Source organism: Typopeltis vanoorti, chromosome 6, assembly GCF_054136105.1.
Source record: "Typopeltis vanoorti isolate ZY-2024b chromosome 6, IOZ_Tvanoo_1.0, whole genome shotgun sequence".
NCBI lineage: Eukaryota > Metazoa > Arthropoda > Arachnida > Uropygi > Thelyphonidae > Typopeltis > Typopeltis vanoorti.
In genome coordinates this window covers 66767623-67921055 of record NC_143554.1, presented here as the reverse complement: position 1 = coordinate 67921055, position 1153433 = coordinate 66767623, and the positions used below count along the sequence as shown (strand labels likewise).

The 1153433-nt window shown below is 35.6% G+C and overlaps 4 protein-coding genes and 1 pseudogene across 9 annotated transcripts; 3 read left to right on the top strand and 2 right to left on the bottom strand.

Annotated features, from left to right (window-relative positions):
* Positions 1-17806: 17806 nt before the first annotated feature.
* Positions 17807-307197, bottom strand: LOC150105510 (zinc finger MYND domain-containing protein 11). The gene is made up of 11 exons (XM_090394229.1): positions 306925-307197; positions 228568-228711; positions 200347-200433; positions 184298-184481; positions 141782-141918; positions 122121-122239; positions 99432-99759; positions 66609-66704; positions 51001-51153; positions 26060-26245; positions 17807-17929 (listed from the first exon to the last, which is right to left on the bottom strand). Exons 1-11 carry the CDS (start codon positions 307195-307197, stop codon positions 17807-17809), a joined length of 1830 nt encoding a protein of 609 aa, XP_090250355.1.
* A 109467-nt stretch (positions 307198-416664) lies between these two features.
* On the top strand, positions 416665-542278 carry LOC150105509 (transformer-2 protein homolog beta-like). 5 transcript variants are annotated; one of them, XM_090394223.1, is made up of 10 exons: positions 416665-416803; positions 435774-435928; positions 447135-447209; positions 453070-453223; positions 454141-454269; positions 458945-459004; positions 474705-474820; positions 480172-480257; positions 532471-532566; positions 542046-542278. In XM_090394223.1, the coding sequence occupies exons 1-9, from the start codon at positions 416789-416791 to the stop codon at positions 532503-532505; spliced, it is 825 nt and encodes a 274-aa protein (XP_090250349.1). In that variant the 5' UTR covers positions 416665-416788; the 3' UTR covers positions 532506-532566; positions 542046-542278. The 5 variants fall into 5 exon arrangements, with proteins under 5 accessions (XP_090250349.1, XP_090250352.1, XP_090250354.1 ...); XM_090394226.1 differs by lacking the exon at positions 532471-532566 and adding an exon at positions 480787-481034; XM_090394228.1 differs by lacking the exons at positions 532471-532566; positions 542046-542278 and adding exons at positions 480787-481034; positions 500795-500881.
* A 39835-nt stretch (positions 542279-582113) lies between these two features.
* Positions 582114-882299, top strand: LOC150105508 (PAT complex subunit CCDC47). 2 transcript variants are annotated; one of them, XM_090394850.1, is made up of 12 exons: positions 582114-582296; positions 613681-613925; positions 680447-680563; positions 695498-695672; positions 709730-709911; positions 725716-725817; positions 749565-749672; positions 796771-796853; positions 819486-819544; positions 850836-850945; positions 870657-870824; positions 881955-882299. In XM_090394850.1, exons 2-12 carry the CDS (start codon positions 613707-613709, stop codon positions 882024-882026), a joined length of 1395 nt encoding a protein of 464 aa, XP_090250976.1. In that variant the 5' UTR covers positions 582114-582296; positions 613681-613706; the 3' UTR covers positions 882027-882299. The 2 variants fall into 2 exon arrangements, with proteins under 2 accessions (XP_090250976.1, XP_090250977.1); XM_090394851.1 differs by lacking the exon at positions 582114-582296 and adding an exon at positions 647723-647796 and having other exon boundaries at positions 613819-613925.
* A 22196-nt stretch (positions 882300-904495) lies between these two features.
* On the bottom strand, positions 904496-1131202 carry LOC150105506 (uncharacterized). Its single transcript, XM_090394222.1, has 10 exons — positions 1130560-1131202; positions 1118121-1118236; positions 1095845-1095990; positions 1056802-1056963; positions 1033077-1033207; positions 979281-979383; positions 966914-967045; positions 946072-946157; positions 926056-926142; positions 904496-905297 (listed from the first exon to the last, which is right to left on the bottom strand). Coding segments are annotated over exons 1-10 (1065 nt in total). The 5' UTR covers positions 1130562-1131202; the 3' UTR covers positions 904496-905197.
* Positions 1072096-1072162, top strand: LOC150105507 (U6 spliceosomal RNA; annotated as a pseudogene).
* Positions 1131203-1153433: the final 22231 nt, after the last annotated feature.

Below are 1153433 nucleotides of genomic sequence, written 5' to 3'. Positions count from 1 at the left end.
GTTTGAAAGGTGGGAAGTGTGATTTCACCAATCTATCTAAAGAAAGAATGATGTGGAAGAATGCCACTTTGTACAGTACACAGTAAGACAGAGGTGGTAAACAACAGGTTTTGTCACTGCAGAGAAATTCTTCTTATTATTATTACATGACACCTCCAGGGAGTCCTAAGACATCGAGGACTCCCTGGAGGCTTATCGAGACTTATGTCACCTCATAAGTAGAGATTGTTAATTTTCATGAGACAATGGTCTCACCATTCTACACACTGAGAGAGAGAGAATTTAGAACATATTAGCTAAACTGCTCAAGAAATGTGACTTGCAGACTATCTCTAAGCACATTAGAAAAAACAACCTCCCCCCCCCCCCCCCCTTCTGGACTGTTCACCCCACATCGTTTGTTTATTTTAAATCTTGATATGTCCAGAGTACTTCATTCCTGCAACACTTTATCTAGAATAGACTGAGAGAACTACAGAAACATAACTTAATGCCATCTTCAAATTCTAAGATAAAGTATCCCTCAATATCCCAAATAACACCACATTCTTAAGTAATTACTACATTCTAATTGCCATATCATTACTACCTGCTTTGTGTATAACTAATGCTCTAATGATACCAATGTTTCATGAAAGAAATATTAGCCAAATTTGTTTTTTGTCTATAGACTGGAGATTTGAATTAGAAATAAAATAGCTGATAAAAGACTGTGGAGACCACAGATATGAAGGGAAAATCAGAGGAGTGAAACAATGGTATCAATGGTTTAATCATATTAAAAGCAAAGATATATCACATTATTAATATTAATGGATATGTAAACAGAGCTAATCTAAGATGGCAGGCACTTAAACATAAAAGGAGATGAAAGATTGGCAAAAATGGTAAGAAAAAGGCCCAAGGAAGATCAAGACCAATAGACCAAGTGATAACAGATCAGTTCTACCGAACTGATCTGTTATCTGTTCCTGTTACTGACTAGAATTTCATGAGTAGTCATAAAATTGTAATAGACTGTTGCACATCAACCTACTAGTTAAAGAATGGATGGATGGATCATGGGTTCTTCAATTATTAAGTCACAGGTTTAAATCCCACTGCAGTGAATGTCTTTAGGTGGGAAATAAATTATCAAGGTCACCTTGCTTACTGGAGGCTTGAAAATGTTCCATATTTAGTCCCTAGAGTAGGGTTTCTAGAATGTATAACTCTTAGCCTATCCAAATTAAAATGTATATGTTTACAACCTTTCAAGGTTTGTGATAAATATTATTAAAAAAAAATGTATAGTTTTTCCACTTATCTAGTCATACCTGATATAGTTTTTTTTCAAATCCAGATTTTTTTTGTCCATCCATTAAAGAGTGATAAGAAAACTGCTGGGATATTTAAAAAGAATATAATTAGCTTAATGAAAATATTTAAACAAATGAAAGAAATTTCTAGGTATTTATAAAGCAAGACTGAGTGTTAGAGAAAGAGAGAATCCCCCCCCCCCCAAAAAAAAAGACTGGATTTTTATCCTGTAAAACCAGACAGAGAACAAATGCATTTACAGATAATATTGCACATGTGCATAAGTCATAATATAATGACTGATATAAAATAAATTATAAGAAAAAGTGCTTTTCTGCACAATTCTGGTTGTTTCCTTTTCACGTGTTCATGCAATTTCATCAAGACTTCAAGGTGCTGCTGATTTACTGTCTGGCCTCTGAGAACCCACTCTGCCATTACAATACCTTTGATATTGAAGAAAACAATTAAAATGGCCTTGAACTTTGAATGATTCCTGCATTTTTTTTTTTGGTCTTGGAGATGTTGCTGCCTTCCACTGCATTGATTGTTGCTTGGTTTCCGGATCATACATAAATATCCAAGTTTCATCACAAGTAATTACTGAATTCAACAAATCTGGTTCATCCTTAATGCATTGCAAAAGGTCCAAACACAGTTCCTTGTGACATTCTTTTTGTTCATCTGACAACAGTTTTGGAACCATTTTTGTACAAACCTTTTTTTTTCATGTTCAATTCTTCTGTTAAAATGTGTCGAACACTTTCCCTGTCCAAATGAAATTTCTCAACTACAGCTCAAACACCCAACCTTCTGTCTTTTCGAATCACATCTTGCACTTTTTTATGGGTGATCATCTTCCACACTTTCTCTGCCTTCCAAAAATTGTTTGTGCCTTCAAAATCATGTGCATGAAACATGCACTCTTCACTGTAAGCCTCAGTCAATAATTGAAAAGTTTCTGTCACGGATTTCTTCAGTTTCACAAGAAACTTGATGGTAACTCACTGTTCATTCTTGTACTCCAACATTTTTCAACCGAGGGTAAGAAAACATCTATATTTGATTTGAACATGTGCCCACTCGTACTGAGTAAAGCAATGGAGTTTGGGCTTTGTCTCACGGTGACAGGTTAGAACATGCTCTATAACCATCTCTTTGTCTCCCTGACCCCCCCCCACACCACTCTCTGTTTTCAAGTTATAGGGTTAGTCTTTTTTTTGTGTGTGTGTGTGTCAGACCTCGTACAAAGCCCACCGACAGTAAACACAACACAAACTAAATTTAATTAACCAAGCTTAAATGGGTATGTGAAGCATGCAGTGCACAAACAAACATTTAGATTTTTTATCTTTTCTAATAGTTGTTTTTTTAAAAAAATACATTTGAAAAACACCTGAACATATTAGTAATGACAGGATACTAAAGGGGTTTTTAGCATATCATGCATTACAAACAATATGGCAAAAGTAAATTCTTTTATATTAACATAAGCATACCGATATTTAGCAACAGATTTCCTTATTACTTTTGAAAATCTATTTCAATGTTATGGTTAGCTAACAACTATAAAGCATCTAAAAGAATTTACAATAGTCCAAGAACCCCCCCCACCACCACCACCCAATGGTGACAGTATTTTATTATATGAGGAATATGAATCTTAGAGTTTCACTGATTCTATTTTATACTTCATCAGGGAAACTAAGTTTTGTATATATTATCCTTTTTTTTTTTTTTAAAGAGAAAACACAATTATTATCAGCAGTAAAGCGAACATTTAAAAAAAAATTCCTGGAACAATATTCAAAAGATTTTGTGTGCATAACCCATATCTGTACTGCTGCAGTTTCTAATGATGGTAGATCCAGGACTGTTATGGTATAATGTTATCCCCAAGCAAGCACTATTTTGTCACCCCCTAAATTCAAGAAAATATCTAAAACTAAAATTAAAAAAAAACAAAACAGTGTTTTTATGGTTTAGATACAATTTTGCTAGTTTTTCCTGCTCTCCAAACTTCCTGTTCTTAGGCACTGCCTTAACTGCTTAGTATTGATTTACCTGACAGCCTCGGCAGATCAAATACTACTGTTTAAAACCAGACATCATTTTTGTTGCAGTGAGTCTCAGCCATATCTTAGAATTTTTTCTAAAATATACTTTAAATGTAGAATCTTGGTGATTTTCCAGATAACAGTGTTTTCTGCATGTGATGCATTCTGAAGTTCTCTTTTCTCTTGTACTCAATGATTGTATTTCTTCAGACACATTTCACATGATCAATCAAGGTTGGCTTATGCAGCTTTCCTATATGCACAAAATTATTTTGTAAATTCCTTGTTTCATTTCAAGAGCTTACAGGAAATTTTTTTTTTAATGACTAGCTTGTCTTTCATCTTAAATGATACAACATAAAAGCAGCCTTGTAGTAAGCAGACTAGTAATTTTCTTAAAATCAATTCAAAACCACACCCTCTGGCAAAGAAACGAGGAGTTCCCAGTAGACTTGAGCAGCTGAGAAGGGAGAGAACTGTACAAAATTTTTTTGTAAACTCCATGGACCATTTCAAGAGCTTACAGCAGCATTACATATATATTATAAAATATGAATGTTTATAAAATATGCCATGTGAGATGTTATCTGGGAAATCACAAAAATTCAAAGATTTAGTTGATCTATATCTTAGCTCAATGGAACAAAAACATAATTCTGGGCAATATTTAGTTTGTCACTAGAAATTACAATCATACAAATACAGGCTATTCCACTGGTACAAGAAACATTAATGGTGTGTTACTTTCAAAAGGCAAATATGTTACATATTTACGTTTTGTTATCAAACTATGTTATATTATTGCACAGATTTGTATTACACTTATAGTAATGTGTTGTCGTCTACAGTGTAAAGAAAAAATACTTCATTCATGAACCAAGTCCAAAGAAGCCTATTACAAAATGAAATTCAAAAGTAAAATACAATCTTATTTTAAACTATTAAAATGTTTTATGTGCATAATACTACAAAGCTGTGATTCATATAAATATTTTCAGGTTCAATAAATAATCTGCTAGCCAAATCTGAAATTATATAAGAATGAATAAAAAAAATGTTATCACATAATTATAAAAAAATTGTTAATATTCATTTTCGGTTTTAAAGGATTCCTATATTGCCAACTTACAAAGATGAATACAAGATAAATGATTTCATTATACATTATCAATTACAGGAACTTTCAAAGACCAAGGGATTGCTAAAATATGTATTAAATAAAAATACTGATTGCAATTGATAACTATAATGTATGCAGCAAATTTAACCTATATAATATTACACTACTTTGCAGAAAGGTTCAACAAATCAACAATAGTTAGTGAAACATCACAAACAATAGTTTCACAAACTGTTTGTCAGGTGAATATAGCAACCTTTATATTTATTCCATAAACAATAGTTTGTAAAAGAAATGAAAACGTTTTTCAGGAGACAGATAACTTATGTTTTTATTCTGAAAAACAACTTCTGTTCTAATAATGTTATAACAGATATGTGGCAAGATTAATATAATCATTGCTTGTTCCAGATATTACTGATCATAATAGAGCATAAAATCTAAATGTACTCATATATATATAAATATATGTATTCAATTGATTGTTGATGTTGTTCATACTTGTTTCAGTTTTATTTTCAACAAGTACAATTTTTACTACTGCTCTTAACAAAAAAAAAAAAAAAACATACTTCGACACAAGTAATAATACAGCACATGATCTTTGTATCTGAAATGAAGTACAAATAAATAAAAAGCAGATCTTTTCATCAACAGTACTCAGAAGTTATGGTAACTGCTATTTCTTACTCTTATAAAATTTCTTAAAATATAGCTTTAATAGAAATAAATCCTTTTATATTTTAATTTGAAGTCCTGTAAATGAGGGACATTAATTTTTTATTGTACCATATTCTAGTTGATATTAATATAAATGGGCTACAGAAGAAAAAAAAAAAAATCCCAGAGCACATAGTATATCCTGTGGTAATTTCAATGACACATCTGTTATCTATCAAAAGAAAAAAATATTTTATAAACAGTCATAATTCAAACACTGGTTCCAGTATTGATTTTTAATTATTCAGAGAATAATCTTTGATATTTAATAATTTTAGATTTTGATATTTTTAAAATTTAGTTTATCTGTTAACTTCCCATATATATGAAAATGATATCAGATTAAATAAGAAATATCAGAATAAATTTGGATTCGGTTTATTTTATATATATATATATATATTAAATCATTGATATCTAATAAGTTCTGAATGATTACCACTTATTGACAAGATTATGTCAGAGAGATACTGGAATAAACAATCTGATGTTACAGGACTTCAAACATTTGATTCATTAAGAAATCTGATCGAATTAAATGATTAAGGGATGAATCAAGGAATATTTTTTTGGCGGGGATATAAATTAATATATCCTAATATTTAAAATATAACAATTTATGTGCATCATTTAGACAGACAGTTTTTTATAATAATGAGCAAGGAACTAGGAAAATTAAATGGTAAATCAACACAGTTATCAAAAAATTATTTTAAACAGCCTGTAATTTCATTTAAAAGTTTTAAAGCTTAAAATGAGTACAACCTGCATAATGAAAAACTTTTTAATGCACTTACTATATTTGTTTTGAAATTTAACAATTTAGATTCTACATTAATGATATAAAAAGAGAAATAATCTCTTCAAATAACACACCTTTATAATCATAAAATGTACTTTTCAAACCAAATCTGCTATAAAAGCAGCATATTTAAAACAAATGCTTTAAATTTAAACCATATTTAAAAAAAAACTAATACATCATTTAACAAATTTATACAAAATCAATGCACCATTAAATATTCAATTATTGTATTTGTTTTAGTAAGGTTTCTTAATTAAATAAAAGTGGCATATAAAGATTTGTAACAATTTATATATTCAAAACCTGTAATGAATAAAATATGTGAACTAGCAACTGACAGGGAAAAGTGCTGGAACCACTGTGCTAAGAAAGTAATTATTACACATTATAAAACACAATAACAATACTTTCTTATCCTAAAAAGTGTTGGAGGGAAGAATTAACAGTGCAACACATAAAGAGCTAGGATGGATAGTGAGAATAAATTAATGCTGTCCTGATTCTCAGACATATAACTCACATACAAATCTATCAAAATCTAATAAAATGCCCTTAAACAAAGTAGCGCAACCATAGCACCACATTATTAACAATGACATATGGCAACAGCTTTAAAGACAAACATGGTACTGTACGTATGATTTTAATGCATATGATCAACACAAACACACATGCACACACATATACACAAAAAGCAAAAAAAAAAGGTGTGTAGCAAAAATCAATAAAACCCGCTTATAACTAAACTGGTTGCTTCCTTTCAGCTTAAAAATTTCACAATAAGGTGGGAAGGATAACCATATATAACAAACAACATACTAACTAAATCAGACAGATCTTTTAACTCAAAAAATATTTATGTGAGTAATCAGTAAAAGAAAAAGGAATTGATTCTGATTACAATGGATTATAAAATAAATTATTAACAATTAATGATTTATACAGATACTTAAAGAGAGGATTAAAATAATACTGCATTAGAATAATCACCTGAAAGAGAAATTTGTATTATGCCATTTCAAAATAACAATATTAAATATTTTCTGCAGGAGGTATGTAAAGGGTTATTTTAATAAATATATATTTCACTTACAATCTTAGATTTCTGCACAAAGTCAGTACGACTGGAAATATGTATGCCAATATGAAAACTGTTATACAGTTCAGTCAGCTGAAATGCAAAGTGCCAGCAATTAGGATTCCTTTTGCTTTTACTTTCATGACTGGAAAATATCAGTTTGCATTATTTACACAATGATAATCATGGGCAGTTTAGTATCATGCCATTACTAGATTAAAAAAAAATGCAATGGTCTCACTTCAATAGATACAGTCAGCCCTACAGACAACAAACAAACAAAAAAGTTAACCCCTTCAGTGTCAAAAATGTGAATTTTTTTAGAAATGACTTATTTAAAACATTTGGCAAATATAAAATATGAAAAAAATTGCTCTTACCGATGAACTCTGCATTAATCATGGGCATACATTTTTTTGTCAAGGGACCAAAACTTTAAACTTAATTCATATATAATAACGTAATGTCAATTCTTTTGTTTTAGACATATCAAACATTTCAAAACAGATATTTCTTGTGTTTTATTTAATTAATGGAAGAAACAGATTCCTAAGGATAACCTGTTAATTATTATGCCAATTTTTTGCCTTTGGTTATTCAGGTATCTTCTTAAGTACAAAGATAAGAAAACCCATGTATACCCAACAAAAGGAAGGCAAGCACAAATGCTGTAATCCTACAAACCTAAATTGGCACAGTAAGAAGATCTTCAGCGCTAGACTGATCTCATAATAATGGTTAATAGAAGGAAAATGTTGTAGAGCTGAGGCAGATTATAAAAATACATATGCATAATATGTATTTTTTATGTATATTATTATATACTTAATTTATATATATATATTATATACTTTATTATAAGCATGAAAAAACCTATAAACAGACTGAAGATAAACACAACTATGAGCTACTTCTCCCTGCCAACCTTTCATGCCCCCTCCCCCAAACACAGCTATGCTAAACTGACAATATTTTCTCCTTAGATATTACAAATATTTTTGGTACAACTTAACAGCCAACAACCTAAGATGTTTCATCATTGAAAAAGAAAACAGCAATTACCTCCTTTCCTTGATACTCCAGTTGCTCATCTACTCAATGGATCCTTTATCCTTCATTGTCTACAGAAAGCCTATTCACAGTGGTAGATATAGATATCTTTCACAGCACAAACAGTAAGGTATACTAGATAGAGTTCTAAAGCCAGAACTCTTTGGACTATATTAGGCTTACCACTGAAGCAGATTCCAAAAACAGTCTCTCAGATTTAAATTTGTATTACTGAAACCACTGATCTGAATCAGTAGCATGGTTCTGTAGTTGCCTGCTGTAGAGCAGATATTGAACATATTTTCTGTATTCATCTAGATAGAAGCAATTGGTTAAAAACAATTAAAGCATCTACATTTGTGACATTTTTTTTAGCCAATAGCTTCTCATCAATAAAATTTCACCCCTTCCCCAACAACGTAACTCTTTCCAAACCTCATATCACAAAAACTTCTTCACCATCCCTAATATTTGGGGCATCTCAGCAAAAATTTCATGTGTTCTTAGAAAACATAACATTCAGACTTCTTTTAAGCTTTGCTACAAATAAGCCACTCTTATTTGTTCAACAAAAGATATTGGAAAATTTTGGTCAAACTAGAAGTACTGCCAATCCATCTGGATGAATACAAAAAATATGTTCAATATCTGCTCTACAGCAGACCCATGCTGCTGATTCAGATCAATGGATTCAGTAATACAGATTTAAATCTGAGACTGTTTTTGGAATCTGCATCAACTCTAAAACATTCTTCCCACCTAAATAAACAAGGCAGCCACACTGGAAAACTATTATTATGAAACCATCAGCCAACCCAACACTAAAGATCTCTTTACTGCTAGGATGTAGGAGTACAACATTTTTTACTCAATTTGTTTGTGTTTGCCTTCCTTCTATACTTGCATATTCTTATCCTTGTGTCTATGAAGATGCCTTGGTGACCAAGGGAAAAGCTTAATAATAAAATAAAAGTTAGTTAATTATTAAACCAAGATTTTCCCTTGGTCACCCAAGGCATCTATTAAACAAACCCGAGTGGCATTTTTAAATTTCCTTAACTATAAATTAGGAGAGATGCTAGCAATATATACAAGTACAAACTTAAGTGTATTTTAATTATTTAATCCACTGAGCATTATTTTTCCCCTATGTGCAACATCCTGCACTGAATTTTTTCTTGATGATTAATTTTATTTTTATATCTTAATCTGATTTGGATACATGGGACAGAGTGGAGATTCATGTTCAGCAAAAAACATAAGATTTTATACTTGGCCAGAGGAGATGGAATGCAGTAAACTATAACGGTAGAAATGCTCCATGGGATGGAGGATGCAAGAGTTCTGGAGATGCCGGTGGTCAGCGAGCCAAAGAATACATTGCAAAAGTTGTAAGTCTTTCAAAGAAATGCCATCATAATGAAATGGAGATTAAAAAGTCAGGTTAAGGAAGCAACGATATCATTCTATGAGACACTGATCAGACTACATTTTTAATACTGCACAAAGATCTTTTATGTAAATCCCACTCCCATGAAAGTTTGTCATGTGCAGTATATTTAGTACTATGAGTAAGCTTCATGAAATGTCTGAGATCAAAATCAAAGTGTCTCCTTAAGGTAAATCTGATGTGCATGTGGGAGTGAGTGACAAAAACAAATGGAAAGAGACATTACTAGCAAACATAATGAAGACAGATTTTTGGTAGTGGAGGAGTGAGGTAGCTTGCTGGAGGTTTTCCAAGTGAAAGCAGTTAATGGAAGTGGAAGAGCCAAAGCACCTTCTATGAGAAAATATTGTTCATGCAGATTACATAGTAAATAATCATTTTATATCTCAAGGCTGTCATGATTGTTTAGTATTATATTAATATTATAACAAGAATAAGGGTATGGTGCAAGTGCAAGATTATTTTGGTTTATTTGCACATATTTCTTTCTGGCTAGTTTGTTTTTCAGAAAGTGTCCTTTTAAGTGTTCATCATATACTAGAATGGATTCAAATCCTTTTTTTTTTTGCAAAAGGCCATTCTTTATCATATGCATCATTCTTTTTTTTCTGATTGTGCTACTGAGGTGCTTATTATATATATATATGTTATTATCTTGAAGGAAGTGGTGAAGGGAAAAAAATGACATATCTTTCATCTCCAGTATAATGTGTTATAACGTGAGGAATTTTATCTATACATGTAAATTGCTTTACATTACTATGCTGGGGTGTTCACATAGCTGACTATGTGGACAGCAGTGATACTTCCAGTTTGTGGACTTTAGGTAAGCTATAGATATGTGAATATGGAGGGAGGGAATGATAAAATTTCAACATTTTGATCATATTTTCTGGACCTCTGGATTAGCCTCTATAACTCCACTATTTTTAAAGGGAAAAACAAGTTTTAGTTTTTTTTTTTTAACTTTCACACACACACACACACACACACAGTGTAGTAATTTAAGTAATTCTGACAAATATTTTGTGATATATAGTATCTTTTAAGAGGAAAATGCACTTTCAGTTGTAATTTGTACAATAAGAACAACAGTACAGGTTTTATCATTTCTATCTGTGTGTTATTTTCTGCACTAGAAAAAATCTGACACCAACTTTAGGCAATGCAAAAATTGAAAACTGTTATTATTTGGATTCCATGGAGTCCCAGGACTTGATGCAGGAAGCTCATACAATGACAGGCAATATATGTCTATCATAGCCCTCCCCACACAAAAAACTCAGTCATTATCACCATGGGAAAAAACCTGATTTCCTTTCCCTATACTACGAGTTAAAATATTTAGTATATTTATCCTATAAGATTTCTTCACCAATTAATGTCTCTATCCACCCTATTCACCCACACCTATTTAAGAAATTATGTCACCAATAGTCTATAAATTTATTCCCAAAGTTAATATTTCATAGTAGCCCTGAAGTCATCTTATACTTAGTTACTTGCTTCAGCATTTTCTTCAACATTTTGCCTAACACATATGTGACTCTATTACATACAGCAATTCAAATGCAACTGGACATGATAAAAGCAAAACAAAATAAAAAATCCAGTTGAACTTATACTGAAAATAAATTTAATTGAGTAACTCTTATTCTCCTTTTTAAAAAAGGAAACAAGAAAAACTGAAAACTACAGAGGTGTAAGTTTATTAAACACAAGTTACAAAATATGCAAAAATATTGAAAAACAGAATCAAACTGATCCTTGCAACAGTTATAAAGGAAGAATAAAATGCAATAAAAAGAGGCTGGGATGGCCTAGGATGGGGATTTGGGTGTGTGGAGGGTTGTAGAATCAATGGTGATGAGAAGAATGGCCAGAGGAGGTGTAGAGGGATCCCAACCAAGAAGTGGTGTCAGTGGGACTTGTTATGGAAGTAAAAATGAGATATTATGATATGCCCCAAAATTGTCAGAATAAGTGTGATGTGGTTGGATGAGGACATCTTGAGGGGAATAGAGATGGAGGGGGATATGATGTTTTTCACCAAGGCAAACAGGCAGAAAGGAAGGAGTTCTGTTAATGGTAGTAGAGAGGCGATGACCATCCATTGTAAAGATGTGGTGATGGTTATGAGGTAATATCATGTGGGGCAGAGGTGGAAAGAAGGAAATATTTCTTTGGATGCTGCTAAGAATAATAATATGAAGGGTGGTTAGAAGGAAATGTATGGGCAAATTAGCCTAGCAAATAAAAAAAAAAAAGGGGGGGGTTCATCATTATGGTTATTTTAATTATGGTAGCACAAACTGGTGTAGAGATATCTTCTGGAGGAAGGAGAATGAATTTATTGAGTTCCTGAGAGACAGCTACCTTAGGCAGTACATAAAAGAGGTCATGAGGCAATATGGTGTGAGGCAGAGGTGGAAAGAATGAAATATTTTGTTGGCTGTTGCTACAGATCTGAAAATGTGGAGGGTGGTCAGAAGGAAATGTATAAGCAAATTAGCCTAGCAAATCAAAAAGGGGGGAGGTTGGTCATTATGGGTTATTTTAATTATGGTAGTACACACTGGAATAGAGATGGCATTTTGGAGAAAGACAATGAATTTCTTGGGATTCTGAGGATTAAGGATCTTGGATTTGATCATCTCATCAGAGGATGCTATTATAAATGGAGTGCTAAATCTTCCTTCAGATGGTGAGAGTGACCATGAAGCGATCACTGTGGTGGCCAGCCAAATGAAGAGAACTTCCATGAGAAAGGGATATGTGAACTATAAGGTTAGTGATTGTGAATATTTCAGAAGACAGCTTGTGGCTATATATCTATTGATAACTATTGAAAGAAAATCAATGCTATCAAGAAGAACCAATGTATGAATATATTTCAAGGGTCAGAAGGTTAAATCAGGTAGGTGTGAAATGGACAAATGAAGAGGAGATGTATACAATCTGGAAGAAGGCATTATTGAATCAGAACAAGATGGAAGTGATAATCAGTAGCATGAGGAGCAAAGAGAACAGGCAAGAAAGGTGAGTTACTTGGTAAGGATAGCAAAAGTGCAGTACAAGCAGCAATTATCTAATAAATAAGTCCCCTCCCCCCAAAAAAAAAAATCTCAGTGAGTTCTTTTGATATAGCCAGTAGAAGAAAGAATGATATGATAACTAATGGAGGATATAGCCGAGATATTAAATGAACAATTCATAAAAGTATTTCATCCTTGTGAATGTGATATCAAGCATAATTTGAGTGCAGTAGGAAGGATGGAGGAGTGACTAATCGGGAGCCAGCAAGAAATACGTAGGAAACTGAGCAGGCTTGATGTTAATAAAGATATAGTGCTTGATAACATACCACATTTTTAAGGAATGGATCTAAGACTCATTAATAACAGCTTTGATGTACCTTTTTAACACAAGTCTTGAATTGGGACAAGTTCCAATCCATAAGGGAGATGATGAAGAGGTGAATGACAATCAAAATTTAGAAGTGGATTGAAAGCAACAGAATTCTTGTTGATGGACAACATGGATATGCTAAAGAAAGATCATGTTGTAGCAATCTACTGACATTATACCAAGGTGAAAAATGCACTAGACAAGGGAGATGTATACACAGTGGGATATTTAGATATTTCAAAGGCCTATAAATAGTCTGCCACATGACAAGCTGGAATGGATAGGGTTGGATAAAAGATTAGTGCAACACGATTGGAGATTGGCTATCTGATAGGTATCAGTAAGTTCTATATGAGTTGGATCAATATCCCAGAAAACAAGTGAATAGGGGTATGCCTCAAGGATCCATTTTGGGGGATGTTACTGTTTAACTTGCATGCTAATGAAATTGGGAAAGGTTTAAATGGTGATATGCATTTATTTGTGGATGAAGCAAAAGCTGGGAAGAACAATGTGTAAAGCACATGTGGCTTTGCAAGAGGACTTGAACAGACTGGGTGGGGAAAGCCAAATGGGGATTACTTAATGAATGTTGCAAAATATAAGGTTTTAAAATTTGGGAAGCAAAAATGGGATGGAGAGTATAGTTGGTGGAGATATCTTAGAAGTGAAGGAGCTCTGGAGGGTGGGGGTGATGGTGCATAAGGACTTAAAATTTTGGGAACACACTGCTAAAAGAGGAGTACAGCAAATTATAGAAATGATGCAGAGGACACTGATGTGTTAAAGTAAAGATGTTATTGTTCCACTGTATAAGGCTTTGATGGCTGCATATGGATTACTGTGCATAAATTTCATCACTGGGTTTTCAGAGGATGAAAGGATATCAAAAAGGGGATAAAGATTTTGGTCTCTGGAATGTTGAATATGAAGAAAGGCCAAGGAAATACAATTTGGAGAGTCTAGTGGATGGGAAGGAACTGGTTGATATATATGTTAGTAAATGGTAATTACCAGATCAATTACCTCATCCAGAACAATGTGGATGAGATTTTTTGTTGAACTGAGAGAGACAGGAATAAAAATAGAGACCATCTCTAAAAGCTGTATATGGAGGTCATGATAGGGAAAGTAGGTCCTTTTGCATGGAGAGTGGCAGGTGATTGGAATGTATTTAAGAAATGATATAAGATGTGTGTGTATAATGGGCTCTGACACCGCATCCCGGAGATATGAGAGGCTAAGAGGAGAGACATTGGAGAACATGCTCAATAAAGAGGTGGTCTAATTCATTCACGTGAGAGCAACCTCTGATGAGTCTTGACTCCATGGAGGTCTGATGATGGAGGAAAATAATAATTTATAAAAATTAACTCTCATGACATCAGATTATAATATTGGATATTGTAGTTTAAAAACTGATACATATATATATAAAAAAAGCTTTCATTTAAGAATATTTTCATAGAAAAAGGATGGATGTGGAGATTATTTTGTAATCAGAACAAAGTGGAACCATAAAATTCCGATCTATAGGCTGCTGTTTACAAGTCTGAAAATAGTTGGGTTAAAAGTTACAATTATAATGAAATGGACAAAAGTGTAGCTAGCATATTTTTGGAATAGTACAGTCTAGAAGTTCTTGGAATAAAATAAAAAAAAAATAAGTACAAGTAAATCAATAAACAATAAATAATAAACATAACATCACTCAGAAAAAATGAATAATTTGCACCTATCCAGTGTTACTTTGTATTTATATTAAAAAAAAAGTATAATAATCCTGTAAACAATGATGTTTCTTTTAGTGCACTAGTCATGATTACTGATCTATAAAATTTCCAAGATTGCTGGTATTTAATACAACACTTCAATTTACAATTAACGAGATCTTATAAAATTATTAATAGCAATTAGTGAATTACTAAATACAGCTGCCTTTCACTATAGCAAATTTATAGTGAATAATTTGCTGTAGCGAATTTCTTTTAGCACAGCATTGTACATATTTAGCTCAAACTTTCAGCAGTTCGTTGTAGTGATGTTTGTGTACATTTGATAGTGAAAACTATATATTTCAGTTTCACTTAAAAGTAAACAATCCATAAAAAAGATGGAAGCATATCTATCATTTTCCCATAAGATTTCGAAGTGAATGTTTTTTAAAGAGTGAAAGAAATGTATTTTATCTGTCAGAATTTAAGATAAATTCTTCATTACTGTGAATGACAACAACATTACATACACATGCTATTATAATGATTCAAAAATCAATCCATAGAGTATGAAACAAAAAAAAACTGGCAGCATGCATATCAATTCATTCCTTCCTAACCGAGTTGTTTTTTAAAAAATTTCTGCACAAATTTTCTAAACTAATAAGAAAGTACACTGCAACATGATAGAAATGATTAATGAAACAAACCAAATCTAACAGCAAAAAATGATACAGAGAACTATGATATCAAATTGACATTGTGATTAATAATCAATTTGGTCAAATAAAACAGGAACAATAGTGAAATGTGGGGAGAAGGGGGAAATAAATAATGGTAATTGGATAATGCTTCAACATATAAAGCAGTGTAGGTGTACTAATCATTAGATAATCTGAAAACCCTTCAAATAGAATAAAAAGATAATTCACATTATAACAGAAGCTCCATAAAAGCAGAGCAAACAATACATTATCCTCATCACTTTCAAAATTCCTGTAATATATGTTCAAGGTAATGAAATTATGAACAATGAGCCTTAAGTGGTCAATCTGATGACCACAGTCTACTATGTCTTTTGAATTATTGTGTTTACAGGCTGATCTTTCTGTTTTTAGGGAAGAAAGAAAGAAACAAACAAACACCTTCTTCACCCAAGAATAGGTTATTTAATCCTATCTCAAAAAAAAGGTTAAATGAAGTTTCTCCAGTTATAAACAAAATTTTAACTGGCTAGCTTCGAATGTTCGATATCAGAAATCTAATAGACAACATTGTGTAATGTGGGATGAAAATCACTTAAAAATGTTAAAAGTCTTCTGAATATATTAGTCAGTCCATCAGCCTTGGACTGGCTGACTGTAAAGAACTTAATTCATAAAGGAAGATGTAAAGGAATAGGGAGAGGAAGAAACATATGGGGGAGGGAGAGGGGGAAGAGAAAAAATGTGAAGAGCATATGTTAAGGTCAGGGTAGGTGGAAAGATGGACTTGGTAAGAAGCAAAAGAATGTAGTTCAACTGATGTGCTTCCCAACTCTGGCCAAACTTCTTAATGTATATTCCGATCTCACTCCAGTCCCTTTCTATTACTTTTCTGATCTCCTCAAATATTCTTTTCAAACAATATGCAATATTATTTGTAGCACAAAATGAAATTTGAGTTTCTCTCTCCCTTTTCACATAACCCAAAATATTTTTGCACTTTATTTTATTGTCTATTTTTTAACCATGTTGGTACCTAGTGCTAATTTAGTTGATGTTGCACTGTCAAAAATACACATATTCAAACTATGCAGCAGATGGGGGAAAAAAAATCCTTATAAATTTATTAACTTATAGAGGTGAATCATTCAGATTTTTATCTTGAATTTTACTTGACAATTTAATGACTAAAAATATTGCTAAGAATATCAAAAGAAAAAAGTACATTAACTACCAGATGATATTTTATTTAAATATTTACTTAATTCATAAATTAAAAAAGTTGTCTAATTTACTGATCAAATATAAAATTAGTCAGTGATAAAAAAGCTAACTCTAGAGATATTCAGAATAATAATTAAAAGTCAAATTTTACAATGCACTACACAAAAGTTTGAAATTAATGTTTCTTCAATTATTACAAGGATATTTTAAACAAATAATTACAAGGAAGTGATGGCACTTGAAAGTGATAATCAAGACACAAAGAGTAAATAATCAGTAAAATAATGGCATGATTATTATCATTGCATTATGTACATATTCAGTATGCAATACAGATTTCTAGAGTTCCACAAATAAGCTTATCTTTTGGTGCATTTCGATTTCCTTTGGTATATATGCTTTATTATTCATTACTTTCTTGCAATTCTTCTCCCCTTCCATGATCACTAGTCCGCACATGCACACACCAAAAGTCAAGAAATCATTCTATTGCACAAAACATGCTGGAGAGGATGATACTTGCATGTGAATTCATATTCTAGTGTGACCAACATACGATTATACATCAAGTTATCTTTAACTGCCAACTATATAATTGACAAGTCTAATGTAAAAGCAATGCTTTAAAATAACAGTTTTTAACTGATGAAATCTACTTATATGTAAATATGAGATAATAAAGAAATAAAATTTCATTTTAATGTTAAATTGAAATTTTACTAATGCATTACAGTGCACTAAGTGCTTTGCTAAAGTAAAATTTTCATTCATATATAACAACTTGGTATGGTAAAGTAAATAAAATCAGATTGTGGCATGCTATGATCTCTTGGAATTACATTCATTTGTAATAGTTTCCAAAAGTCCAACAGTTAAAAATTGAGGATACCTCAATTCAAACTTTAGGATCTTGTTAAAAAAATAATATTTTAATCAGAATTAGAGAAAATAATGGAGTTATATTAATGACACTGAAGAGGTTAATTACAAGATGAAATTAAAAATGGACCACCAGTACTAGTTTACAAAGTTGCACAAACCCTCAGAGAAAAAGGGGACTGCTGATGGGATTTTACGTGACTTCCATCACCCTCTGTGTGGTCAAGAGGGACCACGGGTTCTACAACTACTAAAGTTTTTAAAGCAATACATTAGTATTTCCATAAGCTTTTCTGATTATCGTTTACGCCGACAGGTGCGTTTATGCTCCTTGTGCCAATGGACTTGCTGACATTCAACACTGCAGTATGAAGTATTCCAGCAACAATGATATATAGCTTCAGCTTCACAGTTGTAGCACTAAAAATGAAATACACAATACTATACACAAAGTTTTGCACAAAGAATTAAAATTTGTTAATAACAAAATATAAGTATTTGTTAATTTCTGTTTTACTTTATGGTGCATTTAAATTACTTTTTAACCACCAACTGGTCTGTCTTGTCTATTGTTGAAAATAAATCTCAGCAACCGTTTCTCTCTCTCTCTCTCTCTATCCCACCATGTTTACCAGCTTTTAATCCATTAATGGATTAATTAGAGTATATGTATGAAGTGAAATATGAATTCTTGAACACTGACTTGACTGTTATTTGGCATTTTCTAAATCAGAAAAACAAGTTTCACATTTCAATTATTTATTCCATTTCAAAACAGAAATACAGAGTGAAAAATCATGTTGTTGCTGTTTTGAAGTAAGTTTCATGTTTTTTTTTCTTTGAAGTGATTTCTTCATAATACAATTATAACACCTCATAACTTTTTTGCTTCTCAAACACACACACTGAGGCAAAAAGTGTTGGGGGGGGGGGGGGGCAAGAAGGGTAACTTTTTTTTCTGATAAGAAAGCAAATGGCACATGAGTTGCTTTATACGTTCCGATTCCCAATGCACAATAATTTTATGCCGAGGTTTTTTTTTTTTTTTTTTTTGCTATAAAAATTAGAAACATCTAGAAATTATGCATGGAAATTTCATTTTGTATATTTATGTTATAAAATTACATACTATTTTTTTTCATAAAATACTGCAATTGATATATAACTAAGAGTTTATAAGGCAGAAAACCGGAATAAGATGATAACATTTATTTTAATTAACCTAATTTATCCTAATTGTACAGCATTTCTTCATACAGAGGGGGAAAATAGTTCCACTGCATAAAGGAGGATCCAAGACTACTGTTGCAAATTACCAACCAATCAGCATATCAGAAGTCGTTGTCAAGGTCTTGGAGAAAGTAGTCACAGGTAAAATACAGCAATGGAATGATGAAAATGAGATACTGTATGGGGGGGGGAGCATGGTTTTGTGAAGGGTAGATCATGCCTCAGTAACTTGCTCAGGTTTTATAACACAGTGACGGCTGAACTGGATAAGGCCTTTGACAGGATACCACATGGAAGTTTAATCCGTAAACTGCAACATATGGGAATGGATATAGGGTTGGTGAGATAGATAGGAGGGGCGGTTGATGGAGAGATACCAGAGAGTAGTTTACTCAGGAGTAGAGTCCAAAAGACGGCCTGTGACCAGTGGTGTGCCACAGGGTTCTGTTCTTGGACCACTGCTCTTTAATTTGTTAATTAACGATATAGGGAAGGATCTGAGAGGAACGGTTCATTTGTTCACTGATGATGATAAGTTGGGCAATAGTGAATGCAGAAGATGTCAAAATTTTGCAGGATGATTTAGATAGATTGGAGGTATGGGCTAAGGAGAATGGATGTCAATTTAATGTGGCAAAATGTAAGGTTATGCATTTTGGGGTGAAAAGATTAGCAGCAGTATATCACATTGGTGGAACTGTACTCCAGGAAAGTGACGAGGCCAGGGACTTGGGGTGTTGGCGGATAGGGAATTGAAGTTTAGGGGGCACAACGCAAAAGTAGCTAAATCAGCTCATCAAATCACTTGGATGCTGAAGAATACATTGACAAGAAGAAATAAGCAAGTTATTGTTCCTCTGTATCGAGCCTTGATAAGACTCCATCTTGATTACTGTGCCCAGATCTGGTCACCTAGGTTTCTTCTTGATGGGGAGGAGGTTGAGAGGATCCAGAGGCGAGTGACCAAGATGATAGCAGGTCTATGGAATGAACCTTATGAAAACAGGTTGAAGATTTGTGGGTTGCAGAAATGGGTTAATAGGCGGAAAAGGGGAGATATGATTGAGACATTCAAATTGCTGAAGGGTTTCTATAGGATTAATTCAGAGGATATTTTTGAGAACAGAACTGGTGGTGGGAGGACTAGGGGACATCCATGGAAGCTGGGCAAGAGTGTGGTTAGTAAGGGTGTTAGAGCTGGGTTTTTTACTTTTAGAGTGGTGAATGAGTGGAATAAGCTGCCAGTCTGTTGTGGGTACTATGACAGTGAATGAGTTCAAGGCAAAGCATGATAAACACTGTGTGAATGTCGAATAGTTGCGATGGATATGATGTTTAGGGCTTCCCTCGATGAGTCTAAGGCTCCTTAGAGTCGCCCGTAATAATAATATGTGTGTGTGTGTGTGCATGTAAAATACCCCCCCCCCATATAAATGCGTAGTTCTCAAAAAATGTGTCAACACAGTAAAACAAAAAAACCTCTGCGTATCACAAATAGTTCAAGACTAAAACTTCAGCTGCTCAATCTGCCTATATTGCAGCACACAACAACTGTAAACATCACATGGAAACATCTAAGACTCTTCAAAGGACAAGACAACAACAACTGTAAAAGAATCATTACCAAATACAAATCAGACTTTGAAAGGACCAAATGCTGCAAACTCACTTAATGCCCAAATGGCAGTTGCTCCTTCTGGAGTTGCACCCAGTTGCCTTGCCAAGGCTGTTGGATGTAAGTTTTGCTCACATCAGGATGGTACCGTAGTACTATCCAGACTAATTGGCATCACACCGACTTATTGGCAACACTCTTCTCTTCCAATTCCTACATAGATGATTGGGCAAAGTTCCCTTCACTCCACCAAGAACTGCTCTCTTCATGTTACCCATAGTTTTCTGCCAAAAAGAAATTCGAAGAATCCTTAATAACCTGAACATGATCAAGATATCTGGTCCTAATAGTATCCTACCTATTGTATTAAATGTCCAGCTGCTCTCATTTCTGTTATCTCTAAAATTATGGAGAAGATCATCGACAACGAACTCTTAAACCACCTAGAGATCTACCAACTAATCAGTGACTAGCAGTACGGATTCCACCACTCACCCTGCGGCAAATCCAATCAAAGGCATTTGTTCAGATTTGGCACAGGGACTGACTTAGCAAACTGCCATCCAAACTCACCAACTTTCTCACTGTTCATCACTCACCACATGTCATGGTGGACAGTTTCTTCTCCTCAGATTTTCCCCATAAATGCAGGAGTACCCGAAGGTTCAGTTTTTTTCACCAACTCTCTTCCTCTTGAATATAAATGACCTTTTCTCGCAGACTTCCAATCCTATCCTTAGCTTTGCTGATGGCAGTACACTCCATTCCTCCTTTTCATTTGACAAACTTGTAGTCCTCAAGATCCACCATGAGCAATGGCCTGAACTTCAATCTCCTAGCTATATCTCAATGGAGCAAGGACAATCTTGCAGATTTCCATTCCACCAAAACTTGGTCCTGTTTGGTCTCTCGCAAGAAAGACCTTGTATTCCCCCCCCCCCCTTTACCTTCAATAATACTGAGATATCTAAACATGATCAGATTTCTCTTCTTGAATTGACCTACACTCCTATCTTTCCTGGCACAAACGCATTTCAACTACAGCTTCTGCAGCCACCAAAAAACTTGGTATACTTTTCACACAAGATACTTCACATCTTCACAGCTGCTAACTCTATATACAAATTCCAAATCCGTCCAACCATGGAATATTATTCCCATATTTGAGGTGGTACATCAAAATCCTCTCTAAGATTGCTCATTTCTACCCAGAAGAAGAAGCCATCTGGTTAATTAATGATCCCTTTCATATCCACTTCAATCCCTCTCTCAAGACATTCAGTTTCTGCATTGTGCTTTTTTCTACAGATACTTTTATAGACAGCTCTCTGTTGAATTGACCACTATTATATCTCCACTTTCCTCCAAAATTATTAGAACAAGAGCCACTGCTAACCAACACACTTTTACAGTCCATTTTGAAACTCACCAAACCAACTTCACTGCCTTCTCTTTCATTCTATTTACTCTGTTCTTTGGAACAGCTTCCTCCATTCTGTCTTCCTCAAAGAATACAACATTCAGCTGTTCAACCAAAATGTTAACAGATTCCTGGTTTCTTCTTATCCTCTTGCTCACACAGCACTAATCTGCTATAGGTCTTGTGACTTTTTGTGTGTGAATAAAAAAAAAAAGCCAGCCTGGTTGAAGAAGTGAGCAGCATTTCTATTCTCCTAAACGCTGTGGGTTTGAATCCCAATGGGAAAAGAATGCATAAAAATGGCTTGAGGTGGTAGTAATATTCACTCCTTGGTGTTGTGAGACTACCACAGTGGAGATCTACTGAATGCCATATAAGTGTACTAATTTAGATTTTTGAAGTGGGATTAGCAGATTATTCAGTTGTTAGCTAATGATAATCTTTCATGAATAGAAATGTCATTAAAAAGCAATTATATATATATATATATAAATCATGGTTTTAATGAAGTGGGGGGTCATCTTTCCTCTCATAATGATAAATTGGTTTGGAAAAGGATTAGGTAGCCCATCTAACCAGAACTGTGGAATGCCATCATTGATATTGTTGAATGCTACTGTTAAACCATGAATATGCAACATTCAAAATTGAGCCTACAGTATCTGGCATCATCGGGCCTTACAATTCCAGGAGAATCTAATTCAGTAGAAATGGACCTATCGGACCAGAAAAGCTACTCTAAAACAAAATGGAAGAACAAAATAAAAGAGAAAATATGATGTTAAACTGTATGATGAAAGCAAAGTGAAAGAAAACTAATACCATGATTGCTACACACAATGTTAGAACAACAATAGAGGATAAAAAAAGTAAAAGAACTGGAATATGAAATGCACCTATGTGCATTTATACCAACCAGCAGTTATGAGGATGAAGAAGTTGAGGAATTGTATGATACAATGTATAGCCTTCTATGTATATTCTATGTATAGCCTATAGCCTACACAACAGTGTTAGGAGACTTTAATGCATGACTAGAAAAAAATAAAAATGAACATGAAAAGTGTAAAGAAAAATGAAATAGGAGAATGAAATGAAAATATGATGTTAAACTGTATAATGAGGACCCAGTTGAAAATTATGAACGCATTTTATAATTTTGTCCATTTGGACATGGATAAGTCCAGATGGACAAAGAAAAAGTCAAATAGATATTTTATCATCTCATGTAAGAATATTTTAAGATGTTTCAATTATCAATGAAAGAGCCAATGGAAAGTGATCACAAAATGGTTCGAGAAGAGGGGGGAATAACAATAGAGTTAAAAATTTACAAGATGAAATGGAATAAAGCAAACAAGTAAAGATAACTGATGATACAACAGAAACTTATATCAGAGAGAAACTGCAAAAAAAAGATCTAATCAAAGAAATAACAAGAATGCAAACAGAAATCTAAATGGATAATATAGAGAAAAATGTTAATTTAATCATTTTAGGAAATACACACATGACAAAATTAGCCAAACATTTAGTCAAAGTGCTCACACAATACACTGGCAACATCTTCACACACACAAAAAAAAAATCAGCCCACTTTAAAGTTAGTATAGAAAACCTCACTATCCAACACACTGACATAATGGTCAGTTTTGATGTCTCCTCTTCATTTATCAATGTCACACTCAAAGATATCTTAGACCTCATCCAAGCCACATTTCCTCCCGATATCTCAGCCCTGTTTCAGTTCATCATGAACTCGGGCTTTGGCAAGGAAAATTCTACAAACAAATAGAGGGAACAGTCATGAGTTCTCCACCCCCTGGTCAACTTCTTCATGGAGACCTCTGAAGAAAAAGTCTTAAACTCTGCCTCACATAAATCCACTGTTTGGCCACATGGCCTGGATATGCTCCACAATTCCTTAACACATCTAAAAATTAACACCACAGGATCCAGTTTATCTTGGAAAAGGAAACAACAACAGTCTCCTATTTCTAGGCACTCTGATCACATGCTAGACCTGATGGATCCCTGGCATTCTTCGTTTACAGAAAACCTACCCATACAGGTAGATACATTCACCAGCCCCCCCCCCCCCCCCCCCAACAATATGGGATTATTAAAAACCCTATTTAATAGGGAAAAATTAATCAGTTCTAATAACAGTGCCCTAACTACTGAACCATATCCTTAACACTTTCTTAGCCAACGGATACAATCCTTAAAAAAAAAAAAAAAAAAAAAAAAAAAAAAAAAAAAAAAAAAAAAACCTCCCTTTCAGAGAAGAGATTACTCAAAATCTGTCACCATTCCATATATCCGAGGCACATCTGAAAAACTGACAAAAATCCTAAGGAAATATGACTTTACAACCATATTGTAAAGGCCATGGTAGGACAGCTGTACCTACCATGGCCTTTACAATATGGTTCTATCATGGCCAAACAGGCAGGACAGCCAATATCAGAATATCTGAATACAGTCATTCAGGACTTGCTGACCATGCTTTAGACACCCCCACAGGATGTGCTGGAAGAAGGCCACTCTATTACACTGCAGCAAATACAAATATGAAAGGTTATTTCTTGAATCAGCCTCAGCACTGAAACACTTTCCAAACCTCAACAAATTTGGATGCATGAGTCTGCCCCAAATTTGGGAAGCATACATTCTACGATCGGCAGCACAATGACAAGACTACCTAATTTAGCCCACTAGGGGGCACCATTTAGGACTCTAAGGCCAACTTCTGTTTGCCTTTCTTTAGCCTTATTTTCCTACTGTTAGTGTCTGTGTACGCATATCATTGTTATTCCTGATGATGGCAATATAATGTTGCTGAGATATAGGAAAGTATTAAAGTCTTTTATAATTAATATTTAAGTATATGTTGTTATTTCCTGAAAAATTAATAGTCAACTCTCCACAAATCCCAAATATCTCCATCATGAATGCTACCCAAATGTTTAGGGCAGTGCACCTAATAGCCCCAAAATATTTTTGATGCTGTTCATAGGAGTGCAATTCAGCTCATAGATGATCTCTCTCTTATTGACCAATTCAATATCTATCTTACAGATACAATGTTCCAGCAATGTGTCTGTTCTATGGGATGCCTCCATGGTCAGTATTCCACTTGAACTGACAGCCATTATTCCTCCACTTTCTGTTGGGGATTGGGACTGTTAAAACAAGAGCAGCAGTTGCCCAGCATACATTTTTAGAGCAACTAAAAGCACACTGAACCTACTTTTCCTCTTCCTCTTTTATTTCATCTACCTCTGTTCTCTGGAAACCTTCCTCATAATGTATTCCCAAACACAACTACAACCTGCACCCCCACAAAGCACTTATGTGCTGTTCTTCAACCCCTTATGTATAGGATCAATATAAACAAATAAATACATAAAAAAGTTGAAAAATAAGCAATCCTAATAACAATGAAGTAACAAATAGCTAATAAACAAAATGTATTAAAAAAAAAGCAACCACTAGTATCTTTATATATATATATGAATAAAGCAGCTCATTCAAAATAAATTAAGGAGTATGCCAAGGATATACTATTTCAATTGAGTTATTCAATGCAGTATTAAAATATGCTCTAAGTGAACTACATTGAGTGACAAAAGAATTAATATCAATTCAGTGGTAAAAAAAACTAAATCGTTTACAAAATGCTGATGATATAGTAACAGCAAACAACAAAAGAGAGCTTTAAGAAATGATGAATGAATTAAATACAGTATCAAATAAAGTGGAATTAAAACAAAATATGAAAAAACTTTTTTTAATAGTTTATCTAGTTTTCACACTGATGAAAACCAGATAATGGAAGAACAAATACCAATAGAACAATAATAATATAGAGCAAGTACAGTAAAAAAAAAAAGAAGCATTTATGAAAAAATAAAAAAGAATTCAGCTAGGTTGGGTAGCTTTTGGAAAACCAAGAAGGTTCCTGTATATAGTAAAATAAAACCTGAAAACAAAGTCAAAAAATTTGAGAGAATCAGGAAAAGTAAGCATAACATGGATGCTAAACACGGTGTACCAATGAAATGAAGAAGGTGCATTAAAAATAAATCCCTGAAAATTAGAATGTATACTGAAGATACTTATCATCAGTATGATAAGTAAAATATCATCTGACAAGAGCACAGACTTGCACATAGGTTACAAAAATGAAAAACCATAGATGGAAGATAGAATACAGTATGAGAATGCCTAAACAGAGATCTGAAACAATGAATATATGATATAATACAGAGAAATCACTCACCCACTGTTTTTTTTTGGTCTCAGAAACTTCCTGCTGATGTTGTTCTAAAAGCTTACGGATCTGCTGCTGATGAGTCATTTGAAGATGTTCTTCAGCTTTACGTCGTACTTCTTCAAGTTCTCGGTTAATCTTTTCAAGGGCAGCAGTAATAGACTTCTGTTTATCCTCTTCATAATCTTTCTGTAGCTGTTGTTATATGAAAAATCATTAATGTTAATCATTTTGATTAACAGAAAAAAAAAAAAAAAAAAAAAAAAAACCAAAACTGTTTTTTTTTTTAATTTTAGGTCTGATACAATAATTCATATACTAGGCTGCCAACTTAGCTGGCCTGGTTGGCTGGGTGGTTAGCATGCATCTGTTCTAACTGGGTTCAAATCCTGGCATGGGCATGGATGTTTATGAGTGTCCTTAGGTGAGAGATGAATTTCATCACCTGGTGTGAGAATAATGCTCTGCTTATTGAAGGCTAGAAGCTTAAAAAAGTGCCATGTTTGGTCTCTAGAGCAAGGTTTCTAAATTATGTAAAAACAAATAAAACAAAAAATAGAGAAAAAAAATCCCTAGCACATTCACAGCATTAAGGTACTCCAGGTTTATAAAAATATTTCATAGATGTTCTGGAACTGCATAAAAACACCACTCTTTACTATCACACCATTTAATGAACGATTAGTATATCTACTCTCCAATCAACAGGTGAAAGTTTGAATCCTGCCTAGTTCAGGTAGTCACCAAAGACATGTGACAAAAATCCTTTTTTTTGTGTGTTAATACTCATTTTTATTCTGTTAAACAATAAAGAAAGGTTTCTGACTGATTATACTGGTATTACATAAGGTATCTAAAAAAACTTCAGTGAATCTGACTTAACAAACTAAGTAATTTTAAATGATTTTCAATTTGTTAATTTTTAATGCAAATACAAGGGTGGTCTGAAAAGCTCTCGGCCTAACAATGAAAAAACAAATTTATCATTTCAAAATTATTTTTATTTTTCAACATAATCTCTCTCTTAAGACTAATACATTTGTTCCAGCGATGCTCCAGTGCCATTATCCCGTCCCAGTAGTGGTTCTCAGTAAGATCTGCAAAATACCCCTCTACAGCTGCAATCACCTCTTGATTCGAAGAAAAACGCTGACCAGTGAGGAAGAGTTTTAGTTTTTGGGAAGAGATAGAAGTCAGAGGGAGCCAAATCTGGGGAATAGGGTGGATGTTCTAACAATTCATAGTGCAAATTCCTTAATTTTCCCATTGCCAAAACACCTCTGTGGGCAGGTGCATTGTCCTGATGAAAGATAATTTTTTTCTTCTGCAAACTGGGTCTTTTCTCACGAATTTTTTCATCTAGTCTGGTTAAAAGATTGGAATAATATTCCCCAGTTATTGTTTTACCATTTTCAAGATAATTAATAAACAAAAGCATTTAGCATCCCAAAACTTCGATGCCATGACCTTTCCTGCTAATGGAACTGACACTGTCTTCTTTGGTGCTGAACAACTGGCTTCTGTCCACTGTTTTGACTGCTGTTTGGATTCTAGTGTGTAATAGTGAATCCAAGTCTCATCCATAGTAATAAATCGATACACAAAATCAGTTTTATTCTTGTTAAAATGCTCCAAGCAATGTTCAGAGATTTTCATGAGAGTGCACTTTCGATCTGCTGGGAGCAAGCACGGTACCCATCTTGTGCAAAGCTTTTTCATTTGCAATTCTTCATGCAAAATATATCCTACATGTTCTTTTGAAATGCATATAGTCTCAGCAATTTCACACTTTGACTCGCTGGTCATCCAATACCATATTGTGCACTTGATCAATGATTTCTGGTGTTGTTACACTTTTTGTACGTCCTTCATGTGGATCATCTTCAAGGCTGGTATGACCTCGTTTAAACTCAGCAGCCCATTTCTTAATTGTCAAAAACAAAGGAGAAAAGTGCTCATAAACTTTTATGAACTTCAAATGAATTTCTTTTGGCATTAAATCTTCTTTTACAAAGAATTTTATAACTGCATGATACTCAATTTTATCCATTTCAAGGGATACAGACAACACTTTTGCTTCAGACAGCTGTATAAAACAAACTACTTGATAGAATGACTTGCAATTTCACATAGATGCTTATGACAGATGTACCAACTTAGAAAAAAAAAAATTGTGCGCATAGTGTAGCCATCTGTGGTCGAGGCTGAGAACTTTTCAGACCACCCTCGTATAGTCCTATGAGACATTTATGAGCAAGGATTCTGGACTATGTAAGAAATAAGTTAAAAAATAATAATAATAAATAAATAAAATTGATAAACATAGGGGAGAAAATCATTAGCCTGCTCATATTACAAAATGTACTATGTAATCCTTTCATAGGTGAAAAATAGTATCAATTAAACATTATTTTCTTAAATTCTTTTAAAAATTAAACATAATTATTTATTCTAATTTCAAAGGTAATGAAGAATCAATATACAATACATTAAATGAACAATAAAACAAGACTTCAAAGAGTGAATAAAATAAAAGCTGCCTATTTATGCTGCCCAATATTATTTCCACATTTAGGGTAATGACACACAAAAATTCTCATTAAAAATTATAATGCTCTCCAGAAGAGGGAAATCCAGTTTGGGGTAATATTTTGAGAGATGAGTAATCATATCTCACAATATGTATTTTCATATCTATTGTTATGCTGAAATGTCTACCACCATTTCTTCACTTTATCTTAAGCCAATGAAAATTTACATGAGAAACTGGTGATTAACATCCATTTGTTATAATAAATTTAGTTTAATCCTTTACCCAAGTGTAGGCAAACAAAGTTTGCACCTGAAGTATCTTCAGGACTGAGGCAACTCGCAGTAAAGGTGGACCAAGCTCTCACCACTCCTTGTCTTAGTATCTCCCATAATGCAACGGACATGTATAATGCTATGCATTGAGGGAAGGGCCACTATCTAGACTGGTTTCGACCTTTATTGAGGTCTCATCAGTGGGAGGTCATATTTACTTATACGAGTTGCCAAAAGATGTACCACCTTATTATTAATTTACTCTATGGATTTAGAGAAAGATGTTGGGAGTTTATTTTCCACTTGGTTAGACTATAATAAATTTAGTTTAATCCTCTACCCAAGCATTATACATGTCCACAAGGAGTTGTGCTTTGCATTATGGGAGATACTGAGACAAGGAGTGATGAGAGCTTGGTCCACCTTTACTAAGAGTTGCCTCAGTCCTGAAGATACTTCAGGCACAAACTTTGTTTGCCTACACTTGGGTAAAGGATTAAACTAAATTTATTATAGTCTAACCAAGTGGAAAATAAACTTCCAACATCCATTTGTTGCTTCAAATGTACTAAATCAGCTTCTTACTGTTCTCTTTTATTCCATCAATTTTCTCTGGAACAGTGTTTCTCCACTGTATCCCTGGAGGGATACAGTGGAGAAAACTTGCTAGTTCTTTTAAAAAATATATTAGTATATCAAAATGAAGAAATACAACTTAACATTTACAAAGGGGGAGGGGGCATGGGAATATAACAAGGATCTTTTTAGCTGGGTGTTTAGGAGTTTGGTGAAGAAGGATGGGAAAAGTTTTCTCAGCTGCTGATTTGCAAACAGAGGATACTTGCTCTCCTTGGACAAAGAAATGGCTCTCATCTGAGAATATGACCTTCCACTTCTCAAAAGTCCAATCTTTGTATACTTTTGCCCACTGGAGCCTCTTTTTCTGCATAGCCTTCATCAACAGTTACTTCTTTTTTGGTATGCTGGCAGTCCTTCCTGCTTCCAACAATCTTCGACAGACTGTCATGTCAGAAACGTTAATTCCACTAGCTGCCAAGTTTCTATTTAAGTCTACAGCAGACAATATCTTGGATTCATTTTGCTTTTCCTAACTAGTAAATGATCTTGAGTAAGTGTACTTTTCCTTTTTTGCCCACATTTTCCTTTTATCAGGAGAAAAGGTACCTGTCTCCCTAAAGCTCTTTAAAGTCACATAAAAAGTACCCAAACCAACACCACACTAATTGGCAATTTGTCTTTGAGTCATGGATATATGCTGAAAAAGAGTACATATTTTTGAACACTTTCTTGGATATGTATCCATTTTACAGCTCCAATCAAAATATCCTTTCAAATCTTACATATAGTCTTCTAAGGCACTACTAACTTGTACCAATTCACACTAGATGAATAATGAATAAAAACACTACGAATGTCAACTTGTTTACACTATTAAAAACACACACTATTAATAAACATCTTAGAGTCGGTTAAAACACACAGCACTCACCCAAAATAGTGAACTAAAACCAAAACTGAAAATAGTAAACTGAAACCAAAAACTTGACAAAAATTCGGCTTGTTTGCTACTATACCACAAAAAAAAATACTCCATTTTATCTTTGAGGGCAAGCATGTAATATTGAAGTTCTTCTTCTTAATTGAATACTCTATTCTTCTCCTTAATTGTTATTTTCTTTGTATTTGGCACATTTTGGATATCAAATAAAATTTAAAAGAAATTAATAAACGAATTAAACAAACACTTCTACTCGTTCAGCTTGTTATAAAACAACAATACACATGAAAGCACTGCAATATAGCAACGTAACACAAGTGCAAAACTAAACCTTCTTCCCCTCCCTCTCAAATCAAGCTGACATTGTTCAAAGCATACATAGTGGCCTCTAGTGACAAATTAATATAATATGATAGTGAGCTAATCACTGAACAATGGACAGATCAATAATGGCCAGTGCTTTTTTTCTGGAAAAAAAAAGGTACCGGTACTCACCATGAAGATGTTATTACAGTAACTTACACACTTCTAACATATCCTCCGATATACCCTAGTCACCTCTAGACCGCTTCTTGCTTTTGGTATCAACTGCAGAATGACGACCTGAGAGCAGTCACATATTTGCTAGGGTTGAACTGAGTGAGAGGAGGTCCTACTATCCTGATGAACATCAGTGCAAAAGTTGTCCGTACAAGCAGAGATGACCTAGATGAAGTTACTATAAGATTCATCTGAGAGGAAACCCCCTTTCACATTCATTGGAAGATATTGTAATTGTGCCCAAAGTGTGTGCTTTAGAGGAAGTAATATGTCCAGGACTTTATTTTCTTGAAGATATTCATGGAAACCATGAATGCTTCTCTTTCATTTAAGCAAAATTTGCATGCTAAGTTTTTAATTTCAGCTTCACCAAATGTCAGATGCTTCCCAGGATTTTCTGGCCAATACTTGGAATCTAAAATCTTAACACATTCAGGCAAATCAGCATCATCCTCTTCAAGCAGACGCTTTCTTTCAGGCTTTTATAGAAAGCAGATGAACCTATTGCAGGACTGCGCGTTTCATTTTTGTTGAGCTCAATCCCTTTGAACTTCACGTTCTTCTGACTTTGAAGAGAAATACTGTGGTATGGACCAGGATTTTCAATTCTTTCTTCAAAAAGTTGAATTGTATTCTTTATCTTCCTGTCTGCTTTGTACAGGTCAATATTTTCTCTTGTAAATCTAGACTAAGTTCACTAAGTTCTTGGAGAGCATCACACATAAGGCACAAATCAAGAATAAACTCATTCTTGATTTTATTTTATTTTAGACGTTATTTTTCTTAAAAGGCCCTCATAAAGAAAGCAATCTGTTATTTTGCTTCTTCTGCTGTCTTCTTTTGCCTCCAGAAAGTGATGGACGAGGGCTTCATGCCCTGACAGAAACATTGAAAAAGGCTAGATGCAACCCAGTGAATACTTAAAATTCTGCCAATTTTAAGAAGTTGAAGTTCTAGAGTCGCTGCACATTCCTGTAGTTCCTTAGCATTCTTAGGTGAAGCATGATAAGTTACATAAAGTTTGTCCATGAAACTCTTAAAGCGATTCACTCCTGCCACATTGTTCACTGTGTCACTAACAGACAATTCAAGGCGATGGCTAGCACAATGCCAGAAAATAACACTAGGAAACTTCTCTTGCATTAGCCTCCTTACACTATTACACACACCAAACAACACGACTGCACATCACAAGTTACAGACAATAAATACTCCTTTAAGTAATCTTCAGATAATCCTAAACACTCAAGATGACTAATTAAAGAGTTTAGAATTCCTCTAGCAGTTACATCTGATAATTTGATCAAATGTTGGAAAAGACTCACAGGAGCCAAAAGCTCTTTGATAGGTGGAAGCTAATAAAAGGTAGACAGGGAAAATAGGTCTTACTGTATGGCTTCTTAAGTCACCAGTGTGACATATGTCTAGATTTATTTTTATGGAGTAAACCAAGGATACCATGTTTTGTGTGTTAGTGAGAGCCTATGATTCTACTGTCATTTATAGTTCATGAAACATATCATTTTGCTATTGGTAGCATAGGTATTACTGTATATGAGTATATGAATACAGTATGCAATATATATTTCATGCAGGCTATGAAAATTAAATAAATGATGCCTTATAGGTTATTACAATATTTTCTTTTAAAAAATGGACAACAATAACAGCAATGTTGATAATTCAATGTTGCCGTTATTGCTATTGTTGTACAATGTCGTACATTAAGTTTTAGTGATGACAAGATATGATGTTATATTATGGGCATTATTTGTTTTAATGTGTCAGATTTTGCTATAATGGAAGTGAAAAAATGGCCAACATAAATGCCAGGATCATCTTTACAAGAAGTATTTTCAGATTCATCAAATGGTGGATCATCAAAGGATTTTTCCCAGATCTCAAGTGTTTTCAGCTTAACTCAATAATCTTTATATAAAGACTAATTTCACATTTCTTGCAGTCTTTATTTTGGACTTAGGACATTTAAATTCGCAACAGTGATGAAATGCAAGTCTTCAATGTGTGTGTGTGTGTTTTTAATGTTGTTCCCACCCACAAAAGGTTATTTGTAAACTATAATATATTTTGTACAATGGATGTACTGAGGATTTTTTTCTATTTTTATATACATTTTTGTATTTTTTAAAATTTATTTTTACATAGTCCTGGAAAACCTGCTCTAGAATCCAAACATGATTCTAGATTTCAAGCCTAGAAATCTAGAATCATTTTTTCAAGCCACTTTAGGCCTCAAAATAAGTGGAGTGGAGTGGTGGTCTCACACCAGGTGACAATCACAAGCATCCATTCCCACAGCAGAATTTAATCCTGCAGCCTAATGGTAGGAGAACAGTATGCTAACCATATCTATATGCTATAACAGTAAACAGTTCTGAGAAATAATAAAAGTACTAAACTGTGTTTAATGTGAATCAGAGATTTATGAAAAAGAAATGTTTCAATTTCAGCTAACTAATAAACTTCACAAGTTACATAAATATAAACATAAATCTGAATTTATATATTGGAACAATTCTTCAAGAAATTAAGTGGATTTTATTTATTTATATATATATATATATATATATATATATATATATATATGATAAAAGTATTAAATGACTAAAGACCGAGATTAACATAAAAGGTTTTAATTGCACAACTAGTTTCGTCTAAACACAGACTTCTTCAGGTGCTAAAAAACATAATGCCAGTAAGGAACTGGATCTGAACAGTATTAAAAAACTCAGCAAAAAACATTGTAGATGCTAAAGCCTAGATGAGTTTAAAAAAGAACAATCTCCAACCGTATTATTAGGCACGTGCTTACATTCACGATCTCGCGCATGCATGTGCCTAATAATACAGTTGGAGATTGTTCTTCATTTTTAAACTCATCTTCTTATATGTTTTTTAGCACCTGAAGAAGCCTATTTAGACGAAACTAGTTGTGCGATTAAAACCTTTTATGTTAATCTTAGTCTTTAGTCATTTAATACTTTTAACATTTCCCCAAACCGAGTAAATCTTCCTATAAACATATATATATTCATTCATCATCATCATGTACAGGGTATGCAATTAAATTAATTATGCCAAGAAATTATATTCTTGGCATAATTCATCCATTTATCCAAGTGTAAGCAAACAAAGTTTGCATGTGAAGTAACTTCATGACTGGGCTACTTGTATATAGAGGCTAACAACTTCACATCAATTGCCATAATGCAATGCACATATCCTTATGGACAAGTATAATGCTATATATTATGGGAAGGGCCACTAGCCAGACTGGTTTTGACCTTTATTGAGGTCTCATCAGTGGGAGCCAGACCAAGGCTTGCAGCAATTGACAAGCAAACATTATTGCACATAGTGTAGTGGAATTCTGACAGACTCGTAGCGATATTTTGTCTTTTTCTGGTTGGCAACACTGTCCGCAACAGTCAGTAACCAACAATAGAACAGCAGATTAGCAGTTGTTTATCGAAGCTCGTGATTGTGAGAAGCATAAAGAAAATTATGTAATATTTTTGTATTTATGTAGGCCTACTATTTCAACTATGGATAAGTACATTGGTACCTTCTTTAAAGGGAAAAATAGCTCGGATGACAGTGATAATACAAAATGAGTGTGTAATGACAGTTTGTGTGTAGTTTTTGAAGAGAAAGAAGTCTGTAAGGAATCCACAGAAACACAGGATTCCCATCAGTTACAATGCAATAATATTAATACGTTGAACGAAAAGAAAGATTTGCCAACTTAATTTACTGATATAAGTAAATGCATATGTTTATCTAACTTCATCTTTAAAAGGTACAGTATTATTTTCCATTTTACATGTTCATTACATAATATATTCATTCAAATATCAACAAGACCAGGATTTCCCAAATTGTGTTCTGCAGAAAGTGAATAAGTATTCCATGATATCAGTGACCAAGACGTGTATTTTTAAATATGGAAGTAATTCGAGAAAGGGAATACTGCTGTTTATGACTGGTCATAAAAATTGCCTGCAAGCTGATTACAATAATTGGCGGCATATCCCCTGTTCTCAAAACTGAACGAAATAACATCTGTGTTGAAAATGTTAGTGACCAATCAGCAAGGAGGTATAAAGAAAATTTTTCGGTTCTCAAATCTAATAACACCGAATACTTTCTTCGCAAGTTTGTATTGTAGGGTGAAAGTGCTTGTTTCGAAACCGTAGTGCCTTGATTTTTTAAAAGTAATAGGCCTACAGATTTACATTTTAATATGAATAAGAGACAAGGGACTTTGTTTAATTTTGGTGTTAAGAAATCTCTTATTGAAGGTGTTTGTGACGCAACAGATAGTGATTCATCCACCTCCAGCCTACAAAGTGATCTCCAGGATGTACAAAAGGAGGGGGGGGAACTACCAGCACACAGGAGAAAAAGTCTGCATTCACTTATAATAAGTGAATATATTGTAAATATATTATAAATACTTATAATAATATTATAAATTTTTGGTGATCAGAATGGGATATGTCAATGAAAATCAGCACAAATTAATTTAATAATGTTGACCTGAGGAAACTACAATATGCTACAAGATTTCATTAGTCCAGTGATAACTGATTTAAATGTAATTTTATATTTGTCAACATGCTGCAATATATACATAAGTGTACTAATATTCTTTATGATTATGCCATAATTAATTATTAATACATTACAAAATAACCAAGGTGTTCTGTGAAAAATTAAGGATTTGTGAAGTGTTCCATCGCAGGAAAAATCTGGAAATGCTGAATAAGACAATAATTGTTCAATGTTTCTACAGTCTAAATAAGTTAAATTTGAAATTTACTAAGGAATTTGAGTTATTTCATCATTATTGTATTTCCATTTTTTTTTCTTTTCTGCATTTACATAACAAGCTGAATAGCCCTACTGTTTTTTCATTGTTCATATAACCTAATGTTATCTTAAATTGAATTATCTTTTAATGTGTTAGAAGTATTATATTAATTTGTAATTTTGTATTTAATGTTTGTGATGGTGTGGAAGAGAAGGCCTGATGGCTTTAACTCCACAAGAATAAATAAATAAATAAAATTTTAAAAAAAATGTTGCAACAATCTAGAAATAGCCTCACATTTATGATCCTCACTTTAAGGGCCCCAGAACTTATTCGTTTAGAATTTAACCACTGAGCCAGAAGTGATACCAAGATTGAAGTAATGAAGAAGTCATATTTCCATATACAAGCAGTCAAAAGGTGTCACGCCTAAATTACTCTGGATTAGGAAAAGATGTTGAGCATTTTTCCCCCCGTTCCCACTTGGTTATTGCACATGAAATCAAAATTTCCTTTCAAATTAATCAGAATATAATGTTATATCTTACATACGGTCTTCTAAGGCACTACTAACTTGTACCAATTCACCCTAGATTGATCTCCTGTTTTGCTAACCTTTCTCATTCTGTTTAAGTGACCTGTTCACACAATTCTGAATGCCAGTAAAGTCAATTTTCTTTCTAATATCTTATGTTTTGCAAAATAATAAGCATCTATCAGATTACTTTTTTCTGTCCATCTGTAAACAAGTGAATGCTGGCTAGATGAACTTTACTCACATTTTGTGTTTCTGTAATCATTAAAAAATATGTCAGATCAATCAATTTTTTTGTTCTGTTTTAATTGGTCCACTTACAACAACTGCACTGCTCTACTTGGATGGAATCTAATAAAATTTGAGATTTAGGATACATAAAATTAAAGCATATAATACACTACTAAAAGATAATGCACTATATATACACTAAGATTAACAATAATCCAGATATTTTTGTTAGATAAAGACAACAGTCAATAATATCATTTTTGCCACATCATATTATTATTTTTAATATAAATTCCATACACAAGAAGGTGCAAATCATAATTAGTTTTGTCTAAATTCTGATGACTCCTTCAAAATTGCCAACATGCTGTGATGCTGGTGGCTACGCATATTATAAGTTGTTTTGTTCTTTTATTTTTTAATTCCTAACTTTTTAAATCCACTATTTGATTCATTATTTTCTTCTTTATTGGTGCACACATATCTGTTCTTCATCATCAACATTTCTCTAAATCACATTTTCTTTTTAACCAAGTCAGGCATTAAATACTGGGTCCATCCTACACTCAAAAAATATATATGCCAAGGTATGTCATTTTAATATATAAAATTTTTAAATTAAAACTTAATTTTACCCTTGGGCTGGAATACAAGGGCAGCTCCATAACCATAGAAGTTTTGGTACTTTCTGTTCAGTAAACTTCATATATTTGATCTACCACTCCTCTGTCTTTTTATTATGCCCTCTGGAAGGGCCTGGTTCAGCCAAATGCAGTAAACTTCTATAATCTAGTTATACAGACCCAGAATTAACGTATACACTTCAATTAAATCTCCTTTTCATCTCCTGTTAGAAAAGTTCATCAGATTACAACTAACCAACCAATTCTCAATGCTGTTGTGTTTAGGACTCAAGAAATTATGCAAAACAGTACTCACCAGACAAAAAAGTGACTTACTACTCCACCCCTTCCCCCCAAAAAAGAGTATTAACAATAGGTTTTGATTATAACATTCACTGTGCTAAATTTTGATGATATGCAGAACACTTATAACTTCTGCTACTTGCAGAACAAACACATGAAAGTTTGTCAAATTTGTTTAAACTGATCACTATCATAGTTATATATCTATCTATATATATATATATACACACACACACACAGGAATACCTCAATTATCAAAATTCTCGATTTATAATTTGATACCAAAATTCCAATTATTGCGGCCGCGAGATGTAGCCCGCTACATCTGTAACCAGTTCGAGTCACCACTCTCCAGGTATCGCTCTCTTGTAGTGCTTCGTTTTTATCCAACGGCACCAGCTCACCACTCACCAGTAACTGTCCGCCTTTGCCTGAAGTACATGTGGATATTTATTTCTCTTCTTATTTACCCCTACAATGAATGCTAAAAGAAACGAGGATGATATCAAGTCTACAGCTATCAAGAAGAAACGTAGAGTGATCAGCTTAGAAGATAAGTTGCATATGATAAATAAGTATGAAGCAGGCATAACCAAAGCAAAATTGCAAGAGAGTACGGTCTAAATGAATCAACTGTTCGCCATATTTTAGACCATGCTGCAAACTATAAGCAACTAGGACAAAGTGCATTGACCTCATCTGGGTCCCAAACTATGAGAAACAGAAGCCATCTTATGATCGAAATGGAAACACTATTGTCAGTGTGGATAGAAGATTGTAACCAAAAGAGAAATCCTCTTAGTCAAATGACTATAAAAACAAAAGCATTGAATTTGCTTGAAACTTTAAAAAGAAAACAATTCAGCATCAGTAGTGGAAGAAACTTTCTCTGCAAGTTCAGGGTGGTTTGATCGGTTCAAAAAGCGATCAAGCATTCATAGTGTTCGTGTACAAGGTGAAATTGCAAGTGCCGATGAAAAAGCAGTAGCCAGTTTTCCTGGTGAGTTGCAACAGATCATTGAAGAAGGAAATTATACAAATGATCAGAGATTTAATGCTGACGAAAGAGACTTATTATGGAAAAAAAATGCCCACTAAAACATTTTTAGCAAAAAATGAAAAATCACAGCCTGGCTACAAGGTTTCGAAGGAGCGTGTAACACTTTCACTATTTGGCAATGCTCCTGGAGATTACAAGATGAAGCCTCTCTTTATTTATTATTCACGAAATCCTTGCCTGCTTAGAAGTTTAGATAAAAATTTTCTACCTGTTCATTGGAGATTCAATAGAAAAGCTTGGATGACAAAAACTATTTTTGAGGATTGGTTTAAAAACTGTTTTTGTCCTGAAGCTGAAAGGTACTGCAGGTCATTAAATCTTGATTTTAAAATCTTGTTGATATTAGATAATGCACCTAGTCATCCAACAGCACTGAACGATTTGTGCAAAAATGCAAAAGTTATTTATTTACCACCTAATACCACTTCCATCATCCAGCCAATGGATTAAGGTGTTGTAATCACATCCTTTAAGGCATATTACCTAGGAAGAACTTTTTCACAAGCAATAGAAAAGACTACAGGAGATGAAGCTATGACTTTGACAGAATTCTGAAAGGCATTCAATATCAAAAATTGTATTGAGAATGTCAAGGAAGCATGGAGTGAAGTAACGTCTAGCAACCTGAGAGCAGTGTCGCAAAAGATTTTAAAGGATTTGAAAATGAAGTAACCCGTGTTATCAATGACATAACTAAGCTTGGCTTCGATCTAGGACTAAAAGAAATTGAAAAAGGTGATGTTCAGGACCTGCTTCAGTCACATGATAAGGAGCTGGATGATGAAGACCTAATTAACCTCGAGAGAGAATGTGCTTATGATGCTCATATTGATTATAATGACGAACAAATTGTCGTGGCACCGAAGGAATTTACCCTCAAAGAAATGGATGAAATGTTTAGAATTGCTGAAATTTTAAAGAAAAAAAAAAAATCTTGAATGACGATCCTAATCTTGAGCGATCAATGAAAGTTCGTCAGGAAATTGAAAATTCCATCCGTTGCTACCAAGTTTTATACGAAGAAAAAATTCCACCAGACAACTCTACACCAATTTTTATCCAAGAAAGAATAATTGTATGTACTGTATGTACTCCTTATATATAAATAAAGATTAAAGAATAATCTTGTTTTTCTAAATGAACCTTCATTTTTTACTTAACACGTTTAACACATTTCTTTTTTACTTCATATATAAAATTTAATTAATAGATTTGAAAAATCCTTGGCAATGATCACCCATTTTACATGCATTATTTATCCCGATTATCACAAATTCGATCATTGTGGTATTTTTCGTGGCAACAATAACCGCGACAATCGAGGTATTCCTGTATATATATATATTATTTTATTATTTCATTATGTGACTCCTGCCCATGAAAGATTGTAGACCTATAATACATAAATACAAGTGGGCTAAACATTTTATTCTCCTATGTATATAAATTTTATATTTTTTGGTATTTTTATTTATCTTTTACATAATCTGGAAAGCCTACACTAGAGAACAAACAAGACTTTTAAACCTACTTTAGGCCTCCAATAAGCAAGGCAGAGGGTCTCATACTGGGTGATGAAATTCATCTCCCACTAAAAGACAAACATCCATGCCTAGAGTGGGATTCAAAGACATAACCTGTTGGAGAGCAGATATTTTAACCATTTGGTCAACAGAACAGGCAAATTTTAAGAATTAACTTTACTTCCATCAGACAAGAATCATTAGAAAAAGAGTATAAATTCCTTGTGTAATGATTAGCGGTGTCTTTTCCTAGTTTTTACCTCTGAAAAAATGGATGGAGTGATGTTTATCTGGATTCCTTCTTGTTGCTTCTAATGCTTAAAATTAAGAATAAAATATTTTGGTTTAAGATTGCTGACTAATTTAAGTGAACATAAGCACACAGGTATAAATACAAGAAAAAAAATCAATTAAACATGAAAAACAGAGACCAACTATTAGACAAAACACTGTATGACACTGTACATGGTGAAAATGCAACTGAGCATATGTAATGTAGTTAACGTGACCTCGAATCACAAGCATGTATTATGGTCATGGTAAATTTTATGTTTTGATGCTGTCTCAAAAACTAAACTAAACTAAAACAAAACATCCATTAGTCCAAGAATTTATGGCTCCAAAATGCACAAAAAGGATATTCCATTACAGCCAATTGAAGAGCTGGAAGGGATTCTCTGACCTCAAACTTAACAAAATATCTATCAAATCTGATATCAGCACACATAGGAAATCATTGGTAAAAAATAATTTACATTTTATTGAAAAAGTAAAGGATATAATATAGAACCTTCAGACATCTTAGCTAGTTTAGATGTAGTCAGTCTCTTCATCAATGTACCCAGAAATGACACAGTGGATCTACTTGTAAATCTTTTCCCACTGGATACTGTAAGACTATTCAAACATTGTATGGAAAACACTTTTTTCGTATTTCAAAACAAATATGGGAACAAAAGAAGGACTCTCAATAGTCCCCCCCCCCCCATCTTCAACCTTAGCCAAACCTGTTTATGAAAAATTTCAAAACTAATGCATTAAAAAACTATCAGAATAAACCAAAAATTTGGTTATGTTACATTGACGATATTTTCATCATTAGGTCGGGAATGGTGGATGAGCTGATTGCTTTCAAAGATTATCTGAACAACTTGCATTCCAATGTAAAATTCACTCTTGAACTAGAACAACACAAAAAATCACCATTTCTTGATATCTTTGTCAAAGTGAATGATGACAAAAAAAGGTTATCCTTTTCTGAATTCAGTAAACCTACCAACAACAGGAAGATTTTTAAATGCTGCTTCACATTATCATCCATTACAAAATATAGGCATAATTAAAACTTTACAAGATAGGGCATACAATATATCAAGCATGTCAACAAGTAAAAGGAATGAAGAACTGCACTACCTCAGACAGAACCTCATACCTGATGGTTTTGAACCCAAGACGATCAGAAAAATTCTTAATACATCTCATGCAACTCCCTTACTTAAACAACATTTCAAGAATGCAATCATGTTGCCTTAGATCAAGAATGTCACAGACAAAGTGGCTGCATTGCTCTGCAAGCACAATGTAAAAGTGGCTTTTTTACCTTTACAAAAAATATCAAGATTCCTACATCCACCAAAACCTCCACATCACCCCGTGAAAAAAATCAGGCATCTATGACATTCGTTGCTCTCGTGGTATTTGTTATGTAAGCCAGACAGAAAAGTCGAGAGAGATCTGAATGTCTGAACACATAAAAGACACAGAAAAAAGAAGAGAGCATAAATCAGGCCTGGCATTCCACACAACCATTACTGGCCATTAAGTACTTGGGCAATAAACAAAAATGCCATATATTGATTGTAACTGTTTCACAAGAAAATTTAAAGAAGCCTTGCAAATGCTTAGGATTCCTATACAATGCAATAAAAATAAAGGCTTAATTTTACATGAAGTATGGTCTACTTTCATCAAAAATTAAACTGCCACAGACCTAGGATATAACATGCGTGATACCACAGAATGTGATAGCAACAACTAGCAACGTTCTGACATGAATACATGTAATGAAGTTATCAAAAACATCTAATATGTGTAATTAATTGTTAATAAGCTTTTGTTATGTAAAACTTTTAGGAACCAGTACCCCTGATGATGTAAGTCATACAACTTACAAAACTTGTTGGATTTTAATTGCTTATTTTTATTAAACACTTGAAAACTACCCACAGACCCACTAAACTAGTTACTGCCAGTGGTGAGTAGTTGCAGACTTAGACAAAGTTAAAATATTTATTATTATTATTATTGAACATTTTGTCTAGTCTGCAGTTACTCACTATTAACAACATCTACTCATCATGGAAGAATGTGGGAGTGAAAGATTATTTGTTAAGTCCTGATCACGATACAATCCCATTAGATGATTAGTCAATCTTTTCTGAATTCCCTCAATAGTAAAAATCTTGGGGAGTAAAGCTCTGGAAACCAGAATTCAGTACTGGCATGAATTACAACTTCTATAATAATATCATTATTTTCATTCTCCTATAAATGAAGAAGCTTTTTTTTTTTTAATCCTTCAATCTCTGCTGAGACTTAACTTAGTTGCCTTACCAATTATTCCTGAACTTAAATTCCCTATCAACCAAAGAATACAACCTTTGTATGCATTAACTTTTTCTAAAGTATGTCCATTCAACTTTTGTCCAACTAATATTATCTTCTTACCAAATTGGATATACTTGTATTTGCTTACATTAAATCACTTCTTTATCCAAACAAACTACCCTGCCCAACTTGACATCATCAGCAAAGCGAGAAATTTTAATATTAATATTTGAACTGTGCTATGGCATTCAGTGGAGGCATTTTACGAGTTATTAGAGAAAGCAGCTGACATAAAAAAAAGCTGTCATTGTTGTAGATTTAAACAGCAGAATAGGAAATGAATCCTAGACATACAGAAATGTTTTGGAAAAATTTAGAGAAAATGGCAAAGTTAATGATAATAGTAAGTAGTGGCTAGATTTCTGTTCAGAAGATGGATTAGTCATCACTAACACCGAGGTCCATATAGTTTGTGCATATAGATATGCACAAATTCACAAAGAGAGAGAAGACAATAGAAATAAGAAAAGTCTTATCGGATATGTTACTGCAGTCAACAGTATCTTCACGCTTTATGATACAAGATTATATACAGGAGATTTGAAATATCTGCAACAATACTGAATGCATGTTTAAATGAAATAATAATAAAATAAAATATAAAAAAAACATTAATGTATTAAACTATCATCTAATGCGCATAATATTTACATGTTAATTCACAGTCATCCAGCCCAGAAGTGAGGTATCACAAAAATAAATCAAGAACAAGAGCATGCACAATATCATGACAACAACAAACAGCAACTAGAAATGGCTTACGTAGGGGAAGTACTCCTTAGGAATGGCTTATACATTAAAACCATTAACAGCATTTTGCTAAGCCGTTACATGAGCCAGCACATACAAGAGAATGTGGACCACAGAAGCACAATTTCTTTACCTTATCACCGACGAGGCAGCTGATGTTCTCATAGACATACAACATAAAAGTTGCCTTCGCTCCAATGACAAATGTATCCATGATGCTCTAAGACCACCAAAACAACTTGTTCACCATTTAAGAGACCAGGAGTATGCAAAATTTTCTGTGCATGTGACATCCACTATGTCAGAGAAATGAGATGATCAAGAGAGAGATTCGAATGAAAGAACATATTAAGGATGTAGAAAAATAACAGATGCATAAATCTGACCTAGCCTTATTATACTACCAGTGAAATCATCAGGTATATTGGAAGCTAACAAGAATGCCATATATCGAATTTAATGGCTGTGTGTAAAAAAAAAAGTGAAATGACACATTGTTCAGCTGACTGCAATAGAAATCAAGGTCTTATTTAAAAAAAAAAACTCTGTTCAGCATACTTAAAGACAAACTATGAACTAGGTTATGACATTACTCAACACAGCTGAACAAATGGGCCATATGCTTGATATCTCAACATGTTCACCTTCAATTTTAAGTATGGCAATTAAGTTAGAAATTTGTTAATACAAGTTTGTTTTTCCAATTTATCATTTATTCCTGATGATGTATGCCACAGAACATTGGAAAATGGTTGAATAAACAGTTTTTTTTATTGTCTTTTCTTTTTGTGGTTCATACCATATATAATGAATACTTCTATGACTAGGCGATAACTACTGATTCTGAAGATAATCTTCAAAAAACTATTCTAAACCCTTTAAAGATTTTGGAATGATAATTTCAAGTGAAAAACATGAAAATGGTATGAAAAAATCCATGCTATTAAAATGTCACAATCCAACTTCTAGTTGGATAATACAAAATTTTGGAAGTTACCATTATTTTATATACTTAGGATTCCAGATTCCATACAAAGATGAAATCAAATCAAACGAACTGAAAGTTTATAATGCAGTAGCTTCATGAACATTCCAGTATGGAAGTGGAAATTGGATAATAAAACAAAAAGATAAAGATTAATGGCAGTTGAAATAATATTTATGAGAAAAACAGCAAAATATAACTTTCCTTCATGGTTACACAGTGATCAGAATTCATCATAAAAATTATGGAAGCAACTACTGTGTTAGAGAAAAACTTCAGTTTAATAAAAAAACAAACTAATCACTTGACATTTCAACCTTCACATTAAGGTCATCATCTGGAGTATACATATATATACAAAGAAACAAGCTGCAATCTACATGGTACTAAAGTTACATTGATTTTGTCAGCCGTTAAAGCTATTAGACTGATCTCTGGTGAAAAAAAAAAAAAAAAACCCTTACTGCATCAATGCTAGAGTCCTGTTGTTATTGTTATCTATTTGGTTACAAAAATAAATTAAGCTAGAGAGCAACATGTTCACACAAAGTTACTCATACAAGTATACATATAAATTAAAATGAAACAGTATAAATGGTGGCCAATAAAAGCCAAAATAATTGTTGAGTCCTAAAGTCAGGATTTGCTGGAAAACTAAGTGGACTGAACGTGAGACATCCAAATTCTTGGGATTTTTATGCCACCATTATTGTCAAGATTAGGATAGGTTAATCAAAATTCAATGAGATCTGATGAAAAGGAGGAAGCTGGAGAAACAAAGACAAAGGGACTGCAGAATATAAGAAATTACATATAAAAGTCAGAAAAAGCATCAGGCAGGATAAGGACAAACATTATGCTAAGAAATGTAGAGACAGAGTTCCAGATGAGGAGCCACAATTACAAAAAGATGTTTGGGCTAGCTTGTAATCTTCTACACAAGCCCAAAATGAATATTATCAAGAATAAGAATAGAGCACTACTATCAAATGAAGAGGAGATCAAAAACAGATGGAGCGAGTACTATGGAGGTACAGCCAGAGTGAATGAGGAAAAATTTTGAAGCAACCCCTTCTCAGAGGAATTTCGAGATGGAACCACCTCCATCTTAGGCATGAGGCTGAAAGAGAAGTTGGCTTAATAAGGCCCCAGATGATGGAGAAATAAGAGTTTCATTGATTATAAGGATATGGGAGACAAGAGAATGGCCTACAGAATGGAAGAAGTGAGTATTCATATTACTGCATAATAAGTGGAATATGAAGGACTGCAAGAATTATAAAACTATTAGTTTAATCTCTCAGGCAAGCAAGAAAGTCTAGAAATGGGACTGAGGAATAGGTGTTAGTTATTTTTGAATTTTATGGCACAAAGACCATACTGTGCCATGACACAGGTCACAGCAGTATATATGATAAATCGTTAGTAGGACAATCACAAACAACCATGCCCCTGGCGGGATTTGAATCAACAGCCTCTTGACTGGAGAGCGGATATGTTAACCACTCAGCCAACCAAGTTGAGTGGTTAGCATATCCTTTTTTTAGTAATGTGCTTCATGAACTACTCAAAAGCATCTGAGTGTGGGAGGTATGAAAACAACGGGTTTTCCCCAAGACCAGTTATCAGGTTGACAGCTAATATGCTCATGCTCACTGAACAAGAAGCCACAGTAAGAACAGGTGTTGGATTAACTGGCTTCAGGTAGGCTAGGGAGTTAGGCAAAAATTCCTACTTTCTCCTAACTTGTTCAGTATCTGTACCATGAACATAATGCATGTAGCACTGAATGAGCTGAAAACAGGAATGAGGATAGGTGGCACACAGATCAGCAATCTGAGATATGTTGATGCTACAGTTCTCTGTAATGACAAACAATAACTAGTACAAATCCTTGATAGAGTCATGAGAACAGCAAAGAACAAAGGACTTAAACTCTTCTCCAGAAAGAGAGATTATGGTTCTTGAAGAAAATACAAATGGGGTAAGACTCTGAAAAACAAATATACATTAATGAAGAAATAATTGAAGCAGCCAGCAAATTTTGTACTTGGGATTCATTAATTATAATAATGTGAAGCACTGTTCAAAAGACATTAGAAGACGATTAGGAATGACTAAGACAATAGTCATAGACTTATTTAAACACATTTTGAAAAATTATGGAGACAACTATCATGTTAGAGAAAAACTTTAGTTTAATATAAACCAAAATCAACATCGACGTTTCGACCTTCATATCAAGGTCATCATCTGGACCATACACAATATATACAGAGAAACAAGCTGCACTACAATCTACATGGTTTGCTAAAGTTACTGACCAACCGTTACTACAATTATTGGACTGACCTCTGGCGAAAAAAAAAAAAAAAAAAAAAAAGGCTGGAGAGCAACATGCTTATACATATACTAGCCCCCCCCCCCCCCCCCTCTCGAAGCTTCTGAAAAAATTGTTGATACATGTAAGGCATTAAGGCTTGTGAAATCTACAGTTCAAACAATTCGCACTAACAAAGAAAAATTAATGCACATTCGCAGTCAGTTGCACTTTTAAGTGTTTCAAAATTAACATGCCAAAGAAGTAGCAATATGGAAAGAATGGAAAAATTATTAAACACATAGATTGAAGACAACAATCAACGGAGGATGCCAATGAGCCAAATGAATATCCAGGAAAAGGCGAAAAGTATTTTTGAAAATTTGAAGAGTGAAGATACTAGTGAAGGTTCGGCAGATAAAACTTTTCTAGGAAGTCGGGGTTGGTTTGAAAAATTTAAAAATCGCCATAATTTGCATAATATTAAAATGAAAGGTGAAGCAGCTAGTGCCAATGCCGATGAAGCTCTTGCGTATCCAAACATTTTGAAATCAATTATTGAAAGAGGTGGATATGTTCCTCAACAAGTTTTTAATGTGGACGAAACAGCACTTTATTGGAAACAAATGCCTGAAAGAACTTATATTTCAAAGAACAAAAGGGCCACATCTGGATATAAGGTGTACAAAGAGCGATTAACTTTGTTCCTTGGTGCGAATGCCGCAGGGGATTTTAAGCTGAAACTGCTTTTGGTATATGCTTCTGAAAATCCAAAAGCTTTAAAAGGATTGAACAAGAAACAATTGCCTGTCATTTGGAGGTCCAACAAAAAAGCTTGGATGACCAAAATACTCTTTGAAGATTGGTTCCAAAATAATTTTTGCCCTGATGTCAAAAAATACTTGCAGGAGAAAAATTTAAGTAACAAATTCTTGCTCCTATTGGATAATGTTCCAGGGCATCCAGTTAACTTATCTGAATTATCCGAAGATGTGGAGATTGAATATCTACCTAAAAAAACAACAGCCCTAATCCAGCCAATGGATCAGGGTGCAATACTACTTTTAAGGCATATTATTTACGAAGAACCTTTCGAAAACTTATAAATGAAACCGATGGTGAATCGTCAATTAAAGAGTTCTGGAAAAAATTCAACATCAAAGATGCTGTGGACAACATTAGCAAATCATGGAATGAGTTGAAATCAACCACAATGAACCATGTGTGGAAAAAAATTTGGCCAGAATGCATTACAAGTAATGATTCTGAATTTGAACCCCTTTCTGAAATTAGACAAAATATATTGAACCTAGCAAAATGAACTTGGTTTTGAGGATGTGGAAGAAAGTAGAGAACCACTTTCTAACGAAGAATTAATACAGTTAGAAACAAACCGTACATTTGATGAGGAACAACAAGAGCCAGTTGTTTGCTGACAATTAACCTCAAAGGATTTATCGAATGCGCTTACTAATTTCGAACAAGGAATAAACATCCTACTTCAGAATGATCCTAATGAAGAATGCAGCACCCAAGTTTTTCGCAGCATTAACACAGTTATTAACTGCTACAAAGAATTGCAAAAAGAAAAGGGACTCAATACAACAAAGGTTGGACAAATTTTTTAAACCAGGTCCTCAGACAACAACAGATGGTGACACTAACAAAGTGATGTCATGCAATTCTTCATCAGACTGATTCGAAAATTAAAAAAAAAACTGTTCATTTGTTATTTGTGTTTTTTTTTCATTTTATTTTATTAGTATTATAGAATTATATTTTTGTTTTTATTAATAACTAATGTAAACGATATTTTAAATGAAATAAAAAATGCATTTTCAACCAGAAACCCAATGATTTTCTATTTTTTTATAAAATTGGAATGGATCTTACCGAATTTATACAGCTTTATATGGAAATAAATGACTTGTTATACAGCATTTTGCTTTGCGGCCGACTTTCCATGAACGTATCTCAGCCGTATAGCGAGGTATGAGTGTATATAGAATATATATATATATATATATTAAAAAAAAAAATGTGATTATACATAGAAATTTCAACCAATTGATATGAAATAGTTTCCAATAAAAGCTGAAAATTGCTTCAAGTCCTAAAGTATGCTAGATACTAAGTAGGCTGAATATGTGCCATCCAAATTCTTGGAATTTTTATGCCACCATTATTGTTCAGATTAGGATGGTTAATCTCAACAATAATGGTGGCATAAAAATTCCAAGAATTTGGATGGCACATATTCAGCCTACTTAGTATCTAGCATACTTTAGGACTCAAAGCAATTTTCAGCTTTTACTGGAAACTATTCCATATCAATTGGTTGAAATTTTTATGTATAATCGCACTTTTTTTTTAATATATATATATAAACATGTTGCTCTCCAGCCCAATTTAGTCGTGTAATCTAATAGATAATAATAATAATAGGACTCTAGCTTTGATGTAGTAAAGTTTTTTTTTTTTTCCACCAGAGGTCAGGCCAATAATTGTAGTAATGGTTGTTCAGTAACTTTAGCAAACCATGTAGAATGTAGTGCAGCTTGTATCTCTGTATATATTGTGTATGCTCCAGATGATGATCTTGATATGAAGGTCGAAATTTCAAGTGTTGATTTTGGTTTATATTAAACTAAAGTTTCACTCTAATACGGTAGTTGTCTCCATAATTTTTCAAAATGTATTCTGATCACCGTGTAAGCATGAAAGAAAGGAGACTTATTTAAGGCCCAAAGAGACAGATCTTTCACATTTCAGGAACAAATCTGAGGATTCTAGAGAAATTGTTTTTTTTTTTTTCAGTTACTTATGGGTGTGAAACTTAGAACCTAAAGAACAGCTGATTTTGAGTTGTGGTGTTATACAGACATATAGAAAGAGCTGAAGGAGGAGGACTTCTTAAAACTGTAATAGAGTGTAAACTTCGTCGAAAAAGGGAAACTGGTAAACACACAATGGGATGGATGAATAGTATGTTTGGAGGGAATAGTATTCAGAAAGTTGAAGTCTCAAGAAAAGTCTAAAACAGGACCACATGGTGAGAATTTGTGTTGTAAACCACTGGGGTGTTGCCTATACACCATTTGCCAATGTACTTTGAAATTATGAATTATGATTCAAGCCACTCCCCCTATTCATTTCCTTAAGACTTCTCATAACTCTCATATCTGTGGTCTGAAGTCTTTGATGAACTGTTTTATTTCTAACACAGATCTCAGATACATGAGTTACAATTGCTTTGAAAGTTTAACGTATTTTAAGTTTAAAGTATTTTAACAGCACATTAGAACTAATTTCATTATATAGATTCTAATAAAATTTTGCTATCTCATGCAAATTTTCTAAAAAAAAAAAAAAATAAATAAAAAAAAAAGCAGACAGTAAAGGAAAAACCTACAATCACTTACTTTGAAATGGAAAATCAATTTTGATGCAATACATTTATCATATAGACACTTTACCAATTCTAAAAAAAAAAAAATTAATAATGCAGAAAATCTGCAAATACTAAGAAGTGAACTGGGAAAGGTGAACAATGTTATTCAAATTATCAAAATCATGTGAAAAAGTTTGAATATGCAACACAACATAATGTAAACATATGATTCTCAACTAGCTATTATTAAAGAGCAAATGATTATCATGCTGTCTTAAGTGAGTGATGAATCAGTATTTTCATAGCATCAAAGTGATGATGATGTAATATTACAAGTTCTACAAGAGCCCTGAACACAAATTGAGTCAAACTGCTGAAGGAAACAATGCAGGTTAGTTTGATGAAACAATGTAACAAAGCAATACTATTTTCATGGATGAACTGTTATTGAAAGAGTAGAAGTAACAACAATGGAGGACAGCAAATTAACAAATCGCAATACAGTTCTCTTTTCAGTTCTTTAAGAACTGAAAAGTTTCAGTTCTTAAATAACCAAAAGTATAATTATCATGGAATCACATTACAAATTTGGTCACTTGAAGTTGTAGTAAGCAAAAATACTGACAGAATACAAACTTTCAAATTGAGCAGCACCATCTTTCTTTTAAGTTTGATGGCTACTTTGAAATAAAGTCTGATGTTCCTTCTTATAGTAGTTTCTGCTAATATTCAGCTAATGACAAAGTAAACTGGAAAGAAATTGAAGCTAAATTACTAATTTAATTAACAGACAGGAAAATACTGTTTGACAAACATTAAATTTTACAGCTCTCCAAATCAAATCTTACGCTGAAATTCTGATACCTTTTCAGCAAGTTCCCTGAGAGCTTGGGCCTTATCTTCTTTATGCTCTGTTTCCAATCGCTCTCGAAATTCACGGAATAACTTGCCATATTTAACATTGCAGTCACAGGTAGGTGTAGATTCACCATTTACTTCCTTTCCTGAAGTGGATAGCTATAAAAACACGAAAATTATATTCAGAAATTTATATGCAGCATTCAAACAGTTAGATGCAAACATAGAAATAGCATAAATATTCATAAACCATAAATTAAATTTTATTTCCATACAAACATCACTTTAAAAAAAATCAATGAAAACAGATGTCACATATTTATCAATTTTTGCCCAAAACTGTTTCATGTTCATGCCTGATTCCATAATGCTCACCATTAAAAACACAGAATTTTTATGGTCGAGATTTAATTTATTTTACCATTTTAAAATATAAGTTTTACAGTAAGAATATCAACAAAATGTTTTTTATAAATAATTAACCAAATACAAGCAGAACAATAAAAGAACACATAATAAATAATAAAAAACAGTAAAACAAAAGGCCACAGAAAAGTAAATTAAATATTTACTTTTCTGTGGCTTTTTTAATACAAAATCAGCAATACATTCTTATAAATCTAAATTTTGTGCAATTTCATTCTCAACTGAAATATTTTTTTTTTTTTTGTTTGGCCAATATTGACCTTAAAATCTGTTCAAGTAGTAGGGGAAGATGTTGAGATGTGCGTGTAATGGAGTGAAATAGAGTGCCCTCCTGCAAAATGTCATGTAATAATAATAATAAAATGAATTTTCATTAAGTTAAGTTTTGAAAACTGCATAATAATTCATAAGTTCTATTTACTAAATGAATAAATATCTTGATACAAACTATTTCATTTGTATTGTTGATTTTATTGAATTATATTATTCTTTTGTTATTGATACTTTCACTTGCAATATAGCAGAGATGATAGTATCACATATAAATAAACACCGCATTATGTAACTTTATGTCGGCTGTGCCCTTGTAAAATTTTCTTTTTCTATTATCAATATTTTAATTTGCTATTATCAAGTGTGCCTTTTATTCCTTTTATACATGAACTTTAGGCTTAACTTATTTCTTCTGCTTTACTCAAATGAAACTATAATCTGCTTAATATAGACCTCACTATTAATCCTTTATAAATCTTCTTTATGTCCGCACTGCTAGTGAATGACCTTTGTTATTAGTCTATCCACGATAAACAGGTTACCAACTCTCAAACTATGCAATTTAGAAAAATTTATTTGTTTAATGACTGAGGCATTCTAAACTGTATATACAGCTTGAGAATTTGAGTATGGAACATATGCAAGATCAAATTTAACATACATAATCCTTTATAGCTAGTTGTGACAATTCTTAATTAAACAGACTCGCTAATTTTTTTGGAGACAGTGCACTGGCAAATAGATCAGGCAAGATAGTCACACAAACAAAACATTTTATTTTAACCTAGTAAAATAGTACAATGCACAAATAGGAGACATTAACTCTCTAAGGCATAATACAACACAGTAGGCAAAATATGTGACTGAACGTCATGCACACAACACTTAGTTAACCCTGTCACAATGCTTAGATATCTAAAGACATGTAGGCGCTTCTTATGTTATACTTAGCTAAACTTTGTTCACCTACACATAAAGGTTAACATTTGTTTTTCCTTCTCATTGCCACAACTTATTAACTAACTAAATACTAACAACTACCTGTAAGCACGCAAACAATTCTCAAGTGCAAGCTTTTAAGACATTAACTAAGTAGTGCGTACTTACATTTACTTTTACAAACACAGCCCAATCAATTTGAACAAACTTCGGCTAATTTAGCTTAATGTTTGGTCTTCTTCCTGGGTACCGGCTGCTGCCTGGACGATCCTGCGGTTTTGCTGTAGAAGTTTTCCGGGAAAGCTCAGATTGATTTTCTGTCGGGAAATTTTGAGTTCTAGAATGGAACTTGAAGTCACCGCAATTTCTAATGGGTAACCACACTCTTGTAGCATGTCCACAGGAAACTCATAGAAAATTATGCCCCCCCCCCCCCCCCAGCACCTAGGGCCATGTAACTGGAATTAAAACCAGGAGAGCCTCAAGTCCTTTTATATTCTTCCTTTGTTCTTCTGGCGTAGTTTCCAGGATTACCCGCGAGCACGATGACATCACTTCAGCTCCCTCAGTTTTTGTGTGCATACTTCTATATTTGCATGACGTTGCGAATGTTTGTTCTTACTTTGTCACCGGTACAATAAGGATTAATCCCTTACTTTCCATTTTACATATACTTCAATATACATTAAATTATGCATTTTAACATTAGAGGTATAACATTCATTTTAATATGTTATAATTTCTATATGTTCAGAAACCTCTGTAAAATCGATCTCGGAAATTTAATAAAAAAATTCATCGCAAGAGATTTTACAATTACTCATTGATTACATGCACAATAAGTTTTTATTGACTGCAAACAAATAAATAAATATCCAAATGTTCATGAGTGCCTATACTATAATAATTGTTTTATTAAACCAATCTGAAAGTTCATCATCAAATTCCTGACATGTACCCTCAAGGGAGGGTGTACAGGATATGATAGTACTACATGAAAAATTTACATCATTACTAACTTCCTATCTACAATTTTATTCCAAATCAGTCTGTTACTTGTCAAGACTCCAACATTATCAAATCTTATATTTCTATTGTCTAAGGCACTTTGTACCGTATCAATCCACCTATATCTTAGTCTTCCTCTGGGTTATTTTCCTGCCAACCTGGCAGAGAACACTTGTTTTGCTAATCTTTCCTGGCCCATTCTGTTTAAGTGACTACCACCTGAGATTAGCTCTGCTAACGCATTCCTGGATGCTGACAATGTCAAGTTCTTTCCTAATATCCTCTTTTTTAATATGATATTGCCATCGATGCCATCTGTTCGCGCCTCTAATCTTTCTCAGGACTCTCATATCTGCGGTCTTCTCTAGTCTTTGGTCAAGTGTTTTACTTCTGACCGAGCTCTCAGATCCACAAGTTAAAACTGGTTTGAACACTGTCTTGTATACAGCTAATTTAGTTCCGACTAATTTCTCTCTTATTCCATGATAACTAATAATTAAGGAATTGACAGTGTACACTAGAAATATAAATTAAATAAACTTTAATATATACTTTCCGATATTTCAGCAAACATCACGTTGCCATCTTCTTGGGAACTTAATACAAAGACAAGTGCACACAAGTACTACATAACAGCAAATGAGAACCGAAGCTAGGAAGCTAACGTTTCCCTCAAGTCCTGATTGTGCCCCCTGGCGGGCTATATTGGTAGTTCTTGGCTTTTGGGCTGAAGTTCTTCTGATAAATGTTTCCCAAATTTGGGGTAGTCTCATGCCAAATTTGTTGAGGTTTGGCATGTTCCTAAGGACTGAGGCTGATTCCATGAATAGTCTTTCATATTTGAACTTGCTGCGGTGTATTACTGTGGCTTTCTTCCATCTTATTCTGTGGCAAGTATCCAGAGCGTGGTCTGCAAGCCCAGAGTGGCTGTACTGATGAAATCGGATGCAATCCTTGTGTTCTGAGATTCTGATATTTGCTGTCCTGCCTGTTTGGCCAAATTCCATCTCTTATTCCATATGAATTTATTCAATTGCCTTCCTACCATACCAGCTTTGTTGATTCTGTTGTCTATTTCCATATTTAATTTACCATCTTCGCTAAAAATCATGCCTAAGTAGCTGAAATGTTTTACTTGTTCCACGGGTTCTCCGCTCACAATGCAGTTGGCATTTTGAACGATTCTGCCTATTTTCATTGTCTTTTTATTGCTGACCTTCACACTATATCTATTACAACAGTTATTCAATTTAGTCAGGGAATCTTGCAGACTTGTAGTGGATTTATTTAGAAGTATAACATCATCCGCATAAAGCAAAGAGCTGACATTAACATCTCCAATTCTGATATCATGTTTAATATCACTTTCCTTCATAATGTGATTCATATAGATAATGAATAACAGAGGAGATAATGTTAAATCTTGTCTCACACCAGATTTAACATTAAACCATCTTCCTGTACTTCCTTCAATTCTAACTGCTGACTTACAACTCAAACAAAGACTAAGTATTGCTTGATATAATGCCCCATTAACACTATATAACTGTAGTGTATTGAATAGCTTCTCTCTTGACACCTTGTCATATGCCTTTTCCACACTGACAAAACTTAAATACAGATCTTTGTTATATTCCCATGCTTTCTAAACTATTTGTCATAAAGTGAAGATTTGTTCCTGACAGCCACTATTTGGTCTGAATCCAGTTTGTTCTTCACCAAGCTTTTCTTCCACAATTCTTCTCAACTGTTTCTCAAATATGCTTGCATAAATCTTGCCAGGAACACTCAGTAGGGAAATACCTCTGTAATTCTCACATTCAGTTTTATTTCCCTTTTTATATATGGGTACTATATGAGCTCTACTCCAATCATCGAGAATTCGTCCCTCTGTCCAGGCTTTCTGAACTATGCAGTGCAGCGACTGTAAGACTCTTATACTACCATACTTCAGCATTTCTGGTCGAATACCATCTACTCCTGCTGCCTTTCCACATTTCAAGCCTTTCATGGCTTTTTTCTACTTCAAGTATGGATATGTATTCCTGACTATGCCTGTTGAGTGTGTTTTTACCACTGTCCTATCACTGCTTGTTTCATTTAGCAATTTTTCGAAGTAATTACTCCATACTTCAAGGATATCTTTTTCTCCTGTTTTCATGTCACCTTTATCATCTCTAACTCCATTTACAGCACTCTTTCCTCCATTTCTAAGTTTCTTCAACAACTTCCAGAATATTTTATCACCTTCTTGATATTTATTTTCTATGTTCTTGCCGAAGTCCTCCCATGACTTTTGTTTGGCTAGTTTTACAAAGTGTTTAGCTTTCTTACATTTGTCTCTTTATTCTCTAAGAGCACTAGCTGACTTATCTGCCAGGAACTTTTGATATGCTTTCTTCTTTTCCTTCACTGCCTCTTTAACTTCCTGTGTCCACCATGGAGTCCTGATTTTTCTATCCTTGCAGACAACCTCACCACATGCCTCTCTGGCTGAATCAACCAGGGTTTTCTTCAGGGCTTGCCACTGAATCTCCAAGGTTTGGTTTCTGTTCTCAAACTCTTTCATTTTTTCTTCAATAATCTTTGTGTATTTTAGTCTACAGTTCACATTTGAGAGCTGCTGAACTTTTATTCACTTTAAAACTTTCTTACATGTTATTATTTTCAATATGAAATTTAATTTTATCCTGCTCAAGACTAAATAGTGATCACTTCCAATTTCAAATCCTCTGTACACTGGTGTCCTGCACCAGGGAGAAATCATCACTATCTACAATAAAATAGTCAATGAGACTTTTCTTATTCCTTGCTTCTTTTCTCCATGTGAATTTGTGCACACTTTGTTTTTGGAACATGGTGTTAGTAATAACCAGTCCATGTCCTGAGTAGAAATCCAACAGGTATTTGTCATTATTATTAGCTTTGCTCTTTTCTTCAAAATTTCCCAAAATATTTTTGTATGTCTGATAATCATTTCCTACTCTGCTATTTAGATCCCCAACAAGGACCAACTTTTCTTTTTCATTGTGTCAGATGCTTTCTCTAAAGCATCAAAAAATTCCTCCACTTCTACCTTAAGTAGAACCTTGTGTGGGACCACCTGTAACCCCCCATCAAGTGCGTTCCCTGGTGGCAGATTGGGGAATGCTCGTCATCCTTTACTATGAAGGGTAGGAGGGAAATAAAATACCTCCTGCAGACCAACAGGATAGCACTTCCCTCATAGGCCGGTCTGGGGGCTTCGAAGGTGGCAGCCCCACCACCAGACTTGGGTGCTGAAGGCTATTTCCCTGCACACCTTAAAATTTCACCATTAAATTTAGGTTAATTTGTCATTAACCTAAATGGTTAATGACAAAGCGAGGAAAAAAAGGTACATGAGATACGGAACATGGAACATTAAAAGTCTACATGGAAAAGAAAATGAATTAATAGATGAATTTAAAAAATCAAGATTGGATCTGCTAGCAGTCACAGAAACAAAAAAGAAAGGTTGAGGTTGCCAGAAAATGAAAGATAGGTATATACTTTTCTATTCAGGGGTAAACAAGGGGTAGCTTGCATAATTAAACCGGATCTCAAAGAATATATTAGTAAATGGCAACTAATAAATGAAAGGTTGTTGACAATCAACTACAGATTTTAAATCAGACAAGTATTCACTGTAATTGTTGAATATGGCCCAAACGATAATGATACTAATAAAGAAATTAAAGATGAATTCTTCAAACTCTTACAAAAAACAATTGAAGTTCAAGGGCATATCATACTACTAGGAGACCTTAATGGCCGGATAGGGAATCAAGTAGATGAGGAAACGAAACAAGTGTTGGGATTACAAGGAGAAATAATCCAGAATAATAAATCTTTGCCTTACAAATAATTTAGTAATAGCAAATACTATGTTCAAGCATAAAGAAATCCATAAGTTTACCAGGGAAGAGCCCAGTAGAAATGAAAAATCTATAATTGACTACACCATCATAAGCAGGTCATACTGGAAGCATACAAAAAATGGAAGATTCTATAGAAATCCTGAAATAGGCAGTGACCACTACTTATTAGTATTGGAAACAATCCATAAAATAAAAGTTGAAAAGTAGAAAAAGTAGGAAGGGAATAAATGTTAAGATAAAGAACTACAAACTAAAGAAAGAAAAAACAGCCATTGAGTGTAAAAGTAATAGAAGAGAAGATGAAAGAAATAGAAAAAGAGATATATGAAGACCAAGATGTAGAAAACCTATGGTACAGGCTCAAAACACTTCTTCTAGAAACAAGTAAAGAAATTTGTGGTGTATCATTAAATAATAAACAGAAGAAACATAAAACACCCTGGTGGACTGAAGAACTAAAAGAAGAAATTAAAAAGAAAAAGCAATTATGGAAGAGATATATAACATCAAAGCTGCAGGTTGATAGAAAACTATACAACAACCAAAGAAATAAAGTTAAAACCTTAGTGAAAGAAGAGAAAAGAAAATGCTGAGAAGACTTCGGACATACTTTAAAACAAAATTTTAACGGAAACCAAAAACTCTTCTATAATGTTTTAAGAAGAATGAGGTCAGAGAAAGAATGCCCCATAAAGTTTATCAAAAACAAGGATGGAAAGTTACTCACAAATTCCGAAGACATCATGGAAAGATGGAAACAGTACTTTCAAGAATTACTGGAAGATGCAGGACATGGAAAAAATAGAACCCTAAGAGCAAGACACACAAGCAAAATAAAAGATCAGAGTGAAGAAATTCATGCAGTAAACTGTTAGCAGCAATAAATAAAATAAAACTGGGCAAATCAGCAGGCCATGACCAAATAACACCAAAAATGGTAAAAAATTTAGGAACGAAAGTCATAAAATTTCTTTTACACCTATTCAATGTTGTATGGAAAAAGAAAATTATTCCCAAAGACTGGGAAGTAGCTATAATAATCCCTATATTTAAAAAAGGAGACAACCGCAAATGTAAAAACCACAGAGGAATTTCGCTTTTAAGCATTCCAGGAAAATTATATGCCCGTATTTTAGAAGCGAGGCTTAGGAATCAAATAGAGGATACATTGGATGAAATGCAATATGGCTTTTGAAAAAATAGAAACACGGAGGATCTTATCTTCAGTCTTAGACAAATATCAGAGAAAACATTAGAAAATGGAAAAGAACTTCATGCATGTTTTATAGATTTCGAAAAGGCCTTTGACCGAGTTCCCAGACACTTAATATGGCAAACATTAAAGAAAAACAAGTTACAAGATAACTTAATAGCAGCCATACAAAGCCTCTACAAAAGTAACAGAAATTATGTAAGAATCTGTAATAATAGATCAAAAGAATTTGAAACAAATGTAGGAGTGAAGCAAGGCTGTATCCTCAGCCCTGTTCTCTTCATCATAGTAATGGATGAAATTTTAAAGACATGCCAAACAAAAAAAAAAAAAAAAAGTTCCACCTAGGATACAGGAAATTGAAAGAAACCAGGATTTCACACATGGCTTTTACAGATGATGTAGTGATCCTAGCAAATACAGCTGAAGACTTGCAGTACAATAACAACATTTGGTATGAAGAAACAAAGAAAAAGAATATGACCATAAATATAAGTAAAACTAAAACAATGATCATATCTAGAAACCAACAAAAACACATAATAAAAATAGAGAATCATCAACTAGAACAAGTCCACTCCTTTAAATACTTGGGATCATATATACAAGAATATGGTAGACTAGACACAGAAATTAACAACAGGATAAGAGGGGGAACAAAGCCATTCTATGCAATGAAAGGCCCACTCCTAGATAAGAAAGAAGTCACCCAGAATACCAAAATGGCGGTGTACTGTTCAGTGTTTCTACCAACATTAACATACAGTTGTGAGTCTTGGTGTTTAACAACAGGAAACACAAATAAACTACAAACAATTGAAATGAAATATCTCAGGAAAGTGGCACAAAAAACAAGACTAGACCGAATAAGAAATCAAACCATAAGAGACAGCCTTCAAGTTGCACTTCTGAATCAATTCATAACACAAGCCCAAATGAGATGGTTTGGACATCTTAATCGAATGGAAGAAGGAAGAATAGCAAAAACTGTATACAAAAGCCAGAAAATAGGAAAAAGAAACATAGGCAGACCCAGGAAAGGTTGGCAAAAAGAAATTAAAGAAAAACTGGAAGGGAATTAACTGGAAATAAGCAAAACATCAAACCTTGGATAGGACGGCATGGAAATCTCTTTGGCAAAATTTCGACGTTTAAAAGCATAAGAGATCACAGACAAAGAAGAAGATATTTGCCCACATCACTCTACTTGAGACTGCCTGCCATTCAAGAAGATTAGCCTCGTATTTTGTGTTGAATGCTATGGCTACTCCTGCTTTTCCTTGATTGTCATTGCCTGAATATAACATTTTGTATTTATTGCTCAGAAAGATCTCACAAGTTTTTGTCTTTCTTGTTTCAGTCACCCCTATTATGTCGATCTGGTACTTATCTAATTCCTCAGCTAGCTCCAATTCTTTGCCATTCAGGCTTCTTATGTTGATAGTACCGATCTTTAACTGTGGTGATGTTGAGATGGGGTGTGTGTTTTCAGATTTGTTCCAGTATTTGACTTTTCGCTGTTCACCCTGGTTCCCTGGCCAAAACAACTGGGGCCTTGTTTAACTGGGCGACGCTCTAACTGGCATGAAATTTTGTCATGTTCTACCATCATTTTGTATACTGGTTTAAGCCAATAAGAATACAATTTGGTCGGCTAAATCCCAAATTGCCAGCCCATCCTTGTTAGTTCAGTATCCAGGTAGGTACCCAACAGAGTGCACCACGAGAAGGTGAAGATTGGACATTAGATCAGAAGCCCTGGTCGGTTCTCTGCATTCCTTTAAAGGCTATGTTGAGGTCTCCTCTTAGTTATAGAGCTTTGACCCTTAAGTACCCATCTGAATCTTTAAAATAAGAAATTAAAAAAAATCATAAAGTATATCCAATTATTAATTTTTTAAGGTTTCAGTTTTTGTTGCCCTTGAAACTGGCCATCAACTGGCAGAAGCAATGTCTGAATGGTCACGAGGTCAAATAACATAGGTGTGAAACAGACGAATGAAGAGGAGAATCATGCAATTTGGAAGAAGGAAGCATTATTGAAGCAGCACAAGATGAGCGGTAGCAGTCATTTGCATGTACAAAGTACAAAGAGAGACGAGAAAGCCGACTTACTGGGTAAGGGTAGCAAATGCACAGTATAAGCAGAAGTTGAGCTAATGAGGTCAAAAGAAATCCTAGGGAATTTTTTCGATATGTGGCAGATAGAAGAAAGAATGATTATGGAAGGATGGTACTGACTAGTGAAAATGACTGGATGATAACAAGTTAGGAGGAAATAGTACAGATAAAATAACCTGGGTTTATAAGAGAGAATAAATGACTACTATTTTGGTTTTTTTTTGCTCAAATTTATTTTAAAACAAAGTTATACCAACTAGTTTCACCAACTGTGGCTGCTGGCTTCATCAGGGTAAAAGATGTATAAAAATAGTAAGAACACTTAAATGCTAAAAACTGTTAACACTAAAACCATAAAATAAACTGAATACAATAGTATTTTTTATCAAAGCAGAAGAATGCGTACACACATAGCACGTGTATGATCTGTTAATTGTTGTGTAGGAACGATTTGTAGTTGGCGGCAAAATTCAGTTCTGGTATGTTGAAAGATCTAATAAGGGTCTTCCAGATCTCAGGCAGAATCAGTTCTTGGTTTCTATTAAGGTTTTGTTCTGAGCAGAGAACCGTTGTGGCTTCTTTTATAATTTGGGAGCGGTAGTCCTCCTCTAAGTAGGGCATTGAGCTTTTATTCCATTCTATAATGTGATTAGTCCTAGCAAAATGAAAGGCTAACCCCGATTTGTCTTCTCTATTGACGTCTCCTATGTGCTCCTTCTTCCTGATTCAAAACTTCTTGAAGTCTGGTCAATATAATTCAAGCTGCACGAGCAGGGTATGTTGTAAACTCCAGCATATTTAAAAAATGGATGACTGTCTTTTGGAGATCGTAAAAATTGGCTAATGGTCTGTGCAGGTTTAAAAGCCACTCGTATACCATGTGGCTTGAGGAGTCTGGCAATCTTATTAGAAATTGTCCATACAAACAGAATCCCAATGGTAAAATTATATAACCATTCTTTGTAAGGTCATTTGATATCTGGGAAAGTTCAGCTTAGAAGTCTTTATCATCTGTCGTAATGAGAGAGGCTCTATTTTTTAGCATATGTACAATGCTGAGTTTCTGAGAAATATGGTGTGAAGAAGTGAAGTGTAAGTATTTACCTGTATTGGTGGGTTTTCGATAAACTGTAAGATTGATACGTCCATCTATTGATTTCTTTATTAAAATGTTCAGAAATAGTAATTGGTTATCTTTCTCAAGCTCTAGAGTGAATTTAATTTTTTGATGCAAAGAGTTAATCTTGCCTAGAAAATCGAGCAAATCCTTTTCTGCATTTTTCCAAACAATAAAAATATCATCAACGTATCTCCGCAAAACTGTGGGTTTAGGATCTAGTTGAGATAAATTATACTTTCAAATTTCTCCATAAAGAGATCTGCACAGGGTGGTGAAAGAAGGCTTCCCATTGCAAGACCTGTTAATTGTTGATAAATAGTTTTGTTCCATAGGAAAAAGTTAGATGTTAAACAATGATGGAACAAAGAAGTGATGTCTTGAGGGAATAAGCTTCCTAAAATGTCGATCACTTTTTCTACTGGAATGTTGGTGAATAAAGATGTAACATCCAGGCTTGCCAGAAGATCTGTATTGGAGATAGATGTTTTTTAATTTCTCCACGAAATGTTGTGAATTTCTTATATAAGTACCAGAATTGCAGATGTGTGCTTTGAGGAGACCTGCAAGGTATTTTGATAATAAATAGGTAGGCAAATTAATATCATCGACAATTGGGCGCAATGGTATACCATTTTTGTGGACCTTTGGAGAGCCATATAGTCTCGGTGTCAGTGGATGCATAGACGTCAATCGTTGTTTTAATTCTGTTTACCAGCTATCCATATTGCTTAATAAATCGTTGGTATCATTATGATTCTTTAAAGTGGGGTCCGAATCAAGAACATGATAAGTAAATGTATCAGAAAGTAAGTTGGCAATCTTATCTTTGTAATCACTGGTGTTTAAGATAACCGTACAGTTACCTTTATCAGCTTTTAATATGATGATATCTTTATCTTTCTTTAACCTGAACATGGCTTTTTTCTCTGGAAGAGTGATGTTTTGATGGGGAGCTCTTGAAGAAGAGAGAATGATACTGCTTTTAAGTCTGAGATCATTAATTATAGGCTCCGGTAGCGACGAAATGGACACTTTTCTACACTGCATAATATGTCCACTTTAGGAATTAGATCGCGGGTAATAGAAAATAAGCTTCGGTTTATTTTGGTCTTAAATATATAAAGATAATGAAATTGACCAGTTGCCACTAATACTTGTGGCTTCTTCTTGGCTAAAACTACATAAAAATAAATACAATAACAGCAAACAAAAAAGACGCCAAGTAGGGAACCATTACAATATCAGCTGAAAATGAAACCACATAGAATGTAACACAAGTTAGCTATTGTTCAGTATTGTGTGCAAATAGTTAGCTGAAAAGTTGAAGTCAGACATACAGAAAGAACTGATAAGCGATTTCCAAATATCACATTAATCCTTGGTTCATATTAAGTGCAACAGGATGGCCTCTTGTTCTTCTACCATCTTCTCCACATTCTATGAAAAATTTCTTCAACATTAATTTCAAAACAATCCCTTACCATCTTATATGTTTCAATCATATTCTCTTCCCATCCACTAAGACAATGCAAATTGCATTTCCTCAATCTTTCTTCCTAATTAACAAGCATTCCAGAGAAGGGAAACCATCTTAATCAATTTGTCAAAAGTATTTTAACTTGATTATATTATAAATTACAGATGCCAAGAAATAATATTCTTGGTTTAATCCTTTATCCAAGTGTAAACAAACAATGTTTGCACATGAAGTATTTTCATGACTGGACGACTTGTTTATAGAGGCTAATGACTTCAATACAAAGGTACACATCCTTCCCATAATGCATGTATAATGCCATGCATTATGGGAAGGGCCACTACCTAACCTGTTTTGAACTTCACTGTAGTCCCATCAGTGGGAGTCAGATTCAGAAGAGATACTAAGGTTGAAGTAATGCAGAATTCAGAGTATTTTAATAATAAGGTGTGACACCTTTTGACTACTCGTGTATGGGCAATATATGACTTTTTGCATTACTTCAACCTTGATATCTCTTCTGGATCTGCCTCCAACTGATGAGACCTCAATAAAGGTTGAAACTGGTCTAGATAATGGCCCTTTCCATAATGCAATGTATTATGGGATACTAAGGCAATTGATATGAAGTTATTAGTCTCCATATAAAAGTAGCTCAGTTGTGAAGATACTTCATGTGCAAACTGTAGGCGCCAACCCCCCCCCCCCCCTTCAAGCCTTCAAAATTCGAGTCATCAGAATTCAAAGAGAACCAGTCCACCAGTCTGGAACTTGGGGGGGGGGCGTCAGAGCCCCCTAGTTAATATATAAATTAATAATTAGAGAGATATACAAATTAATATCTATGTTCAAGTACAGTATAGAGTAACTAACCTGAAATGGATGGATAACAGATCAGCATAAAAAGAGATCTGCATTTTTTTAATACATGGAAAATTAAGGAAGTTTCTAATATTTTGTTTTCATTACAATCAGGAGTGCACTGTAAATTCTCGAAAATGATTCTCACAAGTTTGTCCTCCTTGATGTGAAAAGGAAAGGCTTCTTATCAAGTCCTTCTCTTTAAAAGTAATATCTATATCTAAAATCTTGTAATATCTATCTGTCTATATGTAATGTCTATATCTTGGTGGGGGTGGGGGTGGGTGAAGAACCCTTTTGTCACTGAAGAATACATTTAGTTTTCTTCCTTTTACTTGGAAAAATCTCCCTTTTAAAATAAGCATTACCGAAGTTTCAGGCTCTTAAGAGATTTTTTTCTCATAGTTTAAATTAAACTGAATTATATTTTATTCTACACACCTACAGATCAGATATGACTATTTTTAGTGCAAGGGATATAGCAGAAGTCTTTTGCATTCCAAATAAGATGCAAACATTTTAAGGTAAGTGAGCAATATTCGGTTACATAATAGCCAGCCGACAACATGGCTCAGTGTTTAAACTATATTTCAGAATGAGTAGAAAACTGCTATACATTTTACAAAGAGGCAAATCTGTCAACCCTAGTCAATACTGAGTGTCAGTTGTTGCTTAATGGCTTGTTAAGAAACTAGATTCTGAACCTTATCTCAGTGGTTTTCATATGCAATTAAACCTAATGGAGCTAAACTTATGATTTCTTTTATTATTAAGTATTAGTTATTCCTAGCCTGGGCTTTCAAAACCTTCCTTCTTAATTTTAATATATACAGGTCAATACAGTGACATTTATTCTAGGTACCATGGTCAGATGCATATGTGCCATACATATGTTACTGTTGCTGGAGCCAAAACTTTAATATTAGATATTTAAATATTGCCAAAGTACAGTTAACTATCACTATAACAAATTATTCTCATAGGGAACAGTTTGTTATAGTTTGTATAATAAATTTCTTTTGGCACAGCATTGTACCTAGGTGGCTCTGGTTAGGACTTTCAACAGTTTGCTATAATGAGAGTCAATTGTATTACTACACCCAAAAAAGAAAATACAAATACCGCATCACATGATTTCAATGATGTGTGCACATAGCAACAAGCACCATCAGGGATACTACTTCCCACACTAATGGGTGAATATATTTTAATGTAATGACCACTTGGAATTTTTATATGCTAGAAATCTGGTATTTGAAGTATATACAGGGTGTTCGGGATAAATTTGACAGTTTCGTAAGGAAAAAGAAAATCTTCTTTGTATCTATTAAATTTAATGAATTGACAAAAAAACATTACAGGCAGAGTTAATTACAATACTATCAACAAGATTTACTCAAAATAACCACCATTAGCATCGATCACAGCTTCAATTCTGCTTCGGAACCTCGAACAAGCTGATGCTACAGTCTCCCTGGGAAGGGCCGCAAAAACTGTTTTAATTTTATCCATTAACTGGGCTTTTGTATTACTGGAAGTGCGATTGGTGTCTTTTTCAACTGCGCCCCATACAAAATAATCCATGGGGTTAAGGTCTGGGGAGTTTGGAGGCCAAACATTTGGACTGGTGAAGTCGTAGAAATTTTCAGACAACCATTTTTGACTTTTCCCAGAGGTGTGGCAAGGGGCCGAATCCTGCTGCCATACATACGGCCTACCATTGGCTACCCTTGTTATCCAGGGCTTGACTACAGTTAGCAACTCCACGAACAAAGCCCGAATTCCAATGCCAGGGTTCTTCAACACCTGTTCCTGCAGATTTGCGAGGAATTCTGCTGTACGAACGCAATCAGATCGTCTGCTAGGGATCTTTCTTCTTGCTACATCCTTGTAGTCACCATTGCAAGTCTCTAGTTCATGCCTGATTGTTTTTACTGTATTCAGGGAGCATTGGGCAGCAGTCGTAATATCCTTATTTTGATGGCGGGCACGAATCATCATGATACAAGTTATTCTCTTCCATGATTCAGGTGGGTTCCAGCTATCCATCCTTTCTGACATCTTGTATAGGAATGAAGAAGGGTCCAAACTTTTAAATGAAGAGAAGTGTGTGTTAATACATGTAACTTACGGAAAAATATAATTAATTATAAATATGTCAAATTTATCCCGAACACCCTGTATGTGATGCAATAAAATATCTTAACTGTAAATCTCTTACAGGGTTCTAGTAGTTAAACCAAGCATTTGCTATAATTTTACAAGCTTACGTATTACCTTTTTAGGTGTCTGTGTTCCAACAGATATTCGGGCACAAGGAGTTTCCTGACTGGAGGATGATACAACATTGTGATCTTCAGGAGTAGGAGCATCCTAGTTAAATCAAAATTTACACAATTATAGAATGATGAAGATTGCATAAAAATTTTCCTATTATTCTTCTCTTTTACACACTTCAAAAGTAAATTTTCTGAAAGCTTTTAAATATATATATAAAATTATAAACCCAAACCTTACCTGTCAACAATAAATGATGTCACATCACTTCATTTATCATATAACTTATTTAGGAAGAATTATATCCAGAATACAGTCTGCACGGTTAGCCTGGTGGCTTTGCGCTTCGCCATATGACTGGGGAAGGAGTGTCCCAGGTTCGATTCCCGTCAAAGACGTGAGGAATTTGAGGATCTTCCACAGCCATAGCCAAGTTAGCCGGTCTTGGACATGGGCAGTAGGGTTTTTTCAGCCAGTTTATCTGGTGTTTTTCATCCCGCAAGCAGGCAAACTAGACCCGTGAACATACGCTACTACAGCCAAAAATATACCCCCCCCCCCCCCGCCAGCGGCAGGTTGGTTGGGAGTACTACTAACAAGAAGTCACATCTAAGTAACATGCAGACCCTGCATAGAAAGCAGGAATAATGCGTAGAAAGAAGAATATCCAGAATATAGTAATAGCAAAATAGATAAACTAATTTTTATGTTTTGACACTTCAAAGGAAGGTTATAAAAGTAATTTATTATATAGGGTATGCACATAACTTTAGTAAGAGTTGCCGTGATATTATGTAACCTTGTTATATATATATTAATTCTAAACAAGAGAGGATACAAAGAACAAATCAGCAATGTTTGAGAAATGCCATTAGGAAGAAGGAACCTATTAATTTTTTTGAACAACTGGAAGTTGCTGTTGTAGTAGTCTTTGTGGTAAAAAAAAATGTGACGAAAGCTGTTCCACAGGAGGGGGGGGGGGGGAGAGAATGATCGCACAGCTCTGATTATATATGAAAATACTCATAGAAAGGCACAACAAGATGGAAACAAATAATTTATGAGATAGAAGTTTGTTTAAGTGTAGAGCAGTAGTTCTCAAAGTGGGCGATAATACCACCTCCTTGGGGGGGTGTTAAGACGATGGGGGGGTAGTGGCCTCATGAGCAAAAGGGAACATTGAATTGAAGTAAGGGAGTAGCGAAAGCATAAAAGACAAAAATTAGGTGCTGAAAATAAGTTATATCATCAAAAATTTTGATGATATAACTGTTGTATAACATAAGTAAAGGTCATAATGGTTGCTTTATTTTCCAAGGAAACATACAAATGCAAGTTACAGCCGATCAGCGTTGAAGTCCGACGACAGGTATTAACAAACAAAGTGTTGGCAGGTGCGCACTTTCAAGTGATCGGGATCGTACAAGTCCAATACGCATTGGCAGAAACATGTGCATGTTATAACTTGTTCACTGTATAATACTATAAATACGTGAGATGTTTGAAATCAGTTTTAGATTGTTTCTGAATTGTGTGATAAGCAGTTAGCAATTTGATGTAGTGCATAAATTTTAATGCATATTCGATACCTAGTCGGTACCTTACTTACACGGATTACACACAAAGAAAATTATTGTTGTTCCAATAAAACAGCGGGTTTCACATGAGTATTTTTTATACCTTTTCTTGTAAAAATAATTTGGTTCAGGTATGTGAGAAATTGCATTCTAGCAATTTTGTAAATTTAACTTTTTTTCTTTTTCACAAATAATTTCAAGGCTGAAGCCAAGAAGAAATGTAGACAACATAATATCGAGTATTTGAAATACGGCTTTATTCAGTTGCCTACAAACAAAACATTACCAATGTGCCTGATTTGCCAAAAAGTGTTTTCAAATGAATCTATGAGGCCTGCAAGACTAGAAGAACATTTGACAAAAGTTCATGCTGATAAAAAAGATAAGGATTTATCGTATTTTCAAGCACTTAAACAAAAATTTTTGAAACAACCAACAATGGCAGGTATATTTTCAGCAGCATCCAAGCTAGATGATGATGATGGGTTATGCACCTCTTTTTCCTATTGATTGCTAAATTGAGAAAAAAGCATAATGTTGGTGAAGAACTAATCTTACCCAGCTGTTAGTGAGGTCATACGCACTGTACTGCACAAGCCAGCCTCTGATATTATCAAGAAAATTCCTTTGAGCAACAATACGATGTAACGAAGAATTGATGAAATAGTCCAGAATGTTGAGGACTCGTTATGTGAGTATTTAAAAACAACCCAACTCTCTATACATCTTGATGAGTCTACTTTACCAGAAAATGAAGCCTTACTTTTAACATGTGTACGATACATAAAAGAAAAAATTTGCCAAGAATTATTATTTACTAACTGACACTAAAGGAGAATTGATATTTCATGCACTGGACGAGTTTTTTTAAAGAAAAAGAATCCCTCTAAATAATATCTTGTCAGTTGCTAACGGTGATGTTCCAACAATGGTAAGGCGCTACATGGTTTTATTGCATATTTCAAAGAAGCAGTACCAAATGTATTCACTGTACACTATGTGATTTATCGTCAACATTTAGTTGACAAATACCTGAGTGATTACTTACACAAGGTCATTACATTATGTAATTACAGCAGTCAACAAAATCAAAAGTCATTCATTAAAATAAAAGATTGTTTGGACAACTTTGTATTCAAGACGATAAAGAATTCAATCACTTGCTGCTCCATACAGAAGTTCATTGGCATCAAAGGTACCTGTTTGAATCGATTTTATAAACTCTTTGACCCAGTGCTACAGTTTTCAGAAAACAGAGATGATTCTTTATGAGCCAACTTGATTAATTTCAAAAGTGACCTTATTTGACTGACTTGTTTAACAAATTTAATGAAACAAATCCATAGCTCCAAGGAGATGAAATGAATTTAATAAAAACAAAAGCTTGATATTCCTGCATTTGTGTCAAAACTTGTCCTGTACAAACAAAACTTAGAATGAGGAGAATTCAGCCAGTTTCCAAATCTATCAACAGTGAAAAAATGTGATGAAGACATGCACATCTATTGTCAGCACTTGGAGGCTCTGCATTGTGATTTCAACCAATGATTTAAATATATTATTGAAATGAAAATACCTGATTGGGTTTTGGACTCATTTTTAAGTACAAACACAGAAGAATCTTTTCGATTACAAGAACTGATAGTAGTAACAACAAATGAGGAATTGAAATTAAAATTCAAAAACAGGTACCAACAGTTCTGGTTGCAGAAGCAGATGCCTATGCTTTATCCTGGATTGTGGGCCCTGTAAAAAAAGTTTTCGGTCACATTTCCATCATCATATTTAGTGGAACATGGGTTCAGTGCGGTCACAATCTTTTAACTAAAAAAAAGAAACGGACTGCAAATAGCTAATCATGGTGATTTAAGAATGCTGCTGCTGCTGACAAACATAGAGCCAAATATCAATAAATTGGTAGCAGTACACCAGGCTCATCCTTCTCATTAGGACTGTTTTTAATATTACTGATTCGTTATTTACTATTGTATGCGCAATTTGTTTGTTTCAAAAGTTTCAAAATTTCAGTTCCAAGGTGTCTTATTTCCGAACTTCAAAAATATCTACTAGATGCAAAATAAAACACAAATTTCTTTCTGTATCTATCTGTTTGTTCACTTAAAACTTGAAAACTGCTGATCCGATTTTCATACGATTTTCTTTTATATGTATCAGGTAGAGCTGGTCAGGTCTTAGAAAGTAGTTTCCAGGGGGAGGGAGGGGGGTTGAATAATTTTTTTTTGAAAAAAGGGGACAGTAAGCCAAATAAGTTTGGCAACCACTGGTGTAGAGGAAAGTGAAGAAATGATAGCTGGATCTCAAATATGAGAACAATAGTCTAAGTCTCTCACAAAGGTAAGTTTTTCTAATTAACTGACAGCACTGTTTCTAATTCAAAGGCAAACTGAGAGAGGCAATGAATTACAAAGTCAAAATATGTTAAAATAATCATAAATTACTATCACATCTCTGAGGAGTAACTGAGTTTCAAATTCATTCTGAAAAATCAGAACATGAACTTCTTCAATTTTGACATATGTAGTGCAATATTAAGGCAAACCATGTGAAGGAAATTAATTATAGACAACTTCTACATACTGTCAATTACTTTTTTTTTTTTTTTTTTTTTAACACCTGGAGGATGTGCTACTTTAGGAACACTAGATAAGGAAGAAAGACTAGCTTGGTGGAATGATGAACTTCAATAAATAGTTGCACCAAGTATAGCTTGTGTATATAAAGTTAATGTCAGGCTTTTTGGAGAATATTTCTTAATTGGTGCAAAATGTGCATCGCCATCATGATGGAACTCTACCACATGTTTCTGATTGAACTATCGCTATCTCAACTGATGGATTGGTTGGCTGAGATCCTTACTTAGCTGGATCTCACAAAATGTTAACAATAGGGATGCACACTAGCAGAAAATTCTGGTTGCTTTATTAACTACATTAAAGTGACCAATCAAAGAGAAAGAGAGAGTGCAAGCGTCATTAAACAATTGAAAAAAATATGTATTAAAGCTGAGGAGAGACATTTTGAGCAACTATTATAAACATAGAATTAGAAATTAGACATATGATCATAAATTTTTTTTGCTTAAAATCATTTGAAGTTTGGTAGATTACTACTGAAGCACCTGATATATGTTTCCATTTTATGCTTATTAATGGTTCTTCTCAATATATTACATATCCAGTTTTAATTCTTCATTTATTCATTCATTTTGGTGTAGCTGTTGTAAGTGTCCACTTCACAGTTGGTATAGATGATGAGCACTTTGGCTGGAAAGACCCAAGTTAGAATCCTGTCTATGAGGTGAGGAACCCTTATCGTGAAAGTGAGTTAGCCAGTCTGATACAGCAGTAGAGGGTTTTTTCCCTCCCAAAACTCAGGTTTTTCATCTCCCTCAAAACATGCAAACTAAATGCATGAACACACCGATCTACAGTCAAAAAATACAGATTTCCCCATCAATGCTGGAGTGCCTCAGGGTTCTGTACTCTCCCCTACACTCTTTCTCCTTTACATCAATGACCTCCTTTCTCTGAATTCAAATTCTATTCACAGCTTTGCCAATGACAGTACTCTTCCTCATTTGATAAAACCATGCAATACCCTAATGTTAGATGCCTCAAGATCTTCCATGACCAGTAACTTGGGGTGACATGGGGGTGAAGACAACTTAGTAAATTTCAATGCTAAAAAAACCTCAAGCCTTATTATCTGCAAGAAAAATCCTACCTCATCCCCTCTCATTTTTGATAATGTTCCAGTTTCCATCCAAGATCAACTTTCTCTTCTTGGGTTGACTGTCACATCCAGTCTATCCTGGCACAAACGTATTATTTACACAGCCTCTGAAAAGCTTGGTGTTCTTTTCTGTTCTAAACATTACTTCTCTTCCTCTCAGTGCCTCAGATCCATCCAACTTTGGAGTGGAGCACCCAAGATCCAAGAATTCTAGATGATATTCAGAAGGGGATAATCTGCTCAATAGACAACCCTTTCCTCAAGACTTCCATCAGTCACTTTATCATAGGTGCTCTGTTTCAGCACTGTGCCTGTTCTATAGGTACTTTCATGGGCACTACTCTTCTGAATTCGCTGCTACCATTCCTCCATTTTCTTCCAACTACAGAAGAACTAGAGTAGCCACTAGCCAACACCCATATACTATCCAGCTTTGAACATACCAAACTAACTTTTCATTGGCTTCCTTCACTCCATCCACCTCCAATTCTTTGGAACAATCTTCTCCATACTGTTTTTCCCACTGAGTACAACCTCCTATTCTTTATAAAACATATCAACAGGCTAGTTTTCTCCTTAATCACTTGCCCTTATGAGATGTAGCAGAGGAGTGCCATGCCAGTTGCACCAATCAGGGGACTCTACCCATCCTAAGGGTAGAGTCGAAGAAGAATACGTATGAAATTATTAGTTGGCAGTATTTCTAGAGAACACTTAAGATAGCAGCAGATTTCAAAACAAAACTAACATTAGCAGTAAACTTATTTTTAGATGAAAATAAACATCTGATGTTGTTAGTGTAATGAAATCTATTAATATCTTTGATTTTCATAAATGATCTTTCATAGATATATTAGGAAATCGAACTAAAATTTGTTAAATCTCTATTAAAGTAATAAAAAAATTTATAAAAATAACTTTTCATATGAAAAACGGATTTATAAATTGGTACTTAAGGAGAAAGTATCAGTACCTACCATCTAATGAATTGCCTAATTTTTAACAGAATAGGAGATGTGTGAAAGTACTGATTTCATTTTAAAGAATTCTAACCAAATTTCTGATTAAATTTAGAACCTGCATGGCAAATATATATATCATTGAAGAAACTTAAATGACTTAAACCTGAGGGATAACAAAATAGAAAATAAACTATTCGTCATTTTGAATGATGAATAGTTTATTACTAATTTCATCTTGCCAGAAAAATTCATTGCGTACATAATATGAAAATGGAAAAAAGAGAAATATGAAATATACATTATTAGAGAAAATTGCTATAATATTAAGTTACAAATGGATTGCTGACATTTGGAGATGTTCTGGATCTCACAGTATTGTTGAGCAAGTTCATTTGGATATGATCTTGTGTATGCAAAAGTTGGATGGCTGAGGAGAAAAAATCAGAAATATTGTACTAGACCAAGGTTGAGAATAATTTCTGTCAATTCAGTAATTATTTTTCAAGTGTATTACAACATCTAAAAATGTTTTCTGATTTATTCAAGATCATTGGGTGAATAGTGGATTCTTCAATGTCAAGGTTAGCAGAATTAAGAACATGATTAGATAAAGTGGCTGTCTTAGTTTATGTCTTAGTGATGAATAGTTTATTACTAATTTCATCTTGCCAGAAAAATTCATTGCGTACATAATATGAAAATGGAAAAAAGAGAAATATGAAATATACATTATTAGAGAAAATTGCTATAATATTAAGTTACAAATGGATTGCTGACATTTGGAGATGTTCTGGATCTCACAGTATTGTTGAGCAAGTTCATTTGGATATGATCTTGTGTATGCAAAAGTTGGATGGCTGAGGAGAAAAAATCAGAAATATTGTACTAGACCAAGGTTGAGAATAATTTCTGTCAATTCAGTAATTATTTTTCAAGTGTATTACAACATCTAAAAATGTTTTCTGATTTATTCAAGATCATTGGGTGAATAGTGGATTCTTCAATGTCAAGGTTAGCAGAATTAAGAACATGATTAGATAAAGTGGCTGTCTTAGTTCTACCACAGGCAATGTCTCTCAAAGGCTTCTCTATATGTAATTCGATTGATTATTTTCCATATGACCAAAATACTAGACATGGTAAACCCTGGGTACTGAAAATGTCATGTTTTGGTTAGAGAAGTGAAAGAAGTGCAGATTGTATAATTTTTGGCTAACTTTGGTGAAACTGAACTGATACATAGAAGAGAAATAAATCCTTTTACATTATTATTATCTTCAATATGGTGAGCAGGTAAATAGATGCCTAATAATAGACTGTTTACGATAACCATTCTTCTGAAAGGTTGTTAGAAGAAACTCTAGTTCTTTGGTGATCTCTTCTTCACTGGTGAGGGAGCAAGCATGGTTACCTAATGTAGAAATGATGCCAAGCTCTTGAAATGGATAATGATGAAATTGCACATGAAAGTATTTGTTGGTATGTGTGGGTTTTATGTAAATAGAGATCGTCAATTTTTCTGACACACACACACAAGCTTGACATCCAAGAAGGAGAGAACTGTTAACTTTCAACCCGGCAGTAAACTGTATTCTTGAGTACTAGCTATTGAGATAGTTCAAGAACTCTTGGAGGGAATCTGAACAATGGCTCCAAATTAAGATATTAAGATAATACCATCTATATATTTCTTCCATAATCTTGTTTTCAATGGAAAAGAACCGATGTTTTTTTTTTTCCTTTAAAGGCGTCTAAATATATATTTACCAACATTCAAGATAAAGAACTGCCCATGGCCAAGTCAAAGTTACCAGAATTTATGCAATGGATAAGAAGTACTACATCCTCAGCGGGTACATTAGTAAAGAGGGAAATCACATCAAAACTGACCATAATTTTATCCCTTTGAAGAAGTGTCTTTAATAATTGAAACGAAATGTTCAGAAAACTGTTGATGAAGGACAGTCAAGCTTGTTAAACCTTTTTAAACTTAAGCCAAATGTTTTGAAAGCTTAAATGTGGGGAAGGCGTCAATGCCCTCTGTGAAATTCGATGCAGTAGAAATTTTCCTTTTTCTTGCATTGACTTTTACAGAGGTTGCAACACGTAAACAAGCCTAACAAAATTTGTATTAACGATGTAAATATCTTATAAGCCCATGTGTTTTAAATCCAAGGAATTAACATACAAGTTTGTACAATACAGAAAATGTTAATTGTTAGTTTCAAGGGCAACCTTAGAAATCGGCATAGTATTGATGTAGGAATTGTATATAATGTAAGTGAATTTTAATGTGCTCCGAGTCAGCCTGATGCCACCTTCAAGGTCAGTGGTAAAAGGGCGGTATACTTCTGAAGTAGTTCCACCTGTTTGAAAATAGGATTAAGTGTGTATATTGGGTGAGTACTAAAAGTGAGCTTTAATGCGAAGGTCAAGACGATTTGCGCGGTAATGTTCAGGGGACTCGACCCTTCATCCAGAAACCCGAGAAAATTGTATAAAGGTCATCTAAGAATGAAAGAAAGGGGAGGAAAAAGGAAAAGAGGAGAGAACTTCAGATCGAGTCGATTCGCCGTGTTCGTTGGTCCGGTTGAAGTCACAAGGGACAGCCACGGGAGACGTGAAACTACCGAGGGAGAAGAGAAGCAGGACCAGCATGCATTGTTGATAGGACAGTCTGCTAAGTGTCTCGACGTTGAAACCCTTCAGCTGATTCATAGACACCGGGAAAATGTGCTCCAAGTCCCACGAGTCATCCAGATAAGATGGTGACAATGGAATCTTTGCATGGAAGTCAAAATCTGAAATGGATGGGAAGCCAAAGGAACCTAAGAAGGAACTAGGAACAGGTGTATAATAGAATTAAAGAAGATATGCGAGTAAATTTTGTTGTGTTTGATTATGATATGTGAAACTGACTGAGAATCCATGAAACATTTATTGTGTTTAACATAGGTTATAGTTCAGGACTGGAAGGTCAGTCTAAGAATAATTTGTTCATCAATATAGTTGGAGATAATTAGTGTAAATTATAGAGCATAATGATCCTTGAATTGAGAAGGGCTGATAAATTTCTTTAAGTGTTGATATAACTAGTCTAAGAATAGTTTGTTTACAAATATAATTAGAATTACTAGTTATAAATTATAGAGCATGATATTCCTTGAATTGAAATGGGCTGATAGTTTCCTTAGAGTGTTGATAATATGTTGCATGACTCTGTGCATTACTAAATGTTGAACTGCTGAAGTTTTAAGCTTAAAGTGGAGTTAAGAGAGAACCCTTCCCCTATTGTATGATTTTGTATAATTGCAGTTTAGTGTAAATAAATGTTTGTTTTGTTTACAAAGTGTGCCGCATGATCTTTACGCAATGCACTGTTTCCAAATAAACACGAACCTGTGAGCGAAGGAATTTAATGTTAGCCATGACTGTTAAAAAAGGGCTTTAGGATAATTTCAAAGTGAACTCTACTGGAAGTATAATTATATCTTATACCACAAGGAGAGCACTGGTGGTGCAATCGATAAAATCAAAATAAATTTCCAGAGTTCTCCCAGTATTGAAAAAAAAAAATACTAATCCATAGAGTAAAGATAATAAAGGATAGGAAGTTAAAGTATTAAAGGAAAAAAGTTAATAAAGTAAGAGAAACGTAGAAAGATAAAGTAGTAAAGGATAAAGAGTAATAAGACAGTAGAGATAAACTAATAAAAGTAAGAATAGAGTTTAATGATAATAATAATTAAAAATAAGTAGAGACATATAGAGAAATATTATAATGACGCAGCCAATTACAAAATAAGTGCACACACATAAGATGACATTAGCTTCCACAATAGGTGGTAGTGGAGTGTTTTCCTTATGTGTTTTAGGGACACCATATATTCAAGGAATAAGAGAATGGTAGTCTTGAGAAGATTATTAGTGCAGTTATGAAGTTTACAAGTTGGATCTCTTTCAAGAATCGAATAGGTATCTGCATGCAAAACTGACATTTTGTTAATGTATTCTTCAGTATCTAAGATAACAGTTGCATTTTCTTTAATCTACTGGGAGAATTATATTATTATTTGTCTTTAGATTTTTTTTAAGGTCTGATGTTCTGCCACACCAACATTATCTATTGGAGGGTTTCCATGATTAATGGCAAAGACGGAATCCATTCATAGTAAATTAGCTTGCTGAAGCGCTTTTTCTATTTTTGAAAGTAAGTGTTCTTTAGGAATCAATCGAGTTTGAGTTTTAGACTTGGGTGATTCATGCACACACATAAACAAATAACTTACCATAATAAACACAATATATAAAAACTGTCAATTTCCTCAGAAAATTACTCCAACTTACAATTTGAAGGGGGGAGTGAAGAGTAAACTGTAGACAGCACTTTAATTCCATTTAAAAAACAACATACTGCCTTTGTTAAACAATATGGAATTTTCTACACTTGTCATCACATACATCACCAACAAACAACTACAGTTTGTATTCTTTTCCAATTATACTGCACTGCTACTTTATAATTTCCATTATGACCTTAAAAATGGTGTCAAAACAGTCATAAACTGTGAATATGATAAGAGGATATCTTGCCTCCTTACTTTTTTGGCATTCTTCACTTAACTGAAGTAGAGAGAAAACATCAAATCCAGATCTTCAATAAAACTTATCAGTATGAATGGTAAGAAACTAAACAATCTGTTCATTCAGAAGATCCTTTTTTAATATGTAACATTATCCTTTTCAGCTTGATCCATTTTAATGGTTTCTTTGAAGGTGATGAATTTAGGATAAAGATCATTGAAACTGCATTGCTTGAGAAATACTAACCTGTTGATGTTAAGTGCAATCTCATGTAATGTCTTTTTATTGTCTCTGATACTTCTGTAAGTTGCCTCATCATAAAGGCTAGAAATCTGATACCACAGATATACTTGGCTATCTGATATAATTGAAGAAACTTAAATGACTAAAAGCAGAGGAACAACAAAATAGAAAAACAAATCAAAACTATTATTTTAAATGCACAATTAGTTTCATCATGCTAGAAGACATCAGGTACATAACACTGAACTGTAAAAAAAAAAAAAAAAAAATATATATATATATATATATATACATGATTAGAGGACAGTTGCTATAATATTAAGTTACAATTGTGACATTTGAAGGCATTCTGGATCTCATATTATTGTTGAGCATGTTGATGTGGTATGATCTTGCATATGCCAAAGATGGATATTACAGAGGAGTAACAATCAGAGAGGTTACAACTTGGACTGGAATAATATATCTATCTATCTATATATATATATATCTATATATATATATATATCTATCTATTCTCTCTCTTTCTCTCTCTGGTCTAATGGAGTTGCCAACTTTAATGTTCAGTACTATGGATATCAAAGCTGGCAGAAGATCTCAATCAAGATTTGGAAGAAAGACTAGTTAAACAGCTTCATAATACTTTTTTTTTTTTGCATAGTCAAGTGCTAGCAAATTCGGTTTTACATTATAAATTTTTTAAAAATATTTTTTGATTTTTTTTTAAACTTTTAAATCTTATTTTCTTTAACAAGCTGCTTAAAGTGAATTAACATTTCATAAGAGTAATTATACCTTCTCATCATTCCTTTCCTGTTAGGCTCAATGGCATGTTATGAGCAAGTAACTTGGCTTCTTAGAAACATGCTTATTATTTAGTGAAGCTAAAACTACTGCATTGCTTACATCTGTAAATTGTGTGATCTTCTACCAAAAGGCCTGTTTTGCAGCATGAAAACCTGGGTTTCCTGGAGAAAAACTCTGCCAATACCACATGAAGTGGCAGAATATTTGATAAGATTTGAATCAGATCCTTCCAAATGAAAGGCATCATCAATACACAATGAGCTACGGAGGTTCTTAAGAGTGACTTATTATACATGAATAAAAAATTAAAAGTTATTATAATGTATTGAAATGGATATATATATATATATATATATATATATATATATATACATATTTAATTTCATGATAACAAAGCTACCCACAAAAAGATATTAGCTGCTCTGGAAACCTTGTTCTAGAGACCAAACATGATACTTTTTTCCAGCTACTTGGTCTCTAAAAATGTAGTGTTGGTGTTCCATCAGGAGATGAAATTCATCTACCATTAGATGCCTGAATACCATCAATATTTATTCTTAAAAAATAAAAACAAAATAAATAAATTAAAATACATAGCTTTCTCCTTAATTTAAATGCATTTACTTGTTTATATCCTCTTTATTTTTACATGTATCTATTTGATCACATAATGTAGCACTATATATTTTAACATATCATTGCCATGTCTGATATGTATCTTCAAGGTGTATACTGGATAATACTATATAAAAAGTTTACATATTATATTAGTCTGTTATTGTCAGGACGGGGTGCTTAAGGGTCAAAGCTGTATAACTGAGAGGAGACCTCCACATAGCCTTTAAAGGAATGCGGAGAACCGACCAGGGCTTCTGACCTAATGTCCAATCCTCACCTTCTCGTGGTGCACCCTGTTGGGTATCTACTTTGATACTGAACGAACGAGGATGGGCTGGCAATTTGGGATTTAGCCGAGCAAATTGTATTATTATTTGTTAAACCAAAATAAAAAATAAAAAAAATGATGGTACAACATGACAAAATTTCATGCCGGCTGGGGCGTCGCCCGGTTAAACAAGGCCCCCGTTGTTTTCGCCAGGGAACCAGGGCGAACAGCGAAACGTCAGCTACTGGAACAAATCTGAAAACAAACCCCAACTCAACATCACCAGAGTTAAAGATCGGTAATATCAACGTAAGAAGCCTGAATGACAAAGAAATGGAGCTAGCTGAGGAATTAGATAAGTACCAGATCGAAATAATAGGGGTGACTGAAACAAAAAAAGACCAAAACTGGTGAGATCTTTCTGAGCAATAAATACAAAATGTTATATTCAGGCAATGACAATCAAGGAAAAGAAGGAGTAGCCATAGTATTCAACACAAAATATGAGGCTAATCTTCTTGAATGGCAGTCAGTCTCAAGTAGAGTAATGTGGGCAAATATGAGAATGGGGAACTGGACAATGAGACTTATTTGTGCCTATGGTCCCACAGAAGGTTCTACTAAGGTAGAAGTGGAGGAATTTTTTGACGCTTTAGAAAAAGCAACTGACACAATGAGAAAGGAAAAGTTGGTCCTTGTTGGGGATCTATATAGCAGGGTAGGAAATGTTTCTGAGACATACAAAAATATTTTGGGAAAATTTGGAGAAAAGAGCAAAGCTAATAATAATGGCAAAATATCTGTTGGATTTCTGCTCAGGACATGGACTGGTTATTACTAACACCATGTTCCAACATAAAAATGTGCACAAATTCACATGGAGAGAAGAGGCTAGGAATAAGAAAAGTCTCATTGACTATGTTATTGTTGATAGTGATGTTTTCTCCCTGGTGCAGGACACCACAGTGTACAGAGGATTTGAAATTGGAAATGATCACTATTTAGTCTTGAGCAGGATAAAATTGAATTTCATATTGAAAAGAAGAACATGTAAGAAAGTTTTAAAGCGAATAAAAGTTGAGCAGCTCTCGGATGTGAACTGTAGACTAAAATACAGAAAGATTATTGAAAAGAAAATGAAAGAGTTTGAGAACAGGAATCAAACCTTGGAGATTCAGTGGCAAACTCTGAAGAAAACATTGATTGATTCTGCCAGAGAGGCATGTGGTGAGGTTGTGTGCAAGGATAAAAAAATCAGAACTCCCTGGTGGACACAGGAAGTTAAAGAGGCAGTGAAGGAAAAGAAGAAAGCATATCAAAATTTCCTGGCAAATAAGTCAGCTTTTACTCTTACAGAATACAGAGACAAATGTAAGAAAGCTAAACAGTGTGTAAAACTAGCTAAACAAAAGTCATGGGAGGACTTTGGCAAGAATATAGAAAATAAATACCAAGAAGGTGGCAAAATAATCTGGAGGTTGTTGAAGAAGCTTAGGAATGGAGGAAAGAGTGCTGTAAAAGGAATTAGAGATGATAAAGGTGACATGAAAACAGGAGAAAAAGAAATCCTTGAAGTATGGAGTAATTACTTTGAAAAACTGCTAAATGAAACAAGCAGTGATGACAGCACAGTGATAAAAAACACTGACCAGGCATGCAGTCAGGAATACATATCCATAGTTGAAGTAGAAAAAGCCATCAAAGGCTTGAAATGCAGAAAGGCAGCAGGAGTAGATGATATTCGACCAGAAATGCTGAAGTATGGTGGTATAAAAGTCTTACAGTGGCTGCACTGCATAGTTCAGAAAGCCTGGACAGAGGGACGAATTCCCGATGATTGGAGTAGAGCTCTCATAGTACCCATATATAAAAAGGGAAATAAAACTGAATGTGAGAATTACAGAGGTATTTCCCTTCTGAGCATTCCTGGCAGGATCTAGGCAAGTATACTTGAGAAACGGTTGAGAAGAATTGTGGAAGAAAAGCTTGGTGAAGAACAAGCTGGATTCAATCCAAATAGAGGCTGTCAGGATCAGATCTTCACTTTACGACAAATAGTCGAGAAAGCATGGGAATATAATAAAGATCAGTATTTAAGTTTTGTCGATTTGGAAAAGGCATATGACAAGGTGCCAAGAGAGAAGCTATTCAAAACGCTGCAGTTATATGATGTCAATGGGGCATTATATCAAGCAATACTTAGTCTTTATTTGAGTTGTAAGTCAGCAGTTAGAATTGAAGGAAGTACAGGAAGATGGTTTAATGTTAAATCTGGTGTGAGACAAGGATGTACATTATCCCCTCTGTTATTCATTATCTATATGGATCATATTATGAATGAAAGTGGTATTAAACCTGATATCAGAATTGGAGATGTTAATGTCAGCTCTTTGCTTTATGCGGATGATGTTATACTTCTAAATAAATCCGCTACAAGTCTTCGAGATTCTCTGACTAAATTGAATAACTGTTGTAATAGATATGGTATGAAGGCAGCAATAAAAAGACAAAGACAATGAATATAGGCAGAATCATTGAAAATGTCAACTGTGTTGTGTATGGAGAAACTGTGGAACAAGTAAAACATTTCAGCTACTTAGGTACGATTTTTATTGACGATGGTAAATTAAATATAGAAATAGACAACAGAATCAGGAAAGCTGGTATGGTGGGAAGTCAACTGAATAAATACATATGGAATAAGAGAGAAATTAGTCGGAACACTAAATTAGCTGTATACAAGACAGTGTTCAAACCAGTTTTAACTTATGGATCTGAGTCAGAAGTAAAACACTTGACCGAAGACTAGAGACCGCAGATATGAGAGTCCTGAGAAAGATTAGAGGTGTGAACAGATGGCATCAATGGCAATATCATATTAAAAATGAGGATATTATGAAAGAACTTGACATTCTCAGCATCCAGGAATGCGCTAGCAGAGCTAATCTCAGGTGGTATGGTCACTTAAATAGAATGGGAGAGGAAAGATTAGCAAAACAAGTGTTCTCTGCCAGGTTGGCAGGAAAACGACCCAGAGGAAGACCAAGATATAGTGGATTGATACGGTACAAAGTGCCTTAAACGATAGAAATATAAGATCTGATAATGTTGGAGTCTTGACAAGCAACAGACTGATTTGGAGGAAAATTGTAGATAGGAAGTTAGTAATGATGTAAATTTTTCATGTAGTACTGTCATATCCTGTACACCCCTTGAGGGTACATGGCAGGAATTTGATGATTTGAATAAATTTTCTATAGAAGTTTACCATTCCTAAGTACCTTCGTACTTGTCTCACGGAGGTGGGTATTTTAGCTCTTAGAATGGCAGAGATGTTTTCTTGAGTAGGGATTATTCCAGCCTCACTGACAACATGTCCTAGGTATTCAACCTTTCTCATGAAGAATTTACATTTTGAGCACTTCAATGATAGACGTGACAAATTTAATCTATTTAACACATTATCTAAAATTTCTTCATGTGATGTTAAATCTGGGGTGTAAATTAATAGGTCATCTTGGAAACATATGACTCCCCTTCCTAACATGTCTGAGAGTACAGTGTTCATCAGACATTGGAAACTCATAGCTGAATTTCTGGCCCCCTGAGGAAGTCAACAGAGTTGGTATTTTTGCCATCGAGTGGTAAAGGCAAAAAACTGTCTGTCCTGTTTTCTAAGAGGTATCTGGAAATAGCCAGAGTTTAAGTCTAGTTTTGAGAAATATTTTGCTCCTTCTAGACTAGCCAGGAGCTCTTCTATGTTACATAGAGGAAAGTCAATGGGCTTAATGACCTTATTAATCTCACGCAGATCTAATATAAATCTGAGACTTCCATCAGGCTTTTCTACTAATAAAAAGGGACTATTCCATCTGGAATTAGATTTTTCTATGATCCCAGCCTTCTCATAATCATTCAGAAGGATCTGAAGTCTATCTAGATATTTAAGAGGGGTTTTGTACTGCTTAGTATAGATAGGCGTGTCTGAAGTGATCTCAATGGAATGCTCTACCTTGTTTGTACAAGTCAATGAGCTAATATCTTCAGTGAACGTTTGAGGGTATTTTTGAAAGATTAATAGAATGAAATTCTTTATTTCTGCTCTATCAGTTTTTGATTCTGTTAAATTAAGAGCTTCGTGCAATAATTTTCTTTTCTTATCACTCAATCCGTCTTCAAGGTTTAAGGTCTCAATCTCCATCTTGTCACATAGTGTCCTTTCATTGTCTTCATTGTATATTGACTTATGACTCACGCCACACAAGGAGATGGTCTCAGAGGCAAAGTCACACATGAATTTATTTTTCTCTAGGAAATCTAGTCCTAGTATGATTTGGTCATTTGTGTCAGCAACTTCAAGAAGGATAATGAGATCATGTGAAAACTTTACTGGAAAACAAGGTATGGAAATTTCAGCATTTAATTTTCTTGTAGCAATCAGTTCAATTTTAGCAACTCCTGTGATTTTTACTGGTCTCTGAATCAGGGTGATGTTATCAGAAAAGTCATCAACAAGTTTATTCACCATAGAGTTAGAAATAACTGATATATGGGCTCCAGTATCTAACAGAATATTGCACGGAATTTTTCCAATCAGACCTTGTACAAGGGTTAAAGGCAATTTGCCATTCTCCTTGGCCATCGTTACACTTTGCATTCTATGGAAATCGTAGTCTAGTGAATCTGGTTTGTTAGTTAAGGTGATAGAGTTATCTTCATTGACTTCTTCATTCTTAATTTCTTTCCCTTTTTTACAGTTTGAAAGACATTCAAGAATTGGTGAAGGTGTAACTTGATCATTACAATCTTGAGTGAGTGATTGTCTTATGGAGCATATTTGTTGCATTTCTTCCAATATTTTCTCTCTTTGCTTGGCCAGACTGTAACATGCTTCTAAATTGACAGCCCTTTTTTTGTAAATAACCTCTCTTAAATTTTTATGCAGTCCCAGTCGAAATTGTTGAAAGACAATCCAATTTAAGTGAGGCCTTTCTGTAGGGGACACCCTCGTAGATCTAGCAATGTTCATCAATCTGTTATAATAATTAGTCACATCTTCCTTGTCATCTTGCATGCACTTGTGGAGTTCTGTAAGGGTTTTAACGTAGCACCTAGTATGGGAAAACTTAGTAATTAGTTCATCCTTAAACTTCTTGTATTCTAAGGTTTCTCGAAGTATTGGAGATGAATGCAAAAATGTCTTTGCTTTACCTACCAATTTACTTCTAATCAGAACTAGCAGTTGAAAATCAGTCCAACCTGCAATTTCTCTAAGCTTTTCAACATAGGTAAAGAAAAATAGTACATCATCTGATTCTTCACCTGAATATTGGGGAAAAACCTGTTGCGGGTTTACCGTACGAAAGAATTCACTGTCATTCATTTCAGAGCTTGATGTGACAGCCATAGTGATTAATAAATTACTATCTCAATTAATTCAATCTTTTTACTTTAAAATTAATTTTTATCTTTGCCTGAGTCCAAATTATAACCAGTTCACTGTGATTTAATTATTTCACTTTCTAAAATTTCAGGGAGTAATTCTACGATTATTATCACTAAACTTAAATTCAAATTCTTATCTTATAGTTGTTAAATTTAATTCCTACCTATTAAATCACATCCTGCCGACTGCGCCATTTGTCGTGACGACTTTTTTCTGTCGTGTTCTAATTTACCATCTAGTCTTAAGTCACTTTTATAAATAAAATAACTAATTACGAAATGATCACCGATCTAAAAATAGGGAAATTTATATTTATACTGCGCCACCCTATTCTTAGATTAGTCCATATAAATAGTAGGATCAATTCTTAATTAGGTTAGCAGTCATCTCATTAGGCCGAATTATTTATTATCATTTTTACTTGGGGTTCCCGCTAGATTCGAATATTTATGAACGGTGCAATAATAAGGAATTCAGGCAAACACAATATTTAGATCAACAAAATAAAACATTTAATATATGATATGGTTAACAAATACAAGAACTCTATTTTAAAATGGAACTATACAATTAACTTAACACATCTTCTTAGGTCACTGATGCTAATTCAATGTTCTAACTTTCATATACTATTCACAGTCTCAAAAACACAAATCTTCTTATCTCAAGTTAATATAACAATTTCACATTTAATCAGTCTTCACAAATCTATCAGCTCAATGTTCATATTCACAGCAGGCAATAAACTACGTAAGCTATATTCCAAGCAAATATATTCCCGGACCTTGAGCATCGGAGATATATTACAGTTAATGCTAGAATAGAGAAACTTATACAACTACTCTTACCAGACAAATTCTTCAATACATCAAATTATTGAGAGAGCACTTACGAATTAACTTAATTATCATTAGCGGAACACACATAATAAAAATTCTCCAAGTTTAAACTGTATTACTGTAAGTCGCACTTCACTATTCCAAACAACAGTAATTAGGTACTAATATCTTTTCCTGTTCACTTTTCTCCAAGTAATCAATATAACCTTTTCCTAGGGCAACATAGAATTTAATCGTAATCCAGATTAACTAGAACTAATCAGAATTTTCGCATTGACTGTCCAGTTTCCTTTTATCTGATTACGGCATCAACCTTTCTTCATAACAACAGCAGTTTTCGCTTATAACATTAAACTTCATGTTTCACTACTTATAGGTTCACTTCCGAACACTATACTCATAAATTTCTGCCCTGAGGATTTTATAATCTTGGTTCCGCAAAACTCTCTCCTCACTCCTTAATAATAATTCTTCTCTTCCTCTCAATCTTATCTATGACCTTCCTTCTTCTTTACCCTTTTTCTCTATATGCTATATGACCTTCACTCCCACCTTACGTTCGAACGCCACGCTCTCTTCACTCGTGGTTGTTTACGCGTGCGTCTCCATGACAACAGACTAAACGTAAACATTTCGCTAATGTAATGTATGCTCTGTTACTACTCTTACATGAATGATTACATAACATTAAATATTTGACAAATAAGAACAACAGAATATTTAAGCTACTTCTTTAACTTTTTGATTACGTATACAGTTAAATATAAATTAACACTTTACGTTACACCACATATATTTAGTTATACAAAATTCTATACATATTATTATTTTATAAATTAATAGCAGGTCAGGTTTTCAGTAAATATTTAATTAGTAATTCTTAATTAAGGAATAATAAACAATTTTATATAAACCATGATTAATATTTAAATAGGCAATGTTAAATGTGAATGAAAATAATAAATTACATAACATAGCTTCATTCACAATTTAACAACAGATCATGGCAAGACAATATCACTGAAGAGAAAAAGACAGAAAGATTGTTGAACATTAAAAAGGACTGCTTTGAAAAATCATACCATTACTATTGCAGTAGAGGTAACAGCAGAACTGAATATGTATCTTGCAGACTCTGTTTCCACAAAAACTGTCTGACATGAGCTTCATAAATCTAATATTCACAGTACAACTGCAATTGCTAAACCTGTGATTACTGAAAAGAATGTTCATATATGTAAAAAATGGTGTCACTGCCATCAAACCTGGACTTTAGAAAACTGGAAATATGTGATACGCTCAGATGAGTTGACCTTCACACTGTATATCAGGATGAATTTACATATGGAGAATACTCATGGAAGCGTACAATCTGGAATGCCTTGTTCCAACAGCAAAGCACAGGAGTGGTTTTGGGATGGTATGGGCAATGTTGTGATATTCTGTCGGTTCCATTATTACTCTTCATGGCAGAATTACTGCAAGTGATTATTTAGACATTTTGGGTAATCAAGTGCATCTCATGATCTAAACATTATTTCCAAATAACAATACAGTATTTTAAGACCACATTCACACAGCTTGGACTGTACAGTTGTGGTCTGAAGAGCATGAAAGAGAACATCATCCCTGGCCAGCACAATCACCAGATTTCAACATTATTGAACCACTCTGGTCAGTTTTGGAGACTAGAATAAGAAACAGATTTCCACCTCCAGTGTCTTTAAAACAACTTGATAATGCTCTTGAAGAAGAAGAATGATACAAATTCCACCAGAAACTATTCAAATATTTGAGTCCATTCTAAGAAGCCTATAGGCTACACTGAAGGCAAAATATTAATAAGGCAATGGTATGTATAATAATGTAAGTGTTTCCATTATTCTTCCTCTTGGTCTTTTCCCTGACATCAAATACATGCTTTGCTAATTGTTCTCTCCCATTCTGTTCAAGTGACCATACCACCTGAAATTAGCTATATTCAGACATTCCTGAATGTTAGCAATGTCAAGTTCCTTCCTAACATTTTCATTTTTAATATGATACTGCCATTGATGCCATCTGTTCACTTCCCTAATTTTTCTAAGCACTTTAATATCTGTGATCAAGCCTTTAATCAACTATTTCTAACCCAGCTTGCATTCTTGTACTGGATTTATTTAAGAGTTTAACATAATTTGCATAAAGTAAAAAGATGAGATTAACATATCCAATTTTGATATTAGGCCTAATACAGCTTTCCTTTATGAAATCTATACAGATGATGAATGAATAAATGACAGTAGAGATAGAGTGCACTTAATTTTACATCAAACTTTCTTTCTGTACCTCCTTGAATTCTAAATGCCAACTTACAACTCAAATATACACTATATACTGCTCAATATAATGTGCAGTTTACACCACATAATTGTAGCATTTTTAATAGCTTTACTCTTGGCATCCTGTCCTATGCCTTTTCCAAATTTACAAAACTCAAATACAGATCCTTGTTATATCTCCATGTTATTTTATTTCTTTTTAAACATCTGTTTTCCTTGAAGTGTAAATATGTTTTTGATAGCCCTTATTTATCCTGAATCCAAAGTGGTCTTCTCCAAGTTTTTCTTAGCCTCTTAATTAAAACAGAATATTTATGCAAGCTTACTTGCATAAATATTACATGGAACAGTCAGTAGGGAAATTCCTCCAATTTTCGCATTCCATTTTTATAGATGATTACTATGAGAACTGTACTCCAGTTATCAATAATTTGACCTTCTGAAGCATTCATTGTTATAACACTGTGAAATTTTTACATCTCCATATTTCAGCATTTTTGCTCAAATAATATCTACCATAGCTGATTTTCGACATTTCAGGTTTTTATTGAATTGCTTGAATATTTTCTACCATTCTTCTGTCAGATTTGTATTATATTATTTAGCAAGCTTTCAAAGAAATTACTCCAGACATCCAGGATATCTTTATTTTCAGTTTTCATGCTGCATTCATCATCTCTGATTCCTTGTACCATACTCTTTTCTCCATTTCTAAGCTTTCTCAATAGCTTCCAAAACATTTTGCTACCTACCTAGCATTTTATCTTCTACATAATCTTACCAAAGTTTTCCCATAGCTTGTGTTTGGCTACTTTTACACATTGCTTCAATTTCTTACATTTTGTCTTTATATTCTCTCAGAGCACATGCTGACTTACTACCAAGGAACCTTCGATTTATTTTCTTCTTTCTATGAGTGCCTTTTGAACTTACTGTCTACCCTGGAGTTTTGAATTTCTATCCTTGCAGGTAATGTCAGATTTAGCCAGATAGGTAACTTACCTATCTGGCTAAATCAATTAATATTCTCTTCAGTCTGTCAATGATTTTCCATGACTGTGTTCCTGTTTTCAAACTCCTTCATTTTTTGTTGAATAATATTCATATATTTGAGTCTACAGTTAACTTCTGAATGCTACTACTTTGATTCTTTTTAAAAATTGTGTGTATATTTTCAATTCAATATGAAATTAATTTTTCTCCTGAATAAAACTAAATGACGAAGTCCTATTTGAAGGGTCCTTATATACTCTTGTGTCGTGAACCAAAGTGAATTATTGTTTGCTCTGTTGTCAATGAGACTTTTCTTATTTCTCATATCTGCTGTACATACGAATCTGTGCACACTAGACATGGTATTAGTCAATGAATGCTTCACGTCCTGAACAGAAATCCAACAGATATTTAATGATTATTTACCTCTGTTGTTTCCTCCAAATTTTCACAAATCATTTCTATATGTCTGGTTTTAATTCTTCACTTTGCTGTTCAGATCTCCAACAAGGAACAACTTTTCCTTTTTTTTTTTGTCAACTGCCTTCTCTAATGACTCAGAGAATTCCATCACGTCTTTCTTAGTAGGATCTTCTGTTGGTTTAAGCACAAATAAATCTCACCATATGATTCCTCAATTTGATGTCTTCCCATATCATTCTACTTTATATTGCCTGTCATTCAACAAAATTATCTTCATGTTAAATACTACAGCTACTCCTTCCTTTCTCTAATCATTATTGCCTGAATATAACATCTTATAGGTGTTATTTAGAAAAATTTTGTGTTTTGGTTCTGTCATTTTCCAAATCTTTTCCACTGCAGTAAACTTCTTATGTTGATGATGCTTATCATGAATTCTGTTGATATTGAGTTTGTTACAGTACCTGGCTTTTCACTGTTTGCCTTTGTTCCCTGATGAAAACAGCTAGGGACTTATTTAATTTAACAGGACAATGTCCCAGTCAGCATGAGTCTAACCATTACTGTCTTTACTTTAAGCCAACAGCAAAAATTAAAATAATTAGGTTGGTTAAGACACCTACTAGTGGAGTGCACCATAAGAAGGTGAGGAGTGGACATTTAAGTCAGTAGCCCTGGTTGGTTCTCTACATTTCTTAAAAGGCCTTGTGGAGGTTTCCTCCCAGTCAAATAGCTTTAACCCTTAAGCACCCCCCCCCTTTTTTAAATATTATTTTGAGATTAAACAATCCACTGCTGTCTCTTAGATTTTTCAGCATCATTCCTTCAGCTGAAAGAACAAATGGTCAATTGAGACATGTTTTATTTGCATTGAAAAAAAAAAAAAAAACCACGATATATTTGAATTGAAATAAATCTAAAACTGTACCTGATAAAGGAATGCGATATGCTTTGAATTAACTACACATAAATTAAGGGATTTACTGTGTCCACATAATAACCACTTAACATAATTCTATCTTCTGTGGACCAAATATTGTAGCTAGTTTATTAAGTACATCCCTCTCATCCATGAAATCCACTTTATCAGAGGCAGTATCACCTGATGAAGGTGTCAGGATACTGTAATCATGGTGGCAAAGACGAAATGTGTGTTTGTGTGCACAAAAGCCCAATTCAACAAAATGATGGGTCAACAGCACAACCTAAATACCGTTGAGCATTCCATAACAGTTAGCGAGATGCACTGCTCTAAGTAAGTGGGAAGTGTATGCTTAGACAATCCTCTGTGATTCTTCTGTTACAATTTGGCTTTATCTGAAAATCTGAACTACATTCAGTGCATTCTGCTGTCCTTTGGGAATAATAAAACACAGTAATAATCCATGAAAATTAGAAATTTCTGAACAATTTTTGTATATATTAAATTGATCTCTTAGTTGTTAATTTATGGGTGAAGGAACACAGAGGTATAGAATATTTCAAGCAGACCTGCTTTTATTACATAAAATTCAGATTAATAAAATAATCCCAGTTGGGTGGAATCTGGACGTCATATGCTCTATCCATAAGAAAGATGTAATAATCTGTTCTTAATTATAGGGGAATCAATTTATTATGTACTACCTATAAAATCTTCTCCAACATTTTATACTAGATATTTCTAATGTAATAATAAAAAATAACTAATACTGGGTTTATGGGTCATAACGATTTAATAAACCTACTAGTTTCACCACTTAAGCTAGTGGCTTCATCCGGGTTGGGATGAACATACAAATATACAACAAGCATTAAATATGAATCATTACATCATTAAAAAACACCAAACATGTAGGAACTGTTACACATTGTAATCATTTTATTAAATCATTATGACCCATAAACCCAGTGCTAGTTATTTTTTTGGTTGAAAAAAACAACATACTTATTATTGTTACATGATACCTCAAGGGAGTCCAAAGTCGCATCGAGTGAGGGCACCTACTCTACAACTCTATCTGCCACTCAATCTACCAGCTAACGAGCCACAACTACACCAATGCCATCTACTGCCTGCCACCACCATGAAATATTGTGAAGTTATGAAGCATTTTCATAACTTCACAATTTAGTTATTTTTTATTACATTAGTTTTTTGGTCGAAAAAAAACCCCAATATACTTATTATTATTATTATTGTTACATGATACCCTAAGGGAGTCCAAAGTCTCATTGAGGGAGGGCACCTACTCTACAACTCTATCTGCCACTCAATCTACCAACTAACGAACCACAACCACACCAATGCCATCTACTGCCTGCCACCACCATGAAGTATTTTCACAGACAATCACAAACATCCATGCCAAGGCAGGATTTGAACCTGCAGCCCTTTGGCTGGAGAGTGGATATGTTAATCACTTGGCCAACCAGGCTGGCTTACCTAGAGACTATCTATCTACTTATCTCGAGATTTCTCCTCAGTAGAGAATGTCATTGGGTATTATCAGTATGGATTGAAATCAAGGAAGATCCACAAATAAGATTTTCAATATACACCAAATACTTTAAAAATGCGATGAATCTGGAAATGAAACACATCATCTCTGTATAGGCTTTAGAGCCACATTTGACAGCATAGACAAACCTAATTGATTTATTGCAATGGAAAAATATGGATTCAAGGAAACTTACTGCCTTAGTCAAAGGTACAATGAGAAACACTTGATGTCAGATTAACATTCAGAAAAAGTCCAGTCCAATACACAAAAAATGGTGTTCAACAAGGGAATGCCATAGCTTTCTAGTTGTTTAATAGTTCTGAAAAGCTTATCAGATATTGGTATTAATACAAGGGAGCTATCTTCTATAAGTCAACACAAATTCTGGCATATGCTGATGATACTGATATTACAAGGAAAAAAGTAATGTAAACCTTTATCAGGTTAGAAAAAAGTGCCAAATAAGATGCTACAAGCAAAAATATAAATCTGAAATTGCACGTAGTTTTACAGACTTGGGATTAGAAGTTGTAAAAGTCTGCCTGGTATGAAACTGAGACCAACAGGACAAAATATAAAATTGGTTGCTGCTATAGGTCAGGGGGGTGCCAGGCATGATGTGGAAGACATGCATCAACAGATTAGTACATCAGGGCTCTGAACTTGGATCACTGCTGTTTAATTACCATAATCAGTTTCCTCATATGCATACCCAAGACTTTAGGTTACTATGACAGCGCCTCATGATTAAGTTTATATTATTATTAATCTCCTATGAACAATTTTCTTCCAAATTAGTCTATTAGTTGTTAGCACTCCAGTATTGTCATATCTAACATTTTGTGCTCCTAAGGCACTTCTGACTGAATTAATTCACCTAGACCTTGGTCTTCCTTTGGGTCTCTTTTTCTTGGCATCAAACAAGATATCTGAATTGAAAACTGTTCCTCACCCATTCTATTTAATTGGCATACCGTTTTAGATTATGAACAGAAGATTATGATCAATGAATTATTGATGGTGATAAGTTCATACAGGTTCAGGACACAAAAGTATGAAGGGATATGAAACCAGAGGTGACCACCATTTAGTTTTGGGTAGGATGAAATTGAATATCATATTGAGAAAAAAAAATGCAAGAAAGTTTAAAAAAAATAACTTAACAGCTTTTAAGAGGCAAACTGTAGACTCAAATATACAAATATTATTCAAGAAAAAAATGAAAGTTTAAAAACAAAAAGCAAAGTGAAGACAGCACTGAATGATTTAGCTAGAGAGGCATGGTGGGGTAGTCTTTTTGCAGACTACTGAAAGGAAAAATCACAGCTCTATGGTACTCAGGCAGTCATGGAAAAGAAGAGGGTGCATTGAAAATTCCTAGCAAGTCAGCATAAACTCTGAGAGAATACAAAGTAAAATGAAAGAAAGTGAAGCGACATGTAAAAAATAGCTAAACAAAAGTTATGAAAAATGTTAATATAGAATATAAATAACAGAAATGAAAACAAAAACATTCTGGAGGTTAACAAAAACAATTGTTAGAAATGGAAGAAGAGTACCGTTAAAGGGATTGGAGATGTAAGAGAAAAACTGAGATAAAGATGTACTTACAGGAAATTACTTTGAAAGATTTGAATGAAACAAGAAGTGATAGAACAGTGTTAGAAAATATTCAAGAAGAATGCAATCAGGAGTATATATTAATATTTGTAGGAAAAAAGTCATCAAAAATCTGAAATGAGAAAGGCAGCTGGATAAATCATATTTGACCAGATATGCTCAAATATGGAAGAATAAAAGTTTAACAGTGCTATACTGCATTACAGTGGCTATATTCCAATCATGCAAAAGAATTCTGGATTACAGCTCTCCTAGTACCCATCTATGAAAAAGGGAAATAAAACTGAATGCGAAAAATTTCCTTACTGAGTGTTCCAGGTAAGATTTAATCAAGCATGCTTAAGAAAAGAGTAAGAAAAATTGTGGAAGAGAAGCTTGAAAAACAGGTTAGGTTCACATCAAACACAAGTTCTCAGGATTGAAGGAAATCATGAGAATATAATGAGAATCACTTTCTAGATCTGGAAAAGGCATATAACAAGATAAGAGAAAGCTGTTCAATTACAGTTATGTTAGGTAAGTGGGATGTTATATTTAGAAAAAAGCAGTTTGCATAAAAGTTGTGCCAGCCTGGCTGGCCAAGTGGTTAGCACATCAACTCAACAGCTATAAGACTGAGGATTTGAATCCTGCCTTGGGCATGGGTGTTTGTAATATCCTTCATTCATTCATATATACAATATATGCACTCTCCAAAGACAGAATGGGTTACTATGGGAGAAGTAGATCCAACCCTTCTCCCCAATGGGTGAGGAAAGCCCTTCCTTAGCAATGAAAGAAATTGAAGGCAACTCATGTTCATAAAAGTCAAGTCAAGTTGAATTGAAAGAGGTACAAGAATGTGGTTTGATGTCATATCAGGTGTAAGATAAGGGTGCCCACTATTATTCATCTTCATAGATTACAATGTAAAGGAATTGTCTTTAGTCCTGACATCACAATCGAAGATGGTTAACTTCAAGCGCTTTATGCAGATGATGTTATACTCTTCAATACATCTAACAAACGTCTGCAGATTCCTTAATTAGAGTAATAACTAAACAAATTTCATATGAAAATCACCAATAATGAGATAAAGACTAAGAAAATAGTTAAGGATTTTGAAAACTCAACTGCATGATGAATAAAAACCTAGAAATCAAGTAAAACAGTTCAGCTATAGGAAACCAATTTTAGTGAAGATGGCAAATAAAATACGGACAAACAATAAGCAGTTGGTTTAGTGAAGCCCTTACATCAATAAATATACATTTAACGATTCTCTCTCTTTCTCTCTTTCATGGAATAAGAGAGAGAAATTAGTTAAAACATTAAATCAGCTACATACAAGATAGTGTTCAAACCAATTTTGGCTTATGGATCAGACTACTGGATTTTTAACTTGTAGTTAGTACTTATGATACTGACTACTGGTTCGAAATAAAAGTTGATCAAAGACTGGAGACCAGAGATATGATAGTTTTGAGAGAAACATTAGGAATGTGAACAGATGGAATCATATTAAAAATGAAGACACTAGGAAGAACTCTTAACATTATTAACATTCAGGAAACAGAATGGGAGATAGAGAGGAAATGTTATAGAACAGGTGTCTGATGATGGGAAAAAAAGTCGAGAGGAAGATCACCAAGATCTAGGTAGATCAATGAAGTCAGAAGTGACTAGGAAGACTGAAACATAACATGTGACGATATTGGGGTTCTGCCAGATAACAGACTAATTTGGAGAAAAATTGTCAATAGAAAGTTACTAATAACAAAAACTTTTCTTGTAGTACATGTCAGGAATTCAATGATTTTATGAGGTATGAGGAGAGCTCTAGTCTAACGAACTGGTTCATCCTTCTGACCAGGTCTTTTCCCTCCATTTCTAGGCTTTCTAAAATATTTTGCCATTTTAGTGATATTTACCTCCCAAATTCTTTTCAAACCTTGCTATAGTTTAGATTTGTTACATTTATCTCTATGTTCTCTAAGGGAAAATGTTGGTTTGATGCTAAATCAAAACAACATTCTTTTCTTGCACTGCTTGGACAACTTCTTTTGTCTATCATGCAGTTCTTATTTTAATCTTGCAAACAACTTCACCACATGCTTCTCTGACTGAGTTAATCAACGTTTCCTTCATATTTTGCAACTCTTCTCTCTATAATGTTTGATTCTTCTTTATAAATTTTAAAATTTTTTCCATAAAATATTTATATAATCGAGACTACGGGAAACATCGGCAAGTTTAAAACTGATCCCCCCCCCCTCCCTCCCTCCAGAACGTTAGTATGTTTTTCTTTTCAACAGACTGCTAACTCTTGCAAAAATTTGATGTAGCTTAATAATGTCAGAAAGCTTTACATCAATTTTTACAGAAGTCAAGCCCAGTAAGATTGTAATCTGTATGTCTATGTGTAGTTAAAAGTTTGTTAATGTAAATAATCCCTATGGGAATTGTCCTTACTTGCTACCCTAAGACAAATTCCAGAATGTGTTGAACTAAGGCAATACCTTGCAACCAGAAAACTGTATATGTTAGCTTCTTATAAGGACATAAAATTTGTTTGTGAAGTGCACCTGTAAATACTCAAGGTCAGTGTTAAACGGACGACAAACTTCAGGCGAATGTCCGCTGCCCGAATCAAATAGGATTAGAAGTGTACACGAGAAGAACAAAGAAAGGGTCAGCATCAGTGGAAGAACAAGGGACCGCACCAAAATGTTCGGGGGTCCCATATCTTCATGCAGGGATACGAAAGAAGGCGAATAAAAGGTGTTGGCCCAAAGATCGAGTATCAGTTCCTCATCGGTTGTCGCAAGGTCGTTATCGAGAAGTTGTCAGCAGCTGTCCGTCAGATGTAAGCCATCAAGGTCGCGACTTCAGGAGAAATCATGCCAGTGATCTAAAAGAAAGATGATGGGAGCCGATCCGCCAGGCAAAGCAGATATTTGATGACGAATTGATGAATCTTCGCCGGGAGCTGTTGTCTGAGGGAAGAAATTGCTCCGTTAGTCCAACGCGCATGCAAGCATTCCACAAGCCGATAATCTTCTTCCGAAGTGCGGCAGGACAGAGCATCCCAGAAGCATCAGTAAATCTATTGCCAGTGTAAAGGGGGAGAGAAAAACCTGATTTGGGAAAAAACGCTCAGGACTCCAGTTCGAGGCCAAGTACACAGTAGGTAGCAGCCATAAAGTGAGTTGATCCATTTATTCAATTTTCATGAATTATAGGAGAACTTTATTAGCAGACTGTTAAGTTGAGGCTGATGAAATTGAGCAGAGTTAATGGTTGAAAATTAGATGTTTAATAATTAATAGAAATTTATATATGTAACAGTCAGAGGGTAACTGTTTGTCAATGGTGCATTTTGCCTATAGAATTATCTTAATATTGGAAGGAAAGAGCTTTTGTATGTAATGATATTTTTTATGTGCATAACAGTTAAGAAGTAACAGTTTATTAATAGGTACCATTGCTTAGGGTAGTAATTTGTATATTTTAGAAGTGAGTGGTTAATTTTGTGACATAATTTTCATGAACTGAAAGGGCATTTTAAACTAATTGCTGAACTAAGCAAATTTTTCTTTAATTGCAATAATAGTATAAATTGTTTTGTGGTAAATAAATGTGATGTTTAAATGTTAATAGAGTGTTGCCTGATATTTAATTCTTTGATGCACTGTTCCAAAAAAATATTAGTGCCTATTAGCGAGAACCCAGGAGAAAGGATAGAGAGTATACCACGACTGAAGATATTAATTAATCAGGGATAATTTGAATATAATAGAAAAACTACTGGACGCATTTTACACTTCCTGTTACTAGAAAATGGACATCAGTGATGCAGCTTTTAATCAAATAAATTTTCTGGTGTTCAAAGAATAAGAAGGCAAGTGAGGAAGGCAGTATAGCGTAAAGAGATATTAAAGAGATACCAAGAGTGATAAGAAAGAATAGTTAGAAGTACATAATAATTATTGCATTAACGTATAAGCTATGAAGCGTTTGCTCTCATTTCAAATCAATAAAGACTAGATGAAGGAATATTAAAAGAGAAATTAAATAGTATTACAGAGAACAAACTACTTTTCAGAATGGATTCTGAAATGGTCAGTTTTGCATAGACTCAATTTTTACTCCAAAATTATTAATCAAAAAGAGGAGAGAATTTCAAAAAGAAACACACATGGCCATCATCATCATCAAATTCCTGACATGTACCCTCAAGGGATACCCATATCTCTCCAAACTATGCACAGGAAATTGAAGAGGATTGGTATTGGCAGTCACATACCTATACAGAAACCACTAATTTCTGCGAAGAAATGGAAAGTTAGTTTACAGTGGTGTCGAAACACAGTGACTTGACATTGAATGATGGGAAAAAAAGGTTCTGTTCTGATGAGTCAGGGTGCACCTTGTTCTGTATCAACATAGGCAGAGATTTTAGAGGGAGCCTTATGAAGCAATGAACCTAGCTTGTCTTATAAACATAATTCAAAGTGGAGGTGGTGTCAGGGTGTGGGGCATGGTTTGAACAGGTCCACTGGTATTGCTGGAAGGTCAGGTGTCCTCCAAGAATATCTGAACATTGTTGCTGATCAAGTCCATCCTACAATGTTGACTTCTTACCCAGCAGTGACAACTGTTTCAGAGACAACAATGCTACTGTCCATTTCACAAAAATTATTCAGCAATGGTTCAAGCGAGCATGACAGCGACTCCTGGCATCTTCTCTGGCCACCAAAAAGCCTGGATCTAAACCCCCATTATGAATGTATGGGACATATTAGAAAAGCAGATCTGGGAGCAAAGTCCTGTTCCGTCAAATCTGAGCTAGTTAAAGAACTGTCTCATGAATGCCTGGTATATTGTAGACATATACAATCCAACACCTTGTAAAATCTATGCCAAACTGCATATGTAATGTAATTTGGGCTAAAGGAGGTCCAACATGGTATTAAATAAAAGTTTCCAATTCAGTGGCCAGTATGTGTAGATAATAAATTAATTACTATATAAGTAAATATAACAAAAATAGATAGAACATCTAAATCAAATTGATAACAGCAGACTGCCAAAAATACTATATGGATATAAAATAAATTAATTAAATTAAAAAGAAGAATTGGAAGACCAAGAAAGTGATGGCATGAGACCAGAATGCACCAAATGGCCTAAAATCCATGATAGGAAGAAGCAGATACAGACTATTGTATTCTGGACAAATCTGAGGAAACCACTATCGACGATAATAATACAATATAATATGACTATTCTTTCCATATGAATTCATGCACATTTTTGTTGGAATGTGGTGTTTATAATGACTAGTCTATGTGCTGAATAAAATCAAGCAGGCACCATTTGCTGTTATTAGTCTGATTTATTTATGTTTTGTCAAAATCTCTCCTCCCGCCTTTCTATATATCTGGGATTTATGTTTATGTTCTCAGTTTCGGTCTCCAATAAGACTAGCTTTTCCTTTATGTGGGTTGCCTTTGTAATGCTTGAAAAATTCTATTGATGCATATGCACAGATAAGACTGTCTAGTTTTTCATTCTGAATTGCTCATATAAATAATATCCAGTTGAAAATGTTATTCTGCTGTCCAGGATACTAAATACCATCACAGTTTAATAGTGGATAAGAAAAGCTTCTACTCAAACTCTAATTAAAGAGGTAACTATATACTCTTATGCTTATACATATTTTTACCCACTGATAATTAGCCCAAATTAAAAACCCAGTTTCATAGCATAAAAATAAAAACTAAAGAAGGTTTCATGCAGTTAATCAATGTACAGCTTTTATCTGTATTCCTCATTATGAGTGTTCATGCCAATGTAACAGAAGGAATACTATCATAATGAAATACTGGTACAGAACATTACCTGAAAACGAGAAACTTTAGGAGATGAAGATGATGGTGACTCATCTTGCTCCAGTTCTTCTTCATTATCTGACAGAGATTCTTCTTCTTTGACTGATGCACTGGATTTTGTTCTTTTACGTGACCTTGATCTTGATCTAGAGGAACTGGAAGGACTTGGCTGTGACTGCTGTTTAGGTGCTGGCGCTGTTTTTAATTTTCTTTTTTCTATCAGCTGTTGATGGCGACGCAATTCATCTAATGCTCTGTTTAAAGATGTTGTCCTTTTAAGGTTCAGCTGCTGAAGGCTGGTAGTTATTGGCTTCACAAATTCTCCTTCAATGTTAGCCCTGTAATTTTGTTGTGCACATATTTTTTAGAATGTATGGCTAAACATATTACTTCTATATACAAATGTCCTTAAAAATGATCTTTAAAATAAGATTAAAAACTTGGAAAATGAAAAATAATTAACAATAAAACAACAAACTGCTGATTTGTCTTTTGAAACTTTCACTTAGTTTTGCATTTGGTCACCAGATATGTGATCACCCCATTATCTGTCTATTCACTTTTTAACATTATTTCACTTTTTTTTTTTTTTTTTTTTTTGCTTGAAAAATTGTCCTAAATTTTGAACGTGTACAACATTTTAATTGTGAAATTTAAATCATAAGGACGGTTGTTTTTAATTTTTGTTTATTTATTCTTTTTTTGAAGATATTGTGGCCTGGATGGGATGGTCAAAAGCTCTAAAACACTGTGGTTAAAGGGGGGGGGGGGTTAAAAATACTGAAAAACAAGCGACATTTAAAAATGACAACATCCATTAGACAAAGTTTATTTTTCACTTGGTTAGAGTATAATAAATTTAGTTTAATCCTTTATCCAAGTGTGAGCAAACAAAGTTTGCACCTGAAAGTATCTTCAGGACTGGGGTAAGGTGGTACAACACCAGGGAACTCCTTGCAAAGGTGGAGCAAGCTACCACCTTACCCCAGTCCTGAAGATACTTTCAGGTGCAAACTTTGTTTGCTCACACTTGGATAAAGGATTAAACTAAATTTATTATACTCTAACCAAGTGAAAAATAACTTTCAACATCTTTCTCTAAATCCAGAGTAATTTATTAAAAAAGGGTGGCACACCATTTGGCAACTCCTATAGGTAGAGATAACCTGCTAATGCTTCTGCCTGGTATCTCCACTTGGGCATGGCTCCCACTGAAGAGACCTCAATAAAGGTTGAAACTAGTCTGGGTTGTGGCCCTTCCCTTAATGCATAACATTAGACATATCTGCAAGGAGATGTGTTTTGCATTATGGGAGATACTGAGATAGGATGTTGGTAGCTTGCTCCACCTTTGCAAGGAGTGTCCTGGTGTTGTACCACCTTACCCAGTCCTGAAGATACTTTCAGGCGCAAACTTTGTTTGCTCACACTTGGATAAAGGATTAAACTTTAAATAATCAACTTTAAAGACATGCCCAGAGGTCTTAAATCAAAGACAACAGTGAGAAACTCAAAGGAAAAAAATGCTAAAGAAACATTGCCAAAAAGGTGGGGTGTGATAGAGAAAGAGAGAGAGAGAGAAACTGAAATCTGACACTACTGGAAAGCAAACTGATGAGTGGATAATGTGAAGACGAAGCTTTCTTCCTAGGTCAATCTCATTTGACAATTCCAACACTGGAGAGCCTAAAGAAGACAACAGAGAAGAAAAGAGAAATGGCATAAATCTTAGAGAACCACATTTGTGCAAAGGAGTGTTAATGCTCAAGGAATGATAACTTTTCACAATTTTTATTTGTGTGATGTTTCTAATTTTGTGTCTATTTATGTGTCAAGTGAGTCTGACACCTGATGGTTTAAAATATCTGTGGATAAATTTGTAGAATGTTTTAAAGCTGCTGCTGATTCAAAAAACAATCTCTCTGACTTATAATGACTTCTGTGTAGCACTTTTGTTTACTTCCGTCTGATCTTGTGCGAAGGAGTATCCAAGGCATGTTCTGCTAGTTCCAACTCGCCTTAACGATAGTTGGGAATAATTTTTATGTTCTCCAAGGCAGATATCAACAGTTCTTCCTGTCTGTCCATTGTAAGCTAGGTCACAAGTACTTCATATACTCCTAGATGTGATAAAGGAGAGTTTGTCCTTAGGTGAATGGATGACAATTTACAATTTGACATATGGTTTAAAATGTGGTGTGGAGCTGATATTTATTAAGCACTCTAGATATCTTTTGGTAATGGAGGGATTTCCAGGGAGTAGTTAGCATTTTTCTATTCTTTGGGGAATACACAAATTAGCTAACAAAAGTAACAAAAGTAAGTGAGTTCAATAGTAAGAGCATTGTCATTGGAACACACAGCTCTAGCTCTGTAAGTTAGTGTTTTGAGGATGCCATTTCAACATCTTTGAAATGTTCTGATTAGTGTACCTCTCCCGATCTGTCTGTCTGCCTGTCTATCCTATGTAATGTAAACCACAACTACAACTGATCCTATAGACACCTGGTTTTTTAAATGCTCCACATAGATTACTGTTTTTTTTCTCAAGGGCATCCAAAGTATCAGCTGAAATGATGAAACATCCTTTACAGTGAAAAAAAAAAAAAAAAAAAAAAAAAAAACAAGGGATGATTTTACATCAAGTTTGGTCTTCATTAATTCATCACGACACACTCGTATCCACCAATAGTATATAGCAATCCATGAACCAGCAGCCAGCATAATAGCAAATACAAGCTTTCCATTGTTATTTGTGTTCAAATATTTTCACTAGAGTTGTTAACTTTTTCTGTTTTTTTTTTTTTTTTTTGTTTATTCGTGTAATTAACCTGATGAAGGGAAACAAAAGAATTTTCATGAAACTAGTTGAAAAAATAATAACAACAACAAAAAAAAACAAACAAACAAACAGATTCTTATTTCAAGTGAAAAGAGAAATCTAATCATGTCTTTTAATTTTGTATTTTTTATATTTATCCCATACATAAGATGTACAAAAACCTATAGCACATCAGTGCCATGCAAGGTGCAGATGAGGGTTGACAAAGAAAGAAATTCTTAATGACCAAATAAACAATCGAATTTAGTTGTCATGTCTGGAGATCTGAGTATTAACAAAAGTAAGAGAAAGTAATGTGATATCTTTCTTGAAAGAAATAGACAGACTGTGTTTCGGTAGCAATGTAGTTCACAAGGTTATTCTCACATCAACAAAGAACAGCAAGGAAATCAGAGTTTGGGACATTGGTTATGGAAGATCTTGAACTTCTAATGACCGGACACTACAAAGTTTGTCAAATGAAGAAGGGAACAGAGTGTAGTGTAAGCAGCAAAGCTAACAAAAGGATTTCAGGACAGTAAGAGAAAGTCATTTGTGTACAGGGGGAAGATCGTGGGTGAAAGTATACAGAGCCCTGGGATGCACTGGCAGAGAAATCCGAGCAGAGTATGCTAACTATGATGACATGAATGACAGAGAGGAAGCTGTAACCCAACTGCAAAGGACAGAAGGCAGACTAATAGAATGGTAGTTTGGTGAGCAGGCTCTATGCCAGACCTGATAAGATGAATGCCTAGATATGTTAAGAGCGACCATACGAGTTTTCTAAAATCTTTCCATGCCTTATGTCCAAAAGTGAGTGAGACAAGAATATCAACTGTGGATTGAAAGTGATGGAATCCATATTGCTGATCACTAATTAGTCACTGGGCTTGCAGTGGTAAATATCACTGCTGATGACCTTCATGGCATATGAGAGAAATATAGTAAGAGCAACTCAGTTGGTTGGCTGGCTTCGGTCACTTTTTTTTTTTTTTGAATGAGCTGAATATAGGCTTGTTTCTAAGTAGCAGAGTAGTAGACGTCAATTGAGTAGGAAAAATTGAAGAGGTAATACAGGATAGCTGTTGATTCTGGAGCACACTGGGGAGGAGAGAACCACTGAGATTAGGTGAATTGTTGGTATTCAAGTTATTCTGCATTCTCCTGACTTTACCAAGAACTGCTCATCCCAGGTGCTCCATATTCTGCCAGAAAGAAATCAGAATGCTGAATAATGTGGATGATAACAATTTACCTAATCTTGGATACTTTTCCCCGGTCATCAATGTGCAAAAGTTCGAGGAGAAAATGACACCAAGTAAGTAAACCATAAAGTTTTTTTACCCCTTTAAAAATGGAATTTTGAAAAATATGAAGAATTTTTTTTTTTCTTGGACTATCCTTGGCACCTGTGTGGAGAGAGAGAGAGAACCACGATCTGGATGGTGGTTGGGGATTTTGGGTGAAATGGGAGATGAAGCTTTCACTGAAGTAAGAATTATTGGTATTATTAAGTGTGGACAGGTGTTTGGACCATGATACAAACATCTGATGTATTTATTCTATGTTCTGTTTTTTATTCTATTTTGTTTCAGTTTTCCCAGGAACAAAAATATTAGTTAGACTACTTAGAGAAAAAAAAAGTTTAAGTTATCTGATATAGTACCCTTGTAATGATTGAAAACTGAAGATAATTCATAATGAAAGAAATTTTGATGAGTTACCAAAATGAGAAAGACATCAACAGTGTATTTGGAAGCAGAACTTGTTAAAAAGAGGTTAAGGGTTAGCAGTTGTCTGGAATTCTGGTGGGTAGTTGAACTATTTGTGTGTGACTATCTGTTAATACTCAATATCTTGGTATCCCTTTGCCTGAGTGGTGGAATTGTAGAAAGCCAGCTTGAGTTGTGTGTGTTGAAGTTGTCAAGAAGATAACCTTACTGTATTGGTATTATGATTACAGAAAATAAAGCTGTAGCAAATGTTGTCAAAGAGTTCAGAATTATCGGTCTGGAGAGCAACAGAGACAAATGAAGGCAATGTTTGATAAGGAAATTCTGAGCTCAAGTAGATCAAGGGGGGGGGGGGATTTGAGGTTTTGCATACTCTGGCATGCATTTTCAGAGTATGCAAAACCTCAAATACCCCTCCTTAATGAACGAGCATGAGCTAGCAATATGGAACTCAGCCAGGCATACTGTATTTTGTATTAACTAAATATTATGGTAGAACATGAAGAAATTTCAAACAGGGAGGAGCTGCCAGTTAAACAAGGTTCCTGCTCATTTTACCAAAAGGGACAGTAAAAAAAAAAACATCACCTAGTGCAACAAACTCAAACTTCGCAGAATTGAAGTAAGCATCATAAAGATAAAAAGTTACTTTTGACCAAAAGAAATATGGGAGAGAGATCGACTTCAATTTGGGTTTATAGAGGTCAAATTTATTTGAAACTAAGTAAGAAAATACCGACAAGTTTTGCCAATTTAGCTGTTTGGCTTCCTCAGGGTAAAAAACAGATGTAAAACAACTTAAATGCTAAAACTGTTCACTAAAACTATTAATGAAGAAAGAACCGAATACAATTGTATTTTTTACAAAAAAAAACAGAAGAACGCGTACATCACACGCATGGAGCGTGTATGATCTCACTTGTTTATGTAGGAACGTTCTGTAATTAGCAGCAAGATATAATTCTGGCATGCTTAAAGATCTTATAGGGGTCTTCCAAATATATCAGACAGAATTAATCCTTGGTTTCTATTTAAGTTATGTTTAGAACAGATCACTGTTATGGCTTCTTTTATGATTCAGGAGCGAAAATCCTCTTCTAAGTAGGGCATGGAGTTTTTATCCCATTCTATGGTATGGTTTGTCCTGGAGAAATGAAATGCTAACCCCAAGTTGTCTTCTCTGTTATTGTTTACGTCTCCTACGTGTTCCTTTTTTCTGATTTCAAAATTCTAGAGGTCTGACCAATATAGTTTAATCTGCACGAACGGGATATTGTAGACTCTGGCATATTTGAAGAAAGGATGACTGTCTTTGGAAATATTAAGAATTGGCGTATGGTCTTTGAAGGTTTAAAAGCCACTTGTATTCCACGTGGCTTGAGGAGCGTAGCAATCTTATTGGAAACTGTCTCCATATACAGAATCGTGATAGTGGAATTATAATGTATTTCTTCAGGCTGTTGTTGTGGGAAGTCGCAGAAAAGTATCTTGTGGATCAATTTTCTTGGGTAACCATTGTTTATAAAGTTTTTTGATATCAGGGATAGTTCATCTTTGAGGTCTTTATCTTCTGTAGTGATGAGAGAGGCTATATTTTTTAGCATGTGTATGATGCTTAGTTTCTGAGAAATGTGGTGTGAAGAAGTGAAGTGCAAGTATTGACCTATGTTGGTTGGTTTGTGATAGACTGTAAGGCTGATGCATCCATTGAATGGTTACCCAAGAAAATTGATCCATAAGATACTTTTCTGTGACCCTCCACAACGACAGCCTGAAGAAATACATTATAATTCCACTATCGCGATTCCATATAAGGGGATAGTTTCCAATAAGATTGCCACACTCCCTTAAGCCACATGGAATACCAGTGGCTTTTAAATCTTCAAAGACCATACACCAATTCTTAATATCTCCGAAAGACATTCACCCTTTCTTCAAATATGCCAGAGTCTACAATATCTCCTGTTTGTGCAGATTAAACTATATTGGTCAGACCTCTAGAATTTTGAAATCAGAAAAAAGGAACACGTAGGAGACATAAACAATAACAGAGAAGACAACTTGGGGTTAGCATTTCATTTCTCCAGGACAAACCATACCATAGAATGGGACAAAAGTTCCATGCCCTACTTAGATTTCCGCTCCCGAATCATAAAAGAAGCCATAACAGTGATTCATTCTAAACATAACTTAAATAGAAACCAAGGATTGATTAATTCTGTCTGATATTTGGAAGACCCTCATAAGATCTTTAAGCATGCCAGAATTAAATCTTGCTGCTAATTACAGAACGTTCCTACATAACAACAAGTGAGATCATACACGCTCCATGTGTGTGATGTACACGTTCTTTTGTTTTTTTGTAAAAAAATACAATTGTATTCGGTTCTTCCTTCATTAATAGTTTTAGTGAACAGTTTTAGCGTTTAAGTTGTTTTACATATATTTTTACCCTGAAGAAGCCAAACAAGTTGGTGAAACTTGTCGGTATTTTCTTACTTAATTTCAAATAAATTTGACCTAAATAAACCCAAATTTAAGTAAGCATCATTAAAGTAATAAGTATAAGAAGTTTTTTAAAATAGTAGAAGAATTGTAGTTACATTGATATAACTAGTGTTGGTGAAATAAAGTACATAATGCAAAATAATAACTATATATCTGTAATAATGCTAAAAAATAATAACAGTGAGATGTTATGTTCAGACAACAGTCATCACAGGAAGGAGTAGCTGTAGTATTCAAAACTAATCATGAAGTTAAACTTCTTGAATGGCAGATTTCAAGAAAAGTGATAGGAGCAATTTTAAAAATATAGCAAGTGGACAATGAAAACTTCTTTGTTGTCACAGAAGGTTCTAGTAAAGAAGAATTTTACAGGAATTTTTCAAGTTATAAAAAAAGCAGCTGACAAAGAGAAAAGAAAAATAGGTTCTTGTAGGAGATCTAAAGAGTAGAAAATAAATACCAGGTAGAGAAATGTTCTAAAAAAAATTTAGAGAAACACGCTTAGTTAATAAATAACACAGTAAGTAACTATTGGAATTTTGTTAATGGTACATACTTGTTACTAACACTAAAGAGAAACATAAAGATAAGTCTGGCTGCGGGAAAGGTGCCCATGGAATGGAATGGAAGGAAGGTAAGATAGTGCCATTGCATAAGGGTGGTAGCAGACTGGAAGTGTCTAATTATAGGCCAGTTTAATTGTCATCAGTAGTTGTTAAGATCTTGGAGAAAGTACTGAGGGACCATATACAGCATTGGGCAGATGAGGATGGTGTTATCCGTGAGAGTCAACATGGATTTGTGAAGGGGCGCTCTTGTTTTAGTAATATGCTAGCCTTTTATAATAAAGTTACAAGAGCATTAGATGAGGGAAAGGCATATACTGCCATTTTCCTAGACTTAGCAAAGGCATTTGACATGGTGCCACATGATAAGGTGATATTCAAGTTGCAGCACATGGGTCTGGATGTCAGATTGGTCAACTGGATTCAAGATTGGCTGTCCGATAGTTATCAGAGAGTTGTGTATGGTGGAGCAATATCAAAGAGGCAGAAGGTTACAAGTGAGGTTCCATAGGGCTCAGTACTGAGACCTATATTGTTTAACCTTTATATCAGTGGATTGCAAGGGGATATTCAGTTGTTTGCGAATGATGCGAAGCGTGGAAGGATTATTAGTAATAATGCAGATGTGGTAGCCCTGCAAGAGGATTTGAATAAGCTAGTTAGATGGGCAAATGAATGGGGGTGGTGGTTTAATGCAGCAAAATGTAAGGTCTTGAGGTTTGGGAAACATCGATGGGATGCTGCATACTCTATGGGAGGAGTTATACTGGAGGAAGTAGGGGGAAGACGAGATCTGGGGTTGATGATTGATAGAAACCTGAAATTTAGGGGACATATTGCAAAGGTGGTGAAGGTAACACAGAGGATTGCTGCAATAATGAGAAGGACACTGACCTGCAGAGATAAATGGGTTATCATTCCGTTGTATAAGTCTTTGATCAGACCACACTTAGACTATTGTTCTCAGATTTGGTCCCCAGGATTTGAAGGGGATAAATTAACTGTGGAAAGGGTACAAATGCGGATATCAAAGATGGTTTCAGGATTGTACCATGTTAGTTATGAGGATCGGCTGAGGGAATGTGGACAGCAGAGTATGGTGGATAGAAGGAGAGGTGACATGATTGAGACTTTTAAACTGTTGAGAGGTGGTTACAGGGTTGACACTGGGGAGTTCTTTCGCTTAGTCGAACAGGAGGAAGGAGTAATGACAAGAGGCCATCCCTGAAAGTTACGAAAGGAAACCGTTTGCAAGAGGGGTGAGGAGTGGTTTCTTTGCATGGAGGGTGGTTGAACCATGGAATGCATTGCCTGATGGAGTGGTGAGAGCAAGAACGGTCAATGAGTTTAAGGAGTGGTATGATAGACTTTGTGTTTCTCAGGGGGACCTCCCCTCGATGAGTCTTGATAGACTGTGTTTCTTAGGAAGGACCTCCCACAATAAGTCTTTTGACCCCATGGAGGCCTGAATAATAATAATAATAAAGACTTGCATACTTTCATTGGAAGAACACATGAAAAATGAGAAATAAGGAAAGTATTATTTAATATGTCATTACTGATATATCATACTGATTCAGGATACAAGAAAGAATACATATGAGATCTGAAACAGCAAATGATTAGCATTTAGTTTTTTGAACAGAGTAAAAAGAAATATAATACTGAAAACAAAAATTTGCATGCAAAGTTAAAAAGAAATGAGTATATCAAACTTCATGATGGATTCAAGAAGTTAATGAGGAAATCAGTGAAAAATAATTCATATTGAAATTTTGTACAGGATGTAAGAAAGATCAGCTGTATGTAAAATTAAACAAATAAAAGTCACAGAAAGACTTGATAAAAACAGATGAAAAGACACCATAAAACAAATCAGATATGATAAATATGACATAAAAACTAAATATACACCCTCTGTCCAAAAAGAAACGAAACTTTTTGAAAATATAAGAAACTAGTGGCGCCACCTGTTGTCGAAAGTGGCAACCTTCATTAGTGTTGTGTCAACTGTTAATGACATTTGTTTCATTAGAAGTCAAGTTATAGTGCCAAGAGTGACAGTGTGTTTTAACAAACGGTCGGAAAATGAGTTTCAAACAGAGAGCTGCGATTGACTTTTGTGTTAAACTTGGTAGACATTTTGCCGAAATGCATCAAATGCTGCTTCAAAAAGCATACAGTGATGAATGCTTATCCCGTACTAAAGTTTACGAGTGGCTTAAGTGATTTCAAAGTGGTCGTGAGACGCTTGAGGATGACAAAAAGCCGAGCCATTTGAAAACTGGACTGAGCGAAGTTAACATCGAAAAAGTGCGTGATTTCATCAAAGAAAACCTGAAATCGTCTGTGAGATTGATTGAAGATGAATTGGGGATTCCAAAATCAACTGTGCACAACATTTTGACCAAGAGTTTGGGCCTTCAAAAATTGAATTTGCGATTTGTTCCCTACAAGTTGACCGACGACCAAAAAATGTATTGAATTGAACACTGCAAGGACCTCATTAAAACTGCTCGTAAGGACTCAAACTTCCTTGGAACGATTGTTACTGGTGATGAAATATGGTGTTTTGAGTATGAGCCCAAAACAGAGTGACCACCAGAAGAGGGGCATCCGAAAAAAAGTCAATTGTAGAAGTCAAAAGTAAAGACAATGCTGATTTGTTTCTGCGATTCCAAGGGCATTATCCACAAAGAATTCGTTCCGTCTGGCCAAACGGTGAATGGTGAGTTTGATAGCGAGAATTCGTTCCGTACGGCATGAATATCGTAACGCAACAGCTGGTCACTTTTGCATGATAATGCGCCATCTCATCATTCGAACATTGTGGGACAGTTTTTGAGCAAAAACTAAGTTTGTGTGTTGGATCACTCGCCGTATTCACCTGATTTAGCACCCTTTGACCTCTTTCTCTTCCCCCCAACTTCATTTGCTGATGAAAGAAAAGCGATACGAGACACCATTGAAAACGTTCAAGTGGCAGTCCACGACCCTCAACAGTATCCTAAAAACCAATATAAAAAACTCATTTAACGAATTAATTGACCATGCCAAATGCTGTATCAAAGCTGAGAGAGAGTATATTGATTGAAATAAATGATTTGAATAAATATAATTGGCCTGTGTTTTATTTTCTATGAAAATAAATAAAATGGTGTACATATCTTGGATGTTGTGGAGTAATTACCTTGAAAGAATTAAATGAAAGTGACAAAAAATTGGTACAAAAATATTCAAGTGGATGTGAGAATTACAGATAATACTTTCTGCTGAGTTTTCCAAGCAAGATGGATGCATAGATATGCGATAAGAGGAAAAGAAAACATCTGGAAGAGAAACTGACAGAGGAAGAGGGGATTGGCTTGGTGAAAATACTGGGGCAAATAGGATTGTTAGAATAATTTGCCACTTAAAGGGAAATAATCCAGAAAGCATGGGAAAATAACAGTGATCTGTAAGCTTTTGTAGATATGGAAAAGACATGTGATCATTGCAGGAGAAAGCTTTTCAAAATGTATGCATATGGTGTAAAATTTGACATTATGCAGAGAATCATCATCATCAGAGAATATCAAGGATTCATTGAGGAAGGCCATACACCATCCTTTACACAAACTTTCTCTTAAACTCATTCACATTGAATCACTACTTTACCACACAAACTGCTCTATGAGATAAAAATTTAGCTTTCACTCCTTTCTTAACTGCACACAAACGTAACTTCTATGGATGCCCCCCCCCCCGTCCTCATCTCACCTTCTAAACAATAAAAAATTCCATCAATTGGTATCCTATAACATCCTTTAAGTTCATAGGCCTTTAACATATCACCTCCACTTTCTCCTGTTTTACCCATGTCTGCAGCTTACTTCCATACTCCCTCTCTCTCCTTATAATCTACACTGCATAATACCAATATCATCTTTGTATTTTATCTTTGCACCCTCTCTCTCTAGAGCTACAGCTTCTTCATTTCCCCCAAAACCCAGGAGACCAAATCTGTACAGAAGTCCAGGTGTGGTGATATCAAGGCTTGGTAAATCCAGACATAGTGATGTTACTTTTAACATTGCAATAATCCTCTGAGTTGTATTGGCAATTTTTGCTATGTGACTTTTGAAAACTTCAACAATTATGGTTTGTGCTCTGGCCAGAACTTGCTGGTAGTTCCTAAGGAAAACAAATCTTTTATAAATCTTTGGAATACTTAACAAGTAGCTACAATAAACTGCCCAATGAAATAGTGTATAACCTCATAATGTGCATTTAGAAAATGAAACTACCTCATGGTACTAAATAATGTTGACCTTTATTCCGAACATATATTATAAGATATATTAGAAGTATTAACATGTCTGAAGTATGTGCTGTATGTTATGTAAAATGATTCTAGAGACCGTCATTTGATGTTTCTTTCAACATTGCAATTGTAGTGACTATACTGCTATATTTATTTTCTAGTGACTAGTATGGCTAAGGCCCTTGGTTACACACACATCATACAGTTCTTCTAGTCTATTTTATTTTTATTTTTTTGTTCGTAAATATTTTTTTAACTTATCAGTTTTTATATCATCATTTGAACAGTAATGGTGTTATATTATATATATTATTATTTTATGGGTATCCCCAAGGAGTCCTTTCTTAACTGCACACAAACGTAACTTCTATGGATGTCCCCCCCCCTGTCCTCATCCCACCTTCTAAACAATAAAAAATTCCATCAATTGGTATCCTAATAACATCTTTTAAGTTCATAGGCCTTTAACATATCACCTCCTCTTTCTCCTGTTTTACCCATGTCTGCAGCCCACATACAATTCTGGCAATCTGTATTATCTTTAATAATAATAATATCTCCCATGATAAGTCTGCAGACTCCATGGAGAGTGCAATAATAATAATAATAATAATAATAATAAATTATTGCACCCTCCATGGAGTCGGAAGACTCATCATGGGAGGTCCAAATAATGCTCAACTTAATCACCTAGTACTGTCATAGTAGTCTTTATACTTGTTGAGGGTACATATCAAGAAATTTTATTGATTACTGTAGAAACAGCACTTATTAAATTGGCGAAAAACATTAGATTAAGCCAACAAGATAAAGACACTGCAGCAGAAGGAAAAACCAGTTGGAAGGAAGTTTGTTTCTTAAACTGGAAGTGACAGGGAGCTTTTATGAATCTGGAACATTTGAAAATAATAACTAACTACTTGATATGACAGAAAAAAAAAACAAGTGAATGAGACACTGTTATGAAGGTTTTGATATCAACAGAAAGTAAAATTTTTATTTCATTTTAAGCTTAAAATAGTCTATTGACAAAAAACTAAACTATCATTTATATGGATACTCCAAATCAATGACTAACTTATAATTTTTTCTTTTTAATTTTTAGAAGCTAGCAGATGAGTTTACTGAAATTTTCATAGCAAATGATGAGTGTCAATATCTATTTGCATACATATGCCACTGGCATGCTATAGGTCTTGTGACCTTTCACGTGTAGGTTATATATATATATAAAATGATGATGATTTCATTCTGGGACAGAGGGGAAAAAAAAATTAACCTCTCCCCCAACTAAAGTGGTGATGGTGGGGAGGGGGGGTTAGAAGTCTCCTTTGAATGAAATGAGGTAAGTAAAAACATTTCAGAAACAAAATGGCTTTCTCCATTTTTTGCTTACTTATGAGGAAGTTATTTCATATATGTTATTATTTATTTATTTTTAATAAAGAAAGCAAGTGAAAGTTTCAGAGATTATAAATACAAAGTTCTTCATTAACTATGTGGTCTTATACAGTACATTTTACAAAATACTTCTGTTTTACAGATATACCACATTTTGCTCCTGTGACTTTTTTCAGCCTATATTGCAATAATGGGAATGCTAAGGGGCTTTTGTAGGAATTATTAGTTGATAGTTGATAATTTTAATGCTTTTGCTGTAATTATTAGTTGAAAGATAATTGCATTTTAGTTCATTTGATATACTACTCTTTGTAGGTTTTATGTTGCTATAGTAACTGATAATTTGCAAAAAGTAATGTGCTTATAATTTCTTCTCATTTTAGTTCTTTCTCTATGTTTCACTGTTCTATTAGTTCATTTAATTATATTTAAATTCAAGTGTACAAAGTGGAGATTATTGTTAATCTAACTCCTCTGATAGAGATTTTCTACAATGAATTTCCATTATATAAATGATTTGCATTTCATTATCTTCATAAAACTGGGTTATGTTTTTAAGTAAATTGGTCTCCCCCCACCGATGATTGAACAGAATATTTCTTTTAATTCTATCAAATGCTTTCTCATAAGCCCATGAATACCAAATAGGTTTCCAGATTATATACAGTTTTCCTGTTAATAATGCCAAACTAAAAAACTGGTCTATACAAGATCTTTCTTTCCAGAAGCCATTCAGAAATTCTTGTAGAAAGTCTTTAGCAAATAATTCACAATTTTTTATTAAGTATTTTACTATAATTAATTAACAACCTAGCTGGTCTTGAATGGATAGTATTTCTGATCTTCATTTAGTAGGCTGTCTGTAGGTTTGAATCCCACTATGACAAAGGTTTGCCAAATTCTTCTAATCATAAATAATTTTAAACTTCTAGCATGAAATCAGCTGATGAAAATCCTTGTTTAATGGAGGAGTGGAATGTATTGAAAACAAGTATCACATTTAGTCATTAGAGGTAGAGATCCTAATTATTTAATCATTAACCCACCCTATTGATACTAAATGCATAACAGGTTTTATTGACAGGATTCACATAAAATATTTTTGCCATTAAGAGAACCACAATGATATAATTTCTCACTGAGTATAAGTGAAACTGATTTTAAAGTTTGGCATTATAATGTCTACGTAAAATTAAACAGTAATAACTTATCAATTGATTATTTTTTTAAATTTCATTCTGATTCTTTCCTCTCATTCAAGATATATGACCAAACCCTAGTCTTTATTCATTTCGAATACACCACAAATTTAAAATGCATTCTGCTTCACTGTCATTGTGAAAGAGTCCCAGGTCTGTTCTTGAAAATAATGTAGGAAGCTTTGAATTATCCAAGCATAATGCACATCCAACAGGATTTATAATTCCAGGCACTACAACCGAAGGACCAAGTCCATACATCAGAAGAATCGGCTACAGACTATGACAACATTCCACAAACTTCACAGCTGATAGAAAATGTGGTCACAGCTAATCTTTCACACTAATTATTGCCATAATTGCTGTATAGAATATAGCAGGATTTATCGTTCCACATCACAATCGTGCAACTAGTGCCCTTCTATTTATGCAGACTCAGATGTAATTACTTCCAATCATATTCACTTTCAGGATGCTCAATGACATGTTTAATATTTCAATTCTTATTAAGTATTAAGCCTATTTCAATTTACATATAGTCAGTCAGTCAGTCCTTGACTTATGACAGGGTACCATACCAACAATCCTGTTGCGAGTTGGAAATAACTATATAAATGATGAGAATATGTTAACAATTAACATACCAGAAAGTTAAAATATGTAGGTCTATTTTGTTATATTTTTAACTAATTTTACACTTCGTTCATAGTGAAATCATCAATTTCCTGACATGCATCCTCAGAGAGTGTACAGGATATTACAATACTACTACATGAAAAGTTACATAATTACTAACTTCTGATAGACAATTTTCCTCCAAATTAATTTGTTATCTGTCAAGGCACCAATATTATCAGATCTTATATCTGTCTTCTAAGTCACTTTTACTATATCATTCCACCTAGATCTTGGTCTTCCTCTGTGTGTCTTTTTCCTGACAGTCCAGCAAAGAACACTTCCTTCACAAATTTTTCCTCTCCCATTCATTATTAAAAAATTTATGGAAACAAATACAGTGTTATAATAAACTTCAATTTAATATAAATCAAAATAATCACTTGACATTTTTATGTTCTTGATGCTATCTAGCCACATCCTGAATAACAGTGAACTTTCACTACTTAATAAAGGCATACACTTTGTAGTAGCACAGAGAACTATTAATAAACTAAATGTTATGTACCACATAGAAAGAGGCATTAAATATCTTCCAAATAATACAGCCGATAAAATTTGTTTAGAAACCAATAACGTTTTGAATAAAATGAAAGCTATATGGAGAAATCTCACCAATACAGAACTAGCAGTCAGCAAGTCATTATAAGCTAATAAGGATATACTTGTAACAAAGTCTGACAACGGTAATGCCACAGTTGTCCTATGAATAAACAGATCTGTTTACATTCACCAAATGAATCAATTAATCTCTGATAGCAGCATTTATTAACTTGTAAACTATAATCCAACTAACAGGATTAAGAAGAAAACTGTGAAATTACTTAAGTTTGTCACTTCTTGACCATCTGACACTGTTAAAAAACTGTTACCCCATTACACCCACTCTCCCAGAATATATGGGCAGTTATGTCAAAACTGACAGCTTTGACATAACTGCCCCTTTTCACCAATGTCCCGATCAACAATTATATTATTGATCGGGACATATTATTAATATGTCCCGATTATTATGCTTGCTCCTGCAGATATTATGCTTCGACACGACATCACAGCCACCTTTGCCCACGTACTCTGCTCCGGATATTTTGTGTGGCAAAACAATTTTTACCTTCAACAAGAAGGTACAGTCATGGGCTCATCACTCTCCCTCCTCCCCCCATTAGCTAACTTTTATATGGAAGACTTTGAGCAATGAGCTCTAGAGTCAGTATGCCTAAAGCCCAAAATTTGGCTCAGATTTATGATATTTTCGCCATTTGGCCCCATGGCCGCGAAGCACTAAATATTCCTTAGCCACCTAAACAAACAACACAAACATATCCAATTCACCATTAAAATAGAAAAAAAAAAAACAACTCTCTTCCTTTCCTAGACACACTTGTCACACGTCTTCCCTCAGGCTACCTCTCCCTCTCAGTCTACTGCAAATCCCCCCCCCCCCACACACACACACAGGCCAGTACATACACAACAATTCTTACCACCACCCAACACAAAAATTAGGCATCATAAGCACCCTTAAACACAGAGCTCAAACTAATTGTTCAGATGAGCAAGCTCTAAACCAGGAATATGAGATCATCAACCATACATTTATAAAAAATGGATACAGTAAAAAAAACTATTCACAAGATCCTCCTCAGAGACACCACTAAAAACAAAAAAAGATTTCAAGAATGCCATTGCCATTCCTTATGTTTGAGGTATTTCAGAAAAAAGAGACAGAACACTACACAAGCACAACATCAAAACCAATTTTAAACCCCTGACAAAATTAAGACACCTACTCAGTTCTTACAAAGGTCCTCTTCCACACCTAGCCCACCCAGGGGTTTACAAAATAGATTGCACATGTAACTTACTATACATAGGGGAAACAGGGCAAACCATCCAAATTAGGAAGGACGAACACAAACGACACATCAAATACCTCCATTTTGGAAAAACTGCCCTTTCAGACCACACACTCCAGACATACCACAGAACTGATTGGAAAGGTACAAAGTCCCTGCAATGCTCCAAAACCTGGTTCGAGAGGAAATTTAAAGAAGCATGCGAAATGCTCAAACACAATCCTAATCTGAACAAAAATGACAGTCTAACCTTTCCAAGATTGTGGAGGACCCATTTACAACCATTATAGCAACCAGAACAAGCCAAAGAAAAATCTCAATACAAGAAGACTCTTTTTTTTTTTTTTTGTTTTAACATTCAATAGCAACCTGAATGGTACAAGTCCAGAAGAAAATCTTAGTACAGGAGGACTTTAGCAGGGTTTATTGTGTTTTTTTTATTTTTTTTTTACTACTAGAGGTCAGTCTAAGTAAAAGATCAATTAACAGTAGATTCAATTTACCTTTGTAGTTTAGCATATAACTTATCATCATATATACATGTATTTTTCTGATGATGACCTCAATACAGGGGTCGAAACGTCAAGTGTTATTTTATTAATAATAAGTAAAATAATCATTTCAACACGTGTGCTTTGTGTCCCTAAATTGGTAAATATGAATGCTGATCACCGTGAAACCTTAAAAGAAAGAGAATTTCTTTGCTCATGTACTACGTTCTAGTTACTCTATCTGGCAAAATAATTTTTATCTACAAGGTACAGCCATGGGCTCATCATTTCTTCCCCCCCCCCCCAATTGTTAACTTTTATACGGAAGCTTATGAGCAACGTAATCTAGATTCCTTTACTTTAAAATCTACAGATTGGCTTACATATGTTGACGATGTTTTTGTTATCTGACCACAAGATCAAGCAACTTTAAACACCTTCTTCAACCACCTGAACAAACAACATGAGCACATGCAATTTGCTATTGAAATTGAAAACCAAAGCTCACTTCCTTTCCTGGATACAGGAAAGGAATTAAGTTATATATATATATATATATATACATTCAGTTAACTTCCTGCATACTAGTTTTAATAATTCTGCGATCAGGAATACATATCCATATTTCAAGTAGAAAAAGCCATCAAAATACAGAAAGGCAGCTGGAGTAGATGATATTTGACCAGAAATGCTCAAGTATGGAGGTATAAAAGGTCTTAAAGTGGCTGCATTGCAGAGTTCAGAAGACTGGAGAGAGGGATGAATTCCAGATAATTGGAGTAGAGATCTCATAGTACCCATATATAAAAAGGGAAACAAAACTGAATGTGAGAATTACACAGGTATTTCTCTACTGAGTGTTTCTGGTAAGATTTACTTGAGAAACGGTTTAGGATTGTAAAAAAGCTTGTTCTTCACCAAGCGCTTTTACAATCCTAAACCGTTTCTAATATCTTCGTTTTTAATATGATATTGCCATTGATGCCATCTGTTCACACCTCTAATCTTTCTCAGGACTCTCATATCTGCGGTCTCTAGTCTTTGGTCAAGTGTTTTACTTATGACCCAGCTCTCAGATCCATAAGTTAAAACTGGTTTGAACACTTTCTTGTATACAGCTAATTTAGTGTTCCAACTAATTTCTCTCTTATTCCATATGAATTTATTCAATGACTTTCTACCATACCAGCTTTGTTGATTCTGTTGTCTATTTCCATATTTGATTTACCATCTTCACTAAAAATGTGCCTAAGTAGCAGAAATGTTTTACTTGTTCCAAGGGTTCTCCATTCACAACACAGTTGACATTTTCAACGATTCTACCTATTTTCATTGTCTTTTTAATGCTGACCTTCATACCATATCTATTACAACAGTTATTCAATTTAGTCAGGGAATCTAGCAAACTTGTAGTGGATTTATTTAGAAGTATAACATCATTTGCATAAAGCAAAGAGCTGACATTAACATCTCCAATTCTGATATCATGTTTAATACCACTTTCCTTCATAATGTGATCCATATAGATAATGAATAACAGAGGGGATAATGTACATCCTTGGCTCACACCAGATTTAACATTAAACCATCTTCCAGTACTTCCTTCAATTCTAACTGCTGACTTACAACTCAAATAAAGATTAAGTATTGCTTGATATAATGCCCCATTGAAACCATATAACTGTAGCGTATTGAATAGCTTCTCTCTTGGCATCCTGTCATATGCCTTTTCCAGATCGACAAAACTTAAATACAGTTTGTTCTTCACCAAGCTTTTCTTCCACAATTCTTCTCAACCGTTTCTCAAGTATACTTGCATAGATCTTGGCAGGAACACCCAGGAGGGAAATACCTCTGTAATTCTCACATTCAGCTTTATTTCCCTTTTATATATAGGTACTATTAGAGCTCTACTCCAATCATCGTGAATTCGTCCCTCTGTCCAGGCTTTCTGAACTATGCAGTGTAGCCACTGTAAGACTTTTATACCACTATACTTTAGCATTTCTGGTCAAATATCATCTACACCTGCTGCCCTTCCACATTTCAAGCCTTTGATGGCTTTTTCTACTTCAACTATGGATATGTATTCCTGACTGTATGCCTGTTGAGTGTTTTTTTACCACTGTGCTATCACTGCTTGTTTCATTTAGCAATTTTTCAACATAATTACTCCATACTTCAAGGATATCTTTTTCTCCTGTTTTTCATGTCACCTTTATCATCTCTAACTCCTTTTACAGCACTCTTTCCTCCATTTCTATCCTTCTTCAACAACCTCCAGAATATCTTACCACCTTCTTGATATTTATTTTCTACGTTCGTGCCAAAATCCTCCCATGACTTTTGTTTAGCTAGTTTTACACAGTGTTTTGCTTTCTTACGTTTGTCTCTGTATTCTAAGAGCACACTTATTTGCCAGGAACTTTTGATATGGTTTCTTCTTTTCCTTCACCGCCTCTTTAACTTCCTGTGTCCACTATGGAGTTCTGATTTTTATCCTTGCAGACAACCTCACCACATGCCTTTCTGGCTGAATCAATCAGGGTTTTCTTGAAGGTTTGCCAATGAATCTCCAAAGTTGTAATAATTTTGGTATGAAAATCAGTAAAAAAAATGACAATGACAATTAAAATAGGTAGAAACATTAAAAACATCAACTGTATCTTGAATGGTGAATCTATAGAACAAGTAAAACATTTCAGCTATTTAGGTACAAGTTTTAATGAAGACAGTAAATTAAATATGGAAATAGAGAACAGAATTAACAAAACTGGTATGGACGGAAGTCAGCAAAATAAATTTATATGGAATAAGAAAGAAATTAGTCAAAATACTAAATTAGCTGTATACAAGATGGTGTTTGAACCAATTTTAATTTATGGATCTGAGAGCTAGGTTAAAAATAAAAACTTGATCAAAGACTGGAGACCTCTGGTATGATAGTTCTGAGAAAGATTAATGGCAGTATCATATTTAAAATGAGGATATTAGGAAAGAACTTGCCATTGTTAGCATTCAGGAATGTATTAATAGTTAATCTCAGGTGGTATGGTCACTTAAACAGAATTGGAGAGCAAAGATTAACAAACAAGTGTTTTTTTCCAGATTGGCAAGGAAAAGACCTAGAGGAAGACCAAGATGTAGATGGAATGATACAGTAAAAAGCCTTAAAAGAAATGTAAGATCTGATAATACTAGAATCTTGACAGATTAACCTGTTAAACCCATTTTTTTCGGGGTCCCATGTCTTCGTGCAGGGATCCAAAAGAAGGTGAATAAAAGGCATTGGCCGGAAGATCGAGTATTGGTTATTAATAGATCATCATCGGTTACCCGTAGGTCGACACCAGTACACCAGTGGTTGTCCGTCGGATGTAAGCCACTGAGGACGTGACTTCAGAAGAAGTCATGCCAGTGGTCTGAAAAAAAGATGACAGAAGCCGGTCCACCACGCAAAGCATTTGATCTGATGACAAACCTTCTCCGGGAGCTATCGTCCGAACAGAGGATTCTTCGAGCAGGAAAGAATTACTCTGTTAGTTTAACGTGCACGCAAGTACTCCTCAAGCTGAAAATCTTCACCTGAGTGCCGGGAGGGCAGCGTCCCAACAGAAGCCGTCAGTAAAATCTATCGCCGGCGTAAAAAGGGAGAGAAAACCTGATACAGGAAGAAAAGGTCAGGACTCCAATCCGAAGCCATGGAATGAGAATACGCAGTGGGTAGCAGCCTTAAAGTAAGTTCGATTTTTTTCTTCAATTTTGTGAATTATAGAACTTTATTAGAGGACTGTTAAGATTAAACTGCTGAATTTGAGCGAAGTTAATGGTTGGATGTAAAATGTTTAATAAGTAATAGAAGATTATGTGTGTAACAGTCAGAGAGTAACAGTTTGTTAATGGTGCACTTTGCCTAGAGTATTATTTTAGTATCAGAGGGATCGAACTTTTATGTGTAATGATATTCTTGTGTGTATGACAGATAAGGAGCAACAGTTTGTTAATAGTATAATTGCTTAGAATAGAAACTTGATATTGGATAGGAGTGGATATTTATGTGAAATGATTATCATAAATTGAAAGGGAATTTTAACATAATTGTACTATTTAGAGTTAAACTAAGCATTTTTTTTCTTTGATGAAATAATAGTGTAAATTGTTTTTTGGTAACAGTTTAACAGTTAACAGGTCAGAAGAACCAACTGGTGCTTCTGACCTAATGTCCAATCCTCACCTTCATGTGGTGTGCCCTATTACTGGGTATCTACTGAGTACTGAACAAACGAGGATAGGCTGACAATTTGGGACTTAGCCAACCAAACTGTACTCTCTATCGGCTTAAACCACAAAAGCATAGAAATTATGTGTTTTGTAGGCAAGTTTTAGTTAAGAATTGGAGTTCTTTGGTTAACTTATCCTCGTGATTAGTGATCTTCTGTTCCATGAGTTGAAATAATGTACAATTTTTGAGGTTTATGGTGGGGTGGGGGGGGTGAAGAAACATGCAGGTTTTGGTGGGATTTGTTTCCTGTAAATATATTTTGTATCTACAGGATATTTTCAAGTGATCTTGTCAGTTTTCAATCTAAGAAAGAGAACAACCCATTTGAACTATACTTCAGCATTTAATATGTATGTCTTATATGTATATGAGAAAAAAGTTGCATATGTTCACAGTAAATGACCATTCAAAATTTATAAATAGGCAATTCATCACAAAAAAAACCCTCAGAAATTCAAGGTCACCATACAAAAATGATCAGCAACACATGAATAATGAATAGCAGAATAGTAATCATTTGCAGTAAAATATATAAAGCAGAAAAAAATTTTTTTTCCCCTGAGTTTAGCAAAATAAAATAAAGCAATAAATAAAATTAAGAAAATTTCTTCTTCTGTACTGCAACTTTGTTGTAGGATACCTATAAATACTACTAAAGCAGTGGTAGGCTTTTCATTAGTGCAATTATTATTCAGCAAATCACAAGCATACAACTTGAGAATAATAATAATAAAAAGCACTGTTCCCTTAAAATTAGATATATGTGATGAATCTAATACTAACTTAAAGTGAATCAACTTGAAGATAATTTCTATAAATTTCTACGTAGTTGGAGCAAATTAACAAAGCAATGTTACTAACCTTTGATGAAAACCACCAAAAAATCGAACATCATAAACACAATTTTCTATTTTGATCACCTTAGCAGGCCAATAAGGAAATCCTTTTTGCTTAGCAAATACTAATTCATGGGGTGGATCCTGTTTATATATAAAATAAATAAATAAAATGGATGAGGATGTATGCATCACACACACACACACACACACACACACACACACACACACACACACACACACACACACACACAGAATGTACCAGCACAAAATAATGTATAATAAAATTAACTACTTCACTGAAATTTTTAATATAACATCAGAAATAAACAGCATCCATCCAAAATATTTATTAATGATTAACTTACATCATACCATGGTTATTAATGTATGTTTGTATACAGATAAGTTCAGTGGTCTAATCAGTGCTTCCCAAACTTATGGATGCCAAGGCCCCCTTTGGAAAAATTAAAATATTTTACGGCCCCCCCTTAAAAAATAAATCATAATATAGACATTAGTCTTAAAATATTTTAAATCTGTTTTCATTATTTCATGGCCCCCTCAACAAAACTGATGATCATCAACTGATGGTCATCAAAACTGATGACCATCAACTGTGGGCCGTGGCCCACAGTTTGGGAAGCACTGGTCTAAGTTACCAAAGATTCACTGTCAACATGTATGTTGCTAATAATTACCTGTCATCTCATTGAATCTATTTGCCAATGCAAACTATCTGCATCATCTTTTCCATCCTCTGGTCTACAGCAGCATCCAAGTGTATATTCTGTTCTGCCGGCCTGAATCTCACACCTGGTAGACCCCAGCCATTGCCTGGGGTTCACCAGGCAGCATCTGTGAATGAGCTACTCTAAACTTGTACTCCCAAATCCACCTGCAGTATTCAATGGGTGGATTGAGTAGCTCATCGATACTGTTGCCAGTCCCAAGCCTGGATAAAGGGGGGGGGGTTGGCAATGGGCTAAAAACCAATTCCTAGAAAAAATATTTTGTTGAGAAGGCTAAACAATATGAAACCAGACTGACTCTATGGAAACAACATATGCAAAGGAAAAGGTTAATGAGAAATATTATGAAATTCAGAAAATGGAATGTTATGACGTTATCACAGGCTGGTGAAATGCAAAATGTAGCAGAAGAATTATTGAAATACAGTATGGATATCACAGCCTTACAGAAATAAGATGGAAAGGACAGGGAGTTATTAATAAAAAAAGATTATAAGTTATACTTTAGTGGTCCTATAAAACAAGAGCATGGAGTTGGCTTTATTATAACAAAAAGGTCTATAAATCAATATTAGGATTTACACCAATAAATGAGAGAATATGTAAAATACATATTAAAGATAATTTTCATAAAATGACCTTTATAAATATTAATGCTCCGACTGAGATGAAACCATCATTGAACAATTTTATGATGATTTACAAAAAGCATGTGAAGGCATACCAAAAAATGATAGTATGACTGTATTAGGACATTTTAATACTAAATTAGGGAAGGAAGATATATATAAAGAGGTGTTTGGAAGATATAGTCTACATGAAGAAACTAGTGATAATGGTAATTATCATTGCTCAGTTTGCAACTAATAAATTAAGAATAATGAGCACAAATTTTTCTACATAAAAGACACAAGAACATGGATTATTCCAGCTAATAATGATTGTAATCAGATAGATGTTTTGATTTCTAAAAGGTGGGCAACATCAATCATTGATGTAAGAGCATTTAGAGGTACAAACTGTGACATGTTGGTTGGTGCACAACAGAGACAAAGAATATCAATAATAAAGAGAGGAAAAGCAGAAAGAATTGAGAAATGGAATACTGAAGTTTTTACAAATAAAGAGACTATTAAATTATACCAAGAAAAAATAGAAGAAGATATTAAAGAATTTGAAAATCAAAATAATATAGAAGATAAATGGAAGATAATTAGAAAAAAAAAACAGCAGTAGAAATAATAGGGAAATATAAAAGAATCAAAAATGAATGGTTTGATGATGAATGCAGGAAAGAAATAGAAATTAAAAATAAAGCAAGAAAGAAATATATATAAAAGAAACAAGAGCTAATAGAGAAAAATATCAAGGAAAAGAGAAAGGAAGCAAATAAAATATGTAATCAAAAGAAAAAAGAGATCATGAAGAAGAAATAGAGTTAATAAGTGAATATAATAAAAACAAAGAAATAAGAAAATATTATAAAGAAGTTAATCCACTAGTACAAAATTTTAATCCTCAAATAATAGAATGCAAGAATAAAGGAGAAATAATAACTGAAAAAGAAGAAGCTATGAAGAGATGGAAAGAGTATTTTGAAGAATTGTTATTACAAAAAGAAATTGATGATAATGAAGATAAAGTTAGGAATTTGAGTGAATTTAGAATAAATGAAGAAAAAATAAAAGAACCAATTCATGAAGTAGTAGTTAAAATTATAAAACAGATAAAAATTTTTAAGGTTTCAGGGCAGTTCGTCCAAATATTTTCGTCCAGTAGAACATTTCGTCCAATGCTTTTTGTACAATTGAAAATAATTGGACGAAATGCGCTGAAAGCACCTGGGTTTGAGGTTATTTATCCAATCCTATTACTTTTCTTGTCCAGTAGGACATTTTGTCCAATCTTATTCGCCCAGTCCTATTTGTCCAAGGAGTTATAAGTAACTTGTGATCATTAATAATAGTCAGTTGACACAAAAGAGAAGGGCGCGAGACAATATGCATGGTCCACCCTCACACGTTAGGTTAGGTTAGTCATTTGACACAGCTGGCAATAATAGTCAGTGGACACAAAAGAGAAGGGTGCAAGACAATATGCATGGCCCATCGTCACACGTTAGGGTAGGTTAGATTAGTCAGTTGACACGTTGGTTGGTCAGATTAGTCAGGTTAATTAGGTTAAGTTAGTTAGTTGATACATTGGTTGGTCAGGTTAGGTTAGGTTAGTTAGTTGACACATTGGTTGGTCAGTTAACATAGTAGGTTAGTCAGTTGACATTGATGGGACAAACTGAGATTGGATGAAATGTCTGACCGAGCGAGTTGAGATTGTACGAAATGTCCGACTGGACAAGTTTTCCGTTGGACAAATTTATAAAAGGACAAAAAAATCTTGGACCATCTGCCCTCAAATCAATTTTAAAGTACCAGGTATAGATGGAATAACAGGGGAGCTTATCAAGAATGCTGGAAAACAACTATGGGTAAAAATCTGACAATTAATAATTCAAATATGGAATGAAGAAAATTACCAGAGGAATGGAAAATAGGAGTGATTCAACCAATATATAAAAAGGGAGATAAACTGAAATGTATTAATTATAGAGGAATCACATTGCTAAATGTAACATATAAAATTTTATCAAGTTTAATAAATAGTAGATTAGAACCACATACTGAAGAAATTTTAGAAGATTACCAATCTGGTTTTAGACCAAAGCGATCTATGTCTGATAATATATTTATGTTAAGGAATATACATGAAAAATGTATGAAATATAATATAGAATTATATAATTTATATATTGATTTTAAACAGCCTTTTGAAAGATTGGGAATCCCACGAAAATTGGTTAGAATGATTGAGATAATACTAGAAGGATCTAAAGCAAGGGTTAAAATACAGAGTGAGTTAACAGAAGATTTTGAAATAAGTTCCGGAGCGAGACAAGAAGATGCATTGTCTGTAAGTATGTTAATCTGACACTTGAATATATAATAAGAAGACTATATACAAGAGGCTATATTAATAATAAATCTGAACAGATTTGTGCATATGCAGATGATATTGCAATAATTAGTCATACCAAAAAAGTGTTAGAAGTAAGGTCAAAGAATTAGATTTAAATGCAAAAGAAGTTGGTTTACAAATTAATGAACAAAACACTAAATATATGCATAACTATAATGCATATGCATAAATAAACTAGAAATCAAATGTAAACAAGTTCCTCCTTTCCCAACCCACTACCCATATATGGTACTAATGTACTATAGGTTGATCAACCAACCTCTCATGTATGGACTCAAAAAAGATAGTCGCAAATGTGCTATTTTCACTAACCTGCAGATCAACTTCTACTCTCTTTGGTTGCCGTTCATCGGCTATCATCAATAACACTTCTCCCTCCATTCTTTTCTCTCTATCCTCCCTGAACACACTATATCCTTCATATTCTATTCCATCTGTTAGCCATGTCTCACTAATGCCAATAACCTTTGACTAGGATGAGCCAACCAATGCCAAAGATTCCTCCTGCTTGTTCCAAATGCTCCTGGCATTAGTGTACAGGTAGTTCCCACCTTTACAAATTAACTGGTTCCTGGTGACCATTCATAAATCGGAAATTTGTAAAGCGGGAATTTATCTGCCTTAGAAATAATGCTATAAACGAGAGTTACATTCGTAAAAAGGAATATATAAAATGAATATTAAATGATAAGAAAAGACTTCACTGGCCAAAGATTTACATATTTAAAAAAAAACATAAGAAAAATTTTAAATTAAAAAAACGATTCTTTGGAAAAAAAAATTAGCTCATTTCTATATCACCAGGTGAATCGGCAGCACTCAAGGTAGTAGGAGATATATTAGGAAGCTTCAGTGCATCTTTTTTTTTCAAAGAAGGCCTTGATTGTCATTTGCTTTATTGACTTTCGCTTCCTTTCGTTTAAAATAGCTCGATAGCAAGCAGAAGCATTATTCATTTCGCGAGAAAATTTACTAATCGTTCAAAGTCTGAATCTTGGGATTCAAAGATTGCTCGAGCTTTTTCAAGAAATTTAAATGCTTCTTCTAGGCCTTTTAAAGTGAAAATTTGAGTTCAAGCTTCATATTCGTTATCTTCTTTGTCTTCTTCTTCTTCTTTGTTTATTTCTTATTCCTCTAACTCAAGGAGATCATTGAGTGAGAATTCAATAGTGTGAGATTGAAGCAGCTCATTAACATCACGTTCCGAAACTTCCATTTGCAACTGGTTAGCCATACCTAAGATAGCTTCAATTTCAGAATTCACAATCTCTGTTGGGTCTTCATTAAACTGAGCAAAATTTTATGCCATGCTCCTTTCATAGTTTTTTCAATAACTTTATGTCAAGTGCTCTGCATCTGGCATAAAGAGCTTTAACAGTGCTACCCGCTTGATGGCTGGTAATAATTTAGTATTTTTTCTCTAATGTAATTGCTTTTCTTGTTTCATTTTCTGGTTTGCACTTTTGCTTCTTTTTTTTTGACATTGTTGGAAAAGTGAAAGGGTTATAGTTAAAAAGAAAACAAAATAAAATCAGGTGTAATTCAAGAAAACTACGAATAACACACTCGCATCGCCAAGGCTCGTGAGTGACTGATGCACGTTCTAACTGATCATTACGTCATTACATACTGCGTAATTCCCCATACACACCCCTTTGCCGCGCACAACTTAAAATAAAAATTCTGATCCAAAAAATTCATAAAGCAGGAATTCGCAAAGTTAGAACTACCTGTACATTAAGTGCAAAAGCCCCTTAGGCCCACCGCTATCCTGAAGCTTTATACAACTATCCCATTCTGGTTTCTTACCAGTGGTACTAACTTAGGCATATTATACACATTCTTACACTTAACTGCCTTACTGATGTCTGCATATCCATTCAATACTCTTCCCCTCCCACACACACCCGAAAGCTCTGGTTTCCCTGATTCTGCACATCCACTTTCGCTTCATTCATTCAACACTCTTTCCAGTCTCTGAACACCAAATCCATGTATACCAATAAATTAAATCCATTTATACTAATAAAAATTAGTTTTAAATAAATAGTGTTATCAGTTAAAAAAGTGCATCAGAATTAGACTATATTGTGGAGTTGATTAGTTTAAGTTAAAAAGTTTTGTTTTTTAGAATATTGTTAATTTTATCTTTTGCATGGTAAGTTATGTAGTGTAGCACATGGAACTGATACGAAACAGAACAGTGGCATCCAAGTTGTTCAAAGAATTTAATCAAAGGGACTCCATGCAGTGCAATGGCTGTGAAATGTGTGCGTTACTGAAGGCGGCTGGAATTTGATTTGAAAACGATAGCGGTGGGAAACTGCCAAAAATGCTATGAGAGAGAGGACCAAAAGTGTGTCTCAGGTTGTGAGATTGTTGAAGCAGTGGATGGAGCTCAGAATATGATTGAAAACGTGTGAGGTAACACCAGATAGGATTGAGAGCGAGATTAAATGTCACACGATTGAGAGAGAAAATAAGTGTTGAATGGTATGACCGATGTAAAGAATGAAGAATTGGATAAAATGAGGGAGATAGCTGTTGCGTGAGTGATACACAGGGAGAAGTGGGAGCTGGAGCAAATGCAGAAATGTTTGGCAAGTGGGTCAACTGATAACTGAAAGAAGGAAGCACAAGATAAGAGAAATGAGATTGACCAAGAGAGAAAGAAAAATCAAGGAGCAAGTGTTGAAAGTGATTCAATCAAAAGTGTGATCGACAAGAGTTTGACAAAATCATGATTTCGAGTGTGAAAATTAATGATGTTAGTGAGGCTATTAGAACACAAAAGGGTAGGGTAAAAGAAATGATTGTAGTGACTAGAACAAATGATTTAAAAGGAGAAAAGTATGACATGACAGAGAGAGAGAGAGGAACTGAAAGAATTACTGGAAGTAGCAAAAGAAAGGAGTGAGAGAGTTAAGATAGTGAGTCCGTTGCCGCAGTATGACAGAGTAGAGCCATGAAGGAGGGCCATAATAGTGAATGGCTCGATGCATAGGTTATGCAGGAAGAGATGTGTATACAAGATTGGTATAATTTCGTACAAGTGGTACAATTTAGCTTTCAGAGCTCTCCAAACACCAGTTTCAATATATATATATATATATATATATATATTTGAAAAAAAAAAAAAAAATATATATATATATATATATATTTTTTTTATGTAATCCAGAAAGTCTGCTCTTCTACATCTTATCCCACCTAAGTAGGGTCGCTGTTTCTAATGAGCCTCCTCCACATCCTCCTGTCTTGGGCTGTAACCACATACAAGTGCTTCATCCTCAGGTCCTCCTCCTCCACCAGCTCCCTCCATCTCTTCCTTGGCTGCCCATGCTTCCTCCTATCCTGCAATTCATCTACATGACCTTTCTCCCCACATACCCAAACCATCTTAACCCTGCCTCCTATATCTTCGCTCCTAAGTTCATAACTTTCACTGTTCTCCTTACATAGTCATTTCTTGGACGATCCTTTCTGGTCACACCACACATCTACCTAAGCATTCTCATCTCTGCTACCTCCATCCTGATGTTATTTTTCCTCAGGACCACAGTTTCCATAGCAAACATCATAGCTGGCCTCACCACTGGCCTGTAGATTTTTCCCTTTAGATTGACTGACACCCTCTTATCACATAGTGTTGGATTCTGATTATGTAGAGATTTAAGTAATTATTATTTGCTTCAGAATCCAACATGATCTTCCATCACAAAGGCTAGACTTGTAAATATTATTTAATGTAAACTACTTATTTTACAATTTAATATTCATATAACTACTTTAATTTTGTCTAATATCTAATTATTTAATCCAAGATATATGTATTAATAGTGATAAGACTGTATTAAATATTATTAAGCTATTTTAATTATTACTATGTTAATATTATAAGAACTTGTATTTGATAATTTAACTGCGCATTATTTGAAATGTAAATATTCTCTATTTATTTCTGTTTGTAGAAATTTAACGTTATGTAATAGCTCAATTTTATTATGTTTTGTTTTGTTGTCATGGAAACGTATGTTAAATAGCTTGCACGTTTTGGAACACCACGTGAGGAGAAGGTTTATTGAAAAGAGTTTTAGATCACGAGAACACTTTAGGCGGGAAGAACAGATATATAAGCGATGAACGCTGAAATTAGAATTAATTAAAGGGATGATTAGAGATTTATCAGAGAGAGAGAGAGTGGCATTAGGTTGGAATCGGAGCATTCGGCATTCGGAAATCACAGTACGTTAATAGCGAGTCGGCAAGTCACTCAAGCAGCTAAATAAGCTCTACTAGTCGAGAGGCGGTTAGCTAATAAGTTGTAGAATAACAATTATAGCTACGGAAGACAGCTGAGTGACTACTAAATAGACTAGCGATATTTGAGTTGAGATTTAATTTCAGGGCCGACCTGTCAAGGACACACCAAATCTTGAAATAAAGCATGGAGTTACTAGAATAGAAGAGGCTGTAAAAATTGAAGTTTACCGTTAGCTGTGCTTAGAATTATAGTGCCTAAAGAATTGATCGAATGCCGGAGGAATGAACAACTGTGCATATAAAACCTAAAGTTAAGGAATTATTGTGTTTTGCCTTATTTCATAAGTGATCAGTAGTACTTTATGCAACAACATTTGTTTATGTGTATTGTGACGGATGATTAATTCAGTTATTGCTTAGAAGAATTTATTTAATGAGTGTCGTTTACTGTTTAAAGTGCTTACAGTTGTAAAAAGTGTAAATGTATAAGTTGATGAAGGAAAAAGATTATCAGTAAGAACATTCCAACCATTAATATTCCTATGCTGAGATGTGAGTGTGTTTCATCCTAGAATTTCCTTATGTTAACAGTAACTATTGTGAAGATTAACTGAAGTGTAAATTTAAAAGTGTTTGCTTGTAAGGAGGTGTTACTGTGATTTTATTGTATTTGGAACTTAAGGAACTGTGAGAAGACTGTATTAGAGATAACAAATTTACCATTGTCTGAGTTTGTATGACAGTATTATCAGAAAGGCTGAAGTGTTTATAATAACTTAATTAGTGATTTGATCCTAAGTGTAAAATTTGTGATTTTAAAATTAAATGTTTGTTTTTGTTTATCTAAAGTTGTATCTTGCCTGAATCTCTTTTACTGCACCATTCATAAAATATTCGAACCAAAGCGGGTAAAATAAGTAAGTTAAATATACTCGGCCAGTATATACAATGTTAATACCTAAAAGGAGAGATAGTTGTGAGCTGGTTTTTCTTCAGTTCTTGAACTAATTCAGATATAGAGTGGCGCAGCCTTAAAATATAAATTTTCTCTATATTTGAATTAGAAATCAACTTACAACTTATCAGTTGTTTAAGAACATCATAGTGATTAACATGTCGGATCTAAGTAAAGATTTAGAAGAAGTAGGATCCAACAATAGCACTCCAGCAATCTCTCTCTCCAGTTCCTCCATCCAGCTTGTATCCTGCATCCCACTTCCTTCTCAGCATCTCCATCCTCTTTCAATGTTGAACCTAAGTATCTAAAGTCACTAACTTTCCTGATGCCATTTCCTTCCAACTCCAGATCTGTCTCTTGAAAGCCATCCACTTTGCAACACATGTACTCTGTCTTACTTCTGCTCAGCCTCATACCTCTCTCTTCCAGTACTCTCTCCTCCATCTTTCCAGTTTACCTGCCACTTCTACTCTTGATTCTGCATACAGCATGATGTCATCCACATGCAACATTGTCCAAAGCGCACCGTCTCTCACTTCTTCCGTCACCACCTCCATCACAATATTAAATAGGAGTGGTCTTAATGCTGACCCTTGATGCAAACCAACTGTCAGTTGAAAGCTTTCTGTCTCTCCCAGGCAGGTCCAAACTCTTGTCATCACATTTTTGTACACCTCCTGCACCAACCTGACATATTTCTCTGGTACCTTCGCCTGCTTCAGACACATCCATACTTCTTGCCTTGGCACTCTATCGTATGCTTTCCCCAGATCAATAAACACCAGATGTAGCTCCCATTGTTTATCTTGAAACTTTTCCATCATCTCCATAACTCAAAGATAGCATCCGTCATTGATCGACAAGGCATGAAGCCAAACTGTTCCTTTGCAATCTCCACCTCCTCCCTCAGTCTTCCATCAAGAACCCTTTCTAGGATTTTCTCCTAGAAAGGGTTCCTTTCTAGACATGGAAGGCACTTCCTTCAGTGCCTTCCATGCCTCCACTAGGATCCTTTCAGAGCCCATCGATTTTCCATTCTTCATCCTCTTTACAGCCTCCTCAACTTCCACTCTACTGATGTCCTGCACCATCCCTCATAAGGCTGTCCATCTTCTCTGTGAATCCTCACATTTTCCTCATTAAAAAGCTCTTCAAAGTATAGTCTCCATCTGTTTCTTACATCCACATTCTTCCTTTGGAGTCTTTGATCTGCCTCACGCATAAGATGTCCTTTGATGCTTCATTTCTACATTTTGCCAGTCGATAAATTTTTCTCTGTCCTTCCTTTATTTCTAATTGATCATAGAGATCTTGATATGCCATTGCCTTCATTTCAATATATATTGAAATAGCATATATATATTCAATATATATGTGCTACAATTCTCTTGGCTTCTCGCTTTCTCTCTGTACTGCTCTCTGTCCTCTTCCACTCTTGACTCCTCCCACTTCTTCTTTGCCTCCTTCCTTAACCTTCACTGTTTCTTGCACATTATTATTCCACCATCAACCCTCCTCTTCACTAATCTTTCTAGATGTTTCACCAAGCATCTCGAAGCATCTTGATTGCACAGCTCAAAATTGCTTTTGAAAGAAAGTCTGCTCTGGTGACTAAATATGGAAATTTTTTCAAGTGCTTCAGGCCTCCAAACAAACAGGGCAGTGGCCCCACACTGAGAGATAAAATTCATCTCCCTAAAGAAAATGAGAAACATTCATGCCCATTGTAAGATTTGAACCAACAGCAAGTCCTATAGTCTGTCAGTTGAAAAGTGTGAATATTTTGAGAAAATATGGAGAAAATAGCAGAGCTAATAATAAAAGTGCTTGCTGGATTTTCTGTTCAGGAAATGGATTAGTGATTGCTATTATCATGTTCTAACATAAAGCTGTGCACATAAAGCTGAGAGAAGATACAAGATATATAAAAGTCTCAATGATTATCTGGTCATCTAGAAAAGTTGCTGATGGAAGGAAGTGCAACGAATCATGCAAACAAGATATCAATGGTGATATAAAAGATGATAGTATTGTGAGAGATGAGAATGTCAGACCAGGAATACAAGTTGGATAGGAATACAGATGGAAGGGAGAAAGGAAGGGCAGAGAGAGAGAGTAGATTTTGAAAGCGGTAGAGAATGAGTGCATTGGAAGTAAAGTTTAGAAAAATGTGCAGGAGAGAAGCAAGTGAAAATGGGATGTGGCATGAGTAAGAATGGCTATAGACCAAGAAATGAAATGCTATGCTTACTTACAAATGCCAAGAGTGTCAGAAATAAGGGATATGAAATTCTTGAGGCGAATTCATTTGCCTACAAATAGTTGGAATAAGTGAAACATAGATGGATGAGAATGATATCCTGACAGGAATAGAAATAGAAAGGTGATGTTTTCTGTGAGTACAGGAGGGTAAGGGGGGGGGGTGCAGCTGATGATAGCAGGGGAATTATGCCTACAAGGTTGAGATACAAGAGGAAAAAAGTAGCAGTGATTTTGAAGCGGTATGGTGTGAAGTTGATAGGATGAGATATTCAGTTGGATGTTGCTATAGGCAAGGGAACGTGGAGGGTGGAGACGTATAACAACTTGGCTTGGCAAACAAGAAAATGGTGATTATTATGGTGATACTAATGTAACAAATTAATTTTGTTTTCTGGTGCTTCAGGAAATGAGGAAAACGAACTTCTAGAGTTGTTAAGGGATGACTATCTGATGCAATATGTAATCAAGGACACATGAGGGTTGAAATTCCCAGATCTGGTCATATTATCAGAGGATGTGCTTGTTGAACAGAGTGTCTAATTCTCATCCCTCCCAGCTGGTGAGAATGACCATGAAGTGATCACCTGGGTTCCAACCAATCATATCTGAACTTCTGTGAAGAAGGGATATATGTGGAACTACAGGTTGATGATTATGAAAAACTTAGGAGCTAACTGGGAGCTATAGCATGAAAAGAGGTGATGAGTGGAAAGGAGGCAGATGTTGCTTGGGTACAGATCAAGAGCTATGTAACAGCAGCAGCAACATCTGAGTGTATTTCGAAAGTGAAAAGGTTAAATATGAGATGGAAATAAAATGAATGAATGAATGGATTAAGCATGAAATCTACAAAAGAAAAAGGCACTTTGGAGGCAACACAAAATGAATGTTGGTCACAGTCGCATGAAGAGTACACAGAGCAGGCCAAGAAGTCAGTCAAAATAGCAAAAATGAAGTACAGGCAGAAATTAGCCAATCAAGCCAAGAAAAATGCTAGTGAGTACTTCTGATATGTTGCAAGTAGAAAAAAGAATGACTATGGAAGGATGATGTTAATGACAGTGGTAGATTGGTAACTGATTCTGAGGACATAGCTCCAGTATTCACTGAGCAGCTTATCAGGATATTTCATCCTTGTAAAGGCAATCATCATGAGCTGCTGGAGAAGGATTGATGTGAGTGAGCAGGAGATGTATAAGGAAATAAGTAAACGTGACATTAATAAGGCAGCAGGATTTGACATCTCACTGCATGTTTGGAAGGAATGCTCTAGGGAATTAATTGCTCCATTAGCACAAACCTGTTTAACATGAGTCTTGCAACAGTCAAGTCCTAAAGGAGTGGAAAGCGGAAAAAACTGTTCCCCCCCCTTCACAAGAGAAGGGGGGGTAGGAAGAATGAGGCTACAAATTATAGGCTGTGTGTCGGGAAGTGTTGTTAAGGTGTTACAGAAATTGGTGAGGACTAGGTTTCAGAATTGGGTTGATAACAGCAGCATGGATTTGTTAGGCAAGATCATGTTTTTTTAGCAATCTACTTATTACTACAAGAAGTTGACAAATTCACTGCATAAGGTAGATTGTGTTAGATCCTAAAAGAAGGAATCTTGGAAAGAAATCATTCATTTGGAATCTAACATATAAAACTTGCTGACAAAGAGAAATACCTGCACATCAGCTGTAATTAAAAGTGAAACTTCTTCACTTTATGTAAAATTTGTATTGTTTATTTCAAGTGCCTTATATTAAGCTGATGTGATTATATTAAGATTTCATTTTTAAGTATGTCTAAAAAGAGAGATAATCTGATTTAAATTTAAGCCTCACTTAAGCTGTGTAAAATTTACTGTGAGTCATCAAAAGTTGCTAAGTAATAATTCCTGGAAGGCATGAAACTACACGTGTACAGCGTAACGCTGGCGGCTATAGCTTACTCGGAAAATTACATTGCCATGTAGTCTGTGAATCCAAGTATAACAGTGTCAATAAAGGTGAAGGATGAACCCAAAGGGGTGAAAAGATAAGGGTCATGTGAAAAAAGGGGACTGAGAAAATAGGGAGCTCTATAGAAGAATATAAGGGGTTGAGCCCATATCGGGAACTCTCTCTCTTGTCATAATGTTTTCCTGTTTTAGTGGTTCGGAGATTAGCGGGCAGTTTCGCGTAAGGGGGTGGGTGAAGTCTGTGATAAGATGTCGGACTGCGAGCGTTCTTAAAATGAAGTAGGATTCTATGCAAAGCTGAAGGTAAAAATTCCAGTCCTAGCAGAATCAAGCCGTTGCTGAAAAGTCCCATCGAGTTGTTCCTGAAACGCAAAGATTTGAGTCCATTTTCGGCAGAAGGAATGAAGATAGCGCAACCCCTACGTTGCTGTATGGACAGCCAATAGATGAGAAGTATCCAGACATACACGTGGTGCAGAACGACACGGAAAAAGCTCGGTAAGGTGCAATTACTCTAATTTTGTCTGAAAGTTCATTAGAAGAGAGAAGATTGTTTACGAATATGAAATTAAGAACTGTATTCTAAAGAACTCTGTGGTAAGTCTCTTTTAGAAAGTTAACCTCCTTTGAGAGTAAGAAGAATTGTTTGGAAGAGATCTTTTGTAATTTTGTATGTGATAGGATTAACTTGATGCGATAAGAATAGTAAAATTTAGTATCTCAGTAACATTACAATGTTTGTTAGTTTTCTCTTGCGAGTAATACTACTGAAAGGTATTTAGCTTAACTTCATATCATTTGCTATCTATCCCAATATGCAGTTACTGTGTTTAGCAGGCTTTATAAGATTTAATTAATTTAGAAAGTGTTAACCTCTTAATTTGAGTTTTATTTAGTATTGAGCATAATTGAGTGTATGAATTTTGTATTGTGTTTTAGATATTCCAATAAACGTCATATTTACCTGAACCTGAGTCATGCCTGATCACGATTCCAACTTACCACTTATAAAAATAGAACCTATTTTGGCGGGAAGGATTTAGAGAGTGAATATAATAATAGATTTAGGTCACGACTGCAATAATCTGAATCTACACGGCAGTTTAAATAAGATATTGTGTAAGAAAGCTAAGAATCTATATCTATATATATATAGTATTGTCTCCCTGAGTAAGGATCTTTTCTACTATAGGATACTGGCTGGCACAGCAAAATATAAATTCGCCAGTATCCAAAGAGGAAACAATCCTAGATATAAGAATAAGATTAAAGTAAGAGAAGAAAGAATAAATAACGGAAGGTAAAAATATAACAATAGAGCAGCCGGTAGGATTTTGATTGTATAAGGTTTTAGGTAAGAAAGGATAGATTTAAGTAAACAATAAAATAAGCATAAATCATATAGAAACATCAATATAACAATTGCATATACAGGAGTATACCTGGATTTTTCTAAGGCCTTTGACAGACTGACATACAACAAGCTGGTAACTAAATTTAAACAGATGAGATTATATAACATACGATAAGTTGGATAGCTGATTGGCTGTCAGGAGATATCAGAAGGTTGTACTGTGGGGGGGGGGGGGGTATCCCAAAAGAGGAAAGTGACTAGTTGAGTAAAGGAGGGGTCCATCTTGGGGCCATTATTGTTTAATTTGCATTTTAATGATAGTGAGGACAGGTTTAACTGGAGATATGCAGCTGTTTGCCAATAATGCAAAGTTAAGAAGAATTATATCATTCAAAGTTAAGAAGAACTATGAGGAGTGGAGCAGAGCAGATGTGACTTTCAAGGAGGATCTCAACAGACTATGTGGGTGATCAAATGAGTGGGACCAGTATAATGTTGCAAAGTGCAAGATCTTGAAATATGGTGGGCAAGGTCGGAATACAGTGTATAATTAATGGAGAAATTTTGAAGGAGGTGGAAGAGATAAGAGATTTGGGAGTGAGGTGGACCATCAAAACCATAAAAAACATCACAGCAAGTGATGGCAATGATGGGAGGGGGGGGGGGACTTTGGTATGCAGAAGCAAAGAGGTTATGGTTTCCTTGTATATAAGACCTTGATTGGGCCACATATGGACTACTGTGCACAGATTTCGTTGCCTGGTTTCAAGAGGGATGAGGATATATTAGAGAATATCCAGAAAATGTTCACTAAGTCAGTTTAAGTCTTCTATGGAATGTGGAATACGAAGACAGATTAAGGAAATGCAACTTGCAGAGGCTTGCGAATAGAGGGGAGGGGATATGAGTGAGACACAAGTTGGTAAGAAGTTGTTTCCAGATAGATGTGGAGCAAATGTTTCACAGAGTTGAGGAGACAACAACAGAACAAGAGACCAGTCCTGGAAACTGTATAAGGAGGGTGTTTGAGCAAGGGAGTGAGTGAGAGCAGGTTCTTTGCATGATGAGTGGAATGTGTTGCCTGAACATGTGGACCTCTATTGATGAGTCTTTTGACTCTGTGGAGATCTGACATTAATAATCATGTTACAGTTGATAGTGAATCTTCACCAATTTCAAGACAAAACAGTATACAGGGGGATATTAAATACAAATAATAACTATTTAATTTTAATTAAGATAGAAATGAATATCACACCAAAAAAGAAAAATATGTAAGAAAGTGGTAATAAATCAAAACTGAGAAGCTTTTAGGGGTAAACTGCAGACTTAAATATACTGATACTGTTTAACAAAAAATGAAAGAATTCCAAAACAAACCTTGGAGATATGGTGGCAAAATGTGAAGAAAACACTGAATGACTGGCCAGAGAGTCATGTGGAAGTTGTTTGCAAGGACAGAAAAATTCCAACTTCATAACAGACAAGAGAAGCAGCAGCCATGGAAAGCATACTAAACGTTCCTACAAAATCAGCATGCACCCTAAGAGAATAGAGAAAAATGTAAGGAAGGTCTGTGTAAAAGTAACAAAACTAAAGTCATAGGACAGTAAGACCTTAGTAAGAGCGCAGAAATTAAATATCAACAAAGTGGCAAAATATTCTAGAAGATACTTGAAAAACGTTAGATATGGAAGAAGAGTCTTGTAAAGGATTCCACAGTAATAATGGTGATATGAAAGATGAAAATAAAGTTATTCTGGATGTTCAGAATACTTATTTTCGAGACTGTTAAATGACAGGCAGTGACACATATTCAAGAATGCAATTGGGAATACATATCAATACTTAAGATAGAAAAACAGAAAAGTGATATACAGAAAGGCAACTGGAGTAGATGATATTCAACTAGAAATGTTCAAGATAATTCAGAAGGTGAAATTTCAGATTATTGGAAAAGAGATCTCACAGTATCGATCTATAAAAAAGAGAAATAAAACAATATGAGAATTAAGGAATTTTCTTACTCAGAGCTCAGGTAAGGATAAAAGTTACTGAAAAAACAGAGCATACATTATGAGTATAGACAGAATTATTTTTTTTTTTTTGTCTTTTAAAACTATTGCAACAATAAAATGATTGTTTATAAATGATCAACAGAAGCAAGCAATTGACCATTTTCAGACTGCAATATTATGACCATTTTAGTTTCTACTGAAATCAGACAATTCTTTCCCCCCCCCCATTTTCACAATGTTTGTTTTTCATATGTTAAGAGTAATAAAAACTAGTACAGTAATATATACTAATAAAAAAAAAGCACGTGTACAGTACAGGGTGGCCCATTAGTCACAGAAGGGTTTAAACATTTAGTAACTTTTTTTATTTATTAATCATTTTTATCCTTTCTTCTGTTATAATGAAATACAGAATCCACAGAATTTTTCAAAATTAGTTGCGATTTATTTACATTTCAAAACTCTTTTATTAACTTGAGGAATATGTTCAATAGCTGAAGAATATTCAATATGTGTTATAGGAATTGACAAACTCAACTTAGTTGTGCACCATAAAATACTGGAACAAACAGTCCCAAAGAAAGACAGAAAAGTCAAAGAAGAGGTGAATCTAGCAGTCAATAAAAATAATTCAAGGAAAAAATTGCATTAATGATTAGGAGAGCAATCTTTGTGAAAATGGAAGAAAAATAAAGAGTGAAATGCAATGAAGTGAACAAAGTGGTTAGAAGAGACAAATCAAAATGGCTAGAGGAACAGTACAAGGATATCAATAAATACTATGGTGAATACAGAACAAGAAGAGGAGTCCAAAGCAGAAAACCATAAAAGAAGACAATGGTGAAATCATGATGAACACAGAAGAAACAGGAGAGATGAATAAGATGAACAAGGTAGCAGCCTGGTTTTGCCCTTCCTAGGAAGATTTAGTCATCCATCAGGACAGGAGGATCAGAACTAACTAGGGCAGATGTAGCTACATACTACATAAATGGAGACTGTCAGACCACCCTTACTGTGACTGTTCCCCTGTGGCCCAGAAGATCACTCATATTCTGAATGACTACCCAAGGCACCAATTTCATGGTGGTGGTGGCCTCCAGGACATCCATGAGATGACAGATGAGGCTCTGGATTGGCTTTCTGGTCTGGACATTGACCTATAGTGCTTTTGCCATAAGAATAAATAAATAAATAAATAGCTAAGTGCCTTTTTAATGTAATCTCTTCTTAACAGCATACAGGACCCCCCCCCCCCACACACACACACGCATAGGCAAGATAGCAGTCATAACCTTTCCCATCATTCATCATTTAAACCATAATGATGTAACTTTTAGACATAGTACCATCATAATATCCTGTACACCTCCTGAAGGTACATACCAGCAATTTGCCCCTCTCTTTCACCAATAAGATATCATAAAAGCTCTCTAACAAACACGGCTACAATCTTTGTTTCCATTAATTGCTATAATTCCTAAAGAATAAAAATAATAATCGATCCTTCTACAACTTTCCTTTAGAAGGATTATAGTAAGGCTATCACCATCCTCAAAATCCCAGACACCCTAGAATAAAAAGCAAGACCTCTGAAGAGCTTTCAAGCTCCACTTGAAACTAGCTACCCTTAACTGTTTCAATAAGAACCAGCTCCCTCCCCTCTCAGTTTCTGGTGTATATAGTCACTGTTCCTGCAAGTTATTGTTGATAGTGATATCTCCACACTGGTTCAAGACATATAGATGACTTAAAACTGGAAGTGATTCCTGTTTAGTTCTGAGTAGGATAAATGACAAATGAATTAATTTATATAGAATAAGAGAGAGAAATTAGTCAAATCACTAAACTAGCTTCATATAACACAGTGTTCCAACCAATTTTAACTACACATGGATCTGAGAGCTGGGTTAGAAAGAAAACACTTGATCAAAGACTAGAGATATGAGAGTTCTGAACAAGATGGCTTCAATGGCAATATCATTTAAAAATGAGGACATCAGAAAAAAGTGTGATGTTAGCATTCAAGAATGAGTTAATAGAGCTAATCTCAGGTGTTGTGGTCATTTAAACAGAGTGGAAGAGGAAAGGTTCGGAAAACAATTTTTTTTTTTTTTTTTTGTCAGAATGGCAAGAAATAGATCCACAGGAAGACCAAAATTTAAGATCTCACAATATCAGAGTCTTGACAGAAAATAGATTAATTTGGAGGAAAATGCTGATATGAAATTAGTAATGATGTAACTGTTTGTGTAGACTATTGTAATATTATGTACACCTTCTGAGGATACGCATCAGGAATTTGATGATGTTCCTGCAAGTTAATCTTCTACAGACTGACAGAAAGATCAGCCATCATCCACATAGAAAGACATTAAAAATACATCTGCAATCAAGACTATGACCAATTGGGTCTTGCAGACCATGCTTTAGATACTGCTCATAGAACTAATTGGAAAGAAACCACTAATCTCCATTGCAGCAATTTAGAAAGGCTGTTTTTAGAATGCACAGCTGTCTTCAGAAATCAGCTGACCGAATAATTACAGATGCATAAAACTTCCCACTGGAAAACACAATAATCCCACGTTATAACTGAAGTTTCTAACAGGACTCTGGTCTCTTTCATTCATGTGTTTCACTTAGTTTTATGTTGCCCTTGCATGGGTGTATGTGGGTTACAAGTTTTATATTGTACTCCCTGAAGGATCACCTCTGAATGAGACAAAATATTGGAACAAGTTTTTTTAATCATTTCCTAGTGCTGTTTTACTCAACTATAACAAAATATTCCTGTGGTCCATATGATTTTGCTACAGACAGACAGACAGACAGACAGACAGACAGACAGAGAGAGAGAGAGAGAGAGAGAGAGAGAGAGAGAGAGAGAGAGAGAGAGAGAGAGAGAGAGAGTCATTTGAAAATGGTTGCTTAAACACTAGAGACAAGTATGAGTTTTGAAAAAAACTAAGATAATGAACAGGCTGCATCAATGAAAGAATGATGTTAAAAATACTTGAAAGGAACTTGACATTTTGATCAACATAAATTGATAAATAAATAAAAAATAATACAAATGAAAAAATAAGTAAAATAATACATACACATGGCTGACAGAACCAGAATTTATCTGTTTTTTCATTAGACATACGATAGCAATCCTTGCACTGACGAATTTCTCCTAGATCATATATACAGTCACGCAACATCTGTCGAGCCATATCAGCTATGGGACTATGAACTGTAAAATTATATTTCACAATCAAGAGCACATATTTATTAACAGAAGAAACTTAATGAATACATTAATTCATTAAGTTTCTTCTGTATTCATTAAATGAATATGAAACAATTAACCAAATCAAATTTTTATATCATCAACAACAACAACCATTGGTGCAATGCCTGTAGGTGACTGCTGCCATCTTGATATGATTCTTCCACTGCATTCTGTTTTGTGCAAGATGACTCAATTTGTGTATATTTGACGATGTCATAGCCCCCATTCTCTGTTTGGTCTTCCTCTTTTGTTCTTTCCTTCAATCATTCCAAACAGCAACGTTTTTAATTTTCTCTCATCATTCATTCTACATATATGGCCAAAGAGACGTAGTTTCCTTTTAATTATTTTCTGGATTAGGTTTTCTTTTGATTGCATCCGTCTGTAGATTTCCTCATTGTCCACTTTCTGTATCCAGCTTATTCTCAAGATCTTTCTATAGCACTTCTTCTCAAATGCCAATATCCTCCTTTCAGATTCTCTCAGGAGTACCCAGGCCTCATATCCATAGAGCATGCTGCTGAAGATATAGGTTTCTACAATGTGCAGTTTAGTTTGCATCTTTATAGCTCGGCTCTTCCATATTTTGTCCATGGCTTTTAAAATAGTTGTTGCTCTGGCTATTCTAATTTTTATCTCTTTTTTGGGGTCAATCATGCGTCATGTGGCATCCAAGATATGTGAAGTGTTCCACATTTTCCAGCTGAAATCTGTCTATTGTAACTCTAATCAATAACTCCTGTAGCCCAAATATCGTTTTAGTTTTTTCAAAGTTGACATTTAGTCCATATCTTTTTCCTTCTGTGTATAGTGTTTGCAATGTCTGTTCCAGCCTTGCTAAGTCTTCTTCAATCACGACGACGTCATCTGCAAAGCAGAAGTAGTTTATTCTCATGCCATTTATTGAAATGCCTCCACCTTCTTCTTTAATCTTATCTAGTGTTCTTCCCAGATGTGTGATGAAGATGATTGGTGATATTGGGTCCCCTTGTCTTGTGCCTTGACTAGTGGCAAACCAATCTCCAGTCTCACCTGCTATTCTGATTTTTGCTTGTGCTTGGCTGTTTATATCTTTCAGCAGGCAGATCAATTTATTGTCCACACCACAGGATTCCAAGACAGCCCATGTTATATTTTGGTCAATATTATCCAATGCTTTTTGGAAGTCCACGAGACAGCAATATATCCTTTTGTTTTTTCTTCGAGCTTTCTCTGCTATTAGTTTTAGTGCGAGTATTTGTTGCACTGTACTTCGATCTTGTCGAAATCCGGCTTGCTCATCTGGAAAATGTGCCTCCATATGCCCCTTCAGGCGCTCTGTTAGTATTTTCATCAGCGCTTTGCCAAGATGACTCATTAATGCAATAGTTCTGTAATTGGTGCATTCTAAAGCACTGCCTTTCTTATGAAGAACAACCAAGACCGATTTTTTCCACTCTTTGGGGGCATACCCTGATCTCCATATTTCATTACATAGTTTATGTATTTCTTTTGCAACTGATTCTCCCTCATATTTTAGCATCTCGCCTATTATGTTGTCATTTCCAGGACTCTTGTTGTTCTTGAGATGTATTATAGCCTTATTCACCTCCTCTTCCAAGATGTCATTTTCAAAGATCTCTGCTGGTGGATAGATTGCTTTTAGTTCTTTGATTACTTCTGTTGCAATATCATTTAGTTGATTTTTTATATAGTTAGCTGCAATATCTTGTCTATTTGTGTATGATTTCTGTCTTGTCCATCAATAATTTACCATTTTCATCTTTGACTGCTACTGATCTTGTTTGCCACTTCTTAATGACATTTCTTATAAGTTTGTAGACCTCTCTAGTTTTGTGTTCTCCATGGTACTGTTCAATGTCTTTGCACTAGTCCTCCAACCATTTGGCTTTATCAGATCTTGCTGCTTTCCATACTTCATTGCATTTTTGATGGTATAACTCATCTGCTGCCTCTGAATTATCTCTTTTAAGTTTCAGTTCTCTTTTCTCTTGTACCAATTTTAGGGTTACCTGAGTTATCCATTTCTTGTTGATCTTTTCTCTTTCAGGAATTACTTCCTCTACTGCTTTTTTTTAGCACTGTAGTCAGTCGTTCTGCTCTTGTATTTATATTTTGTTTTTCACTTGGGGTCTTCTCATTGTTGTCTCTGAGGAGTAATTTTCAATCAAGAATTCTAGCATTCAATACATATATTTTTTCAATTACTCTGCAATACTTGATCATTTTCATTATCCAGAAATGCAAAATGAACTGTACAGCATTACTAACAGAGATGTATGTGCAAAAAACTTTTCTCTTTGTTTAATATATTAATAATTTATCAAGGTCAGGAACACTCTGCAGAAAAATATGAAAATGATATGATATCCCACACCATATATGGAAAACTTAAGAGAATAATTAATGAAATCTCTTAACCATACCTAAAATAGAATTTACATGCAACTACAGTGGGAATGGAATTAGTTTAATAATGTTTAATAATCTTAATGTGAAAATGCAAAATATTTCACAACATGCCTCAGTTAAAAATAAAACAGTCAAAAAGTAATGCAAAGGATTAAAACTTACACACTACGACTGTTTGTTTTTATTTTTTCATATAATGCATTTGCTTTGTACTTATATACATATTTTATTTAATTTTTCTGTGAATTCAACAATAAACATGTATACCTATCATATATTAGTACTGTCAGAGGGTTAAATAATACAGGAATCCTGCTCTAGATACAAAACACGGCACTTTTTTTAATCTTTGAAAATGCACAGCATGACCCTGTGCCTTGCACCATTTTAACCATAAACTACCAGTCCATTCCATATATATTAGAGACACTTCTGGATGTGTTGCTTATATCTTTAGGAAAAATGTTATTCCTTTCTGGTAGATGTCCAGAAAACACTTCAGTTTTGTATAGCATCATCAACATGGAATAGTAAGGAAGTATACATTATAAAAGTAACTGGATATCATAGTTGATAGCCTAGCACCTGGATGATAGTTCACAGTCAACATCACAATGAATTTAATATTTTGCCACAAGTGTTTTAGCTGCCAAGGATTAAAACAATGTACTGTTAGAGGAAATATAACATATGTGTTGACATGGTTGGCCAAGTGAGTTATGTCTCCACTCCCCACCTTGTTGGTGTTCAAATCTCACATTGAGCCTGATGTTTGTGAATTCCCCTTAGGCACTAGAGAATTTCATCACCCAGTTTGAGACTGATCCATGCTAATTGGTAGCTAGAAGAGCCACCAATAAGCATGGGTCAGTATCCAGTTACTTATGTAACGTATACTTCCTTACTATTCCATGTTGATGATGGTATACAAAACTGAAGTGTTTTATGGACATCTACTGGAAAGGAATAACATTTTCCCTAAAGATATAAGCAACACGTTCAGATATACGAATGGACTGGTAGTTTATGGTTAAAATGGTGCAAGACACAGGATCATCATGCTGTGTGTGTTTTCAAAGATTACAGTAGCAGTACATGAAGTAATAAAAAAAAAAACACTAATAAATTGGTAAATTAGTAAATTACATGTTATGTAAAAACAAAAATAAATAAATGCCATAACTCATTCATGATCAAATGTGTTTGAATGAATTAATTCTCCATAAAAAGTTAAAAACTTCTTGCAATTGTTTGTGTCTAACAAGATATAACTGAGTGTGTGCATCTCAGCCAGATCAGTAAAAACATTATTCATTTCTCAAGTGAAGATGGTTGGTTGATTTATTTATGGTTTATTGGTGCAAGAACAGCAAAGGTCATACTGTGCCACACATTAAAGTTTACAGCAGTACACAAGGTATTAATAAATAATCATAGAAATAAATTATTAAATAATATGTAAGCCCAAAAAATTAAGATAAGCAATGAAGTTTCTACATATAAATAGAATTTATAACCAAACGTGTTTGTATAAATTAATTATTGATAAAAAGTTAAAAACGTCATGCAATTTGTCTGAGTCGCCTGAGTGTATATGGCTCAGCCAGAGAAATAAAAATTTCATTCCTTTCTTGCATGAAGTGCCGAAGAAAGAATATGACAAATGGTGAGATGTGTGTTGCATTTTTCTCACATAGGTGAGTCTTCAGCACAGTAAATAAAAATATGTACAATGACTGTAACCTATGCACAGCCTAGCAAGAAGAACTATCTCTATGCATGAGATTAAACCTGAATTTCAGGCTTAATCTCATGCAATTTGTTTGTCAGTGCTTCCTGACATGATGACTGCCATTAGTCAATTAGCTTTGATCTTATATACTGCCTGTAGCCTGCATATAGTACTGTCAAACAGTATGTTGAAAAAGAATGAACTGATTAGCAGATGCATCTGCAGTCTCATTTCCCTTAATTTCAATGTGGTTGGAAATGAAGCACAACTGAACATCAAAATTCAGGGTCTTCATTTTGTACAAGTTGTAAAAACCTCACAAAGCATTGGATATAGATTATACACAGAAGAGGAGATAGCCTGTAAAGAACTTAATGAGTCTGTATAAATTACTTTTCATAGAGGTTTTTATTTTATATGCACAAGTGTAAGCTGAATGGCATACAATTCAGTTTTATAATTACTGCAATCAAGTGGGATCTGTTTGGAGATAGTAATGTAAGGAAACATAGCAGCACAAGCAAGCTGGCACTCCACCAGAATATGGGATACGGTAAGAATAAGAGTAGCAATATTCAGACATAGGTAGGTCATCAGCCCTCAATAGATAAGAATGTGTAAAATGATTGACCTATGTGGAGCTTCACAACTTCTTTTCTGTTTCCACACTGAATAGACTGCCAATGCTTAATTTCATATAATTTGTCAGTGTTCCTGGCCATGATGATTTCCACTGATTAATTAACTTTGCTATTATTAATAAATTGTCAGTTCTATGGGGGGGGGGGACTAAAAATCAAGACACGGGACAAGTATGAGAAGACCTGACAGTTGCACCTGCAGTCAAATTAATTCCAATGTAGCTGGAAATCCAAAGCTCCTGAATGTCAAAGCTGAGGATCTTCATTTTATACAACAGTGTAAAACATGATAAAGCAATGGATATAGATAGTACACCAGAGAGAAGATGGCCTGTCAAGAACTCAATGAGCCTGTATAAATGATATAAATGATAAATGGCATTCAGCTCAGTTGGATAATTACTGAATTTAAGTGGGATCTGAATGGATATAATGAATCAGGAAACACAGCAGCACAACCAACAGAGGTTCAGGATCTCAAACCATCAGTATAAACAAGTAAGAAATCGCAGCGCTCTGCTCTCTGCACATTAAACAACTGCAGGTGGAATGATGGAGTATCATGAGATTTCCTTAGCTGGCACATAGAGAAAGAGAGAGACTATGCGGAGTACAAACCTGCCATAGAGGAATGCTATTATGTTCATTGCACACACCCAGGATACTTAGAAATAAAGTATTTTTAGAAATCATAGTTAAGAGACAACTGTCCATCAAAGAGCAGTTTCATTTGCTTTGACATCAAGACTATTGGAGGGTGGTCTCCCTTGCAGAAGAGTAAACTTGGACTCTCCCATATCAAGCTCTGATTAAACAACAGTACAATAAAAGCAAAGCAAGGAAATCAATCTGCATTCCATTCTGCAGAAGACAGAATGCAAAGGATATTCAATGTTCTTCACTTTTCTCTTAGTTGATGCCTGTGTGCAAGGAATACGTTTTCTGTAAAAAAAAAAAAATTATAAGAACTGCATGTATTTTTTGCAGAAGTATGCACAGAATTTTTTTTTCTGCTGAAAACTTTAACTCATTGCTAAGAGTCCATGAACAGATCCTATTAATTGTGTGTTGAAGCCGTCTTTCAATGATACTCATATTACAAAAATGGAAGTAAACTGTGAACTCATCAATATACAATATAATATAAGGGAAAAATTGTACAGTTACTGAGTTTACTTTGCAAGCACACTTATGCCAGAGCCGTGGAGAACACCTTCTTGATGAAATGACTAAGATAATGTGTTTCCTACTCAGACATAGGAGATTCAGCTAGACAGAAAGTTTTTAATAAAAACAGGAAGATGTCTCCTCTCCCCCAAGACTTAGATTACAGAGATCTTTTAGCATGCCAAATCTCATAGCTGTGTCATAAGTTTTTTCCATGCATGTAAAAGAAAACTGATACCAATGATGAACAGAATCTCTGAAAGCTACATTGTGTAGCTTTCACCTCTGCAACGAGTTTCCCGGTGTTGTACTACCTTACCCCAGTCCTGAAGATACTTTCAGGTGCAAACTTTGTTTGCTCACACATGGATAAAGGATTAAACTAAATTTATTATAGTCTAACCAAGTGAAAAATAAACTTTCTACATTGTGTGTTGGATAGAAGATTATTGTTGCTTTCTAAATATAAGAGCATTCGGGCATTTACTATTTTCTCCAATATTTTACAAAGACAGCTGGTAAGATTGAAGGTTAATAAATGTTGCTTGTGTTCAGATCTTTTCCTGGTTTTAGGATGGCGGTAACAACTGACTAATACCATGAATCTGGAAACTACTCCTCAGTGAGTATTCGGTTGTATAATAAGAGAAGAAAATACAGTGACGATAGCAAAGATGTTTTATCATCTCATATGGATATCATCAGGACCCACTACACTGGCATGAGGGAAAGAGTAAAAGTGCTTTTTTCTTTTCTCCGTGATGAATAACTGATTGAATGAATCAAGTCCATTTGTAAAAAAGTTGAGCTACCATTTTTCTCGTAGTTCTTTCCATATTAAAAATTAAAATCAAAATTTATGCAATTGCTTTAGGGCCAGCAGATTACACATGTTCTAGGAAAGAGGATTGGTGTGTTCTATATCTACTCTTCATTTTCTGGATCTTATCCAATACAACTTTTACACTGGGTGCATGACTGCTCTTGACTTTGACATCTAATATAACATGCTTTGGCATGAGAATGGTTAAAAACTATGAGATTTGATGTGGTAGAGTTATATTTAATGTGTTATATTTAATTGAGTGGTTATATTTAATGTGTCTTATGTGTTCTTTCTTATGTATAGGGATTGTACGTCCTATTTCACCAATGTACGGTAAGTTACAGGTGCAGTGGATGCAATAAACTCCAGGATGTGCTAATAGAAGGAGAGGATCCTTAGAGGAGTTGAATATGTTCTTAAGTTTAGCAGGTGGTTTAAAGGTGGCATTGAGGTTATAATGGTGTAGGATTCTGTTGATTTTTTCCGATAACCCTTTAATGTATGGAATGGCTATGGTTTTACTGTAGTCTAGATTCCTTTTTGTTGATGTTTTATGAAGTATTTTATTGATAGTATTTTTGTCACAACCTTAAGAAAACATCTTAAGGTTGTGACAAATTGTAAACTAATTCCAACAGATCAAGTGGCACAGCAACACCGACTGCTGTGCGCACACTTTAAAATCAGATCGAAGATAAGAACCTCTGGAAGCCATGGAATGAAGACAATTAAGTGGTTTCGCTTAAAAGAAGAGAGTGTGAGGAATCGTTTTAGGGAGGTGGGGTGTTAGAGAGGATTTCGGATGGACTGGAAAGTGTACAAGATTGGTGGAAACATAATTCAAAAGTAATCCTGAGCTGTGCAATCAAGGTGCTTGGTGAGACATCTGGAAAGATTAGAGAGCAGAAGGAGGGTTGGTGGTGGAATAATAATGTACAAGTGGCAGTGACAGCTAAGAGGAAGGCAAAGCAGAAGTGGGATGAGTCAAGAGTGGAAGAGGACAGAGAGGTGTACAGAGAGAGAGAGAGAGAAAGCAAGAAGCCAAGAGAGTTGTGGCACAGGTGAAGGCCATGACATATCAAGATCTGTATGATCAATTAGAAACAAAGGAAGGACAGAGAAAAATTTACCAACTAGAGAAATGTAGAAATAAAGCAGTAAAGGACATCTTACATGTGAGGCAGATCAAAGACGCTGAAGAAAGAGTATTATGGAGGGATGTGGACATAAGAAACAGATGGAGAATATACTTTGAGGGACTTTTGAATGAGGAAAATGCAAGGACTCACAGAGAAGATGGGCAGCCTTCTGAGGGGATGACGCAGAACATCAGTAGAGGAAGTGACATAGGCCATGAAGAGGATGAAGAATGGAAAATCGATGAGCCCCGACAGGATTCCAGTGGAGGCATGGAAGGCACTGGGGGAAGACGGAATTGACCTGCTGTGGGACTTGTTCATGAAAGTTTGCCAACAGGAAAATATTCCCAAGGAATGGAGGGAGAGTACTCTTCCGCATCTACAAGGGTAAAGGGGATGCACAAGACTGTAAAAATTACAGAGGAATAAAGTTGATGTCCCACACAATGAAAATCCTAGAAAGGGTTCTTGATGAAAGATTGAGGAAGGAGGTGGAGATTGCAAAGGAACAATTTGGCTTCATGCCTGGTAAATCAACAACAGATGCTATCTTTGGGTTACAGCAGATGATGGAAAAGTTTTGAGAGAAACAATGGGAGCTACATCTGGCATTTATTGATCTGGAGAAAGCATACAATAGAGTGCCAAGGCAAGAAGTCTGGAGGTGTCTGAGGGAGAAGAAGGTTCCGGAGAAATATGTCAGGTTGGTGTGGGAGATGTACAGAAATGTGAAGACAAGTGTTCGGACCTGTCTGGGACAGACAGAAAGTTTTCAAGTAACAGTTGGCTTGCATCGAGGGTCAGCATTAAGTCCGTTTCTGTTTAATATTGTGATGGAGGTGGTGACGGAGGAGGTGAGAGAAGATGCGCCTAGGACAATGATGTATGCAGATGACATCTTGCTGTGTGCAGATTCAAGAGAAGAAGCGGGAACTAAACTGGAAAGATGGAGAAAGTACTGGAAGAGAGGTATGAGACTCAGCAGAAGTAAGACAGAGCATATGTGATGCAAAGTGGACGGCAGCCAGGAGACAGATCTGGAGCTGGAAGGAAATGTCATCAGGAAGGTGAGGGACTTTAGATACTTAGGTTCAACAGTGGAAGAAGATGGAAGAGCTGAGAAGGAAGTGGGATGCAGGATACAAACGGGTTGGGGGAACTGGAGGGAGATGGCTGGAGTGTTATGCGATAAGAGGGTGCTGATCAATCTGAAAGGCAAAATCTATAGGACAGTAGTGAGGCCAGCTATGACGTATGCTATAGAAACTGTGGCCCTCAGGAAAAATAACATCAGCAGGATGGAAGTAGATGGAAGAGATGAGAATGCTTAGGTGGATGTGCGGTGTGACCAGAAAGGATCGTCTGAGAAATGACTATGTCAGGGGAACAGTGAAAGTTACACACTTAGGAGCGAAGATGTAAGGGCAAGGTTGAGATGGTTTGGTCATATGATGAGGAGGGAGGACGAATATGTGGGAAGAAGGGTCATGTTAGATGGATGTGCAAGGAAGGAGGAAGCGTGGGCTGCCAAAGAAGAGATGGAAGGTGCTGATAGAAGAGGACTTGAGGATGAAGAACTTGGATGTGGTGACAGCCCAAGACAGGAGGATGTGGAGGAGACTCATCATCAACAGTGACCCCACTTAAGTGGGAGAAGCTGCAGAAGAAGAAGATTTTTGTTATATCCATTATTTATGAATGTGTCGCTGATGATTTTTAGTTTCTGTTTCAGAGTTTGCTGGTTGGAGCAAATTGTTATAGCTCTGTTTTTAAGGGTGTTAATGACTACTTGTTATCCTTCTTGCTTGTGCTTTATATTGCTCATGAGCATGCTGATCACCTTTTGTCTACATTCCTTCCACAATGCTTTCTTTTTTGCAGCTACTGCTTAATACTGTTACTTATCCACTTAATTTATCCCCACTTGGTTTATCCTCCTGACCCTGCATGCATTCTGATACTGCCTCACTCAAACAGTCCCTGACCACTTCCCAAGCACTAATGACATTCATTCCAGGTAGCTTCTAACACCATGGCATTGTTCCAAGTTGCCTCTCAAGTTTGTCATAATCACCAGTTTTGCAGTTTCACATAAACCCTTTCTTGACTAGAAATTCCATATGTTGAGCAACCTTCAAGGACAAGACTGCATGGTCACTTTTCCCAACTGGAGGTAGAGTTGCTACTGTGAATATAGACAGATCTTTTGATGCCTTTTCCAGATCTACAAAACTTAAATAGAGATCTTTGTTATATTCCCATGATTTCTCAACTATTTGTCGTAAAGTGAAGATCTGATCCTGGCAGCCTCTATTTGGCCTGAATCCAGCTTGTTCTTCACCAAGCATTTCTTCCACAATTCTTCTCAACCGCTTCTCAAGTATACTTGCATATATCTTACCAGGAACACTCAGTAAGGAAATACCTCTAATTCTCACATTCAGTTTTATTTCCCTTTTCATATATGGGTACTATGAGAGCTCTACTCCAATCATCGGGAATTTGTCCCTCTCTCCAGGCCTTCAGAACTATGCAGTCACTGCAAGACTTTTATACCACCATACTTCATTCAGCATTTCTGGTCGAATATCATCTACTCCTGCTCCTTTTCCACATTTAAACCCTTTGATGGCTATTTCTACTTCAAGTATGGATATGTATTTCTGACTGTATGCTTGTTGAGTGTTTTTTTACCACTGTGCTATCACTGCTTGTTTCATTTAGCAATTTCTCGAAGTAATTACTCCATACTTCAAGGATATCTTTTTCTCCAGTTTTAATGTCACCTTTTTTTCATCTCAACAATTCTAAGCTTCTTCAACAACCTCCAGAATATTTTGCCACCTTGATATTTATTTTCTATGTTCTTGCCAAAGTCCTCCCATGACTTTTGTTTAGCTAGTTTTACAAAGTGTTTAGCTTTCTTACATTTGTCTCTGTATTCTCTAAGAGCACTAGTTGACTTATTTGACAGGAACTTTTGAGTTCCTGGCAAATAAGTCAACTAGTGCACTTCTTCTTTTTCTTTCTTCTTTTCCTTCACTGCCTCTTTAACTTCCTGTGTCCACCATGGAGTTCTGATTTTTCTATTCTTGCAGACAACCTCACCACATGCCTCTTTGGCTGAGGCACTCAGGGTTTTCTTCAAGGCTTGCCATGGAATCTCCAAGGTTTGGTTCCTGTTCTCAAACTTTCATTTTTTCTTCAATAATCTTTGTGTATTTTAGTCTACAGTTCATATCTGAGAGCTGCTCAACTTTTATTCTCTTTAAAACTTTCTTACATGTTCTTTTCAATATGAAATTCAATTTTATCAGACTCAAGATTTAATCAAGACTAAATAGTGATCACTTCCAATTTCAAATCCTCTGTACACTCTGGTGTCCTGCACCAGGAAGAAAACATCACTATCAACAATAATATAGTCAATGAGACTTTTCTTATACCTTGCTTCTTTTATCCATGTGAATTTGTGCACATTTTTATGTTGGAACATGGCATTAGTAATAACCAGTCCATGTCCTGAGCAGAAATCCAACAGGTATTTGCCATTATTATTAGCTTTGCTCTTTTCTTCAAATTTTCCCAAAATATTTTTCTATGTCTAACAATCATTTCCTACTCTGCTATTTAGATCCCCAACAAGGACCAACTTTTCCTTTTTCATTGTGTCAGATGCTTTCTCTAAAGCATCAAAAAATTCCTCCACATTTACCTTAGTAGAACCTTCTGTGGGACCATAGGCACAAATAAGTCTCACTGTCCAGTTCCCCATTCTGATATTTGCCCACATCACTCTATTTGAAACTGCCTGCCATTCAAGAAGATTAACCTCGTATTTAGTGTTAAATACAATGGCTACTCCTTCTTTTCCTTGGTTGTCATTGCCTGGATCTATAGTCATAAAATACATATTTAATCCCTCACGAGGGCTCAACCTGTCTTAAGTGATGGTGGAGGAACAGGGTGGAACCCCATACGAATAAAAAAAAATAAAATAAACTAGGATTCCTTTCCTGAATGTCTCTGAGTTGTGCTAAACATTAAACAAGGTGGTAGGTTGGATCCCAGTGATAGTGGGCTGGAAAATAGGATAGTAAAAGACTGGAGTACAGCAAAGAATACAGAAAGAAAAATAGAGAAAAGAGGAAGAATTAAAATGGCCAGCAACATCATTGGGAGGGCTCATCCAGCATGAACAGGTACCCCACATGGAGGAATAAGAGATGGATATTTTATGGGATTGATCTCTTTTTTGTTGAATTAGAAGAAAAATATCCCATGTTTTGTTCCAGTAATTTTTGATCTATAACCATTGAGAGAGGAGGTTTATTTGATTCAGAAATTTTTTGTTAAGAGGTTTGGATGAAGAACAGATAATATGAGCTCTTAATAGTCGGAATTTAACAATACCAAATTTCTGTGTGGGACAATATGCTCTCATTTGATGAATATAATGACCAGGGAAACACAGTTTGTAGCAGTCCACTTCAGTCATCCATTTCTCTTTTTAAGAGGATGTCAAGAAAGGATAGAGTTCTGTTCTATGGTAAATTTGATTCTGGGATGCAGGTCATTTATATTTTGTAAGAAGACATTAATGCTTGACATGACTTATTCCAGATTGCAAAAACATTGTTAACATGATGAAGCTAAAGGGAAGCTTTTGGATCAATGGTAGATATTTTTTCTTCCATATGTTCTAAGTAAAAGTTGGCCAGAATTAGGGAAACTGGAGAACCATCACAGTTCCTTCAATCAGTCCATAATACTTTCCATTCCACCTGAAGTGTCCTGAGTTCATGACAAACTTGAAGAAATCCCACTGTGATTGAAATTTAGAAGAAAGTTCAAGGAATTATTACATAGGCAGAGTGGATATTAAATCCAACATTATTTCAAGCTGAATGTTTGCAGAAACTATGAAAGTTTTGTAAGTTAACCTGAGAGTTTTACGGGAATACAATCCTTGGCATCCCTGAATTGCCTTAGCATGGACTACTTAAAAGACATGAGTGCTGCCCAAGCATCCATATGTTTACCTTTTATTAGCCTTAGCCCATTTGATAAAAGTTTCACTGACCTAACAGCTGTTTCAAACTGGTTAATTCTCTTCAGAGACTAGGCAGAAACCTTAAGACAGCAAACCTTTATCCACTTGATAAAGGTTTTACTGGTCTGACATCTGTTTTGAACTAGTTGGTTCTCTTCAAAGACCAGGCAGAAACTTTAAGAGAGCAAAAACTCTCATTCGGTACTAAGGAAATTTAAATGTATTTTCTGTATTTGAGGAATGTATTCTTGTAAGCTCTAAGGTCAACTTACGAAACTTTCATTGTTTCTACAAAAACTTTTGGCTTTGAAATAATATTGGATTTAATATCCACTCTGCCTATGTAATTTTACATAGCCAAAATGAAGCCTTTTGGCTCTTTATTTATGAGAGTTCACTTATGAGAAATACATTTCTCTGACATTTCGATTTCCTTAGAACTGAACAAGAGTTTTTGCTCTCATAAGGTTTCTACATGGTCTCTGAAGAGAACCAACCAGTTCAAATCAGCTGACAAGTTGGTGAAACCTTTATCAAATGAACTAATAAAAGGAAAAATATATGGATGCTCGGGCAGCACTCATGTCTTTTAAGTAGTCCAAGCTAAGGCAACCTGAGGATGCAGAGGACTGTATTCTCTTAAGCTCTCGGGTCAACTTATGAAACTTTCAATGTTTCTACAGACATTTGGCTTGGAAATAATGCTGTATTTAATATCCACTTTGACTATGTAATTTTACAAAGCCAAAAGGTGGATCTTGCTTTTGGCTCTTTCTTCAGTAATCGTTTCAAGGTATCATTCAAAAGAAATGCTGTTGAAGAGTGAGGTAATATGAGAAGTAACCATTAATTCAGAAAAGTTTCAATTTTCCAATTTTTGAAATAAAATCAGAAGTATTCATAACAGATGAGTAAGAATGGCTGGCAAAAGGGGGTGAGGATTTCAGAGAAACTCTGAAATTTTGTTAACTAGGCTTTCCTATTCAGTCAACAACTGGTTGCAGAGGATATCTAGGCTGGCGAGGCTTTGAAATCCTAGGTAGCCTGAAGCCTTTGAAAAGTATCTGGATCAACGGAAATTACATTACCTAATAAAGAGTTAAGTTTGTTTCATTGGCTATTGGTAGGATCCCTGCTGATAACAACATAGGTGTTATGATCTCATAGAAGAATATCTATCTTACATCTACATTCAGAGGAATCTAACATAACAGTAACATTGCCTTTATCAGCTCTTGTGATAATTAGATTTTTGTTATTATGTAGACTATGATGAGCTGTTAATTCCAAGATATTTAAAGATGGTGGTTTTAAACCAAAAATAATTTTGGCAACCATGAAAAATTTATTTTTACGAGGGAATGTGTATGTGTGGAAAGATTTGATAAACACCTAGAACAAAAATGATATTAAAGCAACTAATGCAACCACAAGAAAGAACATATCTTAAAATCCTTTAACCCCCATGTTTCATCAAATAGTAATAATTTGTTCTTTTTCTTTTAGGATATATAAGAAGACATAAAATTAACTAATTTTTGTTCTAAGTGTTTATCAGAACTTTTCAGCCCCTCTCCCCCCATATATTCATGGGAAATAGGAGACACCATGTAGAAAATATCTAAATAATGGAAACATTTCAGAACCTGAAAATGGGTGGGTGGGGGTAATGTGGAAGGCAGTGAGAAGGAAATGTATAAGCAAATTGGGCTGGCTAATAAGAAAAGTGTGATCATTATGGGCGATTTCAATTATGGTAATATAGACCGGAATGAAAAGACAGTATATGGAACCAAGGAGAATGAATTTCTTGCATTTTCGAGGGACAACTATCTTACGCAGTATGTAATCAAGAGGATGGATCTTGCATTTGATTATCTCATCAGAGGATATTATTGGAAATGAGGTGTCAAATTTTCCTTTATTTGGTGAAAGCGACTATGAAGTGATCACTTAGGTGTGACCAGCCATATCAGGACTCTTGTAAGAAAGAGTTATATATGGAACCATGAGGCAGGTGATTATGATAAACTCAAGAGCAGCTTGCAAATATATCATGGAACGTGGAATTGGATGGGAAAGAAATCAATGCTGCTTACTCAATACTAAGAAACAATCTGGCAGAGACAATGACTAAGTGTATTCCAAGGGTTAGGAGATTAAATAAGGTTGGAGTAAAGTAAGAATAAAATGGATGACTAAAGATGCAATCTGGAAGAATAAGGAACTGCAGTCAGCACAAAATGAGTAAAATAATCAGTTACATGAACAATACAAAGAGCAAGCAAAGAAAGTGGCTTGCTTGGTAAGGATAGCAAGAGTCCAGTGTGAGCAGCAGTTAGCAAGTGAGGGTAAAAAAAATTTCAGGGAGATTTTTTCTATATGTGGCAGTGGAACAAATTATTATGGGAGGGTGATAATGGTAAAATGATAAATGAGGTGGTGCCTGTGAATAAGTTATGTTAAACTTGTGCTCCCACATTTTATTGTAATTGCAAGTTTTTTGTGCAAAACAAGCAGTAAACGGAAAACTAACAGAGGGTACCAAAGAACCAATTACTTCTGCACAACTCGTAAGTACCCATAGTCCATTAAATCAGTTATTTTTTACAATTAAAGAACAGGCACGTGAAAGCAACCACTATGCCTACTGTGCAAAGTAAACATGGTAGCAACAAAGGCCAACAACAACAAATGATTACCTTGAGTCCCGTGAACATAGTGCCGCTAATTGGCAACAAGTTGAATGCCAATACTAAGTGCCGCAGCTGTGAGACCAAAGTTACCGAAAGAAAAAAGGTATATTGTCCGATTTCTGTTGCCACTGGCTACATATTATACTACATATTATACGTGAAAATAGATGAATTGGTGCACAAGCTTTTTACAGATCTCAACCAGCCTTACTTCTGGATGATGTGCCTCCCTTCCATAAAACAACAACTAAACGTAGGCAAACGAGTTGAAAAATCTCAAACAACACCTTAATACTATGATCGATACCTTCTCCTCCAAAATCCGAAAGTTGGAAACTAAGCTTGAGACACTTGACAACCAGTGCACCCGTGCCCGCTAACGAACTTCGCAAACTAATCGCATCAATGGTACACGAGTCACTTGAGGACGAAAATAAGAGATTCAATGCTGTTATGCTGAATTTTCTGAAGGAAAACGGTAAATCATTAAAAGAAGATGTCAGCAAACTAGCAGGAGAATGCAACTTTGATCCCAGAAATATTGTCAAATGTCATCGTTTCGGAAGCATAAACAAAAGAAAGGACAGAACAAACTTTCCAGGTCTGCATGAAAGTGATCTGCAACACAACGACAAACACATCCAAATTTATAATGGCGATAAACAAGCTAAAGAACACTTGCCCCCAGTCGCACATACGTGCTCGACCTGATTTAACTGTTGCCTAGAGAGAACAAAGATGCCAACTCCAAAGACAACTAGAAGAAAAACACAAAATGGAGACAAGTTGGATGATAGATTACAAACAAACCAAACTAGTGCAAAAACCAAGTAATGCCACTAGTAGTCACCAAGGAGACCATAAACGTGCAAGACCCTTGCGGCCAAATCCATGCCTCCCAGAACCTTGCATATCCACTTCACCTACATCTGTGGCCTCAACTCCAACCTTAATAGTGTCCACTACCATCTACAGTCCACCAAACCTCACCTACTCTTTTTAACAGAAACTCAAATCTCACCTTCCCCCAGCACTATCCATCTCAACCTAACTATACACTTAACTTTAACTTTTTTTTATTTAACTCCTTTCGACCCAATAGTGGCGTCTGAGCATATTTCTGCTCTGACATACCCTGCCAGAGAGCACCTAACCTAGAATTGCCCGATTTCGGCCTTCTTTGGCTGAAAATATCCCTCTCCCACTCAGTCAAATTCATCTGCTGTCTCTATCGCTCTCCTAATACCACCAACCACTCTGAGCTCTTTTATTTCCTCTCCTTAAAAGTTGATTTTCTCCAGTCCCACTCTCCTAACAGTGAAATCATCCTCTTGAGTGATGTCACTGTTAGGAGAGTGGGACTGGAGTAATATATATAATATTATAATGTCCATAACACCAATTGGCTTTCCTTTTCTAGTTGTACAGATCCTGCAGGCAGAGATGCTGAAACATTTGCCATCACTAATGACCTTACACAAATTGTTCAAAAGCCAAGCAGAATACCAGATAACCCGAACCACTCCCCAAATATCTAAAGCGTTAATCGAACAATTCCAATTATTAACTATTCAATCACTGTCGAAACATAAGCTGTAACCTTTAACATGTTGTATTGCATTTATATAACATAAGCATTGTTATTATTTATAAACACAAACAAAATTTACTTTTTTTCATTTTTTCCTTGGGATTGGAGGAACATGCAATGCCCCCTGTATCCTTTTGACAAAAAGAGATCATAAACTTGTTGTCTAAATTACACACAAAAAGTCTCCTGGCCCTGATGTTCCTCCAATTGTCCTGAAGGTCTGTGCACCAGAACTGGCTCCTATCCAATGCCGTCTGTACATACTCTCTTACTCCACTGGTGTATATATATATATATATATATATATATATATCCCAAAGTTTGGAAACTGGCCTATATTCAACCCAATTCCTAAAAAGGGTGACAAATCATCACTGCCATTTAACTACTGCCCTATCTCACTCACTCACTTCAGTACTATCCAAAGTGATGGAGAAAAACCATCAACTCACAGCTCCTATTCTACCTTGAAAGTACCTTAGCTATTAAGGGACCACCAGTACGGATTCCATCGATGCCGATCAACAGGAGATCTACTCTCATACATCACTGGACAAATGTCATGGAGAAATTTGGCGAATCCCAAGTAGTTGCACTTGATATCTCTAAAGCCTTTGACCAGGTCTGGCACAAAGGCTTACTAAGCAAACTCCCATCATTTGGACTGTCTCAGGACTTCTGCAGATGGATTGTCAGCTTTCTGTTAGTGTGATTGCCGCCTGCCATCGGCAGACGGCAATGACAGACGGCTCCCTATCCTCTCACCACCCAACTAATGCTGGGGTCCCACAAGCTTCAGTTCTCTCACCAACCCCCTCTTCCTTCTGTATATCAATGACCTACTTCAGTTGACCTCCAACCCAATACATAGTTTTGCAGACAACAGCACTCCTCCCTTTCATTCGACAAACCCTACTCTACACAAATTACTTCAACCCATAGAGCATCAACCACCACTGCCCTTAATTCTAACCTCTAAGCCATCCTCCAATGATCAGATGATCTCGTCAACTTCAACGCTAGTAAAACCCAGTTCTGTCTTATTTCTCACAAAAAAGAACCATTTTCCCCCAGCATTATTTTTGATAACACTCAAATTCCCAGACAAGATGAGATTTCTCTTCTTGGAATTACCCTGACATCAAACCTCTCCTGGCATAAACACATCACAACCATTCCATCCTCGGCTTCCAAAAAACTACGTTTCTCTTTCGCTCAAGACGTTACTTCACCTCTAAACAGCTGTTAACCTTATACAAATCGCAAATCCACCCAGCTATGGGATACTGCTCTCACATTTGGAGCGGGGCTCCTAAAAACTCCCTCAAAATGCTAAACTCAATACAGAGGAGAGTAATTAGACTGATAAATGACTCATCTCTTACCAACTGGCTCCCCTCACTCTCAATACAGATGTTTGGTCTCTGCAATTTGTATATTCTAAAATATTTCCATCGAATTGTTCTTCTGAAACAGCATCAATAATTCCCCAATCTGTAATAAGCCCATTGGAACACATACAGCTGCTGCCCAACATCCTTTCACAGTACACCTTGAAACCCACAGAACAAGTTTCTTTTCCTCCTCCTTCATCCCTGCTACTGCTGTACTGTGGAACAGTCTCCCCCTGACGTATTTCCCAAGGAATACAACATACAGGCTTTTAAATTAAATGTAACCAAGTTTTTCCTTACTCAACCCACTACCCATAGACAGTACTAATGTACTATAGATTGACCAGCTGACCTCTTGTATATAGTCCCAACATAAAAAAAAAAAAAAAACCTAAGGAGGATATAGTAGAGGTGTTAAATAAGAAATTCACTAAAGTATTCCATCCTTGTTAATGTAACATAATACAAAACTTAGAGCAGTGGGAAAGGAGAGGGAGGGAGGGAGGGAGGGAGGGGGAGAGAGAGAGAGAGAGAGAGAGAGGAACCACTGATGGCAAGTGAGAAAGAGGTATAGGAACTGAATAAATTTGATGTCAATAAGGCCATAGGACTTGATGATACGAGCGACGTCCAGAAAGTAAGTTCCGATAGGCTGTCAGAGAAACAAAAATCTACTTACAAAAAACACTTTATTGGAAATTAAAGTGGACATCTTTCACTACTTTTCTACATAATTTCTGCCATTGTTCAGGCACTTATCATAACAGGGCACCAAGAGTTGTATACCTTCATCGTAGAAGGTATACAACTGTATACAAATGTCGCTTGTGATGCAAACCACGTATTGACTGCTTCTTTGATCTCATCATCATCTTGAAACTGCTGGCCACCAAGGAAAGATTTCAGATGTTTGAACAGGTGAAAGTCGCTTGGCACGAGGTCAGGACTATATGGGGACGATGGAATTGTTCCCAGCCGAAGATGGCGAGAAGTTGTTGTGTTACGCATGTTCATTGCTGTGTTCTCTATAAACCTCAATAATTTGACAATGAATTTCAGCTGCTTTAATGTTCCTCGCATTCAAGAAACAGATAACTGACCTAATTTCACATGTGGCGGGCGAATCGATTTTCTTAGACATTACACACACACACACACACACACACACACACACACACACCAAGAAGCGTACGCACTGCAAGAATGTCTGAAAATGACACCAACGCCTTGCTAACGAATCAACAAACTCAGCACGATGCGCACTATTGCGATCGCAGGGCTGCAGTGAAAATATTTTAAAACGGAACACTTTCTGAACATCCCTCATATATCACTATGTGTCTTGAAGAAATGTTCCAGGCCTTAACAAAGGCTTTAACTTTCTTTTTTAATATTAGTCTTAGACTGGCTTAAAGTTCCAATGGAATGGAAAGAGGGGCACAATTGTTCTATTTCATAAAAGGGGTAATAAGACTAAAGTTTCGAATTACAGGCCAATCTGTTTGTCTAGAGTTGTGATCAATGTGTTAAAGAGAAGCTTGGTGAGAACCAGAATTCAGAATTGGATTGACAACAGCAGAATTCTCTTTTATGGACAGCATGAGTTTGCAAAGGAAGATAGTGTTTTAGCAATTTACTTACTTATTATAAGGAGGTGACAAATACATTGGACGAGGGGGATGCATACACAGTATTATATTTAGATTTTGCAAAGGTCTTTGATAGACTGACAAATGACAAGCTGGAAATTAAATTGAAACAGATGGGATTGAATGGTAGATTAGTGGTTGGATTGGAGATCAGCTGTCTAATAAATGGTATCAGCAGGTTGTGTATGGAGGAGTGACATCCCAAATGAGGAACGTCATCAGCAGTGTGCCCTAAGCATCTGTTTTAAGGACAGTGTTGTTTACTTTGTATGTAAATTACATTAGGCAGGACTTGACTAGTGACGTACAGTTGTTTGCAGATGACAATGCAAAGTTGGTGAAAGCTATTAGGAGTAGAACGGATGTCACAGCCTTGCAAGAGGACTTGAATAGACTGAAGGTATCAGTGAGTGTGTGTGGGAATGTCAGTTCAATGTAGCAAAGTGTAAGATTTTGCAAATGTAGCAAAATGTAAGATAGGGAACTGAAATTATGGGGACATTTTGTTAAAATTGCCAGATTATGGTCACTTGGATTTCAAAAGGATGATGAGTTGTTGGAGAGGGTCATAAATGATTGATGGTTTTGGGTCTCTGAAATATGGAGAATGAAGTCATATTGAGAGAATGCGAATTGCAGAGGGCTAATGAATAAAAGATGGAGGGGGGGGGCATGATTGAGAGATGTAAGTTAGTAAGGGGTAATTACCAGATTAATGTGTATGAGATTTTTCATAGAATGGCTGGAGACAGGGGAGAACAAGAGGCCATCCCTGAAAGCTGTATAAGGAGGGTGTGAGCAAGAGGAGGGATGAGTAGGTTTTTGTAGCTTTTTGCATGGAGTGGTGAGTGCAAAGACAGTGAATGCATTTAAGTCAAAGTGTGAGATGAGCATGTAGAAGTTAGCAATGGTGAGAGTGGTGAGTAAATGGCTATACATACTTTTTGTAAGTAGAAACTACTCTGTCACATGAAATAACTAGAGTGACGTATGTGGGCCATGATATCAGGCTGAGATTTATTCTGTAGGAGAATTGCCATTAATCAGGGCATCTCAACCTCTGCAAAAGAAAGGCCTGACCTACTATCACACCAAGGTCAGTCAACAAATTAGATTTCATCTACTACCCAAAAGAGGTCTAACCCCCCCCCCCCCACCAATATAGCAGATAAAGCAGAAATATTAGTCCTAAAATCTCTAAAAACTAACAAGATATTATGTATTTTTTTTTTTTGTTTGTTTGTTTGTGTATGAGAGTATCCCGGCTATTCAGTCATTCCATGGCTGGAGGAAAGTTAAAAAGCTGTCACCACATTATGCCTGTTCTCCTAGACTTTACTGTCAGCCAAAACCACACAAAACAACTGCACCACTGTGACCAATAGTCAAAAGAATTGACAGCCCTAATTATCACCTAGTCAAGAAACTAGTGGCTGCATTCAAGGAGTTGGGATTTCCTCTCTTAAATAAAAAAAAAAAAATAAACAACACTTCATAAACATCATATTCAATAATGAAGATCTATTAGTCAGCTTTAACATAACTGCCTTTTCATGAAATATACTGATCAATGATACAATTTTTCTCCTGCAGAATTGATGCGATATAGTTCCACTTTTATTTTTTTATCATTTTAAATTTTATTATAATTTTTAATTTAATTTAATTATTTTAAAATTTACTCTTCTCTTTCTTTTCCTCAGCAGAGGTCAGGCTAGTTTAAATGATCAACAAAACAGTTATACTATAGCATATTTATGTGCATTGTGATGTAGCTTTTAGTTCATATATATGTATTCAAGATGATGACCTCAAGCTCTATGTCAAAACTCTATGTTTCCTAGGTCAAAACTGCATGATTACACTCCCCAAATGGGGGACAGTGTCGCTACCCTGGTTACCGCCAAATCGTATGATGCTATCACCAGATCCAGAAATCTTGCACCACTCATGCCTTCCATTACATTGTGTCTCTTGGCATGCAATGGAGCTTAGCAGCTGTGTACATCTCTCTTCCCCCATGACTGTTCCTCTTTCTAATCAATGTCCCCATAATTGGAACCCCCACAATAACTTACCTTATGCTCATTATACTAATCATCTGCATGCTATCCACATTCTTCCTTGCACTCCCTGATATATAGCAACATCAAACTGCATATAATATTGCACACTGCTGGCCTTTAATATCATCAGACAGTCTCAAATGCACTGTCCTCTATATTCTCCATCTTCCTGCTGAACCCCTACTCTTTTTGGGCTTCAGTGCTGCTATCAATAGCAAAACTCCTCTTCCAATGTTCCCTCTCTCCTCTCTGAAAATACTAAACTCCTTCCATTCTAAACCTATGGCCATATTCTGCCATCTCATTAATGCCTATAATCTTTGGCAAAAGTTGAACTAACCAAAGCCCAAAACATTTCTATCTTATTCTGGATGTATATTAATGTCAGATACTACAGTATCTCTTTTGGTCAGCAACCTCCATGACACTTGTGTTGCCTATCCTATTGATTTCCTGAACTTGAGAAGCTACATTCAGCATCATCTGATTATTCTCTCATTCTTCTGCCTCAAGAATGCCTGCTTGCTTGCCCACACACATATACACTTGGGACTTCGGCCACTTCTGTAGAGAGTCACCGTAGAAGTAATTGTAGAAAAAACGGAAGTGAAAAGTGAATCTGGAAGATAGAAGTCGATTAAGTACATGATTGAGGGAGCATCTATGAGCTGAACTGATCTCTGCCTGCATTGAGAATTCCTAGGCAAATTTTAAGTGCCCACCCTTACCATGTAAACAGTATACTAAAGATGAGTGGATTTGGGATTCGTGTACTGTTAGTAGCTAGGTGGGTGAAAAATAACATCTTGAGCAAAAAATTTCAAATGCCTTGTTTTAAGACTGGAGATAAATATCATTCCAAGGAGAGAAAGTGATCTGATATTATCTGGTAATTTGTGGATGACTAAGGATAAGGATATGCGAGCTGAGATTCCTTTTGCCAGAGAAAGGCAAGACTGTTTCGGTGGGATTGTAAGTGACTAGGTTATCCTTGCCCTGAAGAATGATACAGAGATCAGTGTTTAACGTTGGTTGCAGATGATCTCGCAATGCTCCTGTGTAAGCTCTGATTGATTTGTCGAAGGAGTAAAATGAATGAAGTATACTATCATCAGCAAAGCTGTGGAAAGGATTAGAGATGATTCAGAGTAGATCATTTATGTATAGGAGAAAGAGGATAAGTGATAGAACACAGGGTCAATCTGTCATGAATACACAGTAAAAGATTATTCAGAAAGATGGCTACTACAGAATTACAGATGGGGGGCAGGTGGACTAAAAGGATTTTTTTTTGCAAGCACTGATGCCAAACATAATCAAAAGCCTAGGAAATATCAACAGCAGCAGCAGCGTGTGTTCTTCGAAACTTATCCATGGCACGTGCCTAGTGGTAGGTGACAAAGGTTAAGAGGTCAGCTATGGATGTAGATTGGCAGAATCCATACTCATCATCACTGCTTCCAAGTAGCGGAAAAGTTGCTTGTTGATAATCTTCTCCATTATTTTGGAAAAGATTAAAATTATGGAGAACATCCGATAGTCTGGTGGCAGACTTTTACTTTCCTTTATTCTTTGGGGTGGGGGTGGGGGTGGGGAAATAAATGTTTGCTTCTATGTGTTAGAATAGGTATGTGCCAGCTGAGTACAAAAGATTATAGAGACAATAAAAGAGAGGTGTTAGCTCTGGAGCACATTTGAATATGACTAGAGAGATGCCACCAACACCAGAAGACTTTTCATATCTTAGTGTTCAGCATTCTTTTGATGTCTTTTTCGCCAAAAAATCACATCTTCCTCAAGCCATATATGACTGAGTATGTGGGCTGAAATCTAACACTCTTTAACCTCAGATCAAAGAGTGTTAGATCAAATTATAGTGTCAGATTTCAATTAAAGATGTGGCTGTTCTTCCTCTGGGTGGTGATGCTGATCATGATGTGCTGACCTGGGAAATGGCTATGATCAATTCAGAAAAGGTTGCATACTGAACCACAAAGCAGGATATGACTAACTGAGGAGAATACCGGCTTCAGTTCCATAGGAAGCATTAAAAAGATATTTAAATGATGCAATATCAGAACATGTCCCAACAGTCCATGAAGAAAAAATAGGCTAGGAGTGAAATGGATGTACTATCTTATTATTAAGCAAGAAATTCTTAAAAAAAAGATGATGTGGAAAGAATACCTTATGCTCAAGGATGATCAATTACTGATCATTGTAAAGCATAGGCCAAAACAGTTATAAGTATTGTATGGAAAGCAAAATTTGAGTATGAAAAGAAACTTGTTCTTCAAGCTAAAGATAATCTTAAAGAATTCTATCATTATGCAGAAAGTAAAAGAAAGAATGAATGTGGAAGGATAACTTTTGTGCAGATAGTATGTGGGCTACTGATACAGAAGAGACAGTTCAACTAATGACTGCTTTTTTGCTAAGAGACCTGGTGTAAATAACGGAGCGCAATGCTACCTCCGAATGAAGAAACTTGGATGTATGAAGAATCTATACTTTGCAATGAATTGCAAGGTTTTATACTTTACACATTTTACAATAATATTATGGCTGAATTATGAAAGACTGTTACATAAGTTAGAGGATTGGATGATAAGCTATTATTTTGGATAAGAAGATGGTTGACTGACAAATATTAAAAAGTGATCTATGGAAGAAGGGAAGAAATAGTCTGCAAGAGTTAAGAAGACGAGTGGAGTACTCCCCACCACACACCCCAAGGGTTCAGTAATTGGTCCACTACTATTTGACACTGGGAAAGACTTCTTGAGAGAAGATACAGTTAATTTCTTATTATGCAAAGACAGACAGGGTAATCAGGAATATGACTGATGTGCAGCACTTGCAGAATGATTTGAACAGGCTGGCATTTGTGGGCAAGTGAAAATGTCTGTCAGTTCAATATTAATAAATGCAAAGTTATGTACTCTGGTGTGAAGAAATATCCAATGACAAATATTGGTGTAATTATGCTAGAAACTTCAACTTCCTGAGTACTGGAGTTTCAGTACACAGGAAGTTGAAGTTCAAGAGCCACATCGCAACACCTGCAAATGCATCTCAGAGGTTAACTGCAGCATTGAAACAAACACTGACATGAAAGGATAAGGAATTCAGGAATTCAAGGCACAGATATAACCTCGCCTGGATTACTGTGTGCATATCTTGTCTCCTGGTTTCCGAGATGATGCAGATACAGTTGAGAGGGTTAAAAGATTGTGATATCAGGACTGCAGAATCATATTATGAAGACAGATTGAGAATTTGTGCAGTATAGACACTAGCAAACTGGAGAAAGAGGAATAACCTGACATGTGGAAGACAGACCGACAGACCAAACTCCTGAAAGGTTCATATAAGATAGCAACAGATAGAATTTTCCATTTCATGGAAGGAGAGGAACATCCATGGAAGTTGATAATAAATGCAGTCAAAGAGGTAAGACCTAGATTTTTTTGTCATAGAGTAGTGTGTAATTGGAATGGCTTGCCTTTGGAGGTAGTGCAAATTATTTCAAGAAAAGGTATGGGTGATATGTGGCCTCCCACAATGAGTCCAAGCCTCCATGAAGATCTCTCTCTGGTAATAGTAATAAATCCAGTAAAACTAAGACACTGTCTTATCTTGAAAATTAGTAAGAAAATATAGTGTGATCATAAAATAGTCATTTATATGAGATGATAATACCAGTATGATATCATCATATATTGAAAGAAAGAATTCAAATGAAATATGATAGATTTTGTATATGGAATGAAAGAACACCTTGTGATGTTAGTTATGCCACAAAGCCCAGTAATAATAATATGAGATTTAAGAACAAGTCAAGTTTGTGTTGGTTGAAATTTGAGTATATAGTTAGCTTCTATAAAAGCATGTCATCAATGATGATTTCTGTTCTCAATAATCAGAATGGTGCATATGGGTTCTATGCTACCAATCAATTAAAAATGAGTGCTTCTCTAAGAAGACAGCACAAGACCACACAACAACAACAACAGTCTGGACCTAAGTTCAGTAAAGGAGCTGGAGCTTTTCTCCTGCTCAACATACAGTTCGGCTCTAGCTATATTTACTTATCTCCTCTTATTCTGATTGATGATCCACTTCACAAATGGCACTTTGCCAATTTTTGAGGAAGTTAGGACTAGGTGTTAAAAAAGTTTCTGCTTCCAAACACCATGCACTAGTACCAAACAGACTTATAGACACATAGACAAAGATCACAGAATATATAGTTGATTTTCAGATAATGAACACAGAGACTAGAGGAATAGTTTATTATATTGGATGACTACAGAAAATTTCATTTGGCATGACGATGGTACTATAGGTCTTGGGGGGGGGGGGGGGCTTTGTGCATGTATACAGAATAAGTGAATTCACAACAGTATTTGCCACAGTGAGAGAAGACAACCATAACAGACAGTATGGTGAATAGTATAGTGTAATATAGTATAGTGAATAATGTTATTTTAACTGTACTATGAAAAACATTATTCCCTGCATTTCAAACAGTATGATAATGAACTTCATCTTATCTTACTCTTGTAAATTCATTACTTATACATCCTGTATATTCATTAAAATTATTTCATCTGCTGCATATTTAAAAATATTGAGACAGCATAATATTTTACACACACAAACATTTTTTTTTTTTGAAATAGATTAAATGACTAGAAATTGAGAGATAAAAATAGAAACACTATAGTTCATTTTAAATAAACCGCACAACTAGTTTTGTCTTCTTAGAAGACTTCATCAAATGCATTACATGAGAAAAATACAAACAAACATTGCGAGAGAATATCAAAACATTAAAATGCCAACATGCTGACATTTGAAGGCATTCTGTGTATCATTTCATTGTTGGATACATGCAGGCGTTCATGTTTGGTGAATGCCAAAGTTGGATAGTAACGCAGAGACAATCCAAAAGATTTTAACTGAGATTAGTGTTGAGATTAATTGGATTTGAGGACGATTTCTTTAGATTCCACAATTTTTCTTTCCGGTTCGTCATAGCATCGAAAGATGTTTTCCTGATTCATTCCATATGACCAGGTGAGAGAGAGTTTTCATCATTGGTGTCAGCAGAATTGAGGGCGTGATTAGAAAGAGCACTGGCTCTATTTCTTTTCAGTCTGGCCAAAATATCTTAGAAATTTATCTTATTGATTTTTTATGAGCAAAATTATATACACTGACAGTTCTGTTAACCAACTGATGGCACTATTTGGAAGTCAAAGCAAGATCCTGACACCTCCAAGAAAGAAGTATGTGGGACAGTCATCAGTGATATGATGCATAGTCTGCATAGCACCACATATGCAAAAGGATGACTGCGAAATTCCCCATAGATGTAATGAGTGGACACAGCAGACTTTTCCAGTCCTAAATCTGTTCAAACCTCCAGAGGCGTCAGGGTCGATTGAATCCCAGAGGTTTGATAATTGGATCTGTAATTTAGGTACTTGTTTGTAGTTGGTTCCAGCACCAGTCCTGAGGACCATCATTTCCACAACCATGTGGGAGATCTGGAGGTAAGGCAGCAGCAAGCTTCTCTTCTCTTCTGAAGCATGGAAGAATGATGTGGAAAAGAACAGGTAACCATGGAAGAGAGGAGTAGATCTTAAGGTAACAGAGATGGTTCTCATTGTAATGTTAAGCCGTGTGTCTACGTGAGTCGTGATGACTTCAGCTCCAAACTGGAGAACAATACTTCACAACAAGGAAGACCAGAGCCATGGGCTGCCAAGAGTTAAGACATTACAACCCAAAGTTGTGCCTGTCAGATATCTTTAACTTAGTTTTTTTTTCCAAATGTTTTTGGTAAGTTAGACTACGGTCAAATGTGACATTAAGGTAACAAGAGTTACTTTCATGGATCAGATTCCTGTTGCAGAATATTTAATTTTAGTTCTCTATGAGCCTTGTGGGTTATTTAGGTGGAAAGCAGAATCTGTTTTGCTGAGATCATGAGACAGTCCCCAGATTTCAAAGTAATTTTGTAGAAAGCTCAGATCTTTGCTCAGTTTTTCCTCAAGGGCTTCGAATGTATTGTCTTGGGGGGGATAGCTATGGCATCCTCACAGATAATCTTTCTGGTTACAGAGATGACTATAACCAGATGGATTCACAGGTGGCAGATAGTGGATCATCTCCCAAATATGGACCGCGCTGCAAGATAAGTAGGGTAACCTGACGAATAAGACATCCCAGACCAACATCAGTATTGCCATCAGGGGTAGTGGAGCAGCCAGTGGCAAGCCTCTCAAACCAAAACATCACAGAACCCTAACCACAATGTGATATACATGCCGCCATTAATAAGCATGCCCACAAAGATCAGCACCTGTCCACCACATAAGGTGTGGCTCCACAGGCATCTTTTCCATTTCGAGAGAGGCCTCTGTTTCAGGGATTTATGGTAGCTTGTACTGGCTCCTGGCTAGGAATTAGTAACTTCTGATAATATCTTATTTTAGTGTCTAAATGCCAACTATGGTATTTTGGAAATGAACACATAGTATATGTAGATTATAGTTGGTGGAATCACCAATGCTGATAGCCCATTCTAATAAATACTATTACAGCAGCAATGGCAGTAGTTAAATTTTTAGTTCATCAAATTCCTGTACACCCTCATCAAAGGGTGTACAGGATAATATGATAATATTAATAATGGTATTTTTAACATTATTACTATTATATGCTTTGACAGGCATAGCGGACTATGCTGACAGAATGAATCATAATAATAATTAGGTTTATAGGGAGCCAAGTTACTAGGCTATGACAAGAAATCGAGCCTAACATGTTAATGAGGAAAGTGAAGGTCTTTTTAAATAGAGAGTAAATAACATAGTTTATAAAAATGTAAGAAAACTGACTAACATTTTACACTGTATGAATAAATTTGCGATGTAAAAATGAACTATTTCATATCGATATCACCAATGCTGATATCAAGTTGATATTTGATTTTTTTTTTATTCTTTCTGCATATTTTCTGGTTTATCACTGATTACTTCATTTAATCAAGTGTACCTAACTGAAACATTGATTTATCAATATTAAACAGAATGAATTTCTATTAAAAATGAATACATCCAAGTACCTGCAAATATCATCATCATCATCAAATTCCTGACATGTACCTTCAAGGGGTGTACAGGATATTATGATAGTATTACATGAACAACTTACATCATTACTAACTTTCTATGAACAATTTTCACCAAATCAATCTGTTATCTGTCAAGACGCCAACATTATCAGATCTTACATTTCTGGCTTCTAAGGCAATTTTTACTATATCAATCCATGTATATCTTGGTCTTCCTCTTGTAAAAATGGATTTACATGATATACATGGATATACAAGATATACATGGTTCAGTCTTTTTCCTGGCAACCAGGCAAAGAACACTTGTTTTGCTAATCTTTCCTCTTCCATTCTGTTTAAGTCGCCATACCAGTCTGGTTGGTTGAGTGGCTAGCATATCTGCTATCCCAAAAGGCTGCGGGTTCAAATCCTGTTGTGGGCATGGATGTTTGTGATTGTCTGTGAAAATAATAGTGTTGGTGATCGGCAGTAGATGGCGTTGGTGTGGATCAGTGTTTCTCAACGTTTTTTGGATCATGCCCCACCTCAACGTCTCAAAGATTTTTATGCCCCCCCCCAGCATAATAGTCAGCCAAGTTATGAAAAAGTATAATATAAATATGTACATTTTCAAATTTCCCCCCTTGTGGGGCGTACGCCCCATGAGAGAAACACTGGTGTAGATGATGGTAGTTGGGGTTAGTTTAGACAGAGAGTTCTAGAGTAGGTGCCCTCCCTCGATCAGTCTTTGGACTCCATGGAGGTGTTATGTAATAATATCACCTGAGATTAGCTCTGCTAACAACATTTAGTTCTTTCATAATATCATCATTTTTAATATGATATTGCCATTGATGCCATCTGTTCATGCCCCTAATCTTTCTCAGGACTCTCATATCTGCTGTCTCTAGTGTTTGGTTGAGTGTTTTATTTCTAAACCAGCTCTCAGACTCAAAAGTTAAACTTGGTTTGAACACTGTCTAATACAAGCTAATTTAATGTTTTGAAAAATTTCTCTCTTATTCCATATAAATTTATTCAGTTGACTTCCTACCATACCAGCTTTGTTGATCCTGATTCTGCCTATTTCAATGATTCTGCCTATTTTCATTGTCTTTGTCTTGTTACTGCTGACCTTCATACCATATCTATTACAACAGCTATTCAATTTAGTCAAGGAATCTTGCAGACTTGTAGTGGATTTATTTAGAAGTATAAAACATCATCTGCATAAAGCAAAGAGCTGACATTAACATTTCCAATTTTGATATCAGGTTTAATACCACTTTTCTTCATAATGTGATGCATACAGATAATGAATAACAGAGGGGAATAATGTACCTCCTTGTCTGACACCAGATTTAACATCAAACCATCTTCTTGTGCTTCCTTCAATTCTAACTGCTGACTTACAACTCAAATTAGGACTAAGTATTGCTTAATATAATGCCCCATTGACATCATTGCATTTTGAATGTCTTTTCTCTTGGCATGTTGTCATATGCTTAATGTATGGAAGCGAAATCTGGACAATAAAACAAAAAGACAAAGATTAACAACAGCAGAAATGAAGTTTATGAGAAAAACTGCAAAGTATACCCTATTTTATCACAAACGAAATGAAGATATTATGAAAGAACTAAACCAAGAACCAGTAATTGAAAAAATTAAAAAATATAAACATAGATGGATGGAACACGTTCAAAGAATGAAAACAGAAAGATTACCAAAACAAGCCTTAAAGTACAAGCCATTAGGAAAAAGAAAACCAGAACGTCCTCTTAAACGATTCAACGATGACTTCTAAGGCCGGAACAGGCCATACTAGGCCTAAATCCTTGATACGTATGATGATGATGATGTTGTCATATGCCTTTTGGAGGTCAACAAAACTTAAATACAGATGTTTGTTATATTACCATGATTTCTCAACTCTTTGTTGTAAAGTAAAAATCTGATCCTGACAGCCTCTATTTAGCATGAATTCAGCTTGTTCTTCACCAAGCTTACCTTCAATAATCCTTCTCAATTGTTCTTAAGTATACTTGCATAAATCTTCCCAGGAACACTCAGTAAGGGAAATACTTCTGTAATTCTTACATTCAGTTTTATTTCCCTTTTTTTTTTTGCATATGGGTACTATGAAGCTCTACTCTAATCATCTGGAATTCGTCCCTCTGTCCAGTGCTTCTGAACTATACAGTGCAGTCACTGTAAGACTTTTATACCTCCATTCTTGAGTTTTTGGTTCTTTTTCCGGTTGGATATGCTACTCCTGTTACCTTTCCACATTCCAGGCCTTTGATGGCTTTTTCTACTTCAAGTATGGATATGTATTCCTGACTGCATGCCTGTTGAGTGTTTTTTACCACTGTGCTATCACTGCTTGTTTCATTTAGCAATTTTTCGAAGTAATTACTCCATACATCAAGGATATCTTTTTCTCCAGTTCTCATGTCACCTTTATCATCTCTAATTCCTTTTACAGCACTCTTTTATTCCATTTCTGAGCTTCTTCAACCTCTGGAATATCTTACCATCTTCTGATATTTATTTTCTATGTCCTTACCAAAGTGTTCCCATGACTTTTGTTTAGCTAGTTTTACACAGGCTTTAGCTTTCTTGCATTTGTCTCTGTACTCTCTAAGAGCACAAGCTGACTTATTTGAAAACTTTCGATATGCTTTTTTCTTTTCCTTCACTGTCTCTTTTACTTCCTGTGTCTACCAAGGAGTTCTGATATTTCTATCCTTGCAGACAACTTTGCCGCATGCCTCTCTGGCTTTATCAATCTGTTTTCTTCAGGGCTTGTCACTGAATCTCCAAGGTTTGGTTTCTGTTCTCAAACTTTTTCATTTTTTCTTGAATAATATTTGTGTATTTTAGTATACAGTTCACACCTGAGAGCTGCTCAACTTTTATTCGCTTTAATTTTTATATTCCAGAATGGATGGCCGAAATTATAGAGCTGTAGATAATTTTCTCTAATGGAACAATAATCATTAACTCCATTCACGTTGAGATTTCAATTACTTACTTTTGTGTAAGAAATTTCTGAAAATACATCACATGATCTTTAAGAAAGATTTTAAGACATGAATAGATCTAAGCACTTTGAAAAGCGATTTATTAGGAAAATATTCAAAAAATCGGAAACTACTTTTTCATTAATTCACATGTAGCAACCTGAGCCTACTATCTAGTAAATATTATTAGATAGTCAGCTCTGCTTAAACAAAAATTACAGCACAATTTCTCAACTTATAATAAAAATAGCACCCACAGAGGGCAGGCACCCCTCATAGGACTTTAGTCTTTATATATTCTAATTTGATTTCTTTCACTTAATGTTTCATGTGTTTTTGTGTTATTAATATTTTACCTGTATTCCTGAAGATGTCTCTGTGATAGAGATGAAATACTGAAATGATTAAACTTGCTGTTTGATTATTTCTCTTTATGCTTTAATTAATACATTAAATTTTATGAGTGTAAACCAGCCCTAAGCCTAAATATGAATTTCTCAACTTGTTTAATGACATGTCATGAAAAATTATATATATATTTTTTTAAAAAAATAAATATTTAATGACTTTAAATCAAGATAAAATATTAAGTTTTAATGAAAATGATACAACCAGTTTCAGCCTTTATCAGGTATCCACTAAAGGTAGAATACAATAATAAAAATTGAAGTCACAAAAAAACTGAGAATTACAGGCAAAAAATGCAATACATAATTGACACAGAAAACGTTGTATTTTTCAAGTTGTTCTATCTAACACACTATTGTTTGTTGCATGCGTGCTTGCAAGTTCTCGTGAACGCCAGTATTGAACAACTGCAGCATGGCTGTCAGGGATGTTGTAACTCAAATTGCTGTGCAAATGTTCAGAATTAAGGAGGATTTTCCTTTCAAACTCATCACTGCAGCAAAAAATGTTTTCGGATTTATCCCAGCAAACTGATTGACTCTGTAGATCATCATGAGAATTGTTTGAGAAAAGAACATGACTGGATAGCGCAGATGCATGTGATCTTTTATAGGAGATGTCTCTCTTATGCTCCTCTATACGTAGTTCAATAGATTTGTTAGTCTGTCCAAAATAAGGAATATTACAATCGCACCATAACTTGTATACACCTGGATATTTCAGGTTGTGATGAATAAGCTTCGGGTGGCTTATAAGAGAACGGATTTTAGGGAGTGTAGTGAAAAATGTCCTGATGTTGTATTTTTTAAGGACTTTAGCCAATTTATTGGAGACTGAACTAATGTAAGGGATTGAGATGCTACCTTTAAAATCAGTAGTTTCCGTAGTACACTGCCTAGGAGGATCCAGAAGAAATTTTTTAATCATTTTTTCAGAATATCCATTTTGTTTAAAGATAAGAGAAAGGTGATTAATTTCTTTTTGGAGCTCATCTGGTTCATTTAAAAGAGAGCGTGCTCTGTGTCCTAAGGTAGAAATAGTTCCGAGCTTTTGTGGTGGAAAGTGATGAGATTGACAGTGCAGATATCTGTTAGCATGAGTGGGTTTTCTGTATATAGAGATTTTAAATCTATCAGAGCATCGTGTAAGAATTACATCCAGGAATGGAAGGCAGTTATTTCGTTCCAGTTCGGCAGTGAATTTTATATTAGAATGTTGGTTGTTAAGATGATGAAGAAAATCCATGAGAGATGTGTGTCTGTGACTCCATATAATGAAAATGTCGTCAACATAACGTCTCCAAAGTTTTGGCTTAAGTGAGAAGGACGATATGGCTTTCGTTTCAAAATCTTAGAGGAAAATGTTTGCTAGAACAGGGGATAAAGGGTTGCCCATTGCTAGGCCTTGGTTCTGTTTGTAAATGGAGTCCCTATATCTGAAGTAGCCAGATTAAATACAATGATTTAATAAAGCAAATATCTTTTTAGACAATTTGTCCTTTAGTAATGTTAATACCTCCTCAGTAGGGACATTAGTAAATAATGAGATATCGAAACTTGCTATGATATCATTTTCCCTGATTGAAATATTTTTGATTTGAGAAACAAAGTCTGTGGTGTTTTTGATGAATGATGGAGATTTATTGGAGAAACACTTGAGGTATTCTGCAAGATGTTTCGAAAGCTTATAAGTAGGACAATCATTTCCTTCCAAAATTGGGCGAAGAGGGGGTTTTCCTTGTGGATCTTCGAACTCCATAAATGCGTGGTATAAGAGGGTGTAAAGAAAGGCAAATATTGTGAAGTTCAATTGTAGTCTTTTCACTACACTCCCTAAAGTCTGTTCTCTTATAAGCCATCCGAAGCCTATTCATCACAACCTGAAATATTCAGGTGTATACAAGTTATGGCGCGATTGTAATATTCCTTATTTTGGACAGACTAACAAATCTATTGAACTACGTATAGAGGAGCATGAGAGAGAGCTCCTATAAAAGATCACATGCATCTGCACTATCCAGTCATGTTCTTTTCTCAAACAATCCTCATGATGATCTACAGAGTCACTCAGTTTGCTGGGATAAATCCGAAAACATTTTTCGCTGCAGTGATGAGTTTGAAAGGAAAATCGTGGAGTACAGGGAAATCCTCCTTAATCCTGAACATTTGAACAGCAATTTGAGTTACAACATCCCTGATAGCCATGCTGCAGTTGTTCAATACTGGCATTCACAAGAACTTGCAAGCACGCATGCAACAAACAATAGCGCGTTACATAGAACAACTTGAAAAATACAACGTTTTCTGTGTCAATTATGTATTGCATTTTTTCTGCCCGTAATTCTCAGTTTTTTGCAACTTCAATTTTTATTATTGTGTTCTACCTTTAGTGGATACTGATGAAGGCAGTAAAAGGCTGAAACTAGTTGTATCAATTTCATTAAAACTTAATATTTTATCTCAGTTTAAAGTCATTAAATATTTATTTTTTAAAATGTATCATAACAACCGAGTAGAAGCTCAGGAATACATACATACATATATATATATATTGGAGGGGACACCGCCCCACCCCTATTTTTATATATATGCTTTTTTATATATATATATATATATATATATATATATATATATATATTTTATATGCTTTTGGCATTCCAAACCACAGATGCCATGACCTTTCCTGCAATGGAACCAACTTTGTCTTCTTTGGTACTGAACAACTGGCTTCTGTCCACTGTTGTGACTGCTGTTTGGATTCTGTGTAATGGTGAATCCAAGTCTCAACCATAGTAATAAATTGATGCACAACATCAGTTTCATTCTTGTTAAAACGCTCCAAGCACTGTTCAGAGATTTTCATGCGAGTGAATTTTTGATCTGCTGTGAGCAAGAGCACACCCATCTTGCACAAAGCTTTTTCCGTTTGCAATTCTTCATGCAAAATATATCCTACATGTTCTTTTGAAATGCTTATAGTCTCAACAATTTCACGCACTTTGACTCGCCAGTCATACAATACCAAATTGTGCACTTGATCAATGATTTCTGGTGTTGCTACACTTTTTGGGCGTCCTTCACAAGGATCATCTTCAAGGCTGGTACGGCCACGTTTAAACTCGACAGCCCATTCCTTAATTGTCAAAAATGAAGGAGAAGAGTGCCCATAAACTTTTATGAACTTTGAATGAATTTTTTTTGTAGTTAAACCTTCTTTTACAAAGAATTTTATAACTGCATGATACTCAATTTTATCCAGTTCGAGGGATACAGACAACACTTTTGCTTCAGACAGCTGTATAAACCAACTTAGGAAAAAAAAATCGTGCCGATAGTGTTGCCATCTATGGTCGAGGCTGAGAACTTTTCAGGCCACCCTCGTATATGTGGTTTAAGGTTGCCTGTGCTATAGCTGATTCTTCAAATTTTTCCATGTATAAGCTGGTAAACAGAGCAGACAGTGAGATGAGCCCATTGCAAGACCACATATTTTGTAGTAAAATTTTCCTTTCCAAGTGTGGAATGAAGATTTTGGGTGATGATGGAATAGATAGCTGCTGTCCAGAGGAAATAGGTTTTCAAGTATATCTATTGATCCTTCAGCTGAGATGTCAGTAAACAATGAAACTACATCTAAACTAGAACTGTGAATGTGAATGTTTGAAAGTTTATCTACAAAAATGCATCAAGTTTTTCCAAGTTGGAGTTTGCATACATGAGGCCTGAGGAGGTTCAATAAGCTTTTAGATAGAAGATAGAGAGCTTCTGCCATCAATTATTGAGAAGGCAGCTAACCAGGTAATTGTGGAACGGGGTGCTTAAGGGTCAAAGCTGTATAACTGAGAGACCTCCACATAGCCTTTAAAGGAATGCGGAGAACTGACCAGGGCTTCTGACCTAATGTCCAATCCTCACCTTCTCGTGGTGCACCCTGATGGGTATCTACTTAGATACTGAACAAATGAGGATGGGCTGGCAATTTGGTATTTAGCCTACCAAATTGTATTCTTATTGGTTAAACCAAAATAAAAAATGATGGTACAACATGACAAAATTTCATGCCGTCTGGGGCGTCGCCCAGTTAAACAAGGGCCCCCATTGTTTTCGCCAGAGAACCAGGGTGAACAGCGAAAAGCCAGCTACTGGAACAAATCTGAAAACACACCCCAACTCAACATCACCACAGTTAAAGATCGGTACAATCAAGATAAGAAGCCTGAATGGCAAAGAAATGGAGCTAGCTGAGAAATTAGATAAGTACCAGATCGACATAATAGGGGTGACTGAAACAAAAAAGATAAAAACTGGTGAGATCTTTCTGAGCAATAAATACAAAATGTTATATTCAGGAAATGACAATCAAGGAAAAGGAGTAGCCATAGTATTCAACACAAAATACGAGGCTAATCTTCTTGAATGGCAGTCAGTCTCCAGTAGAGTAATGTGGGCAAATATGAGAATGGGGAACTGGACAATGAGACTTATTTGTGCCTATGGTCCCACAGAAGGTTCTACTAAGGTAGAAGTAGAGGAATTTTTTGAGGGTTTAGAAAAAGCAACTGACACAATGAAAAAGGAAATGTTGGTCCTTGCTGGGGATCTAAATAGCAGAACAGGAAATGATTGTCTGACATACAAAAATATTTTGGGAAAATTTGGAGAAAAGAGCAAAGCTAATAATAATGGCAATTATTTGTTGGATTTCTGCTCAGCATATGGACTGGTTATTACTAACACCATGTTCCAACATAAAAATGTGCACAAATTCACATGGAGAGAAGAGGCAAGGAATAAGAAAAGTCTCATTGACTATGTTATTGTTGATAGTCATGTTTTCTCCCTGGTGCAGGACATCACAATCTACAGAGGATTTGAAATTGGAAGTGATCACTATTTACTCCTGAGCAGGATAAAATTGAATTTCATATTGAAAAGAATAACATGTAAGAAAGTTTTAAAGCGAATAAAAGTTGAGCAGCTATCAGATGTGAACTGTAGACTAAATTACACAAAGATTATTGAAGAAAAAATGAAAGAGTTTGAGAACAGGAATCAAACCTTGGAGATTCAGTGGCAAGCCTTGAAGAAAGCCCTGATTGATTCAGCTAGAGAGGCATGTGGTGAAGTTGTTTGCAAGGATAGAAAAATCAGAACTCCATGGTGGACACAGGAAGTTTAAGAGGCAGTGAAGGAAAAGAAGAAAGCATATCAAAAGTTCCTGGAAAATAAGTCAGCTTGTGCTCTTAGAGAATATAGAGACAAATGCAAGAATGCTAAACACTGTGTAAAACTAGCTAAACAAAAGTCATGGGAGGACTTTGGCAAGAATATAGAAAATAAATATCAAGAAGGTGGCAAAATATTCTGGAGGTTGTTGAAGAAGCTTAGGAATGGAGAAAAGAGTGCTGTAAAAGGAGTTAGAGATGATAAAGGTGATAGGAAAACTGGAGAAAAAGATATCCTTGAAGTATGGAGTAATTACTTCGAAAAACTGCTAAATGAAACAAGCAGTGATGACAGCACAGTGGTAAAAAAACACTGACCAGGCATGCAGTCAGGAATACATATCCATACTTGAAGTAGAAAAAGCCATCAGAGGCTTCAAATGTGGAAAGGCAGTAGGTGTAGATGATATTCGACCAGAAATGCTGAAGTATGGTGGTATAAAAGTCTTACAGTGGCTGCACTGCATAGTTCAGAATGCCTGGACAGAGGGACGAATTCCTGATGATTGGAGTAGAGCTCTCATAGTACCCATATATAAAAAGGGAAATAAAACTGAATGTGAGAATTACAGAGGTATTTCCCCTACTGAGTGTTCTTGGCAAGATCTATGCAAGTATACTTGAGAAACAGTTGAGAAGAATTGTGGAAGAAAAGCTTGGTGAAGAACAAGCTGGATTCAGGCCAAATAGAGGCTGTCAGGATCAGATCTTCACTTTACGACAAATAGTTGAGAAATCATGGGAATATAACAAAGATCTGTATTTAAGTTTTGTCGATCTGGAAAAGGTATATGACAAGGTGCCAAGAGAAATGCTATTCAGTACACTACAGTTATATGGTGTCAATGGGGCATTATATCAAGCAATCTTTATTTGAGTTGTAAGTCAGCAGTTAGAATTGAAGGAGGTACAGGAGATGGTTTAATGTTAAATCTGGTGTGAGACAAGGATGTACATTATCCCCTCTGTTATTCATTATCTATATGGATCCATTATGAAGGAAAGTGGTATTAAACATGATATCAGAATTGGAGATGTTAATGTCAGCTCTTTGCTTTATGCGGAAGATGTTATACTTCTAAATAAATCCGCTACAAGTCTGCAAGATTCCCTTACTAAATTGAATAGCTGTTGTAATAGATATGGTATGAAGGTCAGCAATAAAAAGACAAAGACAATGAAAATAGGCAGAATCATTGAAAATGTCAACTGTGTTGTGAATGGAGAACCTGTGGAACAAGTAAAACATTTCAGCTACTTAGGCACGATTTTTAGTGAAGATGGTAAATTAAATATAGAAATAGACAACAGAATCAGCAAAGCTGGTATGGTGGGAAGTCAATTGAATAAATTCATATGGAATAAGAGAGAAATTAGTTGGAACACTAAATTAGCTGTATACAAGACAGTGTTCAAACCTGTTTTAACTTATGGATCTGAGAGCTGGGTCATAAGTAAAACACTTGACCAAAGACTAGACACCACAGATATGTGAGTCATGAGAAAGATTATAGGCCTGAACAGATGGCATCAATGGCAATATCATATTAAAAACATGGATATTAGGAAAGAACTTGACATTGTCAGTATCCAGGAATGCGTTAGCAGAGCTAATCTCAGGTGGTATGGTCACTTGAACAGAATGGGCGAAGAAAGATTAGCAAAACAAGTGTTCTCTGCCAGGTTGGCAGCAAAACGACCCAGAGGAAGACCAAGATATAGGTGGATTGATACGGTATAAAGTGCCTTAGACGATAGAAATATAAGATCTGATAATGTTGGAGTCTTGACAAGTAACACACTGATTTGGAGGAAAATTGTAGATAGGAAGTTAGTAATGATGTAAATTTTTCATGTAGCACTATCATATCCTGTACATCCCCTGAGGGTACATGGCAGGAATTTGATGATGTAGGAAACAATTTGGCAGGAAATATTAAGTTGTTCAAGGTTGATGCACTTTGGTAAGGTGATGGTTTGGAAAGAAGAGACCACAAGCTGTGTACTATACTGATGGAAATGAACTGAAGGAAATTGATGAGTCTAGGAACTTGAGGGTGACTGTGGACAGGGAGTTGAAGTTTAGAGGACATATTGCAAAGATAGTGAACAGTACATCAGATTATGTGGTTGTTGAAGAAAGCACAATAAGTAGATATAGAGAAGTTATTATTCCCCTATATAAGGCTCTAATAAGACCATATCTAGGCTTATGTGTGCAAATCCAGATTCTGTGGGAATGAAGAGATGGAATGCTCTCTATGAGAATAGATGAAGGTATGTAAGCTTCAAAAACTAACTGATAGGGAAATGATGAGGAGACATGATAGAAACATATAAATTATTAAAGGGAATTTATAAGATTGACTCTGAAGACTTTTTTTTGAAATTTTGTCATGTTGTACCATCATTTTGTATATTGGTTTAAGCCAATAAGAATACAATTTGGTCGGCTAAATCCCAAATTGCCAGCCCATCCTCGTTCATTCAGTATCCAGGTAGATACCCAACAGGGTGCACCATGAGAAGGCGAGGATTGGAAATGTCAGGAATTTGATGATGATGACTTATTTTTCAGTACACACAGCATGAAGGTGGAGAAAACAAGGGATCACCCATGGAAATTGTGTAAGAGTGTAATTAGCAAGGGTAGTACAATTAGATTTTTTGTTTGGAGGGTGATGAATGGGTTAAACGTGTGTCAGAGGTAGTTATGAGTACTTCATCAGTGGAAGAGTTTAAGGAGAGGTAGGATAGGTACTGCAAGAAAAAAAAAGCAAGTGTGTGAATAATGAATCTTCCACAATGGCTTCTAACTCCATGAAGAGAACTGTATAACAATATCATGAACCAAGAATGACTGGTAATGATTGCAGATAACAGCTGAGGATGATAAAAATATTTCCAATATATTTTTGAAACATTAACAAAAACATTTTTCAATCATCTGTAAAAAGTTAGAGGGTAAAAAAATGACAAAAATCTCTAATGATAAGTGAAAATTATTCTTTTTCTCTTCCACTCATGGTGGGTTGAGTTCCTCAAAGACAAATTTTTGCCATTTCTTTCTGTCTGCTGGATGGTCAAGAATGCTGGATATTAAGAAAAAAAGAAATGGATAAACTCAGTGCTTTTGAAATGAAATGCCTAAGAAAAATCAACAGAACAAACTGGAAAGAAAGAAAAACAAATGAAAAAGTCAGAGAAGAACTTAACTTTAAAGAAACTAAAAGAGCCAACTAAGCTGGTTTGAACATGTTTCAAGAATGAACCCAGAAAGAAATGGATTGACAACATCAAAGAAGCACCCACTTAAACTCCATAATAGAAGTGAAAATTACAAGAGAAAAATTCCATACTCTTTCTATGTCATGCAGATAAAAATAAACTTCATTTAAGAAGATAACATGGTCACAGAAAACATTAACAATAATAAATTATTAAAAAGTTTGTGATTTTTTTCCCCCTACAACATCATTACTTTTCTGATAACTGTGAATTTCATACAGTAAATAAAATAAAAAAAAATAAAAATAAAAAAATAAAAAAATCAATTTAGAAGCCAGGCATTGAAGGTATACTTATGAGTGTCATCTTAAAAGTCTATAATTCCTGTTCATCTCCATTAACATTCATGCTCTCTCAAGGCTTCCCAACATTTGGTTAAGTCCAATACTTTTCTACAAACCTAATTTTGTTCTTGGTGTATATGATAAATCATCAGGTGACTTCAACAGAAACCACATCAACAGTAGAGCATTTCCCACGAGTAATTTGTTCAGCTTAGGAAAGAGATCAAAGTCTGAAGAGCTTGTATCAGGTTGGTGTAGAGTTGAGGAAGTACTCATCATCAATACTTTTCTATAAGATCCAATACTTCAGATGAAACATAGGACTTAGCATTTTCATGCTAAATGAAGGGTCTAGCAGTGATACCCAACTTGAGTCAGTTCCTCTTCCATTTTGAAGTCTTATTTTATAAAATAAAGAGAAAACGAGCAGTTTATATTCAGAGAATGGCTTACATATGGCTTGAAGGTACTATTATCCCACTGGCCAACATTTGTGTGGTGTGCATAACTTTTGAAATAACCCTCATATTATGAAACTACAAGAAACCATGAAAGATTTAGTTGCAATGGAATTTTTCACCCCTTGATATAAAAAAGAATTACAAATTGTTTGTTTACCTCCATAATAAATAACAACATTATGCACAACATTCTGAGTATCAATCTGAAATTCCTCTACACGTGAATATTCATTATTGCGTGTCTTATCCTCCATTGTGACCAGATCCATTGGTTGAAAAATTAAGTAATCATGGCGCCATCGTTCTTCATCTGGGTGAGGCATACGGTGCAACTCTCGAGTCTACATTAAAAACAAATATATCACTCACATAAGCATATAAAATTTATAATTCAATGTCTAACTTATATTATATAGCTGTTACATAATTCTGAAATGATAACTGCTACCATTATCAATAACCATAAAGTATTGCTATTATTAAGAAAATATACTGTCTGAATAAAGAAATCCATCAACCATTATCATGAATGCACTTTATGACAATGGCTAGGGATAATACAATATTATCATGTCTAGAACATGAGTATCAATCTGAAATTCCTCTACACGTGAATATGGATCCTCCAGGCGGTGCATCCCGGAGTGAGTGAATGAATGTAAGCTTACAGATAACTCATTGTTTTGAGTGACTAAATGAATTAAATGATATCTTTGATAATTACTAGTTGTAGTATCCTTGTATATGACTGGGCTTTATTATTATTGTTTGATATTTATACTGCATATGATGTAGTGTTGTTGTGGCACCAATGACAAGAGAACAATGGTGGCCAAGACATCACTGTACAGAGGGTTCAACATGAGGGTTTTGGTATGAGAGTGACAGCAGGGAGAGAAAGTGTGTGTGATGTCATAGATGTTTCCTGAGCCAGAAATGCAACATTTGTTAGAAGTGAGAAAATGAAGTAGCAGAAGTTAATGTTGAAAGCTGTGAAACTGAAAGTACTGTAGTGAATGGAGTTCTGAGTTTAAATGATAGTGAAAGAAATGTGAAACAGAGTATAAATGAGGCAACTAAAAATAGTGGTAAGATAGCATATATGAAAATTAAACCAATAGAATGTAAGATAATGAACATGATAGAAATGTGAAAGAGAGTATAAATGAGACAACTAAAAGTAATGGTAAGATAGCATATATGAAAATTAAACCAATAGAATGTAAGATAATGAACATGATAGGTTGCGAGGATGAAAGTTCGCCTGACCAACAAAGGACAACAAGCAAGCAATTCAAGATATGACAGTAGAGTTAGTAAAGATGAGAAAGGGAGAGGAAGACTAGAATTAAAAAAATGGCAGTGTGAAAGAGGTGTCCAATGATTCAAGAGCGACGACAGTATATGAGTATTTGATTATTAGAGGTGTGGAAAATGAGAAGGTGCATAGGGTTTGCTTTCCAGGAAGTAGATTGAGCAAAGAGATTGAAGTACTATTTATGAAGAAGATGCAAGCAAAAGAGTTGACAGTGGAAGTAGGCACGAATGATCTGGATGACAATAAGGAGAAGGTAAGGATGGATATCAGGAGTTTGCTAAGGAGAGTAAAAGATAACAGTGTGGCAGGAAAGGCAATCAGTGTGTTGCCAAGCATGACAGTGATGAAATGAGATGGTGAGCAAAGATTATGAATGGGATGCTAGCGGAGATGCGTGAAGAGAAAGGAATTCATTTTGTGAATGCGTGGGATGAATTTCAGGGACAGGTGGATCGGTATAAAAAAAGACTGTCTACATTTAAATGGATCTGGTGTGAGTCAGCTGGAAAAACTGTTGCTGCAAGAGAGAGAGACGACTGATGTGAATGGAAGACCTGAGGAAGCAAAAGGGGGGTAGAAGATGTGGAACAGCAGATAAGTAGAGTAGGAGAGTTTATGAATGCAGAGGTGAATGGCACAAGTGAGGGAATGAAAGAAAAGAAATACAAGACAAACATAAACGGGAGAGGTGGGTGTACGGGAAGACACTGCAAGTTGATGATGGATACAGGAACAGATGTAAGATCAGTGATGAAAGAGATTGGTAGCCTGGGGAGGTATGAAGGAGTCACATCTGAAGAGTGGGGCATTTCTGGTCTTACTAAGAACCAGAAATGAACGGGTATGTATCAAATTACAGAACTATTCAAAATAAAGAAAAATTAAATAAATAGAGTATATTCATGTGAAAATTGCTGGAATAAGTGAAACATGGATAGATGAAGATGATTTTCTGATGAATAGAGATGGATGGATGGATATGTTTTTTTTTTGTAAGGATAGATAAGACAAAAGGAGGGTGGGAGTGCTGTTGATGGTAGCACAGGAGTTATTTCTGTCTAAGGTGGAGATGAAAGGAGCAAACAGTGGCAGTGGTTTTGAAGCAGTATGTGAGGAGGTAAACAAAATGAAATATCTAGTTGGGTGTGCTATAGACCTAGAAATATGGAGAGCAGTGAGAAAGAAATGTATAGGCAAATCTGTCTATCTAATAAGAAAGGGTGATTTTAATTATGGTAATATTGACTAGAATGAAGAAACAGCATCTGGGGGGCAAAGGGAATGAATTACTCGAGTTTTTGAGGGATAACAGCCTTAGGTAGTATATAACAGAGGATTCACAGGAATCAGGGGTTGTTGGAAGCATAATTCCATTGCATGGTGGCTGTTTAAATGCATCACAGGATTGTTATGCACTGGTAGGACTTGCGGAGGTCACAAGAGTGCTGCAGGTTTATACATGTTAGTAATGGTAATGCTTCCTATCTTAGTTGTTATCAGATGCATGCCATCAGCAATGTTGGTTTGTAATAAGGTGGAAATCTTGGGAATTATGTACATAGTTGGCAAGGCCATGTGCATGATGGTAAGTGGCTCTAATGATACTGTATCTAGGAATTCATCCCCTGTGAAACATTTTACACTGTTATTGTGTAAAATCTTTGAGAGGTATTCACATTTTGCTCTACATATTCCCTCAACATTAATTTGGCAAATACAGACAATTGGTCCAATATTTCTATTCATCCTGTTCTTAAAAGACTTAATTCATGTATTTAAGTTCACGTGTGTGGGCAGTAACTAGGAGATCGAGAAGACAGACTGGTTGCCAGATTGCTCTAGTTCTTTAGCATTATCCAGGGTGCACCATGAGGAGGCAAGCTAGATCCCATAACCAATGCTACCAAAGAAGAATTCTTACTACAATATTTTGTTCACCAGATGTCACAGAAATATTTAAACATTGCTTTTACTCCAATTTCTTAAAGTGGAATAGCCAGTTCTATAATCAACTACTTGGCTTAGCCAAATACTTGATTACAGAGCTGGTTATTTGCTATGGGAAGCAAATCTATTCATGGAAAATGTTTCCAATGCTGCTATGCAATGAAGATACACTGATGAAAACTTCACCTTGTTATTAGAAAACAAAAAGCATTATGTACTTGCAAAAACATTTTGCAAGTACATATTGCAAAATGTTTTTGTGAATTTTGAATTGTGAATATGTAAACATCATGTTTACATATTCACAAATTGTGTGATTTGTGGGGAAAAAAAAAATCTCTCAAAATGTGACCAAAAGAAAGGCAAAATCTGGCCTTATTACAAATCAAGAGGCACAAGAACCGACTCTGAACAATGCATGAAAGTCCCTAACATGATCTCTTAATGCATGATTTCAATTTTTCCAAAAAAATCATCTAAAGTCTGAGAGAACAGATGATACACACACTCTACATCTTGTTTTTTTTTTCATACTGGTATGTTAATAATTTGTCTGACATTTGATTTATTTTGTACTCTCTTTGTACATATACTGTATATTCTTAACCTGAAGAAGCTGTAAAATTAGCAGGATTTATTAATAAGTGTAATATTAAACATCAACAAAATCCAGTTTTATCTATAAAAAATAATTAAAAAAAACTTGTAATGGCCAAGACAAACAAAGGAAATCTGGGTTGATAAATATATATATATATATATATATAAAAAAAACATGACAATTTTCTAAGCTTTCGGGCACTGCTGTCAAACCTTAATGAATTATATAAAAAATTGCTCCTGATGCCAAGAGATAAATGTCAATTTATCTGTTCAAAATTTCAAAGATAAAATGGCATGAGGAAATTTGCTATACTCCCATTTTTGGCACTCAGAAGATCATTATGTATTCTACATGCTAGGCTTCAGAAATACAACTTAACTCTAAAAGCCATAAAAAAATTTACTCGCTCATAGTATCAATCTAATTTATATAAATATTTTATAGGTGATGTTTTAAAGCAGAAATATTTTGATGACAACTCAAAAGTAATGCATTCTTCAATTCTTAATACACCTTACACATAACTATACAGAAATATCCTTTCCTTTCCTTTACATATTATTAAAATGCATGCCACTGATGATACAGTTCATCATTTACATAAATGTTTATGTCCTCCATTATTCTTTTATTTCTTTTCCTGGTTGCAAAATACTACTTATCCATAGATTTAACTGGAATAAACAGGGAAGGGCCATTCATATGTAATTCCATAAATTATTCATAGTGGAGGAATTCACTAATGACTTGAGTTTGTCATCAATGAATTCTGACTATAACTTCATTTACATAATAAATTACTTGATGAAATAATGGCTAACAATTTCAAGATTTTAGCAATTTTAATTCACTTTCACCAAAACTTTACAAATACATTACTTTATCTGTTAGCTATTTTCATTCAAGATTTGAAAAAATTCTGTATGTATACTGAACTGCTATGAAACAACTGTCTCAAGCACCATGTGTAAAAAAAGGCTCAAGTCCAAGAATGCTAGATTTAATCATGGCATCAGAGGGGGCCTCAGTTAAGAATATGAATGTTGCGTCATAAGGTCTTGGGAAGCAGCTAACTATATGGATCTTCTAATTAAAGGACAGGATACATGCTGAACCACAGAGCTGGAAATAATGACAAACTCAGGAGAATACCATCTTTTGTCCAATGATACCACTAACTGAATGGGAAGGACACCAGCAATGCATAGGAAGAAGCGTTGAAAAAGTGTTTAAATGAGGACAGTATTTGACTGTATATAACTAGAGTAAAGAACAAATAGGATGGGAATGAAATGGATATGCAACCTTATTAAGCAAGAGATCCATAAAAAGATGCTGTGAAAACAATAACAAAAGAACAAGAGAGGTGTTAGGAAATATATAAAGTGCAAGTCAGAAAAGTTGCAAGTAATGGAAAGAAAGTTAAATTTGGAGTATGAAAATAAAGTGGTAGTGCAAACTATAAGCAACCAAAAAAGAATTTCAGTGCCATGCTGCAAGTAAAAGAAAAAAAATATGAATATGGAAGAACAACTTTAGTGAATGCAGACAGTACCCTTGAGTTTTTTTTTCACTTAGTTATAAATTAAATTAAAGATGCCAAAAAATTATATTCTTGTTTAATCTTTTATCCAAATGTAAGCAAACAAACTTTGCACCTGCAACATATCTTCATGACCAGGCTACTTGTATAAAGAGGCTAATGACTTCACATTAATTTTCTTAGTATCCTGTAAAAGTATCCTTTAGTACTCCTCAATAAAGGTCGAAACTGGTCTGGGTAGTGGCCCTTCCCATAATGCAATTAATATTGATTTCATCCAAAAGAGTCATTAGCCTCTACACAAGTAGGCTAGTCATGAAGATACCTCACATGCAAACTATGCTCACAAGAATATAATTTCTTGGCATCTTTAAATTAATACCACCCTTATGTCAGAATCAAATGAGATTATTCAAATAATGAGTGCCCAGTTTGCCAAGATCTATCAACCCACTGTATGTAACATACAATGCCACCACTACACTACATGAAGAGACAGAGATGCATAAGAATGAGGTTTAAGAGTTGCTGCATAACCTACATATCAATGCAGCAATAAAGCCAAATGGGATATTAGCATGTGTGCTAAACAATTATTCGGCTAGAAATGGTTTAGCTCTTCACATATTTGTATAACTTGAGTCACAACTAAGGAAAGAATGCATGATAGTTCCATTGTACAGTACAAGAGTGGTGCAAAACTTGATGCACCTAACTACCAACCTATCTGTATCTCTGGAGTGGTAGTGAATTTTGGAGTAGTAAAAATTTGCATACAGAAATGGGTTGACAGACAAGCTATACTTGGCAATGAACAGCATGATTTTACTAAAGGGAGGTCATGTTTTAGCAATCTTCTCATATTTTATAGGGAATGGATAGGCTATAATACTGTTAGACTTTGCTAAAGCATTTAATTGTGTCCATGTGAAAGACTGTTGCATAAACTGAAGAACATGGAATTGGAATATAAACTACAGACTTGGATAAGTAGGTGTCTGATAGACATGTATCAGAGAATGGTTTATGATGGGATGAATCTACTAGATTTAAGGTGACCAGTGGTATACCCCAAGGATCTGTCCTTGAACCACTGTTATTCAATCTATACATTAATGATATTGGAAAGAACTTGACAGGAGATGTTCAATTGTTTGCTGACAATGCAAAAATGGGCCAGGCAATCAGGGATGTTACTGATATGCAGTGCTTACAGGATGATTTGAATAAGCTGGAACATGGGCAAATAATAATGGCTCTCAATTCAGTGTAAGTAAATGTAAAGTTCTGCACTTAAGTGTGATGAGATTTCCAAAAGCATATTATACTGGTGGGATTATGCTACATGAAACTGATAAGGCTAAGGATCTTGGAGTTATGGTGGATAGAAAAGTGAAATTCAAAAGTCACATTGCAAAAACAACTTGGATAATTCCAGTGTGTTGAAATAAATACTCTCGTTAAGGATAAGTAAGTCATTTTTGCTTCTTTCAAAGGTCATAATACAACTCCACCAAGATTTCTCCATGCAGATTTGTCTCCTAGGTTCAAAAGAAATGAAGAAGCTATGGAAAGGGAGCAAAGAAGAGTAATACAGATGATATTAGAATTAAGGCATGTAGATTGTTAGGACAGGTTGAGAGTACGTGGACTAGTAAATATGAGAAAGAAGGATGACATGATAGAGGTCTTTAAACTTCTTAAAGGGTGTTAAGTTATTATTATTATTATTAATCCGGGCAACTCCAAGGAGTCTACAGACTCATTGAGGGAGGCCCTAACATCATGTCAAGAACAACTATTCGACATTCACACAGTATCTATCATACCTTGCCTTGAACTAATTCACGGTCGTAGCACCCACAACAGACTCTGGCAGCTTATTCCACTCATTCACCACTCTCCAAGTAAAAAAACCTAGCTCTAACACCCCTGCTAACCACATTCTTGCCCATCTTCCATGTATGGCCCCCTAGTCCTCCCACCACTGCCAGTCCTATTCTCAAAAATATCTTCTGGATTAATCTTATAGAAACCCTTCAGTAATTTGAATATCTCAATCATATCACCCCTTTTCCGCCTATCGACCAATTTTTGCAACCCACAAATCTTCAACCTGTTCTCATAAGGTTCATTCCACAGACCTGCTATCATCTTGGTCACTCATCTCTGGATCCTCTCCACCTCCTCCCCATCAAGAAGAAACCCTGGCGCCCATATCTGGGCACAGTAGTCTAGATGGGGTCTTATCAAGGCTCGATACAGAGGAACAATAACTTGTTTGTCTCTGCTTGTTAATGTATTTTTCAGAAGCCAAGTGATTTGATGAGCTGATTTAGCCACTTTTGCAATGCGCCCCCTAAACATCAATTCCCTATCCACCAACACTCCCAAATCCCTGGCCTCATCAATCTCCTGGAGTACGGTTCCACCAATGTGATATACTGCTGCTATTCTTTTCACCCCAAAATGCATAACCTTACACTTTGCCACATTAAATTGACATCCATTTTCCCTAGCCCAGTCCTCCAAACTATCCAAATCATCCTGTAAAATTTTGACATCCTGTGCACTCACAATTGCTCTACCCAACTTTGCATCATCAACAAATAAGTGAGCACTTCCTCTCAGATTCTTTCCTATATCATTGATGAACAAATTGAAAAGTAGTGGTCCAAGAACAGAGCCCTGTGGCACACCACTAGTCACAAGCCGTCTTTTGGACTCAACTCCTGAATAAACCACTCTCTGGTATCTCTCCATCAATCACCCTCCTATCCATCTCACCAACCCTATATCCATCCCCATCTGCTCCAGTTTACTGATTAGAGTTCCATGTGGTATTGTTGGATTCTGATTATATAGAGATTGGAGTAATTATTATTTGGTTCAGAATCCAACATGATCTTCCATCACATAGGCTAGACTTGTAAATATTATTTAATGTAATTCACTTGTTTATAATTTAATATTCATATAACTACCTTTAACCTTATTTAATATTTAATTATTTAATCAAGGATATATGTATTAATAATGAAAAGACTGTATCAAATATTATTAAGCTATTTTATTTATTACTATGTTAATATTATAAGAAATTGTATTTGATAATTTAACTGTGCATTAATTGAAATGTAAATATTCTTTATTTATTCCTATTTGTAGAAGTTTAGCGTTATGCAATACCTCAATTTTATTATATTTTGTTTGGTTGTCATGGAGACGTACGTAAGCGAGCACGTTTTTGGAACAGAACGTGAGGAGAAGGTTTATTCAAAAGAGTTTTAGAAAGAAATCACGTGAACAATTTAGGCGGGAAGAACGGATATAAAAAGCGAGGAATGCTGGAAAAGGGGGAGCATTAGAGATTTATAAGAGAGAGAGATTGGCATTAGGTTGAAATTGGAGCTTTCGGCATTCGGGAATCACAGTGCGATAATAGCGAGTCGGCAAGTCACTCAAGCAGCTAATAAAGTCTACTAGTAGAGAAGCAGTTAGCTAATAAGTTGTAGAATAACAATTATAGCTACGGAAATAGCTGAAAGTCTATTAATTAGACTAGCGATACTTGAATTGAGATATAATTTCAGGGCCGACCTGTCAAGGACACACAGAATCTTGAAATAAAGCATCGACTAACTAGAGAATAATAGAGGCTGTAAAATTGAAGTTTACAGTTAGCTGTGTTTAGAATTGCAGTGTCTAAAGAATTACTTGAATGCTGGAAGAGTGAACAACTGTGCATATAAAACCTCAAGTTAAGGAATTATTGTGTGTTGCCTTATTTCATGAGTGATCAGTAGTACTTTATGCAACAATGTTTGTTTATGTGTATTGTGACCGATGATTAATTCAGTTATTGTTTAGAAGAATTATTTTAATGAGTGCCGTATAGACCTTCTCACGTTGTGTTCCAAAAACGGGCTCGCTCACTTACGTTTCCATGACAACCAAACAAAATATAATAAAATTGAGGTATTGCATAACGCTAAACTTCTACAAACAGGAACAAAATAAGAATATTTACATTTCAATTAATGCGCAGTTAAATTATCAAATACAAATTCTTATAATATTAACATAGTAATAAATAAAATAGCTTAATAATATTTAATACAGTCTTTTCATTATTAATACATATATCCTTGATTAAATAATTAAATATTAAATAAGGTTAAAGGTAGTTATATGAATATTAAATTATAAACAAGTGAATTACATTAAATAAAATTTACAAGTCTAGCCTATGTGATGGAAGATCATGTTGGATTCTGAAACAAATAATAATTACTCCAATCTTTATATAATCAGAATCCAACATTACGAAGTGTATAAGTTTCTTTGTTAGGGCCTTTTCTTCAGTCAGTTTCTTTGTTAGGGCCTTTTCCGAAAATATAAACATTTTCTTCTTCTTTTCCATATGATCCTTTCTTATCACCCTTATGTAGTATACAATATTATTCCTCACTGAAGTAGAAATACTTATTACCTCTTGCAGTTCTATTTGACACACAGTTTACTGTACCAGAGGAAAAAAGTTTCTTCAACCATTTCATAAACAACATATCTAAGTTGAGCTAATTCTGTCACCTTTTCCAGTAGAAATAGCAAATAGATCTGGCTTCCTTAACAGATGAAACTTTCCAATCAGCATTTCCTCGAACATTCCTTTAGAACATTGACTGTAATGTCTTCTTTTATTTACTAAATACTTGCTGACAGTCTCAACTCCCCAGTTTAAAGAGGTCACAGTTCTATGATTCCTTTTTCGAATCTTATATTAATATTCTTCCGACTGTCACATAAAACTTATACACTTCGTAAGAACAAATTTTCTCTAGACTGCATTCTTAAGCTTCCATTAGCTCTTTTTCTCGTTACCTCGATACCAAATGCTCTCTCTGTCAGCTGTCAATCACCCATCAAACTCCTCGGTGAGCATATGCACTCCATGTAAAATGGCAAGCAAGAAGTTACATATAATGGTTGACATATCTCCGTTAGCATAATGAGAATGTCTTTACAAAATACAACCCTTAATAATTTTAAACTACAATAAAAAGGAATGAAAGTAACATAATTATCAGAATCTAGTTAAGTATATCAATTTTGCATGATTTACATTTCATTCTGACAATAATATCATCAATAACGGGCACATCGCACAAGTGCCAATATACGTGTCACGAAACAAAAACTAATAATATATTAAAATAAAAAAATTCATAATTTAGTAATATTTTAGGGGAACTTGCTCTATATATTCTAAGTGAGGTTCAGTTTGTATTTTCTGGAAAATAAATAAGAGAGCACAGAATTCTCTAAATCCAAGTTTACCATCCTAATGCTTATTCTAACTTTGTAGGTGGTCAAACTAACTTTTTCAAGTCTGATTTGCATTACTTCATTAAATACTGAAATGGATTTCCCTAGTGCTTTAAAAACAATATATATATATTATGTGTGTTAAATTATCCCTCAAGAAAACTGCTTTGCTTCTTGCCTTTATTTTGATTCACTTGTTAGAAACATGTAATATGACTCGTTATGTTAAGTAGACAACCGCTGGACAAAAATTTTTACAAAAAGGCAAGTACAAGAAGGTTCAAGAATCAAGAACACCTGGCAGACAATCAACAAGGTGGAGAGATGAACTACATCATTCAATGGGAAACGACTGCAGCTGCTGGGCTAGAGACAGAGAAATGTGGAAAAATATGGAAGAGATCATCATCTACATTTACTACTTAATTGTGTAGTTAAAATATTCCGAATCCTTTATTAAATATAATATCCATTATCTATCTATTATACATTATTTTATCCAAAGAATATCCATTATCAAAAAATAATGAATTGTCTATTTCCGGTTCATTATTACATTACCAATTCATTTTACTCTTAGAGAAAACAAAACACCAAGTAGAATGGCAACTAACTGAAATTTATTAATAATTATCATTTTTATTCAAGAGTGTTCAAAAAATCAGTTGAAACCTCCATAATGTAAACAAAAAAGGGCAGAGGGATGATTTTACATCAAGTCTGAGCTTCCTTAATCCATCACTACATGCTCGTATCTACCAGAAGTATGTTATTGCAACCCATAAACCAGCAACCATCATAACAGCGAAGGTACGTTTTCCATTGTTTAGTAGTTCCCCCCCCCCCTAGCATGGTGGGGAAAAAAAAAAAAAACTACTCACATCTTTCTCTAAATCCAGAGTAATTTAATAATAAGGTGACACACCTTTTGGCAACTCGTATAGGTAACTCACCACCTCTGAGTCTGGCTCCTACTGATGAGATCTCATTAAAGGTCGAAACCGGTCTGGGTAGTGGCCCTTCGATTAATGCTTAGCATTAAACATGTCTGCAAGGAGGGCTTTGCATTATGGGAGATACAGAAATTAGACTTGGTAGAATTAACTCGCAAGCAGATTAATGTCTTATCTCTATAGTGTTGACAGAAGTTAATGCGCAGTAAAACTTGGGGTAGTACAAAGTCGACGATGACGACAAAAAAACAATATCACTAAAAAATACACGTACTAACCACAGTGATAAGTTTTAATACGTAAATATTTCAACAATATAAATCAAATATATATATATATACAGGGTGTTTCAAAAAGAATGTCACGATTTGAAAATTGTATATCTCTGCAACTACGAACCACAAATCAATGCGACTTGTACCATGTGAACAGCCTTGGCCCAGAGTTTGATATGATGAGAGGCAGGTGGAGGGCTGAAACAAAGATAAAGGGTGTTGTTTTCCTATACTTCTATTGTAATATCTTTATTCTCTTATATCTCTATTATTTAACTTTATCTTTATTCTAATTAGCTTTTCTTTATAATTAGCAGTGCGTGCTTTTCCTCTCGTGACCTTTCTCACTTATTCTACTGAGTATTATGTTTATTCACCTTCCGTATTTATTAGTCGTATGCCTATGAACACTGAAAAATTTATTTGTCAGACTGCGCCATCAATATATCAAATATTCGGCATAAGACTCAATAAAACTTCCGGTAGATCTCTCTCTCAAACGCAACTTCCTTCAACAAAGTTTACATAAACAGTCATGGTTCTTAAGTAATAAAACTGTACTTTTAATGCCTTAGTTGTTTCCCCTCACAAGTCTGATTTATTTAGGAACAGTGTAGTTGTAAAATAAAGATCAAGTAGCACTCTATTGGCATCTAAATAAAACACATTTATTTATAATAAATATAAAGTACATAAATTAAGTGAGAGGGAGGTTACTCTCTCTCTACCTGTCCTTTAATGTAAATAATCTCTTTAATTCTAAAACTTATTTACTCTCTGCTTACAAATTCAACTTATTAAACTTCTAGTTTACTCGCAAACAGGTTAGTTTTTACAAATCAGATGTCAACTTCTAACATGCCAATTGACTCTCTTATGGACACTTATTACTATTAAACTAATTCTTAACAGTCCATATACAACATATCTCCCAGATTATAGGAGAAAATATACAAAGGGAAGTAACTTGCAGGCGCTCTATCACACATTCAGTCAAGTCTTTTACTAAAGCCTTTATGGCTTTTCTTTCATCTTGAGTTTTAGACATCCTTCAGGAGTATTTTTGACTGCAATCTGCAGTACTCGAATAGCACATATACAAGAGGTTTCAGCATGCGGGCAAATTCTACTCTGGAATCTTACTTCAGGAACTTCTGCTTCTAATTGCCACCACTTCTGCTACAAATTGACGCCGACTGGCTCTTTTCGGTGACAGCGCTTCGCCTTTGCTCTCTTGACACCTGGATCTTGGCTCTCGTATTTAGTAACTGGGGTCTTGCCCTAACTCTTTTCTCTGCCGCCACTGCTCTGGTTCGGACTCTGCTAATGGTCTGCAGCTTGCCTCCACTCTGGTTCTGACTTCTGATGACTCTCTGTTGACGACTGGAAGCCCATTATGCTCGGCTCAGTCCCCCTTTATTTTGCGATCTTGGGTCTTTGCACTAAGGGTAGTAAATCCCAAAGAATTCGGCATGATTCTTTCATCTTCTTCCAAGTTAGACCCACTCTTTGTTCTCATCTGTGCACTCATTTGATCGTAAGTTGCCAGCCAGCGCAAAGCTGTATGAACCTTTCAGACTGACTTTGGAGGTGTTTATGCACAGAGCTTGTAAGCACTTTCTCTTACACACAACCTTCGTAAACAACCTTTCTTATGCCCTCATATAGAGCTATTACACAACGTTCTGGTGGCAAAACTTTGTTTTTAACTCTAAAATATTTCTTGTTAGAGGAGTATATACAGTTAATTTCCAAAGGGTTATTTACAATAATATCTAGCATAAAATATACAGAGACAAAACAAGGTTATTTTTATACTATTCTCATGGGACTTGACCTCTGTAAAAAATCGATGTAAAGCGCTTTGGTAGTTTTAAGCTACATCGAGTTTTTACAGGGCACATCAAGCATTTGTAACTGTACCACATTTTCATTATTAAATATAATTATTTGAAAGCGGGTCATTCTTTTTGAAACACCCTGTATATATATATATATATATATATAAATAAATATATATAAATTGTATAATATATATATATTATACAATGGCACAACAGCAGACAGTCGATATAATTTTACAACGCAACTAGTCGAAATAGAAACATAGTTTCTATTTGATATCTGTGTTTGTGGTTTTATAGTAAAAAAAAAAAAAAAAAACAGTTCTAAAAAGTGTATTTCTTTGTTTACTACAATTTTTAAACATAGCTTCAAGATGAAATGTGTTGATAAATCACAAAGTTATTTTTATGCATCAGCATTTCATCAAGATGTTTTAGAAAATACAAATTCTCTTTCAAAATGGAATAAATGTTTTGCTTAGCAGTTATCTATCTGTGTATTATGAAAACAAGCATGTTTACATGTGGCAATAAGTAGTTTGCAATGTTAGATGTACACTAACATTATTATTAAGCGAGACCTCCAGAGACTCATCGAGGGAGGCCACTTACTACACACACCAGCTATCATCCTTATTCTTGAATTCATTCACGCTGCTTGCACTCACAACATCCAAAGGCAATCCATTCCCATCATGCACTACCCTCTGAGAGAAAAATCTAGCCCTCACTCCATTCTGGGTGGCTTTCATTCTCAGCTTCCAAGGATGCACTCTAATTCTTTCCCCACTAGCCATAAATTGAAAAATTCCATCAATTGAAATATGACCCTTTCAGATGTTTGTAAGTCTCAATCATATCACCCCCTCTTTTTCCTGTTTGCTGTGTCTGCAGTCTACAAATTCTCGATCTGTCTTCATAATCAGTATTCCACAATCGTGATATAATTTTTAACACTCTCTTTTGTACTCTCTCCAATATATCAGGATCACAACGGAAACCAGGAGACCAGACATGTGCACAATAGTCCAAGTGAGGTCTTATCAGGCCTTATAAAGAGGCGAAAATAACATCCTTATCTTTAGATGTGAACGTTCGTTTCGGCATTGCAATCATCTTTTGAGTTGTATTTACAATCTTTGCCACATGGCCCATTAACTTCAACTTCCTATTAACACTCCAAGATCCCTAGCCTCATCAGTTTCTTCTAGCCTAATCCCACCAATATAATATGACATTGGATATCTAATCATGCCGAAGTAAATGATTTTACACTTACTGACATTGAACTGACACCCATTTTCCCATGCCCACAATTCCAACCTATTCAAATCATTCTGCAAATACTGCATATCAGCAGCATTCATGATTACCCTACCTATCTTTGCATTATCAGCAAATAACTGTATGTCACTTGTCAAATCCTTCCCAATATCATTAATGTACAGATTGAATAACAGTAGACTAAGCACTGATCCTTGTGATACACCACTTGTTATCTTAAACCTTGCAGACTGAGATCCCCCCCCCCCCCCGTATACCACTTTTTGATATCTGTCAGTCAGCCATTCTCTTATCCATGCTAATATTGTATAACCCAAACCCATTTTCTCTAATTTATGCAACAGTCTACCATGCTGTATTCTATCAAAAGCCTTAGCAAGATCCAAAGGTATCATTGTGTATCCATTCCCCTTGTCTAGTTCAACGGTATCGTTATAGAAGCAAGTTGCAAAGTAGATTCACTGTCAACCCATTTCTGAATGCAAGCCCTAACCAATTTTTCCATGAATGCGAAAACATGAATACAAAAAACTTCACATTTACTTAAAATTGTTCTATGACTATATTATCCAATACTGATCCACACACAAAAAAAGGTTAACTGTGTGGATAGGCTTATGTTTTTGTCACACAGCAAAATATTAGCTTTTAAGTTAATAAATAGTATTTTCTTATCAATCTGTGTATGCATCAATACTGTTTAAATCCAATTCAACATATAGGTTAACTGTTATTACTTGTTTTCTAGGTTTTTTTTTTCTTTTTCGTTTCTTCATGTAATTATCCTGATAAAGTGAAACAATAATTTCATGGAACTAGTCGCAAATATAAAAAATAGTTTCTTGATATCTTTTTGTGGTTATTAATACATATGACTAGAATATCCTATCTCCACAGAAGCCTACACAACGTTTCTTAATAGTATTTTGTTAATATTCATTTAGTTATCAAATGTGAAGTTTTTTTAACTATGTAATTACAAGTTTTGTCAAAGAATATTAATTAAATTTTTAAAAGAAATATGCTGCATAAATCACAGATTACAAATGTACTGGAGACAATAGTTTGAGTACATTAAAATTACATTCCCAAATATGCTACAAACATTACCTTTTCCTTTAGTCTAATACAGGTATATCCAAGGAGGGTATTAAGATCATTCTTCTTCACCTTAAATTGGGTTTTGCCTTTTATTACCTATTTAAAATAAATTATGTAGATAATCAAATATAACAAATACCAAATGTTTGTATAAATGTAAGAAATTCATTATACAATATTTATTTTAATGATAATCACAGGCAAGCTGAACCTGCAGTAGCAGAGAAGGTCAAGCCATAACTGGAAAGAAGGGAAGAAAAAGGAGGAACTTTTTAACCCTCACGCCATGGCCATGATGACATGTTTATATACCAATCAAAACCTGGATGTGAGGTATTCTTTAAAACTGGAATAACATGGATATAAAGCATAAAATGGCTGATATTATTATGAATGTATTTCCAGAGTTCAAGGACACTCATGAAAGGAGGGTCTATTTAGATGCTTAGATCTTTCTTTCCTTTGAATTCAATGATAGCCCATTCCACACACATACACACACAAGAAGAAACTCAACCTCACATACTTCCTAATACTAGCTGCTTCTGGGAATGACCTTGAAATTCAGCCTCTGCTATCCGGAAGCTGAAAAACACACTTGTGTCTCTACTGGATTCCCCTTACGAACTTTTATGTTTCTATATCTCTTCCCTTTAGTCTATTCTTCAAACTTTGAAGACAACACATTCCCTCAAGCTATCCTCATATGCACAATTCCATAACCCAGTTATTATCCTGGTTACCCACCACTGAATCTTTTCCACTATCTCTCCACCTCCTTGGAACCCAAATGACCATAGCAGTCTGGAAATGGTCTTATCAAAACCCCTTAAAATGGAAAAATAACAACCTCCAATGTGGAATTCTGTTAAGCATCTTGGCAAAATCCACCCATTTTATACAACTCTGATGTTATTATTATAAAGCATGAGCAGATTGCTAAAGCAAGACTCTTTAAAGAAGATCCTAGTATTGCCTTCCCACCTTTAGATATTCTTATCCAAAGATATGGAAGAAGAGCATATCCACCTTTGGATATGCTCTTCTTCCATTAGGAATCTTGCATGTAGTGAAAGTCAACCTGAACGACTAGGTCATAGGCAATGCTTCTGTTTTGTACATTCCATCAGTGCCCATGCCATTATCACCTTCAGTCCAAATGCTATATTTGGGTCATCTTGTAACAGTTTTAATGCTTCTCATACATTTTATCCACATGACCAGCTGGGTGGTTAACAGGTTTCAAGTTAATTCAAACACTAGAGATGATTTTTAGTCAATACAGCCTGAAAGACAACAGTTTCAATAACTATAACACAACAGTGCCAAAACTGATATACTTTAATTACTCCAACATGTATGCAAATTTCTTAAACACATTAAGATAACTGTGGAACAACTGTAACAGCTCGTTAGAATCACTCAAAGCTACATTTCATTTCAAATAAATTTTATTTGTAGCATTTATGTCCTAGATAAACTCATGTCTCCTGGAATGAAAAACCAAAACAATAATAAATAATTAAATAAACACCAGAAATTAAATATATCTCAGTGTTTTCAAATAAAAAAGCAGCCAATTAAATATATTTCCATACAATTTTTTTTTTTTTTTTAAATTTCAGAAACTAGTGCCATGTCAAGGCAACTCTGATGGCAAATGTTGTAATGCATTGTAATAAAAGTTAATTTTGAAACTTTTCCAAGTTTAGTTGTTTGGCTGTGAAGTAATGATGGATATTTGAAACATCCTCTTTCTATAATGAGTTTAATAGGAAATATTTGTAAACATGTTCTATATGAACTCAAAGGAACCAAGTAAAAAAAAAAAAAAAAATCATTCCACTACCTTCTAAAGTCCAAATGCATAAAAGAAAGCACAGAAACTTCTTAATACATATTCTTAACATGTAATAACATATAAAGAAGAATGCTTAGCATAAAAATATACTAAAATATAAAAGTAAATAAAGTAATCATTTATTAGAGTAGGATGTAGAATAAGCAAGTGAAAGAGATGATTATATTTGCAGGTACAAATAATCTGGCAGGTGACAAATGTGCTATATCCTAGATCAGGCGTTCCCAACCCTATGCCCACGGGCACCATGCCGCCCATCGACCAATTTGTGTGTGCCCGCCGCTGTTCAACCGTGTGCCGTATAGTTTGAAATAATCATGTGCACATCACGCAACAATTCATGGCATGCTATATGACGCATGCGTTAATGACACATGACGAGAATTAAACGCATACAATGTAAAGTAGATGTGCATTCAAAGTTGTTCATTATCTGTTGCTAGTTATATGCGCATAATTTTAACGGTGTCTTGTAATTAAATTTTTGAAATATTTTGATTTTTAATCCTAAAATGAGCGAATCATGTAAAAGACAACGAACCTATAATTTTAACACTGACTGGGAGGAAACATATTGTTTCGTTATTTTTAAAGATAATTGTGTTTGTTTGTTGTGCAATAGTAGAGTTGCAATTCCGAAAAAACATAATGTTGAACGTCACTTCCAGACAACGCATGCCACTTTTAATACGAATTATCCACTTAAATCTGAAATAAGAACGAAAAAAAATAAATCAACTAAAATCGAACCTGTCTGTCCAACAGTCGGTTTTCACTAGACATGTGGTAACATCTAAAAATTCTACCACTGCTTCTTTAAAAATTTCTCACATGCTCGCAAAGAAGAAAAAACCGTTCCAAGATGGCACAAGCTGTCTGCAATAACTAGTGATGGAGCACCAGCAATGGTTGGCAATATCAATGGATTTATTGCACTCTGCAAGAAAGATCATTCATTTCCAAACTTTATGTCCTACCACTGTATTATCAACCAGGCAACTTTGAGCAGTAAAATATTGTCCTTTGGACATGTTATGAAAGTTGTTACAAAAATAATCAACTTCATTCGAGCAGCTCCTTTGCAGCACCGAATTTTCAAGGCTCTATTGCAAGACATTGAAGATAAAGAACCTGATCTCATCCTGCATACTGAAGTACGTTGGCTCAGTAAAGGTAAAGTCCTTACAAGATTTTTAAGCTTAATTGAAGAAATAAAAAAAATATCTTCACGTCAAAAATGAAAATTTTGATGAACTAAATGACTTTTGCTGGCTCTTGGATTTATGTTTTCTCACAGACATGTTGCTAAAATGATAGGCTCTGTAAACTCATTGAAAGCAAAACTGGATTTGAACTCCAAATTTAAAGAATTGAATTCTTTAAATTTGGAGTTGAAAGGAAAAGATAGACATGTCGCTAAAATGATAGGCTCTGTAAACTCATTGAAAGCAAAACTGGATTTGTGGATATCACATCTGCAGATGGGATCTCCCATTCATTTCCCAAATATGAAAAAAATGGTAGGTGATAGTGAATTTAACTTGTCACCATTTGTTAAACATCTTCAAGTGCTTAAATAACAGTTTGAAAAGAGATTTCAGGAATTTACTATCATCGAGCAAATGATCTCCTTTTTTATCAATCCTTTTATTTGCCAAGTAAATATGATGGAAATAGCTGCATGCATTGCAAAGCTTGTTCAACTAAATGCTTAAGAACTGGAGCTAGAAATTTTGGATCTTCAGAATGACATTACGCTAAATTTCCATATAACAGATGAAAACTTCTGGAATCTAGTGGATAGAAAAAAGTTTCCATTCTTAAAAAGAGCAGTGTACAAGATAAAATCGTTTTTCGGTTCCACATACCTTTGCGAATCATTGTTTTCGACCATGAATATCAAAAAATCAAAATATAGATCATGACTCACTGATGAGCATCTTGATTGTTTAAGAACTGGAATATCATCATATTCTCCTAATTATGAAGCACTGGCCAATGAAATGCAATGCCAAAGATCACACTAACTTACATATATATATTTAAATTTTTATATAATGTAAACTTTTAAGTAATAAAACATTTGATTATAATGTAAACTTTGTATGTAATCATTTAACAAAAGAATTCAAAAAATTTGCTTGAAAAATTGGATGGTGCCAGTCGCTATACTGGTATTTTAGAATGTGCTCTAGGAAACAAAAAGGTTGGGAACCCCTGTCCTAGATGATATCAAGAGTTACCAGTACAAATGAATGAGAAGAGTGAAAGAGTCTGTTGCACTGATATGATATGGTAGAAGCAAGTTGAGAAGGGTCATGATTGCAAACGAGTCAAAGCACATGTTGTGCAGGAAGAATGGAGTGGATGTATCGAATAGGTATGACAGACAAAAGGAGCTACATAAGGTTGATAGTTTGCAATTTGAATGTAATTAGAGTTAAGTGTCTTGAGAAAGTGTTGTTCGGTGAGAGTTCAGTGATACATAGACAGAGAAACTAGCTTTTTTGTGGTTGTGTGTGTGTGGGGGGACTAGGCAGCATGGCAAGTGAGCGAAAAAAAAAACGATCAAATGATGAGAATGTAGCACCTCAGGTTTTGAAACTGAGTGTGCAAAAAACATAACTTAGAGGCCAAAAGAGATTGGGGATACTGCAGTTTATGTATACTAATGTCAGAAGCATATGGAACAAAAGTGAAGGAATAATCTGCACTGATTACTTCAACTTAGCCAAAGTTCAGAGGCATTAGTCTAACAAATAAGATCAGGTGTTGAAGATTATTCATAACTTATGTTTAACGGCATTAACAACACTAAATGAACTATTTTATAAAAAAATTCAGAGGCATTAATTAGACTTAGCTGGCAGAGGATGAAATGGGCAGAGTTAAAATGCAATGGGTATAGTATTTTCAGAGAGGAGAGAGAACAAAGTAGAGAAGAGGGATTTTGCTAATGGTAGCATAATTATGAATTGAAGCCCCAAAAAAAAATTAGTTTGAATGACTATAATACCGAGAATAAAAAGAATAAAGTTTAATGCTGAGATACTACTACTAGTTTCGTTGAACAAAATTTAACTTCATCAGGTATCAAAGACAAAGAATTATGTAAAATAACAGAGACATAATAAAATTACATCAACAGAACTAATATAAAAAGACAGAAGTACAGTTTAAACAGGAATGCGTGCTGAAATTTCGATTAAAGTTGATTACATGCGAGAGTTGCCACGAGAGCGCCAGTATTGGACAGTGGCAATGTGTGCGTCAGAAAGATTGTAGCTAAGGCTGTTGTTTATATGAGATGAATCAAGGGATATTTTCTTTAGATTCGACTATCTTCCTTTCAAGCTCATCATAACACCTATGAATATTAGAAGTTTGCGGCCAGTCTATTCTCTTCTCTATTAACTCGGATGAAGGCCTTTCGTAGACTGGCCGCAAACTTCTAATATTCATATGACTATTACTACAACTATTAATAAAGGTCAATTACTCAAAATAACATGTAATGGAGGGGAACTCAGGGCTCGAGAGTGCTGAATCTGCTGATAGCATTAGAGAACCTTGGCAGTAACTAAAGTGGTAACATTGGAAAGGGAGGATTTGAGTAATCATGCAGTCTGCCAGGGAAATTGTCAGACATGCAGAATTTTCAGTTAAGTGGCATATTTGAATTTACACATAGGTGATATGACAAATTGAAGAGCCAGCTTGGTGCAGTGCAATAGCCTAAGAATCTGAAGGGAAAAAATATTAGTTATTAGTAGTGCATTGGAGATAGTCAAGCGATGTTTGAACAAAGTAGTATCAGAATACCCAGGGTCAGAAGGATAAACTAGGAATGAGTAAAATGGAAAATAGCATCCGACTCCTACTCAGGTGATCATGAGCAGTATAAAGCACAGACAAAGAGGGTAACCAATATGGTAGGGAAGACAAAAGCAGATTAAGAGAGAGGAAGCTGGCTGAGCATGCACCAAAGAGAATTCCAAAGAGTGCTTTTCCTATAGGATGACTAAAATGAAGAATGATTATAACAAGTCTAATGGCAGAGAGGTAACAGAAACAAACAATTTTTACTGAGTAATTTTAACAATTTTGCAAGAGTGTACCATCCAGGTGAAATTAACTGCACAGTTCAATGTGCCAGTGATTGATGCGAGAATAGATGAGGATAAACTGAACGTGTTTGGGATATTACAGAACATTAATATGAATAATATGCAAATGAATGTTAATATGTAAATATGACCAATGGATAAACTGGGACATCAACCTGTGAATTATGTTGTTTCAGCAATACTTGTGCAAGGAGGTTTCACAAATTAACATGATAAATCAAGGAAAAGGATGAATAATATATTCAGTAGCCATATGTCGTATTATGTTGGTGGGATTATGCTTGAAGAAACTAATAAGGCTAGGGATCTTGGAGTTTTAGTAGACAAGAAGTTGAAGTTCAAGGGTCATACAGCAAAAATGTTAAATACAGCTCAGAGAATAATGGTAATGCTGAAATGAACCTTGACAAGTAAAGAGAAGGAAGTCATTTTGCCTCTTTACAAGGCCTTGATAAGACCTTACTTGGCCTACTGCATGCAGGTCTGGTCTCATGGTTTCCATGGCAATTCTGATACAGTGGAGAGAGTGCAAAGGAGAGTGTCAAAAATGATATCAGGATTGTGGAATACAGATTATGAAGACAGATTGAGAATTTGTAGGCTGCAGACACTGTCAAACAGGAGAAAGAGGGGTGATCTGGTTGAGACTCGCAAACTTCTGAAAGGGTTATACAGAATTTCAGTAGATGGAATTTTTCATTTTATGGAGGGTGGGGAAAGGATGGAAGGGCATCCATGGAAGTTTAAAATGCTGTCGAGAAGGGGGGGGAGGGTTAGAATTTTCTCTCATAGAGTAGTGTGATTGCAATGGATTGCCGTTGAATGTTGTGTGTGCAACTACAAATAGAATGGCCTCCCTCAATGAGTTCCTGACTCCGTGGAGGTCTTTCTTAATAATAATATATTTCAACATGAAAATTATAGATCATCATCAGTGGCATCAGGCAATTGAATAATCCATTGTTTGTGTTCAACTGCATGATGACCTGAATTTGCAGGTCTCTTTTCCTTGTATTATCATGCTGTGAAATTGTGTATTATGAGAATGTGGAAGAGAATGGCAGCTCTTCTGACCAAGATGTGCCAGAGAGTTGAAAGAGAGAAAAACAGTTCCATTATATAAAAGTCTTCAAGACAGAGGTAGCAAATACCAATAGTATCTTGGGAGTGGTAGTTAAGGTTGGTGGAGAAGTTGGTAAAAGGCAAAACTGAAGAATGGGGGAACAGTTCTGCATGGTTTTGTGAAAGATGTGCCTAAGTAATTTGCTCACTTTTTATTATAAAGTAACAGCTGATTTGAGTTGGATAAAGAAAATGACTGTAAACTGATAATGCTAGATTTTGCTAAGGCATTCAACAGAATACCACATCTGCGACATAAATTAGAGCAAATGGGATTGGATATGAAGCTGATGATTTTAAGATAGTGGCTAACTGATTGATATATCGAAGAGTAATATAATGGAGGAAGTGAGTCCATGAGAAGATGTGACTATTGGTGTTTTCTGCAGAGCTCTGTACTTAGGCGATTGCTATTAAATCTCCCAGTTGTTTGCTGACAATGCACAAATGGGAAGAATGACAGTGAATGAAGATGATATGAAGAGATACTGCAGGGTGGCTTCAACAAGCTAACAATATAAGCAAAGGATAATGGCTGCCAGTTTTATATGGTCAAGTTTAATGCACTTTGGCAAGAAGAGATCACAAGACACTTACAGTGATAGAAACGGATTACAGGAAACTGATGAAGCCAGGGATTTTGGGAGTGTTTATGGAAGGAAGTTGAAGTTCAGAAGGAATATTGCAAAGCTAGCCAAAGAGCTCATTGGGTTATTTGCTGAAGAACATAAACTGAAAAGCAGGGTCAGGGAGGTTATTATTTCTCTTTATAAGGTTTTAATAAGGCCACATCCAGATTACTACTATATTCAGATCTTGCCACCCACATTCTTTTTGGATGAAGAAAGATGATGGAGAAGTTGAAGATGCAGAGTTAAGTGACTGATTGTGATAAGTTTATGATGTTCCCTATAAGGACAAATTGAAGGCTAGTGTTACAAAGGATAGATGATAGGTGGAAAAGAGGGAATATGATAGACACATGTAAGTTATTAAAGGGATTTTATAGGATTCACACAAATTACTTTTTTTTTTTTTTTTTTAAATACACAACAGGAAGTGAGAGAACAAGGAACCAATGGAAATTATGTAAGAATGTAGTAGCAAGGTTGTGTGAGAACCAGATTTTTTGCTTGAAGGGTGATGAATGGATAGCCAGAGGCAGCTGTGAGTATTTCATTGGTTTAATGAGTTGGTACAGACCACCCATGATGAATCTTTGACCCCTATGGAGATGACTGATAAAATAATGATGATAATAAAAAACTGTGATCACTAACAAATTCTAAATATCAGAGTTTGTATGACTATCCACATCACTAAATTTACATTCAATTTCTGCTTACTTATCACATCAGATTTTGTAGAATTTTCAATTTCTCCTCACAGTCTTGATTTTGCAGAATTTTTGTGATCTAGAAACTTCTTGGAAACTGACACTTTTTAAGGACACTGCATAAATAACCAACTGCACAAACAGCAAAAGTACTTGTCCATGTTTGAAACAATACTAAAAAACTGACAAGTGTTGCCATCTTACAAAGGCACTAATATATATGTGCAGGTAGATGTTACAAATAACTGGTTACATTACTTTTCAGTTTTGCTTGGGTCTGCACTTAAGAATCACAGGCTTAATAAATAGGATTATAAGATAACTTTAAAAATATAAAAGTAAGATCGGAGTCATACAACAGTTACAAAGTGTCCAAATCAGAGTGGTTATGTTATAATGTTTATGTTGTGTGTATATACAGCAAGATGTTTATAATTTATCTTTTTCTACTTACAACAGTATAATCAAATATCCTAAGACAATAGGATATACAGGTAAAACTTAAATATGTCTTGGAAGAGAGGCTAAAAACTTTCAAATTTATTCCACAGTTAAATTGAACAGTAATAGGGACTAATCTTACAAACTAGAAACATCTTAAGCACACTGTGTGCATTAGTTAACTAAATCTATAATGGACCAAATATTAACAGTCAAATGATATGGTTCAACTCCAAACTCATTGAATCAACTTGTCATCCTCTGCCTTCATTTCTTACACCTTTGCACTTTGGAAAAGTCTTCTCCATACTGTTTTTCCCACTGATTATTATTATTATTATTATTTTACATCATCTCCATGGAGCCCAGAGACTCATTGCAGGAGACCTAAATCAACCATCATACACACAAATCCTATCATACTTCTCCTTGAATCCATTCATTGTCAGGGAACTCACAACCAATTCTAGCAATCCATTTCACTCACTCACCACCCTCCATGCAAAAAATCTGGTCCGCACATCCCTACTAACAACATTCTTACACAACTACCACAGATTCCCATAGTTCTCTAACTATTTGTCATATAATGAAAAATTTCACTTGCACCAATTTTATAAAATCCCTTTAATATCTTAAAAGTTTGCAATCCACAAATCTGCAACACTTATCCTTGTAGGGAGTATTCCACAAACCTGTCACACCATCTTGGTCACTCATCTCTGAATCCTCTCCTCCTGGTCTCCAAGAAACCCAGGTGACCAAATATGTGCCAGCAGTAGTAAAGATGTTGCCAAATCATAGCCTCATAAAGAGGGGTAATAGCTTCCTTATCTTTACTTGTTAGCATGTTTTTCAACATCCAAGTAATTCCTTGGGCTATTAAGGTCCCTAGCCTCATCAATTTCCTGCAATCCAATACAATCAATATGATACACCATATGCAACCTTTTTCAACCTGAAGTGCATAACCTGACATTTTGCAACATTAAATTGACAATCATTATCCTTTGCCCACAATGCCAATTTATTTAAATCATCCTTCAGGATATCTACATCACCTTTATCAACTATTGCTCTTCACAGTTTTGCATCATAAGCAAACAACTGAAAATCCCCTCCTAAATCTTTTCCTATTTACAACCTTTAGGTCTTCAAAAAACACAACAGAGTGTGTTTCTTTCTACCTACTTGTCCACACACAGCTATGTCATTTCCTAGGTCTTGGGACCTCTCTCTCTCTCTCTCTCTGTGTGCATGTGTGTGTGTGTGTGTGTGTGTGTGTGTGTGTGTGTGTGTGTGTTGGGGAGATAATATAAAAAAAATTATATTCCAGACTTCTGGCAAAGGTTAATTAGCTGACTCAAATAAATTCTGCTTAAGATTACATTAGTAGAGTAGATCCATCCCTTCATCCATTTATTCATTCTTCTATAATGATCCATGAAATACATTTGCAAAGAATTAAAAAATAAATAAATAATAAAATAAAATACATTCATAATCAGCACTGAAATCTGCTTGGCCAAGGAATAATCCAAGATGGCTAATGTCTCTAGAGAAAAGATTTTAATAAAGATATGAGCAATTTGCCAATCGATCAGGAATATGACATTACATTCTGGATCAGTTGTTATGTAATTTCTGGAAGTATAGGTTCTCCTTTTCTATTAAAGAAGGATGAATGACAATATGTACAGTGTGTTATACATACTGTATATTTTGTCAGGCATCCTTAAAAAAAATAATAAAATAAATAAATAAATAAAAATGAAGAGGCTAGACACACACACTAGAAATGGATTAAATCTTCAAGTTCTGTACAGTCATGAACTTCCATGCAAACAATGAAATGCTGTATTATATAAATGAACTACCATAGATTCCAACAATTAACATAACTAAATAAACAAATAAAGTACATTTCTTCATATGAAGAAATTAAATACAGTTCTTTTTTTCACATTTTTTTGCCAATGCTAAAAGTTTCAATTGATAGCCAACACCTGTTGCCAATCCTGACACCGACAGACTATGAAGGTTGGTTTAATCTATGATTAGAGTAATTTTATAAATGTCAGAAAACCAAACAGCAATATCTTTAGATCCTTTCTAAAAACGAAAAAATGTTTCATATGTCAGTCATAAAAAGACAACCATCTACTCCATCAAACAGAACCAATGCTTGTATGTGTGAATCAGTCAATAAAAATGAGCAGAATGTAAAAAAAAAAAATAAATAATAATTAAAAAAAAACTAACAATACCTGTCTTGAACATATACTAGAAATGAAAATAACAAGTCCAGAATGTTTAAGCCTCCCTTTTTAATACAGTATAATTTTGCAGTGGTTCTGAAATGTATTAACCATTGATGTTCTGTTTAACACCACCTTAATGTTAAAGCAGAACATTACATTAAGGTTAATAATGAAAATATTCTATTTTATCTACACTGTAAGGTTAACTGTATCCTTAAATCAATTACAAAGCAGTATGGAATAATTACTTTGAAAAACTGCTAAAAAACTAGCAGTGATGACAGCACAGTGATAAAAAAACATTGCCCAGGCATGCAATCAGGAATACATATCCATACTTGAAGTAGAAAAAGCCATCAAAAGTCTGAAATGTGGAAAGGCAGCTGGAAAATAGATGATGTTCAACCAGAAATGCTAAAGTATAGAATATAAGAGTCTTATAGTGGCTGCACTGCAGAGTTCAGAGGGCCTGGACAGAGGGACAAATTCCAAATGATTGGAGCAGAACTCTCATAGTATCCATATATAAAAAGGGAAATAAAACTGAATGTGAGAATTACAGAGGTATTTCTCTACTGAGTGTTCCTGGTAAGATTAATGCAAGTATACTTGAAAAAAGTAAAACATTTCAGCTAAATCACATAAAACACAACAGAATCAACAAAGCTACTATGGTAGGAAGTCAAGTGAATAAATATATATGGAATAAGAGAGAAATTAGTCAAAAGACTAAATTGGCTGTTATAGAAGACAGTGTTCAAACCAGTTTTAACTTATGGATCTGACAGCTGGGTTAGAAGTAAAACATTTGACCAAAGACTAGAGACTACAGATATGAGAGTCCTGAGAAAGATTAGGACGTGAACAGATGGCATCAATGGCAATATCATATTAAAAATATTAGGAAAGAACTTGACATTGTTAGCATCCAGGAATATGTTAGTAGAGCTAATCTCAGGTGGTATGGTCACTTAAACAGAATGGGAGAGGAAAGATTAGCAAAACAAGTGTTCGTGAAAAATTTGACAACAGTAAAAGGTTTCTGAACGCGCAACAACCAAAAATTAATTAAAAATCAAACGCATAATGAATCTGGCAGCACTCACCCATGTTGCATCTTGCAACTTCACTGGAACCTTGGTTCTGAACATACAATATGTGCACTTTGCACTGCGCATGCTGTCATCATGCAACACAACACCAACGAATGCTGCCAGAAACACCTTGGCTCAGATTTAAGACTACTGTATATTATGAATTGCAGTGTTTTTTACTGTACATAAAAAGTTTTCTGCTCTTAGAGAAACATAATAGTTTAATTACGGAAAAATAAAGATTTTTAATATTTTCCTACCGTCATAACCAAAAAAAAATTTTTTCAGTTATGGATAACTGGCTAAATTTAGACAGAAGAGATAAAAATACTGATGACAATGTGGCAGAGTCTTCGCTACCAGATTGTATTACACATAAATTGACAAGAAAATATGTCATACCATTTTTGCAATATGGATTTACTTCTAGTAATCATGATGGTGTGGAAAAACCTCTTTGATTAATTTGTAATGAAGTTTTTGGCTTCATGCTCTCTGCAGAGAGCATGAAACAAGCCAGAATAAAACGACATCTTAATACCAAGCATGCAGGCGTACTGCAATAAACCAAAGGAATATTTTGAACTACTTTTAAAATTTTCAAATATCTTCAAATAAAGAAAAACAATGTTTTCAGAAATTTGTTACTGTCAATGAAAAGTACTTACTTGAATCTTTATGAATGTTATAAAAAAATTCGAAAACTTTTTATTGAATGATACTGTTTCCAAAGAATTTCTGAAATTAGTAATAACCAATTCCAGTAGCTTATTACCAGGCTTAAGGGCAGCCCAAAGTTTGCAATTCAGTTAGATGAAACAACTGATATTTCTAACATGGCACAGTTGTTACTTTATGTAAGATATGATTATGAAGGAAGCATACATGAAGAATTATTGTTTCGTCGCCCTTTGGAAGGGCACACAAGAGGGGGAAGATATATATATATATATATATATCTTAAAGTTGATGAGTTTATTACAAATGAAGGTTTACAGTGGAAAAATTGCATTGCTGTCTGTACAGACGGTGCTGGAGCAATGATGAGCGAGAATGTTGGATTGATAGCAAAAGTTTGGTGGCAACAAACACAAAGCTTTTACTCACTGCATGATCCATCGGGAGGAACTCGTAGCCAAATAAATATCACCAGAGTTAGATGCTGTGCTTCACGATACTATCAAAATCATTAACTTCATTAAAAGCTGTGCCCTTAACAGTCATTTGCTAAGACATGGACTCCAATTACAAAAGGTTATTAGTACATGCTATCAAGAGGGCGAAGTTTAAACAGATTATTGAAATTGAAAGATGAAGTTGTTATATTTTTGACTGAGCAGAAATACGATTTTGTTAATTTTTTTCATAATGATTTATGGCTTTCAAAACTGTGTTATTTGTCGGAGATTTTTGAAAAATGATTTAAACATGTCACTTCAAGGAAAAAATTGTAACATATTTATGTTAAAATATAAAATTGAAAGTTTCACTAAAAAAGTTAACAAATGGAAGAATAGGATGGAAAATGTTTCTTTAGAAATGTTTATAGCTAGAGATGATTTTATAATTGAAAATAATCTTCCCAAATATTTAATTGTAAGAGTAATAATAATTGATCATCTGAAGTGCCTTTGCGGAAATACTTCCCTTAAAATTTTGATTCCAAAAAACTAAGTTGGGTTCATAAATACTCAATTGAAATCAAAAACATCCGTCATCTGCCATTAAAAGTTCAAGAAGAATTTGCCGAATTATCAAGAGACATAGGTTTAAAACTTGAGTTTCCTAAAAAATTGTAAAATGAATTTTGCTTGGGATTAGAACAGAATATCCAACAATTTCTGAAATGGCTCTAAGCATACTTCTGCCATTTTGTACTACGTATTAATGCAAAGCGGTGTTCTCAGCATTGACGATATAAAATCAAAATATCAATCAACTCTGAAAAACGTTGAAGATGCTCTGTGTCCTGCAGTATCAAATATTCAGCCAAGATTTAATTCTTTATGTAAAAATAATGAAACAAGCACATCCATCTCATTAGTATGCAAATTTGCTTTCATCTTTAATAAATGGTAAAATTATATGTATACCAGAGAATTGTTTTAAAATAAATTTCTTTATGATATTATGATAGTTAATATTTGGTCCTTTTTTTACTGAATATGATACATTATATTGGATTTTTTTATTGGACCATGATTTTGATAAACATATATACATAATTGTCAACATGTTTTGCCAGCTAAGGTCTACTGGTTTCTTCAAGATGAGAAAGGTTATACTAACATTAAATGCTAAAACAAAAGAATGCATTAACGACCTAAAAATAAGTTAAACAAATTGAAGAGCAAGTGTGACATTAAGAGCATAATGCATGGAGACTTAGTCATTGTTATTAAAACGCATTTTATAATTTTTCGCGTAATTGAGTTCTGCTAAACATAATGAATTTATTAAGTTTTTCCAGATGCCTTTTGTAAAGATTTTTGTCACGAAGACTTGCGAATTCTCTTTAAACTGTGTACTGGTGGCCAGGAGGCACGGCAGTTGTAACAACGGAAGCAGACGACGCTCAGGACTTCTATTAGCAAAGTTTCCGCTGAGTGGTATCCATTTTTAAGATGTGCCCGAAATGAGAGAACAAGTACAACATTAGTGTTTGAAAGCAAATATAATTTTCTAGTTAGATCATATACTACAGTATAATAGGTCATTGGCATTGCAAAAAAGAGCTATGAGTTAATTTCAGCGAGCATTCATTCTGCGTAATGATCAAGACTTTCACCAGCTTTACCATTCATCACGAGTCCGAGTTTTACTGGTGCAGTCGACAGGATCTACAAGGTGAGAGCAATTCATTATGTAAATGCATGCTCCCATGTTTTAGAGTTCTATTTTGATTATTTGGGTGAAAGTCTGTTTTAATACAAAACAAAAAAAAAATGGCGTTCGGAGTTTGTTCCATCCTGGAACAGTAGCAGTTTTGATTTCTCGCCAGAGAAAGAATACATCAGTATTCAAATTTTGTTCCATCCTGGAACAGCAGTACAATAGTTTGGATAAAAGAAAAACACGCCAGTGTTCAAGCTATATTTTCGTCCCAGATAAATCAGAATATTTTTTTTTTTTTTTTCATTTTAAATTTATTTTGTTCTGTTCTGCATTTACCGATTTGTCCTGTTTTGCATGTTTGTTCCATCTTGGAACAGTCAGTACTTGTGATTTCTTGCCAGAGAAAGAACACGACAGTGTTATCATAGTTCATTTTTGCATACTGTTTTGATAGTTCTGTTTCGAGATTTAAGTTATTATATAGTAGCGGTGTAAAATCGAAACTATTTCTTTTTTGTCTGGTTTTGTTTTTATATATCCATATCCATATATATATATATATATATTTGTGTATTTGAAAGTGTAGTAAATTGTGTAGTTGAAATTTTTTTTTTTTTATCTGATAATATTGTAAGATTTATCTATGTTTACAAATGATATGTTGAATTTAGTTATGAGTCCCATAATCGCCAAATATATACATCTCTTTCTGGGCATTTAAAAAAAAAAAAATGCAATTGATTCCTTTTTAAGGGTGATTTTTTTTTTATCAGTAAAGAGAGTTATTGTTAAGCACCATGGCTGATGTAACCAAAGATAGAAAGAAAGATTTACGTAAATTGGCTGAAGAATTGGGAGAGAAGCCAACTGTTGAAATGAAAGTGATAGATCTTAAAATGATTATTACGGGAAGTAAATTTTATGAAGAATTTGTTAAAGGGATGTTGGAGACGATTATTAGTACCAGACTCGAGGAAGAACTGATGAAGAAAGAAGAATTAGAAGCTCAATGGCGGAATGAAGAACTAGAAGCCCAATGCCAGAAAGATGAATTGGGAGCCCAACAGAAAAGAGAACAAATGGAGTTCGAGTTGAAGAAACTGGAAATTGAAGCACGTGTTCAACCAATCAACTCCAGTATCCAGTGACAATAAACCATATTGTCTTGAACTAATTAAGCTAATGCCTAGGTTTAGATTACAAGAGGATGACATTGTGATATACCTATCCCTGTTTGAAAGACAAGCTAAGAGAACCAAAATAGATGTTAAAGACTGGATATCATGTCTCTTGACTTTGTTACCATTTGAGATTGTCCAATTAATTGGTAGAGAGTCAGAAGAAATTTGCGAAGATTATGAATATATTAAAACAATTCTACTAAAGAGATTTAGACTGAATCCTGAAAGTTTCAGAAAAAAGTTTGTGATGCACCAAAAGGTTGCTGAAAAATCTTGGAGGGATTTCTGTTATGAAATAACTAATTATTTCGAAGAGTGGATTGGTGGCCTTGATATCAAGGATTTTGAAGGGTTAAAAGATCTAATTATTACGGATCAACTGAAGAAGAAAGTACCACATGAAGTGAGAGAACTTCTCTTAGACGACTGGGCAAAATTCGTTTCTCCAACCAAGTTAGCTGACAGATTGGACGAATACGACAGTGTTCGTAGTACATCAAGGAAGCCCATTGGAGCTATTCCGAAGGACAAGGTTACTGAAAAGTTTAGACCTTATACTCCACCTGCTGAGCGAACATTCAAGAATAAGTTATTATCTCCCTCTCAAAGTCCACCGAGATGGTACCAGCCACGGCGAATTGATGATTCATACAAGCCTCACTACAAACCAACTTGTTTTACTTGTAGAAAGGAAGGTCATATCACCTAGTTTCGTATGAAAAATAGTCAGCCAAAAGGTACTCCTGCTACAGCACACAGTAACCTAGTTCAAACGTCTACCACTGGGGATGACAATAAATCAGGTGTGTTGACTGCCAAAATTTCCATTCCAGCATCCAAATCAGTGGACATTGGTCGAAACGTAGATGATTTGAAGGTCGTCAAAATCAAATGCGGAAGTAGGGTTTTAAATGGAATAATAGATACGGGAGCGCAAATATCAGTAGTGCGCGAAGATTTAGTGGCAGATATGCCCCATGATGGAGAAAGTAAGATAGAAATATCTTCTGCTTTCGGAGAAAATGAAATAACGCCCTTGAGAATTTTTGAAATGAAAATTGATGATAATTTATCATCAATTTTCTCGATGACGGCACAGGTGACTGGAACATGGTAATGTTCCAGTCACCTGTGCAGTCTCAAGAAGACTGGTTACCGATCTGCTACTGAGCTCCTCTGCCTATGAAATGCTGGTCGAAAGCGTCGAGCTACATGAGAGTAGTCATCATTGGGAGACACCAGTTCTGAAATCAAAAGATTTAAGTGATAAACGGTCAGAAGATGATGAAGACGAAGACATGCCTTCGAAAATAACCAGTACAGCATTGGCAGTCAGTACGATAGAGTCCCAACCAGGTGCAGAAAATGAGTGTATACCAGAAAAAACAAAATTCGAATTCGGCAAACTTCAAGAGGATGATGAGACGCTCCGAAGGTGTTTTGAATGGGCAAAAAGGCAGAAAAATGCCTATGCGTTTGACAATGGGGTTCTGCTTCATAACGAATATATTTGTGGTGAGAATATTAGACAAGTAGTGCTACCGTGTGTGAAACGAGAAAATGTCTTAAAGATGGCACATGAAATCCCCCTTGCTGGCCATCTCGGCGAAAAGAAAACCCGTCAGCGAATCAAGTACTCATTCTTTTGGCCTACCATTAAACAAGATGTGAAAAAATATTGCGAAAGCTGCAAGGAATGTCAAATGAGAAGGACTGCTACATATAGAGATAGAATCCCCATACGACCTATCGTCAGACCAGAAACTCCGTTTGAGGTATGGAGTGTGGATTGTGTCGGACCGTTAGAACCTCCATCGGGAAGAGGACATCGATTCATAATATGTGCTGTTGATTTATGCACTAGATGGGCCAAAGCCATACCTGTCAAGGAAATAAGTGCTAAAACTACATGTAATGTTCTGATGAGGATTTTTACTCAGACGGGATTTCTTAAAATGGTCTGTACCGACCAAGGTACGAATTTCACATCTAAACTCACTCAAGCTTTTCAAGATCTGCTAGGCATAGCTCCACGTTTTTCCACTCCAGGACATCCTGAGAGTATGGGTGCTGTCGAACGTTGGAACAGAACTTTAAAAGAGATGATGAATAAGAATATACAGGAGCATGGAAGAAACTAGGATTTACATCTTCCCCTATCTTCTATTCGCATACCGAGAAGTACCACATAGCACTACTGGGTTATCACCTTTCCAGATGGTATATGGAAGATTACCTCCAGGCCCCTTATCTTTGTTAAAGGAAATTTGGATTGGTGGACGAGGCATCCCAACCACTGCCTCTCGCTCGATTGAAAATTATTTACAAGAGCTTCTTGAAAATCTAAGAAAAGCTCATTAAATTGCATCCGAGAACGCCAAAGGGTCTCAAGAACAATACTCCTCCAGATATAATCTTCGTTCCAAAGAAAAATCCTTCATTGTTGGTGAAAAGGTTTTAGTATTGTTACCTTCATCCTCTCATAAGCTTCTAAATACTTGGACAGGACCTGCTACAGTCGTCCAACTTACTAGACCACATTCTGCGAAGGTTGAGATGAAGGATGGAAGTATCAGGGAGCTCCACATAAATAAGCTTCGACCATATGTTCAAAGAATTAATCATGTCGGTCTAGTTTTCGAGCTAGACGAAGATTTCGGAACACTCCACTATGCACCCGCTGACAAGATGAATAAATCAGTCGAAGATATTATGGAACACCTTGAGGATATGAAAGCTCTCTTGACGGGAGAACAAAAACAAGAACTTTTTGACATCCTCCGGAAATATGCAGATGTTTTTAGTTCCAAACCTGGTCGTGCCAAAGTTGATGGACACTCCATCAAAGTTACAGAGAACTGTTCCCCTAAGAGACTCACCCTATAGGGTGCCAATCACTCTACAAAAGGAAGTAGACCGACAAGTCAAAGAACTGTTACATTATGGGTCTCATTGAGCCAAGTGTCAGTGAATGGGCTCATCCCGTGGTTTGTGTGGCTAAGAAAAATGGAAGTGTCAGACTATGCATTGACTTTAGATTGCTAAATAGTTTTACTATTCCAGATGCTTATCCAATGAAAATAGCTAGAGATTTATTATTTGAGGTAGGACAAGCAAGATTTATCACTGTAGTTGACCTCACCAAGGGATATTGACAAATCCCTATGGAAAAGGAAGTAAAGCCCTTCACTGCATTCGTGACACATTCTGATCACTATCAATGGAACGTCTTACTGTTTGGAATGAAGAACACTGGAAGCACATTCCAGAAATCATTGGATAAAGCACTAGCTTCTCATAAGGCATACTGCCGATCTTATATCGACGATTTGGCTATATTTTCTAAAACATGGTCTGAACATCTCACCCATATAGATGAAATCTTCAAAACATTAAGAGAGGTGGGTTTAACAGTAAACCTAGAAAAATGCGAATTCGGGAAAAATCAAGTGAAGTTCCTAGGTCATTTGAATGGATCCGGTCAACATTCCCCGAACCCAGAGAAGGTCGAGGTTATAAAAGGTTTAGCGACACCAGCGACAAAGGAAGTAAGAAGTCTACTTGGGCTGGCTAGCTACTACCGTGACTACATACCACGATTCTCCCATATTGTATTACCACTGACAAATCTGACTAAGAAAAGTGTCCCAAACAATATTCCTTGGACTACTGATGCTGATGAAGCTTTTACGAAACTCAAAGAAGAGCTTATAAAAATGCCTTCTTTGCATACTCCAGATCTCGACAAGCCGTTCCAGTTGTATACGGTTGCATCAGCAACAGCAATTGGTGCATGCTTAGCTCAAAACAATGAACAAGGAAAAGAATTGCCCATTGCTTTCTTCAGTAAGAAACTAAATTCCTGTCAAATGAAATGGTCAACCATTGAAAGGGAAGTTTTTTGCATCTTGGAGGCGTTGAAAAAGTTTGACACATGGGTATTTGGTGCTGAAATACAGGTAATTTCAGATCATAACCCTCTGACCTATCTAACTAAAAGTGCCCCTCATGGTGCCAAGTTGTCCCGATGGGCTTTAGCCCTACAACGTTATAATATGACCGTTACATATAGAAAGGGTAGTCGCCATGGTAACGCTAATGCCCTTTCCAGATTAAAAACTGATATAATTAATTAATGTTATTGGCTTGTTTCTTAATAATGATTATATATTTTCTTGATGTTTAGTTAATGATGATTATATAGTTTTTTTTTGTTTGTGGGAGCTGCATCGCACCATAAAGCTCTCACCTCATTTCTTGTATTTTAGAGTCAATTACTCGCCTGAGTTTTCTTTTAGATGCAACATCGACATTCCTGTGACGGATGTGCTTCCCCCAAAGGGAGTTGTAAAGATTTTTGTCACGGAGACTTGCGAATTCTCTTTAAACTGTGTACTGGTGGCCAGGAGGCGTGGCAGTCATAACAACGGAAGCAGACGACGCTTAGGACTTCTATTAGCAAAGTTTCCGCTGAGTGGTATCCATTTTTAAAATGTGCCCGAAATGAGAGAACAAGTACAACATTAGTGTTTGAAAGCAAATATAATTTTCTAGTTAGAGCATATACTACAGTATAATAGGTCATCGGCATTGCAAAAAAGAGCTATGAGTTAATTTCAGCGAGCATTCATTCTGCGTAATGATCAAGACTTTCACCAGCTTTATCATTCATCACGAGTCCGAGTTTTACTCCTTTTAATATTATGCCTTGGTTTCTATTGAGGTTGTCTCCTGTCCGGAGTACCACTGCAGCTTCTTTAAAGATTCTACATCTGAAATCTTCTTCAATGTATGGCATGGAGCTGTTGTCCCAATCTATGGAATGGTTTGAAATTGAGAAATGATGTGCTAATCATGAGGTGTCTGTTCTGTTATTATTGACATCTCCGACATGTTCTTTCTTTTGGATTTCTAGGCTTTGTGAAGTTTGGCCTATGTAAGACAGTCCACATGAACATGATATGCTGTAAACTCCTGTGTATTTGTAGAAAGCGATGCTGTCCTTAGGAGATCTTAACATGTGCCGTATAGTTAAAATAAGTTTAAAAGCAACCCTATTTTGATGGAGACTGAGCCTGCATAAGGTATGATGATGCATACTGCGTCACTAGAGGTTGTTGCTGGGGGGTTATTTCTATAGAGAATCTTTTGAATTATATTTTATGGATAACCATTTTTGGATAGAGTTTTTGATATAAGTGAGTTCATCAAGTACATCTTTTTCTTCTGTGATGATATTCTTTTGCTCTGTTTTTTTAGCATATGTATGATGCTAAGTTTCTGTGCATAATGATGATTAGATGTAAAATGAAGATAACGTCCAGTGTCTGTAGGTTTGCGATAGATTGTGAGCTTGATTTATCCATTATCTTGTTTTTTTAACTAGTACATCCAAAAAAGATAACTGATGGTTGTTTTCTAATTCTAATGTGAACTTAATTGTATGATGGAAAGAATTTATTTTTAGGAGGAACTCATGTAAGGTATCTTCCATGTCTTTCCAAATGATGAACGCATCGTCAACATATCTCCACCAGACTGATAGTTTCGGAGTTATTTTTGCTAGGATGTCATTTTCTAGTTTTTCCATGAACAGATCCTCACACGGTGGTGACAGGGGACTGCCCCATGGTAAGCCTTCCAGTTGTTGATATACTGCATTGTTCGCTTTAAAATAGTTAGACTTGAGGCAATGGCAGAAAAGCTGTGCAATGTCATTTGGAAAGAGATCCTCTATGATCTTAATTACTTCTTCAACCGGTACGTTCGTGAATAGAGAGACCACGTCTAGACTTACAAATATATCCGTGTTTGATATACTGATGTTTTTAAGTTTTACAACGAAATGTTGAGAGTTCTTTATGAATGAGGCTGATTTCTTTATCTTCTCGTTCAACAGACTAGCTAGACGTTTGGCTAGTAGTTATGTAGGAGAATTTCTGCCGTCCAGATCTTTATGGACTTTTGGTACACCATATAGGCGTGGGGTAAATGGATGTAAAGATTTTAAATTTCTTTGTAATTCTTGAGGCCATCTAGTCATATTGTGTATTAAAACATTGGTCTCATTGTGGTTTTTCATGGTTGGATCTTTATCTAATATATGATATGTAGACGAGTCAGAAATTAAAGTACCGATCTTCTTTATGTAATCTTTGGTATTCATAATAACTATCGAGTTTCCTTTGTCTTCTTTATGATATATTATCAGTAAATGTTTGATTTATATACCTATATACTTGGGGATAGGGCAAAAATTTCTCAGGAGGAAAGGGATCGCAAGTGGAAAAAGTTTAAGAAGGCCTGGTGTATACTACTACTACATCCAGATACATAATTATTTTAACTGTCTGTTTAAAACTTCTAAATTGATTAAATCTTCCATGAAACTGATAATTTATTGAAATTTATTGTTTTTGTTGGTGAATGCTGGCATGTCACCCAAAAATCACTTTGGCGTGTCACTGTTAACATGCATGTCATAAGTTTGCCATCACTGGGCTAGGCTACCATAAAGCAATCATACTGCTACTGCTTCATTATCAATGCATGAATTGTTATACCTGTAAATAAATATGAATTTCTTTTTTACATTATCTTTTCATTTTTGATATCTAGTGTTAGTAATATGTATAACATCTGCAGTGTTTTGTATCATGTAAGACAATATTGATGTGGTACTGACATAGACAATTTATCTTGTAAACAAATAAGTATGGCACTATACATATATTTTTCTCTTATGATTTTCTTAATAACATTTTCTTTTCTCTAGCTTAATTTATTGCAAGAATTATACAGTATATAATACATATAACATAAACAATATGTGTTAATCAACCATTTATGTTACTGGAAAGGCTTACGGTCAAATAGGCTATTAGTAGTTAAGTTTTTGAGGAGTCACAAGTTACACATGGATTTCGACTGGATTGGGGGGGGGGGCCCTAAACCCCCCATGCTGTTCAAGGGTGAAGTGTAGTTAAAACCTTACCAAAACAATTAGCAAAATCACTTTTCATCCTCACTGTAACTTTCACTCCTTTATTAAAAATTCTATTCAATTCTATTTGCTATAAAACCTTAATAAGATATTATATCCTGAAATAAAGAGCCTGTGTAGCTCAGTGGATGTGGCGTTTACACCCCATGGCCCTTGATCACATGAAGGAAGCCTTCTTGGTTTCGAATCTAGTCAGCGACTAGAAGAAATTTTTCTAAGCCTTTTTTCGACCAGTTCCCGAGTTAGTTGATCTCTGGCATGGGCAAGGGGAGATTTTCGTCCTGTAAACTCAAGAAAATCGACCATAGAACCCACATTATTTCAGACATTAAATATGAGTGTTAGGGTTAGGGACCATGAGATGGTGGCACTTGTTGAAGCCATCTCTCCTCACTGCGTGCCACTTAATTAGTGATAGCCTTGAGCCAGCTATCTCTGGATGGGTACCAGTGGAAATTGAACTGCCCACTCAGTCTCCAAAAGTTAGATAGGGCTAAATGGCCTCGCCTACTCCCTACATACGGGAATAAAAAGCCGTTAGCTGATTTTTTTTTTTTTAATATCCTGAAATATTCAGACATCATGATCAGCTTTGAGACAACTAACTTCATTATTTACTCATGATTACTTAATAAGAACAAGGGTCTTCAAGAGACTCTGAGACCCTTAGACATGAACCAACAGTTTGGCTATGCTATGCATGAGGGTTGTCTGAAAAGTTCTCAGCCTCAACCATAGATGGCAACACTATCGGCACAATTCTTTTTTCTAAGTTGGTACAAATGTCATAAGCATCCATGTGAAAGTGCAAGTTATTCTATCAAGTAGTTTGTTTTCTGAAGCAAAAGTGCGAAGCTATCTGAAGCAAAAGTTGTCTGTATTCTCTTGAAATGGATAAAATTGAGTATCGTGCGGTTATAAAATTCTTTGTAAAAGAAGGTTTAATGCCAAAAGAAATTCATTCGAAGTTTATAAAAGTTTATGGGGACTCTTCTCCTTCCTTTTCGACAATTAAGAAATGAGCTGCCGAGTTTAAACGTGGCCATACCAGCCATGAAGATGATCCACGTGTAAATTGCCGAGACTAGAGGCATTTCAAAAGAACGTGTAGGATATATTTTGCATGAAGAGCTTTGCGCAAGATGGGTGCCGCACTTGCTTAAAGCAGATCAAAAACACACTCGCATGAAAATCTCTGAACAGTGCTTGGAGCATTTTAACAAGAATAAAACTGATTTTGTGCATCAATTTATTACTGTGGATGTGACTTGGATTCAGCATTACACAACAGAATCCAAGTCAGCAGTCAAAACAGTAGACAGAAGCCAGTTGTTCAGTGCCAAAGAAGACAATGTCAGTTCCATTAGCAGGAAAGGTCATGGCATCGGAGTTTTGGAATGCTCAAGGCATTTTGTTTATTAATTATCTTGAAAAGGGTAAAACAATAACTGGGAAATATTATTCCGATCTTTTAACCAGACTAGATGAAAAAATTCATGAGAAAAAACCTGATTTGCAGAAGAAAAAAACCATCTTTCATCAGGACAATGCACCTGCTCACAAAGGTGTTTTGGCAATGGGAAAATTAAGGGATCTGCACTATGAATTGTTGGAACATCCACCCTATTCCCCAGATTTGGCTCCCTCTGACTTCTATCTCTTCCCAAAACTAAAACTCTTTCTTGCTGGTCAGCATTTTTCTTCGAATCAATCTTACTGAGAACCACTACAGGGACAGAATAATGGTGCTGGAGCATCACTGGAATAAGTGTATTAGTCTTAAGAAAGATTTCGGAAGTTTTTCCCCACTTGGTTAGACTATAAATTATATATTTAGTTTAATCCTTTATCCAAGTGTAAGCAAACAAAGTTTGCGCCTGAAGTATCTTCAGGACTGGGGCAACTCATGGCAAAGGTGGGCAAACTTCACATCCCTTCCCTTAGTATTCCATAATGCAAAGCAGATCTCCTTGCGAACATGTATACTGCTATGCACCATAGGAAGGGTCACTACCCAGACCGGTTTTGAGTTTTATTGAGGTCTCTTCAGTGGGATCCAGACCTAGAGGTGATACCAAGGTTGAAGCAATGCAGAAGTCATATTTACCTATACGAGTTACCAAAAGGTGTCACACCTTACTCTGGATTAGAGAAAGATGTTGGATTTTTTTTTTTTTTTTTTTTGGAAGTTTTAAGAAAGATTATGTTGAAAAATAAAAATAATGAATTCATAATTTTGAAATTATGAATTCATTTTTAGGTCGAGAACTTTTCAGACCACCCTCGTACAGTAGATGATGATGTATTTGGCATTTGATCCTATATACATTACATACATTTAAACAGAAAACATCCAAAAATACACTACACCATAAAAAGAAAGAAAAAAGCTACTTTCTCCTCTTCCTAGACAAGTTAGTGACACAACAATGAAATTGTTCATTATCCTTTTCTTTTTATACAAAACTCACACATACAGGAAGTTACTTACATAAGCAATCACACCACTGTCTATCAAAACACTATGGAATCCTCAACACTAATAGAACCAGCGCTATTTGATAGCACAGCCTTTAAAACTAAACTAAGTACCTCTGCAACTTTTTTGTTTAGTCAATGGCTACAACACCCCTATAAAACAGACAAAGCACTATTCCCATCCCTTATATTTAACAGTACATCTGAGAAGAGCTAAGTTCTCAAATATAATCTTCATGTGACTTTCAAACTACACATATGGCTTATCTACCTTCACCCATTTTTCTAAGAATCAGCTTCATCCTCTCGTGCATCCTGGAGTGTGTTAAATTGATTGTGCTTGCAGCTTAGCCTATTTTGGACAGACTGGTAGATCTGCTAACATATGCCTTCAAGAACACAAGTATGACAAATCAGGACTGGCAGACCATGCTCTGGATATTCCTTGCAGAGTTAAGTGGAAGAAGACATACTACATAATATTTGATACAAGCCTGAGAGACTGGCATCAGCTATGAAACACTCCCCCAACCTCAACCAGTATGGCTGCATTAATCTGCAAATATTTTGGAGACAGTCAATTTAAGACCCCAAAACACAAACTTCTGTGAATTAATTTTATTCATTTTAAGATTTAAAGGAATAAATATTTGACTCTGAATTAATTTTGCTGTTATCTGGCCTGTAGAGAGTACCAGAAAGTCAGTTCCTTTCAGTTAAAATCATTATTTCTATAACAGTCTCAGTGCTGTATATTACCACAGTTAATTTGTGCACTGGTGATGCTGGTTAGAAAATCAGCAAAATATTGTCAAGTTTAATAAATTACTGCTTCTTCTTCTGGCATTGTTTATACCATGAAGCACTGTTATGAATAACCAACAACATCTCAGTCTTTCTTATGCATGCACATACCCTCTTCCTAACAGCTCTAGTTTCCTTGGCTTTGCATTTCCACACTCTCAGTGAATGAACTAGGTTTTCTTGAAATCCATTCTTTCTCAAACTCCAAATCCACCAATCTTATATAAGTCCTTCTATCCATTAAAATTCAGTCCAAATGTTTAAAAACTGCAAGGTATTCCTCCTGTACAACGTGCATAAATTATTTATAATCATAGCCCTCCTCTTCAACTCACCCCTACCATTAATGTCATCTCTCATATAATATTTCTTGCCTTTCAAGTCATTAGTGCCTACCAAAACAATCAATCCCTTCACCTTACTTCTCAGTACACTGATATTATTAATTTCACACCAAGGAGAATAATTTAGTCCTGCTCTTGTGAAGTATCCCTTTCATTGCGGAATTACCACCAAAAAGTTTCCTTTTCTCTCACTGTGTCCTATGTTCCTGTTTCTTATTCCATAGTTTTTATGTCTTTCTCTTTTCAGTTCTACCAACCACCTGATGTTTCTACAACTGTTCAATGTTATGCTTTTCCTATGAAGAATTCTGTGTAAACACACTATTTCTTTCACAGGGTCCTCTTTGTTCTCCAGAACTTTTACAACTGCACTTTCATCAACAATCTAAACGACACATTTTCCTGCCTTCGGTCAACCTTCTCTACTCTGATATCGCACTCAAACCACACAAATGGTACTCCCTCTAAAAATACTCCCTACTATATGCTTGTCAATCTCACTTTCATTTCACAAATCTTTTGCTTTTCATAATTGATATATTGTGTTTGCTTTCCTAACAAAGACATCTTTGCCACCATTGTTCCTATTATGTACTGGTGCTGTGATGGCAATATGTAGCATAACTAATGTCCAACTTTTCCTTGAAGGCTAAATGATGCACTATCACACAAGCATTACAAAAAACACTAAAAACTAACTTAATATTGTTAACTAAATTTTTAAAAAAAGTATAGCATACCCTCTTAAGTATTTCCCAAAGCATACACTACAGGTTTTCAAATATAACAAGTTCTTTCTTTCTTCTCACCTTTCTGCCCATCTAATGTACTCTAGTTTTAAAAACCTCTGGTGAAACATTAAAGACTACTAACACTTTTGTCTATGTTTGAAGGTTTTATCATCTCTGCTCTGAATGTCTTAAATTGTTCTTTTAAATTAGATCAGCACTACTAAATACAGCAATAACTGTATTTTTAAAGCAAGCAAACTGAAATTAAAATAAAATATTTAAGATTTTCATTTAAGACTGAAGCTTTTTTTTTTTTTGAGACTATTTGTCTAAGATTCCTGTTTTATGAAGGGAAAAAAAAAAAAACTTTTTGTCAATGCCTTACCAACTAATTTTAGGATTGATTGAAGTAGGAAATCTTTTAATCCAAAATTAAATTAGATAATAATGACAATGGAAAACTCAAATGCCAGAACATTAACTTGTTAAGAGAGGCAAAATTAATTATCTGATATCAATGAAAAGATTTGCTTTTTCAGTGAAACTTTCATAGGCTATATTATATGTTATTTTAAATAAATGTAAAGTACCTGAAACAATAAACTCACTTACTTTGCAAACAGCACAAACAAACTTAGGGCCCAACACATCCTCTTTTATACATACTGGATGATATACACGATGACAAGTACTACAAAGCAACATTTCTCCTCCTCGATGACATTCAAAGCAGTACCAATCATGGCCATCTTTTTTCTGAAAATTCGAAATTTAAAACATTATTGTTGAAAAACGTGAACTAACATACACCTCAGGTTAATCAACCTCACTAATAGCATAATGTAAGCAGGAATCATACATTTTTAATAATCATTTCATATTCTGACCAAATGAACTCTGCTTTAAAATGTTCTTATCTCATCAACTGAAGCTAATAACTTTATAAAATTTATAATGTAAATTCTGGCATTAGCTTCGCTTGAGGAAATGTATATTTTAAATGCATGAAAAAAATCAACCATAAATTTAAGTAAGCATTACTTATTTTGTTGCACTACATACTTTACAATTATATATTGAGAACTAGACATCTTCCCTGGGTATCCTGTTCATCATTTCAATGAGCATATGAGAATCTTCCAATTACTATTCCTATGAAAGGAAACAAGAAATGCAGGATCCAGATTTCAGATAATTAATATTCATAGGCTGGTCTTACAATCACCTCAGGATGTGTACAGGATAATATGATAATATTACATTAAAAGGTTACATCAATACTAACTTCCTGACATTATTATTATTATGATTCAGGCCTCCATGGAGTCAAAAGACTCTTCGTGGGAGGCCCATCCCAGAAAACACAGTCTGTCATACCACTCCTTGAATTCATTGACTGTTCATGCTCTCACCACTCTATCAGGCAATGCATTCCACAGTTCAATCACCCTCCATACAAAGAAACCACACCTCACCCTGTTGCTCCCAGCTTCTTTTTGTAACCTCCATGGATAACCCCTTGTTCTCACACCTTCACCTTCCAACAAGTGAAAGAACTCCTTAGTGTCAATCCTGTAATTGCCTCTCAACAGTTTGGTAGATAAAAATCTCAATCGTATCACCTCTCCTTCTATCTACCAAACTCTGCAGTCCACATTCTCTCAGCCTGTCTTCATAATAAACATTGTAAGGTCCTGATACCATCTTTGTTATCTGCCTCTGCACCCTTTCCACAGTTAATTTATCCCCTTCAAATCCTGGAGGCCAAATATGAGAATAATAGTCCAAGTGTGGTCTCGCTTTATACAATGGAATGACAACTCTTTTATCTCTACAGGTAAGAGTCCTTCCCAGTATTGCAGCAATCCTCTTAACCACCACCTTGCAATATATTCCCTGAATTTCAAATTTCTAATCATTTATCACACCCAGATCCCTTGCCTCCCATACTTCCTCCAGTACAGTTCCCCCAACAGAGTATACAGCCTCCCATTGATATATATCCCAAACTTCAAGACTATACATTTTGCTGCATTAAACTGACCCCCCCCCAATTCATTTGTCCATCTGTACAGTTTATTCAAATTCTCTTGCTAGGGTACCACATCTGCACTATTACTAATAATCCTTCCCAACTTTACATCATCTGCAAATAACTGAATATCCTCCTGCAATCCATTTAAATTTTATAGATTATAAAGGTTAAACAATACAGATCCTATCCTGAATCCAGTTCAATAACCTGTTATCTAAATCCATGTGCTGCAACTTAAATATCAGCTTATAATGTGGTACTTTGTCAAATGCTTTTGTAAAATCAAAAAAAAAAAACAGAATATGCCTTTCCCTCATCAACCACTCTTGTCACTTTATTATAAAATGCAATCATATTACTAAAGCAAGAGCATCCCTTATGTTGACTCTCAGCGATAACATTACCCTCATCTGCCCAATGCTGTATATGGTCCCTCACTAATTTCTCCAAGATCTTAACAATTATTGAAGAAGCACAAACTGGTCTATAATTTGATACTTCCAGTCTGCTACCACCCTTATGCAATGGCACTATCTTATTCCCCCCCCCCTTCCACTCCATGGGGTACCTTTCCCTTGGCCAGACTTTCATTGAAAAGCTAGGTCAACAGAGCTGTCGGTTCTTTAGCACATTCTCTCAAAACCCATTGTGAAATTCCATCCAGTCTCACTGTTTTATTAACATCTAGAGTACTCAGTATTTGAAGCACACTCTTCTCTTGCACTTCTAAACCTCAAAACTATGCTATCCCTCTAGTATTAAAACCTACTAATCCAGAATGAAATACCAAATACAGTGTTCAGTGAACAGCTCCAGTATGTCCTCCGCATCAGTATTAGTCACTCTATTCTCATTTTTATCTAACAATGCCATTCTTCCACAATTATTTCTCCTCCTACTGGCCACATAGCTAAAAAATTCCTTAGGATTTTCTTTGGATCTCAGGGCCAATCTCTACTCATATTCCAGTTTTGCCTTCTTTACTGTACTAGTCACTCTCCTGGCCTGAGTGACATTCATGCATCTGCTCTCCACCCCTCTCCTTATATCTCTTCCATAATTTCTTTTTAACCTGCAGTTCCTGTTTGATATTGTTTGATTTGGCTGAGTGGTTAGCATATCTGCTCTCCAGTCAAAAGGCTGCAGGTTCGAATCCTGCCATGGGCATGGATGGTTGTGATTGTCTGTGAAAATACTAGTAGTGGTGGTGGGCAGTAGGTGGCATCAGTGTAGATGATGATGATGGTAGTTGCAGATTAATTCGTTGGTTGCTGGAATTGGGTGGACCAGCATTGTAGAGTGGGTACCCTCCCTCAATGAATCTTTGGACTCCTTGGAAGTATCAGGTAATAATAATAATAATTCCACATACTTTCCTCTCTCTTGGATACTTCTGCATATCTATTCATCTTCCAAGTCAAAACCATATGGTCACTTTCTCCAACTGGGGCAGAGATGCCATTTCAGTTATAATCAGTAACATCATCTTCTGAGACTATGACCAAATCCAAAACTCTTGAACCTCATTCCTTCTACTACATATTGCCTAAGACATTTGTCCCTCAAGAATTATAGAAATTCCATTCCTTTATTGCTACATGCAGTTTCCCCTTCCAAATTTATACTGCTATGGTTAAAATTTCCCATAACAATCATTCTTCCTACACTTGCCAAGCTCAACTGATTTATTTAGGAATATAACATGTGCATAAAGTAGAGCTCTGTTTTTTACTTTTATGTGGATTTCAAGTAAAACCAACATTTACTATCTAATTTAAATTTAACATCTCAAATTTTGATAATGTTTAATGCCACTTTACTTTAAATATGATCCATAGAGCTGAAGAACAGTGTAGATGATGTGTACCAACACTGAACACCTGATTTTGCATCAAGTCATTTTCTCATATTTCCTTCAATTATAACTGCTGATTTACAACTTAAATCTAGACCATGTGCTGCTTGATATAATGTCCTACTCACACCATATAACTGTAGTGTTTCTCTTGTCATCTGCCTTATATAGATATATTCCCATGATTTCTCAACTATTTGTCTTACAGTGAAAATCTGACTTTATAATAATCTATTTGGCACAAATGCAGTTTCTCCTTCCACAATTTTTCTTAGTTTTATTCTCAAGTATACTTGCATAAATTTCACCAGGAATACTCACTAGTGAAATTCCTCTGTACTTACACTGTTTTATTTCCCTTTTTACAGATGGACTAAGCCTTTTGAATTATGTAGTGTAGCCACTGTGAAACTTGTATACCTCCATATTTGAGCATTTCTGATTGAATATCATCTACTCTAGCCACTTTTCCACAGGAGTATTGATATGGCATTTCTCTTGAATGTTTTCTACCACTGTGCTGCTACTGCTCAATTAATTTAGCAATTTTTCAAAGTAATTACTCCAGACATCTACAGTATGTTTATCTTCATTTTTCAAGCCACTTTTGTCATCTGATTCCTTTTGACAAATTTCTCTTATTCCATATAAATTAATTTGGTTGACTACTTATCATCTCTTCACTAAAAATCGTGCCAAAATAGCTAAAGTGTTTCCTGTTAGAGAACAAGAAAAATTGGCAAAGAATGCTTAACATGCTTAGAAATTACATAAATGTAATTTCTAAGCATTTTCAATAGTCTCCAGACTTTTGCCATCTTGCTGATATTTCTTTTCTATGTTGTTACCAAAGTCTTCCCATGGCTTCTGTTTAGCTAGTTTTATACTGCATTTCATTTTCTTACATCTTTCTCTGCATTCTCTCCAGGTACAAGCTGACTTACTTTACAGGAACTTTTGACATGCTATCTTCTTTTCCTTGACCGACTCTTTAAATTCCTGGGTTTGCCCAGGAATTTAAAGAGTTGTATCCTTGCAGACAACCTCACCACATGCCTCTCTGGCTATCAATGTTTTTTTCAGTGTCTGCTACTGGATCTCTAAGATTTGATTCCTGTTTGAAACTCTTTCATTTTTTCTTGAATAATATTTATATATTTGAGTTTACAGTTCATCTTTGAAAGCTGCTGAACTTTGATTCATTTTAACACTTTCCTTTTGAATATGATATTCAATTTTATCCTGCTTATAACTAAATGGGTGATAACTTCCGATTTCAAATCTTCTGTAGACTTTTGCATCCTGAATCAGCATGAAGATTATTATTGGTCGCTTGGTGTCGCACGGATTAGATCGTCGGCTTGTCGAGAGCTCCTGGAAAGATCAGTATTATTTTGTGTTAACATTAGATATTTTACCAGAATTTTAAGTAGTATTGTTTGCTTTTTGATTCTTGGTGTGTCTGTGCAATTTTTGCGTGTTTTCTGTTATTTTAATTATTATTTTTAAGAAAAGATAGCGTACACATGGCACCGATAAAGAAAAAAATGGCGGCCAGGTCGCCATGCTTGCTTAAGAGTTTTGATGTAAAAGAATTTATGCAATGTGCTGTCTGTGAGATGTATGCCTTGCGAAGAGCGGTAGGAGTCTGGTTAGAAAGTGATAGTGGAGTTAATATGTGTAGAAAGTGTAAAGAGAATGAAGACTTCAAGCGTGTTTCGTGTATCGAGACTGATATCGTTAACGGTAGTCAGAATGTAGAAAATGGCGGTGTACTAGAGAATTGCGTGGTAGTGCCAGATATGTGTGAGAGCGTCGCTGAAAGTGTAAATGAAGGTAGAAACACCGAAGGAATGGATGATTTGATCGATAATGAAAATGGTGAGATAAATGCGAGTAGCGAAATTGCCCGTTTACATGGCGCGATACACAGAGCCAAACGACAACTGGAGCGTATGCAAAAATGTGTGTTGAACGTACCGACAAATAACCGGCGGAAGTCTGTGACGGCAAAAAATAGAATGTACGTAAACGTCAATAAAATGAAGGAGCGAGTGCTGTATGGGGATTCGCTATTAAGAGGCGTAATAATTGAGAGTTTAACGAAGTCGTACCAGCCGGGTGCGAACATAAAGGACGTCAGCGAATCTATTCGACTGCAAAAACAGAGGGTGAAAGAGATGATAATAGTGGCAGGAACGAATGATTTGAAAGAGGACAAAATGGAAATGATAGAGGATGTGAGGGAGTTGTTTGAGGTAGCAAAAGAGAAGAGTGAGAGAGTTAGGATGGTGAGTATCTTACCGCGGTATGACAGCGAAGTGTTTAGAAGGAGGGCCATAATTGCCAATGACTTTATGCGTGGGTTATGCATGGAGAGTGGTGTGGAATTTGTGGATGTGCGAAAGGACTTATATAAGATGGATGGGTTACATTTGAATGGAGTTGGTGTACGGAGACTTGAAAGAGTGTTGATGAATGATGTGGAAGTGGATGTACAGACTCAGGGAAACTAGATTTATTAAGAGGGGGGGGAGTAGATATGCAGACTTTAGGGGGGGCAGTTAAGTGTATGAATGAGTATATTACGCCCGGGCGAGTACGACGGACAACAAATCAGAATGGGATAATTAGTATAAGGAATCAAAGTAGGGATGGGACAAATGGGCTTCTGCGATTCATGTACACTAATGCCAGGAGTATTAGGAACAAGAAGGAAGAGTTTTTGGCCATGGTTGGCACTTCCAGGCCACAGGTTGTCGGTATTAGTGAAACATGGCTGACAGAAGATGATAAAGCTAGTGGGATTGAATGCGATGGGTATAGCGTGTTCAGGAGTGACAGGGTGAATAAAAAGGGGGGAGGAGTGTTATTGATGATAGCTGATGAGCTTCAGCCAAGGAGTATAGAAGTTGAACTGCAGGATGGGGAAAAAAGCACATTTGAGGCTGTTTGGTGTGAGATACAATCTAGCAGAACAAAATATACAATTGGGTGCTGCTATAGACCGGGTGATGGAGTGGATGGTGGGAATAGTATGCATAAGCAAATAGAAGAAATGAATGGAAGGAGGGTAATTATTATGGGTGATTTCAATTATGGTAACATTGACTGGAAAGAGGAGAGGGCACATGGGAGGAAGGAATTGGATTTTATGCAGTTATTAAGGGACAACTATCTACGGCAACATGTATTGGAAAATACCAGGGGGCAGAGAGTGCTTGACCTAGTAATTGCAACTGAGAATGTAGCTGTAACGAACATGACCATGTTGCCACCAATTGGTGAGAGTGACCATAAGGTCATGACTTGGGAGGTGGCTAAAGGAGTCGAATTTACAATTAAGACAGGGTATATGTGGAATTACCGGGCTGGTAAGTATGACAAGCTTAGGTGTGTGCTTGGCTCAATGCCATGGCATGTAAAACTGCAAGGGCTGGATGTTGATGGTGCATGGGAGGTGGTTAAGAACTGTTTGCAGGAGGCAATGGTTGACTGTATACCAAGAGTCCGAATAATAAATCAGGTAGGGGTTAAATGGATGAATAACACCATTAAGCTTGAGCTGCAAAAAAAGAAACAATTGTGGAGGGAATTTAAGGAGAAGGGTGACCATCAGGTGCATGAACAGTATAAAGCTCAGGCCAGGATGGTAACAAGGGTGGTAAGAAAAGCAAAAGCAGATTACGAAAGGAAATTGGCCATGCAGGCTAAAGAGAATCCCAAACAGTTTTTTCAATATGTTGCAAGTAAAAGGAAAAATGCTCATGGTAGAATGATCTTAAAAAATGCTGAGGATAGGGAGGTAACTGAATCAGTCGATGTTGTGGAATTACTGAGCGAGCACTTTGCAAGAGTATATCATCCAGGTGGTGGCTTTGCGGAAATGGAGGAACCAACAGCTTATACTGGAATTGTGATGAATGAGGTAGAGGTAACTAGTCTATTACAGAACCTCAATGTCAATACATCTGTGGGATTGGATGGTATACCAGCTCGTGTCGTACGTGAAGCGGCTGAAGAATTGTCAGTGCCCTTGACCATTATGTTTAATTTGAGCCTCAGGACTGGGTCAGTCCCAAGGGGGTGGAAAGAGGGGAAAATAGTTCCACTGCACAAAGGTGGTTCCAAGGCTGCTGTTGAAAATTACCGGCCAATCAGCATAACAGGAATCATTATCAAGGTCTTAGAGAAAATAGTCAAGAGGAAAATACAACATTGGATAGAAGAAAATGGGATACTGTATCGGGGACAGCATGGTTTTGTGAAGGGTAGGTCATGCCTCAGTAACTTGCTCACGTATTATAACACAGTGACGGCTGAACTGGATAAGGGTAATGGGTTTACAGTGATTCTGCTGGACCTTGCTAAGGCCTTTGACAGGATACCACATGGAATTCTTATCAGTAAATTGCAGCATATGGGAATGGACATAGGGTTGGTGAGATGGATAGGAGGGTGGTTGACGGAGAGATATCAGAGAGTGGTTTACTCAGGAGTAGAGTCCACTAGACGGCCTGTGACTAGTGGTGTACCACAAGGATCTGTTCTTGGACCACTGCTGTTTAATTTGTTCATAAATGATATAGGAAAGGATCTGAGAGGAACAGTTCATTTGTTTGCGGATGATGCGAAGTTGGGTAGGGCAATAGTGAATGCAGATGACGTCAAAATTTTGCAGGATGATTTGGATAGATTGGAGGTCTGGGCTAGGGAGAATGGATGTCAATTTAATGTGGCAAAATGTAAGGTTATGCATTTTGGGGTGAAAAGATGGGAGGCAGTTTACTGCATTGGTGGAACCGTGCTCCAGGAAATTGATGAGGCACGAGATTTAGGAGTGTTGGTGGATAAGGAATTGAAATTTAGGGGACACATTGCAAAAGTGGCCAAATCAGCTCATCAAATCACTTGGTTGCTGAAGAATACGTTGACAAGCAGAGACAAGCAGGTTATTGTTCCTCTGTATCGAGCCTTGATAAGACCTCATCTCGACTACTGTGCTCAGATTTGGTCACCTAGGTTTCTTCTTGATGGGGAGGAGGTGGAGAGGATCCAGAGGCGAGTGACCAAGATGATAGCAGGTCTGTGGAATGAACCGTATGAGAACAGGTTGAGGATTTGTGGGTTGCAAAAATTGGTTGATAGGCGGAGGAGGGGAGATATGATTGAGACATTCAAATTACTGAAGGGTTTCTATAAAATTAATTCAGAAGATATTTTTGAGAACAGGGCTGGTTGTGGGAGGACTAGGGGACATCCATGGAAACTGGGCAAAAGTGTGGTTAGTAAAGGTGTTAGAGCTGGGTTCTTTACTTTTAGAGTAGTGAATGAGTGGAATGCGCTCCCTGAGTCTGTGGTGGATGCTGTGACAGTGAATGAGTTTAAGGCGAGGTATGATAGATACTGTATGAATGTCGAATAGTTGTGATGAAAATGATTTGGGGCCTCCCTCGATGAGTCTAATGACTCCCTGGAGTTGCCCGTAATAATAATAATAATAATAAATAATAATTACGTGACACCGCCAGAGAATCCTTACACTCATCATGGAAGGACACTCTACTCCATTAAACACAACTTACCATCTCTCCAACTTAATCCATCAAAAACTACTACCAGAACAACACTAATACCATCAATACACAATAGCATATACCACCTGCTGCTGCCACCACATCCACCACCAACAGTATTTTTTGTCTGCAAACTGCATGTGGCCTCATGGCCAAATAGCATACGATAATGCTGTCAATAATATCAACAACACCAATAATTCTCTTATTTCTTGCATCTTCTCTCCATGGGAATTTGTGTACATCTTGATGTTGGAACATAAAGAACATATTAATAATCAGTGCACCTGAACAGACCATTATTATTAGCTTTGTTCTTTTTTCCAAATTTTCCTAAAACATTTCTGTATGTATGGTAATCATTTTCTATCTTGCTGTTTAGATCTCCAACAGGAACACCAGGGTCATACTTACACTTTTCCTGAGGCAGGTGGATCCCTCCATCATTGTCTGGGGCTTTTAATTAACCCTAATTTTTTGGGGCCCCCACCTAGAGCCTTGTGTATCTGTGCATAAGTATGGCCCTGAAAATGACCAACTTTTTGTGTCATCTGCCTTCTCTAATGCCTCAAAAAATTCCTCGACTTCTTCTTTAGAATCTTCTGTGTCAAAACATGTCTTATTGTCAAGATTCCCATTCTGATATTAGTCCGCATCACTCCACTTGATACTACTTGCCATACAATATTATCCTCGTATTTAATGTTGAATATTATAGTTGCTACTCCTCTCCCCTTGATTGTTACTGCTTGCATATAACAACTTACATTTGTTGTTTAGAAAAATCAACTATTTTGACTTCTTCATTTCAGTAACATCAATTATGTTGATTTGATACTTATCCAATTCTTCTGATAGTTTTATTTCTTTTTCTGTCGATTTATTTTATATGTAACACTATTTCCACAGTTGCAAAATTTTAAGTGAAGATGACAAACTAAATTTGGAAATATACAAAGGGTGATTTGAAAAGTTCTCGGCCTCGAAGATAAATGGCAACACTATCCACTATCAGTACAATTTTTTTTTTCTAAGTGGGTACATCTGTCATAAGCATCCATGTGAAATTGCAAGTCATTCTATCAAGCAGTTTGTTTTGTACAGCTGTCTGAAGCAAAAGTGTTGTCTGTATCCCTTGAAATAGATAAAACTGAGTATCGTGCAGTTATAAAATTCTTTGTAAAAGAAAGTTTAATGCCAAAAGAAATGCATTCAAAGTTCATAAAAGTTTATGGGCATTCTTCTCCATTTTTGACAATTAAGAAATGGGCTGCCGAGTTTAAACGTGGCCGTACCAGCCTTCAAGATGATCCACGTGAAGGACATCCAAAAAGTGTAACAACACCAGAAATCATTGATCAAATGCACGATATGGTATTGGATGACCAGTGAGTCAAAGTGCACGAAATTGTTCAAACTACAGGAATTTCAAAAGAACGTGTAGGATATATTTCATGAAGAATTGCAAATGAAAAAAGCTTTGCACAAGATGGCTGCCGCACTTGCTCATAGCAGATGGATTCATCATTACACACCAGAATCCAAGGAGCAGTCAAAACAGCAGACAGAAGCTAGGTGTTCAGCACCAAAGAAGACAAAGTCGGTTCAATCAGCAGGAAAGGTCATGGCATCAGTGTTTTGGGATGCCATGACCTACAAGGTCAGATTGACTATGGTCAATCTGGCCTTGCAGACCATGTTCTGGATACATCCCACAGGATCTCCTGGGGAAAAAACTACCATGCTCCGCCATAGTAAATTCAAAAAAGAAAGACTATTCTTTGAATCTGTATCTGCACTCAGGAATCAACCTAATTTAAACAAATACAGTTGCATTAAACTTCCCAAAATTTGGGAAACTTTAATTATCAGAGATCCCTCTTTAAATACCAGGCCACCTGCAAATGCCCATAGAGGGCGCGCCACCTAGATAGGACTTTAGTTTCACTCTGTATTGTATTTGTGTGTGTGTTGTTACAAAAAGTTTTTGTAATCTCCGAAGATGTCTCTGTGACGGAGACGAAATATTGGAAGTATTAAAATTAGTTTCAATCCTTTCTCAGTGCTGTTAATATTCCATTAAACCTCTAACATGAAAATTTCATAACCTCGGAATTTATCCAACCTTTATCATTAGCAGTAACGATAATATCTTTGGAATCACAACCTTTTGGAACGATGAAAATCACCATCGGTGGCAGTTTGGAACCATCTGCAGTTATGCAGAGAACCACAGTAAAGTTAGACCTTTCATGCCCTGTTATAGCAACTGAAACCTCTTTTGCTCCCTTCAGATTCACAGTCCTAGAACTAGGCACGTGAAATCTTATCCATATTCCCAAAAGTGACAAGCATCAATCCCACACAAGTTTTCTCTCAGAAACAAACGAAATTGAGCTACTTTCGCTTCCCAGTCGCACAGCAAATTTTGTCCAAACATTAGTGGAGGAGCGCACACTTAAACTGTTTCTCTTCATAAATTCAAAAACCCAAGATGGGTAGGCCTTGAAATCCTTTATATTATTATTTTGCGCAATTCTTTTTGATTCCTGCAACACACGACACTAGATATTCTCATACCTTTAGCTCTTTCACTAACAACCCAATCAAACAGTTTTTTCCCTATGGTTGGCCACAAGCACCTTCTAAACCTCCTAGCTCGTTTCCTCGTATGTAAACATTTCAGGACTGTTTCAGCCTTTCGCCATTCATGACCACTACTTTCTCCAACACTGAACAATCTACCAGCTTCACGAATCCATTTTTCCTTTGCTACTTCTACCACTTCAAGCTTGAACTGTGCTGTGTAGGATTTTCTCCGAGAAGTACTTCTATCTTCCATGGATAATTCAGATCTAATAACAAAATATAAACAAATAATGATTTACTTTATGAATGAAATATTTTAAAACAGGATGTACAGAATAATCAACCACTGCTACTAGAAATGCACGTGCTTTTAAAGAATTCCCCCTTCCTCTGTCTGTACTTCCTAACTCTACCGCTAGTTGGCGCATGCGCGTTATCTATACATCAAAAGGAGTAATAAAAATGTTGGGGGGGGGGGGGGGGCACGTTATACATTAGGTGTGCGTTATGTATCGAAAAATATGGTAATAATTTTATTTGGGTTGTTCTAGACAACTGTTTTCTGAAGTGTCTGTTCAAAGTTCCAATAACTGCTAGGAATTTTTGCTTTTTAAATGTCAATTTCTCCATTGGGGTTTATGTAATTTCCTAGGTATTTAATTATGGAATAAATGTATTAGTCTTAAGGGAGATTATATTGAAAAATAAAAATAATTTTGAAATTATAAATTTGTTTTTTCATTGTTAGGCCGAGAACTTTTCAGACCAACATCTATAAACCGTGTTATAAACACGGTTATAGAGTCCATAATTTCTAAAATGAATGCTGATCACCATGCAACACTAAAAGAAAGGTTCCTAGGTATTTAGATTTGTTCACTTGTTCTATTACTTTGTTATGGATGACCAGTTTGTTCAAATTTTAATAATGTATGTATTTCAATCATAGCATCCTGTGCAACTGCTTTTGAGGGAATATGTCACGAATTTGATAATGATGATGGTAAGTACTTAAAAATAACTGTTTTAAAAATGAATCTCATCTTCCCTTTTATTTTAGGCTCAATGACTCATCATAGTCAAGGTAAGCTGGCATCTTAGAAACCTTATACTGCATATGGCAGGGCACTTACCCCTAGATGCATCGTCTGCTATAGGTGCAATTTGCACGTGTTCTTTTGGGCAGTTTGCCTGCTCTGCAGGATGAAAAACCTGGATTTCCAGGAGAAAAAATGCCTACTTCTTATGAGACTGGCTATCCACCTTCAGCTAAAAAAGACATGATATTCTGTTTTGCAGGATGAAAAAACTGAGTTTCCAGGTAGGGAAAATGCCAGCTCCTTATGAGATTGAGTAACTCACATTCAGTTCAAAAGGATTGATAAAGTTTTTTGCATTCTAGATGAGATTCAAAATTCAGGACTTCCCTACCAAAGGGCATTGTCTATAACAGCGCTTTTTAAAACTTTTTCCACTCGTGATCCCTTTTCACCCGAGAAATTTTTACGCGATCCTAGGTATATTATATAAAGTATACAAATAAAACATTTACGTATAATAAATCATAAAGAAATTTATTATAATACAATTCTTTGGTATACTCTCATACAAGAGTAGTTTGACATTATAACCTCCGCAACTTCTACGCCTCATTACCATTGTTAGACTATTGCTTCTGACCTTCCAACCAACATGACTCACAAAACACTACAAATCCACTTCACCAACATCCGTGGCCTAAACTCCAACCTTAATAGTGTCCACTACTACCTGCAGTCTATCTACTCTTTCTGACTCAAGCGCTTCGTCTACCAGTGGCGGCTGGTGGCTTGAAATCATGGGGGTGCTGCAACTTTCGAAATATACATACAGTGTATGTGTTTGGATAAAATATCAAAATTAAGGTAAAAATTAAAAAAAAAAAAAAATTAAACATGAAAAATATTATTTATTATCAATAAAATTATGCAGTTTGGTATAATTAAAAATTACTTAAAAATAAAATATATTCTTCTTGTTTTGTTTCATGAAAAAATATTGTTTATTTATACAGTTTAGTATAATTTAAAATTAATTAATTTTGAATTATACTAAAATTAATAATTTTAGTATAATTAAATTAATAATTCAAAATTACTTAAAAATAAAATCCATTATCATAACCCAAATAATGTTCTAAAATAAAAACTATAACAAATGTTATGTCTTTAATTGTAATGTCCAAATATTTAAAGAGACGGAGTAAACACGATAAGCACTACGAACACTCTACTACTGGCTGAAATTGCATATAAACAACAGTGGAACTGTGCAATGGACAGTGCTGCATTACGCTAATTGATCGCATCTCACTATGATGTGCTTGCATGCGTATTAATATGGCACTGTGGTAAACAGTGCTGCTAGTGTCCTTCACCCTCCTAAGTGCTACAAGATGGATTTTTATTATTTTTTATACAAAATAAGAGAATTGTATAGGATTGTTGATGATAAAATTAAATATTACAAGAAAATATAAACAAATTAATAAATATATTTATGTATCAAGAAAAATTGGGGGTGATGCAGTTCCGCAGTGCCTATGCACGAGCCACACCTGGTCTACACCAACTGAGCTACAGAGACTCAATTAGAAATATAATATCAGAAAATATTATTACGGGCAACTCCAGGGAGTCATTAGACTCATCAAGGGAGGCCCCAAATCATATTCATCACAACTATTCGATATTCATACAGTATCTATCATACCTCGCCTTAAACTCATTCACTGTCACAGCATCCACCACAGACTCTGGGAGCGCATTCCACTCATTCACCACCACTCTAAAAGTAAAGAACCCAGCTCTAACACCTTTACTAACCACACTTTTGCCCAGTTTCCATGGATGTCCCCTAGTCCTCCCACAACCAGCCCTGTTCTCAAAAATATCTTCTGAATTAATTTTATAGAAACCCTTCAGTAATTTGAATGTCTCAATCATATCTCCCCTCCTCCGCCTATCAACCAATTTTTGCAACCCACAAATCCTCAACCTGTTCTCATACGGTTCATTCCACAGACCTGCTATCATCTTGGTCACCCGCCTCTGGATCCTCTCCACCTCCTCCCCCATCAAGAAGAAACCTAGGTGACCAAATCTGGGCACAGTAGTCGAGATGGGGTCTTATCAAGGTTCAATACAGAGGAACAATAACCTGCTTGTCAACGTATTCTTCAGCAACCAAGTGATTTGATGAGCTGATTTGGCCACTTTTGCAATGTGCCCCCTAAACTTCAACTCCTTATCCACCAACACTCCTAAATCTTGTGCCTCATCAATTTCCTGGAATACAGTTCCACCAATGTAGTAAACTGCTGCTAATCTTTTCACCCCCAAAATGCATAACCTTACATTTTGCCACATTAAATTGACATCCATTCTCCTTAGCCCAGACCTCCAATCTATCCAAATCATCTTGCAAAATTTTAACGTCATCTGCATTCACTATTGCCCTACCCAACTTTGCATCATCCGCAAACAAATGAACTGTTCCTCTCAGATCCTTTCCTATATCATTAATGAACAAATTAAACAGCAGTGGTCCAAGAACAGATCCTTGTAGCACACCACTAGTCCAGGCTGTCTTGTGGACTCTACTCCTGAATAAACCACTCTCTGATATCTCTCCGTCAACCACCCTCCTATCCATCTCACCAACCCTATATCCATCCCCATATGCTGCAATTTACTGATTAGAATTCCATGTGGTATCCTGTCAAAGGCCTTAGCAAGGTCCAGTAGAATCACTGTAAACCCATTACCCTTATCCAGTTCAGCCGTCACTGTGTTATAATATGTGAGCAAGTTACTGAGGCATGACTCACCCTTCACAAAACCATGTTGTCCCCCATACAATATCCCATTTTCATCTATCCAATCCTGTATTCTTGTCTTGACTAATTTCTCTAAGACCTTGACAATGATTCCTGTTATGCTGATTGGCCAGTAATTTTCAACAGCAGCCTTGGAACCACCTTTATGCAGCAGAACTATTTTCCCCTCTTTCCACCCTCTTGGGACTGACCCAGACCCGAGGCTCAAATTAAACAAAATGGTCAAGGGCACTGACAATTCTTCAGCCGCTTCACGTACGACACGAGCTGGTATACCATCCAATCCCACAGGTGTATTGACATTCAGGTTCTGTAATAGCCTAGTTACCTCTATTTAATTCATCACAATTCCAGTATAAGCTGTTGGTTCTTCCATTCCTGCAATGTCACCACCTGGATGATATACTCTTGCAAAGTGCTCGCTCAGTAATTCCACTATATCAACTGATTCGGTTACCTCCCTACCCTCAGCATTTTTTAAGATCATTCTACCATGAACATTTTTCCTTTTACTTGCAACATATTGAAAAAACTGTTTGGGATTCTCTTTAGCCTGCAAGGCCAATTTTCTTTCGTAATCCGCTTTTGCTTTTCTTACCACCCTTGTTACCATCCTGGCCTGATCTTTATACTGTTCCTGCACCTGCTGGTCACCTTTCTCCTTAAATTCCCTCCACAATTGTTTCTTTTTTTGCAGCTCAAGCTTAGTAGTGTTATTCATCCATTTAACCCCTACTTGATTTATTATTCGGACTCTTGGTATACAGTCAACCATTGCCTCCTGCAAACACTTCTTAACCACCTCCCATGCACTGTCAACATCCAGCCCTTGTAGTTTTACATGCCATGGCACTGAGCCAAGCACACACCTAAGCTTGTCATCTTACCAGCCCGGTAATTCCACATGTACCCTGTCTTAATTGTAAATTCCACTCCTTTAGCCACCTCCCAAGTCATGACCTTATGGTCACTCTCACCAATTGGTGGCAACATGGTCATGTTCGTTACAGCCACATTCTCAGTTGCAATTACTAGGTCAAGCACTCTCTGCCCCCTGGTATTTTCCACTACATGCTGCCGCAGATAGTCGTCCTTTAATAACCGCATAAAATCCAATTCCTTCCTCCCATGTGCCCTCCCCTCTTTCCAGTCAATGTTACCATAATTGAAATCACCCATAATAATTACCCTCCTTCCACTCATTTCTTCTATTTGCCTATGCATACTATCCCCACTATCTATTCCATCACCTGGTCTATAGTAGCACCCAATTGTATATTTTGTTCTGCTAGATTCTATCTCACACCAAACAGCCTCAAATGTGCTCTTTTCTCTATCCTGCAGTTCAACTTCTATACACCTTGGCTGCAACTCATCAGCTATCATCCATAACACTCCTCCCCCCTTTTTATTCACCCTGTCACTCCTGAACACGCTATACCCGTCGCATTCAATCCCACTAGCTTTATTCTCTTCTGTCAGCCATGTTTCACTAATACCAACAACCTGTGGCCTGGAAGTGCCAACCAAGGCCAAAAACTCTTCCTTCCTAATACTCCTGGCATTAGTGTACATGAATGCAGAAGCCCATTTGTTCCATCCCTACTTTGATGCCTTATACTAACTATCCCATTCTGATTTGTTGTCCTTCGTACTCGCTCGGGCATAATATACTCATTCATACACTCAACTGCCTCCCTAAAGTCTGCATATCTACTCCCCACCCCTTAATAAATCTAGTTTCCCTAAGTCTGTACATCCACTTCCACATCATTCATCAACACTTTTTCAAGCCTCCGTACACCAACTCCATTCAAATGTAACCCATCCATCTTATATAAGTCCTTTCACCCATTGAACTCATTCCACACATCCACAAATTCCACACCAATCTCCATGCATAACCCACGCATAAAGTCATTGGCAATTATGGCCCTCCTTCTAAACACTTCGCTGTCATACCGCGGTAAAATACTCACCATCCTAACTCTCTCACTCTTCTCTTTTGCTACCTCAAGTAATTCCCTCACATCCTCTATCATTTCCATTTTGTCCTCTTTCAAATCATTTGTTCCTGCCACGATTATCATCTCTTTCACCCTCTGTTTTTGCACTAGAATAGATTCGCTAATGTCCTTTGTGTTCGCACCCGGCTGGTACGACTTTGTTAAACTCTCAACTATCACACCTCTTAATAGCGAATCCCCATACAGCACTTGCTCCTTCATTTTATTGACGTTTACGAACATTCTATTATTTGTCGTCACAGACTTTCGCCGATTATTAGTCGGTACATTCAGCACACATCTTTCTATATGCTCCAGTTGCCTTTTTGCTCTGTGTATCGCTCCATTCAAACGCGCAATTTCACTACTCGCATTTATCTCACCAATTTCATTATCAATCAAATCATCCATTCGTTCTGTATTTCTACTTTCATTTACACTTTCAATGACGCTCTCACACCTATCTATATAATATAAAAGCAATGCAAACAATAACAAGAAACAAAAATCACCAAAAAGAATCAAACAAGGATCAAAAATGGATTCCAAAACTGAAAAATAAGCATAGAGTAGTACAATACATGAAAAAATAAATAAATAAAAATAATAATAATAAATAACAATAGAAATATGTCGATATTTTTATAAGAATCTATACCAAGGCAGGAAACAGACAAATCCTCTACTAAATTTCAGAAGAGATAGATAGTGAAGCACTATATATCTCACCTAAATTGTAACACAGTAATCCCTCACTTATAAACCACAGTGGGGAAAGCAATTTGTTGTTCAGATAAACTGAAGGGTTAAACAACTAAAAGTACAATTATATGGTTTTGTACAGAAGTTAGGTGAGGTGATGCATTTACCCATTCAAGTTAACTGAAGGTCAAATAATTCAGAAATCACTGTAGAAGAATTATACAACAACCTCAAATCAAAAAAGAATAATAAGAGTTCCAGAAAATATGTATTATCAGAACACATCAAATCAGAAAGCTCACAATTTCATAAAGTCATATTGGATATGTTAAACAAAATTCCACAGTAATGGTATAAATCAATGATTATCTTATTACATAAAAAAAGGGTAAACAAGGTGATATCAATAACTATGCCAATCAGTTTATTATTGCAATAATATAAACTTTTTATAGATTTAAAAATGGAATCAGATGACATAATAATAAAATTAAAATAATGGATAACACTTATGTTAGGAAAAAAATATTTAATATTTGCAGAATTTTTGGCTAGGTTTCATAGCCATTATCAATACAGTTGAAAAAGAGATAAAAAACAATAAGAACAACACCTAAATTGCAAGCACATGACAATGTGCTATCAACTGTAGCACGATAATTCCATCTACAGCTATCAGAATTCAATGAAATAAAGTTAAATAATTACAATTTTATGAAACACATAAATGAGGAGTGTTATTTAGGATGATTTCCTCCCCTTTCTTAGTGCTGTTCATATTCCATTAAACCTTCAACATGTCATCTCAGCACTTAAGCCTTAACACACACTTGACTTCCCAAAATCGAGAGAGTTTAAAGCAATAGCTTTTGCTGAAGTTAGTAAGGACTATGAATGTGGACTTCACAACTTTCTTAATATAATCTTTCCATAAGAAAATAACTTTTCTTTAGGACTTTAGCTTCATTCCAATGAATATTATGCTTAGTTGACAAGGCGGCTAAACCAGACTTATCAGATTATTGAAGTAAAATATACTCTTGATATTCCTCCAGACAAAACTGAGCTGAATGACCTGACTGTACATAATAATAACCCCAAAGGAATTTAGCTTATAAACTGGAAGGAAAGAAACTTGGAGGTCAATGCAATGAAACAGTCTTGCAATTTTTTCTGACAGTCCTTTAACATATAGAACTGAATTCTAGAAACTTCTTCTCTAGGAGGATTAGGATGAAGGCATAATTACTAATTATGTTATCAATTATTTTTGTATTATAACCATTAGAGATGAAAGTAGTTCTGATTAATAACAATTCATTATTTGAAAGTGAATCACAGAACAAATCTTATGAGCTCTGTGAACTAAAATTTAATGGCATCATATTTCTAACAGTGGAGATTATGCGAAGCTGCATTAATGTATTTATCAGCTATTTCTTTAACAATCAGCTATTTCTACTAACCAATATGCATCACATATTGTCAACATGTCAAGATATACCACCAAGGACAAACAACACACTCTTCAAATAAAAAGAGAACTAACATATTTGAAAAATAACAGATCATCATATCATCTATATTCACGACCCTACACTCTTGAAGATATTAACACTGTGCTAATGGATATGAAACCAGGCCAGGCTCCAGGTTTTGATGGAATTCATCCTGATTTCCTGTTGAAGACAGGCCAAAAAGCTCAACAGTGATTGACTTGCTTGTTCTCTGACATCCTCCAGACTGGTAGACTTCCAAAAGAGTTTAAGAGGACAAAAATTATCCCCATCTTAAAGCCAGAAAACTACTGACCAATCGCCTTGCTTAGCACCTGTTATAAGCTCCTAGAAAGGCTCATCCTTAATAGAATTGCCCCCTAAGATAACAGAACAAGTCCCAGTGGAACAGGCTGGATTCAGACATAAACAAAGCTGCTGTGATCAGGTTCTGTCACTCACCACACATATAGAGACAGGCTACCAACAATGCCGGAAAACAGCTGTAGCTTTTGTAGATCTTACTGCAGCTTATGATACAGTCTGGAGGCATGGCACGGTCTTGCAAGTTGCTCCATGCAGTCACATGCAGAACAATAACAAAACTAATCGATAACATGCTAAGCAACCGCCTGTACCAAGTGTGTATGGATGAGAACAAAAGTAAACAAAGAACACTGGATAATGGACTACCACAAGGGTCAGTTCTGGCTCCCCTCCTTTTTAACTTATACATTGCAGATATGCCTAATACAGCCTCCAAGAAGTTTTGCTATGCTGATGACATTGCTCTAGCCACCAGACACACCAATTTTACTACAATAGAAGATACACTAACAAAAGACCTTGCAGTCCTAGATGAATACTTCAGCAAATGAAGATTATGCCCAAATCCTAGCAAAACAGAAGTTTCATGCTGCCACCTGAACAATAACCAGGCTAACAAAGAACTCATGGTCTACTTCAACCACAAACTGCTACGCTACACAGATTCCCGAAATATCTGGCATCACTCTGGATGGAACACTATCTTTTAAACCACATCTCATTAACACAGCATCCAAGTAAAAACAAGAAACAATATACTGCAAAAACTATGTGGAACAACTTGGTGCCTCAGCAACAATGCTTCGCTGCACTGCTCTTGGCCTCGTTTACTCTACAGCTGAATACTACTCACCATATCACTGAACAGCGCCCATGTGTATTTGGTTGATGCCCAGCTTAACACCACTATGCGCCTTATTTCTGGGACTGTAAAATCAACCCAACCTACTGGCTCCCAGTGCTAAGCAACATTCTGCCTCCACACATCCAACTTTCTTCTACATGAATACAGCAAAATCATGGAAATCCAATATCTTCCAATCCATGAAGACATCCCACTCCTAGAAATAAGCAGGCTAAAGTCAAGGCTCTCTCCAATTTTAACAGCAAAAAATCTTGCAGACACTTCAACATGAAGGAGAAGTGGAAAGAGTTCTGGTGTAACACTTCAACAGGGATCTTCCATGAATTAGTGGACCCAACACAGATACCTTCGGGTTTTGACCTACCTCAGAAAACTTGGTTTGCCCTTAACCAAATCCGCACCAACCATGGCAGATGTGCAGACCACCTTTACAAATGCGGCATGATTGCCTCACCCAGCCAGACAATTAATCATATTACAGCAGAATGTGTCCAACGTGCATACAGTGGGAACCTGTCAGACTTCATCCATGCTACACCAGGTGCAGTTGACTGGATAATCAACCTAGACATTCAGTTGTAGCCTATTCTTGATTCTTGAGTGTCTCTTTTATGACTGTATTATGTCTTTTTATTGTACATATGTCTATTACTATGTCCATATATATTAAGGATTAATGTAATGTAACTTTTCATGTGTGAGCCATATGCTAAATAATAAATAAATGTGTTTATCAACATGAATTGGTTTTCTGTATAATGACAACTGTAAATTGATGTAAAATGAGAACATCCAGAAAAGGAAGACAGTTATCTTCAAATTTAAGTGCAAATCTAATTCTTGGGGTTTCTATTAATTATCTCAAGAAATTCATGAGGATCAGACAAGGAAGAGTTCCACACAGCAAAAGAAGCTGTACCAATGTATCTGAACCAAATACATGGTTTAGGTGAACAAATGTTGAGAATATGTTATTCAAATTGTTCCATACAATAATATGCTAGAGCAGGGAAAATAGACGACCCCATTGAAGTTCCTTCTATCAGATTGTATAATTTGTTTTGATAACTAAAGTAAACTTTAATTTTTTTAGGATTTGTGACATTTTTGATTGTTTTACTTAGAAATTCTGCTCTGATATTATATCGTTTTAGAAGTGATTTCACTTAACCTTATGCCTGCCTCCCAAGATAAGTGCAGCAACAGTTCTCAAAAGAATGGAAAATGCTAAACCAACCGTAAGTATCCTAAGCAAAAAAAAAGTTTTCCTGTATTATAATATCAGACATAGCAAGCATTGGCAGACCACATGCAGTCATGCCTAGAGCATGAAGCAAAGATGGTGGCAATAAAGCTGAGTGAATAGAGCACTTCAAGTCTAACTACTGCAGATAGACCTCTTGAAGCATTAAAATGCTAAAGCTGCAAACTACACATTTCAGAAAAGAAAAAGTTTTCGATGCGATTTTTACTGCCAATAGACTCGTGCCAATTTTGACAAAATCAATGAATTGGCTTAAACTCCTAATTAACCTCAACCAGCTATTTTTATGTTCCCTGTGCCTTCCTGGTGGGAAGGAAAGAGAAAATTGTCTGCTGTTGACAATACCAGCAATCTTCGCAACCTCACTGCCTTGCCAGACTAAGACATAACTGATGCAGAAAAAAAAAAGTATAATGTAATCCACTCTGAAACTGACAATGCTAAATTATGCCATCTGCAGGCTTGCTGAACAATACAATTTTGACCTCAAGAAAATTTTCAGATGTAACCACTTCAGGCCTGCAATTACTGGAAGAAAAGGAATGAACTTCCCATACTTAATAAAGAGTGACCTGTGATACCCCTGATGAGCAGATCTGCATTCATATCAGCCATGAACAAGTTGGAAAGCACCAGTCCCCTATCATGACATGTATGAGCCCAGCCAGATCTGACCTATGCACAATGCAAACAAAGGCAGCAGTTAAGACAAGAACTAGAAGAGAAATATCAAAAGGGAGATGAAGTATAGACAATTAACCCTTTTCTTGCAATCTTACCCTTGACAATACCCAAATCTCTCTTGGCACAGACATATCACAAATATTGCCTCCTCTACATCTAAAAAATTAGGTTCTCCCTTTTGCTTAAGGTATCTCCAAACATTTCTAACCCTATACAAATCACATATCCATCTGTTCATTGACTACTGCTCTCAAATCTGGGGGGGATGGTGCCCCTAAGAACTCCCTAAAAATACTACAGAAAAGGGCAGTCATATTGATTAATGACCCATCTCTCTCTCACTAAATACACTCCCCTCACTTTCACATAGGCATTCAGCTACTGCAGGCCACATCTTCTATAAATGCTCCCATGGTCTCTGTTCATCAGAATTGGCATCAATCATTCCTCCACCCTCTGTTAAATCCATCCAATGCATGTAGCAGCCAATCAACACCCTCTCATGGTTCAACTCCAAACCCATGGAACAAATTTCTCCTCTTCTTCTTCTTCATCTCTTCCACTGTGGTCATCTGGAACAGTCTCCCACCATGTGTTTCCCAAGGAATACAATCCATACCTTTTCAAGTCAAATGTGAATTTATGACAAACTCGAACAATTTTACATTACATCAAAACTGATTAAAAGATCTGTAGGCTGCAAAGATAACCCTGATATTTTAATCTTAAAATCATCTGAATTTTTAATAAAAGAAGCAGAATTTCTTGTAAATGTGGAGAGAAGATTTAACAGATGTTTTGAGAGTTTATTGTTTGGACAATCTATACAATTCACAATAGGCCGTAATGGAGCATTTTCTTTGTGGATCTTGGGAAGTCCATAAAGTCAGGGAGGTCTAGCATGATGAACTGTAACTTTTTGATTGTTTTTTCATCCCAAGAATGAACTTCATCCATGAAATTATTAAGTTTGTTGATTTGTGATCGAGTAGGGCCTCTAAGAAATGCATCTGTAAGTGGTATGATCACAAAGTATAAGACTAAGTTTTCTAAAGTAGATATTTTTTATCATAAATGACAACTGCATGACCTTTCTCTCAGCTTTTGTAATCTTCGTGTTCTTATTATGTTTAAGAAATGACAGAGCCAGAATATCACTTCTCAATAAATTGCTACGAGGAAGTACAGATTTAAATAAAATATATGGTGCTTGAAAACAAATTTTACTAGCCTAGGAATACAGAAGGTTATGAATGCCTTTATCAATAAAGGCATTCCTAAATGGTTTTTGGAGCTACATCATAACCTAACCCTTTTGAAAGCAATGAAATTTCTTCATTATATAAAGGATGGCCTGAAATATAACAGTTCTTGAGGTACCAATCTGGGTGCTAAGCAGAATGTTCTTCTTATTTAAACAAGATTGAAATTTATGAATATGACGTAGTTTAACTGTCATGAATCCCTTTGCTGCTGAGTCTGAAGAAATTCTATAAATAGTGTCGTATTCTTCAGATAAAAGATTTCATAATTCAGCAGTAACAAAAGCAACATGGTGATTAATGAAAACAATTGCTTTTTTGCTTTATGAATCTGATTATTAATTAAAGAAAAACTTGCACACCAATAAATGTGATGTATTCAAGTAAAATGAAAAATATCCTCTTTGATTTTACACCAAGTTAGTTAGAATCAACTATGCTCTCTTGCAACATTTTAAAAAGGTTATTCTGTTAATAAATTTAGTTCTTTTCACTAATTCTTCAGCCAAAACAGATCTATTCTTGAAAATACTCTCTCCATAAAGCATATAAACAGATTTAAAAATTGAGATGTAAGTGGACGACATAATAATAAAATTAAAATAACAGATCACATTAGGAAAAAAAAATTTAATATTTGCAGAATTTTCAGCTGGGTTTCCTGGCCATTATCAATATAGTTAAAAAGATATAAATTGCAGGCATGTGACAATATAAAGTCCTACACAAAAGTTATTTTCTTCTGGAAAGATTACATAAAGAAAGTTGTGAAGTCCACATTCACAGTCCTAACCTCAACAAAAATGATTGCTTTAAAGTTATTCAATTTTGGGAAGTCATCCTAAATAATACTCCTCATTCACGTTTCATAAAATTAAAATTATATGAATTTATTTCTTTGAATTCTAACAGTTGTAGATGGAGTTATCGACTTGCAGTTGATAGCACATATATTGTAAAATAAGGTAAAAATGAACATATATTGTAAAATAAGGTAAAAATGAACATATATTGTAAAATAAGGTAAAAATACTAAATAACCTTCACAGAGAAAGCAGGGGGAAATTAAGATTAAAAATTAACTTACCTAAAAAAATTTTTTTTACAAATTCAGATCAAAGTGAACTAAAATTAAGAAAATAATCAAACTGAAATTGTGGATGACTATATTTACCTTGGACAATCAGTCAGCTTTAAGGAAAAACAAAGAATAGGAGAATCACACAATGAAACAAAGTATTCTGACTATATTAAGATTATCTCTTAGGAGATTTACCTGTATGTTTAAAAAAACAAAACTATTTAATATGTGCATCATTCGTTGTTTACCTATAGAAGTTGAACATGGGCAATGACTAAAATATAGGAAGACTAGTTGTAAATGGCTCAAAGAGCCTTGGAAAGAAGAATGCTCCACACAACAAAAAGGGACAAATGAGAAATAGAAGAATTAAAGATAACTGGAGTAGAAGCTACTGTGAAGTACTGTTAACAAAAATGGCAATGTTAGCAGATTAACAGCCAAATTAAGCACTGAGTAGATACCAAAAGAAAGAAATGTCACAAATGAACGAGATGGAAAGATGATCTACAAAGGTTTTAACAAAGGATAGTGGACTGAGAGAGAGAGAGAGAGAGAGAGAGAGAGAGAATGGGAAATTTATGGAGGAAGTCTATATTCAGCGTAGATAGAAAGATGCTGATAAAGATATCCATGGTTTAAATTAGTCTCACATTAAGCAAACACTTGTTATTTAATAATTAATGTATTTGGACTTTTTATTTGTTTATCCAAGGAATAAATTATTACAAAAGTTTTATAAAGAAGATAATATAAAAATAAAATCCTTGAACACCTTTTCATTGGATGAAATTAATAGAGCCTAGAGATTAATGATAGCATTCACTTTTCATCAACACTGTAGTTCAGAATGCTAGGAATTAAAACTAAAGCTGTAAGTGCTAACTGACAGCAGGACCGGCACATAGTCTTTTTCTTGTGTGCGTGATTAATGTTCGCCGCCTTTCCAAAAAAGTTTTTTTGAATAAAGTGTGAATAAAACGAACAGGAAATGAAAAACAAATGAAAACCACTTTACAGTATAATGTTACCTACGGATTAGTCCTGCTTATACAAATTTTTTCAAGTTATATAAATTCAGAAAATGTAAGAGCATACATATAAATGATTAAACGCATATATTTAAAGAAATAGACATTAAAAGACCAAAATGCCACTTGCATGAAATATTAAGCAAAAACATAAAATGTCAAATTTCACTCATCCAGTAACTAATATACTTTAAAGCTGTTTCATTACGCTGCATTAAATCTCGGGTACATATATTATTAATGTCGATTAAGCAGCATTTCAGACGATAATCCATGGTTTGTGTTTCACCACATGAGCAGCTGTCATTGTCTGTGTAGCCCCATCTGGCCATATTCTGCTTTGATCTGCCCATTCCGGAACGAAGACTATTCAATGTCTTCCATCTTTGCCAGTCAAGATGTAAGCCGGAAGGAAGAGATTTGTTTAAGTTCAGAGCCTCTGGAGATTGTTCTTGCCACATTGTTGACCTTGTAGCTTTTATGGAATCAACCAACGGTTCCACTGAGTGAATAAAACTTTTCCTTGATCTTAGCCTCTTATGTACTGCAACACGTCCACACAAAGGATGTCGTTCATCATTTAGTTGTTGTTTCCACTCATATCTACTCTGTATAGTCTTTCTGATGTGAGGAGGTGCAATACCAGACAGTGAGTATATATGGTCAATTTTTGTAGGCTTAAGGCAGCCAGTAATGTGCCGACATGTTTCATTAAGCACCTTATCAATAATTTTGACATGTGATGATCTTTCCCAAACAGGGCTAGCATACTCAGCTGCCAAAAAGCAGAGTACCAGTGCAGTATTTGCACTCCACTGAGATGATGTTAATCGGCACAGAATATTATTACATGTTTGAGTTTTAGCTGCTGTCTTCTCTATGTGTCGCTTATAATTTAGGGTCCTATCTAGTGTAACACCTAGGTAAGTTGGATTTGGATAATTGACCAGTTTGACACCATTCCATTCTATATTCAACTCTCTCCCCGCCTCCCCATTATTGAGATGGAAAAGACACATTTGGGTTTTACTGGGATTTGGTTTCAGGTGGTTTTCCTTATAATAAACTGTAAGGGTTTCCAGCTCTTGTGTGAGCTGCTTCTCAATATCATCAAAGGATTTTGCTTGATAAGCTATTGCCCGGTCATCTGCATATAAGAAGGTACTTGACCGTGGGTTTATAGGTTGGTCATTAGTATATATATTGAAGAGGAGGGGAGATAGCACACTTCCCTGAGGTAGACCATTTTTCTGGATATGCCATCTGCTCTTTTTTTCCTTGAAAATCAACAAAGAATCTCATGCTGAACAGCAGTGACCTAAATATCTCCACTAACCAATAGCAGTTTGTGATGATGTAAATTTTGACTATAAGCTTTCTAAGATTTAGTGTGTCATATCTATAAATACAGCTCCTGTTGCTAACCCCCTTTCAAAGCCATCCTCAATAAACTGTGTTAAGTTTAATACTTATCCAGTGCATGATCTTCCTGGTCTAAATCCTGCCTGTTCTTTTATCAGCATTTTCTCTATTTCTGGACTTAGTCTGTTCAAGATGAAACTGAGCAATGAAACTCATCTAGTAGTGCCACAATATCACAGAAATCTGGTGATTCCTTTGAGGGATGCACCTCGATCCTTGCCTACATTGGTTGACATGTCAACAGTTACCTCCAGGTCTATAGTGTGATGCTGCAGATTATATTCAAGACTACTAACAGGCGTATCAACATCAAGGTAGGAAGAGAAAGGTAGGTGTTACAGACTTATCACACTTATAGAAGCTCAGCATATTTACAAACAGCCACAACATCAGCATTCTGACTATCCAAGTTCAGAAATCCAAATATTTCCAAGAGAAACTTATAGAGAGAGAGAGCAAATTACACCCATCATCATCAGTGATATAATATGCAACAATTCAAAATGCAGAAACTACAAGAAATGGCTTTAACTCTGGGCAGTTATGCAATCTTTTATAGTTAAGAATTAAAATCACAGACTTTCTGCACAGAAAGGCAATGTACAAACAATGACCTCTGCATGGACTTAGTAAACACCTACTATAGAGACAGTGGCAGCAAACGTATACCAAGAGTCAGGTGAATGGAGTCAAATAGATGAACAGTGAAACAAGTAGCACTGGAAAGAAAAAAGTTAAGGAAGATGACAAAATACATGGGGAGTATAAAATGCAGGTTAGAAAAAAGTGACATGCTGAAGGAAAGAGAAATCATACTGGCCAATCAGGCCAAAGGAAATCAAAAGGAGTTCTGCTATGTAGTGAGACAGAGAATGAATAATTACAAAATTCATCATAACATGTTAATGATGGAATCACGTTAATTTAAATGTCTTTATTTCTAAAATTTTCTGCTTTCATAGCCATTGTCAATAGCTATGTAACTTAGCCAAAAATTTTAGAAATAAAAACATTTAAATTAATGTAAGTGATTTCGTTATTAATATGTTATGATGAATTCTTCCTCTTATGTATTGATTTTTAGAAAAATAATTACAAAAAAAAAAAAAAAAAAGGTGATAGTGGTGAATCAGATCACAGATGAATGTATTTAATAAAAAACTTTATCAGTGTAGAATGAGTAAACAAGAATATGATACTCTATGGGGAGAAGCACATTTCTGTGAAAAACAGATCTTATCTTAGTAATTAATCACTTTTTTTATTTAAAACAAAATGACATTAGTTGCAATGATAATGCTGGATTTTGTGAAAGCATTCAAACAGGATACCATATGGAACTCTGTTACATAAACTGGAGCAAATGGAAATGGTTATGAAGATGGTGATATCGATAAGAGAATGGTTGATGGACAAACATAAAACCGTAGTGTATATGGGGGGAGGGGGGGCAATGAATCTGGGAGAAGATAGGCTACAGTGCTCTGTTACAGTTACAAGACTCTGTACTTGCATTGTGCTATTTCATTTGTACATCAATGATACAGGAAATGGTTTAGGAGAAATATGTAGTTGTTAGCTGATGACACAAAACTGGGTGGGGTATGAGGATGAGAGAGATTGAAAAGCCAAACGGCTATTTTTTTCTGGCGAGGTTGATAAGTAAAGGGGATAAAAATCCCTTATTGTTTTTCAGCCAGTATGCGAAACTCTAGTGGCACACCTTTCTGGCACTCGTATAGCGAAGGTATGCAAGTTCTTTTCACTTAAACTTTGATATCATCTAAGTCTAGCTACTCACTGATGAGACCTCAAAAAAGGTTGAAACCAGTCTGGGTAGTGACCTCTCCTCATAATGTAAAGCAGTACTACATCTCCTAGGAGCTGTGTGTTTTTACATTTTGAGAAAATATCAAGAATAGTGAGGGAGCTTGCTCCACCTTTGCATTGAGTTGCCTTGGTGTGGCACTACCAAGTGGTCACTTACACTTGGATCCGCCGACAGTTCTTCGGCATGAAACGTTTAGATCGTAGTTTTCGATCTTAGAGTTTCGCATACTAGCTGAAAAACAATAAGGGATTTTTATCCCCTTTACTGATGAGAGAGATTGTTCAGGATGACTAGTAGTATGGACAAGGATAACAGCAGCTAATATAATGTGGAAAACTGGTGGTAATGCACTGATGGAAATGGACCGTATGAAACTGATGAGATGGCGATTTGATGACTGTGAACAAGTAGTTGAAGTTTGGAGTGTAAGTAGAAAATGTGGTCAAAATAGCACATTACCTGGATGTTGAAGAACACGCACGCATGCACACACACACACACACACACACACTGACAAGCAGGGATAGGAAGGTTATTATCCCTCTTTATAAGGATTTAATAGATTTAATTAAATTAAATCTATCAAATAAGAATTTGATAGATTTAATTTAATAAATCTATGCAACCAGATCTCTTTATAAAGAGATCTGGTTGCATAGATTCCTTGGGAATAAGGAATTGGCAGAGAGGATCCTGGGGGTGAGTGACCAAGATTGCGACAGGTCAACAGAATGCTCCATATGAGGGAAAACTGGAGAACTGGTGGTTATAAAGGCCAGTTGATGGATGGAAAAGAGGGGATATAATATAAACATATAAGGTAAAGAACCTGGGAGAAATTGTAAGAGTGGGGTTAGCAAGAGCATGAAGAATAAGATTTTTTTGCTTGGAGGGTGATGAATGAGCTGCCAGTAAATGAATTAAAGGAGAAGCATGACAGGAATTATGTGAACAATGGTTAGTGCAGGCCTTCCATAATGAGTGAGTTTCTGCCTTTAAGGTGATGCTCGAGAAAATAATAGTTACTGGTGTGATACTGTGAAATACTCAGAAGGGAGACAAATATTACAGGGACAAGAAGTAAATAAATCAGGTGTGTAAGAGTTACTGAGCAGATGTGAACAAGGTACTAGATGGTAATAAAGTTATGGGATTGGATGACATATTGCTAGTATTTTTAGAGCATGTCAAAAAGAGATAACTGTGCCTCCAACTTGGTTGCTTAATGAATCTTATAAAAGGAAGGTTTTTTCAAAGAAGTGGAAAGAAAGCAAAATAGTGCCACTGCACAAAAATACTAAGACAAATGTTTCAAACTATGGACTACTCTATATAAATATGCAGCAGTGATTAATCTATTAGAGAGAGAGTGACTGGTTTGGACTGGGCTGATAGACATAGGATTCTCTATGATAGTCAGCATAGACTTGTAAAAGGTAGATCTTGCTTTAGTAATTGATTTGCATTTTATGCAATGATATTTTTGGACTTTGTGAAAGCATTTGACAGATTTCCATACATAGCAAGTTGGTATACAAACTGGGTGAGAGATAGCAAGAATTAATATTCTTGCTTGTTTCTTGCATTGTCCAATGCTTGGAAGCAAGAATATATCCAACCTACTGCTAAAAAAAAAAAAAGGGAGGCTGTCCAACTAATGACTGACTGCTATCATCTCAATCTTCTCCAAAATAATGGGAAAACTTATGAATAGTCAACTTCTTCACTACTGAGGACCTATCAGTTAATAAGCAACTACCAGTGTGGATTCGGCTAATCTAGATTGAAGCTAACCTCTTAGCCTATATTGTGCACCACTGGACATGTGCCATGGAAAGGTTTGAAATATGTGCTACTGTTCTTGACATTTTTCCAGAGCATTTCATCTTGTCTGTCATCAAGGCCTGCTCAGTAAAATGCTATCCTTTGGTCTAACTGCCATCTCGTGTAACTGGGTGGCAAGCTTTTGCTCTGGTCTTCTTCACCAAAGCAGGAATGCCTCAGGGCTCTTCTATCACCTGCTCTCTTTCTCTTATACATAAATAACCAGTTCTTGATCACTACTAATCCTATACACACCTTTGCTGATGAACGTACTCATTCATCCTAAAAAAATCATGCAATGCCCAAATGTCCTAAACTTCAGGATCACCTGCAGAACCAGGATTACCATCCATTAATGGGATGAAAAAACCTGATCGTCTTCACTGCTACCAAAAGGAAGTCTCGTCTTTTTTTTTTTTTTTCTTGCAGAAAAGATCTCAGCTTGCCTACTCTTACCCTCGGTAATATACAAATTACAAGATAAGAAGAGCTGTCACTCCTCACAGTGATATTTACTGGAAAGAACACATCACATCGACAGAAGTTGATGTGATGTGCTCTCAAACACGGCCATTCTTTTATGCGCAAGACAGTAGTGTTCACTCATCCAGCTACTAATTCTCTACAAATCCCAAATCTAATCCACCCATCCTTAAAATACTATTCATATATTTAGGTAGTGAATACAAAATCTGCCTAAAAATGTTTGATGCTGTCCAAAGGAAAGCAATCTAGTAGATAGATGAACCTTCCCCCTGCTGACTCACTTCAGTCACATCTCACAGACACATGGTTTCAGCTCTGTCATTTTCTACTGCTTCCATGGTCACAACTTCAATGAACTGGCAACTGTTACTCCTCTGCTTTCTGCTGGAACCTGTTAAAATAGAGCAGCAGCTGCTGCTCAATGTCGCTCTTTTGAGTATAATTGCAAATACACTAAACTTTCTTTTCATCTACCTTTCCATTTCTGGGCTCTTAAAGAACCTTTCTCATGAAGTGTTCATCAAACAACCTTCAACTCTTCAAGAAAAATGTCAATAGATTTCATTTTACCTGCCCTTATCTTACCCTTACCTGCATTTGGTACTGATGTGCTATGGGTTCATCTACAACTTATATGTGGGAAAGATATTAAAAAAAAAAATAGTAAGGGGAAGAATTAGAAATTATCTGTGTAAATTATATAAGGGTGTGGCAAAAATCGATGTGATGAGTAGTTATACACAAACAGCGAGAAGAATGTGTTACCAGTGTCAATGCAATATGACAGATACAGTGCAAAGTGAATGAAACATACAATCAACCTACTATTCATGAAGGTTCATTAATAATATATATTTATGTGACTCCCACAAAAGAAAGGTTCACACCTATAGTACGTTAGTACAATGGGTAGGCTAAGGAATTTTTTCCTCTTCTTCTTGGCTTCCCATATTAGGCATTTGTTTGCATGTAATGTTTTCAAGGGTTTAAAAAGTCTTCTGCCCATCTCCTCTTAGGTCTTCCTCTTGATCAGTGTCCCTTTGGTTTATATTTCCAAGCAATATTTGGCCATTTACCCTTATTCATTCTTTCTATGTGGTTTTTCCAGTTCTTTCTATAGTTTGTGATATCTTCTGTTATGTTAATTATGGATAACTGTTTTCTTATTTCTTCGTTTCTTATCTTGTCTATTCTTTTATAGCCTACAAGAAGTCTTAGGAATTTCATTTCTGCAGCTTTCACTTGTCCTTTATCTCAATCTCCCCAAGTCCATGTTTCACTGCCATATTTCAGAATTGGTTTGGCTATTATTTTATATAGTTTTATTTGGGTTGTTCTAGACATCTGTTTACTTAAGTGTCTATTCAAAGTTCCAATGACTGCTAGGAATTTTTGCTTTTTATATACAATGTCGATTTCTCTAATGGGGTTTATGTAATTTCCTATATATTTAAATTTGTTCACTTGTTCTATTACTTTGTTGTGGATGACTAGTTTGCATCTTTTAATTTCTTTACCTTGAAATGCTATTGATTTTGTTTTATTTATTGAGATTTTCGTGTCATATTGTTCTATTTGATACATGTCGATTTTTCTGTAATTGGTCTTCATTTTCAGCAAAAATGAATTGATCGTCAGAATACAAAAGGCTGGTTAATTCTTTATTTCCTATTTTAATTCCTACTTTAATTCCTGATTTTGTTTTTCCTCCATTCTATTGAAATTTTTTCCAGAATTTTTTTCCCTATTTTTATTAATTTCTGCAATTTTTTGTATTTTTTATTCATTTTTATCTGGTTGGGAAATCCTGCTTTGATACCAAAAATGGGACTTATTCAAGCCACTTCAAGTATCCAATAAGTGGGGCAGTGGTGACACAAGTGCCTCGCTTTTGTCATGTGGTCTCGTATCACATGACAAAATCCCTTCTCACCTAAGGACAATTACAGATATCCACGATTATGCCAGAATTCAAACCTGCAGCCTGTTAATGGCAGAGCAGATATGTTAACCAATAATAATAAATATTTATATTAAAATTATGTGAAAAAAAAGGGTCGCTTAAGGGTAAAAACTAAATAACTGAGAGTAGACCTCCACAACACCTTTAAGGAATGCAGAAAACCGACTGGGCTTCTAACCTATTGTCCAATCATCACTTTCACATAGTGCACCTCATTAGTAGGTATAGAATGAGGATGGGCTGGCAATTTGGGACTTAGTTGACCAAATTGTACTCTCTATATTGGCTTAAACCAAAATAATATGATGGTGCAACATGATGAGATTTCATGTCAGCTGGGGCAGTGCCCAGTTAAACAACACCCTGCTGTTTTTGTCAGGGAACCAGGGTGAACAGTGAAAATTCAAAACTTGATATTTTGAAGAACAACAACAAACCCAATATGAGAAGAACTGAAGATAGGAACCATCAATATAAGAAGTATTAATGGAAAGGAAATTGAGCTTGCAGAAGAACAAGAAAAGTACCATATGGACATAATTGGCATCAGTGAAATAAAAAAGACAAAAACAGGTGAGATCTTACTAAATAAGTATAGGATGTTATATTCAGGCAATAATTATCAAGGAAATGGAGGAGTAGCGATAGCATTCAATACCAAAAGTGATGATCAACTTCTTAATTGGAAAGTGGTTTCAAGTAGAGTTGTGTGCTCAAACTTCAAAATGGGGAAACGGACAATGAAACTTATTTGTGCTTATGGTCCCACAGCCTAAAGAAGAGGTGGAGGAATTTTTTGAGTCAGAACAGGTAGCTGACATAAAGAAAATGGAAAAAGTGGTCCTGAGATCTGGACAGCAGAGTAGGAAATGAATCTCACTAGGAACGTACTGGGAAAATTTGGAGAAAAGGGAAAAGCTAATAATAATGGCATCTGCTGGATATCTGCTCAGGACACAGACTAGTCACTACTAACACCATGTTCCAACATAAAGATGTGCACAAGTTCACAAGGAAAGAAGATACAAAAAACAAGAAAAGCCTCACTGACTATGTTATTGTTGAGAGTGATATGGTCAGAGTTTACAGAAGATTTGAAACTGGAAGGGACCATCCCTTAGTTTTAAGTAAGACAAAACTGAATATCATACTGAAAAAAAAAAAAAACGGTATGTAAAAAAATTTAAAAAGAATTAAAGTTAAGAAGCTTTTACAGGTCAACTGTAGACTCAGCTATACAAAAATTAGTGAAGAAAGAATGAAAGTTTGAAAACAAGAACCAAACTTCGGAAGCTTGGTGGCAAACATTGACTGATTCAACTAGGGAGGCATGTGGTGACGTTGTCTGCAAGGAAGGAAGGTGGCAAAATGTTCTGGAGACTATTGAAAAAGCTTAGAAATGGAGCAAAGAGTACTGTAAAAGGAATCAGAGATGATAAAGGTAATTTGAAAACTGAAGATAAATATATCCTGGATGTCTAGAGTAATTATTTTGAAAGAATATTAAATGAAACAAGCAGTGACAGAACCATAGTAGAAAATTTTCAAGAGGAATGCAAACAGGAGTATACATGTCAATAATTGAAGTAGAAAAAACCATCAAAAATTTGAAATGTGGAAAGGCAGCTGGAGTAGATGATATTCAACCAGATTGCTCAAATATGAAGATATAGAAGTATTACAGTGGCTACACTGCATAATTCAGAGTCAAATTCCAGATGATTGGAGTACAACTCTCATAGTTTCCATCTATAGGAAAGGAAATAAAACTGAAAGTGAGATTTAGAGGAATTTCTCTACTTAGTGTTTCAGGTAAGATTTGCAAGGTTACTTGAAAAGAGGCTGAGAAACATTGTGGAAGAGAAAGCTGGAAGAAGAAGCTGGATTCAGGCCAAATAGGGGTAGTAAGGATCAGAATTTCACTTTATAAACAATTGGGAAATCATGGGAGTATGACAAGGATCTGTACTAGTTTTATCTGGAAAAGGCATATGGTGTGCCCAGAGAAAAGCTTTTTGAAACACTACAGTTATTTGGGGTAACTGGAACAATATACAGGCAATACATAATCTATATTTCATGGTCAGCAGTTAGAAGTGAAGGGAATACAGGAAGATGGTCTGATGTAAAATCAGGTGTAAGACAAGGATGTACATTATCTCCACTCTTATTCATCATCATATGGATCACATTATGAAAGAAAGTGGCATCAAACCTAACATTAAAAATAGAGATATCAAACTTGGCTGTTTGCTTTATATATTGTACTCCTAAACACATCCAGTGCAAGTCACTGATATTCTGTAACTAAATTGTATAACAGTTGTAAGAAATTAGACATGAAAATCAACAAATACACCAAAACTATGAAAATAGGTAGAAACGGAGAAAATGTAAGCTGAATTCTCAATGGAAAAACTGAAGAACAAGTAAAGTATTTCAGCTATTTAGGCACAGTTTTTAGTGAAGATAGCAAATTAAATTTGGAAATACACAACAGAATAACTAAAGCTGGCATGGTTGCGGAGCCAGTTAAATATATTTATATGGAATAAGAGAGATTAGCCAAAATACCAAACCAGCAACATACAAGGCAGTGTTCAAACCAGTTTTAAGTTATGAATCTGAGAGTTCGGGGGCTCAAACAGAAGGCTTTCAGTGGTAGAAGCATATTAAAAATGAAGACATCGGGAAGGAACTTGACATTGTTAACAATAAAGAATATGTGAGTAGGGCTGATCTAATGTGGTATGGTCACTTAAACAGAATGGGAGAAGAATGGTTAGCAAATCTTGTTTGATGTAAAGAGGGCAAGAAAAAGACCCATAGGAAGACCAAGTTCTAGGTCGAACTTGGTCTATACTTGGTTTATCTATCAAAAGTGTCTTAGAAGACTAAATGTTAGCTGCAACAATATCGGTTTGCTGACAGGTAATAGAATAATTTGGAGGAAAATTGTTAATAGGAGATTAATAATAATGTAAATTTAACCACAGTGCTGCCATAATAGCTTGTACACCCCTGGAGGGTACATATCAGGAAAATGATCATGATGTAGCACATTTCATCACTATCACACTGTGAAAATGTTCTGATACTATCTCTAGTTTACATTCTATTTATTGAGTTTGGTAAAATGTTTATAGTATTTTAATAATGAAATTTTAAGAATATATGCAATACAATGGATGCCATCCCACAAAGAAAAATAACTGCACATTTTCTGCACCACTACTCAATTCTAAGTAGCAATCATACTAACAGTTCCATCATTTTTAAACTAATTTTTTGACTAGAAGAAAGCCAATGTAACAGTAAGTATTAACAGTTAATTTTTAATTGGTTACAAATAGACCTCAGCTACTGCTGAGGTCTACTTGCAAATTTGTGAGGTTTCTTGAGCAAAATAACAAATAGATGTACATCCTTCCCCCTGATGGTTTATGTAACTTTCATGAAAGTATTAATTCTTATACACTTTATCTGTTGTTTTACCTATTGTCCCATATAGTAATACTCTTACATAAGTCTGATTTTATCTCTTCAAGTAGTTCTTTTTTAGTATATGTAAATATTTAAAACAAATTCCTTGAATATTTTATAATTATTGTATTCATTCCAACATCAGCATCCAATCTACTGGTACTAATGGTAACAATCTTTCAATATATGTAACTGATCTATTATTTTTAAGCAGTTGTAAGAGGTCAATTTTAACTTATATCTTTGTTATATGTATTAGTGCTATACTTTTAATGGCCTATCACAACATGCCAGGTAAAGCATACGACATTTTAATCAGCTATTTTGCCTGAAGTAACTGATACATTTTTAAAAATATATATAACAAAGATAAACAAGCAAATGAAAAACAAACACAATTCCAAGCCTGTATTCAAATATATTTGACAACTTTATTCTCCTGGTGCAGTCAAAGGCAGCTAGTTTCTTTGGAACTTTAACCACAGTTCCCAAAGTTTGCTGAAGGGTCAGAGATAGAAAACCTGAGATCCTTGCCTTCTTATGTTGCACTCTATTAGTAGGTATCAACCTAGATACTGAACAAATGAGGATCAGCTGATTTTGGAGGCCCACCAAACATATTATTATTGGCTTAAACCAAAACAAAAGGAATCATTTCATGCCAGAAATGATTATTAAACATATGTCTGGTAACCATTTTGTATTCTGCTTTTTCCCAAAACATTTCTATATAGAAACTGTTGGGAAAAGCAGAATAGGAAATTTGGGAGAAAAGAACAAAGCTAATAATAATAACTGCCCTGCTGTATTTCTGTTCGGAACATCCAGTGGCAAAACTTGAAGAAAACATTGATTGACTCAGCCAGAGAGTATGTGGTGAGGTTGTCTGCAAGGAGAGAAAAATCAGTACTCCATGATGGTCTCAGGAAGTTAAAGAGACAGTCAAGGAAAAGTTTCTCATAAGTAAGCCAGCTTGTCCTCTGAGAAAATACAAAAAGATGTAAGAAAGAAAAGCACTGTGTAAAACTAGCTACCTCCTACTATACCAGAATGTGAGCATCATATGCTTCCTGTTGTTTACCAACAAAAAAAAAGACATCAAAAAATTACTAAGTGACTTAAACACTAAATAGCAATCTGGTCCTGATAGCATCTATCCTACACTGTGCTCCAGAGCTAATAATGGTCTTGTATTGCCTCTACAACCTATTATACATAGTTGGTACTTATCCTAATATGTGAAAGTAATCACATATCCAGTTTATTTCAAAAAAGAGAGAGAGAGAGAGAGGTGTACTATAAAACTGCCAACTAATTGCCATCATTTCAGTCCTCTCCAAAATAATGGAGAAAGTCATCAATAGCCAACTTCTCCACTACTTAGAGGAAAAGTAGTGGAGAACCATGCTGTTGCTCTTGATATTTTCAGAGTTTCTTACTGTGTTTAGCACCGAGACCTGCTAAACAAACTGCCAACTTCTGGTCTACCTTCCATCCTTTATAATTGGGTAACTAGCTTTCTTTCTCTCTCTCTCTAGTCGTTCACTATGTGTAATGGTAGATGGCTCCATCTCTTCGAGCTTCACTACCAATGCAAGAATGCCTCAGGGCTCTGCCCTATTATCTACTCTTTTTCTCCTGTACATAAATGACATTCTCAATTACCAGTAATCATATCCACAGCTTTGCAGATGACAGCACTCTCCACTCCTATTCATTTGACAACAATAGTGCTCAAACATCCCAAGCTTCAAGATCTTCAACTAGCATCTTAAATATTGACCCGTGCCATCCTTAAATGTGGCAAGGACAATCTGATCACCTTCAATGCCAACAAAATGCAGCATTGCCTTTTCTCTCACAAAAGAGATTTCAGCTCACCTACTCCTACTCTAAGCAATACACAAATCACCAGACAAGATCAGATCTCTCTGCACATTCGCCTCTACTCTCCGTCTCTCCTGTCATGAACACATCACATCAGTAGCCTCCTCAGTATCTAAAATATTAAGCATTCACTTTCATTCAAGATGCTATTTTATACCAAAATAACTGTTAACTATACAAACCTCAAATTTAGTAATTCTTATATCACTCACATGTTTGGGATGGTGCACCTAAAAATTCTTGACACTGTCTAGAGGAGAGAAATTTGACTCATAGATGATCCCTCTCATACAGAATCACTTCAACCTCTATCTCACAAATGCAATTCATTTCAGACAAATTATGGAGACTACATCCATGTTAGAAATAATTACTTTAATTTCCTGTCTTGACCTTCATATTAAGATGATCATCTGGAGCATGCGCGCGCACGCACACAAGCTATATTACATTTCAAACAGTATGCCAAAGAGACAATGATTTGATTAAACTGTTATTCTACTGGCATGACCTCTAGTGGGAGAAAGAAAACTACAACAAAGCAGTATTCAATTTATAACATCAACAGAGAACCAATTCATATAGTTAGTTTTATTACAGCAACAGTGGTATCGTAATTTAACATGAGAGTTGTTATATTAGAGTTAGGATCCTGGATTACTTACGGTCCTATTTATAATTAACTCTTGGATGAAAATGTTATTTGGGTAGAATATGTGCCTTCCATATCCCTGGGATTTTTAAGACCATCATTATTGTTAAGATTAGAGTAGTTGATAAAAATTTCACAGGTCTCCTTAAATTTATGTTCATACCACATTTTGGCGTGATGTAAACAACAGGTGCCTTTCCAGTCAATTCTATGTAGAGTATTCAGGGCATGATCAGAAAGGCCGGATTTGCCACAGTTATTAAATATAATGCGCTGTTTATGTTCCTTTTTTTGGATAGGAATTGTGCATCCTGTTTCACCTATACAGGACAAATTACAGGTGTAATGAATACAGTATATTTCATGGTGGGCTAGCAGAGGAAGTAAATCGCTGGATGATTTGGATAAGCTCTTTAATTCTGCAGGAAGTTTAAAGGTGGTATTAAGGTTGTATTTCTATAGTATTCTGTTTATTTTATCTGATATCCGTTTCATGTATGGAATGGTTACAGTTTTATTGTAATCTAGTTTATTTATTTTTGTTTTTAAGTGAGATCTTGTAAAGAATTTTGTAGATAGTATTATTCTAACGTGTAGCCATTTTTCAGGAAGGTATTGCTGATAACTTTTAATTCATCTTTAAGTGCTTGTTCAATGGAGAAGATCTTCAAAGCCCTGTTTTTTTGTGTTAATGACACTTAGTTTTTGTGTTGGGTGGTGGTGGTAGGAGTTTATGCGTGCATATATATTGGCCAGTGTGTGTAGGCTTCCAGTAAACAGTGAAGGAAAGGGCATGCCAGAAGGAAGATGTGTGACAAGTGTATCTATAAAAGGAAGTGTGTTCTGCCTTTCAATCTCAATTGTGAATTGTATGATTTGTGTTGTTTGTTTAGGTGGCTGAGGAAACTGTCTAATGTCTGGTAGCCATTAGACCAGGTAGCAAAAACATTATCAGTGTATCTAAGCCAGACTCTGGGTTTTAAAGTAAAGGAATCTAGAGCAAATTATCCAAATGCTTCCATATAAAAGTTAGCAACTGAGCAGTGTGGAAAACGGTGAGCCCTATGGCCGTACCTTCTTTTTGTAAGCAGAAAGTGTTTTGCCACACAAATTATCCAGAAAGTAGTACATGTGCAAAGAGTGCTGTGATATCGGTCGGGAATTTGTCCTGTAAAAGAAGAATTGTGTCGACATCAAAATTGACATCTTTTTCGGTGTGATGTCTTTAATTTTGTTTACAAAGCATTGTGTGCTTTTAATATAGGAATGGGAATGACCTACCAACTCAAGGAGTTGGTAGGTCATTTCCCCCCTCCTGTACCACACAAATTATCCAGAAAGTAGTACATGTGCAAAGAGTGCTGTGATATCGGTCGGGAATTTGTCCTGTAAAAGAAGAATTGTGTCGACATCAAAATTGACATCTTTTTCGGTGTGATGTCTTTAATTTTGTTTACAAAGCATTGTGTGCTTTTAATATAGGAATGGGAATGACCTACCAACTCAAGGAGTTGGTAGGTCATTTCCCCCCTCCTATATTAAAAACACACAACACTTTGGGGATGATAATCTAGTCAAGAAATTAACATCAACACTCAGGGAGTTGGTAGGTCATTTCCCCCTCCTATATTAAAAACTGTTTACTGGAAGCCTACACAAACTCCTATTACCAACCAACACAAAAACTGGTGTCATTAATATGCTAAAAAACAGGGCTCTGAAGATCTGCTCCAGTGAACAAACACTTAAACATGAATTAAAAGTTATCAGCAATACCTTCTTAAAAAATGGCTACACATCAGAATACTATCAACAAAATTCTTCACAAGACCTCACTTAAAAACAAAAATAAACTAGAGTACAATAAAACTGTAACCATTCTTTACATTAAACAGATATCAGATAAAATAAATAGAATGCTACAGAAATACAACCTTAATCCCATATTTAAACCTCCTGCAAAATTAAAGGGCTTATTCAACTCATCCAAGGATCCACTTCCTCAGCTGGCCCACCCTGGAGTATACCACATTCATTGCACCTGTAATTTGCCCTGTACACGTGAAATAGGACACAATTCCTATCTGAAAAAAGGAACATTTTATTTATTTATTCGTGTGGGGTTCCCCCATTCCTCGACCGCCCCTTAGGTCTGGACGAGCTCTCCTGATGAGGGATTAAGTACTATATTCTTCTATAGTGAGATTCCGAACCAGATTTTTTGTCTGTTCTATTAATGCTATATGGTTGTTTTGGTTTTTATGTCTATAGTGCTTTTAATATCATTGTAAATCGTTGTGTTCACAGGACTAGTTTGCCTGTTTGTGGGATGAAAAACCCTGCTGTCCATGCCCAAGACTGGCTAACTTGGCTATGGCTGAGGAAGATCCTTAAGCTCCTCATGTCATCGTCGATGGGAATCGAACCTAGGACATTCCTTCCCCAGGCATATGGTTGTGAAGCGCATAGCAACGAGGCTAACCAAGCAGACAAAAGGGACATAAACAGCACATTAAATTTTAATAACTGTAGCAAATCCAGCCTTTCTGATCATGCCCTGAATACTCTACATAGAATTGACTGGAAAGGCACCTGTTGTTTACATTACACCAAAATGCAGTAGGAACATAAATTCAAGGAGGCCTGTGAAATTCTTATCAATCGCCCTAATCTTAACAATAATGATGGTCCAAAAATCCCAAGAATATGGAAGGCAAATATTCTACCAAAATAACCTTGTCATCCAAGAGTTAATTATAAATAAGACTGTAGGTAATCTGGGATCCTAACTGTAATATAACAAATCTCATGTTAAATTAGGACACCACTGTTGCTGTAATAAAACTATTTATATGAATTTGTTCTCTGATAATGTTATAAATAGAATATAGCTTTTATGTAGGTTTCCCCCACCCACTAGAGGTCAGGCCAGTAGAATAACAGTTGATCAAATCACTGTCTCTTTGGCACAATGTTTTAAATGTTACACAACTCATGTGTGGGTTTTTTTTTTTTTTTTTTTTGCATTTTCCTCCCAATAGTAACCCTACCAGGAGGTAATTTATTCCTACATGCTCCATTGCATACAATGCTTATATTACATGTAGCTTACAAGTACTGATTAACATTTATATTTTTATATCAATATTCATATTTATTTTTTATATTTTTATATATATCCATATATTAACACCATATAATTCACACAATATCAGTAATTTATGTCAGATTACAAGCACTGGAAGTTGATCTTATTTGCAAATTTAATTAATTCTAAGTAATACTTTTCGATAAGTCTCTGTTTTGATACTGGCCACTTGTCTCCGGAAGTGATGACATCTGGATGGAGTCCATTAGCTGACAGTTGTAGAGTATGTGGTCACCAGTCTGTTGAAGGTGTGGACTACAAGTGCATGATGGCGATTCCAGGATATGGAATCTGTGTAGGTAGTGTCTTAGTTTTCCATGTCCTGTTAGTAGCATGGTTAAACCTGGAGAAATGGCATGTCTTTTCAGCTGGAGTCTGCTTCTGATGCTTGGCAAGAATTCTTTTGTTGTTGATCCGTTTTTTGATGTCTTCCATTCTTCTTCCCACAAGTATAGACTTTCCTTTTCTGCAAGTGTTTTTATAGCAGATTGTGAGTAATTTTGGTAACTTGTTTCTAGCCATTCATTTCTAGCTGCTTCTTTATCCCGCTGATCCGCTCTTTTGTTTCCTGCTACCCCAGTATGTGCATTCACCCAGCAGAACTTGATTTCCCATTTCTCTAGAGCGAGATTCCGAACCAGATTTCTTGTCTGTTCTATTAATGATATATGGTTGTTTTGGTTTTTTATGCCATCTATAGTGCTTTTATTATCACTGTAAATCGTTGCTGTCTTTTGATGAGAGGTGTTGAGTTCTAATTCCTGGAGATATGTAAGTGACTGAACTACAACAAGTTATTCTGCTTGGTTTTTGGAACAGAGAGGATGCAACCTAGAGCAGCGTTCTTGTATAATGGACTGTCTGTTGTAAGCAATGAAAGAACAACCGATGTTCCCTTCGGTTGTGCTTTCGTCAGTGTATATCTGAAAATCGTCGCTTTCAGAGCTTTCCTTCTCCTTAATATATGTTCTCTTTGCTGGGTGAGGTCACGTACTGTAGTGAAGCGGGCATTCATAGTAATTTGGATCGATGTTATAACTTTCATTATATCTTCCAGAAGTGACGTCATATATAATAGAGATAATTCTTGTATTTTCAGGCAGATCGGTGTTAGAGCTGCAATAATGCAAGCTGCCTTGAAAGATATTGTCCTGTATCATTTAATTATACATATGGCTATAACGCATTGAACTCTGTTTAGTTTTTGTCGGTTTATCTTTGATTTTAGTGAATGTTTCCAGGCAGGTTCAGCATAAGATATCAGTGGTAGTATAGCACCAGCACTCGTTGCCTAATCCCCATTTAATCCTTGCCGACTTAGCTAGGAGGTTTACTACTTGTAAGCTTTTTTCGGCACATATGAGATATGCTTATTGAAGGTAAATTTTTCATCTATTATCACTCTTAGGTATTTTAACTCACTGGCTACGTCGAGAACTTCTCCGTTTAGGAAGACTGTTATGGGTTGTTTTGATTTTTTGTGTGAGATGTGGAGCACATTAGACTTTGTGCTATTGAAGGTAACTTTTTTTCTCGTGTGCCCACTCTGCAATTTTAAAGAGTTCTTTGTTGGCTGTTACTTCTAACTGTAAGCTGTCACATCCCCGAATATCATCACACCATCGACGAATGCTATGACTTTTGTTTCAGTAGTGAAAGGAAGTCGTAATAGCAAGTCGCACTGGATGTTCCAGAAACCTGGCCTACAGCAGGAACCTTGTGGACAGCCTCATTTGACTTTTTTCGTTACAGTTGTGGTTTTTAATATCATAGTTGCTCTTCTGTCTGAAAAATAATTTTTTGCGAGGTAGAGTAAGTTTTTAGGGCATTTTAAATCTATTAATTGATTGATTATGGCTGGCCACTATCGAAAGCTCCTTGTACATCGAGTGAGATCAGTGGTACGTTTTTTTTTTTTTTTTTTTTTTTTTTTTTTTTTTTTTTTTTTTGCTGTAGACCAGTGGTCGATAGAAAAACATATGACATCATTGTACGGGTAATATTTAATTAGGTTAACTTGGATTACCTCCATCCTGAATGACAACGCAATTAAGAGTGAATCGTGGGAACAGTGACATGAATAGGACCTGTAATATGGAGCAAGGTCATGAAAAGAGTTATGGAGGCCAATCAAGTCGGCCAAAATGAGGTATTTACCAATAAACGGATGTCGGTGGTTCCTGCCTGGTCAGCGCGGCAGGAGCAAGATTGCAACACGTGCGTGGTTGCTTATTTACTTATACTTACACGTATTCGATCCCAGTCTCATTTTTGCACATCGACATACAAGTGAGCGTTAATGTTCTAAAATTCATCAACATACATATTATAATTCAATCGTTATTCATTCATGAACTAAACTTCTCTATGTTGAAGAGTTGAGCAGGGCTGGTAGTTTTGTACATCCTATAGAAATAGGTATGTTATTTAGACTTATTACTTTTGCTTACTGACTTCAATTTTAATTATTTTGTTACGACCCCAGTAACCACAATGGCAGCTTCAGATTCTAAAAAGAAATGCAGCCAATAATCATCAGAATATTTGAAACTTGGGTTTATTGCTTCATTAAGAAATGAAACGAAAACATGAACATTCCAAATTGGGTTATCATGCCATTTTCTGCAGATATTGAAAATATCGAATGTAACTTACAAGATGAACTTATTGAATTGCCAGTTGATCTTGAAGCTAAGACGCTTTTTAAAAATAGGACTTTAAGTTACTTTTGGACGAATATGAATGTAGAAAAATATCCAAAACTTTCTGAAGTGGTACTCCCCTTTTTGCTTGCATTTCCAAGCTCGTACATGGTTAAAGCTGGTTTCAGGCATGTTAATTCCATTTTAACAAAACAGAAATAAGCTAGATATAGAATTCCGTGGCAATTTAAGGCTGAAACTTACTAATTTTAAACCCAACATTACTAATCTTGTCAAGAGTCACAAAGCACACCCTTCACATTGACAATGTTAGTAAATTGTATACTAAGTTAATAAAAGTCTTATTTTCATATATATACGATGTGGTATCAAAAAGTTTCGAGACTAGGTTGGTAACACGCCAACAGATGGTAGCACAAGGCTGCACGCAGAGTCACAGGGAGCACCGACCTTCATAAGTCAGTGTGCCAAAAGACATTGTCCTGTGTACATCGGGAGCTGTGCAACTGACGCTATTCTGACCACCTGCGTTACCACATCTGCGATTTCATCATGGTCAGCAAGTTAGAACAAAGAGCAAACGTGAAATTCTGCATGAAACTGGGCAAATCTACCACAGAGACGTCTGACATGATTCGGCAAGTTTACAGCAATGCTGCAATAAGTCGTTCTAGGTGTTTTGAGTGGCATGCGTGCTTCAAGAGCAGAAGAACATCACTGGAAGACGATGAGAGATCAGGAAGACCTTCAACGAGCTCAACCCCCAAAAATATCAAAACCATTTGGCAACTTGTGCATGAGGATCATCGAAGAACACTCCACAACATTGCTGCCATTGTCGGTGTGTCATACGGAACAGTCCAGACAATCCTCATGTGTGATTTCAACATGTGCCATGTTGCTGCCAAGTTTGTTCCCAGGCTGCTAACCCAGGAGCAGAAGGATCACCGCATCGAAGTCTGCTAAGAACTCCGTCAGCGTGCTATGGATGACCCATCCTTCATGTCGAGGATCATTACCGGTGACGAAACTTGGGTGTACGGGTACGACCCTGAGACGAAGCAACAGTCTTCACAGTGGAAGAGCCCATCATCTCCACGACCGAAAAAGGCAAGGCAGGTCCACAGCTCGACCAATTGCATGCTCATCGTCTTTTTCGACATTCGCAACATTGTGCATAGAGAATTCGTCCTCAGTGGCCAGACGGTCAATAGCGAGTTCTACTGCCAGGTTTTAAGGCGTGTGAGTGAGGACATTTGGGGAAAGCGACCAGATCTGTGGCGGGAGAAAAACTGGATGCTCCACAACGACAATGCACCCTATCACTGAGTTCTCTCCTCACATGTGAGTTTCTTGCCAGAAACAACATGATCTCACTTCTGCACCCACCCTACTAGCCAGATTTGGCTCCTGCAGACTTCGCCCTCTTCCCGAAGATGAAGATCACCGTTTCGATACCATTGCAGAGATCCAGCACGAATCGCAAAAGGTGCTTGACATGCTTCGAAAAGAAGACTTCCAGGATACATTCCAGAAGTGGCAAGAACTCTGGGAGCCCTGTATTGATATGCAAGGGGACTATTTTGAAGGCGATAGTGTGTAAACGTAGATAAATAAAGTAATTTCTCGTAAACAGAGCTAGTCTCGAAACTTTTTGATACCACCTCGTATAAAGAAGATTGTATTATTGTTTTGTTATCTAAATTAAATTTTATATTTTATTTATGCCTCCTATCAAATATGTAATGTTAAGGACGTCAAAAACAAAAATGTATCCCTTTGATGTTAAACCAATACAATAATATATACTATATTACACATACAATAAACACTGTATCTATAAAATAAACAATCTAAAAACTCACATAAGCGTCTTTTTTGCTTGTCCTATTATAATTACGTAATAGTAAAATAGAGGAGGTCAATAAAAGTCAAGAAACTCTTGAAGGGGTCGACGGTCAAAGAAGTTTGGCCACCCTTGCTGTAGACTGTCTTCTGCAAACTCTTTAACTTCCATAATTGCATCTACTGTGCTGGAATGAGGTCTGAATGCGTATTGTTTCTTGAGTAGACGTAGTGCATTATTCGGTTTGTTAGAAGTTTTTCTAGTACCTTACCAGCAACGTTTATGAAACCGATTGGTCTGTATTTGTTAATTTCATCAGATGTTTCTTTTCCTGGTTTGATTATAGGTATAATTTCTGAGTGTTTCCATATTGAAGGAAATCGTCCAATTTTTAGGCATTTGTTGTAAACTGTTGTTATGAATTCGGGAAATTCGAGAAATGCTGTTTATTCCATCTTCTCCAGGAGTTTTTCTTGGATCCATTGATCTTGATACTGATTCGATTTCATTAGTTGCAAATGAGTCATCGTCAGGAAAGTCTATATCTGTTTCCATTCTTTGTCTGTAAGTTTTGTGGATTTCTTCATCTGTTGATTCATTGTCATCAGGAATAAACTTCTCTATCATAATATCTGCAGTTTCTGCAAGTTTTTAGTGTAGGTGCTGTCTGTTTTCTTGATAGTATAGGTGTTGTCTTGTTCTTGTCTGCTGCTAATTTATATATGCAATTCCAAGGATTCAATACGGTTGAAACTGCACAAATTTTTTTTCCATGATTCTGTTTTCGCGTTTGTAATTTTGGACTGATAGCTGTATTTAGTTTTAAAGCAGTTCTGTCTTCTGCTCTTTCTTAAATCTTGGTAATTGTATGTTCTTTGGTATAGTCTGAGTGCGTTGACACGTTTTCTTAGGACTGTTAGTTCGTCATTCCACCAAGATACTGATTTTCTTCCATCGATGTTTAGCTTCTTGGTTGTTCTGATTGTTTGGTTGCTGGATTTTATCAGACCTGATGAAAGTACAGAAGCAAGGAAGTCTATATCAGTTTGTGCTGCTGCCCAGATGGCTAGGTTTTTGTCTAAACTGAGCTGTTGTTCGCATTAAAGTGATGTTCCGAGATTAAGCATGAAAATTCTTTTTACTGCTTTTATAAATTTCTCTAGGTTGGTTTTATTTGTGAAGTATTCAATGTTAATGTGATTGTTTGTGTTGTCTACTCCGTTTAGATGTTTGTTACTGATAATGAAACTTATTATGCGATGGTCAAAACAGCTTTCCTCTTCTTCGTATTTCCATTCAGAAACCAGAGGTAAAATAGCATTGTTTGCCATTGTTAGATCGATGAAGCTGCTTCCTCTGGTATTTTCGAATGATGGAGTGTTACAGTCGTCATTTAGTATGTGTAGGGAATTTGATGCTATGAACTCTTCCAAATTTTCCCCTCTACTGTTTTCGTTAAACCATAATACCGAATGGGCGTCGGTATCTATTCCAAGTGTTAGGCCGTGGTTGGCTCTTTCTTTCTGATCCTTTGGAAAATATTTTATAATTACTTGGAAAGTCCCGTATTTTGTTGTTGGTGTTGTAGAGTAATGCGAGTCCTATATGTTTTCTATTTATGAGTTCTGTTAAGTTATTTTCAACCTTTATGGAGTGTTGAAGATTTATTTGAAGGCATGCCAGGGAAGTAGTGCTGTTTCTGCTAGCTCTATTATTGCTTTCCATAATCTATGTTTTGAATTTGAGCTGTCTACAGTATGTCGGGCAGTCTTTGCTTAGTGCCATGTGTTTGCAGTCGTATTTTGTTTTGGCAATTTATGCAATTCATCTCTGACTTATTTCGTGGACACTTGCTGAACTTATGTTCTTTTGAGCAGAATGGGCAGGTGGTTTCCCCCTGCAGTCTTGTGTGTGATGGTGGAATTTATTGCAGTTAAAGCACCTCAGAACGCTTACGTGGTCTGCACAATGGCAAATTCTCCACAACATTTTGACAGTGGTTTTAAGCAATTTGGTCCCCACCGTTGGATCGACTTCAATAATTAACTTTCTCTTGTTCATTTTTTTATTTGTCATGATGAATTTTTATGTCAGTTTTGTATCGGTACTGAAGAGTTCTTCATTCTGCATGCGGATTGAGTCAATTGCATTGTTTGTATCAGTTTCACCAGGAATGTCACATATAATTAGTCTTGGAAGATATTTCCTCTGGGATTTGCTACTAACGTGTCTTTGCCTTCCTTTGTGATTTCATTATGTAAAAATCTATGTCAGTCTTTTCTTTGGATTCAATTAAGACTCCTCCATTATTAATACTTTTAATTTTTATGATTCCGATTTTGATTTTCCTTGGGTCGATTTTTTCTTCGATGATATTTTTAGTTTCCTTGCCGTTTAATTGAGCTATCGGTTTCACTATTAGTTTATAGCATGGGTTGTTTTCAGATTTGTCTTTGTTTTTAGCACTGTTTTTAATGACGTGTGAGTATAGTTGAGTAGGCTGAGCTAAGTTAGCCCGTTCCTGGTTGCTTGTAGCAGTCTGTAGTTCTATTGCTACTTTAGTTTCGTTTTTCATTTTACAGAAAACCTTCGTTAGTTCACTCACCGTTGTTAGTATGTCCTTCTTTAAATCATTCCTTAAATTGCCGCTTACTTTGGCTACGTTATGCAGCAAATCTAGAGCTTTTTTGAACTCTAATTCGTCCCATACTGTCATCTTAATTACTTAAAGTTGTGGTGCTATAGCTTTCCTATTGAACTGCTACGTTTTCTAAGGTACAAAGTTTAAGATAATGTACTTACAGTTTCCTGCTTGTTTCTAGAAGTGACAATTTCATTGAGTTAGGCTTCAGAGGGTTGTTTCTTGTGACCTTTGTACCTCTCAGTGGCAGCAGTTGGGAGAGAGGGAAGGTGTTTGCCCTTGCTGTAGCAGCTAATCTTATTATGACCGGCATGTTGTCTTTGAGGTTGCTGAACAATAGATAGTCTGAACAGCAGTATTCAGTCCGTAAAGATAGAATAAAATTTCGCTCATACGTGCTTAGAAATATGTAACTATAGAGTAAATTATTCACTGTTAGATAGATCACTGTACAAGTTATCAGTTGATACTAAATACATCCAGTTTTTCTATTTGATACTGCACAAAATTAAGGTAAAACCAGGAGCGATTTCAGGCATGTCTGAGTCTACTTGGTGTCCCATGATCACCTTAACATGAAGGTCAAGATATTGGGAAATTAAAGTAATTATTTCTAACACAGTTGTAGTCTCCATAATTTGTCTGAAATGAATGTTGATCACCATGTAACACTAAAAGAAAGGATTGCAAATACAATGTTTTGGCACAGTGTCTATTCTAGCAATAATAATTTCTCTACTTTCTGTTAACCTGTTAATTCAAGAGCAGAAGCTGCCCAGCTTCCCTTCACTGTGCAATTGCAAACATAGTGAACCAGCTTCTCTTCCACTTTTATTCTGCTTACCTTTGCCCTGTGGAAGCCTTCCTGATGAAGTATTCCCAAACAGCTATAACCTGCAACTCAAACTTCTATCCTAGTTCGCATATGCATCTCACACATGGCACTGATATGCTTATAGGTCTTGACCTCTTGTGTCTAGCATCAGCCTTCCCCTCAATACATATATATACATATATATATACATATATATATATATATATATATAAATTGAGAGGGTCTCAAGATCAAATTTTTAATTTGACAAACCGTTAAGAAATCATAGGACTATAACAAGTATTCTGCAGTTAAGTCTGGTAGATCTAGACAATGTATATGAGAAGGTGTCAAGAGAAGAGCTGTTTAAAATGCTACAAATTATATGGTGTAAAAAGGACATTATATCGAGTAATATATATAGTCTATCTGAGTTGTAACTCAGCAAATGCTGAAGATTATTTGATGACATATCAGGTGTCAGACAAGGTGCACATTATTTCCACTGTTATTCTTTGTCTATATGAATCACATTATGAAGGATAGTGGACTAAGCCTGATATCAAATTGGAGATATTCAACTCATTTCTTTACTCTATGCAGGTGATGTTATACTGTTTAATAAATCCAATAAAAGTCTGCAAGATTCCCTAACTAAATTGAATAACTGCAGTAATAAATTTGGTATGAAAATCAACAATAAAAAAACGAAGACTATGACAATAGGCAAGAACACTGAAAGCATCTACTGCAACTTGATTGGAAAACCCAAAGAACAAGTAAAATATTTCAGCTGCTCAGATACAATTTTTTAGCAAATATGAAAAATTAAATACGAAACAGACAACAGAATGAGCAAAACTGGTATGATGGTGAAAAAAGTTGAATAAATTTATATGAAATAACAGAAAAATAGTCAAAACACTACACTAGATGCAACAAAACAATTATTCAAATCAATTTTAACTTATGAATCAGTGAGCTGGGATAGAAATAAAACACTTGATCAAAGACTGGAGACTACACATATGAAAGTTCTTAGAAAAATTAGGAGAGTGAATAGATGGCATCAATGGTAGTATCTCATTAAAAATGAGGATATTAGGAAAGAACTTGATGTTGCTAGCATTCAGGAATATGTTAGAAGAGCTAATCTCAGGTGGTATAATCACTTAAACAGAATGGAAGAGAAAAGGTTAGCAAAACAAGCATTCCCCCCCCCCCAGGATGGCAGGGAAAAAGACCCAGAGGAAGAACAAGATCTAAATGAATTGATACAGTAATAAGTTCCTTAGAAGACAGACATATAAGATCTAATGGTATTAAGTTCTGACAGATAACAGATTAATTTGGAGAAAAATTGTTGATGGAAAGTTAGTAATGATGTAAACTTTTAATGCAGTACTAATATAATATCCTGTACACCCCTCTGAGGGTATATATCAGGAATGTAATAATGCATGAAGCATAGCATCCATCATCTGCTCTCTCTAAAAGATGAAGTCCAATTATCAGGATATACTGCTAATATAAATTCCCTTATTATGGATAGTCTGGCAGATCTGCATCAAAATGGAACAAACACCACAAAAATCACATAATTATTTATTGGTACAAACAAAGTGGACTGAAAGATGTGTGCTCAACATCTTTCAGTCCACTGTGTGCTCAACAGCTGACAAGTAGCAAGATGGAGGAAAAACTTTAATTGTTTTTAAGAAATTAAGATTAAGATACAATTAAGAAAACTCCACTTTAAAAGCTAATGATTACTTGGGAATCTCCTTATGCTCTAGAGAAAATGGCTAATTTAAAAAAAAAAAAAGCGAATGTAAAACTTCCCCAACAATCTAGAAAAAGTGTAGATTTATGTTTAAATCAACAAAAATAAAAAAAAATCCACCTACCTTTGAATGCAGCAGAGAGCACTTATTTGCTATAAATTTCATGTTCTGAAATTTTGCTTTGTTTATCTTTGTTATCATTTTGATAATGCCTTAATTACTGAATGCAAAAATATATTAAAATATTTAATTCTTTACCTGCTACACTGTGATAAGCCATTAAAATTATAGCATAAGTGGTAAGTACATTATATACAGTGTTTATATAACCAAATCAATTTCTTCATGCAGATCAGGCACAGGAGTTGAATTTATATTCATCAATATGCTGTTTCTTGCATTACATTTCTGATGCTGATGTAATTTTTCACGCTAAGGTTTCTAATATATCAAAGGAATAGTAAAAAATAACGAATCTAAAGAGTTAACTATTTTGGAACTGTAGTTTAATATACCAGATCTGTTATATATGACATGATGAGGTGCACTAATGATGGAATCATATAACCAGTTATATGATGGAATCATTTAACCAGTATTCTTTAAAACATATGCTCTTTTGTATTCTGGATTTGGCATGATGAATTTTCACACAATTATTTCTTCCATTGGATCTGGGTGTGATGTGAGTGGTCAGTGTATTTAGTGCTCATGTAAAATTGGTGATTTTTTATCTGTTTAATTATATTTTTTTCCTTAGAAAATTAGTATATCAGAGAAGTATATTACAGTATCCAACAAAAGTCAGTGATGTTGTGAATGAAGAATACAGAAAGTATACAATTAATCTCAGAGGCAAATTTTACATAGGCATGGAATGTTTGGGGTCTACAGATGGGTACTCTTCAGACTCTTGAGATTGACATCCTGGGAATTACAGAAACCAGATGGAATAGAGAAGGTCATTTCAAAAGACAGGATGGTAAGCTAGTTGTTTATTCAGGGGGTGACTCAAAGCATCATGGGGTAGCTGTGATACTAAACACAGTTAAGGCAAGAATCTCTTCTTGGTTACAACCTTGTTAATGACAGGATACTTTGTATAAGACTTAAGGCTCATCTTACCAATGTGTCAACCATGGTAGTTTATGTGCTCCACACAGATAGGACTGATGACTAAAGTAAGGAATTCTATGAAAACTTACAGATTGTTTTTGGACTGCCTACCAAGGAGAGACATACGTAATATCTTAAGGTACTTTAATGCAAAAGTGGGAAAGAATATGAATGCTAACAGATTAGTTATTACCAATACCTGCTTCCAGAAACATCCACAATGGACCTATACTTAAACATCTAACATTGATAGGTCAAGGCACCAGACTGATTACATCCTAGCTTTCAGCAGTGGAAGACAAGCATCTCTGATGTGCATACTTGTCCTGGAGCAGACTGTGGTAGAGACCATCAGTTACTAAGAGCCAAAGTAAGACTAAGACTCTGAAAACTTCCAAGTCAGGTACATCCCACTAGATTGGATGTTAGATTAATTCCTAGTAGGTTCACAGAAGAAACATCAACTCTGTTGGATGATTTTTGGAGACTAGTGAGGAGAACTCACCAGGAATGCTTTTACAAAGGAGTCAAGGTGATAATACAGGATAGAGCCAAAAATCTCAGCCCAATAAGAAGACCAAGAGACTCGTGGATATCAGATGTACCATAGGAACTAATCGAAAGAAGTGATTGGAAAAGCAAAGAGATACAGGGACTGAAGAATATTAGAGATTACACAGTGAAGTCAGAAGAGCTATCAAGCAGGATAAGGAAAAGTTTTATACTAATAAATGTGAAGAGACAGAGTTCCAGATGAGAGGCACAATTATAAAAGAATGTTTCATTTAGTTCATGACCTAAATCACAAGTTTAAGCCCAAATTGAATGTCAAAAATACAGGAATGGAGCACTACTACCAGAATAATTTGAAATCAAACACAAATGGAAAGAATACTGTGAGGAACTGTACAACAGAGTCGATAAAGAAAATTTGGAGGAGTCCTCTCAACAGGAAAATTTTGATTTGGAACTTCCTCCACTTAGACATGAAGTTGAAAGAGCAGTTAAGCAGCTTAACAGCAATAATGCCCTAGGAACAGATGGAATCCCAGAAGAGTTAATTAAGGTCACAAGGGATTGAGTGATAAGAATGTTTCATAGATTGATTATAAGGATGGGGGGACAGGATCATGACCTAAAGACTGGAAGAAGTCAGTTTTCATACCACTACATAAGAAGAGAGATATGAAGGATTGCAAGGACTATAGAACTACTAATTTAATATTTTGTGTAAGCAACATTTGATTGAAGATCGTTTTAAATATGATTGAGCCAGAGGCACCTGAGGAACAAGCAGGTTTTGGGAAAGATAAAGGTACTAAAGATCAGATCCTTTGCCTTAGACGGATCATAGAAAGTATAAGGAAGTTAGATTCCCTATGGTAACGAGTTTCTTAGACTACTCTAAAGCTTTTGACTGTGTTCAGCATGTGAAACAAACTTTGAAATAATGAAAAGAATGGGTTTCCTCAACACGCTATCAGGTTGACAGCTAACTTGTAGGGAGCAAGAAGCTATAGTAAGAACAGGTAGTGGATTACTGATTGGCTTCAGGCTGGAAAGGAAGTTAGGCAAGGATGTTTACTTTCTCCTCACTTGTTTAATATCTATGCTGAGAACACCATGCATGAAGCACTGGATGAGCTCAAGACAGGAATAAGGATAAGTGGTAGACTGATCAGTAATCTGAGGTATGCTGATGATACCATACTCCTCTGTAATGACAAGGAAGAACTAGGACATATTCCTGGCAAAATTAACAAGATCAGTAATAACAAAGGACCTCAGCAGCTCAATCTTAGCAAGACAATGATTACGGTTCTCAAAGGAAATACAGACAGGGAAGCTCCTGAGAAACAAGTATACCTTAATGGAGAAAAAATTTAGGAAGTCAGCAAGTTCGAGTAACTGGGATCCATTATTAATGTGAACAATTGCTGTTCAGAAGACATCAGAATAAGATTAGGAATGGCTAAAACAACAGTCGGAGACTTGTCTAAAGTCTCGAAGGATGGATCTATCTCCACTCGAACAAAGTTGAGAATTTTGGATGCAGTTGATTTTCCAACGACGACTTATTGATGTGAAACGTGGAACCTAAACACGTCAGATAAGAAAAAGGATAGCTGCTTTTGAGATGTGTGTGTTACAGAAGGCTGTTGAGGATATCATATACTGAAAGGCATACAAATAATGGGTGTTAGAAAAGATCAGTAGAACTTTAGGGCATCTTAAGGATATTGAGAGAAAAAGTTAAAATACTTTGTTTGGAACATCGAAAGGACTTTTCAGAACAGTAAAAGAAGGTAAAGTTCCTAGAAAAAGAGGAAATGGTATACCATCAATGAGATGGATGGTATGTGTGTGCATAATGACTGATCTTCAGAGAGTTGAAGCCTCCAGGAAAGCATACAACAGAACCACATGGTGAGGACTGGTGTGGCACATCACCAAGCATCAGTATCTGTGGGTGTTCAATGAACAGATGATGATGATGATGAGTAAATTTTCATGTGTTTAGAGTATTTAGTGTTTTTATAACATATTTTTATTTCAATATCGTAATAGTAAATACAGTAAAATACAGTTACATTACATACAGTAAGCTAGAGAAACAATGATTTGATCACAGGTTATTCCACTGGCATAACCTCTAGTGGAAAAAAAAAGTATAAATTAATTATTTATAAACTACATCAAGCTAAATTCTTTTTATGATAACATGAGCAAACATTCTTTCTTACATAGTTTTCTTTCAGTTTGTTACTGAAAGAAAACTATATAAATATAGTTTATAACTTTCAGTAACAAACTAAAAGAAAACTACATATAAGAAAGAATGTTTGCTCATGTTATCATATAAAGAATTTAGCTTGATGTAGTTTCTAAATAATTAATTAATTTATAATTTTTTCCCTCACTAGAGGTCATGCCAGTAGAATAACCCGAGATCAAATCATTGTTTCTCTAGCTTACTGTATGTAATGTAACTCACCTTGTCCTGTATATTTGTATATGCTCCAGATGATGATCTTAACATGAAGATCGAAACGTTGGGAAATTAAAAGTTATTTATAACATGATTGTCAAGTCCATAATTTCTAAAATGAATTTAAGGTAACCAGTGATGTGCCACAAAGATCAGTCTTTGGTAAATTGCTATTCAGCCTGTACATTAATGACATTGAGAAGGATTTGACATGCAACATACAGCTATTTGCTGATGATTCAAAGATACATATGGTAATCAGGAGTGATTTGAATAAGCTGGAATTGTGGACACATGAAAATGGTTATCAGTACAATGTCAGTAAATGTAAAGTCATGCACTCTGGTGTGATTAGATATCAGAGATTGTATTATATTGGTGGGAAATTATGCTAGGAAAAAAACTGATCAATCTAGTGATCTTAGAGGTTTTAGTAGACAGGAAGTTGAAGTTCAAGGGTATATAGCAGAGATTGCAAATACAACTCAGAGAATAACTGCAATGTTGAAATAAACCTTCACATGTAAAAATAAGTCATTTTGCTTCACAAGGCCTTGATAAGACTTCACTTGGACTATTGTGTGCAGATCTGATCTCTTGGTTTCCATGGTGATTCTGATACAGTGGAGAGAGAGAGTCAAAGGAGAATGTTAAAAATTATATCAAGATTGTGGAATACTGATTATGAAGATAGACTGAGAATTAGTAGACTGCAGACATGAGCACAAGAAAGAGGAGTAATATGATTGAGACAAACTTTTGAAAGGGTTTTCAGTAGATGGATTCTATTCAGGATTTTATGGAAGGTGGGAGGGGAAGGACGTGAGGGCATCCTTGGAAGTTGAGAATGAATACTGTCAAGAAGGGAGTAAGGGCTAGATCAGTGATGGCGAACCTATGACACGCATGTCAGCACTGACACACTTGAGGGTTTCAGGTGACACACCTAGGATGTTGAAAAATATTGGTATTCTGATGAAAAAACTGCGATAAATCAATGTAAGATCACTCTCAGTTAAGGCAAAGGTAGATTTGTTCACCGAAAGAACTTTCTACCAGTAGTCAACAACAGAAAAGTCATTAAATGTAATGTAAGTTTGTAATTTCAGTTTATTAAATTAATTGTATAATATGAATTCATAGATTTTATATCAATGTCCTATTAAATAAATAGCATAATATGATATGTATAAGTCACCATCTATGATTATGTAGTTACATTTATAATGCATGTATGCAAGTGGCACATCAACAACGTCAATATTTAAAATAAAAAAAAAGTTTGACACACCTGGGTAAAAAGGTTCGCCATCACTAGGCTAGATTAAGGGTAAAGGCACATTAAGGGCAAGATTTTTCTCTCATAGAGTGGTACATAATTGGTATGGATTGCCATTGGATGTGTGTGTGTGTGTGTGTGTGTGTGTGTGTGTGCAAGTAGTGTGAATGAATTCAATAACAGGTAGACAGCTGGTGCATATAGTATGGCCTCTCTCAATGAGTCTTTGAGGCCCTGGAAGTCTCTCTCTCTCTTAAAAATAATAACTTTAAAATACTCTTCTCACATTTAGGTGTGGTGGCACTAAAATCTCTCTAAAAATTCTTGATGCTGTTCAGAAATCTGCTGTTCATTTGATTAAAAACTCTTCGCTCACAGATTCTCTTTAGCCTCAGTGACAGTTTCCATATAATCTTTTCTAGAGATGTTTCCATGGGTTGTTCAGCAGAACCATCCAATATGCCTCTCATATTTTGGATATGCAATATAGCAATACAAGAAACAGATAGCCAACATCCTTTTAAAGCTAAACTACTGATTCACCAAACCAACTACTTCCAGTCATCTTTCATTCCATCTACCTCAGTGGAACTTGATCGAATGATTGAAAATGGATCTACGATTGGAAATGACTGATCATAGATCAGTCATTTGGGGTAAAACTGATTTTTACCCAAATTCAGGCTGTACCAGCTGGTTCTCCTGTTCCAGTTTGCAAAACCTTGCTTGCTTGTTCTGACAGAATCCCAAATTTCTGCTCTTCAATGCACAACACCCTCACTTCAAAGGTGGTAGTTGTGCATATGCTCGCTCCGATACCAAATCAAAGAGTATCTAACCTAGAATCTTCTGATTTTGACCTCCTTTAGCTAAAAATCTCCACATGTCAAATTCATTTGCTACTTTTACAGCTCTCATAGTGCCACCAACCATTCTGAACTTTTTGATTTCTTTTCCTCAAATGTCGACATTCTTTAATCCAACTTTTCTAACAGCAAGGGTTATCTTCCATAGAGACTTCAATGTTCACAACACCAGCTGGCTCTCCTATTCCAACTATACAGATTAAGCAGATAGAGAGGCTAAGACATTTGCAATACTCAACAATTTTATGCAAACAGTACACATGCCTACCAGAATACTAGACAACCCAAAATTCCAAAGCCTGGAATAACTACAAGAAAACTACCAACAAACTATCAAAATCTGACTTTGAGAGAGCTAAAATCAGGAAACTTGAATTCTGGTGTTTCTAGCCAAATTCTGCTAAACACTGCTCCCGCCATTATCATGTCTTGATTTTTCTGTTGCATCATCACCCACAGAAAAAGCCAACCTCCTGGCATCCTTCTTTTCCTCCAACTCTTGTACTGCTGATTTTAGAAAATATCCTCTAAACGTTCCAAACCCTCAATGCCCAGTCTGACCTTTTGGCAGTAAGGAGATCAGAAAAATTTTGCTCAAATTGGATACTAAAAATTATCCTGGATCTGGTGGCATTGTGCTCTGGAGTTCATTCCCATTCTGTGATGCCTTTTTACACTTCCTGATTGCACTGGTTCTACCCCACAGTCTAAAAATTAGTCCAAATTCAACCCATTCATGAGAAGGGTCACAAATCTTTATTTTCAAACTACTGTCCAATTTCTCTCACCTCGGGTCTTTCCACAGTAATGGAAAGAACCATCAACACTCAACTGCTATGCTACCTTGAAAACTCTCAACTAATAAATGACTACCAGTATGGATTCCATCACTGTCGATCAGTAGGTAATCCACTGACTTATGCTACCCATATCTGGACAAATACCATGGAAAATTTTCGCAAGTCTCAAGTGGTTACCCTTGATGACAGCATGTTGAATCTCCTTTTCGTTTGACAAACATGGCAATGCACAGATCACTACTATTACTACCTCAAAAATCTGAACCACACCTTAAATTCATATCCCCAAAACATTCATCATTGAAATTTACATAACTTTGTCTATTTCAATGCCAGCAAAATGCAGCGCTGTCATACTGCATACAAAAAAAAGAACCCTTATCTTCCAGCTTTATTTTTTTAATCTCTGATAAGATTTTTTTATCTCATCAGAGATGTGGGATGTCAAATCCATCCCACAATTCAACATTCCTCTCACATCTGGAGTGGTCCCCTTAACATACTGTACAGAAAAAGGTAGTCAGATTGATTAATGATCCCTCTCTCTCAACTAATACATTTCACTCACTTTCCCACAGCTGCTCAGTTGCCACTGTTTGCATCTTCTAGACATACTTCTATGGTCACTAATTATCAGAATTGGCATAATAATACCCCCAATCTTTGTTAAATGTGTTCAAATGCATACAGCAGCTAATCAATGTTCCCTCACAGTGTATTTCCAAACTCGCAGAACAAATTTCTCCTCTTCTTCATCCATCCTTTCCACAGCTGGGCTCTGGAACAGTTTGCCATCATAATTATGTGTTCTCCAAGGAATATAATCTTTCGTCAATCAGTTCCCCATATTAGAACCTCTCAGTTCTTTTGAAAAGCCTTCCCTATGAAGTATTTCTTCAAGACTATAACTTTCAGCTCTTTAAGAGGAATATTAACCAGTTAATTTGCTCTGACTCCAGCTTACACACAAAATATATATTTGCCCTAGGTCTTGCAGTCTCTTTGTGTGAAAGTGATAAAGTATGCTTCTATAAATCTTACATGGAACAATCAATAAGGAAACCAACTCTTTAATTCTTGCATTCAGTGTTATTTCCCATTTCTATATGTGACGAGAGCTATATCAATTACTTGGAATTCAATGTTTTGATGTGCCTTCTGAATTATGCAGTGTAACTACCATAATGCAACTTTTATACCAACCATACTGGAGCATTTCTGGTCGAATAACATTTATTCCAGCTATCTTTCCACATTTCTATGGTTCTTCCTTCAAATATTGATATTGTATTCATGACTGTATTCCTGTTTAAAGTTTTCAACCATTGTTCTATCAGTGCTTATTCAACAATCTTTCAAGATAATTACTGTAGACATTCAAATATCTTTTAATTTCAGATTTTATATCGCAAGTGTCATCTGTGATTCCATTTGCAGGACTCTTTCCTCCATTTCTAAGCAGCACATTTTGCCAACGTCATGATATTTATACTCTTACCCATCTTTGTACAACTTGTTTGGTTATTACATATTTTCTGATGATTTTTTCCCCTCTTTAATATCTTAATGTACTTCTTTACAAGAGACCATAGACATAACCAAGTCTCATCCAATTTCCCATTTTCAAAATTTTCCAAATTGCTCTGCTCAAACTATCTACCATTCAAGAAGTTTATCTCCATGATTAATACATGCAAGAATCTAAAATCTCATTTTTTTTAGCAGTCTTATTTTTATTCTTCTCTCAGTATTTCAAATTGTAATGACAGTACTGCAGTAACTCTTGAAGTAGTTTGACTTCTTTTCCTTTGATACTTCTTATGAAAAACTGAGTAAACAGTGAGAAGTCAGCAACTTCTCAGTTTTCACCCAAGTTCTTCAAATAAAATATTGCAGTAGCTGCAGGAGAAATTCAAAAGGTCTGGCAAGGTCAAATTCCAGATGACTGCAGTAGAGCTCTAATTGTATCCATCTGTAAAAACAGAAGAAGAAAGGTTAGGAAAGTTGGTGTAATTAGAAGAAAATTTTCATACAGGGTATTCTAGGTAAGATTTATGAATGTGCTAAGAAAAACTGTGGAAGGGGAAAACTTTGAGAAGTACAAGCCTAGCTTGTTCTTCTCTGCTCTTTACTTGATGCAGATGATGTTATACTGTTAAACAAATCCAGTATAAGTCTGCAGGGTTCTCTAAATTAAATAACTGCTGTAATAAATTTAGTATGAAAATCAGCAATAAAAAGACAAAAGCTATGAAAATAGGCAAGAACACTGAAAGCATCAACTAGATTCTGAGTGAAGGACCTACAGAACAAGTAAAACATATCAGCAGTTTAGGCACAATTATTATTATTATTACGGGTATCTTCATGGAGTCAGTAGACTCATCGCGGGAGACCCAAACTAGCAGAACAATATCTGTCATATCTCTTCTTGAATTCATTTACAGACGAAGAGCTCACAACTAATTCAGGCAATGAATTCCACTCATTTACCACCCTCCAGGCAAAAAACCTTGTTCTCACACCCTTGTTAACCACACTCTTCTTAAATTTCCAGGGATGACCTCTTGTTCTTCCATCACTATCAACACAGCTGAAACATTTCCTCTGCATCAATCCTATAAAAACCTTTCAGTAATTTAAATGTTTCTATCATATCCCCTTTTCTCCGCCTATCAACCAACCTCTGCAATCCACAAGCTCTCAATCTATCAATGTAGGGAGCATTTTTTACATCATTCACCAACTTAGTCACTCTTCTCTGAACCCTCTCCACAGCCTCCTCATCTCCAAGGAATCCAGGTGACCAGACCTGAGCACAGTAATCCAAATGTGGAAGTATCAATGCTTTATAAAGGGGAATAATAACCTCTTTATCTCTGGATGTCAGTGTGTTCTTCAACAACCAAGTAATTCTATGTGCAATCTTGGACCTTCATCTCCCTATCTACCAACACCCCCTAAGTCTCTAGCCTCATCAATCTCTTGGAGTACTGTTCCATCAATGTAGTACACAGCTGGTAATCTTTAAATCTCAAAATGCATAACATTACACTTTTCCACATTGAACTGACATCCATTTCCTTTTGCCCATTCTATCAGCTTATTTAAATCATCCTGCAAACTTTCAACATCAGCTTGATTTTTTATTGCGCTACCCAACTTTGCATCATCAGCAAACAACTGAATATTTCCCTTTAAGCCATTTCCTATATCATTTATATACAAATTAAACAACAATGGCCCAAGCACAGAGCCTTGAGGCACACCACTGGTCACCTGCCTCATCCTGGACTTGGCTTCTCCATAAACCACCTTCTGGTATCTCGCCCTGAGCCATTCTCCTATCCATATCACCAATTTAGTATCCATTCCCATCTGCTCCAATTTGCGTAACAGTGTTCCATGAGGTATTCTGTCAAAAGCTTTAGCAAAATCCAGAAGTACCACTGTGTAGCCATTTCTTTTGTCCAACTCAGATGTCATTCTATTATGAAAAGTTAATAGATTGCTAAGGCAGGATCTACCTTTAACAAAACCATGTTGGCCTCAATGGAGTATCATATCCTGATCCACCCATTCTTGAATTTTGTCTTTAACCAACTTTTCCAATACTTTTACCACTACTCCTAAGACTGTGATTGGCCTGTAATTAACTACCACAGTTTTAGAGCCACCCTTATGCAAAGGAACCACTTTGCCTAACTGCCACTCCCTAGGGACCATACCAGAGTTCAAACTTAAGTTAAATATCCAAATAAGAGGGGGTTGACAATTCCTTTGCACATTCATGCAACACCCGAACTGATATTCCATCTAAACCTACAGCAGTGTTTACGTTTAAATTTTGCAATATATTAAATACCTCTGTTTTTTAGCTTCAATTCTCACATTAGTTATTGCTACAGGTACAGAGATATCCTCACTTGGGTGATAGACTTTTGAAAAGTAATCACTCAGTAACTCGACTATTACATTGAATTTTGTCGCCTCAATACCATCAGCACCCACTAAAGTTATTCTTCCTTTTACTTGCCACATAGCAGAAGAACTCTTTGGGATTACCCCTGATCTCATTGGCTAAGATCTTCTCATAATCTGATTTAGCTTTTCTTACTATGCTGGTAACCTTCCTAGCTTGAGCCTTGTACTGCTCATGGGTATACTGATCGCATTTCTCCTTGTACATTCTCCATAACATTTTCTTTTTTAGCAGATCAAGCTTGATACTACTGCTCATCCATCTAACACCTACCCTGTTTGTCTTCCTGACCATGGGACACAATCTGATATTGCTTTCCTCAGATACCAGCTGATTTTATCCCATGCACTGCTAACATCTTTCCCCTGCAATATGTTCTGCCATGGGATGGCTGCAAGCTTACTCCGAAGCTTGTTATAATCGCCTACATTGTAGTTCCATATATACCCCTTCTTAACAGAAAAATCCACAGATTTTGCAACTTCCTAAGTCAATACCACATGATCGCTTTCACCAATTGGAGGTAACGAGGACACCTTACATATGCATATATCCTCTGAACCAATAAGCAGGTCCAACACTCTCACACCACGTGTCCCTTCAGTTATGTGCTGTTTCAAGTAATCATCTCGAAGATGTATGAACTCCATTTCCTTTTTGCTACGTGATATTTCCTCCTTCCAATTGATATCACCATAATTAAAATCCCCATAATAATCACTAAACCTGCACTCATTGCACTAATTTGCTGATGCATGAATTCAATATCTCCCCCTGTATCCTGGCCTATAGCAGCATCCAACTGTATATTTGGTTGCATTGGTCACTATTTCACACCGGACTGCCTCAAATGAACTCTCATTAACATGTCTATCATCTTGATATACTACTTTCTTTGGCTGCAACACATCAGCTATCATCAACAGTACTCCTCCCCCTGTTCTATCATCTCTATCCTCCCTGAAAATGCTGTACCCATCACATTCAATTCCAGTGACCACATCTTCTGCTGACAGCCAAGTTTCACTAATACCTACAACTTCTGGTGAGACTGCACTAACTAATGCCAAAAATTCTTCTCTCTTATTTCGAATGCTTCTTGCATTGGTATACAAAAATTGCAGATTCCCTCTAGTTCTTGTACCGGCTTTAGAACTGATATATAAGTTACTAATTTCAGTAGTCCCATGCCGATTTTTATCCCTTCTCTTCTGCAATTTATTCTGCGAATAAGGATCAATAAATATACAATCACTGCTAAAGTTTCTCTCTCTTACACTCAACCTTTTCAATATTAGTTTCCCTGCCCAATTACTTCAACTTGTTCAGAAAACGGTAACTTCATCAATCGCTTATGTCCTTCTATGTTCAGATGCAGCATACAACTGTCTTTTTCCTTCAAACACACTCCAGACATCAACAAATTCCAGACTTCTTTTTTTTTGCATATTCTTGCAATCATATCATTCATTATCATCGCTCGTCTATTTAACTCGCAATTGTCAAAACGAGGCAGCACACACTCCATCCTTCCATTGACATTTTTCCTCTTCACGGTATCTAACAATGTTCTTAAATCTTTTGCTACCTGATTTATACCACCACTCAGGTCATTTATACCCACCATAACTATCATGTTGTCTGCATCATGCCCTCTCTTTATTGCTAAAGCCACTATTTCTATTGTCCTACCAGTCAAGCACTCCTCAGGCATACTGCTCTCCATACCCTTAATCATAGAATCACCACATATCTTACCACTCTTAACTTCATTCAAGTCCACACAAGCGTAACGAAGATGGAAAATTAAATATGGAAATAGACAATAGAATAACAAAGGTGGCATGGCAAGGAGCCAGTTACGAATAAATTTATGTAATGACTACCTTATCATCCCAAAAGTTTGAGAAATTGTTATACTCAGTTGTGTTAAATAGCTTGTATGATAATAATTATTATCATACAATATCACAACGCCGGATTAAGCCCAAGAGCTTAATTCGGCATTAGTAAGGTGGCAGTGTCACAGTTATTTCTTTCTATATCTTTGGGGGTCTGTGACACCCCCACCTTACTAATGCCGGATTAAACTTAACAAACGTGCAATTACTTGTACAGATGGATTTAAATTTGGTGTACGTGCTGTACTGTTCTATTGTTGAAATTCCTTATCGTTGTTCTTCACTCTCACTGATGATATTTTATGATATGTAAGAGGAAATATTTGTAAAATAAATATCCTTTTCTACTGTGGCCAGAGGTCTCAATATACAAGCCTTTCAAATAATTAATCTCGACTATCAGAATATCTTATTTATCATCTGATTCCTTTAACAGTACTTTCTCTTCTATTCCTATGTTTTTTTCAGTACCCTCTGAAACATTTTACCACCCCATGTTATTTGTCTTCATATTCTCACCCAAGTCTTCTCATGACTCTTCTTTAGCTTTTACACACTGCTCTTTACATGTTTATATTTTTTTCTGTATTCTCTCAGACCACATGCTCTGAGATTTACTTGTAGGAACCTTCAATGTGTTTTCTTCTTCTCCATGCCTGCCTCTTTAACTTCCTTAAACCACCACAGAGTTCTAATTTTTCCACCCTTGCACACAACTTCAACATAAGCCTCTCCTGGCTAAATTAATCAATATTTTCTTTGGAGTTTGTCACTGATTCACCAAAGACTGTTTCTTGTTTTCAAACTCTGATTTTTTTCTTGAATAATATTTGTATATTTTAACCTACAGTTCACCTCTGAAAGCTACTTGACTTTGATTCTTAAAGCTTTCTTACATGCTTTTCAATTTCAATATTTCAATTTTATACTGGTGAAAACTAAATGGTAATCACTTCCTATTTCAAATCCCCTGTATACATTAGCATGAATATATCACTAGCAACAATAACACAGTCAATAAGATTTTTCTTATTTCTTGTGTCTTCTCTCCAACTGAATTTTTGCACATCTTTTATGTTGGAAATGGTGATAATAATTAAGATTGTCCATGTTCTGAACAGAAATCCAGTAGGTACTTATTATTAGCTTTTCTCTTTTTTCCAAATATTCCACAAACATTTTTAATCTTCTATTTAGGGTCTTCAACAATGACCAACTTTTCTTTTTTCTTCATGTCAGCTGCCTTCTCTAATAACTTGAAAAATCCTCCATTTCTTCTTTAGTAGAATCTTTTGTGGTACTAGAGGCACATATAAGTCTAATTATCCAATTCCCCATTTTGATGGTTGCCAGAAGATCATCCTTGTGCTTAGTGTTGAATTACTATAGTTACTCTTTACTTCCTCTGATCATTATTTCCTGAATATAACATCTTTTTCTTATTTAGAAGAATTTCACAGTTTTTTTTTCCTTCTTTGTTTTGGTAATATCAATTATGTTGACATGGTGCTTCTCTAATTCTATTAGTTCCACTTCTTTTCCATCGATACTTCCTATGATGAAAACACTTATCTTGACTTCTGCTGATGTTAAGATCAAGTGTGTTCCATGAACTGACTTTTCATTGCCTGCCCTATTTTCTGAAAAATACACTAGAGGCTTTGTTTAACCAAGTGATGTCTCATCCAGCATGACATTGCATCTTGTATCATTATTATCTTTTACTTTAAACTGAAGAATACAATATTGCCAGCTAAATCCCAACTTCTAGCCAATCCTCATTTTCAATATCTGGGTATATACATACTAACAGGGTACAACATATGAAGTGAAGATTGGACACTAGTCAGAAGTCACAGTTGATTCTCTTCATTCTTTAAAAGTGATGTAGATATTTCCTCCCAGTTATCTAGCTTTGACTTTTTACACAACTCATTGATAACTATTTATATGGCAAACTCTTCTGATGCTAAATTTTTTTGATATATTCTCAACAAATTTATGTCTTCTTTGGAAGAAGAAGAGATAAATTTTAAAGAATTAAAATATTAAAAAATCCACATTCCAACTTGATATTAAGCTACTTTCTGTAACTTGTTGAAAATGCAGACTTGATATGTAAAATCAATCCAACATCAGCTGGGTGATATATAGTGGTGGGCTATGGAAATTTTAACAAAGGGCTTGCATCGTCGAGCAAAAAAAAGTCTCTACCTTAGCCCATATAATACTTATAATGCGACTTTCTGGAGCTTCTGACAGATATAATAATTCCTGTAGGATATCAAACATTAATGCTAGATCTTTTAAAAATTCCAAATTGAGAAGTCGGTTTAAAAAGCCCTTATATTTATCGTTCAATGCAAAATGCTTGTATAAAGCTGGGTAATTTCTCCACAAAGAAGAGCTGTTCGTAAAATGCAAGCTGTCCATCGTGGTCCAAACACATGGCCGATCTTTAAAATTTCGATACCAAGGTCTTTTGCAATCGTATTTAATTCTCATTGATTTTTTGGTGATTGATGATAAAAAACACATAATTTATCCATAAATTCAAAATGATTTATTTCTGTAATGTTTTTTTTATCGAATCATCTAATGCAAATTGTAAATGATGAGCGACGCAATGCCAAATCACAATGTTGGGAAATCTTTGTAGACGTTTGATTGCAACACCTGATGTTTCCTAACATTACACTAGCTTCATTAGAACAAAATGCAATGAGATGATTTTTTAAATAGTTATCAAAAAATCCATATGAATTTAAAGTAGCAATTATAGTACCATGTATACATTCTGCAGTAGTATTTTCTAGTTCTACAAGATTATTAAACAAGAAGAACAAGGGGCTCGCAAATTTGAGAAAAATTTAATAAAAGGCCCCTGCGAGCCCTTTATAGTTCACCACTGGTGATACATGATGCTAAAATGAAATATCACACTGAAGCAATGTGATTGGCAAAGGACCTGAAAAATCTGAACTTTCTGACAACTTTGATAATCTGGCAGAACATTCACAAACTAACATTTTCAGCAAAAAAATGGAAAAAAAATGCAGATGGATTTCTAATAATAATAATCAACATTATTATTATTATTAGAAAAGATTAAAGTTTTTATTAGTTTATAAAATTGATCTAAAAACTCAAAAGAAAAGGACTTGCAAATTAAACTGAAATAAGTTCACAAGAAATTATTTTCACTTTGAAGTATTCCAGTTCACCAAAAAAGAATAAACAATTTGCGCATGAGCTGAAGATGAACCTAATACAGGTATCCGTCAATTAACACGGTTAATTAATCCCATGATGTTACCGCATATATCAAAATCACGTTGATCAAATCTAATAATCAATGGTAAAAATTACAATTCGTCCATGATTGATTACTGTATTGATAATTCATTTTATATGGTACTCTTTCAGGAAAGATAAAAAATGAGTGCAAAGTAAATGTTTAATAAATACTTGTACCTACATTATTTACTGCATTTTTTTTTTTTTTAAATCAAAAGAAGTTATCAAGAGTCGGGTCAGGTGTTGCACTATCCAGGTATATGCTTACGCTTGGAATCGCCGAACTTTATATAGTTTCTATATTTAGCATGAAACAATATGGGATGTAATATCCCTTAACTTAAATAAGTTCATGTAGTCGAATTGAAGCCTTTGGCTCTTCATATAATTAGTAGTTTTAGTTTTTTTCTTATCGGCATAAATTCTACGATAACAAGCAAAATGATTCTCCAGACCTCGGCAAACAAACAATAAAACATAAAGAAAAAACACTGCAAATATAATACATGACGGTACAAATTAAGTGGATACTGAATTCAACATTATTTCATAGCCAAATATAGAAACTACAACAGTTTCATGTCAAATGTATAGAAACTAAAACTTTCGGTGGATGCAATCATAAGCAACCTTATGGGCAACTCGTAGTAAAGTTGGAATAAGCTCCTGATCACTTTCCTTAGTATTTTCCATAATGCAAAGCACATCTAGAGACAATATATGATAAATAAGCTTTTGGCTCTCTATTTTAGTAATACGTTTGATGGTGTATTTATTTTCAGTTACAATCTAAAAATTATTGAACAAAGAATAATAAAAAAAAAAAAACTAAACCATACTACTGACATCGGAGGTCGCGGTATCTCTCAGATACAATTTACTCTCAAATTTCACCAACATTTACATAACATGTGTTAAATCAAACTGGCAGCAAAAAACAGTGTGGAATATTACTCATAACACATGAATGCACAGCTACTCATGACCTCCAAGCTACACACTGAATTGTGCAAGAATATTTATATTAAACATTTTGCATGTATCTGTCAGATCAGCTGCGAGCTCCGCAGAGTTCAAGGCGCGTTAATCAAAACTCTTGCCGCGAATATCAAGGGAATGTTGCAATTAATTTCGCCACGTTAATCAAATCCGCATTAAGCAAGAGATACCTGTGTATTTACAGAAGATAAATTTCATACTGAGTTTTTTTTTTTTAAATACTTCCTGGATCAAACAAATTTTATTAATTTGTTGATACAAATGAATAAGGTCATAGCAATTAACATTCTAAAGACTCAATTATTACTTTTAAATGGATGATGATGATGAAAGCAACAGTAGTGTAAAATCTCTTGCAAAAAATTTAATTAATTTTTTCTTCGAGTTCGATTTTATAGAGGTTTCCACATATATAAAATAAGAATTTATGTAGCAATTGTATGAATGTTACATTTTACTGTAAAAGTGCACAAAAATAAGCTTTATTAAGTTATATGTAAAATGAAGGAAATAGGATTAGTGGAGATCATAATGATGACAGTGCATAAACAAACGTTTGCAAGATCTTGCGAATAAAAATATGCACCCACAATATAGTGTCTCACACGGAGCCTGCCGATGTGATGTCACTATGCTGGTGGGTGATCCTGGCAACAATTACGTGGTTACATAGAATGAGACAAGATATTTAAGAGGGCTCTCAGAAATACAGAGTATAGAGGATCTAGAAGACTCTCACTGGTCACTCCTTCCTGAGCTTTGCAGCCTTCTGGCACAGGTCCCTTTCGGTGGACGGAGTTCTGGTGGTGAAGACGAGGCCGTATTTCGATGGAACTCCAGCCGGATGGCAACAACGTGCTTGGAGCATAAGACATTGGCAGTTCATTTCCTGTTACTGACAAAAAAATCTATCTAAATTTCCTGGCAACTGCAAGAGTGAAGAACCACCATAATGTCCAGTCAACAGTCATATTCCAGGAAAAGGTCGCAGGGTTAAGCAAACCTAGCTGAAGAATTGTTCATGTTAACTGGACTATATCTATAAATACTTCTGTAAGTAAGCATAATTTTTGTTAATGGTTTAAAAGCTAACTGTTGGAATTTATGTATGTAATGAAAGTGCTTACAGGAAATCGTGGGGGTGCTGCAACTTTCGAAATATACATACACATGGTAAGTACAGTGTATACGTGATTGGATAAAATATCAAAATTATGGTAAAAATTTTAAAAAAAAACTAAACATGAAAAAATATTGTTTATTATCGATAAAATTATACAGTTTAGTATAATTAAAAATTACTTAAAAATAAAATCCGTTATCATAACCCCAGTAATGTTCTAAAATAAAAATTATAACAAGTGTTATGTCTATAATTGTAATGTCCAAATATTTAAAGAGACAGAGTAAACACGATAAGCACTATGAACACTCTACTACTGGCGCAAACTGCATATAGACAACAGTGGAACTGCGCGATGGACAGTGCCGCATTATGCTAATAGCTCGTATCTCACTATGATGTGCACATGCTTACGCGCCTAGCAATATGACACTGTGGTAAACACAGTGTCATATTGTGTCAAGATGGATTTTTATTATTTTTTATATAAAATAAGAGAATTGTATAGGATTGTTGAAGATAAAATTAAATATTACAAGCAAATATAAATAAATTAATAAATATATTTATATATCGAGAAAAATTGGTGGTGTTGCAGTGCCTATGCACGAGCCGCCCCTGATAACTAGTTAAGTAAACAGTTATGGTCATGAAAGGAAACAAATGAAAATTTTGTATATAGAATGAAAGGAGATTAGCTAAGTTAGCACATAAGGTATAGCTGCTGTAAGACAAATTTAGATGAGTTAACATTATAAAGGGTTAAGCAAGTGTTATGCAAGAGAAAGTTAATCGTATGTTGCACTTAATGTGTATATGACTAAGTTGAGAAACAGATTTTCTCCCTCTTACATTGTGATTTGTAGTTTCATACTAAGATCAAAATAAAATGTTCTGTTTGTATAACTGTCTTGCCTGATCTATTGCCAATGAACTGTCTCCCAAAAAATTTGCGAGCCTGCGAGCTTGTTTGATTAAAAATCATCACAACTAGTTATAAGAGATTGTGTATGTTAAATTTGATCTTGTCTTTAATTCTCAAGCTATATTGGCAAATTAGAATGGTGCAGTCGTTAAACAAATAAATTTTTCTAATTGCATAATTTGAGGGATGGTAACCTGTTTATCATGGATAGACTAATAACAAAGGTATTGGCATTCACTAGCAGTGGGAACATAAAGAAGATTATAAGGGATTAATAGAGAGGTTTATTTTAAGCAGATTATAGTTATGACTGAGTAAAGTAGAAGTAAGTAAGTTAGGCCTAAGGTGCACGTGTAAAAGAATAACAAAGGAGAGGTTGATAGAAATACAAAGTTGAGAATGGCGCAGTCGATGTCAATTAACAATTAAAATATATAAAATATTATAATTTAACAGTAGTGTATATCTTCACACAGACTCAAAATATGTATTTGAGTCTGTGTGAATATCTGGAATGAGAGAGTAGTGAAACTGCATTATTATTATTAATATTATTACTATGTGACACCTCGAGGGAGTCCAAAGACTCATCTAGGGAGGGCACCTACTCTACAATTCTGTCTCCACCACTCAATCCACCAACTACAACAAACCGCAACTACCATCATCATCAACGCCATCTACTGCCCACCAACCACTACTAGTATTTTCACAGACAATCACAAACATCCATGCTCATGGCAGGATTCAAATCCGCAGACTTTTAGCTGGAGAGTAGATACGCTAACCACTCGGCCAACCAGGCCAGATAAATTAGATTAGATACTTATAGAGATACTATATAGATACTTATTATAATATCCTACCAAACATATCAATTGTCCTCAAAAATTTACTCATTGTGCAGTTGAATCTTGGTAATGCAAACTCAGTGGAAACATAGGAATAGTTTGCTATAGTGAATTTCTTTCAACATGGCATTGTATCTATGGTGTTTTGGTTGGCATTTCTAAGTAGTTTGTTTGTGAGTGGGCTTGTTGTAGTGAGTTAACTTTACCTATAACAGCAGCAAGTGGTGAACTGTCTTTCAAAATTAAACAAACACTGTTTAAGATAAATGATGACACAAGCAAATTTTTTTTTTTTTTTTTTTTTTTATGTTGGGCCCATACACGAGAGGCTGGTTGATCAACCTTTAATACATTAGTACTGTATATGGACAGGGCCATACTTATGCACAGGTGCACGAGGCTCTAGTTGGAGGCCCCCAAAAATTAGGGTCAATTTAAGGGTCTCTTCTCTGGAGCACTCTAGTGCCTTGGGCCCTGCCCATCTGGGGAAAAGTGTAAGTGCAGCCCCTGTGTATGGGAAGAGAATTGGGAAACGAGAAACTTGTTCACATTGGATTTGAAGGCATCTGCATTGTATATTAGTTGATCCTTCAATAATTTCGACTGAGAATGATATTGCTACCTCAATAAATCACTCTAGCCTCCAAAACTCAATTTTGACAATTCCCTTTGGTTTGAAAGCCTGCATCCAAATCCCATCTCAGATGCAAAGAACCTTTGTCAGTACTTTTTAAACGAGGTGAGTAATCTGATCTTATTAGAGATGGCAGGGTTTTTCATCCTGGAAAACAGGCAAACTAGCCAGAGAACAGAACACACAACTGACAACCATAATACACTGTGCAGACAGGATTAACTGTCCTATAAAGAACTAATTAGGTTTCCAAGAAGTCAAGTTACTTTGCCACAACAGGCCATGGAGCCTACCATACAAGGGAAAATAGGATAAATTAACCTGAGCTAAATGATATGTCTACAAATTGCAAAGCAATTATAAATATCTGATGTGATCAAGTTATTTTGATAAATGTTCTTCAGAGTGTTCTTCATAAAAACATCTCACAAAAATGTAACTAATGAATAAATGAATTCTTGTTTTTGTCATTTTAAATTGAGATTTAAATGGCTAAATCTAAACCATCCAAGTTCAATTCATCCTATACTATTTTTTTAGATATGTTGTGTGAAATGTTAACGAATTCATTCTGCACATCTATTTGTATTCCAGTTATTCCAGGATTCTGGCAAAGCAGATTTTATTAAAATGAAGTATGTGGAATCTTTACAAACATCTGCCAAGACAGTTCAATTTTTGTTTCAATACCATTTGCAGGGATGCAATGGGACAAAATAAGTTGAAATTTATTTTGCAATAATTCCACTCTGTTTAGACAAAATTTAATAAACTTTGATATTTGGAATGTGAATGTACACAAGAATACATCTATATGATTTTCAGTTTGAATCAGATAATTTTTGATGAAAAATATTGTAAAAAGATTCAAACTGATACTAAAAATTCGGCAGTAGCTTGAATGGAATTTAATGAAAATTTTTATTTTGTACCTTCAATAAAATTTGTTGAGTGGTTTCAATCTGACCAACTATATCGCGAAAATGAAATTACATTTACAGTACATAAATCAAAAACAGGTCGATGTTTCATAAGTATACTGTAACTCTTGATATTATCAGATTTTTACAAAATGTAGCATCATTCTAAAGAGCTCTCTCATTAAAGTAACCTGGTCACAGCATTATGATAACTCCTGCAGGAACAATAGTAATACTGACAATCAAAAATTCAACTTTGATCAATTTTAAACACATTTCATATAAGCAAATATAACAACTTATAAAATCATGTATATGTGGTTATATATTTATGTCGTAGTGCAGTAACTTTCATTCTTGAACAAATCTCAGCTTCGAAATTCATTTGATGAAAGATTTTTCTTCACTATAATATTTCAAGTTTTATATTAACAAAATAATTTGAAGTTCTGAAAGTTCTTTTATTTTTATGCTTTATATCAGGGATCGGCAACTTTTCAGACTCGTGGGACACATTCAACTTTTATTTTTAATAATCGGGCTGCAAGTGTTTAATTAAGAGAAAATAGTGAGTGCCAAAATACTTAAGTTATCAATTTTTATTATATCAAATTAAAAAAAAAACACAGAAATATTTAAAGTTCCAGATATGAAACAAGCATGAAAATGAAACTCGAAAAATTATTATCACATAAAAATAAAGTAATATAGTTTATGCATCACGATAGGTGTGTCTCCCTACTTAATGCGACTTTTGTAATCGTTTTCCCTTAGCTAAATTATCTATATCCACTTTACAACCTGAGGTGCAAATTCGAATCGAAGCATGCAAAATTAATAAGTCAGGTCGAGAAGAAAATTTATTTTTTCTAAAACTCATGGCAGAAAATGCTTATTCAAAAATGTATGTGCTTCCAAATGAAATTGTCATCTTCTTTGTGAAACTGATTAATCCTTCCAATTTTTTTTGGTAAGCATCAATAAAATTTTTGGATATTTTCTAACGAAAATGCGTTTCCAAAACTTCGATCTGTAGTTGGTTGGTACGTCATCAATGTCGACATTAAAAGTGTTCAAAAATAATCGCATTTCGATGCTATTTTTATGCAAATCAACAAATTTTGTTGAAACTTCTGTTTGTAAATCTTCAATAATACCAACAAAAGTTTCCTTTTGTTTGTATTTCCAAGTTGCACAGGTGATATCACGAAGTATAGGTATAAAATTATTTTTAATTTATTATTTATATTATAAAATGTATTATTTAAATAATTCAACATATCGGTCACAAGTCAATTAAGTATGGTCAACTTTTTATGGGCTGCCAAAAATGCATGTTTGGGCTGCATGAGACCTGCGGGCCACCGACCCCTGCTTTATATAATTGCACTGTTTTTTATTGGCAACTAGATTTGAAATGGCAACAATAATACTGCTTCTCTTGCTGGATAGAATTTGTTAAAATTTAGCATTTAAAACTACCATAAATATTAGTCAGATCCTTTCGACTTGGCCATTTTAACATCAAAATTGTTAAATATGCACTTTTAACATAATGCATATGCTGAAAAGAACTCAAGGTTCAACTTTTATAAAAATGAAGTCTCACTATACAAGAGTGCTACTGTGAAATTTTTCTTTCATTTTCTCATTTCCTTACTTGTTAACATTAAAACCACATAGTTAGCTGTAAGAGACAGCAAAATAAATGTTTCCTATGTTACCAAATGAGTTAAATCAGCCCTGTTCGTATATACGTGTATGAATGTATGTGTGTGCACCAACTAAAAACTGTTTCAGTAGAGCAGTCTACCAGCAAAGTGTAAATATAGATTAATTCCTGGGACATTCAGCTGAAGCATGTAGAAAATATGTGGTTACCGAAGAACATAACAGTTATAAACACTATTGTTTTTCAATTAAAATAAAATCAAGAGCCTCAGTAATTTGAATCCTTTTAAATGAAAAGGACTGAGTTTGAATCCCAGATCTGAAGGCGAGTTAACTAGCCTCATATGAAGGAGCAGGGAATCCCCTTCAGAAACTACAGTTTTTTCATTCACAAAATAGACAAAACGCCCACATTTTGACAATTAGGCATAACATGTGCAGGTGAAAGTAAGTACAATTATATGTCACATAAATTTACAAAAAAATGCTGAGAAAATTTCAAGGGCTGCTACCCCCCCCCTCCCCCCAGAGACTTCATCATGCCAATCAATCAGTATATAAGAATATTAAATGATGATAATTAAAAAAAATGTTTAAAAAAATTATTTCAAACTTCTTTTCATTTCTTTTTTTTTTTTTTTTTTAATGTTGAGGCCATACACGAGCAGTTGGTTAATCAACCTATAGTACATTAGTACTGTATGGGTAGTGAAAGGAGAAACTTGTTTACATTTGATTTGAAAGCCTAAGCCTGTATATTGTATTCCTTGGGAAACACATACGGGGGGGGGGGGGGAGAGACTGTTTCACAATACAGCAGTAGCAGGGATGAAAGAGAAGAAAAAGATACTTGTCCTATGAGTTTCAAGTGAGGAGATGTTGGGTGGCAGCTGCACATTCTCCAATGAACTAAGTACTGAATGGGGAAATTATTGATACTATTTCATATGAGCATTTGCCATGACAATATTTATAGCATTTTCAATATTGTCTGTTTAGGTTGTTCTGAAATATTGCTTTTATATTTCAGATAATGCATGAGTTTTGTAAATTTTTGGACAGTAAACAAACAGACTTTTTTTTTTTTTTTCCCCACTTGAAGATATAATCTAGATAGAAAACTGAGTCATAATTTAATTTTCACCACTCATTAAAAATGTTAAAAGGATAAAAAATCTGATTTGTTCATAAAGATGCTTAATATGTGATTAACAGCTAGAACAATAATTGAGAGTAAGACTTTAAGACTCATCTGAATTTTGAACATTAATAAAAGGTTTTTGTATTGCAAAAGCATCAAAAATTTCTACAAAGATGAAACAAGATATATCAACCAATTCAATTACCCATCTTATTTGCCAAACTTGCTACTATTGACTTTTTTGTTTTTCAATGATAAACAAGTTGTGAAAGGATGAAAATGTCATGAAGAGAATACTTTGAAAATTATAAAGGAGTTTAACAAATATTTTGAACAATGAAAGTAAAAGTGTCCATCGAAACTTCATCATCAATATATTGTAAAGGAAATCCACTAGAATATACTGTCCACTTCCTTTTATTCCTTCAAGTTAGTAGATATTCTGAATGAGAATAAAGCTGATAAGAACACATCAATGTCTCTTGGCTCATTACTTTACTGCAACACTTCATATTTTAATGAAGTGTTGCAAAGAAAACGGAAGTTCTTAAATACACAAAAGAACATTACAGAAATTTTGATATCAGTTGATGGGAATGGTAGACATTAAACCACAAAGAATGGCTGAAGCTTACTGAACATAACATTAAAGTATATCAGGATGGATTCTAGTGTAAATCAATACAACTAGGGTAAAGAAAAAATAATGGATGAGTGGCTAGAAGTGAAAGAGCAAGTGCTAAGTAAACTTAATAAAGGGCAGAGGTGATGACACATCACTATGTGTGGGTGTGGGTGTGTTTTAAAATGTTCATGGAAGTTAATGCTTTCCTTGATATATCTGTGTAATGAATAACCAAGGATCTTGCAAAAATGAACTTTTTTTTAATTCCATTCACATCAAACAGGAATTGGGATTCATCACTTTTGTTGTTTCAACAGAGGATATGGAAAACCACATCCTCTGCTGAAAGACTTTTATTTCAGAAAAATGTTCCTCACATCAATAAGAAGAAATTAACCCAGGTCTTTTCCAATTAAAGGATGCATGTAACATGATCTTTTTAGTCATAACTTGATGTTGAGCAGGAATGGTATCCACAATAGTGGTCCCCTGTTATATCTTATGTGTAATAGACCACAGTCCGTATATCAAGTTAGGACACATATTTGAATGCATGCTATATTCAGATATGCTTCCTCTTATTCTTCCCCTCCCCCTTGGAGAATGAAATTTGTTTCAGAACAATGTGCTCTGATGAACACTATGAGTTTGATGGTAATAACTACCATGAATGGATTCAGAAAGGGCTGATGATAATGATAACAATAATGTTCCTAAACTAGCCAAAACGCAGACAATGAGGAAAAAAAAGCTTACCACTTCATCTTCTGGTATCCGATAACCATCTTGTTCAATACCGACTTTTGAACCTTTACAACCAATACTCTTCTTAATAACAATTAGCTCATCACTGATAGCAAAATTAAGCTGCCTTTCCATATCAGTAGGACTAAGATTATGAACACGCTTCATGTAATTTGACAGTCTATCAAAATTTGGAATCTGTTTCTGTTGTCGAATGAAAGCAACAGCATCCCACAAATGCAAAACAGTTTGTGAACAAGCCAACCTTCGTCTAACTTTAGACATGATTCTTCTGCAATACAAATAAAATCATTCTATACAATGTCAATAATGGTACTAAAGTAGATATAAAATGTTTCTTTAAATAAGAGTATAAGGTATAATTACACACCATTAATAAGTATATATAAACAATTTTACAGTCAAAATTAAAAAGTTAATATACATATATCCCTTCTCTATACGAGAATTTTCAATAGAATAAAACATGTAAAGTCAGTCCTTGACTTATGATGACCCATTCTGATGATCCTGTCAAAGATTGTAAGTTTAAAACCATAAATGAGCCATAAGAATATGTTAACAATGTGTATTTTTTAAATTTTAAACAATTTAGCAGTGAAAAAATATAACAAAACAAATTGATTTTATTATAATTTTACTCTTCATTTATAATGAAATAATACAATTTACATTATAACAAAACTTTCTGTATACAGTTGATTCTCGTAGACAGGCTTATACGTTGGTTATGCATTTCTAAATCAATTAGGGAATTGAACGACGTAGATCCGAATATAAATTAAATTATACTTTAATAAATATCTCCGATATTTTGGCAATGTCACGTTGCCATTTTCAAAAGGAACTTACAAAAAAAGGCACGTGCACGCAGGCACTACACAGTAACTGAGAATGAAGATATGAAGCTACTGTTCTCCTACAAGTCCTGATGGTGCCCTCTAGCGGGCTAAGTAGGTGTTCTTGGTCGTTGGGCTGAAGGTCTGCTGATGTATGCCTCCCAAATTTGGGGCAGTCACATACAACCAAATTTGTTGAGGTTTGGGGAGTTTCTTAGGGCTGAGGCTGATTCCATAAATAGTCTTTCTTATTTGAATTTGCTACGGTGTATTACTGTAGCTTTCTTCCACTGAATTCTGTGGCGTGTATCCAGAGCATGGTCTGCAAGACCAGAATGGCTGTACTTGTGAAACCGGATGTAGTCCTTGTGTTCAGAAATTCTGATATTCGCTGTCCTGCCTGTTTGGCCAAAGTACGACAGTTTACAACTGCAAGGGACCTGGTATACACCAGGTAGGTCTAGGGGAAGTGGTTGGTCTTTGGTGGAGCGGATAAGGGATGCCAATTTTCTGTAAGGCCTGTAACAGGAGGTGAGGTCATGTTTTTTTAAAATTTTGGTAATTTTTCCCGAGGTGCCTCGGATGTAGGGAACGGTGATGGATTTAGAGTAATCTTTGTTGTGGAGGGGGGTTGTGGTTTGTAGGTTTTAATATTTTTTTTTTTTTTTTGGATTTTTTTTTTTTTTTGGGGGGGGGGGGGTAGCCATTGGCTGAGAAAGTGTTGAGGATGTGATTTAGTTCAGTGTTTAGGGCCATGTCGTTAGAACAGATTGGTTTAGCCCTGTTGTATAGTGTTTTCACCACTCCATATTGTTGTGAGGGGGGGGGGGTTGTTGGTGAATGTATCTGCCTGTATGGGTGGGTTTTCTATAAACTGAGAAAACCAAGGTTCCATCAGGCTGGCGGGTGACTAGTGTGTCTAGGAAAGGGAGGCTGTTGTTTCCTCTTTTTCCAGGGTGAACTTGATTCTGGAGATATTTATTAAAGTATAATTTAATTTATATTCGGATCTACGTTGTTTCAATTCCCTAAGTGATTTAGAAATTTCTGTATACAGTATAATGTACTATAATAACTAATGAAACATGAGTATACACTTACTTCTATGCACTTACTATCAAGAGTAATTCTTCAAAGTTGCTGCTGCATTACTGGATGATTCAGTGGAGAAGGCATGGGAAACTAGTTCATCAACAACAAATTCTTTCAATTCAGGAATTACCACAAGGCATTCATCAAGAGGATGGGTTGGTTCGCCTGATGCACAACTTGTGAAAGGTCGAAGATCATTTTCAGGGATTAGGCAAGGTGACAAGAGTGGACTTCTTTAAAAATTCATATATTGCATCAAACTCGGTCTGCACAGTTTGCCTTTTCTTTTCTGCATAAATTTCTCTGTAGCATAACTGCAGCTTGCATTGTTCTGTCTACTTTGATAAATCTCTCCATGGTGGGATGCATTTCCTCAAACAACCAAACTGTCTTATTAATAGAGGCAAATGTATCTGCCAATTTTTTCACTGTAATCTTTTTAGGATCAGCTTCTTTATGTTGTTTTTTTTTTCTTTCTTCTTCTTCTTCCAGAACTTGCTGTGCTTCCAGATCTATAGGATCTTCATCTGTGAGCTCCCACAGCTTCCACCAACTCCAACTCTTTCACTATCTTGTCACCAACTTCGTGTAAGTATTTGTTTTCTCTGTCAAATCCTGTGATTGTATGGACATATTTTAAGCAGCATCTTCCAAACACCATTCATGCACTCTGTTGTCACCTCACTCTATGGTGCATATTCATTCATTTTTACAAGGCAAGATATTATATTCCTTCCAAATGTCTCTAAGAGTTATAACATCCTGATGCATAAGTTGCAAGAGTTAGATGGTATTTAGTGAACATATTAATGAGATGGTTAAGTCACAAGCGTCATAAGTTGAGAACACTGTACTTTAATTCTTATCTTTCAGCATATTAAGTAAATTTTTGCTAGTGCACACAAATCCTCTTATAGGTAAATAAGTTATAAAAAATAAATAAAAAAAAAGGCTTATAGTATCTGCCAGAGGTGCAAAACACAAAGGAATGCATGTTATTCACAAGCAGAATTAGTGAGAATCATCTGATATCACTGATTTGATACTGCTTTTTTTTTTTAAGCTTTTATCTCAAAATTTAATTTATATAATATCCGATGTACAAGTTTTGAACAAGTTCTGTTGTTTTCTGAATAAAAGATGGCAATCCCACAACTGTGCTTAAGGGGCAAGCTCCAGAACTAAGACTTGTCCTATATGATCTTTACCTTCCTTTATACTCAACAGGAAAACTTTCACATAGAATGAAAGTAAACCTATATTCACTTCACTCAAAAAGAGATAAAAGCCTGCAACTGAACTATCAACATACTCCCCTCACCTCAGTTCATTCTAAAATAACGGCAAGATTATTTATTAACCATCAATACCGATTCTGCTACTTCAGATTCCTAGGAGATCTCCGTAGGAATTTAAAAAAAGCATTCACTGCACTGTCAAGCAATACATTCTGCTCACCAACCACTCTCTATCCAAAGAGCTCGCTCATAGCATCTTTATACAGCTTCCAAAGATAGCTTGTCCTATCATTGTGTCCCTCTACTTGAGGAAAAATCTCTTCCACATTAAACTGGTAACAACAACCCCCTCACCAACTTATACATCTCGATAATATTCCCTCTCCTTCTATTCACAAAGCTCTGCAAAGTGCATTCGAAAATATGTTTTCACATTCCACATTCCATAGACCTAACAATGACTTATTGAATTTCACTGGACTATCTCTAAAATATCATCATCCCCCTTGAAAACCAGGAGAACAGATCTGTGCACATTAATCCACATCAGGTCTGATTAAGGACTTACAAAAGGATCAAAGTCCTCCTCCTTATTGATGCTATAATCTGTTTTGATATTCTCACAAAACTAGCAACATGACTGCTAAAATCAAGTCTCTGTCCACCATCATTCCTAGATCAATCACTCAACTCTTCCACCTCCTTCAAAATTTCCATATTACTTGTACTCAGCATCTCATCCTTGCCTCTCAAATTTCAAGACCATACTTTTTGCAACATTAAACTGAAAACTCCATTCACTTGCATACTCACAAAGTCAACTGAGATTCTCCTGCAAGGCCACAATATCTGCTCTTTCTTCATAGTTTTTCCCAACTCTGCATCATCAGCAAACAGTTGCAGATTTTCAGTTGAGCCTATACCAATATCATAATATAAAAGTTATACAATAATAGTCCCAAAACCAGACAGACTCCTGTGGCACTCCACTAGCAGCATTCCTCTTTTGGAATACAACTCTTTATAAAACTACCTGCTGATACCTATATGAGAGTCAATCAGGTATCCAACTCACCAGACTTTTATCCAATCCCATCTGTTTCAATTTGGTTAGTAGCTTATCATGTGACTATCTATTAAAGGCCTTTGAAAAATTCAAGCATACTACTGTATATGCATATCCATTATTCAGTAAATTCGTCACTTTGTTAAAGTATACAAATAGAGTGCTAAACATGACCACCCTTTAACAAACCTATGCTGACCATGATAGAGAATACTGCTATTACTAACCCAATTCTGAATGCTGGTCCTCAACAACCTCTCTAATACCTTAAACAACCCAGGACATGCACGCACACACACAATAGCCTATAATTTGTAGGTTTCATCTTATTTGCCCACCCCTATTTTGTGAAAATAACAAATTTATCCTCTTTCAATTCCTTTGGTAGCCCTGTTGTGAGACTCATATCATATAGATATGCCAGCAGTGTCATTAATTTCCTAGTGCAGTGTTTCTCAACCTATGGTCCGCAATGATGGGACAGGTGGTCTGCAGGAAGACTTAAATGAAATAAAAAAACACATATATATATATATACATTTTAATTATCCAAACAAAACAAATTAAAACTGAATAATAAATTTAGTTTAATCCTTTATCCAAGTGTGAGCAAACAAAGTTTGCGCCTGAAAGTATCTTCAGGACTGGGGTAAGGTGGTACAACACCAGGGCACTCCTTGCAAAGGTGGAGCAAGCTACCAACACTCCTATCTCAGTATCTCCCATAATGCAAAACACATCTCCTTGCGGATATGTCTAATGTTATGCATTAAGGGAATGGCCACAACCCAGACTAGTTTCGACCTTTATTGAGGTCTCTTCAGTGGGAGCCAGGCCCAAGTGGAGATACCAGGCAGAAGCATTAGTAGGTCATCTCTACCTATCTGCCTGGGCCTGGCTCCCACTGAAGAGACCTCGATAAAGGTCGAAACTAGTCTGGGTTGTGGCCCTTCCCTTAATGCATAAATTAGACATATCTGCAAGGAGATGTGTTTTGCATTATGGGAGATACTGAGATAGGAGTGTTGGTAGCATGCTCCACCTTTGCAAGGAGTGCCCTGGTGTTGTACCACCTTACCCCAGTCCTGAAGATACTTTCAGGCACAAACTTTGTTTGCTCACACTTGGATAAAGGATTAAACTAAATTTATTATACTCTAACCAAGTGAAAAATAAACTTTCAATAAAATTGAATAAGTAAGTAAAAATTATTGAAATAAAATGAATACTTAAAAAAAACCAACAAATAGCAGAAGAATGACGAGTAATAAAAGAGGGGTGATGTGAACAACGATATGGTTTTATTGCTTCTGCCTTCCCTTGCTGTTTTGTCAGATTTGAAGTAAACGTGTTATCCACATTTCAACCAAGTGCTTGTTGTTTATTGATTTTTATTACTGAAGGCTTTCCTCAATCAACCAAGGCTAAATATATCTTCAGAAGTGCTAAGTGTTGTGAGTTAACACCAGTATTTATATATTTTTTGGAAACGTTTTTTAATAATGGAAAAGTGGCTTAAAACTAGGATTTGAAAAGAAAAGCAAATGAAACAGGTGATGATACCCCAAATGTGATACACGTATTGTAACAGCGAGTAAATCTGATACTATTAAAGTAGATGAAACAAGCAGTTCAAAGAAAAAATACAGTAGGAAATATAACATCTCATATTTGGAATTCGGGTTTATTTGATGTGAAGATGAAAGTGAACAGAAACCTCAATGTTTTGTGTTATGAAGTGTTGTAGAACGAGTGCATCATAAAACCTGTGAAACTCCGACGACATTTAGAAACTAAACATTGTGATGTGAAAAATAAGCCAATTGAAAATTTTCAGCGATGCTTAGGGACCCATGGGGGAAGATATAGTTTTGGCCATGGGTTCAATTAATAGCAAGGCACTAGAAGCATCCTATCTCTTAAATTTGTGCATAGTGAAAACAGGCAAACTCATTCTATCGGGGAAAATGTACTACTTCCAGCTATAAAAGATGTGGTAAAAACTATGTTTGCCAACAAGTTACTAAAAGATGTTGATTTGATTCCTCTTTCAAATGACTATCAGTTGCAGAATTAATGATATGGCAGGTGACGTAGAATCTCAGTTAATCGAAAGAGTTAAGAAGAGCCCTTATGCATTACAAATATACGAGACTACTGATGTTACAATGATGCGCAGTTAACATGCGCATGATAACAACATTCATGACGATATTCTGTTTTGTAGAACTCTGTCATCCTGAACAACTGGAGAAGACATATTTCACACTCTCAATAATTACATAATATACAAAGGGATCCAGTGGGAAAGATGTATGGGCTTCTGTTCAGATAGAGCTCGTGCCCTTACAGGCAAGCATAGTGGGGTTGTTTCTAAGGTCAAGGAAGCAGCTCTGGATATGAATTGGGTGGCTTCTCCAAGGAATGCCACCAGAATTTAAAACTGTGCTATACAACGCTGTAAAGCTAGTTAATTTTATTAAGGCTCGACCATTAAATAACATGTTATTTTCAGTATTCTGCGATGAAATGGGCAGTGAATATATTGGAATTCGTGGAATGTGCTGGCTTTCCAGGAATAAAGTACTAACAAGGTTATTTCAATTAAGGCACAAAGTTTTATTGTTTGTAAATGAATGTAATTCTGATTTTGCATCACTCCTTGTTGATGAAGCATGGTCATCAACACCATCCTATCTTTCAGACATTTTTTCGAAATTAAATGACCTAAATCTCTCCTTCAGGGAAATTCTTCAACTGTTCTTGATGCCTAAAACAAAATAAAGACATTCGAGAAAAAAACTGGTGTTATGGATTAGTTATGTAAAAGACAATTTGCACCTTTTCCAACATTGGAATCCTTTTTAGTGAAAAATTATATTTTTGTTGATTCTGAGTTTCTGGAAAGGGTCTGTAATCACCTCAAAACTCAGAAACAGAATTTTTAAACATATTTTCCGAATAACTTTTATAAGAAATTTCTGTGGGTTCACAATCCATTTCAGGCTTACACTCACAAGAACAACCTTTCATTATCATAGAAAGAACAGTTAATTGAGCTTTCAAGTGACAGTGGGCTTAAAATAAAATTCCAGGATTTTGGTTTCGCTCGATGCTGGATTCAGCAAATTCACTTCAGTGAGAAGTGAATTTGCTGAATTATCTGAAGAAGCAATGAAAATCGTCATGCAGTTTTCTGCAACCTATCTTTGTGAGAAAGGATTTTCATTGCTCCTTCAATTAAAAACAAAATAGAGAAATCGTCTTTGTGTGTGTGTGTGTGTGCCAATCTTCGACTGAAGTTGACCAATATTGAGCCAGATATCCAGCAACTCTGTAATGGCCGAGAAGCCCAACCATCTCATTAAAAGTAAGTAGTAATATAATTACATCATATTATTTATTTGTTTAATAAAAATTAAAATTTTGTTCAATGATGATACACCTTTAATCATTTACTTCCAGATTAATTAATTATGTTTCCATATGTATTCAAAACGCTTTTAGATTTATTATGCTATAAATGGCACAGTTTTTCTCAAATATTGGCAATCCTCACATAGGTTTTTTTAAAAATTACATAACCTAGTGGTCCCTAGAATTGTTTTAGGCATTTTACTAGTCGTTGGACTTAGAAAGGTTGAGAAACGATGCCCAGGTGCAGTAGTCGAACCTTTTTATGCATACATGCCAAAAATTTACAAATCAAGTTGCTAACGTGCCGGGCAGTTTTTAAAAGGGGAAAATTACTGTAATAGAAAATTAATTATATAATTAATTTATAAATTTATAATATACATACATTCATATATATATATATATATATATATATATATATATATATGGGAATAAATTTTTAACTTGGGTATATTGTATATTAGGATATTAGGATAACCAAGCAATTTTATATGCTTGGTTATTTTAGCACCTAATCCCAAGTATGCAAACAATTAAGTTTGCGCCTGAAACAAAGTTCAAGTCTAAAGATGGTACAACACCAGGGCAACTCATTGTAAAGGTGGGTAAAGCTTTGATCACTATTCTTAGTATTTTCCCATAATGTAAAGCACATCTCACTAGAAGATGTATACTGCAATGCATTATGGGTGGGGTCACTACCCAGACCGGTTTCAACCTTTTTTGAGGTCTCCTCAGTGAGTAGCTAGACCCTAAATACCAAGGTTTTAGTAATACAAAGCCTTATCAACTTTACCTATATAAGTTGCAACAAGGTGTATTAAGTTTTAATAAAAATCTCTGGAGGAGATATTGATGGGAATAAATTTTTAACTTGGGTATATTGTATATTATATTTTAATAAAAATCTCCTCCAGAGATTTTTATTAAAACTTAATACACCTTGTTGCAACTTATATAGGTAAAGTTGATAAGGCTTTGTATTACTAAAACCTTGGTATTTAGGGTCTAGCTACTCACTGAGGAGACCTCAAAAAAGGTTGAAACCGGTCTGGGTAGTGACCCCACCCATAATGCATTGCAGTATACATCTTCTAGTGAGATGTGCTTTACATTATGGGAAAATACTAAGAATAGTGATCAAAGCTTTACCCACCTTTACAATGAGTTGCCCTGGTGTTGTACCATCTTTAGACTTGAACTTTGTTTCAGGCGCAAACTTAATTGTTTGCATACTTGGGATTAGGTGCTAAAATAACCAAGCATATAAAATTGCTTGGTTATCCTAATATCCTAATATATATATATATATATATATACACATTTGAGTGGTCTTAAAAGTTTTCGGCCTCACTATCAGCAAGATTTTTTTTTCTAAGTTGGTACATCTGTCATAAGCATCCATATGAAACTGCAAGTCATTCTATCAAGTATTATACAGCTGTCGGAAGCCAAAGTGTTGTCTGTATCGCTTGAAATGGATAAAATTGAGTATTGTGCAGTTATAAAATTCTTTGTAAAAGGTTTAACGGCAAAAGAAATTCATTCGAAGTTCATAAAAGTTTATGAGCACTCTTCTCCTTCGTTTTCGACAATTAAGAAATGGACTGCCGAGTTTAAACTTGGCTGTACCAGCCTTGAAGATGATCCACATGAAGGACCTCCAAAAAGTGTAACACCACCACAAGATATCACTGATCGAGTGCACGATATGTTATTGGATGACCGGCAAGTCAAAATGCATGAAACTGCTGAGACTATAGGCATTTCAAAAGAACGTGTAGAATATATTTTGCATGAAGAATTGCAAATGAAAGAGATTTGCACAAGATGGGTGCTGCGCAGATCAAAAACACACTTGCATGAAAATCTCTGAACAGTGCTTGGAGTGTTTTAACAAGAATAAAACTGATTTTGTGCGTCGATTTATTACTATGGGTGAGACTTGGATTCACCATTACACACTAGAATCCAAACAGTTGTCAAAACAGTGGACAGAAGCCAGTTGTTCAGTGCCAGAGAAGACAAACTCGGTTCCATCAGAAGGAAGGTAATGGCATCGGTGTTTTGGGATGCTAAAGGCATTTTGTTTATTAATTATCTTGAAAAGGGTAAAACAATAACCAGGAAATATCATTCCGATCTTTTAACCAGACTAGACAAAAAAATTCAAGACAAAAGACCCAGTTTGCAGAAGAAAAAAATCATCTTTCATCAGGACAATGCACCTGCCCACAAAGGTGTTTTGGCAATGAGAAAATTAAGGAATCTGCACTATGAATTGTTGGAACATCCACCTTATTCTCCAGATTTGGCTCCCTCTAACTTCTATCTCTTCCCAAAACTAAAACTCTTCCTCGCTAGTCAGCATTTTACTTCGAATCAAGTGGTGATTGCAGCTGCAGAGGGGTATTTTGCAGATCTTACTGAGCACCACCACTACAGGGACGGGATAATGGCACTGGAGCATCGCTGGAATAAATGTATTAGTCTTGAGGGAGATTATGTTGAAAAATAAAAATAATTTTGAAATTAAAAATACATTTTTTTCATTGTTAGGCTGAGAACATTTCAGATCGTGTGTGTGTGTGTGTGTGTGTGTGTGTGTGTGTGTGTGTGTGTGTGTGTGTGTGTGTGTGTGTGTGTGTGTGTATAAATCAGCTAACGTCTTTCTATTCCCTATATATAGGGAGTAGGCAAGGCCATTTTAGCCCTATCTAACTTTTGGAGACTGAGTGGGCAGTTTAATCTCCACTGGTACCCAATCAGAGATAGCTGGCCCAAGGCTATCACTAATTAAGTGGCATGCAGTGAAGAGAGATAGCTCAACAACTGCCGCCACCTTGTGGTCCCTAATGTCTCAAATTATGTGGGTTCCATGGTCGATTAACTTGGGAACTTGTAAAAAAAAAAAGGCTTAGAAAAATTTCTTCTAGTCGCCGACTAGATTCGAAACAAAGAAGTCTTCCTTTACGCAGTCAAGCGTCGTGGTCTGCAAACGCCACATCCGGTGAGCTACACAGACATGTATACATATATATTTATTTATAATCTTTTGTAAATAATTATTTATAATTTTATAAAAAAAATTTTTTTCATTTATACTTTTTATTTGTATATAAATTTATAATATTATTGAGTGTAAAATTGATTATTGTGTTATTAAATTGATTTTAATATGTTGGTTTGAAAAAAAAAAAAAAAAAACGGTAGGGAGAAAAATATTTATGCATTTTAACTTACCATAGAAGTCAGCTGAGCAAGGGAAGCAGCAGAAGGATTTCAACCTGTCGGCGAAATGCTTACCGTATTTACACGAAAATAACTTGCCCTTGGTATAACTCGCACTCCTGATTTTACTTTACGAAAAAAGACATTAAAAAGTTTTGAATATACCTCGCACACAAAAAATGTTTAAACATGTTCATGTCGAGGCGATAGTAACTCGCTCCCCTGCAGAGCAAGTAGTTTTATTGCATCCCTGAATAAGGTACAGAGGTTTTTGCAGTCTGTGTAATATATTTCTCAACAAATAGTGCAATTAGAGACAGCTGGAATAAAAACAGCGCTAAGTAATGAATCACATGTCCCTTCTCACAGAAACTATGCTGTATAGACTCGAGCAAAACCATTTGCACTGGAAACAAAATATCTAACTAAAAACTATTGTCCAATTTTTCAATTACAGTAGTATCTCGCTAATCCGAACTAATAAAAACCATGCTCGTTCAGATTAGCGAATTTCCCCCAAGAGGCAATAACTAGTGTTTAAGACAAAAATAATCAGATTCTAATGGTACATCAATTTAATTCTGTAAATAAATGAAGTAACTGATAGGAAAAAAACCTACTGTACTGTAATGTAAAACTTAAAAATTAATACAAGTCTATTTTAGTAAAAAATTTAGTTTATATGTACTGTATTGTTGAGGATTCTGATTTAATAAAATTGCATAGTTTAGTACATAATATGACTTAATAAAAAAAGTATCACTTTCTTGTACACAACACAAAAAAGTTTCACAAAATAACAAAAAAAAATTTTTTTTTAAAAATTTTTTTGTGAAAAAAGTCACTGATTTTCTTTTGCTTCTTGGAAACTAATCTTGTTTCGAACGCTCCTTCTCGGAGCTGCATTAGCAATAAAATTTTGTGGAATGGCGTATTATTCTGCTTAGCCCATTCTATACACATGTTAAAACTGTAAACTGCCTCTTCATGTTTTATTTTTTTTTCTTCGAGTTCTTTATCGTTATCATCGCCTTCTAATTCATTCTGTAGCATCATATTTATAATTTCAGCATCTGATTCGATTTCGAATTCACTTTCGGTTCTATCTGTAATCCATTCTGTAACATCTGTTTGTGAAATTTCAACATCTGGATTTATATTTTTAACATAATTATGCACGTTTTGAATTTCCTCTTTTTGTGTATCACAGTAGTTATCTTGGTAAATTCTAGAAGGCCAGTTTTTTCCATGATGCTCGAATTGCTTCAGGTTCTACGGCTTCCAAGCAAACGTGAATACAAAATAAATCAAAATAGGCCTACACTATAACCGTACAATTGACAGTATGAAAAAAAAAATACTGTACTGTAATAATAATAAAATAAATAATAATAGTTAAAGTAATAATTATTAAATAAAAATAACAGTGCATAAAATAATACGTAATAAATAAAACTTTTTTTTTCTTTCAAACCCCAGTCCAGATTACTGGAGGGTTTGGACTAAGGAGGTTCGGATTAGCGAGATACCACTGTACATGAAATAAGTGTTTGTTTTATTGCATTTGAAATTCTCCATGTTATTATGACAGATCACAAAGGCTATCTTCAAATAAAATACTACCATGAATTGAAACATGCCACACATATAATGTGTGTGAGTTCGCCTGCCAGCTCAAATGCAAACAAGTAGCAATAAAATTCAACCAATATTTCTCAACAAATAGTGCAATTAGAGACAGCTGGAATAAAAACAGTGCTAAGTAATGAATCACATGTCACCACTCACAGAAACTATGCTGTATAGACTCAAGCAAAACCATTTGCACTGGAAACACAATATCTAACTAAAAACTATTGTCCAATTTTTCAATCACACGAAGTAAGCGTTTGTTTTACTGCATTTGAAATTCTCGATGTTATTATGACAGATCACAAAGGCTAACTTCAAATAAAATTCTACCACGAATTGAAACATGCCATATATATAATGCGTGTGTGAGTTCGCCTGCCAGTCAAATGCAAACAAGCAGCAATAAAATTCAACCAAGGGTTGAAACTTTCTGTGAACTGAGCCTGCCGGTAATGAGAAGTTCCGTCGGAACGATAAATGACATCCCATCGTGAATGTGTCAAAACTAAGAAATATATAGTGAACATCGTTATAACAGTTTCATACGGTATGGAATTCGGTTGAAGAGAATTAGCATTTCGACTCAACAATTGTCGGATGCCTTGGTCTTTGGGCGTGTGATCTTTTATTAATACTGCACATCTTTATAGCTGATTTCTCATGTAAAATAAAATTTAACTTGTACATATTGTAATAATTGAAAAAAGAAAAGGATGAATAATTTATAAGTGTATAAAAGGAAATCACCTGTAAATCATTGTAATATAATAAGACACTGTAATATATTTATATACTAGTATGGAAAGGCTAAATCAGATTATGAGTGAGAATTAGCTAAGCAAGCCAAAGCTAAACCAACAGAGTTTTTTTTTTTTTTTTTTTTTTAATGTAACAAGTAAGAGAGAAAATAACTATGGAAGGATGCTATGTGTTAAAGATAACAAGTAATTTTATAACCTTGGTTTTAATCCTTTTTCCCAAGTAAGCAAACATACAAGTAAGTCAAGTTTGCGCAGTGATGGAAGGATGACTTTAATCAATGCTGATGGGAGAAAGGTGACAGAGGCAAAAGGAATAATTGAAATAATCCAGTAGAGATTTTGCAGTTGCTAATATGACAGACACAGAGAGAGATGCATATCAAAATTGAGGTAAATGAACATGAGGTGTTCAGCATATTGAAACATATCAATGTTAATACAGTAGCAGGACTAGATAGCATGTCAGCCTATGTAATATGTGAATGTGCAAAGAGAATTAGCATTTCCTCTGATGAATTTGTTCAATCTAAGTCTCAGCTCCAACAAGATTCCAGAGGAGTGGAAAGAGGGTAAGATATTCCCATTACATAAAAGTGGCACCAAGACAGAAGTAGCAAAATACAGACTAATACTCAGGAGTGGTTGTTATAGCATTGGAAATATTGGTTAAAGATAAAATCCAACATTGGGTAGATATTGATACAATACTCTATAGTGCATGGCTTTATAAAGGGTAGGTCTTATCTCAGTAATTTATTCACTTTATAATATAATGACACAGACCTGGATAAAGGAAATGGCTACATTATTATTATTATTATTACTTGACACCTCCAGGGAGTCCAAAGACTCATAGAGGGAGGGCATCTACTCTATAACTCTCTATCTCCACCACCCACAATCTACAACGAGCCACTACCACTAGTATTTTCACAGACAATCACAAACATCCAAACCCACAGCAGAATTTGAACCAGCAGTCTTTTGGCTGGAGAGCAGATACACTAACCACTAGACCAGCTAATGATACTTATGATACTGCTTGACTTGGCAAAGGCTTTTTAACAATCTCACTTGGAAAAATATTAATAAGTTGAAACAAATAGAATGGGAATATGAAGCTAGTAGCACAGATTGGAGTAGCTAACAGACAGATAGCAGAAAAGAGTATATGATGACTAGAGGAGTACCTCATTGTTATGTATTTTTACTAAATAGCTTAAGGAAATTACAACGTATACTAGGATATACATTAAAATAAATTTTAATACACTTCCAATCCCACCAACTCACAAATCAGAAAACTCCACAGGCTCCTTAAGAAGCTCACTTCTTGGCCTGTAGACGTCACTAACAAATTAAAACCATTCAACTCCATACCCCCCCCCCCGTATTTACGGACTCCTAAAAATACATAAGGAAAATGTGCCATTACGTCCCATAGTGGATGGCATTGACCCCCCCCCACACACACACACACATAAACTAGCTAAACATTTGGCCAAAGCTCTCACACACTATCCTGGCAACACACCTTCACACATAAAAAACTCAGCCCACTTCAAAGTCAGCATAGAAAAACCTTACACTCAAACACACTGACATAATGGTCAGTTTGACGTCTCCTCCTTATTCACAAATGTCCCACTCAAAGAATCCTTAGAGCTAATCCAAGCTAAATTTCCTCCCAATATCACAGCCCTATTTCAGTTCACAACGAACTCAAGACTATTTTGTTTGGCAAGGAAAATTCTACAAACAAATAGGGGGGACAGCCATGGGTTCTCCACTCTCCCCACCCTTGGCCAACTTTTATATGGAGACTTTTGAAGAGAAAGCCTTAAACTCTGCCCTACAAAAACCAACCATATGACTTTGCTATGTTGATGTGTTCACTATTTGGCCACATGGCTCCGATACGCTCCTCTCCTTCTTAACACACTTAAACAACCAACACCCCAGAATCAAATTCACCCTAGAAGAAGAAAAAAACAACTGCCTTCCTTTCTTAGACACACTAGTCACCCGCCAGCCTGATGCAACCTTGGTTTTCTCAGTCTATAGAAAACCCACCCATACAGGCAGATACATTCACCAACAATCCCACCACCCCCTCGCAACAATATGGAGTCATTAAGACACTGTACAACAGGGCTAAACTTATCTGTTCTAATGACAATGCCTTAATCACAGAACTAAACCACATTCTCAACACTTTCTCAGCCAATGGCTACCTCTCCCCCAACAAAAAAATCCAAAAAATATTGAAACTAATACTCCCCCCCCCCCCCCCCAAACAAGGATTGCTCTAAATCCATCACCATACCCTATATCCGAGGCACCTCAGAAAAAATTACAAAAATCCTAAAAAAACATGACTTAACTTCTTGTTACAGACCATAAAAAAATTGGCATCGCATATCCACTCTACTAAAGACCAACCCCCCCCCCCCCCAGACCTACCTGGTGTATACCAGGTCCCTTGCAGCTGTAAGCTGTCAAAGGCCAAACAGGCAGGACAACTAATATCAGAATTTCAGAACACAAGGACTACATCCGGTTTCACCAATACAGCCACTCTGGTCTTGCAGACCATGCACTGGATACCCGCCATAGAATACGGTGGAAGAAAGCCACGATAATACACCATAGTAAATTCAAATAAGAAAGGATTTTCATGGAATCAGCCTCAGTCCTAAGAAACAATCCAAACCTCAACAAATTTGGTTGCATGAGACTGCCCCAAATTTGGGAAACCTACATCAGGAGACCTTCAGCCCAATCGCCCAAGAATACCAACATTGCCCGCTAGGGGACACCATCAGGACTTTTAGGAAAAAAGAATAGCTTCCTGCTTCATCCTCATTTACTGTCTGTTGTGCTTGCGTGCACGTGTCTTGCTTTTAAGTTCCTGTGAAAATGGCAACGTGACGTTGCCGAAATATTGGAAGTGTATTAAAATTTATTTTAATGTATATCCTAGTATACGTTGCCATTTCCTTAAGTTATTTAGACTTTCCACGAGAACATTGTTATGTATTAGGACCACCACTCTTTAATTTGTATATCAATAACATAGAAGGTTTAAGAAGGATGGGTATATTCAGTTGTTTGATAATGATGCAAAACTAGGGAAGGCAATAGTTATTATTAGTATTATTACAAGACACCTCCAGGGAGTCCAAGGACTCATCACAGGAGGACACTACTCTACTTCACTAAATACATCTCACCTTCTCCACTACTACTACTAAATTCTCCTACTATGACACCACCATCAACACCTACCACCAATCTACTGCCCATCATCACCAACAACTGTATTTTTTGTTTGTAAAAGGTTAATTTGTCTGTACACAGGATGAAAAACCATCCAGTGATTTGATCAGAAAAAACCCTGCTACCTCCATATCAGTTCAGCTAAGACAGTTGATAAAAGTGATATAGATATCCTGCAGAACGATTTAAATAAATTGGCACTGTGGGCAAAGGATGATAATTGTCAATTTAATGTTGCAAAATGTAAGGTTATGGCCTGGGTTGAAAAGGCTATATACTGTGTATCACACTGATGGTACCAGTACCAGCAGGAAATTAATGAGGCTAGGGAATTGGGGATAATGGTGAACAGAGAGCTGAAGTTTGGAGAGCATATTGCCTCAAAGGATTATGTAGATGTTTATGCTATGATTCAGCCACATCTGGACTACTGTGCAGAGATTTGGTGGTGTATTGGAAATCAGGAAGTGGTTGAGAGGATTTGGAGACGAGTGATCAAGATGGTGACAGCTCTATGGAAAGTGGTGAATGAGTGGAATGTATTGCCAGAATCAGTTGTGAGTGCCCTGACAGTGAACAAGTTTAAGAAAAGGAATGATAGTTTTTGTACGTATAAAAGTTTGTGAGACCCACGATGAGTCTCACAATTGTTATACGGTATCTCCATTGAGATACCATATAAAAACAATAATAATAGTCAAGTCCTACTGCCTTACTGACATCAAGTTTACATAACTCCTCCTACTCACTATCAGCTGATCCTCCATTAAACCTTCTACACTTGACTCCCACTCTATGCCACTTATTTATACTTTCTTATTTCACTAGTATCAATCCTAAAGTCTGAAAATGAGTGCATACAAAAACGATCTAACTACTGTCCAATTTCTCTCACCTCAGTTCTTTCTTAAGTAATGGAAAGAACCATCAACACCCAACTTCTACGCTACCTTGAAGACTCCTCTAATAAATGACACTGTATGGATTCTGTCACTGCTGATGAACAGGGGATCTAACAGCCTATGTCCCCCATCTCTGGACAAACAGCATTAAAAGGGCAACAAATCTCAAGTGGTTGCCCTTGATACCTGCAAGGCTTTTGACTGAGTTTGGCACAAAGGTCTAGTAAGAAAGCTCCCATCATTCAATCTTCCCCCTGACTCTGCAATCAGGTAGCTAGCTTTCTGGTATCAATCCAAGTGATGATGGATCACTTCTTATTTTCTATCTATACAACTAATGCTGGGATCGCACAACGCTATGTTCTCTCACCCACCCTTTTCCTTCTATATATATATATATATATAAATGATCCACTCCAGTTGACTGCCAATCCAGCACACAGTTTTGTTGATGACAGCATACTGCACTCCTTTTTCATTTGACAAACTTGGCGAAGCACAAATCACCACAACCTGCGGAACCTAACCCCTACTATCTATATTCTGATCTTCAAATATTCATCAATGATGTTTGGAAAACCTTGTAACTTCAACACTAGCAAATCACAGCACTGCATTATTTTCTACAAAAAAAACCCTTTTCTTTGTGTCTTACCCTTAACAATATCCAAATCTCCATTCAGGAAAAGACTTACCTTCTTGGGATAGCTCTGATCTCAGATCTTTCTCTTGGTCCAAATATATCACAAATATTGCATCCTAAAAATTCGGTTCTCTCTCACCCGAGGCATTACTTTAACTCAAAAAAAGCTCCTAACCTTATAAAAACCACACATATGCCTGACCAGTGGATACTGTTCTCACATCTTGGGTGGTGCCCCTAAAAATACTGAATTCTACACAGAAAACGGCAGTCAGATTGATAACCTCTCACTCACTTTCATATAGGTGTTCACAGTTCTGCAGCCTGAATCTTCTATAACCCCAGTCATAGAAGTATTATATACTTCTATGGCTGGGGTTCATCAGAATTGGCATCGATAATTCCTCCATAATTTGTCAAATCCATCAAACATTTGCAGAAGCCAATCAATACCTTCTGATAATTCAACTCCAAATCCACAGAACAAATTTCTCCTCCTCCCCTCCACTGCTGCCCTCTGGAAGTCTGCCATCTCATGTTTACCAACCTTCAGTAGATGGGCTCTCCATAAAAAACACTCAAGCTTGACGTTGCATTCATGAGGATGAAATACTGATAAACTTCTCAATGAATACCTCAGCTATATCCTCTGTAGCAATTACTACAGAGGAAGCCCCAACTGCAATGGGAAGACATCAAATACTGGACGGGCAAGAGTCTTACAGAAGCAAGAGATAGAGAGGCATGGAAGCAGACTGTTCATCAGCTGCAACCCTCTTAATAGAAGAAGCCACAGGATTAGATTTTTTAGATCCTCTATAGCAATTACCAATTTATCACTGTCATCCATGAACACCATCCTCTCATAGTCATTCTTTCTTCTAATTCCAAACAATCCAAAGAACTCGCCAGGATTTTTTTTTTTACTTGAGTTACCTTTAGAACTTCTCTTTATACTCTTCATGCAAATGAAGAGTATAAAGAGAAGTTCTAAAGGTATTTCTTTATACTCTTCATGCTAATATTCATCTTGGGCTGATTCCAGAGTGCCTTCCTTCTTCCAGATTTCATGCTTAATCCCTTCATTCACTCCTACTTTATTTAGCCTTTTCACCTTTGAAATACACTCAGACACTGGCTGCTGTTCTTGATCAGTGCCCAAGCAGCATACCTCCTTTCCATCTAACTCCTCTTTCTATGCTATGGCTTCTAGTTGTCTCCTTTTTCATAATCACTGTCTTTGTAATTTCACACATATCTCTAAACTCACAGATAAAATCTTTAATAATCTCAAACAGTAGTCAACTCCATAAATCAAATACAACGAGTGCTATTCACCATTTAATTTCACATGAAAGCACATTTCCTCACAGAAGTTCTTATATGAATGTCTACAATTCAGGTGATCACCTAATGTCACTTTGCCAGCTAGAGGAAGATTAGTTACTCTATTCAATATCATATACACTGATGATATAATTGGATCTAAGACTCTCAATTCATCTTGTGTGTCCCTGTGTTACATACTGCTTAAGTTAGTTGTCCCTTAAGAGCTCAAAAAATTCATTCTCCTTATTCCTTGATGTTTCTTTATTGTAATCAATATTATCATAATTAAAGTCAGCCAAAATAGTTATGCTTCTCTTGCTCACTAAGTAAATGTGCATATTATTATTACACCCTCCATGGAGTCTGTAGATTCACTGTGGGAGGTTCATTTAAACCTGACAATTCTCCATATAAAAAATCTACTCCTCACATCCCTCTTCACCACACTTTTACATTACTTCCAAGGATAGCCTCTGGTTCTTCACTTTGTCTTCCATCACCAACTTATATGTCTATCATATCACCTCTTTTTCTCCTATCCATCAAACTGCAATTCACATTTCTTCAACCTCTTTCTATAGCAAGCATTCCAAAGTCCAGATATTGTCTTAGCCACTCATCCCTGGACCCTCTCCAATGTTTCCACATCACACTGAAAACAAGTTGACCAAATCTGAGCACAATAGTCCAAGTGTGGTCTGACCAGTGCTTTATACAGTAGCACAATTGCTTCCTTATCCCTACACATGTTATTCATCATAAAGGCACTACAATGTGCAGTCGGCACAACAATGTGCACTCAGCACATGCAATATGCCCTCTAAACATCAGTCTGCTGTCAACCATCACTCCCAAATCTTGAATCTCATCCACTTTCTGCAGTCCAGCAACATCAATATAGTACACAGCCTTATATTTATACACTCCAAAATGCAACACCTTGCACTTATTAATATTAAAACTACTACTGCACTCCTTTGTCCAAGTCAAAAGTCTATTCAAATCTTCCTGAAAGGAATTAACATCAGCAGTGCTCCTTATAATTGTCCACAATTTTGCATAATCAGTAAACAACTGAAGATCCCCAGACAGTCCACATGATATATATATATATCATTCTATTCTTGAGAGATACTTGTGACATTAAATTAAGAAATATAAACACGTTAACACAAGAATTTTTAATATTTGCCAAATATTTCAGTCTGAAATTAACAGGCTATCCTCAGTGACTTGATAGGAACAAGTGGAATACAAACAATTGATCATTCAAAAGTAGAACAAGCCACGTGATGTTACGTTGCTAAGCACAAGAGAGGTAAATTTCATCAGAGTGATGAACAAATTATAGGTATTAATTCACAATTTCATATAATAATCTTAATTTATAAATTCAATTAAAGATAACATTAAACTAATGTAGGAATTAGGTTATTCGATTAAAAAAAAAACCTAGCGTGTTATCTGGATTAAACTTTCCCATATTTTTGACAAGGATAGACAATCATTTCAATTCAAGTTAGGAGTTGGAGTAAGGCCTCAATACTCTCTTTGAATATGCATTAGAATTTATAGTGACATCTGTATAGAAGGCGAGTCCTGGACCAGAGAATGCTGTGGCTTGTCTCTATCCCGTGCTGCACCAATCCAGACTTATCGGATTTGTTGTGAAGAATATACAATTGATGTTCTTGTATTCTTTTTTTCTATACAGCGTCCAGTTTGTCCAAAGTACGACAGATTGCAGTTACAAGGAACTTGATATACACCAGGAAGCTACATAGTTGAGCTTTATCTTTAGACGATGGGAAATATGTGGATATTTTGTTAATAGGGATATAAGTGGCTGTTAAATCATATTTCTTCTCTTCAGAATTCTTGAAATTGGTTCTGAGATTCTGGAAATATATGGAATTGGAACTTGACGTATTGATTCTTTGTTGTTCTGGATAGGATTGTAGGAATCGAACAGATGTTGCGTAGTCTTTTCGGAGAAGCCATTTAATTTCATGTGATGTTTGATAGTTGAAAGTTCTTTCTGTAATTCATGGGGGAGTTGAGCAATTAGTTCTAACTCGTCGAATTAAACATTTTATAATTCCTGTTTTTTTGATAAAGATGATGGGCAGATTGTTTGAGAATGTAACATCCAGTAAAAGTGGGTTTTCTGTAAACTGTTGTTGTCAGAATACCTGAAAGTGAGATGTACCTCTGTACAATGTACCTCTCAAAGAGACCTTACATTTACTGGCTGACATCTTCCCACAAGACATCGTAAAATTATTCGATTTTCGTGATGCACTCTGGATATTTCTTGTGTCAAAACAAATTCTACAACCAAGTGGAAGAAATGGCCATGGGAAGTCCTTTCACCTGCTCTAGCCAACTTTTATTTGGAACATCTAGAAGACATCCTTTTTACATCTATATACCCTTAACCATCCTTTTGGGTTAGATATATAGATGACATTCTTTTAGTGTGGCCTCACAGCAGAGATTCCTTACCTTCCTTTTTAGCCAAAATCAACTCTCTACACCCTCTTATTAAGTTTACCATGGAGATTGAAAAGGACAAAAAAAGTTATCCTTTTTAGACATCCTTCTCATCCACTCACCTTCTGCCTATCATCCTTATCAAACAATCTGCCCATCATCATCCTTATCAAAAAAACAGGAATTATAAAATGTTTAATTAGAGAAGCTAGAACTAATTGCTCAACTCCCCCACGAATTACAGAAAGAACTTTCAACCATCAAACATCATATGAAATTAAATAATAAATAATAAAATAAATGAAATTAAAAAATAAATGGCTTCTCCAAAAAGACTACACAACATCTGTTCATTTCCTACAATCTTATCCAGAACAACAAATAATCAATATGTCGAGTTCCAATTCCTTATATTTCCGGAATCTCAGAACCAATTTCAAAAATTCTGAAGAAATATGATTTAAAAGCCACTTATATCCCTATTAACAAAATATCCACATATTTCCCATCATCTAAAGATAAACGCTTAACTAGGTTGCTGCCTGGTGTGTGTGTATCAAGTTTCTTGTAACTGCAATCTGTCGCACTTTGGACAAACCGGATGCTCTATAGAAAAAAGAATACAAGAACATCAATCATATATTCTTCACAACAAATCCGATAAGTCAGAATGACATAGAGCCATGCTTCTGGGAAGATTATTAGGGAAGATTAGGGAAGATTATTTTCAATTATAAAATCATCTGTAGCTGTAAACATTTCTAAAGAAACATTTTCCACCTATTCTTCCATATGTTAACTTTTTTTATTAAAACTTTCAATTTTATTTTCACTATTATTATTATTACTGACACCTGCAGGGAGTCCAAAGACTCATTGAGGGAGGGTACTTATTCTACAACTGTCTCCACTCACTCAATCCACAAACTGATTGCAACTACACCAATGCCATCTACCGCTGACCACCACTTTCCACAGACAATCACAAATATCCATGCCCAAGGTGATTCGAACCAGCAGCCCTTTGGCTGGAGAGCAGATACGCTAACCACTCGGCCAACCAGGCTGGCATCTTTTAACATAATTTTATTTTTATTATCATTTTATTATAGATAATTTTATTATCTTTTAACATAAATATGTTACAATTTTTTCCTTGAAGTGACGTTTAAATCATTGAGTTTTTTGAAAATATCTGACAAATAACACAGTTTTGAAAGCCATAAGTCATAATAAAAAAAATTAAATCAGATTTCTGCTCAGTCAAAAATATAACTTCATCTTTCAATTTCAATAATCTCTTTAAACTTCGCCCTCTTGACAGCCACCTTACCTCTGCATGTAGTAAAAAGCTTTTGTAATCGGAATCCATGTCTTAGCAAAGGTTTGAAAACAAACGACTGTTAAGGGCACAGCCTTTAATGAAGTTAATGATTTTGATACACTACTCTGGTGATATTTTTTTGGCTACGAGTGCCTCCCGATGGATCATGCAGTGAGTAAAAGTGTTATTTTCGTTGCCACCAGCTTTAACATTTGCTACAAATCCAACATTCTTGCCATCATTGCTCCAGCACCATCTGTACAGACGCCAATGCAATTTTTCCACTGTAAACCTTCATTTGTGAAAAATTCATCAACTTTAAGATATATATCTTCTCCTCTTGTGTGCCCTTCCAAAGGGTGAAAAAATAATTCCTTATGTCTGCTTCCTTCATAAACATATCTTACATAAAATAACAACTGTGCCATGTTAGAAATATCAGTTGTTTCATCTAACTGAATTGAAAACTTTGGGCTACCCTTAAAGCCTGGTAATAAGCTGCTGGAATTGATCATTACTAATTTCAGAAATTCTTCTGGGAATAGTATCGATAAAGGAATTTTAAGAATTTCATCCCTATACTTTTTCCCATGAACTATTTCACATTTTAATAGCAGCAGGTAACACGAGATATTCTCCAATCGCATAGGGCTTTTAAGTTTTTGCAATTAAATAATAAGTTTCATAAGATGCAAGTAAATACTTTTTTGTTGACAGTAACAAATTTCTCAAAACATTGTTTTTCTTTATTTGAAGATTTTAAAAGTAGTTCGAATATTCCTTTGGTTTATTGCAGTATGCTGCATGCCTGGTATTAAGATGTCATTTTAGTTTGGCTGGTTTCATGCTCTCTGCAGGCAAAACTGTATTACAAATTAAGCAAAGAGTTTTTTCCACACCATCATGATTATCGAAAGTAAATCCATATTGCAAAAATGATACATATTTTCTTTTTCTCATCAATTTAGGTGTAATACAACTTGGTAGCGAAGACTCTGCCACATTGTCATCGGTATTTTTACCTCTTCTGTCTAAATTTAGCCACTTATCCATAACTGAAAAAAACATTTTTTTTCAGTTATGACGGTAGGAAAACATTAAAAGTCTGTATTTTCCATAATTAAACTATTATGTTTCTGTAAGAGCAGAAAACTTTGTATGTACAGTAAAAGCACAGTAAATTCATAATATACAGTAGTCTAGAACCTGAGCCAAGGTGTTTCTGGCAGCATTCATTGGCATTGTGTGGCATGATTACGGCATGTGCAGTGCAAAGTGCGCGTATTGTATGTTCAGAACCAAGGCTGCAGTGAAGTTGCGAGATGCAGCATGGGTGAGCGCTGCCAGAAAACCTCTGATTCATTATGCGTTTGATTTTTAATTAATTTCTGGTCGTTGCGCGTTCAGAAACCTTTTACTGTTGCCAAATTTTTTGCAATACCCACATTCAGCTATGCAACCCCATATGGGGTTGCAACCCACAGTGTAAGAAGCTTTGCTCTATAGCATGGCTTCATTACAAGTCTTGCTTTAGAAAGTGTGAATATTCTAAAAGATAGCTATTCAACATTAGCAGGCATTGAAAACACTGTTTTCTTGCTCAATCACTTTTCGTTCATTTTACTTTAATTTACATACCTATAAGGCTTTATTATATTCATCCCCTGATATGAAAAAGAGAAAGACTGGTAAAGAAAGTGGCCATAATAAAAAGAGAAGAAAATTGATATATAAATATAAATAATATATAAATAAGAGTAAAGAATACAAAAAAACATGCAAAAGTTGCACCTGCTACAAATACAAGGAATATTCAGACAAAAGCTCTCAATATTTTTACATCACTGAAAGTGACCAAATTTCAAGAGGAATATGAAACCTTCATGTTTCCTATTCCTCTTGAAATAGGAAACTATTTCACTGCAAGTTTAGGATGGTTTGACCATTTTAAAAATTGAGGTGGACTGCACCTTGATTTTTAAAATAAGTTAACATAAGAATAACTAGGGAATCTGCTAGTGCAGAATTCAGGAGGGGGGGGGTGATTATGATGATCAGCAAATATTCAACGGCGACGAAACTGGTCTCTTTTGGAAGGGTATGCCAACAAAAACTTTCCTAGCTAAAACTAAAGCATCTCAACCAGGATACAAAGTATCTAACGATCGTCTTACGCTTTTATTAGGACGCAATGCGGAAGGCAACTTTAACCCCAAGCCTATGTTAGTTTATTGTGTGCAAAATCTAAGATCTAACATTTTTGAAGAAATCAGCACAACTGGAAAAGAACTTGGATTTAATGAACTGGATATGAAAAACTTGCTCGATTCCCATTTAGGACAGTTAAGCGAGAATGATCTTTAACAATCTTTAACTAGAAAAACAGCGTGCATATGAAGAAGATATGGAGTGCAAACAAGAAGAGAATGTTACAACTAAGAAGCTAACTGCAAAAGAACTTGAGCTAGTTTTCAATCACATTGAGCATGCTAAGGAAATTTTGTTTGATGCTGATCTTGATATGGAACAAAGCTTTGAATTCTGCCGAAATCTTGATAAAGCGATTGCTAACTATTGCAAATTGCATGACAAGAGGCTATCAAGCACTATTCAAATGGCTTCACTTAATTTTATTGTAAAAAAGTAGATCAATCAAATGTTTAGACATTACATAAAAATTTAAAAGCAATTGATTTTTATTATTAATTAACTATTAATGATTTTATCCTCTAATATAGCTTATACTGTAATTTTTTTTTCAGATTTATGCTAATTGATGGATGATTTATTCTTATTGTTTCTTGCATTCGCTTAATGCAATTTTGCCTAGAGTGCATTAATTGATGGATTATTTAATTGTGTTGTGAGATTTTCCTGTATATGCAAATAAACGACATATATGAAGCATTTTTTACCATTAGATAAGCAAATGAAAAATTTAGAATAATTTTTTGAAATCAAATAGTTATTTTTAATAGTTTGGATTAAAGGAACATGCCAATCAGTTTGGACATCAATATACACCATTAGAATCCTTTCTATTTCAGCAATAAGATTGTCACATTTACAGATAAATGTAGTATTAACTAGTGTAGCACTTTTCTAAGAACTTAATCTTTGTTTTAAACAGTGTAATAACAGCAAGTAGTGCAAGGTTTGATATATCATTTTCACAAAATTTAATAATTTTAATCTTAGTAAGTAATGCAACAGGTTTAAACATCTACTTTTCACCAGAAGCAAACAGCACTCTTACTTTGAATTTTATCTGCCATTATTAGCCAGCAACAATGTTGTAATTTAGGGTGAGTCTATGAAAATTGTGCATCAAGTGATTCACAGAAATGTCACGTCACTAACACTACTGTAAGAGTGAATGCAGCATCGTATAATGGGCATTGGTCATACTTAAAAACTGTCATATGAACATACTGTCATAAAGCAAAGCGTTGTAAGGCCGCATATTTCTGTACGTATGATATGAAAAACCAGAACCTCGATGCCTTCAAACTACACCTCTACTCATTTTCCAGGGATAACACTGATTTTGCATTCCACCTGCAATAAGCTACAAAATGTCACTTGTATCTATACTGTAATGCCATATGCAAAATTCCATAGGTCAGATATTCATCTTGGTCATCCTCTGCTGGATCTTTTCAACTGTCTCTCCATCTCTACAGACCCTTGAGTAACCATATCTGAAGACAACAATATTAGTATTATTTCTATATCTCCACAATCAGAAGATTCAATGTAGGTGGCCAAACTCTCACAGACATTAATACATACCATACCAAGCCCTGAAAACATTCAGCACTGGAGAATTCATTACTCACTCCAGTAATGAATTCTCCACTTCTTCACAACTTATAATACAAAAAATCTCCTTTTTGTCTTCCTTATTCATATTACCCTTATACAGTTTCCATGAATAGCCTTTCATTCTTCCACCACCTATTAGGCTATGTAATATTTCTCCTATATATATCATTCCTTCTCCACTACGTGGAACAAAGTACTTCCATTTCCTGTAGCAAAGTTTCAATACATTTTGTCCCATCTTCTCTGACCAAAGTGCATGCATGACTTAGTAACAGAATTGGTATCCACATTCATCTGTCCAAAATACCAACTTATTCAAATCCTCTTGTAACAACATCACATCAGAACTTCATGAAAGTGTTCTTCCAAATTTAACATCACCAAACAACTAAATATCATTTCTTAAATTTTAAATTGCATCACTGGTATATATTTAGAAAAATTCTACCAACTAACCACACACTACCATCCTGCCCGATTTCAACAGTAGTTTGTCTTGTGATTCTACTGACAAACTTCGCAAAATTTAGAAAAAATTACCATCTAAGCATCTCCTCTGTCCAACATATTTGTAACCAAGTTACTGAAGCAAGAGATCTCCAATTAACAAATTCACGTTGCAATACAGAAAGAAACATATCTTCTTGAATCCAAAGGTTGTATCCTATCTCTAACCTTTAAACATTGAACACTATATCACAGTTTAACATATTAATCAGTGCTCTGAAGACATTCCATAGGATTAAAAAGGCACACAGTTCTTACATCAAACAGAACATGGTCCAAAAGAAAATTTAAAAAGGCATGATAAAACCATCATAAAGCAACTAACTTTTAACAATAATGATGGTCTCAAAATTTTAAATTTTTTTTCAACATCTATGCTACCCTGACAATAAAGCTCACTCTTAGATTGGTTTAGATACCAAACTACACTAAAACACTATTCTCTACAAGCAGACATAATAAAGAACACACCAAGAACTGGCTACTTGAGTATACAAGGTAACTTTAATATAATAAAGAAATGTCAACAGAAAACCTAGTCCTTCAAAAATACAATAATTTTGGGTCAGATAAAAAAACTAATAGTACTAAGCTGTGAATAATTACATTAATATAAAGTGACAAGAACTATGGGGAAAATGTACTAATGTAATTAATTACTATATAATTAAACTTATAATAATTATAATTAGTTATAATTTTTATTTATTACGTTATCTTATTTTTTAATTAAATAATTAATTTCAGCACAAGAGGTAAGATAATTACTTTTAGAAAATATGTAACTTACAACAGTAAGGTACCAGCTGCTTTAATTTAGTGTGTGCGTGCACTTTTTAACGATCACTTTCATGCAAAGGTTGAAATGCAGAAATTTTATTTTATTAAAATTTATCTGAAATAGTAGTTGAGTTGTTAAATCTAATATAATGAGTACTGTTGATCGTTCAATTGAATGGTCAACAGTACTTCCTTTTAGTGTAATTACACTAAAAGAAGGCATACAGCAAGTGACTTGAGACAAAAACTTCAGCTTCAATCTCAGCTTAAACTGAAGCAAGTAACAACTGCAAATCAACCATCAAAAAATCTGAGTTTGAAAAGGCTAAACAGAAAAACTTGCCATTTATACAAATGGCAGTCATAGCTTTTGGTTCCTTGCAAAGGCCAATAGGCACAATTTCTATCCATCTGTGCTCTTGTTCTCTCTCTCTAACAGAGATGGCACTACTGCAACAATACCTAAAAATAAAGCTGACATTCTACTCTTCCAACTCCTTCATAGATGACTAGGACAAATGACTTCCAATTATACTATGAGCAGCACATCACACTTCTATCAGAAAGACATAAGAGGAATCTTGAACAAAGATACTTAAAAAAAAGTGGTTTCTTGCCATTATACTTAAGGTACTGACAGTTGCCTTTTATCATATCTACACCCAATTACACTCTGCTGGCAACTACCTCAATGACATGGAAACAAATGCATATTTGGCCAATTCCAAGATAAATGTCTACCAATTCACATGAAGAGAAGAGGCAAGGAATAAGAAAAGTCGCATTGATTATGTTATTGTTGACAGTGATGTTTTCTCACTGGTGCAGGACACTAGAGTGTACAGAGAATTTGAAATTGGAAGTGATCACCATTTAGTCATGAGCAGGATAAAATTGAATTTCATATGTGAACTCAGATGTGAACTGTAGACTAAAATACAAGCATTATTCAAGAAAAAAATGAAAGATGAACAGGAACCAAACCTTGGAGATTCAGTGGCAAATTCTGAAGAAAACATTTGATTCAGCCAGAGAGGCATGTGGTGAGGTTGTCTGCAAGCAGGGCTGGATTAACCATTAATCAAAATAAGCACGTGCTTAGGGCATCATGGAAAGGGGGAGCACCACAAAATTTCTCCTTTAGTTAGATGACGAATGAAATTCGTCATCTAACTAAAGTTTTTCATTGTTTTTATCTTTTCTTACTGTTACCTACTTTGTTTCAATAAATAATGACGTGTAGAAGCCCTAATAAAACTCTAACCATGTGCATGACGGTTTGTTTACATCATATTATCGCTCACTATGCTTTCTGGCACTACCATTGTGTCAAATGAGGTAATTTTTTATAATTAACGTAACCATTTTATTTTTTATTTTCCTGTCTGTTTTAGGTCTTGTTTTAATAAATTATGTCTTATAAAAGGCTCCAGAAGCAAATATAAAATAAATCAGCTGGTTGTCTCAGAAACGTGCCTCCGGTAAAAGGCCTAGCTGACGCAGAAGTGCAACTCCTTAAAGCATGAAAGCACAAGATTCAGCTGTAAGCCGAAAATTAAATTCTTCGTATGATTTTGCCTATGATATGTGTAACTGTGTTGATTGCCACCTACAATTCAATAAAACAATCTTTTTATTTCTGTATTTAAAAGATCCCAAGAACCAATATGAAACGTGTTCGGTGAAGTGGTGCACAAAAGCGAAAACTATCAAAAAAGAAACAAGAGGAGACTTTGGAATTAGATTCCAAGACTGCAAAGCCAACTGATTTCTTCACACAAGTTCCACAACATTATATACCAATTCCTGATCAGAGCCAATCTCCGTCATCAGAAGTGGACACAAATACAACTTTGATCACTTCGAAATCAAAATATGATGTTGGAATCAAGGTGTCACAAGCAGGTTCATCTAGCACGTCTCACTACTGACCTTACTTTGTCTGTAAATTCTCTTGATATCTCTACTGCAAATGTTGATGCAAGTTGCTTTACAAAACATTCTGAGATTGAAATAATTGCTGAAAATGAAAGTTTAGTGGGCCATGATGGTGGTGAAATGATTCAGTCTGCAAAAGATCCAGGGTTGTGGCTTAATTTCTCTGCTTATGACGTGGCTTATTGGACTGCTTGTGGACCCAGTGAATGTCAACACCACAATGGGCCATTTGACAAGTCTTACCGACATTTCAATAGTGGCAAACCAGTAAGATACTGTTCGCAGAAACTTTTTGTTGGGACAAAAGCCAATGGTGAGGAATACAAGAGAGAGTGGTTATTGTATTCACCATCAACAGGATCAGTTTATTGTTTTGTTTGTAAACTGTTTGCTCCTAAAAATTTCTCACATTTCGTTACAAGAGAAGGGTTCAGTGACTGGCGAAATACTATTGTAATTGATCAACATGAAAAAAAAGCACTACTCACCGAGACTCTATGCTAACATACTTAACTCGCAGACAAGGTGTAGGGTTGGGACAACAGTTGGAAAAACAAATTTAGGATGAGTGTGATTACTGGGAACATGTCCTGAGGCGTGTCATAGCTGTTATTCGTACGTTAGCTGAACGTGGCTTGGCTTTTCGAGGAACAGAAGAAAGATTTGGATCATTGCAAAATGGGAACTTTTTAGGGCTGCTTGAGCTCATAAGTCAGTTTGATCCATTTTTAGCAGGTCACATTGCGAAATATGGAAATTGTGGCAAAAGAAATCCTTCTTATCTGTCCAAAGCCACCTGTTAAGAACTAATTCAACTGATGGCTCAAAAGGTCCACATGCTTATTGTTGATGAAGTAAAATCTTCTGGTTATTTTAGTTTGTCAGGTGATTCAACACCAGATCTGTCACATATCGACCAGTTAAGTGTTGTACTTAGGTACTTAAACGATGGACAGCCTACTGAACGCTTTTTAACCTTTCTGGAAATGAAAAGCCATATCGGTGAGGAAATGGCAAATCAGGTGTTGCAGTACTTACGTAAAGTTTGTCAGCTAAACTTTTCAAAATGTAGGGGGGGGGGTCAGTCTTATGACAACACTACTAACATGGCTGGGTGTTATAAGGGGATGCAGCAAAAAATTTTAGAAACAAACAAGTTTGCTATATATATGCCATGTGCAGCTCATTCACTAAATTTGGTAGGCTGAAGTGCTGTTGACTGCTGTCAAGAGGCGGTTAATTTCTTCTCTACAGTGCAGTTGCTCTATACCTTTTTTTCAGCCTCAACCAGCCGGTGGACAACTCTTAAAGGTTGTATTGGAAATGAAAATGTCTTAAAATCCCTCTCTGATACCAGATGGGAGGCACATGCTATGGCAACAACAGCAATTTTGAAATCTTTCCTTCAAATTTTAGAAGCGTTAGACTGTATAGCCAAAGACCAGTCACAAAAGGGAAACACTAGAAGAGAAGCAGATAATATTGCAAATAAGATGCAAAAGCTAGAATTCGTTTTTATGTTGAATTTTTGGGATGAGATTTTGCAAAATTTTCATAGAGTAAGCCTTAGAGCTTAGGGCCTCTATGGGTCTTAACCCAGCCCCGTCTGCAAGGATAAAAAAATCAGAACTCCATGGCGGATAGAGGAAGTTAAAGAGGCAGAGTGAAGGAAAAGAAGAAAGCATATTGAAAGTTCCTGGTAAAGAAGTCAGCTTGTGTTCTTAGAGAATATTGAGATAAAAGTAAGAAAGCTAAACACTGTGTAAAACTGGCTAAACAAAACTCATGGGAAGACTTTCGTAAGAACATGGCAAATAAATATCAGGAAGGTGGCAAAATATTCTGGAGGTTGTTGAAGCAGCTCAGAAATGAAAGAAAGAGTGCAGTAAAAAAGAATTAGAGATGATAAAGGTGACATGAAAACAGGAGAAAAAGATATCTTTGATGTATGGAGTAGTTATTTCGAAAAATTGCTAAGTGAAACAAGCAGTGATAGCACAGTGGTAAAAAACACTCAACAGGCATGCAGTCAGGAATACATATCCATACTTCAAGTGGAAAAAGCCATCAAAGGCCTGAAATGTGGAAAGGCAGCAGGAGTAGATGATATCTGACCAGAAATGTTCAAGTGTGGAGGTATAAAAGTCTTACAGTGGATGCATTGCATAGTTTAGGCCTGGACAGAGGGACAAATTTCAGATGACTGGAGTACAGCTCTCACAGTACTCATATGCAAAAAGGGAAATAAAACTGAATGGGAGAATTACAGCGATATTTCCCTACTGAGTGTTCCTGGTAAGATTTATGCAAATATACTTGAGAAAACGAATTGAGAAGGATTTTGATCAAGAATTTGATGTCTACCATCAAACTATCAACCTTGTCCCAATACTTTGACAATCTTGCGATATCCAGCCTCTAGTTCTCCCTGTGTTCAACCAAATCATTTGTTCCTACAACCACTGCCAAACTCCTCTCATGCTTGCTTCTCATATCCAAAGCTTCAGCTGCCCTGTTCATCCTTCCTCCTGAAAAACAGACCTTGCACACCCTCTCATCCACCACACCTTTTATAACAGAATCTCCATACACCACTACATAAATGGATTGCCAGCTTCTCTCATATCATTCTCTGCATGTAATGGTGGAACATTTTCTTTTTCAGATTTTCCTATTTTGCAGGTGATGCTCTGATCCAACTCCCTATCCATAATTTTGTTTATAATAGCATTCTATTCTTCATACTAATAAGGCAAATTATGCAGTGTTCAAACATCTCGTGTTTCAATTTCATAGCCTGTTTCAAACATAATCTTTCAGTGTATGTGGGGAGGGGATGGGGTTGACAACCTAATCAAGTTCAATGCCTCCAAAATGCAACTGTCTTTAGCATCTTTGGCTTCCAAAAAACTTGGCACCCTTTTTTTTTACTTAAGATGTTACTGTTCATCTAGCCAGCTTCTATTCAGTACAAATCCCAAATCTGCCCAGCTATATCAGATGGGGTACCAAAATAGTCTCTAAAAATTTTTTATCTTGCCCAGAAGTTGGCAGTTCTTCTAATGACTTCTGTCTCACATTCTCTCCAGCATCTATCTCACAGATGTCAGTTTCTGCATTGTATCCTTTCCACAAATATTTCCATGGGCACTGATCATCACAATTGGCATCTATCATCCTCTCTCCCATTTCTATTAAACCTGAATACAAGCAACAGCTGCTCAACATCCATTTATGGTTCAACTAATTCAGTAAACCTGTTACTTCCACTCATCTTTCATCTCATCTACCTCCATTCTCAGGACAAGCCTTCCTCTTCGGATTTCTTGTTTTAATTCCCACCTACACATGGCATCAATTTGCTACAGGCATTCTATGCATGTCTATAAGAAATATACTGTGGTCATAGGTTGCTTACCAATTTCAAACCTTTCTCAGAACTATGGTCAAATTCATTATTATTATTATTCAGGCCTCCATGGAGTCAAAAGACTCATCGTGGGAGGTCCTTCCTAAGAACATAAAGTCTGTCAAGACTCATCAAGGGGAGGTCCCCCCCCCCCTAAGAAACACAAAGTCTATCATACCACTCCTTAAATTCATTGACCGTTCTCGCTCCCACCACTCCATCAGGCAATGCATTCCATGGTTCAACCACCCTCCATGCAAAGAAACCACTCCTCACCCTCTTGTTAACAGTTTCCTTTCGTAACTTCCAGGAATGGCCTCTTGTCATCACTCCTTCCCGCTGTTCAACTAAGCAAAAGAACTCCCCAGTGTCAAACCTGTAACCACCTCTCAACAGTTTAAATGTCTCAATCATATCACCTCTCCTCCTTCTATCCACCAAACTCTGCAGTCCACATTCCCTCAGCCGATCAAGTGTGAGATGAGAAGCAATGCAATAGATAGGACCAGGTAGTGAAGACCATAAAGTGGAGCTTTCTGGCTGCATTTAGTCAGGACCAACAGGTCTTTCAAAGTTTATTATGTTGAAAGATTCTATTTACTCCCATAGTTAGAGCCGCAGTCATTCATCTTTGAGCCAAATGGTGATGGAGTAAAGAACATGCAAACAACTTTCCCACTGGAGCAAGCATTTTACATACAGATAGTTTCGGACTTTACGTACTTTTTTTTTATGAGTACTCAAAAAGCAGGAATTTATCTCCCAACTGAACCTCTTATGTTAAATAGAGGTCAATAATAACAAGTTTCAGCTTAAACAATGATTTATTGATCCAAAGAATGAAAAGTCTTTAAAATCAAGCAAATTATAAATTTTGCAATAGCATGTATAAGCATTTTTAAAATCTATTATTATCCTAAAACTCGATGGAGTCAAAGACTCATCTAGGCGGTCCCTTTGTCAAACACATAGCTCACCATACCATGCTTTAAATTCTCTGCAGAGACTACACTCTCAGGAGGCACTAATCATTCACAATTCTGTATGCATAAAACCTGCTTCTCATTCCCTTGATGGTTGTAAGATTAGATTAAATATGCCATCTAATGTAATCTGACAGCCATAATCACATCAAAATGTATTTCAGATTTTTATATATGAAACAGAAGTATAATAGTTGTAGGGAGTGGGTTTTTTTTTTTTTTTTTTTTTTTTGCAACCTGTGAAAGAAGATTACTTCTAAGTATATTTTACTTGAAATTATATTCTTCATTCATGTTTTACCCTAAAAGGCAAATGCATGTGAACATACTGCAGATAAAAACTTCATTTGCTAATTCTAATATTTACAGTTTACAATAATCAAGTAGCTAAGTCAAGTATTCTCTTTTTAACAGGCAGCTTAATTAACAGCAAGAAAAAGTCTGCTTGCGACTTAGAGATACAGGTATATTCAAAATGATATGACACACACCAATGCATATAATATAGTGCATTACTGTATGGGATTGAAAGTTTTTTTTCATTTGATTATACTATAAATTAAAGATGCCAAGAAACTATATTCCCAGTCTCATCCCTCATCCAAATGTAAACAAACAAAGTCCACATGCAAAGCAACTGCATGACTGGGCCACCCGCAAATCTGTAGCAACTTTTTTTTAGTAAGCACAAAATTTGGATCTTGTGACTCAAAAATCTCAATTGCTCTTTCTAGGCTTTCTAGGCAGTGGTTTAAAAAAATCTGTTTGATCTCTAGAGATCAAACAGATTTTTTTAAACCACTTCAGGCCTTCACTGGTATCATGCCAGGTGAAGAAATTCATCTACCACGTAAAGACATTATCAATGTAATGGGTAGCATAAAGTGGATAGCATCTCTCTCTACTAGAAAGCAGAGAGAGATGCTATCCACTTTATCAGCCAGGGTGACAATTATGTCAACATTTTAACCTATATTAAAATATTACTGCAGCATTTTTTTAAAACTTATTTCCATGCATTATTCATCCCATGAATTCAACCATGAATCAAGTTTACTGAAGCAAACTTCAAATAAGAAATTTTCTTATTTGAAGTGTGTCAAACTTCAGCAACATTTCGATTGCAGTTAATGTATATATTTATTGTTTTGCTGTATGTTATTATTATTATTACACTGGCATCTTCATGGAGTTTAAGACTAATCAAGAAAGCCCACTTGACACATAACATCAGTTAACTTACAACATATTTGCACTTAAAACCTAAAATAATACAAAGGAATAAGCAATCACACTCATGCAGTCTGGTCATAAAATTCCTTAAACTCATTCACTAATGTTGCATTCATAACTTCTGGCAACATATTCCACTTGCTTACCACAAGAAAAATCTGTTCCTCACTCTCTTGTTCAATTTCAATGAATGACCTATACATTTCACGTAATCTTAAGGAAAACAAGAATTCATTCTTTCAAGATCTCAGAATGTGTGTGTGTATATTAGAAAGCATATCCATTGGTATTATTATTATTATTAGTGTAAATGGATAAGTCCAAAGGCTCGCACAGAAAGTACCACCCACAATGCATCCAGAATTTCACCATGGGAGGCACAAACTAACCATTATTCTCACACACCTATTATACTAGGCAGGTATGTCAGTGAATCATGAAATGATTCATCAACAAAGAACTAACAGCCATCTCAGGCAAGCTGTTCCACTTATTCAACACTCCTGTAGCAAAAAAAACAAACCAAAACAAAAAAACTAGACTTGACATCCTTGCTTAATGAACTTTCGATGATGATCTCTTGTTGTATTTATTCACACCTGCCATACCGTCATTTCGCCCACCGTCATTTTATAAAACCCTTTTTTATTTTATTTTATTATTTTGAGCCCTTACACAAGAGGTTAGTTAATCAATCTATAGGGGATTAGTACGGATTTGGGGAGTAGAAACTTGTTTACATGCGATTTAAAAACCTGTATATTGTATTCCTTGAGAAACACATAAGGGGAAAGGCTGTTCCACAATACAGCTGTAGCAGGAATGAAAGAGAAAGAAAAGAAATTTGTTCTGTGGGTTTCAAGGGATGTCGGACAGCAGCTGTACATGTTCCAATGGACTTAGCACTGAGTGGGGAAATTATAATGCTATTCCATATGACCATTTGCCATAGAAATAGTTATAGAATACACATATTGCAGAAACCTAACACCTGTGCAAAAGTACATGGAGTGAGTTGGTAGCAGGATTATGAATCTAACTGACCTCTCTGTACTGAGTCAAGCATTTCAAGTGAGCTCTTAGGGGTCCCCAACCCCAAATTTTAGTAACTGGAATCCAATTTTTTTACAACTATTTCAAGAGTAAACTCCAACGGTTTATATATATATAATTATGTATGATATGTGATAAAAGTTACTTTATTTTGTCACAGAATCTGAACAAAAAAGCGTCTAATAGGATGAAGTTTATGATTATTCATTTTATTTCATAAAAATTACTTGTTTATAAACACCACAGAGAACAAGTTGCTATTTGTAATGGCTTATATTACCATTGACAAAACACAAATACATAAGTAAAACAAAATAATAATATAAACGAATGCATAAAACTAAAAATAATAAAACTGAATTTCTATACAATATAGATAATAAGTATTTTACGCAATATATAACCCAAACATGTTATTTATTTTAGATCTGTTTAGCAGTGTAACACTGAAAAAGTGTTATTATTATCATGCGTTTGCACATGAGAGTCATGACATGACACGAACTACTTTGAATGAACACTCTCATTAAAACTCAACAAACTGAGAACGCTAATGCTATGCATAAAATATATGTGTACGTATTAAGAATTTTTTAATTAATTGCCAAGATAAAGCGCAATGTTTCCTGAACTAGGGTACATCTGAACTATTATCCGCAACTAGATTTATATGTCTTAATTTCAAGTTCGAAGGACAAATGCTTATATATATAATTTCACTTTTAAAATTCTCCTTTAAATCTTGAAAACGTATAGCAACGAAAAGTGGTGAATCTAAACTTAATCATTTCAAAGAAAATGAATCTTAAATAAAAACTGAATTTTGGTATCTTGGATATCAGCTTCTAATATATTTATTCCAAATATATGTGCATGTACCATATATTAAAAGTATGCGTGATGAAATTTTATATGAATGATGACATGAATGTCAGTTTTTAAAACTGACAGCAATCAAAGTTATGCTTCTATAGTAACAAGTGCGTATTTAAAATCTGAAGAGACTGGAAACAGCTTACTTTTAAAAGGATAAATTCCGTAGAGCATATAAATGTTGACGGAGTAACGAAACCAATCCCAAATGATAAATACACGAGTTCACAATTATATATATATATGTATATATATAAATATTATATATACATATATAATAACCACGTTTGCTATTAAAACATAAATCCTGTTTATGGTTCGCTAAACACCTCCACTCTTCCCATAATTGTTGTTGACTGTTATTCCAATAGCTCGTAGGTGGCGCTGAATGTTTTACTAAAGTTTAGAATGCGAAGTTGATAATACCAAGACACGAAATAATTGTCACAATTAACTTAAAAAAAAAAAATGTTGTTAAAAGTTCATACCAATGACGTATCATCCGAGGTTCATAAAATATATTTGTACGTATATTTTATCAGCTAGTTTCGACTAGCTGATAAAAGACCAACAAAAAGTTCTCCTAATAGGCGACTACAATCCAATTGTCTTTCTACTGGCGATCTAGCATAATGCAACCAAAACGTTAAAGGCTACACAGGCATTTTTTTTAATATGCGATATCCACCATCAACTATGAGTTTTCGGACTCCTTGGAAGTATCAGGAATAATAATGCAAAGGGAATTACCCCCACCAAAATACATTTTTTTTGGGTGGGAGTTTTCAGATTATAGGTTATATTATTATTATTGTTATTATTTGACACCTCCAGGGAGTCCAAAGACTCATCGAGGGAGAGTGTGCCAACAGCATCGAACGATTGTTCCCTTCCAACTACTAACCGCGCTCAAACTTACTTAACTGAGCTATTAGTAGCAGAGGCTCTACCAATCGACCAACCTTTGCCGGCGAGTATATTCATAACCTATAATCTAAAAAAAAAAAAAAAACGTTCTAGCATTACATAAGTCAGATTATTTTTTTGAGGATTAGACTCGTGAACCATCTGACATTTACTAGTTAGTACAGTGCACAGCAAATTGACATGCTGTTATTTAATAGATTTTATCCCCATGAGTTGTTGCTATATGCATATTTTTGTATATGTTTTCACATACATATACAGAAATATGTATATGAAAACTTGATCATACTTGAAAAAACTAAAATGATGATGGTGGTGGTGTTGATGGCATCTATCGACAACCAATCGTTTCAGCGATATTTTTCACTTTAAAACAAAACAAAAATGATATAGCACTTCGAATAAAACAGTACTGTATGTTCCAAAATTAGCAGCTTCCCTCCTAGCATATGTTTAGGTACATTATATATACATATGTTTAGGTACATCAGATAGTGAGGCGGCACAGTAGTGTAGGCTCATTTCTAGCGTGCACATCTTTAAATTGAAAAAAATTATATATTATGGCTGTGTATGTCTCAGTTAGGTGCTTCTTTGAAGTCAAACGTGTTTATTTTGTGTCGAGTATTTTTGCATTTGACATAATTGGTTTGTATTTGGTATCAGATTGTATGATTATGCATCGTTGTAGCTAAACCTAATCTCGCTATTGTGACAGCTTGTAGCTATTAAATCATCTTTGGAGCTACGTATGTAAATCTTTGTGTTAGATATTTTTGGGTTATTCATGTAATGATGTGTTTGATGAAACATTTTGAGAATAATATGCTATAGTGATCGCGTTCACTATAGCATATATCGCAATTTTGTTATTAAGCCTAACACTGCCATTCTCTGAGCATATATACTGGATGTTAAATGAAAAGTATTGATTATAAGTGTGTAATACTAAGATAATTATTTCAAGCAACGTATGTAAATTTTGTTAGGTATTTTTATTGTTTAATGTTGTCTGTGTAATGATTTGTTTGATGAAGCATTTTCGCAAATCCTGCAGTTTTTTTTAAGTAGTTAGAGGCATGGTACTTTAAAGAATCCTAATAAGAGTATTTTATTTTAATCCTAGTATAGAACTCAATATGATAACAAGATCACAGACAATTTGTTTGAAAAGGCACAATCACACACCTAATATATTATCTGCTTTTAATAAATTACTTGCTACGAAAGTTTGGTGGATGTAACATTATCTTGTGAAGGAATGACCCTTAAGGCTCACAAAATAGTACTACCTGCAAGCAGCACTCTTCTATACAGCTTATGTTTAGAGAACCCAAGTAGTCATCCTGTTGTGACATTAAATGATATGAAGTTCAACGACTTAAGGTTGATGATCCAATATATGTACCATGGTGAAATTAATATTTCATTGGATATGCTTCCAACATTGTTAAAATCTGCAGAGTTCCTAAAAATGAAAGATTTTTTGGAAGTTGCTAATAAGTACCATGATTCTGTGGGAGGCATACAGCATGGAGCTTTAAGTTATGATCATCACGAAGCAGGGAAACCGATCATTGTTCACCTGGTTGCTGAAGGCCAACTGTCAGGCGAATGTGTACATACAAGTGTATTATCTCATTCAGTATCCGATGCTACTGTTAATTCTCCCCTGCCAGTCACAATCTTGAGTAGTGATGACAGTCCTTTCATCAATTCAGGTGAATGTGTGCATAACAGTGTAATGTCAGTTTCTGATGCTACAGTTAATTCTCACCTGCCAGTCACAATCTTGGGTAGTGATGACATCAATCCTTTACTTTCTAGTTTTGTTATGTCATCTAAGTCAACCATTTCTTCTGTAGTTGCTATGATGTCAATCCAGATTACTTAACATCTTTATCATCTTGTGTTTCTATGGTATCACCTCTTGAATCTGATGTCAAGGTAGAAACGAAAGATTGTGCATCCATTTCACATCTTCTAATATATCAACTGCTTTGCCTGTATTAATTAACTCATAATCACAGAAGTTTTAGTGTGATATATGATGATACATCTGGTTTGTCTAATATCCTAAGTTTAAGTGATCATCAAGACTTCGCAGTCAGGTGCCATCAGTCTCATAGGGAACATACATGTTTTATACAGCCACATCCCAATGTATCTGATAGAAGCGTGTGGAGTAGACTGTGTTGTGCAAGTTCTCCTGACAAAGGAACGGACATTTTTAAATGACTGTAATATAGTTTATAATTGTGATCGGACCAAATTGTATAGTCTATCTTTCAGAATTCCAATATGTCCTAATGTATTTTATGGAATGGAAAGTATGGAGGGATTAAGAATGACAAGGTATGAGAATGACAGAAGTGAATATGTGCATGGAATAAATAGTGCAGAAATAGATACACAGAGATTGCTGAGTGATATACTAAAGAATGTGAGAGATGATCAGGGACAAAAACAAGTATCAGTGGAAGTAAACGATGTCAAATTAAGAACAAGCAAAAAAAGATGTTGTTCTGTATGGGAATTCTATAATTAAGGGTGTGAAGGATGGTAGAGTAATTAAAGCGTGTTATCCAGGGTCAAAGATTAAGGATATAACTGGGGCTGTGAAATTGCAGAAAGATAGAGTGGGTGAGATTATTGCAGTTATAGGGACGAATGATCTAAGTAGCGAAAGATTTTCTGTAAGACGGGATTTGAAGGATTTAATGATAACACTGAATGCAAAGAGTGAGAGTGGAAAAATCATGAGTGTGTGCTACAACGATTTGATAGTGATGAATTGAACAGAAGAGCAATTATAGTAAATGGAATGGTGTCAAAGATTGTGTAAAAGGTTTTGCAAAGAAATGAAACTTGAATATTCATTTTATGAATGTCTGGGATGAGTTTGATAAAAGGAAGGAGTATTTTAAGAGAGATGGTTTGCACTTAAATGGACTAGGAGCTTGGCATTTAGAACATTTATTGATATAGGATAGAGTAAAGGGTCAAAAACAGGGAAATGGGATTTGCTAGGGAGTCAGGTGATAGAGTCAGTTGTAAATAGTACTAAGGTCATTAATCGCTGTGAATTTGGGATTAATTGTTCGCAGAATATTAACAGTATACAGAGTGGGCTAATTCGCACACAGGGAGATTATGGGAGGAAGGGGGTATTGCAGTTTATGTATACTCATGCTCGAAGTATTAGGAATAAGTGTGAAGAATTTTTATCATTACTTAGTACAATATGGCCAAAAATTATAGGAATTAGCGAAACTTGGTTAACTAAGAATGATATAGTTATTGGGATTGGATATAAGGAGTACAGTATTTTCAGCAGAACAGAGATGACAGAATGGGGAAGGGGTTTTATTAATGATAGATGAAGTATTAAAGCCACAAAAAAGATAGAAGTATCTCACTGTGACAGGTATGTAGAGGGCAGTTCATTCGAGCTGTTTGGTGTGAGATAGAGATTAACAGGGTGAAATATGTAATTGGTTGTTGATATAATCTAAGGGGAATAAGGGAGAATGTAGATAGCATGTATTGGCAAATTAGCAAGATGAGTGAAGGTCAAGTAGGTCACAAGGAACAAAGGAAATTGAGTTTATTCAGTTGTTAAGAGATAATTACCTGAGACAGCATGTGCCGGAAGGGACAAGAGATTCTAGAGTGTTAGATCTGGTCATAACATCGGAGAACATATCAATAAGTAATTTAGTTACAATATCTCCACTTGGGGAAAGCGATCATGTGGTCTTGACCTGGGAGATTATAAGATGTGCTGAATATTCTATTAAGAATGGGTATATGTGAAATTACAAGGCTGGTGATTATGACAAGCTGAGAAGTCAGCTTTCAGCTGTACTATGGCATGAGAATTTCAAGGGGAGAGATGTTGATGGTGCGTGGGAGATTCTCAAGGAGTGTTTAAAGAAAGCTGTATCAGACTGTATTCCCAGAGTCAGAAGGAGAAATCAAGTAGGAGTAAAATGGATGAATAATAATATTAAACAGGAGTTGCAGATAAAGAAAAGGTTGTAGAGGATGTATAAAGAAAAAGGTGATGAGCGTTCCAATGAGCAATACAAGATACAGGCAAAGAGAGTTACCTATATGGTAAGGAAAGCCAAAGCTAATTATGAGAGAAAGCTAGCTGATGAATCCAAAAGAAACCCTAAAGAGTTCTTTCTCTATGTGGCTAGTAAAAGAAAGAATATCCATGGAAAGATTACTTTAAGAAGTATTGATGGTAGGGAAATTACAGAAGCTAATCAAATAGTTGAGTTGCTTAGTGATCATTTCGCAAAAGTGTACCATCTTGGTAGTGATAGTGCAGTGTCAAATGTGCCATTGACTGATGAGAGCCTAGAGATAGACGAAATTGAGGTGCTTAATATATTAAAGAACCTTAATTACCACTTTAATAAATTAAGGTTCTTAATTTATTAAAGAACCTAACAGTGCCATTGGGTAATATGGCATATCGGCCCACGTGTTACGAGAATGTTTAAGAGAATTAGCAACTTCTCTTAAATTCAATATAAGAGAAGTTGTTTAATTTAAGCCTTAGTTCTGGTAAAGTGCCAATAGAGTGGAAATAGGGGAAAATAGTTCCATTGCACAAGGGAGGCTCTAAGACTGAGGTTGCAAATTATAGACCAATCAATATATCTGGAGTGGTGGTTAAGATTTGGGAGAAATTGGTAAAAATTAAAATTCATGACTGGGTGGACAGCAATATGATACTTTATAAGGGGCAACATGGTTTTGTAAAGGGTAGGTCCTGCCTAAGTAATTTGCTTACTTTCTATAATAAAGTAACAGTGGAGTTGGATAAAGGAAATCCTTACTCAGTGATACTGCTTGACTTTGCAAATGCTTTTGAAAGGATTCCACATGGAACTTTGTTACATAAATTAGAGCAAATGGGTATGGATCCGAAGATGGTGATTTGGATTAAAGGATGGCTGGTGGACAGATATCAAAGAGTGGTTTATGGAGGAACTGAGTCCAGGAAAAAGCAAGTGACTAGCGGTGTACCTCAGGGCTCAGTGCTTGGTCCTCTATTGTTTAATTTGTACATCAATGATATTGGAAATACCTTGAATGGAAATATCCACTTGTTTGCTGATGATGCAAAATTGGGAAGAACGATAATCAATTCAAATGATGAAAATATCTTACAGGATGACTTAAATAGGCTGACGGTATGGACTAAGGTAAATGGCTGTCAGTTCAACGCGGCTAAGTGTAAGGTGATGCACTTCGGGAGGATGACGTCGCATGCTGTTTACTATATTAACGGAACTGAACTGCAAGAAGTTGATGAAACAAGAGACTTGGAAGTTATTGTGGACAGAGAACTTAAGTTTAAAGGGCATATCGCAAAGATTGCCAGAACATGACATCAAATTATATGGTTGTTGTGGAACACACTAACAAGCAGGGATACGGAGGTTATTGTTCCACTCTATAAGGCATTAATAAGGCCGCATTTGGACTATTGTGCACAGTTCTGGTCGCCAGGATTTCTTGGTGATGCGGAAGTGGTGAAGAGGATTCAGAGGCGGGTTACAACGATTGTTAAAGGTCTGCGGGATGTTCCTTATGAGGATAGATTGATGATCTGTGGGCTCCAAAAACTAGCTGATAGACGTAGGAAAGGAGATATGATAGAGGTATTTAAATTGTTAAAGGGATTTTACAGGATTGATACTGATGATATTTTTAAGACCAGTGCAGGAAGTGAGAGAACGAGGGGGCCATCCCTGGAGATTGTGTAAGAGTGTGGTTAACAAGGGTGTTAGGACTAGATTTTTTACTTGAAGGGTTGTGAATGGGTGGAATGTTTTGCCAGAGGTGGTTGTGAATGAATTTAAGGAGAGGTATGACAGGTATTGTGTAAATAATGGTTAGTGTGTCAATGTCGGGTCCCCGCGATCAGTCTTTTGACTCCATGGAGTCACCGTTAAAATAATAATAATAATAATAATTTAGTTTTAATCAGTGGCGGCTCGTGGCTTGAAATCGTGGGGATGCTGCAACTTTCGAAAAAATATACATACACACAGTAATTACAGTATATACGTGTTTGGATAAAATATGAAAATTATGATAAAAATTAAAAAAATTAATCATGAAAAATTATTGTTTATCATCGATAAAATTATGCAGTTTGGCATAATTAAAAATTACTTAAAAATAAAAAATATATATTAAATAATGTTCTAAAATAATAACTATAACAAATGTTATGTCTTTAATTGTAATGTCCAAATATTTAAAGAGATGGAGTAAAGACGATAAGCACCACGAACACTCTGTTACTGGCGCAAACTGCATATAAACAATAGTGGAACTGCGCGACGGACAGTGCCACATTACGCTAATAGCTCGCATCTCACTATGACGTGAATATGCTTGCGCACGTAGCAATATGACACTGTGGTAAACAGTGCTGCTAGCGTCCTTCGCTATCCTAAGTGCTAGAAGATTGATTTTTATTATTTTTTATGCAAAATAAGAGATTTGTATAGGATTGTTGATGACAAGCAATACTATAAGCAAATATAAATAAATTAACAAATATATTTATATATGAGAAAAATTAGGGATACTGCAGTTCCACAGTGCCTATGCTCGAGTCGCCCCTGGATATAATAGTGGCTTCGTCGCCTCAGTTAATTCAACTATAATTCCAAATAGTTATAATACTGAACAACTGTCACCTATATGTATAGGAGATTATCAAAATAATGGAAACACCTACAAATTTTTTGGAGAATTTTCTATTAATAAGATGTAGCAATAACCTTGGGCTGTTAAAATACCATTAATTCGACATGGAATAGACTGATACATGTACATTAAATAATGGAATTTGGGACCATTCTTCATGCAAAACATGTCCGAACTGTGCCAGTGATGTTGCAGGCAGAAAATGTGATCGAGCCTTGGAGAATCCAATGGATTATCCAAGGTTTGATCGATTTCAATGCCTCATCATAAACTGCTGTGCTTTGCTTCGTGATCAGTGGCATATTTAGGTATAGGCCCTGTCCTAGGCCGGCAAATTTTGAGGGGTGGCAGAAATTTCCGGGCTCTCATTATTTATAATATATTTATATTACGAATTTACGATATAAATAGGTTATTCATGTAAAACAACATGTTCATTAAATATGGGGGGGCGTCACTTTCTGCAGGCCTAGGGGAGGGAAATACCTAAATACGCCACTGCTCGTGATTCACTACGATTTCTTCCGTTTTGGTTATGGAAGAAATCGAGTGCATCTTGCAGCTGCTGCAAGATGCACTCCAATTATCACCTTTTTGAAGGTCACTGAAGTCTGACATTTTGCACACTGACTGCACAATAGGTAATTCAACATCTATGTCACAGCTGATATCATACTTAGGCTGGCCATACGTACCGTTTTGAACGGGACAGTAACGTTTTTTTTTCATATTTCCCGTCGTTTTAATAAAAATGTCAATTTTGTCTCGTTTTTAATCTTCTTCTTCTTCTGCAGCTTCTCCCACTTAAGTGGGGTCACTGTTGATAATGAGTCTCCTCCACACCTTCCTGTCTTGGGCTGTCACCACATCCAAGTTCTTCATCCTCAAGTCCTCTTCTACCAGCTCCCTCCATCTCTTCTTTGGCCGCCCACGCTTCCGCCTTCCTTGCACATCCATCTGCATGACCCTTCTTCCCACATATTCGTCCTCCTTCCTCATCACATGACCAAACCATCTCAACCTTGCCTCCTGTATTTTCGCTCCTAAGTTCTTAACTTTCACTGTTCCCCTGACATAGTCATTTCTCAGACGATCCTTTCTGGTCACACCGCACATTCACCTAAGCATTGTCATATCTATGAAAATGCTTAGGTGGATGTGCGGTTTATATTTATATTTGTCTCGTTTTTAATAAAATAAAAATTATAAATATACTTTAATATTAGTCAGTCATAAATTACTTATTCATAACCTGTAATCTGATATCAATATAATTAATAATCTATAAGCGCATATCAATATCATGGATACCATTAATTTGTTTAACCATGGAATCACATCTTTTGATACTAAATATCGATATCTGGAGTGATTTATTCAGAGAAAATAAAAAAAATACATGTTGGCAACTCTTTCGTGTTTCAGACGCGGCGTCTGAAACGCGAAAGTGTTTCAGACGCTAATATGTTAACCGATGATATGCTAATATGCTAGCCACAGGTTAGCATAACGCCTATATGCTAACCGGTGGTTTTGTTATTCAATTCCGGTGGGTTAAATTTCATTTTTTTAAAACTATTCTGTTTTATTAAACTAAACAAGCTATTAGTGATGGAATAAACATGATATGCATTGTAATGTCCATTTTTCCGTTGCTCATGGAGGCAGAAACGAAATCAACTAACATCTACATAGCCAGAAACATAAGGACGCTGAAGAGACTCTGGCTTCAGTTAAAAATATCAGCTCATTTATGGTGAGATGTGATGGTGATAGTGAAAGCGATAAAATTGCAGCAAGTAAATCTCTTGTTGCTTATCATACTGTTCGTCACGGCCAAAGTTTTCGTGCAAATGATTGCTTCTCGACATTAAAAAAAAATCAATTAACGCCTTTTATTCCCTAATAGGGAATAGGCGAGGCCTTCATACCCTATCTAGCTTTTGGAGACTGAGTGGGCAGTTCAATCTCCACCGGTAGCCAATCAGCGATAGCTTGCCCATGTCTATCACTAATTATAACAGCCGCCGATGAAGAGGCTGGGCCTGTGTAGCTCAGTGGAAGTGGCGCTTGCGTCCTCTGCCCTTGGGCGCTTGAAGTTAGACCTAGGTTCTAGTCTAGTCGCTGACTGGAGGAACGTTTTCTAAGCCTATCTTCGACCGGTTCCCGAGTTAGTCGATCTCTGGCACAGACAAGCGGGTTTTTCCTCCCGGAAACTCGGGTTTTTCGTCCAGTAAACTCAAGAAAATCGACCATAGTACCCATATTATTTCAGACAGTGACATATCTTGTTAGGGTTAGGTACTAAGAGATGGCAGCACTTGTTTGCTTCTCGACATTGATAAATTAAATTTATGAACTAAAATTTTCTTCAGCACATACCAAATCAGAAGCAATAATTATCAATTAACGTTTTATCACCATGCATACTGCACGAAGTAATAAATGATTAAAATAAAACAAAAAGCATTACATTCAGTTTAGATGCTTCAAACAAAAAAAAGACATCAAACTTTTTCCGATCGTTGTGGGTACTTTTTGCCAAATTGTGGTGTTCAAGACAAAATTATAGATTTTATTTCCTTACCTGGTGAAACATAAGACAAATTTTCCTTACAAAACAAAATTGTTGCTTTGTGTGCAGATAACACGAACACCAGTTTTGTTTGTTGCAAAAGACTTGGTAAAAGTAATGTGTGGCAAAAACTTGAAACTGAACAAGAGGCAGGTTATACGTATTGGTTGTGGGGCACACATTATACACAATTGTCTCCAGTGTGCTGTCGACTGTTTACCAATTGATATTGAATGTTTTGCAGTGAAAGTATTATAATACTTCAATATATACACAATCAGAGTTTAAGAACTGAAAAACTTTTGCGAATTTGCAGGAAATAATTATGCTAAATTGTTAGGCATAGCAATGAAAGATTTTTGTTCATCAATTGACAGAATGTTTAGCATGTTTGATGGGATTCGTTGTTATTTTTCTTTCTCAAGAAAAATGACCTGTTATATTGCAAAAATTGGTTGAAGATTCCTGTTTGAAATTGTGGTTATCATTTGCAAGAGATCAAGTGTCCACGTTCCCAACATATATTAGCTTAATTGAAAAAGATAATTTTTCAGCTAAAGAAATAGCCATGAACATTGAAAATCTTGGAAACAATTTAGAGTCCAGAAAAAGTGAAGTGTTTGTAATTACTGATGTCAAAAAAGAATCGAAAATGTTAGTGGATTCAGTAGAAATTAATGAGACTAAGTTTTTTTGAGGTGGTTGAGGATTTTTATGAAAACCCAACAAGAATATGTCAACAAGTGGAAGTGCGGTTTAGGAAACACTGAGAAATTCAAGTGGGTGCTATTAAGAATGACACTAAAATGAAAAGAAATACAGGACAGCCTGAACGAGGAACTCATCACACGCATAGAAACAGAAGAAACTCGTGTTTTAGATCAGTATATCCTCATAAAATCTATAATTGTGAGGCAGTTGGATACATGGAATTAAAAAAACATTCCTGTATCTTATAGATGGATACAGATTTTTTTTCTGAAATGAGCGAAAAACGCATAGACTTTCAGACTTTTGTAATATTGTGGTGTTTATTCTTGTAGGCTGTAGAACCTGTTGAGAGAACATTTTCTGTTATGAACAGAATGTAGCCAAAGGAGAAATCTAGATTAAGTGTTGAGACAATGAGGACTATGTTAGTTGTATGACAAAATTGGGTCATGGTGTGAGAAGTTTTATGATAAGGTGTTGTCTACCTAAATTTTTGTATATGTTCTGTCACTGAAAAATAACGTTAAGCTCAATATGTTTATCTAATAAAACTTATTTTATCGTCTTACTTTTTCATGAATACAGAATATTACATAACCCCCATCCGGTTTTTGTCTCAAGGAAATATGGTCAGCCTAATCATATTGCACTGTCACATCGTGGATGACGTCTCTGAGATTGTTGTTGTGCATTTTCTATCCACCCAAACTGCATGTCAAGGTTACAAAGTGTATGAGGAATGATGAATTTTAACCATATGGACGTCGATGTGACCAGAGCAATTATCAGCCTTTTCTGGAGTTAATCCATTTCTGGCGCAGGCGGATAACACTTTTTTTTTCTCTCCCTAAAATCCAGTTTTATAACGTAGCATCATAGAGAGAGAGAGAGAGAGAGAGAGAGAGAGAGAGAGAGAGAGAGAGAGAGAGAGAGAGAGAGAGAGAGATCGTAGAAACAGGACTGTTTGTTAGCAGGGGAATATATTCAGGATGTATGCTAGGTATGCGGTGCACACCCAATACCATCAATATTATATTTTTGCATTTATTCCTGTTAAAGAATCCCCTAATTGTTTCCTGGCTTCGGGTGATTCCTAAAATTTAACACGATATACTAATGCTTCATGAACAGGAGACTTTTCGACACGTAAACATTGCATGGCATTTCCGTTAATAGTCAGGATTTGCGGTCACAAATACGGACACATTTCAGTCCTTTGACATACAGATGGCGCATCGGGTAAAATTCTTGTTCCAGTGGTTTTAAAACCACCCAGTAGGCAAAGCTGGGTGTGCACAGAGACGATAGTACCCAGACATCAGTAGTTATGATTCGCTATTGTGTCAACCAATCCAATTGAACACTGTCATTATTATTATTATTATTATTATTATTATTATTATTATTATTATTATTATTATTATTATTATTATTATTATTCGTGACGCCTCCAAGGAGTCTGAAGACTCACTGCGGGATGAGTTGCTGTTTGTGTTTTCTCAGTTTCATCAGTTTTGCGTGCGTGAACTCATGTGTTTAGGACTCCGATATAGACAAGTTTTTAATATATAATTTTCTATAAATATAAATATTTATAACTTTTTTGCCCACATTTACAATGGGAAACAGTGTTGACGATCTACAGAATGTCCCATTTTCTGCCAGAACTTTTGTGGATTGTATGATTGAAGTCGAAGGAGGTAAGGCCTCGCTTCCTCTTCTTCCAATTTAGTATTAGATATACAACTTTGAGTAATTCAAATATACCAACCATATATAGCATTCTCCTTCATTATTGTTTTCTAATATATTTTAAAACAAACACATTTCTGCTCCCCCCAACTCTAAGCAGATTTTGTTACAATTAATTGATAATTTAAATTATTTATGAGCCTGTGTAGCTCATTTGAGGTGGTGTTTGCTCTCTTCACAGCTAAACCGCCCGAAGATAGGCTTCGAGAAAGATGTTGGAAGTTTTTTCCCCACTTGGTTAGACTATAATAAATTTAGTTTAATCCTTTATCCAACATCTTTCTCTAAATCCAGAGTAATTTAATAATAAGGTGGTACACCTTTTGGCAACTCGTATAGGTAAATATGACTTCTTCATCGCTTTTGCCTTAGTATCACCACGTCTAGGTCTAGCTCCCACTGACAAGACCCCAATAAAGATCGAAACCGGTCTGGGTAGTGGCCCTTCCCTTAATGCATAGCATTATACATGGCCGCAAGATGTGCTGTGCGTTATGGGAGATATTAAGACTACGAGTGATGAGAACTTGGTCCGCCTTTACCACGATTGCCTCAGTCCTGAAGATACTTCAGACGCAAACTTTGTTTGCTTGTACTTGGATAAAGGATTAAACTAAATTTATTATAGATTTCGCGTTTACGTCTTGTCACCGACTAGACTCAAGCCTTTTTTCGACCGGTTCGACAGTGTCAAAGATCGAGTAAGTCGATCGCTGGCACGGGCACGTGGGTTTTTCGTCCCGTAAACTCAAGGAAATCGACCGTAGAACCAACACTATTTGAGACATTAAAATATTGTGTTAGGGTTAGACCACGAGATGGCGGCACTTGTTCTTGTGCCAAATCTTTACTGCCCACTGTATAATTAATGATAACCTTGGGTAAGCTATCCCTGATTGGCTACCAGTGGAGACTGAACTGCCCACTCAGTCTCCAAAAGTTAGATAGTGCTAAAACGACCTCGCCCACTCCCTATACGGAAATAAAAAGGCGTTAGCTGATTTTTTTTAATTTAAATTATTCAAAGTTATCCTACAGTTAATTGCATTGGACCCATTAAGGCGCTGATGCACTTTGCACTCTTAAAACTTCATACATCGATAAAATTGCAATCATACTGTCAAATTGACATGTTGATGGTCAAATTGAATTTTGTAGCATCGGTTGCATAAGTCACATGACAGCACATCCAACTCAAATGGACACGCAACGCCACTTTAACCATAAAAACGTTTATTTATTTATTTTTATGTTTAAGGTACTATTTTGCTGCCCACCAAACTTACCACTCCTAGGCATTGCCTTAGTTTGTTAATGACGTTCAACGTCCCTGCGTAGAAATAATGCTTCATATTAGATCCAGCATTATTTCAAAGCCAAATGTAGAAATTATGAAAGTTTCTTAAAAAATAAGTTGACTAGAGAGCTTACAGGAATACCCCCGCCGGCATTTAACAGTCTTTTAGTCCTAATATACACTTGATTTTTATCATTTTTGCATCGCCCAACATAAGCCATTTGGCTCTTTATTTTAGTAATACACACCTACCGAGAGTTCGCTTACGATAAGTACACCTCCGACGTTTCAACTTCCTTAGTATTGAAAGAGAGTTTTTGCTCTCTTAGGTTTTTGCCTGGTCTCTGAAGAGAACAACCCGAAACAGCTGTCATGCCAGTGAAACCTTATCAAGAAATGGACCAATTTATAAAGCGAGTATAAGGACGCCTGGGCAGCGTTCATATTTTCTAAAGTTGTCCGCCCTAGGGCGACTCATAAATGCCGACGGGTGTATTCCCGTAAGCTCTCTAGTCAATTTATTATTACGAAACTTTAATTGTTTCTATATTCTGCTTCGAAATAATGCTGGATCTAATGTCCACTTGATTTTTATTATCTAATATTACTTTTATAGGATAGCAGTATAGTGTGATATATAATACGTAGTAGAATTATTTAATAATTTGCTCTTAAATATTATAAAGAATAATACCTTGTGTTAAACCAATAACTGCGATTTATGACACAGTCTATTGTATACATTTTTCTAGACTGGCGCTGTGATTTGCTATATTTGGATAAAGGCAGTCTCTTTGATAGCATAATAATCCAAGAGTTTGGAATGAAAATTGAGCACTTCTATTCTATAAAAAAAAATAATACGAATGAATGGCTAGAATGAATTGGCTGAAGGAAGTTTGAAAGAAATTTTTTTCACATTAATTGAAATTTTGAGGATTTTAATCTTCTCTGAAAAAAGCAAGAATTTAGATAGCCAATTGGTTGGCTTTAGAAGTCTACTGAAGATGATTTACTGTGCTCATATGAAAAGGAGCATACCACGGAACTTATGATATTGAAAAACCTAATCCCACCTCTATCTTGCATGTTATAAACTTATAGGTTTTTGAAAAAAAAATGAATCAGGTAAAAAAAATTTGAAAAGTGATGATCCAGTTTTGAATAAAATAGATATTAAAGGATTTACCCATGGTTAAGTTGCCTTTAAATTCTAAAGTAAAATTTTTCAAGAAAGAATAAACAGCAAAACTCCTTAATTCAAAAGAAACCACATGTAGGTTTATATTTAAAAAACAACAGCAACAACAACTAAACAGCAAATCCGATGACATTTTCACTTTTTCTATGATTAAATTTATGGACTGCAGACATTAGCAAACAAGAGAAAGAGGGATGAAATGATTGAGACTTACAAATCTCTAAAAGGGTCATACAGGAATTCATTTCATGGAATTTTTCATTATATGGAGGATGGGGAAAGGAGGAGAATTTCAACTTCCCTTGGAAATTGAGAATGAATGCCGTCAAGAAAGGGGTGATTTCGATTTTTCACTCATAGTGATACATGAGTGAAAACAAGAGAGGTAGTGTAAATGAATTAAAATGGTGATTTCGATTTTTCACTCAGTGATACATGAATGAAAACAAGAGAGGTAGTATAAATGAATTCAAGGTAAGGTGTGACAACTGGTGTGGGTAATATGTGGCCTTCCTTGATAGGTTACTGAGTTCCGGGAGGTGTCTCTTAATAATAAATTATTTGACTGTAATAAAATGGAAAGTGCTATGTTGATGGAAGAAGATAAATATGATGTTAACTTTTTGTTGTGGAATTTTTTTGAGACAGAAACAAATGATGTTACAAGGTGAATCACAAGATAGCTTGAGTGAATATACTGATGAGAGACGAATTAGTTACTTATTTATATGTGACGTCAAGGTGACCGTATGGGCACTCCCAACCTCATCAGGTTTTGGAAGTAAAGTCTTCGGCTAGAAGGAGTGGTAGAGTAGTAGATTCCCTTTAGAGTTAATAGGACAATCACAAACATCTATAACCATGGTGGAATTCGAACCTGAAACCTCTTGCCTGAGAGTAAATACGCTAACTACTCGGTCAACCAAGCCATCATGAGAGATGAGAGGAATCTTTATATAGGCTCTTTTAGTTGAAGGTGAGTGCATAGGCATAGGATCCGGGATGGTGGGATTGGATGGGGATATGTTGAACTGGGATTGTCAACTACCATGTTAAAGTAGTAAACTCTGATCCACAGAACTCTCCAAAAATATGCAGCAGCAGAATATATATATAAGATATGCAGTATAGTGTTGATGCATGACGTTATAGCTGATGTTTAGTTATACGTTAGACGGTATGTACGATGCAGTTATGATTTGCATTCATTCACAATGTTTATTTATCGGTGACATGGTGAATGAATTGCATTCATTCACAATGTCACCGCTTATCATTGAGTATTCGGTTTGGTATGTTAGTCAACTTTTTAGTTCATGCAGGAATTCTCATGTGTTTAAGTTTAGTGGCGTATAAACAGCATTTAACGATAGGTGGTGATTGTTGATAGGCATCAATTATTGTACAAATGTTTTCTGCATGCCGAAACTTACAGATAGTTACTTTTAGTATTAAGTTCTGTTCGGTAAATATTAGTATACCACCACTTGTTTTTGTTCGTAGGCAGTAGCTGTGTTATTGAAAGCCTGGAACCTGCTAGGCTTTCAATTTCATTAACAACGGATGCTTCCTTCAGAATCAATGTATCAGTAAAGTTTAGCATAATTCTTCAGATAAGTCTGCAACATTAGCTAATATTTTCGAATGTTGTGAAGTTCATATGAAGGATGAAGAGTTTCCTCTTTCAATTCGTATGTTGCTTCCATACGTCGAGCGAGTCAAAGGTAATATTCGGGTATTATTAAATCTGTCTGAGGCTTTACATTCATTTTTGCACACTGTTGTCTTTTTTTCGATGCATTTAAAAGTCTGCTGCTTTCACTGTGGTATTCTATCTATGTCACCTGAGATTTTGATTTGCATAGAATTTGAAATAGTTCTGTGTAGCTCAGTGAAAGTGGCGTTTGCATCCTCTGCTTGGCCGTTCAAAGATAGACCTAGGTTCAAATCTAGTCGCCTCCTGGAAGAACTTTTTCTAAGCCTATCTTCGACCGGTTCCTGAGTTAGTCGATCTCTGGCCCGCGCGAGCGGGTTTTTCATCACGGAAACTCGTGGTTTTGGTCCCGTAAACTCAAGAAAATCGACCGTAGTACCGACATTATTTCAGACAATAACATATTCTGTTAGGGTTAAGCAACAAGAGATGACAGCACTTGTTTGTCAGCCTCTTCATTAGTAGCCGCCTATAATTAGTGACAGACATGGGCCAGCCATCTCTGATTGGCTACCGATGGAGATTGAAATGCCTACTCAGTCTCCAAAAGCTAGATAGCGTATAAAGGCATCGCCTACTCCCGATTAGGGAAATAAAAAGCGTTAGCTGATTGATTTATTTTTTATTTTTAAAATTTGAAATTCGTGACTTCTCAAGAATATCTTTGCATCCCTGATCCATATGAATTGGTAATATTTTCTGTGTTTGCTTTTTCTTGTCTGATACATCAGATTCTGGTAGAAGTGTTAAACCCACAATTTAAAAAAATGGTGTATTATCACTCAATGCGTTCAAATCCTTGGCATCCTTTCCTCCCCTTTTCTCTTTTTTTCAGTTTGTCGGGTTTATGAGATTGTCACTTGTGGACCAGCTCATAAGACAAACTAAGACTGGTGCGGGTCGAAAAAGGCCTGTCTTTGGCTTTTCTGGAATATCCGAATTATGGTATGAATGTCGTTGGGCTGTATAGGAGCACAAATAGCCTGACCTGACTTTAAAACTCTTCCTCCTTACATTTTCTGTAGTTGTATATCAGGGAGGCCCTTTACGACAAGATCTACTTTTTATCGTTGATTATTTAAAAGTTCATACTGTTGTTTAAGAGAATGAAGTTCTTCCCGGAGTTTGGATGTCTGTTTCATTAGAATGTGTGTGAGTCAGTTAGGACAAGAACAGTGTTTTTATTCTCTTACGGTTTGCAGAGATTTTTCCACTGCAAAATTATTATATTTGACAAATCCCTCGTACGTCAATTTTTTTTTCCTTTTTTTTTTTTTTTTGTGATTTGTTCGTTGTGCTTGTTAAAAAGTTCTTGGTTCTTGGACAAGAGTTACTAGGCTGGCTTTTATAGTTTCTAATCAATTTTCAAGTAATATTAAGAAATTCAAAATGGAAGTCTAAGCTTTAATGGGCGTGCATTTTCTTGATCACAGAACTAATGTAAATAACTATTTGGGAACATTGATCAAGTGTAAACGGATCAAGTGTAAACGGATAAGTATTTTAATATGTCTTTGTGAAACTGCATTTTCTGTCATGACTGTGCTTAAAACGAAACAGAGGAACCGCCTGCAACTTTCTGACTGTCTCCGTTTGGCTATCACTTCAATTCATCCCAGAATTAATAAGCTAACGGACAGAAGACATCAACAAAAGTCTCACTAATCTAATTAAAACCTTCAAAAACTCAGTTGTAATGACAGAAACTAAATTAAACTTTTCGAATAACTTATAATCGCTTATTTAAAGTGCGGCGTTTAAATTCAAAATATTAATTAGTGTTGGAACTAGTGTTTAGAATTGAGAGCTTCATACATTTTTATTTATTAAATTACATACTTTGTGCGAATGTAAATATTTGGAATGTGTATGTGATAATAAGTGTTTCGCCGACAAATTGACATCCTTTTGCTGCTTCTCTTGCTCAGCTGACTTCTATGATGAGTTCAAATGCATAAATATTTTTCTCACTACCGTTTATTTTCAAGTCAACGTCATTAAAATCGATTTAATAATACGATAATCAATTTTACACTGAATAATATTATAAAATTTTGGTTATCAGAATGGGATATATCAATGTAAATCAACACAAATTAATTTAGTGATGCTGGCCTGAGGAGGCTAGTGATTGATAACTAATTTAAATGCAATTTTATATTTGTCAACATGCCATACTGTATACATGAGTGCATTAATACCCTTTATGATTATGCCATAATTATGTTAGTTTAATATATATTAAACTAATATACTTATGTTAGTTTAATGTATGAACTTTAAAAAAAATAATTGGAAAGGTACGGTATTTACGAGTAAATTTGTTGGGACCGGGCCCTCGTCTTATAAAAAAAGAATTCACACGGAAGCGGTCTCACAAAGGTTGAGAACTACTGTTTTACTCTGTTGTACCCTGGTATTGCCACATCATTAAACCGCACATTTTTTTATTTCGATTATTTATAGCAATAGTATCTGTTACTGACATTCCTTGTTTTCATGACCAAAGGAACCATTTGTATTTTTGGGAGTAAGATATCAAAACCAGAAGAAGCGTCTAAATACCTTTATATTAGATAGATAGATAGATAGAGAGAGAGAGAGAGAGAGAGAGAGAGAGAGAGAGAGAGAGAGAGAGAGAGAGAGAGAGAGAGAGAGAGAGAGAGAGAGAGATGTTTATATTAGATAGTTATCTGAAAGCAATGGCACTTTTACATTTCAGGTTATCGATGGGAATTGGACATTTCCATCGATAACCTGATATTACTCTAATATCTTGCGCATTTTTTCTAATTACGCAGGTATCAACTTCATATTATTGTTCTACTTAACTTAAAATTATTGCTCTACTTGTGCTGTCCTTTACAACTTCTTTAATATACATATACATGTATATATTCTAAAGCTCCATTAAATAGGATAGGTGAAAAGGAATCTCCTTGTTTCAATTCTGTCTCAACAGCAAAAGTTTCAGATCTGATTTCATTAAGAAGAACCATGCATTGGCTGTCATTTAAAAATTTTTCATTAAATTTATTATTTTATTATGTGTTCCAAGTTCATTTAATACACCTCAAAGTATTTTTCTATGAATGATATCGCATGTTTTTCTAAAATCTATAAATAAAAAAGGGACATGCTGGTTATATTCTCCTCTCTCTCTCTCTCTAATATTTGACTTAATGTAAAAATCAAACAGTTGTAGATCTATTTGTTTGGAATCCTGCTTGACATTCATTTATATTTTCTTTGGCATATGGTAATTTTTAATTTCTTATGATATTAGATAAAATTTTGCAGTCTATGGATTGAAGCAACATCCCTCTGGAATTTTAGCACTCGTTTATGTTTCATTTTTTATATACTATTTGATCAAAAATATCTGGACGCCTGTCATTCCAACTCTCACTATGATATGAAAGGCATTAATATAGTTTTGTTTCGATTTGATGCTATAACAACCTTCAATATTCTGTGAATTTCCAATAGATTTGATGCGTTGTTGAAGTAATTCCCAGAAGTGCATTAGTGTAGTCGGTTTGGGCCTGGTTTGCAATCGGCGTTTCATGTGTTCAGTGGGGGGGGGGGTTGAGATCACAGCTCTGTGTAGGCTAGTCAAGCTCTTTAAAAAAAATCACCTCATCAAACCACTTCTCAGATCTCGCTTTCTGGGCAAGGTTACTCTCGTGTTAATACAGAAAAGAGCCTCCATAGACTTGCTGATATAAACTCGGAAGCGCGAATTGTCTACAATATCATTATATACTTCAGCGTTAACTTTCCCCATCACCAGAACTAAGGTGCTCAGTCAAATCATAAAAACCGTCCCAGATTATTATGCAGCCTCCACCAAATTTCTTATTGGCTCAATACATTTGAACAGGTAGGGTTCACCAGGCATTCCCCAAATGTGGACTCGTCCGTCAGACTACCAGATGATGAAGCGCGATTTGTTACTCCAGAGAACGCGTTTTCACTGCTCCAGAGTTCAATGGCGGCGACTTTAAACCACTCCACTCAACGCTTGGAGTTGTGTGTTTCCTTTTATACCTATATGAGTCATGATTATGAAATATATCGCCCTATGCACTACTACTAATCAGTTGCTGGATTTTTTTGATTAGATAGTGTATTTTCTATTTCTTTTAAGTGACCTTATGAAAAGGCTTTGAAGGTTTGCTCAGTGCTATTGTTAATGTAATTTTTTGTTTGTCTCACTTGCATCAGATCCCGTCAGCTTCTTCTTCTTCTTGGTAGATACAGACGTTCAATATCATCACTTCGCTGATATAATGGATGGCGCAAATGATAGACAAAAGGCATAGATGACTAAAGAGTAAACGTGACAAGGAATCTCCTTGGAAAATTTTTACATTACTATCAGGGGGCGACTCGTGCATAGGCTGCAGAACTGCAGTACCCCCAATTTTTCTCGATATATAAATATATTTATTAATTTATTTATATTTGCTTCTAATATTTAATTTTATCATCAACAATCCTATACAATTCTCTTATTTTGTATAAAAAATAATAAAAATCCATGTTGTAGCTTAGGAGGGCGAAGGACGCTAGCAGCACTGTGTTTACCACAGTGTCATATTACTACGCGCCAAGCATATACACTTCATAGTGAGATGCGAGCTATTAGCGTAATGCGGCACTGTCCGTCGCGCATTCCACTGTTTATATGCAGTTGTTCGTAATGCTTATCGTATTTACTCCATCTCTTTAATTATTTGGACATTACAATTAAAGGATTTAATTGTACATACATACATACATCTTTAAGGCCCACTCTTCCTAATTGGGTTGTGGGGAAAAAAGCTGCAAGAGGAACTTCCAATGGTCACGATCCTCTGCCACCAAGTTCAGGTGTTCTGGTGGGATTCCCAAACGTGTCCACCCAAGGTTTTGGATATAATCTATCCAGCGAGTCCTTGGCCTTCCATGTGGCCTCCCACCCTCTGGCTTGGCAAAGAGGGCCTGCTGAGGGAGCCTTTCTTGTGGCATTCTGACCAGGTGCCCGTACCAGCGTAACTGTGATCTCTCAACACGGAGGAGCAGCGGTTGAGTATTGATGGTGTCCCGAATTGCAGAGCTTCTGACTCTGTCGAGTTTTGTCAGCCCCGCAACCCCTCGAAGGAACCTCATTTCAGCCGCTTGGATTCGTGTCCACATTCTTTCGGTCATTACCCAACTCTCATGACCATAGGTAAGGATGGGGACATAGACTGTATTGAAGACAGCCAGCTTTGCCTTCTGGCTTAACTCCCGCTTCAATACTACTGAACGGCCAAGCTCCCGCAATATTGAGCTTGCTAAGCCAATTCGAGTATCTAGCTCTACGTCCCATTTTCGATCATTCGTGAATATGGACCCAAGGTATTTAAACTTCTCCACCTGTCTCATTGGGACTCCACTTACATTTAGAGTGCACTGGGATGGTTGTTTTGAGACCACAAATGTTTCAGTTTTGGCCACACTGATCTTCATTCCGGTGTCTGCACAAACAGCTACAAACCTATCCAGGGTCCGCTGGAGGTCATCTGTGGAAGAGCTAAGCAGAACTAGGTCATCTGCAAAAAGCAGATGTACAATGCTACATTTTCCAATTCTGACACACTCACTGCCTCGGCTGTGCCTATCAATCCAGTCCATAAATATTATGAAAAGGAGGGGTGACAGAACACACCCTTGGCGGAGGCCAACGGAGACTGTGAAAGGTTCAAACTTTGTGCTTTGCCCTGACACAAAACTCTGGGAATTCATACAGGGACTTGATGGCAGCTAATAGTTGACCATCCACTCCATATTCCTGTGCTTGCCAAAGCTTATCCCGAGGAACCCGGTCATATGCCTTCTCCAAGTCCACAAAACATGTGTAGACATTCTTGGCATATTCCCAAGATTTCTCAAATACTTGCCTTAAAGTGAAGATTTGGTCAGTTATGCTTCTACCAGGACGAAAGCCACATTGTTCTTCCTGGAACTTTGACTCAACTATGCTCCTGCACCGTCTTTCCAAGCACTTAGCATACACTTTCCCAGGCAGGCTGAGCAGAGAGAGATGCCACGATAGTTACTGCAATCCTTCTGGTCTCCCTTCTTAAAGACTGGTATTATTATGCCTGTCTGCCATTGCTTTGGTGCTCGCCCAGATATCCAAGCAGCCTGACACACTCGAGTCAGCCAGAGAACACCGTCTCGATTTAAGGCTTTTAGCATTTCGGGCCGAATTTTATTATCGCCAGCTGCCTTGCCCGATTTTAGCGATTTTATTGCTAAATGGACCTCTTCTGCTGTGAGACTAGTCATTGCCCCGATCTGCACCTCTTGGATGTCCACAACTGCTGGGCCACCCGGGTTAAGAAGGCTCTCAAAGTATTCCCTCCATCTGTGGAGGATATCCTTCTCGGTTGTTAAAAGTGCACCATCAGAGGCCTTAATTGCCCTTGCTGTGCACGATTTCCTCCCTCGAAGGCGGCGGATGGTTCTGCCAGAATACTTTGTTTGCATTTGCATAGGATGAATCTAATCTTTCTCCAAAGGATTCCCAAGCCTTCTGCTTTGCTGTCTTTACTGCCTTAGCAGCAGCTTTTCGTACCTCAGCATACTGCAAACGCATCTCAGGTGACTTGACTCTAAGCCATGTTAGGTAGGACTCCTTTTTTGCCCGGACAGTTTTTTGGACTTCTTGGTTCCACCAAGGTGTCCTTTTCTCACTTCCCATTGCCACGCCGAGCCGCTTTCTGCCACACACCATGAGAGTGCAGAGGCAGTGACAGCTGTTCTGAACAGCTTCCATTCCTCCTCAACATCTGCAGTATGCTTGGGAATCTCTTTGAACCTGCAGGAAATGTCATCTGCAAAATTCTTCCTCACGACCTCATTTTTCAATGTCTCCCATTTCACGCGATATAGCTGCTTAGGCCTACCAGCGTTGATGGTAGCATCTAGTTTCTGAAGCCGTAGAGTGCACACAACAAGGTGGTGGTCAGTTGACAATTCTGCCCCTCTTCTCACACGAACGTCCAACACTGAGGAAAATAGGTCTGCTGAGACTATAAAGAAGTCAATCAGAGACCTTTGTTCTAGTGTATCCCTGTACCAGGTATACTTATGGACTTCTCGGTGCTGGAAGAAGGTATTCATTATGGACAAGCTATTAGTACAGCAGAAGTCCAACAATTTCAACCCATTCGCGTTAAGGTCAGGGGCACCGTTCCTCCCAACCACACCCCTCCATGTCTGGTCATCTGTTCCAACATGTGCATTGAAGTCGCCCATTAGCAGGACTGATTCCATGTCTGCCACCCTGTCAAAAGCAGCATCCACTTCCTCTAGGAAGTGGATGCTGCTTTTGACTTCTGACTCCAGATTAGGTGTAGGCTTGCACCAAAGCCAAATCATGGTTTTTCATCTGAAGCCTTAATACACATACCCGTCCCCCCCAATGGGATCCACTCAGCAACACAGTCTGACAGCTGGGGGCTTGTGAGTATCCCCCACACCCGCCTGAGCAGACATTGTCGGGCTCACACCAGAGTAGTAGAGCTCCCACCCCTTATTCAGGTCGACAGTTCCAGAGCCTCTCCTCTTGGTTGAAGAAAGCCCGACTAAGTCTAGCCGGTAGCGCTTGGCTTCCTCAACCAGTTCCAACTCCTTCCCTGTCAGAGAGAAGATGTTCCAGTTGCCTAAAGCCATAGTCTGGTGCCGTTGTCGTTTCCATTTCCGTCCTTTTGCAGAACCATTTTTTTGCTGCCCCTAAACATCTCTCCAAACGGGTAGCGGGCCCATTGATGAAGTTTCCTCTAGCAGAGTGCTGAGGAGTGGTGTGTAAGGGAGACTGTAACATATTTTTCGAACTGGTCCCTCTGCCTAAAACCCGAACGCGTCCCTTGGTAACCCGCGCGACGGACGATGCGGTATGAACATTTTTTGATGGCCTGATCATGTTACAGTGTTTGACAATGTCCTGTTAGCACAAGACGGAATGACATAGAAAAATAGGAAAGATTCCCCTCGAATACTCTAATAGCATTCGGGGGAGGAGCAAGAAGAGAAGAAAGAACGAATCAAGGGAGGAAGAGGAGGGACCAGTCTACAGATAATATAACAGATGTATATTACATGAAGTAAGGCATGGTCCAGCATCAGGTACCTCGGGTTTGCCACACCCGTACTCACTAAACTGAGCCCCTGAGGATGGATTTAATTGTAATGTCCAAAAATTGTAAATCCATTCCTTTAATTACAATTAAAGGAATAGATTTTATTTTTAAGTAATTTTGAATCTGGAGCGGTTTTTATGAATCAGCGAAGTGATGATGTCGAACGTCTGTATCTACCAAAAAGAAGAATAAACTGATGGGATTTGATGCAAGTGAGACAAACAAAAAATTACATTAACAATAGCACTGAGCAAACCTTCAAAGCCTTTTCTCAACCCCATTGAACACATGAAACACCGATTGCAAACCAGGCCAAACCGACTACACTAATGCACTTCTGGGAATTACTTCAACAACGCATCAAATCTAGTGGAAATTATACTAAACTAAACGTGTGTATGTATATATATATATATATATATATATATTATACACACGTGTGTGTGTGTCATCTGGCTCTCTACCTTTTCCGTGGTCTTCCTCTCAATTTTCATTTCATAGATTATCTTTAGTATTCTTTCTAAACTCATTCTCATTGCATATCTAAACTACTTCAATTTAGAGTTCACAAGAATTTATTGAGCGCCTTCTAACCCCAAAGCATTCCTAATGTCCCCATTTCTTATTCTATCTTTCTTTTTTTTTTTTTTTTTTTTTACCAGCAATGTCCTTATTTTGATTTCTATTGCTTATGTTTCTTATTTGATTTCTATTGCTGAGTTATCTTGAAAAGTACAATGCCTGGTTTCTACACCAAGCTTTCTTGCATTATCTACACCCCCCCCCCCTAGCTCATTCATGGCACTGAATATGTTAGAGGTTTTTTTCACAAACTTTCAGATCTTAAAAAAAGTAAAGATCGTTAAAAAGTATATATGTCATCAACAGTAACCATAAAACAGTCAAGGTAGTTAAGTAATAATTTATTCACATAACATGTAAATCTTTGCATTGGTATACATTCTTTACATGAAATAGTTTAAACAAGAAGGTTAATAATAATGCTAATACTATATTGTAAATTTTGATGCATTAGTAAATATGATATGAATGCAAAAGTTTAAACAAAATATAAAATGCTTTAAACAAAAAAGTTATAATAATAATAATAAACAGTAACCATAAAATTGTCAACGTAGCTAAGGAATAATTTAAATAGATATCCTAACACAAACGTATTGTAAATTTTCTGCATTGGTAAATATGATATAAATGCTAAAGTTTAAACCAAAAAGTAAATATCATCAAAGAGTAATCATAATATTATCAACGTAACTAAGTCATAGTTTCAATAGACATCATAACACTAACATATTTGTAAATTCTTTCCATTAGTACACAATCTTTACTTGCAGCAGCTCAAAGAAATAGCAGTGCAATTTGTAGTTCCAAAACTATTTTTGTAATAAGCAATGTTTTTAGCAGAAGGAGTAATATTTCTTAATCCTTGGATCCATGATGTTGGTGATATTCTCCCGGACAAGACTGGAAAAGTAGCATCTGTTGAAGGTTTTTTCCGGAATGTCGATAAGATGCAAGACATAATGCGGTTTTTCCCCTGATTTGGGGTTCTTTGAAGCAACATAATCTGCAGAGAAATCTTTTACATTCCAAGCGCATAGATTACTTGAATCATTTTGGGATTCACGAAGAAGTTGTAAAAAATAATTTTTCACTCTAGGATCTTTTAAGTATCTCGAATCCTTTCTTATAAGATCAGTAAAAAAGTCTGTTTGAGGAGTTTTTCCTGAAACATCAATCTGGCATACCCTATAGAGATCATCCGGTTTGAAGGGGGGATCCTTTGTTAAAATCCCTGAACTTTTTTGAGCTTTTATGGTTTGAACATTTTTTCCTGAAGACGAGGAATCGCTATAAGATTTGGAGCACATAAACTGGGGAGTGCTGTTTAAAAAAACAGAATTCATAAGATTTAGGTCAAATTCATCAGATTAGCTAATGTTTTGTTATTTTATTTGCATAATCAGCGTTGAGGATTTTGATGATCGTTATTCTATAAATGTACATCAGATTTAAATAACGCAGTAGCATCATTTTTCAATATATGAAAATGCATGAAACAAAATGAAATAATTGCATTAAAAAAAATGAAAGAAAAAAAATTTCGACACGTGGACGATTGAACTGATTTACTTTACGTTTACTGGTAACAGGCATACCTCGTCATACGACACGTTTTATTTCAAATCATCGTCGTATAGCGAATCCCAACTTTTTTTTTTTTTACTTATAGATGCATGTAATGTTCTAATAACGTTTTTAAGCAGTTGTGCGTAAATTACGTAAATAAAGCATTTATGTAAATCAGATACATAAAAGAAAATTTTCGAATAATTTTCGCAAACGAAAAAACTATTCTGAATAGCCTGGTTTAAGGGAACACGACAACTAGTTAGCTCATTAAGCTACACACCATTAATTTTTTTTTTTTTTTTTTTTTTTTCTGGTAAGTTTAGTCTGCGGCCTATTTCAGTGTTCGTTACACCATTGCCACAAAATTTAATAATTTTAATCTTAGTATGTAATGTAATAGGTTTACGCATTTACTTGTTTTCATTGGAAGCAACAGTACCCTTACTTTGATTTTTATCTGCCATTATTAACAACAATAAAATAAAATATTACTTAATGAATAGTTTATAATTCACAGCGAAACATGCAGCGGCAATGATGTGATAAACGAACAGTTTACGATAACTGAAGTGTTGTTATACGCAAATATAACGTGTAAAGGGAGGATATTACTGTATAAGTTTGAAATCAGCTAATGCTTGCATTCAGTAAGTTTTGTATAATATTTTATTAGTCTGAATTTTTACCTGTTTGTTTCTGCCTTCTCAGTCATATCCACTCCGTAGCTCTGAGGAAGCTGGAAATCCTCCTTATCACGGTTATTGATAGTATCAGCTCTCTGTTTCTTTTTATCAACCTTTTTAAGAGAAATAAAGTAATGGAAGTAGAAAAAAAAAACATTAAAGAATAACTCTCAATTTACACACTTTTATCCTTTAATATAAGTTGTCAGGCTGTTGCCACAGAGCTGAGACGAAGAGCTATAGTCGCGAATAAGTCAGTGCGCAGATTATGAAGGAAGAATGGTGTGGAGTTTGTGGAGTGGATCTGGTGGAAGGAAGGATTTGTATAAGGCATATGGCTTGAATCTAAATGGATTTGGTGTAAGAAGTCTCGAGAAAATGTTGGGCGGTTAAATTTTGGAAGTATAAAGTCAGAGAAACTAGAATGTTTTTTTTTGGGGGGGGATGCTGGTGAACGGGGGTCAAGGCAACCTAGAAGTTCGTAAGTGGGAGAGTAATCAGATGATGTAAAATGTAACACCCTAGGTTAACTTTACTAGGCTAAGTAACACAATGCGTAAGAGAGGTTGTGGAATGAAGGGGTTTTGCAGTTTGTGTATATTAATGCCAGAAGTATTCGAAATAAGGTTGAGGAGTTTATGGTATTGCTTAGTACAACTTGGTCATACGTTTAGGTATTAGTAAGACGTGGTTGACTGAGGATGATATGGTCAAAGGAATAGAATGCAAGGGATATAATATCTTCAGAGAGGACAGAAGGAACAGGACTGGGGGCGGTAGTTAATGATAGTAGAGGAATTAAAGCCGAAAAGAGTAGATCCATATCACGGGGAGAGAGATTCAGAGGGCAATTCATTTAAAGCTATCTGGGGTGAAATAGAGGACAACCAGAATAAACATGTAATTGATTGCTGCAATAATTCAAGGGGGGGTATAAAAGAGAATGTAAATAACATGCCCTCGCCAATTAGCATGATGAGTATAGGTCAAGTAATTATTATTAGGGATTTCAACTGCGGAGACATGGATTGGGAGGAGGAATGGTCACAGGCATGGAAAGAAATGGAATTTATACAGCTGTTAAAAGATAATTACCTGAAGTAGATGGAGGGAATACGAGGTTCAAGGGTGCTGGACATGATCATTGCATCAGAGAACTTAACACTAACCAATCTAGCTACACTGCCTCCGCTTGGAGAAAGTGATCATGTAGTCCTGACCCAGGGGATTGCCACCATGCAGAATTTTCTATTAAGAAGGGATATATGTGGAATTACAAAGCAAGTGATTACGACAAGCTGAGGAGTTAGCTTTCACCAGAGCCATGGAATAAGAAGGAGAGAAATGTTGGTGATACATGGGGTGTGAAGAAAGCTGTATCTGAATGTATCTAGAGTCAGAAGGATAAATCAGGTAAGAGTTAGATGGATGAATGAACAGCTTCGTTGAGCGGTATAAGGAGCAGGCAAGAAGCGTGACTGGCATGATAAGGAAGGCCAGGATTAATTATGAGAGAAAGCTAGCTGATGAGGCCAAAAGAAACCCTAAAGCGTCCTTTCGCTATGTATTAAGTAAAAGGAAAAATGAATATGGAAGGATGACTTTAAAAAGTGCTAATGGAGGGGGAGATAACGGAGCTAAACCAAATAGGTGAATTACTACAATGCGAGATATGACATTGACTGATAGGCGAATAGAAGTCGAAGAAATAAAGGTGCTTTAAATATTGCAGAACATCAATACGAACAAAACCATCGGATTAGTGGCATATCGGCCAGTATATTAAGAGAATGTGTAAGGGAATTATCAGCTTCTCTGACCAAGCTGTTTAATTTAAGCCTCTGTACTGGGAAAGTGCCAATGGAATGGAAATAGGACAAAATAAGTCCCATTGTATAAAATAGGCTCTATGGCAGAAGTAGCAAATTATAGGCGAATCAGCATCTTAGGAGTTGAGGTTAAGTTATTGGAGAAATTGGTGAAAGACAGAATTCAGGACTGGGTGGATACCCAGTCCTGAATAGGAACATGGTTTTGTGATGTGTAAGTCTTGTCTAGTTGTCTTAGTAATCTGTTAACATTTTATAATCAAGTGAGAGTGGAGTTAGGTAAGGGAAATGGCTACTCACGGTTATTGCTCAATTTTGCAAAAGCATTTGACAAGATTCCACATAGAACTCTATTGCATTAATCGAAGCAAATTGGAATGAATATGAATCTGGTGATTTGGATTAGAGGGTGGCTGATGGACAGATAACAAACAGTGGTTTATGGAGGAACTGAGTTCACGAGATGGCAAGTGACCAGTGGACCAAGTGACCAGAGGACCAAGTACCACAGGGCTCGGTACTTGGTCCACTAATGTTTAATTTGTATATTAACGATATAGAAAATGATTTGACAGGAAATATTCAGTTGTTTGCTGACAGTGCTAAACTGGGAAAAAACAATAGTAAATGAAGGTGATACAGAGATCCTGCAGGAAAAATCAAACAGGCTAGAAATGAGCAAAGGTATATGGCTACCAGTTAATATGGCCAAGTTTAAGATGGTGTATTTGGGAAGAGACATAATAGAAATATTTAAGTTTTTAAATGGCTTTTATATGATTGGCGCGGAAATTTTTTTTTTTCCGTACATAGCAAGAAGAAGAAAGGAGAGAACAAGAAATCATCAGTAGAAATTGTGTAAGAGTGTGGTCAGCAAGTGTGTTAAAACTAGATTTTTTGGTTGGAAGGTGGTGAATGGGTAGCCAGAGGTGGTTGCGGATGCTTCATAAGTTGATGAATTTAAGGAGAGGTATGATGTGTGAATGATGGCTAGTGTGTGTGCATAATGGATTTCCCACGGTGATTGTTCTATCATTATATAATAATAATAATAATTGTTATCCGATATATTAAAGCAAATGTCTGCTTGTTTGTTCGGTGCACAGATTTTCGCAGTTAACCCCTATAGGATATCAAATAAAATTTAAAAGAAATTAATAAACGAATTAAACAAAACCTTCTACTCGTTCAACTTGTTATAAAACGACAACATACGACAGCACTGCAATATAGCAACACAAGTGCCAAACTAAACCGGTTTTTTTTTTTTTTTTTTTTTTGAAGTTGCGGGGGGGGGGTCATGCTAATATTGCGCCGGGTATTTGTAGTGGTCTCTAGTAATAAATTAACACAATATGATAGCGCTAACCATTGAACAATGAATAGGTCGATGGCAGCGGTTGATTTTTTAACATTTGTGCTTTAAACACAAAGACTTTTTAAAATATAATTAATTAAAATACACCCCCATTTCAGAATGTATGATTTATTAATGATGACGATACATAATTGACAAAATATGAAAAAAGGTTGCAAAATTATGAATCTAACATTTCAATATATGTAATACATTTTCTTCTATATGATACAAAAGGTTGCCCGTGGAGGACAGAAATCCAGGTGATTGGTTCATCGGATCGGATAAGTAACGAGCAGCTATCGAGAAGTGAAATTTGAACAATAGAAACATAAGCAATGGTTAATAGCGACTGAAATCAAATTTACGAGGGAAACCACAAGATATACCCCATTTGATCATAAAAGAAATAATAAGAGAATTAAATAGAAATTAAAAATACCAAGAAACTATATACTTGCTTAACCCTTCATCCAAGTGTAAACAAACAAAGTTTGCGCGTGAAGAATCTTCACGACGAGGCTACCAAGTAGCTTGTATATAGGGGTTAATAATCTCACATTAATGTCCTTAGTATCCCATAATGCGTAGCATTATGGGAAGGGCCACTATTCGTACCGATTCCAACCTTTATTGAGGTACTGTTAAAATGTGAGGCTACCTTTCCGATAACATTGAGTGATCTAAATTTTGTTATCCTAAAGGATCACTACTAAACTCATTGCTCCTGTCCACAACCACTCCGAGGTAGGAAACTCAGTGGTGGCTCCACTCCTCAGCAGGGAAAAACTAGTCACCGAGAAGGATCACTCTACTCCCACAGACAATTGACATTAATGGCTTTAGAGGGTAAAGTAAGATGCTTTTCATATTCCCCGCTATCTGTTACGGCTACAATGAGGAAAATATTTTGTGAGCAGTTTGTTCTCCCTGAATGGACATGGAGATTATGAATCGTTACAGGAAATGTTACATAAAAGACCAAATGGCTTTTGGTCTTTTATGTTTAAATATATTCGTTGCATCGTAGGCTACAGCTTGTTGAATTAGATCGTTGGGGTGTATGGACGTTTTTAGGAAAATCTTTGTTGCTAAATATTGTAGGAAAGAGAAAATATATAGAATATTTGTATCTCGATGAAGTTGATCTTGATTTGCATGCGCCTTCCAAAAAGGTATGATTTAATTAGGTGAACCATTTCCAATGGTATTCCAGTTGAGATCAGTTTATGCAGTAATCCGAAATGCCAAATTTTATTAAATGCACTGGTTATGTCAAGGAAAACAGCCCCATTGCATTGATGCCAATTGAGATGTATTCGACTAGTCTATGTATCTGTTGTGTGGTGCTATGGAATTGACGGAACCCAAACTGCTCTTTAGGAAGAATGTTTAACTTGTGTACAGAGGCTTGGAATTGGTAGGAATAACTTTCTCTGCAATTTCACCCAAATTTGACATGAAGCAGATTGGCGGATAATTTTGAGGCAGGTGCTGGTGTTTTCCGGTCCCATGGAGGATTACCAAGTCCTTATAAGGACTGGCTTAAAGGGGCGAAGCAAGAATGCTTTTCATCTTCCCCGTTATCTGTAGAGGACTGTGTAGGGATAAGGTGTTATTGAGCTATTAAATAAAGCTCTGATCATGGCAGGAGTGTAACAGCAATAGCCGAGCCTCAGTTAGAACTTTTGGCTACAGCATTGACATCCATTGCCCTCCAAGGGTGTTAATCACCGCATCTCACGGTCGATTCCCAACCAGGAGGATTACCGAGGGTAACGTAAGCGAAATCATATATTTCCCATATAGAAGTAATGAAAAGGTGTATTAGCTTATTATTAAAATACTCTGTATCAGAGCAGATATTGAAAGTTTTTTTCAGGAAGTTCTAAATTCAATGATAGATTAAACAAGAATATAATAAATTATATTCTTGTTTAATCCTTTCTCTAAGTCCAGGCAAACTAAGGTAATTAAGGAAATCGATATGAGGCCTTAGCCTCTATGTATAAGTAGCATATGCATTTAGAAATATATATATATATATATATAATTGCCTACCTGAGATGATTCAGGCATTCCGGATTCGTCGTAACACCGTTTAACTGAAATTAAAATAAAATAATAATAAAATGTTTTATAGTGCTCTGGTAAGTTTCAATGATCTTTAAAAAAAATTAGATTTCTTTAACTGGATTTGTTTCAACCTTTAGATATTTTTTAAACCTCTTAAATTCTAACAGAGACTATTTTTCACGTACAAGTATAATATCATGCAAAATACGAATTCTTACTTTATTCCAGAGCCCAGTAGCTCAGTCAGTATAGACGAAGCCCTTTAGTCGGAAAGACCTGAGTTCGATTCCCGTCATTGACGTGAGGAACCTTTATTCTTGTCTCTTTCGACTAAAGGTGAGTTAGCCGGTTTCATACAAAGCTGTGTGTGGGGGTGGGGATTTTACCCGGAAACTCGGGTTTTTCGTCCCGCAGAACAGGTAAACCTACCCCGTGAACACACCCTTCTACAGACATAAGACACCTCCAGGAATAAGGCGTAACCAACCTATTCCGTAGGATTTCGGTTCCGAATACCTACAAGGTAAAATGTGTTGGTCAACGCGTGAGCGTAAATTAGGATAGGATAGGACTTTATTCCAACCTGTTGGAACAAACAAAGAGCTTTTTTTTTTCTTATTTAATTAAAACTTTTTTATTTTATTTTAAAAGAAATAAAAATCAGCTAACGCCTTTTTATTCCCGTATACGGGAGTAGGCGAGGCCATTTAGCCCTATCTAACTTTTGGAGACTGAGTGGGCAGTTCAATCTCCACTGGTACCCAATCAGAGACAGATGGCCCAAGGCTATCACTAATTAAGCGGTACGCAGTGAAGAGAGACGGCTCAAATGTGCCGCCATCTCGTGGTCCCTAACCCAAACACAATATATTTAATGTCTGAAATAATGTGGGTTCTACGGTCGATTTTCTTGAGTTTACAGGACGAAAAACCCGAGTTTCCGGGAGGAAAAACCTGCTTGCCCGTGCCAGAGATCTACTAACTCGGGAACCGGTCGAAAAAAGGCTTAGAAAAATTTCCTCTAGTCGCCGACTAGACTCGAAACCAAGTCTTCCTTCGTGCGGCCAAGTGCGGTGGTGTGCAAACGCCACATCCACTGAGCTACACAGGCTCTATTTTAAAAGATAACTTTATATTTTAGAATACAAGAGAAAAACAGAAAGTAAAACTATTTGTATGTAAGAATGATAGATACATCGTGTCAGAAAACGCTGCCAACGTCAGCATTACTTATTATGCAGCTAAAAAGCTCTAAATGGGTCTTCTCAGGATTACTGTGCTTTCTGATCATCGTGTTGCAGCAAGAGTTTGGTCAGAAGAGAGTATTTCCCTCTGAGAAGAATTAGCACAACATGGTGAAAATTGTATCCAGACTGGAGCGTTCTCCAGTCTGGATAGTAGAGTTCGCTAGCCCAGAGAAGCAGAAAATTATTTTTGTTTCTTCAAGCAATAAGAGCTTTTCGATCATGATGATGATGATGAGAATTAAACATAAACGAAGTGACCCCATATGGTCTACAAAAAAACGGTTACTTGGAACAGTCCATATTTTACGACGCTATCTGACAAACTATTCTTATATTCTTGTGCGGAATATGTATTATCAGTTAAATTATTGTTTGAATGATATTGTTTTGACTGTGTATCAATTATGTGAATAATAGTAATAATAACAAAAGTTCCTGATATATATCACCCAGGGATATATATCAGGAACACACACACACACATATTGGATTGCATGTAAGTTTTGCGTAGCCCACATCCTGCATTTGTGGGTATTCACAGCTCCGTGTGAGCTTCATCCCATACAAAATCATCCGCAGCCACGCAGCGTCCAACTCCACTTGAGCGCGGAATTTTAAACCGAGTGTTAGTGGACTTTCAAAGTCCAGTGGGTGCAACTCTTGTCTCAGGGTTATCTCGAATGGGTAGAAATGCAAAATCTTCCGTAGAATTAGCATTAGACTTGGACAGTTTTTCTGGACAGTTGTATAAGGTACATCCATATGTCTTGATACAGCACTTACACTGCAGGAAGCAACGCTATTATTGATGGCCTGCTCCATAACGGCAGTAACAACTTCATTCACTTATTGTGAATTGTTTGGTTTGCAACCTCTGCAGGTCTAACTCCCAACGATCCCGTTTCTTCAAAACGACTAATCATTCATTGCGGAGCACATGGCGACGGAATTCGCACAGTGTAGCTTTACAGTTGTTTAGGTAGTACTAAGGCTCTAAATAGAAGGTATGCTTACTTGCCGCCATTTTGGATTGGATCTAGGGTCGCCCACAGTCGCATTCGTTCGAGCTCTTGATTTTTTCGACTTTATAGCGAAATGGGAGGTTGTTCTGCTCCAAATTGTATGTATGTATATATATATATATATATATATATATATATATGTGTGTGTGTGTGTGTGTGTGTGTGTGTATCTATCTCTATATATAAACATAAATAAGTTATAAATTATCATTGATAATTTATAACTTATTTAAAAGTTCTTATTAAAAGTTCATATTGAAATATAAGAAAAATCTTATGAACTTGCATAAAGTACATATATTGGAATTACTGTTATTCTATTACACAGATCCCTCCCGTATGTATGTATGTATGTAAACATAAATTACTTATAAATTATCAATGTTTCAAAGATAATTACAAGTCATATGTCTAGTTTTGTTTTATTTTATTATTAATATTATTACATGACACCTCCATGGAATCCCAGGACTTTCAGTTACGTATTTTAAAGTACGGATTTAGACAATGCAGAATTACTAAAATTAATAACAGTATTTTATCAAAATCGCTAATTCATATAAAGCAGTACAGCCAATAATAGAGGACATGGGAAGTCTTTTCTTTACTAATTCACGAAAAATGAATGCTTATGAACGTTATACAGCCACTTCTATTTACTGATAAATGATTGCCGCCCTAGTTGGCCGAGTGGTTAACGTATCCGCTTTCGAGCTAAAAGGCTACGGGTTCGAATTCCGCCGTGGGCATGGATGTTTGTGATTGTCTGTGAAACTACTAGTGGTGGTAGTCGGCGGTAGATGGCATTGGTGTTAGATGATGAAGGTTGGTGGAGTAGTGAGATCTGTGTAGAGGGGGGGGGGGATCTGTGTAATAGAATAACAGCAGTATTTCCAATATATGTACTGTATGCAAGTTCATAAGATTTTTCTTATATTTTAATATGAACTTTTAAAAAAGCAAGCCGATCAATGATAATTTATAATTTATTTATGTTTACATATCTATATATATATATATAGATACATATATATACATACATACAATTTGGATAAGAACAACCTCCCATTTCGCTATAAAGTCGAAAAAATCAAGAGCTCGAACGAATGCGACTGTGGGCGACCCTAGATCCAAAATGGCAGCAAGTAAGCGTACCTTCTATTTAGAGCCTTAGGTAGTACAGCATCAGGAACTAAGCACGTTAGCCCCTGGCGGTGGATTTTGGAACTACTTTATCCCTCGGAAATCGTTTCTGCATAACGCAGAATGTATTCCTGTCAAGTTTGGCAGCATACGGATCACTGGATAACGCTCCACAAGGCTTTATAAAGCAGGGCCTTACTTGAATTTTGATAAAGTGTGCATAACTGATATTTTAATAATAATAATAATAATAATAATAATAATAATAATAATAATAATAATAATAATAATTATTATTATTATTATTATTATTATTATTATTATTATTATTATTATTATTATTATTATTATTATTATATTAATTCTACTTAATTATAACAAAATTGAAACAGTACTCAGCACTGAAACTTTTCATGATGGTGTTATTTTTGTTTATCTACTTTTGTGTACATGTAATTTCTTTGCAAAAGAATAAATATTTAACAATATTATTATTATTATATATTTATTCTAATATAAAAATGAATATACTCAGCATTTTGGACTCAATTGTTGTAGTTGATATAAAACATAATATCCCATTTGTGCATATATAAATACTCTGAACAAGGTGATTTTATTATGTATTATTATTTATATAACCTATGTACGCATTGTAAATTGAGTGCATAAATAATAAAGTTATTATTATTATTATTATTAAAAGCCTTTGGGAATGTCATATAACAAATACACTATGGAAGTGAACGATGTCGCACTTCTGGTTGATGTGGTCAGGTCATGCGGAAGTAGTCTGCATAACCTGACGTATAATAGAACAGGATTCACTACTTTTTTTGAGTCTACTTTTGAGTTTCCGAATGAAGTAAAAAGTTTAAAAGAGACATAAAAACGTGTTTCGCAGTATATGCAGAGGATTCTGTTCGTCCAATTATGGAAACAGTTCCAAAACTGAAATTGAAATTCTTTTTCATCTACCCTAAAAATTTCGATCTTTCTTCCTCACCCCCCCCCCAATCTCTCTCTTCCTAAAGTAATCTCTTGATCCATCAAAAATATTTTTTATGTGGTGACAAAAGCTAAAAATGCGAGCAATTTTAGCTCCTCGAACAATCGCAAACATTCTTCTCAGACAACATCACGATGTGTGTTTCATTAAGGACCTACTGAACAAGTTAAAAAAAAAAAATAACGATTACTCTTATAAATAATTACCTGCTTTGCAACGTAACTCAAAAAGAGGTTCAATATCTGGATCAAAGTTAGTATCTTCAGCAGGCATACCTCGTGGATGATAATTAATAATTTTTGGAGGTATAATTTTACTTAATATGCGTCGCGCCTCCTCATCGCTGTATAACTTGCGTGGATAAGATGCTTTTTCATTTTGGCTAGTTGAAAAAACAAGAAAGCACTGTTAGATTATTGTACACGACGTAGTTGAAAATTAACTTCTGTTTCTTACTGCATTTATAACTCGTGAATAAATTGTAAACGTCATTTCTTTCAAACAAATTATTGAAAAAATGGCTAAAACTAACTAGTTTATATACAGTAGGCCGTGTACAGAAATGTTATTTGACAGAATTTTAAAGAACGTTAATAAAAGCAAATTTTCCAAAGATCGCTAAAAACTTGAATAAGTGTCAATGCTCTTGTCAATTTATGCAGTACATAGAGAACTCGCAAAGAAACAGAGGAAAACCTTTCACTTCGGTAAACGATTCGCGTGATATCAACCTTTATAATACACTCGAAACTTAATATGTATTTGGCCTATTGAATATATATTTGAATTCCATTCCTTTGAAATACTATTTCAAAGGAATGGAATTGGAGGTGGAAAAATCGTAGATGGAATGTCCGCCAATCTTGGGAGGGGGTGGGCAGTTCCAATGGTAAATAATGATGATAAAGGTAATTGCTGTAAAAACAAATGCCTTGACGTATTTCCGCTTAAAAAAAAAAAGAAAAAGAAACTTATGAGTCTATTATCGCACTATTTGTGAGTCAAGTAATACAGCTTTCAAATTCTCGAGTCGGTTTATGGATGATGGTCGTAGATTTTAAGAATATCCTAAAAACTGATGAAGTTCTTATTCTGATAAGAAGTATTGAAATTTTTTCACTCTACTTACAGCAGATAAAGAATTGTCTAATGCCGACTGCATTAGTTATTCTCATGTCTTTCACATTCAATTAAATATATAAAAATAAAAAATAAATAAATAAACAGCTCTGAACACTGTCGCGTCAAATTTACAGATACGATGATAGATTTATAGAAGTTTTGCAACTCTAATGAAAAAATAAATGAATATGAATATTCTTTATCTAAAAATAAGAGAATATCTGCATCCCACTTATACTATGAAAATATTTCACTGAGAAGAATTTCTCGGTTATTTCCTTCTAACATGAAACAACGAATTCGCCACATCATCAGTTCAAGTGATCACTTTATCACAGTCGAGATTAGCTCTTAAATGGTCAGACAATTGGTCATTTATCTTAACATATTCACATGCGAAGATATGCTCTATGACAGAAACTTGATTCAGTTTGTGGTGGGAACTCTGTTTCAACAGCCCATAACTTAGAAAATAAGCACGTATATGTAAATAGATAACATTTCAAATTGCATACTACTTTCACATACAATAAAATGGTGGTCCTACCTTGATGTCTTATTTGGCCTTTTTTTCAGTACACTACTTTTTTTCAATTTCCCAACAGTTTTCTTTATTCCTTTATTACCACCGCCACTACGATCATTGTCTAGTACTTGCGTTTTCTAAATATGCAATAAAGACATCAGAAATAATTTTGGATGAAACTCACAGAAGCAAATGAAAAGTTTTAATTTCAATGAGCTTTGTCGAATTAAAATGCAAAATTTATATGTCATATTGAAATATATTAATATTGCAAGACTGTAAAAAATACTTGTTAATCATCCCCTCCTAAACTGTCTTTATGTTTTTACTTTTGATTTTCCAATAAGAATATGAGTCTTATGAACCTAGAAGATTTCTAGGTTTTTAATTATGTGTTATTTATTTATCCTATTTTAGGCCTAACTACTTTATTAACGACATCTCATTTGGTCAATATAATGATAGTAAATAGAAATAACGATGACCATTCTAATTTCATATGATCCGTGCTTTAGAAAAAAAAAAATAGGTGGCGGTACTTTCTTCGCTTGCAGAAAAGAAAACTAAAAATTATTTCCTAATATTTTTACCTTATATGATAGTGTTTTTTTGAAATAAGAATGCCGAATTAAGTATATAAAACACCGTTTTTTGAGTGCTGAGCATAAATTTGTTGTTCAAGTATATAAAAAAAATACGTAAAATATATAAGATAATTTTAAATAAAAATATTTATAGAGTTGATATAAAAAATAGTAAATATCTTAATGTAAATTTATCAAATAAGTAAGCTTATTTGCATAATGGATAAACGTAAAAAAAAGCATCCAATATTGCAAGTTTCTAAATGTACCAATGTGTTCCGACTCAGAAAAAAAATAAAAATAAAAAACACTGCATTAGTTAAGGCTGTAAATACTCCCTATAGGTACAATGTATATGAAGGTATTTTTGTGTACTGTCCGCAATTTTTTTTTTTTTTAAAGACTTTCCAAAATGAAGTATATCATATATGAGAATTTTCCATTCCATAACCATCACTTACCAGTACATACATCAGGGAAGAGTTCGTTTTAAGATTTTTGCAGATAATGAGTTTCACTTATTACTCTTTTGTATCTTTCAGATAAAATATAGCACAATTGTATAGGAAATATCAGTCGAGTTTTGTACAATAAATGTAACTTTGAATAACTTCGATTATGAAATTGTCGTATCATTTTGTTTTGCATGTTCTTCTAATAAGTTGTTGCTGTTTTGAAGTTAAGCAGGGCTGTGTGGCCCATTTGTCTTATGCTGGTTCTTCTAGACGGGTTGGTCAGCTTTTAGAGATAAAAGAACACAAGTTTGCGGTGGAAAATCCCTGCCACCGTCTAAGAAGATTATATTTCATTACTGTTCATAAGACACTGCTGTTTATGATTATTTCTTTAGTCTTAATCCTATTATCCCTGTGTTAATAAGTAGGCAGCGAATATTTCATGTCTTATTTGGGCTCTCTTTCTCTCTCTCTCTCTCTCTCTCTCTCTCTCTCTCTCTCTCTCTCTCTCTCTCTCTCTCTCTCTCTCTCTTCCTCTCTCGGACAGAGGCAACGGAAACTAAAATTTACCACATTCTTAAAATTTATTAAATGCAATCATAATGATCTGCGTATTTCAGTATGGTTAACTACTTTAATTAAAAAATTTCCAAATTCTAAGTGCCACCAAGCTAGCTGATACTCAGTTTTTCATCTTTTCTCAATACATAATTAAATTTAAAAAAGTATTATTTGGCACAAAGAAAGAGTATTTTTACAAGTATTCGTCATTATGAATATTTGTAAAAACACTTAAATTTAAAAAAAAAAATGTTTGAATGATATTTAAAAAAAAATGGAATCTCTTAACTGTAATTGATGCCACTGAACATCATTGCCTGGCCTGCGCTCTATGTAAGCAGCCTTTTGAGACGAATCAATACGTATTGTAGCATATGAGCTCACAGAAGGAAACCTCATAATTTTATTCCTACTCCAAATCCAAGAAAGCCCTCCGAAGTCGCAAATAGAAAGCAGAGAGTATAATGAGAGATAAAATATTAATTGACCATTCTTCAAGAAGCATTTTATGTGTCCAAAACATTCATTTTAATGTATCGGAAATAACTGTGATATGTTGTAATGCAAATAAAAAATATAAATGCTTAACTGTTAGCGACATAAATACGTAACTATTTACTCGTTTTAAATTAATTTCTAAATTGTTGTAAAAACACACCAGTTTTGTGTCTGGGTGTATTTTAAAGGTGTTAACTGTTTAGAGGAATTATAACTGCATCGCCATTCTTTAAAATATGGGATGTAATAAAAAATCATAACTGAATATATAAATTTAATTAATTTACATATCCAATTATTAATTATTCTTCTATGAGTTATTTATTATTCTTCTATGTTATTTATTAATTATTCTTCTATAATAAATAATCTTAACCCACAATTATAAATCTCAACTTATAAGTAAATAGAAGAAAAACAAATACAAACAGTAATGAGATAATTATGGATTATTTAAAGTAATTAATTATTATTGATTTACATATTTGCATATTCACATGCTAGCAACATACCTTCTTGACTTCATCTGCTTTAAGACTGCTTGGTTCTATAAAAGATTTGAACAAGTACATTATTACGTAATAAATGCAGATGTCATGGAAAGAAGGTTTTCTGAAGATTAAAATTGAACTGAATAGCTACTTTCCTTTTGGTTTTTTTTCCCTTTCAGTCGTTTCCTACCCTAGGTGATTTTGTTGGCATTACCCAAAGCATTTTTGGTGAGATTTTTACAAGGCAGTTCACCATTGCTTTCCCCAACCCCTAATTTTACCCGGGTTCGGGACCGGCGTATGGCTGGGACGTATTCATGATTGTAATTCATGTGTGTTCACGGGCCGGTTGTCTGTTCTGGCGGACGAAAAATTCGAGTTTCCGGGTGAAAAAAACTCACCTCCGTATGAGACCGACTAACTCACCTTTCGTCGAAAGAGACCAGCTAAAGGTTCCTCACGTCATGGACGGGAATCGAATCCAGGTCTTTTCGACTAAACGAGCTTCATCTATACTGACTGAACTAAGGAGGCTCCTACTTTCCTTTTACAAAAATATTTTGTACTTAACAATATTTTGATCAAACAAATAAAATTTTCTGAAATCTTATAATTGTTTTAACCCTTTCTAAAAGAAACGTTGCCTATTTCTACTAATTTAATTTGTATTTTTAAATAAAATTAATTTAGATATTGAGACAAATGTTGGGAATAGTATTTTTAGCAATACATTTAAGTTGTATAATTTTTACATCAAAGTTTTCAAAAATATGTTAAAATATGAAAGAAAATTATGTGTTCTATTACACTAAAACAAACAGAAAATTATTATTGTTATTATTACAAGAAACCCGCAGGATGTGAGGACTCATCGAGGGAAGTCACGTATCACTCGCACCACATGCCTTACCCCTCTGTTGAATTCATTTCACACTGTCTGCACTCACCACCTCCAAAGGCAAGCCAATTCAGTCAAGACCGCTTATGAGAGAAAAGTCTATCTCTCAATCCTTTCTCGACTGCATTCATTCTCATCTTCTCGTCACCCTACATAATATTAAAAACTGCATCCATTAATATTATATAAGCTGTTTAGAAGTTTATAGGTCTATATCATATCACCCCACTTTTGCTCCTGTTTTCTAGTATCTGCAACCCACAAATTCTCAGTCTACTTCATAATCTACATTCCACAGTCCAATATCATCTTTAAAATCATTTACTGTCGCTCCACTCTATCTACATCACCTAGGACTAGATCTGCCCACAATATTCCAGATGAGATCGTATTAAAGCCTTGTAAAAAGGTAAAATGACTTATCCTTACATACTAATATGCATTTCAGTCTCGCAGCTACTACCCTTCTGAGTTATATTTGCAACCAGTCGTTGCTATATGGCCCCTGAACTTCAAGTTTCTCTACTAAAACTCCGAGATTCCGGTTTTCCAGCATTATCCCACCCTTCTATGGATATCTGGATATCACCTTAAACCAAAATGCAAAACTTTATATTTACTAACATCGAAATGATAAACATTTTCACATGCTCACAATTCCAGCCTATTCACACTATTCTGCAAGTGCTACATATTAGTCGCATTCTTAAATTACTTTGCCTATCTTTGCATCATCAGCAAACAAAGACAATCTATCACTCACCAATAGTATTTTTTGTCTATAAATAACTTCTGTTCTCTTAATCGATTTTACTCCAATCTCCAGAATTAAGTTCGTCTAAAAGATTCCCCCCCCTACTTCCTATGGAGAATAAAAGACATAAAGGATTTGTTTTTAATTTATTTACTCTTTGGATATTATACATAATATTTTTACTTCAGTAATTCCTTAAGACTGGAAATTCAGGATTGACACAGTCGAATGTTGTACAGGTTATTTGGAGCGAAGTAACTTAATTTTGCCGTGATTATTTCGCAAGCAGTTGTTTGTAGAATTTTGTTTTATTTTTGGATAGGTATCTGATAATTGTTTTATAGGTTGTAAATATTTGCAAAAAGATGATGAATTATTCATTGCAACTGGGATATTTCGAATTAAATTGTCCGATTTCTTCCTGCGGTTCTATACATACACAAATTTCAGTACACACTGGTGAAACAATTGATCAAAAAAAAAAAAAATCAAAAAGAGTGCATTTAGCTGATAGTGGTTTTTTTTTTTTGTGAAGATGGAAGCGTGGGTTATTTTGTTGGTAGAAGATAGGAACAGATTCGACACATTATTTTATTAAGTAGACTGATTGCAAGCCTTCCACTAGATAGGATGATAATGTTTTCAATATTGCCAAAGTAAATAAGACTATGAGGTCAGAACACACACACACACACACACACACACACACACACACACACACACACACACACACACACACACACACACACACACACACACACACACACACACACACACACACACACACACACACACACACACACACACACACATTAAAAAAAATGAGCCCCCGTAGCTCAGTCACTACAGACGAATCCCTTTGGTCGTCGAAAAAAATCTGGGTTCGATTCCCGTCAATGACATGAGAAACCTTTACTCATTCGACGAAAGGTGAGTTAGCTGGTCTCATACGAGGGGGGGGGGGGGAAATGGGGTTTTTTCACCGAAACTCGGGTAAACCGCTCCTTGAACACACACTGCTACAGACATAAGACAAACCACCTTATCCACGAGATACGGTCGTGGTTCAATGAATAGAAATGCTCGACACCTCAAGGTAAAAGAGGAGGGAAGGAATAATAATAACAATACATTAAAAGGTATCTGAATCGAAATTTAGTTCAACCTTGCATTGTAAAAATACCATAAAATTCAGTTATAATATTATTTTGACTTACTTCTAGGTAAAACGCTTTGCATGTTTGCCTCAATCTCTTTCATAGTGTTATCAGGAGTATATAAATCAGGTGAGAATTCAGTCATAGCATAAACAATAGGTCAATCAGAAAAGTAACTTGAATGCTTTAATAGCAATAATACTAATAATACAATTGTTTGCTTTTTTTAATATTCATAACAATTATTTTTTGTCTGTTATTCGCATCAACACTATGCAGTTTGTTCATATTGTTGATTATGAGCAAATTCAACAATATGAACTCGTTATTGTCACCTCCAATATATTAATTTTAAAATTTAAAATTAATGTAATTTTATATTTATTATCTATATTCTGACACATTTAACCTTAGCTCTTTTTTTTTTCTAGCTTTTCTGTACTAAGAAAGCCTTTTCTGTACTTAGAAAGAAACAGTATCGAGTTAAGAACGACGTCTCAGTTTTAAAAACTTCTGATATACGTTGCACAAGATGAGCATGTTCAACGTTGTCTACACGAAACGAATTAGAACTCTAATTCCGTGAATACAATTAAAACATAAGAAATTATCTTTTCTCATCATTCAGGTCTTCGAAAATAGGTCATTGTAATTTTTTGAATATTGTATTACTTTTAGTCCCTTCTCATTATATTATCGTCAAGATATGTACAAATCTATTTAAATTTCAGGAACTTTGGGCTATCTGTCGGTATACGAGTATATACTTTTTCAAGTTTAAGAAATAAACTTGAAAAAGTATATACTCGTTTGGAAAGTTAAAGGTACGCTTCTCTTAAAAATTAGAATGTTTCATTAAAGACGGAAGTTTCGCTTACGCTGTATATTTCTTTGGTGCGAGACACACTCACCACTCTAACTTTTCCTTTTATTTGTTTTTCTATATGTTATTACCAGAATCCCAGGTTAATAACACATGATGATAGATATATGCAAAATACATGTATATATTTAGCAGGCCACAGTGCGGCCAGTGAAAATTTTAAGTGGGGGTGCTGCACATACAAAATTAGAATACAAAATAAAAAATCGTCATCATTCAGCCTTGTATCTATAATAAATACATAATTATATGTTATTTTAACACCATAAAATAAGATTTACCAAAAATATTTCACCCTCACCACGAACACACACACACACACACCAATAATAAAAGTTTCGTATCTCACGGAAATAACGCGCGCAAGCATACAATTTATCTTTAGTGTCACTGCTCAACGACCAGTGTCGGATTCACTTGTAACGTGCAGTGACAAGTGTAAACGAATATCGGCGAGTCTAGCCTTAACTGACCGAACGTGATAATTCCGACACTGCGCTAGATCGCAGTGCATTTGTTTTAATCTAAAGCGTTAATCGAACAATTCCAATTATTAACTATTCGATCAATGTCAAAACATAAGCTGTAACCTTCAAACATGTTGTATTGCATTTATATAATGTTGTAAGCATTGGTATTATTTATAAACACAAGCAAAATTTAATTTTTTTCGGTTTTTTCCTTGAGGGTGCTTATGTACAAGCCGCCACTGGTAGGCTATCTTGTACGTTATGCCTCACTTCTAAAAAATAAATAAACTATATCGAATCAAGTTTTAATCGCTTTCTTTTACTTCATGCCACCTTCTTATAATAATTTTCCTTTCTCGGAACTCGTGTTCTCTTTCTTCGTCTTCTACCTGGTTAATATGTTATTCATGACCTAACTAATATGGCAAACGTCTATTTTTTTTTTTTTTTGTAGTCTTTAACAAGTATGTTCTTGAGGGATGTAGGAAAGCTCATTTAAATCGATAATTATATAATGTTAGCATTAATATATCTCATGAATCTGGTAAGATTCAGTCAAAAACTTATTCAAAGTTTGGAAATCTTGCATGAAGACAACGTAATTCTTTCTAATTTCAGAAGCTTTCAGAGATGATTCTTCCTTCCACTAAAGAGAATCTTCCACAATCTTTGCGTATCCCGGAGGCCGCCATATTCCATATTCATGCAGTTTCTCCCATTTTGGCAGAATTGAGTGTAGCGAAAATATCTGTGCTGAAGATGAAGATTTTTGTGGTTCAGAATTTATTGAGTTTGTAAGGTTGTTCTTAAGACTCTTAACTCCGATCTTGTAGAATATGCAGTATGCAGGACTTTTGTTATTTTTTTAAGTCATGGAACCCTGTGGGATGATACAAAAATTCTTCACATCACCTCTTTTAGTTTGAGAATTTTTTCTAAAGATGTTATGAAGTTCTCTGTAAATATTATACAGCTGATTTCCATTCTTTTTGATAATTCATAATCTTGTATGGTTGTTATTATTCTGTAATACATAATATCTGTTCTGTTTTAAACTTAAGAATAGATTCTCGCTTTATCATGCAGATATGCGTAAGTCTGTCCTATGTCTGTATATTGTGTGTATTTTCTTCTGGTCGGTTTTCCTGCTTCGCTAGATGAAAAATCGAGTTTCCTGTAGAAAAAAAAAACTGTAACCACTGTATAAGACCGGCTAACTTCCCTTCTGTTGAAAAGTCCTGATTAAGGTTCTTTGCATTCTAAATTCGAATCCAGGCCTCTCCAACCAAAGGTCATCGTTGATTTGATGCACAGTAAATAGATACAGGTCATGATCGTCTCAGATTTAAATATTTTTGTATTGATTGCATTATTTTTAAGTAATTTAGGTGTTTGGTCAGCTAATTAGGAACGCTCATTAATTAATCTGGCGATTAATGTAAGAGCAATTTTATAGCGGTCGGTTAAATGCTGAAGTTTGCTTGCACAGTACATTCGCTGGTTTCGCATGTCTGCATGGTACGGCGATGATGATTTCATTGGGCTATAAAACAGTTTAAAAAGAAAAAGAAAAAAGTATACATCCGCCAAACAAACAAGCAGCAAAATCATTACAAAGTAAGAGGCAGAATTCATCTATTTTCGACTGACATTTCATTGGTGAGAAATGCTTAAGTTTAAGAGAGAGAGAGAGCAACTTCTTATTTTTGCATTACTCGTAAGAAAAAATAAATAAATGAGGCACTCGAACTTCATAAGGATCCAGTGACGCATAAACGCTTACGTGATCTCTAAATTTAATCATCTCCACTTTTCCAATGATTAAATTATTCCACTCAATGTAGAAAGTGATCATCAACGCTAGAGTGGACCGCATTGAGTTTTTAAGCAAATTTTTAAACAACTCCATCAGGTTTCTCTTTGCATGACAGACAGCAGTTCATCGTACTAAATAGATTGGGGATCCAACTCATTCCATGAATTCATAGAAATGAACAAATTCCCTCTTCCTGGAAGTTCTAACTATAGCATTTCTTTCCATCCACCATAATAAATAATAAATTAATAAATCTAAGTAGTATGGGATGCACTAGTTACAAGATCAAGATCAAGATATGATAAGGAATCGTGACGTGATTAGTTGTTCATTTGATGACGTCATTGCGGGCGTGACGTCATGAGATTGGAATGTTAGGAATTTCTTTGTGGGCATATGTGTCAGTGACGTGAGTTTGGTTCGCGTATGGAATTATGGGTGATGTTAGAGATAAGGATTCGTGTTGTGATTGGTGGGGCACTAATGACAAGATCAAGATCAAGATAAGATAAGGAATCGTGACGTAAATGTTTGTTGTTATCAGATGAAGATAAGTGATGTCATTTGTTAGTTGTAAAATAAGTGACGTTGTTGTTTTGAATGGAAAAGGAAGATATATTAGTGGATAAGGAATCGTGTCGTGATTGGTGGGACACTTCTGACCAGATCAAGATCAAGATAAGATAAGGAATCGTGACGTAAATGTTTGTTGTTATCAGATGAAGAAAAGTGACGTCATTTGTTAGTTGTAAATAAGTTACGTTATTGTTTTGAATGGAAAGGAAGATATATTAGTGGATAAGGAATCGTGTCGTGATTGGTGGGACACTTCTGACCAGATCAAGATCAAGATAAGATAAGGAATCGTGACGTGAATGTTTGTTGTTGTCAGATGAAGATAAGTGACGTCATTTGTTATTTGTAAATAAGTGAGTGGGTGATATTTAGAGATAAGAATCGTGATGTTATGTGTTTGGAAATTTCTGGGGAACACATGTCTCTCTGTGATATCACATGATGTTTTGGTTTGGCTATGGAATTGTGGGCGATGTTTTTGAGATAAGATATCTTTTAATTTTCCCAAGGTGACACAAACACACATCCATCATTGTCGTCATGTTTTGTCTTTTGTTGTCTATAGATGGGTGTGCTAATTTTCCAATACATTTTGAGGTATTTCTTTTCTGTTAAAGGGTGGGAATTCTTAGAGAAATTCGTGATGGCGGCAGTGTTTCGAGCTTTTCTGAATAATTTAATTATATACTGGTGTCCCTTAAACACGCACTGTTTTTTTCTTTTTTTTTCCCGTAGCTCATCCGTATTTTCTTCTATATTCATATTCTAATTCAAGTTCATATTTTATTCATAATTCATCCGAATATTTTGATTTGTCTAAATTAAGACAAATCTTAAAGTTCAATAAATAAATAAAAGAACACATCTTGTGTGAATTCACGGTGATTTCAAAAGTGATCTTACTTAAACATACATAACACATAAACGACACTGTTTGTTGTTTTAAGTTTACACGGCGACAGTATTTCGAGCTTTTCTGAATAATTTAATTATATGCTGGTGTCTCTACAACATTTTAAAATAAATAAATTAAAATAAACGGACAATTAAATGGATTACAAAACCTTTTGTATGTATTCTAGAAATTTTAATAATAATTTAAAATTACTTACATCTTTCCAGAATGGGTCTTCTAAATACGAATATTCCAAAATAGTTGAATTTTATATCCACACCACAACACAAACACAAAAACCACAAAGAACGAAATTTCTGTAAATACTGTAACCTGAAATAGTTGAGTACTTCTTCCTTTAGATTTTAGCCCGTAGGATCATGCTATGTTATCGTCATGAGCAATATCCCCCCCCCCCCCCAGCGAGCGGTTACTACAAATCGCGGTTTTCTTCAAAGGGTTCTTCATGAAGATGACATGAGTCATATCTGTAAATTGTGGTATTGTTCAAAAGGTATCATTTTCCTAAGTTTGGATGTTTCTCAAATACTTACACATGACTAAGTGATTAGCATTTGACCATAGATGCTACGTTATTGTCATGTGTAATATCCCCCAGCGAGTGGTTTTCTTCAAAGATTCTTTCATGAAGATGACATGAGTCACATCCGTATTGTTCAAAAGGTAGCATTTTCTCAACTTTGGATATTTCTCAAATACTTACATATGACTAAGTGTTTAGCCTTGACATGTTTGCAATGACACATATCCTAAAATTATTCATTCTTCGTTACCATCGGTATTTATTGCTGTAGTAAATTAATGCTTACATTTATTTTTTTTAAAACCAATAGTGACTATTAATTTTACCTGCGATTCCTTGTGCTCTTAACCTACTTCTGTAACTGAAATTTATTTATTTTATTTTATTTTTCTTTAGCATTAGTAATTTTAAGTAACGGATATGCAACAAACAAGGTTTTGAACTCGCCGTTGCGTTTTCTTTTAGAAATTTCTTTTTGCAAGCACACCAAATAAATAGTTATTTTTATTATTTCAAATGAATATTAGCTCTGTAATATATACTTTGTTAATTTCTATGTAACCTTTTATTTGACTGTAATATTATTAACAAATGGCTCTGTAAAATAGCAGCCAAATTCTTACAGTATTGTAACTTTTCAGGTGAAATGTTCTCCACTAAAATTCTGGCTATTAATTTAATACCTGATTATTCCTTTTGCTTCCAAGAGTTGACAGTTTCTTGAAATATTTGAGGGCTTGCATGAACAAATAAGTTTTAATTCAGTGAGTCAAAAAAAGTCTGTGGTTAGTTTGTGGTATGAAATTTCACAAGGAAAAAAAAATGTTATAGTCTTACTTAAATTTGTATAATACATCGACCACACCCAATTTGTTCATTTAAATTTACACATTTTATTTGAATGAAATATTATTTACAAATTGTATTTACTGAATCTAACATACAGAAATAAATAAAGTGAAAAATACAATCTATTTTTTTTTTGTTCCTTAATCTTCTTATTGTTAAATTTGCACTGTTGTTCAAAGCTTATTCCCATGCTTGTGGAATTGCCATCATTTGGTTTTTCTCACCTGAAAGTTAACTTTTCATTTGGTGATCGTTGGGAATTTATTACTGTAGTAAAATTAAGGGTTGCATATTTATTTTTTGAAACCAATACATATACTTCTGAGAATTATTAAAAGCACAGAATCTTTCGTTATGTTTCCAAAAGCATTTAAAAGTACACGTTATGAATTATTAATTATATGAAGAGCCAAAGGCTTCAATTCGGCGACATATAAACTTATTTAAGTTAAGGAATATTACACATCCCATATTGTTTCATAGCCAAATAAGAAACTCAAAGAGTTTCATGCCGAATATAGGAAATATATAAAGTTCAGTGAGTCCAAGCGTAAGCAAATACCTGGATAGTGTTACAACTGACCCTTTAGGGAGTGCAACACTGAAGCAACTCATGGTAAGGGTGGAGCAAGCTCCGATCACTATTCTTGATATTTCCCCATAATGTGAAACCCAGCTCCTAGGAGCTGTATTACTGTTCTACATTATGAGTGAGAGAAGCTCACTACCCAGACCGCTTTCAACCTTTATTGAGGTCTCCTCTCCTTTTAGGAAAAGAAGAGGGGAGTGAGGGAGAGTAATAAAATAAAAAAACGCGTTTTTTTATTTTTTTTCCTAAAAAGTTATCAGTATCAGTTGGAAGTGATATCACTAAAAGATATCCGAAAATGATGAGCTCGCTCATCTCCACTAGCCTGAGCAGACATATTCTGGAGGAGAGGGGGAGTGAGGGGGAGTATTGCAGGGAAGACCTCTGTCACTCTTGATTACCCTTTCATTTCCACCACCTAATGGTATTTTATTCCCATCAAAGTTATCAGTATCAGTTGGAGGTGACATCACTAAAAGATATCCACAAAAGAGCTCGTCTCCACTAGGCTGAGCAGACATCTTCTGGAGGAGAGGGGGGTGAGGGGAGTATTGCAGGGAAGACGTCTGTCACCCTCTTGACTACCCTTTCACTTCCACCACCTAATGGTATTTTATTTATTTTTTCCTTCAAAGTTATCAGTATCAGTTGGAGGTGACATCACTAAAAGATATCCGCAAAAGATGAGCTCGCTCATCTCCACTAGGCTGAGCAGACATCTTCTGGAGGAGAGGGAGGGGTGATGGGGTTAGGGGTGGGGTGGGAGAGCATTGCAGGGAAGACCTCTGTCCTCTTGACGACCTTTTCACTTCCACCACCTAATGCTATTTTTTTTTCCCATCCCAACAATTTCGGACATGAGTGAGAGAAATAGTCACATGGTCTAACATCAAAAACACTTTTTGAGGATAAAATTCTTAACATAATAAGGACAAATAATATAGAATACCCTTCGAGCCACAGAGATAAGATTTGCCCTATGATATCTCAAAGTAAGATAATCTCACATCAACATCATATCCAACAACATGTAGAAACATGTCTGTGAATCATCTGTGCAAAAGTTTCATTTTGGAAGGAACGGTCAGGGTTAAGGGTCAGGTAAACAGTACTATAAGGAAAAACAAACGAGTCAAGTGTCTTTGCAGTTACACAGTATACTATCGTATTGTGTTGTGGTGATTGGTATCCAGGAAAGTAAAGTAAAATAATGGGTGAGCCACAAAAGTCATTGAAATTTTCTTTCTTCAGGAAAATAGCACGAGATAAAACTCTTCACTTAGCTCTAAAAGGATGAAAACCAGTTATTATTTTAGAAGACACATACATTGTGATGTATTTATCCAGGATCACTTGGAAAAAGTTATGCAGGAAGTAGCTGATATCCTCGGCTACTTGAAAAGAAGAGTTGACTACGAAATGGACCTCAGTGAGTGTTATATTCTGAAATGCCAAGGTGGGGAACTAATACTTGATGATACAGGAGCTGATGGAAGTAAAGTTTTTTCTATTAGTTGTGAAGAAGCTGAGAGATTTTAACAAAAATATACGACATTGATAATCATTTACTATTTTTGGAAACTGAATTACCATCTATTCATATCATGGGAGAAATTATCGCTAATCATTTAGGTGGAGATTGAACTGCCCCACTCAGTCTCCAATAGTTAGATAGGGATAAAACGGCCTCGTCTACTGTCTATACTGGAATAAAAGGTGTTAGATGATTTTTTGAAGTATTTCTTGTTATCATGAGATCTTTATTCTCCATGCCACTCGAATTTTCCCACCCTTATCCAAGATGGTTTTCCAACAAATGTGTCAAAGCACTCCAAGCTAAAAATGCAGTATAGATTCAATAGTCTATGTTAAATAATTTTCTTCTCACTCAGCTTACACTACAGTCTGTAAAAACTGCACAAAATCATCACTAAAACTGAAGCAGACTTTGTAAGTGCTAAATACACCACATTGCCTTCAGCTGAAATTGTAATCTTCTGGCGTCATTTTAAGCCAAAGTTGTTGGAGAAAACCTCTGTTAAGATTTGTTTCCATTTCTATTTCACCAGAGGGAACAGTAGTAACAGCTCCTAAAGATAAGGCAGATCTTTTGATGTCAGTTTTTTCCTGAACTCCTATTTAGATGACCAAAGCAAAATTTCTAAGAGAGCTTTCGTGAGAAGGACATCAGAAAATTAATAGTCTTGATAATAATAAATTACTCTATCCAAATGGAATCCCTCAGGAAGTATCCAGTTGTAATAAAAGCTTGTGCTCCAGAACCAACTGCTTACCTCTGTTACAGAGAACAGAGGTAAGCAGTTCAACTGTAAATGGATGTTGAGCAACCATTGCTCGTGTTATTATTGTAAGTAAAGGAAGAACGGGGGAGATTTGATGGATGTCAGTTCTCCTGAATTGCATCTATCTGTAGAAGAAACAATATTCCCAATAGAATAAAGTAAACAATAGGCATAATATAATACTATCATGGCCTTAGGTGGCTTGTCCTAATTCTTACCTAATCCAATCCAGTAGTTCTCTTTTCATTACTTGGCCATCCCCTTTTCTTTTCTGACTGTTTGGGAAACAGTGATTGGGGAATTTTCTCAGAGGCTCACATTGGTGAGTATGGGCATGGCAAAAACCCGAGATACACGAGCTACACCTGATCTTACTTCGTACAATATACACTTGGTATGTCATATCTAGAGACTGGTCCTCTACTCTTCTTTCCCTCTACTCTCGCATACTTGTTACTCCTTCCACCCTTCCCCAGTGCTATTAGAGTAATTCGTGGGTGAGGGGGGGTGACTCTTTCCTCTCAAACTGTAGTTTTCACTATCTACTAAAAAAAGCAGGCCTAGTTGCCTTAAGGTGGCAGCCCCACCACTAGGATACCTATCGTCATGCTAGTCACCTGACATGGGGAAGCATGTTACTTTCCAGTCTCAACGAAATCCAAACCGGACAGAAAACATGGGAAACGACCGCAAACTGGGAAAGGTTAAGAAACTTTGGAAAAAAAAAAAAAGTGGTGAAATATGCTACATGGAACATTAGAAGCATAGCACATGAAGCAGAATTAGATCTTAAAATTTTAAATGATGAAATTATAGAAATTACAGTTCTTACAGAAACAAAAAAGAAACTTAAAGGAACAAAAGAAACAGCTAACTACAACAATATCATATATAGTGGAGTGGAAAAACAAATACATGCAAAAGCTGGTGTAATGATTTGGATCCATAAATCAAATAAAGCAAAAATAACTCATTATGCATACTGGAATGAAAGAATATTAGAACTGTGATTAAAATTAAATAAAGAAAATTTAACAGCTGTTGTGTGTATGCCCCCCTGAAGAAGGAAAAAAAGAAGAAAATGATTACTTTTACAAAGAGTTACAAGGAATATATGAAATTAAATAAAACAGACCATATAATTATAGCCGAAGATCTTAATGCCAGAATAGGAATGAAAAAAATAAAATAAACAAAATTTAGAGAACCAACAGTAAACAAAAATGGAAAGCGACTCATTGATTATATAATATATAATAATTTAAAAATAATGAATACATTTTACAAACATAAAAATATACATAAATATACGTGGTGTGCAAGAGGACAAAAATCAATAATAGACTACTTTATAGCAAATGAAAAAGCAGCGAACCTCTTCCTAGTCGTTAAAGTTAGAAAATTTATTTTACAAATAAATTCTACTTACAGAAATAGGTTAAGAGCACACGGAATCGAAGGTAAAATTAATAGTTATATTGATAATTTCCCAACGGAAACCAAAAGTTCAAAACAAAACACACGATTTCTCACCTACGTACAACAAAAGGCGACCAGATAAGATAGATACCTTAAAGGTAAGACTTAATCAGAAATATACAGTGTTGGAAATAAATTCTCATATACTTTATATATTTATTAATTCTGCTCAGTTATTCTGTTAGAATATGACCTGTAAAAGTAAAATACAGAAAATAACGAATCAATTGAAAAAAAAATAATAAAAATTTCACTTGTCTGAATTCCTTACTCTAACAGCAATCGGAATTCGAAACCGGAAATAACACTTACCCTAAACAAAACGGCGCATAGACTTTCCCAATTGGGAAAGAATTAATACAGACAACCAATCGGATACTACTCTAAATTAAAATTAAATGTAAGCATTAATTAACAATACCAATGAATCCCGACGGTAACGAAGAATGAATAATTTTAGGATATGTGTTATTCAAACATCTTGATACTAAGTCCTTAGTCATATGTAATTATTTGAGAAATATCCAAACTTGAGGAAATGCTACCCAATTTACGGATGTGACTCATGTCATCCCCTTTGAAGAAAACCGCTCGCTGGAGGATATTGCAAATGACGAAACCACAGCATCTACGGTCTGTAATCCAAAAGGACGAAGTAACTAGTTCAGGTTACAGTATTTACAGAAATTTCATTCTTTGTGGTTTTTGTGTTTGTGTTGTGGATATAAAATTGAACTATTTTGGAATATTCGTATTTAGAAGAGTCATCTGGAAAGCTGTAAGTACTTTTTTAACTTAAACAAAACTGATCGCATGTTGTTTGGTAAGCGTAATTTTAATACTGAATAGTATTTTTTTTCCCATAAGAATAATCATAGGGTATATATTAGAGTATCAACATGGACACATTAGCGATTTTTATGTCTAATGTGTATGTGTGTGTGTGTGTGTGTGTTTAAGGACAGGTACTTTAAGTATATAATTAATTATTCAGAAAAGCTCGAAACACGAGAGCCATCACAACTTACTCTAAGAATTCCCACCCTTTAACAGGAAACAAATACCCCAAATGTATTGGAAAATTAGTACAACCATCTATATAAAATAAAAAAAAAATAAAAAAAACCGTATGTTTGAGTAACACCAGTATATAATTAATTATTCAGAAAAATCTAATCACACCCGCCATCACGACATACTCTAAGAATTCCCAATATGAATATAGAAGAAAATACAGATGAGGTATGGAAAAAAAAAAAAAAGTATGTGTGTTTGAGTGACATCAGTATTTAATTAATTATTCAGAAAACCTCGAAACTGTGAATATCCAAACACATAACGTCACGATTCTTATCTTATCTTGATCTTGATCTGGTTAAAAGTGTCCCACCAATCACGAGACGATTACTTAACCACTAAAATCATCCTTCCCATTCAAAACAATAACGTCACTTATTTACAACTAACAACAAATATTCACGTCACATTTCCTTATCTTATCTTGATCTTGATCTGGTTTAAAGTGTCCCACCAATCACGACACGATTTCTTATCCACTAATATCATCCTTTCCATTCAAAACAACAACGTCACTTATTTACAAATAACAAATGGCGACATTTATTTATTTACAAATAACAAATGACGTCACTTATCTACATCTGAAAACAACACACACCCACAACACGAATCCTTATCTCTACCATCACCCATAATTCCATACGCGAACCAAAACACAAGAACTGAAGCCAGTGACCACATATGCTCCCAGGGAAATTTCTGACTCAGGAAGCCACGCACACCGGAAGCATTTGGTTTAAAGTGTCCCACCAATCACAACACGAATCCTTATCTCTATCATCACCCATAATTCCATAGGCGAACCAAAAAAATCCCCCATAAACCCATACGCGAACCAAAACACAAGAACTGAAGCCATTCACACACTTGCCCACATGGAAATTCCAAACATTCCAAACTCATGACGTCACTCACATCTGAAGCCATTGACACATATACCCTCAGGGAAAAGCTACGCCCACCGGAAGCATTTGGTCACTACCGTCTCCCCTACTACTAAAACTAAAAAAATGGCATTTTGTGGACAAACTCCAGTTAGAAGTAAAATAGTTATTAATAATAAAATAATAGTACAGATAAATACCTTCAGTTATATTGGATGTGAAATATCATATGAAGGAGAAAAAGATAAAATTAAAAACTTCAAAATTTGTACAGATTATAGGCCTGATAAATAGAACACTCAACCCAAATATTGTACAAAAAGGAATACGTTTGAAAATATGCAACACTTTAGCAGTGCCCACATTATTACAGGGTGTTCGGGATAAATTTGACAGTTTCGTAAGGAAAAAGAAAATCTTCTTTGTATCTATTAAATTTAATGAATTGACAAAAAAACATTACAGGCAGAGTTAATTACAATACTATCAACAAGATTTACTCAAAATAACCACCATTAGCATCGATCACAGCTTCAATTCTGCTTCGGAACCTCGAACAAGCTGATGCTACAGTCTCCCTGGGAAGGGCCGCAAAAACTGTTTTAATTTTATCCATTAACTGGGCTTTTGTATTACTGGAAGTGCGATTGGTGTCTTTTTCAACTGCGCCCCATACAAAATAATCCATGGGGTTAAGGTCTGGGGAGTTTGGAGGCCAAACATTTGGACTGGTGAAGTCGTAGAAATTTTCAGACAACCATTTTTGACTTTTCCCAGAGGTGTGGCAAGGGGCCGAATCCTGCTGCCATACATACGGCCTACCATTGGCTACCCTTGTTATCCAGGGCTTGACTACAGTTAGCAACTCCACGAACAAAGCCCGAATTCCAATGCCAGGGTTCTTCACCACCTGTTCCTGCAGATTTGCGAGGAATTCTGCTGTACGAACGCAATCAGATCGTCTGCTAGGGATCTTTCTTCTTGCTACATCCTCGTAGTCACCATTGCAAGTCTCTAGTTCATGCCTGATTGTTTTTACTGTATTCAGGGAGCATTGGGCAGCAGTCGTAATATCCTTATTTTGATGGCGGGCACGAATCATCATGATACAAGTTATTCTCTTCCATGATTCAGGTGGGTTCCAGCTATCCATCCTTTCTGACATCTTGTATATGAATGAAGAAGGGTCCAAACTTTTAAATGAAGAGAAGTGTGTGTTAATACATGTAACTTACGGAAAAATATAATTAATTATAAATATGTCAAATTTATCCCGAACACCCTGTATATGGCAGTGAAATTATATGGCTTTGCAATAAACAAAGAATAAAAACAAGTGAAATGAGATTTATGAAAATATACATTACTAGATCAAAAAAGGAACGAAGACATTTTAAAAGAACTAAAAACAAATTCAGTAGAAGAAAAACTAAACAATTATAAACTAAAATGGATTGAACATGTAAACCGAATGGCCAACACCGACATCCTAAACAAGTACTAAAATATAAGCCAATTGGAAAGAGAAGGCAGGGTAGACTTCAAAAAAAGATATTGGATGGATAATGAGACTGGAACAGACCAATATGGTCTATACCTGTAATTAGTGTTATGATGATGATTGGGGAATGTGCGAGATCATCAAATAGCAAACCTAACTAACCTCTTCTGCACAGTATAAAGAAGTTTTAGAGAAGTTAGGTACGTCACCGGTAGTTATATGAGAAATATCCAAAGTTCGGCAGATTGTGGAGTGGACTGCAAATGGATTGCAGGTTGTGGGCTGTGAAGTTGATAAGAAAAATATTTATAATTTAAAAGTAAAATAAAGTGCCTCTGTAGGTCATTTGAGAACAACCTCGAACAAAAATTTAAAGGAAACAAATCAGCTGTTATACAGTACGAACTTATATAGTTACAATGAAGCTGGGTTGCAAACTGCAAAAGTAAAAGCCGAAGTTGAAGTAATTTGCACCATGGAAAATCCGGTTGGAACGAAAAGTCAACAAACTTGGAGATGATCTGAGTAACTTAAAGAGTCTTAAAGAAGGATAGCTGAAAAATAATATCCTAAAAAAAACAAAAAAACTCATAAATGTACTGTATAATTTGGCCAACAAAATATTTGTTGCAATTAAAGAACTAGAGCAAAGTATTATTGCGACTGCAAATAAAATTAAAAGATATGAAGCAAGAACCAACAACATATACAAAATTTTCAATTTTAACTGAACTAGCATCGCTACTTTCAGTCTCTACAGAGAAATACAAATGCGAAAAACATTCACCAGAAAAAAGTAGACACACTCGAATTTTCGAAGTCAATCTGAGACAGTACTATTAAAGATAATAAAGATGCGTCATGGATTAAGAAAATTTAATCAGAAATGAAAGAAAAACAGATACAAAATGTTACTTTTATTAAAGGAATGATCAGAACACAAGCTAGGAAATAAAAAAAAAATAAAAATAAAAAAAACTGGAGCGCACCTGGCAAAGACGAACTACATGGATTTTGGTTAAAGCATCTAACCAGTCTCCATGGCTGCATAAAAGAATAATTTATTATTTCTTACATTCAGGCTCCGTGGAAGACTGGATGATATCTGGGCATACTTTTATGTTCATGAAAGATAAGGATAAAGGTAGGGGGGTCCAAGTAACTATCTTCCAGTAACACGCCTATCAACTACACTTATGCTGTTTGCTGCCCATCATAGCAAATTCCATATATCACTGCTTATCAGACAACCAAAGACAATTTTTTAGAAAATCTAGCAGTACAAAAGACCAGATCCTTATTGATAAAATGATCCTAAGACTTTCAAAAAGGACGAAAAACGAAAGTAAACATGTCATGTATAGACCACAAGAAAGCATCCGATTCCCTTCCACACAGCTGGATCCTAAAATCAGTAGAAATATTTGGAATTAACAAAAACATATATTCGTTTATGACTGCTTCCATGAAATCATGGAAAGCAACTTTAATAGTCAATAATAAGGCTAAAACGACTTCGCCTACACCCTATACAGAAATAAAAGGCGTTAGCTGATTTTCTTTTTTAATGAACGATTCGGAGATATTAGCATTAAACGTGGAATTATCCAAGGTGATTCCTGGTCACCATTACTCTTCAACATTTGTTTGATATATTTATCTATGATTTTGAAGAAAACAAAACTTGGATAAGAAATTCCTTAATATAATATTAAAATTTCCCATCTGCTGTATATGGATGACATGAAGTTATGTGGAAAATTGACACAGTATATAGATTCATTACTGAACACGGTTCAGTCAGGACATCAAAATGGAATTTGGTTGGAATAAATGTGCAATTTTATCTATTAAACGAGAAAAAAGTAATAATGCTAACTATTTTAATTTTAATCTGAAGAAATATATAAAACGAATTTCAGCTAATGAAGCAGAAATACTTACGAATTTTAGAAGCTAGTGATATTCTCAACTCGAAAGTTAAACAACGAGCAGCAGCAGAATACATAAAAGAGTCAGGAATGTTCTGAGAACAAAACTTAATGGATTGAACACAGTTCGACCAATGAACTCTCGGAATATGCCAGTGATCGAAGTCTATCTTCGGGCAGTTTAGCGCTGTGGAGCTAAACCGCCCGAAGATAGACTTCGAGTTCAAGTCTGACATACAAAATTAGTATACAATATAGATATACTAAAAAAAATAAAATAAATAAAAAACAGAAGAATTTATTCTAGCCTCTCAAAAACATGCGTTACAAACTAATGCAATCAAAGCAAAAATTGAAAACATTGATTACAACAAATGTAGAATATGCGATCAGAAAGATGGGGCTGAGTGGCTAAAATAATTCATTAGCATGTGTGCAAAACATTTCAGTTTCCTACTTCCAATAACTGGTGGCACCATAAAATAGATACAGTAATGGAAAACGAAATTGAAAAATTCTCTGGGACTTTAGAATACAGACTGATCGGCCTTTGTAACAGACCTGACATCGCAATTATCGAACATTGGATTATTGATATCGCAGTATCCATTGATAACGAGATTAACAACAAAGAGCTGGAAAAATCACTAAATATATTGATTTAGCAATCACAATTGACCGGCTGTGGCTTAAACACACACAAGTTATCCCAATTATTATGGGTACACTTGATTTAATTTCGAAGAAGCTATCAAACTATTTTACAAGAATTAAACATCTACGAAGTGATTACGTATGATCCACAGTAAACGGCATTACTTGTCACAGTCCATATTTTACGAAACCCTACGACAGAATATTCTTAGATGCTTAGTTACAATTGCTGTTTGAATAATTGTTTAATTGTATAATTGTTGTTTGAATGATAACTTTTTTGACTATTTCAATTGCTTGAATAATGTCATAATTTTATTAATAACAGTTTATTACCGGTCAAATAAATCACATGCATATTATATAAATTTTAAGCAATAATACTATAAGTTCTTACATGACATTCATTCAGATTCTAGTTTATATCTTTATTATATCGAATCCCTCCTTGGGCATAAATGTTTGTGATTGTCTCTGAAAATACTAGTGGTAGTGGTGGTGGACACTTGATGGCGTTGGTGTAGATGATGATGGTAGTTGTGGTTAGCTATGGTTGGTTGATTGAGTGGTGGAAACGGAGAATTGTGGAGTGGGTGCCCCTTCCACGATGAGTCTTTGGACTTCTTGGAGGTGTCGCATAATAATAATAATAATAATATTTTTTTGACAGTGACAAAACTTTACACAATGTATAATTCATATAACAGAATAATAATAATCATAGTATCAGCTGAGCTGCTGACGTCTTTTTATTCCCATATATAGGGAGTAGGCGAAGCCATTTTAGCCCTAACTATTGGAGACTTAGTGGGCAGTTCAATCTCCACTGGTACCCAATCAGAGATAGCTGGCCCAAGACGTTATATTGTCAATTTTTGTGCAGAGATACACCAAAAAGTACATTCTTACATATATATATACACATATTACATAAATTAGGAATTTTTTTTAATAGTAATATTTTTATTACCATACAGAGTATTTACACATATACAGTTAAAACATATTAATTCATTTTCTCTTCAGTACAAAAGTTCAGTACACAGTGCAGAGTCCATTAATTTTTTTTAAAATATAATTATACTTAATTTTCTTCCATATCAATATCATAATTTTTATGCACAGTATTTACATATATAAAATTGAGGACACTGTTATTCCATTTATGTTCATAAAAAACCCTCAGTATACAAATTACTGGGTACATTCATTTTTGATAAATAATATCATGAGTCTTTTGAATCTATGGAGGTTTGAAAATATTAATAATAATAATTTTTATCAATCAAAAATTTTATTGTTCATACATACATGTTATTTACAATTTATACATGTGCACATGTGTATACAAGTAATTATATGGACGTAGATTACATACATAATAAGGTAATGTGACGTAGGAACTGAAATGATATATTTAGGAAAATAAGTTAGGTGCTAATATTCGCGGTAAAAGAATATACATAAAATACATCAACTATGGCCTTTTATTCCCATATGGGAATTAGGCGAGGCATTTTTTCTTTAACCCTATGTAGCTTTTTTGTGATTAAGTGGGCAGTACAGTCTCCACCGGTAGCCAATCAGAGATAGCGGGCCAAACACTATCACTAATTATAAGCAGTAACAGATGAAGAAAGTGTCAAACAAGTGCTCTCGTTTCTTAGTACAGAACCCTAAGAGGATATGTTGTTGTCTGAAATAGTGTGGGTTCTACAGTCGATTTTCTTGAGTTTACGGAACGAAGAATCCGAGTTTCCTGAGTAAAAATCCGTTCATTCCTGCCAGAAATCGAATAACTCGGGAATCGGTAAAAAAAATAAATAAATAAATAGAAAAAAAAAATTCCACTGGTCGGAGGAACTTAAGTCTATCTTTCGACCAGCGTAGAGGAAGCCGGAGCCACACAAGCCTTGCCATAAAAGGATGTACAATAATAATATAATAATAATATTATTTAAATTAAGGGAATATTTAATCCCACATTATTTCAAAGCCGAATAAGAAACTTTAAGATAAGAAATCAAAGAGTTTGATCCCGAATATAGCAAGCTATATAAAAGTTCGGCGAGTTCAAGCATAAGCAAAATATCCCCTTAATTTAAATAATTTTTACATCGCCAAAGTGAAGCCTTTTGGCTCTTTATTTCATTAATAATAATATATAATAATAACATTCCCTCTAAGTGGCTCTGAGGATGCTAATGACTAAGTCGCAGTAACATAGCTACCAGCAGGGTATGCCAAGACAGAAAGGCCTTAACAGAGGAACCAGACTGATTGTACCTTCCCCTCCCCCAATTTTAAATGGTGAAAAGAAGAAAGAAGTTATCCATTCCGGATCGGTCGTCGCCTGGGTCAACAGGGACTGCGTTTGGTGCCTGTAGCTCCTACGCATCAGGCTATAAATGGGCTACCGGTCTCATGCTCTTTTTGCTGGACTATCAGGGCTCAGAAATGGTTGCAAAGCAAAGAACTGTGCAGTGTGCCTGTTAAGCAATGAGCTGGATTTCTCACAGCAATTTGAATAAAAGTAACAGACGTGTTTATAGTTTTGATCGCAGGTGCAGCAGTTATCGTATTACAACCGTTAAAGTAAGAGTTTGTCAGTGGTGCATGTCAAAAGTTGCGTCATGGAGCAAACCGCTGCGATAAAATTTTGCTATAAATTAGGAAAAACTGCTACAAAAGTGTACCAAAACCTAAAAACAAAACTTTATGGTGATGACTGTCTGATCCATGCACACGTGTTCCACTTGTTTTAAACGTTTAAAAAGTGCAGGGAGTCACTGGAGGATGAATCATAGTGTGAACGGCAGTTTCTGCACAGGAAAATGAAAATGTGATGAAAGGTAGTGAAATTGCTGCCCATTATAAGCGAAATAACCACGCCCCATGCCATGCGTCAGGAAAGAACTGTTCCACAACAATTGGTTTCTATTGCACGACAACGCGTCTACGAATGTGCGCTGTGTGTAAAGCAGTTTCTGGTTTCGAAGTCGATCTGTGTGAATGAATACCCCTACCCCATTCGTCAGATTTGGTTCCTGCAGACTTTTTCTTCTTCCCAAAGATGAAGAATACCTTGAAACGGGAGGGTTTTGGCGACATTGACGACATCCAACGTGGTGTGACCCAGACTGAAGGAGGTTCCCTTTCAGATGTAGACGTTGTGTGGAGATTATTTTAAGTCTGTGTAATTGACAATTCCACATATAGTTCTCTGTTTTGGTATAATAATTGGTGTCTCATTACTTAACGGGACACACTATGTAATGCTGTAAAAATTTTTTACAAGTCGGTTATGTCGACTGCTCCATGAGTTAAAATTATATTTCACTATCCTCCTTTGCCTTTATCTTTAACCTTCGTTATTATGGTCGGTCGCCTTACTTTCCGACTGCCACCATGTATATGCTCATGCTATGTCTTACCTCTCACTCTCTACTGTTTAGCAAATTTATTTGTTTATCGACTGCAATTTTTACAATGCGTCTGAAAGAAAAACAATTAAGACGAAAGAAATGAACTCTATTTGAAAACAAGATAATTATGCAAATTTATTATGTATCAAATCCAACATCGACAAGTAACCAAAAAGGAATATAATATATGAATTTTGGAAACGATTTCGTGAAGCTAGAGTCACTGACCAGCAAGTAAAGAACCAACAAAGATTTATTGTAATTAACAAAGTTTTCATTGATGTTAAATTGGAAAAATCGCAAAGACAGATTGGCATGGAATTCCATCAAGAACTTGAGGCGTCTGAAAGACATAAGGAAGAAAACTTTAGGTAAATTTCTTGAATACAGATAATCCAAATAATAACCAGCGGGATCACTTAAATGCTATACAAGAAATGAGCTGTGATTGAAGAGCAAATGCAGAACAGTAGAGAAAAACAGCGACTGCTGAAACAAAGTCGAAAACACGATCTAGCTGCAATAATTAACAACACCAACTTGGTAATAGAAACAATTTCTACATAAACAATTGAGAAACAAATCAGTTGATGTACCGTGCTGCAGTTGTAGTTACGATTGAATTTTTTTATGCAGTAAAACAGATTACTAAGCAGAAAGAGAAATCCCAAAATGGAATTACGGTTTAGAATCAAAAGTAAACAAATTTCGAGCAGATGTTAGCAATTTAAAGAATTTAAAACAAGGAAAACTTCAGCAAGAAGTGATCGAAAGCAATCAAGTAAAGAGATACAACCTCTAAAAAACGATAAATGAAGTATGAGAGGAATTAAAACGAAGAATTGTAGCTACAGCAAGAAAAAAAAAGATTTTGCTCTGAAAGCAGAATACGTCAAAACACGCAAACATTCTGCTTAGAACTAACCAGCATTAGTTTTACCAAAATATTTATGGGAAATTCAAACACCTAAACGCGTGTTCCTAGTAATCATAAAAATGTTTACAGTTCGAATCTTCAGTGAAGACATTTGTATGAAGTTTGGACCTGAGAAATGTGCAATACTTTTTATACTTCGAGGGAAAATGATAGGCAACAAAGGAATCCCATTTGCAGATAGAAGGAAATTAAAACCTTGCCACAGTACCAATCCTAAATATCTCGAAATTCTTGAACAGACGACATTAATATTATTATTATTATTATTATTATCATCATCATCAGTAGACCTTTTGGAGCCAATAGACGTATCGTGGGAGATCCTACTCTCATATATATTCAGCACACTCCACCTCAAATTAAATGCATTCACTGTCCCTGTACTCTCCACATTTAGGCAATGCATTTCAATCACTCCTCAGCCTTTTTCCACACTCACTTTATACAGCTTCCAAGGAAGTCTTCTAGTTCTCTCCCTGTCTCCAGATATTCTATGAAAAAACTCATCCACTCTAATCTGGTAATTACCCCCTTACCAACTTATTCGTATCCGTTGTGTCTCCCTTGTCCTTTTATCCAAGAGGCTCTATAATGTTCATTCTCAATCTGACCTCATATTCCACTTTCCAGAAACCAAATTAGTCGATCGTCTCTTACATTCTATAACATTTCACCATCCTTTTGAAAACCTGGTGACCAATTTTGTGCATAGTAATCCATATGTGACCTGAAGAAAGCCTTATACAGTGGAATCAAAACATTCTTACCTCTACATCCAGTATTCTATGCATCATTTCCATAATCCGCTATGTTGTCCTAATAATATTAGCAAAATGTCCACGAAATTTCCAGTCCCTATACATTATAACCACCAAATCTTTCATGTTCTCCATATCCCCTAAAATCCACCAATCCTATACTCTGCATCTTATCTTTGCTTCCCAAATTTTATAACCTTACAATTTGCAACATTAAACTGACATGGCCACACACGTTCATTGAGACAATTCATTTAGGTCCTCTTACAAAGCTACAAATTCTGCTGTACTTCGCATAACTCTACCAACGTTTCATCACCTACATGCAACTTATATCACCATTTAAACCCTTTCCACTTTCATTTACATGCAAATTAAAAAACAATGGTCCCAAAAAGTCTCCTGGAGCATACTACTACTACCACTAGCCATATTCCTCTTCTGTGATATCACTCCACCATACACAAGCTACTGATACCATCAGTTAGTCAATCTCCAATCCAACACACTAATCTACTGTCCAACCCTATCTGTTCCATTTAACTAATGGCAATATATCGATAGATTTGGAGTTAAGAAGACTGTGTCTGAATATCTGAAAACAGTGAGAAAAGTTCTAAAGTCCAAAGTGAACAGAATAGAAGCAACGCTGTAACAGCAATTAATACTTGGGCCATCCATGTAATCAGATACACAACAGAGACAATTGACTGGGCATAAGCGGATTTTGATGTATTTGTTCGTAAAACACGAAAATTAATGACTGTGAATCGTACCTGGCACAGACACATTGATGTGGATCCATTATACATAGTCAGGAAAAGTGGAGGATTTGGTCTTTTGAAAGTAAGGCGAAAAGTAAAAAAAAGAAAAGCGAAGGTTGAAACAGAGATAATTGACTGGGCATAAGCGGTTTTGATGTATTTGTTCGTAAAACACGAAAATTAATGACAGTGAATCGTATCTGACACAGACACAGTGATGTGGATCCATTATACATAGTCAGGAAAAGTGGAGGATTTGGTCTTTTGAAAGTAAGGCGAAAAGTAAAAAAAAAAGAAAAGCGAAGGTTGAATGATTACATAAAAGAAAGCACAGAAAGTTGTTAATTGAAACTTACAAAGAAAAATTAATGAATGTGGTCGATTAAAAAAACTAACATAAGGAGTTAAAAATGGGAAAAGAATCAGAAGGGTGGTAAAATAAAGGACTTCATCATCAATTTTTGAAAAGAAAGTCGACATCCACTTAACTTGCAATGACTTCAGCAGGGAAGCATCAAGAATGAAACAAAAGGTCTGATACTACTGTTCAAGAACAACTACTACGAACGAAACAATAAAGTCAAAGATTGAAATGATCTGTAACGATAGCAAATGCCGACTGTGCAGAGATAAAGAAGAGACACTGGATCATGCAATTAGTTCTCACAGCAAGATTGTCCGTAGATATTATAAATGAGGGCATGATCGGGTAGCAAAAAACTGTACACTGGAGCTCACGCAAAAAATAAGTTTTCCGATTTGCAATATCTCTTTGGAATACACAATTGAAAAAGTTATTAAAATGAAAATGCGAAGATATGCATAAAAAACTAACCAAATATAGGGATCTTGAGATTCAAATTCAACGACTTTGGAGCAAGAAAGCAACAACAGTTTCAATGTTTTAGATACGCAAGGAGCAATACCAAGAACATTTATGGCATGCCTGGAAAAGTTCAGCCTCCTAGATATAACATTATCTCAACTCTGGAGAATGGCACTTTTAGGGTGATCTCATATTTTACGACGATATCTAGTCAATTCCTAGTCCTTCGGATAATGCCCGAATTGGACTCATTTGGCAGTCATAGATATCTTTATACTGTTTCCAATTTCTTTTACTCTTTGACTTAACTCAGTTCATTGAATGTAATAATAAAATGAAATTAAAATAATAATGTTTAAGTCTAGGCTAGTAGATCATTATTATCATTATTAAAGCTCCATAGAGTCAAAAGCGTCATCACGAGAAGTCCCACTGTAACACAGATAGTTTATTACATGCGCCTTAAATATGTTCACGGTCTTCGCACTCACCACAGGCTCGTGGAATGCATTTCTATTAGTCACTACTCTGCATGTAAAAAACCTGCTCCTCTCCCGTTGCTCAAACTTTCCTTTACAGTTACCAGCATTACCTCTTTTTCTTTCCCTATTTTCACCCTTTCTATGCAAATTCTCCACAATATTAATCTGTTAATAACCTCTTAATAGATTATATGTCTCGATCATATCCGTCTCTCTCTCTCCTCCACTTCTTCCTCTTATCCATACATTTCTGAAAATTACAGTTTCTGAATCTCTCTTTATACTCAACATTCCAGAGAACAGAAGCCACCTTAGTCAGTCATCTTTGGATATTTTCCAATACATCTTTTTGAAAAGCATGTGACCAAATCTTTGCAAAATAATCCTTATGTGTGTGTCTGATGAAAGCCTTACAAAAGTGATACTAAGAACCTTCTACAACTTAGCATCATCCCATTATCCTCTGAGCTGTCCTCACAATTTTAGCAATAAGGCTCCTGAATTTTATGTCCTTGTCCCCACTCACCCCCAGATCTCTCCTCTTCCTACCTCTTCCAAGATATTTCCACCAATTGTTTACTGTATATCCCACTTTGCTTCCCAAATTTCTAAACCCTATAATTTGCAACATTGAATTGACATCCCCACTTATTTATCCATTCAGTAGAGTATTCAAGCCCTCTAGCAAAGCCACAACATCTGCTCTGCTCCTACTGCTCTCCCCCAACTTTGCACTATCTGCAAGCAACTGCATATTACCATTGATACGTCTCACAATATCATTTACATACAAATTAAACAGCAATGAACCTAAAAGAGACCCTTGGAATACACCCATAGTAAGTTTCCTCCTCTGGAATATCGCTCCTCCAGTAGACAACTCTCTGAGACCTATCAGACAGGCAGTCTCCAATCCAGCACACTCATCTAGTGTTTATCAGTTTGCCATGTGGCATTTTATCAAAGGCTTTTGCAAAATCTAAATATATGACCGTGTATGCATCACCCTTATTTAATGCATTTGTCACCGAATGATAATACTTAAGTAGATTGCTAATCCCCGATCTTCCTTAACAAATTTATGCCAGCCACCAAAGAATATTTTTCTGTTTTAAACCGAATTCTGAGTCTTGGTTCTAACTTACCTCTCCAACGCTTTAACTAAAACTCCAGGCACAGATTGCCTTTTAATTCAGAGTCTTAGTCTTGTCATCTCCCTTATAAATCGAAACAATTTTATCCTCTTTCCGTCATTTGGAATTTGGTCAAGTGCAAGACATGTGAAAAAGATATGTGAAAACTGTTGTTAACTCCCAGGAACATTCCCTCAAACCACATGGTAAAATATCTTCAAGTCGTAGAGCTTTATTTACATCAAGTTTATTCAATTCCTCATATACCTCATGCTTACTCACTAATAGTTCCTATTCTTCCTCCTTCCCCACTGCATCCAAGTTCTGCATAATGTCGCGTTCACATGATGGAAATACTTTTATAAATTGCTCGTTAAATAGCTCAACTATATTCTCTGCAGCGTTTATCATTCCTCCATTTTCATCAATCAATGCCATCTTTTCAATAATCATTCTTTTTTCTGCTCGTCTCATATCGAAAAAATTCGCTAGGATTGTTTTAGACGCATTAGCTAACTGCTGCTTATGCTGCACTTTTGCTAACATTAACAAACGAGTCGCTTTCCTTGCCTGCTCTTTGTACTTTTCATGTAACTGGTTGTTGGATCCACCCATTTTGTGCTTCTTCCATATTGCATACTTTACTTCTTGATTAATTTATTACACACCTTCTCAGTTTACCATCTTGAACTTTGGAATGCATTCTGATATTGCCTGCACAAAATAGTTTTCTAGTATGGCCCAAGCAACATTGATGTTCTTTCCATTCAGTTCATCTTTCCAAGTTATTATTGCTGCAAGGTGTTTCGTGAGCTTTCATAATTGCCAATCCCTTTCTAACAAATGACTGCCCACCCTGCATGTGAACACCTTATGGTCACTTTCACCAACTGGAAAAAGATTTGACACCTCATTTGTAGTTATATGATCTGATGAGGTTATCAAATCCTGTGCCCTCTGTTACATGCTACCTAAGGTTTGTCTCTCGAAAACTTCAGAAATCATTTTATTTGTCCCTCAAATGCAGTCTCTTGATTCCCGTTTATATTACTATAATTAAAGTCACCCATAAAGATCACTCGTTTCTTGCTGACGGCGAATTTGCTTATATATTTTCTTTTCACTACCCCATATTACCAAGTCTATAGCAACACCCAATTAAATATTTCATTCTGCTCAGCTCTATCTCACACTACACTGTCTCAAAACCGCGGCTACTATTTGCACCTTTCAAATTCACATTAGATGGGCACAATTCATCTTGCACAATGAGCACAATTGATGCGACCAACAACAGTCTCCTCCTCCTCCTCACTTCTTTCCTGTTTGTCTTTACGAAAAATATTATATCCGTTCTTGGCAGAATGTCAACCTCATCTAACCATATCTCGTTTATACCAACAATTTTGGAACATAAACTCAATCAGTGCAACAATTCTGTTCCTCTTGTTTCGAATACGTCTCGTAATGGTAGTATTAGACAATAGCACTTATCTGCTTTCTCTTGAAAATAGGGGGTCTAGTCGGGCCAGGGCGAGGCAGGGAGACGCCCTGGTACTTTCTAAAACTATCAAAATTTTTAAATTCATTATAATAAATTATATGAATTATAATAATGAGACTTATAATGCATTTCCAGCTTTCAGTCAAAAAATACAGCTTGCTGCTCTTGTCATTTTCGTTTCAGAAAACAAGGCAGTCTCTCTGCCATATAGCCGTCACAATAATAATAATAATAATAATAATAATAATAATAAGAATAATAATAATAATAATAATAATAATAATAATAATAATAATGCCACACTTCGTTCTCTGGATTTTTATTTCCAAGGTAGAGAGAGCCCTGGCACTATTTCTTTTAGGACACCCCTGCTTGAAAAGCATCGGTTCTTCAATAGCTGAGGCTTGCTATCAGTGAAGGCTTGAAGGATGGAGACTGTGTAACAGCCTTCTTTCAAAAATTCGTTTAGGAGATCTGCATATACTCCTTTTCGCTAATTAAAGTCGTTCATGCAGTTATTTATTTACTTTTTTAATTTCGTGAATATTAAATGAGTTCAAAAATGAATACCTTTTTAGATTAATACATTATGTAGGTTTTAAATTTATTTAAAAATAAATTTTAAATTTATTTTTAAATAAATACATTTAATTAAATGCAAATTATTTAATTAATAAACACAAGTAAATAAAGACATTTAATTAAATGTATTTATTTACTTTTCAAATGAAAAAATAAAAATATATAAAACATATGTTTGTAATTGAGTAGAAAAATATTGTACCAATAGTAACTATGAACACCATCAAGCTGTTGTAGATATTTTATTAAAAACTGATATTATAAACCAAAATGGTTTTTAAATATGTAATTATAGATGGCGCTTTAAGCAAACAATTACAGAATGTGAGCGCAGTTTTCTCTTCATACGATTGGTTGTTTTTGGAGGCCTGCTTTCTAGAATAATCCATTGTACAACGGCGATTTATTGGCATTAGAAGAGAAGTTTTTCTAATATTTTGTTTATACAGGGATTGTTAAAGTGTCGATTCTGAAAAGAAGGCGAAATGAGCGATAAAGAAGTAAGTACATATATTATTATAGCATTCGTATTAATTGGAAATTATATAAAAGAATTCACCCCCCGCGGCTCTCCACACACACAACTACTTTGAAGTGTTAAACAAAGAGTTGTAGTTATTTCTGTGGATTGTATCTTTCATATAGTTTTTAGGAAAATTAAACTTAATTTTATGGGATTACTTATTATTAAATTGCTTTTTTAAAATGTAATCTGTGAGTCATTGTATTTTGTCTGTTTCGAGTGAAATAATTTCTAAGATTTTGAAGCAAACCATCCTCTGTAGAGTTGTTCTCTACATAAATATGGCGCCTGGAATTGTACGTGAATAGGTCAGTTGTATTTTTGGTTGGAAAATTACACTTTGTGACTAAAGTGCGTATGCTTGTCATAAAACACCAAGATTTTGTATATGTTTTGTATTTTTAAAATTTTTGCCTTATATATTTGGATTAGTATTGTGTTTTCAGCACTACAAAATCATGGAAAGTTGTTTCGAATGCTGTGAAAAAGAACTAGTTCGATTAAATTCCATTCATTGATATTGGAATAAACTAACGTTGCATCTTTTTGTAACTTCCAATGTTGGCATTCCTTTTGGAATAGGATTTGAATTCGGTGATCATTGTCTATCTTACCATAATAATACTTGGAGAAGCTATATTTAATTGAAATTTTCTTTATTTTCTTCCAGATTTCGTGTTTCATTTTAATCTTATCATTTGTCTTCATAGTGAGAATTTTGAAGGTTTTTTCCCTGTAAACTTAACATGTTCCTATGGGCATAAAATCGAAGGTATTGCTTCATCTATTTTGATATAGTGATTGCCTTCAGTTCCTGAATTCAAGTCACATGGAAAGTGACTTATTTTTTTTCTTTTAATTTGCATATCAAAGCTTTGTACATATTAAGTGAAATTTTGCAGTGCACTAATTTCATTGCAGTATCAATGCTAGTGCAAACGGTACTTTATCTCCAGATGCAAGCAGAACTTGTTGTTGGTATGGAAACATTTCAGTCATGTATTTCTTGAGTAGCTGAAGGTTTTTAGAGGGTAGATTTGAAGCTGGGCAGTAAATGCATGACTAGCAGATGCTCCTGATTTGAATTCAGAATGTGGAAGAATGATGGTAGCTTATTCAGAACATCATTTATGAAAATGCTTATGCAAAAGAAAAGGACAAAAGTAGTGTACGAGTGATTATTATTACGTGACCAAAGACTCATCGAGGGAGGGCACCTACTCTACACTGTCTTCATCACTCAATCTACCAACTAATGCCATCTGCTGCCCATCACCACCACTGGTATTTTCACAGACAATCGCAAACATCCATGCCTATGGTGGGATTTGAACCCGCAGCCTTTTGACTGGAAAGTGGATACGCTCATTTCTTGACCAACCAGGAAAATGAATGCTAACTTAATTTTTAGATTTATTTACTATCAGTTTTTACTTATAATTGCTACAAACACAATTACTTCACGTTATTATTACATGACACCTCCAAGGAGTCCAAAGACTCATCGAGGGAAGACACCTACTCTACAATTCTCCGTCTCCACCACTCAATCCACCAACTACAGTGAACCACATCATCTACGCCATGCCATCCATTGCTCACCACCACGAGTATTTTCACAGACACTCATGCTTATGGTGGGATTTGAACCAACCTGCAGACTTTTGACTGGAGAGCAGATATGCTAACTACTTGGACAACCAGGCCAGATTTTATCTGTGAGGAAGAGTGATCATCTCATCAGTTGCTCATTTCTGAATAACAGTTATCATTCTTAACAAGGTGACTTCCAATATATGTAAACAGTATTCCAGATTTGGAATTTATACAGTATTAGCTGTTATACAGTGAGAAGTGTGTGAGTGGTGAATTAAGTTTAGTGTTTTGATGAAGAAGCCATGGCTGAGATGTGTGTTTATACAACTAAGCCAAACGTGTTAGCAGAAGGGCGGACATTAGATCAAGTTTAGTTATGTACTGTTTTGGTACAATTTGCCTCCGTAATCTATCCTTGACTAATTTTTCACAGCCTTTCACTTTCATAGTAGTCAAGTCTTGGATTACGTTGTCATTCCATCTCAATCTCGGTCTTCCTTTTTTCCTTGTTGCATATATCTTCTCTCTTAACATTCTTCTTGGCATATGGAAGTCTTCCATTCTCTCTAACATGACCTAACCATTGCAATCTTTGTGCTTTTGTCAACCTAACAATATCTTCATTTAGTATCTGATTAATTTCTTTGTACTGTATTCTCCATACACTGTTTTCTTCAACAGGTTCATAAATTCTTAGAATCTTCCTTTCAAATTTCCTCAAACTGTCTTGGTTTTTTTCACTGAGTTTTGCTTCCGTATGTAACCATGGGTCTAATGAGCGTTTTATATACAAGTATTTTAGTATTTCTGCTTATGCTTTTAATCATCTTCCATTCTCTCTACACCTAACCATTGCAATCTTTGTGCTTTTGTCAACCTAACAATATCTTCTTCATTTAGTATCTGATTAATTTTTTTGTACTGTATTCTCCATACACTGTTTTCTTCAATAGGTCCATAAATTCTTAGAATCTTCCTTTCAAATTTCCACAAACTGTCTTGGTGTTTTTCACTGAGTTTCGCTTCCATATGTAACCATTGGTCTAATGAGCATTTTATATATAAATATTTTAGTATTTCTGCTTATGCTTTTAATCATGCTCATATTTGCATATTATGCTTTATTTCCAGCCTGAATATGTTCTTTAATTGCTATGGTTGATCATGCCTCATTCTCAATCACATCTCCTAGATTACTTAAATCTGATCACCCCCTTCAAAAATTTTTGTGACTAGTGGTGTTCCGCAGGGTTCTGTTCTTGGACCACTGCTGTTTAATTTGTTCATTAACGATATAGGGAAGGATCTAAGAGGAACAGTTCATTTGTTCGCTGATGATGCAAAGTTGGGTAGGGCAATAGTGAATGCAGAAGATGTCAAAATCTTGCAGGACGACTTGGATAGATTGGAGATCTGGGCTAATGAGAATGGATGTCAATTTAATGTGACAAAATGTAAGTTTATGCATTTTGGGGTGAAAATATTACCAGCAGTATACCACATTGGTGGATCTGTACTCCAGGAGATTGATGAGGCCAGGGACTTGGGAGTGTTGGTGGATAGGGAGATGAAGTTTAGGTGGCACATTGCAAAAGTGGCTAAATCAGCTCAACTCACTTGGTTGTTGAAAAATACTTTGAGAGCAGAGACGAGCAAGTTATTGTATCTCTGTACCGAGCCTTGATAAGACCTCATCCTGACTACTGTGCCCAGATTTGGTCACCTAGGTTTCTTCTTGATGGGGAGGAGGTGGAGAGGATCAGGAGGCGAGTGACCAAGATGTTAGCAGGTCTATGGAATGAACCTTATGAGAACAGGTTGAAGATTTGTGGGTTGCAGAAATTAGTTGATAGGCAGAAAAGTGGAGATATGATTGAGACATTCAAATTGCTAAAGGTTTTCTATAGGTTTAATTCAGGCGATATTTTTGAGATCAGGACTGGTGGTGGGAGAACTAGGGGACACCTATGGAAGCTGTGCAAGGGTGTTAGGGTTGGGTTCTTTACTTTTAGAGTGGTAAATGAGTGGAATAAGCTGCCAGAGTATGTTGTGGGTGCTATGACGGTGAGTGAGTTCAAGGCAAGGTATGATAGATACTGTGAGAATGTCATATAGTTGTGTGGACATGATATTTAGGGCCTCCCTTGATGAGTCTGGGGACTCCTTGGAGTCGCCCATAATAATAATAAAATAGGACAGATTATTTCACCATCTGGTGTTTCTTCCTTGGACCAGGTCAAAAATATATCCATTTTAATAATTCTGCAACTATATTGTATTCTCCCAGTGCTTTATTATTTCTAATTTTTTGTATTTTAGTTTCAATTTCATTAGTTAGTGGTTTATAGGAGTATTCTCTTTGTCCTTTCTTCTTTCTAATTGAATATTTTCCTATTTTCTTCTGTTTAATAAATCCTTAAAATATTCTGCCCATCTCTATGAATATTTTCTTTTTCTCTCTGACAAATTTTCTTTATCTTTACATCCACTAGTTTTTAGTTCTTTGGATGGCAGCATAAAATTTTCTACTTTCGTTTTGAGTAAGTTCTATTTTTTTATTTCATAATTTTCTTTTTTTAGTATATTATTTGCTTTTCTTCTAAGTTCATTATATAGTATACCCATGCTTTAGAGATCTCCACTTGGGAAACTTGCCAAGAATAGTCGCTTCATGCTGAAGGGAAGAAAGAAATGAAGGACATACGAATTGTCGCCAACACGCGAAATCACGTGCTTTATAGGTAAAATTTTCCAACTGTTATACAAGCAACATAGTTAACTACGATGATCATAAAACATAAGTTAATTTTCCAACGTGTAATAATAAACAACTCGTCCCACAATACGGATTGATTACCCTTATCAGAATGGATTCTCCTTTTTGTGACATGTGCAGAAGGGTCTCTAATCTGTGGGCGAACTATATCTCTCCCCATTCTAGTATTTAGCTGTATCATTTGTGCTCTGGCTCTATTCTTCTCTTTTATAGCTGTATCACATTCTTCGTTACGAGTTCTTTTCTTTTTGCCTATCATTTTGGCAGCTGCTTCTTTAATTATATTTTCTACTGTATTCAATTTTTCATCAATACTATTAAAATCTTCATCTTTTAGCTATGTCATTTTCAGTTTTAATTAATTTGGTTTTCAAGTTATGTTGGTATTTTTAGCTTCCTTTACATCATTACTAAGTTTATTGCAAATTTCATCAGTAAATCAACATTTTCATTGTTTTTATCATGTAATGTAGATATTCCTGCAACTTGCTTTTGATTTTCATCTTTCCTGATCTTAGCGTTAAAGTTTCTCATGACTAATAGAATGGCATTTTTGTGTCTTACAGCAAACTTTGTTAAATTGTTCATAAAATCTATCTTTTTCAATTTCTTCTTTCTCAGTTGGTGCATGAGCTGAAAATGACAGTAATGTTTCTAAATTTTCCTTTTAGTTTTATTTTACATATTTGGTCACAAATAGCTTCATATTCTAACATACTTTTCTGTATTTTCCTGCTTAATATGAAGCCAGTACACAGCTGACCAATTCGTTCATTGGGACCACTAAATAATACTATAATGTTGCTTATCAATTCTCCCCTATCCTTGCCATCTCATTTCTTGTAGTGCAATGAGATCTATTTTATATTTCAGCATTTCATTAGCAACTTCATTCATCTTTCCTATTTGTTTCATTGTCCTTACATTTCATGTTGCGATTTTAATATCTGTTGTTATTTTATTCTTATTTTTCTGCTTATTTTGTAATCAGTCATATCCTTTTTTCCATTCCAGGTCATTTGCCATTGAGCACTATTTGGAGGGTTTGTTTGTATCGGTTTCGTAGGATAAAATTTTTTTTTTTTTATGTGATTGGGTTGCTAGCCCACTGCACTACCTTCCTCAAAGCCAGTTTCAAACAACCAGGTTTGAAACTGGCTGAACAGATCACTACTTAGAGCAGTGTTTCTCAACGTTGGGCGTTGAGAAACACTGCTCTAATCAAATTTCAATTTGATTAGTGCAGTGTTTCAATTTGATTAGTACACTGCTCTAATCAAATTACAATTTCAAATCCACCCCACAGTGGGGTGGATTTGAAAATGTACATATTTATATTATACTTTTTCAGAACTTGGCTGACTATTATGCTAGAGGCAGGGCATCAAAATCTTTGAGACGTTGAGGTGGGGCATGATCCAAAAAACGTTGAGAAACACTGACTTAGAGTAACCAACTTCAGGCAGAGTTATCACAGATCCCTATCCTCCTTGAATTGTTGCTTTTTCATTTAACCTTTGGGGGGGGGGGGCACAGGATATCATGATAGTACTACATGAAAAAAGTACATCATTACTAACCTATCAACAGTTTTCTTCCAAATTAATTTCTTATGTCACGACTCCAATATTATCATATCTTATTTCTGTCCTCTAAGCACTTTGGGAACATGGCATTTGAGATCAGTTTATTTTATTATTTTTTTGGTGCTCCCATTGATGAAATGTGGTAAACCTCTGAAAACTTCTTCCTGTGTGTGGAATTTAGTATTTTTCCATATTTTTATTTTGGTTATTCACAAGATATATAAAAAATTTCTCTAAGTAAATATACAATAATTAAATTTTCGTTCTATAATTTTTTGTACAAGTTTCACACATCTTGCATTGAACAGGATTGTATGTTAATTTTTTTTTTCTAAAAAAATTATTAGAGAATAACTGGGTTTTAAATGTTTCACTGAACCAGAGATGTAGATGTAAAATTAATGTAATATCAATGGTATTACAACTTTAATAAGCACTTCGCATCCATGAAAACCTTGACGTCTATAGACGTCCTGGCCAGTAGCGTGGTTAGAGAACGTTAAAATTGGTGGATCTTTTAATGCCACTTGCTGCCAATAAAATAAGAGGGGAGATTTTCTGTGAATATATCTGCAGTTCTTTTAAGTGTAGAGGAGAGCAGGGAAATTTCAAATGGTAGCTAATGGGGAGTGGAAATATTTGTAAAAAATGTAGTCAGCAGAAACAATTATCGAAGGGTATTTTATATTCTGGTGCTGAATATTGCTGTACATAAATATTGTTTTTATTCCTATTTCTCTCTAGTAGTCACAAAAATAATTAAGCATTGTATAGAAACTACAGTCATTCCTTTCATGAAATCATCATACGTTTTTGTATAATTTCAGAGAGAAAAAATTCAAAATCCTCTAATCAAGTCTCTGCTACTTAACCATGTTTGGAAATGCAGTTTTCTTGAAGCTTTAGAATTCTTTATTCAGGTGATTTCCAGAAACAGGCCCTGTTAATATTTTTGGTGCCAGGTTTTTCTGGGATATTCTCTGAAAACTTCTTTCCTGGGGTTAAAAGACTAGAAGGGATACATGTGAAAATATTGAAAATTCTTAGGAAAAATTTCCATTACATATTTTGAAATAGCTCTAGGGTATTTTACTCTGTTTCCTGCTTACTAATAATTTTGTTTTGTTTGTACCTGTGGAGTGTGGATGGGGAAGATGCTGTGTGTGTGTGTGTGCACACACACAGCGTCTACTGTATATATATATATATATATATAGTAGACGCTGCTTTTTGTAATCACTTTGGGACAGTCTCTTTTCGATATCAATAACTGTATAATAACATCGAGCAAAGGATATCAAAAATTGCATCACTGATTTCAATTTATTGATATAAACTTTTTCATAAGCAACGACTTTTTGCAATAATTTTAAAAACTTATCTAGTGCTGTCTGTTTGAATATAGTAGTTCATGAATAAATTGCTCATATTCATGATGTCTTTCGAAGTTTGTTGCGCATCACGACGAAGTATTCATATTGCTCCTTGCATCTAGATATTAGTCAGGTTCACTGCTTCTGTTGGATTGTACATTCTGCTTTGAATCTGCCATTTTGTTGGAACGTTATTCTTATTTAAATTATCCGGTTTTTTTTTTCTTATTTAATTGTTGGTTGATTACTGATCCAAATATAGAGAAATTTTATTATACTGCACCACCCTATATTCAGATTAGTCAGTCTAAGTGAAATAGAGGAATCAACCTTCAACTACATTTATATAATCTTCTTTTACAGGCCGAGGTTACTAATATCATATAAGGCTTCTGCAAGGTTCGAATAAATTTTATGAGTGGTGTATTGAAGAAAAATCAGGCAAACAACAAACTGAATTCAATAAAATAAACATTTAATACAGGGTTATGAAACATGTACATTTAAGCATAATTTTCTAAGCAAGATAATCTAATTGAACAATATTCAAAATATCTCTGAGACACTAGTAGCCACTCGGTTTGGTTTAAAGATTAAAGTTAAAATTTACAGATCTTATTCTTCAACGCTTAAATACTATTATCACAACTTGTCTCTAATCAATGAGATAATTCAATTCTTTTATACGTCAACTTAGTTCAAATACTCATAACAAAACATAATACATTAGGCATCAACCATTCAGCTGTCAATTCTATATTCTTCCGAATAATTGAAAATGGTTCACACAGTTCAATGTTACAGAATTTTACAGTAATTATTCTTAAAGTAGAATTCTCTAATTCACTTTTAGTCAACAAACACTTAATGAGGCAGTTATCATTTCAAGGGGGGAAACACTTGAAAGCTCCATACTTCAGCTATTTTTAGTAGAACGACACAGTAAATGTTAAGATATATCAGGCAGAGCTAACTTTTATTTCTTCACGCTGAAATATAAAAAGGACTGCTCTTACTGGGTTACACCTTTTACACATTGGATTCACTATAGGCACACTTAAAACTGTAGTTAACTATTACTTTGAAGTAACACTATTCAAAAGAAATTTTCGCTATAATAACTGAATTTATAGATGCAGAGTTATACAGGTCTTGACGCACTCGTTTTAAGTAATCTACTAATTCCTTATTTTCTTCTATGCATTAAATTCAGCTTTGCACTATTCTTTCTCAAAACATTTGGAATTCGTCGTAATATTAGAATTCTTGAAGATAACTTACAGAAAGCTATTTTAAATCTAAATGAGATATCCAAAGATTATGGTATGATAATATCAACGGAAAAATCAAAAACTATGGCCTTTAAAGGACAAGATCCAGCAAGAACTAAAATAGTATTAGATAACAAGATCTTAGAACAGGTGAATTCATTTAAGTACCTAGGATGTATGATCACTTATGAAAATGAAAAAGATATAAACCTAAAAATTGCAAAATATTTAAAAATAACAGGAGTAATTAACTCTATATTTAAACCAAACCTAGTTCAAAAACAAACCAGGCTAAAAGTATACAATACATTAGCCCTACCGGTCTTAATGATCTGGACAATAAAACAAAAAGACAAACAAAGATTAACAACAGCAGAAATGAAGTTTATGAGAAAAACTGCAAAGTATACCCTATTTGATCACAAAAGAAACGAAGATATTATGAAAGAATTAAACCAAGAACCAGTAATTGAAAAAATTAAAAAATATAAACATAGATGGATGGAACAAGTTCAAAGAATGAAAACAGAAAGATTACCAAAACAAGCCTTAAAGTACAAGCCATTAGAAAAAAGAAAACCAGGACGTCCTCTTAAACGATTCAACGATGACTTCTAAGGCCGGAACAGGCCATACTAGGCCTAAATCCTTGATACGTATGATGATGATTAGAATTCCGTAGAAATATTCTGAATTGCCTATTAATTCCCGGCCCTTTCTTAATCGATTTACGGCATTTCCAAATCCCCTTACTGTGCCACCAGTTACTTAACTCCTTGCTGTCTCCTCAACGCTTCTTCCCTTTACTTTCGTTTTCCAATCAAATATACTTATTCTTTCCTGCCCCAAATCCGGTTCTAACCAGTTCAGCTTACATCCTACTGCCTCTCTCCATATACATAGCCATTCACGTTCTAAGCATGTGCTAACTAAAACAACTTGGTTCTCCGACTGTAACCAATCAAATCACATCAGCAGAATTCCACACATTTACATTCTCTTTCAGAAATAACAAATAAAAAAAATAATCCGTAGTTCACATAAAATACATTTAAATATGATAAATACAAATTCTTATAATAAATATATATGCACAGCCTTTTATAATATTAACAGGAATAAATAAAATAAATTGAATGACATTTTAACACAGAGTCCTTTCATTACTAATACATATCCCAAAATTATATAATTAAACAATAATAAACAAACTCAAAGTAATTATATGAATAATAATTTATAAGCAAGAGACTAACAAATGATATTTACAAGTCTTGCTTAAGTTATGGCAGAGTATGTTAAATGTGAATGAAGTATTATAATTCCCAAATATCTTCATTCACAATTTAACACTTCCATTAAAGTTCTCATTGGAAGCAGATTGGCATATTTCGGACACTCATTGTAGCCACCACTTCAACATTGTTATAAATATCCAACCAATTTTCAAATTCTTCTTTTGACATACCATCTGGGGTTTTTTAAACTCTGAAACTCTTTCTTCTGATTATCAAAAATCTTCAGGTGTTTCAGAGTTTGTCTTAAAAAAATCCACCTTTCTGGAAGCAGTTTTCAATAATCTTCTCTGAGACTTGCTTCCATGATATTGCTACCAAATGCAGTGCATGAAGAAAGGAAATCTTTTTTGTAATTGCACTTACATCAGATTGGTCTTTTACATAATCAAGTTCAGCTATAATTTTCGCATGAACTTTCCTGCAATAATCTTGGTCACATGATTGAATTAATGATAGTGTTTGAAGGCAAGATTACTATGTTCTTTAATGATAAATGTGTGCAGTGCAGTTGTCTGCCAACAAGACAGTTTTTTGCTTTAAGATCCATTGAACGAATCAGTTGTTGAAAATAGCATTAGTCATCCAAGAATTTGTATAGAACAGTAGTCAACAGGCAAACTTTTGGCACTTAAAATGCTGAGGATTTTTACTTTTTCCAATCACTAGTAGCTGTTGTTTCTCACCTTTCATATTAGCACATCAAAGAACTGTTAGTTGCTCTTTTGAAGATTTAAATCCTTTGGTACATTCATTTTTAAACAAATAAGTATGCTTGGGCATTGCACGAAAACAGTCCTGCATCGTCTGCATTGTAAATATCCTTGGGAGAAGATTCAGCAATAATTTTTGGCCCCTTGGTCTTATACCTAGACTGACTGTATACCTAGAGTCCGAATAATAAATCAAGTAGGGGTTAAATGGATGAATAACACCATTAAGCTTGAGTTGCAAAAAAAGAAACAACTATGGAGGGAATTTAAGGAGAAGGGTGACCGGCAGGCACATGAACGGTATAAAGCGCAGGCCAGAAGGGTGACGAGTGTGGTAAGAAAAGCAAAAAAGGATTATGAAAGAACATTGGCCATGCAGGCTAAAGAGAATCCTAAACAGTTTTTTAGATATGTAGCAAGTAAAAGGAAAAATGTACATGGCAGATTGATTTTAAAGAATGCCGATGGTAGGGAGGTAACTGAATCAGTTGAGATAGTTGAGTTACTGAGTGAGCACTTTGCAAAAGTATATCATCCAGGTGGTGACATTGCAGAAACGAATAAACCAGTAGATTATACGGGAATTGTGGTTAATGAAGTGGAGGTGAGTAGTCTATTGCATAACTTCAATGTCAATACATCTGTGGGATTGGATGCTCTACCAGCTCGTGTTGTACGAGAAGCAGCTAAAGAATTGTCAGTACCCTTGACCATTTTGTTTAATTTGAGTCTCGGGTCTGGGTTAGTCCCGAGCGGGTGGAAAGAGGGGAAAATAGTTCCACTGCATAAAGGTGGTTGTACGAGAAGTCTCGTGTTGTACGAGAAGCAACTAAAGAATTGTCAGTACCCTTGACCATTTTGTTTAATTTGAGTCTCGGGTCTGGGTTAGTCCCGAGCGGGTGGAAAGAGGGGAAAATAGTTCCACTGCATAAAGGTGGTTCCAAGACTGCTGTTGTAAATTACCGACCGATTAGCATATCAGGAATCATTGTCAAGGTCTTAGAGAAATTAGTCAAGAAAAGAATACAGGATTGGATAGATGAAAATGGGATATTGTATGGGGGACAACATGGTTTTGTGAAGGGTAGATCATGCCTCAGTAACTTGCTCACGTTTTATAACACAGTGACGGCTGAACTGGATAGGGGTAATGGGTTTACAGTGATACTACTGGACCTTGCCAAGGCCTTTGATAGGATACCACATGGAACCCTAATCAGTAAACTGAGCAGATGGGTATAGATATAGGGTTGGTGAGATGGATAAGAGGGTGGTTGAAGGAGAGATATCAAAGAGTGGTTTACTCAGGAGTGGAGTCTAAAAGACGTCTTGTGACTAGTGGAGTGCCACAGGGCTCTGTTCTTGGACCACTGCTTTTCACTTTGTTCATCAATGATATTGGAAAGGATCTGAGAGGAAGTGTTCACTTGTTTGCTGATGATGCAAAGTTGGGTAAAGCAATTGTGAGTGCACAAGATGTCAAAATTTTACAGGATGATTTGGATAGTTTGGAGGACTGGGCTAGGAAAAATGGATGTCAATTTAATGTGGCAAAGTGTAAGGTTATGCACTTTGGGGTGAAAAGAATAGCAGCAGTATATCGCATTGGTGGAATCATACTCCAGGAGATTGATGAGGCCAAGGATTTGGGAGTGTTGGTGGATAGGGAGTTGAAGTTTAGGGGGCACATTGCAAAAGTAACTAAAACAGCTCACCAAATCACTTGGCTTCTGAAAAATACTTTAACATGCAGAGACGAACAAGTTGTTGTTCCTCTGTATCGAGCCTTGATAAGACCCCGTCTGGACTTCTGTGCCCAGCTATGGGCACCAGGGTTTCTTCGTGATGGGGAGGAAGTGGAGAAGGTCCAGAGACGAGTGACCAAGATGATAGCAGGTCTGTGGAATGAACCTTATGAGAATAGGTTGAAGATTTGTGGGTTGCAGAAATTGGACGATAGGCGAAGGAGGGGTGATATGATTGAGACATTCAAATTACTGAAGGGTTTTTATAAGATTGATCCAGAAGACACTTTTGAAAATATGACTGGTGGTGGGAGGACTAGGGGCCATGCATGGAAGCTGGGCAAGAGCGTGGTTGACAAGGGTGTTAGAGCTAGGTTCTTTACTTGGAGAGAGGTAAATGAGTGGAATAAGCTTCCAGAGTCTGTTGTGGGTGCTACTGCCGTGAATGAGTTCAAGGCAAGGTATGATAGATACTGTGTGAATGTTGAATAGTTGTTCTTGACATGATGTTAGGGCCTCCCTCGATGAGTCTGTCGACTCCTTGGAGTTTCCTATTAACGCTGATTTTCAACTTGGCATCATCAGAGCACAACACACTTGTATACGTGACAGTGAGTGAGTGAGTGAAACGATATAATTGTAAAAGACAAAAGATCTAAAGTCCTATTTTTGGTGCCCTCTAACGGGGGAAAAAAACGAACAAACCAGCAGCTATTCAGGAGTTTTTCTTAGGATAACCGTCTCCCAAATTTTTGGCAAATTAATGCAACCATATTTGTTAAGGTTAGGAGAATTCTTCAAAGCCATTGCTGACTCAAAAAATAATCTTTCAGATCTATAACGACTCCTAAATAGCGCATTTGTTTTCCTCCATCTAATCCTGTGTGAAGGAGTGTCCAAAGCGTGGGCTGCCAGTCCCGACTTGCCATAGTAATAGTAGCGAATGTATCTTTCATGTTCTTCCAGGCGGATGTTCACTGATTTTCCTGTTTGCCCATAATAGGCCAAGTCACAGTCACAAAGAACTTCATACATTCCTGGGTGTGCTAAAGGGTGAAGTTTATCGTTAGGCAAGCGGATCAGAGTTGCCAGCTTGACATGAGGTTTGAAAGTGGTGCAAAGGCCATGTTTCAACAATACTTTGGCTATCTTTTCCGATGTACCTCTGATATAGGGAATAGAAATGGTCATGTTGTATTCTTGTGTATTAGGGGAGGGAAGAGTAAGGCCTATGTAGTATTTTATCTATTTTGTAGGGATTGTAGCCGTTGGCTAAGAACGTATGGTGCAGGTATTGGAGTTCAGTGGTCAGAGCTGTATCGTTAGAACAAATGGCTCTGTGTGTGTTTTTAAAATGCCATACTGTTGGACTGGATGATGATGTGATTGTTTATGTAGGTATCTTCCTGTGTGTGTAGGCTTTCTGTAAATAGAAAAAGATAGTGATCCATCTGAAAGGCGGGCGACTAATGTGTCAAGAAATGGTAAACAGTTATTTGATTCTTTTTCTACTGTGAAGTGAATTTTGGGGTGTTGGCTGTTTAGGTAGGTGACAAAAGCATCCAAAGTGTCTTGTCAATGGGGCCAGATGGCAAACACATTATCTACATAGCATAACCACACTTGTGGCTTGTATGTAGCTGTGGTAAGTACTTTGTTTTCAAAGTGTTCTATGTAAAAATTTGCTAACGGGGTAGAGAGAGGGGGGGGAAACCCATAGCAGTACCATTAATCTGTTTGTTGAATTTTCCTCCCCATGTAAAGTAACCTGCATTCATGGTAAATTGAAAGAATTCAAAAATATCTGGGGGAAATTTAGACTTGATTAAATCAAGAGTGTCTATAAGTGGTACATTGGTAAATAAGGAGGTGACATCGAAACTAACCATTATGTCTGAATCTTTTAGGATTAGATTTTTAACAATCCATTTTGAAATGGATTGCATTTTTTACAAAAGTAGAGGAGTTGCCAGTAAGGGGGGGAGAAGCGAATTGGCTAAATGCCGAGGCAATTTATACGTGGGAGTATCTATGCTATCAACTATAGGGCGTAGGGGGATATTAGTTTTGTGGATTTTTGGTAAACCATAAATACGGGGTGGTTTAACATGAATTGGTTTTATTTTCCTGATGATTTCTTTGGGCCATGATGTCACTTTTTTCAGTAATTTTCGGACTTTTATCTTTTGAGACATTGTAGGGTCTCGATGTATAATTTGATATGTGGAACTGTCACATATGGGATCTTGCATTTTTCTGTTATACTCTTCTTTATTCATGATAACTGTTGCATTTCCTTTATCGGCTTTTGTAATAATAATATTTTTATTATTATATAACTTTTTTTAGGGCAGTTATTTGCTTACGTTTGGAGGCTTAGCCTTGTTTATAATACTTGCTATATCTAGTCGCGCGTTATTGGCCATTGCTGGCGGAAGATCGTGGATACCCCGTTCTACTTTCATCATAATTTCTAGTTTAGGAATTTGTTTGGGCGTGACGGGAAAGTTGTGTCCTAGACTGAGAGCGTTGTTAGCTTCTTCAGTGAGTGTTTCCGACGATAGGTTTACGACCACGTGGTCTCGTCGAAGTTGCGGTCGCGACTTCGTATGTTGGCGCTGTTGTAGGAGTTCATATTTCTTTAGGTGTTTGCTTTTTACTTTTGTGAATTATTTTTTTGCTGCAACTTCGGAGATGTGCTGTAGGACAGTCCATATTTCAGGATTTAACACGTTGATTAGTTCTTGTTGTGGAGCTATTTAGCTTACTTAGCACAATGCGAGTAGCGGCGATTTGTTCTCGAAGAAGCGCTAAACTCGCCCGTCGATAAATACGATGTGCCTTTGCTGATTGTAACTTTTTTTTTTAATTTCAGAAAAGATGGAATGATATCGTTGTCTCGGCATCGTTTAAGGAAGGCTAACCTGTTCAATTTTCTGGACAATTTCAGTTTCAACTTACCGACCGTCGCGCTTTGTATACAGTATCTTCTCCGTGCAGAATCATCAATCTAACAGATAAGCTTAGGTGTTGATGGTTATTCATGACTTATTTTTCACGGTATTAACAACACCACACACACACACACACACACACACACTTTTATCACAAAGATGTTTTATTAACGCTTATATTTTGCTGATTTTACTCGGCATCATCAGAGCGAATGAGCTATTTAGGAGTGGTTATAGATCTGAAAGATTATTTTTTGAGTCAGCAATGGCTTTGAAGAATTCTCCCAACCTTAACAAATATGGTTGCATTAATTTGTCAAAAATTTGGGAGACGGTTAACCTAAGAAAAACTGCTAGATAGCTGCCTTTTTTTTTTTTTTTTTTCGTTAGAGGGCGCCAAAAAATAGGACTTTAGAGCTTTTTGCCTTTTGCAATTATATTGTTTCACTCACTGTCACGTATACAAGTGCTCTAATGATGCTGAGTTGAAAATCATCGAAATATAAGCGTTGATAAAACATTTTTGTGATAAAAGTTGTGGTGTTGTTAATGCCGTGAAAAATTAGTCATGAACCACATGGAAGATGTTCGGTTATTGGAATACCAGAATTATTTTCAGGATATAGTGCAAGCCATTGTTGAAGTCTTGTCTCTGGGAGGTTTTTAGTTGGTTCAACAGTTGCTAGGAAGCTATGTCGGGATCTTAGTCTTTGGGGCACTGCAGTCTGGCTGAATGGTGGGTGGCGTTCATCATTCATTTGTCTGCTTCTATCATCAGCTGAGAATGCTGATTTTCGAATTGAAGGGGGTGCAATACCAGCCAAAGTATACAGGTCTTTTAGTGGTGTTGGTTTCAGGCATCCTGTAATTAAGTGGGAGCTTTCATTCTATGCTGGATCAAGTTTTTTCAGAATGGCAGGATCTGGACCATACTGGGCAGGCATATTCAGCATAAGAACAGCAGAGTGCCAAGGCAGAAGATCTCAGTGTGTTAAGGTCTGCACTCCATTTGGAGGAGGTAAGCTTTCTTAGTATATTGTTTCTTGCATTCACTTTTGCTTTTGTTTTTTCTATGTGGGTTTTATATGAGAGGGTGCAATCGAGTCACACAGAAGTAGATTGGGTTCCAGGAATGTTCTATTTTAGACCCTTCCCCAAGAAATCTTGTCTTTGCCTGTTGGCTTCCTTATTGTTAAGGTGGAAAAGGCCAGTCTGGGATTTCAAGGGGTTTGGTTTTAGTTGATTGCTGGTATAGTATGTGGTTAGACTATTTAAGGCAAGTGATAGAGTAGTTTCAATGGACTTGAAATTTCTTGATTGAGTAGCTATGGCAAGGTCATCAGCATAGATATAATTTCTAGTTCCTTGAAAGATGGGAAGATCATCGATGTAGATGTTGAAAAGTAATGGTGATAACACACTTCCCTGGCGGAGGCCCTTTTTTTTTTTTGAGGTGCCAGCGGCTCTTCCTACTCCCTTTCAGGTCCACATAAAAACGTCTGTTTTCCAAGAGTGATTGGATGAGGTGGACAAGGCGATAGTCTCTAGTTATTCTGTATATTTTATTTCTGAGTGGGAGATGGTTTATGGTATCATATGCTGCAGTTAGGTCTACAAAGACTGTTCCTGTGGCTAGTTTTTGCTTATAATTATTCTCTATATATTGAGTGAGGTTGAGAATTTATGATGTGCAGGGTTCTAAGTATCTTCTTTTTTGTATGCTTTTTAGGGGATTTTCCATTCAGCAGCAGCTGGTGAACAATTTGATTAGCTGTTACCTGTGGATGTTCATGTGGCTTAGTGAAATCCTTCCTAATTCTCTTGATAAAGTTCCATGCCTTTCTGCCTATGGGTCATATCAAAGGCTTCTAGGTCTCTTTTCTATGAGGAATGCCTTTTCTCTGCCATCTTGGAGCATAATTTTTCTCCTGCTTGGATAGTCTCTTCTGAGAAGGGATTGGTGTTGTAAAGTTGTAAGTAATCAGCATACTGGGCTTGTATGTCAATGGAAAGACCTGGAATGTGGTTTGTGCGACATCCTCGGGGGGGGGGGGGGGTGTTTGGTGGAGATTTTCCTCAGTATTTTCATGAATTCAGGATACTCTTGAGGGTTTGGAGGGACTTGTTCTATGGAGCGGTCGAGATTTTCCATGAAACCCTTCCAATTAGCTTTTTGGAAATTAAATTGTCATCTGTAAGGAACTGTGTTAGGCATAATTGCTGAGTTGGATTGAAGCATTATAGGTCTATGTTGAGTATGTGGAATCAGATTTAAGACCTTTTTAACACAAATGTTGGATATTTTTGAGCTAACAAATATGAGGTCAGGGTTATAGCCTCACTTCCATCTGTCACTGAAAGAAGGAGGGAGTTTTGGATTATGTATAAAGTTTAGAGAAATGTTTTCAGCCCATTTTTCAACAGGTTCTCCATCTTTGTTGGACTTTGTGTAACCCCAGTTAACACTATGGCTGTTAAAGTCACTTAACACAACATTAGTCGTGTATGCATTATTATTGAGGTGGATGTCAGGGAAGGAAAAAGCTTCTTCTGGTGGTTTATAGACTGAGGTGATTGAGATATTTTTAAATGCGATTATAACGATCTCAATGTTTCTGTTGTTCGTTGAGTCAGTGGACGATGGGATCAAGTTCTCTTTTGTAAATGTTGCACTACCATATTTATCGTGGGGTATTTCTTTGAGTTTCATATCATGGATGTAAGGTCTTGCAGCACCTTCTCCTCTATGAGTTTCTTGCAGGCAGAGCACATTGCAGTCATTATCTCTGCAAATATTTGCAATGAGATCTTGCTTGACACTGGAAAAACCTTCAATATTAAATTATATTATTTTTAGGCCTGGCCCAGGATCCTTTAGGGCAGAAATTTGGGAGCATTTTAGTTCGATCACTTGCGTTTGGTTGATAGCAGCTTTAGCTTCTCCTAATGGGTACTAACAGGGTGCAGGAATGAGAACCTAGCTTCCCCCCCATGGTATTGACATTGAAATATTATCAGTAGAAGAATTATCTCTGTAAAGGGTCAAGGATAAAAGGTAAGGGAACATGCAATGCTTTCTACTTGGTGGTTTTGTGTATTTCTGATATGCCATTTTTTGAAAGCAGCCGAAGAACGCATGCGGATGTCAATGTTTGAACCTAGAACTAGCAACCTGGAAAAAAAAAAAGAAATGCATCTGGAAAATGCAGAATGAATGTCATACTGAATGTAATCCCTATAAGTGAAAAGTAAATTTTAAAAAAAAATAAAATTCTAAAAAAATGTTTTAGAAAATATGTTAGGAAGTATTTGCTAAAACGTGTTATATGCAAGTAAGTTAATTATTTAAGATATTTGTAATAGAAACAGTTTGCAAGTTTTTCTTTTTATGTGACTGAAAATTATATGGTTGAATCTTGTCTATATATATATATATTTTTTTTTTTTTCTCTCTTTGTTTCAAACAACCCTTATGGAACAAATGTTTTGTGAAGAATGAATGAGAGGGTATTAAAAATCACTAATGGAAATGAACAGGGGAATAGGTTTCTTTAATGTAAAGTCAAATGTGAGAACCTTTAGTACTCAGATTTTAGTTATTTATCATTTGAATTGTTAATTTTATCATTCCCTTTTAGGGAAGTATTGAGCTTCAGGAAGATGGGTCTCGACGATCTGAAAAGAGTCCCTCTCGTCATTCACGTTCTCCAAGTGGGGAAGCAGCACATCATTCGCGTAGTCCTCATTCTCGTTCAAGATCTCGATCTTATACAAGAAAGCAATCCAGATCAAGGTAAAATAGGCAGATGTAGACCATCAGTATATCCATACAAATATTCTACGGTATTTTGTATGTAAATTAGTATGTTTTGCATTGTAATATAATGCAAATTTAATGAAATGTAATGATTTGATGAAAACTGGATAAATTGATTGTGCTTACGTTTTGTGTTAATTTTTAACGAAGTGAATTTACCTGGTTGTAATTTAGTCTTGCCAAAATTAGTATTGTAGTTTAATGTTTAGATATGTTCATATTACTTAAGTTAAAAATTCTTAATTAATTGAAACTGAGATTTTGCCACTTTCAAGCAAAGTTTGAATAAAAGATATTGCTTTACTACTTTTAAAGTTTTTATTGAATACACTTAATTAATATATAAATTTATGAACCTGTAATAGCATTCAACTCTACTAAGTATGTTTTGACCTGTTTGTCTACTCGCCTACATTTTTGAGCTATGCATAATAAAGTGTAATTGCTGTTGAGAGTTGATTGATAAGCAGTTCAAAATTGATTTGATATAAATATGTGAGCTGAGAGAAACTAGACAGAAATAGTAATTCTCATGTGAGCTTTAACTGAATTGACTTTCATTTGTTCATCCAATGATTCTTGGTGAGTAACTCTTCTAATGAACACGTAAATTGCTCTCATTTTAGTATTTAATGTGACCCACCCAGAATCAGCTCACGACCCACACTTTGGGAATCTCTGTACTTCATATCCAGTGCTAGGATAATGAAGTACAGATTTTTTTGAAAATCTGTACTTCATTATTTAAAAATGCATATTTGCATATTCACTCATTTCCTTTCTTTTCTATCATTGAACAAATTACCTTGCAAAAATATAGCTGCATATTTGACCTATTGTAGAATTTTTGGAGTAGTTAAAACTTCCTTAGCTATATCAACAGTACTTTAAAATCAGGGGGAAATTTTATTTATTCTTTATCTATGGATCACCTTATGAAGGAAATCAGCATTAGGCCTGTTAATGAGGAGTAACATGTTATATTCTGTTACTGGGACTAAGAAATTCAAAAATGTTAATCCTTTTGAATAAGTGGTTTATAGAAATCAGGGAAAGGGAGAGTATCTGTAGTGTTTTCCACTAATCTCATGTGGTGTACTTTGGAAATCATGACATATAATACGGATCTGCATTTAAATTGGAAAAGCTGTTCAAAACACTAAGTTATAAAATGGGACATGTTTTAGCTCGACTGTCAGAAGAATCCTTAACTAAATTGAGAAACTGTTGTAACAAATTTGGCGTATAAATCATCGGTGAAGATTATGGAAAATAGGCAGGAATATAGGAAACATTGTAGCTACTTAGGCACAATTTTTAGTGAAGATGGCAAATTACATATGGAAATAGACAACACAAGAAGAGCTGTTGTAGGAAGTCAGCTGAATAAATTCATATGGAACAAGAGAGAAATTAGTCAAAATAGTAAACTAGCTACTGGTGGGCTGGGTTTTAGATGTAAAATTAGTTGATAAAGAACTGGACAGGTGAGATCTGAGAAAAAATCTGGTGTGGTAGAGTTAACAGATGGCATTAATGGCAGAATCATGAAAAATGAAGATATTATGAAGGAATATTTAAGCGGAACAAAATTTAAGTTAAGCAGGTATTGAATCCCAAGATTGTGTGAAAGACCCAGAGGAAAGTAGATCTAGGTAGTTTCTAGGTAAGTCCAAATCCATTTATTTGCACTTTTCAGCATATACAAGTCCTTTCATCCATCAAAGACAAAAAAAATATGTCCCATTTCTTCTGCACAACCTTTGCAGTCATGACTCTTCTCAATTCATTTTCTCATAAATTGACACATAAGTGACAACTTTGTCACTCGTTTTTTTGCTTCTGCCAGTAACTTCTAATAGATTTTATACTTTCAGCTTTTACATCATTCATTCCAGCCAGACTCATCTTTTACCTTTTTTAATCTGAATGGCATTACTTATCCATATAATGTATCTTTAGTCTGCCCTTTCTATTTGTTAATACTTAATGCTTTATTTTCTTTTACTTTCTTTGCTATACTGCTTACTAGATGATTCTCCAAACATTAGAGTTCTTGCTTTGACCTTAAAAAAAAACAGCTGTCTTCTGTCATTTGGTAAACTGCTTGCTTTTTTCTTCTGACCCATACTTTTTTTGTCATTTAGACTTCATTCATCTTTGTATATTTCTATACTTCTGTTCTTTTGTAGCACTAACATTTCTGTGTTATTCACATCCATTCACTACACTGCCATTTCCCTTTTGATGCATACACTTCTGATGTTTAACACTCCATGTTTGCTTATAACCCACGGATCACTCACTTTCAGCAGCAGGTAATGCATTGCATGCCTACCACATCTCATGAAGTTTCAGTCATATACCAGAAAATACCATCTGAATTTCAAATCACTGGATGAAAAAATTGTTTGAATTCAGATATGTTTTACACACATGTCCAGTTCATGCCTATAGTTTTCGCCATTATTCATCTAAAAAAATTGATTTACTCAACTTATGTTTGTGGAAAGCAGATGAATCAAAAATGAAAACATCAATCGAATTCTCATTCTGAGTAGTTAACCTATGAAAAAATGACTGTCAGAAAACCATCTTGATATTAAGAATTTTAAATGTCTAAAATTACACTGCTTAACTGTATAACTGAGAGGAGACCTCCACGTAGCCTTTAAAGGAATGCGGAGAACCGACCAGGTCTTCTGACCTAATGTCCAATCCTCACCTTCTCGTGGTGCACCCTGTTGGGTATCTACTTGGATACTGAACGGACGAGGATGGGCTGGCAATTTGGGATTTAGCAGACCAAATTGTATTCTTATTGGTTAAACCAAAATATAGAATGATGGTATAACATGACAAAATTTCATGCCGGCTGGGGCGTCGCCCAGTTAAACAAGGCCCCCGTTGTTTTCGCCAGGGAACCAGGGCAAACAGCGAAAAGTCACCTACTGGAACAAATCTGAAAATAAACCCCAACTCAACATCACCAGAGTTGAAGATCGGTACTATCAACGTAAGAAGCCTGAATGGCAAAGAAATGGAGCTAGCTGAGGAATTAGATAAGTACCAGATCGACATAATAGGGGTGACTGAAACAAAAAAGACCAAAACTGGTGAGATCTTTCTGAGCAATAAATACAAAATGTTATATTCAGGCAATGACAATCAAGGAAAAGAAGGAGTAGCCATAGTATTCAACACAAAATACGAGGCTAATCTTCTTGAATGGCAGTCAGTCTCAAGTAGAGTAATGTGGGCAAATATGAGAATGGGGAACTGGACAATGAGACTTATTTGTGCCTATGGTCCCACAGAAGGTTCTACTAAGGTAGAAGTGGAGGAATTTTTTGAGGCTTTAGAAAAAGCAACTGACACAATGAAAAATGAAAAGTTGTTCCTTGTTGGGGATCTAAATAGCAGAGTAGGAAATGATTGTGAAACATACAAAAATATTTTGGGAAAATTTGGAGAAAAGAGCAAAGCTAATAATAATGGCAAATATCTGTTGGATTTCTGCTCAGGACATGGACTGGTTATTACTAACACCATGTTCCAACATAAAAATGTGCACAAATTCACATGGAGAGAAGAGGCTAGGAATAAGAAAAGTCTCATTGACTATGTTATTGTTGATAGTGATGTTTTCTCCCTGGTGCAGGACACCAGAGTGTACAGAGGATTTGAAATTGGAAGTGATCACTATTTAGTCTTGAGCAGGATGAAATTGAATTTCATATTGAAAAGAATAACATGTAAGAAAGTTTTAAAGCGAATAAAAGTTGAGCAGCTCTCAGATGTAAACTGTAGACTAAAATACAGAAATATTATTGAAAAGAAAATGAAAGAGTTTGAGAACAGGAATCAAACCTTGGAGATTCAGTGGCAAGCTCTGAAGGACACATTGATTGATTCTGCCAGAGAGGCATGTGGTGAGGTTGTGTGCAAAGATAAAAAAAATCAGAACTCCCTGGTGGACACAGGAAGTTAAAGAGGCAGTGAAGGAAAAGAAGAAAGCATATCAGAAGATCCTGGCAAATAAGTCAGCTTTTACTCTTACAGAATACAGAGACAAATGTAAGAAAGCTAAACAGTGTGTAAAACTAGCTAAACAAAAGTCATGGGAGGACTTTGGCAAGAATATAGAAAATAAATATCAAGAAGGTGGCAAAATATTCTGGAGGTTGTTGAAGAAGCTTAGGAATGGAGGAAAAAGTGCTGTAAAAGGAGTTAGAGATAATAAAGGTGAAATGAAAACAGGAGAAAAAGATATCCTTGAAGTATGGAGTAATTACTTTGAAAAACTGCTAAATGAAACAAGCAGTGATGACAGCACAGTGATAAAAAACACTGACCAGGCATGCAGTCAGGAATACATATCCATACTTGAAGTAGAAAAAGCCATCAAAGGCTTGAAATGTGCAAAGGCAGCAGGAGTAGATGATATTCGACCAGAAATGCCGAAGTATGGTGGTATAAGAGTCTTACAGTGGCTGCACTGCATAGTTCAGAAAGCCTGGACAGAGGGACGAATTCCCGATGATTGGAGTAGAGCTCTCATAGTACCCATATATAAAAAGGGAAATAAAACTGAATGTGAGAATTACAGAGGTATTTCCCTACTGAGTGTTCCTGGCAAGATCTATGCAAGTATACTTGAGAAACGGTTGAGAAGAATTGTGGAAGAAAAGCTTGGTGAAGAACAAGCTGAATTCAGGCCAAATAGAGGTTGTCAGGATCAGATCTTCACTTTACGACAAATAGTCGAGAAAGCATGGGAATATAACAAAGATCTGTATTTAAGTTTTGTCGATTTGGAAAAGGCATATGACAAAGTGCCAAGAGAGAAGCTATTCAATACACTGCAGTTATATGGTGTCAATGGGGCATTATATCAAGCAATACTTAGTCTTTATCTGAGTTGCGAGTCAGCAGTTAGAATTGAAGGAAGTACAGGAAGATGGTTTAATGTTAAATCTGGTGTGAGACAAGGATGTACATTATCCCCTCTGTTATTCATTATCTGTATGGATCACATTATGAAGGAATGTGGTATTAAACCTGATATCAAAATTGGAAATGTTAATGTCAGCTCTTTGCTTTATGCGGATGATGTTATACTTCTAAATAAATCCGCTACAAGTCTGCAAGATTCTCTGACTAAATTGAACAGCTGTTGTAATAGATATGGTATGAAGGTCAGCAATAAAAAGACAAAGACAATGAAAATAGGCAGAATCATTGAAAATGTCAACTGTGTTGTGAATGGAGAACCTGTGGAACAAGTAAAACATTTCAGCTACTTAGGCACAATTTTTACTGAAGATGGTAAACTAAATATAGAAATAGACAACAGAATCAGCAAAACTGGTATCGTGGGAAGTCAATTGAATAAATTCATATGGAATAAGAAAGAAATTAGTCGGAACACTAAATTAGCTGTATACAAGACTGTGTTCAAACCAATTTTAACTTATGGATCTGAGAGCTGGGTCAGAAGTAAAACACTTGACCAAAGACTAGAGACTGCAGATATGAGAGTCCTGAGAAAGATTAGAGGCATGAACAGATGGCATCAATGGCAATATCATATTAAAAATGAGGATATTAGGAAAGAACTTGACATTGTCAGCATCCAGGAATGCGTTAGCAGAGCTAATCTCAGATGGTATGGTCACTTAAATAGAATGGGAGAGGAAAGATTAGCAAAACAAGTGTTCTCTGCCAGGTTGGCAGGAAAACGACCCAGAGGAAGACCAAGATATAGGTGGATTGATACGGTACAAAGTGCCTTAGACGATAGAAATATAAGATCTGATAATGTTGGAGTCTTGACAAGTAACAGACTGATTTGGAGGAAAATTGTAGATAGGAAGTTAGTAATGATGTAATTTTTTCATGTAGTACTGTCATATCCTGTACACCCCTTGAGGGTACATGGCAGGAATTTGATGATGATGAATATCTGTTGGATTTCTGCTCAGGACATGGACTGGTTATTACTAACACCATGTTCCAACATAAAAATGTGCACAAATTCACATGGAGAGAAGAGGCTAGGAATAAGAAAAGTCTCATTGACTATGTTATTGTTGATAGTGATGTTTTCTCCCTGGTGCAGGACACCAGAGTACAAAGGATTTGAAATTGGAAGTGATCACTATTTAGTCTTGAGCAGGATAAAATTAAATTTCATATTGAAAATAATAACATGTAAGAAAGTTTTAAAGTGAATAAAAGTTCAGCAGCTCTCAAATGTGAACTGTAGACTAAAATACACAAAGATTATTGAAGAAAAAATGAAAGAGTTTGAGAACAGAAACCAAACCTTGGAGATTCAGTGGCAAGCCCTGAAGGACACATTGATTAATTCTGCCAGAGAGGCATGTGGTGAGGTTGTGTGCAAAGATAAAAAAAATCAGAACTCCCTGGTGGACACAGGAAGTTAAAGAGGCAGTGAAGGAAAAGAAGAAAGCATACCAAAAGTTCCTGTCAAATAAGTCAGCTTGTGCTCTTAGAGAATATAGAGACAAATGCAAGAATGCTAAACACTGTGTAAAACTAGCTAAACAAAAGTCATGGGAGGACTTTGGCAAGAATATAGAAAATAAATATCAAGAAGGTGGCAAAATATTCTGGAGGTTGTTGAAGAAGCTTAAGAATGGAGAAAAAAGTGCTATAAAAGCAATTAGAGATGATAAAGGTGACATGTAAACGGGAGAAAAAGATATCCTTGAAGTATGGAGTAATTACTTTGAAAAACTGCTAAATGAAACAAGCAGTGATGTCAGCACAGTGGTAAAAGACATTGACCAGGCATGCAGTCAGGAATACATATCCATACTTGAAGTAGAAAAAGCCATCAAAGACTTGAAATGTGGAAAGGCAGCAGGAGTAGATGATATTCGACCAGAAATGCTGAAGTACGGTGGTATAAAGAGTCTTACAGTGGCTGCACTGCATAGTTCAGAAAGCCTGGACAGAGGGACGAATTCCCGATGATTGGAGTAGAGCTCTCATAGTACCCATATATAAAATGGGAAATAAAACTGAATGTGAGAATTACAGAGGTATTTCCCTACTGAGTGTTCCTGGCAAGATCTATGCAAGTATACTTGAGAAACGGGTGAGAAGAATTGTGGAAGAAAAGCTTGGTGAAGAACAAGCTGGATTCAGGCCAAATAGAGGCTGTCAGGATCAGATCTTCACTTTACGACAAATAGTCGAGAAAGCATGGGAATATAACAAAGATCTGTATTTAAGTTTTGTCGATCTGGAAAAGGCATATGACAAGGTGCCAAGAGAGAAGCTATTCAATACGCTGCAGTTATATGGTGTCAATGGGGCATTATATCAAGCAATACTTAGTCTTTATTTGAGTTGTAAGTCAGCAGTTAGAATTGAAGGAAGTACAGGAAGATGGTTTAATGTTAAATCTGGTGTGAGACAAGGATGTACATTATCCCCTCTGTTATTCATTATCTATATGGATCACATTATGAAGGAAAGTGGTATTAAACATGATATCAAAATTGGAGATGTTAATGTTAGCTCTTTGCTTTATGCAGATGATGTTATACTTCTAAATAAATCCGCTACAAGTCTGCAAGATTCTCTGACTAAATTGAACAGCTGTTGTAATAGATATGGTATGAAGGTCAGCAATAAAAAGACAAAGACAATGAAAATAGGCAGAATCATTGAAAATGTCAACTGTGTTGTGAATGGAGAACCTGTGGAACAAGTAAAACATTTCAGCTATTTAGGCACGATTTTTAGTGAAGATGGTAAATTAAATATAGAAATAGACAACAGAATCAGCAAAGCTGGTATGGTGGGAAGTCAATTGAATAAATTCGTATGGAATAAGAGAGAAATTAGTCGGAACACTAAATTAGCTGTATACAAGACAGTGTTCAAACCAGTTTTAACTTATGGATCCGAGAGCTGGGTCAGAAGTAAAACACTTGACCAAAGACTAGAGACCACAGATATGAGAGTCCTGAGAAAGATTATAGGCGTGAACAGATGGCATCAATGGCAGTATCATATTAAAAACGAGGATATTAGGAAAGAACTTGGCAATGTCAGCATCCAGGAATGCGTCAGCAGAGCTAATCTCAGGTGGTATGGTCACTTAAACAGAATGGGCGAGGAAAGATTAGCAAAACAAGTGTTCTTTGCCAGGTTGGCAGCAAAATGACCCAGAGGAAGACCAAGATATAGGTGGATTGATGCGGTACAAAGTGCCTTAGACGATAGAAATATAAGATCTGATAATGTTGGAGTGATGACAAGTAACAGGCAGATTTGGAGGAAAATTGTTGATAGGAAATTATTAATGATGTAATTTTTTTTTTTTCATGTAGTACTGTCATATCCTGTACACCCCTTGAGGGTACATGGCAGGAATTTGATGATGAAAATTACACTGCTTAATCATTATATCCATTCCACACACAGTGTTTCAAAACCTGTGGACTACATTATTCCTGAAGGAGGATTTACATGATATTATGTTAGTATACTAACATAATATCAAGTGTTCACATTATTTATTGGGATGAAATAGTTTGGGAAAAAGCAAAATAAAAACACAGATACCAAAGATAGGTATGTAAAGTTTGGATACTTCTATGTTAAGACAGAATCGGCTATTATTTGGACTGAATAGCCAATTTCTTACCAAGGCAAATAGTAATGCAATGCACCTTTCTCCTGTGAAGTAAACAAGATTTTTTTTTTTTTTTTTTTTTTTTTTTTTTTTTTTTTTTTTTTTTTTTGCAAGCTTTCACCATCTTAGTTGATTTAAAATTAGAAAAGTAGTGAATGTCCTTTTTCAGATCCCTTTACTTTCCACAAGAAATACATGTAGGCAGATATCCACAATCACTAGGTACACTACAAATCCTCACAGCAGTATAGCATTTTAAAAACACTAGGAAATGGCAGAAATCACTTAATATAATACTTCCTTAATCGTTAGCTGCAACATTTACTAGATCCTCTCCGTCATACCAGTATTTGAAGAATCTCTAGAAGATGAAACAGTACTGAGATTTTATTACCACATAAGAAAACTCCCCCAATGTTAGATCTCAGAGAAGCTTATCCTCACTGCTCATAAAGGTCATGTTTGTATGACAGCCACCATCATAATTTCTAGACATCCAGTTCTTCCACAATGGCAGCTATGGACACCTGACACTTTACTTGGAAAAAATAAATTCTGCAATGTGGTTCTTGATACTGCTTAAGCCTTCAAGAATCTCTCTCTTTACCTTCCTCATTTCAACTAAAGTGTTCAGTGATGTGCGCAAGTCCCTTTAGGCCTTTCTCTATCAGTTTTTTATTTTTTATTTTTTTATTATTGTCATTGTTTCTTGATATTGAGAAACAAGTGTACTGCAAAATAGATTTTTTAGTTGTGCTATGTTATCTTATTTCTGAAATGTTTCAGTGATATGCAACATAATATTCTGAAATTGCAACAGTAGGCTTATCTGTAAAATGCTAAAGATAATGCTGTTCCTATTTCTTAGAAATAGGAATAACATTAATTTGTAGTACTTTCATTCATCTAATGATATCTGAACTTTCCAGTGATATGCTGGTGTCCAGAACCTAAGGATGAACACCATTTCTGAAGATTGCAACTGCAAATTCAGATGACTCAGAATTTGTGACAATTTGTATAACTGACGATTTTGATCTGAAAACTGGTACACATTCATATTTTTGAATCATATGCAAAGAGGTTACGTGGTAGCACTCAACAGAATAAAAAGCTGTGCTAAGCAAATTGTATTTGAAGGAAGCTCTTTTTGTGAAGATGATTTCACATGGGGAAAATTTATTGGAAGGTTTGAAGAATTCCACATAAGTACTGGTGTTACCAGTAAGTTTGGAATCTCACGTAGTGTTTATATGCAGGCTCTCTGGGCAACGTTTTATTCCAATGGAATGTGTTCCAGAGGTTGTCCTGACTGTACCATAGAGCATGATGACAGATCTTTGGTTATAACATCAAAATACAATCGATGCACCACAACAGATCAGCTTGCAATTACCTACATTCAAGTACTTGGCTATCTGGACAAACTGACAAAATGTCTTTTTGCATAGTTTTCTGTAACTACTGCACATTAATTCCTTAACTACATCCTTAGGAAATTTATAACTTTTGTCAAAAAACATTGCAATTTAATTTGTACAATATTTCCAACTAATTTTTTGTGTAATATTAGTATGCTGCCAATAAATTTATGTCCATGTCTGGCTGTTGTCATGAAAATTTTTTCATATACAGGTAAAAATGTAGTTTGTCATAACTTTTGGACACCTGTGTATGTATAAAACAGTATAGTGCCAATCCCTATAATGTTTTTTAATGACTTAAAGAATATATAATAGGTCATACTTCCTCAAAATGATAAGCAAGAAATATATAAGAACACACAAAAAAAAGAACATTAAACATTTTACCATCTTCTAATATGTTTTATATATTGTACAGATGAATGCTACTCTGAATATAGATTATATAGGATTACATCTAGTTGAGCACTGCTGAAGTGATAGTTGAAAAATGAATTATCTCAGAAATATTTTAAACATACGCTAATTGAAAGAGGTTTTTTTACACTACCAGTGGGTCAATTTTTCTTGTTCTGAATGCCAGAGATGGAAATGAACAGTACTGTCATTTTGAAATCCACAGCTGTATAGTTATTATTATTACATCACACTTCCAGGGAGTCTCATTGAGGGAGGGCATCTACTCTACAACTCTTTGTCTTATTACTCTATCAACCTTCATCATCTACCACCACTAGTACTTTCAGAGACAATCACAAACATCTGTGCCCACAGTGGGATTCGAACCCGCAGCATTTTTGCTGGAGATCAGATATGTTAACCACTCGGCCAACCAGGCCGGCAGTTTAAACAGTTTGTATGTTTAAATTTCCACTTTTAGTTGTTGAATATTTAACCATTTAATTCTATCTTTTTTCTAAAAAAGATAAAATATATGCAGAATTTATATTTGCGTGTGTGTGTATATATATATTTTTTTATATACTCACTTTATATTGAAGCACATATTGTAGGAATCCAGATGTTGAATAATTTTCTGAAATTTTAACTTAATTAAAAATTGATTTCATTTCATAAATTTCAGGAGCCGTTCTCATTCCAAAAGACATCGTCATCGCCGTTACAGTAGAAGCCACTCAAGATCTCCCAGGCACAGGAGGTAATATATATGCATATAGTTTTACTATTACTTTATGAATTATATGCTGCTCTGTTTGAAAATGTATAATTCTCAGATCCTGGCTTCTCTAACTTGGTGTATCAGCTATGACTTTACCTTTGAAATACTTCATTTCAAATTCCTTCCTTTTGACTGCCTTTTAGTATATATCCTCAGCAGCTATATAACACCATTTCAGCAACTATCCTTTTCCTATCAGACTTTAGGTCCCAAGTCTCACATCCATAAGTTGTTATATCCAGAGTTTCCACAACTTTGTTTTTGTGGAGATAGCGCTGCTATTCGCAGTTTTCTTCTAATGTCTTCTGAACAGCAATTGTTCACGTTAATAATGGATCCCAAGTATTCATACTTGTTGAATTCCTCTGTTCTTTCTCTGTTGAAGTACACATTTCTCAGTAGCTTTCCTGTTTATATTATATTTCCTTTGAGTTTTTTTTTTTTTTTTTTTTTTTAAATACCTGATTGTTTTATGCATGTTTTACTGTTTTATAGTTTTCTTATACATGTTATCTGTCTTTTACTTATTACTTTGTGTACCATTCTAACCATATTGGCATAGCATGAACTTTGCTGTTCTTGGCCAGTAAACCTCAAGCCACAACCATATCAGTCCAATGTTGTCGGATTTTAGATTTTGGTTATAAGGTTTAATTGAATAAAAACAGCACAATATAATAATCATGTTTTGTCTGTCACTGAGACATTGTTAGAGAAACAGTATTAAAAATTTTAGTGCCATGTTCAGTTCTCAATATTATAATTAAAATATTGAGTTCTGTATTTTTATATCAGTATTAAAATATTGATAAAAAAAATTCCTAACTCCTACACTACCTTGAAAGCACCCACCTGATAAATGACTGCCAATATGGATTTCATTGCTGCCGATCAACAGATCTGCTCACATGTTGCCCATCACTGGATAAATGCCATGGAGAAGCTTGATATCTCCAAAGTATTTTCCGAGGTCTGACACAAAGGCTTTAAGCAAACTACCATCGTTTGGTCTGTCTCAGGACTTCTATAAACATGTAGAAACTTGTGTGTGTTCATTATACATGTTGATTAATTTTGACTGTATATATTAGAACACAGACTAATAAGTAATTAATTTATTGATTTATTGCTGATATTATAACCAGCATCTTCAGAGCACAAAAAAACAATTTGTCAGTATGCGACACTACAACAATATGGTGTAACAATGGGACTAGTTTCAACAATTGTAGCAACAACACAAAAACTAAAGTCCTAATTGGGCATCCTCTGTTATTTAAAAAAAAAAAAAGAGAGAGAAAGCAGGTACCAGTTATGTCTATCCTATAGGATAGGATAGACATAACCATCCTATAGTTATGTCTTAATTATAGACATAATTAAGGGAAGGGCCGCTACCCAGACTAGTTTCGACCTTTATTGAGGTCGAAACTAGGTAGAGACGACCTTGCTAATGCTTCTGCCTGGTATTTCCACTTACATGGGGTTGTGTATGATGCAATTGAGGTCCTTCTTCATAGACATAAGACCCATTCCATAAAAACCATTCTTATTAGACATGGGGTGGGTGCAATACAGGAAGTGGGCTCACCTCAATAAAGGTCGAAACTAGTCTGGGTAGTGGCCCTTCCCTTGATGCATAACATTATACATATCTGCAAGAAGATGTGTTTTGCATTATGGGAGATGCTGAGATAGGAGTGATGCTAGCTTGCTCCACCTTTGCAACGAGTTGCCCGGTGTTGTACCACCTTACCCAAGTCCGAAAGATACTTTCAGGTGCAAACTTTGTTTGCTCACACTTGGATAAAGGATTAAACTAAATTTATTATAGTCTAACCAAGTGAAAAATAAACTTTCTACATCTTTCTCTAAATCAAGATAGTTTACAGGAGCATGGAACCTCGTATACACCAGGTAGTAGCATAGGTGAAAGTTTGTCTTGAGAGTAACAAGTTTTGGATCTGGTTGATGGGTTTGTAGGTGGCAGCAAAATTGTATTCACAATTTTCAAGAGCTGTTCAGATATGTCTTTTGATATAAGGTATGGGAATGTTATGGGGTTGTTCTTGTCTAGGTTGAAGTGCGGAGAAATTGCTGATGATTTTTTGAATTGTTTTGAGATTGTAACCATTTAGAGTGGCTGTGTTTTTGATTATTTCCAATTCTTGTTTTAGAGAATCCTCGAAAGAACATAATCTGTGTGCTCTTGTTACCAAAGATTTAATGATGCCAAATTTTTGAGAGGGATGATGAGCTGAAGTATTGTGAATGTAACGGCCTGAAAATGTCGGTTTGCGATAGACAGAGGTGGAACCGTCTTCTTTTCTTTGGATGTGTAAATCCAGAAAGGGGATGCCTTCTGGGGATTCTCTTGCTAATGTAAATCTGATCCGAAGATTAAGAAGGTCAGATTTTTTCTAAAAACTGAAGTAGCTCTTGTTTGAAATGACTCCAGACTCCGAAGATATCATCGACATATCGAAACCAGAGTTTTGGCTTGGGTTTGAATGCGAGGATTTTTTCTTCTAGATGTTCTATAAACAGATCTGCCAAGTTCGGTGACAAGGGAGACCCCATTGCTGTTCCCTCCTCTTGCTTGTAGATTTTTCCTTTCCATGTGAAGTAACCAGAAGTGATAACAAATTTGAAAAGTTCAACAATGTCCAACGGAAATTTTTGATTTAATAGGTCTACAGTTTCTTTATGGGGGGTGAAGAGAGAGACTATGTTGAAGCTAATTAGCATGTCTGTTGTCAGCAGTTGAATGTCTTTTATTTTGGTGTGAAAATCTGTGGAGTTTTTAATTGAAGAAGTTGAATGGCCTATGTGGGGACGGAGAAGGTTTGATAACTTGTAAGTCGGGCTGCTAATTGAATCAATGAGAGGTCTGAGTGGGACATTGTTTTTGTGAAGCGTGGGTAAACCATATATTCTCGGAGGTCTAGAATGGTATGTTTTGATTTTTTTTGAAGTTTCTTCATCTAACGACGTTGTTTCATCGATTAGCTTGTTCAGTTTCTTCAGCTGTCTTTTTGTGGGATCATAGTCCAATTTTGCATACGTTTTTCGGTCTCGGAGTAGTAGATTCAATTTCCGGTCATAGGAAACAATATCAAGAACCACTGTAGCATTTCCTTTGTCGGCTCTAGTGATGATTATGTTTTAAGGAGGTAAGAGCTTTCAATTCTGATGTGGAATGTTTAAAAATGAAGGTTTAGCATCAAAAATTATTTTTGCTATTTCAAAACGAAGTTTTTTGGCTTCAATACTGGGGAGGTGCTTGATATTTCTTTCAATGTTGTGTATGAAATCTAGATATGGGAAATGTTTAGGGGGAATGGCAAACTTATGGCCTCTTGCTAGAACATTTAATTCATCTTCTGTTAGTGGGCAGTTAGATAAGTTGACCACCCATTTTTCGGTCGGTAATTTATCGATATTTTTCTTAGATTGATTTGACAGGTTCAGGTATTTTTTCTGTAGGTTAATATTGCTTTTATCAAAAGCTTTGATCCCTGAGTTTTTTGAGACGTTAATAATTACTTGTAGCAATTCTTGATTTAGCGTGTTTGACAAATCTGCTTCTAGTTCTATATTAAATTATTTGTGGCCAATTTATGTTTGGAATCTTGTAACTGATTGTCGTTGATTCAATTAGCATTCCGACTTACAAGTTATCAAAATTTTTATCAAACCTTCTCCGTCCCCACATAGGCCATTCATCCTCTTCAATAAAAAAACTCCACAGATTTTCACACCAAAATAAAAAACATTCAATTGCTGACAACAGACATGCTAATTAGCTTCGATATCTTCTCTCTCTTCACCAATATCCCCCATAAAGGAACTGTAGACCTATTAAATTAAAAATTTCCGTCGGACATTGTTGAACTTTTCAAATTTGTTATCGCTTCTGGTTACTTCACATGGAAAGGAAAAATCTACAAGCAAGAGGAGGGAACAGCAATAGGGTCTCCCTTGTCACCGAACTTGGCAGATCTGTTTATAGAACATATAGAAGAAAACATCCTCATTCAAACCCAAACCAAAACTATGGCTTCGATATGTCGAAGATATCTTCAGAGTCTGGAGTCATTCCGAACAAGAGTTTTTAGAAAAAATCAACCTTCTTCATCCACGCATCATATTTTCATTAGAAAGAGAATCTCCACAAGGCATCCCCTTTCTGGATTTACACATCCAAAGAAAAGAAGACGGCTCCATCTCCGCCTCTGTGTATCGCAAATCGACATTTTCAGGCCGTTACATTCACAATACTTAAGCTCATCATCCCTCAAAAATTTGGCATCTTTAAATCATTGGTAACCAGAGCACACAGATTATGCTCCTTCGAGGATTCTCTAAAACAAGAATTGGAAATAATCAAAAAAAAAAAAAAAAACACAGCCACTCTAAATGGTGATATAAGGTATCTAAATGATATAAGGTATGGGAATCCCATAGGATTCCCATACCTTATATCAAAGGCATCTCCAAACTGCTCTCGAAAATTATGAAGAAATACAATCTTGCTGCCACCAACAAACCCATGAACCTGATCCAAAACTTGTTTCCCTTGCCTAAAGACAAACTTTCACCTATTCTACTACTTAGTGTATACAAGGTTCCATGCTCCTGTAAACTCTCTTATTTTGGACAGACAGGCAGATCAGTTTTTAAACGTATTTCGGAACATCAAGACCATATCCGCTCATCAAACTGCATAAATCAGGCCTCGCTCAACATGGAATTGAAAACCTAAACCACAAGATCCATTGGAAAAAGACAAAACTTCTACACAGATCTTCATATAAATATGAACGTTTATATAAAGAAAGTGCTGAAGCTCTACTTCACAGACCAAATCTAAACCGCAGTGATGTTCTTGCCATCCCTGAAGTATGGGGAATTGTCATACAAAATTGTGTAAAATAATTACTTAACTGCAATTAATTTTAATTCAATTTAAGTTCAGGCCGCAACGCACCACTGCACGCAATTTGGATTCCTTTGTACGTACACGCCCTTTCTTTTGTCATTCCTAGTATTGCCGCAGTGTACTGATGATTTCCTAAAGATACCTAGGACGGAATATTTACGTAATAAAAAACCTACTACTGTGGTTCACGTGTGTTAGTTTTTTATTTTTATCTTGCTTGAGACTTTCAATTTCAAATGTCTTGTATTTTCTTACCTGAACTAGTGTGAAGATATCACTATCTTTAGACTTATTAATCTAAGGATTTTCTGTTTGTGCACAATAGAATTTAGTGCACATCTTTATGATTTAACCTGGTGTTATTGGTTACATGTCCATCATCCTAAACAGGAATCCAACAGACAGCTAATATTATTATTGGCTTACCTCATGTTTTTCTTAAATATTATGATATGCCTTGGGTTAATTTCTTATTACATTTACATCGAGAAGACCAGTTTTTCTTTTTCAGCTGCTTTTACTAATGACTCATTTCTTCCATAGTAGTCTTCTAGAATCAAAGGTACAAACAAGTTTCATTTGCCATGCTAATGTTGAAATTGACATGTAATTTATCTCTTGGTATTGAATGCTGTTGCTTCTTCTTGCTTTCCTTGCTTCCTTCTGCCTTAATATTGTTAGAATTGGACTGCTTAGTTTGCACTGTGGAAGCGGCCTTTGAGTTACATAATATTGATCTTTTAAACGATACATTCTACATCTTTTCTAGAATTAGAAAGATTCATGTTGATTTACTTAACTTATTCTATAAAATATTCAAAAATCTTGTTCATACCTATTTTACATTATTGGATACATATTGATGTAAACAATATTAACTTCGTGAATGAATTTCAGCCGTTCATATACTCCCAGAAGATCATATTCTCCAAGATACAGTCCACGGCATTCACCCTATAGTAGTCGTCATTATGGTTACGAACGTCGTCGCTATCACAGAAGCCATAGTCGTTCACCGATGTCAAACCGCCGTCGCCATGTTGGAAACAGAGTAAGTATATTTTACCTTTTTTGAATATTTCGCATGCATTCTTCTTTATTAGAAATAAGTGGTATCTCATTTAATGAAATTCAACCATTGCAACGTTCAGAATCTTCTAGAATTTGGTTTCTTTCAACTTTCATTACATATGGGATACTTGTATTAGGATATTCATCTTAAATTCAATCTTTTTGCATATCCCTTGAAGAAATGCTGGTGCTTTCCAATTTTCTAATATCCATATTTCTTAAGCCATCTTAATTTGTTTTCTTACATTTTTATTTCCAGTTCCTGTATTTTATTTATTATTATTTTTTTTCCAGTTTTAATTACCTAATTTAAATTATTTACTTAAACAAAATGTAATTTCTATAATCAAATGTGTTCATTATTCAAGAGTAGATATTGAATAAAACAAAATTCTTGAGCCACTGAAATCCTTCCTCTCAGTCAAAGGGACTTAAGATTTCACCATAAGTTAACTTAATTAGTACATTTTCTGATATGAAACCAGATTTGCATTGCTACTGTAACTAGTATTTTGTGTCAGTATTTTATTTATTTGATTTGTTCTGTAACTTCTTAAGTTACATTTCTGCAAATTAAGCTAAAAAGCAAGTAATATCAATTCTTCTCACAAACACACACACTAGATGTGGAGTTATTTAGATTCCTGGATAATCATTTGGATTGAACATCATTCTCTATTAAAAGACAAACTATTTTTTTTTATATTGAAATTGATGTTTTAGTTCTATTTTCTTTTATCCATTTCCAATTTTAACCAATTCATGCACACTTATAATCATCCTGCCAGTAACCTAACTCATTTCATGCAGCTTATAATAGCTTGTGTTCTAATGAGAAAATGTTTGTCAAATACTTTTATTCTTATTGTTTGTCAAATATTAATATTCTAATTACAGGACAATCCTTCCCCTAGTAAATGCCTTGGAATTTTTGGGTTAAGTTTGTATACTCAGGAAAGAGACTTGAAAGAAGTGTTTTCAGAATATGGTCCAATAAAGAACGTCCAAGTAGTTTATGATGCTCAGGTAAGGGATTTTTGTATAAGACACTGTTTGTGCATGTCATACAGTTGAAATTGTACATGAACAGTTGTTTAGCATAACTTAAATTGGCATGTCACCTAAATATGTATATTTGAGTACTACATAGGACAAATGTGATAGCTAAACATTTGAACTAACTTTTGGATAAAATTACTTTAAAGTATTTCTTTCTAGAAATATTTGATTCAGCTGTTAAATTGTGAATGAAGAATTTTATGATTTATTAATACTTCATTCATGATTTAATATGTATTGTATTTCCTGAGCTAAGTTAGCTCCTATGTAAATTATAAATTAAACACTTACTGTTAAATTTTTATTGATATCATGATTGTTAATTTTTTTAGTTATTTATTCTGTATAAATTCTTTATATAACTTGTAATATATCCTAAATGAATTGTAATGTATCTTTTTTATTTCTGTATGTAAGAGGGATTTTAAGAAATTCTGCTAATGAGATTTGATTGGTCATTGTCAAGGAAACGGAGTTAATTTTAGATTGCGTGGAGCGTGAGCTACAGTATTCGAAAGGAGAAGGAGTCGATATGAGCTGGACTGGCTAGAACCGGATTTTGCCGGGAAGAATGAATGATTTTAATTGGAATACTACCAGTCGGTACTGTAGTTCTTCCTACATACTACCATTGCTTAATACCAAAGCACTATTATTCCTGTCTCATATGTTCAGGATACATCTGGAAAGACAGCCAAACCACATTTCTCAACTATTTGTCATTAAGGGGATTTGGAAATGCCGTAAATAGATTAAGAAGGAACTGGGAAATTAATAGGCAATTAGGAATATTTATACTGAATTCTAAAATTACGATGAATTCCAATTGTTTTGAGGAAGAATAGTGCAAAGCTGAATTTAATACATAGAAGAAAACAAGGAATAAGTAGATTACCTAAAATGAGTGCATCAAGACTTGTGAAGCTCTGTTTAATATTTCAGTTATTATAGTGAAGATTTCTTTTGAATAGTGTTACTTCAAAGTGATAGTTAACTTCAGTTTTAAGTGTGCCTATAGTGAATCCGATGTGCAAAGGATGTAACCTGGTAAGAGCAGTCTTCATTTTTTTATATTTCAGCATGAAGAAATAAGAGTTAGCGCCGCCTGATATATCTTAACATTAACTGTGGTGTTCTACTAAAATTAGCCGAAGTATGGAGCTTTAAAGTGTTTCCCCGTTGAAGTGATAACCGCCTCATAATTGAATTAAGTGTTTGCTGACTAGGAGAGAATTCTACTTTAAGAATAATTACTGTAAAATTCTGTAACATTGAACTGTGTGAACCATTTTCAATTATTCGGAAGAATATAGAATTGACAGCTGAATGTTTGATGGCTAATGTATTATGTTTGTTATGAGTATTTGAACTAAGTTGATGTATAAAAGAATTGAATTATCTCATTGAATAGAGACAAGTTGTGATAATAGTATATAATAGTATTTAAGCGTTGAAGAATAAGATCTGTAAATTTTAACTTTAATCTTTAAACCAAACGGAGTGGCTACTAGTGTATATAAAGTAATCCTCAAACCTGTGCTTTTGTATGGCTGCGAAACATGGACAATGATTCAGAGAGATCAAAACCGATTACAAATTTGGGAATTAAAGGTATTAAGAAAGATCTTTGGCCCAATTAATGAGAACGGACTTTGGAGAATGAGGAATAACAAAGAAATAATGGAGAAATTCAACGAAGTGGATATTATTACTGAAATAAAGGTGAGAAGACTTGAGATGGCTAGGACATGTTCAGTGAATGGGGGATGATCTAGGCCCAGAGGACGACCAAAAAAAAGGAGATGGCTTGACTATGTGGAGCATGATTTAAACAAAATGAGAGTAAAGAACTGGAGGAGCAAGGCACAGAATCGTGAAGAATGGAAGGCTATCCTGAGACAGGCCCAGGTCCTAAATGAACTGTAATGCCAAGGAGTAGTAGTAGTACTTTAAGAATATTTACTGTAAGATTCTGTAACATTGAACTGTGTGAACCATTTTTAATTATTTGGAAGAATGTAAAATTGACAGCTGGATGTCTGATTCCTAATGTTTTATATTTGTTATGAGTATTTGGACTAAGTTGATTTGCATTATCTTGTTTTCAAAGTTATACTTAATGCACATGTTACGTAACCCTTCATTAAATGTTTTGTTTTATTGATTCCAATTTGGTGTTTGCTTGATTCTCTTTCATTGCACCGCTCATAAAGTTTATCGGACCTTGCGGAAGCCTTAAATGATAATATTAACCTCGGCCTGTAGAAAAGTGAAATTGCAAAAGTTAGTTGATGATTGATTACACTATATTATATAGGCTAATCTGAATATAGGGTGGCGCAGGATAATATAAATTTCTCTATATTTGGATCAGTAATCAACCAATAATTAATAAAATAAAAAATAAAAAAAACGGATAATTTAATTAAAAATAACGTTCCAACAAGATGGCATATTCGAAGCCAGGATGTATGACACAACACAGCATTTGTTTCTTGAAAACACTTTGCTGTGTCAAATAGAATTAATGATTTATAGATTTGCAAGAATAATAAATCACCAGAATTTAACTCGTTTTTTTAGTTGACAATATTTTAAGGAGGTTAACATAAGTAAAAACTGACAAACTAAACATTTCCCAACAGCTGTTATTTTTATAAATTGAAAAGACGAATGAATGTGTATGATTAGGCATGTTATGTCTAGTCTCTGTTGTTTAGTAAACTGATAGCTGGCATTAAAGAGGTCTTGAAATGTTACTTATTTCTAAATGTCATGGAAGATCATTCCTTTTTGTGCCTTTTGGACGAGTGACCTCGGAATACTCCTTAAACAATCTGTCAATTATTGACAGATTGTTTGAGTATTCCTGCATGCTTTACTTAGATTACTCTTCTAAGTAAAGCATGCAGGATGCTTCCTAATTTACTGTGTTGTGTTCTTTGAGGATGTGGTCAGTTCACTTTTCTCTTCCCTTGCGTTCTCAACATCGCTTATGTTCTTTGTTACGGATTTCAAAACTTCTCCCACTTTGACCTACATACATCTTTCCATGAGAACATGGAATCTTGTACAGGATGTTTTTAAAATATAACTGTTCTTAGGGGAATGTCAATAAGGTACTTGAACTGGTTTGAAGGCTCTTTTGATGTTGGCTGATTTTTTTAGTACCATACAAAAAAAAAATACTGTGCCTTTTGCAATTTGAGTTACCATGATTTTCCATCAGAACACTTCCTTTAGTGCCTACACTTCATTTTTTCAGTAGCCATTTCTGAAGAATTGATCAAATCCTATTTAAAGTTTTTTTTTTTTTAATTTCATTTTTTTAATATATTAAAGTTTTTTTTTTTTTTTTGCCTAATTTTTGCATGTATAAGTTGGAAATTGGAGGTGATAAAGGTGAGCCCATTGTGGGCCCTATATATATATATTTGGTAAAATTTTTCTTTTCAAGTAAAGAATTGAAGATTTCAGGCAAAGAGATGTGATGTCCAGAAGAAATAGGTTTACGAATCTTCATTGAATATTCCACAGAGACGTTTGGTAAATAACAGGAGTGTAAATTAGCTAATATGTCTATGAATATTCAGTGGAGATTCTTAAACCTATTTCTTCTGGACATCACATGTCACTTTTCCTGGAATCTTCAATCCTTCTTGAAAAGAAATTTTACTAAAATAAGTTTGCAAAATGGGTCTACTTTTTCTAGTAGGAGTTTGTATTTCTGATGGTTTGAGGAGTTAGGTAGGTGTTTAGAGAGAAGATATGTATTGGGCAGGGGGGAATGTATATCTTATGCACTTTAGGTACGCCACATGATCTAGAGTGAACTGGTGTCTGGATTTGTTCTAAAATCTTCTGTAAATTCAAAAATGCTGGAGGTGATATCGTTAGTTTTTTATACATGATGATCAAGTGTGATTATAGTCCATTTCTGAATATGTAAAAGTCTGATAACACTGAGGTAATCTTGGTGACATAGACTGCACTATTTAAAATTACTCTTGAATTCCCTTTATCTGCTTTAAATATAATGATTTCATCATTGTGCGGTAAACTTAAAGCATCTTTCTCTACAACTGGATGTTTTCTTGTGGGCAACCACTTATCAAAAGCGAAGTGCTAAGTAATCTCGTGGATAATGCCTCTCTTCATTTGATGAAAGAAATTTAGTAGTTTTGACATTGGCCATGATAAGGTTTTTGTGGTTAGTAAGTCTAGCATATGCAGAAATGTACTGCACCACGTTTGGGTTTTGGAGTGGCAATATACTAGTGGATTTGCATGTTAAAAAATTGGCAGCCAAGTATTAAAGACAAAACCTGTTCATGTCTGCATTAATATAGACAATGGTTCAGTTTTGAAGTGTTGAACTAACAAAAGATTAAGAAAAGTACTCCGTTGAAAGGTTGGTTTTCCAGTCAGGAGATGGAAACAGTTATATGCTGTCCCTTGAAAGACTGCCTACAAAAGTTGGCTTGCTTACTGGTCCAGATTTATTCAAAATTAACAGACTGTATAGAAATGTTGCTAGCTAACATTAATAAGTACTGTGTACTTTTATACCTAAAAATATGCTCTTGTCTTTTATTGTTGTAAATCGGAACTTGCTGGGTGCATTGTAATTTTTCTCTTTTAGACAGGAAGATCTAGAGGATTTGCTTTTATTTACTTTGAGAATACTGATGATGCAGCAGTGGTAAGGATTTTATAAATTTTCATACTGCATATTTTTACTAAACTTATTTTTCTACTCTCTTAAGATTTTTATAATAACAAACTTCAGAATTTCTTATTGATCATTTTCTTATTCAGCAACTAAAGAGAAGTATATCTGCAAAATCTGTGGAAATTACATATGTTTTTGTTCATCTTAAGTATTAAGTTATACCTGGAAGATGAGGTTATGTTGGTAAATATCACATATCAGCCAGAGAGTATCATGGTTTCACAATACTAGCTGTGCATTATAGGTATATGATCAATAAAAAAGATCCTGTTATGATTTCAGTAATAAATGACTAATGACATTAATATTCAGCTTTAAATTTAATTTATACTTGCCTTAGAGATCAGATGAGTTACTTTAAAAACAAGTTAAAAGATTTTATATCCCTCTGATAAATGTAGTTACCATGTTACTAGCTTTAGAAGCAAATCAACCTGTTACCTGATATTTATAATACTAAAGAAGTGTTTTGCTGGGAGAGATGTCTGATCTTGCCTTTTGATTATAATGAATCCAATTAATTAGTTTAAACCTATTATAATCAACATCCAAAATGTGTACTCTTCTCACCCAAGTTCCATTGCCATTAAAAAGAAATTTAAAATTATCAAAGTCGTTTTAACCATGAACAAAATTTTTTTTTTCGATCCTTGTGGCTTAATTTTAGTGGAATTTGCTCTATTTTACTTTGTCACTGTAATGTGGTTATGAAATTACTCTTAGCTGATTCTGTAATTGTCAACAAAAATGATATGTTTTGTGATAAATATCCATCATCAAACTCCTGATGTGTACCCTCGTGGTGTGCAGGTTCTCGCTATAGAAAACCCAATGCACTCATTACAACAAACTTCCAGAAAAATGACATGGGTAATGTCTTTCCAAAGGAAAATAAAGATATTCCTGCCGTCTGTGTAAGTTTGCTATAGTGAGTCAGCTGTACCCCCTGACTTTCTGACTGCTTTCCTAAGTGTGGCATCTTAAGAAAGATGCCACACTTAGGTATCTGAAGATTGAACTAAGCATATTACTATTCCAATATATAAATGAATAGTTGCTATAGATTTAGCACATTTTTTATCATAACTATTTCTTTTACAAATTTTTCCCACAAAACCTGAAGGCTTTCCTAAATTATCATTGTCTCACCATTAGACCTCTCTGGCGGATGCAGTAAGTTAAGGCAGTAATGGAAAAAAAGAAGGCATATCAAGTTCCTCACAACTAAGTCAACTTGTGCTCTTAGACAATGCATGGACAAGTGTAAGAAAGTGAAGTAGTGTGTAAAACTAGCTAATCAAAAGTCATGAGAAGACTTAGTGAGGACAGAAAATAAATATCAGGCAAAATATTCTGGGGGGGGGGGCATTGAAAAATCTTAGAAATTGACAAAAAAGTACCGTGAAAGGAATCAGGTGAAAAATGTGACATGAAAATTGGAGATAAAGATATCCTTGATACATGGAGTAATTATTTCAGAAGATTGCTAGATGGATAAGCAGTGACAGCACAGTGTAGAAAGCCATTAATAACCTGAAATATGGTGTAGATCATACACGACCAGAAGCGCTTGGGTATGGAGGTATAAAAGTGGCTGCACCGCATAATTCAGAAGGTCTGTTTAAAGGGTCGAATTCTAGATTATTCGAATAGAGCTTTCATAGTATCCATCAGTAAAAAGGGAAATAAAACAATGTGAGAATTAAAGGTATTTCCCTAATGAGTGTTCCTGGTAAGATTTATGCAAGTATACTTGAGAAATGGGCTAAGAAGAGCAGAAGGAAAGCGTGGTGAAGAACAAGTTGGATTCAGGCCAAATGGTTTGTCAGGATCAGATTTTTTTCTTTAAGGCAACTAATTCAGAAATCTTCACAATATGACAAGGATTTATATTTAAGTTTTGTAGATCTGGAAAACATTACCGGCGTTCAAGATTGGTACTATCAACATAAGAAGCCTGAATGGCAAATAAATGGAGCTGGCTGAGGAATTGGATAAGTACCAGATCAACATAATAGGAGTGACTGAAACAAAAAAGTCAAAAACTGGTGAGATCTTTCTGAGCAATAAATACAAAATGTTATATTCAAGCAATGACAATCAAGAAAAAGGAGTAGCCACATTATTTAACACTAAATGTTGAATACTGTGGCTACTCCTTGAATGGCAGGCAATCTCAAGTAGAGGGATGTGGGCAAATATCAGAATGGGGAACTGGACAATGAGACTTATTTGTGCCTATGGTCCCACAGAAGGCTTTACTAAGGTAGAAGTGGAGGAATTTTTTGAGGCTTTAGAGAAAGCAACTGACACAATGAAAAGGGAAAAGATGGTCCTTGTTGGGGATCTAAATAGCAGAGTAGGAAATGATTGTCAGACATACAAAAATATTTTGGGAAAATTTGGAGAAAAGAGCAAAGCTAATAATAATGGCAAATACCTGTTGGATTTCTGCTGAGGACATGGACTGGTTATTGCTAACACCATGTTCCAACATAAAAATGTGCACAAACTCACATGGAGAGAAGAAGCAAGGAATAAGAAAAGTCTCATTGACTGTTATTGTTGATAGTGATGTTTTCTCCCTGGTGCTGGACACCAATGTACAGAGGATTTGAAATTGGAAGTGATCACTATTTAGTCTTGAGCAGGGTAAAATTGAATTTCATATTGAAAAGAACATGTAAGAAAGTTTTAAAGAGAATAAAAGTTAAGCAGTTCTCAGATGTGAACTGTAGACTAAAATACACAAATATTATTTAAGAAAAAATGAAAAGTGAGAACAGGAACCAAATCTTGGAAATTCAGTGACAAACCTTGAAGAAAACACTGATTGATTCAGCCAGAGAGGCATGTGGTCAGGTTGTCTGCAAGGATAGAAAAATCAGAACTCCACGGTGGACACAGGAAGCTAAATAGGCAGTGAAGAAAAAGAAGAAAGCATATCAAAAGTTCCTAGGAAATAAGTCAGCTTGTGCTCTTAGAGAATACAAAGACAAATGTAAGAAAGCTAAACACTTTAAAACTAGCTAAACAAAAGTCATGGGAAGACTTTGGAAAGAACATAGAAAATAAATATCAAGAAGGTGGCAAGATATTCTGGAAGTTGTTGAAGAAGCTCAGAAATGGAGGAAAGAGTTCTGTAAAAGGAATTAGAGGTGATAAAGGTGACATCAAAACAGGAGAAAAAGATATACTTGAAGTATGGAGTAATTACTTTGAAAAACTGCTAAGTGAAACAAGCAGTGATGACAGTACAGTGGTAAAAAAACACTGACCACGTATGCAGTCAGGAATACATATTCATACTTGAAGTAGAAAAAGCCATCAAAAGCCTGAAGTGTGGAAAGGCAGCAGGTGTAGGTGATATTCAACCAGAAATGCTCAAATATGCAGGTATAAGTCATACAGTGGCTGCACTGCATAGTTCAGAAGGCCTGGACAGAGGGACGAATTCCAGATGATCGGAGAAGAGTTCGCATATATAAAAAGAGAAATAAAACTGAACGTGAGAATTACAGAGGCATTTTATTACTGAGTGTTACTGGTAAGATATATGCAAGTATATTTGAGAAACGGTTGAGGACGATTGTGGAAGAGAAGCTTGGTGAAGAACAAGCTGGATTCAGGCAAAATAGAGGCTGTCAGGATCAGATCTTCACTTTACGACAAATAGTTGAGAAATTGTGGGGATATAACAAAGATCTCTATTAAATAAATTAAAGACTTAATTGTGTATGTTAGTCAAGTAAATAATAGTTTAATATCTGACATGTTTCACTTACTAATATCTGTCAGCATTTTCAAGGATACTGGTAAGCAATGGAAAGTAACAAAAACTAGGAAACTAACTGACAATTCTAAAACTTATATAAAGTTATCACTGAGTAACCTTCAAACCTATTGGGACCATTCAAAAGTTTATAAGATCCTCCGAAAGATAGCCATCATTTCTACAAATACTCTGGAGTTTACAGCATACCCTGTTCATGCAGTATCAATTACATCAGACAGACATCTAGAAGTTTTCAAACAAGAAAGAAAGAACACATAGGCTATGTAATAAATAACAGACAAGATATATCAGGCCTTTCTTCCCACTTCGCCTCTACCGACCATAATATTGAATGGGATATGAGTCATATGCTCTACATAGAAGAGAACTACCATTCCAGAACATTCAAAGAAGGTGCTACAGTTGCCCGTTCAACAGGTAACTTAATAAGAATCAAGGCCTAATCCTACCAGATATATGGAAAACTCTAATCAGATCATTTAACCAAAAAGAACTGAACTTTCGTGAAAATTACAATAAATATCTCAACAAATAAAACGTTGTACTTGCAACACGCATATTGTATCATGCACAGTGATAACTTTATATAAGATTTAGAATTGTCGGTTAGTTTTCTAGTTTTTGTTACTTTCCATTGCTTACCAGTGTATCCTTGAAAATGCTGGCAGATATTAGTCAGTGAAACATGTTGGATATTAAACTATTATTTACTTGACTAACACACAGAATTAACTCTTCAATTTATTAATACTAGTGGTCAAGAAAAAGGTCATAAAGATCTATTTAAGCTTTATAGATCTGGAAAAGGCATATGTCAAGGTGCCAAGAGAGAAGCTATTCAATACGTTACAGTTATATGGTGTCAATGGGGGCATTATATCAAGCAATACTTAATCTTTATTTGAGTTGTAAGTCAGCAGTTAGAATTGAAGGAAGTACAGGAAGATGGTTTAATGTTAAATCTGGTGTCAGACAAGGATGTACATTATCCCCTCTGTTATTCATTATCTATATGGATCACATTATGAAGGAGGTTTTAATTTCAGCTCTTTGCTTTATGCAGATGATGTTATACTAAATAAATCTGCGAGAAGTCTGCAAGATTCCCTCACTAAATTGAATAACTGTTGTAATAGAAATGGTATGAAGGTCAGCATTAAAAAGACAAAGACAATGAAAATAGGCAGAAACATTGAAAATATTAACTGCGCTGTGAATGGAGAACTTATAGAACAAGTAAAAAAATTTCAGCTTCTTAGGCTCAATTTTTAGTGAAGATCATCATCATATTCCTGCCATGTACCCTCAAGGGGGTGTACAGGATATGATAGTACTACATGAAAAATTTACATCATTACTAACTTCCTATCTACAATTTTATTCCAAATCAGTCTGTTACTTGTCAAGACTCCAACATTATCAAATCTTATATTTCTATCGTCTAAGGCACTTTGTACCGTATCAATCCACCTATATCTTGGTCTTCCTCTGGGTCGTTTTCCTGCGAATTTGGCAGAGAACATTTGTTTTGCTAATATTTCATTGCCCATTCTGTTTTATTTACTAATGTTCTAATGTTACTGCACTCTGCTAACACATTCCTCGATGCTGACAATATCAAGTTCTTTCCTAATATTCTCATTTTTAATATGATATTGCCATTGATGCCATCTGTTCACGCCTCTAATCTTTTTCAGGACTCTCATATCTGCAGTCTCTAGTCTTTGGTCAAGTGTTTTACTTCTGACCCAGCTCTCAGATCCATAAGTTAAAACTGGCTTGTATACAGCTAATTTCGAGTTCTGACTAATTTCTCTCTTATTCCATATGAATTTATTCAATTGACTTCCTACCATACCAGCTTTCTTGATTCTGTTGTCTATTTCCTTATTTAATTTACCATCTTCAGTAAAAATCGTGCCTAAGTAGCTGAAAAGTTTTACTTGTTCCACAGGTTCTCCATTCACAACACAGTTGACATTTTCAACGAGTCCTCCTATTTTCATTGCTTAGTCTTTTTATTGCTGTCCTTCATACCATATCTATTACAACAGTTATCCATCTTAGTCAGAGAATCTTGCAGACTAGTAGCAGATTTATTTAGAAGTATAACATTGTCTGCATAAAGCAAAGAGCTAACATTAACATCTCCAATTTTGATATCAGGTTTAATATCACTTTCCTTCATAATGTGATCCATATAGATAATTAATAACAGAGGGGATAATGTACATCCTTGTCTCACACCAGATTTAACTTTAAACCATCTTCCTGTACTTCAATTCTAATTGCTGACTTACAAATCAAATGCAGACTAAGTATTGCTTGATGTAATGCTCCATTTACACCATATAATTGTAACACATTGAATAGCTTCTCTCTAGGCACCTTGTCAAATGCCTTTTCCAAATCGACAAAACTTAAATACAGATCTTTGTTATATTCCCATGATTTCTCCACTATTTGTTGTAAAGTGAAGATCTGATCCTGACAGCCTCTATTTGGCCTGAATCCAGCTTGTTCTTCACCAAGCTTTTCTTCCACAATTCTTCTCAAACGTTTCTCAAGTATACTTGCCTAGATCCTGCCAGGAATGCTCAGAAGGGAAATACCTCTGTAATTCTCACATTCAGTTTTATTTCCCTTTTTATATATGGGTACTATGAGAGCTCTACTCCAAGCATCGGGAATTCGTCCCTCTGTCCAGGCTTTCTGAACTATGCAGTGCAGCCACTGTAAGACTCTTATACCACCATACTTCAGCATTTCTGGTCGAATATCATCTACTCCTGCTGCCTTTGCACATTTCAAGCCTTTGATGGCTTTTTCTACTTCAAGTATGGATATGTATTCCTGACTGCATGCCTGGTCAGTGTTTTTTACCATGCTTTCTCGACTATTTGTCGTAAAGTGAAGATCTGATCCTGACAACCTCTATTTGGCCTGAATTCAGCTTGTTCTTCACCAAGCTTTTCTTCCACAATTCTTCTCAACCGTTTCTCAAGTATACTTGCATAGATCTTGCCAGGAACACTCAATAGGGATATACCTCTGTAATTCTCACATTCAGTTTTATTTCCCATTTTATATATGGGTACTATGAGAGCTCTACTCCAATCATTGGTAATTCTTCCCTCTGTCCAGGCATTCTGAACTATGCAGTGCAGCCACTGTAAGACTTTTATATCACCATACTTCAGCATTTCTGTCGAATATCATCTACTCCTACTGCCTTTCCATATTTGAAGCCTTTGATGGCTTTTTCTACTTCAAGTATGGATATGTATTTCTGACTGCATGCCTGGTCAGTGTTTTTTATCACTGTGCTGTCATCACTGCTTGTTTCATTTAGCAAATTTTCAAAGTAATTACTGTATACTTCAAGTATATCTTTTTCTCCTGTTTTGATGTCACCTTTATCATTTCTAAATCCTTTTACAGCACTCTTTCCTCCATTCCTAAGCTTCTTCAACAACCTCCAGAATATTTTGCCACCTTCCTGATATTTATTTTCTATGTTCTTGCCAAAGTCTTCCCATGACTTTTGTTTAGCTTGTTTTACATACTGTTTAGCTTTCTTACATTTGTCTCTGTATTCTCTAAGAGCACAAGCTGACTTATTTGCCTGGAACTTTTATATGCTTTCTTCTTTTCCTTCACTGCCTCTTTAACTTCCTGTGTCCACCATGGAGTTCTAAATTTTCTATGCCTCTCTAGCTGAATCAATCGGGGGTTTTCTTCAAGGCTTGCCACTGAATCTCCAAGGTTTGGTTCCTGTTCTCAAACTCTTTCATTTTTCCTTCAATAATCTTTGTGTATTTTAGTCTGCAGTTTACATCTGAGAGCTGCTCAACTTTTATTCGCTTTAAAACTTCCTTACATTTCATTGTTTTCGATATGAAATTCAATTTTATCCTGCTCAAGACTAAATAATGATCACTTCCAATTTCAAATCCTCTGTATACTCTGGTGTCCTGCACCAGGGAGAAAACATCACTATCAACAGTGAGACTTGTTATTCCTTGCCTCTTCTCTCCATGTGAATTTGTGCACATTTTTATGTTGGAACATGGTGTTAGTAATAACCAGTCCATGTCCTGAGCAGAAATCCAACAGCTATTTGCCATTATTATTAGCTTTGCTGTTTTCTCCAAATTTTCCCAAAACATGTTTGTATGTCTGACAATCACTTCCTATTCTGCTATTTAAATCCCCAACAATGACAAACCTTTCCTTTTTCATTGTGACAGTAGCTTGCCTCTAGAGCCTCAAAAAATTCCTCCAATTCTACCTTAGTAGAACCTTCTGTGGGACCATAGGCACAAATAAGTCTCATTGTGCCTATGTTCCCACAGAAGGTCTCACCTTCTCTGGGACCTGATATTTGCCCAAATCACTCTACTTGACACTGCCTGCCATTTAAGAAGATTAGCCTTGTATTTTGTGTTGAATACTATGGCTACTCCTTCTTTTCCTTGATTGTCATTGCCTGAATATAACATTTTGTATTTATTACACAGAAAGATCTTCCCGGTTTGTCTTTTTTGTTTCAGTCACCCCTATTATGTCGATCTGGTACACATCCAATTCCTCCGCTAGCTCCATTTCTTTGCCATTCAGGCTTCTTATGTTGATAGTACCGATCTTTAACTCTGGTGATGTTGAGTTCGGGTTTGTTTTCAGATTTATTCCAGTAGCTGACTTTTCGCTGTTCGCCCTGGTTCCCTGGTGAAAACAATGGAGGCCTTGTTTAACCCGGCGATGCCCGAGCCAGCATGAAATTTTGTCATGTTGTACCATCACTTTGTATACAGATTCCTAAAACATATATATCTTGTAACCTAATATGGAAATAGACAACAGAATCTACAAATGGTAGGAAGTCAACTGAATAAATTTATATGGAATAAGAGAGAAATTAGCTGTATACAAGACAGTGTTTAAACCAATTTTAACTTATGGATCTGAGAGCTCGGTTAGAAGTAAAACACTTGACCAAAGACTGGAGACTGCAGATATGAGAGTGGCATCAATGGCAATATATTAAAAATGAGGATATTAGAAAAGTACTTGATATTGTCATCATCCAGGAATGTGTTAGCAGAGCTAATCTCAGGTGGTATGGTTACTTAAGCAGAATGGGAGAGGAAAGATTAGCAAAACAAGTGTTCTTTGCCTGGTTGGCAGCAAAAAGACCCAATGGAAGATTAAGGTATAGGTGGATTGATACAGTAAAAAGTGCCTTAGAAGACAGAAATATAAGAACTGATAATATTGGAGTCTTGACATTTAACAGACTGATTTGGAGGAAAATTGTAGATAGGAAATTAGTAATGATGTAAATTTTTCATGCAGTATTATCATATCCTGTACACCCCTTGAGGGTACATATCAGGAATAATATGATGATGACGTTGATGAGATCTGGAAAACTAAGGTGAACAGAAAAAAGTCATCTACTGGAACAAGTCGCAGAACACGTCCCAACTCAACAGACTTCAAGATTACTACTGTCAGTGTAAGAAGTATCAGTTGAAAAGAAATGGAACTAACAGAAAAATCTGACAAAGTAAAGCACTGTATAAAAATAGCTAAACGAAAGTTCTGGGAAAACTGGTGAGATCATAGAAAATAAATATCAGGAAGGTGGCAAAATATTCTGGTGGCTAAAGAGTTATTTTGGATTATAATATTTGTATAAAACAGTCGAGTTGAATATCCTCAATTTTTATATTTAATGGATCTTTCTTTTATAAGGTGAACTGCTTGGGTAGCTAAATTACTGGCTGGAAAGGAGTCAATGAACACCATATTGTGACAATTAACAGCCATGGCACCCACTTTAATAAGATGTGTAACCACCTTTTGTTGTAATAACTGTAGCAATCCTACAGGGCATACTTTCCATAACTGTTAGGTAGCAATCAGTGGGAATTTCGGATGATTCTTCTTATAACCATGTAATGAGGTTCTGGATTGCTGTGGGGTGGGCGTCCCTTGACCTCACCGGAGATGTTCATTGGGGTAGAGATCAGGGCTCTGTGGAAGCCAGCAAGTGTGATGACATTTATGTTCAGAAACCACAGTAGCAGCCTTAGGACATGATGGATTGTCCTGCTTGAAAGAGACAATGGTCAGTTCCATAGAAATACCACAAAGTAGGAATCATTGCATTGCCCACAATCAATGTTCACGGCACCACATAGATCCACGGATAAACTGGAAAAGATAGCACTATCACACTGCCACCTCCGAATTTCATAGTTTGAGTTATGTATCGTCACTCCATAATGCAGCTTTCCAAGCTTCCACGTCCCACTGTTCACTCTGTTTGCATCACTGAAGATGCTGCTGCTGCTGCATGTTGGTTTAAATGGTAAGACCACAATACCCAATCAAACACATTGAAACCAATGTTGCGAGCCTTGGTTCTGGCTGTTTTTGTGGAGATTTGTGTTCCACTCGATGCACGTTTGCATCGTTTCACAAATGGTATTTTTTTCATATTATACAGTCACATTGAGTGACTGTAGTGGGTCATCCACTGCAGGTAGCACTTGTTAACTTTCTCTGCACTTCCATTTCACTATGGTTCCACTGATTGTTGACAAGGAATGTCTTAATTTGCTGAATAGATGGACCTGCAATATGGCATCCTGTCACAACAGCTATTTCACATTCTGTCAGTTCCCTTCTCACAGCTATACTGTATTATGAATGTGACTGTAATCATATTCCTCTGCATGTTTATCCCACTTTCAATGCAGGGTCCACGTTACATTTGATGCGACGTTTAATACCCAACAGGCCTGCTGCTGGGGGGGGGGGTAATTTTGACTATAGTAGGCGTGTTCACAGGGCTGGTTTTGCCTGTTCTGAAGGACAAAAAACCCTCTACCTCTGTGCCATAAAAAAATTTTTGTAACAATTCATTCATTAGCGTATAAGCTAGGCTATCATGAATCAATCATATTGCTGCTGCTTTATTATCAATATATGAATTGTTATACCTATAAATAAATATTAATTTATTTTTCACATTATTTTCACTTTTGATGCTTAGTGTTACTAATATGTACAACATCTACAGTGTTTTGTATCATATAAGACATTGATGTAGGTACTGACACATGTGATTGATCTTTTTAAACAATGATGTAAATTTCACCAGGACACAGTTGCATTGATTTGGGTTGCATCATATTCCTCAAATTTATACTGTACAAATTTGTGACTTATTACGTGACACTGTGCACTTTATCCATGGGGATATGTGTTGACTTCTTTCCAAACAGTGTGTCTTAAAATGCTATTCATCACTCTCTCCTTATACACGTTTAAATTTAAACAGCTGACTTAAACTTCCATTTCATACGGAATCTATTGTGACGCGAACATAAGTCTGTAGCCAATCTATCTCACATGAGGGAGGTAAGGCAACCAGCTTCCAGCAGGACTGCCATTTAGTGATCACCTCACCTTTGTCAATTCCTGTTTTTGACCTGCAGCAGATGATCTTGCCAACAATAACCTAGTTGTTGATATTTTGGGATATTTGACCAGGTGTGGCATAGATTTTTTTTTTTTAAAATACCAAACTACCACATATTTCAATCCTTGTAATTGCATAGCCAGTTTTTACTGTTTGTTCACTCCATATCTTTGCTGTAGTATGCCTTCTTTTCATCTTCATTTTGTTCATGCTATTCTATGCAATCCTGCTATAGCAAACTTTAATTTCATAGGGACTAGATATGGGTAGTTCACTGAAGTAAAATTTCATTTTATTTTATTTTTTCAGAATAGTCTTCTGTGGTACTGTCATTGGGACTCCAGTGTATCTTGTTATAGCAAGCGAATTTGCTGTGTTGAGATTTGACTGTTCATAAATGACCTCTTACTAGCATCACATGCCATTCGTAGTTTTGTTGATGACTAAACACTTTTTTTCATTCTTTTCATTTGACAAACCTTATAGTACTCATTATTCTAAAGATCTCCATAACCAATGCTTAACTTCAGTACTATCAAAAAGGAACTCAAAGATCACTTTTCAACTCACACCTTAGCTAATACATCTCCATGCAAGATTAGATCTCCTCCCTTGACTTGGATACCAAGTTTTGTCATAAGCCTTCACTTTCGCATTCTTCTAAGCCTAAACTAATGGGTCCTCTTGAACCCTGCTGTAATATTATGAGGTTTTTCTATCTTACTGTCTGTGCCATTGTAATATGAGTTTTCTTTATTTAAACCTCTCTATTTGTGGTTGTATAATATTGGTTCCTTTACTCTTGGCTTCTATATTTTTATTCATTAAACTTTAACCTTATCTTTTTCCTTTCATGTACTCAGTTAATCTAATTTCCCCTTCTCTACTTTCAGTATTCTTTCCTTATTCCGGAGATCTCTAGAAATTTATTTAATTATTACTAGCTGTGCCACTAAAGTTCTCCGAATGGCATAAGAAATTATTTATACTTCCAGTAAAGTTCCTCCTCTATATTATATACAGTCGTGGCTAACTCCTAACTCAAAATTCATACCAAATTCCAATCTACCCTGCTCACAGGATCAGGTGTTTTTTTTTTTGAAAACAGTGCAGTTGCAAAAAAGATCAGACGGCACTCCTTTTAAATATAACAAACATGTTTATTTATACTAAAACAGTAATACAAGGCATGCACTAAAAGGATGCTACTTTCCTTTTCTCTCTAAGCTAAGCACAAAAAAAAAAAAAAAAACATCATATAGGACAAATTCTTAGGCATGCAAAAAAAGCCAAAGACGTAAATTTTTAAACAATTAAATTAGATAACTATTAACTATCAGCCCATTTACAGTTTAGGAATTTCCATGCTTTGATTAATTATAATCTTGAATTCCAACCTTCACATAAAATATAACATTCTTCAAGCAAATTACTTCTCATAACATTATATTTCTTAATTCTATAATCTTGTCAGTTCTTCTGAACCATTTCTTTACAATACAACATAAGTTAAAATTTTCATTAATGTCTTACAATTACTTTAAAACAGATTTTCTCTGTGTGAGCAAGTATTCAATCTAATGTATATAGCAGTTCTATAAATTCAGTCCTTCACATCATAAATAAAAAAAACAAAATTCAACTCACATGACTCCTCCATAGTTAAAATGCACTTAGTTGTATTTTCTTTACAGACTTATTCTGGATCCCCCTCTATGCTAGGGCTTGATTTATCACTTTAGACGTTTCATGGACACCCTGTTCTCCTCTGGAATTTCTCATGGCGCTGAAATGCAATCTTCCGGCGTTGTAGGCACTCGGACGCAAGGTCTGACAGTCAAGGCTTTGTCGTCCTGGGCCTGCTATTTGTTCTGTAAGGTTTGCCTCCGGTTACCCTCCACGACTTCATCCGGAATCTGACGTAGTCCATGGATTGACTCCCTCCTTTTCTCCTGGTGTCAAATCTGTTGATGCTCGATAGTCCTTTTTTCTTCTTCTCGCGGGACCCTGCGCGAAGGTTTTAGACCCCAGATATTCCTGCACAAACTTTGAATTAAGGTCTGAGACCCCCGTACCTTTCACGTGCAAACTCTTATCCTTCTAGATCTCCCTGAAGTGTACGTTTAATCCCTTTTACAGCATAGCGTAACAGCTGATGTATACCGCCCTCTTTTGCTATTGACCTTGAAGGTGGTATCAGACTGCTTTGGTTACAATAGGTTTCTTTTTCACCCAATACTAAGTAATAACATCAAATACATTTCCGAATTCTAAAATATTGCCCCTGAACTTCTATTTTAAGATATCTGTTTACTCTATTCTAGCATGTTTAATTCCTCTGGGTCTCTATAGATGGGCTTTGATATTTACTTACATTGATAAATTCTAACATATTTCTGATTTCTAGGGCATTTTCCCTTGAACTACATATTCATATATCTTCTATTTACACAGTATCTTGCTAATTTATATGGGCTGTTAGTATTATTTACATATAAAATTTACAAGTTTACTTTTTGTGAATTTTGGATGTGACTCCTGTAAAAGTCGATGCAAAAAAATTTTGGAAAAATTACGACGCTGCATCGAATTTTACAAATGCCCCCACCCCTTCACGAAAAAATTTTTTAGATGCGCATGTAGATGAAATTTACATTAGCTCTGTGCTGTGTGTTATTCTCTCTCTCTGGAGTGGACAATACTCAGTTTTATTGGCTTTTTGTGAGTTAAGAAAACACTCAGTCAGATGCATCAGCTCTTTCTGGTGCCATAGATGTTGGGAATTACATTTGTCTGCGTTGGTGCTCAACTTACTCCTTGGGCATTTATTATTCACTTTATACCATGTGCTCTCTCTCTGTTTCCTTCAAAATTATTGCTCTCATTTCAATCACTTCCTTTTGCCCTTTGAATTCTCTGCAGTTTAGTTAAGGTACGTAACTGCACGTGATTTGGACATGTAGGACGTCTGTCGCTGCTCCCTTTCTCTTTCTCTTTCTCTATAAAGTTTATTTCTATTGTGCTTTTATCTTTACTTTCTGTAAGCTCCATGTCTTCCTCTTGGCTTACTGCCACCTTCACACTTGATATGTGAAAAGGTTTTCCCACATCATCTTATAGGCTGTTTCTAATTACTGAGGGATCATTTCCTTCCCTTGCGTATACATTTTCGCTCACCTTAGCTTGTTCATTACATCTATATTTGTGGTTGTGCATCCTTCTATCCTTACTAGCTCTGTCAGTTCGAAATGTCCGAGCATCTCCTTTAGCCTGCCTTATTCCCATCAAAGAAACTTCCTGGGTGCTGAAGTTACATGAGAACCCATGACTTATTAAGAAGTCGGTTCCCAGTATTATTCGAGCCCCACGTCGAGGGTCTCTGGGAGAATCAGTAGCTCAGGTAAGACATTCAAACCAAAATCAGGCAACCACATGTTTACCTTTAATTTTCTTGGAGCATAAATAGTGGGATTTGCGATTCCACTTAGCTTAACAGGTCTCTTTAGTTTTGTGACACAGTTAGATACTCTTGACCTTAATCTTTTGAATAGCGATCCAGTTATTACCAAAACTTGGGATCTAGTATTTAACAAAACATCACTGTATTCCCTTAATTCTTCCTTGAATGACAGTCATGAGCTTAGTGTGTTGTTCCTGAAATTCTCTTATTTTCCTAAATCTGCTTGTGGGATCATGGTGAGTACCTAGCATACTTGATTTGAAATGCTTATTTGCAAAAAATTTCCTTTTATTCCGAAAACAATACCTGGCAATGTGCCCAAACATCTTGCAGTTATAACATTGGGGTGCTGCCTCTCTGTTTTTTCCTTCGTTACTTACTCGTTCATGACTCGAGGTATCTATGGATGGTTTTGCTCTGGTTTCTTGCAGTTGCTTAAAAACAGAGTTAGTATTATTTACATATAAAATTTACAAGTTTACCTTTTGTGAATTTTGGATGTGACTCCTGTAAAAGTCGATGCAATAAAATTTTGGAAAAATTATGACACATCGAATTTTACACTGCCTTATATTCTTGTAATTGCATTTAGTGCAGGGCATCTACAATCTAAAAGTACTTGGTTGTCACTTATTGAAACTTGCCCTAATTATTTTCCCATGAGCGTTCTATTTATACCTCTTGTAGTTATTTTTGTGAGCTAACTTGACGCATTGTAAGAATTAGAGCAAGTTTCAGTCACAACCTTTCACTGTCCAGCTTCAAGCCAACTAAATCAACTTTGTTGAAAATTACTGTTTCTACACATATTCTAATTGAATTTGGAGGTTTTTTTATTGTCATGATATTTTAAGTTCATAAATTTTCATTTTGAATTATTTCAGTGATAGCTAAAATTTATATTATTGTATAACTTATGTAGGCTAAAGAGAGGTGTAGTGGATTAGAAATTGATGGCCGCAAAATTAGAGTTGATTACTCTATTACCCAGCGTGCACATACTCCTACACCTGGTATCTATATGGGAAAACCAACGTAGTAAGTATTTTATTTACCATTCTGTTAGGTAATATAGTTTAATAAAGTTAAATGGTCCTCCCGTAAATGCATTTACCAATGCGTTATTGATTTTTTGCTGAATTTTCATTGCCCCTCACCCATAGAGCACTGATGATACTGTGACTTTAGCACTGATGAATTAGCTACTTGTGGAGAAATTGCAAGTATAATCAAGAAGCTAAGTTTCTGGTAAAACTTAAATTAATTGCAAACTCATTCAGGTTCTGTTGTCTATTCAGGTCTATATTCGTGTTCTGAAATATACTAAGGTTCATTGCCAGATACAGTACAGAATTTCAGAGTAGTACTGCAAACAAATAAGTTATGTCTTGATTAGGATTCAGTCAGTTTTAATGAAGCATGAGCTGTGGATTTACTGAAGCAACTTTGTATTTCCAGGAAGGAAAATACATCTACTGGCAACAATCTTCCACTGAAAGATAGATTTGTCACGGTGTGATTTGAATCTTTAAACCTACACAGCCATAAATACTGTTACAACTTGAACAGCGCAGAAACCTTTAATCTATTAGTAAATCATTTACATCTTTGAGCACATAACATGTATATATAGCAGCATTGATGTTCGAAACGTGCCTTTTGCTTTCTTGCATGCCCAAAGTCTAGACCAAATAATGATAGTGGCACTCACATTATCCAACGAAAATGCTGCCACTGCTTACTCCAAATCCACCTTCAGGCTGGCTATTCTTGGATATCATTTTTTGCTAGCTACTCTCCCAATCTCCAACCAAACCATTACTGACATGGAGATGACCTATTTGAATCCTGGGTGCTGTGCAATTATTCCGAGGCACATACTTGATGGTTTTGACAGATGACTCCACAATGGTGAAAATCTTCTCACTTGTTTGTGGTATGCTTACTGCTGTCTTTGCAAAGAACAATGACATTGTTCTTTGCAAAACGCTCGTCTTGCAACATCTTTTCTTTCTGCAATCTCACAGGATTGCAGTCCTCATAAACTGCATCCTAATGGGCAACCTGTTCTTTGGTCAGATACATCTCCTGTGTTGCTATAACCGTTAATACAGGAGATGTCTCTGACCAATGTTTGTGTATCAGACATCCTACTGGCCCCAAGTGTTTTTAGCATGTTGAAAATAACAGATAACTGCATTCCAACCTTGTGAGCTGCTGCTGTCACAGCTATGCAGTTATTATAATCTCCCGACTGCAATTTAACCCATACAGCTAGCAAACTCTTCCTTCTGATAAATATGCAAATATTGGCTGTGCGGAGTGACATTAATGGAACTGGGCTGGCACAATTCTGTGTGCAGCGTAGAAGTGAGTGGAAGTTGTAATAGTGTAATTATGGCAACACTAGATAGAATCCTTAGCATTGCTATAAATATTGCAAAGTTAATCTGACTTCATGGTTTCAGCAGAAAGGTCATTCTTTAACTTTGGGATGACTTATTTAATTAGAACATTTTGTAGAGAAAATTTCAGTATACAATATTGAAATGTTTCAATATTGTACACTTGAGATTTAGAATGTCCTTCATGAGATCAGTTTCTTGTTCTGCAGATATTTCTTTACACTACTTTACATATTGCAGTACTTTTCTGTACAAAAAAAGCTCTAGGTAGGTTTCCTTTTTTAATATAGGACTTGCAAAATGAGTAACTCAAAAAAATTATACATCTTTGAGCCTCAAAGGGAATGGTCTGCATCCAGAATTTTATTTTCTTAATCAACTAGCAATCATTTTGATACTGTCACTCAAAAGTGCAACAGCATATCTAAAATTATAAATATCTTATTTCAGATATTGGATATAAGTCCACTAAATGCATCAATTTTGCAGGAATTTTCCTGGCATGGAATACTAACCTCGCTAAGCTTTCATGTCTTTGTCCTCAGCCACGTTAGATCATCATACATTTCTAAATGTTAAGTAGAGATCTTGTTCCTTTCTGAAATCTTTATTTTTAATATGATTCTCCCATTAATGCCATCAGTTCACACTAATAATTTTTCTTGTAACTTTGATTTAGTTAATCATGTGTTTTATTGCTAAACCCACTGATCTGTAAGTTCATATAGGCTTGATTTATTGAATATTTTACATTTAAACTATATTTTATATCGTTTTTTAATCTTTTAAATTTATTCAGCTGGCACTCCAGTTTTTTATATTCTGTTTTATTCCAATATTTTAGCAAAAAAATTTTTAAAATTGCTGAAATATTTTTACTATTCTATTGGTTCTCTATTCAGGATAGTTATTTTCCATCATATTGCCAGTTTTCATGAATATATTACTGCAGTTTAATCCTGCAGTTTGTGCTGACATACATAGCAGATATATGTAATATCTGCATAAAGTGAGGTGCTGAGTTTATCACCAGTTGTGATTATTAGGATTGATTCCACTTTGTTAAACATGATTTTACATCAAACCATCTTTTGCTGTGTTGCTTTGAATTCTAGCAGTGAAGTTTGAGCTTGAGTGTGTATTATAGCTATCTCTGTAGTGTCCCTTTATAAAATAAATAACCTTTGACACGAACTTCGATTCTTTTAAGAAATTTTTGTACATATTTTATATTTCAAGAACTACCTTTTATCTTGATCAAAACCAAATGGTTTATTTCATATCCTCTGTATGCTCTTCTCATGTGAATTTATGCACATTCTTCATGTTGGAGTAATGAGTGGTCAATATCTGATTAGAGTTTTGTAACTACTTAACTTTTACCATTGTCATGTATGGAGTATGCTGAAAAAAAAATTGTGATAATTACCATGAAGGAATTGAGGTGGAATCATGTAACTTACACATTATTCTACATATTCCTCACAAAGTGTTATACACTTGCTACAACACCACATCGTCATCACTTGCAATCCTCGGGGGGGGGGGGGGGGGTTGGAGTTCCCACAAATCAGTCCTCAGCTGTAGATATAACTTCATAATCTGTAGTAAATTTTGTTCCTTCCAAGTGTTTCTTTAAATTTGGGAATAGGAAGTAGCCAGGTCTGGCAAATAGGATGAGTGAGACAGACAGTGGAAGTCCAAGTTGTGTATTGTCTGTTCAGTTTTGTGAGCAGGTGCATTGTCTTGCAACAACAATACACCTCTGCTCAGTTTTCTGTGGCATTTTTCCTTTTAATGTAACAGAGCCATTTAATGTAACAGTTTCACTTTTTTTTTTTTTTTTTTTTTTGAGGTACTTGGTATTATACCATCCATATCCCAAAAGACAATGGCAAGAACCTTTTTGTCTCCACTTCTTTGGCTGTTATTTGGTTTCTGGGTCATTGTAATGAAGTGGTATTTCAAGTCTCAATAAGAGCCAAAAATTTTGCACCTGATTTTTCAAAATGACCCAAAAGCATTTTGAGATTACAGGACATGTTATATCTTTTGGTCAGCATTCAAACATTTGGGGAACCCACTTCGTTGAAAGAATCTGCATGTCCAGATGTTGGCGGATAATGACCCAAACTTGTTCCTGGATATGCCCAGAGTCTTTGCAATGTTATTGGCTGGTATTTGTCCAGCGTCAATTATCATGGCATGTGCTGCATCGATGTTTTTAGGTGTGATTGCTGTGGAAGGTCATCTGGAAGGTCTGTTGTCTCAGGATGCCCAGTTTCAAACTTAGCCACCCATCTGGCAAGTGTTGGATATGCTGGGGCACAGTCCCACAAAGTTTGAATCTCAGCCTGCACCTCTGTCTTCGAATTTCATGTTTTTTCTTTTGGTTATCTTTTGCTTTAATATCATTTTTGTTCTAGGTGTTCCCATATACATAGCTACTCGATTCTCCATATTATCCCATTCATTGCTGTATGGCTGTGGTATTCATTTCCTGCTTTTCACCAGAGAATTGAAAAGTGAAATGTTTGGGATCAGATTAGATTTCTCTGCATGTATGTATAAAAAAAAATAATAATGAAACTGAATGAGAATTTATTTTATGCTTTAAAGTAGCCATACCTCATCCTTATCTTGAATATCTTTACTGAATATTCAAGATAAGGATGAGGTATAGTTACTTTAGAACATACCTAAGAATTGTGGTGCTGGATTCAGGCCAGCTCATATGGAAGTTGTTCAAACCTATGGTCTGTATTATTGTCATGCATTTATATGGATTATGTTATAAACAAAGGATGGCATTAAACCCATGAAAATCAGTTGCTTGACTTTGTTCATTTATATATTCCTAAATAAATGATATTTATATGTCTGCTGCTATTAGAAATTTATCATGAACACCTGGAATAAAAATGTAAAAAAATGGTCAGGAATGTGGAAAATATGGAATTATTTTTCAAATTTGCTGTTTCTGATATTTTTTTTTAAATGAATTATAAATTTCACTTATCTGATTCATAACTTGTGGAAGTTTTTCCATACACTAAATACTAAATTAAAATTGAGAAAAACTTGAACTATCATTGATTAACTTAGATGATCTTGTTATAGTGTAACTTAATTTCTCCTATATATAAATCATAAATTCAATAATCTTTATATTTAAATTTCCAATCGAATTTTCCAAAAAGCCTGCTAATTCATCTCCAATGGATTCCATTGCCTCCAATTCATCTCCATCGCCTTCTGATTTGAATTGCATTATACTTGAAACCCTGTTGCATTGTCAACCACTCAGGTTTACATCAGAAAGGCATAATTTTACTAATAATTGAATCTAAATCATGTATGAATATAATAAAGAATGGCCTTAACATTGAACTTTTGGGGAACTTGGTCTTAACCTCCTTAGCTCTTCAACCCCTCCCAAATCAGGGAGGAGATTTCCATATCACTATATATCCGTATATTTGCTGCAGGTTTAAATCCCGCTCTGGGCATGGATGCTTGTGATTATCTGTGGAAATAATAGTGATGGGTGGTAGATGGCGTTGGTGTGGATTTGAGTGGTGAAGACCAAGAATTGTGGAGTAGGTGCCCTAGAGGTGTCGCATAATAATAATGGACTCCCTAGAGGTGTCACATAATAATAACTGCAGTCTGATACTAATCCTGGTGTACAGCTGCTGATCATCTCATTACATCAAAGATTTGTACTAACAAAGTAGTATTCACAGAACATTTAATATGCTTACTTAAGAGCTTAGTTTTCCAAATTAAAGATTGTAAGATTGAACCTCAGTGCAGTACTGGCTAGTTGGTATTCATTCTGTCATTAAAACACATGCCATGTATGACTACTTTAAGAACTTAATTTTCTGATTACTTTTCTTATTTTTGTGCAAAAAAAATTCTCTATTAGTCTTTTGTCTTAATTATGCTGCTCACACTTTTCTATTACTTTTGTTTTTCTAGTCCCAAAAGTAGTGGTTACAGAAATCGTTCGCCATCTCCTTATTATAGAAGATATTCCAGATCACGTTCCCGTTCCTACTCACCCCGTAAGTATGGGTACTACTGATCTTCAAATGACAGATGCAGTTATTCAGCTGTGACTAAGTATTCATAAATGCAGCTGCATGTATTTTTTTTTCTCATTCTCTCTCTCTCCTCCCCCCCTCTGCTTTCCCCAACTGTGTATGCAGTTCTGTGTTTAAATTTTGAGTAGAGAAAATGCTGTATATATAAATACATATAAGCTGTATGGTTATATCTAGCTGGAACTTTTTGTTGGGCTTATATTTATATAAATTTAATGGCACATGCAGGTAGATATAATTTCCTTTAATCCAGTATATGTTACAGTGATAATAGTAATAATAATACATGTAATAAGTATGTCTTTGCACACTGTAAATAATGTTTTTATGTTACTTTAAATAAAAGAAAAGCCAACCCAATTTGTGTCTACATATTTACTTTTTAACACCTGACATTCTCCACTTATCAAACTCTTAACTTACATTTGTTTAAACTTTATAGTTATTTAAAGTTTCATAAACTAATAGTAATTTTATTTGGCTTCCAAAGGGTAGAAGAAAGAAATAAAAGGTGAAGAGGTATGAAGAGTAAAATACCTTTTGAAGATAAGCAAGTCCCAGCAAGTGAACTGGGCACAAAATTGAAGAAAATGAAGTGCTAGTGTTGAAGTGAAGAAGTTTTTCAGTTTAGGGGGAAGTGGGTGAAGATCACTCTATTCATGTGTGGAATAAGAGAAGGGGCATTTCACCATCCTGAAGAAAGGAAGTTCAGGAAACAATAAATGATGTTTGTTTTAGGTAAGCAAACATCATGTAATCATTAACGATGCTTTACACATAATTTGCAGGGAAAGGTTATTTGGCTTAGGAATAGTTTCATGATGAGATAAATCTAAGAAATCAAAATATTATATTTCTATACTTTAATGTTTAAAATGCGTTTTTTTTTTTTAAGGTTGTTTCAGAATAAGTATAACTTTGGATAGGCATTAGATATACTTGAGTTTTTTAACGCACCGTGCTCAGACTGATTTTATTGATGTGGTGGGAAAAAATTTTTTTTTCTTCACAACCAAAATCATTTCTTGCTCAGATGTTTTAATATGTTATACTTGAATTCAAGGTGAAAGGCTGCATGACAGCTGAGGTCATCACTTCACCCGTTGCAAGAAATCATTTTTTCTTTCATGATTAAATTAATTCCTTGATTTGCAGAAAGGCAACTACAACATTTATCTTATTCGGAAATTGTTGCAATTTTGCATTATTATTGCTGTTTATCTTCTGAAAGATTCTAACACTTGTCACAATTGTAGTTCTGTTTCTTACCTAATACATTGTCACATTTATTAATGCAATACCACATTATTTAACATAATTGAAATAACAATATATCAGATGCCATGGCCTGATACTTGCCAAATTAAAATTTTTGGGTCTCTTGAGTCCCTTCCTCGATAAAAACCCATAATTAACCTGCATGAGATCTAACTTTAAAGATATGAGGTTGAAAGAGATGCAAAATGGTTTTTTTTTTTTTTTTTTTGGTTTAATAATTTAATCATTAAAAATGATAGCTGAATTTTTGTATATAGTGCTTGCTGATAATGAATTTTCGCAGGGATGATACATAATTACCATTATTTTATAAAATGTTTGTCAAATATCAAATTGTATATTAAAAAAGTTGTTAATTAAATGTTAAACACATTCAACATTTGCTTTTGCAAACGAATGCTCCTGTTTTAATTGTATTTATTGAAATACATGGAAGAATTCATGACTTATTTTTCTGGAAGAATGTTTTTTCTTAATGGTAAATAAGTGGTACTGAATTAAATGGTGTAGCATTTATAATATATTACATTAAAAGGGGTTTGTATAGTTCACAAGTTTCAAATGACTGAACACTGCATAAAATGCATTGTTTAAAAGTACAGAATTCCAAAATGCATTAGCTATGTTTATCAATATGTCATTAGAAAAATCTGCCACCTCTTTTTGAAAACATTGCACTTTGAATTATTAACATAAAAAATGGTTAAAAAGTAAAATTTCTACAGAATTCATATGCAGCCATCTTGCATTCACATCACTAAAGAACATTGACTTCATGTTCCTAGGTGAAGTCAGCAATCATCAGTAAGGCCTTGGAAGGAGATGTTTTGTAAAGCACATTTGCTTACAAGATTCACTTTCATTTTTGGTGAAAAATAAGTAGAAGGGCATCAATTGCATTTCTGTTGAACTGAAGAGATGTGAGCATTACTGAAAACTTGTTTGGTCCCTGCAGAATTCAAATATTGATGATGCCAGTGCACATTATTTTCCTTATCTTGGTTTGCCAAAATTTTCCAATTCTGAATTGAGGTGATGTATGCCACTTGTGTATGTGTGATTTAAAGCTGGAGCGTCATTTCAGAAACTTGTTTTTTATTTTTTTAATGTTTATATATTTTCGCATTACCTTTTCATGCAGGGCCAGTATATTCATAGAAATGGGGGGAAATAACTGGTAAAACAAATGGTTAGCATGCATTGGTATCCACTTTTATACAGTAAAACAGTTACATGAAAGTGGGAGGGAAAATTTGTGGGGCTTGGTCATTGCAGTTAAAAGCAGTCTAAGCACGAAAAATTTTTGCAAAAATCTATAAATGTCTCACATTTAGTAGGAAATAAGAAAGAAACCATATTCAATGAATGTAATTAAATATTATATAGAAATAATACTCTTTTGTTTTATTCTGATAACTAAAAATTTGAATATTTTAGTAACTTAGTTGAGTGACCATAGTACATAATATTTTTCTCTCTGAGTAGTTGATCCAGTTAGCATTTCACATTGAACAGTTTTTCTAAGTTTAAATAAAATAGGAATGAAAGAAATGCTAGCATGAAATCATCTGCTCATAAAGTTTATGCATCAAGAACAGATAACAGAATTTAATGAACTTATGTAAAACGAATCTTTTGCTGCTGGTTTCACCTGTAGTGTAAGTCAATAGAAAAAGTGTGCAAGAATAGTATTTATGCTTGGTTTAATTATGCTGGTGTTTAGACCATTTCTGGCTGAAATGATCCATCATATTTTACAATATTGACTTTGATTTCTACTCAGTAGTCATTGTCCTTTGTGAGGGGGAAGGGAATCAAATTTAAAATACATTAAGCTTGCCAGAATAGTTAATTTCACAAACATGATAGGGTGAGATTGAGAAGTTCACTTAGCAAACATTTGTCTTCTTGGGTGAGGATGGCATTCTATCATTTTAGAACATAAAGTGACTGATGGTTCACCGAAGAAAAGTTGTTTTGCCAATATGTTAATCATTTTGTTAAACTGTTTTGTCCTGTGGAAATTTAATATTTTATATTAAGTTAAAGGGCTTGATGTAGCAGTAACTACTGGAGGATTTGTTACTGGTTATTTGTGAATGTGATCTGATAACAAGATAATAATCCATTATTACATTATGTGAATAACATGATTATTTCAGAGCATGTGAAACTGATAATTAAAACAATTAGCTGTTAATGATCAAAATATTACTGCAAAATCTTGGTTTAATAATGTCTTCATCCATTGTTGGAATTTAGTTCCTGCATTGTTTTCAAAATAAAATTTAATGGGTGCTTTCTGTTCCTAAATGCACGCACACGAATTAGAAAACCTGTTTTCCATTGCCACATGTTTGTGGTACTTATCAATATGGATATTGGCATTCATACTATTTGTTGGTATCACTCTGGATATTAGAATTCAGCTGTCCATAATTAAACCAAATTATGAAAGAAAAGAAGTTTAATCCTTCACATTAATTACCAGTTTGAATTAATTTTTTATTTTCTTTTTTGTGGTATATATTGTTGGTATATTTCTTTACCTGGATAGCTCCCAAGAAAATAAATATCAAACTCTTGATGAGTCCATCATGAAGTCTAAATTTTTTTTTTTTTTATCTTTGTAGATTTGTTGTTTAATTATTGCTTGCATTTGCCATTAATGGCATGAGATAGAAATAGGTCATCTGTGATATTGTGTGTGTAATAAACTAGCCAGAATTATCCAGAACCAGAGCAAAAGTTTGTAGATATTAGCGTCATTGCAAATTCATGCTATTCAAGAAAAGAAATATTTGTGAAATTGGTGATATTTAATGGTGCCTTTTTTGACACAGGTTGCAGGCGATGTTATATGCATTTCTGCATTAGGTGCTTCAAATGGGTAGTTAAAATTGACTGATGCTGATCACTGTTTTATCAAAAAAGTGTGGTAATAGTAATATGCTTGAATAGTTGGCACTTCACTCCAAAGGAATGGTTACAATAAGGCATCAGAAAATGCACAAATATTGGCAAAACAATTAAGCCCTTGAATTGGACATGTTTTTCGTTTTTAAAAATCAGCCTAATATCCAGTTTAGGGATGAACAAAAGAATGGAACTTTTGATTCTCTGAGTCATTGTATATGTTCACCACATTGCCTTTTCTTATTTTTTTCTGTTTAAGCTGGAGGTATTTACATACTTATTTTGAACTATTTTGTGTGTGCATGAAACTGGCATTAATTTAGTTTTAATGATGTTGACAAAGCAAAATATAGCATATTAATATATTAAGGTGTTTTAAATAAGTTATCTGTTCTTTAACTTTCTTGTATATCCTTTCATTTAGCTTTGTTCTAAAAATGTTTGTAATTGAAATGAAGGTTCATTTAAATAAAATAATATCCACGTAAGTATTTATGTTCATACTTCATACATCTCATCTTGATAAATGTTAACCATGCTTGCCAACCAGTTATATTATTAAAATTGCAAAGATTATCAAAAAAAAGTTTCCGAAATAAAACAACTGGGTAGTGATTTAAGTTGTTTAAAGAGATTGGTTGAACTAGAGCATCACAACCAAGAGTAGACATCCTCAGTTTTCAAAAGTAATCTTGCTAATACCCATCATCAGTGCAGTTTTTTTTTTTATTTATGCAACTGGATGCATAAATGTTTCAGACTAGTGATATATAGACTAACCTGTTCTCATGTTTATTATTACTTTTGGTTTATTCTGTTCTTTCTTATTTCAGTTGCACTAGAATTGGTCAAGAAACTTGTTCAGAATGCATTTTATATTATCTTTGTATATAAACAGTTTGAGTTCTGTTTAACTTGCATCCAAATCTCTTACAGCAAAGGTGTCTATAAATGAATGCTGAATGTTGTACATAGTTTTATGACTACCTACTACTAGATCTTTTATCTAAAAAGGAATGCAGGAAAAAACTCCCTTGAATTTGGTATGTTCACTTCAAAGGATAAACAAATGAAAACAAATTGGATAGTATATTCAAATAGTTCAACCATTTCTCTAGCAATCTGACAAAATGAAAATTTGAAATGTAAGTGGAAAAGTGTGTTTATGCCACTGTAGGCTTTTTCATAAGCTTAGTGGTAGTATAACATGGTGAGAAATGTATTATCCAGTGATATCTAGTATACCACTACCTGAATCCACACTGGCTGCATCATTATACAGAAGAAATTAGTCAAATCTCCAATCACATAAGGAAAGCATTGCAGTACTGATTTGATTGAATCAGATGATTAACTGTAATTCTTGAAGTAAGCCTTATGCACCTAAAGTACTTTGACAACTGGACATTTCTGAAAGGCATATTTCCAGCATAACATTATGCTGGAAATGTTGTGCGTGAAGGTTACAACATGTGACAGGTCAGATTTTCTGATCACTACAAGTATGCTTATTAGTGGACAGCATGCAAACATCTGATCAAGGCTTTCAAATTGCTTACCAAAAAAAAAAAAAAAAAAAGTTTCAACATTGCCATATGCTATACTAGCAGTGCTCTTCTTTGAGTTTCGATGAAAGGATTTGAGTTCAGCTTGCAATTATAAGTAATTTAATCATTTAATTTAAAAAATTCCAATTAAGAACAAACTGTCTTGCAGTGATAAACAATACTCTTTTTCCCTAATGCATTACTTCGAAATATTGAAATTTGATTTAAAGGGAATCATCAAATCATGTAAAATGAAGTTCATATTTGCCTAACTGTTTCTCGTTTATCCAAATCAGCAACAATTTTTCCACTTCTTCAATCGTCTGTGATCTTTGTTTAGTAAAAAAGCTTTCACTCCTCTTGCAACATCAGCTCTGTTGATCGCCTCTTTATTTTTGACTGTTGTACATATCGTTGATTTTGCCATACTGAACTGCATAGTAAGATTCGAGACACAAGCACCATTTTCGTGTTTGGATGCGATTTCTTTTTTTCATCTCTACCGTGGTTCTAACAACTTTTCTTTTTGCTTTGCTGCTATCGCTATCCTTCTCCAGCCCTGTGTTGGCTTCATTAATAATAATTTATGGAAAAAAAAACACAAAGAAAATCGAGAAAAACGCACTGCAAATTCAAGCAAGTGTCTGCACCGAATGAAGGCTGCCGCATAACTGACATTTTCCCTCCTTACAGCGGAGCACGTTTGCCTGTTCGGGAAAAGAGGCGTTTAACATCAGAGGTTCTACTGTATTTCAATTTAAAACTGCAGAGAGAGAGAGAGATCTGCAGTGTAACTGACAGTACAAAAGAAGTAGAATGACAATATTGAACCGGTTGATAGTTGTTCATAGTACATTTGATATGTAAGCCTGGAAAGAAAAAAATATATATATGTGACTCCCAAATTTTTAGGAAAGCAGTCATGAGAATTCAAATTAGGGCAATGTAGAAGCACTTCAGCATTCCTTAAATAAACTCAAATTTGTAACATCTCTTTAAAAGTGGTTTCTCAGTGAGATTGATGGGATTTTTATAGAAGATGCAAGGCTGATAATCATGCAACTTTGCAATACAGTATCCCATTTGCCCAAAATATGAGAAGAAAGTTCCTGCGGATCTGGGAGTGAGAAAGGAGATTGTTTCCTGAAGTCAAACTTCAGGATCCTAGTAATTGGTTTGGAGGTTCCAGTGATGTAAGAAAGAAATTTTTACTACAGGGTCAGTCTGAGAAATAGGCTTATGTCTCTGTTCTGGATCTTTTGGTTGGACCCATTCTTTTGCATAATGAGGGAGTAAGAACAAATTGTGTGCTGAAACGTTTTATAATTTTCTGAGAATTTATATTCTCAGTCATGTATATATATTGTTGGCCAGTAAAGCTCAGTTTGATAGACTTGTATACCCATTTATTCATTTTCCATCTTTTTATTGAATGAACTTAAGAATGAAGATTAGCTTCAGGAGGTGACTTTATTTTAAAAAAAAAGTCATCACATAGAATATCCAGAATTTGTTTTGGTCAAACAGTATTCAGTGTACCAGGTAGAAATTTGCTAAGGAAGTGGAGCGTGAATTCACCAAGATGATAGTTTTTGAATTCACCTGAAGTCAAACTTCAGGATCCTAGTAATTGGTTTGGAGGTTCCAGTGATGAAAGAGAGATTTTTACTACAGGGTCAGTCTCAGAAATAGGCTTGTGTCTGTTTTGGTTCAACCCATTCTTTTGCATAATGAAGGAGTAAGAACAAATTGTGTGCTGTGGTTTAAAAAGACCATCTGCCAGAATGAGTTTTTAGTTCGTTTTCTTTTTATAGTTATGTATCAATTTCATGTTTACTGTGACTGTTATAGCATGTGACTTTTGTAAGTTTTTGTATATTTGAAATATCTTGTTATTTTCATTGGTAATAAATTTTCTTGGGTCTAGGTATTCATAGTCCATGTCACAAGTAGCATGTTTTGGTATTTTTTTTTTAAATAGAATTAAATATACTAACATTCTGAACTGTTTTTAACTATCAATTACAATTATCAGAGACTTTGAACATTGTATAATTCAACTGTTTAAATCTGCTGTCGAGTATTTTGATAATAGTAGCTATCACTACCTAATTGTCTTCCTATAACATACCTGTTAGGAAGACAGTTTTACAGATTTTAATTTCCCTCAATCTGTAACCATAAGCACAACACTTACAGATCATGTTCTAAGTGTAGGGTGTGAACATTATGCTGTGGAGTATCAAATTCCTGCCTTAATTTGTTGAACTTCAGAAATAATTAAATGCTACAATATGATATTGTTTTGTTGCAGTAAAATGAAACAAAATAGTTGATAGTTGCTCTGCGTTCATCCATAGAGAAAGGATGATGTAGAGCATAGTAAATATGACTTTGGGGGTTGTAAAATATCTTAGTCACTTTATAAGTTTAACTGGAAACTTAAAGCCTGTTTATTGTATACTTTATTAAATGATTGCTGATTTTGTTATAAATTGCTTGTTTGTGTATACAGGTTGGCAAGTATGATTAGCATTAATTATCATTAGTTTTGACATGTTGCATGAAGTTTTGTTAATAATATGAAACATTTCACTTGAAAGTTTGGAAGTAATTTCAGGAAGTTGACTTTAACTATATTTTTTGCTTAATTTAATAGTCATAAATCATTGCATTACATGATTGATAGATATAGAGGATGTTATCCATGAATCCATCATCTTGGAACAAAATATAGAGCTGAAACTCGGTTTCAAAATTTACCACAGTGAGAATATAATCTTTGGAATCAACGATATCAATTCAGTAAACAGATAAAATCGATTACAAAATAAAGACTTATTGTTACATAGACCATATATTTATAACGTACTTAAGCTCTTACAAATTGCCTTTCTCAAGTACTTTTGTACTTGAGAAAGGCAATTTGCCTTTCTCATAGTACTTTTGTACTATGCAAGCCTTTCTCAAGGCTTGCATAGTACAAAAAAAGGTAAATGCAAAAAAGGTTTAAGAAATACAAAGAACCATTAGTACCTGTTAGGTAGCTAGGTTGACACGTTCGCGTGACATAACTACTCAGCATCATGAACACGCATTACATGCAAACTCGTAATATGATTATTTGCGTACTGTAGCTCTGTTGAACTGAGGGTGTATCGTTCAGAATGGCCCCTTGATTTCTGTTTAGGTTACTTCCCGTATGTAGTACAACTGCCGCTTCTTCAAATACTCTGTCTGTAATCCTCGTCTACATAGGGCATGGAGCTGTTATTCCCGTCTATAGTGTGGTTCGAAGTTGAAAAGTGATGTGCCAATCCTGAGGTGATTGTTCTGTTGTGATTAACGATGTTAATCACAACAGAACAATCTTATTTCCTGGAAATAAGACAGAACAATGTCTTATTTCCAGGCTTCTTGAAGTCTGTCCAATGTAGGAAAGACTGCACGTGCATGGAATATTATACACACCTGGATATTTATAAAATGGCACACTGTCTTTACGAGATCTTAGGACTTGTCTTATACTATTTGTTGGTTTAAATACAACCCTCATGTTATGTGTCTTTAACAATCTTGCAATTTTGTGGAAGTTGAACCTATAAAGGGGATGACTGCTGTTGAGATTTCCTGGGCAACTGTTCTTTCTTGTTGGTTATCTTTGTATAGAAATTTGTTGATGATGTGTCTAGGATAACCATTTTGTGATAGAGTTGTAGCTATTTGAGACAGTTCTGTTTGAACTTCTTTCTCGTCAGAGATAAATTTTCTAGCTCGATTTCTTAGCATGTGGATGATGCTGTGTTTTTGTGATGTATGATGGTTAGAAGAATAATGTAGATATTTTCCAGTGTCTGTTGGTTTTTTGTAAAAGATTGTTAAAGACACATAACATCAGGGTTGTATTTAAACCAACAAATAGCATAAGACAGGTCCTAAGATCTCCTAAAGACAGTGTGCCATTTTATAAATATCTAAGTGTGTATAATATTCCATGCACGTGCGGTCTTTCCTACATTGGACAGACTTCGAGAAGCCTGGAAATAAGACAGAAAGAACATGTAGGCGATGTTAATCACAAGAGAACGATCACATCGGGATTGGCACATCACCTTTCAACTTCGAACCACACTATAGACTGGAATAACAGCTCCATGCCCTGCGTAGATGAGGATTACAGACATAGAGTATTTAAAGAAGCGGCAGTTGTACTACGTACAGAAAGTAACCTAAACAGAAATCAAGGGGCCATTCTGAACGATACATGGAAATATCTAATTAACTCCCTCAGTTCAGCAGAGCTACAGTACGCAAATAATCATATTACGCGTTTGCATGTAACGCGTGTTCATGATGCTGAGTAGTTATGTCACGCGAACGTGTCACCCTAGCTACCTAACAGGTACTAACGGTTCTTTGTATTTTTTAAACCTTTTTTTTACTATGCAAGCCTTGAGAAAGCTAGTCAGTTACTAGCAAAACCGGTAGGCAATTTGTAAGAGCTTAAGTACGTTATAAATATATGGTCTATGTAACGATAAGTCTTTATTTTGTAATACTTTATGACCAAAAACATGTACAATTTCGATAAAATAGATATTTTTCTTGGTTTGAATTGAAAAAAACAACTGGAATTTGAATTGAAAAATAGATAAAAGAGAAAAAAAAACAATACAGTTTAAACTGAAATAGAAAAATAAACCCATAATTATAATGCAGGAATCCCCACCCACACACACAAGCAATATTAGTAGCTAAACCATGAATTCCATTCCCCCCCCTTTATTTTTAATATTCACTATCCCTAATCCATATAAGACATGTTAATATTAAAACATTGCTCTGCAGAAATATTTGCATCCATAATACTAGGCTATTCAAAGAAAGATTGCTGTGGTTCGATTCTCTTCACTGACTGCGATCCTTTTTTTCCCCCAACTGGTTCTTATCAATGTCTTGCATGGGTAAGGGTTTTTTTATTCCTCCCAGAATTCAGGTTTTTCATCCCTAATACTTAAAATTGACCATAGAGAACTCAATGTTTCAGACCACAACAACAAGGGGTTGGGATCCATGAAATGGCAGGAGTTGTCTGCCATAATCTCCTCACTTAGATGCCTGTTAAAATCAATAATACTCATCGGCCAGCTATTTGTGATTAGCTAAGCTGGAGAGCAGCTGCTCACTAGGCTTCAAAAGTTAATCCCTTTGAGAAATAAATCATTAGCAATTTATTTTACATTCAAAAACACTTTGAATGAAAGTGAGAATTACATGCCATTAATATGTTGGCCGAGTGGTTAGCGTGTCCACTCTTCAGCTAAAAAGGCTGTGGGTTCGAATAGCACCATGGGCATAATGTTTGTGATTGTGTGTGAAAATACTAGTGTGGTGGGCAGTAGATGGCAATAGTGTAGTTGGTGGATTTGAATGGTAGAGACGGAGAATTGTGGAGTGGGTGCCTTCCCTTGATGAATCTTTGGACTCCTTGGAGGTGTTGTAATAATAATGTATAATTTCCATGAAATTATACATTATTTCATGGGAGGAAATAATAAATGACATAGTGAGGAATGTATCCCCTGGGTACGTTCAAAAGTAACAACTAGGCCTTTAGGTATATTGAATAATGCTCATGTGCCATTTCTGAATGAGATTGTCATTGTTCTTCGAGGTTGACTGCTAAAGAAAATTTGCTGGCATTGAGCTGTTGGCAAAGGTAAAGCTCATTATCCAAATTAGTCCAATGCACTTTTTATGATCGATCTTGCTTTGCCATCGTCTGTAGCTAATCACCCAGTAAACAGAATTTCAGTACTGCCACTATGATTTCTTGTTTGGATTTTGAACCTGGTCTTTTCTGAAGTCTAACCAGCACACTAAAGTAGCAAGATGAATTTTGAGTTGTTGGTGAAATATTAGAGTTCACCAAAAAAGAAATTGAAACATAAAGGTAGAACATCTTTAGCCAAGTTGCATATGGTTGGATTTTAGTAAACATATGTAATTATACTTTTAGGTACATAACTACTATAATAGTAGAATGTAATTTTTACATAAATTTTATATAGATAACAATTAAATCTAATATATATATATATATATATATATATATATATATAATTTATAATATCCATTATGGGTATAAAGGCCATATTATAAATCTGTTATTGTCTGGTCTCTGAGATACTACTGTCAGGCCAGTGAAACCTTAAAGTGCCAATAGAAGAGACATTTATGGGCTACTGGGCAGTCTCTTTTCATAAGTAGTGCATGTCTTGACCACTTAAATGATGGTTATGTTCTTACAGTGTGGCCAAAATATACCTACCAAGTTTAAATCCAATTTTCTCTGCAATTAGCTGGTATAATTAGAAAAAAACTTGACTAACACATTATAGCTGTCAAGCCATTTGTGTTTTCTTTTCATTGTTTGAAGGGGTAAACATTGAACATGTAATATAAATGCCATATGATGTAGAACTTAATACACTTCACTGGGATTCGTATGCCTCCTCATTCAGGAATAATACAGCATTAAATTTGCTAAATACATTTTGGACCACCCTGTATGAACTTGTAAATTTTGAAATGTGTTTCAGTTCAATTTGGCTACAAATTATTGAAGGGTTTATATCCTCTATATCCATAACTTAAATGCCAAATTGAAACCTTTAACTGAGACTATACCATTATCAGATTCCAGATGTGTACCCTCAGTGTGTACAGGATATTCTGATTACTGCCACATGAGAAGTTTATTACAAACTTGCTGTTGAAAAGTTTTTTCCGAATTAATTTTATCTGTCAGCACACAACCGTTTTCAGGCCTAATGTTTGTCTTCTAAGGAACTTCTGTGTCAATCTGTCTAAATTTTGGTCCTTTGAGTCTTTTTCCTTCCATTCTGGGGGAAAAAATCTTTCCCCTACCATTCTGATTAAGTAACCATACCACATGAGATTAGCTCTGCTTACACATTCTTGAATGCAACTCTTGAGTGCTCAGATTCGGAAATTAAAATTGGTTTGAATGCTTCTTGCATACAGCTAATTTTATTCTGACTTATTTTATATAAATTATACTAAACTTATTTTATATGAATTATTCGCTTGACACTAATGTACTAGTTTTGCTAATGTTGTTGCTGATTCCATTAATTTTGCATTGTCAGTTAAAATTTTTCTATCTTCATATTTGAGCATTTCAGGTCAACTTTGGTTATCTTATGAGTTTTTCTACCTGTAATAATGATATGGATTCTTGATTGCATTCCTCTTGAATGTTTCCTACCACTTTTCGAGCAAACAATGTCCCACCTTGATGTGAAGTTTCAACAGGTTGTACCATATTTTGTTTTGGTTTAAGTCAGTACAATTATACAATGCAGTTCAGTCAGCAAAATCAGCAGTTGGCTCATAATTGTTCATTCACTATCCTGTAATAATATCTACTACCAGGTGCATGAGAAGGTGAGGATTCATCATCCTTATGCATCTGCTGTAGTATTGCATCAATGTGAGTAGTTCTATGTTATAAAAATTAAGAATGTTATAATCAAATACTAGTTAATATCTGAATAAGTGAATCTTAATTAACTGTATTAACTTAGTTATTCTTCTCCCATGTCTCATTCTGTTTTTTAATTAATGAGAATTTTAATCAATTTTGAATTCATTAATATTCAGCATGAAACAAAAATCTGATTTGATTTGGATCAGATACATATGTGAATTTTATTGAACATATATTCACAAATACCACATTTTTGATAACAACCATCAGAAACTGTTAAGCACATGAATGTCCTTGTAAATTAAGATTACCTCCCTGCCCCACAAACAATACAACTATACTGTGTACGGGCTAAGAATTTAAATTAATGTCATATTTTTATATAGCCCTGAAACCTTGTTTTAGAGACAAGCATGGAATTTTTGTAGGCCACCAGTAATAAGCAAGGAAGTAGTCTCATACCAGGTGATGAAAATTTCATTTACCTGCTGAAGACAAACACTTATATCCATGGTGAGATTTGAACTTGTAGCCTGTTGGTTGGAGAGAAAATATGCTAACCACTCAGCTAAGACGCATGAATTGGGAAATGTGTTTTTACAAAATAAATTTTTCAAAATCAAATCCTGGTTATTTTTAAAGATTTGCATATGTTCATGATTTGAATTAATATAGACATTACTCCCTAAAAACTTTGTTTCTGAGATTATTAGAAACACTTGGTGCAAGAATTAATTTTTCATGCAAATGTTTTAGCTTAAATCCATCAGTGCACAAGCACAATTGTAAGGTCAAGTGTGTGTGTATGTGTATATATGTATATAACTATTATTTTTCCAGAAGTAATAACCTATACTAAAATGGTATACTGGGCTGAAGATCTTCGGATGTATACTTCACACATGTGTTTTGCACAGTCTCATGCCAAAGCAGGGTATAAAAACCTGTATAATAAGGCAAAATTAATTTGGATGTTTGTCCAATTTAAGTTTGGGCTGCATAGAAGCACTTTTGTACTCTTTGAACAAAATTTAAACTATGCCAATATGGCTGGTGTGTATTGGATCCAAGTGTACTGTCTAGTGTTCGCTGTATGCTATGTCAGGTCAGATTTTTCAGGCTTATTATGGATGATGTAGGATTGGTTCCTGCAGCCTTTGGTGTTAAGTTTCTACAACTGAACTTCCTGGTTGTCTAGTGTAAGAGTAGAGGCTATCACAGGGTAAACATGGTGTACAGAGGGAGCTGTTTATTTTTTGTGGAAGGTAACCAGGATGACATTTGAACAGTAAAAAGAAAAGGGAGGAACTAAAATGCATATTTTATGGATCTTTGAATTAGATTGTTGCAATGTATGGAATTATGACTAGCTATACAGAGTCGGGGTTTCTAGGGTCTAGCTTGTCATAGATGCATTTTTTTTTTTTTTTTTTGTGGAAAAGCCATTCTGTAGCATGATGCTTTTGTTGGTGTCAGGTTTTAGTTAGAGATCCTTAGGGTAAGAACTGACAGGATTTGATTATGCCCATTCTTTGAGACTCATGATGGCTGAATTTGTTTATGTAACAACCTGTGCTCTCAGTAGAATGAAGAGAATAAGTAAACAAGAAGTGGCCTGTGATGAAAGTGGTTATGATGAACTGGAGTTGTTACCACACAAGATGGGATATGAGACAGGGCATTGGATGCAGCTTTTCTGTCCTTTGGTTAAGTTGTGGGTGCAAGTTGTTAATCTTGGTTTGGTCAATGTAGAGATGTTGCATATACAGGCCAAAATCATGGGCATAGCACACACAGAGGTTGCAGTTGCATTGAGAAAAATTAGTCTTCAAGATATTCTAAGCAGAAATTGGCTTGAGCATGAGAAAGGGAACTCTGCCGTACTTTCAGTTGGTAGACTTTGTTTCTACACACATGAAGTAACTTGAGTGAATGACATATAAACAGTAACTCTGGATTGAACTCCTATGATAACACATGGAGATTGTCAGCAAAAAAAGGTGTACTTGTATATAAGGTTTGAATGTCAAAACTGATCGTGATTTTAGTAAGCTGTAAGGATAAATATATATTCAATTTTAAGTCGGTGACTTTTGTCGAATTTTTCAAAGTAGATCGTAGGTGGTATGATTGAGCACTTAATCGACCGATAGGATTTTTTGGGGGAAGGAGTAAGAGCCTCCATACAGTCAACTAGGGATTTGAGAGGAATCCCTTATTTGTGGATTTTGGTATGTTAGAGACGCAAGGAGTTCTTCCAAAATGGGTCTTCAATTTTTTGATAGTGTCCTTGTCTCAGCTGACCATTTTGTATAAATAATTCAGTATTAAACTGAATTATTAGTTATTCTGATATGTGGCAGTATCAGAACGTTTATTTGTGATCTATTGATTTGTGACAAAAAAAAATTTCCTCTTATTTACATGACAACAAGCCAAGAGATCACATTAAATAAAGGTTCTGATACCATCACATATCAGAATAGCCAAAAATTCAGTTTAATGCTGAATTATTTACTCAAAATGGTCAGCTGAGAAGATATTTTTTATTTATTTCTTTTAATGCAGAAAGGAATCTCGATTAGATGGTATACTACCTGAAATGTTCATGAATAGGGGTACACTATCGAGAAATTAAAGCCCCATTTTGGAAGAACTCCTTGTGTCTCTAACTTCACAAAAATTCACAAATAAGGGATTCCTCCCTTATTCACAAATACCCTCCCAATAATAAAAAAAATTCATATCTTGTCTATTAAGTGCTTGTACAAACCACTCATGATCTACTATTAAATATTTTTCTGGTTATTACATCACATGGATTTTTAGGGCCTTGATTTCAGCATGAGTCATGTTTGGGCTGGCTTGAAGAAGTACTCAGGAAGTTTACAGATGGATTAAATTAGCATCACCACTTGAGAGTGAACATGTTCCTCTTAGTGTTATGAAGGAAGTTACTATTGGTCATTTGAAATAAGTATCCCTTTCTTGTATTTACCAAGTTCATTGCGAATGCTTTTGGTTGCAGGACCAGAACACCAGTCTCCGATCTATAATAAGCATGAAAAATCTGGCCTAGCACATCATGGAGTGGGCACTCACCACAATATCCTTTAGTTCATTAGATGCCTGTTAAATTGATATTTGAAGTTTGAGCAGCAGTTTAAGGACAAGTGCTTTTCCAGTACCAAAACTTCAGAATAATTATACCCATAGAAAAAAATTGGGCGAGTCATCCTGATAAGTAGCACGAAGTAACCTTTCCATTTTGCAGTCTTTTTTTTTATTATTATTATTTATTTTTGTTTACCATCTGTTGTATGGTGTCACTAGCATGTAGCTCATCTATGACAGGAAATAACAATCCATTGTTCATTCCAGATCTTGTGAATATGCTTGTGCACGGATGGACTGTTGGTTTCTGGCTAAAATATCTGCATTAATAAATTCTTGTTCCTATTTGTTTCTAATCTTATAGGATACTATGCAATAAATAGTCAGTTTTGTATATGAGCCATTCCTAGCTGTGAGATGATTGGAATATTTTGATGATGAGTCATTCAGAAAGAATTGCAAAATATACAATGTTTTTAAGCTGAAATTGGCATATACCCTCATGCATCTAACAGTGTAATCTTGAGTCTTTCAAGTAATTTCATATTTGCTCAGCTTCAAGCAGTGTCAAAGCATTAAAACATCATTTCTTAGATACTGTTAAAATGTTGGTTATAATGAATTCTAATGCATGTTGTCTTCAAAATTTATCTACAGATCAATACTAATTTGTCAGTTAGTAAGCTTTAGTTACATAACGTAACCTTAGTAGCTGCTGGTATTTTGCTGGTTTATACCCAGCATCAGTATCTTCAGAGTACAGTTTGTCATGTACACAAGCAGGCACAATGAGATTAGTTTAAGATAGTAATGAACAATACAAAGAACTAAACTCATAATTTAGTGCCTTCTGTTATTGGATTAAAAGAGGACTACAAGTATTAATTTGATAAGTATCCTAATGGACATCAATTTGGGAAATTGATAGCTTTGGAAACAATTGATGCATTCAGAGGGGACATCCTTTGAAAAGAAAAATATTTGACAGTTGTATATTTTTTCTTACATCATGACCAGAAGTATACTTCTGGTATTACCATTCAAGAAAGAAAGCACAATACTTGGATCAGAGTGCAAGACATCTTATCAGCCATTAAAAGATCCATATGGTAATGGGCAGGTTATAGTGCAAGGAGTAATACTCCGAAATAGATATAGATGAAAAGAGTTACAGAAAGACTAAACAGATGGTGAGAAGATAATATTAAGGAATGGCTGGGACTTTGGGGGAGGCCTCCATCCAGCAATGGAGAGAAAATGGCTGATGATAATACTTGTTGAGATTTGACAATTTTTCATAGCTGCTCCTGACTTCAAAAACAGTCTGATGTTATGACTTTATGTAGCGGACTGGTTTTTTTCTATTTAATTCTGTGTGATGCCAGATTTTTGTGTGCCAGACCTTATTAACCATAATGATCATTGTGAATGTATTTGTTCTCTTAGGTGGTTGTCAGCAAATTGTGCTATCTGTCCATAATAAGCCAGGTCATAAGTACAGGGCACTGCATTTACTCTTGGATGTGATAAAGAGTAGTTTGACCTACAGGTGAGGGTTTGTAGCTTGCTTTTTGGTTTGAATGTGGTAGGTAGTATTTTGATGACTCACTGGATATGCTTACAGATGTGCCATAAATATATAGTATATAAGGTTTGCTGTGGTCTTGTGGGAGGATGCTTTTTTTTTTTTTTTGCCATTGGCAAAAGTAGACAAATGCAGTGGTAAGAGCAGTATATCACTGGAACAGATACTATACTGATGAACTGGATAACTGTTGGAAAGCTAACGCATCTTTTGTGTGTTTTTGCTTTGAACAAAAAAAAAAAATATTAAACCATTGTAAAGGCATCTGACTAGTAAGTAAAGAATTTTTTCAACAGTGAAGTGGATTTTTGGAAGTTAGTTGTTTGTGTTTGGACTCATCTACATAGGAGTGCAACCAAGCCACTGATGTAAAGGTGTCTGTGTTTGAGTGCTTGATTCTCTGTTCTGTGTAGAAAAGGATAAACACATTGTTGTGGCATCATTGTTTGCATATTTATATAGAAATTATTATTCTCCTAATAATTGTGTGGAATATACAGACACACGCACAAACTCTGAATTATGACTGCCTACCTACAAGTTGTTTTAAGCCACCTTTTGAATTGTGATCCAGCAAATTTGGTAATCATTCAAGATGTTTTTTGTGTGGTTCTTGAACCATTCTTCAGTGTGAGCCTGTAGACATGACAGAAAAACATGAAGGGATCTTTCAATTCATGTTTGCTATACAGTAGTGAAACAAATTAATCCCAAACACATCTTAAGGAAAAATTGTAATTTTGCAAGAAACTGAGTACAAAAATTAAACTCCCACTTTATCTAATTCATTTTTATGTGTTTCTCTGTTCCTAATAAGTTCATTAATTTGCTTAGGCATGAATTCGACCAATGTAGAACACATTTTCTTATTTCTGCATCTCAAAATAATAATGAATTATATTAAGTTATCCTTTGTATCACAATTTAATTTTCCAAGTCTCTTATTCATTATGGCTCACAAATTTTCTACTGGATTAAAGTCAGGAGAGTTACCTGGTCACTGCAATTGGATGTTGTGATTTTTGAAGTGTGGAATGGAGTGAGATCCTGTTGGAAGATGAGTTATTTGTCTTTCTGAATCTGTGGGGCCACTCTTTTCTCCAGTGTTTTTATATTGGTCCTTTTTTCATCATACCATCAACAGGCACAATATCAGAACTATCAGGTGTAAAACATCTTTTTGGCTGGGTGTTCAGGAGCTTGTTGAAGTTGTGTGGGAGAAGTCTTATCAGCTGATGATTTGCAAACATATGGTACTCGCTCTCCTTGGACAAAGAAATTGCTCTCCAAGAATATGACCTTCCACTTCTCAACAGTATGATCTTTGTACACTTTTCCTCACCGGTGCCTATTTTTGTGTATAGCTTTCGTCGACAGTTTCTTTTTTGGTCTGTGGGCAGTCTTCCCTGCTTCCAACAATCTCCGATGGACTGTTCTATCAGATACATTAATCCCACTAGTTGCCAAGTCTCAAAGTCTACATCAGACAATCTTGAGTTTATTTTGCTTGTCTTAACTAGTAAGTGATCTTCAGTAAGTGTAGTTTACCTTTTTCACCCACATTTTCTTTCTCTGTCAGAGAAAAGGTACCTGTCTCTCTAAACCTCTTTAAAATTGCATTAACTGTAACCAAACCAACATCACACTCATTGGCAATTTGTCTTTGATCATGGATGTGTGCTCAGAAAGAATACATATTTCTGAATGCTTTCTTGGAGATGTATTCATTTTATAACTATACAAAATGAATAAAACACAATGAATACGGACTTGTTTATACTATTAAAAATGCACAACACCAGTACTAAACATCGTAGCATTTAAGCAGTTAAAACATGCTGCACTCAACCAAAATTATTGTGAACTGAAACCAAAAACTTGACAGATACAGCTTGTTTGGATTAATTTATTCACTGCTGTGTGGATATAACCAACTATGTGATGGCAAAATGAACTATAGCTTGTCACACCACCTTGCTTCTGGCACCAGAGTAGAATCTCACAAGAATGAACTTCATGGAGAACAGGTTATAGGTCATCTTTGTAAACCTCCTACTCTATTACTGATTATTGGATGTTTCTTTCACTTTCTACCTCACCATATGCTTTGGTATCACCCATGCTTCCTTGACAGTTTTCTCATTGGATTGTAGTTTTGCTTGTTATTCTGTGTACATCTTAACCAGTAAAGGTCATGAATAACAATAAACCATTCCATATCTAAGATGAAGGTGCCTAATGATTGTACTTTTTCCCATCACTAATGGCATTCATCTAGCACTGCACCAGTGTAATACAGTACTTTCTATAGCTCACACTAGGCATATTCCAGTTGGGATGAGTGGTCATATCTTACATCAGTGTGAAATATTTGTTAACTAACAAATGTGTTCCAAGCAAATATTTCCTGTAGATTCATAATATTTTAACCAAGCATACATAACTAAAATGATAACATATGGTTAAAAATATGTTAGTTAAGATAGTTTAAAATTTTTTTTTTTTTCCTGAGGATTTGAAAGTAAATATGTTGTCCCTTTTTAAGGATAAAAATGCTACAAAAGAGCATATTTCACTCTTTTGTCACAAAGTTTCATCTGGCAGTGACTGGAACTCTACAAATAATGATTAAAGTGAGTTACTCATTGAAAGGTTGAAGTAAAATTTTAATTGTATCTTTACAGATTGTATGAAATAGTCAGTAAAATGGCATTTAAAGTAATTCTCAAGTATCGTAATGCTTTGCCATGACACCAGTTTAACCCAATTTTAAAAAATCATTACCTTTGTCTCTCCAGCATACCTGGCATAAGTTGCACTTTTCTTAGCATTTGCATTTGAATTACACTTGGATAAGTTATCTTAGTTTTCATTGATATTTGTCCAATCATTACTTTGAATTTTCCTAATCAGTCTCCAAGTTACTGTCAAACAGCCATTCTTCCTTTAAGAATTCTAAGCATAGTTTATTATTCAGAAAGATCATACTTATTGAGAATCTTATCACATGATTGTGGTTATCCTAGCAGTCTATTTTTACTGCATTATTTGATACTCTGCACTTAGATCAAAGGGGATACTTTTTAAGAATATGCAAGGAATTAGGTAGGACTTTACACTTTGTCACATCTTATCCACGTGTTTGATCTTAAGTATTCACTAAACAGTTGTTGTTAGCAAGATTTGTTGACAGGTCAAATCTCATTTATTTATTAAATATGAGCCCTTTCACCTAGTCTTTTGTTAAACTTTTTTTTTTTAATTAATCCTAAAAAGCAATTAATAAACATTAATCCTTCAGTTTGTAGGAAGTTGAAAAGGACAATTTCTAACTGCCTGCTCAGTTGGTGCCATTCTAATCCGTGAATTGTTTTATACCCACTTGCATCCCTACATTTAAAAGTAATTATTCTCCATGTTTACTTCATACTATTGAAATAATGAAAAAATATGGATTATATAGTTAATATGCTTCCCTTAGGAATTACGGTTTGGGGTGGGGGATCAAAGAATAACATGCATTTTCTTGATATTAGTATAATTAGCAAATGATTTGGAATTAAAGTAGCAATATTTTGGTGACTATTGAAGCCTTCTGCTAGGCAATGTAACTATATAACTATACATCCAGTGAAGGCAATAAATTTGAAGGTAAGCTGCTTGAAGAAAGATTTGTACAATCAAAGAAATTTTACAACACAATCATAGCTATGTCCCATTTGATGAGGAAAAATTGCTGTCTGCTATTTTTCTGATTCAGATAGCTGTGAAATGCTGGCAGTCACTCAATCATGTCTGCCGATCCTTTCATTAGGAATCTTTCATATATTGGCTCAAATATTTATTTTATTAACCCTTATCATGTACAGTCTCAAATTCATTTTCTGTATTACTAAGTTGAACAAGACCTCACCAAAATCTGCATTTTCATTCAGTAAGGCTACTCTTCCATTCCCATTCTTCCTTTTATTTTCTATAATATATCAACTTACATTAAAAATAAAGTTGATGTATTGTAGAATTGCTAATATTAAAATTGTAAGCACAATCAAATCCTCTGGAAAAATGTGCTGAGTACCAGTTATTTTTATTGCCCAGATAAGTAAAATTGATTAAAATAATTTTATAAGCACTTCGGAGTGCATGTATACCTATTCTTTGCAAACCTTAGTTAAATGAAATTACATTGCCTAAATGGCTAAGTTATAATAAATAAAAAAATGTTTTTAAATAATTTATTCTACTTGTACAATTAATGCTGGTGATATGTAATTTCCTTGCTTCATACCGCTTTTAGGTCCTAAAAATCAAACTCCTCCAGAACGGTGTGTCCTATTTATAAACCTTTTCCTTTAAGTTTTGTATAAGAATGCAGAACCCTTTCAAATTTCCACCTTAAGGTTTTCCAGGCATCTACCATATTCCTTGCTCTTGCAGATTATCTTATTTTCGAAAGTTTTCCACTTTCTCCTTAAATGTCTTTACCTCCATATCTAAACCTTTTGGTGCATATTCATGAATAAGTGAGATTTGTTTCTCATTATATTCAAACGCAAGCCTTATTATACTATTACTTTAGATGCTGATTATGAAATGTTTTTAGAATCAGCATTGACCATAAAGCTGACCTTTAACCTCTGTATAGGTGCATTAATCATCAAAATGTTTATTTTTATATTTGTTTTAATGCCACCTTTAACATCTGCGAATATCATTTAATCTGGCAATAGAAGTGCTATGGGGTTAGTTTTTTAATTTACAGTTTTAATTGTTTCTCAACTTAATCTAATCAAGCTATTCAAGTTGCATTTGGGTTACAAAAATGCTGGATTTTGAAACGTGACAAAATATTAGAATGATAATTTCCTTTTACGCATAAAATGAATGATCAGAAAAATCTTTTATCAATTTTTCATTCTGTGCAAGAAGAGGAATATAAAATGATCTTTATTAAATTATGAGACTAATTTGCATTTTATTAATTTTTTTGACAATTCCAGCTAGTGTGATTTTGTAAAGTTTGCTGTAGTAGGATTGAAGACTCATGTTAAAGTTTAATGGAGTGAGACAGCACTAGGAAAGGATTAAAAATAGTGTTTAGTTCTTCGAATATTGCATCTCGGTTATTGTACGGGAGTACAATGTCAGACTTCTAGCACACCCACAAAGGCAGCACAAAACGAAGTGAAATACGTGGATGAAAGACTAGTCCTTATTAGTTGAGCAGCTTTTGATGTAAACTGGGATCTTGAACTATTAGTGTTTCTCATATTTTTGGAAAGTTTAATACAGTACTATTTATTTAAAATAAGACTGATTTTTACCAGCAGCAGTTTCTAAAAATAGTCTTTCTAAATTTGCTGTAGACCATGATCTTTTTCCACTTGATTCTATGAGCTATATCCAAAGCATGGTCTGCAAGGCCAGATTGATAAGTCACCATTGCTACAGGTTTTTTTTTTTTTTTATAATGTTCTTCTATGGATGGGTGCTGATCTTGTCTGTCCAAAGCAGGCCAACCTGCAAGAACAAGGAACTTTATATACACTTGGAAATGAGAGAGGAGGAAGTTTGTCTTTAGAGGAGCAGTTAAGGGTAGCTGGTTTTAAGTGGGGCTTGCAATTGATGCAAAGTTTGTATTTCCTTAAGATTCTGCCTATTTTTTTATGTTCTTCAGACATAGGGGATAGTGGTAGCATTAATAAAGTCTTTCTGAGAGAAGGTCGTTGGACTTGGGAAAGGATAGATTTTTTTTTTGATACTGTGGGAATTGTAACCATTAGATGAAAGGAAAAAGTGTGGTGCATATGGCTGAGTTCTGTTGCAATAGAGGTCTTGTTGGAACAAAGGTTACAGGTTCTATAGGTTAGTGATTTTGTGACAGCATAATGTTTGGGTTTGGGGGGGGAGTGATAAAGTTTGTGAGTGTATCCACCTGTATGAGTGGGTTTCCTATATGCTGAAAAGGACAGGTTACTATTAGGTAGGTCGGTAACCAAAGTGCCTAGAAAGACTACAACCTAAAATTGCAGTAAATACATTAATTGATGTGTGTGTATATATATATATTAGCTAATGGTTGCTCTGTATAAGCTGCAAATCAGTGGTTAGAAGGGAAGGATATTATTAAGAGACCTTAAGGGAGGCCACATACTACACACAACTAATCATACTTATTCTTGAATTCATTACTTGCACATCCAATGGCAACCAATTCTAATGACACATCACTCTATGACAGAAAAATCTAGATCTCACTCCCTTCTTGGCAGCATTCATTCTGAGCTTCCAAGGATGCCCTATTTATCCTTTCCCCATCCTCCATAAAATTAAAAAATTCCATCAACTGAAATCCTGTATAACACTTTCAGAAGTTTGTAAGTTTCATTCATATCACCTTCTTTCTCCTGTTTGATAGTGTCTGCAGTCCACAAATTTTGAATCTGTCTTCATAATCAATAGTCCACAATCCTTATATCATTTTTAACATTCTCCTTTGCTCTCTCCAATGTATCAAAATTGCAACAGAAACCAGGAGACCAGACCTGTGCACAATAGTCCTAGTGAAGTCTTATCAAGGCTTTGTACAGAGGCAAAATAACATCCTTATTTTTACATGTGAAAGTTTGTTTCAGCATTGTAATTATTTTTTGAATGGCCACTAAACATGGCCCTAAACTTTAACTTCCTGTCTACTAACACTCCAAGATCTCTAGCCTGATCAGTTTCTTCTAGCATAATCCCACCAATATAATGCAACGTTGGATATCTAATCATGCCAAGTGCATAACGTTGCATTTACATAATGACTTTCATTTTCCATTGCCCATAGTTCCAGTCTATTTGAATCATTCTGCAAGTACTGCATATCAGCAAATAACTGTATGTCACCTGTCAAATCCTTCCCAGTATCATCATACAGATTGAATGACAGTGCACCAAGGACTGATCCTTGTGGTACACCAGTACACCACTATTTATCTTAAATCTTACAGATTCACATTCCCTGTATACCACTTTGATATCTGTCAGTCAACTATCCTCGTATTCATGCTAATATTTTATAATCCAAACGCATATTCTCCTATTTATGCAACTCTTCCTTGCTGCATTCACTCAAAAGCCTTAGCAAAATCCAAAAGTATCATGGTGTATCCATTTCCCCTAGTCTAGTTCAATGGTGACATTGTTATACAATGTGAACAAGTTGCTAAATGATCTTCCCTTAGTAACTCATGCTGTTCATTGCAAAGTAGATTCTCTGTCAATTTCTAATTGGTCTTTGCACCACCCTTGTGCAATGGGATTACCATACATTCTTTCTATTCCTGTGGAATCTTCCCTGTTCTGAGATTCAAATTTTATAGCCTAGTTAAATGAATAGCCAGTTCAGCTTAGTACTGTTATCACCTGTGCTGATATCCCATTAGTCCCTGTTGCTGAATTCTTATTCAGTTTGTGAAACATCTCTAATATAGTCCGACCACATAAGTGAGAGTTTTCAGTGGGCAGACTGCCAAGAAGTCAATTCATGTTGAAGGGAAGAAAGAAATAAGGCGATGTACGAATTGCTCACCAACACTGAAATTATGTGCTTTATACGTAAAAATTTCCAACTGTTATACAAGCAAAATAGTTACCACTTTAAAAACTAATGATCATAAAAGAGAAGTTAATTTTCCAGTGTGTAATAATAAACTCATCCCACAATATGGATCAATTACCCTATTATCGGAATGGATTCTCCTTCTTTTGACATGCACAGAAGTTTTGAAGGGTCTCGCATCTGTGGGCGTACTATACCTCTTCTTCATACACCTGAATTCATTCAGTGAAGAGGTAGCAGTGAACTCAATGTTGCATACACCAGCTTGTTGATAGCTTTTAGCAAAATATTTACTCATTAGTTGAACAACTTCTTCTGCATCTGTCACCCTCACACATCTGCATTCAGAATAGTTATTCCTTCATATTCGTTCTTTCTTTTACTTGCAGCATATTGATAGAATTCTTGTGTGTTGTCTTTAACTTGCAAAGCCAGTTTCTTTTCATACTTGGATTTCTGTACAACACTTGACTTTTCTGGCCTACTGCTTATAATTATCATAACTGACATCATCCTTGTGTACACGATATTCCTTTCACATCATCCTTGGTTAATTAGATTACACATCCATTTTACTCCTACTCTGTTTATTCTTTGAACTTCTGATATCATATCATTTAAGTATTTTTTTGAACAATTTAATAACTAATATCATAGTACAGAACACAGCATATCCCGCAGTTCGTTCATAATTTCCTGCTTTATAGTTCAGGATGTAACCTTTTCTGGGTGGGAACATTCATAAACTGAGTCACTTCCTAGGTGAGTACCACATGATCACTGTCACCAACCGGAGGTAGAATAGTTACATCTTTAACAAAACGCCCTCTGACAATATAATGAAATCTAACACTCTTTGACCTAGAGTTCCTTCTGTCACATGCTGCTTGAGGAAGTTGTCTCACAAGAGCTCAATAAATTCAGTTTCATTCTTCTCATGAGATTTTACTAAATTGATTCAATTTAGAATGAAAATCAGCAATAAAAAAAAAAATACAAATATACACTGGTGTTCAAAAGCTAAGGACAAAGTATTTTACCTGTATATGAAAAAATTTCATGACTGCAGCTAAATGTGGATAGAAGTTTATTGCCAGCATACAATGAAATTGCAATACATTTTTGGCAAAAGTTATATTTCCTAAGGGTGTAGTTAAAGATTAATGTGCAGTGCTCACAGAAGACTATGTGGTGAAACATTTCAGTATGGAATATGTTCACTCTGAACTGCCATGCAGCTCTCACAATGTTGTACTAAACTTAGAACATATGATTCAGGTGTTCTTGAAGCAAACTGGCCCACTTCTATTTCCGAGCAACAATAGGACCTTGTTTGTTTTCTAGAGAGAAATTTCAATTTTTATTTAAAAATTATTTAATATCCTCTGTCTCCAGAAGTATCTCCACTGTGTGGCATTGTCATCCCAAAAAAATGAATTATTCGCCTACAGCATCATGGAACAATCAAACACAATGTTGAAGAACTTCGTCGCAATATCATTCACCAGTCATATCCTCCCTTTTTCCGGCACTTGTAGCTCAATGTCCATTAAGCATAATGCATCCCCAAATTATTATCCCAGCACTGCTAATCTATCCCTTTTGAGAACATTCTCATGGTGGTAAGTAGTACCACATTCATGCCATGTTAAGTGTTTTCTAGAATTGGAGGAAAGACTAAAATGACTCATGAGTACAATAGCCCATTGGTATCTTGTCGAATTTTTATGGATACAACACCACTGAAAATGTGCTCTACAATGAGCTGTGGATAAAGGGATGCAGACTACAGGCCTTCGGGTATGTAGACCTACTTGTTGTGTATATTTTGCCACAGTTTATAGAGATATCCATGTACCTGTGCTTGAATGGAGCTAACTTGCAAGCTGATAAGCCATGTCGTCGATTATGTCTTGCTGTTATAATCAATGTTCTGTGGAAGAGTGAGGGCAACCTCTTAGGAAATGTCTGAACTCATTCTGTTGGTTTGGAACATTGCTCAGAGCTTGGATACAGTGCAATGTGAGATTCCAAACTCGAGTAATATCATTAATCATGAGCCTTCTTTAAGCTTTCCAAGAATTCTTCACATGAAATCATCTAGATCAGGGGTCGGCAACCTTTTAAGACTCGTGGGCCGCATTCAACGATTATTTTTAATAATCGGGCCACAAACATTTAATTAAGAGAAAATAGTGAGTGAAAAAATACTTTTTTCACTCACTATTTTTATTATATCAATTTTAAAAAACAAATATTTAAAGTACGAGATAAGAAACAAGCATGAAAATGAAACTCAATTTAATAATTATCACATAAAAACAAAATAATATAGTTTATGCGTCAAAATCTGCATGTCACTCTGGTTAATGTGACTTTTGTGCTTGTTTCTTCCTTCATCTACAATTTTATGTTTTCTTGAACCTATTTTTGAAATTATTTTTAACAAATATATATATTGATAATAATAGTTGATGTTATTGAATTATATTAAAAGACTGACTAGGGAACGTGACTGCAAAAGTGTTCCGAAATCTCGGTTATCATCGGATGAAGTCGCCTATGTTATCTCCACTCATGATGACTCACAATGTTGACTCTCAATAAGTTGCATGTCGATATCCCGAAGTATAGGTGAAAAATTATTTTTAATTTATTATTCACATTATAAAATGTTATTTAAATAATTCAACATATGGGCCACATTCCATGTAAGTATGGTCAACCTTTTATGTACCACCAAAAATGTGCGTTTGAGCCATCAGTTGCCGACCCCTGATCTAGCTAGATTGATGTCTTTAAGACATTACAAGACATCCAATTTTTCATCTGCTTACTTAATGCAGTCTTTTATCATGTTGAGTGCTACCATGTTACCCTTTTGCACACAATTCAAAAACTTGAATGTGTATCCACTTTCTACTCAGAATCACCATTTATACAAATTGCCGTAAGCTGGTTCATCTGAATTTGCAGTTGTGACTTTCAGAAATATTATTTGTCCTTAGGTATGTTTTTTGAATTTTCAAGAGCTTTTTTGATATCAGAAATTTATTTTATAGGCATTAATTTTTTTTTTCTTTGAAAATGAGAAATAATGCCATGGTGAGTAATTCCCAGATGTTAGATTTGTATAAGAGGTCTTTGATATGTTGCTGAGTTTCTCTTTCTAGAAAATTGGGTTTTTAGATTGTAACTCAGAAAAGTGCTATATATAACTTTCACACAGTAATACAAGAGTTAGGAACATGAGATGGTGGAGTTATTGCCCTACTTTTGTGCCATCCAGCTTCCTACTGATATTTAAGAGTTAATGCAAAAAAATAGTTCTGCCTAAACCTATAAAGGAAAGAGAAAAACAATAGATTTTATGATAGCTTGAACAATTTAAAATTGTATTCAGTGTAAAGTTAAATGCTTTCCTGTGCAATATATATTTTGGTCACATGGTTAGGTTTTATGTTTAGCATTTTTAAATTCACGTTTTTTTATACAGTAGTCTCTTTTTTTCCAACGTTAAAAAAATTTCCAATTAACTGACCATTGCATGGCAACTAACTTCTGGTTCGGTACTATGTACTTAGTGAATTATCTGAAGTAAAAATACAGCCTCAGTTGGTGTAGAGCTTAAATAAATGAACGTAGGTAATGTTTATTGGATTTGGAAATTTCGTGATTGGTGTTTTTTAAATAGGCTGAACTGAAGTAATCTGGCAAAGAGTTGATGCTGTTTATCCTTTATGTAAAATTGTTTCATCATGGTTGTTAAAAAATGGCTTAACTTAAACTTTTTTTTTTTTCATTCCTACATCTGAACAACGACAAAAAAATAATAATTTCGATGTTATAACATTTTTGGATGTCTCAAAGTATTAGGTACTATGATTTTTTTTTTTTTTTTTTTTTTCTTTAAATATATATGTGGTTATGAATTTTTTTTTTTTCATTGCTAAACTTCACTAGGTCATTCTGACAGTTCACAAAAGTTGTTTTATAGTATAGACAAGACCTGAAGACAATGTTTGATTTAATATTTCATTGCATTTCAAACTAGCATCATCATCATCAAATTCCTGCCATGTACCCACAAGGGATGTACAGGATATGACAGTACTACATGAAAAAATTATATCATTACTAACTTCCTATCTACAATTTTCCTCCAAATCAGTCTGCTACTTGTCAAGACTCCAACATTATCAGATCTTATATTTCTATCGTCTAAGGCACTTTGTACCGTATCAATCCACCTATATCTTGGTCTTCCACTGGATCGTTTTGCTGCCAACCTGGCAGAGAACACTTGTTTTGCTAATCTTTCCTCACCCATTCTGTTTAGGTGACCATACCACCTGAGATTAGCTCTGCTTACGCATTCCTGGATGCTGACAATGTCAAGTTCTTTCCTAATATCCTCGTTTTTAATATGATATTGCAATTGATGCCATCTGTTCACGGCTATAATCTTTCTCAGGACTCTCATATCTGCGGCGTCTAGTCTTTGGTCAAGTGTTTTACTTCTGACCCAGCTCTCAGATCCATAAGTTAAAACTGGTTTGATCACTGTCTTGTATATTATAGCTAAATTAGTGTTCTGACTAATTTCTCTCTTATTCCATATGAATTTATTCAATTGACTTCCTACTATACCAGCTTTATTAATTCTCTTGTCTATTTCCATATTTAATTTACCATCTTCACTAAAAATTGTACCTAAGTAGCTGAAATCTTTTACTTGTTCCGCAGGTTCTCCGTTCACAATGCAGTTGACATTTTCCACGATTCTGCCTATTTTAATTGTCTTTGTCTTTTTATTGCTGACCTTCATACCATATCTATTACAACAGCTATTCAATTTAGTCAAAGAATCTTGCAGACTTGTAGCGGATTTATTTAGAAGTATAACATCATCCGCATAAAGCAAAGAGCTTACATTAACATCTCCAATTTTGATATCATGTTTAATACCATTTTCCTTCATAATGTGATCCATATAGATAATGAATAACAGAGGGGATAATGTTCAGTTGACATTTTCAATGATTCTGCCTATTTTCATTGTCTTTGTCTTTTTATTGCTGACCTTCATACCATATCTATTACAACAGCTATTCAATTTAGTCAAAGAATCTTGCAGACTTGTTGCGGATTTATTTAGAAGTATAACATCATCCGCATAAAGCAAAGAGCTGACATTAACATCTCCAATTTTGATATCATGTTTTATACCACTTTTCTTCATAATGTGATCCATATAGATAATGAATAACAGGGGGGATAATGTACATCCTTGTCTCACACCAAATTTAACATTAAGCAATCTTCCTGTACTTCAATTCTAACTGCTGACTTACAACTCAAATAAAAACTAAGTATTGCTTGATATAATGCCCCATCGACACCATATAACTGTAGCGTATATTGAATAGCTTCTCTCTTGGCACCTTGTCATATGCCTTTTCCAAATCGACAAAACTTAAATACAGATCTTTGTTATATTCCCATGCTTTCTCGACTATTTGTCGTAAAGTGAAGATCTGATCTGACATCCTCTGTTTGGCCTGAATCCAGCTTGTTCTTCCACAATTCTTCTCAACCGTTTCTCAAGTATACTTGCATAGCTCTTGCCAGGAACACTCAGTAGGGAAATACCTCCGTAATTTTCACATTCAGTTTTATCTCCCTTTTTATATATTGGTACTATGAGAGCTCTACTCCAATCATCAGGAATTCGTCCCTCTGTCCAGGCTTTCTGAACTATGCAGTGCAGCCACTGTAAGACTCTTATACTTCAACCATACTTTAGCATTTCTGGTCGAATATCATCTACTCCAGCTGCCTTTGATGGCTTTTTCTACTTCAAGTATGGATATGTATTCCTGACTGCATGCCTGGTCAGTGTTTTTTTACCAGTGCTGTCATCACTGCTTGTTTCATTTAACAGTTTTTCAAAGTAATTACTCCATACTTCTAGGATATCTTTTTCTCCAGTTTTCATGTCACCTTTATCATCTCTAACTCCTTTTACAGCACTCTTTCCTCCATTCCTAAGCTTCTTCAACAACCTCCAGAATATTTTGCCACCTTCTTGGTATTTATTTTCTATATTCTTGCCAAAGTCCTCCCATGACTTTTGTTTAGCTAGTTTTACAGTGTTTAGCATTCTTGCATTTGTCTCTATATTCTCTAAGAGCACAAGCTGACTTATTTGACAGGAACTTTTTGATATGCTTTCTTCTTTTCCTTCACTGCCTCTTTAACTTCCTGTGTCCACCAGGGAGTTCTGATTTTTTTTTATCCTTGCAGACAACTTCACCACATGCCTCTCTGGCAGAATCAATCAATGTTTTCTTCAGAGTTTGCCACTGAATCTCCAAGGTTTGATTCCTGTTCTCAAACTCTTTCATTTTTTCTTCAATAATCTTTGTGTATTTTAGTCTATAGTTCACATCTGAGAGCTGCTCAACTTTTATTCGCTTTAAAACTTTCTTACATGTTATTCTTTTCAATATGAAATTCAATTTTATCCTGTTCAAGACTAATAGTGATCACTTCCAATTTCAAATCCTCTGTACACTCTAGTGTCCTGCACCAGGGAGAAAACATCACTATCAACAATAACATAGTCAATGAGACTTTTCTTATTCCTAGCCTCTTCTCTCCATGTGAATTTGTGCACATTTTTATGTTGGAACATGGTGTTAGTAATAACCAGTCCATGTCCTGAGCAGAAATCCAACAGGTATTTGACATTGTTATTAGCTTTGATCTTTTCTCCAAATTTTCCCAAAATATTTTTGTATGTCTGACAATCATTTCCTACTCTGCTATTTAGATCTCCAACAAGGACCAGCTTTTGCTTTTTCTAAAGCCTCAAAAAAATTCCTCCACTTCTACCTTAGTAGAACCTTCTGTGGGACCATAGGCACAAATAAGTCTCATTGTCCAGTTCCCCATTCTCATATTTGCCCACATTACTCTACTTGAGACTGACTGCCATTCAAGAAGATTAGCCTCGTATTTTGTGTTGAATACTATGGCTACTCCTTCTTTTCCTTGATTGTCATTGCCTGAATATAACATTTTGTATTTATTGCTCAGAAAGATCTCACCAGTTTTTGTCTTTTTTGTTTCAGTCACCCCTATTATGTCGATCTGGTACTTACCTAATTCCTCAGCTAGCTCCATTTCTTTGCCATTCAGGCTTCTTACATTGATAGTACCGATCTTTAACTCTGGTGATGTTGAGTTGGGGTTTGTTTTCAGATTTGTTCCATTAACTGACAGAATACAATTTGGTCGGCTAAATCCCAAATTGCCAGCCCATCCTCGTTTGTTCAGTATCCAAGTAGATACCCAACAGGGTGCACCACGAGAAGGTGAGGATTGGACATTAGGTCAGAAGCCCTTGTCGGTTCTCTGCATTCCTTTTAAAGGCTATGTGGAGGTCTCCTCTCAGTTATACAGCTTTGACACTTCAGCACCCCTGCTAGCATCATTCATATCTCATATGACATCACTTGAATTGTCCAAAAATGTTTTATCAAGGGCACTAGATATACACACAATACAGCCTTGTGTCAATGTTTCTGGTCTCATAATGTTAGCCTGCTAGAATCACTATTGTATGTTCATTTATAGTCACTGACCAGATCATGTTAACCCAGCAACCATAAAAATCCATATTTTTTCAGATAACAAAACCAGTTATTTAAAGTTTAGGAACACGAACTAACAACAATTATATTCCATGCTCTTGCCTTGATGTCTTCAAAATCATTGTTTGCCATGAACTTAATTATTGGTAGTGATGGGTTATAAAACAGCTGGTCACTAATTTCCAAAATATCTTGGTTTTAGAATTCTGCTTACAGTCTTTAGGAAATAAAAGGTGAGGATTAATTTTCTAGAAAATACATGACACACAAGAAGAAATTCTTTTTTAGTATAAAGGTTGGGAGTGTGATCAAGACTTTACAGAAAAAAAATTAAGAATAGGATGTTTACTTAAGCTGCCAGGATAATTGGCACTTTTTAAGCTGATTTTTTGTTAGGGCAGTTAGCCACAGCTCTAGCTCTACATCTGTTGAGGTCTGTTGTCTTGAATTTAGAATCTTTCCGTCCAAAAGATCATTGTTATCAGCCTTGCATTGGAAACTGGTATTATGTAATGCATGTGTGCGTGTAAATCTCAGGAAAGTAATTCTTGTTAAAGCCTATTTGCTGAATGAATATTTGATAATATATTCATCATGGTGTGGGGAATTTGATATGTGGGTATTTTCAATTTGAAGCTGAGTTAGCTGGTCTTATATGGAGGTAGCAGTGTGTTTTGCTGGTTTATTTGAGACTTTTCCACCTGCCAGAGATAGATAAGCTTGCGAGAGAACATGTGATTGAAACAAAAAATACTGTGTGCAGTGTAGCATAGAGGATGATTGAGTTCTGTTGGTGGATCATATAGAGTGGCTTCCTGTAATGAGCCGTTACAGATATCTTGTAATAGTATTAATAATAATAGAAATGGTGTCTTGCAGGTCTCTAAAACAACACTGTGTTTTGGAGAGCTAAACTAATTGCTTCTATTTTAATATTGTTTGATATTTTCCATATTGAAAGTATAGAAAATATTAGTGATGTTATTGTGAAAAATTTTAAAGACCTAATTATACATATTCTGTATTGTTATCTCCTGATTAAGATAACATTAATGATTCAAGTGTTGTTTATTATATAGAAATCATTAGTGTAGTATAAGTACAGGAAACAGCAAAAGTAGAAATGATTAGACTTAGTGTAAAGTTAAAGGTAGTTTTCACTGTGCATGTGCAAGTGTTGCAGCCCTCGTTGATTAAGGAATAACCTTAAAATAGGTAACCCTATCCCCATGATATGGTTTTTCCATATCTTGGAGTTCTATACTAGGGGAAATTTTTCAGAGCACCTATCACTGCCATAAAGAATAGTCCTTCTACTATTTGTTGTTCAACTGGTAGTTTCCAGAGCAAAATTTTGCAATCCTCCAAATGAAGAATAAACCAAATTTAATTTCTGATTTTTTTTTTTTTTTTTTTTTTTTTTTTTAGGAGAACGTTCTGCGGTTCTTAAGTCACATCAACCAAGGATGCATGATCTTAGGCCTACAATTTTTTTTTTTTTTTTTAATAACCGCAATTAATAGTTACTTCATTGCTAAATAACTGTGCTTACTTTTATCTGTGATCTTTGTTACTGACTGCCTGATTTCAACTTTTCATATATGGATTGGGGGAAATATTGGAGTTGCTGGTTTGCTGAAAGAGATGGAATCATATCAAACGCTACCTTTTGTTGTATGCCAACAGATATTATGTGGGTCTTTGCCGAAAACTGTCTAATTCGATGCACAAAATAATGGTCTTGAGTGCTGGAAAATGTTTAGTGAGATTCGTCAGACTGTCTCAATTGGAAGAAAGAAAATGTGATGAAAGTCTCAGTGATAAAGCTTTCCTTAGCTCATTAGCCTTTCCCAACTGACTCATCGAGGGAGGCTATACCACACACACACACACACACCAGCTATCATACTTATTCTTGAATTCATTCAGACTGCTTGCACTCACAATATCCAAAAGCAATCTATTCCAACCATGCACCATCTTCCGAGAGAAAAATCTAGCCCTCACACCATTCTTGGCGGCCATCGTTCTCGGCTTCCAAGGATGCTCTCTCGTCCTTTCTCCACCTTCCATCAGTTGAAATCCTGTATGACCCTTTCAGGAGTTTGTAAGTCTCAATCATATCACCCCTCTTTCTCCTGTTTACTAGTGTCTGCAGTCTACAAATTCTCAATCTGTCTTCATAATCAGTATTCCACAATCGATATAATTTTTAACACACTTCTTTGTACTCTCTCCAATATATCAGAAACCAGGAGACCAGACCTGTGCATAATAGTCCACGTTAGTTCTTATCAAGGCCTTGTAAAGGGGCAAAATAACATCCTTATCTTTGCATGCGAGCGTTCGTTTCTGAATTGCAATTATATTTTGAGTTGTATTTGCAATCTTTGCCACATGGCCTCTGATTCCTTCTGTTATAGAATGTGAGCAACTTGCTAAAACATGACCTTCCCTTAGTAAACCCATGTTGTTCATGGCAATGTAGATTCACTGTCAACCCATTTCTGAATGCGAGCCCTAACCAATTTTTCAATATCTACACCACCACTCCTGTGATACTAATTGGTCGATAGTTGGATACATTGGTCTTTGCACCACCCTTGTGCAATGGAATTACCATATATTCCTTCCATTCCTGCAGAATCTTCCCTGTTCTGAGACTCATATTAAACATCCTGGTCAAAGGAATGGTCAGTTCAGCTTGAACACTCTGAGTACCGCATGATCAGTGTCACCAACTGGAGGCAGAATGGTTATGTCTAACTGAAACGCCCTCTGACACTATAATCAAATCTAACACACTTCGACCTTGAGTTCCTTCTGTTACATGCTGCTTGAGGAAATTGTCCCCCAACAGCTCAGTAAATGCATTTTCTTTCTTCTCGTGAGATTATACTGCTACCCAATCAATATTTGGATAATTAAAGTCTCCCATTACGATTACTCTTTTCATGCTCATCTTTTCTATTTGGTGATGCATTTCTTCATCACTAGCAATTGATCCACCAGGTCTGTAACAACATCCCACTATGTTATTTGTCTTGTTAGATTCCACCTCACACGAGATGGCTTCAAACTCACCACCAGGTGAAATATTGTTAGTAGTATTACTATAATCATATGTCTCAAATCTAACTGGATTTAAGGTCATCCGATATCATTAGCAGCTCATTTCCCCCCCCCCCTTTCTTATCCTCTCTATCCTTCCTAAAAATATTGTACCCATGACACTTGATACCAGTTAGTAGGTCTGATTCTGATAGGCAGGTCCTACAATCTGAGATCACAACATATTGACTAAGGCAACAAACTCTACCCCTTTGTTTCTGATACTCCTTCATTCATGTACAGACATAATAATAATCTACCTGATGTTCTTTTGTATACTCTTCTTTGCAGTCTGTGTGACGCAGTTGGACAACTTGCAGATCTCTAATGCCTTACACATGTAGACATCTTTGCACACATATGATGGGTCCAAACCGAATGAACACAAACCCGAAATCATTCTTGCCTCGTCAACATTTCCATGACAAATCCCATTCCTGTCATTAATACAGTAATATAACATTGTCGATCTTACACTTACATTCACACCATTCCTCCCTTTATAATTTAGTTTCCCTGACTGTGTGTTAGGTCTCATACCAGTTATCAGTTTTTCTAGACTCATGATACCAAACGCATTCAGGTGTGGGTCATCCCTCTTATACAAATCCAATCTTCCCTCAAACTCACTCCATACATCCATTCCTTCCACATAGCCAATGCATTGAATCATTTGCCATCATAGCCCTTCCTTTTAATTCATTTTTATCATAGCAAGGTAAAATACTAACGATTTTCACTCTCGCCTCTTCCAAAAACCCTTTCATATCCTCTCTCATATTGAACTTATTGCCAGTTAAATCGTTCGCACCTACTTCAAATACAAATAATTCATAAACAGAAAAGAAAAGTAAACAAATCTGTTTTTGAATTACTTGCGTTATATTTTTAATTTTCGCTCCAGGAAAACTGTTATAACACGCTCATCTATAGCATGTTTTATTATAGAGTCTCCATACCAAATAACTTTTTACTAACAACGTCACTTACCTGTTTCTTTGCTTTGTCGTTTCTTATTTTCCTGTTCATTTTTCTTTTTCTCCCTATGCTCATTTAAACATCTCAACTCTTTGCAATTCCCACCTCTCTCTGATGATATGCTTCAACTTCACTATTTTGGCAGTTAATTCATTTTCGTTAACCTCCAAGTGCACAATAACCTTGTTGGCAGGGCTAACCTTGTTCTCACCTGTGGTGCTTTTTTTTTTTGGCTCCATTTTAAATGTATACTAAATATTGAATATCTTAATAAAAATATATGATAAAATACTAAAGACACTATAAAATACTGAAATCTACACTAGTAGACATCTTTGCCGACCAACCACAGATATTACACAGCATTTGAATGCATTAAATATTTGTTATTTTTAGACATATAGCTAGTTTTCTTAACAAGCAGTCATTGTTAAAATCATATCTAGAAAGTAACAGTTTTACTCATTTCAATTCTTGTGTGGAGCTTTTTGATGAAATAACAATACTTAACTACAGATATTAAAGTATTTGTTCCTTGGCTCAGCACAAATTTTGATGCAGTCATCTTACTGCTGACATTTAAAGCACAAGCCCCATTTATCAAATGGAATTATATGAAATTCAAGCAGATAAATTTATTAGAGCATGATAGAGTATTACTTGGTGGGAGAAAAAAAAAAGTCTAAACATGAGATTAAAAATTATTTTAATCTTTGGGAGTAGTTACATATGCCAGATCGTTCTGACATGAAATACATCATCAAAACATGGGAACAATATGAATGCTTCTACTCTTGATCAAGCATCGAAGTGGACATGCCACAACTCTTAGTGGAGTTTGTTTGTAGTTTTCTCATTAACAGTACTTTTTTTTTCCAATTTTTAAATTTCATTTCTAATATATATAAAATAAAATAGGGCGTCTTTACATTAATATCACCTTATTTCAAAAAAAAAAATTGCAGTCTGTCAATGTAACTCTCAAAAAAACCCTTTGCTCATGGTTCTGTAGAATTTTGGACTGCATTGGTTTTGGCCCAACAGTTTGGTAGCAGATGTGTTTTCTTTTTTATGTTCTTACAGATGTTGGCTGATCTTTTAAGTTTCTATAACAGGCCATTTGCAGGTGCAAGGAACTTTGTAGATGTCTGGAACTGCAAAGAAGAAGTTTGGGATAGCAGATAAGAATAGCTAGTTGGATATGAGGTTTGAAACCTTAACAGAAATTACATTTCTTAAATTACTATAACCTGTATGTTGCATGGGGTGTCATTATTTTCATAGGATTATAACCATTGCTAAAGATGTGACAAATATGGCGGTTTACCTGTGAAGGAAGAGCATTAAATTCCTGCCATTCATCTTTAAGAAGTGTATTGGATATCACTACATGAAAAGATTACATTAACTTCCTATCAGCAGTTCACCTCCAGATTAGTCTGTCAAGACTCCAGTATTATCAGATGTTATATTTCACTTCTAAGGCACCTCTTTACTGTATCAATCCACCTAGAATATTGGTCTTCCTCTAGATATTTTACCTGTTACTCTTGCATCAAACACCTGTTTAGCCAACCTGTACTCTCCTATATCTATAAGTGAGTAAGTGAGTGACCATACCAGCTGAGATCAGTTCTGCTCACAAGCTCTTGAATACTAAGAATATCAAGTTCTTTTCTAATATCTTCATTTTTAACATGATTTTGTCATTCATGCCATCCAACTAGACTACTAATTTTTCTCGGAACTTTTGTCTCTAGCCTTTGATCAAGTGTTTCATTTCTGAGCCAGCTCTTACATCCACAACTTAAAATGGGATTGAATATCTTGTATACTCAAAGTCATGTCATGGCTGAATTTTCTCATATTTCATATTCCATTTCATTCTCTACCATATACCAGCTTTGCTAATTCAGTTTTCTCTTTCCATATTTAATTTTCCATGTTCATTAAAAAAAAAAAAAGTTTGCACAATCAGCTTAACTGTTGTTCTTGTTTAGGATGTAAGTTATTTGCAATCTTCCTGCCTATTTTTATGGATTGTGTTTTTTCAATGATTTTTTTAAAGCCAGATATGTTACAGAAGTTATTCAGTTTCATTAAGGAATCCTGCAGTATTCCTTAAAGTGAAATAACATCATCTGCATACATAAAGCACTGAGTTAAATATCTCCAATTTTGATATCTAGTGTAATGTCAATTTCCTTCATAAAGTGATCCATGTTGATCAATAACAATGGAGATAATGTGCATTCTTGTGTCCACCTAATTTTTCAGCTAATCTTCCTGTACCACATTCAATTCTGATGACTTCACTCAATTATGTGCTATGAAATGCCTGATGCATATAATTGTAGAGTTTTGAATAGAGATTTTCTTCATACATTGTCATATGCATTTTCCAAAACTACAAAACTTAAATGCAGATCATTTATTATAGTTGCATGTTTCTCAGCTATTTGTTTTTAAGGTGAAAATCTGCTTGTAACAGTCTCAATTTGATGTGAAACAAATTTGTTCTTATCTAAGTTTGCCTTCCACAATGTTTCTTAAGTGTTCTAGTTATAACTTACCTGAAACACTCATGTCCTATAATCTACTCCTGCCATCTGGAATTTAACACTTTGAACAGGCTATCTGAATTCTGCAGCATAGTCACTCCCAATATTTTCATCATAAATTTCTGATATATACTCTCAAGGAGTGTTAAAGCTAGACTTTGAAATGGTTTTGAACCATAATAAACTGTTCCTCTTGGAACAGTTCAAAAGGAACTTGTTTATTATCCAATAATCCTAAATAGAAATTTTTATCTTGAATATTTTATCTATCCAGGTAGCTATTCAACTTCCAACAATTTATTTGTTCCCCGGAAGATACTCCATCTGAAAATTATAATGCCAAGAGTGACAGTGTGTTTTGACGAACAGGCAGAAAATGAGTTTCAGACAGAGAGCTGCAATTGACTTCTGTGTTAAACTTGATAAAAGTTTTTCCGAAACATGTCAAATGCTTCAAAAAGCATATGGTGATGAATGCTTATCCCGTACTCAAGTTTACGAGTGGTTGAAGTGATTTCGAAGTGGTCATGAGACTTTCTTGAGGACGATGAAAAGCTGGGCTGTCCAAAACTGGCCTGATCAAAGTTAACATCCAAAAAGTGTGGCATTTCATCAAAGAAAACCCAAAATCGTCCGTGAGATTGATTGAAGATGAATTGGAAATTCCAAAATCACCTGTGCACAACATTTTGACCGAGAGTTTGGGCCTTCGTAAATTGAATTCGCGATTTGTTCCCCACAAGTTGACAGATGACCAAAAAAGTATCAAATAGAACACTGCAAGGACCTCATTAAAAAACACTCGTAAGGACTCAAATTTCCTTGAAATGATCATTACTGGTGACAAAACTTGTTTTGAGTATGAGCCTGAAACAAAGCACCAGAGTGATGAGTGGAGACCACCAGAAGAGGGGCATCCAAAAAAAAAGTCGCTTGGAGAAGTCAAAAGTAAAGACAATGCTGATTTGTTTCTACAATTCCAAGGGCATTATTCACAAAAAATTCATTCCGTCTCGCCAAACGGTCAATGGTGTGCTTTATCTCGAAGTTTTGAAGTGATTGATAGCATGAATAGCGTGATACAGGCAGCTGGTCACTTTTGCATGATAATGCACCATCTCATCGTTCGAACATTATGAGACAGTTTTTGGACAAAAACCAAGTTTGTAGGTTGGATCATTCTCCGTATTCACCTGATTTAGCATCCTGTGACTTCTTTCCTCCCTGACCGACATTTGCCGATGAAAGGAAAGCGATACAACACCATTGAATATGTTCAAGCGGCAGTAACCACAACCCTCAACAATATCCCAAAAAAAACTGATTATTGACCTTGCCAAATGCTGTATCGAAGCTGAGGGAGAGTATATTGATTGAAATAAATGATTTGAATAATTATAATTGGCCTGTATTTTATTTTCTATCAAAAGTTCGGTTTCTTTTTGGACAGAGGGTGTATTAACAACCAAAAACTATTGATTATTTATATTTATTGAAATACAAAATGGAAATCAAAGTTTTATTTATAGAGAAGATATAAGCTGTGTGTGTTTTGTTCTGGCCTACTGGTTGCAACACGTTTCTATTGATCTAGCTGTTCTCTTGATTAATAAATTTGAACTACATAGGCTTACAGTTCACTTTTTTCAGATTTGCTAAATGGCTTGAAAGCCTGGAGGTGCATTAATGCTTAAAAATATAAGATGAACCTTAATGGAATTGGTGACATAGTGGATATAGTCACATTGATACAGTAAATAAACAGTTTGATTTATTGATAATATAAATCAAAAGATCTTTCAGGATGAAAATAATACCTTTATTTGTGCCTATGGTCCCACAGAAGGTTCTACTAAGGTAGAAGTGGAGGAATTTTTTGATGCTTTCGACAAAAAGCAACTGACACAGTGAAAAAGAAAAAGTTGGTCCTTGTTAGGGATCTAAATAGCAGAGTAGGAAATGATTGTCAGACATACAAAAATATTTTGGGAAAATTTGGAGAAATAATGGCAAATACCTGTTGGATTTCTGCTCAGGACATGAACTGGTTATTACTAACACCATGTTCCAACATAAAAATGTGCACAAATTCACATGGAGAGAAGAGGCAAGTAATAAGAAAAGTCTCATTGTCTATGTTATTGTTGACGGTGATGATTCTCCCTGGTGCAAGACACTAGAGTGTACAGAGGATTTGAAATTGGAAGTGATCACCATTTTAGTCTTGAGCAGGATAAAATTGAATTTGATATTGAAAAGAACATGTAAGAAAGTTTTTAAGAGAATAAAAGTTGAGCAGCTCTCAGACGTGAACTGTAGGCTAAAATACATAAATATTATTCAAGAAAAAATGAAAAAGTTTGAGAGCAGGAACTGAATCTGGGAGATTCAGTGGCAAGCCATGACGAAAACACAGTGATTCAGCCAGAGAGGCATGTGGTGAAGTAGTCTGCAAGGAAGAAAAATTAGAACTCCATGGTGGACGCAGGAAGTTAAGAGGCAGTGAAGGAAAAGAAGAAAGCATATCAAAAGTTCCTTGCAAATAAGTCAGCTTGTGCTCTTAGAGAATACAGAGACAAATGTAAGGAAGCTAAACACTGTGTAAAACTAGCTAAACAAAAGTCATGGGAGGACTTTGCCAAGAACATAGAAAATAAATATCAAGAAGGTGGTAAGATATTCTGGAGGTTGTTGAAACTTAGAAATGGAGGAAAGAGTGTTGTAAAAGGAATTAGAGATGATAAAGGTGACATCAAAACAGGAGAAAAAGATATCCTTGAAGTATGGAGTAATTACTTCGAAAAATTGCTAAATGAAACAAGTAGTGATAGCACAGTGGTAAAAAAAAACACTCAGCAGGTATAGAGTCAGGAATACATATCCATAGTTGAAGTAGAAAAAAGCCATCAAAGGCTTTGAAATGTTGGAAGGCAACAGTAGTAGATGATATTCTAACAGAAATGCTGAAGTATGGAGGTATAAAAGTCCTAGTGGCTGCACTGCATAGTTCAGAAAGCCTGGATAGAGGAATGAATTCTTGATGATGGGAGTAGAGCTCTCATTGTACCCATATATAAAAAGGGAAATAAAACTGAATGTGAGAATTACAGGGGTATTTCTCTACTGGGTGTTCCAAATAAGTTTTATGCAAGTATACTTGAGAAACGGTTGAGAAGAATTGTGGAAGGAAAGCTTGGTGAAGAACAAGCTGGATTCAGGCCAAATAGAGGCTGTCAGGATCAGATCTTCACTTTACAACAAATAGTTACGAAATCATGAGAATATAACAAAGATATGTATCTCGGTTTTGTCGATTTGGAAAAGGTATATGACAAGGTGCCAAGAGAGAAGCTATTCAGCACTACAGTTATATGGTGTCAATGGGGGCATTATATGAAGCAATCTTTATTTGAGTTGTAAGTCAGCAGTTAGAATTGAAGGAAGTACAGGAAGGTGGTTTAATGTTAAATCTGATGTGAAACAAGGATGGACATTATCGCCTCTGTTATTCATTATCTATATGGATCACATTATGAAGGAAAGTAGTATTAAACCTGATATCAAAATTGGAGATGTTAATGCCAGCTCTTTGCTTTATGTGGACGATGTTATACTTCTCAATAAATCCGCTACAAGTCTGCAAGATTTCCTGGGTAAATTGAATAACTGTTGTATTAGATATGGTATGAAGGTCAATAATAACAAGACGAAGACAATGAAAATGGGCAGTATCATTGTAAATGTGAACGGAGAACCTGTGGAACTAGTAAAACATTTCAGCTGCTTAGGCACGATTTTTAGTGAAGATGGTAAATTAAATATGGAAATAGACAACAGAATCAACGAAGCTGGTACGGTAGGAAGGCAATTGAATAAATTTCATATGGAATAAGAGAGAAATTAGTCTGAACACTAAATTAGCTGTATACAAGACAGTGTTCAAACCAGTTTTAACTTATGGATCTGAAAGCTGGGTCAGAAATAAAACACTTGACCAAAGACTAGAGACTGCAGATATGAGAATCCTGAGAAAGATTATAGGCGTGAACAGATGGCATCAATGGCAATATCATATTAAAAACGAGGATATTAGGAATGAACTTGATATTGTCAGCATCCAGGAATGCGTTAGCAGAGCTGATCTCAGGTGGTATGGTCACTTAAACAGAATGGGCAAAGAAAGATTAACAAAACAAGTGTTCTCTGCCATGTTGGCAGGATAACGACCCAGAGGAAGATCAAAATATAGGTGGATTGATATGGTACAAAGTGCCTTAGACAATAGAAATATAAGATTTGATAATGTTGGAGTCTTGACAAGTAACAGACTGATTTGGAGGAAAATCATAGATAGGAAGTTAGTAATGATGTAAATTTTTCATGTAGTACTATCATATCCTGTACACCACTTGAAGATACATGACTGGAATTTGATGAAGAATACCCTATCCCAAATCGAAGTAAAACGAGCATTCTACAAGGGAGAGCATCTAACAGTTGGTTGACTAGATCACTGACATCAAAAAAATTAAAACTAAATCACTATATTATACATACATCTGAAAAACCTGTTTGCTTACAATCACACTTTCAAATTTGAGGCATGGATAAGCCTGCATTTTTGTTTAAATTAGGATAGTGTAACAGAGCCCCCAGAGCAATTTGAACACTGATGTTTATGACAGCTTTAATTTAATGGTATTGACGAGACAGGCTAATAACAAAATAATTTACTATTTATTAACTTATTTGTTGATCTTTCACTGTTATTATATCCAGCATCTTCACAGCACTAAAAAAAAAAAAAAAGTGTCACAGTACGCGAAACAACAATCTGGTATAACAACATGATTATTTTAAACAATTTCAACAGACAACACAAAGACTAAAGTCTTAATTAGTTGCCATCTATGTTGAAACAAACAAAAAAAAAAAAAGAGAGAGAGAGAGAGAAAGAAGGTATTAATTAGGTCTTAAGATAACTGTGTCCAAATTCTCAGTAAATTTATACAGCCATGCTTGTTGAGGTTTGGGGTATGTTTCAAGGCTTCTATTGATTCCAAAAACAGCCTGTGACTATAACGACTTCTCTGTGCAGAGGATATCAAAGGGCTGGTCTGCTAGGCCTGACTACAATGTCAGATGTATTTTTTATGTTCACTGAGGTAGATGTCCACAGTTCTTCCAATTTACCATAGTAAGCTCCTGGATGAGAGCCAATTTGACATTTTTTTTTTTTTTTTTAATTTGGTTTAAATATGGTGCGTAGCTGATGTTTATTAAGTACTCTATACAATAAAGTGCTTAATAAACATTAGCTACGCATTAGTTGCTTTGGCCATAACTCCAAATTACCTCAGCATACCTTTTTGTATATTTCTTATGAAATTTTTTTTCCAACAGTTTTCTATGAGTTTTTATTTCTGTAACTATTTGATCTTTATTGTTTCATACATTAAAACTGGTCTTATGCATTTTCATATACTAGTCTTAGTTAAAATATTTTGAATTTTATTGTATTTAAAATTCATCACTTGGTTTGTTTTAGATTTTTCTGTTATTTCCATAATAGGTGTGAAGGATATTTATTCATTGCTATAGCTGGATGAAACTGAAACTTAGTTTCAAAATTTACTGGAGGTCAAATTTATTAAACAATGGATATATACATTGGTGTATGTATCCATTGTTTATATCCAAATGCTGAGAACAAACTACGTTTTCACATGTATATGAAAACATTTTCATGATTGCAGCCAAATGTGGACATACATTTATTGCCAGCATACAAATTAAATTGCAATGTGTATTTTGCAAATGTTGCAAATTTTCTTAAAACAGTTAAGGAATTAATGTAAGGTGCTTACAGAAAACATGCAGAGAGAGAGACATTTCAGTATGGAATATGTCCACCCTGAAATACGATGCAGCTCTCATAACATCATACCATGCTTAGTGCAAAGTGATTGAGTTCTTGATGTAAACTGGCCCACTCCTTCAGAAAAGGATAAGGCTTTGTTAGTTTTTCTGGAGGGGAATGCTCCCAGATGAGTCCTTGACTCCATGAGGTCTTGGGGTAATAATAATAATAATGTCGAGCAGCAGTGAGTCTCCCTATTGCGTCCCAAATGTTTTCTATTGGATTGAGATCTGGGAAGTGTGTCCTATGGGGATATTACTAAAATGAAGTGCTGGCCACTTGATTTTATTAATATCCTCACTCTCCAGAAGTATCTCTACTGCTCGTGTATGATGTGGTGTGGCATTATCATCCATAAAAATGATTTCTTCGCCTACAGCCAGAGTTGTCGAGTCAGTACATAAAACTTTCAACTCTGATTCCAACTCGGACTCCCCAGTTTGTTACATTTGACTCTGACTCATTTATTTATATATGCCGATGGTGGTCTGAAAAGTTATTGGCTCCAACCATAGATGGCAACACTATCAGCCAGATTTTTTTTTTTTTTTTTTTTTTTTCCTCTAAGTTTTACATCTGTCATAAGCATCCATGTGAAATTTCAAGTCATTCTATCAAGTATTTGTTTTATACAGCTGTCTGAAGCAAAAGTGTTGTATTTATCCCTTGAAATGGATAAAATTGAGTATCGTGTGGTTATAAAATTCTTTGTAAGAGAAGGTTTAATGCCAAAAGAAACTTATTTGAAGTTCATAAAAGTTTATGGGCACTCATCTCCTTGCTCTTTGACAATTAAGAAATGGGCTGCTGAGTTAAAAGTGGCCGCACCAGCCTTGAAGATGATCCACGTGATGGATGTCCAAAAAAGTGTAACACCACCAGAAGTCATTGATCAAGTGCACATTATGGTATTGGACGACCGGCGAGTCAGAGTGCATGAAATTGCTGAGACTGTAGGCATTTCAAAAGAACATGTAGAATATATTTTGCATGAAGAATTGCAAATGAAAAAGCTTTGCGCATGATGGGTGCCACGCTTGCTCACAGCAGATCAAAAACTCACATGGAAATCTCTGAACAGTGCTTGGGGTGTTTTAACATGAATAAAACTAATTTTGTGAGTAGATTTATTACTATGGATGAGACTTGGATTCACCATTACACACCAGAATCCAAACAGCAGTCAAAACAGTGGACAGAAGCCAGTTGTTCCGTGCCAAAGTGAGGTCCATCAGTAGGCAAGGTCATGGCATCTGTGTTTTAGGATACTAAAGTCATTTTGTTTATTAATTATCTTGAAAAGTGTAAAACAATAACTGGGGAATATTATTCCGATATTTTAACCAGACTAGACGAAAAAATTCATGAGAAAATTGCAGAAGGAAAAAAAAATCATCAGGACAATGCACCTGCCCACAAAGGTGTTTTGGCAATGGGAAAATTAAGGGATCTGCACTGTGAATTGTTGGAACATCTACCCTATTCCCCAGATTTGGCTCCCTCTGACTTGTATCTCTTCCCAAAACTAAAACTCTTCCTCGCTGGTCACCTTTTTTCTTCGAATCAAGAGGTGACTGCAGCTGTAGAGGGTTATTTTGTAGATCTTACTGAGAACTACTACAGGAATGGGATAATGGCGTTGGAGCATCGCTGTAATAAATGTATTACTCTTAAGGGAGATTATGTTGAAAAATAAAAAAGTTTGAAATTATTAATTTTCTTTTTTTTTCATTGCTAGGTGGAAGAACTTTTCAGACCACCCTCTTATATCAGTATAAGAAATAAATAATATCCTCATCATTTCCTATATCGAATCAAAGCACTCAACATGCAGAGCATTTCATCACTGCTAACATGAATTATCAGTACTTTTCAGAATTCTAACCTGTTAAAGTTTGGGTCTAAAGGCTATAACTGTCCCATTGTGGCTTTTTTATTCTTAATTAAAGAAATTACAAATATTCAATAATCTTAAATTTTAAACAAAAGACAATTCCGATTGCAAAACGAAAAGGTTTACGAAATGTGCTCACAATGTTAGTAATGCTAACGAATTATGGAAACACCCACCGTTTTAGTAAGGCTAAAGAAATTACACCAATGAATGCGTTCATTGGTTTATAACAGTCAAAGGATTAAGCATAATGCCTCCACACCATGACCCCCAGCACCACAATATCTATTCCTTTCAAGAACATTCTCGTGATTTTAAGCACCACCACTTTCCCACCGGATCAAGTGTCATATAGAATCAGAGAAAGATTAAATCAGTTTTCATGAGTAAAGAGTATATTAGTTCATTGGTGTCTTGTCCAATTTTTATAGATACAACAACATGCCCTTATCTGTGGATAAAGGGATGTAGATAGGCCTTTGGTCATATTGACCTTGCCACAGTTTGTCGAGATATCTGCGTACCTGTGCTTGAATGAAGCTGACGTGCAAGCTTGTTGTGTGTAGATTACGTTTTCCTGTTATAACCAAAAATCTGTCTTCGTGCTCTTTGGTAGAGTGAGGGCAACTTGTTAACAAACATCTGGAACACATTCCTTTTGGTTTGAAACGTTTCCCAGAGCCTGGATACAACAATGTGAGATTTGAAACTCTGGCAATATCATAATGCTGTGGACTTCTTGAAGCTTTCCAGCAATTCTTTCCTGCATGAAATCATCTAGATCAGGGGGTTCTCAACCTTTTCCAGTGGTGTACCACTATATTTAATTCAAGATATTAGATGTACCAGTAAGCAAATCTGTTTTTGTACTACCAGTGGTGCACGTATCACAGGTTGAGAATCCATCCCTGATCTAGATCATGTTTAAGACATCCAAGTTTGTGACTTTATTCCTTCACAAAAAAAGCTTACAATTTACTTACTGCAGCCTTTTATTCTAGTGAGTGTTATCACATGATCCCTTTATGCATGATTTGAATGTGTACCTGCTTTCCACTTGAAATTATCATTTACACAAATTGCCACAAGCTGATTCATCTGAATTTGTGATTGTATACGTTCAGTAATAGTGTCCACCTTGATTTTGAATGAAAGTGTAATATCCTTTACATCCTTAAATGAAATTGCACATTGGAATATTTTATGCTCTATGTTCTAATATAATTATGCACTTAGAGTTACAATTATCGTTACTTATGGAAACGATAACTGCTTTCCAATGTGGAATTGCCATGGTACTGAATCGAGGGTTTTGACCACTTAAGGAGACCTCTGTCACCTGGTCTCTGGTGAGACCCTACAGTTCGAAACAGCTGTCCCAATGAAGCCTTCAAAGCAATAATACAAGGCAAATACTCTGCCTCCTGGTCAGAGTCTGTCTTGCAAAGTAGTGAAAGCCAAGGCAAAAGCAACTCCAGCATCAAAGCTTTTTGCATGAACAATTAATAAATTTCAAAACGTCTAAATAACAGTGGAAAATTAATATCCTTAACATCTATAAATAAAATTGCTAGATTGTAGCCTTTTAGGCTCTATACCAATATATTTTTGGCAGATCTGTTGGAAATTAAATACAGTACTTATCCTACTAAATTGTCTTCTGTAACTGCCACCATTATACATGATGTGCATTGCAGATTTCAATTTTCTGTATTATCAATTTTTCCTCCTCATTTAATTAATTTTATAGTTTGGTTACTGTTTCCTTATCTATTTCTATCTTCAGTTTCTTTTGTTAAACTATTACATTACGTTATTGCAAGTTATCTGTATAATATCTATTTAATTATTGTTAGCTGAGTGCTATGCGCTTCGCAACCGTATGTCCGGGAAAGGAGTGTCCTGGGTTCAATTCCCATCGCTGGCGTGAGGAGCTTAAGGATCTTTCTCAGACATAGCCAAGTTAGACAGTCTTGGGCGTGGACTGCAGGGTTTTTCTCCCCGGTTATCTGGGTTTTTTTTTTTTTTTTTTTTTCCCTCCCATGAGCACATGCATCTAAAGACATAGGACACACCGGGAGCCATAGGGCTAGCCACTTTATCCTCGGGATGGTACGGCTTAGAAGAGCTAAGGATAGCTCTGTAACAGCCCAGTAGGCCTAATACGTGAAGGGAAGAAGAAAAAGGTTGTGTCCTTTTAAGGTTATACTTATTAATGCTTTATGCAAATCTTTAAAACAAAAACTGCAGTATTATAGTATGTAGATTTTCCTATTAGTCATTTTATTGAATATATTGCATCTGTGCTAGATCTTCCAGACCTTGAAACCTTGTTCATGTATATGAGAGGGTGACTTGTAATTTCTTGAATGAGTTGGTACATATTTTCAAAGTGGTTGGTAATAAATAATAATTTCTCTAATTATTATTTGGATGTGTTTAATCTCCTGTTTTAAAAATTAGGTGCCGTAATATTTTTTGCTCCATTCTTTTAGTGTGCTTTTTTTTTAATGAAACTTTTTGAGGAAGAAAAATAACTGAATTATTTCTCTATATTAGTATTGTTATACCTATTCTTTGACCCTTTCTTCCTTAGTCAGTATATGTTATTACATAGTTTTGTGCTTTATGCATTGCTTTCTTCTTAGTTTCAGATAACTGTTATATTAATATCTTTCATTAATTTGGTTAATGAAACTACTTTTGGTTGTCCTCCCTTCAGTTTGCATAGTGAATGGGGGGCTTTCAGGTCTCCGGTGGCTCTTCTGGTAGTATGCACTACTGATACACTTCAGTCACACAATCCATTCACTATCTTATCAGACTGAGATGCAGTTAGGATTAAAGAGATTAAGGGGTTATATGACTTAATGGAATATCTCTCTCTCAGAAAGAATTTCAAAGAATAAATTGCTGCAATTTAATCGGACCCTTAGTTCATCCATGATGCTGATGTATAACATTTAACACAAATTTACAATGTGAACACATTTGTTCCCATTGTTCATTCAGTTGACTTAATTATAATTATAGAGACTTGTGTTCATTCCATTTCTACAAAGTTTTTTTAATGTATTCAAAATATATTATTCTTTGCATTTTGTCAAGATATTGGAATTTATTAAAGGAGTTTTATTTCCAGTGAGGAGATAGCATCTTTATTTAATTAATTATGAGGGTTGTAAATATAATAGTGCCAACATGTGCAAAAAATATAAAATAGTTTATTTATGAAGTCTGTACAATTACATCCCTTTGTTTGCACTTGTTTCCAAATAAGCCACTGGATACTATCAGCAGTGTTGATACTAAGATTCCATGTTGATATCAGTGATAGTGCAACCTATTGTTCAAAGAACCTCTTGTGCATCACAAACTCATATCTGGCGGGGGGGGGGGGGGGTCTTTCATTCTGGGAAACTAGTTGAAGTCTCAAGTACTTGTATCTGGAGAATGTTCTGATATTTCTCATTGCTACATGTCCAACATTTCTATCAGCAATTGTGACACATGTCGTGCCACACACACACACACACACACAGTTGAGAACCTGTGAAAAAAATGTGGTTGCTTTTTCCTTAAGGTTGGATGCAAATGTGATGCTCCAGAAATTGTTTACTTTACTGGGTTCATGGCAAAGTTTTTGGGGTGAATCCTGAACAGCACCATTCATTGGATTGTCTCTTCATTTCAGTCTCATAAGCTCTTGCCCCAAGTTTTGTCAATGGCTACAATACAATTCAAGAATTAATCCCCTTCATTTTCATACAATTCCCTAAAACTTTGAATTTGTACCACTCTTTGACCAAATTTGTTAAATTTGGTCAAACTTTTAAAACTGTTTCTTCATTATCAAAATATTTCCTGAAACGTTTATCCAAAATATTTCAGATCTTGAGGCTGAGTGAATGTATCAAATACATTATTGCTTCATCTAATAGTTTTTTTTTTTTTTTTTTTTTTTTTTGTTCAACATTACAATCGTTCTCTGCATTCATTATCTGAATATTATTATATACACTTACAGTATTTATGTTATCTGAAAGTTTTCTTTTGGTGAGGGTTAGGGAGGATTTTGGTGTGCCACCAGATTGTGCAAACAATATGACGGCAAATTTGGGATTTATGAAGCGTTAAGTTAAGCAAAACAAAGCTTTTACCGAAATTTTAATTAATAGATTAAAAAAGGAAATCGGAAATTTACTAAGAGAAGAACAGGCAGGTTTTTGAACTGGTTGCAGAACCATCCAACAAATATTCTTAGAAATATAAACAAATAATGATATATATAATTTCAAGTCCCCACTTTACCTAAACTTCATTGATTTCAGTAAAGCATTCAACTCAGTAAATAGAGAGAAACTTTGGAAAATATTACAAGAATACGGAATACCTTATAAATTTCTTAACATTATTAACCCTTTCTGACCTGAATTTTTTTTTTTTTTTTTCCAAGTGAAAAAAATTTTTCTTTCTATTTATTTTGTCTTTAGGTCTAAAAAAGCAAGAGTATCAAGTATTTTTCTGAAAAATGCATTTCAGGATAGGAATTCTGACTGACTGATTCCATATGGAATCATTATATTCTGGTAACAAATATTCAACTTCTGAGCTTATACTCTATAATCCAATATATGCATATTATTCTACTAAGTCATAAAAACCGATATTGGTAAGATTTATACATATAATACATACCTGTTATTATATTAAAAGAATGGAACTACGACGTACGATACCAATTGGAATCATTCGCCGTGTAATGTGGGCTACGAAAGCCAAGACAGTTAGTGATTCCAATTGGAATCATTAGGGCAGAAAGGGTTAAGAATATGTATAATGGCAGCAAGTCTTGCATGGAAGTAGATGGAAAACTTAGACTTCTTTATCATTGAAACTGGAGTTAGGCAAGGTTGTGTGCTGTCTGGTCTATTATTTATAATTTTAATTGATTGGATTATGAAAAACTCGATCATCAAAAGAGAAGAATGCGTTGGGACTTTACATCCACACTCGAAGACCTTGATTTTGCTGATGACATAGTGCTCCTGTCCTCCAAGTTAAATGACTGCTCGCTGCACAGAAACTGTGGGTCTTCATATAAACAAGAAGAAAACCAAGGTCATGCGAATAAATGAAAATCCAAATAAAGAAATTAAGTTAAAAAATGAAACAATTGAAGATGTTGATACTTTTACATACCTTGGATCAGTAATAAATAAGTCTGCACTGATGAAGACATTTTATAAGAATTGATAAAGCACAAAATTGTTTTAGGTCATTAAACAAATTATGAAAGTATCAAATATTGTAAAATGTCTTCGTGCCAAAGTTCTCGAGTTCGTAAGGAAAGAAAAAAAAATCATATGCTGATGTTGCTAAGATTCCATTCACATATCTTATTACATTATATTGTTAATTATTCTATTTTGTTATTAGTTGTTAATCTCTTACTAATTTATAAATTAAACTTCATCATATATATGTGTATAGGAAAAATATAGTGTGTGTATATATAGAGTTCAGTACCATCCGTGGTTTCAAGTAGCCACAGGAAAGAGTCTTGGAATGCATACCCTATGGATGGCGGGGGGACTGTACTATGTTTTGCAAATGGTGAAGAGGGATAGAATATGTTGTCATTGGCAAAGCTATGAATAAGATTGGGCACGCTGGTGTAGGTGAAAGCACAGAGCCTTGGGATGCTCCAGCAATTGTTAAAAAAAAATTAGTTGTAAAAGGAGGGGGGAGGATATTCACCATGACATGCAATGAATGAACAGAGAGGAATCCAGCAATCTTCTCACGGAGGATAGGAGGGAGACCATAAGATGAGCTTGGAAAGAAGACTGAGACCACCTGTGATTTTCCAAATCTTTCCATAGCCTCTGTCAAAAGGCAGATAAGGTTAGCAGGATCTGCTGTAAAATTAAAATGGCAGAATTAATGTTGTATCAACCTGGTGATCTCTAAGATGCTGTTGTTAGACCTTCTGTCACTTTTGAGAGCACTGAGATGAGGACAGTGGGATTGAGAGTTTCATGTCTGATTTATCTCCCTTTGTTCTACTTACATGGCATCTGTTGGGCTTATGCCAAATAGTAGGATAGCTTGTAAAGTCAAGGCAGGATGGGTGTAAATTATGTAGTCTTAGTACAACTGAAGGGATATACTTGGTCAGAGGATGCATTAGTATCAAGGCTGCCATGTTTTCTGCTGTTATTCTGTCAGAAGCTAAATGAAGATGGTTTGTGGAATAGTAAGGGAAGATTTTCCTTGGCTATCTGAACAAAGGTTGGAGGAGAAGGTGAGTGTAAATAGGTCTCATCTGGAGATGTTGCCATTGGTTCCATCAGATTGAATAAGAGAAGTTAAAAACATAGTACAGCAGTTCTGCCTAGGAGACTAGAAGACTTGACTGCCATTTGAATGGAGGAACAAAGGCACTTGTTCAATCAAGATTTGCAGATTTTAGATCAGAGCAAGTGCTCGGATCAGGATAAATAAAGCAATTATCATATCATGGAAAAGAGTAACAAAAATCCAAGATCATCCTAGTTGGCACCATTGCAATGCTAATGAAAAAAAAAAAAAAATGGATTTTGGTCCAAGTTGTCAGGGGGGGGGGTCTAATGTTGGTAAGTATTTGGATGAAGCGGAAATGTCTGATGAAAATGATGGGGATTATCTGTAATTCTGGTAAGTAGGTCATTACATTCAATTATTCATCATCATCACAAACCATGGGCACACTGCCCATTGGTGTCCGATGCCTCCTTCACTCTCTTCCACCTTTCTTTGTCCAATGCACAGTGTTGCAGTTTCTGTACATTCATTCCACACCAGTCCTATATGTTGTCTATCCATTCTGTGTGGTCTACCTCTTCTCTTTACATCATCCATAATACCAAACATGAATGTCTTTATCTTCCGATCTTTGCTCATTCTGCAGATATGTCCAAATAATTGGAGCTTCCGTTGTATAATTTTTGCATTAAATTCTCCTTTGGTTGTATCTTCCAATAGAGCTCTGCATTTGTGATTTTCTGTACCCATCCTATTCTTAGAACCGTCCTATAACAAGTTCTTCCAATTGCCAAAATTATTTTTCTTGATTCTTTATTGCTAATGTTTCAGATCCATACAGTACACTGCTAAAGATGCGTGTTTCCATCGCTCTTAGTTTTGTTTGTGGGCTGATCACTTTACTTTTCCAGATGCTATCCATGGCCTTCAGATTTGTTCTCCTATTTACAATCCTGATCTTTATTTCTTTTTTATAGTCCAATTATATGCCATTTTAATTCCCAAATATGTGAATTGTTCTACAATTTCTATATCAATTCCATCCATTTGTATCTTTTGTTTCATGTTCTTCTCACCAAATACCATTGTCTTTGTTTTTTTCCAAGGTCATAGTAAGTCTAAATCTATTCCTCATTTAACAGTTTCAATGTGTTTTGTAGTTCTCTTTCGTCTTCTTCAATAATAACAGTGTCATCCGCAAAAACTCGAATGGTTCATTCTCATCCCATATACTGAAATTCCTTTTGCATCTTTCTTCAGTTTGTCTATTGCTCATTCTAAATGTGCGATGAAGATGCTTGGAGAGATTGGATCCCCCCCCCCCCCCCTCTCTGTCTATTACCTCTGCTTGTTCTAAACTGTTTTCCCAAATCCTCACCTATTCTAACTGCTGCCATCACATTCTTATAAACATCTTTTAATATGGCTAGTTTTATGTCAATTCCATAGGATTCTAGCACTGCTAATGTCACTTTCTGGTCGATGCTGTCACATGCCTTCTGAAAATCAACAAAGCAAGTATATATGTTTTTGTTTTTTCTCCTAGCTTTCTCTGCTATATTAACCACTTTGTCAAAAATCTGTTAAATTGTACTTCTATCTTTCCTAAATCCTGCTTGTCTTCCCTTAATGTTATGCATTAAGGGAAGGGCCACTACCCAGACTAGTTTCGACCTTTATTGAGGTCTCTTCAGTGGGAGCCAGGCCCAAGTGGAGATACTAGGCAGAAGCATTAGCAGGTCATCTCTACCTATAGGACCTCAATAAAGGTCGAAACTAGTCTGGGTAGTGGCCCTTCCCTTAATGCATAACATTAGCCATATCCGCAAGGAGATGTGTTTTGCATTATAGGAGATACTGAGATAGGAGTCTTGGTAGCTTCCTCCACCTTATATCTTTTATTACTTCTGTTGTCTCTCTCAGATCTTTGTAAAATAAATCTATCCATCCCCATCTGTGCTGTCGGATGTGGGTGCATATATATCTGGACTATTGATATGTTAAATGGTTTTGCTTGAAATCATGCTACCATTATTCTTTCATTAACTGGTTTGTAGCTTAACAGTGACTCTAGCTCTTTTGTTAAGAAGGAAGCCAACTCCTGCTTCGTGCTTGGTATCATACCCTGCCCATCCAGTGATGTCCATCGCATCTCTGCCAGTCCTTGTGTATCACATTGGTATCACTTCATTTCCTTGCGAAGTAATTCTAGTTTTTCTGACATCCAAAATGTCCGTACATTCCATGTCCCTACTGATAATAGTTCTCTCGGTTTCTGTTTCCTTTTGGTGTCCCACTTTTCAATCCAATCCAGATTGCTCGATTGGTATCGCGAACCTTGTTCATCCAGGCAACATCCGAGCTAGCAAGTTTTAACTGTTGATGGTGTAGGCATATGCATCAGATAACAATCGTGTTTTTTTCTTGAAGGCCAGAGCATCAACACTCATTTGACTGACTCTTCTCCTTTATCCAGGCTTGGGACTGCCATGAGACCCCCCCCTCCTCCTCCAAGGATCCCATGGCAGACTTTGATCATTACTTGACAGCAAACAATTCATTTTCTTATGAGCTTGGTCTTGTCTGAGAGCCAGCTGAAATTGTGAATGTTGAAATCTCTAAGGAAGGTTATCTCACTATTTGGGTGTGTGTAATCATCTTTGAGAAAAAAAAAGATAAAAAGGTTAGTATACTTGTATAGCAAATGAGGCAAGGAAATCTTTAACCAAAGCGATTCCAGATCTGATAACATTTGGCATGGAATATCAGGTTTGACAAAACTGCAAGATGCATGATATTCTGTGACTGCTTATGTTGAGGTTCTCAGAGGATGCTAATTGGGGTTCAGTTATGAATAGCAGATGAGATTTTGAAGTGTGGTGCACATTGCTGATATTGGTGAAGTTTTTTTACATGTAGCTTTGCTTTGTTGGGTTTTTAGTAGTATATTTTTGTTATTTTGCAATTTTTTGAAGTGTGTGTATGTATATATATATATTTGTGGGAGATTTTTAACTGCAGTAACCAATTTTATGTTTTTCTTGTTAATATGGGGGGGGGGGGGGGCTGAAAAGTTCTGATAAATGCCTAGAACAAAAATGATATCAAAGCAACTGATATAACCACAAGAAAGAACTTATCTTAAAACTCTTTAATCCCCATGTTTCATCAATTACAATAATTTCTTTTTCTTTTAGGATATATAAGAAGATATGCCAAAGGTTTCGAAGAAATTCGAAGACACAGAGGTGCAGGTTGTCATCAAGTTTTTCATGCTGCAAGAAACGTTCGCAACTGAGATTCACTAATCTTTGTATGAGACTTTCGGGGAGTGTGTCCAACAGATGCCCCTATATCAGGAAGACCTTCTGCAATGATCACTCCTGAAAACATCGATGCAGTGCATGCCATGATCCTTGATGATATACAAATACCAGCCAAAAACATTGCAATGACTCTAGCACAGGGGTGGCCAACCTTTTATAGTACATGCATCAATTTTTTAATTTTTTAGTTAAGATGCGCCATACAAACTTATACCACTTTTCAGCCCTTTTAAAATATGGTAATATGGATATATTTAAAGTTATGCATAAAATGATTTATTATATATATGGTAATATAGACACTTTTAGCAGTTTTAAATAAAAGGATTTCATATAAGGACAAGATAAGCATTAATTATTTTATTGAGACTTTTGAAATTGCTTTTCTTTTGCTAAGCTTGTAATGTTTGGAGTTAAATCAGTTACAGAAAGTCAAACAGTTTTTCAAATATGAATCAGTCAGTTGTGACCGTAGTTTGTTCTTAATCATTTTCATTGATGAAAATGCTTGTTCGCATCTGTATGTAGTTCCAAAACGACAGATATAACTGAGCAAATTTTCACAGGGCAACGATCGCCAGAAATTAATTATATCAGAAGCATCTGGGAGTGATGGCAGTTCGTTAAATTTCATTTTCAATAAAGAATTGGTTTTGAGATCAGTAAGTTCCATTTGTATGTTACTAGGCATCGTCAAGATTTTTTGTTCAGTGAGTGAAAAGGGATTTATAAATGCAGTCTTCTTCTTTTTTCGGCAAAATCGCTAAAACGACTGTTAAAGGACTCTTGCAATAATCTGAGTTTCTCAGTATGTTCTATAAAGTTGCCATTATCTTCAACAGATTCACTATGTTCTTTTAAATGTGGAAATTGACTTAAATCCCCGTTTTCTAACAGAGAGAGAGATGAACAGTTTTAATTTCATTTCGAATGCACTGATATCATTTACTAAGCTAGGAAACAATTTGTCTTGCCCTGCAGTTTCAAATTTATATCATTGGGGTGGCTGGTAATATCAACTAAAAATGCTAAATCAAATAGCCATTTCTCATCACACAACAGGGCTTTTTTCTCATGCAGCTCATCCTTCTCTTCCAGAAAATTACGAACACTTTCTTTCAGCTTCCAAAATCTACTAAGAACTTGTCCTTTAGAAAGCCAGCACACCTCACAACGAAGGATGAGATCACCATATTCCATATCTAGCAGTTCACAATATTCTCTTCTATTTAACCTTCTTGCTCTAATTTTAGAGAATGACCTAAAAACCTTTCAAGTAAAGTTACAGTCCCAGAAACTCTACCTACCATCGACGGTGCTCCATCAGTGCAAACACTGATGAGCTTACTAGAATTTAGTTGTTGATTATCTAGACATGACTTTACTTTGTCAAATATGTCTGGCTCTCTGGTTTTTCCATGAAGTGACTCAAGACCGATAAGTTCTTCAAAGATGTTAAAATTACCATCAATTCTTCTTATGAGAATGCTTAATTGGGCTATATCACATATGTCAGTGGATTCGGCTAAGGCTAAAGAAAAGAAAGAACAAGCATGAACATGGTCTTTCAATTGCTCAGTAACATCATGGGAAAGTTCTTCGATGCGTCTTGTAATTGTTTCCTTGGACAGAGCAATTTGGTTTACTTTTCTTTCAACATTCTTATCACCAAGACATTTTGCAAATTTTTCGAGACAGGGCTTAACAACTTCCTCTCCATCAGAGAAAAGCTTGTGTTTTTTATCCAACACAAAGGCAATTTCATAAGATGCCTCCAGCATTGCCACACTTTCACAACTTCGTTTCACAAATATATTTTCTCTTTTTTATTTCTTCCTTTTTTCTTAATCCCATATTCTTTCCGCAACTCAGACCCAGGAACTAACTTCAGTTTTTCTTCTAATTCAGCTTGATGTTTTCTATAGTGTCTGTTATGATCATGTCTTCTATTATCTGAGAGAGTGCTTTCACAAACAATGCACAACGGATTTCCTGAAGGACCTGCAATAAATAAGAACTCATTTTCCCACAGTTCGTTAAACTGGCACTTGCTATCACCTTCTGCTTTTCTTGTGCTCATTTTCTTTTGCAAAGTAATGGGTAACTGACTGAAAAAAAGTTATTTCAAAAAGTAAAGCTTATTATTAAATAGTTTATTTAAATTATTTTATTGTTGTAAACATTATGAACATTCAAAAACAGTTCTACAAGTTTAAGATAAGATTCCTGTTTTCATGAAGGCCTAATATAGTATAGCTCTATAAGTTTAAAAATCATATTTTTTTTGTTCATAGAGAGTTTTCGTCTCTCTCTCTCACACATAATATATGTCCAATGAAATAAGAGATCGCTTCCTGCCATAAAACAGTCGATCAGCTGGCAATCACACACACACACAACCCAAACATCCTCATTACCAAAGCTTTGCTGATGATCAGTTAAATTTTAGGAATAAACCTACTATAATTAAATAAAAAGGAAAGATATTGTATAAAAAACACACACATACAAATACACCGAATAATTGCAGGTTTCAGTAATCGGCAAATTAGGGGAGCGGGCAAGAACTTGACACACGTTCAAAATGAAAACATTTATTTTTAAATTTACAGAACTATATTAAGTCTTTATGAAAACAGAAATCTTATCTTAAACTTAAAGAACTGTTAATAAAAACAGAATTGTTCACCCACATTGAATCAGAAGTTCATCGAACGTTATGACACGAGAGTCAGCTGTAAACTGATTGAGTAACTGGTCACGCATGTCAGCATTTACCTGTGCCTATTGCTTTAAGATCAAACAAGTATAATAAGTGCGCACTCTAGAATTCAGTGGTAGGTTAATTGTGTGTTTGTTTATATATATATAAATAAATCGTATACAAATTAAAATTTTTCTCTTTGGTTCAGTGCACCACTTCTAATCATGCACTGCGCCACTTTTGGCGTATGTGCCATAGGTTGGCCACCCCCTGTTCTAGCAGTATCCAGGGAATGAGTTGGTCATTATCCACCAACATTGGCATGCAGAAGCTTTCAGTGAAGTGCTCCCCCCCTCCAAAAAAAAAAATATATATATATATATATATTTGAATGCTGACCAAAGGAGAGAATGTGTACTGTCATCTCAAGGGATTTTGGGTCATTTTGAGAAATCGGGTGTAAATTTTTTGGCTCGTGTTGTGACTTGATGAAACATGGCTTCATCAGAAAACAGTCAGTGGGATGGAGATACAGAGGTGTTCCAAACCCAAAGTAAGCAGGAAGGGTTCTTGCCATTATCTTTTGGGATATAGATGGTGTAATCTTTACCAAGTACCTTAAAAAAAGGTAACTGTTACAGCAGCAGTTTATTCAACAGCTCTAAAAGGAGATACTGAAGGGAAAACGTTGCAGGAAACAGCAGAGGTGCATTGCTTTTGCTGGACAACACACCTGCTCACACGCCAACAGACAACTTAGGCTTTCGGTGTCTGCCTCACCTACCTTATTCTGAAGACCTGGTCTCATCTGACTATCTCCTATTCTCAAATTTAAAGAAACCCTTGAAAGGAACAAAATTTATTTCAAATGAAGTCATATCTGCCCCTGAATGGTTTGTGCAACAAGGGAAATAATTTTTTTTTTCAGAATATTGCAAATAATGCAGCAGCAGAGTAACAGGTGTATAACACTTCATGGGGAATATGTAGAATAATGTGTATTATTCTACATGATTGACACTACTTTTTAGCGCACCCATGTATAGTGGGAAATTTTAAAGAATAGAGAGGGTGAAGGACTTGTGGACTTAGGTAAGTGAAGCACAAATGCATACATACTTAGTTTCTTATATCAAAAGTTGTCCACATGATCATACATATAATTAAGAAAAATATAACTTTGTTTAGGTATGAAAGGGAGGATATCTTCATTGTGAAACCAAAACTGTGTAAACCTTATGCATATGCAATTAGTAACCCTTCTACCTCAGAAGTTGATCATCTTAATGTTGGGGTTATCTTAAAATTTCGAATGGCATTGTTTTCTAATATCAGTGATGAATGGCAGCTACAATGAAATAGTCTAATTCTCTGTAATTATTGCATGACAATAACTACATCATATAACATATTACAATAATTACATAACATCTTTTGCTGAAGCAGCATTTTATAACATTGCTGCATGCTGTAAGAAAAAGAAATTGTGCATATTACTTATTCTTCTGAGACCATTAGGAGTTCTTGCTATGTTTTTTTTTTTTAATTTATTGGAGATTTGTTAGCTGAATAAATCAAAACATTGTTACCCTCTAAGATAGAACATTGATATAACAATTTATAATCTAATTTATTTACAATGTACTTTCCAAAAGCCTCTTCTCAATTTGAAACATTTCAAAATTAAGTTTAGAAACAAAATAATGATTTCAGTTTCATTCTTTTCAACTAGGTTTATGAAAAATAGGATTTGTCTATAATGAAAACGAAAATGGTTTTACTGATTTTCAAGGGTGCATAATATTTTCTGGTATAAGAGAAGACTTTCCAAGAGATGAAGAAGAGATGTGTGTATATTTCTGTTGACAAGATTACTTGCTGAGAAAATTAACTTTTTTTTTTTTTCTTTTTTGTGACTGATAGAACAACTACTAATGAAGTTTTAAGTGGAAATGAATGTTTGTACATGGCTATTGATCAATGTTTCTCACATTGATAATGAATATAATTTTTTTTTAATTAAAATTTTTTTTACAAATTCCCTCTATTTTTTTTTAAATAAGTTATACAGTAATATTGTGAGCAGAGTTTGTCTTAATGAATTGCATTTCAGTCTCTGTGAACCATATATATAAATTCATATATATATAAACAAACTATATTTTGTGCAGTTGGCTAATTTAAAAAGGTCAAACACCTTTCATATGGCATAAAACTGAACCAAGGTGTAAATCATACCAAGAAGACATATCTGCTTGCCTGCAAGCAGATCTGAGTATCATCTAAGATAAATGGAAATGAAATAGGATCTTAATTCCAGGAAATAAGATAGGACTAAGTTTTATTAGCATTAAAGTTCACAAGGTTATCCTTTGTTGAAGAATGCCAAGGTGAGATGGGTAAGAAAGGTGATTAGAGGTCGCACAGTTCTCAGATTTTGTATTAGGGTTCTTGTTAAAGCATTAATGAAATAATTTATGAACATACTTGATAAATTATGCAAGATTTACTGAGTATGAGTTATAACTGATAGTTGAGAGCATAAATTAATAACTGCTAATAATTTTGGTTTGCTACTAATGTAAGCAAGCATGGTAATAAAATATATATCAAAATACACATGAAGATAGCAGAGAATATGTATTTTGGTTTAATGCAAGAATTTGAATAAATTCCCGTTCAGTATTGCAAAGCGTAAGATTTTAAAATTTGGAAAGCAAGGATGCGATACAAAATATCCACTTGGTGGAATCTTTCAGCAGGTGATGGCAATGAGGGATTGGGATTTGAAGGCAGGGGAGGATCTAAAATTTAGGACTGCTAAAATTTTGAGGCATCACAGTGGATTATGGAAGTAATGCAGATGATGTTTATAATTAAGGTTGATGTTATATGCAAATTAGTCACCTGGTTTTTAGGGGATAGGGATAAATTGGAAAGCGTCCAGAAACAACCTGGTATGAAGAAACATTGAAATGTATTTTGTAGATATTAGGAAATAATGTGATTGTTACCATTAGAGAGAAATGGGATTGTACAAGAAGCCACTCCTGGAAGAAGCATAAAGTATGAGCAAGAATGAGGCAAACATTTTATGCTTGTGATAACCCAAACTCTTAAAGCCAGTTCTGGTTTCAAGCAGTGTGATGAGGTTTGTTAATTAATTGGTCTTAACTGCATGGAGGTATGATGATATATATGTGCAGTTCACACTAGTGTGTTTATGTGTGTATTTAAAAAAGGGGGTGGACGACAAATGAGCCCTGCTTTATGTAAAGATGTGGGTGGTCTGCCCATCAGTGTTGTAAAAATTGGATGCTGATCTTTACCACATGACAACTAGTTTACTACTCAAATGTGGAACGATTTTATATTCATATCAAGTGTGTCAAGTATTTATAATTGGTATCTGATTTATATAAGTCCATTGTTTTAAAATAAAAAGTACGCATAAAATTACACTATCATAAAATAATGGGTTTACATTCTTGGATGGGATTGAAAATATATGGCATCTACATTCATTTGTAAAAAAAAAAAAGGTCATGCAACACACCAAATATGACAAATTAGATATGTTCTGTATTGTGAGCAGTATGTAATCTGATCATTTTGAACACTTGAAAATATCTAGATGAGCATTATCATCACCCACTGAAACACCGGCAAGCAATGGGGTGTTGCAATATCTTATGTGTCTGATTCCCACCCATGATATGTAAAAGTACCACCAAGTTTCTTAAGCTATCTGCTTACATAAATATGCAGGAATGAACCTGATTTTAGAAAGCTTATGGGCAAGCAGTAAATCATGTTTAAATTCACTCCTAGATTTGTAGTGTGTGTGTATATACAGCTAATTGGTATCACTTGAAGCATTGCATTAGACAGGAGATTGTTTTCTGTGTAAGAAACATTTGAGGAAATAGAAACATACAGTTTTAACTCAAACACAAGTTGCACTACATGCTATTAATTTTAGTTGATGTACATCATTTAAAGTATATAAATGCAGTTCCTGTAGATTTAAAAAAAAAAAAAGCTGTTTGTAGCCTGCATATCCTGAAAACATATCTCACTGAAAAGTCATGTTTTGAGAGAGGTCAATGGATGCAATGGTGTGAGGAACAACAGTGTTTGGGAAAGAAGTTGACAGATACAAAAAGTGCAAAGTACCATGTAGTTAGTCATGATTGTAGCCTGTGTAAATTGAAGTTTCTCCAAGTCAGTGCTCCTGTCCAGGTGAAATAGATGTGAGAAGGGAACTGATGGAGTTTGAAAGAGGCATGATAGGACGCCATGTTGCAGGCCTGTCTATCCAACAAATTGCACCATCCCAGATCAACAATACTGTACTGAGATGGAAGTGCTACCCGTCATGCTCACCAAATGTGACCACAAGGTGCTATGAAGGATGAAATGTAAAAACCAGCAGGCATTGAATACATGAATCGGCATAAAACATGAGGAATCAGGTCTCAAAACGTTTCCACAGAACCAACATACAACATCAGTAGTGCAAGGGACGCATAAGCTTGGAAAGCTTACGGGGCAACAAATCATGTTTCATGCTGTAACAGGCAAGTGGGTGTGGTAGTATGTTCTCTGACTGCTGTTTGTGGTGCCAAGAACATTCAAGATATCTAGCATTCTGGACTGCAATGTTTCCTGCTTTGGGGCATTTCTCTCAAACTGACCATTCTCAGCAACACATTGCACTGTGACTGGTTTGTGAACAGACCACAGAGAGCTGCCATCAACTCAGCTGAAGGTTGTGTGATGAACTGGACTGTCGGGTGATTTCAAGGTCTGTTCTCTCCATGATGTGATCACATGCCTACACGAAGAATGGTCCAAAATTCCTATTCGTTGGTATCGTACACTGGTGGATTGCAGGAAGTCCTACATCTATGGTGGGCGCCATAGCTGTTTGTTCCTCAGGTTATCGTGTCTGGAATTTTTTTTAAGCATTATATGCAGCTAAAATAAATAAGGATGGTGTCATCTAAGGCATTCTGGTCCAGTAATTTAAAATGAGGGACTTCATTGAGATGGAATGTGTATGTACATTCTTATATTCCTCATGTATTTTTATTAAGTATTACTGAACCCCGCTTTGTCTTTGTTCTTTAAAACAGATGTGAATGGTGGACTGGCTCCATTTATAATCTAGTCTTAATACATTGTCTAACTGCACCAGTTAGACAATGTATTGAATGTGAGATTATAAGGCTTTAAACTAAAGAAAGCTGATATTGTTAATATCTGCTTATTTTAATCTCCTTTAATTAGTTGTGGCTTAATTATTGCTCACTTAAACTTTATCTTATGCTGGTTCGAAATTGACAGAATCAGTCATGTTCACAAACCACTTAAATTAAATCAAAAAGGAATATTTACACAGTTTGATTCACATTAATATGTATACAATTGTATTATAAAATTTATGCCTGTGTAGCTCATTGGAAGTGGTGCTTCCATCTTCTGTGCAAGGCCGTCCGAAGATAGACCAGTTTCAAGTCTAGCCGCGGACTGGAGGAACTTTTTCTAAGCCATCTGCCTATTCCCGAGTTAGTCAATTTCTGTACGGGCAAGCGGGTTTTTTAATCCCGCAAACTCCAGAAAATCAACTGTAGAACATTAATTCAGACAGTAGCATGGCCTGTTAGGGTTAGGTACGAGGAGATGGCAACTCTAGCTTGCCGTTTCTTCATCGGTGGCTGCTTATAACGTGACACTCACAGGCCAGCTATCTCTAATTGGCTACTGGAGATTGAACTACCCACTGAGTCTCCAAAAGCTAGATAGATAGGGTTAAAATGCCTTGCCTTTCTCCTATAAGAATAAAAAGGCGTTAGTTTTTTTTTTTTTTTTATCTTCCCCATTCTAACTTCTTAGTTTTGATTTTCCTCCTTTAAATATAAATCACAATCTAGAATATCCTCCCGGTCATATATGTAAACTGACAACAAAGCATACCTTCAGTAAGGTTAATTTAATATCAACTTACATTATCTTATTGTACCCATAGGCACTTGATGTACATTCTTGTTCAGAATTATTACATAAGTTCTGAACGAACTGCCTTTTAGAATCTTGTTCCATTTTGTCCTTCATGCTGGCTTGTTCTTGATTCGCGCCAAATTTCTTTGTCCCGAGTCACTGATTATTCTATGCCCTTAACATGGTGCTCATTCCTGGCGAGGCGTCCCGAAGTTCGAAAATACCTCTCAATGGCCGCGGACTCAGGTAAGAGATTGAGAAACTTAAGACCTGTGACCCTTCTCTTTCATTTACTGACAACAGATGTCACCTGGTGGCGGACCTAGACAAGAGAAGATTTAGGAAACTAAATTACGACTGATTATCGAAAATGGACCTTATATGGCAATGTTTCCAGGTAGAAGAATGAGAGCCCAAGACCAAATCCTCCACTTATTTCCTTATAAACGACTGAACTTCGTTGTACGCATTGCGCATGTCTCGCTAAACTTCCATATGGTTGTGGGTTAACAGCATTACATAATGACGTCTTGCGCCACACTATTTTAACAAAGGCGCATAGTTCAGTTATTACAAGTACAAAGATTATTACAGACAAAATTTGACATTTAAGTGCAATCTCCTTAAAATAACGTAAATGCGAACATTATAGTTACATATCATGAGAGATTTTAGTTCTATCGTAAGTAGGTGATTTGTGTGTAATAAGTGAAAATGACAAATAAATGGAAATGTGTAAATTGTAGTTGTGAAACATTCTAGAAAATGTGTCTTAGAATGATGTGAGGAATACACATGCAAGTTAACACGTTCGCTGCCAACTACGAATATACTCGCATGACGCTTACCGCCAGCAACGAGATTACTCGTACTGACCAAGAAGTGAATTTGCTTGGCGTACGGTAACAAACTATGCAAGTGGAGCCTGGCAGCGAACGTGTTTGGAGAAGCATCTTGCCCACGTGTGGGTGTGGCAGATGCTTCTCCAATGCAACTATGAAGCAGCAGTATTCCAAAGAAGAGTAAGAAATGTGACGTTTGACCAGAAGAATATTAACCATTAAAAGAGAAGAGACTAATTCATGCTTTCCTGGTGTACTAATATTACTTACACCATCAGCTTTCAAAAAACAAGTGATTAATAATTTTGACCAGAACGAATAATTAACAATGAGTAAATATTTTGACTGCATAATTGTAGTATATATTAGAGCCTGTGATTGGAAATGGATGAATGAATGGAGTGTTTTACATTTGGAGTGGATGTGATGGATGCAAGGACTTATATACAGCCGGCCCACTTGATTGGGAACAGCATTTATTAAGTGGGGGGGCTACCATTTTTCTTATGGATGCCATGTATTCTCTGTAGTAATGATTCAACTGTCTAGCAGGTTCTAAGATGTTTGTTCACGCTGTCACAAGGGCATGGTTCAGTGCTGCTGTGAACTGCTCATCATATATACATGCCCATCTATTGGATTGAGTTCTGGAGACAGCTGTCTGCTGAAGTAAAGAGAACTTATGTTCCTTAACTATTTCAAGATGCTACGTGCTTTTGGCATGGAACATTGGTTTTAGGCTGGCACAAAGAAACATTCCCCAAAGCATTCTTCCTCTTCAGCAGACAGCTGTCTCCAGAACTCAATCCAACATCTCAGGCAGCCTGAGATGTTGCCGTCATCAGGATGATACAGTACAAACGGACGACGGCATTTTTTCAGTTAGTTTGGGAATGTTGGTGAACTCGTTTATATTCGATAAGTCGCATCTTTTTCCGTAATTATAATTATTACAATCCTTTATTTTCTAGGAGCGATGCCTGAAGTTTATTAATATCTTTTCTTCTGTAACTTTATTAATAAGGTATTCTATGAATACTTATTAATAAAGCAGCGCCCTTCAGCACTCCTATCTTCACATTGAATGATTAATATACTCTCCCATTGCTTTAGGGAAAAGATATTACAGAGTTAGTACACAAAAAAAAAAATAATAAATTAATAAATCAGGCAGCTGCGCGTACGAAGACTATGGGATACGATAGTTATCGTATGACAACTATCTCTCACATTCACTCAGTCGCTTTCAAGCATCTGTTGCGTGTGGTGTATTAATTAAAATTCTACTGAAATACTACCCATACAATGTATAGTAAAAGGAAAATACCTTCATCTACAGATATTCCAGCTAAGAAGTCAAGGGAAACTTTTGATTTAGAGTGTAAAATAAAAATTATCCAGAAGTATGAAGGCGGAAAGAAAGGGAATACGATAGCACGTGACTTGAAGTTACCACATTCCACGGTATCGACGATACTTAAGGACAAAGAAAGAATTCGGGAAGCTGTGAAAGGTTCTGCACCTATGAAGTCTACACTTTTAACGAAACAACGACAGAGACCCATCCATGAAATGGAGAAATTGTTCTTTATGTGGATGGAAGATTTAATACAGAAAAATTCACCCATGAGCCTTTGCACAGCGCAAGTGAAGGCTAGAAGTCTGTTTCAGAGTTTAAAATTCCGCACCGGAGATGATTACGCAGAAGATTTGCAGGCTAGTACTGGATGGTTTAAGCGTTTTAAAAAAGGATTTGCTTGCACAACATAATATAATATACGTGTCACAAAAGAAACAGGAAGTGTAGATGAAGCCCAAAAATTCGTTGATAGTGTCGACTCTTTAATCAAAGAAGCAAATTATCTACCGGAACAAATATTTACTGTAGATGAAACCGGCTTGCAAGGGAAACGCATGCTTAATGTTATGTACATACACCAAGAAGCTAAAAGGATGCCAGAATTCAAAGCTTTTAAGGATCGGTTGACATCGTTTCTTGGTGGGAATGCCGCGGGTTTTAAGCTGAAGCCTTTTCTCGATTATCGTTCAGAAAACCCTTGCGCATTTAAGCACATTAACAAGATCACACTGCCCGTTTACTACTGTTCAAACCCTAAAGCTTGGATGACTCAAGCACTGTTCGAAGACTAATTCATGAACTGCTTTATTCCCCAGGCTCGTGAATATTGTGCAGAGAGAGGAATCCCTTTCAAGATTTTATTGATTATGGACAATGCCCCTAGCCACCCTCCTCATCTGGACGCCCTTCAACATGATGTTAGAGTGGTTTTTATGCCACCTAACGCAACCGCTCTCATTCAACCCATGGATCAGGATGCTATTTCAGCATTCAAGGCTCACTACCTCAGAATAACATTTGCACAAGCCATCGAAGCGATAGATTCTGATGCTGATTTATCTTTGCGAGACTTTTGGAAGCAGTACAACATTCTTCAGTGTATCAAGAATATTTCGACTGCATGGGAATGTGTAACAAAGAAGTGTGTGTCAGGAATTTGGAAAAAGTGTCTAAAATGTTATGCGAATACATTTGAATGATTTGAAAAAGGAGAGGAACTGGAAGTGATTACAGAAAAAAATAGTTAAACTTGCAAAAAATCTTAAATTAGAATGTGAAATAGAAGACATAGACGAGTTGCTAGATTGTGAAATAAAAGAACTTTCAGATGAAGAGTTCATTGAATTGGAAGCACAGAGAGTGTCATAAGAAAAAGCAAGAGAGGAAGAACAGAAAGAAGAAGAGGAGTCAGAAAAGAAATTCACTGCAAAGAGCTTATCAGATTCTTTCTCGCAACTGAATAAAGCTCGCCAGTTTTAAAGCAACCGACCCTAATGTCGAACGATTCACAAAAGCTGAACGTATCATTCAAGATGCTGTGCGTTGTTATAGTGAGATATATGAAGAAAAAAAAGAAACAAACTGTTCAAACAAAGCTCAGCATGTTCCTCATCAAGAGAACATCTCCTACCTCAACCCAAGAACATGACCCTGACGACCCACAACCCAGCGCAAGCAAAGATAAAAAATTGATTTTGTAAATTTCATTTGTATTAATTTTAGATTGTATTTTTCTGTTTACAGTACAGATGTACAGTATTATTTTTCACATTATATGTACAATATACATAATTATAAATTTAAAAGATTATAAAAATAAATTATAAAGATGATAAAAAGATTAGAAAGGTTAAAGAATACTGTTAATAAATATAATAAATATATGGCCGACTTACGACCTGTCAACCAGAACGGAAGTCGGTCGTAAGTCGACAACGAAGTGTATTATAAGTACAGGCAGGCCCTCACTACCATAAATTCGGATTTACCCAAGTTACCTTGAAAGGGCTATGAGAAAATAAAAATTCTTTTTTTTTAAATATAAGGAAATTACAGCGCGTACACTACTCCCACCACCCAACAGATGCAGGCGCATCTGTTGGGTGGCGTGCACTATTCTAGTCGCCGATTAGCGGAACGTTTACTAAGCGGGAAATTGGTTTTCCCCATAAAGTCAAGAAAATCAAACGTGCAATGGCTGTCTTTGCGCCAGCTATACCTGATGTCTTACCGGTGGAGATTGCATTGCACGCTCGGTCTCCAAAAGCTAGATTGGGTTAAAAGGCCTCGTCTGCTCGCTTTAAGAGAGTAAATGGCCTTAGCTAATTAATTCAAAAACTCGGGCGATCTCAGATCACCGAACAATGAGTGACCTAAAGGATAATTTAACTCAGCGGTGGTTTCACTCAGTCACAGGTCCACCTCGCCACAGAAAATAATCTTCAGAAGTTACGAGTTCAAGAAAACTATTTTCTTGAACTCGAAACAATACCATTGTGGCGATAACAAAGGAAAAATAATAAACTTTGAAAATCTTTACCTAAATTCGCCTATTTAAAAGGAAAAAAAACTAATATTACAGCCCGATAGATCAGGTGTTTATGCTTATGCAGATATGAAACTTGCTATTATCTGAAAAAAATAAATCACACAAAAACTAACTTAACCACCTTACCGGCCGTTGTGGATCAAATACGCAACCGCATACGCTTCGTATCCATCATATATTTCATTGTTATAACAATGGTATTACAATTTTAATAAGCACTTCGCATCCATGATAAAGTGAACGTCTATAGACGTCTTGGCCGGTAGCGTGGTTAAAGCAGAAGCGACCTTGGACATGTCCGTGCCCCTCCACAACTAGAATCCTGGTTAGGATTATGAAACGTTGCCTTAGATTTTGCTAGTGGCAAAAACAAAGTAAATTCTAGAGATTTTTCTTTGTTTTTAGCCAGTGAATGAGTGACTACCGCATTCCAGGAAATGAAGACCATAGAAAACTTAACTGCTTCCATTTGGGAATGAGAGGCAATTGAGGATTTATTTCTTTATTATTAAAGCCCCCACTGAGGAGTGAAATCCAGAGCAGAATTGTGATTGGGGGTTCAGGGATTAAGCATTTAAGTTTCTGCTTAACATTTATATCGATGGTTCAGGGCGTATGAATACTAGCTACAATCAAATATTTAAAAAAAAAAAAAAAACTAATAGCATATACTGTCCGACCACAGATCCGGGGCCCTCAGCTGGCAATATGCCATGAAGAGTCAATTCATGTTCTAGGTGAGAAAAGAATAAACCTTTGTACACCAATGCAATTTTCATCCAAACACTCCGGTTATTTTTTTTCTTGGTCAGGTCATCTCCATCTTCTCAAGCAGTGGTAGACAGTCAACAAACGGGTACGAATTAATTAAGTATTTCTGCTGTCGAATAAAACCTTCGTAGTCGGAGAAATTGTTAATTAGATGTGCTAGGATGATTTTCGTTACTCAATAAAACCTTGTCTTGTTGTTAAGGCTAGAAGTAAGCGATGCTATATTTGGTCCATAGAGCAGGGATTTTCAAGTTTATTTTCCCATTTTTCAAGCATGCTCTGGATCTCCACACATTTTTGGCATGCCCTTAGAGAGTATTTGGTATAGCCCTCATGAGAATGCCAAGTATATATTGTGAAGAGAGAGTGCATCGTCTGTCTCCGTGGATAAAGCAGTTCTGCAGGGTCATCGACAGGTAGCGTATCTGATCGAGTTTTATGGCAAGGAATTTAGTAGGATACTTGACCAACTGAGGGACTGACTGGTTTGGAGACTCCTACTCACTGTATGGGCGATATGTCTGACTGTTTTCTCGACTGTGAGTTGTATATTCTACCTGCGTTATTTCATCTCTGAAACACACCTATTTGAGTTCATGTTAGAGTACATTTTAACAGATACCGTCTCTGAGGTTAATTCCACCAGCGTTATTTCATCTCTGAAATAAGACTATTTGAGTTCACGTGAGAATTTATTTTAACAGATAACGTCTCTGAGGTTTTAAAAAAAATAAACGTATGTAAAAATATTCCCAGAAGTGTTAAATAACTGAAAACCCTAAAAAATATCTTCTGTATCCACTTCACTAAAATTCTGGGTACAAACACCAACTTGAATTATGTACACTCTGACATACAAACATTCACACATGACATCCTGTTATTGGTGGAACTGCAGATTACTAGAGATGTAGCGTTTGCATACCACAGCACTTGGCCGCATGAAAGAAGACTTGCTTTCGAATTTAGTTTGGCGACTAGAGAAAATTTTTTCAACCTTTTTTTCAACCGGTTCACGAGTTAGTCGATCTCTGGCAATTAATGGGCAAGCGGGTTTTTTCTCCAGAATATCCGGGTGTTTCATCCCGTAAACTCAAGAAAATCGACATTAGAAACCGCATTATTTCAGACATTAAATATATTGTGTTAGGGCCCACGAGAAGGCGGCACTTGTTTAGCTGTCTCTCTTCACTGTGTGCTGCTTAATTAATGATAGCCTTGGGCCAGCTATCTCTGATTGGGTACCAGTGGAGATTGAACTGCTCACTCAGTCTCCAAAAGTTAGATAGGGTTAAAAACCCTCGCCTACTCCTTATACGGGAATAAAAAGGCATTAGGCTGATTTTTTTATTTAAATATCCAAATACACTTTGTATGCTTTCTTCAGCTACAGACATTGTTCCTATTCTCTCGTGAGGCCTGATGTTAATCGCCAAAGCATGATGAATATTGCATTTCCTCTTTTCACTCTATGTGACTTAACATTTCCTTGCTGATTATGTATCACATATCTGCTGTCTCTACCGTTCAATATCTCATTTCGATATTCACTCGCCTCTTGTCAATAACACTTTTTTTAGAGTGGTGGACACATTTTGTGTCCACCACTCTAGCTAATACCCTTCTTCAGTTCCATTCATAAGTCTGGAAGAGAGAATAAACTGTTTGCTAATAGCAACTACCATAATTAAAATTATTCTTAGAGAGACTAGAAGGCCGAACAATTATTTTCTTATCCAATTGTTAATCTTTCTTAACCAGTTCACCTTCCAAATATTCCATAGAAGTAATCTCTCCTGTTGATAATACAAATCATAGTTTCATCCGCTTCGTCTCTAGGGGAACGCCGCCTTTGCTTCATATTCCTCTTCGCTACAACAGTGCTAAGTAGGAAGATCTATGTTTTACACTACTCCCTTCGATGGTCAGAACGCTTTTTCGATGCATTTGAATACAGTAGTTGTATCTGTGGAAATTAACAGAATTCTCCCCATTCCAATAACACCTTTTCTCCCCCTCACCAGGAAATGTGCCAAGGGAGTCCAAGAAAACATGACTTCAGATATAAACTCCAGGTTCATTTTCAGTCTACGGTGAAACCTATAACAACATTTAAAACAACCACTACGAAGCTATGTTTGGTTCTGAAAGGATTAAGTATAATAAATTCGCCTCTTGCATGAATTTTAATCATGCCTTCTGTCAATCGTTGCTTTCCTTTCTCTCTCTCTCCGTTATAAATGACCAAGAGAAACCACCTCTAACAAGACAAAACACTGCACCACATTTTTCTGTAGCTTTCTGCCAGAAAGAAATCAGATAAAAAATCTTGATTATTCAGAATACCAAAAATGCGCCTGATCTCGAGATATTTCAGATATTGATGATGTACTCCTCAAACAATACCAGTTGTTTTTAATCTCCATGCTCTGTTTTACTCAGCTGACATCTTACCATAGCATGGAAAAAGTCCATGTTTTCCAATTCTTAAAAAACACAAGCAAATATCTGCTATCAACTAATGACATACTGCTCTTCTTCATTGATTTCTGACATCCTTAAATACCTGAAAAAGATCATCTAGTCAGCCCTCTGCTGGTGCACTCGATATATCCATGCCATTTGATATGATCTGTCATCGAGTGCTTTTCGGAAAAGTGCAATTTTATGGTCTGTCTTTTACTTCTTGAGAATGGAATGCAAGTTTCCTCTCTGATCGCATAACAGCAGATCGTCTTTGTATATCTATACTAATGCATATTTCCTCAGAGCTGTGTTATTTCATCTACCTCTTTCTTATACACATGAAACATCTTTTCCTGTAACGTTATTGTACCCATAGGTTTATGGCTTCTACTTAAAGACAAGTTTTATACTTGTCAAACCTCTCAAGCTTCAAGATTTTCAATACCCAGTGAAATATCTCTGATATCTAATTATCATTTTTTCAATGGGCTGATGCAAACTAATCACCGTCATTGCTTCTAAAACACAATTTTGTTCCTTTCTCTAAAAAAAAGTCGGTAATTCTTCTCCTTTTATCTCTGAAAAACGATTACCTAAACAGTTAAGGCTATTTCTTGTATAGCGAAACTTGTGGAGATTCCACAAATAAACATTTCACTAGTGCTACAGTAAAAAAAAAACATAACATACATATTAAAAATATTTCTTCTTACGTCTCGTAAGCGTCATTAGTGAGATCGTAGAACAATGGTGGTAAGGAATTTGAACAATAAAACAGTACAACCCATGTGCCAAATTTGAATCTCTCTACAAGTAGTTGCGCGTTTGTGAAGTTGAAACTATAGGGGTGAAATGAAAAAGTAAACTAATCATTATGATACAAATCTGTTTTACGCAATTGTGTATAACCATTTCGCATCCTTTTGGAACAGTAAGGCAATCGTTACAATTAAGGTTCGGTCTATGAAGTAGAGCTTCAGTACTTTCTTTGAATATCCTTTCAAATCTGATTGGGTACCAGTGGAGATTGAACTGCTCACTCAGTCTCCAAAAGTTAGATAGGGATAAAAAGCCTCGCCTACTCCCTATACGGGAATAAAAAGTAAAAAAGCTTTGTGTTTTCCCATTTGATTGGGTATGCATTTTTAATTTCGTGTAGAGCCAAGCCGGTTTTGTGTGGTTTGATAAGCTGGATGTGGTCCTGATATTCAGAATTACATTTGTTGACTGATCTTCCTGTTTATCCATATATCACAGATTGCATGAATATGGGTTCTGGTATATTCCAGGCAGCATCATTGTTGAGATTTTCTTTGGAGATTGCAACAGATTATGAATTTGGTTAATGGATTTGAAGGTAGCAATAAGTTGGCATTTTTTAATATTCTATAGCAAACTTGACTTATTTGTCTGTTTGCCTACTTGGGAAAAAGGCTTAAAAAACCTAGCTTATAAAATTGCTTGGTATCTTTAACATAATATATACCCAAGGTAAAAAACTTTGTATAATTATTGTTGTAATTAGGATTGACTCGGGATGTATACATTTATAAAATTAAAATTTAACTGACCAGAACCCGAGAAAGTATAACAAAAAAACTTTAATATATATATATACAGTATATGTTAAAGATACCAAGCAATTTTAAACCTGAATATATATATATATATATATATATATATATATATATATATATATATATATATATATATTCATACCTTGATATACTGACTGAGATCCGAGAATTAGAACAAACAATTAAATTTATTAAATACACAACATGTTTCATCGGAGTGGCCGACTTCTTCAGGCGTGAGAGAACATAGAAAAGCCAACAAAAACACTATAATGAAACATTGAGTCACTATAAAACTATAAATTATAAAACTATAAGTTTGACTATAAACCACAGTGAACTTTGAACTGGAGCTACAGTCCGTGTTAAAGTTCTATTGTTAGACACTTGTGCGCGCGTGTGGCTTCACGAGTGCGCCAACTGACAGCAGAGCTGAATGAGTCCGGTAAATTGTAGCTGAGGTTACTTTTTATATGGAGAGGGTCCATGACAATTTCTTTATACTCGACTATGGGGCGTTCTACCTGTGGCATATGTGAAGGTGTGAAGTTGTTGTCTAGTTTATCTCATGTTAGCGGCCTTCATTATTTGCATTTACTAAAAACAGGACATGACTTGAGACGGCACTAGCTCTGGTTCTTTTGTTTGTAATGTCTCTTCGGTGTTCTTTGAGATGTAGAAGGATAGATTTTTCCGTTTGGCCATCTGGGAATTGTAGATGGTTGTGAACTTGTTTGTATTTGCTTAAACTTGATCTTAGTTTGGGAAGAGTAGAGAAGCACGTTTTTATGTTAAATTTTCCCAAAATTCTTCTTAGTTTCTTGGAGAGCGTGCTGATGTATGGCAAGGAGATATAACCCTTGGGGTAGTCTTGTGTTTCTACGTTGTTTCGTTGACGGTAAAGTTGTTTATTGATAGTTTTTGAAGAGTAGCCATTGTTTTTGAAGGTCCTTTTATGATGTTGTAGTTCATTTTTTAGTTCTTCTTCATCTGACAGTACAGATCTGGCACGATGCGCTAGAGTTGAGATGATTCCCATCTTCTGTGTCGGATAGTGATGTGAGGACGCATGCAGGTATCTGTCTGTGTGTGTAGGTTTTCAAAAGATGGAGATTTTTATGAGTTCAGATGTCTTAGTAAGTTTTACGTCCAGAATAGGTAGAGATCTATTTTCTTCAATCTCCATGATTAATTTGATGTCTTGGTGGAAGTTGTTTAAGTGATTTAAAAAAAGTGTGAACATTGTCAATACCGTGTTCCCAGATAAGGAATATGTCAGCAACATATCTAAGCCAAATATTTGGCTTAAATGTAGAAGAGGAGATTGCCTTTTATTCGAAGTCCTTGAAAAAGATGTTGGCTAGTACTGGAGAGAGAGAGGGGGGGGCTGCCCATTGCTAATCCTTTATTCTGTTTGTAAATTTTTCCTTCAAATTCAAAGTACCCAGATTTAACACAATGAGATAGCAGAGCAAACATCTTTGAAATCTTGTTGCTTAAAATACGGAGAACTTCTTGCGTCGGAATGTTTGTGAAGAGAGCTACTACGTCAAAGCTCACCATGATGTCAGAAAACTTGTTTTATATTCTTAATTTTAGAGACAAAGTCTGTTGAGTTTTTTATATAAGAAGGAGATTTTCCTGCAAAACCTTTTAAGGATGATGCCAGATATTTTGATAACCTGTAAGTGGGTGAGTCAATACTATCTACTATAGGTTTGAGTGGGCAGTTTTCTTTGTTGTTTTGTTCGGGAGACCGTATAACTAAGAAATGAGTAGATGTAAAGAACGAAAGGAAAGGGGTATGTTTCGTGGAAGTTCTGTGGCCTTTTGTAGAAGGTTATTAGTTTTGTTATGTATCTCCCTCGTTGGGTCCCTCTCAATTTCCGAATATGTATCCGACTCGAACAACGTTAAGATTTTTTCCCGGTAGTCTGTTTTATTTAGAACTATAGTTTCATTTCCCTTGTCATGTTGTAGGATAACGATATCTTTATTTTTCTTTAGATTTTTGATTGCAAGCCTCTCACCAGGGAAGATATTATTAGATCGAGGTTTGCATTATTGATCGCAAATATTGCTTCCATGCGAAGTAAACTCGCTTCCGTGGTAGGAATTAGTGAAGCGGCTTTCTCCATCTTAGTTATGGTTTTATAGTAACTCAATGTTTATTTATAGTGTTTTGTATTAGATTTCTATGTTCTCCGACGCCTGAAGAAGTTAGCCACTCCGATGAAACATTTGCGTATTTAATAAATTGAATTGTTTGTTCTAATTCTCGGATCCCAGTCAGTATGTAAAAGTATGAACATATTCCAATTCCGAGTTAATACAACAAATCATCATATATATATATATATATATATATATATGATGTATATATGTATATATATATGATCAAAAAAATCAGCTAACGCCTTTTTATTCCCGTATACGGGAGTAGGCGAGGCCATTTAGCCCTATCTAACTTTTGGAGACTGAGTAGGCAGTTCAATCTCCACTGGTACCCAATCAGAGACAGATGGCCCAAGGCTATCACTAATTAAGCGGTACGCAGTGAAGAGAGACGGCTCAAATGTGCCGCCATCTCGTGGTCCCTAACCCTAACACAAATATATTTTAATGTCTGAAATAATGTGGGTTCTACGGTCGATTTTCTTGAGTTTACAGGACGAAAAACCCGAGTTTCCGGGAGGAAAAACCTGCTTGCCCGTGCCAGAGATCGACTAACTCGGGAACCGGTCGAAAAAAGGCTCAGAAAAATTTCCTCTAGTCGCCGACTAGACTCGAAACCAAGACTTCCTTCGTGCGGCCAAGCGCGGTGGTGTGTGTAAACGCCACATCCACTGAGCTACACAGGCTCTTATATATATGATATATATATACGTAGAACCAATATATACGTAGAACGTAGAACCCAACTTATTTCCGACAGTAACATATTCTGTTAGGGTTCAGTACCAAGAGATTACCAGAGTCTTCATTGTTGGCTGCCAATAATTAGAGATAGACATTGGCCAGCTATCTCTGATTGGCTACTCATGGAGACTGAACTGCCCACTCAATCTCCGAAAGTTAGTTAGGGTTTAAAGGACTCGCTTATTCCCTATAAGGGAATAAAAGGCGTTAGCTTATTATATACAGTAGAATCCGCTTATTCTAATCCCGGATAATACTATCAATCGGCTATTGTTATCAAAATCGTCGATCCCAAAACACACCATTTAAAATGAATTAAAAACAATCCGTCTATTGTAATCAAAGTTCCGGTTATTGTTATCAAAATCCTCGAATATTTAGCCTTTTACGTCTCAGAATTCTAAGAAATAAGGGTTAATCAGGAGAAAATTTGTAGAAATTTCCCTTTAATCTTATTCTTTCGTAAATCTTATATCTTCCAGTCAAATGCAGGTGGGTAATCTTTAATCTTTTTTGTAATCTTAATCTTCCGTAAATCTTAAATCTTCCAGGGAAATGCAAGGGGGTGGTATAAATACCGTCTAATTGTGATTTTTCGAGTTTCTTTTCGTGCTCTCGTTCAGTAAGTGAGTTTGACTTTAAAGTTCTCGTTAAAATATCCCTTAGCATTATGGCAAAAGGAAGCAAAAAAAGGTAAAGATTTATCTTTTGAAGAAAAGCAAAGAATATTGGAGTGCTATGATAAGTTGCCCAAAATGAATCAGTGTAGAGTGGCTGTACATTTAAAAATTTAACAACCACTCGTGGAAGATCTTAAAAAATAGATCAAACATTGAATCTTCAGCTCTTACTAATGAAAACATGGATCGGAAGAGAGTCCAATATGGTAAGGATAATTAAAAAGTTTAGTAATGTTCGTGAAAAGAATGCTTCGATTAATGGTTCTTTGATGCGTCAAAAACGTTGGGCAAGAAAATTTCACAGCAACTGATGGATGATTTAATAGGTGGAAAAAGCGAGGGATTATTGTGTACAAGCGTGTTCATGGCGAAGAAAAAAGCTGATTTTTTAGCCGTTGATGCGGAAATTTAGACCGAGTGGCCAAAAATTATTGCAGAATATGCTCCCTAGGATTTACAATGCAGACGAAAGAGGAGTCTATTTTCGTGCAATGCCTGAGCATACTTATTTCTTTCAAAATGAAATTACTAAATAATTTAAATCTTCAAAAGAGCGAGTGACAGTTTTTTTTTTTGTGCTAATATGAAAGGTGAGAAACGAGAGTTCCTAGTGATTGGAAAAAGTTAAAATCCTCGATGTTTTAAAGGTGTCAAAAGTTTGCCTGTTGACTACTGTTCAAGTGCAAATGCTTGGATGACTAATGACATTTTCAACAATTGGTTAGTTAAGTGGGCTCTTAAATTAAAGCGAAAAATTGTCTTGTTATTAGATAACTGCATTGCACACACAAACAATTTATCGTTAAAGAACACCAAAGTAATTTTCTTGCCTTCGAACACTAGATCGTTAATTCAACCATGTGACCAGGCATCATACGAGCTTTTAAAGCTTCTTATCACAGGGAAGTTGGTACGAGAATTATAGCTGAACTTGATTATATAAAAAACCAATCTGATGCAAGTACAATTGCAAAAAAAAAAAAAAAAAAAGATTTACCTTCTGGATGCATTGCATTTGGTAGCACTGTCAGGTGGATTTTGTAAGATGAACGCTGAAACTCCTTCTTTCGAAGAATTTGAATATCTTAAAAATGAAAGTTTTGATAAAACCCCAGACGGTATGTCAAAAGAAGAATTTGAATATTAGTTGGATATTGATAACAACGTTGAAGTGATGGCTATAATGATAGTGTCGGAAATAAGTCGAGCTGCTTCCGATGAGAGAAGAACAAATTTTAGATTTTAGAGAAGCTCCTTCAACCAATGTTCAAATGCAAGAAGATCTACGAATACTTCGTCGCGGTGTGCAACATAGAGCGACTAACTTCGAAAGGCATTATGAGTATGAGCAATTTATTCATGAACTACTATATTCAAAGACAACACAAGACAAGTTTTTAAAATAAATTTTATGTTGTTGCTTATTAAAAAAGTTATTTATAATAATAAATTAAATTATGTTCATAACAATAAATTGAAATAAATGATGCAATTTTTTATATCCTTTGCTTAATGTTATCAACTGGTTATTGTTATCGAAAAGCGACTATCCCAAAGTGATCACAATAATATGCCTCCGTAGCGCAACTTGAAGAACGACGTACATTGCGCTCTTCGATTGGATAAGGCCTGAGTTCGATTCCCGTCGTGACGGGAGGAATCTTTATATGGACTTTTTCAACTGAAAGTGAGTTAACCGATCTCATACGGGGGTAGCAGGGTTTTTTCTCCCGAAAACTCGGGTTTTTCATCCCGCGTACAGACAAATCGGCCCTTCAGAACACACGCAATTTACAGACAAAAGATACTTGTTGCGGTGGTGGTGGGCGGTAGATGGCGCTGATGTAGTTGATTGGTAGTGGAGGTTCGGTAGGGTGGAGACGGAGAGTTATACACTAGGTGTCCTCCCGCGAAGAGTCTTCGGACTCCTTGGAGGTGCCACGAATAATAATAATAATAATAATAAGCGGCGTCTACTGTATATGAAATGCTGGGCTGAGTCCGAAATGGTTAACTTATTACTCTTTAAGAGCAGATATATATATATATATATATATATATATATATATATATATATATATATATATATATATATATATATATATATATATATATATATATATATATATATATATATTGGTGTTCTGCCATATATCATTTGTTCTAAATGTACTTTGCATTTTCCATTGTTTGGTTCAGTTCTTTTAGCATCACCTCATTTCTCTTTTTATCTAGTCTTGTATAACCTGCTGTTATTTTCATATATTTTGTTTATGTGAAAGAAATAAAATATATCTTATGTTTCCTCATTTAAATATATTTTCTTATCCCATATGCTTAATATACTGTTCATGGTTTCACTACCAGATAATAATGTTGATAATATATTATACATTTTTATTCTTGATTATTGCTGGCTTTAATGTTCTTTTTCCCATTCCATTTATTTTTGGCAAATTGCTAATCTTGATAAAATGCTTAAATCTTCAATGTAGCTTAATTCGTAGTACAAGTGATTAAAATTATTAATTGTTCAACTGTCTATTAACATTTTATTTCGGATGAGCATTTTCCTCTGAATGCCATCCCGAGAAATTATAAAAATTCAACTTAGATACATCACTTGAAGACTATTATTGAAACTTGGCCATCTACAAAGAGTAAAATATCTAAGATAAAATTATTTTCTAGTTGGAATCATTTTATGTAGATTTCATTCATTCATTCATCAGTTGCATCAGTCTTGGAACTGGTAGCTCACAGCAATTTCCTCCATTCCGCTCTGTCATTGGCTTTCTTCTTAACCTCCTTCTTAAAAAATACTAAAATGCCTGATTCATCATTAGTTTTTTTTTTTTTTTTTAAATCTGTTACACATTTATATTATTTGGGTTGTTATCGAAACCTTTGAAAACATATTTATTGTATTCTTTATCTATGTTAGTCTAGAGCAGGTTTGGCATGCTTGCCAAACGTGGCACGCCAACGATTTTTTTTTTCCGGGAAGCAACCCAGGGCTCACCTTAAAAAATAAATAAATACATTTCAAACATCTTCGCTGACTTGTATATTTTAACTTAATATAATACAATTTTATTAAGTACAGCGATACCAAATAAAAATGCAATAAAGAAGCAAACCCCTACCAACTGTTTTAGTAATAATAAGTAATAAGAAAATAAGAAACAAAGATCCTATTTCCAAGCCATCTGTCTCCGCGATATACTGATGTACAAGTTTCGTGCAGTTCAGTTGTTGCATCATTCGTCAGGCAGCCAGACGTGGCGTGACTTCTTTACCATCATTTGATATATCTTTTCGTTTCGTAAGGAACGTATCCGTTTTCTAAAGTGTGTATATATGTGGATTTGGATTTTATTAAATCGTAAGTCATTGAAATATGGATTGGAAGTATTTATTGTCAATTAATATGTTTAACTTATTAGATATAAAAACAAATTTCCTTTACACTGCTATAAACATACGTATTTACTAGAATATAACTCGCACTTTATCTTTTCCCACCAAAATTAAAGCTAAAAATCGTGGTGCGAGATATATGTGGGGATTTTCGGAAACTACAGTTTTCAGTTTTTTTTGTAAAATCCTTGCATATATCTCGCACCACGATTGCTATTGCTATTTCTTGCCTAGAGAGCAGTTTCCTTGTGTGCATCCTACCCAAAAAGCGCCATCTTCTTTCTTATTATTTCAAGCAAAAATTACCAGTAATTTACAAGACTTGAAATACTTAATGAACAATCCTTCACAATGACTAATGAACAGACAGCTATGGTACTACGCCAGTAAAGATAGAGCAGCTATGAAGACGAGCATATGATTGGTGCGGTATTAACAAAGGCTCACGCGAGTTAAACATAAAAGCAAGCTGACAATTTTTGAATAGAAATGCTAATTTTCTTTAACCAAATTCAATATCCGAAACAGCCATAAAAATGTTCACTATATATTACTTAATTTTAACACGTTTACGAATTTTAACACTTTCTGTTTATATTTATTTCTGCCTTGCATTTGAGCTGGGGGGGGGGGACAGACTCCCACACATCTAGTTTTTAGTTAGATACCGTGCTTACCGGTGCAACATATGGTTTTGCTTGAGTCTAAATAGTACAGTTTCTGTGGGAAGGGGACGTGTGATTCTTTAGTTAATGTCATTTTTATCCCAGTTGTCTTTAATTGCACCTATTTGTTGAGAAATATATTACACAGATTGCAAATGTCTCTGTACCTTATTCATTGATACAATAAAACGAGCTGTTTTTACTTATATCTGTAGACACCATTGGCTACTAGGGAGGACGTGTGGTTTACCATGGGAAGCGAGTTACTATCGCCATGAAACGTGTTTAAACTTTTTTTTTTCCCTGAGCGAGGGATACGCGAAACTTTTCAATTTCTTTTTTCGCAAAGTAAAATCAAAGGTGCAAGTTATATTTGAGTAAATACGGTAAGTTATTTTTAAAGCTGTGTGAAATGTATTATCAATATTCAGGATTATGAAGTGTTATGTGCACGTGATTAGATTGCATGCGTACCCTTCTCTTTCATTTGCATATGTGTGTGTGTGTAGGTCAGCTTATAATTGTACTAATATTTGGTTTGCTTAAACTTGGTTGGTATATGCAGAGAGTGATTATGATGAGATTTTCCGAGTCCAAATTATAATTTTTGTCAGTGTCTATAAGTCTCTGTCCACATTTTTACACCCCATAGTCCTATTTTCATTATCATTAAAGTTAAAAGCTGTATGAAGTAAGCAATTATTTAATTGCTTTCCTATATATATATATATATATATATATATATAAAAAATTACAGAGACTTAAAATTGTACTAACAGAACAAGTATAAAAAACAGTAGCGTGTTTGAAAAAAATGCAAGTATGAGTTCCAAACAAACGAATACTACGCGCTGTCGCGAGTGCGCCAGTACTGAACAGAAGCAACGTGTGCGTCAGAGAGATTGTAACTCAGGCTGTTGTTGATATGAGAGGAATCTAGAGAAATTTCCCTAGATTCAACAATCTTTCTGTCGAGTTCATCGTAGACAGAAAAATCTTGTACACTCCTGGAAACTGAGTAGGAAGATGTTTCTGTTTATATTTGCTAAGTAATGAACGAAGTTTTGGAAGCGTAGTGAATTTTGGAAGTGTGTGATTGCGGAAAGCCATACTATGGACAGATTGCGAAATCCATCCTTCTACGTTTGGATGAACACCGTAGAGATATCTGCTATAACAGGACTAGAGCTAGCGCTCTCTCTAGCCACGTTCTCTTTTCAGCTAACTCAGACGAAAGCCGCCAGCACATTGTAAACTGGACTCAAACTGCTAACATCCGTGTGTGCTACGATGAACTCGAAAGAAAGATTGTTGAATCTAGGGAAATTTCTCTAGATTCCTTTCATATCAACAACAGCCTGAGTTACAATCTCTCTGACGCACACGTTGCTTCTGTTCAGTACTGGCGCACTCGCGACAGCGCGTAGTATTCGTTTGTTTGGAACTCATACTTGCATTTTTTTCAAACACGCTACTGTTTTTTATACTTGTTCTGTTAGTACAATTTTAAGTCTCTGTAATTTTTTATATACTTCTTTGATTGTGATACCTGAGGATGTTCATGTAACGAAACTAGTAAACTAGTAGTATCTTTTTTAAATATATCTTGTCATCTTTTCTCTCGGTAATAGTCATTAAACCTTTTTTTATAATATTCCAACCAAGTAAAAATGAATTTTGAAAAAAAAAAAAAAAAAATATATATATATATATTTATTTATTTATTTATTTATTTGCTTTCTGCTCTTTACAGATTGACAGAATTTCACAACCACCAGCAAAAAAACATAGACATTCAAATGAAAAGGATATTAGACAATTTAAAGAATAATTGGACTGAAAAATTTGGCATGATTAAGAAAGATAATAAAGCATTTTGCATTTTATGTTCCGAATCAGTTGTTTGTAAGACTTCTGTAAAGAGACATTTTGAAACTGTTCATAAGAAATTAAGTAATAAAAGTGAGCAAGAACAAAGAGCATTAATTTCTCGTGAACTGAGTAGGACAAAAAAACAGTCCGATTCTTTGATGAAATTTATTTCATGTAGGCCTAGCTCCAACTTAGTTGCTGCTAGTTTTGAGGTTTCAAAAGTTATTACCCAACATTGAAAACCACCCAGTGATGGGGAGTATATTAAAGAAGCATGGCTGGAATGTGCTCCTTCCCTTTTTGACAATCTTTCAGAAAAGCTAAAAATTATTTAGCGCATAAAGAATTGTCTGTGAGTAGAAAAACAATTAAGGATGGAATACTTAAGTTGGAAAGGATTACAGCAGAACAATTAATATTTGGCTTCGTGTAAGTTCTTTTCTATTTGTGTTGATGGGAGCACAGACATTACATCATCGGTTAGGCTGGCAATCTTTGCTCAATTTTGTAGGGATGAATCACGAAGTATGCGAAGAGAGGATTAAGCATGTAACACTACCTGAGCATATCAGTGGGGTTGAAATATGTAAAGCAGTTATGAACGAATTATCTATTCGACAAACTGGTATTTCAAAAGTGGTATCCGTCACAACAGATGGTGCGCCCAGAATGATTGGGAAGGAAGCAGGATTTGTAAATCTGTTTTCAAAATATGTTGGTCATTCACTGAGAGGTTTTCATTGCATTATACATGAGGAAAATTTATGTGCAAACAGTAACCAAGTTTGTTAATTACATTTCTGCACGTGCTTTGAATAAAAGACAATTTCAGAATCTATTGAATGAGGTGGATTCGGTGTACAAACGACTAATAATACAACAACGTTCGTTGGCTTAGTCGAGATGTTGATCTGAAACGATTTGTTGAATGCCTCGATGAGATAAATCTTTTTTTGACTCATCAACAAATGTGTTATAAAAAATGTATGACATCGTGTAGGTTTGTAAACCGATGTTTTCCGTAGATTTTTACGAACATTTAAATGAATTGAAACTTTAACTATAGGACACGAAAACATCTTCAAATAAACTTGCAGATGTTTTCGTGGATAAATATGGATAATTTTGAAATGCAATTGATTGATTTTCAAAGTAGTTCAATTTGGAAGCAGAAATTTGTTGAACCCCAGAGTTGACTTGGAAAATATCTAAAATGAGCGATTACAGATGGGATTAACAGAGAGAAGTGAGGAAAAATAGGTACTAAGAACTTGGAATGATATCCCGAAATTTTTGTATATTTAAAAACCCTTGTAACAGTATTATTATCCATTTTTGTATCTACATATTCTTGTGAATCATTGTTCTCAGTGATGAACTTTGTGAAGTCTCGTAGCAGGAGTAGACTTACGGATGAAACTAGTAGCGCATGCATATCTCTACAGGTTACAAAATATAAACCTGATATAAATTATCTGTCATTAGTGATGCAGCAGCACAAGTCTCAATGATGCTAAAAAAATAACATGTCCACTAATTTTCTTTCTCTAGTTTTGATTTGATGTTTTCTGTTAAAAATAGTAAAGATTAATTTATGTTTAATATATTATGTAGATAAAATAACAATTTATTTTGTCTGTAATTTTTATGTATTACTCGTAAGGGATTAAGAAGTAATAAATTATATCTTTAATTTTATTTTCTTTTATTGTGCTTTAGTCAAGTAAAACGATTATGAGATTGTGCACTGTTGGAAAAACTTTAAAAAACGTATGTCTGATTGATCTTTATAAATTATTGATCAGAATTATTGTTTACTCTTGCTGATGTCAAAAATTGCGTCTTTAAATTGTGTGGCTTTATATGGCAGCTAGAATTACACTTAAATGCAAATAAAAAATATTCACGCTATCAGCAGGGTAGAAGGACTTTTAAGTACAACTTCCGTCACTAATTTTTACATTCATTCAATCTTACATGACTTACAATATTCTTTGCTTTTACCATTCTAGTGTATTTTTGAATATTTTAAAAGGTCTTCCCAATACTTAAAAGACATCCCCAAAATTTCGGTTGGTACATGAGAAAATTTCGCATCAAAGATTTGCCGATTTTGGCACGCACAGATTTAAACAAATATCATACTACTGTGCGTTTAGGGAGCTGCGACGAAACGCCCGCCAGTCTGACCAGTGGTGACGGTGAGTAAGCCTCAGATTGTCAGAAATGATATACGTCTTTTTGATTTTTTTTGCAGTATTTTTGGTATGTATTGAGAAGGGCGGCAAACTCAGGGACCGCCCCTGCCATCAAAAGCTCAGCTACGCCACTGGATGCGGAGGTATCAAGGCGTTATAAAGAGGATAACTTCCTTATCAATACATGTTAATGTGTTCTTCAATAGCCAAGTAATCTTATGTGCTACCTTAGCAATATGTCCTTTAAACTATCTCTCTGTCTACCACCACCCACAAATCTCTAGCTTCATCTATTTCCTGGAGTACAAGCTATCAATGTGATACACAGCTTGTAATCTATTTATCACAAAATGCGTAACTTTACATTTCTCCAATTTAAACTGACACCCATTAACTTTTGCCAATACTGACAGACTATTTAAATCGACCTGCAAGCTCTCCACATCTTCTTGATTAACTATTATTTCACCTAATTTCGCATCATCAGCAAACAACTGAATATTTCCTTTCAGGTTATTTGCTATTTCAGTGGTCCCAGCATTGAACGTTGTGTCACACCATTAGTCATCTGTTTTCACCTAGATTCTGCCTTTCCATATACCACTTGTAGATATCTGCCCAGCAGCCACCCTCTTATCCACTTAACCAGTGTCATATCCATCCCATTTGTTGTAATTTGCATTAGTTCCATGTGGTATTTGTTATGCCTTTTGCAAAATCATTCAACGGCCGATTTTCTTGAGTTTACGGGATGAAAAACCTGAGTTACCGGGAGGGAAAACCCGCTAGCCCGTGCCAGAGATCGACTAACTCTGGAACCGGTCGAGAAAAGACTTAGAAAAAGTTCCTCTAATCGGCGACTAGATTCGAACGCTTTCGTCGTGCGGTCAAGCGCTGTAGAGTGCAAAAACTACTTCTATTCAGCTACACAGGCTTCCGATCAATGGGACACCATGGGAAAACTGTATGTTGGAACATGGTATTAGTAATGACTAGTCCATGTCCTAAGAGAAATCCACAGGAAATTATCATTAGCTTTTTCTCGAAAATTTCCCTACACATTTGACTGGTATTTATCTTAGGACATGGACTAGTTCACAAGGGTCAACTCCCATATATGTATATACTGTCCACAACAATTTCTTTCCTTGCAGCTTATGCTTAATGATACCACTTGTCCATCTAACTCCTATTTACCCTTCCCATCTTAGGTATACAATTTAATATTGCTTCCTCTAGATGACCCTTAACTATATCCCATGCACTACTAACATCTTTACTGTGGTATTTTATGCCATGGCACAGATTCAAGTTTCTCCCTAAGCTTGTCATAATCACCTTCCATGTAGTTCTACACATACCCCCCTACTTGACAGAATATGCAGGTTTTACAATTTCCCTAGTCCAGATGTGTGTTTTTAATAATTTGTTATTAATTCATATTTACATTCTAATTTTAAATTACAATAAGTACAGTGTAGTATAAGTATAGTATAGTGTATATATGTTTGGATAAAATATCAAAATTATGGTAAAAGTTAAAAGTTTGTGTGTGAGCAAGAGCCATCTCAGCTCAGGCTTTAACGATTCTTTTGGTTGAATAGATTTACATTCGAATCATGTCTAGGTCTTTCGACTGATAGTTGTAAAGGCATTTAAACTTTTAGTTTGTCTTGCAGGAAAAAAGCCCAGAAGCTGATGGGAATAGACAAATAGCAGCAATTAGTTTTTAAGCCAAGTTACTTGGCAGACAATATAACCTAACACAAGTTTACATACAGTCTGAAACCTGTATGTCTGAAGAGTTTGCACACACTGGGACAATGTGTGTTTTTGTGTAAACTCTCCAGAATATCCTTGTTCCGAACTTAAAAAAAAAAAAAAAAAAAAAATTCTGTAATATATATGAAAAGAAACACACTTACTGCTAGTTATGATATAATAGTAACACATTAAAGATTATATATATATATATATATTCAAAAATTCAATTCTGATCAGTATAATTGTATATGAACATCAGAGAGAATTAATGTCAACAAGGTCACATGCAGTGGCGGCTTGAAATAGTGGGGGGTACTGCAACTTTCGAAATATACATAAAGACTATAAGTATAGTGTATATATGTTTGGAGAAAATATCAAAATTATGGTAAAAGTTAAAAAAAAAAATTAAACATGAAAAAATATTGTTTATTATCGATAAAATTAAACAGTTTGGTATAATTCAAAATTACTTAAAAATAAAATCCATAATCATAACCCCAATAATGTTCAAAAATAAAAACTATAACAAATGTTATGTCTTTAATTGTAATGTCCAAATATTTAAAGAGACGGAGTAAACACGCTAAACACTACGAACACTCTACTACTGAAGTAGAGCGTTCGTAAACTGAATATAAACAACAGTGGAACTAAGGCTCTAAATAGAATCTTACGCGTAGCAATATGACACTGTGATAAACACAGTGCTGCTAGCATCCTTCGCTCTCCTAAGTGCAACAAGATAGATTTTTATTATTTTCCAATAATTACTCCAAACCTCACAAAATTTCTGATTCGTAATAATCACTATTGTTATTATCGAAAAATTATAAATGATATGAAGAGGTTGCTTTGTATTTTTGAAGAGATGAATCACCTTTTGGGAAATAAAACAAAAGTTATCTACATTGCACGATGGTTCCGCTTTTTTTTGGGGAGGGGATATATATATATATATATATATATATATATATATATATATATATATATATATATATATATATATATATATATATATACATACAGTATATATTTATGGCTACTCCCGACGATTGGGAATATTTTTTAGCATTTTGGTTACTTTTCATTGTAATTTTTATTCATTTTAACCTATTCCGGAAATGATGCTCTAGAGACATGGAAGCCACTTCAGGCCTTGAAATAAGCAGTGCTGTGGTCTCACCTGAAAACAATTACAGACATCCATGCTCACAGCTCGTTGGTGGGAGAGGGTATGCTATCTAGTTAGTTGTTAACGTCATGATATTTCTAATTATAGTTTTTTTTTTTTATGGGTCACAAGAGAAATCATTAATTACGTATTTCACTTTGGGAGCATGTTTCTATATATATATATATATATATATTTTTTTTTTTTATTTTTATTTTATTTTTATTTTTTATTTTTTTCAGTGAAGAAGGCTAAATCTACCCTATATATATATATAATGAAAAGCCTTTTTATGTCACGTTTTTTGAAACGTTTTGAAACTCAGGGGCAGAGCCGAGCCTAGAGGTATTTTCACCTGAGGCAGGGTGATAAATTTTTGCCCATATGTATATAGTTTTTTTTTTATTTATTTCTAATAAGTATTAAATAAAAATAAATAAATAAATCATTTTGGGAACAAAATAAATTTATTAATTATTAAATAAAAAAGTCACAGAACGCAGTAATATTACAATAGTAGTAGGAACATAAAATTACACATATTAAAAATAAAATCACACCAACCTTAACAAAAGAAAAACAAAATAAGTATTACACATGAGATTAATTAGAATATTACAAATTTTTCAGTAATTTAATTTAATAATAGAGACAAAATAATATTAATAATACTTATATAAATAAATGCCCAATATAAAATCTTTTTTTTTTTAAGTTTTATTTTTCTTGCTTTTAGTGAAGCCAATTCATCAATTATTTTATCAAAATTAATTTGTTTTGTAAATTCCTGTTCGATTGATGAAATTGCCATATTTGACAATTTTTCCTGAGCAAGTGACGATCTTAAATATGTTTTGATAATTTTTAGTTTACTGAGGCCTCTTTCACCAGAAGCTACAGTAACAGGCAGTGTTAGGACCATTCTCAATGCAACTTCTAAAAACTATTCATGAATCGTTTTTAAAAGATCTAAACTTGTAGCTGCTTTGAGGTCTGGAATTAACGTCATTGCCTGATTTTTGAAACTGATTATTTCTGATAATAATTCTACAGAATTTATATCGTTTGGATATTTAAGGGATAAATCACAAGCTGCTTTTTTTAAATTTTCTGTATCCATCGACATCAATTTTTCACCTGTTAAAAATTCGAAGTCAGACGAAATCCCATATAGCTTTTCATATCTCCATCCAAGTTGTGTTATTAAAATATCTATTACTCCTTTCATTTCTACTGTAAATAAATATTTATCATTATAAGGAACTGATTGCTGAGATTGATCTTCTAATTTAATAATTTGGCTTCGTTTGTTTTCAAAATCTGTAGACGATTCCATTTCTGAAGCCAAATTTTCACTCTTAGAAAAAATATTTTCGCATATTGTGTCTCTCATTTGCTGCAAGGAATTAGATAATCATTCTATTAAACGTGAAGCTTTAATTATAGTTATCGTTTTTGATTGCAAAGCTTTGTTTATTTTATCAACTTCGTGTAATATTAAATTCCATGTAGATAACGTACAAAAGAAGTTAAGATTTATTTGTTTCAATATGCTTTTAATTTCAGCGCATTGCAATGATTGCTCATTTTTAAAATCAATTAATATTTTATACCCTTGGGGTATTTGTTGGTGCAATTCCTTGATGGCATTTGCTCTTGAGGCCCATCGTGTGTCTGCATGACCTTTTAAAGTTGTTTTTAATACAGACATTAGTTTATTCCATCTAGTCGTCGAATTCACAAAACACGTATAAAGTCTCTGAACGATTCCGAAAAATGTAATCATGTTAGCATTTTTACAAACCAAATTAAGGCTGTGAGCCGCACAACGAATGTACATAGCTTGTTCATTTTTTTGAGACATTATGGCTTGTACTCCATTATAAACACCCGCCACGATCGCCCCATTGTCATATCCTTGACCTCTAACGTTTAGAATATCGAGTCCATCTTTTCTAATTTATTGACAATTTCATAGGCTAAACCGCTACCAGTTTTTTTCTTTTATCGCTATAAAATTTATAAAGCTTTCTTCAATCGTAATAGAATCGTTCCTAATAACTACATATCGAATAAATTGGCACATTTGTTCGTGGTGCGATACATCAGGTGTACAGTCAGATATCAAGGAAAAGTATTTCGATTCTTTAATTCTAGAAAGAATTTCAGTTCGAACATAGTTCTCTAAGAGTAAAAGAAATTCGTCTTGAATCTTATTAGATAAGTATGAAAAAACAAACCCCTTCTTATGATTAGCAACATGTTCTGCGATGGTCATATTGTATCGGCTTATTAATTCAATCAAGTTTAGAAAAATTCCAGCATTCGGATTACCAATAATTTCTTGCGTACCTCTAAGAGGTAAATTATTCTTTGCACAAAATAAAATTACATCCAACACAACACGTAAAGTATTTCGCCATATTTCCTTTTCTGTCCGTATTGCTTTTTGCAATAAATCGTCTATAAAACCATCAGTTTTAAGTTTATTTTCAAAGCATTTCCAATGGAGATACGCGTCACAATGAGATACAGAATTTTCATGATCGGAAATTCGATTTAGATTTTTCCAATCTTTAAATCCTCGGCTTTGATTGCAAATGGCAGAATCCGTTTTACCTCCTTTACCAAAAAGGATACATGGAAAACAAAATATCGACATAGATATTTTTGAAAAAATAAGGTAGATACGATTTCCCTAAAATCTGCGTCTTCTCCTTGTTCTGGTCCATGTTCAATTAGAACACATCTAATTTTATCGGTAATAGGCGGCATGAAGGAGGATCGTTGAAATTAATAGAATTAAATACCTCTTTTTCTTGTTCTGTCGAATTTTCTCGTATTTCAATTTCTTCTTCTTCAACTACCTTCCTTTTTCTTGATCTTCAATGGTAGTGTTTTCTTCAAATTCAATCGTCTTTTCTTGAGCCTCGACCAGTACTGTCTCGAGTATACTGCTTGTATTTGAATCACTCGGTTTTTCTAGCCAATTTTGCAACTCTATTACACTATGTTGATTTGTTTCATTTCTCAATTTTCTTCTTTTCCTATATTCAGCACCACTGGGTTTTCTTGACGCATTAGTTCATCTGAAAAAGAAAACTTATATATTTGTAATGTAATCACTTTTGATTACATTACAAATAAAAATGGAAAATAATATTGCAGTCGTAATATAATGTAACATACAGTGAAACATTTTTACAAATTTATATAATAGAAAACTTACCTTAAGTTTAACGTATTTAAAATAATACCTTGTGCTCGCTGTCATACTAGCACACTGCACAAATAATGCACATTAATGTACAACGAACATGCCCAAACTCGCGTACCATACCGCTTACTAGGGTGATATCATACGAGGAAACGAGTGTATCGAGCGAGAGCATCCGACGTAAATCGTTAGTTTGCTTAAAGTATTTGACAAACATTGCAAGATACATTTGGCTTTTTATTTTTATTTTTATTTTGCAAGTTATTAATTTTCATTTTTCACCAATTTGCCGCCCTTTCCCATTGCTCACGTGAGGTAAGTGCCTCGCTTGCCTCACCCTTGTCCCGGCTCTGCTCAAGGGGGTTACCCTGAGTTTCAAATCTTCAAAATTCGAGTCATCAGAATTCAAGGAGAACTGGCCTACCAGTCCAGAACACGGGGATGGGGGGGAGCCGTAGATGCCATGGGAAGCGTATTCCCCCCTAGTATAAAATATAAAATTTCTTAGTGTCATAAAATACTAGTATTGAAGGAAAACGTAAAGACAAGCATTGCAGCCGCAGATGGCAATTTAGCTTATGATGATAGGATTTATGTAATTTTATTATCTATTTTTTAAATATAATTACTCAAAAGTGCACCTATAGTCTTCAGCTAGCCTCTGCAAACGATAGCAGCGTACAAGATGTCTTTACTATGCAAGAAAAGTGCAGCGATTTTCGAAATTCAATAACTGAAACACTTCACTTTTTAAATTACTTTAGATAAAAATATATCATGCCTGGATGGGTATCCAAATGTGCAGGACAGAAAAATAGTGAACGGTTAGAAGAATAAATATTCTTAAATATTGTGCCCTATCTCCCTAACTATTATTATATATTTTATTCTCCAGAGCCTGTGTAGCTCAGTGGATGTGGCGTTTGCACACAACGGCGCTTGGCCGCACGAAGGAAGACTTGGTTTCGAGTCTAGTCGGCGACTAGAGGAAATTTTTCCAAGCCTTTTTCCGAACACCTCCCGGAAACTCGGGTTTTTCGTCCTGTAAACTCAAGAAAATCGACCGTAGAACCCACATTATTTCAGACATTAAATATATTGTGTTAGGGCTAGAGACCACGAGATGGCGGCACATTTGAGCCGTCTCTCTTCACTGCGTACCACTTAATTAGTGATAGCCTTGGGCCATCTATCTCTGATTGGGTACCAGTGGAGATTGAACTGCCCACTCAGTCTCCAAAGTTAGATAGGGCTAAATGGCCTTGCCATTTAGCCCTATCTAACTTTATATACGGGAATAAAAAGGCGTTAGCTGATTTTTTTTAATTATAAATTCTATGAACAGTTAGAATAGTTAATTGGAATATGTAAATAGCTATATATAAATATTAGTTGGAAATCACTATTATTCCTAAATATTCTTAAATACGATGCCCTTTCTTCTTAACCACCCTGTCCGAATTTTGTAAAAATTAATATTCTATCTACAGAGTCTACAGTATCTAACTAAGAAAGACTATTAATAACTTTATATGGTATAAAAAATTACGAACGTTAAATACAATAGAAATAATAAAGAATACATAAAATAATTCTTTTTTTTTTAAATATATGGGAAAGAGATGACAATAAGATTTAAAATTTTCTTGCAAAGAATGTTCCTGCGATTAATTTTCCACACGATGAATTGTCGGCGATGAATTATGCGGACACGAGTGGGAAATTCATTCTTCACCAATAGCCAATCAGAGATAGCTAGCATAAGACTATTACTAATTATAAGCGCCATCCATGAAGAGACGAGAGACACGTCCTGTCACCTCTTCATTCATAAGCTTAACATACTATGTCAAGGCTATCCAAAGCACTGCCCATAGGCCGTATGAGGCCCGCCGTGCGATTTTGTGCAGCCACCTGTGAGTTTTATTTTCACGAGCGAAAAATTAAAATAACAATTTGAATCGAATGCGTAGTAGATATTTTAATATTATCACTAATCGATAATCTCGATGTTGGTAAATTTATTTGGTGTTTTTACATCACTATGTACCCACGTATTTTTCAAATCTTAGATGAGTCAAAGAAGCTTTCTTACACTGTTTTCTTCCATCGCGCATGCTCCCGGCGCTGACGGGAAAAGTGAGCGGGCAATTTTTGTTGTTCTTTTGTTCAACTTTCGAGGGTTGTGTCTCCGCTGATCACCAAATTACTAGATGCGCATTGTGATGTGGTTCCCGGATAATTTTGTTTTCTAATGCAGCCCTCGGATTATCTAAGGTTGAATATCCCCGAACTATGTTATTGTGTGAAAAATTTTGGATTCTACGGTCGATTTTCTTCAGTTTCTGGGACAAAAATTCGGAGTTTGCGGGAGAAAACGCCCATTTTCTTATGCCAAAGATTGACTAACTGTAACTAGTCGAAGAAAGCTTCAGTAAAGTAGGTCTATTCAGTGACTAGACTGGAAGTGCTTCTTTCTTTGGGCTACCTGCCACAGAAAATGCAAGCGCTGCTTGTACTGAGAATATTTTATTCAACAAATACCACATATATACGCCATAGAAAGTAATATCAAAAAAATTAAAAATAAAATCAGGTAACGCCTTTTTATTCCAGTATATAGGGAGTAGGCGAGACCGTTTAGCCTTATCTAACTTTTGGAGACTGAGTGGGCATTTCAATCTCCACTAGTACCCAATCAAAGATAGCTGGCCCAAGGCTATCACTAATTAAGTAGAACGCAGTGAAGAGAGATGGCTCAACAAGTCTTGCCATCTCGTGGTCCCTAACCCGAACACTCGTATTTAATGTCTGAAATAATGTGGGTTCTAGGGTCGATTTTCTTGAGTTTATAGGACGAAAAAGCCGAGTTTATGAGAGAAAAAAACCGCTTGCCAGTGCCAGATAATAATATTTACATCATCATCATCATCATCATTATTATTATTATTATTACGTGACACCTCCAGAGAGTCCAAGGACTCATCTTGGGATGACACACTGCTCTATTCTGCTAAATACATCTAACACTCTCCACTACTGTGACTATCTGTAGTCTTACAAGTCATTGTGATTTATATAGGAGCGAACAAATTAATCTGCACAAGCCCAATGTTTGTGAAGTTTTTGGTTTGGGTTTAGTTTTTGTCTGAGTTGTATTTTTAATAATGTTAAAAGTTAACGGGAGCCTTTGTAGCTCAGTGGATGCGACTTTGTACCCCACGGTGCTTGACCACACGAAGGAAGACTTCTTGGTTTCGAATCTAGTCGGCGACTAGAAGAAATTTTTCTAAGCCTTTTTTCGGCCGGTTCCCGAGTTGGTCGATCTCTGGCAAGCGGGTTTTTCGTCCCGTAAACTCAAGAAAATCGACCGTAGAACTTACCTTATTTCAGACATTAAATACGAGTGTCAGGGTTAGGGAGCACGAGATGGCGGCATTTGTTGAGCCGTCTCTTTTCACTGCGTGCCGCTTAATTAGTGATAGCCTTGGGCCAGCTATCTCTGATTGGGTACCAGTGGAGTTTGAACTGCCCACTCAGTCTCCAAAAGTTAGATAGGGCTAAAAACGGCCTCTCCTACTCCCTATTACGGGAATAAAAGGGCGTTAGGTGATTTTTTTTTGATGAAAGTTAACGTTAGTAGTGTTTTATTCCTTTTATATGGCAATTAAATGGATGCATCTCCATGAAAGAGTCCAAAAATATGTGCACTTTTTCAGCACATCCATGACTTAAAGACAAATTGGCAACGAGTACGATGTTGGTTTGGGTACTGTTGATGCGATTTTAAATAGGTTTAGGGAGACAGGCATCTCTTCTGCTGACAGAAAAGAAAAATGTGGGGAGAGAAAGAAAACCTACACTCACCCAAGATCGTTTACTATAGGAGAAGCAAAATAAACCTAAGATTGTCTGGTGCGGACCTAAATCGAGACCTGGCAGCGAGTAGGATGAATGTTTCTGTCATGACAGTCCATCGAAGAATTTTGGAAGCAGGGAATTCTACCTACAGACCAAATAAGAAACAACTCTTCATGAAGGATGTACAAAAAAGAGGCTGTAATGGACTAAAGTGTACAAAGTTTGGGCTACTGAGTAGAAGAAGGGCATATTCTTAAATGAGAGCCATTTCTCTAGTGAAGGAGAGCGAGTCTTCTACGTTCGCAAATCAGAGGCTGAGAAGATTTCTTCCTTCCACCTTCAAGAAGTTTCTAACAAGCATCTAAAAGATGTTCTGGTGATGTTTTACACATGATGGTCCAGGATCATCTGTGCATGTTGACAGAAGTAGTGCACTCAGGATTTAATCTTGGAGGGGGGAGCACTTAAGATATTTAATCTTGGGGGGGCAGAGTGGGGTAAACAATTTGAGAATGCACACTACATTGCACAAGACCCATGACCTATGACTGAGCATCTGCAGTGATCGCCAATACATGATAGCTGTGATCTCCTCTGGCCCGGCTAGGACAAATGAAGTAGCGCTCGGTCCTCAAGAGCACTACTTCGTTCGCATTGCGTTCACAGCGGCCGTGATTCCCGAGAGCTATACGATATTCCCCACCTTATGTTGCCGCTAATTCATAAGTAGCATAAAAATAGAAGAAACAACATAAATAAAAAGAAGAATTTTAATTAGGAAAAGATTTTTGGAAAATTATCTAGTGTTTTTTCCTTTTTCTTTTTTTTTGGAGGGGGAAGGGCCCCTTGGCCCACTCCCTGGCTGCGCTACTGGTTGACAGTATGATGAAAGGTGACCAACACATAAAAATATTAGAGAAAAGAGTGGTCCCAGAGATCTAGAAAGAAAAATACTTTATCTTCCAATAGGATCTCAGTTCGTGCCACACTTAAAAAAAGTGAGAGTTCCTAAAAAATCACAACATCCAATTGCATCAGTGGCCAGGTAACTCTCCTAGAATTAACCCAACAGAAAATTTGCCGGCCATAGTGTAGAAAGAGACTTGGAAAATTAAATAGTGATATTCTATGTTGGTAGAACCCTTGCCTATGCGAATTAATAAACTTATTAGGTAAAGTGGGAGTTAATTTTTGTACTTTTTTTTGCGAAATTAATTAATTATTTTTTTTAAAAATGTGAGTGTTCGGATTAATTTGTTCGCTATGTGTAGATCAGTAGAAGTGGTGTTTGCACTCGACAGCGCTTGACCGCACGAAGAAAGGATTTGGTAGTTGAAATCTAGTCGCCGACTAGAGGAAATTTTTCTAAGCCATTTTTTGACCGGTTCCCGAGTTAGTCGATCTCTGGAAGAAAATAGCGGGCTTTTTTACCGGAAACTCGGGTATTTCGTCCCGTAAACTCAAGAAAATCGACCGTCGAACCCACACTATTTTCAGACATTAAAAATATTGTGTTAGGGACCACGAGATGGCGGTACTAGCTTGCCGCCTTCTGCACTGCGTACCAATGAATCAGTGATTGCCTTGGGCCAGCAATCTCTGATTGGTTACCAGTGGAGATTGAACTGCCCACTCAGTCTCCAAAAGTTAGATAGGGTAAATGGCCCTGCCTACTCCCTATACGAGAACAACATAAGCATTAGCTGATTTTTTTTGTTTTTTTTGTAAGATCATTCCTGCTTTTGTTTGACCTTTTTTTTTTAATTACTTTATGTTCAAGACTTATTTCTTATTAAATTTGTGACACCTTTCAGATTTCCGATGGTTTTTTTTTCTAATTACATAAGAATAACTACATTCTTAATGATTTTAGCACACTGTTATTTAATGACACGTTATGAGTTCTTAAAGTGTAGGTTCTGTTTTTTGTGATATAACTTTGTATATTTTATTTCTACTCTTTAAGCCTGAGCTGCAAAAAAAAAAAAAAAAAGAAACAATTGTTGATGAAATTTAAGGAGAAAGGTGATCTGCAGGCACACGAACAGTATAAAGTACAGGCCCGAAGGGTAACTAGTGTAGTAAGAAAAGCAAAAGCAGATTATGAAAGGAAATTAGCAATGCAAGCTATAATGAATCCCAAACAGTTCTTTCGATATGCTACAAGTAAAAGAAAAAAATATATACGGCAAAATAATTTTAAAGAATGCCGATAGCTGGGAGGTAACTGAATCAGATGAAATAGTAGAACTACTATGTGAACATTTTGCAAGAGTATATCATCCAGGCTGTGATATTGCAGGAATGAGAGAACGAATGGCTGATGCAGAAATTGAAGTGAATGAAATGGAGGTGAATAATATATTACAGAATCTTAATGTAAATACATCTGTGGGATTGGATGGTATACCAGCTCGAGTGTTACGTGAAGGGGCAAAAGGAATTGTCAGTTCCCTTGACCATTTTCAGCTCTGGGTTAGTCCTGAGGGGATGGAAAAATGGGAAAATAGTTCCATTGCATAAAGGAGGTTCCAAGACTGCTGTTGCAAAATTACTGACCGATCAGGAATAGTTGTCAAGGTTTTGGAGATATTAGTCAAGAGCAAAATACAAGAATGGATAGATGAAAATGGGAAACTGTATGGAGGATAGCATGGTTTTGTGAAGGGTAGATCATGCCTCAGTAACTTGTTCACGATTTATTATATCCTGTCAAAGGTCTTAGCAAAGTCAAAGGACTTTGCTAAGACCTTTGACAGGATACCACATGGAATTCTTATCAGTAAATTGCAGCATATGAAAATGGATATAGAGTTGGTGAGATGGATAGGAGTGAGGTTGAAGAGAGATATCAGAGAGTAGTTTATTCTAGAGTGGAGTCCAAAAGAATGCCTTACTAGTGGTGTGCTGCAGGGTTCTGTTCTTGGACCACTGCTATTTAATTTGTTCGTTAATGATATGGGAAAGGATCTGAGAGGAACTGTTCATTTATTTGCCAAAGATACAAAGTTGGGTAGAGCACATGAGTGAATGCACATGATGCCAAAATTTTGCAGGATGATTTAGATAGATTGGCAGTGTGGGCTAATGAGAATGGATGTCAGTTTAATGTAGCAAATTGTAAGGTTACGCATTTTGGAGTGAAAAAATTAGCAGCAGTATATCACATTGGTGGAACTGTACTCCAGGAGGTTGACGAAGCCAAAGATTTGGGTGTGTTGGTAGATAGGGAGTTGAAGTTTAGGAGACTCATAGCAAAAGTGGCTAAATCAGATCACTTGGTTACTGAAGCATATTGTGACGAGCAGAGACAGCAGGTTATTGTTCCTCTTTATCGAGCCTTGATAAGACCCCATCTTGACTACTGTGTGCAAATCTGAGCTCCAGGGTTTCTTGGTGATGGGGAGGAGGTATTGAGAATCCAGAGGCGAGTGACCAAGATGATAGCTGGTCTATGCAGTTCCGGATTTACGTATAAGCTAAAAAAGCTACAGCTTAGGGCCTCGCAATCTGCCGGGGCCTCAAATAATAAAAAAAAGACCAGCTGATGTAATTTAAAACAGTAGGGGGCCTAGGGGTTTTGTATAGCTTATGGCCTCTGCAAGTCTAAATCCGGCCCTGGGTCTATGGAATGAACCTTACGCGAACAGGTTAAAGATCTGTGGGTTACGGAAATTGGTTGATAGGCAGAAAAGTGGTAATATGATTGATGGGTTTTTACAAGATCAATTCAGAGAAAATTTTTCGGAACAGATCTGGTGATGGGAGAACTAGGAGCCATCCATGGAAACTGAGCAAAGTGTAGTTATCAAGGGCTTAGAACTAGGTTTTTTTTTACTTGAAGAGTGGTGAATGAGTGGAATAAGCTGCCAGAGTTTGTTGTGGGTTCCATGACTGTGAATGAGTTCAAGGCGGGGTATGATAGATACTGAAAGATATGAAAGGTATGAAAGAGTGGTGAATCAGTGGAATAAGCTGCCAGAGTTTGTTGTGGGTGCCATGACTGTGAATGAGTTCAAGGCGGGGTATGATAGATACTGTGCGAATTCCGAATAGTTGTTCTTGATATGATGTTTAGGGCCTCCCTCGATGAGTCTAAGGACTCCTTGGAGTTGACCGTAATAATAATAATAATAATAATAATAATAATAATAATAATAATAATAATAATAATAATAATAATAATAATAATAATAATAATAATAATAATAATATCCTGCCCATGCTCTGTGTTCTTTTATCACCCTGATTAATAAATTGAAGAATTATAATACATTCAAATACATCAACTGCATATTTCAAGCTATTTAAAAAATACACAGACCTTTTTTTTTTTTTTTTTTTTCAAGATTGCAATGCGAAATGTTGGGTTAAGTTCTCTCAAATATATGAGAAAGAGAAGCCAGAGGAAGTTTATTATTCTTTTTTTCTTCTTCTCTCGATAACTATAAAATTTGTGTGAACGTTGGCATTTACCACAGGGATGGTGTGCATTTTGGACGTCGGCGAGAATTTGTTAAACTGTGATATATATAAAAAGTATTTTAATATTTATTTAGTAATATGCAAAGTTATTATGTAAAAGAGATTATTGAAACATTACATAGGAATATTTAAAAAGACTAACTTGAATTCTTATAGAATATGTAAGTATGTAGGACATGTGTTTATAACTGATTTTCAACCTTCAAGCATGTGAGATTTCGTAAATTTGTTATCAAAAAATTATATTAAGAAATTTGCATATTATGTTCGCTGTACGTTCATTTCCGATTTTATTGTTTCGAATATTAAAAATAATTTTTTTCGGCTTTACTTTTTAGGAAAATTATATAAATAATTAACAGATAGTTTGCGAATTAATTTATTGGACCTCCTAGATGAGTCTTTGATAATAATAATTTTACTTATCTTGGCGTGTGTGTATACGAGGAGGGCTGTGCCAAGTTCGGATAAATACCTAGAACAAAAATGATATTTTCAAAAATATCATTTTTGTTCTAGGTGTTTATCAGAACTTTACAAACCGAAATGATATTTTTGAAAATATATAAATACCTAGAAAATATTCTAGGTGTTTATCAGAACCCCTCCCCCCACGTATATACTTTTTATATTGAATCCATACAGGAGAGGTCAGCAGACCTATAACTACATAAGTGCCATGTGTGGGGTGCAGATGAGGACTGAGATAGAAGTTTTTATCCCCCCCCCCCCCCTCTATCTTTCAAAGAGCTGCAAATTGTAATTGCTTAGGAATACTTAATGAGGAAGATTGTTCCAAAGAACAGAGGTGGACAGAATGAAAGAGAAACAAGAGAAGCAATTTGCTGTTTGCAGTTGCACAGTGAAGGGATGCTGGGCATCTGCTACTCGAGTATTAACAGGTGCAACTGAAAGTTAAGGAATAATGGTTGCCAATTCATTGGAGCAGTTGTCTATGAAAGTACCTGTAGAATATACACACAATGCTGAAACACTGTATCTGTGAGATAGAGGTTGAAGTGAATCTGTAAGAGAGGGATCAACAATGAGCCTAATTGCTTGCCTCTGGGCAGCATCCAGGATTTTAAAGGAAATTTTAGGTCAACCACCTGAAACTTATGAGCAATATTCTAGATGTGGGTGGTTTTGAGATTTATATATAGTAAGGAGTTATAGTTTGGAGATGTTAATGTCAACTCTTTGCTTTATGCAGATGATGTTATACTTCTAAATAAATCCTCTACGAGTCTGCAAGATTCCCTGACTAAATTAAATAACTGTTGTAATAGATATGGTATGAAGGTCAGCAATAACAAGACAAAGATAATGAAAATAGCCAGAAGCATTGAAAATGTCAACTGCATTGTGAATGGACAACCTGTGGAACAAGTAAAACATTTCAGTTACTTAGGTATGATATTTAGTGAAGATGGTAAATTAAATATGGAAATAGACAACAGAATCAACAAAGCTGGTATGGTAAGAAGTCAATTGAATAAATTCATTTACCACAGGGAATACGAGAGAAATTAGTCGGAACACCAAATTAGCTGTATACAAGACGGTGTTCAAACCAGTTTTAACTTATGGATCTGATCTGAGAGCTGGGTTAGAAGTAAAACACTTGACCAAAGACTAGAGACTGCAGATATGAGAGTCCTGAGAAAGATTAGGGGCACGAATAGATGGCATCAATGACAATATCATATTAAAAACGAGGATATTAGGAAAGGACTAGACATTGTCAGCATCCAGGAATGCGTTAGCAGAGCTAATCTCAGGTGGCATGGTCACTTAAACAGAATGGGCGAGGAAAGATTAGCAAAACAAGTGTTCTCTGCCAGGTTGGCAGCAAAATGACCCAGAGGAAGACCAAGATATAGGGGGGAGGGGATTGATACAGTAAAAAGTGCCTTAGAGGATAGAAATATAAGATCTGATAATGTTGGAGTTTTGACAAGTAACAGACTGATTAGGAGGAAAATTGTAGATAGAAAGTTAGTAATGATGTAAATTTTTCATGTAGTACTATCATATCCTGTGTGCCCCTTGAGGGTACATGGCAGGAATTTCATGATGATGATATAATTAGGAGTTGGTTGGGTGTTAAATAGTCTTTTGAATGAAAGACTGCCTAGTTTTTTGGATGCTGAGGAGGCTACTGATGCAATGTGCTTATTGTGTTTTACTGAGGAACGGGTAGGTGAACTGAGATCTCTTTTATGATAGAAAACGCAAGACTGTGTCTTGGTGACATTGAACATGACAAGATTGTCCTTGCACCATTGAAGGATAGTCTGAAAATCAGTGTTTAAGGCACTGGTTGTAGATTCTGTAGCCTAGTGGTTTTCAGAGTATATTGAATAGTTTGTCGAATGAGTGGCAAGTACTATCATCAGGAAAGCTGTGGTTAGGATTGATGGTGATTGTGAGTAGGTCATTTATGAACAAGAGAAATGGAGTAATTAATAGGACAGAGCCTTAAGGCACTCCAGCATTGATGGTGAAGCTTGAAGAGAGGGGAGCCAACCCATGACTCAGAACGAGAGCAACTACCCAGTTACAGATGGTGGTTGGGAAACCAAAGAATGGCAATTTGTTAAGCAGGTCACAAAGCCACACAGTTGAAGGTTTTGGAAATGTCAAGGGGCAACGGCACATTTCCAGTGGTGGGCAATGTAATGTGATGTAATGTAATGTACAAGGTCAACTGTGGATCTTGAATGGCAGGACTGGTAGTTGCTGATTAATTGGTGGGCCTCTAAGTAGTAGAGGAATTAGCTATTGATGAGTTTCTCCATTGTTTTGGAGAGGACTGAGAAGATGTCAGTTGGTTGGTAGTTTGATGGTTGCCTTTTATCACCCTTTTTTTTTTTTTTTAAATAGGGTGGATATAAGATTGTTTTCATGCATTGGGTTAAGTACCAGATATGTATAATAGATTATAAGGATGATGCAGCAGGGAGTTAATTCTGGAGCACAATGAATTTTTAGTATCTAAGTTTTTTGGCAGTTTCCTGATTTCTTTTTGTCATAAAACTAAAGCAGTTATACAGTGGATTCTGATATGGTAGGAGGTAATTTCCTTCAGTTATCAATGCAGGAGTTTGAGAAAAAGAGTGATGCCAGGAGGTCAGCTTTATCTTTGGGTGAAGTAATATGGTACCATCAGGATGAAAGAGAGGTGGAAGTGCAGGAGCGCATTTAGGAAACTAGGAAATATTACAGAACTAGGGAAACTACAGACCAATTAATATACCAGGAGTGGTTCTTTAAAGTATTGGAAAAGTTGGTTAAAGGTAAAAATTCAACTGTGACTCTATACTGGGCAGCATGACTTTGTAATGGATAGATCCTGTTTTAGTAATTTGTTCACATTTTATATAAAGTGACATTGGAATTGGATAAAGGAAATGGCTACACCATGATATGGCTGGACCTTGCAAATGCATTGACAGAATATCACATGGTAAACTTACAAAAGTTGGAGCAAAGGATATGAAACTTGTAGCATATGTAACAGACAGACACCAGAAAGTAGTAGATGGTGGAGTGGAATCTCAGAGAATGAGGGTGACATGCGGTACCTGTACTTGGTTCATTATTCCTTAATTTGTATATAAATGATATAAAGAAAGATTTTAAGTTGACTGAGCTATTCAGTTGTTGCTGATGATGCAAAAATGTGGAGGGTGATAGTTTGATAAAGGTGATGTAGATATCTTGCAGGATGATTTAAATAAATTGGTTTTGTGGGTAAAGTATAATAATTGTCAAATTAATGTTGAAAAATGTAAGGTTATATACACTTTGGGTTAAAAAGGTTGCATGTTGTGTATCACATCAATGTTACTAGATTGCAGGAAATTGATGAGGCTAGAGACTTGGAGATAATAGTGGACAGAGTTGAAGTTCAGAGGATATATTGCAAAAGTTGGTAAAATCACTCAAAGGATTACTTTGATGTTGAAGAATTAAGAAGTAACTATACATTTTTTAGGAAATAACAACATATACTAAAATATTAATTATAAAAGACTTCAATTAATACTTTCCTGTATTTCAGCAACATTACATTGCCATCATCAGGGATCACAAAAAACTGATATATGCATACAGGCACTGACCCTAAGCAAATGAGGCTGAAGAAAGGCAACAGAAGTCAGGCCTAGAGTCCCTAAACGATGCCCCCCCCCCATTGGGTCAAATTGGGTAGTCTTGACCATTGGGCTGACAATCTTAGAAGGTGTGCTTCCCAAATTTGAGACAGCCTCATGCACCCTTCTATTGGTTTTCTGTAAACAGAGAATGCCATTGATCCCTCAGGCTGGCATGTAATCAGATTGTCATTTGTGGAAAAGGAAAACAACAATCTCCCATTCCTAGACAGTCTGATTGCTCCCTGACAGTCACTGTTTACAGACACCCTACACATACACTAGATACATTCACTAGCACTCTATTATATAGTGAAACATGTGGAGTATTCATAATTAAAAATTCACATGTATACCACAGTAATTAAATTTTAATAATATGTAGATATTTTGTCTTAAGTATCTTAAGACATCATCTGTACAGTTATTACAAACATTACTAGGGATTACATTTAAAGGAACAGTTAGTGTGCATGCTTATATTAGAATCCTTCTGTGCGCACAGAAGGATTTTTCTGGAACATCCTTCATTTTTCTGGAACACTTAGAAGATAGAATTTTTGCTCTTGAACCAAAACCAAAAATATGGCTACAATAATATGTTGATGGCGTCTTTGCAGTCTGGAGTCTATGTGGTCTGTAAATGGTTGTAAGGTTGAATTCCCTTTCCTTAGGATTCTTGTCAATTTTTAGATTTGTCCCGAACATATGGAATGGTGATAGATTTTGAGTAATCTCTGCTCTGAAGAGGGACTGGAGGGAGGGGGGGATTGCGATTATAGGGTTTTAATATTTTGGGAATTTTTTTGGGGGGGTTGTAGCCGGCTAAGGAAGTGTTAAGGATATGGTTAAGTTCAGAAGTTAGGGCACCGTTATCAGAACTGATTAATTTTGCCATGTTATATAGGATTTTTATAATCCCATATTGTTGGGATGGGGGAGGGGGGAAGGGACCTGCTGGTGAATATATCTACCTGTATCTGTAAGTTTTCTGCAAACAGAGAATGCCAGGGATCCATAGGCTGGTGTGTAATCAGTATCTAGGAATGGGAGAAGACTATTGTTGTTTTCCTATATAGGGTTTTTATAATCCTATATTGTTGGGGGAGGGAGAGAGGGATGACCACTGGTGAATGCATCTACCTGTATATGTAGGTTTTCTGTAAATAGAGAATGCAAGGGATCCATCAGGCTGGCATGTAATCAGTGTCTAGAAATGGGAGACTGTTGTTTTCCTTATATACAGTTTTTATAATAACATTGTTGGGAGGGGTGGGGAGACAGCTAGTGAATGTCAAACTAAAAATTCACAAGTATACCACGGTAATTAAATTTTAATATGTAGATATTTTGTCTTAAGTATCTTAAGACATCATCAGTACAGCTATTACAAACATTACTAGGAATTATATTCAAAGGAACAGTTAGTGCACATGCTTACAAAAAAAATGGCTGTAATTTAAAATTAAATTAAAATATTATTATTATTTGACACTTCCAGGGAGTCCAAAGACTCATCGAGGGAGGGCACCTACTCTACAACTATGTCTCCATTACTCAATCCACCAACTGACCCCAACTACACCAACGGCATCTATCGCCGACCACCACCACTGGTATTTCCACAGACAATCACAAACATCCATGCCCACGGCAGGATTCGAACCCACAGCCTTTTGGCTCGAGAGCGGATACGCTAACCGATTGTTAGCAGATAAATTTATCTGATAAATTTATTTTATACAATTAAGGATAATAACTTCCCAGACTTTTGGGAAAGCGAGGCAGTCATTAAGGTTCAGATTGAGTCTGTGATGCAAGGCTTCAGCACTTTACATAAACACTCATGTTTATATAAGGATCTATGTAGTAGCTTGGTGTTTTTCCATTGGATCTTATGGTTTGGATTTTCAACTCCATGTTGTGTGAGGCCAGATTTGTGTGGTTTGATAAGACAGATGTGGTCTCGATGTTCAGAGATGCGTTTACTTATAGATCTTCCTGTTTGTCAGTAGTAAGACATTTCAGAAGAACCTGGAATTTCGTATACACCAGGTAGCATCATAGGTGAGAGTTTGTCTTTTGGAGAAGGTAGCAAATTGTGGATCTGGTTGATTGGTTTATAGGTAGCGGCGAATTTATATTTCTTCATAATATTTGACAGATGTTCCGAGATGCCTTTTGATATACAGCAGGGCTGTCCAAAGCACTGCCCACAGACTGCATGCGGCCCGCGGTGCGATTTTGTGCAGCCCACCTGTGGGTTTTGATTTTCGCGAGCGACAAAATAAAATAATTTGAATCGAATGCTTATTAGATATTTTAATTCTATCATTAATCGATAATCTCAATGTTGATAATTTTATTTGGTGTTTTTACATCACTATGTACCCACGTATTTTTCAAATATTAGATGTGTCAAAGAAGTGTTCTTACACTGTTTTGTTCTAACATGCATGTTCCGGGTGCTCATGGGCAACGTGAGTGTGCGATTATTGGGCAATTAGTGTTGTTTGCTTGTTCAGCTTTCGAGGTTGTGTCGCTGCTGTTCACCAAATTACTAGATAAGCACTGTGATGTGGCCCTCGGATAATTTTTTTTTTCTAATGTGGTCCTCAAATTACCTAAGGTTGGATAGCCCTGTTATACGGTATAGGAGTCCTATGGGCTTCTTATTGTCTGGGTTGTTGTGTAGGGAAGTGGTTGATGATTTTTTTTTTAGTTGCTTTTGGGTTGCATCCATTTAATAAGGCTGTATCTTTAATCATTTTCAATTCTTGTTTTAATGATTCTTCAGAGGAACAAAATTTGTGTGCTCTGGATATCAAAGATTTTATGATTCCATATTTTTGAGATGGATGGTGAGTCGATGAATTTTGGATGTAACGACCTGAAAAAGTTGGTTTATGATAGACAGAAGTGGAAATGCCATCTTGTTTTCGTTGGATGTGTATATCAAGAAAGGAGATACCTGGTGATGATTCCTTTTCTAGTGTGAATTTGATGCTAGGATGAAGGTTGTTGATCTTATCTAGAAATGAGTCAAGTTCTTATTCAGAGTACATAAGAAATTGGCATCTCTTATCCACTCCACCAAATACCAGTCGCATCCCTCTAGACCTCCCAGGAGTATACTCAGGTCCCTTACAGTTGCAAACTGCCCTACTACAGCCAAACATGCAGGATAGCCAAATCAGAATATCCGAACATGAGGATTATGTCCAATTCCACCAATACAGCTACTCAGGACTTATAGTTATGAGTAATCAATGTATAAGTCTATATACAAGAAAAACATTAACAAGTAGAAAGTTTTAAAAGAGGTATACCGTGAGTAGACATATCGATACAAAATTAATAACGGAAAAAACTCACATACAAAGATTATTTAATAGTATAATTTTCACCTGTGTGTCACAGGCATCTTCAGTGCATGTGAAACTCTACTTCATTCTCCTAACTTAAACTGATCTGACAGCTTACGTCTATCCCCTTTATGGGAGATAGTACTTTACAAATCAGCTAATCTTTACTAACTTTTTATTGTATAGATTTTTTTTTTTTTTTTTTTTTTTTTTTTTTTTTTTTTTTTTTTTTTAAGGAAATTTATTGACCTATTTAGTTATCTTACACCAGCTACTTAGGTGGCGCCTTTTGGAATTATCAGTTATTGTTTAATTTGAGCTTAATGTACTGAAGATGCCTGTGACACACAGGCGAAAATTATACTATTAAATAATCTTTGTACGTGAATTTTTTCCGTTATTAATTTTGTATCGATTAACAAGTAAAGACAGAAAAGTTATTATCTCTCTTTATAAGGCTATGATTCAGCTGCATCTTGACTACTGTGCACAGATTTGGTCACTTAAGTAAGTTTCTTGGATATCAGGTGGTGGTAGAGAGGATTCAGAGATGAGTGACCAAGCTGTGGAATGCTCCTTGTGACATGGTAACTTAAAAGATATCAGAGGGATTTTATAAAATTGACACAAAGGAAATTTTTCGGTGGAAGTTGTGTAAGAGTGTGCGGACTAGATTTTTTTGCATGTACGGTGGTGAGTGAGTGGAATGGATTGGTAGAATTAGTTGTGAGTTAATGAGAGGTATGATAGGTTAGTGTGTATAAATGTTAGTGTAGGTCTTCCATGATGAGTCTCCATACTCCATGGAGATACCATACCATACCATTTAATAATAATATCTGCCCTCAAACCATTTCTGATAATTAACAAGCTCATCTCATCAATTAAAAGCCACAGTCCTAGACAGCACATAACTTATTGGATCTCAACTACTATTGCTCTACTATGGATTCCTTGCTGTCAAATCTTGGCATTATATAAATAACATTAATCTTTTTTTTTTAACTGCAGATTTTGCAGTTAACCCAAGTGCCGAAAAAAAACCCTCAAGTGATCTTATGAATAACCCCAGTTTTAATTATTTTTCCCACAACATAAAATCTCATCTATTCTTTATTTAAATCACTTCATCTAATACTCTAATATGCAAAAATAATATTCTCAAGTAATATACTTGAGTAATACACTAGATAATACCAGTGTAAATTTAAGTGTCACATAAGACTTTGGTGAATCTGATACAAACTGAGGATTTTATATTAAGACTGCTAAAACTGGGATGCTTAAGGGTCAAAGCTGTTTAACTGAAAGGAGATCTCCACATAGCCTTTGAAGGAATGCAGAGAACCGACCAGGGCTTCTGATTTAATGTCCAATCCTCACTTTCTCGTAGTGCACCTGATTAAGTATCTACCTGGATACTGAACGAACGAGGATGGGATTGCAATTTGGGATTTAGCCGACCAAATTGTATTCTTATTGGCTTTAACCACAAATAAAATGATGGTACAACTTGACAGAATTTCATGCCAGCTGGGGCATTGCCCGGTTAAACAAGATCCCTGTTGTTTTCGCTAGGGAACCAGAGCGAACAGCATTCAGCTACTGGAAGCAAACCCTCCCCCCCTCCCCCCATCTCTACATCACCAGTGTTCAAGATTGTACTATCAACATAAGAAGCCTGAATGCCAAAGAAATGGAGCTGGCTGAGGAATTGGATAAGTACCAGATCGACATAATAGGGTTGACTGAAACAAAAAAAGACAAAAACTGGTGAGATCTTTTTAAGCAATAAATAAAAAATGCTATATTCAGGCAATAACAATCAGGGCAAAGGAGGAGGAGCTATAATATTCAACACTAAATACGAGACTAATCCTCTTGAAGAGCAGGCAATATCAAGTAGAGTGATGTGGGTGAATATCAGAATTGGGGAGACAATGAGACTTATTTGTGCCTATGGTCTCACAGAAGGTTCTACTAGGGTAGAAGTAGAGGAATTTTTTGATGCTTTAGAGAAAGCAACTGACACAGTGAAAAAGGAAAAGTTGGTCCTTGTTGGGGATCTAAATAGCAGAGTAGGAAATGATTGTCAGACATACAAAAATAATTTGGGAAAATTTGGAGAAAAGAGCAAAGCTAATAATAATGGCAAATACCGTTTGGAATTCTGCTCAGGATATGGACTTCTTATTACTAACACAATGTTTCAGCATAAAAATGTTAATAAATTCACATGGAGAGAAGAGGCAAGGAATAAGAAAAGTCTCATTGACTATGTTATTGTTGATAGTGATGTTTTCTCACAGGTGCAGGACACTAGAGTATACAGAGGATTTGAAATTGGAAGTGACCACCATTTAATCTTAGCTGGATAAAATTGTGTAACTTATCGGATATCTGGATATCCAGCTGCCTTTTATTGAGGGGATAGGGACTGAAAAACCTTCCTCTCCAGAGTTTATACCTAGTAAACTGCACTAGCCCAGATTACTCATTACTTTTTACTAGTTGTTGTTACTTATTACTACCTGTACTATTTACCTTAATTAGGCTTTTTATAAGCAGTACTTATAGATAAATCTAATATTCCCCTTAATTACTTTCTGTATGACACGTAGGCAGCATCTCACGTGACATTTATCACACGTAATCATACCTTCCTACCTAAGTTCTATTTATCTATTTATTTATTATTATTTTTGTTTTTGAGTTACCTTGCCTCCATTTCTCCTCAGCTACTAGGTTTCCTAAGGAAAATAAAAATTGCAAGGAAAAGACACTCCTGAAGAAACATAAATCTCTCTGTTACTCTTCTGCAGGAACGTGTCTGCACAATTCATCACGCGAAAGCAAGAAAATTTCAAATCTTATTGTCATGTCATTCCCATACACAAAAAAAAAAAAAAGAAATTTTTATGTGTTATTTATTATTTTGATTATATTTATTGTTCTGAAAATTTTTATTCCATATAAAGTTATTAATATTCTTTCTTACTACAGGCTCTGTAAATGGAATATTAATTTTTACAAAACTGGGATAGGATGGTTAGGGACAAAGGGCACCATATTTAAGAATATTTAGGGATAATAGTTATTTCCAACTAATATTTATAGTTAACAAGAGCCTGTGTAGCTCAGTGGATGTGTTTGCATACCACGGCGCTTGGCCGCACGAAGGAAAACTTGGTTTCGGGTCTAGTCGGTGACTAAAGGAAATTTTTCTAAGCCTTTTTTCGACCGGTTCCCGTGTTAGTCGATCTCTGGCACGGGCAAGCAGGTTTTTCGTTCTGTAAACTCAAGAAAATCGACCGTAGAACCCACATTATTTCAGACATTAAATTTATTGTGTTAGGGTTAGGGACCACGAGATGGCGGCACATTTGAGCTGTCTCTCTTCACTGTGTACCGCTTAATTAGTGATAGCCTTGGGCCATCTATCTCTGATTGGTACCAGTGGAGATTGAACTGCCCACTCAGTCTCCAAAAGTTAGATAGGGCTAAATGGCCTCGCCTTCTCCCCGTATACAGGAATAAAAATGCGTTAGTGATTGTCTGATTTTTGAGAACTAGTTACATATCCCTATTAACAATTCAAACTATTTATAGTTAGAATAGTTATTAGGGAGAATAAAATATTTAAGAATAGTTTGGGAGAAAGGGCACAATATTTAAGAATATTTATTCTTCTAACCATTCACTATTTTTCTGTTCTGCACATTTAGACACTCATCCAGGTGTGATGTATTTTTTTTATCTAAAGTAATTCAAAAGGTGAAGCGTTTCAGTTATTGAAACGCTTATATTTTGGAAATTACTGCGCTTTTCCTTCATAGTAAAGACTTATTGTATGCTGATATCGTTTGCAGAGCTAGTTTAAGATCATAGGTGGCATTTTTGTGTAATTATATTGAAGAAAATGATAATAAAATTACATAAATTCTATCATCATTTTGTAAATCAGCAAAAGCTAAATTGCCATCTGTGCTGCACTACAAGTCTGTCTTTTCCTCTAATATTAGTATTTTATGACACTAAGAAATTTTATATTTAGTCGTCTTTACTGAAAAAGAAAAATATATGTAGATGCATGCTTCCAAAATGATATACGTAATTAATTACTTCTCTTGTGAACTGTTCAGAAATAAACTGTAATCAGAAATATCATGACGTTAACAACCGACTAGATAGCCTCTCCCACCAGTGTGCTGTGAATTCGAAACTCATAGTGGGCATGGATGTTTTGTGAAATTTATCTTGCATTGCATTTACTTTTCATATATTGGTATGAATGCAGTATCATATCAATTTTCTAGCTAATAACATTTTCAGTGAATTTTTCGCACGATCAATTGTCCGTGAACCCTGCAGGAGAAATACTTAAAAACCAAACAGGGATTGTGCCATATTGTTATTCATAAGGTTAGAATGGAAGATGGGCCATTTCATGAGTTGTCATCCTTGTGGGCAGTTGAATCCCATTTTAGCAGCGCTAACAATTTAATGGCACTCTTGAGGCAGTAGCCATTCATCTCTCTCTCTCCTCTCTGTAATATTTTTTATTGTAATATGTTTTGTGTACTTACCATCAGGTTTTGAATTAATGACTTTCATAATCCCATATTTCATCTGCTTTTTTATGGGTGACTTCAGTGGACACAATATGTAAATTAGTTAACAATAATTGGAGAGTCTGGATTGATGAATTCTTTCTGAAAGTTAGAGCTCACCTAGTATTAGCAGATACTCTTGCTAGGTTAGCTCTGACTTTCTAGCAACTGCATCTTCAGATGCTGAGTTACTCAACAATTCGGACTCTCCCATTAGTGTTAACTAACCCACATATTATGTTCCCTTTTCAGATTAGACAGTTGATAAAACCAAAATTACTCTGAGTGTGCTATCATGGTAGGGAGCAACTACAAATAAAATTGCATGAGATCAAGCCTTAAGTTCCAAGCATTAGGGTCCTACCTGTTTAGAAACAGAAGAGAAAGTTATTTTTGCTAGTTACTATGTACTGTATTTGCCGGCATATAGGATGCGCCCCCTTTTTTTTGTACACATTTTTTAGGAAAAAAACTTGATCAATGAATATTATAATGAATTTACAGTATTTCAAATATATAGTAATAAGTAGGTCTACTTTCAACAAATACCTAATCTAACTAGGAAAGAGTACCCACCTTTTAATCGTCAAAACCCAGAAATTCATCTCCAGAGCTAAATGAAGAGACACTTGAAACTCTTCTTAATCAGAATCTGAGTCCTCATACAACAAATTGTTCTCTGTACCATCCAGTGCATTACTAATTCCACACTTCTTAAGTGATTTAACCACTGTCTCAGTTTTCACAGCATCCAATGAAGCTTTGACCCACTTACAAACTAGCGAAATGCTAGGCTTTTTCCTGATGACGTAACCTCAAAATCTGAAGACTGCATTCAGCTGTTCCACTTCTCCTTCATAAATCCCTTAAATAGTTTATTAATACAGACATCTAAAGGTTGAAGCTGACTAGTTAGACCTCCTGGAATTACAGCTAACTGAGTTTTCAATTCCTTGAGTTTATTTGTAACATCGTCTGTTCTGTGAGAACGAAACTGATCCCATACTAGCATGGCAGCCTTCTTCAACAGTCCACCAGGGCACCTAGACCAAATTTTATCTATCCATAATTTCCTTCCTCCTCCATCCATCCAGCCTTTTGTCTGAACATGTACAAACATGTTCAGGCAAAAGGCCTGAACATGTTATCTTTGGGTAGCGTCTTCCTTTTAAAAATCAATAGTGGCGGCAATTTTGTCTCATCAGCACAGCAGAATAAAACAACCGTGTAGTGAGTTTTTTTGTGCCCTGAAGTTTTAATAGTAACACTTTTAGTGCACTTAGAATCTACAGTTTTGTTTGAGGGCACATCAAAAGTCAGTGTAACCTCGTCCATGTTTCCTATTTGCGCAAGTTCAAAATTTTCTCGTTTCCTTGCGTTAATGACAAATTGATGAAATTCAATCATTTTTTTTTCATATTCAGCTGGCATCTTTTGTGATATTTTTGTTTTAGTCCGCATACATAGCTGGTTTCTCTTCATGAATCTTGAATACCATGATGTTGATCCAGTAAAGTTGGCGATCCCTTTGTTAGCGGCTATCGCTTTTGCTTGATGAATAATAATTTTTGTAGACACTGAAAGTCCTGCTTTTCTGTGGTCTAAAATCCAAGTTTTCAGTTCTCCCTGAAGTTCTGGCCATTTTGCAGTTTCGTTTTGTAGGTTATGTTTACTGTGAGTTCTTTTTTTAAATCCTCTTCCTGATTCCTCCAAGTTCTTATCATTTTCTCAGTTGGGGGGTGGTCCGAAATGCCTCTCTCTGCAGCCCTGTTTCCATGTTCTTTAGCATATGCAATCACATGTAGCTTGTATGCAATATTGTAACAATGCCAACGTTTTTCAGCCATAATTTGCCAAGAAATTTAGAGAAAATTTATCAGAAATTTATCACCGTTCACAATTGCGACAATAATTGGAAAGTTTAAACGAACAGGACACAGCTGTGATCGTCAATGACAGCGCATGCGCATCCACTGAACTCTACATCAGTGTTTCTCAAAGTGTGGTATGCGCACCCCCCCCCCGGGGGTACGGGAAAGGTCTTCGGGTGGGGGGGGGGTCCGTGGCAATTTTCGGCTATGCATCATTAACGCATAGAATAAAATTCAATGTATCTGTGAAGTTCGAGATAGTAAAACGTTCCTATTTTATCACTCAATAAAATACAGAGACATCTGCAGGCTGTGCAATATGTTTCTCAACAAACAGTGCAATTAGAGACAACTGGGATAAAAATAGCACTAACTAATGAATCGCATGTCCCCCCTCCCACAGAAAATGCTGTATGACTCAAGCAAAACCATATGTTGCCGGTGCAACATATGGTTTTGTTTGAGTGAACGTGTTAAAACGAAGAAATATATAGTGAATGTGTTTCAGATATTATATAAGCAATTCGGTTGAAGAGAATTAGCATTTCAACTGAACTGTCGGCTTATCTTTGTCATTTAGTAGCACGATCTTTTGTTAATACCGTACCAATCATATGAATGCGGGTGTCTGAAGTTTGAGAAACACTGCTCTACGTAACTGGAAATGCTCTCACACACACCGCAAGGAAGCAATAAAGAAATCGTGTAACTCGGAACAGAGAAAATGTCCAGAAATTAAAATAATAAAAAACTGAGTATCGGCGTATAAGACGCACCCTGTTTTTCAGACCTATTTTCAAAGAAAAAAAGTGCATCTTATACGTCGGCAAATATGGTATACATAGTCATATTTGTTAGCTTGATTTATAACTTAAATATTTAGACATACAGTATGTAGGTCTCCATTTGTACTCTTGTCCTTTACCTTGCAAAGGGGCATACCTAGCCAGAATGACATATGGTATGACAAGGTTCCAGTGTTATGTATATTACAGATGGAGATAGATATACTGTATGTCTAAATGTTTCAGTTATAAATCAAGCTAACAAAAATTTTTAAATAAAACGTGCCTTGTATTCCCGTTCTTTGATTTGCTTGTTTCCACACACACTGATGATGTATTATTATTTTCAACACGAAATATATGTACTTTCATTAAAGTTTATTACATGGTGTAATTTTGTTGTTTTAATTGACATTATAAAATGGAAGATAAAATTAGTGGAAAAAATAAAAACTTTTAAATCTCAACAGAGACAACAAAAAAATTCAGCTTGCAACAATTCTGTCAGAGGAATGAAACCTGAAAGGCCACATTCCATTGGAGATATAGTAATCCTACAGTGTTTGGGTGGAGGTAGGGAAGGAGTTATCCACCAAAAGCACTTGGAGGATGGGGTTCTACAAATTGTGAAAAATTATTCGATTTTTGGGCTGTCCAAGAGCCTGCAGAAAGCTTGGTTATGGTAAGAAAGACAAAATTTTTATGAAAACCTGTAATACTGGTTTTCAGAAAATTTTATACATTATGCCATAAACTTGTAATTACCACCTAGTGAGAAAGAGGAATGTAAGGAAGATGACTATACTATTACACCAATCCCTTGATTAATGTGCTCTTTAAAACAGGTGCATTAATTGAAAACGCACTAATCAAATATAATAACCTATCGGAAAAAGTATAATTCGTTTGTCAGATTTCTTTTTTGTCCCTTAATTTTGTTTTATGAAATAATTAGGGTATATCTCAGGACCTAGATAAAGGAAAACCATGAAGCTGAAAGCAATAAAACATATTCAGAATATAAATTTATTATCCTATTTCTTAACAAAGAATTGAGCTAATTTAGTTTGGTGGGCATTTCTTTTTTTTTCATACAACTGATGGTATGGCCTTATTGCCTCTTCTACTACTTCTGCAAATTTTACTGTTTCTCTCTTCATCAGGGTCAGCCTCTAAGCATTGCTGCTTAAAAACTTTCATTGTACGAAAAATATTTTCAAATTGTTTCTGTGAAATCTCTTTGGGCTTTCAGTGATTAAATTTTCTTCATATTTTTCAGGATCTCCCTGCTGTGCATCTAAATTTAGCAGGTCGGAATTACTCAACTTCTTAGAATGAGAATTAACTTAGATTCATTTGAAAAGCCTCAAAAATCATTTGCACAGTGTGGAAGAATGTTCTTCCAAACGGCTCGCATATTGCTAGCCGTAATTTCATTCGACTTTATAATCAGACAGAGATTTCTCTGATTTGGCCAGAAAAGTCTTGGAAGGCATTTGCTTCCAAAAAAGGCCAGTTTCATTCACATTAAATATTTGTTGGTCACAATAACCCCCTTTTTCTACAATTTTCTTCAAAATCTCTGGATAATTTGCGGCCGCCTCCTTATCTCTGCACTTGCAGCTTCGCCTGTGATTAGAACATTATGTAGGCTTTTTCTCTTTGTGAAACACTCAAACCACTCATCACTAGAATTCTTCTTTTTCATCATTGACAGCCCTTTCTTTCAAGGTTGCAAAGAGACTTAATGCTTTTGATTTAATAAGCTCAGGGCTTAGCAGGATCTGTTTTTGGTTACAATCTTCGATCCATGTAAAAAAGAAGTCTCTCTAATTCATTATAATATGACTAACGCGGTTAATTAATCCCTCAATGTTACTGCGTATATCAAAATCGCGTTAATCAAATATAATATTAGTTGTAAAAAGTACAATTCGTCCATGATCGATTACTGTATTAATAGTTCGTTTTATATGGTACTCTTTTAGGAAAGATAAAAAAATGAATGCAAAATAAATGTTTAATAAATGCTTGTACCTACATTAGTTACTGCAATTTTTTTATCAAAAGAAGTTATCAAGAATCGTTTGAACAGTTTTAGTTTTTTTCTTATCGACATAAATTCTATGATAACAAGCAAAATGACTCTCTTTAGACCTCTGCAAACAAGCATTCTTTGATTAACATCTGGATCCATATCCATTACTTGCTGCTTAAGCTATTCTAAACTGTGAAATATTCCATCCAGTTCGTTGACTGTTATCTCCTTTGGAACCTCATCTTCACATTCCATTTGTTTGTTGTCTTCATATGTGCATTGTTGTTCAATTTCAAGAAGATCATTATCACTGAAATCTTTTGAATTTGAATCTAATAATTCTTTAACATCTTCTGCATCAGCACCATCAAAACCAAGGTCTTCACCAATTGCAACGATTTCTTCAATCAAATGTTTTTGAAAACAACCTAAGTCATTAGCACATTCTGGCAAAATATTTTTCCAAATAGCTTTCATGCAGCTAGAAGACACTTGCTCCCATAAGTCATGAATGTTTTCAGTTGTGTGTTTAATATTAAATTTTTTCCAAAATTTTTGGAGCATAATCGCATTTTCTCCTGTTGTTGTTTTTACTGCCTTTGAGAATGTCTTTTTAAGAAAATAGGCTTTGAAAGTTGCATTGAGGCCCATGTCCATAGGTTGTAGCAATGATGTCGTATTTGGTGAGAAAAATAAAAAGCTTCACATTCTCACACAGATCATTATGAGAATTTGGATGACCAGGTGCATTATCTAAAAGCAAAAGAGCTTTGAAAGCTAAGCTTATTTCTCTTGCAATAAGCTTCAACTGCCAGGCAAAAATAAGACTTAAACCAATCTTCGAATAGACTTTGGGTAACCCATGTCTTCTGATTCGCCTGCCAAATTACAGGTAAAGAGTTCTTGTTACATCCTTTTAAAGCCATTGGGTTCTGAGTTTGATAGAAGCTTCAATTTAAAATCTCTATTAGCATTCCCTCCAAGCATAACAGTTAAGCAGTCTTTTGATAATTTATAGCTGGGCTGCTTCTTTTTTTGATATAAAAGTTCTAGATGGCATTTTTTTTCCAATAGAGGCCAATTTCATCTGCATTGAAAATTTGGTGGTAATCGTAATAATTTTCTTCAATAATTTTCTGCAGCTCAGCAGGAAATGTTGATGCAGTATCTTCATCAGCACTTGCAGTTTCACCTGTTATTTTCACATTCTTTAGTCCAGCCCTAAATTAGATTTAAAATTTTCAAGCCAGCCTTTGCTAGTTGCAAATTTTGAATCGTCTTCTTTATATTTAGTCTAGTCTAGTCTTGAAAACAGGCTTAGAGCTTTGGCCATGATATTATAGGCACTAATTGGAATTCTTTTTTGATTGCAGTCTTCCAGCCAAATAATCAACAGATCTTCCATTTCAATCATTATAGCACTTCAGTTACATTGCATACTTGCAGATGTAGATGCAACTTTACCTTGCTCGCAATACTCATCAGCTTTGGATAAAATAGTCCGTATTGTAAACTCATTAAATTTGCTTTCGATCTTATTTTTACTTTCACCACGTTTAAATCTTTTAATTATATCAAGTCTTGTATCTATTGTAATTACTTTCCTCTCCTTTTTTCTCACTTAATGACCCAGTTGTGGGATTGCTCTTATTCTTTGACATGAATAATGGGTTGTAAAATTTACAAAGAACGTAATGTGTAAATACATACAGCAGAACAACTGGAGCTTGTAATACACCCACTCTTAATACTGGCAGCGAAGTAATTGGCTGGCACTCAGGCTCTGGGTGCACGGCTTCGTGGGAGGATGACGTCATTATGCTCACGCCACGAGGCTTGCATGTTTTTTGCGTGGTAAATATAAAGGTTCTTTAATCAAAACTCTTGCTGCGTATATCAAGGTATTGTCGCAGTTAATTTTGCCGCGTTAATTAAAACCGTGTTAAGCAAGGGATACCTGTACTTTGATTTCGAGTGTATGCATGATGAACTTGAAGCAGCTTTACCTTTCAGCAGCTTTGCTTAAAATTGCTTTTATAATTGATTCACCCATTTTTGTGTTCTTATCCTATCTTTACTCTGGACTCACCTTGTTCATTTTTCTTTATTATTTCAAGTTTTTCTTCCAGTAAGATTACTTTTCTAATCATTTGCACACTTTCACTTTTTTGCTCACTAATTCTTTTACTCATGATGAAAGGTTGGGAAAATACTTTAAAATAAAAAAAAAAAGAAGTAGGGAAAACAATTTCAAAGGAGTCAAGAGATATGATCAGCGAAATGCTATGTAGTTAGTAGACGACATAAATTTTGGCAGTAAATTTGGAATATAGTGTACATGGAAATAGTGTAGTATGCCATTAAAAAATAAATTTGTAAAATGTTTTAAATTGGTACTAAATTATTTCATCCTGGTGAGTGATTTTTTAAAATAATTAGCCATAAAAATGTGTAGAATTTTAGAGGTGCACTAATCGAATTTGGGTGTAGAAAAAAAACGACGCACAAATCGAAAACACACTAATCGGAGGCACATTAATTGAGGGATTACTCTATTATTCTTATTTTTTCTTGACCACTTCTTCCTTCTTTTCTTCCATAGGCAGGTAAATAAGACTTAACCATTTTTGCTGATGTGGCATTCTTCAAACATTTTGGTGCTGACAAAGATTTTTTTAAGCAGTTTCATATATATCATATAAGTGAATGTTATAAATGCCCAGAAATTATATTCTTGGTTTCATCCTTTTATCCAAGTGTAAGCAATCAAAGTTTGTGCATGAAGTAACTTCACAACTGGGCTACTACCCATAATGTATAGCAGGCATGGCCAACTTCATTTAATACGAAGGCGTATTAAATGATGAGTGGTAGAATCATGGGCCACACACTTTTAGACAGAACTTAAATAAAAATAAACTCTGTGTTTTTTCAAGGCAATAATTATATGTATTGAATTACTATATTTGTGAAATCATTTTACTACTGGAAGAACATTATTTTATATTGTTCTCCCAGTAGTATAAAATAATACTACTGGCATACTTAAGCACATCGCAAATTTCTTTCTTTCTAACAGAAATGGAGGCAGAATAGATTCACACACACTTCATTACAGTTTTCATAACATCCTCTATCTCCAGAATTTTACCACACAGAGCCTCCTGATGTATAATACAGGGCAATTTATTCCAGCCTTCCTTAGTAAGCCAACTAAGCCTGTTTGAGTACCATGCATTGATTTGGCACTATCTGTCATAATAGCTGTGAGATTATTGATGTCACCAGTACCATTTACAACCTTCATAACTACATCATAAATGTCTTCACCTTTGGCTGTGTTATGCAATGACTCTAATGCTATTAGCTCTTCATTAATAACAGTCTTTGGAAACTTTTTGAATGAAAATTAGAAGTTGAGCTATATCTGTTATGTCAGTTGATTCATCCAGAGCCAATGAGAAGTAAGCTGAATCTGTAATAATACTTTTTAATTTATTTAATATGTGAGACCCTATTTCCACGACTCTTTTTGTTACAGTTTGTTTGGATAGTGGGATGCTTTCAAACTCACTGGCAATTTCATCTTTCCCAAATGCATGTGCCATTTTCACAGAACGGTGTTTTACAAACTCGCTATCAGATAATGATTTTTTTTGCTTTTACTATCTCTGCACTTATAGCAAACGATGCCAAGAGTGAGCTTTTTTGTATTGATGTTGGGTTTAGTAAAAATAGATTTCTGAGCACTAACCTTTCTCTTCAAATTACATACAATTCTGGTATGTACTTGTCCAACGTATTCTTGGTGTTTCCTTGTGCACAGACAATACTTGCAAACATACAAGGCACTGTGGTTTGTTGTCGTTATTGTTTATAAACAGAAATTCATTTTCCCATTTCTCCTGAAATGACCTGTTTTCTTCACAGATCTTACATTTCTTACTCATAGCACAGGCTGAAGTAACTGACCAGGGGACACAAACTGCAACAATAACACTATTAACTGTGAAACTGAGTCTCTGAAACTGATCGCTGTAACCAGAGCAGAGCAAGTGACTTTCATTGATGCATTACTCTGGAGTGCATAAAAATCTACTACTACAACTCGCACAGAGCAGCGAGTTGATATAAATTATTTCCATCATCAGAAATAATGAATATAACTAGTATATCAACCAGAAAATCTGCGGTCGAAACTAATAGCTAAATTGATAATACATATAATTTAATATAGTTTTTATCCTGCCGCTGGCTGTACAAAATCATGTTACTGGCCACATGCGGCCCGTGGGCCTGCTGTTGGCCATCTATGATGTATAGCATTATACTTGCTATAAGGATATGTGCCTTGCATTATGGGATACTAAGGCAATTGATGTGAAGTTATTAGCCTCTATATGCAAGTAGCCCAGTGGTATATTTGGATAAAGGATGAAACTAAGAATATAATTTCTTGGCATATTTAATTTAGATTATAATGAAGTGAAAAAAAATTAATATTGTAGATTCTAGTTTATTGGAAATACTTCCAGAGGGAGCTTGTTCTACGAGATTGGTACCAAGGATGAATGAAGAGTGTCATAGCTATTATGCTGAGTTTAAGGATTAATCAAAATTGATATTGATTGATTGCTGAATACGTTTTAATAGATTTCAAGAACAGAAGTGAAATTATAGATGCAAATTTGTGTGATTAGCACCTATCAGAGTATCTCTAAAAGAAGTTCTTAGAGCAGATTCTAAACATCTCTGCTCCAGAGGATGGAGAGTTAAGTGATGGGTAGTTAGTCTGTTTGCTCTTTGTTGTACAGATTTCAGAAATTTAAGTTTATGACTATTATTATTGCAGTAACCTTCATGGAGTTAGTAGATTCATGGATGTTAATGTAATAATCTATCATAGTGAACTATGAAATAATGTAAAGCCACTCTCCATATATAAAAAAAAAAAAAAAAAAAAAAATCTACTTCTCACATTCTGTTCTTCACCATATCTTTGTGCAAATTCCAGGGATGGCTTCTCATTCTTCTATCTCACCTGCTAATCATTTTATAATCCCTTCTGTATTAATCTGTTAAAATCCCTTCACTAACTTGAACGTGTCTATCATATCACCTCTTTTTCTCGTATCCACCAAACTCTACATTGTACATTTCCTCAACTGCTCTGCATAGCCTGATATTCCAGAATCCTGATATCATTTTGGGCATTCATCTCTGAATCCTTTCTAGTGTTAATATATTACAAATTTAATCACAGTAGTCCAGGTGTGCTCTGACCTTATACAGAGGCCACCACCTCTTTATCTGTATATATATGTCTTATCATGGCAGCATTACAGTATGAAGTCTTTGCAACACTTGCAATGTGCCCTCCATACTTTATTTTGAACTATCACCCCATTATTTCGAATCTGCTCCACTTCCTGAAGCACAGCTCCACTAATACAAATATGCCAAAGAGATATGCAGCCTTACATCTCTGCACTCCAAAGTACAGCCTTGCATTTATTACTATTAAAACTACAATCTCGCTCATTTGTTCAAGCTAGGAGTCTATTTAAATCTTCCTGTATAGAATTAACATCATGATAATTAGCATGGATAGTGAGGTGGCTAACAGACAGACACCAGAGAGTAGTATATGGTGGAGTGGACGGAGAATGAGGTGACTAGTGTAGTACCTCAGTGTTCTGTACAAGTATCAATGGTATACGGAAATATTTAAGAGGAGATATTCTGGGGGGAGCAACAGTTGATAAAGCTCATGTAGTTATCCTACGAGATGATTTAAATAAATTGGCATTGTGGGCAAAGGGATAATGATTGTCAATTTAATGCTGTAAAATGTAAGGTTATGCTTCAGGTTGAAAAGGTTGCATTTGGTGTATCATATTGATGGTACTGGATTGCAGAAAATTGATGAGGCTAGGGACTTTGGGATAATAGTGGACAGAGTTGAAGTTCAGAGGATATGTTGCAAAAGTTGGTAAAATAACTCAAAGGATTACTTGAATGTTGAAAAACATGCTAACAAGTAAATATCAGGAAGTTATTATCCCTCTTTATAAGGCTATGATTTGGCTGCATCTTGACTACTGTGTACAAATTTGGTCACCTTGGTTTCTTGAGGACCAGGAGGTGGTAGAGAAGATTCAGAGATGAGTGACTAACTGTTTTCAGGTCTATGGAATACTCCCTATGAGAGTAGGTTGAAGGTTTATGGGTTACAAAGTTAGTTGATAGGCAGAAAAGAGGAGACATGATAGAAACTTATAAAATATTAAAGAGGATTTACAAAATTCATGCGAAGGAAATTTTTTAATATATGACAAATAGTCAGAGAACCAGGGGGCCATCTGTGGAAATTGTATAAGAGTATGATTTGTAGGGTTGGGCAGACCAGATTTTTTTGCATGGAGAGTGGTGAATAAGTGGAATGAATTGCCAGAATTATTATTATGTGCTACTCCATGGAGTCCTTAGACTCTTCGAGGAAAGCCCTAAGCATCATGCCAAGCACTATCCAACATCTGCACTATCCAACAAAATCCAGTCCCTACACCCCTGCTAACTACACTCTTACTCTGTATCCAAGGATGGCCCCTAGTTCTCCCACCACCAGGCCTGTTCTGAAAAATTTCCTCTGTATTAATCTTGCAAAAACTCTTCAGTAATTTGTATGTCTCAATCATATCACTCCTTTTCTGCCTGTCAATCAATTTCTGTAACCCACAAATCTCTGACCTGTTCTCGTAAGATTCATTCCATAGATTTGTTACCATCTTGGTCATCACTCTCCTCTGGATCTGCTCTTCTTCATTGCCAAGAAACCCAGTTGACCAGATCTGCATGCAGTAGTCAAGATGGGGTCTTATCAAGGCATGATAAAGAGGAATGATATCCTGCTTGTTTCTGCTTGTTAAAGTATTCTTCAGTAACCAAGTAATCAGATGAGCAGGTTTAGCCCCTTTTGCTATGTCCTCTTAACTTTAAATCCCTATACACTAACACTCCCTTATCTCTGGCTCCAGTTTCCTGGAGTACAGTTTCATCAAAGTGGTACAGCTGGTAATCTTTTCACTCCAAAATGCATAACTTACACTTTGCCACATTAAACTGACATCCATTCACCTTTCCCAACTGCCAGTCTATCCAAATCATCCTGTAAAATTTTATCCAGGCTCCAGTTCCCTGGAGTACAGTTCCATCAAAGTGGTACAGCTGGTAATCTTTTCACTCCAAAATGCATAACTTATACTTTGCCACATTAAACTGACATCCATTCACCTTTCCCAACTGCCAGTCTATCCAAATCATTCTGTAAAATTTTATCATCATCTGTATTAAATATTGCTCTACCCATTTTGCATCATCAGCAAATAACTGAACAGTTCCTCTCAGATCCATTCCTACATCATTAATGTACAAATTAAATAGTAGGTTAAATTAAACAGCCCCAGAATAGAACTCTGTTGCACACCACCAGTCACAGGCCTTATTCTGGACTCTACTTCCAAGTAAACTACTCTCTGATATCTCTCCATCACCAACCCTCTTATCCACCTCACCAACCCTCTTTTCCACCTCACCAACCATATATCCGTTCTCATGTGCTGCAGTTTATTAATTAGAATTCCATATGGTATCCTGTCAAAGGCTTTTGAAAAGTCCAGCAGTATCACTGTAAACCCATTACCTTTATCCAACTCGGCTGTTACTGTATTATAAAACATGAGGAAGTTACTGAGGCATGACGTACCTTTCACAAAATCATGTGAAACTGGATCTGGTTATACCATCTTATCCATAGCTGTATTCGCATCAAGGTTCTGTAATACAGTAATATCCTATGCACCTCCATTACATTTACCGCAGTTTCCATATAAGTCTTTGCCTCTCTCTTTATTGCAGTATCTCCACCTGGATGATATACACTTGTAAAGTGTTCACTTAGTCATTGTACTATTTTGACTGATTCAGTTACCTCCGTACCATTGGTCTTCATTAAGATCATTCTGCTATAACAGTCTTCCTTTTACTTGTAACATATTGAAAGAACTGTTTGGGATTATCTTTGGCCTTCACTGCTAATTTCCTTTTATACTCTGCTTTCATCTTCCTTATCACACTGGTTACCCTTCTACCCTGTGCTTTGTACTGCTCATGTGCCTGTTGGTTACCTTTCTCCTTGAATTCTCTCCACCTTTTTTTTTTTTTTTTTGTAGCTCCAGCTTAATGATGATATTTGTCACCTACTTGATTTACTCTCCTGACTCTAGGTATGCAGTCTGCCATTACTTCCCTCAAACACTTCTTTACCGCTTCCCATGCACTATCGACATACAGCCCTTGAAGTTTCACATGTCATGGCAATGATCCAAGCAATCTCCTAAAGTTGTCTTGCTTACCAGCCCTGTAATTCTACATATATCTCATCTTAACTAAAAAATTCCACATATTTAACCACCTCCCAGGTCAAGCCATATAATCACCCTCACCAATTGGCAGCAACATGGTCATATTGGTTATAGACAAATTCTCAGTTACTAGATCTAGCATTCTTAAACCCCTAGTTTATTCATTCACATTTTGTCTCAGATAATTATTCCTTAGTACTGCATAAATCCCATTTCCTTCTTATCACGTATCTTCTCCTCCTTCCAATATATGTTACTATAGTTGAAGTTCCTCGTCATAATTACCCCCCCCTCCACTCATTGAACGTATTTGCTCATGCGTTCTGCTGGCCTCTATCTCACACCAGATACCTCAGATGTGCTATTTTCACTGGCCTGCAGTTGAACTTCTCTCTTTGGTTGCAGTTCATCAGCGATCATCAGTAACATTCCTTCCTTCATTCTTTGCTCTCTATTCTCCTTGAACACACTATATCCTTAACATTCTATCCCACTAACTATATCTTCTTTCAGCCATTCTCACTAATGCCAATAATCTTTGGATAGGATTAACTAACCAATGCCAAAAACTCCTCCCCTTTGTTCTGAATGCTCCTCGTATTAGTGTACATAAAGTGCAAAAGCTCCTTAGGCCCACTGCTTTCCTGATGCTTTATGCTAACTATCCCATTCTAGTTTGTTACCAGTGGTACTAACTTAGGCATTTTATACCCATTCTTGCACTCAGCTGTCTCACTGATAACACAACTTTGAGGCATGCCACTGGTCAACTTTCTATTTTGAGAGATTGCTTCATCTTCAATCCCTCTAATCAATATGTTATCCAGTCCCATCTTCTGCAGCTTATACATTAACTTGTCATTTGTTAATCTGTCAAATGCCTTTTCAATCTCCAGGAATATTGGTGTATATGAATCTCCTGTAGAAAAGCTTTTTTTACTTGGTTACAAAGTAAATTATGCTTGCCAAGAAAATTTCTTTTAATCTTTTACCGAAGCATAAGCAAGCAAAGTTAATGCATGAGTAAATTATTAAAACAAAAATATGTCTAATATACGTATATTGTGCATCTATATGCACCAAAACTATTTGAGCTCCTATTTTAAATTACGCATGTTGCATTTTCCTGTTGCTAATTGCGTCTTTGTAAAAAAAAAAAAAAAAATTGCTTGCATTGTTTTTGATTTGCCTTAAAGAGCAGTCACTTAATTTCTCTTACTTTTTACATGGTAGAAGGCAGAAAGAGGAATAGAAGGACTGTTAATAGATTTTTCATTAATTTTAAAAGAAGTCAGAGCTATAGGACAGTAAATTGATGGTAATGACCTGTCTTCGTCTTATGAATAGTTTGGATACGAGTTAATTTGGATACGAGTTAATAATCAGAGAGTTGACACCTGCCTTGACATATTTTTTTAATACGAGTCTTGCACTTGGTCAAGTCCCTAAAGAGTGGAAGGAGGGCAAGATTGTGCCACTTCATAAAGGAGGTGATCGAACTCAAGCATCAAACTATAGGCCTATCTGTGTGTCGGGTGTTGTGGTTAAGTTGTTGGAGAAGCTTGTGAGAACTAGAATCCAGAGTTGGGTTGACAACAATGGTATAATCTTTGATGGACAGCATGGATTTGCTAAAGGGAGGTCGTGTTTTAGTAATCTACTTACTTATTACAATAAAGTGACTGCTTCCTTGGACAGAGGAGAAGGATACACAGTAATATACTTGGATTTCGCAAAAGCTTTTGATAGAGTGCCTCATGATAAGTTGACAGTCAAACTAGAGCAGATGGGGTTGGATATTAGATTAGTGCATTGGATTGGAGACTGGCTATCTGATAGGTATCAACAAGTTGTGTATGGGGGTGCAATATCCAGGAAAAGGAAAGTCACTAGTGGAGTGCCTCAGGGATCTGTTTTAGGGCCATTACTATTTAACTTGTATATTAATGATATTGGCGAAGATTTGGATGGAGATATTCAGTTGTTTGCAGATGATGCAAAGTTGGGACGAACCATAAAGAGTAGTGAAGATGTTGTGGCCTTGCAAGAAGACTTGAATAAATTGATTGATTGGGCAAGCAAATGGGGATGTGAGTTCAATGTTGCAAAATGTAAGGTTTTAAAATTTGGAAAACAAAGATGGGATGCAGAATTTATGCTTGGTAAGAATATATTGTTGGAAGTAGAGGAAATAAGAGATTTGGGAGTGATAGTGGATAAGGATCTAAAATTTAGGGGTCACATCGCCAAAATTGTGAAGACAACACAAAGACTTCTGGGAATGATGAGGAGGACACTGACGTGTAGAAGTAGGGAGATTCTTGTTCCATTGTATAAGGCTTTGATTAGGCCACACATGGACTATTGTGCCCAGATTTGGTCACCTGGTTTTCAGAAGGATGAAGAGATGTTGGAAAGGGTCCAAAGGCGACTGACTAAGGTAGTTTCTGACCTCTGGAATGTCGAGTATGAGGAAAGATTGAAAAGATGTAATTTGCAGAGACTAGTGGAGAGAAGGAAGAGGGGAGATATGATAGAGACCTACAAGTTGGTAAGGGGTTGCTATAGGATCAATGGTGGAGAAGTTCTACAGAGAATAGTGGGAGATCAGGGGAGAACCAGAGGTCATCCCTGGAAACTGTATAAAGAGGGTGTGAGTAGGGGAGTGAGAGGCAGGTTTTTTTCGTGCAGAGTTGTGAATGATTGGAATGCCTTGCCTGAGAGTGTGGTGTCTGCAAGGAGTTTGAATGTGTTTAAGACCCGATATGATGAGATGTGTGTGAGATAAAAGGACCTCCTAGATGAGTCTTTGACTCCATGAGGTCTTGTTTAATAATAATAATAATAATAATAATAATAATAATTTTCAGGCTGCAGGATAAATAGCAGCGAAATACAAAAGTATCGGTGGTAGTGGAACTTTCCATGATGAGTATTTAGACCCTATGGAAAAGATAATAATCATGAGACCTCATAAGATAATTATGTTTTCATAAAAAGAAGACATAAAGCAATTTCATGTTTGGACTGTAAAATCCTGAGCACAGTCAGTGAAATGCCATTGAATACAGACTTTTATCTATATCCAATTGTTTTGGCAGGAAAAGGTATCAAAAGGTGTGATGCTTTCATTGCAAAACAATGAAAGCAGAATATTTACCATGATCATCACTTTAAGAATTGGAAGAAATGTAAGCAGTCAGGGGATTGTTTTTTTATTTATTTTTTTTATTGACAATCATACATAGAAACATCCAAATTCGAAAAAGTTGGACAAAAATTACTTTTGGTAGCTTAGGCATGGTATAGTTCGCCCACAGATTAGAGACCCTTCGACACTCCTGCATATGTCTCAAAAAGGAAAATACATTCAGATAATAGGGTAATCAATCCATCTTCTGGGATGAGTTTGTTTATTATTACAGCTCGAAAAATTTAGCTTTTCTTTTACGAACATTGTAGTTTTTAAAGTGTAACTATTTTGCTTGTATAACAGTTGGAAAAATGTACGTAAAGTATTAACAAAATTAAAAAAAGTATAGCATAAAACAAAAATTTAATGAAATTTATTTTTAAGAAAGTTTTCTATAAAATAAAAATAATTATACAGAAAAACAGAAATATTTTTCAAATGAACTTAGATATTCTAAACTTGTTGAGAGAACTGAGACATTTTAATGTCCTAAACCGATTAATTATTTATGACTTGTTTTGACAAATCATAAATTTTAACATTCTTTTAACAAACCCATGCAAAAAAAAGCTTGGAAAAAAATACCATTATCAAATCCTTTTAATCTTCATAGTCATCTGAATCGGTGTCCGAATCGCCATCATTTTCACTTAAACTGATCACCAAAGGTTCGCATAATTCTTCGATAATTCCATCTCTGTCCCATTACATATTTTCCAATGAGGTGACATGAGAGCAATATTTTCCCCACTTTTGAACTGTAATACTTTCAATCGCCTGTTCTGAAAGCTTAAAAAGTTTCGATATGTCAATATCCCAGTTAGGTTGCGATGGTGAATGAAACTTTTCACTTCTGCCCAAACATACTCAATAGCATTAACATAGCAATAGCATTAAAACAAAATCCAATTTCATGAAGTCTTTTCCAAGGAAAATTAATTTTTTTTACGCACAGGAATCAATTTCGGAACAGTTGGCACTCTTTTCTCGACCACGTAAAATTCGTGAATTGTTCTTCTTATAACGTCTATATCAAAATCATTCAAAGCTGCGGTTTCGATGGTTTTCTTTCTCTGACGCTTTTTTTAAGAGATTTAAATTTTGGTTTACCTTCACCTTTTGATTCCCTACGAATTCTTTTAACAGTCGACCCCGATACTCCCGCAATTGCACTTGCATTTTATGACTTGAGAAAGGGGAACAAGAAGACTGCCTTTTAACTATTCTTTTTCACAGAATGTCAGCACATTATTCCATATTCTTTTGCAAGAGCTACTGAAACGTTTAACAACAGAACTTGTTGACTGTACTGGATCCATCATACAAATTAATAATAAAAAAAAATGCAAAAAAGCAACAACAAAATTCAAGCTACTACTAGTACAGTGACAGACAAGAAAGCACGTGATTTCGCATGTTGGCGACCAATTCGTACATCCTTCATTTCTTTCTTCCCTTCAGCATGAATTGACTATTCTTGGCAAAACGCCAAGCAGAGATCTACAAACGGTGGGCGTGCTATATTAGAAAGCATGACTGCCATCTGAATGTAATACAGGTTTCTTGCTTTTAGTCAATTTTTTTATATATTATGTTAATTTCCATGCCTCATTGGAGATGTGCATTTAAGCAACACAAAGAAAATGGAAATGATGCACTGAGAACAAAGTTTTAGGAAGGATGTCCTCAGCCTTTATGTCACTGATATTGTCAATAGATTTGAAGGGATATGTTCAGTTGTTCATGGATGATGCTAACCTGGGGAAAGTTATTAGGAATTGTGCTTTTCAGGAGAATGAATAAGCTAGAAGGGTGGGAATATCAATGGGGAGGGATTCCATTTTAATGTAGCCAAGTGTAAGGTTTTCAACTTTGGAGATCTAGAGATAGAATATTATACTATATTCTGTTGGAGGGGGGGGCTATATTTGAGAAAATGAAGTAGACAAAGAATCTTGAGATAATGGCAGATACAAAGTTGAAGTTCAGTGAACATTGAGTAGTAAGGTAAATTGAGCTTTCTCCCATTTCATTTAGCACTAAAGTACTTAATGATGCTAACAAGCCCAATACATTTTGTACATAAGTTGATTCAAGACTTATGTTTGCTATGAAATATTCTACTTGGTACTCTAATTGTCATTCAGTTATTACTTATGGACAACTACAAAATAAAATTTATGTGATTCTTATCCATGAAAGGCTGTTAGTAAACCTATAGTACATTTGTAGTGTGGACTGAGGATTTTTTTTTTTTTTGCATTTTTTTTTATCAATTTTTATATATATATATTTTTTGTAATTTTTTTAAAATTAATTTTTACGTAGTATGGTGGAAACCTTGCTCTAGAGACCAAATATTGAACTTTTTCAAGTCACTTCAGGCCTCTAATAAGGGAAACGGTGTTCTCATACTAGGCAATGAAATTAATCTTCCACCCAAAGACAATCACAAACATCCATGCCCACATGTGGGATTTGAGCTTGCACCCTGATGGTTGGAGAGTTAGTACGATAACCATTTAGCTAACCAGGCCAATCAATTATGTTTTCCATAAGGTGATATGTTATATCACTGTTCTGTTGTTTTTCATCTGATATCTGATATAAATATTTTGTAAACAAGTTATTTTTATTAAATTGTTCCTGTAAGTTCATGTTTTGATGAAATTATTTTTTATTTAATATTTTTTTCAAATTTTTTTCTTCACTGATTTGTTTCTATGAAGTTAGGTGTTGTGGATTTTTGTTTAATTGCTTACTGATGAGCATTGCTTTGTCATTTAATTCCCTTTTGATGAAATGCTTTTTTATTTTTTTCAAGAGGATATAATCGAATGACAGTTCATCAGATTTATAGTTTTATTGAATAGGCATTCAGTTAATTGCCTTAAGATGAACTGCTTTTGGTGAATTTTCTGCATACCATAGTTTAAGGGATATGGTTTTGAAATTGAGGCATCCAAATTTTGACAATAAATGTTTTGCTGGAATCACCTAGTGAGATAGTACCCTAATTTTGGAAATGTAATCTACCATGTAAAACATAGGACAAAGTCCTCTAATTATTATGATTATTATATTCTCCTTTTTTTTTTTCCAGATTTTATTGTCTAATAATATTTTACGATGCAAGTTTTCTTGCTTGTTCTCATTCTCTGTGTCCAAGCTTTTGCTGTTAATCATCATAAAGCTGAAACTGAAGATAATGAATTTGCGGAGTTTGAAGAGTTTGATGATGAAGAAGAAATTATTGTCAAAGATGCAGATGCAAAAGTAAAGCCAGAAATTAAGCCTTCAGAAACTCCTCCACAGTTTGAAGATGATGATGATGAAGCACAAGTGGAGGTAAGTAGAAATCAAAGTATTAGTACTCAGTATTTACATAGGTGTAATTTGAAAGAAACATTTTCCAAAATATATATATTTTTAATTTTCTGTTTCAGATTGCTTCATATACTTCATATTTCATAGAAGTAATTTTTCATAGTATACGCTTATTATTTCATAGTATACTCTTCTTCTTTCCTTAATTGGTGGTTATGGAAAACAATGGTGAACTACCCTGTAAAAATCTCACCAGGAATACTTTGTGGGCAGTGCCTACAAAATCACCTACAGTCAGAAATGACTGAAAGGGAAATTCAGTCAGTCAGTCATATTCTTCTCATGAACTCTCTTTCTTAGCTTATTTTAATAGTTATTTACAATTTAATTATCATAGGAACTGTTATCATCAAGAGATATCAGTTTCCCATTGAGTACAGAAATTGAGATGTGGTCTGATCAAAGCATTATACAATGGGGACCACCACGCTTTTATATCTCATGGTCAATGTCCTCCTCAGTGCTGCAGCAGTTTTCTGATGTGTTGTCTTCACAACCTTTATACTATGTCCTCTAACTTCAAATTTCTATCTACAATCACTCCAAGATCTATCGCTTCCTACTTCTCAAATTCTTGCATAGTTGATCATAGTAAATGTTTCCCAACATTTCAACCACTCAATGATGTGTTTGACTTTTCACCAGAAAGAGATCAGAAAAATTTTGCTCAATTTGGATACCAAAAAGTCTCCTGCCTCTGATTTCATTCCACCACTTGTTCTCCAAAGGTTGTGCTCCAAAGTTGATTCCTGCATATTTACGCTTAATTGCAGTTTTGAAACTAGCCCATACAGGGTGTTCGGGATAAATTTGACATATTTATAATTAATTATATTTTTCCGTAAGTTACATGTATTAACACACACTTCTCTTCATTTAAAAGTTTGGACCCTTCTTCATTCATATACAAGATGTCAGAAAGGATGGATAGCTGGAACCCACCTGAATCATGGAAGAGAATAACTTGTATCATGATGATTCGTGCCCGCCATCAAAATAAGGATATTACGACTGCTGCCCAATGCTCCCTGAATACAGTAAAAACAATCAGGCATGAACTAGAGACTTGCAATGGTGACTACGAGGATGTAGCAAGAAGAAAGATCCCTAGCAGACGATCTGATTGCGTTCGTACAGCAGAATTCCTCGCAAATCTGCAGGAACAGGTGTTGAAGAACCCTGGCATTGGAATTCGGGCTTTGTTCGTGGAGTTGCTAACTGTAGTCAAGCCCTGGATAACAAGGGTAGCCAATGGTAGGCCCGAATCATGTATGGCAGCAGGATTCGGCCCCTTGCCACACCTCTGGGAAAAGTCAAAAATGGTTGTCTGAAAATTTCTACGACTTCACCAGTCCAAATGTTTGGCCTCCAAACTCCCCAGACCTTAACCCCATGGATTATTTTGTATGGGGCGCAGTTGAAAAAGACACCAATCGCACTTCCAGTAATACAAAAGCCCAGTTAATGGATAAAATTAAAACAGTTTTTGCGGCCCTTCCCAGGGAGACTGTAGCATCAGCTTGTTCGAGGTTCCGAAGCAGAATTGAAGCTGTGATCGATGCTAATGGTGGTTATTTTGAGTAAATCTTGTTGATAGTATTGTAATTAACTCTGCCTGTAATGTTTTTTTGTCAATTCATTAAATTTAATAGATACAAAGAAGATTTTCTTTTTCCTTACGAAACTGTCAAATTTATCCCGAACACCCTGTATATAACTTATTCCTAACACAAATCTTTACCTTCAAACTATCATCCACTTTCTGAAGTAATGGAAAGAACCATCAACACCTAACTCCTAATGCTACCTTGAAGACTCATCATCAAATTCCTGCCATGTACCCTCAAAGGGTGTACAGGATATGATAGTACTACATGAAGAATTTATATCATTACTAACTTCCTACCTACAATTTTCCTCCAAATCAGTCTGTTACTCGTCAAGACTCCAACATTATCAGATCTCATATTTCTATCGTCTAAGGCACTTTGTACCGTATCAATCCACCTATATCTTGGTCTTCCTCTGGGTCGTTTTGCTGCCAACCTGGAAGAGAACACTTGTTTTGCTAATCTTTCCTCGCCCATTCTGTTTAAGTGACCATACCACCTGAGATTAGCTCTGCTAACGCATTCCTGGATGCTGACAACATCAAGTTCTTTCCTAATATCCTCGTTTTTAATATGATATTGCCATTGATGCCATCTGTTCATGCCTCTAATCTTTCTCAGGACTCTCATATCTTCAGTCTCTAGTCTTTGGTCAAGTGTTTTACTTCTGACCCAGCTCTCAGATCCATAAGTTAAAACTGGTTTGAATACTGTCTTGTATAGCTAATTTAGTGTTCTGACTAATTTCTCTCTTATTCCATATGAATTTATTCATTTGACTTACTACCATGCCAGCTTTGTTGATTCTATTTCTATATTTAATTTACCATCTTCACTAAAAATCGTGCCTAAGTAGCTGAAATGTTTTACTTGTTCAGAGGGTCTCCATTCACAACATAGTTGACATTTTTAGTGATTCTGCCTATTTTCATTGTCTTTGTATTTTTATTGCTGACCTTCATACCATATCTATTACAACAGTTATTCAATTTAGTCAGTGAATCTTGCACACTTGTAGCTGATTTATTTAGAAGTATAACATCGTCCACATCCCGTTTTGTGTCACCGTTTTCATCTGTAACTCCTTTTACAGCACTCTTTCCTCCATTCCTAAGCTTCAACAACCTCCAGAATATTTTGCCACCTTCTTGATATTTATTTTCTATGTTCTTGCCAAAGTCCTCCTATGACTTTTGTTTAGCTAGTTTTACACAGTGTTTTAGCTTTATTACATTTGTCTCTGTATTCTCTAAGAGCACAAGCTGACTTATTTGCCAGGAACTTTCGATATGCTTTCTTCTTTTCCTTCACTGTCTCTTTAACTTCCTGTGTCCACCAGGGAGTTCTGATTTTTCTATCCTTGCAGACAACTTAACAACATGCCTCTCTAGCTGAATCAATCAGGGTTTTCTTCAAGGCTTGCCACTGAATCTCCAAGGTTTGGTAACTATTCTCAAACTCTTTCATTTTTTCTTCAATAATCTTTGTGTATTTTACTCTACAGTTCACATCTGAGAGCTGCTCAACTTTTATTCGCTTTAAAACTTTCTTACATGTTATTCTTTTCAAAATGAAATTCAATTTTATCCTGCTCAAGACTAAATAGTGATCACTTCCAATTTCAAATCCTCTGTACACTCTGGTGTCCTGCACCAGGGAGAAAACATCACTATCAACAATAACATAGTCAATGAGACTTTTCTTATTCCTTGCCTCTTCTCTCCATGTGAATTTGTGCACATTTTTATGTTGGAACATGGTGTTAGTAATAACCAGTCCATGTCCTGAGCAGAAATCCAACAGATATTTGCCATTATTATTAGCTTTGCTCTTTTCTCCAAATTTTCCTAAAATATTTTTGTATGTCTGACAATCATTTCCTACTCTGCTATTTAGATCCCCAACAACGACCAACTTTTCCTTTTTCATTGTGTCAGTTGCTTTTTCTAAAGCCTCAAAAAATTCCACCACTTCTACCTTAGTAGAACCTTCTGTGGGACCATGCACAAATAAGTCTCATTGTCCAGTTCCCCATTCTCATGTTTGCCCACATTACTCTACTTGAGACTGACTGCCATTCAAGAAGATTAGCCTTGTATTTTGTGTTGAATATTATAGCTACTCCTTCTTTTCCTTGATTGTCATTGCCTGAATATAACATTTTGTATTTATTGCTCAGAAAGATCTCACCAGTTTGTCTTTTTTGTTTCAGTCCCCGCTATTATGTCGATCTGGCACTTATCTAATTCCTTAGCTAGCCCCATTTTTTTGCCATTCAGGCTTCTTATGTTGATAATACCGATCTTTAACTCTGGTGATGTTGAGTTGGGGTGTGTGTTCAGATTTGTTCCAGTAGCTGACTTTTCGCTGTTCGCCCGTTCCCTGCCGAAAACAACAGGGGCCTTGTTTAACCGGGCGATGCCCCAGCCGGCATGAAATTTTGTCATGTTGTACCATCATTTTGTATTTTGGTTTAACCAATAAGAATACAATTTGGTCAGCTAAATCCCAAATTGCCAGCCCATCCTCGTTCGTTCAGATTTGTTCCAGTAGCTGACTTTTCGCTGTTCGCCCGTTCCCTGCCGAAAACAACAGGGGCCTTGTTTAACCGGGCGATGCCCCAGCCGGCATGAAATTTTGTCATGTTGTACCATCATTTTGTATTTTGGTTTAACCAATAAGAATACAATTTGGTCAGCTAAATCCCAAATTGCCAGCCCATCCTCGTTCGTTCAGTATCCAGGTAGATACCCAACAGGGTGCACCACGAGAAGGTGAGGATTGGACAGGTCAGAAGCCCTGGTCTGTTCTCTGCATTCTTTTAAAGGCTAGTTATACAGCTATACAGCTGTATAACTAGTTATACAGCTTTGACCCTTAAGCACCCCACCTTGAAGACTCTAATCTAATAAATGAATGACAGTATGAATTCTGTCACTGCTGATCAGTAGGGGTTCTACTAATCTATGTCACGCATCTCTGGATAAACACCAGTGAAAGATGTAGTGAATATCAAGTGGTTGGCTATGATATCTCCAAGGCTGTTGACCTAATTTGGCAGACAGGTCTATTAAGTAAGCTCCCATCATTCAGTCTCCCCCCCCCTAACTTCTGCAATTGGATAGTCAGCTTTCTGACTGGATGCTCACTTTTAATGAAAGTGGATTGCTCCTTATCTTTTAACTATACAACTGATGCTAGGGTTCCACAGGGGTCTGTTCTCCTCTTCCTTTTCATTTGACAAATCTTGCAAAGCCCAACTGACTATAACTTGCAGAACTTTAACCTTTGCTACCTTAAATTTTGATTTTCAAAACATTCGTGAATGCTAGCAGAATACAGCTCTGCATTATTTCTGATAAAAAAGAACCCCGTTCTTCCAATCTTACCGTTGACAGTACCCAAATCTGAAATCAAGATTGGATTTACCTTCTTGTAATAACTGTAACCTTAGATCTCTTTTGACACAAACATATCACAAATATTGCCTCCTCTGTATCCAAAAAATTAGGCCTTCTCTTTTGCTTGAGGCCTTACTTTAACTTCAAACATCTTCTAACCATATACAAATGACATTGAATACTGCTTTCACATCTGTGGGAGTTCCCCGTAAAAGCTCCCAAAAAAAATCACTGGATTCTATACAGAAAAGATTAGTTAGATTTATTAACTATCCCTCTCTCACTAATCCACTCTACTCACTTTTGCAAAGGATTTAGTCTCTGCAGCCTGCATCTTCTGTAAATGGTGACTGTTCATCAGAATCAATAAGTTTCATAAATTTTTGAAAATCCATCCAAATGCATGCAGCAGCCAACCAAACCTACAGAACAAATTTCTCCTCCTCTTCATTCATCCCTTCCACTGGTGCCCTTTGGAACGGTCTCCCACTATATGTTTCCCAAGGAATACACTGCGCAGCTTTTCAAGTCTAATGTCAAGTTCCTTATTGCCCTTTGCAGTACTAATGAACTATAGGTTGACCAACTTTTCATGGATGGATTCACCATAAAAAATAAATGAGTAAATAATGATAATAGTAAATAGTCGCATGTCCATCTTTTGTAAAACTGATGATTTTCGTCTTCAACTTTGTGTTTTGTGTTTTTTTTTAAAGAAAAAATTATATTACCATTATAAATTTATAATTTGTTTAGATTTTGAAAGAACTTGTATCAATAAGTTTATTCAAGAATAATGCAGCTACTTTCATTTATTGTTGAAGTATGACTGTTCATGTGCAACTGAAAATGCAAAGGCGAATAGCACAATTGTGGGAACTCGTCGTGAGCAAATATTTTTCACACGTCTTAATGCATGCTTCATATTGATAACATATTGTGCCTTTTGCTAAAATTTTTACACTTCAGCTAAATGAAATGCAACATTTTGGCAGGCTGCAGGTTAATAGTTGGAGGGCAGCATGCTGTCTGTGGGTTGCACATCACTGATCTAGGTCATGTTTTCGAGACATTACAAGACATCCAAGTTTGCAACTTTATTCCTTCAGGTAAAAGAAGCTTCCTTCAAATACAATTTGCTTAGTGAAACCTTTTATCCTTGAGTGCTATAACTGACTCCTTTGCGCATGATTTGAAAATTTGAATGTGTACCCACTTTCGACTTGAAATTATCACTTATACAAATTGCCACAAGCTGATTTGTCTGAATTTGCAATTGTAATCTTCAGAAATAGCATTCATCCTTTTGTTTTGGACATCAGTGTATATAAAGCTTGAACAAGAAAAGTTGAGTGTATTGAATGCTAAATCAGAATATGAAAAGAAATTGGCTGTGCAGGGTAAAGGCAACCCAAAAGAATTTTATCTTATGTTGCAAGTTAACAAACAACAAATGTGGAATAATAACTTTACTTTACTGAATAACTTTTCTGACATCACTTATGTCAGAAAAGTAGATACGATTGTTTGTATAATGAGTACTTACTTCACTAAGATTTATCAACATGGTATGTAACATGGTGCATAGTGCTGTTAATACGTTGAATGAAGAGATAGAGGTGCATGAAAAGGAGGAGGATGTTCGAGAGCTGTTGTGTAATGTGGATAAGAATTTGGGAAGAGGAAGATGAGATTAAATTAAACTTGCCAAGAAATTAATATTTTTGTGTAATTCTTTATTCAAGTCTAAGCAAACAAAATTGGATCTCGTGAAGTATCTTCATGACTAGGCTACAAAGATGACTGATACCCAGTTGGTTAGTGTTATCCGAGTTACTCACTTTGAGTTGGGCTTCTCTGCTTGGGATTGCTTTTGTCATCCCTGCAGCTGACCATAAGACCATAGTGAATTAAGAGGATGGAACTATTTCAAAAAACCTCTCATAGTAAAAATAGACAGAATTTTATCTCTTCCTTGTGAATATTGCATCATGTGAGTGGTCTACACCAGCGCTTCTCAAACTGTGGGCCACGGCCTCCTTGGGGACCATAGGTTTTGTTGGGGGGGGCATGAAATAATGAAAACAAATTTAAAATGTTTTAAGGCTAAGTAGATTTTTTTATATTAAAAGAAATGTATTTAATTTTTATTATTTCTTTTTTGTTATTTTTTATATTTTAATGGAAAAAAATCACACATTGGTGCGGATTCACAAATTTTGCTTCCTGTGTATTTAGGCACTTAATGAATATTAGTAAATATATGCTTATTCATATAAGTTTCATTTCAAAGCAGAGATCTAAGAATTGCAGTTTCAAATATTTCACCTGATATTGACCTTTTATGTAGCAGTATTGAAACACATCCATCAGATTAAATTGTTATTAAACTTCTTTGAAGTTTTTAATTTTTTCTTTATTACTAATTGTTTTGCATTTCATGCGCTGGTACTGCAATGTACAATAACAATATATCTATCTATATAAAAATATGAGATAATGTGCCATGTCAAATGTGTATGTAAGATGCTAAAAATGTAATATTTGCATTTGATTTTTTATCTATCTATATAAAAATGAGATAATGTGCCATGTCAAATGTGTATGTAAGATGCTAAAAATGTAATATTTGCATTTGATTTTTGCAATATTCACTGTCAACGTTTTTGTATTGAATATAAATACAATAAATATTCTAATAATATATGTCTATATTATGATTTTTTTTCGGGGAGGGGGTCAGTGAAATATTTTAATTTTTCCAAAGGGGGCTCTGACATCCAGAAGTTTGGGAAGCACTAGTCTACACCACCGAGCCAAAAATTTAGTATCTCCAAGAATGGTATTTTTCTAAATACAAAAATTGTCTGACTGAACAATAAAATTTCCACAATACAATATTGTAAAGCATTTGTATGTCACGTTGCTAGTTTTCAAATCCATGTTTTTTCCTAACTTTCCATAAAAGTACTTTAATTCATTAATTATAAAAATCAAAATTCTCTTCTCATTGCTGACAGGTGGGACATGTTGCAGCAAAAGAACCTGTTCTGTTGTTGTAAGTAATGGAATGCCCAACACATTACATAAGCTTTCCCAAATATTTAGGGTAAGAGGGAAGCTGTAGAATGCATGCTGTACAGTTTCCATCAGTAAATGTTATCGCAGATTGGATCACTGATATTAAAGTACCTCCATTTGATGACATTTACTGGAAGATGACCATATGTAATTCTCCAAACAAGATCCCTCCTGTTAGGGCATCCTTGGAACTTGAGTAAGTTATGAAACAAAGTGTTATTGTCATTACCCAACTGTGGAAATTCGTGGCAAAAGAGGTTAAAGATTTTTTATACCAAATTTTGCTTTTATTAATGGAAAGAATGTCAATGCTAGAAGATTTAGCAATCTTAAAGTTAAGCACAGAATGTTGTTGTATTCAGGAACAATCCCAGCTTTTGAACCTCTATAATCATTTATCCCAAATAGGGGGAGATGAAAACCCAGGTAGTACCAGAGAAGGACAGCACATGTGTGATTGATCTGCAACATTTTCTGGATTTTTGAAGCTGTATTGCTTAAATAGCAAAATATTAACAATGGAAGCCCAAAGCCTCAATATTTATTTGATAGTTGAAGCAATTCCTTTTCAGCTTCTTGGTGAGCTGGACCAAAGAAATTGTACATGTTTATTATATAATTGTTTTTCTTTGCTTAGTTTAATCCACTGATTTTGCTGAATTTTTTCAAAATAACAAAAAAAAAAAAAAAAAAAAAATGTACACTGAATCATTATCCCTCAAAGCACATATGGTAATACACAAATTACATATGCTAATACCTTATTTTCCTTCATAGTTGAAGAAATTGTTATTCCTTGCACAGCATGAGTATTGTCAGCTGCAAGAAAAGTTCAAGAACCAATGCAAAGAGTAATGGACAAAAGGACAGGTGGTAATGTTCAGAACTTTCACATTTGTGACAAAGTTTGAGACACTTATTAGTGATATGTCTGATCTCCAGATAGTCAAAATATTTAGCCTCGAGGCAGTTGTCACCCATTAGATCTTATGAACTACAATGTGGGCACAGCCTCTGTACTCCAGGATAGTTCACAGGAACTCGAGCTGCACCAATGTTGACAAAATTTTGTACAGGCATCTTCATGTCTGTTGTGAAGGTGACCTCACTAGAAAACCAGTTTGGATCTTTGCTGGATATATCCTTTTGTATGTTACTGATTTTACCCCTTTTTGAGACTGGATAAGAATTTCATTACTGTTTTCTATATATTCCATTAGAAATCTCTTGATTTTTACTGTTTTAACATGGCTTCTCACCATTACAGGAATTACTGTGCTATCTGGGAACATAAAACTCTGCAGTAGTTTATCCCTGATTTCCACATCTTTAACTACAATTAAATATTTCCCTCTGCTGTATTGTGTGAAGGAATAAATCTTGCTATCCCTGAACTATCTCTTAAAACCTTAGTAAGCTGTCTCACTTTACGTCCTGGAATTTCAGTTCCTAAAATTTGCACCCTTGGAGGAATTGGTACCATTATCTCAGTGGAGGGGGGGGATGAAACTAAAACTGCTGTGTTTAATTATAAGAGAAACCTTTCAGTTGTAAGACTGAAAATGAAATAATCCTGTGATATAGAAACCATTCTACACCACCAGCAAATGCTTAGCTGAGCTACTATAAAATGCCAGCTGTGATATGTCCAAAAGTAATCCTGTAATTCAGCTATTAACTGCACTACCAGCAAACTTAATATTTAATTAAATAATTCAGTTCTAGTGTGTGTGTGTGTGTGTGTGTGTGTGTGTGGGGTGGAACCACCACCTAGTACCAGTAAAATAAAATTAAACTATCAAAGTGAAACACAAAGGAAAGAAAACAAAAGTAATTTATCTTGCCATAATTTGAGGTGTCATCATTGGGAGCCAGATCCAGAAGAGATACCAAGGTCTGATTAATGCAGAATCATATTTACCATATACAACTAGTAAACAGGTGTATCACCTTATTATTAAAATACTCTGCACCAGAGATGGTTGTAGAAGTTTACCATTTGGTTAGAAAATAAATTAAAGTTGCTAAGAATTTATATTCTTGTTAATCCTTTATCGAAGTATAAGCAAACTACCAAGTGGAAAAATTTTCTACAACTATCTGTGATCCAGAGTATTTGAATAATAAGGTGGTCCATTTTACTATTTGTGTGTGTGTGTATATGTATATGTGTGTGTGTATATATATATATATATATATGACTTCATTGACTTGATGAATTCAATGACTTCATTGAATTAATGCATTAGTCATATATGACTATATTTTACTACTTGGAAATATATGACTAATGCATTAATTCAACCTTGGTATCTCTTCTGGATGTGGTTCTCACTGATCAGACCTCAATAAAGTTTGAAACCAGTCTGGGTAATGACACTTCTGAAATAATATCTACTTCTGAAAGGAAGTGTGCTTTTCAGGATACTAAGGCAACTAATGCAAAGTCATGAACTTTTATATATGAGTAGCCTGGTCATGAAGTTACTTTACATGCAAACTTTGTTAGCTTACATTTGGAAAAGTTATCAATACATGCCCAGCCTCAGATTCTGGTATCGATTCCTTTGGTAGGTCTGCAACGAGGAATTACACCGACGGAATCCACTGCTGTCAGGCCAACACTATTGGGCCTTCCCATGGTACCTTGCAAGAGAAACTTGCACGTGAACGAGTGTGGTTCTAACACGAAGGGAAGGAAGGTAATAAAAAAGGAAAACTTTGATGGAAAACAGAAGAGGACCTCCAAATCAAGGGATGCTATTTTAGATGGTGGTAGCGTCAAAGAAACTGAGTGCACTGTTTTGAATATGCACAACTCAAATGTGTTAGCAACATCAAACAAGAGAAAATATAAGACTGATCGTGCATATGGGATTACTGAGACAACGTCGAGCAATGCAGATGACTTCAGTGGACGTACGCAAATTTGACAAATGGAGTAACTGACAGTGCATCTCTTTTTTTTTCCCATCCACCAGTACTTAAGGATATGGTGTTCAAAAATAATGGTAGATGCTATGTTTGTTTAATGTATGCCTCAAGCTTTAAGAAAAACATGTGATATGAAGTTAAGGAGGATTTGTATATATGTGGGAAATGTAAACTAATTGAAGAGATGATACATGAAAACATAAGGTAGAATGTGCATGAAAGCGAGAATGATTCTGGAATGAGTGAAGAACAGAAGTGCAGAATGAGATTTTAGAAAGAGAGATTTAGGGTTGTTCTGGAGCTCACTACAGACAGCACAGAGTGAGATTAGGGGGTTGGATAAAAGAATGGAAAGGGTGAATTTGGTGGAGATGGATGGACAGGGGAGAGAAAAGTTAAGAAACTAATACAAAGGGATTCGATGATTCGTAGAGTAAAAACCGGAGTTGTCTTTAAAAAATGTTGGCCGGGACGTATGTTAGAGTGTGTGTGTGTGTGTGTGACTAGAGCTGTAAAGAGAGAGGTGAGAGTGTAGATGAAATGATTTTAATGGTTGGGAAGAGATTTGTGGCAAGAGATTTGAGGGAGATGGTGGAGATGGTTAGAATTAAGAGTAAGAGTGCTAGAATAGTCAGTGTGCTTCCCAGATATGATAGTTGAGAAATGAGAAGGGCATTGATGATGAATGAAATGGTAGCTAGGGTGTGTAAGAAAAGAGGGATGGGGTATGTGGATATATGGGAGGAGTTTGATGGGAGAAAGGAATTATATGCCAATGATGGGCTGTATTTGAATGAGTATGGGAGAAATCTTTACAGAAGTTACTGTTTAACGAACATGTGGGTATTAGATCAGGGATACGAGAGTTATTAGAATGGGAAGGAACGAGGATGGTTGTCAGAAATAACATTGACAAGGAGGCAGGAAAAATTAAGAATCAAGACTAAAGCTTAAAAATACCCTCCTCTGTTTATATACCAATGGAAGCAGTATAAATAATAACTCAGAAGAGTTCATAGCTTTGGTTATTGCAGTCCAGCCTCAGATAATAGGAATATCAGAAACGTGGTTGACTGGCATTGAAGTTGATGGATATAGTATTTTTAGAGAAGACAGAAATTATAAAAAAGGAGGTGTGGGGGGGGGGGGTATTACCGATGATAGCAAATGAGTTGTGTCCATGTAGGTCTGTGGAAGTAGGGGTAAAAATGAGACTGATTTTGAAAGTGTGGTGTGAAATAAGTGTTACTAGAGAGAGGTGTTTAGATGGGGGAGTTGGGGTGCGTTACAGACCTGGGAATAATGAATGAGATGAGCAAGAAATGTATAGACAAATTAGTTTAGCTAGTAAAAAAAGTGTTATATTAATGGGAGTTTAAATTTTCGAAATATAAATTGGGAAGAAGAAATAACTTATGGGAGAAAGGAAAAAGATTTTCTCGAATTCTTAAGGGATCACTTTCTTATACAGTTGACGATGGAAGGAACCTTTTACATTATCCGACTAAATCCAATTCATTTTGCCTGTGGACAAAATGAATTGGATTTAGTCGGATAATGTATTTGCTAACAACATATCAACATTGCCAGCAGTTGGTGACAGCAATCATGTAGTCCTGACCTGGGAGGTGCGAAAGCATGCAGAGGCATCTATAGTAAAAGGGCACATGTGGAACTGTGGGGCAGGAGATTATGGAAAACTCAGAAAACAACTTGAAGGAGTTCTATGGGAAAAAGAACTTGAAGGAAAAGATATTAATGTGGCATGGGTCATACTTCTTAACTATGATAACAGACTGTGCCTAAATCAAAAAGGATTAACAAAATAGGTGTTAAATCGATGAATAGGGAAATTAAGCAGGAATTACAGAAGAAGAGAAGATTATGGAGAAAATATAAACTTCGATGTGTGAACAGTTGCATGAAATATGTAAAGCGCAGGCAAGAAGAGCAACAAGTATAACAAGGAAGGAGAAATTAGAGTATGAGAGGAGACCAGCGAAGCAGGCTAAGAAAAATCCCAGAGAATTTTTCTGTTATGCGGCTAGCAAAAGAAAGAATGATTATGGGAAGATAACTCTGCTGGATAGAGATGGTGCAAAAGTGACCAAGGAAGAAGTTATTATGGAGTTGTTCAGTGATCATTTTGCTAAGGTTTTTCATACTGATGGTAATGATACTATTCTAAGGAAACAGGAAGTTGAGGAATCAGTACTTCATCCCAGTTCCTTGAAGGTCAATGAGGTAGGAGTTTGTGATTGCTTAAGTCATATTGATATGAATAAAGATATTGGAATAGATGGAATTTCACCACGTGTTATGAAATAATGCGCTAAGGAACTGAAACTTCCGCTAACTCGGTTGTTTAATGAGAGTCTAGTGTCCTCAACAACCCCTAATGAGTGGAGAGAGGGCAAGATTGTTCCATTGCATAAAGGTGGAAGCAAAATGGATGTTTCAAATTACAGATCGGTTTGCATTTCTGGAGTGGTTTTTAAGATCTTGGAGAGATTGGTTAGGAATGGAATACAAGATTTGGTGGACAAGAAAAAATTCTGTATAGAGGTCAGCATGGGTTTGTTAAAGGGAGGTCTTGATTAACAAATTTGCTTACATTTTATAATAAGGTGACTACTTTTCTGGATAGGGGTGATTCATATAAAGCATGGGTGTTCAACCCGTCGATCGCAGAGCAATTTTTGGTATTCCTTTTTGGTATTCGATCTCTTGTGTATTCCTCCTTACTTTCAAATTTAATTAAAACTGAAAACATAATATTTTATTTATCATTATTTTATATTATTTTTAATTCGCTTTAAGTGTATTGCTATTGTTTATTTATATTTCATTAAAATTGTCAAATCAGTAATTTTCTTATAAGGCTGAGTAAATGAATTAATTTGGATCGGTGGAAGTCAAACAGCGAGCCGAGTGAATACGATTATAAGCAAAGTGTAAAAACTCGATTGTAGCTTAAATATTAAATATTCCAAAGTACATTACATTGATTTTTTACTTAGGTTAAGTCCCATGTGAATATTGTAAAAAAAATAAACTTTGTTTGTCTCGGTATAGTTTGTATTAGATGTTTTTGTAAATAACTCTTTTGAAGCTAATTGTATATACTGCTTTAATAAGAATATGTTAGAGTGTTAAAAACAAAGGCAATGTTTTTGTCACCGAAGCTGTACATAGCGGCATTAGAAAGATTGTTATTGAAACTTGTATGTATGAGAAAGACTTTGCAGGCTCTAAGTGTAAACTTCTCCGAAGTCAGTCAGAAAGAGTTCAAACAACTTTCTGATGGCCGGCAACTTGCAATCAAAAGAAAGTGGAGGAGAACAAAAGGCGTGCCGAACTTGAAACTTAAGATGAAAGACTCATACCGATTCTTTGGGGGTTGCCAAACTTCATGTGAGGTCTCAGAGGAGGCCTAATAAAAAGGGACTGAAGCAAGCAGAAGGGGTCCCGGTTCCAGAATTGCTGTCAGAGAAGAGGCCGCCGATCCAGAGTCGCCATCAGAAAGACTGCCCTGATTCACATTGCTTGAGAGAGGAGTTTCCTGCTTCGGGAAAGGAGCTTCTCGGTTCGAGACGTCGCTAGAGAGAGAGAGAGAGACTACTTCTAGGTCACAGACAAGGTTTCAAATTGCTGAAAGGAAGAGTTCCAATTGCCTGAGAAAAGTTTCCAGGCCAAGTTAATGTCAGACATTCACCAGTGTGTTGCGTTTTCATTACAATTTGATGAATCAAATGACTTCACTGATATTGCTCAGTTAATGGTATTTATTCTCATGGTATTTCAAGATTATTCAAGTAAAGAACAACTTTTGAAAATTATACCATTATTGGAAAGGACTAGGGGAGAAGACATTTTTTCAGCATTTGATGAATTTGTGAAACAACACAAACTTCTACATGATAGGTAATAAAAAACAACTAAAATGATAGGTAATAAATCAGGCTTCATTTCATTATGTAAAAACGATGACAAATATCCAGATTTTTTAATGTACCACTGTATTATTCACCAACAAGTACTGTGTAGTAAAAGATTAAACACAAAAGATGTTTTGGATATTACATTTAAAATTGTAAATTCTGTTCGAGGAAAAGCCCCGCAACAGCGGTTATTTAAATCACAGGCAGATGATGATAGTTAACTTCTATTGTACAATAATGTTCGCTGGCTCAGCAGAAGTCAATTTTTAGAAAGATTTCTTGTATTAATTAACGATATAAAAAATTTTCTTGATGAAAAATGAGATATTTATCCACAATTGAGTGATAAAAGATGGTTGTTACGTTTATCGTTTTTAGTAGATTTCTGTATGAAATTAAGCAATTTAAATTTAGAGTTACGAGGTAGAGATAAAAAATTTAATGACATGTTAAGTTCAATAAAAACTTTCCAACAATATTTACTTTTATTAAAGAAAAATATAAATGACCGCAAATTTAGACATCTCCCATATTTATTAAAATTTTTTGAACAAAATCGAGAAATGCTTTGCTATGATTTAAAAGAATTTATTTGTGAAATAGAATTAGTTGAGGAACAAATAAATTCAAGACTTAAAGATTTTAATAAAACTGAAATTATTGTATCTTTTATCAATAATCCATTTCAAGAAAACTTGAACATCACAGAAATTTCAAATAAAATTAGTGGGCTGTTTGATATAAATCAAGCTGAAGTAGAACTTGAGATAATAAACATTCAGAATAGTTTACATTTAATTTTTTGTAATTAATAGTTTACATTTATTGAACACTACTGATATAAAGTAATACTTCTGGATTTTACAAAGGCATTTGACAGGCTACCACATAATAAACTGGTATTAAGTTAAGGCAAATGGGATTGGAAAATTAGTTTGTTGATTGGATAGCAGACTGACTTTTTAATCGCTATCAAACGGTTGTATATAGAGGTACCATATCTCTCAGGAGGAGAGTTACCAGTGGAGTCCTACAGGGTTCTGTTCTAGAGTCGCTGCTGTTCAATTTGTTTGTTAATGATATTGCAAGTGGGCTGCATGCTGATATTCAGCTGTTTGTGGATGATGTTAAGCTAGGAAAAGTTATTAGGAATGATGAAGATGTACTGATGCTTCAGAGCAATTTGAATAAAGTGGCTATGTGGGCAGCCAAGTGGTAATGCCAGTTAAACATCAGCAAATGTAAGGTTTTGCACCATATTGGAGATGTTGTATTACAGGAGGTGGAGGAAGTGTGTGATATTGGTGGATAAAGAATTGAAGTTCAAGCGACATATTGCAAAAATAATAAAAACAGCATAAAGAATTGCCAGTATACTAAGAAGAACACTGACAAGTAGAGATAAGGATGTGGTCATTCCGCTGTACAAGGCTTTGATTAGACCACATTTGGACTACTGTGCATCGATTTGCTCACCAGTGTTCCTAGGCGAGAAGCAAGCTTTGGAAAAAGTTCAGAGGCGAATAACAAAAGCAATGTTGGGATTTTGGAATACTGACAATGAAGACAGGCTGAGAGAATGTGTATTACAGACGCTAGTCAATAGGTGGAAGAGGGGCGAAAGGTTTTAGATATATAAATTGCTAAGGGGTGCTTATCAAATAGATACAGAGGATATTTTTCAAAGGGTTGAAGTAGGGAAGGGGATAGAGACAAGAGTCATTCTTGAAGTTGTATAAAGGTGTGGTGCATAAGAGAGTGTGGCATTTTTTTTTTTTGCATTGAGAGTGGTTGGCAAGTGGAATTTATTGCCAAATGAGATGGTGAGTGGAAACATTGAATCAATTTAAGACGAGGTATGATAAACATTATCTCTGTTAGAATGCATCTTACTATAGCCTCCCTTGATGAGTTTTGACTAAAGGAGGTGTTTGTATAATAATAATAAAGGATTACACAAAAATATTCCTTTGGCAAGTTTAATTTAATTTCCAACCAAGTGGAAAAACTTTCTACAGACAGATGGGATGTTAGTACTTATGCCAAAAGAATATTCAACTGAACTGGCTAGTCTCCCTTGTCATATTTGTATAATTGAGTCTAAACTCAGGAAAATCCCACAGAATGGAAATAAATCTATGATAGTCCTGTTGTGAAGATTAATGCCAAAACTTGTCTAACTCCAGAGATACTATCAGTATCTCTGGAGTGATTGTGAAGATTTTAGTGATGTTAAGAACTTGCATGCAGAAATTTTTTGACAGACAAGCTGTACTTTCCAAGGAACAGCATGGGTTTACTGATTGAAGGGAGGTCATGTCTGGCTCATATTATTGTCAAGTTTGATAAAGGAATGAATACACTATGATACTGTTGAACTTAGCTTAAGACATTTAATAGGACACCACATAAAAGACTGCTTAAACTGGAGGATATACAATCGGAATATAAATCATTGATTTCGTTAAGTGGGTGGCTGATGGACAGATGACAGAAAGCAATATATGGAGGATGGTGAAGAACCTGCTAGAATTAGTATGACCAGTGGTAATATAATTAACGGCTATTTTAGCCTGTTTTTGTTTAGGAGTGTCCCTTATATTTAATACATTGGCTAACATAACTCAAAAGGGGTATATATATATATATAATTTAGGACATTACGGGCGAGTGTAGAAGGCAATTATGGCAGAATAAAAAATGTTGAAAAATTATGTACATACCTTGATTTTGGTTTAAAGATGCCTTCTAAATCCAAGCTCTTGTGGAAGGGGGGGGAAGAGAGGGAAAGAACATGGGGATGTACTTGGGACACGGGGAAAAAGTTTGGGAACCCGGGTTACTATTAATAATATATATATAAATATATATATATATATTATTTTGTTTTGGGGAGAGAGGGGGGAAGGAAGGGGAAGGGTATCATTATGTGGAAACTGGGGCAAGGGTTTACGGGGTGTGGGCCGTTTCGGTCATCGTCGGAACTTTGTGGGACTGACTGTAGGGCTATGTCAAGGCTGCCTAGTGATGACCAGTGGTGTTCCCCAGGGATCAGACATTGGATTGTATAATCTCAGATAATCATAATTTATTTATTATGTTCATTTTTTACAGTATTATAAATATTAGTGTAAATGTCATCAGTAGGGTTTAAATTTTGTTACATGATATATATATGTATTTAAACATTTGTACTTATTGACGCAATCGTATGACGCAATCAGACATTGGATTATAATCTCAGATAATCATAATTTATTTATTATGTTCATTTTTTACAGTATTATAAATATTAGTGTAAATGTCATCAGTAGGGTTTAAATTTTGTTACATGATATATATATGTATTTAAACATTTGTACTTATTGACGCAATCGTATGCCTTAGTTTTATTGGAGCCATGTCTTTAACCAGTGGCATAACAAAGGAAACTAAGGCATACAATTATGTTAATAATTCTCAGGGAATTACATAGAAATAATATTGTATGCATATTATTTATAGTAGTGTTCCTGTGTCATATGCTTGTAACTTGCTGTTGTTGTATTAACAGTCAACCATTTTTTTACTTGAGTTTTTTTGCTTTGAATCTCAGTAATATGCATGCACATTAGTTGCATCTTTTCAGCTATCACTGGGAAATGGAAATGCTATCTAGCAAGCAAGAGAGGAGAGTTGGAAAGGAGAAGGAACTGCTGTGTTAAATTTTGGTATCTCAGAAAAGTTTTTATATGCATCTTTATTTACTCTCCAGTGAGGTTAGTATTTATAGACAGTACAATCGATAAAGGATTGTACTGTCCATAAATCGATAAATTCTCACTGATGTATTTATCGTACTGTCCATAAATACATCAGTGAGAATATTATGTGCCAGTTGGGAAGCAAGTGTCATATGCTCCATGAGCAATAGAGAATCTGCAGCCGAACTCTTTTTCTTAGAAGTGCCTTTATAACTGCTCAGTTAAATGTACTGCTATTAACATCTTCATTCCTACTTCAGCAAATGACGGAAAGGTGTTTTTATGAAACATAATTGCTAGAAGATATATGTAAGTATAAGTCAAGTGAGATCCACCTCTTTTATGGTGATGTAAGGAATTTGAGAGGCAAGATAGACTGAATGAATGGATGAGTAGAAATAAAATAGATAAATAAAATGACGGAATATAAAGAGGACAGTGATGGAGTAAATGTTGCAAAGGAAGTTCCCACATAGTCAAGTGAAACTATACAACTTTTAGCTGAATGCTATACTCTATGATATTTGATGTTATCCTTAAGAATTGAATTCAACTGTTTGTTAAATTCAATTTTGTGTAATTCTTAGAATGGCTATATAGTTGTCTTCTATGCTTAAGAAGAATTTAAAAGTTAGATATACATTTAGTAGAAGTTTTTACTAATTGAAATTCTGCAGAGAATATAACTTATGTCAGTTTTCTTTAGAAGGACAAAGAGAATGATGTTATATACTGAATTGTGTATGTTGTGTGGTATGTATATATGTGTGTTTAAAGTAAATATTTAATTTTTTTTTATATACTAAAGTTTAATTCTTTGAAATTCACATGTTGATTTTTGAAGTTAGTGCGCCATCACAGATTCATATCTGTGATGGCGCACAGATTCATATCTGTGAATCTGTCCGGTTTAACAGGACCATTTGGTGTTCAATCTATACATTAATAATATTGTAAAGGATCTTACAGGAGTTGTTCATTTGTTTGTTGTTGATCCAAAGATAGGCAGGTTAAAGGGATGCTACTGATATACAGCACTTACAGAATGATTTCAGTAGGCAGGAACTATGAGCAAATAATAATAGCTGTCATTTTAATGTTGGTAAGCATAAAATTATGCACTTTTGGCATAATGAGATTTCCAGTGGCATATTACTTTGATCATATTAAGCTTGGAGAATCTGATGAGAATAGGGATTTGAGTTATGGTAGTTAAGAATTTAAGTAGCAAAAATAGCAAATACAGCTCAGGCAATAACTGCACTAAAATGAATGTTGACCTATAAGGATAACAAAGTCATTTTTGCTTGTTTGCGAGATATGTTTTTATATGACTACACCTGGATTACTACGCATGGATTTGGTGTCCTGAGTTCAGAGAGAATAAAGAATCTGTGCAAAGAAGAGTTACAAAGATGATAACAAGATTAGGGAATCTAGATTATGAGATCAGATTGAGTAAATGTTGACTGTAGACTAGTAAACAGGAGAAAGCATGATATGTCAATGAACTTCTGAAATGATGTTATAGAAAATTGGTTGAGTTGAGTTGATGAAATTTTGTTATATGGAAGGTGGTGAGCATGGAAGTTAAGTTTGCAGTTAATTTCGTTTGAAGTTAAGTTTGCAGATTTCCTCTCGCATAACAATGAGTGAGTGGAATAGTTTGCCTGATGGAGTGAATGCATCAAGTATGAATGAATTTAATAGAGGGTACAACAACAGTTGCAGTTGAGAGATGTATGACCTCCCTTGATGAGTTCTTGACTCCCTTGAGGTCTATGATGATATAATAATAATAATTCAGCACAAAAAAGTAAATTCACAATAATTTGGATGATGTGTGCATGTGTGATACAATAAAACACTACAGGGTTTTGTGATGTAAAATAACAGACATTGGGTTTTATTAGGCTGTAATAGCACGGATGATTATATCAACTAATTTTGCCACATATGCTAGTGGCTTCTGGTTAGGAAGAAAAAAAATAATATAATAAAGGGGTAAATGTGAACCATTACATAACTAAAAAAAAGAACATGTAGGAACTGTTACACAAAATTAAAAAACAGAAAACACAAACATGCATGGGTTTGTAAGTGTGCATTTAGTAAGATCTAATAAGCGACTTCGAAATATCACATAGAGTATTCCTTGGTTTCTGTTGAGTGTGACTTGTGAATGGATAACCATCGTATATTCTTTGATGCTGACGGCATTGAAGTTATCCTCTATGTATGGCATGGAGAGCTCTTGTCCCATTCCGTTTCATGGTGAGTGTAGGAGAAGTAGAAAGCTAGGCCTGAGCTGTCTTCTCTGTTGTTTTTTACATCTCTAATATGTTCTTTTTGTCTTATTTCCAAACTTCTAAATGTTTGCCTATGTAAGAACGTTCACAAGAACATGGAATATTATAAACTCCAGGATGTTTGTTTGATAGTCACATAAGGTTTGAAAGCCACTCTTATGTCATGAGATTCTAGGAGATTGGCAATTTTGAGAGAAAGCCTATGAATATAAGGGATGAAAACTGATATTCTGTAGAGAATGCCAGGAATTTGTTGTGGAGCAGGAGTAGAGATGGTATTTTTTCTGCCATTTTCTTAAAACATCCATTGCTTACAAGTAGTTGGAGTAGAGACTAATTCTTCTTTCAATTTTTCTTCATCTTTTGTGATAGAGATTCCCCTCTTAATACAGAACCTCAGAAACACTAACCACAAAAATTTTACTTGCCAAAGGCCTACTTTATTTAAATATTGCTACAGGTGATGTTTTTAAAAAACTAAATGTTATGAAGACAAAATAAGATCATATATTCTTTAATTCTCACTACACATTACATGTAATTATACAGAAATACACTTTCCTTTAATGTGGGTTTAAAATATATGTTACAGTTGTGATAATACATATTGTCACATTTGTTGTGATAATATGTTAACTGAGTTGTGATAACAAATCATAACTCAGTTTGTGTTTTCTATCATTTATTGTTCATAAGGGTGAATTTATATAAATTATCCATAAAACAATTATTGATAATATTCATGATCATAATTGTGATAATATATAATTTTTATAGATCAAAAAATATGCTTAAAAATAATTTGATAGCAAAAACAAATATTATTATTATTATTATTATTATTATTACGCGACACCTCCAGGGAGTCCAAAGACTCATTGAGGGAGGGCACCTACTCTACAACTTTCCGTCTCCACCACTTAACCTCATCCACCTGTCATCTACTTCAACGCATCTGCTGTCCACCACCACTAATATTTTCACAGATAATCGCAAACATCCATGCCCACGGCAGGATTTGCACCCCGTTGCCTTTTGGCTGGAGAGCGGATACGCTAACCAATCGGCCAACCAGGCTGGCTATAATAAAATTTAAGAAAACAAGCTCAAGTTCTGCGAGTGTTCATCCTCCTGCAATGAGTCTTCAGACTCCTTTATTAGTATTACTAGGAAGTAATACTAATAAAGAGAACTGAAAGAGTATGAATTATAAAAATGAAAATGCAGAATTAATGTTTAAATTTTGAAATGTTACATAAGCTTATATTCATGCAAAGTTTGCACATGAAGTATCTTCATGACTAGCTACTTGTGTTTAGAGGCTGTTGACTTCACATCAATTTCTTTAGTATCCCATAATACAAAGCACAATACCTTTTGAATGTGTATTGCTATGCATTATGGGAAGGGCTACTACCCAGATCTTTATTGAGATCTTATCAGTAGAAGCAAGACCCAGAAAGATACCAAGGTTAACTGTTGACTCTTTTGGCATGATAGATTGGTTTGGACCTGTGTCATTAATCCCTTTGTCAGATTTGCAAAGAAAATACTGACTTGGTTGACTGAAAAGAATGATTATTAAGCACTTGAATTGCCTATTGTGGGCTGCTGACTGCTGGTAAGTTTTTTTTTTTTAAAAAACTTTACCTGTTTATTATGATTCTGTTCTGAGATATTTGTTTGTTTTGGTCTACCTCTAGGCTAATGTACTTCAGATATTATCGAGTCTTTGGCTCACCCATTTTAAGCTTCCAGCAGTTGGTTTAAAAAGTTTACCTGTTCAGTATGTTTTGGGATGCTTGTATTTGCAGGGTCATGCTCACTGTAGTCTGCTGCTGGGCAGATTAATGGGTTAGGGTGGATGGCAGCATTTGCAAAGAATTTTTCAGTCCTTTCTCATACGAGTTTTGATCTCAAAGATATTGGCTTTTTGGTGAAGCTGTACTTTTCAAGGCACATTAAGTGCTATTCGTAAACATGCGCTTTGAATTATCTGTAGTTTGCTTATGTTTGAATCCACTAGCCCCCACATGGATAAGCCATACACCAGGACTGGCCCAATCAGCATATTGTATAGAAGCAATTTAAGTTCCATGCTTAGCTGGCCTATGATGGTTCAGTAGCGGGTATAGTGGTCCTATTTGCTTTTGAGCAGATATGACTGATATGAGTTGTGAAATGAAATCCTTTATGTAGTATCCCTAAGTATTTGTATCATCTGCATATAGGGCCATTACGGTGACAACTATGCATGGGATGTTAGCTGCATAGTTGGTAAAGAACAGAGGTGAAAACAGGGAGCTCTGGGGGACACCTGCTGTAATTTTGATTCAGAAGATCCAATTCTCTGTTGTTTCTCTCATAGTTTGTGATTTATGGGATACGATTTGGTAAGTTTGACCAGTCCTGTACATTTGGTATGCAGATTGTTTGAAAAGAAGTTCATTGTGTCATATTTTGTCAGTTGTCTAGGAAGATTGTGTGTGTGTGTGTGTGTGTGTGTGTGTGTGTGTGTGTGTGTGTGTGTGTGTGTGTGTGAATTTTAATTATAATAAAATAATATCATATTCACAGTTTATAATTCACAGTGAAATGCCAAAATACAGATTATTATTATTATTATTATTATTATTATTATTATTATGGGTGACTCCAGGGAGTCCTTAGACTCATCGAGGGAGGCCCTAAACATCATGTCCACACAACTATACGACATTCTCACAGTATCTATCATACCTTGCCTTGAACTCGCTCACCATCATAGCACCCACAACAGACTCTGGTAGCTTATTCCACTCATTTACCACTCTAAAAGTAAAGAACCCAGCTCTAACACCCTTGTTAACTCTTTCCCACCCTTTCCCAGCTTCCATAAGTGTCCCCTAGTTCTCCCACCACCAGTCCTGATCTCAAAAATATCCTCTGAATTAATCCTATAGAAACCCTTTAGCAATTTGTATGTCTCAATCATATCTCCCCTTTTCTGCCTGTCAACTAATTTCTGCAACCCACAAATCTTCCACCTGTTCTCATAAGGTTCATTCTATAGACCTGCTATCATCTTGGTCACTCGCCTCTGGATCCTCTCCACCTCCTCCCCATCAAGAAGAAACCTAGGTGACCAAATCTGGGCACAGTAGTCGAGATGAGGTCTTATCAAGGCTCGGTGCAGAGGTACAATAACTTGCTTGTCTCTGTTCGTCAAAGTATTTTTCAACAACCAAGTGAGTCGATGAGCTGATTTAGCCACTTTTGCAATGTGCCCCCTAAACTTCATCTTCCTACCCCCCCCCAAGCCCTTGGCCTCATCAATCTCCTGAAGTACAGTTCCACCAATGTGGTATACTGCTGCTAATCTTTTCACCCCAAAATGCATAACCTTACATTTTGTCACATCAAATTGACATCCATTCTCCTTAGCCCAGAACTCCAATCTATCCAAGTCGTCCTGCAAGATTTTGACATCTTCTGCATTCACTATCGCCCTACCCAACTTTGCATCATCAGCAAACAAATGAACTGTTCCTCTTAGATCCTTCCCTATATCGTTAATGAACAAATTAAACAGCAGTGGTCCAAGAACAGAACCCTGCGGCACACCACTAGTCATGGGCTACTCTTTGATATCTCTCCATCAACCACCCACCTGTCCATCTCACCGACCCTATATCCATTCCCATATGTTGTAGTTTACGGATTAGAATTCCATGTGGTATCCTGTCAAATGCCTTAGCCAGTCCAGCAGTCACTGTGTTATAAAACTTGAGCAAGTTACTGAGGCATGATCTACCCTTCACAAAGCCATGCTGTCGCCCGTACAATATCTCATTTTCATCAATCCATTCCTGTATTTTTCCCTTGACTACTTTCTCCAAGACCTTGACAACGACTCCTGATATGCTGATTGGTCAGTAATTTGCAACAGTAGTCTTGGTCCTCCTTTATGCAGTGGAACTATTTTCCCCTCTTTCCACACCTTCGGGACTAAACCAGACCCGAGACTCAGTCAAGGGCACTGATAATTCTTTAGCCGCTTCACATAAGACTCGTGCTGGTATACCATCCAATTCCACAGATATATTCACATTAAGGTTCTGTAATAGGCTATTCACCTCCACTTCATTCATTACAATTCCCGTATAAACTAATGGTTCCTTCATTTTTTCAATATCACCACCTGGATGATATACTCTTGCAAAGTGCTCCAGTAATTCCATTATATCGACTCATTCAGTGACCTCCTTACCATCGTCATTCCTTAAAATCATTTTGCTGTGTACAGTTTTTTTTTTGCTTGCAGCATATTGAAAGAACTGTTTGGGATTCTCTTTAGCTTGCATAGCTAGTTTCCTTTCATAATCTGCTTTTGCTTTTTTTACCACACTCATTACCCTTCTGGCCTGCACTTTATACCATTCGTGTGCCTGCAGGTCACCTCTTTCTTTAAATTCCCTCTACAGTTTCTTTTTTTGCAGCTCAAGCGTATGGTGTTATTCATCCATTTAATCCTTACTTGTTTTACTATTCTGATCCTAGTATACAATCAGCCATAACCTCCTGTAAATGCTCCTTGACCACTTCCCATGCTCTATCCACATCCAGCCCTTGCAGTTGTACATGCTATGGCACTGATCCAAGCAATCTCCTAAACTTGTCATACTTGCCGGCATGGTAATTTCACATATACCCTGTCTTAATCGAAAATTCCACACCTTTAGCCACCTCCCAGGTCAAGGCCTTATGATCACTCTCACCAATAGGTGGCAACATGGTCATATTCATTACAGTCAAATTCTCAGATGCTATTATTACCAGGTCAAGCACCCTCACACCCCCTAGTATTTTCCATTACATGCTGTCTCAGATAGTTATCCCTTAATAATTGAATAAAATCCATTTCCTTCCTCACATGTGTCCTCTCCTCCTTCTAATCAATGTTACCATAGTTGAAATCCCCTATAATAATTACCCTCCTTCCACTCATTTCATCAATTTGTTTATGCATACTATCTCCACCATCTATTCCATCACCTGGTCTATAGCAACACCCAACTGTATATTTTGTTCTGCCAGTCTCAATCTCACACCAAATACCCTCAAATGAGCTCTTTTCACTATCCTGTGATAAAACTTCAATTCTCCTTGGCTGCAGTTCATCAGCTATCATCAATAACACTCCTCCCCCATTTTATTCTCTCTGTCCCTCCTAAATACACTATAACCTACACATTCTATCCCACTAATTATATCATCTTCTGTCAGCCATGTTTCACTAATGCCAGTAACCTGTGGCCAGGAAGAGCCAATCAAGGGCAAAAATTCTTCCTTCTTGTTCCTAATACTCCTGGCATTAGTATACATGAAATGCAGAGATAGATGTAGCAAGCAACAATGTCATTATTATTAACATCATGTCGTAAGCAAACAGTTGATGAATATTGGGCATTGACTGATTTTTGGGAGCATGATGTTACTAAACTCAAATGAGATGTCATGTTGTATAAATAGCCATGGATCATAATTGAAAAGCATCATAAGAGCAGATCATTATAAGGCTGGAGTATTACTGTATTACTCTCTCAGCTGTTTTTCCTAGGATGGAAAGCAGGCTAATTGGGCAATGGTTTTGGGGAGATATGCTACTTTTCCTGTTTTTTGTAGCTTCCACCCATGAAAGGTTTAATTATGACCTATAGTACATTTGGACTATGGGTGGAATAAGGATTTTTTTTTTTCTGTTTTTATTGATTTATGTATATTTTTTGCTATTTTTATTTATTTTTTTTTACCAGATCTGGAAACCCTCTCCAGAGTCCAAACATGGAACTTTTCAAGCTACTTCAGGCCTCCAGTAAGTGGAGCAGTGGTCTCACACGGACTATGAAGTTCATCTTCCACCTAAAGGCATTCACAAACATTCATGCCCACATGTCGATTTGAACCTGTGACCTGTTGGTTGGAGGGGATATGCCAACCATGCCAGCTTTGGGATTAAGATTACATCAGCTACTTTGCTGTGAAATAGCAATATCTTAATATTGCATTAGTACTAGCAGCAATGCATTACTGCTTTATATGGTGGTCATTTGATGATTTTGTCAGAAATTCCATCTGGGACTGGTGCTTTCCTATTAAGTTTGGTGATTCCATGTACCTCAGCTGAGTATGTCACTTGGATGGAGTTTTGTACTTTTGCATTTTAGTATACAGTGTACCCAGATGTGTACTTCACTGATGAAGGCTGAATACATGTGGATGTAGTTTGGATAACACTACTTCTCTAGACTGTCGACAAAAGCGTCAAATTTTTCTACATCATGGCAAACCAGGTCACATTTATTATAGATTGACAGGTGGGGGTTCATGATCTGTGTGTAGAGCTTTGGTTATTTTCTATTTTTTTCATGGATCAGTTTTTAATTTCATCTGGAAGTCTGTCGGAGTTTGTGCATGGTACATCCATAGTAGCCGCTGTTAATGTAGTCGTTGTATGCTTTTCCAAGCTGAAAAGTGAGTCATGGTTTTTTTGTTTTTTTTTCCCCTACTGAGTAAATGGTTGGAACTGGGTCAACAGATTAATGGAGAGCAGTTGTTAGTTTTGTCCAGTTGACGGTTGGTACCTGATCCGGAATATTTTCTTGTTGTGAGTCCAGTTGGAGTAAAACTGGGTTGTGGTCAGAGTTGAAGTTATCTACACTTATTTGTATTGAAGCACGATATTTTGCAGGTATCGCTATATCAAGAACATCAGGAAGTCCTGCCACATTGCACTATTATGGAGAAAGGTCTGGAGGTCTTATAATCACAGTGTTGAGGTGTTTCTGGTGGCAGCAAAGTTATTGAGAGTTCTACTGTTCCAGGTTGTGCACTTAGCATTCAGGTCTCTTGCTACTAGCTACATGATTTGGCTAGAATTTTAGTGGTCTGCTTCCAGTAACTGTTTGTTTGTATATATGTATGTGTGTGTGTATATATATATATATATATATATATATATATATATTGTGTGTGTGTGTGTGTGTGTGTGTGTGTGTGTGTGTGGAATATATTTTCAAGGGGCCCATACTTGTGTTTTGGACATTTACCCATGTGATTTCTATGTTGGTAGTGGTGGGATTTACAATTTCATTGTTATATATTGAGCTTGGCAAATATGGATAATTACTGACTTCACATCAATTGCCTTCTGTCCCATAATACAAAGCACACTTCCTTTGGGAAGTAAATAATGCTGGAAAGTAAATTATAGGACTATCCAGGTTTTAACCTTTGTTGGGGGGGGGCTCATCAGTGGGAGCCAGACCCAGGAGAGATACCATAGTTCAATTAATGCAGAAGTCACATATTTACCATATACATATATTAAAAAGGTGTATCACTTTATTATTAAAATGCTCTGGGTCATAGACACTTACAGAAAGCTTTCACTTGGTTATAAATATAATTAAACAAAGTTTCACATCATTTGCTTTGATATCCTATAATGCAAAGTGTGCTTCCTTTGTGGCATGATTAATGCTATTCATTACAGGAAGGATGACTATTCAAACCAGTTTCAACCTTTATTGAGGTCTTATATGCAAGTAGCCTAGTTGTGAAGATACTTCATGTGCAAACTTTGTTTTGCTTACACTTGGATAAAAAAATTAAACAGGAATATAATTTAATTTTTAACTAAGTGGAAAAACTTTATATCTGATCCAAAGTATTTTATAATTATATTACTTAAGAATGTTACAATGTACACTGTATATTAATTAAAATAACTTTTAATTAATATTTCGAATATTTTGGCAGAGTCAAACTGCCATCATCAGGGCACAAAGAACAAATTGATGTTTTCATGCAGGCACTACACATAAGTTAAGTATGTCTGAAGCAGAACAACAAAGACTAGTCTAAAGTTCCTAAACAGTGCTCTCTGGTATTCATGGCTGTTGGGCTGAAGTTGTAAACAAATTTGAGATGTTCTGAGATTTGAGGTAGTTTCATTAAACCAAATATGTTTAGGGTTGGGTAGTTCTTTAAGGCTGAGGCAGATTCTAAGAAAAGTCTTTCATATTTAAATTTGGTCCTGTAAGAAGTAAAGTGGCCTTTTTCCATTGTATTTTATGGTCACTGTCCAAAGCATAGTCAGTAAGTCCCTAGTGGCTGTAGTGGTGGAAATAGATGTAGTCTTTGTGTTTTGCAATTCGTGTGTTGACTGTCCTGCCTGCTTGGCGTAGTAAGACAGCTTACAGCTGTATGATACCTGGTAAACACCTGTTTAGATCTAGGGACTGTGGGTGGTCTTTTGGAGAGTGAATAAGGGATGCTATTTTTCAATTTTTAATTTATTATTATTATTATTATTTTATTTCGTTTGTAAGCGGTTACAAAGTTGTATCATTTAAGGATTTTTGTTAGTTTTTCTGAAGCCATGGATATTTGGTATATTCTGTGTTCTGGAGGGGACGAGAAAGGGTGTGGTTTGGGGGTTTTAATATTTTCTTGATTTGGTGGGGATTGTAGCCATTAGCTAAGTGTTGTGAATATACTGAAGTTCAGGTGAGGACATTATTATTGAAGGTGATAATTTTTGGCCTGTTGAACTGAGTTTTAATAATCCCATACTGTTGGGGAATGTATCTGCCTGTGAGTGTGTAGGTTGTTTGCTGTAACCTGAGAAGGTTTCTATGAAGGGGAAACTTCCCCCCATTCCAAGGTGACTGTATCCAAGGGGACTGGTTATTAAGATGTGTTAGGAAGATGTTAAGAGCCTCAGAGCCGTGTGGCCAAATGGAGAACACATCATCTACATAACCACATGGCTATGAGGCTCTTAACACTTTCCTAACATCTTAAATAACCAGTACTGTTGGATATCCAGTTCACCTTTTTTGGGGGGGGAGGGGGATCCCTCCTTCCTGGACACCTCGATTACATGCTAACTTGATGGATCCTTAAACATTCTCAGTTTACAGAAACCCTATAAATACACAGACAGATACATTCACCAATAGTATGGGATTATCAAAATTCTGTATGACAAAATTCCGTAAAATCAATCAGCTTCAATAATAATGCCTTCATCACCGAATAAAACCTCACCTAATGCCCTCACTTTTTTTTCCAGGTTGAAGTACCCCAATAAAGTGATCATTAAACAACTCCGCTATGTCTTCTGTGTCTTCTGCTTTAGTGACTCTACTTCCATTTTCATCTCACAGTATCATTCTTCAATCATTTCTCCTCCTACTGACCACATAAAAGGATTCCTTTGTATTTCCCTTGGATCTCAGGGCTAATCTTTTCTCATATGCAAATTTTGCCTGCCTTACCATGCTAATCACTTTCCTACATCAGTGTTATATTCCTCATGCAGCTTCTCCCACTTCACACTGAATCGTGTTCTCTTTTACATTCCAGGTATGCAAATTGTCATTGTTACATAAAGATTTCTTTATTTCCATGCATTAATGATATCTCGCCATTTCCATTTCTTCTAATTGTGAAACTGCCCAAGCTGATTCTAAGATTATTATAATCACCTGCCTTATGATTTTATAAATTCCTTTCTTCTTGATCCTTCTTCATATTTATTTATCCCCAAAGGCAGTACTGTTTGATCGCTCTCCAACTGGGAACAGAGATGACATTTCAGTTACAGTCAGATCCTCTGATGCATCAACCAAATCCAAAACTCAGGAGCTCCTTGTGTTCCTTCTACTACATGTTGCCAGAGGCATTTGTCCCTCAAGAATCCCAGAGAAATTCCATTCCCTTACTACTACTACATGCTGTTTCCATGTCTTAATTTTATACTGCTGTAGTAAAAATCTCCCATAATGATCACATGTTCTTCACTTGACAAACTCAACTTCTCACACTCCTAAACATTTCCTGCTCTTCAAACTAAGCATTTCTTCACCTATAGCAATGTTCCACTAAATATCTTCACACCCCTACTCTCAAAACTGTTAATGCCATTTCCCTTCAAATTCTCTACTCTGATAGGACACAACTCATCACTTATCATGAGTAGTATGTGACCACTGCTTTTGCCCCTCCTATCCTGCTGGAATATGCTTTATATATACCCTTATACTTCTATTTCTGTCAGTATATCATTTTGATCCCAATTATCTTTGGATAGACTGAGGCTATCACTGTCACTGATTCATAAAGCAACATCAGTTGCGCTCTCAGCATTTCTATACCTATTATTATTCCTTCAGAACTCCATTTGACTGCAAAATACCATACGTTCCCCCCATCTCCTCAGTGTCTATTCTCACAAGAGGCCAACTCTACTTCCATCTGCCCTGACAATTCTAGTTTCCTGCACTAACATTCTTTTCAGATGCCTCTGTTCTTCCTCATTCGAATGCAGTCAATCTCTTCTATTCTCAAATGCACTTTGAGCATTCACATAATCCAAGCCTCTCTTTTGACACATTCTCGCTATTGTGTCATTCAATATTGATGCTCTTTTCTTCAGCTTTATTTTTAATTATTTGTCTTGCTTCTTGCCTTATTTCACACAAGAAAGACTTTGATCACCTCCTCACACTTTTGATAATAGTTGTATTTCCATGCAAGATGAGGCATCTCTTTTCGGAAGACATCTCTACCCTTTTCTGACATTAGTACATAACATCCACAGCCGTAGCCAAAAGTTTTTAGTTATTCATTTTCACTCAAGACATTTCTTCACAACTCATAACATTGTGTAAATCTGAAATCCTCCCTACATTGGAATATTATTCTCATATAGGGATGGTGCACAAAAAAAAAGAAGCTTGATACTGTCCAGAGGAGAAAGATTTGGTTAATTGGCAACCTCTCACAGACTACTCTTTACCTCTTCTGCAGGTATTTTTATGGGGCATTGTTTTGCTGAACAGTTCAGTACCATTTCTCCACTTTCTCTCAAGCACATAACAGCTGATTGTCAAAATCCATTCGTTGTTCAACTTCAAACATACAGAACCAACTTCTCATTTATCTTTCTCCTTAATACCGTCTGCCTCTTTGCTCTGGTACAGTTTCCCCTCCAGTTGTTCACAAAACACATCAACAGGTTTCTTCATTATTCTTGACCACTGTCCAGAGAATAATGGCATTGTGCTATAGGTTTATATCACTTGGCATTATGCTCTAGGTTTTGCAACTTTTTGTGTGTGGGATTGATATAAAAAATATTTATGTATCTGTATATATAGCATTAAGATCTTGCATTGAGGCAAAATGAATGTGAAATGGCTGAATATCGTAATATAGCATTAAGTATTTGCTTTATTATAATTGCTGGTGTGTTTGAACATTTTGCATGTTTTGCTGTAAAGCTGGCCAATAATAAGTTAAAAAAAAACACTTCAGCTTTTTTTTGAATATTGAAAAAAAAAAAGGATTTTGCTGATATATAAACAGCAAAAAATGCAAACATCATCTCTATATATATATAGTAATAGACGTATTTGAGTTGAATAGAATAAGGTGAAATATCTTTGTGTGTAAATTTAATCTCATTATGAAGCAAGGTAACTTCATTGAGTTTCTGAAAATCAGGCTGATATATGAGGAGGTTTGGACACAGTAATTCTTCCCCCCCCCCCTTCCAAGAAAGGGCAGGCCAGCTAATGATGCTACTGAGAAAAAAATATATGCAACATACTGTATGCCCACAGATGCGAGACCCTTCAATACTTCTGCGCATGTCAGAAGAAGGAAAATCCATTCCATAATAGGGTAATCAATCTGTATTGTGGGATGAGTTGTTTATTATTACAACTCATCCCACAATACAGATTAATTTAGAGAAGTTAATTTTCACATTGGAAAATTAACTTTTCTATTATGAATATTGTAGTTTATAAGGTGGTAACTATTTTGCTTGTATAACAATTGGAATGCTTTACACATAAAGCTTGTGATTTTGCGTGTTGGTTGCCAATTTGTACATCACCTTATTTATTTCTCCCCTTCGACATGAATTGACTCTTGGCATTGAGCCAACTGAGGTTCTCATATCTGTGGTCAGAAGCAGTTGGGTCTCAGTAACTTGTATTATTGTTCCTTCTCCTCCTCATTGGCCTTTCTGGAAATTCATGTTGAAAATGTAACATTTAATCACTGTTTAATAATGGCTTCATTTTCATCAGACTTATGACATTCTGAAAGCACAAAAATAAACAGTGTACACTTAAGAAAGACTTCACCTAAGATGATCACCTCATTGGAAAGTGGAAATCTATTTTATTCATTGTCACTGTGGTTATTTTTCAATGTTTTGAATAATGTTAAAGCATATATATATATGAAGCATTCTCTTATGATATTATCCTCAAGCAGCCATTCTATTCTATCAAAGGAACAAAGAAAGAAAAGTATAAAAAAAAAATAAGCTATTTAGCATAAATTTCATGATTGTTGTAGTTATGTTACTTCTATAGCAATCATAAATAAGTATTCGTAAGTAATTATAAAGATCATAAATAATCTGATATTTTACATAAGAAGTAACAAAAGATAAAAATCAGAGCAGATAAAACATATTTGGTATGTATATATATTAAAAACAACAACAAAAAACAAACAAACTATGTATCATGCACATATAGTTAGGTTAGCTTTAGCTAGTAATTTTGCATGTACTTCTACCTGAAATGCATGGTAAAAATCATATTTAATCGTCCAGATACTGAAAATCCCAGCGAAATTGATTTAGATGATTCTGTATTCATCTTGCTTTCAGATATATCACACCCAGAAGATTTGGTAATCAGTGACAATATGCAGAACATCACCCCCTTATCAACTGTGGAGAAGGTATTTACCAGAAAAAAAAAAGTTCCTTAATTTTATTACAACTTTAAAACAGAGAAATTTTAGTTTCAAATAAATTATTACTCAGCCTTTCTCTGCACCATTCCTATCTTATATATGTGCCGGAATATATCTGTTTTTTGTCATTCAAAATGTTAATGTCTTTGACAATTTCTCTCAATGCTGGCAACGTGTATAGTTTTTGTATTGGTTGTAAAGGTATAGTAAGGGTATCCTTTGTTTTTTGTTCTTTTTTTATTTGTGGGTCTTGATAAAATATTGGTCCATTCTAATTGATCATAGTTTGTTTTGAATTGCCACATGCATATACACAAACTGCCTCCTCTCTGCTCCCTTTGCTTGCCATCTCCTCTATCTTAATAGGTTTGTGAGCAGAACATGTTCGTGATGTAGGCAGTGTGGTCAGCAAGCCTGAGTATGTTTTAACTCTTATTTGGTGTTGATTTTGATACATGTAGTTCTCTCTTTTCTGTTTCATTTGATTGAGGTGCTTAGGAGCATACTACTGTTTTAATTTACCAATAATGAACAAGATTAAATATGTCTGGTCATATATGACTAAATGTTTTGAACATCAAAGAGAATAGAAATCAACCTGCTTTATGAACCCCCACTATTATGACTTGTATAAATTTTCTATTAAAATTAATAGATGACAGAGGACTTAAAATGAATTCTTTATTAATAGAAGTTTTGGCATATATCTTAAGCATTGTAGTGCAAAAAACAAACATAACCTACAGCTTAAAAGCATAAAATTCAACAAAGCACCTCAATAGCTTTAATAAGGTAATGAAAGATCATTAAATTCCTAGAGTTTACTTAAAAAAAAAAAAGCAACACTAGAAAGATTAGCAGATTGAAGAAGTATATTGTTTCACAGTTTACTTTATAAAGCTTTCCATGTGGAAATCTACTTTTTTGCAGAATTTTTTGATTCTTCTAGAGGATCTTATTTTAATAGAAATGGCATATTCTGCAAGACCAGATTGTATAGGTTAATTACATAATATATGTTTTATGTTCCTCACAACAAAAAAGGTAGGTCCTCCAGATTATCCAAAATATGACAAGGTCACAAGAGCAAGGAATTTGGTAGACACTAGAAAACTTAATGGAGAAAACTTATCTTTAGGCAAAGAAATTAAAGTGGCGATTTTTTTGAAGGTCAACAACAGGAATGTTAAGCTGAGAATTTTAGGAATCGTTCTTATATTCCTTTGACATAAGGAAGTGGAATGTAAGTAATTTCTTCTTAAACTAAAGAAGCAGAAATCGTGTGACTGCCAAATGCTTTGTTGACATATGTATCACTGAAGCCATTAGCTAGAAAAATTGATTTAAATATTGACTCTTGATATAATACATCATCATCATCTATAGAATGCAAAGTATAGGCATGATATATGAAATATATTTCCATAGTTGCAATTTTTTGACAAAGGTCATGGTGCAGCTAAGCATGGATTTAACATCATCCTGTATGAGTTTCTTCAGAAATAGAGAAGTGAGAATTCCATCTTGTTGATGAAGAATTAACAGATCTAAAAACAGGTAACTAATTTTTTTCTCTTTCTTTTTCTAATGCAGGCTGTAGTATGCATGCATTAATTTTAGACACAAAATTTTCTAAATCAGAGGAAGAACTGTTCCAAACCAAACAGCAAATATCTCATCAACATACTTGTACCATAATAGATTTGGGAGAAATATTGTTCAGGAGATGCTGTTCGTATCATAAAATATCTGGCAAGAGTGGGTGAAAGAGGACTCCCTATTACAGTGCCTTCAGTTTGTTGGTACAGTTTACTCTGAACCTTAAAATGTCCATAATGAACAAGAGATTATAAAAGCTTAACAATGATCATCATGAAGGTCATTTGAAAAGGTCAAAACCAATCTGGGTAGTGATTCTTCCTGTAATGCGTAGCAGTATTCATATATAAAAGGAAAAGTATTGTATATTATGGGTTATTAAGACAGTTGATATGAAGTTGACTAGTGGTGAAGATGCTTCACTTGCAAATGGATTTGCTTACTCTCAGATTAAGGATTAAAACAAGAATATAATTCCTTATCCTTCATAATTTACTTTGTAAATTATGAAGTGAATTATTAAGTGAAAAAACTTTCTACAACAATCTTCGATCCAGAGTATTTTAATAATATAATGTTACATCAGGGATGCTTAAAGGTCCAAGCTGTATAACTGGGAGGAGAAGATCTACACATAGCTTTTTAAGGAATGCAGAGAACTGATTGGGGCATTCTGATGTAATGCCCAATCCTCACCTTGTGGCGCACCGTGTTATATGTCTACCTGGATACTGAATGAAAAAGAATGGTCTAGCAATTTGTGAGATATCTGACCAAATTGTTCTTATTGGCTTAATAAACCACAATGCAAAATTATTATACAACATAACAGAATTTTATGCTAGCTGGGGGTGTCGCCCAGTTTAACAAGACCCTGCTTTTTTATCAGGGAATGAGGTCGAAAAGCACAAAGTAAACTACTGGAACAAATCTCAAAACACATCCCAACTCAACATCAGCATAGTTCAAGATTGGTACTATCAATAACAGAAATGGAACTAACAGAAGAATTAGATTTAGTACCAGATTGACATAACAGGTGTGACTAAAACAAAGATGACAAAAACAGTTGATATATTTCTAAACAACAAATACAAAATGTTATATTCAGGCAATAACAGTCGGGGAAAAGAAGGAGTAGCTATAGAATTCAACACTAAATATGAGGATAATATGATTGTCTGTGAAAATACTGGTGGTGGTGGTGGGTAGTAGATGGCATTGGTGTAGATGATGATGGTAGTTGCGGTTCGCTGTAGTTTCTGGATTTGAGTGGTGGAGATGAAGAGTTGTAGAGTAGATGCCCTCCCTCGATGAGTATTTGGAGATGTCATATAATAATAATAATACTATTCTTGAATGGCAGGCAATATCAAGTAGAATGATGTGTGTAAATATCAGAAAGGGGAATTTGACAATGAGACTTATTTGTGCCTATGGTCTCATAGACTGTTCTTCTAAGAAAGAAATGAGGAATATTCAAGACAGTACAGAAGACTGCTGACACAATGAGAAAGGAGAAGTTGATCCTTATTGGAGATCTAAACAACAGAGTTGGAAATGATTACCGTATATATTGAAATGTTTTGGGAAAATTTTGAGAAAAGAGCAAAGCTAATAATAATGGTAAGTATTTGCTGGATTTCTGTTCAGGATATGGACTATTTATTACTAACACCATGTTCTAACATAAAAATGTGCAAAATTTCACATGGAGAGAAGATGCAAGAAACGAGAGAAGTTTCATTGACTATGTTATTGTTGATAGCGATGTTTTCCCACTGGTTCAGAACATGAGTATACAGAGCATTGGAAATAAGAAGTGATCACTTCTTATTTCCAATTATTTCATCACTCACACTAGTACTCTCTTATAGTATTTAGTTTTGGCCAGGATAAAGTTGAATTTCATATTCTAAAGAAGAGTGTGTATGAAATTTTTTAAAAATTAATCAAAGTTGAGCAGCTTTCAGAGGTGAATACACCAGCATTATTCAAGAAAAGAATGAAAGAGGTTGAACATAAAATCAAACTCTTGGAGATTCATTAACAAATTGTGAAGAAAACCTTGATCGATTCGACCAGAGAGGCATTTGTAAGAATAGAGAGATCCTAAATCTTTGGTGAACTTAGGACTGAGTTAAAGAGGCAGTCAAAGAAAAGAAAAAAGCATATCAAAATTTCCTGGCAAATAAGTCTGCTTGTGCTCTTGTGGAATAGAGAGAAAAATGTAAGAAAGTGAACCCTATGGTAAGAACATAGAAAATGAATATCAAGAAGGTGGCAAAATATTCTGGAGACTATTGAAAAAACTTAGAAATGGAGGGGAAAAGTACTGAAAAAGCAATCAGAGTTGATAAAGGTGACATAAAGATATTCTAGATGTCTGGAGTTATTGCTTTGAAAGATTGCTACATGAAACAACCAGTGTTACCATGGTGATAGAAAATAGTCAACAGGAATGTAGTCAAGAATACATATGTACAGGGCCGCCAAGAGAAATTTTCGGGCCCGTGACAAGTCTGTGATCCGGGCCCCACATAAAAAAGTGCATCACTTTTGTTTAATAAAAAAAAAGTCATAATAAAAAACATTAAACATTTATTTAAAACAAGTGTACAATAAATTCAAAATTCAATATATTACATACCATACAAAATACAAACATTAAATAAAAGATTATTTTTAAATTTTTATTTCCTCATCCACTTCCTCACTTTATGGTTAGCGAAATCTTTAATCACCTCGTCATAATCAATTTTTATTGCCAGGTCATGTTCTATTGATAGCAAAGCTAGGCTGTTTACTCTTTCCTGGAGCATTGATGATCTACTGAAGCTCTTTATTGCTGAAAATTTACTAAACGCTCTTTCATCATCGGATGAGGATTGAGTCTCAGTAGATCGCAGTATGGTGGCTGCTCTTCTAAGCACGACATCCAGACCAGTACCTAGGTTGTCTGCAGACGATTTGGTGCATGCACATCACACCTGAATGGTGCACCGTAGGAAGCAGCTGCCGCATAGTCTCAACGGCTGCCTTGATACTTCCATTCTAGTGGCATCATTGCCAGAGCGATCACACCATGACGGTACAAAAGCAATTCTGGCTAGCGCTGCCTTTTAATGCGCGAGGCACGAATAGTATCGTTGCAGTGGCTAGACAGGATTCTGACTTAGAGGCGTTCAGCCATAAATCCCACAGATGGTAGCTTCGCACCACTGGTCACTCGACCAAGCACATGTACCAAGTGTCCGAACCTGCAGTTCCTCTCGTACTGAGCAGGATTACTATCGCAATGACTAGTCATCAGTAGCATAAAACTAACCTGTAATCTTTATCATCAGTTAGACTCTCTTACAGTAGACAATTGCATCAACATTGAGTTTCATCACTCACACTAGTACTCTCTTATAGTATACAATTGCATTTGTATACTATAAGAGGTTCATCACCCCAACTTCACCTATTATAAAATCAGTTCAGACTCTCTTGGCAATGTGTCCCTGTCTCACATTAAGGACCTAAAGGCGTTCAGTCCTTAATTACATATGGTACATGAACCTAAAGTCGTTCAGTTCTTGTAATTACCACAGTATGACTCATAGCCATACTTGCTACTATTATTATTTCTACAGACCTGTGTTATTCATGCTATCACTCATGTCAGGACAAGCGCCAGCCTAGGCCAGGCCACTAGAATTTTCTCTGAATAATTCTGATTTAAATCCTTCTTTCCCTAATTGATTGCAAGTTCCTTTCCTTAACCTAGCTTAAAAATAACTTACTGACATACCAACTTAAAACTAGTAACTAAATTCCCCTTATCCCTATCTAGGAACTGATATATTTCCTTATTCAATCAAAATATCACCATCTTCATTTTATATATTCATTCAGAGTCTTTCATAATTAAATGTGTCTACTCAGCGAGTTCCACAATCCAATGAGAAGCCCACTGCCAATGAGGTTGGGATAAAAGACAGATTCCCTACGTTATATGCTCATAGGGGAACAGCGAGAGTCTTTAGGGCACTCTCACCTCTTCTCAACTTAAGACAATGGAAGTCAGATAGCCAAATTCTCTGTGAAAAAGCTTGTGTGTGTAGATGCAGATGCACGGGTGGGATGGCAATTCCCCATGTTAAGAGCAGCACTTAGGGCCTCTCTGTGAGGCCAGCCAGACCCGATATGGCGTGAGTGTCATCAGGAATTATCAAGTGTGCTTTTTGCACTCACCAGGCTTCCCCTGGTGATTTTCAGCAGCTATCAATGGACTCATCCCAATGACTTGTGCTACTGAAAAAAAGAATAATCAAGTTGATGTCTTTTCAGGACATCTGGAGGTCACTTCTCCACATCATGTGCTGTTCAAAGAGCAAACACCTTCGGGACCTCTCTGTGAGGCCAGCCGGACCCGGTGTGGCGTGAGCTGTCTCCAGGAATTTTCATTCGTGCGTTATGTACTCTCCAGTCTCCCTCTCACAATAATCAATTGAAATTTGTCTAGATAAACTTCATTTGCATATATAAAATTATCTTATTAGATCTTTGTAGAATCGCTCACCAACAATAACTTACTGTCCACAATAAATTTGTGGCAATGAATGGCAATAAATTTTTATTGCCTCATTCACTTCCTCACTTTATGGTTAGCAAAATCTTTAATCATCTCATCATAATCAATTTTCATTGCCAGGTCATGTTCTATTGATAGCAAAGCTAAGCCGTTTAATCTTTCCTGGAGCATTGATGATCTACAGAAGCTCTTTATTGCTGAAAGTTTACTAAACGCTCTTTCACCTTCAGCAACTGTTACTGGTAATGTGCAAAAAATTCTGATTGAAGTACATATTTCGGGAAAAACACCATGAAGTTGAAATTTATAAATGGTATTTAATAAATCTAGTCCTGGTTTAACATCTTTAAACGTGCCATTTTAAATCTTTTTTATGTGATAGATTTTGTCTTTCAGAGATGATGTTGTCTTTTGAATATTTATTTATTAAATTATTGCACGAGTCAGAAATTTCTTGATGATTGATTGTTTGAAAATTTAATATTGGTGAAAATAAATTCTGAATGTTTTTTAAAGATGTGAAACGCATGTGAAGTTGGGAAATAATTGTATCCAGTATAACAAAATATACAGTTCTTTTAAAATGTCTTTGTGTATCATCCCCATCTGCACTTTCTTCATCTACTAGCTTTATTCTCTTTGCTTTTCACCGTTTTTCGACATTTCGAGTTATACCCAATTCAATTGCAACAAGTGTAGCTTCAGAGAGAACATCTTGCCACTTATTTCTAAACTGTTCAAGTTCTTTCAGAAGAGACTTAATATTTGCTGTTGCAATATCAATCGATATGATACTAGATTGCAATATTTTATTTCGTTTGTCAATGGAAGCTAAAATTTTAAACCAAATTGTCACAAAAAGTATTGCTTTGAAACTTGAAAAATATCATTTTAGAGCAACAGCTTCAGAATGACCTTCATTTGATAATTTCCCAGTCAAAATTACATCCTCTAAAGCTTTTACAATACTTGGAAGCTTCTGAGCAACCGGTTGAACTGCATCGATTCTACAACTCCAACGAGTTTGAGATAGACCATGAAGAGAACAGCCAGTTTTTTCTAATAAAATTTGCCATCTCATTGGGCTTGAGATGGCAAATCATATACATACTGGAAGTGTGCATATGATATGCATACTGGAAGTAGAAAAAGCCATCAAAAACCTAAATGTGGAAAGACAGCTAGAGTAGAAAAAATTCAATCATATGCTCAAATATGGAGGTATAAAAATTTTACAGCGGCTGCACTGCACTGCATAATTCAGAAGGCCACGTTGGAAGGTCAAATTCCAGATGATTGGAGTAGAGTTCTCATAGTACCCATCTCTACAAAGGGAAATAAAATTGAATGCAAGAATTACATATATATTTCTCTACTGACTCTTCCTGGAGATTTATGCAAGTATACTTGAGTAAATGATAAGAAAAATTGTGGAAGCAAAGCTTGGAAAAGAACAAACTGGGTTCTCGACAAATAGAGATTGTCAGGATCAGATTTTCACTTTAAGACAAACAGCTGAGAAATCATAGAAATATAATAAGGATTTGTATTAAAGTTTCATAGATCTGGAAAAGGCACATGACAAGGTGCCAGGAGGAATAATCTTCAAAATGCTGCAGTTATATGTTGTAAATGTTGCAACACATAGTCTCAATTTGAGCTGTAAGTCAGCTGTTAGAATAGAAGGAGGTACAAGAAGATGGTTTTATGTTAAATCAGATATGCAACAAGAGTACATATTATCTAAATTGTTATTTACTATCATTATGGGTGACATTATTAAGGAATTGCTGATGTTAATCTCAGCTGTTTACTTTATGCAGATGATGTTATACTTCTAAATAAATCTATTACAAACGCTGCAATGTTCCATGATTAAATTGAATAACTGTTGTAATAAATTTGGTAAGAAAATCAAAATAGAGACATTGAAAACATCAACTATATCTTGAATAGTGAACCTATAGAACAAGTGAAAACATTTCAGCTGTTTAGGCACAATTCTTAGTGAAGATAGCAAATTAAATATGGAAATATACAACAGAATTAGTATAGCTGGTATGGCCGGAAGTCAGCTGAATAAATTTATATGGAATAAGAAAGAAATTAGTCAAAACATTAAATTAGCTGTACAGAAGACTGTTTAAACCAGCTTTATCTTATGCATCTGAGAGCTGAGTTAGAAATAAAACATTTGATTAAATGCCATAGATAATATGAGAGTTCTGAGAAAGATAGGGGAGTGAACAGATGTCAGTATTTTATTAAAAGTGAGGAAAGAAAGGAAAGAATTTGCCTTTCTTAGCATTCAGGAATGTGTTATCAGAGTTATCTCAGATGGTATGGTCACTTAAACAGAATGGGAGAGAAAAGATTATTAAAACAAGTGTTCCCTGCCAGGTTGGCAGGAAAAGACCCAGCGGAAGACCAAGAGTAGGTGGATTGAAGATAGAAATAATTTCCATCTGTCTTTGAAGATGGAAATATAAGATCTGATAATGTTGGAGTCTTGACAGATCACAGATTAATTTGGAGGAAAATTGTTGATCGGAAGTTAGTAATGGTGTAACTTTTTAATGTAGTACACTATCTTAATATCCTGTAATCCCTGTGATGAACGCCCCTGTTCTTTTTTTTTTAATTTTTATTTTATTTCAATAAGGCCTAAATCGGTCTGTATATAGAGGCTAGTCATGAAGATACTTCACATGCAAACTTTGTTGCTTACATTTGTGTAAAGCATTTTAAAAAAATATACATATATTATTTCTTGTCTCTTTACTCTTGATGATCTGTTGTGCTGAGAGTATGAAAACTCAGGAAATATACAAGAGCTCTTCCAGTGATTGGAAATGGAATGATAGTGTTTGAATGATTGCATCAAACTGTAAAGAATGGTTCCCATCACTTTGTTCCTAAGGGCAAAAGATATTCTTCAATCTTCCATTCTTCAGTTTTTCAACATGCTCATTCTGAAGTAATTTCTTTCTTGTATCCAGATATCTCTAATTTTTCAACCAATGGCCAAAGATGTTATTACTTCCTTCAAGGCATGTTATCTTTGCTGAACATCTAAAAAATTGATAAAGGTTATCTGCTAGTGGAGAAGATAGTCCAATGATTTTGAAAGTTTTTGAGTTTTTGGAGAAAATTCAGTATTCTGGATTATATAAAAATCATTAGATGCGTAGAATGAAGTTGCCAAACCCAACTTGATGGGATATTGGAAGAAATTCTGCCCACAATTAATTGAAGACTTTGATGGTTTTGAATTCTCTATAGAAAAGACACAATGACTATGGTTGTGATACAAATCAGATAGCTATAGAAATATGTACTGAAGATGTAAATGAATGGATGAACTTTGTATGAAAAGGAGCCTATTAAGAAACTTAGCAAAATTGTAGAGCTGGAGGAATATTGAAGGAAGAAGTTGAAGCTAATCCTATCCTCTCACCTTTGGCAGAGACTTATAAAAAGGCTTTTGAAAAAATTCACTCTGCTCTAAAAATTTGGTCCAAATTTTGAATGGAGCCCAGAGGATTAACCAGTCAGAACATTCCTATGCTAAGGGAAATTTTTCATAACTTTAAGCTCTGAACAGGAAATCCTATAAACATTTTTGCTTACATTTTTTATTTTATTTGTAACTATGGTGACAGTTTTGGTATGGTATTATATAGTTAAATTGTATATCCAGCAGTGTGACTTCAGTTCATGAAGCAGACCCTGTGGAAAATTAGAGTTCAGCTTATGATGGTTTTCTAGGAACCAGTTTGGTCATAAAAGTTGAGGGATCTGCTGTAATAAAAATAAATGAGATGCATTGTTTTAACTTGAGAGAGGAGCTTTTGCACATTTATAGTAAGCTGTACTAATGTTTGGATTAATCACTGAAATCATATTGTCGAAGAAAGCTACCTTTCATTATCTATGGTGATAATGGCAGTGATATCAATAGCCATGTACAAATTGTAATGTTGTTAGATGGCAACACAGCCAATTTTAATTTGACATCCCTGTTATTATTATCATCGTCACACCCTTCATGGAGTTGGCAAACTCATCATGGGAGGTTCATTCAAATGTTTTTCTTATCATAGCAGCAACATGATGAGCCATCTTTGCAACACCAACACTTGTAATATGCCCTCTAAACTTCAGTCTACTGAAGGTTAAAGGGCTCAATGAGTTGTGATGATTTTAATGATACCTTCTTTGACTGTCTCGTAAAATTTTGATGCGTTTCTAATGAAATGAAGACACACACAAGAAGAAAGATTAATTTGTGTTTAATCATTTTAATATTTCATCTCTGCTGCAGAGACCATCATTAAGATATGTAATGTGGTGAAACTATCTTGTACATAGACATATACCAAGGAAGTGAAAACAAACCAAGAACTTTGAATTCCTTTGAGATATTTTAATGTTACTGTTTTCCCATATTTGGAAGTTTAATACATCATTCCTCAACCTATGACTGGGTTCCATTTTTACAATCCTGTTGTAAGTCAAAAAAGGTCATGTCATAAGTTGGAAATCGCTGAGTTGGGATGACCAGGGATCAAGAGGAAACAGATGGAATTGCAAAGGGTTTTAAAATGAAGAAGCAGAAAGGGAAATGGCCCCAGTCCAGCATGGAGAGATCACATCGAGTGAGTGGTATCAGTGGAACTAGCTGTAGATCCAGAAATGAGTTGTTGTGTTTGTATACCAATGCTAGAAGTATAAGAAACAAGGCGGATGAAATGGTTGCACTAATTGCGTCTGTGCACCCAGAGATTGTCGGAATAAGTGAGACATGGTTAGATGAGGACGACATCCTGACAGGAATAGAGATGGAAAGGTATGATGTGTTTTGTGAGAATAGAAGGGGTAAAAAGGGAGGGGGGGGAGTGCTGTTGATGATAGAGAAAGAGGTTATGTCCATACAAGGTAGAGATGCAAGAGGGAAATAGGGCCAGTGGTTTTGAGGCAGTATGGTGTGAGATAGAGGTGAATAGAATCAAATACTTGGTGGGATGTTGTTATAGACCTGGTAATGTGGATGGTGGTGATAGTGAGATGTATAGTCAAATAAGCCAAGTATAGTGAAATGTATAGTCAAATAAGAAAAGGGTGATCATTATGGGTGATTTTAATTATGGCAATATAGACTGGAATGAAGAGATAGCAACTGGAAATAAAGAAAATGAGTTTCTTGAGTTTTTGAGGGATAACTACTTCAGACAGTATGTAAACAGAGGGCACACGAGGATTAAGGGTCTTGGATTTGGTCATCTCATCGGAGGATGTAATTATCAATGAGGTGTCAAATCATCCACCAATTGGTGAAAGTGACCATGAGGTGATTACCTGGGTTGTTGCCAGCAGTGCAAGGACCCCTGTGAAAAAAAGGGTATATGTGGAACTACAAGGGGGGGTGATTATGAAGAGCTCAGGAGACAGCTTGCAGGTGTAGCATGGAATGAGGAGTTAGCTGGAAAAGAGATCAATGCAGCTTGGGGGATTTTCAAAAACTATTTAGTACATGCAATGTCTAAATGTATACCATGGGTGAGAAGGTTAAATAAGGTAGGTGTGAGATGGATGAATAAAGAGATTAAGCATGCAATACAGAGAAAAAGATCATTGTGGAGGCAGCATAAGAGAAGTGGAAGTAACCAATTTCATGAGGTCTACAAAGACCAGGCAAGGAGGGTGACTTGGTTGGTGAGGTATGAACAGCAGTTAGCTAATGAAGCCAAAAAGAATCCTAGGGAGTTCTTTCAATATGTAGCCAGCAAAAGAAAGAATGATTATGGAAGGATGACATTGATTGGAGGAAATGGTATAAAGACAGCTGTTGCAGAATGTGTGGTGGAGATGCTTAATGAGCAGTTCATAAAGATCTTTCAATCTTGTGAATGTGACTTCATGGAGAGATTAAGAGCAGTTGATGATGGGGAGGAGAGACTGACTATAAGTGAGCAAGAGGTGTTTGGGGAGTTGAGTAAACTAGATATAAATAAGGCTGTGGGACTTGATAATATATCACCGCGTATTCTGAAGGAATGTGCCAGAGAGTTGACACCTGCCTTGACATATTTTTTTAATACGAGTCTTGCACTTGGTCAAGTTCCTAAAGAGTGGAAGGAGGGCAAGATTGTGCCACTTTATAAAGGAGGTGATTGAACTCAAGCATCAAACTATAGGCCTATCTGTGTGTCAGGTGTTGTGGTTAAGTTGTTGGAGAAGCTTGTGAGAACTAGGATCCAGAGTTGGGTTGACAACAATGGTATAATCTTTGATGGACAGCATAGATTTGCTAAAGGGAGGTCATGTTTTAGTAATCTACTTACTTATTACAATAAAGTGACTGCTTACTTGGACAGAGGAGAAGAATACACAGTAATATACTTAGATTTCGTAAAAGCTTTTGATAGAGTACCTCATGATAAGTTGACAGTCAAACTAGAGCAGATGGGGTTGGATATTAGATTAGTGCATTGGATTGGAGACTGGCTATCTGATAGGTATCAACAAGTTGTGTATGGGGGTGCAATATCCAGGAAAAGGAAAGTCACTAGTGGAGTACCTCAGGGGTCTGTTTTAGGGCCATTACTATTTAACTTGTATATTAATGATATTAGCGAAGATTTGGATGGAGATATTCAGTTGTTTGCAGATGATGCAAAGTTGGGATGAACCGTAAAGAGTAGTGAAGATGTTGTGGCCTTGCAAGAAGACTTGAATAAATTGAGTGATTGGGCAAGCAAATGGGGATGTGAGTTCAATGTTGCAAAATGTAAGGTTTTAAAATTTGGAAAACAAAGATGGGATGCAGAATTTATGCTTGGTGAGAATATATTGTTGGAAGTAGAGGAAATAAGAGATCTGGGGGTGATAGTGGATAAGGATCTAAAATTTAGGGGGGACATCGCCAAAATTGTGAAGACAACACAAAGACTTCTGGAAATGATGTGGAGGACACTGACGTGTAAAAGTAGGGAGATTCTTGTTTCCACTGCATAAGGCTTTGATTAGACCACACATGGACTATTGTGCCTAGATTTGGTCACCTGGTTTTCAGAAGAGATGTTGGAAAGGGTCCAAAGGTGACTGTCTAAGGTAGTTTCTGGCCTCTGGAATGCCGAGTATGAGGAAAGATTGAAAAGATGTAATTTGCAGAGTCTAGTGGAGAGAAGGAAGAGGGGAGATATGATAGAGACCTACAAGTTGGTAAGGGGTTGTTATAGGATCAATGGTGGAGAAGTTCTACAGAGAATAGTGGGAGATCAGGGAAGAACCAGAGGTCATCCCTGGAAACTGTATAAAGAGGGTGTGAGTAGGGGAGTGAGAGGCAGGTTTTTTTCGTGCAGAGTTGTGAGTGATTGGAATGCCTTGCTTGAGAGTGTGGTGTCTGCAAGGAGTTTGAATGTGTTTAAGACACAGTATGATGAGATGTGTGTGAGATAAAAGGACCTCCTAGATGAGTCTTTGACTCCATGAGGTCTTGTTTAATAATAATAATAATAATGCTGAAACATTAAGGATCTTCCTATGGAAATGCTATTACTGATTTCAGATCAAGTGATAACGTTTAGTTATTCCAAATGAAGTCAGAAATTACTTCAAGTATCTCAAAACAGTTTAATTCAAGTGTTATTTACAGTAATTATATACAAATTACTAGTAAACAAGTATGCAATTTATTGTAATTGTAAATTAGTAATAATTTCACTTTCACACTCATCCTTTCAGATTAAAAATCTGTAAAAATAAAGATGAATGTTGAGCTCAACTGATTTTAATAATTAAATTCATATAATGAGAAAAACATAGACCAAGAATAACATTATACTAATCCATCACAAACTACATTCCAAGAAAAATTCAAAGAATTATTGACACCATTAGTTCTCTTGTGAGCAGATGAAACAGAGTTAGTAAAGTATTATATCACTTCATAATAATGCTTCATGGTATAAACAATGCCAAGAGAGGAAAAACAGATTTATTACACTCACTAATATTTTTCTGGCTTATTATGTGATAGGCACATAGCACTGAACTAGGTAATTGTGGAAAACAGTTTAAATTGTAACTGAAAACAGAACTAATGTCTTTACTTGGTGCCCTCTATGGGTCGATAACCACAAAAGTTAATTTAGAGAAGTCACGTTATCAGGTCTTAAAATGATAGTCTTCCATATCTTTGGTAAATTAATGCAACCATACTTGTTGAGGTTGGGAGAGTTCTTTATAGTTGATGCTGATTCTAAAAATAGTCTCTCAGACCAATAATGGCTTCTATGTAATATAGATGCTTTCCTTCATCCTATGTGAAAGGAGCATCCAGGGCATGGTTTGCTAATCCTGACTTGCCATACAGATGATCGTGAATGTAAGTTTCGTCTTCTTCATGGTGAATGTTAACTGATTTATTAGTCTGTCTAAAGTAGACTAAACTGCAGGCATAAGGAACTTTATACACTTCAGAATGTTCAAGTCAATGAAGTTGATCTTTAGGAGAACAGATAAAGGTAGCTAGCTGAATGAAAGGTCTGAAAGTGGCACTTGCCTTACTTCAGCCCTTGAAACTGAGTCATTTAAACAAATAGCCCTGACTTGATGAGTAAGTGTTTTGAGGATGCCATACTATTGAGAAAGGTGTGGTGGTTTGATTGTTTATGTAAATACCTTCTTGTGTGAGTGGATTTTCTGTAAATGGAGAAGAATAATGAGCCATTAGGAAGCCATTACACTAGTGTATTTTTCCAAAAAAGGGGAGACAATTGTTACTTTCCTTTTCTATGGTGAAGTTTATTTTAGGTTGTTGGCTATTAAGATGCACCAAAAAAGTATCTAATGTGTCTGGACCATGAGGTCAAACAGCAGACACATCCATTAACATAGTGCAGTCAAACTGTTGGTTGAAGTGTAACTGTGTTGAGGGATTAGTTTTCAAGTTTCCATATAGAACTTAGCTAGAGAGGGGGGGGGGAAGAGAGGAACCTGTAGCAGTCTTATCCAGCTGTTTACATATTTTTCCTTTCTATAAGAAATAACCTACATATATGGTGAACAGGACATTAGTTTTCAGTTACAATTTAAATTGTTTTCCACAATTACTTACTTTAGTTCTTTCTGCCTGTCAAAGTTAAAATTATGCTCTTGATGATGCTGGGTAGAAAAATTATTAGTTAGTTTAAATAAAGGCATTTTTTCTCTCTTGGTGTTGTTTATATCAGGAAGCATTATTATGAATGGTCAATGACACCTAAGCTTTTCTGTATCTTTCATATCTGTTTCTAAAATTATCAGTTCAGAGTTTGTTCATAGTCATCTCTTTTCTTAATAATAGAGAGAGAGAGATTAACTGAGGAAACAAAATGGTCTCAACTTCCAATGTTACAGAGAAAAAAGAATCCTGTAAGAAGTACTGTGGAAACATCAGGATAACATTTGCTTTTATCACACTGTATGTCCATATTCATCTGCTTAATAAAACTTCAGTTTTATTCCTTAATTAATACTAAAAATTTCATTTAATGTTATTTCATACTGTTTGAATTTTTTACCTTCTCTCTCTCTCTCTCTCTCTCCTAGCTGTTATTTCCTATAATTTACTATTGCCAGTCAATGCATACTACATCATGCAAATTTTTCTGGTCACTTGAATTCTTCAGTTCCATGTTTGTTGTCAATGTGTGGCCTTGCTAGAGGTAAATAACTTTTAAAGATTTGAATAAGCTGAACAGATGGGAAAATAAATTGGGGGTGCCAGTTTAATGTAACTAAATATAAGGTCTTGAAGTTTAGGATCCAGTGATGGGAGACTACATTGTTTGGTGGAACTATACTAGAGAAAGTGGAGGAGTCATGGGACCTTGGTGATGAAGTTTTGCAGACATATTGCAAAGGTGTGAAATTAACCTGGAGTATTGCTGCAAAACTAAGAAGGATGCTGACAAATAGAGATAGAAGAGATGTGATTCTGTTTTGTAAAGTCCTGATCAGACCACCTCTGGATTATTGTGCTCGGATTTGGTCACAAATTTGGAGGGATGAATTAACCTTGGAGATGGTGCAGAAGCAGATTAAAAAAATATTGGACTGTACAGTATTAGTTATGAGGATAGACTGAGGCTTATGGACTGCAGAGTTTAGTGGATAGAAGGAGGAGTAGAGGCAATGTGATTGAGACATTTAGATTGTTCAGAGGTAATGTTGACACTGTGAATATCTTTCATATGGTAGAACAAGGGGACCATCCCTGCAAGTTCCAAATGGAAGTGGTAAGAAGAAGGGAATGTGGAGTAGTTTTTTTGCATGGAGGGTGGTTGGACTGTGGAAAATGCATTGCTTGATATGATGGTGGGAGCATGAACTGTAGATGAGTTAAAGGAGCGGTATGATAGACTTTGTGTTATCTAAGATGAGCCTTCCATGATGACTTTTGACTCCATGGAGGTCCTAAATAATAATATAACAACACAAATATTATATATATTTTTTAAAATTTTTATTCTACTTTTTCTTGTGCCTTGCATGATTGTGAATTCATTTATTTGCATGATTTTATGCAATAAATGAATTCACTTCCAGTTTTGGAATTGCTCTGCCAGTATGTAATTAAATTTGATCCCATGGAACTTTTATAATTATTTTACAGGTATCGCCATGGAGCCAGATGAATCAGCATAAGAAATCCATTATTCGCATAATACCTATCATATCTCTCCTTAAGCTCATTTACTGGTGAGGCATTCACGACCATCTTTGGCAACCCGTTCCACCCATTTTATCTTCCAAGCAAAAAATCTAGTCCTTAACACACTTACTAACCACTCTTACACAACTTCCACCGCTTAAACCCTTTTTCCTCTTCCTTCCTGTCATGTACCGAAAAAATCGTCACTGTCATTCCTATAAAACTCCCTTTTAATAACTTAAATGCTTCTGTCATGTCTCCACATTTGTGTGCATAAGCTAATTTTTGAAGCCCACAGACTGTCAGTCTGTTCTCATAGGTAGCATTCCATAGTTTTTGTCACTTGCCTCTGTATCCTCTCCACCGCTTTTTCATTCCAGTCGAATCTGGAAGTCCAGATCTGTGTGCAGTAGTGTTCTTATATAGGAGAAGAACAATAATATCTCTATCCCTGCTTGTTAGTGTGTTTTTAAACAACCACATAATCTGATGTGCTGTTTTGGTTACCTTTGCAATATGCTGTCTGAACTATAGCTCCTTGTTCAGTCCCCCCAAGTACCTGGCTATTATATTATCAGCTATTTAATAATGCAATATATTTACAACAAAAGAAGTTTTTTTTTTATAAATAAATAAGGGAATGTGTATTTGTAAGCCTTTTTTTGAGTGAATAGTCTCTTCTCGCTAACTAGTAGGTTGTGGATTCAAATCCTATTATATATGCATAATTGTTTGTGAATGTTCTTCATGTGAAAGATGAATTTCATCATTTATGACATAAGACAAAGACTGGCAAGAAGCATAAAAGAACACAAAACAACATATGAAAAGTACAAATGAAAATAATGGGAGACATAAGAAAGAAGTAGACTATAAAAATGAAAATACAGAATTAATTTTTAAATTTTGAAATGCTATTAACTTAAATTAATGTCACTTACATGAATCTCCATAATGAACTAAATACGGGAAAACTGTATCATTAAAATTAAGAAATTCTAAATTCTTAATTTAGAATTTCTCAAACAGAAAATGGGCTGTTACTTATACATATCTTTTAAACTTTGAATTAAAGAAAATACATGTAGCGAAGTGGTTTGCAAGGATGGAGCTCCATGGTGGATACAAAAAGTTAGGGAGGGAGGAGGACCCAATTTCTCTGCATAACACCAACATTTCAGAATCCTGATATTACCTTGGTCATTTGTCTTTGGACCTTTTCCTGTTTCCACATCACACCGAAAACTAGGTAACTCGATTTGAGCCCAAGTAGTCTGTGTATGGTATATATCAGGGGTGTTCAACCCGTTGATCTCTTGTGTATTCCTCCTTACTTACAAATTTAATTAAAACTGAAAACATAATATTTTATTTATCATTATTTTGTATTATTTTTAATTCGCTTTAAGTGTATTGCTAGTGTTTGTTTATTTTTCGTTAAAATTGTCAAATCAGTAATTTTCTTATAAGTCTGGGTAAATAAATTAATTTGGATCAGTGTAAGTCAAACAGCGAGCCGAGTGAATAAGATTATAAGCAAAGTGTAAAAACTCGATTGTAGCTTAAATATTAAATGTTCCAAAGCACATTACATCAATTTTTTACTTAGGTTAAGTCCCATGTGAATATTTTAAAAAAATAAACTTTGTTTGTCTCGGTAGAGTTTGTATTAGATGTTTTTGTAAATAACTCTTTTGAAGATAACTGTATATACTGCTTTAATAAGAATATATTAGAGTATTAAAAACAAAGGCAATGCATTTGTCGCCGAAGCTGTACATGGCGGCATTAGAAAGATTGTTATTGAAACTTGTATGTATGAGAAAGGCTTTGCAGGCTCTAAGTGTAAACATCGCCGAAGTCAGTCAGAAAGAGTTCAAACAAACTTTCCGATGGCCAGCAACTTACAATCAAAAGAAAGCGGAGGAGAACAAAAGGCGTGCCAAACTTGAAACTTAAGATGAAAGACTCCTACCGATTCTTTGGAGGTTGCCAAACTTCATGCGAGGTCTCAGAAGAGGCCTAATAAAAAGGGACTGAAGCAAGCAGAAGGGGTCCCGCTTCGAGATTTGCTGTCAGAGAGGCCGCCGATCCAACGTCGCCATCAGAAAGACTGCCCTGATCCACGTTGCTTGAGAGAGGAGTTTCCCGCTTCCAGAAAGGAGCTTCTCGGTTCGAGACGTCACTAGAGAGAGACTACTTCTAGGTCACAGACAAGGTTTCAAATTGCTGAAAAGAAGAGTTCCAATTGCCTGAGAAAAGTTTCCAGGCCAGGTTAATGTCAGACATTCACCAGTGTGTTGCGTTTTCATTACAATTTGATGAATCAAACGACTTCACTGATATTGCTCAGTTAATGGTATTTATTCGCATGGTATTTCAAGATTATTCAAGTAACGAACTTTTGAAAATTATACCATTATTGGGAAGGACTAGGGGAGAAGACATTTTTTCTGCATTTGATGAATTTGTGAAACAACACAAACTTCCGCTTTTTAAACTTGTATCTATTACTACTGATGGTGCTCCTGCAATGATAGGTAATAAATCAGGCTTCATTTCATTATGTAAAAACGATGACAAATATCCAGATTTTTTAACGTACCACTGTATTAATTCACCAACAAGTACTGTGTAGTAAAAGATTAAACACAAAAGATGTTTTGGATATTACATTTAAAATTGTAAATTCCTTTCGAGGAAAAGCCCTGCAACGGCAGTTATTTAAATCACAGGCAGATGATAATAGGGAACTTCTATTGTACAATAATGTTCGCTGGCTCAGCAGAAGTCAATTTTTAGAAAGATTTCTTGTATTAATTAACGATATAAAAAATTTTCTTGATGAAAAATGAGATATTTATCCACAATTGAGTGATAAAAGATGGTTGTTACACTTATCGTTTTTAGTAGATTTCTGTACGAAATTAAGCAATTTAAATTTAGAGTTACGAGGTAGAGATAAAAATTTAATGACATGTTAAGTTCAATAAAAACTTTCCAACAATATTTACTTTTATTAAAGAAAAATATAAATGACCACAAATTTAGACATCTCCCATATTTATTAAAATTTTTTGAACAAAATCGAGAAATGCTTTGCTATGATTTAAAAGAATTTATTTGTGAAATAGAATTAGTTGAGGAACAAATAAATTCAAGACTTAAAGATTTTAATAAAACTGAAATTATTGTATCTTTTATCAATAATCCATTTCAAGAAAACTTGAACATCACAGAAATTTCAAATAAAATTAGTGGGCTGTTTGATATAAATCAAGCTGAAGTAGAACTTGAGATAATAAACATTCAGAATAGTTTACATTTAAAATCAATAAACAATGAAGTCATTTGGAAGTATGCACATGAAAAATTCCCACTATTAACTGATATTGCGCAAAAAATTCTGTCGTGTTTAGGATTGACATACTTGTCAGAATCCACTTTTTCAAATATGACCGTCATAAAAAATCAATTAAGAAACCAAATTACAAATGATCATTTGGATGATTGTCTGCGATTGGCCACTTCTTCATATCAACTTGAGTATGAAAATATTGCGAGGTCCAAACAATGCACATATTTCATATTTCACATAACTTTTTTTTTTAATTAACCAGCATTTCCTGTAACTTATGAGTTTGTAATCAATCTGTTGTTTTTTCTATCTTTGGTTTTCCAAAATAGAGAAATAAATATTTTATTCCAATATATTTGTTTTTTTTTTTTGTTGTATTAAAATAATTAAAAGTGATAAATAAATTTTTAAATACACAAATAAAGTTCTTAGTTGTGTATTTTTTTTTAGTTGTTTATTTGTGCATAATCAGATATCAGGTTGGGGGAACGTGATCTATATAAGAGAGTAGATCGTCGAATAACTTATAGAAAAGTAGCTCGCGTAGTAAAAAAAAAAAGGTTGAACACCATTGGTATATATGATAAGGAGGCAGTGGCACTGCCACTCTCTCCTTATCCCAACTTGTCAATGTATTTCTTATCATAGCAGCAGTATGATGTCATTACAGTCATTGCAAGACTTGTGATGTACCATGCAAACTTTAGTTCATTGCCTATTATTGTCAACTTGCTTTTGACCTCATCTGATTAGTAAGTTATTTCTCAGCTCTGGTTGGATTAATTTTATTGAAATTTGGAAAACTCAATTTTTTATTATTCGGACCATTTATCACATTATGTTAGAATTAATTTAAGTAATTGCTAGCCTGGTTGACTGGGTGGGATAGCATACCCACTCTCCATCCAACAGGCTGTGGATTTGAATCTTACTTTGTAGATATGATATTTCTTTAAGTTTAGGGTTTATGATTGTAAAAAAAAAAAAAAAACTGCTCTGGCCAAATGAATTTAAATGATATTTGATTCTCAGGATATACTTCAAAAAAGTATCTACTCTACTCAGTTTTCATTACCATCTGATTTTATTGACAAAAAGATTTGAAATGATAGTAATAATTTCATTCTGGCTGGATAAAATAATGAAATTTTGGTATTTAGGATGTCAAATATATTTGATATTGTGTTGAATTTTTTCTTGACAATTATTCATAAGACTATTACACTTTTTTTATAATCTTTGTCAAGTAGCTTTATTTTATCCTCCTACATGTTTCGCCAATGCTTTTCTATTGGCATCCTCAGGGAATACGAACTAGTAAGCTAAAATGAAGGTTACAGACTAGGTTATAACTGATAATTCTAATTCATACAAAAAATTGGTATTGTGCGTGACAATGTGCGTGTCTCGTTAACGTGATTTATTCGTAACATAAATTTATTTCATAACAATTACGTAATGAACCATAACGAATAAATCACGTTAACGAGACACGCACATTGTCACGCACAATACCAATTCCTAGAAGTCTTTGTGTTGTCTTCACAATTTTGGTGATGTGTCCCCTAAATTTTAGATCCTTATCCACTATCACCCCCAGATCTCTTATTTCCTCCACTTCCAACAATATACTCTCACCAAGCATAAATTCTGCATCCAATCTTTGTTTTCCAAATTTTAAAACCTTACATTTTGCAACATTGAACTCACATCCCCCATCTGCTTGCCCAATCACTCATTATATTCAAGTCTTCTTGCAAGGCCACAACATCTTCACTACTCTTTATGGTTCGTCCCATAACAGTGGTCTTTGGACTACTGATTATCAATATGTGTTTGGTGAAGTTAATTGGATTCTGGATTTAGGGAAGAGACAAGTTTATGACTTGCGGCTTTATTTTGGAATGTTCTAGAGAAAACTAAATGATCATGCACAGTGGCACACTCAGGATTTAATTTTGGGGGGGGGGGGGAGTTGAGTAGACGATTTATGAATACACACTACGCATTGCATACGACCTATGACTGAGCATCTACAGTGATTGCCAATACATGACAAGTAGTATTGAAATAGAGACACAACATAAACATAAAAAAAAAAAAAATTGTAATTAGGAAAAGATTTTTGGAAAATTTTCTACTGTTTATTTCCTTTATCTTTTTTTTTTTTGGGGGGGGGGGGGCAGAGCCCCTTAGCCCCCCTCCCTGGGTGTGCCACTGATCATGCAACAAATTGTTACTTTACTTTATGTAATCTATTTGGATTTTTTTATTTTTTATTTTTTTCTGATATCTCACAAATTAAAAATATAAAAGTGAATTAATTTAAAGTTGAGAAGTTAGTAATAAGACATTTATGTAAGTAGTTTGTTTCTTTTTGTATTTTGCAAGCAAGACATTTTGCAGTATTATTATTTTTTGACTACTAAAGTCTTGCTTTGATGTAAAAGAAATTTATTTAAATGAGACATTAGAGCTGTCAAGTGTTGATTACTTGCTGTTTGTATCTAAACAAACATTATTTACAAAATATCTTGTCAGTTACAAGAGAAGCAAAAGTCACATCTATGTTATTGGTAAGTGATTAAATGAGCTTATCTCAGTACATAAAAGATTGAAAGAAATGTTATCAACTCTACTTGTTTCATTTTGAAATTATAATTATTTTCATAGATCAGGAAATAAACTTTCCTGCACTATGAAAAGAACTCATCGTCATTTCAAGTCCAGTGTTGAAAGTACTTATGGTAGTGCACAATAGTGGACTGGAGTAGAAGTTGATCAGTTGTATTTCCAAGCATTTGCAGCCATGAAAAGACCATTGCTAGGCATTCAACTGTTCTGAAGTAGGAAAGGAATGCAGCAAGAGAAAAACTGTGGAGTTTTTGTCTTCAGTATATGAAGATTGAACAGAAATTAGAAGCAGAGTTATAAATGGAAGACTAAGAGAGTATATCCTTGAAAAGACAGAAATAAAGTATATTGTAGAAATTAATCCATTTAGGATTTATTTCAATTTCTTTCAGTTAAAGCTGAAAGGAACTGTATTGATTTCCAGTTCATATAGAAATGAGGGCAGTAAAGTTTGTTGGTTTATTTAGGATGAATTCTCAGTCCTAAGGACAGTTTGATGCTGTTGACATGTTGTAGTTATTTCTTCAGAAGCTTTTATATATAAAAACAAAGTTGTTCTGAAGTGACAAAAGTGATAAGGTTTTTAGTAGTTTATTCAGTGGAGCTTGTGTAACTATCATATAGAAAGTGAATCAAGTTAATGCAGTGTCTTGGATGAAAACAAGATATGCTTTCTTCAGTGTTCCATGATTATGAGATGCAAGAAGAGGTTTTGACTATGTTGCTGTCATGTAGAGAGCAGTTTTTAATGTCAGTCTTTCTCCTGTGTGAATTCAAGCATGGAATAAAAGTTTCTGTAGGAAGCAAGAGATTGAATTTCAGAAGTTTTGTTGATATATAATCCATATATAGATATCCACAATAATCCATATGAGGCCTTAATCAGTCCTCATATGGATTACTGTGCACAGATTTGTTCGCTTGGTTTTCATGGTGATGAGGATATGTTAGAAAGGGTCCAGAGAAGAAGATTCACAAAGGTGGGCAGGGATCTTTGGAACTGGCAGACTGAGAGAATATAAATTGCAAAGCCTCATGAATATGAGAAGGGGGGGAGGGAGATATGATTGAAACATATGATTTAGTCAGGAGTTGTTATCAGGTTGGCATAGAGAAGATTTTTTCATATATTGGGAGAGGAGTATAGAACAAGAGGCATCTCTGGAAATTGTATAAGGAGGGTGTGAGGAGAAGGTTCTTTGTATAGAGTGGTTTGTGAGTGGAATGCATTGGCTGTATGTATGTGTTGTGAATATGGACACATTGAATCTGTTAAAAGGCATGGTTGGATGAGCATTGCTTTCGATAGTGTGTGTATCCTCCCATGATACGTCTTTGACTCCAAGGAGGTTAGATGTTAATAATAATACTTTTTATTTATTTGTAATGTTGCTTCCCATCCATATAAGCTTATTTGCAGATCTATAGTACATGTTGTACTGTTAGTGGGTTAAGCATTTTTTTTTTCTATTTTAAAAATTTTACATATTGTAAAAAAATACATTGTATTTTTACCTAGTCTGGATATCCTGCTCTAGAGAGCAAACATGGAACTTTTTCAATAGCCACTTTAGGCTTCCGATAAGCAGATTTGATGAAATTCATCTCCCACCTAAAGACAATCAAAAACATCCATGCCCACAGGAAGATTCAAACCCACAGCCTGTTGGTTGGACAGTGGGTATGCTTAACCACTCAGCCAACCGGGGGCCACCATATAGGATAATAGTTGCTGGTTTATGTGATTGTAAGGAAGTTGTGCATATTAAAGTGATTTTCTTGTTGTGATCTGAAGAATACATTGGTGCTTGAATAGTTAAGTAGTTTTATTAACGTTATTAAATTTTATGTTGTGTATATATATATATATATATATATATATTTTTTTTTTTTTTTTTTGTTCTAAGATGTGTGAAGACTCAGTCTCTTAATGGATAAATGATGATTGTGTTTAAGTTACATACAAAATATCCTGAGATACAAAACTCTGTGAAAGCTGGGGCTGTAGTTTAGTGTTTTCTTTTCATTTTGAATTTAAGTGTTAAACCACTCAGAGAATGAGAGGGTAAGTTGGAATGTACCCTATCCCCCCCTCACATGTGCACGCACACACACACACACACACACATATACTCATTTCATATTTTACCCAAACTTGGAATCTAGTACCTTACTCGTTAACCTCCCCTACCAACCAAGACATGTTGTCATTGTCTATCAAAATCTTATGAAATCTTATTTTAGAGTAACTCATCATCTTAGTTCAGAAGTAAAGCATTTTAGCATTTAACTTCTATATTCATAAGAATTGCAAGCCATGAATTCTTTCGTGCTCAGGAGAATGCTTAACCCGAGTAATATGAATTTGTAGCTGCTTCTCAGAGCCACTTGGACTGAAAGCAAGAAACATGGTTCCCTATAATATGCAAGGTTACTCTTATTGCTCTAATTTTAAATAGATATATTAGTACACAATATATTTTTATATTTCTAGTACTTTTATCATATAATTGTAGTTTGTTGTTAATTGCAAGACAGAATAAGGAAAAACATCCATGTATTTTTATTTTTTTCCAATTAGGTAAAAAATTATCATCAGTGGGTTGGGGAGAATTGTAACATTTACTGTACATAAATATTTTATATATATAGTGGAAAAGCAATATCAGAATAACTTTTTTGTTAATTTTGCTTAATTATGCTTAGCTTATCACTACTAGGATATTAAGATTACATTCTTAATATCCTAGTAGTGATCACAAAAATCACAGTCTAGTGTTATGTATTTATCCTCTCTGTCTTGTCTTTGCGTGTCGTCACTTTCTTGTTAATTTTCTGTCTTAAATTCTTGTCGTACCAACTAAGCCTGAAATCTCTAACTTATCTCTCTCTCTAGGGCTGCTTCTCCATTCTTAACTCTGACAAAATTTATTTATTTTAGCCTGCGCCAACCAGAGTCCTAGTACAGAAGAGTTCTTGTACAAAGAAACATTCCCAGAGTTTAAGTATTACCTAATCTTATTAAAGTATTAAGTGCCTATAGAAACTTCAACATTGCAGTCATGGCGTAAACTTTCTTTAATTTCTCCTTATTCACAGGTTTGACCTTTAGCGAGTGGTAATTTCAATCTCATGCTCAGACAAACTCAGACTTACATAGAAAAAACATGTTTATTAATTATCAAAATTTCATACAATAAACTTTTACATATCAAGGTATGTCATTTCAGAATTCTAATTCATTAGCTGAGCTATAAGGAACACATTAATTATTAAAACACTCTAATTTTACATCTCTAGATTAAGTAAGCACATATTTATCATGAAACAGTAATTCAGAATTCTAAGTAAAACTTGCTAACAAAGGTCAATTCACACTCAACTAAGTGTTGCATACTCTCAAGGCTTTCAGACTACTAGTCCAATATGATTAGATTAACGCGTTACTGAGCACAAAAGTCACTTAAAAGTTTTCTTTCTTCTCAATCAGAAATCTGTTCCTCTCTCTTTGCCCCAATACTAATCGTTACAAGAAAGAATAAGGAATTTGCTGCTTTACCAGTGTCCTGACAGGATATTGCGCTTCTTTTCGTCCGTCCTTTGTAGTTAGATGTCTTTCTGCTTTGTCGCGTCCACGTGGAGATTACGCTGATCGACGCAAATCTCCATTCCTTGCACTTTGCCGTATAAACGCTTGTCTACTGGATCGATATCGTCATCTCGGCCGTCCTTATTGGGGAAACTTATTCTGCTGTTTCGCATTCGTAAACTTTTACCGAAGGCCCTAGTTGGTGTCTGCCATCAGCTCGCGTATAGCATGCCCGACTCATTCAGCTAGCAACCGGGAAGGAGATTACTTCCGGCACCGTCGATCGGTCAGCACTCTGTTTGTCCACACGAGAAAACAGGAACAGAAAAAAACGGGGGGTTCAAACCCGAGTGAACTCACTTTTTATTCTTCTTTTTAGCGCCCTCTTTTCGTAATGGAGGATCTCTCACTGTGCTCTCCTATTCGCCCCTACGCGATTGCATCACACTTCTGCTCCTTGAAGAGCGCTCATTTCGCCGAACGCGAGTTCAGCTCGCCTTCCGCGAACGCTTCCGTTGCACCGTTACGTCATCGTAGGCAGCTAGCTAGCAACCTTTGAACCTTTGTTTGCACTTAGATTTACATTCTTACACAGTATAATTTAGACATCAATAATTTTAACAATATAATTCTATTTAGACACACAATTTTCTCCTCAACTTTACTTCTTTCTAAGGTAATTGTAACAGGTTTTCTTTTATATTTTTCTTACTTAACCAATAGTGGTGCAAGCATTTCTTGCTCAGAATTTTGTTTCTTGTTAAATCTTGAATGAATGACTTTTTGTTGAAAGAGTCCTCATTCAAGATCTAACAGTAGTGTGATTTCACTGCATCATTTATTATCGGTCTGCACTTTTTCAAAGAATTTCGCCCAACAGGACCAGTGATTTGTACCGTCTCTGATGCTAGGTATCGAGAGATGCTGTGCAACTTTTTGTTGTTCTGCAACTGCAGCAGTGAAGATGCCTTGACTCTACCATATTCATGCAGGATGAAGCACCACCTCATATTGGCTTGCTGGTACAGCGATGTTACAAAAACACTTCACAGAACACAGATTGATTAGTCGTGCATTTTTCACAGCATAGGCTACTATGTATGCCTTTTCTCAATCCCCCTGACTTTTGGTTGTGGGGCCCATCTGATATGTGTGGTGCATGAATACATCATGAAAATTATGGAAACAACTACCATGTTAGAGTAAAACTTTAGTTTAATATAAACCAAAATAAACACTCGTGAAGCTGCACAAAATCTACATAGCATGCTAAAGTTACTGACCACCTGTTACAACTATTGGCCTGACCTCTGGTGGGGAAAAAACCTTACTACATCAAAGCTAGAGTCCTGTTATTATTATTATCTATTAGGTTACAAAATTAAATTAAGCTGGAGAGCAACATGCTTACAAAAAAGGGAAAAAAAAAATAAATAAAAATAAAAATTACTTATATAACTATATTTATAAATTACAACCAACTGGTATGGACAGTGGCCAATAAAAGCTGAAAAATTGCTTTGAGTCCTGAAGGCAGGGTTGAATGTGTTGTGTATGAAAGACATGTTCCTGATTTAGGAACCTTGAAAGACAGAATAATGCAGTATGTGAGGCAAATCATTGCAAGTATGTTGTGTTTCTGCTGTAGAAAATGTCATTCACAGAATGCAGTTCTTAGAACATCTGAAAGGAGGACATATTGAACCACGTTTGTAAGTTATACAAACACGAAAATTGATTTGTTGTGTCTGTTCTAGTCATTACTGTTTAATTAATCCCAAACCATGCACTTATAGTGCCAAATGTCACCTGGTGGCAAAATTTTGTACAATTTTTATCTTTAAATCAAAATCCCATGTTCCAGATGTACTTACACCAAGTTTGGTTGAATTTCGTTCAATACGTATTTCACAACAGGGCTGTGAACACCTGCTTTTTAATTATGGCCGCCCTGTGTATATAAAAAAAAAGTAAAATTCTTTTTGAAGATGAGTCTCTTTGAAACGTCTTAAATTTACCAGTTAGCATTTATTTAATTGACTTTATCTCTAGGAGGTTATTATTATATGCATATTTCTGTATATATTTCCTATTCATACCTAAAATAAACAATTATAATGCTTAGCTGACATCACCTTTCTTGTTCTCTAAGGATTGCATGTCTCGGAGTTCTAAAATGTTGAATATTTGTGTAAAGGAAGTATTCTTTGTTATTTATATTCTTTGTTATTTATTTATAATCTTTGAAATCAAAATAATGTTGGTAAGCATCTCCTGAAAAGATAAGTGTATTTTTATTCATTTTGCCTCTTTACAAGTCCTTGATCGGACTTACTCACTGCGACATGGACAGTAGTTAATAATATTGCAATCATAGCTTTCTGTCCTAATTGGGCTCAAATCATCTGATATCATTAGCAGCATGTCCCCCCCCCCAACCTCTGTCTTTTCTCTCCCCATAAATATATTATACCTTTTATATGTAATGATTAGTATATCTGCCTCTGAGAGCCAGATCCAATAATCTGTGCCTATAACATATTGACTATGGGAACAAAATGAACCACAGATACTTCTTGCATGTGTGCTCGGACATAAGTTATTCTTTTTTTTTTTTTTGTATACTCCCTGTATAGTCTGCATGACCTAGTTGGACAAGTTGCAGATTTTTATTCATATCTAATGCCTTGCTTATGTAGGCATCCTTGTACATGTTAAATAAGTCTGAATTTGGAGGAGCACAGTTTCACTATAATCACCTCCATATTTTTAAGCATGTTCGTATCATTAACTCTGTTGCATATCTTCGTTCCTCTCATTGTATAGATTCTCATCACAGTTTCTCCCATGCTGATGATCTAGCTTTCACAGTTCATTTTTACAAAAATATTGTATTGGCCTACAAAAAGAAATATTAGCATATTTGTTTAGAATCCATCAGAATTAAAATAAAATGAGAAGTTTCTAATGTATACCGATTGATTGTTTGGAGCTCTTTTATGCCTTCTGGGAGGTTTTTTTTTTCCTCAGCAGTGGTGCCGAGTAGTCTCAGTTAAGCTTTCAGCCTGATAGTTTCTAGAGACTAAAGGATTATTTTGGATGTGGGTGTGTGTATATACACACACAAATATACAGAAATGGCAACTATTAGCATTTGCAATGCAATAAAATTCAGGACTTCTTATTCCACTGGCCTTTGCAAGGGACCAGAAGGCTTGACTGCCATTTGCACTGAGGTGAGTTTGATCTTGAACCTTTCATGGTATGCAGAGGCTCTGAATAATAGTGGCTCTGAATTTGGGGTGGAATAAAGGGATAAAGGCATTCAATCCTGTGAGGATGATTTCTGTTATTCAGCCTGATCAGATATTAGGATCTGAAGATCAGAAGCTGTAGTCAGACTATGGGAAGGAGGAATAGAAGCCATTTTGAATAGAAGACACTCTTGTGGTTCCAAAGGACATGCAGACTGGGAACTGGTGAGTAAAGGTTGTTCTGTGACTTGTATAAGGTTGTGATCTGAGTTATCAAGAGAACTGAGATCCACAGCGAGATTGTTGGGAAGAAATTAAGTGTGGTGGCAAATTGGAGGGGGTTGTCAGGTATTCTGGTAGGGAGATTGATGATTTGTGTTGGGTCATTGCTAATGGCAAACACCTTGGCACCCCTTTCTTCTTGATTGGTGAAACTGGAGAATGGAAACTAATTTGAGTTTTGGACATTGAAGATCCCAAGAAGGATAACCTCACTGTTAGGGTATTTTGCCTGTAGAAAGTCAAGCTTTAGAGAGAGAGAGAGAGAGAGAGAGAGAGATGGTCAGAGTGGTTGAAATAGTTTGGGGAGAGAGCGATAGAGAAAATTTTCAGCCAAAGCAGATAAATTGGCTGAGCAGGGGGAGGATTTGTAGCTTTGCAATCTCAGGCATGGTACATCAATTCTGATGAATGCACAAGTGCTGTCCGTATGGTGGAAATAACTGTGTAATATTTAGTTAAGACAGTTAAGGTGGATAGTGGTTGTTGGAGTTCTGATAAGAATAGTTGTGGCATAGATGGCTGCTGTAGTAAGTGGTGGTGCACATCTTTTATATTGCTCTTTAGGCCATGGATGTTAGTGAAGTGAATGCAGAAACGTTTTTTTGTTGTTGTTGTTTTATGATTTTTTTTTTTTTTTTTTTTAATAATTTTTTTAAACCTTTTGTGGGAGAATTGTGATCCACATGTATTTCTTTGGGTTGTGATCTATTATATGTGTGTAGGAAGAGATAAAAAGGAAATGAGACATGCAATGAGAGATGAAAGACTTACAAACATCCCACCCCACATAGAGGGAACCCGATCTCCTGTCTATGCATGGCCTTGGCAGTTCTCTTCCCCCCCCTTTTTTTTAGTCACTGTATTTGTTCTCCCTCCAGTCACGAACTGGCAAAATAAGTGGCTGCAGGAGTTGATGCTAATTGGGCAGGAAGCTTCTGGATTCATTACTGGTTTGGTCCCATGCATGAAATCACTGGCCGGCCTGTAGAGCCATTTTACTTCTGTTCCCTCGAATGGTGTGTGTGTGGGGGGGGGGGGGGGGAGACAAACCTTTCTCTAGTGACCATACATGGCTTCATTCACTTCGAACTTTTAATAAGCAAGGTGGTGGTATTTCACTTTGATTGAAAGACATACCACCTAGAGGTTCTGGTCGGCATTTCCTCTGACTAGGGAAGGTATACATTTGCAACTGCATTATTCGGCTAGTTTGTCAGAGCCCCTGTTTGTGGAAACAGGCTATATAGTGGGGGATGATGTGACTGCAAACATGTAGTAGTTAATGCTTTATGTTTTAGTATACTTGTGACAAAGAACCTAATATCCTCTGGGGAAGGGTGGCATAATCGTTTTTAAATGCTTAAGCCATGAAGCATTAAATATGAAAAAATTGGAAATATATTGAATCGATTCAATAGATTGAATCTGTATTTTGATCCTATTACAAAATCCTTATTGATTGGTGTAATTTAATGTACTAAATTGTATTAACTTTATAAAGTGCATTTTTTTTGTTTAAAAAAAATATTAAATGTCTTAATAAATTTTGGTGGAAATTACAGTGTCTTGTTGACAAAAATATCTTTATTAATTGATTTGACAGTGTTTTGGTCCCTCTACACTTACAGTAATCTGCCATTTATCTGACCTTCAAAACAATAACCCTTCACTTAACAGATTCCTTCAATGTCAATCCTTATCTGCACCTCACACATGCCACCGATGTGCTGCTGCTGTAGGGTTTTTGTACCTTGTGTAGGATTTTATATATATATATATATATATATATATATATATATGTATAATATAACTTTTGATAGAGCATCAGGTAATTGTACTTTAATTATCAGAATTTGCTATTCTGATAATTGAAGGGTCAATTAAGTGGTAAATTACTGTACTTTAAATGTGATTGTGTGAGAGTCAATAATACTGTCTTGTTTATTTTAGATTTCACTTCTTAAGTGTTTGAAATGTTGAAAGTTTTCCACTTGGTTATATTATAAATTAAAGATGCCAAGAAATTATATTCTCGGTTTCATTATTTATCCAAATGTAAGCAAGCTTAAGTTTGTGCATGAAGTGACTTATGACCGAGCAACTTGTATGTAGAGGCTAATGACTTCACATTAATTGCATTAGTATCCCATAATGCAATGCACATATCCTTACAAAGATGTATAATGCTATGCATTATGGGAAGGGCCACTACCCAGACCATTTTCGACCTTTATTGAATCTCATCAGTGAGAGCCAGACTCAGATGATACCAAGGTGGATAAAGGATGAAACCAAGAATATAATTTCTTGTTATCTTTAATTTATAACACTTCTTAAGTTGTAAGTAATATGTGTAAATAATAAAGTATAAATAATAATGAATTACATATGTTTGTATTTTTGATTCCCCAGCTATATAATTATGAATATCTGATTATATTAATTGCCTGATTTTTCATTAATCGGAGTAAATGATCCAATCACCAGATAAGCAAAATTTGAAATCTTGATTTCAGGAATAAACCTGATTGAGATTGAAAGTTCCTTCTTAGTATTGCATATAGTCGTTGCATGTGTGTGTGTGTGTGTGTATTGATAATAAGCAGTTCTTTCTGTTAATATTTTTTATTACACTTTTTAGGAAGAAGGCGAAGAAGAATTTGATCATTTTCAAGATGAAGAGGAATTTGAAGGGTTAGACCAGGAAACGCCATTGTCCAAAGGAAAGACTGAAAAACCAGATTTAAAAATTACTAAGGTTATTTGAAAATTATTCTTAATAGACATGTAACACACCATTTAATTCACTGAAGTATACCAACTTAAAATTTGTAAATTAGTATTTATTGAGAGTTTGTGAAGATGATATATGATATATGTCGGATAGAGTGTAGGAATGATGTGTGGATCGAATGGAGGAAAGTGTATTGCTGATAGCAGTATACTTGTAGTAAAATTTCAACAAACAAAGAAGTTCAGCAGAAAAGTAAGGACATGGAAGATAGTACATTTGAAGCTGTTTAAGCTTCAAGCTGTGATATTAGTCGAAAAGAGCAAAATACAATATAGGCCAGGAGATGCAAAGGAAGAGATAGTTAGCTTATTAGCTCACTGAGTGCAGGAATGGTAATTATTTTAGGTAGACTACAACTATGGGAACATAGTGTTGATTGAGGAAAGGATACATTGGGTAAAGACACAGTATTTATGTATCTAAAAAAAATTTTGGACCTGAAACAACATGTTGATAGAAGTGACTAGAGTCTTGAGAGTTCTGGATTTGGTGGTGAGTATTAAGAGTTATGCTAATCCACGATAGTCACTCTCCTTCTTGGAGTTGGGGGAGTGATTGTAGTCTTGAATTGAGAGAGAGAGAGAGCTATGCTTGTGGAATTTTTATTTAAGAATTTTCAGCATGTTATGAAAAACTCAGGAAACAGCTTTGACAAGTACATAAGAAGCAGCAAGGGAAAGATGTTAGCACCTGTATTAGAAATGTAAAGGTATTTATTTAAATCAGGCAAAAGCTAAATGGATGACTAATATCATTCAGCATGAACGGGGCGGGGGGGGGGGAGAATGTGGAAGGAATATAAAGAGAAAGTGATCAGTATGTTCATGAGCAGAACATAATATAGAGACATAAAGAGTGACCAGTGTTCTAAGGAAGGCAAAATCAAATTTTGAGTGTACATTAGCTGAGCAGGCTAAAGGAAAGCCCAAAGAATTATTTCACTGTGTAGTGAGTAAGAGGAAGAATGAATTTGGCAGAATAAAATTCAAGAATGCTGTGATGGTAAAAGGGGAATGGGGCAGATGATCACTTTACAAGTGTATATCATCCAAGGAGACATTGCAGTGACATACGAGACATGGACAGATGAGAAATAGAGGTAGGTTAATTGGAGGTGTTTACAATATTACAAAATTTTGTTCTGAGTATTGCCATGGGATTGGTGATATGGATATCTTGCAAGATGATAGCATGGACAAAAGATCATAGTTGCAAGTTTAATGCTATAAAGTGCAAGGTTGTGTACTTATTGATGAAAAGATCAAGAAATCAATGAGGTTTGAGATTGGGAGTATTGAGTGGATTTCAGGTTCATTTAGTATATTGCAAAAGTGGGCAAAATAACTCAAAGGATCTCTTGGATGCTGAAGAACACATTTACAAGTTGAGATAAGAAATTTATTAGTTCTCTTTATTATATATTATGACTAGAATTGAACCAAAGTTTTGTCACTTGATGGGTGCGACATGTCCTGTCATTTTTTCAACTGCCCTATGGAACCAATTAGAATTCTTATTTGGACTACAAAATTTGATCTTTTCTGATGTGTTTATGTATATGAAGATAAGGGTGTGGCTACAAATTATAGACCAGTCTATATATTTGGAATTGTGGTGAAGGTGCTAGAGAGAGAGAGAGAGAGAGAGAGAGAGATTGGTGACAAATAGGATATAGAAATGGGTTGAAAACAGCAGTATTCTTTGTGATTATTAGTATGGGTTTGTTAAAGGAAGATCACATTTTATTAACTTACTTATATACTATAACAAGTTGACTGATGTCTTGGACAAGGGAGATGCAAAATATACAGTTGTATACTTTGATTTTGCAAAAGCTTTTGATAGACTGCCACATGGATCAGAAAGTTGTTTATAGGGATGCAGTATCCCCAAAAGAGGAAAGTCACAAGTAGCGTGCTGCAGGAGTCAATTTTGGCACCATTGTTGTTCGATTCATATATTAATGATATTGGGATGGGTTTAACTAGTGATATGCAGCTGTTTGCAGATGATACAAAATTGAGAAGAGTAATGCAGAGTCTAAGCAGATGTTAGCCTTACAGGAGAATTTGAATAGATTGCATGAATAGGTAGGTAAATTGAACTTTCAGTTCAATGTTGCAAAGTGTAAGTTTTGAAATTTGGTAAGCTTGGTGGGGAATCTTTAAAGGAAATAGAGGAGATGATGTCCACCACCACTCCCTAGATCTAATATTCATTAGATCTAGGGCGTAGTGGTGGACAAGAACCAGAAATTAAGGAGACACATTGCACAAGTTGTGAAGACGTCATATCGGATAATGGCAATGATTGCAGAGGACCTGACATGCAGAAATAAAGAGGTTATGATGCCATTGTATAAGGCATTGATCAGACTTCATATGAATTATTGTACACAGATTTGGTCACTGGATTTCCATGATGACGAGGATATGTTAGGGTTCAGAGAAGATTTACAAAGGTGGTCTGTGGAATGTGGAGTATACAAAGATAGATTGAGGGAATGTAAATTGGAGGGGAGGGAATATGATTGAGACATATAAGTTAGTTAGGGATTGTTATTAGGTTGACATGGAAGAGATTTTTTATAGAAGGGAAGTGGGGAGCTAGAACAAGAAGTCATCGGTGGAAACAGTATAAAGATGGTGTGAGTAGAGGAGTGAGGAACAGGTTTTTTGTGTGGAGAGTGGTTGGTGAGTGGAATGCATTGCCTGAGTGTGTTGTGAATGTAGTTCAAGTGAATCAGTTTAAGGCATGGTTTGATGAGCAGCATCGTGTGTGAGATAGTGTATGTGTGTACCTCTTACAATGAGTCTCTGACTCAGTGCAGGTCAGATGTTAATAATAATGAAGATTACTGTCCACACATGGAATTTGGGTTTATGTTGTATTCATGGTTATGTCCACAGACAGATGTTTAACCGATCTTCAAAATAAATTAAAAGCCTTTTGGTATTTTATTATATCTATTAAGCAGACTTCACGATGATGAGTTTTACTCTTTTCTTCATTAAATTCCTCAGTGTGTGTACAGGATATTATGATAATACTACATGAAAAAGTTACATTGTTACTAACTTCTTATCGACAATTTTCCTCCAAATTAATCTGTTATCATTCAAGACTCCAGTATTATCAGATGTTATATTTGTTTTCTAAGGTACTTTACTGCATCCTGCATATATATCTTGGTCTTTTGCTAAGTCTTTTTCCTGCCATCCTGGCAAAGAGCATTTTGTTTTGCTAATCTTTCTTATCCTATTGTGTTTTAAGTCTCTAAAATTAACTCTGCTAACACATTCCTGAATGCATTACTTCCTTATTTTTAATATGATACTATCATCTGTTCACTCCCCTAAGCTTTCTCAGAACCTCTCATATCTGTGGTCTTTAACATTTTGGTCAATCATTTTATTTCTACCCTAGCTCTCATGTCTGTAAGTTAAAATTAGTTTGAACACTGCCTTATATACAGCTAATTCAGTGTCTTTAATATTTCTCAGTTAATCCATATGCATTTATTAATTTGACTTCCTACCATACCAACTTTGTTGATTCTGCTGTCTATTTCCATATTTAATTTGCATCTCCACTAAAAATTGCGCTTAGATAGCTGATTTCTTTTACGTGTTCTGTAGTTTCTCCATTTCAAATGCATTTAATGTGTTCAATGTTTCTACCTATTTTGAGTGTCTCAGTGTCTTCCCTGCGAAAGCAAGTGTTCTCTGCCAGGTTGGCAGGAAAACGACCCAGAGGAAGACCAAGATATAGGTGGATTGATACTGTACAAAGTGCCTTAGACGATAGAAATATAAGATCTGATAATGTTGGAGTCTTGACAAGTAACAGAATGATTTGGAGGAAAATTGTAGATAGGAAGTTAGTAATGATGTAAGTTTTTCATGTAGTACTATCATATCCTGTACACCCCTTGAGGGTACATGTCAGGAATTTGATGATGATGAAATATACAAAATCAAAAATAACTAATTACATAAAATACGGTCGTCGTGCATCTGGCAACCATCAAATCGAGACCAGCCATTAAAACAAAAAGAAATCTGGAGCATTTCTCGCGGGAAAAGTTCAGACTTTCTCTGATTGGTAGCTTCCCAATTACCGTCATGGCATTTTCCTGTGTGTCAAAACATATTGACTTTTGACTTTGTTTTTCTCATGCAGTACTGAGAATGTCTTGTAATTAACCAGTTGACAACTTTATTCAATTTATTTTTTTAAATGACAGGTTGTAGTGAAAAGTGTAAAAGAAGTGGTGAATGTGCTCTGTTTTGTGAAAAATGGACAGAACTATACTTTTTTATTGAAATTAATGACAAGTGATTTCTCTTATTTGTAACGAACATGTTACAGTTTACAAAAAATATAATCTTGAACGACATTATTTGAGTAAGCATAAGAAATATGAAAATTTAAAAGGATCAGAACGTTAGACAAGATAGCAACTTTGAAAGAAAATATAATCAAAAGCCAATCTTTTTTTAAAAAGCTTATTCAGGAAAGACCATCAGTAACTCAAGCTAGTTATGCATTGTGTGTACAGATTGCTAAAAAACTTAAAACCCATAATGAAGGTGAGTTTGTGAAAGATTGCATCCTTACTGCCGTTGAGATTTTATGTCCAGAAAAACTGAGTTTGTTTAAAAAATATTAGCCCATCAAGAAGAACTGTTTCTGACCATATTAAAGATATTGCTGATGACATCCAAACTTCTTTGAAAGTAGATTCAGCAGAATTTGTGTTTTATTCATTAGCCATTGATGAGACTACTGATCTGTCAAATACTGCACAAATGGCTATATTTATACGGGGAATAACTACAGATTTCAATATACGAAAAGAATTTCTTGCTTTAAAATCAATGAAGGGAACAACTAAAGGTGAAGATTTATTTGAAATGGTCAATTCAGCATTAAAGGATTTTGATTTACTGTATGAAAAACTGAGTGGTCTCACTATAGATGGTGCTCCATCCATTGTAGGTTGTGAAAAAGGGCTCATGGCTCTGATTAAGAATGAATTTAAGAAATGTCAATTGAACCCAAATACTTTAATTGTGTGCCACTGCTTCATTCATATGGAAAATCTATGTGCAAAGTTACTCAAGATGAACAGTGTCATGAACGTAGTAACAAAGGCCATTAATTTGATAAAAAGTAAAGGGTTGAACAACAGGGAATTAAAAGAATTTTTGCAAGATCTTGAAGCCGAATATGGGGACTTATTGTACCATTGTGAAGTTAGGTGGCTAAGTAGAGCTCAAATGCTCAAGCGATTTTATGAACTTAAAGACGAAGTGAAAATTTTCTTGGATATTAAAGATATCCCTATTATAGAATTGGAGGATGAAAAGTTTCAAACTGATTTAGCATTTTTAGTAGACATAACTAGTCATTTGAATAATCTAAATTTGAAATTACAAGGCCCCAATCAGCTATTGACCTCTTTGCTCATTCATATCAAGAGCTTTGAATCGATGCTTCAATTATTTCTTACCCAACTGAAAAAAAAAAACGTTTGACACATTTTTCAAAATTAAGAGAACACAATCCAAAATCAACAAGTGAGTATGTTGATGAGTGATAAAGTGTTTTGAATCAATTTCAAAGGAGATTTGAAGATGTAAAAAATCAAAGAATTGAGTTACAAATATTTGAAACATCTTTTGATATACTCCCTGAGGAAGCTTCCGATTCTTTGCAATTAGAGTTGATTGATTTGCAGTGTGATAACACTTTGAGATCAAAATTTAGTAATCTGCCTATATTGGACTTTTACAAATCTATTGATTCTGAGAAATTCCCTTTAAAAAATAACGCCTTGAAAATAGCTTCTCAGTTTTCTACTACTTATCAATGCGAGCAATTTTTTTTCAAAATTAAGTCTGGCAAAAAATCGCCTTCGTACAAGACCCACTGACGAAAATCTCACCAATGAACTACGAGTAGCCATCTCATCAAGGGTGGCTAATATTCACAAAAAAAGCAGTTTCAGCCTTCTCACTAAAAAATTTAAGATTAAAGGTAAGCTTCATTAACTTTGATGAAATGTTTATTATGCTATTATTGCTTTAATAAACTTCTCAGTTAAAATAAATATCATTTTTTAAATAAAATAAATATAGCCTTTGCTTGATTGTTATAATTATATATCTACACAATTGTAATTAAAAGATACCATATCAGATGAGAATGTTGCACATTTACTTGTTGAGATATATATATTGCACACTACATACACTATATATATAAGAGTTAAAATTTGCCAGTTGCCTGCGGAAGTTTTTAAATTAGCAAATTTTCGCCCTCGATACTAAAAAGATTCCCCACCCCTGATCCAAAACATCCAAATAGTTTTCACTTTTATCTAAACAATGGTGAAATTCAGAAGTACAACAGATAAAAAAGCCCAAAATAAAGCATAAGGTATGTTCTACAAATACTTCATTACATGATACTTAATTGCAAATGTCTGCCATCGAGCAAAAGGACTTGTTGATCCAATTCACATCTTTTGCTGCCATATCAACAAACACAAGAAGGTCTGTAACAAAATATGGAAAACAGATAGATATTCCCTTCACCCATCTTTGATCCTGGAACAAAATGGATGTGCAGTTGCTCATTCAACCACGTAAAAGATATGCTTGGGGAGAGTTTTGCCAAAATATTCAGCAATATTCTTTTACACCACAGAATTCTCTGCTGTAAAAAGCAAAGCAAAAAATCTAATATTCTGTTCACTTTGAACAATCTGTGGAGGACTATAGTTCATGAAAGAAGAACTGTAAGCTGCTTTGCTTCACTGACCACCTGTTAGTGAAGGCCAGATGATATCTGTTATGAGATGGCTCAAATCTGTGGATCAGATTTGAGATGGCTCAATTTGTTCTATTTATTCAACATAAATTTCTGGAATCTTGGCAAATGGCAATTATTATTGTCATTGCAAAGCTAGGTAAAGATTCACGAATTGCCATCCAATTGTTCTGCTTGCTTCATAATCTTTGAAAAAAATGGTTAACTCTAATCTTTTTTGGTTTCTCGAGCGCAACAATTTTTTTTTTTTTTTCAACAAACATTCTTGCTTCTGAAAACATTCTACACTAGATTCTTTAATCTGGCCAGTAGCATCCATCAAAGTTGCTTTTTTAAAACATGAGCACTTTGTGTTGGTTTTCTTTGACTTGGCAAAAGCATATGTTACAGTATGGAAGTTTGGCATATTTGAAAGTCCTGCACAACTGGTCTTAGAGGACATCCTCTTAGGATGCAGTCCTCTTGACCCTTTCTCTAAGAAGTGGGGGTCCCATATGGTTCTGTATTTAGTGTCACACTATTTGCTGTCAAAATTAACTTGATAACAGAAAACATCTTTGTCCAACTATAAGTAATGCTCTCTCTCTCTATGGAAAACTATTATCTTTTTGTCATTTTGGCAATATGAGTGTAATAGAAAGACTTGCAGCAAGAAATCAACCATCTTTCAAATGGGTTCAGATTTTTCACCATGGAAAACTGTTTATTTGCATTTTTGTCACAAACATGATCTTTATCCTGATACATCTAAGACTAGGACAAAAGATAATCCCAATTGCAATGGATACAAGTTTCTTGGAATTCATGTTCAACAAAAAAAAACTGACATTTCTGCCTCATATATGTCAGCTGTGAGATAATGGTCAAAGAAAGATGAACATCTTTTGCACCGTAGCCTGCACCTCCTTTGGTGCAGATGTTTGTTGCTTTGCTTATTTCAATCACTTATCACATCAAGACTCGATTATAAGTCTCGAGTCTATGCATCTGCAAGATATGTTATGCTTCATTAGCTCCAGTTCGCTATCAGAGTTGAAACTGGAGCATTTTGAACATCACCTATACATAAATACTAAAATTATTTGTGTAGGAAAAGTATCCTGCATTAATTTTGCAAACAAAGTGAAGGTAAGGTGTTGCAATGGATTCTGTTATCTCTCCACCTCAACCAAGTATTAAGGTCATTTAGAAAAGCATATACTTAAATACCTTCTCTCCCAAGCTTTCAATATGCTTTGATATGTAGATGGCATTACAAAGCCTTTCATATATGTTCATTTTATTTCAGAAAATTAATTCAGTCTGTTAAATTAGAATACATCAGTCACCATCCATTTCTGAATGCTCATCCAAAGCCTACCTACTGATAGTCTTAAATTTTCAGCATACAGGAAGAAAACAAGTACAGGGCAATAGATACATTGATGCTATTTCTTATCATCATCCGTCTCAGGAGTTGGGCATCATCAAACCTTACTGCATTGTGCATACTTTGTATGGTCCACTGACCCTCTTCTGAAAGCAGACTTATCTTTCATTATAGCCACTTTCATCTCCAGCAGCTATCAAAGTCATTGATTGTCACCAAAGTAATTGATAATTTTAGCTGTTATTCCATTCCTTTTTCAGAGGAATGTCCATTCTTACATATAATTTCTTTATATGAAAGGCTTGCCAGACTTCTTGCTTGCCAAATTATCCTCAAACTCTTTTTCTGTTCTGTCATATCCACAAACTGAATTTATTTTTACACTTTCCTAAAGATAAATATTCTCTTACAGGTCAGTCTGATCAGATACATCTAGAACATCAGGATTACACCCAACTTTGTGATTGTGATAAATCAGGTCTTGATATATTTACTAGACACACGATTCACTGGAATAAAGCTATGGTTTTTATATAGGAGCCGATTTTTATTAGAAAAATTGTGTGAAGAAAGCTGTGAAGCCCACATTCATCATCATATACTTTACAAAAATGACACTCTTACAAACTTTTCCAGTTTTGGGAAGTTATCTTATTCAATACTCATGATTGTGTTCAGTAATTTATTAATTACTGAACACAAATTAATTGTTATTAATTTCAGTGTCGTTCTTGAATTTTAGTAGTTATAGATCTTGCAGTTGATACCATTATATTGTGCCCTATTAACTGTCTACATTGAGAATGATTGTGTTTAGTAATTTATTAATTATAGAAATTTCAGTGTCTTTTCCTTGAATTCCAATACAGGATGGCCCATAAGTTAAGGGATTTAAACATTTAATAACTTTTATTAATTATTTTTATTCTTTTTGTTTTAGTCATTTTATAACTTTTATAACATTAATATAAAATTGATATGAATGTTTATTATATTATTAATAGTCCGTGCAGTTAGCCTAGTGGCTGTGCACTTTGCAATTTTATATAAAATATAAAATTTTATAACATTAATAACTTTTATTTATTAATTATTTTTGTTCTTTTTGTTGTAATGAAATATAGAACCTGGAAATTTTTTTTTTTTATTAGTTATGAAAAACTACATCACCTTGTGCTAATTCTGTGTGCTAAACTGAGACAAATTGCTTGCTGAGCACTCTGTCATCAAACCATGTAATTCATGCCTGCACAAAGAAATCATTGGATCATACATTAGTATAGTTCAGTGGATATGTAACCATTTACTAAGCTACAAGTAAATACAGGCATTATTAGTTGGTTGTTTATATTTTTCAATAAATCTTACCTTTTCAAGTTTTTTGAATTATTAAACATTCTCTTTAGAGCAAATTTGTATTTATTGATGGGCATAATTTATTGGATACATATAATGCTGCAAATGTAAATTATTAGCATTTCATTTGTCTCCGATGACATGTTTCTATTCATAATTATTTTTCGTGTGTAAATGTATGAATAACGCAGTCCAACACAATTTTTGCTGACTTTTATATGAGACTTGTTTTTTACTAATTTGGGTGCGCTGATTTCAAATATCAAACCCATTTTTCTCTATCACATCAGGTTTTTCCTCTATGGCATTTTCTTTTTTGCTAATTTGTAAGTTTTTGATAGTTTTAAGGAGGCAGTACTATTTAGAGGATCAAAAAAAATCGATTTTTTAATATTATTTTCTGAAAGTATGTACTTTTAAAAATCTGTTCCTAACTTTTTAACAAGAAATTCGAAAAATTCCCGAAGATATAGCCTATCATTCAAAGCGGTGCGCAGATCAGAATCGGAGCGCTCACCGCTCTCACTTGTTAGTAAACGAATAAATGCGTAAGACCCTGCAACGGCACGTACTGGCGCTTTAAATGCGAGAGAGAGGCTGATAATTAGATACATAACTACTTAACAATATTCATTAAAAATTACAAGAATATTTATAAAAAAATAACAATTTTACTTACACATGAGTTTCAGGGAATAAATTTTTGTTTGTAGCAATTTCTGCTGTTTGTTCTATTTTGGCAATCCCTTTGAATACTCCAACAGTAGTTGGCCATCATGTGAAAATCCCATCTTCCTTGGTACCGATCTTCCATAGTTTTTAAGTCTTGATGAAATCTTTCGCCTTGTTCATTGCTTACAGCACCTAAATTCTCGGGAACTCTATCAAGATGACTGTATAGGAAATGAGGCTTTATGCTCATGTTGCAACCTAGGCGCTGGAAATTTTCAAGCATTGTTTCCACTAGATCTTTGTAATTGCATGCTTTTTTGTTTCCAAGAAAATTATTCGCAAACATCGTAAACGAAGTCCAGGCCTCTTTCTCAATTTCGTTCATAGAGTTGATGAAATTTGGGTCTCTCATTAAAGTTCTAATTTGCAGTCCATCAAATACACCGGCTTTAATTTTTTCATAACTAAGTCATGGAAATTTTTCACATATGTATTGGAAACAGTCACCTTGTAAATCTAAAGCTTTAACATACTGCTTCATAAGACCTAGTTTGATGTGTAGAAGTGGAAAAATGATTTTTTCTCTGTCGATTAAAGGTTGATTTATAACAATCTGTTCTCCAACATTTAAGGATATTCTAAGAGGCCAATGTTTCTGACTCCAGTGTTGGTTTCTAGCTCGACTATCCCAGAAGCATAGAAAACAGGAAACTTTGTATATCCTCTTTGAAAGCCAAGTAAAAAGTTCACCATTTTAAGATCCACACAGATGATCCAGTTATGGTCTGTATATTTTAATAACTTCAGAACCTTTTTAATGTCCTCATATGTTTCCTTTAAGTGGACTGAATAGCCAGTAGGAATTGAGCCATATACAATTTTTACGTCAAAGTATGCAAAGTACACTTTCTTAACGAAATCAGTGATATTTGTCCTTTGACTGGGAACAGTAAAGCTGCCACAAATGTAGCAGAAGGAATCTACACTATTGACACAATTTCGAGTAGTAGACATGATGTATTTTCTTCACTGCTGACTAACATGCAATTAACAAGACAAAAAAAAAACCAGACTTTATTGAAACGTTATAAGCGCTCATCATACTTTCACGATCCATTAATGATTGACTGATTTCGATCGTTCTTTGCCTGCTATGACGCATATAGCATTCATTTGTTTTAGGCAGTTGTCATCGCCTACTTTTCATCACCTAAATGTATTAGGTCGGTTATCGGCCTCTCTCGCATTCAAAGCGCCAGTACGTGCCGTTGCAGGTTCTTACGCATTTATTCGTTTACTAATAAGCGAGAGCAGTGAGCGCTCAGATTCTGATCTGCGCACCGCTTTGAATAATAGGCTATATCTTCGGGAATTTTTTGAATTTCTTGATAAAAAGTTAGGAACAGATTTTTAAAAGTACATACTTTCAGAAAATATTAAAAAATCGATTTTTTTGATCCTCTAAATAGTACTGCCTCCTTAAAACTTACAAATTAGCAAAAAGAAAATGCCATAGAGGAAAAACCTGATGTGGTAGAGAAAAATGGGTTTGATATTTGAAATCAGTGCACCTAAATTAGTAAAAAACAAGTGTTAGATCATAATCAGCAGAAAAAAATTTTTTTTTTTGTTGGCCAGTGTAATCATTCATACTTGGTTCAAGTTTCATAAAAGCTCATATAGTAGAATTCCTTATAGAATTTATTAATTTAAATATGTGAACCAAAAACGTAAAATATCCCTTAATAATTGTTTTCTAACAGATCGTGAAAAACGATTCCCCCCCCCCCCATCTGTACAATTTTGGTTTCAGTGTCAGACATGACACATGCACACCTGAGACAAATTCTTGTATCCCAACTTACGAGCAGCTATAGCCCAAGATGATTTATTCCTGCCCATCATGAACATGTTAACTTATCAGTCTAATTGAAAGTTCTGAGAAAAATGAGAAAAATTAAGGAAGCAAATTGACTGCACGTATCATATCAAAATCATATGATGCATGCAGGTATCATGAAACAAATTGCCATTGTTAGCATTTAGGAATGTGTAAGCAGATCTAATCTCATTTAAAAAAATGGGAGAAGTGTTTGATACCCTGCTAGTAGGAAAAAGACCCATAGTTGATTGATGAAGTTAGCATGCCTTAGAAGATAGAACATTTTTGACACCAGGTTCATCATCATCATAGTTTATTCACAGTATGAACAATGTGAAAAGGGAAAAGAGACTTGCATCAAAAATTAAAGATTGCAAATTATGATCTTCCGAATCTCTCTATCTTGAGCTAACTTGTAGATGTCAGATGGAGTTTTGCAATTCAGTCTATTGATAGTTTCACAGATCTATTGCCAAAATTGTTTTCATGGTCTTCCTCTATGGCAGTTGCCATCTTCTGGTTTGTACGGGATGAGGAATTCTAAAAAAGGAGAGCCCTGAGGGGTGTCTGAGTTGTAATTTTTTGAGTATATCGACAAGTGGTTCTTGTTTAGTCAAATTTAGCCCTGTAGAGTTAGTGACGTGGTCCATCCAAATGTATCCAAGGATCAGTCTGAGACCTGGTTAATAATGTAGTTAGTAGGTTAATCGTGTAATATTAACATCCTGTGAATTTAAGATTGTATTATTAAGAAAAACACACAGGAATATCATCTCTTACAATTGCAAACTCTGTTATATTGAACCTGCTCAATATATTAAAAAAAAAAAAAAAAAAAAAAAAAAAACTCCCTTTCAAGTCTTTTTAGCATCCATTCTATTTTAAAATATTCCTTCTAACAAATACTCTTATTCCACCCTAACAAATCGTTTCATTGGTTGTTGACTTTATGAGGATTGACAGTAATAGAATTGCCTATTATTTCTTCTGTGCATTGTTATTTAACTAAAGGTGGGTCATTGTAGCTTTCATGCAGAAATTCTTTATCAAGAATGAGAGATTTTTGTTGGTGTTTAAAAACTCTTAAGGTTTAATTATTCAGTATACATTTTAATTCACTTTTTTGTAATATTTAATGTGGAATGGTTGATTGTACTTTTGAAATCCATTTTTATTATCACAACTTCAATTATCTGGAAATCTCTGTTTTATATATCTATTTATTTATTTTAAAAATGAATTATCTTTGTTAACTTAATTAATGAAATGATTTAGTCAATTTATTCATCCTTCAGCATTAAATCAGTAAACTAGATTATCAAGGCAGTTCTGTTAGCTAAAACCAGTATGATTTCTGTATAATGTTGGTGAGATATTGAGATGTCTTAATATGAGTTCTGTAGATAATGAAAAGATAAATTTGCAAACGATTTCTTTGCTTTTGTTTCTTACAAAACACTGTTAACATAAACACTTAATTTCAAATAAATCATTGATGTATATTATTTAGGTGATGCAAACTTGTAAAGAATCATAACCATGGAACCAGATTAAGAAATTGCCAGTATATCTATACCATAATAATGTTTTTAGTGGCATAGTTTTGGAATCTCTATTTATGATTACTTAAATAAAAGAGCCAATAGGCTTCACTTCGGCGATGTAACATTATTTAAATTAAGGGGATATTAAATTCCACATTATTTCAAAGCAAATAAGAAACTCAAAGATCGGAATCAAAGAGTTTCATGCCAAATATAGTAAACTATAAAAATTTCGGCAGATTGTAGCGTAAGCTAAAGCACATAGTTCAACACTAGGGCAACTCGTTGCAAAGGTGGACAAAGTTCTGATCACTATTCTTAGGTCGAAACCAGTCTGGGTAATGACCTTCCACCATAATGTATAACATCATACATCTCCTAGGAGATGTGTTTTACATTATGGGTAATACTAAGAATAGTGATCAGAACTTTACCCACCTTTGCAAAGAGTTGCCCTAGTGTTGAACTATGTGCTTTAGCTTGCGCTACAATCTGCTGAAATTTTTATAGTTTACTATATTCGGCATGAAACTCTTTGATTCCGATTTTTGAGTTTCTTATTCGGCTTTGAAATAATGTGGGATTTAATATCCCCCTTAATTTAAAATCTATTTATGATGTTCCATAAAAAAGAATGGTAATGGTGATGGGAGAGAAGTAACAGCTGATATCATCATTCTGCCCGTAAAAGTATCATACTTAGACTGTAACAGCTGAAAAAAAAATAAAAATGTGTTTGAATCTAAATGCATAGATTCCATTTGCATCCATAAAAGTTGGTTACTATTAAAAATAAAGAGCCATAGTATAAGAAATAATGCTGGATCAAATATCCACTTGATTTTTTATAGTAAGTTGGTTACTACTTTTATTTATCTATTAAGTAAAAAGTACTGACCTGTTACTGATTGACCATTTCAACATTTATATTGAGTCACCCTATTTTGTGCGCACACATAAATTTTGTACTGCATGTTCTTTTGCTTATGTTTAGCTAGTGAAATAATGTGAAATTGAGGTATTTCATATTTTTATTACATGTGTGTTATAATCCAAAAATGTGTATCATCTTGAATATGAGATTGCAACATTAAGGTTGGCTATTATACTAATTAAAAATAAATAGTAGTTTCTAGTTATTTGTGCAGTTTCCAGATTGTATACAATTAACTACTTTTGTTATTTATTCATGCAATTTTAAGTAAAACTAAGCATAGCAATTTTATTTGTACTGCTAGGTTCCACTTCATTTAAGAAGAAATTGGGAAAGTTTTTATTTGGAGTTTTTGATGATTGCAGGATTACTTGTATATTTTATTAATTTTGTTGCTGGCCGAAACAAAAATCAAAAGTTAGCAATAGCCTGGTTCAATTCTCATAAACAGCTTTTAGAAACAAATTTTGCCTTGGTTGGTAAGTAGAATGGCTTCATATTTTATGAACTTGTATTTCAATTTTTTCAACTTTCGAAAGAATAAATGAGTTACAAAATTTGTACCCACTTATTGTATTTTCTTGAAAGCTTTATAATAATGGGCTGTAGTCTTTGAGCAGTTTTATAGGGACCTCTTTCAGTTATTACTAGTTAATACAATTCTTTTTTTTAGCAGTAGTAACCAGTTTTATTTTCCATACATTCCCTTCTCTTCCTGTTTACCATATATAAGTGATAACTTTTGACAATATGGCTGGCATCTTGATGATACCTTAATGACTCATATTCAAGTACAATATTTAAATGAGTAATCAACTGAATGGAATATGAGTAACACTTTACAATCAGTGAAATTATTGGTTGTGAAATTGTTATAATTGACTTTGTTGTCAAGTTTACTCATATGGCGCATTATAAGTTCTATAATCTCTTCTGTGTGTGTGGGATTAATATTAATCTTGCATACTTCCTCCAAGAACAATGTTGTCAAATTGTACTTTGAGAGAGTTGGAGTAGTTATATATGGATTGGAGAAGGGATGGCATAGTTAATCGAGGAGTCTGGGAACCAGAGAACCACCAATAGCCAAAATGACAAAATAGGAAGGATAATAGCAATCTGTAAGAAAAAATAAAGCTTCCTCTTCTACATTCATTTTGTAAGTAGCTATGACTCAGTACCAACAATGTTTACTTTCTTTTATTGTTATGTAAATCTGACTTAAATTGTTCTAATGGAAACCTAATTATCATCTCTTTGTGATATATGTCGATCGCAGTTATGTTAACTGTGAGCTGTTGATGTTCCATATTCGGACATTTAATAAGAGTTACTTATTTGTCTTCTGTTGAAATTTTCGTGTATTAAATGCCATTATTTGTCATATTCATTAACTATAGTTTGTCTGTTTGTTTTGGATTTACAGCCAAAGCAGTTATGAGCCGGTGTACTTTGACTGTAAACTGGGTGTGCTCTTCTGCGTGATGAAAAACCAGAGTTTCTGGCAGAAAAAAACCCTGCCACCTCCATATGGGGACCAACTTTGCCTTCAATTGAGAAAGTTTTAAATCGTTTCTGGATGAAGGGTGCTATCGATACCAACTGAGTTATGGAGACTCTTAATTGTCATTTTTATAAACACATCATTCTTAGTCTGATATTAAATGCAGCAAGATTGCATTGTTTTTAAAGGTTGTTGTTAATATTTTATGTATTTCTATCTTAAATTTCTTATTTAGTTTTCGATGAATCAAAACAAGCACTATTTCATTGATTTATTCATTTTTTAATGAAACACATTCATTTTGTTTATCTGGCCATCCATTCTGTTCTTAACCAGGGAACACACTACAATATGATATGTGCATACAGTCACTACACAGAGTAATAAGTCTAAAGCATGGTAACCAAAAGTAAGCCTAAATAGTGCCTCTAGTGGACTAAAATGGGTATCCTTAGCTTTTTTTGCTAAAGTACAGAGGATGAGAGCTTCTCAAATTTGGAGCAGTTTCATTCAACCAAATTTATTGAGGTTTCAGTAGTTTCTTAAGTCACAAGAACAGATTCAAAGAATAGTCTCTCGTATTTATATTTGCCATGGTGGAGTTGAGTAGCCTTCTTCCAGCATATCTTGTCCAAAGCATGGTCAGCATATCCTGAGTTACTGTAATTGTGAAAGCAGATATAATCTTTATGTTTAGCGATTCTGATGTTGGCTATCCTACCTGTTTGGCCATAGTAGGTTAGTTTATAACTGCAAGGACCCGGTAAACACCTGGCCAGTCTCGAGACTGTGGCTGTCTTTGGCGGGGTGAATAAGGGAAGCCATTTTATATGGTCTGTAAGTGGGTTTAAGATTTTTTTTAGCTAGATTTTTAGATGTGCCATGGATATGCAGAATGGTGATAGTTTGGTGTAGTCTCTGTTCTGGAGAGAGAGAGAGAGAGTAAGGGGGCATAGTTTTGGGGATTTTAATATTTTTCAGATATGGTGGAGAATGTAATATTGGCTAAGCAGGTTTGGCATATGTGGCTCAGTGGAGAGGATGCTGTTATCAGAACTAATTAATTTATCCCTTGAGATTATTAAAAACCCTGTTATATAGCATTTTAATAATCTCATACTGGTAGGAAGGGTGTGTTAGCTGTTTGTGAATGTATCTACCTGTGTGTGTGTGTGTGATAGAGAGTTTTCTGTGAACAGAATGCCAGGGATCCATTAGGCTGGTATGTGATTAAAATGTCTAGGGAAGGGGAGACTATTGCTATTTTCCTTTGCTAAGGTGAACTGGATGTGTTATAAAAAATGTTCAGAGCATCTGGGCCATGGGACCAATATGGAAGACACATTGTCAAAAAAGTGTAGTCGAACAGTGGATCTATGTTGGGCAGAGTTTAAAGTTTTCTCTTCAACGGTCTCCACGAAGTAGTCAGCTGGGGGAAGAAAGCAGAGACTCCATGGCTGTCCCTTCTATTTTTATATAGAATTTTTCTTGCTAAACAAAATAGCCTGAGCTCATGGTGAACTTACAGTGTGTTGGAATAATATCAAACACACACACACACACACACACACACACACACACACACACACACACACACACACACACACACACACACACACTGATATTTTCAGAAATGCATCCTGAGTGGTATTCAAGTTGTATGCATATAACTACAATTTTCCTGCCTCTATTTCCATAATCCTCAACTGACTGAAAGATTTTCCTGCTAGAAACTTGGGTTTTCATCCCACAAACCAGACATAAGAACCATGTAATTAACAGACATAATACACTGGCCTCATAGCTTGAGTTGCTTCACCCGTAAATCAAAAATAATTATATAACCTAACTTGACTGAAAGAATTACAAAATAATTGTCTAACTTAAACTATTTTGTGACTTCAAGTCACTTCACCATCTCTTTGTTTATTATTCTACCATATTTGCTAATTTCTTTTGCTATACCGGATGCTTTGCTATAGTCAATTTCCTTTGGAATTGTTCAAAGAGAAGATGATCTTCTCTTTGAACATTAAACGAACATCATCTCAGAAGAAAAAGAACTCTGTGATGAAATTACTCATATATCAGAGACATTAATAAGAAATGCCTATCCAAAGAATTTAATCAATAAGATTCTTCATAGAAACCCCCCCCCCCCAACAACAACAACCTACCATCACTCAATGCAGTTCATCCATAGTTATCCCTTATGCAGATACAGTGTCTAAGAAGATCGCAAAACTTTTTTAAACCTTTCAACATCAGAGTTGCATTCAAACCGATCAAGACTATCCGTCACGTTTTAAGATTGCCAAAAGACATTAATCCTTTTTTCAAACATGCTCGAGTGTACAATATTCCATGTGCTTGTGGTCTAAACTATATAGGACAGATATCGAGAAGCCTCGAAATCCGAAAAAAATAACATATAGGCGATGTTGATAACAACAGAACAGACAACTCAGGTCTTGCCCATCATTTTGCGATTACTAACTGTACCATTGATTGGGATAGCAGCTCCATGCCTTACCTAGAAGAAGATTTCCATTGTGGAGAAAATCTTAACAGAAATCAGGGAATGATAATAGCTGACATATGGAAAACCTTAATAAGATCACTCAGTCTGCCAGAATTTAATTTCGCTCAAAACCACAGAACATGCTCTCATAACAGTAGGAGATGTTGATAACAACAGAACAGACAACTTAGGTCTAGCCCATCATTTTGCGATTACTAACCATACCATTGATTGGGATAGCAGCTCCATGCCTTACCTAGAAGATTTCCATTGTAGAAATTTCAAAGAAGCCGTTGTAGTCCTCTGTTCTGGAGAAAATCTTAACAGTAACCAGGGAATGATAATAACTGACATATGGAAAACCTTAATGAGATCACTCAGTCTGCCAGAATTTAATTTTGCTCAAAACTACAGAACATGCTCTCATAACAGTGACTAACACAACGCACTCCATGCGTGTAATGTTACGCGTTCTGTTTTAATGTTTAATTTATACGATAGTGTTACTCCATTTTCTCTGTACTAGCCACTTTGAGTTTTTTTTTTTGTTCTCTTACCGTTATAAGCCCTGAAGAAGCCGGACAGCCCCGTTGGCGAAACTTGTTGGTATTAGATGTTTATAAATCATGGTCAATTAAAGATCAATATATGTTTCAGTTTAATGTCATCTAAACAATGTGTTCAGTTCATATAATCTAAACAATGAACAATCTGAAGACTCATTGAATGTTCACAGACCACAATAACTATTATCCTGTACCTTGAATACATTCAGTGTTAGAGCACTCACCACCCACCCACCCACTTTTGCAATGAATTCCACTCATTCACCACTTTCTAAACAAAACAAAACCCAAAAAAATTCCATTTCACTTCTTACTCAAATCGTGACCTTAGTATTGTTTTCAGGGATGACCTCTTGTTCTCATATCACCCATTATCTTATGGAATAATTCTCCTGTTTCCCCAGGTTATGAAAAACCTGAGAAAACAGTCAGATTTTCTCAAATGGTCTCCATCTGAACAAGCATTCCTACTTATTGGCCTTGGTTTTTCAGCCAGCATGGTAGTAATAGGGTGAAGTAGTAGTGTTTTCCAGAGTTTTGACATCTTGGCACTATACTGATTCAGAATAAGATGAATTTGTCAATGCTGTAGCTGATTCACAGAATAACTGCTGGCTCGTGATTCTTCTATTCACGTGAACAGGTAGTTTTCAGCTACTTAATCTGTTGAAGAAAATAAATTTCACTTAGTTGTAATGGTTTCCAAACTTTTTTTTTTTTTTTTTTTTCCAGTAGCATACTGCAAGCATTGTGGAGAAGCAAAAGTTAAGTATTCCTCGTTGTTACTGAGGAAGTTGGGAATCTTGAGAGTTATCTCTTGCAGTAGCTGGAATTGAACAATTCGTTCCTGATTATATCAACAGTACTGGCAGTTAATATCTGGAATTCTGAGTGCAGTTTGTTTCTTCTTATACCAGCATTCTGCTTTGTATATTTGAGAACTTAACTGCAGACAATTCAGCTTGAAAATTTAAGAATAAAATGAAAGTTTTGTTTATGAGCTCATCACAGGTTATTCAAGTTGAGAGTTTTGTCTCATTTTTAAAATCTCTGCTTTCCAGGTAATAAAGTTTGATTTTATATAGAATAATCCTTCACATTATCTGCACATGTGTGTGGTTGTGGACAGATTTATTATTAAACAGATCTCTCAATGGAGTCAAAAGGCTCATTGCAGGAGACCCACTCTAATCCTTATTCACACAATACCTATTGTGCCGCTCTGTCAGAGCGCTCACAACTACATTTGGCAAAATGTAGTTGTGAGTGCTTTGATCCATTCTGTTCATTCAACACTCTTAAAGAAAAAAAAAGCTAGTCCACATGCCCTTACTAATTACCCTCTTACACAACTTCCAGTGCAACTCCTTGTTCTCTTCCTACTCATCATCTGTTGAAAAATTTTGTGTCAGTCTTATGAATCCCTTTAGTTATAAGTTTTTATCATGTGTTCCTTCCCTTCTACCTGCTAACTAAACTCTGCAACCCACCTGCCTACAATCTGTCCTCATAAGGAGCATTCCAGAGACCTGTCATCAGCTCGATCTCTCTGCTCTGAATCCTTTATACCACCTCCTGATCCCCAAGAAACCCAGGTAACCAAATGTGCATAGTAGTCAAGATGTGGCCAAATCACAGCCTTATAAAAATAGACAATAACCTCCCTATCTTTACTTGTCAATGTGTTCTTCAACATCCGAATAATCCTTCTAGCTATTTGTGCCCTCTAAACTTCAAATCTGTCCACCATCATTCCCAAATCCACAGCCTTATCAGTTTCCCTCAATCCAGTAGCATCAATATTATACATCTAATCTTTTTAACCTGAAGTGGATTACCTTGCATTTTGCAATATTAAATCGACACAAGTTGTACTTTCCCCCATACTGTCAATCTATTTTAATCATCCTTCCTGCTTTCTTTCTTTCCTTTTTTCCACGTCACCTCATGAACATATTAACACGACATAACCTTTAGCAACTATTATCCTCCCCAGTTTTTCATCATCAGCAAACAACTAAATATCTTTCCCCATTTTAAATCATTACCTATGTTATTAATGTACAATTTAAGGAGTAATGATCCTAATGCAGAGACCTGAAGCACCCTACTAGTCACCCTTGTATTCCTTGATTCCAGTTCACCATATACTATTCTCTAGTGCCTGTCAGCAACCCTCCTGATACTCATTGCTTCAATTTATGTAATAGTTTTCTATGCAGTATTCTGTCAAATGGTTTTGCAAAGTCCATCAGTATCATGGTGTGACCATTTCATTTATCCATTTCCTCTGTCACTTTATTATAAAACATGAATAAATTATTATGGCAGGACCTACCTTTTACAGAGCCTTGTTGTCCATTGTAGAATTTTTAAACTTTACCTTTTAATCAACTTTTAATGACCACTCCTGAAATATTAATTGGCTGATTTTGGAGCCACCTTTATGTAACGGAACTGTTGTGCCCTCTTTCCATTCTCTTGGAACATTGCGAGATTTAGATTAAACAACTCTGTCAAAGGCACTGCTATTTCTCTTATACATTCTCGTAGCATACATGCCATCCTGTCCCACCAGTATTTTTCAGTATGCTAAGCATGTCTAGCTTGTCTACCTTAATCTCACATCAGTCTGTGTCACATCATTAACTCAAAAGTCTCCTGGTGGAGACTTTTGAGTTAATGATGCACCATTACAAGGTGATCACTAAGTAGCTCAATTGTTTCTTCTGCTTCTGTCATTTTCCTACCATTGGCACTGAGTAAAGTAAGCTTACCATAATCGTTGTTTCTCACTTGCTACATAAAAACGTGGATTTACTTTGGTCTACTTAGCTAATTTTCTCTTGTAGTCATTAGTTAAACAGGCCAAAACAAATGCAAAAAGGGTATACTAGTTGTCAGCATGGTCGCATTTCCTAATTGGAAGTAGAGTTGCTGCTGTAGTTACGGATAGATCTTCATGTGCTGCTGCCAGATCCAACTCTCAACCCCTCCCTCTCGTTTCATGCTGTTTCAGGCAATTATCCATTAATAACTATATAAATTCCATTTCCCTCTTGCAGTGTACCCTTTCCTCCTTCCAGCTTATATCTCCATAACAACAGTCAGCAATATATTTTATCCTATCAATGAAAATACTGCATTGAAACAGGATGGCATGTTGGCCTATATACTAGGAGAATGTATAAGAGAAATGACAGTGACCTTGACAAAGTTGTTTCAAATGAACCATCTCCCTCAGATCTTAAAATCCTTCTTAACTTCTATTTTTGTTGGGTGAAGTTCTTTAGTTATCATCAGCAACACCCCACTTCCTGTCCTGTTCTTTCCATCTTCTCTGACAATACAATACCTCTTACATTCTATCCCTGTAACCATATAATTTTTGGCCAAGTTGAGCTGACCAATTCCAAACAAAAATTAAAGTAATGATGCTAATGACACCTGAAAGATATAAGATTTGTATTAGAAGAAGTGTTTTTATACTCACAAACCTGATTTTCTGATATTTTGTTCAGACTTATATAGTTATTTCTCTTTCTTGGTTTTGTTTTTGGCAAGCAAGTTTTTATAATAAGCAGATTAGTCCTCAAAAACAAAGTAAAATCTGCTTTATGTAACATTAATCCATCTTCATATTTTAAAATCATATGAGTTTTATAAAATAGTAACAGGCTAGCAAAACTAACCAACCTATGCCCAAAGCAGTTCTCTTAACTGACAAAAACTAGTCAGAATCTAGGAAGTTTTTTTTCCCCTCCAGATAGAGTGAAGGTTCAAGATAAATTTATTTCTGTTTGTGATAGTAATATGGATGTAATAATATCCATATTATTATTTTAAAATTATGAAATAAATAACTAACTAGATGTATTTATATCAAGAAGTTTTTTAATTTTGCCAGGTAGTTGTCTGAGTGGATAGCATACCTGCTGTCTAGTCAACAGGCTTAGGTTCAAATCTCACTGTGGGCATAGATGTCTGTGAAGGTCTTTAGGTGACAAATTAATACAAGAGGTGGCCTAAGAGATACATAATCTGGCAACCCTGTACTAAAAAAAAAGTACATATGAAACTTCTTTCAAGTGGCTTGAAAGAAGTTTCATATGTGTTTTTTTTAGTACAGGGTTGCTAGATTATGTATCTCTTAGGCCACCTCTTGTATTAATCCAAATGCATTATAAAATTTAAAAGTTTATATTTATAATTTCACTGGTGAGGTTTCAAAAAAAAAAGGGTTCTGTGTTTTTCTGAATGTTTCAGATCAGATGGATGTTATTTGATGCATCAATCCAAAGATTGGTTAATTATAGCAGCACATCATAACATCCTGTCTTGTGACCTCCGTTTTATCTCTTCATAACTCTTAGTGTCTGGTAGCATCATTATGTTATTTATATATGAAATTCTTGGTCTGCCTTCTGACCTCTTTTCTTCTATAGTCCCTCCATTATTTCTGTAATCAGTTCCCCCATGTCTCAGATGGTGTCCAACTAGACTTTTTCTTCTCTTATTGATGTGGTTCATTAGTGACCGCATGAAATTCATGAATTATATTTAGAACTTCTTTATTACTTTTTCTTTCTGTCCAACTAATTTTCATCATCTTTCTCCAGCACCAAAGTTCAAATGCCTCCAACTTTTTCTTGTCTTGTTTTATTAGCTTCCAGGCCTCACAACAATATAATGCAATGCTCCATATATATATATATATATATATATATATATATATATGTTTTCACTAGCTTTTTTTGAGCTGGGTGCTAAGTCCTTTATCGGTAAAAATGTTTCTTCTGTTGTAGAATGCTTTTTTTGGTCAAGATTATTCATGCTTTAATATCTGATTGATTTCTTCCATCTTCTGTGATAAGACTTCCAAGATATTTAAAAGAGGATACCTGTTGTATTAGGTTGTTATTTATTTCATTATTTCAGGGGTTTGCTTTCATTGTATTTTTCTGTTCTTTACTTGTAATTAATAGTTTTGTTTTCTTATACTTAATTTTTAGGCTGTACTGTGTGAAAATTTCTTCCATCTTTGACAGAGTGGATTTCAGTTTGTCTTCGTTATCAGCTATAACTGCTATATCATCTGCAAACCACAGCCAGTTAATATTCATTCCATTTATCTTAATTCCTGTTTCTATTAGTTCTTTCAATTTATTTATTGCATCTTCAATGTAGAGATTAAACAGTATAGGTGAAAGAGAGACCCTTGTCTTACACCTCTACGTATTCTTGCTATTGTGTTTTTTGTTTTATTGCTGGCTGTTTCTATTAGGGCTTCTTGGTAGTAAAGATTAAATATGAGCCTTCTCTCTCTCTCTCTTCAATCTACCTTTATTGTTTTTAGGAGGTGAAAAATTTGGTTCCAGTCAATACTATCGAAGGCTTTCTCCAAGTCAAGAAAGACTATCAGAGTATTTTGATTCTCCTCAGATCTTCTTTTAATAACTGTTCTTAGAGCTAGGATTGCTTCTCTTGTCCCCCCCCCCCTGCTGTTTCCTGAATCCAAACTGGTCATTACCAATATACTCCGCCTTCTTTGTTAGTCTTTTTTGTATAATTTTTAGTAGTATTTTTGAGGCATGTGATATTAAGCTTATTGTTCGATGATTTTCACATCTGTGTTACAGCAATCCCTCGATTAATGTGTTCTTTAAAACAGGTGCATTAATCAAAAACGCACTAATCAAATATAATAACCTATGGGAAAATGTATAATTCGTTCCTCAGATTTCTTTTTTGACCCTTAATTTTTTTTTATAAAAGAATTAGGGTATGTCCCAGGTCTAGTTAAAGGAAAACCATGAAGCTGAAAGACAATAAATAATTCAATATAAATTTATTATTCCGTTTCTTTTTTTCATACAACTGATGGTATGGCCCTATTGTCTCTTCTGTAAATTTTACTGGTTCTCTCTTCACCAGGGTCAGTCTCTAAGCATTGCTGATTTTTAAGCATCGCTGCTTAAAAATTTCAATTGTACGAAAACTAGTTTCAAATTGTTTCTGTCAAACACCTCTTTGGGCTTGTCAGTGATTAAAATTTCTTCATATTTTTCAGGATCTTCCCGCTGTGCATCTAAATTTAGCAGGTCGGAATCACTCAACTTCTCAGAATGAGATTTAATTAACTTAGATTCATTTGAAAAGCCTCTAAAATCATTTGCACAATATGGAAGAATGTGCTTCCAAACGGCTCGCAGATTGCTAGCAGTAATTTCATTCGACTTTGTGACTTTATAACCAGGCTGAGATTTCTCTGATTTGACTAGAAAAGTCTTGGAAGGCATTCGTTTCTAAAAAAAAAGGCCTGTTTCATCAACATTAAATATTTGTTGATCATAATAGTCCCTTTACTCAATTTTCTTCAAAATCTCTGGATATCTCCTTATCTGCACTTGCAGCTTCGCCTGTGATTAGAACATTATGTAGGCTATTTCTCTTTTTGAAACGGTCAAATCACCCAGCACTAACGTGGGCTTCTGCTTCTTTTCCATCATTGATGCCCTTTCTTTCCAAGTTACAAAGCGACAATGCTTTTGATTTAATTAGGCCAGTGTATAGTAGGATCCGTTTTTGGTTACAATCTTCGATCCATGTAAAAAGAAGTCTATCTAATTCAATCATTATAATACTTTGATTTTCAGTGCATGCATGATGAACTTCAAGCAGCCTTACCTTTCTCTTTGTATTCAGCAGTGGATTCACCATTTTTGTGTTCTTGTCCTCTCTTTGCTCTGGACTCGCCTTGTTAATTTTTCTTTATTATTTCAAGTTTTTCTTCCAATCAGATTACTTTTTGAATCATTTTCACACTTCTGTTTTTTGCTCATTAATTCTTTTACTAATGATTAAAGGTTAGGAAAATAATTTAAAATAAAAAAGTATGGAAAAGCATGAGATATGATCAGCAAAATGCTATGCAAAGTGTAAAGCAGACGACATAAATTTCTGTGGTAAATTTGGAACATAGCGTACATGGAAATAGTGTAGTATGCCATTAAAAATTAACCCTGTAAAATGTTTCAAATCAGTAACTAAATTATTTCATCCTGGTGAGTGATTTTTTAAAATAGTTAACCATAAAAAATGTATAGATCAAAAATTTTTAAAATCTGCAATGTTTATTTTTAAGATGTATATAGGCACACTAATCGAATTTTAGAGGCGCACTAATCGAATTTGGGTATCGAAAAAAAATGACGCACTAATCGGGGGCACATTAATTGAGGGATTGTTGTATTTACTTTAGGAATGGGTATAATAGAGTATTGTGTAAAATCTTTGAGGATGATCCCCATTTCATATATATCCTTTATGATCTTGAAAAGGTATGACTTAGTTATGCTTCCTGAATATTTTATTAATTCTGAGGGTATGTTATCAGTGCCTGGTGCCTTGTTGGCCGACAATTCATTTAGTGCCCATTCAAATTCATCTTTCAATATAGTTGGACCAACTTCTTCCACGTCAAGTCTTGTTTCATTTTCCATAGCCTTGATGTCTAGATCTTTTCCACTATATAGATCTTCTAAGTACTCCTTCCATCTTTCTGAAATTTCTTCATTATCTATTAGTATGTTCCCCTGTTTATTTTTGATAATTGCAGTTCTTTCCTTTTATAATGTTATAATCTTTATCAATTCTCCCTGTCTTTGTTAGATCTTCTATTTCTTTACATTTCTCTGTATGCAATTGTTCTTTTGCTTCTTTACACTTTCTATTTATCATATTTTTTATATGTTTATATTTGTCTTTGCTTTCTTCATTTAGAGAGGTTTTGTATTTTCTTCTTTCATCTGTTAGATCTAGAATGCATGGGTGATCCATGCATTCTAGATCTAATAGCTTTATTTGCTTGTTCCTTAATCCTATGCCGTCATTGGCAGCCTTGATGATTGTATCCTTCAAGTTAGTCCATTTTTCCTCTTTTTTTTTTTTTCCCCCTCTCTCCAGTTTTAATGCCTCATCAGTTTGCTGTTTATAATTTCTATGGTTTTCTTCTGTTTTCAGGTTATTTATGTTTCATTTGGGCCTTTTCCTTGGTTGTGACAGCTTTTTAAACTTCAGATTGCATTTCAATAAAACCAAATTGTGATCACTATCAACAACAGCTCCTGGGTAACTTTTGCATGATTTCACTTGATTTTTAAATCTATTGTCATAATATAATCTATTTGGTACCTTCCTATATCCCCTAGCATTTTCCAAGTATACCTGCTTCTTTTTGGTACCTCATACCAGGTATTAGTAATGATCAGATTGAATTGGTGGCAGAACTCTAAAAGTCTCTCTCCTCTTTCAGTTATCCAAGCCCATACTTTCCCACCTCTGCACCATATTTGTCTTCACCATTGATTGCATTCCAATCAACCATGACAATAAGATTATCTTTTTTTTTGGTGAGTTTGATTAGATTCTCAGTATCTACATATACTCTCTCAACTTCATCATCACTGTGGTCACTAGTAGGTATGTAAGCTTGTATTATTATAATATTTGTTGGTTTTGCTTCTAGTTTTACCATTATCAATCTGCTACTACATTTTACTGAGTTGATTACTCTTCTTCCCCATTCCTTATTGAGAACCACCACGACTCCATTTTTTGCCGTCTCATCACCTGAATAAATGATTCTGTAATCACCATTCCAAAGTCTCCAGTTCCATTCCATCTCATTTCACTAATTCCCAATATGGCTATTTTTAATCTATCCATTTCTATCTTCAAATTTTCCCATTTGTAGGAGGGTTATCACATTCCACATCCCAATGAGTGTACAAGGATTTCGCTGGTTTACAACCTGTGAAGCCTTGCTTCTTCCCCTGCCATACACAAGTATTGAACCATTGTGTGCTTTACTAACTCTTAGAGTGTCGATCCATACTATCTTACTAGTAAAAAATAGAACAAGGTGTTATCCCGTTGCCTTCCTTGTTCAGCAATAGCCTTCTAAAGAGGCCCAGTGTGCTAGCCATTTCTCATTCATGATTGCCTGCCTACCAATGTATCCTTTACACCATTGTCACTTATGGTGATCTTCCGCTGATCAGGATGAAAGTTGTTGCTTCCCCAACTTCCAGTGGGCTATAACTTATTGAATGGCGGTTACATCTCGCCATGTTGCATCCCCATGTGGAAATGTGTGGCTTTTTATAGAGATAGCCATGCCACTGTCTATCTCGCCACTTCCTGTTGGTAGATGCCGTCCCATTGTCCATGACTGCTTATTCACAGGTTTCCCTGTTTTATATGCAGCTAATCTCTGTATCTAGAGGCCATTCCCCTATCTGCAACCTGGGGATATGCTTGGCAGCATGGGACCCATGCCCCAAGACATTCAGAATATGTAAGAAAATACATAGCCTTCTTGAAAAATGCTATATGCTTAGACATAATTTGTGCCTTTACACTGTTAAATTGTTACCTCTCCTCCCACCTCCTCTCCCACACATGCACCTAAATGTGACTTGTAAATGTGACCAAAAGAAGAGCAAGCATTTGAATTGTAGCTCTGATGTGTAATAACTAGCTGATACTTCTGAATTTTGGTAATTGATAAAATTAATAGCTGCCTGTTTAAAATACAGACAGAAACCTCTTATTTAAACATCTGGAGTCACTGTTTTAATAAGACGAAACTATGAAATGACTTCTATCTTCTTATTCTGTGTACCTGCATTTCACACTGTTTACGGCTATCCTCAGTTCTAATTCTGTTATATGATATCATTGTGTCTGGGGTAAAAAAATAAAGAAGACTGTATAAACAAGGTTTTCATGTGTGATCTTTAGTTAGAAGTATGAACTGTAGTACAGTATGGATTATTTAATGTGTATAAGATTTTATAACAATTCAAAATAAATTATTAAAACAAACAGAAATTTCTTGGTGATTTAATATAAAATTTCATTTATATTACTTTTTAACTATAGGTGATGATGGTAAAAAAGAAATAGAAAACCCTGGGCTTCAGAAGGAATCCGAAAATGTTTATACTTTATGGTGTAGTGGGCGAGTTTGTGTGGAAGGCATGCTTGTAGAACTAAAATTTTTGAAGCGGCAAGACTTAGTCAGTGTGATATCTAATATGCTTAGACCAGCATCAGACCAAATTGTAAGTTTTTCACATACATAATTTCTTAATTATCTGAGTAAAGTGTTATGAGATGATAAAACTGATCAAAATGGAAATATTTTTTTCAAAGACAGTATAACTTTCAGAATTAGGAAATATTAATTTTATCAATATTAATAATTTCATTCGGGCTGCTCAACATACAGGGATTCTATTTTTGTACTCATCATTAACATTACATCATTAACAACAGTTATTTAATAGCATAAATTCAAAATGTATTCCAAATGCTTTTTGGTTGACTAAATTTGATGTAGACTCTAATTATTATTAAAGTTAGGCATGCATCGAAATCTAACATTTTGATCTTCTAAGGAACTTCTGCTTGAATCAATCCAGTTGTTATTGAATAATTAAGCAGTTAGACTAACTTAAAGTAGTCATATAGCTACTCAAAGTGGTTTGTGGACAGTAGCGAACAAACAAATTAATCTGAACACCTACATTTTAAAGAAAAATTTTAATTTCGCAAGAAAATAAGTACAAAAATTAATCCACTTTACCTAATAATTTATATTTGCTTCTCTGTTCCCAATAAGTTCATTAATTTGCTTAGGCATGGACTCTATCAACACAGAATATCATAATTTAATTGTCCAAATCCCTTTTTTCACTATGACCGACAAATTTTCTATTGGGCTAATGTCAAGAGAGTTACCTGGCCACAGAAGAAATTGGATGTTGTGATTTTTATGTAAAACGTGTGTAAAAGAACTCCAGCACATTTTTTTTAGAGAGGTGTTTAGGAGTTTGTTTAAAGTTGGCAGGAGTCTTCTCAGCTGCTGATTTGCAAAGATATCAAAACATATTTCTTGGACAAAGAAATGACTCTCATTTTGAGAATATGACCTTCCACTTCTCAACAATCCAATCTTTGTATACTTTTGCCCACTGGAGCTTCTTTCTTCATAGCCCCTTCATCAGTAGTTGTTTATTTTATTGTCTGTGGGCAGTCCTCCCTGCTTCCAACAATCTCTGACAGACTGTTTGTCAGAAACATTAATCCCACTAGCTGCTAAGTCTCTATTTATGTGTACAGCAGACAATCTTGGATTCATTTTGTTTTTCCTAACTAGCAAACAATCTTGACTAAATGTAGTTTTCCTTTTCTGTCAGCAGAAAAGGTACCTGTCTCCCTGAGCCTTTTTAATATCGCATTTCAGTACCCAAAACAACACCACACTCATTGGCAATCTGTCTTTGAGTCATGGATGTGCTGAGAAAGAGTACAAATTTTTAAATGCTTTCTTATAGATGTATCCATTTTATAGCTACACAAAATGAATTGAACACTATGAATGTTGTTTACATTATTAAAAATGCACAACATGCAGCACTCGAACAAAATAGTGAACTAAAACCAAAAATAGTAAACCAAAACCAAAATTATTGTGAACTGAGAAAATCAAACCTAAACCAAAAACTTGGCTAAAATTTTTATAGGAGATCTTCTTGGAAGATGAGTTGTGTCTTTCTAGTTCTGTGGGAACCACTGTTTTCTCTAATATTTTTATGTATTGGTCACTTTTCATCATACCATCAACAGGCTATCTCATATATTAAAGGGTTATCAGAAAAAATTAATATACTTCTACATCATTATAACCTTAATGCCACTTTTAAACCACCTATTAAATTAAAAAAACATATTCAACTCATCTAAGGATCCTCTTCCCCATTGGCTCACCCTGCAGTTTATCGTATCTCTTGCACTTGTAACTTACCTTATATTGGGGAAACTGGATGTACAATCCCTATCTGTAAAATAGAACACAAATGACACACCAAAATTTAATAATTTTGGTGAAGCAGGTCATGCTCTACACCAAATTGATTGGAAAAGTACTTGTTCTTTACATCATACAAAAACCTGATATGAACAAATAATTAAAGAAGCTTGTGAAATTTTGATTAACTGCCCTAATCTTAACAATATGTGAAAGTACACCCCAACTCAACATCACTAGAGTTAAAGATCGGTACTATGAACATAAGAAGCCTGGATGGCTAAGAAATTGAGATGGCTGAGGAATTACATAAGTACCAGATCGACATAATAAGGGTGACTGAAACAAAAACAAAACAAAACTGGTGAGCTCTTTCTGAGCAATAAATACAAAATGTTATATTCAGGCAATGAGAATCAAGGAAAAGAATTAGCCATAGTATTCAACACAGAATACGAGGCTAATCTTCTTGAATGGCAGGCAGTCTCAAGTAGAGTGATGTGGGCAAATATCAGAATGGGGAATTGGACAGTGAGACTTATTTGTGCCTGTGGTCCCACAGAAGGTTCTACTAAGGTAGAAGTGGAGGAATTTTTTGATGCTTTAGAGAAAGCAACTGGCACAATGAAAAAGGAAAAGTTGGTCCTTGTTGGGGATTTAAATTGCAGAGTAGGAAATGATTGTCAGACATACAAAAATATTTTGGGAAAATTTGGAAAAAAGAGCAAAGCTAACAATAATGGCAAATTATTGTTAGCTTTGCTCTGTTGGATTTCTCCTCAGGACATGGACTAGTTATTACTAACATCATGTTCTAACATAAAAATGTGCACAAATTCACATGGAGAGAAGAGGCAAGGAATAAGAAAAGTCTCATTGACAATGTTATTGTTGATGGTGATGTTTTCTCCCTGGTGCAGGACACCAGAGTGTACAGAGGATTTGAAATTGGAAGTGATCACTATTTAGTCTCAAGTAGGATGAAATTGAATTTCATATTGAAAAGAATAACATGTAAGAAAGTTTTAAAGCGAATAAAAGTTTAGCAGCTCTCAGATGTGAGCTGTAGAGTAAAATACACAAAGATTATTGAAGAAAAAACGAAAGAGTTTGAGGATAGGAACCAAACCTTGGAGATTCAGTGGCAAGCCTTGAAGAAAACTGATTGATTCAGCCAGAGAGGCATGTGGCTAAGTTGTCTGTAAGGACAGAAAAAATCTTCCTGTGTCCACCATGGAGTTCTCCATGGTGGGCACAGGAAGTTAAAGAGCCAATGAAGGAAAAGAAGAAAGCATATCAAAAGTTCCTGGCAAATAAGTCATCTTGTGCTCTTAGAGAATACAGAGACAAATGTAAGAAAGCTAAACACTATGTAAAACTAGCTAAACAAAAGTCATGGGAGGACTTTGGCAAGAACATAGAAAATAAATATCAAGAACGTGGTAAGATATTCTGGAGGTTGTTGAAGAAGCTTGGAAATGGAGGAAAGAGTGCTGTAAAAGGAGTTAAAGATGATAAAGGTGACATGAAAATAGGAGAAAAAGATACCCTTGAAGTATACAGTAATTACTTTGAAAAACTGCTAAATGAAACAAGCAGTGATAAAAAAAAAAAAAAAAAAAAAAAAAAAAAAAAAAAAAACACTCAACAGGCATACAGTCAGGAATATATATCCATACTTGAAGTAGAAAAAGCCATCAAAGGCTTGAAATGTGGAAAGGCAGCAGTAGTAGATGATATTCGACCAGAAATGCTGAAGTATGGTGGTATAAATGTCTTACAGTGGCTGCACTGCATAGTTCAGAATGCCTGGACAGAGGGACGAATTCCTGATGATTGGAATAGAGCTTTAATAGTACCCATATGCAAAAAGGGAAATAAAACTGAATGTGAGAATTACAGAGGTATTTCCCTACTGAGTGTTCCTGGTAAGATCTATGCAAGTATACTTGAGAAACAGTTGAGAAGAATTGTGAAAGAAATACTTGGTGATGAAACAAATTGGATTCAGGCCAAATAGAGGCTGTCAGGATCAGATCTTCACTTTATGACAAATAGTTGAGAAAGCATGGGAATATAACAAAGATCTGTATTTAAGTTTTGTCGATCTGGAAAAGGCATTTGACAAGGTACCAAGAGAGAAGCTGTTCAATACTCTACAGTTATATATGTCAATGGAGCATTATATCAAGCAATACTTAGTCTTTATTTGAGTTGTAAGTCAGCAGTTAGAATTGAAGGAAGTACAGGAAGATGGTTTAATGTTAAATCTGGCTAAATTCCCTGACTAAATTGAATAACGGTTGTAATAGATATGGTATGAAGGTCAGCAATAAAAAGACAAAGACAATGAAAAAAGGAGAATCGTTGAAAATGTCAACTGCGTTGTGAACGGAGAACCTGTGGAACAAGTAAAACATTTCAGCTACTTAGAAACGATTTTTAGTGAAGATGGTAAATTAAATATGAAAATAGACAACAGAGTCAACAAAGCTAGTATGGTAGGAAGTCAATTGAATAAATTCATATGGAATAAGAGAGAAATTAGTCGGAACACTAAATTAGCTGTATACAAGACAGTGTTCAAACCAGTTTTAACTTATGGATCTGTAAGCTGGGTCAGAAATACAACACTTGACCAAAGACTAGAGACTTCAGATATGAGAATCCTGAGAGGCGTGAACAGATGGCATCAATGGCAATATCATATTAAAAACGTGGATATTAGGAAAGAACTTGACATTGTCAGCATCCAGGAATGCGTTAGCAGAGCTAATCTCAGGTGGTATGGTCACTTAAACAGAATGGGCGAGGAAAGATTAGCAAAACAAGTGTTCTCTGCTAGGTTGACAGGAAATCGGCCCAGGGGAAAACCAAGATATAGGTGGATTGATGTGGTACAAAGTGCCTTAGACAATAGAAATATATGATCTGATGATGTTGGAGTCTTAATAAGTAACAGACTGATTTGGAGGAAAATTGTAGATAGGAAGTTAGTAATGATGTAAATTTTTCATGTAGTACTATCATATCCTGTACACCCCTTGAGGGTACATGTCAGGAATTTGATGATGATGATCTTAACAATAATGGTGGCATAAAAATCCCAAGAATTTAGATGGCACGCATTCAACTCATTTAGTTCAAGTTTTCCAGGAAACCCTGACTTTAGTACTCTAAGCAATTTTTCAGCATTTATTGGCCACTATCCATACTGGTTTGTTTTAATTTATGTGTGTACTTATATGAGTCACTTTTTTTGTGTGAACATGTTGCTCTCTAGCTTAATTTTGTAACTATTAGATAATAATAATAATATCATAATAGGACTCTAGCTTTGATGTAGTAAATTTTTTTTTTCCCACCATTTAGGCCATAAGTTTTAACAGTTGACCAAATCAATGTAACTTTAGCATACCATGTAGATTGTAGTGCAGCTTGTTTCTTTTTATATGTATGTGTATATTCCAGATAAATGTATATTTGACCTTAATGTGAAGATCAAAACAACAGTAGTTGTTTCCATAATTTTTAAGACTTATTCTGATCACAATGTAAGCATGAAGGAAAGGTTCTTAATGTCTTTGTTTTTAACATGATACTGCCATTATTGCCATCTGCTCGCTCCTCTAATCTTTCTCCTGACCCTCGTATCTGTGTTCTCAAGTTGTTCATCATGTGTTATTCTAACCCAGCTCTCAGATCTGTGTGTTAAAATTGATTTGAACATTGTCTTGTATACAGGTTATGTAGTGTTTTGAATAATTTTTCTCCTCTTCCATATAAATTTATTCAGTTAACTTCCTACTATTGTCAGGTTTGCAAATTCTGTTGGCTATTTTCATATTCCTCTCTTGGGGGAACCCTGTAACCCCTAGAGAGCACGTCCCCTGGGTGGCGGATAGGGGAGCCCACCATGTGTGTGTGTGTGTGTGTGTCAATACATCTATATGTATATATGGTGAGGTGGTTCGAATATGCTGAATAAGGACTCATGGACCAACAGGGCCATTAGGGGCAATCATCTTGATTGTAAGAGAAGTGGCACTCCCATGGACCATTAACTGGATCTATCCTCTTCTTCTACTTTGAGGAAGATCCACTCATCTTAATCTTTCCTATAAGGCCTTATCAGCCATCCCTTCTTATTTTATGACCCTTATGCTATTAGAGTACTCGAGGGCCGTGGGGTCTTTCCATTTCTGGCCTTACATCTATGTCCTCTCTATAAACCTTTACTATAATTCTACTCTATTCTACTTTAATCTACTCTTTCCCCTTCGATATACCCTATTCCTCTTATGGGTTTAAATTTTTAAGAAGGCTAGTTCAGAAGCCTTAAGGTAGCAGCCCTACCACTGAACTATTCCATCGTCAGGCTAGTCACCTGACACGGAGAACATAATTCTACTTTTAAGCTGACAGAAAAAGGTAATCAGGTTGAATCTATGGAAAACGACCCTGGAATGGAAAAGGTAAAACGAAAATGGAAACGACAAAATATAATACATATAGCAAACTGGAATGTAAGAGGAATAGCATATAAGAAATAGAATTAGACCAAATATTAAATGAAAGAAATTTTAAAATAGCAGTAATCACAAACAAAAAAAGAAATTAAAAGGAACCATGAGAACCGAAACTTTTAATGTGATGTACAATCGAGTTGACAGAGAAGGGAGTCATTATTTGGATTCATAACTCCCTTTCAAAACAGTTAAAACATTATAAATTATGGAATTAAAGAATAATAGAAGCTAGAATAAAAATAGATAAAGGGTATTTAACAATAATTGGTTTTGTATGTCCCAGAAGAAGGAAGAAAACAGGATAATATTGAATTTTATAATCAGCTACAAAATATATATAATAAAATAAATAAAAATAATTATATAATTTTAGTAGGAGACTTAAATGCAAGAATTGGAAACACGAAAATTAATAATAATATAGGAATATATGGAGAACATACTCTAAACAGGAATGGTAAAAAAATTGATTGACTTTGTAGTTTATAATAACCTAAAAATAATAAATTCTTTCTATAAACATAAAGACATACATAAATATACTTGGGCAGCAAGAGGATGGAAATCAATATTAGATTATTTGACCTTAAATGAAAAGACATCAAAGTTTTCGTTAGATGTTAGAGTTCACAAAGGATATGAAATAAGCAGTGACCACTTCCTCGTTAAAATAAAATTAAGATTACCACCTAAATGGCTACAAGTAACAAGAACAGAAGAAAATTTAAAACATTTGTTTATAAAACTAGACTATTAAATGACACAAATATACAATGGCTATATGAACAAAGAATTAACCAATATCTAGATAAAATAAAACAAAATGAAGAAATAGAATGGCTTAACATAAAAACGATACTGAATGCAGCAGCAAATGAAAACTTAGGAAAGATCAAAAAATTCAATAAAAGGAAAAAACTGAAGATATGGGATGATATAATCAAAATAAAAAAAGAAGATTATCATAACTGGTTAAGCAGTAAAAGATTAGAAGATGAAATAGAATATAAAAGAATAAGAGCCATAACTAAAAGAGAAGTCAGAAAAAGACAAAGAGAACCATGGAACAAATTTGTTTCTAATTTAGAATATGATTTATATGAAATAAGACCCAATGTATATAAGATTTTGATACACTTAAATGCAGATAGTAAAGAAAACATAAAATTAAACACCGAATTGAAATTAGAAGAATTTCTCAATTTCTACACAGAATTGTGGACTGATAAATATTTTAAAAAAGACAACTGGCAAACATTAAATGAAAAGGAAATAACTAAAGAAGAATTAGAAATCAGCCTGAAAGAAACAAGAAACGGAAAATCACCTGGAGAAGATAAGCTAGGTTCAGAACTATATAAATACACTAATCCCTCGATTAGTGTGTCATTTTTTTTCAAAACCCAAATTCGATTAGTGCGCCTATATACATCTTAAAAATAAATCTTACAGATTTTAAAAATTTTCTATCTATACATTTTTATGGCTAACTATTTTAAAAAAATCACTCACCAGAATGAAATAATTTAGTTACTGATTTAAAACATTTTATAAAGTTATTTTTAATGGCATACTACATTACTTCCATGTACACCATGTATACTATGTTCCAAATTTTTAAAGCAAAAATTTATGTCGTCTGCTATAGTACACCCACAGATTTGAGACCATTCAACACTTCTGCGCATGTCACAAAAGGAGAATCCATTCCAATAATAGGGTAATCAATCTGTCTTCTGGGATGAGTTGTTTATTATTACACTTCGGAAAATTAACTTCTCTTTTATGATCATTGTAGTTTTTAAAGTGGTAACTATTTTGCATGTATAACAGTTGGGAAATTTTATCTATAAAGCACGTGATTTCGCGTGTTGGCGACCAATTCGTATGTCCTTCATTTCTTTCTCCCCTTCAATGATAACGTCCAAGAGTTAATTAAATCTCATTTTGAAGGATTGAGTGATTCTGACCTGCTAAATTTAGATGCACAACAGGAAGATCTCTAAGAATATGAAGAAAATTTAACCACTGATAGTAAACCAAAAGAGATTTCACAGAAACAATTTGAAAATATTTTTCGTACAATCGAAGTTTTTAAGCAGCAATGCTTAGAGGCTAACCCTGATGAAAAGAGAAGCAGTAAAATTTGCAGAATAGTAGAAGAGGCAATAGGGCTATACCATCGGTTGTATAAAAAAAAAGAAACAGAATGCCCGCCAAACTACGTTAGCCCAATTCTTTGTTAAGAAGTAGCATAATAAAATTTATATTCTGAATATGTTTTATTGTCTTTCAGCTTCATGGTTTTCCTTTAACTAGGCCCTGAGACATACCTTAATTCTTTTATAAAAAAAAATTAAGGTTCAAGAAAGAAATTTGAAGAATGAATTATACTTTTTCCCATAAGTTATTGTATTCGATTAGTGCATTTTCGAACTAATCGAGGGATTGCTGTATGCAAGAACAAGATTCAAAGGAAAACTCCTATTATTTTAAAATAAAATTTATTCAACTGGTAACCCCCCCCCCCCAATAGAATGGAAAAAAGCAATTGTGATTCCTATCTTTAAAAAAGGTAGTAGAGATGACCCTAAAAACTATAGAGGTATAAGCATACTAAATTCCTGTTATAAAATATATAGCAAAATTTTAAATTGCTAACTAATTGAAATATTCTGAAAACTTTATTTTAGAAGTACAGAATGGATTTAGAAAAGGACGATCATGTATAGACCTGGCCTTTTGCCTAAAATTAATAATAGAGAAAAGAAGAGAATACAATTTAGAAACACATATTGCATTTATTGACTTTAAAAAAGCATTTGACAAAGTTAAAAGAAGCATTTGACAAAGTTAAAAGAAGCATTTTATTTAACATATTAAAAGAAAGACGAGTACCAAATAATATCCTAAAAGCTATCATAAGCATATATATGAAAATAATCAAATACAAACAGGACCGGTTTTATCATTAGGCATACCTAGGGAATCGACTAGGGGTGCTAAGACTATCCATGCTAAGGCTATAAATATCCACATGTGTAAATGTACGTGTGCATGACAAAATATATATAGAGAGACAATGTATGGGCGCCTAAATTTTCTTTGCCTAGGGGCATCAGATACTCTCGGACCGGCCCTGAATACAAATAAGATTAAATCATGAGCTATCATATACGAGAGAGATAAACCAAGGGGGTCCGACAGGGATGTCCCTCTCTCAGCAACTCTTTTTAATATTTACCTAAATGAAATAATAATAAAATGGAATAAAAATTTCCATCAGGGTATTAAACTTTATCCTACTCTGAACTTAAACACTTTACTTTTTGCCGACGACCAAATAATAATTACTAATTCTGAAGATAATTTACAGAAAGCTATTTTAGATCTAAATGAGATAGCTAAAGATTATGATATGATAATATCAACAGAAAAATCAAAAACTCTGGCCTTTAAAGGACAAGATCCAGCAAGAACTGAGATAGTAATAGATAACAAGATCTTATAACAGGTGAATTCATTTAACTACCTAGGATGTATGATCACATATGAAAACGAAAAAGATATAAATGTAAAAATTGCAAAATATTTAAAAATAACAGGTGTAATTAATTCTATATTTAAACCAAACCTAGTTCAAAAACAAACCAGACTAAAAGTATACAATACATAGCCCTACCAGTCTTATTGTATGGAAGTGAAATCTGGACAATAAAACAAAATGACAAACAAAGATTAATAACAGCAGAAATGAAGTTTATGAGAAAAACTGCAACGTATACTCTATTTGATCACAAAAGAAACGAAGAAATTATAAAGAATTAAACCAAGAATCAGTAATAGAAAAAATTAAAAAATATAAACCTAAATGGATGGAACACGTTCAAAGAATGAAAATAGAAAGATTACCAAAACGAGCCTTAAAGTACAAGCCATTAGAAAAAAGAAAACCAGGATGTCCTCTTAAATGATTCAACGATGACTTCTAAGGCCGGAACAGGCCACTCTAGGCTAAATCCTTGATATTCATGATGATTATAATTTCCATATTCAGAGCCTCTGTGGCTCATTCAGTTTTGACAGAGCCCTTTGGTTGGAAAGACCTGAGTTTGAATCCCATTTATGTGAAGAACTTTGATCAGATCCATCCTCTTATACTTCCTTCAGTTCTGATTGCTTTCTTCAACTCAAATAGAAACTGTTGCATGTATTGCATGATATATTATATATTGTGTGATATAATGTTCCATTTCAGTTATCTAACTGTTTTGTTTTTGGCACCTTGTATGTCTTTGCCAGCTCTACAAAACTTAAACACAGATCCTGTTATATTTCCATGATTTCTCAACTATTTGTCTTAAAGTGAAAATCTGATCCTGATGAACTCTCTTTTCATTGAATTCAACTTGTTTTTTCTCCAAATTTTCCTTCTGCAATATTTCTTTGCATTTTCTCAGGTATACTTGTATAAATCTTACCAGGAGTACGTATTCAGTAGGGAAATTCCTCTGTAATTTTTACATTGTTTTATTTCCCTTTTTTATAGATAGGTACTATGAGAGCTCTTACTCCAGCTGACTTTTCACTGTTTGCCCTGGTGAAAACAATGGGGGCCTTGTTTAACTGGGTGACGCTCCAGCCAGCATGAAATTCTGTCATGTTGATCATTTGATATTTTGGTTTAAGCCAGTAAGAATACAATTTGGTCGGCTAAATCCCAAATTGCCAGCCCATCCTCATTCGTTCAGTATCCGGGTAGATACCTAACAGAGTGCACCACGAGAAGGTGAGGATTGGACATTAGGGCAGAAGCTCTGGTAGGTTCTCCGCATTCCTTTAAAGACTATGTGAGGTCTCCTCTTAGTTATATAGCTTTGACCCTTAAGCACCCCCTGTAGAATATACATATTGCAGAAACCAAACGTCTGTGCAAAAGTGGGGGAAGTGAGTTGGTAAGAGATGGGTCATTAATAAGTCTAATTGCTCTCCTTTGTATTGAGTCAAACATTTTCAGGGAGTTTTTAAGGGGGCCCCACCCCATATGTAAGAGTAGTATTCAATAGCTGGGCAGATTTATGATTTGTATAATGTTAATAGCTGTTTAGGGGTGAAGTAACATCTTGAGCAAAAGAGAAATCCTAGTTTTTTTGAAGCTGAGTACACGATGGTTGTGATGTGTTTATGCTAGGAGAGGTTTGCTGTCAAGGTAATTCCAAGAAGAGGAATCTCAAATTGTCTGGAAATTTGGGTATCATCAAAAAGAATACCTGGGGGAAAAAACTGTTCTTTTTTTATGGGAAATAAAACAGAACTTGGTTTTATTAGCATTGAAATTGACGAGGTTATCTGAACTGCATTGGAGGATGGCTTTGAGATCAGAATTGAAGGTGGTGGTAGTAGTGGTTGATGTTCTGTAGGTTGATGTGAGTTGTGTAGAGTAAGTTTATCAAATGAAATGAGGGACTGAAGTGTGCTGTCATCTGCAAAACTCTGTATTGGGTTGTAGGTCAACTGAAGTTGGTCATTGATATATAGCAGGAAGAGGGTTGGTGAGAGGACAGAACCTTGTGTAATCCTGGCATTAGTTGAAAGGATAAGGAGCATCCACCATCACACCTGGTGTGCATCCAGAGAGAAAGCTAGCAATCCAACTACAGAAGTCTTGAGACAGACCAAATGATGGTAGTTTGCTTAGTAACCTTTTCCAGACCTGGTCAAAAGCTTTTGGAGATATCAATGCAACCACTTTAGATTCACCAAAGTTCTCCATGGCATTTATCCAGAGATGGGCGATATATGTGAGCAGATCTCCTGTTGATCAGCAGTGGCAGAATCCATACTGGTGGTCGTTTATTAAGTGGTTGTCTTCAAGGTATTGTAGGAGTTGGGAATTGATGATTTTTTGCCATTACTTTAGACAGAACTGAGGTAAGCGAGATAGTGTGGTAGTTGGATGGCAGTAACTTGTTGCCCTTCTTGGGAATGGGTTGAATAGAGTCCAGTTTCCAGGTTGTGGGATAGATACCAATGGAGTGAGCATATACAGGTGATATAGGATAGGAGTCAGTTCTGCACACAAACTTTCAAGACAATTGGAGGAATGTCATCAGGGCCAGGGGGGGGACTTTTATGTGTCTAATTTGGACGGTATTTTTCTGATCTCTTTCTGGCAAAAGGATACAGGGGACAGTGTATGTTGGACATCTGGAAAAGGTTGGAGGGCATTTACTGAACTATACAAACAAAACATAGATGTTTTGTTTGTATAGTTCAGTCATTTCCTTTGACATCCTCAGAGTATGTATTTCTCATTGTGTATGTGATATTGTATGCTGCAGAATAAGTTGTATCACTACACTGTAGCAAAATACACAGGTAATATGAGGACATAGAAATATATATCACAGTATATATCTTTATGTACACGTACTGCACAGTGCAGAATGAAGACAATACTAACTAGTAATAACATAAACAAGTACAACAAGTGCAGGCTTTAGTAAAACTGGGCTACTATTCCCTTCAGCATCAGTATGTAATAGAGTTTACTAAATTATACTGAATCATTGTGTTTTTATTTCAGAATGAATCAGTGCAAATTGCAGAATTCCTTCGCAAGGGTCTTGAGCTTAAATTTTAACCCGTGGATACATATGTAAATACAAATACACATAACATAGGTTTGATATCCTTATTTGACATGTTTTCATTGCAGATAATTGTATACATCTACAGTGAAAACCTGAATAAAATTATATTATTTTCTTTTTACAAATTCTGCATTCAAGTGGTACTTATATAATATTGTACTCTGCTTTTATAATAAATGGATTTTTTTTAATTTTAATAATATTGATTCTGGATCAGGTAATAGGTGAAACTACTGCCCACTCAGTTATTAATACTTGTGCACAATTTTAGCTGATGGCCCTTGTCCATGCCCTTTGTTTTACAATTTTGGAAAATTTCTCCCAGTTCCATTTAGTAAATACTTCTCGTCAATTTCCCTACTCTTTATTTTACTTCATCATACTTTGCAGATTACATGCACTCAGTATATCCTTATTGCCAGTGGTAATTTTTGTAGCATTTGTACCTTTGTTAAAGTTTCTTTATTCCTTCAGGGCCATTTTCAGTAGGACCACTACCACTTTATCTTTACTGTCTAGATCTTAAAATAATTTGTTTTGAAAGTCCAGAATTCCCATATTATAGAAATATGACAGATATAGTCTCTAATATCTGTCGTTGCCTTTTTTTTTTTTTTTTTTTTAAATTTGAAGAAAATAATCTTTAACACTATCCTGTGAATTGTTTTTGTACTTTAATCCCATGTCTCATAATTAAGTTCACCTGTGATGAAAAATATGATTGTGTATTCTTTTATAGTTATTACTAGAAATTCTCAAGTCACCTAATATTTTCTGTTTATTGACATACCCACACTTACAGATGTTGCATTTTAGTTATCATTATCCTGTAGATACGTATAGCCTGAATCTTAAATAGTAACAATAAAACTGTACAGATATATTCTTCACAAATATGTTATGCAAGGTATTTTGAGAACCTAAATTGATTGCTAATGGATTTAATAGAAATATTATTGGAAAATTATTTATAGTTCACCTAACAATCCTTATCTGGAATTCTGTTAATCACTTTGGTTTAACTGGTTTATTATATAACAAACCAGTTAAAAAAAGTTCCTCTGAAAATTTAAAAATATTTTTCAGGTGAGCTTTTTATATGGTTTTTGGAAACTATGATGGTTATTTCAAGCCTGAACCTACTAAATGCAGTAAAGATTAATAGTATGTAGTCAACTCTTTTAAATCACTAAAATTAGGAAGCTTAGCTATCTCATGCCTGACTGTTGTGTCATTATGTAGTATTATATCTTCATTTTGCATTGCATAGCACTATTTTTTGTGCATAGAAATTTGTATACCTTGAGAAGCTCACTGAAACATTGGTTGATGTTATTATTATGTGACACCTCCAAGCAGGACCGGTGCATAGTATTTTTCTTGTGTATGCGATTAATTTTCGGCGCCTTTCCAAAAAAGTTTTTTTTGAATAAAGTGTGAATAAAACGAACAGGAAATGAAAAACAAATGAAAACCGCTTTACAGTGTAATGTTACCTACAGATTAGTCCTGCTTATACAAATTTTTTCAAGTTATATAAATTTTCAAAATAATATAAAATAGTAATATAAAGTTAAGAGATTTATTCAAATAATCTTTACATTAATTTTGCTAAAAGGGACTCAGCTGGCTTTCATTTTAGCGAAATCCTGTTGCAGTACATCAATGTTGATAGACTGAGCAATATTATTTTCTATTGAAATTAGTGCCAAACCATTTAGTTTTTCTTGACTCATGCTTGATCGCAGGTAGTTCTTTATTAATTGTAATTTAGAAAATGTTCTCTCTCCCTTAGCAACTGAAACAGGCAAAGTCAATAGTATTCTCAATGCAATCAGTGAATTTGCAAAGAGTTCTTCAAGGTTGCCGATTATATTGTGTCGCTGACGCTGCCCTAACAGCCTGCTAATATAACAGGCTCGAATGTCGAGAAGAATGAGTTATCAGTAGTAAGCCAACTTTTAGGGCTGGACCACATGCATCTGATCTGATTAAAATTAGGATACGGCCCTTACGCGGAACTCAACAATTAATCATAAGTTGATTTATGATAATACATCAAAAAATAAAGAACTATTTTAGGTTTATTTTCGTAAATTTTAATCAAAAATTACAGTGATATAATCTGGTCCAGGATACAATTTCAGAATTTATTTGTTTGTTTCCGGGAAGATCTGAAGGGGCACAAACGGAAGACGGCATACGTTCATAATTATATGTACCATTCGTTATTCGTTTAACTGTTATCTCATATTTTTTTGACATCTTTTAGGTGCCTTTTCTTCTGCGGTGCCTGTATCATCGTGGAAGGGCACTCCACTGCACACAAACTACTGACTGAATTATTAATCCTTTATCTACACACACAATAGCACTTTCCACCATCAACACATAATGCCATAAGTTATATAATATCTGAAAATTTTAAAATTAAAAAGTCTTATAGCCTTTTTCCTTTCTCTTTTGCTCTTTCTTTATTACCTAAATGGCAATATGGATTATTTTATAATCCATCATTATAAATTATCAGATACTTCATATCCATGTTATTTCAATAATATCTAAATGTTATTTCATTTTCAATGGACATTTCTCATCCATGTATTTATTGACTTATAAGCACATCAAGGTTGGCTTGGTGGTTAATAAGTGTGACATCATAAGCTGGTTAATATAAAACTTTTTTATATTAACCAACTTATGATTAGGAATAATCTGTTAAATTTTGAATTTGCACAAATTTTTTGTTATTGAAACCTTGTTACTGTTATTATAAATTTAACAAATTTACAATAACAGTATTGTAAATTTTGTAGTTTACATTTAACCTTAAAATAATGGAATTTAATACATAATAAAAATTATAATTTATAGATTGTTAAAGTGACAATGAGTGCAGATGCAATGGACACATTTGTATTTTGTTTAGCAAGCAAAAAAACTGCTGTACGACTGGCAAAGGAAATGAATGATCTGGTAAGTTACAGCTTTGGAATTTTAGATATTGCATGAAAGGATTTCAGATGAATAATATTTTTTTCTTATTTTTTAATTATTTTGTAATTTTGTATAGTGATTGTCTCAGGTCAAAATACGTGAGAATCAGTTAAGAAAAATTGTTGAAAATGCACTTAGTTATATCAGACCTAACAGAGGTTCACTCCTAATTAGGGATGTAGCAAAGTGCTGAATACCAAATATTCAGTTTGAAATTTGGCTAAAGCATGCTGAAATAAATTTTATAAACAGTTTTTTTTTTTTTTTAAATATACTCATTAAAAATTGATATAAAAATTTAATATGCATATTTTTTGTTCAAAACCTTCGTTTATAAAATGTAATTTGCATTGTTTAAAATTTAATTAATTATGAACCATGCTTCGACCGAATGTTCAGCATTTCAGCTAAATTGCAGAACGAAGAAACATTAAAAGAATGTGTAATAATATATTTATAGCTGTTGTTCTGTTGTAATTAGGGATGCAGCAAAACAGATTTGGCCAAATAGCCGAATATTACTGAATTAAATTTTTAAAATTCTGATTTGAATTTTTACAAACAAAGTAAAAATACAGTTGTAGAAATTACTGGGTTGCAGCAACATGAGCTGCATCCTAAGATGATAATGAGTGACTAGTTTGTGTGTGGTTTGCTTTATTCACATTTCACATGAAAAGTCTTAATATTTGTGTTCTCTTCATTGTAATTTAAATGTGTTATTAAATTTTGAATTTGCACAAATTTTTTGTTATTGAAACCTTGTTACATCAAAGAAGTGATTGATTTCTATAATTATAAGCCACTGGCATGTTACATTTCATTGATCATTATGGATAATTATGGAGACACATCACCATGTTAGAGAACTTACTTTAATTATATTAAAATAAAATCTAATGTTTCAACCTTTATATCAAAGGGCATCTTCAGGAACACACATATACATATATGTACGAGGAGGGCGGGTTCTGAAAAGCACTGATAAATGAGACCAAAATGATATTTTTAAAAATATAATTTTTTGTTCAAGAAAGAAAAATAACAAATTATTACAATTTGATAAAACATGGGAGTTAAAGGGTTTTAAGATATGTTCTTTCTTGTTGTTGTCCGTTGTTTTAATATCACTTTTTTTTCTAGGTGTTCATCAGAACTTTCCATACCCTCCCATTCCTTCCCCCCTTGTATATATAGTGGATCAGAAGCTACATTGGTACATGCTTCCATGGCCTAAAATAACTGCTTTGGTGAACTATTGACCCATAGCCTGATCTCTGATGGGGAAAAAAATTTAACTAAATTATAAGTTAAAGATGCCAAGAAATTATACTCTTGGTTTAATCCTTTTTCCAAGTGTAAACAAACAAAGGTTGCAAGTTTCTTCATGACTGGCTACTTGTATATAGAGGTCAGTGACTTCACATAAGTTACTTTAGTATCCCATAATGCAAATCTGTACATCTGCAATCACGACTAGGTTCAATCTGGCCTTGCAGACCATGTGCTGGATACAACCCACAGGATCTCCTGAAAGAAAACCACGATGTTCCACCATAGGAAATTTACATTTTTTTAAATTTAAAGTTTTCAATCCTTTCCTAGTGTTGCCAATACTCCATTAAACCTCCAACATGATGTGAATGTATTCCAATGGTCAAAAGACTGAATGAGGTAGGTGTAAAATGGATGAATGAGAGGCTTAAGCATGAAATATGGAAGAAGAAGAAGAACAACAACAACGCACTTTGGAAGCAGTACAAGATGAATAATGGTAATAACCAGTTACATGAAGAGTATAAAGAATAAGCCAGGAGAGTGACTCAGTAAGGACACCAAAAATGCAGTATGAGCAGAAATTAGCAAACAGGCAAAGAAAAACTCTAGAAAGTTTTTTAGATATGTGGCAAGTAGAAGGAAGAATGATTATGGTAAGATGATGTTAATGGATGAAAATGGTAGAACCTACCCTCACCAAATATGACTGTAGGGTGCTACGAAGGATAATATGTAAAAACCGCCATTCATCGGCTGACACATTGAATGTAGAGTTCTGGGACAACTGGAACACAAATCTGCACAAATACATTAAGAACCGAGGCTCACGACATGGTTTTTTCCATGGTAAGACTGCAATATGCAAGTCCCCCTACATTACCCAAAACAACATGCAGTATTGTCTTCAGTGGGACATGTAAGCTTGGAAAGCTATGTGTTATGGAGTGATGAATCACTCTACACCCTCTACCTAGCAAATAGATGGGGTATGGGTGTGGCAGATATCTGGTGAATGTCTCGTCCCAGTATGTGTGAACCCAACTATGAAATTTGGAGGTGGTAGTGTGATGGTATGGTGCTGTTTTTCCTCTTTGTCCTCAGACTTCTGTTTGTGGTGCCATGAACATTGAACTCCAAGAGATATCTGAACATTCTGGGCAATGCAGTGCTTGTTATTTTGTGGCATTTCTATGGAACTGACTGTTGTCTCTTTCAGCAAGGCATTGCACTGTGTCATAAAGCTGCTGCTGTAACTGTGCAGTTTGTGGACATGAACATCATCACCACACTTAACTGGCCTCCACAGAGCATGATCTCAACCCTATTGAATATCTGTGTGATGAATGGGAGCATCTAGTGAAGGCAAATGTCCCTTGACATGACAACAGTCCAGGACTTCATTACATCCCTCCAGGAAGAATGGCATAAAATTCTCATTGATCACTAATGTATACTTGTGGAAAGCATGTACTGTAGGGTTGCTGCAGTCATTGCAGCGAAGGGAGGGCCTACATCTTATGAAGCTGGGTGCCATGGCTCTTTGTTCCTCACGCTGTGGTGTCCGTTGATGTTTTTCCAATCAGTGTATATGGGTCTGGTAACCTTGCATTTTTAAGATAGCACCTTTTATAGCTGCAGTACAAATGTCTGATAACATGCAAAACAGACAGACACAACTTAATAAATCATATAATTGTTAGTGAAAATCACAGGTAAGATAAGCTTAAGCTTGCATTTAGTATAATGGTTTGGAGCCAGTACCATAAATGGTGTGTTTCTAAGTTAGACATAAGTGTTTTGCAATGATGGGTAAGTGCTCATTTACTGAATACGTGCATTTATTACTTAAGTATAAAGAGCTAATAAGCTTCATTTCGGCAATGAAAACATTACTTAAATTAAGGGGATATTAAATCCCACATAGTTTTAAAACCGAATAAGAAACTCAAAGATTGGAATCAGAGAGTTTCTTGCTGAATATAGTAAAACTATAAAGTATCAGCGACACTAGCATTAGCCAATGCAAGTGACCCTAGTACGTAGTACAATACCGGACGACTTGTTGCAAAGGTGGGGGAAGTTCAGATCGCTATTCTTAGATATTTTCCATAATGTAAAAACACATTTCCTAGGAAATGTATTCTGTTATTACATTATGGAGGGAGGTCACTACCCAGACCGGTTTCAGCCTTTTTTGAGGCTTCATCAGTGAGTAGCTAGACCTAATACCAAAGTGTATAGCGAAAAGAACTTATATACTCTGCAAACGAGTTTTCCAAATAGGTGCAACCATTAAGTTACTTAAGTATAAAGAGCTAATAAGCTTCATTTCGGCAATGAAAACATTACTTAAATTAAGGGGATATTAAATCCCACATAGTTTTAAAACAGAATAAGAAACTCAAAGATTGGAATCAGAGAGTTTCTTGCCGAATATAGTAAAACTATAAAGTATCGGCGACACTAGCGTTAGCCAATGCAAGTGACCCTAGTACGTAGTACAATACCGGACGACTCGTTGCATTTATGTTATGGATCTGCCATTGGAAATGCAGTGCATGCTTTATTAAGAGGCTTTCTCTGGTTATCAAATTCCATGCCTTTGAATGTTCATTTGTCTTTGTATACCTTTATTAATCATGTTAGAGTTTCTGCACTCAAAAAGGGAGAATGGGGGAGTGAAGAACCATGAGTGTTCCAGAAACTGAGGAAAACAGAAAGTAGAAGAGCATGTCTCACAAGCAGTTGTAATGGAGATTCCTCGCTGAAAACTCATTTACGCATACAATTATCAGCAGGATCAGGAATCGATGTCAAGGTCTTAGAGAAATTAGTCAAGAAAAGATTACAGGATTGGATAGATGAAAATGGGATATTGTATAGGGGACAACATGGTTTTGTGAAGGGTAGATCATGCCTCAGTAACTTGCTCACGTTTTATAACACAGTGACGGCTGAACTTGATAAGGGTAATGGGTTTACAGTGATTCTACTGGACCTTGCCAAGGCCTTTGATAGGATACCACATGGAACCCTAATCAGTAAACTGGAGCAGATGGGGATGGATATAGGGTTGGTGAGATGGATAGGAGGGTGGTTGATGGAGAGATACCAGAGAGTGATTTATTCAGGAGTTGTCTAAAAGAACGGCTTGTGACTAGTGGTGTGCCGCAGGGCTCTGTTCTTGGACCACTACTTTTCAATTTGTTCATCAATGATGTGGGAAAGGATCTGAGAGGAAGTGTTCACTTGTTTGCTGATAATGCAAAGTTGGGTAGAGCAATTGTGAGTGCACAGGATGCCAAAATTTTACAGGATGATTTGGATAGTTTGGAGGACTGAGCTAGGAAAAATGGATGTCAATTTAATGTGGCAAAGTGTAAGGTTATGCATTTTGGGGTGAAAAGAATAGCAGCAGTATATCACATTGGTGGAACTGTACTCCAGGAGATAGATGAGACCAGGGATTTGGGAGTGTTGGTGGATAGGGAATTGAAGTTTAGGGGGCACATTGCAAAAGTGGCTAAATCAGCTCATCAAATCACTTAGCTTCTGAAAAATACTTTAACATGCAGAGACAAACAAGTTATTGTTCCTCTATATCGAGCCTTGATAAGACCCCATCTGGACTACTGTGCCCAGTTATGGGTGCCAGGGTTTCTTCGTGATGGGGAGGAAGTGGAGAGGACCCAGAGACGAATAACCAAGATGATAGAAGGTCTGTGGAATGAACCTTATGAGAATAGGTTCAAGATTTGTGGGTTGCAAAAATTGGTCGATAGGCAGAAAAGGGGTGATATGATTGAGACATACAAATTACTGAAGGGTTTCTATAAGATTAATCCAGAAGATATTTTTGAAAATAGGACTGGTGGTGGGAGGACTAGGTGGCCATGCATGGAAGCTGGGTAAGAATGTGGTTAACAAGGGTGTTAGAGCTAGGTTTTTTACTTGGAGAGTGGTGAATGAGTGGAATAAGCTGCCAGAGTGTGTTGTGGGCAAGGTATGATAGATACTGTGTGAATGTCGAATAGTTGTTCTTGACATGATGTTAGGGCCTCCCTCGACGAGTCTGCCGACTCCTTGGAGTTGCCTAGGATGATGATGATAATATTGATATTTTGTCAGTGGTTTCTACAGCAGTGAATGTGAGACCTATACATTGCATTGTTGCTCAGATTTGATCACCTAGTTATCATTGCAGAATTAGGACTCTGGAATGTTGGTTTTTATGGATGGAGGTTAAAGGCTTTAAATTGCAGAGTTTTGTCGATAGGTGAGAAAGAAGTGATATGATAGGCAGATTTAAGTTAGTGGGGGTTTTATTGTCAGATTAATACAGAGGGGATTATAAAAAGTAGGTGAGAGAGGAATAACAACAGACTATCCCTGATTGTGTAAAAGTGTTGTGAAGATGGATGTGTGGAGTCTATTTTTTTTTTTTTTTTACATGGAGAATTGTGGGTGAGTGGGACACTTTACCAGAATATGCTGTAAATGCTGGGAGTGAACCTTCCAGCATGCATCTCTTGTCTTCGTGGAAGTTGATATGATAATAATAATGCTGAAAACTTACTTAGGTGTTTTGTCAATGATGTGATTTGTCAATAAAGTTGCCCATAACAATTTTGACAAATTGAGACACTTCTGAATTAAAGTTAGCAGTTTGTAAGCTGTTGAATGTAACAAAATTTGTACAATTTCTTATAGGTCTCAGCATAGAGACCTTTGTGTGAGAGAATGAACAAGTCATTTATGCAAGTACTCTCAACACTGATGTACGAGAGTCAAAGAATAGGACATATTTTCTTCAAGTCTTGTTTGCACCATCATAGAGAAGCCACTTTTTGCAGTGCTTGGATTTGACTCTCTTTCTCAGTGACTTAATTTCTAGTTATGTTGATACTGAATATCATCACAACATGATTCTTTGTTAGATGTAGAAACAAATTTTGTATCTTTGTCTGCTATTAAGGTTATTAGTGAATTAACTTTGGGTGCTTAAGGGTCAAAGCTGTATAATTGAGAGGAGACCTCCACAGAGCCTTTAAAGGAATGCGGAGAACCGACAGGGCTTCTGACCTAATGTCCAATCCTCACCATCTCGTGGTACACCCTGTTGGATATCTACCTGGATACTGACGAACGAGGATGGGCTGGCAATTTGGGATGTAGCCGAACCAAATTGTATTCTTATTGGCTTAAACCATTATACAAAACGATGGTACAACATGACAAAATTTCATGCCGACTGGGGCGTTGCCCGGTTAAACAAGGTCCCAGTTGTTTTCACCAGGGCAACACAGTGAAAAGTCAGCTACTGGAACAAATCTGAAAGCACCCCCCCCCCCAACTCAACATCACCAGAGTTAAAGATCGGTACTATCAACATAAGAAGCCTGAATGGCAAAGAAATGGAGCTAGCTGAGGAATTAGATAAGTACCAGATTGACATAATAGGGGTGACTGAAACAAAAGAGACGAAAACTGGTGAGATCTTTCTCAGCAAAATGTTATATTCAGGCAATGACAATCAAGGAAAAGAAGGAGTAGCCATAGTATTCAACACAAAATACTAGGCTAATCTTCTTGAATGGCAGGCAGTCTCAAGTAGAGTGATGTATGTAAATATCAGAATGGGGAATTGGACAGTGAGACTTATTTGTGCCTATGGGCCCACAGAAGGTTCTACTAAGGTAGAAGTGGAGGAATTATTTGATGCTTTAGAAAAAGCAACTGACATAATGAAAAAGGAAAAGTTGGTCCTTGTTGGGGATCTAAATAGCAGAGTAGGAAATGATTGTCAGACATACAAAAATATTTTGGGAAAATTTGGAAAAAAGAGCAAAGCTAATAATAATGGGAAATACCTGTTGGATTTCTGCTCAGGACATGGACTGGTTATTACTAACACCATGTTCCAACATAAAAATGTGCACAAATTCACAGAGAGAAGAGGCAAGGAATAAGAAAAGTCTCATTGACTATGTTATTGTTGATAGTGATGTTTTCTCCCTGGTGCAGGACACCAGAGTGTACAGAGGATTTGAAATTGGAAGTGATCACTATTTAGTCTTGAGCAGGATAAAATTGAATTTCATATTGAAAAGTATAACATGTAAGAAAGTTTTAAAGTGAATAAAAGTTCAGCAGCTCTCAAATGTGAACTGTAGACTAAAATACACAAAAATTATTGAAGAAAAAATGAAGAGTTTGAGAACAGGAACCAAACCTTGGAGATTCAGTGGCAAGCCTTGAAGAAAACCTGATTGATTCAGCCAGAGAGGCATGTGGTGAGGTAGTCTGCAATGATAGAAAAATCAGAACTCCAAGAACTGCCTCTTTAACGAACACAGGAAGTTAAAGAGGCACTGAAGTAAAAGAAGAAAGCATATCAAAAGTTCCTGGCAAATAAGTCAGCTTTTGCTTTTAGAGAATACAGAGACAGATGTAAGAAAGCAAAACACTGTGTAAAACTAGCTAAACAAAAGTCATGGGAGGACTTTGGCAAGAACATAGAAAATAAATATCAAGAAAGTGGTAAGATATTCTGGAGGTTGTTGAAGAAGCTTAGAAATTGAGGAAAGAGTACTGTAAAAGGAGTTAGAGATGATAAAGGTGACATGAAAACGGGAGAAATAGATATCCTTGAAGTATGGAGTAATAACTTTGAAAAATTGCCAAATGAAACAAGCAGTGATAGCACAGTGGTAAAAAACACTCAACAGCATACAGTCAGGAATACATATCCATACTTGAAGTAGAAAAAGCCATCAAAGTCTTCAAATGTGGAACGGCAGCAGGAGTAGATCATATTCGACTAGAAATGGCGAAGTATGGTGGTATAAAAGTCTTACAGTGGCTGCACTGCATAGTTCAGAAAGCCTGGACAGAGGGATGAATTCCCGATGATTTGAGTAGAGCTCTAATAGTACCCATATATAAAAAGGGAAATAAAACCGAATGTGAGAATTACAGAGGTATTTCCCTACCGAGTGTTCCTGGCAAGATCTATGCAAGTATACTTGAGAAATTGTTGAGAAGAATTGTGGAAGAAAAGCTTGGTGAAGAACACGCTGGATTCAGGCCAAATAGAGGCTGTCAGGATCAGATCTTCACTTTACGACAAATAGTTGAGAAAGCATGGGAATATAACAAAGATCTGTATTTAAGTTTTGTTGATCAGGAAAAGACATATGTCAAGGTGGCAAGAGAGAAGCTATTCAATATGCTACAGTTATATGGGGTCAATGGGGCATTATATCAAACAGTACTTTGTCTTTATTTGAGTTGTAAGTCAGCAGTTAGAATTGAATGAAGAATAGGAAGATGGTTTAATGTTAAAGCTGGTGTGAGACAAGGATGTACATTATCCCCTCTGTTATTCATTATCTATATGGATCATATTATGAAGGAAAGTGGTATTAAAGATGTTATCAGAATTGAAGATGTTAATGTCAGCTCTTTGCTTTATGCGGACGATGCTATATTTCTAAATAAATCCGCTACAAATTTGCAAGATTCCCTGACTAAATTGAATAACTGTTGTAATAGATATAGTATGAAGGTCAGTATTAAAAAGACAAAGACAATGAAAATAGGTAGAATTGTTGAAAATGTCAACTGTGTTGTGAACGGGGAACAAGTAAAAGATTTCAGCTACTTAGGCACGATTTTTACTGAAGATGGTAAATTAAATATGGAAATAGACAACAGAATCAAGAAAGCTGGTATGGTAGGAAGTCAATTGAATAAATTCATATGGAATAAGAGAGAAATGAGCAGGAATACTAAATTAGCTGTATACAAGACAGTGTTCAAACCAGTTTTGACTTATGGATCTGAGATATGGGTCAGAAGTAAAACACTTGACCAAAGACTAGAGACCACAGATATGAGAGTCCTGAGAAAGATTACAGGCATGAACAGATGGCATCAATGGCAATATCATATTAAAAACAAGGAATTACGAAAGAACTTGACATTGTCAGCATCCAGGAATGCGTTAGCAGAGCTAATCTCAGGTGGCATGGTCACTTAAACAGAATGGGCGAGGAAAGATTAGCAAAACAAATGTTCTCTGTCAGGTTGGCAGGAAAACAACCCAGAGGAAGATCAAGAAATAGGTGGATTGATACGGTACAAAGTACCTTAGACGATTGAAATATAAGATCTGATAGTGTTGGAGTCTTGACAAGTAACAGGCTGATTTGGAAGAAAATTGTAGATAGGAAGTTAGTAATGATGTAAATTTTTCATGTAGTACTATCATATCCTGTACACCCCTTGAGGGTACATGTCATTAATTTGATGATGATGATGGTGAATTAACTTATGAGAAGAATAGGTTTGTATTAAGTCATTTCAGAAAAGAATGATTATTTGAGTGAATAATGTAATCTTACTGCAAGAGAATGATCAGAGAAGGAAAGGTAGAACTTGGAGTATGAGCATCTAGACCATGTAGTGCTTTAAGTAAATTTTTCGTGTAACCTTGCATGACTAGATATTAAATATCCAAATAGATTTATTATAACACATGCTGAATAAGAAAGTTTTGATACGGAATCAATTTAGACATGGATGAAACTTTGACATCTGTTCATTTAAATATACTCTCCTTTCAAATTGTTTCAGGAGAAAAAATATAAAGAAATGAATACAATCATATTCCTTACAGAAAACAAAGGGGATTCTTTTGGATGAATAGATGGCTACGAACTTTAAAGTTCATCCAAGTCTAATCAATTATCAATATGAAGTCAGATGTATCACTCAGTCAGAGCATTTAGTGGTTATATTTAACATAAAGTTAGATGAAAATATGGACTTAACTTTTAGATCTAGCTAAAATTCATTTTTGTTTTGATATAGGAGACTCTTCTTTATTTTGAAACTAAAGTAAATTATGATTTATGAAAATAATCATTTTCATGATCCGTCATCATTATGTTTTCAAGATGGGAAATTATCAGATATTAATTTTTTATAATTAAATATATTTAGAAGTATAGTGAAAAAGAAAAATAAAGGAAAAAAAGTAATTTAATATGGTTGAAGCTGTCTGACTCTCAGAAGCAGATGGAAAATTTAACACCCCCACCATGAATAATTTAATATGGGTTGAAGCTGTCTGACTCTGAGAAGCAGATGGAAAATTTAACACCCCCACCATGAATTTACTGAATTTAAACCTTCAACCTGGGAGAGCCTATGTCTGATCATCATAACTCAGGGCTCCAGAAATACCTCTTAAATTTACTAGGCACAAAAAGTGTTACTCTCCCAAGTTATCAATCTACTTTACATAAACATTATAATAGATGATGTTTTAAGAAAGCTAAATGCTGTGATAACAAAACAAGGTAATACATTCTAATTCTAGTATACATTACATGTAATTATACAGAAATATGATCTCCTTTAATGCAGATTTAAAATGTGTGCCACAGCACAAATCAATTTGTATATTCTTTAGTTTATTGTTCATAATGAAGGGTGAATATATATATATATATATATATATATATATATATATATGTAATAAATTTTTTAACTTGGGGATATTGTATATTAGGATAACCAAGTTATTTTATAAACTTGGTTATTTTAACTCCTAATCCCAAGTATGCAAACAATTAAGTTTGAGCCTGAAACAAGGTTCAAGTCTAAAGATGATACAACACCAGGGCAACTCAGTGTAAAGGTGGGTAAAATAACTTGGTTATCCTAATATACAATATCCCCAAGTTAAAAAATTTATTACATCTATATCTCCTCCAGAGATTTTTATTAAAAATAAAAACACCTTGTTGCAACTTCTATAGGTAAAATTGATAAGGCTCCGTATTACTATAACCTTGGTATTTAGGGTCTAGCTACTCACTGAAGAGACCTCAAAAAAGGTTGAAACTGGTCTGGGTAGTGACCCCACCCATAATGCATTGCAGTATACATCTTCTAGTGAGATGTGCTTTACATTATGGGAAAATACTAAGAATAGTGATCAGAGCTTTACCCACCTTTACAATGAGTTGCCTTGGTGTTGTATCATCTTTAGACTTGAACTTTGTTTCAGACGCAAACTTAATTGTTTGCATACTTGGGATTAGGAGTTAAAATAACCAAGTTTATAAAATAACTTGGTTATCCTAATATATATATATATATTTTTTTCTTTAAATATAGATCTGATCCACACGCAAAAGGGCACAAGACCTATAGCACATTAGTGCTTGGGGGGGGGGTGCAAGAGGAATAGAAGAAAGGAAGAATCTGTTCACATTTTGCTTGAACAGCTGAGGGTTGTAATCTTGGAGGAAGGCAGAGTGTGTGGGTGGGGGGGGGGGGCTGTTCCAAAGGATAGAACTAGATGGGATATAAGGAGGAGGCAATGAAGTTGGTTCGGTGAGTTTTAAGATGAACTGTAAAAGGGTGTTGGCTAGCAGTGGCTTTTGTTTTAATGATTTTGGAGGAGAGTGGAAGGATAATAGTGCCCAATTCAGCAGAGTACTGTCCATAAAAGTATCAAGACAGAGAGAGAGAGAGAGAGAGAGAGAGAGATTGAAGTGGGTATGTGAGAGAGAGCGAGAGAGAGAGGGAGGGATCATTAATTAGCCAGATTGTCCTCTTAGGGATGATTTTGCCCCTAAATATGGGAGCAGTATTCCATGGATGGGCAGATTTGGGCTTTGTATAGCAGTTGTGAAGGTGTGAAGTAGTGTCTTGTGCGAAAAGGTACACCATGTTTTTTTTGTTTTTTTTTTGGTGTGTGGAAGTTGTAGTTGAAATGTGGTCATGCCAGGAAAGATCAGAGGTGCAGGTCAATCTGAGTAGAGAAATCTGATCGTGTTTGGATATCTTAGTATTACTGAAAGTAAGAGGGAGGGGATGTGAGCTCTTAATTGAGAGAGGAGTTTTGGTGGCATTGAAGCTTGCAAGGTAGGCCTTGTCCCACTGAGATATAGCTAGGAGATCTGAGTTCAGGTCGCTGGTTATGGTAGAATGAAGAAGGAATGGAGTGTACTGTCATCAGCAAAGCTATGGATAGGATTGAAAGTCTGAGTGAGTAGGTCATTTATATACAAGAGGAAGAGAGTGGGTGAAAGAACAGAACCCCAGGATACTCCTGCATTGGTGGGGAAATCTGAGGAGAATAAACTGTCCACCATGACACGTAGTGAGTGACATAGAAAGTTGGCAATCCAGTTGCAGAGTGAGAAAGCAGACCATAGGATGACAGTTTGTTAGGTAGACCCCCTCTGCCTAATCCAATCAAATGCCTTTGAAATGTCGAGGGCAAGTGTGTGAGTTTCTCCAAATTTCCCCATGGCTTGAGCCCAGAGGTTGGTGGTGAAAGCAAGATCAGCTGTAGATTGCGAGTGGCAGAATCCATACTGCTGGTCACTGATTAGTTGGTTGTTGATGACCTTCTCAGTAATCTTAGAGAGAACAGAAGTGACAGTTGTACAGTAGTTCATTGGTTGACTTTTATCACCTTTCTTTGGGATGGGCTGGATCTGGACCTGCTTCCATGTTGTAGGGTAGATGTCATTTGAATAGGATAGATTGAAGAGATAGAGGATAGGTGTTGGTTTTGGGGCACAATTTTTTAATACAATAGGTGGGATGCCATCAGGAATGGGTGCCTTGTTTGTGTTCAGGTTATTGAGTATTCTTCTGATTTCTTTTATATCAGAAGATTATGGGTGACATGGAGGGAGCCATTCTTGGTAGTGTGGAGGGAACTTTGCCTGGATAATCAATTCAGGAATTTGAAGAGAAAAATGATGCCAGTAAGTTGGCATTGGCTTTTAGATGAGGTAACTACAGTACCATCCAGATGTGCGAGTAGTGGAAACCTCGGTGGGTAGAAGTTGTGCCCAGTGATGGCCTTGGCATGGGGGCAGGAGGTAAGTTTGCAGCATTTGGCCATTTCAATATAAATTATTCACAAACAATAATTTAATAGGAAAGATAATTGCAGCAAGAAAGGAATGAATGTTGACATTCACTAGGTTACGTCTGTGTGTGTGTGTAGTGGATGAAGAGCATTTGTGTGCCACATGAATAACAGTATTCAAAAGCATTTTCATCATGTAAAATGTTCAAGTATTTAATTACACTAAGCTCGTGAGCTGTAAAAATAAGCTTAGGACAATGCATTATTACACTTGCACACATAATTTAGGGATAAAGGTGTTAGAAGAATAAGATGTATGGATATACTCTATTATTTAACTAATTTGCACCAATTTTAATTTTTGTGTTTATAATTACTGGTTTATTGTAACAAAAGCACAGTTAATTTTTTTTTTTTAAATAATAAATTATCTCTGATTGGCTACCAGTGGAGATTGAACTGCCCCACCCAGTCTCCAAAAAGTTAGATAGGGCTTAAAAACGGCCTCGCCTACTCCCTATATGGGGAACAAAAAGGCGTTAGCTGATTTTTTATTTTTTATTTATTATTTATTTTTTTTTTTTCTATTACATATGTTGGGCTTATGGTGTGTGTGTGTGTGTGTGTGTGTGTGTGTGTGTGTGTGTGTGTGTGTGTGTGTGTGTGTGTGTGTGTGTGCAAGGTTGATATTGAACTAAATGAATGCACTGATTTGATTCTAAAATTTATTTATTGGAAATGATAACCGTAATTTAAGTAAGTGATGTGATTAATGAAATGAAAAACTTTTTCTCGCATGCTTCAACTACATGAGATTTACTGTTTTCAAGTAAAGCACTAACTATAACACCATTATAGTTAGTGCTTTTCTTGTTTTTCTCACTTCATGACAAACGAAAACCAGAAGTGTGACTCATAGGTGGAGCATGTGCAGAGTGAAAGAAACATTTTAATACTGCCGTGACAGAAATGAGGGGAATTTTTGGAACTTGATAACAGATATTTATGGAGTCTTTTATATAGAAAGAAAAATGTTTACAAATTATCAATTGTTATGTTACAATAATGATGACAGGACAACTGTTGAGGGGAAGAAGATACTGCAGGTTGAGTCTTTGAGGACTGTTCATTTTTTTTATAGTTTTTCAAATAGAAAGAAAAATTAAGTTCAAAATCTTATACGAGATAAAAGGACAGAAGAAAATGAAGATGATTCGTTTGTGTTATGACTTTTAGAGAAAACTTGCAACTAAAATTGCAGTTGTTTAAAAGGCGACACTGCAGTATTCAAATTAAGGATTTCAGATCCAGATGTTTTATTTCCAGACAGCTGGAAATAACACTTCTTTAAAAAATTCGTTGGTAGCCACCTATGAACAAATAATGGCGAATGAATTTTGCTTTAAGAAAATTCATTCGCCACTTGTCTCTGGTAACTTGCCTGCGGTGAATGGATTTCTGCAGCCATTTAGTTTTCAAGTTCTATCCAGTTGTGCATGTTTGTTTAGTTTTTCTTCTTTGATTATATTTTCATTTAAAATTACTTTTTTGCTCTGATAATGTGTAGTTTGTGGATCTTATCTCATTTTGCTTGTTTTTATTCTTTCTTTATCTTGCTTATTTATTGTCCAAATTTTGCTACCATATAATAATAAAGATAATGCTAAATTATTGTATATATTTAAACATGCATCTTTTTGTACAAGGTTAGTATTACAAGTTCTGTTTATCAGACTTATAATCTACAAAAATTTTCAAATTTTTTAATTTGATGTACTTTTGTACTTCATTTGATATTTCACATCCAAGATAGTTAAAGGTGTTTATCTATTGTATTATTTTTTATTAATAGATATTTTCATTCCAAAGTGTTCTACGAGGGTACTCTGAAAAGTTCTTTGCCTCGACCATAGATGGCAACACTATCGGAAAGATTTTTTTTTTCTAAGTTGGTACATCTGTCTTAAGCATCCGTGTGAAATTGCAAGTCATTCTATCAAGTAGTTTGTTTTATACAGCTGTCTGAAGCAAAAGTGTTGTCTGTATCCCTTGAAATGGATAAAATCGAGTAGTGAACGGTTATAAAATTCTTTCTAAAAGAAGGTTTAATGCCAAAAGAAATTCATTCGAAGTTCATAAAAGTTTATGGGCACTCTTCTCCTTTGTTTTCGATAATTAAGAAATGGGCTGCTGAGTTTAAACGTGGCTGTACCAGCCTTGAAGATGATCCACTTGAAGGACGTCGAAAAAGTGTAACAACAACAAAATCATTGATCAAGTGCATGATATGGTATTGGATGACCGGTGAGTCATAGTACGTGAAATTGCTGAGACTATAGGCATTTGAAAAGAACGTGTAGGATATATTTTGCTTGAAGAATTGCAAATGAAAAAGCTTTGCACAAGATGAGTGCTGCACTTGCTCACAGCAGATCAAAAATGCACTCGCATGAAAATCTCTGAACAGTGCTTAGAGCGTTTTAACAAGAATAAGTTTGATTTTGTGCGTTGATTTATTACTATGGATGAGACTTGGATTCACCATTGCACACCAGAATCCAAACATCAGTCAAAACAGAAGCCAGTTATTCCACGCCAAAGAAGACAAAGTCGGTTCCATAAGCAGGAAAGGTCATTGCATCAGTGTTTTGGGATGCTGAAGGCATTTTGTTTATTAATTATCTTGAAAATGGTAAAACAATAACCGGGGAATATTATTCTGATATTTTAACCAGACTAGATGAAAAAATTTTTGTGAGAAAAGACCCAGTGTGCAGAAGAAAAAAATCATCTTTCATCAGGTCAGTGCACCTGTCCACAAAGGTGTTTTGTCAATGGGAAAATTAAGGGATCTGCACTATGAATTGTTGGAACATCCACCCTATTCCCCAGATTTGGCTCCCTCTGACTTCTGTCTCTTCCCAAAACTAAAACTTTTCTTTTAACCAGGAGGTGATTGCAGCTGTAGAGGGGTATTTTGCAGCTCTTACTGAGAACCACTACAGGGACGGGATAATGGTGCTGGAGCATCGCTGGAATAAATGTATTAGCCTTAAGGGAGATTATGTGGGAAAATAAAAATAATTTTTAAATTATAAATTCATTTTTTCATTGTTAGGCCGAGAACATTTCAGACCACCTTTGTACTCTTTGTAAATTATCTTCCTTATCTGATGTTATTAAGTGATCATCTGAAAATAATAGTATGTATGTATATATATATATATATATTTTATATTTATGGGAAATTTCTATACCCAGATTATTTCAAGTGCTGGAAACAGAGGGCATCCTTGCCTTATATGTGTGTTTATAGCTTAAATGCTGGGAGTACATCATGTTGGAGGTTTAAATGGAATATGTACTAGGAGAGGATTAAAAACTAATTTTACTGCTTCCATTATTTTGTCTTCCATATTCAGTTACTGAGACATTTCAGGGATTACAGATAACTCTTGTAACACGTGCACGCACACACAACGCAATATTAAATGAAACACGTGGGTGCCCCTTAAGTCCAATCTATAAGGTTCCTTCAATGGTTCTAATGGTAATCTTTCCTTCACTGTATATAGAAAAAAACACACAGGTGGATACATCTACAAACTTTCTCATTACCACCTCTCTCAACAATAGAGCTATAATATTTGTTCCAATGGACCCTCTCTTTCAACAGAACTCAACCACATACAAAATATACTAAATTTAGTTTAATCCTTTATCAAAGTGTGTGCAAACAAAGTTTGCGCCTGAAAATATCATCAGAACTGAGGTAAGGTAATACAACACCGGGCAACTCGCAGCAAAGGTGGATCAAGCTCCCAGCTCCTTGTCTCAGTATCTCCCATAATGCAAAGCACATCTCCTTGCGGACATGTATACTGCTATGCATTAAGGGAAGGGCCACTATCCATACCGGTTTCCACCTTTATTGAGGTCTCATCAGTGGGAGCGGCCCAGAGTGGAGATACTAAGGCAGAAGCAATAGGAGAGGTCATCCTTACCTATAGGAGTTGCCAAAAGTGTGCTTCTCTTATTATTAAATTACTCTGGATTTAGAGAAAGATGTTTGAAAGTTTATTTTTCCCTTGGTCAGACTGTAATAAATTTAGTTTAATCCTTTATCCAAGTGTGAGCAAACAAAGTTTGCGCCTGAAAATATCTTCAGGACTGAGGTAAGGTTGATCCACCTTTGCTGCGAGTTGCCCGGTGTGGTACTACCTTAACTCAGTCCTGAAGATATTTTCAGGTGCAAACTTTGTTTGCTCACACTTGGATAAAGGATTAAACTAAATTTATTATAGTCTAACCAAGTGAAAAATAAACTTTCAAACATACAAAATATCTTCCTTTCCAAAGGCTAGAGTGATTACAGAATTAAACAAAAATAATAATCAGTTCTTCTCCCATTCAGAAGGATTCAGAAATGCCATCATCATCCCCTACATCTGTGGCACATCAGGGAAAAAAAAAAAAAAGCCAGGTCTTTAAAATAAAAATATAACATCTACGCAGCTTTTAAGCCCCACCAAAAACTTGCTACCCTTATCCATTCTACCAAAGATCAGCTCCCTCCTCTCTCAGTGCCTGGAGTTTATAAACTACCCTGTTCCTGCAAGTTGGCTTACATCGGAACAGACAGGCAGATCAGCTACTGTCCATTTAGAAGAACACAAATTGTACATCTGCAATCACAACTAGTGTCAATCTGCCTTGCAGACCATGTAATGGATAAAACCTACAGGATCTCCTGGAAGAAAACCACAATGCTCCACCATAGGAAATTTAAAAAGGAAAGTCTGTTTGTCTGTTTTTAGTAGCACTCAGAAATCAACCTAATTTAAACAAATACAGATGCATAAAACTTCCCAAAATTTGGGAAACAACGATTTTCAGAGAGCCTACTTTACATCCTAGGTTGCCTCCAAATGCCCATAGAGGACGCACCACCTAGATGGGACTTGAGAGTTACCCATGAATTTCATTTAGTATTATGTTGTCTTTTGTATGTGTATTACAAGAGTCATTTGTAATTCCTGAAGATGTCTCAGTCATTGAGATGAAATAATGGAAGCATTAAAATTATTTTTTAATGCTTTCCTAGTGCTCTAAGTATTCCATTAAACCTCCAACATGATGACCTTGTCTTATACCTTTGGTTTATAGATTGTTTTCAAATTTTTTTCCATTGATTTTTTATTTCATTATCTTTTTATTATTATTATTATTATGGGTATCTCCATGGAGTCAGTAGACTCATCGCGGGAGACCCAAACTAGCAAAACAATATCTGTCATATCTCTTCTTGAATTCATTTACAGACGAAGAGCTCACAACTAAGTCAGGCAATGAATTCCACTCATTCACCACCCTCCAGGCAAAAAACCTTGTTCTGACACCTTTGTTAACCACACTCTTCTTTAATTTCCAGAGATGACCTCTTGTTCTTCCATCACTATCACACAGCTGAAACATTTCCCCTGCATCAATCCTATAAAAATCTTTTAGTAATTTGAATGTTTCTATCATATCCCCTCTTCTTCGCCTATCAACCAATCTCTGCAATCCACAAGCTCTCAATCTATCAATGTAGGGAGCATTTTTTATATCACTCACCAACTTGGTCACTCTTCTCTGAACCCTCTCCACAGCCTCCTCATCTCCAAGGAATCCAGGTGACCAGACCTGAGCACAGTAATCCAAATGTGGAAGTATCAATGCTTTATAAAGGGGAATAATAACCTCTTTATCTCTGGATGTCAGTGTGTTCCTCAACAACCAAGTAATCCTATGTGCAATCTTGGACACCTTAGCAATGTGTCCTCTGAACTTCATCTCCCTATCTACCAATACCCCTAAGTCCCTAGCCTCATCAATCTCTTGGAGTACCTTTCCATCGATGTAGTACACAGCTGGTAATCTTTTAATCCCAAAATGCATGACTTTACACTTTTCCACATTGAACTGACATCCATTTTCTTTTGCCCATTTTACCAGCTTATTTAAATCCTCCTGCAAACTTTCAACATCAGCTTGATTTTTTATTGCACTACACAACTTTGCATCATCAGCAAACAACTGAATATCTCCCTTTAAGCCATTTCCTATATCATTTATATACAAATTAAACAACATTGGCCCAAGCACAGAGCCCTGAGGCACACCACTGGTCACCTGCCTCATTCTGGACTCGGCTCCTCCATACACCACCTTATGGTATCTCTCCCTGAGCCATTCTCCTATCCATATCACCAATTTAATATCCATTCCCATCTGCTCCAATTTGCGTAACAGTGTTCTATGGGGTATCCTGTCAAAAGCCTTAGCAAAATCCAGAAGTACCACTGTGTAGCCAGTTCCTTTGTCCAACTCAGATGTTATTCTATTATGAATAGTTAATAGATTGCTAAGGCCTTTAACAAAACCATGTTGGCCTCTATAGAGTATATCATATCCTGATCCACCCATTCTTGAATTTTGTCTTTAACCAACTTTTCCAATACTTTTACCACTACTCCTGAATTATTTCATTATCTTTGTATATGTTCAATACTGCCTGTAATAAAATGGTAGGTATATTTATTCTTTCTAATATATCAATATATGTCTTTTTACTTTATCAAATGCCTTTTCATAATCTATAAACAGAAGGTGTTTCTAAATTAAGGTATCTTCTTTTCTTATAAGTAGTTTTAAACAAAATGCTGCATCCATTGTGGAGCATCCTTTTCTAAATTCATTTTGAAATTCTACTACTATTTTTTTTCACTCTATATTTAAAATTTTTTTATTAATGCTGCTTTATATTTTGTAACATGTATTGAATAATGTAATTCCTTCTTAATTAGCAGGTTTTCTTTTATATCCTCTTTTTTAAATATTGATATTACTATATTTGGTTTTTTGTTTGTTTATTTTTTTAATGCTAGTATTATCTGTCTAAAGATCTGCAAGGTAATACATGAATTCTTTTAAATCTACTTTATAACTTATATTTGCAGTTTCTTTTATATCCACATTCATATGCCTTTTCATAATCTATAAACAGAAGGTGTTTCTAAATTAAGGTATCTTCTTTTCTTATAAGTAGTTTTAAACAAAATGCTGCATCCATTGTGGGGCATCCTTTTCTAAATTCATTTTGAAATTCTACTACTATTTTTTTTCACTCTATATTTAAAATTTTTTTATTAATGCTGCTTTATATTTTGTAACATGTATTGAATAATGTAATTCCTTCTTAATTAGCAGGTTTTCTTTTATGTCCTCTTTTTTAAATATTGATATTACTATATTTGGTTTTTTGTTTGTTTATTTTTTTAATGCTAGTATTATCTGTCTAAAGATCTGCAAGGTAATACATGAATTCTTTTAAATCTACTTTATAACTTATATTTGCAGTTTCTTTTATATCCACATTCATGTCATATGCTCCACTATTTTATGGGCATTGGGGTCTTACATTGTATATGTAATTTTCTAGGTATGATATACATTTTTCCAACTTTCTCTATGGATGTTTTTGTTTCAGCTATTAGAGATCTTTTAAAGGCTAGATTTTTATATTCGATTATTGTTTTTATTTCACTGTCTCATACATGTAATTTTTTATTTTTATGGCTTTTTTTATCCAAATTTTGCAACTTTGGAACTTGATAAATGAAGTTTCTCATATAGGAAGAGAAATGTTTATTGGATATTCTGTGTTCCATTAGTGCAGTAATAATTTAATAACTCTTTCAAAAAATGGATACCAGCATATTCATTTTTAAGTGTTCGATAATGTTTCCTTAGAAATCCATTGTAGTGGAAGAAGAAAAATATTTGGAATTTTGAAAATGAATGTTTTTTTGAGTGAACTTTTTAGTAGGCATTTAAAAGAGAGTACACTAGACAGTGTTTGAATTTGAAGATTTTGTTGGTTTTCAGAACTGTTTCTGCTGAAGCAATAAACTGTTTCCTTCAAGAGAGGTTCAGATGCAGTTAAGAGACTTAATGTTATTTTTTATTATTTTTGGACCTAAAAAAACAGATACTTGATTTGTCTTCTTGATTATCTTCATAGATTTTAAGACAAGTTTCTATTATTGAAGTAAAGTTCAGAATATTGTATATTTTTTTAAAAATATATATTAGTAATTAAACTGTTTTTCATTATTGTAAATAGAGGTGTGAGGACTCAATTTACTTAATTATAATTGAAAGCAGGATTGAATTTTGAGAATACAAGAGAATTGTCATAGCAAAATACTTACACCCAGGATCTTACTTGTGTGCTTTAATTGCAGATAGTTTTAAAACTTATACAAATTATGTGAACTTTTTCTTCTTCGGGGAAATTCCAGTAACTGTTAAATTTTCTTTATTTAATTTTTATCATACTTCTGTTCTTTCATTCCAGTATATATAATTCATTATGTTCAAAGATTTAATAAATAAATAATAAATTAAACTTTTTGCAAATGATAGAAAGTTTGAAATTTTCATTCTAAACTTTCATATGATGCTGATTTAATTATCTCTTTCATATTATTTTATGCTTTCTCTATATCTTCTTTTCTTCTTTTTTTAAAAAAAAATAGTTGTTCCTCTGTTGGTATAAATTTCTTAAATTGTTTAGTAGTTTGCTTCCTATTTTGATTTTGTTTCTATATTATTATTATTATTATTTTTTTTGTATTTTTTTGTAATAAATAAAAGTATATACACCATATATACTTTTATTTATTATAAAATGTATTAAATTTTAAATTATTATATTATATAATCAATAAGCCATTGTCCATTTTTCTTTATTGTTGGTTCTCCAAATTTTTCTACATTATTATTAATTTTTTCCATTCCTATTCTGGCATTAAGATCTCCAGCTATAATTATATTATCTGTTTTATTTATTTTTTCATATATTCCCTGTAATTGTTTTTCCTTCTTCATGGGCATACTCTGCAGCAACTGTTAAATTCGCTTTATTCAATTTTAATCATACTTCTAATATTCTTTCATTCCAATATATGTATATATAATTGATTATTTTCAAATCTATTATTTTTGCTTTAATTGATTTATGGATCCAAATCATCTTCAACCTTTGCATGCATTTGTTATCCACTGTATATATGATATATTAGTTACTTCTTTTGTTCTTTGAGTTTCTTTTTGTTTCTGTAAGAATTGCAATTTTTGTGTTTTCCTTTTTTAAAATTTTATCTAATTCCTTTTCTTTATCATGCTATGCTTCTAATGTTCCATGTGGTATATTTTGCCACATCTTTCTTTTTTCAAAGTTTCTTAACCTTTTCCAATTTTAGATCTTTTACTATATTTGCCATCTAGTTTAGATTTCTTAATGATAGGTATCCTAGAAATGGGACTACCACTTTTAGTAGTGAAAATTAGTTTGAAAGGAAAGAGTTGCCCTGTTGCTTGAATTGCTCTGATAGCACTGGGAGAGAGGTAAAGTAGATGAAAGAAGAGGCCAATATACAGATATAATATACCAAATGTATATTGTAGGAAGTAAATAAAAACCCAAGATGATGATGATCATCATCATTTAGGGTTTTCTATACCTATACTCACCAGTGTGAGTATGGGTATAGAAAACCTGATATATTAATTTATGTATTACAGAAAGAGCAGAATCTGGATTACATATTTACCTGCAACTTAGATCTAAAGGTATCCTTTTTTTTTTTTTTCCTTCTATTTGGAGACCAAGAAAATATAAGACTGATAGAGATTTTGGTCTGAAAAATATTTCCAGTTTTTTTTTTTAATAAACAAATAAAAAAAATTCCAGCTTAATGGATTGTATTTTAAACTCAGCAGATCATCACACAGAATCTGTTACATTTAATAAATAATACCCCCCCCCCCCAGTCATTTCCAAGTTTATTTGCAGTAGGATCTACAATCATTTGTGAATGAGATTAAAAAAGAAGAAAAAAATCCCTTATTCACTTAAAAGTAGTGTAGTCAAAAATAATGAAACTATATATATATATATATATATATATTTTTTTTTTTTTTTTTTTTCACATAGTGTGTGCGCACGCGCACACTTGAAAAAAGATAACTCATTGGTGAACTGTGTCACCTTTTATGCTTTTAAGTGACTCCTATTTAGAAGCAAAACTCGCTGCACATCAGCTTTTATTTTATAATCCACCTGTGGATTCCCTCCATTTTTGAATGCTGTATCTAGATTAAAAATTCATTTATAATATTCCTTTTGATATTTAATATGCAATGTATATATTTTACAAGGATTTTGTAAAATTTTTATTTCTATTCTTGAATATCTATCTATATATATGTATAGTGTACCTGTTGTCCGGAAAGGAAGATAGCAGAAAAATAAAAGCTGCACATCAGCTTTTATTTTATAATCCACCTGTGGATTCTCTCCATTTTTGAGTGCTGTATCTAGATTAAAAATTCATTTATAATATTCCTTTTGATATTTAATATGCAATGTATATATATTACAAGGATTTTGTAAAATTTTTATTTCTATTCTTGAATATGTATCTATGTATATGTATAGTGTACCTATTGTCCAGAAAGGAAGACAGCAGAAAAATATGGTGTACCTTCCAGTTTCACTATGATGAGTGAACTTGGAGAAGCTTCAAGTGCCATTCTAGATAACAAAGTAAGTTAATTCACTTTATGTATTAATCCATTTATATGAATTTAATTTAGTTGGTAAAGTAAAACTTAATTTTCAGTCATACAAGGGGAAGCTATTACCACATTAGTACTCTATTCCTGAAGATATGTTCATTTCACCGATCATCAGTCTCTTTTACTTTCCTTTTTTTCTAGACCACCATCACTGGGATCCAATTCCCTGCTGCTGTGTTTGTCATGCAGTATGACCTGTGGACATCCAGATGGGGGGGGGGGGGGAGTTCCTGGTGGTCTGGCATCTGCTTCGGCAAGATGGGCAGTCCTGGATGACCCAACCAGAATCGATCAAGGGTCAACATCATTGACCCTTGCAGTAAGTCTCTCACCCCATAGTCCGGAGTCAGGATCCTAAGCTGGCTATAGTGTCCGGGGTAGCTCTGGTGTTCCACTCCAGAGTGCAGTCAGTGGGTGTCCATGCATACGGCACCAGAGCTCTCCATGGATGGAGAGCTCTGGTGCCGTACCAAAAACTCCTTGAGCATGAATTCTTTGTCCTCAAATGTTTCAGGGCCCTAACAAAGTTCCAACCAACTACTGATACTGTAGATACAGCATATGGTAATGGAAGTAAGAAACGAAAGATATGTGATGCTAATATAAATGTACCAGCTTTCTAATCATTCATGCAACAGGTGAAAAGCCAATAGGGAAGAAGTTACCCTACTTTATTCCAAAGGGTTTAGAAGGACTGGCAGGACCTCCTAAAACTGTTAAGAAATTGCGTTCTGGTGATATCCTTATGGAAACATTGTGTCAGCAACATTCCGAGAAATTACTGAGAGCAATGACAATGAGTGGAATACCAATTACAGTAACACCTCATAAAACTCTCAATTCCTGTAGAGGATTGATATTAGAATGAGATATCCTTGATGTTCTGAATGAGGTGATATGTTCACTTAAAGATCAGGGAGTGACGAGTGTGAGGCGCATCCTCATACGTTGGGATGCTTGCCTGGTTTTAACTAGGAACACCCTTCTTACTTTTGATACACCTAAGCCTCCAACATCTGTAAAAGCAGGATATCTCAGATGTTGTAAAACCTGTTTCTGGTTTTACAATAGTTAGGGCATGCCCATCTTTCTGACATTCTTTAAATGTCAGAAATATGGGCATGCCCTAACTACCTTTCGTGGTTCTGCTACCTGTATCCGATGTGGTAGTAAAGAGCTTGATAACAAATCTTGCTGTGCAAAAAAAGCTAAGTGTGTCAACTGTCAGGGTGATTGTACAGCTTACTCTCATGCATGTCAGAAGTGTAAAGATGAAAAAGAAATACAAAAAATGAAAACAGAGCAAAATGTAACATATCAGGATGCAAAGAAAAAGCTAACCACCATCACACCTGCTCTGAGATCCTCTTATACTGAGAAGGTAACAATTAAGAAAGTGTCAATAGCAACTCAAACTCCTATCTCTGTTCTGCTATCTGATGATTTCACCATACCTGAACTTTATGATCGTGAGTGCTTCTCTGTTGAGCACCTCAGTCACATGACCTATGGCCTTACTCAAAAATGGTCCCATTCAATGAAAACCCACTCGTCAAAAAAATTATGGCAAAGATATTACTTAATGATAAACCACCAGACATTCCCACAGAAAAAATGGATACTTTGGTATCCACTGAAAGTTAAACTTACCAACTAACCCTAACACATCAGATGTATTGAATACTTTACTAGTGGAAGAGATGGACACAGGCTGTCCATACTTCCCAAAAACAATTAATAAATATAAACCTAACAAAGGTAAGCCCTCAACATCCTGAAAACGAGACAAATCTATAAAGCCAAAACAATAGGAGAATTTTTATAATGGAACTGTCATGGATTTCGCCAGAATATCGATGATATTAAGATTTTGTTGCAGAAACACAAACCTTTCTGTTTCTGTCTATGGGAAACATGCTTAAGATCCAACAAGGATCCTACCTTTAGAAATTTCACTGTTGTATGCAAGGACAGAAATGGAGGTGGTCCTACTCATGGAGGAGTAGCTATCCTAGTGGGCAGCCATATTCTTTCCATCATGTCCAACTTAATACTGCTCTGGAAGCAGTAGCAATTTGCCTCTCTGTGGGATTTCTTATTACAGTATGTTTAATTTATTTATGACCGACTGCTGAGTTGATCTTGATTACCTTATCTTGCAACTGCCTGAACCACTACTTTTGATGGGTGACTTTAATGGTCACAACACTCTGTGGGGCCATGCCAACACTAATAGATGAGATCAAATCATTGAAAGAATCCTTGATAATAATGACCTCTCCCCTCTTTTGAATAATAGACTCAATACTTTCTCCATATGCTTACCCACTAATATTCTGCAATTGATCTCACAATCTGTGCACCTTCCATTCTTCCACTGCTCACATGGGATGTTGAAGAGAACATATATGGAAGTAATCACTTTCCTGTTCTTTGCACAATGTTTTCACAGGAACCATGTTTACCCACATGGATATATGTATGGAAAAGACCAGGCTGACTGGAACATTTTTTTTGATCTTGTAAAATTTAATGCTGATTGATACCGTCAGTCAAACACTAATCAATGAAGCAGTAAAGTATATAACAGAGTGCATTGTTCAGGCAGCATCAGCTTCTATCTCGAAAACATCATCTCGGTTTCCACTCTGTCTAAAGCCTTGGTGGAAAGTAGAATGCCAGACAGCCAAAAAAGATCAACACAGAGCATGCGGTATATTTTGTAGATACACCACCACATCAAACTTAATAGCTTTTAAGTGTGCTCAGTCCAAAGCATGTTATGTGAGACATCAGAGTCAAAAACAATCATGGATCCAATTTACTACATCAATTAATCAAATGACAAGTACAAAACTTGTATGGGATAAAATCCAGAAAATGAAAGGTAGATATAGAATACACTATTTGTTTACATTAGACCATAATGGACGTTGTTGTTGCTGATCCCAAAGCTATTGCAAACACTTTTGGGAGAACATGTTTGCCAGAATCTCAGCAACAGCTTCATATTCGCTTGAATTTTTGATACTGAAAGAGCAGCAAGAGAAACAGCAGTTAAATTTTTCTACCAATAAGCTTGAGCCATACAATCTGCCATTTGTTAAGGAGAAACTAAAAAGAGCTCTCTTTTACTGTATCTCCCTAGTTCATTAAGGCCTGATGACATCTATCATGAAATGATAAAACATCAACCATCATCTTCTATGGATCTCCTTCTCTTAATATACAGCAGAATACTTGCAGAGGAAGTGCCAGATTCTTAGCATAAGTCAGTTGTCATTCCTATCCCAAAACCAAGAAAGGATCCAACACAAGCAAATAATTATCGACTTATTGCTCTGACCAGCTGTCTTTGTAAGGTACTAGAGAAAATGGTTAATGCCAGACTTCTCTGGTATTTAGAAAGCAACGATCTTCTCTTCAATACACAATGTGGTTTTGGTAGACATCGTTCAACTTTAGACCATTTGGTTTGTTTAGAAACTTGTATAAGAGATGCATTTCAGATGCAAAGAAGCAAGAACACCTTGTTTCAATTTTTTTTGACATGGAAAAAGCTTATGACACAGCCTGGAGATATGGCATATTAAAAGACCTCTATAACCTAGGTCTCAAAGGACACTTTCCTGGATTTATTAAAAACTTTCTGTCCTGGTGAACTTTGTAAGTCAGAGTGGAAGTATGTTATCTTGACCATATCATTAAGCTCTGTCTTAAGTGTGACTACTTTGCTATTGAAGTTAACTCAATCACTGAACAGCTTCCTCCCACTGTACATAATGCTGTTTATGTTAATAACTTCAAAATTTACTGTCAATCTTGTAACATGAGGGTAATTGAAAGACAACTTCAGCAAGCAATTGATCATGTTTCTCTGTGGGATCTTAGTAATGGGTTTAGGTTTTCAACAGAAAAAATTGTCTGTGTACACTTCTGTTGAAAATGCACTCTTCACCGAGATCCTCAATTAAGAACAGGACGAACTGTTGTTCCAGTAGCTACAGAAGCCAAGTTTTTGGGATTCATCCATTCATCTTTGACAGAAAACTTACATTTCTAGCACATTCATCAACTAAAAGAAAAGTAGAAGAGTACATTGAATCACCTTCGCACTCTATCCTCTACTGAGTGGGGTACTGATCGATTTTCATTTCTCTGTCTTTATCATGCACTTATACTTTCAAAGCTGGATTATGGGTCTCAAGTCTATGGTTCTGCAAGACAGAGTAATCTGTGATGGTTGGAATTCCATCCATCATCAGGGTATACAGATAGCAACTGGTGCCTTTTGTACATCACCCACTCAAAATCTTTATGTTGAAGCAAATGAACCAGCTCTATCATTTCGGTGGAAACAGGTGTCTCTTAAATTATGTGCTAAAGATAAAGTCTTTCTCAGATCATCCTACATGGACTAGTCTCTTTTCTCTGCATTGGGAAGATCAGTATCACAAACTTCAGACTGCCATATGTCCTTTTGGTATGCGTGTTAAAGAGACTGTGGAAACTGTTGGTATGAATGTTGACAACATTGCCTACACTAAACATAACAGCAACCCTCCATGGCAGGTTTGCACTCCATCCTGCAACCTGTCACTTTATCAGCTACCGAAGTCTCATACTCCATCATCTGTCTACCTGCAATTGTTTAATGCACACAGAGCAGCACGCTCTGATTTCTTGCTCATCTATACTGATCGTTCAGTAACTGATACTTCTGTTCGTTGTGATGCTGTGTTGCTCCTGATATTATTATCACCAACCAGATCCCACTTGATTGCAGCAATTATACAGCAGAGTTACATTTCAGCTTGTATTTGTTCATATAAAAGAAAACCAAAAGTGTATAATTTATACAGATTCATTGAGCTCTTTACAGGCTGTCTCCTTTCTTGTGTATAATCCACATACAGTGCTCTATGAGGTGTTACAGCTGCTGTACAAAATGAAAATCCTTAATTTTGTTGTTCAGTTGTGCTGAATTCTCAACCACATTGGAATTAAGGGAAATGAGGCTTCAGATGCAGCTGCTAAATCAGCTCATACTTTCTCTGTACTGTTTGACAGTACCATATACAGACAGTTTATAAGACCAAAGTTAATTGCTCAGTGGCGGTCATCATGGCAGGAAGCATTGACAAACAAATTATATGACATTTAACCTAACCTGAAATTAAGCATTTGCCTAATTTGTCCACCTCCTAGTCAACCTCCCATGTGTGAAAAATTCAATACACTTCTCACTATTTGTCATATTTTTGTGGACTGCCACACTTTGCATGAGAAAGGAATGAAATTTTTACCTATCTAGCTAAGCCATATACACTCAGGCAGATTGCATGATATTTTTAATTTTTTACAAACACATTTGACTAAAATTTTATTATATGTAGATACTGTATTGCTTAACTTAACTTTTGTACATATATATTATTTGTTAGTTTATTACTTAAATGCTTAAATATAAAGAGCCAATAGGCTTCATTTCGGCGATATAAACATTATTTAAATTAAGGGGATATTAAATCCCACATTGTTTTAAAACCAAATAAGAAACTCAAAGATTGGAATCAGAGAGTTTCATGCCGAATATAGTATAATAAACTATAAAAGTATCGGCGACTACTAGCGTGAGCTAATGAAAGTAGTCCAAGTACGTAGTACAAACTCGGGCAACTCGCAGCAAAGGTGGTAAAGTTCTGATCGCTATTCTTGGTATTTTCCATAATGTAAAACACATTTCCTAGGAAATGTATGCTGTTATTACATTATGGTGGGAGGTCACTACCCAGACCGGTTTCAGCCTTTATTGAGGCTTCATCAGTGAGTAGCTAGACCAAATTAATACCAAAGGGTATAGCTAAAAGAACTTATATACTCTGCTATACGAGTTGTCAAAAAGGTGCACCCATTAAGTTACCTAAATATAAAGAGCCAATAGGCTTCGTTTTGGCGATATAAACATTATTTAAATTAAGGGGATATTAAATTCCACACTGTTTTAAAACTTTTCGCTATACCCTTCGGTATTAATTTGGTCTAGCTACTCACCGATGAAGCCTCAATAAAGGCTGAAACTGGTCTGGGCAATGACCTTCCATATTAATGTAATAACAGCATACATTTGCTAGGAAATGTGTTTTACATTATGGAAAATACCAAGAATAGCAATCAGAACTTTACCACCTTTGCTGCGAGTTGCCTGAGTTTGTACTATGTACTTGGACTACTTGCATTAGCTCACTCTAGTAGCCGCCAATACTTTTATAGTTTATTATACTATATTCGGCATGAAACTCTCTGATTCCAATCTTTGAGTTTCTTATTTTGTTTTAAAACAATGTGGGATTTAATATCCCCTTAATTTAAATAATGTTTATATCGCCAAAATGAAGCCTATTGGCTCTTTATTTTTAAGTAACTTAACTGGTGCATCTTTTATGACAACTCGTATAGCAGAGTATATAAGTTCTTTTCGCTATGCCCTTTGGTATTAATTTGGTCTAGCTACTCACTTATGAAGCCTCAATAAAGGCTGAAACCGGTCTGGGTAGTGACCTCCCACCATAATGTAATAACAGCATACATTTCCTAGGAAATGTGTTTTACATTATGGAAAATACCAAGAATAGCGATCAGAACTTTATCACCTTTGCTGCGAGTTGCCCGAGTTTGTACTACGTACTTGGACTACATGCATTAGCTCATGCTAGTAGTCGCTGATACTTTTATAGTTTATTATACTATATTCAGCATGAAACTCTCTGATTCCACTCTTTGAGTTTCTTATTCGGTTTTAAAACAATGTGGGATTTAATATCCCCTTAATTTAAATAATATTAGTTTATTTTTTTACTAATTATATATTGCTGTAGCCTTTCATCTTGTATATTTGTATATGTAGATACTACATTGCTAAACTTGATTTTTATGCATGCATATTGTATAATAATTCCTTTTTGCTTATTTATTTGTTATAATTTTATCTATATGTAGGTACTTCATTCTTTGGCTTGGTTTTGTACATGCATATTGCTTATTATTGCTGACTATTTATGTATTGCTGTAACTTTTGACCTTGTGTTTTGCTGTACCCTTTACAGTAATTCTATTTATATGTAGATGCTGCATTGTGAACTTAATTTTTGTACATGCATGTTTTGTTTACAATTTTCTTTAACTGTTTATGAATAGCTGTAACCTTTACTTTGGCACAGTATGACCTTTGTTGTTTTTGTGAAAAAAACAACAAAGGTCATACTGTCATACTAATGAAAAAAAAAAAATTAAAAAATTCACTGATTATCTCATTACCTCTTACCTATAAGGTATCCTTCAGGTGTATACACTATGCCACAACAGTGCTACTTGAATAAGTTGACATAGTTTGCATCAATTGCGTATATCTTGGTCTTCCAAGATATGTGTTCTAAAAGGACAGACTTTTCTTTTTTCATTATATCAGGTGCTTTTTTAATACCTTGAGAAAATTGTTAATTTTTCCTTTAGTAGAACCTTCTGTGGGACCATTTGTTACAAATAAGCCTCATTGTCCAGTTATCCATTCTAATATTTGCTCACATCCTTCTATTAAGTATTGCCTGCCATTCAAGATTATTTTGATATTTAGTGTTGAATACTATAGCTACTTCTTTTTTTCTGATTGTTATTGTCTGAATATAACATCTTGCATTTGTTGCTTAGAAAGATCTCACCTGCTTTTTGTAACACCTTTATGTCAATCTGATACTCATGTAATTCTGCTAGTTTCATTTCTTTTCAGTTGATGGTGTGGATGGTGCCAATCTTGAACTCTGCTGATGTTGAGTTGGATTTGTTCCATTAGCTGACTTTTTTGCTGTTCACTCTGGTTCCCTGACAAAAACAATGGGGGGGGGATGCCAGCCATATAGAGAACAAACAACAGAGGCAATGGGGGATACTGAGTGATCTACTTACCTGTAGCTTTACTTGTAGTTGGTGGTTGCTGAAGTATGATTTGGTAAGTTTGACCCATCCTAGTGGGAATTTGGCCTGCAAGAATTTGAAAAGAAGCCCATTGTGCCATATTTTGTTGAATGCTTTGGCAATGATAAGGAAGAGTACCCATGTGTGTGATGCTTCCAGTTGTACCCCTACACTGAGGTTTTCCACAACTCTGAAAACTTGTTCTGTGGAATGGTTTGCCTGGAATCCAAATTGCTCATTAGGGTGTGAATTAATTCTTCAGTGACTTTCTGCAGTGTTATTAGTATTACCCTCTCAGCTATTTTTCCTTGACAGGTAAGCAGGCTGATTTGGTGATTGTTTGGAGGAAGGTGTGCTCCTTTTCCTGGTTTTGGGATTAAGATTACATCTGCTGCTTTCCATCTTGAGATAGTAGTGATATCTTAACATTGCATTAATAATAGCAACTATATGCATAACAGCTTTATGTGGTAGACATTCAGGGATTTTGTTAGAAATCCCATCTAGGCCTGGTGCTTTCCTTCTTATATTTAGTGATGATTTCAAGTACCTCAGTAGGTGATGTCAGTTGGATGGGGTTTATATACTCAGTTCATTTTAGCATACAACATACCTAGGTGTATATTTTATTGATTAAGTCTAGATCTGCATGGGCATAGTTTGTATTACACTGCTTCTCTAGGCTGGTAGCAAAGGCTTCAACTTAGTCTACATCATGGTAAAACATTTCATGATCACCTTGCATTGGTGAGAGAGGTTTATGGTCTGTGCATAGGGCTTTGGTTATTTGACTAAACGTCAAATCCTCTGTGTTTAAGTACTGAAGTTTTTTTTCTCTCATTGTTGATTTTGATAGTTTTCAAGTGCATATGGAACTTCTTTTTTAGCCCTATCAGGCACTTGTCAGTATTCTGAGGCCAGCATTCTGTGGTATTTGCATATGTCTCTGTTCTTTTTATGAATAAGATTTTTAATCTCATCTGGAAGTCAGTCGGAGTTTGTACATGGTATATCCATGGTGTTATATGCAGTTACCTGCTTTACTAAGCTTGAAATTGAGTCGTCGGTTTTTTTTTTCCCTTTGAGCAGATGGCTGGAACTGGGCCAACAGATTCGTGTAGAGCATTTTAGTTTTGTCCAGTTTACATTTGAGACCCAATAGAAAGTATTTTCGTGGGAGTTAGCCAAGTTGTAGTAAAACTAGGTTGTAGTCATCCATCCAGTGGCAGCTTGTGCATAAGCACTACGACACTGCAGCATCCCCAAGGAAAAAACGAAAAAATTAAATTTTGTTTCTGTTTGTAAATAATAACAATGCTTACAACATTATATAGATGCAATACAACATGTTAAAGGTTACAGCTTATGTTTTGACATTGATTGAATAGTGAATAATTGGAATTGTTCGATTAACGCTTTAGATTACGAAACAAATGCGCTGCAATCTTGCAGTGTCGGAATTATCACGTTTGGTCAGTTGCGGCTAGACTCGCCAATATTTGTTTGAATCGGACACTGCTCGTTGAGCAGTGTCGCTACAGATAAATTGTATGCTTGCACGCGTTATTTTTGTGAGATACGAAACTTTTATTATTGGTGTGTGTTCGTGATGAGGGTGATTTTTGGTAAATCTTATTTTATTCTGTTAAAATAACATAATTATTTATTTATTATAGATACTAGGCTGAATTATGACTATTGTCACTGTTGAAAATATGAAAGGAATTATATTTTCTCAATTATTGTTATGTGAAAAAATAGAAAAAAAAATAAAGGTCGTCCTGTCCTACTCCGGATATTATTAGTCAGGAAGGAATAAGTAAAAATGAAAAATACATGGTCTTCTAACATTCTGCATATTTTGTATATGCAACATCCCCACTTAAAATTTTCACCAGCCTCCACTGCATCTATCACACTTATTGATGCACGATATTTTGTAGTATCACTATCAAGGATATCAGGAAGTCCTTCCACATGTAGTATGTGGATTCTGGAGGGCCTATAATCATTGTCTTTCTGCTGTCAGCAAAATCATTGAGTACCATTTTGATTTGTAGTTCTGCTGTGTGCTTGGCATTCATTTCTGCTGCTACCAGCACTGTTTCATTTGTGTCTAGAATTTCACTCAAGTCTGTTTTTAGTAATAACTTTGTTCAGAGAGTTAAATACAGAATATATTTTTAGGGGACCTGCATTTGCAGTTTGGACCTCCACTTCTGTGATTTCTATATTGTAGTGGCAGGATTTACAGTTTCATTTTGTTTTGTATAGTGTTTAACAATACAGAACACAATGCCCATGGCATTGGATATTTCATTGTGGTATAGAACATAGTTCCTGAGCTTTATTGGCTGATTGTAGGTGCATTTCATTTACAATGATTACCTCAGCAATATAGTGTGTTGTAAATATTTGTAATTTGTGCATTTTGTTTCCTAGACCCATTGGCATTTCTGAACGCAATCTGTAGAGAGTTTGGTCTTTTATGCTTGTTAACCATTGGCATGTGCAGTTTGTGTATGTCTCATAGACTTGTTTGTGGAGTCCTGGCTGGGATTTGCTTTACTGCATTTGATTAACATTTCATCCAGAGTGGGCTATGACTGCAGCTTTGCTGGATTTGGTTGGGAATTAAGGTTTAGTTTTTCCTGCAGGTTTTGAAGCCACCACCTCTGTGTACAAGGCACATGCACAAGGATAATTTTTAATTTAGCAGCAGTTTTTTTTTTTTTTTTTAATAATAAAAAGGAAACATTTAACAAAATGTAAAATGCTTTATTTCTTTGGTAATGTTTTATATGAAAGAAATATATGTAGCTTACGGCCTGTCATATACTTGACAGGAGAAGGAAAGTATTGAACTATCTAAGTTTTCATGCCATTGAAGAACTCTAGTCTTTTTTTATAACAAACAGTGATAGTGCATTTGTTTTCACTGCATTTTGTTTCACTGTGCCAGGCACCAATGCATAGAAGTGATATACTTCTGAATAAGGACATTTTTTAAATTCAGGAAAGAGGGGAAGCAAACACTTCCCCTAAATTAACAAATGAATTCTCTTTCAAAGGAAGCTAAGATGAAATGTCGCTAAAACTGCTAAGAAGGGATTATATAGTTTTTTTTTCTGAAGTATGGATGTTTCCTTTAAAATATATCAAATGGAAAACTTGTTCTGTAACTAGAATATTTTGAATGTGGAGATGTTTTTTTTTGCACTCAAGGATAGCGAAGAAGTTTCCAGAAGAATAAAAAGGAACGTTAAAATTATCTTTAAATTCTCTGCATTTCCGAGGAATTAGAAGAGGAACAAATGTATGTTTAAAAGAGATATTATAATACTTATTTGCAAGAAAAACAAGTATGAATTGTCTAATTAGATTTCAGTGACCTACCATTCAGAGAGAGAGAGAGAGAACAGCTATTGTTAAATTGTGATTAATAAAGTTCTTAAGAGAATTTATTCCTTCATAATTTAACAAGCAATGACCCTATAAAAGAAAATTGCTTGCATCAAAGTGTGTAAATTATATATGTGAACAAAATTAGGATATTTTAAGCAAAGAGAAAATAATTGTGAAAATGTATAAGAAAAGATTGTTATCCCATTATATAAATAGGATACTTGAGCTAGTTGAATTGGCTGTGAATTTTCTAGGAAAAGAAAGTTAATGTATAATTGAAATAGTATAATATTCCTAAAATTTAGATAGACAAAGCATGGCTAAATGACTCGTATTTTGTTAGCGAGAATTAATACTTAATCCAAGGCCAAAGCACAGGATTAAAAGAAGTTGCCGCAAGCATATCGTGTGCACACGATGAATAAGCAAAAAAGGAAGGAAACCGCCACCAAAAGACACCACGTTGAGCGCTGTCTATGAGTCGGGGGGGGGGGTTACGGAAGGTGCCGATAAGGTGAGGTATTAAAAGGGTTAGGCCCCCCCCCCCCCACAAAGCCTTTTTAGTTTTTTTCTTCGGTGAGTGGAGGTATAGTTCCTGAATGGGAGGGGAATCTCTGCCCTGATTCCCGGCTGGAGAGAACAGAAAGTGGCACGTATCTATAGGAAAGGTTATGTATCGCAAACCGGAGGAGAATAACATTATTCCGGAAAAGACAAGGTAGTCTGCGAAAAAGCTCAGAGTCTATGTAGAATGCTTCACGTCGAAGGAGTTGCTTTACCCCAAGTATCTCCCTGAAAAAAGGGGCATGACCTGCTGGAAATGAGTAGGCCTATACATGATCGAGAAATCCCAGATGCTTTCCCCAGCAAGAAGAAATCATTTCAAGGATCCAGGGACGAGTAAAGAAAGGAACAAGTGCAGGAGCCCACTGTAAAAATGGTATTGTGAAATTTTCTTGTTAATTAATGTGAATGAATGATATATAATTCAAGATCTGAGGACTTATACAGAGATAGAATAGGACAGTAGCATATTATAAACTGTGAAAGGAAATGGGTGTAAATTTAAGAGTGTTAAACTAAGGATGTGTGTCTATAAGGAGCTAATGCATATTAACTAATTTTATTAGAGTGGAATTTGAAGAATTTGTGTAATATAGTTTGGAGCAGCTCAATTGTCAATCCTAAATGAGTTACATGATTTAATGCTCACATTTGCTGTTAATATTTGCACAATATTTTGTAGTATTGAATTGAATTTTACCAAATTTCCACGCACTGTATAAATGTTAGTATGTTGAATAAACCTTTTGCTTCTTCTAATTCAGTTGTCTGTATGTACTATCCAATGCACCGCTTGTAAATATATGAACCTAGGTGAGAGATTTAAGTGTATTCATAGTCACAATTGCGAAGTTGTTAGTCATTGAGGTATATCTGAGTATCCTCTTGTTTAAGATTTCCTCTTTCAAACTAATTGTCCTAAGTGGCACAGCATTAACAAATAAATGTCTTAGGACCTTAAGAGAAGAAGAGCCTCAGAAGCTTTGCTGCAGTTGGATTTGGCTCAACCCCAAGGCAATTCCGTTGTACTTAGACAGTACCACGTGACACCATAGGGCGAACATAATGTAGAGAACATAATTAACAAAGTAATTAATGAAAAAAAGGGGGACACAACACTATCAAGTTTAAAGGAACTGTTTAAACTGATTTTGATTGCTATCAAATTCTGTGCTTTTGAACACAGGAAATTAGAAATGAATTTGTGAGATGTTTGTTTTTATTTTTCTGATGTAAATTTTTTAGCTCATTTAGATAAGTTTTATTTATAATACCAAATTGTATATAGTTCTTGTTGAACATAAACATTTTATGTAGAGTATTACATTCATATATATATCATAATTATACTGATGTTATTGTTTTCTAAATAAAGATATTAGTTTGAACTTATTTTGTCTCACTTATTCTCTTTAGTTGCAGTTATTATTATTATCATAATAACTACAGCTGAAGAGACATTAGCTATATGGGGGTGGGTGGGAATGTGAGAGAAAATTAATAAATCAAGCCTAAGTAAATCCAAAAGAATTTTTTCTTTATTTAGCAAGTGAGAGGAAGGATACCAATGGAAGGATGACTTTAATCAATAATGATAGTAGAAAGGTGACAGAAGCAAAAAAAAGTTGAGTGATCAATTTGCAAAGGTGTATCATCTGGGTGGAGATTTTGTAGTTGCTGATGTGACAGAGTTCTGATGTTGAAATTGAGGTAGATGAATTGGAGGTACTCGGCATATTGAAAAATATCGGTGTGAATACAGAAGTGGAGTAGATGGCATGTCTGTCCTAGTACTACATGCAAGAGAATTGGCAGTGTCACTGATGAAGTTGTTCAGTCTAAGTCTCAGCCCTGGCGAGGTTTCAAGAGAGTAGATAGAGGATAAGATAGTTTCAGTACATACAGATGACTCCAAGACAGAACTATCAAACTACAGGCCAATTAATATATGAGGAGTGGTTCTTTAAAGTACTGGAAAAGTTGGTGTTAAAGGTAAAATCCAGCAGTGGGTGGATAGAAATATAATACTTGATGGTGGGCAACATGACTTTACAAAAGGTTGGTCCTGAATTACTAATTTACTAATGTTTTATAATAGAACAACAGTCGATTTAGATAAGAGAAATTCTACACCATGATTCTGCTGGACTTTGCAAAAGGCATTTGACAGAACACCACATGGAAAACTGTTACGAACGTTGGAGCAAATGAGAATGGATATTAAGCTCGTAGCATGGATACAGGCCAGCTGACAGACAGACACCAGGTAGTAGTAGTATATGGTGCAGTGGAAAATAGGATAATGATGGTGACTACAGGAGTACCTCAGGGTTCTGTATACTAGGTCCAGTACTGTTTAATTTGTATATTAATGATATAGGGAAAGAGGTGATATTCAATTACTTATGATGATGATGCAAAACTGGCAAAGGCAATAATTGATATCCTACATGGTGATTTAAATAAATTACCATTGTGGGCATAGGATAATGATTGTCAATTTTCGCAACTTGTAAGGTCACTTTGGGTTGAAAAGGTTATATACTGTATCACATTAATGGTACTGAATTGCAGGAAATTGATGAAATCGACTTAGGCGTAATGGTGTACATGGAGTTAAGGTTCAGAGGATATACTGCAGAAGTTGGAAAAATAGCTTAATGAGTTATTCAGATGTTGAAAAACATGGCAGCAAGTAAAGATAAGAGATTATTTATCCCTCTTTATAAAGCTATGATTTGCTTGCATATTGACTACTGTTCACAGATGCAGTCACCTGAGTTTTTTTTGATAATCAGAAGGTGGTGGAGAGGATTCAGAGATGAGTGACTAAACAGGTTGACAGGTGTGTGAATTGCAAAGTTTAGTTGATAGTCAGAAAAGAGGAGACAAGATTGAAACTCATAAGTTATTAAAGGAGTTCTACAAAAGAAATTTTTAGTATGTGACAAATAGAGAGAGAACTAGAGGTCTCCCCTGGAAATTGTGTAAAAGGTGGTTAGTAAGAGTGTTCTCACTAGTTTTTTTTGTGTGTGTGTGTGTGTGTGTGTGTGGATAGTTAAGTGGGTAGAATGGATTGCCAGAATTAGTTTTGAATGCCCTTACAGTAAATGAGTTTAAGGAGAAATCTTCTGCAGCTTGTCCCACTTCAGCTGGGGTCACTATTTTTGGTGAGTCTCCTCCACATCTTCAAGTCCTCTTCCACCAGCTCCCTTCATCTCTTCTTTGGCCACCTGCACTTCCTCCTCCCTTGCACATCCATCTGCATGACCTTTCTTCTCGCATATTCATCCTCCTTCCTCATCACATGACCAAACCATCTCGACCTTGCCTCCTGTATCCTCACTCCTAAGTTTGTAACTTTCACCATTCCCCTCACATAGTCATTTCTCAGACGATCTTTTCTGGTCACACTGCACATCCACCCAAGCATTCTCATCCCTGCTACTTCCATCCTGCTGATGTTATTTTTCCTTAGGGGTCACAGTTTCCATAGCATACGTCATAGCTGGTCTCACTACTGCTATAGATTTTGCCTTTCAGATTGATCGGCACCCTCTTATCGCATAGCACTCCAGCCATCTCTCTCTCCAGTTCCTCCATCTTGCTTGTATCGTGCATCCCACTTCCTTCTCAGCCTCTCCATCTCTTCCACTGTTGAACCTAAGTATCTAAAGTCCCTCACCTTCCTGATGACATTTCCTTCCAACTCCAGATCTACCTCCTGGCCATCGTCCACTTTGCAACACATATACTCTTATATACTCTTATAGTACTTTCCTCCATCTTTCCAGTTTAGCTGCCACTTCTTCTCCTGAATCTGCACACAGCAAGATGTCATCTGCATACAACATTGTCCAAGGCACGTCTTCTCTCACATCCTCTGTCACTTGAAACTTTCTGTCTGTTCCAGGCAGGTCTGAACTCTTGTCTTTACATTTCTGTGCCTCTCCTGCACGAACCTGACCTATTTCTCCGATACGTTCTTCTCCCTCAGACACCTTCAGACTTCTTGCCTTGGCACTGTATTGTACACTTTCTCCAGATCAATAAACACCAGCTGTAGCTCCCATTGTTTCTCTCAAAACCTTCCCGTTATTGGAAAATAATGGAAAAGTTTCGATTATTCTGCCATAACTCAAAGATAGCATCTGTCGTTGATCGACCAGGCATGAAGCCAAATTGCTCCTTTGCAATCTCCACCTCCTTCCTTAATTTTCCATAAAGAACCCTTTCTAGGATTTTCATTGTGTGGGACATTAACTTTATTCCTCTGTAATTCTTAGTCTTGTGCATCCCCTTTACCCTTGTAGATGGGGACGAGTACTTTCCCATTTCTTGGGTATATTTTCCTGTCGGCAAGCTTTCATGAACAGGCCCCACAGCAGGTCAATTTCCCCCCCCCCCCCCCCCCCCCCAATGCCTTTCATGCCTCCACTAGGCTACTGTCGTGGCCCACCAATTTTCCATTCTTCATCCTCTTCACTTCCACTTTACTGATGTTCAAAAGTCCTTCAAAGTATATTCTTCATCTGTTTCTTATATCCACATCCCTCCATAATACTCTTCATCCAGAGTCTTTGATCTGCCCCACATGTAAGATGTCCTTTGATGCCTTATTTCTACCTTTTGCTAGTAGGTAAATTTTTCTCTGTCCTTCCTTTGTTTCTAATTGATCATAAAGATCTTGATATCCAATGGCTTTTGCCTGTGCCACAACTCTCTTGGCTTCTTGTTTTCTCTCTCTGTATGCCTTTCTATCCTCTTCCACTCTTGACTCATCCCACTTCTGCTTTGTCTTCCTCTTAGCCATCCCTTCTTCTTGTACATTATTATTTCACCACCAACACTCTCTCCCTAAAACGATTCCTCACACTCTCTTCTTTTAATCGAAACCACTTAATTGTCTTCATCCCATAGCTTCCAAAGGTTCTTATCTTCGATTTTATTTTAAAGTCTGCACACAGCATCCAGTGTTGCTGCGCCACTCAATCTGTAGATATGATAGGTAATGTGTGTGTGTGTGTATAAATGTTAATGTAAGTCTCTTGCGATGAGTTTTTTGGCCTCATGGAGATACCTGTGTAATAATAATACATCTAGGCTATTTATTATTATCATAATAATAAATACCCTGGATAAGAATGTTTTTTTAACTGAATAGAACTACAGTAATACCCCAACTTACTTGAATCTGGAGTTATGCGGTTTCTTATATGTATGTATTCCCGTCCTGCTTCATGCCTCACCGCTAGTCGTATCTTTCCGGTGCCAGCTGCATTCATCTGTGTTGCACATGCTGCGAACAAGCACTGACATGTTTCACGTGGTCTCCATTCATACACTATTTTTATAGTCTAGAAAACTTGCGATTGTTTAATGTTATTTTCTTGATAAAAATTTTATCACATAAAAAATAATAATGTCATCCAAAAGAAGCAAGTTCAATTCTTCTACAGCTAGCAAGAAAAGAAAAATTGACTTTGGAAACAAACCTCAACGTTATTAAGGATTTTGAAGGTGGAATGAAAATTTGTGAGCTAGCAAAGAAGTTCGATCTACAGGAATTCACAGTAAGAACAATTATAAAAGATAAAGAAAGAATTCTTGCTGCTGTGAAAAATGCCCAATCATTGAATTCAAGCATAATTTGCAAACGTCATCGGATTATTGGTGAGATGGAAATGATGCTTAAATTATGGTGTGATAATCAAGCGAGAGTAAAAAATTGTCCAGTTGATCAAACGACAATACGTAGCCAAGCCAAGCTGATTTTTGAGAGGCTAAAAGTAGAAGCTGGAGAAGCGACCAAAGAAGAAAATTTCATGGCCAGTAATGGTTGATTCAACTGATTTAAAAATTGCTGTAACTGGCATAGCATCGTGGAGAGTGGAGAGGCGGCAAGCGCTGATAAAGAAGGCTACGTCTTCTTTTCCTGAGACACTTAAGGCTATCATCGAGGAAGGTAACTATAGCAGTCAAACCATATTTAATGTACACGAAACCGACTTGTTCTGGAAAAAGATGCCTAAGAGAACTTTCATTGCATGTGCAGAAAAAACATTTCCCGGCTTTAAGGCTTCCAAAGATCGGTTGACAGTAATGCTTGGTGGAAATGCAGCTAGTGATTGCAAGTTAAAACCTCACTTAATTTATCGCTCCAAAAATCCAAGAGCTCTAAAAGAAAAATCTAAAGCTGGCTTGCCAGTGATTTGGAAATCAAATTCTAAAGCTTGAGTGACAGCTTCTATTTTTGGTTTGGTCACCACTTCATACCTGAAGTTGAATGTTATTGCAAGTTTAAAAAAATTCCGTTTAAAGTTATGCTCATTATTGATAATGCACCTGGTCACCCTCCTGCAACTTTAATTGATTTTGATTCACGTGTAAAAGTTGTTTCCTTGCCTCCAAATACAACCAGCTTAATTCAACCGATGGACCAAGGAGTTATCAAAACATTCAAAGCATACTACACACGCCGTTCGCTTGCAAGTCTGAATGAAGCAATGAGGCAAAATGAGCAACAGTCTGTTAAAGAGTTTTGGAAACAGTTTAATGTTTTAGATGCTGTAAGGATTATTGGAGATTTTTTGGGGTGAGATTTCCCCAAAAAACTTGAATGGTGTCTGAAAAAAACTTTGTCCATCCTTTTTTAAATGCGAAATGGAAATGTTGCCAGAAACTGATCAAGTTGCTGAGGCAATAGAAGAAGTTGTCAACCTTGCCAGGCAATTAGATTTAGAAGTTGACAGTGAAGATGTCAGCGAGTTGTTAGACTTACATAACAAGGAGCTTACAATCGATGAGCTCATAGAGATGCGTGAGCAAAGTGCTACTGAAGAGAACGAAACCTCAGATCCAGTTCTACCAGAAAAGCACATGACAATTGGAAAATTAACAGGTCTCAGCTTAATTAAGAAAGGTTTACATATTTGGGAGGACATACATTCTAACAAGGAACGAATTGTAGCCACAAGGCAAGGAATAAAAAAAATCATTGGCTTGCTACGAAGAAATTTTGCATGACAAGAAAAAGACATTATGCCGCCAGACGAAACCATCGAAATAACTTTCTTTTTTTTATGTACGAAAAACTACAATTATGATTATATTTCTTAAAAAATATAGGTGTTTTTGTAAACCTTTGGTCCCAATTAACTAATATTTTGTATGTTTGTATGCAGTAAAACCCCGAAGTTACGTGCTAGGTGGGATCAACAAAAAGCACGTAAGTTGAATTCCTGTAACTCGGGGTATAATTTTGCATGTAATTTATACAGGGTGTTCGGGATAAATTTGACATATTTATAATTAATTATATTTTTCCGTAAGTTACATGTATTAACACACACTTCTCTTCATTTAAAAGTTTGGACCCTTCTTCATTCATATACAAGATGTCAGAAAGGATGGATAGCTGGAACCCACCTGAATCATGGAAGAGAATAACTTGTATCATGATGATTCGTGCCCGCCATCAAAATAAGGATATTACGACTGCTGCCCAATGCTCCCTGAATACAGTAAAAACAATCAGGCATGAACTAGAGACTTGCAATGGTGACTACGAGGATGTAGCAAGAAGAAAGATCCCTAGCAGACGATCTGATTGCGTTCGTACAGCAGAATTCCTCGCAAATCTGCAGGAACAGGTGTTGAAGAACCCTGGCATTGGAATTCGGGCTTTGTTCGTGGAGTTGCTAACTGTAGTCAAGCCCTGGATAACAAGGGTAGCCAATGGTAGGCCGTATGTATGGCAGCAGGATTCGGCCCCTTGCCACACCTCTGGGAAAAGTCAAAAATGGTTGTCTGAAAATTTCTACGACTTCACCAGTCCAAATGTTTGGCCTCCAAACTCCCCAGACCTTAACCCCATGGATTATTTTGTATGGGGCGCAGTTGAAAAAGACACCAATCGCACTTCCAGTAATACAAAAGCCCAGTTAATGGATAAAATTAAAACAGTTTTTGCGGCCCTTCCCAGGGAGACTGTAGCATCAGCTTGTTCGAGGTTCCGAAGCAGAATTGAAGCTGTGATCGATGCTAATGGTGGTTATTTTGAGTAAATCTTGTTGATAGTATTGTAATTAACTCTGCCTGTAATGTTTTTTTGTCAATTCATTAAATTTAATAGATACAAAGAAGATTTTCTTTTTCCTTACGAAACTGTCAAATTTATCCCGAACACCCTGTATATATATATACAAACATAACATACAAAATATTAGTTAATTGGAACCAAAGGTTTAAAAAAACACCTATATTTTTTAAGAAATATAATCATAATTGTAGTTTTTCATACATGAAAAAAAGAAAGTTATTTCGATGTCAATGGTTTCATAAAATCTAATTGATTCGTCTGACGGCATAATGTCTTTTTCTTGTCACTCAAAATTTCTTCATAGTAAGCCAATGATTTTTTTATTCCTTGCCTTATGGCTACAATTCGTTCCTTGTTAGAATGTATGTCCTCCCAAATCTGTAAACCTTTCTTAGTTAAGCTGAGACCTGTTAATTTTGCAATTGTCATGTGCTTTTCTGGTAGAACTGGATCTGAGGTGTTGGTCTCTTCAGTAGCGCTTTGCTCACACATCTCTATGAGTTCGTTGATTGTAAGCTCCTTGTTATGTGAGTCTAACAGCTTGCTGACATCTGCACTGTCAACTTCTAAATCTGATTACCTGGCAAGGTTGATAACTTATTCTATTGCCTCAGTAACTTGATCAGTTTCTGGCAGTATTTCCGTTTCGCATTTAAAAAAAGATGTACAAAGTTTTTTCCAGACACCATTCAAAGTTTTTTTGGGAAATTTCACCCCAAGAATCTCCGATAATCCTTACAGCATCTAAAACATTAAACTGTTTCTAAAACTCTTTAACAGACAGTTGCTCATTTTGCCTCATAGATTCATTCAGACTTGCAAACGAACGCTGTGTGTGTTTGTGTAGTATGCTTTGAATGTTTTGATAACTCCTTGGTCCATTGGTTGAAGTAAGCTTTTGCACGTCTCTTTATCTTTTATAATTGTTCTTACTGTGGATTCCTGTAGATCGAACTTCTTTGCTAGCTCACAAATTTTCATTCTGCCTTCAAAATCCTTAATAATGTTGAGTTTTGTTTCCAAAGTCAATGTTTTTCTTTTCTTGCTAGCTGTAGAAGAATCGGATTTGCTTCTTTTGAATGACATTATTATTTTTTATGTGATAAAATTTTTATCAAGAACATAACATTAAACAATTGCAAGGTTTGTAGAATAAAAAAATCGTATATGAATGGAGACCGTGCGAAACACGTCATTGCTTGTTCACAGCATGCGTGACACTAGCGAATGCGGCCGGCGCCAGAAAGGTATGACTGGTGGTGAAGCAGGACGGGAATACGTACATATAAGAAACCGCGTAACTCCGGATTCACGTAAGTCGGGGTATTACTGTATATAAATTATGCAAAATTATACCCCGAGTTACGCGAATTCGACTTACATGCTTTTTGTTGGTCCCACCTACTGCGTAACTTTGAAGTTTTACTTTATGTTATTAAAATATTCTGGATCAGAGATAGTTCTAGATTTTTTCTGATGTAAAGATTTTTAGCCTGGTTAAATAGTAAATTATTCTTGGCAAGAAATTCTCTGGTGTGATTAAGGGTCGAAGCTGTATAACTGAGAGGAGACCTCCACATAGCCTTTAAAGGAATGCGGAGAACCAATCAGGGCTTCTGACCTAATGTCCAATCCTCACCTTCTCATGGTGCACCCTGTTGGGTATCTACTTGGATACTGACGAACGAGGATGGGCTGGCAATTTGGGATTTAGCCGACCAAATTGTATTCCTATTGGCTTAAACCAATATACAAAATGATGGTACAACATGACAAAATTTCATGCTGGCTGGGGCGTCGCCTGGTTAAACAAGGCCCCACATTGTTTTCGCCAGGGAACTAGGGTGAACAGTGAAAAGTCAACTACTGGAACAAATCTGAAAGCACACCCCAACTCAACATCACCAGAATTAAAGGTTGGTACTATCAACATAAGAAACCTGAATGGCACAGAAATGGAGCTAGCTGAGGAATTAGATAAGTACCAGATCGACATAATAGGGGTGACTGAAACAAAAAAGACAAAAACTGGTGAGATCTTTCTGAGCAATAAATACAAAAGGTTATATTCAGGCAATGACAATCAAGGAAAAGAAGAAGTGGCCATAGTATTCAACACAAAATACTAGGCTAATCTTCTTGAATGGCAGGCAGTCTTGAATAGAGTAATGTGGGCAAATATGAGAATGGGGAACTGGACAATGAGACTTATTTGTGCCTATGGTCCCACAGAAGGCTTTACTAAGGTAGAAGTGGAGGAATTTTTTGAGGCTTTAGAAAAAGCAACTGACACAATGAAAAAGGAAAAGTTGGTCCTTGTTGGGGATCTAAACAGCAGAGTAGGAAATGATTGTCAGACATACAAAAATATTTTGGGAAAATTTGGAGAAAAGAGCAAAGCTAATAATAATGGCAAATACCTGTTGGATTTCTGCTCAGGACATGGACTGGTTATTACTAACACCATGTATGTTCCAACATAAAAATGTGCACAAATTCACTTGGAAAGAAGAGGCAAGGAATAAGAAAAATCTCATTGACTATGTTATTGTTGATAGTGATGTTTTCTCCCTGATGCAGGACACCGGATTGTACAGAGGATTTGAAATTGGAAGTGATCACTATTTAGTCTTGAGCAGGATAAAATTGAATTTCATATTGAAAAGAATGACACGTAAGAAAGTTTTAAAGCGGATAAAAGTTGAGCAGCTCTCAGATGTGAAGTGTAGACTAAAATACTCAAAGATTATTGGATTAAAAATGAAAGAGTTTGAGAACAAGAACCAAATCTTGGAGATTCAGTTGCAAACCTTGAAGAAAACCCTGATTGATTCAACCAGAGAGACACGTGGTGAGGTTGTCTGCAAGGATAGAAAAATCACAACTCCAAGGTGGACACAGGAAGTTAAAGAGGCAGGGAAGGAAAAGAAGAAAGCATATCAAAAGTTCCTGGCAAATAAGTCAGCTTGTGCTGTTGGAGAATACAGAGACAAATGTAAGAAAGCAAAATACTGTGTAAAACTAGCTAAACAAAAGTCATGGGAGGACTTTGGCAAGAACATAGAAAATAAATATCAAGAAGATGGTAAGATATTCTGGAGGTTGTTGAAGAAGCTTAGAAATGGAGGAAAGATTGCTGTAAAAGAAGTTAGAGATGATAAAGGTGGCATGAAAACAGGAGAAAAAAAGATATCCTTGAAGTATGGAGTAATTACTTCGAAAAAACTGCTAAAAGAAACAAGCAGTGATAGCACAGTGGTAAAAAACACTCAACAGGCATACAATCAGGAATACATATCCATACTTGAAGCAGAAAAAGCCATCAAAGTTTTAAAATGTGGAAAGGCAGCAGGAGTAGATGATATTCGATCAGAAATGCTGAAGTATGGTGGTATAAGAGTCTTACAGTGGCTGCACTGCATAGTTCAGAAAGCCTGGACAGAGGGACAAATTCCTGATGATTGGAGTAGAGCTCTCGTAGTACTCATATATAAAAAGGGAAATAAAACTGAATGTGAGAATTACAGAGGTATATCCCTACTGAGTGTTCCAGGCAAGATTTATGCCAGTATACTTGAGAAACGGTTGAGAAGAATGGTGGAAGAAAAGCTTGGTGAAAAAAAAGCTGGATTCAGGCCAAATAGAGTCTGTCAGGATCAGATCTTCACTTTACGACAAATAGTTGAGAAAGCATGGGAATATAACAAAGATCTGTATTCAAGTTTTGTAGATCTGAAAAAGGCATATGACAAGGTGGCAAGAGAGAAGCTATTCAATATGCTACAGTTATATGGTGTCAATGGGGCGTTATATCAAGCAATACTTAGTCTTTATTTGAGTTGCAAGTTAGCAGTTAGAATTGAAGGGAGTACAGGAAGAAGGTTTAATGTTAAATCTGGTCTGAGACAATGATGTACATTATCTCCTCTGTTATTCATTATCTATGTAGATCCCATTATGAAGGAATGTGGTATTCAACCTGATATCAAAATTGGAGATGTTAATGTCAGCTCTTTGCTTTATGCGGATGATGTTATACTTCTAAATAAATCCGCTACAAGTCTGCAAGATTCTCTGACTAAATTGAATAGCTGTTGTAATAGATATGGTATGAAGGTCAGCAATAAAAAGACAAAGACAATGAAAATAGGCAGAATCATTGAAAATGTCAACTGTGTTGTGAATGGAGAACCTGTGGAACAAGTAAAACATTTCAGCTACTTAGGCATGGTTTTTAGTGAAGATGATGAATTAAATATAGAAATAGACAACAGAATCAATAAAGCTAGTATGGTAGGAAGTCAATTGAATAAATTCATGTGGAATAAGAGAGAAATTAGTCGGAATACTAATTTAGCTGTATACAAGACGGTGTTCAAACCAGCTTTAATCTGAGAGCTGATTCGAAAGTGAAACACTTGACCAAAGACTGACCACAGATATGAGAGTCTTGAGAAAGATTATAGCCGTGAACAGATGGCATCAATGGCAATATCATATTAAAAACTAGGATATTAGGAAAGAACTTGACATTGTCAGCATCCAGGAATGCATTAGCAGAGCTAATCTCAGGTGGTATGGTCTCTTAAACAGAATGAACAAATAAAGATTAGCAAAACAAGTGTTCTCTGCCAGGTTGGCAGCAAAACGACCCAGAGGAAGACCAAGATATAGGTGGATTAATACAGTACAAAGTGCCTTTGATGATAGAAATATAAGATCTGACAATGTTGGAGTCTTGACAAGTAACAGACTGATTTGGAGGAAAATTGTAGATAGGAAGTTAGTAATGATGTAAATTTTTCATGTAGTACTATCATATCCTGTACACCCCTTGAGGGTACATGTCAGGAATTTGATGATGAAGAAATTCTCTTCTTGTTTAATCCTTTAAAATCCCAAACAAACCTGAGAAGCAAAGTTTATCTTGGAAGCAATAATGTGGTAGTGGAGAAAAAAAACAAAATCCAATATAAATTATTAGAGTTTTTGTTTTAAATTTAGAGAGAGGGAGTCTTGTTCAGTTAGATGAAATGACTGTCGATAGTTTACGTTTTTCCTAGTTTAAATGTTATATAATCTTGTCAATGTTCTTTGTACCATGTTTCAATAACAGTGGCTGCCATAAGTCAATTTGCAGGAGCCAAGCACAGCAACATTAAAGACTATATTTTGCACAATATACAACAAGATTTTGTGGCATGCAGTGCTTGTAGCATTTGTATCCGTCCAGTTTCCCATATTTTATTGCTGCAAGAGAGAGAGAGAGAGATGAGTGGCATGAACAAGAATAGGATGCTTGGGGGGGGGGTGAGAAACAGAGAGAGAGAGAGGTACTAAGAGAAGAAATGGGGTATAGAAAAGTAGGAGTGAGAGTGGGTTACGAGAATGATAGGAGAGAGAATAGAACTAGGGAAAGAGAGGAAATGAGAGGAAGGAGAAATAGTGCAGAAACTAGATGGAGAGATGACATTAATGCAGGTAAATGGGAGAGCAAGAGGAGTGTCAGAGGAAAGAGAGAGAGGGATGCAGGTTTAACAAGAAATGAACAGAGCAGTGAGAGTTGTGATGTATGGAGATTCAATGATTTTGTGGAGTGCAAAATAGAATGCTACAGGAGTGTTTGCCTAGAAGAACATAGAGAGTGTGACTGTGGCAATTAAGTGAGATGAAGGTGTGGATGACATGATAGTGATGGTTGGTATGAATAATGTTACAGGTAGTGTAAATCAGGTGATGAGATATATAAGGTCAATGCTTGATACTATACAGCAGAAGAGTGTGAGAGGAAAGATAATGCAGAGTTGAGGAGAAAGCATCAATAATGAATAACATAGCAAGAATGTTTTAAAAGAGAGGCTTGAATTATATGGATTCCTGAAGTGCATTTGAGGATAGAAAAGAGCTGTATGTGAGAACAGACTGCATATGAACAAGGTAGGATGAGGGCATCTTGAGAGAATGTTGTTCTCTGTGCAGGTCAGTATTAGTGAACAGAAACTAGAGTTGTCAGGGAAGGGGGGGGGGATTGGAGAACATGCTGTGCAATGCAGAATTAAATGGAGTCTGAAGGGAATAATGATAAGTTTGGAAATAATGACAGTGCATTGATGTTTATTTTTACAAATGCAAGGAGTATCAGGAATACTTCTGATAAAGGAGATAAATTAGTGGCATCAATAGCCTCAGCTAGTCAAAACAAATATCATTTAAACAACAATTTGACTGGTGATACAGAGCAGTTCAGATTCCACTCAAGAATCTAAGAATAGTCTGTCAGGTAGCATCATAAGATATGGACTGTTCCAAGTAATGCTGTTTTTTGTAGATCATATGGGTCATTTCGTTGATGTGTAATTGCTCTAAATAGTTGGAAAGCTTCTTTGAAATTGCACCAGTAGTTATTGGGATGACTTTGGTGTGTTTAAGCCACAGATCTCAATATTTAGTAATTTTTTCCAGTTCTTTGTTGTTAATGTTGTTATCACTGGGCACTGCAAAATAATATCCAAACCTGTCGATGTTCAATAATTGTGATGTTAGGTCTGTTGTGTTCCAAATGCCGATCAGTTTGTATTCTAAAGTCCCAGAGAATTTTTGCTGTTTCAATTTCCAATACTGTCTCTAATTTATGCTACTACCAGTTATATGAAGTAGGAAAGCCATATTTTTAGCATATATGCTAATGAATTATTTTGGCCACTTGATCATGGCTGTATTTATAATCAGTTTGAGCTATCTTACTGCAGGCACTGATTACATGTTCTTCAGTCTCATCTTTCTGATCGCATAATCTGTATTTGCTGTTATTATTGATGTTCAAAATTTTTGCTTTCATTGCATTAGTTTGTAATTCCTGTTCTTGATCTGCTAGAATAAAGCATTTACTCAGAGCTATTATCAATTTAACTTTTTGTGCTAATTTCTTTTTTTTCTTCCCCAATCTGTCTCACTTGCAAAAGACCCCCATCCACCTATTCTCTTTGGTAGGTACAACTGGTCAACATCACTTCGTGGACGTAATGCACGATGCATAGTCATTGATTTTCTAGTTTTATGGTACAATTTGTCCAGTCTATTATGCCAGCTGTGTATCAGATCACTGGTATAGCCCAAGAATTCATTGCTCTAATTGTATTAAATCCATTTAGTCCATTTTTTAAATTTTAATATCATTAGCTTCTAATTTATAGTGTTCGTTAGCTGAAATTGCTTTTATATATTTTACTTGATCAAAATTAAAATTGCTAGTGTCATTAATTTTTCCTTGTTTAATAGATAAAATTGCTCATTTATCTAAACCAAATTCCATTTTGATGTCCTGACTGAAAATACGAACTGTGTTCAGTAAAGAGTCTATTTGCTGTGCTGATTTTCCATATACTAGAAGTTATCTTCAAGTCATGTCATCCATAATATTATATTTAAGAATTTCATATACAAGTTTTATTTTCTTCAAAATCATAGACAAAGGTATCAAAGGAATATTGAAGAGCAATGGTGACAAGTTAGTTTTTCATCTTTTTGAATTTCTGAGAATCATTTTATTAATAAGGATCTGGTCTATTGTTCCTCTAGATTTTTGAAAATTGCTTTTTTTTTTTTGGATCAATCTAATTATTTATAAATTAAAGATACCAAGAAATTATATACTTAGTTTAATCCTTTATCCAAGTGTAAGCAAACAAAGTTTGCTCCTGAAATATAATCGGCACTGGAGCAACTCATATATAGAAGCTAATGACTTCACATCACTTGCCTTAGTATCCCATAATGCAAATCACATATCCTTACGGGTATGTATAATACTGTGCATTATGGGAAGGGTCACTATCCAGAGCAGTTTGAAAGCTCTACTCCAATCATCTGGAATTTGACCAGGCCCTCAAATTATGCAGTGTAGCCACTGCATAACTTTTCTTCCCGTTTTTGATGGCTTTTTTCCACCCCAAGTATTTGATTTAGTGTCCTTTTTTATTTGTTAAAACGAAGACATAGAAAACATAACCCTTAAATTTGACCTAAGTTTTGTATAAATTAGTACAGCAGTGAAAAAAAAAGCTCAAAGCTCGATTTGACACCTTCCTCTTTTTTATTTTCTTCTTGAAAATACATCAGTTATTTTTTTTTATTTATCACCAAATGAAGTTTTGACCTTAATTGATAAGTCAGTTGAAGTTGATGGAACTGAATATGAAGTTGTCCGATCTTCAGACACCAGTTGAATTTTTTTTTTCTTGTTTCTTTTTATTTTAATGCATTTCACTAAGTCCACAATTCTCTTTGTTATTGTAAATTTACTAAAGGGGAACCCATTCCATGCTGTTTTTGGTGCTACTTCAGAAAAAGAATCATCAGTTGTTTTGTTAAAATATTATTATTATTATTCAGGCCTCCATGTAGTCAAAAGACTCATCGCATATGATGTAACTTTTGATTGCTTCAGTTCAAGGTGCTGTGCCATCAGTTTTTTCCTTCTCTCTTTTTAATAAGCTAATTTTGTACTAGCAATTTACATATTTACTAACATGTTCTCATAGGAACAAATTATATTTAATCCTTTCCTGTGAAAGCAGGTTAGTATCTTCTCTAATTTTTTATTTCTTGAGCATTGTTTACACACACACACCTTCATCTCCTGCTTTAGTACATGTAAAATAATACCACAGTGAATTTTTATTCTCAGCTACAAAAAAATGCCTTTTCAATACTTTCTTTTTATCAAATATCAAGTCACATTAAACATTCTAATTCTTATCTTTTACTTTCAACTATTTGACACATGTAAACAATTGACAGTATTCACTGCTCTCTCTCTCTCTCTCTCTCTCTCACACACACACACCACACAGTGATTACTCAGAACATAGAATCAGAGGATATAATTTTGTCATATATATATATATAACTTCATTATATATATATGTTACGGTCCAAGTAATTAATCAGTTTCTATTAATAATTACCAGCTATTATTAATACAAACCGAATAACAAGGTTAAAGTAAATAATTTAAGAGAATTAATCACATGAACCAGTAATTATCAATACTTCCCAACTATTGATGGTAAATGTAATAATTTTCAATATGCTAAGTTTGGGGGAGGGTGGGGAAGTACCACGTGACTCTCTCTCCTATGGAAATTTATTTCTGTTGGTTTTTGATGTACACTTAAACCCAAGTTGAATTTAATTCTATATGTCAGATTGATTTAATTGATATGCAGTCACAAGATGATGGCGATCATAAATTTATAATGGTTTATCAAGACCATCTTACGAAATTTGACACCTTAGAGCTTTGAAAACAAAACGAGCTGAAGAAGTTGCATATCATATATTGGATGTATTTACAATTTTTGGAGCCCCATGCATTTTGCAAAGTGACAATGGCTGGGAATTCGCGAATAAAATTATTGAAGAAGAATGTGGAATGAGCTTAAGATTGTTCATGGAAAACCACTGCAAAGTCAATCACATGACTCGGTTGAAAGAGCAAACCAAGACATTGAAAAAATGTTCTCCACATGGCTTGAAACAAATAAAACAACAATGGTCAGAAGGGATAAAATTTATTCAATTTATGAAAAACAGAGCACATCACTCTGGAATAGATCGCAGTCCCTATGAAGCTATGTTTGACTGTAAAGCTAAGGTAGGTTTGAAAACATACTTTCTGGTCGATAGCTTGTCAGAAATCACGAGTGAAGAAGATCTTGAGATGATATTAAAAGGTCAAACTAATAAGGATATTGAATGTCAGAAGATAATCTCAGAGAGAGGAAAGCGGTATTAGGACAGGGAACGGTGACAATGTGGAAGTTGAAATAGATGATACGAGTGAAGACATCTGTTGGTGATCCAAACAGAAATAAGAGTGTTAGCCAAATCGAAGGAAAACAACATTCTTCTGAAACAGGAACAATTGACAAGAAAGGTAACAAAATAAAAACTATAACTAATGTTGAATTAAAAAATAATGAATAAAGTAAGGAAAGTACAGAGTGGCCATAAATTAAGTTTCCCTCTTTGGAGATATCTGTAGCTAAAACTAATACACGGAATGTGACTACATTTTATATTGAGACTTTCGAAGGCATGAGGAGATGAATTCCACGCAAAAAAGATTTAGTACCAAAAGTCGCTGATAGGGGAAATTTTGGTGCTAGTGGAGCCGAAAGTATTCAGATATTTGTGTGACCTTTGGCTCTGGGGGTGTTTGAAATCCATTGTGTATGTTGGTGGCATTCCCAACTTGTATGTCTTGAAAGAGAACATAAAACAAGCTGTTATGAGCATCCAATCCAACTCCTTACGTTCAGTTGTAGAGCATGTCGCACACCGGATGTAATTTGTTGTGCAGAAGAAAGGTCAACACATTGAAAATCGTGTATGTGGTCCAGGGGACCGTGATTCTGATGAATAAAACATTATTTCCTGTGAGTTCAATCACTACATTAATTTTTGTGTCTCTCGAAAGTTGTTGTTTTAGTTTAATTATTATTATTATTATCATCATCATTGTAACGCTCCACATATCAAGCTGGAATGAGTGACGCAGCTGTCGCTTACACCAACGAAATGTTATTTTATTTTATCTCCCTTTAATGTAATTATCCGCTTGTTTTCGGAAATTAGTACCAAAATTTCCCCTATCGGCAACTTTTGGTAGTAATTTTTTTTTTTCTGCAGAAATCACCTCCCCATGCCTTCAAAAGTCTCAATATAAAATTTGGTCTCATTCCATTTATTGGTTTTAGCTACAGATGCCTCCCAAGAGGGAAAGTTATTTTATGGCCACCCTGTACTTCTTTTGCAGTCAATGAAATCACAGAAAAAATTCAAGAATCTTGAAACTCTGCTAAGCAGTCACTTAAGAAGCAAGCCGAAAAAGGCTTTCAATGACTAAATTTCCAATTGCAAGTGTAGGAGAAAATGTTCGGATAAGAATTCCAGACGTAGATAGGGTTAAGACCGATTACCGGAATATTATAGCTGTTATAATTTCTATTGAGAATGAAAACCTATAAATTAGGTACAAAATATGGTATTTTAAACCAATTCTATTCAAGGAACGAATTTACCATTTGTAAGGAACCTTGGCTAATTTGGGTGAGACAGAGCTTATGTATGGTATAGAAATATTACCTTTCAGCCTATTGGTCTCTTCATTATTGTGAGTGGGTGGATTTAATAAGAATTGTCAATTTTTTTTTTGTGAATAACCATTTAGTTGAAAAGTAGATCTGAGAAAATTGAGTTTTTATTAAGTTCTATCTGATCATCAAGAAGAGAGTGAGCACGATGTCCTAGTGTAGAAATGATTCCAAACTTTTGAGGAGGATGATGATGGGAGTGACCGTGGAGATATCTGTTGGTGTGGGTAGCTTTTCTGTAAATCAAGATTTTTAATTTCTCTGAGGAACTGGTAATTATTAGCTTCAAACTCAGCTGTAAATTTTATGTTCGGATGTAGATTATTTAAATGTTCTATTAAGTTCAGGAGAGATTCATGGCCATTGCTCCAAATCAGGAAAATGTCATCAATATATCTTTTCCAAATTCTTGGTTTTAAAGGATAAGAAGAGATGTCTTTAGCTTCCAGATCTTCTAAATAGATGTTTGCAAGTACAGGTGACAACGGATTACCCATTGCAAGGCCAAAATTTTGTTTATAGATGGTGTCCTGAAACTTAAAGTATCCTGATTGGATGCAATGAGTAAGTAAGGCCATGATCTTTTTAGATAATTTATCTTTGAGTAGTACAAGAACTTCGTCCATAGGAATATTGGTAAATAAGGAAACTATATCAAAACTAGCCATTATTTCATCTTCCTTAATAATAATATCTTTTATACATGAAACAAAATCTGCGTAGTTTTTAATGAAAGACGATGATATACTGGAAAAACATTTGAGAGATTTATCCAAATATTTTGAAAGGTTATATGTTGGAGAATCAATTCTTTCTACGATAGGTCGAAGTGGGGTATTTTCTTTATGAATTTTAGAAAGTCCATGTAATCGTGGAATAAGCGGATGGAGAGAACGAAGAGAAAGGTGTATGTTTCTAGCTATTTCAGAGGTCGTTTTCAATAGGTTGTTGGTCCGGTTGTGGAGTTCACGGGTGGGATCTCTCTTTCTTGAGAATCGAGTAAGTGTCACTCTGTAACAATTCCATCATCTTGTTATGATATTCATCAATGTTAAGAACAGCTGTGGCGTTGCCTTTATCTGCAGGAAGAATAATTATATTTTTGTTGTTTTGTAACTTCTTAATAGCCTGCCATTCCAATGAAGAGATATTGTCTGTAGGGGGGGGGGGGTTGGCATTATTGATGATGAAAATGGATTCAATGTGGAGTAGGTTTGCGTCTTGTAAGGAGGTAGCTTTTTTGATTTTTGCAAGTCTAATAATTCTTAAGAAATAGATCTGTGAGATGAAACAAAATTTAGGCCTTTACTGAGGACACTTTTCTCTGCATCGGAAAGATTATAACTTGATTTGTTAATAACTTTCTCGGGATGTCTTCCTACGTGTGTGTGTGTGTTGTGGCAAAATTATTGGATATGTGCTTCCAGCGAAACCAAATATATGTGGTGAGATGGACAAATTTGTTTGTTTCAGGATATATTAGAAAATTCTCTATTTGTTAGGTATATTTAAAATAATAATAATAATAATTGCCTGTGTGTATTGGTAGCTTTGTGCTGGAATAAAAATGACCAGAAAAAAACAACTCCCCTAAAAAATACTGCACAGCTGTAAGCAAAACAGTTTTATTGTAGCTTTAAATACATCATGTAGAGCAAATGTTCTGTATTTACTGGTAGTTGGAGTAATTAGAGACAACTGAAATTTGACCCTGTATGGTGAAAAACCATATTTCCTTATGATACTCTACAGACTCAAGCCAAACAGTGTAGACGTTTTATTGTAACACTAATTAAGCACAATGTCCTGACAGCCTATTTCAAAGTATTTGATAAGGAAACTTTCTTAATGAATATACAGTATATACTTCACTAAGAACAGAAACAAAACAGATTTATGTAATGCAATTTTTTTTTTTTTTTTTAATGACTTGAAATAAGATAACATTACATTTTAGATTTTCAGTACCATTAAGATAGTTCCCAAATGCTATTTTAGAAATAAAATTATACTGGAATGAAACTGGCACACATATTATATTTCACAACTTGTAAAAATGTGCTTGCTAGATGTTGAAGTTGAGAGTTCCCATAAACCATGAAATATTTGAGGTAATAATGCAAGCATTTGACTGTTAACAATAGTTCACAAGACTCATTAAAGTCTGAACAGTTTATTCAAATAAGGAACTATATTTTACAGATTTAGTCACCAATTAAATGATTACAACATGCATTCAAAATATGATTTACCAAATTGCTAGTAAGAAACACTGAATTACCAGTAAATTTTTAAAGGATTTTTGTTCCATTTAAAGTAAATTGGTAAACCAATTTACCAGTATTGCAATCCATATTTGGTTATCTAAGGTGATCAATTGGTTCTCTACAATTTTTCCCTTTTGTTGTTCCCCAAAAATTCTTCAGCATCTCTGAATTATTTCCAGGCTTCCAGTTGTATTCATGGAGATTATTTTGAAATTGTTCATCTTTTAAAAATTCTTCACCTTTTGATCTTTGTGATAGCAGTTCTTCCCAGTGCTAAATCTACTCAGTTAAAGCATTCTTCCCAAATTTGAGTTCCAGCATATATACCTTTTAGAAACCTTCCTTAATTTGACTTCCGAAATTTTTTAAAATCTTGTGATAATGTGCTGGAATGAAGGTCTAGTTTTGTTCGTTGCTTTAAAAAAATGTTTTTGAAGAGACCTAGCTTTTTGCAATGGTTAAAGAAATATTTTTTTGAAATCAGCAAGAGGCTTATTATATTTTGTTTCACAATTTGTAAAAATGTGCTTGTTAGATGTTGAAGGTGAGAGTTCCGATAAACCATGAAATATTTGAGAAATAATGTATAATGAGTGAAGTGTAAAATCTTATTGGAAACACCATATTTTCTTGACATAATATATTCTGTCATTGTCTTGATGTCACCTTATTTGAGCATGAAAAGTAGCAATGTTTTATGACTCTCTTGCCCATATTCAGCACTAAAGAAATTACTTTTAAATCACCACAAATATTTCATTTGTAGTATGTTTGCTTTACTGCTCCTATCAGCCGTATTTTTAAAGGGCTCCTTCATTTATATTTATATTTGTGAAAGGGCATGAAAAGCTTCTCTCATATTCACTTCTCCACACAGCATCACTGCTTAGAAATGAATCACCCTCTTAACTAAATCTCTTATATGAAGATTATAGATGAAAATTTATAAGAAACATTTTATTATGAGAAAACCGTAGGTTGTATTGGGACTCAGATTATTGTGCCTTGAGGTAGCAATTCTCCCCCCCCCCCCACTATTAAATCTGTTCATTTAAAGCTTTCTGCTTTATTGTGGAAACCATGTGGATGCCCCTCTGCTCTCTTCCATATAACTATATAACAAAAAATGTCATAAACTGGTATCTCATAACACTCAGAAATGTATAGGTCCTTATCCTATAATATCAGATCAAAGACTCGAGACCACAAATATTAAAGTTCTGAGAAAAATTAGGGCCTGAACAGATGGAATCAATGGAAGAATCATGTTAAGAATGAAGACATTAGGAAGGAACTTGACATATTTTGCATTCAAGATGAGCAGGGTAATCTAAGTGGTATGGATACTTAAAAGAATAGGTGAGGAAAGATAAGCAACTCAGGTGTTTGATGGTAAGATGGTAGGAATCAGACCCAGAGAAAGACCAAGGTCTAGTTAGAAGTGCCTTAGAAGAACGAAATTTTAAATATGACAGTTTTGGGGTGCTGATAAGTAATACATTAATTTAGAGGATATTTGTTGATAGGACAATTACAAGTTGGACAAGTAGGAGATTAATAATAAAGTAAACTTAATCATGTAGTGCTGTCATAGTAGCTTGAGGATACACATCAGGAAATTATGATGATATATGGCTTATTTCTCATAATGATATAATGATGAATAGCAATGCTAATTCTGTTTTATGGTTTAACAAGAGCACAAAATATAGAGGTAAAAATCTGTAAGAGATTTTAGTCTCTAGTTCCCTATATATGCTAAACAGTGATACTAATACCTTGTCATTCAAAAACATCAGGAGAAGCAGCTTCATTGCATGACCATTGCATATTAAGTTTTATTGTAAGCAACAAAAATTTAAATGGCATACGTGAGTCAAACTGAACTACTGCAGTACCTTTAAGTATAACACTAACAAAACATACATTTGAAAAAGCATCGAAAGGAGAATTTACAAGCCTAATTCAAAGCTTCACTGCACTGACACCAACAAGCAACATCTTAATATAGACAACACTTAGCTATATTTTTGGTATCTGAACAGGTTGACGTAGACTTCCTCATCTAAATTTTCATTATTTGTTGAAAAAATCTTGTAATCAAACACTCAGAATACTTAAAGATTGATGATAGAAAATCACTGGAATGACAGATTAACAGACTTAAAAAAATGTGTTAATGCACTCACATAACTATATTAGAGAACCTACAACAGTCAAGATTTAAGGCAAATTACATGACAGAATTACAAAGTCAAAGTTAGTTACCAATCTAAAATTACGAAACACAAAAATAGAAACACAAAAACAAAAATAAAAGTAGACTTCCTCATCTAAATTTTCATTATTTGTTGAAAAAATCTTGTAATCAAACACTCAGAATACTTAAAGATTGATGATAGAAAATCACTGGAATGACAGATTAACAGACTTAAAAAAATGTGTTAATGCACTCACATAACTATATTAGAGAACCTACAACAGTCAAGATTTAAGGCAAATTACATGACAGAATTACAAAGTCAAAGTTAGTTACCAATCTAAAATTACGAAACACAAAAATAGAATCATGGAAAAAATTCTGTACTCTTTTGACTGAATTGAATCCTGTATATGTAAGTTAGCAGCTTTCAAAATTGAAACAACACCATATTATCAATTGTTAAAAAAATAAAACCAGATGGTTTGTATACTAAAAAATTAGCAGAAATAAAAGCTATTATGATAAGTTTATTCCTGGTGACAAATCAACAAATGAAGACTTTCACAAAACAGATAGAATGACAACAGGCTAAGGCACTACTAATGATGATGAAATTACACTTGATGAAGTCGAATCAATATTATTATTATTACGGGCAACTCCAGGGAGTCCTTAGACTCATCGAGGGAGGCCCTAAACATTCTGTCCACACAACTATTCAACATTCTCACAGTATCTATCATACCTTGCCTTGAACTCATTCACTGTCATGGCATCCACAACAGACTCTGACAGCTTATTCCACTCATTTACCACTCTAAAAGTAAAGAACCCAGCTCTAACACCCTTGCTAACCACACTCTTGCCCAGCTTCCATAGGTGTCCCCTAGTTCTCCCACCACCAGTCCTGATCTCAAAAATATCCTCTGAATTAATTCTATAGAAACCCTTCAGCAATTTGAATGTCTCAATCATGTCTCCCCTTTTCTGCCTATCAACCAATTTCTGCAACCCACAAATCTTCAACCTGTTCTCATAAGGTTCATTCCATAGACTTGCTATCATCTTGGTCACTCACCTCTAGATCCTCTCCATCTCCTCCCCATCAAGAAGAAACCTAGGTGACCAAATCTGGGCACAGTAGTCGAGATGAGGTCTTATCAAGGCTCGGTACAGAGGAACAATAACTTGCTTGTCTCTGCTCTTCAAAGTATTTTTCAACAACCAAGTGATTTAATGAGCTGATTTAACCACTTTTGTAATGTGTCCCCTAAACTTCATCTCCCTATCCACCAACACTCCCAAGTCCCTGGCCTCATCAATCTCTTGGAGTACAGTTCCACCAATGTGGTATACTGCTGCTAATCTTTTCACCTCAAAATGCATAACCTTACATTTTGTCACATTAAATTGACATCCATTCTCCTTAGCCCAGAACTCCAATCTATTCAAATCATCTTGCAAGATTTTGACATCTTCTGCATTCACTATTGCCCTACCCAACTTTGCATCATCAGTGAACAAATGAACCATTCCTCTTAGATCCTTCCCTATATCGTTAATGAACAAATTAAACAGCAGTGGTTCAAGAACAGAACCCTGCAGCACACCACTAGTCACAGGCAGTCTTTTGAATTCTACTCCTGAATAAACTACTCTCTGATATTTCTCCATCAACCACCCACCTATCCATCTCACCAACTCTATATCCATTCCCATATGTTGCAGTTTACGGATTAGAATTCCATGTGGTATCCTGTCAAAGGCCTTAGTTAGGTCCAGCAGTATTACTGCAAACCCATTACTCTTATTGAAATCAGTGGATCCAAGAGAAACCCTGGTGACAATGGGATAAGTGGCCACATCCTCTTAAGAACATTGCATGAATTTCCTGATTTCATAACTGTGTGTGTGTGTGTACACACACACACACACAGTGCCTCAAAAAATGAAAATTTCATTTAATGTGGAAATTCTGAAAAATTATACCAATCAAATTCAGAAAAGAAGCATCTCTTCTGTGAGGAATAAGCAACAAGCATTTATCCCTTTTGCATTCATTATTATAATTATCACGAACCATGGGCCCACTGCCCGTTGGTGTCTGATTCCTCGTTCACTATCTTCCATCTTTCTTTGTCCAGTGCACAGTATTGCAATTTCTGTACATCCATTCCACACCAGTTCTTTATGTCGTCTATCCATTCTCTGTGTGGTCTACCTCTTCTCTTTACACCATCCATAATACCAAACATGAATGTCTCTCTCTTCTGGGCCTCACTCATTCTGCAGATGTGTCCGAATAATTGCAGCTTCTGTTTTATAAGCTTCTGCATTAGATTCTCCTTTGGTTGTATCTTCTGATAGCTCTGCATTTGTGATTTTCTGTACCCATCCTATTCTTAGAATCTTCCTGTAACAAGTTCTTCCAAATGCCAAATTTCTTTTTCTTGATTCCTTATTTATTACCCACATTTCAGATCCATACATTACACTACTAAAGATGCATGTTTCCATCACTCTTAGTTTTGCGTGCAGGCTGATCACTTTACTTTTCCGGATGTTATCCATGGCCTTCAGATTTGTTCTTCCCTTTGCAATCCTGATCTTTATTTCTTTTTTTACAGTCCAAATCATATGTCATTTTACTTACATATTTTACTAAAATATGTAAATTGTTCCACATTTCTATATCATTTCCATCCACTTGTATCTTTTGTTTCATGTTCTTCTCACCAAATCCCATTGTCTTTGTTTTTTACAAGTTCATAAGTCCAAATCTCTTTCCTTTCTCATTTAACATATATGTAGGAAATGTTTTTTGTAGTTCTCTTTCATCTTCATCCATAATAACAATGTCATCTGCAAATCTCAGATTGTTAATTTTCATCCCATGTACTGATATTCCTTTTCCAGTTTACCTCATTTTATCCATTGCTCTTTCTAAGTGTGCAATGAAAGTGCTTGGTGATGTTGGGTTCCCCGTGTCTAGTACTTCTGCTTGTTCTAAACCATTTCCCCAAATCATCACGTATTCTAACTGCTGTAACTGCATTCTTGTAAACATCTCTTAATATAGCTATTAGTTTTCTATAAATTCCGTAGGAGTCTAGCATTGCTAATGTCACTTTTGGGTCAATACTGTCGATACCTTTTGTGTTGCAAAAGATTAACTCGTGTGCTGACCAACACATAAGCCAATTCTTATAAAATTCTAATGTCATCCACACATTTTGATTTGCAAGGTGAACTGGTGAATTCTCCATTTTAATCCCTTTAAAACATTGAGTCTTGGTACTTTATTCAATAAAAGCTTTTATCTACTAGTTCCAGACATATTTCAGCAGCATAACACTATTGCACAATCTGTTGCTTTCGTTGATCTGACCAGTGTGGCATGTTTATAACACAGGGAACAATCTTGTGTGACATGATAAAATAGCTCTGTTTCAGCAGCATTCTCTGACCTCAGCACCAAATTTTTTAAGCAAAATTATGTAATTTTTCTAATACTTCATGTGGCAGAGGTTACTGGCTAGCCTAATTAAATGGCATTGTGTTCTCAATAATGAAGAAAATTCCTGTTTAATTGTCATTTTGTTTTTATTCTGCCAGATTTATCTAAATAAAGTGGCTGCCCCAATTAACTGGCATCTTCTGTATACACAATATATATATAAATGTCAACATCACCAGAGTTAAAGATCAGCACTATCAACATAAGAAGCCTGAATGGCAAAGAAATGGAGCTAGCTGAGGAATTAGATAAGTACCAGATCGACATAATAGGGGTGACTGAAACAAAAAAGACAAAAACTGGTGAGATCTTTCTAAGCAATAAATACAAAATGTTATATTCAGGCAATGACAATCAAGGAAAAGAAGAAGTGGCCATAGTGTTCAACACTAAATAAGAGGCTAATCTTCTTGAATGGCAGTCAGTCTCAAGTAGAGTAATGTGGGCAAATATGAGAATGGGGAACTGGACAATGAGACTTATTTGTGCTTATGGTCCCACAGAAGGTTCTACTAAGGTAGTAGAGGAATTTTTTGAGGCTTTAAAAAAAACAACTGACACAATGAAAAAGGAAAAGTTGGTCCTTGTTGTGGATCTAAATACCAGAGTAGGAAATGATTGTCAGACATACAAAAATATTTTGGGAAAATTTGGAGAAAAGAGCAAAGCTAATAATAATGGGAAATACCTGTTGGATTTCTGCTCAGGACATGGACTGGTTATTACTAACACCATGTTCCAACATAAAAATGTGCACAAATTCACATGGAGAGAAGAGGCAAGGAATAAGAAAAGTCTCATTGATGATGTTATTGTTGATAGTGATGTTTTCTCCCTGGTGCAGGACACCAGAGTGTACAGAGGATTTGAAATTGGAAATGATCACTATTTAGTCTTGAGCAGGATAAAATTGAATTTCATATTGAAAAGAATAGCATATAAGAAAGTTTTAAAGTGAATAAAAGTTGAGCATCTCTCAGATGTGAACTGTAGTCTAAAATACACAAAGATTATTGAAGAAAAAATGAAAGAGTTTGAGGATAGGAACCAAACCTTGGAGATTCAGTGGCAAGCCTTGAAGAAAACCTGATTGATTCAGCTAGAGAGGCATGTGATGAAGTTGTCTGCAAGGATAGAAAAATTAGAACTCCATGGTGGACACAGGAAGTTAAAGAGGCAGTGAAGGAAAAGAAGAAAGCATATCAAAAGTTCCTGGCAAATAAGTCAACGTGTGCTGTTTGGAGAATACAGAGACAAATGTAAGAAAGCGAAATACTGTGTAAAACTAGCTAAACAAAAGTCATGGGAGGACTTTGGCAAGAACATAGAAAATAAATATCAAGAAGGGAGCAAAATATTCTGGAGGTTGTTGAAGAAGCTTAGAAATGGAGGAAAGAGTGCTGTAAAAGGAGTTAGAGATGATAAAAGTGACATGAAAATGGGAGAAAAAGATATTCTTGAAGTATGGAGTAATTACTTTAAAAAACTGCTAAATGAAAACAAGCAGTGATGAAGGAGTATTTCCCTACTGAGTGTTCCTAGTAAGATATATGCAAGTATACACGAGAAATGGTTGAGAAGAATTGTGGAAGAAAAGCTTGGTGAAGAACAAGCTGAATTCAGGTCAAATTGAGGCTGTCAGGATCAGATCTTCTCTTTACGACAAATAGTGGAGAAATCATGGGAATATAACAAGTGATAAAAAAAAAAACACTGACCAGGCATGCAGTCAGGAATACATATCCATACTTGAAGTAGAAAAAGCCATCAAACGCTTGAAATGTGGAAAGGCAGGAAGAGTAGATGATATTTGACCAGAAATGCTGAAGTAAATGCTATAAAAGTCTTACAGTGGCTGCACTGCATAGTCAGAATGCCTGGACAGAGGGATGAATTCCTGATGATTGGAGTAGAGCTCTCATAGTACCCATATATATAAAAAGGGAAATAAAACAATGTGAGAATTACAGAGGTATTTCCCCACTGAGTGTTCCTAGTAAGATATATGCAAGTATACACGAGAAACGGTTGAGAAGAATTGTGGAAGAAAAGGTGAAGAACAAGCTGAATTCAGGTCAAATTGAGGCTGTCAGGATCAGATCTTCTCTTTATGACAAATAGTGGAGAAATCATGGGAATATAACAAAGATCTGTATTCAAGTTTTGTAGATCTGAAAAAGGCATATGACAAGGTGCCAAGAGAGAAGCTATTCAATACACTACAATTATAAGGTGTCAATGTGGCATTATATCAAGCAATACTTGGTCTTTATTTGAGTTGTAAGTCAGCAGTTAGAAATAAAGGAAGTGCAGGAAGATGGTTTAATGTTAAATCTGGTGTCAGACAAGGATGTACATTATCCCCTCTATTATTCATTATCTATATGGATCACATTATGAAGGAAAGCGGTATTAAACATGATATCAAAATTGGAGATGTTAATGTCAGCATCTTTGCTTGATGCGGATGATGTTATACTTCTAAATAAATCCACTACAAGTCTGCAAGATTCTCTGACTGAATTGAATAACTGTTGTAATAGATATGGGTATGAAGGTCAGCAATAAAAGGAACAAAGACAATGAAAATAGGCAGAATCATTGAAAATGTCAACTGTGTTGTGAATGGAGAACCTGTGGAACAAGTAAAACATTTCACCTACTTAGGCACGATTTTTAGTGAAGATGTTAAATTAAATATAGAAATAGACAACAGAATCAACAAAGCTGGTATGGCAGGAAGTCAATTGAATAAATTCATATGGAATAAGAGAGAAATTATTCAAGATCTAATCTGAGAGCTGGGTCAGAAGTAAAACACTTGGCCAAAGACTAGAGACCGCACATATGAGAGTTCTGAGAAAGATTAGGAGTGTGAACAGATGGCATCAGTGGCAATATCATATTAAAAATGAGGATATTAGGAAATAATTTAATATTGTTAGAATCCAGAAATGTGTTAGCAGAGCTAATCTCAGGTGGATGGTCACTTAATCAGAATGAGAGAGGAAAGATTAGCAAAACAAGTGTTCTCTGCCAGGTTGGCAGGAAAAAGACCCAGAGGAAGACCAAGATGTAGGTGGATTGATACAGTAAAAAGTACCTTAGAAGACAGAAATATAAGATCCAATAATGTTGGAGTCTTGACAAGTAACAGACTGATTTGGAGGAAAATTGTAGATAGGAAGTTAGTAATGATGTAAATTTTTCATGTAGTACTATCATATCCTGTACACCCCTTGAGGGTAAATGGCAGGAATTTGATGATGATGAAATACATGTAATTGTAAATGGAATACATCTTCATGACTGACTGTATTCTTCATGACTGACTGTACTTTCTCAGTTCCTGTAACGGATGTGCAATTTTTTATATGTATGATAGTGTTGTTCCATTTTGTGCTCTGGGAAACTGCCAAAGCTCTCAGACAGAGAATATTTGAACAGGATATGAATTAGACCACTGATTTCCTCCACAGTTTTTTGATGACTTGTATATTTTTATACAGTTGGATTTACACCCAACTGTAATATTTTTTCTCTGTTGATATTTTTAATGGTAATCCCACACAAATTGTGATTCACCCTTTATCAAGATTGTAGATGGACAGAAAGTTCATGAGAAAGAAGAATAACAGGAAAGAATGCTTTAAAACTAGCAGAAGGAATTAATTAATCAGAGGAAAAGAATTTTGATCTGTGAGTATTGTGTTGAATTGTGAAGAAACTGAATATTAAGAGAGTTAAAAGAGTTTGGGGGCAGGGGGTGGTGAAGAGAGAATTACCAATGCCATGTCTAATAATCAGTGTGACTATTGAGTGAAGTATTTTTAGGGAGCCATTAGGTACCCCCCAATGTGAGAATAATATTCAGTGGTTGGACAGATTTGTGATTTTTATGGAGTTAATAGCAGTTTGGAGATAAAGCATTTCCTGGGGCTAAAAGAGAAAATATAATTTTTTGTACCTGCAATGTGTTAATGCCAAGAAAGATAAGAGATTGGGATTATCCTAAGAAGAGAAATTTCATCTTGTTCCAGAGTTGTGGGTGTTATTAAAGTAAGACTTGGAAGAAAATGATTCTTTTTATGCAAAGAAAATAAGATAGGATTGAGTTTTATTAATTGAAATTAACAAAGGTATCGGAATTCATGATTTGGAGATCAGAATTTAGGATTAAAGAACTTTATATTTTGCAAGTTTTGGTGGATTGTGTAGTGGAAGTTTGTCAAACAAGAAAAAAGGAGGGAAGTGTACTGTTATCAGCAGACCTGTGCATTATATTTACAGTTAACTACAGTTATATGCCATTGATGTATAGAAGAAAGAGAGCATTGGAAGGGAAAAAAAAAAGCCTTTTTGAACCCCAAATTTAGTTAGAGATCCATCTGCTATCATGCATAATAAGCATTCAGATAGAAAACTACCATCCTAGTTGTAGAAGTCAGAAGACAAGACCATGTGATAGGGGTTTACTTATTAGACCTTCATGTCCAACCTGATCAGTGCTTCAGAAGTATCAAGAACAAATACTTTAGATTCCCCAAACTTTTTTTGTGATACTCTGTGGTGAGGGACATAAACCAAGATTTCCTGTTGTCAACAACAGTGGAATTCATACTGGCAATCATTTATTGGTTAGAAAGGTTCTAGGTAGCATAGAAGTTGAGTGTTAATGGTTTTCTCAAATTAGAAATAACTGAAGTGAAAAATTGGATGATAATTTTCTGATAATGATTTGTCTTCCTTAATAATGGATTAAATATAGGCTAAGTTCCAGGCTGCAAGATTGATACCAGTGGAATAGGAGAAAATAAGGCATCCTAGAATAGCAAAAAAGAAATACTATCAGGACAACTAGTCTTTTTTTGGTATCTAGTTTGCACAAAATTATTGTCTATATTCTTCTGGTCACTTTCTAGTGAAAAAATTAAGGGGTGGGATGGAGACATTGAATGTTGTGTGTTTAGAATGTTAGGAGGTTAAGCATCCTTCCCACATAAATAAATGATAGAAATTTATGATGCTTGATGCTTAAGCTTCCACCATTCATTTAAAACAAGCATCCCTCGTTATTTTTCTGTATATGAACTTTCATAGCAGTTCCACCCACAGAAGTTTGGAAACTTATAGAACATTGGAATTCATATTCAATTTCTCAGGGTTTTTTTGACTGATGGGTTAAAAAAAATCTGGGAACCGTACTCTGAAATACAAAACATTGAACTTTTCAAGTCATTTCAGATCTGTAATAGACAGCATAGTAGTTTACATCAGTCAGTGGCACTGAAAACTTAATGTTATGGTCATTATCTGATTGTATTCTTCTATGTCAGATCACAATATATCATGAATTTATGGTCAGTAAGAGCACAGTAGCAGTTACAAAACCATTTTCAGCAGTAATGAAAATAGTTTTAACTTCAAGAAATATAATGCTGATAGTAATCATGTTTGGCTATATGCTTAGACAGATGTTTATTGTACCAGTGAAAAAGTATAGGGTGATCCAAATTAAAGTATCCCTGTTTAAGGCCTTGTGGAGTGCTACCCAGTGATCCAAATGCTGCAAAACTTCGTAGGAATGTATTGTGCATCATGCAGAAGCGATATCTAAGGGTGGGGGGATTGTTCCAAAATTGACCACCAGGGGCATTGTAAACACCGAATGCATGGAATTTGCATATCATGCAACTCAACAGGTGCCAAGAACGTTTACAAAGGTGGACACGAGATTTTTCACTTCATTCTGGTTGTTAATACTGTCCACAGTGATGGCACTAACTTTTCCCCAACATGCTTTGCTCGTGAAGTGAACAAATGATGACGAGGTCCACTATCTCTACATGCTCTGTGGCGAATGATCAGGACTGGCGCATAGTATTTTTCTTGTGTGTGCGATTAATTTTCGGCACCTTTCCAAAAAAAGTTTTTTTTTTTAATTAAGTGTGAATAAAACAAACAGGAAATGAAAAACAAATGAAAACCATTTTACAGTATAATGTTACCTACAGATTAGTCCTGCTTATACAAATTTTTTCAAGTTATATAAATTTTCAAAATAATATAAAATAGTAATTTGACGTTAAGAGATTTATTCAAATATTCTTTACATTAATTTTGCATTAATAAATAAATAAATTTTGAAGATTCAATGAAAATAGATAAGAGAATTTTACAAGAATGTTTTGCATTGGACTTGAGAGTTCGGCGATTATTTTGTGTCGCTGACGCCGCCCTAACAGCTCGCTAATATAACAAGCTCGAATGTCGAGAAGAACGAGTTATCAGTAGTAAGCCGACTTTTAGGGCCAGACCACATGTATCCGATCCGATTAAAATTAGGATACGGCCCTTACATGGAACTCAACAAATAATCATAAGTTGATTTATGATACATCAAAAAATAAAGAACTATTTTAGGTATATTTTCGTAAATTTTAATCAAAAATACAGGGATATAATTGGGTCCAGGATACAATTTCAGAATTTATTTGTTTGTTTCCGGGAAGATCTGAAGGGGCCCGAACGGAAGACGATGTACATTCATAATTATATGTACCATTCTGTACCATTCATTGTTCGTTTAAATTCTTATCTCATATTTTTTGACATCTTTTAGGCTCCTTTTCTTCTGAGGTGCCTGTGTATATTTCACACTTCGCACGTGCCACGGGCCAGCGAATGATTAATTGTTTTGAAGAAATATATCATTGGGAGTAAGATCTGACAAACCAATCAGTTGCCACTGCTATTGGGGAGCAGGCCATGAATAATAACATTAGTTCTTGCAGTGCATTTGCTTTTCCAAACAACTGTTTGGAAAATTCTGCAGTTCTACCCATTCAAGATAATCCTGAAACAGAAATTCCACCCACAGGACTTTGAAAGTCGGCTGACATTCCCTTTAACATTCCTTGCTTGAGTGGAGTTGGATGCTGCACGACCATGGATGATTTTGTGGGGAGATAATGCTCATTTTTCACCCTAACAGAGCTGTGAATACCCACAATTGCTGGGTATGTGCTATGCAAAACCTGCATGCAATTCAACAAATTCCTTTGCATTCATCCAAAGTTACTGTCTGGTGCAAGTTTACAGCTTTGTTTATCATTTGACCATCTTCTTTGAGGACATTTGCCAGTCAGGTCCATTTGACCTACTCAGTTACTTCTGAGATGAGGTTCTTCGAGAACATTTCATGAAAGCCATATTGATCAGCCATGCATTTCCCACTGCACGGCCACCTTGTTCACTGATCTGACCCCCTATCACTTCTCGCTCTGGGGATTTCTCAAAGACAGGGTTTATCTAGATCATCCTGATAACTTGCCAGTGCTGAAAGACAACATAATGCAGCATGTGTACAATGAATTGGTCCCTAACCAGCTGCATTCTGCTGTTGAACATGCTGTGCAAAGGATGCAGTTTGTGGCATTCTGGAAGGGCAGCACATTGAACAGTACAACTCATGAATGCATAATGGAAGTGAAGAAAAATGTATTATTTTTTTAACTCCCCCCCCCTTCCTCTCAGATATTGCTTCCTCATAATGCATAATGTATTCCTGTAAGGTTTTGCAACATTTGGATCACTGGGTGGCATTCCAAAGACCTTAAACAGGGATACTTTAATTTTGATCACCCTGAATATAGATGTTTTTTAAAAAATTTTGTCATAAACACAGAAATGCCCAAATTAGCAAATCAAATCCAATAATTTCATTCTGAATCCTTCTCCTCTCACAATACATTAAAATAAAGAATGAATTCCATTCTAATATAACATTTCAGGAATGGCATTCTTAAAATATATTATATGATTTATGTATTCTTTTTCTCCGAAACAACAATGAATATAATTTCCATGTTTCTGCTTATAGCTTGTAACTGTTTTGCAAAAATATGAAGATTGGATTGATTACATACATTTTTCTGATCAGTTTTCTGGACCTAAGCAACAAGAGTATGTATATATTTTGCATCATGTAATTTTCAGATATTGTAGTTTAAAAAAAAATCCCAGTTAGTATTTATACTTATCAATACAAACATGATTGTTTGTTTACTATACTTCTGGATATGTCTTTTTTTTAATGTCATTCTCACACAAGAGATCGCAAAACTTGTTGGTTTTATATATGTAAGAGTTGAGGGCAAAAAGTTAAGAAAAATAATAGTAGATTCCCTTTGGTCCATTGATAGTTTTCTTAAAGAACTGGAAAGTTGTTGGGTAACACTTCATGAGGAAGGCTGTTACAGAGAATACAGAAAACTTGTTCTATGACTATGGAGTTTTTGGTTATTATGTGTTTATTATTATTACCCTATGACCCCATGGACTCATCAAGAGAATTCTCTAGAACTCAAGGTTTATGCCAAGAAAGTCTTGATGTCAAGGTTATCCCAAGCTGCAAGATCTCATCTTGTCTTGTCTAGATATTTGGATGTTGTTAAAGGTAAGGCTAGGATAATATGATTCTTTTTTGTGGGAGGTAAGGCAGAACTGTTTCGCAGTTCTGCCTTCTGCCGAGCTCCCATCAAAGAATGGTTTGGAGATCAGAATTTAGGTTTGCAGAGGTTGTTGCTCTGCGAGTTGTTTGTTTGGTGCAAGGTTTGTCAAGTGAGGAGTAATGTAGTGTAGTGTCATCAGCAAAACTGTGTATTGGATTGGTGATCAACTGAAGCAGGTCATTGAAGTATAGAAGAAACAGGGTTGGTGAGAGTAAAGAACCTTATGGGATCCCAGCATTAGTTTCATAGTTAGAAGATAAGTAACACATCAACCATCACATGCAATGTGCATCCATGGAGAAAACCAGCAACTCAGTTGTGGGTCATGGGATAGACTGAATGATGGAAGCTTATTAGGCTCCTGTGCTAGACCTACTCAAAAGGCTTGGAGATATCTAGTAGTGCAACTACTTTGGATTTGCCAAACTTTATCATGGTGCTTATCCAGAAGTGTGTGACATAGGTGAGCAGATCCTCTGTTGAATAGAATAGGCAGAATTCCTACTGGCAGCTGTTTATTAGGTGAGTACTTTGGGATAGTAGTTGGCTGTTAATGGTTCTCTCCATTACTTTAGAGAGGACTGAGGTGAGAGAGATTGAATGGTAGTTTGATGATAAGGATTTGTCAAACTTCTGGGAATAGTTTGGATATGGGCTGATTTCCAGGATATAGGGTAGATGCCAGTGGAGTAATAGAACATAAAGTGGCAACATAGCATAGGATTCAATTCTGGAGCACAAATCTTCAGGATAACTGGAGGAATGCCATCAGGGCTAGGGGACTTTTTGGTATTAATTTGGACAGGATTTTTCTGATCACTTCCTGGTGAAAAGTCAGAGGAGGCATTGAGCATTGGGTGTTTATGGGGGACATTTACCAAAATCACCTATGTAGGCATTTGAGGAAAAATCTGATGCCAGGAAAATGGCTTTCTCTGTGGGTGACGATGCAAGAGGCTGAAAGGGTGCAGGAGCAATGTTGGACAAAAAGTTGCAGCAAGCTGCTTTGACAAGAGACCAAAATGTGCAGCTGCCATTTGGGCACTATGCAAGTTTCTTGCTTTTGGCTCTTTGGAAATCAGTTTTTCATGCATTGATGAATTTCTTGTAGCAGTTTCAGGCTTTGGTATAAGTAAGTGGTGAGAAAGGGCAGAGTGATAGCCAGTTGCATTATGCTTGGTTCTTCATTTGTACAGCCTTGGTTCTTCTGGAAAACCAGGACTTATTTAGTGTGGAATGGGAAATATGTACTTTCATTCTGGAGAGGATTACTTCAGTGATGCATTCATCTAAGACTGATATAGCAAATTATCGACTGATCAGCATATCAGGAGTTGTTGCAAGAGCGAACTACAGGAATGGATAAACAGAAATGGGATACTGTATGGGGAGAGAAAGGGCAACATGGTTTTATGAAGGGTAGGTCGTGCTTCTGTAGCTTGCTCATGTTTATAATACAGTGACAGCTGAGTTGAAGAAAGGTAATACCTCATGGAATTCTGATTAATAAACTGCACAGGAATGGATATAGGTTGGTGAGGTGGATAAGAGGGTGGTTGATAGAGAGATATCAGAGAGTAGTTCACTTGGAAGTAGAGTCCAGAAGGCCTGTGACTAGTGGAGTGCTACAAGACTCTGTTCTGGGGCTGCTAGTATTTAATTTGTACATTAATGATATAGGAAAGGATCTGAGAGGGAACTGTTGTTTGCTGAAGATGCAAAATTGGGTACAGGATGATTTGGAAGACTGGCAGTCTGGGCAAAGGAGAATGGTTCTCAGTTTAATGTGGCAAAGTGTAAGGTTATGCATTTTGGTGTGAAAAGATTACCAGCTGTATACCACATTAATAGAACTGTAATCCAGGAAATGGATGAAGTTAGAGTTTAGGGGGCACATAGAAAAAGTGGCTAAAGCAGTTCATCAGATTTCTTGGTTACTGAAGAATACTTAGATAAGCAGAGACAAGCAGGTTATTATTTCTCTTTATCAATCTTTGATAAGACCCCCCCCCCTCTTGACTACTTTGCAGAGATCTAGTCAACTGAGTTTCTTGGCCATGAAGTGGAGAGGATGCAAAGGCAAGTGACCAAAATGATAGGTCTATGGAATGAACCTTATGAGAACAGATTGATGGGCAGAAAAGGAGTGATATGACTGAGACATACAAATTACTGAAGCATTCTTAACAAGATTAATATAGAGGAAATATTTCAAAACAGGTCTGGTTGGTGGTGGTGGTGGAAATAAGGGACATCCTTGGAAATGTGGCAAGAGTGTAGTTAGTAAGGGTGTTAGAGCTAGATTTTTTGCTTGGAGAGTGGTAAATGAGTGGAATAGGTTGGCTAATTCTGTTCTGGATGCCATAACTATGAATGAGTTCAAAGCGAAGTATGATAGATACAGTACAAATGTTAGATACTACGTGGCATGATGTTTGGGGCCTCCCTTGATGAGTCTCGGTCCATGGAGTAACCCATAATAATAATAATGATAACATCCAACACAGCTTAGCCATCCAGCATCGATAATTCCAACGATGCTATCAAGTGCCACTGCTGTGGACAGACACAAAAAATGGCCTTCTGTATAATTTCTATCACCAATGGTCATTTGCTTAGTGCATTAAAGCAACAAATTGACAAACAAACTTTTTGTGAATTTGAACCAGCCTTCCTTCAGTGAAACAGTTCCTGAACTTAGAAAAACACACTGAAAGGTTGGAGAAGCACCTTACTACTATCAACCAAACCTTCTCCCACAAAATTAAATTAATCGAAGCCAAAGCCAAACTAGAATAGATCTATGATCAGCACTTAGACGAAAAATAACCTGTCACCAATACTAGACATCTCTGTAGCCTCCTCGCTTCAACAGTGTATGATTTGATCAAGGCCAAAAACTAAAAGTATAACCTATCCTCATTTTCCACTTAACACCGAAAGCAACAATACAATGAAGGAAGATCACTAAATTTATGATAAAATCTGGTTTCAACTGCAGCAAAATCACCAGGTGTCACTGCTTTGAACAAATGAACAAAAAAAAGAGATAGGCCAACTTTCCTGGGACTGGCAAAAGTAACCTGAGACACACTAGTGAATGCATAAGAACTAATGCCAGCTGCAAACAACCTCAAGTCAGTTCTCCTCAGTTATGTATATGAACCTGGCCCGACCTTATCTTTACCCAGCATGAACATGGCCGGTGACTTTACAAACAACTGGAAGAAAAATGATAAATCAATGATGAAACATAGTACATATTGGCTACAAAAGAGTCATTCTAGTGAGGTATCCTGTCTAAGGCTTTTGCAAAGTCTGGCACTATCACTGTAAACCTATTACCTTTCTTCAACTCAGCTGTCACTGTATTATAAACATGAGCAAGCTACTGAGGCACGACCTACCCTTCACAAAACCATGTTGCCCTTTCTCTCCCCATACAGTATCCCATTTCTGTCTATCCATTCCTGTATTTTGCTCTTGCAACAACTCCTGATATGATGATTAGTCGATAATTTGCTACATGAGTCTTAGAGCCTCCTTCTATGCATCAGAACTCCCCCCTCCCCCCAGGGTCTAATGCAGAGCCAAGATTAAGATTAAACATTGTGGTCAAAGGCACTGACAATTTCTTAGCACACCGTCATGTAAAACACAATCTTGTATACCATCTAATCCCATAGCTGTATTCACATCAAGGCTCTGTAATATGTTATGCATCTCCATTTTATTTACCTCAGTTAACATGTCAGTCTTTGCCTCTCTCGTTGCTGCAATATCTCCACCTGGATGATATATCCTTGCAAAGTGTTCAGTTGGTAATTCTACTGTTCCGACTGATTCAGTCACTTCCCTCCCATCAGCATTCATAAAATCATTCTGCCATAAACATTCTTCCTTTTACTTGCAACATGTCGAAAGAACTGTTTGGGATTATCTTTGGCCTACACTTCTAATTTCCTTTCATACTCTGCTTTTGCCTTTCTTACCACACTGGTTACCCTTCTGGCTTGTGCTTTGTATTGCCCATGTGCCTGCTGGTCACCTTTCTCCTTGAATTCCCTCCATGAGTTTTTATTTTTTTAGCTACAGTTTCATAATGATGTTCATCCATTTAACTCTCACTTGATTTACTCTCCACTCTAGGTATGAAAGTCTGCCATTACTTCCTTCAAACACTCCATCAAAAACGGGGATGCATATTCAATATCTAGCCCTTGCAGTTTCACATGCCATGACACTGATCCAAGCAATCGCCTAAGGTTGTCTTACTTACCAGCCCTGTAATTCCACATACCCCCCCCCCCCCCCTCTTGACTGAAAATTCTTTACATTTAGCCTTCACCCAGATCAAGACCATATGATCACTCTCACCAGTTGTTGGCAATGTCATATTGGTTATAGACACATTCTCAGATGCAATTACTAGATCTAGCACCCTCAAACCTCTAGTATATTACATCACGTGACGTCTCAGGTACTTATTCCTTAGTAACTGCATAAATTTCATTTCCTTCCATGTGTCCTCTCCTCCTTCCAATCTATGTTTTCCCATAGTTAAAATTTCCCATAATAATTATCTGCTCTCTCCACTCAATGAGCTTATTTGCCAATGCTTACTATCCCCCATCATCTTTTCTATCCCCTGATCTATAGAAGCATCCAAATCTTTTTTTTTTTTTTTTTTTTCCTGTGGATTCTATTTCACACCAGATAGCCTCAAACGTGCTATTGCTATTTTTAATGGCCTACAGTTGAACTTCTGTCTTTGGTTGCAGTTCATTGGCTATCATCAGTAATACCCCCCCCCCACACACACACACAATTATTTTCTCTCTATCCTCCCTGAACACACTTTACCTTTTGCATTCTATCCCACTAACTATATCATCTTCTGTTAGCTATGTCTCACTAATGCCAATAACCTTTGGACAGGATGAACTAACAATACCAAACTCTTCTCCCCATTTTCTGAATGCTATTGGCATTAGTGTACAAAAAGTGCAAAAGCTCTGTAGGCCTGCTGCTATCCTGTCACTTTATACTAACTATTCCATTCTAGTTTGTTACCAGTGGTACTAACTGCTCACTGATATCTGCATAGCTACTCAACAGCCTCTTCCCCCTATAAACTCTAGTCTCCCTGATTTTGCACATCCACTTTCACTTCATTCAGAAATGCTTTTTCCAGACTCTGAAGACTAAATGCATTCAGATGCAAACCATTCTTCTTGTATAAGTCCAATCAAACTCACTCCACACATCCACAAACTAACCTGCATAACCTATGCAATGAGTCATTTACTATTATGGCCCCTCCTCAGCTCTACTCTGTTGTTGGGCTTTACTGCCACCATATTTACCAGGTGCTTGCTCATAGCTAGTATTATGTGAATAAAAAAACTGTTATGGGCACTTTAAGAATACTAATGGGTTTTTCCATGATATTAATTCTTTTGAGAATTGCTGTTGCAGTTTTACTTGGTGAAATCAAGTAGGAAATCACTTTTAAAAACGAGGATCACAAATTTTCATCAAACATTCCAAAGTGCCACCTACCTTCCAGTTTGTTCGTGCAGTATAGTAATTTTTTTTAAAAATTGTTAATTATACTTCTCAACTATATGAAAACTTTGGACAGTTTGGAAAATATCTTAATTGGTTACCAGTTGATTTCTGATGGCTTTGTTTCTTCATTTTGTCTGAAATAGGTTTGAAGAGGGAAAATTTATAAAATGTAAAACCTGATTGAAGAACTCAAGAGTATTTTACTTTTTTAATGTCACAAATTCATAATCAAGCTCTTTTTGTCAAGTTATTTTATTTTAATAACACAGATTAATCATAAATTTGTATTGTATGAATTTCCACACACACACACACACACACACACACACACACACACACACACACACACACACACACACACACACACACACACACATTGGCAATCAATATAGTTAATATTAATAAACTTAATACAGTGAAAATCTATTATAATGAGAATTCTCAGTGATTGGGGGGGGGGGGGGGTCCATTATAGTTGTAGCTAATTTTCAGTAGTATGAGAGCAGAAAATCAGTCTATGCTGGAGAATAATTCCTGAATAATTTGGTAGCATTTAATTAAGAAATAAAAAATGTAAAATAAAAACTTCTTCAATAGTTGAAAATGAACATTATGTAATTTACTGAATATCATAAGTGTGATTAAAATGGGAGGTTCTAAACTTCGTGTTTTTAGAGACACACGCAATTGATTGTATATACTGAGAGGTTTGTTCACACAAGAACTATTATTGTAAGTTTTAATTAAACATTTAATTAAACATTAAAGCAAATATGAAGTGCGGTAAAAAAAAAAAATACAGTGAATTAGCTGTAGCACTTCATCGCTTGAAGAGAGAACAAATTTTAGAGGAAACATGTGATCTCATATCTTGTCAGTCACTTGATGGGTTTTAAGTTGATCAGTTTGCTTGCAGTTGTAACTACAGTTCTTGGGTGCCTGTGTTTTGCATCATTGTCACAAAAATGGAAAGTAGTGATTGGAATGATTGGAATTGCATTGTTATGTGACTTTCTATCCAACTTCTTCCAAAACAGGAGATGAATCTTTGATGCCCATTTATGATCCTGAGAGAAATATTAAGAGTTGACCGCGCGGTTAGCGTAGGGGCTTTGCGCTTCGCAACCATATGCCTGGGGAAGGAGTGTCCCAGGTTTGATTCCCGTTGTAGACGTGAGGAATTTGAGGATCTTCCTCAGGCATTGCCAAGTTAGCCGGTCTTGGGCGCGGTCAGTAGGGTTTTTTCCGCCAGTTTATCTGGCGTTTTTCATCCCGCAAGCAGACAAACCGGCCCCGTGAACATACGCCTCTACAGTCAAAAATATATCCACCCCCAGCGGCAGACCATGCGACGGGTCGGTTGGGAGTAGTACTAACAAGAAGTCGCATCTAAATAAGATGCGGACCCTGCATAGGAAGCGGGAATAACGCATAGAAGAAGAAGAAGAGAAATATTAAGAGTTCCCAATGGAAAAACCCAACTCACCTCAGCCAAAGAATGTGCACCAATTGACATTCAATGTCAAAGTCCTGTTGATTGTCTTTTTCAATCTGGAGGGGATTGTGTGGACAGAGTTAATACCGAGAAGCACTACAGTCAACTCAAGACGCACTAATGTTATTAAGGAAATCTGGAACATTTGCAGAACTTTGTTGAAAAAGACCACAAAACTAGGTGAATGGTTTCATGTTGCATCACAACACTACTTCATGCCACACATTCTCTTATTTGACGGTTCCTGTAGGACAAAATGATTACTGTGTGCCTGCATCCACCATATTCACATATTCATATTCAACTAATTTAGCATCCTGTGACTTCTGGCTCTTTCCAAAGTTGAAATCAGCAGTGAAGGGAAAATATTTTGTGTCATTACAAGAAATTGGAGCAGCCACAATAATGTGCATAATAGAGCTAAAGAAAGGTAACTTCCAGAATGGTTTCAAAAAGTGACTGGTTGGAACATGTATGTGGCAAACCAAGAAGACTCCTTTGAAAGAGATTAATTTATGTTTGTATTTAGTGTACTTTTTGATCACACCTTGTATGTTATATTATTATTGCTGTTATTATTACATGACACCTCTAAGGAGTTTCAGCACTCATCGTGAGAGGACACTCTACCCCACTCTGCTACACACATCTAATAGTCTCTCTTACTACTTAATTCTCCTACTATATGCAACTATCATCAATGCCATCTACTGCCCATCATCACCACCACCAACAACAACAGTATTTTCTGTCTGTAAATTGTGCGTTTTCTGGGGGCCAGTTTGCCTGTATTTAGAGGAATTTCCAAATTGAATGTTCCTGGCTGGCATGATTTCTGCAAGCATACTTCAAAAATATTCCAAGAAAAATTGTGGAAGGGAAACTTGGGGAAGAGCTATCTAGGTTCTGGCCAAATAAATGTTATTAGGAGTAAACTTTCACTTTAAGACAAATGTTTAAGAAATTTTGGTAATATAACCAGGATATCTGTAATTAAATTATGTACATCTGGAAAAGACCTATGATAAGGTGCCAAGAGAAAAGCTGTTCAAATGCTACTGTTATATAGTGTAAATAATACATTATATTGAGCAATAACATAGTTTATATTTCAGTTGTAAGTCAATTGTGAAGGAAGTACAGGAAGATGGCCTGATGTCAAATCATGTATCAGACAAGTATACACTATCTTTACTGTTTTTTATCATCTGGATCACATCATGAAGGAAAGTGGCTTTAAACCTGATATCTAAAATGAAGATGTTGATCTCAGCTCTTTACTTTATGAAGATGTTATATTCCTATAACTATAATGTTATAGTTAGAAATACGCATAATTTCCTGACTAAGCTGAATAACTGCTGTAAAAATATTCTATAAAAATCAGCAATAAAAAGACGAAGACTGAAACACAGGCAGGAAAATTGGAAACATTAGATGCATCCTGAATGGAGAACCTATAGAACAAGAAAACATTTCAGTTGTTGAAGCACAATTTTAAGTGAAGATGACAAATTGACAGATAACAGAATACTAGCAAAATATTATGGTAGGGAAGTTAACTGAATCGTTAATATGGAATAAGGGAGAAATTAGTCAAGCCACAAAACTAGTTGTATATTATTATTATTATTATTATTTCGGGCTACTCCAGGGAGTCCTTAGACTCATCGAGGGAGGCCCTAAACATCATGTCCACCCAACTATTCAACATTCTCACAGTATCTATCATACCTTGCCTTGAACTCGCTCACTGTCATAGCACCCACAACAGACTCTGGCAGCTTATTCCACTCATTTACCACTCTAAAAGTAAAGAACCCAGCTCTAACACCCCTGCTAACCACACTCTTGCCCAGCTTCCATAGGTGTCCCCTAGTTCTCCCACCACCAGTCCTGATCTCAAAAATATCCTCTGAATTAATCCTATAGAATCCTTTTAGCAATTTGAATGTCTCAATCATATCTCCCCTCTTCCACCTATCAACCAGTTTCTGCAACCCACAAATCTTCAACCTGTTCTCATATGGTTCATTCCATAGACCCGCTATCATCTAAGTCACTCGCCTCTGGATCCTCTCCACTTCCTCCCCATCAAGAAGGAACCGAGGTGACCAAATCTGAGCACAGTAGTCAAGATGAGGTCTTATCAGGGCTCGGTACAGAGGTACAATAACTTGCTTGTCTCTGCTCGTCAAGGTATTTTTCAACAACCAAGTGAGTTGATGAGCTGATTTAGCTACTTTTGCAATGTGCCCCCTAAACTTCATCTCCCTATCCACCAACACTCCCAAGTCCCTGGCCTCATCAATCTCTTGGAGTACAGTTCCACCAATGTGGTATACTGCTGCTAATCTTTTCACCCCAAAATGCATAACCTTACATTTTGTCACATTAAATTGACATCCATTCTCCTTAGCCCAGAACTCCAATCTATCTGAGTAATCCTGCAAGACTTTGACATCTTCTGCATTCATTATCGCCCTACCCAACTTTGCATCATCAGCGAACAAATGAACTGTTCCAGTTAGATCCTTCCCTATATTGTTAATGAACAGATTAAACAGCAGTGGTCCAAGAACAGAACCCTGCGGCACACCACTAGTCACAGGCTGTCTTTTGGACTCTTCTCCTGAATAAACTACTCTTTGATATCTCTCTATCAACCACCCACCTATCCATCTCACTAACCCTATATCCATTCCCATATGTTGTAGTTTATGGATTAGTATTCCATGTGGTATCCTGTCAAACGCCTTTGCCAGGTCCAGCAGTATCACTGTAAATCCATTTCCCTTATCTAGTTCAGCCGTCACCTTGTTATAAAACTTGAGCAAGTTACTGAAGCATGATCTACCCTTCACAAAGCCATGCTGTCACCTGTACAGTATCTCGTTTTCATCAATCCATTCCTGTATTTTTCCCTTGACTACTTTCTCTAAGACCTTGATAACGACTCCTGATATGCTGATCGGTCGGTAATTTGCAACCGTAGTCTGGGATCCTCCTTTATGCAGTGAAACTATTTTCCCCTCTTTCCACACCTTCGGGACTAAGCCAGACCTGAGACTCAGATTAAACAACATGGTCAAGGGCATTGATAATTCTTTAGCCGCTTCACGCAAGACCCGTGCCGGTATACCATCCAATCCCACAGATGTATTCACATTAAGGTTCTGTAATAGATTATTCACCTCCACTTCATTCATCACAATTCCCATATAAACTAATGGTTCCTTCATTTTTTCAATGTCACCACCTGGATGATATACTTTTGCAAAGTGCATGCTCAGTAACTCCACTATATCAACTGGTTCAGTGACCTCCTTACCATCGTCATTCCTTAAAATCATTTTGCCATGTACAGTTTTTTTCTTGCTTGCAGCATATTGAAAAAACTGTTTTGGATTCTCTTTTGCTTGCATAGCTAGTTTCCTTTCATAATCGGCTTTTGCTGTTTTTACCACACTCGTTACCCTTCTGGCCTGCACTTTATACTGTTCATGTGCCTGCAGGTCACCCCTTTCTTTAAATATTGTATGCAAGACAGTGTTTAAACCAATTTTAACTTATGAGAGCTTGGTTAGAAATAAACATTTGGTCAAAGACCAGAGACCAAAAAATGAGGGACGTGAACAGCTGACATTGAATATTAGGAAAGAACTTGATATTGTTAATATTCAGGAGTGTGTCAGCAGAGATAACCACAGGTGATATGATCACTTAAACAGAATGGGAGAGGAAAAGTTAGCGGAACAAGTTTTTTTTTTTTTTTGCCAGGATGGCAAGAAGAAGATCCACAGGAAGACTGATATCTAGGTGTGTTGATACAGTAAGAAGTGCCTTAAGATGAAATATGAGATCTGACAATAAGTGGAGGCCTGACTAATAACAGATTAATTTGGAGGAAAATTGTTGATAAACTTTTTACTACACAAAAAGTTTACATCATGACTGCTCTTTTAACCCATGCTAAATGCCAAAAAGTTTCTTGGGTCTGCAGTAATTGATCTTGAATTATTTTAAAAGCTGCTGTGACATTGGTATTATCCTGTAGTTTGCTGGAATCAAAACCACTTCAGATCTTCAGATACAACTTTTGGATTGTATGCATGGGTTTGTTAAAGGAGGTAGAGGAGATGAGAGATTTGGGAGTAGTAGTAAAGGACAAGGACCTGAAAATCAGGGGCCACATTCCACAAGTTGTGAAGACATCACATTAGATAATGGCAAAGATGCAGGGGACTCTGACATGCAGAAATAAAGAGGTTATGATACCATTGTATGAGGCTTGATCAGGCCTCATATGGATTATTGTGTACAATTTGGTCACCAGGTTTTCGTGGTGATGAGGATATGTTAGAAAGAGTTAAGAGAAGATTCACAAAGGTGATCAGTAGTCTTTGGAATGTGAAGTACGAGGGGAGATTGAGAGAATGTAAATTGCAAAGCCTCGTAAATAGGAGGAAGGGGGGGGAGGAGAATATGATCGAGACATGTAAGCTAGTCAAGGGTTATTATCAGGTTGACACGAAAGGTATTTTTCATAGAAATGGGAGGGTAGAAGAAGAAGAAGAGGCCATCTCTAGAAACTGTATGAAGAGGGTGTGAGCAGAGGAATGAAGAAAAGGTTCTTTACATGGAGAGTAGTTGGTGGGTGGAATGCATTGCCTGAGTGTGTTTGGATGTAGACACACTGAATCAGTTAAAGACATTGGAAGTTATGTTGTCTCCACTCCCCAACTTGGGTGTTTGAAATCTCACTGTGTGCATGGATGTTTATGAATGTCCCTTGTGCAGTAGAGAATTTCATCACCCATTTTGTGATTGACACATGCTTATTGATGGTTAGAAGAGCTTAAAAAGTATCATGTTTTGTCTCTAGAGAAGGACTCCAGTATTATTTAACCACTAGCCCTATGATAGTACTAAAGTTCTATAGTGCATTAGTACTTATAGTACTAATGTACTATAGGTATACAGTGTGTTTATGGTTGGATTCATGGAAAAATTAAATATGTACACTCAATAGATGAAACATTAGAGATACCTACTTAATAGAATGTCGGCCCTTGTCTAGCACAAATACAGGAACAATGGCCAGATGAATGGAACATTGGGTTACTGATCAAAATACCAAAAAATGAGATTTAACTGATGCAGTAATTGCAGAGGAATATCATTATTAAACACAAGTAAAATACTAACAAAAATAATATTAGAAAGAATAAAAAAAGAAATAGACCAAAAGCTAAGAGAAACACAAGCAGGATTTGATCTATACATAGCCAACAGGCTATGTATAGATCAAATTGCAACACTAAGAATAATAATAGAACAGTCAATAGAATGGCAGTCAAATCTTTATATCAACTTTGTCGATTTCGATAAAGCTTTTGACAGCACTGACAGATAAGCAGTATTGAAATTAGTCATATTATGGTATATCATGTAAAATTATCAACATGGTTAAAAAAAAAATATGAAAAATATAAAATATAAATCACACAATGGAGAACTTTCAGAAAAATTCGAACTTAAAACAGGGGTTAGACATGGCTGCATTCTCTCTCTCCCCAAATATTTCTTGTTGTTGTAGACTGGGTTATGAGAAATGCCATGAAAAACACAAGGAATACAGTGGAATTTAATAGAACAGCTACATGACCGAATTTTTGCATATGGTATATGTTTACTGGCATATACACAACATACGAAGACTAAAAATTATAGTCAAACAAGCATCAGAGTGGAATCTGCAAAGAAAGAGGAAGAGAGGTAGACCAAAGATGAATTTGCAGAGAGGAGTAGAATAAGACCCCAGAAAGATTGGAAAGCTCTGGACACAGATGAAGAGAAAAGCACAAAACAGAGTCACATGGAGATCTGTGGTTGAGGCCCTATGCTCCCAACAGAGTGAAATGGAATAAATAAGATGTCTATTATGCCAGCCTCTTATCCATTCCTGTTTGCTCCTTGTTGTTTAATGGGATATCTTATTTTATAGAGTTGAGGCTGAAGAAATTTCCCACTGTTGTTTTAACTATTCTTAAGAAATTTTCCATGTCTTCAAGATCATGTTAAATTCTTTTACAAAGTTAGCAGTATTATGATGTAACTATTTCCCTTTTCCAATGCAACTGTACACTCAATTATAAAAAAAGTGAGTAAATTACTGAGACAAGACTTCCACTTCAAAAAGCTGTTCTGTTTTCCACAGAGTATGACATTTCTGTTTATCATTCCTTTAATTCTGGGTTGAACCAACTTTTCCAATATTATAACCAGAATACCTGGAATATTTGTTGACCTATATAATTTTGTCACTCTGGTTTGGAGCTTCTTTACATAATAGAATTGGGTCCTACCAGTGCCATGTCTTAAATTGAATACCCTAGCTAGTGGCACTGCAAGTTTGCTCTCACATTCTTGTAACATGTAGGCATTGATAATCCTGTTTTTCTATTCACATTGAGATTTTGTAACATTCTCGTCATCTCCATTCATGCGCTTCTGTTCTCAACATTGGACCTTGTTATATCAGTCATTGCAAAATCTCTGTCTGGAAGATACACTCCTGCAAAGCAAGCATTCAGTAATTTAACTATTTCTTCTTCATCTGTGACCTCTTTGCCATCTGCATGCATTAAAGTTATCCTTTGTAATCATCCTTCCTCTTACTCACTACATAGCCAAAGAATATTAGGATTTCCTTTGATTTGCTCAGCTAGTTTTCTCTCATTATTTGATTTTGCCATTCTTTTGCATTTTGTTCATACTTCTTGTCTATCCTTTGTACTCTAAATGCATGCTTGCATTAACATATGCAAAATTTTGCATTTCTGTTCATTTTCATTTTATGTATTTTCTGCCTGATGCTGCTACTGTTTATCCATTTAACTTCCACTTGAATTATCCTTCTGATTCTGGGTAAGCAATCTGATACTGCTTCTCTTCAATACCAGTTGTCCATTTCTTATGTACTGCTAACATCCTTCCCTTGCAGTTTCTTATGCCATTTCACTGTTCCAAGCTACATCTTGATTCTACAACAAAAGTCATAGTCTACAAAATAAGACATGAAATTTTTTCTGTTATAAATATATATATATAAATAATAATGATATGTTTGTGTTTCACCATCTATGAGGGGGGGGGGGTCTGGAAAGTTGATAAACACCTAGAACAAAAATGATATTTTTGAAAATATCATTTTGTTTAAGAAAGAAAAGAACAAATTATTATAATTTGATGAAACCTTAGGGTTCTTTTTTGTGGTTATTACAGCTGCTTTAATATCATTTTTGTTCTAGATGTTTATCAGAGCTTTCCAGATCCCCCCTCCCCCAAATATATATTTATTTTTTATAGCATTACAAAAACGTTTAAAAACATACAGTGTAAAATCTCTCATGATAGGTAATTTCATAACTTATCATGTTCAGTTTTACATGGTTTTTAATTCAGGAAAATGTACAAAAAAGATTTGTTAAATATTCATTGAAATAAAAAAAAAATATATATATATATATATTTATTTTTTTATACCATTACCATTACAAAAATGTTTAAAAACATACAGTGTAAAATCTCTCATGATAAGTTATGAAATTACTTATGGGAGAGATCTGGAAAGCTCTGATAAGCACATGCAAAATTATCAACACAGTTAAAAAAAAATCATGAAAAATATAAAATACAAATCATACACAATGAAGAACTTTCAGAAAAGTTTGAAATTAAAACAGGGGTTAGACACGGCTGCATTCTCTCCCCAAATATTTCTTATTGTTGTAGACTGGGTTATGAGAAATGCCACAAAAAACACAAGGAATACACTGGAATTAATAGAATAGCTACATGGCCTGAATTTTTGCAGATGGTATATGTTTACTAGCATATCTATAACATATTCAGCCTGTGTTACAATAATGTGGCACATGAGTCAGCAAGTTTAACGGTAAGATTAGTAAAGAGTTAAGAGGATTACCATAAGTCGAATGTTACAGAGACTTGTGAAGAATGATGTCATCATATCCAAAGGTCAACAATACTATGAATGAGAATTAGAAATTAGAAAAGTGTGCGATTAATGATGTAAACGTGCCCGAAAGTGAGTACGTAACAGTTTCGAGGAACGTGTGCATGTGCAAAACGGAAATCTAGGCCTATATATGACACCTCGTCAGAAGGAAATTTATCCCAGTATTCTCAGGGCTTTCTCTTACCTGAGTTCACTGCCATTCGTGGTCGGGAAGTGAAACAGAAGCTTCGTTGGTTCATCTCCAGGGTTCTCAAGGCATTCTCTTACCTAAGATTACTGACATTCATTGTTGGGATCTAGGATTGCTACCATGAGGGAAATGTTGTATTGAGTTGTTGGGAACAGAAAGGAGCTGTATATTGCCGTTATAATAAGGATCTAATAAAGAAACGAATGGTCGACTTCATGAGCAAGGAAAGGAGCAACACACTAAGTGAAGAGAAAGATGAGAAAATTCTCGTGGAACATTTGATTAATGTGAAGGACTGTCTGCTAAAAGGAATGTGTAAGTAATTATGTCACTGAAAGTAGGTAAAGTGAATGTATGCAAAGATTGTATGTAAATTGTTTGTGAGACATTGTATGAGTAATGGTAATTTAGGTTTAACCAGCTTATGTCTCATAATCAAGTAATTGCTCAGAAAATTTGTGTGTATCACTCTGTAAATAATTTTCTTGGCTTAATTAAAAGGTTCGTACATACTGAACTGTAAATTGTCAGTGCACTATCCTTAAAAAATTTGAACCTGCGTAAGAGAAGTATATACGATTTTTATTTATTTGCCAAGACTAATTTAAGGTTAGAATAGATTAAAGCAGGGGAATACAAATACGATGTTTGCATTGTCTTTGGATTAATGTCTTATAGTCTAGCTGGTGCAGTTGATGAACAAATAAATTTGTTAGACTATAGAGCATGGGAAATAAGATATAGTATAAGCATATATACAGAGTCCATCAAAAAAAAATGTATACACTCTTTAACAGATGTCATCTATGGACTTTTTTTCAAAGTTGGATCAAATTATGGTAAGAAAGTGTAATATGATGTTCTCTCAAAAGATGTCATTACTCACATGAATACTAGCATCAACACGTGACCCGTGGAATATAAATTAAACATACCAAGAAATTATATACTTGGTTTAATCCTTTATCCAAGTGTAAGCAAACAAAGTTTGCACCTGAAGTATTTTCAGGACTGGGGCAACTCATGGTAAAGGTGGTATGACTTCACCTCACTTGCTCCAGTCCTGAAAATACTTCAGGCACAAACTTTGTTTGTTTGCACTTGGATAAAGGGTTAAACCAAGTATATAATTTCTTGGTATCTTTAATTTATAGTATAACCAAGTGGAAAAACTTTCAACAACGTGACCAGTAGAACAGTTAAACAAAATGGCCGAGGCACGATTGTCGTTCGAGAAACGCAAGACCATTTTGAAGTGGTATTTCAAATTTGAGAATGTTGTTGAAATCCAGCGACAATGGAGGCGTGAGTTTGCAACACAACATCCAACACGCCTGACAATTGCACGTATTCGTGATAAGTTTGAGACCCATGGTACTCTGTGTGATGTGCACAAGGGAAGAACCAGGAGACCTCGCATAGCAACAAGTCTTGCTTCCTCGGATATGGTGTTGAAACAGTTTACACGCTCACCACAGAAGTCTACCACACAATGTGCACGTGAGACAGTAGTTAGCAGTGCAAGCATATGGCGCATTCTTAAAGCAGCTAAATGGAAAGTTTACATCCCAAGATTAATACATGCAATGAATGAAGACGCTCCTGATCAAAGAATGCAGTATTGTGAGTGGTTTCAGCACATGGTAGATGAAGATGAGGAGTTTGTGAGGAAGATGGTTTGGTCTGATGAAGCACAATTTAAGCTTAATGGAACAGTGAATCAACATAATTGTGTTTACTGGGCACAAGAAAAATCCGGGCATTCATGTGGACAAGGCAGTCTGGTGTGGATTGTTATCTTCGGTTTAATAGGACAATTCTTCTTTGAAGGTACTGTTACTGGTCAAGTGTACCTAGACATGCTACTATGCACATCCATTGTACCTGCCATTCATGCACTTTATGGGAATGATCAATTTCTTTTCCAACAAGATGGCGTACCACCACACAACCACTGAGACATGAGAGTTTGCAGGGACAATGGATAGGACAAAGAGGTGCAGTTGAGTCCCCCCCCCCCCTCCACGTTCTCCTGATTTAACACCCTTGGACTTCTACCTTTGGGGGACTCTAAAGGATGTAGTGTATCGTAGAAAACCAGTTACACTGTTGGCCCTTCAGAAAGAAATTGAAACGCCATGCATGGATGCTAATAGTAACCACTTTGAGCACCTTGTGTAATTGTAGAAGTCAAAGGTAACTTGTATTCATCCCTTGATGTCTGTATAAATTTAGTGATGAAAAATTTACAAACAGTATTCCACCGATATTTTTATACTATATTATGTAATTTGCACCTCTGAATAGTGCATCCTTCCTGGATAAATAATGCCCAAACTTTGCTGATTAAAAAAAGAAAAATATTAATTAACCATTAATATTTAAATTATAAATTTTGTGACATCCCAGTTGAAAAACACTGGTTCAGAGAAATCTCTGAAGCCTTCTTGCACCAATCAAATCATAATGGCAAAGATGGACTTTAGACCAAAATTTAGAAAATTGTATAAAATAATTCCTCTGCTGTTAAATTCTTAATAGTATTACAGTTTGAACCTAGTACATATGCAACAGTATATATAAAGATAACCATTGTTATACCATGCAGTTATAATTGGTTGTTTTTAAGTTTCCCACTGCTCTCATAGTTTTATACACTGATGCTGTTTTTCTATGTTTAAAATATCTAAACTTGGCTTATCTAAAATAGTTTAGATAAGCCAAGCCAACTCCACCTTCCCTTTGGCAGTGGCTTGTTTTCACAAATGGCATTCTGCCAACCCTGATGAGTATTTCCATGAACAGTGCATATCTTCCATAGTTGGAGGAAATACCAGCTAGAACCCTAGGTGGTAAATGACTTTCCTTGCCTAGTGAAACGTAATCTTGTTTCTCAGAGGCCTGAATTGACTGTTGCCATCTTTTTGTCTTCCAATGTATGGTATGGATGATAGCCCCATTGGAGCTATCATCACCCATACTCAAATGGAGAAGTTCAGAGTCCCTATGATTGGGGCCCTCAACCTCACCCCAATTTGAGTTGCACAAAATTGTCAAGGAACCTTAATGTAAGAAATAACTATATTCCAAATTATGTCAAAAAAATTTAATGATATAATGGAAGAAATATCCCCTCTCCCACTCTCCTTCATTTTAGCCTGAATTTCCCAAACGGCCTTAAGCAGCTGTATTCCAGATTTGTTCCAAATGGGTGAACATTAGTACAGTGGGTAGGTTATGGATTTTATTATTATTATTTATTTTATTATTATGTTGTGTTTTTTAATTTATCTACCTTTCACATCATGCAGAAATCCTGCAGAGAAGGAGAAAATTGAGCAAAAGAACAATGCTTAAGAGTAGGCAGTGACTTGCTACACTACTTGGCTTAACAAATCACTGCTGTGACTCTTAATATTAAAAATTCTTTATATGTGAAAATTACTGCACTAGTCCAATTTTAAATATTTAAGTAAGACATAGAGCCTCTGTAGATCATTTGGTGTTGAGAAACCTTTATCTGGTCTCTTTCAACTAAAGGTGAGTTAGTCTTATACAGAAGTAGCGGTTTTTTTTTTTTTTTTTTTTTTTCACTTGGAAACTTGGGTTTTTCGTCCCTTAGAAGAGGCAAACTGAACCTGCGAGGATGCACATCTACAGACATAAGACACTTTGAGAATAAGGAGTAACCAACCTATTCCACAGGATTTTGGTTTCAAACATCTACACAATAAAGTGTGGATCTACGTGTGAGCATGAATCAGGACAAGTAAGACTTTTTTCAGAGAATTTTGCAAACAGCCCATGGAGTTGAGACATTAAGATTGATACTGACTTTTAGTTGGTTTGAAGTAAATCTTGAACAATGATATCTTCATCTTTAAGTCAGACTGATGAAAATGCTCAAAAAAAGTGCAGGAATTAATCCAGGAAGAATGACATGGTTCTGCTGCTATTCATGAAGTGGCGAGGTATGTCTTCTTCTTTCTCAGTCTTGGTCAGTTCACTGCTGGACAAAGGCTTCCCCCTTTTTTTTTTTTTTGACCAAAGTTCCTAAGGTCATCATCCCATGTAGTCTTTGGCTTTCCTCTGTTTCTTCTTCCTGGTGGTATCCAGTTTGTAAGCTCCATGGTCCAACGTCCATCCTTCCTTCTCATAACATGACCTACCCATTTTTTTCATTTTCTGGTCTTAATGTCTAGTTTGTCTTGTGTTAATGTCTCAGGCTTGTCTTATTCAGCATACTAGTTATATGAACATGTGTTCGATCACAGCAGAACTGTGTGTGTGTGTGTGTGTGTGTGTGTGTGTGTGTGTGTGTGTGTGTGTGTGTGTGTGTGTTAATCTTCAAGAACTTGTTAGAAACAACAGAAACTTTTCCAAAATAATACCTGGGTTAAAAATTCAGTTGAGGGATGATCCCAAAACCTAACAACAGTCCTTAGATAAGTTCATCATAAATCATCCATAGAAAGCTAAGCAGCTGTGATTAAAGGACATGATGATTATTTTTATTGACTGTGAAGTTGTGTATAAGGAATTCACTGCTGCAGGCCCATTTCTACACTAATATTACTACTTAGATGTATAATGCATCACCACAGCTGTGACTGCCTTGTATTATCTGTACAACAATTGTTGGCCAAGGATATCTTTTCTTTGGTCCCCCCACTGTTGGTACTTTCCGGACCTACTACTGGATAACTCCTTTTTGTTTACCAAGATAATACTGTAACTCAAACAAAGAAAATAAGAAATTTTCAGATCAAATCACAGGCAATTCAGATAAAAAAAACGCAAAGGAAATCTTGTTTCTAGTAGTGATGTAAATGTTGAACTCATCGTATAAAGTTTCCAGGGAACTAGCATGAACTAAACAATAATCTATGATAGTGTAAAGAAATTATTTTTTATAACAAAATGTTTTCTAAAGCAAATTTCCTTGAATATAGCATTGATCGCTATAGAGTTTGGCTTTGTTTATTATTATAGTAAGAGTTGTCTATAGCTATAAAAGTAGCAGAACTGAGTTTTGAAAAGAAATGTTTCTTTCGCTTCTAAAACTCTATTGAATGAAGTCAGTATTAAAAAAAAAAAAAGGTATTTACTATTCAATAAATATTACAAACATGCTTAATGTTATTCATTTCATTCATGGTGAAATAGTTATCTTTATTCAAATCCACATGAATTACAAACTCATATCTCTGAACTCTGTATTAACAGCCTGCTTAAAGCTAAAGAAGACCCATGTTATGTTAAATATTTAGCTGTGTATAACCAGAAATTGAAATCAGTGACCATGAAATTGAACAAATGAATCATTACATGTACTTAGGTGGGTATCAGTAGATCAAAATACTATGGAAGAAGTCAAAAGATGATGCCTTGGTGGAAAGCATTTGGAAAATCAATATTAAAAAGCTTGTTATCACTATGTGTGAAAAGGAAAGTTTTTAATCAGTGCATTCTCCCTATATTGACTTATAGCTGCAAAACATGGACATTAAATGCAAAGCAAACTCAAATGCTGGCCTGGTTGGCCGAGTGGTTAGCGTATCGGCTCCAGCCAAAAGGCCGTGGGTTCAAATCCCGCTGTGGACATGGATGTTTGCGATTGTCTGTGAAAATACTAGTAGTGGTCGTGGGTGGTAGATGACGTTGGTGTAGTTGTGGTTTGTTAGTTGGTGGATTGGTAGTAGTTGTAGAATAGGTGCCCCTCCCGCGATGAGTTTTTGAACTTCCTGGAGGTGTCAAGTAGTAGTAATAATAATAAAAAAACACAATTTAGTATGAAAGATGTGTGCTAGGTATCACAAGATTGAATTACAAAAAAAAATAAATAAATGGATAAGAAATCAAACAGAAGTCTGTGTAAAATTACAGAAAGAGTGAAACATAATGAGTTACACATACTACTAGATGATAAGACCAATGAGGAACAAAATAAGTACTGGATTTGATTTCACAGGATAAAAATCAAAATAATCAGATTTGCAGGAGTGACATAGGGAAGAAAAGCCATCGACAGTCAGTCTTGGAGTCATCTTGGAAAGGCTTTCATCCAGCAATGAATCAATAATAACTGATGATGATGATGATAACATGGTAATTTTACCATGTTATCATCATCATCATGTATTACAGCAGAACTTTGAAACAGTTTCTATTTTCCAGTTTCTATTTTAGTACTGATTTAGAATGTTACATGAAACTTGAAAATATTAGCTATATTTTATCAGTTGAAGTGAAAGTTTTTGTCCGACTGATTATTTCAACATATTTTTTTCTTGTGGTCACTGTGTGTCCTTTTGTCATTATAGAAGCATTACATCACCATCATTACTTTTAAAATCTCCACAAAATAAGAAAAATTTGTCAGTTCAGTAAGCATTGGGGTGGGGGACTGTTTACAGCATTATAGTTTTGATATGAATAATGCTGTGCACTTAACAAAAGAGTATGTTGTCATTATTACTATACCAGTCACATCATTAGACAACAGAATTATTTTAATTTAATTTACTTATTTTAGTTCCAGTATTTGAGTTTCTAAAAAAACAGCAGATTTTTTGTATACCAGCTCTTGAGCATCAAAAATACAATGTACAAAATGCCATTGAGATTAACATATCTAAACTTAGCATTGACAGATATTAAGCATGAGTAATAAGAATGAAGTTGCAGGCATAAAATATTGAGCAAAAGTTTAAGTTTGATTTTCAAGTTTTGCATATACTTATGTAATTAGTATTGATTATTATTTTTTTTTTTCTATCTTTAGAGATTCTCAGCCAACTAAGTTACCTGAAGTCAAACGAGTGCTCATGTTTGGATTTAATGGTATTAATTTTGTGATTTTTTTTCTTCTTTGTTTCTTAATAACTTTCACAGCCTTATTAGCAGTATGATAAAATAATTTTTATTTATCTCTATCTTCTTTAAAATATCATCTTTTAGAATCATTTTAATCTCAAGCTGTTGAATTTGTATTAATGCATTGTATTAAAACTTTTTTTATGGTAAGTGCAAACATGAAATCAAACACACACAATTCATTATTGGATATATTGTTGCTGCTATACATTTTCTTTCTTTACTACTTAATTATAAGATTATATACATAGACTTTGAAACTTATGTAATAAATCATAAATTGCAGACATGGAAGCATTTATTTTAAAATTATTTTTTTTTTAGAATTATTTATGATGAAAATGCTAATAATTCATATAACAGTTAGGAACCAAATACAATTTGAAAAATAAATGATAAACTTTTGTTTACATTTGAGATTATTATTACTGTTGTTATTATTGTCCATGAATTCATTACACTCATCACGGATAGTCTCATTTAAAATTCTAAACTCATCAGCTGTGCTCTGGCGTACCCCCCCCCCCACAGTTGGGGGTTCAGTTTATATATATATATTGTGTATATATATATATAATAACAGTTTGTAAGACACTAAACCAGTATATAGATCTAATAATTACTTTAGTTAAAAAATGCACAGTTTCCTCTTACGTAAGACTATTTTTGGGTATACAAAAGAAAAAGACAAAGAACTACTGGCATATTATAGAGACCTTTTTACTTGATGTTACTTTCATTACTTGCATTGCACCTAAATATAAACCCTAATACCAACTTATTGGAATGTATCCTAGCTGTAGCTAGGCAAACACGCAAACATGAAAGTGAACGTGCAGAGCATGCTCAGCAATACAATGCTGTCAAACATAATTTCAAATCAGATTCATGTATTTGTCACTGTGTTAATCTTTTATTGTTTCTTTGTCTTTTAGTTTATCTTTTGTACACCTGAAGAAGTCTTAGTAAGTATGGCGAAACATATCTTAAATTAATTTTTTAATTAATTAAAACCAATTAATTACTTTTTTTAATTAATAGGTATAAGATCCAATAAATAATTTTAATTTGTTATTGGATCGTACACCAATTTAATGCCTTACAAAAATCATCATACCACTTCTTTTCTGCTTATTCACCAAACTCTACAACATACATTTCCTCAACCTCTCCCCATAACCAGCATTCCAGAGTCTTGATGTTACTTTCATTACTTGTCTCTAGACTTTCACCAGTGTTTCCTTATCGTAATGGAAACCAGGTGACCAAATTTGTACATAATAAACAATTTGTCTAGGTGTAAACTACTTTAAGGAAATTATTGTCTCATATTCCTCTCACAAAGTAAAAATGTGGTGTAGCCTTCATGTGTACAGTGTGCTCTTAGAACTTCAGGTCTCTGTTAATCATTACCTTATATCCCAAAACTCATTCACCTCCAAGAACACAGTTACTTGGTATGGTGCACAACTTTACTTACAGTTCTGTCTTTCAAATTACATCACCTTCTAGTTATTAATATTAAAACAGCAACTCAGTTTATCTATCCAAGCTGAAAGCTATTCATACATACCTGAAAAGAGAACACCAGTGTCACTCCTTTTAGAACTGTTCCCAACTATTCATCGGCAGCAAACAAATTGTATTCAAATACCTCCCAGTATTTAAATACAATTTGCTGATTTGTTTCAGACAGCCAGTCACCTATCCATCTTACTAATCTGTTATTCATCACTAATTCCTGCAACTATACAACTCGGCATGTCGCAGTCTTTCAACTCTCATTGCAAATTCAAAAATCTCACTGTATATGTCTCCCTTTCTAGCACCTTTATTTCTTTAAAAGCAAGCAAACTGCAGTTTCAATGAGACCCTTTTACACGTTCATACTGATCTTCGTAGATAGTCGTGTATCTCAGTCTAATCCTTTATTTTATTTTTAACCCAACTCTATGACACTTTAACCAGAAGATATAAATTGTGTACTTCTGGAATAATTATTCAAGTAAAATGCACTTAATTACTTAATTATTTGTGATTATTTTATTGTTGCGTGTGTATGTGTGTGTGTGTGTGTGTATATATATATATATACACACACACATACATACATATATATATATATTGTGAAATACTGTAATTATGAAATTGTTCAGTCTTACAGCATTATGTGATTGACACTAGCTAATATTGGGGCAGAGCAATTACGAAACTCAGTCTAATTTTCTTTGTGCATCGAGGAATTTTATATGCTTCCCACAAGAAAACAGTGAAGAAAAGTGCAAATAATGGTATTTCAGGGAAGTTATAAGAAGTTATTTACTTCTGGACAAAGGCGCATGTTGAGAGCAGTATTGCCAAGCTTAGGGAGTGAAGAACCCAGATTTTTTTGTTTGTATGTTTGCAATTGAGAATGCTAAAAAAAAAAAAAAAATAACAGCTAAAGAGAGAGCAGATCACATAGAAAGTGTGGAAGAAATTTTAAAGTTATGGAATAATATGGATCAAGAATTTCCATAAATTTAAGGAATAAAACAGAAGTTTTATATGAGTGTATCAAGATACTTCTTATGAGAAATTTGTTCATTTAGGAATCAAAGTATTACTATTAATATTATTATTGTATAGCCCCCCCCCCCATGGAGTCTGAAGACTCAAACTATCTACACAATCTATCATACCTCTGCTTAAACCCATTAACATTCACAACTTACTCTGGTAACTCATTCACCACTCTCCAAGCAAAAAATCTAGTCCTCACATCCCTACTGTGACCACACCTTTATTCAACTTCCAGGGATGAACCCTTGTTCTAGTCCCTCAAGCCAAGTGTTGAAACATTTCCCCTGTATCTGTCTTGTAAAATCCTTTAAGCAACTTAAATGTTTCTATCATATTCCCTATTTTTTTCCTATCAACCAACTTCTGCAATCCACACACCTTCAATCTCTCCTCATAGGGAACATTCGACAGACCACTCACCATTTTGGCCACTTTCCTCTGAATCCTCTCTACTGCTTATTCATCCCCAAGAAATCCAGGGGACCAGACTTGAGCACAGTAATCTGGGTGTGGACATAACAAAGCCTTATAAATAGGAATAACAATTTCTTTATCTCTACTTAGGTTAATGTGTTTTTCAATAGCCAAGTAACTTTATGGGTAATCTTATCAAAGTAATCTTTAAAAAAAATTATCAACCAACTTCTGCAAGAAGTTAGTTGATAAATCTACATTGGGAACAAACTGTCTCAATAAAATAAAAATATCAGGAGAAACCTTGGAGGAATTCTTAATAAAGAAGGGTGTCAGACAAGGCTATGTTCTTTCTCCTATATTGTTTAGCCTTATACTGAAAATATCCAGCATTTAAAGGAGTCAGCATATAGGAGGCAGAAATATAAACAACTTAAGATATTCAAATGATATGGTACTTCTGGCTGAAAATGCAAAAAGATCTTCAAAACCTACTAGAAGAGATGCTGAAACTAAGTGAAAAATATGGACTTAATTTCAACTTCAAAAAAAAAAAAAAAAACTCGCATTGGTAGTAAGAGAAAAAGGAAAAATACCTGATATAAATCTTAAGATCAGAGGAAATATCTTAGATCAAGTAAAGAGTTATATATATATTTGGGTCAACTAATTATAGAGAATAGAAAATGTGATAAATATTAAGAATATTAGAAATTGCTAGATCAACCTTCAATAGCACGAAAAACATTCTGGTCTCAAGGGAAATTCACACAAAAACAAGAATTAGACTGTCCAAAGCTACGTATGGTCAACACTGCCCATACGTAGCTTTGGACAACAGAGTAGTTTCTGCTATATTGAGCAGAAACTGGACTCTGTTGGAAACCATTAAGACAAGGAAAACCACCTTGGTCATATACCAAGGCATGAATCCCTACAAAAAAAAAAAAAAAACACTTTTAGAAGGAATGATACAAGGAAGAAGAGGAAGACAAAGAACAGATTGGATGGGAAATATTAAGGACTGGATCTTTTTGTCTTATGAAGAATGTAAGAAAGAAGCACAAAACTGTACATGGTGGAAGCTCATGGTAGTCAACCTGTACATACAAACTTTATTTTGTATGTACAGGTTGACACACAAGCTACAGTTTTGTACATACAAACTGTAGCTTGTGTGTACAAAACAGGGCTGGTACACACAAGCTACAGTTTGTCTGCTTGTGGGATGACAAATCCCAGATAAACTGGGAGGGGGACCCTGCTGTCCACCCAAGATTGGCTAACTTGGCTATGGCTGAGAAAGATCCTTAAGCTCCTCGGGTTGTTGATGGGAATCGAACCTAGGACACTCCTTCCTCAGGCATATGGTTACAAAGCGCATCGCCACTAGGCTAACCGTGCAGACGCTGGAAGGAGATGACACCTGACAAGACAGTTTTATGTGATACCTTGGCAGCATGTCCTCTAAACTTTAACTCTCTGTGTACCATCACTACCCTAAATCTCTAGCTTCATCTGTTTCCTACAGTACAGTTCCATCAGTATGGTACACACCTTGTAATCTTTTATCTCAAAATGCATAGCTTTACATTTCTCCACATTAAACTGACACCAGTTATCTTTTGCCCATATGACAGCCTATTTAAATCTTCCTGGAAGCTCTCCAAATCACCTTGATTACCATATCACAAAAACCATGTTGTCCCTTTTACAGTATCATATCATTATCCACCCAAATTTTGAATTCTCTTTTTGACCAATTCTCTAGTACTTTTACCTGAGATACTGATTGGTCTATAATTTGCTACTGCAATCTTTAGAATCTCCCTTATGCAATGGAATTATTTTGCCTTCTTTCCACTCTGTTGGAACTCTACAGAGGTGAGACTTAAGAACCTAGTCAGAGGCATTGCCAGTTCCCTTGCACATTCTTGCAAAAACCTGAGCTGGTATCCCATCTATTCCCACAGCTGTATTTACATTGATTCTGCAATATCTTAAAAATCTCTGATTCATCCACCTCATTTCTCACGTTAGTGACTGTCACATATGTTAAAGCAGTAACTTCACATATGTGAAGTAGCCTCATTAAGGTTTAAGGTTTTTCTTGTAATCTGATTTTGCCTTCCTTGCCATGCCAGTCACATTTCTTGCCTGAGCCTTGTACTGTTCATGAGTTTGTTGGTCACCTTTCACCTTATATACCCTCCACAATATTTTCTTCTTCTGTAGCTCACACTTAATGATATTAGTCATCCATCTAATTCCTACCTGATTAATCCTCCTTACCTTAGGTATACAATTTAATATTGATTTCTCTAGATGACCTTTGATTATCTCCCATGTACTACCTACATCCTTACCCTGCAGTGTTTTATGCCATGGCACAGAACAACAATCAATAACATGTTGAATGATACGTTCCCCCAATCATGCATTCATCCTCGACCAGACCTAACATTTGCCAAGAGTGAACAAAGTCATCATCTTTGAAAACAACCATAAGAACAATGCTAAAATGGAGAAAACATATGGATCATAGACTACAAACAAACTAAATTAGTGCAAAAATCAAGTGACACCACTAGTAGCCACCATGGAGACCAGTATGCAGGCATTGCATAGGAAATGTGCAAGACCCTTGCAGTGAAATATATGCCTCACAGAACCTTGCATATCCACTTCACCAACATCAGTGGCCTCAACTCCCACCTTAATAGTGTCCACTACCATCTTAAATCTTCCAAACTCTACCTACTCTTTTTGGCAAAAACTCAAATCTTACCTCCCCACAGCACTGTTCATCTCAATCTTCCAAACTACATGCTCTTTAAGTCCTTTTGACGCAAGAGGGGCATCTGCATACATCTGCTCTGACATACTTTGCCAGAGAGCACCCAACCTAGAATTGCCCAACTTTGACCTTTTTTGGTTGAAATTATCCCTTCCACACTAAGTCCAATTCATTTGCTGTTTCTATGACTCCCCTAATGTCACCAGCCACTCTAAGCTCTTTAATTTCCTCTCCTTAAAAATTTATTTTCTTCAGTCCCACTTTCCCAAGAGCGAAATCATCCTCCTAGGAGATATCCACAACACCAACTATCTTTTCCTTCTCTAGTTGCACAGATATTGCAGGCAGAGCAGTGACGTACTCAGGATTTAATCTTTTTTTTTTGGGGGGGGGGGGCTGAGTTGAGTAGACTATTAGAGAATACACACTATACATCACATATTACCTATTACTGAGCATCTGAAATTATCGCCAATACATGATACCCATGATCTCCTCTGGCCCTTCTCGGGTGAGCAAAGTAGTGATTGGTCCACCCAAGCACTTCTTCATTTTTCTTATGTTCACAGTGGCCATGATTCCTGAGAGTTATAGGGTATTCCCACCTTATATGACTATTAATTCATAAGTAATATAGCAATAGAAGACACGACACAACATAAATAAAAAAATGAATTTTAATTAGAAAAACATTTTTGGAAAATTTTGTAGTTTTTTTTTTTTCCCCTTTTTCTTTGGGGGTTGCCAGGACCCCTTGCCCCCCCCTCTGGGTGCACCACTGAGACAGATGCTGAAACATTTGCCATCACCAATGACCTTACACAACTTGTTCACATGCCAACCAGAATATCATATAACCTGAACCACTCCCCAAACACCGTTGATCTCTTCATCACCAACGTCACTTCCAAATACACAGTGAATGTAGTGGGTCCCTTAGGCAATTCTGACCACAATCTAGTGCTTATCTCCTCCCCTATGCAACAACACTTACACAGCCACTCCCATACAAGAGTAGTTTGGCATTATAACAGTGCCATGTGGGACAACCTTTGTGACCTCTATGCTTGATTCCCATGGTTGGACTATTGCTTTCAACCTTTCAACCTAAACATATGTACTGACCTTATCAGCAAAGTAATCCTCACTAGCATTGAAACATACATTCCCCACACTATCTAAACTGCCGTTCCCTAGCTCAAGCCCAAAATAGATGAAAAAAAAAAAAATATATATCAATGCTTCAAAAACAGAGGCCAAAAGAGCAAAAAGCAGGAAACTAGCAGTGTGCTCCAAATGACAGCTGAGCCTATTGGTCTCTTGCCAAAGCAATTGATCATTAACTTCTTCCCAACACTGTTTCCGCCACTATCATACCTCAGATAGCTCTATTGCATCATCATCCACGGAAAAAGACAATCGCCTGGCTTCACACTTTGCTTCCAATGCATACATAACTGACAATTGTAAATGCTCCACAACCATTTCAGATGTCCAACATACAATGCCCCCCATATCCTTTTGCCAGAAAGAGATTAGAAAATTACTGTTCAAATTACACACAAAAAATGTCTCCTAGCCTGGATGGCATTCCTCCATTTGTCCTGATAGTTTGTGCACCAGAACTATCTCCTATCCTATGCCGCATGTATATGCTCTCTTACTCCACTGGTATCTATCCCTGGAAATTGGCCTATATTCAACCCATTCCCAAGAAGGGTGACAAATCACTGCCATCTAACTACTGCTCTATCTCATTCACTTCAGTCCTTCTAAAGTAATAGAAAAATCATCAATTCCCAACTCCTACACTACCTTGAAGGCACGTACCTAATAAACAACTGCCAATATGGATTCCATCACACATCTGCTCACATTTGTCAACCATCTCTGGACAAATGTCATGGAGAAGTTTTGTGAATCTAAAGTGGTTGCATTGATATCTCCAAAGCTTTTGACCGGATCTGGCACAAAGGCTTACTAAGCAAACTACCATCATTTGGTCTGTCTCAATAGTTGGATTACCAGCTTTTTGTCTGGATGCACACTAATTGTGATGGTGGATGGGTCCTTATCCTGTCACCAACTCTCTTCATGCTATATATCAATGACCTACTTCAGTTGACCTCTAACCCAGTTGGAGTTCGACTGAATACACCGTTTTGCAGATGACAGTACATTGCACTCCTCCCTTTCATTTGATAAACCTTACTCTACACAACTCACATCAACCATCACTACCCTCAGTTCTGATCTCTACACCATCCTCCAGTGTGTGTGGGGGGGTTCAGATAACCTCGTCAGTTTCAATGCTAATAAAACTCAGTTCTGTCTTATTTCTGACAAAAAAAAAAACCCTTTTTTCCCAGTATTCTTTTTGACGATACCCAAATTTCCATACAATTTGAGACAATTATCCGGACATCAAACTTCTCCTGGCATAAACACATCACAACTATTGCATACTCAGCTTCAAAAAAACTAGGATTTCTCTTTTGCTCAAGATGTCACTTCACCCCTGAACAGATGTTAATATTATACAAATCCACCCAGCTATTGAACATTGCTGTCACATATGGAGCAGGGGGCTCCTAAAAACTCCCTGAAAATGTTTGACTCAATACAGAGGAGAGCAATTAGACTGATTAATGACCCATCTCTTACCAACTCACTTCCCCAACTTTCACACAGACGTTTGGTTTCTGCAATATGTGTATTCTATAAATGTTTCCATGGGAAATGTTCATCCGAAATAGCATCGATAATTCCCCCACTTAGTACTGAGCTAGTTGGAACACGTGCAGCTGCTCCTCAACATCCTTTCACAGTGCACCTTGAAGCTCACAGAACAAGCTTTTTTTCCTCCTTTATCCCTGCTACTGCCGTATTGTGAAACAGTCTTCCCTTACAAGGATTGATATAATTTTGCCTGCTCTGCTTAGTTCAAGGGACTAACAGTATTTGAAATTTTAAGCTTGTGTTGTTGGATTAATGTGCCTATGTTCTTTGCTTATTATGAATTTATTAGTTTTTTTGTTGATCTCATCAGTAATGTTATTTGTTGTTTTACAGTTTAAATTAAGAGAAAGAGACTTAATATTATTAATTCACAGTTAATGATATGAGTATATTTGTTACCAAATGAATTGTGTATATAATTACTTTAAATAATATTTGGTTTTTTAAATTATTTATTTTGATAAACTGGGATTAATTATTGACTTCAGCTATAATAGTCAAATATAAGATTCAGTGATTTGAGTTGAATACTTGAGTCTGAGATCTGCAATAGCATTTTTTCCTAAGGATATTTATTATTATATGGGCACTTTCATGGATCCGAAGACTCATTGTGGGAGACCCAATCTATCCTCACAATCTATCATATCTTATCTCTCCTTGAACCCATTAACAGAAAAAGCACTCACAACTGACTCTGGCAATCCATTCTACTCATTCACTACTCTCCAAGCAAAAATGTAGTCCTCACACCTCTACTGACGACACCTTTATTTAACTTCCAGGGGATGATCCCTTGTTCTGGTAATTTAGACATGTACTGAAACATTTCCCCTGTATCTATTGTATAAAATCCTTTAATCAGCTTAAATGTTTCTATCACATCCCCCTCTTTTTCTTCAATCAACCAACTTCTGAAATCCACAGACCTTCAATCTATCCTTATAGGGCACGTTCCACAAGCTACTCACCATTTTGGTCACTCACTTCTGAATCCTCTCCACCACTTCCTCATCCTCAAGAAATCCAGGGAACCAGACTTGAATGCAGTAATCCATATGTGGGTGTATCAAGGGCTTATAAAGAGGAATTACAACTGTCTTAGCTATATGTTTAGAGAACATATAGCTACCCTAGCTATATGTTCTCTAAACTTTAACTCTTTAGCTTCATCTATTTCCTGAATTACAGTGCCATCAATGTGATACATGGCTTGTAATCTATTTATCTCAAAATGGATAACTTTACATTTCTCTACATTAAACTGACAGCCATTACTTTATTTACCCTTACTGACAGCCTATTTAAATCATCCTGCAAGCTCTCTACTAGTTACCTTGATTAACTATTACTCTACCTAATTTTGTATCATCAACAAGCAACTGAATATTTCCTATATCATTTATGTACAAATTAAACAGTAATGGTCCCAGCACTCTGTGGCACACCACTAGTCACCTGTTTTTGCCTTGATTCTGTTCCCCATATACTACTCTGTCCAGCAGCCACCTTCTTATCCACTTAACCAGTATCATATCTATCCCCATTTGTTCTAATTTGTGTAACAGTGTTCCGTGTGGTATTCTGTCAGATGCCTTAGCAAAATTGTGTAGCCATTTCCTTTATCCAACTCAGCTGTTACTCTATTATAAAAAGTTTGCAAATTACTAAGGCATGACCAACCTTTCACATAGCCAGTTCAGTTGGTCTTTGTTGTTCATTCGGGTTATCTGCTTCTTTCTTTTTTCAGTCCTGCGTAACTGTTGTCGCTTCTGCAGTTTTTCAGTTTCACACTTTGTCCTATGAAGGATAACATTTAAGCATACTGTTTCTTTATTGATATCCATTTCATTCTACTCTATTTCCACGACTTCACGTTCAACATTATTAACATAATTTTCCATCTTATCGTTGGTATTTGTTGTGTTCTCGTTACTTAACAGCACTTACTTTTAAAACGCATAATACATACTCTCTCTGCAGTTTCAGTTTCTTCCTGCATATTGTTTAATTTTCCTGACACATACATTTCACGTACACTGCACTGAATAATATCCTACAAATTCAAATCGCCAGACAGTGTGATCTTTGCTGCCATTGTTCATTGTGTCCATGCTGACAATATCACAATAAAAATGTTATAAATATACATACTCTAAAAACACATGAAAATCTACACTAATACACTATAATGCTCTATTTTTTTTTGATGAATAAACAGATAAAAATCACTAATTTTACACAAGTGCTAAATTACGACTACTCGCGATATTAAACCGAAACCTATTTGCACAAATAATAATATTATACAACACATTATATTTCAGGAATTAGTAAACGTTTTATTCCAAAAGAGCATTCAGTTCTTACTTACATTTCCTAAATGTGATATATCATCCAGTAGAGCAATTCCTCGATTAATGCCCTCTATAAAATAGGCACATTAATCAAAAATGCCCTAATCAAATATAATAACCTATGGCAGTGTTTCCCAATCTGTGGTCAGCGGATCCACTGGGGGTCCGCGGGATATTTTATTTTCATTAAACTTTATCTTATCATGCCTAATTGATATGTTCATATTCTTCCGAATATCTCCATTTATAACAGTATTGCATTGTCATAAATGATACATTTAGTGTTGTAAAATATAAAAAATTTCCATTTTGGATTTTATGGGGGCTGCGGTGAATTAACATTCGCTAGAGGGGGGTCAGCGACATCAAAAAGGTTGGGAAACACCGACCTATGGGAAAAAGTATAATTTGTTCCTCAAATTTCTTTTTTGATCCATGATTTTTTTTTTATAAAAGAATTAAGGTATATCTCAAGGCCTAGTTAAAGGAAAGCCAATAAGCTTGAAGACAATAAAACATATTCAGAATATAAATTTATTATTCTACTTCTTAACAAAGAATTGAGCTAACGTAGTTTGGCCAGCATTCTGTTTCATTTTTCATACAACTGATGATATGACCCTACTGCCTATTCTACTACTACTTCTGCAAAGTTTGCTGCTTCTCTCTTCATCAGGGTCAGCCTCTAAACATTGCTGCTTAAAAACTTCAATTGTACAAAAAATATTTTCAAATTGTTTCTGTGAAATCTCTTTGGGCATGTCAGTGATTAAATTTTCTTCATATTCTTCCTGCTATGCATGTAAATTTAGCAGGTCAGAATCACTCAATTTCTGAGAATGAGTTTTAATTAACTTAGATTCATTTGAAAAGCCTCTAAAATCATTTTTGCACAAATGTGGAAGAATGTGCTTCGAAACGGATCACATATTGGTCACATGGGTTTGAGTGGTAGAGAGAGTTGTAGAGTAGGTGCCCTCCCTTGATGAGTCATTGGGCTCCCTGGAGGTGTCAGGTATTAATAATAATAATAATATGCTCACAGTAATTTCATTCTACTTTGCAACTTTATAACCAGGCTGAGATTTCTCTGATTTGGCCACAAAAGTCTCGGAAGGCATTCGCTTCCAAAAAAGGGTGGTTTCATCCACATTAAATATATGTTGGTCACAATAGAACCCTTTTTCAAAAATTTTCTTCAAAATCTCTGGATAATTTGCAACAACCTCCTTATCTGCACTTGCAGCTTCACTTGTGATCAGAATATTATGTAGGCTATTTCTCTTTTTCAAAAGCTCAAACCACCCAGTACTAGTATGGAATTCTTTTTCTTTTCCATCATTGATAGCCCGTTCTTTCAAGGTTGCAAAGAGACTTAACACTACTTAGCAGAATCTTATTGCTTACAATCTTCGATCCATGTAGAAAGAAGTCTCTCTAATTCAATCAATATAATACTTTGATTTCAAGTGCATGCATGAAACAATTTTGCTTAAAATTGCTCTTATAGTTGATTCAGCCATTTTTGTGTTCTTGTCCTATCTTTGCTCTGGATTAGCCTCATTTCTTATTTCTTTATTATTTCAAGTTTTTCTTCCAGTGAGATTACTTTTTGAATCATTTTCACACTTGCACTTTTTTGCTCACTAATTCTTTTACTCATGATGAAAAATTGGGAAAATATTTTAAAATAAAAAAAAAAGTAAGGAAAATAAGGAAAACAATTGTAAAGGTGACATGAGATATGATCATCAAAATGCTATCTAATTAATAGATGACAAATTTTGGTGGTAAATTTGAAACATAGTGTACATGGAAATATTGTAGTATGCCATTAAAAAATAACTTTGTAAAATTATTTAAGTTAAGGGATATTACATCCCATATTGTTTCATAGCCGAATAAGAAACTCAAAGAGTTTCATGCCGAATATAGTAAATATATAAAGTTCGGCGAATCCAAGTGTAAGCAAATATCTGGATATTGATACAACTGATGCTTTAGGGAGTGCAACACTGAGGCAACTCATACCATGACCCACCCTCACCATGAATTGCCTCAGTGTTGCACTCCCTAAAGGGTCAGTTGTAACACTATCCAGGTATTTGCTTATGCTTGGACTCGCCGAACTTTATATATTTACTATATTCGGCATGAAACTCTTTGAGTTTCTTATTCGGCTATGAAACAATATGGGATGTAATATCCCTTAACTTAAATAAGTTTATATGTTGCCGAATTGAAGCCTTTGGCTCTTCATATAATTAATAATTTATTAGGACACCTTCTTGGCAATTCTCATAGTAGGGTATATATAAGTTCTGTTTGCTACAAACTTGGTATTTCTAGGTCTGCCTACTCACTGATGAGACCTCAATAAAGGTTGAAACTGGTTTGGGTAGTAACCTTCTCTCACTCATAATGTAGAACAGTAATACAGCTCCTAGGAGCTGGGTTTCACATTATGGGAAAATATCAAGAATAGTGATCGGAGCTTGCTCCATCCTTACCATGAGTTGCCTCAGTGTTGCACTCCCTAAAGGGTCAATTGTAACACTATCCAGGTATTTGCTTACGCTTGGACTCACCGAACTTTATATATTTACTGTATTCGGCATGAAACTCTTTGAGTTTCTTATTCGGCTATGAAACAATATGGAATGTAATATCCCTTAACTTAAATAAGTTTATATGTCACCGAATTGAAGCCTTTGGCTCTTCATATAATTAATAACTTTGTAAAATGTTTTATATCGGAAACTAAATAATTATTTCATCCTGGTGAGTGATTTTTTAAAATAATTAACCATAAAAAATGTATAGATAGAAAATTTTTAAAATATGGAACATTTATTTTTAAGATATATATAGGTACACTATTCAAATTTTCTATAGAAAAAAAATTATGCACTAATCGGAGGTGCATTAATCGAGGGATTACTGTACTTACAGCCTTATTAACATCTTCAGTCTTTAATTTCTGGTCTTGTTAACATTTGCCTCCTTCTGGCTTTATACAATGAAATATGGACAGGGTGGCCATAAAATAACTTTCCCCTCTTTGGAGGGGCATCTGTAGCTAAAACCAATAAACAGAATGAGACCAAATTTTATATTGAGACTTTTGAAGGCATTGGGGGAGATGATTTCCTCGAAAAAGAGATTTAGTACCAAAAGTCGCCGATTGGGGAAATTTTGACGCTGGTGGATCCAAAAGCAGTCAAATATTTGCAGTAAATGCAGGCAAAAAGGATTATGCAAATTTTACTGTGCGTACGTGACAGCAGCAGCGCCACCAATTCCACTTAAAAAGGAATTGGGAATGTTCAGGCAGTCATTCGAATGACTGAGGAATTGTGTCAATATATGTCCTATGCCTCATAGGACATATATTGAGCACAATATATGTCCTATGAGGATGTATATTGTGCTCAATATATGTGGCATGTTACAAAGACATATCATTGTAACATGCCACAGTGCAATGCTGTAGCGGTCCTTCGGGAATTTAGAAGGCTTCATAACCTGCGTACAGGTCCTATGTCAGCCTTAGTATTGAGAGCTATGATTAAGAAGTTTTAAGAAACTGGTTCACCAGGAGTTAGACCTGGCAGAGGATGGAATGTAGTGCAAGAAGAGACGGTATCAGACGTTGCTACTGCAGTGTTCGACGAAACAGGGACCAGTACTAGTCCAAGCGCTCGTGCCATAGCTCACAAACTTGATATGGCTTATGGCTCAATCTGGAAAATCTTACGGATAATGCTTCACTTCTATCCGCATAAGTTCAGTCTTGTGCAAGCACTAACTACTGCAGATTATGATAAGCGCATGACCTTCGTGCTAACGTTTCTTGCCCAAATGGAGGTCGACAATGACTGGCCTTGGAGAATATTGTGGGGGTGATGAGGCTCATGAGGCTTCAAAAAAAAAAAAAGAGATGTATGTAAAGTACAGAGCTTTACATAATCATCTACTTTATAGCTACATACATCTTTTTTTTTTTTTTTTAAACCAAATCTCTCTCTTTCTCCTACCAGTTCATGCTAGTGTTAATACCAAGTCCAGCATTCTAAATCTGTGTGTTGCTTCCTTCACATTATCATCATCATATATTGCCTAAAATACCTCTGAAACTCTAAAAATTTACTCATTTTGCTTACATACATTATTTCCATTTCATATTTCCATACTTAAAATTCTCTATTACCTTTAATTCATAAAAACAATCTGTTTTTACTAGCTCCTTCCAACCAGGTTGTCTCAACATATTTGAGCATTCATATATCCTCTACATAAACCAGGACTATAACAGAATATCCTGTTAAGTAAACCATTCTGTTTATTTCAACCTCACCAGATAGTCTCAAAACAATCACGTGTACTGCCATTTTTCATATATACTCTGAACTCGCATGTTGCCCCCTGCTTTAATCATTTTTCTGTATTCTCCATTTTTATTCCAATCTGTATTGCATATGCTGACTCAATCATTTTCACAAATGCAGCACCCTTGCCTTATTTCTAATACTCTGTACATTAGTATACAAATAATGAACTGTCCTTCCAGACCACAACCTTAGCAACTTTCCATTCCCATCGCTATACTTGCATACTTCTCAAGATATGACTGATCCCACTCTATTTGAGGTCATTCCAATTATACTATCTGTACTTTTAATAGTCTTGTTTCTCTCTAGTCATTTATCTCATTCATTTCTTTAATTTTTTGCTCTGTTCTGTCACAGTCACCTTCTCAATGTTGTATATATTTGCTTCTTATCACTCCCAAGCTATCTTTCATATTTGTTTCCTTTCTTATCTTTATCCACACTTATCGTTATGCATTCTTTCTCTTATCCAACAGTAGTCATTCCAAATGTCCAACACCAAACCCATTCAAATGCAGCCCATCTCCATCCCTTAAACACCATTCCAGCTTTCCTTCAAATTCTTTCCATGCAATTTACTAATGAAATATCTTTTGTCTCACACAGGTCAGCCATCATGCTATATGATCATGGCTGCTATCTTTCTCGTTCTCATCTTGTTATCATTCCTTGGTGCCACTCTAACCAGTACTGCAATGTTATCCATTGTCCACTGCAACAACTACCCTAAATTCATTTTCTGCATTCTTTTTATCATCTTTCAAATAATTTGAAAACAGAATTCCATAACTCTGACCAAATTGTCTCATTTTGCCACCTGCACACATCATGCCCATTTTTGTCCACCACACCTCTGATAAACAGATCTCCACACAATGCCACATGATCATGTTTTGATACCTTCTTTTTCCACATGAAATTCCTCTCTCACCCCCCCCCCCCACCACACCCAAGTTTAAATCCTAATTTTATATCACTTTTTATTCTTATCAGCTCTCACCTGAGCTCTGACCATCTTTGTAAACATTTTTTTGCTTCATTCTTGGCTATGTTGTTATTACCTATCATAGCATTTCTTGCTAATCATTCTGATCACACTCTGGCAATCTCTTTATTTATTCTCACAGTTCAAAAATTCTTACCATGTTTTAATGCTTATTATATATCAGTTTTCATAGTGGATTTGCTGCAAGTCCAATATGAAGCTCATTCTTTGAGTAAAAACTTTTTTATTTTTGTTTTTTGTTTTGATTGCTTATTTTCACCACTGTTATAAGTGGCATTTGTATTGTATTAAAAAAACAAAAACACAAAACAAAGAAATGAAGAATAAAGATATTTTGGATGTCTGGAGTAATTAATTTGAAAAATGTTAAAAGAAATAAGCAGTAACAGGATAGTAAAAAATATTGAAGAGGAATTCAGTTAGGTACATATATCAGTACTAGCGATAGATAAAAGCCATCAGATACCTGAAATGTAGAAAAGCAACAGGAGTATGATGTGATGCTTGTTATGGTTGTATGAAACTTTTACACTACCAGTATATTAACAACAGAACAATACAAAACTTTACTTTTTTTTCTGAAATCAAAAACTTTAGCACAAAAAACAAACGATCGCTACATGAACATTTGGAAATCTTTTAAAATAATATCAAAACACTTATTTGTCACAATTCATTGACACCTCTATTCATCACAGCTGGATATTTTTGTTGGATGTTTTAAATATATCAGAAATATACAATTGAAATATGAGCACCAGGTGTGATCTCATGGCAGCGTATTATTTATAACAATTTATTCTCTCTATTCACAAGCAACTAATGCTTGTGTGTGAGAGATGAAAATGGGAGGAAAGGAAAATGGGAAAGTCAGGACAGACAGGTGAAGACATAGCATAAGAAAAGTGGATGATGGAAGCTGTAGTGAATGTGTATGTGGTGGGGGGGGGGATGGTTAGCATAGGAATGGGATGCAAATGAAATGGTTAAGGAAAATTTGGTGAAAAAGGGTAAATACTAATAATAAATACCTGCAAGACATGGACTAGTCATCACTAACACCATGTTCCAACATAACAATGTGAACAAACTCGCATGCAGAGATGACAGAAGAAATAAGAAAAGTCTTATTGACTGTGTTATTGTTGATAGCAATATCTTCATGCTGGTTCAGAATATAAGAGCATACAGGGGATCTAAAATAGGAAGTCATCACTATTTAGTTATCTGCAGGATAAAAATGAATCAAGGTTTGAACAGCTTTTAGAGCTAAACTGTAGATTCAAATATACCTATTATTTTGAGAAAAAATGAAGGAGTATGAAAACAAGAGCCAAACCTTGGATTATCACTGGCAAACTCTGAATAAAATATTGACTGATTGAGCCAGAGAGTCATGTGGCAAGGTTGCTTTCAAGAATAGAAAAATTTGAATTAGTGAAATCAAAGAGTTAGGGAAGTGAAGAAAGCATATCTAAACTTCCTAGTAAATACGTTAGCAAAAGTCATAGGAAATTGGTAAGAATATAGAAGATAAATATCATGAAAGGAATAAATTGTTCTTGGAAGGTGATGAGGGAAAAAAAAAAAAAAACTTGCAATACAAATGGTACATACAATAAAAGAATCAAAGGTTATAAAGGTGATTATAAGAAATGAAGATAACGATATTTGGATGTCTGGAGTAATTAATTTGAAAGATGTTAAAAGAAATAAGCAGTAACAGGATAGTAAAAATATTGAGGAATTCAGTTAGGTACATATATCACTACTAGCAGTAGATAAAGCCATCAGCTACCTGAAATGTAGAAAAGCAACAGGACTATGATGTGATGCTTGTATGAAAGTTTTACAGTGGTTACATTGCATGGTTGAATTCCAGATGATTGGAGTACAGCTCTCATATAGTATTCAAAAGGGAAATAAAACTGAATGTGAGAATTCAGAGAAATTTCATTACTGAGAATCCTGGGTAAGATTTATGAGAAGGGTCTCAGAAAAATCTGGGAGAAAGTTGAGAAAGGATAAACTGGGTTCAAGTCTAATAGGAGTTGTCAAGATCACATTTTCACTTTAAGACAAATAGTTGAGAAATCATGACAATACAAGAAGAATCTGTATTTCAGTTTTTCAGACCTAAAAAAAGGCATAACATAGTGAAAGGAGATTTTCAAAGTGCTCCAGTTATATTGGTAAATAAACATTAGTATACAGAAAATATATATAAGGCTTGCATAAATACTGTTACATCTTCACACACACACACACACACACACTTACTTCCCACAGAATTGGTTCCATTACTGGTGCTGTGTGCAGCCGACATTTTCGTGTTTATCAGAGAGAGAGAGAGTTGTCTAGCTGTATGGTTAACATGCAGTGGGGAGATTATGAGAATCACGTAGCTGTAAAAGCACTTCACAAAGTCAGAATGCAACCACCTGTTATTTTCAACATGCTAAAAGCACTAGGGGTCAGTAGGATGTTTGTGTATTGGAGTATTAACCGTTATATTGATACAGAAAACATATATGACTGTCAAAGAACAGGTTGACTGCACTGCGTTATGATGCAACAGCTTATGAATGCATGCCTCTGCTGTAATCCTGTGAGGATGCAGAAAGTGATGTTGCAAGAGATGAACATTTAACAGATAACAATGTTACATGTACTAAATGATGACCAGGAGTGAGAGATTATGGTCATTCTCCTGGACACTTCCTAACACCCCAACTTATGAAGAAGAGGGTGATAGAATCAAAGGCACTTCTTCAGTTGTATATGCAAACAATAGACATAGAGACATCCTCATTACAGATCAATTTTTAGGGAAAGACAATGTATACTATAATATTAATTAAAAACTGTCATTAATACTACCTATATTTCATTAATGTTACATTACCATCTTCAGGGAACATAAAAATAATGATATGTGCACGCAGGCACTAACACTGAAGAAATATGGCTGAAGACAACAACTGAAGTCGGTCCTAGAGTCCAAAAACGTGCCACTTAGTGGCACCCTTCCCAACCATATTGCCAACAATATCAGACTAGATGTAGCTGGTGTTCTTACCCAAACTAAACCTCCAAAAAGCAACATAGCTAGAGAAGAATTCAAAGCTCTACAGGAAATAAAAAATAACAGTAAAATAATAATTACTAAAGCAGATAAGGGAAATGCTACTGTAGTTCTAAACAAAAGTGACTACACAGGTAAGCTTTCCTCTTTACTATTAGATCGGTCTACTTACCCTCCCTATAGAATATGATCCCACCAGCTCCCAAATCAGAGCACCCATAGGTGCTCCTTAAGAAGGGCACTTCTTGGCCTATGGAAGTGACTAACAAATTAAAACTTTTTAACTCTAGGCCCCCAGAATATATGGACTTCCAAAAATCCATAAACAGAATGTGCCATTACGTCCCATTGGGGATGGCATTGATTCTTCCCGCATACAAATTAGCCAAACATTTAGCCAAAGTGCTTTCACAATATACTGGCAGCACACCTTCACACATAAAAAAATTCAGCCCATTTTAAAGCCAGCATAGAAACCTCTCATTCCAGCACACTGATATAATGGTCAGTTTTGATGTCTCCTCCTTATTCACCACTGTCCCACTCAAAGATGCTTTGGACCTCATCCAAGCCAAATTTCCTCCCCCATATCTCAGCCCTATTTCAGTTCACCATGAACTCAGGCTATTTCGTTTGGCAGGGGAAATTCTATAAACAAATAGAGGGGACAGCTATGGGTTCTCCACCTCTGTCGAACTTCTTTATGGAGAAATAGACTTGAACTCGGTTCCACTTAAACCTACTGTTTGGCTACGCTATGTAGATGATGTGTACGCTATTTGTCCACATGGCTTGGACACACTCCTCAACTTCTTATCGCACTTAAACAGTTAACACTCCAGTTTACCTTGGAAAAAGAAAACAATAGCAATCTCCCTTTCCTAGACACTCTGATTACACGCCAGCCTGATGGATCCCTGGCTTTCTCTGTTTACAGAAAACCTACACATACAGGTAGATACATTCACCAGCAATCACTCCCCCCCCCCCTTCCATAATAGGGATTACTCTAAATCTATCACCATTGCTTATATTAGGGTACTTTTGAAAGCTAACAAAAATCCTAAAAAAATATGACTTGACAACCTGTTACAAACCATATTGAAAATTGGCATCTCTTATCTGCTCTGTCAAGGACCAGCCACTTCGTATACTCCTACCTGGAGTATACCAGATAGGTCTAGGGGAAGTAGCTTCGTGGTACAGCCAAATAGGCAGGACAGCTAATATCAAGATATCTGAACATAAAGATTATATCTGTTTCCACCAATACAGCCACTCAGGCCTTGCTGCCTATGCATTGGACACCTACCACAAAATATGCTGGAAGAAAGCCACTTTACTATACCGTAGCAAGTAATAAATATGAAAGATTATTCCTGAAATCAGCCTCGGCTCTAAAAAAAAAAAAAAAAAAAAAAAAAAAAAAAAAACTCCCCAAACCTCAACAAATTTGGATGCATGAGACTGCCCCAAATATGGGAAACTTGCATTCTTAGAACATCAGCCCAACACCAAGACTACTACCCAATTTAGCCCACTAGGTGGCACGTTTTAGGACTCTAGGACCAACTTCAGTTGTTGTCTTTAGCCATTGTTAGTGCCTGCATGCACATATCATTATTTTTATGTTTCCTGAAGATGGTAATGTAACATTACCGAAATATAGGTACTATTAATTAAAGTTTTTTAATTAATATTATAGTATACATTGTCTTTCCCTAAAAATTGACAGTTATGTATCACCAACATATAAGTTTATCTACAAGAACCCAGGATTCGGAGAGCCATCACCCTGCATCAGTGATGGTTTAGTGTGAGATAATTTATCAGGGGGTATCCAAGTTGCATTTCTGTGAGAAAGGAGTCAAAACCTTTACCAAAGTGTATCAAGACACCGTGCTGGAACCATGGTATGGCTGACTATTTGTTTCATGATAGGCAGCTGACCTTCCAACAGGACTCAGCCCCTGCACACAAGGCAAGGACCACACAACAGTGTTCTGAGGTGAATGTGCCTGACCACATATTACCATTTGATTGGCCATGTGGAAGTCACAATCAATGCACCCTGCATGTCTGTTGACTTTTTTGCCATGCAACAAGTCATGTGTTTGTAGGTATAAATTGGAGGAACATGATGCTCCCAATTCAGTGAAACTGTGTCCGGGTGAAATGGCTGTGAGACTTAGGAAAGAGGCATTGTGACATGTTGCGTTTCTATGTAACTGACTATTGTCTCTTTCAGCAAGGCAATGCACTGTCATAAGGCTGCTGCTGCTGCATGGTTTTGGACAGGAATGTCACCACACTTGTCCCACAGAGAGCCATGATTTCATCTCTATTGAATATCTGTGGGATGACTTGGAGGTGAGTCAAAGGACATCTGCCTGACAACAGCCCAGGACCTTATTACATGCCTATAGGAAGAATAGTCCAAAATTCCCATTGAAGCATGCCTTGTGGGATTGCTGCATTCATCGCAGCAATCCCACAAAGGTGGGGGGGGGGGATGGTCCTACGTATTAAAAAATGGTAGTGTGTAGATAACACAGCAATACAGTTTGAACTAAATTACTGACTAAATACATTATTACATGCAAATGATTAAATTTTAACTGCTGATGTGGAAGGTAAGTTACAGCCAGTTCTAAACAACCTTAATAAGAAGATTGTTACAAAATATCTTCTGAAAATACAAATGTTATGCCATTTAAAGGAGGGGGAACCAATAAGAATCAAAATTGTTTTAAATAATCATCTTGGTTGTAATATAAACTATTGTATTGTAAAACTCGATGTAGCTTAGAAATACCAAAGCGCTTTACATCGATTTTTACTAAGGTCAAGTCTCAGGAGATATGTTACAAAAATAACCTTGTTTGTAAGCTCTGTGCATGAACACCTTCAAAGCTGGTATCAAAGAGGTCCGCTAATTTCAGAGAAGTTTCCGCTGCCCGACAAGACAAGGAAAAAAGAGTGCACGGAGGAGAAAAAAGAACGCGCCGGCCTTAAATAAAGGATCAAGGAGAACTGCCGATTTCTTCGGGTTTTACAACCCTTGGTGCAAGATCCAGAGAAGGCAAAAATAAAAGAGGACAGCCGAACATCGTGGGCAGTTTCTGGCAGAGAACCAGAGGCAGTCGAGAAGAGACGAGGTACAGTTGCTGACAGAAGGAGAGGCGAGGCGCTGTCACAGAAGAGAGGCAGTCGGCGGAGAACCAGAAGCATACTGACCCAGAGAAACAGACTTTACGGCAGAGGGGAAAAAATTTGGAAGTCAACCGCAGCCAAAAGCTGCAGAACGATCTTCAAGCTTGTATGCTGAAGCTTCTTGGCTGAGCTTTTGAGTACCGGGAACATTGCAGTCCAAGACCGCTAATACTCCAACAAAAAGCCCCCTGAAGCAAGGCTTGAGATAAAAGAAGAACCATAGTGACTTCGATGCAGGACCTTTGGAAGGTGTCGTGACAAAGAACCTCCGTAAGTGTGTTCCAACCTTTAATGTCCATTCTTTTTGTAATCTAGGAGATATCATAGATCGACTGATAAGAAATATCTATAAGAGAGTCCTCTGAATTGTTGTTCACTGGAATATTATTATTATTATTGTAGTTCCGGGCAACTCCAAGGAGTCGACAGATTCATCGAGGGAGGCCCTAACATCGTGTCAAGAACAACTATTCAACATTGACACAGTATCTATCATATCTTGCCTTGAACTCATTCACGGTCGTAGCACCCACAACAGACTCTGGAAGCTTATTCCACTCATTCACCACTCTCCAAGTAAAAAACCTAGCTCTAACACCCTTGTCAACCACGCTCTTGCCCAGCTTCCATGCATGGCCCCTAGTCCTCCCACCACCAGTCATATTTTCAAAAATATCTTCTGGATCAATCTTATAGAAACCCTTCAGTAATTTGAATGTCTCAATCATATCACCCCTCCTTTGCCTATCGTCCAATCTCTGCAACCCACAAATCTTCAACCTATTCTCATAAGGTTCATTCCACAGACCTTCTATCATCTTGGTCACCCTTCTCTGGATCCTCTCCACTTCCTCCCCATCACGAAGAAACCCTGGTGCCCATAACTGGGCACAGTAGTCCAGATGGGGTCTTATCAAGGCTCAATACAGAGGTACAACAACTTGTTTGTCTCTGCATGTTAAAGTATTTTTAGAAGCCAAGTGATTTGATGAGCTGATTTAGTCACTTTTGCAATGTGCCCCCTAAGCTTCAATTCCCTATCCACCAACACTCCCAAATCCCTGGCCTCATCAATCTCCTGGAGTACAGTTCCACCAATGCGATATACTGCTGCTATTCTTTTCACCACAAAGTGCATAACCTTACATTTTGCCACATTAAATTGACATCCATTTTTCTTGGCCCAGTCCTCTAAACTATCCAAATCATCCTGTAAAATTTTGACATCCTGTGCACTCACAATTGCGCTACCCAACTTTGCATCATCAGCAAACAAGTGAACACTTCCTCTCAAATCCTTTCCTATATCATTGATGAACAAATTGAAAAGCAGTGGTCCAAGAACAGAGCCCTGCGGCACACCGCTAGTCACAAAACGTCTTTTAGACTCCACTCCTGCATAAACCACTCTCTGGTATCTCTCCTTCAACCACCCTCCTATCCATCTCACCAACCCTATATCTATCCCCATCTGCTCCAGTTTACTGATTAGGGTTCCATGTGGTATTCTGTCAAAAGCCTTGGCAAGGTCCAGTAGTATCACTGTAAACCCATTACCCCTATCCAGTTCAGCCGTCACTGTGTTATAAAACGTGAGCAAGTTACTGAGGCATGATCTACCCTTCACAAAACCATGTTGTCCCCCATACAATATCCCATTTTCATCTATCCAATCCTGTATTCTTTTCTTGACTAATTTCTCTAAAACCTTGACAATGATTCCTGATATGCTAATCGGTCGGTAATTTACAACAGCAGTCTTAGAACCACCTTTATGCAGTGGAACTATTTTCCCCTCTTTCCAACCCCTTCTGGACTAACCCAGACCCGAGACTCAAATTAAACAAAATGGTCAAGGGTACTGACAATTCTTCGGCTGCTTCTCGTACAACACGAGCTGGTATACCATCCAATCCCACGGATGTATTGACATTGAGGTTATGCAATAGACTACTCACCTCCACTTCATTCACCACAATTCCCGTATAATCTACTGGTTTATTTGTTTCTGTAATGTCATCACCTGGATGATATATACTTGCAAAGTGCTCACTCAGTAACTCAACTATATCTACTGATTCAGTTACTTCCCTACCATCGGCATTCTTTAAAATCATTCTGCCATGTACATTTTTCCTTTTACTTGCTACATATCTAAAAAACTGTTTAGGATTCTGTTTAGCCTGCATGGCCAATGTTCTTTCGTAATCCTTTTTTGCTTTTCTTACCACACTCGTTACCCTTCTGGCCTGCACTTTATACCGTTCATGTGCCTGCCGGTCACCTTTCTTCTTAAATTCCCTCCATAGTTGTTTCTTTTTTTTGCAGCTCAAGCTTAATGGTGTTATTCATCCATTTAATCCCTACTTGATTTATTATTCGGACTCTAGGTATACAGTCAGCCATTGCTTCATGCAAACACTTCTTAACTGCCTCCCATTCACTATCAACTTCTAGTCCTTACAGTTGTACATGCCATGGCACTGAACCAATCAAACTCCTAAGCTTGTCATACTTTCCAGCCCGATAATTCCACATGTACCCTGTCAGTTGAAAATTTCACACCTTTAGCCACCTCCCAAGTCAAGACCCTATGATCACTCTCACCAATTGGTGGCAGTGTGGTCATATTTGTTACAGCCAAATCCTCAGATGTAATTACTAGGTCAAGCACTCTCTGACCTCTAGTATTTTCCATTACATGATAGTTATGTCGCAGATAGTTATCCCTTAATAACCGCATAAAATCCAATTGCTTCCTCCCGTGTGTCCTCTCCTCACTCCAATCAATGCGACCATAGTTGAAATCTCCCATAATAATTACCTCCTTCCACTCATTTCTTCTATTTGCTTGTGCATATTGTCACCACCATCTTTTCCATCACCTGGTCTATAGCAGCACTCAGTTGTATATTTAGTTCTGCTAGCCACAATCTGACACCAAATGGCCTCAAATGTGCTCTTTTCTCTATCCTGCAATTCAACTTCTATTCTCCTTGGCTGTAGCTCATCAGCTATCATCAACAATACTCCTCCCCCCCCCCCATTTTATTCTCCCTGTCATTCCTGAACACACTATACCCATCACATTCAATCCCACTAGGTATATCATCTACAGTCTCAGCCATGATTCACTAATACCAATAACCTGTGGTCTGGAAGTGCCAACCATGGCCAGAAACTCTTCCTTCTTGTTCCTAATACTCCTAGCATTAGTGTACATGAATTTAAGACCCCCCCCATTAGCCCCAACCCTACCTTGATGCCTTATGTTAACTATCCCACTCTGATTTGTTGTCCTTATTCGCTCGGGCATATTATATTCATTTATACATTCAACTGCCTCCCTAAGGACTGTATATCTACCCTTCTCCTTAATAAATCTAGTTTCCCTGAGTTTGCACATCGATTACATTCAGCAACACTTTCTCAAGTCTCCTTACACCGTAACCATTCAAATGCAAGCCATCCATCTTATATAGATCCTTTCGCCCATCGAACTCACTCCACACGTCCACAAATTCCACACCACTCGTCATACATAACCCACGCATAAAGTCATTCGTAATTATGGCCCTCCTTTTAAACATTTCACTGTCATACCGTGGCAAAAGACTAATCATTCTAACTCTCTCACTCTTTTCTTTTGCTACCTCAAACAATTCATTCAGGTCTTCTATCATTTCCATTTTATCTCCTTTCAAATCATTCGTACCTGCCACAACAATCATTTCTTTCACCCTTTCCTTTTGCTCTCTAATAGACTCAGTTACATCCTTTATGGTCGCACCAGGTTGGTACGATTTTGTCAAATCCTCTACTAACACACCTCGTACTAACGAGTCTCCATACAGCACTCTGTTCTTCATTTTGTTCATGTTCACACTCATACGCCTATTTTTCCTGTCATACTGTTTATTATTGGTTGGTTCATTCAGTCGACTTTTGCTCATATGCTCTAGCTGCTGTTTTACCCTTTGTATCGCATCATTCAACAACGCGATCTCACTCATTGCATCTATCTCATCTTTTTTATTCTCTGTAATACCATTAATACTATCATTCACACTTTCTACATTCACACTCTCACAATTCTCTGGTACAACCTCGCCGTTTCTTGTCATATCCCTATTTTCTTCATTCTGAAGTTTGACAAAAATATCACACATACGATCCGAAATACACTTCAATTCCTCATTCTCCCTACATTTTCTACACACATTCACTCCTTTATTATCATCTAACCACACTCTGACTGCACTCCGCAAAGCGTACATTTCTCAGATAGTACACTGAATCATCTCCTTTACATTACCGTTCTTGAAAGAAGATGGGGAACCATCATTACTTGCCGCCATTTTCCTTCGTACTGGAGCCATACTTACTGGTAACGTATTTTATCAAATTATAAATTATAAACACCAAAAACACACAAACAGACGCACTAAGATACGCAAGGCAAACAAAACTACGCAATATTAAAGTAAATTTATCAACGATAACTAAAAATAACGCTTATCTTGTCTGGAGCTTTCACGAACACTACACACTACAAATCCCTCTAGCGGCGACCTGCTGACATGGATTATGTTATAAAACACTTTAGTACACTAACTGTACTAATAAAACTACAATAACATACTAAAATTACACAATTAAATCTAACAAAATGTTAATAAATCAACAAAAATCACATCTTTCAGGAGCTCTCCGACAGTACGTCCTTTCACCAGCTAGCCTCGACACCCAAATATAATTGTAAGATAACTTGCCGTAACTAGTTAATCTCTTTGAGTAAATTAATCTCACCAATTTGGTTTTATTAAGTAGAGAAGTAACAGAGTAAATATATTGTTTAGTCATTAAATATTTAATTGAAAAGAGAAAATTTGTTTCTTTATACCAAAGAAACCTCCCTATCGCTTATTTAATGTACTTTATTTTTAATGTAAATAAATGTGTTTTAATTATATGTCAATAGAGTGCCACTTATTGTTTATTTTACAATGCACAGTTCCTAAAAAAAATTATCAGACTTGTGAGTGGGAAACCAAGTGAGATAGCCAAAGCGTATAGTTAAGTGCAAATAGACCACAACTGTTTGTGTAAAGTTTTACTGAAGGAATTTGTGTTAGAGAAAGAGAGAGAGAAATCAACCGACCATATTACTGAGTTTTATGCCAATTAAAAGATATTAGTGGCGCAGTCTCGATAAAATAAATTTTCTAGTATCCATAGGCATGAGACTCGTAGTGCGGAAGGTAGATAAACATAGTACGCAATAGTATAAGCAAGAAAGGGTACGAGAGAGAAAGTGCGCACTGCTAATTAGAATAATGATATTTCAAAGGCACGGTAACGAAACAGGCTCTATAAAATTCTTTATGAATAGCAAGAAATAGTAGCACGCACAATTTACAATGGTGCAGCAGCAGCGACAGGATAAAATCCACAGTAGTTAAAATAAGAAATAGTGGATTGGAACTGTTTTGTAAATAAAGAACAGGCAAATAAATAGAAAGTATATATATATATATATATATATATAGTGTAAGAAAATTTTTTAAAAACCATGAATGTGAACAGCGGTAACTCGGAAGACACTAGTACTAACACAATGGGGAATGTAGAATTCTTTAGGACAGTAAATCCTCACCTAATAATCCCTCAATTCTCTGGAGAGAACCACGATGATGTGTTGTCTTTCTTCAAGTTTGTAGAAGAGCTAAGGAACATTGGAAACTGGTCGGACTTCCAGCTTCTAATAATCTTAAGGAATAAACTGATTGGAAGGGCCAAGAATTTTTTTGTATTCCTTTCCCATACTGAGAGACACTTTGGAATATAATAAATTTGTATTCCAAATAACTTTGGAAAACTGATATCTCAGTTTTCCAAAGTTAAAAGTGTGGGTCCGAACCTGTGGAGGTTGCAAAAATGTAGACAAGAGAAAAAAGTATCGATCACTGATTATTACAACAGGTTGCTCACTTTAGCTAATAGCCTGAGCGTGTCCAGTGAGGAAAAAAGCCATTTTGATTGGACTGTCTTCTACCAATTCAGGTTAGGAGTAAGAGAAGAATATAAAAAGACAGCATACAAAAGGAAAATAAACACCTTAGAAGAATCCTATCGGGCCATAAAAGAAAAAGAAGAAAGGCTAGGCGATCTGTATCCCGAATCCACCGCCAGCCGGATACACAACATTACTGAAGTGTCAGATCGAGAGAGAGAGGTTAAGAAAGAGAAAAATCCAGAGAATTCTAAAGAAAAAAATAAAGACAAACTGAAGGGAGGAAAATAAGGCCACAGAAGTAAATAACATAGACCACAACAGATTGAGTATTGCAGAGTCTATTAACATGGAAGAAATACACTCTTATATCAAAAAAGAGGTAGAAAGACTACAGCAGCCCTTGTTAGATAAACTTGACTCTATTCTAAACCAGTTAGGGGAGTTCAAGGCATTTTACTTCTAATTTTAAACAATAGAAATAAGTCAAACATTAAGTCAAGTCAATTATATTAGCACAATCTTCCAAGTCTTCACATACACCTTCTTAGCTTCTGGGTTTTAAAGTTTTTACACTTACATGAATATAACTGAACATCCAATCTAATTAGTTTTCACACATTTTTCAGTCATGCTATAAGTTCAAAATATTACAGGATCTAATAGCTGAAAATATCTTTCAAACAATTCTTATCTCCAACTCTCAATCACAAAGGGTTTCCACAGTTAAAGTTAATAATACACTATGATAGACCTTACCGGAAATGGTTCCTAGAACATCTATTATGTTGTGAGCAAACTTCTGGAATTTACTTATCACACTTAAAGTATAAAAACACATCTACAAAACTTATCCGCAGTTATATACTTAAAGCACTATCAATTACGCTCCAGAATTCTTGACATCAATTACAGGGCACTTCAACCATCCTTATTACCGCTCATAAATTAATTAAAACACTGAGAGGTTCTCTTTAGGGCAAATCGGAAATAAGCTGCAATACTAGATCAGCTGGGTTTATTCAGAATTCTTCCTTGAACGTTCAGCTTTTTATTTTATCCATTTGTAGCTTTAATTTCCCTTCTATTATTATCGCTGATTTCACTTTCAGCTAACTATAATATTCGTTACATTCTTGCTCACTTATAAAAATTATCCACTTAACTCCTACCCTTAAGAACCTTTTATTTACTTCTACTTCTTTATTTTATCACCCTGCTTCCTCTCACTTCCAAGTTTCCGTCCCCTCTCCTTTTTATATATTTTTTTTTTATTCTCTCTTCAGTCCACGCTCTGTTCCACTCATGCTCGTTTATTTCACGCGTCTCCATGACAACAGACAAACATAAACATTCTCGCCAATGTTAGATAAGGCTATACTACTACATTGAGTCATTACATACGTTAAGCTTTATACACAAATAGGAATAATTAGAATATTTGCTTTTCAATAAATGCGTAGTTAATATTGCAAACACAAGTTTTTATAATATTGACATAACAATAAATAAAATAGCTTAATAATAATTAATACAGAATCTATTTACCATTAACACATTTCTTTGATTAAATAATTGATATAATTAAGGTAGTTATATGATATCAAATTATATTTACGTTATTTACATTAAATAATATTTACAAACGTAGCCCTTGTGATGGAAAATCATGTTGGATTCTGAATCAAATAACATTTATTCTATTTTCTACATAATTAGAATCCAACTGTAATATCCTGTACACTCCTTGAGGGTACTTATCAGGAATTTGACAACAATAACAATTTTTCCAGAATTATGGGTTTTTTTTTTCAGAGTATAAGTTTGAAATTAGAAAATTTTATTATTTTATATTGCAGAGACATTTTATCTGTGTTCAACATATATAGCATGGTTGCATTTGATGCAGTATGCAGTTGTCATGACTACTGAGAATTCAGTGTTCGATTTGATCATTTAGCATATTTTCTTTTATGAGAGAAAGCCAGAATCTAACAATGTTGTATTTTCAATTACTGCAGGAGTTTTAAAAGTTTGTCTAATTATAGATCAAATTGTGGAGTAAGTTATTGTATGATACACAATATCACTAGTAAAAAGCTTTATATTATAGTTTTTTTTAATTCTCCATTTATTGATTTTTATTATTATTTTCTTTTTTTTTACCAACACATAAATTGCCCAATGTTATCATCAGTTGATATTGCATGGCATCTTGGTTGGCATATTGTTTCTGATCAGCAATTTTGAAGGGATAATGATATACCTTCCAACTCGAAATGATTTCTGGAGAGTAAATTTACATCAATATGGCTGATAGTCTGGTGTGAAGGATGAAAAGATAAAACTGTAAAACTTAATGTGATGTGCTGCACATTTCTTAATCCAATGAAAACCACAGTATTTTTAAGAAATTTTACAAAAACTAATCTTTGAAATTGATCACATGATTTGATATCCTAATTATTATGCCTCATAATTGCTGTTCCAGGGTTAATGACCCAGATAGTTTATATCAGTTTCCAGCTAAAAGAATTCTCTATATCATGTTTTCTAATATAATCCCCATTTATGTGAAAATACTAGCTCTAAAAAATATGCTAAAAGTGTTTATATTAATGCAGATTTTCATCAGCACATGTTAGTATTTAATAAATAAGTTTCTGTCATGTTTGCTTTAGTGCCTGGTAGAGGAAGAGTTACAGCTGAAACCATGGAAAATATGAAACCGCTTCTACAACTAGTCTTCTACTCTGTAGAAAAAATACGGAGATTTCATCTCAGTAAAGAAGTGAGTAATGTAGACTATTAATGCAAAACTAATTATGCTTTTCTGTTATGGCAGCTCTATAATGAATAGTTATCTTGGTTCTCAGCTAAGCCGTAAGGCAAATGTTTTGCTATCATCATTACATAAAACTAAAAAGTTCACAAAATATAAGCATCGACTTAATTATACATTTACCTTTCTGATGTCTATAATGACTTCATCCACATTATTTCTTTCTATGGAGAGAGAGAGAGAGAGTAGGTTATTGTGACAGCACAACACAAGTGTTATTTGTCTGTCCTGTGATATTATCAGTTTTGGTCTTCTAAGTTCCTACTAACTACATCTACCAAGATCTTGGTCTACTGAGTATTTTTCCCTGTCATTCTGGCATCATACACCTGATTAGCTAACATTTCCTCTTCCATTATGCTTAAATGACCATTACTACACATATGGCCACTGAATTAGAAACATTTATGCAGATGTATGTAAACATCACTTATGTAGCATATATGAAAAATATTTCATCACGAGTGTCACCATGTGTTCTAGGCAACTATTTAAGAATGCTGCTGCTGGTTAGTAATTGTTGAATAGTGTTGATCACAATAGGAAAAACAAAGGATATTTCTGAGTTTGATAAAAGGTTCATGGGTGCCCATCTGGCTGAATCCATACAAGCTGTCGTCTGAGAAGGCTTGTATAGAAAAAACATAACGTATGCAGCAATTGACTGAAGCATTTAATGAAGGCTGTTCCCAACTCACTGAACTGTGTACAGGGAATTGAAGGATCGGTATTGGCAGTCGCATTGCTATATGGAAACCACCAATTTCTGCTCACACATTCCTGACTATCATCATAAAATGTTATTACAAGAATCACTTATGTTTCATTTTAATGTCTTTATTTGTAAAATTTTCAGCTAAGTTTCATAGCCATTGTCAATAGGAAAGTTATAGGAAAATGCTAAAAAGAACGATTCAATTTCAATTGAAAGCATGTGATTATATACACTAGAACTGCAGGAGAATAGCTCCATCTGCATTAAATTACAATAAATTACAATACAAGATATACACACACACATTAAAATAATACAACGTATTTTATGTTTATTTCGTTCTAATTTTACATTAAAATACTCCCCCCCTCACTTTTATTTTTATATGAATCCCACCTATGAAATATTGGAAATCCATTGTACATTTAGTATCTTGAGTGTTAAGGTTAGATAATCCAGCTTCTTTGCTCTAGAAATAAATTTATTTTATTTATTTAGCATATGACGATCCAACAACCGTGAGTCCCAGAGATTTTACTTTTCAGGGTACTTCAAGCTTTCAGTAAACAGCATGTGGTCTCACACTGTACATTGCTGCCTAAAAACTTTCCTGAACATCCATGCTTACAGTGGAATTCAAAATCATGGCATTTTGCTTGGAGAACAGTGATGCTATCTATCTATCCATCCATTCAGCCAACCAGGCTGATATATATATATATCCTTGTATGCAGCACATTCTAAATATAGTATACCCACTCTGTAGTATATTGATAATAGAACAAAAAAGAAATGGTAGAAAATAGTATGCGGACAAAAAAAAAGGAATTATATAATAAATGATTATATATAAAGAAAGGAAAGACTTAAAACTTTAATAGAGGAGTGATATTATATAAATGAAAATCTAAAATACTTTTCAGTTTTAAATTTTGTAACAGTTAATTGAAACTGTTAAATTGTAAACATTAAATAGTTTATATTGATGTCACTTGCCTGAAATCCTCATAATGAACTAAATATACCTGATAATGTATATTGCAAAAAAACAGCACACTGACTTATTTCATTTCTTTTGTGCTCTTAAACAGAGCACAAAAGAAGTGATGGGAAAGCATATATTAAGGACAGAACGCAAAAAATTTAGCAAGAATCATATGTGAAAGGCAGTACATGAAAAACATGAATCCAAAAATACAAGAATACAAATCCAAAAAGATAGAAACAGAAGAATGAAGAGAACTAGAAATGTATGAAATTCATAAAATGAAAATCTAGAATTTACATTTGAGTTTCAAAATACCCTGACAGCTTAATTTTTTTTAGCAGTTACATGCACAAGAGGTAGAGGAACCTGTAGCACATCAGTGCCATGTGAAGTGCAAATGTGGAATGGAAAATATAAAAAGTTGACATTTTTCTTGAAGAGTTTGAGGTTGCCTTTGTTAGGAAACACTTCATGAGGAATGTAGTTACAGAGAACAGCAGTAGATAGAATAAATAATATAAATTTTGAATAACAGCTTCACGTATGTAAGAGAAAACTAAATGAAATTTATTACTCCGATATATATATATATTAATATATATATATCGGAGTAATATATATATATATATATATATATATTAATATAGATTGAGAATACAGATTGAGAATTTGTAGACTGCAGACACTAGCATACAGGAGAAAGAGGGATGATATGATTGAGACTTACAAACTTCTGAAAGGGTCATACAGGATTTCAATTTATGGAGGGTGGGGAAAGGACGAGAGGGCATCCTTGGAAGCTGAGAATGAAGGGCGTGAAGGCTACATTTTTCTCTCAGAGGATGGTGCATGATTGGAATGGATTGCCTTTGGATGTTGTGAGTATGATAGCTGATAGTGAGAATGATAAGTATTATAGCTGGTGTGTGTGTGTGTGTGTGTGTGTGTGTGTGTGTGTGTGTGTGTGTGTGTGTGTAGTTTGTGGGCTCCCTCGATGAGTCTCTGACTCTCTGGAGGTCTCTCTTAATAATAATAATATTTCACTAAATATGTCATGAACTTCTTTCAGGGAGAAGGTAGAAGGACTGGTAACAGCATTTAAATTCTGAATACAAGAATGAGTCATACAGCATGCATAGAATATCATGTGTCTCAGTCGCATTTGTTCAGTAGGAGCAAACAGAACGTGTGGCATAGACACAATTCCAAAAAAATATTATCGTGAATATATGAATTTGAACTTAGTGTAGTGTAGCATCTTGGTACAGTTCCAGAGAACTCAATGAGAAGCAAGGCCTGAACCTTCAGGTATTCTTTGACTTTAACAGTATCAGAACAGCCAGTCTGCCCATAGTAACAAAGACGACAAGAACACGGTATCTGATAAAAACTGGGCATTTGTTCAGTAGGAGCAAACAGAACGTGTGGCATAGACACAATTCAAAAAAAAATATTATCGTGAATATATGAATTGAACTTAGTGTAGTGTAGCATCTTGGTACAGTTCCAGAGAACTCAATGAGAAGCAAGGCCTGAACCTTCAGGTGTTCTTTGACTTTAACAGCATCAGAACAGCCAGTCTGCCCATAGTAACAAAGACGACAAGAACACGGTATCTGATAAAAACTGGGCAAGGATAGAGGTGATAAGAAAGATAACTTTCAGGATAGTTTGAAGATGGTATACAAATTATGTTTGCAAATGGTCCTTGCTATTTGCTCAGGTTCCTTTAAGGCAGGGTATGCTGATTCTTTTATTGGATACAGCAAAACCTTGATATTGAAAATGAATATTTGATAATTATCATCACTCTTTCCAAATTGCAATCTGATGTTAAAACATCAGATTACAATTTGGAAAAAGTGATCTGAACAAATAGCAAGGATCCTTGCATACAACAACGAGTAATCTACAAAACAAGTAAAATATCTCAGCTATAGACACAATATTTTGTGAAAATGGTATAGTACATGTGGAAGCAAACACTGAATAAGTAAAGCTGGTATGGTAGGGAATCCAACTGGAATAAGAAAGAAATTAGCTAAAACGTTAAATTAGTAGTATACAAGATGGTGTTCAATGCAGTTTTAAATTGTGGATATAAGGGTGGGTTAGAAATAAAATAGTTGATCAAAGACCAGAGACACAGATAAAGATTTTAAAAATAACTGGAGTAAAGAAATTGCATCAAAAACAATAATAAAATAATGACGGATTTATACCATGCTTTCTTTCAATAATTTAAAATTTCCAAATTAAAGCTTTTTAGGTTCTATATTCCATTATCATCAGAGCAAATCAGTTTATTCATTACCTAATCTTAAAAGATTATAAACTCTACCTATACAACATGCAAAAATCACATTCCCACCTACCTCTGAAATAGCTGCCACAAAGTCACTCATGGTCTGTCTGACATGTCATTTTCTTTTCTAAGAAGAAACACAATTTTTCCTTTATTTATTTCTATCAATTATTAGCCAACTGATGGAAATAAATAAAGGAAAAATTATTCCCATCAGTTGGCTAACAATGGGGTGCTTGAGGATCAAAGCTGTATAACTGAGACCTCCACATAGCCTTTAAAGGAATGTGGAGAACCGACCAGAGCTTCTGACCTAACGTCCAATCCTCACCTTCTCGTGGTGCACCCTCTTAAGTATCAATCTGGATACTGAACAAATGAGGATGGGCTGTGGCAATTTGTGATTTAGCTGACCAAATTGTATTCTTATTGGCTTAAACCAAAATCATGGTACAATTTGACAGAATTTCATGCTGGCTGGGGCATCACCCGGTTAAACAAGGCCCCCCCCCCCCCCTCATTGTTTTCCCCAGAAAACCAGGGCAAACAATGAAAAGTCAGCTACTGGAACAAATCTGAAAACACACCCCAACTCAACATCCACAGAGTTAAAGATCGGTACTATCAACATAAGAAGACCGAATGGCAAAGAAATGGAGCTAGCTGAGGAATTAGATAAGTACCAGATCAACATAATAGGGGTTTCTGAAACAAAAAAGACAAAAACTGGTGAGATCTTGCTGACAAATCAATACAAAATGTTATATTCAGGCAATGACAACCAAGGAAAAGGAGTAGCTATAGTGAACACAAAATACGAGGCTAATTTTCTTAAATGGCAAGGAATATCAAGTAGAGAGTGATGTGGGCAAATATCAGAATGGGAAACTGAATAATGAGACTTATTTGTGCCTATGGTCTCACAGAGGGTTTTACTAAGGCAGAAGTGGAGAAATTTTTTGAGGCTTTAGAGAAGGCAACTGACACAATGAAAAAAGGAAAAGTTGGTCCTTGTTGTGGATCTAAACAGCAGAGTAGGAAATGATTGTCAGACATAAAAAAATATTTTGGGAAAATTTGGAGAAAAGAGCAAAGCTAATAATAGCAAATACCTGTTGGATTTCTGCTCAGGACATGGACTGGTTATTACTAAAACCATGTTTCAACATAAAAATGTGTACAAATTCACATGGAGAGAAGAGGAAAGGAATAAGAGAAGTCTCACTGACTATGTTATTGTCAACAATGATGTTTTCTCCATTGTGCAAGACACCAGAGTGTACAGAGGATTTGAAATTGGAAGTCATCATCATTTAGTCTTGAGCAGGATAAAATTGAATTTCATATTGAAAAGAATAACAAGAAAGAAAGTTTTAAAGTGAATAAAAGTTGAGCAGCTCTCAGATGTGAACTGTAGACTAAAATACACAAAGATTGTTGAAGAAAAAATGAAAGAGTTTGAGGGCAGGAACCAAACCTTGGAGATACAGTTGCAGGCCCTGAAGAAAACAATGATTGATTCAACCAGAGAGGCATGTGGTGAGGTTGTCTGCAAGGATAGAAAAATCAGAACTCCATGGTGGACACAGGAAGTTAAAGAGGCAGTGAAGGAAAAGAAGAAAGCATATCAAAAGTTCCTGGCAAATAAGTCAGCTTGTGCTCTTAGAGAATACAGAGACAAATGTAAGAAAGCTAAACACTGTGTAAAACTGGCTAAACAAAGGTCATGGGAGGACATTCGCAAGAACATAGAAAATAAATATCAAGAAGGGGGCAAAATATTCTGGAGGTTGTTGAAGAAGCTCAGAAATGGAGGAAAGAGTGTTGTAAAAGGAATTAGAGATGATAAAGGTGACATGAAAACTGGAGTAAAAAAGATATCCTTGAAGTATGGAGTAATTACTTCAAAAAATTGCTAAATGAAACAAGCAGTGATTGATAGTCGTGGTACATATCCATACTTGAAGTAGAAAAAGCCATCAAAGGCTTGAAATGTGGAAAGACAGAAATAGATGATATTCGAGAAATGCTGAAGTATGGAGGTATAAAAGTCCTAGTGGCTACACTGCATAGTTCAGAAGACCTGGATGGAGCGATGAATTCCTGATGATGGGAATAGAGCTCTTATAGTACCCATATATAAAAAGATTTATGCAAGTATGCTTGAGAAACATTTGAGAAGAATTTCTTGAAGAAAAGCTTGGTGAAGAACAAGCTTGATTCAGGCCAAATAGAGGCTGTCAGGATCAGATCTTCACTCTATGACATATAGTTGAGAAATCATGGGAATATAACAAAGATCTGTATTCAAGTTTTGTAGCTCTGAAAAAAGGCATATGACAAGGTGGCAAGAGAGAAGCTATTCAATATGCTACAGTTATATGGTGTCAATGGGGCATTATATCAAGCAATACTTGGTCTTTATTTGAGTTGTAAGTCAGCAGTTAGAAATAAAGAAGTGCAGGAAGATGGTTTAATGTTAAATCTGGTGTCAGACAAGGATGTACATTATCCCCTCTGTTATTCATTATCTAGATGGATCACATTATGAAGGAAAGTGGTATTAAACCTGATATCAAAATTGGAGATGTTAATGTCAGCTTTTTGCTTTATGCGTATGTGGATGATGTTATACTTCTAAATAAATCCACTACAAATCTGCAAGATTTCCTGACTAAATTGAATAATTGTTGTAATAAATATGGTATAAAGGTCAGCAGTAACAAGACAAAGACGATGAAAATAGGCAGAATCATTGAAAATGTCAACTGCATTGTGAATTGAGAACCAATAGAACAAGTAAAACATTTCAGCTACTTAGTAATGATTTTCAGTGAAGATGGTAAATTATATATGGAAATAGACAACAGAATCAACAAAGCTGGTATGGTAGGAAGTCAATTGAATAAATTCATAATGAATAAGAAAGAAATTAGTTAGAACACTAAATTAGCTCTATACAGACAGTGTTCAAACCAATTTTAACTTGTGGATCTGAGAGCTGGGTCAGAAGTAAAACACTTGACCATATAGACTGCAGATATGAGAGTCCTATAGACTATGGACTGCAGATATGAGAGTCCTGAGAAAGATTAGAGGCATGAACAGATAGCATCAATGGCAATATCATTAAAAATGAGGATATTATGAAAGAACTTGATTGTCAGCTTCCAGGAATGCGTTAGCAGAATTAATCTCAGGTGGTATGGTCATTTAAACAGAATGGGCGAGGAGAGATTAGAAAAACAGGCGTTCTTTTCCAGGTTAGCAGGAAATTGACCCAGAGGAAGGCCAAGATATAGGTGGACTGATATGGTAGAAAGTGACTTAGACAATAGAAATGTAAGATCTGATAATGTTGGTGTCTTGACAGGTAACAGGGTGATTTGGAGGAAAATTGTAGATAGGAAGTTAGTAATGATGTAAATTTTTCATGTAGTACTATCATATCCTTTACACCCCTTGGGTGTACATGCAGGAATTTGATGATGATGGCTAACAATTAATGTAAAATTAACTCTTATTCTGGATGTATGTATTTCATTAAGATAACGGACATTAACAACTTATCACCTATCATATTCAAAGGGCACTTTGTAAGAAATGGTCTTTTTCTAAGCCAGTGTCTCCAGGCAGCATGCCATTTTAAATTGATTTATTGTCTGGATGGGCTAACCCACAGATTATTCTGTTCAAAATGCTTTCATTTTAGTTAGTTTTGAGTCAACTTTTTATACTACAATTTTACATTTTGGACTGTTATTTTCTTTAAACTTATTGAAGTTCTTTTAGCTTTTTGGTGTTGACGAGTACTTAATTGAAAATAATCTTAAGTTATAGATATCAAAATTATGCATCTAAAATACTTCTGTTTCTTCATATTCTGTATGGCTAGCTTCAAACAAACTATTCAGTTTTTACACCGTGGTTTCAAATATACACACAAACAAACAAACAAAAAAAAAAAAACAAGAGCTACTATCCACACAAACATACTGTATATTATATTATAGAGTAATTTACTGTTCTTAACAGCACAGTATCTATTTATGCCCTCTATCCACTGGTATTCCCTACCCTTAATGCAAAATTAGCTCTCATTCTGTATTTCATTAAGATAACGTACATTAACACTTATCACCTTGCATGACTGACAATTAGGAAGCTCTTATGCACAACAGCCTATCAGGAGGCTGATTTTTACAAACCAGCTGTTAACCATTTTTCCTTTGTCTCCCTTTCTTTATAGAAGTGTAGGAAAATGGCTTAGCACACCAAGTCCTTTTTCTAAAGGATGTCCATCAGTTATGAAGTTTGCTTACTGCTGAAATCAGTAGCAGCAGTAGTAGTAATTAATGATTTCAGCAGTAAGCAGTTGTTCCCCTCAGTAACAGGCTCACCCTGCCACTGAGAAGAACTCCCAGCGTTGGCTCTTCCCCATGGCAGGCTCACCCGACCACTGAGCAGAACCGTTCATATGTCATCTGAGGGGGGGGGGAATAACGGCAACAGCCTTGCCTCAGATAACTTCATGGGCTACAGCATTGCAATTCATCACCCAAGCTTCCAACCAGTTTCAACCTTTATTGAGGTCTCGTCAGTGTGTGTATGTGGGGGGGGGGGGTCAGATCCAGAGGTGGTGATATATACTAAGGTGAAAGCAATGGAGAAGTCATATTTATCTATACAAGTTGCAAAAAGATGTCTCATCTTATTATTAAATTACTCTGGATTTAGAGAAAGATGTTGGAAGTTTTTTTGTTTTTTTTTCCACTTGGTTAGACTAATAAATTTAGCTTAATCCTTTATCAAAGTGTAAGCAAACAAAGTTTGAGCCCGAAGGAACTTCAGGACTGAGGCAACTTGTGGACCAAGCTCTCATCACTACTTGTCATAGTATCTCCCCTTGGATAATGGATTAAACTAAATTTATTATAGTTTAACCAAGTGGAAAAAAAAACTTCCAACATCTTTCTCTAAATCCAGAGTAATTTAATAATAAGGTAAAACACCTTTTGGCAACTTGTATAGGTAAATATGACTTCTCCATTGCTTCCACCTTAGTATCACCACCTCTGGGTCTGGTTCCCACTGACAAGACTTCAATAAAGGTTGAAACCAGTCTGGGTAGTGGCCCTTACCTTAATACATAGCATTATACATGTCCGCAAGGAGATGTGCTTTGTATTATGGGAGATACTAAGACGAGTAGTGATGAGAGCTTGGTCCACCTTTACCACAAGTTGCCTCAGTCCAGAAGATACTTCAGGTGCAAACTTTGTTTGCTTACACTTGGATAAAGGATTAAACTAAATTTATTATAGAATTAAATATGTGTGATCTGTAATATTATTATCTGAGACCTACAGGGAGTCAAGGACTCATTGCATTAAAATGTAAAATAATCTTGAAACTGCATTTCAGTTCATTCTTCAATGATGTTTTGCAAACTGGAATGCAGTTTCAATGTTATTTTACATTTTAATATTGCTGATAACGCATATTCAATTTTAATATTGTGAAAATTTTGATACCTGATCTTAACTTGAGCTGACAAACATCATTCTTCTGCTTTCTGTCAGACCTGCTAAACATTCTTGTTTTATACTTTTTCAATATAACTACAAAAACACCAAACCTCCTTCTTCTCTTCTGCATTTATTCTATTTTACTAGATGTTTAATAAACATGTGCATTAGACATATAATATAATTTTTGAATAATGATATATATATATATATATATATAGAGAGAGAGAGAGAGAGAGAGAGAGAACCTAAAAGGCTTAAATTTGGAAATTTTAAGTTATGGAAAGAAAGCATGGTATTAATTCATCATTATTTTATGTTTTAGCTAATTTCTCTCTTATTCCAGTTGGATTCCCTACCATACCACCTTTACTTATTCAGTGTTTGTTTCCATATTTACTATGCCATTTTCACAAAATATTGTGTCTATTGCTGAGATATTTTACTTGTTTTGTGGATTAATTACTGATTGTTGTATTTCATATTCTTACCTGTTCACTTTTTTTTTTTTTTCCATTGCTGATGTTCATATCAATTTTGTTATAGCAGTTCATTCAAAATAGCTAACAAGATCCAAGGTATTTGAGAGTATAATATTGCTGCATAAAGTAAAGAGCCAGGTTATCGTTAGTATTGCATTTGTACCTCCATTGAGTTGGGAGACCTAAACTCAATGACAGACAGACAAAGAGCACTCACCACAGGCTCTGGCAACCCAAGCAACAAAATCTAGTCCTCGTATCCTTGCTAACCACATTCTTACTCAATTTCCAGGGATGACCCCCCCCCCCCTTCATTTTACCCACTTAGCAAAGTGCTGAATTATTTCTTCCTTGGCTTCATTCATTTAATCCCTGGCTTCATCAATTTCCTAGAGTACATTTCCATCAGTGTGGTACATAGCTTGTACTCTTTTCATCCCAAAATGCAAAACTACACTTTTCCACAAACTGGTATTCATTGTCTTTTGACCATACTGTCAGCCTGTTATAAATCATCTTGTAAGTTTCCATCACTGCCTTGGTTGACTATTATGCTTATCATCATGTAGCCATTCCCTTCATCCTGCTCAACTGTCACTCTATTATAAAAAGTTAGTAAATTACTAAGGCATGATTCACTCTTCACAAAGCCATGCTGTTCCTCATACAGTATTATATTTTTATCTACCCATTCCTGAATGTTTTTTTTTTACCAACTTTTCCATTACTTTTATCATAGCTCCCAAAATATTGATTTGTCTGTAATTTACCACTGCAATCTTGCAACCTCCTTTATGCAGCAGAACTATTTTGCCTCCACTCCCTTCAGACCTTATCAGATCTAAGTTAAACAGCCTAGTTAGAGTTATTATCTTTGCATATTCTCTTAATATGCAAGATGATATCCCATCTAATTTCATGGTTGCATTTGCATTGAGATTCTGCAAGTTGTTGAATTTGAAGTACTTAACCTTTCTTCTCACATCAGTATTCTCAGTTGGACAGTACTCTCTCTTGCAAAATGGTCAATCAGTAACTCAACTATTTTGTCTGCTTTTGTCACCTTGCTACCATCAGCATTCATTGAAGTTATTCTTCCTTTTACTTGCCATATAGTGAAAGAAGTTCACTTTGGAATTTCCTTTGGCCTGCTCAGTTAATTTCTGCTCATGATCTGATTTTGCCTTCCTTCCCATGCTGGTCACCTTTCTTGCCTGAGCCTTGTATTACTTGTAAACTTCTTGGTCATCTTTTCCCTTATATACCATCAAGAACTTTTTTTTTTTTTTTTGACAGTCCATGCTTAATGATACTAGTAATCCATGTGACTCCCACTTTTCCTTTCTTTTAAGCTTACACGGTGATTCGAATGCATTTTTGAAAATTATGGAGACAACTACCGTGTTTGAATAAAAACTTTAGTTTAATATAACTAAAATCTACATTCGACGTTTAGACCGAAATCCTGATAAACCACCCAAATATCAACAACAAAGATGGCATGAAAATTCCAAGGATCTGGATGGTACACATTCAGCCTACCTAATATGTAAGATCCAGCATAAGTCAAGACTCTAGCCAATCCTTAGCTAGTATTAGAAACCATTCCATACCAACTGGCTAGAATGATGTTAATATATGTATATAGTAGACAACACTAATAATAGGACTCTAGTGTTGATGTATAATTTTTTATTATGTATTTATTTTTTTATTTTATTTTATTATTTATTTTATTTTTTTCCACCAGAGGTCAGGCCAACAATTGTTGTAGCGGTTGGTCAGTGTCTTTAACAAACCAGTTTGATTGTAGTATAGCTTGTTTCCTGTGTATAGTTGTATGCTCCAGAAGATGACCTTGACATAAAGGTCGAAACATCAAATGTAGATTTTAGTTATATTAAACTAAAGTTTTTATTCAAACACGGTAGTTGTCTCCATAATTTTCAAAAATGACTCCTACTTTATTTATCCTCCTGATCTTGGATATAGAGTCTGGTATTGCTTCCTGAAGGAAACAATACCAGACTCTATAGGATATATCCCATTAGGATATATAAAGATATATCTCTTTAGGATATATCCTAAATATCCTTTATATATCCTATATCCTTTATATATGGCAGGAGAGATATATCCCTTTAGGATATATCTCTCCTGCCAACATTGCAGATTCTTATGCTATGCCACTCCTTCAAACTAGCTCTTAAGCTTGTCATAATCACTTGTCCTGAAGTTCCATATACATCCCTTTTTAAACTGTCCACATTTTGACACTTCCCAAGTTAATATGTATGATCTCTCTCTCTCTCCAGTTGGAAACAACGTATGTTTGGCCACCTTGTGTATGGTCAGATCTTCTGTTCCTGTGATCATATCTAATCATCTCATACCCCAAGTCCCTCCTCCACCACATGCTGTTTCAAGTAATTATTTCTTGATAGATAAATAAATTCAAGTTGATTTCTGTCATGTGATCTTCCTCCTTCCAATCTACGTTTCCATTGTTGAAGCCTCTTAATTTGCCGATGGATGTCTTCTACATCATGCCTTGCACCCCTAGCATGCAGCAGCATCCAACCATCATCTGACAGTGGATTGCTTCAAATGAACTGCCATTCATATGCCTGGCTTCCTGATTACCTAACTACTGTGGTGATGATTATCTGTTGCTTCTCTATTATAATTGATAACTTTCTGTTGTCCTTGCAAGTCTACCAACAAGTTTCCTTTTGACTTGAAGATCCACTCCCTTTTTTTTTTTTTGATGCTAGAGACTTCTGGCATTTGACATTTATGTTGTTGACTGACATCCCCCCCCACTCTGTCTCTCTCTCTCTCTCTCTTTCATGTGTCTGTGTCCTAATATTGTGGTCCTTTGTTTTCTCCTCTTTTCTTTACTGTTTTATTCAATCATGGAATTAATTGTACATGTGCAACATTACAACCACAGTGATAATTTGCATGATGGCACTAGCCATGAAACATAGGTAATGTTGCTTGGATGTAATTATGACTTATACATAGTGCTAATTTGCATGAAGGTACTTGAAAAGAATCATAGGTGAAATGGCACTGCTTGCTTGAATGAGGTCTCCTATTTCTCTACATTTGAAAGAGTTCAGAATTGGCATAAGGAAATACTTAGGCTACCATATTGCTGTTACCCTTCAACCATCTTTTTTCTTTTACTTATCTAGCAGAATAACTCTTTTGAGATTTCCTTTGACTTTCAGTTAATTTCTTCATATAATATTTTGCCTTCGTGCTGATCACATTCCTTGCTTCTACTTTGTACAGCTCATGAACTTACTGGTTACTATTTTCTTTGCATACCTTTCACAGCATTTTCTTTTTTGCAACTCCTTTTAATGTTACTATATGTCCATTTAATTACCACGTGAATTATCCTCCTAACCCAGGTATGCAATCTGATACTGCTTTCCTGAAATATCCCTTGACCATTTCTCATACACTACTAATTTCTCTCCTTTGCATCTTTTTATGTCATGGCAAACTGTCTCTTTAGTTTGTCATAATCACAGCTTTGCAGTTCCATGTATGATTCCTTCTTAATTAAAAATCCCATATGCATACCATAGAGGCAAAGTTATGGACAAATTTTCTGATACTGTCTCTCAGTAGGTGCATCATCTGCATTATCAATCCTAAACTTCTGCTGACTTCAGTTCTTCAGTCTTTCACAGTACACTTTCCCACCTCTCCCCCCCCCCTCCCTGAAGATACAGTATTTCCTTACAATTTACTCCCTGTATCATCCATTGCTCAAGCCTTATTAAAGTTTATAATGCTTAGCAAAGTCAAGCTAGCCATTTTCAGTAACTCCTAACCCATATTTCTGATATTCTGGCATTAGTATTTTCATTTTCCTCTGATATGCACCTTTTTTTTTTTGCATAGGCAAGTATGCATTCCAAGACATATCACATCGGAAAATAGATGAAACTGATTGGAATATACCCTAATTCTTAGCAGAATTTAATTCTGCCCCATTCAGCTCCTCTCCTATCTATGCAATTAGGAGAGGGACTGAGTGTATAATACTCTTGGTCTCTCATACTTGCACATCTTTTAATGAGTGATCCTCTTACTCTCTCTCTTTCACTCACTTATCTTCAGAGTTCTTATGTGTACTAAAATCTTAGTTTCCCCTGATCTTGTATTTCATTCTCTCACTGGACAAAATCTTCTCTATATGCCTCCAAATCCATTTTCAAGTGCAAGCTGTTAGTCATATACAAGTCTTTGGTCATAAAAATCACATCATTCCTCTCACACAGTCTACTATTTACATTCATAGTCCTTCTCAATTCATTTCTTTCACAATTGATTTACAAGTTATATTCTCCCCCTTTCACTTTGCCACTCTGCAACCAGTATTGAATTAACATACAGTATGTCTCTTTCTTCATTCATTAATATTCTCCTTACTTTTCTCTCTCACCTTTCGTTTCGTGTGCGTTTCTGCTACCTCGCTTCAATCTTTCACCACTTCGTACTCGTGTGTTCATTATTCATACTTTGTTCACCTTTGCTTATTCCTCACTCTGTTCTCTACAATCTTTTGCAGTTTTGCATCTTTTCTTGCACAAACATTTAGCATATTGCTGTTTCACATTTGACACAAAAACTGCTGACACTTCTTTTTATAATACTTCTGATGTGCTTTCTTGCCAATGCTACATCTCACAAAGTCCTTCACATCAAATTTCCTGAATAATGGCATACTGGACACCACCTTCCTGTAATGCTTTGGCACAATGCTGCTAAAGCATTAGCTGTACTGTAAGAGTATATAAAAATGAAGCTTGCAAAACACTTGCAACTCAGATGAACACTGCACATTGAAGTAAAACTATATTATGAAACGAATTTGACAAACTAAAAAGCATCATTAATTTAAAACATTATCTTTTTAGACACCTCATGACCACCTTCTTGTGTGTGTGCGTGTGTGTGCGTGTGTGTGCGTGTGTGTGTGTGTGTGTGTGTGTGTGTGTGTGTGTGTGTGTGCGCGTGCGTTACCTAGCAGACTCCTTTTCTGAATTGACTAGCATGTTCTATTTGATAAAAAAAAATTATACTATGAATTTTGTCCACTTTTCTTAGTCCAGTTATGAGCAGTTGTGTTTGTACATGAAGTAACAAAATTCATAACTTTTTATATATATAATAAGCACCATAAATACAGTGTCCTTTGTGAGACCTCAAATGATTGAAACATATGATATTGTATAAGGTGATATACACTCCCTAGGGATTGAGATCATAGTTGAGCCAATACTTGAAACAACTTGGGTGAAGTCTCATGCCCTCAGTATTCAAAATAAAAAATGTTTTATATCCAGACAGTTGTTGCATATGTTAGGATAAAATATGAAATCAACATTATAATTACTTATAAGAGGTCATGTCAGAAGCATTTCTTAATAAATTTTCTTTTTACTTATTGGATTATTTATGCAGAACTGTTCGGAACATGCTGTAGTTTTGATTATTTGCACCATGTTAAGAGTGATTGAGTAGCTTTGATTTTAAAAGTTTATTGCATTGCAAATAGCTAGGTGGTGATGATCTTCTACTGTTATCTTTTTGACCAAGGTAGTCAATAACACGATGATATTTAAGTTACATAATAATACTTAAGAACTTGCATAATACTTAAGAACTTCAGAATGAAGAAAACAGCGATATGACAAGAAACGGCAAGGTTGTACATGAGAATTATGAGAGTGTGAATGTAGAAAGTGTGAATGATAGTATTAATGGTTTCTCAGATAATAAAAAAGATGAGATAGATGCATTGAGTGAGATCGCGTTGTTGAATGGTGCGATAGAAAGGGCAAAACAGCAGCTAGAGTGCATGAACAAAAGTCGATTGAATGAACCAACCAATAATAAAAGGTATGACAGGAAAAATAGGCGTATGAATGTGAACATGAACAAAATGAAGGATAGAGTGCTGTATGGAGACTCGTTAGTACGAGGTGTGTTAGTAGATGATTTGACAAAATCGTACCAACCTGGTGCGACCATAAAGGATGTAACTGAGTCTATTAGAGAGCAAAAGGAAAGGGTGAAAGAAATGATTGTTGTGTCAGGTACGAATGATTTGAAAGGAGATAAAATGGAAATGATAGAAGACCTGAATGAATTGTTTGAGGTAGCAAAAGAAAAGAGTGAGAGAATTAGAATGATTAGTCTTTTGCCACGGTATGACAGAGAAATGTTTAAAAGGAGGGCCATAATTGCGAATGACTTTATGCGTGGGTTATGTATGACGAGTGGTGTGGAATTTGTGGACGTGTGGAGTGAGTTTGATGGGCGAAAGGATCTATATAAGATGAATGGCTTGCATTTGAATGGTCATGGTGTAAGAAGACTTGAGAAAGTGTTGCTGAGTGTAGTGGATGTGCAAATTCAGGGAAACTAGATTTGTTAAGGGGGGGGGGAGTAGATATACAGTCCTTAGGGAGGCAGTTGAATGTAAGAATGAATATAATATGCTAGAGCAAATAAGGATAACAAACCAGAGTTGGATAGTTAATATAAGTAATCAAGGTAGGGTTGGGGCTAATGGGGGTCTTAAATTCATGTACACTAATACTAGGAGTATTAGGAACAAGAAGGAAGAGTTTTTGGCCATGGTTGGCACTTCCAGACCACAGGTTATTGGTATTAGTGAAACATGGCTGACTGTAGATGATATAGTTAGTGGGATTGAATGTGATGGGTATAGTGTGTTCAGGAATGACAGAGAGAATAAAATGGGGGGAGGAGTATTGTTGATGATAGCTGATGAGCTACAGCCAAGGAGAATAGAAGTTGAATTGCAGGATAGAGAAAAGAGCACATTTGAAGCCATTTGGTGTGAGATTGTGGCTAGCAGAACTAAATATACAATTGGGTGCTGCTATAGACCAGGTGATGGAAAAGATGGTGGTGACAATATGCACAAGCAAATAGAAGAAATGAGTGGAAGGAGGGTGATTATTATGGGAGATTTCAACTATGGTTGCATTGAGTGGAGTGAGGAGAGGACACACGGGAGGAAGGAATTGGATTTTATGCGGTTATTAAGGGATAACTATCTGCGACAGCATGTAATGGAAAATACTAGAGGTCAGAGAGTGCTTGACCTAGTAATTACATCTGAGGATTTGGCTGTAACAAATATGACCACATTGCCACCAATCGGTGAGAGTGATCATAGGGTTTTGACTTGGGAGGTGGCTAAAGGTGTAGAATTTTCAATTAAGACAGAGTACATGTGGAATTATCGGGCTGGAAAGTATGACAAGCTTAGGAGTTTGATTGGCTCAGTGCCATGGCATGTACAACTGCAAGGACTAGAAGTTGATAGTGCATGGGAGGTAGTTAAGAAGTGCTTGCATGAAGCAATGGCTGACTGTATACCTAGAGTCCGAATAATAAATCAAGTAGGGGTTAAATGGATGAATAACACCATTAAGCTTGAGCTGCAAAAAAAGAAACAACTATGGAGGGAATTTAAGGAGAAAGGTGACTGGCAGGCACATGAACGGTATAAAGCGCAGGCCAGAAGGGTGACGAGTGTGGTAAGAAAAGCAAAAAAGGATTACGAAAAAACATTGGCCCTGCAGGCTAAAGAGAGTCCTAAACAGTTTTTTAGATATGTAGCAAGTAAAAGGAAAAATGTACGTGGCAGAATGATTTTAAAGAATGCCAATGGTAGGGAGGTAACTGAATCAGTTGAGATAGCTGAGTTACTGAGTGAGCACTTTGCAAGAATATATCATCCAGGTGGTGACATTGCAGAAACGAATAAACCAGTAGATTATACGGGAATTGTGGTGAATGAAGTGGAGGTGAGTAGTCTATTGCATAACCTCAATGTCAATACATCCGTGGGATTGGATGGTATACCAGCTCGTGTTGTACGAGAAGCAGCCGAAGAATTGTCAGTACCCTTGACCATTTTGTTTAATTTGAGTCTCGGGTCTGGGTTAGTCCCGAGCGGGTGGAAGAAGGGGAAAATAGTTCCACTGCATAAAGGTGGTTCCAAGACTGCTGTTGTAAATTACCGACCGATTAGCATATCAGGAATCATTGTCAAGGTCTTAGAGAAATTAGTCAAGAAAAGAATACAGGATTGGATAGATGAAAATGGGATATTGTATGGGGGACAACATGGTTTTGTGAAGGGTAGATCATGCCTCAGTAACTTGCTCACATTTTATAACACAGTGACGGCTGAACTGGATAGGGGTAATGGGTTTACAGTGATACTACTGGACCTTGCCAAGGCCTTTGACAGGATACCACATGGAACCCTAATCAGTAAACTGGAGCAGATGGGGATAGATATAGGGTTGGTAAGATGGATAGGAGGGTTGTTGAAGGAGAGATACCAGAGAGTGGTTTATTCAGGAGTGGAGTCAAAAAGACGTCTTGTGACTAGTGGAGTGCCGCAGGGCTCTGTTCTTGGACCACTGCTTTTCAATTTGTTCATCAATGATGTGGGAAAGGATCTGAGAGGAAGTGTTCACTTGTTTGCTGATGATGCAAAGTTGTTTAGAGCGATTGTGAGTGCACAGGATGTCAAAATTTTACAGAATGATTTGGATAGTTTGGAGGACTGGGCTAGGAAAAATGGATGTCAGTTTAATGTGGCAAAGTGTAAGGTTATGCACTTTGGGGTGAAAAGAATAGCAGCAGTATATCGCATAGGTGGAACCGTACTCCAGGAGATTGATGAAGCCAGGGATTTGGGAGTGCTGGTGGATAGGGAGTTGAAGTTTAGGGGGCACATTGCAAAAGTGACTAAAACAGCTCACCAAATCACTTGGCTTATGAAAAATACTTTAACATGCAGAGACAAACAAGTTGTTGTTCCTCTGTATCGAGCCTTGATAAGACCCCATCTGGACTTCTGTGCCCAGTTATGGGCACCAGGGTTTCTTCGTGATGGGGAGGAAGTGGAGAGGGTCCAGAGACGAGTGACAGATGATAGCAGGACTGTGGAATGAACCTTATGAGAATAGGTTGAGGATTTGTGGGTTGCAGAAATTGGACGATAGGCGAAGGAGGGGTGATATGATTGAGACATTCAAATTAATGAAGGGTTTTTATAAGATTGATCCAGAAGATATTTTTGAAAATATGACTGGTGGTGGGAGGACTAGGGGCCATGCATGGAAGCTGGGCAAGAGCGTGGTTGACAAGGGTGTTAGAGCTAGGTTTTTTACTTGGAGAGTGGTGAATGAGTGGAATAAGCTTCCAGAGTCTGTTGTGGGTGCTACGACCGTGAATGAGTTCAAGGCAAGATATGATAGATACTGTGTGAATGTTGAATAGTTGTTCCAGACATGATGTTAGGGCCTCCCTCGATGAGTCTGTCGACTCCTTGGAGTTTCCCGGAACAATAATAATAATAATAACAATAATGCAGAAATTTGAAGGATATAATAATGTTATACATCTTAAATTTCATTTTGTGTATTGAAAGTTTATTTATTTTTATTTTTTTGTTATTCATTTGGAGAAGGAGGAAGTTCTGCAACTTAATAGCAATCCCTAATAACAGTAAACTTATTTGTATAATAAAGAATACTGAGCAGTGATTCCTAGTTTGTTTTCTAGGCTAAAGTCAAAGCTGACAAGAATAGACAAAGGGTTGAAGAGGCATTTTTAAAGACAACTCATGCCCAACGGCAAGAAGCTGCTCAACAGAGAAGAGAAGAAAAACGACGAGCAGAAAAAGAACGTATGATGAATGAAGAAGATCCAGAAAAGCAAAGAAAGTGGGAGGTACCTGTATTTCTATTGTTCAAAAAGATGAATGATATTACAGTAGGCTCTCAATTTAATGGACTAACTGGGGAGAAGGGGGTACCTACTATTGCCGAAAGTACATTAAATCTAATGTATTTTAAAAACATGTTAATAACAAACATATTATGTACAGATGTATTAAAATGCTATTATAATGTATAAGTATGATTAAAATATTATTAGTAATGTACATTTAGCAATTTATACATGCCGTGAAAATATTTGTTAAAAATAAATTTATGACAGGAACTATACTTTATTTTAATTTAACACATCAAAAATTATACAGTGTAACTAATGGAGTGTTTTTGCCACTTTTTAATTTTTTTTCCTCTTAAAGCTCATAAAAGTTTTTTTCAATGAGAATATTAGTTTTTTTTTTTTTTTTATTTAAATCTATTTTAGAGGTGGGAATAATTTACAATTCTTAAACTCCACTGAATAAAAACATACAAAAAAAAACATTTTAAAAAAGATACATAATATTCAATATTAACTTAATTCTAAGAATCACAATTTTCAGTTAGAAATATAACTGTCATATGGAGGGAGAGGTGTTAATTCCTTGCTGGTAGAGGATTCTGATGAAACAGGTCCAGTTGATGAAGTGGTCTTGAAGAAATCATCAAGCTTCAGTTTTTTTTTTTTTTTTTTTTTTTATGTTGACCCCCACACATGAAAGGTAACAAAATCTATAACACTGCAGTGCTATGTGCGAAAGTAGTATGAGGAAAATTGTTCCAAAGAATAGAAGTGGATGGAATGAAGGAAGCTGATGAAAAGTTAGTTCAGTGTGTTCGAAGCTGGATAGTGTATGGGTGTTGCCCACTGGCTGCTCTAGTTTTTACATGGTTAGAAGAAAGTGGAGGAATGCCCATTTAAAGTACCTATAGAAAAAGCAGAGCACCTATGATAAAGTGACTGAAGGGTGTCGGTGAGAGAAGGATTGTCTGTTAAGCAGATTGCCCTCTTCTGAATATCATCAAGAATTCTTAGAGGGCTTGGGGATAGAGTCCCCCCCCCTAAGACCTCTGAAGAATTCTTGGAATACTATTCCCCCAAATGTGAAAACAGTACTTCAAAGTTGGTTGGATCCGAGACTTACAGAGTGTTAGGAGTTGAGAAGAAAAGAAGTAATGTTTAGAACAGAAAAGAAGACCAAGCTTTTTAGAGGCTGAGGGAGGCTAAGCATGTAATATGTTTGTGCCAGATATGACAGTCAACCCAAGAAGATAAAGTTGATCTTGAAAGGAAACTGGAACATTATCAAAAATGAGAAGGGATGAGGTAGAATTTTTCTTGTGGGTAATAAAGCAAGCTTGAATGTATTTGGCATTGAAATTTACTAGGTTGTCTTTATCTCATTTCAGGATGTTGAGGAGGTCAGTGTTCAAATCACTAGTTGTGGAAGATCTTGAGGCTTCTAACATTAGAGTACTGCAGGGTTTATTGAATGATGAAGAGTACTCTCATTGGCAAAGCTATGAATAGGATTTGAAGTCAGAGAATGGAGGTTATTGATGTAAAGGAGGAAGACTGGGTTAGAGTATAGAACCCTGAGGCATTCCAGCATTGGGGAAATCTGATGAGAGGAAGCCATCCACCATGACATGTGCTGCTTCCTTATTACTGCAGATCGAAATTCTCCAAAATGTTCATAAGGAAGCACATCAGGGTCTGATGGTGATTCAATATAGCATATGATGTCATCCATATATTGTCTTATAACAGACAATTTAGGATGAGGTGCAACTGATTCTTCATTTTTGTCATCATCATCCTCTTGTTCTCCATGAAGACCATTTTTCACAATCTCTATTTCAGAAAAAATTTGATAACTCAGATCACCTTCATAATTTTTGAGCCACTGTTCCAAATCATTCTCAGTTGCATTTTCATTGCCATCCCTTAGTAGAGTGTCCCATAAATTAGATGTCTCAACTTCTTCAAAGTCCATTTCAAACTATACGTTATATAGCAACTTCTTCCACATCATATTCAGTTGTATTTTTGTTGCCAGCTTTCACAGAGTGGCACAAAAATTAGATGTCTCAACTTCCTCAAAGTCCATTTCAGGCTCTACATTGTACAACAACTTCTTCCAAGCATTGCTTGGAAGAAGTTGTTGCACACAGCTGCTAAGTTGAAGATAGCAAATCACGAATAAATAAAAAAAAAAAAAAGGTTCTAAATTTTTTCTTTAGGACAGAAATTTTTTTTGTCCATTAAATCCAAAGTGTGTTAAACCGGAATATAATTATGAAGCATCTAAAATATAATTTATGTGGTAGTTTCCTTTTTTTTTTCTGTGTGATAAGTGAGTATATATAATAGGTGTAGCATGCATATTCCTTTAAATATTCTGATAAATATTTAAATATTCTAACTTATCCAACTGGTTTATGAGCTGCATAGCTCAGATAATTAAACTAGCTGAATGACAGTTGCTTAATTATTTGTTTAACCTCCCTACCGGCCAAGATGGATGAAATAGTGAGATCAAATTGCACTTCTTATTCATGTTATTCAATAGGTGTTACAGAATCGTATCCGGATTTGGCTGGATGTCTATAGAATCATGGCCATTTGGGGTGTTAATTATGTGAATGAATGAATTTATTAAATGAAACTATATTCTGATAGTCTGTTCTTGCATTTACAAAATAAGAATAAAGTAAACAGTTGGTATTTATAGTGAGAATAAGTCTACTGGAAGCGTGACACATGAGATATTGATAGACGTGTATTATTGATTAAAATGAAACAGCTTGTTGAATGTCATTGAAGTTTTGACATGACAACCTGACATCATGTAAGAAGAGTTGATCACTAGAAAAGCAGCAGTATCATAGCTTGTTTGCAAGAACACATTTTTCTCACAAGGAAAGCATTAAGTTTAAAAAAAAAAAAAAAAGTGTTAATTTTTTTCAGTTGTCTGCTTCACTGTTATTCCTACAATATAACATGTAGTATGGAAGGATTGCATGTAGAGTTTGAAAAGAGGAGCAGTGATAAACGTAGTTAAAAACATCAGCTACATAGCTTAAAGCTACAAAATTACATTTCTTTCTTGCTTTAGCTTGAAGTATCAGCAGTTTGCTTTAACTCTTTATTTTTTTAAATAAAGCTATTTTATTTTGGCATACTATCCTATATGTTTATAATAAAAATGCGGAATCCATCCCATGTGTGAAATACATATTTACTTTATAAATATACAATAGGCACTGTGTTTTGACACTTGCTCTCTGCAGACAAAACTGCATTAGCATAATAAATGACTGCTGTTGTATTAAACCATTGTATGCATCTACAAGTGGGAGAAATGCAGTGATTTGTTATACGACAGTAGTCTGGAACTAACATGTTATATAACTGCATGCATACAATGGTATGCCTGTATTGCATAATACACCATACATACAATACAATAAGATTGATAAATTTGGGTGATGAAAATTGATAGTGAAGCTGCTGTTCCATTAAACTGAACAATTTTATTACTGATTATTTTGTCTGTCATGTACTAGTAGAATATTTTCTATTAATGAAAGAATTCTCTTTCTGGGAGCTAAATTTTTCCTAACAGAATTTTTGACCTTTTTGCACTTCCTTTTCTGGTTCTGATTCTAGCAGTGTCATATAGAATGACACTGCTAGAATCAGAGTTTCTGAGAAATTGTGACCTGTTATCTCAACACGGCAAAAATGTTACAAGAAAAAAGCAAATAAATAAACATTTTGACCTCCCCATTTTGTTAGCATGAAGCAATTAATAATGAAATGAGTAGCTTCAAACACTGATTTCAGAACATGTGGTCTAAATATACCCTTAAATTTCAATACATTTGGACCACATGTCAAAAACACAAAGACAGCATATTGTTCAGTCATTTCACGTGTTTTTACCGGTTCCCATAAATTTTGTTAGTAATAATTGTGGCTTAACCTCTTTCCTTATGCTTTTGCATACTTCCCTTTCAAATCTTGGCTGGTGTGTGTAGTCCTCATCAGTTGCTTCATCTGTGATGATTTTCCAACTTCCTGAAATATATGGAACTTGCCAACATCCATTTCATCAGCAGCATGAAGTACCTAATCATGCAAATCACTGTCATGTATGATGCTGTTTAACCTGACCTATTTCACATTCAGTTGATCATAAAGAGAAGACCTTGGATTCTAGTTGAAAGTATTTTGTGTGTGGGGGGGGGGGCTAGGGATTTTTAATATAGCAAAGCTCTTCTTTGTTATAATCTTTTAACATCAACATATCAAGCTCTTAATAAAAGGCTATGAAGAAATGCTTAAAAGATAGAATATATTACTATGCAATTGTGGATAGAATTAGGAGGCACAATTTACATTGGCACAGTCATTGACAGAAATGCACTAACATTTTAGAGAAGTGGCATCAATAATAAAAATATACACCAGGTGATGAAATTTATCTACTACAAGACATTCACAACAGCTCAGTTCACATTGTAATTTGAGTCTGCTGTTTGGGGTACAGGTTTTGCTATTCACCCTTCATGGAAAATCTGACACAGCTTTACATGATTACTTTTTCTCCATCACTAGTTTTCAATGAAACTGGTGGGGAAGTTCTGTTGCTTCAAACTGTGTATCCTGCTTGTTCACCGTCCCATCCAGATGAAAATAAACCAGGTACTCTATTCTCTTCATCTTCATTTATCATGTTTGAAAGCTTTCCACAGTACTGAACATGTGTAACAAACATTTTCAAGTCATATTTTGTTGAACAGAACGCTGATATCTTCCATCTTTATGAGCTGCTTTTCTTATTGACTTTCCTGCATTGCAACTTTGATGCTTCAGCATTTTCTGGAGAATGAATGCCAGGTGCACACTACCATTCTCATTCCTTTACATAACTTTTCTGTTAAAAATCACTAAGATATAAAATGTTTTCTTAACATTTTTATCATCATCATCATCATCATCATCAAATTCCTGCCATGTACCCTCAAGGGGTGTACAGGATATGACAGTACTACATGAAAAAATTACATCATTACTAACTTCCTATCTACAATTTTCCTCCAAATCAGTCTGTTACTTGTCAAGACTCCAACATTATCAGATCTTATATTTCTGTCGTCTAAGGCACTTTGTACCGTATCAATCCACCTATATCTTGGTCTTCCTCTGGGTCGTTTTCCTGCCAACCTGGCAGAGAATACTTGTTTTGCTAATCTTTCCTCTCCCATTCTATTTAAGTGACCATACCACCTGAGATTAGCTCTGCTAACGCATTCCTGGATGCTGACAATGTCAAGTTCTTTCCTAATATCCTCATTTTTAATATGATATTGCCATTGATGCCATCTGTTCACACCTCTAATCTTTCTCAGGACTCTCATATCTGCAGTCTCTAGTCTTTGGTCAAGTGTTTTACTTCTGACCCAGCTCTCAGATCCATAAGTTAAAATTGGTTTGAACACAGTCTTGTATACAGCTAATTTAGTGTTACGACTAATTTCTTTCTTATTCCATATGAATTTATTATATATATTGATGAATTTATTATTTATAATTATGATAACATTTTTATCATAATTATAATGATATTTGTATCTAATTTTGGAAGTGCATGAAGTTTCAGCTTAAAAAATTGAAAGAGTTTTGAATCTCAGTGAATTTCAAAAGAAATCATTTATTTACTAACATCAAATATTTACAAGTACTAAAATTTCTATATATTTATATTTAAATTGAACAGATTTAGCTTCAACAACAACATAAAAAATACTCCTCTTCGAAAAAATTAGCCACTCATTAACATATTTCCTTATTATATAAATCAGAGCCGAATATAGAAACTATAAAAGTTTCGTACAAAATTTGACCAGAGAGCTTATGGGAATATACTCGTCGGCATTTACGTGTCGCCCTAGATGGACTTTATAGGAGACATGATCACTTTGCCCAAGCATCCGTATATTTGCCCCCTATTGATCGATTTTGATAAGGTTTAACTGGCCTGACAGCTGTTTCAAACTAGTTGCTTTTTGTCAGAGACTAGGCAGAAACCTTCAGAGAGCAAAAACTTAATAACACTAAGGAACTCTAAGTCAGAGAGGTGTATTTTTCGTAAGTGAACTTTACCCAAGCTGAGCCTTAGGTAAACGACTTTGGCAGAGGCACTGCCATTTCCTTGGCACATTCTTGTAATGCAATAGCTGATAGCTCATCCAATCCCATGGGTGCTTATTTGCATTGAGATTCTGCAAATCCTAAGTACTTTCAATTCATCAACCTCTGTTCTCACATCACTTTCTGTCAGCAAAATATCCTCACCTAGATGATAGACCATTGCAGTGGTCTAGTAAAGTAACTATTTTCATCAGATTCTGTCACCTCTCTACCAACAGCCTTCATTAAAGTTATCCTTCTCCCATTAGATAAGGGAGTAGGATCTTTTTCTATATAACGAAAAAGAAATTTGCTTTGGAATTTCTTTTAGTACATTCATCTAATTTTTTCTCATAAATATGATATTGCCTTACTAACCATGCTAGTCACCTTTCTTGCCTTCACAACATTTTCTCTCTTTTCTTTCTTTTTTTTTTTTTTTTTTGTAGCTCCTACTTAATCATCCACCTAACTCCTACCTGATTTATCATTTTAATCTTGAGTACACAGTGTGACGTTACTTCCTTCAGATGTCTCTTTACTATCTCCCATGCACAGATTCTTATGCCATGCCACTGCCTCCTAAGCTTTTAATAATCACCTGCCCTGTTGTTTGACACATACTGCTGCTTAACTGAAAATTCTCCATATTTTGCAACCTTCCAGGTCAAGAGTGCATGATCACTCTCTCCAATTAGAGGAAGTATGACCACCTTGGTCATGGACAGATCTTCTGATACTATGACTAGATCCAACACTCTTGTATACTCTGAGTCCCCTTCATAACATGCTACTTCAAGAAATTATCTCTTAGTAGGTATATAAATTATATTTCCTTCCTGCCATGTGATCTTTCCTCCACCCAATCTGTCTCCTAAGTTGAAGTCCCTCATAATAATTATTCAATTGATATAAGCCACAGATATCTAAGGAGTGAGCTTAGGCTGTAGAAGAGACCAGTCAAGCATATTGCAGCTGTGAAATCTCCATCTTTCTTTTTGGTTTATATCAAAATAGCTGCAAAGTAAACTGTCAGCATGTCCAGAATTGATTTTGAAAGAACTAAAAACTTGGATCACATCTGACTGGCAGTCATGCTTGTCTCTTGCTAAAAGCTGTTGGGTGCAATTTGTGTTCAGTCCTGCTTCTGTTTCTTTTGACAGATGATTCTGTTACATTGTTACCGGGGGGGGGGGGGGATATCTTCTAGCTTCTTACTTTTCTTCCAGTTTTGTAGATCTTGGTACATCACCCTGCTATTATTCCAAATACTCAACATTCAAGTCCCCTTTGATTTTTCTCCAGAAAATGATGATTAGAAGAAACTTTTTCGTGCTAGATAGCAAAAAACATCTTGGACCTGATGGCATTTCGCCAGTTATTCTTAATGTCTGCTCCACATTTGACCCGTTCTATGTTGCCTTTCTAATCTCCCCCCATTTCACTGATATTTAACCTGTTATCATCTGATTATTAAATCCATTTCTAAGAAGGGTGACATATCTTGGCTATCAAATTAACTAACTATATCTCTCATTCTAAAGTAATGAAGAAAATCATTAATACACAACTTCTGTGCCATCTGAAACCTCTCAACTGATAACAGTATGGATTCTGCCAAGCCAATGATATTCTTGCTCAACCACCTTTGAACAAATGCTATGAAAAAGTTTAGGGAATCTCATTTAGTTGCTCTTGATATCTCTTAAAGCAATTCCTTTTATTAATTGTGGAATTAATTCAGTCATCGCATATTGCGCTTTTGCGCAGGTCTACACATTTTACCGCATAAGCTTCCGATACCGATAATCCCACAGAATAGGTTGGTTTCTCCTTATTCTTAGTAGTATCCCATGTCTGTCAAAGCGTGTGTTCATGGCAGGCCCGTTTCTACATTTTGTGGGGCCCTGTGCGAAATGGAAAAGCGGGGCCCCTGAAAGTTAGTAACTTTTATGGAAATTTTAAATGGAAGAATATTTTTAATTAATTAATTAAATCAAATATGAAAAATATTTATGCACATAAACAAGTATGCTCTTTGGCATCAATTTAAGTAAAGGGAAAAAATTAGTTAAAAAATAAATGTGTTTGTATGTACATGATATATATTATTTTATTATGTAAGTACACATCATATAAATACGCCAGAACAATGATTTCTTTAATAATATAAATAATAATATAAAAATATGAAAAAAATATCCATTTTTACTATAAAGAATGAAATATATGCATAACAACTTATAAGATTTAAAAGAAATCTTAATATATTAAATTTTATTTAACCTAATGCACTTATCAATAAAATCATTTATAACGCTATCAAAATTCAAATTTTTTTGCGATTTCATGCTCTATAGATATTATTGCCAAGGACGACAAACGCTCTTGAGACATAGAAGATCGCAAATAGGTTTTTATTAATTTTAATTTGGAAAATGACCTTTCTGCTGATGCAACCGTAACTGGACTGGTCAATAATATTTTAAATGTCATAGTAATATTTGAATAAATATCCGACAAATTATTTGCAATTATGAATTTTAAAATATTAATGGGTGCATCTTCTGGAACAATATTTCTAAAAATAATTAATTCATTGTAAAATTCAGCTTCATCATCTCTGTATTTAATTTTTGATACTGCAAATTAAAATTTGCAGCAAAATTTCATTTTCTGTCATTTTCCTTATTAATTTCATATCTTAATGAAATCCAAATGATTTTTCATGAATTTCATACAATTCAAATCCTTTTTTGACAGATTGTAGAGCAGTATCTAAAATTACAAAAAAGAAATTTATCCTAAAATTATCTTTGTTATCACGTATGTGTGATTCATCAGGCGTTTCATAATCAAAAAATACTTTTCTTTGACGTACTCTACTTTCTTTAAATTTAATTTCTATTTCTAATAGATTTGACAATTCTTTAGCAATCTTAAAACAGCTATCAAATCCTGATATTCTCTGCTCTTCAAAGTACTGCACTAACTCTTTAATATGCTTAGTTGCTACGTCTATGGGAATTTTTGCATTTTGTAATACTTTACTCACTAAATTAACTTTTGACAAAAGCTCATACCAAATTACATGGCTTAGTATAAACCCAAATGAATCTATTTGTTCATATATGGAAACCACTTCTACTTTGATAGTATTATCTGATGCAGTTTTAAATAATTCTTTTAGTGCATTTAAAAATTCTTTAATTTGAAAACATACAGCTCTAACTGATTCTATTCTACATTCCCATCTTGTTTCACATAACGGTTTTGGAGTTAATTGTTTAACAAATTTCTCTAATATTCATCTAAAGCTATTCATCTATCAATTATAGATTTAAGGCTGTTACTTCCCCTGTGTATTTGTGTATTACACCCATAAAAGGAATTTGCTATTTTCAAATTGGTGAATAGGACACGGTCAACTAAGTCTAGCTCATTCTTATTGTGATGTGATCCCCCATTATTTCTCATACAGTCTTTTATTGGTTTCTTACCCATTCTGGCATTTAGATCATCTAATATAAAAGTGTATTCGGTTCTGTTGTTATTTGCTGTAGTTGAAAATTCCTTCTTCATTTTCTTCACAGGATTAAATATTCACTGAATATTGCTATAAAATGTTTCCTCTGTGTTTTTAATTGCTTAAGATTCTTCCATTTCAGTATTTATACCTAATTATTTTATTTTTCCGATCTTTACATATCATTAGTATTGTTTCTTCTTCTTGTTATCCTATCATTTTTTTGACCTAGGTTCATTTCTGGTTTGTCTGCCCAGTTTCTATTTGTGTGAGACTTAAAGAGTAATGGATGAGCCCTCTGATTTGGTTACCAACCCATAACAGAGAAAGAGAGAGAGCTATTTATTGTTCCCAGACCAGGCATATACATATTCAGCATTTCCTTAACATTTGATCAGTTATGCTGCTGATCTAACCTTGAAGTTTGCCAAGTGGGTTGTCCCATCCTGTTTGGTTAGGAGAGGCTTATTTTGAGCTTTACTAATCCTTCTAGCATATACTCTATATATATATATATATATATATATATATATATATATATATATATATACGAATATGTAGTCCTACATTGGTTAGCAAAGCTAACCCTCAATTATTATTTCTTGATTTTTATTTAGGTAAACAACGTTGATTATTTAGGTTAGCTTTGCTAACCTAAATAATCAATGTTGTTAACTAATAAAATTTCTCTTTATTTTTTCAGTTTCTGCTTCATTTGGAACAGGAAATAAAATTATGCTAGTGAGGATTATGAATTAGATAAAGATGATCAGACTATCTAAAATCAGAATAAAAAAAAAAAAGAAAGGGGGAAAAATCTAAAATGTTCAGTGTCATGTTTTATATACTAGTTTTCTATTCACTGTAACATAGCTGTAATGTTATCAAGTTTTTTTTTTAAGTCTCTGGACTGTTTTCATTGATATTTTCCTTAGCGAAAACAAAGAAAGTTGGCATGTAAATTATATCCCACAACTATCAAGTCCATTTAGCTACATGGATAAATTCTGTTAGGTTAAGTTGGCATCTACAAAGATCTAGCTTTCCACAGAGTAGGGCAGTACACATCTTAAAAAGTGTACTGTGGATTATGGGATGCCTAAGGCAGCTTAGAAGTCATTTGTCTTCATTGTGCAAATGTCTGTTTGCGCTAAAGAAACACTAGAGAAATCTATGGATAGAATGAAGAATTCTTATCAAGTTTAATATAATATAACCTTGCAGTAAATAAAATGTTTGAAGTGCTTTATTTGCTAAAATTTCCCATTCACTTTTAATATTGTTATTAAAAAGTTAATCATTATAATAGATAAAAATAAAACTTTTCGTCAAAGCTAGTTAAGATGAAGACAAACAATATAAAAAAGTGTGTGTGTGTGTGTGTATATATATATATATATATTTTTTTTTTTTCTCCCTAGGAACGTGAACATCGAAGGGAACTCAAAAAACGAGCACCTAAAATGAAACAGATGAAGGTTAAGACCCTCTAAAAGCAATTTTCAGCATTTTGATTTTATTGCAGTTGAATGTTTATGATTATTGAATGATTTAAGGCAATCATGTTCAAAGTACAGACAGATTTACCTATATATCAATCATCTATGGACAGTGTCCTGAAAGAGATTTTTAAAATGCCTCTAAAATTAATTTATTGACCTTCAGCTGTCCTGATACCTTCAGAGAATTTAAGTCAGTTACAGTTCTGGATATAAATGCCATATGCCTTCTACTTAAAAATAAAATATTTACACTCAGAAAAAAAAGTTGTTTTTTTATTAGAAAATTAGTATTGAAGCAAAGAATAGAATTTAACTACAGCAAATTTCTGAAAACTCCTAAGCAAAGTAACACATACATTGCATTGCTAAAAAAAAATCACTGAAGTAAACTATCCGTTATAACAATGTATATAAATGCCATTATCAGTGGTCATCCTTACTTGCTATAGTGAGTCAACTGTATCAAACTAACTAGCTGAAAAATTGCAACAACAACAAAAAAAAAAGTTTACAGAATTGCTACTGTTTGAATTATTTGCAAAAGAAATAAAAGAAAAAGGTTTTTGTGTTAAAACATGCTGCTTTAGTTAGGAACAAAATGTAAATTAGAATTGATATCCAAACACCTGAACTTTCTCAGTGGACCTTACAATACTGTAGAGTTACTTTTAAGAACAGTTATTTATATTTAAATGTGATTATTACACGTCATATTTGTGAGAGTTCATTGTAGGTTGGTAACTAATTACAAGTAGCCCTCGTATAACGCGGTACTTATACAACATGGTTTCGATATAACGCGGTCTACAAATTGTAGAAACCCTTGTTCAACACGGTTTCGATATAAACACTATCTACAAATTGGAGTAATCCTTTATCTTTTCATATATTTTTCACCATGCTACTTAAAAATCAAATTTTAACTTCGTTAAATTTGTGTCTCCCATATCGCGCATATGGTTATAAGTAGCGAATATATATTAGGGGAAATGCCCTTTAGCATGCATGTACGTCAATTGTTTACCGTATAAAGTGTTTATTGTTGAAAATTGTCTTCATTTTCTGCCAGGAATGCACATTAAAAATCATAAGTATGTTAATCTCAAGCTGAGCACTTTATTTTCTGGTGAGTTACACACAATATGTAATGCTTTTTTTTATGTAACAAATTTATTTTTATAGTAATGGCCACTTAAAGGGCTTTTTCCATATTTTTGAAATCGAAATTAGCAAATCAATTGATGGGGAAACAGATTTAAATGAGGAGGAATTGGTAAAATTAATAGATGACGTCGAACCAAATTGCAGGGAAAGTTCTGCCGAAGATGCTGATTGTGATGAATCCGTCAAAGAATTCAGTTTAAAGAAATTAGCAGAAGGATTGGACTTGGCAAGAAAGTTAGGAAGTTATTTTACAAATATAATCATCCCTCAATGGACTGCTCCGGAAAATTCACGAGAAAATTGGATATTTGTTTAACTCCATATTATGAATTTAATAAAAAAATTGCAGCATAGTGGTAAGCAAAGTCTTATTTCTGACTTCTTGATAACTAAACCAGCCGAAGCATGCAATGAGAATTATACAAATGATTTCCAAGAGATTTCAAGTGATGACGATTAAAAATATGCACTTTATTGTACCTAAAACATTTATGCATTATGTGCAATGAAGTTTGCATACAATTTGTAATTTTTATAAGTTTATGCTATGTGTTTATTTCATAGTTTATATGTTTTCTTAACTTACATGAATTACCTGAATTAAATAAAAATATTTTTTTTGTTAGATATATCATTGTTTATATAATTAAAAAAAAAGATTTCGGAATATAACCCTACTTTTCTTTGTGATCTGAGTCTCGCATAACGCTATTTATATAACGCACATTTCTGTGGAACCTAACATCCGTGTTATACGAGGGTTACCTGTATTTCATTTCTGGTTTCCATAAATTAAAGAACAAAGAGAACAATCACGACAGCTGAAATTCAGAATGATGAATTTTGTGCAATTCAGTGAAATGCAGTACGATATGAGATGTGAAAGAAACACCCACAAAAATTGTAATTGTTTAATTCATTAACAAGCATTCTAGTAGCAAGACTTATACGTTGGTTAGACATAACTGGTAATTAGTTTACGGAATTAACAACGCATATAAAGTATATTAATTAAAGGTAACTTTAATGAATAACTTCTATATTTCGGCAATGTCACATTGCCATCTTCAGGAACATAAAGATATGGTATGTGCACTCAGGAACTAACACAAAGCAAATGAGGAAGAAAGCAAGAAACTAATATTGTTCCTAAAGTCCTAATGGTGCCCTCTTGCGGGCTAATTTGGTAGTCTTGGCAGTTGGGCTGAAGTTCTCATAATGAAAGTCTCCCAAATTTGGGGCAGTTTCATGCACCCAAATTTGTTGAGGTTAGGAACGTTTTTTAGAGCTGCTGAAGATTCTTTGAATAATCTTTCGTATTTAAACTTGCTGCGATGAATTAATTTTGTTTTCTTCCAACGAATTTTATGGTGGGTATCTAAGGCATGGTCTGCCAGCCCAGAGCGGCTGTACTGGTGAAACCGGATGTAGTCTTGGTGTTCTGAAATCCTGATATTTGTTGTTCTGCCTGTTTGGCCAAAGTAGGACAATTTGCAGCTGCAAGGGACCTGGTATACACCAGGCAGGTCTAGGGGAAGTGGCTGGTCTTTGGTGGAGCGGATAAGGGATGCCAACTTTTTATATGGTCTGTAACAGGAAGTAAGGTCATATTTTTTGAGGATATTGGTTATTTTCTCAGAGGTGCCCTGGATGTAGGGGATGGTGATAGACTTGGTGTAATCTTTATTGTGGAGGGGGGGGGGGGTTGTGGTTTACAGGTTTTAGTATTTTTTGGATTTTTTTGGGGTTATAGCCATTGGCTAAGAAAGTGTTGAGGATGTGGTTTAGTTCAATAGTCAGGGCCTTGTCCTCTGAGCAGATTAATTTTGCCCTGTTATATAGTGTTTTTATCACCCCATATTGTTGTGGGGGGGGGGGGGGGGATTGCTGGTGAATGTATCTGCCAGTGTGGGTGGGTTTTCTGTAAACAGAGAAAACCAAAGATCCATTAAGCTAGCAGGTGATTAAATTGTCTAGGAAGGGGAGGGTGTTGTTTACCTCTTTTTCTAAGGTGAATTGGACTCTGGGGTGTTGGTTGTTTAAGTGTGCTAGGAAGGAGTGGAGTGTGTCTGAGCCATGTGGCCAAATAGCAAACACATCATCCACATAACGCCAAATAGTGGGTTTTTGTGGGGCGGAGTTTAAGGCTTTCTCTTCAAATGTCTCCATAAAGAAATTGGCCAAGGTTGGGGAAAGTGGTGAACCCATGGCTGTCCCCTCTATCTGTTTGTAGAACTTTCCTTGCCAAACGAAATAGCCTGAGTTCATTGTGAACTGAAATAGGGCTGAGATATCGGGAAGAAACTTGGCTTGGATGAGCTCCAGGGTTTCTTTGAGTGGGACATTAGTGAATAGGGAGGAGACGTCAAAACTGACCATTATGTCAGTGTGTTGGAGTGTGAGGTTTTCTATACTGGCTTTAAACGAATTCCAAATCCAAAAACGAATATACAGCCCTACAAGAATTGAAAAACAACAAAAAAATAGTAATCGCCAAAGCTGATAAGGGAAGCGCCACTGTGGTACTCAATCAAAAAGACCACAAAGGTAAGCTAAATTCTTTAGTACTAGACCGTACTACTTACCTCCCCATTGAATATGATCCGACCAGCTCTCAGATTAGAACTATCCACAGACTCCTTAAGAAAGTCACTTCTTGGCCTGTGGACGTCACCAACAAACTTAAACCTTATAACTCTAGACCCCCCCCGATTATATGGACTCCCAAAAATAAATAAACAAAATGTGCCATTGCGTCACATAGTGGATGGCATTGATTCCCCCCACATATAAATTAGCCAAACATTTAGCCAAAACGCTCACACACTACACTGGCAACACACCATCACACATAAAAAAAACTCAGCCCACTTTAAAGCCAGTATAGAAAACCTCACACTCCAACACACTGACATAATGGTCAGTTTTGACGTCTCCTCCCTATTCACTAATGTCCCACTCAAAGAAATCCAGGAGCTCATCCAAGCCAAGTTTCCTCCCGATATCTCAGCCCTATTTCAGTTCACAATGAACTCAGGCTATTTCGTTTGGCAAGGAAAGTTCTACAAACAGATAGAGGGGACAGCCATGGGTTCACCACTTTCCCCAACCTTGGCCAATTTCTTTATGGAGACATTTGAAGAGAAAGCCTTAAACTCCGCCCCACAAAAACCCACTATTTGGCTTCGTTATGTGGATGATGTGTTTGCTATTTGGCCACATGGCTCAGACACACTCCACTCCTTCCTAGCACACTTAAACAACCAACACCCCAGAGTCCAATTCACCTTAGAAAAAGAGGCAAACAACATCCTCCCCTTCCTAGACAATTTAATCACCTGCTAGCTTAATGGATCTTTGGTTTTCTCTGTTTACAGAAAACCCACCCACACTGGCAGATACATTCACCAGCAATCCCCCCCCCCTCACAACAATATGGGGTGATAAAAACACTATATAACAGGGCAAAATTAATCTGCTCAGGTGACAAGGCCCTGACTATTGAACTAAACCACATCCTCAACACTTTCTTAGCCAATGGCTATAACCCCAAAAAAATCCAAAAAATACTAAAACCTATAAACCACAACCCCCCTCCACAATAAAGATTACACCAAGTCTATCACCATCCCCTACATCTAGGGCACCTCTGAGAAAATAACCAATATCCTCAAAAAATATGATCTTACTTCCTGTTACAGACCATATAAAAAGTCGGCATCCCTTATCCGCTCCACCAAAGACCAACCACTTCCCCTAGACCTGCCTGGTGTATACCAGGTCCCTTGCAGCTGCAAAATGTCCTACTTTGGCCAAACAGGCAGAACAACAAATATCAGGATTTCAGAACACCAAGACTACATCCGGTTTCACCAGTACAGCCGCTCTGGGCTGGCAGACCATGCCTTAGATACCCACCATAAAATTCGTTGGAAGAAAACAAAATTAATTCATCGCAGCAAGTTTAAATACGAAAGATTATTCAAAGAATCTTCAGCAGCTCTAAAAAACGTTCCTAACCCCAACAAATTTGGGTGCATGAAACTGCCCCAAATTTGGGAGACTTTCATTATGAGAACTTCAGCCCAACTGCCAAGACTACCAAATTAGCCAGCAAGAGGGCACCATTAGGACTTTAGGAACAATATTAGTTTCTTGCTTTCTTCCTCATTTGCTTTGTGTTAGTTCCTGAGTGCACATACCATATCTTTATGTTCCTGAAGATGGCAATGTGACATTGCCGAAATATAGAAGTCATTCATTAAAGTTACCTTTAATTAATATACTTTATATGCGTTGTTAATTCCGTAAACTAATTACCAGTTCATTAACAAGCAGGTACATGAAGACAATGGTCAAAAACTAGAGGTCAGGTTGCCTTAATAAATAATGTGGTCACTTCTCACAGCAATGCAGGTCATACTGTTTATATAAACAGTATCTAGGAATTAAATTGGTAATAACAACACTTACTCTTGGACATAGAATTAAGGTCAGCAGACTTGGCTGACCAATTCAAACATACGAAGTCTGTTCTTGAAGATATTGGTGCACAAGATTTGCTCGATGAGGATGATCATTATCATCTTGTAGGATAAATGTCTCTCCTATTGCACCTGCTACGGATGAACTGGGATGCACAACCTCATCTCTAACGGTTCCACTTACAGGAAACATTACAGGTCGGTGCATCCACCCAGTGAGTTGCTTCGCCAAAACATTGTACTAACTCCATACAGAGCATGCCTAGTAACATTTGTAGAGTAAACTGGTAGTCATCTGTAAACAATACTGACACCCCGATTAATCTCGGATACAGAGCGACTTGCATGCAACCATCTGATTTCAGCCGGCCTCTAGTCTTGCGATACCTTGCTGCCTGGATTCATCAGTTAATTGATGTCTAGTAGGCATATCCAAGAATTTTGCTATCATAAAATGTTGTTATACAGATTAAGTGGATATTGAACCCAACATTATTTCCAAGCCGAATATAGAAACTCTAAGATAGAGATTCTGAGCGTTTCATGCCGATTATATATATATATAGAGAGAGAGAAACTATAAAAGTTTCGGCAGATCCAAGCATAAGTCAATACCTGGTTCAGGCTAGAACGACTCGTAGTAAAGGTGGAGTAAGTTCTGAACACTGTCCTTCGTATTTTCCATAATGTAAAGCATATCCTTGTGAATATGTATGACGCTATACATTATGGAGGGGGGGGGGTCACTACCCCGACCGGTTTCGACCTTTGTTGAGGTCTCATCAGTGAGGGTAGACCCAGATGTAAATACTGAAGTTGAAGTGATGCAGAAGTTATTCTTTACCATATGAGTTGCCAATAGGTGCACCAATATATATATATAATGTTGGATTCAATATCCACTTAATTTGTATAATTTTGTATCGCCGAAGTGAAGCATTTTTGGCTCTTTATCTCAATAAAATGTTGTGTTCTCACTCCAGACACAAAATGGAAAACCACTCCAAAATGCTGCTTTTATGCCATGGCTTATGGTATACTCATTTGTATATAACTTATATTAAGTTATATTTGTATATAACTCAGCATCACTTTTTACATAATGTACCTAACCGTCATATGTCCCCTTCCTCCCTCAAGTTAGCACAGTTATTTTCTTTATATTCTAATTTATGGAAACCAGTGTATTTAAATGCAGGCAATACTGATAGTAAACAATTCCCATATTTTTTGTTTAAATGATGACTGTTATCTGTGTCTTGCTTGAACCATGTTCAATATCCATAATAAGTGATAAAATTAAGAAAAGACCTACCTCAGTTTTACTGAATAGGACCTGATGGTCTTATGGTGATCAATTCTGATCCATTTTTTTATTGTGTGACATTCCTGTGTGTTTGTGCCAACAGGTTTCACCTATGTAGATTTCTTTGCATGAGTCCCATATATGGTAGGTACACTATAGCAATCATCACTATAATGAAATGGCATGCTATAACAAACACAGAAAAGATCTGAGCTAAGTTGCACAGAACTTTAATATATTAAGATCACTATTGCAAGTGCCAAAAGCACAAAACCTTCATGATAGCAAATTGAATGTCCTCAAAATACAGCTGTTTTGGAAAACTTTGTAGGAAGTGGTACATAAAATTTGCGTTTTGTATTAAAACTAGGAGATAAACTGTAGCTGAGATCAGTAAACAAAGAAAATGGTGGGAAATTATAATGTGACACTTCCAGGTAGTCCAAAGACTCATTGAGGGAGAGTGTGCCAACAGCATTGAACGATTAGCCTTTCAACTACTAACCATGCTCAAACTTGCTTAACTTTTTATATGCACCATTAGTAGCAGAGGCTCTACCAATTGACCAGCCTTTGCTTATAAATATAAATATATATATAGCATTTTAATTGGACAGAGACCTCATGGCTGTCTATTATTAAGCTGACTTGTTCACTACTTGTGTCCTCTTTCTAATCAGAAGTGACCAATTATAATGTTCACTAGGTTTTCAGGTTTATCTTTCATTTATTATTTAGTAATAATTTAAGATGACATAACATCTTGAATTTTAAATGTTAATTCTGGATTTCAATACTCTTTTAGTTCTCTTTCTCCCATTTTGTTTGCATTTAGTTCCTGCCAATTCCCTCTCATTATTCTGTAAATTCATTGTTACAATTCTTGCATTATAATAAACTTTCTCTGTTTGCTATACCATTGTGTTAATTTAAATTAACTGAATATTTTCACAGTGTGTGCTCATGTTTAAACCCCCCCCCCAAGTTTTCCATTAGTCAGAAAAGTTCTGGATTTTCATACTCTTCGTTCTCCCATTTTAATTGCATTTGGTTCCTGCCAATTCTTCGTCTTCTGTTATTGATGTATACTTCCCTGTAAATTCATTGTAGCACCCTGCATTAAAACAAATCTGTTTGTTTTAATGCAGCGTGAAAATTAAAACTTTCTCTGTTTGCTATGCCATTGTGTTAATTCAAATTATCTGAATGTTTGCTCATGTTTAACTTATCCCCCCCCCCTCAAATTTTCCATAAGTTAGAAAAGACAGCTGAAAAATTTTGCTAGTACTTATGAGGCGAGACACCTGTTTGACTGATGGTAGCTACAGTTTATATTAAGTCAGGTGCTATTAGCAAGCTCCTCATATGGACTCAAATATAAGAGCAGTATTCTAAGGTGGCAGATGTATAATGGTTTAATAATTAGTATAAACAGAATAATAGCTTGTTACAGTAGACATGTTGCTACCATGAATTTTTTTTTTCTTAACCCATGGGGCTTTGGTTAGGGAGTTTTATAGTGGCAAAGTGTCAGTTTGTTACGGCAAGAATTAATTGTGGTGTATAACCAAAAGGATTATAGTTGAATGAATACAGCCACAGAATCATTAGTAATAAATTCACTTAATTCGATAAGGTTTCAGTCTTCTGCAAAAGCAAGATCATATAGACTGGACTCAATTTGTTATGATTAAACTGAATTATGATTTATTAAGTTATCTAAGGATAATCCTTAAATGTTGAGGGGTGGATCTAAACTTCTTATCACAGAACATTAGAATCAATACCAAAATTTTTTCAATTTAAAATTTTCAGATAAACATATTTCGGTATGCTATAATTACAGGAGTTAATACTAAGTATTAACTTAAGGGGGTGCCTAAGAGTCGAAACTTTAACTCGGAGAAGAACTCCTCATAGCCTTTAAAGGAATGCAGAGAACTGACCAGGGTTTCTGACCTAATGTCCAACCCTCACCTTCTCGTGGTGCACCCTGTTAGGTATCTACCTGGATACTGAACAAATGAGGATGGGTTGGCAATTTGGAATTTAGCTGACCAATGCCATTCTTTCCTATGCCTCTGAATATATCATGTTGTTTATTATTTTAACGGTATAATAGAACACAGAAACTAAGTAAATAATTGATTTATTAACTTGATGCTGATATTTCGCTGGTATTATATTATAACCAGCATCTTCAGAGCACAAAAACACTGTTTGTCACAATACGCGAGACTAAAACAACATGGTGTACATTAACAAAATTGTAGCAGCAACACAAAGACTAGAGTCCTGATTTTGGCGCCCTCTATTTGAAAAAAAAAAAAAAAAAAAAAAAAACGCTATCATATATTGCTAGAGTCCTAGAAAAGTGCTAGTTTTTCCTTAATATGACTGTCTCCCAGATCTTCGGCAAGTTAATACAGCCATATTTGTTGAGATTTGGAGTGTGTTTTAGGGCTTCTGTCGCCTCTAAGAACAATCTCTCTGATTTATATGGGTTTCTGTGTAGTACTTTTGTGTTTTTCCAGTTGATCCTGTGTGCAGGGGTATCCAGAGCATGATCTGCTAGGCCCGACTTCCCATAATGATATTTCCGGACGTATCGTTTATGTTCGCTGATGCGGATATTCACAGTTCTTCCTGTTTGACCGTAGTAGGCTTGATTGCATGAGCAGGGTACTTGGTAGACTCCTGGATGTGATAAAGGAGGAATGCTGTCCTTGGGAGAGCGGATGAGGGTGGCTAATTTGCTACATGGTCTGAATGTAGTGCGTAGTTTATGTTTAATGAGAATTCTTGAGATCTTTTCGGATGTGCCTTTAATGTAAGGGATGGTGACTGTTTTGTTGTAGTTCTCTGTGGTGGATGGTGGGAGGGGTTTCTTAGGAGTGTTTAGTATTTTGTTTATTTTGTGGATTGTAGCCGTTGGCCAAGAAGGTGTGGCGTAAGTGAGTCAGTTCAGCAGTAAGAGCCTTGTCATTTGAACAGATTGCTCTCGCTCTATGGATTAGCGTTTTTAATATGCCATATTGTTGAGAAGGATGATGGTGTGATTGTTTGTGTAAGTATCTGCCTGTATGTGTGGGTTTTCTGAAAACTGAAAATGATAAGGAACCATCTGGGAGACGTGTGATGAGTGTATCCAGAAAGGGCAGACAGTTGTTGGCTTCCGGTTCCATAGTAAAGTGGATTTTTGGGTGTTGGCTATTTAAATGTGCTAAGAATGTTTTCAATGTCTCAGGGCCATGTGGCCAAATGGCAAGCACATCATCAACATAGCGTAGCCAAAGTGTTGGTTTGAGAGTGGCTGTATTGATTGCTTGTTTTTCCAGGTGTTCTATGTAAAAGTTGGCTGGGGGGGAGAAAGGGGGGAGCCCATGGCTGTCCCATCAATTTGTTTGTATATTTTCCCTTTCCATGTGAAATATCCTGCATGTATTGTGAATTTGAATAGTTCAAATATATCAGGGGGGGAAGTGTGACTTCAGTAGATTGAGGGTTTCTATTAGTGGGACATTTGTGAATAGTGAAGTGATGTCAAAGCTTACTATTAAGTCTGAGCTTTTTAGGGTGAGGTGTTGTAAGATGCTTTTTAGGTGTGCTGAATTTTTGATAAAGGAAAAATAAACAAAATACTAAACACTCCTAAGAAACCCCTCCCACCATCCACCACAGAGAACTACAACAAAACAGTCACCATCCCTTACATTAAAGGCACATCCGAAAAGATCTCAAGAATTCTCATTAAACATAAACTACGCACTACATTCAGACCATGTAACAAATTAGCCACCCTCATCCGCTCACCCAAGGACAGCATTCCTCCTTTATCACATCCAGGAGTCTACCAAGTACCCTGCTCATGCAATCAAGCCTACTACGGTCAAACAGGAAGAACTGTGAATATCCGCATCAGTGAACATAAACGATACGTCCGGAAATATCATTATGGGAAGTCGGGCCTAGCAGACCATGCTCTGGATACCCCTGCACACAGGATCAACTGGAAAAACACAAAAGTACTACACAGAAACCCATATAAATCAGAGAGATTGTTCTTAGAGGCGACAGAAGCCCTAAAACACACTCCAAATCTCAACAAATATGGCTGTATTAACTTGCCGAAGATCTGGGAGACAGTCATATTAAGGAAAAACTAGCACTTTTCTAGGACTCTAGCAATATATGGTAGTGTTTTTTTTTTTTTTTCAGATAGAGGGCGCCAAAATCAGGACTCTAGTCTTTGTGTTGCTGCTACAATTTTGTTAATGTACACCATGTTGTTTTAGTCTCGCGTATTGTGACAAACAGTGTTTTTGTGCTCTGAAGATGCTGGTTATAATACCAGCGAAATATCAGCATCAAGTTAATAAATCAATTATTTACTTAGTTTCTGTGTTCTATTATACCGTTAAAATAATAAACAACATGTTCGACGAACACATAAGTCTGTCCACACGTCTGAATATATCACTTGATGCAATTGTAGATAGTGTGAATACCTTCAGGTGGAAACTTTGTTTATGTTTGGTAAAAGAATTAAGCAAGAATATAGATGATGAGTATAACTTACTTTATTTCTTATCTTTTTTTACATTATTTAATGATCATATGCCCAACAACATTTATAATCATGCTATCCTTTTTTGGCACATTATGCAATAGTCCTGACCACCCTGACAAATTCCTGGAATCTGTTAAAGTTAATGTTAAGATTTGTAGTGTTCATTTTTTTTTTTTTTTCATGATGTATCTTTAATTTTTCTCTATTCTTTAGTATGCTATATCTTTAACATTTTCACCCTAACACATCTCACATGACTTCATGTCAGTTCATGTTTGGTAAATTTTGTATACATCTGGTTTTTTTCCTCTAGAGAGGAAAAAGTAAATCAGCTGATCAGAAGTGGTATCTTAACGTTATTTTGTTTCAATTTGATAAATTCTGAATGGTTGCCTACCAGTGTTTCCAAATGACATAGAAGACTTGCATTTTTGACCATCTTTGATTGGTATGGTTTTGTTTCTGCTTTTTTAAGATTTTCTGATTTTTCATAAAAAGGAACATTGAAATACAGCTTTTGGTCACAACATGCGTAAAATTTCTATATGCAAATTTGCAAAGCACTCACTTCTCCATGGACACTCCAGAGTAGTACTGTTGACAACTCCGAACTGACACTCAAAAGCTGCTACACTGAAAAAAGGATTGTTAGATAGAGAAGTGCAAAAGTTACACAATTAGTGATAACTGATTTTATCTGCATAATAGTATATAAATCAAAATGTTTATCAACCTCCCATGAGTAGGCAGGGGTGGCTGCAATTCACTGCAGAGACACATTCGGTGTGTGAGAGAGAGAGATAGACTAATCAGTTCCTAAAACCTTAAATTTTTAATTTAAGCTTTTGAACCATATCTGGGAGGGGAATGCAGTTAGGTCTAATTTTTCATTCCTCTTATTCTTAATGCAATGCATCAAAGAATCTATGTAAATTATTCATTGTTCCTTCAGGAGGAACCAAGGATTAATTTTGCATATTTGGAAGTCTGATACAATCTTTAAATACCACACTTATGCAAACAACCATCTGAAAACATTACTCCCAAATAAATGATATACACATTCTGTTTACACATTCATAAATGTTAATGGTTTTTCAGATTAAGTAATATTCTTTGCATATTTCTTTAATTAGACCCAGAAGCCTAATTAAAGAAATGACCCTGATTAAAAACCCTGAGATACTAGCTTCATTTGCCACTAAGTGGTAAATGAATTTAGTTACCTGTTGGGCAATCATCAGCCTGCTTGATTGATGACTGAAGTCTTTAAAAGTTCCTAAAAGGTCTCTAGAGCAGGATTTTTGGATTATCTAATCTTTAGCCTGTCATTAAAATCTTACATAAACGCTTTATTTATTATGTAAATAGTTTTTTTTAAACCAAGTTTTAAAAAAAATACTTGGTATCTTTAACGCCTTACTTATTATGTTCATTTTTTACAGTTTTATGTATGCTGAGAGAAAAATTTATTAATAAGGAATATATTTTTGTTATATGATAAAGTAATCTTAAAAAATGTGTGTTTGCATTTATTAATACAAACTATATGCTTAGTATTACCGGAGCCACCAGGTGATTAAGCGGTGGCAATATTAATGGAGACTGAAATGTACTTATAAATAGTTAACCTGCTTACCTGTGTTTAGGCTATGTTGATTCTCATTATCATGTTGTTTCAAGAAATTGGCAGCACAGAATAGATAATAACCTCGATATGATAAAAATAAAGGGCTATGATTGCAAATGAGTCGATGTATAGACTGTGTAGAAGGAATGGATGAGAGTTTTGGAATGTGTGGAGTGAGTTTGAGGGAAATTGGATTTGCATAAGAGGGAGGCTACACCTGAATGCGTTTGGTATCAGGAGTCTTGAAAAACTAATAATTGATATGAGTCCTAACACAGAATCAGGGAAACTAAATTATAAAGGGAGGAATGGTGAGAACGACAATGTTATATAACTGTGTTAATGACAGAATTGGCTTTATCGTGGAAATGTTGATGAGGACAGCATGATTTTGACTTTGTATTCGTTATAATAAATTTAGTTTAATCTTTTATCCAAGTGTGAGCAAACAAAGTTTGCGCCTGAAAATATCTTCAGGACTGGGGTAAGGTAGTACAACACCGGCAATTCGTAGCAAAGGTGAACCAAGCTAACATCACTCCTATCTCAGTATCTCCCATAATGCAAAACACATCTCCTTGCTCCACCTTTGCTAATAGTTGCCCAGTGTTGTACTACCTTACCCCAGTCCTGAAGATTTTCAGGTGTAAACTTTGTTTGCTCACACGTGGATAAAGGATTAAACTAAATTTATTATAGTCTAACCAAGTGAAAAATAAACTTTCAACATCTTTCTTTAATCCAGAGTAATTTAATAAAAAAAGATGGCACACCTTTTGTCAAATCCTATAGGTAAAGATGACCTCCCCATTGCTTCTGCCTGTTAAAATAAAAAGCTTATTAGCTCTTTATATTTAAGTAACTTAATGGTTGCACCTGTTTGGAAACTCGTATAGCAGAGTATAAAGTTCTTTTCGCTATACACTTTGGTATTAATTTGGTCTAGCTACTCACTGATGAAGCCTCAAAAAAGGCTGGAACCAGTCTGGGTAGTGACCTCCCACCATCATAATGTAATAACAGCATACATTTCCTAGGAAATGCGTTTTTACATTATGGAAAATACCTAAGAATAGCGATCAGCACTTTACCACCTTTGCTGTGAGTTGTCCGGTATTGTACTACGTACTAGGGTCACTTGCATTGGCTCATGCTAGTGATCGTCAATACTTTATAGTTTACTATATTCGGCATGAAACTCTGATTCCAATCTTTGAGTTTCTTATTCGGTTTTAAAACAATGTGGGATTTAAAACCCCTTAATTTAAATAATGTTTATATCACCGAAATGAAGCTTATTAGCTCTTTATATTTAAGTGAATTTATTGATCTATTGCAAGACAACTTTCTCAAGCAGCATGCAAAAGAAGGAACTCGAGATCAGAGTGTGTTAGATTTAATTATAGTGTCAGAGGGTGTTTCAGTTAAAGACGTAACTATTCTGCCTCTGGTTGATGACAAGTTATCATGCAGTGTTCACTTGGGAAGTGACTAAGTTTATGAATGTTCCATTCAGAAAAGTTTACACGATGAACTACAAAGCAGGAAATTATGACCAACTGAGAAATATACTGAGTTCAGAGGAATGGGATTGGTTGCTGGATGAGAAGAATATCAGCAGTTGCAAAGGAAGCATTTAAACAATACTTAAATGATGCAATCATTTAAGTATTGTTTGATATCAGAATGTGTCCCGAGAGTTCGAAGAATAAATAGGATAGGAGGCAAATGGATGTGTAATCTTATTAAGCATGAGATTCGTAAGAAAAGATTACTGTGGAAGGAATACCGTTTGCATAAGGACGATGTCCATTATGAAAATTATAAGCAGCAGGTTAGAAAAGTCACAACTGTTGTATGAAAAGAAACTGACTTTGCATGCTAAAGACAACCCACAAGAATTCTATCGAAATGCTGCAAGTAAAAGAAAGAATGAATATTAAAGTAACTCTTCTAAATGCAGATGGCATGAGGGTAACAGATACAGAAGAGGTTGTTCAACTAATGAGTGCCCATCTTGTTAAAAGTTATCAACCTGGTGTATGCAACACTGAGCTCACTGCTACCTCTTCACTCGATGAAGAAACTTGGGTGTACGAGGTATTAGAGCTGTTGCACAAACTGAATAAGAATTCAACAATAGGGACTGATGAGATATCAGCACATGTGCTAAAAGAGTGTTCAGATTAGCTGGCTATTCCTTTGACCAGGATGTTTAATATGAGTCTCAGAAAAGGGAAGATCCTGCAGGAATGGAAAGAATGTATAGTAATTCCATTGCACACGGGTAGTGCAAAGAACGATGTATCAAACTATAGAGCAATCAGCATTTTGGGAGTGGTGGTGAAGATTCTGGAAAAATTGGTTAGGGCTCGCATTTAGAAATGGTTTGACAGTGAATTTCTACTATGCAATGAACAACATGGACTTACTAAGGGAAGGTCATGTTCTATAACAATTGAACAAGACAGGGGCAATGGAGGCTTGTGATACTTTTGGATTTTGCTAAGGCTTTTTGACAGAATACAGCATGGTAGACTGTTGCGTAAATTGGAGACTGAGTTTAGATTATAGAATATTAGCATGGATAAGATGATGGCTGACTGACAGATATCAAAAAGTGGTATATGGAAGATGTGAGTCTGCAAGATTTAAGGTAACCAGTGGTGTACTACAAGGATCAGTGTTTGGTCCATTGTTATTCTGTCTGTACATGAATGATACTGGGAAGGATTTGACAAGTGACATACAGATATTTGCTGATGATACAAAGATAGGTAAGGTAATCAGGAATACTGCTGACATGCAGTACTTCCAGAATGATTTGAATAGAATGGAATTGTGGGTATGGGAAAATAGATGTCAGTAAATGTCAAGTCATTCACGTTGACATGATTAGATATCCAATGTATTATATTCTTGGGATTATGCTAGAAGAAACTGATGAGGCTAGGGATCTTGGAGTGTTAGTAGATAGGAAGTGGAAGTTCAGGGGTCATGTAGCAAAGAGTGTAAATGCAACTCAAAAGATAATTGCAATGCCGAAACAAATGTTCATGTGTAAAGATAAGGATGTCATTTTGCTTCTTGATAAGACCTCTCTTGGACTACTAGTTTCCGTTGTGATTCTGAGCGGAGAGAGTGTTAAAATTGATATCAGGATTGTGGAATACTGATTATTTAGACAAATTGAGAATTTGTAGACTGCAGACACTAGCAAACAGATGAAAGAAGGGTGATATGATTGAGACAAACTTCTGAAAGGGTCATACAAGATTTCAGTTGATGGAATTTTTTAATTTATGGTGGGTGGAGAAAGGACAAGAGAGCATCCTTAGAAGCTGAGAATGAATGCTGCTAAGAAGGGGATGAGGGCAAGGTTTTTCTCTCATAAGGTGGTGCATGATTGGAATGGATTGCCATTGGATGTTGTGAGTGCAAGCAGTATGAATGAATTCAAGAATAAGTATGATAGCTGGTGCGTGTAGTATGTGGCCTCCCTGGAGGTATCTCTTAATAAATAAGAATAACTAAAATTTTAATAATAATTTAAAAAAGTTAAATCGACATCTTCAGGGATTAACACACTGGTATCAAACATGTGCATGAATGTACACTTCAGTAACAAAGATGGAACAGGAAAGATACAGGATGGCTTTGGTTGGGTTTGCTAATTAGAGTTTCCCATATGAGAGGCAGTTTGTACAACCATATTTGTTTAGATTGGGATTATTGTTAAGGGCAGCAGCAGATTCAAGGAAAAGCCTCTCAAATTTAAATTTGCTTCAGCGGAATCAGTGAAAGTAAATCAGTTAATCAGAGAAGTGGTATCTTAACATTTTTTGTATCAAGTTGATAAATTCTGAATGGTTGTCTACCAGCGTTTCTAAATGAGATAGAAGACCTGCATTTTTGACTTTTCTGAATGGTATGGTTTTGTTCCTGCTTTTTTAAGATTTTTTGATTTTTCATAAAAAGAACGTTGAAATACAGCTTCGCTATTAAATCCATTTCTACCACTATGGCTGCTCAGGATTAGCAGACCATGCCCTAGATACTAGACGCAGGATCTGTTGGAAAAAAGGCAACTTTACTCCACCGAGAACTTCCAACAAAAGCCAACAGGTGGCATAATTATCATCCTGTATCTCTTCTGTTCCATCTCTGTTACTGAAGTGTGCAGCCTGCACATATTTGATACCAGTGTATTAATCTCTGATGAAATATAGGAAGCAATAATTAAAATTTTGTAGTTATCTACTCTAAGTTGTCAATTTCCTGAAATAACATGGCACACAACTTGCTTACCATAATGTAGAGCGGGGGGGGGGGGGGGTCTTCAACGCATGGCCACAGGCCACCTGCAGCTCGCAGAGCTCTTTGCAGTGGCCCACCAGCCATTTTGAAAAAAAAACCACTTAACATTAAAACGCGATTAAACAAAAAATAATTTCAATTAAGCCAGCGGGCCACTAATCTATACTGTGGTATTTAGAATTGTAAGATGCTTTCCAGATTCACAAGGGACGCTGTACATTTGATACTTTACATAAAATCGTATGAAAAATAAATATTAAATAGACATGCTTCTTCAGCCATCTACCAGCGCCAAGTGGTACTTAAGTACTAGCACTAACGTTCCAGGTAGATGGCTGAAGCAGTAGTTCGTTCGAGTGCTGTCGAGTGCCTTCCAGATACATCTTGAAGGTTCTCGATACTAAGTTATTTTCATATAAATACAAGAGGATCTCATCCACAGTCAGTCAGTCGTGAACAGCGTGATATTCGTGTATAAGCGCACGCAGGTTCGTCGTGTCAGCCATAGCCTATTGTGGTTTTATATTGCCAGACTTTTTTTCATTAGTGTGAGACATATTCAGTGGATAATAACCATTACACAGCCATGTTGGATCATTTTTTGCATTCATCTTCACCTTCACTATGGCGTCTACGAGTAAAAAGCATATATCAAGTGATTGTTGTCAGGTTTGTAATGAAAAGTTGACCAATTTGTACTTTTTTGTGCCGATCGACGATAAGCCAGTATTTAATTTGTCGTGAGTCAGTGTCAGTATCAAAAGAATACAATATAAAACGACACTATGAGACAAAGCATGCATCCAATTTCGATCACCTTCAAGGGTGGCTTTGTGTGGACAAAGTGAACGGTCTCCAAATTGATTTAAAATGCCAGCAGGGTACATTTAAAAGGCAGAGGGAAGAGAGTGAAGCATGCATCAAAGTAAGTTATGTAATAGTTGAAAAAATTACTAAAAAATCAAAAGCCTTCTTGGACGGCGAGTTTGTGAAAGAGTGTCTCATCTCTGCTGGGGATATTCTGTTCCCAAATAATTAGGGAGTCTTTAAAAAGCAGAGTTTATCTGGGGTAACTGTAGTAGAACTTTAAAAAAAAATGGTCATCCAAATTTAAGTCATATTCACTTGCTTTAGATGAGAGCACAGATGTGAAGGATACAGTACAACTGGCTATCTTTGTCCATGGCATCAGCAATTCAATGTGACAGAAGAACTGCTGGCGCCCGTACCTATGAAGGGAATGATGAAAGGCACTAATATTCTTGAAGCCACCAAGAAAACATTCCAGCGTTTCAACCTCAGCTTAACTAACCTCGAGGGTGTGTTAACTGATGGTGCTCCTGCTATGATGGGAAAGAACAAAGGGTTTGCTATGGAAAGAACCGGAACTAGAAAGAAAAGATTTCATCCATACCACTGTTTAAACACGTTGCTGTCATTGTGGATAAAACACACCACTCCTCTACACTTCGTATCCATCATATATTTCAATATGCACTTCGCATCCATGGTAACCTGGACGTATATATACATATTGGTTGGTTGGGTGGTTAATCCACCAGGAGAATTTGGGAGCGAAAACTATTGGATTTGAGAATGTCATGAAGGTTATTGTGACTTTCGTCAACATTATTAGGACAAGGATTGAATCATCAATTCCAAGAGTGCAAAGGAGATCATGGTGATGTGATTTATTATAGTGATGTGCATTGGTTAAGCAGAGGAAGGTTCTTAAAAGAGACTTACTTAAGGAGCGAAATACAGCAGTTCATGCAAACCAAAGGGAATCTGATTGCAAAATTTAATGATATGAAGTGGATGACAAACTTAGCCTTTGTGAGTGACATCTCATAGCATATGAATGACCTAAATACATGGCTACAGTCCAAAGATCAACTGGTGCACACTCTGTTTGATCACATCAAAGCTTTTGTGGCCAAGTTCAAACTTTGAGAGGCACAACTCACAAAAAAAGACTTAACTCATTTTCAGCTTCTCGCTGAGTCCAACTTTTCGTCTCTTGATGAATACGCTACAAAATTAGCCATGTTGCGAAGTGAGTTCAAAGAGAGATTTCGTGATTTTCATAACCAACAGTCTTCTTTAGATTTATTTTCAATGCCATTCAGTGTCAACGCTGCCGAAATGCCAAGCTCAGTACAAATGGAACTGCTTGAACTCCAAAACAACTCTTCTTTGAGAGAAAAATTATTCATTGTGCCCTTGCTTACATTTTACAAAGACTACATTTTTGAGGATGCATTCCCTAATCTTCGCTGGCATGCTTTGAAGATATGCACCTTGTTAGGAAGCACATACTTATGAGCAGTTCTTCTCTAGAATGAAGCATGTGAAGTCCAAGACAAGAACTCAGATTACGGACCAACATCTCGAGAATACTCTGCACATAGTGACTTCCAACATTGATGCCAACATCGACAAGCAATGTTTTTCCTGATCAAGGAAAAACATTGCCAAGTTGCCCATTGACATTGTAAAAAATTAATGTTTACTTCATTAAATTATCTTTTTTCAAGTATTGATTGTATTTACTTATCATGAACCCGACTCCTACCTATGCTCTTAAAGCTGAGTTTGTTTATATTTATAGGATTTTATGTAAAGTATCAAATGCACAGCGTTCCTTGTGAATCTGGAAAGCATCTTACAATTCTGAATACTACAGTATAGCTTAGTGGCCTGCAGGATTCACTGAAATTTTTAATGCGGCCTGCACTGTCTGAAAGGTTGAAGACCCCTGATGTGGAGAGTTACATCAGGGGTCTTACATCAGTTATATGTAATGCTTAGGGAGTATGATAATAACACTGCATATGTACACACACACACACACACGTATATATATATATATATTTGTGTACAGTAGTGCTCATATGTCACACTATTGTTGTACACCATGTACACGTTGTAGTAACAGCAGCCATTTTGTCATTTAAGTTTCACTTTGAATCTCAGTAACAGGCATGCATGTTAGTTGTTTTTTAGAACAATTGGGTAAGAGGAACATGAGTAAGCAAAGAGTAGTGAAGGAAAACCGATAATGTCTGATCAAATACCGAGTTAAGTTCTCTAATATCAGAAAAGTTTTTATGTGCATCTTTTACTACTCTCCAAGTGAGGAAACTGTGAAGTTAATAAAAGGAGAGCATAATGTATCAAGTCTTCACATATAAGAAGTAAGTGATATATATGTTCTAAGGAGCAATATAGAATCTGCTATTAAGTTCCTTTTATTGCAAGCGTATTTGGAGCTGCTCAATTAAATGTATTCCCATTGTCTGAGTGATTATGCTTCATGACTACTTAATAAAAATGAGGAAAAGATTCATTAGGGAAACTTGCTCACTGAAAGAGGATATATGCAAGTATGAGGGTGGTCTGAAAAGTTCTCAGCCTAACAATGTAAAAACAAATTTATAATTTCAAAATTATTTTTATTTTTCAACATAATCTCCCTTAAGACAAATACATTTATTCCAGTGATGCTCAAGCGCCGTTATCCCATCCCTGTAGTGGTTCTCAGTAAGATCTGCGAAATTCCCCCCTCTACAACTGCAATCACCTCTTTTGAAGAAAAATGCTGACCAGCGAGGAAGAGTTTTAGTTTTGGGAAGAGATAGAAGTCAGAGGGAGCGAAATCTGGGAATAGGGTGAATGTTCCAATAATTCATAGTGCAGATCCCTTAATTTTCCCATTGCCAAAACACCTTTGTGGGCAGGTGCACTGTTCTGATGAAAGATGATTTTTTTCTTCTGCAAACTGGGTCTTTTCTCACGAATTTTTTCATCTAGTCTGGTTAAAAGATCAGAATAATATTCCCCAGTTATTGTTTTACCCTTTTCAAGATAATTAATAAACAAAATGCCTTTAGCATCCCAAAACATCGATGCCATGACCTTTCCTGCTGATGGAACTGACTTTGTCTTCTTTGGCGTTGAACAACCAGCTTCTGTCCACTGTTTTGACTGCTGTTTAGATTCTGGTGTGTAATGGTGAATCCAAGACTCATCCATAGTAATAAATCAACGCACAAAATCAGTTTTATTCTTGTTCAAACGTTCCAAGCACTGTTCAGAGATTTTCACGAGTGTGTTTTTGATCTGCTGTGAGCAAGCACGGCACCCATCTTGTGCAAAGCTTTTTCATTTGCAATTCTTCATGCAAAATATATATCCTACATGTTCTTTTGAAATGCCTATAGTGTCAGCAATTTCGTGCACTTTGACTTGCCAGTCATCCAATACCAAATTGTGCACTTGATCAATGATTTCTGGTGTTGTTAAACTTTTTGGACGTCCTTCACGTGGATCATCTTCAAGGCTGGTACGACCACGTTTAAACTCGGAAGCACATTTCTTAATTGTTGAAAATGAAGAAGAAGAGTGCCCATAAACTTTTAAGAACCTTCGAATGAATTTCTTTTGGTGTTAAACCTTCTTTTACAAAGAATTTTATAAAAGCATGGTGCTCAATTTTATCCATATCAAGGGGTTCAGACAGCTATATAAAACAAACTACTTGACAGAACGACTTGCAATTTCACATGGTACTTATGACAGGTGTACCACTTAGAAAAAAAAACTTTCCGATAGTGTTGCCATCTATGGTCGAGGCCGAGAGCTTTTCAGACCACCCTCATATAGTAATTGAGAATAGAAGAAGAAACTGGAACAAATGTTACACTAAGAAGTTTCCTTTCCATATAGTCAATTATAATTAAAAAACTTTAGCTGAATGCTGTGTTCTGGTTGTTTTGTAAAGTAGTTAATGTTATCTTCAGTATGGAATTTAATTGTGGGAGTCAGAATATGAGAATTATTGAGCTCATGTAATTCTTAGCGTGACCATTTAATTATTTGTGGGTATTAAGAAATTAGAAATTAATTTACTATTAGTTCTATAAGGAATGTGAGATCTTAAAGATAGTGTGAATTACTTATAGAATTTGTATATATTTATATATTTAAAGTAAATTTTTTATTTTTATAACTGAGCTTCATTTTTTGAAAATACATAATATGCTGAATTTGAAACATTGTAACCAATTAAAATAAAATTATATATATATAATTATATTGTTATCTATATTCCACAACTGACTTTAATATATATTGCATATAAGTTGGATTTAGTCTTTATAATATGATTTCTGGATTATCTAATCTTTATTCCCACTCATGATACTAATATACAGAATTATAGGTTTACAACATTGTCAGTGGGATCTTGTGTACTGTTTACTTTTATTTATTCATTCATGTTGTAGATTGGTCCAAAATGTTAATTACTATCAAATTACCAAGAGGCCATCTTGGGAAACTGAGTAAGAGGTTATCTGCAAAGATGTGATAACTAAGTTTTGCTTGAAGAATAGTGAACAAGTGCAGTGGATTACTGGAGGTGTCAGCACATGAATTTAAGGAGAGGTATAATAGGCATTGTGTAAATAATTTGGTGTGGGCCTCCCATAGGTTCTTGATAGGGTCACACAAACTATTACACAATGCAGATGCCAAGATAGTATAGCTGTATTTTAGTATTTTTTTAAATGTAGTGTAACCATTTTGTAATATCAAATTTTTAAAAAAATATCCTTCATATTTATCAGATCCACAAGTTCATAAAAAAATAGCAGTTAAAGATAATTTGAAAATATTTCAATCTTCATTTTAAGCTGTTTTTTGTTTTTGCTGTAATTCATTCATTGCTTTCCAGTATTTCTGTAGTTCAATATCCTCCCAGTCATCATGCACCATATGTTTAAAGTATCTGAAAAAGAAAGAAAGAGAAAACATAAAAACAAGTTACACTGAAAACGTAATATCCGAATAAGCATCCTTTATGGTTATATGCCAAAATAAATACATTTTTATTTAAGTAGAAAATTTCATGATTCACATATGATAATTCTAAACTCACAATACAGTAAGATTTTTTTTGAGCAACTAAAGCAGCAAAACACAGTGACACAGCAATTGTTACTTCCAGTTTTCTCTGTGATCAACTTAGTTATTATTTTTTATGAGAGAGGACTTGAAAGTATTGTTAAAGGTAGCGAAAGAAAAGAGTGACAGAGTTTAGAATGGTTAGTCTGTTGCCGCGGTATGACAGAGAGGAGTTTAGGAGGAGGGCCATAATCGCAAATGACATTATGCAGACGGTGTGGTGTGGAATGAGTTTGAAGGGCGAAAGGACTTATACAAGTTGGATGGCGTGCATTTGAATGGACTTGGTGTGCGGAGACTGGAAAGAGTGTTGCTGAATGAAGTGGAAATGGATGTGCAAAACCAGGGAAACTAGAACTACCAAGGAGGGGGGGGAATGGATATGCAGACATCAGTGAGACAGATGGGTGTAAGAATGTATATAATGTACCCGAGCCAGCACTAAGGACAAAAAATGGGAATGGGTCATTTAGAATAACGTATCAATATAGGGGTGGGACTAAGGGATCACTGCATTTCATGTATACTAATGCCAGGAGTATTAGGAACAAGAAGGAAGAATTTTTGGCCTTGATTGGCTCTTCCTGGCCACAGGTTATTGGCATTAGTGAAACATGGCTGACGGAAGAAGATATAGTTAGTGGGATAGAATGTGTAGGTTATAGTGTGTTTAGGAGGGACAGAGAGAATAAAATGGGGGGAGGGGTATTATTGATGATAGCTGATGAACTGCAGCCAAGGAGAATTGAAGTTGTATCGCAGGATAGTGAAAGGAGCTCATTTGAGGCTATTTGGTGTGAGATTGAGACTGGCAGAATAAAATATACAGTTGGGTGCTGCTATAGACCAGGTGATGTAATAGATGGTGGAGATAGTTGCATAGGGAAATTGATGAAATGAGTGGAAGGAGGGTAATTATTATGGGGGATTTCAACTATGGTAACATTGATTGGAAGGAGGAGAGGACACATGTGAGGAAGGAAAAGGATTTTATTCAATTATTAAGGGATAACTATCTGAGACAGCATGTAATTGAAAATACTAGGGGTGTGAGAGTGCTTGACCTGGTAATAGCATCTGAGAATTTGACTGTAATGAATATGACCATGTTGCCACCTATTGGTGAGAGTGATCATAAGGTCTTGACCTGGGAAGTGGCTAAAGGTGTGGAATTTTCGATTAAGACAGGGTATATGTGGAATTACCGTGCTGGCAAGTATGACAAGCTTAGGAGATTGCTTGGATCAGTGCCATGGCATGTACAACTGCAAGGGCTGGACGTCGATAGAGCATGGGACGTGGTCAAGGAGCATTTACAGGAGGTAATGGCTGATTGTATACCTAGGGTCCGAATAGTAAAACAAGTAGGGGTTAAATGGATGAATAACACCATTAAGCTTGAGCTGCAAAAAAAGAAACAACTGTGGAGGGAATTTAAAGAAAGGGGTGACCTGCAGGCACACGAATGGTATAAAGTGCAGGCCAGAAAGGTAACGAGTGTGGTAAAAAAAGCAAAAGCGGATTATGAAAGGAAACTAGCTTTGCAAGCAAAAGAGAATCCAAAACAGTTCTTTCAATATGCTGCAAGCAAGAAAAAAACTGTACACAGCAAAATGATTTTAAGGAATGACAATGGTAAGGAGGTCACTAAATCAGTCGATATAGTGGAGTTACTGAGCGCGCACTTTGCAAAAGCATATCATCCAGGTGGTGACATTGAAAAAGTGAAGGAACCATTAGTTTATACGGGAATAGTGATGAATGAAGTGGAGATGACTAGTTTATTACAGAACCTTAATGTGAACACATCTGTGGGATTGGATGGTATACCGGCACGGGTCTTGCGTGAAGCGGCTAAAGAATTATCAATGCCCTTGACCATGTTGTTTAATCTGAGTCTCAGGTCTGGCTTAGTCCCGAAGGTGTGGAAAGAGGGGAAAATAGTTTCACTGCATAAAGGAGGATCCCAGACTACGGTTGCAAATTACCGACCGATCAGCATATCAGGAGTCGTTGTCAAGGTCTTAGAGAAAGTAGTCAAGGGAAAAATACAGGAATGGATTGATGAAAACGAGATACTGTACAGGGGACAGCATGGCTTTGTGAAGGGTAGATCATGCTTCAGTAACTTGCTGAAGTTTTATAACAAGATGACGGCTGAACTAGATAAGGGAAATGGATTTACAGTGATACTGCTGGACCTGGCAAAGGCGTTTGACAGGATACCACATGGAATACTAATCCATAAACTACAACATATGGGAATGGATATAGGGTTGGTGAGATGGATAGGTGGTTGGTTGATGGAGAGATATCAAAGAGTAATTTATTCAGGAGTAGAGTCCAAAACACAGCCTGTGACTAGTAGTGTGCCGCAGGGTTCTGTTCTTGGACCACTGCAGTTTAATCTGTTCATTAATGATATAGGGAAGGATCTAAGTGGAACAGTTCATTTGCTCGCTGATGATGCAAAGTTGGGTAGGGCAATAGTGAATGCAGAAGATGTCAAAATCTTGCAGGATGACTTGGATAGATTGGAGTTCTGGGCTAAGGAGAATGGATGTCAATTTAATGTGACAAAATGTAAGGTTATGCATTTTGGGGTGAAAAGATTAGCAGCAGTATACCACATTAGTGGAACTGTACTCCAGAAGATTGATGAGGCCAGGGACTTGGGAGTGTTGGTGGATAGGGAGATGAAGTTTAGGAGGCACATTGCAAAAGTAGCTAAATCAGCTCAATGACTCACTTGGTTGTTGAAAAATACCTTGACGAGCAGAGACAAGCAAGTTATTGTACCTCTGTACCGAGCCTTGATAAGACCTCATCTCGATTACTGTGGCCAGATTTGGTCACCTCGGTTCCTTCTTGATGGGGAGGAGGTAGAGAGGATCCAGAGGCGAGTGACTAAGATGTGATAACAGGTCTATGGAATGAACCATATGAGAACAGGTTGAAGATTTTGTGGGTTGCAGAAACTAGTTGATAGGCAGAGGAGGGGAGATATGATTGAGACATTCAAATTGCTAAAGGGATTCTATAGGATTAATTCAGAGGATATTTTTGAGATCAGGACTGGTGGGAGAACTAGGGGACACCTATGGAAGCTGGGCAAGAGTGTGGTTAAGCAGGGGTGTTAGAGCTGGGTTCTTTACTTTTAGAGTGGTAAATGAGTGGAACAAGCTGCCAGAGTCTGTTGTGGGTGCTATGACGGTGAACGAGTTCAAGACAAGGTATGATAGATACTGTGAGAATGTAATCGCATAGTTGTGTGGACATGATGTTTAGGGCCTCCCTCGATGAGTCTAAGGACTCCTGGAGTCGCCCGAAATAATAATAATAATAATAATAATAATGTAATTTAATTACCTAAGGAAAACCAATTTCTTGTACTACATAAATGCTAGCAAAGAAATATTATCCCTCTTCTGCATTAAAATGAACCCCCCCCATGCAATGATGGGCTTTAATTGTGCTAAAGGCAATGGCTTTGTAAGTAATAATAAAAAATCTATTAAATCTGAAACACACACCAAACAATAGTGAAGGCATGACACTTGCAACATTTTTGGATGAGGATCTGCTTGTAAAACAAAGAGAAGTATAAAGGAAAAGGATGTGTCATTATCTCTTATGCATCATATATCATAATTTTGATTAAACACAACTTAGAGATACTTGATATTTTCTATTATAACATATATTTTCAAACACTTTATTAAACAAAAACCAGTTTTAGAATAATCCATATTACATTAAAACTCAAAATCCATGAATACTAGTTTTTACTTGCAGGTTAGTAAAAAGCAGAAATCACTACTGAGTTTGTTAAAAATTAAATTAAAATTGAATCGAATAATTTACTGAACTCTTTAATGGAAACTAGTCTATGACTATATCAATATGAGAGATCTTTTATCTCTCTCTCATTTCATCTTTCTTTAGTTAAAACTAGCATGCATACGCTGTGTGGAACTGTTATTTTGTAGACCATCAGTATATGCTTTCAGATATTCTACAGTACAGGGAAATCTTGCTCAATGCGAATTTGCGATATGCGGGATAATCAGTTAGCACAATTGAGTGAAATGATACTATTTCCCTGTTTAAGACAGTGATTAATCAGTTAACGAAATTTTTTTACTTTATGAAAATTTTTTGTCGCCAGTCTGCAGCAAGCGGTGGCACTTGTCAATATAGTGGGCAATGGTAGTGCTGCAGGCGGTGGCCGGCGACACTCGACTCAACGCTATCACTGCAAGCTCACGTGCAAACTTTGTTCTCTTGCTCAGTCACTTTTCCTTCATTTTGCTTTAATTTAGATATCTATAAGGCTTTATTATATTCAACCCCTGATATTGAAAAGAGAAAGACTGATAAAGAAAGCAGCGGTAATAAAAAGAGAAGGAAAGTAATTATGTTAGAGGAAAAGCTGGAAGTCATTGAGACATGAAAGTGGCGTTAGTAATACTGTACAATGATTGTGCGAGACTGGGATACAGCGAGTCTACAGTTCGGACTATATTAAATAAGAGCAAAGAATACAAAGAACAAGGAAAAGTTGCTACTGCTTCTTTAAGCATGCGATCACCCAAAATAGAAGCCATTTAATGATCAAGATGAAATGTCTTCTATCACTCTGGATTGAGGATTGTAACCAAAAAAGAATACCTCTTAGTACAATGAATATTCAGGCAAAAGTTCTCAATATTTTTACATCATTGAAAGAGACCAAATTTCAAGAGGAATGTGAAAGCTTTACTGCGAGTTTAGGATGGTTTGACTGTTTTAAAAATTGAGCTGGACTGCATAATGTAAGAATAACTGGGAAATCTGCTAGTGCTGATTCTGCAGCCAAGTTTCCTGAAGAATTGCAAAGGATAATTCAGGAGGGTGATTATGATGACTGTTAAATGTTCAACGTTGATGAAACTGGTCTCTTTTGAAAGCATATGCCAATAAAAACTTTCCTAGCTAAAACTGAAGCATCTCAACCAAGATACAAAGTATCTAAAGATCATCTTACACTTTTATTAGTAGGCAATACAGAAGATGACTTTTAACTCAAGCCTATGTTAGTTTATCGTGCGCAAAATCCAAGATCTAACATTATTGAAAAAATCAGCACAAATGGGAAAAAAATTGAATTTAATGAACTGGATAATGGACTAGATGCTCTTCAACCAAAAGACTGTGGTTTTGAATCCCACCATGGGCAAGGATGTATGTGACTGTCTGTGAAAATACTTGTGGTGGTGGGCAGTAGATGGATTGAGTGGTGGAGACAGAGAGCTGTAGAGTAAGCCCTCCCTCGATGAGTCTTTAGACTCCCTGGAAGTGTCACATAATTAATAATAATAATGAAGATGTGCGAAACCTGCTAGATTCCCATTCAGAACAGTTAAGCGAGAATGATCAACTAGAAGAACAGCATGCGAACAAGAAGAGAATGTTACAACTAAGTAGCTAACTGCAAAAGAACTTGAGTTAATTTTCAATCACATTGAGCATGCTAAGGAAATTTTGTTTGATGCTGATCCTGATATGGAACTTCGGAGTTCACTGAAATCTTCACAAAGCAATCGGCAACTACCACAAATTGCATGACAAGATGAAAAAGTCGAGCACTATTCAAACATCTTTACTTAATATTCTTTTGTAAAAAAAAAAAAAAAAAAAGTAGCTCAATCAAATGTTTAGACAAAAATGTAATGAATCGATTTTTATTAACTTTGATGATTTTATGCTCTAATATAGCTTACTGTAAATATTGTTTCAAATTTATGCTAACTGGTGGATGAATTATAATTATTCCTATTGTTTATTGTATTCACTTAGCATGCATTAATCACATTAAGCGAGGTTTTCCTGTATTTTTATTACGTAAATTACTATAAATTTAAATTTCTTTTTTAATTATCAGTTCCTGTTAATTTATGTTGTGATAAAAGCACAAATTAATTGTATTTTTGGTTTATTATAGGTGTCCATTGTTTATATATTATGTTTATGTACAACATTAATGTTTTAACAAAGTGAATTTGGTAGGGGATTCATCTGATTGTTAAAGTAGGTTTATCCCAGAATAATTATTATTCTAGTTTATAGTGTTTAAAATATATGGGTGTAGACATACTTATCTCATTTAAAGTGTAAGATTTTACCCTTTCGAGTAAAGTGCTATGAAGATAATACATAATAGCAGTAGCTCTTCTCACTTCATTACCGAAGCAGAAACTGAAGTATTGCGTGCACACTGAAGCATGTACAACTGAAAAGAATCAAGTAACAAGTAAACAGCTGAGAGGAAAGAGCTGCAGTAGTAGTCTTTCATAAAACATAAAGACATTTTATATGATACAAAGGTAACCAGAATAATAGGTGGAAAGAAATTAAGGGAACTCTGAAACTTGATAAATGAAATTTTTCATATAGGAGGAGAAATGTTTATTACATATTAAATGCTTCATTAGAACAGTAATGATTTAATGGCGGTTTTTGGAAATGATATATGGCAAGTTGATTTTGAAATGCTTGATTGGTTTTCCTTGGAAATCTTTCACATAGAAAGAAGTAAAAAAAACAGTTGTGCATCTTGAAAAGAAAAGTAGAAATGTTCTATGTGACTTTTCTAGCAAGCATCAAAGGAAGAACACTGGAGTACTGAGCTTGAGGATTTATCCTTATTGTGTACTGTAAAGTTGCTTCATCCAATTTTTTTATTTGAAGTGCAATTTAAGAGGGCAATTTTAGCTGGTATATTTTGGTCCCAGATAAAATGTGATCTGATTTTTTTTTTTAAGATCTTGGGATGAGTTTCTGTTGTTAAAGCTTATTTCAGAATATTGTGTATTCCTTTTTTATTCAGTGTATCTTAGTATTATTAAAATGTTTTCATTTTTGTATATAGAAGTATGATCACTTATCTTACTTAATTATTGTGGAAAATATTGATATTTAAAAGTAGAAGAGAAAATTATCATAGCAAACATTCCAGAGGCATATATTCTGCTAGGTGTTCTGTGCACACCCATGGAATAGCAATATCACCGATACTATAAATTAAAGATGCCAAGAAATTTTATTCTTGGTTTCATCCTTTATCCAACTGTAAGAAAACTAAGCCCTAAAATTACTTCAGGTTTGCACCTGAAGTAATTTCAGAACTGGGAAACTCTTATATAAAGCCTAATATTTCACACCACTTGCCTTAGTACCCCCCCTCTCTCTCTCTCTCTCCATGTGGGGCACCTGTTCGTGGTGGAGGGGACCTCCCAGTGATGGTACTGGCCCTTTTCATTCTTCCTCTTTTTCTTTGCTTTTCTTCCCGTATGATCCAACTCCCTGCTGCTGTGCAACCACACAGCGGTAGCGCGTTGGACATCCGGAAAGGGGGGGGGAATCCTGGTAGTCTTGCACTACTTTGTCCCTGCTTCGGCAAGACAGGCAATCCTGGATGGCCCAGCCAGGATCAATTGGCTAGTGGGCTTGCTTGCAAGGGTCAACGGTGTTGCAGTAAGTCTCTCACCCCATGGTCTGGGATCAGGATCCTAGGCTTGCTGTAGTGACGGTATAGCATCTGGGGGGGGGGGATAGCCTGGCGTTCCACTCCTTAGTGCAGTCATTGCTTGCCAGGCAGTGGGCATCCATGTGTGGCTCCATGGTGGGTGAGGAACGCTGGCGCCAAACCAAAAACTTCTTGAGCATGAATCCGTCATCCTCAAATGTTTTAGGGGGCCCTAACAAAGTCCCAACCAAGTACTGATACCGTAGATACAGCATATGGAAACAGAAATAAGAAACAAAAGACATATGATGCTACAGAAAATGTACCAACATTTTTAATCATTCATGCTACAGTTGAAAAACCAATAGGGAAAAAATGTCACCCTTCTTTATTCAAAAAAAATTTAGGACTGGCAGGACCTCCCAAAAGTGTTAAGAAATTGTGTTCTGGTGATGTCCTTGTGGGAACGTTGTGTCAGTAACTTTCTAAGAAACTACTGAGACCAACAACAATGGGTGGAATAGAAATTACAGTAACACCTCATAAAACACTTATCTCGTGTAGAGAAGTGATATCAGAATGGGATCTCCTTGATGCTCTTGATGAGGAGATATGTTCAGAACTTAAAGATGAAGGAGTGACAAATGTGAGGCACATCCTGATATGTAGGGATGGTCGCCTAGTTTCACCCATAAACATCATCCTTACTTTTGATACACCTAAGCCTCCAACATCTGTAAAAGCAGGGTATCTCCGATGTCCTGTTAGAATGTACATCCCTAACCCACTGAGATGCTTTAAATGTTAGATATGGACATGCCCAAACTGCCTGTCGTGGTTCTAATACCTGTGCTCAATGTGGTAGTAAAGAGCATGATAACAAGTCTTGTTGTGCAAAAAAAGCTAAATGTGTCAACTGTCAGGGGAGATCAACCAGCTTACTCTCCTTGCATGTCAGAAATGGAAAGATGAAAAAGAAACACAAAGAATGAAAACAGAGCAAAACATAACATACCAGGATGCAAAAAAGAAAGCTAGCCACTATCACACCTGCTCTGAGATCCTGTTATGCTGAGAAGGTAACAATTAAAAAAGTGACAGTAGCAACTCAAACTTGTATGTCTGTTCCACCATCTGATAATTTCACCATACCTGCACCTTATGATCATAAGTACTTCTCTGTTGAGCACATCAATCCAGAGACAACTCCAAAAATGATCCCACTTGTCAAAAAAATTATGGCCAAGATATTATTATTCAGGCCTCCATGGAGTCAAAAGACTCATTGCGGGAAGTCCTTCCTAGGAAACACAAAGTCTATCAAGACTCATCGTAGGAGGTCCCTCTTAGGAAACATAAAGTCTATCATACCACTCCTTCAACTCATTGACCGTTCTTGCTCTTACCACTCTATCAGGCAATCATGGTTCAACCACCCTCCATGCAAAGAAACCACTCCTCACCCTCTTGCAAACAGTTTCCTTTCATAACTTCCAGGGATGACCCCTTGTCATCATTCCAAGGGTCCATCAATCAAGCGAAAGAACTTCCCAGTGATAAACCACCTCTCAACAGCTTAACAGTCTCAATCATATCACCTCTCCTTCTATCCACCAAACTCTACAGTCCACATTCCCTCAGCCGATTCATAACTAACATTATACAGTCCTGAAACCATCTTTGTTATCTGCCTTTGTACCCTTTCCACAGTTAATTTATCCCCTTCAAATCCTGGGGACCAAATCTGTGAATAATAATTAGTTTAATCCTTTATCCAAGTGTAAGCAAACAAAGTTTGTGCCTGAAGTATCTTCAAGACTGGGGAAATCTCATAGTAAAGGTGGTATAAGTTCACATCACTTGCCTTAGTATCTTCCATAATGCAAAGCACATCTCCTTGCAGACATGTATAATGCTATGCATTAAGGGAAGGGCCACTATCCAGACCAGTTTTGACCCCTTTTTTGCGGTCTCATCACTGGGAGGCAGACCCAATGGAGGTGATAGCAAGGTGGAAGTAATGGAGAAGTCATATTTACCTATATAGTGGGTCTGGCTCCTGATGAGACCTCAATAAAGGTCGAAACTGGTCTTGGTAGTGGCCCTTCCCTTAATGCATAGCATTATACATGTCTGCAAGGAGATGTGCTTTGCATTATGGAAGATAGTAAGGCAAGTGATGAGAACTTATACCACCTTTACTACCAGTTGCCCCAGTCCTGAAGATACTTCAGGCACAAACTTTGTTTGCTTACATTTGGATAACGGATTAAACTAAATATATAATTTATAGTCTAACAAAGTGAAAAAACTTCCAATACCTTGTGAATGTAATCTAACATACTTTGGGCAGACAGACTATTCTGTGGAAAAAAGAATTAACGAACATCAATATTATATCAAATACATAAAATCTTAAAAGTCTGGTCTGGCACAACATAGTATTGATACTAAACACAGTATCTAGTGGGATGAAGCTCGTTCTTCTCCATAGAAGTAGGTTTAACTATGAATGCCTTTTCAAAGAAAGTTGCTAAGTCCTTTTACATCAGCCAAATCTGAATCGGAATGATTGTGTCTTTCATTCCCAAAAATTTAGCAGTTTCTTAACTTGTGTAACTATAAAAAATAGTTTTTAATAATATTATTTATTAACATTAATTTCTAACATGCAGCAAGAGATTTTAACTGGTAAACCACTGACTGCTGTATGTACTTTGTATTCTTGTTTCTTTGATTTGTTTGTTTCTATGCACTGATGATGTACTGTTATATTCAGTATAAAAATCTACTTTCATTTCATTAAAGTTAATTACTGTGGTTTTATTGTGTAATTTATTGTTTACTGTTATCTTTACTTGCCTGTACTGGATGAGAAGAAGTTAAAGACTGTTTGACTTTTTGACTCCATACTCAGGGTCATGAGGATAAACCAAGTAGGAATTAATTGAATCAGTAATGATATATCAAGTAGGAGCTTCAAAAAAAAAAAAAAAAAAAGAGAATTATGGAGGGAAAAAAAAGCTTTGATATCAGCACACTCATGAACAATACAAAGCACAGGCAAGAAGGGTGATTAGTACAATAAGAAGGCTAAATCAGATTATGAGAAAAAATGACAAAGTAAACTTAAAAGACTTTTTTTCCTGTGTTGCAATTTTTGTTGTTTTTTCCTATGTTAAAAGATTCAATCCTCTGACAAAGGAAAGCAGCTTTGTCAATACTGACACAAGGTTGAAGTCGCATGATGACAGTTAAGCTTGTGATTACAAAATTTCAGATGGCAATACAGGTTATTGTATATGTCTGTAAAACTGCAGAACAGAAAGCAAATAGAGAAACTACTGCTCTATTCTCTCCAGACTAACCACCATAGCGAGCAAATCTACACAATTATTATTACCCCAAGACCTCATGGAGTCAAAGACTCATCTGGGAGGTCCTTTTATCACACACACACACACACACACACACACACACACACACACACACACACACACACACACACACATCTCATCATACCGTGTCTTAAACACACTCAAACTCCTTGCAGACACCACACTCTCAGGTAAGGCATTCCAGTCATTCACAACTCTGCAAAAAAAACCTGTCTCTCAATCCCCTACTCACGCCCTCTTTATACAGTTTCCAGGGATAACCTCTGGTTCTCCCCTGATCTCCCACTATTCTCTGTAGAACTTCTCCAACATTGATCCTATAACAACCCCTTGCCAATTTGTAGGTCTCTATCATATCTCCCCTCTTTCTCCTGTCCACCAGACTCTGCAAATTATATCTTCTCAATCTTTCCTCATACTCGACATTCCAGAGGTCAGAAACTATCTTAGTCAGTCGCCTTTGGACCCTTTCCAACATCTCTTCATCTTTCTGAAAACCCGGTGACCTAATCAAAGCCTTACACAACGGAACAAGAATCTCCCTACTTCTACACGTCAGTGTCCTCCACATCATTCCCAGAAGCCTTTGTATTGCCTTCACAATTTTGGCGATGTGTCCCCTAAATTTTAGATCCTTATCCACTATCACCCCCAGATCTCTTATTTCCTCTACCTCCATTTCCGTGCCCAATCACTCAATTTATTCAAGTCTTCTTGTAAGGCCACAACATCTTCACTACTCTTTATGGTTCGTCCCAATTTTGCATCATCTGCAAACAAGTGAATATCTCCATCCAAATCTTCGCCAATATCATTAATATACAAGTTAAACAGTAATGGCCCTAAAACAGACCCCTAATGGCTTAAAGTTTCCAGCATCCCTTAAATGGGACAGGAGTGCAAAGAATCTCTGGGCTCAAAATGGTGTGTCCACTAAAACTAGGAGCCCGGAATGTCAGAACCTCGTATGAAGCAGGTAAGCTAAGAAATGCTATCCTGGAAATGAAAAGACTTGGAATTGGGATTTTAGGAATGAGTGAACTTAGTTGGCCAGGAACAGACATAACTCAAGTTGATGACATTGTATCATTCTGGAAGTAGTGAAAACAATCATCAAAATGGAGATGGAATAATATTAAACAAAGATGCCAATAAGTCACTCTTAACCTTCATCTCCTACTCTGATAGGATGATGTTAAAAGTGAAAGGTCAACTACTAGATATCAATCTTATACAGGTTTATGCCCCCTCTGCTGACAAGGGTGATATCGAGATTGAAGAATTTTATGATCAATTAAAAGAACTAATGAAAAAGACAAAGAAACATGATATTAATCATCATGAGTGATTTCAATGCTAAAGTTGGGAAAGGTAGAAGTGGCGATATAGTTGGCGAACATGGTGGACTGAGAACAAGAATGAGAGAGGAGACTACCTTATTCAATTCTGCCAAGAAGAGAAACTAATAATCACAAACACATGGTTTAAGCTACCATTCTGAAGACTGTATACTTGGCAATCACCACAGGATAAAAATACAAATATAGTCAGAAACCAAATTGATTACTTGCTAATTAATCAACGATTTTGAAGTACCATAAAGAGTACAAAAACCTATCCTGATGCAGATACTGCTTTTGATCATAATCTACTAGTGACAGAGTTGAAACTTAGACTGAAAGGTATACTTAAGAAACATCAACGAAAAAGGTTTTATCTAGAAGAGATAAGAAAAAACCTGAGTCAAGATCTGAATCAAGAGATAGCACTTATCAAGAATGATGACATCACGAGGGTTGATGAATCATGGGACAAATTAAAATATGTCTTCATAGAGAAATGTGCTAATACTTTGTGTCCTGATAGAGCAGTAAAAAAGAAAGATTGGGTAACAGGTGAAACTCTCTCTCTCATGGATCAACACAGATCATATAAAAATTATAGTCCAACAAAATATAAAGAGATTCAGAAAATTATTAAAGACAAGATCAAAGAAGTAAAAGAAATCTGGATGATAAAAAATGTAAAGAAATAGAATTTCTACAGAAAAAGCATGACAGTTTTAATCTACACAAAAAGCTGAAAGAGACAAGGTATATTTAAGAAAAAACAACTATGTATCTTTTGAAACAAAAAAGGGAAAGTACTATCTGAAAAGGATGATAAAATACAAGCATGGATGAAATATGTAGAAGAACTGTTTACTGATAATAGACAAACCCAGAAAATACTTATGAAAAGATGGAAGGTCTATGCATTCTAAGATCAGAGGAAGAATATGTGCTGAACTCCACTAAAAATGGTAATACCTTAGGCCCTGATAGAATACCAACAGAAATATTCAAGTTATTAGGAGGTGACAACATTACTATGTTAGTGTGAAGCTATTTAATATGATCTATGATACAGTCATAATCCCTCAAGATTGGTTACAGTTGACCTAAAAAGCAAATGCAACACTTGTAATGACTATAGAATGATCAGTCTAATGAGTCATGTTCTCAAAATGTTTCTGAAAATAATTCAGAAAAGAATATACAGAAAATGTGAAGACACTACCAGTGATACCCAATTTCGGCTTTAGAAGCACTTTTCTGTTCTCAAATCTTATTCCAAAAATGTTGTGACCAAAACAAAGAAATATTCATTTGCTTCATCAACTTCGAAAAAGCATTTGACAAAGTCCAACATGCTAAAATGATTGAATTATTAAAAAGAATTGGATTAGATGGTAAAGACATCAGGCTCGTCGAAAACTTATATTGAAACCAAAAGGCATCTGCTCAAGATAATGACATTACTACAGACTCTATTAAAATCAAACAAGGAGTAAGGCAAGGATGTGTGCTGTCACCTCTTTAACATATACTCAGAAGCCATATTTCAAAAATCTTAAAAGGAAGGAAGGGATTAATGTAAATAGTGAAATCATCAGTAACATCTAATATGCTGATGATGCAGCTCTTCTGACTGACAATATTCAGGATCTCAAAATCTTCTCAAACTAGTGAATGAAGAGAGTGAAAAAAAGGGATTAAGAATAAATATTACCAAAACTAAATTCATGGTCATAAGCTTGCTTATGAAAAAGAAACCAAGTCTCAATTGAGCACTTTTTTTTAAATGAGAAACAAATAGTGACAAAATTTAAATATCTCGGATGCTGGTTAAATGAAGAATGCAATTCAGAAATGGAAATAAAAGTTAGAATTGAAATGGCAAGAAAATTTTTTTTTCCTAATGAAATCAACACTGTGTAACCACAATTTAAATTTAGAGCTTAGAGTACACATTATTAAATGTTATGTATGGTCTGTACTGCTGTATGGTGCAGAAACTTGGACCTTGAAGACAACATCAATAAAAAAAACTTGAAGCCTTTGAAATGTAGTTATACAGATGAATGTTAAAAATCCCAAGGAACAGCAAAAACATCCAATTAAGAAGTACTGGAACAAATGGGGAAAGCCTGTCCAGATAGTTCACTGCTGTCACTGTTTTTTCTGCAAAGAAAAAGGGCTCCAAAACATTCACCTTTGGATTATCTCTTTAGAATATTCAAATAGTGTGAGGATTTTCTGATCCTCCATATTCTGCAGTTATGATGATTTACCCTCCCTGATAACACAAAGTATTGCTTCATCACTAAATATCCATCTTCAAAGGTAATTTTCATTAGCTTCGACTTTTGACAAAATGTCTTGGACAAATTGGAAATGGTGGGATTTATTGCCTGGCTATAAAGCCTGCACATCTACAGTTTCTAAGCACGGAGTTGAAAGTGGTTATGAACAACCCTCCAAACAGGCCTTTATGATATATGTAACTGCTAAGAACCTTGTGTAGTTGGTTTTTGTGTGCTTCGATAAATGCTTCCTGGATTCAATCAGAATCTTCTTGCAAAGTGCTTGGTCTTCCTGCTCCTTTTTGGTGCTGAACTCTACCAGTCTCTTGAAATTGTTTTAACCAACATCGGATAGCGTTATTTGAAGATGGATATTTTCCACACTGAATTCTGTAACAACTGCGTTGTGATAATGGACTTTGTTTCAAGAAACCAAAGTGCATACGTTGCTTTCTCTTGAACAGTCGCCATTTTGAAGCGTGACATCATATTATCTCCCAGATATCAATGCAGCAAGTACAGCTTTGCCGAATAAAAACTTTTTGAGCCACACAGTCATATTCTGTAAGCAGTTTATTTTGTTTTTTCTGGTTTGAAAAGTATAGGTCATGGAAACCCTGACAATAATTTAGATTCACCCTGTATATTTTTTAAAATAACACTGAAGCTGTGATTATTATAAATTAAGACATTATGTAATCTTAAAGGTGATTAGGCACATAATTAATTTTGACAAAACTACTGTATAAAGCCCCTGCAAAATAAATATCAGTACTTTTGTTTACAAAGTATCAGTAGTTTATTAATACTTTTGTTTAAAATGAAGCAAGAAATTGTTGATGCATGCACTAATGCTTGAGGATCTTTAGTATGACTTCTGCAGAAGTGTTCTTTCTTTTCTTTTTTTTAATAGTGATGAGAGTAATCTAAGTTTTCAGTCTGTTGCTGAGACAGAGAATATTATTACCTAGTATTTCTAAGACTTAGCTTATTTCAGAAATGGCAAACCATCAGCAGTAGGAATGTAGCAGTATATGATTTTTACATAGTGAAAATATAACTTGAAACATATATGTAATAATTTTAGCAAATGACTGATGGAAAAGAAGGTAGTGGCTGAAGCAGTGAGATTGCAAAGAACTATTCTGATTATAGAAATTCCTGCTTCAACAGGCAACAGTACCTAATCTAGCCATAAATACTGTTAAGACTTGAACAGCACATAAACCTTTAATTCTATCAGTAAGCTTTCAGTACATATAAACCACATGTATAACATGCATAAAGCAGCACTAAAACTTCAAAATGTCCTCCTTTTTGCCTTCACACATGTTCAAAGTCTGTAAGGACACACATTGATGGTGGCATGCACAACATCCAATGGCAATGCTACCAATGTTCACTCCAAATCCACCTTCAGGCTTACAATGCTGGGGCATTGTTTCTTGCAGGCTACTCTCTCAAGCTCAGACCACAATATGAAGTCCAAATGGATTCAGGTTGGGGACTTTCAGATCCATGTAGTCAGACACATTTGCCTCAAACCACCATTGTATGATCCTTGCCTTGTGTACAGGGATTAAGTCTTGTTGGACGGTTCACTGCCTACAGTGAACCATCCAATGAAGTTTCATTTCATTTCTTGCAGAAATGAAACTTTGGGATAACCCCCCTCCCCCTTTCCTGATATCTCACTTCCCACCAAATCATTACTGTGACCCCTCTGAATCCTGGGTGCTATGCAACCATCCAGGGCATATCATTTTAGCCAATCACTTTAGCAGTTAAACAATCTCAGTAGAAATCTTCTAATCTTCGAAGAGGATATCTCTGGGTCTGTTGTTTGCATACTGCTGAAAAAGTACCTTATTCATCATCATCATCATCATCAACAACCATGGGTCCAATGCCCATAGGTGTCTGATGCCATCTTGATATGACTCTTCCATTGCATTCTATTTTGTGCAAGATGACTCAGTTTGTGTATAGAGTTTCCGCCCCGTTTGACAATGTCATCGCCCACATTCTCTGTTTTGGTCTTCCTTTTTTTGTTCTTTCCTTCAATCATTCCAAACAGCAGCATTTTTATTTTCCTCTCATCATTCAGTCTACATATATGGCCAAAGAGACGTAGTTTCCTTTTGATTATTTTCTGGATCAGTCTGTAGATTTCCTCATTGTTCACTTTCTGGATCCAGCTTATTCTCAAGCTCTTTCTATAGCACTTCCTCTTGAATGCTAATATCCTCCTTTCAGATTCTCTCAGGAGTACCCAGGCCTCACATCCATAGAGCATGCTGCTGAAGATACGGGTTTCTACAATGCGCAGTTTAGTTTGCATCTTTATAGCTCGGCTCTTCCGTATTTTGTCCATGGCTTTTAAAATAGTTGTTGCTCTGGTTATTCTAATTTTTATCTCTTTTTTGGGGTCCAAGTCATGCGTCATGTGGCATCCAAGATATGTGAGGTGTTCCACATGTTCCAGTTGAAATTTGTTTATGGTAACTCTGCTCAGTACTCCTGTTGTCCGAATATCATTGTTTTAGTTTTTTCAAAGTTGACATTTAGTCCATATCTTTTTCCTTCTGTGGATAGTGTTTGCAATGTCTGTTCCAGCCTTGCTGCGTCTTCTTCAATCAGGATGATGTCATCTGCAAAGAAAAGGTAGTTTATTCTCATGCCATTTATTGAAATGCCTCCACCTTCTTCTTTAATCTTATCTAGTGTTCTTCCCAGATGTATGTATGATGAAGATGATTGGTGATATTGGGCTCCCTTGTCTTGTGCCTTGACTAGTGGCAAACCAATCTCCAGTCTCACCTGCTATCCTGATTTTTGCTTGTGCTTGGCTGTTTACATCTTTCAGCAGGCGGATCAATTTATTGTCTACACCATAGGATTCCAAGACAGCCCATGTTATATTTTGGTCAATATTATCAAATGCTTTTTGGAAGTCCATGAATCAGCAGTATATCTTTTTGTTCTTTCTTCGAGCTTTCTCTGCTATTAGTCTTAGTACGAGTATTTGTTGCACTGTACTTCGATCTTTTCAAAATCCGGCTTTCTCATCAGGAAGATGTGCCTTCATATGACCCTTCAGGCATTCTGTTAGTACTTTCATCAGCACTTTGCGAAGATGACTCATTAATGCAATAATTCTGTAATTGGTACATTCTAAATCACTGCCTTTCTTATGAAGAACAACCAAAACAAATTTTTCCACTTTTCCACTCAAGTACTTTATTACTTGATATAAATTTTAAATATTAAAATATTACTGGATATAAATTTTTAATATTTAAAAAAAAAATACCATGGTTGGAAAGTGAGTAATGTAATTTACCATCATTTGTTGGTCATAAAAACTAAAGTTCGAAGAGAATTATTTGTGCTCCTCTGCAATATTACAAAAAAGATAATCTATTGGAAAAATTACCAATACAGCTGGGAAAACTTGTTGATAGATGATCATAGTATCCTGCATACCTCTCAAGGGTACACATTTGGAAGTGATGATAATAATCTATTCACAAACTTGGCTTTTTTAACCAATCGTTTTTCTAATAATGATGCTTTGTTATAGGTAAGCTCTAAGTGCAGATTATGAATCAGATGAAAATGCAAAGAAGCTCAGAAATTAAGGAAAGAGTGCTGCAAAAGGAATTAGAGATGATGATATGAAAAATGGAGTAATTACTTTGAAAAATTGCTAAATGAAATTAGCAGTGATGACAGCACAGTGATAAAAAAAACACTGACCAGGCATGCAATCTGGAATACATATCCATACTTGAAGTAGAAAAGCCATCAAAGGCCTGAATGAAAAGGCAGCAAGAGTAGATGATATTCAACCAGAAATGCTCAAGTATGGAAGTATAAAAGTCTTACAGTGGCTGCACTACATAGTTCAGAGGAGCCTGGACAGAGGGACGAATTCCAGATGACTGGAGTAGAGCTCTCATAGTACCCATATATAAAAAGAGAAATAAAACTGAATGTGAGAATTATTACAGAGGTATTTCTCTACTGAGTGTTCCTGGTAAGATTTATGCCAGTATACTTGAGAAACAGTTGAGAATGACTGTGGAAGAGAAGCTTGGTAAAGCACAAGCTGGATTCAGGCCAAATAGAGGCTGTAAGGATCAGATTTTCACTTTATTACAAATAGTTGAGAAATCATGGGAATATAACAAAGATCTGTATTTCAGTTTTGTAGATCTGAAAAAGGCATATGACAAGGTGCCAAGAGAGAAGCTATTCAATACACTACAATTATAAGGTGACAATGGGGCATTATATCAAGCAATACTTGGTCTTTATTTGAGTTGTAAATCAGCAGTTAGAATTGAAGATAGTACAGGAAGATAGTTTAATGTTAAATCTGGTGTCAGACATGGATGTACATTATCCCCTCTGTTATTCATTATCTATATGGATCACATTATGAAGAAAAGTGGTATTAAACCTGATATCAAAATTGGAGATGTTAATGTCAGCTCTTTGCTTTATGCAGATGATATTATACTTCTAAATAAATCCACTACAAATCTGAAAGATTTCCTGACTAAATTGAATAATTGTTGTAATAAATATGATATGAAGGTCAGCAATAACAAGACAAAGACAATGAAAATAGGCAGAAGCATTGAAAATATCAACTGTATTTTGAATGGAGAACCTATAGAACAAGTAAAACATTTAAGCTACTTAAGCACGATTTTTAGTAAAGATGTTAAATTAAAGACGGAAATAGACAACAGAATCAACAAAGCTGGTAAGGTAGGAAGTCGACTGAATAAATTTATATGGAATAAGAGAGAAATTAGTCAAAACACTAAATTAGCTGTACACAAGACAATGTTCAAACCAATTTTAACTTATGGATCTAAGAGCTGGGTCAGAAGTAAAACACTTGACTGCTGATATGAGTTCTGAGAAAGATTACGGGTGTGAACAGATGGCATCAATGGCAATATCATATTAAAAATGAGGATGTTAGGAAAGAACTTAATACTGTTAAAATCCAGAAATGTGTTAGCAGAGCTAATCTGAGGTGGATGGTCACTTAATCAGAATGAGAGAGGAAAGATTAGCAAAACAAGTGTTCTCTGCCAGGTTGGCAGGAAAACAACCCAGAGGAAGACCAAGATGTAGGTGGATTGATACGGTAAAAAGTATCTTAGAAGATAGAAATATAAGATCTGATAATGTTGGAGTCTTGACAAGTAACAGACTGAATTGGAGGAAAATTGTAGATAGGAAGTTAGTAATGATTCAAGTTTTTCATGTAGTACTATCATATCCTGTACACCCCCTTGAGGGTAAATGTCAGGAATTTGATGATGATGAAAATGCAAAGTGCAAACATAAAATGCTCTAAATTACTTGACACCAATATTGTTTATTAGTGGGTGAAATTTTCTCATGACTGGAGCTTGAAATGGTTATATGATGGTGACAAAAAATGCTGTAGAATATTCAACCTATTATTAGGCATCATTCTACACAACTGTATCTCAAGAGATCCCACACAATTGCAACTTAGTAATTAAATAAACTTCTGGATGAGGTTCAATCCTGGAATGAAGAAACTTTATGTACAAATTGTCAATAGTATCTCTGTTCTATGACCTACAGAACTAAAAGATTAAAACTTTATCAGCCAAACTCACATGCAAAACAGAAACCTAAATCCTTATGTGGATTCTGTATTAAATTTCCTTAAGTTTCGTCCAGCATGCCAAGTTATTGCAATAAATAATTTCCATATGTTTTGCAAATAGTTTAACTGAAACAAAAATTGAGAGTACTTAACTAATTTTTGTAAAGAATCTAGATATTAAACTTTAACATAAGCTGTGCTGAGAATAACTCGCACACAGAGTATTCTATGCATTTTGTTAATGGCATCTAAAAATAATCTAAATTATTATATTATATATTCTCTCTCATACAAATCAACAACCATTTATTATGTAAAGTATTTAAACTGATAAAATGAAGAAATATGAATTTCAGTTATCTCAGATAAACAAAAATGTAACAAACTTACTGTTCTATTATATCATTCATAACACTGAGTTCATCTGTAGTAAGTCCATTTTGTGCTGTATCCAAATTCTTCTTTAATACATGTAAACTAATCCAATATAAAAGAAAACTCTTAGTTGTTTTGTATAACCTTTTCATTGAGAAACTTAACAAGCTAAGCAGTCATAAATGAATGAGCTTTATAAAATAAGACATCATGTCCTATAATGTGTGTGTGTATAAAAATGCTAATTGTACTAACATTTAGTACAGCAATACTAAGGCTGCATTCTTGTTGCATATCAAAACGTTTTTTTTTTGTAACCGATGCAAATACCGAACACTGTGAAAACCTAATATAGTTTCTTTCTTTGCAATATTATTAATTAACTTAAGGAATTCACAACGTATACTATAATATAAATTAAATTAAACTTTAATATATATTTCCAATATTTCGGAAACACGTTACTATCTTCAAAAGGAACTTAAAATAAAGACACGTGCACGTAGGCACTACACACAGTAAATGAAGACAAAGCAAGGAAGCTATTGTTTCTCCTAAAAGTCCTGATGGTGCCCTCCTAGTGGGCTATGTAGGTATTCTTTGCTGTTGGGCTGAAGGTAGGCCCAGGGATACCTACATAGCCCGCTAGGGGGCACCATCAGGACTTTTAGGAGAAACAATAGCTTCCTTCCTTCGTCCTCATTTACTGCGTGTAGTGCCTGCGTGCATGTGTCTTTATTTTAAGTTCCTTTGAAGATGGCAACGTGACGTTGCCGAAATATTGGAAATATATATATTAAAGTTTAATTTAATTTATATTCTAGTTTACATTGTGAATTCCATAAGTTAATTAATAATCATGTATAATCAATGTAAGTCTTTCTATGAGAATTTCTTTGCAGTAGTAAAGTTGGGAAATTGCATATAATCAAGATCAACTGCTTGTCATGACTCATCAAACTTTATTTATTACAATGAATTGCTTTTAGAATAGCACTTTATGATTTAGTTGGAAAATTTCAAATATTTATTATGACAAGGGAGTTTGTTGTAATGGTGTTTGCTATAGTGAAAGTCAAATGTTATGAATCACAATATTATATAGTGATGTATCTTACAGTTTTATCCATTTCCCCCCAAACTAACTAGATGACATTCATTTTTTTATGCAGTGGATATATGTCTACATGCTTCTTCAGATTAATTATGCATAGGAGCAGTGTAACTCATATCAGCAGCTGTGAACATGAAAAGAATGAGCTGATATTCAAATGGAATATAGGTTTTAAGGAGAGAGAGAGAGAGATGAAAGTTAAGAAATGGAAAACAGACCAACAGATTTATCTGCAAAAGTTTCCTTCAATTGCAAATGATCACCAGAAGATGTAAACTGGAAGAAGAAACTTACCCTGCGATGACATAATCAGACTTCAAGAGAGAAAATTATATTTGTTCAAGTGAGAAATTTATACTTTCTTGTTTAATAGCATTGTATGTGTGATGTTTGCACATTTTAAGACAAAAGTATACACCGTATACTTTTGTCTTCAGACATAAATAGGAAAACAGAAAACAGTTTATCAAATGGTACAATTATCAAGACATACTGTTCAGTGTCTAAGTTTTATACAATTTTTTTCTTTATGGATATTTTTCTGAAGAATGATAATTTCTGGTAAAACGTTTATAGTGAAGCTAAAATAGGACAAGTTTATTATTTTTTTTCCCTCTTCTTTTTAAGCAAAAATTTTTTGAAGGAATGAAACTAGTAAAAACAAGTTTTATTTTCTCAGGTATTTTTTTAAAGCAAATTTAAGGAGTTAATCATGAGACATCTGAATGATATTGATATTTATTTGACTGAAATTTTGCCTTGAATGCATCACTGTAGATCTGAGCTTGTATACTGAAAAGATTAACAAGAAGCTTTTTGTTTATCAGATTTTAAACTTTATTCAGATGACAAATGTGTGTATGGGAACAAGAAAGTTTATTTCAATAATTTTTAGTTAAATTTTATGTAAAGAAAAATGTCTACATTTAACAATGGAATTTTACAACTGCAAGTTAAATAATGCAAGGATTGGGTTTATTAGTTGTTAACTCTAAAAACAATACAATATATCATTATTTTTATGCACTAAGGACCACTGGCTTCTTCAGGATGGCAGATTAAGTGAGGATTATATAAGCTAAAATAAATTTTAAATCTCAGATAAACCACTTGAGTATCAGCAATCAAAGAATGAGGTAGTGATGTGTGGCATGTGTCACCTGCCTGACTGTTTGGAAGTGACTGACAAGTTGAATTCGGGTACGCTGAGAGATCTATTATAATTAATGACTTTCAGACATCATTAAAGACGAGTCCTTGATTTTTGTTGAGGAAGATGTGTGTGTGTGAATGACTGTAGTTTTGATCCAACATTAAAGGAGGTTTTCTTCATGATAGGGCATGGCAACTTTACCCCAATCAATGACATGATTTGTGCTGGAAGAATAATGAGCAAGTTGGTCGGAAGTTTATTTTCCACTTGGTTAGACTATAATAAATTTAGTTTAATCCTTTATCCAAGTGTAAGCAAACAAAGTTTGCACCTGAAGTATCTTCAGGACTGAGGCAACTCATAGTAAAGGTGGACCAAGCTCTCATCAGATACTTCAGGCACCAACTTTGTTTGCTTAATGGCCCAAGGACTGAACCCTGAGGTACACCAATGTCACCTTAAATCTGGTGGATTCACGCCCACTGTATACCACTTTTTGATATCTGCCTATCAACCATCTCCTGATCCAAGTCAAAAGATTATATTCCAATCCCATATTCTCCAGTTTATGCAACAGCCTTTCGTGTGGTATTCTATCATATGCCTTAGAAAAATCCAACATTATCATAGTGTATCCATTACCTTCATCAAACTTGGCCATAAAAATTGTTATAAAATATGAGCAAATTGCTAAAACATGACCTTCCTTTAGTAAACCCATGCTGCTCCTTGCAGCATCTAGCTTGTTCGCCTACCCATTTCTGTATGCAGTTCCTATCAACTTCTCTAAAATTTTCACTACCACACTGGAGATATTGATAGGTCAGTAGTTAGATGCATCAGTTTTTGCGCCATCCTTGTACAATGGAACTATCATACATTCCTTCCATTCCTAAGGTATCATTCCTGAACTGAGACTCAAGTTATACAAACATATGAAAGGCCTAGCCAATTTGGTTGAACATTCCATCTGTCCCTATAGACAAATTCTCATCCAGGTTATGCAACAGCTCTTTAACCTCATTTTCATGCACATCTAACTATTCATTCAATGTAACAGTAACTCTGTGCAGCATGTTACATACACCTGGTTGATCTATCTTAGCAAAGTGAGCACTCATTAATTGAACAATCTCATCTGCATTCAGTAAAGTTATTCTTCCACATTCATTTTTTCTTTTGCTTGCAGCATAACAATAAAATTCTTTTGGATTGCCTTTAGCTTACATGGCTAATTTAATTTCCGCACAATACCCATTACTTTTCTGGCCTGAGCTTTATATATTTCATAACGCCTCTTACTCTTATTCTCATGATATTCTATTCACATCATCTTCTTCTTGTTGATCTCTTGCTTAATAAGGTTGTACAACCATTTCACTCCCAACCTATTTATTCTTTGAACACTAGGGATACATTCAGATACTGCCTCATTTAAGCACTTTTTCAAAGATTCCCATGCATTGCTGACATTTTTCCCATTTAGTAACTGATACCATGGAACCAAAGATAGTATTCTTCTAAGATGATCATAATTTCCAGCTTTGTAATTCACCATGTACCCTGTTCTAATCAGAGCATAACTACAATTAGATACTTCCCAAGCATGGCATGATTACTTTCACCAATTGGTGGTAAAATAGCAAATCTAACACTCTGGCCTTGAGATCCTTCTTTCACATGCTGCTTGAGAAAGTTGCCTCGCAACAATTCAATAAATTCCTCCTCTTTCTTATCATGATATTTCTCTTCTACCCAATCAACGTTTGGAAAATTAAAGTCATCCATAATGATCACTCATTTGGTACCTATAAGGCTAAATTGGCGATGCATTTCTTCGTCCCCCCCCTGCAGGTCTGTAGCAACACCCCACCCTATATTTCATTCTGTTAACCTTCAATTCATACCAGATAAACTCAAATTCACTATTACATTGAACATTGTTACCATCATTGTTTCTTGTGTTTTTTACCCTAACTGTATTTAAGTCATCGGATATCATTAGTATTATTCCTCCTCCTATCATTCCTAAAAATATACCCATTACACCTCCAGTTACCATATTTGATTCTGATAGTCAGGTTTCACTAATGCCAACAATCTTAGGCCACATCATATTCAATAAGGCAATGAGCTCAACCCCTTTGTTTGTGATGCTACTGGCATTTGTGCATAGACAATAAATAACCACCTAGCCTACTCTTATAATTAGATATGCAGTCTATTTGGTCTTGTTTTAGAATTTTCTCTTTTCCTCCCTAGGCATAATCAAAACGTAAGAATCCAAAACATATGTTTCCACCCTTTTGCCATATACATAACCATGGGCAAACACATTTATATTTTTATCACGTGTGCATACCATAGCTGAACTTTCACACTTATTTTTTCCATTCCTCCCTTGATGATCTAGTTTCCCTGACTCATCATTAGGTCTCAATTCCATAGTGCTTTTGCTGTGACTTTCCCTAAAGCGGTGTTTGTTATGGTGCCATCTGATTATAACTGAATCATTATATATGTCATAAAGTAAAATAATTATTTCATTACCAATAATTTGTAATTAATATAAATAGTCTAGGTAATTTAGATGACAGAATCTACTGAAATTAACAACCATACAATTTTATGCCATTCTTTTATTTGAAAGTTCAGCATTACAGTATTAGAAATAATAACTTAAAAAAAAGTACAAGTGTAGAGACTGATGAAAGAGAGAAAACGCATTGATGAATGTTGTATAATCATTCTGACCCATCTTAAAATGTAAAAATATCAGCGATTTCTTTTATGAAATAAAATGTTTTTCTGAAAACATTTTATTTCACATTTTATTTCAGGTAGTTTCTCTATTCAGCTTTGAAATAATGTTGGATTCAATATCCACTTAATTTGAGTAAAATTTTTGGCTTCTGAACATTAGCCCAAGATACTACACTGGTTGAAGATGGGTCCTCTAAATTCTTGGAATAATTAATCCCTCATTCTTGTTCAGATTTGGATGATGTTTCAGCATTTCACAAGCTTCTTTGAATTTTCTTTCAAACCAGGTTTTGGTGCAGTGTAGGGACTGTGCCTTTCCAGTCAATTCTGTGGTATGTTTGGAGTGCGTAGTCTGACAGGCCTGTTTTCCCATAGTGGAGGTATTTAATGTGGCGTTTGTGTTCATCTTTTCTAATTGGGATGGTGCATCCTGTTTCCCATAGGTAAGGAAGGTTACAAGTACACTGAATATTGCAAACCCTTACATGGACAAGGTAAGGAAGAGGATCTTTGGAAGAGCTCAGTAAATTTCTTAATTTTGCTGGGGGTTTGAAGGTTGTCTTAATATTGTATTTAAGTGGTGTTTTATCTATTTTTTCGAAATGCCCTTAATGTATGGTATGGCTGTGGCATTCTTGTAATGTTTTTTGCTTTTAATGGTATTTTTATGGAGGATCTGTGAACTGTTTTTTTATTGTAGCCATTTTTTACAAACGTTTGGTTAATAATTTCAAATTCTTGTTTCAGAGCTTGTTCACTGGAGCAAATTGTTAGGGCTCTGTGTTTGAGGGTACTGATGACTTCTAGTTTGTTATGTATGTATTGGCCAGTGTGTGTAGGTTTGCAGTCGACTGTGAAGGAGAAGTAATCTGAGAGAAGACGTGTGACAAGTGTGTCTAAAAAAGGAAGAGTCTTCGTTTTCGATTTTGTATTGGATACATTTGTATTCTTTGTTCAGGTGGCTTAGGAACATATTTAATGTTTTGCGGCTGTGGAGAAAAATGCAAAAATATCAACATATCTGAGCCAGACTTACTTTGAACTTTTAGGATGCCGAATCTAGAGCTCATTGCTTGAAGTCTTCCATGTAAGAGTTAGCTATTGAGGGGGAAAGTGGTGAGCCCATGGCCGTACCTTCTTTTTGTAGGTAAAAATTATTTTGCCACAAGAAATACCTGGAGTGGAGTACATGGGCAAAGAGGACTGTGATATTGGTAAGAGAAGGATAGTATCACTAATCGGGATATTAGTGAAAAGGAGCAGTTATGTCAATGCTAACTAATAAATTGTCATCGTTGAGTGCAATGTTTCTAATTTTGTTTATGAAGTGTTGCGTATTTTTTATGTACGAGGAGGAATGACCTACTAACTCCTTGAGTGTGGCTGCTAATTTCTTGGCTAAGTGATTATTAGGGCTGTTGATTCCTTTTAACAATCAGTCATAGTGGCATGTTTGTTTTGTGTATTTTTGGCACACCATAAATTCTGGGAGAAGGTATAACATGGTATTAGTTTTTTTTGGTTGTTTCCTCTGACCACGTGATCACCGATTTCATTAATTCTGTATTTTTCTTTTTCATGCAGTTTGTAGGGTTGTAGTTCACCATTTAGTATATGTTGTGGTCGGACACCAATTGGTTCATTTTTTTAAGGTATGCTGTCCGATCACGAAAAATGGTAGCATTGCCTTTATCTGCTTTTGTAATAACGATGTCATGGTTATGAAAATTAAGAAATTTACTGAGCTCTTTGAAAGATCTTCTTCCTTACCTTGCCTACCAGGAGTTTACAAAATTCAATGTACCTTACAAAGGGGAAACAGGGCGCACCATCACAATTAGAAAAGATGAACACATTAAATATTTCCACTATGGTAAAACAGGCCTGTCAGACCACTCACTCCAAACATGCCACAGAATTGACTGGATAGACACCAAGTCTCTACACTGCACCAAAACCTGGTTTGAAAGAAAATTCAAAGAAGCCTATGAGATGCTGAAACATCATCCAAATCTGAACAAGAATGATGGATTAATTATTCCAAGAATTTGGAGGACCCATCTTCATCCAGAACAACCCAAACAGAAGAAAATCTTAATACGAGAGAACTTTAGAAATTATTTAATGTAGCGTTGTTGTTTTTTTACTCCACCAGGGGTCAGGCTAGGGTAAACGATTAACAAACATTTAGATTCATCGTACTTTTGTATAGTGCAGTGTCATGTAGCTTGTATCCTGTACATATATATGTTTTCTTGATGATGACATCCATACAGAGGTCGAGTAAGTAAAGTAATGATTCTAATACGTGTGTTATGTCTCCATAAATTCCTCACTATGAAAGATTGAGGATTCCAATACTTGAGCACTGTGTGTAAAACCAAAATAAATTTACTTCTGGAGTGCAGGGAACATCACATATGGCATTAAGTGTATTTTTTATGGCACTTCATATAATGCAAGTAACAAAATGTCTAGATTCAGTCATGATTGGAACATTGGCAGGTGAACATGCTTTAGTATATTTAATGAAAGTCCAAAGTAAATTACATAAGGAGAAAACAGTTTTAAATTTTCATTTTAACATGTTTAATGCAATATTATTTGACAAATTTGTTTTAAAAATTTATAAATGCAAGGATTACTCTTTTTCAAAAACAAAAATTAAATTAAAAACAAATCTTATTAACAAGTCAGCAGGTCAAATTTTGTTATTTGTTTATTTATATTTAAAAATAAATATTCTTTTTTTTTCTTCTTCTTCTGCAGCTTCTCCCACTTAAGTGGTCACTGTTGATAATGAGTCTCCTCCACACCTGCCTGTCTTGGGCTGTCACCACATTCAAGTTCTTCATCCTTAAGTCCTCTTCTACCAGTAAAGGGAGAAGAAGGTTCCGGAGAAATATGTCAGGTTGGTGCGGGAAATGTACAGAAATGTGAAGACAAGTGTTCGGACCTGTCTGGGACAGACAGAAAGTTTTCAAGTAACAGTTGGCTTGCATCAAGGGTCAGCATTAAGTCCGTTTCTGTTTAATATTGTGATGGAGGTGGTAACAGAGGAGGTGAGAGAAGATGCGCCTTGGACAATGTTGTATGCAGATGACATCTTGCTGTGTGCAGATTCAAGAGAAGAAGTGGGAACTAAACTGGAAAGATGGAGAAAAGTACTGGAAGAGAGAGAGAGGTTATGAGACTGAGCAGAAGTAAGACAGAGTATATGTGTTGCACAGTGGGCAACAGACAGGAGACAGATCTGGAGCTGGAAGGAAATGTCATCAGGAAGGTGAGAGACTTCAGATACTTAGGTTCAACAGTGGAAGAAGATGGAGGAGCTGAGAAGGAAGTGGGATGCAGGATACAAGCGGGTTGGAGGAACTGGAGGGAGATGGCTGACGTGTTATGCGATAAGAGGGTGCCGATCAATCTGAAAGGCAAAATCTATAGGACAATAGTAAGGCCAGCTATGACATATGCTATAGAAACTGTGGCCCTGAGGGAAAAATAACATCAGCAGAGATGAGAATGCTTAGGTGGATGTGCGGTGTGACCAGAAAGGATCGTCTGAGAAATGACTATGTCAGGGGAACAGTGAAAGTCACGAACTTAGGAGCAAAAATACAGGAGGCAAGGTTGAGATGGTTTGGTCATGTGGTGAGGAGGGAGGATGAATATGTGGGAGGAAGGGTCATGCAGATGGATGTGCAAGGAAGGCAGAAGAGTGGGCGGCCAAAGAAGAGATGGAGGGGGAGCTGGTAGAAGAGGACTTAAGGATGAAGAACTTGGATGTGGTGACAGCCCAAGACAGGAAGATGTGGAGGAGACTCATTATCAACAGTGACCCCACTTAAGTGGGAGAAGCTGCAGAAGAAGAAGAAAAAAAAAAAATATTTATTTTTAAATCAGTGCACATCCAAGCCAACACAATTAATTGTTGGACGAGTAATCTGCATTTTTGGTTAATCCACTATGAGATATCCCACTTTTTTTTAATATTGATTTGAAAAAAACTCTGGAACCTGTAGTTTTTCTTCTTTGTCCTCATATTATGTTAGTTATTTGGTTTTGCACTTCCTCCCCCACCATTTCCACATCTTTACATAACTTGGTAACCCGGTCTATGTACAATTAGCTTCTTCTCAATAATCTTCATCAATAATGATGGGATATAGTTTGAAAAACCTGGGTTCAAATCCTATCTAGGATGCAAAGAACCTTTATCAGGGCTTTTCAAGTGAAGGTGAGCTAGCCAGTCACATATGGAGCTGTCAGAATTTTTTCTCCTGGTAACTCAGGTTTTTCGTCCCATATCAAAGTGGCTAGAAGAACATATGCAGTTCAATTTACAATCACAGAAGACAATGCAGATAGTATTAAATGCCCTATCATAAGTACTGTAATAATCAAGTTTCAAAGAAGCCAAGTGTCTTGACCATCCATCTAGCATGAAAAAGGAAGATGGGACAATGTGGAATGTTATCCTTACTATCATGTTTAAAGTATACACATCCTTTGAAATTTTCAAGTTAAATTGTGTAGTGTGCCTTTTACACAATCTAACACAACTTGCCAAGTACTCAGGTTCAAATCAAAATTTGAACTTGAGCACTTGGCAAGTGGCATCCATTCTCCTCTGCCCATGATATTAGCATATGAATATCTTTGAGAAAGAAAAATAGTCATTCCTTTTATTGCATTTGTAACTATATATTTACTTTAACCCAGTGGCATAGCTAGGGTGGGGGGGATGCAGAGGGAGCAGTCCGCCCCGGGCGGCACTTTGTACCTTTTTGAACTTTTGCAGTTAATTCTAAAATGCAGTCTCGCAAACTCATTTACAAATATTGTAATACTACTGCGAATTTTCCTCACAATTGCTGTAAGTGTTGCTAGTTGTGAGAGGAGTTTTTCTAAATAAAATAGATTAAGAATTACCTAGGTTACTATGAAATAGACTTCGGCATTGTCATCGACAATTTTGCTAACAGAAAAGCAAGAGAAATAACCTTTTAGAATGTTTAAGTTAAAGTTTTACTTCAAAAATAAACAATTTATTTTAATTTAATTTATTTAATTTTATTTATTTAGTTTTAATTTATTTCCCTATATGTCATTTTGACTTTCTGTAATATTTTTGTGTGTGTGTGTGTGTGTGTGTGTTGAGAGGGGCAGCAAACTCAGGGACAGGCCCGGGCGGCAAAAGCTGTAGCTACGGCACTGCTTTAACTTATCCAATTTTATTTATATACAAATACAAACTTAAGCAGGAACAGAATTGTAACATTTTGGTGACACATTGCCAAATTATGACATTTGACAACTCATATATGAAAATGTGACTTCTGCATTACTTCAACCTTGGTATCACCTCTGGGTCTGGCTCCCATTGATGAGACCTCAATAAAGGTCAAAACCGGTCTGGGTAGTGACCCTTTCCATAATGCAGAGCATAATACATAACCATAAGGATATATGCTTTCATTATGGGATGCTAAGGCTAGTAATGTGAAGTTATAAGCTTCTATATACGAGTTACCCTAGTCCTGAAAATAGTTCAGGTGCAAACTTGTTTGCTTATACTTGGATAAAGGATATTAAATCAAGTATATAATTTCTTGGTATCTTTAATTTATAGAATTATGACATTATCACCATGTCCCACCAGCTTAACATACTTCACACAATATTGACATGCAGCTGCTGACCCAAGTCAACTTATCATATTTTATTACTATAAAATGTTTTCCAGAAATGGTTCTCTGGAGTGTCCAGTGATCCACAAAGACACATCCTCCCTGGTTGGAGGAAATGCCATACTACACCTATTGGTGGTAGATATCCTCTAACATCCAATGAAACACTGCCACCTTGTTTATTACAAGGATGACGTAGCTGTTGCTGCCATGTTTGGTCTCCAGAGTGAGGGTTTCTATTCCCTGCCCCTTCTCTTCCCAAAGGCACTGTTGATGATACATTATTCTACAAGCAAGCTGTTGAACAGTACTTGGGACCAAATCCAATAATAACAAAGCAAGAGGCTTCTTGAGCAGCTAATGAAAAATCCTACTCCATTTGGATCCCTCAAGACTGGTGGTATTGTAAGAGGAAACTGCAGGATTATTTTATGTGGGCAGTCTATTTGTGATTCACTCACTCCTGGTACATGCTTCTGCTTTCTATTTAACTCTTCCTACACACCAATGATGAAAGATTGTTTAATCAGTTTTACTGCATATAAAAAATTTCCCACAAAAGCAATTAAAAATAATAATAAAATAAAATAAAAATTAATAATAATATAGGAATATATGGAGAACATACTCTAAACAGGAATGGTAAAAAATTTATTGACTTTGTAGTTTATAATAATCTTAAAATAATGAATTCTTTCTATAAACATAAAGACATACATAAATATACTTGGGCAGCATGGATGGAAATTAATATTAGATTATTTTATCTTAAATGAAAAGACATTAAAGTTTTCGTTAGATGTTAGAGTTCACAGAGGATATGTTAGAGTTCACAGTGACCACTTCCTCATTAAAATAAGATTACCACCTAAATGGCTACAAGTAACAAGAACAGAAAGAAAATTTAAAACATTTGTTTATAAAACTAGACTATTGAATGACACAAATATACAATGGCTATATGAACAAAGAATTAACCAATATCTAGATAAAATAAAACAAAATGAAGAAATGGAAATAGAATGGCTTAATATAAAAACGATACTAAATGCAGCAACAAATGAAAGCTTAGGAAAGACCAAAAAATTCAATAAAAGGAAAAAAACTGAAGATATGGGATGATACAACCAAAGAAATAATCAAAGTGAAAAAAGAAGCCTATCATAAATGGTTAAGCAGTAAAAGATTAGAAGATGAAATAGAATATAAAAGAATAAGAGCCATAACTAAAAGAGAAGTCAGAAAAAGACAAAGAAACCCTGGAGCTCATCCAAGCCAAGTTTCCTCCCGATATCTCAGCCCTATTTCAGTTCACAATGAACTCAGGCTATTTCGTTTGGCAAGGAAAGTTCTACAAACAGATAGAGGGGACAGCCATGGGTTCACCACTTTCCCCACCCTTGGCCAATTTCTTTATGGAGACATTTGAAGAGAAAGCCTTAAACTCCGCCCCACAAAAACCCACTATTTGGCTTCGTTATGTGGATGATGTGTTTGCTATTTGGCCACATGGCTCAGACACACTCCACTCCTTCCTAGCACACTTAAACAACCAACACCCCAGAGTCCAGTTCACCTTAGAAAAAGAGGAAAACAACACTCTCCCCTTCCTAGACACTTTAATCACCCGCCAGCTTAATGGATCTTTGGTTTTTTCTGTTTACAGAAAACCCACCCACACTGGCAGATACATTCACCAGCAATCCCCCCCCCCTCACAACAATATGGGGTGATAAAAACACTATATAACAGGGCAAAATTAATCTGCTCAGAGGACAAGGCCCTGACTATTGAACTAAACCACATCCTCAACACTTTCTTAGCCAATGGCTATAACCCCAAAAAAATCCAAAAAATACTAAAACCTGTAAACCACAACCCCCCTCCACAATAAAGATTACACCAAGTCTATCACCATCCCCTACATCCAGGGCACCTCTGAGAAAATAACCAATATCCTCAAAAAATATGACCTTACTTCCTGTTACAGACCATATAAAAAGTTGGCATCCCTTATCCGCTCCACCAAAGACCAACCACTTCCCCTAGACCTGCCTGGTGTATACCAGGTCCCTTGCAGCTGCAAATTGTCCTACTTTGGTCAAACAGGCAGAACAACAAATATTAGGATTTCAGAACACCAAGACTACATCCGGTTTCACCAGTACAGCCGCTCTGGGCTGGCAGACCATGCCTTAGATACCCACCATAAAATTCGTTGGAAGAAAACAAAATTAATTCATCACAGCAAGTTTAAATACGAAAGATTATTCAAAGAATCTTCAGCAGCTCTAAAAATCGTTCCTAACCTCAACAAATTTGGGTGCATGAAACTGCCCCAAATTTGGGAGACTTTCATTATGAGAACTTTAGCCCAACTGCCAAGACTACCAAATTAGCCCGCAAGAGGGTGCCATTAGGACTTTAGGAACAATATTAGTTTCTTGCTTTCTTCCTCATTTGCTTTGTGTTAGTTCCTGAGTGCACATACCATATCTTTATGTTCCTGAAGATGGCAATGTGACATTGCCGAAATATAGAAGTTATTCATTAAAGTTACCTTTAATTAATATACTTTATATGCGTTGTTAATTCTGTAAACTAATTACCAGTTAGTGACCCTAAAAACTATAGAGGTATAAGCATACTAAATTCCTGTTACAAAATATATAGCAGAATTTTAAATAGCAAACTAATGAAATATTCGGAAAACTTTATTTTAGAAGTACAGAATGGGTTTAGAAAAGGACGATCATGTATAGACCCAGCCTTTTGCCTAAAATTAATAATAGGGAAAAGAAGAGAATACAATTTAGAAACACATATTGCATTTATTGACTTTGAAAAAGTTAAAAGAAGCATTTTATTTAACATGTTAAATGAAAGACAAATACCAAATAATATTCTAAAAGCTATCATAAGTATATATGAAAATAATCAAATACAAATAAGATTAAATCACGAGCTATCATATATGAGAGAGATAAACCAAGGGGCCTGGCAGGGATGTCCCCTCTCAGCAAACTCTTTTTAATATTTACCTAAATGAAATAATAAAATTTCCATCAAAGTATTAAATTTTCTCCTACTGTGAACTTAAACACTCTCCTTTTTGCCGATGACCAAATAATAACAACAAATTCTAAAGATAACTTACAGAATGCTATTTTAGATCTAAATGTAGAAAGTATTTTACCTTGGGTATAATAAATGTTAAAGATACCAAGCTATTTTAAACCTGGTTTTACTCCATTTCCCAAGAAAGCAAACAGACAAACAAGTCAAGTTTGCACCTGCAAGTGTTGCAAGTCTAGCTGACCCTGCACGAAGTGCAAGACCAAGGCAACTCATGGTAAAAGTAGAATAAGCTCTGATCACTAATTTTAATATTTGCCCTTAATGCAAAGCACATCTCCTGGAGGAGATGTATGATGTTTTGTATTAAAGGCAAGGGGCCACTACCCAGACCGATTTCGACCTTTATTGAGGTGTATTTAAGTAAAGACCTCTCAAAAAATTAGGACGATCCCCAGACCACTCCACAGTGGCCGAATGACCATCCAACTCAGTGTTGTTCCACTCAGTGACAAGCTCACCCCGTCACCGTGAAGAACTTCTCAGCGTTGGCTCTACCCAGTGGCAGGCTCACCCCACCACTAGCCAGAGCCATAATCTCAGCGGTGGCGCTACTCAGAGACAGGCAAAAACCTATCCCCAAGCAGAGCCTCCCAAAGCCAGTCCCCATCAGTGGGAGCCAGGCTAGAAATACTAAGATTTTAGTAATACAGAGCTTATAAGTATTTTACCAGAACAAGTTACCATAAGGTGTTTTAACCTTATTAGATAAAAATCTCAGGAGGAGATATAAATGTAGAAAGGACCTTGGGTATAATAAATGTTAAAGATACCAAGCTATTTTAAACCTGGTTTAACTCCATTTCCCAAGTAAGCAAACAGACAAACAAGTAGTGGCCCCTTGCCTTTAATACAAAGCACCATACATCTCCTCCAGGAGATGTGCTTTGCATTAAGGGTAAATATTAAGATTAGTGATCAGAGCTTATTCTACTTTTACCATGAGTTGCCTTGGTCTTGCACTTCGTGCAGGGTCAGCTAGACTTGCAATACTTGCAGGCGCAAACTTGACATGTTTGTCTGTTTGCTTACTTGGGAAATGGAGTAAAACCAGGTTTAAAATAGCTTGGTATCTTTAACATTTATTATACCCAAGGTAAAATACTTTCTACATTTATATCTCCTCCTGAGATTTTTATTTAATAAGGTTAAAACACCTTATGGTAACTTGTTCTGGTAAAATACTTATATGCTCTGTATTACTAGCCTGGCTCCCACTGATGGGGGGGCTGGCCTTGAGAGGCTCTGCTTGGGGATAGGTTTTTGCCTGTCTCTGAGTAGGGCCACCACTGAGATTATGGCTCTGGCTGGTAGTGGGGTGAGCCTGCCACTGGGTAGAGCCAACGCTGAGAAGTTATTCTCGGTGCGGGGTGAGCCTGTCACTGAGTGGAACAACGCTGAGTTGGACGATCTTTCGACCACTATGGAGTGGTCTAGGGATCGTCCTAATTTTTAGAGAGGTCTTTACTTAAATACACCTCAATAAAAGTCGAAACCAGTCTGGGTAGTGGCCCCTTGCCTTTAATACAAAGCATCATACATCTCCTCCAGGAGATGTGCTTTGCATTAATGGTAAATATTAAGATTAGTGATCAGAGCTTATTCTACTTTTACCATAAGTTGCCTTGGTCTTGCACTTCGTGCAGTGTCAGCTAGACTTGCAACACTTGCAGGTGCAAACTTGACTTGTTTGTCTGTTTGCTTACTTGGGAAATGGAGTAAAACCAGGTTTAAAATAGCTTGGTATCTTTAACATAGATCTAAATGAGATAGCTAAAGATTATGATATGATAATATCAACAGAAAAATCAAAAACTATGGCCTTTAAAGGACAAGATCCAGCAATAACTAAAATAGTAATAGATAACAAGATCTTAGAACAGGTGAATTCATTTAACTACCTAGGATGTATGATCACATATGAAAATGAAAAAGATATAAATGTAAAAATCAAAATATTTAAAAGTAACAGGTGTAATTAACTCTATATTTAAACCAAACCTAGTTCAAAAACAAACCAAACAAAGTATATAATACATTAGCCCTACCAGTCTTATTGTATGGAAGTGAAATCTGGACAATAAAACAAAAAGACAAAGATTAATAACAGCAGAAATGAAGTTTATGAGAAAAACTGCAAAGTATACTCTATTTGATCACAAAAGAAATGAAGAAATTATGAAAGAATTAAACCACGAATCAGTAATAGAAAAAATTAAAAAATATAAACATAAATGGATGGAACACATTCAAAGAATGAAAATAGAAAGATTACCAAAACAAGCCTTAAAGTACAAGCCATTAGGAAAAAGAAAACAGGACGTCCTCTTCAACGATGACTTCTAAGGCGGGAACAGGCCACACTAGGCCTAAATCCTTGATATGCATGATGATGAAATAAAATTCCAACCAAAAAAAAAATCAAAGAAACAAATATCCAATTACAGAAACTACAGACATTAAAAATGCTTACAAAAAAGCTTCCACAACCACTTTACCAATATTAACTATATATAAAGGATGTTCATTATCACCACTTAGTCATCCAAACCAGACATATTACTCCTAATGGAACCTAAGCTGGCAACTTCATCAACTGCCATCCATCTTAAATGCCTGAACTACACCTTACATTTCCTTCGGCTAAGAGGGTTGTGCTTATGCCTTCATCAGCATTGATGAATACACAAGCTGATGAATATTCATCAGAACTGACTGACATCCCACATGAGAGAATACAAGCCCTCAAATCTCCTTGTGTGATCTGTAGCTCAAAATCTCTTTATTGAACTTTGCTCATTCATTTGATGGCTGTATTGTACTCCAAACTCTGACCTTTTTTTGACCACATATCTCTATAGCTGGATTTTAAGCAGTTGAACATAGTGAAGTCATCTTCCTTGGGGTCTTCAAACAGCTCAACTCAAATAGTTTTTCTTCTTTAATTCCAGTGATCAAATTGGAAAGACACTAGGTTTTTGCCATTAGTAACAACTTAAAAGAGATGGTCAGTCAAACCCACCAGAACACCAGCCAACCTTCATCTTTTTGCCACCATCTTAGACTCCTTAACAAGAGTTTTTCTTCCAAATATACCACATATATCACTTCTCCTCTTGGTAGGTGAAACTTAATCTTGACCACATTTTTTTACATATGAAACAGCCTTCGACGAGCCATTCTCAGTCTCCTCTGACATTACAAGGGTGCCAAATGAAACAACCTCCATGATTCTACTCCCCTTTCTCATGGTCTGACTACTATTTCTGTTTGACAGATTCAAACATCTACATAAACTAAAGAGCAGAAATAATTCTTAATGGAATGAAAGCCTTTATCTCTCATTCCACCTCAAATACCTAAATACTATCCAAACCATAGTTTTCCAACAACTGTACAAAGGCAATCTAAGAAAAATATTCAGCATACTACTTTTAGCCCACATACACAAGTGGTTTGAGAGCAAACTCCAGCAATGCACTTAACCTATATACTAAAGATCATAACAATTATATATATATATATATATATAAAATCTACATCTAATTTTTAAAGGGCCAAATACTTAAATTTCCCTCCTGTCCAAAGGGTTGTTAAGTCATCGAATCTCTTGCCAAGGCTGCTTGAGTATAACCTTTGTCCATCCATGTTTTCACAGCTCTCCCATCGAGATGATACCATTGTAACATCATTGAAGGCTGACTTATTAGTATCCTCTTCTCCTCTAACTCTTGCAAATATGCCCAAGTTTCCCCCTCCCCAAAGTAACTTCATCAAGAACTGCTCACCACATGCAACCTTGCATTTATCATCAGAGAGAAATAAGAAGAATCCTGGAAGATTCTGAAGAAAACACCAACAAGTCATCATGTTTTGATGGTATTCTTCTGTTATACTTAAAACTTGTAGTCCAGAGCAAATCTTACATCACCTCATCTGCTACTTTTCTACTACTATTAACTTTTCTAATCTAATTGTAATCAGAAAAACAAGCCTTCTTTCAGCCCATTCCAAAAAGAGGGTAATAAAAGCTATCCACTGCTCTTTCTTCAGCTTTCAAAAAATCCATGGAGATGGTCATCAACAGCCCACTTCTTCACGACTTGGAAGTCTACAAGCTAATTACAGATTAGCAATATGGATTCCTCCCACTCTTGATCCACAACTGGTTTCCTAGCCTTCATTACTCACCTCTAGACAAAAGAAAAGGAAAGGTTTAGGGAACCTCATATGGTGGTTCTTGACATTTCTAGGACATTTGATTTGGTCTGGCATAGAAGCCTACTCAGCAAACTACCATTTTGTAGTCTGTCTTCTACCTTTTTCAAATGGGCTGCTCAGCTTCTGTTCTTGCACTTACTGCATTTCATGGTACATGATTTCCTCTTCCCAGATTTCCCCTACCAGTGTAAGAGCATTCCACACCTCTATACTTCAAATCCTATTCATAGCTTTAATGATGACAGTACATTACATTCCTCATAGTTAAGGCAGCCAATGTCCTAAACTGTCTCTTTATTCACTGGAATGAGAATAACCTTATAGGAATTCCCCCTATAATTCCCCAAATAAGATTTCTATAAATAAGGAACCTAAAAAAAATTGGAAAAAAAAACAAGTTGAGATTAGGAATGGGACATATGGAAATTATAGAATGTAATAACTATGAAAATAGCACAGAAATCTTGGAAACATAAGAATATCTTCTTCTTCTTCTGCAACACATAAGGTAACAGGGTACTATGTATTGTAAATGAACTTTTATACATAGTAATACAAAGAACTGCAGATCAGCAGTCAGAATTCATGGAAAGAGAGTTTGGTGTTTTCAATTTAGTTCGTTATAACATAAAGGTAAGTGATATTTTTGCTCTATGTAGGTGATATATGTTCCAGGCTTTCAAGAATCCTAGCACATTAAATGGTTGTTGTGACAAATTTGGTACAAATGCAACAAACAATGACACTGAATTTTTTAAAAAAAATTCTGTGTAAGATATGAACCTTTATAAGGACTTTTTAAATGCATTCCAAACACAGTCTTAATTTCTCACAAGACAGATCATATATCATTTCCCTGTATTTTTGATATTACCCAATCAAAACATTATCAGATTTCTCTTTCTGGACTGAAAGTCCCATCCTTTACTACCACAAACATATCTCGGAACCTTCACCTTCAATAAACTTATGCATGTTTCCACTGGAGAAACTACTCATCTGAGTAACTTGTAACACTATAAATCCCAGATCTGCTCATAAACTTTAGGAATATTGATCACACATTTTGGGTGTGATGCACCTGAATCAATCTGATTGATTCAGGTGCATCATCATCAGTCTCATCATCATCATCATCATTATCATCAGGGATCATCAATCTGATTGATTGATGATCCCTCCCTCTCTCACAGTTTCATTCAAATCACTCCCTCAGAGACATTCAATTTTCTTCCTTCAATGCTATATAGAAGAGGGCAATTCTGATTGATTGATGACCCCTCTCTTGCAGATTCAATCAAACTGCTCACTCAGAGAATTCAATTTTCTTCCTCATGTCTCTTCTATAGGCACTTTCAAGAGTAGACCTTGCCACCATCATATCTCCTTCTTTCAAGACTGTAATAACAACAATAATAGCCATAAGATGCCAATCAACATGCATTTACTGTCCAGCTTCTCTTCCTACTCTTTCATTCCATTTGCCTCTGTTCTTTGGAACACCCTCCTCCAATGTCTTTCCCAAAGACTACAATCCTCAACTGTTCAAGAAATATATCAATGGATTCCTTCTTTTTTTCTTCTTATCCTCTTACCCACACAGAGTAAGAGATATAGGTCTTGTGACCTTTCATGTGCAAGTCTGATGCATATTAAAAAAAAAAAAATACAATGCTATTATCTAACTGCTCTTAATAATGTGGATTCTGACTATTTTTGATAAAATGAGTACTATGAAATAAATTGTTTTAATGGATATCACAGGATGAATAATATAAGGTCTTTTAAGATTTTGTCTCATCAGATGCAAATGGTAACGTTTTTATCACACACTATTTTGTTTTTCCCTTAAAAAAAAAAAAAAAAAAAACTTATGATGGGCATAACAGAGTCATTTCTTATATTTATCAACATGTCAATCTCTACTTACTGTATACAACTAATTTGATACTTACTCGGCCATGCCGATAAGATGGGTGTCAATATTTGGTTGACTCAGGGAGTGATACACTGCCAGTTTTGAAATATCCACTCCTTTTTCCTAGGAAAAACATGATTAACAGGTATTTGACAAAAAAAAAAAAAGTGAAAAACAGGCATTTAAAAAGTTTTCCTTTCTCTTAACCATCTACTTTATATCTTCAGATAAATAATCTTATCAAAATATATTAATTATTCATGATTATTTATTTTACCAAAATAATTCTTCATGCTGGTGTTCTACATGAAAAATGGTTTACTAAGCAGGAGCTTACTAATCTGTGCAAAGTGCATCATATGTGGGGCCTGATCACTATCTTAGACAATGGAATCATAACTACTTTAATTTTACATGTATCAATGGTTGAAGAAGAATTTTTTTTTGCACATTTAAAGTAAAAGTAGTTCCCAACTAAATGAGTTCATTTGTTCATAATGCACACTCATAAAGTGAAAACATAAGCAGGAATTTATTTCCCATAGATGTAATGTTTAAAACAGGGATTACATTCTCAACAATGAAATAATCATAGTAATGTTAAAGGTTAAAAAAAAAGTTTATACTTCAACAATATTTATTTATCCAAAGATATGAAAACATAGCTTTTAAAAACAAACAAATAAGTCCTCGCTTTCTTTTTTTATAAATTTCATGATAGCACACATAAGCAAACCAAGACAAGACAGTAAAAATGAAGAGCAACACAACCGCTCTTCATGTTATTTGAGTTAGCGAGACATTCTCATCTGTCTGAACAAACACATGCACCATAGAACTGTATTGTGGAAACATAACTACACAATATAGTTAGATATGTGCCTGGTTTAAAATGCTATATTTATGAATGTTTAGCATATATTTATTGCAGTTAATGTTCATTTTTTGATGTTGCTGATACTGGGAACTGCCTGTATATTATACATGACAAGAAATTATATTTCTTGTCAAGAGATTGTTGCTTTAATCCTTTACCCCAGCATAAGCAAAGCACATATGCGAAGCATCTTCAAAAGTGGAGATACTTCACTTGAAAACTTTATTTGCTGACACTTGGGTAAAGGATTAAAATGGCTTCCTTATCATTACCTAATCCTTCATGTTCTCCTAACAATTATAGCAGCGTGGCCTCTTAAACTGCAAATCCCTGTTAATGACTTGTTAACAGGGTATTCTACAAGGTTAACAAGATATTCCAAAATATTCTTGTAAATTTTATATATTGCATCCCATCCTCAATTTTCAAATGCTCCATAATGCTCCAATTACTAATTCCACTCATCATCATCATCAAATTCCTACCATGTACCCTCAAGGGGTGTACAGAATATGATAGTACTACATGAAAAATTTACATCATTATTAACTTCCTAATATACTTCTAAATAAATCCACTCCAAATCTTATATTTCTATCTGCTAAGGCATTTTTTACCGTATCATTACATCTACATCTTGGTCTTCCTCTGGGTCTTTTTTCCTGCCAACATGGCATAGAACATTCTGTTTAAGTGACCATATCACCTGAGATTAGCTCTGCTAACACATTCCTGGATGCTAACAATGCCAGGTTCTTTCCTAATATCCTTGTTTTTAATATGATATTGTCATTGATGCTAACCTGTTCATGTGCCTAATCTATCTCAGGACTCTCATATGCTCTCTAGTTAAGTGTTTTACTTCTGACCCAGCTCTCAGATCCATTAGTTAAAATTGGTTTGAACACTAGTATAGAGCTAATTTAGTGTTTTCACTAATTTCTCTGTTACTCCATATAAATTTATTCAATCATCTTCCTACCATGCCAGCTTTGTTGATTCTGTTGTCTATTTCCATATTTAATTTAACATCTTCACTAACAATCATGCCTAAGTAGCTGAAATGTTGCACTTGTTCTATAGATTCTCCATTAACAATGCAGTTGATATTTTCAATGCTGATGCCTATTTTCATTGTCTTTGTCTTTTTATTGCTGACCTTCATACCATATCTATTACAACAGTTATTCAATTTAATTAGAGAATCTTGCAGACTTGTAGTGGATTTATCTAGAAGTATAACATCGTCCACATAAAGCAAAGAGCTGACATAAACATCTCCAATTTTGATATCATGTTTAATACCACTTTCCTTCATAATGTGATCCATATAGATAATGAATAACAGGGGGATAATGTACATCCTTGTCTCACACCAGATTTAACATTAAACCATCTTCCTGTACTTCCTTCAATTCTAACTGCTGACTTACAACTCAAATAAAGACTAAGTATTGCTTGATATAATGCCCCATTCATGCCATATAACTGTAGCATATTGAATAGCTTCTCTCTTGGCACCTTGTCATATGCCTTTTCTACATCGACAAAACTTAAATACAGAACTTCGTTATATTCCCATGATTTTTCAACTATTTGTCGTAAAGTGAAGATCTGATCCTGACAGCCTCTATTTGGCCTGAATCCAGCTTGTTCTTCACCAAGCTTTTCTTCCACAATTCTTCTCAACCGTTTCTCAAGTATACTTGCATATATCTTACCAGGAACACTCAATAGGGATATACCTCTGTAATTCTCACATTGTTTTATTTCCTTTTTTATATATAGGTACTATGAGAGCTCTACTCCAATCACTGGGAATTCATCCCTCTGTCCAGGCATTCTGAACTATGCAGTGCAGCCACTGTAAGACTTTTACACCTCCATACTTGAGTATTTCAATTCGAATATCATCTACTCCTGCAGCCTTCCAACATTTCAGATCTTTGATGGCTTTTTCTACTTCAAGTATCTATGTGTATTCCTGACTGCATCCCTGTTGAGTGTTTTTTATTACTGTAATATCGCTGCTTGTTTTATTTAACAATTTATAGAAGTAATTACTCCATACTTCAAGGATATCTTTTTCTCCAGTTTTCATGTCACCTTTATCATTTCTAATTCCTTTTACAGCACTCTTTCCTCCATTTCTAAGCTTCTTCAACAACCTCCAGAATATTTTGCCCCCTTCTTGATATTTATTTTCTATGTTCTTGCCAAAGTCCTCCCATGACTTTTGTTTAGCTATCTTACATTTGTCTCTGTTTTTTCTAAGAGCACAAGGTGACTTATTTGCCAGGAATGTTTGATATGCTTTCTTCTTTTCCTTCACTGCCTTTTTAACTTCCTCTGTCCACCATGGAGTTCTGATTTTTCTATCCTTGCAGACAACCTCACCACATGCCTCTCTGGCTGAATCAATCAGGGTTTTCTTCAAGGCTTGCCACAGAATCTCCAAAAGTTTGGTTCCTGTTCTCAAATTCTTTCATTTTTTTCTTCCAAAATCTTTGTCTATTATAGTCTACAGTTCACATCTGAGAGCTTCTCAACTTTTATTTGCTTTAAAACTTTCTTATATGTTTTTCTTTTCAAAAAAAATTTCAGTTTTATCCTGCTCAAGACTAAATAGTGATCACTTCCAATTTCAAATTCTCTGTACACTCTGGTGTCCTACACCAGGGAGAAAACATCACCATCGACAATAACATAGTCAAAGAGACTTTTCTTATTTCTTGCCTCTTCTCTCCATGTGAATTTGCACACATTTTTATGTTGGAACATTATATTAGTAATAACCAGTCCATGTCCTGAGCAGAAATCCAACAAGTATTTGCCATTATTATTAGCTTTGCTCTTTTCTCCAAATTTTCCCAAAACATTTTTGTATGTCTGACAATCATTTCCCACTCTGCTATTTAGATCCCCAACAAGGACTAACTTTTCATTTTTCATTGTGTCAGTTGCTTTCTCCAAAGACTCACAAAATTCCTCCACTTCTACCTTAGCAGGACCTTCTGTGGAACAATAGGCACAAATATCAGTTCCCCATTCTGATATTTGCCTACATCACTCTACTTGAGACTGCCTGCCATTCGAGAAGATTAGCTTCATATTTAGTGTTGAATACACACAGAATACTGAGTGTGGCTACTCCTTTTCCTAGATTGTCATTGCCTGAATATAACATTTTGTATTTATTGCTTAGAACGATCTCACCAGCAGTTTTTGTCTTTTTTGTTTCAGTCATCCTATTATGTCAACTGGTACTTATCCAATTCCTCAGCTAGCTCCATTTCTTTGCCATTCAGGCTTCTTATGTTGATAGTACCAATCTTGAACTCTGGTGATGATGAGTTGGGGTGTGTTTCAGGATTTGTTCTCCCTGGTTTCCTGGTCAAAACAACGGGGCACTTGTTTAGCCAGGTGATGCCCCAGCTGGCATGAAATTCTGTCATGTTGTACCATTATTTTATATTTTGGTTTAAGCCAATAAGAATACAATTTTTTCAGCTAAATCCCAACTTGCTAGCCCATCCTCATTCATTCAGTATCCAGGATAAAGCTTAATGTCCAATATTTCATAATCCCTGGTCAGTTCTCTGCATTCCTTTAAAGGCTATGTGGAAATCTCCTCTCAGTTATACAGCTTTGACCCTTAAGTCCCACTAATTCCACTCATGTGTCAACTAAATCTGTCTATTCAAAATCTTCTTGCCAAATCTGTTTCACTACTCATAGCTTTGTATCACCTGCAAATAATTACATATCTCATTTAAGCCTCTTCCAATCTTATTAACATATAAAATAAACAATTTTGGCTCTGTAACATGTTTGGTTATGAGAATGGGTTGCCTGATAGCCAACCAATCTTATAATCAAATCATTAATCTGCTCCCAGTTTAAATACTACTTTGCCATGTAGCAATCAAAGACATCTATAAAGTAATGGCCACTCCCACTCTGTTATAAGGTTCAGAAAGATGGACTATCCCATCTATCAAAGACATTGTTGCAAAGTCTAAATAAGTGTATATTCATCTCTTTTCTCCAATACATTTGACCTTGTTGTAATACATAAATATTGGGTTGTTGCAAATGAAATGGCCGATTTTAAGGATGATTGAAAAAGAAGAGAATAAAAAGAAGAAGAATACCTGTTTAATCAAAGTAATCTCCACCAGCATCAATGCATTGTTGCCAACGTGTGGCAAGGTCATTTATACCGCATTTGTAAAAATCTGTGTCTCTGGAAGTGAAGTCCTCCACTGCCCAATAAATTGATGCGTCATTGGCAAAGCATTTCTTGGACAAAGAATGGCTCAAGTGCCAGAAAAAATGGTAATCTGTTGGGGAAATGTCAGGAGAGTATGGAGGATGAGGCACAATTTTGAATCCCAAATTGTTGATTTGCTGTATGGTTGACACTGCTGTATGTGGTCGGGCGTTATCCTGAAGCAATAGGACTCCATGTCTATTCACAAGTGCTGGTTGCTTAAGGCACAATTTGTTATGCATTTGCCTCATATCTGTACAATATCCAGCTGCATTTATCGTTTCACCTCGTGGAAGGAATGAGTAGTGAATAACACCAGCAGAAGACCACCATACAGTAAACATCTTCATTGGATGCAGAGGTGCCTTTGGAGTCCTTCCTGGAGCGTCTTTCACTCCCAACCACTGCGACAAATATGTACAATTGTCGTAGAATATTCACTTCTCATCCACAGTCATAATTCGTTGCAGGAACCTTTCTTCTTTACTTCTTAAGAGAGAAGAGCACACATCCAAACGGCATGCTTTGTTTTCATCAGTGAGTTCGTGAGGCACCCACTTGTCGAGCTTCTTTACTTTTCCTATCATTGCCAAGTGCTGTGAAACAGTTGAGAAGTGCACAGTTAGTGTCTGGGTGATCTCTCGTACAGTTTGTCGTGGATCTGATTCAATTAAATCCTTTAATTCATTCGAATCAATGGAGGAAGGATGATGGCCACAAGGTTCGTTTTGTAGCCTCAAATCTCCTGAGCAAAATTTTGCAAACCAACGGCGAGTGGATCTCTCATTAGTTGTTCCTCCACCGAATGCTTTATTGATGTTTTTTACTGCAGCTGCTGCAGAATTTCCCAATTTGAACTCATAAAGGTATATCAACCTTAAGTGACTGGGTTCCATGATTGACTTGATGTCGGTAGTATTCAATGTTTAATGTTCGTTGAATGAAACAAATACTACAATTGCATCACCCACGTGCGACGCTGTCACATGACATAAAAAATTTGCATATACCTCAGCGCTTGCTTTCTTCAGCAACCAGAAGAAACCTGACTGTCATTCAATGGCCATTTCATTTGCAACAACCTAATATATTACTAAACCACAACCTCCTACTAACAAACTCATGTTGATCCTCACGAAGAATCCTGTTTTTAATTCCAGTTCTGGATAACACTCACTAGCCTCTTAACCACAATGCCAGACATGCAGACTCACCTGTAATTTGAATTCTCAATCTTATGATCCTGCCCCCCCCCCCCCCCCCTGGTGAAATGAAACACTTTTATCCATTTCACTCAATTGGGATCCTCCTGATATTGCAAAGCTCTTGTTTTTCTTCTTTTCAAGGATTAGGCATTTGTCTGTTGTGGCTTTTTCACTGTCTTGTGGTAACAAATTTTTTCCGTCGTATAGTCTGCCCATAGTTGAGAAAACCATAGCTGGCATTTTGCCAAGAAATAGTTCACTTAAAAAACTAGAATGTTCATAAAAGGAAAACTAATTTTCTGACGTAATAACAAACATTCATCTCAAGAAATGGATTGATTACCCCATTATTGGAATGGATTTGCTTTCTTCTGCCATGTGCAGAAGTGTTGAGGGTTCTCTCATCTATGGTTGCAGTGCATCTATAAATAGATGCACTGCACTGTAAATATCTAGCTCTCTTCTGATGTCAATTTTTATATGGTCCAATTTTGTGCATTCTTTAATTGGTCTTAAAAAATCTAATTTCTGCAGCTTATATTTTACTTTCTTCTTTCTTTTTAACAGTCCATCCTTCTGAACCTTATAACAGAGTGGGAGTAGCCATTACTTTATAAAATTATAGTTGAGTTTCTCATCTTGTTTTTTTATTCAGTGTCCTTTTAATTGTTCCATGGATTTTCTGAAATTTCTTTATTATTATTATTATTATTTATATCTTTGCCTTTTAGATATGTTATTATATACCTAAATAATTAAACTGTGTCACCTGTTATTATATTCTATTATTTATTCTATTCTGTTCTATTGTTATTCCATTTTCTTCTATGTTATATTCTATTATTTTATTTTCTATGACTGTTTTTGATCTAACATGATCTCGACATTTAAATGCCATGACTTTTTTCTTTTGGAATTTTTAAATTGTATTGTTGGCTTGTTTAGTTTAATGCATAAACTGATTTTTTGAAGATTATCTTTTATTATTATTATTATTATAATATGACACCTCCAGGGAGTCCAAGGACTCATTGAGTGAGTGATGTAAATATTCTTTGCCATATTTCCTAAGCTCGGTATTTATGCCATCTAATCAAGTTGATTTTCTATTTCTTGATACCTTTATTGCTTCTTTCAGTTCTTCCAATTTTATTGGTTCTATATCAGCATTGATTTCTTCATTATTATTTTCTGTGATTAAATTTGGATCATACCATAAATTCTTATAATGTTTTTTCCTTAATATTTTGTAGGCTATGTCTTGTCTTCCATGCATGTCCAAATGGGATACAAATCGCTCCTTCAAAAATATACAAAAGAAACAGAAGAAATACAGCAATCCCTCGATTAATGCGATTCCGATTAGTGCATTTTCGATTAGTTCATCATTTTTTTTCTATACTCAAATTCGATTAGTGTGCCTATATACTCGTACATCTTAAAAATAAATGTTACAGATTTTAAAAATTTTCTATCTATACATTTTTTATGGCTAACTATTTTAAAAAATCACTCACCATGATGAAATAATTTAGTTACCGATTTAAAACATTTTACAAAGTTATTTTTAATGGCATCCTACACTATTTCCATGTACACTATGTTCCAAATTTATGCCAAAATTCATGTCTACTAATTACATAGCATTTTGATGATCATATCTTGTGCCTCCTTTTGCAATTGATCAGTTTCCTTACGTCTTTTTTTTTTATTTTAAAGTATTTTCTCAACCTTTCATCATGAGTAAAAAAAGTGGAGGTGTGAAAATGATTCAAAAACCAATCTCGTTCGAAGAAAAATTTGAAATAACAAAGAAAATGAACAAGGCAAGTCCACAGCAAAGATAGAGATAGGACAAGAACACAAAATGGGTTATATAAATTGGTTATACTATAAATTAAAGATAACAAGAAATTATATACTTGGTGTAATCCTTTATCCTAGTTGCACCTGAAGTATTTTCAGGACTGGGACAACTTGTGGTAAAGGTGATATGACTTCACATCACTTGCTTTAGTATCCCAGAATGCAAAGCATATCTCTTTGCAGACATGTATAATGCTATGCATTATGGGAAGGGTCACTACCATAACCGGTTTCAACCTTTATTGAGCTCTCATCAGTGGGAGCCAGATGTGCTTTGCATTATTGGATGTGATGTATGGGGCAAGTGATGTGAAGTCATACTACCTTTACCACGAGTTGCCCCAGTCCTGAAAATACTTCAGGTGCAAATTTTGTTTTCTTACACTTGGATAAAGGATTAAGCCAAGTATATAATATCTTGGTATCTTTAATTTATAGTATAACCAAGTGGAAAAACTTTCAACAACTAACTATGTCTAATCCAGAGTATTATAATAATAAGGTGTGACACCTTTTGACAACTCGTATAGGAAAAAATATGACTTCAGTGGGAGCCAGACCCAGAGGTGAACTGGCTCCCACTGATGAGACCTCAACAAAGGTCGAAACTCACTACCATAACCATACTACCATAACATGGTAGTGACCCTTCAAAGATGTGCTTTGCATTATGAGATACTATGGCAAGTGATGTGAAGTCATACCACCTTTACCACAAGTTGCCCCAGTCCTGAAAATACTTCAAGTGCAAACTTTGTTTGCTTACACTTGGATAAAGATTAAATTAAGTATATAATTTCTTGGTATCTTTAATTTATTTGACATTGAGCTAACTGCCACCTCTTCACTGGATGAAGAGACTTAGGCGTATTAAGACAAGGTATTACAGCTGTTATACAAATTGAATAAGAATTCAGCATAGTGATTGGTGAGATATCAGCACATGTGCTAAAAGAGTGTTCAGCTGAGCTAGCTATTCCTTTTGACCAGGCTGTTTAATATATGTCTGGGAACAAGGAAGATTCTGCAGGAATGGAAAGAATATATGGTCATTCCATTGCACAAACCAACTATCAACATATCATTGCACAAACCAACATATCCAACTATCAACAAATTGGTTGATAGTTGGATATGTTGGTGCAAAGACCAACATATCCAACTATCAACCAATCAGCATCTCAGGAGTGGTGGTGAAGATTTTCGAAAAATTGGTTATGGCTCGCATTCAGAAATAGGTTGATAGTGAATCTCTACTTTGCAATGAGCAACACGGGTTTACTAAGGGAAGGTCATGTTTTAGCAACTTGCTCACATTCTTTAACAATGTTACCACTGAACTAGACAAGGGTAATGGAGACACCATGATACTTTTGTAATTTGTATTAAAGAATGTTAGCGTGGATAAGACGATGGCTGACTGACTGACAGATATCTAAAAATAGTATATGGCAGCTGCGAGTATGCAAGATTTAAAAGGAAACCAGCTGTGTACTACAAGGTTCAGTGATCGGTCCACTGTTATTCAATCTGTACATTAATGATATTGGGAAGGATTTGACAAGCGACATACAACTATTTGCTATGATTCAAAGATAGGTTGAGTAATCAGGCATGCTGCTGATATGCAGTACTTGCAGAATGATTTGAATAGGCCGGAATTGTGGCATGGGAAAATGGATGTCAGTAAATGCAAAGTCATGCACTTTGGCATGATTCCAATGTTGTATTATATTGGTGGAGTTATGCTAGAAGAAACTGATGAGGCTAGGGATCTTGGAGTATTAGTAGGTAGGAAGTTGAAGTTCAGGGGCCATGTAGCAAAGATTGCAAATACAACTTGAAAGATAATTAGCTTTCGAGTTGTATTTGCAATGCTGAAACGAATGTTCATGTAAAGATAAGGATGTCATTTTGCCACTTTATAAGGCCTTGATAATACCTCACTTGGACTATTGTGGTAGGTCTTGTCTCCTGGTTTCTGTTATGATTCTGATATAGTGCAGAGAGTGCAAAGGAGAGAGTTAAAAATGATATCAGGATTGTGGAATACTGATTATGAAAACAGATTGAGAATTTGTAGACTGCAGACACCAGTTTCAACCTCAATAAAGGTCGAAACCGGGGTAGTGACCATTACCTTAATGCATTAGCGTCATACATCTCTGCAAGGAAATGTGCTTTGCATTAGGGGAAAATTCTAAGGAAAGTGATCAGAGCTTACTCCACCTTTAAAAACAAAATAAATATATTTCTTTTGTTTCCTTTGTATGTTTTTGAAGGGGTAATTTGTATGCCATTTGTTGTTTTTTTTTATTTCATTTTCTATATTTGTTTTCCAAATTTTTAATGTTTTTTTCTTTCCAAGTACTTCAACGACTGCTTCATGAATTATCTTTATTAAAGTATTTCCATTCTTCTTCAATATCTTCAGTGATTTTGGCTTCTTTTAGATAAGCTGTAATTGTGATTGTTATAGCATGTTTAATGCTGTCTTCTTGTAATAAATATATTTGCTCTATTTCTTAATTTTTAATATTTACTTTCTTTCCTCATTTTGCTAGTATTTCTATTTTAGAAACTTCTGAGTAATGATCTGAAAAAATTTCACTTTCTCTGGGAAGATTATGGGAGGAGACCTAAACACAGTCTTTTAAGGAATGTGGAGAACCGACCAGAGCTTCTGACCTAATGTCCAATCCTCAACCCTCTCATGGTGCACAATGTTAGGTATCTACCTGGATACTGAAAAAATGAGGATGGGCTGGAAATTTGGGATTTATCCGACCAAATTGTATTCTTACTGGTTTAAACCACAATATAAAATGATGGTACATGACAGAATTTCATGCTGGCTGGGGGGGACAAAGTGGAAATTATTTCCTTCCGTCCCTCACGAAGACTCCGATAGGCATCATCACGAACTGACCAATGAGTAGGCGAAGGACGTTTGATTACTTTTGCAGAAGTTTCCAGGTGCTTTGTTAGAACACTCCACCAATGTGTTGAAGATGTGAAAAATACGTACAGTTTCTGAAGAACATCAAAAAATGCGGAAGAGTACCGACAGGATTCGGCAGTGCAAGTACCAATTAGAAATAGAGAATGTCCAGTGCACGGTGCGAATTCTGCCAATGGATTTATTTCAAGAATTCTTGCTTACAGTCCTGTGTACCTGACTGACATGTTACTAGCATTATCATATTGTCTGCCCTCTGCAATTTGCTACATCAATTCCAAGCTTGTTTAGCAAAGTCAAAACCACCTCTTGTAACTCTTCAGATTTGTGACTTGCGTTAGGAATGAAACGCAAGAAACACTCCACAGGAGTTCCATGTTCTTTCACATATCGTACAATGAAGGACAGCTGATCAACATGAGACAAGTCTGATGCTGAGTCAACACTTATGGAATAGAACTTAGCTATTTTAAGTTCTTCCACAATAAATTTGACCACTTTCTCGCCCATTATTTTAATAAATTCCTCATACGTGGCAAAGGAAAGATAGGAAATGGAACTTTTCCTTTTTTCCCGTTTTTGGTAATGTGCTCAGCAAGAAAGGGATCAAATTCACTAATTAACTCTAGACACATCATTACATTTCCATTATGCACAGAACCAAAAATGTCATCCTTTCCTCTCAAAGGTAAGTCTTCTACTGGCCAACGTTTTTACGACTGCAACTACTCGTTTTAACACTGCCTTCCAGTACTTAATTTCTTCTTCCAGTTGCCGAGTTATTTATAAGTCAATTCTACCTGCAAGATTTGCTCTTTGTTTCAAAGCTATCAGACAGTTCATATGACTAGTTGCTTTCTTGTGATGACTCACTCATGCTTCTGCATTTTTCCAGTCATTAAATCCACTGACAAAATGACTATCATCAGCTCCCCACCACCAAAAAGGCAACAAGGTGCACAGAATATCTTTCTGGTACTAGGAGAGTAAACAAGAAAATCTCTTATTATTTTTTTGTCATTAATCAGATTTATCTCAATGAGTTTCTTAGAAACATGTCTTACTTTGTCAGGATAAGCTCTTTGTGATTTTGAAAGATCACTGTCTAAATTTTGTGGAAACCCGTTAAATGCAATATACTAGCGTGTTACGTCATTTAGAATGCACTCAGCTGGGTCATTACTCACTATCACCTGGTTGCCAAATTGTTGGGATTTGTTGTAGGCAAGTATTTTGAAACAGATTCAATTTCCGTCTCCTTAACCACTTCTTGTTCTTTTTCCAAATCACAATTACTATTAGCAGATACCGACGAAAAAAAAACTGACCTTGTCTTTGATGGTTTAAAAATTTAAATAGTAATTTAAAACATGCAGGAAGTATCAGAATGATTTACTCAATTTATAACTTTTTAAAAGCAAAACAATAAAACCATAATTACCTCCACTCTGATGACAACATAAGACAAGGGCACTGAAAACTCTAAAAAATAATTTCAGATTTAGCACGTCTTAACTGCCACAAAGCGATATCAGGATTCTGAAGTAAAGAGTTGAAGTAAGGGCAATAATTAACAATCTTAATTTGAATTCGAAATAATAAAGAAGGAAAAGTTGTTACAGTTAGTAAGAATAATACCGACACAAAATTAATTAGCAATCTCTCCTGACTGTGATCCCTATTGCCTTTGTTTCAAGTTACCGACAACAGTACAGTAGCTTTCTGTGCATGTGTCTCAGTCTGTATGGTTATGCAGAATCTGATTACATGCCAATATGCTTGCAGAATAAACTTACACTGAGGAAAAGAAAATATTTCTCTACTTATGAATAGATGCAGCATATAAGGAACATGTTATAATTACAAAAATGAGAGCCCGAAAATTTCTGCCCCCCCCCCCCCCCCCCCCCCAAAAAAAAAAATTGCGGCTCTAGGCCCAGGCCTATACGGCCTATACCTAAATATGCCACTGGCTGCACTGCATAGTTCAGAAGGCCTGGACAGAGGGATGAATTCCAGACGATTGGAGTAGAGCGCTCATAGTACCCATATATAAAAAGAGAAATAAAACTGAATATGAGAATTACAGAGATATTTCCCTACTGAGTGTTCCTGGTAAGATTTATGCAAGTATACTTGAGAAATAGTTGAGAAGGATTGTGGAAGGGAAGCTTGGTGAAGAAGAAGCTGGAATCAGACCAAATAGCTGTCAGGATCAGATTTTCACTTTATGACAAATAGTTGAAAAATCATGAGAATATAACAAAGATCTGTATTTATGCTTTGTAGATCTGAAAAGGCACATGACAAGGTGCCAAGAGAGAAGCCATTCAAATCACTACACTTATATGGTGTCAATGGGGCATATCAAGCAATACTTAGTCTTTATTTGAGTTGTAAGTCAGCAGTTAGAATTAAAGAAAGTACAGGAAGTTGGTTTAATGTTAAATCTGGTGTCAGACAAGGATGTACATTATTCCCCCTGCTATTCATTATCGATTTGGATCACATTATGAAGGAAATTGTATTAAATCTGATATCAAAAATGGAAATGTTAATCTCAGCTCTTTATTTTATGCAGATAATGTTATACTTCTTCTAAATAAATCAAGTACTAGTCTGCAAGATTCCCTGACTAAATTGAATTGATGATTGTGATTTTCCCTTTCAGTAGTTTCCGACCATAGGTGACTTTGTAGACATTGTCCACTAAGTCTTCCCGGTGAGATTTATATAGGGTAGTTCACCATTGCTTTCCCCAACTCACCAATTTTATCCTGGCTTAGGATCAGCATATGGCTGGGACGTATTCATAACTGCAATCCAGGTGTGTTCACGGGGATTGCAGTTATGAACAGGGCCCAGTTTGCCTATTCTGGGGGATGAAAAACCCGAGTTTCCAAGTGAAAAAGAGAAATAGCCTACATAATGTCTGAATCACAGGTGAAGCTGCAAGTGCAGATAAGGTGGCTGGAAATTATCCAGAGATTTGAAGACAATTGTGGAAAAGGGGGGGGGGGGAACTATTGTGACCAACAAATATTTAATGTCGATGAAACCAGCCTTTTTTGGAAGCAAATGCCTTGCAAAATCAGAGAAATCTCAGCCTGGTTTTAAGTCGCAAAGGACAGAATGACTTCTATTAGGCGGCAATGCCAAAGGTGATGTGAAGTTAGAACTCACGGTAGTTTATAGGTCACAAAATCCTAGCCCCCCCCCAAAGGCATTAATCAAGCTTCCCTCCCGTTATTTGGAAGTCTAACAAGAAAGCATGGATTACTAAAGATTTATTTGAAAGATTGTTCACAAGTTATTTTTGTCCAACAGTTGAGAATTTTTGCAAACAAAATAATCTTGATTTTAAAGCTCTGCTTAATTTAGACAATGCATCTGGTCACCCCTTCTCGTGATTCATTGTGTGAGAACATTAAAGTAATATTTTTACCGCAAAATACAATTTTTCTCATACAACCTATAGATCATGGGATTATTGCAACCTTTAAGGCATACTACCTGAGAAGAATGTTTAATCAAGCAATAGAAACAACATATGGAGAGAATTCTGGAAGAAATTTAATGTCAAATTTGCTATTAAAGTAATATTTTTACTGCCAAATACAACTTCTCTCATACAACCAATAGACCAGGGGATTATCGCAACCTTTAAGGCATACTACCTGAGAAGAACATTTATGTACAGTAATAATAAAACATATTTTGAATATAAATTTATTATTCTACTTCTTAACAAAGAATTCAGCTAATGGTTTGGCAAGAAGCAAGTCTGAGAAGAAAATTAATGTACAGTCAGCAAAAAGAGATTTTACAGAAACAATTTTAAAATATTTTTCATACAATCTAAGTTTTTAATCAATGCTTAGAGACTAACCCTGATGAAGAAAGAAGCAGTAAAATTTGCAGGAGAAGAGGCAATAGGGCCATACAATCAGTTGTGTATGAAAAAAAGAAAAAGAATGCCTGCCAAACTACATTAGCTCAATTCTTTGTTAAGAAGTAGAATAATAAATTTATATTCAAAATATGTTTTATTGTCTTTCAACTTCATGGTTTTCCTTTAACTAGTCCCTGAGACATACCCTAATTCTTTTATATAAAAAATTAAGGGTCAAAAAAGAAATCTGAGGAACGAATTATACTTTTTCCCATAGGTTATTATATTTGATTAATATGCCCATTTTAAAGCACGCATTAGACACATTAATCGAGGGATTGCTGTACATTATCCTCTCTCTTTCTCACTTTTTTTTATGTCAAGAGGAATCATAAAACTCACTATGCTAACTAATCTTTAAAGGTACCTGTGACATGACTATAAACAATAAATTACACGATAACCACAGTAATGAACTTTAATGAAATGAAAGTACAGATATTTTGTACTGAAAATAACAGTACATCATCAGTGTGTAGAAACAAGAAAATCAAAGGAACGGCAATACAAAGTGCATCCATCAGTCAGTGGTTTACCAATTAAAAACTGTTGCTGTGTGCTAGAAATAAGTTCACATGAGATAATTTCCCAAATTTTTTGGGGAGAGAGACAATCGTTCCGATTCAGATTTGGCCCATGTAAAAGGGCTTTGCAACTTTTTTTTGAAAAGGCGTTCATATTTAAACCTGCTTCTATGGAGAAGACAAGTTTCATCCCACTGGATACTGTGTTTAGTGTCAATACTATATTGTGCCAGACCAGACTTTTGAGGTTTCATGTATTCAATATAATATTGATGTTCATTAATTCTTTCTACCACAGAACGGCCTGTCAGCCCTAAGTATGTTAGATTACATTCACAAGGTACTTGTAATGCCAGCTAATGATAGAGGTGATAGTTTGTGTTTTGTAGATCGCAACAAATGAGAAATTTTGTTGATATGAAAATATGTGGGAATGAGATGATACTTCTTCAAAATTCTACCAATTGGCTCACAGATTCCAGAAATATAAGAGATTGGAACCCTTTAGTCTTTTGAAGAATCCTCAATTGTTGAAACATGGGAGTCAATTATCTGCTGGATTTGATTAGGGTTGTAACCAATGGTGGCCGGTGAAATTTTAAACGGGGGTGCTGCCTATACAAAATAAAAATAAAAAAAGAATTATATTTATTAATAAATTGGTTACTGATTAGGAAAAAAAGAATTTTATTTTATTTTTTGTATAGGCAGCACCCCTACTTAAAATTTCACCAGCTGCCACTGGTTGTAACCATTAAATTCCATTAACATTTTGATAGTGAGAAGTTCTTGTAAGCTTGAAAGAGAGGAGCATACATTATGTGCTCTATTAATTAAAGACTTGATAACACCAATTTTTTCTTGAGCAGTGTGATGAGCAGACTTTTGATGAATGTATCTGCCAGTAAAGGTAGGCTTTCAATAAACACTGGTTGATAAATTACTGGACGCTGTGCATGTGAGAAGGATGTCCAAGAATGGTGAACTAACAGCCTTTTCTTTTTTCCATGGTGAAGTATCATCTCATTCGCACATATTTTCCAATCAACAAAATTTCTCATCTATTGCCATCTACAAAAGACAAACTGGCACCTCTATCATTAGCTGCCATTTACCAGATACCGTGTGAATGTAATCTAACAAACTTTGGAGAAACAGGCTGTTCTGTGGATAAAAGAATTAATGAACATCAATATTATATCAAATACATGAAACCTCAAAAGTCTGGTCTGGCACAACATAGTATTGACACTAAACACGGTATCCAGTGGGATGAAGCTTGTCTTCTCCAGAGAAGCAGGTTTAAATATGAACGTCTTTTCAAAGAAAGTCGCAAAGTTCTTTTACATCGGCCAAATCTGGATCTGAACGATTGTCTCTCTCCCAAAAGTCTGGGAGATTCTTATCTTATGTAACCATCAAAAATAGTTTTTAATAATATTATTTTATTAATATTAATTTCTAGCACGCAGCAACAGTTTTTAATTTGTAAACCACTGACTGTTGTAAGTACTTTGCATTCCTGTTTCTTTGATTTGCTTGTTTCTACACACTGATGATGTACTGTTATTTCCAGTACGAAATATCTTTACTTTCATTCTATAAAAGTTAATTACTGTGATTATCATGTAATTTATTGTTCACTATACTAACTGTTATGCTCTGCTTTGTTAACCTGATCATTAATTGTTTCAGTTTTAGTTCACATAATCAGTGAGTAAAAATAAAAAATACACTAAAATGCTATGACAGTTTCGAAAATAAGGCAAGTTTAATTTAGCACCATGATGTCTTTTTTTAACAAAATATTGCTTAGGATGAATTAGTATTTTATTTCTACATCCACTGTGCAAGTATTTTTTTTAGCGTAATTCATTATCATCATCATTTTCCTGACTGGTGTCCCAAGGGGTGTTCAGGTTACTATGACAGCACTGCATGATTAAGTTTACATTATCATTAATCTATCAACATTTTCCTCCAAATCAATCTATTACTTGTGAACACTCCAATATTATCATAGCTAACATTTTGTGCTTCTAAGGCACTTCTGACTGAATCAATCCATCTAGACATTGGCTTCCTCTGGGTTTCTTTTATATTATTATTATTACATCACACCTCCAGGGAGTCCAAAGACTCATCAAGGGAGGGCATCTACTCTACAACTCTTTGTCTCACTACTCCACCAACCTTCATTATCTAACACCAATGCCATCTACTGCCGACTACCACCACTAGTACTTTCACAGACAATCATAACATCCATGCCCACGGTGTGATTTGAACCCGCAGCCTTTTGGCTGGAGAGCGGATACACTAACCACTCGGCCAACCAGGCCGGCAAACTTTTCTGCACCTTTTCATCAAACACCTGCTGCTTTATTAACCTTTCCTCACCCATTCTAATGAAGTTGCTACACCACCTTAGATTAGCTCTGTTGGCACATTCTTGAATGCTAATAATATCAAGTTCCTTTCTAATTCATTTTTAATATGATTCTGCCATTGATGTCATCAGTTCACTCCCCTAATTTTACTCAAAACCCTTATATGGGTGGTCTCTAGTCTTTGATCAAGTGCTTTATTTCTAATCCAACTCTCAGATCCATAACTTAAAACTGCCCTGTATACTGCTAGTTTGGTGTTTTGGCTAATTTCTTTCTTATTCCATATAAATTTATTCAGCTGGCAACCCACCATACCAGCTTTGCTTATTCTGTTGTCTATTTCCAGATTTAACTTGCCATCTTCAATAAAAACTGTGCCTAAATAGCTGAAATATTTTCAATCTTGGTCTTTTTATTGTCGATTTTCATGCCAAATTTATTACAACTGTTATTCAATTTACAGAATCTTGGAGACTTGCACTAATAGTGTTCAGGAGTACATCATTTGCATAAAGCAAAGAGCTAAGTTTAAGATCTCCAATTCTAATATCAGGCCTAATGCCACTTTCTTTCATAATATGCTCCATATAGATAATGAATACGAGTGGAGATAATGTGCATCCTTATCTTACCCCTGATTTTACATTAAACCATCTTCCTGTATTTCCTTCAATTCTATCTGCTGACCGAAAACTTAAATACAGACTAGGTATTGCTCTGTATAATGTTTTCATCATCTCATATAATTGTAGTGTTTTGAAAAGCTTTTCTCTGAGTACCTTGTTATATGTCTTTTCCAGATCTACATAAGTTAAGTTCAGATCCCTGTCATATTTCCACGATTTCTCAACTATTTGTCTTAAAGTGAAAATCTGATCTTGACAACCTTTATTTGGTCTGAACCCAGTTTGTTCTTTTCCAGAACCCCTTTTCGAATATGTTTGCATAAATCTTACCTGGAACACTTAGTAGAGAAATTCCTTTTTATTCCCTTTTTTATAGATGAGTACTATGAGCTCTACTCCAATCATTGGGAATTTGGCCTTCTGCCCAGACCCTCTGAATTGTGTAGTGTAGCCACTGCAAAACTTTTATACCTCCACACTTAAAGATTTCTGGTCGAATATCATCTGCTCCAACTGCCTTTCGACATTTCAAGTTTTCGATGGCTTTTTCGACATAAAGCATTGATATTTACTTCTCTTTGCGTTCCTCCTGAAAATTTTGTAGTACGTTCGTTTAACAGTCTTTCAAAGTAATTACTCAACACAACTAGGATATCCTTATCTTCAGTTTTCATGTCACCTTTATTACCTTTGATTCCTTTTACAGTACTCTTTCCTCCATTTCTAAGCTTCTCCAATAGCCTCCACAACATTTTACCACCTTCCTGATATTTATTTTCCATACTCTTACCAAAATCTTCCCATGACTTTTGTTTTGCTACTTTTACATCTAGCTTAGGTCACTTACATTTTTCTATGTATTCTTTTAGGGCATCTGCTGACTTATTTGTTAGGAACTTTTGATATGCTTTCTTCTTTTTCAGGGCTGCTTCTTTAACTTCTTGTGTCCACCATGGAGTTCTTATTTTTCTATCCTTGAAGAGAATTTCATCACATATCTCCCTAGCTGAATCAATCATTGTCTTAAGCAGATAAAAATCCTATGTTGTTATATAGCCAGTAAATGAAACTCAAGATCGAGAACTACGATCTATATGAGTTTCAATGCCGAAACTATCGCCGAAGGCAATTCGAAGCAAAGGTGGAGCAAGCTCCCTCACTATTCTTGATATTCTCTCATAATGTAAAACACAGCTCCTAGGAGATGTAATACTGTCATTACATTATGAGGAGAGGTCACTACCCAGACCGGTTTCAACCTTTTTTGAGGTCTCATCAATGAGTAGGTAGACCTGGAAGATATCAAAGCTTAGTGAAAAGAACTTACATACCTTCACTATACAAATGCCATAAAGGTGTGTTTATATTTTGTAATTAAAATGAAAATCCAAACGTCTAGTTTTCTGGCAACTTAATAGAATTAATTTCTATTAAGTTGCCAGAAATTGTATCCTGAATTGCCTTCGCCGATAGTTTTTCGGCATTGAAACTCATATAGATCGTAGTTCTCGATCTTGAGTTTCATTTACTGGCTATATAACAACATAGGATTTTTATCCGCTTAATTTCTATTAAGTTGCCAGAAAACTAGCCGTTTGGCTTTTCATTTTAATTACAATCATTGTCTTCTTTAGAGTTTGCACTGAGACTCCAAGGTTTGGTTCTTGTTTTCAAACTGCTGCAATTTTTTTCAATAATGTTTGCATAGTGGAGTCTACAAGTAAAAGTGCCAACTTTAATTCTTTTTAAAACATTCTTATATACTGTTCTTTTCAATGTGATATCCATTTTTATCCTGTTTAGTACTAAGTAATGGTCACTTCCAATTTCAAATTCTCTGTATATTCTTGTATCCTGAACCAGCCTTATGATATCACTATCAACAATAATGTAGCCAATGATGCTTTTCATTGGCTACATTATTGTCTTTAGTGTAATTAGAGGAAGAATTAAAATTCTGAATAATATTTCTATCTTGCGAGTTATCTAAGGATAATTACACAGCTTCTTGGATGGCTACTACTTGGTGATTGTCAATGAATGAGCAAAGAAATGACAAGTGAAAACACTCCAAACTTTTAAAATGAAGAGGATATCTTTCTCCAGACTGTTTATAAAACAAGGTTTTTATTTCACTTTGAATTTTTATTTTAAACTGTGCATTCTTCTAGTGTCAGAAGTTGATGAAAAATTCTTTAATTACTTACATGACAAAATTTTGCTGCTTTACTGCAGGGATCCTTGATTTGTTTTGTACAAGGATGCCAAGAAGGCAGCTCCTGGTCTGTTAGTATTCCCATGCCTAGAATGGCTGCATTGATAATTCCAACATTTTTTCCCTAGTGAAGATATGGAAATTAAACACAGAGTAATATGCTATTTTAATTCTTGTATCATTAGCTTATCAGGTGAATAAACATAATGCATTATTATAATCATAGAAGATGAAAATGAAACTACACTCTACTGTTTTGCTTCATTAAAAGTTTATTTCTAATCATGTACAAACAGTTTACAAAGGCATATAAATACCCATGTATGTGTGTGTGTGTGTGTGTGTGTCCATATATACACATACACTCTGGCTTGCAGCAGTAAAAACAACCATTTTAGTTATAAAGTTGGATATCTAAGGCAAGAAGATAACAAAAGTTTTTTTTTTTTTAATTACAAGTGCATCAAGAAAGTTATAATTAAAAAAAAAACAATGAAGGGATGACAAGTGAAAATACTGTAAGATTTCTGAAGGAATCTTACAGAAGACAGCATATATTTTACATCTAATTATTTCACTTTCTTCTGTCTCCAATACAAAAGTTGACCTTTCTTTGCATCTATTAAGGATAAGATTCGTTCGTGGTTTCTTCTGTAAGTTTACAGAATTTCGTATTCATGTATTTTGAATTATTATGACAAACCAGCCATTCTACACATAAGATATGTTAATACATCGTTTCAATAATTAATGGTATGGAAATAATCCAAGAGAATCATAAAAAAAATATACTGATTCAGCTTCTACTAATGACAGTCTATTTAAAACACACTATAATTGTTACAAAATGCTATTGCATTATTATGATTGAACTGATTCAGTTGGTTTCTCCTCACTAAAAATGTAAGTGCATTGTTAGTGAGGAGAAACATCAATTTTTAGCCAAAGAAGATCTGGAACTAAGACTATGTATATTCGTAAAATGAATCTGGAAGGCTTCAGGACATTTGTTCTTATCTGCATGTACCTGCTTCTCTTTGCTTGATTTTTCATGGTTGTTGATTAAATGAGTTGAAATTGGGAGCAACATATACTATACAGTAAGAGATTCTTTATGGCCAAGTAGATGGAGAATTTTATCCAACTCCTCCGAAAATCATGACCTTGGCAAAGCCTCCACATACACTATCTGGACTCCTTCCTAACACATCTGGCAGAATAGTGGTAGCAAGATTATTAGTTAGTTGACCATGAATCCTCCTAAAGAGTTACTGGTATACTTTCAGTTGAATATCTTATTTAATCACCAGTGTGTGGAATAACTGTTTTAAAGTTGTACTCTAAAAAAAAGAAGAATTGTTGGATCTTTCTATGATGTCTGATATAATTCTGAAAACATCAATCATGTTGCATGCTGTTGACAGAAAAAATGAAAGAGGGAATAATTGTATTTGCTTTGTAATCAAACATGGTTTTTGGCTACTTCAAGCTTCCAATAAGCAAAGATGTGGTGTTACACTGGTAAGTGAAACTATCTACCACCTAGTAATTCCTAGTATCTATGCAGGTTTGTCATTTCCTCTGAGGAATGTGGTTGCTGCAACTTGATCACTACCAACATTAGGTTACTCTTATAGTTTCCTTCAGTCTGATCCTGTTGGTTAGGGGGCCATATCTAGGGCTACTAACAGGCCCACCAACATGAGGCAGAGGAATTTGTTGCTGCTACCACAGTGGTAGCAGCAACAACTCTTTTAGGCTCATTTAGGTTTGTTTGTTTTACAGACATTAAAAAAAAAAAAAAAAAAAATCCAAGAAAAAACCATGCGACTTCATTTTGAAAACAGTTAACCTACCTTCAGCAATTGAAAAGCCTTTATAAAATGCTACTTATGTCTTTCTGACTAAAGTCATTATTGTTATTGATTACATTACTGAACAAGGGAAAGGAGGAGAAAGAAGACAAGAAATAAAGATGTTTAATCATTGAAGTAAGAAACAGATTTTTCTCATGGAGTGGAAGATTAGTGAAATCTGACAGAGACAATGCAAGGTAACTTCTTTGCAACATGATTCTTTGCAGCATGGTAAAGAACTTTAAAGTGATGTAGACATTTCTAGCAAAGATTCAAATGACATTTCTAGCAAAGATTCAAAAGAACTCTAAAGTGATGTAGACATTTCTAGCAAAGATTCAAACGTTTAGGGCCTGCCTTAAACGTTACTGATGACAGTAACGTTTAAGGCAGGCCCACTTCCATTTCAGTCATCAAACTCAAAAGAGAACAGATGGACAGTCTGATATTCAGCCAATAATTGTGCCATTCACTGGAGACAATGAATTAAAAGTGGTAATTCTTCTTAAACATGCTTGATTGGTTTGAAATATTTTTATGATTAGAATCACTTAGTAAGCCAACTGACATGGTGTCTGAAACAAATTATTATGATGAGCGATTCTTGCAATCAAATCAGTGTCTGATCCCATTCTGTCAAGCTCAACTTCGGAAATTCATAGTGAAGAATTTATGGAGACACAACCAGGGCCGGCCATCTCGGGGTGCAGTGGGTGCAATGCACCTGGGTCCCACGATCGAGTGGGCACAGTCGGTATACATTTGCAGAAATATATTTTTTATTTTTTTATTTATTTTTCTAATTTTGCTTATAACTAATGGGATTTCTTCGACAGGATTTTAGGGCCTCCGGTAATAATAATATCTCTGTGTTTCTCTATTATATTGGGGTTTTTGCTTAACCCTTTCGATGCGTTTATGCAGTGCATAAAAATTAACAAACTGGTTAGTTTACTCAAAGCTCAAGACTCAGTATTTTGTTTTTTTGTGTATTATTTTTCAAAAGAAGAGGAAAAGATCAATCAACACGATTTATATATGGTTTTAATAAATGGAGAAAACTATCATCTGTAATTCGAAATCATGAGCTTCTGTAGGTCACTTTAATTCTTTTATTGCTTGGCAAGAATTATTAAAAAGGCTTAATTTATGTTTGACTGTTGACAGAACAAATCAAATTAATATAAATAAAGAAACAGAACATCTAAAATTACTATTCCAAAGAATTGTAGATGTAATTCTATTTTTAGCAAGTAATAATCTATCATTTCGAGGATCCCATGAAACAATAGGAATGCCGAATAATGGAATTTTTTTAAGTTTAATAGAATTATTAAGTAAATATGATCCTGTGCTAATGGATAATGTAAACAGAATTAAAAATACGAAAAAAAAGAATTGTGCATCATTTGGCGCATAGATTTCAAGAGGAAATTATTGCTGCATTAGGCAATGAAGTCCTTAATAAAATTAAAGATGATATAAAAGTAGGTATATATTACAGTATCCAAATGGATTGTACTCCTGACTATTTCTCACAAGGAACAAACCTCAATAATTATTAGATATGTAAATTTTGTAGACAAAAAATTAATTATAAATGAGTCATTTCTAGGATTTATTGAAGTAACTGATGTGACTGGTGAAGGACTAGCAAATTCTATTACTATTACTACGGGCAACTCCAGGGAGTCATTAGACTCATCGAGGGAGGCCCCAAATCATATTCATCACAACTATTTGACATTCATACAGTATCTATCATACCTCGCCTTAAACTCATTCACTGTCACAGCATCCACCACAGACTCAGGGAGCGCATTCCACTCATTCACTACTCTAAAAGTAAAGAACCCAGCTTTAACACCTTTACTAACCACACTTTTGCCCAGTTTCCATGGTTGTCCCATAGTCCTCCCACAACCAGCCCTGTTCTCAAAAATATCTTCTGAATTAATTTTATAGAAACCCTTCAGTAATTTGAATGTCTCAATCATATCTCCCCTCCTCCGCCTATCAACCAATTTTTGCATCCCACAAATCCTCAACCTGTTCTCATACGGTTCATTCCACAGACCTGCTATCATCTTGGTCACTCGCCTCTGGATCCTCTCCACCTCCTCCCCATCAAGAAGAAACCTAGGTGACCAAATCTGAGCACAGTAGTCTAGATGGGGTCTTATCAAGGCTCGATACAGAGGAACAATAACCTGCTTGTCTCTGCTTGTCAATGTATTCTTCAGCAACCAAGTGATTTGATGAGCTGATTTGGCCACTTTTGCAATGTGTCCCCTAAATTTCAATTCCTTATCCACCAACACTCCTAAATCTCATGCCTCATCAATTTCCTGGAGCACTGTTCCACCAATGCAGTAAACTGCCGCCAATCTTTTCACCCCAAAATGCATAACCTTACATTTTGCCACATTAAATTGACATCCATTCTCCTTAGCCCAGACCTCCAATCTATCCAAATCATCCTGCAAAATTTTGACGTCATCTGCATTCACTATTGCCCTACCCAACTTCGCATCATCCGCAAACAAATGAACTGTTCCTCTCAGATCCTTTCCTATATCATTTATGAACAAATTAAACAGCAGTGGTCCAAGAACAGATCCTTGTGGCACACCACTAGTCACAGGCCGTCTTGTGGACTCTACTCCTGAGTAAACCACTCTCTGATATCTCTCCGTCAACCATCCTCCTATCCATCTCACCAACCCTATGTCCATTCCCATATGCTGCAATTTACTGATTAGAATTCCATGTGGTATCCTGTCAAAGGCCTTAGCAAGGTCCAGTAGAATCACTGTAAACCCATTACCCTTATCCAGTTCAGCCGTCACTGTGTTATAATACGTGAGCAAGTTACCGAGGCATGACCTACCCTTCACAATACCTGCTGTCCCCGATACAGTATCCCATTTTCTTCTATCCAATCTTGTATTTTCCTCTTGACTATTTTCTCTAAGACCTTGATAATGATTCCTGTTATGCTGATTGGCCGGTAATTTTCAACAGCAGCCTTGGAACCACCTTTGTGCAGTGGAACTATTTTCCCCTCTTTCCACCCCCTTGGGACTGACTCAGTCCTGAGGCTAAAATTAAACAAAATAGTCAAGGGCACTGACAATTCTTTGGCCGCTTCACTTACGACACGAGCTGGTATACCATCCAATCCCACAGATGTATTGACATTGAGGTTCTGTAATAGACTAGTTACCTCTACTTCATTCATCACAATTCCAGTATAAGCTGTTGGTTCTTCCATTCCTGCAAAGTCACCACCTGGATGATATACTCTTGCAAAGTGCTCGCTCAGTAATTCCACAATATCGACTGATTCGGTTACCTCCCTACCCTCAGCATTTTTTAAGATCATTCTACCATGAGCATTTTTCCTTTTACTTGCAACATATTGAAAAAACTGTTTGGGATTCTCTTTAGCTTGCGTGGCCAATTTCCTTTCGTAATCTGCTTTTGCTTTTCTTACCACCCTTGTTACCATCCTGGCCTGAGCTTTATACTGTTCCTGCACCTGATGGTCACCCTTCTCCTTAAATTCCCTCCACAATTGTTTCTTTTTTTGCAGCTCAAGCTTAATAGTGTTATTAATCCATTTAACCCCTACTTGATTTATTATTCAGACTCTTGGTATACAGTCAACCATTGCCTCCTGCAAACAGTTCTTAACCACCTCCCATGGACTATCAACATCCAGCCCTTGCAGTTTTACATGCCATGGCATTGAGCCAAGCACACACCTAAGCTTGTCATACTTACCAGCCCGGTAATTCCACATGTACCCTGTCTTAATTGTAAATTCCACTCCTTTAGCCACCTCCCAAGTCATGACCTTATGGTCACTCTCACCAATTGGTGGCAACATGGTCATGTTCGTTACAGCCACATTCTCGGTTGCAATTACTAGGTCCAGCATTCTCTTCCCCCTGGTATTTTCCAATACATGTTGCCGTAGATAGTTGTCCTTTAATAACCACATAAAATCCAATTCCTTCCTCCCATGTGTCCTCTCCTCTTTCCAGTCAATGTTACCACAATTGAAATCACCCAGAATAATTACCCTCCTTCCGCTCATTTCTTCTATTTGCTTATGCATACTATCCCCACCATCCACTCCATCACCCGGTCTATAGCAGCACCCAATTGTATATTTTGTTCTGCTAGATTCTATCTCACACCAAACAGCCTCAAATGTGCTTTTTTCCCTATCATGCAGTTCAACTTCTATACTCCTTGGCTGAAGCTCATCAGCTATCATCAATAACAGTCCTCCCCCCTTTTTATTCATCCTGTCACTCCTGAACACGCTATACCCGTCGCATTCAATCCCACTAGCTTTATGATCTTCTGTCAGCCATGTTTCACTAATACCGACAACCTGTGGCCTGGAAGTGCCAACCATGGCCAAAAACTCTTCCTTCTTGTTCCTAATACTCCTGGCATTAGTGTACATGAATCGCAGAAGCCCATTTGTCCATCCCTACTTTGATGCCTTATACTAACTATCTCATTCTGATTTGTTGTCCGTCGTACTCGCTCGGGCATAATATACTCATTCATACACTTAATTGCCCCCCTAAAGTGCATATCTACTCCCCCCCCTCTTAATAAATCTAGTTTCCCTGAGTCTGTACATCCACTTCCACATCATTCATCAACACTCTTTCAAGTCTCCGTACACCAACTCCATTCAAATGCAACCCATCCATCTTATATAAGTCCTTTCACCCATCGAACTCATTCCACACATCCACAAATTCCACACCACTCTCCATGCATAACCCACGCATAAAGTCATTGGCAATTATGGCCCTCCTTCTAAACACTTCGCTGTCATACCGCGGTAAGATACTCACCATCCTAACTCTATCACCCTTCTCTTTTGCTACCTCAAACAACTCCCTCACATCCTCTATCATTTCCATTTTGTCCTCTTTCAAATCATTCGTTCCTGCCACGATTATCATCTCTTTCACCCTCTGTTTTTGCAGTCGAATAGATTTGCTGACGTCCTTTATGTTCGCACCCGGCTGGTACGACTTCGTTAAACTCTCAATTATTATGCCTCTTAATAGCGAATCCCCATACAGCACTCGCTCCTTCATTTTATTGACGTTTGCGAACATTCTATTATTTGCCGTCACAGACTTCCGCTGGTTATTTGTCGGTACGTTCAACACACATTTTTCCATATGCTCCAGTTGTCTTTTGGCTCTGTGTATCGCACCATTCAAACGGGCAATTTCGCTACTCGCATTTATCTCACCATTTTCATTATCGATCAAATCATCCATTCTTTCTGTATTTCTACCTTCATTTACATTTTCGGCAACGCTCTCACACCTATCTGGCACTACCACGCAATTCTCTAGCACACCGCCATTTTCTACATTCTGACTATCATTAACGATATCACTCTCGACACACGAAACATGCTTGAAGTCCTCATTCTCTTTACACTTTTTACACATAATAACTCCACTATCACTTTCTAACCAGACTCCCACCGCTCTTCGCAAGGCATACATCTCACAGACAGCACATTGCATAAATTCGTTTACATCAAAACTCTTAAACAAACATGGCGACCTGGCCGCCATTTTTTTCTTTATCGGTGCCATGTGTACGCTATCTTTTCTTAAAAATAATAATTAAAATAACAGAAAACACGCAAAAATTGCACAGACACACCAAGAAACAAAAAGCAAACGATACTACTTAAAATTCTAGTAAAATATCTAATATTAACACAAAATACTACTAATCTTTTCAGGAACTCTCGACAAGCCGACGATCTAATCAGTGCGACACCAATTCGCTTTTAAAAGAATAGGTGAACTTGATTTAGATACTATGAATTGTAGAGGGCAAGCATACGACAATGGTAGCAATATGAAGGGAACATATAAAGGCGTACAATCTAGAATAATTAGTTTAAACCCTCATGTGATTTATGTACCTTGCTTAAACAAATTTTTTTAATTTGATAATTTGTGATGCTGCTTCCAGTAGTATATATTGTAAAAAATTTTTCGGAATATTGCAACATTTATACTGCGTATTTTCTGCATCTACAAAAAAGGGTGGGAAATTATACAAGAGCATTTAAATAATACGTTTAAACCATTATGTGATACTTGATGGGAAGCCAAAATAGAAGTAGTCAAAGCAGTGTATACACAGTTTGAACAAATTTATAATGCCTTAGAAGAATTTATTGGTGCAATTAACAATAACACAGCAGTATCTGAAGCTAAAAGTCTACTAGATTCATTACAAGAAATGCCATTTATTTTAAGCTTATCAGTGTAGTTTACAATATTGTCAAAAATTAATAGTGTCAACAAACTACTTTAAGCAAAAACAATTGTTCTTGACTCTGCTTTTAATTTAGTGAATAACATTAAAAATGAAATCAAAAATTTAAGATCAAAATTTAACACATTTTCAGATGACGCAAAAATGATAATTTGAATATTTCCGAAGACTTCCCTGAAAAAAGAATTCGAACAAGAAAAAGATGATTTTCCGAACTAGCAGATGAGGTTTTACTAAACCTGGTAGAGGAATTTAGATGTCACTTTTTCAATGCTGTGATTGATACTGTTATTGTACAGATCGATGAGAGATTTAAAAATATACCCAATGTTATTTCTTATTTTAAATTAATCACTGATATAAAAAACATTAGAAATAAATGAACTAGAAAACCGCTCAAGGGATTTTATAAAATATTACAGTAAAGATGTAAATGAAGACTTAATCCAGGAAATTGATTTGTTACGAGAATTGATATTGGACCAAAAAAATGTAAATAACGTGCAAGACATATTGCAATATACATTAAATAATAGTTATAATGAACTATTTCCAAATGTGCTAACTGTATTGAAAATTTTCGTTATGTTACCAGTTATTATAGCAAGTGCAGAGCGTTCTTTTAGCAAATTAAAATTGATAAAGAATTATCTTCGGTCAAGTATATGTGAAGAACGCTTAAATGCACTTGCTATATTAAACATCGAAAAGGAAACTGCCAAAAATTGTAATTTTTCAGAAATGATTAAGGACATAGCAAAAAAAAAAAAATCGCATATTTAAATAAATAAAGGACATAGCAAAAAAAAAAAAAATCGCATATTTAAATAAATACATATTAAGCAATATACGTGTTAGTAAAACTAGGCCCCTAAATACTAAACCTATTTATTTTTTTATGTGCTTAAATTAATTTTTTTTATTACTTTAAACAATAATTAATTGTAAATAGTTTTTGTGCACTAGTTGGTGAGCCAGGTTACTTTTGTTTGTGTTAAATTTTTATTTATTTTAATTATTTAATACTTTTGTTTTGTGTTCAGTAAACATTATGCTAACCTGTTATATTTCAAATGTGTTTTTTTGTTTTCCTGTGCCAAAATCATTTACAGGCAAGGGGTTTTACAATGCGTTTATTTCAAATCCTTTAATTTTTACCTTTGAAAAATATTTTAGGGCCCCCGAAAGGTTTCTTGCACCTGGGCCCCTTTATAGAGAAGGTCGGCCCTGGACACAACACACGTTAGAATAATTACTGTACTTAGCATTAAGCGAGTAACAATCGACATTTCAATCTCTGTATTGAGGTGATCATCAGGAAAACATACATATGTACAAGATACAAGCTATATGATGCTACACTCTACAAAAGTAAAATGAATCTAAATGTTTGTTAATCATTTATCCTAGCATTGGAGCAATGTTCATTGGAGCAAATTGTTAGGGCTCTGGCTCAGAGGTGGTTGATGTGAGTTGTGTAGAATAAGGTTTATCAAATGAAATGGAGGAGTCAGCATTGCATTTTCTCAATCACGTTGCCACAAGCTCTTGGAGTATGAAATGATGCATCATAAACTGAGTAATTTCTGTAGAAGTGTAGGAGCTTGTGGCAACATGGTTGCAAAAATGCAAAGGTCGGGCTGCCCAACTCAAATACTGATTTCAAGGATGTTTTTTTTTATGATTTTATAATGATCATAAATTTTACCATTTAATTCCAGCATTCTCTGCACTATGTAACTTAAGGATATTTGTGGAGTGTTTGGTTTGGCAGAAACTCTCTCATGGAAATCAAAGTTCGAGTTCAATACATAATGTTATCCATTTAAGGCATGTATTGAACACATGCATTTGGATAACATCTCTCAACCTATAATTTCTAGTTGAGAGAATCCCCTGTGCACAACAGGAGAAATGTACCAATCTTTTTGGCACTCTCTTATCATGCATAAATTTATGTGTGCTGCCTGTTTCTTTGGTTTCTTTTCAATTTCATGTTTCTATCTTTTAATAAAATTAAAAGATAAAAAATTACCTGCTGTTGATTGATCATGAATGCAATTGTACAGCAACTGTATAAACTAACTAGTAACTAATATATGTTATGAACCTATTTAATATGTCCCATTTCTGTACTGGTACAAATGCTGTGCCATATAATTTGTTGCCATGTCCATAGTATCTACGAAAAATGGAGACAGCTATATAATTTATGCAACAGACTGTGTATTTATATAAAGTGAAATTGACAAATCCATTTTTAACTTTTTTTTTTGCTTCAGTTTCAATTCTTATATTCTTATCTATAATTATCTTTATTTGGTTATTTTCTCCTATTAATCAATCATTCCGATCAGAAGAACCAACACAAAGCAAAAATACAAGAAAGCAATGACAAAAGAACATAATAAATTTAGTTACTAAGGTGAAAGCAATAGAGAAGTCATATTTACCTATACAAGTTGCCAAAAGGTGTCTCACCTTATTATTAAATTCCTCTAGATTTAGAGAAAGATGTTGGAAGTTTTTTCCCACTTGGTTAGACTATAATAAATTTAGTTTAATCCTTTATCCAAGTGTAAGCAAACAAAGTTTGCACCTAAAGTATCTTCAGGATCAACAACCAAAAATTGTATCAAATTGAGCACTGCAAGGACCTCATTAAAACCACTTGTAAGGACTCAGACTTCCTTGAAATGATCGTTTTTGGTGACGAAACGTGAAGTTTTGAGTATGAGCCCAAAACAGAGCGCGAAAGTGCTGAGTGGAGACCACCAGAAGAGGGGCAAAAAAAAGTCGCTTGGAGAAGTCAAAAGACGATGCTGATTTGTTTTTACAATTCCAAGGGCATTATCCACAAAGAATTCATTTCGCCTGGCCAAACGGTCAATGGTGATTTTATCTCGATGTTTTGAAGTGATTGATAGTGAGTTTTCATCACGTACGGCATGAATATCGTGATGCAGGCAGCTGGTCACTTTTGCACGATAATGCACCATCTCATCGTTCGAACATTGTAAGACAGTTTTTGGCAAAAACCAAGTTTGTGTGTTGGATCACTCGCCGTATTCGCCTGATTTAGCACCCTGTGACTTCTTTCTCTTCCCCCGACTTAATTTGCCGATGAAAGGAAAGCGATACGACACCACTGAAAATGTTCAAGCAGCAGTAGTAACCACAACCCTCAACAGTATCCCAAAAACCAATATGAAAAACTCACTTAAGGAATTAATTGATTGTGCCAAATGTTGTATCGAAGCTGAGGGAGAGTATATTGATTGAAATAAATTATTTGAATAATTATAATTGGCCTGTGTTCAAAATTTTGGTTTCTTTTTTGGACAGAGGGTGTAGAGGCTAAAATGACGTCACATCACTTGCCTTAGTCTGGGTAGTAACCCTTCCCATAATTTCAACCTTTATTTATCCTTTCAGACATGTACAATGCTATGCATTATGGGAAGGGGTCCCTACCCAGACTAGTTTCAACCTTTATTGAGGTCTCATCAGTTGGAGCCGGGATCCAGTGTACTATGAAATCATAGAAATATTCTGGATGAATTAAGAAGTCCTATATTAATCTTTAATTTTCCAATACACTGTATTTTGAAAGAATACAATCAGTGGGAGCCAGACCCTGAAGTGATACCAAGGTTGAAGTAATGTAGAAGTCATATTTCCATATACAAGTAGCCAAAAAGTACCACACCTTATTACTAAAATACTCTGGATTAGAAAGAGATGTTAAAAATTTTTATGGGATACTAAGGCAATTGATGCAAAGTCATCAGCCGCTTCATGATCCAACCTTTTCACATGGCCTGGTCATTACAAACTTTGCTTGCTTACTGGGATAAAGGATAAACCAAAAATATAATTTCTTGACACCTTTAATTTATAGTGTAACCAAGTGAAAATATTTTCAACAAATGTACAATTACATGGTGCTGTTTCAGGAGTCCAGTGACATTAATTAATCTATTCAAGAACTGGTAAATTGAAATTGATTATTTGAAGGCTGGATAATTGAGAAATCAGTGTGAGATAAGATAACTGAAAAGTGTAATATCAAAATTATATTCTGCATCTAAATCCTAAAATTACAGGATCCAGAAGTGTAGCTCAACATAAGACGATAAAAGAGGAATAAAATATTACCCTGAAGTAAGGGAGGTAATCAAGCAAAGCCTGATTTTGAAGTGTGCACCTGGCATATGATAACACAACATCAATCTTCACAGTACTTCTATCCAGAACTTCCCTGAAAATAATATGATAGTTATATATTAAGCAATTCAACACTACAGTTTAATGAACATTTGAATATCAGAATATAGTGAGTTACATGATCCAACCTTTTAATATTAGGCATGGTTTGGAGGCAGAAAGTGACTGAATACTAGAATGAGAAAGGAGGAAAAAGATCCAACACAGAAACATCTAAGCATATTCTGAAATCAACAGCAAAATAGCTTGCTAAAATCAAATGTTGTGAAACCCAAGATAAAAGGTGGAATTTAGATCTTTCCAGATGGACAGGTAAAAGGGATCAGTTATTAGGATGTCAGGTGTAATTTGGTATTGTTATTTTATGGCATCTCCATGGAGTCCAAAGACTCATTGTTGAAGACCCAAATTAACCATTATACACACAAATCCTATCATACCTCTCCTTGAATCCATTCATCATTTGGCAACTCATAACCAATTTTGGTAGTCGATTCCACTAACTCATCACTCTCCATGCAAAAAATCTAGTCTCACACTCCTACTAACCATACTCTTACACAACTTCCACAGATGGTCCCTAGTTCTCTGACTATTTGTCATATAATATATATATATATTGAAAAATTTCACTTGTATCAATTTTATAAAACCTCTTTAATATCTTAAAACTTTCTGCCATGTCCCCTCTTTTCTGAATATCAACTAAACTTTGTAATCCACAAACCCTCAACCTATCCTTGTAGGGAGTATTCCAGACCTGTCACCATGTTGGTCACTCAATTTCTGAATCCTTTCTATCACCTCCTGCTTCCCACAAAACCCAAGTGACCAAACCTGTGTGCATTAGTCAAGATGTGAATAAGTTACTAAGACTTACCATATACAAAGCCATGCTGACCATTATACAGTATCGCATCCCTATCCACCCACTGTTGTGCGGATTTTACCTTTCACCAACTTATTCAACACTTTAAATTAAAGATACCAAGAATCCAAATTAAACATATTTGGTTGTTTGAAAGTTAAGCATAAAAAATTTATTGTTTAATACTGACCATATACAAATATTTTAACATTCTTTGCCTACCAGTTTCGCTAGCAAACTGTCTAGCTTTTTTCAAGGCTTTGACGGAAAAGTATAAAAAATACTAGTAAATGCAAATTGAAAGGAACATAAAAACATTATAAACACTCTAGTAGCTAAGGTTGCACGATCACGTGACAGAGACTGAGTGGACTTATTGTTCTTAATCATTATCACACATGCGTGTTTGTTGTTGTAAATGCATAATGTGATTACTAGCCAGCTGTAGTTCAGATGGATTTAGGGAGAGGATGAGGTTTTTCCATGAACTGTTAAGAATAGTACCCTGGTTTCTGTTGAGATTTCCACCAGTTTTTAACACTACTGCAGCTTCCTTGAATAAATGATGTCTATAATCGTCGTCTAAATATGGCATGGAGCTATTTTGTCACTCTATCGTGTGGTTAGACATACAGAAATGATGTGCTAAGCCGGAAGAAATACTTCTGTTGTGGTTTACATCACCAACATGCTCTCTCTGTCTGATCTCCAAACTCCGTGAAGTTTGTCCGATGTAGGTGAGACCACAGGAGCAAGGAATGTAATATACTCCTGGATATTTGTAGAATGGCACCTTGTCTTTTGGTGATCCTAAAAAATGTTTGATGCTGGTGGTTGGTTTGAAGATCACTCTAATGTTGTGGGCTTTTAGTATTCTGGCTATTTGATAAGAAATTGACTTGATGAAGGGAATCACTACAGTAGAAATGTGCTGGAAGTTTGGTTCTTCTTGTCTGGGGGTTGTCACCGTATAGATATTTTTTGATGATGTTCGGAGGGTATCCATTTTGTGATAATGTTTTGGCTATTAGTGAGATTTCAGTCTGTGTATCCTCCTCTTCTGATATAAACTTACGTGCTCTGTTTTTCAACATATGGATAATGCTTAGTTTGTGTGTCTTGTGATGGCTAGAAGTATAATGAAGGTATCTTCCAGTGTCTATCGGCTTTCTGTAAATAGATAAACTGACACTATTTGATTGTCTTTTTATCAAGATGTCTAGAAAATGCAGATGGTTGTTGTTTTCAACTTTCAGAGTGAATTTTATCTTGTTATGTGGAATTGATTTTATTCACAAACGATTTTAGGTTTTCTAAGCTATCTTGCCATATAATGAAAATATTGTCAACATGTCTCCACCATATAGATGGTCTAGAGGAGATTGTTGAGAGAATTTCTTTTTCAAGTTTTTCCATGAAAAGGTCTTCTAATTGTTGGTGTATGGTGTTATTAACCTTGAAGAAATTAGGCTGAAGGCAGTGTTTAAACATCTGTGTGATGTCTAGAGGAAAGAGGTCTTGAATGATGTTTATTACCTCTTCTACTGGTACATTGGTGAAGAGGGGACACAATATCCAGACTGGCTAGTATGTCTGTTGGTTCAATCTTAATGGCTTGGAGTTTAGTTACAAAATGCTGACTATTCTTGATATTCGTTTTATTTTGGAATTTATTTTATTTGTTTGTGAATAAAATCAATTCCATACATAACAAGATAAAATTCACTCTGGAAGTTGAAAACAACAACCATCTGCATTTTCTAGACATCATGATAAAAAGACAATCAAATAGTGTCAATTTATCTATTTACAGAAAGCTGACAGACACTGGAATATACCTTCATTATACTTCTAATCATCACAAGACACACAAACTAAGCATTATCCATATGTTGAAAAATAGAGCACATAAGTTTATATCAGAAGAAGAGGATACACAGACTGAAATCTCACTAATAGCCAAAACATTATCACAAAATGGATACCCTCCGAACATCATCAAAAAATATCTATACAGTGACAACCCCAGACAAGAAGAACCAAACTCCCAGCACATTTCTACTGTAGTGATTCCCTTCATCAAATCAATTTCTTATCAAATAGCCAGAATACTAAAAGCCCACATCAGAGTGATCTTCAAACCAACCACCAGCATCAAACATTTTTTAGGATCACCAAAAGACAAGGTGCCATTCTACAAATATCCAGGAGTATATTACATTCCATGCTCCTGTGGTCTCGCCTACATCAGACAAACTTCATGGAGTTTGGCGTGGAGATCAGACAGAGAGAGCACGTTGGTGATGTAAACCATAACAGAAGTATTTCTTCCAGCTTAGCACATCATTTCTGTACATCTAACCACACGATACAGTGTCAAAATAGCTCCATGCCATATTTAGGCAACGATTATAGACATCGTTTATTCAAGGAAGCCGCAGTAGTGTTAAAAACTGGCAGAAACCTCAATAGAAACCAGGGTACTATTCTTAACAGTTCATGGAAAAACCTCATCCTCTCTCTAAATCCATCTGAACTACAGTTAGCTAGTAATCACATTATGCGTTTACAACAAACACGCATGTGTGATAATGATTAAGAACAATAAGTCCACTCAGTCTCTGTCACGTGATCGTGCAACCTTAGCTACTAGAGTGTTTATAATGTTTTTATGTTCCTTTCAATTTGCATTTACTAGTATTTTTTATACTTTTTCTTCAATGCCTTGAAAAAGCTAGACAGTTTGCTAGCGAAACTGGTAGGCAAAGAATGTTAAAATATTTGTATATGGTCAGTATTAAACAATAAGTTTTTTATGCATACCAAGAATCCTTTATCCAAGTGTAAGCAAACAAAATTTGCGCCTGAACTATTTTCAGGACTGGGGCAACTCATATATTGAAGCTAATGACTTCACATCACTTGTCTTAGTATTCCATAATGCAAAGCGCATATCCTTATGGGTATGTATAATATAATATGGGTATGTATAATATAGTATGTATGATCCTTCCCATAATGCTACGTATTATGGGAAGGGTCACTACCCAGATCGGTTTCGAGCTTTTACTGAGATCTCGTCAGTGGGAGCAAGACCCAGAGGTGATACTAATGTTGAAGTAATGCAGAAGTCATATTTTCATATACAAGTAACCAAAAGGTGTCATACCTTATTATTAAAATACTCTGGATTAGAGAAAGTTGTTGGAAGTTTCTTTAACAACCACTCCTGATATATTAATTGGTCTGAAGTTTGCTACCTCTTTCTTGGAGCAACAACTTACCCGCTTTCCACTCCCTTTGAAACAAACTGTCAGAGCTGAGATTTAGATTGAACAAATACATCAAAGGCAATGCCAATTCTCTTGCATATCAATGTAGTACATGGGCTGATATGCCATCAAGTCCCACAGCCGTGTTCACATTCATATTTTTTTTAAGATGCTGAACATCTCCTGTCCATCTTCCTCAATTCTAATATGTGTTTCTGTAACATCAGAAATTATAAAATCTCCACCTGGATGATACACCTTTGCAAAATGATCACTCATCAACTCAACTATTTCTTTTGGTTCAGTAACCTTTCCACCATAATCATTTTTCCTCTTACTTGCTATATAATGAAAAAAACTCTTTTGGGTTTACCTTGGCCTTGATTTGGCTCTTCTTACCATACTAGTCACTCTTCTTACTTGCACTTGTACTGCTCATGAATATGCTGATCACTTTTTTCTTTATATTTCCTCCACAATGTTTTCTTTTGTTTTGCAGCTCTTGCTTTATATCCTGACTCATCCACTTAATTCCAACTTGGTTTATCTTTCTGATCTTGAGGATGCAATCTGATACTGCTACTCTCAAACAATCTCTGACCACTTGCCATGCACTACTGATATTCTTTCCTTGTAACTTCTCAAGCCATGGCACTGTTCCAAGATGATGCCCGAGTCTCTCATAATCACCAGCCTTATAGATGAACATTAAACCCCTTCTTGACAGAGAATTCCACATGTTTGGCAACTTCTCAGAACAAGACCGCATGGTCACTCTCCCCGATTTGGGGCAGAGTGTCTACTTTGGTTATGGATATATCTTCTGATGCTATTATCAGATCCAACACTCTTAAACCCCTTGTCCACTCTATAACATGTTTCATGTAATTAGCCTTAAGCAACTGTATAAATCCCACTTCCATCTTGCCATCCCCCCTCCTTTCCTCCCTCCAATCGAAGTCCAACTAGTTAAAGTCTCACATAATAATTGTTGGGCATGCACTCATTGTACTAATTCAATGTAAATGCTAATACATGGCATTTATATTTTCCTGTGAGTCCCCTGGTCTACAGCGGCACCCAACAATGTATTTTGTCCTATCTATCTCACACCAAACAGCCTTAAATGGACCATCTCTCTCAGACCTAAAATCCTCTATAACTTCTAATTCTGTTGGCTGTAATTTTTCAGCTATCATCAGCAATATCCCCACTTCCTGTCCTGTTCCTTTTATCCTCCCTGAAAATACAATACCCTTTACATTCTATCCTTGTAACTATATATAAGAGGGTGGCCTGAAAAGTTCTCGGCCTAACAATGAAAAACCGAATTTATAATTTCAAAATTATTTTTATTTTTCAATTTTTCAACATAATCTCCCTTGAGACTAATACATTTATTCCAGCGATGCTCCAGCACCATTATCCCATCCCTGTAGTGGTTCTCAGTGAGATCTGTAAAATACCCCCTCTACAGCTGCAATCACCTCTTGATTCCAAGAAAAATGATGACCAGTGAGGAAGAGTTTTAGTTTTGGGAAGAGATAGAAGTCAGAGGGAGCCAAATCTGAGGAATACGGTGGATGTTCCAACAATTCACAGTGCAGATCCCTTAAATTTTCCCATTGCCAACCTTTGTGGGCAGGTGCATTGTCCTGATGAAAGAGGATTTTTTCCTTCTGCAAACAGGTCTTTTCTCACGAATTTTTTCGTTTTACCCTTTTCAAGATAATTAATAAACAAAATGCCTTTAGCATCCCAAAACACTGATGCCATGACCTTTCCTGCTGATGGAACCGACTTTATTAACTAAACAATTGGCTTCTGTTCACTGTTTTGACTGTTTCTGGAGTGTAATGGTGAATCCAAGTCTCATCCATAGTAATAAATTGATGCACAAAATCAGTTTTGTTCTTGTTAAAACACTCCAAGCACTGTTGAGAGATTTCAAGCGAGTGCATTTTTGATCTGCTGTTAGCAAGTGCAGCACCCATCTTGCGCAAAGCTTTTTCATTTGCAATTCTTCATGCAAAATATATATCCTACATGTTCTTTTGAAATGCCTATAGTCTCAGCAATTTCATGCACTTTGACTTGCCAGTCATCCAATAACATATCGTGTACTTGATCAAAGATTTCTGGTGTTGTTACACTTTTTGGACGTCCTTCATGTGGATCATCTTCAAGGCTGGTATAGCCACGTTTAAACTCGGCAACCCATTTCTTAATTGTCGAAAACAAAGGAGTAGGAGTGCCCATAAACTTTTATGAACTTTGAATGAATTTCTTTTGGCGTTAAACCTTCTTTTACAAAGAATTTTATAACCGCACAATATAATTTTATTCATTTCAAGGGATACAGACAACACTTTCGCTTCGGACAACTTGCATTCGTGTATATGCATTTCAACATCCCTTTGTACCAGCAGTTACCCTTGTGTAATGTGATTACCAACCCATTCAAATCAGAAACCTGTGAAATCCCTGGTATTACATAATCATTACTGTACACATGCTCATTTATCACAGGGGTAGTGAGACAAATGCTTGATTTTATCATCCCTATAAAACATACTTAATAGAATGACTTGCAATTTCACATGGATGCTTATGACAGATGTACCTACTTAGAAAAAAAATGTCTTGCCAATAGTATTGCCATCTATGGTCAAAAACTTTTCAGACCATCCTCATAATTTTCAGTCAACCAGGTCTCGCTAATGTTTATAATTTTTGGCAAAGTTGAGCTGACCACTGCCAAAAACTTCTCATCCTAATTCCTGATACTTCTTGTATTTGTATACATGCATTTCAACATCTCTTTGTACCAGTAGTTACCCCCTTGTGTAATGTCATTACCAACCTATTCAAATCAGAAATCTGTGAAATCCCTGGTATTACATAATCATTACTGTACACATGCTCATTTATCACAGGGGTGGCGAGACAAATACTTGATTTCGTCATCCCTAATATCTCTAGTTTCTCTGGTTTTGCACTACTACACTCTCACATTAAACAAGATAAGGTATTAAAAAAAGAAATGTATTGTGGCATCTCATTAGAGCAAACACCTTTTTAAGAAACTTGCTAATAATGGTGTTTTGCTTTAATAAAACGTCCCAAACCAAAATCCATAGGCTTGGTATTGCTCATGTGCCTATTAGTCACCTTTCTCCTTGAATTCCTTCCACAATTTTTTCTTTTTGCATAGCTCCAGCTTACTGATGATATTCATCCTTTTAACTTCCACTTGATTTACTCTCCTGACTATAGGTATATAAGTCTGCCATTACTTCCCTCAAGCACTCCTTTACCACTTCTCATGCAGTATCAACATCAAGCCCTTGCAGTTTCACAAACCATGGCACTGATGCAAGTAATCTCCTAAGCTTGTCATAGCCACTAGTTCTGTAATTCCACATGTATCCCCCTCTTAACTGAAAATTCCACACATTTAGCCACCTCCCAGGTGAAGACCATATCGACCCAGACCAGGTCAAGATCATTCTCATCAAATGGTGGCAATGTGGTCATATTAGTTACAGACAAACTCTGATGCAATTAATAGATCTAGCACTCTCAAACCTGTAATACATTCCATCACATGCTGCCTCAGGTAATTATTACTTAGTAACTGCATAAATTTCATTTCCTTCCACCCATATGTCCTTACTTCCTTCCAAATTTATGTTCCCATAATTGAAGTCTCCCATAATAATTACCCACCCTCCACTCATTTGAGCTTACTTGTTGATGCATACTATCCCCCCATCATCCTTTACATCCCCTGGTCTATAGAATTAACCATCTGTAAGGCTACTATCTCACACCATATAACCTTAAATGTGCTATTTTCGCTAGCTAGCAGTTCAACTCCTACTCTCTTTGATTGCAGTTCATCGGCTATCATCAATAATACTCCTCGGAATTCGTTTCTCTCCATCTTCTCTGAAAATGCTATATCCTTTATATTCTATCCCACCAACTATATCATCTTCTGTCAGCCATGTCTCACTAATGCCAATAACCTTTGGCCAGGATGAACTAACTGATGCAAAAAAGAAACTTCCCCCCTTATTCTGAATGCTCCTGGCATTAGTGTACATAAATTGCAATAGCCTCTTAGGCCCAATGCTGTCCTTAAACTTTATATTAACTATCTTTATATATTAACTTCCTCTTTTCTCACACTTCTTTCTTTCTGTTCTCAGCTGAACCACTCACCAGAAGTTTTCGGTCCAGCTCATGCTTTGTCTTGTGTATTACTCTGTGCGACTTGTGCTAGCTCTCTCATTACGGTCAACACTTCATTATTTAAAATTGACATACTACTGTTTTTTCTATCATCACTTTTACTGTCTCTCTCTCTCTCTTTCAACCCTGTCTTTCTTCCATTATGCTGTCACCCACATTTTTGCATATATTCTCTGTGTTCTCCACTGCTTTCAATCGCTCGACTTGACCCACCGCACTTCTCACACTTGCTTTTGTAGCATTTTCAGCATACTCTCCCATCACTATCGCTTTCAAACCAAAAGTCTATTCATCTTCAGTGATAAGTACATCTCACAAACATTCTGCTTTGCATCAGTGCAATGTGCACACTACATAACTTCCCCTGTAGAATGACTTATATTAACTATATTTAAATAAAAATTTTAACTTAAATCTAATTATCACCACAACACAATCTAATTCTAATACAATGTTTAACTAATATCAGTATTTTTTCTAAAATAAACAACTTAGCTTTCAGAGCTCTCCAAACACAGGTCTGCTACGAGACACCACCTCAAATATTCCATAATATAAAAAAAAGTTTCGTCTAGCTCTTAATTGGATTATAAATTAGTTAAATAGCATGCTTGTTCCATAAAGGGGAACTCTATGTATTCAACCTAAATGGCTATAATACTGTAGACAGGATTACTATATAAGACAGAAAACTATGGAATACTTGTACTAATATAAATCAAAAAAAGTAAAGAAATGACCTACATTATATTTTTATTAACAGTAAAAACTACCTCAAAACTACTAAAGATAAAAATATGTGATCTATTGTTCCACTATCACAGATGTGCACTGCTTAGAAAGAAGTCAATGGACATCCCTGTGGTCAAGGTACATCGTGCAATGTAATGAGTAACGTGTTTGTAGCCAGTATAAATATTGGAGGGATATGATACTCCCAAGTCAGTGCAAGTGTGTCTGGGTGCAATGGCTGTAAGAAGGGGACTGATGGAGTTTGGAACAGGCATTGTGATAGAATGCCATATTGCAGGCCTATCTATTCGTCAAATTGTTGACAAATTGGGCCATGCCAAGTCAACAATCAGTGATACTATACTGAGATGGAAGTGCACGGAGTCAACCGCAAGTGCTATCCACAGTGAACACCCCACCACACTCACTGAATATGATGACTGTAGGGTGCTATGAAGGATAATATGTAAAAATCACCATTCCTTGGCTGACAGGTTGAATGCGAAGATCCAGGTATTGACGGAACACAAATCTGCACAAAAGCATTCAGAACTGAAGCTCACAACATGCGTTTCCATGATAGGACCACAATACTAAACCCAACATGCATCATCATCTTCAGTGGTGCAAGCTTGAAATGGAAGCAGATGGAGATGGGTTTGGGTGTGTCGGATGCCCGGTGTTTCTTACCAAGTGTGTAACTCCAACTATGAAATTTGGAGGTGGCAGTGGGATGGTATGGTCCTGATTTTCCTGGTTTGGCCTCAGACCTCTGTTTGTGGTGCCACAAACAATGAACTCCAAGAGTATCTGAACATTCTAGACAATGCAATACTTCCTACTTTGTGGCATTTCGATGAAACTGACCAATGTCGCTATATATAATATAATAAGCCTGTTGCTGTAACTCCTTGATTTGTGGACATGAATGTCACCACACTTGAATGGCCTCCACAGAGCCCTGATCTCAATCCCAACTGTGGGATGAACTGGAGCATTGGAGGAGGTCAAGGAACTTCTGCTCCATAACTATCCAGGACGACATTACATGCCAACAGGAAGAATGGTCCAAAATTCCCAATGATTGTGACCATGTGCTTGTGGAAAATATGCCCCATAGGATTGCTGCAGTCATCACAGTGAAAGGAAGTCCTACATCTTATTAAGGTGGGTGCCATGGCTGTTTGTTACTCACTATGGTGCCCATTGATGTCTTTCCAAACAGTGTAGTTGGATGCACACTTCAACTTATTTAATGATATAAGCTGTAAAGACGGCATAATCTGAAAACAGTAGCCAGCATAAGAATAATTCTCATAGAAAGGATTAGACGTTGATTATACATGCTTATTAAATAACTTAAGGAATTACAACATACAAAGGATATAAATTAAATTCAACTTTAATCTATATTTCCAATATTTAGGCAACATCACGTTGCCATCTTCACAGGAACTTGAAATAAAGACACATGCATGCAGACACCATACACAGTAAATGAGGATGAAGCAGGAAATTATTGTTTCTCCTAAAAGTTCTGATGGTGCCCCCTAGCAGGCTATGTAGATATTCTTGGCTGTTGGGCTGAAGGTCTTCTGATGCAAGTCTCCCAAATTTGGGGCAGTCTCATGCAACCAAATTTGTTGAGGTTTGGCATGTTTCTTAGGGCTGAGGCTGACTCCATGAATAGCCTTTCACATATGAATTTACTACAGTGTATTACCGTGACTTTCTTCCACCGTATTCTGTGGCGTGTATCCAGAGCATGGTCTGCAAGACCAGAGTGGCTGTACTGGTGAAACCGGATGTAGTCCTTGTGTTCTGAAATTCGCTGTCCTGCCTGTTTGGCCAAAGTAGGACAGCTTACAGCTGCAAGGGACCTGGTATACACCAGGTAGGTCTAGAAGAAGTGATTGGTCTTTAGTGGAGTGGATAAGGGACGGCAAATTTTCTATATGGTCTGTAACACAAGGTCAAGTCATGTTTTTTTAGGATTTTGGTAATTTTTTCCGAGGTGCCTCGGATGTAGGGAATGGTGATGGATTTAGAGTAATCCTTGTTGTGAGGGGGGGGGGGGGTACTGGTTTCAATATTTTTTGGATTTTTTTTTTTGTGTCGGGGGGGGGGGTTAGCCATTGGCTGAGAAAGTGTTGAGGATGTGGTTTAGTTCTGTGGTTAGGGCATTGTCATTTGAACAGATAAGTTTAGCCCTGTTATGTAGTGTCTTAATAAATCCATATTGTTGTGAGGGGGGGGGGGATTGTTGGTGAATGTATCTGCCTGTATGGGTGGGTTTTCTATAAACTGAGAAAACCAAGGTTCCATCAGGCTGGTGGGTGACTAGTGTGTCTAAGAAAGGGAGGCTGTTGTTTTTCTCTTTTTCCAGGGTGAACTTAATTTTAGGGTGTTGGTTGTTTAAGTGTGTTAGGAAGGAGAGGAGTGTATCAGAGCCATGTGATCAAATAGCGAACACATCATCAACGTAGCGAAGCCATATGGTTGATTTTTGTGCGGCAAAGTTTAAGGCTTTCTCTTCAAAGTCTCCATAAAGAAGTTGGCCAAGGGTGGGAAGAGTGGTGAACCCATGAATGTCCCCTCTATTTGTTTGTAGAATTTTCCTTGCCAAATGAAATAGCCTGAGTTCGTTGTAAACTGAAATAGGGTTGAGATATCGGGAGGAAATTTAGCTTGGATTAGCTCTAAGGGTTTTTTTTGAGTTGGACATTTGTGAATAAGGAGGAGACGTCAAACTGACCATTATGTCAGTATGTTGGAGTGTAAGGTTTTTCTATGCTGGCTTTGAAGTAGTCTGGGTTTTTTTATGTGTGTTGCCAGTATAGTGTGTGAGCGCTTTGGCCAAATGTTTAGCAAATTTGTATGTTGGGGAATCAATGCCATCCACTATGGGACGTAATGGCACATTTTCTTCATGTATTTTTGGGAGTCCATATAAAAGGGGGGGGGGGGGTATGAAGTTAAACGTTTTAATTTGTTAGTGACCTTCTTAAGGAGCCTGTGGAGTTTTCTAATTTGTGAGTTGGTGGGATTGTATTCAATAGGGAGGTAAGTAGCCCGATCCAATAATAGAGCATTAAGCTCTATTATTAGATCTATTATAAGTATTATCAGCTTTGGTAATTACTATTTCTTTGTTTTTCTTCAATTCCTGCAGAGATTTATATTCCTTATTGGATATGTTGTTTTTTGGTGAGAACACAAGCCACATCCAGTCTAATATTGTTGGCGATGTGGTTTGGAAGGTGGCGGATCCTGCGTTCGATTTGGATCATTATATCCTCAGCTGGTAATTTTCTGGGAGCAATGGCAAAGTTGTGGCCACTTAAGAGAGCGTTGAGTGCTTCAGGCTTCAAATGAACTGAAGAAAGGTTGACTACAGTGTCGGTAAGAAGTTTTGGTTCGGAGGTAGAGTTATTTTTTTAATTTCTCAAATTTCTTGATATGTCAACCTCTTATTTTTTAAATTCTTTATCCGCAGCAGTGCACGAGATGTTGTTTAAAACTGACCAAAGGTCATGGTTTAACGTGCTGGAAAGCTCCTTCAAGTACCCCGAATAGCTATGTTTGCATCAACTAGGAGAAAGCGAGTGGCGGCAATTTGTTCTCATAGCAGAGCTTGTCTGGTGCGGTTATAAATTTGGAGAGCCTATAACTGCGCCAGCCTAGCTCTGCTACAAGAACAAATTGCCGCCATTCGCTTTCTCCTAGCTGATGCAAACTTAGCTATTCAGGCACTCGAAGAAGAGCTTTCCAGCATGTTAAACTATTAGCTTTGTCAATTTTATACGACATCTCGTGAACTGCTGCAGATAAAGAATTAAAAAAAGAACTCGACCTCTGAACCAAAACTTCCTACTGACACTGTAGTCAACCTTTCTTCAGTTAATTTGAAACCTGAAGCACTCAACGCTCTCTCACGTGGCCACAACTTCACCATTGCTCCCAGCAAATTACTGGCCGAGGATATCATGATTCAAATCGAACGCGGGATCTGCCACCTTCCAAACCACATCGCCAACAATATTAGACTGGATGTAGCTTATGTTCTCACCAAAACAAGACCACCAAAAACCAACATATCCAATAAGGAATATAAATCTCTGCAGGAATTGAAGAAAAACAAAGAAATAGTAATCATCAAAGCAGATAAAGGTCGCCGCAGTAGTACTTAACCAAACAGATTACACAGGTAAGCTTAATGCTCTATTATTAGATCGGGCTACTTACCTCCCTACTGAATACAATCCCACCAACTCACAAATTAGAAAAACTCCACAGGCTCCTTAAGAAGGTCACTTCTTGGCCTTTAGTTCCCCCCACATACAAATTAGCTAAACATTTGGCCAAAGTGCTCACACACTATACCATCACACATAAAAAACTCAGCCAACTTCAAAACCAGCATAGAAAACCTTACACTCCAACATACTGACATAATGGTCAGTTTTGATGTCTCCTCCTTATTCACAAATGTCCCTTATTCACTCAAAGAAACCTTAGAGCTAATCCAAGCTAAATTTCCTCCCGATATCTCAGCCCTATTTCAGTTCACAATGAACTCAGGCTATTTAGTTTGGCAAGGAAAATTCTACAAACAAATAGAGGGGACAGCCATGGGGCTCACCACTCTCCCTATCCTTGGCCAACTTCTTTATGGAGACTTTTGAAGAGAAAGCCTTAAACTCTGCCCCCACAAAAACCAACCATATGGCTTTGCTACGTTGATGATGTGTTCGCTATTTGGCCACATGGCTCTGATACACTCATCTCCTTCCTAACACACTCAAACAACCAACATCCCAGAATCAAGTTCACCATTGGAAAAAGAGAAAAATAACAGCCTCCCTCTCTTAGACACATTAGTCACCTGCCAGCCTGATGGCACCTTGGTTTTCTCAGTTTATAGAAAACACACCCACACAGGCAGATACATTCACCAACAATCCCCCCCCCCCCTCACAACAATATGGAGTTATTAAGACACTATGCAAGAGGGCTAAACTTATCTGTTCAAATGACAATGCCCTAACCACAGAACTAAACCACATCCTCAATACTTTCTCAGCCAATGGCTACCCCCCACCTCCCAAAAAAAAAAAAATCCTAAAAATATTATTATTTTTATTATTACGTGACACCTCCAGGGAGTCCAAGGACTCATCGAGGGAGGGCACTTGCTCTACCAATCTCTGTCTCCACCACTCAATCCACCAACTACAACTAACTGCAAACGCCATCTACTGCCCACCACCACCACCACTTTCACAGACAATCACAAACATCCATGCCCATGGCGGGATTCGAACCCGCAGCCTTTTGGCTGGAGAGCAGATACACTAGCCACTCGGTCACAACAAGGATTACTCTAAATCCATCACCATTCCTTACATCCGAGGCACCTCAGAAAAAATTACCAAAATCCTAAAAAAAAACATGACTTGACCTTGTGTTACAGACCATATAGAAAATTGCCATCCTTATCCACTCCACTAAAGACCAACCACTTCTCCTAGACCTACCTGGTGTATACCAGGTCCCTTGCAGCTGTAGGCTGTCCTACTTTGGCCAAACAGGCAGGACAGCGAATATCAGAATTTCAGAACACAAGGACTACATCCAGTTTCACCAGTACAGCCACTCTGGTCTTGCAGACCATGCTCTGGATACAAGCCACAGTGGAAGAAAGCCATGGTAATACACTGCAGTAAATTCAAATTTGAAAGGTATTCATGGAATCATCCTCAGCCCTAAGAAACATGCCAAACCTCAACAAATTTGGTTGCATGAGACTGCCCCAAATTTGGATGACTTACATCAGAAGACCTTCAGCCCAACAGCCAAGAATACACAGCCCGCTAAGGGGCACCATCAGGACTTTTAGGAGAAACAATAGCTTCCTGCTTCATCCTCATTTACTGTGTGTGTAGTGCCTGCATGCATATGTCTTTATTTTAAGTTCCTGTGAAGATGGCAATGTGACATTGCCAAAATATTGGAAATATAGATTAAAGTTTAATTTAATTTATATCCTTTGTACGTTGTAAATTCCTTAAGTTATTTAATAAGCAGCATAAGAATAATGAGCATATGTTATTTAAGGCCCAAAGAGGAAACTCAAAACTACAAATATAAGAGTAGAATTAATAAAATATACATAAAACTTAGAACTGGATAATATAAACAGCTTAAAAATGTGAAACCGTAAGATGTTTGGGAAACTTATTGCAGGAAATAAATAACAGAATGGGAAGAAATAAATAGTAAAAATTACGGTATATGAGTCATTTTGAGCATTGCATCATCTTCAGAGAAAAAGTGAAGTACCCTCCTAGGTAAGGTGAATGAATGAATGAATGATAGCTGTGAAAGTAAAAGTTAGGTGGCAGACCTCACTGAACAGACAGTATCATAACTTTTATTAACAAGCTTTATTACTGGTTGCAAACTAGAGCATGATTTTAATATTACATAGCAGTCCATTTTCCAAGTGTACATAGGAAGAATAAAAGTTTATTTCTTTATCATCAGTTATGATGGCTGTAATTTCAGAAATGTGCAATTTTGTTTCATTAGTTTGGAAATCTAAGATAGCTGTTTTCTTTACACGTGATGTATATTTTTCTTCCAAAGCAAAGTTGCAACTTCAGTTTTTGCCACTGTGGGATTTTTATTTTGGGTCCTCTTTTTATTTTTATTAGTGTTAACTAGGTTATCTAGAATAGGAACATTGCAAATCTCTGAAATGTTCCTGTAAACAGGATCAACATAGTGATCCTGTACAAGAAATCACAGTCTGGTCGTCACACAAAACCGAACATAAGTTTTAGGTAAATTTTACTAATTCTTCTTTTTCAAATTTGAAAATTAAAAAAAGCGCACTTGCTACACTAACAATTCCTGTTAGCGTAGCAAGTGCGAAAAGAAGTCTTTCCAAGCTTAAACTGATTAGAAATTATTTGCAAACAGCAATGACCCAAGAAAGATTGGTTGGTCTAGCAACCATATCGATAGAGGCAGACATAGCTTATAATTTAAATTTAGAAGAGCTTATAAACAGTTTTATTGTGCGATATCCCCGTAGAGCAAACATTTAATTAATATTATTATGTAATCATTTTGCATTAATATTTCTCTTGTAATAAAAACAAAATAACAATTAGATATTTTCTTATATTCTTGTCTTATAATCCATCAGGGGCGATATTTAATTGTTTGCCTCAGGGCACGATCTAATCTGGCGATGGCCCTGCTCATCAATGTGTCATAAAATGCAAGTAAAATGCTAAAACAAGACCTACCCCAGTACTGTCGACAGGATATAGCAGAGAGGCATTCTGCCTCATGGCACAGCTTAATAAGGGCACTCGTTCAACCATATTGCGGTAGGAGCCGTCACTATGCTAACAATTTCTGTTAGCTTAGCAAGTGCAAAAAGAAGTTTTTCCAAGCTTAAACTGATTAAAAATTATTTGCGAACAGCAATGACCCAAGAAAAATTGGTTGATAGAAGTGGACATTGCTTATAATTTAAATTTAGAGGAGCTTATAAATAGTTTTATTGTGCGATATCCCTGTAGAGCAAACATTTCATTAATATTATTATGTAATCATTTTACATTAATGTTTCTCTTGTAATAAAAACAAAATAGCAATTGAAGATTTTCTTATATTTTTGTCTTATAATCCATCAGGAGCGATATTTAATTTTTTTGCCTCAGGGTGCGATCTAATCTGGTGACAACCATGACCTACCCTTTACTTTTTTGCAGAGTCATACTATTTTCCCTTCTTTCCACTCCTAAGGACCCTTACTCACTGCAAGACTTTCATTAAATAAAAAGGTAAAGGCATAACTAACTATTGTGCACATTCCTTAAATATATGTTAACAATCCATTCCCACAACCTTATTAGCATATAATTCAGTGTTATATATTAATTGGAACTGATATTGGAAGTGAAAGTGTGTTTCACTTCCAGTTCTCCTAATACCTGCCTTCTTCTATACATCACACAGCATTTACCAGTATGGTGTACACAGATAAAATATAAAATAAATCATTTAGGCATATTAATGTTGTTCTGTCTAATTTGTCACTATAAATGGTTCCACAGAAACTAAAATTTTAAAATATTTAAAATTAATATTTAAAAAACAAATATATTGAAATGAAAAATGAAACCTGAATTAAGTACAAGCTTCTGACCCAATGTGCAATTCTCAACTCATTGTGTATATCCTGTTAGTAGGCATCCACCAATATGTTCAAAACAAAAATTATGAATTATAACAAAAAAGACTTAAATCGTTTTTTACAAAATATTTTTGGACTGACACTGAAAATAAACAGAAAGGGAAATGTGTATTAAACAAATTTTTAGCGAGTATTTTCTAACAAAGAAAAACATTGAGGAATTTATTTTAAAATAGTACATAGTTCCATGTGTAAATATTTAAGCATACATGGTAGATATTTAATACTTGATATATATTTTGTTATCTGAATCATTATTTCTTCATTTCAAATTTCTTGTAATTTCCTTTTCACACAGGAATCATTATGTTGCAGAGAAACCATTGGCAACTATTTGGTTTTGAACATGATATTTACATTGTTGAGTCCACGCAGTTAGCCTAATGGCTTTGCACTTTGCAACCATATGACTGGAGAAGGAGTGTCTTAGGTTCGATTCCCGTCGATGACGTGAGGAGCTAAAGAATTTTCCTCAGCCATAGCCAAGTTAGCTGGTCTTGGGCGTGGACAGCAGGGTTTTTTCCTGCCAGTTTATCTGGCGTTTTTCATCCTGCAAGCAGGCAAACCGGACCCGTGAACACACACAGAATACAGCCAGGAATACTTCGAGGCATAGGGGTGACCATTCTATCCTCGTATTTCGGTTACGAAATCCAAGCATGCTTGGTGGGCTGTGGGCCTTAAAGGCCTGTTAAAAGTCATTGGGGTATTGTTGATGAATTTTATTTGTTAAAAGCCTTGTAACAGTTCATGTCAGAAAAGAGGAGGTAAAAAAGTTAACATGACTGACTATAAAACAACATGGAATTTGAAAGGGGACAAGGAGAGGAGGAATTTGAAGAAAGATGCCAGTGGTAAAAAAAAAAATAGGAATTCTTAACATAAATCCATATTTCAAAATTACCTATATCTTTTTTAAGAATCTGAAAAGAAATATTTTCTTTCTGATGTACTCAAATGCTAAAGGCGAGTTATAGTAATATGAAGATTTTGGCATTCTTTCGATATGGCATGGTAGCAATTCTAATTTATAAGCCTGCAGTGGAAGGGATTGATTTAGTGAATTGTGGTAAACGATGTATAATAAAACAATCTTGTTTTGAGTGCTATTAATTAAGTAAAGGTTATAAAAAGAAATATTGATAAACATGAAAATTTTATAATGAAGAAAGAAGAAGTTATTTGTTTCTTCATATTTTTTCATGCAAAGACAAAACAATATTAGCTTGAACTGTTTATCTGCATTCACATAGACAGCAGACTTTCAAAGCAAAATAGTTGAACTCTGGAAGAGAAATGGACTCAAGGTTGCATTTCCTATATTTGCAAGTATCACCCACTATCATGATGGAACATATTTAAGTAAATAATGAATATAAGGCATTCAAAGACTGCAACTTTCATTCAAAACATTTCCATTGAAGGAAGGCATTTCTGTTGTTTGTTACATGAATGTACACACATTCTTAAGTGTGAAAGGAGAGGTTTTACTTTGAAAAAAATCAATGCTACATCTTTTAATAATATCATCTCATACAATGATAACAAAAGATGTCACCACAATGCCACCAGTTAGGGAGAATGATCAAGTGGCTTTGATGTGGGGGAGTGGCCAGCCAGGTACAAGCATCATGGAACAACATATATGGAATTACAAAACAGGGGACTGCAATAAAATAAGGAAATAGATTGATTTGCAGTGGCTCAGTCAGTATTCCCTGGATGTGGTCTGGAATAAATTACTTAGGACAGTGGTAGCGAACCTTTTTATGTGTGCGTGCCAAAAGTTTACAAATCGTGTTGCTGACGTGCCGGCGCGTGCCAAATTTACAAATTGTGTTGCTGACGTGCCGGCGCGTGCCAAAAATTTATAAATCAAGTTGCTGACATGCCGGGCAGTTTTTAATAGGGGAAAAATTAATAGAAAATTAATTTATTTATTTATAAATTTATAATATATATATATAATATTTTATAATTATGTATAAATAATTATTTATAATTTTATAAATAATATTTTATTTTATTTATAATATTTATTTATATATAAATTTATAATATTATTCAGTGTAAAATTGATTATTGTATTATTAAATTGATTTTAATGATGTTGGTTTAAAAAAAACAGTAGGGAGAAAAATATGTATGCATCGTAACTCACCATAGAAGTCAGCTGAGCAGGGGAAGCAGCAGAAGGATGTCAACTTGTCGGTGAAATGCTTACCATATTTACTTGAATATAACTTGCCCTCAAGTATAAGTCGCACCCCTGATTTTACTTTACGAAAAAAGACATTAAAAAGTTTTGCATATAGCTCGCACACGAAAAATGTTTAAAGATGTTCACGTCGAAGCGATAAATTAGAATTGCTACCATGTCATATCGAAAGAATGGGATAGTAACTTGTTCCCTGCATTACTATGGTTGTTGTGGAGGGCGTGACAACATGCCCTCCCCAATAGCCATTATACTGCAGATGCAAGAAAAACAAGTAGTTTTATTGTATCCCTGATTAAGGTACAGAGGCTTTTGCAGTCTGTGTAATATATTTCTCAACAAATAGTGCAATTAGAGACAGCTGAATAAAAACGGCGCTAACTAATGAATCACATGTCCCCTCTCACAGTATAGACTCAAGCAAAACCATATGTTGCACTGAAACAGTATCTAACTGAAAACTATTGTCCAATTTTTCAATTACATGAAATAAGTGTTTGTTTTATTGCATTTGAAATTCTTGATGTCATTATGACAGATCACAAAGGCTAACTTCAAATAAGATTCTACCACGAATTGAAACATGACATATAATGCGTGTGTGAGTTCGTCTGCCAGCTCAAACAAGCTCAGCAATAAAATTCAACCAAGGGTTGAAACTTTGTGTGAGCTGAGCCCACCAGTAATGAGAAGTTCCGTCGGAATGATAAACGACACCCAATCGTGAATGTGTTAAAACTAAGAAATATATAGTGAATGTTGTTATGACAGTTTCAGATGTTATGGAATTCGGTTGAAGAAAATTATCATTTCAACTCAACAATTGTCAGCTTGCCTTTAGGTAGTGTGATCTTTTGTTAATACCGTACCAATCATATGCACATTTTATAGCTGCTCTCTCATGAAAAACTAAATTTAACTTGTGCGTATTGTAATAATTAAAAAAAAGTTGAATAATTTATAAGCATAGAAAAGGATATCACCTGTAAATCGTTGACGTGCCAGCAAAATTCTCGGACATGCCATAGGTTCGCCATCTATGACTTAGGACAATGTTAGACTGTATTTCCTAATGTTTGTAGGATAAACACAGTGGGAATGAAATGAATGAATCACAGGTTATGTAGGAACTTCTGAGAAAGAGGATATTATGGAGGAAATATAAAGAACAGGGTTCTCATCAGTTGCATGAGTATAAGCTGCAAGCTAGAAGGTGACAAGTATAGTAAGGAAAGAGAAATTGGCATATGAAAATGGATTAGCTGAAGCAGCAAAGAAAAGCCCTAGAGAATTCTATACTTGTTAGTAGAAGAAAGGGTAAATATTATTATTATTATGGGCAACTCCAAGGAGTCCTTAGACTCATCGAGAGAGAGAGAGAGAGAGAGACCCAAACATCATATGCAAAGGTTGCTCGATTGGTAGCGCCTCTGCTACTAATGGCTCGCAAAAAGTAAAGCAAGTTTGAACACAGTTAGTAGTTGGAAGGGAACCAATCGTTCAATACTGCTGGCACACTCTCCCTCGATGAGTCTTTAAACTCCCTGGAGGTGTCACATAATAATACCTAATAACTAATCATATCAAAGCAAAGTATCTATCATACTTTGCTTTGAACTCATTCACAGTCATAGCACCCACAACAGACTCTGGCAACCTATTCCACTATTCACTACTCTCCAAGCAAAAAACTTAGTTCTAACATCCTTGCTAACTACACTTTTACTCAGTTTCCATGGATGGCCTTCTGGTTCTCCCACCACCACACCTGTTCTGAAAAATTTCCTCTGAATTAATCTTGTAAGAACCCCTCAGTAATTTGTATGTCTCAATCATATCATATCATCCCTTTTCTGCCTATCAACCAGTTTCTGTTACCTGCAAATCTTCAACTTGTTCTCCTAAGGGTCATTCCATAGAGACCTTCTACCATCTTGGTCACTCACCTCTGGATTCTCTCTGTTTCCTCCCCCCCCCCATCACCAAGAAATCCTGGCACCCAGATCTGCATGCAGCAGTCAAGATGTGGTTTTATCAAGGCTTGATAAAGAGGGATAATAACCTGCTTGTCTCTGCTCATCAAAGCACTCTTCAGTTACCAAGCAATCTGATAAGCTGCTTTAGCCACTTTTGCTATGTGTCCCCCCTGAACTTCACTCCCTCCATTAACACTCCCAAGTCTCTGGCCTCATCAATTTCCTGGAGTTCCACCAATGCAGTATACAGCTGGTAATCTTTTCACTTCAAAAAAAATAACCTTGCACTTTGCCATTCTCCTTTGCACAGTCTGCCAATCTATCCAAATCAACCTGCAAAATTTTGACATCATCTGTATTAACTATTGCTCTACCCAACTTTGCACCATTGGAAAATAACTGAACAGTTCCTCTCAGATCCTTACCTATATCATTGGTGTCTTGTCCCTTTGAAGAGGCTTAGATATTTCCATGTGCTCTTTGAACTGCTTTGGCTATGTCAATGATTTTGTTTGTATAGAGTTGTTGTTCAGGATAAAGGTCTATTGCTTGCAGGGCTGCTGTAATTGCTGGACAGGTAAAAATGTGAGTGGGTGTCGATTCAGTATTAGGGCAGTTATTGCAGCTTCTATATGTTCTCGTACAATCCGTACTGATCTTCATTCCTCTAAGATATCCTGTTCGGAGTCTTGCTATCATGGTGGAGGTCTTTCTGTCAACATCAATTTTGGGAATTTGGTGTTGTATCCCTGATTTTAGTGGAATTAGTTTAGATTTTGCCAGTGCGTTAGCATCAGCAAGAGTTATCATGTCAGTTTCTTGGTTGAGTTCTCTGGCCTCTTTTGCTAATTTATCAACTGCTTCATCGTAATCAATGTGTACATGAACAGGAATCCATTGTAAAATGGACTTTTCCCAAACACTTTAGTTGGTTTAAGAGTTTATGGATGTCTTGGGTGAGCCTGGTATTGCCATTTTTGATTGCTTCCATAGCTGATCTTGAGTCACTATAAATTATAATTCCCTCTGATTATTGAGATGATGATAATTTAAGTAGGCTTTGAGTGCTTTATTTATTGCATAGAGTTTGCTGGTAAAATTGTAAGTAATTCTCCCAGATACAACTTTTACTGAAAGAAGGAGAGCACCAGAACCTCCATTAATCATACTGGTGACTGACGATCCATCGGTATAACAAATAACTTGTTTGGAGGATGAAAGAAGGTTGATAGTATTTAGGCCTTTTTCTTTGAGTGTTTCTTTTTGATTCTTTTTTAATTCAGGGTTCGATGAGGTTTAGATTTATGGAGGTATTTGAAGGCAAAGGTCTAGAAAATAGAGGTTCTTTACTTATGTGGGCATTTAGATGATCAAGACCTATTTCCTTCCCGATAGTGTTATCATTGTAAAGTTGATGATCTGTGAAGTCTGCATTTTTGATTCCAATGTTATTATTATTATTATTATTATTATTTCGGGTGACTCCAGGGAGTCCTTAGACTCATTGAGGGAGGCCCTAAACATCATGTCCACACAACTATACGACATTCTCACAGTAGCTATCATACCTTGCCTTGAACTCGCTCACCGTCATAGCACCCACAACAGACTCTGGTAGCTTATTCCACTCATTTACCACTCTAAAAGTAAAGAACCCAGCTCTAATACCCCTGCTAACCACACTCTTGCCCAGCTTCCATAGGTGTCCCCTAGTTCTCCCACCACCAGTCCTGATCTCAAAAATATCCTCTGAATTAATCCTATAGAATCCCTTTAGCAATTTGAATGTCTCAATCATATCTCCCCTTTTCCGCCTATCAACTAGTTTCTGCAACCCACAAATCTTCAACCTGTTCTCATATGGTTCATTCCATAGACCTGCTATCATCTTAGTCACTCACCTCTGGATCCTCTCCACCTCCTCCCCATCAAGAAGGAACCGAGGTGACCAAATCTGGGCACAGTAGTCGAGATGAGGTCTTATCAAGGCTCGGTACAGAGATACAATAACTTGCTTGTCTCTGCTCATCAAGGTATTTTTCAACAACCAAGTGAGTCGATGAGCTGATTTAGCTACTTTTGCAATGTGCCTCCTAAACTTCATCTCCCTATCCACCAACACTCCCAAGTCCCTGGCCTCATCAATCTTCTGGAGTACAGTTCCACTAATGTGGTATACTGCTGCTAATCTTTTCACCCCAAAATGCATAACCTTACATTTTGTCACATTAAATTGACATCCATTCTCCTTAGCCCAGAACTCCAATCTATCCAAGTCATCCTGCAAGATTTTGACATCTTCTGCATTCACTATTGCCCTACCCAACTTTGCATCATCAGCGAGCAAATGAACTGTTCCACTTAGATCCTTCCCTATATCATTAATGAACAGATTAAACTGCAGTGGTCCAAGAACAGAACCCTGCGGCACACTACTAGTCACAGGCTGTGTTTTGGACTCTACTCCTGAATAAATTACTCTTTGATATCTCTCCATCAACGTTCATAAGTTTTTAGGGAAATATGATCGCTTTGGTAGCTTCTGATATTATTAATGAATTTTATGGCGGGAAATTTCCATCTGTCCTCAAGAAGGTCAAGCCCGCATTCCTGTTGGGCTCTGTTGTTAGTGGATGAGACTGCACCAATGATAATCTTAGATGCTTTTGCTTGTACTTCATCTAATTTTTCCTTTACTGATCAAGCCGAAGGTGATCAGATAGGTGCTGCATATTCCATTATTGTTCCTTATGTAAGTATTTTGAGAATTTTTGGCTTTGAGCCCCAATTTGTTCCACAAAGCCTTTTCAATATATTTAGTTTTTTGAGAGCCCTGTTGGAAGTGTCAGAGATGTGTTGAGCAAAACATAATTCTTCATCAAGCGTAATACCAAGGTATTTTGGATTTGCGACTTTTTCAATTGGCCTATTGTTGTTCATGACTGAGGTAGGAATGTCTATTTTTCCTGTCTGTACTAAAGGTGCTTAGTTTTGTTTTATCTGGACTGATTTTGAGTTTAAGTTCATCTGACCATTTTTCTAATCCTCTCATGGATTTGTTTAGAATCTTTTCTGATTCTTTAATTTTATCACTAGTGTGCCAGATGGCTATATTGTCTGCACAGCAAGCTAGTTTTGTGTCTTCTGTAAGATAAGGATGAATGTTATTGATGTATAAAAGGAATAGTAAGGGACTGAGTACCGAGCCCTGGGGAACACCAGCCCAGGTTCTCTACTCTCTGGATAGTGCTGCACTGATTCTAACCTTGATCTTTCTTCCTCTCATGAAATCAGCAATCCAGATTAAAGCATTTCCTCTAATTCTGATATCATGCACTATTTGTATTAATTTTTTGATCCAAACATGATCAACAGCAGCAGTTATATTAAGGAATATGGCAGTTGTCTTTTTTGATGGTTTATTTCCTGAAATGAGTCTATTATTGTTTAGCAGAAGTAGAATAATTGATCTGCCGTCAAATGACAGGCTCTATAGGCAGTTTGGTAGAAGTTAATTTTCTTATTTTTTATGAGCCATGATTTTTCAGTAATTTTATAGAGTGTATACTAGTTAATGCAATAGGTCTATAGCTTTGACATTCTGCAGCACTTATGTCAGGTTTTAGGATGGGTACAATATTTGATTTTTTCCATTCTTTTGGTAGTTTGCCTGTTTGCCAAGAAGTATTAAAGAATGTCTAGAAGTTGTTCTAGCATTTGTTTGATCATTACCAGGACATTTATTAGGTGCAGTTTTCTCAACTGATGAATTTAGTTTACTTGGCATACATTTTTCATAGAGTATATCATTAGATTGGTATGTGCTTGCTTCTTTTAGTATCTTACTTGTGAGTTTATTGAGGGTCTTGTCCTCTCTTATACTGAAGTTTGGAGTTGTTTGAATAATTTTATGCCAGTGTGTTTGCCATTTCTTGATCTGTTATAGCTTATTTCCCAGCATTTATGATGAAGTTTGTTTTCTGTTGGTTCTCTTTTTTGGTGTTATTGTCTAGGATTCTAATAAAATGTTCCAGTGTTGGCTGTCTTTTCTTGGATCTAGATTACTGCAAAGCTCTGCCCATTTTTCTCTTGCTTGCACTTCCAAATTTCCTCTCTGTTTTACGTGTTATAGCTATTAATTTCTTTCTGGATTCATCAGTTTTATTATCAGTTTCTAGATTCATTAGCAATCCAAGAACAGAACCCTGCAGCATTCCACTAGTCATAGGCCTTCTTTTTAGACTCTACTCCTGAATAAACTACTCTCATCTCTCCATCAACCATCCTCCTGTCCATCTCACCAACCCTATTACCATCCCCATGTGCTGCAATTTACTGATTAGAATTCCATGTGGAATTCTAATCAGTAAATTGTCAAAACCCTTTACAAAGCCCAACAGTGTGTCACTGTATTATAAAACGTGAGCAAGTTACTGAGGCACCTCACAAAACCATGCTGCTCCCCATACAGTAGCCTATTTCCATCTATCCATTCCTGTCTTTTGCTCTTAACCAACTTCTCCAATACTCTGACAACGACTCCTGATATGCTGATCAGTCGGTAATTTGCTACATCAGTCTTGGAGCCTCCTTTATGCAATGGAACTATTTTCCCCCTCTTTCCACTCCCTTGGAACTAACCAAGAGCTGAGACAGATTAAACAATATGGTCAAGGACAATGACAATTCCCTTGCCACTTCATGTAAACTTGAACTGATATACCATCCAATCCCACAACTGTATTCACATTAAGGGTCTGAAACATGCTATGCACCACCATTTCATTTACTTCGGTTCTCGTATAAGCCTTTGGCTCTCTCATTCCTGCAATATCATCACCTGGATGATATGCTCTTACAAAGTGTTCACTTAGTAATTCTGCTATTTGACTGATTCAGTTACCTCTCTACCATTGACATTCCTTAAAATCATTCTGTCATATACATTCTTTCTTTTACTTGCAGCACATTGAAAGAACAGTTTGGGATTCTCTTTAGCCTGCACACTAGTTACCCTTCTGGTCTGTGCCTTGTACTGTTCATGTGCCTGCAGGTCACCTTTCTCCTTAAATTCCCTCCACAATTTTTTTTTTTTTTTGCAGCTCCAGCTTGATGATGATATTCATCCATTTAACTCTCTCACTTGATTTACTATCCTGACTCTAAGTATGCAGTCTGTCATTATTTCCCTCAAACACTCCTTTATCACTTCCCATGCACTATCAACATCCAGCCCTTGCAGTTTTACATGCCACGGCACTGATCCAAGTAATCTCCTAAGCTTGTCATAGCCACCAGCCCTGTAATTCCACATATAACCCATCTTAACTGAAAATTCCACACATTTAGACCTCTCAGGGCAAGACCACATGATCACTGTCACCAATTGGTGGCAACGTGGTCATATTCATTATAGACAAATTCTCAAATCCCTAGCATATTCCATTACATGCTGTCTCAGGTAATTATCCCTTAGTAACTACATAAAATCCATTTCCTTCCTCCCATGTGTCCTCTCCTCCTTCCAATCTATGTTCCCAAACCTGAAACATAGATTGGAAGATATGTTCCAAATTGTCAAACTCTCATTGTTGAAATCCCCCCATAATAATAACCATCCTCCACTCATTGAGTCTATTTGCCAATGCATACTATCTCCATCATCTTTTCCATCTGCTGGCCTGTAGAAACATCCAACTATATATTTTGTTCTGCTGGCCTCAATCTCATATCAGATAGCCTCATGCTATTTTCACTAGCCTGCAGTTGAACTTCCGCTCACTGCAGTTCATTGGCTATCATCAATAACACTCCTCACACAATTCTTTTCTCTCTATACTTCCTGAACACACTATACCTTTTGCATTCTATCCCACTAGCTATATCATCTTCTGTTAGCCACGTCTCACTAATGCCAATAACTTCTAGCCATGATGAGCCAACAAAATGCCAATAACTCCTCCCCTTTGTTCCAAATGCTCCTGGCATAAAGTGTAAAAGCCCCTTAGATCCACCACTATCCTGATGCTTTATACTAACTTTGCCATATTACACACATTCTTACAATCAACTGCCTCATTGATGTCTGTGTTAAATTGTGAATGAAGCTATGTTATGTAATTTATTATTTTTCATTCACATTTAACATTGCTTATTAAATATTAATCATGGTTTATATAAGACTGTTTATTATTCCTTAATTAAGAATTACTAATTAAATATTTACTCAAAATCTGACCTGCTATTAACTTATAAAATAATAATATGTTTAGAATTTTGTATAACTAAATATATATGGTGTAACGTAAAGTGTTAATTTATATTTAACTGTATACGTAATCAAAAAGTTAAAGAAGTAGCTTAAATATTCTGTTGTTTTTATTTGTGAAATATTTAATGTTATGTAATCACTCATGAATAATATTGGACCATACATTACATTAGCGAAATGTTTACGTGCAGTCTGTTGTCATGGAGACGCACGCGTAAACAACCACGAGTGGAGTAGAACGTGGCGTTCGAACGTAAGGTGGGAGTGAAGGTCATATAGAGAGATATGAGAGAGAAAGGAAAAGAAGAGGGAAGGTCATAGATAAGATAGGAAGGGAGATAGAGAAGAATTATTATTAAGAAGGAGGAGAGAGTTTTGCGGAACCAAGATTATATAATCCTCAGGGCAGAGATTTATGAGTATAGTGTTCGGAAGTGAACCTATAAGTAATGAAACATAAAGTTTAATGTTATAAGCGAAAACTGCTGTTGTTATGAAGAAAGGTTGATGCCGTAATAAGATAAAAGGAAACTGGACAGTCAATGCGAAAATTCTGATTAGTTCCAGTTAATCTGGATTACGATTAAATTCTATGTTGCCCTAGGAAAAGGTTATATTGGTTACTTGGAGAAAAGTGATCAGGAAAAGATATTAGTACCTAATTACTGTTGTTTGGAATAGTGAAGTGCGACTTACAGTAATACAGTTTAAACTATGGAGAATATTTGTTATGTGTGTTCCGCTAATGTTAATTAAGTTAATTCATAAGTGCTTTCTCAATAATTTGATGTATTGAAGAATTTGTCTGGTAAGAGTAGTTGTATAAGTTTCTCTATTCTAGCATTAACTGTAATATACCTCCGATGCTCAAGGTCCGGGAATATATTTGCTTGGAATATAGCTCACGTAGTTTATTGCCTGCTGTGAATATAAACATTGAGCTGATAGATTTGTGAAGACTGAATAAGATGTGAAATTGTTATATTAACTTGAGATAAGAAGATTTGTGTTTTTGAGACTGTGAATAGTATATGAAAGTTAGAACATTGAATTAGCATCAGTGACCTAAGAAGAAGTGTTAAGTTAATTGTATAGTTCCATTTTAAAATAGAGTTCTTGTATTTGTTAACCATATCATATATTAAATGTTTTATTTTGTTGATCTAAATATTGTGTTTGCCTGAATTCCTTATTATTGCACCGTTCATAAATATTCGAATCTTGCGGGAACCCCAAGTAAAAAAAATGATAATAGATGATTCGGCCTAATGAGATGACTGCTAACTTAATTTAGAACTGATCCTACTATTTATATAGACTAATCTAAGAATAGGGTGGCGCAGTATAAATATAAATTTCCCTACTTTTGGATCGGTGATCATTTCGTAATTAGTTGTATTATTCATAAAAGTGACTTGAAACTAGATAGATTTAGAACACGACAGAAAAGAGTCGTCACGACAAATGGCGCAGTCGACAGGATGTGATTTAATCGATAAGAATTGAATTTAACAACTATATGTTAAGAAATTGAGTTTAGTTTTAGTGATAACAAACATAGAAATGCTCCCTGAAATTTTAGAAAGTGAAATAAATAAATCACAGTGAACTGGTTATAATCTGGAGTCAGGCAAAGATAAAAGTTTATTTTAAAGTAGAAAGATTGTATTAATAGAATTAATAATTTATTAATCACTATGGCTGTTACATCAAACTCTGAAATGAATGATAGTGAATTTTTTCGTACTGTAAACCCGCAACAAGTTTTTCCCCAATTTTCAGGTGAAGAATCAGATGATGTACTATTTTTCTTTACCTATGTTGAAAAACTTAGAGAGATAGCAGGTTGGACTGATTTTCAATTGCTAGTTTTGATTAGAAGTAAACTAATAGGTAAAGCAAAAACATTTTTATATTCTTCTCCAATACTTCGGGAAACTTTTGAGTATTCAAAATTTAAGGAAACTTTGTTATCCCAATTTTGTAAACTTAGAAGTGTAGATCCTAATTTATGGACATTACAGAAAATTATTCAAAAGGATAAAGAGACTGTTACTGAATTTCACAATCGTTTATTAACATTGGCCAACAGTTTGAATGTTACTGGTGAAGATAAACCTCACTTAGATTGGGCTGTGTTCCAACAATTTAGACAAGGTGTTAGGCAAGAATTAAGAGAAACAGCCTACAAGAAGAAAATTTCTACTTTAGAAGAGTGTCTCAAAAGTGTTAAGGAAAAAGAACAAATACTAGGTGACCTTTATCCCTCAACCAATGCAAGTCTTGTGAATGTCGTGAATAAAACTGATAGTTCATTCAACCAATCAGAAATAGAAAAGAGAAGTAAAGTTGAAAAGGGAAAAGCAAAGAATACTGGAGAAAATTCAAGTAGTGTAAACTACGTGACAGAGAGTAAAGAGCAATTGGACAGGAAACTGATGACAGAAGTAAAAACTTTAATTCACCAGGAAGTGAATAAGTTAAATCAGCCTATAATGGATAGTCTTAATGAAGTTGTGAGACAGTTATCAGCTATTACTCTGAAATCTCAAGAAAATCAAAATCCCACTACAAATAAAATTGGTGAGATGATCAAACATCAAGTTGAACAACAAAGTCAACCTATTTTAAGTAGTCTAGATAGGGTAATGCGAGGATTAAATGATGTTAGACAACAAATGTCTGCTATTCCTCAATCCAAGACAGAGATAAAGCAAAGAAATCCTCTTAGGTGTTACAATTGCAACAAAGTTGGACATTATGCCAGGAACTGCTTCCATAACAAAGAAAACTACTATAACAACAGATGGAATTCAAAATTTGGATATGTGAACCACAGAAGAAATAATGGAATTCAGAAACACCAGGCACCTAATGAAAGAATGATGACAGTTAGAGGAGAAATCCTGGGTTCTAAATGTGATATCTTATTAGATACAGGATGCAATGCCTCTACCATCAGGATGGATTATTTCCTAACATTAAAAAACAAACTGTGGAAGAGCACTGCCAAGCTGAGACAACCTGTAAGGATTACTTCTCTCTCAGACTCAAACTTTGTGGCATATGAAAAGCTTCGAGCAAGAATATACCTGCCAGAATTTGGACTGTACGTGTGGCAAGACCTACTTGTTGTTCCCACTACTTCCAATCTAAGTTCTCACATTATCTTGGGAACAAACTTCTTAGCAAGATATAAATTTTCTTGTGACTTTTCTAAGGAGGAAATAACCCTGATGAACAAAAGGAGATATACTAGAAGAAATGGAATTCATAATTATGATAAGTCTAAGTATCAAACAAAACAGCTTAGATTGCCACTTGAATCAGGACCATCTACTGAAGAAAAATCAGCTGTGAATCAATCATCTAATAGAGATAGTGGTGATAACTCTTATGTACATATTCAATCTGATACTCCTCTTCTTACTGATGAACAAAAAGTAGTAGTGACAAAGCCCAAATCAGAACTTACCACTGATAGTACACTAAAGGTTGAAGTCAATTTTGGTAAAATGTCTAATCTATATCGTAGAACAAACCGCCAGGTTGTGAGACAACAAAGACTTAATTCTAATAATGGAGAACGTGAATTTATTTCAAAGAAGAGAATCCTATACTACAAACTTGAAAGACATGCAGAAAGTGATAATAATAGTAATAAGAGAATTGATGATAAGGTGAAAGAGAATAAAGGCACAAAACATAATAAAGAACCAAGTTTCAGTAGAACTGGCTATTACTTGAAAAATCGAAAAGGAAATATGTAATCAAATTTTTTTTAAAGGAGCCTAGTGTAAAAAGAAAAATTTTTCTTATAATAAAAATTTTTCAAAGAAAGATTCCTTTACATCAGTCATACTATTCTTTCGTTCAACACTTTTACTCTGTCTCTCTCTCTCTCTCAAATGTGTCACATTAATCTCTATCTCAATGCTATGTGGTGTTACATCACACACGTCTTCAATCGTATTCTGGGTTCCATCCACCTTCAATCTCGCGATCTGATACACACTTCTGATCCTCACTTCATAGCATTTTTTGCACACTTTCCCACCACTATTGCTTTCGAACCAAATTCCAGCTGCCTTCAATAATGTAGCCATTGCACTGCATGAAGTCCCTTTGATTGAATTCTTTAAACAATGATGACTTGGATGCCATTGTTCTGCTTCACATCAGTGCCATGTGCTATGCTATTTAACTTACCATGCAAAAGACTAACTTAATAATATTTAAAACAAAATTTTTACCTTAATTAACTAAAGTATTATAGTTATTGTGGTCAGTGAGCATTCAACCTCCCGTCATGGTCTTTGGACTCCATGGCGGCTCGAAAGTAACACTAATACTAAGTCGTTGATATATGAATATATGCAATCGTACTTTAAGCAATAAGTGAGAGAGTGAAAGGATTATAAGAACACTTCTTAATTTTTGCATTTTTTCATGATTCATATATGCACAAATGCTTTCTTTGTTGTTGTTCATAATCATCATCATCAATTTCCTGCCATGTCCTGTACACCCCTTGAGGGGGTGTACAGGATATGATAGTACTACATGAAAAATTTACTTCATTACTAACTTCCTATCTACAATTTTCCTCCAAATTAGTCTGTTACTTGTCAAGATTCCAACATTATCAGATCTTATATTTCTATCGTCTTTTTACCATATCAATCCACCTATATCTTGGTCTTCCTTTGGGTCATTTTCTTGCCAACCTGGCAGAGAACACTTGTTTTGCTAATTTTTCCTCGCCCATTCTGTTTAAGTGACCATACCACTTGAGATTAGCTCTGCTAACACATTCCTGGATGCTGACAATGTCAAGTTCTTTCCTAATAACCTCGTTTTTAATATGATATTGCCATTGATGCCATCTGTTCACGCCTCTAATCTTTCTCAGGACTCTCATATCTGCGGTCTTTAGTCTCTGGTTAAGTGTTTTACTTCTGACCCAGCTCTCAGATCCATAAGTTAAAACTGGTTTGAACACTGCATGTATACAGCTAATTTAGTGTTCCGACTAATTTCTCTCTTATTCCATATGAATTTATTCAATTGACTTCCTACCATACCAGCTTTGTTGATTCTGTTGTCTATTTCCATATTTAATTTACCATCTTCACTAAAAATCGTGCCTAAGTAGTTGAAATGTTTTACTTGTTCCACAGGTTCCCCATTCACAACACAGTTGACATTTTCAATGATTCTGCCTATTTTCATTGTCTTTGTCTTTTTATTGCTGACCTTCGTACCATATCTATTAAAACAGTTATTCAATTTAGATAGAGAATCTTGCAGACTTGTAGTGGATTTATTTAGAAGTATAACATCATCCGCATAAAGCAAAGAGCTGACATTAACATCTCCAATTTTGATATCATGTTTAATACCACTTTCCTTCATAATGTGATCCATATAGATAATGAATAACAGAGGGGATAATGTACATCCTTGTCTCACACCAGATTTCACATTAAACCATCTTCCTGTACTTCCTTCAATTCTAATTGCTGACATACAACTCAAATAAAGACTAAGTATTGCTTGATATAATGCCCCATTGACACCATATAACTGTAGCATATTGAATAGCTTCTCTCTTGGCACCTTGTCATATGCCTTTTCCAAATCGACAAAACTTAAATACAGATCTTTGTTGTATTCTCATGATTTCTCCACTATTTGCCGTAAAGTGAAGATCTGATCCTGACAGCCTCTACTTGACCTGAATCCAGATTGTTCTTCACCAAAATTTTCTTCCACAATTCTTCTCAACCGTTTCTCAAGTATACTTGCATATATCTCACCAAGAACACTCAGTAGGAATATACCTCTGTAATTCTCACATTCAGTTTTATTTCCCTTTTTATATATGGGTACTATGAGAGCTCTACTCCAATCATTGGGAATTTGTCCCTCTGTCCAGGCATTCTGAACTATGCAGTGCAGCTACTGTAAGACTTTTATACCACCATACTTCAGCATTTCTGGTCAAATATCATCTACTCCTGCTGCCTTTCCACATTTCATTCCTTTGATGGCTTTTTCTACTTCAAGTATGGATATGTATTCCTGACTGCATGCCTGGTCAGTGTTTTGTATCACTGTGCTGTCATCACTGCTTGTTTCATTTAGCAGTTTTTCAAAGTAATTACTCCATACTTCGAGGATATCTTTTTCTCCCATTTTCATGTCACCTTTATCATCTCTAACTCCTTTTACAGCACTCTTTCCTCCATTCCTAAGCTTCTTCGACAACCTTCAGAATATTTTGCCACCTTCTTGATAGTTATTTTCTATGTTCTTGCCAAAGTCCTCCCATGACTTTTGTTTAGCTAATTTTACACACTGTTTAGCTCTCTCACATTTGTCTCTGTATTCTCTAAGAGCACAAGCTGACTTATCTGCCAGAGACTTTTAATATGCTTTCTTCTTTTCCTTCACTGCCTCTTTAACTTCCTGTGTCCCCCATGGAGTTCTAAATTTTCTATCCTTGCAGACAACTTCACCACACCCCTCTCTAACTGAATCAATCTGGAGTTTTCTTCAAGGCTTGCCACTGAATTTCCAAGTTTTGGTTCCTGTTCTCAAACTCTTTCATTTTTTCTTCAATAATCTTTGTGTATTTTAGTCTACAGTTCACATCTGTGAGATGCTCAACTTTTATTCGCTTTGAAACTTTCTTACATGTTATTCTTTTCAATATGAAATTCAATTTTATCCTGCTCAAGACTAAATAGTGATCACTTCCAATTTCAAATCCTCTGTACATTCTGGTGTCCTGCACTGGGGAGAAAACATCACTATCAACAATAATATAGTCAATGAGACTTTTCTTATTCCTTGCCTCTTCTCTCCATGTGAATTTGTGCACATTTTTATGTTGGAACATAGTGTTAGTAATAACCAGTCCATGTCCTGAGCAGAAATTCAAGTTATTTGCCATTATTATTAGCTTTGCTCTTTTCTCCAAATTTTCCCAAAACATTTTTGTATGTCTGACCATCATTTCCTACTCTGCTATTTAGATCTCAGGACATGGATTAGGACCAACTTTTCCTTTTTCATTGTGTCAGTAGCTTTCTCTAGAGCATCAAAAAATTCCTCCATTTCTACTTTAGTAGAGCCTTCTGTGGGACCATAGGCACAAATAAGTCTCATTATCTGATATTTGCCCGCATCATTCTACTTGAGATTGCCTGCCATTAGCCTCGTATTTAGTGTTGAATACTTTGGCTACTCCTTCTTTTCCTTGATTGTCAATGCCTGAATATAACATTTTGTATTTATTGCTCAGAAAGAACTGACCGATTTTTGTCTTTTTTGTTTCAGTCATCCCTATTATGTCAATCTGATACTTATCTAATTCCTCAGCTAGCTCCATTTCTTTGCCATTCAGGCTTCTTATGTTGATGGTACCGATCTTTAACTCTGGTGATGTTAAGTTGGGGTGTGTTTTCAGATTTGTTCCAGTAGCTGTCTTTTCGCTGTTTGTCCTAGTTCACTGGTGAAAACAACGGGAGCCCTTGTTTAACAGGGCAATGCCCCAGCTGGAATGAAATTTTGTCATGTTGTACCATCATTTTTTATTTTGGTTTAACCAATAAGAATACAAATTGGTCGGCTAAATCCGAAATTTCCAGCCCATCCGCATTCGTTCAGTATCCAAGTAGATACCCAACAGGGTGCACCACGAGAAGATGAGGATTGGACATTAGGTAAGAAGGCCTGGTCGGTTCTCCACATTCCTTTAAAGGATATGTGGAGGTCTCCTCTCAGTTGTACAGTTTTGACCCTTAAGCACCCCACTGTTGTTGTTTTATATATATATATTAATTCAAGTCATGAATTCTTTAGTTAGAGTCAGTTGAAGTTTATGCATTTCCTAACCCAGATAGGAACTGGTTTGGTAAATTTATGGGGAGGAGGGGATCCTTTGGACCTTCAGTATGTCTGGTAGTCATATTGAAATTACTCTTTTTCAATGGTGTTATATGAAATTTAAATGGGTAATTTTATGAATGGCATAGTAGCTCAAAAAATTCAAAAGAAAAAGAGGAGAATCAAAGAGTTAAAGAATTACATATGTTTCTTTAGAATCACTTGGATGAATGGTTCTACAAAAAGAGAAGAAAAAATGTTACATATTATTGTTTAATTGCATACATATCTTTTCTGATAATTAAACTCTGTTTGATAATATTACCTTAGTAACTGTCATTATTAACAAACTATCATGGAGTCTACATACTCAGGAGGTGTTCATCGACCAGCAGCATATCTATTATAATGAAGCTTAAATTCATTCACACTTCCAGTGTTAACATGCTCTGGCAAAACTTACATTCTCACCAGCTGACCTTTAAAAAAATCTACTTCTCGCTCCTTCACCACACCCTGATAAATTTTTCAGAGATAGCTTCTCATTCTTCCATCTCTTGCTCTGGACTATGTAAATTTGTCTGTAATAATTCTATAAAATCTCCTCACCAACTCACTTATTTTCTGCCTATCCAGTAAACTCTACAATTTATATTCTCACCCTCCCTCTATAACAAAACTTCCAGAGTTCTATTATTGCCCTAGCCACTAATCTCTGGATCCTCATCAAAGTTTCCTCACATCATAATGGAAACTAGATTAGCAAATTTGCACACAAACAGTTTACGTGGTCTAATACAGCACCCTCTATTTGTGAATGCATTTCTTACCACAGCAATATTGCTTCTATGATAAAAGGTGCAGCAAGCTAATAAGAGTAGTCTTTGTAACATTTGCAATGCATACTTTTGAACTCAAGCATATGCTAACTGTCACCTCAATCCTGAATGTCATCCAGTGTTCAATCTTATATGTTGACTGTTATTCATATTGATATTTTTAAGGAGATGACAACACACATTATAAAACTAAAATTTAATTACTCATTTTGATAAATTCCATAGACTACTGTTAAGAGTAATTATTTTAATTTCCTGACATTTTGAACTTCACATTAAGGTCATCATCTGGATTACACAGACACACACACACACACACACACATATATATATATATACATACAGAGACAAGCTACATTACATTTCAAAAACAGTATGCCAAAATGACAATGATTTGATCAATTACCTGACCTCTGACCTAGTCAAAATACACCTACATCAAAGCTATATCTATTTATAATAACATGGTCATAGAACAAATTCATATTAATACTTTTAATACAACAATTGTGGTGGCCTAAACAATTCTTTAACATAAGTATTATTAAGGCTAAGATCTTGGATCACTATCCTAATTAGTATTAGTGTTAGTATTATAATACAATTAGTATTCGATAATACAAATAGCTAAAATATTTTACTTGTTCAATAGGATCTCCATTCAGAATGCAGCTAAAGTTTTCTATATTCCTGTCTGTTTTCATAGTTTTGGTCTTTTTATTGCTGATTTTCATGGCAAATTTATTACAGTTATTATTCAATTTAGTTAACGAATCTTGGAGACATGCACTGGATGTGTTTAAGAGTACAACATTATCTGCATAAAGCAAAGAGCTAAATTTGATATCTCCAATTCTAATCAGGTTTAATGTACTTTCTTTCAAAATGTGATACATATGATGAATAAGAGTGAAAATACATCCTTCACTTACACCTGATTTTACATCAAACCATATTCCAGTATTCTTTCAATTCTAACTGCTGAGTTACAACACTTAAATATAGGGTAAGTATTATATTCCATTTACCCCATATAATTGCAATGTTTTAAAAATCTTTTCTCTGGCTGCCTTGTTGTATGCCTTTTCCAGATCTACAAAACCTAATTACCCATCCTTGTCATACTCCCATGATTTCTTAACTATGTTTCGTAAAGTAAAAATTGTGGAAGATGAATTGGGAGAACAAGCAGGATTCAGACCAAACAGGTGGTTAGGATCTGAATCCTGCTTGTTCTCCCAATTCATCTTCCACAATTTTTCTCAGTCCCTTTTCAAGTATGCTTGTATAAATCTCAATCATCTGTAATTCTCATATTCAGCTTTATTCCCCACCTCCCCTTTTTTTTAATGGGTACTATAAGAGCTCTATTCCAATCATCTAGAATTCTACCTTCTAATCAGCCCCTCTGAATTATGCAGTGTGGCCACTGCAAAACTTTATGGGATGATATTCTGATCGAATATCATTTACTCTAGCTGCCTTTCCACATTTCAAGTTTTTGATGGCTTTTTCTACCTCAAGTGTTGATATGTATACCTCTTCGTATTCCTCCTGAAAATTTTCTACTGCAGTTTTGTCACTGGTTGTTTCAAACAATCTTTCAAAATAATTACTCCAGACATCTAGGACATCCTTATTTTCAGTTTCAGTCATATCATGTTTACCATTTTGAATTCCTTTTACAGTAACTCTTTCTTCCATTTCTAAGCTTCTTCAGAACAGAAGAAGCCTACAGAACATTTTGTCACCTTCCTGATATTTATTTTCCATACTCTTACCATCAAGTCTTCCCATGACTTTTGTTTAGCTACTTTTACACACAGCTTAGTTCTCATACATTTTCCTATGTATTGCTTTAGAGCATCTGCTGACTTATTTGCTAGGAACTTTTGATATGCTTTGTTTCTTTTTTCCAGGACTACCTCTTTAACTTCTTGTGTCCACCATGGCATTCTTATTTTTCTATCCTTCAGACAATTTTACCACACACCGTCCTGGCCAAATCAATCAATGTCTTCTTCAGAGTTTACCACTGGTACTTCAAGGTTTGGTTCTTGTTTTCAATCTGTTTCATTTTTTCTTCAATAATGTTTGTATAGTTGAGTCAACAGTTTACCTGTAAAAGCTACTCAACTTTGATTCTTTTTAAAACTTTGCTACATACTGTTATTTTCAATGTGATATCAATTTTTATCCTGCTTAGCACTAAGTAATGGTCATTTTCAATTTCAAATCCTCTGTACACTCTTGTATCCTGAACCAGCATGAAGATATCATTATCAACAATGACACAGTCAATGAGGCTTCTCTTATTTCTTGTGTACTAACTCTCTCCATGTGAACTTGTGCACATCTTTATGTTGAAACATGGCTTAAGTAATGACTAGTCCATGTCCTGAGCAGAAGTCTAGCAAATACTTACCATTATTATTAGCTTTGCCCTTTTCTTCAAATTTTCCCAAAACATTTCCTATATGCCTAGTGGGATTCATTTCTTACTCTGCTGTTCAGATCTCCAACAAGGACCAATTTTTCCATTTTCTTATGTTAGCTGCCCGTTGATTTGGAAAATTCCCCTACTTCTTCCTTTGATGACCCTTATGTAGGACCATAGGCACAAATAAGTCTCACTGTCCATTTCCCTATTTTGAAGTTTGCCCACATAACTCTACTTGAAACTGCCTTCCAATCAAGAAGATGATCTTCATGTTTGGTGTTAAATGCTATCAGTACTCCTTCCTTTCCTTGATCATTATTACTTGAATATAACATCTTATTATTTAGTAAGGTCTCACCTGTTTTTGTCTTCTTTGTCTCAGTAATGCCAATAATGTCCACATGGTACTTTTACAATTCTTCTGCAAGTACAATTTCATTCTTCTGACATTGAGTTTATTCATATTCTTCTAGATGTTGAAGTTGTTGAAGCTTGTTCTTGTTCCAGTAGCTGATTTTTGGTTGGCTCAATCCCAAATTGCTAGCCCATCCTCATTCGTTCAGTACCCAGTACATACCTACTAAGTGGGGGTGCACAACATGAAGGTGAGGATTGGATATTAGATCAGAAGCTCCCAATCGGGTCTTTGCATTCTTGAAAGGCAATGTGAAGGTCTCCTCCCAGTTATTTGACTTTGACCTTTATGCAACCTTGTATAACATTAAAGGAAAGATAATTACTATTATATTTTGCACAAAGCCAAACTGGCATCATCAAGAATAACATATAAATAAAGATATGAGTACGAATAAGTGAATAAGTTGAATAAACAAAACAAGGCTTAAAGTCTTGTACTGCAGTATACTTCCGTTAAAGACACGATTAGGTGCTTGTGGCTATTGGACTGATGGTCTGATGATGACTGTTTCCCAAATGTGAGGAAGATTTCTTCATCCAAATTTAATGAGGTTATGTTGTGTCCTGAATAAACTAAGAAATGTTTTAACATGAATTATTCAGGACACAACTTTATTTAAACATGGGCAGAGAATGTGGCATGTTGGCAATAGATTAGAAAGATAACTTTATGTATATAAATCAAAATTAAGGGCGAGAAATTGTACAAAAATGTATAAAAATGTTTGTAAGACCTAACCTGTAATGCATGTGGGTCAGATATGGAAATTAATTAAAGCTGTTAATTCTATTTAAGAACCCAATTTCATGTATTATAAAGTAGCAAAGCCTGTGAGCCAGAGTTCAAGGGTCACCTTTAACCGTCCTGTGTTACGCACACCAAAAAGCGGGAAGGTAATTATAGGAAAGAGAAACTAAAGCGCCTTCCAAGAAGAACACAACATGTGCACTTGCGATGTAATAGAGGGAGCTGGATGCCATGATGTAAACCCATGTGACCGCGTTGGCAGGTATCACGATAGCCGAGAAACACCGAGAAGAGAACGAAAACAAAAAGGCCAAGCAAACCCCACTTGAGGCTTTTTTTGGGTTCCTATTTCCTGACCTCTCTCGGACGTAGGGTCCAGTCCGCTCCGACGGAGAAGTTCCTGGCTGGCCGTGGAAGGCATTGGTTCATCTGTCGCAGCATTTGAGAACGGCCTATCTACCACCTAAGACTAGGATAGCTATGCAATGTCGTGCGACGGAGGAACCAGCAGATGCCGTCCATTCTGGCTATACTCCTGAGTCATATCCCCTTTCCCGCTGAGGTTCTAATCGTATAGTTGATCAAAAGCGATCAGACGAAAAGCAAAGTGAAGAAGCCTTGATGACCAGACAAGGCAAGAAGAAAGACACAGTATCGATACAGAGATGGTAAAGTAGATAGACTTTTGTATTGTGATTTCCAGTTAAGAAAGAGAGTGTTTCCCTAAGAAAGTTTGTGAAGTGGACTAATTTTATGGAACTCTAAGAACCATCTACAACTTGACCCAGGCCCATTTGTTTGAGAATTATCTGGCCAACAAGGCCATGTTTATTCTGCAGGAATTAATAGTAAATGTGTAGAATGATATAACCAATGACCACATGAGTGTAAAAAGTGTGTTAGATGTTAATGAGATAATGTTAAGGTACTTACATGGTGGTCTATGCAAGTTTATTTATATGCTTTGTATATTAGTATTGAACCAAGGATCTTACTTGAGAATATAATAAAATTAGTTTAATCCTTTATCCAAGTGTGAGCAAACTTTCTACTTGAGAATAACTCAGCATAATTAGTAATAATGCTTACTTGTATGTTTTCTCTATTTCATTAACATGTTTCTTAGTACCTGCCTGACCTGTTGTTAATATATGAATTCAAACAGCCGCTCATAAAAATATTGACGAACTTAGCGGGAAGAACCCACATGTATGATTAAACAAAGCGAGCCATGACTGCATGCAAGAAATTAGTACTGATTATAAAATTTATTATAGTTTAATTATTGTGTATCATTCTCAGAGAGAGCCATCCTGGGTAAGAGTCCCATCTATCCTCACTATTTTAGAATGATGTGTAAATAGCACGTGTATGATCTCACTTGTTGTTATTTAGGAACGTTCTATAATTGGCACTATAATTCAGTTCTTGTATGTTTAGAGATCTAATAAGGATCTTCCAGATCTCGGGCAAGATTAATCCTTAGTTCCTGTTAAGGTTTTGTACAGAAAGGGCAACTGTTGTGGCTTCTTTAATAATTCGGGAGAGGAAATCCTCCTCTATGTAAGGAATGGAGCTTTCATCCCACTCTATGATATGGTTAGTTCTTGAGAAATGAAAGGATAAATTTTTCTTCTCTATTGTTATTAACATCTCCAATGTGCTCCCTTTCTCTAATCTCAAGGCTTCTTGAAGTCTGGCCGATGTAATTTAAACTGCACGAGCAGGGTATGTTGTCAACTCCAGCATATTTGAAGAAAGGATGGCTATCTTTTGGAGATCTTAAGAGTTGCCTAATCATTTCTGTAGGTTTAAAAGTCACTCTTATTCTATGGGGTTTGAGGAGTCTTGCAACCTTATTAGAAACTGTCCCCACATATGGAATGACAATTGTAGAAATATACTGTGTGTCGTCTCGTTGTCTTTGTGTGGGGGGGGGGGGGGCAGAGAAAAGTATCTTATGGACGGGTCTCCGATGATAGCCATTGGAGCACATTGGAGATGTTAATAACAACATAGAAGAAAAATCGGGTTTATTCTTTCATTTCTCAAGAACTAACCATATCATAGAGTGGGGTAAAAGCTCCAATCCTTACATGGAAGAGAATTTCCGCTCCCGAATTATTAAAGAAGCCGCAACAGTTGCCCGTTCTGTACAAAATCTTAACAGGAACCAAGGATTTATCTTGCCCAAGATCTGGAAGACCCTCATTAGATCTCTAAACATACAAGAACTGAATTATAGTGCCAATTATAGAACGTTCCTAAATAATAACAAATGAGTTCACACACATGCTATGCATGTATTGTGCGTGTTATGTTTTGTCAAATATAATTGGAATCGGTTGATTTATAGTCTGTAACAGTTTTTAGCTTTAAGTGCCTTATATCAGTTATGTACCCTGAAGATACCAACATCCTCAGTTGGTGAAACTAGTTATAACATAGCTGTTCTAAAAAATATTTGATCAATAAATCCAAATAGAAGTCATTTCCATAGTTTTCGTGGTCAAGAAAATAATGTGTTAACATGAAATCCATATATACTCAGACAGATACATTATCAACAATGTATCTGCAACAACTGAATAAATTAATATGGAATACAAGAGAAATTAGTCAAATACCAAACTAACAACATACAAAGCAATGTTTAAATTTATTTTAACTTATTGACTGAGTGAGAAATAAAGCATCATTTTATACCTATATCCATTCCATATAGGAGAGGTTACAGAACATATAGCACACTAGTGCCAGGTGTGGTGTTGGCAACAATTAGTGGACAAAAGACATATTGATATTCTTCTTGAATAGCCAGTAGTTTTAGTGTGATTTGGAAACACTTGTGACAGTGTTTGATGAGGGGTGGTTACAAGAGAACAGAGACAGAATGAAAGAGAAAGAGGAATAGGAGAAGTAGGTCTAATGAGTGTACAGATGGACTGTAAAAAAAAGATATTTGGCAGCCACTGCTTATTTAATACAATTGATGGAAAGTAGAAGAATGACGAATGACAGTTTCAGGAAGTGAAAAAAAAAAAGCTGAAGCTCATATTCTCACAGAATAGATGGTTTTATGAGACACTAAGAAATAACTCACAGATTGTCAATAAGAGTGCCTGATCTGAGTCAATGAGAAAGGAATCAGTAATTAGCTGAAAGTTCTCTTCTAGATAACATCAAAAACTTTTTTAACATCAAGAACTCTAAGCATGAGAACAGCATTTTAAGGATGAACAAACATGGAATTTGTACAGGATTAGTAGCTCATCATCATCATCATCAAATTCCTGTCATGTACCCTCAAGGGGTGTACAGGATATGACAGTACTACATGAAAAAAATTACATCATTACTAACTTCCTATCTACAATTTTCCTCCAAATCAGTCTGTTACTTGTCAAGACTCCAACATTATCAGATCTTATATTTCTATCGTCTAAGGCACTTTGTACCGTATCAATCCACCTATATCTTGGTCTTCCTCTGGGTCGTTTTCCTGCCAACCTGGCAGAGAACACTTGTTTTGCTAATCTTTCCTCTCCCATTCTATTTAAGTGACCATACCATCTGAGATTAGCTCTGCTAACGCATTCCTGGATGCTGACAATGTCAAGTTCTTTCCTAATATCCTCATTTTTAATATGATATTGCCATTGATGCCATCTGTTCACGCCTCTAATCTTTCTCAGGACTCTCATATCTGAGGTCTCTAGTCTTTGGTCAAGTGTTTTACTTCTGACCCAGCTCTCAGATCCATAAGTTAAAATTGGTTTGAACACAGTCTTGTATACAGCTAATTTAGTGTTCCGACTAATTTCTTTCTTATTCCATATGAATTTATTCAATTGACTTCCCACGATACCAGCTTTGCTGATTCTGTTGTCTATTTCTATATTTAGTTTACCATCTTCAGTAAAAATTGTGCCTAAGTAGCTGAAATGTTTTACTTGTTCCACAGGTTCTCCATTCACAACACAGTTGACATTTTCAATGATTCTGCCTATTTTCATTGTCTTTGTCTTTTTATTGCTGACCTTCATACCATATCTATTACAACAGCTATTCAATTTAGTCAGAGAATCTTGCAGACTTGTAGCGGATTTATTTAGAAGTATAACATCATCCGCATAAAGCAAAGAGCTGACATTAACATCTCCAATTTTGATATCAGGTTGAATACCACATTCCTTCATAATGTGATCCATATAGATAATGAATAACAGAGGGGATAATGTACATCCTTGTCTCACACCAGATTTAACATTAAACCATCTTCCTGTACTTCCTTCAATTCTAACTGCTGACTTGCAACTCAAATAAAGACTAAGTATTGCTTGATATAATGCCCCATTGACACCATATAACTGTAGCGTATTGAATAGCTTCTCTCTCGGCACCTTGTCATATGCCTTTTCCAAATCGACAAAACTTAAATACAGATCTTTGTTATATTCCCATGCTTTCTCGACTATTTGTCGTAAAGTGAAGATCTGATCCTGACAGCCTCTATTTGGCCTGAATCCAGCTTGTTCTTCACCAAGCTTTTCTTCCACAATTTTTCTCAACCGTTTCTCAAGTATACTTGCATAGATCTTGCCAGGAACACTCAGTAGGGAAATACCTCTGTAATTCTCACATTCAGTTTTATTTCCCTTTTTATATATGGGTACTATGAGAGCTCTACTCCAATCATCGGGAATTCGTCCCTCTGTCCAGGCTTTCTGAACTATGCAGTGCAGCCACTGTAAGACTCTTATACCACCATACTTCAGCATTTCTGGTCGAATATCATCTACTCCTGCTGCCTTTCCACATTTCAAGCCTTTGATGGCTTTTTCTACTTCAAGTATGGATATGTATTCCTGACTGCATGCCTGGTCAGTGTTTTTTACCACTGTGCTGTCATCACTGCTTGTTTCATTTAGCAGTTTTTCAAAGTAATTACTCCATACTTCAAGGATATCTTTTTCTCCTGTTTTCATTTCACCTTTATCATCTCTAATTCCTTTTACAGCACTCTTTCCTCCATTCCTAAGCTTCTTCAACAACCTCCAGAATATTTTGCCACCTTCTTGATATTTATTTTCTATATTCTTGCCAAAGTCCTCCCATGACTTTTGTTTAGCTAGTTTTACACACTGTTTAGCTTTCTTACATTTGTCTCTGTATTCTGTCCCTGGCAAAAAGCTGACTTATTTGCCAGGAACTTTTGATATGCTTTCTTCTTTTCCTTCACTGCCTCTTTGACTTCCTGTGTCCACCAGGGAGTTCTAATTTTTTTATCCTTGCACACAACCTCACCACATGCCTCTCTGGCAGAATGAATCAATGTTTCCTTCAGAGTTTGCCACTGAATCTCCAAGGTTTGATTCCTGTTCTCAAACTCTTTCATTTTCTTTTCAATAATATTTCTGTATTTTAGTCTACAGTTCACATCTGAGAGCTGCTCAACTTTTATTCGCTTTAAAACTTTCTTACATGTTATTCTTTTCAATATGAAATTCAATTTTATCCTGCTGAAGACTAAATAGTGATCACTTCCAATTTCAAATCCTCTGTACACTGTGGTGTCCTGCACCAGGGAGAAAACATCACTATCAACAATAACATAGTCAATGAGACTTTTCTTATTCCTAGCCTCTTCTCTTCATGTGAATTTGTGCACATTTTTATGTTGGAACATGGTGTTAGTAATAACAAGTCCATGTCCTGAGCAGAAATCCAACAGATATTTGCCATTATTATTAGCTTTGCTCTTTTCTCCAAATTTTCCCAAAATATTTTTGTATGTCTCACAATCATTTCCTACTCTACTATTTAGATCCCCAACAAGGACCAACTTTTCCTTTTTCATTGTGTCAGTTGCTTTTTCTAAAGCCTCAAAAAATTCCTCCACTTCTACCTTAGTAGAACCTTCTGTGGGACCATAGGCACAAATAAGTCTCATTGTCCAGTTCCCCATTCTCATATTTGCCCACATTACTCTACTTGAGACTGACTGCCATTCAAGAAGATTAGCCTCGTATTTTGTGTTGAATACTATGGCTACTCCTTCTTTTCCTTGATTGTCATTGCCTGAATATAACATTTTGTATTTATTGCTCAGAAAGATCTCACCAGTTTTGGTCTTTTTTGTTTCAGTCACCCCTATTATGTCGATCTGGTACTTATCTAATTCCTCAGCTAGCTCCATTTCTTTGCCATTCAGGCTTCTTACGTTGATAGTACCGATCTTTAACTCTGGTGATGTTGAGTTGGGGTTTGTTTTCAGATTTGTTCCAGTAGCTGACTTTTCGCTGTTTGCCCTGGTTCCCTGGCGAAAACAACGGGGGCCTTGTTTAACCGGGCGACGCCCCAGCCGGCATGAAATTTTGTTATGTTGTACCATCATTTTTTATTTTGGTTTAACCAATAAGAATACAATTTGGTCGGCTAAATCCCAAATTGCCAGCCCATCCTCGCCCGTTCAGTATCAAAGTAGATACCCAACAGGGTGCACCACGAGAAGGTGAGGATTGGACATTAGGTCAGAAGCCCTGGTCGGTTCTCCGCATTCCTTTAAAGGCCATGTGGAGGTCTCCTCTCAGTTATACAGCTTTGACCCTTAAGCACCCCGGATTAGTAGCTAGGGATAAAAAAAAGCATTTTGGCAGAAAAGGTTGCATTTTTTTTTTTTTTTAGCATAAGGAAGAAGCTACTGATGCTATGTGATATGTTTGTGCCATGTAAGGCTACAATTGAATATCCATCCAAGAAGAGAGAGAGAGAGATCTGATCTTGCCTGACAATCAAAGGTAAAAGAAAACGAACTGACATCTATGAGAAAGAAGGTGAGTGTGTTGTGGAGGAATGGAACATCAATAATACTACGGATAAAGTTACTAGTCAGTGAGAGAAAGTCATTTATATATCCTGGAATACTTCTGTATTAGTGGTGAAATCTGATGAGAAATAGCATCCAGCATAACATGGCTACTCAATTACAGATAGAGTGAAATATGGACCAAATCGATAGGAATTTGTTTGCCTTAATGACAGAAATCACATGATCTGGAAATGCCAACAGTAAAAAGCATACATTTCTCCAAACCTTTCCATAGTACATGCCCAGGGTAGGGTTATGCAGATCTGCTAGGATCTAGAGTAGCAAAATCTATACTGGAGATCATCGATTAACTTCAGGGTCTCCTGGAAGAAAGAAGATGACTGTTGATTACCTTCATTATTTTGGGGAGGATGAAGCAAGTTGTCTTTGCTTCATCAATAGTTTGATGAAGACTTATCTACCTTTTCAGAATGGGGCTGAATAATGGTCTGAGTTCATGCATGTAAGCTAACTATAGAAGAGAGTGTAGATGATACAGGGTAGGTGAAGTTCCAAAGCATAACTTTCAACTACATTTAGAGTGATGCCTAAAAACCCTTTTGAGGTTACTTAATATTATTCTGTTAACTTTCTGTAAAAAAATTATAGGAGGTATGTTGTGCACTTTTTTGTGGTATGGGTGATTTGCCTTGGTCATCTATGCAAGAGGGGGTGCTTAAGGCTCAAAGTTGTATAACTGAGAGGAGACTTCCATAGCCTTTAAAGGAATGCTGAGAACCGACCAGGGCTTCTGACATAATGTTCAATCCTGACCTTCTCGTGGTGCACCCTGTTGGGTATCTACCTGGATACTGAACGAACAAGGATGGGCTGGCAATTTGGGATTTAGCCGACCAAATTGTATTCCTATCGGTTAAACCAAAATAGAAAATGATGGTACAACATGACAAAATTTCATGCCGGGTGGGGCGTTGCCCGGTTAAACAAGGCCCCCGTTGTTTTCGCCAGGGAACCAGGACAAACAGCAAAAAGTCAGCTACTGGGACAAATCTGAAAACACACCCCCCAAACCAACATCACCAGAGTTAAAGATCAGTACTATCAACATAAGAAACCTGAATGGCAAAGAAATGGAGCTAGCTGAGGAATTAGATAAGCACCAGATCGACATAATAGGGGTGACTGAAATAAAAAAGACAAAACTGGTGAGATCTTTCTGAGCAATATATACAAAATGTTATATTCAGGAAATGACAATCAAGAAAAAGGAGGTGCAGCCATAGTATTCAACAAAAAATATGAGGCTCATCTTCTTGAATGGCAGGCAGTGTCAAGTAGAGTAATTTGGGCAAATATCAGAATGGGGAACTGGAAATGAGACTTATTTGTGCCTATGGTCCAACAGAAGGTTCTACTAAGGTAGAAGTGGAGGAATTTTTTGAGGCTCTAGAGAAAGCTACTGACACAATGAAAAAGGAAAAGTTGGTCACCGTTGGGGATCTAAATAGCAGAGTAGGAAGTGATTGTCAGACATACAAAATGTTTTAGGAAAATTTGGAGAAAAGAGCAAAGCTAATAATAATGGCAAATACCTGTTGGATTTCTGCTCAGGACATGAACTGGTTATTACTAACACCATGTTCCAACATAAAAATGTGCACAAATTCACATGGAGAGAAGAGGCAAGGAATAAGAAAAGTCTCATTGACTATGTTATTGTTGATAGTGATGTTTTCTCCCTGGTGCAGGAAACCAGAGGGTATAGAGGATTTGAAATTGGAAGTGATCACTATTTAGTCTTGAGCAGGATAAAACTGAATTTCATATTGAAAAGAATGACATGTAAGGAGGTTTTAAAGCAATTAAAAGTTCAGCAACTCGCAGATGTGAACTGTAGACTAAAATACACAACGATTATTGAAGGAAAATTGAAAGAGTTTGAGAACAGGAACCAAACCTTGGAGATTCAGTGGCAAGCCTTGAAGAAAACCCTGATTGATTCAGTTAGAGAGCCATGTGGTAAAGTTTTCTGCAAGGATAGAAAAATTAGAACTCCATGGTGGACACAGGAAGTTAAAGAGGTAGTGAAGGAAAAGAAGAAAGCATATCAAAGGTTCTTGGCAAATAAGTCAGCTTGTGCTCTTAGAGAATACAGAGACAAATGTAAGCAAGCTAAACACTGTGTAAAACTAGCTAAACAAAAGTCATGGGAGGACTTTGGCAAGAACATAGAAAATAAATATCAAGAAGGTGACAAAATATTCTGGAGGTTGTTGAAGAAACTAAGGAATAGAGGGAAGAGTGCTGTAAAAGGAGTTAGAGATGATAAAGGTGAAATGAAAATGGGAGAAAAAGATATGCTTGAAGTATGGAGTAATTACTTTGAAAATTTGCTAAATGAAACAAGCAGTGATGACAGAACAGTGGTAAAAAACACTGACCAGGCATTTAGTCAGGAATACATATCCATACTTGAAGTAGAAAAAGCCATCAAAGGCTTGAAATGTGGAAAGGCAGCAGGAGTAGATGATATTTGACCAGAAATGCTGAAGTATGGTGGTATAAAAGTCTTACAGTGGCTGCACTGCATAGTTCAGAATGCCTGGACAGAGGGACGAATTCCCAATGATTGGAGTAGAGCTCTCATAGTGCCTATATATAAAAAAGGAAATTAAACTGAATGTGAGAATTACAGAGGTATATCCCTATTGAGTGTTCCTGGTAAGATATATGCAAGTATACTTGAGAAACGGTTGAGAAGAATTGTGGAAGAAAAGCTTGGTGAAGAACAAGCCGGATTCAGGTCAAATAGAGGCTGTCAGGATCAGATCTTCACTTTACGACAAATAGTTGAAAAATCATGGGAATATAACGAAGTTCTGTATTTAAGTTTTGTCAATTTGGAAAAGGCATATGACAAGGTGCCAAGAGAGAGAAGCTACTCAATACGCTACAGTTATATGGTATCAATGGGACATTATATCAAGCAATACTTAGTCTTTATTTGAGTTGCAAGTTAGCAGTTAGAATTGAAGGGAGTACAGGAAGATGGTTTAATGTTAAATCTGGTGGGAGACAAGGATGTACATTATCCCCTGTTATTCATTATCTATATGGATCACATTATGAAGGAAAGTGGTATTAAACATGATATCAAAATTGGAGATGTTAATGTCAGCTCTCTGCTTTATGTGGACGATGTTATACTTCTAAATAAATCCACTACAAGTCTGCAAGATCCTCTGATTAAATCGAATAACAGTTGTAATAGATATGGTATGAAGGTCAGCAATAAATAGACAAAGACAATGAAAATAAGCAGAATCATTGAAAATGTCAACTGTGTTGTGAATGGAAAACCTGTAGAACAAGTAAAACATTTCAACTACTTAGGCACGATTTTTAGTCAAGATGGTAAATTAAATATGGAAATAGACAACAGAATCAACAAAGCTGGTATGGTAGGAAGTCAATTGAATAAATTCATATGGAATAAGAGAGAAATTAGTCAGAACATTAAATTAGCTGTATACAAGACAGTGTTCAAACCAATTTTAACTAATGGATTTGAGAGCTGGGTCAGAAGTAAAACACTTGACCAAAGACTAGAGACCGCAGATATGGGAGTCCTGAGAAAGATTAGAGGTGTGAACAGATGGCATCGATGGCAATATCATATTAAAAAAGAGAATATTAGGAAAGAACTTGACATTGTCGGCATCCAGAAATGCGTTTGCAGAGCTAATCTCAGGTGGTATGGTCACTTGAACAGAATGGGCAAGGAAAGATTAGCAAAACAAGTGTTCTCTGCCCAGTTGGCAGGAAAACGACCCAAAAGAAGACCAAGATATAGGTGGATTGATACGGTACAAAGTGCCTTGGACGATAGAAATATAAGATCTGGTAATGTTGGAGTCTTGACAAGTAACAGACTAATTTGGAGGAAAATTGTAGATAGGAAGTTAGTAATGATGTAAATTTTTCATGTAGTACTATCATATCCTGTACACCCCTTGAGGGTACATGGCAGGAATTTGATGATGATGATCTATGCAAGAGTTGGAGGAGAAGACTAATGCCAGGCGGTCAGCTCTAAATGTTCTTATAGTGGCACCATCTGGAGGAAAGAGTGGGAATATACAGTTGAGCAGAAGTTCCACTCAATGGTATTTACAAGAGTAGGGTGGAAAAAGAATGATTTGGTATTTGTATAAGAGGCAAGTTCTTGCAGTGGGCTCTTTCAAATTCAACTTGATACAATGAAATATGTAAGAGGAGAATGAGACTAAGTTTTTGTTTTAAGCCACTTGTGATACGCTAAATATTTTTCTTGGACTGCCTTCCCATACAACTATGGGAAGGAGAGTATTTTGAATGGAGTGTTAAAATAACTTTAAAATTATTCTCAAATGAAATGAAGTCCTACAAATCCAGCAAGAATTATTTATGTAACTTGTTCAAGAGCAGGCATTTCGATTAGAAGAGTGTAAACATTAGTATGGCCAAAGAAAAGAAGAGCAGAAGCCAGAGGTCATCCCACTCATGACTCACAGGCCCAAAATATGTATATATGAAGTTCAGAGAGTGATTGAATGAAAAGTGTTCTGCAGGAGAGGAGACTTGCATAAGATTATGATATGAGCTATCAGAAGGAGAAGTGACCTCTGCAGTATTTAAAAAGATAAATGCTTAAGAAAAGATCACAAGTATTAGCAGGGTGGAGAGGATTATTTAGTAATCTGATTAGTAACTGGACAGTGAAACTGTGGACATTAAAGTTCACCTAAGAAGGTGACTTTACTCTCTAGATAAACTGATTGCAAAAAAAAAAAAAAGTCATGCTTCTAGGATAGGAAGTTTAAAAAAAAACGTCAAAGTGATTTCTGAAATTTGGAAAGTGCTACTAAGTGTACTACTAGATCTTAGTGGTAGACGAACTTCAAATGTAGGTTTAAAAAAATTGCCTTGCTAATTTAGTTAGTTAAACAGTGAATACCACATATATAAGGATTCTAAGAAAAACTATAGAGGTGAAAAGATGTTATAAATAGCAAAAGTGACTAAAAACAAAGATATTAGAAGGGACTAAAACAATATTAGTATTCAAGGATGTAGGAGCAGAACTAATTTAAGATGAGATAGCTCACTTAAACAGAATAGGAGAAGAAAGGTTAGCAAATGCCATTTGACACACGAATGGCAAGGAAAATGCTCACAAGAAGACCAAGATATTAGATGATGCAGTTTGTAGTACCTTCGAAGACCAAAATATATCTGATATTACTGAAGACTAGATCAATAGAAGACCAGACATTACTGAAGACTGCATCAAATAAAAGATCAATTTGGAAGAAAAACTGTTGAAAAGAAGTAGTAATAATTTAACTGTGACTGTGCTATTATGATATCTTTGTACACTTTGTGAGAGTATATATATATATATATTTCCATTTCTTGGAAATGGCAAATTGTTAACTGTTTAATGGAAGAATAAAAAAATGTAATTTATATTTAATCTTTAATGGCACTTGCAACATAATAGGAAACAACTAGTGATGCATATTGACGCAAGAAGTTTATAAAACTTTATTAAATCAGATATTTTGACCTGAATCCAACAGAATCATCTTCAGTGAAATGAGAATTCAAACAAGACTGAATAACAATGTGAGCTGCATGCTACTGTAACAGTACAACAGATAGTGAGATGTGATTTTAAAAAAAATAAAAAAACTACTACTTATAACTTAGACTCTTCCAAATTTCAGGTAAAGAAAGATGGTCATGACCAAGAAAGTTTTGGCAATGTAGTAGCATTTCAGCACTCTCTTTGAACAAATGCTCAAATATCCAGTATCGATAGCAAAGAAGATGAGTTTTAGATCAGAGAAGATGATTAGTGTCAATTCACTAACCTCAAACCAGACCTCAGACTTATTACAAATAATATAAGATTGGTACTCCTGTAGTCTCTGCTCAAATCCTGTTTTGCCTAAAATAAAAGAGATTGAAAACACAGGGAACTTGGTAAACACTTGGGAGGGAAAGAGAAGACCATTTATCCTTGATAGAAGGTAACAAAAATAAAATGTCTTCTCTGTCCCTCCCAAGTGTTCACCAAGTTCCCTGCCTTTTCTATCACTTTTACTTTGAACAAACAGGACGTTCTGTTGAGAAAAGACTACAAGAATACCAATATTATAACATCTATAATAAGTCTGAGAAATCTAATTTAGCACAGCATCTTCCAGTCCACAGGATCTTCCAGTTCATTTTGCCACCTCAAATTTGAGTATTTGTTAAAAGAGAGTGCTGAAGAACCACTAGATCACCTAAACTTGAACCAAAATGACTGACTTTCTTTATCTTAAATTTGGAAAAATCTTATTTTCATTAGTATTTCATGTGAAATACTAGTGGTGGTGGTCGATGGTAGATGGCGCTGGTGTAGTTGTGGTCAGTCGGTGAAAGCAGAGTTGTAGAGTAGATGCCCTCCCTCAATGAGTCTTTGGACTCCCTGGAGATGACAAATAATAAAATTCTATTAGATTCATATTGGAATATCTGATTTAAGAGTTCTTATTAATTTCCAGTGTCAATGCATTTCAAGGCTGTTTTATAATTCATATCTACTATATATTTATTCAGCCAACAGCACTAAATCAAATCTTGAAAAAATAAAAAAAAAATACTTGAGTGTTTTAAGTGGATAACCAGTAATCCCAATAAACTTTGCTTTTCCAACTTGCTTTATTTGCTCAACTGCTGGCAAGGTTTCATTGATAATAATATCCAGGTTAGGAGCAAATTCAATGTCATGAACCTAAATGTGAATTAAAAAAATAATATAAACATATATTCGGTGGTTCTCTAAAAAGTGAACTTAAAAGAGCAGAAATTATTCCTAAGTAATGTCTTCTAAAAAATTTCTCTGGCTGAAAGCCAGAACAGCTCTTTTTACTGCTGGAAGTTTTTCCACTTGGTTATACTATAAATTAAAGAATTTACTTCAGGAACAAACTTTGTTTGCTTACACATGGATAAAGGATTAAACCAAGAATATAATTTCTTGGCATCTTTAACTTATAGCTTTTTTTTACTAAAAAAATAATAATGTCACAATCATAGAAAGCAGGACTTAAAAAAGAAAATTTATGATAACTGGCACCATGTATGAACTTGTGGGTAATCATCATCATCATCAAATTTCTGCATGTACCGTTGAGGGGTGTACAGGATATGATAGTACTACATGAAAAATTTACTTCATTACTAACTTCCTATCTAAAATTTTCCTCCAAAACAGTCTGTTACTTGTCAAGACTCTAACATTATCAGATCTTATATTTCTATCGTCTAAGGCACTTTGTACCATATCAATCCACCTATATCTTGGTCTTCCTTTGGGTCGTTTTCCTGCCAACCTGGCAGAGAACACTTGTTTTCCTAATCTTTCCTTGCCCATTCTGTTTAAGTGACCATACCACTTGAGATTAGCTCTGCTAACACATTCCTGGATGCTGACAATGTCAAGTTCTTTCCTAATATATTCATTTTTAACATGATAATGCCATCGATGCCATCTGTTCACGCCTCTAATCTTTCTCAGGACTGTCATATCTGCGGTCTTTAGTCTTTGGTCAAGTGTTTTACTTCTGACCCAGCTCTCAGATCCATAAGTTAAAAAGGATTTGAACACTGTTTTGTATACAGCTAATTTAGTGTTCCGACTAATTTCTCTCTTATTCCATATGAATTTATTCAATCGACTTCCGCCCATACCAGCTTTGCTGATTCTGTTGTCTATTTCCATATTTAATTTACCATCTTCACTAAAAATCGTGCCTAAGTAGTTGAAATGTTATACTTGTTGCACAGGTTCCCCATTCAAAACACAGCTGACATTTTCAACAATTCTACCTATTTTCATTGTCTTTGTCTTTTTATTGCTGACCTTCCTACCATATCTATTACAACAGTTATTCAATTTAATCAGAGGATCTTGCAGACTTGTAGTGGATTTATAGAAGTATAACATCGTCCGCATAAAGCAAAGAGCTGACATTAACATCTCCAATTTTGATATCATGTTTAATACCACTTTCCTTCATAATGTGATCCATATAGATAATGAATAAAAGGGGATAATGTACATTCTTGTCTCACACCAGATTTAACATTAAACCATCTTCCTGTACTTCCTTCAATTCTAACTGCTGACCTGCAACTCAAATAAAGACAAAGTATTGCTTGATATAATGCCCCATTGACACCATATAACTGTAGTGTATTGAATAGCTTCTCTCTTGGCACCTTGTCGTATGCCTTTTCCACATCGACAAAACTTAAATACAGATCTTTGTTATATTCCCATGCTTTCTCGACTATTTGTCGTAAAGTGAAGATCTGATCCTGACAGCCTCTATTTGGCCCGAATCCAGCTTGTTCTTCACCAAGCTTTTCCTCCATAATTCTTCTCAACCATTTCTCAAGTATACTTGCATATATCTCACCAGGAACACTCAGTAGGAATATACCTCTATAATTCTCACATTCAGTTTTATTTCCCTTTTTATATATGGGTACTATTAGAGCTCTACTCCAATCAGGAATTCGTGATTCCTGATTGGAGTATGCAGTGCAGCCACTGTAAGACTTTTATACGACCATAATTCAGCATTTCTGGTCGAATATTATTATTATTATTATTATTATTATTATTGCATATGTGTAAATACTTTGTATAATCACACCTTTTCAAACTTGAAAAAAAAAAAAAAAAAAAAAAAGTAAACTACAAAATGTAATATAACACTACTTATGTAACTCTGAACAATATAATTGTAAATTATTATTATGATTGTTATTTAAAAAAATAAAAAAAAAACTGTTATCAGCATTACTATTTAAATCTCAGTATATGTAGCACAAAGTGCTGAACCTTGTAAAATAATATACTGAATAGATGATCATTGTACATATGTAAATATTTGAAAGAACAAAAAAAAAAAAAAAAAAAAAAAAAAAATATTCAGGCCTCCACGGAGTCAAAAGACTGATCGTGGGAGGTCCTTCCTAAGAACATAAAGTCTGTCAGGACTCATCGAGGGGAGGTCCCCCCTGAGAAACACAAAGTCTATCATACCACTCCTTAAACTCATTGACTGTTCTCACTCTCACCACTCCATCAGGCAATGCATTCCACAGTTCAACCACTCCATCAGGCAATGCATTCCACAGTTCAACCACCCTCCATGCAAAGAAACCACTCCTCACCCTCTTATTCACAGTTTCCTTTTGTAACTTCCAGGGATGGCCTCTTGTCATCACTCCCTCCCACTGTTCAACCAAGCGAAAGAACTCCCCAGTGTCAACCCTGTAACCACCTCTCAACACTTTAAGTCTCAATCATATCACCTCTCCTTCTTCTATTCACCGAACTCTGCAGTCCACATTCCCTCAGCTGATCCTCATAACCAAAATGGTACAGTCCTGAAACCATCTTTGTCATCTGTCTCTGTACCCTTTCCACAGTCAATTTATCCCCTTCAAATCCTGGGGACCAAATCTGAGAACAATAGTCTAAGTGTCATCTGATCAGAGACTTATACAACGGAATGATAACCCTTTTATCTCTGCAGGTCAGTGTCCTTCTCATAACTGCAGCAATTCTCTGTTTTACCTTCACCACCTTTGCAATATGTCCCCTAAATTTCAGGTTTCTATCAATCATCAACCCAGATCTCTTGTCTCCCCTACTTCCTCCAGTATAACTCCTCCCATAGAGTATGCAGCATCCCATCAATGTTTCCCAAACCTCAATACCTTACATTTTGCTGCATTAAACTGACCCCCATTCATTTGCCCATCTATCTAGCTTATTCAAATCTTCTTGCAGGGTTACCACATCTGCACTATTACTAATAATCCTTCCCAGCTTTGCATCATCTGCAAACAACTGAATATCCCCTTGCAATACACTGGTAATGTCATTGATATAAAGGTTAAACAATATAGGTCCTAGTACTGAGCCCTGTGGGACCCCACGTAACCCTCTGCCTCCTTGAAGCTGTTCCACCATACACAACTCTCTGATACCTATCAGACAGCCAATCCTGAATCCAGTTGACCAATCTGACATCCAGACCCGTGTGCTGCAACTTAAATATCAGCTTATCATGTGGCAACTCTGTCAAATGCCTTCGCTAAGTCTAAGAAAATTGCAGTATATGCCTTTCCCTCATCCAATGTTCTTGTAACTTTATTATAAAAGGCTAGCATATTGCTAAAACAAGAGCGTCCCTTCACAAATCCATGTTGACTCTCACAGATAACATTACCCTCATCTGCCCAATGCTGTATACGGTCCCTCACTACTTTCTCCAAGAACTTAACAACTACTGATGACACACAAACTGGCCTATAATTAGACACTTCCAGTCTGTTATCACCCTTATGCAATGGCACTATCTTACCTTCCTTCCATTCCCTGGGCACCTTTCCTGCAGCTGGACTTTCATTGAAAGGCCAGGTTAAAGGCACTGTCAGTTCCCTAGCACATTCTCTCAAAACTCATGGTGAAATACCATCCAGTCTCAAAGCTTTATTGACATCCAGAGTACTCAGTATCTGAAACATACTCTCCTCCAGTACCTCTAAACCTTGAACCTGCCCTATTCCTCTAGCATTAAAACTGACTCCTCTAGGATGAAATACTCCAATAAAGTGTGCATTGAACAATTCCACTATGTACTCTGCATCAGTCACTCTATTCCCATTTTTATCCCACAATATCATTCTTCCACAATCATTTCTCCTCTTACTGGCCACATAACTAAAAAATTCCCTAGGATTGTCTTTGGATCTTGGGGCCAATCTCCTCTCATATTCCAGTTTCGCTTTCCTTACCACAATAGTCACTCTTCTGGCCTGTGTCTTATATTCTTCATGCATCTTCTCTTCACCTGTCTCCTTATATCTCTTCCATAGCCTCTTTTTCGCATACAATTCCTGTTTAATATTGTTTGTCATCCACTGTACTCCATATTGTGTCCTCTTCCTCACTCGTGGTATACAACTTACCATTGCTGCTAACAAATATTCTTTCACAATTTCCCATGCACTAATGATATCCCGGCCTTCCAATTCCTCCCTCCATGAAACTTCCCGAAGTTGGCATCTAAGACTATTATAATCACCTGCTTTATAATTCCACATAAGTTCCCGTCTCTTTGATACTCCTGCATGTCTATTCATTTTCCAAGTCAAAACCATATGGTCACTGTCTCCAACTGGTGGGAGAGATGTCATCTCAGTTATTATCAACTCTTCTGATGCTATAACCAAATCCAAAACTCTTGAAACTCTTGTTTCGTCTTTTACATGTTGCCTAAGCCATTTGTCCCTCAAGAATTCTAGAAATTCCATTCCCCTATTGCTACATGCATCTTCCTCTCCAAAATTTATACTACTGTAGTTGAAATCTCCCATTACAATGATTCTTCTTGCACTTGCCAAACTTAACTGTCTAAACATCGCCTGGTCCCCATCCTCTGTGCTCCTGGGTCTGTAGCAACACCCCACTAAATATCCTGTCCTGACCACCTCTACCTATATAATATATAATATAATATACTATATATAATATTATATATCTATATAATATCATCTACTCCTGATGCCTTTCCACATTTCAAGCCTTTGATGGCTTTTTCTACTTCAAGTATGGATATGTATTCCTGAATGTATGCCTGTTGAGTGTTTTTTACCACTGTGCTATCACTGCTTGTTTCATTTAGCAATTTTTTGAAGTAATTACTCCATACTTCAATGATATCTTTTTCTCCGTTTTCATGTCACCTTTATCATCTCTAACTCCTTTTACAGCACTTTTTCCTCCATTTCTGAGCTTCTTCAACAATCTCCAGAATATCTTGCCACCTTCTTGATATTTATTTTCTATGTTCTTACCAAAGTGTTCCTGTGACTTTTGTTTAGCTAGTTTTAGACAGTGTTTAGCTTTCTCACATTTGTCTCTGTATTCTCTAAGAGCACAAACTGACTTATTTGCCAGGAACTTTTCATATGATTTCTTCTTTTTCTTCATTGCCTCTTTAACTTCCTGTGTCCACTATGGAGTTCTGATTTTTCTATCCTTGCAGACAACCTCACCACATGCTTCTCTTTCTGAATCAATCAGGGTTTTCTTCAAGGTTTGCCACTGAATCTCCAAGGTTTGGTTCTTGTTCCCAAACTCTTTCATTTTTTTTTTTTGATAATCTTTGTATTTTAGTCTACAGTTCGCATCTGAGAGCTGCTTAACTTTTATTCGCTTTAAAACTTTCTTACTTGTCATTCTTTTCAATATGAAATTCAATTTTATCCTGCTCAAGACTAAATAGTGATCACTTCCAATTTCAAATCCTCTGTACACTCTGGTATCCTGCACCAGGGAGAAAATCACTATCACAATAACATAGTCAATGAGACTTTTCTTATTCCTTGCCTCTTCTCTCCATGTGAATTTGTGCACATTTTTATGTTGGAACATTGTGTTAGTAATAACCAGTTCATGTCCTGAGCAGAAATCCAACAGGTATTTGCCATTATTATTAGCTTTGCTCTTTTCTCCAAATTTTCCCAAAACATTTTTGCATGTCTGACAATCACTTCCTACCCTGCTATTTAGATCGCCAACAAGGACCAACTTTTCCATTTTCATTGTGTCAGTAGCTTTCTCTAGAGCCTCAAAAAAATTCCTCCATTTCTACTTTAGTAGAGCCTTCTATGTGACCATAGGCACAAATAAGTCTCATTGTCCAGTTCCCCATTCCGATATTTGCCTACAACTCTCTACTTGAGACTGCCTGCCATTAGCCTCGTATTTAGTGTTGAATACTATGGCTACCCCCCCCTCTTTTCCATGATTGTCATTGCCTGAATATAACATTTTGTATTTATTGCTCAGAAAGATCTGACCAGTTTTTGTCTTTTTTGTTTCAGTCACCCCTATTATGTCAATCTGATACTTATCTAATTCCTCAGCTAGCTCCATTTCTTTGCCATTCAGGCTTCTTATGTCGATAGTACCGACCTTTAACTCTGGTGATGTTGAGTTGGGGGGGGGGTGCTTTCAGATTTGTTCCAGTAGCTGACTTTTCGCTGTTCACCCTGGTTCCCTGGCGAAAACAATTGGGGGGCCTTGTTTAACCGGGCGACGCCCCAGCCGGCATGAAATTTTGTCATGTTGTACTATCATTTTGTATATTGGTTGAAGCCAATAAGAATACAATTTGGTCGGCTAAATCCCAAATTGCCAGCCCATCCTCGTTCGTTTAGTATCCAAGTAGATACCCAACAGGTTGCACCACGAGAAGGTGAGGATTGGACATTATGTCAGAAGCCCTGGTGGGTTCTCTGCATTCCTTTAAAATCTATGTGGAGGTCTCCTCTCAGTTATACAGTGACCTTTAAGCACCCCGAGGCTGTGGGTAGAAGTGAAAAATCCATTACCATTTTGACTTAAACAACTATAAGTTGTAATTTCCATAACATATTAATGGAGAAAAATTGTGAACAGAGAATTGGTTCACATTAATTAAAGTTATGGATAGTCAAAAACTTTTAACCAATTTTTGTGAAAGCACTACTTCAACTGAATAATATCTAGAAAAGGAAGAGGGGCAAACTATTTTCATAACATAAAAGAGAGGAGAGGGCAATTTGGTGAATGATAGAGATTAGCCAACCTGAATTTGCCTGCATGAATTACAGAGTAGATCACATCTCTACACTGACCTACAGACTGGATACAGATCCCACTCTTGCATGGATGTTTGTAAATATCTTTAGGTGATATTTGATTTTCAATGGCAGGTGGAAGATCAACACCTACTGCCACCACGTATTTTAAGCGTGTTGAAAGACTGAAAAAGTACAGTGCTTTGTTTCTAGGGCAGGGTTTCTGGATCCTTAGCCTGCTCACAGTACTGACATAAGAGTGGATTACCATATTTTGTGGACTGGATTATTAAAAAAATAAAACAAACAAATAAATAAATAAATAAGAAATAAATAAATAAAAGAAAGGAAAAAAAAAAAAATAACATACAATCTCTATAGCTCAGTCAGTACTGATGTCCTGTGGTTGAAAAGACTTGGGTTTGAATCCCATCTGGGTTGTGGAGAACCTTTATCTGGACTTTTCTATTTAAGGTGAGTCAGCTAGGCTCATATAAAAATATGTGAGGTTCTTCCTCCCGAAAAGTAAGGTTTTTTTCATCCCATGAAACAGGAAAACTGGCCAGAAGAACATACAAATTTGCAGACAATGTAGATATAGTTCGCCCACCGATATGAGGTCCCTCGACACTTCTGCGCATGTCAGAAAAAGGAGAATCCAATCCCCATAATAGGGTAATCAGTCTGTCTTCTGGGATGTAATAATAAACAAACTGAGTTTGTTTATTATTACATGTCGGAAAATTTAGCTTTTCTTTTATGAACATTGCTGTTTTTAAAGTGTAACTATTTTGCTTGTATAACAGTTGGAAAAATGTACGTAGAGTGTTAATACGTACAAATACTGCGTTCTACATAAAACAATGTCACTTCACTCCATGATAAGTTTCCTTTTATTCTGTGACTTTTTAAAACAAAATCCGATTTCATGAAGTATTTTCATTTAAGTTTCTCTTTTCCAAGGAAAATTAATTTTTTCTTTAAGCGCAGGAATCAATTTCGGAACAGTTGGCACTCTTTTCTCGACCACGTAAAATTCGTGAATAGCTAAGTCTACATCAAAATCATTCAAAGCTACGGTTTCGATGGTTTTCTTTCTCTGGTGCTTTTTTTTTTAGGAGATTTGCCCAAAGTCTTCCATATAAAAGTTAGCTATTGGGGGGGGGGGATAAGTGCTGTGCCCATGGCTGTACCTTCTTTTTGTAGGTAAAAATTGTTTTTTTTGCCAAATGAAATATTCGGAGCAGAGTACGTGGGCAAAGAGGGCCGTAATGTCATGTGCAAATTTGTTCTGTAGGAGCACAATAGTATTATTGATTGGGACATTGGTGAAAAGGGCAGTTATGTCAAAGCTGACTAATAAATCTTGGTTGTTGAGTGTAATGTTTTTAATTTTGCTTATAAAATGTTGTGTATTTTTTTTATGTAGGAAAGGGAATGACCTACCAATTCCTTGAGTGTGGCAGCTAATTTTTTTGGCTAAGTGGTAATTCGGAAAACAACTGAATTAATTAAATCTGTTAACACATGGCCAGAAGAAACTACCAAAGAAACTAATACCTCATTATGCCTGTGCACCCAGAATTTATGACATGCCAAAAATACACAAAACAAACACGCCACTACATCCGATTGTTGAAGGAACAGACAGCCTGAATTACCACTTAGCCAAAAAATTAGTTCCCTACACTGCACCAAAACCTTGTTCGAGAGAAAATTTAAAGAAACTGCTACATGTATGCACCGAAAAATGTGAAGGATCTGTGGTCGGTCTGGCAAAATGAAAAGAAAGAAAATGTCGACGTATGTGAGAAGTGTCGGAATAGGCTGGAGCGTTTAGGAATGGAAGCTGACATCGGGACCGTAGCGGAAGAACTTCGGCGGGAGTTTATGAAAATGAAAAATGACCTTCATCTTCTTCATGAGGAAGTGGAAGTGATCGGTAAGGAGATACTGGAAGTTAAAGCTGAGTTTAATGTGTTAAACAGAGAAATTAGGACTATAGAGATTACTTTAGCTGAAGTAACTAGAACAGGATTACATATGGGTGAGTCTTTGGTGAATGATTCAGTAATAAATAGCATGGGAGTGATTGGGAGTCAACATAATAAAACCACAAGTATGGGGGGGGGGTGGGGGGGGGGGGGGGTGGGGGGGGGGGGGGGTGGGGGGGGGGGGGGGTGGGGGGGGGGGGGGGTGGGGGGGGGGGGGGGTGGGGGGGGGGGGGGGTGGGGGGGGGGGGGGGTGGGGGGGGGGGGGGGTGGGGGGGGGGGGGGGTGGGGGGGGGGGGGGGTGGGGGGGGGGGGGGGTGGGGGGGGGGGGGGGTGGGGGGGGGGGGGGGTGGGGGGGGGGGGGGGTGGGGGGGGGGGGGGGTGGGGGGGGGGGGGGGTGGGGGGGGGGGGGGGTGGGGGGGGGGGGGGGTGGGGGGGGGGGGGGGTGGGGGGGGGGGGGGGTGGGGGGGGGGGGGGGTGGGGGGGGGGGGGGGTGGGGGGGGGGGGGGGTGGGGGGGGGGGGGGGTGGGGGGGGGGGGGGGTGGGGGGGGGGGGGGGTGGGGGGGGGGGGGGGTGGGGGGGGGGGGGGGTGGGGGGGGGGGGGGGTGGGGGGGGGGGGGGGTGGGGGGGGGTCAAATGGATTCAGGTTTGGCTGACTGATAGGTATCAGAGAGTTGTATATGGTGGACAATATCCAGGAAGCAGAAGGTTACAAGTGGGGTTCCACAGGGCTCAGTACTGGGAACTGTATTGTTCAACCTTTATATCAATGATATTATCCATGAATGGATTGCAAAGGGACATTCAGTTGTTTGCGGATTAAGTGAAGCTGGGAAGGGTTATCAGCAATAGTGCAGATGTGGCAGCCCTGCAAGAGGATTTGAATAAGCTAAATAGATGGGCAAATGAATAGGGGTCAGTTTAATGCAGCAAAATGTAAGGTCTTGAGGTTTGGGAAACATTGATGGGATGCTGCATACTCTATAGGAGGAGTTATACTGGAGGAAGTAGGGGAGACAAGAGATCTGGGGTTGATGATTGATAGAAACCTGAAATTTAGGGGACATATTGCAAAGGTGGTGAAGGTAACAGAGAGAATTGCTGCAGTTATGAGAAGGACACTGACCTGCAGAGATAAAAGGGTTATCATTCCATTGTATAAGTCTCTGATCAGACCACACTTAGGCTATTGTTCTCAGATTTGGTCCCCAGGATTTGAAGGGGATAAATTGACTGTGGAAAGGGGTACAGAGGCGGATAGAGACTTTTAAACTGTTGAGTGTTACAGTTAATTTCCATGCAGTTACAGGGTAGACATTGGCGAGTTCTTTCACTTGGTGAAATGGCAGGAAGGAGCGATGACAGGGGGCCCTCCCTGGAATTTATGAAAGGAGGCTGTATGCAAGAGGATGAGGAGTGGATTCTTTGCATGAAGGGTGGATGAACCTTGGAATGCATTGCCTGAGAGAGTGGTTGGAGCAGGAACAGTCAATCGGTTCAAGGAGTAGTATGATAAACTTTGTGTTTCCTAAAAACAACCTCCCATGAAGAGTCTTTTGACTCCATGGAGGCCTGAATAATAATAATAATAATAATTTCAACACATGTGTTTTGTGTCCCTAAATTCATAAATATGAATTCTGATCACCATATAACCTTAAAAGAAAGATACACTACATTTTGCTCAATACGGTGCATAGACTTGTAAATGCCACTGTACTGCACGTAGTTATACAATAAAACTACTTTCTTTTCTTGCATCTGCAATATGGTGTCTATTTACAGGGTTATGATTCACTATAAAGGAACATTTTCATTCCAGTTTTCAGAAGAATAAAGACAGTGAGTAAAAATCCAATAGCGAATAAAAATGAATTGTTCTATTTTGAAAGTTTATTTCAAAATAATTTATTACTTTCAGGTGCAAACTTTGTTTGCACACACTTGGATAAAGAATTAAACTAAATTTATTATTACAATCTTTCTATGTTTTGTAAGAAGAGTACGGCATTTAGTGATCTCCAACAAAATACTAGAATATCTAGGATATCTATAATCGATAAGACAGAAGATGCATCATCATCATCATCAAATTCCTGACATGTACTCTCAAAGGTGGGGGTGTACAGGATATGATAGTACTACATGAAAAATTTACATTATTACTAACTTCCTATCTAAAATTTTCCTCCAAATCAGTCTATTACTTGTCAAGACTCCAATATTATCATTATCAGAACTTATATTTCTATTGTCTAAGGCACATTGTATCGTATCAATCCACCTATCTTGGTCTTCCTCTGGGTCATTTTTTTTTTATTATTATTATTATTATTATTATTGTTCCGGGAAATTCCAAGGAGTCGACAGACTCATCGAGGGAGGCCCTAACATCATGTCTGGAACAACTATTCAACATTCACACAGCATCCATCATATCTTGCCTTGAACTCATTCACGGTCATAGCACCCACAACAGACTCTAGAAGCTTATTCCACTCATTCACCACTCTCCAAGTAAAAAACCTAGCTCTAACACCCTTGTCGACCACGCTCTTGCCCAGCTTCCATGCATGGCCCCTAGTCCTCCCACCACCAGTCATATTTTCAAAAATATCTTCTGGATCAATCTTATAAAAACCTTTCAGTAATTTGAATGTCTCAATCATATCACCCCTCCTTCGCCTATCGTCCAATTTCTGCAACCCACAAATCCTCAACCTATTCTCATAAGGTAAATTCCACAGACCTGCTATCATCTTGGTCACTCGTCTTTGGACTCTCTCCACTTCCTCCCCATCACGAAGAAACCCTGGTGCCCATAACTGGGCACAGAAGTCCAGATGGGGTCTTATCAAGGCTCGATACAGAGGAACAACAACTTGCTTCTCTCTGCATGTTAAAGTATTTTTCATAAGCCAAGTGATTTGGTGAACTGTTTTAGTTACTTTTGCAATGTGCCCCCTAAACTTCAACTCCCTATCCACCAGCACTCCCAAATCCCTGGCCTCATCAATCTCCTGGAGTACGGTTCCACCTATGCGATATACTGCTGCTATTCTTTTCACCCCAAAGTGCATAACCTTACACTTTGCCACATTAAACTGACATCCATTTTTCCTAGCCCAGTCCTCCAAACTATCCAAATCATCCTGCAAAATTTTGACATCCTGTGCACTCACAATTGCTCTACCCAACTTTGCATCATCAGCAAACAAGTGAACACTTCCTCTCAAATCCTTTCCAATATCATTGATGAACAAATTGAAAAGCAGTGGTCCAAGAACAGAGCCCTGCGGCACTCCACTAGTCACAAGACGTCTTTTTGACTCCGCTCCTGAATAAACCACTCTCTGGTATCTCTCCTTCAACCACCCTCCTATCCATCTTACCAGCCCTATATCTATATCTATCCCCATCTGCTCCAGTTTACTGATTAGGGTTCCATGTGGTATCCTGTCAAAGGCCTTGGCAAGGTCCAGTAGTATCACTGTAAACCCATTACCCCTATCCAGTTCAGCCGTCACTGTGTTATAAAATGTGAGCAAGTTACTGAGGCATGATCTACCCTTCACAAAACCATGTTGTCCCCCATACAATATCCCATTTTCATCTATCCAATCCTGTATTCTTTTCTTGACTAATTTCTCTAAGACCTTGACAATGATTCCTGATATGCTAATCGGTCGGTAATTTACAACAGCGGTCTTGGAACCACCTTTATGCAGTGGAACTATTTTCCCCTCCTTCCACCCGCTCGGGACTAACCCAGACCCGAGACTCAAATTAAACAAAATGGTCGAGGGGTACTGACAATTCATTAGCTTCTTCTCGTACTACACGAGCTGGTATACCATCCAACCCTACAGATGTATTGACATTGAGGTTATGCAATAGACTACTCACTTCCACTTCATTCACCAAAGTCCCGTATAATCTACTGGTTTATTCGTTTCTGCAATGTCACCACCTGGATGATATATTCTTGCAAAGTGCTCACTCAGTAACTCAGCTATCTCAACTGATTCAGTTACCTCCCTACCATCGGCATTCTTTAAAATTATTCTGCCATATACATTTTTCCTTTTACTTGCTACATATCTAAAAACTGTTTAGGATTCTCTTTAGCCTGCATGGCCAATGTTCTTTCGTAATCCTTTTTTGCTTTTCTTACCACACTCGTCACCCTTCTGGCCTGCGCTTTATACTGTTCATGTGCCTGCCGGTCACCTTTCTCCTTAAATTCCCTCCATAGTTGTTTCTTTTTTTGCAGCTCAAGCTTAATGGTGTTATTCATCCATTTAACCCCTACTTGATTTATTATTCGGACTCTAGGTATACAGTCAGCCATTGCTTCATGCAAGCACTTCTTAACCACCTCCCATGCACAACAACTTTTAGTCCTTGCAGTTGTACATGCCATGGCACTGAGCCAATCAAACTCCTAAGCTTGTCATACATTCCAGCCCGATAATTCCACATGTACCCTGTCTTAATTGAAAATTCTACACCTTTAGCCACCTCCCAAGTCAACACCCTATGATCACTCTCACCGATTGGTGGCAATGTGGTCATATTTGTTACAGCCAAATCCTCAGATGTAATTACTAGGTCAAGCACTCTCTGACCCCTAGTATTTTCCATTACATGCTGTCGCAGATAGCTATCCCTTAATAACCGCATAAAATCCAATTGCTTCCTCCCATGTGTCCTCTCCTCACTCCAATCAATGCGACCATAGTTGAAATCTCCCATAATAATCACCCTCCTTCCACTCATTTCTTCTATTTGCTTGTGCATACTGTCACCACCATCTTTTCCATCACCTGGTCTATAGCAGCACTCAATTGTATATTTAGTTCTGCTAGCCACAATCTCACACCAAATGGCCTCAAATGTGCTCTTTTCTCTATCCTGCAATTCAACTTCTATTCTCCTTGGCTGTAGCTCATCAGCTATCATCAACAATACTCCTCCCCCCATTTTATTCTCTCTGTCATTCCTGAACACACTATACCCATCACATTCAATCCCACTAGCTATATCATCTACAGTCAGCCATGTTTCACTAATACCAATAACCTGTGGTCTGGAAGTGCCAACCATGGCCAAAAACTCTTCCTTCTTGTTCCTAATACTCCTAGTATTAGTGTACATGAATTTAAGACCCCCATTAGTCCCAACCGTACCTTGATGCCTTATATTAACTATCCCACTCTGGTTTGTTGTCCTTATTTGCTCTAGCATATTATATTCATTCTTACATTCAACTGCCTCCCTAAGGACTGTATATCTACTCCCCCCCCTTAACGAATCTAGTTTCCCTGAATTTGCACATCCACTACATTCAGCAACACTTTCTCAAGTCTTCTTACACCATAACCATTCAAATGCAAGAAAACAAGTGTTCTCTTGCCAACCTGGCAGAGAACAATTGTTTTCCTAATCTTTCCTCGCCTATTCTGTTTAAGTGACCATACCACCTAAGAATAGCTCCGCTAACACATTTCTGGATGCCGGCAATGTCAAGTTCTTTCCAAATATTCTCGTTTTTAATATGATATTGCCATCTGTTCATGCCTTTAATCGTTCTCAGGACTCTCATATCTGCAGTCTCTAGTCTTTGGTCAAGTGTTTTACTTCTGACCCAGCTCTCAGATCCATTAAAAACTAAAAATTAAAAATTAAAGTTAAAACTGGTTTGAACACTGTCTTATATACAGCTAATTTAGTGTTCCGACTAATTTCTCTCTTCTTCCATGTGAATTTATTCAATTGACTTCCCACCATACCAGCTTTGTTGATTCTGTTGTCTATTTCCATGTTTAATTTACCATCTTCAGTAAAAATTGTGCCTATGTAGCTGAAATGTTTTACTTGTTCCACATGTTCCCCATTCACAACACAGTTGACATTTTCAACAATTCTACCTATTTTCATTCTCTTTGTCTTTTTAATGCTGACCTTCATACCATATCCATTACAACAGTTATTCAATTTAGTCAGAGAATCTTACAGACATGTAGCGAATTTATTTAGAAGTATAACATCATCTGCATAAAGCAAAGAGCTGACATTAACATCTCCAATTTTGATATGATGTTTAATACCACTTTCCTTCATAATGTGATTCACATAGATAATGAATAACAGGGGATAATGTACATCCTTGTCTCACACCAGATTTAACATTAAACCATCTTCCTGTACTTCCTTCAATTTTAACTACTGACTTGCAACTCAAATAAAGACGAAGTATTGCTTCATATAATGCCCCATTGACACCATATAACTGTAGTGTATTGAATAGCTTCTCTCTTGGCACCTTGTCATATGCCTTTTCCAGATCGACAAAACTTAAATACAGATCTTTGTTATATTCCCATGCTTTCTCAACTAATTGTCATAAAGTGAAGATCTGATCCTGACAGCCTCTATTTGGCCTGAATCCAGTTTGTCTTCACCAAGCTTTTCCTCCACAATTCTTCTCAACCATTTCTCAAGTATACTTGCATATATCTTACCAGGAACACTCAGAAGGAATATACCTCTGTAATTCTCACATTCAGTTTTATTTCCCTTTTTATATATGGGTACTTTTAGAGCTCTACTCTAATCAGGAATTCGTCCCTCTGTCCAGGCCTTCTGAACTACACAGTGCAGCCACTGTAAGACTTTTAAACCACAATACTTCAGCATTTCTGGCCGAATATCCTCTACTCCTGCTGCCTTTCCACATTTGAAGCTTTTGATGGCTTTTTCCTTCAAATATGGATATGTATTCCTGACTGTATGCCTGTTGGGTGTTTCTTACTTCTGTGCTATCACTGCTTGTTTCATTTAGCAATTTTTCGAAGTAATTACTCCATACTTCAAGGATATCTTTTTCTGCTGTTTTCATGTCACCTTTATCATCTCTAACTCCTTTTACAGCACTCTTTCCTCCATTTCGAAGTTCCTTCAATAACCTCCAGAATAACCTACCACCTTCTTGTTTATTTTCTATGTTCTTGCCAAAGTCCTTACATGACTTTTGTTTAGCTTTCTTACATTTGTCTCTGCATTCTTTAAGAGCAAAAGCTGACTTATTTTCCAGGAACTTTTGATATGCTTTCTTCTTTTCCTTCACTGCCTCTTTAACTTCCTGTGTCCACCATGGAGTTCTGATTTTTCTATCCTTTCAGACAACCTCACCTAATGCCTCTCTGGCTGAATCAATCAGGGTTTTCTTCAAGGCTTGCCACTGAATCTCCAAGCATTGGTTCTTGTTCTCAAACTCTTTCATTTTTTCTTCAATAATCTTTGTGTATTTTAGTCTACAGTTCACATCTGAGAACTGCTCAACTTTTATTCGCTTTAAAGCTTTCATCAACATCCAATTTCTGTATGTACCATCCAGGGGTGCATGCCCTTTTATGTTAAATGCGCTTTAATGTTAAATCTGGTGTGAGACAAGGTGCATGCACCTTGTCTCACACCAGATTTAACATTAAACTATCCTCCTGTACTTCCTTCAATTCTAAATGCTGACTTACAATTCAAATAAAGACTAAGCATTGCTTCATATAATGCTCCCATTGACACCATATAACTGTAGCCTATTGAATAGCTTCACTCTTGGCACCTTGTCATATGCCTTTTCCAAATCGACAAAACTTAAATACAGATCTTTGTTATACTCAAATGATTTCTCCACTATTTGTCGTAAAGTGAAGATCTGATCCTGACAGCCTCTATTTGACCTGAATCCAGCTTGTTCTTCACCAAGCTTTTCTTCCACAATTCTTCTCAACCGTTTCTCAAGTATACTTGCATATATCTTACCAGGAACATTCAGTAGGGAAATACCTCTATAATTCTCACATTCAGTTTTATTTCCCTTTTTATATATGGTTACTATGAGAGCTCTACTCCAATCATCAGGAATTCGTACCTCTGTCCAGGCATTCTGAACTATGCAGTGTAGCCACTGTAAGACTTTTATACCACCATACTTCAGCATTTCTGGTCGAATATCGTCTACTCCTGCTGCCTTTCCACATTTCAAGCCTTCGATGGCTTTTTCTACTTCAAGTATGGATATGTATTCCTGACTAAATGCCTGGTCAGTGTTATTTTATCACTGTACTGTCATTTCTCTTTGTTTCATTTAGCAGTTTTTCAAAGTAATTACCCCATACTTCAAGGATATCTTTTTCTCCTGTTTTCATGTCACCTTTATCATCTCTAACTCCTTTTACAGCACTCTTCGCTCTATTCCTAAGTTTCTTCAACAACTTCCAGAATATTTTGTCACCTTCTTGATATTTATTTTCTATGTTCCTGCCAAAGTCCTTCCATGACTTCTGTTTAGCTAGTTTTACACAGAGTTTAGCTTTCTTACATTTGTCTCTGTATTCTCGAAGAGCACAAGCTGACTTATTTGACAGGAACTTTTGATATGCTATCTTCTTTTCCTTCACTGCCTCTTTAACTTCCTGTGTCCACCATGGAGTTCTAATTTTTCTTCCTTGCAGACAACTTCATCACATGCCTCTCTGGCTGAATCAATCAGGGTTTTCTTCAAGGCTTGCCACTGAATCTCCAAGGTTTGGTTCCTGTTCTCAAACTCTTTCATTTTTTTCTTCAATAATCTTTGTGTATTTTAGTCTACAGTTCACATCTGAGAGCTGCTCAATTTTTACTCGCTTTAAAACTTTCTTACATGTTATTCTTTTCAATATAAAATTCAATTTTATCATGCTCAAGACAAAATAGTGATCACTTCCAATTTCAAATCCTCTGTACACTCTGGTGTTCTGCACCAGGGAGAAAACATCACTATCAACAATAACATAGTCAATGAGACTTTTCTTATTCCTTGCCTCTTCTCTCCATGTGAATTTGTTCACATTTTTATGTTGGAACATGGTGTTAGTAATAACCAGTCCATGTCCTGAGCAGAGATCCAACAAATATTTGCCATTATTATTATTAGCTTTGCTCTTTTCTCAAGATTTTCCAAAACTATTTTTGTATGTCAGACAATCACTTCCGACTCTGCAATTTAGATTGCAACAAGGACTAACTTTTCCTTTTTCATTGTGTCAGTTGCATTTTCTAAATGCCTCAAAAAATTCCTCCACTTCTACCTTAGTATAAACTTCTGTGAGACTTATTTTTCTTCAAAGATTATTGAAGGAAAATAAGTCTCACTGTCCAGTTCCCCATTCTCATATTTGGCCACATTACTCTACTTGAGATTGCATGCCATTCAAGGAGATTAGCCTTGTATTTTGAGCTGATTACTATGGCTACTCCTTCTTTTCCTTGATTGTCATTACCTGAATATAACATTTTGTATTTATTGCTCAGAAAGATCTCACCAGTTTTTGTCTTTTTTGTTTCAGTCACCTCTATTATGTTGATCTGGTACTCATCTAATTCTTCAGTTAGCTCTGTTTCTTTGCCATTCATGCTTCTTATGTTGATAGTATCGATCTTTAACTCTGGTGATGTTGAGTTGGGGTGTGTTTTCAGATTTGTTCCAGTAGCTGACTTTTCGCTGTTCACCCTGGTTCCCTGGCAAAAACAGCGGCGGCCTTATTTAACCAGGCGACGCTCCCAGCCGGCATGAAATTTTGTCATGCTGTACCATCATTTTTATTTAAAGCTTTCTTACATGTTATTCTTTTCAATATGAAATTCAATTTTATCCTGCTCAAGACTTAATAGTGATCACTTCCAATTTCAAATCCTCTGTACACTCTGGTGTCCTGCACCAGGGAGAAAACATCACTATCAACAATAACATAGTCAACGAGACTTTTCTTATTCCTTGCTTCTTCTCTCCATGTGAATTTGTGCACATTTTTATGTTGGAACATGGTATTAGTAATAACCAGTTCATGTCCTGAACAGAAATCCAACAGGTATTTGCCATTATTATTAGCTTTGCTCTTTTCTCCAAATATTCTCAAAATATTTTTGTATGACTGACAATCATTTCCTACTCTGCTATTTAGATCCCCAACAAGGACCAACTTTTCCTTTTTCATTGTGTCAGTTGCTTTTTCTAAAGCATCAAAAAATTCCTCCACTTCTACCTTAGTAGAACCTTCTGTGGGACCATAGGCACAAATAAGTCGCATTGTCCAATTCCCCATTCTGATATTTGCCCACATCACTCTTCTTGAGACTGCCTGCCATTCAAGATTAGCCTTGTATTTTGTGTTGAATACTATGGCTACTCCTTCTTTTCCTTGATTGTTATTGCCTGAATATAACAATTTGTATTTATTGCTTAGAAAGATCTCACCATTTTTTGTCTTTTTTGTTTCAGTTACGATCTGGTACTTATCTAATTCCTCAGCTAGCTCCATTTCTTTGTCATTCAGGCTTCTTATGTTGATAGTACCTATCTTTAACTCTGGTGATGTTGAGTTGGGGCGTGCTTTCAGATATGTTCCAGTAGCTGACTTTTCGCTGTTTGCCCTGGTTCCCTGGCGAAAACAACGGGGGCCTTGTGTAACCAGGCGCCGCCCCAGTTAGCATCAAATTTTGTCATGTTGTACCATCATTTTCTTTATTGGCTTTCTATATTGGTTTAAGCCAATAAGAATACAATTTGGTCAGCTAAATCCCAAATTGCTGCTGACAAAAAATTGCAAAATTGCAAACTGCTGACAAAAAAATCTCATGATGAGGACAGAATTCTCAAACAGGTGGATAATTCCAATGTTGACTATAATTTACAGAACGAAATATCTAATTGTAAAAAATAGAAATGAATGCGCATAACAAGCGCAACAGAGTGTACAAGATTATATGGCTGCTTTATCAACCATATGTGCCATATGAATCACCATTATTAGTTCACTGAATAAACCATTCCCTATTGCTATTTACTAAGCTAAAAATGTATACAGCTGCTATTTATTACTGGTTAGTTATTTATATTTTGCAAACAAATCTCTTTCACTGTCCCCATTTTTTTTTTTTTTAATTATGCCCATTGTAAATGTAAGCATGCATGCATGTCTAGAGATACAGGATCACATGTAATTTGCCCCATCCTAGCAACTTAATGGACACACACACACACACACACACACACACACACACACACACACACACACACACACAGTACCACAACTGTAAATTATTATTAATTCATTTGCCTGTAACAAAAGTATGTCTATTCATACCTGTTCTTTCTCTCTCTTATATTTGAAACTATTCTGTCAGTTTACATATTTGCACCTTTTAGTAAGTTACATATACCAACCAAATACAACATTCTCCTTAATTATTAGTTTCTAGTATATATCATGTAAGAAACATATTTCTTCTCACCCGACCAATTTATTTTATTTATTTATTCGTATGGAGTTTCCTACCTTTTTCTCCCCCGTCCCTATTGGGGCGAGTTGAGCCTCCTCATGGGGGGTTAAGTATTTATGGCTCTAGATCCGTTTGTGTTCATGGGACCAGTTTGCCTGCTTGCGGGATGAAAAACGGCAGATAAACCGGCAGAAAAAACCCTACTGCCTGCACCCAAGACCGGTTAACTTGGCTATGGCTGAGGAAGATCCTCAAATTCCTACGTCTTCGAACGGGAATTGAACCTGGGACACTCCTTCCCCAGTCATATGGTTGTGAAGCGCACAGTCACTAGACTAAATGCGTGGACACCCCCACCAATACAACTTCTGTTAAAATTGAAGAACCCATCATATATAGTGTATCTGCATATATGTACACAGGAAGTACAAGAAAACATCTTCTTGTCTTACCTCAAGGTCAGGTCAGTCTAATAGGTTTCTATTTGTCCTGATCTATGTGTTAACAGCAATTAAATGGGCAATACCAGAAAGAAGAAAACAGACAATCATTTCAAAAAAAAAAACATTAAAAGAATTTTTTTATGTCACAAAGACACAAATGATATGATAAATATATTATTATTATTCAGAAACAAGGGAAGAAGTTACACAATGTGAACTATAAAGTAACAAATCAAGAAGAGCTATATTTTCTGGATGCATTTTATCTATAAGACATTAAAAACTTCTTCACTAGTAAAAAGAGAACATTTGAAAATCTGATCCTGACAACCTGTATTTGGCCTGAATCCAGCTTCTTCTCCAAGCTTCACTTCCAGTTTGTTTTAGCCTTTTTTCAAGTATACTTGCATAAATATTACCAGGAATACTCAGTAGGGAAATTTCTCTGTAATTGTTACATTGTTTCATTTTTTCTTTTTATAGATGGGACCAATGATCCAGATAATCCTCTGACAACAATGCCTTCTGAATTTTGTAGCACAGCCACTGTAAAGTTTATACCACAAAATTTTAGCATTTCTGGTTGAATATCATTTACTTCAGCTGCCTTTCCCACATTTCTGGTTTTTGATGGCCTTTTCTACTTCAAGGACTGAGCACTCCTGACTGTTTACTGACACCATGCTGTTACTGCTTGTTTCATTTAGCAATCGTTCAACGTAATTAATCCAGCTTCTTCACTTTTTATGTCATCTTATCACCTCTCATTCCTTTTTACAGTACTCTATCCACCATATTTAAGCTTTTTTTTTTTTTTTCAACAGCCTCCAGAATATTTTGCTACTGTCCTGATTTTTATTTTTTTATGTTCTTACCAAAGTCTTTGCAGGACTTTACAGAGCTTCACTTTCTTACATTTTTCTCTGTATTGTACCAGAGCACAAGCTGACTTTCTTGCTAGGAGTCAACTTTGGAGCTGATTTTTCTCTCCTTGCAGACAACCTCACCACATGCCTCTATAGCTGAATCACTCAGTTTCCTTCAGGGTGTGATAACAATTTCCAAGCTTGGTTCTTTTTTTAAAAAATTATTTAATTTTTTTTCTTGAATAATATTTGTGTATTTGAGTCTACAGTTCAGCCCTGAAATATGCTCAACTTTCATTCATTTTAATTAAAACTTTCTTATACAATTTTCTTTTCAATATGATATTCGATTTTATTCTGCTCAAAACTATATGATGATCACTTCCAATTTCACATCGTCTATATACTCGTGTCTCCTCTCCATGTGAATTTGTGCACATCTTTATGTAAGAACATGGTGTAAGTAATGACTAGTCCATGTCCTGAACAGAAATCTAGCAGATCTTTACCATTATTTTTCTCTATCCAGGAGCATTGCCTACCATTCAAGATTATCTTCATATTTAGTGTTGAATACTACAGTTACTTTTTTTACCTGATCATTACTGTTTGAAAATAACAACAGGTATTTGTTGCTTTGAAAATTCTCCCCTGTTTTTGTCTTCTTTTTTTGAGGTAACAGTTATTTATGTTAATCTGTTACTTATACAATTCTTCTGCTAGTTCTATTTCTTTTCTGATGGTGCCAACCAATCTTTAATCTGATGTTGGGTTGGGATTTGATCCATTAGTTGACTTTTTTGCTGTTTGTCCTGGTGAAAAACAATGGGTGCCTTGTCCTTGTGCCATGTTGTACCATTAATTTGGTTGGTGAAATTCTAAATTACAACCCATCTGCATTCATTCAGTATCCAGGTAAATACCTATTAGCGAGGTTTATTTCAAGGTGAAAATTGGACAGCAGGTCAGAAGTCCTGGTGAGTTCTCTGCATTCCTTAAAAGGATATGTGCAGGTCTCCTCCCAGTTATCCATCTTTGACTCTCAAGCATCCCTTCCATGCAACCACCTTTCTTTATTCACATGTTGCAGTGTCCAGTGGTATACCTGATCTAAAATACATATGTAGACTTAACTTGCTGGTTAGAAGTCATTATATAGATTCAATGAGAATGATACACAGAACAAATACAGAGAAGTTAAATTAAATATTATTTTGATGTTTCCAGTATTTCTTTTGTGTTACAGAATCATCAATGCAGATACAATGTCAAACTATAGCATGTATATCAGGCAACACAAAGAAAGTGGAAATGGTTAGACCCTGGGCCTAAAGTTCAAGGCAGGAGCAGCTTCATGGTTGTTGGGCAGGAGGCATTAAAGAGCTTTTCATACATTGGGTGGTTTACATGACTATCTTTTTAGGTTACAATGACTCTTAAGAGCAGCTGTGGACTCAAGAAAAAGTCACTGATGTTTAAACTTACTGCCATGAAAAATACTAGCTTTCCTCCATTTGATTTTGTGAATAATGTCCAGGATGGGCTTCTAGTGCAAACTTTTCTTAGTTGTGGGAAAACAGCCAACAGATACTGGTTGTTGTTCCAGTTTGTCCATAACAGGCCAGCTTGCAAGTACAACAGAACTCTACAAACTCCTGTAACAATAGAGAAGAGACTGACCCACAGAGGAGCATATAAGGGGAGCTAGTATCATGTGGGATTTGAAAGTTGTAAGAGATTGTATTTCTTTGAAGTCATAGCTATTTTTTTTCCTCCTTTTTTTCTGAACTGTCCTAGATTCAGGAAATAGTGATAACAGGATTTGATTCTATATAAAGTATACAAGAATGACAAGGAATTCTAATTTCAGAGTCAGCATGATATTTATGAGCATTATAATGAAGTTATACTATATTTAAATGTATATATTCTGCATTTATTTATTTTTTTGCAAAAATCAGTACACTGAACTGATATTTAGGAATTAATTTTCATGCAATGCTATAATGAATCAAGTGAACATCATAATGATTTCAGTAAGTTAATCTAACTTACCTGGATAATATCCACATAATTTAAATTCATTCTCTGAAGGCTTTCTTCAATGCTTTGAAGAATACGTCCAGCAGAAAAGTCAAACATTTCAGGAACATTGGATTTATAACGACCAACTTTAGTAGCAACATAGTAAGCTTCTCGAGGAATCCCTTGTAGAGCCTAAATTACAAATATACATTAAATTGGATTTTATTAATAACAGATGGTATCCAGAAAAATAAATTAATAAATAAATATTTATGCGCTAGAGTCACAAGAGAACGTGGTGATAGATTTAAGCAGGGCTAAAAAAAAAAGGTGTTTTTAATCACTATATAGGATTTTTTTGTCACAAATTGTGCTACATTTTTTCAGTTTGACACAAATGTCCTTCAGTTGTGTTGTTATTGGAGGTTTTTTGTTTTTTATATTGCGTTTTGCTGTTGGTTTATTCTTACCGAGAGGACAAGGTCAGAGTCAGACACATTCAGAGGTAGCAGAGAAGAAAAAGATAAGTTTTCATTATTTTTATTAGTATGTTCTACTTTAAATAACACAAACTAAAGTAATTGCAGTTGGGGAAATGCTACTTAAAAACATGAAATTTTTAGTATAGTTGTAGTAGTTCTTAGTAGTTGGTTCTTCATGCACAATTTGAATGATGCCAGTAGCTACAGCTCAGTTTACTAATGGCTTGTCACCAAGTCCTACCCCATTTAAACACTGAATTTTACATAGCATACTATGGGATTACTAATTTAATAAGCCGAAAGGCTATTTTACCGGCAAATATGTTAATAGAAAGGGGGATGGTAAATCCCTTTATGTTTTTATAGCCGGGTACGAAACTTGGATCGAAATCCATCGAAATCCATAGAGTTTCATGCCGAAAAAAATTATCGGCAAGCCCAAGTGTAAATGATCGCTTGGGTAGTACAACACCAGGGCAACTCCATGCAAAGGTGGAGCAAGCTCCGTCACTAACTTTAATATTCTCTCATAATGTAAAACCCAGCTCCTAAGAGATGTATATATATTGTTTTACATTATGAGAAGAGGTCACTACCCAGACCGGTTTCAACCTTTTTTGAGGTCTCATCAGTGAGTAGGTAGACCTGGAATATCAAGGTTTTAAGTGAACAAGAACTTACATACCTCTACTATCGAATTGTTCGAAGTGGTGTACTCCTATATTTATTGTTAATTACTAATTTAATAAGTCGAAAAGCTATTTTACCGGCAAATATGTTAATAGAAAGGGGGATGGTAAATCCCTTTATGTTTTTATAGCCAGGTACGAAACTCAGATCGAAATCCATCAAGTTTCATGCCGAAAAAACTATCGCCGAGCCCAAGTGTAAATGATCACTTGGGTAACATAAAGGGATTTACCATCCCCCTTTCTATTATACTATGGGATTTTGTGGTATATGGGGCTTGTGGATGTATGCATCCCAGCAGCTGGATATATGGCAGGTGAAAGATCAGGGAGCATATATGTGAAAAATGTAAAAAATGGGAAGAACTTTGTGAGTTGGAGATTAGTATAACAGACCTCGGCAGCATTGTGTCAGAGGTAGGAGAATACTGACGTAGAGAGATGAATAGTGTGATAGAGGGATAATGAGTGGAATGTAAATGAAAAAAATAAAAGTGTGGAAAGTTTGAATCATTGTGAAGTTTTCAGAGATGGTCTTGGGAGGATGATTAGCGAGCAAGAGTGGGTAGCTTGAAGAGAGAGAGAGAGAGAGAGATGTATGTCTCAGAATGAGTTGAGATACATGAAAGAAGAGATTAAGTGAATGGAAGTGATGAATGTAAAGTGAATCAGAGTAGGAGTGAGAGAGAGTTATGTGAATGATAGAAGATGCGAGAATAGAAACAGTAGAAGAGAGGGAATGAGAAACTGCGAGGGAGTGCTGGAATTAGGGATAGAGAGATGCCAGGACAATAGGTAAATAAGGGGAACAAAGAAAGAAAGAAAGTGGTAGAGAAGAGAGGGTGAGGGAATGCAGGTGAGCAAGGAAGGAACAGAGTGGTAAGAGGTTGATGTATGGAGACTCGATGATCCATGGTGTCCAAAATAGAATGCCTGAAGAAACAATAGAAAGTGTGGCTATGGCAATTAAGCAGGGTGAGAGGGTGGATTAGATGATCATGATGATGATGGGCATGAATGACTTGAGAGGAAGTGTGAATCAGGTGGCAAGAGATCTGAAGTTCATGCTTGAGGTTGTATGGAAGAAGACTCAGAGAGGGAAGATAATGATGAGCTGAGGAGAAGAGCATTAATAATGAATAGTATGATAGCCAGAATGTGTCCAAAGAAAGGCTTGGAATACGTGGGTGCTTGGAGGGCATTTGAGGACAGAAAGGAACTACACTGCTCAAAACAATTAGAGGATATTTTAATTTCTGTCAGATAATTATAAATTTCTGCAAATAATTATAACTCTTGGGTACTTTATACATGAATAAATATTTCTTACTTATGGATAGGGTGTAATTGATGAGATATTGTTTAAATAATCAATATTTATTACATATTTAACAAATTATACATTTTAGTGTGAAATAATTTTGATAAGAATAACAACAAGAATAGACAAAAACGGTACATCTTGATTGCAGTTCTTGTGGGATATTTCCCCACTCTTCTGTGAGAGCAATTTCAAGCTCTTGAAGTGATCATTTCGACAGGTCTTAGCATAATTTTGTATGCAATTGCATGTTCTACACTGTTGTATTAAGAATATTTTAAAATAAATGTGTTACATTTGCAAATTATTTTTATAACTTTATAATTTACAAGCAAACTAAAATATCCACTAATTGTTTTGAACAGTGTATGTGCAAGAGACCACTTGCATTTGAATGAGGAAGGATGTGGGCATCTGGAGAGATTGCTGTTCTCTAAATGAGTCAGTGTGGAGTCTGGAGGTATTATTATTCCTGGAGAAGTAGATTTTAATACTAGAGGGATAGGGCAAGTTCGAAGTTTAGAAGTGCATGAGGAGAGTGTGTTTCAAATACCGAGTACTCTGGATGTCAATTCAGCAATGAGAATGGATGGAATTTCACCACGAGTTTCAAGAGAATGTGCTGAACTGACAGCCCTGCTGACCTGGCTTTTCAAAGGAAAGTCTGGCCAAGGGATAGGTACCAAAGGAGTGAAAAGAGGGTAAGATAGTGCCATTGCATAAGGGTGGTAGCAGACTGGAAGTGTCAAATTATAGACCAGTTTGTGTTTTATCAGTAGTTAAGATCTTAGAGAAATCAGTGAGGGACTATATACAGTATTGTGCAGATATGGGTAATGTTATCTGTGAGAAACAACATGGATTTGTTAAGGGGGATGCTCTTGCTTTAATAATATGATTGCCTTTTATAATAAAGTGAAGAGAGTGGTTGATGAGGGAAAGGCATATTCTATCATTTTTTTTTATATTTTACAAAGGTATTTGGACAAGGTACCACATAAGCTGATATTTAAGTGGCAGCACATAGGTTTAGATGTCATTTTAGTAAACTGGATTCAGGATTAGCTATCTGAGAGGTATCAGAGAGTTGTGTATAGGGGCAATATCAAGGAGGCTGCAAATGATATAGGTATCAGTTTACTTCAGCTAAATGTTTTGAAGTTTAGGATACATCAATGGGAGGCTGCATACTCTGTTGGAGGAACTGTACTAGTTTGTCTTTCTTACCTAATACTAATATACATTACCAGTATGCCACATTTTGCGGCATCTAATGGACTGACACACACACACACACACATTAAAAAAATTCCTTCAACTGGTATGTTGTTGGCCAATGACAGCACATCAGACTTCACACAATTTCATTTTCTGAGTCAAAAATCTTTTACTCACCATCATCATCAAATTCCTGCTATGTACCCTCAAGGGGGTGTACAGGACATGATAGTACTACATGAAAAACATTACATCATTATTAATTTTATATCTACAATTTTCCTCCAAATCAGTCTGTTACTTGTCAAGACTCCAACATTACCAGATCTTATATTTCTATCGTCTAAGGCACTTTGTACCGTATCAATCCACCTATATCTTGGTCTTCTTTTGGATCGTTTTCCTGCCAACTTGGCAGAGAACACTTGTTTTGCTAATCTTTCCTTGCCCATTCTGTTTAAGTGACCATACCATCTGAGATTAGTTCTGCTAACGCATTCATGGATGCTAACAATGCCAAGTTCTTTCCTAATATCCTCGTTTTTAATATGATATTGCCATTGATGCCATCTGTTCACGCCTCTAATCTTTCTCAGGACTCTCATATCTGCGGTCTCTAGTCTTTGGTCAAGTGTTTTACTTCTGACCCAGCTCTCAGATCCATAAGTTAAAACTGGTTTGAACACTGTCTTGTATACAGCTAATTAAGTGTTCCGACTAATTTCTCTCTTATTCCATATGAATTTATTCAATTGACTTCCCACCATACCAGCTTTGCTGATTCTGTTGTCTATTTCTATATTTAATTTACCATCTTCAGTAAAAATCATGCCTAAATAGCTGAAATGTTTTACTTGTTCCACAGGTTCTCCATTCACAACACAGTTGACATTTTCAATGATTCTGCCTATTTTCATTGTCTTTGTCTATTTATTGCTGACCTTCATACCATATCTATTACAACTGTTATTCGATTTAATCAGAGGATCTTGCAGACTTGTAGTGGATTTATTTAGAAGTATAACATCGTCCACATAAAGCAGAGAGCTGACATTAACATCTCCAATTTTGATATCATGTTTAATACCACTTTCCTTCATAATGTGATCCATATAGATAATGAATAACAGGGGATAATGTACATCCTTGTCTCACACCAGATTTAACATTAAACCATCTTCCTGTACTTCCTTCAATTCTAACTGCTGACTTACAACTCAAATAAAGACTAAGTATTGCTTGATATAATGCCCCATTGACACCATATAACTGCAGCATATTGAATAGCTTCTCTCTTAGCACCTTGTCATATGCCTTTTCCAAATCGACAAAACTTAAATACAGATCTTTGTTATATTCCCATGCTTTCTCCACTATTTGTCATAAAGTGAAGATCTGATCCTGACAGCCTCTATTTGGCCTGAATCCAGCTTGTTCTTCACCAAGCTTTTCTTCCACAATTCTTCTCAACCGTTTCTCAAGTATACTTACATAGAATTTGCCAGGAACACTCATAGGGAAATACCTCTGTAATTCTCACATTCAGTTTTATTTCCCTTTTTATATATGGGTACTATGAGAGCTCTACTCCAATCATCGGGAATTCGTCTCTCTATCCAGGCTTTCTGAACTATGCAGTGCAGCCACTGTAAGACTCTTATACCACCATACTTCAGCATTTCTGGCCAAATATCATCTACTCCTGCTGCCTTTCCACATTTCAAGCCTTTGATGGCTTTTTCTACTTCAAGTATGGATATGTATTCCTGACTGTATGCCTGGTCAGTGTTTTTTACCACTGTGCCGTCATCACTGCTTGTTTCATTTAGCAGTTTTTCAAAGTAATTACTCCATACTTCAAGGATATCTTTTTCTCCCATTTTCATGTCACCTTTATCATCTCTAACTCCTTTTACAGCACTCTTTCCTCCATTCCTAAGCTTCTTCAACAACCTCCAGAATATTTTGCCACCTTCTTGATATTTATTTTCTATATTCTTGCCAAAGTCCTCCATGACTTTTGTTTAGCTAGTTTTACACAGCGTTTAGCATTCTTGCATTTGTCTCTATATTCTCTAAGAGCACAAGCTGACTTATTTGACAGGAACTTTTGATATGCTTTCTTCTTTTCCTTCACTGCCTCTTTAACTTCCTGTGTCCACCAGGGAGTTCTGATTTTTTTATCCTTACAGACAACCTCACCACATGCCTCTCTGGCAGAATCAATCAGGGTTTTCTTCAGAGTTTGCCACTGAATCTCCAAGGTTTGATTCCTGTTCTCGAACTCTTTCATTTTTTCCTCAATAATCTTTGTGTATTTTACTCTACAGTTCACATCTGAGAGCTGCTCAACTTTTATTCGCTTCAAAACTTTCTTACATGTTTTTCTTTTTAATATGAAATTCAATTTTATCCTGCTCAAGACTAAATAGTGATCGCTTCCAATTTCAAATCCTCTGTACACTCTGGTGTCCTGCATCAGGGAGAAAATATCACTATCAACAATAACATAGTCAATGAGACTTTTCTTATTCCTAGCCTCTTCTCTCCATGTGAATTTGTGCACATTTTTATGGTGGAACATGGTGTTAGTAATAACCAGTCCATGTCCTGAGCAGAAATCCAACAGATATTTGTCATTATTATTAGCTTTGCTCTTTTCTCCAAATTTTCCCAAAATATTTTTGTATGTCTCACAATCATTTCCTACTCTGCTATTTAGATCCCCAACAAGGACCAACTTTTCATTTTTCATTGTGTCAGTTGCTTTTTCTAATGCCTCAAAAAATTCCTCCACTTCTACCTTAGTAGAACCTTCTGTGGGACCATAGGCACAAATAACTCTCATTGTCCAGTTCCTCCCCATTCTCATATTTGCCCATATTACTCTACTTGAGACTGACTGCCATTCAAGAAGATTAGCCTCGTATTTTGTGTTGAATACTATGACTACTTCTTTTCCATGATTGTCTGAATATAATAACATTTTGTATTTATTGCTCAGAAAGATCTCACCAGTTTTTGTCTTTTTTGTTTCAGTCATCCCTATTATGTCGATCTGGTACTTATCTAATTCCTCAGCTAGCTCCATTTCTTTGCCATTCAGGCTTCTTAAGTTGATAGTACCGATCTTTAACTCTGGTGATGTTGAGTTGGGGTTTGTTTTCAGATTTGTTCCAGTAGCTGACTTTTCGCTGTTCACCCTGGTTCCCTGGTGAAAACAACGGGGGCCTTGTTTAACCAGACGACGCCCTAGCCAGCATGAAATTTTGACATGTTGTACCATCATTTTTTTATTTTGGTTTAACCAATAAGAATACAATTTGGTCGGCTAAATCCCAAATTGCCAGCCCATCCTCGTTCGTTCAGTATCCAAGTAGATACCCAACAGGGTGCACCACGAGAAGGTGAGGATTGGACATTAGGTCAGAAGCCCTAGTCGGTTCTCCGCATTCCTTTAAAGGCTATGTGGAGGTCTCCTCTCAGTTATACAGCTTTGACCCTTAAGCATCCCATCTTTTAGTCGTACTCTGGAAATAAAGTCCAAAGTGAGGGATGATTAGGCATATTGAAACTCTATGTTTAGGCGCACCTACACGTTGAGAAAAAATCACCAGCTATAAAACTCAGAAGCACACAAATACTTTCAAGAAGAAACCATGAACTCTTTACCATTTGTTAACTTCTTAATTGACTTATTTGATGGCAATGCATTTTAGTTTACAAAAAAACTATATTTAGTGAGATATATATATATATATATATATATAACAGGGGAAATATTCAGGGTGTGCAGTACACATCCACGAAATAGCAATATCACTGATGTTATACTTTTGCATTTATTCCTGTTAAAGACTCCTCTAACTGTTTTCTGGCTTCATGTGATTCCTAAAATTAAACACAATATAATAATGCTTAATTAAGAGAACACTATTCGATACATAAACTTTGCACCACATTTGCATTAATTTGTGACCGCCCAAGTGTGGTCACAAATACAGACACCTTTGATCCCTGTTTAGCATTCCAGTGATTTTAAACCCAGAAGGCAAGGCAGGGTGCGTGCTGAGACAATAGCACCCAGAAATTAGTGGCCATGATTGTTATTGTGTCAACCAAGTCACAATTGAATGGAGTTGCTGTTTCTGTTTTCTGAGTTTCTGAAATTGTTTAGGACACCGATATAGACTCTATAAATAATTTAGAACTTTTTTGCCTGCATATGCAATGGGAAACAGCATTTATGATTTACTGAATGTCTCATTTTCTGCTAAAGCTTTTGCAGATTTGTATGATTGTAGTCAAAGGATGGAAGCCTCATTCTCCTCTTCCAAATTTAATATTATATTTACACCTTTGAGTAATTCAAATATATCAACCAAATATAGCATTTTGCCTAATAGATTGTTTTCTGATATGCAAGCACATTGTTCTCCACTCTACACAGATCTGGTTTCAATCAATTGATATTCAAAATTATCCTACAATTAAATGTATTGGACCAAGATGAGCACTGTGCACTCGAGGCAGGGTGAGTGCTGAGACAATAGCACCCAGAAATTAGTGGCCGTGATTGGTTATTGTGTCAACCAATCCACAATTGAATGTTGTCATTTGTCATGAGTTGATGTTTTTGTTTATTGAGTTTCTGAAAGTACTGATATAGAATATAGTTTCTGAAAGACACCGATATAGACTCTATAAATAATTTAGAACTTTTTTGCCTGCATATGCAATGGGAAACAGCATTTATGATTTACTGAATGTCTCATTTTCTGCTAAAGCTTTTGCAGATTTGTATGATTGTAGTCAAAGGATGGAAGCCTCATTCTCCTCTTCCAAATTTAATATTATATTTACACCTTTGAGTAATTCAAATATATCAACCAAATATAGCATTTTGCCTAATAGATTGTTTTCTGATATGCAAGCACATTGTTCTCCACTCTACACAGATCTGGTTTCAATCAATTGATATTCAAAATTATCCTACAATTAAATGTATTGGACCAAGATGAGCACTGTGCACTCGAGGCAGGGTGAGTGCTGAGACAATAGCACCCAGAAATTAGTGGCCGTGATTGGTTATTGTGTCAACCAATCCACAATTGAATGTTGTCATTTGTCATGAGTTGATGTTTTTGTTTATTGAGTTTCTGAAAGTGTTTAGGACACCAATAGAGACTGCTATAATAATTTAGAACTTTTTTGCCTGCAATGCAATGGGAAACAGCATTTATAATTTAATGAATGTCTCATTTTCTGCTACAGCTTTTGCAGATTGTATGATTGTAGTCAAAGGAGGCATGCCTCATTCTCCTCTTCCAAATTTACTATTATATTTACATCTTTGAGTAATTCAAATATATCAACCAAATATAGCATTTGCCTAATAGATTGTTTTCTGATATGCAAGCACATTGTCCTCCACTCTACACAGATCTGGTTACAATCAACCGATATTCAAAATTATCTTACAATTAAATGTATTGGACCAAGATGAGCACTATGCACTTTTAAAACTATCATACATCCATAAAAATACAATCATACGGTCAAATTGACGTGAATTTTGTAGTGCAAGTTGCAGAGACAGCACACCAAACCGAAATGGACATGCGATACCACTGATATGCGTGTACATACGAGGTGTGACAATTTAATTCCCAGAACAGCCACAATGTGTTGCCCATGTGGAGATTTGGTTGGAGTAACATGAGTAACCATCTTTGTACATGTTTTAACTAATGCATGCATAAACCTCAAGCCAATAGAGCCATTTTCTACTTGGCTATTGCAAAAACAATAGAGATCTGCATGTCAACTTTGGCATAAAAATAAGTGATTGAAATTTGGGGCAGCATGTTAACATTAAATTTTGTGTGAAAATCAGCAAAACTGCTACTGAAACATTGGAGCTGTTGAAAGTGGCATATGGTGTGGATGCTCAGAAAAAAAGTCAAGTGTCTTTGAGTTGCATAAGAGATTCAAAGGTGGGCAAGAAGATGTGAACAACAACCCCAGAAATGGGCAGCCAAAAACAAAAACGACAGATGCAAATGTGGGCAAAATGAGAGATGTGGTATGGTCTGACAAACAATTAAGCATGCAATTAATGGCTGATGAACTGCAAATGAATCGAGAACCAGTCAGGGTAATTTTAACTGAAGAATTGGGTATGCGAAAGATTTCTGTAAAGTTTGTGCCTCGGATCTTGATGGATGAACAGAAGCAGTGGCGGCTTCAAGTTGTGACTGATCTTTCTGCAAACAAGCACGTATTTCCAAGAGTAATTACAGGTGATGAAACCTGGTGCTTCCAGTACGATCCCGAAACAAAATACCAGAGCATGTAGTGGACCCCCCCCCGAGTTCACTACATCCAAAAAAAGCATGCATGTCACGTTCGCAGTTCAAGACCATGCTGGTGTGTTTCTTCAATCACGAGGGGAATTCATTATGAATTCAGTATGAATTCATTGAACAGTGACAAACGGTCAGCCAACAATGCTATTTAGAGGTGCTGAAAAGATTGTGAGATTCTGTTCGGAGAAAAAGATCTGAATTGTGGCCTGACAAATGGATCATCATCATGACGATGCGTCAAGCCATAGTGCGCTCATCGTGAGAGAGTTTCTGGCCAAAGAATAGATTACCGAATTAGGTCATCCTGCTTATTCACCCAACTTAGCTCCCTGATTTCTGGCTGTTTACAAAATTAAAGACTGCACTAAAAGGATAAAAATTTTCTAACATCGCTGATATCCAGCATAATGTGATAAAAGAACTGAAGAGAATTCCAGAAAAAGTGCTCCAGACCTGTTTCCAAAAATGGGAACACCATCTAAACCAGTGTATAAATGCACAAGGGGATTACTTTGAAGGTGACAGTAGCCACTAATGTTTAGTTCTGAACTTAGGTTTTTTTACAGAGGTGCATTCAGGGAATTAAATTGTCACATCTTGCGTGTGTATGTGTGTATATATATATATATATATATATATATATATATATATTACCGAATTAGGTCATCCTGCTTATTCACCCAACTTAGCTCCCTGATTTCTGGCTGTTTACAAAATTAAAGACTGCACTAAAAGGATAAAAATTTTCTAACATCGCTGATATCCAGCATAATGTGATAAAAGAACTGAAGAGATTCCCATTATCCTAATAACAAAAAACTAGGCATTTCAAATCATCCATTGAACAGATCAAAAGTAATTGTTCAATGGGAAATCTGATTTCAAACATAAAACTACACTCTTCTCTAATGAGTACAGTATACATCAGTGATGGGAAATCTGATCTGACACACACACACATGTCAACAATGACATGCCACAACATTTTGGTTGACATGCCAGCATTCTCCAACACCTGACAACAACTATTCTCCTTGTTTGAGTTCAGTTCAGCTTTCGCATTTATGTGAACAAGAAATACGTTAAATTATTTGTGCCAGTTCAACAACACTGCTGCAGAGGTAAGAAAAGTTATCAATAAGCAATTGGTTAATAAAATAAATAATAATCAAATATTATTATATGATATTATTTAATTATTATTTAAATTAATATTTCTTATTTCTTGTGAAATTCATAATTTATAATACAAAGTTTTAATTTCTTTAATATTCTGGCCCTGTTATGGAGGAACCTCAAATTAAAAAATCCTGATTGAGTGATGAAAGAAGTGGTCAAAGCTTTCAAGATGCATGGACTGAGAAGTATGTCATTATTGGCAGAAATGAAAAATCATTGTGCCTATTGTGCCATGAAACAGTAGTAAGCAGAACGTGGAATGTAAAGAGACATTTTGAAGCAAATCATCGGTGGCTATGTTAAAGATACCAAGCAATTTTAAACCTGGTTTTACTCCATTTCCCAAGTAAGCAAACAGACAAACAAGTCAAGTTTGCACCTGCAAGTGTTGCAAGTCTATGTGATCCTACAGGTAGTGCAAGACCAAGGCAACTCGTGGTAAAGGTGGTATAAGCTCCGATCACTAATCTTAATATTTACCCTTAATGCCAAAACACATCTCCTAGAGTAGATGTATGATGTTTTGTATTAAAGGCAAGGGGGGCCACTACCCAGACCGGTTTCGACCTTAATTGAGGTCTCATCAGTGGGAGCCAGGCTAGAAATACCAAGATTTTAGTAATACAGAGTATTTTACCAGAACAAGTTACCATAAGGTGTTTTAACCTTATTAAATAAAAATCTCAAGAGGAGATGATCAGAGCTTATACCACCTTTACCATGAGTTGCCTTGGTCTTGCACTACCTGTAGGATCACATAGACTTGCAACACTTGCAGGTGCAAACTTGACTTGTTTGTCTGTTTGCTTACTTGGGAAATGGAGTAAAACCAGGTTTAAAATTGCTTGGTATCTTTAACATTTCTTATACCCAAGGTAAAATACTTTCTCATGGGTGGCTTTTGGAAAAAAACGTGAGGAAGAAAGGAAGGAATACATTTCTCAGCAGCTACACTGCAAAAAGTGTCAATCAAATAACTTCCTTAAATTCTTAAGAGGCCCTACAAATTTAACATCAGCAAGTTTTCACAGCTAGCTAATCAATGTTCAAATATCACCATGGGTGCTAAAAGAGTGTTTAGCTGAACTGGCTATTCCTTTGACAGGCTATATAATTATTTGAGTCTCTGAACAGGAAAGAATGTGTGGTAATCCCATTGCACAGGGGTAGTGGAAAGACCGATGTATCCAACTATCGACCAATCAGCATCTCAGGAGTGGTGGTGGTGAAGATTTTGGAAAAATTGGTTAGGGCCCGCATTCAGAAATGGGTTGCCAGAGAATCTCTACTTTGCATGAGGGCACCCTTGGAAACTAAGAATGAATTGACATTGGAAGTTTTGTGTGCAAGACTTCAGTGTGAATGAATTCAAGAATAAGTATGATAGCTGGTGCATGTAGTATGTGGCCTTCCTTGATGAGTCCCTGACTCCATGGAGGTCTCTAATAATAATAATAATAATAATAATAATAAAAGTTTCAGCATTGCTCACTCCATAGCTCAGCATGGAAAGGCCCTCAGTGAAAGAGAATTTTAAAGAAACCCTTCTGAAATGTGGACTTTTTTGTTTCAAGATATGCAAAATAAAATGCTTATTATTAAGTGTATATCAGATTTCTTCTTGAGTATTCTGCAATTCAGCAGGTTCTTCTTTTAGTAGCAGAAACTTTCCTTCCACTCTCCTCTGTTCTGAGCCTTCTCTTTCAAGGTCGTGTACCTGTCTCCATTCAGTTTGTCATCTAGCATTGTTTTCCTTACTCTTCCTCTGGGTCTTTTTCAGTCTATTTTTCCTTCGATGGCATCTCTGATGATTCCATTCCCTCTCAGAATATGTCCAATCCAGTTTCCCTTGCTTCTTTTTATCTTCTTTAACAGATTTCTTTCTTCTTCTACTCTTTTTAAGACCTAAATAGTTATTTTATCTGTCCATTTGATTTTTTCCATCCTTCTCCAAATCTACATCTCAAAGCTTTCCAAAATCTTAATTTCTTCTTTCTTCACTGTCCAAGTTTCAGCTGCATAGAGGACAACACTCCACACATAACATTTCATTAGTCTTTTCTTTAGATTTCTATCCATTTTACTTCTGAATAAATTCCATTTTCTATTAAAGGCATCTCTTCCTATTACTATTCTTGCTTTTATGTCACTTTTACATCTTCCATCACTGCTAATAACACTTCCTAGATATTTAAATGATTTAAATGTCTTTACTTGATTCAATTTTTCCCCACTTATTCTGGTATCCATATTTGCCTCTTTGGTTGCTATTTTCATTACCTTTGTTTTTCTGATGTTAATTTTCATTCCATAATTGATACAGGATTCCAGTAATCTGTTCAACAGATGTTGTAGTTATGTATCAGTATCTGATAGTAACATCTTGTCATCTGCATATCTTATTGCAAATATCTGTCTACCTCCAATCTTTATTCCTTCTTCTGAATTCTCCAGTGCTTCTTTTAACACTGCTTCGGAATACATGTTAAACAAAATTGGTGACATAGAACAGCCTTTCTTACTCCTCATCCAATGATACCTGGTTCTGTTGTACCATATATGTCTCTCACCATCGCAGTTTGTCCCATATATAGTGAAATAATTAGCCTTCTGTCTTTCCAATCTATACCAATCTTTTCCATTACTTCCACCATCTTATCCCATTTTACAAAGTCAAAAGCTTTTTCAAAATCTATATAACAGATATTAACTTCTTTATTCACTTCCAGACTTCTTTCACTTACTATTCTTAACAGTCCAATCGCATCGCTTGTTCCCTTACCCTTCCTGAAACCAAACTGATCTTCTCCAAGAAATTCTTCCACTTTAGATGCAATTCTTTGTGTTAAGATTCTCATAAGTATTTTTGATATATGGATAATGAGGCTTATTGTTCTAAAATCCTTGCAGTTCACTGCATTACTTTTCTTTGGTATAAGCATAAATATTAAAGTCATAAAATCTTTTTAGTTCTCCTTTGTTATAAATTAAATTTATTATTTTGGTTATTTCTTCAGTTCCTTTCTTCTGAAGTTGATTCAGGAATTTGGCAGGTATTTCATCTATTCCTGCTGTCTTTTCCACATTTTACTTCTTTAATGGCCATTTCTACTTCTGTCTTCAAAATCTCTGGGCTAGATCATCTTCATTTACCTTCTTTATATCTTCTAATGGCAACTCATTTGGTCTATTTTCCTTGTCATATAGATCTTCAATGTATTCCTTCCATCTCATTAGGATTTTATCTTCTTCAGTTATGATTTCTTCATTCTTATTTTCTATGCCTCTAGCTCGAATTCCATTTGTCTTGTGATTCATGCTTCTTGCTTTTTCATATAAAAGATCATACCTTCCCACTCTCTCATAATTTCCCATTTCTTCACATTGTTTTTTAAGCCAATCTTCTCTACATCTTTCTGCTTCCATTCTCAATTTGTCATTCAGGGTTCTATATTGTATTTTCCCTTCTGGGGTGTCTTTATTTTTTTCCATTTTCTTCTTTCTTCCATTAGAGAAATCATCTCATTAGTTATCCAAGGTTTTTTTTATTCTTTTAGCTCTTACATATCCAATTTCTTCTTCTGCAATCTTCTTTATTTTCTCTTTAACTTGTTCCCATTTCTGAATCTTCAGTTTTGACAAAACTTGTGTCCTCTAATTCTTTCTCCAATCTATTTCCAAATTCCTTGATATTTTTTAATTTCTCTAAGTTCCATTTTTTCCTTTTCATAGCTTCTTTTATTTTCTTTAGTTTCACATTTATTTCTATGAATAGTAGGTTGTGGTCAGAATAAATATCAGCTCCAGGATATGTGCATGCATTTTTAACACTATTCTTGTATCTTTGCTTTACTATAATGTAATCAATTTGATACCTTTCCATATCTCCTGGTTTGTCCATGTATATAGTCCTCTCTTAGATTTTTTAAACCAAGTATTCATAATTATTAGCTTATTTTCTTTACAGAATGCCACTAACCTTTCCTCTCTCTCATTTCTATTACCTAGTCTGCATCTTCCTACTACACTCTCATCCTCTTCTTCTCCTACAACTCCATTCCAATCTCCCATAGAAAATTAGCATGGCCCCTGCGCAAGGATGACACGTAAAACTGTGAAGCATTCCACATTTTAGCAACAGTCATGGCCAAGTGGTTAAGGCAACGGACTAGAAATCCATTGGGGGTCTACCCGCACAGGTTCGAATCCTATCGGCTGTGGAATGAAAATTTTCTGGTGTGAAATAGTGACTAACGCAAACAAATATACAGTTGGTTGCTGCTATAGGCCAGGGGGGGGGGTATAGGGGGTGATATTGAATTCATGCATCAGCAAATTAGCGCAATAAGTGCAGGGTTAGTAATTATTATGGGGGATTTTAATTATGGTGACATCAATTGGAAGGAGGAAATATCACGTGGCAAAAAGGAAATGGAAATCATACATCTTCTACGAGGTAATTACTTGAAACAGCACATAACTGAAGGGACATGTGGTGTGAGAGTGTTGGACCTCGTCATTGGTTCAGAGGATATATGCATAAGTAACGTGTCCTCGTTACCTCCAATTGGTGAGAGCGATCATGTGGTATTGACTTGGGGGGGGGGGGGCGTTGCAAAATTTGTGGATTTCTCTCTTAAGGAGGAGTATATATGGAACTACAGGTTAGGCAATCATAACAAGCTCTGGAGTGAGCTTGCAGCAGTCCCAAGGCAGAACATATTGCAGGGGAAAGATGTTAGCAGTGCATGGGATAAAATCAGTGGGTATCTGAGGAAGGCAATATCAGATTGTGTCCCTATGGTCAGGAAGACAAACAAGGTAGGCGTTAGATGGATGAGTAGTAGTATCAAGCTTGATCTGCAAAAAAAGAAAATGTTATGGAGCATTTACAAGGAGAAAGGCATTCAGTACACCCATGAACAGTACAAAGCTCAAGCTAGGAAGGTTACCAGCATAGTAAGAAAAGCTAAATCAGATTATGAGAAGACCTTAGCCAAGGAGATCAAGGGTAATTCCAAAGAGTTCTTCTGCTATGTGGCAAGTAAAAGGAAGAATGACTTCGGAAGGATAACCTTAGTGGGTGCTGATAATGGTATCGAGGTGACCAATTCAGATGTAACAGTAGAGTTACTGAGTGATCACTTTTCAAAAGTCTATCACCTAAGTGAGGATATCTCTGTACCTGTAGCAATAACTAAGGTGAGAATTGAAGTTAACAAATCAGAGGTACTTAGTATATTGCAAAATTTAAATGCAAGCACTGCTGTAGGTTTACATGGAAATCTCGGGTGTTGCATAAATGTGCAAAGGAATTGTCAACGCCTCTTACTTGGTTATTTAATTTAAGTTTGAACTCTGGTATGATCTGTAGGGAGTGGACGAAAGGCAAAGTAGTTTCTTTGCATAAAGGCAGCTCTAAAACTGCGATAGTTAATTACAGACCAGTCACCATCTTGGGGGGGGGGGGGGGTAAAAAGTATTGGAAAAGTTGATTAAAGACAAAATTCAAGAATGGGTGGATCAGGATATGATACTCTATAGAGACCAACATCGTTTTGTTAGGTCGATCCTGCCTTAGCAATTTATTAGCTTTTTATAATAGAATGACATCTGAGTTGCACAAAGGAAATGGCTACACAGTAGTACTTCTGGATTTTGCTAAGGCTTTTGATAGGATACCCCATGGAATACTATTGTGCAAACTGGAGCAGATGGGGATGGATAGGTTAGGTTCTTAACTTCCTTCCATTCTCCTATCCATATGTTGATATGGATAGGAGAATGGCTCAGGGAGAGATACCAGAAGGTGGTGTATGGAGGAGCAGAGTGCAGGATGATTTAAATAAGCTGGTAAAATGGGCAAAAGGAGATGGATGTCAGTTCAATGTGGAGGATGGTGAATGAGTGGAATGCATTGCCTGACTCAGTTGTGAGTTCTTCATCTGTAAATGAATTCAAGAACAGATATGATAGATATTGTTTTGATAGTTTGAGTCTCCTGCAATGAGTCTACTGACTCCATGGAGATACCCGTAATAATAATAATAATCATATAGTCTTTTCTTTTTTCTTCCTTAATTAGTTCTTGTAATTATTATGATTACAGCTATTTTGCCTGCTTCAGTTTAGGAGTACCCCTGTTTAAATGTCATTGGCTATTTACTCATGGATTCTTAGGGCATTATGAGTGTAGATGTACTAAAAAGTATATGTAGCCTAAGGAATAGAAAATTGCACATACCTTTTTCTGGGTGTTGTGGCTTTTCCTCAGTCTGCGATGTCGAAAACTACAGAGTGTGTGTGGGGGGGGGGGGGTAGGCAGTTTGGTAGAATAAGTTAGAAAAACCCGGGTTTTTTTCGTAACATATGGAAACATACTTTTATATAGGGTGGGGAAAAAGTGAAAGGGTTAATTTTTTTTTTTAAAATAGGGAGGGGGAAGGGGAAAGGTGGTTGGCGGGGTGTGGACCGTTTCGACTATTCGTGGTCGTCATCTGAACACATTGGGAAAGTGGAAGCTATGTCAGGTCGGGTGAGTGCTTCTGCTTTAGAGGTGTTTGTGTTGTCTCCTATTGGTCGGGGTTGTGACCTCAATTTTATGTTGTGAAGCTTCCAAACCTCGGAGATTATGTAGGGCCTGTGTACGTTGATAGAGTTCGCGTCACACTTTATAGCTATATGACAAAACCACACTGAAAAACACAATTCCCCGCACCCCTTGTATGTTCGGACAAATAAAAACCCACAAAGACGGGTACCCGATGAGACCAATAGTCTCCTACAAAAATACCACCACAGCCCCTTTATCAAAATTCGTAGCGAAACTCCTCAAACCTTTAACCACAACATCCAACTTCATGATAAAAAACATGGACGACCTTTTCAAAAAAATAAAAAAACCTAACCCTATCCCAAGAAGACATCCTCACATCCTTGGATGCGGCCTCTTTATACACTAACGTGGACGTCCCCAGAACTTTAGACATCGTACACACACTACTCACAGAAGACCACACCCTGCACTCTCGTACTAAACTAACGCCCATTGACATTATTAACTTAATAAAACTAGTAATCTCGGCAAACTTCTTCAAGTTCAACAACAACATGTACATACAAATCTTCGGACTCCCCATGGGCCAAAACATCAGTGGACAACTAGCGGAATTATTCCTGGCACATATAGAATCACTTCTACTCCACCCTTCCCCCGGGCATCACCTTTTATGGCAGATACGTAGACGATATTCTGTGCATTGGTAATCCCACACACATCACCACCTTAAAAACATCCCTAAACAGCTACAGCAACAGATTAAAATTCACCACAGAAACCGAACAGAACAAATCCATCAACTTCTTAAACTTGACATTAACCAGAACACACAACAAAATAGCCACGAAAATATACCACAAACCCTCACACATCGGAAACTACCTCCATTTTCACTCATACCATCCGTATTCTGTTAAAAAATCCATCATCTTATCACAATTCATAAATGCTTACAAATTTTCAACCAATCAAAATAGCCTAAACGCTGAAATAAAAAAACTAACACAGATCTTCTTAAATCGCGACTATCCTACACAACTGATTAACTACGCAAACAAGACGGCAAAAAACCGCCAAAACAACCCAAGTACCAAAACGAACTTCCCTACACAAAAAATTATCAAACTACCATACACCCAAAACACATACAAAGCCTATAAATACATCTTCAAACATACTGACTACAAACTGGTATTCACCACTAGCCAAAAACTGGCAAACCTCCTAAAATCCACCAAACCTCACACACAAAAAGAAATATTTGAACAGCACAATGTAGTCTATAAATTTCCCTGCCAAAAAGACTGTGACATCACCTACACAGGTTCCACCATCAGGTCTTTATGGGCAAGACTACAAGAACACTTCCGTGACTGTAACATCCCTATTCCAGAACATTTAAACACTAAAAAACGCAACATCAAAAAGAAAAATCGTATACAAAACACAGGAAAAACGGAAATAGCTGCTCACGCCCTTGAACAAAAACACACCCCGCAGATAGACAAGGCCATCATAATAGACAGACAAGACAACGAAACAATGCTCAGAATATCGGAAACAATAGCTATAAAGTGTGACGCGAACTCTATCAACGTACACAGGCCCTACATAATCTCCGAGGTTTGGAAGCTTCACAACATAAAATTGAGGTCACAACCCCGACCAATAGGAGACAACACAAACACCTCTAAAGCAGAAGCACTCACCCGACCTGACATAGCTTCCACTTTCCCAATGTGTTCAGATGACGACCACGAATAGTCGAAACGGTCCACACCCCGTCAACCACCTTTCCCCTTCCCCCTCCCTATTTTAAAAAAAAAATTAACCCTTTCACTTTTTCCCCACCCTATATAAAAGTATATGTTTCCATATGTTACGAAAAAAACCCGGGTTTTTCTAACTTATTCTACCAAACTGCCTACCCCCCCCCCACACACACACTCTGCAGTTTTCGACATCGCAGACTGAGGAAAAGCCACAACACCCAGAAAAAGGTATGTGCAATTTTCTATTCCTTAGGCTACATATACTTTTTAGTACATCTACACTCATAATGCCCTAAGAATCCATGAGTAAATAGCCAATGACATTTAAACAGGGGTACTCCTAAACTGAAGCAGGCAAAATAGCTGTAATCATAATAGTTTATAAAGAGGAGTAACATGGGAGTTTTCCCAGAAATAATATGCATAATGTTCTTGTAATTGTTTGTACATTTCCTCTATTTCCTCATCTGAATGGTCCTTGTTAGCATATATATACCTGCATTATTGTTATATCCACTGGTTCAGTCTTCAATTTTACCACCATAATTCTGTCATTCAGATAGATTATGCTAATGATGCTCTTTGCTGTTCTTTTATTAAAAACAAGTGAAACTCCTTTTTCTTTTTTATCTCCACTTGAGTAAATTACTCTTACTTCATCACTATAAAAATCACCTATTCCTTCCCATCTGACTTCAGAGAGCCCTATGATATCAATTTTTCCTTTGTCCATTTCTTGTTTGAGATTTTCTAATTTTCCACATCTGTTCATTGTTCTCACATTCCATGTTGCAATTTTGATTCTCTGATGATCTTTCATTTTCAGTTTGTTTATAGCTTGTTTTAAGTCACTTTCAGAGGTTTGATCGGAAGGAATGTCAGCCCTTGAAGCGTCCTTATTTCCTGATCTTGTATCCATTCTAATGTGCACCTTCTTTTCCTCTCTGTGCCAAGAAACATTACCTTGGTTTGCCGGGCTGGCTTCCCCCCCCCCCTTATAAGTTCTATTCATTGCTACCAAAATTTTCTAGGGATATTAATGGAGTGGTTTCCTGTTGCCTTCTCCACCGCAGCGCTCCAGCAAGTACTAGTAGAGCTGCTGCTGCCCTCTACCAGCTAGAGTAGAAGTTGGGAAAAGGAGAGACACCCTCGGGATCGAAGTAAGCAAGAGTCAGCCAAATGAGGCCATACAGGAAAGAATATAGAAGGAACCTGACACAAGTAAGTGGGAGCAACGTCAGGCTCAGCTTGGGACCCCGTGGCCACTAACCACATACTCCCAAGACAGGAGCCTGTGGGGAAATATCAGATTTATCAGTAAGCAAAAATACCATTAAAGACAGAGTAATAACAATGATCTCTGACTTACAACATCAATTACAAGGAGACTTAAATAATTGTAAATATTTTTCAATTTGTCTTGATGTAACTACTGATGTCACCTCATTGCTCAGTTGGCCTGCCATTGCTAGATTTTCCAATGGACAGACAATGAGAGAAGAGTTGGTAAAGCTAGAAAAGTGCCAATAAGTACATCAGGGAACAAAATATGCAACATTGTTGTAAAAATGCTCTGTGACATAAGCATTGATATGTCTAAAGTTGTGTCTGTGATGACAGATGGGACATCCAATATGGTGGGAAAAAATGTTTGATTCATAAAACTGTTTATGGAAACTATTGGACATCCAGTTGTGCCGTTTCATATCTATCAGGAGGTTTTGTGTGCCAAGACAGAATTCACTGAACTACATGATGTAATGACAGTTGAAACAAAAATAGTGAATAGTTACTCGACCCCCTTCACAAGTGAGAATTTTCTGCACTATTACAGGAAGTTGAATCAACTTATAGCAGACTGCTGATGCACAACAACAACGTGAGGTGGTTGAGCCAAGGAAAAGTCTTGGAAAGATTTATGAAGTGCTATGAAAAAATTATGTTATATGTTGAGAAACTGTTCCAAATAAAAATTTGGAACAGTTTCCTCAGCTTGGTAATTGTACGTGAGTCAGCACACTGATGTTTTTCACAGACCTCTCGGTTCATATGAATGAATTGAACTTAAAGTTACAAGGTTTTGGCAAAAGTATTGACATTATGTTTGGATACATAAAAGCCTTTGAAACTAAATTCAAATGTTCACACGAGATATGGAAACTAAAACAAGTATTTTTCTCAACTAAAAGACATTTCGAGGAGATAAGCTCAGCACATTTTAAACTCAATAAATGATCAGTTTGGCAGAAGATTTAATCTCTTTAGAAGTTTGAACAGACAACTAAAATAATTAAGTATCCAGATGTAGTAGTATACACTACTATGGAATTAAATGATTTCCAATGGCTACAAATTGAAGGATTAGAGCTGCAGTTAACAGAGTTCCAGGCCAGCATCTGGACTGCAGTGTTTGTTGCCCTGAGGTCACAACTTGAGGATCTGGAAAGAAATCGCCTACAGAATGTAGAGTGCCACTATGAACAAGAAATTTTGAATACTTGAAAATGAATACCAGAAACTTTTAGCATCCTTAAAAATCTAGCAATAGCGTTACTCACAATTTTTCCCTCTTGCGAGACCTTATTCTTAGTGTTAAATAACATTAAAAAGAACAAAAGAACCCAACTGACACTAATGAAGTTAGTGCTGCTTGCTTGGGCTTGAAGTGCACAAAGTACCTACCTTCAGTTTCAGACTTATCCATTAAGACTCAGCAACAAAAAAAAGTCATTAATTGATGTTAATCAAATCAAATGCAATGTGTTCCATTTTTTTTTTCAGTTCAATTCAAAATTACTATTAAAAGTAGGGTAATTTTTAGTGCACTATTTTAAACTCAATTACCAGTGTGCATATTGTTTTCTCTATTGTAAATCACTGATTTTTCATTATTATTTTATGTGTCTGAGTTTGTTTTACTCTTATTTCCATGAGCTTGTTTTTACTTTTATTTTTGTAATTATTTGACGTTTCAATATATAATGCATAACACCACACATGATTGAACTGTATTTTTTTTAAATCAGTGATTTAAAAAAAATTTATCACTGAGAAAATATCTTAAAAAAAAAACAGCATCCTTCTTTCTGTCAACCAAGATATTTCTGATTTTATGAACAATAGGAAGTGCAGACTGCAAAATTTCTTTTCACAAATATAGGAATTGTGGACTTCTGCTATCACAACTTGACTATTAATGACTGAATCACATGCCAAATCAAATTCAATGAGAATTTGGTACCAAGGTGTATAATGGGTAGATTTTATTAATTTTAGGGTACACAACTTATTATTATTATTATCAAGCACATTCAGGACTCCTTGTTTCAGTGTAGCAAAGTATAAGTCTGGCGAAGCTTCTTTTTTGCTTATAAAAATTTTTAAAAAATAATAAAAAAAAAAAGTCCAAGATTCAAGTATTAACATATTAACAATAAGAAAATATAAATTAAAAAACAGAAATTTAAAAGGTTATTTTAAGTACTTCATTTCCTATTGTAAGTATCTTTGCATGACTATGCTAACAAATATTCTTTCACAATTTCCCACGCACTAATGATATCCTGGCCTTCAAATTCCTCCCTCCATGAAACTTCCCAAAGTTGACGTCTAAGACTATTATAATCACCTGCTTTATAATTCCACACAAGTTCCTGTCTCTCTGATACTCCTGCATGTCTATTCATTTTCCAAGTCAAAACCATATGGTCACTCTCTCCAACTGGTAGGAGAGATGTCATCTCAGTTATTATCAACTCTTCTGATGCTATAACCAAATCCAAAACTCTTGAACCTCTTGTTCCCTCTGTTACATGTTGCCTAAGACATTTGTCACTTAAGAATTCTAGAAATTCCATTCCCTTATTGCTACATGCATCTTTCTTTCCCCAATCTATACTACTGTAGTTAAAATCTCCCATAACAATCATTCTTCTTGCACTTGCCAAACTTAGCTGTCTAAACATCTCCTGGTCCCCATCCTCTGTGCTCCTGGGTCTGTAGCAACACCCCCACTAAATATCCTGTCTTGCCCACCTCTACCTCACACCATATGCTCTCAAAATCATTTGCCTCACTGCCTTCCAAAGCCTCCACTCTTAGAGGACATAGGTCATTACTTATCATAAGCAGTACCCCACCACCACGCTTTCCCCTCCTATCCTGCCAAAAAATGCTGTACCCAGCGACTTCTATTTCTGTTATTATATCCTCTTCTGTCAACCACGTCTCAGTGATCCCAAAAATATTTGGCCAGGCTGATGCTATCTGCGCCACCAATTCCTCTCCCTTATTCCAGATACTCCTGGCATTAGTATAAAGCATATAAATGCCATTGTTTCTATACCCAGCATTATCCCCTCTAGACTCCACTGGGCTCAGTGTTACCTGATGTTGTCTCCCTTCTCCCAAGTATCCATTCCCACAAGAGGCCACCCCTGTTATCATCCTCCCTGGGACACACTGACTCGTTCAGAACAGCAATCTCTCCAGATGCCTATGTCCTTCCTCATTCAAATGTAAGCGGTCTCTCGCATACAATTCCTCTCTTTCCTCAAATGCTCCAAGCATCCACATATACCAGTCCTCTCTTGTCACACATTCTAGCTATTATGTCATTCAATATTATTGCTCTTCTGCTCAGCTCGTCATTATCATACCTAGGCAACACGCACACTATTTTTCCTCTCTCTGTCTTCTTCCGTACAGCCTCAAGCAAAAATCTCATATCTCTCGCTGCCCGACTTACATTACCACTCAAGTCATTTGTTCCTACCATCACAATCAACTCATCCACCCTTTCACCTCTCTTAATTGCCATAGCCACCCTTTCTATTGTTCCTCCTGTCAAACACTCCTCACGCATCCTATCTTGAACACCACGGATCATTGAGTCTCTCTAATAATTAAGGGGATACAAATCCCTTGTTGTTCAACTGCCAGTAAGCAAAACTCTAAGATCAAGAACTACGAATCTATGAGTTTCATATATACTGAAAAACTATCGGCGAATCCAAGTGTAAATGACCACTTGGTAGTACAACACCAAGGCAACTCGAAGCAAAGGTGGAGCAAGCTCCCTCACTCTCCTTGATATTTTATCATAATGTAAAAACACAGCCCCTAGGGGATGTAATACTGTAATTACATTATGAGGAGAGGTCACTACCCTGACTGGTTTCAACCTTTTTTGAGGTCTCATCAGTGAGTAGGTAGACCTGTAAGATGGCATTCGTATAGTAAAGGTATATAAGTTCTTTTCACTTAAACCTTGTTATCTTCCAGGTCTACCTACTCACTGATGAGATCTCAAAACAGGTTGAAACCGGTCAGGGTAGTGACCTCTCCTCATAATTTAATTACAGTATTACATCCCCTAGGTGCTGTGTTTTACATTATGAGAAAATATCAAGGATAGTGAGGGAACTTGCTCCACCTTTACTTCGAGTTGTCTTGGTGTTGTACTACCAAGTGGTCATTTACACTTGGATTCGCCGATAGTTTTTCGGTATATATGAAACTCATAGATTCGTAGTTCTCGATCTTAGAGTTTTGCTTAATGGCAGTTGAACAACAAGGGATATGTATCCCCTTAATTTTTATTAAGGATGTCCGAAAAATAGCCGTTTGGCTTTCAATTTATGAAACATTATACCTCTTACCATTCCCTCTCTCCTATTGTTTCCATTCTCTCCTCTTCTTTCATTCCTATAGGTCTCTCTCATTCCCTTTCTTCTACTGCTATTCTCTCTTCTAGCATTCCCATACCTCTCTCTCTCCTACTGTTCCATTCTCTTCCATAGATAGGAAGTTGAAGTTCAGGGGCCAAGTAGCAAAGATTGCTAATATAACTCAAAAGATAATTGCAATGCTGAAACGAACATTCACATGTAAAGATAAGGATGCCATTTTGCCTCTTTACAAGGCCTTGATAAGCCCCCCTCACTTGGACTATTGTGTGTAGGTCTGGTCTCCTGGTTTCCATTGTGATTCTGATATATTGGAGAGAGTACAAAGGAGAGTGTTAAAAATGATATCAAAATTATGGAATACTGATCATGAAGACAGATTGAGAATTTGTAGACTGCAGACACTAGCAAACAGGAGAAAGATGGGTGATATGATTGAGAATTACAAACTTCTGAAAGGGTCATCCTTGGAAGCTGAGAATGAATGCTTCCAAGAAGAGGGTGAGGGCTAGATTTTTCTCTCATAGGGTGGAGTGTGATTGGAATGGATTGCCATTGGATGTTGTGAGTGCAAGCAGTGTGAATGAATTCAAAAATAAGCATGATAGCTGGTGTGCGTGCGTGCGTGCATGCGTGTGTGCGCGTGCGTGCGTGCGTGTAGTAGTAGTAGTAGTAGTATGTGACCTCCCTCAATGAGTCTCTGACTCCCTGGAGTCAGAGATCTCATCGAGGGAGGAGTCTCTCTTAATAATAATATCCTGGAGTCTCTCTTAATAATAATAATAATAATATTTGCCCTTATGTATCTGTAGCAATTTGAAAATAAATTGATGCAACTGAGTTCCCGGAGAGAAGTGTTTTTCTCTCTTAATAATAATATTTGTCCTTTTGTATATGTTGCAATTTGAAAATAAATTGATGCATGATTTGAACAGATCAGAACATATTTACATCAAGGAATATTTGAACAGTCAGTCGGTTCTCTCTTAAGTTCATGCATCTGTCAGTATCTCTTTAATTTATTTTTATGTTATATTGAAAAGTAAATAATCAAATTTATGATAAGAACCCACCAAAGAGATATACAAAAAAATTAAAATAGTACCATATGATTAAGTTTACATTAATGCAAGCTTGCTAGCAGGGAAACCGGCCCCATGAACACACACGGATCTATAGCCATAAATACGTAACCCCCCCATGAGGGGGCTCAACTCGCCCCAATAGGGACGTGGGAGAAAAAGTGAGGACACTCCATACAAATAAATAAATAAATGCAAGCTTGCTGTCTACAGATTTTTTCTAGATTAGTCTATTTCTCATCACCCCAGTACTGTCAGATTTTGTTTTTTGGTCTTTGAAGGCACTACATCATTACATCAAGATTAGCCATGGGCAACCCAAGACCTACAGGGTAGGTCTATGATCTCTTTCTGAATGTACTGCTAAGAGATTTGTAAACAGAAATTTCATTATTTTGATTTTTTTTAAAAAACAAAAAAATGGCAGAAAGGAGTGTGTATTATGTATATGTATGCTAACATATTATAAACAGAAGTGTTTTTATATATATATATATATATAAAAATCAGCTAATGCCATTTTATTCCCGTATACAGGAGTAGGCGAGGCCATTTAGCCCATCTAACTTTTGGAGACTGAATGGGAAGTTCAATCTCCACTGGTACCAATCAGAGATAGATGGCCCAAGGCTATCACTAATTAAGCGGTACACAGTGAAGAGAGATGGCTCGAATGTGCCACCATCTCGTAGTCCCTAACCCTAACACAATATATTTAATGTCTGAAATAATGTGGGTTCTATGGTCGATTTTCTTGAGTTTACGGGACGAAAAGCCAGAGTTTCCGGGAGGAAAAATCCATTTGCCTGTGCCAGAGATCGACTAACTCGGGAACCGGTCGAAAAAAGGCTTAGAAAAATTTCCTCTAGTCGCCGACTAGACTCGAAACCAAGTCTTCCTTCATGTGGCCAAGTGCTGTGGTATGCAAACGCCACATCCACTGAGCTACACAGGTTCTTATATATATATATATATATATATATATATATAATTAAATCTCTTATACTCATCACACTAAGCTAAAGAAGAAGCCTGTTAATGTGATATGGAGTTGGTTGCATGAGCTCTACAGATGATCTGCAATCATCTGTGCATGTGTGTGTTTCATGTGCATAGTGTATCTCATACCATCAGCTTTGAATGCTCACAAAGACAGCATTGTTTGTAGCATGAATATGTGTTTTGTGCATTTCTGCAAATAATACATACATACATATTTACTTTCCTTTACAAAAAAAGAATTACTACCCTTACATGGAAGGAGTACTGTGAGAAACTGTACAGCAGAGAGGATAAGGAAAAATCAGAGGCACCCTCCCACCAGAAAAATTTCAATTTGGAACCTCCTCCTCTTAGGTGTGGGTTGAAAGAGCCATTAAACAGCTTAACAACAGTAAGGAACCGGGTACAGATGCAATCCCGGCAGAGTTAATTAAGGCCACAGGGTATGGGCAGGATAAGAGTTTAATCAATTGATTACAAAGATATGGAATACAGAATCATGGCCTAGAGACTGGAAGAAGTCAGTTTTCATACCAATGCATAAGAAGGAAGATATGAAAGATTGCAAGAACTAAAGAATATAGACTTCCAATGGTAATGTGTTTCATAGATTGTTCCAAAACTTTTGACTGTATTCAGTTTGTGAAACTGGGAGGTAGTGAAAATAATGGGTTTTCCTCAACACATTATCAGGTTGATAGCTAACTTGTACAGTGAGCAAGAAGCCATGGTAAGAACAGATGTTAGATTAACTGCTTGGCTTCAATGCCCACTGTCTCTCCTCACCTGTGTAATATCTATGCTCAGGACATCATGCATGTAGCACTGGATGATCTTAACACTGGAATTAGGATAGGTGGCAGATTGGTCAGTAATCTGAAATATGCTGATGATACAGTACTTCTTGTAATGACATGGAAGAACTATGACAAATTCTTGACAAAGTTAATGAGATCAGTAAGAACAGAGGATTTCAGCTCAATCCTAGCAAGACAAAGATTATGGTTCTCAAAGGAAATACAGGTAGGGGAAGCTCCTGAGAAACAATTGTACCCTAATGGAGAAAGAATTGAGGAAGTCAGCAAGTTCGAGTACCTGGGATCCATTATTAATGTGAAGAATTGGTGTTCGGAAGACATCAGAAGAAGATTAGGAATGGCTAAAACAATACTCACAGACTTATCTAAAATCCGGAAGAGTGGACTTGTCTCCGTGGGAACAAAGTTGAGGATTTTGGATGCGGTTGTTTTTCCAACAGTGATGTATGCATGTGAGACTTGGAACCCTAAAGAAGTCTGATAGGGAAAGGATAGATGCTTTTGAGATGTGGTGTTACGGAAGGTTGTTGAGAATATCATATACTGAAAGGCAGACAAAAGGATACGTGTTTGAAAGAATCAGTAGAACTTTAAGGCTCCTGAAGGATATTGACAAAAGATATTTGAAATACTTCAGATACTTTAATTGAAAGTCAAACGGCTATTTTTCTGGCATCCTTAATAATAATTAAGGGGATACAAATCTCTTGTTGTTCAACTGCCAGTAAGCAAAACTCTAAGATCAAGAACTACGAATCTATGAGTTTGGATTTACTTCCTGAAAATCTTGGTGCACCAGAGGAGAGAATGGAAATGGTAGGAGAGATGGAATGAGAGAGAGAGAGAGGTATGGGAATGCTAGAAGACGAGAGGATGGAAACAGTAGGAGAGACGGAATGAGAGAGAGGGATATGGAAGTGCTAGAAGTGGAGAAAATGGAAACAGTAGGAGAGAGGGAATGAGAGAGATGTATGGGAGTGCTAGCCTCATCAGTTTCTTTGAGCATAATCGCACCAATATAATACTACATTGGATATCTAATCATGCCAAAGTGCATAACTTTACATTTACTGACATTGAACTGACATCCATTTTCCCATGCCCACAATTCCAGCCTATTCAAATCACTCTACAAGTACTGCATATCAGCAGCATTCCTGATTACCCTACCTATCTTTGCATCATCAGCAAATAGCTGTATGTCACTTGTTAAATCCTTCCCAATATCATTAATGTATAGATTGAATAACAGTGAACCAAGCATTGATTCTTGTATACACTACCTTAAATCTTGCAGACTCACATTCCCCATATACCACTTTTTGATATCTGTCAGTCAGCTATCCTCTTATCCACACTAATATTCTATAATCCAAACCCATATTCTCCAATTTATGCAACAGTCTACCATGCTGTATTCTGACAAAAGCCTTAGAAAAATCCAAAAGTATCATGGTATATCCATTCCCCTTGTCTAGATCAATGGTAACGTTGTTATAGAATGTGAGCAAGTTGCTAAAACATGACCTTCCCTTAGTAAACCCTTGCTGTTCATTCCAAAGTAGAGATTCACTGTCATACTATTTCTGAATGCAAGCCAATTTTTCCAAAATTTTCACCACCACTCCCGACATACTAATAGGTTGATTGTTGGATACATCAGTCTTTGCACCACCCTTGTGACAATAATTTATTGTTATAAGGGTAAGGTAGGGTAATCAGGAATGCTGCTGATATGCAGTACTTGCAGAATGATTTGAATAGGCTGGATATGACAATACAGCAATCCCTTGATTAATGCACCCCCCCCCCCGGATTAGTGCGTAATTTTTTTTCTATACCCAAATTTGATTAGTGAGTCTCTAAAATCCGATTAGTGTGCCTATATACATCTTAAAAATAAATGTTAATGATTTTAAAAATTTTCCATCTATACGTTTTTTATGGCTAACTATTTTAAAAAATCACTCACCAGGATGAAATAATTTAGCTGATTTAAAACATTTTACAAAGTTATTTTTTAATGAAATACTACATTATTTCTATCTACACTATGTTCCAAATTTAACGCTTAAATTAATGTCATCTGCTAATTACATAGCATTTTGATGATCACATCTCGTGCCTTCATTGCAATTGTCCTTACTTTTTTTTTATTTTAAAGTATTTTCCCAATCTTTCATCATGAGTAAAAGAATTAGTGAGCAAAAATGTGGAAGTGTGAAAATTATTCGAAAAGTAATCTCATTGGAAGAAAAACTTGAAATAATAAAGAAAATGAACAAGGCGAGTCCAGAGCAAAGATTGGACAAGAACACAAAAATAGGTGAATTAACTATAAGAGCAATTTTAAGCAAAACTGCTGAATACAGAGAGAAAAGTAAGGTTGCTTCCAGTTCATCATGCATGCACCCAAAATCAAAGTATTATAATATTGAATTAGAGAAACGTCTTTCTACAATGATCGAAGATTGTAACCAAAAACAGATCCACTGACCTTATTAAATCAGAAGCATTATGTCTCTTTGCATCCTTGAAAGAAAGAGCTATCAATGATGGAAAAGAAGAATTCCATGCTAGTGCTGGTAGTTTGAACGTTTCATAAAAAGAAATAGTCTACATAGTATTCTAATCACAGGCGAAACAGCGTGTGCAGATAAGTGGCCACAAATTATCCAGAGATTTTGAAGAAAATTGTGGACGACGGCGGCTATTTTGATCAATAAATAATGTCGATGAAACCGGCCTTTTTTGGAAGTGAACACCTTCCAAGACTTTTCTGGCCAAATCAGAGATCTCAGCGTGGTTATAAAGTCGCAAAGTTGAATGAAATTACTGCGAGCAATAAGCGAGCCGTTTGGAAGCACATTCTTCCACATTGTGCAAATGATTTTAGAGGCTTTTCAAATGAATCTAAGCCAATTAAATAGTGAATCTCATTCTGAGAAATTGAGTGATTCCGACCTGCTAAATTTAGATGCACAGCAGGAAGATCCCAAAGAATATGAAGAAAATATAATCACCGACAAGCCCAAAGAGATTTCTCAGAAACAAATTGAAATATTTTTCATGCAATGCTTAGAGGCTGACCTTGATAAAGAGAGGCAGTAAAATTTGCAAAAGAGGCAATAGGGCCATACCATCCAGTGCCATAACAAGGGCGTCCAGTGCCTAGTTGCGCCACGGGCGCAACTAGGTTTGGGGAGCAAAACGTAAAAAATGTAATATTAAGATGTTAAAAGTTTATTTTTCACTTGGTTAGACTATAATAAATTTAGTTTAATCCTTTATCCAAGTGTGTGCAAACAAAGTTTGCGCCTGAAAGTATCTTCAGGACTGGGGTAAAGTGGTACAATGCCAGGCAACTCCTGGAAAGGTGGAGCAAGCTACCAACACTCCTATTTCAGTATCTCCCATAATGCAAAACACATCTCCTTGCAGATATGTATAATGTTATGCATTAAGGGAAGGGCCACTACCCAGACTAGTTTCGACCTTTATTGAGGTCTCTTCAGTGGGAGCCAGCCCCAAGTGGAGATACCAAGGCAGAAGCATTCACTTGGATAAAGGATTAAACTAAATTTATTATTTAGTAAAAAATGTAAAAAATAAAATAAATAAATAGATATAAAAGTCTGCTATTTTATATTGCATTTTTAAATTTTGGCAATACACCGCTTTAGACACACAAATTCTGCAATACTACAACTCATTGGGGTTAATGAGTTGTATGGGGTTAATAGTAAGTATTTAACATATTACATTTAGTAAAATTTAACTTGTTACATTTAATTTTTTCAAAGTCTTTGTCATTTTTGGGTTGGGGTCGCTAGTTAGACACTTGCATTGGGTTAGGGGGGGGGGTGCAAGTTAGACACTTGCCATAGGTGCTTCATACCCTCGTTACTGTACTGATACTGTCAGTTGCATGAAAAAAAGAAACAGAATGCCCGCCAAACTACGTTAGCTGAATTCTTTGTTAAGAAGCAGAATAATAAATTTATATTCTGAATATGTTTTATTGCCTTTCAGCTTCAAGGTTTTTCTTTAACTAGGCCCTGAGAATACATCAATTCGTTTATAAAAAAATTAAGTGTCAAAAAAGAAATTTGAGGAACGAATTATACTTTTCCCCATAAGTTATTATATTTGATTAGTGCATTTTCGATTACTGCGTCTGTTTTAAAGAATCGCATTAGGCACATTAATCGAGGGATTGCTGTATTTGACAATAATTTAAAATTTTAGTATTATTATTACTGATTAATTTATGATAGAATATTGCTTTATGTCACTAAAGAAAATTTTTTTTTAATATAAGCTGGTGAATTAAAATGTTCTGAGGCACCTTTTTATGATAGCTGAATGAACAGAAATAATTAAGCTTCCACTGTTTTGTGTGTGTGTGTGTAATTTTTTTTTTGTGAGTTTATGTCTTCAATTAAGTCCTTAGTCAATTTCAGCTTTATCACATGTGATGTGATTCATTTTGAATTGATCAGTAATGTTTGTATCAGTCTTTGTTACAGCTCTGATGATCACAGTGAAATATTACCTAGTGAACTACCAATATATTGTTGTTGTTATGTGTCATCCAGTCATTTCTGACTCTTGGTGATCTCGTGAACAAAAGCTTTCCATTGTTGGATTCTAATTATGTAGAAAATAGAATAAATGTTATTTGATTCAGAATCCAACATGATTTTCCATCACAAAGGCTACGTTTGTAAATATTATTTAATGTAAATAACGTAAATTATAATTTGATATCATATAACCACCTTAATTATATCAAATATTTAATTATTTAATCAAAGAAATGTGTTAATGGTAAATAGATTCTGTATTAAATATTATTAAGCTATTTTATTTATTGTTATGTCAATATTATAAAAACTTGTATTTGCAATATTAACTATGCATTTATTGAAAAGCAAATATTCTAATTATTCCTATTTGTGTATAAAGCTTAATGGTATGTAATGACTCAATTTAGTATTATAGCCTTGTCTAACATTGGCGAGAATGTTTATGTTTGTCTGTTGTCATGGAGATGCGTGAAATAAATGAGCGCGAGTGGAACAGAGCGTGGGCTGAAGAGAGAATAAAAAAATATATATATATATAAAAAGTGAAGAGTTTGGACGGAAACTTGGAAGTGAGAGGAAGCAGGGTGATAAAATAAAGAAATAGAAGTAAATAAAGGGTTCTTAAGGGTAGGAGTTAAGTGGATAATTTTTATAAGTGAGCAAGAACGTAACGAATTTTATAGTTAGCTGAAATTGAAATCAGCAGTAATAATAGAAGGAAAATTAAAGCTACAATCGGATAAAGTAAAAAGCTGAACATTCAAGGAAGAATTCTGAATGAACCCAGCTGATCTAGTATTGCAGCTTATTTCCGAATTGCCCTAAAGAGAACCTCACAGTGTTTTAATTAATTTATGAGTGGTAATAAGGATAGTTGAAGTGCCCTAATTGATGTCAAGAATTCTGAAGCGTAATTGATAGTGCTTTAAGTATAACTACAGATAAGTTTTGTAGATCTGTTTTTATTCTTTAAGTGTGATAAGTAAATTCCAGAAGTTTGCTCACAACATAATAGATGTTCTAGGAACCATTTCCGGTAAGGTCTATCATAGTGTATTATTAACTTTAACTGTGGAAACCCTTTGTGATTGAGAATTGGAGATAGGAATTGTTTGAAAGATATTTTCAGCTATTAGATCCTGTAATATTTTGAACTTATAGCATGACTGAAAAATGTGTGAAAACTAATTAGATTGGATGTTCTATTATATTCATTTAAGTGTAAAAACTTTATAACCCAGAAGCTAAGAAAGTGTATGTGAAGACTTGGAAGATTGTGCTAATGTAATTGACTTGACTTAATGTTTGACTTATTTCTATTGTTTAAAATTAGAAGTAAAATTTATGTAAGTGTTATATAACCTATATTAAATGCTTTATTTGTTAACCTAAACCTAACCGTTGTATTTGCCTGAAATTCTTTTTACTGCACCGTTCACAAAAATTCGAATCTAGCGGGAATCCCACAAAGAGAGAAAATAAATACTTCGGCCTGAATGAATGAATGAGAAGACTGCTAACTAACTTTGAATTGATCCTACTATTTCATATAGACTAATCTAAGGATAGAGTGGCAGAGTATAATAGAAATTTCTCTACCCTTAGATCAGTGATCAATTTACAATTAGTTTTCCTTTATTTTATGAAAGTGACTTTTAACAAGATGGCGGATTCGAACATCAAGAGAACAACGTCACGACACCATCACACTTGGCCTCTTGCCTTTTCTTTCAACAACTTTAAGTTCAAGTTGGTCAGTTACTTTATGTTGTCTGTCCAAATATTTTGCAGTCTTCCTCTCCTTTTCATGCCCTCAGCTTGCATAATATGCCCAAAATACATTAACTTCTATTTAGCAAGCATTGCCGCCAAGGAGCATAGAATATAGAAAACATAGAATACTGAAAATAAAAAAATAGAAAATAAATATCAGGAAGGTGGAAAAATATTCTGGAGGCTGTTGAAAAAGCTCAGAAACAGAGGAAAGAGTGCTGTAAAAGGAATTAGAAATAATAAAGGTGACATGAAAAATGGAAAAAAAGATATCTTTGATGTATGGAGTAATTACTTTGAAAAACTGCTAAATTAAACAATCAGTGACCGCACACTGATGAAAAACACTCAACAGGCATGCAATCAGGAATATATATCTATACTTGAAATAGAAAAAGTCATCAAAAGCCTGAAATGTGGAAAGGCAGCTGGAGTAGATGATATTCAACCAGAAACGCTCAAGTATACAGGTATAAAAATCTTACAGTGGCTGCACTGCATAGTTCAGAAGGTTTGGACAGATTTATGCAAGTATACTTGAGAAACGGTTGAAAAGGATTGTGGATGGGAAAACATGGTGAAGAACAAGCTAGATTCGGGCCAAATAGAAGCTGTCAGGATCAGATCTTCACTTTACGACAAATAGTTGAGAAATCATGGGAATATAACAAAGAGCTGTATTTAAGTTCTGTAGATCTGGAAAAGGCATATGACAAGGTGCCAAGAGAGAAGCTATTCAATACAATGCAGTTATATGGTGTTAATGGGGCTTTATATCAAGCAATACTTAGTCTTTATTTGAGTTGTAAGTCAGCTTAAAACTGAAGGAAGTACAGGAAGATGGTTTGATATTAAATCTGGTATCAGACAAGGATGTGAATTACTTACTCCCCCTGTTATTCATTATCTATATGGATCCCATTATGAAGGAAAGTGGTATTAAACATGATACCAAAATTGGAGATGTTAATCTCAGGTTTTCACTTTATGTAGACGTTATGCTTTTAAATAAATCCGGTACAAGTCTGCAAGATTCCCTGTCTAAACTGAATAACTGTTGTAATAGATTTGGTATGAAGATCAGCAATAACAAGACAAAGACAATGAAAATAGGCAGAAGCATTAAAAATATCAACTGCATTGTGAATGGAGAACCTACAGAACAAGTGAAACATTTCAGCTACCTAGGAACAATTTTTAATGAAGATGGTAAATTAAATTTGGAAATAGACAACAGCTGGTATGATAGGAAATCAACTGAATAAATTTATATGGCAATAGAAATTGGTCAAAACACTACATTAGCTGTATTCTATACATTGTTCAAACCAATTTTAACTTGTGGATCTGAGAGCTGGGTTAGAAATAAAACACTTGACCAAAGACTAGAGACAACAGATATGAGAAAGATTAGGAGCAGAAACAGATGGCAATATCATACTAAAAACAAGGATATTTAGAAAAGAACTTGACATTGTTAGCATCAAGAACTGTGTTAACATAATCTCAGGTGGTATGGTCACTTAATCAGAATGAGAGAGGAACGATTATCAAAACAAGTATTCTCTGTCAGGTTGGCAGGAAAAACACCCAGAGGAAGACCAAGATGTAGGTGGATTGACACAGTAAAATGTGCCTTAGAAGACAGAATATAAGATCTGATAATTTAGTATTGAAAGGTAACAGATTGATTTGGAGGAAAATTGTAAATAAAAAATTAATAATGATGCCAGTTTTTTCATGTATTACTATCATATCCTGTACACCCCTTGAGGGTACATGTCAGGAATTTAATGATGATGATGATGAAGATGAATAACTCGACTGGCAGGAAGAATAATAAGACCTCTCAAAAAACTAAGATACTAATATATGAAAGAGAAATACTAAAGAAAGACAGATTTCATTCATCGAGAGATAAGATTAAATTTGCAGTATTTGACAAATCTGTCAAAAGAGAAATCCACAATGATCTGAGAAAATTCAATACAAGTGAAATATCCAAGGCAATAGAAAATAGAACCTCACTAAAAATAGCTAAAAATGGCCTTTCTGAAGGCAAAAAATGGATTCAATGTCTTTTAGATAAAAATAGAAAAATAACAAACAATAGGAAAGAAATTCAACACATCGCCAATGACTTTTACAAAAACCTTTATACAAGCCATTTAATTGGATCAAATTCAGTAAACAATAGACACGTGGAAAATGTTAGTGTTCCACCCATAACAGAAATAGAAATTAAAACTGCTATCAATGAAATGAAATGTGATAAGTGTCCAGGACCAAAGAAGTGCCTGCAGAGCTTTTGAAACATGGGTTAGACAACTTATTATCATTATTACTTGAATTGTACAATAGAATCCTAGAAGAGGAGACTTTCCCTAATCAATGGCTGAAATCAGAAATAATTCTTCTTCACAAAAAAAAGGTGTAAAATCAGATATAAACAACTGCAGAATAATCCTCAAGAGAATTTGTAACCAATTAGACTCCGAACAATATATGAACAAGTGGGTTTAGGGAAAAATTTTTCTACACTAGACTATCTATGCACTAGTTGATCAAATAATTGAAAAATATTTAGAATACAATAAACTTTTATATATGGTCTTCATTGACTATAGCAAATCATTGATTCCACAGAACCATTACCATCTTTTCCATGCTTTGAAAGACACGGGAATCAAGGAAAAATATATCTGGCTACTTCAAACCATTTATGAAAATAGCGGAGCATTTATCAGATTGGAGGGAAGCGGTAACTTCTTTAGGATGGTGAGAGGCATCAAAGTGATCCCATTCTCAAACTTTTTATGGCAGCTTTTGAAGCCATTTTGAGAGATCTGAATTGGGATGATTATGGTATTAATATTCAGTAGACAATGTTAAACAATCTACATTTTGTGGATGACATTGTTCTGTTTGCTGAAGATGGCTCTCAACTTAATCTGATGATCAATGAATTAAGCATAAAAAGGAAGGAAATAGGTCTAACAAACTATCATAAAACAAAAATATTTGCAACCATTTCAAGGTCACTTTGACCTTGAAATCCAATGCAGAATAGACAGTACTTGGAAGAGCTACTGGGAATGAAGCATTGGATTAAAGGGGACTTCCCCATTTGTCTAAAGAGAAAATTATTAGATATGATTGTCCTACCAACTTTGACTTACGGTTTCCAGACTTGGGCACCAACCACTGCACAGACAAAAAAAAAGCTCCAAGTTTGCCAAAGAGCAATGGAGAGGAGTTTACTAGGAATATCCAGATTAGATAGAATAAGGCATAAGGACTTAAGCGACCTAACAAAAATAAAAGATGTCATTTGGAGATTTAAGAAATCAAAATGGGATTGGACAGACCACTTGGCAAGATATCACGATAATAGATGGTCTAGGAGAGCAACAGAGTGGCTCCTGAGAGGAGGAGTCAGAAAACCTGGAAGACAGAGAAAAAGATGGAGAGATGACATTGAAAAAATCTCGCAATCCCATGGACAAGGGTGGCCCAGAATGAGAGGGAGAGAGAGAGAGAGAGAGAGAGAGTGGGAGAGATGTTGGGGGAGGTCTTCGAACTGCAGTGGGACATTTAAGCTAACAACAACATTAGAATCAGAGGTATTGAACTTACCTCTTTGCTTTTTAGCAGATGATATTGTAGTCCTAAACACATCCAGTGTAAGACTCCAGGATTCTCTGAATAAAACTGAATAATAACCAGAAATTTGGCAAGAAAATCAGCAATAAAAAAAAAGACCACAATTATGAAAATAGGCAGGAACTTAGAAATGTCAGCTGCATTCTCAATGGAGAAGATAAAAACAAGTAACATATTTCAGCTCTTGAGACACAATAAGAAAAGTTACAACAGAATAAGAAAAACTGATATGGTAGGGAGCACTGAATACATTTATATGGAATAAGAGAGAAATTAACCAAAACACTAAACTAGCAATATACAGGACAATGTTCAAACCAGTTTTAAGTTATGGATCTGAGAGTTGGGTTAGAAATAAACTACTTCATCAAAGACTAGAGACCAGAGACATGAGAGTTGTGAGTAAAAAATAGGAAGTGAACTGATAGCATCAGTGGCAGAATCATATTAAAAACGAAGATATTTGAAGTTACTTAACATTATTAGCATTCAAGAATGTGCATGCAGAACTAATCTAAAATGGTATGGCCACTTAAACAGAATAGGCGAGCAAAGATTAGAAAAGCTGGTGTTTTGTGCTAAGATAAAAAAGGAAAAAGACTTAGAAGTAGACCAACATCTAGATGGAGTGCTGACAGGTAATAGATGATTTGGAGAAAGATTATCAGTAGGAGATTGTATCCTATACCTTCACTTGAAGGTACACAGGAGGAAAATTGATGATGACTATGATATATGACATGTATAGTGCCATTAACATAATGAATAGTTGTTTTTGTTACATGACCACCACATATACAATGAAATCAGATAAAAAAAACCTTATGAAAAAAAAAAAAAATGCTACGCCTAAGCTCTTGAAATTACTTACCTTGCCAAGTACAATTTCTGCATTCCCACATCCATAATAGGGAGCTGTGTCAATGTAATTAATACCATGCTTAATAGCTTCTTGCACAGTTTTAATTCCTTCTTCTTCTTTTGGTGTTTGATACACAAGACCCAATTGGGCTCCTCCTAAAAATATTATGATGTTTTAACATATAAAAACATGGATTTAACTAAATAAAACAGATAAATCCTAATATTTCTCTAATGTTACACTAGAATCTTTAGAGCTTAAACAATAGCTGTTGAAAGCATTAAGGAACAAATCAATCAAGCCATGTACATTACTTATGCTGGACATGTGAAGCGTGCTAGAGGGGGAAATAAGGTGTGTGTCTATATAGAAAATTTACTATAGCAAACTATCCACTATACCTAATTATTGCTGTGGTCCTATGATTTTGCTATACTGATAGTTGGCTGTGCATAAACAAGATGGGTGCTTGGGCTGTGCGTTTTGAACTCAAAATGCACAGCCCAAGAAACATTTCTATAATTAAAAGAGACTATTCTTTCTATTCTTGTTTACCAGTTTGGATATCCTGGTTTAGGAGATGCATAAACTTTAATGTTTAGTCTAACGAAGAGAAACTTGCACTCGATCACCGACCTGACACACACACACACACACACACACACACACACACACACATACATACTTTATCAGTAGAGATTTCTGATTCCATTAAATTATTCTCAATAAATAGCCTAGAAAAAAAATTTTTAAGGGAGGTAAAAACGAGATTTTGAATGCGTTTCCTGGCAGAAATGAAGGACAACTTTCAACAATAAAGACTTTATACAGTCAGTGGTGGATTAAGGATACTTGGGGCCCCTAGGCAAATTATATTTGGGGGCCCCCAAAAAAAATAAATAAAAGTTAGGTGGCAAATAAATGAAATTTTGTACTTTTGAATTTTTTGAACTTCTGGATTTTCCTGTTAAAGGATGATAAATAATAAAACTTTTTAGTTTAATGAATAATTTTTTATGTCGTTTTTACAAATTATAATACTCTTTAACCTGATTGTTTATCAGTTTTTTTTTACAATTTTACAATTTTTTTTTACTTGCAATGAAAACACAAAAAGTCACACTAAAAAGTTATTTTTGAAACAAACACCTCACTCTTACACGATTCAATAACAAATGAAGTTAAGGAGCAACCAGGCGAAACTTCCTATCTCAGCAATGCAATCAGTTTTCGTGACCTCGAAGCTGTCAATGGCGCATTGCGCCGACGTTGGTAATGCGGTATCTATCTATGCTTTAATTTAAAGCATAGATAGCGCGCGCTGTTCAAAATACAAAATACGAAGCTTGTCAACACTGGTATTGTGGCATTATTTAAAGCGTAGATAGTGCGTACTATTCAAAATACGTATTAAAACATAATAATTGTTTCGAAAAAATTTTCGCTTAAAAAAAATCAAGATTTTTATGATGTTTACTGAAAACATTAATCTATTTTAGGAAAATGTCTTGTCTTGCCCCCCAAAAAAAGTCTGCCCCCCCCAAAAAAAAAGCCTGGGGCCCCTCCTAGGCACGTGCCTCGTTGCCATAATGGGTAATCCACCACTGTATACAGTAACCAATTGCCACACATGCATGCTAAAGGGTATTTCTCTTAATATAAATTCGCTGCTTATAACTACATGCACAATACAGGCAGACGCAAATTTAACAAAGATAAAATTTAATTTTTAAGCCACATGGTGAAAAATATATGAAAAGATAATGGGTTACTACAATTTGTAGACCGTGTTTTTATCGAAACCAAAGTTGTATAAGTACCATACTGAACAAGGGTTACTACAGTTTGTAAACCGCGTTATATCGAAACCGAGTTGTATAAATACCGCGTTATGTGAGGGTTACCTGTATTTTGTTTCATAGTCTCTATGTTTTCTTAACTTACACGAATTACCTGAATTAAATAAAAATATTTTTTGTTGGATATGTCATTGTTGTTTATATAATTTTTAAAAAAAAAAACGATTTCCGAACATAACCCTACTTTTTCTATGTGATCTGAGTCTCCCAAAACACTATTTATATAACATGGCATTTCTGTGGAACCTAACATACGCGTTATACAAAGGTTACCTGTGTGTGTGTGTTCATACTTTTTTGTACTGACAGAGATCTGAGAATTAGAACAAACAATCAAATTTTTTAATTACGCAACATGTTTCATCGGAGTGGACGACTTCTTCAGGCGTGAGAGAACATAGAAAGCAAATAAAAAACACTACAAACAAACACTGAGTCACTATAAATTCGACTATAAACCACAGTTAACTTTTAACTGGAGCTACAGTCCGAGTTCAAGTTCTATTGTTAGACACCTGTGCGCGTGTGGCTTCACGAGTGCGCCAATATCTGACAGCAGAGCTGAAAGAGTGTGGTAGATTGTAGCTCAGGCTAATGTTTAAATGGAGAGGGTTCATGACAATTTCTTTAGACTCGACTATGCGGCGTTCCACCTCGTCATGGCATATGTGAAGGTTTGAAGTTGTTGTCCAGTTTATCTCATGTTGGCAGCCTTCATTATTTGTGTTTACTGAAAACAGGATATGGCTTGAGAGGTTCTTTTGTAAGCAATGTCTCTTCGGTGATCTTCGAGGCGTAGGAGGATGGATTTTTCCGTTTGGCCACAGTATGGTTTTGCACAGTCACATGTGATTTTGTACACACCTGGGAATTGTAGATGGTTGTGAGCTTGTTTGTATTTGCTTAAACTTGATCTTAGTTTCGGAAGAGTAGAGAAGCACATTTTTATGTTAAACTTTCCCGAAATTCTTCTTAGTTTCTTGGAGAGCGTGTGATGTATGGCAAGGAGATATAACCTTTGGGGTCGTTCTGTGTTTGCACGTTGTTTTGTTGATGGCGGTATAGTTGTTTATTGATAGTTTTTCAAGAGTACAAAAAAGTATGAACATATCCCAATTCCGAGTTAATACAACAAATCATCATATATATATATATACACACACACACACACACACACACACACACACACACACTGGGGGCTCCCCCCCCCCGCGCTCAATCGCCCCCGAGTTCTGGGCTGGTTAGCTGGTGTGACAAAAAACGTCACATAAAAACGTTTCAAGTTTCGGCTTATCTTTTTTATATATATAAATATCAGTGACATCACGTGCCCATTTTGGTTGGGTGTGGGGTATGCAACCCAAGCTACAAATTTCAGATCAATTTGATCGTGTGCATGGGTGTCTGCAGAAAATTTTCTGGGGTGGGGGGCAAAGCTTGGAGACAAATAATTACATCAATAAAATTTTATAGTTATTGATGTAATTAAATAATTACATCAATAAACATCTTTTAGCATTTTTCGATGTAATTATATATCAATGTAAACTATAAATACATTATTTGCATTTTACATCGATTTTAATGATCTTTAATTCTCGGGAAAAAATATTTGAAATTAATACAGTTTTTAGCAAAATTTCATATATAAAAAAATTTACTGGCATATTTTATTAAAAATCAACTATTTAACTAATCCCAAAAGCCTAAATTAAATTATTTCAGTTTAAAAGCAAAAAATCATAAAACTAACAAGTAAAATAATATTAAATTACATACACTTGCCTCTTAAAAATGTATTTTTCTGTTTAAATTTGTTTCACTATAAATTTACAATTCATACTTTACTCAGTGACCCACTAGATACAGAGGGAAAACGAACTGATCGCTGTTTCACAACAGTAATGAACATTTTTTTCCCAAATCAGAAAAAGATGAACCCAAAACAGGAACAAGTGCTTTATTGCTGCAATAAAACACGCAGGGTAGCCATTTTTCATTAATGGCTACCCTGCCGTGGGCCAAAACAGGCCAACCCATAATAAAATTTTAAGATAGAAAAAGCATCCCATGGTCGGGGGTTTAAGGTTACATATCTCAATCACTTTTACGATTATAATTTGTGGAATTTTTTACTCGATCCCAAGGGGAGTGCCCCATTTGCCCCTTGCGGACGCAAATGACCGAAAGTTTTGAGTGCATAGCGTATCAGCGCTCATCTTAATTGGTCCAATGCAATTAATTGCAGGATAACTTTGAAAACTTCTGAGTAGAGTGGGGGAACAATCTGTTTTAGGATTTATTAGAAAATAACAATTAAGGAGAATGCTATATTTGGTTGGTATATTTGAAATACTCAAAGATGAAAATATGTGAACCATCATTTATAAGACATGAGAGAATAGGAAATGAAAGGAAAGAATAAGTGTGAGTAGAAATACTTTCATTAATGGTAAACGAATTATTAATAATTGACATTTGCGATATGTGTGTGTATGTGTGTGTGTGTCCTGTAAGTTGTTGGGTAGAGTGAATAGCATGATCCTATAAAGTATAGACATGACTAAGTGAATTTATGATGGCATAATTAAAAAAAAAAATTACGAGGAGACAGAGAGTATGGCAGGAATAAATATGGTTTAATGGAGCAGCAAATCATTTCGTAAAATTTGTTGCCCATGTTATGTGTATTTCTCTAGTTTGTGTATATTTCGCTCCATATTCCAAGAATTTTCTTTTGTTTACTGAGACTCAGTGTACATACCATCCGATCATTATCAGAATTATCCACACTTTCGGGAATCCTACATTCATTAGTTTTCTTTTTTAGTATCAGCTGTTCGTCTGTCTAATCAATCTCACATATGCTGATATTTTTTTGTCAACATCTTATAATACACAAAATGTTCATTTTTATTCAGGAATAGATATTTTTTACTGTCTGTTGTTTCCGAAGACTAGAATAAAAATGTCTCTGTACCATTAAAAAACTTTGCAACCTCAACAGATGCTATACTGCACAAGCAAGAGAAACATTTAAGTTTATCTCCTAACATCCACTTTCAAAATTTTCAGTTCCAGAAAACACGTGTAACAGCTGTTTGTAATACAGCCACTGGATACAGAAAGTACTCAACTCATGACAAGTGACAACGCTCAATTGGATTGGTTGACACAATAACCAATCACAGCAGTTAGGTGCTGGGTGAGCTCTCAATGTGAGCTCACCCAGCCTCACCTTCTGAGCAGTTTAAAAATACTAGAACACTAAGAATTTGACCTGCTGCACCCTCTTTACATCTTTTCAAAGGGCTCAAAGGTGTATGCATTTTGAAAGCACACCTGGGCTATTCCGCGAAACTATTAACGCGAATGTGATGCAATGTTTACACGTCAAAAAGTCCCTCTTTATGAAACACTAATGCTTCATTATCCTCCTGAAGAAGGCAATGTAGCATTAGTATATTTTGTTTAATTTTAGGAATCATGCAAAGTCTGCAAACAATTAGGGAAGACTTTAACAGGAATAAATACAAAAATATAATATCGGTGATACTGATATTTCGTGGATGAGCACCGCACACCTAGCACGCCTGGAATATTCGCCCCTAATATATATATATATTCAAGATACCAAGTAATTTTATATAAACTTGGTTTTTAATCCTATTTCCCAAGTAAACAAACAGACAAAAAAAGTCAAATTTGCACCTGCACGTAGTGCAAGTCCAAGGCAACTCTTGGTAGTGCCAGTTGAGGCAACTCCTGGTAAAGCTCTGATCACTTTCCTTAGGAGCTTATAAATAAAATCTCAGGATGAGAGACAGATGTAGAAAGATTTTTAACTTGGGTATATTATGTATGCAAGATACCAAGTAATTTTATATAAACTTGGTTTTTAATCCTATTTCCCAAGTTTCCATTAAAGATGCCAAGAAATTATGTACTTGGTTTTAATCCTTTATCAAAGGAAGCAAAACAATGTTTAGCATGTGAAATACATTCACATCTGAGCTACTTGTATATAGAGGCTAGTGACTTCACATCACTTGCCTTAGTATGTATCCCATAAGACAAAGCACACACCTTTTCAGACATGTAAAATGCTATGCATAATGGGAAGGGCTGCTATACAGACCAGTTTGAACCTTTATTGAGGTGAAACAGCATGTTCAAAATCCAAGCCTTAACTCAGCAGAGCAGCAGACAAACCATTTGAGCATACATGGTCTTACTGTTCTTTTCGGTGAACAAGCAGAAGCTCTCTACTCTTGCGGAATCAACCCTTCGGTGGGAGCCAGATTAAAGTAATGCAGAAGTCATACATATCTCATACAAGTGGCCAAAAGGTGCTGGACTTTATTAATATACTTGTATATGAGATATGCATGACTTCTGCATTACTTTAATCTGGCTCCCACTGAAGGGTTGATTCTGCAGAAGTCATACATATGTCATATACAAGTGGCCAAAAGGTGCTAGACCTTATTAATATACTTGTATATGAGATATGTATGACTTCTGCATTACTTTAATCTGGCTCCCGCTGAAGAGTTGATTCTGCGAGAGTAAAGAGCTTCTGCTTGTTCACTGAAAAGAACAGTAAGCCTGCGTATGCTCTGGTGGTTTGTCTGGGATAGTAGTATCTATCTTAGTATTTATCCCATAATAGTATTATGGGATAGATATTAAGTCATTAGCCTTTATACACAAATCACACATCCTTTCAGACGTGTAAAATGTTATGCATAACGGAAAGAGCGACTACCCAGACCGATTTCGACCTTTATTGAAGTCTCATCAGTAGGAGCTAGACCCAGGTGAGATGTCAAGGTTGAAGTAATGCAGAGGTCATACATCTACTCTATAATATAAAATGATAAGCCTTTTTTTGTAATGTTTTTGTGTCATGTTTTTTGTCAAGTTATTTGAAACGTTTTGAAACTCAGGGCAACCCTGAGTGTCAAGTCTTCAAAATTCGAGTCATCAGAATTCAAGAAGAGGTCTACGAGTCCGGAAGTCGGGGGGGGGGGGGGGGGGGTAAGCGTTTAGAGTCTTCAAAATTCGAGTCATCTGAATTCAAGGAGAACTGGCCTACCAGTCTGCAACTGGGGGGTTGGTGCCAGGGGAAGGAACCCCCTTTCGAGTCTTCAAAATTCGAGTCATCAGAATTCAAGAAGAACCAGCCTACCAGTCTGGAACTTGGAGGGGTAGTAGTACCCCCTTTCGAGTCATCACAATTCAAGGAGAGCCGACCTACCAGTCCGGAACTCAGGGGCCCGTAGGCAGCAGGGGGGGAGAATGGAACCCCTTTTGAGTCTTCAAATTTTGAGTCATCAGAATTCAAGGAGAACCGGCCTACCGGTCCGGAACTCATGGGGGGGGGCGTAGACATCAGGATCCCCCTAGTATCTTATATATTTAAAAACTTTCAACATCTTTCTCTCATCCAGAGATTTTTATTAATAAGGTCGAGCACCTTTTGGCTACTTATATATGAGATATATATGACTTCTGCATTACTTCAACCTTGGTATCTCTCCTGGGGTCTGGCTACCACTGATGAGACCTCAATAAAGGTTGTAACCCATTTGGGTAAAACATTCTTTTGCTTCCTTGGATAAAAGATTAAAACCAAGTATATAATTTCTTTGCATCTTTAGTGTATAGTAGAACCAAGGTAAAAAAAAAAACTTTCAACATATATATATATATTTCCATCCATGTCTCAACCATCCAAGACAGGTTGAGTCCTCTGATGAGGGCTTTAGGCAATTTAATGCAACTGGCCAGCTAGTCCTCTGCTGCATCCCTCTAGGAATATATATTTTATGTCTGTAGAACTATGTTCACAGGGACCAGTTTGCCTAGTTGGAGAGACAAAAAAAAAACAAATTTCTGAGAGAAAAAATCCTCTACCTCATATGTGACTTGCTAACTCACCATTTGATTGAAAATACCTGATAAAGGTTCCTCGTGTCATAGATGGGATTTGAACCCAATATATTTATTTATATTACAATATTTTTGGACTGATGACAAGTGCTTTTCGGAAGATTATCTGCTGTAACATAGCTTGTGAGATGAGGGAAGTGGCAGTTTAATGATAAGTTCAAAAGTATGGACTGTGATTTGCAGAGACATTATATTGGTAGAAATGTACTCCTAGAGGTGGATAAAATCTGGTATCTGGGGATGATGATCTACAGATGTTGTAGTACACCTGGTAGTAGAACTTATGTAAAGTACATAAGTTCTCATCACTACAACCTGAGTATTATTCAGGTCTACCTACTCACTGTTCAGACCTCAATAAAGGTTGACACCGGTTTGGGTAGTGACCTCCTTCCATAATGTATAACAGCATACATCTCCTAGGAGTTGTGTTTTACCTTATGGAAAAATACTAAGGACAGTGATCAGATCTTATTCCACCTTTGCAACGAGTTGCCCCAGTTTGTACTACCAGGTGTTGGCTTACGCTTGGATTCGCCGAACTTTTATAGTTTACTATATTCGGCATGAAACTCTTTGATTCCTATCTTAGAGTTTCTTAATCGGCTTTTAAATAATGTGGGATTCGATATCTCCATAATTTAAATAACTATATGAATAAGTTTACATTATTACCAATCTCCTAACAACAATTTTCTTCTAAAATTGTGTATTACTTGTCGGCACTCCAGTCTTGTCATATTCGACATGCCAATCTTCTAAGGTATACTTCTGACTGAATCAATACATCTAGACCTTGGTCTTCTTCTGGTTCTTTTCCCTCACCATCAAACATGGTTTGCTAATCTTTCTTCACCCATTCTATTTAAGTGACCATATCACCTTAGATTAGCCCTGCTCACACCTTCTTGAATGTTAACAATGCCAAGTTCCTTCCTAATATCTTCATTTTAATATGATTCTGCCATCGATGCCCTGTCATCAATGTGAAATGACTGGATTTCAGCAGCATTTCACACTCACATGATGTATTATACTACCTTTCAGCAATATAATTCACTTTGTCACAATTATATAAACACAGGTATACCACACAATTATAGAAGCTCCGCAGATCTCTTTTATACAAGAAAATCACTCTCACAGATACATATTTGAAATGGTTTCTGGCAGCATAATGGACTACAATATTCATTCACCAGATCTTAATTTAATGATACATGTATATAAAAGTTGTTCATGAGAAATCAGCTCCAGATTAATCAGAGGTAAATGAATCTGCATAGGCCAGTATTTCTAAAAAATACTTTCAGTTGCATTTCATCATTATCGTCATCAAATTCCTGACAGGTACCCTCAGTGGCACACAGGATATTATTATTATGATAGTACTACATGAAAAAATTACATCATTATTAGCAATTTTCCTCCAAATTAATCTGGTATATGTTAAGACTCCAACATTATTAAATCTTACATTTTTATCTTCTGAGGCACTTTTTACTGTATCAATCTACATAGATATTGGTCTTCCTGTGGGTCTTTTCTTGCCATCCTGGCAAAGAACCCTTCTTTTGCTAACCTTTCCTCTTCCATTCTGTTTAAGTGACCACACCATGTGAGATTAGCTCTGCTAACACATTCCTGAATTATTATTATTATTATTATTTCGGGCGACTCCAGGAGTCCTTAGACTCATCGAGGGAGGCCCTAAACATCATGTCCACACAACTATGCGATTACATTCTCACAGTATCTATCATACCTTGTCTTGAACTCGTTCACCGTCATAGCACCCACAACAGACTCTGGCAGCTTGTTTCACTCATTTACCACTCTAAAAGTAAAGAATCCAGCTCTAACACCCCTGCTAACCACACTCTTGCCCAGCTTCCATAGGTGTCCCCTAATTCTCCCACCACCAGTCCTGATCTCAAAAATATCCTCTGAATTAATCCTATAGAATCCCTTCAGCAATTTGAATGTCTCAATCATATCTCCCCTCCTCCGCCTATCAACTAGTTTCTGCAACCCACAAATCTTCAACCTGTTCTCATATGGTTCATTCCATAGACCTGTTATCATCTTAGTCACTCGCCTCTGGATCCTCTCCACCTCCTCCCCATCAAGAAGGAACCGAGGTGACCAAATCTGGCCACAGTAATCGAGATGAGGTCTTATCAAGGCTCGGTACAGAGGTACAATAACTTGCTTGTCACTGCTCGTCAAGGTATTTTTCAACAACCAAGTGAGTTGATGAGCTGATTTAGCTACTTTTGCAGTGTGCCCCCTAAACTTCATCTCCTTGAATGCTAACAAGGTAAAGTTCTTTCCTAATCTCTTCATTTTTAATATAATTACACCACCAATGCCACCTGTTCATGCCTCCAATTTTTCTCGGAACTCTCAATTATAGCCTCTAATCATTGATCAATGCTATATTTCTAACACAGCTCTCATATCCATAACTTAACTTGTTTGAACACTGTCTCATACACTGCTAGTACTGCTTTGACTCATTTCTCTCTCTTATTCTATATAAATTTATTCAACTGGCTCCTGACCACATCCATCTATCCAATGGACATCAACAGATGCCATATGAAGATCTGTCATTTCAGACACACCATCCATTCATCTCGTTGACAGTCTACCCCTTCCTGTTTTTCCAGGAACTTTATCTTCTATTACTGTTCTGAGAAATTCTCCATCCATCCTTTGAATGTGTCTGAATAGTTTCAACTGTTTTCTGTCAACATCCTTAAAGAAGCTTAAAGTTCTACTGATCCTCTCGAACACTCATCCATTTGTATGCTTTTCAGTATATGACATCCTCAACAACCTTCTATAACACTGCATCTCAAAAGCATCTATCCTTTTCCAAGTCTCACATCCATACGTCACTGTTGGAAAAACAGCCGCATCCAAAATCCTCAACTTTGTTCCCATGGAGATAGATTCATCCTTCCAGATTTTAGACAACTCTGTGAATGTTGTTTTAGCCATTCCTAATCTTCTTCTGATCACCTTCATATTAATAATAGATCCCAGTTACTCGAACTTGCTGACTACTCAATTCTTTCCCTCTTAAGGTACACTTGTTTCTCAGGAGCTTCCCCTATCTGCATTTCCTTTGAGAACCATAATCTTTGTCTTGCTGCGATTGAGTTGAAGTCCTCTGTTCTTACTAATCTTGTTAACTTTGTCAAGAATTTGTTCTAGTTATTCCATGTCATTATAGAATAGTACTGTATCATCAGCGTATCTCAAATTACTGATCAATCTATCACCTATCCTAATTCCTGTCTTGAGCTCATCCAGCACTATGCGCATGTCCTCAGCACAGATACCAAACAAGTGAGGAGAAAGTAGACATTCCTGCCTAACTCCCTTTCCAACCTGAAGCCAATCAGTTAATCCAACACCTGTTCTTACCATGGCTTCTTGCTCCCTGTACAAGTTAACTATCAGCTGATAGTGTGTTGAGGAAAAACAATTCTTTTCATTACTTCCAAGAGTTTGACATACTGAACACAGTCAAATGCTTTAGAGTAGTCTATGAAACATATTACCATGGGGAAGTCTAAATTCTTTATACTTTTCTATGATCTATCTAAGGCAAAGGATCTGATCTGTAGTACCCTTACCTTTGCTCCTCAGGCATCTCTGCCTCAACTTTGGCCTCAATCCTATTTAGAATGAACTTTAATAAAATCTTGCTTGCATGAGATACTAAACTAATAGTTTTATCATTTTTGCAATCCTTTATATCTCCCTTCTTATGCAGCGGTATGAAAACTGACTTCTTCCAGTCTCTAGGCCATGATCCTGTCTCTCACATCCTTGTAATCAATTTAAATACTCTTATCCCTCCATCCCCTGCTAGCCTTAATTTCAATATCCAAGTAGAGGTCCACATGGATGTTTCTGGAATTTTACCTTGCTAACTAATCTGTTAGCATGGGCAAATTCCAACAGTCTTTCGCCATGGGTGTTACGTTCACCCAGACCAAACATGCCACGCTAAGGCCTAACTCTCATACTCTTTCCCACTTTTGCATTAAAGTCCCATAAGATGTTAAGTACATCTATCCTTGGTAGGCAGTCGAAAACAATCTAAGCTTTCATAGATTTCCTCACTCTCTTCATCAGGCCTATCTGTGTGGGGTACATAAACGACCACAAGTAACAAATTAGGATGAGCCTTAAGTCTAATACAAAGTATCCGATCATTAACAGGATTTTAATCAAGAGGGGTTCTTGCCTGAACTGTCTTCAGTATCACAGCTACCCCATGATGCTTTGAGTCAACTCCTGAATAAACAACTAGCTTACCATCCTGTATTTTGAAATTTTATACCTCTCCATCTTTTTACATACAATGTCATTCAGGGTCTTCAGACGGATTCCTTTCATTACTTCCCACAGTTTCACTGTGGGAAGTAATGAAAAAGAATGGGTTTTCCTCAACACGCTATCAGGTTGATAGCCAACTTGTACAGGGAGCAAGAGGCCATGGTAAGAACAGGTGTTCGATTGACTGATCTTCAAGTTGGAAAAGGAGTTAGGCAAGGATGTTTACTTTCTCCTCACTTGTTTGATATCTATGCTGAGGACATGCGCATAGCACTGGATGAGTTCAAGACAGGAATTAGTATAGGTGGTAGATTGATCAGTAATCTGAGGTATGATGATGGTACAGTACTACTCTGTAATGACATGGAATAACTAGAACAAATTCCTGACAAAGTTAACAAGATTAGTAAGAACATAGGACTTCAACTCAATCTCAGCAAAACAAAGATTATGGTTCTCAAAGGAAATACAGGTAGGGGAAGCTCCTGAAAAACAAGTGTACCTTAATGGAGAAAGAATTGAGGTAGTCAACAAGTTCAAGTAACTGGGATCCATTATTAATGTGAAGAATTGCTGTTCAGAAGACGTTAGAAGAGATTAGGAATGGCTAAAACAACACTCACAGACTTGTCTAAAATCTGGAAGGATGGATCTATTTCCATGGGAACAAAGTTGAGGATTTTGGATGCAGTTGTTTTTTAAACAGCAACTTATGGATGTGAAATTTGGAAAATAAAGAAGTTAGATTGGAAAAGGATATCTGCTTTTGAGATATGGTGTTACAGAAGGCTGTTGAGGATATCATATAACTGAAAGACATACAAATGAATGGGTGTTAGAAAAGATCAGTAGAACTTTAAGGCTCCTTAAGGATACTGACAGAAGAAAGTTAAAATATTTTGGACACATAGAAAGGATGGAAGGGAGACTTCTCAGAACAGTAATAGAAAGTAAAGTTCCTGGAAAAAGAGGAAGGAGTAGACCATCAATGAGATAGATGGATGGATGGATGGATGGTGTGTATGTGTGTGTGTGTGTGTGGAGTGACTAAGCTTCAGAGAGTTGAGGCCTCCAGAAAAGCAAACAACAGGACTACATGGCGAGGCCTGGTGTGGTACATCACCAAGCATCGGAGTGACCATATGGCATCTGTAGATGCCTAGTGAACATATAGAATAGAAGACACTGAACATTCTATGTGTCAATGTAAAATTCCCCTCTAAGATTAATCCTATACCCTCTGTATTTCTAATTCGCAATATCACTGACTTTTGTTTGAGATTATAATATACTTCTCAAACAGGACCCTCTGCTCAAGCCTTTAAAATGGTTCTGTTTATTCTGTGCGATAAGTGATGCAGCATGAGATGTATTCTAAGGAACAACCATATTAGCATTCTGGAGCGAAGTAACTGCAAGAAAAATAAAAGTGATAGAGTTGCATTTACAATTATTATTATTATTACCCCAAGACCTCATGGAGTCAAAGACTCCTCTGGGAAGTCATTTTATCCCACACACACACAGCACATCATACCGTGTCTTAAACACACTCAAACTCCTTGCAGACACCACAATCTCAGGCAAGGCATTCCAATCATTTACAATTCTGCATGAAAAAACCTGTTTCTCATTCCCCTACTCACACCCTCTTTATACAGTTTCCAGGGATGACCTCTGATTCTCCCCCGATCTCCCACTATTTTCTGTAGAACTTCTCCAGCATTGATCCTATAACAACCACTTACTAACTTGTAGGTATCAATCATATCTCCCCTCTTCCTCCTGTCCTAGACTATGCAAATTACATCTTCTCAATCTTTCCTCATACTCAATATTCCAGAGGTTAGAGCTTACCTTAGTCAGTTGCCTTTGGACCCTTTCCAACATCTCTTCGTCCTTCTGAAAACCATGGACTATTGTGACCAAATCTGGGCACAATAGTCCATGTGTGGCCTAATCAAAGCCTTATACAATGGAACAAGAATCTCCCTACTTTTACAAGTCAGTGTCCTCCGCATCATTCCCAGAAGCCTTTGCGTTGTCTTCACAATGTTGGCTATGTGTCCCCTAAATTTCAGATCCTTATCCACTATCACCCTCATATATCTTATTTCCTCCACCTCCAACAATATATCCTCACCAAGCATAATTTCTGCATCTCATTCTTTGTTTTCGAAATTTTAAAACCTTACATTTTGCAACATTGAACTCACATCCCCATTTCCATGCCCAAACACTCAATTTATTCAAGTCTTCTTGTAGGGCCACAACATCTTCTCTACTCTTCATGGTTCGTCCCAACTTTGCTTCATCCACAAACAACTGAATATCTCCATCTAAATCTTCACCAATATCATTAATATACAAGTTAAACAGTAATGGCCCTAAAACAGACCTCTGAGGCGCTCCACTAGTGACTTTCCTTTTCTTGGATATTGCTCCCCCATACACAACTTGTTGATACCTATCAGATAGAAAGGATATTAGATTAGTACAATCAATGTACTAATCTAATATCCAACCCCATCTGCTCAGTTTGACTATCAGCTTATCATGAGGTAATCCATCAAAAGCCTTTGCAAAATCCAAGTATATTACTGTGTATCCTTCTCCTCTGTCCAAGGAAGGAGTCACTTCATTGTAATACGTAAGTATATTACTAAAACATGACCTCCCTTTAGCAAATCCATGCTGTCCATCAAAGATAATACCATTATTATTATTATTATTTCAGGCGACTCCAGGAGTCCTTAGACTCATCGAGGGAGGCCCTAAACATCATGTCCACACAACTATGCGATTACATTCTCACAGTATCTATCATACCTTGTCTTGAACTCGTTCACCATCACAGCACCCACAACAGACTCTGGCAGCTTATTCCACTCATTTACCACTCTAAAAGTAAAGAACCCAGCTCTAACACCCCTGCTAACCACACTCTTGCCCAACTTTCATAGGTGTCCCCTAGTTCTCCCACCACCAGTCCTGATCTCAAAAATATCATCTGAATTAATCCTATAGAATCCCTTTAGCAATTTGAATGTCTCTATCATATCTCCCCTTTTCCACCTATCAACTAATTTCTGCAACCCACAAATCTTCAGCCTGTTCTCATAAGGTTCATTCCATAGACCTGCTATCATCTTGGTCACTTACATCTGGATCTTCTCCACCTCCTCCCCATCAAGAAGAAACCTAGGTGACCAAATCTGGGCACAGTAGTCAAGATGAGATCTTATCAAGGTACAGAGGTACAATAACTTGTTTGTCTCTGCTCGTCAAAGTATTTTTCAACAACCAAGTGAGTTGATGAGCTGATTTAACCACTTTTGCAACGTGCCCCCTAAACTTCATCTCCCTATCCACCAACACTCCCAAGTCCCTGGCCTCATCAATCTCCTGGAGTACAGTTACACCAATGTGGTATACTGCTGCTAATCTTTTCACTCCAAAATGCATAATATTACATTTTGTCACATTAAATTGACATCCATTCTCCTTAGCCCAGAACTCCAATCTATCCAAGTCGTCCTGCAAGATTTTGACATCTTCTGCATTCACTATTGCCTTACCTAACTTTGCATCATCAGCGAACAAATGAACTGTTCCTCTTAGATCCTTCCTTATATCGTTAATGAACAAATTAAACAGCAGTGGTACAAGTACAGAACCCTGCGGCACACCACTAGTCACAGGCCATCTTTTGGACTCTATTCCTGAATAAACTACTCTCTGATATCTCTCCATCAACCACCCACCTATCCATCTCACAAACCCTATATCCATTTCCATATGCTGCAGTTTACTGATTAGAATTCCATGTGGTATCCTGTCAAAGGCCTTAGCAAGGTCCAGCAGTATCACTGTATACTCATTACCTTTATCCATTTCAGCCGTTACTGTGTTATAAAACATGAGCAAGTTACTGAAGCATGATCTACCCTTCACAAAGCCATGCTGTCCCCTGTACAGTATCTCGTTTTCATCAATCCATTCCTGTATTTTTCCCTTGACTACTTTCTCTAAGACCTTGACAACGACTCCTGATCGGTCGGTAATTTGCAACCGTAGTCTTGGATCCTCCTTTATGCAGTGAAACTATTTTCCCCTCTTTCCACACCTTTGGGATTAAACCAGACCTGAGACTCAGATTAAACAACACGGTCAAGAGCACTGATAATTCTTTAGCCGATTCACGCAAGACCCGTGCCGGTATACCATCCAATCCCACAGATATGTTCACATTAAGGTTCTGTAATAGACTAGTCACCTCCACTTCATTCATCACTATTCCCGTATAAACTAATGGTTCCTTCATTTTTTCAATGTCACCACCAGGATGATATGCTTTTGCAAAGTGCGCGCTCAGTAACTCCACTATATCGACTGATTCAGTGACCTCCTTACCATCGTCATTCCTTAAAATCATTTTGCCGTGTACAGTTTTTTCCTTGCTTGCAGCATATTGAAAGAACTGTTTGGGATTCTCTTTTGCTTGCGAAGCTAGTTTCCTTTCATAATCTGCTTTTGCTTTTTTTACCACACTCGTTACCTTTTTGGCCTGCACTTTATACCGTTCGTGTGCCTGCAGGTCACCCCTTTCTTTAAATTCCCTCCACAGTTGTTTCTTTTTTTTGCAGCTCAAGCTTAATGGTGTTATTCATCCATTTAACCCCTACTTGTTTTACTATTCGGACCCTAGGTATACAATCAGCCATTACCTCCTGTAAATGCTCCTTGACCACTTCCCATCTCTATCGACGTCCAGCCCTTGCAGTTGTACATGCCATGGCACTGATCCAAGCAATCTCCTAAGCTTGTCATACTTGCCAGCACGGTAATTCCACATATACCCTGTCTTAATCGAAAATTCCACACCTTTAGCCACTTCCCAGGTCAAGACCTTATGATCACTCTCACCAATAGGTGGCAACATGGTCATATTCATTACAGTCAAATTCTCAGATGCTATTACCAGGTCAAGCACTCTCACACCCCTAGTATTTTCAATTACATGCTGTCTCAGATAGTTATCCCTTAATAATTGAATAAATCCTTTTCCTTCCTCACATGTGTCCTCTCCTCCTTCCAATCAATGTTACCATAGTTGAAATCCCCCATAATAATTACCCTCCTTCCACTCATTTCATCAATTTCCCTATGCATACTATCTCCACCATCTATTCCATCACCTGGTCTATAGCAGCACCCAACTGTATATTTTATTCTGCCAGTCTCAATCTCACACCAAATAGCCTCAAATGAGCTCCTTTCACTATCCTGCAATACAACTTCAATTCTCCTTGGCTGCAGTTCATCAGCTATCATCAATAATACCCCTCCCCCCATTTTATTCTCTCTGTCCCTCCTAAACACACTATAACCTACACATTCTATCCCACTAACTATATCTTCTTCCGTCAGCCATGTTTCACTAATGCCAATAACCTGTGGCCAGGAAGAGCCAATCAAGGCCAAAAATTCTTCCTTCTTGTTCCTAATACTCCTGGCATTAGTATACATGAAATGCAGTGATCCCTTAGTCCCACCCCTATATTGATACGTTATTCTAAATGACCAATTCCCTTTTTTGTCCTTAGTGCTGGCTCGGGTACATTATATACATTCTTACACTCATCTGTATCACTGATGTCTGCATATCCATTCCCCCCCCCCTCCTTGGTAGTTCTAGTTTCCCTGGTTTTGCACATCCATTTTCACTTCATTCAGCAACACTCTTTCCAGTCTCCGCACACCAAGTCCATTCAAATGCAGGCCATCCATCTTGTATAAGTCCTTTCGCCCTTCAAACTCATTCCACATGTCCACGAATTCCACACCACACCGTCTGCATAACCTACGCATAATGTCATTTGCGATTATGGCCCTCCTCCTAAACTCCTCTCTGTCATACCGCGGCAACAGACTAACCATTCTAACTCTGTCACTCTTTTCTTTCGCTACCTTTAACAATACTTTAAAGTCCTCTCTCATAAAAAATTTATCACCTTTCAATTCATTCGTACCCACCACAATTATTAATTCTTTCACCCTCTGTTTTTGCACTCTAATACTCTCACTTACATCCTTAAATTTCACACCCAGTAAGTACGATTTAGTTACACTGCCATCTATCACCCCTCTTAATAACGAGTCACCATACAACACTCTTTCCTTCATTTCAGAAACTCTCTCATTCTTGCACTGTTTTTTACGTTAGCCGAATCACTCTGGAGAGTTTTGCAGGTGCTCTAATTGCCACTGCGCATTTTGTATCACTGCGCGTAACCTAGCGATCTCACTTCCTACAAATAATTCCTCATTATTTTTATCATTTAAACCATTTTGTCTCTCAGTATGGTTGCTTTCACTCTTTCTTAGATCACCGCTCTCATTGCCATCTTGTACATCGCAATTCTCTATCATTGTCAACCCAATTCTGGATCTTAGTTCTCACAAGCTTCTTCAACAATTTAACCACAACACCTGACACACAGATAGGCCTATAGTTTGATGCTTGAGTTCGATCACCTCCTTAATGAAGTGGCACAATCTTGCCCTCCTTCCACTCCTTAGGAACTTGACCGAGGAACTTGCACTTATTAAAAAATATGTCAAGACAAGTCCCTGACACATTCCTTCAGAATACTTATCAAGTCCCACAGCCTTATTAATATCTAGTTTGCTCAACTCCCCATACACCTCTTGCTCACTTACAGTGAGTCTTTCCTCCCCATCACTAATTGCTCTCAATCTCTCCATGAAGTCACATTCACAAGATTGAAAGACCTTTATGAACTGCTCATTAAGTATCTCCACCACACAGCTGTCTTTATACCATTTTCTCCAATATCACTGACTTTTGTTAGAGACTGCAATATACTTCTCAAACAGGACTTTCTGCTTGAGCCTTGAACATGGCTCTCATTATTCTGTGCAGCATGAGATGTATTATAAGGAACAACTATATTAGCATTTTGGTGTGTAGTCAGTGCAAGAAAAAAAAAATGGTAGAGTTTGCAGACACCCTTTCCACATATCCGGGAAGTTTTGTTCCCCATTTCATCCCAAATGATGTAGTTTTTCAGACATTGTTTTTCACAGGTCTGGGGCTGTATTGGAAGATGCCATCAAGAACACTGATTGTAAAAGAGGAGAAAACCATGCCAGGCTTCAATTTGCAAGATTAAGTGCCAATGCTTTTGGTACCTTAAAACAGGGGGTGGGGAACCCCCTCGCCCATGGGAAAAATTTCATCCGCAAGTCTATTTCTATTCGCCCCTTTGCTGATGTACTTGTATGTACGTGTAAATAAAATTTTATAATAATTTAAATTTATTATAATTAAATTTATTTAAATTTAAATAATTAAATATACAAAATCAAAAATAACTATATTACATAAAATATGATCGTCATACGTCTGGCAACTATCAAATTGAGGCCAGCCAGTAAAATAAAAAAAAATCAGGAACATTTCTCTGATTGGTTGCTTCCCAATTACCGCCATGACATTTTCCCACGTGTCAAAACATATTGACTTTTGACTTTGTTTTTCTCATGTAGTACTACAAGTGCCTAGTAATTAACCAGTTGACAACTAACAACTTTATTCAATTTATTTTTTAAATGACAAGTTGTAGTAGTGAAGAGCGTAAAAGAAGTGGTGAATGTGCTCTGTTTTGTGAAAAATGGACAGAACTATTACTTAAAATAAAATAAATATCATTTTTTAAATAAAATAAATATAGCCTTTGCTTGATTGTTATAATTATATGTCTACATTGTAATTTATTTATATACATTGTAATTAAAAGATACTATATCAGATGAGAATGTTGCACATTTACTTATTGAGATATATATTGCATACTACATACACTATATATAAGAGTTAAAATTTGCCAGTCGCCCGTGGAAGTTTTTAAATTAGCAATTTTCGCCCTTGATACTAAAAAGGTTCCCCACCCTGCCTTAAAACCTAAGGCCTATGTAATTTATCATTGGCCTTATTTATCATTTCATTTTACCAAAACTGAAAAACTATGTTATGTTGAAAAAGCATGGGTAACTCTGGCACTTTCCAAAGAATGGTTTGACAGCTGCTTTGTGCTAGTAAAAGTGAAAGGCCATTGTTAGGAGAATAACATCCCTTTAAAAAATTTTAATCCTTGCAGATAATGCTCATAGCCACCCACAAATATTAGATGATCTGATCCCTAATATCCAAGTAATATTCCTATCACCCAATACCACCTCACTGCTGGATCAGTGCCTTCAAGCCGTAACATTCAGCAAGTGTATTACAGCAATAGACATTGAAGAAGGGGCCCCAGGCAAGAAGTCATTAAGAAATTCTGGGAGGGCTTTACAATCTTAGATGCCATCAAGGCTACACGAGATGAAAGGAATGATGATGTTAAGATCTCTATACTGAAAGGGGATCTGGAAAATATTATTTCCACAGTTGCTAGATGATTTTGAAATCCCTAAAAATCCTTTAAAAATAGTCAACCTAGTTAGCATGTCCGCTCTCCAGCCAAGAGGATGCAGGTTCAAATGGATGTTTGTGGATTATCCTACAAACTATGTGGATGGGAAATCTGCAACCTTACCACTTATTCTAAAGAAGACTTCACTCCCAAAACCAGGTGAGGTACAGGAGTGACCATACAGCGTCTATGGATGTCAAATGTGAAAATTTTTTTTTAAAAATCCTGTACCAATTGTAGAGATGGGAAGGCAGTCAAACCTAGAAGTTGAGCCATAAGATGTAGCTGAACTTATGGAGTCCCATTCTCAGCCTCTGCAATAAAGATCTTCTGGCACTTGAAGAACAGAGGCAAAAGATGTGCCAGAAGAGGTATCCAATGTTGAGTCCGAAGGTCTAACTTCTAAAATTCTCTCCAAAGCTTTCTGCCATTTCGAAGCTAGTATGACTCTTGGAAAAGCATTATCCGGAGTTTGCAAGAAACAAAAGTAAATGCTAACACTGCAAGTAATTATACCTGTTACATGGAAATCTACAAAGAAAAGAAAAGACCACAACCATCTACTGAATACTGAAAATCTATTTCTACTCAACATCATCCCAATCTTATCAAAGGTAGAAGATACATACAGATATGACGCAGTGCTACGCCCAACCAACAACAGATGGCATTGCAGCACAGTATCTTATGTAATAAACCAGTTTTTCACACCATTAGGTTTTGTATTTCAGCTATAACTGCACAGTCTTCAAACTTCAACACAGTGCTCCGACTTATGGACATTTTCAAGTCATAGCACCCTTCTGGAACCAAATGTGATACATCTCCAGGTATGACTATACTCCGTATAACCATAGTGTTTTGAATAGCCTTTGATTATTTTGTCATATGCCTTTTCCAGATATACAAAATTTAAGTACAGATCCTAGTTAATAGCCCATGATTTCTCAACTATTTGTTATAAAGGGAAGCACTGATCTTGACAACCACTATTTGGACTGAACACAGCTTGTTCTTTTCAAAGTTTTTCTTCCATCAATTTTTGCTTAGCCTCTTCTCAAGTATGCTTACCTAGAACACTTAGCAGAGAAATTTAGCTGCAATTCTCGCATTTGTGAGAATCGTGCAAAGACTTCTACGTCAGCCAAATCTCATAGACTAATTTGCTATGTCTATTTTTCACTTTTAGGAAGCAGTTATATTGTACAAAAGGCTAATATATAATAAATTTAATTTTCCATCACTGTAATAAATTAATTATTTAACAAAGATATCACTTTCAACTAAATACTAATTCTTTATATAATTTGCAAACTGTTATATTAATTATGATAAATTGAGTTTAATCCTTTATTAATTGTTCACCTTGTCTAATATGGATTGCCAATGCTGGTGTAACACTAGAGAAACATTAGGTATAAGTTTATTATTTACTAATAAAGAAGTTTGAGCAAATTTACCATAATGAGGGTTGGTAAGTCTAATGAGGGTTGGTAATAATACTGAAATTTCAAACATCCTTGAAATTTCAAGGATGTTTGAAATTTCAGTAATGGCTTTCATTAGTATTATCTAGGATGGCATATCTATATTTGATGACAGATATGAAACACATACCAAAACCTACGTTAGAGACAATTAATCCAGTTTTTCCTAAGTTATTATATTTTATCCTTTTGACGGATTCTTCATAATGGAAGTCAGGAATGAATGTTGCAATATTATGATAATCCCTATGAATAAATTAAAAGCAAAATTAAATATACATCTTAAATATTAAGAAGTCTTTATATAACTAACAAACATTGAGTATGGAAATAGTTTTAAAAATATGTTAATAAAAACTGAATACTGCTGCCTCCATATCGCAATTGGAAGAACAGCAGAACATCGTGCCCTTTGATTGAAAAAGACCTAGGTTTGATTCATATGGATAGCAGGTTTCTTCTCCCAGAAACTCAGGTTTTTTCATCCCACATACAGACAAATTGGTCTTCAGAACACAAGCAATTTGCAGACAAAAATATTGTTGTTGGCAATGATGAGCAGTAGATGTCGTTGATGGTAGTAGTAGTGATATAGTAGGAGAATTAAATAGTAATGGAGAGGGTGATATGTAGCAAAGTAGAGTAGATTTCCCTTCCACGATGAGACCCATATAACCACTGTCTCTGCTAACTGATCCTCTAAATATATATATACAGTGGAACTACACACAATACCATCTACTTCCACCAATTGTATTTTTTTGCCTGTAAATTGTGTGTGTGTTCTCTTGGAATTTAAGTATATGTGGGATGAAAAACCTGAGTTTGTGGGAGAAAAACCCTGCTCCTCTATATGAGATCGGTTAACTCACCTTCAGCTGTAAATCCCCCTGTTGGTAAACTTCCACTTGCAAACTTTCAGGATACAAACAATTCATATTTATGAACGCTGTGTGGACTAATAAAATTTGACTCCAAATTTATGTAACACAGAAGCCCATGTTTAAGGAGTTTTTTGTTACTTGAAGTTCACTGATATTTCAGGATGTGCAACAGAAAATGTTGAGTCCAGCAATTCCTTTCCCTTCTTATGTCATGTTAAATATTCTTCAGTTGCCAAATATATTCAACACATTAACAGTGTGAACGTATTTCAAAATTTGTTTTATAAAAAAAAAACAATATATGTAAATATATCATTGACTTTTTTTTTTACCCTTGAAATAAGGAAAACAAACAGAAACCTACTAATTGTGAAAGTGGCAAAAAATTCTACTGATTTCAATAGAAATTAAAATGGATATAATTCAGCAATCTGAAAACACAAATTACTTGTTTCAACTGGTCATATTCATCATCATCATCAAATTCCTGCCAAGTACAGACATGAGATGTGCAGGATATGATAGTACTACATGAAAAACTTACATCATTACTAACTTCCTATCTACAATTTTCCTCCAAATCAGTCTGTTACCTGTCAAGACTTCAACATCATCAGATATTATATTTCTAATTTCTAAGGCACGTTTTACTATATCAATCCACCTATATCTTGGTCTTCCTCTAGGTCTTTTTCCTGCTAACCTGGCAGAGAATACTTGTTTTGCTAATCTTTCCTCACCCATTCTGTTTAAGTGACCATACAACCTGAGATTAGCTCTGCTAACACATTTCTGGATGCTGACAATGTCAAGTTCTTTCCTAATATCCTCATTTTTAATATGATATTGCCATTGATGTCATCTGCTCATGCCACTAATCTTTCTCAGGACTCTCATATCTGCAGTCTCTAGTCTTTGGTCAAGTGCTTTTCTTCCAACCCAGCTCTCAGATCCATAAGTTCAAATTGGTTTGAACAGTGACTTGTATACAGCTAATTTAGTGTTTTGACTAATTACTCCCTAATTCCATATAAATTTATTCAGTTGAATACAGTGGCAGCTCGTGGCTTGAAATCGTGGGGTGCTACAACTTTTGAAATATACATACACACTATAAGTACAGTGTATACATGTTTTGATAAAATATCAAAATTATGGTAAAAATTTAAAAAAAATTAAACATGAAAAAATATTGTTTATTATCGATAAAATATACAGTTTGGTATAATACAAAATTACTTAAAAATAAAATACATTCTTCTTGTTTTGTTTCATGAAAAAATATTGATTATTATCGATAAAATTATACAGTTTAGCATAATTCAAAATTACTTAAAAATAAAATCCATTATCATAACCCCAATAATGTTCTAAAATAAAAACTATAACAAATGTTATGTCTTTAATTGTAATGTTCAAATATTTAAAGAGATGGATTAAACACCATAAGCACTAGAAACACTCTACTACTGTTGCAAACTGCATATAAACAACAGTGGAACTGTGCCACATTACGTTAATAGCTTGCATCTCACTATGACATGCATATGCTTGCACGTGTAGCAATATGACAATGCGGTAAACACAGTGCTGCTGGCGTCCTTTGCCATAAGCTACAAGATGGATTTTTATTATTTTTTATACAAAATACGAGAATTGTACAGGATTGTTGATGATAAAATTAAATATTACAAGCAAATATAAATAAATTAATAAATATATGTATATATAGAGAAAAATTGGGGGTGCTGCAGTTCTGCAGTCCTATGCACGAGCCGCCCCTGGTTGAATTCCTACCATACCAGCTTTGTGGATTCTGTTCTCTATTTCCATATTTAATTTACCATCTTCACTAAAAATCGTGCCTATGTAGCTGAAATGTTTCACTTGTTCTATAGGTTCTCTATTCACAATGCAGCTGACATTTTCAATGTTTCTGCCTATTTCATTGTTTTTGTCTTGTTATTGTTGGTCTTCATACCATATCTATTACAACAGTTATTCAATTGAGTCAGGAAATCTTGCAGACTTGTAGAAGATTTATTTAGAAATACAACATCATCTGCATAAAGCAAAGAGCTGACATTAACACATCTACAATTTTGATATCAGGTTTAATACCACTTTCCTTCATAATGGGATCCATATAGATACTGAATAATTGGGGGGGAGAGGGGAATAATATACATCCTTGTCTGACGCCAGATTTAACATTAAACCATCTTCCTTCACTTCTAATTGCTGACTTACAACTCAAATAAAGAAAAAGTATTGCTTGATATAATGCCCCATTGACACCATATAACTGGAGCATATTGAAAAGCTTTTCTCTTGGCACCTTGTCGTATACCTTTTCCAGATCTACAAAACTTAAATACAGATCTTTGTTATATTCCCATGATTTCTCAACTGTTTGTCGTAAAGTGAAGATCTGATCCTGACAGCCTCTATTTGGTCTGAATCCAGCTTGTTCTTCACCAAGCTTCCCTTTCACAATCTTCCTCAGCAGTTTCTCAAGTATACTTCTGTAAATCTTACCAGGAACACTCAGGTAAATCTTACCAGGAACACTCAGTAGAATACCTCTGTAATTCTCACATTCAGTTTTATTTCCCTTTTTATATATGGTACTAAGAGAGAGCTTTACTCCAATCATCCAGAATTTGTCCCTCCATCCAGGCCTTCTGAACTATGCAGTGAAGCCACTGTAAGACTTTTATACCTCCATACTTGAGCATTTCTGATTGAATATCATCTCCATCAGCTGCCTTCCCACATTTTAGGCTTTTGATGGGCTTTTTTCTACTTCAAGTATGGATATGTATTCCTGATTACATGCCTGGTCAGCATTTTTTCCACTGTGCTATTACTGCTCGTTTCATTTAGCAATTTTTCAAAGGAATTACTCTATACTTCAAGGATATCTTTTTCTCTAGTTTTCATGTCACCTTTATCATCTCTAATTACTTTTACAGCACTCTTTCCTCTATTTCTAAGCTTCTTCAACAACCTCCAGAAGTAGTTGGAAGGGGATCAATTGTTCGATGCTGTTGGCACACTCTCCCTCAATGAGTCTTTGGACTCCCTGGAGGTGTCACATAATAATAGTAATAATAATCTTCTTGATATTTATTTTCTATGTTCTTACCAAAGTCTTCCCATGACTTTTGTTTAGCTAGTTTTACACAGTGTTTAGCTTTCTTACATTTGTCTCTGTGTTCTCTAAGAACACAAGCTGACTTATTTGCCAGGAACTTTTGATATGCTTTCTTCTTTTCCTTCACTGCCTCATTAACTTCCTGTGTCCACCATAGAGTTCTGATTTTTCTATCCTTGCAGACAACCTCACCACATGCCTCTCTGGCTGAATCACTCAGTGTTTTATTGCTTGCCACTGAATCTCCAAGGTTTGGTTCTAGTTCCTGTTCTCAAACTCTTTCCACATGCCTGTTTCCTATTCTTTTTGGTTACAATTCATCTGCTATTATCAGTAGTAGTCCTTCACCCCATCCTATCTTCTCTCCCCTTCCCAAAAATACAAAAACCCTCACATTCTATCCTTGTTAATAAAGGTGTTCAGACTGGACCTTCCCAGTCTCAATATGTTACTACTACTACTACTTAAGTTTATATGATTGAGACTTTTAAACTGTTGAGAGGTGGTTACAGGGTTGACACTGGGGAGTTCTTTCGCTTGGTTGAACAGCAAGGAAGGAGTGATGACAAGAGGCCATCCCTGGAAGTTACGAAAGGAAACTGTGAGCAAGAGGGTGATGAGTGGTTTCTTTGCATGGAGGATGGTTGAACTAAGGAATGCATTGCCTGATGGAGTGGTGAGAGCGAGAACGATCAATGAGTTCAAGGCAAGGAGTGGTATGATAGACTTTGTGTTTCTTGGGGTCGATGAGTCTTGATAGACTTTGTGTTTCTTAGGAAGGACCTCCCACGGTGAGTCTTTTGACTCCATGGAGGCCTGAATAATAATAATAATAATAGTTTATGGGCAATACTCACCAGGTTTTCATAAAAAAAATTCTGGATGAAACTTGTAGCGTCTCTGGTACGTTGAACAACCCAAACCTTACATATTTCCACAATTTGATTTTTTTACTGTTCTTTGAAACTAGGGCCAATGTGGACTCCCTGTATATCATCTGCTGTCAGACAAGTCTTACTAATGCCTATAAATTTTTGCAAGGTTGCACTAACCAATGCCAAAAACTCCTCCCTCTTATTTCTGATACTTCTAGCAGTAGTATATAAATATATCCACAAAACCTTGACAGACTCCGCTTCAATATCCGGGTGTTTAATGACTATGGTGCAATTGCTGGTCATCTTACTATGGACAGACAGAAAAATCAACTGAACTGAACAACATACTGAAGAACACATTCGAGATATAGAATACCACAGAATTGAAGTCTCAGCTTTGTTATCCAATGTGCTCTCTTCAGCTGATTCACAGATTGTTCTCAAATGAGACATCAAGTTTTATGGGATAAATTGGAACTGTTATACTGTTGCTAAGATCCAATGGAGAAAAATCTGGGAATCTTTCGAAACAGCATTAGATCCTATAAATGTTATCAACTTATAATGCCATTCTGCCTTATAAACGTTAGTCATATATATATATATATAACTTTGAAACTAGAGCCAATGTCATATACGTATATATATATATATATATATATATATATATATATATATGACTAACTGGTATCGTTATATCGATGATGTTTGTGCCATTTAGTCACATGAGATGAGCTTTCCACCTTTCTACAATAGATAAACAGCCTTCTCCCTCGTATCCAATTCACAATGGAAAAGGAAAATTCTGGTACTTTTACACAAACGTCTTTCGAAAGCCTACATTTATTGGCAGATACATTCATAAAAAGTCTGCTCACCACACATCTCAAAAATTTGGCATTCTTAAATCTCTAATTAATAGGGCACATAAAGTTTGCTCTTCTCCAGAAATCTTACAACAAGAACTTTCCATCATTAAAAAGTTAATGGAATCTAATAATTACTACTCTAATCAAATCCAACAGATAATTGAATCTTATGTTCCAATACTTAAGGTTTCTTCAACAGTCCACAGAGTTCCAATCCCCTACATTCCAGGACTCTCAGAACCTATAGGTAGAATTTTAAAAAAGTACCAATTGATTCCCACGCATATTCCTATCAACAAAATTTCTTCCTTATTGCCTTCTACAAAAGATAAACTGTCATCTCTATCTTTGGCTGGCATTTAACACATACCATGTGAATAGATTGTTTCTTATTTTGGACAAACTAGCCGTTCTGTGGAAAAAAGAATTAAAGAACATCAATATTATATATTGATTACAGCAAACCTCAGAAGTCTGGTCTAGCACAACACAATATTAACACTACCCATAATATCCAGTGGGATAAAGCTATTCTCCTTCATAGATGCAGGTTCAAATATGAACGCCTCTTTAAAGAAAGTTGTGAAGCTATTTTACACCGATATTTTGAATTTAAATCAAAATTATTGCCTCTCTCTCTCTCTCTCTCTCAAAGATCTGGGACTTTTATTTTACGTAATCATTAAAAAAACCAATTATCTTAAATATTAATTATTTATTAATTTCTTTCATTTCCTAGCTCACGACAACATTGTATTTTAATAGGTGATCCACCGAATGTTCGTTACTTGTATTCCATTCCTATCTGTTTGTAACACTGAAGATATACTATTAGTTTTAGTATGAAATATCTGTATGTTATTTATTAATTAAAGTTATTACTGTGGACTTACGTGTTATTTATTAATCATTATGCTATGCCACAGGTAGTACCTCTATAAAAAAAAATAAAAATAAAATTTATAAAATGTAGCATAATTTAGACCCCCCCACCACCACCACCACCTTTTACACCTTGTATTGACTACCCCATTCAACACAGTTGCTCAATGTAAACGGTCTTGCCATAAATACAGTTACAACTTCCACACGCACGCACGCACACACTCCTGTGCTGCCCACAGAACTGAGCGAGCCTCATTCTATTAGTGGCACTGTGTACAGCTAACAATCGTGTGTTTATCACTAGAGAGAGAGAGTGGTCTAGCTGTATGGGTTAACATGAAGTGGGGGAGATTATAAGAACTATGTAGGTGTAACAGCATTTCACAAGGCTAGAATGTAGTCACCTGTTATTTTCAAAATGCTAAAAACAGTAGGGATTGATAGGATGTTAGCATATCGGACTATTAACTGTTATAATGATACAGAAGATGTATTTGACTGCCAAAAAAAATGCCAACCACACTACATTAGGATGTGACAGCTTGGAAGGACTGTGGAGTCATGCCTCCACCATAATCCTGTGAGAATCCAGAAAGTGATGTCATGAGAGATAAATGTCACGTGTACTAACTGAAATCCTGGGGTGAGAGCCTATCATCATTCTACTGAACACTTCCTAACACCACAACTTATGCAGCTGAAGGTGATAAAATCAAAGGCAGCAAGCAAACAACAGACACAGAGATATCCTCTTCACAGATGAGAAGATTTTCCATTGAAGAATCATTTAACTGCTAAAACAATCACCAATATTCCCCAGATGGTGATATAACCCTGAACAATGCCTTGTTCCATGGAAGTGGACCTTCCAACAAGACTCAGCCCCCTGCACACAAGGTGAGGACCACACAGCAGTGGTTCGAGATGAATGTGCCCAACCACAAATCACCATCTGATTGGCTGTCTGAAAGTCCTGATCTGAATCCAAAAGACTTCAAATTGTGGTCAGAGCTTGAGAGAATACCCTGCAAGAAACAACACCCCCAGCATCGTCAGCCTGAAGGTGGATTTGGAGCGAGCAGTGGCAATGTTTCCGTTAGATGTTTTGCATGCTACCATCAAAATGTGGCCTCACAGAATTCGGGTGTTCATATGTAAATGCAAAAGGGATGAGGGGACACTTTGAACACTGAGTGATGCTGTATGCAGGTTACACATGTGGTTTGTACGTGCTGAAAGCTGTAAATGATTTACTGATAAATTAAAGGTTTATGCACTGTTCAAGTTGTAACAGTATTTATGGCTAGACTATGTACAGTGGTGATCCAATAAAATCTTGATCCAAAACTGATTTCTCTTATACTGCATTAATGACTTTTTTGTCTGAAATTTTAAGGCCCCAGATCAGTGGCGGCCTGTGAAGTTTAAAGTGGGGGTGCTACCCTGAGCACAATAGTCAAGATGGGGCCATATCAGAGACGTAAAAAGAGGAATAATGACTTTTTTTTATCCCTACTAGTCAACGTATTTTTGAGCATGCAGGTGATCTTCTGAACAGTTTTGCCAATTTTGCACCATGACCTCTAAAATTCTTTTTTTCCTAATTAGTAACCAATTTATTAATAAATAAATCTGTAGATTTATTTATTAATAAATTAGTTACTAATTATGAAAAAAAAATTTTTTTTAATTATTTTGTATTGGCAGCACCCCCACTTTAAACTTCACAGGCCACCACTGCCCCAGATGCTACTGTATAATATCTGTCATATAACTATTATCAAGGACATAAGTGAGTCTATTAGAGAGCAAAAGGAAAGGGTGAAAATGAAAAAAAGTGAAAAAAAATTTATTTCCTTTCAAATGATTTGAAAGGAGATAAAATGGAAATGATAGAGGACCTGAATGAATTGTTTGAGGCAGCAAAAGAAAAGAGTGAGAGAGTTAGGATGATTAGTCATTTGCCGCAGTACAACAATGAAGTGTTTAGGAGGGCCATAATTGCAAATGACTTTATGCGTGGGTTATGCATGACGAGTGGTGTGGAATTTGTGGACGTGTGAAGTGAGTTCGATGGGCAAAAGGATCTATATAAGATGGATGGTTTGCATTTGAATTGATTCGTGTAAGGAGACTTGAAAAAGTGTTGTTGAATGAAGTGGATGTGCAGAATCAGGGAAACTAGATTTATTAAGTTGGAGGAGTAGATATGCAGACCTTAGGAAGGCAGCTGAGTGTATGAATGAATATAATATGCCCGAGCGAATAAGGACAACAAAATAGAATGGGATAGTTAGTATGAGGCATCAAGGTAGGCATGGGGGCTAACGGGGGTCTGCAATTCATGTATGCTAATGCTAGGAGTATTAGGAACAAGAAGGAAGAATTTTTGGCCTTGGTTGGCACTTCCAGACCACAGGTTATTGGCATTAGTGAAACATGGATGACTGTAGATGATATGGCTAGTGGGAGTGAATGTGATGGGTATAGTGTGTTCAGGAATGAGAGGGAGAATAAAATGGGGGGGGGGGAGTATTGTTGATGATAGCTGATGAACTGCAGCCAAGGAGAATAGAAGTTGAATTGCAGGATAGAGAAAAGAGCACATTTGAGGCCATTTGGTGTGAGATTGTGGCTAGCAGAACTAAATATACACTTGGATGCTGCTATAGACCAGGTGATGGAAAAGATGGTGGTGACAGTATGCACAAGCAAATAGAAGAAATGAGTGGAAGGAGGATAATTATTATGGGAGATTTCAACTATGGTAGCACTGATTGGAGTGAGGAGAGGACACATGGGAGGAAGGAATTGGATTTTATGCAGTTATTAAGGGATAACTATCTGCGACAGCATGTAATGGAAAATACTAAGGGTCAGAGAGTGCTTGACCTAGTAATTGCATCTGAGGATTTGGCTGTAACGAATATGACCACCACCAATTGGTGAGAGTGATCATAGTGTCTTGACTTGGGAGGTGGCTAAAGGTGTGGAATTTACAATTAAGACAGGGTACATGTGGAATTATCGGGCTGGTAAGTATGACAAGCTTAGGAGTTTCATTGGTTCAGTGCCGTGGCATGTACAACTGGAAGGGCTAGAAGTTGATAGTGCATGGGAGGCAGTTAAGAAGTGTTTGCATGAAGCAATGGCTGACTGTATACCTAAAGTCCGAATACTAAATCAAGTAGGGGTTAAATGGATGAATAACACCATTAAGCTTGAGCTGCAAAAAAAGAAACAACTATGTAGGCAATTTAAGGAGAAAGGTGACCGGCAGGTACATGAACGTATAAAGCGCAGGCCAGAAGGGTAACGAGTGTGGTAAGAAAAGCAAAAAAGGATTATGAAAGAACATTGGCCATGCAGGCTAAAGAGAATCCTAAACAGTTTTTTCAATATGTTGCAAGTAAAAGAAAAAATGTATATGGCAGAATGATCTTAAAGAATGCCGATGGTAGGGAGGTAACCTACCGAATCAGTTGATATAGTTGAGTTACTGAGTGAGCACTTTGCAAGAATATATCATCCAGGGTGGTGACATTGCAGAAATGAATGAACCAATAGATTATATGGGAACTGTGGTGAATGAAGTGGAGGTGAGTAGTCTATTGCAAAACTTCAATGTCAATACATCTGTGGGATTGGATGGTATACCAGCTCGTGTCGTACGTGAAACAGCTAAAGAATTGTCAGTACCCTTCAACCATTTTGTTTAATTTGAGTCACGGGTCTGGGTTAGTCCCGGGGGGGGGGATAGTTCCATTGCATAAAGGAGGTTCCAAGACTGCTGTTGTAAATTACTGACCGATTAGCATATCAGAAATCGTTGTCAAGGTCTTGGAGAAATTAGTCAAGAAAAGAATACAGAATTGATAAATGAAAATGGGATATTGTATGGGGGACAACATGGTTTTCTGAAGGGTAGATCATGCCTCAGTAACTTGCTCATGTTTAAGGGTAATGGGTTTACAGTGATTCTACTGGACCTTGCCAAGGCCTTTGACAGGATACCACATGGAACTCGAATCAATAAACTGGAGCAGATGGGGATGGATATAGGGTTGGTGAGATGGATAGGAGGGTGGTTGATGGAGAGATACCAGAGAGTGGTTTATTCAGGAGTGGAGTCCAAAAGATGGCTTGTGACTAGTGGTCTGCCGCAGGGTTCTGTTCTTGGACCACTACTTTTCAATTTGTTCATCAATGATATAGGAAAGGATCTGAGAGGAAGTGTTCACTTGTTTGCTGATGATGCAAAGTTGGGTAGAGCAATTGTGAGTGTACAAGATGTCAAAATTTTGCAGGATGATTTGGATAGTTTGAAGGACTGGGCTAGGGAAATTGGATGTCAATTTAATGTGGCAAAGTGTAAGGTTATGCATTTTGGGGTGAAAATATTAGCAGCAGTATATCACATTAGTGGAACCGTACTCCAGGAGATTGATGAGGCCAAAGATTTGGTGGTGTTGGTGGATAGGGAATTGAAGTTTAGGGGGCACATTGCAAAAGTGGCTAAATCAGCTCATCGAATATATTCGATGAGCTGATTTAGCTTCTGAAAAATACTTTAACAAGCAGAGACAAACAAGTTATTGTTCCTCTGTATCGAGCCTTGATAAGACCCCATCTAGACTACTGTGCCCAGATATAGGCACCAGGGTTTCTTCTTGATGGGGAGGAGGTGGAGAGGATCCAGAGACGAGTGACCAAGATGATAGCAGGTCTGTGGAATGAACCTTATGAGAAGAAGTTGATGATTTGTGAGTTGCAAAAATTGGTCGATAGGCAGAAAAGGGGGGTGATATGATTGAGACATTCAAATTACTGAATGTTTCTATAAGATTAATCCAGAAGATATTTTTGATAACAGGACTGGGTGGTGGGATGACTGGGGGCCATACATGGAAGCTTGGCAAGAATGTGGTTAGCAGGGGGTGTTAGAGCTAGGTTTTTTTACTTGGAGGGTGGTGACTGAGTGGAATAAGTTGCCAGAGTCTGTTGTGGGTGCTATGACCATGCATGAGTTCAAGGCGAGGTATGACAGAATACTGTGTGAATGTCGAATAGTTGTTCTTGACATGATGTTAGGGCCTCCCTTGATGAGTCTGTTGACTCCTTGGAGTTGCCCGTAATAATAAGAATTCGTTATCATAGCATTCCATCCATTACTATGAATAACTTTATCTTTGAATAAACGAATGTAAAGAAATTTTCCGGCTTAATTGGCTGAGTGGTTAGCATATCTACCCTCCAACCAACAAGCTGCCGCTTCAAATCACATAACTGTTATGTTTCTGTGATTGGGAGATGAATTTCATTGCCTGGTATGAGACTAGCACCCTGTTGTGATTTTGAAAAAGTTCCATGTTTGGCATCTAGAGCAGGGTTTCTAGAGTATGTAAAAAAAAAAAAAAATTTTAAATAAAAGAAATATAAATGAAATGAATAATAAAAGAAGCACAAAATTTAAAAAAAAAAATCCTTAACACACCCACCATAAAAATGCACTAAAAATGAAAAAACCTTTCGTGGGCGAAAGCCACATTAATAAATAAATTAACAAGAAATTAATAAGTGTCTATTTGGAAAGATTACAAAATATATTTACAAAGTACATTATACCATTTATACTAGTGATAATAATTAAAATTTGATTTATTGAAACTTTAATTATTAAATGTAGATTTATAAACATAGATTAATAGTGGTCACAATATTTATCTCATTAATCATCCTTCCATAATGTTTACATAATTATTACTACAAAAAAAAGACTAAAAATGAAAGATTGAAAAATGCTTAATTAATTAAGATTAAAATATTTCCACAGTATTATCATTAATAATTTTTTTATTGTTAATAATCAAAACTGAATTTAATATAATGTACTCACATTGAGTACTAGATTTTGTAGCCAGAATTCAAGAGTTTTCTGAAGTAGCACTAGTTTTTAGTTATCTATTTTTGTCATGTATACAGATATTTCTTAGTAACTTCTTTAACCAAATAAAGTATTAATCTACACCCCCTCAAGTGGTTTGCATTGCAATGTAACGATAACACGTTAAAGCGACTGCCTGTAGCGAAAACACTGTATAATATAGATTTGAGAGAAATGATGGATTAATTTAGTAGCTGATATTTATGAAGTCTAATATATATATAGAAAGAAAACGTTTAAAAGTTATGACCGTTATACGCCAGGTTGACCAGTAATCCTTGTTCATTTTTTCGTAGTCTTTCATATAGAAAGAAAAATAATAAAGTTCTGAAACTTAAAAGAGATAAAAGGATGGAAAAAAGTACAGATGACTGCTTTAAGTGATAACTTTGAGCGATGCGTTTATGAAAGTGTTCTGTGATTCTTTAAACGAGAACACTGTAGTGTTCGGAATGAGAATTTTGGATTCAGAAGCCATCGGTGGTCAAAAAACTTGATTGTGAATGCGATGTGGTTTTAAAATGAAACAAATATAAAAAGGAAAAATGGAAATCATTCGAAGAAAATAATATATTTTAAATCCATTTAGAACAAACTGAAAATTCGCTCATCACTCTGTGTAGCACAGTAGAATTGGCGTCTGCACTCCACGACCGCACGAAGAAAGACCTGGGTTCAAATTTAATCGCCGACTAGGGGACATTTTCTAAGCCGTTTTTTCCGACCGGTTCCCGCGTTAGTCGATCCCTGGTACGACAAGCGGGTTTTTCGTCCCGTAAACTCAAGAAAATCAGCCGTCGAACCCACACTATTTTCAGAATTTAAAAATATTGTGTTAGGATTAGGACCACGAGATGGTGGCATTTGTAAGCAGCTTTCTTCACTGCGTACCGATTAATTAGTGTTATCCTTGTGTCAGCTATCTCTGATTGGCTACTAGTGGAGACTAAACTGCCTACTCAGTCTCCAAAAGGTAGATAGGGCTAACGGCTTCGTCTACTCCCTATACGGGAACAAAAAGACATTAGGTGATTTTTTTTTCCTCTCTTATAACTCGCCTTTAGAGAGTGGATTCTGGAGCCTATATACAGTATATATATATATGGTGTGGTGGCGGTAGATGGCGTTTGTGTAAATGATGATGGTAGTTGCTCTTCGTTGTAGTTTATGGAGGTCTGCGGGTTGGTTAATTATATATATATATATATATATATATATAAGTTTTAGTCATACACAGCCTTATCAATTTTACCTATAGAAGTTGCTGCAAGGTGTTTTGATTTTTAATAAGAATCTCTGGAGGTGATATAGATGTAATTAATTTTTTAACTTGGGGATACTGTATATTAGGGTTACCAAGCAATTTTATGAGCTTGGTTATTTAACTCCTAATCCCAAGTATTCAAACAATTATAACCAAGCTTATAAAATTACTTGGTAACCCTAATATACAGTATCCCCAAGTTAAAAAATTAATGACATCTATATCTCCTCCAGAGATTCTTATTAAAAATCAAAACACCTTGCAGCAACTTCCATAGGTAAAGTTGATAAGGCTCTGTATTACTAAAACCTTGGTATTGGATTATCAAAATTTTGGGTTTTTGCTGTCACTGTGATCGGACGTATTCCTTTAGACTCTGCCTAGTTGATTTTTGTATAGGGTTTTTCGGGAAGCTCGTATTGCACTGGAACTAACACAGTTCGTGATCCACTATCTCCCCCTTTGTATGAAATATGCAGAGGTCTAATGGCCGGCAGGCCCCACCTGCAATGAGGACCAGTGGTGGTTGAATGGTTTTTAGGGAGGTAGGTCGCTGCACTGTGTCCAAGTAAGATTCTGAAACTCCTTTTTCCTCGTTTTTAGGATAGTCTCCTATAACAGACTAACTTTTTGCTGGTGGACGCTTATCCTAAGCTGTCTACGGAATTTGCTAGTAGACTCTCAGTCTACAGGATTACCTGGGAAACTGCTAGTTTCTCTCAAGCCAAACTATGGACTCTCCATATGACAAGCTTGATTTCAAACAGCTTTTGGCTGTCTTTAAGCATATTGGAGGCCTACTACAAAGGAAATGGCCAGGTAAGGTGGCAATCCACCAAGTAGAAGAGGTGGATACAGAGGACTGTCAATCCCCTGACCCTCTCCCCAGCACTTCTCAAGATAACACCAGAGAGATTATGTCACTGGTTAACGACCAGCCCCTAGTGGACTCAGATAACTCTACAGACTATCAGGTTATCAGCAGAAAAAAGCGTAAGAAGAGTTCACCAGTAGCAGAGCCTGAAATAGTATGTCAACCCTTGGAAAAAACAACTCCAATGGAATTAACAGCACAACCTGATGAAAGAACAAAGACTGTCTCCAGGGTACAACCCAAAGAGAGGATTCCACCTGTGATCTTGAGAACAAAAGAAAAATGGTCTGCTATCCCAACAACGATGAGGAATACAAACATCAAATTTACATCAGCCAAAAGCACAGATGACGGAATCCGAATCCAACCTGAAGGAATTTCGGACTACCGCCAGCTCACCAGACTTATGGATGAACTAAAAGTCCCATATCATACATTTCAGCTCAAAAGCGAAAAAAAACTTAAAAGTAGTTATTAGAGGGCTGGCTGAGACCATTCCAGTGGAAGAAATAGCTACTGACCTCAGATCACAGGACCTAGACCCGATCAAAATTTCACGAATGTATCGAGCTGACAAGCGCCCTATGCCTCTGGTCTTGGTCGAGATCAGTAAAGAGCATAGAGAAATTTACGACCTTAAAATAGTATGCAGTTTGATCATCAAGACTGAGCCTCTCAGAAGAAAGGCTTCAGCTGGTCAATGCCATCGCTGTCAAAAGTATGGGCATGCACAAAAACTAAGCAAAGCGGAATACAAGTGTGTCAAATGCGGTAACAACCATCCCTCACACGCTTGCGTCAAACCACGAACCATACCTGCTAAGTGTGCGAACTGTGGCGGCCCACACCCAGCAAATTACAAGGGATGCCTACTCCACCCATTCAACCTGCAGAAGGTTAGAGAGGAACAACCCCTGCCCAATCAGAAGCGAATTACACCTGAAATCAAAACACGGGTCGTTACTCCTGAAAAGTCATATGCATCTGCGGTCTCTACAAATAGCAAACCAGTATCTTGCAATCAAACCACCGCAGCAACCCTAATTGCTACTTTAGGAGAGATGTTAACAGCCTTTAGCAAAACAAATCCCAATCAGGCTGACACCAGCAAATTCCTCAAAAACACACAAGTCATCTTCTCTATGATTAATGGATAACACAGTCAACTTAACTAACTCATTGCAGATTGCTTATTGGAATGCCAACGGGCTAAACAACAATCTCCTGGAAGTAAAAGAATTTGCTGAAAGTTATAAGACAGACATCCTTTTAGTCAACGAGACACATCTTCGGCCTTGCAACAACCCCAAAATAAGGCACTACACGCTGCTAAGATCAGATAGTCTCAACGTCAGAGGGGGCGGAACTGCTATATTTGTCAAAAAAATCATTAGATACAACGATATCAAGAAATCAGCAACCACAAACCTGGAAGAAACTGCTGGAATTGAAATACTTAATAAAAACACAGGCAGTCTAAAACTATATTCAGTCCACAACCCTCCAGGCAAACCACTTCTAGCCTCAGACCTCTCCCAGCTCCTTGAAACAAACGAAGCAACAATAGTGGCGGGAGATCTAAACGCAAAACACCCTGCATGGAACAGCAGGAACACCAATAATAATGGGAAGAGCCTACACAAATTTGCTATGACAAGAAACATCACATTGCAGGTCCTGTTGAGCCAACACACTACGGACCACTTGGCAAACCTGACGTGCTGGATATCGCCATTTTCAGGAACACCCCACATCAATTCCAGTTACAGTTTATTAATGATTTTAGCTCCGACCACAATCCAGTTCTGCTTAGCCTAGGCGGAGATGCAGAAACCATCCATGAACAATCCTACACAAATCTGAAGAAGCTCAACTCATCTCTCAAGAACATCACAGGCTCCATCCCATCTATCTCCTCACCCAAAGAAGTAGACATAGCGATCAACAAACTGGAAAGCACAATCCAAATTGGCCTTGCAACAGCCTCCACAGTTACCGTTCCAGCCCAAACTAACCTGCTCCCAGAAGAGATGCTAAAGCTTATCTGCAGCAAAAACAGAATTCGACGTCGGTACCATACAACACTATCACCTCAGGATAAGCAAGAACTTAACAGAGCAACAAACCTAGTCCGATATGCAATTAAAGACCATAAGAATCAGCAATGGGAGAGGAAACTAAGCTACTTAAAAGCTGAAGATAACTCACTATGGAAAATGACTAAAGCCCTCCGCAGCGATCACCCCAACGTAAAACCAATACACGGAGAAAAAGGTATAGTCTACCGAGATGATGAAAAAGCAGAAGCTTTTGCAGACTCTCTGGAGCTACAATTTCAACCAAACTACACTCATGCAGACTTGCACTTCATTGAAAAAATCCACAAGCAAGTACGCTATGCACTTCATCGTTCCACCACCCATGATAACACAAACTATACCATGCCAAATGAAATATACCAAATCATCAAGAACCTCAATAACAGAAAAGCACCAGGTCCTGACCAGATTTCAAACAAAATTATAAAAGCACTCCCTCACAAAACAATAATGCATCTAGTGCCTATCATTAATGCGATGCTAAGACTCAACTACTTCCCCACTCGCTGGAAGCAGGCAGATGTAATCCTTATCCACAAATCAGGGAAAGCACCTCAATTCCCCCAGAATTACATATCTATCAGCCTCTTGTCAGGCCTGGGGAAAATAGCAGAAAAAGTAATTCTAAAACGCCTACAAAGTGAAACGGACAATCTAGGTCTAATCCCAAAAGAACAATTTGGTTTTCGAACTGGACACTGCACAACTCAACAAATCCACAGACTTATAGAGTACATAACTATTGGATTTAACTGGAGACAACATACAAGTGCAATTTTCCTAGATGTGGCGAAGGCCTTCGATAAAGTGTGGCACAAAGGCCTCATCCACAAACTAATTACTGCAAAATACTCACTAAACCTCATCCAAATCATAGATTCTTACCTAAAAGACCGCAAATTTCAAGTGAAACTTCGTGGGCTCAGCTCAGATATTAACCAGATCGCTCAGACCATACCTGGCCACACAAAGATTACAAAATGCAGCAAAGAATCTTGAAAAATGGTTTCGGTTATGGATGATTGATGTTAATGCAGATAAAAGCACGCCCATTCTATTTACAAGGAAGAAAGCAGACCATCATGGAGCAATCACGATGTTCAATACTGTTGTTCCATGGCAAAAAGAAGTAAAATACCTGGGAATCAAACTAGATAATCATCTCAGCTTCAACTCCCACATCGCTCATGCTTGTAATAAAGAAAACTCTGCAATAGCTCAGCTCTACCCTCTACTCAACCGTAGAAGCAAAGTCAGTCCAGAAAACAAATTAAGAATATACAAAGCAATCATCAGACCTATTCTGACTTATGGTTCACCAGCGTGGAGCCACACCTCTCATCAGCAACATCAAATGACTACAATTAATCCAAACGAAGTGCCTCCGAATGATCTTTGATGCCCCGTAGTTTGTAAGGACCACTATTCTCCATCAAGACGGAAACCTGCAAGACATACCTACATTTCTCCTCCAGATAGCAACCAAGTACTTTGCTGAGGCATCACTCCATCACAACCTACTCATTCGTGAGTCATCAGATTATGATGAAAAAGACTGATGGAAGCATAAACGCCCAAAGGGGGCCCTGATCACAAAATGAAATCTTTCAACACAGCCCTAATTAGGGTGAGCCAAGTGCTCAAAAATATCTTCTATTAAACCGGGAATTATTCATAGCGACGAAAGGATTAGAGTCCATGGGACTGATATCCATCAAGCCACAGAAGTTATCAGTATCAACCTTGGTATTGATTGAGTGAAAAAAATGGCGGCTCGCATTGTAGTCTCGCATGATAGTTGTTCTTGCGAAGAATGTTTTTTGATTTAAGTAGTGATTAGTGAGTTTTAGATATTTTGAATCTGCTTTGTTTGCGGAATACGAGGTAAGACTTTGACTTTTGATACAATTTTCTGGCCCTAGCCTGTTCTCTTCGCCATTGTAAATATTTTATACCTATTCAAGAATGGAGAATGTAAACGATATCAAAGACGCCATTCAACAGTTAAACAAAGATATGTCACTTGACCTTCTCAAATTCCTCCTAAAGAAATTTGAAACAGATTATCCTGGTTGCTTGAATCTCTTCACTCAAGTAAATGACATGAAGATGATGATTTGGACATTGAAGAGGACATTACACCTGTTCCACCTTCAAAGACTCCCCGACAGTTCGATTGTTCTCATGAAGAACTCATGAAGAAGTTAATGTAACAACTCAACAAAATCAGACTACCCAAGACAGAAAAGAAAAGGTCCCTCCAGTCATCCTTCGAGATAAAGACAAATGGACCACAGTCTCAAGATCCCTAGGAATACAAAATATCAATTTTTCCTGGGCAAGAAATACTGAAGAGGGTGTAAAGATCCACCCTACCACTGTCACTGATTATCGCTTGATGATGAAAATGCTTGACAACTCTAAATTGCCCTTCCACACATTTGCGCTAGCTAGCGAGAACTTAAAAGTAGTTCTAAGAGGAGTGGCTGAGGGTATCACAACTGATGAGATCACAGCTGACCTCATCAATCAAGGATTGACTCCAACCAAAGTGAGTAGAATGTTGAGGTCATATAAAACACAAATGCGCCTGGTGTTGGTCGAAATCTCCAACACACAAAAAAGCATCTATGAAGTTACGGACATTTGTAAGCTTAAAATTACAACCGAACCTCTAAGGAAGAAGGCATCGGCAGGGCAGTGACGAAAGGCTCGGGTGCCAACCACCCGAGGTGGTTTGGGCATGCCCGAACCTCGTGCCGAGCTGCATACAGATGCCTAAAATGCAGCGAGGGTCACCAAACCCAGATCCACACCTGCTTGTTGTGCCAACTGACCACATCCCTCTAATTACAAGGGTTGCCTTTTCCATCCAAAAACCCGTGGATCAACAAGAACTATCCACGTTTCTACAAGCAATGACACAACACACAACCAAGCAATTCGCCCTCCAGATCATAATACCTCACATTCCACAACACCGGAAGGCACTCGAACCTCATCCATGTCCAAATCATATGCGGAAGCGGTAAAAACCCAGACTTTTACATCACAAGAGCGAACAAGCTCTAATCTCACATCAGCTTTAACCTCGTCACTTGCAACAATGCTGCATGAATTCAGCAAAGCAAGCACCTCACCATCCTCCAGAAAAAGATTCTACCTAGAAACCCAATCCATATTAACTGCTCTCTATAATGTTTAAAAAATTTAAACCAAATTCTCTCATGATAACAGCATGGAATGCCAATGGCTTAAATAATAAAATTCTCGAGCTGCAATAATTTGCAAAAAGATACAATCCAGACATAATCTTGATCACTGAATCCCACCTCAGACCATCAAATAATCCAAAACTAAGAGGCTATATTTTATACAGGACAGACAGACTTAACTCTAGTGGAGGTGGCACAGCTATTTTTATCAAACATTTAAGCCACAACGCACAGACTAACCCCCGAACTAAACCTTGAGGTGACGGGTGTGGAGGTGCACACTAATAACGCAGGCAAACTCAAAATCTAAGCAGCGTACAACCCTCCCAGTATTCCACTATTGACAGCAGACTTAGACTCCATCCTCGGCTCCACGGATTCCATAATTATAGCAGGAGACCTAAACTCCAAACACAAGGCCTGGTTCAGTTCGTAAATCAACTCCAAAGGCCGTACCTTATTCAACTATACGTTACTCAACTCATCAATAGTAGCTGAGCCCACACACTACAGCCCATCAGGAAGTTCTGATGTATTAGACATAGTTATCCTCAGAAACATCAAATATCAATACCAGCTGGAGACAGTAGAAGAGCTTAACTCAGATCATAATCCCATCCTGCTCAAGCTAGGACTTCAAGATCAGCTCTCTCCCCATCATTCTTTCATACCATGGGACAAGCTCTCTAAGGTTCTCCCAGTCCACATCGGTCCGCCCCCCCTGTCATTCGTAAAAAAGAAGAAATAGATCAAGCTGTAAACAATTTAACTAGGCAAATCAACTCAGCAATAGCATCAGTCACTCAAACCACCGTCTTCCACGCTCCTAATTGGATCCCAGAAGAGATAATGGACCTGGTCAGGGCCAAAAATAAGGCCAGAAAGCGATATCACAATACTAGAGCCACGCAGGACAAAGCAACCTTAAACACTTTGAACCGACAGGTTCGAGAAGCCCTCCAGATCCACAGGAACCCCAAATGGGAAACCAAACTCAAAGAAATCAACCCAGAAGATAACTCCATGTGGAAGTTTGTAAAATCTTTTCGTACCAAAAGCAACCACTTCCTTCTTTAAAGACTAATCTTGGAATTGTACACACAGATGAAGAAAAAGTAGAAGCCCTAATTGACAATCTGGAAAATCAATGCAGCCCATCTTATGCAAATTTAAATGTCAATCTTATTCACAAAGTTCATCGAAAAGTTAGAAATGCACTAAGTCAGCCTAAGGATGATTCAGAAACCATCACCCCCACATCACCAACAGAAATAATAAATATAATTTCCCATCTGAAGAATAAAAAGGCTCCCGGCCCTGACGGCATTACCAATAGAATAATAAAGCTACTCCCACAGAAAGCCATAATTCATCTAGTTAATATTACCAATTCCATTTTTAGATTCCAGTACTTTCCCACAGATTGGAAAATCGCGGACATTATACCTCTGAAAAAGCCTGGCAATAATCCACAACTTCCCCAAAGCTACAGGCCCATCAGTCTTCTTTCCAAAGTAACAGAAAAGGTCATCCTATCAAGACTACAATCAGCAGTGGACCAACAGAAAACAATCCCAAATGAGCAATTTGGGTTTCGCAAAGCTCACAACACGGTGAAACAAACTCACCGACTAACAGAACATATCACTCATGGTTTTAACTGGCACCTTCACACTGCTGCTGTGTTTTTGGATGATGCCAAGGCCTTTGATAAGGTCTGGCATAAAGGCCTTATCTTCAAACTAATTGAAAACAATATCCCAATTAAACTAGTGAAACTCATATATTCATATATCAATGAAAGATACACGCAAGTAAAACTGAACGGAATTGTTTCTTCAAAGCGCAAAATTCTGGCGGGAGTACCTCAAGGTTCTCCTCTGGCCCCAATACTTTTCACAACTTACATGGCAGATATTCCTCTCAATCCAAGAACAACTACTACTACGGCCCTTTATGCCGACGACACCGCTATTCTAGCTAGATCACTCAGCCCTCGCCTAGCAATCACTAGACCCCCAAGGAAGTATCAATGAGCTAGCAAACTGGTTCACCAACTGGAGGATTCAAGTGAACCCCCTCAAAAGCTCAGCCATAATGTTTTCAAGAAGAAAAATCTGCAACAAAGAAGACATTCTGCTCTCTGGTCAAAAGATCCCATGGCAATCAGAGACCAAATATCTTGGGGTATTAATGGATAAGAAACTCCTTTTCAACAAACACATCAATCTCATTTGCTCCAAATCTTCCAAAGTCATAGCTCAGCTCTACCCATTGATCAACCGTAAGAGCAAATTGAACCTACATAATAAATTGCTTCTTTACCGGATGGTAATACGTCCAGTCATTACCTACGCCTCACCAGCATGGAGTCACACTTCAAGATCAAACATTTCAAAATTACAGAGAATCCAAAATAAATGCCTTATGATAATCATGGATGCACCGTGGTTCGTCAGAAATTCACAGATTCACCAAGAAACCGGCACTCCATACATCTCCCTTCTTCGTGATCTTGCAGAAAAATTCTTCGTGAAGTCAAGTTCACACTCAAACCCACTAATAGTACAAGCTGTCAATTACAATGAGACTGATTACTACAAACACAAAAGACCGAAGGCTATTCTTCTCTCAACCGATCATAGCTAACACAACTGCCCTCAGAGGGCGAGCTTAATTGCTCACAAATCTCCAACTCCCAAACAACTCTCATTACAGATAACGGGGAATATGAAAAGCACTAGTGCTTCACCCATCCTGTCAGTAATGTTATTGGTATTATTGGTAAACCTTGGTATTTCAGGTGTAGCTGAGCTCAGCTACTCACTGAGACCTCAAAAAAGGTTGAAACCGGTCTGGGTAGTAACCCCACCCATAATGTATTGAAGTATACGTCTTTTAGTGAGATGTGCTTTACATTATGGAAAATACTAAGAATAGTGATCAGAGCTCTTTACTCACCTTTACAATGAGTTGCCCTGGTGTTGTATCATCTTTAGACTTGAACTATGTTTCAGGCACAAACTTAATTGTTTGCATACTTGGGATTATGAGTTAAATAACCAACCTTATAAAATTACTTGGTAACCCTAATATACAGTATCCCCAAAGTAAAAAATTATATATATATACACACCTGAAGCTGGACCACGCCTCACTTCATGTAATATACATCTGTTATATTATCTGTAGACTAGTCCATACTCTTCTTTCCCTCTATTTCTTTTCACCTTGCTCCTTCCCCCCAATGCTATTAGAGTATTCGAGAGCAAGGGGTGACTTTCCTATTTACCTATTTTTTTAATCTCATGCACGTGCCCACCCCCAGTTAAAAATGGTGAAGACAAATCAGAACTCTATATCGCATTGGTCGTCGCGCGGGTTACCAAGGGCCGCACTGGATGTTAAGGCTTCCTGGACAGCCAGTGACAAATGGACTACAGGAGCAAGATCCACAGAACTAGAAAGTATTTACAAGGAAAAAGTGGAGCATGGCTGAAAATAGACAAGTCATGCAGTGCTTCTACAGTTCAAACCCATCAGTTGGGGGATTTCAGAAACGAATGTTCAAACTTTGGCTTGAACGACACACAAATTCTGAAATTTCATTCGAAAGGCTGATGCAGCAACGCAGCTTCATTATCAAACGCAAGGTATTTAGTGAACTTGAGCTGGAAGCACTGAAATCTCAAGCTGTTAAAGGAGACCGAACTGACCCTGAAGTGATCAAGAATATGAATGAAGCAGAACCAGATCCCAAGGTGCAGAGCGCTGAAAATTTTGAAAATATACAAATAGTTGAAAGGAAGCTATCAGATAAGGAACAAGAACTCGCACGAAAAATTATCGAGCAAATGAATAGCAACCACGAACGAGTTAGGCTTCCAGTATTGAGACAAGTACCGCAACAAAAACTGAAGAAACTCCTACAAGAGGCCAATAAAGCTGCAAGGGATATTCCTACTGGAACTATTTGGCAAACGAATCAACTTATGTACTCAATAGCCTACGTCGTAACATCTGAATCAGGATATAAGATTAGTGAACCCAAAAGCAGTAAGGCTCAGGAACCAAAATGGAAGCATCGACTGGAGAATAAAATTCTGAAACTCAGAGCAGACGTGAGCAATTTGAAAACCCTTAAGGAAAAGAAGCTAAAAAACACCAAAATCCGAAATAACCTCATAAATATAATACTGGAACATGACCTATTGATGAAGTATTAGAGGAAATGAAGCAAAAAATAGTTGCAGTTGCAGCTAAAATAAGAAGATACAGTGCACACATTGAACAGTACAAGCAAAATTCGATGTTTCGCGCAAATCAGCACCATTTTTACAAGAAAATTGATAGCTGCAGGAATGATAACCTTAAAGAAAATATAAATATAAATACCAGAGACAAAGTAAATACACTAAAGTTTTGGAAAAACCTATGGGACAACCCTAAGAGGCACAATAACAAGGCAAAATGGATTGAACAAATTACGAACAAATCTCAAGAACGAAAAATGGACCAACTGAAAATAACAACTGAAATGATTCAAAAGCAAGCTAAAAAAATAAAAAATTGGTCAACACCCGGGAAGGATGAATTACATGGCTACTGGTTGAAATATCTAACAGGCTTACATGGAAGACTTGCTAACCAATTTTATGATGTTTTAGAAGGAAAATGCGAAGAAGAGTGGCTCAGAGCAGGGAAAACGTTTTTGATCATAAAGGATAAAGAAAAAGGTCCAAACCCAGAAAACTTCCGACCAATAACCTGCCTGCCAACAACTTTTAAGCTACTCACAAGCATACTAGCTGATAAAATATATAACTATCTTAAAGCAAATTGTCTTTTCCCAATTGAACAAAAAGGTAACAGCAAAAATCCAAGAGGCACAAAAGACCAATTGCTGATTGATAAAATGATTCTTAAAAATTGCAAACGTAGAAAAACCAACCTTCGTATGGCTTGGATAGAATATAAAAAAGCGTTTGATTCGGTGCCTCATAGTTGGATTTTAAAATGCACAGAACTATTTGGTATTAGCGAAAACGTGCAAAAATGTTTGCAATCCAGCATGAAAAACTGGAAAACAACGTTGGTTATAAGTAGAGAAGAAATTGGAGAGGTAAACATAAAAAGGGGCATCTTTCAAGAAGACTCATCAAGATCCCCTTAACTAGAATTTTAAATAAAACTGCTCATGGTTATCAAGCTGCTCAAAAGAGTGCAAAGATATCTTACCTTTTATACATGGACCATCTGAAGTTGTATGCAAAATCAGAGAATGAACTCGGATCGTTGCTAAACACTGTGCACATATTCAGTCAAGATATATCAATGGATTTTGGCTTAGACAAATACGCAATTGCTGGAATAACAAGAGGATAGTTTGAAGATATGAACGGAATCGAGCTGCTCAATGGTGAAATAATCAAAGCAATAAAATTCGAAGACAGCTACAAATATTTGGGAATTTTAGAACCATCACAAATTCTGCACAATAAGATCAAAGAAAGAACTAAAGCAGAATACATAAGAAAACTCCTTTAGTCAATGCTTAATGCTGGAAATTTGATACCTGGGCCATACCTGTTCTGGGATATTCAGCAGGCATTGTTGAATGGACCCAGCTAGAGACGGAAGATTTAGATCGAAAAACTCGAAAATTAATAACAATGCACCATGCCCTCAATCCTCGCAGTGACATTGATAGGCTATATCTATCACGCAAAAAAGGAGGTAGAGGATTATTACAAGTGAAGCAAGTTATTGAAGAAGAAAAATGAAATTTAAATGATTATCTGCAGCAAAAAACGGGAAAATTTCTAAATGAGGTAAGGAAAGAGGGTTTATTTAAACCCATGGAGAAAAAATTGGAATACAAAACCAACCAAGTAAAAGTGAGAACCGAAAGACGGAAAAATAAGGCATTGCATGGAAAATACCTTCACAGCATAGAGGACAGCGCTGATAGCAACTTGACCTGGCAATAGTTGAGAAATGGAGCACTAAAGAAAGAAACAGAATCGGTAATGCAGCACAAGAACAGGCCATTAAAACTAACGTTATGAAGGCAAAAATACAAAAAATTCAAGAAGACAGTAAATGTAGATTATGCAAAGAAAATGAAGAAACGGTAAACCACATTATAAGTGGATGCAGCAAAATCGCACAAATTGAGTACGTAGCTAAGATAATCCACTGGCATTTATGTAAAAAGTATGGGTTTGAAGTATCTAAAGACTATTGGAAGCATAAAGTTCACCAGAAAGTGGTCGAGAATGATAAAGCTAAAATACTCTGGGATTTCAAAATCCAGACTGACAAAAGCTTGGAATGTAATACACCCGATATAACAGTGGTTTAAAAAAGTGAAAACAAGGGTGTTACGTTTATCGAAATATCAGTACCAGGAGATAGTCGGATTGACAAAGAAAATGAAAAAATTGCAAAATATCGCGATTTGCAAATCGAAGTTGAACGAATCTGGCAAAAGAAAACGAAAGTTGTTCCCATAATAATAGGTGCTTTAGGCGCCATACCTGAAACATTGAAAAAACATCTAGAAGCACTCGAGTTAGATAGATTAAAAATGGCCAGGTGCAAAAGGCCGCTTTGTTCGGCACAGCTTTCATTTTCAGAAAGTATTTCCACAACTCATAGGCCCTTGGGTAGGGTCGAATTAGTGGAAAATAACCAGCCTTTTCTTAAGACTGAGGAAGCAAATCAAGCTTTGATGAAAATTATATATATATATATATTCCCACCTTATGTGGCCGCTAATTCTTAAGTAGTATAGAAATAGAAGACGCAACACAATATAAATAAAAAAAAAATAATTTTAATTAGGAAAAGATTTTTGGAAAATTTTTCAGTGTTTTTTCCCTTTTTCTTTTTGGGATCCAGGAATCCGTTGTCTCTCCCCCCTCCCTGGGTGCGCCACTGATATATATATATATATATATAATAGATTAAAAGTATTGGTTAATATACAGAATATGAGATATATCAGGAAAAACTGGCTGCAAAAAAGGGGCTTCCTGTAAACTAGTGATGTTTCTTTTAAACTCCAATATAGATTACTATTATGTGCACCCTCAAATTAATCGTCGAAGGGAAGGCGCCATTTCCTGCACGTCTACTCTCCATTACTTAATGCTCCATCTACACATATAAGCCATATATTGCCGACCAATATAACTTCTTTTTTTTTTTGGATTGGACTGACTTGAATTATCATAAATGTTCCATAGCAGCAAAAGAAATTTCGGCTTTCATCCAATTGCACTACGTTTCCTTTCCTATTTCACTTAATTTGAAGATCAATATATAAACAGAAATCCATCAAGCGCTTCTGCAAAAGCATTCCATACATTTGCAAAGTATATATAATAACAGTTTAACCATTTGGTTCTGATACACTTATTACCTCACCAAAAAACGTTAATAATTCAGTAAACCCATGCTTACCTTAATCGAGAATCCTATCCTGTCGGGTCAATTCCAAAATCCTATTTCTCTATGCTTATCATACTTTCCTTTTTAATAGGACAATTTCTTTCCCGCAGGGCCAGGGAAATACCAAAGTTCTGAATAATTCAAGATCATATGACTTGGAATCGTCTGAACTGAAATGTACTGTATTTCCAGGCAATTGATGAAACCAGCTACTTGGAGATGTTAGTGAATATGGTATTAAAGTTTAGCATATTGCAAAAGCAGCTGATCGGATTACTTAGTTACTGAAGAACACCCCCAATGAGCAGAGACAAGCAGGTAATTTTACCTCTTGATAGAGCCTTGGTAAGACCGCAACTTGATACTCCAAACAGATCTGGTCAGTTGGGTTTCTTGGGGAAGAGGTGGAGAGAGAATCCAGAGTCGAGGGATGAAGATGGTATAAAATCTATGGAATTAACCATATGACAAAGGGTTTAAGATCTGTGGTTTACAGAAATTGGTTGACAGGCAGAAAGGGAATAATATGATTGAGACTAGAAATTATTGAAGGCTTTTTACAAGAGAGGAAATTTTTCAGAAAAGAACTGGTGATGGGAGAATTAGAGTGCATCATTGGAAACTGAGCTAGAATGTAGTTAGATGGGGGGGGGGGCAGAACTAGATTTTTTTTTTTTTGCTCAGAGTGTGATTATGTGTATAAAAGGTTGCCAGAATCTGTTGAGGATACCATGAGTGTGAATTGGTTGAAAGCAAAGTATAACAGATACTGTGCAAATGTTAAATAGTGCTTGCTAAAATGTTTAGAGCCTCCCTCAACGAGTCGAAGGACGTCATGTAGTAGGCAATGTAATAATGATAAACCTGGTGCTCTAATACGAGTTTTAGAGCACCAGGTCTAAATCTTGTAAATCAGTTTTAAAAAATCAAGAAGAGATCCTTTTGACATTGAAAAAGTGCACTACTTTTATATATAGAAAAATTCAGGTAAAACACAGGGTCTATATATATTATCATCATCCGCCATTGTCAATCCATTCCTAGATGCAGGCCTTTTTAAGATTACTCCATAACTGTCCATGGCTCTCCTTTCCCATATCACTCCTGCGAAACTGATGATATCATCAATCCACTATGATTTAGGTCGGCATTGTTTTTTCCTCTCGTGGAATCCAATAAATCTTTCTTTTGTCCATCGTTGATCTTATCTTCGAGCAATATGTCCAGTCCATTGCCACTTCAGATGTTTCACTCTACCTATGACACCAGAGCAGTGGCGCACCCAGAGGGGGAAAAGGAGGCCCTGGCACCCCCAGAGAAAAAGAAAAAATAAACACTTTCCAAAAATCTTTTCCTAATTAAAATTCATTTTTTATTTATGTTGTGTCGTGTCTTCTATTTCTATACTAATTATGAATTAGCGGTCACATTGGTGGGAATACTACAGCTTTAGCTTTCAGGAATCACGTCTGCTGTGAACACAAGACAGAAAAAAGTAGTGTTCGGGTGGACTAAGCGCTAACTATATTTTTATCCGTTCAACTTGGCTTCCCCAAAATTAAATCACTGTGTCAGACTTTGGTTTGGTTTGGTTTCTTATCCACGAACTCCTTTTGTAATCTAGTTTTGTGATACGAAGCATACTTCTTTCCATACCTTTTTTGGATTTCCTTTGCCTTTAGTGTCCATGTTTCACAGCCTTATGTCAATATGGAAAGAATACATTGGTTTAAAACTTTTCTCTTCAGGCATAATGGTAGTTGGCTTTTGAATACTGAATGTAGTTTTCCAAATTCTTTCCACCCAAGCATCGTGCGTCTTTTAATTTCGTCCATTATATGCTGTTCCATGATATCTGTTGTCCTAAGTACATGTAATGATCTACTTGCTTAATATCATTGTAATTGATTTTTATTATTTCTGGTTGGACGCAGCTATTGAATATAATTTGAATCTTCCTTAGATTTATACACAGGCCAGCTGTTTTGCTAGCAATTTGAAGTTCATGGATATGGGTTTGTAATTCATGAGCAGTTGAAGTAAAATAACCATGTCATCTGCGTAAATGCCTTAAATATCTTCCATTTATTATTATTCCTGATACCTCCAAGGAGTCCGAAGACTCATCGCGGGAGGACACCTACAACTGTCAACCGCTACACCGAACCTCTACTGCGAATCATCTCCATCAACGCTATCTACCACCCACCTTCACCACCATGACAACTAGTATTTTTTTGTCAGTAAATTGCGTGTGTTCTGAAGGTCTGATTTGTCTGTATGCGGGATGAAAAACCCGAGTTTCCGGGAGAAAAACCCTGCTAGCTCCATATGAGATCGGCTAACTCACCTTCGATTGAAATCGTCCAGATAAAGATTCCTCCCGTCGTTATCTTGGATCTTTCCCTTCCCAATCAAGAAATCTGAATATTTCGTCTAGGCATGCTGTGAATAATTTTGGAGATATTGTTCACCCTCTTTTATCGCTCTCTGTATTTCTACAGTAGAGAAGTTTCCAGTGAAATGAACTGTGGTATGTGGCATTGGTGTATGCTAATCTGATGGTCCTGACGTGCTGCTCCTCCACTTGTTGGTTTCGTAATGCTTTAAGTATTGCACAAGTTTTTACTGAATCGAATGCTTTCTCATAATCAATAAAACCAAGACAATGGTAGCTAATATTAATTACATTGTTCAATAATCTGTTGTACAACTTGAATATGGTCCATTGTATGGACCATATTCAAAGCCAGCCGGTTCTTTTGGTTGTATTAGGTCTAGAGTCGTATAAAGCCTATGAGAGCCAAGACTTTTGCATGTAAACCACCGATAGCAGACTGATGGGTAGGTAGTTTTTCAGGTCTTCTACTTCACTTTTTTATGTATCAGAATTACTCTTCTTCCACGTTATTAGTACATCAATTTTCTTCAGACATAAGGTAAATAGTTTTGCCAAGATTTAGTAGATCATTTCTCCACCTGCTTTTAGAAGTTCACCTATAATTCCATCCTCGCCTGCAGCTTTTTCATTTTGCAAGCTTTGGATGCTCCACATAACTTCTCTTCTTCTGTACAATCTGTGGTATTTCAGCTATTTCGCAGTTGTCTTCTTCTACATTTAATTCGTCATCCTGATATAATACTGTGTAAAATTCTTCAATTCTTTTTTGTTATAGCATATCTATTTTTAGTTATGGTGCCATCTTGTAGTATTTTGTAGATGCAACCATCTATTTATTGCTGTTTGGCGTTTTTGAGACTACAGTTGTTTTCGATTGTTTGTTATATGAATTTACAATTGAATTTCCTTATTTCTTCCGTGATACGCTTTCTGATCGTTTTGCCCAATTCAGTGTATTCAATTTTTTCTGTAGGTTATTTTATTGTTTCATTTCTCATCGTTTCTTCATAAGCTGTTTTGTTCCTTCAGAAATTTTGTCTTGCTCTGTTTTGTGGTACAAGCTATTTCAAGTGAGCATTATAAAAGGTTTTGGGTAATAATATCAGTAATTTCTGATTGATCAGCATTGTCATTTTTAATAAGATTTTTAGATCTATTGTTTAGTTCATGATGGAATATACCTTTTTTTTTTTAATGTTGAGTTTGTGTACATCCATGTTTTACTTTGTTTTTCGAAATATTTTTCTTCTCTCTTTTTGACAGTTTATTCGAATTTTACTGCGTACCATACGATGGTCACTGCCGATGTTGAAGGTGTTCATAACAGAACACTCCTGAGAGATGTTATTCTTATTACTGGGAATAAATTCAATTTCACCAGTTTTTTTTTCATTTGGGCTTTTCCATATCCACTTCCCATGTGCTTTTTTCTTGAAAAAGGAATTCATGATGTACAGGTTTTCTTTTTCTGCAAATTCTATTAAATTTGCTCCTCTATCATTTCTCATGTCATATCCAAAGTTTCTCATTGAGCTTTCATCTGATTATCGTATACCTATTCTAGCATTAAAATCTCCCATTACAATTCTGAAATGATGTTTTCCTTTATTGTAAATTGTAAAGTTGGTGATAGAAGGCTTCAATTTCTTCACCAATATGACTTATTGTTGATGCATAGACTTCAATGATCTTAAACGTGTATCTTTTTTGAGATTTGAACAACTTGCTATTCCATCAGATATACTGTTAAATTCTATTATGCTGTTCAATTTTTTATTAATCCAACTCCACTGATTGTTTCCTTAACTTTTTCTCTATAATACATTATATGTTCATTTTTTAATTAAAGAATTTCGCCCTTGCATCTAACTTCACGCAGTCCAAGAATGCATTTCAGTCGCTTTAGCTCTTCGGTTTAGTTCATTTAGCCTTGCTTCAGTGCTCAGAGTCCTACAGTTTAAAGTTGTAAGGTCTAGTTTCCCATGGCAGCGTGATCTGGTTACGCAGGGATCCATAGCATCCTGTCTTCATGTTTAACTGGCTGCTGCCATAGGTAGTAACAATGTAATGGGGAATTAGATCAATTTTATTTATGTTTGATTCATCTTGGAAGATTGGATCATAATTCACCACGCTGACCTACTGCGTGTTTGGTGAATGGCAATATTTTCACATGGGATCGACAGTCCCAAAACCATGGTCCACGGCTCTTTCTTCAATATACTCAAGAGCTGCTTTGATATCCAAGGGTTGGCATTTCAGGGTTTCCCCCCCTATCCGCCACCTTGTGGACGCGTTCAGTAGCCAGTGAAAACCCAGAATATTTATTATTATTATTATTATTATTATTATTATATAGTATATTAAAAAAAACCAACTAACACCTTTTAGCCCTATCTAACTTTTGGAGACTGAGTGCGCAGTTCAACTCCACTGGTAGACAATCAGAATAACTGGCCAGTATCACTAATTAATCGGTATGCAGTGAAGAAGGCAGCTAACAAGTGCCACCATCTCATGGTCCCTAACCGTAATACAATATTTTTAACTTCTGAAAATAATATGGGTTGGAAGGCCGATTTTTCTTGAGTTTACCGGAAGAAAAACCCGAGTTTCCGGGAAAAAACCCGCTTGCCCGTGCGAGAGATCCACTAACTTTGGAACCGATCGAAAAAAAGGCTTACAAAATGTTCCTCTAGTCAGCGACTAGATTTGAACCCAAGACTTTCTTTATGCAGTCAAGTGCCAGAGTGTAAAGCAGGCTTCTATATTGTATAATAATATATATTATTATATATTTTATTATCAATTTTATGACTAAAATATATTAATATATTAGTATATATTATAGTGTTAGTATATTATTATAGTTTTTTTAGTATACCTGTTGTGACGAGTTTTCTGTGCATTCTTAACAGTAGTAAAAACTAATGATATTTCTGCAGTAATGATATAAAATGCTGTAGTACAATAATTATCCTCAGATAAATTATCATCTGCAGCAGCAATTTTGTTTATCAAGACAAATACTCTCCTCATAACTAACACCGTGAGCTTTAGCTAAAAAAAAAAAAAATCAGCTAATGCCTTTTCATTTCCGTATATAGGGAGTAGGCGAGACCGTTTTTAGCCCTATCTAACTTTTGGAGACTGAGTGGGAAGTTCAATCTCCACTGGTACCCCCATCAGAGATAGCTGGCTCACCAAGTGCCGCCATCTCGTGGTCCCTAACACTCGTATTTAATGTCTGAAATAATGTGGGTTCTACTGTCGATTTTCTTGAGTTTACGGGACGAAAAAGCCGCTTTACCCGTGCCAGAGATCGGCTAACGCGGGAACCGGTCGAAAAAAGGCTTAGAAAAATTTCTTCTAGTCGCCGACTAGATTCAAAACTAAGAAGTCTTCCTTCGTGCGGTTAAGCGCCGTGGTGTGCAAACGCCACATCCACTGAGCTACACAGGCTTCTGAGGATAAGCTGACATTAGAAAATCTCGATTAAAAGAAATTATTAGAAAATCGACCAGAGAATTAGAAAATGTGGAAAAACGTTTCACTACACTTAAACAGGATAAGAAAAATTATCAGAACAAGAACAGGCAGGAAATAACTGAACTTGATAATCATAATATTCCTCCCGCGATGAGTTTTCAGACTCCTTGGAGGTGTCCCGAATAATAATAATAATAATAATAATAATAATAATAATAAGAAAAGTCATTTAAAATCTAAGAAAATAGAGCCGACATGGTATGTTGATTCAATTTGAAAATTTGCATTTGCCAAGGGAGTCACCACTTTTAGTTTCCCAGTGGCGAAAATTAAAGATATGAAAAACGCAATTGAAAAACAAAAAAAAATGTAAAATAGATGGTAGCTCTAGTTAGTACTAATAACTTATGCAGTGACAAATATAGTATGAGAGAAGATATATCTTGGAAGAAATGAGAAAAGAAATGCGAGTTAAAAATTGTAGGATGCTAAGATGGCGATCATAGTTTCTTCATGAGTTTTTAAATGTGCGGAGCGAGTTTGATAGCAGAAAGGACCTGTATAAGAGGGATGGTCAGCACTTGAATTTGTTTGGCATCAGGAGCCTGGAAAAATTATTTGTTGGTATGAGACCTAATGCAGAGAGTCAGGGAAGCTAGCTCATCAAGGGAGGAATTGGAATAAGTGTGAAAGTTCAGCTATAGTGTGCACACGTGGTAAAATTATAAGTGTTTGCACATGGTTATGTATGTGGCAAAGGGGTGGAAGCATATGCTTTCGATCCTTACGTTTTGAGTATGTCTGTGGAGGAAAAGAGAAAATTCTAAAAAAAAAGAGAAAAAAAAAGCTAAAGGGATATGAAAATAATGAGTTAAATTGACGTCAATTCAATAAAGATATTTTTTAGATAAATATTTTACCAAAATATTTATCTAAAATATTTTGGTAAAATATTTTATGTTTTACCAAAATTTTATTTTTATCGCATCAGCATTTTTATTTTATAAAAATGCTGATGTGATAATTTCTTTGATATTATTCCATTCTTTCTCAATGTCTTCATTTTCTTGTATTTTTTCTAAGTAGTTATTAATCCTCTGTTGGCATAAATTTCTTATACTTGAATCATTTTAAAAGTGAATTGGATTCTTTGATGTTTGACTGTTGAGGAGGAATGTACTGATATCTCTGGACCATGAGACCATTTGAGAGGATTACACGAGGCTACATTATGAGCACATTTTTCAAAACTCTCCATACAGAAGTTGGTAAGGAGAGGAGGCAGAAGTGCATGCTATTGATTTTCTGTCTCCTACAGACTAGTCAAACAATTAGCTTGATTGCATTTAGGATTTACAGCCATATCAACTAAGGTTATATATGAGGCCAGTGTAACATGTTTATGTTCTTCTGGCCAGTTTGCAAGATAAAAACTTAAGTCACCAAAAGGAAAAGCCTTGCCACCTCCATATGAGATCAACTAACCCACCCTCAGCTGAAAAGTCCAGATAAAGATTCTTCACATTCTAGATGAGATTCGAACCCAGGTCTTACTGATGAAAGGGCATTGTCGATACTGACAAAGCTAAGGAGGTTCTCAAATAATTAGCAAGATCACTTACTTCAGAGTAAAAATTTGATCTGTGTTAATAAATCTTCTATTGATATTTTAATAAATTCTGATATTACTCAGTTTTAACATAACTTCTCTTAATCACTACCCACCCCCCCAAATGATAACCCTATAACCCCCCCCCCTCCCCCACACACACCCAAGATCACAGATTTCTATGCTGATATGTTTCTGGTTAATTCACTTCTTCTCTAGCCAGTTTCCACAGCAAAAGCTCTGAAATGAATACTCTTGTTACAGTCCATGTTAAGCATTCTACTTAGTTAAGATATGTTGATGACCTATTCTCAGCTTGCTTATGGTCCAAACATGCTAGTGACATTCCTCCTCCACCTGAACAGTCAACATTAAAGTATTCACATTTTCCACAGAAAGAGAATAAAAATGGTCTGCTTT

What these genes read in the sequence shown, in the direction of transcription:
- LOC150105510 (XM_090394229.1), bottom strand. Translation starts at nt 307,197, where the DNA reads ATGTCTAAAGTTAGACGAAGGTTGGCTTGTTCACAAACTGTTTTGCAT. An exon ending in GTATTAGACTAAAGGAAAAG is followed by an intron (nt 184,482 to 200,346) that starts GTAATGTTTGTA and finishes TTTTTAATGTAG; the next exon opens with ACTCGAGAGTTGCACCGTAT. An exon ending in AGACCAAAAAAAAACAGTGG is followed by an intron (nt 17,930 to 26,059) that starts GTGAGTGATTTC and finishes TTTCATTTTTAG; the next exon opens with TGCTACAACTGTGAAGCTGA.
- LOC150105509 (XM_090394223.1), top strand. An exon ending in AGATCTCCCAGGCACAGGAG is followed by an intron (nt 447,210 to 453,069) that starts GTAATATATATG and finishes AATGAATTTCAG; the next exon opens with CCGTTCATATACTCCCAGAA. An exon ending in AAGTAGTTTATGATGCTCAG is followed by an intron (nt 454,270 to 458,944) that starts GTAAGGGATTTT and finishes TTTCTCTTTTAG; the next exon opens with ACAGGAAGATCTAGAGGATT.
- LOC150105508 (XM_090394850.1), top strand. Translation starts at nt 613,707, where the DNA reads ATGCAAGTTTTCTTGCTTGTTCTCATTCTCTGTGTCCAAGCTTTTGCT. An exon ending in GTGCCATTCTAGATAACAAA is followed by an intron (nt 749,673 to 796,770) that starts GTAAGTTAATTC and finishes TTCTGCTTATAG; the next exon opens with CTTGTAACTGTTTTGCAAAA. An exon ending in GATTTCATCTCAGTAAAGAA is followed by an intron (nt 850,946 to 870,656) that starts GTGAGTAATGTA and finishes TTTGTTTTCTAG; the next exon opens with GCTAAAGTCAAAGCTGACAA.
- LOC150105506 (XM_090394222.1), bottom strand. An exon ending in CAGAAATTGTACTTGGCAAG is followed by an intron (nt 1,056,964 to 1,095,844) that starts GTAAGTAATTTC and finishes TTTGTAATTTAG; the next exon opens with GCTCTACAAGGGATTCCTCG. An exon ending in CATCTTATCGGCATGGCCGA is followed by an intron (nt 926,143 to 946,071) that starts GTAAGTATCAAA and finishes ATATTGGATTAG; the next exon opens with TTTACATGTATTAAAGAAGA.